The sequence below is a fragment of the Hemiscyllium ocellatum genome, chromosome 17 (genome assembly GCF_020745735.1).
Source record: "Hemiscyllium ocellatum isolate sHemOce1 chromosome 17, sHemOce1.pat.X.cur, whole genome shotgun sequence".
Lineage (NCBI taxonomy): Eukaryota > Metazoa > Chordata > Chondrichthyes > Orectolobiformes > Hemiscylliidae > Hemiscyllium > Hemiscyllium ocellatum.
The window spans coordinates 36,989,142-38,142,574 of NC_083417.1; the positions used below are offsets into that span (position 1 = coordinate 36,989,142).

The window sequence follows — 1,153,433 nt, forward strand, 5'->3', positions numbered from 1 at the left end:
ACCAACATCCTGAAAAAGACCCCGTTACCCCTACTCTCTGCCTTCTACCAGTCAGTCAATCCCCTATCCATGGCAATACTCTGCCTCTAACACCTTGATTTAGCAGCCTCCTGTTAGGCACCCTTGTCAAATGTCTTCTGGAAATCACATCCACTGGCTCTCATTGTCCATCTTGCTGATTACCTCCTCAAAGAATTCTCTCAGATTTGTCAGACATGACTTCCCCTTCTTAGAATCCCTACAGTGTAGAAGCAGGCTATTTGACCCATCGAGTCTACACCAACCCTCCAAGCAGCATCCCATCCATTCTCACTCTCCATCCATACTACCCTATCCCTGTAACCCTGCCTTCTTGATGGTAAACCTACCTAGCCTACACATCCCTGAATACAATGAGGCAAGTTATCATTGCCAATCCACCAAACCTGTACATCTATGGATGTGGGAGGAAACTGGAGCAGCCAGAGGACACTCTCACAGACACAGACAGAATGTAAACTCCACACAGACAGTCAATGAGGGTGGAATTGAACCCAGGTCTCTGGGACTGTGAGGCAGCAGTTCTAACTACTGAGCCACCATGCCTTCCTTGATGAAGCATGTCTCAGCCCTTTTTTTTAACCATGCACTTCCAAGTACTCCACAATCTCTTCCTTCATAATGGACTAAAACCTTACCAATGACCAAGTGCAGGCTTATTGCTGTATAATTTCTCATCTTCTGCTTCCCTTCCTCCTTAAACAAATGTTACATAACCATCTTCCAGTCCGCTGGCACACTCTCTGATTCCTCAAAAATTACCACTTGTGCCCTGTTTCAGCTCCTGTGACCCCTTCATTAGAATCCCCCTCCACAGAAGCTGCCAAATATGTGGCACCTTATCAAATGCCTTCTGTAGTATATTACTTTCATTGCTTCCCCTTTTTCTACCTGCTTGTTACCTCCTAATCAGGACTGATTTTCCTTCCTGAAGTCATGCTGATTATGATTGATCACATTAAGTCTATCTAAAGCTAAATATCTATTATATTCTTTATAATAGACTCTAGCATTTCCCAGTAACAGAGACTAGACTAATTGGCCTATAACTAGCTAACAGACCTTACCTGTTTTCTTTTGCCTCCTTTTTCAAATAAAGATGTTACAGCGACATTTTCCAGTCCTCTGGGAATTTTCTAGAATCGAAGGATTTCTGAAAGATTATAACCAGTGTCATCCAGCATCTCGGCTTTCTTAGCACTCTCTCACTTTGTGCTCACTTGACTTCTTTTCTGCTACTGTTGCCTCATTAGAACCTACAGCCTCACTGTCCTTCTTTCTAGCCTTGCCATTTAGTGCTGAGACAAAGCCTGGTGTCCTGTTATGTTTGTTAGCAATGATCAGTCAAGTGGGTGGGCATATTTCTAATGGTATAGTGCTAGATCAATGTCACGTTTACACCATGTGCCAGCAGCTTAGGCAGCAAACACAGTGAGTGTGCTTTAATTAAGTGACCGTGTCTTATTGTCCAAGAGGAACAGTCTTCAGTCCATTCAAGAAGGACAGTTATCAGGAGAAAGTGAGGACTGCAAATGCTGGAGATCAGAATCAAAACGTGTGGTGCTGGAAAAGCACAGCTAGTCAAGCAGCATCTGACGAGTGGCAGAGTCAACATTTCGTGCATAAGCTCTTCATTAGGAATCAGGGCCTGATATCAATCAGGCAGTGCTGACACAGCCAGTCAAGGGCATTGGCCAATATCTGAACAGGGGCTTGAACATGGTCAATTGGGCATTTGGCCAATGAGAACAGTTTGGGGATGCGCTACAGTTAATCCTGTATGGCCAGCACAATCAGTTCAGGGTTAGCTCCAAGTCAGTCACGGGCACAGAGATCAGTCAGGCATCTGTTTACTAATTAGTCAGGGCTGTTATTCCAAATTGATCAGGGGTTTGGTCCCTGTCAATCCAAGGGCTCTTTCACTGAAAGTCAGGGGACGTTATTGGGTTTATCTGGGGTCACTGCAGCAGTGGTGACATTGGAGGAAGTCATTTGTGGTGTTTGGACACAGCATGCTGGGATGCGGAGGGAATGATAATTGTGAATGGGGACAACTCAACAAGTAATAGTATTGCGGAAGGTGATGCCTCCATGGTCAGCACTATCCAGGCTTCAACAGGGAATTGTGCCTAACTATGTTTGTCATGAGAAAGCTTTATGCCTGAGGGCTCATGAGGTAAAGTGGGGAGGTGAGCAATTAAGGAAAAGAGTTGGTTGGGAATGTGGGGCAGATCAAAGCTGCAGAGGTTGGCAGGGAGTGGCATTACAGAAAGGAACATGATGCCTTGGGGAAGTCATCTACTTTAAGAGGCTGAGTCTGTGAAGTGCTACCATCTGTGTTGCCTTTGATACTCATCCAAATTGCAAGTGAATAATTGAAATGATAAAGGGTTGCCACCACACCTGGAGTGGAGGTATTAAGTGTTTTTGTTTTCTCTGAGGGAGCAAGTTCAACTTGTTTGTGAAATGAGGGTTTTCAAAGGCCAAGAGTTTTAAACAGACATTCACAGTACAGGTTAACGATGTCTGTTATCACATCATTCTGAATGTTAACCTCATGCATTAACCAACTGTCAAGTGCCAAAATTTGAGTAAGAAGCAATCTTGACTATATGATTGAACATTACAAATTAATCTAGTAATGGCAATGACACACAAATAATCTCAGGAAAGCTGTAACAATTTAGTTTCGTTCCAAAGTTCACCTTCCAAGGTTTCAAAGTCCTACCCAAGATCCAGGAGCTGCTAACTTCACAACTTGGACTGTAAAGTGCCGACACTTTTATAGAATCATAGACTCCCTACAGTGTAGAAGCAGGCCATTCAGCCCATTGAGTCCACATAACTCCCTGAAGAGCATCCCACCCAGACCCCTCCTCCTTACCCTGTTACCCAACATTTCCCACCACTAATCCACCACTCCTGCACATCTTTTGACTGTGGGAGGAAACCCACACAGATACAGGGACAATGTGTAAACTCCACACAGACAGTCACCCGAGAGTAGAATCAAATCCAGGTCCCTGTGTTGTGAGGCACCAGTGTTAACTACTGAGCCACTGTGCCGCCTATTATCCTGTATACAATGCTGCATTTCTGTGATGGTGCTGAGGGTGAGATGAGAAGTTCTCATTATTGCTGGCACACTTATCTTCTCCATATCTGTATGCCAAATGAGTTGAATTATATGTATCTGAATCAAGTCAATGATGTGAAATGTTCATGTAGAGGCATCTCATTGCACTCCTTATTGGAGACCTCCCTTTTTCCGATCTCTCAAAGACGTTGTGTACCCATCATTAGGCTGCTTAATGATCACATTATTGAGGGGTTTCTTTGTTCATGGTTACAAACTGATCAAAATATTCACAATATCTGGTGCTCCCTCATCCACTCATCACAAAGTTGCAAGCTAGTATGGATGCTATGGAAAGGATAGCTCATATTCTGACGAGTGGTGGTTAGCATCTCTGCCTTTGTTCTCATAGCTGCAGCTAAAATGATAGTTGCTCACATAACTGATGATGAGAAATAAGATAAACGTTAAAATGTGATGATGTATTTACAGCCAGATTTCACCACTGCCACTTATGTACCCTCAGGTTTTCATTTTCTTTCCTCTCCCATGTCTCAGTGCAATCCTGGGATCCGAGCAGAGTTGATGGAACGTACCCTATAGCGGAGCCTGTTAACCTTATTGCAATGGGCAGTCACTCCCAGAAGGCCTTTATAGCTAGAGGACCCAGCACACTGACATTATCCTGGCTACATGCAGGGTTGTTTTTCTCAGCTTCAACTCTCACAGGGAAGGGCATTACAAGCAGGTGGAGGTGGACGGGCAGGGCACCATTGCAGTAATCTGAGAGGAGGCTCCCAGAGTATCTCTGTAGTTTGTTCTCTTGCTGGGAGCTGACTGGGACTATCCTGTCTCCTAGTGTGGAAACAGCACCTGCAGAGAGATCAAGATCCCTCATTCCTCCTGGTGCCTCACTGTTGGTGCTGAGCTTCAATGGTAAGAGTGATGGAGTGCAGGTCTGTGCAGATATCTGGAAGACAATAAGGATTTTGGACCTGGTTGTTCATAGGAAATACCAACCTGTCCATGGAGACAGCCAGTTACACACCTGCTGAAGACAGCATGGTTCAGATAACATTAGTGACTCCTCCAAATGCTTGGCTAGCACTTATTGTCCATCCATAATTACCTATAGTACAGTAAAGAGTCAATCTCATGGGACTGCATGTACACCACACCAAAAAAGGACAGAAGTTTCCTTTCCTAAAGGACATTAGTGAACCAGATGGATTTTTACAACAAACAATGGTTTCACAGTTATCATTAGCCTTTTAACTCCATTTTGTTTTTCAAATCAAATTCCACCATTTGCCATGACAGGATTAAAATCCAGGTCTCCAGAACATTACCTGGGTCTCTGGATTAGTACGCTAGCGATAAGACCACAGGGATGTCTCCTCCCCTGAGTAGGATAAAAGTGAATGGCACAACTGTTAGCGCTAGTGAGGTGTTCTGAGTGAATCAATATGAAGCAGGAGAGTGGGGGTGAGCTGTTTGAGAGTGACTGAGGAAAGCTGATGCATGCAATTGTGAAAGTGGTAGAACATGAGTCTTGGAGGGAGTGGCTGCAGTAACAGAGTCATAGGCATACAGCACGGAAACAGGTCCTTTGGTCCAACCAATCCACACCGAACATAATCCCAAACTAAATCACTCTTATCTGTCTGCTCCTGGCCCATATCCCTCCAAATTTCTCAAATTCATGTACTTATCCAAATATCTTTTAATTGTACCCACATCCATCATTTCCTCAGGAAGTTCATTCCATACATGAACCACTCTCTATAAAATAAATTTCCCCTCATGTCTTTTTAAATCTCTCATCTTAAAAATCTGCCCCAAGTCTTGAAATACCCCATGCTAGGGAAAATAGACAAATACCATTAACCCTATCTATACCCCTCATGATTTTATAAACTTCTATAAAGTTGTCTGTCGACCTCCTACGCTCCAGTCAAAAAGTCCCAGCCTCTCCTTATAACTCAAACCTTCTAAGACAAGCAACATCCCAGTAACTCTCATCCTTTTATTTAATAATATCTTTTCTATAACATCATTAGAGTGAGTGTGAAGTAGCAAAGAGAAGATGGCACTTAAACCTCACAGAGGATAGAGGTCATGAATCACCTTCCTGCATTGCTGAGCATTCCCCTGGACTGTGGAAGGTGCCATGATCTCACCTGATGGACCTGATAAACGAGGACAGTCGTCCTCTCAACCAGGACCTCCAGATGAAGCAAAGTACCAAATTCCTTTTCTCAGCCATGTCCTTTAGTATTAGGCAGCTACATACTGAGAATGGTAGCTCCTGGGTTTACAGCAGTTGAACTGATCCACAGTGAATATGGTGCTGTCAACGCAAATATATCCTTCTGTTGCTGAATGCGAGGTAGTGTGCAGCAGAACTATAGGGCCTGGTGCATGCATAATTGAATTGAATTGAATTGAATTTATTGTCACATGTACCAAGGCATAGTGAAAAGCTTTGTCTTGCGAGCAATACAGGCAAATCACAGTTAGATACCATAGATAAGTAAATAATAGATAAACAGCGACAAAAACAAAAACACAGGTACAGGCGAATGCTCAGAGTTTGTGAGTCCATGCAGTATTCTAACAGCTGTAGAGTAGAAACTGTTTCAAAACTGGCTGGTGACAGTGTTCAGGCTTCTGTACATTCTCCCCAATGGTAGAGTTGTAGAAAAGCATTGCCAGGGTACGATGGATCTTTAAGAATGCTGGCAGCCTTTCCTTGACAGTGGGCCTGGTAGGATGGATTCTAAAATCTGGGAAGTTGGCCTTTGTGCATGTCGGGGCTGAGTTCACTACTCTCTGTAACCTTCTCTGATCTTGAATGGTACAGTTGCCATACCAGGTAGTGATACATCCAGACAGAATACTCCTGATGGCACACCCACAAAGGTTGACAAGGGAATTTGCCATCATGCCAAATTTTATCAGCTGCCTGAGGAAGTAGAGATATTGTTGGGCCTTTGTAACCAGTGCGTCCACAGAAGAGTCCAAGAAAGCTTGTTGTGGATGACCACTCCCAGGAGCTTGACATTTTCTACGCATTCCACTTCTGTGCTGTTAATATATAGGGGGCATGAGTAACATCCCATTGAAAGTCAATAATGAGTTCCTTGGTTTTGCTGGCATTGAGAGCTGGATTGTTCTCAGTGCACCATTTTCCAGGTCTTCCACCTCCCGTCTGTAGTCTGTTTCATTACCATCTGAGATTTGACCAACTATGGTGGTTTCATCAGCGAACTTGTAAATGGCATTAGTCTGGTATTTGGTGATGCAGTCATGGTTATACAATGAGTAAAGTAGGGGACTGAGTATGCACTCCCGAGGAGGGCTCGAGTGTTGAGTGTTAGTGAGGATGAAATATTGTCCCCAGTCTTCACTGATTGTGGCCTGTGGGACAGGAAACTGAGGATCCAGTTGGAAAGGGTGAGGCTTAGTCCAAGATCACTAAGTTTAGTAATCAGTCTCAAGGGGATAATAGTGTTGAAGGCTGAACTGAAGGCTGAACTGTAAGATTCTTATGTAGCTGTTCTTGGTGTCAAGATATTCTAGGGAGGAATGAAGGGCAAGTGATATGGCATCTGATATGGATCTGTTGGTCTGATAGGCAAATTGGATTGGGTCAAGAATAGTGGGAGGCTGGAGTTGATTAATGCCATGACCAGCCTTTCAAAGCACTTCATGACCACTGAAGTTAGGGCCACTGGGCGGTAGTCATTGAGACATGCTGCTTGAGCCTTCTTAGGCACAGGGATGATGTTGGCCCTCTTGAAAGTGGCAGAGACAATGGCCTGCTGCAGGGAGAGGTTGAAGATGACCAAGAAGACCTCTGCCAGTTGAGCTGTGCATGCTCTGCATGCACGGCCTGGTATTTTGTCTGTTCCCACTTTCCTTGGATTCACACAAAGAAAAACTGATCTGACCTCTGATGCAGTGATTTTTGGGATAGGTTCATCAGGAATTGTTGGAATAGGTGTTACCTCTCTGCTGAAATTCTGCTCAAAGTGAGCATAGAAGGCATTGAGACAATCTGAGAGGGTGTGTCATCGTCTGCTATCTTGCACTGTCTCTTTTTAGAACCAGTGATGTCAGTAATGAGGTGAGCAGTGGAGAATTGTGTGACATACCTTAATCCCACTTACTGAAAGTAACCTCCATGAAATCCATAAAATTGACCCTTATCTGATTTCTTTTCATAAAATTCAACTTAATATATTTCCTCTCCAGCAGCACTCAATAATTAGTGGAAGAATTTCTGCTTTAAATTCATTCTGTTTATTAAAGTAGCCCCACTCTTTCCCCACCCTCCATTTTTTGTTGCCATCAGTGAAGTCATGTGAAGGGGTGAAAGTTCAGCTCCATCATTTTTCTGATGAACACTGAGACACTCATGTTCAGGACATTCAAAAGAATCATGACATTTTGCTGCTTTTCCAAATGCTTGCTCAGCATCTACTGTGCCATGAAAGAATGTATAATGAACCATTTTGAATCATACTTTTCCATCGATACTATTTGTGGCATTAAGCAAATGTATTTACCATAAGAAATAAAATATTCAAATTAGGATCTTATATGTGTTATAATATTTTCCTGATATGAGTTGACTCCCCATGTGATCTGGGAATGGTAATGTGGTGACTCTTATCAGTGACCTGGACTGATAATCTGCATAGATGATTTCAAATCCCACTGTAGGGTTTGTAAGTTGAGTTCAGTTGATTAATTAAATCTGGAATAGAAAGATAGTATCAGTGATAGTATGAGGCTATCAAATTAGAAACAAGCCCAACTTGTTCAATAATGCCAATTAGGAAAGGAACCTTGCTGTCTTAGTCAGTCTAAACTTTTTTGACTCTAGAGCCATATCAGTAGATCTACACGTAAATGGTTGACCATGTCACTAAGGCAGATCATCGTCAGCTTCTCAAGGCTCGTTGAAAGTGGTCTCGCAGTTAGACAGGGTAGTGAAGAATGCGTTTGGCTGTTTTCCTTTATTGATCAGAATATTGAGTATAGGAGTTGGGAGGTCATGTTGCGGCTGTACAGGAATTGGTTAGGCCACTTTTGGAATATTGCGTGCAATTCTGGTCTCCTTCCTATCAGAAGGGTGTTGTGATACATGAAGGAGTTCAGAAAGATTTACAAGGATGTTGCCAGGGTTGGAGGATTTGAGCTATAGGGAGAGGTTGAACAGGCTGGGACTGTTTTCCCTGGAGTGGAAGAGGCTGTGGGGTGACCTTATAGAGGTTTATAAAATTATTAGGGGCATGGATAGGGTAAATAGACAAGGTCTTTTCCCTGGGGTGGAGGAGTCCAGAAATAGAGGGCATAGGTTTATGGTGAGAGGGGTAAGATACAAAAGGGAGCTAAGGGGCAATATTTTCACGCAGAGGGTGGTGCGTGCATGGAATGAGCTGCCAGACGAGGTAGTGAAGGCTGGTATAATTGCAGCATTTCATAGGCATCTGGATGGGTATAAGAATATGAAGGGTTTAAGTCCTGGCAAAGTCCTGGCAAATGGAACTAGATTAGGTTAGGATATCTGGTCGGCATGGACAAGTTGGACTGAAGGGTCTGTTTCCATGCTGTACATCTCTCTGACTCTATGACAATAGAGATAAAAACATGTTGGCCTTGCCAGTGACTCCCACATCTTGTTACTCAAAGTAACTCATGGCACTAACTGGCAGGAAGGGTGTTTCTGTGACTCTAATTAAAGGGTGACACTAATTAGGGAAAATGGTGGTGTAATGGTAATGTCATTGCAATAGTGATTTAGAGCTGCAGGCAGAATGCTGTCAGAACATAGATTTGAATGCCACAATGATGTCTGAATTCAGCAAAAATCTGGAATTAAAAGGCAGGCCTGGTGGTGATCATTTAACCATTGCTAATTACTGTGAAAGCCCATCTTGTTCACTAATACCTTTAAGAGAAGGAAATCTTATATCATTATCTGGTCTGGCGTACCTGTGATCCACAGAACAGGTAAAAACAATGACTGCAGATGCTGGAAACCAGATTCTGGAGTAGAGTGGTGCTGGAAGAGCACAGCAGTTCAGGCAGCATCTGAGGAGCAGGAAAATCAACATTTTGGGCAAAAGCTCTCCATCGGGAATACAGGCAGAGTGCCTGAAGGGTGGAGAGATAACTGAGAGGAGGGTGGGGGTGGGGAGAAAGTAGCATAGAGTACAATAGGGGAGTGGGGGTGGAGATGGAGGTGATAGGTCAGGAAGGAGGGTGGGGGAAGGTAGCAAAGAATATAATGGTTGGATGGGGGTGGGATGAAGGTGATAGGTCAGAGAGGAGGGTGGAGTGGATAGGTGGAAAAGAAGATAGGCTAGTAGGACAGGTCATGGGGACGGTGCTGAGCTGGAAGTTTGGAACTGGGGTGAGGTGGGCGAAAGGGAAATGAGGAAACTGGTGAAGTCCACATTGATGCCCTGCGGTTGAAGTGTTCTGAGGTGGAAGATGAGACGTTCTTCCTCCAGGCATCGGGTGGTGAGGGAGCGGTGGTAAAGGGGGCCCAGGACCTCCATGTCCTTGGCTGAGTGGGAGGGGGAGTTGAAATGTTGGGCCACGGGGTGGTGTGGTTGATTGGTATGGGTGTCCCAGAGATGTTCCCTAAAGCGCTCTGCTAGGAGGTGTCCAGTCTCCCCAACATAGAGGTGACTGCATCGGGATCAACGGATACAATAAATGATATTGATGGATTTGCAGGTAAAACTTTGATGGATGTGGAAGGCTCCTTTGGGACCTTGGATGGAGGTGAGGGAGGAGGTATGGGCACAGGTTTTGCAAGTTTTGCAGTGGCAGGCGAAGGTGCCAGGACGGGGGTCGTTGGGGGGCATGGACCTGACCAGGTAGTCACAGAGGGAATGGTCTTTGCAGAAGGTAGAAAGGGGTGGGGAAGGAAATTTACCCGTGGTGGTGGGGTCTGTTTGGAAGTGGCGGAAATGTCGGTGGATGATTTGGTTTATGCGAAGGTTTGTAGGATGGAAGGTGAGCACCAGGGACGTTCTGTCCTTGTTACGGTTGGAGGGGTGTGGTCTGAGGGCGGAGGTGCAGTATGTGGACGAGATGCGTTGGAGGGCATCTGTAACCACATGGGAAGGGAAATTGTGGACTCAAGAAGGAGGCCATCTGGTGTGTTCTGTGGTGGAACTGGTCCTCTGGAGAGCAGATACGGCGGAGGCAACGGAATTGAGAATGCGGGATGACATTTTTGCAGAAGGTAGGGTGGGAAGAGGTGTAATCCAGGTAGCTGTGGGAGTCGGTGGGTTTGCAAATAATGTCGGTATCACGTCAGTCGTCATTAATGGAGATGGAGAGGTCCAAGAAGGGGAGGGAGGTGTCAGGGATGGTCCAGGTAAATTTAAGGTCAGGGTGGAATGTGTTGGTGAAGTTGATGAATTGCTCAACCTCCTCGCGGGAGCACAAGGTGGCGCTAATGCAGTCATCAATGTAGTGGAGGAAGAGATGGGGAGTGGTGCCAGTGTAATTATGGAAGATCGACTGTTCTACATAGCAAACAAAGAGACAGGCATAGCTGGGGCCCATAAGTGTGCCCATGGCTACCCCTTTGGTCTGGAGGAAGTGGGAGGATTCGAAGGAGAAATTGTTAAGGGTGAGGACCAGTTCGGCCAAATGAATGAGAGTGTCGGTGGAAGGGTACTGTTGGGGACGTTGGGAGAGGAAGAAATGGAGGGCTTAGAGGCCCTGGTCATGGCAGATTGGGGTGTAGAGGGATTGGATATCCATGGTGAAGATGAGGCATTCAGGGCCGGGGAAACGGAAGTCTTGGAGGAGGTGGAGGGCGTGGGTGGTGTCTTGAACGAATGTGGGGAGTTCCTGGACTAGGGGGAACAGGACAGTGTCGAGGTAGGTAGAGATGAGTTCACTGGGGCAGGAGCATGCTGAGACAATGGGTCGGCTAGAGTGGTCAGGCTTGTGGATCTTGGGAAGGAGGTAGAACCAGGCAGTGTGGGGTTCCCGGACTATGAGGTTGGAAGTTGTGGGTGGGAGATCTCCTGAGGTGATGAGGTTCTGTATGGTCTGGGAAATGATGGTTTTTGTGATGGGGGGGTGGGGTCATGGTCGAGGGGGCGGCAGAGGAGGTGTCCTCGAGTTGGCATCTGGTTTCAGCGGTACAGAGGTCAGTGCGCCTGACCACCACTGCACTCCCTTTGTTCGCTGGTTTGATGGTGAGGTTGGGATTGGAGCAGAGGGCAGCGTGTTGTGAGGGTCAGAGCTTGGAGTGGGGGAGAGGGGTGGACAGTTTGAGATGGTTAATGTCTCGGCGGCAGTTGGAAATAAAGAGGTCGAGGGCAGGTAATAAGCTGGGACGGGGTGTCCAGGTGGATGCAGTGTGTTGAAGGGCTCCTCAGAAGGTGGGCGGGAGTCCTGATTGTGAAAATAATTTCGGAGGCGGAGGTGGCGGAAGAAGTCTTCGACGTCACAGCGTGTATTAAGTTCATTGATGCGTGGGTGAAGGAGGATAATGGTGAGTCCTTTGCTGAGGACTGATCATTCATCCTCAGTGAAGGGGAGGTCTGGAAGGATGGTGAACACTTGGCAGGGCTGGGAGCTGGAATCTGGTGTGGATGTGGATCTGGGAGTGGGGTCGGAGCCTGTAACTGGAGTGCATGTGGTGGTGGGGGGAATGGGGGTAGAGTCATGAGCAGGATTCTGGGGGGCGGGGATGGTGACAGTGTGATCTGCGGGGGACATGTCAGAATAGCCGAAAGAACAGAAAATCACAATTGTCCTTAATTTGCGGAGGTGTGACCAATATTGTGGGTGGGGCTATTTTTGAGTGCAATGGTTTGTAACCCAATGGTACAAGTTTAAGAAACTCACTTTGTACTGAGATGGTTTGTGCTCAAAGTTCTTTAATCTTTCATGATAATTTGGGTACTTTCAGAAAATTGCATTGGAATAGAAATTGTGGTTTATACCTGCCATGCCTGAATGGGTTAAAACTGACAAATTAAGACTGAAAGAAAACAATATATTACTGTAGTATTAGCATTTCTTTGGATCCTGACTATTTGCACTGATGTTGCTGGTTTGTGGGATCTTAACTTTGGGGAATTTGAAGGATGTTGGGAAGATACTGAGGCATATATTTAACAACATTAAAGAGGGTACAACTATGGCTGATTTTTCAAGTTGAACATTCAAATTTCTCCCCATCAGACTTTGAGATGTAGGTGCAGAGGGCGGTCACTTGGCCCATTAAGTTTGGTCAACTCCACTTTTCTCCATAACCCTTGATTCCCTTACTGATTAAAAGCCAGTCAGTCTTGAAAACACAACCTGGAATTCCTCATGGGGGAAAAAAAAACTCTAGCCCTCATTCTGCAGCCATAGATTTTCTAGGAGGGTTATCTTGAATCTAGAAGATGAGCAGGGGTAACAATAAGGAAGTCTGGAGACAACAGGAACAGTTCCTAAAAGAGGGAGGAGCAGGGTACTGCAGGAGGTCATATTCCCAGCCAGGTCTTTAGGGAGTAATTGTCTTCCCTGAATTGCACTGACTCAGATGCAGTTCATGACATTTGACAAAGTTGTATAGCAGTATATCGGCTGCTACAGCCCCAACACATACACAAGCATGTGTAGCATGGTCACTGACTGTCAAGATCACCCTGACCCTTAATGTTTGTGTTGAAATCTCCTTTCCAATTGCAGCAGGTGACATCAACAATACCTTATTGTTCATGGTCCAATCTCTTAGCAGAAAGGTCACTGAGCACAAGAAGGAACACGCATATCTTCTGCTTTACCCATGCTTAAAGATGCCTTTGACTACATATACATTACTTTGCATGCTCTCAATCATCAACCTGATACCTTTGTCAAGAGAACAGCATTCCATTCCCTCAATACACAGTAAGTGTGTGAACACCTTCAGTGAATCATATCACAGCAAACATAGTTTCCTGACAGCAGTCGTGACTCATTCATCATGCATCAGTCCTCTGTGCCACCTTTATTCCCACTGTGTCATCAGGTCACAAGCTTGCTATTGGGTGATAAGGGTTCTCCCCTTGAGACAAGGCTCATTAATCTCAGCAAGGTCCCTGATGCAGATGCAGTACTGACCTACAATAATAAAAAAAATGCTACCACGAAGAACATAAACTGAACAGATAGACAGTGTCCTCAAACAACATTGCTGCTGCCTGAACCAATCTGGGAGAGTTTGACAGTGCACCTCCTGAGACACTCAGATTTGTCATCATCTGATACATGCTCCACATTCTCTGGGAACAGCAAAATGTCCAGTGGGAGGAGGAGGAAACTGGGATAATTGATGAGGAGAAGAAAGAGGAGGATCACAAATACCTGGAGAAAGGGAATGAGCGATGGTCAGCAAGGCATACACTGACTAACCAGAAACAAATAATTGACAGGACAATGAAATGGCAAGCTGAACCATTGCCAGACTGGGTGAGAAAAAATACACTGCAATAGGCAGGCTCTCTACTGACCTGTGTCTCCCCATTACCAACTTTTCTTTAGTCTGCCTAACCTCCCCACCAGTAAAGCTGCCACATAGTTGCTTCCCCCCATCTCGATGTGAACCAGGCTATAACTTTGCCCTAAAACCAGAAAGTCCTGGAGAAACTCAACAGTGTCAGAGTAAAGAGTGAAACAGAGTTCATGGGCAGAATCTAAAAAGGGCCTAAATGATATGGACGATGGTGAGAAATCTGGGGATTCATGTGATAAGTCTGGTAAGGCCTATCAGAATCCTGCGAGTAATTAACTGCGTGTTCAATTGGAGTTCCTGGCGCCATGACTGGATTCTCACTTGGTTGTGATGAGACACTTATTAAGGGGGATTATTGCTGTTGTCAGCCTCATTGATTGCATACCTCACATCATTAATGTTCAGCTCTCTCTCCTACCCCTGCTGTGAGCAAACTAGATGCGAGGGTTCTCAACATGTGGTACCTGGTGGTTTCTGTTCACCACTTGCTCCTCTGGACCTCTACCTTGGAAACTAATCAGCAGTGTCTTGGGGTATACTTCATGGGCAGTGACCGTGCACAAACCAGATCCACAAACGGTGGTTTCTGACAGCTGCTGCTCAGAACACTCATGGCACCTCTCCTGATCCACTTACAGAAAGCTTCAACACTCCACCATTGCACTTCAGGATGCAATGGCAATGGGCATTGAAATTTTACTGCAAGGACACTTGGAGCACAGAGCAACACAACAAACTCCTTGCCTTGCCTTGATTCTGAGTGCAGTGACAGGGCTGGGCTTGACTTGCTGATCAGCATTCCACATTCAAAGAGAGGACATCTTGCCGCACAGCTCACTGTAACCGCAATCTCTCACATGCACACTTTGCCAGTGGCTAGTGTGGTAAACAAACTGCACGTGTTGCAAGCAAACAGCCATGTCTCTCAGTCTAAGGGAGTGCTCCTTGCCAAAGTACAGCATTGGCTCACTGTGTGCAATGTCCCACCCTGCTCTAAACATTGTTGACCATTTCAGGCAAGACTAACAGCCTTGCCCATGAAGGTGTGTGATGCAGTACCAATGTATGCCACCTGGTTGTCATATGAGGCAGCAGCTGGTCAAGTCAGATAGTTCTCCATGTATGGAACAGCATGGCAAACCTCGCTGTACGATAGTTAAAGTAGCAGCTAGCATCCAATACATTATGTGGAACAGTGTTAATATGTTAACAAACGTTAACATTAATATACAGTGCAATGTCACCTGTGCCTGCAAAGGTTTTCTTTGTCCTCTCCTTCCCATGTCATCTCAGTGAAGTCCCAGGTTCCACAACGGAGGAAGTGTGCCCTCCTCAGCATGGACTCCCACAGATCTGAGGGTCACAGGCAGGTGGAGGTGGAAGGCCCTGTTTCGTCTTGAGTGTCCTGCAAGGAGACTTCTGGTGGCCTCTGTGTGATTTCTCCTCTGGTTGTGTGCCTTCTGGTACTGCTGAGTCTCCCCATGAGGACAAGGCACCTGCAATGAGGTCAAGAGTCCTCTGTCCCCCTGGCATTTTGGCATCTGTCCTGAATGCTGATGACGAGAGCAATAGAGTGCAGACCTGTTCACAAGAATGTGCAGACTCTGAGATTCTTGGATCTCCATGAAAACCACCAATATGTCTATGGAGGCAACCAGACAGTCTCACACCTGAGTTAGGAGAGTCCCAATGTCATCGTTGCAGTCCTCCAGTTTTGTGCTATGAGAGGTATTGCTTCTGACATACCTGCCTGGTGGCTTTGTGCCATGTGCACAAAGTCCCTGACTGCCAACAGCATATGGGGCTGATACTCAGTCTCCAGCAATCCTCTGAGTGCCAGTGACTTGCGCCATTTCTTCCTTTGCCAGCTGCAGCGATGTTGCTATGACGTGCTCACCATCTGGTGCTCCTTGACTGTAATGGAACTAACATTCCCATGGAGGTGTCAGTATCTGAGCTATTGGAAGGTGCAAGAGGCTATGATACTGTTTCTTCCTTGAAGAACTTTCAACTCTACTCCTTAGAGGTGCTAAAGGTCATTTCCTGTGGGGTACCTCGCCTAATGACACTGTCAATATTCAATGGCACCTGCATGACACAGAGAGAAGGTGTTGCAGCCGAAGTTCAGGAAAAATGTGCAATGAATGACATTGACAGTGGGTTAATGTGAGGGTTGTACTTAAATACTTGAATATTTACTGATTAGCAGGAAATTGTGACATCCAACAAGATTTGCTGGGTGTTTTCTCTTTTTTGTAGCCCTTCCCATAGTGGGAGGAGCTAAATGTCAGGCATGCCATTTGTTTTAGCTCTATTGTGGGCTGCTTTCTCAATGAGAGACTGAGTGCTGTGAAATTGGGTGGGTGCAGGTGCAGTGACTTTGGTGAGGTGACCCTACTGAGCGTGTGCAGCACAGTGGTCATACAGGGTCAAGTGATGGAATTGAGTGGGTAAGGAAGAGTAACGGAAGATGTCACATGCAATAGTGAGGGTAGGAGAGCATGACCTTTGTTGTGAGGTGGTGCAGCAGCAAAGAGAGCGTAAGAATGAGGTAGCAGAGAGTAGATGCTGGCACTTACCTGATCAGAGTAGAAAAGGACATTGACCTTCTTGCATTACACTGTATGCCTTTGGACTGTGGAGACTGCACTGACCTGGCCTGCAGCCTCAGACTAAGCTGGTGCCATGCCTTCCTCTGCCTGTCCTGGCAAAAGTGGACAGCTGAGCTTCATCACCCCAATCATCAGGATCCCCAGGTCCCTGATGGCAAATTATGGTCCCAATTTCACATTATCAAGTATTAACGGGGCATATGTCAGTTATAGCGCAGGCTGGTTCCAGACAGACAGCATTTATCTGGGTGCGATGCAGTATGACACCGCACTAAGGATGCTGGGGATGATGAGAAATCAGGACAATGGCGAGCAAGAGAATCAGGCAAGTATCAGACAAGAGAGCTGACATATGGGCAAGGCAGATAGTTAACGAAGCAAGTTGGGAACAATGGTATCTGAAAACTCACTAGGCCTTGCACTTTTGTAACAGGGCACTCTCTAGTCTAGGGCACAGACAGACATTTCTGCGGCCATCAGTGAGACATCAGGATGGTGTTCTGCCTCCCTGGTGCAAGGGCTTAGGATGCCTCAGAGAGGGTGCAGAATATTCCAAAAGAGGAGATCAGCAGGAAATCATTGTGCATATTGGTACCAACAACATTGGTTGGGAGAGGGATGAGGTCTGCAAAGAGAATATAGGAAACTAGACAAAAGGTTAAAAAATAGGTCCTCGAGCGTAGAAATATCTGGATTACTACCAGTACCACACATTAGTGAGAGTAGAAATATGAGGAGAGTGGGAATGAATATGTGGCTGAGGAGTTGGTGCAGGAGGAAAGGATTCAAATAATTGGACCATTGGGATCACTTCAGGGGTAGAAATGATCTATGTAAAAGGAACAAGTTCCAGCTGTATTGGAAGGGGACAAATATCCTTGCGGGGAGTGTTGATAGTGATGCTTGGGATGCTTTAAACAAGTAAAGGGGAGCCGGGGTGGGAACCAAAGCATAAGTAATAAAAAGCTGAAGCTGGTACAGTAGGTAAGGTGAGCAATCAACTAGTCGAACTTGGTAGAGAACAACGTAAGATTGATAAATTAAACTGCATTTACTTCAATGCAACAGGCCTGACTGGTAAGGCAGATGAACTTAAGGCATGGTTGAGAAAATGGGACTAGGATACCATAGCTATTACAGAAGTGTGGCTCAGGGATGAATAGGACTGGCAGCTGAATGTTACGGGGTATGGATGCTATATGAAGATTAGAAAGGAGGGCAAGAGAAGAAGGAGAATGGCATTTTTAGTTAAGGATAATATTCTGGCTGTACTTAGGGAGGATATGCCTGGGAGATCGTCAAGTGAAGTTATATGTGTGGAACTAAGAAAAAGGAAAGGATTGATGACCTTGTTGGGATTATATTATAGATCTATGGGAAGTTGAGAAGCAAATATACTAAGGAAATCTCAGATATCTGTAAGAATAATTGGGTTGTAATGGGAGGGGATTTTAAATTTCCAAACATAGACTGGGACTGCCATAATTTTAAGGCTTGGATTGGGAGGAACTTATGAATTGTGTACAAGAAAACTTCCTTTTTCAATATGTGAATTTATCTACTAGAGAAGGAGCAATATTTAGTCTGTTGGCAAATAAGGCAGGGCAAGTTACAGAGATGTCAATGGAGGAGCCACTTTGGGGCCAGTGATCGTAAATCTATTAGTATTAAAATAGTTATGGAAAATGATAAACCTGATCAAAAAGTTAAAGTTCTACATTTGAGGAAGGTCAATTTTGATGGTATTAGACAGGAACTTTCAAAAGTTGACTGGGGGAGACTATTCACTGGTAAAGGGACAGTTGGGAAGTGGGAGGCCTTGAAAAATAAGATAAGTTCAGAGACAGTATGTTCCTGTTAGGGTGAAGGGCAAAGTTGGTAGATTTAGGGAATGCTGGATGACTAAAGAAATTGAAGCACCTGAGGAAGGGTTTATGCCCAAAAGGTCAACTCTCATCTTCCTCAGATGCTGCCTGACCTGCTGTGCTTTTCCAGTGCCACACTTTTCAGCTCTGATCTCCAGTATCTGCAGTCCTCACTTTCTTCCTTTCTGCTGAAAACAGCCATGTTATGACAGAACATGGGGTGTGTGAGTGGGTAAAGGATATAGAAGAAATTGTTCAGTTCTAAAACTATTGAACTTGATATTAGCCCCTGAAGGCTGCAGAATCCCCAAGCAGAAAATGAGACGCTGTTCTTCCAGCTTGTATGCTGTCTAAATCAGGTTCAATGAGGCCTTCCCAGTGATGAACGCACATGCTGAAAGTAATGATATGGGTATTAATGTTGTCTGTCCAGGCCTGCTGCATCTTGCTGCTACCTGAAGGGAATATGACATGTCCATGTCCCTTTATCCTGTTCCGCTAGCTTCTCTACCTCTGGATATACGAAGTAAGATGTTCTTACCTGATGTGAAAAATCCTAATGGCTTTAATTTGAACTGAGTTGTATGACACTCTGATTTTAGAGATTTGTTTAGCACTTTAAAGGCAGTGCATTCACCAAAAACACCTCCCTTCCTGAGATCAGTGGGATGCGTTTTACAGTGGGTAGATGGCCAACACTGCCAGACGTTGAAGATGAGAATTTATCAGTTAGTTGTGAACACAGAAAAAAACTCCATCTACTGAAGTAACACCCCTTTCACAAATTCAGGCATGATAATTGTCTTAAAATCTTAATTACTTTGGTTAAATTGTAAATTATAAATTTAAAATCTGCAATAATAAGACAGCAGAGAGAAAGGTCTAAGCCTATTCATTTTATGCAATTGGTAACCAGTTCTTAAATGTTTTATCACATCAAAACATTTATACTGTTAAAACCATTTAAATGTCAAATATTCCATTTCCCAGGAAGTATAAGGTATAAAATTTTCAGTACGAGTACAAAAATATTTCAAGTTAAGCAGCCACTTGTGAACACCTGTCAAACCGCAGTACTCTTATGTGTGTCCTTCATATCCTACAATGGTACTTACAGACAAAATGAATGTAGTAGATGTAGACAAAATGATGCTGTAACACACTTAAAAAAAGCTTTTATACCAGTGGCAATTCCCTCAGTATAACTGTAACACTGCAGGCATAAAATGAGTGAGTTGTAGTCTCCAACATTTCCAAACCTTGGGTAGTGACATTCAGAGTTGGGAGATAAAGACAGCTTGATCGCTTCAGAGAAATGCCTTATGATATGTGCTGATATAATTACTTCGTCTTTATTGGCAATTTACTTTCTGCTTTTAGGGACATTTTAGAGCAAATGTAGTTTTCTTCCTTCAAAGAAACGTAGTGGTATTTCTTTTTTCCCTTGGGTTAAGGCAAAAATTGAGTTGCAGGGTCATTAGATATGTGACATTGTTATAATATGCCTTATGTCATTGAAAACTTAGCATACCATACTACTAAATGGAGACAGTCTTTCTACTGACTTTAGTATTTAGAAATACTCACATTAATAGATCATGTTTATTGGATATTCATTGTAATAGTGTTACAGTGTGCATTTCTCATTTTGGTTAAAATCTTTTAAGTGCTATGTCAGTATCCTCAAAATGACTGGCTGCCTTTAGAGTAGGAATCATCAGCAAATCTGAAAATATCTTCATTTCTCTGCAGCTAGTGTATGTTGAAGGCTCTGCACCACAATGAATTCTTTTGTCTTACTGAGGCAAGCTCACCCACCAGGTACTGTTACAGCACTGAAAACTGCAAACATCTGATTTGACAGAGATAATGCACCACAAAAGAGACCAACTCCTATTGAGCCTATTCCAAGGATAGATGGACTGTGACCCTTCATGTGTTTCTAATGAAGTACTCCACTGGGTCTCCGTTTTGTCAACTGACTACCTTTCCTTATCCTTCAACACTGAAATTTTTAAATACAATTTTATGACCTTCAACTGAAGTGGTCTTTAGCAAAAAGAGGCCACTAAAAAAAAGGTTAAATAAACATTTGAAATGGCATCAAAATGCCTCTTGTTCCTTTTAGTGTGTCGAGGCTGAGATTACACCAATATTGGAGTGTCATCAGATAGACAAGTATGGACATTTCAGGGATTGGTGGCCAATAGACAAAAGAATTGAAAGAAAGATCTGGAAATCAGTTCTGCCATTCAGAGAGTCTAAGAGTGAAAGCAGGGAGAGTTAAAATATCCATGATAATTAGGACCCAACATAAGCAAACCGTATAGCTGTATGAAGTTATTGAGGTCAGTGTTCAAGCACTCAGGCATACAACTCTATCTTAACTCCCACTGAAGTTCAGGCTCCAAAAAGTCAGGATTACCTGTGATGGCCAGAATTGTCATCCTGACTGGATAATTACATCACATTTACAGTACAGAAATAGGTTTATGTTATTCTCCAGCCTCCTCCTACCCTAGTTACTTCAACTAACCTTATCTCTGCAGAGTCTTGTATTCTTCCTTCCCTCAAGTAATTATCTGGTTTCCTCTTGAATGCAACTATGCTATTTGCATGAATTACTCCATGTGATGGTATCATCCACCTTCTCACCACTCAAGGTTACAGGGTTCATGTAAATTAATTTTTAGATATTCATAACATCCATATTTACAGTGAAGGAAAGAAGTGCAGTTTGCATTGGTGATACTTTGAAAAGAGATGCTTAGATGTTAACTGCCCACATTTCATATGGATACTTAAGGTTACACTTAGGTCAGGGTATCTTCAGCTCAAGCTTCAAAGTTAGGGTGGATGTGAGTCTCATTTGCTCCTTTATTGAGTGCTGTATTCCCAACAGTCTGTTTTGGTTATACAGTCTAGCAATGACGAGATCATTCATGATTTCAGATCAACAATGAGGAAGAAAATGGAACTTGTGTGTCTGGCATTTTGTTGCAACACTGCTAGGTGGCTCCACAGGCTGGAGACTCATACAGTCATGGAAGACAGCCATTCGGTTTCTTGTACTTGTGATGGTATTTTGAAAAACAAATTATACTAAATTGCTTTAATTGTGGGATGACTCATCACAGTTGCTTGGTGAACCATCAACATTTCTCCCAATTATGTTGTCAGCTCAACTTGGGTCTGGAGATTGGTTATGCTATTTAGCTTCCAACTTGAGTTGTTCTTGTAAGGCCGTTGCATATAAAGGGGAAATGCAGGTAATTATTGTTACTTATTAAGTGTTGAAACTAATCAGAGGGCAGTCATGATGACTCAAATTTCAATCTTCAGGTCAATGTTTGACTCTTTGTTTTTAATCTCAAATAATATTTGGTCCTTTTTTGGTGATGTGCAATGAACAGACGTTACTTAATGGCAGAACAGGGGGAATTTCTCAGGAGATTCTCTGGAATTACCAAGTTATAACTACTAAATGGAAGAACATCAAGAGAAACCCACTGCCAATATATATGCCAACATCATGTGCATTTCATCTAGCAGTTTTACGTTGATTCTAGATTCTATGAACAGAATATTAGCTCTAAAATCATTGCTGCGTTATAATTACTGCTTAGAGACTTACCTACATTAAAGACTGCAGTTACTCTGTGGCAGATCGAGAATTCCAGATTGTAATTGTTGACACTGTACAGTTTGATGCACAAATTCTGTTATCACTGAACTGCTAGCAAACAGCTTTCTTCCCAGTGCATTATATGATCCTGTTTATTCAAATTTAATTGAATAATTTGCAAATTTTAGGATGTTATCTCATCTGGATAATTTGTTAATTATACAACAATTCTTGAAACAGAAGTCTTTTTGAGATGTTGAGTAACAACTGGCCACAGATAGCTGAAGATAGGTGACCGTTTACTCATGAGTTCAATTACTTGCTTGGAATTTTCTAGAAAAAAAAAACTCCCTAACCCATCCATTTATATAATGTCAAGATTGTTTTCAGGACCTGATTAAATTGATTTAGTTCAATAGAAGATGTTCTCTTTTTTAAAGAAAAAAATCTATTATGTGTTGTGAGGTACATACATGGATGTTTAAACCTAATAATGCAATAAAAAGGTTCATTCCACACGGCAGGGCAGATCAGACCATTTTGACACATCTGTGTAAATCGAGCCGGAATGTGAAAGAGTTAATTTGCAACATTTTAACTTGCGTAACTGTTGTAGCATAAAGGCAGCTTGCAATTCCTCTGTTAATAGCATGAGAATAATTTAAATTATTTGTAATTTATAGAAGCTGTGATAATTTAATCTGAATTCATTCAATATGTTTAATCAGTCAAGGTTGTTTAATACATTTCCTCCACCTCTCACTGAACAAGAAACTGTGACTGAATATCTAGTGTTTCTCCTTTTCCTTGAAAACAAAACCTGTTGTTGTGGCATGTAGGACATTACATTCCATGAATGCTGGCAACATGCAACACTAAGCTATGTGTATAGAATTGGTGAATGAGGTTACCGTGATCATCAAATTCAGATTTTAAAGATTTTTCTTCCATTCTGCATTTGATGAGAACTGAGCTCCTGACAGGTGAAGCAGAAACTCATTTTTCAACTGAAATGCCAAGTAGCTGTACATCATTTATATTCTGTCAAAAATTAACCAATAAACATGCGAACAGTACCTTGCAAAAGCACAGTATGTACTGTACTGATTGCACCTTTTATTTTCTGAAGGGCTGTGGTTGGTAGGCACAAAAGAGTTTATGTTTTTGTTTTGTAAAATGGAATTCATCAGCATCAAGGTGCCATCGTGTCTGTGGGGATCTGTGCAGGTGGATCTGGAGAAACAAAGTTCTCCTGCAGTGGACTACCTCAACTTACAGTTTGTTTAGGTTATACGAACGACTATAAACCAAGCTCAGTTTAGTCGGATTGAATGCTGCATTGCAATATCCATACTGAGACTTGGTCAAAATTGTCTGTGCTTTACAATTGATATATAGATGAGATTTAATATGATTATGTGTTGAGGCTGGTGTGAATCAGAGTTCAGGAGAGCACCCAATACTAAGGCCATAATTCAATTTCAACACCAATGGATCAATAATATCCCCTTGAGATTCTTCCCTTATCTATCATTAGCCCTTCTAATTATGCCTCTCAATGCATAGTTATGCATTTAGATGCCTTTGAGTTCAATAAGAAGAAATGTTAGTATTTATCTGGAATGAGTTTGAATCCAGATTATTGAATGTGATTAAATGGAAATTCAGTGACTTTACAACTACACCCATAATGGTGAATTTAGGTAGGTCTCCACAGAAATATTGATTACTGTCTTACTTTTGAAAATGGTTTGTCAATTTTCAAATAAACATCCCTTAAAGAAACCCATGGATGCTTGAAATCTGGAGAAAAAAAGAGTTCACTTTACACAATCAGTTCAAAGAAAAACATATCAGGTATTAACTTCGCTGGAGTTCATTTATCTTCTTGTAAAGAGCTACAACAATATCTGATCTTTCCTTTTCAAATGCTGTGACTTTCAAGTACTTTCTTCTATATTTCAAAGGACTTGTGATTTGGATTCACTTATGTTGGTGAACCAAGACCAACACCATCACTGGAAAATGTACAATTGGGAAATTATATCACAGCTTCCTGGCAAGCTCATGTAAATGTACTGCTTCATTGAGCTCAGTAGCGCTGGCAATCACTGCCGTGGTGCAAAGGTTTCACTGCCCCTCAGTCTGCCCCTTCTGAGTGTAGTCTGGCATTTTCAAGCAAGTCAATGGCATTGTACATCAATTGAAATGTAATCTGAAGGCAGCATGTAAACCTACTGACTTTCATTTCCAAAGAAATAATTTTAATTCCTCTTGTTCAGACATAAGTAAAATATTTAATTAATGGAAACTATTAATAATTTTTAATCATGTGCAGCACCACAAATTTAGGTCCTCAAAATTTATTTGACTGAATTTGCATTTTGATTCCCTTCTATTCTTTCTAAAAAAAAACAAGGAAAATAACTTTTTAGAAAAGGGTACTTGTATTGTTTGATTGAAGAAAACATTTCCCTTACCGCATGTATTAGTAATTAGAGAGTGATGGCATTGGTATTCTTTAGGATGATTCTATTCGACAACTCCATTAATGGGGTCAAGTCTTGAAAATAATTCAAGACAGACCTTTACTGAAATGTATAGGCTAGCCCTAAGCCACACCTTTCAATCATATAATTCTCATTTCAGACCTTGACATCCTAGTTCATGTTTGAAGAAAGTCTAAGTTCCATGTCAGTGGCTGACTGTGCAGCTGAATATCGGTCCTGTTTAAATCTGCTGGCAAATAGCTGGAGGTGACATAACCTTTCATGTAATACTGCTGTGTACATATACAAATAATTGAGGCTCTTGACCCTGTCGACGTACATACAACTGTAAGTACAAACCTGACATTTTGGTACTAAGCGTAGCCTTTTCACTTGTTATTTTCGGTTTCAATAAACCATTGTGGATCATAAAATGAAAGAAGGAAACATGACTGATTAATGCAGTCAAACAAAGGTAGCTATGACAAACCAAAGGTTTTTGAGTGAATATTTTCAAAATGAAAGAAGAATGTGTACTTTGAACAACTTTACATATGTTTGTTTTTTAATTTATCTGTTAAGCATTGACTTAACTTCTTGAAAAACAGTTTTCTGTCCATGCTGGGCTTCTGTGCTTTAGTATATATTTTCAAATCATATTTTGACCAAACATAATATAACAAAAAGGACAGATGAAACATTAACATTTATTAAAATATGATTTGAAAATATATACTTAGCACAAAAGCCCAGCATGGACAGAAAACTGTTTTTCAAAAAGTTAAGTCAATGCTTAACAGATAAATTAAAAAGAAAATACGTGTAAAGTTATTCAAAGTACACACTCTTCTTTCATTTAAAATACATAACTCAAAAATCTTTGGGCAGTACAGATTGAATAAATCTGAGCAAAAATCCAAAAGTGATTTGAAAGCTTTTGAAAAGTTGCATTTAGAATAAACAAAAGGGCTCTAGTTACTCCATCTCCAACACAGCACATTCATGGAAAATAATTACAATGATTTTTATGCAACAAGGTCATTTTGATCAGTCATTGAACCAACTGCTGCGAGTGTTACAGTGTCCTAAGTGGTTTTATCCACTCATGAAAACTAGCAAAAATCTTAAGCACAATTCATGGAAAAGGGGGTGAGTGGCTTTACACATGTGCAAAATTACTGCTGAAGGTCAGGAGCTTGCAAAGCTCAGGTAAAATTGCAGCTGATGTGTGACAGTACAAGCCCAGAGTGATTGCTATAGCTGCAGCTGCTCTAAGTGTGCTCCTCATCACGCAGGAAGCCACATGTTGAAGAGCATTAGGTATGGAAATGTTTCAAAATGTTCAGAAAAGACTGACTCAGAACAAGGTTCCATTAGGTTACACTGAGATTGCCAGGCAGGGCAGCAATATAGAGAAGAGTTAGAATAACTATTACAGACCAACATCCAGTTTCAGAGATTGCATTTTTTAAAGCTAGATGATCTATATCCCTCTGTAGTGACCTATAAGTTGACTATATATGATGGCCATCGACATAAATACATCAATTTATAATCAGTGTTATAACATTTGGATACCCATATTGGCACTGGTCTTATTCCATTTAGGGTTGGCATTTTGTTTATGCTGAGCAAATATTTTTAAACAAGAATAAGACGTTTTTACTTTATTATTCACACATTTTTGTGCACATTTGTCTTTTTAATCATTAAGTAATTGAACATTTATTCAATGTGATGTAGCCTGAAATAGTTAATAAACCCCCCTTAAAAAGTAGCATATTGCGATTTAAGATACTGTAGTGTGCTAGATGCTAAATGAATGCAGATTGAGATTATACAATCACTGCCCAGGGATAGATCAGGAATTTCATTGCACGTGACAATGCTGTTGGATTCACAAACTCTATCTACAAACCATCATTGAATTGGCATGAATAATATACATTGGCTTGATTTGTTTCAGACCCAATGCATCTGTCTTTGCCCTAATTGCAGTTGAGTTACATTTTCCTTAGAGATAGCTGTTTTGAGTAAGATTCTGTGAATACCACTTCCAGCCATACATACAGATCTTTAACTATGAAACAGCTATTTTTAGATTTTACAGACATTCACCTAATCACACTTTATTGACCCCATCTAATTTCTTATATCAATTGCTGTTAATATAACTTAAGTCATATGCAGTTTTAATTTAACTAATGAGTTATTAAACAAATGTATTATTTATTTACTTCGAGTAACTATATACATTCAATTAATTGAAATTTAAACTAGCTTTAAATTTTAATAATTTGGTACCTGATTCCAGCATTGACTTAAAGAAAATTGAAATATCAAAATGCTAGTCTTATTGAATGAAGGGCAACAGATGAGGCACAATTTCAAGACCCCTCGATAGATACAAAAGTTCCAGAAAGTTTCCACATACTGTAAATTGGTCAGAAATGTATCAATAACAAGTAGATTGACTCTACATAGCATATTGAACCTTCAGTTACTTGCTGTCACCAAAAAACATTCCTAAATCTGTTTCCAAATCGCTATTAATTCAGGAGGTTGAATTTCAGAAATTTGACTTTTCTCCAAAAACCTTAAAAATGCTCTTTATAGGTTGACTCTTCTGGTATCATGTTGAATTCAGTGCTTTTAAACTAAGGTATGGGAAAAAAGCTTTTATTTGATTCAATCTCAGCCATTACACACCAAGCCAAGACAATGGTGTTGACCAAAATACTTTAGTTATTTGCATCATTCCAGGGTATTCCGGAAATACACTTGACACCTTCTTCCTCAGTATATATAAAAAGGTTCCCCTTTGTTTCATGGTTTAGTGGAGCTCGACTATTTCTACATAACAATTCTTGAATTTGATATATTCAGTTATTACGGAGAGTGAAATTTCATTTTTAATTCACAAACAGAAGGACAACAGCTCTGTTTCAATTCAAATTTCCTTCAAATCAAAAGAAAAAACCTGCAACATATTAACACTCATGATCGATTCCCTGTTTGAAAACAATGGGCAATGCACGAAGAATATAATTAGGGTTCTGTGAAGCACTTAAAATGAATATTTTATATGTATATTCTATCAAGTGAATTGAAAATAAAATACAATTTTCTTTTATCTATATCCAATTGTATTTTTACTTTCTCACTACAATGTTTAGTAGAAAATTACTGCAACACAAATAATATCATAAAATGTATTTTGCTAGATTACAAATTTCTTATGTTGATTACAGCAATAATTATATTTCCTCACACCCCATAGGGTTGGAGTAAAAAAAAGACTTGCTACAAAATAAGGCCTGTGTAAAGTATGATAATAATATTATTTTATTTTTTAAGTATTTTAATTGCAATTGAACATAAACCATGCTGCTGTAGCTTTGATCTGAATATTCTTTGCTAAACAATGTCAACTACATAACTTCACTTTGTCCTATTTGGATTAGGTTTCAAGTTCATTAAATGCAGCTCCTGATATGGAAAGTAAAATGTGGGAAAGGATTTGTTAATATTAGAAATCAGACTTCAAGTTCCATTGACAAAGGTTTAATAAATTATTCCTTAGAACTTCAGTTAACAAATATTCATACTTTCATCACATCCTTCACATATCTAAACATATACTGAGTTTTGAATTTTGAATATTTTAAATTGGAGTAAGATTAATCCTTGTGAGTAAAAAGTCTCCTAAAACAAAGAAGGGATTTACCGTCATGCCAACACAAGTCTGTCAGGAACAAAGATAATTCTATTCCCTAATCCAAGCTCCTAGAAATCAGGCACATTGGAACACATGCTGTTATAGCCACAATATTAATATCAGCTCAAGGCTCCTATCTAGTGCTCCAATCTGGAGATCTCATCCACTAGTTTCTGGATTTATTAGCAATTAATGGGCGAGCCATTGGCATCACCTGGATATTACACCCTAGCTTTCTAGTTTCTTGCATCTGCAATTCACAAATCTTGTTGGTTAGATAACAGCTGATAGGGGAGGGAGGGATAGAGAATGTCTGATGGGACTGGAACAGTCTGGCAGTGGGCTGCAAGATAGTCATGGGACCCAGAATAACTTACTTACTCCTGTTTGTCGCACAGAAACCTTTTTAAAACTCTCAATTATTGGGTTTTGAAGAGGTCCCTTTAAAGGTATACCAGTTAGCTATCTCAGTGCTTGGCAAAAATGACATTGGCATGCATCATGTGTGGATGCCTATATTTTAATGAAAATTTCAATGAGGGTTCTACAGCAAAGGTAGTGTGTAAGCCCCTTTGTGTGTAAACACCCACCTACTGTGAAGCTGATTTTTTTAATATCCAGAAGTATTATGACATGGGCTTTTTTTTTCCTATCACCCATGGAAATATTTCACTTATTAACTGCCACCAGTGAATCACCCATGTTTCCAGTTTTACATGCAAAGCCTATTACAGACAATGCAAATCATCAACAATAAGGGACAGTGAGGGAGAGTGGGAAGGGAGGAAGCCCATATTAAAACCTGTCTGAAATTTGATTCAGGTGGGCAAATTGATACAGGGTAGCTACCAGACTATCAAATGCCAGTTACTTATTTTCAGGAGACAAATTGAATGCCAGCAATTTAAATGTTCTCCAATATCATACATATATACTACATGGTAGAAACCACTAAAAATATAAATGCACGGAATAACCTTCTACAACAGCCACTCTTGGGGCAGACACCCATTAGATTAACCATGCAGCTGTGACAGAAAATGACAAACCGTGTAATCCAAACATACTTTGTTATTCTGCAAACCCACAGTACAATCGATGTTAAAGAGACAAGCAAAATGCTCCTGAATATTCATTACTCCAATTCTGAAATGTTCAAATGTAAAGGGGCAGAATTTTACCAGAAATTGGCTACATGTCAACTGTGGAGTATTTCATGGAGGGTTTCTCCCTGTGAGCCCTTGTGAATTTTTCTCTGCTGTTCAAATCATTAACTATGTTCCAGGCCTCCATGGTATACAACACACAACAATGGCAGAAGAATTTACCGCCACTGCGACCTCCTGGGAGTTCATGCACCAGCATCAGTTTAAAATGCAGTTATGCACCAGGTCATGCACTGTCAGTCCTGAGATGACCTGTCTGGTTCATGTGTCCCACCTATTCCATTACATATAGGATTGTGGTGTGGAGAGTTTACGTATCAAGGCGCAAAGTAAGCAAGTTCTGCAACTTGTGCAGGCCCTCGGACATTGGAAAGAGACTACAATTGTGACAATATGGTGAATCCTTCCAATCCTTAAGACGTTACTTATGCCTCTCAACTATTACATAGAGAACATAGAACATTTCAGAGCAGTACAGGCCCTTCGGCCCTCGATGTTGCGCTGACAGGTCATACCAATCAGAAGCGCTTCTAACTTACACTATTCTATGTACGTCCATATGCTTGTCCAATGACGACTTAACTGTACTTAAAGTTGGCGAATCTACTACCATTGCAGGCAAGGCCTTCCATACCCTTACTACTCTCTCAGTAAAGAAACTACCTCTGACATCTGTCCTATATCTATCACCCCTCAATTTAAAGCTATGCCCCCTCGTGCTCACCGTCACCAAACTTGGAAAAAGGTTCTCCTTGTCCACCCTATCTAACCCTCTGATTATCTTCTATGTCTCTATTAAGTCACCTCTCAACCTTCTTCTCTTTAATGAAAACAGCCTCAAGTCTCTCAGTCTTTCCTTGTGAGACCTTCCCTAAATACCAGGCAACATCCTAGTAAATCACCTCTGCACCTTTTCCAAAGCTTCCACATCCTTCTTATAATGTGGTGACCAGAACTGTACACAATACTCCAAGTGCGCCCGCACCAGAGTTTTGTACAGCTACAGCATAACCTCATGGTTCCAGAACTCGATCCCTCTATTAATAAAAGCTAAAACACTGTAAGCCTTCTTAACAACCCTGTCAACCTGGGTGGCAACTCTCAAGGATCTGTGTACATGGACGCTGAGATCTCTCTACTTATCTACACTACCGAGAATCTTACCATTAGCCCAGTACTTTGCGTTCCGATTACTCCAACCAAAGTGAATCACCTCACACTTGTCCGCATTAAACTCAATTTGCCACCTCTCAGCCCAGCTCTTCAGCTTATTTATGTCTCTCTGTAACCTACAACATCCTTCGTCACTATCCACAACTCCCTGATCTCTCCGCCCCCACCCCACTCTGGCCTATCACCCTCACCTTGACCTCCTTCCACCTATCACATCTCCATCACGCCTCCCCCAAGTCCCTCCTCCCTACCTTTTATCTTAGCCTCCTGGAGACACTTGCCTCATTCCTGATGAAGGGCTTGTGCCCGAAACATCGAATTTCCTATTCCTTGGATGCTGCCTGACCTGCTGCGCTTTAACCAGCAACACATTTTCAGCTCTGATCTCCAGCATCTGCAGACCTCACTTTTTACTTGAAGAATTTACTAACCTACCCTTCTACGCCCTCATCCAGGTGGTTTATAAAAATGACGAACACCAGATGAACATTTCCCATCAACCACCACCCTCTGTCTTCTTTCAGCAAGCCAATTACTGATCCAAACTGCTATATCTCCCACAATCCCATTCCTCCGCATTTTGTACAATAGCTACTGTGGGGAACCTTATCGAACGCCTTGCTGAAATCCATATACACCACATCAAATGGTTTACTCTCATCTGCCTGTTTGGTCACCTTCTCAAAGAACTCAATAAAGTTTGTGAGGCACGACCTACCCTTCACAAAATTGTGCTGACTATCCCAATCAAATTATTCTTTTCTAGATGATTATAAATCCTATCTCTTATAATCTTTTCCAACACTTTACCAACTATTGATTTAAAGATCAATGCCAAAGGCTCAGCAATCTCCTCCCTGGCTTCCCAGAGTATCCTAGGATAAATCCCATCCGGCCCAGGAGACTTATCTATTTTTACACTCTGCAGGATTTCTAACACCTCTTCCTTATGAACCTCAATCCCACCTAGTCTAGTAGCCTGTATGTCAGTATTCTCCTTGACAACATTGTCGTTTTCTAGAGTGAATACTGTCGAAAAATATTCATTTAGTGCTTCCCTTATCTCCTCTAACTCCATACATAACTTCCCACTACAATCCTTGGTTGGCCCTAATGTTATTCTCATCATTCTTTTATTCCTTAAATACCTGTAGAAAGCCTTAGGGTTTACCCTGATCCTATCTGCCAACAACTTCTCATGTCTCCTCCTGGCTCTTCTGACCTCTCTCTTTAGGTCTTTCCTGGCTACCTTGTAACCCTCAAGAGCCCTAACTAAGCCTTCACATCTCATCCTAACATGCGCCTTCTTCTTCCTCTTGACCAGAGATTCCACTTCCTTCGTAAACCATGGCTCCTGTGCTCTACAGCTTCCTCCCTACATGACAGGTACATACTTATCTAGGACACACAGGAGCTTTTCCTTGGATAAGCTCCACATTTCTAATGTGCCCATCCCCTGCAGTTTCCCTCCCCATCCAATGCTTCCTACATCTTGCCTAATCACATCGTAATTGCCTTTCTCCCAGCTGTAACTCTTGCCCAGTGGTATACACCTATCCCTTTCTATAACTAAAGTAAACATAACAGAATTGTGATCGCTATCACCAAAGTGCTCACCTACTTCCAAGTCTAACACCTTGTCAGGCGCATTACCCAGTACCAAATCTAATGTGGCTTCACCCCTTGTTGGCCTGTCTACATACTGTGTCAGGAAGCCCTCCTGCACACATTGGAAAAAAACTGACCCATCTATAGTAGTCATATTATAGTATTCCCAGTCAATATTTGGAAAATTGAAGTCCCCCATGACAACTACCCTGTCTCTCTCACTCCTATTGAGAATCATCTTTGCTCCCCTTTCCTCTACATCTCTGGAACTATTCAGAGGCCTATAGAAAACTCCCTACAGGATGACCTCTCCTTTCCTGTTTCTAACCTCAACCCATACTACCTCAGTTGATGAGTCCCCAGACATCCTTTCTGCAACTGTAATACTGTCCTTGACCAACAATGTCATACCTCCCCCTCTTTTACCATCTTCTCTGTTCTTATTGAAACATCTAAATCCTGGAATCTGCAACAACTATTCCTGGCCCTGCTCTATCCATGTCTCCAAAATGGCCACAATGTCAAAGCCCCAGGTACCAACCCATGCTGCAAGTTCACCCACCTTATTCCGGATGCTCCTGGCGTTGAACTAGACACACTTCAAACCAACTTCTTGCTTGCTGGTGCCATCTTGCGTCCCTGAAACTTGATTTCAGACCTCCCTACTCTCAGCCTTTTCTATACTCGAACTACAATTTTGTTTCCCATTCCCCTGCTGGATTAGTGTAAACCCACTCCAATAGCCTTAGCGAAATCCCCCCCAGGATATTGGTATCCCTCTGGTTCAGTGAAGACCATCCTGCTTGTAGAGGTCCCACCTACCCCAGTAAGAGTCCCAATTATCCAAGAATCCATAACCCTCCCTCCTGTACCATCCCAATAGCCATATGTTCAACTCCTCTCCTCGCTCCCTGAATTTCTGCCTTAAATCCCCATCTCTCTTCCTACCTATGTCATTGGTGCTGATGTGAACCATGACTTGGGGCTACTCCCCCTCCCCCTTAAGGATCCTAAAAACTTGATCAGAGACATCACGAACCCTGGCACCTGGGAGGCAACACACAATCGTGAGTCTCTCTCATCCCCACAGAACTTCCTATCTGTCCCCCTAACTAAGGAGTCCCCAATGACTACTGCTCTGCTCCTCTTCCCCCTTCCCTTCTGAGCAGCAGGGACAGACTCTGTGCCAGAGCTCTGTGCCCCACTGCTTTCCCCTGGTAAGTCTTCCCCCCCAACAGTATCCAAAACGGTATACTTCTTGTTGAGGGGAATGCCCACAGGGGATCCCTGCACTGCCTACCAGTTCCCTTTCCATCCCCTGACTGTAATCCATCTGCCTTTTTCTTGTACCTGAGGAGTGACTACCTCCCTGTAACTCCTCTCAATAACCCCCTCTGCCTCCCAAATGATCCGAAGTTCATCCAGCTCTAGCTTCATTTCGAGGAGCTGGAGTTGGTTGCACTTCCCGCAGATGTCGTCAGCAGGGACTACTAGGATTGATTCATAAAGTTTTGTGATCTAGAATGCTTGCCCCGTGAATTCTAACTCAACACAGAAGGCCAATATATGACCTCCACTTATATAATTTTGTGATAAAAGATGTCTTGCATCTGTACTATGTCAGTGTCTGTTTAATGCCATTATCTTTTGAATGCCTCACATCATATAAACATTAACTTCACCTTCCGTCAGAAAAACACTTACTTTGGCCACTTCATGCCAGTTTTGTAACTGGACTGGAACAGGCTGGCTAAGTACACAGCCTGGAGCACACCTCTTCAGTACCCCATCTACATTCTTGTCAGAACCCATCGCCTTACCAGAATCCAGTGTCTTTAGCTACATCTTGATATCATGGCAAGTAAATTGAACTGTTTGAACATTGGCATCTGTGATTTTGGGGATCCTACGGGAAGGCTCAGATGGATAATTCACTCAGCACTTCTAGCTGGAGGTGATTGCAAATGCTTCAGCCCTATCTTTTGCCCTATGTGGCGTGGTCTCCCATCATGGGGGTGGGGGGGGGGGGGGGGGATGTTCATGAAACCTGCTTTTTTCTTTGGTCATATTTTGTTGGTTTTGAAATCTCTCCCAATCCTCTGGCTCACAATGAGTCTTTGCTACATTATTCATATTTTTTCAATTTGATGCTATCCTCAATTTTCCTGGTTAACCATGTTTGGCTTTCCCCATCCTAGAACCCTTCTTTCTCATTGGGACATATGTTGCTGTAAGCTATGAACTATTTTCTGCTTGTTTATCATCAGACTTTGCTGCTAAACTCTTTTCCTGGTTCACGCCTACTAAGCTCTGTCATCATTACCATATAATTATTTCATTTAAATTCTATGGGTCATCTATGACCCATGTTGTGTAGACCCATGTTTCTCACTCTCAAAGTGAATGCTAAACTCTACCATGCTGTGGTCATTATTTATTCTGAGAAGATTTATTAAAACTGCATCTTGATACATTAACAGATCCCAAATAGCCAGTTACCTGGATTATTCCATTACTTCTAGGAAACTGACCTCAACTCTGAATTCTTCCTTGGGGATACCTGTGCCAATTTGACTTTAAGGAGAAAGTGAGGTCTGCAGATGCTGGAGATCAGAGCTGAAAATGTGTTGCTGGAAAAGCGCAGCAGGTCAGGCAGCATCCAAGGAACAGGAGATTCAACGTTTCGGGCATAAGCCCTTCTTCAGGAATGAGGAAAGTGTGTCTAGCAGGCTAAGATAAATGGTAGGGAGGGGGGACTTGGGGGAGGGGCAATGGAGATGTGATTGGTGGAAGGAGGTCAAGGTGAGGGTAATAGGCCAGAGTGGGGTGAGGGCGGAGAGGTCAGGAAGAAGCCAGAGTGGGGTGGGCCAATTTGACTTTACCAATTTACATAAAGATAAAAGTCAGTCATGATTGATTTTTTGCCTTTTTTTAGAATGATAGAGTAGACAGATATTTTTAACCATACCTGTCCCCCAGAGACCAGAAATATTCAAATGAAGATTACTAGAACTGAAGAATTCTTCAAGCCTTACATTGCCAAAGTCAAATGGCCATAGTCTTGGTCACCAGTAACTCAACTTGCCCACTGAAATGAAAGCAGAACCAAAATAAGTAGGTACTTTGTGAACAAACATCTGAGTATCTTGAAATGTTGTTGTTTAAAGCAGCAGTCAGACCTTAAAAAGGGGACCATTTTTGAATGGAACCCAAACAAGTAACTTGATGGTGCAAGATCTGTTAAATAATTAACCATAAAGTCTTTAGCCACTTAGTTAATATTAGTAATCTAAAACTAAGTTTACAATATTCTGAGATAATAAGTAATTATTGTCGATTATTTATTTTAGTTCACACATGAAGTATGATCACTTTGGCTTTGGTGAAGCAATACATACAAGCATATAACCATACAACCATAGCCTTTGGAAGAATTTAAAGTTTACAGAATTAGAAACAAAACTAGAAACAAAAATTTAGACAGACAAACCTCTGGGCTTTTTTATGGCAACACTTGATGATACTACAGAAGTACATGTAGACAAGTCTCATAATAGACAATGCGCGTATTCAAAAATAAATAAAGAAAAACAACCATTTATGTATTGTGTTATCATCCAAGCAAACAGTTCTTGTCTTACTTATGAGCATTAGTCTCATTTCTAAGTCTGGAATATACAGGCTTTGGCTTAATCTATCCATTGTACCTTCTGTGATTACCCTGAAATTCTGTGAGCATGTTCAACGATCATACTAATAGTAAGCCCATTTGTGAGGTAAAAGCATTTCAATAATCTAGGAATGTGCTAAAAATGCAAACATTCAGTTTACATTGATTGCCAAACATAGAAATGACAATATGGAAAGAGAAGCGTCAAAGGCCAAGGGTAATTCAGCAGAACACAGGAGAAAAAACATCTTATCCTTATACAGCAAATAACTAAAATCAAGGTGCAGAGGAAGAGATTTGAGCTGATGCAGTGTCCACAAGACCAGTCAGACCATAGGCAGACAGATTTAAGTTACATAATAGACTTGCTTAGTACATTGTATTGTACATTACATTGGAATATATTTTAGTAAAGATGTTGGAGATCATTCCTACTTATGTGTAGTAGCACCTTTGTATGCAATAATTTCATTTAAAAAATGGTTTATGGAAATTGATCTACATGTAACACACATCACAAACATTTGAAATGCATTATTTGCTGATGAACGTTTTAGCATAAGTACTGAAACTTTCTTAATTAATAGTCTTTGATAATTACACCTAATTCTGTTGTTCAATTTTTATAAAGGTATTTTTACATAATGGAGGAACTCTGCATTCCAATTCATCAAGATATACTCTTAGTTACCAAGTGAAGTTTCCAAGTTTCATAAAGTTGAGACATACATTCATTAATGCTTAGGCAAAATCCTGTACTTATCCTTTTTAAAACAGATCACCTAATCATGCAAGTGACATCTGTTCAAAATATTTTCTGTTGCAGCTAAATGTCTTTTAGATGGAGTCAATTTTTTAGTTATCAATTAGACTATGGAAACCATACACAGTGGTCAATATGTTTCCCTCCCAAGGTATGTTGTTCTACTGCACAACACATGAAATATAGAATCAAAAGTAGCAAGGAAGGGCTAGACAAGGTAGAAAATGGGACATATAATAAGAAAAGATTGATACATTGAGAGGAAGAAAAATATTTTTGAACAAGAATTTGCAGAGACAATGGCTGTAGTTGACATAAGTACTATTGCTTCAGCTATTGAGGGCACTTTGACAACACTTACAGCAAATGGCTTTTCTCTATTGCAAGGCATTTTTATGATTATAGTGAAGTCTCTTGGGCTGAGTATGTTTCAAGACTCCACTCTAAATTAAAGGAGACCTGTATTGTGTTTGTAGAACAGTTAGATGGTCTTCAGTCACAAAGAAATAGCAAAATAATAAATCTCTCTCAAGGTTAAGATTGAATAGAGTAACTTCTTAAAATCCATACATTCATACATGTAGGTTAAAAAAGTGAATAGGAATGGTATTAACTTGAAAGAGTTCACCAACCTATCCAAAAGCCTGAAACTATGATACAATACCACAATAAATGCCTTCAGGTAACAGAAAGAGAAACATATGTTCATGTTAATAAAATCAGATGTAATCTGGATTTGTCTGATGAATGGCAAGATAAGATAGAGGATGATACTATTGCTGAAAAAAGATGCATTTTATCACAGATTTTTTTGTCTTGTGCTCATCATAACAATTCATTGGAATACCACAGTAAAGGAGAAAAGTGTGCTGATTGGTTGGCAGATGCATTCTGATTAGTAGGGTTGTTTCCTTGAAGCATGTACCAGTTAAATAATGACTGACAGTTAATTGCCAAGCTTTATTTAAATTTAAACCAAGTGGGTTGACACCAATTGGTCAAGGCATTGCCCTGGGAAATTCACCAGAGAACAGATGTCACATGTCTTGTTGTGTTTAAATAGCAGAATGCCTTGGGGAGGTGATGGCCTAGTCGCATTATTGTTAGATTAACCTTGAGACCCAAGTAATATTCTGGGGATCCCGAGATTGAATCACGCCATGGCAGATGGTGAAATTTGAATTCAATAAAAATCTGGAATTAGAAGTCTTAATGATAACCATGAATTCATTATCAATTTTCAGGGAATAAGTAATAGCTCATCTTGTTAACTAATGTCCTTTAGGGATATAAACTGCATCCTTACCTACATGTGACTCCAGAGCTGAAAATGTGTTGCTGGAAAAGTGCAGCAGGTCAGGCAGCATCCAAGGAGCAGGAGAATCGACGTTTCGGGCATGAGCCCTTCTTCAGGAATGAGGAGAGTGTGCCAAGCAGGCTAAGATAAAAGGTAGGGAGGAGGGACTTGGGGGAGGGGCATTGGTGGAGTGGGAGGGGGAGTTGAAGTGTTGAGTCACGGGGTGGTTAGGTTGGTTGGTCCGGGTTTCCCAGAGGTGTTCTCTGAAACGTTCCACAAGTAGGTGGCCTGTCTCCCCAATATAGAGGAGGCCACATTGGATGCAGCGGATGCAGTAAATGATATGTGTGGAGGTGCAGGTGAATTTGTGGCAGATATGGAAGGATCCCTTGAGGCCTTGGAGGGAAGTAAGGGGGGAGGTGTGGGCGCAAGTTTTGCATTTCTTGCAGTTGCAGGGGAAGGTGCCGGGAGTGGAGGTTGGGTTGGTGGGGGGTGTGGACCTGACAAGAGAGTCACGGAGGGAGTGGTCTTTTCAGAACGCAGATAGGGGAGGGGAGGGAAATATATCCTTGGTGGTGGGGTGCGTTTGGAGGTGGCCGAAATGACAATGGATGATATGATGTAAATAGAGGTTGGTGGGGTGATAGGTAAGTCCGTGACTCCTTTGTCAGGTCCACACCCCCCCACCAAGAAATGCAAACCTTGCGCCCACACCTCCCCCCTTACTTCCCTCCAAGGCCTCAAGGGATCCTTCCATATCCGCCACAAATTCACCTGTACTTCCACACACATCATTTACTGCATCCGCTGCTCCCGGTGTGGCCTCCTCTATATTGGGGAGACAGGCCACCTACTTGTGGAACGTTTCAGAGAACACCTCTGGGACACCCGGACCAACCAACCCAACCACCCCGTGGCTCAACACTTCAACTCCTCCTCCCACTCCACCAAGGACATGCAGGTCCTTGGACTCCTCCACCGCCAGAGCATAGCAACATGACAGCTGGAGGAAGAGCACCTCATCTTCCACCTAGGAACCCTCCAATCACAAGGGATGAACTCAGATTTCTCAAGTTTCCTCATTTCCCCTCCCCTCACCTTGTCTCAGTCCCAACCCTCGAACTCAGCACCACCTTCCTAACCTGCAATCTTCTTTCTGACCTCTCCGCCCCACCCCCACTCCAGCCTATCACCCTCCTCTTGACCTCCTTCCACCTATCGCATTTCCAACGCCCCTCCCCCAAGTCCCTCCTCCCTACCTTTTATCTTAGCCTGCTTGGCACACTCTCCTTATTCCTGATGAAGGGCTCATGCCCAAAACGTCGATTCTCCTGCTCCTTGGATGCTGCCTGACCTGCTGCACTTTTCCAGCAACACATTTTCAGCTCTGATCTCCAGCATCTGCAGTCCTCACTTTCTCCTACATGTGACTCCAGACACAGCAATATGGTTGGCTCTTAACTGCACTCTAGGCAATCTGGGGTAGTCAGTAAATGCTGGCTTAGCATGAATGAAAACAAAGTGCATAAATGTTCTTTCAAACTGCAAAGCTCAGGTCCCAGTGAATTAACACATGTGGCTTCCAATATCTGTGATTGTACCAAACTGTAAGACAGACTGACAATTTAAAATTGGTAGCCAATGTAATTCTTAGCACAGTCAGAAATATTTAGCAAATATTGTCTAATGCAGAGTCACATCTAATGTTGGGCTCTGTGTTTCAAGTTTTGAAAACAGACTGGTCAAGTGTAGTCAGTACCTTTGTTTTAGTGAAGAGCTGAAGGAATGTAATCACCAGTCTTTGAGACGTACAGCTTACAAACCTAGCATCACACCATCACTGAAATTCATATACCACATTATTTCTGATTCAGCTAAGAATTGTACTGATAACCACTTTGGGATTGTCACTCAGGCTCTCATTTGGACACACTTGGGGACTGAAAGCTATCTATATTAGCACACAGGGCTTTGTTCATTATAGATAGAAAGAACATGTAAATACAAAATGCCTGTTTCAACAAATAATAAATTTTACAGCCATTCTCTGACCCATTCCTTAGTGTAATTTGTTGACCAATCAGAATGCATGATTTAAATTTCAACAAAGTGGCATATTCAGTTTTCACACAATGCTGCATCCTCCATGGTCACACCTTTATCAATCAATCAGAGTTCTCTTTTGCCAACAAATCAGCAAGCTCTTCTCATGCAGCATAAAAATGTCGGTCCCATTGACATTGGTATACTTATCAATGGTCCTGACGCATGCAAGATAAAAAAAATTCATCCAACCATGTCTTTTGTCAGCAATATTGAAGCCCCTTACTACCAAATCATTATATAAATGTAATAACATAAAATAGAACTGGGTTTTATACTGAAACAAGGCACGGCTGTTGCACAATTGAACTATAACATTAAATTCATCAATTACATGCTCAACTTTCACTGCTCATGATTTCTCCAGAATTGCCAATGTGCTTGGGTCATTTTTGAAAGAATGCAGTATTAAGATCTTTTCAGTAATGCTCATTTATTTCCCCTTTATATATAATGACTGGAGCTTAGGAAATATACTGAAAACTGTCTACTATTTTAACAGTAATAGTATCTTAGGACCAATTCTTCCCAGCCCTTGAATGAGATGGTCAATATTGAGTCGGTTGAGAAAGTATGTGAGATCGGCAGAAATGAGATTCTCGATGTCAAAGAAACAAAGTCTGATTTTGCAAACAGGTTTGATATGGCAAGATGGGAATCTTGCCAATGAGCAGTGAGAGGTCTATTTAGATGCATTTTCATCCCATTAGTACCTAATCTTGAAATGCATTTTCCTGTTCTCTCATGCACTGGAAAGAAACTAGATGTTATTGATTCCAGATATGAAAGTCATAGCATGTACCCAGTGATGGCAGCTCATTGTTTGCTCATCTGGACCTCAATCCTCAATAACACTTACCAACATTTCAGGGCATACTCCATGGGTAATGACCACACACCCTAACTTGGCATTAGACATTCACCAGATTCTCCACATCATTATGGCACACCTCCAAACCATTTCCAAATCAGCTCACTACACTTTGGAAAGACCTGGCACCTTTTCATAAAAATGATGCTTCCAAGATACTTAGTGAGTAGGGCAAAGCATCCATCTCATGGATCCAAGTAGGGTGCACCTGAGGACTCTTTGCTTCCTTTTTTATTGCGAGTTCATTTAGTACCTGCTTGGATGCCCATAGCATCTCTGCCTTGCATCTCTCCAGCCCAGGGTGGGGTCAGTTCTACAGTTTGCCCAGTCTGGGGATTTGTTGTAAGGAAGTCCAAGAGTTGCAGTCATCAATCAGGGGTCTGCTCAATCCTCAGTCAGCGCTGTCTTTTGAAGTTGTTTGAGGCCTGGGTAGGGTCAGCCCCGGGGTCTTTCCCACAGCAAGTCATGGGAGGTTATCAGAAACTACTGCTCTGGTGGATTAGCTAGGGAAGTCAAATGTGGGGATGGGAAGCAGCACATTAGGATACAGAGGATAATAGTTATCCTCTGTAGAGGGTGGTGGGGTGGGGTGGGGTGGGGGGCAGGGAGCAGAATCCTTGTGAGGTCCTTCAAAAGGCAACAGCTTTAAACAGACTTCCACATAGCACGGGTGATAGACATCTGTAATCACAAAATATTACAAGTGGACCTCACAAATTGACCAAGTGTGTTGACTAAAAATTCTAGCCAAAGCATTCTTGACCACATCATTCAACATTATGAATCAATCCTACTAATAGTTATAAGGCACAAGCGGTATCTTGTGACGATTCACCATATTTACCAAAGCCTCAATCACTTTCCAAGGTCCCAGCATCTGCCCAAAGCAAAGGAGAGTCTCATTAAACACCTTAGAGCCTAAAACCTCAGGACTATTATCCTGGATACAATATGCCTCTTGGGCATAGTGACGATTCAGGACATGGGGAGAGATCCTCATTACTACTGCCACACATACAATCTACTATTGCCTGTGTGCCAAACAGATTGAAAAACAGATATTTGAATCAGAACTAAAATGATCAATGTCCACATGGAGCCATCTTTCTGGTCCCAGTGTCAGAAGTCACAATGTTTGGAGGATAATTTTCAGATGCTATTTGTGTCTCCTGCCAGTACTAAATAATCAGATTACTGAGAGGACCTGCTTTGTTTCTGATATTTTCCAGAAAGGCTCATTAGAATGTCTCAGTGGACCCAGACACAGAAGCTGTGCCTGCGCCTATATGCTGTCCTAAAGGCTGCTACACAAATCAATGAGGAACACAAATGTTCACAAGTCCAGGACCAGCATCAACTGGGCTTCTGGATAATTTGTGTTCCTCATTGTGAAAGTGAGTAAGGTTCTTAATTTGGATCTTCAAGCTATAGGTGCCCTCATGATGCAGCCAAGATGCAGAAAAGTCAGTTGCTCATACTCCATGGAATCCTGTACAGATGAATGGGGGACAGTGTGTATATTGTGTCTGGAGCTGAAAGTTAGATTGCACGACCTGATGTCCAGCATTTCTGCAATGCACCACCTTCTTCCACTGGGCAAATGAGGGCCACTGGATTGCTTAACAGAGGACTTCTACGCATATCATGTCCGGGATTTGTACCGATAAGTCCAGGCAGAAGACTTGGAATCCTGTTTCCTTGGAATCTCTGTTTCAAACAACTGCAGGATAAACTGAGGTTATGGGAAATATGATGAGGATCCATCAGAGTTTTAGCATTGTGATCATGAGGATGTGTTTCAGACAGTAAAGCACTTCGACCACCCTACATCACAGCGGCTTTGGCTAAAGTAATGGAGACTAGACATCTTTGTGAACCTTGTTCAATAAAGCGGAGTTGTGTGAAATCATCTTTCCATGACCATGAATGTTTTGATACTGAAGGAACAACCTGCTAAGTGCAGCTTAATGTTGTGATCTTTCTCTACAGTTTGTGTTTTTAGTAGAAGATTAGATTACTCAATGTGAAAGCAGGCCCTTCGGCCCAACAAGTCTACACTGACCCACAATCCCTACATTTTACCCCTTCACCTAACACTACGGGCAATTTAGCATGGCTAATTCATGTAACCTGCACATTTTTGGACTGTGGGAGGAAACCGGAGCACCTGGAGGAAACCAACGCAGACACGGGGAGAACGTGTAAACTCCACACAGTCAGTTGCCTGAGGCGGGAATTGAACCCCAGTCTCTGGCGCTGTGAGGTAACAGTGCTGACCACTGTGCCGCCATGCCACCCATGAAGCTAAGGTTACATATGAACGGTGTTCCCTCATTCAATCATGACAATGTGTCAAGTTTGTATGGGTGCTATAGAGAGAATAGCTATCACTCAGGTAGGGCTAGAACATAGAACGTAGAACATTACAGCACAGTACAGGCCCTTTGGCCCTCGATGTTGTGCCAACCTGAACCCATCTATCCTACACTATTCCATTTTCATCCATATGTTTGTCCAATGTCAGGCAGTGCATTCCACACTCTTACTATTGTCTGAGTAAAGAAACTACCTCTGTCCTTTATCTATCACACCTCTATTTAAAGCTAAGTCCACTCATGCTAGCCATCACCATCTGAGGAAAAAGGCTCTCACTGTCCACCCTCTGATTATCTTATGTCTCAAATAAGTCACCTCTCAGCTTCCTTCTCTCTAATGAAAATAGCTTCAAGTCCCTCAGCCTTTCTTCATAAGACCTTCCCTCCATACCAGGTAACATCAAAGTAAATCTCCTCTGAACCCTTTCCAAAACTTCCACATCCTTCCTATAATGCAGTGACCAGAACTGTACACAATACTCCAAGTGTGGCGGCACCAGAGTTTTTTACAGCTGCATCATGACCTCGTGGCTCCAAAACTCAATCTCGCTACCAATAAAAGTTCACGCACCATATGCCTTCTTAACAACCCTGTCAAACTGGGTGGCAACTTTCAGGGATCTATGTACATGTACACAGAGATCGCTCTGCTCATCCACACTACCAAGAATCTTACCATTAACTCAGTTCTCTGATTCCTCTCACTGTCCACCCTATCTAACCCTCTGATGATCTTATTTGTCTCAATTAAGTCATCTCTCAACCTTCTTCTCCCTAACAAAAAACACCTTTCCTCATAAGACCTTCCCCCCAGATCAGGACACATCCTACTGAATCTCCTCTAAACCCTTTCCAAAGCTTCCACATCCTGCCTATAGTGTGGTGACCAGAACTGTACGCAATATTCCAAGTGAGGCTCCACCAGACATTTATACAGCTGTAGCATGACCGCATGGTTCCGAAACTCAATCCCTCTACCAACAAAAGTGAACACACTGTATGCCTTCTAAACAACTTCAACAACCTGGCTTGCAACTTTCAGGGATGTATGTACATGGACACTGAGATCTCTCTGCTCATTTACACTACCAAGAATCTGACCATTCACCCAGTATTCTTTATTCCTGCTGCTCCCTCCAAAGTGAATCGCCTCACACTTTTCCACATTAAACTCCAGTTGCCACCTCTCAGCCCAGCTCTGCAGCTTATCTGTGACCCTCTGTAATCTGCTACATCCTTCCACACTGTCCACAACTTCACCAACCTTACTGTCATCCACAAATTTACTAACACATCCTTCTACACCCTCATTTAGGTCATTTATAAAAATGACAAATAGCAGTGGCCCCAAAAATGATCCTTGCAGTATACCACTGGTAACTGAACTTCAGGATGAACATTTCCCATCAACCACCATCCTTTATCCTCTTTCAGCTAGTCAATTCTTGATCCAAACTGCTTAATTCACCCTCAATCCCATGACTTTGTGCTATTTTGTACAATAGCCTCCTATGGGGTACCTTATCAAATGCTTTACTGAAATCTGTATTCACCACATCAACAGCTTTACCCTCACCCACTTGTTTGGTCACCAAGAACATTGTGAGGTGTCAAGAATGAATGGCTTTGCAAGCTTCATTCTTATAATTGCAATTAAAACGGCATTTTCTCGCACAGTTGATGTTGAGAAGTGAATGTAAAATTACAAACTGATAGCATAATAATAATAATGAAATGTTATTCATGTGTCCTGAGAAAGTGTTCTCCTTGCTTTCCCTTCCACTTGTCAAGGTACATTGCTAGTTCTGCAACTAGGAGAGGGGAGCCTGCAGTTGTTGACCTTGGAGCTTTGGGTGGGGTACCCTGGCAGAGTTTGTGGCTAGAGAGCCCAGACATGCAAGTGTCCTACCCAATGACACATTTATCCTCCTTGAAGGTCTGGAATTCCCTGAGGTGAGACTTTGGGGACCTGCATGCAGTTCCTCTTCTGGTTGGGTTTAGACAGGCCCCGTCTGTCTCCTTGTCAGGAAGGGACACTTGGAATTAGGTTAAGGTCTTGCACCCTATCACCATGGTCTTGGTACTGAGCATCAATGTTTAGAGCGATGGAGTGTAGGCTTGTGTGTATATTCAGTAGACACTGACTGTGCTGCTCCTAGCTCTCCATGGCAGCTGCCAAATTTCCCATGGACACAGTCAAACACTCATATGCTCGAAGGAGCCACTGTACAAATACCACTGGTGGAGTCATCTGATTTGGAGGTCAGTTTGACCAATATCTCCAATGAATTTGCCTGCTGCTCTCTTGTCTGCAATTTATATGAAGTTCTTAATAGCCTACATGATAGGGTCATCTCCTGTCTGGTGCTGAGGTCAGTAATCCCCTGAGTGTCCGTGATCTAAGACATTTCTTCCTTGACTAGTTAGGGGAAAATGGCTGTGTTGTACTCCCCAACAGGCGTTACAATCAGAGCTGAGGGATAGTACAGGAGACAACATTGACGGCACATCCTCTGAAGGATCAGAGGCTTCTTCCTCAGAGGTGAAGGAGGAGACGTTTTATTGAGGCAGCCTACTGAAGGTGGAAACTGTGCAGTTGCCATTGTACCTGCAGAAGATAAAATAAACAATAAGTTGTGGAATAGAATTAAAAGTTCAGGTTACATTCATTGTGGTGGTCATGGGAAAGCAGCACAGCACTTGACAGTGAATCACTTGGTTGCAAAAACATGGAGATTTCAGCATCTTTACATGAGCAGTCTCTGTCCTCTCTCACTAAGGCAAGGATAACTTCCATTGTTGGGTTAAGTAAGTGGATATTGGGCACACCAATATCTTGGGCACTTTGGTTCTCTTGTTCTTCTGAGGATTATTTCCTTCTCAAATGAGACAAAGGAAAGAATTGGCTGAGAAGAAAGTGTGCAATGAAACTGTTAGTGCTGGTGCAGGGGAGGGATAGATGGTGAGTGTCCTGAGTGAGAGAATAGTCACTGCAGTGGGCAGGCACTTTTATAGTGCAGGGGATTTGGAAGGGGTTGAGAACAAGTGAGGGAAGATGTTACAGGCAATAGTGACAGTGGTGAAGCATAAGCCTTGGTGGGATGGGTACAGTAGCAGACATAGAGTGAGTATGAGGTATCAGAAATGAGATGCTAGCAGTTTCCTTATGGAGCATGGAAGGTTAACCTCATTAACCTGCTTGCTATATTGCTGAGAATTTCACTGGACTGCAGAAGTGGCGCTGACCTGAGTGACAACTTCTGATCATGTTGGAAGGATCTGGTATCATGGTCTTTTCTGGTGATCCTTAGGGAAAAGTACAGCTCTCCCCAGCATCACTCCATCTACCAGGACCACCACGTCCCTGTCCGTTAATCAGGGGGCATCTTACTCCTGTCAGCCATCTCTGGGGCATTTCAGATGCAGGAACAGGCAAAGATAGCATTTGAACTGGAGTACAACCTCGTTTTAAATATAGCATCAGCTCTGAAATCCAAGGGGATCCTGGTAACTCCATTACTTATGGGCCAAAGGTAGTTTACAGGAGGTGCCATCAATGCAAGGTACATGGCTAATGAGGTGAATATGAATAATGTGGACAGTAACATGAGAACACTTATTAGGCTTCACAGAAAGACATGCTCTATGAAACTCTCCAAATTTGACACAGTGAATTTCGGGTAAAATTCAGCCCTTATTTAAATTAATTAAATTAATGTTCAACAAAAAGTCAAAATCCCCTTTAGGAGCATTAAAGCACTTGTACATTGATATTCCACAACACAATTTTGAATGTTCTTTTTCTTCCAGTTTTGAAAAACAGGTTCACCTACATCTCCAGAGAAAAGTAACAATCTCATTGTCACATCTGAGTTATCCCTATTCCAAATTCATGGAAGAAGATGGAGAATAAAGAATGAAGGGAACATAAGAAATAAATATCTTAATGTGGAAGGCAAAGGTAAAATAGGAGACAGAAATGATAGACAGCGGAGATATGGGCATAATTGAAGCAAAGAGCCACGTCTGGGGAAAATCTAAAGTTAAGGATGGATGGAAAAAAGCAATATACGAAGGTGTGAATAGTAGGTGCTGACAAGCAGAAAAAGAATAAGACTTGAGAATGCATAAAAGTCTTACAAGCTGAGGAAGGCTCAAGATTGACAGGATTAAACATGGTACAAACTAAATTGCAGATAAGAAGCTACACAGTTAAACACTAGATTGTGCCATTTCAATGTCTGAAGTAGAAAATCTCTCTGAATGTGCCCTATTCTGCAACTTAAGAAAGTGATAAATTATCTACATGACTGAGTGGAATAGGTCAATCAAACATCATATCTTAAGTGAAGGTATAAATTTTTTAATGCACAAGAAGATCAGACGTTAATAGAATAGTCACGTTCTGCGCTTGTGCTACTTTTCTCGCCCTCCTCCCCATGTCCCCAATTCCTCCCTTCTTATTTGCGTAACACAGTACTGTCAAGGTAATAGATAGACATGCAAGCAGGATTTACAATGCAGGGTTGGGAACATGACCCTCAGATGAATTCTGGATCTCAACCCTATGTCTGAATCTTGTGGCTCTTGCAACACAGTTTTTAAATATAAATGGCCTAATTGTCCACTGCCAAATTAGAGGCATCAAACACCTCAAGGAGAGAGGAGCTACCTGCTTGATGCCAGAAGTAAAGGGAAACAGGAACCATGTTGGGAGCTGGCACTGCCTTGCTGGTTGGAGCAGGTGACATCAGGGAAAGGCAAGGAGATGGTACCAAGCAGATAGCAGCTTTGCATGGCAAGTTAAGGACTAGTGATTGTACCAGCAATAGTTGGCACCACAAATTAGTTCCCATGACAGTTGGAGAGAAATTTATTTGACCTTCCAGCAAATTTGCCTCACCAAAAGAAAAACATTAAAAATGGCCTTTGGGAGCAAAAAGTCCTTCAACATGCTCCTTACAGTGTTTAAGGGACTGCTAATTGGTGATGAACCCGATGTTCACTGCACTCTCCCTGCCAGTCTTTACAAGAGTTGCAATCATCTTGAAAGTATCAGGATTCCATTAAAATCCTTGAGGACGATGATTTTCAAAGCCTGCCTGCCAAGGGTCCTACCCAGCAATGCTTAGAAATTCATGACTAAGTTAAGATCATAAGAACATAAAAAATAGGAATGGAAGGAAGGCCATTTGACCCATTGAGTCCACTCCCCATTCAATCATGGCTGAGGGCATTTCAAGACCACTTACCTGCACTCTCCCCGTATCCCTTAATTCCTTGTGAGATTAAGAATTTATTATTCTCTACCTTGAAGACATCTAACGTCTCGGCCTCCACTGCGCTCTGTGACAATGAATTCCACAGGCCCACCACTCTTTGGCAGAAGAAATGTCTCCTCATTTCCATTCTAAATTGACCCCCTCTAATGCTAAGGCTGTGCCCACAAGTCCTAGTATCCCCATCTGATGGAAACAATTTTCCAGCGCCCACCCTTTCTAAGCCATGCATTATCTTGTAAGTTTCTATTAGATCTCCTCTCAACCTTCCAAACTCTAATGAATACAATCCCAGGTTCCTCAGCCATTCATCGTATGTTAGGCCAACCATTCCAGGGATCATCCATGTGAATCTCCACTGGACATGCTCCAGTGCCAGTATGTCCTTCCTGAGGTGTGGGGCCCAAAACTGGACACAGTACTCTAAGTGGGTCTAACCAGAACTTTATAAAGTCTCAGTAGCACATCACTGCTTTTACATTCCAACCCTCTTGAGATAAATGACAACATTACACTTACTTTCTTAATCATGGACTCAACCTGCAAGTAATCTTTAGATAATCCTGTACTAGCACTCCAAGATCCCTTTGTACTTTGCCTTTATGAATTTTCTCACCGTTTATAAAGTAGTCCATGTCTGTGTTTTTTTTTCAAAGTGCAAGATCTTGCATTTGCTCACTTTGAATTTTATCAGCCATTTCTTGGACCATTCTCCTAAACTGTCTAAATCTTTCTGCAGCCTGTCCACCTCTTCAGAGCTACCTGTCTGTCCATCTAACTTCATATCATCGACGAACTTCGTCAGAATGCCTTCCCCCCACCCCCCTCCCTCCCAACCCTGTGTCTTCGTCAAGATCACTTATATATAAAGTGAACAGCTGCGGTCCCAACACTGAACCCTGCAGGACACCACTTGTCACTGGCTGCCATTCCAAAAAAGAACCTTTTACCCCAACTCTCTGCCTTCTGTCAGACAGCCAATCCTCAATCCATGTCAGTAGCTCACCTCGAACACCATGGGCTTTCACCTTACTCAGCAGCCTCCTGTGAGGCACCTTATCAAAGGCCTTTTGGAAATCTAGATAGATAACATCCACTGGGTTTCTCTGGTCTAACCTACTTTTTACCTCTTCAAAGGATTCTAACAGGTTTGTTAGGCACGATCTTCCCTTACTTCAGGCATGAGATACCCTTACTAGCTGTCTAAAGTTGCAGTCAGCAGAAAGGCTTTTATATTGGAAATGTGGATCCAGAGTAAATTTGTTCCAGGTAAAAATATATTTAAATGGTCATAACATTTAAATTGACATTAGAATGGCAATACTGAACATTTTTCACTGTATTCCTGTTCTTGTGTAACTTGAGTACATGTGACAATAAACCTAATTCTAACAGAAGCCTGGCAACCACAAAAGACCAGTATTTGAATATATGACTAAGAAAAGAAGTGCCCAAATATCAGATTTTAATTGTAATAGTCTAAGAAGAGAACAATTCTAAATCACTGTCAGATCATTTTATTCAATGAGCAGTAACCAATCAGTAATAATGAATTATAGCCAATTCAAACTTTTAGCTTCCAGTAGCAATTATATTACAGTAAACATACATATGGTATTGAATACTGTAGCATCAATTAAAGCTGAGCAATAAACCAGACTTACAAATATGTTCCAGTGGAACATTAACATAGTAAGTGCATTTAAATTTTAGTGCATTTTCATGAAATGATTGGATGCTACAAATAGTTTAGGAGGTAGTTCTGCATAGTCATACAGATGATATGGCAATTAAAGCACAAAAAACTCCCAATGTTTTTAAATTGCAGCTGCAACAGGAATACTGACAATTGGAAACCAAGGTGGCCTGAATGTTCCCACAGAATCTGGTTTCCAATTGTCAGGTGCTCAGTTGGAAAATTTCATATGATAAAATAGTCTGTGTCTGAATTTGAGAGGACTCCAGTCACGATCAAACCCGCTGGCCAGTTTCTCTGATCTGGTTTCTCAGCTTCTTCAATTGGAGGTAAATGATTTTTCTGTAGTATCAACAGTGAAACCATCCTCACTCAGTATCATTACTCTCCTGAAATCCACAGCAATCGGACATTTGAATATGCACAACAATATATATGAAAATCTAGAAGCTGCTGATTCTAGCTCTTTCTTCCAGATAAACCTATTCAGACATGTTATGACACATCACTGGGACTTGAACCCAGGTTTTCTGACTCATTGGTATGGATTCGACAACTGTGCCAAAAGAGCCCTTGAAGTTTTTGTGCTGAAGCTCTGAAGTGTGACTCAACCCAAAACCTTCTGACTCAGAGATGGGAATGTTACCCTCTGAGCCATGGCTAACACAATCCTGCCAGTAATTCCGTACTCCTACAAACATGGTGCTGCAGAAATTCCCAGGAAGTGGGAAATCTCATGTAACCAAAATTTGTGAGAATTTCCATGCTGTTCACCTTGCTCTCAGTTCATTGAAAATGTTCTACATTTTAAATCATATTTATTTCACATTTACTGTGAAATAAATTCACCAGCAACCTCAAAGCTAATTCTATATTTGTGGAATGGCAAACTTTCTCCACAATGATTAAAAAAACCTCATTTTAAAAATAAGCTGTTTTTATTTGTTATGTTATCGTAATTTTACTGCGATCTTAATCCAGCCATACATTCAATTCACTACTAAAAATATAAATAAAAAATGAAGGATTTTAAGGGCTTTTATCTTTCTGGTTTGTTGTATGTGAACACCTTCACCTGAATTTTCACAATGACAGAGCCTCACTGTTAAAATGATTGCAAAGTCCCAACTTCAGAAGTTCCATCTGCAAATGTAGGACCAGAGGAGGCAGAAATGGGGGCAGATTTTAAATTGCACATTCAGTGTTAACAGAGGCAGCTGCAGATATAAAACACAATCTGCCCCTAGTTATGTCTGACTTTTGACAGCTTGGATTGAGAAGCACAACATATGCAGTTTAGACTTTGTATGTCTGGTTATTGCATCATTGCTTGGATAGGTCACATACCTTTTTGGAGAGATAAAGTACAACATTTGGAGAGCTAAGGTATCCTTTGGAATTGTTAAAAGTAGACACAAATATGCATAAGAATTGCATTAACTCATTGGAACTGTCAAGTTCATTGAAACTCTTAAAAAGAACTGTCAAAACAGCTGTCAAAAAAGTACTGTCAGCAAAGCTGTCAAATGGAATTGTCAAAAAAGAACTCCCAGAAGAGCTGACAAAGGGAGCATAAAGCTGGCAATACATTTAAAGCTTCTGACTTTTAAATATTTGAAAAAAAATTTTCCTTTTCTAAAAAAAAAGAATTTTACACTGTATGTTGACAAGCTATCATTACAGGATTTGTGCTGCATGAGTGATTTCACAACCTTTCATTATCACAGTGGGGTTCATCTGAGTTCACAGTTTGATTGGTATCTCCAAATGATAATAGAATCTTAGAATTGGGACTATGGATTCCAGTGCATGTTTTTAAAAGAGATTGAAGGGAGTTAAAAATAATGAATGGAGTTTTATCAATAAGAGCATTTCTTTTCAAAATAGGGAATTCTTACATAGATATACTGAGAGAATCAGAATCACAGAATTGCTACAGTACAAAAAGAAGACAAATGGCCTAATGTGTCTGAACCCCCTCTCTAAGCATTTGGCTTAGTGTTAATCACTTATGTTTTCTCTTTAAACCTGTACATTGTTTCTAAATGCCTTTGAATGCCTTAATTTAACCGTGTTGACCACTAATCTTATGAAAAAGTTTTATTTTTAATTTGCATTTGCTTCTTTTGAAAAACATTTCGAATCTATGCACTTTGGTTATTAATCTTTCTGCAGAAGAAACTGTCTCACTTTATTCTGTCCAGACTTCTCATGATTTCCTCTACGGAAGTGAGTCAGAAATTTTCTAACCTATTTCCATCACTGAAGTTTCTCATCCATGGAATCAATCCTGTAATCCTCTTCAATGTCCCTCCAAGTCATGAACATCCTTCCTCAGGATTATAGATAGATCTCTGCTGGAGCACTAACTAGTGTCCTATATCAGTTTCGCATAACCTTTCTACATTTGTATACTATGTGCCATTAGTGAATTTTAGGGTACTGCTTGCTTTAACAGCTCTCTCAACCTGTGCTGCCACTTTTAGTAACACATATACACCCAGGTCTCCCTGCTCCTGCATAACATCTCTCTACATATGCTGTACTACCCCACACTATCACCATCTTAAATATCACCTATCCACCCACTCCACCAAATGGTCAACGTGATTTTGAAGTTCTACACTGCCCTCCACAGTTTACAATGCTCCCAAGTTTCTATTGTCCAATAGCTATGAAATTGTTCCCCTGTATACGCAAGGTCTATATCATATACAGTAGAACCTCAATTATCCAAACAAACTCTCGAAGTCCCATAAAACTGGCGTTAGACAACTCAGCATTCAGTTATCAGTTACACAGATTTATGGCATGCATTGCCAGATAACCAAAACATATTTGGATAACTGGCACTCATAAATTCCTGCTTGTTTCTGGTTCTTCAAAAGATCAATTATCTGAACAAAATACTCTTTGCCCATCTTCTTCGGATAATCAAGATACTACTGTATACCTATATAAAGCAAAGGTCCCAGTATTGATTCTTGGAGAATTTCACTATAAACCTGCCCCCAGACTGAAAAATTACCATTAACTATTGCTCGTGGTTTTCTCTGTCATGAGTTGGTAAATGAGTCGTTGGCATTGCTGCCTCTCAGCACCAGGGCTCAAGGTTCAAATTCACACTCAGGTAATGTGGAGTTTGCATATTCTTCCCATGTCTGTGTGTATTTCCTTCCACAGTCCAAAGATTTGCAGCTTGGGTGGATTGGCGATTGGGAATGTGGGGTTACAGGCATGAGGTGGGTTTGGATGGGATGCTTTTCAGAGGTCTTGATGAACCAAATAGCCTGCTTCCATACTAGGGATTCTATGATCCACATGCACCAACAGGCTGTACAATCTACCTTCATCAAGTTCCAATTCCTTTGTCCAGTCTTTTTTTGCAATACTTTCTGCATTATCAATTTTCTTGTTCATTAATTAGAACTCCATGAATGCTTTCTCTTTTGATGCCCAAAAACATATTCTTGTGGCAGTTGGGTGATCTGCCATGAATTTGTTATTTATCTATGAAGTTAAAAATCACAACACAGGTTATAGTCCAACAAGTTTATTTGGAAGCACTAGCTTTCAGAGCACTGCTCCTCACAGCCACCTGATGAAGGAGCAGTGCTCCTAAAGCTAGTGCTTCCAAATAAACTTGTTGGACTATAACCTAGTGTTGTGTGATTTTTAACTTTGTCCACCCCAGTCCAACACCGGCTCGTCCAAATCATTATTTATCTATGTTCAGCAAAATTGCAAAGGGATGATGGTACATTCTGTTCCACAATGAGAATAGTTGTAGCATTTTGACAATTCCATTGATATGTTTTAGATTTCTTTAAGATGTGCACAAATGTAAAAATGGGAATACAATGCCAGACAGACAGAGCGGAATGACTTACATTCTGAATATACAGGCAGTCTTAGTGGTGAGGGGGAAGGATAAATGCAAGAAGTCAGTTGTGGGAGTTCTGTACAGCTCCCCTAACAGTTACCACAATGAAGGATAGAGCATCAAGTAGGAAATAAAGGGAGCTTGTCAAAAGAGTCAGTGATTTTGATTGGGAATTTTAACCTACATATAGACGGGTTGAAATCAGATGTGAAAATGTAGTCCAGATGAGGAATCCATTGAATGATCTTGGGACAATTTCTTCAACCAGCTTGTTATGGCACAAGAACAATGCCGGTTATATTTGACCTGGATTTGACCAATGAAGTGGAATTACTTACTGACCTCATAGTGAAGCATCTCTGGGTAGCAGCAACCATAATTTAATTGTATTTTATTTGCAGTTTAAGGGATAAAAGTATGCATCCAAGCCTACTATTTTGAATTTAAACAAGGGCAATTGCGAAGACGTAAAAGCAGAGCTAGCAAAAATGAATTAGCAATATGGGTTAAGGGATAGGTCAATAGAGATGCAATGGCAAAGATTCAAGGGGATATTCCAGAAAGCACAGAGTAGTTATTTCCAACAAATAAGAGACATTGTAAGGGACAGTCATATGGAAAACATTGGAAGCATTTTATAAAAGATACTTTAACAGGGCACTTGGGTAAGTTCAAGGTAATCAGGCAGACTGTCAAAGAAAAATCATGTTTAGCTACATTTTTGGAGGTCTTTTCAGAAGTAGCTTGTGCTGTTGATAAAGGAGAACCAGCGGATGTATTGTACTTATATTTCCAAAAGCGTATTATAAGGTGTCACGTCAAATATAGAAATTAAATCTCATGGTGTTGAGATTAACATATAGGCATGGATAGAAGATTGGCTGGCTAACAGGAAGCAGTAGAAAAATATGGATTTTCTTTAGGCTGGCAGGATGTCACAAGCATTGCAGTGTTCAGTGCTGGTATATCAACTCTTTATAGTTTACCTATGTGATTTGGATGAAAGGATCAAATGTATGGTAACTAAATTTAGTGAGACACAAAATACATAGGAAAGTAAGTTATGAAGAGGTAATAAGGAGCCTAAAAAGTGATAAATGTATGTTAAGTGATTGAATAAAAATCTGACAAATGGAGTAGAATGTGGGATAATGTGAAATGGCCCATTTTGGCAGAAAGAATGAAAAAGTAGCATATTATCCAAATGGTGTGGGGTTGCAGAGCTTTGAGAAGCAGGGAGATCTGGAATTCCTAGGGTATGAACCAGAGAATGATAGTGTGCAGGTACAGGAAGTAATCAGGAAAGCTAATAGAATGTTATGTTTTGTTGCTAGGGTAATTGAATGCAAGAATAGGGAGATTATGGTTCAGTTATATACAGCATTAGTGAGATGATTCAGTTATATACGGCATTAGTGAGATCTGGGGTACTGTACACAGTATTGGTAACTGTCCTTACTTATTGGAAGCAGTTGAGAAAAGTCTTCTTTTTTTCCAATATTTGGAGTAGATGGATTGCATTATGAGGAACATTTAGATTAGATTACTTACCGTGAGGAAGCAGGTCCTTCGGCCCAACAAGTCCACACCGACCCTCCGGAGAGCAACCCACCCAGACCCATTCCCCTACATTTATCCCTTCACCGAGCACTACTGGCAAGTTAGCATGGCCAATTCACCTAACCTGCACATTTTTGGACTGTGGGAGGAAACTGGAGCACCCGGAGGAAACCCACGCAGACACGGGGAGAATGTGCAAACTCCACACAGACTGTTGCCTGAGGCGGGGTGACTTAATTGAAAATATAAGATCTTGAGGGGACTTGATCAAGTGGGTGTTGAAAGCATGTTGCTTCTTGTGAGAGAATCTAGAACTAGTGGTCATAATTTATAAATAAGGAACACCCACGTATGACAGCGATGAGGAATTTTATTCCCTCTTAGAGGATTTTGTGTGGGTGGAGTTCTCTGCTTGCTAAGGTTTTGGACTTTTTTTTATTCATTCATGGGATATGGGCATCACTGGCTGGCCAGCATTTATTGCCTGTACTTGGTTGCCTTTGCATAGGTAGTAGTGTGCTGTCTTGTTAAACTGCTGCTGTCCATCTGTTGTGGGTTGACCCATAGTGTTGTTAGGCAGGGAATTCCAGAATGTTGACTCAGCAACAATGAAGGAGCAGTGATATATTTCCAAGTCAGCGTGGTGAGTGGCTTGGAGGGGATCTTGCAGGTGGTGGTGTTCCCATGTACCTGCTGTCCTTGTCCTTCTAGATGTAAGTGGTTGTGAGTTTGAAAGGTGCTGTCTGAGGATCTTTCATGAATATCTGCAGTACATCTTGTAGATAGTACACACTGCTGCTGTTGAGTGTCAAGTGGAGGGAGTGGATGTTTGTGGATGCATCTTCAATTGAGCAGGCTGCTTTGTCCTGAATGGTGTTAAGCTTCATGAGTGTTGGAGCTGCAACAATCCAGGCAAGTGGGGAGCATTCCACCACACTCCTCACTTGTGTCTTGTTGATGATGGACAGGCTTTGGGGAGTCAGGTGGTGGGTTACTCACTGCAGTATCCCAGCTTCTAATCTATTCTTGTAGCCACAGTATTTATGATGTGAGCCTAGTTGAGTTTTTAGTCAAAGACAACCCCCAGGATGTTGAAAGTAGGGATTCAGTGATGGTAACACTATTGAATGCAGAAACATTAAATATTTTAAAGTAAAGGTAGATAATTTCTGATTATTAATGGGATGAAAGATTATTGGTGGTAGACTATAATATAGCATTGAGGATAACATCAGATCAGCCATAATCGTATTGAATGATGGAGCAGGCTTGAAGATCTGAGTAGCCTATTCTTGTTCTTTATTCACATGTCTATTTGTTTGAAATCAGTAAAAATTATAATTATGCACAGGAAATGCGTAATTGTTTGCACTGGAGCAGAAAGAATGAACTCAGGGTGTATTAACTCAATCTTTCTATGATTTATTGAAACCAACCAACATTTGGTTGGAAAGCTGTCATTATTTTCCAGTACTGTAGTAAATAATATAGCGTGCCTCCTGCCATTATTCTAAACCTGTGAAGTTGGGCAAACTTCCTTTTATGTTCTTTAGGTAGGCACTGAGCAATGGTGGTTCTTTGAAGTGACAATTTACAAACTTTGTGGTGCATGCCGTGGGCTACATAAAACTGTAGCCTATAAATCTTTAATACCTTGCATCCTGCATGCACATATCTTTTGAGCTCAGCTTAAACATTTTGTTTGTTACACTGAGTCCCTTTTGTCTGTACTCCTGTATCCATTCAAACAGTTTATATTCAAAGCTGAAGCAAAGCAATTTTATGTACATTGTGCAACAAAAGGATTTTTTGCGCTAAGAAATATCCACTATCTTACCGAACTCTCGATCCTTTTATTTTCATTTCCTTCATGATTTATCTTTGCAGTGACTTGTCTGTTCTTGAATATGTTTTAAAACATATTTTTGATTAATTTTCTCACCAATTTTCTTCTTTCTTGAAGGCATTGATTTTTGGCTGGCTTTTTTTTGTAACAGAGTAAAAGCATCACAAAATTTGAAAAACCCCTTTCACTGTTTTTTAAAGAAAGATTTTTTTTCTTGACTTTAATATAGAACAGATGTAACGGATTGTCTAATGAGGGATCAGTTTGCACTGGCTGTAGAGTCTAATAGATGTCATGACTCTTCCCTTCCTCAAAATTAAAGAATAATAATAAATCTGTATATATTTTTAAGTCTTAAGAACAAAATATATTCTTAAAGTTGTTGTGATACAATGCAGGAATTCAACAACATTTACCTCTATCATCAACGAGGACAAAAATATTCTCTACATCCCCTGCCAAATCTCAGATCAAGATGATTTACGCATATCTCACAGCTCCTTCATTATTGTTGAACAAGTATTCTGGAATTCCCTATCTGATATCATTGTAATTGGAAGAACTGTCATCAAAATGAATCCAGCTGTTCATGGCAATGGCTCATCAACACCATTATCATAGGGAAACTGGGGATGGATGACGATTATTGCATTTTTAGCATCACCTACATCCAAAGTATATAGTTTTAAAAGTACGTGCATTTTAAAGTCCCAGCTGTATAAATATAATATCCAACATGCTTATTGATTAATTAATTAATCCCTATTAATTGAAACCACACACCTTTTAAAAACATTCAATAGACTATTTTATTTAAAATTGTCATCCCAATGCCTTTTTGTTCCACAACATTGTGCTGTTGTATGGCCATGTATTTAATCTGAATTGGTTGTATTAACTAATGGAGTTGATTATTGTTCTTCTCATTAAAGGGAGCTAGACCAGTTTAGAACCACCACAGCAGCAGAGATGAACTGACCCACCAAAGATTGAGGACCATACAGTTACAATCCAAACGAGTGAATTAATCATGGAGAACCTCATTGAGCTACCAAGGGGCCTTCCTTTCAATATGTTAACATTTTGCTTGAATAGCACAAGTCATTGCTATGCAGCATGGAGAAAAGAAATTGCCAATACTGATTGCACGCCCTGTCAGATTTAGGGCATGTTGGCAAATACTGTCCAAATCATGGGTTGATATAACTTGGGAACATCAAACCCATTGAGAAGCATAAGATCATAGAATTGGAAATTCTCTATCACTTTTGTTTATTTTGTTTTGTTTCTCATAGCATAATCTTACCAATAAGAATAGTTTTGTTTACAAATGAACATATCCACAAACCTGAATTTGTCAATGGTGGAACCAAATTGCACTGGGCAAAGTCAGAAATTACACAACATCAAAAAATTAACAACTGTAATTCATTGCAACTAGTTGAAAACATGGGAAGTTCTGCTGCACATTCTAATCGGGAACAGAATTCTAAACACTGTATTGAACTTATACTATTCCAATTAGGTCAATGGAGATGGTCAAGGGGGTTCTGGAGGATGTATATTTCCAGCTGTGACAGATTTTCAATCTCTTGAAGAATCATGGGATATGGGAGTGGGCTAGAAAATAGAATAAAGGCTGATGATTATCCAGGATTGTATTGCACGTGAGGGGCGAACTCCTGCTCTATTTTTGTAAGCTGCTTTGTTTATAAATCTAAGATATGCTGCTGAGATCTTGGCTTTTTTCAACAGATGTGTATCTCAGAAGTGCACCTGGTTATGTGTTTTGCAACACTTTCAAACTCCTCCAGAATCCACAGCTTACGAGAAATTCCTAGCAATTGTTTCTCTCTGCACAGATACTGCTCGACCTGCTGAGTTTCTCCAGCATTCTTTGTTTGTTACTTGAATCAGAATGTTACTATCCAGGTACAGTAAGTGATTAGGAGGGAAGATTTGTTGCTTATTGGAGTGAAAATGGAGACTTGAGAAATTTTGCTACTGTTGCATAGGCTGCTTCGAACCTGTTTACTTCAGGTGGCATGAGTTAAAATAGGAATTTATTTTAAGAAAAGAGAAATCACATTTGAATGAGGAAATATAATGCCTGTTTGGCCATTTCTCCAAAAATAATTCTCTTCAATCTTATTGGTGTTAGAAATGTGATCTCTGCCTCAAAGCTAATTAACATTAATTTTTGCTATCAAGAAAACATTGGGAAAGCTCTTTATTTGGCTTCAAATCATTAGGACTCTATTAAGATAGGCCTCATGCCTAATTTTAGACCCTTTACGACAATTTTTTAAATACTTAACCCCATTCTTCTAATCAACGTGCTCAGAGATTTTATTATACATCTCTGAAGGAGGTGGGACTTGAACCTGGGTGTTTCAGTTGAAGTCGAGAGTGTAGTGCTGGAAAAGCACAGCAGGTCAGGCAGCATTGGAGGAACAGAAGAATCGCATTTTGGGCAAAAGCCCTTCATCAGCTTCCTGCTACTGCAAGAGGATCTTTAGAACAACTGATTAGTTTGCAACAAGACTTGGCTCACATGTCCCAGTTTCTGGATTAGTGGGTGCTGGAAGAGCACAGCAGTTCAGGCAGCATCCGAGGAGCAGTAAAATCAACATTTCGAGCAAAAGCCCTTCATCAGGAATAAAGGCAGAGAGCCTGAAGCGTTGAGAGATAAGCTAGAGGAGGGTGGGGTGGGGAGAAAGTAGCATAGAGTACAATAGGTGAGTGGGGGAGGGGATGAAGGTGATAGGTCAGGGAGGAGAGGGTGGAGTGGGTAGGTGGAAAGGAGACAGGCAGGTAGGACAAGTCCGGGCAAGTCATGGGGACAGTGCTGAGCTGGAAGTTTGCAACTAGGGTGAGGTGGGGGAAGGAGAAATGAGGAAACTGTTGAAGTCCACATTGAGGCCCTGGGGTTGAAGTGTTCCGAGGAGGAAGATGAGGCGTTCTTCCTCCAGGCTTCTGGTGGAGACGGAGCGGCGGTGAAGGAGGTCCAGGACCTCCATGTCCTTGGCAGAGTGAGAGGGGGAGTTGAAATGTTGGGCCACAGAGCGGTGTGGTTGATTGGTGCGGGTGTCCCGGAGATGTTCCCTAAAACGCCATCTGGTGTGTTCTGTGGTGGAACTGGTCCTCCTGGGAGCAGATACGGCGGAGGCGGAGGAATTGGGAATACAGGATGGCATTTTTGCTAGAGGTAGGGTGGGAAGAGGTGTAATCCAGGTAGCTGTGGGAATTGGTGGGTTTGTAAAAAATGTCAGTGTCAAGTTGGTCGTCATTAATAGAGATGGAGAGTTCCAGGAAGGGGAGGGAGGTGTAAGAGATGGTCCAGGTAAATTTAAGGTCAGGGCGGAATGTGTTGGTGAAGTTGATGAATTGCTCAACATCCTTGCTGGAGCACGAGGTGGTGCCAATGCAGTCATCAATGTAGCGGAGGAAGAGGTGGAGAGTGGTGCCAGTGTAATTACGGAAGATCGATTGTTCTACATAGCCAACAAAGAGACAGGCATAGCTGGGGCCCATACGTGTGCCCATGGCTACCCCTTTGGTCTGGAGGAAGTGGGAGGATTCGAAGGAGAAATCGTTAAGAGTGAGGACCAGTTCGGCCAAACGAATGAGAGTGTCGGTGGAAGGGTACTGTTGGGGACGTTGGGAGAGGAAAAAATGGAGGGCTTGGAGGCCCTGGTCATGGCGGATGGAGGTGTAGTGGGATTGGCTATCCATGGTGAAGATGAGGCATTGGGGGCCGGGGAAACGGAAGTCTTGGAGCAGGTGGAGGGCATGGGTAGTGTTTTGAATGTATGTGGGGCGTTCCTGGACTAGGGGGGATAGGACAGTGTCAAGGTAGGTAGAGATAAGTTCAGTGGGGCAGGAGCATGTTGAGACAATGGGTCGGCCAGGGTGGTCAGGCTTGTGGATCTTGGGAAGGAGGTAGAACCTGGCAGTGCGGGGTTCCCAAACTATGAGGTTGGAAGCTGTGGGTGGGAGATCTCCTGAGGTGATGAGGTTCTGTATGGTCTGGGAGATGATGGTTTGGTGATGGGGGGGTGGGGTCATGGTCGAGGGGGCGGTAGGAAGAGGTGTCCTCGAGTTGGCATTTGGCTTCAGCAGTGCGGCTTCACATGTCCCAGTGACTTTCTGTCCAGGCAATAACATTCTCTTTTGCCTTCGGCATGACAGGTTGTCCTGAACAGATTATTCAGGTATCTATACCTAGGCTAATATACATTTAGAGTTCAATATTATTAAAGATGCATTGCATTCATGTTTTCCATTCTACTAGTATTTCCACAGCATGCAATGATTCCCTCATAATAGTTGTCAGTGCAACAGAATTTTTTCTCCCTAGTCTCCTTCGGCACTGAGATAAATACAATCTATCCTGGCAATTTATCTGTTTTAAAACGGGAGTAAGGCTGAAAGAGATCAGACAGAACATTTACACATGGAGGCAGAGAGCATAATTGAGGTCCTACATGAATATTTCACATCTGTTATATCCAAAGAAGAAACCGCTTCCAAAGAGGTCGTGAGAGAGAAAGTCGTTGGCATACTGATAGTCTAAAAAAGTATAAAAAGCAGATTTTGAATGACTGTATTAAAAGTTGATTAGTCGCTAGTACAGGATCAGATGCATCTCAGGATATATGAAATAAGGGTTTGAAGGCACAGGCCATAATCTTTAACTTCTTCTTATCATTTGCAAATTTGAAAGCTTTTTCAAGAAAAAAGTGTAAATATAAATGCGGAAACCACCCAGATCAGTCAGTGTTGATTCTCAGTGTTGATTTTTGTTAGAAACAGAAATCTGGGACAGAACTGACACTTATAAGGATGGATTAATTACAGAATATCAACATGGATGTATTGAAAATAAATCAAGTTTAACCAATTTGATTGAGTTTTTCATGGGGTAACGGAGACTGTTGATGTGACTGATGTGATGTATGTGAACTTCCAAAAGATATTTGTTCAAGCGCCTGAAACAGAAACAGAAATTGCAGGAAAAACTCAGCAGGTCTGGCAGCAACATGGGGAGAAAGATGAATTAACATTTCAAGTCTGGTGACTCTTCATCAGAACCCAGTTGCCAGACCTGCTGAGTTTCACTAGCAATTTCTGTTTTTGTTTCAATCTCCAGCATCTACAGTTCTTTGTTTTATTTTAGTCTTTAATTCACTGCCAAATCTCTTCCAGTGTTGCCTTGAAGACATTCTGCCCCTCTTTCTAACAGGATTTCTGTTCTAACCTTTCTTCTTTCTCAACATCACGACTTCTGTTCTCTCTTGTAATTGTTGATGAAGTCTTTGCTAAAACTCTCTTCCACAGCCACATCTCATTCCTCGGTAACTGTCTCCAACTCAGACTCACCCGATGTAGATTCCAACTGAAGTTTCATCCTTTGTGTTTCCCAGGATTACGGGTATCTCTGTGATGTCCAATGTTCCTCAGAAAGCTGTTCTCACCACATCCTCATGTCCAAACTCATGTCATGCACCGCCATTTACAAGCGCTCAATCTCTCTCTCTCTCTCTCTGTCAATTTTGTCTCATGCTGTCTCAGATCTGTCCTGCACCACCAATTCCACTTCATTCTCTGGCTCAGTTCTGATGAATAATCACTGGACTCAAAACATTAATGCTGATTTCTCCACACACATGCTGCCAGATCTACTCAGTTACACCAGCAATTTCCGTTTTTGTTTCAGTTCTGCAGCATCCACAGTTGTTTGTTTTATTTTGATTAAGTGTCATTCTCCAAAAAACTTTTCGTGGAAGTCGAAACCTAGGAAATAAAAGGGACAATGCCAGCATGAATATAAAGTTGACAGGCTGACAAGAAACAAAAAGTAATGGTCAACAGTGTTTTTCAGACTGGAAACTGTCATGAGTTCAAGCCAGTCAATACTTCTCAAAGACAGTCTGCACTTCTCAAAGGGGACATGTATTTTGTCCGGTGCAGATTTGAGAAGTCATTCTAAGAGTGAGATTGACAACAAGGATGATAAAACATGGGAAAATACAGATGCTGAGCTCTCTGCAGTGCTGGAGGTCTTAGTAAGGCGAACATGAAGTGGATAGGCATAAATTAGTTGTTTTTCAGGATACGATAAGTGGTGTGGCACAGCATTAAATGTTGGATGCTCAGTATTTACTGGTGAATGTCTCTGTTTTTCTGGGGAGCAGTACTTAAAGGTACTGAAGTACTTGGCCATTTACCATGGCTAAGCAAGCTAGTTTGCACATCCTTGGATCCTATGGAGCAATGTAGCAGGCCTAACCTGTGGATCTTTGGGAGAAATCCAGAGCAACCAGGGAGAATGCGCAAATTTTACATAGACAGACAGTCACTCAAGACTGGAATCAAACCTGGGTCCCTGGCATGGTGAGGTAGTGGTGTTAACCACTGAGCCACTGTGCTGCATCAAGAATCATTCATTTTCAGCAAATACTACCTTTGATATTTGGGCAATTGCCTTCTGTTATCAGATAGCACACAATGCAGCCCCTACTAACATGGACAAGTGCTTTTCCTTTCTCAAGAATGTTAAATCCATGAGGTTATAAAATAAATATCGATTTCAGTTCATGGGTTATAATATAAACTGCTGCCCTTTGGGTTCCACAAGTGACTTTCCCAGGTACATATGTTGCCCTTGGTCAGTACTTTACTTTTACAAGCTTCAGTTGCAGTCAATACTTGACTATTGTGATATCAGAAACTAATGATCACGTTTGTGACATCATCTCAAGAGCAAGATCCTTGTGATGGAATACATGCCAAGGAAAGCTCTGGAAAAAGAAGGAAATGTGATAGACTGGGAGATCCATTTAAGTAGTTACCACATCGTGACTATGTTTAAAATGCAGAAACGCTGAACTATGACCACTTTTCAAAGAATTGGAATCAGCCTTATTTGAACTCATGCTGAAACTTGGCTGCAAGTGCACTCCATGCTTGTCAGCAATTCAATTTCCTCAACAAGAAACCTGGCGGGTTGTGAGAATTTGTCAAATTTTATCTTGCTTTGATAACATTGACCAATAAGGGTGTTATTATTTTCGTTTTTACCTTCAAAGTATCATCGCCTCAGAGTTACATTGTCTTTTGTGTCATGTCACTGTATTTGATTTGGAATTAGAATTGTGTATAATTGTTTACCAGTGTTGCCACTAGGTTTTAGAAATAAAGTTTTGTTTAATAATAAATGAATTATTTTTGAACTCCCTCAAGAAACCTGGTGGATGTCTCTGTTATTCTGGGGAGTACTTCAAGGGAAATGATGATTGAATCAAAACATTTACACTCAAGATCTGACACATTGAGTGATGGGTCTTGACTACCAGGCCCCTTCACAGATGGAACATGGGGCCTTGCATGTAAATACCCATGGCTTCTAGCTTGGAACTCACCCCGTCTGTGCATGCACAATCAACCAGAAGCTCTGGTGTCACCAAGTACTGACCCTCACTAGCCCATGCTAGTGCCTTAACAATCAATAATCTGCATGACCTGTGTCAGCAACAGCCAGAAGCTTGGCTTTTGGATACTTTGGTGTAGGCTTCCACAATGCCAGAACCAGCAGCAACTCAGAGCAAATGTTTAGGTCATGGTCTTCACTGATAGTATAAATTGTAAACAAGGTTCTGTCAGAAATAGAATTGAAATACTGAGGGCAATTTTTTTCCTGTGCAAGGGGCTTGAAAACTGGTGGTTACAAATTGTCCACCCTTTATTCACCTTTACAACTTCTGTCTCCTAAAAAGTAAATGGCACATTTTTAAATGGTTCAGTATAACTAGTTTTATGCCTGTCCCTGAACTAAAACTTGTATTGTGAGATTTGTTCCTTTGAATGATTCTTTACATTATTATGGAATACAGATACTGAAATGCAATAATTTCCAGAAATATGTCAAATAAATCTTCTGGCAGTTTTGTGTTGTAACCAGAGTTTTTATCTGTCAAAGCTTGTTCCTTGACTTTTATACAGATACGTGGTATTTTACAGCTTATGCAGGGAGTCTGTGTTACTGTAGCAATATGCATTTTGAAAGTATCTTGTAGTCTGCACCTATACAGGTAAGGATGACTCTGAGCATGACACTCACCAAGTCAGCATCACAAAATGCTAACTCTCAAAGGGAGCAACAATTTATACTGTATGTGAACTAAATAGTGATTGTTATAATTTGGATTCTGATTGGTAGACACATTGCCCAATCTGTGATCAGCTGGATAGTTTGCTCTTTGCAATCTTTCCTTCGAATCAGCGTATTCTTAGCAGGCTTCTCTCTAACCAGGTTTTATCGTAGCAAAGTACTGACTATACTGAACGAGCCTGTGCTCGCAAACTCAGAACATAGTGTCCAACATTTGATGTGATTCTGCAACAAGACAATATTTGCCAAATAATCCTGACTGTACCAAGAATTAAACTAACAATCAAGTTAAAATTATAGCTCAGGGCCACTGCGCAGCTCATGGATGCAGACCTGGGAGGTTGCGGGGTTGTCAGATTGACTGCTATCTAGTCTCCTGTCCCTCCCCGTCAGTGTCTCCCACCCACCTAAGCTCTCCCCAGCCACCCAATGTTTAAAGGTGAAAATAGTTAAAACTATATATCCAAAAAAAATCAAAATTATAACTTAAATCTGAAAGTGTGACCAAACAAACATGTTTCTGAAGCTTACATTGAATATTTATATATAGACATCCAAAAATAACGAGCCAGCAAAAATGCAAAAGGAGTTAAAGTGTCAAGCTACAGAAAGCATTTGTGGATCCAACCTTTTCCATGTTGGCAGCTGACCCAGTGACAAAGACGCACCAGGAGAAAACTTTCAATGAATCTCATTCACTAGTGCATGCACAAGCATCTCCCTAGAGCATACTGCACATACTCCTCAGTGTCAGCAAACACAGCCACCCTGAGGATGATGAAAACTCAGAATTCACAGATAGTTACATCAAACAGTCTTGAAGGCAACCTGTCTCATAAACTGTTACTTTGGATCTCGCAGGCCTTTTTAAATAATTCCAAGATCAACATGCCTACAGCTGCATAAATGACCCCTTGCCACTCCCCCCTCGTAGCTCTATTTGAAGATATTGCCTTGGGCCTTCCAGGTAAGGTACTTTTGACTTTCTTTTACTGTCACGGAGTGAGTCGTGGTACTGTGTTCACTTTTGTTCAAGGTGCATGCCAGAAATGTTGTATGTCCAGGGTAGAGTCCAAGCCTTTGACAATGAGGTCCAAGGAGCTGGAAGGCCTGTCAACACAAAGCCTGGTTTCAGTAATAATAGCTACAGTTACAGTTCCTCTTGAGCAGCAGCATGGCCATGAGATGATGCACAGGAAGCTGAGAGGGGAGAAGTTTTTTTTACAAAAAGGGACCAAGAGAGCTCTCCATAGAAGAGGTGTGGCTGCATTGGCTGGCCAGGCATTAGCCCTTGGGTAATGTGCAGGAGGGAAGGATTGTGCTGAGGGAAGGGAAAAAAGTGTAAAAAGCAAGGTGGTCATACCATCTACAGCTTGTACTTCATGCACACTGAGTGTTAAATGATTTGAGAAGATTCATAAGACAGGAATTTGACATCATCTTGATGTTTGCTGTAGTATCAAAAAGAACAACTTTTGTGACTGATAGGCAGCTACCCCCATTCAGGAGGTGAAGGAATACTGGGTCTACCTAATTCTTTGCTGCTCCTTGTTCCCTTGACCTGCAAGTGATAGGCAGTAATATTTGAGAGCGTATTATAATCTGTTTGCATGACATTACACACTGCTGCTGTTAGGCATCAGTGGCAGAGGGTGTGGATACTTCTGGATGTGATGACAATCAAGCAGACTGCCTTGTCCTGGATGGTGTCAAGCTTCCTGAGTGTTGTTGGAGCTGCACACATCCAGGCAATTGGGGAGTATTCCATCACACTCCAAACGTGTGCTGTGTCCATAGCTGACAGACATTGGAGAGCATGGAAGTCAGTTACTAACTACAGGGTTCTTAGCTTTTGACCAGATCTTGCAGCCACAGCTGTCCTGTGTAGCTTGATTTCTGATCACTGGTCACTCCCCAGAATATTGATATTGTGGGATTTCAGTGATGGTAATGCCATTGAATGTCAAAAGGTAATGGTTAGATTCTAGAGATGGTAACAGCACTTCTGTGGCATGAATGCTATTTGCCACTTGTCAGCCCATGCCTGAATATTGGATCATAAGATATGGGAGCAGAGTTAGGCCAGTAAGCCCATTGATTCTACTTTGACATTCAGTCATGGCTGATATGTTTCTCAACCCCAGTCTCCTGCCATATTGTCTGGGTCTTACTAGTTTTGGACACGGATTGCTTCAGTAGCTGATGAGTTGTGAATGGTGCTGAATGACTGCACATTGAACATCTCCACTTCATACAGGATGGAGGAAAGCAGCTCAAGATGGTTGGCCATAGGACCACAACCCTGAGGAATTCCTGCAGAGAAATCCTTCAACTGAGGTAGCCGAATTCCAACAACCAAAACCATCCTTGTTGTAGGTACGAGGCATACAGTTGAGATTTTTCCTCCCAATTCCCATTCACAATTGGATGTGGTAGGACTGCAGAGCTTAGATCTGATCTGTTGGTCATGGGTTGACTTGGGTTTCTCTATCAGTTGCTGCTTATGCTGTGTGGTACACAAGCAATGCTGTTTTGTTGTTTCACCAGGTTGACACCTCATGCTTAAGTATGCCTGATATTGTTCCTGGCATGCCAACTTGCACTGCACCAGTATTGATCTGCTGGCTTGATGGTAATTTTACAATGGGGGATGTGCCAAGTCATGAGGTTGAAGATTGTATTGGAGTACAATTTTGCTGCTGCAGATGGTGCACTGTGCCTCATGGATGCTAAGGCTTCAGTTGCTAGACCTGTTTAAATTCTATCCCACTTATCATGGTGATATTGTCACACAACACAATATAGGACAGTCTCAATGTGAAGTCAGGGCTTTAGTTCCACAATTGTGCAGTGATCAGTCTTATCAATACTGTCATGGTCAAATGCATCTGCAGCAGACAGAATGGTGAGGCTTTGGTAAAGTATGTTTTTACCTCGTGTTGGTTCTGTTACTGCCTGCTGCAGTTCCAGCCTAGTAACACTGTACTTTGGAATTCAAACATTTTTATCAATGGTGCTGCTAGTGGGACAGGACAGGTCCAGGGATAGTTACAGTGGCATCTGAGATGTATGAGGTATGATTCAGTGATTATGACTAGGTCAAACTGTCAATTCACTAGTCTGTGTGACAACTCTCCCAATTTTGGCAATAACCTCCAATGTTAGGAAGGAAAACTTTAAAAATATCCGAGTGCTAGTGCGAACACTGGGAGAGTTGTATCACAGATTAGTGAAACAGAAGTCTGACATTATCATATGAGCTTGGACTCTCAGTATTTCTACCATAAGTAATTGTTCTGATAGCTGAAATCAGAGGGAATTTTCTCAATTTGCTTGAAGTATAGAGAACAAAGGAGACTAAAGATGCATTAAAAGATTTGCAGAAAATCAGAGATCAATTGTGCAACAGACAATGGCAAATTTGAATTTACTCCTGGTAAATGGAAAATTAATACCCATTGGTAAAATAATACATGAATGAAAGTAATAGTGTTTACATTTTTTCAAAATCCTGGCTATATATCGCAAAACAATGAAATACTGAAAGAAACACCAGAAGAGTTGAATACATTCTAGAAAGGTAATGCTTAGGATTTATAATACAATAGTCCAAAATATTGAGGTCTAGAATTCATTGGAGATCAAATGTACATTCCAAGATGTATGTTAGGACCCCCTAGAAGTCCCAAAATACTGATTGTTGTAACAAATAACTCATAACTTTGAAATTCTGAAGGGTATTTCCCTGGTCCAGAGAATCCTCTAACAATATCTCCAACTCTGAGTTAGAGTCTGAGATTTCAGCCATTTTTGCTTTACTTATCTAGATTGGTACCCAGAGGATCTGTGTATGACACCTGGCTAACAACACAACTGATGCTTCCAACTCTCCCTTTGAATGCAAGCCACCCTTCCAACACCCTATACCTAACCTTCCTAGAATCCAGCATTCAATTTCCCCTGAACCCTGACTATGACCCCCAACAAACTCCACAACTCCTTGACCTGATTAGTCCCCAAACACTTAGCTACCTTCCCAAACCAACTCATCTTCCTGACCCTTCCGACCATCTGAACACCCCTCATTTGCCTCTCCAATTTGATTCAACTAACACCCAGACCTAACCTGACTATCTCCACTCAACGAACCTCCTAACCACCACACCCAGCTGCCCACTTACTCATCCTACCACTCACCCATTTACCCATCCATCCACAAAGTTTCAAACTGAACCGTTAGACTTACTATACAGCAACTAGCGCTGTAACAACTGGGGCATGTTCTTTCTTCTCTAACTCTATCCTGCTCCAAAATGCTCCCCCATGGATACTGTGCTATGCATTTCTGTGATAGTCCAAGATCATTGTCAGTGCTCAGAAGATTTGAGCTCATAACTTCAAAGGACTGAAGTCTGGAGTGAAGGTGATTAGAGGGATACCTCATTGAAGTTCACATTAAATGGAAAGATAAGGGGAAGTCAGAATATTATTTCAAAGTTATTCAAGAAAACAGGACCAAAGCACATAAATTGAAATTAGTTGAAACTAAATTTGAAGAGACAGTAGGAAGAACTTCTTTTAAAGTGTTATTTCCTCTGAGCACTATATTTAGTGTACCTGTTAACGTGTTTGCATAAATTCCTGTCTATTTAAATGCAGTCATTACCCTGTTAAAGTAAATAAATTAACAACTATGTTAAAATTGCACAGACTGGGATTTACACAAATGCATTACTAGATGAGCTAAAAATAGCATTCTGCAGAAAGTAAACCCAAAAGTGCCTAAAGTATATGGTTTAAACTGCAAGGTAGAGTAAGACAAATTGATATTTAACATATATTTGGATGGTAACCTAGGCACTGACAACATCAGCTAAGCAAAAGCAAAAGGCTTTTTCACATCTGACTTTTCCTTTTGTTCCTTTCAGAATCATAATTGTGATCATTAAATCACTAGACAAGGTATCTTTACCAATCATATTGTTAAATTTGCTTCTGAAAATTTACCACCCATTTCTGCTCAGTTACTATTTGATAAAGCTTTAAACACACATTTTTATTAGGAGTTCAAGATGTCTTATCATCTTACTTGCACTGAATGGATTTTTATTCAAAAACTTTCAAGTCTTACTCACTGCCCAACACACCTAAGAAAATGCTGGTGCCTTTTCTTTCAGAAGGTGATTCAATTTAAGTCTAGGCATCTTTATTTGCTCTTGTAATTTTTGAATTTCATTAGACTTTTGGAGGTTGTTCTTGTTGTTAAACAGACTCACCTGAAGTGATAAAGCAGTTTATTATTAGGATGGCATTCTTGCTTCTTTGTTTTACTTTGTTTTTGCCTTAACCTCCTTTCATGGTGCTTTTGAGGACAAATCCTGCATTTCTCAGTTTGCAATGTAGTGATCAAAAAGGCTCTCTTTGGCAAAGAAAACCAATACATCAAATTCATCACATTTTCTGCGGGTGCCAGCAATCAAGATGAAAGAGCTCTTAGATTTGCAGCAATGCCTGGCTTCCCTTGTGACTGGCAAGTCATAGGCTGCACTCATGGAGTCATCAAGGCATTTGAAGACAAGTCAGCAACTTTCACTAACAGGAAGGGTTGCCATTCCATTAATGTCCAATTGATCTATGACCATCACAAAAGGATCATGCAAGATTGTGCCACTTTTGCAGGCATCTGTCACAATTTCTTTATGCTGCAACAATAAACCATTTCCACACAACTTCACTCTGCAAAAAAAAAAATTGGATGATGGCTGTTCAGGAACAAGGATTCTACACCTGGGTTGATGATTCAACAACACAACTGAGCAGAGCAGTGCTGAAGTTCAATGATCTCACCAGAGCAGGCACTATTCACTACACTTTCATTCTTGTTCAACCAGGCATCAGGTTACTCTTTACACTTTTTTAACTCAACAAAAACACAATTAAGTTTTTCTTTTTTAAATGAAATAAATGTGGGACAGAAGATAAGAAATCTACTTGCTAGAGGCAGGTTTGTCTGTACAGATGTTAGTTTCAGGTTAGAGTTCTGAGGCCATGAACTGCAAATTGTAGTTAGATTTATAAGAATTTTGAGGAAATTGTCTCAGATTAAAATACATAAGATTTTCATTGATACATTGAAAAACATAGAGTTCAAAATATGCTGATCCAACCATTATACTGCAAGATAGCTGAAAATTCTGAACACTCAAAGCTGAGTCCTGCGTTTTGTTTGGCTAAGTCCAAATTTTTAAATTAGAATCCCTACAGAGTGGAAACAGGCCCTTCGACTCTCCAAAGAACAACCCGCCTAGCCACATTCTCCTACCCCATCATCCTATATTTACCCCTGACTAATGTCCCTAACCTCCACATCCCTGAACACTGCAGGCAATTTAGCATGGCTAGTTCAGTTAACCTGCACACCTTTGGACTGTAGGAGTAAACCCACGCAGACGGTTGCCCGAGGCTAGAATTGAACCTAGGTGCCTAGCACTGTGAGGTAGCAGTGCTAACCGCTAAGCCACTGTGCTGCCCCAAAAGTTGCATTGACATTTTGGAGGGTTTTTTTTGCTGCACAATCCCTCAATTTTTCTTACCAATAAAATCACTACAATAACTGCCTATTTTGCACATGGCATCTGTCTCATCTGATTCCCAGCCCATCTTATCACACGCAGCCCACAGGAAAAATTGTGACCCAGCAGATGTCCGCCAAAAGACCGGCACCCCTAGTGGATGAAAGGCTCTTGTGCACCAAGGTGAGGACTAGCATTCTGAAGATGGCCTGCTTGATCGAGGATGTTTTAGGAAGATGTAGTTAAAGTGGAAGACAACACCACAATTGTCGAACAGTGTCCTGGAAATTCTGGTCCAGGGTAGTGCGAAGGAGGGCTTCCGGGAGGACAGGCAGAGGATGCCACACCAACAGATCCCAGCAGTGAGGTCATCATCCAGGTCACTGCTAAATCCACAAACCAGAGAAATGGTTAATAGTGCTGGAAGAAGGTCAGTGACTTTCTCCATTGCACCAGAGTGAGTGCCACAATCTTCCCTCTGGCCACCCTCACTCTTTGCTACTGCTCACCCACACACATGTTCTGCCACTCTTACCGATGCTTGAAACAATTTCCCTCACCTGCTGCCAGGTCCATAACCTCCCACCATCTTTAGCCCTGCCTGCTCACTCTCTCGCAACCACTCGATCACCTACACCAGGACTTACAGCTGCACCGCCCACTTTTACCCCACTCATGACCTCCATTTCTCTCATTCCAGGAGAAGATAGCCCATTACAGTAGGGTGAGCCCATGCGGGTGGAGGGGAGCTCAAACATCAGGCACCTCACCCCTTATGAGGAGAGATTCCTGGCCATCGCAGGAGATGACCAGGACCACTCCTGCAGGAAAAAGGACACAGCCATGTCTCACCATATGAGTAAATACTTCATTCCAGTGCATGCACACAAGTAACCCCAGTGTCATTGTCATACATTACACACCACTTCCAACCACTGGCCCCATTGCCTTTTCTCTCTTTTGTCCAGCATCCCCCTGCAGAGAAATGCTTGACTTCACCAGAAGTACTGGCAGGACCTTGAAATTGAAAGGACTAAGACCTCAGATGAAGCATCAGACTGGCTGCCCCCTGAACACCTATCAGACACCGACAACTCATTGGGAAAAATAGACATATAAAGGGTGGGTATGTAATCTTGGGAGCAGCTCACTGTAACAGCTCCAGCTGGCTGAGGATGAAATGCTCCAGGTCACTGATGCTCAGAGGTTATCAGAGGACAGGTGCCTGCTCAGCACCATGCTGGGGAGGATTTTGTGCTGTCAGTAATCAGGGACCTCACACACAAGCACAAGGAGGAACAGTTAGCTATATGAGGCGCAATAGTCCCCTCTGCTCAGATGCTCTAAAATTGCAAAAGGGACCCAGGTGCCCCAGGCACATAAACATCCATCTGCACCCAGAATGGAAGCTGACATGGACAGATAGGTTCCAGGACCCTTAGGGTCTGCTGGAGAGACACACACACTCCATCACCTCGCCCATTAGTCCTCAGGATTGAAGACATGGAGATATGGAGATGAGAACCTGACACTGCTGGTGCCCCTTTCTCACAAGGTGGCAGGGCAGTGCCAGAAGGTACCCAGCCAGAGGAAGAAACACAACGAGGCCTCACTGACCTCTCCTTTCATGCTATGCCAGAGGTGGCCACGATCTCCATTTCTGTGTTGTCTGCCTCCCTCCAAATCTTAGAATTGCACATAAGCGAAGGCCCACTTTCCCACAGTGCAGTGTGACACAGTGGGAGGGAGAGGTGGAAGAAAACTTATTGAGGGCACTTTGATGGCATGGATGACAATGGATTGTAATTGATTTTGTACAAATGTCATTACCTTACCCTTAGCTCTGGTTGTTAGTCTCTCTGCGTCAACTTGACTGTTTGATTATAACTTCAGGCATTACCTCATGGCCACAGATGATGTTCCGTGGATGAAGCTCTGTTCTGAGAATCTGGAGACAAGAGGAATGTAGTGTACACATGGTGCTGGGTCACACTGATACCTTAGTCCTTCCTTGTACAATATCCCTATTCTTTTACAGCATTTGGGATCCAGCTGTCAACATGTTGTTCAGCGATGTCTGTGGCAAGGACTTGTGGCAGAGGTGTAATGCATTTGCACTTACAGGAAATAGGGACCCTGCAGACCTATGCCATGTACCAGTCATGAGTCTGACTGCAATGTTCTTTCCCTTTAAAAACTCTCACATTGCTGGGTTCTACAGGTCAAGGTCATTTCCAGTGTGGGTGCAGTCATTTTTCTCCCAGGCTTTTGATGTTCAACATGAGTTAAGGCGATAGTGAATATTCCTTGGCCAGTTGCTTCCAGCCTCTACCACAATGTGTAGGTGAATCCCGAACCACCAAATCCCTTTCCTGCTAGCCCTTCCCATAGACTCCTGATGTTTCCGGACTCCCCAGCTGAACATTTCCATGGCCATGGTAGTCATACCTCCTACACCCGTTGCCATGGAGCCACAATATGCCCATGACTGTGACTGACTCTGGTCTGCAGAGGCATGGACCTCATGACCAAGATCACCTGAACTGGATTACTGACTATAACTAATTCCCTTGACCAACATTGGAGTCTGCCCTCGATGTACTGTGTGAGATCCTGAATCTTGGGTGGTTCCATTGACTGTAGTGAGCTTATTCCTCTCAGACTTTGAGAGATGGCTACCTGCTTCCTGCATGAGCTTGTGGCACAAGGAGCATATATGAGATTTCTGTAGCATATCACCATACAGCAAGACAAATGGCCCCTTGACTGAGCACTGCTGACCAACAAGGCCAGTGACTTGGTTGGGTGACTACACTAATTGGCACAGCAAAGTATGGATGGTGTAGGCATGCAAGTAGGTGCTAGGTGAGGAAGCACTAAGAACAAGCGAGCAGCCATGAAATGCAGACTGGACCATTCTCTGAGCTGGCTCCCTGTCTGCAAGTATCCCTTCTGCAGCCTTCCAATACGGAGTGCCAGCATGCCCTGAAATGGAAGTCTGTCCTTCCTGAGCACCCTGCCAGTCTATTACTTAGTGCCATAATTGATGTGAATGGTTGAGAAATGCCAATGCACCCTGGAGATTTTAAGTGAATTGGATAAGTGTTGAGGATTAAAATACATGTAACAATAAACTGTTCGGATTAACATGACATCATAATTTATATTTATGTAACTTGCAGTCAAAGTATTATAAAATACAGGAGGTATTGTTAGTAAGTTTACAGATGACACCAAAATTGGTAATGTAGTGGATAGTGAGGAAGTTTATCTCAGAGTACAACAGAACCTTGATCAGTTGGGTTGATGGGCCAATGAATTTAATTTAGATAAATGTGAAGTGTTGCACTGTGGAAAGGCAAATCAAGGCAGGATTTTTACAATTAATAGTAGGGCACTGGGGAGTGTTGCTGACCAAAGAGACCTAGAGGTGTAGGTGCACAGTTCTTTGAAAGTAGAGTCACAGATAGACAGGCTAGTTGAGGTGTTTGGTGCACTTACCTTCATTGGTCAGTGCATTGATTATAGGACTTGGGAGGTCATGTTATGGCTGTACAGAACATTGGTTTAGCCACTTTTAGAATACGGTGTTCAATCTGGTCTCCGTGCTATAGGAAAGATGTTAAACTTGAGAGGGTTCAGAAAAGATTTACAAGGATGTTGCCATGATTGGAGGGTTTGAGCTATGGGAGAAGCTAAAGAGCCTGGGCATGTTTTTCACCAGAGTGCCCGAGGCTGAGGGGTGACCTCATAGAGATTTATAAAATCATGAGGGGCATGAATCAGGTGAATAGCCAAGGTCTTTTTCCCAGTGTGGGAGAGGCCAAAACTAGAGGGCATAGTTTAAGGTGAGAGGGGAAAGATTTAAAAGGGATCTGATGGGTAACTATTTCATGCAGAGGGTGGTGCGTATACGGAATGAGCATCCAAAGGAAGTGGTGGAGGCTGGTACAATTACAACATTTAAAAAGTATCTGGACAGGTATATGAATAGGAAGGGTTTAGAGGGACAGGGACCAAATGTTGGTAAATAGGACAAGGTCAGATTGGGATGCCTGGTCAGTGCAGACAAGTTGGATTGATGGGTCTGTTTCTGTACTGAATAGCTCTATGACTCTACAACTTGATTTGAAAACAATGCTGGCTTCTTGGACATAAAGGACAGAATTTCATTCCACCAGCACTCCACCTGATGAGGTGGAGATGGGCATTTGTTCAGAGGTGGGTAGATGCAGACAGGGGATTCCATAACCTTCTAACTTTCCTCTGAATCAGGCATGGGTGGAAAGGCTTGGGGATGGCCTTCCAACTCAAAGACCAGTTCTCTTTAATTGGTGGATTAGTAGCCACTTAAAATCCTTACATGGCCATCAATGGTATCCAGACAACAGTGGGGTTGGGACTCACCCATAAGGGAGCTAACCCTGAAATCCATGCTTGAATTTCTTGAGGCCTTCTATGGAGAGTTCTTATTTGAATGGTTGATGGACCTGGCATTGGCGTCCAAGTTTCAGGCCACAACAAATCATCAGTGTGCCACTCCTGTGTTGCACATCAGTTGCAGATGCTGTTACATGAAATGACACACTTTTATACCCATTTCTTTTGATCCAGACCCTGAGAAAACAGATTCCTATAGTCAGTAGCAGGTGGTTGTTGCAAAGCTTTTAAGAATGGATAATAGCAAATTGGCAGTAAGAGGGATGGATTATTGACCATGGGACTGTTTAGTGCTGAGGGCTGGAAGAGCATATTAGTCTGCTAGATAGCTGCACTGTCTGAACATCACAGAAGGCATGCTTAAAAAAGATAGTCCCATACTTCCTGGTATTGATGCCCAGTCAGTAATTCCTGTTGCCCTCATTGCATCAAGTTCCACTACTTCCTCATTGCTCCTCTCATCCTCCAGTATCTCCTCCTCTCACCAAAGTTGCTGAGTAGTAATCTCCACTCCTGTCTGTTGTGCATTGCATGGTGCTGAGCAGCATTGCCATTTTGTGATCCTGAACATAATCACTGAAGGATAGTCTCAGATCAGCCCAGACACCAGAATTCATCTTCAATATCCCATGCAGTATACATGACACTACTTCTGCTTTTATTTTTTCAGTTGTAATTTCTTGGAACTTTCCTGGGTATCAATACTAGATTGGTCTTAATACCCATGGGCGTTAATAGTCACATCTCTAGAGGGTAGCCTTGTCTCCAAGGAGCAATTTGCTGACCGTGCTTGGAGGTGACAATATATGAGGGGGGCTTGACTGATACAGGATGAAGACATTGTGGCAGCTTCCTTTGTTTCTTGCAAAGACCATGTATGATGATGTTCTGGTTGTTGCAAACGAGATGAACATTGATGGAGTGGCACTGTTTTTGATTGATGAACACAGTGGGGTGATATGAGAGTATTTATTGTCACATATATACAGTCTCTGACTCCTGATAGCTGTGCCAGTGCTGCAACTCTGAAGGCCCTTCCACCTTGACTTCACTACCCAGTGGCAACATGGTGGTAGCCCTGGCAAACATGGCAGTGGTCATCTGGGAGATGTACTTGTGAATCAGCAGAGAAGGCAGCAGTTTGTGTAATGCTGCAAAAGTCACTAACCAATCCCTGGAAGGAGTCAGAGAAGAATTTCTGGGCAATGGTGACCTTGCTTATCACTGAAATGTGTAGCCACCTGAATCACTTGGCAGGAGGTCTCCTTCCAAGAGAGAAATTCAGCAATTGGCTATTGGGTAAATCTGAGCTTTTTTTTTGGTGCTCAATCATATCCAGAAAGCTAATCCTTCACCATGTATTGTGCACTGGGAATATCACCTCCTGTGAAGTAGTGCTTCTGTGTTTATCATCTCTGTTCTGTTGGATGGCAGAAAATAAAGGAAAAGGCTGCTGGCCCTGTGATGATGGTGTGTCTCTTGCTGCTGTCGGTGTAGATGCTATTCTTATTGTTCAAAATCACAGATCCAAGATAAAGCTACATAAGCAGCTCACATGTTGCTGTAAAAAGCTATGGCTGGGAATTGTAGATCAAAACCAAAAATTCTAAGGTGGCAGAAATTACCTCCAAAATCTCCAAACCTCTAATAAATGAAGTTACATCATTAGAGCAAGTCCTATTAGCCAAAACTTTCATTTTGGCAATAAACCCGATTCAGGCGAAAGTGAGGACAACAGATGCTGGAGATCAGAGTCTGATTAGAGTGGTGCTCCCCCCATTCGCCACATCCACCCCCAACCATCCCCCCCCCCTCCCCCCACCCCCACCACCACCTGCCAAAAGTTAAAGGCAGAATTGTGCAGTTAAAGCTCCACTCATTCCAATATCAAACATTCCTGACCAATCAGGATTCCCTGAGCAGTCACAAATATACTTGAGTTAAATGCAGGAATCAGTAAGTTCTGACCAGTTCCCTGATATACTGGCATGATGTGTTCTTTTGTCACCCTCGCAGATACATGCGCATCCTGGGAGAGTGAAATTCCTCAAGTTTCAGCAGAAACAAAAGGAGCTACTTGTCATCTTCACATTTATATGAGGAGAATACACTTAAAAAACAGTCTGGAATTTCATCAATTGCCCTCTGACCTTAAGGATGAGGTCCTATTTCAAACCTTTTCTTTGCTCTCTAAATCCTTGAATCGTGGTGGTCTCTCCCACATACATACCCATCTCTCCAGAAAAGTCATTCTCGACTCTGACCAGTCAGGTTTTCGTGCTGCCACAGCGATAAGATATCTTACTCTCTCTTCACCTCAGGACTTTCAGCCTTCCTTTCAATTCGTGGAGTGATGGACCTTTCTTCTGAAGCTCTTCTCCATCTCTTTCTCCTCCTACTCCTTTATGACCCATCTCTTTCATAAATCTTTGGGTCACACTAGCTAATATTTTCTTCTTGAGCTCAAATTATGCTTCTGTGAGACTTATTTTATCATACGAACGATCAGCATTCCTCATGTCTGTATTGTAATCAATCATTTCCTCTACCAGAACACAAGAAGGCAAGCCAGAAATTTCTGTTAATAGGAAGCTATTCCACTCCATTAATGTTTACCTCAGCTGTGGTATGATCATCACAGAAGGATAGAATAAATGTGCCAGTTGTCATGGCAGCCACCATAGCATCTGCATTCAATGACACTCATCCATCCCTCATTTGCCACTGTGGGGGGAGTGGGGATGCACGTCTGGTCCACAATGGAAGCAGGGGAATCAGACAGACCTAGAGGGGTGCAGTGGAGGATTTGGAGTTTTAGTTGTTCAGTTTGGACGGTGTGTTGTAAAATTTGGTTTGGGTTCATGAGGTCTAGTTTTTAGGTCAGATCGAAACTAGAGTTGTGTGAGGTGGAATGAAGGTGTGGTTCGAGTGCAATGATGGGTGCAAAGGTATCTTTGGGGTTGGTTGGAGAGGAAGGGTTGGGGAAGTTCAAGTATTCATGAGCGGTGGCTGTGTCAGTGGTTTGGGAGTCAGTTTTATAATAAACCAGGAAGTACAGCAGGTTTTAATTCCTCTAATGTTTCCTGGCTAAGTTTTCAAGAACAAACCAAAATCTCTGCCTCCAGCTCAGAGTTGGGAAATTTTTTGGAGGGTTCCAAACACTGGGTAATTGTACATTGTGGATTTCAATTCCTGGACAACTCACACGCAGTATGTATTTTGGTGCATCCAAGAATGCATATTTTTCAGGGTATGTCTAGTCTGCTATCCAGACAGAAGATCTGGGCCTACATGATTTTTTTGGTGGTTTATGAAGAGGTGTAATAACAGTCAGATATTCTAGTCACAGAAGCCTGAAGCCCCTCAACCTGCTATTTTGACTATTCTGTTGCCGCTACTGAATTCTGGTGTTTCTTGTTCCAATCCATGGAGACTCATGATGTTGCCTGGTGCTTGTCTGGTTTTACTACACTCCCTTATATTTTAGGCTATTTAGTCCTGCAGAGAGAGAGAGAGAGAGAGAGAGACCTAAGCAGAGAGAGAAGGGATGAGGTGATGCCTCCTGCAAAGAAGAGTTTAGATGTTTGGGCCTTTACTTGGCGCAAGTTTGCTGAGATTGAAAAAAACTGAAAGAGAATCAGTTTGCGGACGTGTGGAATGGACAGTAAGTGTGGAATGTGTTGAGGAACAAAGTTGGTGATTCAACAAAAGTTTACATGCTTAAAAAGAACAATGTTAAAAAGTGAATATTGAGAATGAGAGGTGATACAGTGTCCCCTTGGAGTTCCAGTGGTTCAGATTGGTCTGGAGTGGGGCATGGGGTGGAGGAGACTTTTAATGGAAGGAAGAATTGTTGATATTTGTGGGGACCACAGGGAAAGGACTTTTCCAAATATTCTGGAGATCTGAAAGGCTGTACTCACTCATGTGAATTTTCTAAGGTTGTTGAAGTGCTTACTGTATCGTATCCAGATTGTGATTTCTAGTACCAATGATGTCAGGAATTTCTCTCCATATGTGATAATTAAATGCTTAGGGGTCCTTCCTCCAATGGCTGGAAAAAGAATGTCTCTAGAAGAGAATGGGTGATCTTTACACTCTCCACATAACACGTTCACCCAAAAGCAACACAGAGTTAAAAATTGCGAGTGAGTAACTGTGCACCTTTCTTCATAAGTGCCAAAACGACCTGTTCAGAGCTACCAATGCATTTTGATACAGCAGTGCAAGTGGGTCTTTTTTAGCCTCACCAAGTACTTCACATGGTTTTTTAATGTGTCACCCACCGTCGTTTTGTGGTGTTCAGCCTATTTACATTTAGAGCTAACACCATTTAATATATTATAGGATGGTTGATCACTCAAGAGGTGGTATATGCATATTTAACATGCTGGGGATACTTTCCAAATTTACACACTGTGGCTTGGGATGTGTTTTAAGTGAGCATCAGTATAAATTGCTGTTAAAGCTTGCAGTTTCCAACAACCTACCTGTCAATTTCAGGTCAGTTTCATATATTCAGAATCATCCAAGCAGTGATCCCTGTGTACTCAGGCTGATTTAGAAGCTAGACTGTCACTAAATAGATTACTGCAATAAAATGTAAGTAACTTTTAACAGAACAATGATCAGGATGAAATGAGTATAGAAATTTAACCAGGGGACAATGTGCTGTCATTTTGTTATACATTTCAATATGGGCTATAAAAGGCACAGTATTTGAGCACTGCAACCAGCTGTGATGTCTGGATGTAGTGTTCTTATCCATTTAGATTTATTAAAGCATGAAACAGATAGCTCCTGCAGAAGGTAAAATTTACAAAAGACCACCTTCCTTTCCATGTGCCGAAGTATTGTTGTTTGCAATTAAGATAAATGAATAAATAATTAAAGATATAAACATGTGAAGTGATGCAAAACTAATCATTTAAACATGTTAACAGTTGTTAAATGCTCGAACCCTTGAATTATTTAAATCCTTTGTGCTTTTTCTGCAAATGCTAGAATTACCCAAAATATGACATTGTGAACAGAATTATAAAACACCACCACCAAGGCTTTAAGATACGACGCAATTATATCTCATTTTCATTAAGTAATCTGAAAGATTGGAGCCCAGGAATTCTTCCATGTATATTTGAAAATGTGGTCCTAATGACCCTGAAATTGCACCCTCTTTCTTTTTCCCCTCCTCATCCACTTCCTAACACACCTCCCTCCACAGGTTTTGCTTGATCTATAGTGTGATTCATCCCTGGTGGGAATTGACAGTCGCTTTCATTTTCTTACATTTTTTTTCCCTCTGCCAAGGTCACAGTGAAGAGAGCCTCGAAGTTCTCAGCATTCGTCCTCCTTCACCCTTCCACCAGCTCTTGCTCATGAATCATTCCATCTTCAGATTGAACTCCTGATGCTTCGGTTCCAGAAAACAGCCCGACTTCCGCAATTTTTCTTCATTCTCACTAACAATTTGGTAATGAAATATTGATTTTTAGTTAGATTCAAATAGATGTTATTAAGTTTGCATTGATAAATCGTTCTTTTTTGCAGGCTGGAGGTACTTCAGTCAAATTCTAACTACGCATTCATACCTTGTGATGTATTAATTTGACATATTTGTCACACAGCTGCCCGAACAGAATGAAAGGAGGTTGTGTGCTGTAAGTGTGGCTATTTCAGAAATGAGACATCATTTTAGGTGATTTATTTTTAAGAATTTTAAGTTCAAACATGTTCATCTTTCTGAAACCTATTCATTGCCTGTCTCTCCCACGGAAAGAAATTCTACATGATGTTAGCCACTATGGCAACATTGCCGACTACAGCTTGATCTCTTCACAATTTCAAAGGTGGGAGAACTGACCACTATCGCTGATAAAACTCACAAACTTTATTGGAATTCAGAAGATTGTTAAATAAGTCGACAGTCAGCCTGCCTCCCTGGGACTCATCGTGGTTTGAAGACTTTGAAAAGGAAGGAAGCGACACCTTTATAGTTCATCCAGAAATAATTTGCAAACAGAAACTAGACAGTGAGCTGTGTGTACTAACAGTTGCTTCAAGGTCATATCAACATTGAAGCCTGTTGGCTACAGATAAAGCAGTAACACTCCCCCTGTCCAGCTGCCTGTTTCTTCGGCCCAAACATTTTGAACTGTAAATTGTCAATGTATTTTTTTTATATTTTAGTTTTGTTTAGCTGAAAACCGCAGCGCTGTAAATTATTGCTTTCCTTCAACTTTCTAATACAGCTATAATTTCTCAGATGTCCCCGCGTTTGTATTGCAACAGGTTAGATGACATCTGACAGATAGTAAAATGGACAATAGTCAAAGAAATGACCCATTAATGGAATTTCTTATCCTGATTTCTGAATTGGCTTCCTACTATTTTGATGACAAGTGCCATTTTGGAGGAGGGGAAAAAATGTGTTCTTCTGCAAGTCCTCCACAAAACTGATAGGTCCAGATTCCATAAAGCTGCCTGCTGTCTTGTGTTGTGAAAAGAATCAGCTTTTCCTGGGAACGCCATTACTGTGTAATGAGGCATGCAGCAAAATATACCTTCAGCAGCACTTGATGAAGGCTCACTGACACACCAGACCGGACTGAAATGTTTTTGTGTGTTCTTCCTTATTTTGTCCATCAATCATGTCATTAGTCAAAGCAGACAGCCTTGTCAGCTGGGCACAGATGCAGACTGGCAGCAGATCAGTGGACAGGTGTTAGAGCTTTCCCAAAACAACCTCTTGTCAAGGCCTTATATAAAGGGCTTAGTGCCAGTTAGAGACAAAGGGAGGGAGAAGTTGAGGTCATGAATGCAAGGGAGTACTCCTATCAAGACATTTTTAAGGTTGTTACATTAATAATGAAAGAGTTTTATGCATCACAGCAATTTTACTACTTATTAAAATAAATCCTGCTCACTCAAAAATATATTTCAAGGGAAATGAAAGGGATTTTTTAAAAAACAGATCCATAATCTCAATTGGACAGGACCAAACAGTATAGATTTGAAATAGACGTCCGCATATGAAATACCAGGTTGCACAGAAACAAACTTACCTTTGACTAGCAGAAAGTACTTTTCATTGATAGGTTTTCAAGAATGGCATCCTGTTTTTTCTTAAATGTCATTGGGATAGATCTTGAGGCAGAGTTTTGAGTAAACACAAGAAATACAAGTTGCGCATTTTTATCCAAAATGTGAGCCCAGCTGTGAATCATATTTCTGGCATATGTTATTTTCTAAGAGAGTCGGTGTGGAGGGATCAAGTTTTACAAAACTCAGCACAGAGCTGCAGAGGTGTTGGTGCTGAGGTGACCTGATTAAAAAACCTGCATTGCGTCTTGGGACCAATAATATAACTTCCAACATTGGACTTCTGCCCTCTAAACCTTGTCCCTCCATCATACTCATCTAGCCTCATGATTCCTTTTGCTCACTGACCCAGTACCCACTTTTACATGAACATTAAATGAAACGTTCCAACAATCAAATAGAACTGTTATTGAAATACATTTCATAATGCAACATATTTTTCCTAAAATCATTAAAAAATTTTCAACTCACTCACATAGCCAGTTATGAAAACAAACACTTATTTATTTACCACATTAAAGGCAGACAATAATTTAGTAATCTCTTAAAGCTAACAGAGTGTGAACATAGCTTTTTACAGTGATAAGTAGTTAGAAAGTACTTGAGACTCAAACTAGCATTCATACTAGTTCCAGCTATCAAACAATCTCTGGGAAATATAACCAATAAAGTTCATTAAAACTGACAAACAGATGACCAACACTATCAATCAAAGCAGATCAGGAGCAGGGGTAGATTTTTAAAAATTTTTCTAATTGAAGATTTTTTTTAAAATTTGGAGCATCTTGTGACATTTTAATCACTTCATAATAGTAGACTAGAGAGCTCAGTAGCGTTATGTTGAATTTTGAATGTGTAAGAGACCTTTAATAAACAACAAAAATACTGTAATACATCTCAATATTTAAACAGTGTTGGTCAATACAATGATCAACTTAGCCTTTCAGGCCAAAGCTTTGTGATAAAGCACTGCAGTTAAAACTCATCTACATTATAATATAGCCATTTGAAGTTGTCAAAACATTTAACATTTAACATTTTAACTTGTCAAATAATTCCAGTTGCCACAGCAAGTTGCCCCCATCACTAATGACCCCCCTCTGCCATTTTCCTAATTCTACTATTTCTAAAGAGCTCAAAAGATTCTGCTGCCCCAAGGCTCATTAATATTATAATCATATGTAAATAATGCATTGTTGAAAGAATATCTCTTATGTATTAATCTTATTCTTACTGAGTGCGGTAATGTTCCCACGGCAGCCTGTCCCCTCAGTGTTCTCTGTTTATCTACTGAAACTACAAAGTGAGTTCCAAGATGGAGATACGTTCTAAACTATTATTTAATATTTACTATACCCAGATGCCCAAGATTACCCAAGTGCACAGCAGTATAAATTTCTCCCTTTTACCAACAAGTAATGACGCAATATGGTCCAGTTTAATTTTCTACATATTTCATCCATATTGCTGGAAAACTAGCTACTTTAAGGATGAAAAAAATGTACCTCAAGCCTTAGAAGAATATTTGTTCATTGAGATGGGGCCATCACATCTGAGCTGTGCTCTTTGCCATCCCCATATGAGCACTTTCCAGCAGGATTACTGGAGCAGTTATATCTATGTATTGCAGTAGGCTGTACAATAATTATATGGCAGGCACCTGCAGTGCTGGCACAAGTATCACTGAGTATGAAAGCTCCTTATGATTTGTAATCTGAATTGTTTATTTCCTACTTCCAAGCCTGAGGCCAATAATAATTCTCCCACCATTGCTGTTGCATGAACTCATAGGGATTACCTGTCCTACCACTTTGTGGAAATGGATGATACCACACTGAAAATAGAACAGAAGAACTCACTGCCTTATTCCTGCTAATACTATAGCCATCTCCATCCTGCCAGGATCCTCCAAATGCATGGGACAAGGAGGTAACTGACGAAGTTCAAATCAGGTTTACCAATCAAAGCCAGGATCCTCAGACCTTAGTATAATTGGTGGACTCCACTGTGCAGTATGTGAATACCAGCTCTGACCAGTTCCATGGTCAATGGAATCAAAGTTAAATATCTCACAACACAGATTACAGTCCAACAGGTTTATTTGGAAGTACGTGCTTTCAGAGCACTGCTCCTTCATCACCTGGTGTTGTGTGATTTTTAATTTTGTCCATCGTAATTCGACATCGGCACATTCCACACAATGGAATCAAATGACCTTTTAGAGGTGTTGTGACCTTTGGGACTCAGGCAGCTGCCACAAGGAATTGCAACAGGATTCATGATCCATCTACCTGAGTGGATTCTAAAAATGATGTGGATCTCTTCACCACAATGATGGTTGGAGGCTCAGAAGAAATAGACCTCCTTGTGAGAATCTATGAGAAGTCTTAGCATCTCCACCAGCTTGGTCACATTTGAAATCTTAGTGGGAATGAGTATTTTTGATGAGAAGCATCACAAATGGTCTGGAAATTTTAAAAAAATTGGCAGGATGTATATAGAATGAATTTAGGAGCTTGGCCCTCAATCTTAAATATATAATTACAAGTTGGCTAGCAAGAGTCCTAAATATCAAATTATTAGGATATGAACAGTTTTAATTTTCAAAGGATCATTCTTTTTTCTGCAAAAGTATCTTCAAAATGGCACTTTTGATTCCATAGGAGCCTATATTGTAGATGTATGAAGATTTGATTAATTCAAACACATGGAATATACATTGAAGTCAGTCAAATGCTCTGTGAAAATCAATTAAGATAGCTAAGGTCTCTGAAAGCTTGTTGAACTAAGAGCTCAGCTTATATTTAATGGCAATTACCTTCTTAGACAAACAGAGGGATGGATAGATGAGGCTCAAAGCAATTGCAGATTTCACAGCCTCTGATCTTTTAAGTGGATGGAGCTGGATCTCAGACATCATTGCTGTCAATGTGGTCAAGTTTAAAAGGAGCTAGGTTAACATTGCTCTTTAAAAAAACTATTGTATTTGGGGCAGGGATGGTAGTGCAAAATCTTGTTATTGGTTTTCCAGCAAATTTGTGTGCATCAGTGACATCAGTGTGTAGTGCTTTCAAAAATGATTACACAAAAAAAGAAATATTGAAATCAAAAAGGAAGAAAAGATGGTTAAATGACAGGAATGAGATTGAAGATTGCAGAAACATTACACAACAAGTTTAAAACAGGATAATAAGAAAAGAACTGACTGACAGGAGAGAGTGAAGTGTGAATGGTGCTCAGGTGTCCGCAGGTCAGAGAATAGATTATAAATTAACTGTTGGCTAAGGATATCACAATTAAACAAGGTGTGAACAGCATTCAGATGAAATTTCAGTTGCTGTAACCTTGTAAAATGAAGACACAAAATAAACTTTCTCACAATATAAAATGTGAATATATTAGGATTGAATGGGAATTCAATCAATTTGGCACCTTAATTGTAATAAAACATATTAATAACTTATCGATCCATTATATTAGACTACCCAGAATTTCTCATGTGTTTTGGGGCTACAAATTACTGTTATTTCTTTCAGTTGCTTTATCACAGCCTTGTCCTTGAGCAGCAGTACTGGTTATATTTAAAGACTATCTTTAATAGCAATGGGACGGTCTTTAAACATCCTACTTTGTAATCTTGCAGCCATTTTTCCTGTACATAAACACTGTACATTTAAAACTCTGCTGCCCATCTGTCTTCATTTGAAGACTGGGTTAAAAAATAAAACTAATGATTGCTATCAGAGAGAAGATGAGCAGCGTCACCAGTGAAAAGTTGCGCTGCCACATTTTACCAAGGCTACCATTTTTCACTAGGTGGAAAAAGGCTGTATATACTTGTAAACATTATTAAAAATAATAACTTAATGTTTCCTCTGTTTGACTTGCTGGCATTAGCTAGGTATTTCCAATTAGTGTTTCTTGAAAGCTTTTGTGGAGCTTGCACTTCATTTTGTTTAAAAAAATCCCCTAATGCTTTCTGCTTTTGTCGTCATTAATAGAGTCGAATGCTTCTTCTCAGGCAGTGAGGTGATATTTAAATACAATGTTCAGAATGCAAAAAAGGCTTTTTAAGGTTTGGTTAGCTTTGATTTAGTGTCATATTTATTCTTTTTTAATACAAAAACGCCCGGCATTTTGCAATATACATATTCTGCATTAGTCCACATTTTGAATAATAATTATCATGAACAAGGTGCCTCCAGGAATAAAGTGGTAGACTGCTATTCTGAAGGCCTTACTTCTAATCTCATTTGCAATTAGCTGTTGAACTTAATTCCTATTGATTACAATCTTTGTTACTTGGGCCAGGTTGCTGGATGAAACTTCCTGCAGGTAAAACATTCTAACTTGGGGGAGAAAATGATTGGAAATTCCACCCCACTTTACAGAAATGCCCCTAAACGTAGTAAACTTTGTAGTTCTTCATACTAAACAGACAAGGTCATTGCTCTCCACCTTCACATGTGTTGCAGTTTTCATTAGAGAATAGGAATCACATAGATGTAAACATGAAATTGAAAAATCCTAACATTTCAGATTGGACACTTTAAATATATGGCTTGCATCTAAGCATCTCACATCTATTCCTGTAATCCTGATGAAGGGCTTTTGCCCGAAACGTCGATTTTACTGCTCCTCGGATGCTGCCTGAGCTGCTGTGCTCTTCCAGCACCACTTATCCAGAATCTGGTTTCCAGCATCTGCAGTCATTGTTTTTACCTCGTTGATTTTAACCCTACTGCGAATCCTCTTGCAAGGATGCCTGCCTTGAAGAAGTTTTCTTCCTCTCTCTACAAGATTCTCAGGGAGTCCCTCTCCCACTGCAACTCCTAAGTCATTTCCTCTGACCTGAAGCTCTTCCACCTATCCACTTCACCACGCTCCCTGACCTATCACCTTTATCCCCTCCCCCACTCACCTATTGTACTCTATGCTACTTTCTCCCCACCCCCACCCTCCTCTAACTTATCTCGCCATCCTTCAGACACTCTGCCTGTATTCCTAATGAAGAGCTTTTGCCTGAAACGTTGATTTTACTGCTCCTCGGATGCTGCCTGAACTGCTGTGCTCTTCTAGCACCTCTAATCCAGAATCTGGTTTCCAGCATCTGCAGTCATTGTTTTTACCATCTCACATCTAAACAATTCATTGTTTCCTTCTTGTTGAAAGCAGCATGTCAGTGGCTAACAGTGGTAGAAACTCAATGGTGATAAAATAGACACCATGGTCAATTAAAGAATATTGCTAGGACTGTAGACTAAGAAGAGATTTGAGTGAGGTGTTCAAAACCAAGCAGGGTTATGAAAGCGTAAATGAAAAGAAACTGTACCAGAGCCAGGATGGTCAGTAACTAGAGGATTCACTTTTAAGGTGGGGCAGATTCAACAATTGGACATGGCAATGGGGAAACTTCCTCTTTGATATAGTTGGTTGTGATTTGGACTGGCCTGCCTGAACCAGATTCAAAAGTATCCTTCAAAAGCAAATAATATAAGTAAAAATAAGCAGGTTTTGAGGACCGGGTAAGAAAATGGGCTTGATGGGATAAGTCAACTTCAGCGCCATTAATGAACAAATGGAATGAATTGCCTTCAATGTGCTGCATTATTTTAATGATTCTAAGATGTGAATGGTAAGAAACTATATAGAGCAGCAGAATTTTAATATTTTCTTATTATTCATAATGAACCAGAGTTTCAAATTCAATCATATACTTGGGTGGTTCAAGGCAAACCTGCCCAAACTTTAGTGCATTAACTTTAATGTACATTTTCAAAGTCAACCTAATCATCCAAATGTGGCAGGCTTCCAGCTTTGGAAACACCTGTCACTGAGAACTTGCTCAATGTTGAACAGGAAATGGCTCAGACCTTATAGCAGTCTCATGAAGAGATGTTAGGTTTTTCTAGTTCACTTTTCAAAACATGTCCCAGAAAATCTGTATTTGAGGTGAGGCCATTAAGATACTTCCACAGGAAGTAAGGCATTACGAAAAGCCCGAATTGAAATGGAATTCCTATTTCATTTACATGAAGCTTGTGTCAAAGGGTGGGGGTGGGGGGAAGCATGTTCTGAAACATTGGAGTGACAGTGCAACAGACCATTACCCGTTAGTCATATTCACATTTTATGCTCAGCTACTGAGAGAGTAACTAATTGAAAATCTAGCCATTCAATTCACTTAGTGTATGGAACAGTTTCCTTTTTCTTAGGTCTGAATTACACTGAAGCATTGCTGAGAAATGTTTCAAAGCACATCATATATAAGGAGTTAGTTTTCAAAAACAATTGTTACTTCTTAAGCAGTGCCTCATGATCAAAGATAGCATCCTTCCACCCTTATTGGATGAGTTCTGAGATGGCTGATAAGTCTAATCTGCCGACTGTATCATGTGTAAAGACCAGGCAGGTAAACTGCTTGGAGGTTTGTGCTGTCTCTCCTATGCATTGACTTCATCCCAAATAAAGCATCTCCAGTTTGGTTTGGCAAAAGCCAATTCCCATGAATTGGCAGAAATATTTGATCACTTCAAAGATGCTTCAAAAGCAATGGACTGTTACATTGAACCTGGAGTGACCATTTGCACATCGGAAATACAAACAACAAGAGTTTGACTTTTTTTTTGCTGAATTAGCTCAAAAGATAAATTTTGGGCAACGGAGACACCTGTAAGTACTTGCAACACAAGAATAAGTAGGTATGACCTTACTTAAAGAAATTTAAAGGAAATTAATCAGCCTGGATCTACAATCAAGCCTGAGACTGGGTGTGCAACTTATAACTGCTAAATTGCAAGACGGAACATCAATAGACTTACCACAAAGGATGCTTGTGGTAGGGTTAGAAATTACTATCAAAATAATAGCAAGGTTAATGAGGGTCTGTATATTTATGGGTAACTTGTTTGAATGTCCATAAATTTATATCTGAGATCACTGATCCAGTGTTAGCTTCATGGAAATGGCATTTTAACTCTCGACTCCCTGGTTTTTTAAGACCTGCTGATTCTGCTATTAATCATCCCTGCAGAAAGTTAAGTCTTACCATTAACAGGTGATAAGTACCAATTACTGCCAATTAACTTCTTTGGCCTAGAAAGGGAACAGTTTTAAACCATAGTGTTTCATTTCTTCAGACAATCATTATTGCAGCTGTTAAAGATGTAAATTGTTAAAGTTTTGTAACATTTTCTTACTATTTCTTTCTTTCTCTTTCCCTTTTTCAAATCTTTCTTTCTTTCAGTCCATGAATTGACATGGAAGACAACAACTTTTATAAAATACCTTGCTTTAAGTTTTTCTCCCCAATCCTTCAACCTCAGTAAGGAAAGACACGGTGCAATGTAATGACCCCGTCGTGGTGGGATTGGAAACAGGGCTGAGGATTTAATTGAATGGGAAGCTGCAGAATGCAGATACTGTTACCTTTTCACCAGCGCTTGATGAAGTTCAATGTTGTAAGGTTTGTGGACATTTAAAGACTGTGAACTGGTATTTAACCAGTTGGGGTCATCACTATGTTGAGAGCTCAAAATGTAAACTGGGACCAGGTTTTCTTGTGTTTTGTGCAGGGGGTTGTTCATTCAATGCCATCATTTTCTGATTGAGGAAACTAACATCATGAAGGGAAGGCACACAGAGAGAGAATCATAGAGTGCAGAAAGAGGCCATTCAGTCTGTCGAGTTGCATCGACCCTCCAAAGAGTTTCCCTTCCAGCCCCAATCCCCTGTAACCCTGCATTTACCATGATTAATTCACATAACCTACGCATCTTTGGACACTGCAGGGCAATTTAGCATGGCCAATCCACCTAACATTTGGATAGTGGTAGGTAACCAGAGCATCCAGCAGAAACTCACTGAGACATGGGAAGAAGGTTTTAATTCCACACAGATCTCTAGCCCTGAGAGGGAGCAGTGCTAACCACTGTGCCACCATGCTCCTGGCTTTCATTTGACCCCAACATCCAACCAGTGATGCCCTGCCTACACAACCCATTTAGTTTCACTCACTGGTGGCCTGGCTCCTTTAGCAATAGTAGGCCCCTGGTACTTGCATTACCAGCATCAGGCAGCATTCCAAGTGGCAGTAGTGGGCTTTGGAGATCTCTGATTACGTACTGGTCAATTGCTCACAGAACTATAAGAAAAAGGATCAGGAGAAAGCCATTAACCCTCCAAGTCCAGTTTACATTTTAGAATGGAGAAAAAAGAGAAACTTCTTCAGTCAGACAGTGGTGAATCTTTGGAAATCATTGCCACAGAAGGCTGTGAATGCCATGCTATTGAGTATATTAAGACTGAGATACACAGGTGCTTGATTGTCAAGGGGATCAAGGGCGACACGGTGGCACAGTGCCTCACAGCGCCTGAGACCCGGGTTCAATTCCCGACTCAGGCGACAGACTGTGTGGAGTTTGCACGTTCTCCCCGTGTCTGCGTGGGTTTCCTCCGGGTGCTCTGGTTTCTCCCACAGTCCAAAGATGTGCGGGTCAGGTGAATTGGCCATTCTAAATTGCCCGTACTGTTAGGTAAGGGGTAAATGTAGGGGTATGGGTGGGTTGCGCTTCGGCGGGTCGGTGTGGACTTGTTGGACTGAAGGGCCTGTTTCCACACTGTAAGTAATCTAATCTAATCTAAAGGGTTACGGGGAGAAGATGTGAGAATGTGGATGAGAAACTTATCAGCCATGATTGAATGGTGGAGCAGACTCCATGGGCTGAATGATCAAATGTCTTATGGTCTAATGACCTTATTTACCATGTAATAAGCTCATGTTGAAATTCTATTTCATCGCCTTTCAGCGATATCTCCATAAAGAGTCATAGAGATGTACAGCATGGAAACAGGCCCTTCGGTCCAATCTGTCCATGCCGACCAGATATCCCAACCCAATCTAGTCCCACCTGCCAGCATCCGGTCCATATCCCTCCAAACCCTTCCTATTCATATACTCATCCAGATGTCTTTTACATATTGCAATTGTACCGCCTCCACCACTTCCTCTGGCAGCTCATTCCATACACGTACCACCCACTGTGTGAAAATGTTGTCCTGTAGATCTCTTTTATATCTTTCCCCTCTCACCCTAAACCTATGCCCTCTAGTTCTGGACTCCCTGACCCAGGGAAAAGACTTTGCCTATTTACCCGCTACAAGCCCATCATAATTTTGTAAACTTCTATAAGGTCACCCCTCAGCCTCCGACGCTCCAGGGAAAACAGCCTCAGCCTGTTCAGCATCTCCCTATAGCTCAAATCCTACAACCCTGGCAACATCTTTGTCAATCTTTTCTGAACCTTTTCAAGTTTCACAACATCTTTCCGATAGGAAGGAAACCAGAGTTGCACGCAATATTCCAACAGGAGCCTAACCAATGTCCTGTACAGCCGCAACATGGCCTCCCAACTCCTGTGCTCAATACTCTGTCCAATAAAGGAAAGCATACCAAATGCCTTCTTCACTATCCTATCTACCTGTGACTCCACTTTCGAGGAGCTATGAACCTGCACTCCAAGGTCTCTTTGTTCAGCAACACTCCCGAAGACCTTACCATTAAGTGTATAAATCCTGCTAAGACTTGCTCTCCCAAAATGCAGCACCTCGCATTTATCGGAATTAAACTCCATCTGCCACTTCTCTGCCCATTGATCCATCTGGTCCAGATCCTGTTGTAATCTGAGGTAAGCCTCTTTGCTGTTCACTACACCTCCAATTTTGGTGTCATCTGCAAACTTATTAACTGGACCTCTTATGCTCGCATCCAAATCATTTACGTAAGTGACAAAAAGTAGAGAACCCAGCACCGATCCTTATGGCACTCCACTGGTCACAGGCCTCCAGTTTGAAAAACAACCCACCACTACCACCCTCTGTCTTCTACCAGTTACTCTACTCTAATACTCTACTTAATGCTGAAAGATCCCAGAGCCAGTCCAGTAATTGTAAACTACTGTGCTGCCACATCCATTGGTGTAGACTTACCCAAGAATGGCAATGGACAAGTCTGGGGCATCAACTTTAAAATATAATTTGGTACTTTCATTGAGTCAGCTCACCCTTGATATTTTCAATATAGGGAAACCAAATCACCTCAGTCCTTCCTCAACAGGGATTTCCACCGGTTTTCCAGCTGATGGATGAGACCTCATTGTTGACATGAAATCCTGTCCACACTCAAGACCCAGATGACTTCTTTTCCTCACTAGAATGTTATCAGCTTAGACTTCCAGCATCTTTGTAAGCCAGAATGTTTTGAGTTGAAGGATGCTGGGAAACGGCTGACAAATGTTAGAGTCCAACTTGCTACAACAAGTTCTGACCTAATGTATTTGTCATTATGGATTTTTAGACTGGTCTATTTTCAAACACAGTGAGTCACAATTTCTACACAATGAGGCAGGATTGTTGCATGTCCATTGTTTTGTACAAAAATATTAAATCTGCAATTCATTGTTATATGCCTAATCTTAAAAGATAAAATGAGAACCAAATATGAATTCATAAACTTTATTGTCTTACACTACCAAAATTATTGCACAAAGCTTTGTGCTGTCAGGGATATGGGCATTCATTCAAACTTCTTCCCAAATGGCTTGAATCTGAAAAAAAGAATTCTCATTTTTTGGGATGTAGAAGCAGCTGTCTGCTCTGCCTGCTTGACTCTGCCTCAATCCTTACCATGATGGACAGAGAACAATGATATTATGCCTGAATCTACTTCAAATGGAAGAAGAAGGCTTATGTGAGGACGAAGCGAGAAGGTCAGTTGGGGGGCTTGAAAGTTATAAGTTAGCCAGAAAAGATCTAAAGAGAGAGCTAAGAAGAGCCAGGAGGTGACATGAGAAGTTGTTGGTGGATAGGATCAAGGAAAACCCTCAGGTATATCAGCAATAAGAGAATGACTAGAGTAAGATTAGGGCCAATCAAAGATAGTAATGGGCAGTTATGTGTGGAATCTGAAGACATGAGGGAAGTGCTTAATGAATCATTTTCATCAGTATTCACATTGGAAAAGGGCATTGTTAGTGAGAATGTAGAGATACAGACTATTAGATTAGATGGAATTGTGGTTGACAAAGAGTAGGTTTGGAAGATCTGAAAATAGATAAGACCCCTGGGCCAGATGGTATTTATCCTCGGATTCTCTGGGAGGCCAGGGAGAAGATTGCAGAGCCTTTGGCTTTGATTTTTATATCATCATTGTTGACAGGGGTAGTGCCAGGACACTGGAGGATAGCAAATGTTGTTCCAGTGTTTAAGACAGGGTGTCAGGACAACCCTGGTAATTATAGGCCAGTGAACCTGACTTTAGTTGTTGGTAAAGGTTATAAGAGATAGGATTTATAATAATCTGGAAAGGAATAATTTGATTAGGGATAGTCAACAACAGTTTTGTGAAGGGTAGGCCATGCCTAACTAACCTTATTGAGTTCTTTGAGAAGGTGACAAAACAGGTGATGAAGGCAAAGCGGTTAGTGTGGTGTATATGGACTTCAGTAAGGTGCTTGATAAGGTTCCACATGGTAGGCTAGTGCACAAAATATGAGTTTCAGGATTGAAGGTGATTTAACGGTTTGGATCAGAGATGAGCTAGTTGAAAGAAGCCAGAGGGGGGTGGTTGATGGAAAATGTTCATCCTGGAGCTCAGTTACCAGTGGTGTGCTGCAAGGATCTGTTTTGGGGTCACTGCTGTTTGTCATTTTTATAAATGATCTGGAGGTGGGCATAGAAGGATGGGTTAGTAAATTTGCGGATGACACTAAGGTTGGCAGAGTTGTGGATAGTACGAAAGGATGTTGTGGGTTACAAAAGGACATAGATAAGATACAGAGCTGGGTGGAGAAATGGCAAATGGAGTTTAATGCAGAAAAGTGTGAGGTAGTTCACTTCAGAAGAAGTAACAGGAATGAAGAGTACTGAGCTAATTGTAAAATTCTTGGCAGTGTCCAGGTGCATAAATCCCTGAAAGTTGCCACTCAGGTTGATAGCATTGTTAAGAATGTATGTGGTGTGTTGGCGTTTATTGGCAGAGGGAGTGAGTTTCAGAGCCACAAGGTCATGCTTCAGCTTTACAAGACACTAGGCCGCATCTGAGTATTGCATAAATTTCTCATTACCGCATTATAGGAAGGATGTGGAAGCTTTGGAAAGGGTCCAGAGGAGATTTACTAAGTTGTTGCCTGGTATGGAAGGAAGGTCTTATGAAGAAAGGTTGAGGGAACTGAGGTTGTTTTCATTGGAGAGATGAAGGTTGAGAAGTGACTGAAGTAGAGACGTGTAAGATAATCAGAGGGTTAGATAGGGTGGACAGTGAGTGACTTTTTCCTTGGATGGTGAAGGCTAACATGAAGGGACATAGCTTTAAATTGAGGGGTGATAGATTTAGGACAAATATCAGGGGTAGTTTCTTTACTCAGAGAATAATAAGGGGCGTGGAACAGTCTGCCTGAAACTGTAGTTGACTCGCAGACATTAAGGGCACTTAAAGGGGCATTGGACATACATATGGATAATAATAGAATGGGCATCAGATTAATTTCACAGGTCGGCGCAACACTGAGGACTGAAGGGTCTGTACCGTGCTGTAAGGTTCTAAAAAGAACATTGATGATAGGAAATCATATCAATAAAGATATGGTATACTTAGTCCACAGGCAAACACTTTTCATTTGAATGGATTGATGATGTTCCCACTGCTGTTGTGGATCATGTAGCATTTGGCCAAAATCCCCTTGAACATGAATGTATGAAACTTTGTATCATTCAAAGATAAACCTTTCTGGTTTGTTTTCTGGAAATGGCACTCATGTTTTAATGATTTCTGAAAGCTTTTACTGTCCTCCCACATATTTGTACGATACACATTTTTACTTTTGCTGTAAGACAATCTTTCTTTCCTTTCTTCTTTTTCCCTCTTTCTAAACCAGAGTTGGCGTTGAATTCAGCCAATCTAATTTATATTTCCTTTACAAACCTTCTGCTGTTAATTTCACCATCATTCAATCTGATTGACTGAGGAATCACATTATTGCTCACCCTATTTTCCTCACCATGATGCTACCAATTCACATTTTCAGCAACTTGCCATGTCAAAATATTAAAAACATAAACATGCAAGAGAAAATTTAACTAACAGCAAACTCAGTTAGATTCTGTGTTACAGCAAATTACAGCCCACTAGTTAACCAATACTGACAGGTTATTAAGCAAGCGGAAAATAAATAGTTTTGGAATAGCATCCCTTTCTAACTCATATCTTTAATGATCATGCTATGCAAAGTATTGGATTTGATAGAAAACAAGATGCTCTTTCTTCATTGCTCTTGGGATGCAACTTATAGGTATGGGACTTATACACATCTGGTATGGAAACTAGGAAACAGCTGTTCCAGAGATTTTGTCTTCACCTCAATGGTGTTAATTGGAAGGCAGTAGTTTAATTCTGAAATTCACGTTGGAAGTCTATCTCTATTATTTGGAGGTAAAGAAAGCTTTGTTGCTTTGGAAAATCTTTATGGCTGAACACCAAACAAAAAGGTCAGCTTCTACTGTCTACATATGAATGCAATGCAACATAGCTGAATAAAAAGAACCACTATTCTTTAAGTGACATGAGTCTGTCAGCAGTCAATATATGATTGTTCAATACTATCCCAGGAATGTGGTTACATGAATGTATTTCTAAATATTTACATAGGAGAAATTACATCTGTCTATATTTATGGATATTGATATCAAGAGATAATAGTTTTCCACAATGTAGAGTTTCTAAGACATTCTGTGTGTCATGTCAATCAGAAAACGATAGCTTAATTCTGACACTTGCACAATAATGTATTTTATCTTCTGCCTAGCTCATGTTATCAAGAACTGAAAAATAATTTCAACTATAATACACTGAAACCTTGCAATGAAACCTACTCAGGATAAGCAAGAATTCTAAAAAAAAATGTGCCACTAACATCAAATATAGAGAATTAAAAGCTGAAGTGATGTGATTTTCACTATCACTCATAATCAGACAAATCAAATCTTAGTGGTATTGGTATGTAAACTCAAATATTCAGTTGCTCAATACTTATAAGGCATAATGAGCTGGATCATATGTATTTTTGGCTAAGTGCCAGTTACAATGAGTTTTTTAAATTCCTCTCACCAAGAGGTCCAATGAGATTTCCAGTTGTATCTTACCAAATACACCTCATTAACTGCCTGGCCCACTCTGTGGCATCCCTCACCTCTGATTATAACCCCATTTTACCACGTGCTGTTGCCAGAACAACTCGCCACTCAGTGGATATTCACTGAAAAACCAGCATCCCTGGTATTTGTGTTCTAATTAAAAGTCTGCTGAGTACCCGGACAAGCGTTTGCATTCTGAAATGTCTCTGCTGGTCAATGGATGGAATCTGAAAACTTAGAGAAAGGGAAGATGGCACAATGATCTCCGATAGGGACCTGCAGAACTAACAAAGGAAGCCATACAACCCAACCCTGGCAGCCTGGTCTGAGATCACCATCCAGGTAAGTGCCATCTCGATAGTGTGGAGGAACATCCAATAGTGCTGTAAGAATCTCAATTACCTTCTCTTACCCACCAGGGTAAATTAGACTTTCTCTTTCTGGTGCCTCACATTAAGTTTATCTCTGTACTCATTTGTAGAGGAACATGCTCTACCACTCTCACTATTGCTTGCATTACCTTTCCTCGTTGGCTTTCACTCCACCCCAATCCTGCAAATGGATCAGAGAGGTGCCTTGAGGACTGTGATGGGTGGCAAATGTGGGTGCCAATATCTCTGGACAAGCCATGGCTCATGTCCTGAGATGCTGTTTGATGCTGAATAGTATGGAGGCTGGTTGTAGCCAGCAGGAAGCTGAAATCGCAAGATTCCTACTCAAACTTCCATGTCACAAAATTCTCAAGGTCTAGTTTTCTTTGTGCATTTGGTCAGATAGGAAGCTAACTATTAACAGGGTGAGTTCTGGTGTCAGGAGGCAGTTTACCAAGCTCTAATTGGGTACTCACGGCTGAGGGAGAAACACAAGTCAGCACTCAGTAAGTGCGTTTATGATGCAGTGAGTTGCTCCTGACATTGAGATATGCCTCTTTGGACTTCTCATCCTATTCTGCTGCAAAGCTCACCACAGGCCATGTCACTCAGACTTCTGTAAGGTTCTACCCCCTGTGTTTATTTACCCCTAACTGACTGGGCATGATATTTGCTACCGTCCAGCTCAAAATGCATGTCTTAACTTTGTGGTGAAGAAAAGAAAGGCTTTCAAGGCCTATGAAAGACACATTTGGTCACCTGTCTGGTAATGCAGCAAACTGTCTACTGCCTATCTCAGAAACCCATTATAAAATTCAGCAGCAGTGCATTATTGACCCTCAAATCAAAGGATCAGACAATAGCCAACTGCCCTCTGCCTCCCACACCCCTCATCCTCCACAGCATCTTGGTTCCCCCCCCTCCACACCCACCACCCCACCATTCCCCAATCATGATGTGTCCAGTAGCCTCTGATTACATTCACAATCAACCCCTATAAATTGCCTTACCCACTCTTAGACCTATGACCTATATGAAAATCAAAGTAAGAAACTGAGCCAAATTAATTAATTTCACTATAGTGTCACTGACTGGCCAGAATTTGTTGTCTTTTTCTATGTGAGCTGCCTTCTTGAACTGCTGTAGTCTATATGGTGTAGATACACAAACAGTGCCATAGGGAGGGAATTCCAGGATTTTGATCCAGCAGCACTGAAGGAATGGCAATATTATTTCCAACTCAGGATGGTGTGTGCAGGGGAAACTTTGGATGGTGATGTTCCTATGTATCTACTGCCTTGTCCTTCTAAATGGATGTAGTCATGGGTTTAGAAGGTGCCGTCTAAGGATCTTGCATTAATTTCTGCAGTGCATCTTATAAATAGTACATACTGCTGCTACTGATCATCTGTGGGAAAAGGAATGGATGCATGCAGGTGTGGTGCCAATCAAGTGGGCTGTTTTGTCTTGGATGGCGTCAAGCTTGTTGAGTTTTGTTGGAGCTGCAGCCATCCACACAAGTGGGGAGTATTCCATCAGGATCCTGACTTGTGTTTGCAGATAGTGTACAGGTTTTAGGGAGTCAGGACGTGAATCACCCATTGCAGTATTCCTGCAATTGTGTCTTATTGGATTTGGTAATTGCCTAGAATTTGTGTGCCATGAATGTTACTTGCTACTTTTCAGCTCAAGCTGGACATTGTCCAGTATCTTCAGTATCTAAGGAGTGGCAAATGCTGCTGAACATTGTGCAATCATCAGCAAATATCCCTACTTCTGATCTTATGATGGAGGATGGCCTTGATGTTGAAATAGACCACATCAAAACTGGCCTTCAGGATCTAAAACTTAAGGGCAAAGGGAAGGGATGGCCTTGGAGTTGGCAGAATGTTAGATGGTCACATGGATAGAATATTTGCTTCTAATCCCCAGTAGACACAAGCCCACTTTTGATTACTTGTAGCAAAGAGACTAAACTTCCAGTCCAGATTGTTATGAAGTTGAAGACGTGTACTATACCTTTAAGAGAGTGAATGCTGTTTTGAACTGAGAGCTTACAAGTATCTGTCATATGACTAACTAGCAGTCTCAGAGTATACTGGAAAATAGAAAATATGTAACATTTGGTTGTGAAATAGATACCTAAGTTGGTTGCTACTTTGACAACAATTCAAATCCAATCAGTTTAAATTATGCTCCAGGACACGTAAAACACAATCTAGTTTGAATTTATTGTTTTGCCAACATCAAGCTAATGAAATGAGTCAATGTTGGAGGTATAAAAAAAAGCAGGCATTTTGAAAGTCAGACAGAGTAGTTGCCATTGACAATGTAACTACTTTTGAGAGTAACTGCCATCAAGACAAACCCAAACACTCTCTATCAAAGGTACGTTTTCAAATAAAATATATTTGCAGTAAAAGAAAGATGGCGACCCAGGATGATTTTCAGCCAGAAGAACAGCGACCTTGATGATGACAGTGGCTATATGATTTTGAAATTAAGCTAATGTAATTTTAATACTTTTTTTGGAACAGTACATTGTTATAGAGTTGGAGGCAGATAGTAAGCTGTTAAGAGAAAGGGGAGTTTAGAATTGTGAATAGTTGTTGTTTAATGTACAGTTTTACAGTTAATGGATAAATTTATATTATTTTTGTTAAATAGTGGAATTTGGAAGTTCTCTGTCACTCATACTTTAACAGATTACAAGATGAGGTGAGCTTTTCAGGGTGTTTGGTTTAATTAGCAGAGGGGTTTACCACCATGTCGTGACAAGATTTCCTGCCCTTCCTCCACTAGTTACCAGTCTAACTGCGGTGGGTGATGAAGGACTTTTGCCTGAAACGTCGATTTTACTTCTCCTTGGATGCTGCCTGAACTGCTGTGCTTTTCCAACACCACTAATCCAGAATCTGGTTTCCAGCGTCTCCAGTCATTGTTTTTACCTAGAAAATGTACTGGAAGTGCTCAATTCTGGGGCCCTTCCATACTTTTGTCTATACAATTTTCAATCATAAATTTTAGGGAGCTGCTGCATATTCACCCATCTGATGTTTTAACCATGTTGTAACATTATGCCTAAAACACGTATTTCCTGTAAGTTGAGTGCAGTTGTAAAGATGTTAAGTGTGGTCAAGTTGCTGCGTCACTGTTTACATCATGAATTGGCACATGTTTATTTTGAGCCATTGAATTTTGTTGCCATTTTGGGCCTCTTCAAGCTTCATTTGGATTGTTGTCTGCTTTGCAAATTTGGACAGAGTTGGCCATTGGACCTTCACAATTATGGCAATTCCATGCAGAATATGTTTCTATCTGCCAGAAAACAGAAAGATAAGGAGAAAAGGCAGATGCTTGCATAGGGAGCAATTGTAAACTACTTGATATTATTCTTCAGGCCATTTCTGTCTTATCTGACCATAGATTTATGGAAACCTCTTCCTTATGAAGCCATGCAAAATTTGATGAGGCCTGCTGAAAGAGCAGGAAGTTCATCATGGGTGGGTGGACAAGATGAAACTTCATTAGAAACAACATGATTTCATAGTACCCTGCACTTAATGAATTCTCACATGAACTTAATCCTGAAAAGACCCAAGAATGTCACTGTGAAGTGAAGACTAGACAACAACATTCTTGTATAACATTAGAGGCATTGCTGCTGGAGATGATTAGGAGGAGAGAAGTCTATATCACATTACCAAGCATAGGCATTGAAAAACAAGCACTAAGGAAATGCTTGAGATTGCTAATTTACTATTGTATGCAATATAGGATAGTTTGATCAATGAGATAGGTTTGAAATGTTTGATTTTTCATAGCTTTTATTTCAGCCTTGCAATCAAAAGGACACAGTGGGGTCAGTGACAATGGTATGGAATGGTGCAGAACTGTTGCTGAATCAGAGGCGTAGATCTGTATCACAGGAAATCTTGTGGTGTCTCAAATGTTAAATATGCATCTTCTGCTCCTGCTCTCAATGCAATTATTCTGAGAAGTAGCCATCATTTCATTTAAATGACCTTTGACACCATTCTCATCTGTAAAGGCAGAATATTCTTTTCTAAATTTAGAATAAGTCTAAATGAGTTCCATGAATAATACAATTCTTAAATGGGCCAAGTCTTTTTAGCATTACGTTTGTTTGCAGAACATTTTTAGACCAGACTAAGTTACACTAACCTTTACATTGCTGAGGATGATAGTGCAAAGAATAGAATTTCCCCGTTTAAAAAAAAGGGAGAAATGCTAAATAGTTCATCAGAATTTATAATCTTTTACAAAATTGCAGGAATGCATAGTTTTTGGAACGTATGATTCCTTAAGATACTAACTGTAATAAAAAAAAACTAGCAGTCATTTTAAGGCAGCTGTAACAGTTTTTTAAAATATTTTAAAGCCCTTACCCAGGCACTTAAACAGTAGGAATGTCCCAATGTTTGTTAATCTAGCTCTGATGTGCACAACATTTGGATGTAAATGGTTCAATTCAAATCAAGAAGAGCCTAATTTAGTACAAAAGTCTAATGCATGCTCACTCTGTACCTATTTTTCTAATTTCCCTCATTAAAAATTGTCCTGAATGCTGTAATTTAGTATAATTTTGTTATGGTATTCATGGGCCATCTAAATGCTTGATAAAATAAGGAGGAACAAAGCTGAGATTTTCTACCAGCTCTTTTTATCTCGACCTGACTGACCCAGCTCAGCACCAGTGCCCCGTTTGTTCAGACATCAGTCTATCTACTCCTTGTTCTTCATGACACTAACATCCCTGCCTATCTTTACATTATCAATTGAGAGAATACTCTTTGAGGTTTATGTGACAGGACCCATCACCAGCCCAAAATGCCTCTTAGCACAGAACTTTAATTAATTTGAAATATGAGGAGAGATCAGACCACTCAACACAATGACCATAAAACAATGGTATGAATTTCTCATTTAAAACAAAGACAAAATAAAATGAACTATCAGAGAGGAGAGATTCCTTTAAATATCTGGCTTTAATATTTTTTATTATTTTGCAATTCAATTAAACAATATCATTATTTAACATAACCTGCTGCTGAAGGTTTAATAAGAGAAATACCTATTGAATTTTGCTTTGTGAACTATTGTACAGTGTAGAAATATTCTGTCTTGGTTAGGCTATAGATTAATATTGTACTCAAGCACGGGTGATTGAATATTTTTCTTTCATTTAAGGAAGAATCTAATGGTTTCAGATAGGGATTCTTGTCAATCTGTAATCTAGATTTACATGAGCATGACCTGAAATAGTGGGTAAAACCTTCCTGGCCCCTTCATTCTGTCTGACATATTTCTGCTAACTATGGTTAAATTCTCCTTTCTATTTTATGATTCCCAAGCTAGACCACCAACCTTATGCTATGATATGTTTAGGGACAAGTGACCTTTCTTTTTAAAGAATTTAGAAGGTGAGATCCAGTGAAATTACTAAAAGAGTAAAGCTACAAGATTTCACAGTTTTGAACAATATTTTATTATATAAGTCAGAACAGTAGTAGAAATCTATAATGCACACACAACTTACTTCTAATGCCCACAATTACCATGTGATAAACACCAGCAATAGACTGTGATGAAACACCCGATAGTTTACATCAAATAGCAAACATAATGCAAACTGGTCACGCCAATTTCTCAGTAACTCCCCCAGATGTTAACGATGTGGTGTGTTATCAAATCTTGTTAAAGTTCATAAGGGATTACAATTCTTCACGTTGCTGATCTAGCTTTGTATCTCCTTCGCAACAGCTGTTCTGTTATGGACTGCCACTATGACTCCTCCAGTTTTGGTAGGTTTTCCTGCACTTTACTTCAGTACTTACTTACAAGCATAACTCTATCCCCTCACTGACAGATAACTTCATCAAGTTAAAAAGCTGTCCCATGTGTTTCCTGAGCTCTAATCTCTCTCAGTCGCATCAAACAAAACTGCTTGAAGCTTTGCAACCCCACTCTCGCAACAGCACTGTTGTGTAATGCCCAATGGGATTTTTCCAAGCTCATGACAGCTTCCTACATCACAGAACCACTGACCTTCCCACTTTTGCAGCTCCCTAGTACTTCCTCTGAGTCTTGATTCCAACTTTTACCTGTTTACTAATTCCTAGAACCTCTCTCTGAGTTCCTTAACAGCACAAAGGCATCCAATTGGTCTTGCCTCATTCCTTGCAGGACAGCTAAAATCAGCACAACTATCATGGACTCTGCTCCTCTTTCTGATTCTTTCTCCAACTTGCTTTTTCTGACTGTCCTGAGTGATTTATTTTTAAGCCCTGCCGCAGGATAGAATTGGATGTTGCCATTGAATAGTCCGGGGCACTGTGTGCCCTGAAATAGAAAGCAAAGAGAATGTTTACGAAAAGGATTTCTCACATGCTTATAAAACTTGTAGAAATGAATTAAATTATTCTATAATTTCGATCCTTCCTCTAAACCCCACATGATAGGTAAGCCTCTGATCAGACACATTATACTGGAGATGGAGCTACAGATCTATGTTTGTTGAAATATTCCATAAACACAGTTTATGGAGCCAAAAGAAATCTGATGGTTGCAGATCAACTACCTTTTACGCAGTCAGATTAGAGCAGTGCTGGAATTCCTGATGAAGGGCTTTTGCCCGAACATTAATTTTCCTGCTCCTCGGATGCCGCCTGACCCACTGTACTTTTCCAGCACCATTCTAATCTTGACTCTAATCTCCAGCATCTGTAGTACCCACTTTTGCCTGCTTTACCTATTATTTGGTTGGGTCTTATGAGTAGCCAATCCACCTATCAGTTTTTCACTATAACTTGGCTGCTTGCAGAAAATGCTTAAGATACATTTTCCTTTCTTTAATGATTTTTCTCATCCTTCCCCATAATGCAAGTGACTCCAACCTATTACGCTATTCAAAAAATTTCTTCCTGGAGCGTATTATGCTATTTCAAAATAATCTATTTTATTACTGAATTTACAATTTATTATTGCTCTTGGGGTGGTGAATACTCTATCAGAAAGTTTTGAATTGTGGGCAATAATGTCTGAGCTAAATGGTAGGTTGGAGTGCTTCAATTGGTCCAGGGATATTCTGCAAGCAATATCATCTTGGATATGATTGGCAGCCACACTGCTAGATTCTTGTACATCCCCCAATTGTTTTGACAGTATTTCTTCTATTATGTATGGGTCTATTCCTGATACTGTATTTTTCTCTGCTCACCACTGGGTATTGGAGTGGAGACACATTTATCTGCACTGTATGGGTGACTGGCTATGTCTCTATGATGCAGGCTTGTCTCTGTTACAGCTTCCTAAAAACTCAATAAAATGTTATTTACAATCACAAAAAAAATAAATTGAACCTTGTAATTGCAGTTTTCAGAGACATTAGATTTAGAGTTTTTATTGCATCTATTTTCTCTTTCACACTTACCTTACCTACAGCTGAAGTACATGACAGCAATTCCACTAACTACATCAGTTGGTCTGGGCTGCTAATTAAAGTGACTTTACACCATTTGACTACTATTGATTCAAGCCAGTTCAAACATTTGTAAAAGGTCTCACTATGAAAACATATGAATTACATGCAAGTTTACATATAGGAAAATCATTTATAATGCAGAGATATAAGTTTGTATTGATTTTCCAGCCCACCATCTGAGTCTATTGTTTTTGTTATGTAAATATTGCCATGTTTATAGGTCTTTTCTCCACTGCTGCTAAAACACTCGTTACAGAATCAAATCCGATCTGAAGTGGACGTTTTATGTGTCAGATATGACAAAACCGGATATTAGACAAGGTCAACTCTTGAATCTTGATTATGCATTTTCAATCCCTCGAGCTATGAGAAATTGATTCAAACACCTTGTTTAACTTGTTTTCTTACCCATTTGTGACAAGTAACAACATCTCACATCGAAGAACATGTCATTTTAATAAATTGCCAGTTAGGAAGTAGAAATTAAATAATTTAATAAATGAACCTAAAAAACGAGGAGTAAATAATGCCACCAGTGGTTTCTGTGGTTCTACTGATTATTCTGTCACACAAAGTGTAGTAGATCCCCAAGTGTGTTGTCATTAATCAACAGAACCAATCGGCTAACTAATTTAGGCAATATTCTTTACCACAGGACATGAATGTCAACAGACACACATTAAAATAGCATTAGATCAATACCAGACATCAGGTATCTACTGTCTCCTGTATTGTGGGGTCTACCATTAGTGCATCACATAATCCTATAGGGTTAGTTACATTTTTGCTGATTGAATTGCATTATGAATGGCATAATTTTTAAATATAAGATTTATACATGTTAAAAGGCCACACCAAAAATATCTTAATGTGGCCATGAGTATAGCAGCACTTGTTTTTGAATAATATCTAACAAAATATCTTATTGAAGGTATCCATCACAGTCAAACCAGCATACTTATGCTATAATATGAAATGTTTCTAAAATGTTTTGGCTCATTACGAAACATTGCAAGACAATTTATTCAGTACCTGTGAAGCGATAGTACACATGCAAGGAGAATGGTCTTATAATGCAATATTTTAATTGTTTGTCTTCCCTGCCCTGCTCAAAGAAATTCACTGACAAAACAAGATAAGCGCAAGTGCGGTTCCCTCTGGAACCCCTTGTGGTGTGTTGCAGTGCTAAAGAAAAGTTAGTATAGCTGCAAATAGACTGGGAATACACTCTAAGGTCACACTAGCTATTGTTCTTACTAACTCATGAAAACTGGTAAAGTACTTCTTCTTAGAGATATGCCTCAGTGAATCCCTTAACTAATATAATGCAGCTTTCTTCAGGTCCAGGGGAACCGTTTAATAGAAGATGATTGTAATAGCAAAATTTGTAATAACAAAGCTCAACTGTAGCACTAAATAGACTGCTGTTCTTGGTTCCAGCTATCAAAATGATGGACCTCTCTGAATAGCGCACTTCTAAATTTCAGATTCAATTTGGTAGTTTTATGTTATCTATAACATTAGCTTCAGAAATGTAGCTAATATATATTACAAACACCTAATAAATATTTTTGTTTTAACTCAAAAGCTGCTCCTTTTGATGAAAACACATGAACTAGATATAGAGAACATAAAATAAACGGGATAGATTACTACAGATGCGAGTGCTTAGATTTGGAAATGTTTACAGAGAAAAGGAGACTGGAAATGTTTATAGCTGGATAGAGGTTCTGAGAATAAACTGGAAGTGGCCACTGATGGGATTTGAACTTGGAATTTGAGAGCACCTTTATCAGGAAAAAAAGCTTTCATACTGGGTGCTCCAGTTTCCTCCCAGTCCAAAAATGTGCAGGTTAGGTGAATTGATCATGCTAAATTGCCCGTAGTGTTAGGTGTAGGGGACTGGGTCTGGGTGGGTTGCGCTTCGGAGGGTTGGTGTGGACTTGTTGGGCTGAAGGGCCTGTTTCCACACTGTAATAATCTAATCAATCTAATCTAATACCAAACACTTAAGATGTGGACTAAAAATGAAATTTAATTTGAAATAAGAGTAAATACACAAAGCATGTTTACAATAAATATCTGTAATACAACTAGAAAAATTAAACATCAGCTGAATGTCTGAAATGAGATTGCTTTGCAACTCCTGAAGTAAAACAGTCCAGCAGAAGGATGAGATTTGGATCAAACTTGTTCTAATTGAACAGTTTTACGCCAACTCCTCATCCTTTACAAAGTTTGCCTACCGCATTTGAATTGATCGGTTCCTTTTCAAATTCATGCTGTTCATAACACAGGCATTAAATTGTCTTTGCATATATCCAGTGTCCCATATTGGTGAATGGCTGCAGTGAACCATGGAACCACACCAATTACATCTGGGGACTACGAAGACTTTAAGATTCTGTTCAAGAGGTGTATATTATATTGATATGCATCAGATGTTCATCACTTGACGTTTGTAGTGGTAGAATCAGAAAATAGATCCATTCAGTGTTTGTCAGGAATCTTTTCACCAGATCTCTACAACTATAAAATGTGCATGATCTTATTTTGTGGGCGGCACAGTGGTTAGCAATGCAGCCTCACAGCACCAGAGACCCGGGTTCAATTCACGCCTCAGGCAACTGACTGTGTGGAGTTTGCACGTTCTCCCCATGTCTGCATGGGTTTCCTCCGGGTGCTCTGGTTTCCTCCCACAGTCCAAAGATGTGCGGTCAGGTGAATTGGCCATGCTAAATTGCCCGTAGTGTTAGGTAAGGGGTAAATGTTGGGGTATGGGTGGGTTGCACTTTGGCGGGTCAGTGTGGACTTGTTGGGCCAAAGGGCCTGTTTCCACACTGTAAGTAATCTAATCTAATTTTGCCTACAAAACAGCAGTGGTAATACACGAAGAGTAATTCATTGAGTGTGAACTGCTGGAGACCTCCTGAAAGCATAAAAGATGCCATATAAATACATTTTTTCTTTCTTTTTCAGAGTACCACAGGGAAATCATGCATATTTGGATCACATCATTATATATTTGGATATTTTAAACCAAACGTGAAACTGAAGCATGAAGATAATCAGTTTAACTATTGTGCATTCTGTGAAACATGAGTCGTCTGATGTGAAACACAAATTTAAACTGTCCAATCAAAGAGGAACATAATTGCCGCTGACAGATTAGAGATTTTAAATCTGTTTGTGAAGTCCTTCCCTGCCAGGTAAAGCTGCTTTAAGGTACAGCTGCTAACTGCATCATCACTCAACAACATCAATAATAAACCAAGAAACTCAGAGACAGCGCTTGGCAAATCAAAAACAGGATAAAAGCTGAAACTCACTCTGAGAGCTGGCTCTGAGGGAGCTGGACCATTGTCAAGGACTCTCCTTGTTTAAAACAAAAATAAAAGCCAAAAAATTTAGTGATAGTAAGAAATTGGTAGAGAGGATAGAGATGGTTTATCATGTCAACTCAAATGCTGTTGCAGAAACCAAGGATATTGAGGTAACAATGTACGTTAAGCATATTGATTAATTTATTTCTTTGTGTTTAGCACCTCAGTGGGTATTTTTAACTTTGTGTAAACAATTTAATCTTTGATTAGCTCAGAAATAGAAAAATAACAACGTACTTTTGACCTAGTTAACAGTAATTATATCATTAACCAACTTATTTTAAGGATAGGGCATTCCCCTCTGAGGTGAATAGGTGAGAGTAATGATGAGTTAATCAGAAAAAAGCACAAAGATCTGATTCTTGCCATTGAGGTAAATATGAAGTGCTCCATATGAAGAGATCACTTTCTCACCAACAGGTGGAAAGAACTTCATAGACATATATTTACACCTCATTAATTACCCAATTTGTGGGAATTAACCCTGACCTTAACAATTAACTTCTGCCCAGTCAAGGTACTTGATGCTTTACAAATTCGGAGTGCAAACCAAGCATGTATCTGCTGTCCAAGCGCTTCTGCCTCCTGACTGGGTGAGTATATGGTTTCACTGCCTCAACCAATCCCTTCACAAAACTCCATTTCTTCACTTTCCCTGGAACGGTGGGTGCCTCAACATTTCACTAAGTGATTTAACTTAAAGTTCCATTAACGTTCCCAAAACAAATCGCAAGTTTAAGTGAAGACATCCTTTATTGTCAGGCTTGAAAGTAATCTGACACTAATACATACATCCGGCTCTTGTAATGTTGGTGGCAAAGACCTGTCCTCTCAACAACACAGCATCACAGAATCACACTGAGCACGTGCTGCTCAGGGCCATGGTCTGCTGTGACTTGAATCTCTGTAAGGTCATAACCGGGAGCTCCAGAGGGAAAGGTGTTCAGGGGGAAGCATCCCTTTTACTAGGAGTGTGGAGTCTCTCTTCCTGTACTCACAGTTCTACTGCAAGTTGAGGAACCTTGGCAGAGGTCAGTCCAGCAGTTCTTGCAATCCAACTGCTACAGAGGAACCATTGCAGAAGACACTAGAGACAACTCTATCTGCAATACCAACAACAATGGCTACCACACATGCTCCAGAAGGGGAAGTGATGGACAAATAGAGAGCTCTTACACAGAACATGTTCCACAGGCTTCGGGAGAGCTATCTGCAAATGAGTGGGAGCCAGTGTAGAAGTCAACTCAGGATCTGTGCCACTGCTAAGCTAGCTGCAGAATGAGGACCTGTAGTCTCAGGAGAGGGTGGGAATCCCATCACAATAGTCCTAAAGGTAACAGCTGCCTTTCATTTCTTTGCCAGTGGATTGTTTCAGAGAGCTCCTGGGGAGCTCTGTGGCAGTTCATTATCCTCTACTCTTGTGCTGATTTCACAACAGTCCACAATTCATCTCTTTTCCCCCTTAATGTGGAGACCAGGGCAACAAGGGCATTAATATTCTCAGTCAGCGCTTGTTTCCTGTGCTTTCAATAATCAGTTGCAATTATGATACTCTATTGTAAACCAGCCTCCCTGAACAGAAAAGGATTTCACTCTTAATATTCAAATTATTTGTGACCAAACAGCCAGATGATAATGGATATCCAGGAAACTGCCGTGACTAGTACATCCTGGACCACTCACAGATGCCAACCTCTCTCAAAGCCCCTTGGCCCCTGAAGAATGCAATGAGGCTTCATTGTAACCGTGCAATGCCTAGCTATCCTCACTGACAACATGATCAGTACTATCGGCTATGAGGTGTGAATCAGTTCTCTGCAATTAGCTCCATTATGATAGCAAATTGTCATGCAAGTTGCCCATTTCCCACCTCACACTCTATAATGTTGTAGCATGGCTTTGAGAACCTCAGGCATGGAACAGAACATTTCCTCCTAGAGCCTGTAGACAGATTATGCCATTGCTTGCAAGAGGTGGGTGTACAGGTTCCACTGCTAGATTTTCCAGGCACCGGCTCTTTTGCCTCCAGCTGTCCTCCCTGTCCCTTTAGGTCCAAGACTTCATCTTAATGATGCCCACCCCCTACAGAGGGCACACTGGTGATCACTGCCACTAACTCTCCCCTGCACCTATAGCCTACCATGCACTCCAATGCCGTTATGTCTACTCTCACATATTTTGAGATACCCCCTGGCATCATCATTGTCTCTACATCAACATATGCCTCTACTTTCACTCCCCCAGCCTTGTCTCCCCAAATCCCCAATGATCACCCTCGCCATCCCTACAGCTTGCTTCAATGATCAATGCAAGAATCCCCAGGATTGTATTTGTCCCAGGCCGCTGACTGACTTCAATGAGCAGTCCCTCAATAAGACTGAGCAGAGCCCTGCCCACGGTCCTTGCAGCTCCCTGACTGATGATACATGATTCCCTTGATTGCTTGTGATGGTCCTCCAGGACTGACTGCTGTCCAGTCCACAGACTATAGTCCGACTTATGGCCTGATCATGATGAGTTTGAAAAGTGACTGACCACTGGCTAACCCTGGGAGGGTGTGTGGACAGTGTCCCTGACGAGCAATGGTATTGAGGACTATCCCCACCTATTTTCATATGTAGTCATGAACTTGAAAAAACTTGCAATATGTTTGCTGCACAAATAACTGGCAAATGCTGTAGGTGTAAGGTTGACATTTCAAAGTGCTACAGAGCAAGATGTCCCCTCACTCATGGAGATAGACAGGCTGTGTGTCAGTAGCTATGTTTCTGTGTAGAAGAGCACATCAGTACAGCAGGACTGAATGCCTTTTCTGCCGTGACTAAAGTATCAATGTGCTGAAAGGCATGGAATGGCAAGGCAAAGCAGGGATGGTATAAAAATGCAAGTAACTCTAAATAATAAGTTTACTCTGGGAGAGCAAATGGGCAGTCCCTGAGATACAGCCTGGTCCATTCTGTGAGCTGGATAACTGCCCCTGCACACAGTGTTCTTGCAGCAGCCTTTCGATTCTACTTGCTAATACACCCTGCATGCAAGTCTCTGCTTCCTAAGCAATCTACAAGTGGATTGGAGCGGTGCCATTAGGATCGCTAGGCATTGGCAAATCTCAGATGCCAATGTCTGTGGAAGAGGGCTGCACGTGGCTGGTGTCATGGGATGCTGTTACATGTTCAGCAACATGGAGGCCCTTCCCAGACAGCAGCGAGATGAGATCATCAGGTATCCACACTGATGACCATGATGAGAACTCTCAGTGTCTAGTTTGTTTGGTACACTTGGTAAGTTGGAAACTGAATATCAGTAAGGTGAGATATGATGTTAATAAGGCAAATAACAAGCAATAATCCTGTTTAACTGGCAGCTCAATGCTAGGGAATGAGAAATTCACCTCTACACCTGCAGATGCACAAAAGATGCAACGAGTTGCTCCCAGTGTCTTGCTGGACCCCTTTTACAATGCTGCAACAAATCTTAACAAAGCCCACATCATTCAATCCAGTATAAGATTCCGGTCTTAATTTCCACTAAGCTATGCATATGCAGAAAGCAGGAAGACATTATGCACATCTTGTCCCATATTTGAAATCCCTACCAGCTATTGTATAAAATGATTTTCTTCATGCCAATATTGGTTCTGGTGCCAATCTTTGTGAATCAGTGTCTTCTGGCTCCCCATCCTTCAGCCACTGAAAACAATTTCCTTTCACTTGGTGTCTCTAAACCATTTCTGATTTTAAACATCTTAGCCTTCTCTGCTTTAAGGAAAATATCCCAACCTCACAAATTCATTCACAGAATTGTTATCTGTCATATCTGGCACAAATTGATTCGTCTCTTCTGCAGCCTCTTCAAAACCTTTATGTCCTTCATAAAGTGTAGTCCAGAATGAGACATAATAGTCTGCCTCAATGAATAAAATGTTACAGATAGATTCACATAACACACTAGTTGTTGCAATCCATGGCCAGGACTTTCCAAGAAAGTTGGAAAGTCAGGGACAAGCCTTTGCCCATGGACTAGGGAAAATGTGTTGCTGGTTAAAGCACAGCAGGTTAGGCAGCATCCAAGGAATAGGAAATTCGACGTTTCGGGCATAAGCCCTTCATCAGGAAAGGGCTTATCATCTATTCCTGATGAAGGGCTTATGCCCGAAACGTCGAATTTCCTATTCCTTGGATGCTGCCTAACCTGCTGTGCTTTAACCAGCAACACATTTTCAGCTGTGATCTCCAGCATCTGCAGACCTCATTTTTTACCCCATGAGACTAGGGAGCCAAGACTGGTTCTCCATCCCTGTACAGCAACCAAGCGTTGTGGTTATTCGGTGTCAAGTCATCTCAGTCTGGAGATCTCTGCAGGAGTTTCTCAGTGCATATATTTTCTAACTAACCTGTTCAGAGATGTTATTACACACCTCTAGAGCAGGTGAGACTTGAATCTGTGTGCTCTGACTCAGAAGTGGGGACACCACCACTGCATTACAAGCACCCTATTTCCCAGGGTCCTAGTCCCAACCATCATCAGCTGCTTCATTAATGAACTTTCCTCCAACACTGGACAGAATCATAGGCTCTGAGGGACATGGGCTATGGTGGGAGGAGTGGTAGAATTGGGCGGGATATTTGGCAAGTCCCACCTTGATGTCGAGATCATCTCACTATGTCTTGTTAGCTTTTCACAAGCGGCAGGGCAGGATTCTTACTAGGCCGCAGCAGTTGCCAATTAATGTTCTTCCATACTTGTTATACAGCTTGTTAACATTCTAATTTTAGTATGGGTTGTGATCTTACCAAACTCACCATACAATGCCGACATCAGGAAAACTCCATATGGAAACCATAACAGATGGTGTAAGATAAATAAACATCTTAGCTATGCTTCATTGGCCCTGGCCTCATACACCCCATATCCACAGTCATTGGTATTGATCCATGTCATTCTCTAAGAATCTTCATAATGCATGTTCTAACCACTTAAACTTACTGAACATCAATGCTGCACCTCAGGCTCACTGGTAACTATCACTGTAACACTGTGGCAAGGACACTGTGCTTAGGAACACACAGCCAGCTCATGGACTGGACTAGGTTGCCTTTTTGGGCTCTCTGCTCACTGTCACAATGTTCACTCACTCTGAGCCTACCTGGATGCTTACAGAGTCCTTTCCTTGCCTTTTTGCATTTTGTCCCCTCAGCCAAAGGTATCAGACTTACAGTACTGCTGTTTTCCCAAGCCACTTTCAGCAGACACAACAGAAGTAAGCTTGTCATGGTTGTTAGCAGGCCTCAGTCTAATCAAAGGATAGCCTTCACTAAGGGGTTCCTGGCACAGTAAACCAAGGGCAGGTTCTGATCCATCCAGGCCAGATGGTTGGCAATTTGCAAGGCTGGAGGCAGCCTTCCAGTAGAAAGGACTGTTTGATGCCATGGGGTAGACGACTGTTTGTGGGCCTTGTGTGCCTGATTAAAAGGAAACCCCAGGCTCCTTTGAGCCTGCAAACAGGCCACGAATGGCAAAATACTAATGTTCTCCATTTAGTTAAACATGACTTTCCTGTAACAAACCCACAGTTGCTCTCAATTATTAGCCCATACTTTTTTTGAGAAGATTTGTAGCTCAGGTTGAGGCTCTGGATGTAGGTTTGCTCACTTCATTTCCAGACATTTCATCAACCTGCTAGGTAACATCTTCAGTGGGCTTCTGAACAAAGCATTGTTGATAATTCCTGCTTTCTATTTATATGTTTGGATTTCTTTGGGTTGGTGATGTCATTTCCGATAGTGACTTCATTTCCTGTTCTTTTTCTCAGGGGCCGGTAGATGGGGTCTAACTCGATGTGTTTGCTGAAAGAGTTCTGGTTGGAATGCCTTACTTCTAGGAATTCTTGTGCATGTCTCTGTTTGGCTTGTCCTAGGATGGATGTGTTCTCCCAGTCAAGTAGCCTATACTTTCTTAAATGGCTGTTCATTTTCACTGTTAAACTGATGAGCTTCTAATTGCCATATTTTTCCTTTTTTTTTAACTGTAATGCAGGAAAAACTGTACTGAATGCTCAGATATTCCAGTTTTTCCCAAGGCCACCAAATATGATTATAATGCAAAAACTTATTTTAAAGAAATAAAAACTTTTGCCTGACCACTCCAAAAATTTTTTTAAAAGACATTGAGAAATTAACTTTTCAGCACAAATGTTGGGGAATCTTGAGAGAACGTACAAAAAACAGTTCCCACACTCAAGCAATCTTCTGTTATTCTTTTATTGCCAATCAGGGATTTGTGAATGTGAATAATTACACAATCCCCAGGAATGGTAGCTCTGATTAAAGATGAAGTTACAAGTCGCAAGATGAAAGACACTTTACCTTCAGGTCTTTAAATGTGTTTTCTGCAGATTCCAGCATGTTGCAGCCAAATACTCAGGATGGTCAAGATGTAAAAGTATTGTCATTGCATCCACCTATTGGTGGCATTTGATCTTGGACTTCAGGGATTGACCAACTGGGAAATGCAGCCTTGCCCATTGCATATAATCTTCACCTACCTTACTGCCAGGGTGTCCAGAAAAATATCACCACTACATTGTGTCCTCTTGGCTTCTCCCTGAAGCTCTTTCACCCTTTGCTTCAGCCAGTGCCCTCGTCACCTTAGCCTATCTTTTCAAAACTACCAAAGAAATTCTCCCATCACCCAGGGAGCCTTGTATTTTCCATCTCAAACTTGCAGTGAGGACCCAACTAACTGCCACCTCAGCAACCATGGGACCCAGCACAACTTGGGAAGATAGCACAATTCCCTGTTATACCATAATACAGGTATATTTTGAGCCATTCAATTTTCTAATTCAATGGACTCATTCCTAAATAGTGGGAAATGCCTTATGATAAAATCACTCAAAATTGAAAGCTTATGAAAAAAGTTCAATCATAATGAAGTTAATATTTAATAACAAAAGACTAGATTGATAAATATTAAAAATATGATTTCTTGAATTTTCAGCAAAACATTTAGAAAATTGCATTTCTATTGTTCTAATTTGCACTCAGAGTTCAAACAAATAGGCTTTTGTCCTGTGGCCTTAAAATAGTGAAAAATTAATAAATGCTATATTGTTTATCCAACATTTATTTATTAAAACTTTAATCGTTATGACATTCTAAATCTTTCATTTTGTAAGGTAAAAAACAAATGTTAATAGTAAACATTATATCGCTGTTAAGCAGCTCACATATCAGACATCAATCTCCAGAAATGAACTAAAAGCGAAATACTGTGGATGTTAGAAATTGGAAATAGCAACAGAAAATACTGGAAATACACAGCATGAATGACAGCATGTGTTGAAAGGGAAACAGGTAATGTTTCGAGTTGATTATAATGTCTTCTGAACAAGAGCATAAGAGTTCAGAAGAAATATCCTGTTTGACTTGAAACATCAGCTGTTCTTTCCTTTGTTGTGACCACCAGATCTTTCCAGCATGTATTCCTTTTATTCTCAACATTAAGTTTAAAGTTCAGCAATTCCACTTATAATCATCCTTTGCTTCTCTCTTTTAACCATTGACCCTTAATTTGCTGTTGCAGGACAATTACAGGAACCTGTGGTCATTTGGACATACTCTCCTATTCTTTCAGTTTCTTTGTAATTTTTTACATGGTAAATTGCAGCAACTTTGCTATGCACAATGCAATTACATTATGAGGCATACTTCTACTTTCATAAACCTCTAAGCCTCTAGGAACAGCAACTTTTTGATATTTGTTTAATGAAACATTTGCCTCAGCTGTAGTTGCTGCAATGGAGAGTGCCATTTGCCTCACAATAGCAAATTACTAACTTTTGTTTACTATTACTTTTTAAAGGTACTATGAGTTTGGTCTATGTCACAATATAGCAAGAGTGTTGGAACCTTCTATTTACACATTTGAATATTTATATTGCGGCCTAGAACTATATCTTGGCAGTCTATGGAATGTTTCTGTCTTCAGAAATTGTTTGGATAATCATTCTAGTTGACTTTAATAACAATGAGCAGAAGTGACCGTTACTTTGATTTACAGTTGAGTGAAATTGATCAAACCACTGATGACTAACATGTACAGTCCATCAGTACAAGAATATCTTATAAAGTTGCAATTTCTAATACAGAGGAACCTCGATTATCTGAATTTCGAATTATCCGAACAAGATAGCAAAGTCCCAATGCTTGGCTAAAATGTGTTATCTGGCATTCAATTATCCGAACATGGGATTATCCGAGCAAAATACTCCCTGCCAGTGTCGTTCAGATAATCGAGGCTCCTCTGTATATTAGCAATAAGTCATGAAATAACAATCTTGCAGGTGAACTCGGAATGGTCCTTCCAAATGCATCATGTTTGCTCAGGATTTTGATCCACATATGATTCTGGGTGGAATATCCTGATAGTGATAGTGATATTGAGAGCGGAAATTTTTCAGCTTCAGAACTTTCTGCATCACACCTGTGAAGTTAGCAGGTTAAAACTTCCAGGTTAGATGTCATTTTGCACCAAAATGCAGCTAATATTTTCAGGTGTAAATCTGTGCAAGTGCAATAATCACACTAATCAAGGACATTGTGAGAGTTATGTCCAGCAGAATGTTTCTGCAGGTGCATCACAAAAATGATACAAGTCATAGAGTCATAGAGATGTACAGCACGGAATCAGACCTGTCAGTCCAACTCGTCCGTGCTGACCAGATATCTTAACCTAATCTAGTCCCATTTGCCAGCACTTGGCCCATATCCCTCTAAACATTTTCTATTCATATACCCACTCAGATGCCTTTTAAATGTTGTAATTGTACCAGCCTCCACCACTTCCTCTGGCAGCTCATTCCAGGATGCACCACACTTTGGATGAAAAAGTTGTCTCTTAGTTCTCTTTTAAAATTTTCTCCTCTTACCCTAAACCTATGTCTTCTAGTTCTCGTCTCCCCAACCCCAGGGAAAAGACCTTGTCTATTTATCCAATCCATGTCCTTCATGATTTTATAAACCTCTACAGGTCACCCTTCAGCCTCCGATGCTCCAGGGAAAACAGCCCTGGTCTATTTAGCCTCTCCTTGGAGCTCAAATCTTCCAACCTCGGCAACATCTTTGTAAATCTTTTCTGAACCCTTTCAAGTTTCACAACATCCTTCCAGTATTCCAAAAGTGGCCTAACCAATGTCCTGTACAGCCGCAACATGACCTCCCAACTCCTGTATTCAATGCTCTGACCAATAAAGGAAAGCATACGAAATGCTTCTTCACTATCCTACCTACTTGTGACTCTAATTTCAAGAAGCTATGAACCTGCACTCCAAGATCTGTTTGTTCAGCAACTCTCCCCAGGACCTTACCATTAAGTCCTGCTCTGATTTGCTTTTTGAAAATGTACAACCTCACAGTTATCTAAATTAAACTCCATCTGTCACTCGTCACCCCATTGGCCCATCTGATCAAGATCCCATTGTACTCTCAGGAAACCTTCTTTGCTGTCCACTATACCTCCAATTTTGGTGTCATCTGCAAACTTACTATCTATACCTCCTGTGTTCACATCCAATTCATTTATATAAATGATGAAAAGCAGTGGACCCAACACTGATCCTTGTGGCACACCACTGGTCACAAGCCTCTGGTTTGAAAAGCAACCTTTCACCACCATCCTCTATCTTCTACCTTTGAGTGAATTCTGTATCCAAATGGCTAGTTCTCCCTGTATTCCATGTTGTATAACTGTGCTAACCAGCCTGCCATGGGAACCTTGTTGAACGCCCTACTGAAGTCCATATAGATCACATTGTGATTAAGGAAGTTTATTTATTGATTTACTGATTTACGCTGAACCCGTTTCAGATTCTTAGCATGCTTCAATTTAACCCCCCCCCCCAGATTTTTCTTATGCCTAAAATACACTAAAATATTTCAGGAAATTTACAGCCATAGATTCAGATTAACAAAGTGCACGAGCAGGCCGATAGTAGCAAAATAAAATTTAGTGTGGACAAGTGTAAAGTGTTACATGTACGAACGCAGCAAAAAGTAGAAGGCACAAGTATATTGTACTTCACTTAGATTAGCTATAGAAGAGCTGGTTTTAGCACAGTAAAATTTGGATTTTCCACAAAAAAAGCACAAAGTTAACTGCCAGTGTGGCTCATTTCAATGGACATTTTAGTGTATGCATCCCACGCACAACGGGTAGATAGTGAAATCGGTTTCCAATGCTTACTTAAAAGCAAAGTACTGCAAATGCTAAAGATCTGAAATAAAAATAGGAAGAATTGGAGAAACTTAGCAGGTCTGGCTGATCTCTGTGGAGATGGAGTCATTGGGACACAGGCATTAACTGTTTCTATCTCCACAAATACTGTCAGATCTGCTGAGTTGCTACAGCAATTTGTTTCTAATGCTCATTTTAACCTGTCATTTTAGGTCCTGATAAGACCTCACTTAAATACACATCTGAGCAAGGATTCAGCTGAACACGGGAGCTCCCCAATTGAATAATACCCAGTTATCTTCAGGTGACTTTCATGTGAGATGCTTTTGACTTTGTTTCACTGCTGCAGAATTATAGAACTATTATGTACTAGGTTGTTTGATTTATTGGAGTCGGGGATTGGTGCTAGACCTTTGCAAAGAATTGATTTGATTTTCAATGACTGAGCAGAAGTCTCCTTCTGTATTATCGGGGTTAGTCGTTCATTGTGTATCCACATGGACTGCAGTCAACAGAGAAGTGGAGCACAGGCAAGAGAACACAGAGGCTGCTCACAGCATTAAGAAGCAAAATGCCTTGTAGATCTTCAAAAAGCACCCATAACGCACTTCAGACAGAAGCAATGTCTGCAGTGGATATGTTTAGGGGCATGGATAGGGTAAATAGGCAAAGTCTGTTCCCTTGGGTGGGGGAGTCTAGAACTAGAGGGCTAATGTTTAGGGTGAGAGGGGAAAGATATAAAAGAGACCTAAGGGTCAACTTTTTCCCACAGAGGGTGGTACACGTATGGAATGAGCTGCCAGAGGAAGTGGTGGAGGCTGGTACAATTGCAACATTTAAGAGGCATTTGGATGTGTATATGAATAGGAAGGGTTTGGGGAGATATGGACCGGGTGCTAGCAGGTGGGACTGGTTGGGTTGGGATATCTGGTCGGTGTGGACAGATTGGACCTCAGGGTTTGTTTCCATGCTCTTCATTTCTATGACTCTAAGGAGATCACCAACTCTGTCACCTTCTACAAACAGCCACACTGAGGGCAAGGATGGTATTGCCATTGTTCTTCACAGTGGCAGTCAGTTTCTACATCTCAGTATCATTCCTGACAGGAGTTGGTGATTGAGAATATTGCTCAGTTTCTTGTGTATTTGGACACTGCGGCTCAGTACATGAAGTAAGGATCTCTTGTCAGACCCACTCAGCCCTGTGGGTGTCAAATCTTAACAGAGTGTTATGCCTCAGAAGGAATATCAAGTCCTGCTATTCCTGGAGTTACCACGTTAGTTAAAGGTTTTTTGAAAAGTGCAGAATTCTCCAATTTATCTGTCCTTTAGATCTATGTTGATAAAAAGTACAGACTGAGTTGCTGTACTTAATAAGAACTATCATTATTTAAAAATAAACAGATTCTAGCTACAGGTAAACCATAACTGTGAGCCATAAGCATATAATTCTACTAGTTAAAAATCTCATCCCATTAAAGGTGCCCATCTTCACACACAATAATAATTGAATGGCCGGGAAGATAATTTAGTAGTTCCCCTTCGCACGGTTGCTGAGATGATTCTTATGATTCTTGTGCTGCTCAGAATTTTGCTTCTCAGTCTTTCTTCTCCAATGGTTTTCACTCTTTTACAACAGACACATTTGCCCAGTTCACCCCGACAGCAAGTTCTCTGACTTATTAGTCAAAAGACACAGCAAAAGATAAATTGGTTTTCTTCATGATTACAATGGATTTTGGTGCAATGAACAAACACAGCTGTTGGAAATCTAATGACTTAGACTGTAAGGCACAGAAACAGAAATTAGGCCATTCAGCCTAACGATGGCTGATAAGTTTCTCAACCCCATTCTCCCACTTACTCCACATAATCCTTGATCCTGTTGACAATCAAGAACCTACCTATCTCCATCTTAAATATACTCAATAACCTGGCCTCCACAGCTTTCTATGGCCGTGAATTCCATAGATTTACCATTGTTTGGCTGAAGAAGTTTCTCCTTCTCTCTGCTCTAAAAGGTCTTCTCTTTACTCTAAGGCAGTGCCCTCAGGTCCTAGTCTCTCCTACCAATGGAACCATCTTCCCAACATCTACTCTGTCCAGGCCATTCAGTATTCTGTAAGTTTCAATTGGATCCCCCTCATCCTTCTTAACTCCATCAAGTATAGACCCAAAGTTCTCAAATGCCCCTCATTTGTTAAGCTTTTCAATCTTGAGACCATTCTCGTGAACCTCCTTTGAACCCAGTCCAGGACCAGTAGGTCCTTCCTGAGATATGGGGCCCAAAACTGCATACGATACTCCAGTTGTGGTCTAACCTCAGAGTACATCTCTGCTGTTATATTCAGGTCCTGTCGAAATGAATGCCAACATTGCGTTTGCCTTCCTAGCTAATGACTCAACCTGCAAGTGTACCTTGAGACAATCCTGAACTAGAACTCCCAAGTCTCTTTGCACCTCAGAATTCTGACTTTTTCCCCATTTAGAAAAAGTCCTTGCTTCTATTCTTTGTAGCAAAGTGCATGACCTCACACTTTCCCACATCATAGTCCATCTGCCATTTTTTTACCCACTCTCCCAACCTGTCCAAATCCTTCTTCAGTTTCCCTGACTCCTCAATACTACCTGTCCTTCTGCCTATATTTGTTTCCTCTGCAAACTTAGCCTGAATGCCCTCAATTCCTTCATTTAGATCATTAATGTATAAAGTGAAAAGTTGTGGACCCAACACTGTGGCTCGCGGAGCACGTCTTGTCACCAGCTGCCATCTTAAGAAAGACCCTTTTATCTCCACTCTTTGCTTTCTGCCAGACAGCCAAACTTCTATCCATGTTAGTATCTTGCCTCTGACACCATGGGCCCTTAACTTACTCAGCACCTCCTGCACGGCACCTTGTCAAAAGCCTTATTGAAGTCCGGGTAGATAATGTCCATTGGTTCTCCTTGGTCTAACCTGCTCGTTACTTCCTCAAAGAAATTGAGCAGATTTGATGAAACTGTTCTGACTTTGTCCTATTTTACCATACACTTCTCTGTATCTTGTTCACAGCCCCCATATATTCAGCTCCTTGACACCCAATTGCACAGTTGTTGGCATGCTAAAGGCCTTTGTCATTGGTCTGTGGACTAGAGTCCAGTTATCGATCAGCTACTTGCTGCCAAGCAAAGTTCTGCAAAACACATTTCAGCTACTGCTGGAACCGACAATAGTGTAAGCAACGTTACAATGAGTGTCAGGTATTATACTTTCAAATCATGGGTACCTATCTATTAATATACAATCGTGCGTGACCATGTTCAGAACATCACATTGGTGAATGTCCATTATCCCAGCAGCAATCAGAAACCACTTATCCTCAAAATGTCAGCCATTCTCCACAAATTTCAAACCACTATGTTAAACTGGAGAGTAATTGTTCAGTGATGAGGAGTATCCAGTTTACACATGACTACTAATTCTCATCTGGCACCTATCCAAATATGGACAGTGTTCCGATGAAGACATACAGGCTGCACCAAGGAATGTGTTCTACCTGACATTTGACATCTTCACACAATAGCTTTACTAGCTTAATTCCTTGGGTTCATCAAAGCATGGCCCACTATCCATTGTGTCTGCTGCATTCTCAAAAACCTGGCAATCCAGAAGACGCATCACCAGGGATTCAATGACCACCTCAGAAAGAGAAAGAGGGGAAGGTATTCAGATATTATTGTTCTAGACAGACGGTCTCCAAGCATCTCATAAAGTTCTAGGTTTTATGTTAAAAATCTCTCCATCACACCAACCGAAGCATTCACCATTGTGTTTTCCTTCAGTGTCTCTCTTGCATGTGTCTTTCCCTCAACTTCCCTAGACTTTAAAAGAACAACAGAGGATTACTAAGAAGGAAATATGCAGAGAAAAAATGAGGGGTACGAAGGTAAACTGGCCAAAAGGAGGATATTAAAAGCTTTTTTAGGTATGTGAAAGGGAAAAAAATGGTTAAGACTAAAATTGGGTCCTTGAAGACAGAAACAGGGGAATATATTACGGGGAACAAAGAAACGGCAGAAGAGTTGAATTAGTACTTCAGATCTGTGTTCACTGAGGAAGACACAAGCAATCTCTCAGAGGTAACAGTGGCTGAAGGACCTGAACTGAAAGGAATTTATATTTGCCAGGAATTGGTGTTGAAGAGACTGTTAGGTCTGAAGGCTGATAAGTCCCCGGGGTCTGATGGTCTACATCCCAGGGTACTGAAGGAGGTGGCTCTAGAAATCGTGGATGTATTGGTGATTAATTTCCAGAGTTCGATAGATTCAGGATCAGTTCCTGCGGATTGGAGGGTGGCTAATGTTGTACCACTTTTTAAGAAAGGAGCGAGAGAGAAAGCAGGAAATTTTAGACCAGTTAGTCTGACCTCAGTGGTGGGAACAATGCTGGAGTCAATTATAAAGGATGAAATTATTACACATCTGGATAGCAGTAATAGGATAGGTCAGAGTCAGCATGGATTTAAAAAGGGGAAATCAAGCTTAACTCATCTTCTGGAATTTTTTGAGGATGTAACTCTGAAGATGGACAAGGAAGATCCAGTGGTTGTAGTGTACCTGGACTTTCAGAAAGCCTTTGATAAAATTCCACATAAGAGGTTAGTGAGCAAAATTAAGGTGCATGGTATTGGGGACAATGTACTGACTTGGTTTGAAAATTGGTTGGCTGACAAGAAACAAAGAGTAGTGATAAATGGCTCCCTTTCAGAATGCCAGGCAGTGACCAGTGGGGTACCGCAGGGATCAGTGCTGGGACCGCAGCTTTTTACAATATATATTAATGGTATAGAAGATGGTATTAATAGTAACATTAGCAAATTTGCTGATGATACAAAGCTGGGTGGCAGGGTGAAATGTGAGGAAGATGTTAGGAGATTACAGGGTGACTTGGACAGGTTAGGTGAGTGGACAGATGCATGGCAGATGCAGTTTAATGTGATAAATGTATGGTTATCCACTTTAGTGGCAAGAACAGGAAGGCAGATTACTACCTAAATGGAGTCAAGTTAGATAAAGGGGCAGTACAAAGAGATCTGGGTGCCCTTGTACACCAGTCAATGAAGGCAAGCATGCAGGTACAGCAGGTAGTGAAGCAAGCTAATAGCATGCTGGCCTTCATAACAAGAGGGATTGAGTATAGAAACAAAGAGGTTCTTCTGCAGCTGTACAGGGCCCTGGTGAGACTGCACCTGGAATATTGTGTGCAGTTCTGGTCCCCAAATTTGAGGAAAGACATTCTGGCTATTGAGGGAGTGCAGCATAGATTCACGAGGTCAATCCCTGGAATGGCGGGTTTATCTTATGTTGAAAGATTGGAGCGACTGGGCTTGTATATCCTTGAGTTTAGAAGACTGAGAGGGGATCTGATTGAGACGTATAAGATTATTAAAGGATTGGACACTCTGGAGGCAGGAAACATGTTTCCACTGATAGGTGAGTCCCGAACCAGACGACACAGCTTAAAAATAAGGGGTAGGCCATTTGGGACAGATATGAGGAGAAACTTCTTCACCCAGAGAGTGGTGGGTGTGTGGAATGCTCTGCCTCAGAAGGCAGTGGAGGCCCAGTCTCTGGATTCATTTAAGAAAGAGTTGGATAGAGCTCTCAAGGATAGTGGAATCAAGGGTTATGGAGATAAGGCAGGAACAGGATACTGATTGAGGATGATCAGCCATGATCATAATGAATGGTGGTGCAGGCTCGAAGGGCAGAATGGCCTATTCCTGCACCTATTGTCTATTGTCTATTTCAAGTAACGGTACCCTGTGTCAACCTCATGTGATGGCCTTGCAGACCAAACTAGAATTTGAGCGTCAGAGGCTGAGGGGTAACCTTATGGAGGTTTACAAAATTATGAGGGGCATAGATAGGGTAAACAGACAAAGTATTTTCCCTGGGGTCGGGGAGTCCAGAACTAGAGGGCATAGGTTTAGAGTGAGAGGGGAAAGATATAAAAGAGACCCAAGGGGCAACTTTTTCATGCAGAGGGTGGTATGTGTATGGAATGAGCTGCCAGAGGGAGTGGTGGAGGCTGATACAATTGCAACATTTAAGAGGCATTTGGATGGGTTTATGAATAGGAAGTGTTTGGAGGGACATGGGCCGGGTCTAGATCAGGTTGGGATACTTGGTCGGCATGGACTGGTTGGACCGAAGGGTTTGTTTCCATGCTATATATCTCTATGACTCTATGACTCTGAGTTCTGGATTTTGGACTACATCACATGGGCATGGATGGCAATAGTCTGGCTTGAGTGGCAAGAGGACTAGCAGCGTAATAATAGCACAAGCATAAATGCAGTTAGCCTGATGGAGTAGAATGGGTTCTTGCCACAAAGAGCCACTGCTACTCTTGTGGGTGGTGCCTCAATGATTTTAGTAATTTGTTGGAGCACAGATCACAGATGATTGTCAGAAGTGCAACCTCCTTTGAACAATTCTATTCAGAGCCACGATGACAAAAGTCTGAGCCTGTACATTACCAAACTGGTTTTACTTTTTTTTATTCATTCATGGGATGTGACTGTCACTGGCTGGGCCCAGCATTTGTTGCCTGTCCCTAGTTGCCCTTGAGAAGGTGGTGGTGAGCTGCCTCCTTGAACTGCTGCAGTTCACCTGCTGTGGGTTGACCCACAATGCCGTTAGGGAGGGAATTCCAGAATTATGACTCAGCGGCACTGTAAGAACTGTGACACATTTCAAAGTCAGGATGAGGAGTGGTTTGGAGGGGAACTTGTAAGTGGTGGTGTTCCCAAATATTTGCAGCCCTTATCCTCCTAGATGGAAGTGGCCTTTGATTTGAAAGGTGCTTTGTAGGAATATTTGGTGAATTTCTGCAGAGCATCTTACAGATAGTACATATTGCTGCTAGTGAGCATCAATGGTGGAGGGAGGGGATGCTTGTGGATATGGTGCCAATCCTAGATGGTGTCAAGCTTTTTGAGTGTGGTTGAGCTGCACTCATTCAGGGCCAGTGGGGAATATTCCATCACACTCATGACTTGTGCCTTGTAGATGGGGGACAGACGTTAAGAGTCAGGAGGTAAGTAACTTGACGCATCATTCCGAGCTTCTGATCTGCTCTTGCAGCCACGTTGTTCATGTAGTGGGACTCGTTGAGTTTCTAATCAATGGTAACCCCAATGATGTTGATAATGGGGGGTTCAATGTTGGTAACACCATTGAATGTCAAGGTGTGGTGGTTAGATTGTTTCTTATTTGTGATGGTCATAGACCCTGGCATTTGTGTGCAATGATTGTTATTTGCCACTTGTCAGCCCAAGCTTGGATATTTTCCAGATCTCCTTGCATTTGAACATGGACTTCTTCAGTATTTGATGAGTCACAAATGGTGCTGAACATTGTGCAACCATTGACAAACACCCCATCTCTGATCTTATGAGGGAGGGAAGATCATAGATGAAGCAGCAACAAGCAGAGGTATGTGACCTTTTTCAGAGTTTCCACTACAATCATTAAACATTAGCAAGTTTCTACTTGTGCTGCAATGGAAACAGAGCCATTTTTCATCAACACTGCATGACAGCTAAGTTCTCAAGTGTTGTCATGGGAATTAGCCATCATTATTACTTTAGAATGGCTCCGCTCAAAATCTGAACAATGCTCTGTGCCAAGGAGCTGAACTCTTTGACAGCAATGGTTAATTCAACAAGTATCTTTGTGTGCACACATGTTGTCCTAGAAGAAACATACAAGCCTTTTAGAAATAGCTGGAGACACCCAGCAGGTCTGACAGCATCTGTGGACAGAAAACAGAGTCAACATTTTGAGTTCAGTGACCCTGAGGATGCTGCCAGACCTGCTGAGCTTTTCCAGCAATTTCTGTTTCAGTTTCAGATTTCCAGCATCCACTGTTCTTTGTTTTCTATCAAGATTCATAGGGGGCTTTGAGATGGTAGACACATAGAGGTTATTTCCCTTGTCAGACAGTGAAGGACTAGAGGGCATAATCTCAGAGTCAGGGGTCTGCCAATTGAGACAGTGTCATAGAGATATACAGCACAGAAACAGACCCTTCGGTCCAACTCATCTATGCTGACCAGATATCCCAACCCAATCTAGTCCTACCTGCCAGCACCCAGCCCACATCCCTCCAAAGCCCTCCTATTCATATACCCATCTAGATGTCTTTTAAATGTTGTAATTGTATCACATCCTCTGGCAGCTCATTCCATACAGATAGCATCCTCTTCGTTAAGAAATTGTCCTTTCGTTCTTTTTTATACATTTCCCCTCTCACCCTAAACCTATGCCCTCTAGTTCTGGACTCCCCTACCCCAGGTCTATTTATCCTATCATGTCCCTCATGATTTTATAAACCTCTATAAGGTCACCCCTCAGCCTCCAATGCTCCAGGGTAAACAGCCCCAGCCTAATCAACCTCTCCCTGTGGCTCAAATACTCTAACTCTGGCAATACCCTTGAAAATCTTGTTTGAACCATTTCAAGTTTCACAACATCTTTTCGATTGGAAGAAGACCAGAATTGTATGCAATATTTCAACAGTGGCCTAACCAATGTCCTGTACAGCCACAACATGACCTCCCAACTCATGTACTCAACACTCTGACCAATAAAGGAATGTATACCAAACGCCTTCTTCACTATCCTATCTACCCACAACTCCACTTTCAAGGAGCTATGAACCTGCACTCCAAGGTCTATTTGTTCAGCAACATTCCAGAGCACCTTACAATTAAGTGTATAAGTCCTGCTAAGATTTGCTTTCCCAAAATGCAGCACTTCACATTTACCTAAATTAAACTCCATCTGCCACTTCTCAGCCCATTGGCCCATCTGATCAAGATCTCGTTGTAATCTGAGATAATCATCTTCGCTGTCCACAAAACCTCCAATTTTGGTGTCATCTGCAAAGTTAATAACTATACCTCTTATGCTCACATCGAAATCATTTATGTAAATGGCAAAAAGTAGTGGACAGTACCGATCCTTGTGACACTCCACTGGTCACAGGCTTCCAGTCTAAAAAACAACCCTCCACCACCATCCTCTGTCTTCTACCTTTGACCCAGCTCTGTATCCACATGGCTAGTTCTCCCTATATTCCATGAGATCTAACCTTGTTAACCATCTCCCATGGGGAACCTTGTCAAATGCCTTAATGAAGTCCATATAGATCATGTCCACCATTCTGCCCTCATTAATCCTCTTTGCTACTTCTTCAAAAAATGAAGAGTTTTTTTTCGCAGCAGATAATGAGTCTTTGAAATTCTTTATCACAAAGGGCTATAGAGAGTGAATCATTAAGTATGTTCAAGCTGAGATAGAATTTTATCGAGAAAAGCAATTAGAAGTCATGGATACAAGGAAGGAAAGTGAAGTTGCGGCTTATCAGATCAGCCATGAAAAGTGGAGCAAACACAATGGGGTGAAAAGCCTACTTCTGCTCCTATGATGTACGGTCAAACATTTTTCAGGTAATTGTGATGAGGTCAGCCAGGTGGAATATGAGTTCCCTGACTGGACCAGATTAACAGCCCAATCAGAGAGCCCTGGCTAACAGACATAAACAAGTGTGTCAGACATCCTGTTTACTCTGAGAGTTGGCTCTGAAGGAGCTAGATCAGTGTCAAGGATTTTTCATGTGTAAGTAAAGGGTGACTTTGTGATGGGATACTGGCCTCTGGAGTTGTTTCACTTTTCAGCTACTCAATCTATAAAGATCCTTATCTGAGTCTTCTGTGGCTGAACTTGAGTGAATTAAACCTTTCAAGATCTGATATATGCATTGACGTTTCCTCTTGCATTGTCACTGCCCACTTATGTCCAATGATTCACCCCTGTTGATCCCGCCTTCATGATACTTTCAGTACCTGAGCTGATGGCTATGAGTCTCAGATGAAGAACCAGAGCTCCCTCATCAGCCATTCACTCTTTAAGTTGGCCACATTGTCAGGTTACATGGTCTGGCCAGGCTTAGCACAAAAAAAAACATAAAAGGGAAAGATGGGATGAGGAAAGAGAGATTAGGTGAAAGACAAGGGGTGTATGATAACACCTCCTGCATTTTGTACTCCAGACTTGATTATGTGATACCAATGAAGCAGGAGTTAGAAAACTGCATACACTGGAAACATACTGTCCCACTGATACTTCCTGCAATGGCCAGAAATTCTACGAAACTAATAATTCACAACACTGTGTAATTTAAGGGACTGAGTGTGTGCAATGTTGCCTGTCCCTGAATGGTACTATGCTACTTCCTCCTGTCACATTACAACATTTACAAGGCATCTGGATGGGTATATGAATAGGAAGGGTTTAGAAAGATATGGGCCAAATGCTGGCAAAAAGGACTATATTTATCTAGGATATCTGGTTAGCATGGATGAGTTGGACCGAAGGGTCTGTTTCCATGCTGTACATCTCTGTGACTCTATGTGTCGATTAGTCCTCTGAGGGAAGGTGCCAGTGAAGTGCTACAAAGGGTCATATTCCTGCCAGAGCTGAATTGCTAAAAGTATGTGGAAGCTGATGCTTGAGGTGAGATGAATGAATGACAGTGACGTAGAGTTGATCAATGCATGGGATCTGTGCTTCTTGATGAGCAATATAGGCTTTGTGCATTGAGTAGTGTTTGAGGTTTTGAGGACAATCAGTAGAAGTTAAAACTTGAAAATACATTCACATTATATCTGTTCTTCAGAGGGATGCTAGAATAGCAAAACGATTCAGCGCAGGATAGTGAAACCTAAATAATCTTATGGATGTGTACTGGACATCCTCATGTCTGTGTTCCATGGACTTGTTAAAACCATATCAGAGAGGACAAAAACAAGATGAGTGATAATGAAGCAATAGCTGAAATAAAGAACATGAAACTGTATGGTCATGCAAACAGACAACTGCAAACTAGCCAAACTCCCAACAGTTAGGAGATTAAAAGTTAAGATTAGAAAGAAATTTTAACCCATGAAACTGAGAATATTTGGAATGAATCAGCTAATACCATGTAAGACTTCAGAAAGAGCTGGGAAACTATCTGTCTGAAAACAAGAAAGAGGGCTGTAAGGAATAAGTACAGATAAGCAGATCAAATTCTATTTGGAACATTATTGTTTCTGAACTACTGGGACCTTAGAAATGTTATTCTGAGGAAAACAACCATTCATGGATAAATAACACAAGTTCAAATAGATATTCTGAGGCTTTATTTTGATTTACCTCTGGGAGGACAAGGATAAACATTATAGAACCTTTCCTCAGGAGATGCAATAGCTTTGGGAGAGTCTATGACAATTAAGTGTTCAGAATGTCATTCTTTGAGTTTGCACACACACACGCACACAGACACACAGACACACAGACACACACACACACACGCACACAGACACACAGACACACACACACGTGAAATAAATGTAGAGCAATTAGTGTCTTCTACTGGACAAAAATAGAAATGTTTTCTCCATTATAATCCAACTTGGTCGCACTTACTGATTAATGTTATTTTCCTGGCAATAATGACACTACAAAGGCAAGAATCACAGCACACTGAAAGAAGTTTAAACTAATTGAGGGACATAGAATGAAATGTTAACAATGGCCTGATCATAAACAGGCCTTACTATGGACTATTAGATTGTTGTAAATATTTTCATTCATGCTTCAGACAAATTACAATCACTATGGCTTCAAAGAATGTTCCCTTTACTTACACCATCTTTAATGAAAAATGGAGACACAGGTTGACTCATAATATTGTAAACTCATTATTGCTCAGGAAAATTTTATGTAGATGGAATGAAATAGATACTGATTGATATCCTAGACTAAATTGTTGAACTTGGGCAGACAATCAGAATAGATTTTGGATTTTATTCACTTTTGCTATAGATTGCTGAATTGCATATAACATTTCAAAACAATTAGTTTTAGCTGCTTTTTGAAAGAAATTGGAAGTGCTTCGAAATGTGACTAGGGTCAGTTTGTAATAGATGATTTCTTCGACTATTTCTACATGGCTTTTCAGTCAATACCTTCTAATCCCATCATAATTAACACACAAATATATTGAGGTATGGATTTATTCTTCCGGCAGCTCCAAACAAAGAACAAAGTTGTAAAACTATTACGCTGAGATAGATTTGTTTTGTTATGTTGAAATAATGACTCTATTCCACTTAAAATATTTCAGGTCCACCTACCATAAGCTTATGTAATACAATTAATACCAGGTGGATTGGTATTGCCTGCTTTTCTTACTCCTCAACCCTATAAATTGAGAAAACAAATGTCAATGATGTATATCCTCTTCCATAAAGATTTCAGGGTTCAGTGCACAATTTCTCGTTTTGTTAATAATCAAACTACAACCATTGGAATGGTTCCATTGCCACCATACCAATCAGAAATAATGACAGTGCCATTACTCAGACGAGCAATAAATAAAAGGCAATCCATCTAAGCAGATGAATGGATTTCTGCCAATGTTTCTACAGCCATGATTTGCAAATGTCAAGAATAAATGTGAGTGGTAAAGGTGCAAGGTTTTGTTCCATAACAAGCCACTGTGTTACAATGGGTGAATTGGTAATTTTTATGTGGTTGTAGTGAACAGGCAGAGAAATCTGTATCAAATCAAACTGTTCGTCAATAGGCATAGGTCATTTCAGCTCTCAAAGCTAAAGGTTATTTTAAGCTTTTGAATTAAAAGTTGGAAATAAATAAGGTTTATCAAAAAAGGGGCTCCTGATAAAGGGCTTCTGACCAAAATGTCGATTTTCCTGCTCCTCGGAAACCTGCTGTGCTTTTCCAGCACCACTCTAAGCTTGATCCTCAGGGTCTATGTCAGCAGAAAGTATTAGAGTGTACGAGGTTCCTCTCCAAGGCCTGTATCAACTCTGAGAGCAGAATAGAGAGTTATCAATAGATACCTGTAGGCAGGATAAGAGAAATAATTAGGACAGAAGTTTTCTGTTTATTGAATGAGAATGAAATGTGAACAATGTGTACATATGTGATTGTGGAGGGTAAAGGTTGATGTTTTTCTCTGTGTATTGGACAGACATGGGATTGGACAGAAATTGGGGAAATATCAGACAGTACTAGACGGAATTTTCTTTAGCCAGTCTAAGACTGAGGTTGTTTGAATAAACTCCAAGTTAAACTGTACATCTGAGTCCTCTCTTGCTTGACGTAAAAAGAATAACCACAACAGAAATAATTCCAAGCTTTCTTCTGAGAAAAGATAAAGCAATTTGAACAACATTTCAAACAGGGAATGTACAAAGAAGAACACCTAGCAGGTATGACATACTGGAGGTGTGTCTCTGGAGAACTGAATGGGAGCAGAGGGTTCTAACTTGTAATTGCAGCATAGAAAGAAACTCTTGGGTAGATCCAATGTGCAGAAATGCATCTGCAACCATCAGTCTTTGATGGATGCATTTCTAGCTATCGAAGAGTTCGAGTGATTCAATATGTCACAGCTAGAAAAGAAAGCAGAGCAGCAAGATTCTGCAAAAGTCTAAATGTTGGCTTGCGTTGATTTGCTCTCGTCACTTCAGGGGATGTACATTTTTAGGGAAGATCTCATCTCCCTACTGTTACATGACACATAAATATTTGCTGCAAAACTTGGCAAGGTCCAGAAATGGTTGCAGAAATTATGGTGCAATTAACCAATGTGTGTTCCTCCAGACTGGGCAGGTTATAACATGCAGCTGTCACCAGCCTCACTACTCAGGTTCTACATCAAAGGGTGCAAAGTGAAGAGAGGTAAGCTTTATTTGGATCAAACCTGAACTACTGATAGCCTTTAAAGGCCTTCAATGGGGTTGAAGTTTGGGGGAACAGGTACTAGAAATGACTGGAGAAAAGTATCTACAGTGCAAGGACAGAGCAACAAGGCAGAGAACATGCTGTAAAGGTCTCCAATACAGGAGATGGACATGAGAGCAAGGTACTGTCTCCACAGAAAAGCAGCTGACCCTCCAGACAGATACTGCAAATGCATTGAGAGCAGATAGACATCACAGCATGTGTACTTCCAAGGACCAAATGCAGCATCAAGTTCGTGAAAGCATTTTCAACTGCTGCATCCTTATGAATGAACTGTTATAGCCCTACACACTATTCAAGTCACCAAATATGCTTCTTTCATCTTCTGAACATCTTCATCAACAACAATTCATCACCATACGTTCACATCACACACACAACACTGCTGTAATCTCTCTCTCTCTCTCTCTCTCTCTCTCTCTCTCAGAAATGCTTCTCCCCATAAAGGAAGAGACAATGGCTGAGGGAGTGGCCAGTTATGAGGCCCAAAAGATTGAAGATGATGAAATCTGTCTTGCCACATCAAACTTCACCCTCTGCCAACAATCTCTTCTAATCTACAGGTAACATAACACCTTGCCTTTTTGTTATTTTCTGCACCCTATGATCTTTAAACCTTGTGGTTTTCTCTTTTCAGATGCCAAAGAGCTGCAAGCTGACCAATCAGAGCACGATGTAGAGGAGAAAGAAGAGACTGATTGAATAAATATTTTAACTTGTCCTTGTACTTGTGACCAGCTCTCAGAAACTAACCATGTCCATTCTATAGAGGATAGCTTAAAGGTGTGATCTGAGGATGTTGAATCTGACCTGTAACCAGCATGGGAGGGAATGGTGGTCACACTTCCCAGCTCAACAGAGGGCAAGATTGTACATGGTTCTGCTCTGGACTCATATGAGATTTAGCACATAGAGCTAGGCTTGCTAGAGATTCTGCAGTCCCTGGAATAGAGCATAGAGGAGCCTGGCTCCATCATACTTTGCACAGAGACTTGTAGACTATCGATTCTCAAGTGGAATTGGCGATTAACTCCATTAGCACTTCCACAGAAATACCCATGATGCAGCATTTGATAGCCCCTGCCTCAGCTTCCACTGCAACTCAAGCAGAACCAGGCAACAACTGAGCACTGCAATGGAAGCCCAGCAGGAGACCATCCACATGCAACTTGTTACCATGACCATCCAACTTGCTGACACACTTGCTCAAACTGCTGCTCTGTCTATTCTAAGGGCCTAATGGGATCTCATAAAAGCCTGGCAGGTTGCTTCCAACACATTGCTAGGCTTGCTAAGGTGCTCCTCCATGCAGCACGAACCTGCTGGCATTTCTCTTGAGATGATAGCATTTCTCCTGCTACCACCATAACTTTGCAGTGTGAGTGGTTGTCTGTCCACCAATTAGCACAAACGTGCTACCATCCATGCAACCCAAACCTGACCCTTCCAGTGCCAGGACTGTCCAAAGTAACATATTGCAAGACCATCTGTAGTCCTCCCACCTTCCACCATCCCTGTTATTGCTCTTGGGGTAGGACTGCATAACTTCACTAGGACAAAGGCATATGAACAAATCATGTTCATTAGTTGAAACCAATGTAGAAAATTAGGTAGGTTCATTAACAAAATAAGTTTGGAATTTTTTTGTGATGATTTTATTTCACTATTGCATTCAAGGACTTGTTGTCATTGTCAGTGAATAGAGTGAATTTGGGCAGTGTTCACTGGTACTTCAGTTGGATAAGCCAAACACAAATTGCCCAACTAGAAAGGAGGTCTGTTGGTCTTCCTGTTCCTCCTTCTCTTCAATTGCGCACTATAACCTGGTGGGGTGAGAGTTATGTCCTCAGGTGGATGAGGTATTGCATGATACAGAAGATTATGATGAATCGTGATACAGTCTTCGGAGAGTATTGCAGGACTCCTGTCAAGTTTTCCATGTAGTAGAAGTGCTAACATGTCAAGTGGTCTGTTCCATAGAATTTTATGTGGGCAATGTGACTCTTGCAATGCTGCCCACATGTATATGGTTAGTGGATGACAGATGGTTCAAGAATGTGGCACCTCAGTAGGTCAACTTGGACTTTGCGTGATGGTGTAGCCAACTGCCAGAGAATAAAGTCACTCTGACTGCTGTCGAGATACTGGATACCATTTACTAAACCTGCATGAGATACTGAGTAAGGTTGTGCAACTTAGTTGACTGAATAGCTGGTTTTTAATGTAGTGTAATGTCAACAGCGTGGGTACAATCCCTGTACTGGCTGAGGTGATAATGAAGAACCCCCTTCCCCTGAGGTGTGATGACCTTCAGGTTAAACCACCAATCATCTCTCTCTAGTGAGAGAACAACCCAATGATCCAGTAAGACTCTGGTGACTTTACCTTTACCAGCTGGACATGGAGGGAGAGGAATTCTTTGTGGTTGTGATACATTTCTGAAGTTAGATGAGATATCATTGGCACCATACGCCATGCTCCCACGAGGAGGTTGAACAGTTCATCAACTTTACCAACACTTTCCATCCCGACCTCAAATTCACCTGGACTGTCTCAGACTCCTCCCTCCCCTTCCTAGACCTTTCCATTTCTATCTCGGGCGACCGAATCAACACAGACATCTTCTATAAACCGACTGACTCCCACAGCTACCTGGACTACACCTCCTCCCACCCTGCCCCCTGTAAAAACTCCATCCCATATTCCCAATTCCTTCGTCTCCGCCGCATCTGCTCCCAGGAGGACCAGTTCCAATACCGTACAGCCCAGATGGCCTCCTTTTTCAAGGACCGCAGATTCCCCCCAGACGTGATCGACGATGCCCTCCACCGCATCTCCTCCACTTCCCGCTCCTCCGCCCTTGAGCCCCGCCCCTCCAACCGCCACCAAGACAGAACCCCACTGGTTCTCACCTACCACCCCACCAACCTCCGTATACAGCGTATCATCCGCCGTCATTTCCGCCAACTCCAAACGGACCCCACCACCAGGGATATATTTCCCTCCCCTCCCCTATCAGCGTTCCGCAAAGACCACTCCTTTTGTGACTCCCTCGTCAAGTCCACACCCCCCACCAACCCAACCTCCACTCCCGGCACCTTCCACTGCAACCGCAGGAAATGCAAAACTTGCGCCCACACCTCCTCCCTTCCTTCTCTCCAAGGCCCCAAGGGATCCTTCCATATCCGCCACAAATTCACCTGCACCTCCACACACATCATCTATTGCATCCACTGCACCTGATGTGGCCTCCTCTATATTGGCTAGACAGGCCGCCTACTTGCAGAACGCTTCAGGGAACACCTCTGGGACGCCCGAACCAACCAACCCAACCACCCCGTGGCTCAACACTTTAACTCGCCCTCCCACTCCACCGAAGACATGCAGGTCCTTGGACTCCTCCATCGCCAGAACATAACAACACGACGGTTGGAGGAAGAGCGCCTCATCTTCCGCCTGGGAACCCTCCAGCCACAAGGGATGAACTCGGATTTCTCCAGTTTCCTCATTTTCCCCTCCCCCCACCTTGTCTCAGTCGATTCCCTTGGACTCAGCACCGCCCTCCTAACCTGCAATCCTCTTCCTGACCTCTCCGCCCCCACCCCCTCTCCGGCCTATCACCCTCACCTTGACCTCCTTCCACCTATCACATCTCCATCGCCCCTCCCCCAAGTCCCTCCCCCCTACCTTTTATCTTAGCCTGCCTGGCACCCTCTCCTCATTCCTGATGAAGGGCTCTGGCCCGAAACGTCGAATTTCCTGTTCCTTAGATGCTGCCTGACCTGCTGTGCTTTAACCAGCAACACATTTTCAGCACCATACGCCATGAGGAAATCACATGTGTTTTCCATCTGCTTCTCTCAAGACAAAGGGAATGCAATGTATTCCCCTCTCTTTGCAAATAGAGCATCAGTTTTTTTCCTGGTACACCTCTGAAAAATGTTGGAGATGTACCCTGCTAAAGCCTGAGAGGAGATCATCATGAAGAATTTCAATGCCCTGGTCATCTTTACGGTCACTGGCAATGTCATCCATTTCCTGATCCAAGGCTGTAGTTGTCCATATAATTTATGGCATGCATCAATGAAACTTCCTTTGAGAAATGAACATATTGTACTTACTGTTCCTCACTGAGGTTGAAATTAGAGAAACGTTCTTTGATAACTGTCAATAGGAATGGTGTCCTACTCCGAACACACCTCCACTCTCTTTGAGCTGCTCATGTTGGTTCTGCTCAATTTCCCTGTAATGTTGCAGATCAAGGGAAATGATATTACATCACCAATGAATGGAGCAAGTAGCAAGTCAGAACACTTGAAGTGAGAGCCTTCACCAAGTGCCACATCACTACCAGTAGATTCTTATTAATATTAAATATCAATAACTAATCTCCAATCACATTTACTAATTCAAAATCAGCTAGTAGAGATCAATCAAGCTCACTTGAAAGTTTGATAATCCTATGGGAATAACACTGGCTTGAGTGTATGTTCAGATATTCAAGATTAAAAACATAGTGTTAACTGGCTGGAACATTGAGATTAAAGATGGCATCATTAGAGCGAAAACAGTGCTGCCGACTGACTGGCACTGGTCTGCCCACTTTGCATATTCCCGATGCACTCTCCCAGAGCGCTTGATAAGAATCTGCTCAAAATATGATATCTGGTGTGCACAGGGCATGGATGTTACTTCATCAATACTGTAACATTGAGTGTTCTAACTAATGATGTCAACAAATTCATTCTTAAGTTTGATTCCATACAGAGATATAGCAATCATCTGGAGAAAACTCTAAGGCTTTTATTCTTAGTATTGTGTACTGAAGTAAAAAACTGGTAGCATGAAAGCAGCCAAGTTTTATTTCATCATTTGCAATCTTTACTTCTAGTGGTGGCAGTAACACTTTAAAACAATCAATTAAAGCCTAGGGAGAGGGAGAAGATCTGAAATCTGTGAACTGATGGTGATCACCATTTTAAAGCAATGTCACAAGATGTCGCAGAGATACCTTTTCTCTGGACTACAACACATCAATTAATCACAGTTGCTCACTGTTTAGATACCTAGTTCAATTTATATTTTAGTTTATCACTTAGTTAAGTCTGAGTAACTAGCAAACAACAAATTCTCCTGTGGATAATCCACTGTACCTTAACCTCTATACAAAACAATCAAAGCAACATCATTAAAGACCTGGTAAAAGCAATCATGCTGCTGAATTATAAATCCGTATAAATGGTACTGAATATGATTCAACATCACTTCCAATTTTGGTGAACCCTCTTTCCAAAGTGACCATGATAGGGTCTCTGTCCAAATATATACATGGGCTATTGTCTGATTCAAGTCACAACTGTCAGCTTACCCATTACTAATGTACACATACTCAATTAAAGATCAGTTAAATTTGATGAAAAACTTAAAATTTGCAGAGCATAGTTTTGTGTATTCCTCAAAAGAGCTTCATTCCTGATTCCAATAAAATCCACATAAATCCAGAATCTTAAAGTCCAGAATCTTATTATCCAGTCCATAAGATGTGACTCTTATTTATGCCTTTTTGGTAATTTACTTCTTAATGGTCAATTTAATTTCTCTTTGCTTTCCCCCCCTAACTTGATGGGAATTATATCAAGATGTAAGGTATGTCCTATATATAAAATGTAGGACAAATTAAACCAGGCCAATTACAGCCCCATCAGCCACTCTCAGTCATAGTAAAGTGATGGAAAGTGTCATCAACAGTGCTATAAAGCAGCACCTGCTCAGCAATAACCTGCTCAGTGACACACAGTTTAGATTCTGCCTGGGCCACTCAACTCCTGACATCATTTCAGACTTCATTTAAACAAGGACAAAAGAGCTGAATTCCAGGGGTGAGGTGAGAGTGATAGCCCTTGACATCAAGGCTGCTTTCAACCAAATGTGCCATTAAAGAGCTCTTGCAAAAGTGGAAGCAGTAGGTATCAGGGGACAAACTCTCCGCTAGTTGGAGTCATATTCCTGACACATAGGAAGATGGTCACGGTTGTTGGAGGTCAGTCATTTCAGTTCCAGGATATCACAACAGGACTTACTTAGGGTAGTGTCCTAGGTTAACCAACTTCAGCTGCTTTATTAATAACCTTCCCTCCATCATGGGGTCAGAAGTGGGATGTTTACAGATGGTTGCACAATGGTCAGCATCATTTGCAACTCCTTGGATGCTGAAGCAGTCCATGTTCAAATGCAACATGATCTGGATAATATCCACGCTTGGACTGACAAGTGGCAAGTAACATTCACACCACACAACTGCCAGGCTATGACTATCTCCAATAAGAGACAATCTAACGACTACCCCTTGACATTCAGTGGTGTTACCATCACTGAATTCCCCATTATCAACATTCTACAGATTACCATTGACCAGAAACTCAACTGGACTCACTACATAAACACAGTGGCTACAAGAGCAGGTCAGAAATTAGGTCAGCAACTAACTCACCTCCTGACTCCCTGTCCACCACCTACCAGGCAGGACTCAGGAGTTTGATGGAATATTCCCCATTTGTTTAGATGAGTGCAACCCCAAAAAATACTCCAGAAGCTTGAACCATCCAGGACAAGCAGCCAGCTTGTTTGGCATCTCATACTCAAGCATTCACTCCTCCACATCTCATACTCCATAGCAGCAGTGTCTACTACCCACACAATGCACTACAGAAATTCACCAGAGATCCTCAGGCAGCACTTTCCAAAGTAACGACCACTTCCATCTAAAAGGACAAGGGTAGGAGATATATAGGAACACCATCACCTTCAAGTTCCCCTCCAAAACACTCAGCATCCTGACTTGGAAATATATTGCCATTCCTTCACTGTTAGTGGTCAAACTCCAGGAATTGCCTTCATAAGGACATTGTGGGTCAACCCACAGCAGGTGAACTGCAGCAGTTCAAGAAGGCAGCTCACCACCACCTTCTCAAGAGCAGTTGGGGCAGGCAATAAATGCTGGTCGGCTAGCAATGCCCACAACTTACAAGTGAATAAAATAAAATACAAAGATATCTAAGCTTAGAGAGGAGTTTAGAATTTGAATTCTCTGAATTTTGATCAAATTTAAATCTGAATTAATCTGAAAATGAAACTTGAGTAGAGCTTCCTCTTTGTGTGGGTGTGATGACACTGTTCAGAAAGTTTCTACTACATAACAGGTATCAAGTTGGTAGTTAATTTTATGAAGAACAATTCAATTTTGATTTTAACTATGACCTGATTTAAAGTACTGTCACATAACAGGGGATTTCTAGTCAGTTCTGCCAGAAATGTCTTCTTTGATAACTCTGTTCATTGCTAATTTTGACCACTAGGGTGAGCATATGTTGGAACATGAGCTTTTGCTATGACTTTGTTGGTTCGATTATGGGAGGGAATGGCTTTTGTCACTGCATGCAGTGAAATTGTAATTATGTTCTTATTGAATGCATTTACAATGTTGCTGCATTTAGCAACTAGGGTAATTTTATATCTAAATTTAAAATTACGTTAATTATACAGAGACACTGCAGCAGATAAAACGTATCCCACAAGACACTTTAGCAAGACAAATTGCTTCTTCAAAAGTTTCACATGCATTCTCCTAAAATATTAAATTAATCAAATTTTGTGATACATAAGTACACTTTCCATTCAATATGGAAGTTTACATACCCAAATAATAGCCTGAAGAATATTTACCTGTTTGTAATACCTCATAAAAGCACATTGTATTTTTAACGGTAGAAGTTTGCAGCCTGATTCATTTGTATTGGACGCTTGTTTTCTTCAGTCAATGGAAATGATCATTTTGGTTTAAATTTGCTAAACATAAACTTAGAGAACAAGTCCTCATACATACCTTTCCATCTGCTGAATTAGCCATCTAAGTGGTGGGTGAGACCATTGATAGTGTTCAGAAAGCAATACTTGTACTAGAGTGCGATGATCTTTCATTTAGGACACTATATCGCAGGGTAGCCATGCAAATGTCAAGCCAATAAAATTAACTAATCTCAATCCAATAAATGCAGAATAAACTAGACTTGCCTGCATTACATTTTATTTTCTGAAATTCCAACCAGCTTTTGTCTCATGTCAGAAGTTTAAAGCTTTATTAGGTTTTCTACATTGGTTTATAATAAGTAAATATTTCTACTTTATAAATCATATGAAAATAACATTACAGCAATAAAAGATTAAAATGTTCTTATTCTGCTATTAGAGCGCACTGGAAACAAATCTGTATGGAGCTTGAAACTTGAAGTCCCTTTCAATATGCATATATAAAAACATCCATCCTAAAGTTTCTATTTCTAAACAGCAGACAGTGATGACCTTTGACCATCTATTGGTCTCTGATCATTTCACCACACATTGCTTGCGTTTTCAGAATGCAATTATATTTTGACACTTTCAATTGTTTTGGAAAAATGCCAGCATGTTTCTGATCACTGTGTATAACAATGTGATGGGGCACTGTACAGTGAATTCTGGCAAAAAAAAATCAGCAAATTTGAATCATGGAATAAATAAGACAATGTAAAAAAAAATGTACCTACTCTAAAAATTTATATCAAAGCCTTTCATAGTTCCAAGAATTTGTAAGATTTTCTGTGATGGTAGATGCTTGGCAGCAGAACTGGCTGCTGTAATTGAGCTAGGAGACAGCTGGGAAAGAGCATTGCAAGAGGGGTGTGTTTTGCAATGCTAATGGCCTGGGATTTGTCTGCTGCAATATCGTACAGAAATGCTTTTACAGGTTGCACTTTCTCCAAGCCAACTTTTACTTTCTTTACATTAGCAGCTGAAATAATTCTGAGGTAATGCAACAGAGGTACAAGGGCAATCAGTGTAGGACATCTTGGACAAGTGACAAGGCTTACATGGGCATGAATGTGACGTAACATGAGATGAAGCCATTTGAATCTTCCATCTCCTGTTCATATCATTAAGAAATGGCAGAGGATCCTGACAATACCTTTTAAATGCTTAAACTGACCACAGTCTCTTGTAAAGCCAGTTATGGAGACATGAATCCTAGGGTGTGTTTTTATGTTGGTTTTATGTTACTTTGGCAAGAATAACACCAGATTGAACCCAGGTTCAATATTAAAATATAAATAAGGTAGACGAAGGTCTTTTCTGGAATTTGCACTGCAAATTGTGTAACCTCTTTTTTTAAACATTAATTGAGAACATATTGGCCTGAGAGTAACTCATTCAACGCCTTGGTTGACACACTACCTGCAATAATGAAATAAAATGCCAGAAATCTAGTATTAAACATTTTGAATAAAGGATTTTAACAGATTATTTGAATAAAACAAGTCACAACTGCATCAATGTATATCCTACAGTGGAAAAGATTTAAAATGAGATGTTTTCAAATAAATCAGATCCAGTTACCACTAATGGATTATAAGATTTATGCAGCAGGCTTAAACCTATGGTATATTTTACGGAAAAAAAGCTGTGTATTTTTCTGGTTCTGATGTCAGAATGTGCTCTAGAATAAACCTGTAATTTTTGTCTCCTGATGTCATTCATCCATCTTTTTAATTATAAGTACTGTCACTGTCTGCTCACCTGTGTAGTCTGCTCAGCCTGTATATTCTACTTATTATGACAAACTATTCAGACACTGCATCTCTGTAAAACCATCACATTTCATCAAAATAAGCCAGCAAAAAGATGCACATACACTGTGCTACACCCACAACCACCCAGGATTTTTTAATATATAATTATGTTGGTATCATTAATTGCTATTAGCCTTCCCACACCGGTCTACTTTTTTCCACAAAATTTTCTTCCTTCCCTTAATTTTTCATGAATTGATGAATTTTTGGACTTTTCCAAAAATGAATAATGACCTTTTGAATATAAAGATCATCTACATGAGTAGTTTGCAACATTTTAACACATCAGATGCTTGGAAGTCTTGGCTGGCGTGATAGAAGAACTGAATTACACCAGGCTACTCACATTTTAAATGATTAAAAACTAACACAACAAACCTTGTGGAGTAAACACAAAAAAAAAAGATTTTGTTAGTATTTCTTTTGAGTAAAACTTCATCTTATAAATTTTATCAAAATACTAGTTGAATAGATAATTTAATACGGTTAGAAGTGGTCCATCTTTTATAAAACGTAAAGTAAGTATAATTCAGGAAATCAAGACTTATAAACTATAGCAGGGTCATGATTTAGAAGTGGATAGATTCTTAACTAAGCAGAGAAGCCTGTGTGTTCTGGGTCCCAGTGGAGTACAATCGATTAATCCCTCCTTATGACAAACATTAAGTGCAGCCAGTTGCGTTTACTCATGTTTTTTGCATCGTATTTTTCCGTGGGAGCTGTGAAGAGTGTGGCTGCTTCAGATACTTCTCCTCACCATGTCCTATCCTATCTGCAGGATATTGACAGGTCTGACAAGGCTTTGATTATCCAGTCAGCAGGAGTCTGAGGCTTGTCACTTACCGGGTATGAGAAACCAGCTTTTGGCTGATGAAACAATTGAAAGGAAATGGGGCTGAACATGAGGTCTGGGGTGGGGGGAAGGGTTGGTGGTTGGTGGGGGTTGGGGGGTGGCTCATCAGGGACTTGATAATAAAGCATTTTTCCAAAGGACAGACTGGGACACTACCAGCCTGGCATAGTCTCCACTGCCTACCTGATTAGAGACAGGCAGCAGGGAAATAGATTTGGCAGCGCAAAGCACAGCCACTTACCTCAGTTTGATTGGTTAATGCAGTCTGAACATGTTTGTGCCATTTCTGAGCTCTGGATCTGGGACGCTTACTGCTCTTAATGAACATGCTTGTCAGGTAGGGTGAGGAGGAGCTTTTGTGGCACTTGGGAAAGCACTGCTTGAAGATGAATGATTGGTTAAGCTGCATGTGCATGTTTTTCAAGAGAGTCTGATGAGAAATGATGATAAATTTGATGTTAGCCCACAGAATAATGTGTTCCCAACCACTCCCCTACCATATTTGTCCCTCTTTTACGCATTTCACCCTCTTCAAGGCCTGGAAGATAATGATGACATTGTGCAGAAAAATAACTGCAATCTCACACATTATCCATGACTTCCCACTGTTCCATCTGTCAGGCAACCGTTCAAGTAAACGGCAGAATAAAGATTTGGTTAAATGTTAATCTAGTTTGCTTTAAATTTCTAGCATTTCTTTGAATTGATTTAACCTGCACATAATATTTGAAATTGTTTAGGTGAGAGTTACTCAAAGGCCAATTTTACTTAAAATAATCAGGAGAAATTACAACCAAGTAGATTCATGAGCCCTGAGCCAGTGATACTGGAGTGAATATTGAAATGCACATTTGATCAAGGGAAATCAATTTCAAACTGCGATTTGAGAACAGTGTTGTAAACCACTTTATGCGTTGAGAATGTCAAATTGGAATCTTTCATTCAATTTGAATTTTCAAGCAAAATGTAATTATAGGAATAAACTTTGTAGCGCATGTTCATTCAAAATTTTGAATGCACTGGGAACCGCTTTACTATTAGTCTTTATATTGTGTTAAAATAATTACTATCAAACTAGAGCTTCAATATATGTATGTCATTTATATTTAGTTACCATGTTCTAAGCACCACAACAGGCAGCATTTTGAAATAGAATTTGTTCAAGTTCAGAGGGATTGGACAGATTTTTTACAATATTTTGTTACTTATCTGCTGAATCCCTTCGAAATGAGAATGTGCTTAGGTAGTGTGAAGCTGTGCAATCTCCCCTTCCTGCCCCATGCACTCATACTGGATTGGCGCAGGGTGGTTTTCCTGCGTGGGACAGATGAGCATGAGAGATTTGTCTCTTGTGGTGTTTAATGTTGCTGCCCAATGTTAATTAAGAGCCTTCATACATATCTTGCAAACTAACATGTCATCAACGTAACTGCTGTGATTGTGCTCCAAGGAATTTTTAGGGATACATATGTAAAAGGTAAATCTTAATAAAATTAAAACATGAAGCATCTAATTGTCGGAACACTTGCTTTCTTCAAGTAAGCATCATGCAAATAGAAAGTGACCAATTTATAGATTGAGATTAAGTTCAATATAATAATGTAACTTGGCTTAGAGACTTCAGATGATAAACAACAAAATGCATCAGAAAGATGTAAAATTGGAGGCATTTGTTCAGTCTGACTTCATAGATTGTGAGACAGTTTCTCATGGATGTACTGAGCAGGCTTTATATCATTGTAGAAATGTAATAATGACAGATTGTTATCATGGTTCATGCTTTGATAAATCACTTGGGAAAAATATCAATTTTTTTTGTTTATAGATAAGCAGACATGCAATATGGCTTATATATAAATAAGTTAGGTCTTCAGTGTTCTTTCTCAATTATCCTGTTAGTTTTCAAAGAATCTAGTCGAGCAACAACATCGGACAGAGCCAATGTACATTTGTACAGCTTTTGAAAACCCTTGTGGTATAAGGTTAGACAATTATACACATACTCGACATTTGCACTTCAAGAAAGGAGCTGTCAGGGAAGACCATGCAGCATCCATGGAACTTCACCTTTGTTTGCAGTGGATTCAGTGGAAAAAAAAAGAAAAGAAATTCTAATTGACCGTTAATTAATTCCCTTGGCATTCATATCAGCACATCTTGGCAACAGGTGTTCTCCTTTGGAGTTTTGCATTATTTAAGAAGTGAAACAATGCCATAATGAATGCTTTATTTCACAATGTCATACCTATTAATAAAGATAGTTAAATATAAGGAGCAACTCCTTCACACCTGCCCTCACAAAATACTCAGTGGATTTTCAACTGTTTCTGACCGGCTTTGTGTCATGATGCTCCCGAGTGATTCCTTCAGACAGAAATCCCATAAATCACTGCATTCAAAAATACACAGCTCTTTCAGGACAAGGTCAGGCAGAAGAGATATGTTCCAGTTTCAAAGGAAAACAAAATTCAAGAACTTCCACGCAAGAAGGCTGCTTGACAAGTGCATTTCAAACTAGCTTAAAGCCTTGTCAGTGACCTCAGGATTGTGCTCTGATTGACAGCTAGCAGGTGGCAGATGAATGAAGTTGTCACAATGGCTGCTGATCAGCTCTGGGTGCATGTAGGATGGCAGAGACAGGGCAGCTGCCCAAGGTGATCTCTTGTTTTACAAGCAAAGCATTCAGGGCACCCACTGATACTTATGTAACTGGTTTATTAATGGAGTAACAACTTTGTCAGATCTGTTTAGAATCCTATTGAAACAAAAGCAGCATTTTTTTTGTGTTGATTTGCTGCTAATTATACGTAGACTGCAATATGTAAAGTATTCCCAAGTATCATTTAGTTTCATCTCTACTTGAAACACACTTTTCATTTGAATTAGTAAATGCCTTGATTTTTTAAGTGTACTGAAAGATTCTGCTACGTAAAGAAATACAGCACGTTTAAAAGTGATTCAGCGTTCCCAACCAACAGATTCTCACTTCAGTTGTAAATGACTAAAATAAAATAATTGATCATGAGAAATGGGTCTCTGAATTTTTCCCTAAAGGGATAAAATGTAAAGAGTGAAGGAACTGTAAAGAATTATAGTACATTAACAGTCAAGTGTCCAGTAAATTATCAACATTGCCTCATTTAAATAATTGTTTAACTGTCATTCTGAACAAAATAGCAAAATAATTTACAAGAAGTGATCAATAAGGTTATATCAGATGCTGTTCTTGAATTCAGCAACACAACGCGCTGTACATTATAGTTAAGGAAATGCTATATAAGAATAAGAGGTGATCTTGATCAATTAATTTCCAGATAACTAAATATTGATCATATTCAATTACTTCATAAATCTAATTATTGCACTGCTGTTTTATTTGACTTTTGTTTAATAACAAATCTAATTTTTCTGAGTGGTTTAAACTTGAAACATTTGCATTATTTCTATTGGCTTTCTTTTTTGTCATCTGTAATCTTTATCTTTAATTGTTGAGTACAATTTTACTTTTAAAATACACTGTTATTTTGAAGCAGCAAAATCCTATTGTTGCAGCATAAGTTACAAATGTACAAAACATTCATGTTGCTTTTCAGAAAAGACCTTCAAATAACGTTCTAATATCAATGAAAAGATGTATTTGCAGGTGCTGTTCTACTAATCATCACGTGTTGGTGGGTTCATTTTTCACAATATCAGAATATTGGGTAATGCTGAGTGTGCCTGAATTTTTTTCAATTTCTACAATTAAATTTATCAAGTGATTTAGATTAGTAGGAAGGCAATTAAATTATTAACACAAACTCAAAATACAGATACTTATGCAGGTAATACCACCTGAACCTCAGTGCCTAATCACTACCCGTCAGTGAGCTCTGACTGCACTTCTAATGGACCCAACCTCCTAGTGCAATCAATGGAAGTGAAAGTTACCAATGGGGGAATCACATGTCGAAACAAACAATGCAATCTGCTGTGTCTATGTAAAATATCCAAGAGAACGTTACTTTTTCAAAGATGTTTTTAATGGCACCATATTCAGAAAAAAAGTACTTGGCTTAAGCAACATAAAGAATTGCCTAGCTCCCCCAACCCCTGATGATTGTAAAAGTAACCATGCACAAAAGTCCAAAAAACCTATGGGTGAATTTGTTGGTCAGTGTGCATTGTTCACACATTTCACACATTAACCATATCAAAGAATGGTAATGATAGTTGATAATGTTACTGTATATTCAATGTGCTCCAAGTTGCTCTCTGCCCTATTTACAATGCTATTAAAAATGAAACATTTTGCCAAAGCTATTCGCATTGCATTCGTTAAGATAATTCACAAGAAATACCAAAGTCAAGGGAAAACAACACTCATACTGATGAGAGGAGAAACACTTTAGTTTTTCTTGCAAATTGTCCTGATGAGTGAAAAGCAAAAATCTTTGGCAAAGTATATTTCAGTAATTCTTAATTCCTATACTACCAAATGACTTTTAAGATATTACGTTTTGGGAAAATAACAAGCAATTTGACATTGTCTGTTAAAGTTTTACATGTGAAATGAGCAACAGTAACTTCTAGGCTGTAAAAGTAAATTCTGCAAGACCGTTGCATTAGCCAAAACTTTGCATATGGCCAGCTCACATCAAAAACTATGGATGTGCAGCCATGATTTTCCGATATACATCAACAGGATAAAAGATCCAGGACTTGGAAAAATTCACCTCATTAATTCAGTTACATTTCAGGACTCCTTAAACAATATTTCTCGCAATCTTCATAAACTGCTAGCACAAAGATCCAAAATAAATTAGGTGTAAGCTAAGTATTTAGATGATAGTTCTGAAATTGTGTGTATAATATTACATTTTGCAACATGTTTACGAAAGTGTATAAGCTGCTCTTTCAGGTTCATTTAAAAAAAATTCATCTATAGTTCTTGTCTATTTACCAGCCTCATTAGGAAGGAGATCTCGATTTTCTTGACTTTCCAAATGAATTGCCAGATTCAAAGAGAGAAAATGGAACATAAATTTAACACTAATGAAAATGTCAATTAGAAGCACAGTCCATCAATGGTACAGCTGAAATGGTCAAATCTGCTTCAATCTGCAGTACCTTTATCATATTACCTAACCAGTAATATTTAGATGTTACTGTTCAAACGTCAATGTAGTATTGACCCTGAGTGGTGTGATGTTGATTGACCCATTAGCTTCTCTGCTTAGCTTGTTCTCATATTGTGGACAAAACTTTCCCGCTCTGGTTAAGACATTAGTGTATAATTGCAGGATGGGACTATTGATGACACATATTAATTTGATAAATAGTGTTGTAGAATGAAAACAATGTAAGTCATATAGGGAATTCTCAAGGAAATATTAAACATAGATATTCTGGCAATGGAGATCAGTTTTAATCTAAAGTATGGAGAAAGGAGTATGTCTTTTGTGCCTAACATTGACTCTATAGTAGACATATTAAACCGCTAAAGATGGTGTGATATGTTGCTTTTCAATGTCTTACATATTATGAACAATAGCTAAAATGTGCTGGCTTTGTGTAAGGAACACAGAGTGTTATTGGTATTCACTTTGTGAAGGGCGCTTACTGTGATCTTCGGTCACAACATGATAAATATCAACCAATATATTGCTTTGTGGCTACCAGATGTTGGCTGCTATCTTGATGCTTTAAAATGCATTACAATGGGGAAAAGGTCACACTTTCTGGTGTCAGCTGTACAAAGTATGTATACAAAATAATACAGGCCTGATTTGATATCATTTGCAGTGGGACTAAACTACACTTGCAGACAAACAGTGGTGCATTTACAGCAGAGTAAGCATTGTAAACATGTACTGTAATGTTCTAGAAAGAATATGCTTGGCCAATTTAATGCAGTGATATACCAACAAATGCTGTGCCTTTTGCCATAATCAGCATGAGTAGAGAAATTTTTTATGCATGTTTAGCTTTGTATCTGTTGGTAACTGTGCTAATAAAACAAAGAATCCCCCCACAAAGATAAACATGGTAACTTCTCCCTAAAAAGGAGCACGAGTCCTTGAAGACACCCACACAAGTGCTCTATTAAACCATTAATCATATCAGAGTGATATAATGATATTGGCCCCCTAAATTAACAATACAGCCGCTCCTCTCTTTGGAAATGAAAACTTCCTGTTGTTATTTGATCTAAATATTCAAATAGTTTAATGCAAAATACACAAAATACATAAATATAAAGAAAACTGAAATTCAATCATTTTGTTGCCAAAATCAGACCCAAAATACCATGACTTTAGCACCTAACATTTTCAAATATATTGGAGCTCACTCAAATTAATTTGTGTAACATGGTAACTGTGTATTTGGAATTGGCTGTCTCAGTGGCATAGATCATTAGGCCACAGCCAGACTACTACCCACAATGAGAGTCCTCTGACAGTTTATTCTGAATGATCCAAGATATCAATCTTTTCTGACTGGGTCAAGTTTGCCCTGATCCAGTGTACTCAATACAAGGATCTAAGATTGTCTCTTTAGGGAGATGACTGCTTATGTGCATAGTGAGGCAGATGCTACTGCTGTTCCTAGTTTTTATATATCTATACCTGCCTCATCAGCCTAGATGAGAAGGTATTTGAGAGAAACCTATACACTTATGTGATGGACCTACTCTGCAACATGGGGTTTTGGGAGGGATTCTGCAATTGGACCTAGCTGTTCTACAAAAATATTTCAACCAATGAGTGGTGATCAGAAAGCTTTCCAATCAAATGTGGGGTCTGACATCACTGCCTGTCCTTCCCCTTCTTAATCATGTGTTGTCCATGGAGTCCATTAGGAAGGATATGAACATAAGTGGGCTGACAACTTTGGGCACTGAGCATGATCAGGTTAAAGCCTTCTTGTACATGAATGGTCATTATCTTCTGCTTGTGTTTGCTGTCAGCATGCACATTGATGATCATAGTGACTAGTTCAAACTGATAACACTAAAAAGTAAAAGGTAATGTAGCCATGATAAAAAAAACTCCCTCTCCATTGTTAGAAAGACATGTCAGCAAATGCAAATCATTTTCAATCTCACTGTATTTGGTACAGGTCTGGTCCGTAACTCAATCCTGTGCCATTGCAAATACTTATCATCCATTTTGTCCAGAGATTGAAAATGACTGCGTCTACAGAGATATGGTGTACACATTTCTGGACGAAGTTGGAAATGTCACTCTCATCCCGATGGTCACCTTTATGTGTAGGTGTAGCAAACTGTTCATTGACCCTCAGTACACAAATACCAAACATCATTTTGAACTGAGGCTCCAACAATTCCCAATGCTGTAAAGGTTGGATCTGGCTATGTTGCCATACACTGTTATCAGTTGGACTCTGCTGCACAGCCTGCCTCTTATTTATGCAGAAAAACACTAACCACATGCCAGATAAGCAGTGGTCCACACTGTTACAATCAGAGTGAAAATGAACTACCACTATTTAACTTTCATCTTTTGACTTTGGTATCTGAGACTTTTGTGGACTGAAAATGCTTTCCAAAAGGATACTGCAAACTTAAAATGCCTGTGGCAATCAAATGACAAGCTCAGGCAACCAACATGATCAATACAAAACTGGCTCCCTTGAACTTACATTTTGATCAAGAAATATTGAAATTCAGTGTAGCACCAAGAAATCTTGCCTTGCCAACATTTTCATGTTCACTTTACGCAGTAAGAGATAATAAATTGCCTACAACTATCCAACTTTATATAAAAAAGACATAGATACCAGAATCACAAATAAATGGTATTTCAAAAGCAGCCTTTGAACAAAAACAAAGAGAAAGCAATGGACTTATAACAGAAAGAACACTGAAAGCTCTTCTCCTCTCTCTCTCAATATATCTCTGCACTGGTTGAGAAACAACTTAAAAAATTTTAAAAAGGCAGAACCTGAAACATTAACTCTGCTTTCTCTCCACAGATGCTGCCAGACCTGCAGATATCTTTCAGCAACTCGTGTTTTTGTTTTCAGTTTCCAGCATTTGCAGTTCTTTAGTTATTTTATTTAGAAAAATCATTGTTCATTGAGAATTCCACTGCAAACTTCATTACTGCTGAACAAATTGGCCAACTGTCTCTCTTGAGACTGCCCATTGAGTATATACCAACCTAGCATCCCACCCAGACCCCTCCCCCACCATACCCCAGAAACCCTGCATTTCCCATGAATAAACCACTCCGCCACCCCACCCCCCCAGCCTCCATCATGAAAACTGTACATATTAAGAGTAGAAAGCTTGCCTAAACTATTGAACTTGAAATGAAACAGATACAATTCTATCAGCAGCCTTTAAGCAAAAAAGGGACAAAACAACATGGACTGATTAGAACAAAGATACTGGAAAGTCTTTTCTCTCTTTCTCTCAATCACAAAACCCAGAAGTGGTGAAAAAAAACGTGGAAAAATCACTGGTCACTGGGAATTCAATGGTCTGCAAGCTTTGACAATGCTAAAAAAGGAAAACAGCTACAGTTGGACTCAAGTCTTTTTCACTTTAAATACCCAAGGCACACTTAAGATCTGTAACGATATTGGCTGTTACCTTTCTGTCTATACTACACAGTCCTCCTCTCCTCTTTGTAAGCTGGTATTGTATTTGTTTGTTGTGTTATTTGTCGAAGGCAGTACGTAGTAAATCTACACTTGCTTTCATTTAAAAAGAACCTTGGAATTGATTCTCATGTAGTTTTGATCTGGTTAATTAAATTTAATTGTAGTGTAATGAATGTGTGCTAAAAAGTAAAAATAAAAATAAATTATTACAACCAATCAAAAGTGAAAAATCAAGACCAAAAACATGACCTTGTCTCTCCTTGTCGTAACAAACATAACATCCTTGAGGTTCTACTGGAAAGGAGATTTTTTTTTAGACTTACAGTGTGGAAACAGGCCCTTCGGCCCAACAAGTCCACACCGACCCGCCGAAGCGAAACCCACCCATACCCCTACATTACCCCTTACCTAACACTACGGGCAATTTAGCATGGCCAATTCACCTGACCCGCACATCTTTGGACTGTGGGAGGAAACCGGAGCACCCGGAGGAAACCCACGCAGACACGGGGAGAACGTGCAAACTCCACACAGTCAGTCGCCTGAGTCGGGAATTGAACCCGGGTCTTCAGGCGCTGTGAGGCAGCAGTGCTAACCACTGTGCCACCGTGCCGCCCACGGTGCATTCTATTAAATGGTTCCCTGAGAAGACTGTCAAGTCAAGTGGCAGAAAGCTTCATTGCCAGAACTTTCCCATGAACACCTTGATGTAGCTTGGCTAGTGGTAGAAGAGCCTTTCCCTTTGGATCCTTCTGAAATATCAGGAGCCTCACACATCCCACATTCTGTTCTCAAGTTGGCTGAGGTTAGGAAGATACTTTTCTCCACCAACTTATGGACTGTGGCTTTATTAAGCAGACATGGAAGAAAATGCAATGTTTCTTGTCCTGCATCATCCCAAGCAGCTCTGTGATGCAGGATTTTGTGATTCTGAACTGCTCCAAATGCAAACATGGAGATAAACAAATATGGATAGAGGACTTGTGCAAACACTTGCTTGCTACTGTGTGTTCAAAGTTGTATACTCCTAGGTCCAGAACTACATGCCTAGCAATGCATAAACCATTGCCCAAGGCCGTTCATTCATCCATACATAAGATCTACATGGAGGGCTTTGAAACTGTGAAGTAAGATGATGGGCTATATGTCTGATAATAATATTGAATTTGAGTCGATTGACTTTGATATAACTGTTGAGGGTAACAGCACTTTATGTTATGTCAACTTTGAACAATCATATAGTGTAATTTTATACATTTTATAACATTGAATTTGTTTAGAAAAATTGTCTAGTATATTGACTTTGTTCCTGATTTTTACATAGCAATTGTCCATTTAACAACATATAATCTTCTGGATTGATCAGTTTCCCCTGATTTAAATTGTACACAAAATAATAGATTCCCTACAGTGTGGACACAAGCCATTCAGCCCATTGATTATGCACCAAGCTTATGAAAAGCATGACACCTCCCCCACCATACCCCAGAAACCCTGCATTCCCTATGAATAAACCACCAAGCCTATGCAACCCTGGATACTATGTGCAATTTAGCATGGCCAATCCACCTAAACTGCACATCGTTGGACTGTGGGAGGAAATCCACGCACAGGAAGAATGTGTAAACTCCATAGTGGATAGAACCGTACCTGGTCCCCAGCACTGATGAGGCAGCAATGCTAACGACTGAGGCACCATGACATACCCAGTAAAGTCTAGATTTCTTTCAATGATTTGATAAAATGAGCAAATTTTGCTGTGTACAGCTAAATGTGAATCCTTAATTCTCACCTGATTTACAATTGTGTGTGTGTGTGTGTGTGTGTGTGTGTGTTTAAATGGCTCTTTCTGTGCCATTTTGCCTGGAATATTTTGAAAATAAATACTTGTAATATACAAATCCCATTAGCTGACTTGAACCATTGTTAGGCCTGTTCTCAGGTTTCTACTGGCTCTTTCGAGGTTAAACAATTCATCGACTGCTATAAAACTGCCGCAGCAGAGCTAATATTGTGATCTTCAGTCAATCTTTTCACTAACATTCTATAAATAGAACATATCTTAAAATATAACTAATTAATGCACTTATCTTTCGGATTTATTTGCTTATCTGGTGCATCTATTGGTATGTGCTCATATTGAGGGATTCAGAACTTCAGTTTGTTAGTTTGTTCAAAAGATCATGGGGCTTAGTCAGATAGCTCAGGTGTCTCGATGGCTATATAACCTTTTGTCTCTCTCTCTCTCTCGCGCTCTCTCTCTCTCTCTTCTCCCAGAGTGAAATTCTTATGGTCCTTTGTGGCTAACTAACTTACTTCCGAAGATCAGAGATGGAGTGTCATTAAACAAGTTTTAGGGTGAAACCTGCAAAAAAATCAGTTGTATTAAATATTAATACTATAGTATTGAGAAAACCATGAATGGGAACAACGATTAAAAATGTATGAAGGAGTTATTAGGGCAATTCTGACAAGTGTATTTGCCTGAAATGGCATTAAGCCAGATAGATTTGTGAAAACCATGAAGACTTTAAGAAATTCTTACTGATAATCTGCAATGTAAATTCTGAAATATGGCTCAATATCAAGGCCTGAATTTTCACTCTTAACTAAATTTCTTGCACAACCAATTGAGGAAAAAGTGCCCCAGGTCATTAGACTTTCATTGCAGGGGACAGGTGGTAACCAGATTTGGACTCAATGTCTCCTGAAGGACTTTCAAAACAGCCACAGAGTCTGATGGGTGTATAGGCTAGCTGTTTAGAAAGACCTGCCTTGATGCTTTGGAACTTCATCCCAAAAAAACCCTCCAGCCCTCACATTTTCCATGTCTAATTAATGCCAACCCATTCCTACCTCATGCCCTCAAAACCTGCATGACAATCTTTGCCCTTCCACCTACACCTCATGGTACTACATGACTCCTACTCAACATAGAGCTAATTATGCAAAAAATGTCGTACCATCCACCAATCTTTTCCGTTGCTCTCCCCCATGACACCTCATCCAGAACCTATATGTGTTGAAATAGGATAAAGTTCTAAGCATCCATTCACTCAAAAAGTCCCATTGATAAAATGCATTCATGACAGATGATTTCCTTCAACTCCTTAACTCCCTTATGAAAGCAAGAATTTCTATTCATAACTCCACTTCAAAGACTTTCTAAGCACTTGGAGCTATGAATCAAACCTTGGCAGGCCCCAACTTTGATAATAGATTATAGAATGAGTCTCACAACAAATTCTTTATACTATTCCACAGGCCTTTGTTAAGAAGTGAAATAGCAAGTATCAATTTCTTTTTTTTAAAAAAAACAGCAAGCAGTTTTAATCTAAATTGAAGGCGGGATGTTTTAAATTACTTCTCAGCTTAGCAGTTGCCCTGATCATTCCCTGGATAGATTGGCAATTCCCTTTATAGACCTTGCCCATTCAAATGAATTTACACACATTCATACCTATAGTTAGCAAGTCCAAAAAGCACCTGACAATCCCAACCTCTCCCAAAGCTCTCTCCTGATTCACTCAAAAGGGTACACTATCGCTCCAAGAGATTACCCGAATTCTCCAAAGAACTCTAGCTAGATTAGACCTTTTCCTCATTTCTCAACAAACTGTGTTTTAGACATCTTATCAGTAAAAAAAAAGGGAATTAATTGAAGACAGCTATGCTTTAACAGTGTGCAGGCCTCTGTGGACTAAGGTTTGTCACAACCTACTCCTGTTCATGTTACTCTCCAGAAAATAAATGACAAGCGGGTTCAGAGTTGGCAATTCTGGGCTGTGGTACCACTTTGGCTAAGGCAGAGATCCTCTCCATCTTTATGGAAATTCAGGATATAGCATTTATTTTTTCCAGCGCAACAGAGTTGTTGATGCATCCCATCATTTCTGTCGACATCAGTTTAGTGAAAGTGTCTGCTGTCTTGTTTCTATCTTAGTAAGAAGACAGCAGAAGAATGAATGTGATTTTACAGGTCGGGGCCCATAGTGAAAACGCAACAAGGGAAGAGAAATTATTTATTTCCAGCTAACTATCTGTTTTCTAATGTGTATTTTTAAGAACTACAAATACAACATTTTGCCCTGAAGGCTTCAAGTGCCAACAGGTTACAAGGCCATATCATTTTGTGTTTTGAGTGTATATAGGGCTGATATCCATAGAAATGGGGCACTTTTCTTTCGTCTCGCATTTTGATGACAACATTAAAATCAGTTAAGGGGCACTGGATAGGTCACCAGTCATTTTGGCATTGCACTAACATTGTAACCATAACTTCGATCTTAGATAAAGCACCCATAGCTGCATCGAGTTACATTTCCTTTAAACACACATTCACCTTGAATTTCTCATTAGATCTGTGGTTGCTGCACTGAATAATTTTCTACCACTATCCTCCTTTTGTCTCTTGACTCATTCCTTCAGTGCGAGAAGAAACATTGGTCACCTATTTATGACCTTGATTAAAATTCAACTTTGAAAAGGTGCTGGTTTGCTCTATCATCTATATCTTTCCTAAATTGAAATCATGCGAAAACGCAAATGCTCCAACACTTGAAAAACAATGGTTATCCATGCATGGTAATTAAACCTTATATGTAGAAGTTTTGTACTGATGAATCTAACAGTTAAGTAATTAATTGTTAAATTTGCTCCTAAAAGGACGCAAATGCAGCGCAAAGTCAGTTTTCAGCTCTCAGAGGATACAAATTGCTCTACAGTTACGTTGTGCTGTCCAATTAGTGTTCTCATGTAAATTATAGATCTATACATACTAATTGGCTGTAAATCATGCACATTTTTATGCTACATAATTTCCTCTGTGAGAAGTGGTGAAAATCATGGAGCCAGAAGATACAATTGAGAGAAAATGATTTTTTATGTATAAACTTGGTCCTTATTTAGAAAGTGCCGTAAGATGTATTTTACTTTTAAATGGTATCATCTGTTTCAGTTCTTCCAAATCAGTGATGTTAAGGGGACCTGTGAACAAGTGTCTCAGGGAGATAATTCAATGGGGGGATTTTTGTATGACTGTGTGCCCGATGGAAGTGGTCCAATGCTGAAACAATTTCCTTTTAAATATTACTATACTGTTGGCAAATGTCCAAGCATTTGGAGTAGTTTGGCAATTGAAGAGGGCTGTTAATCCAGCATATCGCATTTCAATGGTCATTGGATAGACATATGAATGAACATGGAATAGTGTAGGATAGATAGGCTTCAGATTGGTTCTACAGGTCGGCGCAACAGCGAGGGCCGAAGGGCATGTACTACATTGTATTGGTCTATGTTCTATATCTACTGTGAAGTCCAGGCATATCAGGTAAATTGGAATGTGGAAGGGAAATGTTCAGGGTACTTTTCAATAGACTATCATCTCCTATGATCTTCAGTTCATCCAAACCTTTGCTGCCCACAGCAAATCTTGCTCAGCCATTGTCAAGGCTGACTTACTTGAGCTTCCTAGCCTCTTAACTCCTCCAATTTAAAATATTCATTACATTGTTCCTTGACATTAATGCCCCTATCACTTTATATGCAACCAGTCCTACAATATGGAAGTCTATAACTGTACAAAGCATTGATGAAACAACATTTACAATGCAGCATCCAGTTTTGGACACATTACTCAATAAAAGTGATGCAGGTAACATTCACTGGGCTGATCCATGGGATGAGATAGATGGCCTTTTAAGGGAGGTCTGATTATGGGATACATAAGTACTCATTGAATTTTTAGAAGAACAAGAGGTGGTCTTATTGAAGCACATAAAATTTTAAAGGAGTTTGGCAGAATAGATGCTGAGAGGATATTTCCCCTCATGGGGGCATCTAGAACAATGGGGACAATTTCAAGGTAAATGATCCCATTTTGTGCAGAGTTAAGAAGAATTTTCTTCCCTCAGAATGTCATTAGTGTTTGCATGTGCAGTGGGTGCTGGGTCAATACATATATTTAAGGCTGAGTAAGACAAGATTTTAGTTGACAAGGGAGTCAAGGGTGATGAAACAGGAGAATGGATTTAAAGCCTTACCAGATCATTGACTGGCAGAGTAGGTTTGAGGCACTGACAGATTCCTATATCTTATGCTGCTCTGTTCCTCCAATTATAGCCGAGTATAGGCAAACATAGGCAATTGGAATTCCTTCCCTAATCTCCCCTGATTCCTGTTCTACTCTCTTCTTTAAATAATATCCACATCTCTGGTGAAGATTTCAATCAGTTCTCCTCATACCTTCTTTTTAGGTTCTGCATCACTTCATTTCTGACTACACCTCTATCATAAACCCAAGGACAATTTTCCACATTTAAAGCACTTTATACATTGAAGTTATTATTATTTTAGTTGTCTATGATCCTGGACCAGTTTGAAGACCCAGTACCTCTCCCATACTTCATTGCTTATGCAGTGTTTAATACAGTCCCAATTGCAGATTGAGGAATTTGTACAGTACTGTAATCGAGCAGTACAAATGACAAATGTTAGCAAACTAGTAAGTTACAAAAATTGCAAAACCAATGAATATTATTTTTATCAGATGCAATGTAGCAATGATCAGATAGATATTTGCTTGGAAATGTGGAGGAAATGACCAGAGCAGGAGGGTGGTCAGGAAATTGGATTGGCAGGTTGGCTGTTTGCTGGGATACTAAGCCGAAGCTGCAGCTGAACTGACCTGAGTGCAGAGAGGTTGGAGATTCAGGTAGGGCTTTTTGGGAGAATGGTTGATGTTTGGGGGTTAACAGATGGTCGTTAGGATGTTCTGGTCATAAGACGGGATGGACTGATACTGGATCATTTTTTAGCAACTTATTAGACCTGGAGAAAGCATTGCTTCTCTTCCTGAATGGAAAGCAGTGTTCTCAAAGCATTTATAGAATCAGTCGTTCTCACCTCCTTTCTCCTGCCAGTTTTCCTCAGACCGTGGAGACTTGACCAACTGAATTAAAAATAGAAATAATATTAAAACAAAACCATATTGAATGATTTGAAAATTAAACCCAATTCCTAAGGACAGTTTCATTGCTCACACCCAATTCCACATGCACTCTTAACAGAATTGGGCACATTCAAGACTGTTGGGTCATTTTCTAGATTTCTAGGTTTTTAATTCCAAATTCACATATTTCTCAATGTTATAGTGAGTATGACATTAGTGGAATGTAAATAGAAGTATGCTTCATTATTTTCTTCAGAGTTAATGACAGCTATGTATCATTCTAGGCAAAACTACAGGGAGAAGCCATATCATAGCTATGAAAATTGCTGAATCTGATGTCCCAGGAATCAGTATCAGGAGATTTTATCAGGAGACTTGGATCAAAAACTCAAAATAGATTACTCGCATTTTTAGAGGATACCAAATCATAGGATTCACTGAATCATTAAATGACTCCAGCACAGCATGAGGCCATTTGGCCCAGCATGTCCTTGCCAGCTCTTTGTAAGCGTTAGTCAGCTAGTCCCAGTTATCTGTCTTTTCTCTGCAAACCTGCAAATCTTTCCTTTTTCTGATAGCCAGTTCATTTCTGAAAGCCCTGATTGAAATGGTCTCTACTTTCCTTCCAAGCAGTACAATATAGATTCTAGCCACTCTGCACATGAAAAGGTTAACTCTGTGGTAACTGCTCAAGAACACAATATAAGTTAAACAATCATATGACAATACCAGGTGTTATGAAGGTGTAGAGGTGTATTATATCTTTAAGAGAGTTGAAAAGCTAGCAAGGACTGATAAAGCACATTCCTGACGAAGGGCCTTTGCCCGAAACATCAATTTTCCTGTTCCTTGGTTGCTGCCTGTCCCACTGTGCTTTTCCAGTACCACTGTAATCTTGACTCTGATCTCCAGCATCTGCAGTCCTCACTTTCACCACAGAGAGTCCTTAACAAACTGGAAATATCACACTTGGTCAAAACAGATAGCTGCAGCAGAGTTGCATGAAACAGAAACAAATTAAAATTCAGTCAATCAGTCTAAATTATGCTGAAAATATGTTGCTGGTTTAAGCGCAGCAGGTCAGGCAGCATCCAAGGAAGAGGAAATTCGACGTTTCGGACATAAGCCCTTCATCAGGAATGAGGAAAGTGTGTCCAGCAGGCACTGCCCCAAGATACCAAACTTCAATCAAATTTGAATTTAATATTTTGATAATATTAAAACCAATGAAAAGATCCAATGTTTTGAGGAATAAAACCAGACATTTTGAACAGTTAGAAGAAAGAACTGCCAAGCCACCAACAAGTACAGACTGCTAGCAGAACAGCTGTCTGAAGGTACTTGTCTATAAGAAGTTTGTGCAGCAGAACATTGAGGCCGACCTAGAAAGAATCTATAGAGGAAAATCTACAAAGGAGAATTGACAAAGCTGACGGGTTTTGAAATATAACTTTTTTTTTGTAAATCTTAATCAGGATTTTTTATCAGACTAGTATTTGGAGTAGGAGGTAAAAGATAGGTTTTAGAGAAAGGAGTTGTAAATACTTGTTGATTTTAATATTCTCTGTTGGACTTAAAGAATAAAATTGTTAATTTTTACTTTAAATAATGATCTCTGGGATAATTCTTTTCCACTCGAATTTAAACAGATCACAGTGTGGGGTGAATCTTTTCTGTGTTGCTGGTTTAAATTAGCAGAGGGTTTTACCCTGTGTTGTAATGCAAATATATAACATAGATAGGCGTAAACTATAGCTAAAGAAGGAGTTGAGAGAAACCTAGGAGCCATATTAGACTTGAAATATCCAATGAGTGCAGGAATAATTAACACAACTGATGTCAAATCAGCTGAGCCCCAGACAGGGAAAGCCATTCTGAAGAAGGGTTGCTGGACCTGAAATGTTAACTCTGCTTTCTGTCCACAGATGCTGCCAGGCCTGCTGAGTTTTTGCAGTGATTTCTGTTTTTGTTACTTAAAATATACTAGTGTTCCAGCCATGTTCCACTTGAACATTATGCCTTGCTAACCTAATTCAGGCACAAAGAACACATTCAAACATTAAGGTAATTTAGCAAAGGGTGACAAAGCTGATCCATTGGTAGGAGGAAAGACTGAAAGTAACTGAAGCTGTTAAGCCTGGAAAGGCAGTGTTTGTCATAATGTTACAGAGGTATACAATACAGTAAATGGCATAGAAAAGGTAAATGCAGAAAATACTTGACACTTTAAACTAAACTTTGAAATTAGAACAATGTGGTCCAGCTAAAGGGGGACCAGCTAATAGATTGAATAGGCTTTTGGGTTCACCACTGGAAGGGGAAAATATGGAAAATATTGAAAAATTATTCCATGTTGCATTGGAGATGGGGGGAAGCACTGTGGGGTCTGTTAGCATGCATGAACTAAGATGGGCTGAATAATATTCCACATGCACTTATCATGTGACAAAGGGAGGTTTTGTGCAGCCAAAAGTCAAGCAAAGAGTCAATTTACTGTTTTACAACAATTCAATTGTGCAAAAGCAAAACAGCTGTCTTACTAATTTTTCAAGACTTTTGAAACATGTAGCCAATGTTACGTGTGTGCCAGTCAACTGAAGGTGTGCCAATTAATATATGTCAAAAGCCTGTGTGCCTGAAATAAGCTGAACTGTTGCAACTGCCACTGAAACTAGTAGAATTATTTTTCCTCGGTGTAGACTGTTAGCAAGGTTAGATTACACAGAAGTGCAGCAGGTCAGGCAGCAGCCAAGGAGCAGGAGAATCGACATTTCGGACATAAGTCCTTCTTCATTCCTGAAGAAGGGCTTATACCCGAAATGTCGATTCTCCTGCTCTTTGGGTGCTGCCTGACCTGCTGTGCTTTTCCAGCAACATATTTTTCGGCTCTGATCTCCAGCATCTGCAGTCCTCCCTATCTCCTAGATTACACAGAATACAAGGAGAACTAAATATTTGGATGCAGAACTGGGTCAAATGTGGTGAAGTGTTGCTTTTCAGACTGGAAGCCTGTGACCAGTGGTGTGTCACAAGGATCATGATGGATCCATTGCTTTTAATCATTTATATAAATGTTTTGGTTGTGAACAAAGGAGGTAAGGTTGCAGATGACACCAAAATTGGAGGTGTAGTGGACAGCTAAGAAGGCTACTGTTAGAATAGTTCTGGAAAAGCACAGCAGGTCAGGCAGCTTCTGAGGAGCAGGAAAATCGATGTTTCAGGCAAAAGCCCTTCATCAGGAATCACAATCAGGAATCAGGCTTTTGCTTGAAACATGATTTTCCTGCTCCTTGGATGCTGCCTGACCTGCTGTACTTTTCCAGCACCACTCTAATCTTGACTCTAATCGCCAGCATCTGCAGAACTCACCTCCACCCTGTGAAGAAGGTTACCTCAGGATATTGATCGGGTGGGCCAAGGAGTTGCAAATGAGATAAATGAGAGGTGCCACATTTTGGAAAGGCAAACCAGGGTAGGCCTTATACACTTAACGGTAAGAAGACTTGTGGTGCAGATTCTTAGTTCCTTGAAAGTAGTGTCCCAGGTAGATAGAGTAGTACAGAAGACAATTGGTACTCTTGTCTTTATTGGTCAGTGCATTGAGTATTGCATTGAGGAGGTCGTGTTGTGGCTGTACACGACATTGGTTAGGCCGTTTTTGAAATATTGCATGCAATTTTGGTCTCCCTTCCAATGGGAGGATGTTGTCAAACTTGAAAAAGTTTAGAAAAGATTTACAAGGATGTTTCCAGGATTAGAGGTTTTGAGCTATAGGGAGAGGCTGAATAATTTGGGGCTATTTTCCCTGGAGCATCGGAGGCTGAGGGGTGACCTTACAAAGGTTTATAAAATCATGAGGGCAATGGATAGGGTAAATAGACAAGGTATTTTCTCTGCGGTGAGGGAGTCCAAAACTAGAGATCATAGGTTTAAGGTGAAAGCAGAAAAATTTAAAGAGACTTAAGGGACAACTTTTTCATGTAAAGGGTGGTGAATGTATGGAATGAGCTGCCAGAGGAAGTGGTTGAGACAGGTACAATTACAACATTTACAAGGCATCTGGATGGGTATATGAATAAGAAGGGTATAGAGGGATATGGGACAAATGCTGGAAAATGGGACAAGATTTATGTAGGATATCTGGCCAGCATGGACGAGTTGGACCGAAGGGCCTGTTTCCATGCTGGACATCTCCATGATACTTTGACTCTTTAACTCAATAGTTCCTTAAATATGGAAGTGCTAATGGTTGAGCTATTGCTCCACAATGTCATGCCCTACCCATCTGCCTATATCCTATTCCACCAAAAAACATACAGGAGTATTCATTATGATCATAATGTCAAACCTTTCAGGTGGGAATATCAAGTGTTCCAATAAATCACAACAAGAAAACAAAACTACAGGCATCTATCAAGTGCATAAAATAACTTAAGTTCTCTTTCTTTGATATTTGCATATAAATATCTAATCACAAACATGATTTTCTGTTCAATGTATAAGTTTATAGTCCATGTTCACTCCTCATGCAAAGGCAACTTAATTGTTCACTGTTAGAGTATAACCATTGGAAATAACATGCTGTAAGCTTCTTAAGCGACTCAAAATTGGCATATCACTGTAAACATAAAACAGCATGTTAGCGAATAAATTATTTTTGTCCCACAGTGTTTTGTATCATATCTTATGTGGAAACTCCTGATATGTGTATAAAACTATTGTGGAAATTATTTATACACTTAACAGGAATGCACTATACCATGTAATTTTCAGACAACCTCCAGTAGAGATTGGTAATCACAACACTGCAAAATACTAAAGAGGAAGAATATAAAAAATTACTCGTAAAAATGTTGACAGTGATTTATTCCTGCAATTTAAAAAAAATCTCTGATAGTAAAAAAGCAAGCTCAAGCTTAAGCTAACAATAAAAAGAAGCTAGCTAGAATACAGGGAACAATATGAGTTGGGACGTTGGACTTGGTGGTGATGTAGAATAGGTTGTCTCCCAGATTTCTGAGCAATTTGTATGTGGTGGTACTAGGAAGATCATGTTTCAACATTTTTACCCTCCCAGTAAACTGGTTGCAGGGGCGGAAATAAAGATCTACATCTGAATGTCCCTTTTGATAAATGCCCGCCTGAAAGGTATCCTTATTTTTGTCCCATTTAATTATGTCCCAGTTTCTCACTATTGCCAAATATGTCCAGAACCCATGGTGTTATTAAAATGATATGGGGTGTGTCCATACTTCTATGGAAGATTGGATTGGTTCAGAAAGGTTCTCAGGTCTGCGTGGTGGAGTGGTGAAGGTCAGAACAATGGGTTTGTTGGATCAGGAAGTGGAGATTATTGAGTCAGAACTAGGGTATTGTCAGAGCAGTGAGTGTCATGGACTGTAAAAATGTAGTTGGTGGGGAGGGCATGAATGGTGAATTGGAGGTCAATTTAATCATTAATGATTTAATAGTTACCAGTTCTTGTAGTAGATGTTTGATCCTCTAATTTTGCTTGGGCAATTTTTAAGCTTAAAGGTGACAGAACTCTCCAAATTCACCAAAAATAAGAGCCTTTCTTGGAGCATTGCAGACACAGAGACATTTTCAGTGATGGATATTTCACTCAGAGTTAGACACAATGGGATTTTGGCAATGTCCAGGACATGCAGCTCCAGCCTACACTGTTCCAAACAATATCTAGCCATCAGCCTATCAGGGCCATTGTTTTTGAACTCCAGTTGACTGAATGTGCATTCAGCAGGAAGCACTCTGCTATTTAACACTGATGTGGAGGAACCGGTACTGGGGTGGGCAAAGATAAAAATCACAAAACATCAGATTATAATTCAACAGGTTTATTTGGAAGCATTAGCTTTCGGAGTGTTGCTCCTACATCAGGTGGATGCCGAGCGGGATCATAAGACACAAAATTTATAGCAAAAGATTACAGTGTCATGCAACTGAAATGATATATTGAATAAACCTAGATTGCTGTAAATCTTTCATCTTTTAGAATGGGTTGCAGATTTTGGTTCATTAATACGCAAATCCCAGAACTTCTTTTAAGTCACTTATCTCGAGATAACTTAAATTTTATTTAAAAAAAGTGACATCTCAGCTCAGACTATGCACTAAAGACGTGAGGTTAAAGTTTGTCTACATCCCAATCTTGAGTCAGATTGGTTCTATTTCCAAAGTTGGAATTTATAAAATATTACATGGATTGACTCCCTGCATTGATTGCCTGCAGGTTTGAGCAAAATAGAATGTTGGACTGGCTGCAGCTAATTTGTTCATTTTATACTTTTTCATAACTGAGCTTTACTCCCTTATGCTGTTAAACAATTCAATACATCGCCCTTACACTTATGTCAACAAGAATTGTGGTATGAATGTGTATGTATACGAGCATGAATAAATTTGTGGTGCTGTTAGAATTTGATGGAAGCAACATTGGGCAGAATTTTCTCACCACTAAAGAGGTTAGGCCAGGAATTGTCCCCAGTCCTGATGGCTGCCCTATGGCCATTTCATGTTTGGCATGAATTAGCTGGAGGTGGGCCTTCTCCTCTATGGATGTCCGATTTATCTGGCACAGCACAGTGCCACATGGAGTATTGGGACTACTCCAGGTCTCACCAAATGAAGTACTAGAAGCATGGGCCACACAGTTGATTTGAGGACCTCACAATAAGTGCCAGGAAAAAAGGCTCATACAGACGTTTCCCCAGGGCAGGATTGATTAGGTACAAGAAGTCATAGTCTGAAGGTGTTAGGAGAAAGGTGTAAAAGAGACATCAGTGGTAGGTTCTTTACGCAGAGAGTTGTTAATGCATGGAAAGCGTTGCCAGCTATGGTGGTGGAAGCGAAGCCATTGGGGACATTTAAGCGACTGCTGGACATGCACATGGATAGCAGTGAGTTGAGGGGTGTGTAGGTTAAGTTACTATATTTTACATTAAGATTAAGTCTCAGCACAACATTGTGGGCCTAAGGGCCTGTTCTGTGCTATACCTTTCTATGTTCTATGATCTATGAGTTGAAGGACCTGAGGACCCTGGGTATGGGTGGTGAGAGGAACCTGTGTAAAGACTAACTATATTTTTCAGGATAGAAACAGGAAAACTTGCAGTTTGAACACAGCGAGGTTGAATAGAGTACTCCAGGTTTTGTTTACAAATTTGAAGGTGAAAAGTGAGACTGTGTGGTTCTCTTTTGGCTCCACAAGGTTGGAGAAGCTGGGTTTGATACCTCTGTGAGATAAGTCTCCCTTTGACCTGAAATGCTGACGAGTATGAGCATTTAGATTTTTCAGTTTCAATTTCAAACAGATCTGAGAAGGACCAGTTGAACACTAATCTCCTGAAAGACTACAAGCAAAGACAGGTCTTTCTCTCTCTTGCTTTCACTAATTGAAAAAAAACACTAAAGACTCTGAAAAGGTGATGAACTTAAATCCAAGAAAAGATCAAGGTCTGACTGACCAGCTACTGAACTGAAGATCTTCCATCCTATTGTAGTTAATAGCAACACAAAAGCATTGCTAAGAACCAAATTGACTGTGAAAAGGCCACCTTTGTAGTTTGCACTCTTGGTGCACAGAATTTGTTCATTTTTACTATGTTTTTGCACACATGATATTTCTGTAGAGCTGTCTGTCTTGTGCATCCTACTTATGAGTGACTGCATATTTGGTCTGAGCAGGATTTAATTTAAATTTGCATAGTTGTTGTTAATAATCCATTTTGTTAAAAAGAAAGTTTTATTAATAAGAAATATTTGTTTTTATTGGTTACTGACGAAACCTGATCTGAGCTTTTATAGTCTGATACAGCAAAGTCAGGCAAATCAACCATCTTAATATTTCCGTTGATCCTTTTTAAAAATTAATTCATGGGGTAATAGAGTGTTGCTGGCTAGACTAGTATTTATTGTCCATCTCAGATATTAGTTAACAGTCAACCGCATTGCTGTGAATCTGGAGTCACATGTAGACTAGACAAGGAAAAGATGGCAATTTCCTTCCATGAAGGACATTAGTGAACTACGTGGGATTTTCCAACAATCAAGGTCATTATTACACTCTTAACTCCAGATTTTTTACATTTCTGATATCTCATGGACTAATGGGGCTTGATTACCTGTGTATTCCTCCTGTCAGAGTCATGTTGTTACCTCCTTGGGAAAGGGTGAGAGTGAGGGGACACACTGAATAAGTTATGCTTCCAGGAATCCCCCACCACTGACCTCTCTTGCCAGGCTAGAAATTGTGACTGGAGAGGACATGACACCTATGGACCTCAGACATACTAGATTTGGCCTTAACCATCCCAGAATAAAAAAAATACTCAGTGGTTTAGTGAAAATCAGCGTGACAGTGATCTCATCACCGGAAAATTTAAAATTCAGCTTGTGGATGAGAATCTCTCATCTCGGCTAACGTACTTAGTTGTTTATTTTCCTTGAAATCATAAAATCTATTGTTTATCTTAAAATCTACTTTAACCGGTTTTACTAAATCATAAGATGTAGGAGCAGAAGTAGTTCATTCAGCCCATGAACCTGCTCCACTGTTGAATGAGATCATGACTGATCTGATAATTCTCAACTCCACTTCCACCCTGTTCCCCACAACCCTTAATCCGTGCAATGATTAAAAACGTATCTACGTCAGCCTTAATTATACTGAATGACCCCACATCTACAGTCCTCTGTGTAAGGAATTCTGCAAATTCATTCAACTCTGAGAAGAAATTCTTTGTCCCGTCTGCCCCAACTGGGTGGCTCCTTACTCTGAAATTATGCTGTATGTTCCTAGACTCTCCCACAAGGGGAAACAACCTCTCCACATCTACCCTATCAAGCTGCCGAGTTAACTTATATGTTTCAATAAGGTTTTCTCTTATTCTTACAAACTCCAACCAGTGTAAGCCTAGCCTTTTCAACCTTTCGCCCTAAGAAAACCCCTCCACACCTGAATCAATCTTGTGAACTGACTCTGGACGACTTCCAATGCCAGTAAATCTTTCCTTCGACTAGGAGACCTTTAAGTTCTAAATCCTGGTTTATACAGTTTTGGTAAGACGCCCCAGTTGTATACTCTACTCCCTTTGAAATAAAGGCTAGCATATTCTATGCACCTTCCCTACATTCAGTTGGCCTACTGAGCTATCAGTGTAGACTAATTGGGCTGAAGAGCCTCTTCTGCATTGTGCGATTGTATGATTCTATGATATTATGCTGAACCTGCATGTTAACTGTTTGTGATTCATGCACAAGAACACTCAGATCTCTCTGTTTCACATTTTCTGGAGCCTTTCATCATTTATGCAGCTCTTCCATATTTATTGCCAATGTGCATAAAAACACATTTTTCTGCATTATTATCTGACAAGTTTCTGCCCTTTCCATTCAGCCTATCTGTACTGCTTTGTAAACTCTGTGTTATCTGCAAACTTGCCAATTGCACATTCGCATTAATCATTCAAGTCATTATTACGTATTTTTAATAATTGTGGCCTCAGCATTGGTCCCTAGCTTCAGAATGCTATCCTAAAAATGGCTGCTTTGTCACAACTTCATGTCTTTTATTTATTGGCCAATTTTCTATCCATGCCAATTTGTTATCCTAATACAATGAGCTCTTATCCTATTAGGTGCAGTACTTTACTGAACACCTTTTGGAAATCCAAACATATTACATCTACTGGCTCCCTTTTATCTATCCTGCTTCAAAAACTCAAAATAATTTTAGGCATAATTTCCCCATCATAAACCCATATTCTCTACTTGATTATATTACAAAAATCTAAATGCTTTGCTGTTAGACTCTTTATAATATAATTTAACATTTTCCCAATGACTGGTGTTAAGTTAACTGCTTTACAGTATAATTATTGTTTTCTTTGTCTTCCCCTCTCTTCTTGCAGAAGGGTGTTGGTGCATAGACCACTCATACTTTCTTTAAAGTGGGGTAATGGATATGTGATGAATTTTGTATAGCTTGGCATGTCCATCTGCTTAACAGGCAGAACAAAACTGAAAAGGGCACTTAGCCATTTCATATTTCAAACAAAATGATTAAATAATTGAAGGGTGATGAAAAGCTTGATTTAAATTACCTGCCATTTCCCTGTTCCTATTATCCATTCCCCAATCACACTCTCCAAAGTCCCACAATCCACATTAGCTTTTCAGTCATCTGCTGCTGCTTCCTTAAAATAAAAATCCAATCATCTGGCTGACCATTAGTTTGCTCTGCTTGGTATGCCTTAGTTTTTAACTGGATACTCTCCTTGACCACAATAGTTAAATATGGGTGGTCCATCCTTCTTTTTGATCAGAATAAACTTTTACTGAGCTTTGTGAAATACCTGCTTTCGTGTCGGCCACTCTGACCATCCAGTGACCTTCCCCTTTGTCTATTTTCTCAACCCACATCAGAGAACCCTTTCTTCATCACTCTGTAATTGCATTTACTTCAATTGGGGACACCGATTTGAGACTCGAGATTCTCATCCTCAAATTGAATTTAAATTCTCCAGTGTTGTGATCACTGATCCTTGGATGATCCTTATAAATGGGATCCCTTATTAATCCTGCGTCATTACATATTTCTTGACCTGTTCACAAGTGGGTTATGCAATGTATTGTCCTAAGAAACAATCCCTGATGCACTATACAATTTTGTCTTCCTTTGTGTTACCCTTGCCTATCTAATTTGTCCAGGAGAAAGTGAGGTCTGCAGATGCTGGAGATCAGAGCTGAAAATGTGTTGCTGAAAAAGCACAGCAGGTCAGGCAGCATCCGGATCTAATTTGTCCAGTCAACATGCAGATTAAAAGCACATAAGACAATTGTCGTGCCCTTCTTACATATCTCCATAATTTATATTTTTGTCCTACAGCGAGAGAACTCCTTGAAGCCATATAAATGATTCTTATTTGATTCACCAGGTTACTGACCCCATCAGCTAGATCAAGCAGTTATTGAAGGCTGGTACTGTGCAATGAGAAAGGGCATTTTAATAATCCTGCTGCGTAGGATCTCTTGGGGAGGTGAGACCATAATAAGGTATAATTCTTCCTTAAGATGGACAGTGAATTAGTTGAATCAAAACTTAGGGTCCTAAATCTAAATAAGGGGAAATATAAGGTTATGAGGCATGAATTGGCAAAGATCGATTGGCAACTCTTACTAAAGGGGTTGATGATGGATAGGAAATGGGTTTTATTAAAATAATGCATGTGCGAATTACCATTATTCATTTCTGGTCTGGTGAATATTAAAGATGAAGGGTGTCCCAACATGATTTATAAAATAAGTTAGGGATAGTGTTAAATCCAAAAGGGGAAAAGGTGATTAAGGGGGTAAAATAGAGTATGAGGGTAAAATTTCAAGGAACATATAAAATGACTGTAGAAATGTCTCTAAATATGTGAACAGGAAAAGAAACAAGCAAAGACAAGTGTAGATCCACTACAGACAGAAACTGGGGAAATTTTAATGGGGATTGAAGAAATGGCAGAAGAATTGGTCCTGTCTTCACAAAAGAGGACTCAAATAACTGAAAAACTTAGGGAACCTGAAAAAAATGAAGAAAATGGCATTAATAAGAAATGCTGTTGGGAAATTAATGGGGTTAAAGGTCAACAAAGGCTTAATTATCTACATCCGAAAGTATTGAAGGAAGTGTTCCTGAAAATATTGGATGAATTGGTGGACATCTTACAAAATTCTATAGACCCTGGAGCAGTTTCTATTGATTGATGGGTGGCAAATGTCACCCCACTACTTAAGAAAAAATGAGAGTAAAAATAGATTGACTGACCAGTTAGCCTGACATCAGTAGTTAGGAATATATTGGAGTCGATTATGAAAGATGTGATAACAGACCACTTGGAAAACACTAACAGGATTGGATGCAGGGTTTGTTAAAGGTAAATTGAGGGTGTAAATAGTAAAATTGATAAGGGAGAACCAGTAGATGTGGTGTATTTCAGAATGTTTTTGATAAGGCCCCTCGTAAGAGGTTGGTGGGAAAAGGTAAAGCACATGGGATTGGGGCAATGCATTGGCAAGGATCAAGAATAGACTGACAGAAAGGAAACATAGAATGTGAATAATTGTTTTCTACTGAATGGTTAGCAGTGACTAGTTGGGTACTACAAAAATCAGTGCTTGTGCCGAGCTATTCACAATATGTATAATATATAATTATAAACAAATTATTTGAATAAGGCAACCAGTTACATCATTTCCAAAGTTGCTGACAACACAAAATTTGGTGGGATTTTGAATTGTGAGGAGGATAAAAGAAGGCTTCAATATGATTTAGACAAGGTCAAAGAGCAGGCAAACACTTTGGAGTGAATAACTGAAAGGAAGAGTATTATTTGAACAGTGATACGTTGAATGTAAAAAGGGGATTGAGTGTCCTTGTATACCAGTCAGGCAGGTGCAACAGACAATTAGAAAGGCAAATAGTATATTGGCTTTCATTGCAAGAGGATCTGAGCTCAATAGTAGTTATTGCAGTTATTCATGGTTTTGGAGTATTGCATGCAATTTTGGTTCCTGTACCTAAGAAAGAATGTCTTAGAGGGAATGCAGTAAGCATTCACTAGGCCAATACCATGGATGGTAGGACTGTCTTACAAGGAGAGATTGGTGTGACCAGGCCTATATTCGTTAGAGTTGAGGAGGATGAGAATGGATCTGACTGGAATGCATAAAATTCTAACAGGTCTACACAGACTGGATGTAAGGGAAGAAGCTTTCTCTCACTGGGGACTCTGGAACCAAGGGACATAGTCTCAGAATATGTAGTAAGCCAACTGGACTGAGATGGAGAAATATGTTTACACTCAAAAGGTTGTCAACCTGTGGAATTTTCTCTCACAAAAGGCTGTAGATGCCAAGTACTGAATATGTTAAAGAAAGAAATAGATATTTTTTGGATTTTGAAGGCATAAACAGTGTGTGGAGAAAAAGCAGAAAAATAGCATTGTTACAGAGTTATGGTCATATTGAATGATGGAGCAGGTTCAAAGGGCCAAATGGCCTACTTCTGCTGCTAGTTTCTATTTACTATATACTTCTATGACATCTCCTCTTAGTTTTCTCTTCAAGGAAAAACAAATCTATTATTGAATACAGGGAAGTTTGATCTTGCAAATCTATGCTGACTGTAACTTGGAGTAATATTTGCAAGCTTATATATAGATTTACTATAGAACAGTCAAGAATTACCAAATTGTTACAGTGCAGAGGGACGTCATTTTGCCTCTTGTTTCAGCACTGGATCTTCAAATAAGCAATTCACTTAATACCAAACTTCTGTCTTTTCCCCATAATCCTGCACATTGTTATCTGACTTTTAAAAAAGATTATCTGAATCTGCCTACACTATAGGGAAGTGCATTCCAGACCTGAAATATTGACTGGAAAATAAAATCTCCATCCTCACCTGGTCTGGTCTATGTGACTCCAGATTCACAGTAATATGGTTCACTCTGAATTGTCCTCTGAAGTAGCTGAGTGAGCCATTCACACATATCTAATGGCTGCAAATGGCAATGGAGGTTTTGCAATAAAACCAATGCCTACATCTATGACTTTTAAAAACAAAATTGTGATCACTTCCACATTAATTATCTTGGGTTTAACCTCTTTTGTATCTTGCTAAGGAGGGTGACAATGTGTTTGAACAGCCTTCCCTAAATATTAGAACAGCACACAGAAGTACTGAGAGTGCCCATGGTGTTAAAATTGCTGAGGGGTAAATAAATGTTTAGATCTCTTACATTTAATTTTTTTTTACTTTTCTGGCTTTTTATTACATGGGGTGATAATTTCTACCTTTTTAATCATAGACAGGGCTTTCATCTAAACTGCTTTTCTCTTGCAGTCATATCATACTGTAGATAGAACATGTGCAGTTCACTGCTAATTCTTTGCATTGTTTTTTTGAACCTCCATAGGTATCACCTGAATGTGGACTGTTCTGTACTATTCTGTTAATATCACAACCAAGATAGCCTGTGGACATAGAACATCTGAAACCAATACATTCACAATGACAATGTGCAATCAGTGATTAGGTATCGTAGCTCGTGAATGCTTAGAAAGTCAACACGGGGGACTGCAAGGTCATGAATTCCCTAGTTATTCCTTTTAGCTGGCTGCTTCAGAAGTTGTAGAATTCTCTAGCTAAATGTGATTCTGTACAGGGTATTGGTCTGTAATCAGTAGTCTGTAGCCAGAGATAGTTAAAATCTTCCCATTAGAGAAGGCAATGGTGCAAGTAACATTCAAAATGGAGAATTGTTCAATTTATGATTAAATCATTCAGATTTTAATCAGCTTTATGACTATATCAAAAGAAAATCTGCTGTGGGAATGTACTTTCTAAAATACAATAATGCCTTTTTGTTGGGTTATGTAATTAGTATTAAATTTTAAAAATAGAGTGGGACAGCCTACAAAATAAAATAAATAACTTTGATCACAAAAACTGTTGTTACTAAAGTTAAATATGCTTTTTATAATTCTAAATTTCTGATGGGTCTAATATTCATCATTGCTGAACTATAGAGGTCACTTTTAGCAGTATAAGTGAAGGAGGCTGTGCCTGTGCAAGTCTCTGTTCAGTTTGGCCTGACCCAAACTGCCCGTAACCTACTGAACCTTAACTCAGATCCAAATGACTAAAATTGCTGTCAGAGTCAATCATACAAGTAAATAGTGGTTGAATTTGAAGTTTTTGTCACTTCAGATCTTGTTGAACTGGAAAATCTGGCACTTTAAATGAAATCCAAATCCACGCATGGCTGCATTCAACTAGCCACATAAAGATGGTTTTTCAATCTTGGCTCCGCATTATGATCAGTCTCACCTGTACCATCATGTTTAACTGTTTCATCAGTGACTTCTTGCAGTTTGGGTAAATGCACATTGAACCAGAAAACCTATTAATTGAACTTCAATAAAATAATAGTGAACCCTAATCAATAAAGCTTATACAGGCCTCCAACCACAAGATACATATGTAACTGTCAGTATTTTATGGATCTGTAAAATGCGTCATTTTGTCAATTTTAACAATTGATGTTCAAGACATTCTTTAAAACACTGGATATTGTGAATTGTAGAAACACTGAGTTGGAAGCTGTTGAATGAAAAATGTGCTAGTGCTGCAAATTGATCAACATCTTCTGTTTCAGAAGAAATACCCATACGTTATGAATTCGACCTCCAATTTGCCCAGCTCTCCAGATAGCTTCCTAAAAGTGGTATTTAATTCTTATTCCCTCAGCATATTTTCTTTCAAGAAACTGCTTCTTTTTTCATTGAATTTACCAAAATAGTACCCTTTTAATGAAGCAATAATTAGTAATCATTACCAATTAATCTCTCTGGTCTAGAAAATGATCAATTAAAATTGTGGAATTTCATTCCTCCAGGTAAAGACTAGTTGTTAGAGATTTTAAAATTGTCAGATTTTTTTTTCTGTTCTCTATTTGTTTTCTTTCCCTACCTTTATATCATTTTGAATTCCTACTTTGAAATTGAACTAACTCACTATATAATTTATTCTTCTTTTAAGTCTGCCAACTGTTTAATTTTGAATCATCAAATCTCATTGGTTAAAGAGATTTAACCAATGCCACCAGTGGGTGGCACGGTGGCACAGTGGTTAGTACTGCTGCCTCACAGCGCCAGAGACCCGGGTTCAATTCCCGCCTCAGGTGACTGACTGTGTGGAGTTTGCACGTTCTCCCCGTGTCTGCGTGGGTTTCCTCCGGGTGCTCCAGTTTCCTCCCACAATCCAAAGATGTGCGGGTCAGGTCAATTGGCCATGCTAAATTGCCCCTAATGTTAGGTAAGGGACAAATGTAGGGGTATGGGTGGGTTTCGCTTCGGCGGGTCGGTGTGGACTTGTTGGGCCGAAGGGCCTGTTTCCACACTGTAGGTAATCTAATCTAAAAATAGACTAATGGTCCCATAATTCAGCAAAGTTCTTTCTCTTATTAGTAACTCACACTTCCCCATGTCTTAACAGGGTAAAACATGTTTGAGCAGAAGTATACAGGAGAACATTTATCGAACTGCCCCATTATGTAGTTGTCATGAGACAATTGTTGCAAAAGAATATTGGAAGATCTCATTCTTTACAAAAGAGTAATTTGCCTTTTTAAAATGAATAAATGTAACTCATATTAAAATGTGTCTGCATAACACTTAAAATTCACCTTGTTGAAACTGGACACATACCTGAAGCAACTATATATAATAGGTTTGATTTAAAGCAGTGAAATAAAGAAATGACCACAAAAATATAAACAATCTATGGTGATATTTTTGGAAAAAAATTATAATGATGGGAATTTGATGCTTTGAATTAAACTGCAGAAATGATGATCTTTGCATTTTATTTTACAGTAGCAATAAATATTGCACTGTGTTTTTATATATTTCCTTTGTTATCTAGTGACTCTATTATTTAATGCTCATATGACGATAAATGAAACAGACTGACAGTCTCCACTTTTTCCCTTTTTACTAAGATGTCTTCTGATCGACAATAACTTTCAAAGAACAGATGGACATGAAGAGGTACAGCTTGAATAAATGCTGGAATGCTAACATGAACTGAAGGCTATGTTGGCATTGATTTTCTGCTCTGGTAAAACCCAGTGCAAAAATACAAGTACAATTCCACTCAGTTGACCAGAGGCAGGTTAATCATACTGTAGTTTCTTGAATCACTCTGATTTTAATAATTATACCAAAATCTCAAGTTTGAATGTTACTCATTGGACATTTTTCATTTGAAGAGAATTTTGAAGAGTTCATAGCGTAAACACCTTCAGAAACTTAAAAATGGAAACAGAAAAAGTGCAGTCAGAGTAAAAAATAATTCTTATTGTATCGAACTTTGGAACTTAAAGAAAGATTGAGGAGAGAATACAACAGAGATGTATTAGAATGTTTCCAGGAATGAGAAATTATAGTTAGATAATGGATAATCTGGAGAAACTGACTTTGTTCTCCAGGAGCAGAGAAAGCTAAGTGACTTTAACTAAAATTATTAATGTCATGAAGAATTTAGTGAGCTACCTTTCCTGAAGTGTTAATAGCAGAAGGGTGCAACTTTAATGTGATTGGCACAATGATCTGCACGTTTTAATGTAATAAGTAATTAGGATTTGGAATGGTAGTGGACACTGATTCACTAGTGTCCTTCACTTGATGACTGCATAGAGACTGAAAAAAGAAAAAAGATTTGATTTTGCAAAGTGTGTAAAGTGAGATTAACTGGATTGCTCTTCAGTAGAGTTGAATAGTTTGCATGGCCTCCTTCCAAGCTGTGCTATGATTGAACAAATGTATACATTTGATTCATCAGGAATGCTGAAGGGCTTATGCCCGAAACATTGACTCTTCTGTTTCTCAGATGCTGCCTGTCCTGCTGTGCTTTTCCAACGCAACACTTCTTGATTCTAGAATAAATCCTTGTATGGAAATGAAAGCTGACAATGATCTTCGCACCTAATGTCATGGTGGCAGCTACAGTAGTGGTGGGATTCAGACATGGCTGAGTACATAGGTTAATCTTGCAACAATTGGCTTTGCATAACAAATTCCAGTGAGAGCTTCAGAAAATAAGCTTGTCCCTTTAAACTTGCAACTACTTTCTGGCTGGTCGGAAACAACTCCCATACCCTCAGCTTTATACAGAAGCAAGTGAGCTGACATGTAAATGATGAAAATCCAGATGTTATGATGTAATTACATTTTGACAGCTCACTTATATGCTTTCATCAAATGGCCCTACAAGCTCAGTTGCGTCAAACTGCTACAAAGTTCTAAAGTTATAAATGAGACCAAACACACCAACCAGTATCTACCTGGGCACCAGAAATGACAATGACAAACATATTCCCATTGACCATGCTAAAGCATTCTCACTGACACCTGGGCCTCCTGTCTAACAGTATGACATAGTCATACTCACGAAATCATACCTTACAGGCAATGTTCCAGTCACCACCATCACCATCCTTCAGTCAGGACAGACTCAGCAGAAGTGCTGGCACAGAGCGAGGGTAAGAGTTCTTAAGAAAGAGTTGTCCTGCACATCCTCAACATTGACTTGGACTCCATGAAATCTCATGGCACTGGGTCAAGGAAAGCTCCCACTGATTATCGCCTTCTGCCCTGGCCCTGCTCAGCTGATGAATTAATAACTCCCCCATGCTAAACAGCACTTAGAGGAACCACTGAAGGTGACAAAGGCAGAGAATGTACTTCAGTTAAGAGACTTAAAATTCCATTACCAAGAGCAGCTCAATATCTCCACTACTGCCTGAGGATGTTTGAGTCCTAAAGAACATAAATGCTAGAATAGATCTTCAGCAAATGGTAAAGGAAAACCACAAAATTTCCAGCTTTGTTCATCGATTGAAATTTTTTTGTTCTGAATTTTTTTTCCCACAGTGACTGTCTGGCAGCACTTTGAGTGAGAGAGGGGCTTCAGCTTATTAACACACAGAACTCATGTTACAATAGTTTTACCCCTTTCTTTGTATATTTGTGGAAAGCCAAAACACAGCCTTCTTTAGTGTCGATGTGATCACTGATACTTTGTCACTGCACACAAAATCTGGCTTGTATTTTCTATAATGATCAAGAATAGCAACAATCTCAGAGGTTTTAGAAAATACAGTACACAAGGATTCCTTTAAAAATTGACAAAACATTATCATTAAATATTCAAAATTCTATCGTAACAGAATTAAAAACAGAAACATTTCAGGAAAAATTGTGGTTGTAATGATTTAATATTGTTTGGTAAATACTCCATTGTGCAAATTGTCCTTGTCGGATATATGATCTATTCAAAATGCCAAGGGATAAAATTAAAGTGTTCTTTCACTTGCTTGAAAAAAATTTATCTCAAGGAGTTCTCTTCCATATCAGTAGGTGTTCATTTCACTCTAAGAACTGGACCATTATGTTAATAGCAGAGAAACAGATTACATGATTACAATGAGAGAACCTCTTCAGATATTGTGTAAAAAGTCTTTTAGTGCCTTTACTTCCTGCTTTCAATCAGAAAATCTTGAAAAGAAATGAAAAGGCTGTATGTGACAAAGATATAAGTAAGAAATAGGATAGGAACAAAGCATTAAGCAACAAACTAGTCATATCTCAGTAGTTACAAAAGACAATATATTCTTAAAATTAAAAAAAAGAACAGTGGGTGCTGGAAATCAGAAACAAAATCAGAAATTGCTGAAAAAAACTTAGCAACTGGACAGAAGTCTGAAGAAGGGTCACTGGATCCAAAACACCAACTCTGCTTTCTCTCCACAGATGCTGTCAGACCTGCTGTGTTTTGCCAGCAATTTCTGGTTTAGTCTTCAATAATGTCTCCTAAAATAAAGAACTAGAGTTGGTTCAAGGGAAAAGAACAAAGTTAAACCCAGGAATGTGCACTCTTCTGACCATTAGGCACAATGCAATTGTAGGTCAAGAATAGCATAATCCTTTCCCCTTGTTTCCCAAATGGAGGATTGTCAAAATTATCTTTTTACTTGTCTAGTTTCCTCCATTGATCCACTCTCATTTTTAATTAATAGTTGATAGAAAGCATTAAGCAGAACCAAAGAAACTAAACCTAAAATGTACAACTTTAAAAGCAATTTTCCAAATATTGTGTAGTAATGTCCAAATTACTATATACATATGTACATATGTATAGTTTACAACATGGAAATAGCACATTTGCTGTGCTCTTCCAGCACCACTAATCCAGAATCTGGTTTCCAGCATCTGCAGTCATTGTTTTTACCTCATTTAGCTAACCAGTCCAAAGTTGGTAGTTACTCATTAGATGAGTGTCAGCCCTCAACTCACGCATTCCTTTGTTCTGTTATCAAATGGACCAAATGTCAGGAATCATAGGGCTGAGCTTAAACAGAGTACTTTATTTTTAATGCATGTACTAATCAGATAATGCTTTTAACTCAACAAGGACCAAGATATTCAGAGATCTTCAGAATGTTATGTGGAAATGCAATGAATTCCAAGTCATTTCATTAAAGCATTTTTATTTTTGTAGGAAAACCAAATATTTATCGCGATAATTTTGAAGTACTAACATATGAGGATGTGATGTAAAAATGATGACCAGGCAAAAATCAGCTCATGCTCTGAACCATCCTGATGAAACAACTTCTCCCATACCCCTGACTGCCTCCCATCAGCCAAACCACCCACAGCCATATAACCTCCAGAAAAGTCAGTAAATGCAGTCCATTCTCGAGGTCATGCTTTTTATTCAAACACAGAATATGCAGCTGTACCAAATGTTCACTGAAAATAAGTTATAAAATGACAATTGGTGCTACAAAAATATAGCCTGAGAGCTCAGAAACAGATGCCATAACCGAGTACTGGAGGACATCTAAAGTTTCAGTACTAATTATTTTCTGATTGAAAGTAGAAAGTAAAGGCACTAAAAGATTTTTTACACAATATCTGAAGAGGTTCTCTCATTATGATCATGTAATCTGTTTCTCTGCTCTTAACATAATGGTCCGGTTCTTATTGTGACAATGAACACCTACTGATATGGAAGAGACCTCCTTATAGTTTAAGGGATGAAAAGATGAACTACTCTGGAAATGTGCAGTGCCAATTTCCAACATCTCAAAGTACTTTAGAGTATTCCCCTGATATTAGCAAGGTTACATTTTTGAATCCTTACAAAAAATCTAAAAAAATGTGAAAAAGTCAGAACTGACCGCATTCAAATTCCAACAATGAACTGAATATGAGAACAATCCTGTCCTCTTCTTCTACAGCCATTACACAATCCAGCCAATCATGCAACCTTAATTATTCTCCTGAGGATAAATGGTGTTTCATCTGTTCTCAATGACCACTACAAGTTAGTTGAATTAAATTTATGTATGTATGAAAATATTTGTGATGCAGGCTTTACTCTAGAACCTGTAAATCCTCCCACTTCCATCCTATTTAATTATTTCGTGAGAGATCTCACTGTGGAACACACCTTCAGTTGGAGGTCACACAGTTGGGAATGGAATATTCTTTGATGACTGGCTGTTCCTAAATTATGAAATGCAGACTCCTGTAGGTGCAAAGATGTCTCCAGGGATACAAGGAAGAAAGTGTCGGATAGCAGATGCTGATGTGCTCCATCACTCACATTGTCTCTCAAACAAACTGCCTTGTTTGATTACTCTTATTTCATTATAGTTTCTTGTGAATTACATTAAGTCAGAGACAAGAGCCTCAGTTACCTCCCTTGATGGGGTTTTTGGTGATTAAATAAAAAGCTCTTCAGGGTTAGCTGGCAGTATTTGATCAGACTGAAATATTTTGCTAATTTGGTCAGCTGCTCACTTTGTTAAATGCTTGTTAAATAAAAAAAAAGTTTAAAAAGCTACTGTTCCTATTTCTTATTGTTGTATTAGTAGGGTCATCAAGGATTATGGGCAAAACATGGGAAAGTAGGCATGAGATCTCCAGCATCTGCAGTCCTCACTTTCTCCCTGTGAGAAAGGTCAAATCAACTGTGATCCTATTGAATAGTGGAACAGGCTCATGGGCCGAACAGTTTACTGTTCCTATTTCTTCTGGTCTAATGGCAACTAAGAATGCTATGAAGGTCAGATCAATACTACCTATCAGGCATGGCAGTTGCTGATGAGGCAGATGCAAACATACTAGTGTATTTGTTAAAGCAATATACCCAGCTATTAAAGCAAACACTTTTCTTCTTGTTGAGCAAGATTTTTATTCCTTTGTAGTAACCTTTCCCCTATCTTCCAAGATGTTAATGACGACTTTTTTACTACAATGCAAGTGAGTTAAATCAAAATTGCATAATCCGAAACTTTGTTGTGGCAACGTTGTCAGCTATTGTTATTGGCATAGCAGGAAATCTCCCAGAAGGACATACAAAGTTAAAAATCACACAACACCAGGTTATAGTCCAACAGGCTTATTTAGAAACACTAGCTTTTGGAGCACTGCTCCTTCATCAGATGGTTGTGGAGTACAAGATCATAGGACATAGAATGTATAGCAAAAGCTTACAGTGTGATGTAACCGAAATTATATATTGAAAGAGACCTGGATTGCTGTTTTTTTTGAGTTGCAATCTCAGGTGGCAGCATTTAAACAAGTGTACAAATAACAGCATGTCTTTTGCTGACCAAGCAATGCCCTTGGAGTTTAATGTTTCATGCAAAATTCACCTCAAGACAAATGTTTTTATGGAATATGTAACCTTGTTTATAATTCTAGTGTTATGCTTGTACATATGTAAGATATGTGAAGATGGAAAGGCGTGACATTAGTGGTAAAGTTACTGTCTTGCAATCCAGGAACTCAATGTTGTGGATATGGTTTGAATCTCATCATGCAGAAGGTGCAATTTAAGTTCAAGAAAATCAGGAATTTTTTTCAAAAGTGGTAGCTTCATGGCAACCATGTAACTACTGTTGATTGTTGTAAAAATCCAGCCATTTCATGAATGCCCTTTATAGAAGGAAATCTGTCATTCTACCTGGTCTGGCCTTCGTGTGACTCCAGACCCACAGCAATGTCATCGACTCTTATATAATATATTTTTATTAAGAAAAAAATAGATATTTAAATATTACAACAAATACAAAACAATGCAATTCAAAACAGTACAAAAATAGTATAAAACTAAACACAAATAATAAAAACAAATTCCCCAACCCACCCTCCTATACGAATGTATAAACATATACAGAGAAGTATAAAATTTAAAAAAAAATTAAATAGCTATTCAACTAACTAAATAAATACCTAGCAACAAACAAATAAATAGTAATAAGTTAGCCCAGCCAAATAAAACACTCATACATTCACAGTTCCTCCTCCCTGGATATTGGACTCATGAAACACAATCGTTACGGCTATGTAAAAGCCCTTGTTAGTGTGGCAGATAAATCTGTGTCCAGGTATTCCAAAAAGGGTTGCCATGTCTTGTAAAAATTCTCGGTTTTGTGGTGTACCATATTTGTGAGAAAATCCAGGGGAATTTGCTCCATAACAATCTTCTGCCAATCTGACAGGCCTGGGGGGGTTTTCTGATATCCAACCTAGCAAGGTATTCTTCCTTGCACAGAATGTAAGAATATTGAAAAGTTTTCCCTTATGCGAGTCTGCAGGAAATACAATGGGTAGGCCCAAAAGGAGTGAAATAGGGTCCTTCTCCACCCCTACAGCTAAAATCCTCTCCATTGCACCCACCACAGCGCTCCAATGTGTTTGAAGCCTGTCACAAGACCAAAGACAATGGGTAAGAGTACCCGTACAGACCTTGCACTTGGGGCATGCTGAAGATATCCCTGGTTTAAATTTTGACAAATGGTCTGGGGCTATGTAGACCCTGTGGAGAATCTTCAACTGTAAAGCATTGATCCTGTTGCAAATTGATACCTTCCTTGCATTCTCCCAAATATCCTCCCATGCCTCTGAAGAAACTTCAACACCCAGCTCTCTTTCCCACATCTTGCAGAGTCGATCAAACTCATCTGAGGTGGCATCCCCCAATTAGTGATATAGAGTACTGACAGAGAGTGTACTCTTAGCCCTTAGTACTCCTCTTTCTATGTCAGATTTGTAGGGATTCGTCAAAAGTGTGGTCCTTTTTTGAATAAAATCCCTAACTTGAAAAAGAGGTCTCTGTTAGGTAACTCATACTTCCGTACTAACTGATCAAAGGACATCATTACATCTCCCTCAAATAAACCACCCATGCAAGATATCCCCCTAGCTGCTCAACATTTAAATCCTGAATTTATCATACCTGGTTGAAAACCCGGCATACCCACTAAAGGTATAAACAAAGATGTTTTGCCAATATTACCTTCCCTCTGCCGAATTGCCCTCCATGCTTCAACAATATTGATGACTGTTGGGTTATGGCAATATCCCCAACTGTCCTCACCTTGTTCAAAATCAGCAAACTGGTAAGGGGGCACCTTGCCTGGGAGACTTCGATATCTAGCCATATTGAAAAAGGGTCCCCACAAACCCAATCACTTACATAGGTCAAAAGTGAGCTTAATTGGTAATTTTTAATGTCTGGAAGGCCTATTCCCCCCAATCTGTGAGGCGACTGCAGTTTGGCTAATTTAATGAGGGGCCGTTTACGGTGCCAGATAAAGGAGCTGAACCAACTATTCAGTCTCCTGAGTGTTTGTTTATTGAAAATCAGGGGGAGCATCCATATAGGGTATAGCTAACAAGGGAGAATATTCATCTTAATAAGTGCTATCCGACCCAACCATGAGACTGGAAGTGCCTCCCATCTTTGGAGATCTTGTTTAATTTTTTTCAAATAATTGAGTAAAATTGGCTTTGAACAGCCAATCCAGAACTGGAGTAATGAATATGCCCAAATACACAAAACCCCCCTGTGAGCACCTAAATGGGAATCTATAGTCACTCTCAAAAGCCAACTCTTTTGTAAGACCACCCATAGGCATAGCCTCTGATTTAGCAAAATTAATCTTATACCCTTAAAAAGCGCCAAACGCGTGAATGTATTGTATCAGGCAAGGCACTGAAACTGCTGGATTTGTCAAGAAAATTAGAACATCATCTGCATACAGCGAGATCTTATGTAATTTTGATCCCACTTCTGGAGCTGATATATTGAGATCCCCACTAATGGCCTCTGCCAGTGGTTCAATCACCAACGTAAAAGGTAATGGTGAAAGGGGACAGCCCTGCCGGCTGCCCCTAGAAATATTAAAATTGCTTGATCGTACCCCGTTGGTAATGACCACAGCGAGAGGTACACTGTAGAGAACCTTTACCCATCTTATGAAAACATCACCCAGATAAACCGGTCTAAAGTCTAGAAAAGATACAGCACTCAACTCGGTCAAATGCCATCTCTGCATCTAAAGAAATCACCAATCCCTGTATTGACTGCTGTTGGCATGCATGAATTACGTTAAGCAGCCTCCTAACGTTATTGGAGGATCTGCGACCCTTTATGAAGCCTGTCTGATCCTCTTTAATAATAGAAGGTAACACAGTCTCCAGCCTTTACGCAAGAGCCTTAGAAAGGATCTTAAAATCCACATTTAAGAGTGAGATGGGCCTGTATGAAGCACAGTCTTCCGGATCCTTCCCTTTTTTAAGGATAAGTGAAATATTGGCCTCTCTCAGAGATGGTGGGAGACAAACTTGACTGTATGAATCATTAAACATATTCAGCATCGGACCTGACAGTATACTTATAAATTCCTTACAGAATTCACTGGGAAGTCCATCAGGACCGGGCGCCTTTCCACTCTGAAGCTGCCTCACAGCTTCCTGCACTTCTTGCTCTGATAATGGGGCATTGAGAAAGGACTATTGTTCGGGAATCACACCCAGGAGCTTCAGATCTCTAAAAAAGGATTCCATTTTGGCCTGCCCCTCCTCACAATTCTCAGACTGATATAATTTAGAGTAGAATGTCTGGAACGCCGCATTAATCTTTTTAGAATCACATGTTAGGTTCCCAGACCCTTCCCTAATTGCTGTAATAGTTTGTGGGGCACTTTTCTTTCTGGCAAGGTATGCTAAGTATTTGCCTGGCTTGTCACCATGCTTGTATAACCTTTGCTTTGCAAATGCCAGCTCCTTCTTTGCCATCTGCATGAGCACAAAATTTAGTGCAGACGGCAGTGCCATAATCCTCTGTAGTTTGACCAACAAGGGTCTGTCAAAATAGGCCTTCTTGGCTGCCTTCAACCGTGCTTCAAGGAGACGTTGCTGCTCACCCTTCTGCTGCTTCCTACTTGTGGAATATGAAATAACTAACCGTCTGGCATAAGCTTTGGCAGTTTCCCAGAGAACAGATGAGCTATCAACCGAGCCTATGTTGATGTCTAGGAATGCCCAAAATTCCCTAGAGAAATACTCCACCAACTTTCTGTCCATGAGAATAAATGGGTTCATTCGCCAGTACCTTGAATCCACGGTAACATCCTTAATTTTAACCATGAGGTACAATGGAGCATGATCAGAGATGGCAATATTACCAATCATACAGGATGCCACCAGATCCAGGGTTACAGCAGGGGTCAGAAAAAAAAATCAATCTTCGTGTGACATCTGTGCAGATTGGAGAAAAATGTGAAATCCCTACCTGTAGGGTGGAGACACCTCCAGACATCCACCAATCCTAATTCCCCACACAGACCCAATAACTGTTTAGTTTGTGCAGAGGGTATCGAGGGACCTTTAGGCGACCTGTCTACTGTGGGGTCCATGAGGCAGTTAAAATCTCTCCCTATAATGATGTGCCGAGACTTGAGACTTATCAGTTTAGAAAAAGCATCTACCAAGAATTTAAGAGGATGAGCTGGGGGAAAATAAACATTTAAAATGCCATATTCTTCCCCATTTATCAAGGCTTTAAGAATTACAAATTAGATTAGATTAGATTAGATTAGACTTACAGTGTGGAAACAGGCCCTTCGGCCCAACAAGTCCACACCGACCCGCCGAAGCGCAACCCACCCATACCCCTACATTTACCCCTTACCTAACATGGCCAATTCACCTGACCCGCACATTTTTGGACTGTGGGAGGAAACCGGAGCACCCGGAGGAAACCCACGCAGACACGGGGAGAACGTGCAAACTCCACACAGTCAGTCGCCTGAGTCGGGAATTGAACCCAGATCTCAGGCGCTGTGAGGCAGCAGTGCTAACCACTGTACCATCGTGCCGCCCCTCTCCCATACGTGTCTTTAACACATTCCAACAATATAAATGAGAGATTTTTTCTAACCAATATAGTCACTCCCCTACTTCTGGTATTAAATGATGAAAAATAGACTCGGTCAAAGCCGTTCTCCTGTAATTTCAGATGCTCCTTGTCTCCTGTAACAAAGCAATATCCACCTTCTCCTTTCTAAAACTCAAGAGTACCTTCTTCCTCTTAATTGGTGAGTGACTTCCCTTGATATTCCAGGTACACCATTTAATCAAATCATTAGCCATAATCTTCTGCAAATACATTTAAATTCCAGAGAGGAGGAACCCGAACCACAAATTGCTGAGCCTTAGTGTCACATGGTCCACCAAATATAAAAACTACATAAAATAAAACTAGTACATTTAACAAACATACAAAATTATTAAAAATAAAAAACAACAAAAACCCGAAAACAAACCAACATATAAAGCACCAATAACTCTGAGTAGGGGACTCACCCCCTGCCCAAGGGGGCAACTACCTGTCCCGAACTGCCCATAAATAGGCATCTAACCATCTCAACTACCTTCACTTCTCCCAGCTAAAGCTGCATCGCAAGCACAAGCTAAAAAGAATAAACACCCCATAGGATATCAATATGAATAAAAAAAATTCTTTTATTAAAAAAAGAGGGAATAAATACCCCACCCATCCTTTGGTATGTCCTAACTTAGAAATTTAAAATGTACATCTTAACCACTGCCAGACATAGTTTGAACCAAGTTATTATCAATAGAGGAAATAAAAGGGGGAAAAACAAAGCTCCAACCGGATTTCTTCCATTTCTTTTACAGAATGATAAACACATACCCAAGCAACTATATTTATACATACTACAATTGTTTAAATTAGGTCAGTTTGTCCACAAAGTCTCTTGCCTTCTCTGATGCGTCAAAGAGATGCATGGATCCATCTAAGGTGATCTGAAGCACTGCTGGATATCTCAGGGAGTACTGAATCCCAAGTTCCTTCAATCTTCTCTTGACACCATTGTACAATTTTCCTTTCTGGATCACCGCCGCTGAAAAGTCCTGAAAAAAAACATGATCTTAGACCCCTCGTAAATTAGGGCCTTTGGATCTTTCCCTGGAGTCTGGAAGCCTCCATGACTCTCTCCTTATCCTGGTAATGATGGAACCGCACCAGGAAAGGATGAGGGCGTTTACCCAAACCCGATCTCCGTGCTGCGACCCGGTGAGCCCTCTCTATCTTCAATCCTCTCATGCCAGTCTCCAAGTCAAGGAATTTCGGAAGCCAATCTTCAACAAATTCTGCAGGCTGCTCACCTTCCTTAGCCTCAGGCAGACCGATGATCGAATGTTTTTTCTCCTGCCCCTGTTTTCAAGATCATCCACTTGGTCACGCAAATTACGAACCTGCGTCTTCAGGGCTTGGACCTCTTCCTTGAATGAACTGGCATCAGTTTCCACTACTGTGACCCTGTGCTCCACCTCATCCGTCCTCTTCTCCAGGTCTCCCAGCTGCTGCTCATGCTTCTGCAGCATGAGAGAGACTGGAGACAGCTTCTCTTCAATCTGTTTCCCCAATATCTCGCAAGATTTCGAGAGCTGGTTCACTAGGCCCTGGAGAGTTATCGGCTCCGAGGCTGCTGCGGGCTGAGCTGCAGGCCCAGCCTCAGATGCTCCTCCTCCCTTTTTAGGCATTTCTGGACAGCTGAAAGTACAGATAAGTCCATTTTTAAATGTTTCTTGGGGCTCCACAATCTTTCCAACGCCCCAAGAAATCCTGATGACCTGGGTTGAGTGGGTTAAAGGACCATCCTGCTCCTGCTATGATGCGAAGCTCTGCAGTGTGATCTTCTCAGATTGCCACCATCTTAGATCCCCCCCTGGATTGCTTAAGTCTCTCATCCTTTAGAATGGGCATGTTCTTTTAGAACCAACAAGTTCATTCTAAAAGATGAGAGACTTAACAAACAATCCAGGTCTTTTTCAATATATAATTTCAGCTACATCACACAGTAAAAGTTTGCTATACGTTCGGTGTCCTATGATCTTATACGTCACAACCACCTGATGAAGGAGCAGCGTTCCGAAAGCTAGTCCTTCCAAATAAACCTGTTGGGCTATAATCTGGTGTTGTGCGATTTTTAACCCCAGTTCAACACTGGCATCTCCAAATCATCACGATGATCTCGATAAACCAGGGTTCCAGAATGGTAACTGAATTTGTACACATTTGTCCTTTGATCTTGCTAATCAATTGGAGTGAAGCTAGGCCACACTTGAGTGTGAAATTTACAAATACAGTTAAGCCTGTGAGAAAGTTAAAAGGTCAACTGGAGACAATGTACAAGTGATGGAACAGGAGGAAAATGATGGTGTGAAGTGAAAAGCAGATATCGTGCAGGAGTGGGAGATTCCACCATCGAGTTTGTCAAGCAATTTGAAGCACAAGGTGAACGTCTTGGAATAGTTCGACAAAGAGGCTTTCTCTCCAACAGGAAAGAAATGACAGTCCATCCTAGCGTCAAAGAAATTTAGGGGAAACAAAATATTCAATGAACCATTTGTTTTCAGATGTCTATAATGTTGAGTAAAATAGATTGCATTTTATAAAATGTAACTGCAAGAGAGTAAAGTTAATTTAAAAGGTGGATGTGTTATGGTTTGTAGGTACAGTAGATCCCAGTTCAAATTATATCGATTGCTGAGATTTTGGTTTACTAAAACTCATATGGATTTAGTTAACTTCTGGAAAATTAACTGTCTGCAACCCTGCACTTTGCAGTATATGAAAATGTCATAAAGTAGCAAATAAGAATGGGTGAAATAGAATTAGAATGGTGCCTTAATTATTATTGCTTGGTCTAGGTGAAACCAGCTGGATAGATTTATCCAGTGAAATGCAACCAAATGAGTGTACCATATTTGCATATTGATTTTAGATTAGATTACTTACAGTGTGGAAACAGGCCCTTCCACACCAACCTGCAACACACCCAGACCCCTACATTTACCCCTTCGCCTAACACTACGGGCAATATAGCATGGCCAATTCACCTAACCTGCATATTTTTGGATTGTGGGTGGAAACCAGAGCACCCGGAGGAAACCCACACAGACACAGGGAGAATATGCAAACTCCATACAGAGTTGCCTGAGGCAGGAATTGAACCTGGGTCTCTGGCGCTATGAGGCAGCAGTGCTAACCACTGTGCCACCGTGCGGCTCATTTTCTGCAGTGTCCATGCCACAGAGATATCCTGGACATTTTGGTCATATTGGAAACTGGGTACCAATCACTGGTACCTTGAAGTTGAGGTAGATAGCTGCCACTGATCTTCCTTTCTATGTTGCCTGCCTACTTGTCAATGGTAGAAGATAAAAAAAACGAGAGAACATTAATAAGAAGAAGTGTTAGTTTTGCATAATAAGATGTTGTTTATTGCATGGTAGTAATCGATATAATTACTCCTCACTAGTTAGGCATTAATTACAACAATCAGGAACTAGAGTTGCTGCATCCATCTCCATCAGAACCTTGTGATAGCCTACCTGATGCTTTACTCAAAGACTGTATTACATTGTTAGATTGGTACTAATGCAAACTCAACATTAACTCTTTCAGAACCATTACCTTACAAACCAATCTCAACTGATAATGGACTCAAAAATGAATTACAATCAATGTTTCCCTTAAAATGTTGTTGTGCTTGGAATGTTTTTTTCCCTTGTGTGGTCCTTTTAAACTTTAGCGCTCCTGCACACATGCAATATTCATTTATAAGAAGGTCTGCATATTACCTTCCAGGCTGATGTGCAGCTGCACATATACATTGCAGCATTGGTTCCAACAAATGCAGTTGACTGAGTTTTGGGTTCAAAATACAAGCAAACTAAGACAGATTATCAGCCAGGGTGGTCAAGGTTTTAAAATGTTTGTCGTAACTTATCTATGTGAAAGTGGAGATCTTTCATTACTCATAGAGTCGTAAAGTCCTACAGAATAGAAACAAGCCCTTTGGCCCACCATGCCTATGTTGACCAACAAACACCAAACTGTATTAATCCCATTTACCCACGCTTAGTCCATAGCCTGCTATGCCCAGGCATTTTAATTGCTTGTCCAGATGCTTCATAAATATTGTGAGAGTAATCTGCATCCACCACCCTCTCAGGCAACATGTTCCACATTTGTATTACCCTCTGGATGAAAAAGACTTTTCTCAGATCTCCTCTAAAGTACTTGCTCCTTACCTTAAACATGCCCTTTGGTCATAGACAAGTCTGACTAGGGGAAGAGATTCTCACAAGCTACGCTGCCTAAGCCTCTCATGCTTTTGTATACCTCAATCAGATCTCTTCTCAGTCTCCTGTGTTACAGGGAAAACAAGCCCAACCTATCCAGATTCTCCTTATAACTGAGACCTTACATCCCAGGCAACATCCTCTCCAGTGAAATCACATCCTTCTGATAGTGTGGCGACCAGACGTACACACAGTATTCCATCAGTGGTCTAACCAATGTTTTATAATGAAATCAAAATATCATTAGTGGTTTTGAGCAGAAACAACTTACAACTATCATTCAAATATCGACAATGCTTGAACCAATGCCTACATTAATGGTGAGTTATACTTCAAATAAGAACATAAGAACACAAGAAATAGAAGCAGGAATAAGCCATCTGGCCCCTTGAGCCTGCTCAGCCATTCAATAGGGTCCTGGTTGATCTTTTACATGGACTCAGCTCCACTTGCCCACCACTCACCACAACCTTTAATTCCTATACTGCTCAAAATTCATCTATCTTTGCCTTAAAAACATTTAACAAGGTAGTCTCAACTGCTTCACTGGGCAGAAAATTCCACAGATTCACAACCCTTTTGGGAAGTGAAGTTCCTCCTCCGCTTAGTCCTAAATCTGGTCCCTTTTATTTTGCGGCTGTGCCCCTTAGTTCTAGTTTCACCCACCAGCGGGAAAAATTTCCCTGCTTCTCTCTTTTCTCCTCCCTTTGTAATTTTATATATTTCTGTATGCTGGCCCCCCTCATTCTGTTGAATTCCAATAAGTATAGTCTCAATCTACAACATCTCTCCTTTTAAGCCAACCCTCTCAACTCCAGAACCAACCTAGTGAATCTCCTCTGCACCCCCTCCAGTGCCAGTACATTCTTTCTGGTATGGCCTCACCAGTACCCTATACAGCTGCAGCATGGCCTCCCTGTTTTTAAACTCCATCCCTCTAGCAATGGACAATGTTCCATTTACCTTCTTAATTACCTGCTATATCTGCAAACCAACCTTTTATGTTCATGCATTAGGACACCTAGATTTCTCAGTACAGCAGCATGCTGCAATTGTTCACCATTTAAATAATAGTCCATTTTACTATAATTCCTAACAAAATAGTTGACCTCACATTTACCAACATTGTACTCTATCTGCCAGACCCTTGCCCAATCATAACCTATCTATACCCCCCTGCAGACTTTCAGTGTCCTTTGAACACTTTGCTCTACCATTTATCTTAGTGTAGTTATTTAAAGACATTATTTAAGTTGACTATGTGTTTTATAATTTGTACAATCATTTTTGTACATGAACTATGCATTAAAGAAATTAATTTGCTAACTTTATACTGGTTGCTATATGTCAGCAGGTGGTGACTTTAAAGGGGGTAGGCAATAAATAATGTGAACCTCTGCACTTGATAAAGTTGTAACTGCTGATTAAGTGGTTACAGTTAATTTAAAATAAGGGTTTGATTTTGAAAATAGAACAGTCTACATAAAGTGTCAAGGAGTGAGCAAGACGTTTAACAAAAAAACAACAGAAATGTGGAGACAAGAAATAATGGAGTAGCTTATTGTCTTTAATGCTTGATGGTAATCTGAGAGAACAAGCAGCATCCTCATTTCATTCCATTAAGGTTAAAATAATGAAAATCAAGCAAATTTTATAAAGTGCTTCCCAGAGGCTGTGACTCAGTGATGAAGCTTTGAATCAAATGCATTCTCTTACCAACACTCTCAATTCATGGACAGTGACCATTATGACGAATTTTGTATTGTTCCTCCCAGAGAGTAGCAGGGCAGCATAGCTACATGGAAGATAAGAAAGCAGATAACATTTCTACTGAACAGTACTAAATACCAAAATAAAAGCAAATTTCTACAGATGAAGGAGATCTGTAAGAAAAAAACATTAAGTGCCAGAGAAGCTCAGTCAGCCTGGCGGTGTCTAGTTGGAGAGAAACAATTTAAAATTTCACATTCAATTGGACTCAAAATGTTAACTTTGCTTCTCTCTTCACAAATGCTGCCAGATCTGTTCAATTTCTTCAATACTTTTTTTTATCATTATGGTTATTAATCATTGTACCAAATGGGTAACCCACATATAAATGCCACAAAGTGTTTGTAAACTTGGTTTTATACATTTCCGGGTAGAATTTTTCTAACAGTAAGATAATCTTCATTCCTTATTTTCATTCAGACTAAATGTTGCATTGCACATTTTTCTTCACAGTTGCTAATGTATTTGTTGTGTGTTTCCAGTACTTTGGGTTTGATATCAGATTTGCAGGCATTTTTCTCCTTTTATCCTAACTCCATGTTTGTCTGGCTCATTTCTGAAGCAGTCAGTCAACATAGTATTAACTGCATTCCCTGCAGTCTATTCCATGTTAAGTGTGGAAAGAAATCCTTCTAATCTCCAGTCTCACTTGAAGCTCATTAATTTTGGATTTATGTCTACCAGTTTTATTTTCACAATCTTAAATTCTGTGCTGTGTTTTTGGGCAGGAGAAATCATCAAAGGTACAGTTATGATCATTACAGAAAACGTGCAAAAAAAGATAGTTATGAGGGAATAACAGAGAGGTTTATCGTACTATGTGATTAGAGATCATCTGTGGTTCAAACTAATGCATATCATATGCTTATGAAAATTTGGGGACCTGTAAGTTGCTTACTGAAATGAATCAAAACCCAAAACTATCTCATTACTGTTGTCAGAGCTTGCTGAGCACAAATTGGCTGCCAACTTCCCTTATATTCATGCACTGACTACACATCAAATGTACTTTTGAATTGTTTTAGGAAATTCTGAGATTGTGGAAGATGTCACATAAATCTTTCTGTCAATCCATAGGAACATCTGAAATAAAGCTCACAAGAAAATTGAAACAAAACTTTCATAGAATCCCTACAGTATAGAAACAGGTCATTTGCCCCAACAAGTCCACACCGTCCCTCCGGGGTATCCCACACAGACCCATCACCCTACCCTATATTTCCCCTGACTAATGCACCCAGCCTACACATCCCTGAGCACTATGGGCAATTTAGCTTGGCCAATTCAAGTAACCTGCCATGTTTGGACTATGGGAGGAAACCGACACAGACATAGAGAGTATATGCAAACTCCACACAGTTCGTCGCCTGAGGCTAGAATCAAATCTGGGTCCCTGGTGCTGTGAGGCAGCAGTGCTAACCACTGAGCCACTGTACCACCTTATTCAGAAATTTTCTTCAGTTCCATTCCTACTCATTTGTACACAGCTCACTCAACTCCATAAATAGCTCCTCTCCCTACACTCAAATTTCCCCAAAGATCTATAGATGGGCCCCACCTCTACCTTGTCTACAAGTTGCCCTTTGTTGACTATGTTGAAACCAAAGTCAGCACTCACACATTATTGATGCCACCTCTCTACCATTAATCTGAAGTCAGCTGTCCATTCATTTTCAAACTGCTTCCACAATATCTCCTTTCGGATGATCCACAAATCTTCCAGTTCAGTTAAGTGTAAGAGCAAGATCATTGTCCTTTAATCATACCATGAGCTTCATTTCCCTGACACTGGCTCTGGTTCCTCCCTATCACTGTACAGTGGCCAATCACAGCATCAATGTTTTCATTTCCTCTCAACTGACAATTACAATTTTGCACTCAGTTCATTACTATTATAACCAACTGAACAAAAAGACTTGATTCTGCTTCTATCTCTGTCTCACCATCACCTGTAATACATGCTTTCTTCATTTTCAGATGCAATTATTCCAAGACTTTCCTTTCTGGCCTCTCATTTTCCCTCCTATATACTCTTATTTAAAACTGTGCTAAATCATGTGCTAAAACTGACTAGAAAAAACTCAATGAATCGAGGACTAGAAAGATAACTGATACTCGTTAATGTTGATGACCCCTGAAACTAGCTAATCAACTCTGGTTTCACTAACTCTTGATGACTCAAGGATACCCAACCTGTATATTATTTTTTCTTCTTTTGCACTGGATACTATCCTATTTTAACTTTGCATTTGTGCATGTGAGGGTCCAACTGATTGCATAAATGCTGTATGCTTGCTATCATGTCTTTATCATTTTTCTCAGGATTAGCAGGTAAAAAAATTACATTTTCTTTTCGTGTAGAAAACCTTGTGATTGTCTCTTTACTCCTTGTAGTAGAGATTAATTAACTATATTTCATGTGGAAAATGTATAGCCTACTTCTAAAAAGAATTTAAAACTTTGTTGCAATCAATGGAGGAGGTAGTAAAGTGAGGAGGAAGTCTACCCCTTCTCAGTAGTTCGTAAGATTATCTATGAATCACATTTGAACTCATTCCATTCAAATTCTAAATACTTTGCCAGCCCTATATCCACTTCTGAATGCTCCATTCTTCAGATTCTGGTGTTCTATCTAATGTACTCTCTTTTTGCCTCATCTCTGGTTGTAGAGCTCCCACTTAAACTAATTTTAAAAGTGACAGTGCGTAAATCTCTTCACCTTTGGAAACTTTATCAAAATCCATCACTTGCAAGATTTTGATCATGCTTCCTAATCTCTCTCTTTTTGGTTTGGATCAATGTTTTACACTTATTTGCAAAATAATTTACGGTTTTTTTTGCTAAAAGTGTTATGCAAATTAAAGTTATTGCAGTTGTTAGTTGACAAAGAAGAATTGTTCTTAATATTTGCTTTTCAGGTGAAAAGTTAAATCAAAGTCCTGTCTGCTTTCTCACATGGATATGAAATATCAAATGGCATTATTTAAAGTAGAATGGAAGATTCTCTTTATAATCAAGTTAATATTTGTTCCATGAACCAACAACATTATCACAGTGGGCGGCACGGTGGTTAACACTGCTGCCTCACAGCGCCTGAGACTCGGGTTCAATTCCCAACTCAGGCGACTGACTGTGTGGAGTTTGCACGTTCTCCCCGTGTCTGCGTGGGTTTCCTCCGGGTGCTCCAGTTTCCTCCCACAGTCCAAAGATGTGCGGGTCAGGTGAATTGGCCATGCTAAATTGCCCGTTGTGTTAGGTAAGGGGTAAATGTATGGGTGGGTTGCGGGTCGGTGTGGACTTATTGGGCCGAAAGGCCTGTTTCCACACTGTAAGTAATCTAATCTAAAAAAAGATTATAAGGTTGCTTATGCTATTGTTTGTGGGAATTATCCATGTGTAAACTGATGGCTATGTTTTCCTGCCAAAACAGTGACTCTATTTTAATAGTACACCTTTGGAATTATTCAGCTAAATTTATTTTGGGCTGAGGAGACAAGACCTGAGGACCAATACCCTTTTTCAGTTTGGACACTTGTTGGTACCTCTGGTCTCAGGTTGTTTCTGGTAAATGACGGCTCCACTTCTGCGAGAGGCAGGTAGCCAATTAGGCCAATTAAAGTACCTATTGAGAGTTGTCAGTCTCCACTCACCACACCACATTTCCCACCAGATGAAACCCCAGCAAACGGATGAAGGTGGCCTCCCAGCAACAGACCAGGGGACAGGAATATCCATTCATTCAACATTGTTGTCTCCAATCTCCACCAGCCTCCAAGTTATGATTGACAGAGGGCTAGAGCTGTAGCTGCAGGTTATTCTGTGATAGACAGCCCCACCCCAGAGATGGCCTGCTAGCTGTGGCAACCTTTAATTTTTAAATTTGCCAAAATCTTCAAAGCCAGGCTCCAGCTTGAGGCACCTCGTTTTGTTTTTCACTAACATCGCCAGCCTTACCAGCTAAACAATTGTACTCAATTGGCAATGTGCCACTTACACTTCCTGCTTCACGATCTACGTTTTGACCCAATAGAGGGCTCAAGACCCAAGGCCCATTGTTTCTGATATGGTTTAGGAAGTACTCAAGACATTAACTATACTATGTGAATGTAAGTTCTGTTTCTTGATCTAATCTAAGTAACACAACAGTTTTAGAGAACTATCGCAAGAGCAGATGTCCCTTAACCATGGCCATTATCTAATGGCATACCCGGGCTTAATGCATGCTTTAACACTCTCTGTTACATTTACTGATTGCTTCTAAAGCTAAGCACAATTGCACTGACTAATAGGGTGTTTCTCAAACAGAGGGGAGCACAGAAAATCTCACTGCTGATACTGTTCAGACCGTTCTGAAATGGAAAGTTGGGTGCAGCACCTTGTCTGTTGCTGTCACAGATGGAGACTTCAACTGCTAACAACTCTTGTAATGCTGACCTTGTAGAAGGCTGAACTAAGAGCACAGCTGAGTGTTTCATTCATAATTCCTGTGCAGCCTGCATCCCTCGAGCCTCCACCTTCAAACACACACACACACCCCTGATTCCAGAGATGACCTGTTCAACCTTTTAAAATGGCCATAGCCCTTAAGCTTGAAGTAATCCTCTGAAAAGAAAAATAGGGAAGATTTAGAATGGTAATCCTGAATAAACTAATAGAGCCTTTCACACATGCACTGATGTCACAATACTTAAAGTCATTATTCAGAGATTATGAAAAGCTTCACTGCTGAGGAATAGCTCTACGCTAATGGGCTTCATGAGGATACTTTGACATTGCAGAAGAACTAAACCTTGAAGACCTTAGATTTCTGAAACTGGGAGCTCACATAGGCCCATTGCAACTGTAGCCATTCCCAGAAACATAAATGCACCATCACAGACTGCCTATATGAAGCTTCTACCTTTCTATCATGTTATGTCAAGAGGGATTACAACCTAGTGAGAAAGAATTGTTATTGCTATCTCTACCAATTTATTTATCATGCTACTCCTGTGGGAGTTTATAAATCTTTGCAAAGCCTGAGGGATACCAGGCTTTTTTGCCCAGCTGCTCCCACCTTTGTTTGATAATGGTAGGTATATGATGGATGTAGTAGGAAGGAAGACAACTTTGGTCTTTGATTTCCTGACTCAACATACATCCCCCATAGAGCACCCTTTGGATTTTACTCAGTCAATACAAAATAGAAGCACAACCTCTGAAAAAAACAGACTAAAGTTTCTCAATTCATTAAAGTAAAACAAAGACAATCTGAGAATCACATTCATAAAAATCTCTCTCCATTTCACAGTCATCAATAAGCGAATTAGTCTGTGCTACTTATTCCTATTGGTTTTGCATGAATCAAATCTAAAGATATGTAAGGCTCTGACCTTGAAATGCTATTTGATGGCGTTATTGTTAATAAATAAGAAGAATGGGAAAACTTGCAGTCACAATGCCTGGGAATATCTATTGTTTTCAAGGTCTATTATTAATTATTGTCTCAAGGACTAAATCAAAAATCAGCTTGAAACACAGTTGGGAAGGAGACCTTTGACTATTAATAGGATTATACTTAGATCTGTGATCCAGTATCTAAGTGGATAAATCCTAACCCTCATTACCAATGGTAACTGGTGATGAGCAAGCATTGTCTGCCTTGGTTTTGATTCACTCTATCAACATCAGCAGAATATCCCAAACACTACTGAACTCCTAGCCTTGTGAAAAGTATTGGACTTTTGTGACCCGCTTATTATTGGAACCCGTTTTCTGACTCTCCAGTGCTCAAAACATCAGGAGTCTACTCTACTTCTCTTTGGTGATTGTTGTTTGAGATAGTCATAAGTTCAAGATGCTTTCTCCTTGAGTATTGCAATGTTTATTTGTAAAACAGAAACTACAGCTGTTTCCTTCATAATTATTTTAGTGTGAAAGAGAGCATATATGTTGAACTGAGGATAAAAATATAAAGCATAAGTTAGGATGGTGTTTCACTCAGAAGAATCTGAATCTGTGATGTATTTAGAGTGAGAACCTGAAAAGAATTATTTCCAATAGCACTAAGTTCAAAACCTTGAATTTTTTTCAACGTCTTGGACTTTTTAATTAATGGAACCAACTAATGTCCTATTAGGAATTTATAAATTCAAAACTTGTCTGAACATGCAATACATTTTTTCTGACTTACACAAAAGCATTGATGTTACAGAGCATCATTGACTGTAGCTACTGCCTGAGGAGATCTTAATTTCTGGTGAAGCAATTTAGTTCCAGAGATTTTCAGGCATTGGTTTTATCAACCAAGAATGATGGGCACCTGTAAACTGAGCAAATGAGAGGACAACCAAATATTAAAGAGTTTTCTGATTCATTTTGTTTTCTATGCTTTTTAAATGTGTCCCTAATTATTTTTACTGCAAGCAGTTTGCATTATTAATGTTACCCTGTATTTTGCTCTAACAATTGAAACAGATATCCATTTCATAAAACAAGTGCTATTGATTAGAATGCTGAACTTCCATTAGCTTATTTTACTCACAATGCAAAATAATATTTGTGTTTAAAGCTGTCAGCAGATGTGTTGAGCACAATTCCCAATGAGGAAAAGATTCAAAATCTGCACAGATTTAATCAGTGAGCATATAATAAAATGAAGAAGTTCAGAATAAAAAAAATGCAATATTAGCTCAACATAAATAATGCACAATTGTAACCATTTGCAGGGAAAACATTCAAGAAAAAATAAGAGGCAAAGATTTGTAAATCTTCCACTCTGCGTAATTTATTCATCTTGAAGCAATCCTCTTTGGCTATATCACATTAATGCATCATATTCACACCGTAATGTACAAGATACAGTAAACATGGTGCATTCTGATAATGAGCGAGCATCACGATGTCTTTGACCAGGCTGATTAATTTCGGTTGGAGGGAATGCCATGGTGCTTGCCAACTCTCTTGACAACCAATCAGTTTGACAGAATAAGGGCAAACCTAACCATAGTATGGGTGACTTCCATGGAGTTGTTGGTGTTTCCTTCCACTTTTCTAACATAACAGGATAGCAAAAACTAAAGGAGGGTAGATCATGGTGGAGAGTGCATGAAGAGTTGAATAGTTTCGTGATGTTTTTTTTTTAAAAAAGGGGGCATACTCCTTCTACAAAACCACAAATCAGAAGCCAGGAAGGAGATCAGAAGACTTACAGCAATGACCTTATCAGGACTAGCCATAAACCAGCTGCAGCAAACCTGAGAGTCTATCTCACTCTTAAAATGAGAAAGTCACTTAGATCAAAGAACCTCTGCATGTTATATTTCCCCAATAAAAGAATATAACTAGGTTTGGGAACCCTCTGTGAGGAATTGAAAATGAAATCTTCCATTAACCCACCACAGATTTCTAAATAATGTACTAAGACTCTGAATTTCTAACTACTTACATGGGAGCTCCCTGGATTTATATGAATAAAGTGTTGGCAAAAATGTGTACACAGGTAAAAACAATGACTGCAGATGCTGGATATCAGATTTTGGATTAGAGTGGTGCTGGAAAAGCACAGCAGTTCAGGCAGCATCCGAGGAGCAATAAGATCAACGTTTCGGGCAAAAGCCCTATGCCTGATGAAGAGCTTTTTGCCCAAAACGTCGATCTTACTGCTCCTCAGATGCTGTCTGAACTGTAGTGCTTTTCCAGCACCACTCTAATGCAAAAATGTACACACAAACTAGTGTCAGAGCACAGCCTAAATAATCAGCATAATAGATTTCTGGAGTTCAATCATCTTTGCCCTTTTAAAATTCTTCTTACTGAAACCATGTGGAACCAAAGACTCAGTGCAGGAACAAGATCTTGGACTGTTATCCTTCTTGACCTCTTCAAAAGTACTAAGCAGCTTGAATGCCTCTCCTAATAGGACCCCCTCCACCCACCCCATTCTGCATAATAACAGAAGAGGAAAGAGTATAAGAGAATAAGGATGCATGACAGTAATCAATTGGTGGGACAGCATATGTATTTGTCTTCATGTACTGGCATAAACAATTGAGGCACCCAGCCAATTTGGGAAAATTGTTTCCTCCAGTCTGCTCAGCACAGAAACTGGCATATATTTCAGGCTAAGATTCAAACCAGAAAATTACGATTCACCGTTTACTGAATGCGATGAGCTGGGAAATTTGCACCAAATATATATTTTAAAAAAATAGTAGCTTGAAGAATTCAGACTGCTTCTGAACAGAAGTATAAGCTATTTTGGCTTTCACAGTTACAAAGTTATGAATATTCTGAGCAGCTTCCTCAGACAGGACCTAAAGCAGTAATTTTGCAGGATTCACTCTAAAGTAAGACTTCCGAATTATACAATGGCATGTTTTAAAAGCACTATTACAAAATAACAAGACGAAATCTGCTCTTTCAGAGGTAGAGGTTTTATTGCGTAAAACACTGGATAAAACTGTACTGCTTCAAAGACATCTTGCTTCTAACAGCGGAAAGAAAACAGTCATCGCTGAAAAACAACTTTTATACTTCTATACCAGAATAAAGTTCTGTCAACTGATGTATAATAAATAATGACCAAGAATAAACTTTAAATACAAAGTCATCTACTTGTTACAAGCAAGGCAACAAAATCCTCTACTCTATTGATCTCAGATCTCCTCCAAGATAGGAACTCCTTCATTTAGGAATGTAGACAATATCATGACCAGTTTCACACACTACAGAAGTACAGAGAAATGTTGACATGTTTAGATTTGTGAAGCATGATGTTATTCAGAATCTGACAATGTATCACTGCTGCTGTCACTTGTTTGTATTACAAGTTACAAATGTTCTGGAAAGGTCTACGTCAGAGAGAAAAAAAAGGGACAGTAGCACCTGACTAAATGGAATCAACGCACACGTCACAGAAAGGGAAATGTTTCCAGTGTCACAAACAGAATTATTGCCTGTCATCTGAAATGCTGAAAGACACAGAAGAATACTGAAAGATTTCAAAAGTGCAAGAATGGAATGTGTTTGCTAAGATACTGTAGGCGGCACACACTCACACATACACACGCACACACACACACACGAAAGCAAGCGACTGACACAGTCACCAAACACAGTAGTGCAGTTAATATCCTAAAGCTTACTACAGTCGTTCAGAAATGTTTAATAACATTTCGATCCCTTGCTGGGATCTTTAGAAACAGTTGCATTAAGTTTATCATCTGGATTTAAGTAAGGCAGTGAGAACTATACTAGAAAACAATAAAACCAGCTTGCTATACGCCAGATAGGTCTTAGTTAGCGACCTCAATTAAACTGTGGCTTCGGTTGGTTGACTTCCTAGTAGCCAGCATATGCAAACCTTACTTCTCTCTTAGCCTGAGATTTTATCCTTACCTCAGGTTAGTACTAAGCTTTTTTTTTCTTATTTACACAAGTCATATATTGCAGTTTCTGATTACTGTAAACTGCTTTAGGCAGAACAGAAGTTTTAAGGCCCTGGGATTTACTTTCTGCTCCCAGCCTACATGGAAAGATATTGACTTTTCAAGTCTGACTTATTTTTTCAGAAGACACTAATACTCATCTACCATTGGAAGAAGAAGCACCAGTTTTATTTTTGATGAAGGAAGTAAGATTCCAAAGGCTATAAGCTTACTTGATTTCAATTTTCAGGCTGATTTTGTGTTGCTAAAAACCTTCATACATCATTTTCCTAGAATGATATAATCACGTCATTCATCACAAGCTTCTATTTCTTTAAAAGCTTCCTATATCATGATGAAATTAAACTCTGGAGATTCTGAATTGTACAAAAGCTAAAATTCATAAAAATACGCCACAAGTTCCATTGTTTCTATTTTACAAAATAAAACAAAGGAAAAAGACTGAACACTTCAACATTTTTTTTAAATACACACAGAGCAGGAAATTAAGGATGATTGGGCTTCTTCGTCTTCTCTACTATTCAATAACATTTCAGGAAAAACTCCTTTTTTTGTCTTTCATGTTTACAAAAATTAGCAAATTGTTGCTCCTGGGGATACTGCTCAAGTAAAAATCATGCTGATCCTTTGCTACAAACAGCCCACTTCCCACTAGTGCCCTCTACTGTCAGACTTAACATCTCTCAGTGCTCAGTAACACTCAACCCCCCCACCCCACCCTCTTCCCCCAATCCCCTAACTCGTCTATAATTTGATTATTGATAACCTACTTCTCCACAGAAGAAAATTCCTTTAATTAAAGAAAGAAAAAAATGCTTTCTTCACTCCACTACCAACAGATACCAAAAGAAATGGCTAACATGTTTGCATTGTGTTTTATTCTCTTCCATTGATTCATTTGGCTACAAATCGAAAAAAATGAAGATGTAACATCCCAACCCACTTTACTGTAGGTCACTACTGACCCTAGTTCACAGGCCGTCTAAGATTTCTTCTATAGTGCAGTTGCGACACCACTTGAATTGATTTTTTTCTACAAATGACAGCTCCAGTCAGACTGGCACCATGGCAGTCTACCAACACATCTCATTACTATGCTAAGCGAATGACAGCAGCTGGTGTCATGTTATAAAGGTGTTTTCAACACTGAAAACACAGCCCCAGATCTTCAAGGCAATGCTAAATCATTCAGATGGTATCATTTTTCTGTTAAGAGCATTATTTTTGGACAAAGACCACTTTAAACTTTTAAATGTCCGGCTTTTAAGTAACTGATGACCTCCTCCCACCTTTTAGAACCACTTTATCCTCCCACCTGTGATGTTTCGAAGTACTTGTTGCTAGGTAACAGTTTGGCAGCCAGTTGGGAGGACTGGAAACTCTTGCTTTTATGTTCTATACTGTCGATCACAATACTGGGGTGTTTACTCTATATAGTTCACAAATTCTTTCCTTGGAATGCCATAAACATTTGCTCATTCTGAATGCATATCAAAAAAGCTCTGTAAAAACATATATTGCAAGTATTTATATTATTCCACTGCATTACTCTTGGTCCTGACTGGTTTCCACTGGCAGTTCACAAGAGCTCCCAGGTTTCACAACACTTGCTTCTTCTGAAATCCCAGGAGCTTCCGTTTCAACTCGCGAGCGCTTGAACCTGCGATCTGGGTACTGGCTGTTGTCAAAAGGCATGCGATGCACACACATAACGTGAGTCTTCAGGTTCCCCTTCTGAGAGGCACTGTATGGGCAGTATCTGCACTGGAAAGGCCTGTGACCTATAATGCAGGGAAAGATAAGAGTCTAGTTATAGTTCTGTAGTTCAAAAGAAACATGTCAAATGTGGTATAATAGAGGAAGACACAAAGTCCCATAACCTATTTATAAATATACACGAGCATGTTATTTTAGAACAATCCCTTGTTTTAAATATTGCATTATAAGTATTGCAATAAATGCATAGGAGCACACACTGGACTGTCACAAGGCTTTGAGGAGAGTGAAAGGGGCCATTTGCTGCCACATTAACTCTGCCAATGCAACTCTTTTTAAATTTTTCTTATTCTGATATTTCAATACACAATTTTGGAGAGGTGGTTATAAGGAGAAAATAAAACATTGTAAAGTTGTTTTGGGGAAAAATAAAATGCTTGTTCGTATTGTAAATAAACTCTATTGAATGGATTCAGTTCTACGTCTTTCACATTTCTGTAGTGCACTTATAAATATTCGACAAATACGGCTTTTAACTTACATTATTGATCATGCATCTAGTGCTCCAAGACAAGTGTCTACATATATGTATATTAGCCAAGTCTGCATAAATGCCTGATATGGTATCAAAATAAATAAAGATTGCACATATTGAAAATTAACCCAGTGCTATCCTGTAATATAATTTTCAACTTGAGAGTTACACATTGGCAACACCCTATTTTTGAGCTCTTCACAACCTGAATGTAATCTTTTAATTTCTACATAAAGAACGATGTTAAGTAAAAAAATCAATGGGATTTACAGTTAAAATGGTGAACGTGAAGCCAAAGATTGAACGATGGCTGAAAAAGTAACATCTGCACAATATTCATTTTTGATCTTCTCTGATTATGTTAACCAGAATATATGCCTTCCAGCACTTAAATTCAGAGGTAATGGCTCAGCTCCCCCTCTATTTTATTGCAAAAAAGTTGTGCAGATAATTTTGCACATACACTTCAAGCAATACAGAGCCGTGTTTATTGTACAATGGCCATATTAACAATATAACCTATGGTGTTAAATATTGAGAACATACCTATATTTTTATCCAAACATTAGTGACATATAACAGGAACAAGGAACCTCATTCCACTCATATGCCAGCACATGAGGTATTCTGTGTCTGCAGGCTATTTTATGTCAATCATCTTTTTAAAAAATGGTATAAAAATCCTAAAATCTCTTTTTTGGTTATATAAAAAATAAATACAAGTTAGAATTTTGGAAGTTTTTCCTTTAAGTGATAGCGATGTACATCTAAGTGAAAGGCCTGCTTTGAAATACAAAGTTGTGACTCCATTGCATTATTCTATAAGAGGCTGTGCAAAATGAAAGGTGTCAGACTTTGCTTTTTTTGTGGCCTGATACTGAAGCCGTAGCTGAGAAATGACAGATGTCTGCAACCAGCTGCAATGAAGCATGGTAAAGTTTCAGTCTAATCCACTTACTCCACTGCAGTCATGTGAACCAAAACAAATGGGCAGCTCCTTACATTATACAAAACACTGCAGTCTACTGATACTCTCTAATGTAACATAGCTGATTCTCCATCTTCTCAAAATTCAGAAGAAAATGTTTAGCAAAACACTCATAACTTACAGCTTATGTACTGTAAAACGGTTATTTCCTACTTGCCTTTTACGTACAATTCCTCCACCCCCAAAGAAAGGCTCCTTACGTCTTCATGGAAAATTGGAACCAGAACAACAAAAGGATACTAGGGCCATCTCTTTTTAAAGACTCTGCGGAATAGAATTCATTGGGTCTCTGGGCTCAGAATTGCTTGGAAATTCTTCGGTCTGCAGGAAATTCTCAATCATAAATGTCATTGAGAACTGAGCGGCCTTTTGTAATATGACTCCATAATGTACCCGTCACAGTGCTTTGTTAACACAACGCCTTCATTTTCTCTCCCACCTCCCGTGTGTGTGTGTACGTATGTATGTATTTGTGTGTATCCTGCACAATTTAAAACATATTATGGTTCAGTGAAGTAAATTGCGAGGCTTACTTTTGAACGCATTTGTCGTGCCAGCAGTTTTTTTTTAACTGCATTGTGTTCTGCATGAGTTCAAGTTTCCCTCTTTTTACCCAAAATTCCCCAAGTGGAGATAAACAGAACAGTTTAAGTGAATGAGCAAAGTATCACTTCCTGAGCAGCAAGTCCCCTCCACCCTGCAGCGTGTAGAGCAACAACCTTTTGAACTTTCCCTCCTCCAATCCTTGTAAGGGAAGAGTGAGGACATGAAGTCATATGGTTCTTTGTGCCAAGAGTTCAAACAGCTGTGAAACAGTGTTTCGGTACACATTTCTGAAAAAAAACTACACAGTGGATTTGGCCTGTGGCACAACTGAATAAGATTTTGTTCCTTCAGGCTAAAACAACAAGAGCAGACAGAAAGAAATCTTAAGCTTTTCCCTAAAACTTACCGCAACAACCTTTGTGAAACCACATGACTGCCCTCACACAATTTCCCTTGTGTCTTTCAGGCTACTTCTGGCAGGAAGTCAGAATTACTGTTATATAAATTCCATTTGATGCCAGCACTACCATCTGTGAGTAAAGACTGCCTTACCTATGCCGGGCTGCAAAAAAAAAACGCTCTCCCAGAGATGAGTAAAAAAAATTTGATTAATTTGCAGAATGCTTGTGATTTGCTCATATATTATTATAACTGCTCATCAGCACATGACAAATTCCCAGCACTCTGCAAAGGAACCCATTCAGCTTCAGCAGATTTTCACCAGCACCTGACAGACTGCAGCCCCACTAATGACTTTCAGCTGCTTACAAACAGTAATTCTATCTTCAGGATAGCATGGAAAAAACTACCGAGAGAGGGGGAAAAAAATAAAACAGCAGGATTTAGTCTATTTTATATACTCAGCTTTACATCAAACTGAGTTAACTCGTTCTGCACTGGGACCCTTGACACACCTATATGAATACTGCTTCCTTCACAACAATAAAAAGGGTATGAGGAGGTGATGGAGAGGCAAGAGAACTGGCAATCTCGCCTTGTCCTCAGCCCTTGCAAGATGCATTAACAATGCAGCTAATACCGTCAACAGATATCTTGGTCAGTGAACAATGCTTTGTTTTTTGCATGATATTTCATTAAAAAAAATAATTTTGGGATAACGCCCTCCCGTCGTATCAGAGGCACTGTTGAAGATGAAAGCGTTAACGTGCTGCTTCGTTTCCTTAAAAGCAATGGCGTGTATTTAAAGGCACAACGCAGTCATTGTGTGAATTCTTGAAACCGAAATGAAAAATCATTCTTCTCCATGCATATTAAACTGCCCTTCAATAAAACAGCAATACTCAAAATGCGAAATTGCCTTGTTTGAGCCACGCGCAGCTTATTACCAATCTCCTTTAAAAAGTGTTATCGCCCAAATTAAACATTAAGTGGCAGATCTAATTTAAGCCTTTTCAAACTGATGAAAAGAATTTTTGCCTGATTGTTTGTAGCTGTTTAACTTTATCTTCTTCTATGCAACACATAAACCTTGACACATCGCAGTGAATAGACCTTTTGTAATTGAACTGATTGATTGTGAGAACTTAGCACACTGTGTTTTCACTCAATATTATATGCCGTTCTGAAGAAAAAAAGCTGTAATCATTTTTTAAACTGGATCTTCATTATATTCCATATTTTATTTATACCTGCAACCACTAAATCATGCGTGTCCATCCAGTCACTGAAGATTCTGCTATAAGAAATCAGCAGCAGCTTTGTGGGCCCTGTGGATTCAATACATATAGCTTAGCTATCTCGAATCTGAAGGGCTTATTTGTCTGCTTTAATTGAAATCACTCCATTCTCGAAAGTCAGTGGAGGACTTTGGGGTGGGGGGGAGGGAGGGAGACTGGGAGAGGCCACTCCAAATAAGTTCCATTAATCAAAAAGCAGAGTCTAATGTAACTAATATTTTACAATTAGAGAAGACAAGATGGAGCTAAAAGCCATCTATCTCTCTTACACCACATGATCATCGATTCATAATCAGAAGATTGAGAGTCACAAAAAGATGCATTTACAAAAGGGGGGCTGGTCTGTGCACAAGATAATGAACAGGATGAGAAACAGCGGCTCTGAAGGCTGAGTAAAGATGACACAGTGCTTCAATGGTGACAGATGACACGGAGATGAGTACTGATACCTGACAGACAGCGAGTGATGACTGCAGTCCTTTCCCACCATTATGATCCTCAATTATCTCAGTAGGGCAAAAAACAGAGGCTCAGCCGTCATCTCACTCACAGGCTTGAAGAATATGCAATTGTGCCAGGCTGCTTGTAAGGAACACTTTTTCACAATTTTATCAGTGCTATATTGGTTCTGTAGTTTTAATGTCAGTATTCATGATCGGTGCGAGGTAGACTGGGTGCAGTACTATGTATTCCTACTCTAGCACACGGCTTGATTGCAGATAGGACTGTTTTTTCTCACAGCACCATCTGCAGGTATAAAGACCGCGATGCTGTGCTCCTTCAGATTACACTTGCCATTCAACATTGCACAGGACACTATATAGACAGTCGACTCTCAGAATTTAATCTGCTGACTACATTTTAATGCAGAAAAGTAAAGAATCTGCTCAGCACTTTTACAAGTGTGTGAATAAGTCTGAATATCTTACTCATCCCTCTCACTCAACTGCTCCTCCCACTTGCACAAAAAAACAGTTTGAAAATGTGAGATCGCAGCACTTGACCTCTGATTACTCTCCTTGAAGAGAGAAATGGCATTCTCAAGCTCTCGTCCCCAGTAAGGTAATCTGAAGCTGAAGCTGATGAAGACTACTTTTGTGTATGGCAAATCAGCTATATGCAGACTGGGATTTAAGTCCTTTCCCCAGCTGTGTGGAAGGGATTAATTTTTGAGCATTTTAGCTCCTGACCTCAACTTGTTATATTCCTGGCAGCCATATTTTAATGGCTACAAATCGTGGAATTATCACAGCACAGAAAGAGGACAGTCGGCCCACTGTGGTTGGTTGAGTGAGCAATATGACTCCATGCCATTCTTCTTTCCCATTACCTTTCACACGGCTCCTTTTCATGTAATTGTCGAACACCATTTTAACGCTGTCGATTGAACCTGTCTCCAGACCTTAACAATTCAATGGGTGAAAATGCCATTTTCTCAGCGCTTTTACTTCTTTTTGTCAATTATGTTTAGTTGGAACTCACCTTTATCTCACTCATTTCACATGAGAACAGATCATTGGTGTCTTCATGATTCTGTATACCTTTCTCAGCCTTTCTTCTCCAAGGAAAACAATCTTAAATGTTCAAATCCATCTGTAGAACTGAAATTCTTCCTTCCTGGACCAAAGCTGTTTTGCTCTCTTTCCAATGTCCTTGCATCTTTCCTAAAATATGACACCCAGAACTGAATGCAATACTCCAGCTGAAGCCAAACTAGTGTCTTATACAAGTTCAGCATAACTTTCTTTATCTTGTCTCTATTGTATGCTAATTCTGTTAATCAAGCATACAGTAATCTAAACTATATTAACTTTTCTCTCAGCCTGTCCTGCCACCTTCAAGTTTCATGCATGTAGATGCCTAATCCCTCAGTTCCTGTATCCCCTTCAGAACTATCGGCCCTTTGTTTAATATTGCCTCCAGGTTCTTCCCACTAAAATTAATTACTTCAACTTTTTCCACACTGAAATTCATCTGCCACTGCTTTACTAGTGTTGTCAACAACAATAACTTGCATTAGATATTATTTTTATCATTAAATGTTGTAAGATGCTACAGAGGCATTTCATGAAACAGACATTAGAACAGGCAACTAAAACTTAGTCAGGGGCAGTTTTATTGAGCATCTCATGGAGGAAAAAGAGGTTGGTAGGCCAAGAGGTTGAGGGATAGAGTTCCACAACTTAGGATGCTAGCAGATGAAAGAATGCTTCTTAAGAAAGAATGATGAAAATCAGAATGCACAAGAAGTCAGTCATAGAGTTGTTGTATTGATGGAGGTTATAAAGACAGGAGGGGGTGAGATGATGTAGGGACTTGGGTGTATGGATGAGAATTTTAAAATTGACCCAATTGGGGTGATAAATGTGTGAAATTTTGTGTCAGTTATGCTAAGAGCAGCAGAGATTGTATAATTACTGTTTATGTAGCATGGAAGATATGAGGCTGGATACGAAATGTTTAAGATATTCAAGACTTAGAGGCATAAGTTTGAGGTGCAAATTAGATGAGGCTTGATTTTTCAAAAGATAACTGAGGTTCTACTTAAAAATTCAGAATTCATAGCATGATGATATCTTTGGCATCTTGATGAAATATTAACTCCCTATCAGAGGAATGTGAGTGTTGTATGCAGCCTGGCAATAAGACTATGGAATGAGGGTTTGACTGGCCTGTAGAGGAAAAGTGCTTATTGTAGTATTGCTTGTGTTGCATGAGGAACCGGAGATCATCCCAGTACCTAGCATAGGTGCTAATGCTTCCTTATCTCCGAGTTCCTCACCAATTACAATGGCACCCTCCACACGATCCCTGATTACCTTCAGAGCCCATTGACTGCTGGAGATCATTCCAGAATGCCACCTCCTACTGATCAGAAATCTGGCCAGGCATCAGAAGAGACTGTGGGAGTTTTTACTTCATTAAGGACCTGCTGTTAATGTTGGCATGACATTCACCTGCCCTACTTTGAATTTACTGCCCACTACTGGTTTCACCCTCCCCATTCTCCCCAGCTTCTCCCGTTATGAAAACCCAAGACCACTATTTTGTAGGAATGGAAATGTGCCGTAATATTCTACAGGCAAGGTAAATGTGACCTTTAAGACCACACTGTCATTCTCAAATCATCCAGAGTTAATTGTTGTTTGTTCTAGGAATTCTGCAAATGGAAATTCACATGTCAATTTTAGGCTTCAACTGAGAAACATGCAGCATTTTCAGATAGCTTTCCATTTGCAACATATTGCGAGACCTGTGCAAGAGTATTGTCTTATGTTTCATTTTTCATATTTGCCGTTAGGAGCAAAGCAATATACAGTCTAAAACTGGTAGGAGTTCACCCAGAGTAGATCCTTTTACAATCCACACAAACATAAATACAAAAATATTGGACAGGTCAATAATTTCTTAAGACTAATGTCTTTCTTTAGAATTTTGAGAATTATATTTATCCAGTAATTTTGTCAGGGCTTTTCTGTGAGTCTTTTTTAACACTATTAGTATCAGGCACTATGCTTTCTGATGGAAGTTGACACTAATGGAGTTAAAAAGACATTATTTTATGTCAGGGTACAAATGTAATGCGATGGAGCATGCCCTCAGATTCATCCATGGATGTTGAATGCACTATGCAGTGCACTAATATACAAAAATACATAATAAAACATTTGCAACACATTTGCAGATAATTTTTCCTTAAGATTGCAGTCGTCGATCGTTGTGTTTCATGTGTCTGGGCTGACTTCCTTTACAAATGGTCTATAGGGCCACCTTGTGGGAGTGAAAGAAATGCCAGCTACAGCGCTGATGAAAACTGCTGCTGAATAATTGACTGAGGAGACAAGTTCACTCAGGGGTCACCCATCTGTAGGGTTAATACTGTTTACACAGTTGGAATCAGGTTCATCACATGCCTGGTACCAAATGTATATAATTTCCAGCTTAAACATTTAAAGTTCGTCAAATATGCCCCATCTGTAGCTTCATGACATATAAAGAAAACTGCAGTTTAGCAAGGCTTTTATTAATCTACTTAAAATGGTCTCTCCAATTAATTAGGATTAAGAGGACAAAAAGCAAAGCAGGTGTTAAGATTTGAAGGCTGTCAGTCCAGAGCAAGGGAACAATACAAGTAACAGAAGACTAGGCTTGAACAAAGGGCGTACATAACAAAAAACATAGTAGAATCAAAGACAACATACAGTCAGAAAAGGGTCATAAAGGTAAGCATAAAATGAATAAGAAAAAAATCTCTGAATTAGGCAGTGGGAAAATACTTACAAAAGAAGAGTTATGTAAATGATAAGGTACCACTAGCTTTCGAACATCTGTTTGTGAAGGATTCTGCAATTGTTTTCCACTGTCTAATCATCCCTTGATCAGAGCTTGATGAAGACTGCTGGGGAAGGGGAGATGGCAGGATTGGATTTATTGCCTAGCTGTTTAAACTTTAGCAAGGAAAAGAAGATTGCTAAGGGGCCAATAGTAGTTAGGATTAGCACAATATTATTCCTGAAAAAGTAGCAAGTTTTATACTATTCACTCTGTTTCCCCCTCAACTATCCTAATGCTTATGTTATCCGGTATCATTCAGTCCAATTCACTGTCATCGACTTTATTAAGTGTCATAAACTGATAGTATCTGACTCCCAAGTAAGTCTCCACATCACCCTGTTTTCCAATGATTTTCTGAGTCACGAAGACTGGTATAATTCCAGGATCCATCATTGTGTTATCTCTCATTGAACAGAGTCAATTGTTATATGGTGGCAGGACGCCATTTAGCTTGTTGAGCCTAGGCTACTTCTCTGCCAAAAACAATTTAGCTAATGCCACTCACACACCCTTTCCCCATAGCCATACAATGTTGGTTCTTCCTGGCGCTTAACCAAAAGCCAGGATTGATCAATGACAAGGGGACAATATTGTATTTGCTTGAAATCTATAGTAAAAATATCAAATTGATCGGAATACTCAGCAAGTCAAGTAACATCTGTGAAGAGTGATCCTGAGTTCTGTTCACAGATGCTGCTTGACTTGCACAGCATTTCTAGCATTTTCTGTTTTTTATGTTTGTTCAGTATTTGGTTTATGAAGAGTACAACTGGCCAAAGGAGCCAACTTGTGAACACAGCCCAGTGACTTCAGCTGGAACTGTGAATATCAACTGTGGGCAGGCAGTAACTTGGCTGTATTAACTACCTGCTGGCATTCACCATCAAACCTCGTGGGTGAACTGAGAACTTGAACTGAGCTTTCAAAGGGCAACGTCCAGCTGTGAAACTGTAGCCAACAGGAGAGGAGAACATTGCCAAAGAAGAAAATGAAAACTTGATAGGATCCAATCACAGTATTGCTCATGCATTCAGGTGTTGAAGACTTAGAACAGCACAGCCAATAAAACCATGTTATCAAATGTACTCACAACCTGATATTCATATTTATGTGATACATGGTTTACACCCACATATATACCAAAATTAATATTCTTTAGTCTACAAGTGAAAGTTTCTATAAGCTGTACACAGAGTAAAAAGGTAGCTAGAAGGCTGGTGCAATTGATACATTTTATATGATGTCGATACTTTGCCTTAAATTGTGTTATTGCTGGTAAAAGGGATGAACAGTTCAGATGGAACATTTTTGTTCAAACCAAATTTTTTTTTTGTAGAACAACATTACAACAAAATGATGAATCTCTCTCTGAAGTGTTTAGAAAAACTATCTGCGCCATTATGTTGCCAGGTATGGGAGGTTTGAGTTATAAAGAGGGGCTGGATAGGCTGTGACATTTTTCACTGGAGCGTATGAAGTTGAGAGGTGACTTTAGAGAGGTTTACAAATCATAATTTGGAGAAGCCGGTGTTGGACTGGGGTGTACAAAGTTAAAAATCACACAACACCAGATTATAGTCCAACAGGCTTAACTGGAAGCACTAGCTTTCGGAGCACCGCTCCTTCATCAGGTGATTGTGGAGGACACAATTGTAAGGCACAGAATTTGTAGCAAACCCTATAAATATAAGACCCAATACAGCAGCGCTTCACAGGAGGCTCCAAAGCACTGAAGGTGTCACCTAGATAGGGAACAAAATGTCTGCAAATCAACTTCCCAGCTCAGCGAACATACCCATAACTATGATAAATAAATATCTATCCAGTGTAAAGGAGTACTGTCCTTAAAGACGTAAGCAGGCGCTAAGCAATGCTTCAGAAAAAAGAATGTTTTTATTTGTTCATGGGATGTGAATGTTGCTGGCTAGGCCAGTATTTAATGTCCATCCCTAATTACCCAGAGGGCCATTAAGGGTCAATCACATTAATGAGGATCTAGAATCACATGTAGGTCAGACTAGGTAAGGATGGCCAATATTTTCCTTTAAAGGACATGAATAAAAGAGATTGGAACATTAAAAAAAGCATAGGATGGCCTAGAAATTGAAAAGAAAAAAATAGGCAAAAGAGGAAGCAAGCTAGAAATATAAAAATAAATATTTAAAGTGGTAAAGAGATAATGATTGAACTTTTTTCCAATAGAAAGTGAGACCAGAGAATTAATGATGAAAAATAAGGAAATGGCAGATGAATTAAACAGGTGTTTTGTATCAATCTTCATTATAGAGGATACAAAAACATTCCAAAATAGCAGTAAATCAGGAAATGGAAAGGAAGGGGGAATCTCAGCAAAATCACAATCAGAAATGGCACTGAGTAAATTACAGGAGCCATGGGCTAACAAATGCTTGCATCCTGATGGCCTTTGTCCCAGGGTCTTAAGAGAAGTGACTCGTCAATAGTGGTGCATTAGTTTCCACTCTCCCTTGATTCAGCACTTGTACAATTTGTCATTGGGAAAGTATTAGAGGCCTTTAAAGCAGGGCATTTGGATCCCAGGTAATGAAGCAGAGTCAGAACGTGGTTTTGTGAAAGGGAAAGCAACAGTTGGGTGGTAAACAGGAAGCTGAGATTAGGCATAAATGGATCTTTTTCAGGTTGGCAAGATGGAATGATGGTATGGCATTGGGATTGGTGTTGGGACCTCAACTGTTTACAATTTATCTAAATGACTTGGATGAAGGGACAAAAGGTATTTTTGCCAAATTTGCTGAAGATAGATAGGAAAGAGTTGCATAGACAACATAAAGAGACTAAAAAGAAGATAATAAATAGATTAAGTGAATGTGCAATATTCTGGCAAATTAAGTATAATGTGGGAAAATGCAAATTTGTCCATTTGCAAGAATTTTTTTAAAAAAATTATCTAAATGTCAATCTCTGAGAAGTCTAAGAGATCTGTGTGCTCTTGTGTATGAATTACAGAAGGTTAGTGTGCAGTTACAGCAAGTCATGAGGAAAGCTAATCGAATATTATCATTTATCACAAGGGGAATTGAATATGAAAGTAGAGAGTTTATTCTTCAGTTATGCAGTTATACAGACCACATCTGGAATACTGTGTACAGTATTGGTCACCTTTTTTCAGGAATCGTGTAAGTGCTTTGGAGGCAGTTCAGAGAGGGTTTAGTAGACTAATACCTGGAATGACTTGGACATGCTGGTGTTGGAGTGGTTAAAAATCACACAACACAGGAGCAGCACTCTGAAAGCTAATGCTTCCAAATAAACCTATTGGACTATAACCTGGTGTTGTGCGATTTTTAACTAATACCTGGAACGGGTAAGTTTTCTTATGAGAAAAAGATTGGACAGTTTGGGCTAAGATCTGCTGAAGTTTAGAAGAGTAAGAGACAACCTGATTGAAGCATATAAAATCCTGAGAGGTCTTTGCAGAATATATGTGAAGAGACTGTTCCTGGATTACTTGACCCTGAGACATTACCATCATGTTACCACCACCCTAAAAGTGAGCCCATCAGTTTGACCATGATGTATACAAATGCAAAGCATAGTGTCATGTGACAAGTACTAGGGGAGCACAATATAATGAAATGTACCACTTGGCATAATATAAACAGATAAATAATTTTAATGATAATATGGTTGTGATTGTACCTGGTACACATACAGACAATTTTATAGCTCCTTATTTTATGATAATAACAAAACAATGAGAATACATGATACAACAATACCAGATTTATTTTACTATTTTTGTTATTCTGTTTTTGAGCTTTTCTGTATTGAGATCTCCCCATTACTGCTTCAATATGGACCTGACACTTTTCATCACATAGCAAGCAGGAAAGATTTTAAAAAGGAAAAATATGCATGACCTAAGCAAAATGCATGAAGTGAAAATGTACTCATTAATAATCTGATATGGTACTTGGATCTATATTATATATTTTAAGTACAATAGACGTGGGAAATGGACTATTTTACATAAGAATTTCACACAGAAAAATATCACAGATGAACTAACTAACTTCTGATTATTTTTATATCCCCTTTTGAATTAGATGCACATGTGGTTATCTGTGTAGTGTTCAACTGTTACATGTTTTATGATGTGAATCTGGCAACCGATTTATGCTCACTGTGCTTGGTTTATTAAGCTTGCATGAAGAGTCATGGCAAAGTAAACAGTCAACACAGAAGCTACCAGAAGCTACAAGAAGGTAGAACTTGGATAAGCATACACAGACATTCTGCAATTGCAGAGATGTTTTAAATTCTTGCATATAAACTTGTTGCACTCATAGGAACTAGTGTCAGCTCTGTACTAAGATATGTAATGTATCCATAGTTGGGAAGGATATGAAACCTAATTTTAAACCACTGTTAATCTGACAGGAAGAAAAGAAGTGCTGGAACACCCAGTGACTGTTTGTTCCATCTTCTGTTTGAGGAGATTCCTTACCTTTTCTCAAAGGTGACCTGCAATGTACAGTAGTTGGAACCAGCACATTGTTCTCCCACACTGATGTGCTGCAGTCACATTAAACTGTCAGTCTTATTTTAAAAATGTAACAAAGGCAAATGAGCAAATATACAACCTTCCAAAGGTTGTATACTCGACTTTGTTTCTCTCTCCAAAGGTGCTGCCAGACTTGTTGAGTTTCTTCAGAATTCTCTGTGTTTGTAGCATACAATCCATGTGGTCACAAAAAGCCGGTTGGAGTGGGCTACACCATCAGATACCAGTTCAATCTTCTTAAGGACAACTTTTGACTTACTAATATAAAGATCAAACATAACTGCCAGGGAATTAATTTGCTAAATTAGGCCGTTTTAATTTTTAAAAATCTTTTAAATGATCCAGACACAGGTAAATGTAATCTCCATTTTTGGGTTGTCAATAATGTGATGGAAAAGGATTGGGTATAAAGAAAGAATGTAATTGAACAAAGCTTCAGTAATGTTCATGTGAACACTGCAAAGCTTGAGTGTTTTTTTTAACAGGCAAATTAGATTGGATGATTTCTGACTGTATATTTACACTGACTGGAGAGAGAAAAGGTCTTTCCATATGCCAGTTACAAACATGTCCTTGCACTCAGATGGTAATTCAACCAAGGACTTTATAAGGTAATACTGAGAGCTGATTGACCTAGTGGGTCTGTAGGTTTATATGAATAATTAAAATTTGCTGCAGGGAATGATAGATTTTATGGTGAACTAATTACGAACAATAATCATTGGTTGTATTAATAGACTGTGATATTCCATGTTTGTAATGCAAATTACATACCTTTTGTAATGCATATTATGTTTTAACTTTGTAGATGATGAGTTCAGATAATTCAATCTCATAATTTTACCAAAAAGGTAGGATTTGTACATGATTAAATAGCACATTCCTGCTGCTGTCACCATGCATCTCTGTATGTCATTTGAATAATTAAGCAAGGTTACCTTCAAATAAAAACAAGTGAGAGTATAAGTTTGTTACATTAACTGATACAAAAGCAATATATGGACGTTGCTTGAATTCCAAACCAAAAGGCAGAAAATGCTGGAAATACTCAGCAGGTCTGACAGCATCCGTAGAGAGAGAAACAGGGTTAAGATTTCAGGTAGATGCCACTGAATTCTGAAGAAATGCCATTGGCGTGAAACATTGAGCAGGATTTAATGGGGAACTGTGCACCCTGGCCAACTGCCCGAGCTATAAGTTTGAGGGAGGGGACGTTCACCATCCCAATGTCTGTCCTTCAACAAGTTAACTGTGGTAGGAACATTAATCACTCTAAGGCAAGACAGCTACCCTTATCTTGGAATGAAAACCAGCCAAAGATGGCCAGAAGTTCAGTAATTCTGTCAGTGACTGTGGTCGACACTGCTGGATAAAGTCAGTCCCAACAGACTCAGGAGCCCAGTGTGGAGAGCTGGCCAGTTAAAATGGTTATGTGTATGAGGGTGGAAGGGGGAATGACCTGACTGATGAACGGAGTAGGGGCCCAGTTGCCCATGGACCCAGAGGTTGCTCAGAGATGTATCTCCTGTCACCTACCCTTTTTTCTCCCACTACCTCCCCCCTCCCCCTACGCCCCTCCCTTCCATCCCCAATCCTGACTGACATCAGCCCACATTGCCAGAGCTTGTCATCCGACCATTTTTAAAGTTACCAGTAGGTGGCAAGATGAGACCCTGAAATGCTGTCTCCTTGCCATCCCCAGAAATCCTCAGATATGTCCCGAATGACAGGGAAACGCAAAGTCTATCCCATTAACTTTGTTCCCCACAGATGCTGCCTGACCTGGTGATTATTTGCAGCGCACTTTGTTTACTTTCTGTTACACTAAACAACAAGATATCCAGGTAAACAGCTTGAGATTTAATTTTTCATAGTGTACAGAAAAACAACTTGCAGATAATGTCACATTAGAATCTGAATGCTAAACACACAGCGAAAAGTAAAGTAGGAACATGACTGTCTTCCAAGTGATGCTGTTCATTTTTTATATATTGAGTTATCAATATAGTACTTTAACATTGGCCTCGAAGGGAAAGCACAGGATCCTGTGCGTCAAGAATGCATTAAATACCATGGCTGCATTTTAATAGTTACCTCTGAAACACTTATCATCCTGTTCATTTAGAACCCCTAGAGTTTAAATGAAATGCTTCTCAATTACAGGCGGTTACCAGTCCTTATGTCAGGATCTCTTAGTGTCACCAAGTGCTTTGTGTTCATTCAGAAACTTCTTATGGAATAGCAGCATGAAATAATTTGCTTCTTACCATGAAAACTAGTAGATTCTTGAGCCCTTTTAATCAGCTCTGGTCTTAAATTTTAATTATTCTAAAGATGCTATCGAAACAAACTGTGCATTACTTAAACCTGGACATAATGTACCAACATCAACAGAACAGGGAAGATGCCTTCAGTGCCCTAGGCAACAGGCAGTTGGGTAAGGTTTCCATCATAATTAATGACATCCCATTTCAAATATTATTTACAAAAATGACCTTACACTGCATTTTGTTTTAGAAAGACATCTGCTAAGAAACCCCGGCAATGTCAATCAAAGTATTTATTCCATTCTCATAATGGCAATAAGAGACAGAGTGGAAGTGAATGTCTTTGAACTCCAAAGAAATGGTTTTAAAGAAGCATAAATAGTACATTAATTTTGCAAAAGTCTGAATAGTTCATCATTTTCTGACTATTCACCACAAAACAATATTATTCTAAACACTGCAGATGGAGGATCAAGGGAGATGGCAACTAATTTTTTTTAAACATACTTATATATTTCCACTTCAGTAAACTTCTGCTTGCTGTCAACAGGCATTTGTAAAAGAAGACAGTGTAATAACACTGCTTCACCAGTGAATTGGACACTTTCCTGCAGAATTCATCATATGTAACTCACTTAGCCCACATTTCTAGCAAGGAACAAGCTGATGCCATAAAAATTATGATAGCTACTAGCTACATCTAATTTCACCACTGTCACTGACTCAGTGCCCTTCATATGTAGCAAGAGAAAGGTGCCTCTTTATCTTATGGCTGCCCTCTGGTCACTGAAGGATTTACCATCATTTTAACAGCTATGATCTGCTAGCTACTACTTCTTATACCAATTTATATTGTAACACAATTCCACCATAAATTTAAGAGAGCTTCTTTTTAACTCATTCCCTGTTGACTATTATATGTGTTTTCTTCTTGGAAAGGTTCATAGTGTCACTGATATGATCCAGACCTGAAAACGAGCTCAAAGTTGATGGCTTATGACACAGTCAGAGACAACTGGTGAAGAAATTTTGAGTACCTCAGAGGAAGTAATTCTTTAAAACCTTTGTTTTGAAGTTGAGTATAAAATATATACCCTTCGTTTGCAGTGACAAGTGAAAATCCAAAGACTCTGGAATAAACAATTCTCCTTCACAATTATGCCTTAAAAGATCGTAAATGATTTTGGATGTATGCAGTGTGTAAAGAACAAATGCATTGGTTTTTGAACTGGTTTGAAATACCTTGATCAGCAATACAGTATTACAAGACAGGGTAAGTTTTAAGTTACTCTGTGATATCTTTCTTTGTGCCTTTCCTATACTGGGCTGTCTAAAGCTTCACATAAACATGAACTAATTCTGTAAATTAGCAATGGTCAGAGTGTTGTTCTTACTCAACCAGAGACGTCATTGTGAAAGTATATTGCTCATCCCTCAATTGGTTGTTGGACATTGGTCCAGAATTTGTTGGAACAGAGTTTCTCACAGCATGCCCCGCATGTTAGATTCTTTTCTGTTCCTTTCAGGTTGAAATTTCTTTGCATTTTAAATTCTTGGAAATGTAAAGCCAATGTGGCAGTGGTGAATGATAGCAAAGCTGCCCAACCCCTTAACAAATGAGATTTATATAAAAAGAAATAGAAGATTTAGAAAAAAAACTAAAAAAAAGGGCAAAATAGGATCAAATTAGATACAGAAATAAAAATAGGGAGGAAAGATTGGAGTAGGTGGGAGATTAAACAAAAAATACAATTTTAAACTTTTAAAAGCTTGAAGAAAATTTATAACCTGCAGGCCTGAGACTCCATGGTTTCATCTGTTCAATTTTCTAGGCTGGAAATTTTGAGTGGCATTGATGGAACATAAGAACCCTTCCAATCATGGTATTTAGGTTGTTATGTAGGGTTGGTGACAATTAGCCACGGCACATTCGCCGCTGCCGATTAGCCACTGCTGGTTTGCCACCAGCGTTTCTCCACTGGGGTCATTTGACCTCTGGAGACTATTTGCCACAAACTTCTCAGTCCCCTTTATTTATACAACAACATAGTACATATTGATAAAACATGAGGTGAAATAAAAATCATTTTATTGGTTTATACATAAAAATGAGTTACAAACACTTGCGGTGGCGAAGCGTCCTTGGTGGTGAAAGGGCAGTGGCTAATTGGCAGCAGCGAATGGTCCCATCCTGTGTTCATATGTAACAGCCCTTACTTTTTATAGTGAGTTCAAAAAATCCAGCGATTTTCTAAAACTCGTGGGGAGATTATTAATGAGCCCCCATTTTCACAAGACTAATGATCCAAGAGAGCAAATTGTTCAGCAATTTGTGGCGGTTCACAACTTGGTGTATTTCTTCCTTGCCAAGAAAGTGCTGTGCTGTTTACTCAATAATAACAAGTGCATTAAAACTTGCTGTTACTTTGCAAGCAAATCTGGGCCTTTTAAAAAAAAATGAAACAAAGAAACAAAGCCAGTAGCTGGACACTACTTTGGAAATAATGCTAATTCTTATTTGTTTCTACTGGGTTATACTTTTAAAATCCGTCAATTTAGTTATTTTTGTGAGTTCCTAATGATATTTTAGTGGTTTTAAGGTCTGAAAAATAGGATGATAGGAAGAGACAGATTCTTTCTGTCTGTCTATCAACTGGCTGACTAGATATTGATCATCTTGTGAATCTTGATGGCACGAAATATAAATCACAAGTCCATTAACTTACTAACACATTCAATTATGATGCCCAGGTCACATTCACATTAAAGTCATCAACTAACTGATGTACACTCCTGATAATGCATTTGGTACAATAAAATTTACATTAAACATTTCTACAATGTATATGGAGATATAGAATAAAATCCAAAGCATGTACCTAAAATCTATGTATACAATCTGCTAAAAGTAATTCCTGTGATTTATGGTTTTGTGCATCAAATATCTCTCATCCGCTGATTTTCACTGTCTCCTTTGTAATTGACTGGTCTATATTAGCGGTACATTACAAATGCAACAACTTCCTAATAGTAACTTGATTATGGATGTACCTGCATCATGTGACCCGCAGCAGTTGAAGGTGGTGTCTCACCACCAATTTCTCAATATTCTATTCTTTCAGCTGCATTTAAGAATATCGTTGCACACCTAATGGGCTCCTTCCTGTGCTCACATCTTTGTCAACTGAATCAGTCAAACAACCTCTCTGTCTAAAGATGTTAACATCATTTGATATGTTATTTGTTACAATCCCACATTAGTTTATAATACTATGTTCACCAACCACCATAATGTAATTGAGTAAAACATTAACCTTAACTGACTAAAATTAATTAAAAGATCATTAAAAACTAACTTAAAATATAAGATTAGCAAAAATAAAATAATAAAATATTAAAACTTAAAAATATTGTAATCCCACAAATAGATGTAAAATCTGGTAATTCACTGGGCAGATAAAGTCGTTTAGCTGTCACTGAAAACTGCAAAAGTTGCAGGATTAAAAAAATTGTTAGCCTCAATGGCCTGGGCGTAGGTTTGATATCTATGAATGCCCAGAAGCCTCATGGGACTATTTTTTAATTCCAACCATTTTCCCCTTGCACCCATTACAAAACCAAAGTATGCAGGTTATGTGCCTCATTAAATTAATTATTTCTTGAATAAGATGTTTATACTTCTGAATGTTTTCATCCTAGGCCTTTTTCAGTGATTTATCTTCATTTTCAAATCAGATTGTGACATCAATAATGACAATTTTCAGGTCTTTCTTAAATATTCAATCAGGACTGGTGGATATGCACTCCAATGTCCCTCTGATTTTTGGTGCTTCTCTGGGTCCTACCATTCATCATGGGTTTTGATTTCGCTCAATCGGCTGGACAGTTGCTTTGCGAAACAGTGTGATGCCAACAGCATGGGTTCAATTCTTGTCACTGACTGAGGTTACCATTTCCTTCTCAACCTTTCCCCTCACCTGAGTCATGGTGGCCCTCAGGTTAAATCACCACCAGTCATCTCTCTCTAATGAAAGAATAAACCTATGGCCTGGTAAGACTCTGGTGATTTGACCTTGACTATTCATCATGTTTTCTTCCCTTGCCTTATTCACCCCTACTTATTGTATGTTGCACAGAATCAAATTAGGTTTCATGCTGTCATGTTCAATCCTGAAGAATAGTCAGTTTACCTCAGATTGCCTGGAAGAGGAAATTTTCTCAAAATCTGAATGACAGATGAAGTTAGCCCTTTCACACTGTTACTAGAGACTGGCAACATGATTGATTTTCTCTAAAAGGGGATACTGTTGTCAAATCAAGAAAATCGAGCAAATGAGTAATATTCGATAAGAATATCACTGCTAGTGTAATGCTGGAAATGTAAGCTTCATGCTAAGTTCCGATGAGAGATCTATTAACCAGTCCCACAGCTATTTCCATTGGGCAGAGGTGGAACCAGTCCATGCTTCAAACATTAAAATATAGTCTCCAACATTAGGTATGATTCTGTGATTGGACAGGACATGCTAAAAAATCCCAAATATGCTAAGAATTACACTAACAATTATTTTAAGAATTTCAGTTGGACTCCCATTGTGGCTCACTTATATGTGCTCGAAGCCACATAAATTCACACACAAATTGAAAGAATATATTTGCACATTGTAACTTTGCAAATCAGCAATTGACAAAGTATTAAGATGAATGTTGGACCAAAGGCCAACAGTTTAGCTTTTGAAAGTGCAGTCGGAAGTCACCTTGAGGAGCATCTGTCCAGTGGTGGACACCATTGAAGGCAGGATTTGGAGAGAGATAGCAAGATCGTGGGAGCCAATACAAACGTGAGATCGAAGATTGCTTTTTCTGTAATTGACATGTTGTCAATGCCACATTCCCACACTTCGATGAAAAATGTTTGATTTCTGTCTTGAACATGCTCAATGATTGAGCTTCCACAGTCCTTTGGGAGAGAGAATTCCAAAGATCTTGAATGGGGAAATTCCTCCTAGTCTCAGTATTAAGTAGCCTAGCCCTTATTAAGGGATTATGTTTTCTGGTTCTGGATTCATCAGCCAGGGGAACCAAGCCATTTACATCCACCCTGTCATGCCCCAAAAGAATTTTTAAAATTCCAATCATCACAATCTCCAATTCTTCAAAAATCTGGAGAATACAGGTCCAGGTTCTTCAAGCTCTCCTCAGAAAACAGTTCTGCCATCCCTACATCAGCTTACTGAACCTCCACTGCATCCTCTCTACAGCAATTACTTCCTTCCTTAGATAAGAAAACCATAATTGTACACAATACTCCAGGTGAGGCTTCACCAAGGCTCTATGCAATTGCCTCAAGACATCTATATTTACTCAAATACCCTCATCATAGTCATAGAGATGTACAGCACAGAAACAGGCCCTTCGATCCAACTCATCCATGCCGACCAGATATCCCAACACAATTTGGTCCCACCTACCAGCACCTGGCCCATACCCCTCCAAACCCTTCCTATTCATATACCCATCCAGAGACCTTTTAAAGATTGCAATTGTACCAGCCTCCATCACATCCTCTGGCAGCTCATTCCATGCACATACCACCCTCTGCGTGAAAAAATTGCCCCTTACGTCTCTTTTATATCTTTCCCCTTACCCTAAACCTGTGCCCTTGAGATCTGGACTCCACTGCCCCAGGTAAAAGACTTTGTCTATTTATCCTATCCATGCCCCCCATGATTTTATAAACCTCTATAAGGTCACCCCTCAGCCTCCGACGCTCCAGGGAAAACAGCCCCAGCCTATTCAACCTCTCCCTATAACACAAGTCCTCCAACCCTGGCAACATCCTTGTAAATCTTTTCTGAACCTTTTCAAGTTTCACAAAATCTTTCCGATAGGAAGGAACCAGAATTGCATGCAATATTTCAACAGTGGCCTAACCAATGTCCTGTACAACCACAACATGATCTCCCAACTCCTGTACTCAACACTCTGACCAATAAAGGAAAACATACCAAATGCCTTCTTCATTATCCTATCTACCAGCAACTCCACTTTCAAGGAGCTATGAATCTGCACTCCAAGGTCTCTTTGTTCCGCAACACTCCCTAGGACCTTACCATTAAGTGTAGAAGTCCTGCTAAGATTTGTTTTCCCTAAATGCAGCACCTTGCATTTATCTAAATTAAACTCCATTTGCCACTTCTCATCCCATTTGCCCATCTGATCAAGATCCTGTTGTAATCTGAGGTAACCTTCTTCGCTGTCCACTGCACTTCCAATTTTGGTGTCATCTGTAACTTACTAACTATACCTCTTATGCTCACATCCAAACCATTTATATAAATGATGAAAAGTAGTGGACCTAGCACCGATCCTTATGGCACTCCACTGGTCACAGGCGTCCAGTCTGAAAAGAATCCCTCCACCACCACCCTCTGTCTTCTACCTTTGAGCCAGTTCTGTATTCAAATGGCTAGCTCTCTCTGTATTCCATGAGATCTAAATTTGTTTACCAGACTCCCATGTGAACCTTGTCGAATGCCTTCCTGAAGTCCATATAGATCACGTCCACCATTCTGCCCTCATCAATCGTCTTTGTTACTTCAAAAAACTTAATCGAGTTTGTGAGACATGATTTCCCATGTACAAAGCCATGTTGACTATCCCTAATCAGTCCTTGCCTTTCCAAATACATGCACATCCTGTCCCTCAGGATTCTCTACAACAAGTTGCCCACCACCGATATCAGGCTCACAGGCCTTTAGTTCCCTGTCTTGTCCTTACCACCTTTCTTAAACAGTGGTGAAAGCTAAAATACCACATGCCTTCCTTATTGATTGGTGCACCTACATTTCAGTGACTTGTGAACAAGGTAAGTGAAGTATTTTTGGGCAGCTATACTATCCACCCAGAGTACCATACAGGACAATGCACTTCACTTGATTGGCATCCAGCTAACACCATTATTAAAATTCATCTAGGGCTGACGCTCACTGGCACTGTGTGTACCATCTACAAGGTGCACTGCAACAACTCACCAAAGCTCCTCAGACAGCATTTTGAAACACATACTGTTGACATTCCTTCACTGTTACTCGGTCAAAATCCTAAATTCTTTTGTTAACAGCATTGTGGGAGTACGTACCCCACATGGACTGCAGTGGTTCTGTGAGAATTTTAAAATATTCCATGAGCTTACATTTGGAGAGTACAGGCCCAATTTTGTGTCACTGCTGGGGCCTGGTGTTAGAATGGGGTAGGGTTGGAGAGGTGTAGCATTGGGTACAGAGTGGGGTAGGTCAGTCACAAAAGGGAGAGGGGTGTTGGCTCTGAAGCAGAGGATATCAAGTACAGTGATAGGGGAAGGAGTGTCAGGTTTGCTGACAAGGGTTAGGTCCCGAGGGAACAGGGTGTGTTGGGTCAGGGTCGGGTAACTGTAAGGAGTGTGGTGGATGTGTAGTTGGTGGGTGTGTGAGATATGTTGGAGCTTATGTTTTACTTTTCCAGAGTTAACACTTACATTTCCTGTTCTCTGGTTGAAATGGATACTTTCACTGGGTTCCAGACGTGGGGGTAATGGTCCTTTATAAGCTTTCTCCGGCATTTCCATCAGAGCCTGTTATGAGGGGTATTCCACAGGGTGCCCATGGCAACTTTCAACTATGCTTCAAGAATGATTTTCTAGCCATTGGAATGTCTGGGCAATAGAGTACAACTCATGACTTTGATGAGAGCAATTTCTGGATTTAATGTGATGAACAATACCATTAGACCTGATCTGCATTTTGGTTAAGGACAGATCTTCATGTTGTCTGAAATTTAAAATATCAGTTAGCCAGATCACAGAAGGGAAGTTAATTCCCCTGCTTTATTGTAACTGCCACATTGCCTGATTTACAATTAGGGAGACTTGAACCATATTATCAGATATCACTGTAGGGGAATGTTTTGTGAAATTCTGTCAAACTCCATAGGAAATGTTGTTATTTTAATATCAAGTTTTAAGGTTATTTCAGACAACGGTTTAGCATATAATTTAGGCCATCTGCATTAAGGTGTTGATTGCCAACGGCAAATTGGAGCACCATGGTGTATGCTGAGATTTTCAAAAATGCTAGACACAGGTTCTCGGTCACTGGCAGCATAATATTACCTTCCACCAACTGCCCAGTCATATCATGTGAAGCTAATAAATGAATTGGAACAGATTATTCAGCTAAGGCGATATAGTAACCATGCTTGAACATAACCACTCCCCTATTGTCCACATATGCAGCCTTCTGCACTCAACGTTCATATCAATAACTTCAGATTATAATTTGTTTGCTTTTCTTTAAAACAGCAAGCATTGATAATGGTTCTGTTGTTGTTTAAGCACCATCTACACCTTTTTTAATTCACTTGTTCTAGTAACAACTACTTTTGCCTTGTCCAAAATGCCTTTTGTTTTCTAACTTCCGCCACCTCACTCTGTCACATAATGTATTTTTTTTTAATTTTCCTCCCCACCTTCTCCTGTTCCCTACTTGTCTGACAAATTCTAACATCTCCAATTCTTTTGAAATGTTATCAGTCTGAACGATGAAGGTGCTGATTTCTGTTCCTAGGTAATGCGTGCAGGAGCAAGAGAATTCCTGGCCTTGACCTTTAGAATGCTCACTCCCCAATTCCCATTTTCCACCGGAAGGCCGGGCTGCTTTGGTCCAGGAACAACTGAAGAAGCTGCTAGTTCCTCAGCTTAGCTGGGAAAGCCTGCCTTGGGATTTTATCTCTGTGGCTAAATATTTAAATAAAGGGGAAAAAAAATAAGCATTCCTTCAGCTATTCAATCATGTAGCATGGCTATCTAAAAATAAGGTACTGAGAACAATCCTGTTCTCACCTACTCTGATCATCACATCCTGGGTTTCAGACACCAGGAACTCCTAAATCTGATTTGGCAGCTGGTCATTTAAATTGACAACTAACTCCACAAATCACAAATATGTAAATTATAATCCGACCCAATGATATATGCCAGCTTCAGGAGTTGGGACTGTTTTCAGATACTTTCTACCATTTTCACCATGACTGAGAATATTTCTGTTGTGGTTAACATCTAGGCCTGCCTGACCCTTTCCCTCCTTCTCCCTCTCTCTCTCTATCTTTCAAGGGTGCCTGACCTTCTGAGTATTTCCAGCATTCTCTTTCTGGTAGAAGTTATTGGTTCATATAATCATCAGCATACACGTCCTCTGACACTTACACCCATTTTTAACCCTGGTGTTTTGAGGCCAATGATCAAATCTGCAATATGACACATGCAAAAAGTGTGGTGCTCAAAAAGCACACAGCCAGTCAAGCAGCATCCAGGGAGCAGGAGAGTCAATGTTTTGAGCATAATCTCTTCAGGTCAGGCATATTTTTATGGAGCTAGTTTGTGCCTTCCCTGCCCTCACATGACTCTGGGGTAAAACATAGTTCTCAGCAATGTCCCACTGCCCTAGGAATGTCTATACTCTATGACTCTATTGGCAGTGTATGAATCTGTGAAAAAGTACAGCAATTCTGAGTTATTGATAATGGGAATAAAATAAAGAACGATACTTGGTTTGCACACTTACATCTCATTGTCTTTGTGCTGTGTACTGGTAACTCTCCAGAATAAAATAAACTCATGGCGTTTAGTTGTACAAATATCAGACTTCACAGGTGTTATAAATGGTTAGAATTTTAACGGAAACTAGAAGTTTGTGCATTCTCCAATGAGAAAGTCCCTGAAAAATGTCACTAGTCTTATCAGGACACAGTTCGAGAGATTCCTTTTGCTTTAGCTAACACACATAGATTCATGTAATGCATAGTAAGTGGAAAGTATCACGCTTGCAATTGATTTAGGCAAACCTGTTTTTCAGGAAAGTTTTGAAAACACAAATGTAGAGGATAATCATTTCCCAGATAGCTATTGAAACTGACAGTAAAACAAACATGCACTTATCTAGTCCTCAATATATAAAAACATATCTCAATAAAATGGAGCAGCATTTATCTCTCTGAGTACTCCATGTTCCTCTTGAAATATTCATTACATTGAACTATTTCAGGTAAGCTCTCTGCCAATTTTATGATGTGCTGCTATAAAGAACTGATGGTTTGATCATACGTTTGTTTGGTGACAGCCTGAAAATCACTGTGGAGGTGCAAATTAATGGTTAAAAGTCCATTCAGGAGTCTTTATGGGAGAAGGCTCATTGACTGGTTTGATATTCTCAATTTGACTGACAGCAGGTTTATGCTCACAAATTGGCAGAAAATAGAGGTTTCTTGCCCCCATACCATCTGACTAGATGTTAAAATGGTGAAGATCCAAAAATTGTAGGAACAGAGTGCAATGTACATGGGACATAGACGATTCCTTCTCTAATATGATTGATATAACAAGCTTGGAGGAAATCATATGTAGGATCTATCCTCTAAATCCATCAGAATCTGGATCCGAAACTAAAAGGAGTAGGCAGACCTAAAAAAGAAACTGTCAAGATAAAGCAAATCGTTCAATGCAATATTATCCTATGTCATAATATCCAGAGGTTAATAACAAAAGTTTTTGGAAGATCACCATTCATAGTCATACTACAACATTGCAGAAATACATGCTGCAACTTACAACTGAATCTGTTTTACATGGAGAGCTTAAAGAGCTTTACACAAGAAATCCTCTGACTATGATATATTTTCCCTTACTACCATGCAGGATGAGCTGCACTTTAAACATTTATCTGTCATGCTACCTGCTCCCTATACTGTCTACATTTCAAAAATTTGAAATATCACAAGGTTGCATCTTGACCTGTAGCATAAGAAGATCATCATTAAAGCAAATGTATCTGAATTTGAGGATGACCCAGAAATTACAAATATTTAAATTCCTGTGTGAAAAATGTAACGACGGCCATTCCCAATCTTAGTTTCATTGCTCGCAGTATCTGTTGTCTTAATTTATCTTGTTCCTTTATTCATTCACTGGATAATTCACTCACTAATATAAAGTCTGTTTTCAATCTCAGAAACATACACAAAATATGTATGTTACACCAAAACTAAGGGCCACTGACACCAAAACTGGGTGTCAAAAGTAGATAGAAGATAGTCCTCAATCTATCCATTACAGAATTCATGAAAAATATTTTTATTCAGCTTGGTAAAAATCTCATTACCAAAAAGAGTAGCTCAGTCAAAATGCAGGCATGGATGTAAACAAAGTTAGATAAGGACACGAAAGAGAAAGGAATGGAAGGATCTGTTGATAGATTTAGATGAAGGAATGGGTTCACCTATGGAACTTATCTCAATTAGTTGTGTTGATCGGTCGGTTTTTGTGCTTTACGTTCTTTGTATTTTTGATGATACAAACACTGCCTGAAGCCAGCTTCAATCCAGCTTTATGATATATTTTCCTGTTCTTCTATTGAAATGAAAGAAGAAGGGCCTGTCACAGGACCACTAATATCCCCAAGAATGCCAGAACTATTGTATATTACTCTTACTAACCTCTGAAAGCATTAGCAAACCTGCTGTCCATACCCTGCAGAGTACAGACAGTGAGCATTGGGAGGTAATTGCAAGTGGGACAAAGTACACTAGTAAGGAGAAACAAAATGGAAATTATAAAAACAGCCAGACATATTCTTACACAGAGATTTCTGAGAATATGCTGTAATTTACAAATTGCTAGTGAGACACAGACCATTGCACCAGTTAAAACTGAATCATACTGGAACATAAAAAGAAAGAAGCAAAAGTATGCAGAGAAGGTTTGAAAATACGGATTTGAGTAGTCAGCTCCAAAAAAGCACAGGTCTGGCTGAATGGTAACTAATATAATTTTATATAAGTGGCACAATGCAGGATGAGGAGTAACCTATTGATACAAGAACAATTCGGATTTTTCCTCACCTGCAAGATGCAGGGATTCAGAACTGTGTTTTTTCCAAAGAAGATTGCTATAAAAGCAATATTGTCCACTGTCTGAGTCTCTAAAGTATCCTGAAATTGTTGGTTTGGCTAAGATTTTGAAGCATTCTGCATCTATCTGTTTAGAGACAGATTATTGTCCTGTATTTGCATTGGAGCTGTCAATAGCAGAAAGTTTAAGCCAATGTATTCTGCCACTATATAGTTCTTAACCTACAAGAAATTATCTTGTTTAATTACAATATGCTGATGCTGTCTGGGGAATAACCTTAAAAGCAAGCCTTCAGGGACATTATTGCTTTAGTTTGACATACTTAGAACAGTGACCATGCTGAAGAATGTTTAGTCTAACTGCAGTAGACACAAATGACTGCTGTCTTTCAGGTCATTCAATGGTCAAATAAGTAGTTTTAGGTTAGGGTTATACATAATGAGAAATAATGGTGAAAAATACATTATCATCACTGAAACAAGACACAAAGTATAGCTGAGCTTGAACCTCTTTCACAGAATATATTTTTGATTATGAAGAATAAGCAAGGAACATGACAAACAACAATTGTTGATAGCATCTGATGCCAATTGGTGAGTTATAGTGGAATAGCAGGGCTCCTTACAGATATTGCCCAAACAATTAGCTGAACTGCCATTTGATTTGCATGTGGAATGAAGAATTTGGTACATCCAGCAATTGCTAACCTGAAAGACATGATATCATAAGTGTTTAATAGCTCATGTAAACTCTTACCAGTTAATAAAAAGGATTGTTTCTCAGGTAGAATGTGGCTGTAGATCTTCTTGAAGTAAATACATTACCATTGAAGCTAAATTTTTAGAGGCAGCTGGTGTGAGTCAATGCCAGGTAGTTTTCCCTGGGCTGTAGATATCCTGGTTTTGCTGGTGAACCTAGTGAACCTCCTGTACCACCTTACACGGTTAACCAGGTCATTTCTGTCCATTAAACCAAGTGACAGATGAGAAGTGACAGTTAGCAATGAAATACTGAGTACTCCTTCTGTTAGATTTCAAATGGTTATGATTAATGGCCTGCTTGTGAGTTTGGTGAAGACTCATATATGACAAGTGACCAGAAAACACATGGCCTGCCCTGAAGCACTGTAACAGTTTTAAGACTGGTGAGAAACTTAAGCATGCATTAGTTTCCTAAGTTGTTCCTCCAAACTATACAACTACTGTTGGCGTGGACCATTACAGCAATGGAAACTTCCATTTGGATGATTCACTAACGTCTGGTAGGATTACTAACTGATATGAATCATAATGCTTGAAATACTGAAATAATTCTTTCTTTATACAAAACATATCAGTTAGTTAGTATTTTCAATAATCTTGGCTTACATGTAAAACAAACACTGAGTCTTACTCTTATTCACTTGTACCTGTTTTGAATGATCAGGCCAGTTTCTAATTCAATGCTTTGTGCATTACTGATAGACAATTGCAGTTATTTGTGAGATTTGATGATCTGTAATAAAAATGCTGGGTCCTAAGTATGCTCAGTTATTAGAGCTGGAGTGATATAGATGACTGCAGGTGCTGGACTAGAATCGGTGGCACATTGTCACATACAGACATTTGCTGAATGCAATCTGTGACAATACATTGGGGCAAGAATTGTTCTGGTGGTGACATTATCAACACGCTTTTCTGAATATATTAAAGATGTCATCTCAGATCTTGGCCAGTAAAATCTATAGCACCAGTGCATTTTTGTCAGTAATTATTTTTGCACAGGCTCACTGCATTAATATTAATTCTGATCTATGCAAGGTGCTCTGGTTTTCACAGTTAAAAATATCTGAATCATTTCAGAAGCAATTGGATGCTTTGATGGACGAAAATCCAAGACCTTTCCAAATGGATGAACTAAAGGAATAACAGCCACCTCAGCTATATCTAACACGTGCTCTTGTGAATAGCGGAATTTAAATAAAAATGTTCTCAGCTTAAATATGTATGGTTTCTAATCATACACATTCCATTTAACTTAGACAACAACACAGAGACCAAAATGCCACAAGTCTGCCAATATGAATATTGCAAACACAGTCACTCAGCAGTCACACTCTCACTAACTTTCTATGAACAGCTTTTACAATTAGAGAAAATCCAGGGGCATGATTTTATGTTCTAAGTGTTAAATATACTTGTAATCTTAATTTGTGGCCCATGTGATTTTACTCTTAGGCAACACATGAATGTGACCTGTCAGCTGCCCACCCAATGTCAGTAAAAAGTGAAAACGGGCTGGTAGATTAAAAGCTGAAAATGTGTTGCTGGAAAAGCACAGCAGGTCAGGCAGCATCCAAGGAACAGGAAATTCGACGTTTCGGGCATAAGCCCTTCTTCAGGAATGAGGAAAGTGTGTCCAGCAGGCTAAGATAAAAGGTAGGGAGGAGGGACTTGGGGGAGGGGCGATGGAGATGTGATAGGTGGAAGGAGGTCAAGGTGAGGGTGATAGGCTGGAATGGGGTGGGGGTGGAGAGGTCAGGAAGAAGATTGCAGGTTAGGAGGGCGGTGCTGAGTTCGAGGGATTTGACTGAGACAAGGTGGGGGGAGGGGGAATGAGGAAACTGGAGAAATCTGAGTTCATCCCTTGTGGTTGGAGGGTTCCCAGGCGGAAGATGAGGCACTCTTCCTCCAACCTTGGTGTTGTTATGGTCTGGCGATGGAGGAGTCCAAGGACCTGCATGTCCTTGGTGGAGTGGGAGGGGGAGTTAAAGTGTTGAGCCACGGGGTGGTTGGGTTGGTTGGTCCGGGTGTCCCAGAGGTGTTCTCTGAAACGTTCCGCAAGTAGGCGGCCTGTCTCCCCAATATAGAGGATGCCACATCGGATGCAGCGGATGCAACAGATGATGTGTTTGGAGGTGCAGGTGGATTTGTGGCGGATATGGAAGGATCCCTTGGGGCCTTGGAGATAAGTAAGGGAGGAGGTGTGGGTGCAAGTTTTGCATTTCTTGCGGTTGCAGGGGAAGGTGCTGGGAGTGGAGGTTGGATTGGTGGGGGGTGTGGATCTGACAAGGGAATCACGGAGGGAGTGGTCTTTTCGGAATGCTGATAGGGAAGGGGAGGGAAATATATCCCTGGTGGTGGGGTCCATTTGGAGGTGGCGGAAATTACGGCGGATGATACGCTGTATACGGAGGTTGGTGGGGTGGTAGGTGAGAACCAGTGGGGTTCTGTCCTGGTGGCGGTTTGAGCAGCGGGGCTCAAGGGCGGAGGAGCGGGAAGTGGAGGAGATGCGGTGGAGGGCATCGTCGATCACGTCTGGGGGGAATCTGCGGTCTTTGAAGAAGGAGGCCATCTGGGCTGTACGGTATTGGAAGTGGCCCTCCTGGGAGCAGATGCGGCGGAGACAAAGGAATTGGGAATATGGGATGGCATTTTTACAGGGGGCAAGGTGGGAGGAGGTGTAGTCTAGGTAGCTGTGGGAGTCAGTCGGTTTATAGTAGATGTTCGTGTTGATTCGGTCGCCCGAGATAGAAATGGAAAGGTCTAGGAAGGGGAGGGAGGAGTCTGAGACGGTCCAGGTGAATTTGAGGTCGGGGTGGAAGGCATTGGTAAAGTGGATGAACTGTTCAACCTCCTCATGGGAGCACGAGGCAGCGCCAATACAGTCATCGATGTAGCGGAGGAAAAGGTGGGGGGTGTTGCCAGTGAAGTTGCGGAAGATGGACTGTTCCACATATCCTACGAGCCCGAGATAGAAATGGAAAGGTCTAGGGAGGGGAGGGAGGAGTCTGAGATGACCTGCATCCGTTGCACCCGATGTGGCCTCCTCTATATTGGGGAGACAGGCCGCCTACTTGCGGAACGTTTCAGAGAACACCTCTGGGACACCCGGACCAACCAACCCAACCATCCCGTGGCTCAACACTTCAACTCCCCCTCCCACTCCACCAAGGACATGCAGGTCCTTGGACTCCTCCATTGCCAGAGCATAACAACGCGACGGTTGGAGGAAGAGCACCTCATCTTCCGCCTGGGAACCCTCCAACCACAAGGGATTTCTCCAGTTTCCTAATTTCCCCTCCCCCCACCTTGTCTCAGTCAAATCCCTCGAACTCAGCACCGCCTTCCTAACCTGCAATCTTCTTCCTGACCTCTCCGCCCCCACCCCACTCCGACCTATCACCCTCACCTTGACCTCCTTCCACCTATCGCATCTCCTTCGCCCCCTCCCCCAAGTCCCTCCACCCTACCTTTTATCTTAGCCTGCTGGACACACTTTCCTCATTCCTGAAGAAGGGCGTATGCCTGAAACGTTGAATCTCCTGCTCCTTGGATGCTGCCTGACCTGCTGCGTTTTTCTAGCAACACATTTTCAGCTCTGATCTCCAGCATCTGCAGACCTCACTTTCTCCTGGTAGATTAAAAGTACAGACAACCAGAGGCTTCCAGCCAGCACTCGTAAACTTCACTGGCAAGCAGGTTAGGTATCAGCAGAGGGGCAGTGGTTGAGGCTCTTTAGACAGCATTTGGGACAGGGCAAGTTGAAGTTCTGTTAAAATCATCATAATTAAAACATATTATCATGTTTTTGAAAAATTAATGATCTGATGATCAATTTAACAGAAATGTAGCAATTGGATGGCTGGATTGATTTCTTTCAGCTTTTTTTAAGTCAGTTTTTCAGGACTGAGAATGCAAAGCAATCCTTGGATAGCGAGACCAAGCACCTGCAACTTATTAGCGGCAGCCAATGAAGAGACTGTCATAGGGACTACAGTCCCTTTTGAGGATAGCATCCTGCTTTGTACATTTACTGGTCCAATCGGAGGACCAGTGGGTTAGCAGCCTCAATACAAACAGCACTATTGGTATTGGGGTTGGTTTATGAAGTAAAGGGTATCTCAATTGCAAGACAACTTCGAGGACAATGTTAAGCTCATTGAGCATGATTAATGGGGGTGATGAGGTGTCATAGGGAAGATGGGATGCAAGGTGACATTTTCCAACAATGTTGTATTAGTCCTGGGGGCAGCAATTGAAGGCAGCATGCCTCACAGGAAGCTCACAAGTGGTCATAAAGGACAGCCTCCCAAGAATCTGCTTGGAGGATGGTTGGGTTCACTAAAGCAAACTCTACTGTTAACATTAAAAATTGCACAACACCAGGTTACAGTCCAATAGGTTTATTTGGAAGCAATAGCTTTTGGAGCGCTGCTCTTCATCAGGTGGTTTTCGAGTATAAAATCGTTGGACACCGAATTTATAGCAAATGTTTACAGTGTGATGTAATTGAAATTATATATTGAAAAAGACAATTATAAATTGTTAAGTTTCTCATCTTTTAGAATGGGCATGTTGGTTTCAGTTATTTCATATGTAAATTCCAAAACTTTCTTAAAGTTACATTTTCAAGTGAACTTTAACAATAGGTGCCGTGTTGGCCCAGATAATGCATTGAAGGTGTGAGTTGCCCTGTGCGAGGCTGTCTGTGCCCCAATGTTCACACTGGTTCTAATGTAAAAAAAGGTTTTACAGAATCTTTCATGGGTGTAAACAATTAAAATGTAATTCTGCAAGTACAAATTCACCCCACAAATTTATGTGTGTGTGTGTGTGTGCGCGCGCGCGGATACGGGCATATGCGGGTGGGGTTGTGAGAGGGTGCTTGTGAGAGTTTGGAAGTGTATGATAGAGAGCTTGTGTATGAGAGAGGGTCGGCGTGAGTATATGGGTCCATAGGAGGGAGAGAGAGAGAGAGAGAGAGAGAGTATACTGCAGTGCAGTGGGGTAACCTGTAGTGTGACATGAATCTATTAACCTCTGCTTGGCCACTTTATGTTATTGCCTGTCCCAAAGTCTGCCTTGGAGGATGGTTACACAAAGGTCTGAGGTCAAATGTTCTGGACTGCTGAAGTATTCTCCGACTGGGAGGGAACACTCCTGTCTGTTGATTGTTATGCAGTGTCCATTCATCCATTGCCTTAGCCTTTGCTCAGTCTCACCAATCTACCATGTCTCAGGGCATCCTTGCCTGCAGCGTATGAGATAGACAACGTTGGCATGTACATGGTGGGTACTCATACGCTGCAGGCAAGGATGCCCTGAGACATGGTAGATTGGTGAGACTGAGCAGAGGCTAAGGCAATGGATGAATGGACACCACACAACAATCAACAGACAGGAGTGTTCCCTCCCAGTCGGAGAACACTTCAGCAGCCCAGGACATTTGATCTTGGACCTTTGGGTGACCATCCTCCAAAGTGGACTTCAGGACAGGTAACAACGCAAAGTGGCCAAGCAGAGGCTAATAGTCCAGTGCGGTATCCATGGGGATGGTCCCAATCGGGACCTTGGGTTCACGTCACACTACAGGTGACCCCACTGTATGACACACACACACACACACACACACACACACACACACACACACACACACACACACACACACACACACACACACACACACACACACACACACACACACTCCTACAGACCCATATACTCACACAAACCCTCTCTCATACGTTCACACACACACTCCCACACTCCCACAAGCACACTCTCACAGACTTATACTCCTTTACACTCACACTCACACATACACACACTCTCTCACAGACACTCATACCACTCCCCTCCCGCACACTCCCATACCCACACACACGCGCGCGCACACACACACACACACACACACACACACACACAAGTTTGTGGGGTGAATTTTGTACTTGCAGAATTACATTTTGTTTTGCTCAAAAACTGCTGAGATCCATGTAAGATTCTGTAAATCCCTTTTTTAGATTAGAATCTGTCTGAACATTGAGGCATAGACAGCCTCACACAGGGCACCTCACATCTTCAATGCATTATCTGGGTAAACTATTGTTAAAGTTCACTTGAGAATGAAAATTTTAGAAAGTTCTGGAATTTACATATGAAAATTCCGAAACCAACATGCCCATTCTAAAAGATGAGAGACTTAACAAACAATCCATGTCTTTTTCAATATATAATTTCATTTGCATCACACTGTAAACTTTTGCTATAAATTCTGTGTCCTACAATCTTATCCTCCAAAACCACCTAATGAAGGAGCAGCGCTCTGAAAGCTAGTGGTTCCAAATAAACCTATTGGACTGTAACCTGGTGTTGTGTGATTTTTAACTTTGTACACCCCAGTCCAACACTGGCACCTCCAAATCATGTCTACTGTTAAACAGTCTTGGATACTTCCTTTTCTTTAGGTTTTCTTTGGTGTTCCTGGTTTGTCTTTATCATAAGATAAGGCTTTTGATTCTCTTCAGTATTGTAACAATTTTTTTCACATCTACACAAAATAGATTACTGAATAAAGCTCTCATGTGCAGTGTCTAAATCCTCTCTCTTCACACACTTTTTCTCATCTCTCTATTCTGAATTCTTCTGATGTCAGACGAACACTGCAAGTTACACCATAGTCATTTGCATTGTGCATTATACTAGACTGTGATATGTCCGCCAAAGCCTTATAAGTTCACTAATATAGCAGCATCTCACCATGCAGAAGAACAGAGAAAGTTTTTACATTTCTACCAGTTTGACTGGCAGTACACTGACAGGGTCCTATTGTGCCTCAAGTTCTGGCAAAAGTCACTGGTGATTTACTGCTAATTTTGCTTAGTTTCGTTGACCTTCATGAAATTTACACATTATTTCATATTTCTCTGTCTGCACTTTAATGGTATCAGAATCTGCTACATTAAAAAGAACTCACACAATTAAAATTTCTAAAACATGTTGAGTGATAATTCACCGTGGCTGGCCATCTAATGGTGGTGCCTGTTGTTTGTTAGGCTTGCCCTTGCATGATTAAGTTCTGAAAGCCTTTGCACAACAAGTTGCTGAAAGTGAGTTGATAGAGTCATAAAGAAAGCAACAGGACATTTCGGACCTGAGCGAACTGGGATAACAACTGTATAACCAATCAGATTAAAGGTTTGTGAAATTAGCAGTATGACGGCTGAACTGAGAACTTATTTAAATTAATATTAGGATTAATATAAAACAGAATTGATATAAAAGTTGATAAATCAGCTCAAACGCAGCGGTCACAGGAGTGGCTGCAGCAGAGACCAATGACTGAGACCCTAGGGCTCATTACACAGATCCCAAGCCCATTACATGCAGCGCAGAGCCCATAACAAAAGCCCAGAGCCCACTGCAGACAGCAAGGAACCTGTAACTAAGACTCTAGAGCTCGTTATGAGAGCACAGAGCCCATACAAGCAGTTCAGGGCTCATTAGAGAGAGCCTGGAGTCTGTAACTGAGACATCAGAGCCCATTAGAGACCCCGGAACCTGTTACAGAGACTCGCAGAGGCCATTAGAGAGAGCCCAGAGACCGTTACAGAGACCTGCAGAGCTCATTACAGAGACCCCGGAACAAATTACAGACTCCAGAGACCCCGGAGCCCGTTACAGAGACTCCAGAGCCTGTTACAGTGACCCCAGAGCCCGTTACAGACACCCCAGAGCCCATTACAGAAACCCCGCAGCATGTTTTAGAGACCCCGGAGTCCATTACAGAGACCCCAGAGCACATTTCAGAGACCCTGGAGCCCATTACAGAGACCCCGGAGCCTGTTACAGAGAAACCGGAGCATGTTACAGAGACCCTGGAGCCTGTTACAGAGACCCTGGAGCCTGTTACAGAGACCCTGGAGCCCATTACAGAGACCCCGCAGCATGTTTTAGAGACCCCGGAGTCCATTACAGAGACCCCAGAGCACATTACAGAGACCCCAGAGCCCGTTACAGAGACCCTGGAGCCCGTTACAGAGACCCTGGAGCCCATTACAGAGACCCCGGAGCACGTTACAGAGATCCTGGAGCAAGTTACAGAGACCCTGGAGCCTGTTACAGAGACACCAGAGCCTGTTACATCCACCCTGGAGCCCGTTACAGAGACCGCGGAGCCTGTTACAGAAATCCTGGAGCCTGTTACAGAGACCCCAGAGCACGTTATGTAATGGACTCTGGGGTCTCTGTAATGGACTCTGGGGTCTCTGTAACAGGCTCCAGGGTCTCTGTAATGGACTCTGGGGTCTCTGTAACAGGCTCTGGGGTCTCTGTAATGTGCTCCGGGGTCTCTGTAATGGACTCTGGGGTCTCTGTAACGGGCTCCGGAGTCTCTGTGACGGGCTCCAAGGTCTCTGCAACAGACTCCGGGATCTCTGTAACCGGCTCTGGCGTCTCTGTAACGTGCTCTGGGATCTCTGTAAGGCTCCAGGGTCTCTGTAATGGGCTCCGGGGTCTCTGTAACAGGCTCCAGGGTCTCTGTAATGGGCTCCAGGGTCTCTGTAACAGGCTCTGGGGTCTCTGTAATGGACTCCGGGGTCTTTGTAATGGACTCCGGGGTCTCTGTAATGGGCTCCAGTATCTCTGTAACGTGCTCCGGGGTCTCTGGAACAGGCTCCGGGGTCTCTGTAATGGTCTCCAGGGTCTCTGAATACAGAGATCCTGGAGCCCATTACAGAGACCCCGGAGCCTGTTACAGAGACCCCGGAGCCTGTTACAGAGACCTCGGAGCCTGTTACAGAGACCCCGGGGCCTGTTACAGAGACCCCGGGGCCTGTTACAGAGACCCTGGAGCCCATTACAGAGACCCTGGAGCCTGTTACAGAGACCCCAGAGTCCATTACAGAGAGCCCAGAGCATGTTACAGAGACCCCAGAGTCAGTTACAGAACCCGGAGCCCATTACAGAGACCCCGGAGCACGTTACAGAGACCCCGGCGCCTGTTATAGAGACCCCGGAGCCTGTCACAGAGAGCCTGGACCCTGTTACAAAGACCCCGGGGCCTGTTACAGAGACCCCGGGGCCTGTTACAGAGACCCCGGGGCCTGTTACAGAGACCCCGGAGCCCATTACAGAGACCCCGGAGCCCGTTACAGAGACACAGGTGCCTGTTACAGAAACCCTGGTGCTCATTACAGAGACCCTGGAACCTGTTAGAGAGAGACCTCAGAGCCGTTACAGAGACCCCAGACCCTGTTACAGAGACCCTGGAACATGTTACAGAGATCCCGGGACCCGTTACAGAGACCCCGGAGTCGGTTACAGAGCCCCGGAGCCCGTTACAGAGACCCCGGAGCCTGTTACAGAGACCCCGGAGCCCGTTACAGAGACCTTGGATTCCGTACAGAGACCGCAGAGCCCGTCACAGAGACCCCGGAGCCTGTCACAGAGACCCCGGGGCCTGTCACAGAGACCCCGGGGCCTGTCACAGAGACCCCGGGGCCTGTCACAGAGACCCCGGAGCCTGTTACAGAGACCCTGGAGCCCGTTACAGAGACCCCATGGCCTGTTACAGAGACCCTGGAGCCCGTTACAGAGACCCCGGAGCCCGTTACAGAGACACAGGTGCCTGTTACAGAAACCCCGGTGCTCGTTACAGAGATCCCGGAGCCCGTTAGAGAGACCTCAGGGCCCGTTACAGAAACCCCACACCCTGTTATAGAGACCCTGGAGTCCGTTACAGAGACCCCGGAGCCCGTTACAGAGACACAGGTGCCTGTTACAGAAACCCCGGTGCACGTTACAGAGATCCCGGAGTCCATTACAGAGACCTCGGATTCCGTTACAGAAACCCCGGTGCACATTACAGAGACTCTGGAGCCTGTTACAGAGACCCCGGAGCACGTTACAGAGGTCCCGGAGCCTATTACTGGGACCCCGGTGCTTGTACAGAGACCCCGGAGCCCGTTACAGAGACACAGGTGCCTGTTACAGAAACCCAGGTGCTCGTTACAGAGGCCCTGGAGCCTGTTACAGAGATCCCGGAGCCCATTAGGGAGACCCCAGACCTTGTTACAGAGACCCCAGACCCTGTTACAGAGACCCCAGACCCTGTTACAGAGACGCCGGAGTCCGTTACAGAGACCCGGAGCATGTTACAGAGACCCCGGAGCCTGTTACAGAGACCCTTCAGCATGTTACAGAGACTCCAGCACCCGTTACAGAGGCCCCGGAGTCTATTACAGAGACCCCGGGGCGTGTTCCAGAGACCCCTGGAGCCCATTATAGAGATCCTGGGGCACGTTACAGAGACCCCGGAGCCCATTATAGAGACCCCAGAGCCCGTTACAGAGACCCCGGAGCCCGTTACAGAGACCCCAGGGTATGTTACAGAGACCCCGGAGCACGTTACAGAGACCCCGGGTCCCGTTACAGAGACCCCGGATCACATTACAGAGACCCCGCAGCACGTTACAGTGACCCCGGTGCCCATTACAGTGACCCCAGAGCCCATTAAAGAGACCCTGGAGCACGTTACAGAGACCCCGGAGTCCGTTACAGAGACCCCGGAGCCTGTTCCAGAGACTCCATAGCCTGTTACAGAGACCACGGAGCACGTTACAGGGACCCTGAAGCACGTTACAGTGACCCCGGTGCCCATTACAGTGACTCCGGAGCACGTAACAGAGACCCCCCAGGGCCTGTTACAGAGACCCCGGAGCACGTTACAGAGACCCCGGGGCCTGTTACAGAGACCACGGGGCCCGTTACAGAGACCACGGGGCCCGTTACAGAGACCCCGGATCACATTACAGAGACCCTGGAGCCCATTAAAGAGACCCCGGAGCACGTTACAGAGACCCCGGAGTCCGTTACAGAGACCCTAAACCCTGTTACAGAGACCCCGGAGCCCATTAACAGTGATCCTGGAGCACGTTACAGAGACCCCGGAGCCCGTTACAGACGCCCCCAGAGCCCGTTACAGAGACCCTGGAACATGTTACAGATACCTGGGAGCCTGTTACAGACACCCTGGAGCACATTACAGGGAGCACGGAGTCCATTCCAGAGGCCCCGGAGCCTGTTACAGAGACCCTGGAGCTCATAACTGAGACTCAAGAGTCCGTAACAGATAATTCAGTCATTATCAAGCAGTGAGTTAGAAGAGCAGCAAAGGAGGAACAAGAAAAGAGTAAGATGAATCCATTGCAGTCACATCTTGTATTCTACTCAGTGTTTCAAGATGGTGCTAGAATGTGGTGACACTTTGCATGTAACACACAAAAAACACTTTTCATTGTATTTTTATATGCATGTAGGAATAAATCTAAATTTAAATTCAGGTTCCAAAAGAGACATATGAAGAAAAGAAAGCGAATGAAGACAAAAACGAGAGAAAAGTTTTCGACAGATAAACAGAAAATTACATTTGAAAATTTTCCAATAATTAAAACCTGAGAGAATGTGATTCCACACTGTTTTTTTCTGTCAGAGATCAATTTATAGTAATTAACACTTCTCATGAAGGTGGTGGCTTAGCGTTCATGTCACTTGACTAGTAATCCAGGCTCATGTTCTGGGAAAAAAAGTTGAAAATGCGTTGCTGGTTAAAGCACAGCAGGTCAGGCAGCATCCAAAGAATAGGAAATTCGACGTTTCGGGCATAAGCCCTTCATCAGGAATTCATCAGATCCCTGATGAAGGGCTTATGCCTGAAACGTCGAATTTCCTACTCCTTGGATGCTGCCTGACCTGCTGCGCTTTAACCAGCAACACATTTTCAACTCATGTTCTGGGAACATGGGTTTCAATTCTACCAGGGAAGATTGTCTTAAAATTTCACTGTTTTAAAAATCTGGAATTAAAAGCTAGTCTAATAATGAGCATGTAACCATTATTCTAAGAGCTAATCTGGTTCATGAAAGCCTGTTATGAAAGCCTGTTCTTACCTGGTCTTTGCCTGGATATTTTCTGTGTCATCAGGAGGTCAGACCATAGAGGTGGCAGCAAAATGGCAGATGAGAAGGAGGGAGTTGTCCTGGGGGTGCTTAACATTGAGTCTGGACCCAATGAAGTCTTATGGCAAAATGTCAAACATGGGCAAGGAAACTGCCTGCTAATTACCACCTACTGCCCCCATTACCTTGCCCAATGAATCAATGCTCTTCCAGGTTGAACATCTTTTCAGGAAGCACTGAGGTTGGCAAGGGAACAGAACATTTGCTGGCTGAAGGACTTCCATCCCTAACAGCAACAGTGGCTCAATAGCACCTTTAGTGATCCAGCTGGTTGAAGCACCTAGATGGTAAACTGGGTCTGCAGAAAGTGGAGAAAAGGAACCAACAAAAGAGAAACACCTACTTGCCCTCATGATCAGCAATAGATAAAACAGATACTAACCCACATTTTTTCCATGTGAGGGATTTGAAGGCTGTAAACAACATTAAGTACTCCAAGGAATAGAGGGTAGTACTGGATAACATTAAGGATTTTAGGTCGACATCAGCTAATGTACTTAAAGAGTTTTTGTAATTTAAGTAGAAAGAGTTCTTTTTAAATGCAGTCCCTATTTGTCCTCTTCACTGTTTTCAGACATAAAATTACAGAATCATTGAATTTGCAGTACAGAGGAGGGTGCCCATTGTGTCTATACTGGCTTCCTCAAAAGGGATTTCAAAGAGAAAAGCCTTATTCAACATATATACCTTCTAGATCGCCAAGATGGCAGTGAAGTAGCAGTGTAGTATCTGTCCGGAGCAGATTGTCTGCTTTTACTACTTTTTTTCTTCCTTCACAGCTTTTTTTACTGGAATCTACTTACCGTCTGTGGAACGATTGAGCCATTGAGGAGGATAGTGAGAGAATGCGGGTGACAGCAAGACACTGAGTCCAATGTGGAGGAGAGCAAGAGCATCCTGGCATCAGCAGTGGCTTCAAACGTGAGAGATTGAGCCCAACACAGAGGAAATCGAAGCATTGTAAGGAGTATGTGCCCATTATGGCCAAGCACTTGAGAAGAACTCCAAAGTTGAATTTTTAGTTTTATTTAGTTATTTTTCTACTTTACACTAAGAAGGACTTAATGTTAAACTTTTATATATATTTCCTTATGTTTCTACTTCATACCTAAGATTTTGTACCTAGGTAGTTTTGTACCTAAAATGGCACCGGGAATCGTGACACTCTGTACACTTTTTACTGCACTCTTTTAATCCTATACTTGAATTTACATGACAATAAAATATAATTCTAATTTTAGATGTGACAGTATTATTAAGAGTGACCACCAAATAGTCCTTGTGGAGACAAGGTCCTGTCTTCATTCTAAGGTTATCCTCCAATGTCTGAAAACAATAAGGCAGGAGCAAAAATTCAGCCCCTCAAGCTTGCTCTATCAATCTGGGTATGAAACATAATCCATTTCAATGTCATATACCTGTGCTATCCCTACTTTGTTTGATGCCATCCATTAATCTCTGTCAAATCAATTAACCATCGAAGATGGTTGTGATTATTGAAGATCAATCATCTCAGTCCAAAGATATCACTACAGGAACACCTCAGAATTGTACTGTAAGTCTGTCATCATCAGCTGCTTCATCAATGATATTCCCTCCAACTTGAGATCAGAAGTAGGGAAGTTTGCTGATTACTGCACAACATTCAGCACTATTCTCAAGTCCTCAGACACTGCAGCAGTCTGTGTCAGCATTCAGGACAATATTCAGGCTGCAAAATTGTCAATAATGACCATTCCTTTAAAAGAAAGAATTGCACAATCGCTTCTTGTTCAACGGTGTTATCATTGTCAAATCTCCCACTGACATCATCCTACAAGAGCAAGATAAAGCCTGGAAGTTCTATGATAACTCACCACTTGATTCCTCCAGGAGAAAGTGAGGACTGCAGATGCTGGAGATTAGAGCTGAAAATGTGTTGCTGGAAAAGCGCAGCAGGTCAGGCAGCATCCAAGGAGCAGGAGAATCCAAGTTTTGGGCATGAGCCCTTCTTCAGGAATCTGAAGAAGGGCTCATGGCCGAAACGTCGATTCTCCTGCTCCTTGGATGCTGCCTGACCTGCTGTGCTTTTCCAGCAACACATTTTCAGTACTTGACTCCTCCACATCTGTCTACCATCCTCAAGGCACCAGTGAGAAATATGACAAATACTCTTGCCTGAACAGGTGTAGCTCTAAACACACTCAAAAAGCTCAACACCACCCAGCTCAAAAAAAACTTGCTGATTATAAACATCAGCAATCACTCCTTCCAAACTTTATGATCTCTACTGCCTGGAAGAAGTCAGCAGAGCAGAAACATGGGAACACTTACTTAACTTGTAAATTCTCCTCCAAGCTATACATACTGATTTGGAAATATATTGCTCTTTCTCCAAAATTGCTGGGTCAAAATCCTGAAATTGCCTTCATACCTAAGGGTTCCCCTCACTCCAACAACTACAATGATACAAAAAGGCAGCTCACTGCCACCATCTTCAGGGCAGTGAAGGATGGGCAGTGAAAGTCCCTTCCTTTATATTCATTCATGGGATATGGGTATCACTGGCTGGACCAGCACTTACTGTCTATCTCTAAATGCCCATCAAACCAAATGGCTTGCTAGGGCCATTTCAGATAGCAGTTAGGTCAATCACATTGCCTAATCTGAAGTCACATGCAACTTTACCTGAAATTATTTCATCGCTGTGCTATCCTGTGGGTCAATTTGCGGCAGTGGCTCCCACACTGCAGAAACCAGTACACCAGCACGGCAATTGGCAGGCATGGAACCTCCCAGCAACTACAATGCTGCAATAATCCCATGCAGTTTAGAGGATATGTTGGTCACATATATGCCAGACCAGGTCAGGATGACCAATTTCCTCCTCGAAAGGACATTAGTGAACCAGAACTTGCAGTTAGACCAGACATATTTTGAATTCAAATTTAACCATGAGTTAAAGTGGCATTCAAATCCATGACCCAAGGATATTAACCTGGAGTTCTAGATTACTAGTTCCAGTGATGTACCGATGACAACATTGCCTCCCCAGTAAGCTGAAAGAACAGTTTAACTTTGTTGTAAGTTTAGGTTGCCTCCATTACATAGTTATTGCAGTATCACAGGGCTTAATGTATTTTAATGGGGAGGCAGACAGACAGCAAGATGCTGTTCTGAAATTAACAGGGCAATGGTGTAGGTCAAACAGCAATATTTGATTTTTCATACTTAATCTGTACCTGAAGTTGCCAATTAGAATGATATCAATGTCTTCCTTGTTATGTTCAAAGTGTAAATTATGGTTTGATGACTTCCAGCTTTAATTTTCATAGCATCAATAAGATAAACAAGGGCTTTAAGAAAGAAAAGAATGCATGCACGTCCTCAGGCTCCAATTGCTTATGCTGATTTGCACTTGTTCACTCTCATTTTGTTGTTCTATGTATGTTAATGAAATCCTCAAGAAACTTCAGCGTAAATTGCCCTTGACGATGTCAGCATAAAGAAACAATGTTAATTTCAGCACAATCTTGCTGTGAATTGGATTGAAGGAATTATTGCTGAACATATCAAAGAATCTGATGAAATGACCTATGATTTGAAGTTGATTAACAAAGTTTGGTGGCTGTCAATTCAGTTTCCAAAACAGCAATGAACTGCTTGCTGTACAAAACTGCTATTACCCACTCCAGGAAATATGCTGGACTGTGTTCTGTTATTACAACCTGTTCCATAGTGAATTCAAACCAATTAGTTTCAGTTTGAAAATACTTCTTTTAAATTAGTCCAACAGACAGGGTCAGACTGGAATGACCTCAACAATGCTTGAAAACTTCATTGGGTCAAGCCTATTAATATCATTGAGTAACCGAGAAGATTACATAATTTCTAAAAAAAAAGATGGTAAAGTCGCTGTAGGTATTCATAACACTTGCAAAAAATAAATGAATGTAAGCTATACAGATGGAAGAATGTAACCTGGTAAACTAGTGTGACAATAAGCTGTGTTTCTCAGCTCCAAAAATCTTCATGAATCCCATATTTGTAAAAGTGAAGCATCACTTAAATAGTGTTATCAATAATGTTGGAGGTTGATTAGGACTTTTGGTAATGAGGTATTTTTATTTTTCTGTAAAAGCCATGATGTTTTACAACTGGTAATTAATCACACATTTAGATGCATATTTACCATATTATAAAGCTGTATAACATGCAAAGTGACATGTGAAATTGCAATTTGGTTGGTCTTTGATTGTTATTGCTTTTAATTACATTAACTGGGCAAGTGACATATATGCTGTGCTTACAACAGCAGATCAGAGGCAGGTTGGAAATTCTGTAGTAACTAACTCACCTTTTCACTCCTCAGTGTCCGTCCTCCATTGATACGATGGAATCTTTGTCTAAATAACTACAGCTTCAAAAATGCTGAGTAAACCTGTCACAATTTAGAATAACTGACTCCTCTTGATCACACTCCATTTATAAATATTGACACTCAGTCCATTCATAACCCATTCACAGTGTCAACAGCCTGTACCACCCATAGGGTGCAGTGTATCAACTCACCGACGCTCCTTCGATAACACTTTTCAAACTCATGACCTCCACCATCTAGAATATCAAGAGTAACAAGTGCATGGGAATCTACCTGTGACAAGTTGCTCTCCAAATCATTTGCCATCCTGACGTGGAACAATATTCCCATTCCTTTCTTATCGCTTGGTCCTGGATATCCTTTCCTAACAGCTTAGCAGGTGCACTGATTGACACAGTTCAATAAGATAAGCTCACCAACACCTTCTCATGGCCAAGCAAGGACTGTTACTGAAATTTGCAGCCCAAGAATGAATAAAGTATTAATGTTTTATAACCTACTCTGGTGAGAAATTGCATCATGCTGTTTTCATTGTCTTATTAAACTGTTAATGACTTGGAACATGTGTGGTTTAAAAAATTCAGCTGCTGACTTGTGGATTTATTTTTAATTTCAATCTGTACATGTTTGAAGTTTAAATTCTGAAATTTGTAAGTGTTATTAAATGTATGCCATTTTTATCAGTTACTAAATTGTGAACAGATGTTTTGTAAAATGACGTGCAATATTACTAACAAGAACAGAATATTCCAGTTATTGTGTACAAAATGAAATTGTGCAATCTTCAATAGTAAAAGAAAGGAAATGTAATTCTCCATTTCTTGTCCATGTTTTTGGAATTTTACAATTCAATAATCAAATTATGCCACACGCTTTGACCACTAGGTGTCTTACTAATACATAGAGAAAAAGAATTCAAACAAATGTACTGTGAAATAGAACATTTTGTCATTTGTTTTAGAGTTTTACTAAGATCCTACCTCAAAACAAATCTATTGGAAGCTGTATAATAATAACAACAAAAGTCATAATTAGTATTGTTAACATGACAGACTGGTGCTGTGGACAATGTCAATGTCAATTGCTGTCAGTCTCAATCCTGGAAGATGTTACTGGCTCCCAAAACATTTGTTCAGATACTAGTTGAATTCTATTAGCTCTTGCATTGTGATGGATCCTCAGCACAGCTCATCGTGATGGAAGATCCATCTGGAGGATTTGCTGTCACCATTCTTTTTCCAGTTAGTGATCTACAGGGCCTACTTGGGCTGTGTGGTAGAGGGAAACCACCTGGTATTCTGACAAGAAGAGGCTCTTGGCTTATGTAAGGTATTGTAGATTGCAGTGTAGCAATATTGCTACAGTGTACAGCCGTCATGGAAGCTTTTCCTGTGCTTTTGTGTTCAAAATGGAGGATTCCCACCTTCTGGAAGTAAAATGGATGATTCCTACCTTTTTTGTAGCTTTTGGAGATGAATCCCACTCCTTGTGGCTTTCGCAAAAATTCCTTATTCCTTTAAGGATTTATGAAATGAATAGTATTCTTCATGGTTCTACATGACAAATCCCATTTCTTTAACAGATTTCTATAGATGATTCATGGTTTGTGTGGCACTGCTAATAATTCCTGTTGCTTTCATGGTTTTTTCACAGATGAGTGCTGCTCTATGGGGTTGAATAAATGCTTCCTACTTTTATTACAATACTAAGGCTTCTCAATTGCTCTTTTATCATTTTAATTCTAGCTTTCCAATGTCCCCAATTCTGTGACCTTGTTTCAAATAGCTTCCATGGCCCTTGATTTCCTTTCTTGTAGCAATGCCTTGTGTTGTCTACTCACTATGGCAGCAACATTCAATCCAAACTGTAATTATTTTGCTTACTTTTAGTTTTCCCCAGCCTGTAAACTCTACCTTTTTTTATAAAGTTTCCCTTATTTGTCAGGGATTTCAACTTTACTCACGGAGCCTCTCATATCTGTTTGCTCTCCAGGTGAATCTCAACCTGAGGTCACTCCGCGAGATTATCAGCACCCAATGTAAGCTGTAACTAAATGTGTCTTGTGTCCCAGCTATATGGTGTTTGTACCTTACACTAATTTCTGCATCTGAAATGCTTTTCATGTTTCTGCCTTGTAGAATCTTGCTAAAAGTTTCTCTTCTGTGTGGTTCTTGAAAGTTCTGATCTTTTAGCAGTTGTCTATTCCAGGAGCAGCCTTCTTAAAGCTGTGCCTGAGATTCTTCATATCTCCATCCCTTAATGTCTTGTTGAAAGATGAAGCAATGCCCACTCATAATGTAAATTTGCTGTCATCACCCTGTTCCCAAGTAGGGCTACAGGATGAACGTGGTCAAAGAAAAGTACTTTGTCATCTAATGAGAAAAGATGTGGATATTAAACAGGTTTTTTTTAATTCATTCACAGGATGTGGGAGCCACTGGCCAGGCCAACATTTATTGCCATCAAAATTGCTATTGATCTGGAGTCACATGTAGGCCAGACTAAGTGAGGATTCCTTCTTTAAAGGACATTAGTGAACCAGATGACAATAGACATTGATTTCATTGTCATCATTAGACTCCTAAATGCAGATTTTTATTGAATATAAATTTTAACATTTGCCATGGCAGGGTTTGAACCCAGATCCCCAGAACATTACCAAGGTCTCTGGATTAATAGTCTAGCAATAATATTGGCCATCACCACCCCTATATTCATTTAATGCATGATAGCATGCCAAAGCTACATTATAAATGAATACATATAGGAAAGAGGAAGAGATGTTGGTCATTTGGCCCCTTGAGTCTGCTCCACCATTTAAATTCCTATCTACTCCCAAGAACTTGTGATTCCCATGCCTAACTAGGACTTTTCAACCTTCACCTTAAAAATATTCAATGATCCCACTTCCACCACCTTCTGAAACAGAGTTGCACATACCTCTGAGAGAATGTATTTCTCTTGATCTCAGTTCTAAAAGGGTGACCCTAATTTCAAACAGTGCCCCCTAGTTCTGGACTCACTCACAAGAGGAAATATCCTTTCATGTGTATTCAGAATTATATACACCTTCAATCAAGTCTTCTAAACTTCAGTGGAAATAAGGCCAGCTATTCAAACTATCCTTATAAGATAATCCACTTATTTCAAGTATGAATCTAGCAAACCTCTATTCTATATCCTTTCTCATACATGTAAACAAAAACTGTGTAAAATATTCAATTCATTCTCACCAGTGCCTTGTATAACTGAAGCTTATGTCCCATTAGCCTTCTTGATTACATGCTGTACCTTATAACAACTATTTGTAACTCATACACTTGAACATCTAGATCCCTCGGCAGCTTGGAATTCTGCAGACAGTCTCTGTTTACATAATATTCTGCTTTTTTATGGTTTGTTCCAAAATAAACAACTTCACAACTTGCCACAAAACACTGCTAGAATTTTTACCAATTCACTCAACCTTTCTGTATCCATTTGCATCTCCTGATGCTTTCTTCACAACCTACATTACTACATAGCATTGTGTTGTCTGTGAAATTAGCTACCATGTCTTCACTCCCCTCAACTATGTCATTGATGTAAATTGTTAAATGTTGAGGCCCCAGCAACAGACCACTGCAAGACTCCACTTGACTTATTCTGCCAATCAGCTAAAGTCTCTCTGCTTCCTGCCAACCAATCTTGTTATGATTGATGTGTTACTAAGACTATGAGGGAGACCTTCAAGGTCCAAAATTGTTTTCCCCTAATGTGACATCATCATGTTGGATGCTGCTTAATGTGTTCCTCAGTATTAACACTTTCATAATCTTACACCCTTACACAATAGCTTTTAGTATAAATATGACAATAAATTAACACTCCTCAAAAATGCCCCACACTGTGCATTTTAACCTTGAGATTTCATCACTGTTTCAACAGCTTAAAGATCATAAAAAATATTTTTAAAAACTCAATGGATAAAAATACCCAGATGATAATCTAGTCATGAAGACAAATATTAATATCAAGCAGAGTTAGGTAGGTGAGGCAATGCCTGTGCTCAAGATAAGCTGGCTATTTTCATGGAAGTCTTGTTGGAGGAATGGTTTCCCAAAGGAGAGACATTATTTGCTGCAAATATGAAGGAAAAAAAACACTCAAAATAGACTTTAGCATCCTGTGATCAGTTTGAAAAGCTGCCACGATGAAAAGAAAGTGATTTGCTTTAGTATAATGTTCTTGGCCTTTTATTTGTATGATACTTACAGAATGGAATTTCAAGTATTTCCATTGGAAGAAATTTGAAATGCTAATTCAACTCTCATTTGTTGAGGAAAAATTGATGCTTCCAGAAAAGAAGCAGTGACTTTATAAACTTTTACTGTGGGAAGTATTTTATGCACTTTACATTGTATCTCATCATTCTGGTTATATATATAAAACTGAACAATTAAAATATGATATTTGGTTATTTAGTTTCATACCAGCTGCAGTCAAACATCTATTTTAAAACATTTAGAATGGAAATACAATAATTAATAATGGTACAATTATTATTGAGATTTATTGTGGCTATTAATACTTTCTTTCTTTTTAACCCAAAATATGTTCAGTGCATTCAATTGCCCGGGCTGTTCTTTAAAATCATACCATATATCACATGAATTTCCAAAGCCTGAAAGATATCTTGTTCAAAAACTGTAGCATTCATCTTAAAAGTCAATGTGGATTCCTTTCTGTCTGTACATTCTAACAGATATTAAACTATTCCGCGAAAATTCTTAAATAAGCAAGATAGCAAAAGATAGCAAATGACTAACCATGATTAAATCAAAAAGAGACTTATTAAATGCAAAGTTTATTAAAGAAATTGGAATTTTGTTAATGACTTAAACCAAAGTTGATTTTTAAAAATTTAATCTATGCTTACCCAGAACAAACTCCAGTTTAAAGAAATCTTATTGAACTGTACATACATTATTAAATCCTTGATTTAGCCCATCACTGTGCAGTGCATACATACTTACAAGTGGTGCATTCATAATTTATGCTACATGCGTGAATAGAACTGTTGAGATGTCTTTAAAAAAATCTCACTTAGGTTCTAAATTGAATTTAAGGACATTTATATATAGTTACATATATTTGCCCCCTTTTTTTTCCACTTTAACCTTTCCCACTGTTGCATCCCAGGAGGGGGTACAATGAACTCTGGGTCTCCACTCTCTCTTTACAGGAACTGCATTTCTCAAGAGAGGGCACTGCACTGTTTTCGTCTCCAGTCCCAATGTTAGAAGAGGCAGTTCCAAGACTGCCCATCCATTGGTAGCTGGTAGGTTTGGGTGGGCAGGTAGTTTGTAAACATGTCCAATGTCATTTCTAACTGAATACTGAGCATGGTGTAAAACTGATTGCACAAGTTACTACACCATGTTTCATTGCCTGAGTCACATAAGCCTACGCGAGAGGATACCCAGTAATAACAGGCATATCCAAACAAATATTAGCCAGTTTTCCTGCCAGGGCTGGTAAACAGTGATTGTTGGGGAAAACAATGATGCATTCTGATTTTCACAGGGCACTTTTTTAACTCGTCTCGAGATAGGCTAACTATTATTGATGGCTGGTGATGTCTTGAATTTGGAAGGTCAACTAGAAGTCATCCAGTTTGAAAGGAGTAAGTGGGTTGTAATGGAATGTAACTAATAAAGAGGGCACTTCAAAATGGAATAGCCTCATTGAAAAAGTAAAAGAAAATAGCTGCTGCAGCCGGGTTAAAGAGAAGAGAATTCTTCTACAAGGTGGCCTCTGGCTGCTTCTGTACCCAAGCTGACAGAGAGTTACAAGGTTGGCTACCAAATTGCCCTATCCTTGCATCTAAACTAATCCCTGATGCCTATGGGAACCTCTGGTATTTTCTAAACAACCTGGGCAAAGTTGCCATTACACACCTCTGGAGCAGGTGACACTGGAACCCAGGCCTCCTGACTTGGAGGTGGGGACATGACGTTGTGTCACAAGACCCCTGACTGTGGGAACCTAGAATCCAACCAGAAATTTTTTGTCACCTTTTAACGGACCTGAAGTGGCTTTTAATGTACCTGATCAACTATCCTGCCTCTTCAGAAATGGCCTGGAGGTAGTTTGGAGTCAGGGATCCAAGGTTGAGAATCCAGCACTAGGTATTAAATTTACAGACCTCTACAGTCCCACTCTATTACTGCTAAAACTGCTGTACTTTCCATTGTTTGAATGGTCAAGTCATCCAAACTGTTCTTTCAGTTTGCAATGAATAAATCCTATTCAATTTCTATGTCACACTTGAGATAATCACCTGGTCCTAGCCCCTTGTACTGAGGGGATTCTCCTTTCATTTTTATTGGGTTGCTAATGAGTAATAAATGTTTGCCAGACATCACTCAATGTCTCCTTTAAAAGCCTTCACTCATTATTTTTCCAGTCCTTTCCCACAGCCTGTATACCCTGTCATGACAGCTTAAACATAACACAGTATTAACATTAGGAAATGGTATTCGACTTCTATTTGATCTCATAATGTGTGCTGCTGAAATGATAATTACCGCAAACTGTAAAAAAAACAAAAATACATTTCAATCACCATAAGGTATTATCTCAGCTGATGAATTCTGAACCAAAAGATACATTTAAAATAGCCCATCTGCTAGCAACAACAGTTCACAATTCTTTTCAGCTGACATAATCCAGATTGATTCGTTCAGCAGATAAAATTCAGGCCACTTCTGCCCTTTATAGAAGGAACATAATACCAGCCTTTATTCAGTAACAATGTAACATAATGGGATCGGAATGTGCAAAATGACTGGTTCTTAAATTACTGTGACACACAAGGGCCCAAGACAAGCTGTGGTTTAATGTAAAAAATCATTAGACATAAATTACTAAAGCGCTGTAGCATTAACAAGGTCAAGCCAAGGCTGTTTATGATGTTTTTCAGATGAAAACTATTTGCCCATATCTTCAGCTCTATTTCTTTTTTTGCAGAAAATGCTAGGCTTCAAATAAACAAGATACTGTTACTCACAATGGCTGACATTATAGTATCAACTCTGTCTAAGAGCTAAACGACTGGGTCATGTTATGTATGGAGATCAGTCAGCAGAACATGTTTTTTGGTAATGTTTTTATCTAGATGGAATATCCTGATTTAATAGCCCCCTGATATAGGCTCTGACATGACATTTCACTTATAAGATGCTTTAGTGATGCACATTTCATGTTGGGCTTCACAGAAAAAAATGACAACCACTGTTGTCCAGTGACAAAACCACATGACAGTAAAATGCCACAGACAGGGAGTGCAGATGTATTATCGTTCTCCTATTTAGACAGAAATGACATCCTCCTATATCTCAAGGGACAATGTCACATACTAGCTAACCTTATTGTGCCAGCTGTGCAGTCAACAATATTGACATCATCAACTATTTTCTTGTAAATTTGTAGCCTATAAACTTGGGTGTATATAAAACCGGTAGATATTCATTTTAAATGCCAAAATTTGGTTCGAATACACATGAGCTTTGAAGATACCTTGAAATGTCAGTAACAATTGGATATCAGAGCAGTGAAGAAAAAACAAAAATATTTCTCAAGTTTATGGAAGAAAGACATGTTCTTGTGATAATTTTAAAACATGCAACAACTCAAGAGTGATGAATTCTGAGGAAAAAGTGTTCATTTAATTGTTTGGTATCACATTAATATAATTTAAAATATGAAGTCTATTCTAATTTTGATATCCAGAAAGAGCTGTACCACATCATTTTATATTTTAGACATATTTAAATGAAAAATGGAATACAGTTTCATAAAAAGAATTAATTACTGGCCAGCCTCACAATGTTCTTGCAGTGCTTAAATTAAATTCAGTTGTAATTATTCTAAAAATGTAAATTTTTTAATGGCAACATCACACAATTATTTCAATGTTAGTGTTATTTTTCAGTGTGATACTTTACCACTGGGGATGACAAACGTCCCCCAGCATTTAACAACCTTGAACTTAGTCATTGTTTGACACAGTTATCATTTCCTATTGAGGCAGATTAGATTAGATTAGATTAGACTTACAGTGTGGAAACAGGCCCTTCGGCCCAACAAGTCCACACCGACCCGCCGAAGCGCAACCCACCCATACCCCTACATTTACCCCTTACCTAACACTACGGGCAATTTAGCTTGGCCAATTCACCTGACCCGCACATCTTTGTGACTGTGGGAGGAAACCGGAGCACCCGGAGGAAACCCACGCAGACACGGGGAGAACGTGCAAACTCCACACAGTCAGTCGCCTGAGTCGGGAATTGAACCCGGGTCTACAGGCGCTGTGAGGCAGCAGTGCTAACCACTGTGCCACCGTGCCGCCCACAAATCTGATTGGTCATCAGACTGCACCAATGTAACAAATGTCTTCATAGAAATGTCATGTTAGTTTTATCAGAGAACTTAAATTTGTCAAGCCACAGCTCAAGTCTCTCTGTCAAATGGCATCTTTCCATAACTGGGCTTTTCTAAACTCAAATATAGTTTTGGGAAGACTGTTGTTTTAAGACATTAAGGAACAGAAAGCACCACCTAATCATTGCACTGCAACATCACAATCTATTGATTTTTCAGTTGTTATTTATAAAGACTAATTACAATAGCTTGCAATTACATCAGAGATGAAACAGCCCAGAATCCTCTCTTTTTCTGATTGCATGTACAATATAACATCGATAGCCTACGTTTTTGAGCAATTAAGTACTAGAGTTCCTATTAGATACATTGTTGATTCTCAGGGATCATTGCTTCCCATACTCAGATAAAGTTATAGCTTATGAATTCCAGTAGACGAACTATAAATTCATTCAGTTTGCAGGCTGGCCTTGAAGGACACAATAAAAAAGCTTGTTAAATGGCTGAGAAGTCTACAACACATTAACGGATGAAATGGCGCCTGCTCTGCAAAAACGAATGTAATAAAAAGCATGTCATCTTGCCTTCTTAAGGGACTCTGAATAGAGCCCTTGTATCTAATTACTCGTACAGCAGTATGTATCACTTTCAGAGTATGAAAAGGAATCATTTTTGGTGACACACACTGAATAACTTCACTTACGTGAATGCATTTTACTTTTGGATTAACAAGATTCTGAACCTTGTTGGCTCCAGACCTCTCAGATCTACTTTTAATTTTGTCTTACTGGTAAATGGAATATCATATTCTTTTAGCTTCTGTGAAGAGGGGACAATCTAGTACACTTCCTACATATATACAATATTCATTTTCAACCAAACAGAAGATATTCTAAAAGGTACAGTAGTTTAGCAAATATCAAATAATAACTAATAGTTTTTCTTTATGAACAACATTACATCAGCTCCAATTTAGATGTCATTGAAAAGCACTGGCTATTTGTGTAGCAATATCATCAATATATTGAAATAGAATAGGTTTATGATATTGATGTACATTGTTATCCTGTATGCTTCAATAGGAGCAGCATTTGCTGTAACACAAATGTTTCCAATAATGCATAACTCAACTCCCCATTCAAAGCCCAAATGCCTGAGGATGTTTTTTTCTTAACAGTTTCAAACATAGTACAGTTCACTGGTTGAGTTGAAGGCAAAATGTTCCACAGACCTGTGCCACAACTGGGATATAGAACATTGCCCTGTTAAAGTTTACTTTTTACTTAGTAAGAAGTCTTATTGCAAATGTACAAGGGTCTGGTAAGACCACATCTGAGTACTGCAAGCAGTTTGATCCCATTATTCAAGGAAATATTTCATTTCATTGGAGGCAGATTAGAGAAGGTTCATGAGAATGATCCTCTGTATGGAGGATTATCTTATGAGTAAAGATTAAACAGATTGAGACTACTCATTGGTATTTGGAAGAATAAGAATGTTCTCATTGAAATGTATCAGATTCTTATAGGGCTTGATGGCTTGATAGCTTAAATGCTGCAAGGATGTTTCCCTTCATGGAAGTGTCTAAGAACCGTGTGCATACATTCAGAATAAGAGGGAACCAATTTAAGACTGAAATGAGAAGGAATTTCTTCTCTCTGAGGATTATGAGCCATCAGAGCTCCTTGCCATAGACAGCTGTGGGGACAGAGTCCTTCCGTATATTTAAGACTGACATAGAAAGACTCTTGACTAATACAGGTTATGGAGAAATGCAGAAAGCAAATATGAAGGAAGTCAGATCAGCGATGGTCTGATTGAATGGTGAAGCAATCGTGAGGGGATGAATGGCCTACTCCTCCGATTTCTTATGGTCTATTCATTCATGAAATGCCAACGTCATTGACAAAGTCAGAATTTATTACAATCCAAAAATGTGCTTGAAAAGGGGTTGGTGAGCTGTATTCTTGATTCACTGCAGTTCATGTTGTGTAGGAACACACAGTGCTGTTAAAGAGAATTACAGATTTTGACTCAACAACAATGACGGAATTGCAATACAGTTCCAAGCCAGAATGGTATGGGACTTGGAGGGGAACTTGTGGTGGTGTTCCCATATGGTCACTGTCTCTGGCTTTCCAGGTAACAGTGAACATGGGTTTGAATGGTACTGTCAAGAAAGATTTGATGAGTTGACGCAGTGAATTTTGTAAAAATTATATGCAGTCCAGCCACAGTGTGCTAGTTAAAAAGGGAATGAATGTTTAAGGTAGTGGATAGGATGCTGATCAAATGGGATGCTTTTACCTGGATGGTGCTAAGCTTCACATGTTGATCTAGCTGCACTCATTAAGGCAATGGAAAGATATTCTATTCTACTGTCAAATGATAATAATCACTTTCACCTCAGCTCTGGAATTCAACTCCTTCATCCATGTTTGGATCAAGGCTGAATTAAGGTCCTTTAGCCAAATGATCCTTACAGCTATAGTAAACAAGTTGTTTCTGTCTAAGTGATGCCTGATTTCACTGTCGAGAATGTGGTGTTGGAAAAGCATAGCAGGTCAGGCAGCATCCGAAGTGTTTCTTGCTGATGAGTCTGCAGGTCTCACTTTCTCCTGATTGCACTGTTGATGACTGCTTATTACAATAATGCAACATTTGAACTGAATGTGGCATCAAAGAGCCCTGGCAAAAAAAAACAACTGATGTCAATGAGAAACAGGGGGAAAACTCTCCATTGGTTGCAGTCATAGCTAGTACAAGAAAAAATAGTTATGTTTGTTAAAGGCCAATCATCCTATTGTACAAGTTCCTCTGAGAGTTCAGGAAATAAGAATTCAGAAGAATTGTCTTTACTCATGAGAATGTGAATAGCTGCAATGCATTTAAGTGGAAGTGAGACCAGCATTTGATGAAAAAATGTATACGTGGTTACGGTGGTAGATTTAATTGAGGGAAGATGGGAGGTGGCCTCAACTGGAACATAAACAATGACATGACTGTTTCTGTGCTGTTAATCCAATGTAATTCTTTGTAATATTAATGATTAATAAATCACAGACCACATGAAGTTTCAATAAACTGCTTGAGATTCTTCAACTGAGTGATGCAAGGACTCAGATTTTCCTAAGCCATCCTGTTCTAGAATAAGAAGTATCACAGTAACAACTGCAGGATTCTAATTTATTTTTCTGTTTCTACCTGGTGTTTGTAATTTACTTCATTTTATGCTTTCAGTGACAGCTACTTACAGTGTTCTATTGTAACTGCAGTTTAAGTAGCTCAACAATATTTCAGCATAAATACCAGAGATCAGAGAGAAGGCAAACATATTCTTTTAAGAAAAATAGGAAGAAACTGCAGACACAAATAGAATCACACATCTTCCAATGGACATTCTCACATCTCGTTGTGGCCCCGTGTTGCAATTTCTCTTTTCAGAGTCTGTTTGCTGAAGAATGTGGCATTGTTTATTTTTGAGAATTTCACAGCTACAATAACTATGATTCACTGTGATACGATGTTTCTGGCCAAACCTTTATAACTTGAGAATCCATTATGAAAAAATCATTTTGTATCTAATCTCTAACCTTCCTTGCTTGCACATGCACCAGATGGCATTGTGTTGCACTTTGGAAGGAAATATATATAGAATATCTCACTGAGAATAAATGATAACTGGGATCCTTTCAAGCATATGAAAGACCCATAACTCATGGGCCTGCTGGGGCAAGCAAATTATGAAGGTTCCTGACAACATGTGAAAGAATTTTTATAATAGTATACTTTCAGAAAGTTTCTGTTTTGAATATGGGTTTTCCTCTGGGATGGATTGACAAAGGAGAGGAAAGTCAAACTGGGTTCCAAATGGATAGTTGAATTGGCACTGCCAGTTCCTGCCCATAGATGGAAATCAAAATCTACTCAATGCCTTTAAGTGTAATTGAAACTTTGGGAGATTTGGGCGGGATGCACACCAATTCTAATAACAGATTTCAAATGATAATCACATGTAAGGCAAAACCTTTTCAATTCGATTGATCTGTCAAGCTCACTCAGACCAATGTGCTGATACTGCAGATAGATTCAAGTGTAAATATGCTTTGAAATATTCACACCTTAAATCACATTCCTATCCACTATCACCCTACACAAAATTTAAGTGCAAAACAACAGGGAGGCTGTGGCTTAGATAATATCACTAGCCAAAAAATCCAGAACCCCATGTTAATGTTCTGGATCCATTGGCCTGAATCTCACAGTCGCAGATTGTGAAATTTAAATGCAATAAAACCTGGAATTAAACTAGCTAGTCTATTGACAACCATGTAACCACTGTCAATTGTTGTAAAAATCTGTCTGGTTCATCAATGTTCTTTAGGGGAGGTGATCTGCCATTCATACCTGGTCTGGCCTACATGTGACTCCAGACCCATAACATTATGGTTGACTCTTAACTGCCCTCTGAAATGGCCCAGCATGCCACTCAGTTCCATGGCAATTAGGGATGGGCAAGAAGTGCGGGTCCGGCCAGTCAATGAGAAACAGGGAGAAAACTCATAAGAAAGTGAATAGCTGCAATGCATTTAAGTGAAAGTGAGACCAGCATTTGATGATTCACATCCTGCGAATGAGTTAAAAAAAAACTACTCCTTTCTAGTAGCTAGCAGAAGAGGCAAAACTTCTTCAGTGCTACAGCAGTAGTCAAAGAGGTGAAAAGTATATGGATGCAAACAAAATCAAAACTAACAATGAATAAAATGATTCAAATTGGAATTTCTATTTCTCCTAACTATTCACAAAAGAAAATATGAGCAACATGCCTTCCCTAAACAGATATCAATAAAATAAAATCCATGACATTGAAGTAAATGAGATTGTAGTCCTAGATTGGTTAAAATTAGCTTGCAGCAAATAAGTCCACGGGGCAAGATTTATTTATCTCAGAGTGAGGGAGAAGATTATGAAACAATGAAAACCATCATTGACAGTGCCACTAGAAACTGTACATACACAGTAAATTGGGAAAGACAATTGTGTTGTCCTTCTCAATGATTAGCTAGCCAGATACAATTAAAGATCCAATAGTCTGACTCGTATTAGAGTAAAATGTTTGATCTGGTTTGGTCATTAACTAAACGTTATATCACTTGGCATTCTCCAGATACAAGGAATATCTGTACAATAGTATCATGATAAATAATAGCCTGTCTAAATTCAGGGGCAGAGCATGTTTTAGATTGAAGATTTTGAGGGGATAAAGTGAGTTAGAATCCCTACAGTGTGGAAGCAGGCCATTTGGCCCATTGAGTCCACACCAACCCTGTGAAAAGTATCCCACCCAGGCACATCCTGTTACTCTATCCCTGTAACTCTACATAACCCACCTAACCAACACGTCCCCGGAAACTATGGGCAATTTAGCATGGCCAATCCACCTAACCTGCATATCTTTTGACTATGGAAGGGAACTGGAGCACCTGATCACAATCCATGCAGACACAGGGAGAATGTGCAAACTCCATGCAGAGAGACACCCAGGGCTGAATTCAAACCTGAGTTCCTCACACTATGAGGTAGCAGTACTAACCATTGAGCCACTACTCTACCAGCAATGTGAGTTGGAAATGCGGTTTATAAATGCTGTCTCTTTAAATTAAGGTAAATGGAGGAATGAAAGGGGTTGTGTAACCTGATCTGAATTCTGCCCTGTTGGTTCAAGTCTAAGCTATAATGGAATTGGAGGTCGAGGGGATAGCTAATTGGCATTTCTACTCGGATACAAGGTTGGTTCACATTGCCACGGAGATATGTTTTGTGAAGAGAAGAGTCCATAGCAAGGCATTTTGGTATCAGGTTACACGGCTTATAAAATATTCCTGAGACTCTCAAATACATGTTAGTCTGCAAGAACTTGAGAGAGACTGAGCAAGAAAATGATAGGAACCAGTCTGGCATCTGAGGCAGAGAAAATACTTACTTTATTACTCACCATGCAAATACAGGTGGGAACCATGGTTCAGAATGAAGGATCAAAGTTCAAGCAGTTTTAAACGAGGTTAAATAATTCATCTGGCTAGAGGGAAGAACCTCCAGGAGAATCTTTTCTGCAGTTTAAATTGCCTATTGAATAATACTTAGATTAGACCTTTTAGGTTATTTGTTATTAGGTAAATTGAATTATCTTCTTACAAGTTATCATGAGAAGGATAATAATGTGCAAGTGGACTGGGAAATGCCTCTGGGATGGAGCATGTAAACTGTACTCTGTTGGGAGGTGGTCATGAATGGCAATATCACTGGACTAGTAATCTAAATGTTCTGGTGACATAGGCTCAAATTCCAGCCATGGCAGATATTAAAATTTTAATTCAATAAAATGTGGAACCAAAAATAACCTAACAGGGATTATATATTGTTATGAAAAGTCATCTTCTTCACTAATGCTCTTTGAGAAATCCGCCAGCTATACCTGATCTGGCCTAGATGGTAACTCCCAAAACCACTGCAATGTGGTTGACTTTGAAAATGGCATAGTAAGACCCTCAGTTGTATCAAACCTTACAAAGCCTTACAAAACTTAAGCAACCACCTGGCATTGACTGAGACATCAGAAATGACAACAGCAAGTAGAGCCTTGAGGATCCTGCAAAAGCCTCCTCACTAAAATCCCAGCACTTTGAGGAAATATTGGAAGCGTTGTCCTATAGACAAGTCAAGCTGCAGCATGTGACAGTTATGGAACCATACCTTGTAAACAATGTCCTAGTGATCACGATCACCAGAGGATTGGTGTACAGTTTGGACACAAGTGAGTGGGATTCCTCAATATTGACTGTAGACCCAAGTAATCTTATGGCATCAAGTGAAATCTGGTTAAAGAAACATCCTGCTGATTGCCACCTACTGACCCCTTAGCTGATGAATCAGCATTCTTCCATGTTGAATACCACTTGGAGGAAGCACAGGGTGGCAAGGACACTGAACATACTCTGGGTGGAGCACTTCAATGTTCATTGCCAAGAATTGTCACGAGCACCATTACTGACCAACCTGCCTGAATCCTAATGGAGATAGCTGTTAGACTCAGCTTGAAGCAGATGATGAAGGAACCAAAAGGGAAAAATGTATGTGACCTCATTCTCACTAGTCTATCTGTAGCAGATACTATCCACGACAATATCAGTAGGAGCAACCACCACACACAACTTGTCCCATCCTCACATTGTTGGTATCTTCCATCGTGTTTCGTGGTACTGTGTTAATTGGGACAGACTTCAAACAAATCTAGCAAATCAAGACTGGGCCTCCACGAGACACTGTGGACCATCAGCAGCAGCAGAATTGTACTTAGCCTCAATCTGCAGTCTCACAGCCTGGCATAAGACCACCTCCATCATTATCATCAAACCAGGAGGACAACCCTGGTTCAATGAGGAATGCAGGAGGGCATGCCAGGAGCAGCAGCAGATATACCTAAAGATGAGGTGTAACCTGAAGAAGTTACAACACAGGATTCCATGGATGTGAAACAGCAACAACATTTAATAGACAGGGCTAAGTTATCCCACAATCAATGGATCAGGTTTAAAATCTGAAATTGTACCACCTCCAATGACAAATGGAGCTGGACAATTAATCAATTACCGGGAAGTGGAATCTCCACAAATATCCCGATCCTCAACAATGGGGGAGCCCAGCTTGGTATGGATTCAAAGATCAATGATTTGTTTCTTTCTCATTAGATTGTGAATGGTCTGTTAAAGAAAGAAACAAAAGGGAGAGAAAATAACTTACATTACTCAGGATCCTAAAATGTCTCAAAGTGCTCAAAATTCAATGAATTACTTTTTGAAGTGCAGTCCAGTGGATGACAAATTTTAAATAGGGAATTAAAGTAAGTGATAGGATATCGATATGCATATTAAAAGTACCCATTGCCTGTTTCAATTAAGTACTCATACATTTAGTAGTCATCAATTTCCAATTTTGCAACTAATGCAAGAGATACCACCACCCAACATTCATCTTTGACTAGTCACTTTTCACTTATCAAATGATTTAGTTTCACCCTCCACATTTCTGAACATTGTTAGAGTACCTAAATTGTGTTTGCAACATTTACACTTCAAGCCCATATCAAATATATTAATAAGGTATTATTCAAAGTGGATGCTTTAGGAGGTAAAGATAAATCAGAAAAGAAACTATACCATAAATAAGTGTCAGATGAACCAAAGTAAAATCTCTGATGCTGAAAATGTGTTGCTGGAAAAGCATAGCAGGTCAGGCAACATCCAAGGAACAGGAGAATCGACGTTTCGGGCATAAGCCCTTCTTCAGGAATGAGGAAAGTGTGTCCAGCAGGCTAAGATAAAAGGTAGGGAGGAGGGACTTGGGGGAGGGGCGTTGGAGATGCGATAGTTGGAAGGAGGACAAGGTGAGGGTGATAGGCCGGAATGGAGTGGGGGCGGAGAGGTCAGGAAGAAGATTGCAGGTTAGGAGGGCGGTGCTGAGTTCGAGGGATTTGACTGAGACAAAGTGAGGGGAGGGGAAATGAGGAAACTGGAGAAATCTGAGTTCATCCCTTGTGGTTGGAGGGTTCCTAGGCGGAAGATGAGGTGCTCTTCCTCCAACCTTCGTGTTGCTATGGTCTGACGATGGAGGAGTCCAAGGACCTGCATGTCCTTGGTGGAGTGGGAGGGGGAGTTGAAGTGTTGAGCCACGGGGTGGTTGGATTGGTTGGTCTGGGTGTCCCAGAGGTGTTCTCTGAAACGTTCCGCAAGTAGGCGGCCTGTCTCTCCAATATAGAGGAGGCCACACCGGGTGCAGAGGATGCAATAAATGATGTGTGTGGAGGTGCAGGTGAATTTGTGACGGATATGGAAGGATCCCTTGGGGCCAATGAGAGAAGTAAGGGAGGAGGTGTGGGCGCAAGTTTTGCATTTCTTGCGGTTGCAGGGGAAGGTGCCAGGAGTGGAGGTTGGATTGGTGGGGGGGTGTGGACCTGACGAGGGAGTCACGGAGGGAGTGGTCTTTTCAGAATGCTGATAGGGGAGGGGAGGGAAATATATCCCTGGTGTTGGGTCTGTTTGGAGGTGGCGGAAATGACGGCGGATGATACGTTGTATATGGAGGTTGGTGGGGTGGTAGGTGAGAACCAGTGGGGTTCTGTCCTGGTGGCAGTTGGAGGGGCGGGGCTCAAGGGTGGAGGAGCGGGAAGTGGAGGAGATGCGGTGGAGGTCATCGTCGATCACGTCTGGGGGGAAATTGCGGTCTTTGAAGAAGGAGGCCACCTGGGTTGTACAGTATTGGAACTGGTCCTCCTGAGAGCAGATGTGGTGGAGACGAAGGAATTGGGAATATGGCATGGCATTTTTACAGGGGGCAGAGTAGGAGGAGGTGTCCTGGACAAGTGAATTAATAAAGAACAAAATTATACATCAATGCATAGACATTAATATTCTCAGAATATATTGAGAGCACCTTTGCTAACATCTAAAAATGATAGAAAATTTGTATTGCCTTGTTTAATATTCAACTTATTAAATGCATAACATTCACAATGACTTTAAGCAACAAAAAAGCATCTAGCTTGTATAAATACCAAGAATTGCAGCAAATTAAGGACAAAGGTAATCCTGTTTATGGATTAAAGGTGCTGTGGTACTGCTTAAGACAATCAAGTATTCAGACAAGGAATACATATTTGATAATGCACAGACAGCTGCATCTTTAATTCTCCATTGAACAAACAAAATGAGAAATTCAGATAGTAGTATGTGAATTGCATTTATGATTACTGTGTGTTAGTCACTCACACACTCATGGATATTCTACTATTAACTGATTGCCTTGTAAAACAGCATATCTCTTTGATTTTATGATCAATTTAAAGAAGACTGAAGTCATTGTCCAGCCCAAATATGACTATTTAGGTATAATCCCTGTGTATGCTGTTGATACAAGGTCATAGATTTATTCTGCTCTCTCAGCAGAACAATCACTAAGATGTCACTCATTGGTCTGGCAAGGTCAGATCTGCTGAGTGACCATTTCACCAACACTGGTTATGATATATAATTGGCATCAAGTGCCAGGACAATCTGAATAATATGGAATGGATTATGATTCTAGCATCTTTTCTAAAGCATTCCTAAATCAGATGTGCCTCTCAGATGATTCCACTCAACTTTATTTTAAGAAGGGTGTATTTTTAGTTGGCGCTGCAAGTCTGACTTATTTCTTCTCAAAACAAAGGAACTTGCTAAGAATCTTGAAATTCTCAAGATAGCACTTTTAAAAGTTTCAAACACATTGATATCCTGGATATTATTAGGATTCAGGCATAACACCTTTGTACTGTACTGAACTGCTCCCACCAAAGAAGGTATGGAATTAGCATCCTGAGTTAGCATTATAGATGATTATCTGAGACAATATCATTTCTAAACTATATGTTTGTTTCTTGGAAGATTGAACATGCAATTCATAGTCAGTTAAATACAATCAACTGAAACATTATTTAAGTTCTAGGAAAAGACAATCTTGTTTTTAATAGAAAACCTATTTTTTAAATGTAATTATTGTACAGGTTGTTCTGCTATAACTCACATTTCGTTAATACATATTTGTTATAATGCAATTGACAAATTGGGGACAATATTTCTAAAGCGCAAACTTTTAGCACGTTTGCTGGCTGTAATGTGATTACATCACCAACACTTTGAACGTTGTTTCTAAAGCGTGATTTTTCAATAATGTGGGGTTGCACAAGAACACAATCACCGTGTTATAGAAGAACTACCTGTAATAGCAAAAACTTTTAAGAAGGATGTCCATCAATTAATGAAGTCATATTTACCTTAATCCCAAGTGAATACTACAGAATTAGAGTGATAACTCTACCCCAGTTAAGGAAAGAATTATCCTTTATCCTTTACTTTGAGAGATGTTCAAGCAAGTTAAGCAAATCTCAAAATCCAATCTATGTTCTTGACGCATATGATGTGATTTAAATTGCATAACTAATTTGTGAAATATAGGGATAATATCTTAATTTTAATTAGGTTTTGCTCTTTATACTTCAAATATGGTTTTAATCATTGCTAATTTCTAAATAAGGATAGTTTGATTGTGAGCAAATTGTTACTTTCCATGTAATGGCTTGGGTCTTATTAATTCCAAGCAAGCCAAGCTGCAATTTTTTTCATTAATCATGTATCCGTGCTATTAGATTATAACGTTATTCAAGAGTTGGTTATTTCATACAACTTCCAGGTGATCATGGATTACGATTATTAGTATAAACTGATCAAATACTACACTGGAGTGCCCACCTTTACATTCAATTTAAAATATTTATTCCACAAAGTAGTCCTTAGTATAGACTTTATCAGCTGCCCACCACTTTAAAGGAGGCAAGCATTCTGTGTCCAGGACCACAAATGGTAAAATGACTTGAAAGTAGCACAGTGTGAGGGAAATGTCCTGATGGAGCTAGCCTTTTAGGCTGCCACTGGAGTGTTTGTAAAAGTCTGAATTTAAGTTTTGATTTTTCCTTCATAGGTGTGATTGTAGTATTTCAAAAGCTGTGAGCACCAATGAGTTGCAGACTGGATATTACTACATGGACAGGAACACTTTAATGACACACTGAAGGTCATACTGATGTCTGCTGGTATTAATGCCAATGTCTGCAAAGACGTAGCTACCAGAATGGTATTTCCAGCATTTCCACTAGGTGACTTTCAATAAACTTGAGTTGAGTATGCAGGTCTAGGGCATACCTGCAGGTGGACTCAGTATCATAACTGGCCAGAATTTGTCAGCCACTGACCAATGAGCTTCCTCAGAATATATAATTGATATGCACAGCTCTTCTGGAAGGTGTGAACAAAACTGTAGAAAATAGAAATTAACCATGCAGCTACTTCAGAAAGTATAACAAATGTTTTTTTAAAAATCTAAAAGTTCTTCAAATATTTAGCAAATTACTTTTGGAACAACAGTGCTCCTTTGTGTACACTCTGTGAACACACAAGTAAAATGGGGAGAATTCACTTGAAGATTGAAAGGAATTGTTTAAGGAAGAAATCCCATCAACAAACCCACTGCAACTGTATTTATAGAGGGTTTCAAGTGACAAGAGAGATTCTAGCAATGCAGAGAATTAAACATGAACTGCAGCAGCCTGCAAGCACCTCTGCAGTACAGGAAACACATGAGTTGGATGAACACTTCCTGGGGAATGTGGAAGTCCACTTGAAGATTTTAATTCCATTGATTGCACAGCTTGAAGTAAAATATTCTGGTATTAACATATTGAGGTAACTGACAAACAAACTAATCTTAAATTGGATAGAAGGGTAGAAAAACTTATTCTTTCAGGTGCCATTGCTTGGTTGAGGCCAAAAGTCCTCAGACAATCCTCCATACAATTTAGGGAATCAAGCGGTTTTAAAATCTCTGTGAAAGGGCAGATGCATGTCACACCTAGTTACAATTACAAAAAAGGTTATGGACACAAACTAAAAATGTCTACTTATTTCATAGAATCTAGAAGAAGATGCAGAAACAGCAATTCCAGGCCCAGTTGGATGAGACAAATTTCTCTTTGTGTATAAGGATGGACCACAACAGGGGGAACAGGAACACAACTTTTTACTAGTTCAAACATTGGTGAAAACAAGTGAAGTTTCAAAAACCTCTTCTGGCAGCAAAGTGACCACAAAATCTGTGCTCTCTCAGATTATGGAGTTAGAAAGAGATTTTCATTTATGCAGGATGGAGGTCTCAGTGCTCCAACAAAAATTCTGTTCCTTGAAGTTGCAGGTAGGATGGATACATAGGCAGAAGCTGATCATTTGCAATACCTCTTTATAATCTTGCACTTGCATTTAGAAAAGAAGTCCAGTTCTCAGAATAAGCCTGTCAAAAATATAGTTCAACAGCTATGAACAACAAATAAAATGCTATCCTTAGGAAAAGAGGTTCATTATGTCCAAATTGGATCATGCCAATATTCAATGTACAGAAATTATCGGTCTGCATAAATAGCAGCTGGAGGCTGCACTAGAGTCTCATCAACAAGTCATGGAAACACTGTGACTCTTTTTTAGGCAGCACCTATTGAACAAAATTATATAGTTCTGAGATAAATAGGATGCTTTGGTGAGAGTTTTCATAGAGCATATAAATAAGAGAACAGAGGGACCTATGGATTCAGAATACTGTGCCCAGTTTTGGTCACCCAGTTATAGAAAGGATATTATTAAGCTGGAGAGGGTTCAGAAGGAATTTACCAGGATGTTGCCGGATATTGAAGTTTTGAGTTATAAAGAAACTGAGGCTGAGACTTTTTTCACTGAAGCACAGGAGGTTGAGAGACAACTTTATTGAAGTTTGTAAAATAATGAGGGGGTACAGCTGGAGTTAATAGTTGCTTTCAAGACAAAGGTGAGATGAGAGAGATTTTAAAAAAGACATGGGGACAATTTGTTTTTACACAGTGGGTGGTTCACATGTGGAATGAACTTCCTGAGCAAGTGGTAGATGTGGATAGGAAAGATTTGGAGGGATATGGGCCAAGAGCAGGCAGGTGGGGCTTGTTCAGTTTGGGATTATGTTCAGCATGGACGAGTTGGACTGTTTCTGTACTGTATGACTCTATGACTCTTACCAGTCTTATAGCAGAGTTGAGCTTCACAGACAGAAAAGGTAAAACTTACAGAAGATTTATATTCCTTCTAAAGTCAGCCAGTGTTCTCACACAATTCTAGATCCTCAGTAATGTTAAATATCTCTGAATGGCCCAATAAGCTACTCTGTTATCTCAAACTGCTACAAAGTATACATAAAAAAAAGAGTCAAATGGACCATCTGACATTGACCCAAGAACTGGAAATTACAGCAGCAAATTCAACACTGTCTACCTTGCAAAGGCCCCCTTACTAACATTTAGGGCCTCTGCCTAACTTAGGAGAGCTTTTGGACTGACTAGTCAAACAACAGCTTGACAAAGTCATACTCACAAAATCAAATGTTACAGACAATGTCTTGAATATCATCATCACCATCCCTGGGCTATGTCTTGTCCCACCTGACCCCCAGAAGCACTATCATTGTGCTAAGTTAGATACATTTCATACAGATCTAGCAATTGAAAGCTTGGCATCCATGAGACACTACGGGCCATCAGCAACAGCAGAACTGTGCTCAACCACAATCTGTAATCTCATGGCTCAATGTACCTCTCACTTCATCATTACTATCAAGCAGGGTGATCAACCCTAGTTCAATGAAGAATGCAGAAGCAAATGTGAAGAGTAGCATTGTGCATGTTTATATGTGAGTTGAAAACCTAGTGAGGTTACAAGACAGAATTACTTGCATTTCAAACAGTAGAAGGAAAATGTAGTTGACAGAGCTAAGTAAGGCCACAACCAACAAATGAGATCTAACCTCTGCAGTCCTGCCACAGCCAATCATAAAAGGTGGTAGACATTCAAACAACTCAACTTGGTGGACATTCCAAAAATATCTCCATCCTCATTGATGGGGGAGCCACGCACTTCAGTACAAAGACAGGGCATTTACAACAATCTTCAGCCAGAACTGCCAGTGGACAATTCACCATGGCCTCCTCTCAAGGTCCCCAGAATCACAGACACCAGTCATTTCACTTGATGTGATAGCACAAAATGGCTGAAGGCATTGACACTGCAAAGGCCAAGGGCCCAGACAACATTCTAGTGTGCCGAAAGTGTTTACTCCAAAACTAGCAGTATCCTTTGCCAGGTTATTCCAATACAGTTTCAATGCTGGCATCTACCTGCCAATATAGAAAAAATGTCCATGTAGGTAATGTACATAAAAAACAGGGCGAATTCAATTTGGGCAGTTACTATCCCATCAATCTCCCCATAATCATCAGCAAAGTGTTGGAAAGGGCACTGACTATGTTATCAAGTGACACTTGCTGAACAACAGCTTGCTCACTGATGCTCAATAAGGATTCCATCAAGGCTGATCAGCTCCCGATTTCATTACAGCTTTAGCCAACATATAGACAGAGAAGTTGAATGCGGAGTGAGGTGAGGGTGACCTGCCCTTGATACCTGCATTTGACCGAAGATGGCATCAAGGAGCCTATAGAAACTGGAGTCAACAGGAATCAAGAGGAAAGTTTTCCACTAGTCATACCTTACACAAAGAAAGATTGTCATGTCTGTTGGGAGATCAATCATCTCAGTCCCAGAATATCCATGGTAGTGTTCCAGGTTCAAACATCTTCAATTGCTGTATCATTGACTTTTTCCATCATAACTTCCGAAGTGGTGATGTATACTGATGACCACATAATGTTCAACACCATTCAGGACTCCTCAGATACTGAAGTAGTCCATGAGCATATACAGCAAGACCTGGATAATTAATGTGTGCCACAGAAGTATTAGGCAATGACCATCTTCAAAAAGTGAGAATCTAGCCATCATCTTTTGACATGCAATGGCATTGTCATCATTGAATTCCCACACTATCCAGATCCAGTGGGTTACCATTGACCAAAACCTGAAGTGGCCAGCCATTTAAATACCTTGGCTATACGAACAGGTCAGTGAGTAACTCACCTTCTGACTGTCCAGTACATGCCCAAAACGTGCAAGGCTGAAATGGGGAGTATGATGGAATACACTACCCTGGATGGGTGTAGCTCCATCAACATTCAAGAAGTTTCATACTACCTAGGAAAAAGCAGCCAGCTTATTTGGCACCACATCTAATACCCATAACACTCACTCCCTTCGCCACCACTGGACAATGGCAGCAATGTGAACTATTCACAAGGTACACAGCAACAACTCACCCAGATATCTTTGAACATACCCTCCAAACCCATGATCTCTACTACCCAGAAGGTCAAGGATAGAATAGGATGGGAACATCATTGCCCTCCAACCCACACACCATCCTCACTTGGAATTAATTCACTCTATGTACTATGTACTGTTGCTGAGGTAAAATCTTGAGCAGCCTCATATTGAATAGTGAGGCTGAATTTAGCATTCAGTTTGAGAGCGAGAAAGTTGGATCAGAAGCTATTGTGCCAATCTGAAATAAGGTTAATTACAAAGGAATGCTGGCCAAGTTAGTTGCAGTGGCTTGAAAAAAAGTTTGGCAGAAAGAGTAGCTGAGGAACAATGGGAGATAATAAATAAAAATAGATCATGACTCACAACAGATGTTTATTCCAAACAGGACCAGGTTTCTAGGAAAGGGTATAAGCCAACCGCGGTTAACCAAGGAAGTTAAGGATTGCACCAAATTGAAAGGAAAACATTTAATGTGGCAAAGATTAGTGGCAAGCCAGAGGATCGGGAAAGTTTGAATAAAACAGGTAATGACAAAACAATGAATAAACTTCTAGTAAACTAGCAAATAATATTCAAAACAAATGGTCATCGCGAGCTTCTTTAAATATTTAAAAAGGAAGAGGGAAGCATTTTCAGGATGGTAACCTGTAATTAGGGGAGTGTCACAGGAATCAGTGCTAGAACCACAATTATTTACTGAATATATATACATGAATGACTTGGTGGCAAAAGTGAATATCGGCATGCTTGCAGACAACTCAAAAATAGGACTGAAGGCAAGTACAGCAGCACAAAGAGATACATGTATGTTAAACATGTGGACAAAATCCTGGCAGACTGAATATAAAATGGAAAAATGTGAGGTTTGGCAGGAAGAGTAGAGGACCTGAATATTACTTAAATGGAGAAAGATTGGAGAAACTACATCACAGAGGGATTTGGATATCCTCTTGCAAAATTCACAGAAAAAAAACATACAAGTTGGATGAACAGGTAATAGAGAAGGCAGGTCTTTATTTTAAAGGGACTTGAGTAGTCAGCCCTGATGAAGAGTCCTGCCTGAAATATTGACTCTCCTGCTCCTGTGATGCTGCTTGACGGGCTGTGCTTTTTCCAGCTCCACACTTTATCGAATATAAAAATAGCAATGTTTTGCTAAAACTGTACATGGGAGAAATCAGACCACATCGAGAATATTGCTAACAGTTTTGGGCTCCTTATTTAAGCAAAGATATACTAGCACTGGAGATAAACATAGACACACAGAAAATAGGTGTAGAAATAGGCCATTCAGTCCTTCGAGCCTGCCCCACCATTCAATCTGATCATAGCCGATCAGGCAATCTCAGATGCCCATTCCCGCCCTCTCCCCATACCCCTTGATCTCGATAGCCACAAGGGCCACATCCAGTTCCCTCTTGAATACATCTGGCTCCACCAGCTTCCCATGGGAGAGAATTCTTTGAGTGATGAAATTCTTCCTCATCTCAGTCCTGATTGGCCTACCCCTTATTCTTAGATGGTGATCCCTAGTTCTGGAATTCCCCAATATTAGGAACATTCTTCCCACATTTAACCTGTCCAGTCCCATCAGGACTTTGTATGTTTCAATGAGATCCCCTCTCATTCTTCTAAATTCCAGTGAATACAAGCCCAGTTGATCCAATCTTTCCTCATATGTCAGTCCTGCTATCCCGGGAATCAATCTGGTTAACCTTTAACGTCAATAGCAAGAATTTCCTTCCTCAGACTAGGAGACCAAAACTGCACACAATACTCAAAGTGTGACCTCACCAAGCACCTGTATAACTGTAGCAAGACATCCCTACTCTTATACTTTAATCCTCTCACTATGAAGGCCAGCATGCCATTGCCTTTCCTCACGACCTGCTGCACCTGCATGTCAACTTTCAGCGACTGTTCCACGTGACAACCAGGTCTCGTTGCATCCCACCATTTCCTAAACTGCCACCCTTCAGATAATAATGTGCCTTCCTGTTTTTGCTACCTCACATTTATCCACATTATATTGTATTTGACAAGTATGTGCCCACTCAGCTAATCTGTCCAAATCACCCTACAGCCTCCTAGCATCCTCCTCACAGCAAACACTGCCATCCAGCTCCTGTAAATTTGGAGAAATTGCATTCAACTCGTTCATCCAAATCGTTAATGTATTTTGTGAATAGCTGGGGTCCCAGCATTGAAGCACTGTGCAGCACCCCACTCATCACTGCCTGCCACTGTGACAAGGAACCATTGTCTGCTTCTGGTCTGCCAGCCATTTCTTTATCCACGTCAATACATTACCTCCGATACCATGAGATTTAATTTTCCTTACTAACCCTTTGTGTGGGACCTTGTCAAAAGCCTTTTGAAAGTCCAGACACTGATTCACCATTGTCTACTCTATTGGTCACATTCTCAAAAAATTTCAGAAGATTAGTCAAGCATGATTTCCCTTTAGTGAAGGTAGTCAAGAGGATGTTCACCTGGCTGATAGCAGATGAAGTGGTTCTGTGTTATGCAGAGAGGTTCAGTAAATAGTACCTGTACTCATTAGAGTTCAGAAGAATGAGAGGCAATCTCATTGATACTGAGGTGGTTTGACATGGCAGAGATTATTTCCCTTTGTGGGAGAGTCTAGTGCCAAAGGTCATAATTTCAGCATAGGGGTTACCCTGATAGGACAGAGATGAGGAGCAATTTCTTCTCTCTCAGAGAGTAGAGAATCTGTGGAATTCTTTACCTCAGAGGGCTGAAGAGAGTGTGTTATTCAGTATATCCAAAGCTGAGATAAACAGATTTTTAATCAGTTAGGGAATCAAAGCTATGGTAATAAGGCAGGAAAGTGAAGTTGAGGATTATCAGATCTCATTGAATGTTGCGGCAGAACTGATGGGCTGAATGGCCTATGATCTAACAGCACTGTGGGTGAACCCATAGCCCAAAGTTTGGAGTAGATTAGATTAGATTAGATTACTTCCTTCGGCCCAACAAGTCCACACCGACCCGCTGAAGCGCAACCCACCCAGACCCATTCCCCTACATTTACCCCTTGACCTAACACTACGGGCAATTTAGCATGGCCAATTCACCTAACCTGCACATTTTTGGACTGTGGGGGGGGGGGAACCGGAGCACCCAGAGGAAACCCACGCAGATACAGGGAGAATGTGCAAACTCCACATAGTCAGTCGCCTGAGGCGGGAAATGAACCAGGGTCTCTAACGCTGTGAGGCAGCAGTGCTAACCACTGTGCCACCGTGCCACCCACAGTTCAGGAAGGCAGTTCATGACTATCTTCTCCAGAGTAACTACCGATAGGCAATAAATGCTGGCCTGGGCTGGAATGCCGTCATCTCATGAATGAATATAAAAAAAATTAACACAGCAAAGAAATACTAATGGAGTAACCTATCTGTTACAGAAATGTACAGGACTGCAGGATGATGGTGAACGATTTGTTGTGGAAAACCTTCTGTTAGTGACTAATAATCTTATTAACCAAAATGAAAATCTTGAAAGAACGAATAAATATTTGTTCATTTTTAATCCTAAATACTACAAAGGACTTTCCTATCAGCAGTTTATTGTTGATGATGGTGGAGCCTTTCTCCAAAATGTCTCATCAGCCTCAAGCCGCAGCAAATGTCAAAGTGTTAACAATACCCACAGAAAGAGAAATTCCTACCCTAGAAGTAGTGGAGAACTCTCTGTTTCCTTGCCTTTGGCATTGTCTTCAGAATGTCCTCCATTTTTCTTTTCACCTGTTAGATTCATCCCCACATCAGATAGCAAAGCATAAGGGAAGGAAAGCAAGAATTTCAGTTTCTTGTTCTAGTTTCCAACAGGCTGTGATTATTCAAGTCACAAAGTGACTCAGCTTTTCATTAATTGGTTTTCACTGCTCCTACTTTCAAGACTTCACAAATGGCATAATCCAAGAAGCAGCATTTTTCAAAGGCTGTCATTACAGTTTGCCAACATGTTCACCTTCTAGGGAAATGATAAGACAGCACATACATGTAACCAATCTTCCAACAGGACCAGGAGGTTGGTGACTAAGGTCTCAAGCCATTGAGACTCTTTGAAAAGGTTGGAGGAGTGGAATGGAATAAAACACCCAATACTCTTTGTTAAATTTGAATAGTTAAAAAGCAGGTAAAAAGAACTTGGGGGGAACGCAGCTATAGAACAAAGGGAATTATACTTGTACTCTACTCTAAGGATAGCTCATGAGCATGTACAAAAGAAGACTAGTCTCAATGACATTACACTACGGACTTGTCAGTTTCCAGATAAGATATCCTTTCTTACCATCCTGTGTATGACGTTACATTCAGGAAACCCTGTTTTAGTTCATTCAGAGGGGTGTGGACCTCACATTACTACAATATTAGTGTGCAGGTGTTCGATTACATTGGATGGCCCCAGTTGCTCATGTGAGAAACCCTCCCCCGCCTCCACACACACACACACACACACACACACACACAAAACGACCCCACTGCATCGGAAATGGTTGCTGGGCTCCAGTCCTGGCTAATGTTCAAATATCAAACCCAGGCAGCTGAGATCATTTTGAAACAAAACATTTTGGTCTCCTTCCCCTGTCTCTCTCCAGCTCCCAACTTAGCCAGAGGAGCTGTTGATCTGAGAGAGCCGGAGGGTCTCCTACTGACCCTCCCAAAACAGTAAATGCACCCCTCATCCTTGAGAGAATGGCAAGTTCAGTCTCTAGATTTTAGTTGGGTCCCTATTTCAAAATAATTGGTAAGGTTATGTCTAAAATATTGCATGGAGTTGTGATCCAAATGTGCAGGTTTTCTGAATCCTGAATGTAATTTAACTCAATATTCCAGGTCAACCTTTTGCCTGCTTTATATTCCCTTGGTCTCAAATCCCTCTAAATCGCAAGGTTTGTGAAGGTTTGTAGCTCAGGTTGAGGTTTAGGGTGTAGGTTTGCTCGCTGAGCTGTAGGTTTGATATCCAGACGTTTCATTACCTGGCTAGGTAACATCATCAGTGGCGACCTCCAAGTGAAGCGAAGCTGTTGTCTCCTGCTTTCTATTTATAGCTTTCTCCTGGATGGGGTTCCTGGGATTTGTGGTGATGTCACTTCCTGTTCGTTTTCTGAGGGGTTGATAGATGGCATCTAGATCTATGTGCTTGTTTATGGCATTGTGGTTGGAGTGTCAGGCCTTTAGGAATTCTCTGGCATATCATTGCTGAGTCTGTCCCAGGATAGATGTGTTGTCCCAGTCGAAATGGTGGGGTTTTTTTTCATCTGTGAGTGGGGCTATAAGGGAGAAAGGGTCTTGTCTTTTTGTGGCTAGCTGGTGTTCATGGATCCTGGTGGCTAACTTTCTCCCTGTTTGTCCTATATAGTGTTTGTTGCAGTCCTTGCATGGAATTTTATAGATGATGTTGGTTTTGTCCATGGGTTGTACTGGGTCTTTTAAGTTTGTTAGTTTTTGTTTAAGAGCGTTGGTGGGTTTGTGTGCTACTAGGATTCTGCGGGGTCTCAGTAGTCTGGCTGTCATTTCTGAAACTTCTTTGATATATGGTAAGGTGGTTAGGGTTTCTGACTGTGTTTGGTCTGCTTGTCGTGGTTTGTTCTTGAGGAATCTGCGCACTGTATTTTTTGAGTATCCGTTCTTCTTAAATACGTCATATAAGTGGTTCTCCTCTGTTTTTCGAAGTTCATCTGTGCTGCAGTGTGTGGTGGCTCGTTGGAATAGTGTTCTGATACAGCTTTGTTTGTGTATGTTGGGATGGTTGCTGGTGTATTTGGTCAGTGTTTGTCGGTGTTCTGTATACGCAGGTTTGTAATTCTCCCTTGTCCTTTCTTTCTACTGTGACGTCCAGAAATGCGAGTTTGTTGTCAGTTTCTTCCTCCTTGGTGAACTTTATGCCTGTGAGGGTGTTGTTGATGATGTTAAATGTCTTTTCTATCTTGTTTCGTTTTGTGATGACAAAGGTGTCATCTACGTAGCGAACCCAGATTTTTGGTTTGATGATTGGTAGGGCTGTTTGTTCTAGCCTTTGCATTACCGCTTCTGCTATGAATCCTGAAAGCGGAGATCCCCTGGGTGTGCCGTTGGTTTGTTTGTAGATTATGTTGTTGAAAGTGAAGTGGGTGGTGAGGCACAGGTCCACTAGCTTCATGATGTTTTCGTTGGTAATGTGATTGATGGCGGTTGGTGTGTGTGTGATGGTCTGTTCTAAAAGTGTGCCGAGTGTTTCCTTTGCTAGGTCGATGTTGATGGAGGTGAACAGTGCTGTTACGTCGAATGAGATCATTGCTTCGTTTTCCTCTATTTTGGTGTTTTTGATGATTTTTAGGAATTCCTGGGTGGTGTGGATGGAGTGCTGTGACTGTTCTACTAGGTACTTCAATCTTGCGTGTAGTTCTTTGGCCAGTCTGTAAGTTGGTGTTCCGGGTAGTGAGACTATAGGTCTGAGGGGGACCCCTGGTTTATGGATTTTTGGTAGTCCATAGAATCGTGGAGTGTTAGTCCCGTTGGGTTTCATTTTCTGGAATTCCATCTTGTTTAATTGCCCGGAATTGTGTAATTTTCTTCGGAGATACGTAATTTTGTTTCCTCGTCGTGGGGTCGGGTCTAGCGCCACCTTTTGGTAGGTGTTGCTGTCTGCGAGTAGTGCATTGGCTTTCTCTACGTAGTCCCTTCTATTCAGGATGACTGTGAGCCGACCTTTGTCTGCAGGTAATATAACGATGGTTTTGTCTTTTTTGAGATTTTCTAGGACTTTCTTTTCTTGTGCGTTCAGTTTGTTTCCTTCCCTTTTTCAGCTCAGAGTAGGTGCAACTGTCTGTCTGATCGTTTGTTGTGTTTCTTCCGTGAGATTGTTGTCCTTCAATGTGGTTTCTAATGCCGCTAGGAAATCCTTCTTGTCAGCGTCTCGGTAATTGGAATTTAATTGTTTGACTAGTACCGCTTCTTCTGTGTCTGATAGGGTCCGGTCTGATAAGTTCTTTATCCATGCCCCTGTGTTATCGGTTTTGTCTTTTTTTATGAGTTTGTCAAGTTTTTCCTTCAGGTCCTGATTTTTCTTTATCTGTGTTTGTCGTTGTTTGGTGTTTATGGCTCGTTCTACCGCGTCTGTCCATTCTTGATTTGTTGCTTGTTTGAATAACGGTTTTTGGCGCGCAATTTCCCGGTTGTATTTTCGGAGTCTGTGGTGGGCGTCATTAATTAGTTCTCTGGGCATTCTGCGGCCGTTTTGTTCTGTTAAACTTCTGGCTTGAGGTGTTTTTATCAGTGGTTTATTTTGGAGACATTTTGGCAGTACCTGTTTTCTTAAACATTCATGCAGGAAGTACAGTTGTTCGCGGGTGGAACTTTCTCGGATGGCACTCCTTTCCCATCTTCAGGCCAGTTGTAGCGTGTTGCGGCCATAGGCTTTTGCAAGGTTTGTGAAGGCTTGTAGCTCAGGTTGAGGTTTAGGGTGTAGGTTTGCTCGCTGAGCTGTAGGTTTGATACCCAGACGTTTCATTACCTGGCTAGGTAACATCATCAGTGGCGACCTCCAAGTGAAGCGAGGGTGCCTCCTGCTTTCTATTTATATCTTTCTCCTGGATGGGGTTCCTGGGGTTTGTGGTGATGTCATTTCCTGTTCGTTTTCTGACAAAAAGACAAAACCGATAATAAAGGGGCATGGAAAAAGAACTTATCAGACCGGACCCTATCAGACACAGAAGAAGCGGTACTAGTCAAACGATTAAATTCCAATTACCGAGACGCTGACAAGAAGGATTTCCTAGCGGCATTAGAAACCACATTGAAGGACAACAATCTCATGGAAGAAACACAACAAATTATCAGACAGACAGTTGCACCTACTCTGAGCCAAACACAAGGAAGGAAACAAACTGAACACACAAGAAAAGAAAGCCGTAGAAAATCTCAAAAAAGACAAAAACATTGTTATATTACCTGCAGACAAAGGTCGGCTCACAGTCATCCTGAACAGAAGGGACTACATAGAGAACGGCAAGGCACTATCGCAGACACCAAGACCTACCAAAAGGTGGCGCTAGACCTGACCCCACAACTAGGAAACAAAATGACATATCTCTGAAGAAAATTACACAATTCTGGGCAATTAAACAAGATGGAATTCCAGAAAACAAAACATGTCGGAACCAACACCCCACGATTCTACTGACTACCAAAAATCCACAAACCAGGAGTCCCCCTCAGACCTATAGTCTCACTACTCGGAACACCAACTTACAGACTGGCCAAAGAACTACACGCAAGACTGAAGTACCTAGTAGAACAGTCACAGCACTCCATCCACTCCACCCAGGAATTCCTAAAAATCATCAAAAACACCAAAATAGAGGAAAACGAAGCAATGATCTCATTCGACGTAACAGCACTGTTCACCTCCATCAACATCGACCTAGCAAAGGAAACACTCGGCACACTTTTAGAACAGACCATCACACACACACCAACTACCATCAATCACATTACCAACGAAAACATCATGAAGCTAGTGGACCTGTGCCTCACCACCCACTTCACTTTCAACAACATAATCTACAAACAAACCAACGGCACACCCATGGGACCTCCGCTTTCAGGATTCATAGCAGAAGCGGTAATGCAAAGGCTAGAATAAACAGCCCTACCAATTATCAAACCAAAAATCTGGGTTCGCTACGTAGATGACACCTTTGTCATCACAAAACGAAACAAGATAGAAGAGACATTTAACATCATCAACAACACCCTCACAGGCATAAGGTTCACCAAGGAGGAAGAAACTGACAACAAACCCTCGCATTTCTGGACGTCACAGTAGAAAGAAAGGACAAGGAAGAATTACAAACCTGCGTATACAGAACACCGACAAACACTGACCAAATACACCAGCAACCATCCCAACACACACAAACGAAGCTGTATCAGAACACTATTCCAACGAGCCACCACACACTGCAGCACAGATGAACTTCGAAAAACAGAGGAGAACCACTTATATGATGTATTCAAGAAGAACGGACACTCAAAAAACACAGTGCGCAGATTCCTCAAGAACAAACCACGACACGCAGACAAAACACAGTCAGAAACCCTAACCACCTTACCATATATCAAAGAGGTTTCACAAATGACAGCCAGACTACTGAGACCCCGCAGAATCCTAGTAGCACACAAACCTACCAACACTCTCAAACAAACACTAACAAACTTAAAAGACCCAGTACAACCCATGGACAAAACCAACATCATCTATAAAATTCCATGCAAAGACTGCCAGAAACACTACGTAGGACAAACAGGGAGAAAGTTAGCCACCAGGATACATGAACACCAGCTAGCCACAAAAAGACATGACCCTCTCTCCCTCATAGCCCGACACACGGATGAAAAAAAACCCACCATTTCGACTGGGACAACACATCTATCCTGGGACAGGCTAAGCAAAGATATACCAGAGAATTCCTAGAGGCCTGGCACTCCAACCACAATGCCATAAACAAGCACATAGATCTAGATGCCATCTATCAACCCCTCAGTAAACGAACAGGAAATGACATCACCACAAACCCCAGGAACCCCATCCAGGAGAAAGCTATAAATAGAAAGCAGGAGACAACAGCCTCACTTCTCTTGGAGGTCGCCACTGATGATGTTACCTAGCCAGGTAATGAAACATCTGGATATCAAACCTACAGCTCAGCGAGCAGACCTACACCCTAATCCCTCTAAATTTTAAAGCGAGAATCTGTTAGATAAGGAAGTAGATGTCAGCAACCCTTTACACCCAGTGCTTGAGGAATTACATTAAAATTGTGAAAAATAATGATTTTTATATGACTGGCAGTCTAAATATTCAAGGTTGCATGACAGTTATTTAAACCTGGTCATTGAATTTTAAAGTGAACTCTTTGAAAACATATCATTATTAATCTTTGCATTACCAATCAAGAAGGAAACACTTGCAAAATAGAATTATTGCAAACTATGAACACATTTAAATCATTCCAACAAGTATAAAATCTATCTCATCTAATGGTTTAGATCATCATTTTTGCCAGCAGATTGAGGGAGATATCATTGAGATAGAACAGGGAAAATAGTGTCAAGAGGTAGCATAACAGGAGAAATAGAGTGAAGTACCTGGGTCTGGGTGCAGAGAATGGGGACAGAAAAGGTTGCGGGATGCTGCCTGAACTGCTGTGCTCTTCCAGCACCACTAATCCAGAATCTGGTTTCCAGCATGTGCAGTCATTGTTTTTACCTCATTAGCCCTGTACAGGTATATGCCCAGTGCAGCTTTCACTGTGACGCCCTCCCCTGCTGGTCCTGACACAGTGCTATGTGTCAGATTCCAGGCTCATCTTTTTACAAAGTTTTAGCAATGAATGAATAATAGAACAACATTTTTTGAACTGAAGTATTTCCTTGCTCTTGAACTTTTGACACTATTATGCAGCAATTCTAGGGAAAAAATCTAGAACAGAATCATATGGTAGCTTAGTTAAAATACGAGCAGGAAGTAGCTGTTGAAATAACTGCGGAAAAATGCTAAATATGAGATACTTCTGTTCACTTTACTAGTAACAACATTAGCCCATTAAATATGAATACCTTTATATCTGTTTTAAAATATTGTCAAAGAACTACATGAACGCTTTAATTGTTCACTAGTTCTCCTGCAGCAATTCTAGATTAACAGTTGGCTTTCACATGTCATTTGAGCAGTTAAATATTTCAAGAGCAATTCTCTCATTGGTCCATTAGGTGGTGCTCTTACTGTTTGTGGCCAGTTTCACAGACAATAAAAAAATTGTAATTTGCTAAAAGGTTATTGTGATATGTATGTAAAATGGAGCCTGTTCAGATCTGGTAATGAAACAAGATGCACTTCTACATCAACATCATCTTTTTAAAATGAATCTTATTCCGGCTTGACAAAAAGGCTGAGAAACAATTTCTGGTCAGTTCAAGCTTTCTCAAATCAAAACATCACATGATAGAAAAATTACCAGAAATTATTATTTTTTAAACTATATTCTCAATATGGATAAGTGATATGATTCATTTTCAGCATATGATCTATTTCATAGCTTGCTATTCACAATCACTGATCTTAAAGCATATCATTTTACATTTTATACACAGCTAATTCTGTAAAAATATTACTGAGACACATCTGTTGGTATCTTACTCTTAACAGCCATATGATTTAATTAGAGCATGGCATATCAGATGGTCTAAATGCTTTATGCATTAGACTAGTTTTATTAACCTGCATGGTTGTTCTGTTCCCTTTGTAAGTGTTCTGTGTTTTCAGCAAAACAAGTTGCCAAAAGTAATGTATCAAGAGAGGAATAACTCTTATTTCATACAGAAAAAAAAAGCTACAACTTTAGAAAGGTCTCAGGGTCCACAAATGATCTCTTTTCTGAGTTAATTGACTTCAACTGAAACTCTGGAAAGGTTGCTACGATTGGCTGCAGCATCTCAGAGTAGGGTGGTGATCATCGCAATGAGGGGCCTCCTTACTTCTAACTAATGATCTCTGTTGGAAAGTCTACATGTATGGTGGCTGGCTTCACAGAAATACTTGGTTATACTGATTTTCTGGTGGAAGATCAGTGGGAAATTGGAACGAGGAAATGTAAAATAAATAATACTGCCTACATGGAGATAACATTTTAATGTTATGAATATTTTCAACAGCAATTAGCTCTATTTTTAAAAAAATTCTCAAACTAATGAATCCAGCTGTTATATCTTAATGTCCATGAGAAATAGTTTTAACAGCAAGTCTTCATTGTGAAACAGCAGTACGATTGCAATGCTAATCAAACAGTGGAGCCCAGGCCCAACTCCAGAACATGGCTAATGTTTTTTAAGAAGAGAAATCTGCCATCTATCTGGCCTGGTCTCATGTGACTCCACACCCACAACAATGTCCTCTGGTAATTAGTGATGGGCAATAAATGCCGGCCTAGCTAACGACATTTATCTCATGAATGAATAATAAAAGAAACAACAGATGTTGACATTTTCAATTGCAATAGTTGATGTGAACTGTGGGTATAGGAATGGGAAAAGTCAACAAGTCTCTCCTACTTCGCCACTCCCACCCAGCAAACCCGCTCCGCCGCCCAACATCCCCATTTTCACTTGGTCATACACTACCTTGAAGTTGCCATGAACAATGCAAGTAGGAGATTGTGATCAAATTGCCCACCTGTGTTTTGCTGTAGATGGAGCCTGGCCCCAAAATACAAGGGAGATGACTCAGGGAGAAAGAGAATTTGATAACAATAACTGTAATAAATGTTCACAGTTGCCATGCAGCTTACAAAATTGTGGAAACTATCACAATACGTAGCTTTGCTTTGATAATACAGCAAAGTTTGCTGGGTCCCTTTACCTTCTCAGATGGAACTACAGGACAATCAGTAAAGCAGAAATCAATGTCGGATTCTACAACACAGTTCAATGCTAATGCTAATTTGTGCATATTTTAAAATGGGAATGATACATATATATGTATTTATCAAGGGTACATTCTGTTGCCCTGGTTACAGCCTTACATCGTCACACAACACAGAGCAGCTGTTTCCAAATCTTATAATTAAAAAAAAGTTATAAGACAGAAAAGATGATAATTAAACTCAGCTTTTTTTTCAGTCATAAGTGGCTTTTACAAATATAGCCATCAAATTATTTCACTGTCGCAAATTTGTTAGTTTATGCTCACAAATGATTTCTGGTATGTTTCTTCTGGCTAGTGGTGTCACTGTGGCTATTTCTGTCACCACCCCTGGTGATGTTAGGTATATTTTCCAGTATGACTGCCATTTACTGAGTTAAATTATTAAAATGCTTAGGAATTGACACTGAACACACCAGTCCTAAGACAAAAAAAAATCAACAGATCTTGCTTTAAACTCATGGTATCCTAAACATTTAAACACAGAATTCTACTGCTTTTGCTATCACCTTCAGTGTTCAAAGCAACATGCAATCTCAGGAAATTGTTCGGAAAGACGTCACCGCCTAACTTGTACAGAAGTAAAATCAATTGTACGTTGTAAACAGAGGTATGGGGCACATTGATAATGCTTCCAGACCACAAATTCAGAGGCCTGGACTAATAATCAAAATGGTTAAGTTCAAATACTGCCATTGCAGTTAGGGAATCTAAATTCAACTAACTTAATTAAATCAAGAATAAAAATCTGTTATCAGTAATGGTGACCATGAAAATTTCAGAATTTGTGACAAAAGCATCTGGTTCACTAACATCCTTTCCAATCCTTTAGAGAAGCATATCTGCCACTGCTACCCTATGTGACCTATAAGTGACTCCAGGCCCAGAGAAATATGTTGTATTGGGGAAGGCTGCACAGCATGGCTTTCTCAAGGGCAAATAGGGGATGAACATAAATGCTGACCCTGTGAATGACACCCATAAGCTGTAAATTTTTTAAAAAAGAAACCGATGTTGTTGTACATGCCACAGAATTTCAAATGAAGGGGTTAAAACTCTCTGCTCAAAAATATGATTAACTCTCAAATGAGATTCTTACTGGTTAGACATTAAAAAAAACTTTGTAGTAATTGTATTAAATAACAATTTTTGTATTAAAACAAAGTGAACTGGTAGGCTGCAAACAGTGCAGATCTCAAGTTCAATGCCTACTGCATCGATGCAGCTCCTTACATAGGCTCATTGTTAGCTTAAGCTTGATCTTGTATTACGTTAAATCCCATATAAATACTACCATTATAATTTTAATCAAGGGGATATTGGCTTGATCAGACTTTGCTGACAGGACGTATTTGGGGTGACAACCTTTGAAAAAGGATATTATGTGCAGACTACATTATTTCTTTCATAACATGTTTTTGTTGTTGTGTTTAAAAATAAAATGGTTAATGAATTAATCAATAATGAGAGAAGGCATCTGCAGCATTTGAATTGTGTGCAGCATGATTTGTTTTTCAAGATAACATGCTTAGTGTGAAAGCAGATTCATCAATGCTGAAACTTCACTACACCTTTATGCTCATTGTTATGATTCGCTTACACTTACTCTGGTATAATGACTGGATTTGCATGTGGCAAAAATCAGGAGAAATTTGTGATATGCTAGAATTTACTGGTGACAAAGGAACAAACACAAAATGCACAAAGTGCTGTGCTGTTATTGTAATTTTTAGCACGGCTGTCAACAAACACAATATGATGCTTTGGCAATGCGTTATCTAATTGAGATTTGTTTCAAATAACGACAAGCATCTTCTGAAAATCTGTCAAATTTCAAAAACTTGCTGACTTTCTTTCAGGGTGAGTGTAATTAATATTAGCATTACAGAGAATAAGTGTTGAGGATACTTGCATTGATTTTTGTTCAATATGTAAAGATGGAAGAACAAACATTATGAAGAAGTGTATAAGGTTTTCTTTTTAAAGGAAGACATTTCCTACCCTCTGAAATGTTTATGCTGGCATGGTCTCCTGATGCTAAAGATCAGAATCAGGTCTAAGAAAGAAGTCAATTGTCTAGTAACAACTATTATAGTTATTGCCCTAGATTAAAATGACTATTTGCACATATATAACTTGGAAAAAAATAAAAGTGACCCAACCTCATCCATTGATCCTGAACTGATCTATAAGACTAAATGCTTTTATGCACTTTTAGACTAAAACAGTTCATCTAATTGCTGATGCCTTTTACCAAACACTATAATGCAAACAAACCCAGGTTCCAAGAAGTGATAACACAACGGATCCATGTCAATGTGGGTCTATGATCTGTCCATAGGATAAGAAAGGTGTTGGTTATGTCAGTTCAGGGAACCAGAACTTCATGTTTGCTCTCAGTAGGTCACTGTGTAAAAGCAGGTCTGCAAAGTCTAAGACATCAGCTGTTCAGCCACAGTATAAAAGCAGAAGACTGGTACTCAGCAATTGCACTCTTAAAACAAGTGTGTTTTCCTGATATGATCATCAACACAAAAACATCTCAATAAAACGTCTTGTACTGTTAAATGAGTTAAAACGTCACTTTGTATTATGCTGTGTCCAACATCAGGAATAGTATTAACTATTGAAAATACAGTGCTCTCATATTTTACGAGTAACTTTTTAACAAACTTGGAATCCTTTGCAACATGACTGGGGCTAGTTAGTTGCTGATTAATAGAACAGACTACCAGACCAAAGGGTGTAAGTTCACTGGTGTCCTGCATGTGTACAGTGCAGGATTACAACCAATGTCTCTATTTTGGAAAACTGCTGCCTTAAATATTTGTCCAGCATTGATTCCCAATCCTCTAATATATATCCCATTCTGTTTAAACTGGACAGCAGTTTCTACATCAAATAGGTCAACTTCTGAACTACTCTGTTTGGTGCCAATGTTGCCCCAATAGTTCTTAAAATAAAGCAATAATAAAATATGGATTTGAAATAAATACCAAGGCCTTAATTTTGATGCAACCTGTCTGGTGGGAAAGGAGTGCCTAAGTTGTTAAAATCTACATTTGCAATTTCTCAATTCAATGACACAATTCCTCATTGAAGGAACTTTGGGAAATTATGGCTAATACATCTAGAATTAGCTCACCTACTTCTTTTATATCTTGATGAAAGTGCAGTTCTCTGAAAGCTAGTACTTCCAAATAAATCTATTGGACTATAACCTGGTATTATGTGTTTATTAATTTTATATCCTGGACTAATAGATCATGGAAATTTACCCATCTTTGTACCATCGTATTCTTGTTACTATTTTTAATACATATATTAAATTCACAAAACTTCTTTTCTTGACATTTTTATCAATTCCCCTTTACACTTGGTATTTTGCCTCTATCTTTCTCCGTGAAAATGGATACCAAATCTTCAATTAACAGGTCTGTCAATTCTCTATTATCTACATACAGCAGTTTGTCTTCATCCATCTTTAATGTACCCATGTTCTCCTTGACCATTTCATACATTTCCAAGCCTTTCCACTGTTTCATTTAATGTCTTGCAATTTTTTTCCATATTTTCTTTTCACACCTCTTACTTACTGTCCCCAGACCACTTGTTTTCTATCTTTGTTTGCGTTTGTGCAAGTATTTTCTCAAGTTGGATAATGTCTGCCTCTTAACTCATTTCTAGACCCTATATGCTTAATTACCCAAGTGGAGCTTTTGTTTTTTAGGGATATGTACTAAATATTTTGAATATGTTCCAATGTTTTTAAGTTTTTCAGCTCCAGATTTCTGCAGTTAGTTTATTTCTTGCTCCATTGGTACAGCTTTAACTAAATTAGTTTGTAAATCTCCCTTTGCCCTCTCAAAACTCTAATATAAAATATTATAGTCACTACTGGCAAGATGTTTCTGCACCAACATGTATATTCTTGGATATTTCTGGGAGGCAGTGAGGAAAGAGGCCCCACTTCTTTGCAGTCCTAACAGCCTTTATAGCCCGTTGCAATCTTTAAAACAGGACCTAAAGCTTGTTGAATTAGAAGGGTATGCCTTGCTAAATGTTTCCAAAGTTGCTTACTACATCTAACTTTCTTGACATTAACTCCTTTCAGGCTGCTGCAGGGAACATCAGCCACATCTCCCAACCTGTAGCGCATACCCACATCAAACAGGCCACCAATACTCCTGCTGCCAGAGCAGAGCTTTGTGATGGTCAGTAACAGGCAGAATTAAAGAGACGTGGATTTGAGGTAGTGTTTGGATTTTTTTGGGCATGATGAGCTGCACTCATGTCACTGTCAGGATACCACAGAAGGTGCAAGTCCCACATGTGGACATGGATTATTCTCCCTCAAAGTTCAATTGGCTTCCAAGCTGCCTAATCCTGCAATTCTCAATTCTCCCCCTCACTTTTCCAACTATCCAGGAATATTGAAACATGACTGCTGGCAAACAAAGTTGTTGTCCCCTCTCTAGTTCTACTATATTTGAGTATCACAGCTATAAGGAAGCCACGGAACTACCAGGAACAGCATAGAGCCTACCATTAGCACTTTGAAACAATCGTCGGACACCTTCAAAACTCTGAAGGCTCCCTACAGTGTGAGTCAGACAAAGTGGGCTGCAGCATTGTCACGTGTGTCTTCTGCATGACTGGCAGTGTAAAGAAGATTGGATTTGAATGAGGCGCCAAGACATGAAGAATACTTTCAGAACCTAAAGAGTTGGATATGACAATGTAGTGATTGTAACAAGGGCAGCCAGCTGGATTATCAAGGATCTCTGGCTGATATAAAAGGGAAATGTCAGTGATATTGAACTGCTAGAATACCTGACTCAGTGTGAGGCAGTTCTATGATTAAAGGCTATACATTTGTAAATAAAGGGTGATTGGTGATGGGATGTGGGTCTCTGAAGAGTTATTTCAGACAATTAATTGCAATGAGAAATATTGGACACATAATTTAGAATAATTAGAGAATCAACAAAGTCATTGAGAGAAAAATGTTTTAGGGTCTTCCTTAATGATCTTAGCTGAAGAGTCAGAATGAAAAGCTCATCATTAGCAGTCCTTGTTAAACTTTCATAAGAGATTTGAAATATCTTTAAAGAAGATCAAATTAGCTCAACTCTACATAATGATGTTCTTCCAACATAGGCTAAGAAGCTATAATGTAAGATCAAAGGTCTTAATATGATAGAAACATAGATTTTAATTCCAAACACTGTATTGCAGAGAAACAGTCTATCATCCAAACAAACCATAAGATTGTTATCAACTATGTGACTCATGGTGGGAATTTTCCGAGTGGTTTTAGTAGAGTTGGCAGGAGGCTGTTGATGGTCATGTAGAGACTCCTGAGATGTTCATGGATAAAGTTCACAGATACAAACTAATTTCAGGTGCAGACCTCAGCAGTTTGACTACTGTTAGGAATGGTCAGGCCCAGCTGGCTTTGAAGTACTGTTCTTGGTATTAGATGAAAGGGGTGTTGAAGACGCCAGCATTCTGAGAAAGGGAAGATGGCAGTATCGTGGTTATGTTACTGAATTAGTTATCCACAGAGCAATACAGTTGCTCTGCCCCTCTTGGATTCAAGTTTCACCACAGTTTTGAGTGGAATTTAAATTATTAAATTTATAATATAAAACTAATATCACTCATGGTAACCTCCAATCCATTGCTGTGAAAACCCAAATGATTCACTAATGCATGTTAGGGAAGGAAATTTGCCATCCTTACCTAGTTTGAGCTACATGCAGACTTACAGCAATGTGGCCCTTCAAAATGGCCAAGCAAGCCACTAAGTTCAAGGACTATTAGGAATGAGTAACAATTGCTGGCCTTGATAATGATACTTAGAACCTGTGAAAGAATGAACAAAATGTGCTGCACACTGTCATTCCAGTGGGGATGGGGTTCAACACTTCCACTCATCTGTGGGTGATCAATTGCAAAAGACTAGCTGTCTTTAATGCTGTTATCAAATTTCTCCATGAAACTGTCCAATGTAGATATTGTTCTGTTTCTCCAAACCAGTTCATAAGGTTGAGCCCAGAGTCTACAAGGCAGCCAGTTGTCCCCCTATCAAAGTTCCAAAGGCTATACCCTGTTAGATAGATTGCAAAGTGCTGGTCTGGGAGACAACATCACACAAGTGGAAAAAGTGCTAGGAATCTTCTGCTCTGAGATGTGTTTCTGGCTGCTGACAAGGATCTGGAGGCAACAGAAATTGGATATGAAGAAAGACAGCACTAAAGTGCTGGATACCACAAGACAACATGCATTGTAACGCAGCTTGAAACTGGGTGTTTGTGCATTTCTTGGAGGTCATGATGGCTATTAATAATAGTCAGAAATCTGTTCATAGAACAAATAGCTCCTGACCTTGAGCTCTTGTTGCTCCAACTCTGACAGCATGGTGATGTTTGGTGTTCTTCCCCTGGTCTTAAGACTTTTTTTATCTGTCTTATTCAGCAAAGGAAGAGATGAGAGAGTGAGTGTTTTCTGTAAACAAGAGTGTACATATCAATGTTTCTGCCTAATGTGCAAATTCTGATAGTGAAAACTGGAAAGAGGCAATTTGGATGAGGCAGTGTTGAATAAAATTAATTATGTGGAGTAAGGAGCTTGGAAAAAGCTGTCAAGAGAAGTTAGTGATTATGCAAAGACTCCTGAGCTTGAAGAGGAAAGCTCAGGAGCGAAAGTGTTTTTGAGAGGAACTAAGAAGATAGCATGTGTTGGTTATGTATATGGGTAATGGTATTATCTGCATCAATGCCGGGTAATGTTGGATGTGAAGGAGAGACTTGCTAGGGATTGTGAGTAAAGGGAAAGACCTGTCATTATTGTTGTTTCCATCTTTGTTGAGAGTTCTAAAGAAATAAAGAGCAGTACTCACTCTTGCTACTGTTGTTAGATCACACTTCTTGCATTGCAGCCAGGTCCAGGGTGTGATGCTCCAAAAACGGATAACTTCAGCAATCTCTCTTCATGCCTGATGGTTCTGGTATTTGCTGTTCTTCATGCATTTGGGAAAGAACTTGCTCTGACCTGTTACAGCAGCACCTCCAAGGGAGGCCTCAGAAAATTTGGCAGTTTGCCCACGACTCTTCCTCTCTATCTTGCTGCACCACTCCAATTGCAATGACTTGCATGAGGAAATATAACCCTGCTGTAATCAGTAAATTCCTGCTTTAAATGCACATGGTGAACAGTACACTTTGAAAGTTGTCAGGTTTCCTAGTAGATCAATGAATTCTGTATGAGATTATAATGAGTCCCAGGGGTTAAATTACCTTGGGCTTGTTTTTAGCTGTAGTAACTGAATTTTAGATTGACACCAAAACTTGCCTGGAGTTACAATGGGACCCAAAATTGTTAAAATACTTAGAGTCCATAAACACTGATAAAGAGAAAAAAATGGCTGGTGTGTTAAGAGCAGATTTTCTGTCAAAACTGAAGTTGATTAATAGTTGTAGTACTGGACCACCAGCACAAAAAAAAAGCAGGTCTAAATTTTGGTCTTTTTAAAAGGCCAAAATTGATATACATTATAGAAGTATCTCGTTAAGGTTGTCACAAGGCATGAAAAATAGCATCAACCAAAATGTAATTCCAAATAGAGAGGAATGATTTGAAGATTAAAATGTGAAATAAGAAAATGGGAAAATCACCAAGAACTGAAGTTGCTAAAGTAATGTTCAGGTTGCTGAATGTTCAGGAGATTTTAAAACAAAACAGCTAGGCCTTTCAGTGGTGACACAGAAAAGCACTTCTCCACAGAAAGGGCAAGGGAAATAGGGAACAGATATCCCCTGCCCAAAGGCAAGGGAAATAGGGAACAGATATCCCCTGCCCAAAAAAACCATTAGGTTTAGATATTCAAATGGCCAAAACTGGGATTGATACATTTTCATCAGGTATGGGATGTGAGCACCATTTACAAGACAAGTATTTATTGAATTGAATTGAGTAGTATTGAATTTATTGCCACATGTACCAAAGCTCAGTGAAAAGCTTTGACTTGCGAACAATACAGGAGGTCACAGAGTTAAGTAGCATAGATAGTAAACCATAGGTAAACAGCGGCAAAAACAAAAACACAGGTACAGGTGAATGTTAAGAGTTTGTTAGTCCATTCAGTGTTCTATTGCCCATCCCCACTTGCCCTTGAATAGCAGACAGTGGCTTGCCAGATCATTTCAGAGAGCAATTAAGAGTTAACATGTAGGCCAGACCAGGAAGGATGGCAGTTACCCTCCCTAGAGGACATTAGTGAAGCAAATAGGTTTTTAGAATCGTCAATGATTATTGCCATGGTCACCATTACTGAAACTAGCCTTCAATTCTAGATTTATCTATTGAATTCAAATTGCAGGTTTGAACTGATGTCACAAGAACATTATCCTGAGTTGCTGAATTACTAGTCCAGTGACTTTACCACAATACCAGTGTCTCCCTCAAGTCACTATTTGTTTCTCCAGAAAAAAAAGTCAAAACACAGTAAGTTAATCAGATTTGAGCTTGAACTAATTTTTCTAAGTTCTCTCTGAGAATGATAACATCTTGCCATGAAACTGATTTCTGCTCTCTCGAACCCTTTTCCCTCTAGACCATTAGCAGATTACCTAACTTCAGTTCTTTGTTCCCATGCTCACTGAAAGTGTATATAGTTTTCTCTCCTCAAGTACTGTTGATCTTCCTTCCAAAACTGCTCACTGTCACCTCCTCTTCAAAAGTCCAACCTTGACCCCTCTCATGACACAAGGTGTTGCCATATCTCCAACTTCTCTTACATCTTCAAAGTCCTTAAGCTTATCTCCTCTAAAAGGCATGTTCATCTTTCCTAGAGCTCCACATTTGAATCTCTCTAATCATGTTGCTGTCCTTTCCACAACACAGGAACATAAGCAAAGACATAGATTACATCATTTGTGCCGTGACTGTAGTGTACTAACTCTCTTCATGCTCTCCAATCTCTCTGCCTCATTCAACATTGTTAACCAGACACTTCGTTTTCAAATGGCTCTCTTCTGCTGACTTGCTAAGTGAGATTGATCTCACATTTTTACCATTAAACTCATTAATGAAGCATCTCTCCCAGTTACTTCACTTGAATTGGTTTTACTTGGGCCACTTACCAACTTACATCAGTTCCTGGCCCTCCACAACTTCAAATACAAAATTATTATCCTTATGTTCTTGTCATGATTTCTTACCTCTGAAGGGTAGACCAGTCCTGCAGACCTCTACACTCTCTAAAACTGGCCTCTTAGGTACCTTGAGATTCTTTCACCACATCATTGCACTGTGCCTACAATTGTCTAGGTTCTAGTTTGGCAGACTTCCTTAAACCTCTCCACCTCCTCCATCTTTAAGATGTGCCTTAAAACCCATCTCTTTGATTAATTTGTCATTACTCCCACTATTTTTGCTTTAGGTTGGAATTTTCCTGAATGTATTTTTTGAAGTGTCTGGAAATGCTTTTCGTTATAATAGCACGATAGGACTGAAAGTTTCTGCCCATTCTTAAAAACAATTATAATTTCTTCGACATCTATAGAGTAACCAGTGGATATAATATGCCTATTTATCTTTCACCTTCTACTCAATAGGCAAATGCAATCAAATGCATTTGCCTTTGCTTACAGTTTCTAAAATAATTAACAGGTTGGTATTTTCAAAACAGTGTAGATTTACACAGCACAAAGGGATAATATTGCACCAGGTAATCTCCCACTATTATGAAAGTTCAATCATAAGCTGAAAACTATAACCAGTTAAACTATATTCAGTAAAATGTTATTCTTCTCTTCCTGATTTACCTTGTACGTACTGACTCAGTATGTGACCATATTACAGACCACAGATCTCACTAGAAATAATCAATGCACTTTCGCTCCAAATGATTGGATAGAAAAGAGGAGTATCCTATATGTATCTCTATGCTTTCAGTTGATCTAATCCCTGTGAATATATCGACCCATGAATGTTGAATATATGTTGTGGTTGTGTCCATCTGTGTCCTCAGTACAATCTGAGATGGCTTGGCGATATTCACTGCCACTAATTGTTCTTCTTAGTATTTTTCTAACTTACTGAAGGCTGTCTGCAAGAGCCTTCAGCAGAAGAAAGGCTTCCTCTTGATGAACAAAATGACTTTAACACATAAACTTATTGTTGCATTATATCTGAGTTACATAATAGTCTCTTGTGAGACCATAGGCTATATTTGAGGACATATATACATTATTCATTGGTTACACAGAACTCACCACTAAGAACGATAACTTAGAAACTCTAGAACTGGCTAACTTCTCCCAGGAACAGTGCTTCATATCCTGATAGGTGGAATTTACTTAGTGCTGTCAGTTAACCAATTCATGTGTTAACTGCCTTAAATGATACGGACCATCTTTTTGGATTTATTATAGTTTATAGAATGCGATGCCGGGTCAGTAGATCAAACATCTCATTGACTGGTGTACCATATCAAACACAATGCTCCATTGACCATTCACAGCTGGTAGCATGCTACTTGTGCTCAACTAGCCTGTGCTAGCCTGTTCTAACAAGCGTTAGAAACGTATATCCACTATTAGATGTGATTCTGCAATTGGAAATCATTTATTAAATAATTTGGATGGTATTAAACCAGAAACTAATGTAAGATCATCAGCTAGGCCCACATTGTGATGTATTTGCATATACGATAAGAGACAAACTTAAATGCTTGAGATCCTGTTTTATGTATGCTCAAGGAATTTATACATCCATCAAAACCTTTTTCAAAAGAAGGGATCATGGTGACAGCTAAACTCTGCATCTCCATAGCAATGAGCTGACCAATCAGGATCTATTTGCTGGCTCTGAGAATTAAGATTGACAGTTAACTGCTCTTGTTGTATCTCAATGCCAATAATGACCCAACAAAATCAGCAAGTTGTTTCATTTTGCATGAAATGGTGCCTCTTTTTCTTTTTTTTACTTCCCCCCCCATCCTGAAGTCTGTTTCTTGTGCCATAGTTCAAATAAGGTGCAAGATGAAATATAAGGCATTTGGATGGGTATATGAATAGGAAGGGTTTGGAGGGATATGGGCCGGGTGCTGGCAGGTGGGACGAGATTGGGTTGGGATATCTGGTCAGCATGGACAGGTTGGATCGTAGGGTCTGTTTCTGTGCTGTACATCTCTATGAATTTATGACTCTATGAAAAACTTCACTTCTGGTTTCCTTTTAGCAATGTTTAATAGACAAACATACAGCAAGTATTTCCACAGGCTTTAAAAAAGAAACAAAGTAAATAAAATGAGCTTTGGTCCTCTCGTGTGCAGATCTCAGAAATTCATTGTGGAAAATAAAGACAAGGTGGATGAGTTGGATATCCTTTTGCATCTGTCTTCATTGTGAAGCTGGTAAATGACATTCCAGAAATAATTGTGGACTGGGAAAGGGAATGAGGATCTTAAAACAATCACCAGAGAATAAGTGCTGAAAGAAATATTGGATATAAAAACTAACAAGTCCCAATTTCTGATGGCTGTAATCATGCAGACTATAATGCATTGATGCATTGATTTTAATTTTCCAAAATACCTTGGATTCTGGAAAGGTATCATCAAATTGGAAAAAAAAGCAAATGTGACTTCTCTATTCAAGAGAGGGAGGCAGAATGGAGGAAATGATAAGCTACTAACTTAACAGATAAAATTCTGAAACCTATTAAGGAAGTTATAGTGGGGCAGTTAAATACTCATAATGCAATCAGAAACAGTTAACATGGTTTTGTGAAAACTAAATCACATTTGAGAAATTCATTCAAGTTCTTGAAGTAAGAAGCAACCTGTGAATCGAGTGTACTTGGATTTGTGGAAAGCATTTGATAAGGCACTGCATCAAAGCAAAATAGGATAACATATCAACATATGTGTTTATAAAGGATTGGCTAGCTATGAAGAAACAGAGAGTAGGCAGAAAGATTCTTTTTCAGGTTGGAAAGTTGCAGCGAAAGAGTGTCAGAGGGACTTAATGACTTACACTTTATATCAATTAATTGATTGCAGGAACGAAATACGCAGTGACAAAGACAGATAGGAAGGTAAGTTGTGAAGAGGACATCAGGCAGCTGCATTGAGATTTACATGGGTTAAATAAGTGGCAAATATTTGAGTATAATGTAGAGAAAAAGAGAACATTTCCACTTTGCCAGGATGAATAAGAAAACAGGATCATAATTAAATAGTGAGCGATTGTAGAACTCTTGAGGTACAAAGTGATTTGTTTTGTTCATTCATGGGATGTGGGTGTCATCCCTAATTCTCCTTGAATTGATGCCATTTCAAAGGTAGGCTCAGAGTCATATATAAGGAGAAAATGAGGGCTACAGATGCTGGAAATTCAGTCAAAACCTGTGGTGCTGGAAAAGCAGAATAGGTCAGGCAGCATCTGAGGAGCAGGAGAGTCGACGTTTCTAACATAAGCTCTTCATCAGGATTGTTGGGGAGGAATGGGGGCAAGGGTCTGAGAGGTAAATGGGAGGGGGTTTGGGGCTCGGGGTAAGGTAGCCAGGAATGAAATAGGTAGATGGGGGTCTGATGGTGATAGGTCAGAGTGGAGGGTGGAGTGAATAGGTGGGAAGGAAGATGGACAGGTAGGACAGTTCAAGAGGGTGGTGCCAAGTTGGAGGATTGAAACTGGGAGGAAGAACAGCTCATCTTCTGCCTTGGGATGCCCAGAGGAAGAACACTTCATCAACTGCCTTGAGACCCTCCAACCACATGGGATCAATGTCGATTTTGACAGTTGTCTGATCCCCCCTCTCCCCACCTTATCCCAGATCCAACCCTCCAACTCGGCACCAGCCTCTTGAATGGTCCTACCTGTTCATCTTCCTTCCCATCTATCAACTTCGACCTATCACCATCACCCCCGCCTGCACATCCATCTACCTTTCGCATTCCCAGCTACCTTCCCCCAGCCCCAACCCCCTCCCATTTATCTCTCAGTCCACCTTAGCTGTCACTCCACATTCCTGATGAAGAGCTTATGCTCAAAACGTTGATTCTCCTGCTCCTCAGATGCTGCCTAACGGCCGGTGCTTTTCCAGTGCCATACTTTAGCACTCTGTCATATACATTGCTGTGAGTCTGGAATCACATAATTGCCAGACCAGATAATGATAAAAGATTTCCTTCCCTGAAGGACACAAGTGACCCTGATTATTTTTTACAACAATCGACTGTGATTACCTGGTTGCAATGAGGCTAGCTTTGTTTTATTCCAAATATAACATTGATTTGATTGCCTCTGGTTCAGGAATCATAAAAAAGCGAATATGAAGGTCCAGCAAGTGACGATAAATCAAATCTACTCTTTATGCAAGAGAAATGAAATATAAAAATAAAGATATTATTCTACAGTTGTACATGGCACTTGTGAGACCACACTGAAATACGTCACTTTGTGAGCGAGACTAGAACCAGGAGAAACAGTTTAAAAATGAAGGTTTTTCCATTTAAGATGAAGATAAAGAGAATTTCTTTCTCTCAGAGAAGAGTTTTGGGTCTCCGATCACTAGAGAGCAATGGAGCCAAGTGTACTGAATATTTTAAGGTATGTAGATGTTAGCATAAAATTTCAAAGTGATAGTGATATCCAAACAAGAAAGGCAGGTTATCATTTGAATGACTGTAATTTGGGAGCAGAGAATGTTCAATATGACCTTAGGTGACCTTGTGTGCCAGTCACTGAAGGTAAGCATGGAGGTGCAGCAGGCAGCAAAGAAGGCAAACTGCATTTTGGCCTTCTTTATGAGAGGAGTTGAGTACAGAAACAAGGATATTTTGCTGCAATTATACATTGTATTAGTGTGGCCACTGCTGTAATATTGTGTATTGTTTTGGTCTTCTTATCTGAGGAGTGTTCTTACTGTAGAAGGAAGGTTTACCAAATTGATTCCTGGGATGGCAGGGCTGATATATGAAGAGGGATTGGGTCAGTCAGGATTGAATTCCCTGGAGTTTAGCAGAATGAGGGAGGGGTCTCTTAGAAACCTATAAAATTCTAACAGGATTAGACAGTTTAGATCGAGAAAGGATGTTCCTCACGATGCCAGAACCAGGATTATTGTTTAAGGGGAAGGGGTAAACCATCAGGGACTGAGATGCGATGACATTTCATCACCCAGAGCACTTGTTGAATCCACTATCACAGAAAGTGGTTGAGGCCAAAACATTGTGTTTTCAAGAAGGAGGTAGATATAACTCTTGTGACTAAAGGGATCGAGGGAAAAGGTGGAATTAGAGCATTGAGCTCAATAGTCCACCATGATCATAATGAATGGCAGAGCAGGCCCATGGCACATTGAATAGCCCATTCCTGTTCCTATTGCCTATGCTTCTATGTTAAGTGAGTGGGCAAAAGCTGCAGCAGAAGGGTTTCAGTGGCAGAAGGATTTCAATGTCAGCAAGTTTTTGATTGATAAAGAATAGATCAGGTTAATTTCTAGATGGTATGAAGTTAAATATAGCAGAAATCCAAAGAAACTTGAGAGTTCAGGTGCACAGATCTTTAAAATGCCCAAAATAGCTGCGGAAACCAATCAAGAAGTCTAATGGAATGCTGGCCTTTATATATACAGCACTGGGGTATAAGAATGTAGAAGTTATGCTACAGCTGTATAAAACCCTGATTAGATCCCACTTGGAGTACTGTGAACAGATCTTCGCACTATACCTTAGGTTTGAATATATTGGCCTTGAAGTGATTATAATGTCGGTTTACAAAAATGATACCTGGTTTTTGGAGCTTCAGGTATGAGGAGGCATTGTGCAAATTAGGCCTGTTTTCTGTAGAATTTAGAAGGTAATGGGGTGTTCTGATTGAAGCCTTCAAGAGATTAACAGGAAAAGAAAGGATAGATAAAGAAACAATTTCTACTAGTTGGAGATTCTAGAACTAGGAGGCATAGTCTGAGAATTAGGGCCAGACCATTCAGGAGAGATGTTAGGGAGCACTTCAACATGCAAGGGGTGGTAGATGTTTAGAATTCTATTGCACAAATAGTAGTTGATGCTAGTTCAGTTTTAATTTACAATCTGAGGGATAATTCTTTTATTCAGCAAAGGTGTTAAGGGATCTAGGCCAAAGATAGGTTTATAGAGTTAAGTCACAATCACAGAATCCCTCCAGTGTGGCCCATCGAATCCACTCCAATCCTCTGAGGAGCATCCCACCTAGGCCCATCCCCCTATCCTTACCCTATAACTCTGAATTTCCTATGGCTAATCCCCCTAACCTGCACATTTTTGGACTGTGGGAGGAAACCAGAGAACCTGGAGGAAACCCACATAGCACGGTGAGAATGTGCAAATTCTGCACAGTCATCTGAGGCTGGAATCGAACCTGTGTCCCTGGTGCTGTGAGGTAGCAGTGCTAAGCATTGAGCCAACGTGCCACCCTTAATATCACTTCATGCTGAAACAAATTGAAAGGGCTCCTGTTCCTATGATAGATTCTTGACTAACAAGGGAGTCAAATGTTACTGACGGGGACAGGGATATAGAATTGGGGCTACAATCAGATCAACCATGGTCTTATTGAGCAGGCTTGAGGAGCCAAATGGTTTACTCTTGATCTTAATTTATACATTTGCATGTTCCTGCTGCCACTGATTTCACAGTGGGAGACTCACCACCTAGAAAGCCAACGACACAAGGTTTGCTGTCAGATTCAGCTGCAATAATTACCATCCATATTTTGATGCAAGGTCAATGAATGAGTCAAACAAAATCTTTTTGATAAAGTTTCAGCAGCAATGCCAGTCAACAACAAGTTATTGATTTTTACATTGTTGGTGTATTGTGACTAACAGAAGCAGGCATAACAAGGTCACACTGCGTCTGTATCAAGGTCAAAAATGCATGGTTTAGGGAATCATGTTTTAACAACATGCTTTTTATAATGTTTACATTCCCATTGACAGTACAAAATACTAGATTGGCCTGAGTTTCCCAGGACGGCAATGAATGGTTCTTCAGAACAAGTAGGAAAATCTGTGTGTTAGGGCAGACAATTGCTCCCTGTATACATTTAGTGTCTTTTTATTTTGTTCATCACCAAGAAATTTAGACAGAGGAAGGAGAAGGAAGCCAACGTGGGGCTACATATTCCTTTTCCCCAATGACAGTCTGACCCTATGGTGGAAAGAATTTCTGAATCAAAAATTGGGCTCTTCAAAAGACTTAGCTAACCTGATAGATGTCATGTTCAATTCAAAGGAGGTGCCAGCATTTACTAAGCATAGTGGATTAACTAAACCTAATGTTACCAATCGCTAGAAGAGAATCTAAATTTACAGCTATTTATTTGGTGCCTGAAAATGGGAGTCAAAGTTCTGAACTTTGTAGAAGTTCCCCAGATTCTACATTGGCTTGACAACTTTGAGCTGTCTGAGGATATATGTAATAGGCTTCTTAAATCTGTAATTAAAGAGACTTCTGTGCGTGGCAGCATGTGTGTGTAGTTCAGGAACGAAAGGGTGAAGTTCATGGTACACAGGAATTGCGAAGCCTGACAAGCAGTAAGGAATACTGATCCAAGGAGATCGGAATATTTTCAGTGTTTGGTACACCGTGTAGAGCCAGAATAAAATGTTGGCACATTGTTAACATGCACAAGGACCCTGTCTGGATTATTTCCTCACCTCAACCTGGCTCCATGAGACAGCTGCCTGATTTTAGTGCTCTTGCTGCCAAGTGAGGTACATTTGGTATTAGGTGCCTGATGCTGGGCTGTGAGATTTAAATGAGGCCCAACATCAAATCTTGTTCTGGCCTTTGGTCTGCCTAGACAGTGTACAAAGCAGTTGTTACACTGTTACCTTGTCTGCTTCAGGCATGCCTCAAATTTCTCTGCCCATTGATTATTTGATAACTGTCACACAAAAGTTAAAGCCCTTATCTATTGAAATGAAATTAAGAAACAGATCATAGCGCTATACTGCTGTTCTTCTAGTGCACTCTCCATACCCTGATGAATGCTAAAAGTGTGGCAAAAAGTTATTTTCTTCTATTTTCGTTTATTGCAGAAACAGTGCAGTCCAGCCCAAACTACATCACAGATGTAGTCTTTCGACTTTTATCCCATAACCAACTGCACACCAGAGCACAATTGACAATAACTATTTTCAATGTTTGTTATGCATATTGTCAACAAACACCAAGCTGTCATAATTGTGCTGAAGCAAACTATTAGACTGAAATGCAATGTGCTTTTATGACTGTTTGAAAATTATTGTATTACACTCGGGCAGCTCCTATATGCTGTAAATAAATGTCTGCTTTAAGTAAAAGTAGGATAAATCATCCTTCATTGTGTAACATTATTTTGGCATAACGTGCTGTTACAGATGAGTCTGACTTCACAATAGAAAACAGAGCTGTGATTAAAGTTTTTTTTAGTACAAAATGATATTTCCCAGCATGTGCACACATTAGACACTAATTTAAATGGTATCTAATGTCACAGCACAGGAACTAACCTCCAAACAGCTTGTTTTGGAATGACCTCATAGAGGTTTAATAAGCTGTTTTGATTCTCCAATTTAATGAACTATTCTATTTACAATAAGCTCTAGAGTTTGTATGTTTTAATAGCAACAAATTTAAACTATAAGAATTAACAGTGGAAACAATTGGTTAAATACTACATCTAATGTTGGTCTTTTTGTTATGACTGGTACATTTCATTTTGAATTAAATGAAGTTAAAGAAAATCTTTTTGTTTTAAATTATCAAGACATAAAGAGCTAGGGCAGTTCATTGAATGACTGGTTGACAAAGAATATGTAATAACATTTTCTGTAAAAATTGAATACAGTCTACTGAATTACACCTCAACACCACAAGATATGGTAAAAATAGTGACTTCTAATAGTTATGATTGGAACTTATTTCAATTATAGCTTTATTCAACAGAACTAACAACAAAAAACCATAAGCCAATGTGTGTTGATCATTGTTTTGTATTGTGATTCACATTAAAATAATGAGATTATTGAGATCATTGTGCAATGATTAATATATAGTAAATTGCAAAAATCTAAATTTGCACAGTGAGATTCATTCGCTGAGAGAATTTACAACTTCCTGCAGGTAATGCACTAATCACTATAGAATTTATCAGAGGCGACTTTACATGTACCTCTATGTTTAGTGCTTTTTTACCTCTGAAATATAGCAAGACGCAGAGGGTATGAGGCTCTACCGAGAGAAGACGGAAATTTGCATTAAAAAAAACACACAATGGATGAATGGAATGATATGAATTGACCTTGAATAGGCTGAGGATTATATCTTCAGTCATTTTAAACAGCAACTATTGGGCATCTTTCAGTTATTGATAATATGACAGACATTACAGTTACTCTTTATTTCAATGATTTATTTTACAATGAAGATACATTATTAATAGGGTAACAATATCTCTAAAGGAGAAAGTGAGGACTGCAGATGCTGGAGATCAAAGTCGAGAGTGGGGTGCTGGAAAAGCACCGCAGGTTAGGCAGCATCCGAGGAGCATTTCTGAGAAGATTTTCCTGTTCCTTGGATGCTGCCTGACTTACCATACTTTTCCAGCACCCTCACTTTCGAAGATACCAATATATCTATACAGACTGCAACAATGTGAACTTTATCATGTTTACTACATGATTGCTTTGAATTAATATAGACCTAAGTAGACACCACATCACAATCATCTGAGAGTACTGAAATGTAGAAACTGGAATTCTGTGCCTGAAAAATGTGTTCCACCTATTAAAAAAAAAGTGCCTTACTATGTACCTTGTGTTATTAATTAAGGGAGAAATGCTCACCAGGACAACAGACTGCTCTGCTTTGAATAATATTACATGATCTTTTAATTCTCACAAAATCACTGAGACAGAGAGACAAGACGTCAGTTTAGTCTTTAATAACTCCTTTGATGGTACCATCCTTTTTTTTACTATTGCATGATGTGTTGGCCTAGATTACATGCTTATGTCTTGAAGTGAAGATTAAAAATAGTTTAGAACTGTGTGTACCACCAATTGAACCAAGGTGACATTGGATTGAAGGAGGGATAAATTGGGATAAGAATTGAGTTACTCAATCTGAGATATATTGGCACAAACAAAAAAAATCAATAGTAAATGATAAAATGTGGGATGCAATGAACATTTTGAACCATAATGTACTTTGACAGTATAAACAATTCTTGACCTCATTCATGAAGCTCTCCTCTTCAATGTATTTTCCCGAGTTGCAGTAGTCATGGAGACATAACTTTGTGGCTGCCACTTGGTCACTTTTTAGAAAGTCATATTTAAACAAATACAATAATTAACAGACATAGTGGCAGCAACTTGCAGCATCTTCTAAACCTGTAACCACCACCACCTAGAAAATAAGGGCAATAATTGTTTGGGAATATCAAACCAACTTCCAAGCCACACAACATCCTGACTTGGAACTATATCATCATTTCTTCACTATTGCTGGGTCAATAGGCTCAAACTCCACTATTCAAGTCTGCAATTACTTTTGATTTATATTAAGCATATATATTAGAAGACAGACTGTGTTCTGGCCAAATTTGCTAAAGGTCCAAAAATTGGTAGGAAAGCAAGTTGCAGAGAGGATACCATCTGCAGAGAAATATAGAGAGGATAAATGACTAGACAAATATTTGGTAGATAATATACAAGTTTGAAAAATATGAAACTGCTCACATTATTGGGAAGAATAGAAGCAGAATATTATTTAAATGGAGAAAGAGTGCAGAATGCTTCAGTATAGAGGGATCTAGGTATTTCTGTCTGTGTATCAGAAATGTTAGTATGCAGGTACAGTAAGAAGTTAGGGAGACATATGGAATACTGGCTTTTATTGTAAGTGGCGAGAGAGCATTAAAATAGAGGAGGAGTTTTGCTACAACCATACTAGTTACTGATAAAACGACAAGTGGAAAACTGTGCATTGTTTTCATCTTGTTTAAGAAGGGATAAATTTGTGTTGGAGGCAGTTCTGAAAGCATACACCAAGTTGATTCTTCGATTGAAAAGGTTGTCTGTTAAGGAAAGTTCAAGAACATTGGACCTAATCTCTTTGGGAGTTCAGAGGATGAATGATAATCTTATTGATAGATATAAGATTTTGAGGGGGCTTGACTGCAACAGGAGACATCCTCAACTTCTATGCTGAGGATTCTAGAATGAGTGAGTACAGTTTCAAACTAAAGGCTTTTCATTTATGATGGTGATAAAGAGAAAAAATCATTCTTTCAAAGGATCATTTATCATAGAATTCTTTATCCAAGAGAGCAGTGGGACAGGGTATTAAATATATTCAAGGTTGTATTAGACAGATTTTTGATAAAGGAGTCAAGCATTATTATAAGCAGGCTGAGAATTGAAGTTATGGTTAAGCATCAGATCAATCATGATTTTACTGAATGACATAGTAAGCTTATTAGGTAAATAACCTACTCTTTAAGTTCTCCCTGCCTTGCAGCATTGTGAGCGTACTTATACAAAATCGACTGCAGTAGTTCAGAATGAAGATCACCACTTTCTCAAGGGCAATTAGGGATAGACAAACACTAGTTTTGTAAATGGCGGTTGCATCCAATGAAAGAACATTTAAAAATGTGCATTTATCATCTAAAAACCGATAAACAATGAGCATTGAAGCAATGAAAGCAACAAAATGTATTAATTGTACTAAACAAGGAGATGTGAAGTTGACAGTGCATCTTTGAAACAATCACTGCAGTGTAATGTTTCATTAACTGTACACTTTAAAAAGGAACAGCTAACTTGAGTAACAAATGGAGACACAATTTCATCCTATCTCATTGGCTTATCTACTTTGCATTTGTTTACCTTCCTTTGCTTTTTGCTTTCCATCTCTTTCTTTTTCGGTCTTTTCATTATTGTGCTGCTTTCTAAACTGATAGATAAAACAGTTCCACACTTGTAACCAAATTTTCATTCACTGTTGCTGTTGTCTGAGAAGTCATACAAAAAGTGACCTTTGAATCACCACTGGACCCATAAAGCACAATACACACCATTGTCCTGTCAAAAATTGAAGATGTTTTACATCATTACAAAATTTAATGTTCCAACTTTTCAAATATAGTACTTTTCAAAGGCCGCATTCCAATTGAAGCTCATTAAATTCAGGCTCGAGTTTCCTGTGGTGGGGATGAGAAAGAGTTTCTCATGCTTTGTAAGTAATATGAATCACTCTTTTAAAACAGATATGGTTACATACTAGTTTTGAAAGGTACAGTAACTGCTGAGCTCTTACAAGCTGCAACACTGAGGCTTTTGTCCTTTAAAATCTCATAATTGCCTCTTGAACCATTGCACTTTAGTCACTCTGCATTTTATTTACTTATGAATAAATCAACTTTTAAATAAAATTGTTGTTTGAAAGTTCAAAAGTTACCATATGTGGTAATTGCTGGCTTAAAAATGTTCTCAGGATTAATATCAGAATTGAAAACATTATGGAGTTCAGCTACTGTTCTTACTCCTGATAACAGCAAACATTAATATTCTGGAGCGTCAACTAAATAAAGCACACTAAGTATCTAAGTTGAAAAACGCTGACATTAATAATTGATAATTGCAACAAAAAGGCAAACGAGGCCAAAAGATTGAAACATAAAACAACTACGTTTAGTAGAAAGTTTCCGAAAAAAAAGATTTTCTTGCTGATACTGAGTTCATTTGGATTAAGGCCACATTTTTCACATCATTATTCAGTGGATAAAAAGTATAGTATGATTTTAATAATAGCTTTTGTGGATAAACATCAATAGGCAGCCCGAGTCTCTTTAATGGGTTTTTTCATATTAGTTTTGAAGTTAAAGCAAGACAAATGAAACTCTCGGAACTGGTCTAACTCATATGTATCGCCAAAGCTGTAAAAAGAGGTCAGAAAATATCTGATAGGACATGCAGTGTCAGGCTATTAGCACAAAACCACTAATTACCCATCGGTCATTGTCAAATATTTTTAATACATTATTCAGTTTTAACCTACATACCATACTAATTTTCAACAATTTTATAAAAGAAACTTGTTCTGGTTTTGTTACCTTCTAAACACATGAAACACATATTGGGGGAGAAATTCAATTTACTTTTATCCTGTTTTAGCTATAAAATAGTTTCTGGGACTGCACATTTTAGGTAGCAACATTACAGAGCTGATCTCGTCTGGAAGCAAGTGGGTCAAAGTATCGGAAGTAGGCAGTTTATAAATGTTCAGAACTCCCATTTGCAATAGACGTTAGGCAACTTTACAATATTTGTCGGTCCCCAATGTAAAATTGAAATCGAAATAGATGAATTTGCACCAGACAAAGATTGCCCTAGAGCTCCAGGTTTTAAACAGTCAAACCGACGGACTTTAAAAGGACTCCTGGAGGCTGCTCAAAAAAATGGACACAAAACTTTTGAAAAGCTGCATTTCTGCAGGATCAGTAGGAGCGGAAGTGTTCACAGGATCTTCCTGCTAGTTGGCTCAGGACCTGATGGGAATCTGGATCAGGACATCCCCATAGTTTACATGTTTTATTCAAATGCAGGCTAATGCAGAATTTGTTTTTGGTTTTGTGCAGCTTATTTCACACTGGAAAACATGCAAGTTGAACTTCTCCCCTGCTGTTCTTTAAAGCCATATTCTCTCTCAAGGTGAACACAGGGAAAAGTAAGCAACTGCTAATGGTTGTTATTCTTCACATACTGACAAATAGTAATTCTATTTTAAAATATTCCTTTACAAACTACAAATAATCTTTTTTTAAAAAAAAAGCTACCAGACACTGACTACAGCTTGCTGAAGGTCTAGGCAAGATGTTTTCCATTTAATTAGCTGCCTCAGACTGGTACTGATATACTGTCAAGGCAATGTTGGCAGCCAATCTTAGACCCTTCTGAATGGATACTCAGGTTGCTAAGCACACAGGTTAATTAATACATAATGGAGAATTACACTGATAAAAACTGGGAATCAATTACAAATATACCATATTGACAAATGGCAAGTGTTTAACAGAAATCTGGAGGAAAATATGGCTTTAATTTCCATACATTTTATCGACTAGGTTTATATGGTAGGAAGCTCTGATTTTATAATTATGAAAGTTTTCCACTTACTCATTACAGGTTACTGGAAATAGAAGTTAGCTCAAACACATATACAGTAACTGGTTTCAAGATTTAAAATTCCAAGAAACAGATGCTGGTTCAATTTTCATAGCAGTTACCAAAAGTATTAATAAGACTTCATTTGAACTGATTTTTCAGTTGATGTGCCATTCAGACCAGAGGAAAAGCAATTGTCGATGTCTTTCAAAGTACAGGCACATCCTTCACAAATCACAACAGTAATCAGGCATTTAGCTTGTGAAGCTTCAGGCTGGTATATTCCAAACTGCTGATAAGGAGTTTAGAGGCCTGATTGTGTATTTTGAAAAGAATACAATACCCTTGAACTTTAGCACACTTAAGGAGACTTAAATAGTGGGAAAAATACATTTTTTATATCTTTTAGTGATAGGTATTCTGCTATAATTATAAGGCATTACCAGCAACTGTGTTCTATCCTTTTAAATTCACAAAAAATGTTATGTCTATTCTTGTACATAGAGAAATCACACCAGTCTTGCATCAGATGTGCACCTGTTCAAAGAGCACAGTCTGGATTCTAAGCACCATGTTACCATTGCATTCAATTAGAACATTGATGTATGCACGAAAATACACACAGCAGTAAGCAGTCTTTAATACTACAGGGCTGAATGGATGGTGTGATTGATAAAATTATAATATTCTACATTGTTTTTCATTGATATGAGTTATTCAGGTGCAGGGACAACCCCAGGACTTTACAGCTTACGCATTCACAGTTTGATAACAAATATATCTTTGATTTTATTGTATAGGTTTTAGCTTTGTGACTCAGTTGGACTACAAAACGTTACAAAAGTATAAATGAAATTTAACAAAAGGACCAGAAATTGCAGGGTTTGTGATGGTGCGTTAGCAGGGTTCACCATACTTACACCTCAGAGTCTGACCGTGATGGTAGGAAGCACAAGTATAAATGAATGTGAGAATCCTGAAGTTGCCATCTGTCATTTACCAATCATACATCACTCCCTACCCCGAACACAACTGGCTATCAGTGAAATCAATTGATCTGGTGAAAACATTCCCCTTTTTAAGTGTTACAAACCTTTGTTAGATACTGAGAAAGTTAAGCTTTGCTCAATGAGGTGCATTTCTTAAAACAATAACCTTACCAATAAATATAGCTGAGCAACTGATTTGACCCTGAAAAAATTGTGGAATGTAGTCTCCTGTATGAATTTTTACTGGAGTTTTAAAACTCGTCATCTTTGTTTTAATTTTAAAGTCTCTTCATGCTACTTCAAACTGGCTTAACTCAGTTTGTATGTGCCAATCTTTATTTTTGTTTATGAGTAAAATGCATAAATGTGTGATTGGAGTGTTAGTGCTTTTCATTTCCTAGTTGGTTAACTGAAAGATTGTTAATTTGATTGGCTCCTCGTACAGTTTAGTGACATCACTGCAGCTCCAAGTTTGGAATCCCCATTAAATTCAGCTACAAGCAACTGCACATCAAGAGAAAGGTATAGTTCTTGTCACACAGAGTGCTAGATCTGTTTGCGTAGCTTTCTTTGGAGGTTAATGGCGAGTACTGTTGGTTCGCCACTTTGCTGTTAACCACAAATTACAAGCCATTATCATCCTACTGATAACAGGCATTGTCCAGGCTTCAGTTTTGTATTTGCCATTTAAATTAGAAGACTGTGATGTTGTACTCAATTTTCATTTTCCTACTGAGTCACAGAGCTCTTTGCAGTGACATGCTTGTCTGTAGTTTCTAAATTCAAAAACTGTCATTGCAGGAGCTGCGTCCTGTCCAGGGGCCCAGGAAATTGTTCAGCACAGGGGTCTTTAACCTTAAACAAGCAGAAAATTTGCATGAGTAGAAATGTACTACTACAATTTTTTTTCCAGCATCCCTGTGGGACAATACATTGCTGTGACAGTGCAATTTTTAAATTGCCAGTCAAATATCTCAGATTAAAGGTCAAAATATTCTCAAATAAAGTAGAGAGGAATGATAAAGCACCAACAACACTTACCATCATAATTGCAGACTAAATTGCAATTGAAACATCTACATTTACAACAAAATGATATTGCATCCCATACTTGTATAATTGCAATACTCAGCATTTAGATGTCAAATGGAATTTATACAGAGCTAAAAGGAACAGGCTGCAATTCAGTTCCATGTTTGACACCTAAACAATAAAGACCCTCCTTGGAAACTGTGGCTAACAATAAACTGATCTTGGTGAAAATATCCTACTCATTGACTGAGCTCATCCAATTGTAACAAAACATTGCCCTTGAATCTAAGGAAGTTCCTCTACAATATAAAGAAACTCTAGGTGTTGACAGCTACATAATTTTATGTTAAAAATTAAGAATCAAATCTGCAAATTTCAGATGTTCTGGATACAAAACCCAAATTAATCTGAAATTTGAAAATGTCTACTAATACCAAGCACAGGACATGTACCCCTGAATACTTTGGTTCAATGAGCCAGGTTAGAAATAACTGTTAGAGTCATCAACCTCTTTAAAACAAAAAATGTGATTATAAAGTACAGTAGTGTTTCATGACTGGTTCTCCATCTGCTTTTATGGTCTTCTTTAAGCTTGTGAAGACAAACGTAGATAAAGGAAATTATATAACTATCTTATTCATAGAAGCAGGTTTCCCCATCACACCATCCATTGCCTCAAGTAATTCAAGAGTTTTTTGGTTCCACCAGATCATTTGCAAAGCCAACCCTGTATTATTTACTGCGCGTGAAGAAATGCTTCCCTACATCGATCCTAAATTTGTCTTTAGGGGTGGATACTAATAATTTCTACTAAATATTGTTCTCCTATCACTAACAACCTCCATTAATTGACACCCAAACTTTCAAAGGTGACTTTAGCCAAAACTTTCCTCATCCACAAGACACTCATCTGAATCTGTACTTGTGTGCGTAAATATTTCTATAAATGAGATTGGATTTAGAAAAAAAAATTCTATCTGCAATTGCTTTTGAACTTCAGATTCACTCAAGAATTTAACTGTTTAAAATTAACTTAAATCTAAAGTCATAACTAGTCCCCATAAGAATTTACTATCATCTCTTTCAGCTTCTGTCCTCACTGATTTTACAGTACAATTTCTTAATTTCCACCATTATCCCTTCAAAGTGCAACAGCCAAAGGGAAAATTTTGCAGTCGTTTTCTGGGAGCTCTGCAGGTGTGGTCAATGGGTGAGATAAAATGATCTGAAGGATCCTCCTATTGACCTTCCACCTACATTTGGCCTGTCAGCAATTTTATACAAAGCAGGAGAAGCCTTAGACAGCTCACATGCCCTCATCACAATTAAGACCTTGCATTGCCAATTAATGACCAGGGATAGGGGAGGCCCAGAATATCACCTTGTTTGGATCTCATGTGGCAGAAATCGAGAGGCAGCTCTCCCACTAATCCCTTTATGATCAGGTGATTCACTCCCACCTTAAGTTCTCTTTCCTACCTCTCACCACACGAGCCCCTTGAGTGTTCCCTCTGCTCCTGGTTCTCTAGGACCCTCACACTCCTCTCCCTGGGCACAAATCAATTCTCAAAATCTTTAAATATTATTTTGCCAGTTATTAATACAAAATGAATGCTATTGTTACTGCATCTGAAATTGACAAACTTAAGTTGGTTTTGCAATGTTACAGTATCATTGGTAAGCCCTTTCTCTGACACAAAAGCTCCCAGAATGACAATGCATGTAGAAGTTATGCTAATGTGCTCACAAAATCCTTTTGCAGATGTTGAGGGAAAACAAATGTTCTTCAGAAAGTTTCCTGTCTTTTCCGTATCTTATTGTGGAATCTTACTTTTAAGTCTCTTATAATCTAAGATGACTGCACTACAGCTATTGCTTTAATGGAATGCCATATGTAGAATGAGTTGTATTCCCATGCATGATGCTGTAACATCTAAACAACTCGTGTAATGCCATACCACCCTATTGTGTGCATTTCCAGATCAGTATAGTCATGGTGCATTACACCATAGAGTCATACAGCACAAAAACAAACCCTTTGGTCCAATCTGTCCGTATTCATCATAATCCCAAATTAAACTAGTCCCATTTGCCTACTCCTGGATCATGTTCCTCCAAACATTTTCTATTCATGTATCCATCCAAATGTCTTTTAAACACTGTAATTGTAGCCACATCCACATTTCAAATTTGTGAATTCATAAATAGGTATGCGCTGAACTACATCATGAACACAGTTTCAATGTACCTGAGATTACATACCAGTTTTACAGCTTGAACTTTTTTTAGCATTGTAAGCTATAAATTGTCACAAGGGAATACACACAAACTACTATTTAAATGTTTGTTTAGTTACTGAATTGTGGATTTCTATCGGTTTAAGTATCAATTATTCTGTTTACAACATGCCAGTTGCTTTGTGCTCATCAGAATTGTTCAACTAATATTGCAAAATTACTATACTTCACTAAATTGTATCAAGCACCCTTTGAATGTTGCTAGTCAGGTAAAATAGTAATGTCTATTGCAACTGATAGGATGCTCACTACCATTCTAGACTATACCCTTACAATTGTGGTGGTGCAATAACCTTATTTTCAGTCTTTCTAAAAAAGACAAACTTTCAAACCCACCCAGTAGGAAACCACTCAAATCAGATCCCTGCGTACCTTATTTTCCATCCAGTCAAGCTGGTTATAAGAACAGGCATGATGTAAAAATAGTGGCTTCAAAACCAACTCATGTAATACACCTAACAATGTTTTGTTTATAATTACATGGGATGTCTGTTGCAGAGAACCAAGATTATATTACATTAAAAATTGGGACTTTAATAAGTGATTATGATGTGAGATACTGAGCATTGTTTTCTTAGATTTAATTAGAAATGTATGTTTAATCATGTGTTAATTCTATTGTCCATGTGTTTAGCTTTTCTGAATATTACTTCATCTAAAATCAACTATTCTACATTCAAAGGACCAGCACTCAATGTTCAACGTTGCAGAGTGATGTGCACCTGGATCTAGTTTTCACATTAGCCATTGCCAACAAAATGCTTTGCATCTCAAAGTGAATTCAGAGATCAACCCAGACGAATGCAGTATTGATGACTTCATTACCAGCTTTTCCAAAATGCTGCTAGTCAGTATCAGGATAATAAAATCCAGACTGCATCTGTATTACAAAAGAAAAATGCAAGTGCCTCAAATTTGTATTACAAAAAGAACAGAAACTGCTAGGAATGGTCAGCAGGTCAAACTGCAAATTCTACAGAAGGATTGAAGGTTGGCCTGTTTCCTTTCTCTTTTCAGGTGCTGGTGGACTTGCTGTGGTTAAGGTTTTTGCATCTTTTGAGGTTAAGCACCTACAACAAAATTCATTTGATTACCATGACATTTTATTGAATCTATAGGTTATATTGAAATTCTTTTAACATCTAACAGAGATGCACCAGCCATGACAAAGCATTTGAGCCTATCATTATAACTTGTGTATCTTCAGTGAAATAATTTCTGGTCATTTTAATGAAGAACATTTCAGATTAAAAAAAAATACATTACATCCAATATTTATTTCCCCACAGAAACATTATAGGGCATTTTAGCTAGCAATAAATGAATATACATCGATACCTCACAGTAACAATTGGGTCAGTTGTACAAACAAAATGTTCCTCATGTTGACTACAGGAGTATGTTGCAGTATTTTGGAAGACACAAATAAATTTTGATCACTAGTCATGATAAACCACAGCAAATTGCTTTGTCCCTTTTGGTAATTTATACTACTGAAGGCTGAAATGTCATTGCACCAAAGTTATAGAGCTTGTACATCTGTGGTTTCGCACTGACAAATGCAGCTCCCATGTGCTTCACATTATACTAATTGCTCTAAAGAACCTGTTAAACAACAAATCTCAATGTTCCATTTATTAATATGAAGAAGGAATTTCTTTTACTGCTTCATCCTTTTATATTAGATATCCTCACAATCCCAGAACAAAATAATGAAGGGTTTTTGAGTGTGTGAGAAAATTCCATATAAAACACTTGAACTTAAAAAGCGTCGCACTATCTGAATTACCTCCCCAACTCCAAATAAACAATCCAAGTGATAAATAAATTGAAGTAATTTGGTTACTAATACATATTACAATGATACAGCACAAATAGGGTTAATGAAGAATGGTCTTTAATTCGTGACTATCGAGCCAATTGCCTACTTGTTCAATGCTGCATTTCATTTAAACTGGATGATGGTGTGTCCTTAAAGCAAGTTATGGTTTTCTCAATAACCACATACAACTCTATAATTATCTAGGCTTTCCACAGTAAATTAGACACAGTTGTCTGCCAGACATTTTCCATTCTTGTGAGAGATTTCAGGATATCTGTACCTTTATTTTTCCAGTCAGTTTTCTTTGTTTGTCTAAGTGGAACAGATGTAAACTATTGATGCCCAACCTTTGTCATTAAAGATGCAACTTGTTTCCAGTTGAAATCCTTGCAAAACAACATTTAAAGAGTCACAGCATTTGTCCTTTTTTGTTCTTACCAGGGTTATCATTGGTATCTCAAAATCTAGTTTATAAAACTATCGTATAATAATACAAGAGATTTTGAATCTATATTTTTAAAATAGAATTTAGGTAGGATAGTTCATGATTTTAATGCGATCATATTTATAATCACTAGTTACCTGAACTAAACTCTCATCAATAAATCTCCTACCTAAAGCCCATGCATGTTTTATTTAAATCAACAATGAAAACCTTTAAAGGTTCTGTTCACTTCAGCACAGGAACTATTCCGTGTACTAAGATTACAAATTAAAATTAATTTTTCAAAACCTTGGATTTGTGTAATCCTAAATCTGATATTGGTGAATCATGTAGGAAGTTTTTAACTGTACTGAAGTAATTGTCCAACACCAATACAGATGTCGTCCTAACACTGTTTGATCGTAAATATTAAAGTATAACATACATGCACAGTGAGGAGAAAAACAAAGAGGAATCTGAACAAAATGATCCATAGCCTGAATCAGACACTAATCAAGCTCTAAATATATTAAGTACATTGTCCCAATAGTAGAAAGCTTTTGTGGCAGATTAGTTTGACTAACCTTGCTCTATTCACAGAATCTCAGACTAAAGTCACATGGCCCACCTTGCCTGCACTGTCTCTCCGAACATTTTAACTTAATGACAATCTCTTGCCTGTTCCACAGAGTCCTGCACATTTTTTTTCTATTTATAGAATCACAGAATTATTACTGGAGTTTTGAACTGCACTAGTAAATACATGTTTTGGAGAGCCTGCTTTCTAAATAATTGTCATTGGTTAGAAGTGTAGTTAAATCATCTACTGTGAAAAAAGAATGAATAACAGCAAAAGCTAAACGACAAAAATATTCGAAGACACTGCAAGCAATGTAGAATCAATCAAGGCAATAAGGAACACAAACTAAGGCAAGCTGCAGCAGACATCTTTCATAAACATATAGAGTTTATTGGGGCAAGTAAAATATTTGTTAATGGATCATTTTCTATTTAAATATTAATTAAATATATTCAATTGAGTATTCAAACTATAGTTTCTCTAAGAAGTAGGCGATGCAGGCATTTGATAATAAAACACCTAATTTCATTACTTGTCATTTTATGATCTGTTCTCCTTCTAAGCATTAAATACATCTTTTAAATATCAATTTTGTTAAGTCTATACTCAATCTTTGGTAAAAAGTATCAATCATTAGGTTTAGTGCTAAGTTCTTGATAAGGTCTAACCTCAAGTTTAGTAAAGATTACAATGATCAAATCAGGATTAATTGAATTGACCACAGCAAGGTTAACTGGATGATGCAATATTAAATATTAGAACTTAACTTTTTACAGAGGAAAGTATAAATACCAATTTTATAAATCAATATGATCACTATTTATTCTGTAATAAAAATAAAGTAAATTAAGGCATACTGATTTGCAAAATTCATTTTCACAAACTGTTTATAAACTACCAAAGTTTAGAAGGAGATCTCAATTAATTTTATGGAAATGGAAAATAAAGTTAAGGAATTTAAGGGGCACTATATTATGAAATGTGCACTTGCTTGTTTTCTGTTTGTCAGTGCACTATATTGCCTTATCAATTTTGGTAAATGATTTTAATGCTGCAGCTCTTACCTGTATGTGACCTCATATGGGTCCTAAGATGGCTGGGCTGGTTAAAGACTTTACCACATTCCTTGCATGGGAACTCATTGTGCTTGCTTTGTGTCTTCCCCAAACCTAGGCATGCATATATTGTGAAAAAATTTACAGTTAGCAGCCTTGCAGAAGAAAGATTCATTGGTGAAAGTAAACAAGATGAGGCAGAAGATCCAATGTAATTATTGGCCTTTTCATTCTCAACATTAAAGCCTCAAACTATTACTTAATTTACAAGGTTATTGGCCCCTTAGCATTAGGGGTGTCATCCAATCCACTATTGCTACACCAGTCACTTTCCAGTGCAACATTATATTACTTTTTTTTAGTTTCCATGATATCTCTAGATTGATTGCAAGCAATGGTTAGTCTGAATTTTAAACATACCTCATCATCATCAGCAGCAAAACCATACTTAATAAGCACATAGTCCACAGTATGTCTGTACTTCTGTTCTGCAGATCTGTACACATTTGAGTGATTGCACTCACTGCAACAAATCATTGTATATAGGAAGCACCTGACTCAAAAAGAACTTGATTATATGTAATACCTTCATGTATAAGGCCCATCACATCATCATTTAGTCTACCAAATAAGCAATAATAAATTTAGACACCAAAGGCACTACCAACATAAGGTTCTTGTTATGCAGTGATAATGTCCCTACTTCTCAGCCAGAAAGTCTGGCTTTAAATCCCACTAGCCCAGAGATATATGCTACATATCCTAACAGGTGATTAAAAATATTTTTAAGTACTACCTACAAAACAGTCATGGTGAAATAGTAGTTTCCATATCTCGGAGTCAGTAGATTTAGGTTCAAATCCCACTTGATGCAGTGGTGTATTATAACGCATCTGAACAGGTTGTTCCAAATTGTTTGTTTTTGGGAACAGCCCACAATAAAATGAATGGAATGTTGATGGTAGCAAGATTGATTTGCCTGCTGGATCCCTTCAGCCTCATTATAAAGCGTCATACAGTCACAGAGTATGAAAACAGACCCTTCAGTCCAATGGGTTCATGTCAACAAAACTAAGCTCGTCCTACTGGCCTGCATGTGGCCCATTTCCTTCTAAACCTTTCCTAGTCATGTACCTTTCCAAATGTCTTTTAAATATTGTAACTGTACCTGCATCTATCTCTCCCTATGGCAGTTCATTCCACAGCTCTGTGAAAAAAGATGCCCCTCACATCCCTTTTTAATCTTTCTCTATTCACCCTAAATTATGCCCCCTAGTTTTGAACTTGCCCACCCTAGGTAAAGGACCGTAGCTATTCACCTTATATACGCCCCTTAAAATGTGTCAGCTTATGCAGCCTAAGGTTATAACTCAAACCCTCCAGTCCTGGCAACATCCTGGTAAATCGTTTCTGAACCCTCTCCAATTTAATGATATCCTTCCTAAAGCAATAAAACTCTGAATGTGGCTTGTTTACACCATAACAGAAATGATACAATTAAATATATTTTGTAGGTGTAATACAAATTATGGTTTCCCAGGAATAATTTTAAATGGAAAGGCAAAGGATTGTGGTGCAGTATCTGTAGCCTCTCCATTCAAAACACACATTTTAAAATAACAAAATGACTGAATCAAACACAAACATTGCATGTTCTAAACAATAGCTGCCATTATAATTTGATCTAAATAGACTAGTGGCTATATGTTAATAGTTCTGTTCGCCGAGCTGGAAGTTTTTGTTGCAAACGTTTCGTCCCCTGGCTAGGAGACATCATCAGTGCTGTGGAGCCTCCTGCGAAGCGCTTCTTTGATGTTTCTTCCGGTATTTATAGTGGTCTGTCCTTGCCGCTTCCGGGTGTCAGTTTCAGCTGTCCGCTGTAGTGGTTGGTGTATTGGGTCCAGGTCGATGTGTTTGTTGATGGAGTTTGTGGATGAATGCCATGCCTCTAGGAATTCCCTGGCTGTTCTCTGTCTGGCTTGCCCAATGATAGTAGTGTTTTCCCAGTCGAATTCATGTTGCTTGTTGTCTGCGTGTGTGGCTACTAGGGATAGCTGGTCGTGTCATTTCGTGGCTAGTTGGTGTTCATGTATGCGGATTGTTTGTCCTATATAGTGTTTTGTGCAGTCCTTGCATGGTATTTTATAAACTACATTAGTTTTGCTCATGTTGGGTATTGGCTCCTTTGTTCTAGTAAGTTGTTGTCTGAGCGTGGCTGTTGGTTTGTGTGCCGTTATGAGTCCTAAGGGTTGCAGTAGTCTGGCTGTCAGTTCTGAAACGCTCCTGATGTATGGTAGTGTGGCTAGTTCTTTTGGTTGTGGCATGTCCTCGTTCCGTGGTCTGTCTCTTAGGCATCTGTTGATAAAGTTGCGCGGGTATCCGTTTTTGGCGAATACCTTGTATAGGTGTTCCTCTTCCTCTTTTCGCAGTTCTGGTGTACTGCAGTGTGTTGTAGCTCTTTTGAATAGTGTCCTGATGCAGCTTCGTTTGTGTGTATTGGGGTGGTTACTTTCATAGTTTAGGACTTGGTCTGTGTGTGTTGTTTTCCTGTGTACCCTTGTGGTGAATTCTCCGTTCGGTGTTCTCTGTACTATCACATCTAGGAATGGGAGTTGGCTATCCTTTTCTACTCCTCTCGTGAATCGGATTCCTGTGAGTGTGGCGTTGATGATCCGGTGTGTTTTTTCTATTTCCGTGTTTTTGATGATTACGAACGTGTCATCGACCCAGAGTTTGGGTTGAATTTGTGGTAGGGCTGTTTGTTCTAACCTTTGCATAACTGCCTCTGCTATGAGTCCCGAGATTGGTGATCCCATGGGTGTTCCGTTGATTTGTTCGTATATGTGATTGTTGAATGTAAAGTGTGTAGTGAGGCACAAGTCCAGTAGTTTAAGTATGCCGTCTTTGTTGATAGGTTCGACTGGGATGAATTCGACTGGGAAAACACTACTATCATAGGGCAAGCCAGACAGAGAACAGCCAGGGAATTCCTAGAGGCATGGCATTCATCCACAAACTCCATCAACAAACACATCGACCTGGACCCAATATACCAACCACTACAGCGGACAGCTGAAACTGACACCTGAAAGCGGCAAGGACAGACCACTATAAATACCGGAAGAAACATCAAAGAAGCGCTTCGCAGTAGGCTCCACAGCACTGATGATGTCTCCTAGCCAGGGGACGAAACGTTTGCAACAAAAAACTTCCAGCTCGGCGAACAGAACCACTACAACAAGCACCCAAGCTACAAATCTTCGCACAAACTTTGAGCTATATGTTAATGTTAAGAAGATTAGCTGGCACTGTGAATTCACTGTTACTTTTAACTTGGAATTTATGCACTTATTGTAAATAAAAAGGAAACTATCCTCAATTTATATTCTGGTATGGTCTGAAAAAAGGTTACATTTATTGTGCCACTATTTCAGTAATCAATCTACGCCTGTTAAACTTAACACATTGGCTGCCACATGTCCTACATACCAGTCTTTGAATACTATTAGATTGATAACTGCACACGCTGACAGTTAGTTATATTTCAAACTATAATTGTAAGACAATTCGCAATGAAAGTATGCTTGAGATCTATGTCTGGATTTTCTTATAGAGTTTCACTCCCTGATATCTGACTATTAACATAGTGGGAATGATAGAAGTAGTGCTTCCCTTATAATATCTAAAAGAGTAAAAAATAATTCAGCAGGACAAACTCCCTGCACACTATTGAAGATTAGCTATCATCTTTGTGCCCTATCTACTAAATATGAATATATGCTGTGAGAAAATCATTGGTACAACTACTGGGGAGGAAAGTGTATGTGGGTGGGGTGGGGGTTGGGAGGATGCATCACCACTGTGTTTGCTGGTGTCTGTTATATTTCTCCCTTTCCCCTTACTTCAGATCCCAGATTGGCCTCTGACGTTCTCCCCTTCCCATTCTTTAAACATGATTACGCATCTAGGAAGAATTGCAGTGTTTTTTGAATAATATATGAAAATACAGGCCATTCTGCTCTCAAATCTGTTCTACCATTCAGTTGGTTCATGGCTAATATTTACTGCAACACCATTTAGTTGCCTTTGTTCCATAATCTGCTGATACTAATAAATCTATATTGATTACCAGTAGAAATGCTCTGAAAATCTTACTTCAGTATGTTTGGGACTCCAGTTGCTGGCTTGCCTCTTGTGTCTATATTTGTCTAACTCTACATTGATTTTTGTCCATATGAACAGTGATCCTATATAAAAGCAACATAAATTATTGAAGATATCTGGAAAATTTGGGAATTTCAATTACACCATTTATTTCTAACTGACAGATTCTAATTGCATTAATTTAATTTTAGTTCAAAGATGAAAAAGAACCAAACACTTTTTATTACTGTATCTTTGTAAAGTATGTAAAAAGAGCGTTTTACTCTAAAGTAAGAAATCTGTTATGAACATGTTTATTTAACTTTCTGAAGGAGTAACAAGAAAGATTAACAATATGGAAAACTGAGATACAGAGTTAATGCATAAAAGACTGAAAATAAAATGCAAGAGAAAAGGTTCTGCCTCCAGTAAGTTGTAGAACTTATAGGCACAGGTGCAAGTGAGGCTTGTGCAAGGATGCATACATCAAACTCTCCTGTTCCCAATTTTTCATTCTTTAAATCAATAATTTGTTTCATTTATTTTTTTTCATGGTATTTGGACATATTTTAAGCAAGGTCAGCATTTGTTGCCCCATCCCATATTGTCCTTGAATTAAGTTCCTTGCTCAACCACTTCAGAAGCTGTTCAGAGTTGACCATATTGCCTTGGGTCTGGAGTCACATATAAGCCAGTCTAGGTAAAGCTAGCAGGTTTCCTTCTCCTAAGAGCATTAGCATGCCAGATGGATTTTTATGACAATCATTTATCGTTACATGATGATTGTTGCTGACACTAACCTTCAATTCCAGATTCATTAATTAATCAAATTTAAATTCCAACAGCAGGAACCTCCATCTAAACAGGGCATCAGCCTGGGCATTCCTGTATTAGTAGCCCAGTGAACAGCTCATTTAGAAATACTATAAATTATGAAAGCTATCAATCTGAATTATTTCTCTCTCCACCAGTACTGTCTGACCTGCAGAGTAATTTCAGCATGTTAAGTTGTTCCATTTTTCTAGCATTTGCGGTATTTTGCTTGAACGTTCCAGTGAAAGGCTTTTATGTGGATTCCTTGTTATCACAGGAGTCATGTTACATTTGGGATATGATATATCAGGCAATTTACAAAGCTTCAGACAGTATCATATCAAAAAAGAACTACTTGGCTTTCTTTTATATGATCACACTATGTAGTTGCACCTCAATTCCTTGATCATTTCTGGTACTTGTCTCTTGTAAATTATTGTGTATTTACTCAAAGTCATACATAACAATCTTACACAGTTAATGGGCCTGTTTTAATAATAAATCAAACATGCATGTATAAATTATTTCAAACTGCACATAAAAGGTTAAAAGACAATAATTGAATTCAGATGACTGGACATGATCTGAATGTTATACTGTATAGTGTGTATAATTTCTTGGGCATGGTTCTTACATACAGTTAATGTATATGTACAAATTACATGGTGAAAGGCACCTTCTATTTCCATCTGTCCTTTCTTACATACTTTTATCTTCAAGCACCTTCTTTCAGTCTCTTCGAGTGCATGATTATGTTCAGAATTTCCACTCCTCTGTTTTCAAATTACCAAATGCAGTATTTCATCAAACTGAATGCTTAACATCTTACAGAGTCAGAAAGACTTTCTTTTTAAAATAAAAGAGTAACTAGCACTTTTTCTCTACTTTTATCAGTCTTTCACAATATGGATACATTCATTTCACCTTTGCGATCAGCAGCAAAGTGAATGTTTGAGTGCAAGCCTAAACCCACATTTGCTTTTGAGTTTGGCAAAAGTTTACGATACTAACCACTTTGGTCACTGATAACCAGCAAGTCCCCTACTTCTAGAATAAGATAAGGATTTGTCTCTTTCTCAGTCCCAAATACTCTACTGTCATGAGACATATATTTGCCCAGTAATTTAATAAAAATCTGTTCACATAATTAATGGGCCAATGTGACAGCACAGCAGGTCACTCAAACTTATCTCTGCTGCAATGCAAGTTAAGTGCCTCAGCTGTAGTAATGTCAGAGCCACTGAAGTAACAATTTCAGTTGTAGCTGACAACTACTGGAAAATGAAAAACCTTCCAATATGGCAGGCAAAATGATCAGACATGCTCGATGTGGTGTGGCACACCTCCAATTAAAGTTCTGGTGGCAGACTAATGACCTGTTCCGGAAAAGCCTATCAAAGCATACACTTTGTCTGCCTTAAACACCATTGGACAAGCTGGGAGAAGCATATATCTTGTGATTTACAAAAATAAAAACAGGCTTTAGGTATGAGTTCCACTGATACAAATTTAAATAGTGCAAAAACACAATGTTGGGCATGCGGAGTTAAAATTCTGGATTTCCATATAACAGCAATGCAGGGTTTTGTTACTTGCAGGGTAAAATGTACGAGCACTGATGCTTGTACACATGAACCTGACTTTACAAAATTAGTAATGGTTACACAGCTGAAACATCAGAGCAAAAAGTAAGTTCATCCATTGTTCTGCCTGTTTTGAGTTTAGCAAGGCTGTGCATGCCAAGCTTAATACTTCAATTCAATTCGGCTTCACCATGTCCTTTCCTTGTCTGGTCAACTGCATAAAATCGTCACTATTTCATTAATCTGTTAAGATAAAAATCAAACTCAAATCTGCAGTCCACAACTTTAGGATTCACTTTGGTCATTGGTTAATTATTTAGAGTTAATTAAATTTGTGCATAAAACTGCAGTCAAAGTATGCTTGTATACAACAAAGCGTAAGATCTATTGAAATAAGGAAGTCTTTTATTCATGTTATGACGATCACATCTCTCAAAGTGTTTCATGTGGAATTAATTATGTTGAAGTGTAGTGACTGTTGTTCAGTCAACAAAATGTAAACATGTCAAATTTATTTGGCAGCACTTCCTAAATCTATAACCTCCACCACCTAGAAAAACAGGGACAGCAAATCCATGGTAACACCACCTTCATGATCCTTCCAATTCACAGGCCATCCTAACCTGGAAATACATCAGTGTTCCTTCATCACATTGAGTTAAAATTCTAGAACTCCCTACACAACAGCAATGCAATAGAACTTTCACCACATGGACTGCAGTAATTCAATCAGGCAGCTCATCAGCATCTTCTCCAGGCCAAAAGGAACAGGCAATAAAGCTGACATTGCCAGTGACTCCCAAATCCCACAAATTTATTAAAAACTCAATCAAATATCTTTGCCATTTCAAAGTGACGTCTTCCTTCCTGAAAATTGAGTTGTACAGTGCAGAAGAAAATCCCATGAAATGGATAACAGTCAGAAAAAACACCTTGATCTCAACAGTAAATCATTTAAAAGAAAATAATCCATAACATTTACTACACTTCTTTTTCCCCATCTGTAGCCAGTTCTCTTCTAGGTTTGCAGAGTTTGTACATTATAGAAATAGAATTATTTTCAAAATGTGACAGATATTTAATTGGACTGCACAGTTAGGTTGCCAGTAACACTAGACTACTTCTGCTACAGGTTTTTTTTTTCGCATTTATCAGCTCTAACTCTGTTCTGGTGGAACATGTGTTACAACTAAAGACCAATTGAAAGTCCATAAATAAACTCCTAGATCATTTTCTAGTTACTCAGTAGGAAGTAACAATATGATGCTTCACTTGTAAAAGTATCTATCTGTAATTGAAATATGTCCGAAGTCTTTTCACTTCCATGGGTGACTCTCCCATTAATCAAACTTTCATTCCAATTTTCTGAAACTGAAAGATTTTGTAAGCTATTAAACATTTGCTGTGAATATCTGTAAAAATTGATTGGAAACAGAATGGCTTCAATTTTGATATGCAAACTCGAGAAAAGGGCAAAGAACAATCGAAAGGAGAGTGCAACAATATTGTGAAGTTATGCTGAAATTCCATAAAGCCATGCTGTAAAGGTTTTTTTTAGCTGTCTAATGTGTTCATTGCTTTTTGAAAGTTGGATTTATTTGACACCCACCTGATAAATCTGATCTCTTAGTGTTGCTGCTGCTGACTGAACTATTTCCAATACCATTGAAAGCTGCCATGTTGTCTGTGCTGTAAGCTCTCAGAACAGAGAGCATGTTCATCTGCTGGTCCAGAAGCTGATGGTCATGGACATGCTCCTGTTTGACCAGTCCTGGTGGAATATCATGAGATGGCAGAAGATTTAAATTGTGCCAAGGTCCACCTTGAGGTTTACCCATGGAGCTCAAAAGGTTCTGTGAAAGAGCTGCACTATGAATTGGATCTTCCTCGTCAGAACTTTCTTCATCAGAGGTTAACGGTTGGTTTAGGTCTGCTAATGCATCTTGATCATCCACATCTTGATCATTTACAGACCCTGTGTCATCATTGCATGGTTGATTACCAACTTCACCAGAAGGACTCATGCTTGCAGCTCCTGCTGAAGCAAGGTTCAGTTTATTTGCAGGTGGACATATCATTTCGGATTCATGAGCTGTACTCAAAATAGGTGTTCCTGGACCACCAACATTTGAATATTTATTGAATTGTTTGTAAAAGTCTGTGACTAAAGAACTCAGGCTGGAGTCCAAGGGGTTAGCAAAAGGCTTCTTGTGATCTCCCAAAGAATCACTAGATAGGCCATGTTGTGAAATCTTATCAGTGGAGGAATCAGCCTTGTCAAGTGGCTTTGCAGCTGTCACATCTTGCTTATTAACAACAGGAGACACTGGCAGACAGGTTTTTTTTGCAACAGAGGAAGGCTCACCTTGAAGATCATTCCCATTTCCAGCAATTCCTAAAAGATTTTCCTTCCGCTTTGATTTTCCCAGGTGATTTGCTTGAAGGTGAAGAACCATTAACTCCATTGATGAAGTTGTGAAGGAACAGAATAGACACCCATGCCAAGTAATATTATCCTGAATGGTAATGGTTGCACCAGGGATTGAGGCAGAATCACGTGAAGGAGGTCTCACAGATAAATCCAATGGTTCATATTGGGATTTTTCTGCAGTTGATCTTGATTTGACAACCACTTTTGTTGCAGATGGTTGACCTTCAGCCCTTCCTTCACAATCATCCGAGCCTACATTCTTTGTGTGTTTCTCAAGTGTTGGTTTTGAGCTAGCCTGTTTTGCACTTGTGGTTTCATTATAGACTCTTTCCATCATTTCTTTCTCTTTCTCCAAAGATCTCAGTCCAAAAGTATCAATAAAAGCTTGCAAAGACCCTTGAAAGTTGACTCCATTTCCAGCTAGACTCTGGAAAGCTCTACTCAGATCAGAAAGACTGGGAGTTTCTTCACTACATACTTCAGAAATAGTTTTCAAATTTTCAGATTGATGCTCTGCTGTAACACCAGCTCCAAGTCCATGGCACTCTGCAGATGAAAGAACTCCTATAGGCCACTGCTGTGGGACCAAGCCACTCCTGAGGTCAGTTCCTGGCACACTTTTCGATACTCCTCTCAGTATCTCTGGTCTAATAAAAACCTGGCTTTTGTTTGCTATCTCTTCAGAATGTTCTTGATGCGTGTGGGACTGACCCAACAAAGGACTTGTTCCATTCTGCCGCTCCCGGTGGTGGCGTTCTAAGTGATACTTCAGGGATGCTGACTGGGTTCCAGCATAGTCACAATGAGGACACTTGTACGGCTTTTCTCCTAAATAATTGAAAGAAAGTAGCAAGTTTTTATTTTTGCAGACAAATATTCCACCACAATTTGGATTATAACTATTTCTCTAGTGTAATGAAAAAAAGAGAAATCATAGTTTTAAAAAGTCTCAATGAGTTTGAACATACCAAATAATTTCAAAGCCTTAAACTTTATTACATTCTATATGATATTGAAATGAATGATTTAAGACTTACAATGCAGTAAATCATGGATACAATTAGCAAATGACATGTTGTGCAAGTCATTTATCATTATTTGTAGAGCATTATTCAAGAATTAATTTAACAATTTTTAGAAAATAGGACTGGTTTAAAAAATATGTCTCTGATTCAAAGTGTATTCAATGCTTGGTGTAAATAAAACACTTTTTTAACATGCACAATGGCTTGTGTACATTTATATCCATTTTCATTTAAATATGCAGATTTGTATTTGCACTGGTTGGATAAATGTTCAAATGAAAACAAATAAAAGGAGTATTATACTGTGTTCATGTAGCAGGGATTTTTAGAATAATATTCTCCTGTTGTGCATATATTTCCATAATTTATTTGTTTTGAGAGTTTATATATTTCTCTCCTATGTTAAATAAAGGTCATGTACTCATCCAGCTCAATTTTTCAGCAAAACTCTTTATTTTCCTCCATTTCCTTCACAAATTACATTTTCTTTTAAATGGAATATTAAGGACAACAAAGATGTGAAATATAATCATTGCGTTCCATCTATTGTGCCTTAATCAACTTCTATCAACAAGTTTCTTTTGTAGTTATAATCGCTTGTAAATCAGAAACAAAGCAAAATGGGTTGAATAGCCTCTAATTAAAACACATCCTTTCACGTTCACTAATCTGAAGCAAATGGGGCATTAGAATGCTGCCCTGGATTGAATCAGCTCAGTTAATAAGGAAACAAACTGAGGATTCCAAACTCTTCCTCAGCCAAAGGTGGTATATTATATTTTTTTTTAACCATAAGTTGTTGCGTGGTTTAAGTTCTGAAAGTGCTTCATGCAAAACACATAAAACTGGTCAGAATTTTTCCAATGGCTAACCAAGTTGCTATCCTATTTTTCACAGCTTTAGCCTGCCATTCAGTACTAACAGGTATAAAGCCATTCAATGTTTTGTCTGGAAATTCAATGGCACCACCTCTGCATGGTTGTAGGATCATGCATTAAGCACCAGAAGTGAGGTTCCCAACAAACTGGTAAAGGTAAAAATAGAAGCCTCCAAGACCTACAGCTGAAAATGATGTGAGGACCTTTTCATATGCACAGAGTGAGATGAAGACCTATAATGTTGGTCTGCCCTGTACACAGTTGGCAGACATTAAAGGGGTCACTTCAGAGTCCCAGCACCAAAGGAGAAAAACATACCTGAATATTGAGTGATTGCACTATTTCTACTTGAACAAGGAACAAAGAAAAATGTAAGCTTATATAGCACCTTTAATATTGTGAAGTACCTCAAAAGATTTAGAGGACAGGAACAAAGCAGAATTAGTCACAAAGCTTTTGGTACATATAACAAGTGCTGGATGAGGACACACTTTTAAGGAGGGTTTTAAAGGAACAAAGAGTGGGATAAAAAGGCTTCGGAGTAAACTTCAGAACTCAAGGCCTAAGCAGTTGAATGCACAGCCACATATGATGGAGTAGTTAAAATCAGGAGGCTAGGTTTACTTGAGAACTGAAGATGAGTGCAGGAATCTTGGAGGGCTGTGAGCTGGAGCAGATTACACAAATAGGAAGTGGGTAAGATATGGAAGGATTTGAAAACAGAAATGAGAAACTTAATATCACCATGTTGTTTGTTTGAGAGTTAATGTAATCAGTGAGCAGAGGGGTGATTGTTGGAACTTGGTGTGAGCAAGACAACAGTGTTCTGGAAGGCCTCAATTTTCTGGAAGGTAGAATATGGTGGCTATCCAGCAATGTGCTGGAGCAGTAAACCTAAGGGCAACAAAGACTCGGTGAGGATTTCAGCAGTAAATATGCTGACACAGTTCTCCTTCAGCAACTCTCACCCCATCCATTATCAATTGCTTTCCCCTCTCCTGAATACCAATTTCTTCCTGATTGCTTCCCCACTTCTCTCAGGAAATTATAATCTTCACTGACAAGCAGCTTGGGAGTAATCCGAAAGTGTCAGGAACTTGCTAGTCTCAAGTAAATGGTGACAGAGACTAAATTTTGGATGTGGGCATGCATATTATTCCAGCACCGAAATTTGTTTCAATATACATGCATACAGAATTACTGCCCAACTATGGCTTTGCTAGTTGGCTGACTGGTATGAAAGGTGCTGGGCCATGCAGTCTAGAAACATCAAAGGCTTGATGACAAGTTAGAGCTTAGCTCACCAATTTCAAACGGTCTAACAGTAGGAAAGCTACAAATTTTCATTCTTACGTCATGTGTGGCAGCATTGGGAAAATGACTGAAACCTAAAACTCAGCACAGGAGAAAGCTCCCCAAATAGTTTTTAAATAGGAAGAGTACTAATTGGAGTTAGCCTTGTTACATCCAGAAACAATCTGGGAGTTGCCAAGGGGTTTCCAAGGTGTTGAGGCATGGTATTTAAAAAGGTCCTCCATGGTGCTCTTGGACACTATTTCAGTATTATTAAAAAAAGACCCTCATCACCATTTACCCATTTCAACTTACCCAGGTCTCTCATGGTCCCTCAACCCTCAATGTCAGACTATGTCCCTCTGTCTTATCATGCATAGCCCTATGCCAACTTAGCACCAACTCATGCCAAACTATGATCACCACTCACCAACATTTGAATTTACACCATCCATGCCAACGCATGAATCATCATCAGCAGACCTCAGGGGCCAGATTGAGATGAAAACAAAAGTACTCTAAGTATTTATTACATACTTCATTATGTTAAAAATAAACACTCATTGTAAAATGACATTTAATACATTACATTCTTTCAAGTACTTAATCCCATATAAAACTAACAATACTGCAATGGTTTGATGTTGCCTTCTGAAAGATGGCTGACAAGGAAATCTGTCCATTCTTATTACCCGCCAAAAGACATTCTGAATGGATTTACAATCAACTTGTTTGGCCTCATTACAAATTCACCTTCCATGGCGAACAAATCCCGATATGGGATATAACCTGCACCTTCTGGTTGAAGGGTAAGGACACTACCAGTGTGTCACAAATCCTCTGGCCCCACATCAAAAATATATAATCTCTTTACAACTGCTTGGAACTGTCAATCATATTGTGAATTTACAAGCATTTCACTGTGTTAATGGTAAAATGTGTAATATTATAATGACAGCCCTCAGGCTGACATCAACAAACATCTACTGATGCTGCAAACACCTTTTTTCTCTAACTGAAACACAGCAAGCCTCTTTTTAAATTTAAGGAGCAGGGATTTTGACTTCCTTGACAATTGGCAGTTTCAGAGACCTTATTCGCCCTCTATGCACATTTATGCCTCTGTATAATAATCCAAAAGGGATACCTGACCTCTCCAAAGAGTTAAAACCTTTTCCTCAAATTTGTAAATCCTATAAATGGAGCTTCAAAGACCTCAGATGAAAATTGTTTCAGAATGAACTTGGCTGCACTAATAAATGTGCTGCTGCTCCATTAGCGGAGAGTGTGCAAAATATATCCTGACCCCCTTCACCTCTGGCAAAAATGGTTGCCTAAGGTGTGGAACTTCTACCCTGTTTTGCTAAGGTATGGGGTCCTTTCCTCTCCAAGCAAGTCTCATCTTTGATATCGGATTGCTGAGATTTGTTGAGAAAAATTTCTACTATAAAGTACAGGCTGATAGGCATTGAATGAAACCATAATCAAGGCTCTGGAGTTAATGTCCAAAAGCACTCACTATTGCCCTCACAGATGATGAACTGTTGCTTGGATGAGGTAACTGAGGACAACTGGTGCTCACTGAATATTACTTCAGTGAAAATAAAATCTCTGTTAATGTAGGGTTACTATTGGTAGTAGAAATTGCTGAAGTCACCCTCTCATTAAAGCCCAGTTCCAGCCATCCATTAAATGACAATTGGGAAAAAAATTTAAATTACATTAAGTTCCAAAAAATGGGATTGCCAGAATCACTTATATGGCAGATAAAATTAGAACGTAGTTTTGATTGAGCTGAAACTGAAGGCTCAAAAAAACTGTTCTTTTTTGTGGAACCAAACTGCTGCACTGCATGTATTATCTACAAAACAGATTTATCCTTATTATGAAAAGCATTATAATTAATCTCACACAAACTTGTGACCATGGTATTTTTCTACTAACAAGGTTTTACATTAAGACTGCTGCATTCTGATATTTGCACGATGTACCTGATCATCCTTGGTTTCCATCATCTAAATTTTCAGATAATCAGATTCAAGTTAAATAAAATATTCCACAACTGTGCAGGATGACTGCACTAAGTACAATAACTGACATTCACAGTATGCCAGATACAGGCTCATATCTTCCATAAGTCCAGGGTCACACAACATGGCTATATGACCTTGTGCTGATTATCATTTTTTCTTAAATGCCTGTTTTATTAGTAATGAATGAAGCATACACAAGAATGCTTTATTCATGATGAACAAAGAGGGCATTGAATAACTTATTCAATGGGCGGCTCTCAATTTTCCATTATGCAACCTTGGATTAATATCGGCATACATAACATGAGGTGTCTGCTAGTTATTAATCTTCCAGCAGGTAACAGTAAAAAAAAATCAGTTCTTCTTTTTGAATAATTCTTTATGTCCCAACAAAATTAACCCTGAAAAGCTACAATTGTATTATTATATGTTGAATGTTAAATATAAATTCCAACATTTTAAAAGTAACAATCTGAAAACTTTTTTACATTCAAAATATTCAAACTACCTTTTGAATAAAGATGAATGTACTAACTACTACATTTGTTAAAGCCTGGTTAACTATTTCATGAAATCTGTAACGTAGTCTGTTCAGCTTTCATAATTAAACCTGTATTAGTTCAAATGGCACATGGCCTAGTGAGAATGTTCTGATAAGATCAAAGGTCACCCAATAGAGCCAAATGACCTAATTTCGATATCACAGTGAAGTTTGGATTTGCATTACAGAAAAAAACCGAAAACTGTCATGGTTTGCCCTGGTTATTTAAAGTACTTTCTTTGATATATATCATGCTGATTCAAGAGATTAGGTACATGATTTCGCTCTGACCAAAATTTTTAAATTAGTCTTGGTGCTTTATAAAATATTTTTCAACACAGATTGTCTATTACCAGAGTTACTCATTTGTGATAAATGAATTGATTTTAGAGGCTACAACATAGGCTCTATCACCAAGTGATGAGATGTGATTTTTGATTTAAAAGAATTTTAATAATCCACAAACGCCATTGTTATAATTTCATATTAATGTGTATGCATTACATTTCATCCTAATACTTTCATCATAAAATACTAATACTTTCAAATGTAGAGCTTTATTCACTCAGAAAGGCTGAAATAAATATTCTTCACAGAAAAGCTACAGTGCATTAATATAAATTGTCCACACGATTCCCCTATGCCTATATGCTGTAAATATGAAGACTATTGCACAGCTGCTTATTGCTAAACAGTGCCTTGACTAGAAGGGGACAATCTGTGTTTCTAATTGCTGTCATTGAAGCCTAGATTCATTTTGTGACTTTCCCATTAAAATGTGAGCATTAATTTGTATAATGAAATATCACCCACTGCGGTATTCATTAGCCATGCCCTACTGTATACTTCACATTGTTAGCTAGCCAGAAACTGTAGCTAATTTCACTAATGGACATCTTCCTACTAAATCTTTGCTGGAAAATTAATATGGTAACATTACCTCTTTAACTTTTTGGAAATTTAAATTCAGTTAATTCCTTTTTGCCAGATTTGCTATAAGCTATTAATCCGGAGATAAATTCAGCTGTATTTGGGAATCTATGCCTCTAAACTGGATGGTCTGGTAGCTTGGACACAAGAACACCTGCCTCCTGACCAGATGGTCATAAGTTTAAGTCCCAGGTTCCATCTTTTATGTGAGTTTACATTTTGCCAGTCTTTGGCCAGGCTGCTGAATGGAATCCTTCAACATATTTGGATACCATATCTCGTAAGCAGGGGTACTAGGTATAATTGACCCTCCCTAGCTGCAAGTATACTACCACTCTATCAAATCCAAAGGGGCATTACTAAAAAATATCCAGCTAAAGTGTCCACAAGAAGTGAGAAATATACATAGAAACTCCATGGATGAATAGGGTTTAAAAATGGAGCTCCAGAAAATTATAAATCAATGTATGTAAGTCTTACTGAGGGAAAACGTGATTAATTGGGTATTAATTGCCAAGGGAGCTAATTGAGCTGCACCTGTTTAATAAGCTAACACTAATCTTGTTGGTTTCATTTTGTCTCCTTCATTTCTTGTATCCATTTTCTTTCATTTGTATATTCCTCTATTCCATGAAAATAGTGATCTCTGACACATTTGTTATGGCACAAAACCTTTGGTCCTGAGGTCCTTGCTAGCTTCTCACATCTAAACATACTGATAAGTCCCAAACAGGCAACTGTTTATTTGTGATTATTTGGATCAATTTTTCAAGGTAGGCTACTCTCTTTATGTTCAGTAACGGAGTTTTGAGCTTCACAAACTTATAAAATGTCCAGAAGGCTGCTCAGCCGATCTTGTACACAGCATCGCATGTGCTGTGCTCACATTAGATATGGAAATAACCTGTTCACAGCAAAACTCTACTTCTGCAACACCATAAAGATAGAAGTAACTCCTGATTAGTTTGGACATGCAGAAACAAACATCTGAATTTTACCAAAAAGCTTCAAGTGTCAATTTCAGGTGTACCAGTTAAACCACTGCCAGCGTTGAAGATATGTTGAATGGAAAAGATAGAGAAGTGGCATGGATAACATTTCATTGCATTCTCACATTCATAAATGTATTGCTATTTTACATCACTACTTATGTGATCAACTTTCAACACAACTGCAGCTACCTGTCCTTCTCTAAAACAACATGTTGTATAACATCTTGTCATTGTTCAGGACTTACAGTGGCCTACACCCTGACTGACTTGGAAGGACAATCCTGACCAATGAATGATGAGGTCTTTGACTGATATATGACACCTCTTGACTGAGTGACTATTAATTAGCTTACCATTAATCAGGGCGGAATGTGATCCATTTTCAAGACTGAAATGATTTTGAATCCCTGACCCTTGCTGTCTTAGTGGCCAGCTAACCATCTCCAAGCCCCTGAACTAAGATCAGATAATAGACAATAGGTTACAGGAGTAGGCCATTCTGCCCTTTGAGCCTGCACCACCATTCAATATGATCATGGCTGATCGTCCTTAATCAGTATCCTGTTCCTGCCTTATCTCCATAACCTTTGATTCCACTATCCTTGAGAAATCTATCCAACTCTTTCTAAAATGAATCCAGAGACTGGGCCTCCACTGCCCTCTGGGGCGGAGCATTCTACACAGCCACCATGCTCTGGGTGAAGACGTTTCTCCTCATCTCTGTCCTAAATGGTCTACCCCATATTTTTAAGCTGTGTCCTCTGGTTAGGCACTCACCCATCAGCGGAAACTGTTTTCTGCCTCCAGAATGTCCAATCCTTTAATAATCTTATATGTCTCAATCAGATCACCTCTCAGTCTTCTAAACTCAAGGGTATACAATCCCAGTTGCTCCAGTCTTTCAGTGTAAGGTAGGCCCACCATTCCAGGAATTGACCTCGTGAACCTACACTGCACTCCCTCAATAGCCAGAATGTCTTTCCTCAAATTTGGAGACCAGAACTGCACACAATACTCCAAGTGTGGTCTCACCAGGGCCCCGTACAGCTGCAGAAGAACCTCTTTGCTTCTATACTCAATCCCTCTTGTTATGAAGGCCAGCATGCCTTCTTCACTACCTGTTGTACCTGCATGCCCCGATTTACTATGCCAAGCCCATGATTGAAGTCAATCCCTTTTGTTTTGATTGAAGACTACTCCCCTTACACTTTGAGATACTGCCATTTGGTTAAAGCACATGCAATGTGTTTGCCACATAAATTGCTGACACATGAGGCAGGTGTGACACTGACACAGAATAGTGCCTTAAAACAACATGTCTACCTGCTTGACTGGTCACTGCAGGAACCATGACATATTGTCTGGCTTTGTGTCAGTGCTAAGAAGAAAGGCAAGATAAGAAGTACCATAAGCCTGGAAGTTCTAAATGATGTCCCAATGTGCAAACTGGTCAGGTATGGCTGTGAGCACCCAAATAGATGCAAAATGAATGAGCACGAAGAGATCAAGTTAACAGTCTTGTGATGCACCCTGTTCTCTCATGAGATGGGTGCCTCTCCCTATGTACCTGGCCACTGCAAAGCTCTCTGGGTATGGTGGGAGGAATCTATGGTGTGTAACCTGAGGTATGGGGAACTACTGGCTAAGATGGAGGATGGAGAAGAAAGCAGTGAGCTGAAACAGCCAGGTACCCATGTTGACGTTCATGTCTGGAATTGTCAGCATGTATTTTCTCTCTGCCATGTGGGAAAAATTAAATTGCATATAAATGAGGTGTGATTAGGTACTGAGAAGATGTAAATGCATGCTAATAGGCCTCTCTCTACTCACCAGTGAGGTTCTAATCTAGCCATTCAAACTTTGGGCGGAAAATCAGACTTTCTTTTCTCAAAGTCAAGAGTCTAATTTTTATGATGTCACCAGATTTTCTTAGTGATTTGCCAATGTCCAGGTCATTCAAGAGCTGGGAAAATACTGCCAATAGATAAATGCACAGCATAAAAATAGCCCATTGGCCCATTTTGACTGTGCCAACCAAAAAAGGCTGAAATCCAGCTGAATGCCATTTTCCAGTTTTTGATTCATTGGCCTATCAGTCGTGATACTTCATGTGAGTTCACCTTCAAGTGTTTTATTTTTAAAGAAATGAGAAAATCTATCTGTACTACCTTTTCAGACAATAAATTTCAGAATGACTGCATCCTCTGGATGGAAACATTTTTCCTGAACTCCCCCTCTAACTCTTCCAAATTTAGATCTACGCTCTTGGAGTTTCCCCTGTTTACTCAGGAAAGTGATTCTTTTCCTCTTGACTGGAGGAGAGAACCCAGGATCAAAATCTTTTCACAAAGCTAAAATTCTCCGAGTCTGGGAATATCCTCGTTAAATTTCTCTCTAACCGCATGAGTACCATAACATCTTTCCTGTTATCAGAATTTTACACATTACACAGTTGCAACCAAAGTAGTGTTTTATAGAGTTCTAGTATAATATTGCAGCTTCTATACCAATGTCCTTCAGGGAAGTAAATTTGCCATCTTATCTGGTTTGGCCCATAAATGATTTTAGACACATAACAATGTGGTTGACTTTTAACTGCTCTCTTGCAATTAGAGATGCACAATAAATGTTGGCCTAGCCAGCAATGTCCACATCCCACTATTAAAAAAAATAGCTCAAGGCCCTGGCTAACAAAGTTTCCTGTATCATTTCTTACCTGTCCATACCTGTCTTGCTAACTTGACGGATCTTTGGACATGCACAAGACCTCTCTGATCCTCTATACTTTTCAATATTCTGCCCATTATTGTCCATATATTGTTTTATTTGCCACCTCTAAATGATCACTTTATGCGTTAGATGTCACTTGTCTCTAGTGTGTCCACCTGGAAAGTTCACTGATATATTCCTACACTCTATAATTTGCTCCCTCCCTATTAATCACATGAACAAACTCCATCATTTTCAAACTTTTCAATTACATCCCCATATTCAAGTGCTAATCATTGACATATATGACAAAATTCAAGGATCCTGGAATTGAGCTCAGTGGAACCTGGAAAGAGAGTACCTGTGTAATGGCTCACTTAAGTAATGTGCTGGAAATAGAATCTCATGATTCCCACAGTTATTAGAAATGCGAAAATTTGGAAAACAAATCATCAAATTGCCCAATTCTCCTTCACTGTCAAGTTCAGCTTAAAAGAATAAATATTTCGGGCTTTCTGATTACCAAGAAAGCAACCATTTGTCATAATCAACCATTCAATGAGATCATGGCTGAATTTAACATCACATTTCTGCATTTTACCCATTTCCCTTGACTCCCTTATCTGTCTATCTGAGCTTTGAATATCCACTAATGACTCAACCCGTACAACTCACTATGATAAATAATTCCACAGATTCACTACCATCTGAGAGGTGGAAATCCTCCTCATCTCTATCTTAGATGGGCAACCCCTTAAGCTAAGATAATGTCCTTTGATCCTGGACTCTTCACAAGCAGAAACAATCTTTCCACATCAATTCTTAGAACCTAATATGCCCATTATTCTTCTACACTCCAATGGGCATATGCCCAACCTCCACAACATCTCCTCATATGAAAATCCCTCCATATCCAGGATCAATCTAGCAAACTTTCTCTGATCTATCTCAAATGCCTAAAAAAGCCAGACACAGACAACAAAATACAAGACTCACATCCATTCATCCTCTCTCATCCCGTTTACAACTGTTATACTATTTTTAGAATCATTTTCCTGATAAAGACTTCACTTATTCCAGTTTTTTCCACATTCTGGACAAAGCATTTACTGTCATGTTCTCTTTACCAGCAATGTGAACAATCTTTATCCAATAATTAAATCAATAAGCTCCATCTGAACAATCTCACATTTTTTTTAATTTACATTTTTTTAAGCAAATGCTAGTGGGTTATAGTCAGTATATATTCACATTTCCTTGCTATCATGTGGGACATAGACTTCAAAATGTTAAGTAGCCAAAAATGTTAAATAGCCACTGAAGCCACCTTTCCAATTGTAGAACACTTCATCTGAGGTTGGTTTAATTCCTTAGAAAAGTATTCCCGCTGGGTTCACTATTTTTTACTGAGTAGCATCAACTGCCATTTTAAAAGGTTTGATAGTCAGGAAAGGCCAACACTGGTTCATTTCTTATGGTTTCCTTCAGCTGCTCATTGGCTACTTGGAGTTCTGCTAAAGTTGTTAATGGTATAGCTATAATCTGAAGCTAGGTACAAGTTCCTGATAAAACCCTTACATTCCTAAAAATCTCATGATTTTCTGTTTATATTTAGGAATGTGGAATTCAATTAGAATCCACTCTTGCCATTCTTGGTAACACTTTTCCTTTTCTTATACTATGTCCTGGATAAGTTACATTTGATCTTGGGATTCACTTTTAGGGGATTTATTACAAAGCCAACGAACTACAGTTACTTAAATGGGTGTTCTTTTTGCTTGACTTGCTCGTTCCACGTGCTATAGTATATTACAACATTACCAAAATAAATTACACAGATAGTACTCCGGTTACAACCTGATTTATAATCCATTGGAATGTAGCTGTGGCATTTCCAAACCAAAATAGATTGATTTGACACTGATATGATCCATTTAGAAGGAAAAAGGCTTAAGATATTCTAGCTGTAGTATGTTTATCTGCTTGTTCCTTCACTTTTGCTTGTGAAGTTCTCAAATCTCCTGCACGACTTGACGTAATTTTGTGAATCTCACAAGAACCATGGGCATGTAATTCAAGATTGAAGGATCTTTTTGTTTTAAAAACTCTTCCATAATCAATCTTAATGGACCTCTTATCTCTTGACCATAAATCAATTCAAATGGATTAACTCTAGTGGACAAATTTGGGGGATTTCTGATTTGTCCTTTGTTCCGATCTGGTTAATATCAGTGTTAATGTTTCAAATCCATTATGACCTGAGGTAGAACTGAAAATTCCAAAGAATAGTCAATTTAGACTCAATATGTTAATGCTGTTTCTCTTTCTACAGATGCTGCTAGACCTATTGAGCTTCTATTTTATCTTTCCTTCTGTTGTCATTTCTTGCCAAATCTCCCTGTTTTTGCGATAATTATGCAGTTAACTTTGTTTGTTTTGATTTCAAACTGCTGCTGATGTCCTGGAAAACATACAACATAAATTTAGGCCCTTGATCAGACTGTATTTCAACTGGTTGTCCATGATGAGTAGAATATGGAGTTAATTTTTAAAATTACCTTACTTGTAATTTTTGTCAATGAAATTGCTCCTAATGTTGTGTTTTTGTTTTGGGTAATTGTCCTCCACAATCTACGAATACTCAATTGAATGGTTCTTCAAAAGTTGTTGGCAGTTAGTTTGCCAGTTGAGGATTTCCTACTACCTGACATGTATAACATGTTCCACAGTACTGCACTATACCCTTATGAATCCTTGAGAGGAAAAATGCCTGTTCATCGATGCTTGAGATTTCCAAATTCCGACATGTACTGCCATTAGAATTTCATATGCGACTCATGAAATCTCCTTACAATATTTGGGTGGTATAACTATCTGATGAACAATCATCCATTCCTCATCCACAAGTTTGTAAGGATACCCCCAGCTTCTCATCAGAACTCCATTTTAAATAATAATAGCATTCTGGAATCCTTTTAGCCTCAGCTTCAGTCTGAACTGTCTGTGCGAATGTATTTACTTCCTATCTGGTTTCCCAACTCACTTAATTAAGACATACCAAACACATTCTTGAACTACCCCATGTTTAAATGATGTTTCATCTGCTCTAACTTTGCATGTGGTATACCTTTGTTCAGCCATTACTCTGGTCATCAAACACAATGGAAAACCAGTTTGTTCTTGTTTCATCTCATTAACCTCTTTTGAACTGTCTTTGATTATAGGCAAAACTATAATGTTCACTTCAGCCAAATCATTACCAGGAATAAATTAACTCTGTCTATGGGTTATTTCTTAACATCTACTCCCATTGCTCTGGACAACAAGTCACACTCCAGTTGTACCTTATACAATGAAACAGGGATATACTCTCCAGTTACCTCATGCATTAACAATTTGGCTTTTATTTCATTTCCTAGAGGGAAAAGATATCCATCTTTTGCATACAAGTTTGAGTAGCTCCTGTGGCCTTATTATAATTACAGGTTTATCTGAACAATTTGAAAAGAAAGATGTTATTTTCCCCTCTGACAAAAACCCTTTTCTTCCTCATTTACCTTATCCACCTCATCTATACTCAAGGCAGTATTTATCAACAGGAAAAATAACTGCTTATTGTAATCAAACTGTTTTTTAATGAATGGATAAAGTAGACAAGTTGAATTGTTAATCTATAACTACATAGCTTAAATGTGACCTACTTTAAAAGATTCCTTTCACACATTCTGGCAGGAACACAGAGAAGACGAGTCATGAGTATTATGGGTGGGCAAAAACAAATCATAAAAACACAGTTCAATAGCACCAGTTTGGACTCCTGACATTGATATTTTCTTTCAATTACTTTGAATTCCTTCCTACTCTTTGCTGATGACATAAAGTTGCACTTTTACTGATTCTGCCTTTGATTCACTGGTGGAGAATTCACCCTATTAGTTTCTCTGAAGGTGTTTTCCCCTTTTACTATGAATAGAAGATTTGCAGAGAGATTATCTTACTTGGAAGGTGAGGGAGAGTAGCTGGTTATTTGGGATTTCCTACTCCTTTTTAGAAGGAGGAAGTCAAGAGATGGATGCTCTTTCTAAAGGCTTGACAGTTCTGCATATTATCCACGTACATAACTGTAAGCACTTGGCAGGAACTAAACAAGTGGGTGTTTTATGCGACAATCTCCTGAACCTATTACAACTGTAGGCAATTGAAAAGCCAGTCAAAAGACTGGCTTTGGACAGAATTGTCGTAGACACACCCAGGTGGTGTTAAATTGCATCTCTCCATCACTGCTCCAATAAGGCAACATTATAAGTACAACTCACAAGGAGCTCCAGTAACATAGTTTTAAAGCATCTTTCCCAGATCCCTTGCTTTAAAGCAGTATCTTTCCCAATTTTCATCCAATAAAATTGGTTCTCACACTATTGTTTTAGCTATTGAGTTTATTTCAGATCCAGGTTGCTAATTTCCCTTCAATCAGCCACAGTCAGACCTTGTTAGATAGCCTGCTGTATGTCTTTTTTACCATTTGGTTCATGTGTTGCTACTTTCATGGAGCCATGGAATTGAACCAAAAGATCCTTCTGTATATCAATGCTCCTAAGGGTCCAGCCATTTACTGTATACTTTCCTCTTGCATTTGACCTCTCCAAATGACCTGTATCCTTTAATAATATTCTTCACTATCTATGACTCGCCAATTTTTGTGTCATCTGCAAACATATTAATTGAACCATCTACATTTTTGTCTAAGTCAGTTATAGTCATTATAAACAACAGAGGTCTCAGGACCTTATGGAACACCACCGGACACAGATCTCCGGTCAGAAAACACCCCAAACACAACCACCCTCTCACCAAGCCAATTTTCTATCCAATTTGCCAGCTTAACATTGATCCCTTGCGACTTAGTTTACTGGACCAGCCTACCATGAAGAAATCCATCAAATGCTTTAGTAAAATCCATGTAGACAACATCCACTGCCCTGCTCTTGCCAATCACCTTTGTAATTTCTTCAAAAAACTCAATCAAGTTTGTGAGGAAAGACCTTCCTGCATAAAGCCATGCTGACTATGCTTAATAAGTCCATTCTTCTCCAAATATATGAACCAATCCTGTCTGTAAGACTCTTCTCCAATAATTTCCCTGTCAATGATGCAAGGTTCACCTGCTTACACTTTCTAATATATATAATGAAATGCCTTGAGATTCACTTTAATCTTACTTGTCAAGGACATTTCATGGCTCCTTCTGGCTGTCCTTATTTCTTGTTTAAGTTCTTTTCTGCTTCCTTTACATACCTCAACAGCCCTGTTTGATTTTAATTTCCTAAACCTTACATATGTTCCTTTTTTCCTATTCAATCAAACTTTCAATATCTCTTATCATCCAAGATTCCCATATCTTGCCATCCCCACCTTTCAACCTTACATACTGGTCCTGAACTCATGATTCCCACATGTCAGATATGGACTTACCCTCCAAGATGTTCTCTCTCAGTACAGCTGTGACATTCTCCTTAATCAGGAATTCCACCCCTACCTTTTTTACATCTTTTTGTTTCTCACCTGAAACATCTAAACCTTGGAACATTGAGCTGCCAGTCTTGCCCTTCTCTTGACCAAGTTTTGTAATGGTTATCACATTCTGGTCCCACATACTAATCCAGGCTACAAGCTTATCTGCTTCATTCCTTGTGTTAAAATTAATATACTTCAGACTGTCAGAACTGCCATGTCCATTAACTTGACCCTGCCTGTTCTTTCTAATAGACTTCCTATTATCAACCTACCTGCCCCCACAGAACCTATATCATTTAATTATTGTTCCATTCTATTACTCACTGTATTGGAACAACTAGCCACTGCTGATGCAACCTGTAGTGAATTGGGGGACTGGCACTGGTGTCATCTTTAAATGACTATGTGCAGTTGGAAAAGCATTTGCTCGTCTAAAGCTGCCCTGTATGGTTTCTTACATTTGCCCCAGAAATGGCAGAAAAGGGACACTTGGTACCTTGATTTGTGGACAGTGACCTGGTGGTCCTGGTGGATGGGTTGGTGCAAAGGTCAAATGTTCTCTTACCAAAAATTGGCAATGGAGGCCATGACGCCAGACCATGCCAGCATGTTTAAGTTGCCTTCTGGATCACTGCAGGTTAAGTTGTCTGGAATAATGCACAGCAATGCAGAAAGAAAGCTAATGATCTTCTTCACTGTCCACACAGTTACCACAAACATTCTGTTTAGGTTTTATATTTACTCTATCTCTGCTACTTTACCCATTACTCAGGTGAGATCTGCATAGAGTTATACAGCACTGAAACAGACTCTTTGGTTCAACTTGTCCACACTGACCAGATATCCTGAGCTAATTTAGTCTCATTTGCCAGCATTTTGCCCATATCCCTCTAAACTCTTTCTATTCATATACCCATCCAGATAACTTTAATATGATGTATTTGTATCCGCCTCCACCACCTTCTCTGGCAGCTTGATCTACTCAGAGCCCACCACCTATGGAAAACATTGCCCCTCAGGTCCCTTCTAAATATTTTCCCTCTCACCGGAAACCTATGTCTTCTAGTTTTGGACTCCCCCACCCTTTCACGCTATCTATGCCCTTCATGATTTTATAAACCTCTACATGTCACCCCTCGGTCTCTGATGCACCAGGGAAAACAGCCCCAGCCTATTCAGCCTCTCCTTTAGCTCAAACCCTCCAATCCCAACAACATTTTTGTAAAGCCTTTCTGAACTCTTTCAAGTTTAAAAACATCTTTCCTATAGTTGGGAGACCAAAACTGAACTAAAGGTCATTAACAAGCAATAATCCCTATAATAGGCAATTGCTCACTGCCCAGTGAGTCTCACTTCAATACCAAGAACTTAGTCAAAAGATATGGGTTTTATTCCAAGTTGAGATGGCAGTTGTCATATTTTTGCTACCACCCATATTGTTCATCTGGATAGAAAGTTTCAACATATTTCTTAAAAATGTTTACATTGAGTGTTCATGAGTAATCCGTGTCTTTCTAAATGACTTTGTATAATGTCCCACAGAATGTCTTTTGTTATTTGCTCCTCTCTGAAGTTAGGGTGGTTAGTCTGTAATTATTTGATCTAACCCTTTATTTCTTTTTAACCACCAGTACAATGTTAGCAGTCCTTCAATTTCATGTCTGTAGCCAGAGTGGATTATAATATGATAGATAATTCTTCCTCCAGTGATTTTCTGAACAGCCTGGGATACATCTCATTCAGGTTTGACTATATTTATTTTAAAATTCCCTCACATTTTTATGTTGCTATGTATATCCCATCCAGTACTTTGTATTCACCTCTCTAAAGGCAATATCCATTTGTCCCTCTCTTCTGTTAAAGATTAAAACTGTTCATTAAGAATGATCCTGCATTTAGTGCAATAAAGCACTGGTTTCTATTTGGTGTCATTAGATTCTACCCTTTCCTTACTCATTCACTTGCTCTTTATGTATTTATAGACCATCTTTGGAGATTCCCTAATTTCACTTGTCAAAACTTTTTAATGCCTTTTCGTTGTTTTAACTTGGCTTTTTATTTTCACTTGTGCACTTTGCTCTAGGCTTTCAGCAACATTGAGTTTTTGATATCTGACATAGGGTGTTCTTTCTGACCTTATCCTATCTTGTATTCGCGAAATCCAAGGGGTGTAGATTTGGAGGTGTCACTCTTTGTCTTTTTGGGAATGTCACTAAACCCTCTCTATTTCCTCCTTAATTGCTTCCCACTGCCGATCCTGTTTTGGTATTCAAGTAACTATTTCCCGTCCAATTTTGGCAAGTTCTATCGCAGCTAAATGAAGTTGGCATTTCCCAAGTTTAAAGTTTCTACTTTTGTCTTTTTCCACAATTATTCTAAACCTTACTGCATTATGATCACTAAAGTGCCCTTCCATTGATGATCCTTTATCTATCCGGATCTATTCCCTAAAACTAAATCTAGAACAATCATTTCATAAAATGATCACTACATTGGTCCTCAGGAGACTGCTGGTGGAGGCAATGTCAAAAGCTGAATTTCAATGAGAGTCATAAGTTCATAGAATCCCTACAGTATGGAAAGAAGCCATTTAGCCAGCACTGACACTCAGAAGGGAATCCTACCCAGACCCTTATCTTTTTCCCGCAACCCTGCAATTACCAGAGCTAATCAAACTAGCCTGCACATCCCTGCACACTATAGCCAATTTAGCCTGGCCATTCCATTTAAGCTGCACATATTTTGACTGTGGCAGGAAACCAGAGCGCGCAAAGGAAACCAGAGCAGACACAGGGAGAATGTGCACACAAGCAGTCACCCAAGGCTGGAGTTGTATCTGGGTCCCTGGACTTGTGAGACCTATATCAAATTCCAATAGGACCAGACAGGGTATACATAAGAACCATGTTCCCAATGGCCAGGGAGTCCAGAACACAGTCTAAGGGTAAAGGTGAAATGATGAGCAATTTCTTCAACCGGAATGATGAAGCTGTAGAATTTTCTGTCACAGACAACTGTTGAGATCAAAACATAGAATGTTTTCGGAAAGGAAAAAACTTTAGTTCTTATGGCTAAAAAGATTAAAGGGTATCTGGAGAAAGTGGAAACAGGGCACTAAGTTGGACAGTCGGCTGTGATCATATTAGATGCTGGAGGAGGCCTGAAGGGTGGAATGGTCTATTCCTGATCGTATTTTCTTTGTTTCTATGTACATGAAATATACAAAGTAAGAGAAAGAATAAACTATGAAATCTCTTGATTCTACTTCCCATATAATAGAACTATGGCTGATCTTCTACCACAACTTCACTTTTCTGCAAAATCCCAATATCCTTTGTATCCCTTAGTTTCTGTCATCTCAGTCCCGAATATATTCAATATCTGAACATCCCCTGCTTTCTAGGATGGAGGAATCCAAAGATTCACAATTCTTTTAAGAGAAGGTATTTCTCCTCATCTCAGTCCTAAATGGTTGACTCCCAGTCCTGAGACTTGACTCCAAGTTTTAGATTTTGCAACTTTAAGAAACAGCTCATTTGCTTCAAGATTCCTTACTTCCTTGAGCCATCCAGACATTTCAACAAGATTTTCTCCTACTCTTTTAAACAAAATTTTGGGGCACATTCGATTCATTCTATTTTCATAGGATAGCTCCCGCATCCACAGAATCCATCCACAAAAATTTAAATACAGCCTCTCTAGAGAAATTATGTTCTTTTTTAAGAGTCCAACAGTGTGCACTGAATTCTCAGTGTGGATTTACCACAGCACTATGCCATTGAGCAAGACTTTCACACTGACAGAATGAATTTTTTTTTTCATGGCGGTTCTCCTTGGCTAGCTATGAATGTGTCAATCTTCATTGGATTGTGCTACTGAGTCTGATCTGGATTAAGTATCCAGCAAAGTGTAAGTATCCAAAATGGTGGAGGATACAGTGTATCCTCTGAGGGATGTTTGCCTAGTTCCTCACAGGTGCAGGAGGATCTGGTATCCTGAGAGGCTGGATCTCTCCTCTACATCAACTCATTCACAAAGGCCTCCAAGTCCCCATCAGCAATGCTATGTGCTAACTTTATTACAAAACACTTCCAATGGTCGATCCTGACTTGAAGTAGTCCATTGCTGCAGTTTAAACATGGCACCCACATCATTTAGACTGGAAGAGCCCAGCAGCAGCAAACATTTTGCATCTGTAAGTGCACAACTCAACAAAAAGGGTATCATGGAGACCACTGCATAATTCGTGACGTGAACAGCAGACGGTTGTGTGAGGAAAATCACCAGAGCTCATGAAGGGAACCTCTCCATGAAACAGCCCAAAATTGACACTTATTCAAAATATGGGAAGATACAGCTAAAATTTGACTCCATAGATGGTGCGAGACCTTACTTCAATTCCCTCACACATATTTACAGTGATCTTTGCAAAAGTCACTGGTTACTTCAGGGAAACTCGTTAATATCGAATCTTCCTCACCCAAAGATGTTGATGTTATTCTACTACCCTGACTATTCTTCTTCAAACTTGCCTTTAATAGATGCCAGAAGCAGCTGTGAACCATTCCAAAAAAGGAAAGCTGCTTTTGTTTTGTTAAAATGTAAAACAGTTACTGAATAACCTTCCAAAGTTCTATAGTGTTTGGTAAAAGTGTCACATTGGACTCAATATGTGAATTCTGTTTCTCTATTCACATATACCACCAGATTTGCTGAGTTTCTCCAGCATTTTCTACTTTTATTTTATATTTCTAAATACCTTTTCTGGATCTAGGATTAGCAAGGAAGAAATGAGGACCAATGTGTGAGCTAGCTGATAAACTGTGATGAAAATGATTCCAACACTAATAGCAGTTAGGGTTCCTGAAGAAATTAATTCACCTATCTGCACATTGACTAGTCTTATTTGCATTTTAACCTCAGACACTGCTTATGTCTTACCAGAAAACAAGCTCTTCAGTGTCAGAATAAAGTATTTGGACGAGAAAATTAGTAGTGATTCATGCTCACTTCAATTCAGCATTGATTTATCCAGATAGAAATGGTGGAGATGGATCACAGTTATCATTAGAGACTAGTAAGCACAAATTAATAAAGGAAGACAAATCAGGTAAACTATTTAAAAAATTAAGATACGATCTCTGTCAATATTTTAATTTCAAATCTTTCTTTTGAATTACGGAGACAGGACAAGTGGCACATTCAAACCTTTCTGTTTTTTTTTCAAAAATTGTATTGTATTACAGAGTCATAGAGTTGTACATAACAGAAACAGACCCTTTGGTCCAACTCGTCCGTGATGAGCAGATATTCTAATTTAACCTAGTCCCATTTCTCAGCAATTGGCCAATATCCCTCTAAAGCCTTCCTATTCATGTACGCATGCAGATGACATTCAAATGATGTCATTGTATCTGCTTCCACTATCTTGTCTGGCAGCTCATTCCATACACATCCAACCCTTTGCTGGAAAATATTGTCCTCTGGTCCCTTTTAAATTTTGCCCTTCTCATCTTAAACCTATGCCCTCTACCTTTGAACTCTTGCACCCTTTCACCCTATCTATGCCCCTCATGATTTTATAAACTTCTATAAGGTCACCCCTGAGCCTCTGATGGTCCAGTGAAAATAGCCCCAGTCTATTCAGCCTACTGATAGCTCGAACTCTCCAATCCCAACATTATCCTTGTAAATATTGTTTGCTCTCTTTCAAGTTTAATTATATTATAAAATTATCAGCTTTGTGTATGCTGCAGTGACTTAATTCAGGCTCAGCATCCAATTCCAATGGATAAATTGATTGGAACTGCCGTTGATGTAATGCCAGGCTGTTACACAATTTTATTTATAAAAGTGTATTTAAATATGATTGGCCTTGTGTAAAACATTTTCGGCAGATCCACAATTCGTTTTTAATTTAATCTTGTTCTGTTTTTGGTAAGGGATTTTATAAAGGCTGTGAAAAGTGATGGAGATCTCTCAGAGTAGAAAGTACCAGATGGTGCAGTGCAGGGAGCCAGTTGCTAATAGTAGGATGGAACATGTTAACTAGTAAGGGGAGATTTGTTTCTAAATCTAAGTTTATTGTGACATGCGATTGCACACATCTCAGTTCGCAATAATTTGAAACTTCAGCTAAAACAAGTCTCACTTAATTCTGCTATTAAGTCAACAGGACAAAAATCATTGTAAATTAATAGCAGATGAATTTTACATAACTGCAGGATGAACCCTCTATCACTATCAGATAAACGTCAGTAATAGATGACAATTTTAATATAACTATAAGTTGGAACATGGATCAATGCTGTATCGACACAGCTCAGCAGCAGAAGCAGAATACCTGCTGTTCAGACAGATTATTAGAGATTTCAGTTGCCAAAGCTGCCTGTCCCTCCATCTAGCTTGTCCCTGCTGAGAATAAGTTTCAACTGCTCACTTAATCCAAACTGATCAGCTTACCATGGAATGATATCTGGAGTGGTTATAGGAAAATCCACACTCTCAGACCCCTACTATACTTCCATTTTTACAGAAAATCTTAAAGGATTAATACATTTCCTGTCCAAGTTTGCATCCACTATTATATTGAAGCTGCTATCTCTGCAGTTTTTTCTTACAAGGATTCTAGGTGAATTCCACTACAATATTCCAGTCCTTCAGTCATGAGCTGGAGGAGGACTGAGTCAAAATAGCAATTTTCCCAAAATGGAAAACAAAAAAGGTAATAGATTTGAAAAAGAGATTCTGTGAAAATTTAAGGCAAATTTAAGATTTAGATTTAAGATTAATTGGATGAGTTCATCCACTGAATTGACATGCTGCACAGATCAGAAAAACCTAGTCTAGGCTGGATTATGTGATGTCAGCCAGATTGTAGTGGAAATGCTTTAGCACCCAATGTCAAGGTAAGCAACAATGATTCTTACTTCTGACTGCTGTTCAGTGAGCTCTGATAGGAGATGTGTAAATTAGGTGAGGTTAGTATCAGGACTAGCTATCATGCTACATGGGCAAATAACCTGCTGACAACACCTGTCAGGTCTCATGCATTAATAATAACATTTCTATTGATATGCAGAGGTGCTTTATTGTTTCAAAACAACAGAAGATGTTTCACATAATAAGTTATTTTTTGAGTGCCGAGGCTGCTGTTTTGTAGGTGAAACATCCTGTGCCAACATCATGTGTCTTTCCCATCCCCAAGTGTTTTGCAGGTTGAGATGGAAGTGTAGGCACTGTTGTTTTATAAACAAATGTGACTGCCAACGTTTTCACAGTAAAGTCCCAGACCCAGCAAATTACCAGTTACTCTCTGATGACTGTTTGGTGAAAGATAAAACAAAGAGAAAAGAAATTGTTCATGAAACACAAAGCATACCATCTTAAAGAATGAGGAAGGCTTTAAAATTTCTACATTAATTATTTTGTGAATAGAGCTAATGTAATGAGAGCCCACTTAAGAGCAAGTTTCATAAAACTACATTTTTAAAAAAATTAACAGTCCACCACATAAAATTGACTATGCATTAAACTAATTGCATTGTTCTGTTCACTCCTCATGGTTACTTAATCATTTCACATGAACTCTTTAACCCTCTTCATAAAATACTCCTTCACCACCAGTAACTACCTTGCCGACTAGCATTACAAATATACTAAAATACTGTTTTCTAAGGCCCCAAGTCACATCCAGTAGAACAGAACAGCACACCGTGAACTACTTTCTTGCTGCAATTAATATTAAAGTATCTCCTCAGTTCATTTTTCTTCCCTTTTGGCAAATTGAAATTGATCTCAGAACTGCTCCATTCCACACAACACTTTCTGGTGCTGAACTAAAACCAGGGTAATTAACAATACAGGTAGAGACAGATAGATAGAGAGAGAACTAGATAGAGTGAACATGAGAGCTCCGACCTCACATATAACATACACACATGCAGGGGTCAAAATTTCAATTCCTTCATCAGCTTTTTACATTCATTTATGTCACTGTTGACTCAATAGTGTGGTTTATTTGGCAATTGTTTCTAAATATTTTTTTCCCTGCAAGTATTGTTAAGTAAATTGTAGCGGTCTATAATTAGCTTTCAATGACATTAATACATTCCTTTGACCACTATTTTAGCAGATGCTTTAATCATTTTTTTTAAATGATTAATTTAAAAATGACTTGAACAACGAATGTGGGTTGGCACACTTTGGTATTTGTTAGCATACATTATCAACATAGGTTATAGGATATTATTTCGTTGAGGTTTTTGTCAATCTTCTAATAAAATGCAGACATCATTCATAAAGTATTGTATAAGATTTTATTTATTTAATAACACAATTAATGGCACAAACAAAATGTGAGGTTAATTGCAAGGTACCAGATTACACATTATAGGACAGTAGGCAACATTTCTAGACTGGTGGGAATTTATTTGCAACCACAGTTGATTTCTTCACAATGTGTGCAAAATACCATATTTCAAAACTTAGCAGCTCTAGATATATGACCAAAGCATTGGGGTCCTATAAAGAGACATGGTTCAAATCCCAGCTTTCTCTGCCATTTGAACTAAGCTTATTCTCTTTGGGCAAATGTCACTTTTTCTTGGCTTGCGCACTAGCTGATTTTGCTATTTTATCTGGCAGCAAATGTGCCAGCACTGTGTGGAATTGCTGGCAAACATTATGAAGTCCACAGTCATGGTTCCTATGCCAATGCAGATAGGAGGTGAAAATGTTGGAGCAAAATTCATTTTATAATGTTGAGATCTATATTCATATGTGTAGATATACAGCATCAGCACTTGTTGAGGTAATCTATGGTCTCTCAACATTTTTACAATTAGAACACTAAGGCCTTTATTTAAATATTTAAATTTGCCATCTGCAAAATTCGAAGTGTTTAATGCCTGAAAAAATTAATAGCAGCAGCAGCAGAACACTAATGGAAGGACATCTGGCCCTATAATAAAAATCAGTCTCTCAGTTATCATCATTTGACACGGCTGGGATCCTGCTCCAGGAAGATGACACTGGCCATTCGCAAGAAAGGATATTCAAAAATAAATAATAATGATGTTGGCTGAGGATGGCTTCAGGTTATAATGGAACGAGCAATGGCGTTCAGCAAAGTAGGTAGTGCCTAAAGCTGACCTATTCCTGACAAAACCTCACAGGCTGAGATTTGTGCTCCACCCTCTGGGGGCAACTGGCTGGCTCCCTATCTCTATCAACAAAAGCTCACAAGAACAAGAATCGTGAGCCTTAGTTATGAAGTTTTGCCCCACCAGAAGTCATTCAAAGTCTGGCAGCTTCTGGGTCCTACAGACTGTTTCTGAAGGCCTTAGCAGCTGAAACAGCAAGGAGGTGAGTGCCTTTCTTCCAGATTACAGGGAGAAGAGGTTCAGGCAGGTTAGAAACAAGGGCAAGAGTTTGGCCTTCATTGCTGATGCCCTTATGCTCATCTCTGACCCCAGGTTGAGGCCAATAAAACCACCCACCCCAACTGTTGGGCAGACCACCCTGTTTTTCTCAGTGGGGAAATCAGCCAAATTTCTTACCTGCTGGGCAGTCAGGAAGTAGGATGGTGACAAATTGAAGACCAATTAACCTTAAGGGTCTTAATCACTGGCTAGTCAAGAAGGTCAGTCATAGACTTCTCACCCAATACTTGATTGCCAAAGTGGCAAAAAGGCAGGAGTGGGCAATTATCTCTCCATGTCAACCCAACCAATTATTTGTACTTCCTGTCACCTTCCTCATCATCCTCAAGGAGTGTATAATCTTGCCCATAAATCTCAGTTCAATGCAGCCCATCATAGAGGGACACATGGCGGCTGGCCTACTTAAGGATGGGAGAGGCTCAATGATGGGTCAGTTGTTCAGCAGTGGCTGAACTCCCCCACCTCCCATTATATAGGAGGGTAGAAGGGGTTTGAACAGGATTCCTGGATATCAGCATTGGGTTGTCAAATAGGCCTATTGTTGAGCTAACTGGCAGCCATTATCCATGAGCCCAATATGATTTAGTAGTGTCTCAGGGATCAAATGGGACACAAAGAGCTTTCCCATGCCTCCCATCCAGTCTCATTTCTCAGAGACCTTCTAGTTGGGTTTCCCCATGATCAGACACTCTACCTGATTGAGAAACATGGCTCCAGAAAGTCTGTTTCCGTGAAGGGGAGAGGAGGTTCGTTATAGTTCTGAAAGGGTAGCCTCACTACCCTTACTTCTGACCCCTCTGTCCTGAGCCCCTACCCCAATGAACCTGAAGATTCTCTACTCTGATTGAAAATACCCTCTTAGGATATTGAACAGTCTTTTCATGACTCACCCACACATCCTTTATTGGGCTGAATTTTAAAGCGGAAGAGCATGGAAGCAGGAGAGGGTTAAAACTGACAAAATTCACGATGTGTTATTAAGCTGACCCTAACTCACTGACTTGTGCATTTCTTTTCTGCTTGTATATGGCATGTGGGTGTCTTGAGCTTGGTCAGCATCTACTGTCCATCCATAATTGCCCTTGATAAGGTGATGATGAACTGCATTCTTGAACTACTGCAATCCATGTATGTAGATACATCTACAGTGCAGTTGAGTTCCACGTTTTGATCCTGTGACAGTTAAGGCACAGTGCTATATTTCCAAGCCAGGATGGTATATGGCTTTGACGGGAACTTGCGGGTGATGGTGTTCCCATGCACCTGCTGCCATTCTCCTTCTGGGTAGAATTTGAAGATATGGAAAATGCAGTTTGGTGAGTTGTTGCAAAGAATCTAGTAATTACTAGACGCCATTGTTACTGTGCATTGGCAATTAAGTGAATTAATGTTAAAGATCATATATCAGGCACGGTGCTGCCTCACAACGCCAGAGACCTGGGTTCAATTCCCGCCTCAGGCGACTGTCTGTGTGGAGTTTGCACATTCTCCCCGTGTCTTCCGGGTGCTCCGGTTTCCTCCCACAGTCCAAAAATGTGCAGGTTAGGTGAATTGGCCATGCTAAATTGCCCGTAGTATTAGGTGCATTAATCAGGGGGAAATGGATCTGGATGGGTTGCTCTTTGGAGGGTCGGTGTGGACTTATTGGTTTGAAGGGCCTGTTTCCATGCTGTAAGTATGTAAGTTACGTAATTACTGTAAGTAATCTAACCTAATATGAGGTGCTAACCAGGTGATCTTCTCTATATTGGAGTTTGTTGAGTGTTGTTGAAGATGCAGCAATCTAGGCAATTGAAGAGCATTACATCAGACACCTGACTTGTGCATTGTAGTATGGGAAAGGCTTTGGAGAGTCAGGAGATCCAATACATCTGCATTAGGATGAATGCCCAAAATCCCTTCAACACAAATGGGTTGCCAATTTCAATATATTAATTGGTCATGTACGTTGAAATGAGCATGGATTTTGCAATTTAACTGTGAGTCCACGGATTTCCTGGAGCTGATGAAAGCAAGCTAGGAATACAGCAGTAATTAAGGAACTGAGGACAGGACAGGGAAATATGCCAGTAAGTACTGATATCTTACAGCTGCTTTCTTTGTTGTCTGCTTGTGTGAAAGGCTTTGCTCAAAATGCTTGCACTGAGAAATTGGTTTGACAGCTCTGGGGATGTGTGTATCTGATTTCCACTTTACAGCCCTGATCTATCAGATCAGCGTAAATGTCACTTATGGTGTGTGCACAAGGATGATCAGCTGAAGTAGTGACAGCACCAATTGGAACATAAGCAGAAATAATCTGCTTGTTACAGATCTAGACCCAAAACATTCGCTTGCTTTCTCTCCACAGATGCTGCCTGACCCGCTGTTATCTCCAGCATTTGTTGTTTTCAATCAGAGCAGAAGGTTACAGCTCACAGGAGGCTAGACCTAACTTTCAGGTTCCACAAACAGAAGGTAAGATTCATTGGCCTGATGGAAATTAGTATGTCCAGAGGCTCAGAATCCTGTCAGGTAATGACATTTACTTTTTGGATTGAAACCCGATGTAAAGTGAGCTTGTTGGCCCTGTTCTCCCATTGGCTGTTACTCTCACCACTGCTCTCTAGATCCTATGTTTCTAATTCCTTCAAGAATAAGCCTTTCTTTCTTTTTTTCCTTCTTTTTTTCCTTTTTAATTGCTGTCTGTGGGAATGTCCTTGAATTGGCTTTTGCAAAACTTACATCACAACAGTGATTACATTTCGAAAAAGTTCTCTTTGATTATAAAGTACTTTGGGGTATCCTGAGGTCATGGAAGATGCGATATAAATTCAAGTCCTTTTCATTGTTTTCCTTTTGATAGATATTATTCATCTACGTTTTCATTATAAAATGCTGGCAGATGAACATAAAACACAGAACATAGAATATCCAGCGCAGGAACAGGCCCATCTGCCCACCATGTGTGCTGACCGTGATACTATTCTTAACTATACACATATTAACATAAAAATGAGACAAAATTTTACCTACTAGAGGCATCTGTAAATATGACCAGAATATGTACCTTACACATTGCACAAGTCTTTGAATTAATTATTGCCAACCTCCCAAAGCATCAGACCTGGATGACCAAATGTAATTTTAAGGTGAAATGGGTAAAAGAATGATGAATAGCCATAGTAGGCTTTGTAGATGTAATTCTGGGCTAATTTGTGAGACAATGGTTAATATCCTCTGACATGGGAGAGCAAAAGACTCAACCCATGCATTTTGGGACCCTGAGGAAGTCCTCAGGTTACACTGGGAACAGATGTGTAATACTTACATGGGAAGTTCAAACTTACAGATGCTGTTTTTAACCTGCCTGGATTGCTTACTGAGACACTACTATGACAAAGGGATCAGATAGCCATAACTATAGAAATGTTTGCCATTTACACACCCTGGTTTTTACACAGATTTACTTAGATCTTTTCCCAGCAGATCTAAAACCTCCTTAGGAGCATAATTCTAAGTAAATATGCTGAAGTGCCAAAGCCTTCCAGCACCCAAGCAATTACAATAATATTCATCCCTATCCCAACACTGCTCCACATCCTCCGATAATGCTCAAGACTCACTCTTTTACCCTTACTGCTGTGAAATGCTCAACCATCTTGCAACAATGCTCACTCCTGTTAAAGTACTCAAACCCCTCACAACAATCCTTAGCCCCTCCTGACAGTACTCATTCCTGCCTGGCTCACCATCAATCCTCTTCACCTTCAGGCACTGTTCATCACCCTTCAGAATCACTTTCTGGAATCTCTGGCTGCAGTGCAGTCATGTCAAAGGCATTACTATTGGGCAGTGCAGGTGAGGAAAGGTGAGCATTATTGTCTGTGAGGAGACTGAGCATGATTGGCGGGGGGAGGAGGTGAGCTTTGTCAGTTTTGGGGTCTGTGTCTTGTTGGAATTGACAGGTCCATTTAAACTATGTGTAATTCAATGAATTGAAGACCAACTTTAAGGATTGGTTCTTTAGTTTACAATAAGAAAAGAAATTCAATTTGACTGAAAATGCATTTCACTACTTGACCTTCCAACTCTGCTGTAGAATCCCTGCTGGAACGAGCACCAGAAGGTACAAATGTTCCAGGGTAAAATGACAAATGAGCAGTGTAAATCATGATCAGCTACAGGAGGGACCCTCTTCGGCTCTCAGCAGTAGATCTCGACCATAAATTCTCTCCTCGCATTTTATTGATTTGGCATTATTTGTAGTCAATACCCTGATAATTCAAAAAGCAGAGATTGGAGCTTCTCCACAACACAGATACTCAAGAGCTGCAAAACATATGGTGACACAGTGCCAACACTGGCAAGAGAATGCAAGAATAATGGACAGGTTTGCATGGAAAGCTTGCATTATAGCTCCAGTCCGAGGAGTTCCTCATGGACTAATGACAACAAAATATCTAAAAAAACGTCTTCTTAAAAACAAATTTAGCTTTAAAAGAAATTAAGTCTGACATGATTTATGTTTTAGTGTGGAAAGTATAAGTTTTCTGGTGACAGGTGTCACAGACAAGTCAGTAACTGGTTTTGGATGATAATCATTGACCTGAAACGTGGACACTATTCTTCTCTCACTAGATGCTGCCAGCCTTGCTGATTATTCCAGAGTCTTCTGTGTTCATTTGTTGATCAAGTATTCGATTTACTTAATTCACGATGATGTAAACAGAAAATACTTGCATTTGTTACAAAATACTGCATGATTTATTAAAATTTAATCTCTGATTGATTAACGGGACTGTTTCATTTATTAAAGTTGAGTCCCCAAAACTCAAAGCAGTATAACATTAGCTTGAGAGGATGCTCACTAAAATTGGTATTAATATTAGTTTAGCCAATGTCATATGCACACAAACTAACCTCAAATGATATTCTTTTATTTACACTAACTTAATCTTGTGCTTTCTAACAAGAGTGATCTGTTAGATTTGATGGATAGATTAACTACCTGGTAAACATTTAAATACAGACCCTACCAAAGTCAATTCTTGGCAAAACTATTACCTGCAAGAGAAACAGGTATCCTAAATGTCATTTAAGATTACAGATATCCTAAATGTCATTTAGGTACTATCTATGTGGAATTTCAAGAAAGTACACGCACCTGTATGTATTCGCAGGTGAACTTTCAGATGATGGGATGTTCTGAACGATTTCCCACAGTAAGGACAATCCCTCGTGGTTGATCCAGGGGCTCGATCTCTCAGTAAAGAAGGCAGTTGTATTCCTGCAGGCCTTCCCACTTCCTCTCCTACATCTACAATGCACACAAATTAGCACCATAATTACAACAGACATTAAACTTTCTGCACTGATTTTGCTAACGCAACATAAAGTCAATCTTGTCAATAGTGCATCTTTCTGTTTCGCATTGGAAGCTGACAGAGTGCTGACAACTCACATGTTGCTTATTTTTTCACTTTATTTAGTTTATCCCATCATCATCTTTTAGCAGCAGATGGCATATTTCATTTACATTAATAATACAAAAAAAATGGAAACAGCTGCATCAGCAGCATGCCTGATTCTGTATATTATTCAGGCTTCATAGAGCTGTGCAGGAGACTACCAGAGCAAAAGCTGAAAGTAAAACAATAGTTGCTACATGACCATCATATCAGAGGCAGTATTTGCTGGTCTCATCTCACTCTAACATTGCCCTGTTTTCAGGAGTTGTATCAACTATAATTTTTAATATTTTGGTTCTACATTTTAGCCTTCAGTTAATGGTTCCCAATTTAAAATAACCAAGTTCAAAGGTGGCTGAAGTGCACAAAAGCATGAATGCAGCTAGTGCATTAATCAGCACTTTGTGCGATTAAAAATGATCTAACTTGGAAGAGAGATCATAGAGACAATTATTCATCAGAGGTAGGTGCCAGAAAACAATATGGGAATTATCTAAAGAACAAAGAAAATGCACATGAGAAAAACTTGAGGACAGGAAAAGAGCTCAGTGCCTATTAAAGCGTGGTACTCCTATTTAACTCCTCTCGCTGAACTGTCAATAAATTTATTCAGAAAATGTGGGTGTCACTGGCTAGGCCAGCATTCATTGCCTATCCCTAATTGCCCAGAGGGCAGGTGAAAGTCAACCACATTGCTGTGGGTCTGCAGTCACATGTAGGCCAGACCAGGTAAGGAGGGCAGTTGCCTTCCATAAAGGACATTATTAATCAAGATTTGTTTTCTCCCAATAAATAGCAATGATTTCATAGTGATCATTAGACTTTTAATTCCATCTGTCATGGGCTGGATTTGAAATCAGGTGCCAGAACATTACCTCGGTCTCTAGATTAACGATCTAGTGATTTACCACCAGGTCATTAACTCCCCTTAATGTCCCTAATGATTCTGAATCTTATACATTACATGGAAACTTATTCTCAATATTTTAGCAGAAGAAGTAACATTAAGCATTAGAAAACACTTCTTCAAAAAATGTTAGCTTTCCCATTAATTTATTCTAGTTTATATCCTCTGAAGTGACTGGCCTGATCTGGATTGAAATTAAGGTAATCAATGCTTGAAATCTGGATTAGAATTCCTTGTTTCCACCTGTGGTGTGTATCATTAGTAGAATGAGTAGAGCCAATGTGTTAATTTCTTCAGAGCCATTGGTTTACACAATACCTCCCCAAGCTTTTTACTTCATGGTTATATAAGCTATTATATAATCATCTATATAACTACATTATGTTGACCCCTACTTCATCTCTCCCCAGATCTCACAAATAGGCAGTCACAAAATTCACAGAATGTACTGTCTTCAGACTTGTTAGAGTGGTAGGTCCCTTGTTTAAATAATGTCCGCGTAATTCTGATCTGTCGACCATTTCAAAACTGGAGAATTTTTTTATCTCTAGGCACCCTTCACAAAGGAAGTTGTTCTTTGTAAGTGTTGTTGCTGGTCCGAATCCTTAGCTAGAGGGCCCACAATCACCTAAATTTTCTTCCAGCAGGTTGCTGCTCTTTTGAAATAAGTTCTTTGTTCTTGTAGCATCCTGAATTTCTGGACCAGGCTATCATTTTCAAATAAGCATCGAGATCTCTTTTTTGCAGTATCTTGGATGCATAGGCTGGGCAATTTCTTCATCTTAACCATGTTCTGGATATGTGGACATTGTCTGCTTCCATGGAGTCATACACAGTTTATTTTTCTAGAGTTGTTGATTAGGCTAGACATCTTCAGTCACTCATAATGGTTGTTTGACTGGTGAATTAATTTTTTTCAGGCTCCCAGCTGTGCTACCTAAAGATTACTGCTTTGTGAGTTTTGAGAAGCTTTGTAGCTCAGTTTGAGGTTCTGGATGCAAGTTTGCTCGTTGAGCTGAAGGGTTCATTTTCAGATGTTTCATCACAAAACGACATGACCCACTCTCACTGTGGTGATATTATTTCCTGTTCCTTTCTCTTAGGGGTGGTAGATGGGGTCTAACTCGATGTGTTCATTGATAGAGTTCCGCTTGGAATGCCATGCTTCTAGGAATTCTCATGTCATTTACAAAATACCATGCAAGAACAGTGACAAACAATACACTGGACAAACAGGCAGAAAACTAGCCACCAGGATATGTGAACTTCAACTAATCACAAAATGACATGACTCACTCTCACTAGTATCGTTACATACAGATGAGGAAGGACACCACTTCAACTGTGACAACACATTCATTCTAGAACAGGTCATACAGAGACACGCATGAGAGTTCCTGTGGAACTCATCACCACAGGAAATTACATTGCCAACCCAGAGAAACCCAAACATATAAATAGAAAGCAGGAATTATCAGCAGTGCTTTGCCCAGAGGCCCACTGAAGATCTGACCTAGTAGGGTGATGAAACATCAGGAAATGAACCCTCCAACTCAGTGAGCAAACCTACATCCACAATTACTGCTATGTCTGTAGTCAAAAACAATGACTATAACTGTCACTAGCATTAATGATTTTGTTTTAAAAGACAGGAGATTGAATATTTCTGCCAGTTCTTTGAAGTCTGTGACTTCCCCTCTGTTGACAATGTTAATCCAATGTAACTAATCTCATTTGATGATGCTTTTTCTGTGTGGGTTCTACTGTGAGTCTAGGGAGCTAAGTCAAGTTTTCTAGTGGGTGCATTTTGAATGGTAGGTCAATAATGATTTATTCTCTCGGAGGTTGTCAATCTGCTCCAATTCTCTGATGAATTTGAGGTCAAGATCCGCTTGCAGGCTCAAAAGTGAACTTGATTAATTGCAAATAATGTTTGTGCATTGCCTTCTAGTGCAAGCTGCAGCATTCCTATGCTCCTGACAGATAATCCCCCTGCACCAGGTAGTCTTAGCTCTGTGGTCTGTAACTTCTGTTTGTCTTATCATGATAGTTGAAAAGGACATTAACATTTGTTCGAGTGTGCGACTACCAGTACTTCTGCTGTTTGGGAGCTGCTTCTTACTTCTGGAAGGCATCTTCTGATAGTGATCTACAGTTTTGCAAATGTGGCATTCCTTTGTGATGGCAGGGTATTGTCTGTGCTTGGTGTCTGTTATTCTACTGGTTCTTAGCATCTGTTATTTCTCAATGTTGAATCAGTACAAGTTCTCTGAAAGTGGAGTCACAGGTACACAGGCAGAAGACTTTTTGCACACTGGCCTTCATCAGTCAGGGCATTGAGTATCAAAGTTGAGAAGTTATGTTGCAGTTGTACTGGATGTTGGTGAGGCCACATTTGATATATTGTGTTCAGTTTTGGTCACCTTACTGTAGGAAGGATGTTATTAAACTGGAAAGAGTGCAGAAGAAATTTACAAGATGTTGCCACGGCTCAAGTGTCTGAGTTTTAGAGAGAGTTTGGACAAGGTAGAACTTTTTTCTTTAAAGCCTAAGAGACTAAGGTGGGATCTTATAGAGGTGTATAAGATCATGATAGGCATGGATATGGTGAATGCACTCAGTCTTTCTCCCAGTGTTGGGGAATTAAGGATTAGAGGGCATCAGTTTAAGTTCGAGGGGATAGAATAAAAGAGAACCTGATGGGCAACTTTGTTATACAGAGGGTGATACACACACGGAAAGAGCTGCCAGAGGAAGTGGTTGAGGATGGTGCATTAATAACATTTAAAAGGCATTTGGACAAATACATGAACAGGAAAGGTTTAGAATGATACGGCGAAGTGCAGGGAAATGGGGCTAGTGTTGATGGGCATTTTGGTCAGCATGGACCAGTTTGAGCAGATCACCCTGTCCCTGTGCTGTAGGACTCTGTGACTCTATGTCTCTTTTCAATGTCTATACCTTCTAAAGTAAGTTGACTCTGTTATCCTCTTGAGAATGGTTGTTATAACTATCTCAGGACCTACCTTTGAATCATTCTAGATTATGTTTCCCACATGATTAGAGTAGCTTTCACCAAAGTCAAAACATTTTTGGACTGTAAGGAAGCTAACAAAGTTTTGTCAAGAATTCCAACAATAATTCCATCTCTTATGAACATTGATTCCAAAGCTGCATATTCTTGATTTTTCTATTAATCGGCAGAGGTAATTAATGAAAATGTTTTAAGGATTCTCCGAGAAGCTGAACTCCTCTGTTAAATTTTATTTGTTCCTGAATTGAAATAGCTTCCAGCTCAGGATAATCTCAAAAGTGTCTGTACTCTTTTTAACATTTTGTCTATTAATAACATTATCTACAACTAGACCCACCAACTGTAACAGTACATTCATTCATTCAACTTCAGTCTTTATGCTTAATTTTGAGGCAATGCTGCATCTTAAGAATTGTCACATCAATGAACTCCAGTCTTATATCAGTATAGTCCTTCACTGACCTTGAATCTGATTAGAAGTATTTTCTGTTTTTCATTTTTTTCTGAATGTGCAGATTAATCTTATTGTAAAATTGCGAGGGTGAACAAAACAAATAACAATGGTACTTTTAAACTAGCAGAGGAGGCATATGGATGAAAATAGGTCATAACGGCAGGCATGAACCATTGAAATAGTTAACTTTGCTGAGTACAAACCCATGCAAACAACTCTTGGTGGGGGGGGGGGGGGGGGGGGGGGTGTAATCAAAAGTCCTTTGGATCATTTCAACAGAGGTTTAAATCTGCTGTTATTTAAGTTTGTATTCTTGTATTCACCAATGCTATTTTAAACTGAATGATATTAGATTTTGCTGGACTCTGAATCAAAGCATTGTTAAAATATTTCCTTTATTTGCTCATCTTTTTATTTCTATTTCTGTAATACTGGATTGAATTCTTTAATAAAACTTTATGTCGGTGGCTTATCATGAAGGACTCCCCTTCTCAAACTCACCCGTCACCTGAGATGTGGTCACCATCTCTAAGGTGTGGTCATCTCTCTCTAATGAGAGAGCAGCCATATGATCCATTAGGATTATGGCAACTTTCCCCTTACCTGTATTTATGGATGTTTTGTAGTAATTCACTGATTGCAAACATTTTAAATTGGTTTCCCTGTAATACTGAATCCATGTACAGCTTACTGGTTTCTCCCATCTTCCTCAGGGTTTCTAATTTTTTTTTCATTTTTAAAATGGTTGCCCTGCTTTTTTTTTAGGATTTATGCTCCATTATCACCGAGATGGAGTTTTCATGTTTCTTGTATAAAATAGGTATTTCTCACTTTTAGTCATTTAAAACACCAGGCAATTTCTTCCACATGAATTATTAAATAAAGTTATCTTGCTGTTACTTTATAAATCTTCTCACTAATTTTATTTTAATTATTGAGTCCTGGTCTTTTTACATTTCTAATTTTTGCTGACTTTTCTTCTTTGTTAGACTCTTTCAGGGGCAGCATGGTGGCTCAGTGGTTAGCACTGTGCCTCACAGCGCCAGGGACCCAGGTTCAATTCTGGCCTTGGCCAACTGTCTGTGTGGAGTTTGCACATTCTGCGTGGGTTTGCTCTGGTTTCTTCCGACAGGCCAGGTGAGTTGGCCATACTAAATTGCCCATAGTGTTAGATGCATTCGTCAGAGGGAAATGCCAGTTTCCACACTGTAGGGAATCTAATCTAAGATTTCACTGGATTTGCTTGTTTACAGTTTAAATAAATTCTGAAGCCTTCCCAAATCTCTAGCTCTGGTCTAAATTTCTTTTCTGGCCCCTTCACTATTCCTAGCAGCTGTGTTTCATTCAGGCTAATGTCCATGGTGGTGCTGCTCATTGTGAGAGGTGAGGTTTCTCTTTTACACCGACTTGAATTCCATACCTGATCATTCCAACATTTTTCATAAATTTATTTCCTTTTCTTTTAGAGAACCTTAACATGGCCATATTCACTATTAACACCACCATGAGGTGGAGCAATGACCACATTCACACAGGAACACAGCAACGTAGTGTGACATTTTTGTTCAGCAATGTAGTGGGAACAGCAGCTGCCTGCCACAAAGATGGTGTACGATAATCACATTAGGACTGATTATGCACAGTGAGATCTTGTTGACTTCAGTTTCCCTTCCCTCTAAGCAACCATTTTCCCCATAGGGAACAAAATAGATGGCTCTAGGGACCAACTGGTGGTGCTACCTATGCTCCTGCTATAGACTAAATTGGCACAAGGAGCCAGGAGGGAACACAAGAGGAAGCAGCAAAGGTGGCAAGAGGACTTCCTTTAAAACTAATGAAAATGATATAATGGTGAGACACTAATGTGTCCATGCAGAAAACATATTAACAACAGCAATGCATGTGCAGATATATCATGATCAATTGACGTAATAGCTTCATCTGAAAAAATACCACCAGGCATTTTGGCATTCAGAGTAATCACTTCAATTTAAATTTATTTTCTGGAGCCTTTAGATGTTCTTTCCAAATACCCTTTTACTCACGACTCTGTATTTTCTAAGTGTGTCTGGTTTTTCTCTCTTTTCCTATCCCTCACTCTTGTCTCAGCACGTCCTTACAGCTTCTGAATGATGTTAGGTACCTGGAGAGCTGGGTTTCCCTTTTTGATGTTCCCACCACAGTTGCTGTCTCCCTCTTAGACTGTCACAGCTGAAATGCTGAGGTTTTTGTATTTCTTCATCTCTTGCCAAGGGTCAGATCATCACCAGTGTTATGTTATAAGGGCGGCACGGTGGCACAGTGGTTAGCACTGCTGCCTCACAGCGCCTGTAGACCCGGGTTCAATTCCCGACTCAGGCGACTGACTGTGTGGAGTTTGCACGTTCTCCCCGTGTCTGCGTGGGTTTCCTCCGGGTGCTCCGGTTTCCTCCCACAGTCCAAAGATGTGCGGGTCAGGTGAATTGGCCAAGCTAAATTGCCCGTAGTGTTAGGTAAGGGGTAAATGTAGGGGTATGGGTGGGTTGCGCTTCGGCGGGTCGGTGTGGACTTGTTGGGCCGAAGGGCCTGTTTCCACACTGTAAGTCTAATCTAATCTAATCTAATATGGTATTCTTCCAGATAACCACTCCTGGCATCTTGTGGTATTTTCCACTTCTGACAGTATGTAGTCTTTAGTGTATTCTATGAATTCCATTCATTGCTACCAATTCTCATTTATCTTTGCTCTGTCTTGGGCCTATCTAGTGATAAGTGGTAGAGAATACACTGCTGTACAGTATTTAAAGAAGGGCAGTGTTAATAGATAATAAGAAAATTTACTGCATGATAGCAATAAGTACAACTACATTTGATCAATCATAATTATTAGGACCTTGGGGAGCTGATAGAGATACATCTGTTCTCCATGAAAACTACAGTAGAAATCCTTCTATCTCGCCATAGACTGTGTAACATCAGTAGAATGACTGGAACCAATGTCACACATTAATCGCTTCAGAACAATTATGCAACCGTTATGCAACAATTTTGATTGACAAAAGTATCAACACATCATCATGAATGTGATATCAGTTTCTAAATGAGCTACTATTTTCTTTGCAATGATGAAAGCCATATGACAAAATGAAATTCTAACAATACAGCACAAAATGCTGAGAGGTTTTGAAGCTTGGTCTTCCCTAATGGTGTTTGTCTGCCTCCACTCCAGGCTTTTAATACAGCTATGCTTTCAGGCGCTTACTGCTTTACTGTATGGTCCAGTATTTCCTCTTCATTTCCTGTGTACCAGAGATTTAAATGTCTTATTTAGCTTTGATTTGCATGAACTTCATCATGAATTCAAGAGGACCATAAAATTCTGATCTTATTCTCTCACAATTGCTTCACTGTCACTTTGAGAATCTTAGCTCAAAACTGAGTAATGTACAGAATAGTGATGTTTGCAGCACTGGACTACAATTTTTATGGTTCAGTTAGTACATCCAATAAGCCTGAATATCAAGGGGTAAAAAAACAGTACCTTTAACTAACCAGCTGAATAGTTTTTTTTTAAATTCAATGTATTGTTGAATTTGTTATACCTTTGAATTTATACAGGAATAATAGTGCTAGCATGCATTACAACTCATGCTGTTATCCTATCCTACATCTCTCTTTGCTAACCTGCACCTTATTTTCTGTTTCTTCAATAGTGAACCTTTGCTGCTTACTTTTATCATCTTTATCTTTAACAGCAGGAAGTTTAATTTATTTGTCTACCCAGTTGCATAATAATATTCTCACTGTTAGAAATGTCCTCTGTCTATTTTTCTCTCCCCATTCTAATACTGCCTGTAAAGTGAGCAAGCTTATACCTGGGTCTGCATGTTAGAAAAGCAGAGGTCTGAACACATATATTTGCTGAGCTCATATCTGGTACAATCTTCTGTAACACTTCTCATGAGTACCAATTATTTTCTATTTTTTATCGAATTTCTTAACCAATTCATTTATATTTTTCCCCCCTCTGGATAACCAAAGGTTCTTAAGTGAACGCACTTTATCTGGAATGGCTTGTCAAAGACTTTCTGAAAGTCTTTATAAACAATACCGTACAGAGTTCCACAAGATGTTTTATTTGCAGCAGCCCCAAAGACATTGAGCGTTTAATCAAATAAGATTTTCTCAAGCCATGCTTGCTGTTTCTTATTAATCCAACTACATTCCTCTCCAGTCTGTTCCTTAGATTGGTTTGTATAATTTTAGTAGCTAGACATGTCATACTTGTAGCTCTATTGTTGTCTGGACAAAATAGATCCCATCTTTACATATTAGTACTGTATCTATTTGCTCACCAGGACCTGGTCATTATTTTTATGACTACAGCCAGTGATCTACAAATTCCAATGAAAAGCATGGACCTCCAATATATTTCAAATAAAGTACTTAAAACATTGAATGCAAGATTATCATTAGAATATAGGAATATAGGGGCCAGCCATTCAGCCCTTCCAGTTTGTTGTGACCAGGGTATCTGTACTTCATTTATATTTATTCGTCTTCATTCTATATAACCTTTTGATTCCCTTACCAACAAAACCCATTGATCCCAGTTTTGAACATTTCAATTGATTTTGTAGCCACCGCTTTTTAGAAAATAATTCCTACAACCCTGTGTCAAAACATAATCAATCAGTTATTTGAAGAATCACTGTCGGCATTTGGATTTCTATTGAGCCATTCCAGTACACATATTCAGCCGTGGCTAAATCTTACCTGAGGCGAATCAGAGGGAAAAAAAGTTTATTGATAATTAAAGAGCCTGCTTTACTTTCTAATTGCCCTTAGAGAAAATGAGGAAAATTGCTTCAGCCTATTCCCTTAGACTTGAAAATCAGACAAAATTTTCCCAATTTAATAGCCTTAGCTTTAGAAGAATTGAGTTTGATTCAAGCTTCATCTGTTTGTTATGGTGTAATTATTCATGGAGTTATAGAGTTTTTAGAGTATGGAAAGAGGCCCTTTGGCCCATTGTGTCTGTGCCAGTCTGCGCTTTTCCAGCAACACATTTTCACCATTGTGCCAGTCATCAAACACCCATCTAATATAATGTTTTTTTTTGCAAGGTATGGCATTTAATGTGTTCATCTAAGTAGTTCTTAAATGTATTGAGGGTTTCCACCTCAAACATCCTTTTAAGCAGTGAGATCCAAGTAGCCACAACCTTCTGGGTGATTTCTTATTTCTCAAATCCTCTCTAAACCTTATTCTTGTTACTTTAAAACTGTGGTCCCTGATTGTTAACTCCACAATTAGAGAACAGTTTCTCCTTATCTACCACCTCTATGCCCCTCAGAACTTTGTACACTTCAATCAGTCTCTCCTCAGCATTCTGTACTTTAGGAGGAACACACCCAGAATATCTAGTCTCTCTCTTTTGCTGAATTACTCCAGCCCAGGCAACGTCCTGGTGAATCACTCTGTAATCTCTGTAGTGAAATCATGTCCTTTCTATCTTATGACAACTAGAATCATCGAAGGTACTGTAGCCATGGCCTACCTAACATGGTTTACAGCTCTATCATAACCTCCTTGCTCTTGTACTTAATGGCTCAACTAGTAAAGACAAGTATCCCATATGGCTACTTAACTACCTCTATCTGCCTGAGTTTCTGCCTTTAACAATCTAGGGAAATGCATGCCAAGGTCCCTGTGATGTTTTGTACTTCCTAACTCCTACCATCCCTCTCCCTGCTTTGTTCATCATCACAATATATAACATGGTCAAGTCTTTTCAGAAGTCTTACTAAACACAACTTAGAATACATCAACTCACCTGAACACCTCATTCCCTCGTCAAAAAAAAATCAAATCTGTTGGACATGATTACACCCTTACAAAACCATGCTGACATGATATATTTAATCCTAGCCTGCCCAAGTGAAGATCAAATCTGTCCCTCAGAATTTTATCTAAATATTCCCTACTGCTAATATTAGACTCACTAGCTTGTAGTTTCCTGATTTATCCCTACCTCCCTTCTTAAAAAAATGGTATTATATTAGTTGTCCTCTAGTCCTCTGGCATCCCTCCTGTGAGCACAGAGGATTTGAAAATTAAAGTCAGAGCCGCTGCAACCTCTTCCATTGTCTTCCATAACAGCCTGGCTGTGACGATGCTGTTACTTTGAAAAGGTGGGTTTGTCCAGGATTTTTTTTGAGGAGAGTTTGTAAAGACGGCAGTACGGGAGACTGCCCAGGTCAAAAATCAGAGGATACCTTTAGGTTTTTTTTGAAAACAGTAATAACAATGGAAGGGGAGTGGCCAGTTCTCACAGATTAATCTTTCCAATTTTTTTTAGCTGTAGCAGGGCAGGAGCTGTTTGAGTCCCAGAGTTGGAATTTCAGTTAAATATTTCTTAGCCACTATATTCTGAAATTCTCTTGATATTGTTTCATCCTGGATTGGAGAATTGCCTGTGAGAATCTGTGTCTGAATTTACCTTTTTGCCAACGGGTGTGTTTTTTGGATGTTACATTATTGGAACAGTTAATTAGTAATAGATATTGTATCTATTATTTGGTTAGGTTTTCCAGTAAAGTTATTCTAAATTTCTCTTTCTTTTGTTTGTATTTTAACTATAGTGTTTAAATAAATTGTGTTTCACTTCATGTAGAGTGGTTTGACCACATTGCATCACATCTGGTACATGCAGTTCACATTTACCTTTTAAAATAAGAAAAAGTTAGGGTCTGGCAACTTTCTTAAAATATTTTGAGGTGGAGAGGTCTGGTCCATAACGCTGGGATGGCATCTCACCTGGGCCTATAGATTTATTCACTTTCAAGCCTGCTAAAAGCACTAATACCTCCTCTCTTGCAATGCTGATTCATTCAAGCATACACAATCCCCGTTCTTGATTTCCAGACCTAGATCATCTTTTCCTGTAGTGAATATAGATGCAAAGAACGCATTTAAAACATCAGAAATGTCTTCTGGATCCACACAGGTTGACACTTTGGTCCTTATGGGCACTACTGCTTCTCTCTAGTTATTCTCTTACCCCTAACATACTTACAAAACATATTCCTTTATGTTACCCATCAGATTTTTATCACATCCAGGAAGCAGGCAGTAAGAATAAATGAGTCGTTTTCACGCGCTGGTAGGATATTATGAGTGTTGTGCCACAGGGCATATTGTGGCTTCAACTCTTCATAATTGATGTAATTTATTCAGATGAAGGTTCCAAAGGTATGGCAGATACATTTACTGATGACACAAAGATAGGTAGGAAAGTTAGTTATAAAGAGGACAATAAGGAGTCTACAAAGGGATATAGATGGTACGTGAGTGGGTAAAGTTCTAACAAATTAAATATATCATGGAGCATTGTAAAATTATTCATTCAGGCAGAAAAGAAGCAGGAAGATCAGGGTGTTTGAGTACGTGAATTGTTTTATTAGTATGCAGGTACAGCAAGAAATCCAGAAACCTAAAGAATACTCTGTTTTATTTCAACTGTATTTGAATGCAAGTTTAGTGAGGATGTGCTTCAGTTTTACAGGGCATTGGTGAGACTACAACCAGAGAAATGTATGCAGTACTAGTGACTGCATTTATGGAAGGATGTAAATACATTGGAAGCAATTGAGAGCAGGTTTACTAGACGTGGAATGAGCAGATTACTTTATGAGGAAAGGCTACATGGGTTAGGTTTTTATACTCTGGAGCTTAGAGTCAGTGATGGTTGAAACATAAAATCCTGAACAGAATTGAATGGTAGATGTGGAAAGGATGAGCCCTCTTTTTGGAGAACCTAGAACTGAAGATCATCATTTAAAAATAAGGGATCATTCACTTAAGACAATTGAGGACAAAATGTTTCTCTCAGAGACTTCAGAGTCTATGGAATTCCCTCCCTGAAAAGGTACTGGATGCAAAATCGTTAAATATTTTTAAGGTTGAGGCAGATAGATAGATTCATGATTACCAAAGGATGAAAGATTTTTCAAGGATATTCAGGAATGTAGCGTTGAAGTTAAAATCAAATCAGCCATTATCTTACTGAATCATAGAGAATGCTCAAAAGGCTGGGTGGCCTTTTGTTCCTTAACAAACACTGGAAATGTTGAATAAATAAAATGCAGCACCTCTGGCAGCATCTTTGGAGGGAGAAACGGAATTAGATTATGAATCTGATATATTCTTCTTCAAAATTTCAGATACCCGGGTAGTCCAGAGAATCTAACCTTTGAGGTCCTGCTTTTCAATCTTCTACCTAGCTCCTTAGCTTCTCATTTAAGAACCAGATCTCTCTTTCTCCTGATGTTGTCATACCAAGTGTGAACCATGACCTCTAACTGTGCGCTCTCTGGCTTCAGAATGCCCAAGGCATTTCAGTGACATCCTTGACCCTTGCCACAGGGAGGTAACACACATGTTACAGTCACATCTGGAGCCACAGAAATGTCTAACCTGTACTCTTCACTGTTGAATCTCCTAATGTTATCATTTTCCCTCTTTCTGATGCAGCTGAGGTCTGGCTACATTGCCCAGAAGAACTGAAATGATCACCTTTTCCAACTCTGAGAATCTGTTCTTGAGTAAGATGCACTTTGGGGCTTTCCTGACTATCTGCCTATCTCCCTTCTTCTGAATGACGGTCACCCATTCCCTCTCTGACTGCACTTTGTTAAACTGCAGGGTGACATCCCATTCATTAACACGTAACATTTTGCCCGTAACCGTATTTTAAAGATGGTACAATTTGCTTTTGTTGTCTTTAAAACAATACTTTTTTGTATAGGTTTCTGTTGGTTTATTCATGATTATAGTAAAAATGCTTTAATTTGATTAATTAAATGTTTCATATATATATATATATATTGCAAAGCATTATAGGAGCATAGAGAAACTCAAAGACAGTTCAGCAGCTTTGTTTAATTCTTCCCAGTATATGGAAGCAGATGTATTGACTTGTTCAGCAGAGGGAGCTCTTTTAAAGCCAAGGACAAACCGCATGAGCAGTCTGATCCCTCTTCACCTTGGCAAAAGCCAACCACCAGACTGATTTGAGCACACAATATTGCAGCAGCCCCATTCAAACACGCTTTCTTTTTGAAACATTCTTCACTTGTTCCATTAATAGTACAGTTCCATTCTACTTTATTTGGTAGCAGAGGCATGGAAACCACTGCGAGTATCACTGATGCAAAGAGTCTTTTAGTGGGAGAGAGCAATGACCATGCTGAAAACTCCTTGTGAGAAAGCAAAGGGGGTTTGGGAAAAAGTGAAATGAAATCTGTGAAATTACTGATTGCAAATGATTTTACATCTTTAAGTAATACGAGAGAATCACAAGGTGGAATAAAGAGCTAGGTCTCTAGTTGAGTTTCTCCAAATAATCAATTTTTTTCAGCAAAGAAATTGGAGGAAATGTCTCCATCCAAAACAGAAGTAGTTCTAAGGTAAGGTTCACACCACGGTGAAGGAATTCCACAGAGATAAAGGGTTCCCTCTACACTAGTTGAAGAGGAAGAACAAAATGGAAGTAGATTTGCTGACTATTGAGGTTGCATTGAATGGAGGTGGGGCACTGTTCATGCAGATGGAGTTTGCCCAAATAAAGTGCTCCTTCTGGACAAGAAGTTGAATGGAGATAAAAGGTTTCGCGGAGAAGAATGGAAAGTTCATTTGAGTTGTTCATCTGAATCTTGTGGTATGAGTTATATTAAGGTTTGCCCATTTGGCTAGAAATGGTGCAAGTTACAGAGAACAATGAAGAATAGTCCAGAAAATACTTAACTGAAGAACTGTTTAATTCACCATTGCAAGTGCACCACGCAAACTGTAAATTAATACACTGTACGACAACACTAATACCAAAGTATTGACATGATAAATTCTTGGTGTGTGATTTACAAAAGTGTTTTGTTCTTACCCAATGAGAACATTGCACCCAAAAGCACAAAGTTTGCAGGTCCATTTTGGAGGGATTGCCTTTTATTTTATCTTATGGTCTCATTTTTATTATTTTTAAATAGAACTGCTGAATTCTAAATCACTGCTATGAACTGAAATAAAGGAGTGGATTGGAGCTTCTAGTTTTTTTTAGCAACAGAACATAATAGAATCAGGACAGAGCCATTTAACCAACTGAGCCTGACCTATCTTCCAATAAGATCATGGCTGATCAGAATACTCAAATCAACTTTTCCACCCTACCTTCAAATTCCTCGAATTCCTTAGTTTGTAAAAAAAAGTACTGACCTCTGATCTGAGTATAGTCAATGACTCAACATCCACGACCCTCTGTTCTAGAAATTTCCAAAGATTGACAACCCCTCTGTGTAAAACAAAAGTCTTCTTATCTTGGCCATAAGTGGAAGTTTCTTGAGGCAGTGATCCATTGTACCAGATTTCCCAGTCAGTGAAAACAACCTCTCACAGCATCTGCCCTACCAAGCCCTTTAAGAATTTTGTATTTGGGCGGCACGGTGGCACAGTAGTTAGCACTGCTGCCTCACAGCGCCAGAGACCTGGGTTCAATTCCCGACTCAGGCGACTGACTGTGTGGAGTTTGCACATTCTCCCCGTGTCTCTATATCATTGTGGTAAGACTTTGTTATGCTAATGTACTACAAACAATTTGCAATAAACAGAAACATACCATTTGCCCTCCGAATCATTGCATGCTGAATTCTGTGATTTGTTTCCAATAGCCAGATCCCTCTGAATACAAACCTTCCCAGTCTCTCTCAATTTCAAAGAAAACTGGCTTCTATTTTTCTTTCCAAGTGCATTAACTTCAATTTCTCCTGATAATATTTAATCAACCATGTTCATGCTCACCCACATAACCTGTCAACACCCCACTGCAGCCTATTTCTGTTGCTTTTAGTCCTTACTTTTCTGTCTATTTATTTCTATTTTTCATTTCCTGTTTTCTCAAGTACTCTTTACTGATGCTAATCTCCTTAAGTTATTTATTCACATTAAAACCTTGGTTCCTCACAATTTCGTTGAATTATAGAATGGTCACCGCTTAATAAGGCCATTTGGCCCACCATGTCTGTGCTGGATCTCTGCAAGAACAACAAAGCTAATCCCAGTTTCCTACTTTTTTCTCCAGAGCCATATTGATCTTCTCTTTTCAGATAGATATCCAATACCCTTTCGAAAGTCATATTTGAATCTGCTTCCACCACACTCTCAGGCAGTGTATTAGAGATTTTAACCACTCATTTTCTCCTTATGTTGCCTCTGGTTCTTTTGTCATTCGTCATAAATTGGTATCCCTGGTTCTTAACCCTTCCGAACCCTTAGAGGGTGGGTGGAGAATAATTTCACCCAATCTGCTCTGTCCAAACTACTCGTGATTTTAAATACTACGCCAATTCTCTTTTTGTGGAGAACAGTGCAGGTTTCACCAATCCATCCACATAACTGAAGACTCTCACCAATGAATCCTTTCTGTACCCTCTGCAAAGCCTTTTTGTCCATTCAAGATTGTGCTGCCCAGAAATGGACACAGTACTTTGTTTAATACAGAGCCAGTGTTTTACAAAGGTTCACCACACCTACCATGCTGTTGTACTCTATAGTTCTATTTATAAATCACAGCATCCCGTGTGCCTTATTAAGTTCTTTCTCAAACTGCTTTGCCAGTTCAGCAATTTGTGCACAGAAACCCCAACTCCTCCTATTTCTGTTTCAAAATTGATTTTGTGTATTTTGATGTGAAGGTTGATGCAAAACATTTCTTTAATACCTCTGCCATTGCCCTGTTCCCCATCACAATTATCCCTGCCTGTCTCTAAGGGACCCATGTTTACTTCCATTAATCTCTTCCATTTCACACACTTCTGGAAGTTTTTATGTCTCTTGTAAGTTTGAACTCCCATTCTCTTATTACTTTCTCAACTACATATGTTTGAATTCTAAAATCCTCTGACTCTTAGTTTTGCTACTGTTTTGAGAACACAGAACACTCTAACCTCTCCTACTAGAAACTGTTGGACCACTAAAGGGAAAATAAGTAGCAAATAAAGATAGGTAGTCAGTAATAGCAAGTCTAAAGATATAACATTCAACACTGATGGACAGGATATTTCTGCTTTTTAAGTAAAAATAGCCATTTTTCCTTTTTTTAAGACTGCTTTCCAAATACCAACTACAGCTCAGTAAGTTAGTAGTAATGTGCCATAAATATTTAGGACACTAGATAATAAACCAAAGTAACCTGAATGATTCACATTATTTACCTAAAATCATCAATTGTTAAGTATTAGATAATTCCTTCTGCAAATTCAGGAAACAAGATTTTTTTTTCATTATATGGTATCTCAAAATTGCCTAAAAACTTATGCCAAACCAATGGCACAACCTCAACACTAAAGTGCCAAGCTAATAGTGCACATATGGCTAACTGCTGATATTTGACACAAAATATTGAGGAAATTTGCTCATGCAATTTTTCTTACAATCAAACATGTTTTGCCTTTTATGTTGATGCTGTAAAACCCCAGTGCAACCCTCTGCTAATCATTAACTTAATTCCACCGCATACAAATTGAGAGCTCATACGTTTCCTGCATTTATGTCAATTCTGATTGCACTGTAAAACATACAGCTAAAACTTAAGTTTTTTATATGATTTTCTTCAGTATTATTATTCTTCTTCCTTGCCGAGACTTCAAATATTATTTTCTCTATCTCTGAATGCATCTTTTAAAAAAATAAATTTCCATTGTGTGTTTTCTTTAACGTAATTTGAAGTTACTTTACTGTCTTAATTTTTGTGCTAAAGAGTAAGTTAAAGATAGAATAAGACATTAACTTGTCATCTTCCTTGAACTCTAATTGTTTGTGCTGATTTGTTTTAAATTTGTCTTTAGCTTCTGTCAGATGCCAATGGGATTCTGAGGAAATGTTGGTGTAACCTGTAAATGAGCAGACATTTTGATGCAACCTACCAGTTGTCTTGTTTCAGAAAATTTCTGGCTGCAATTTCCACTCTGAATATTCCTGTTTATTTTGAGTGTTTATACTTCAAACATTACATAGTTTAGAAGTAATGGTAAACACAATGTAAACAAGGCAGGAAGTTCAAAATCACAACAATGAATAGAATAAACATATAACCTTGCTAATCCTGCCTTCCTGCCATTCTGCCAATGCCACAATGTAAGTGGCACAGACCATATCAATGGCTGGTGATCTACTGCCTCAGCCGAAGAATTACAAACTTGTTCCTTCAGATATTGAAATAGTCCAAAGATTCAGTTATTAATAAGGCACAGACAATATATAATGCAAAGAAAAACACATCTCAGATAAGCCTGTGTTTATGTAATCTTTTCTCATGTTCTTATTTTTGTACATGACTTGCACCATTTTGGTGCCTTGTAATATTTTTCAGTGCACATTACACATAATCAATCAACAGTCACAGCAATAACACTACTCCTTTGTTTTATTTCTGGAAGAATAAAAGGTGCCATCTAAAACAGCCAGCGGTTTCTTCTCATCTATTAGCTGGCAAAAATAAATTTCCCTGATGAACAGTGAGATGGGTCACGTCTTTATCTCCTGCCAGCTGGCAGATCCAGGCTTTTAATATGGCTGTTCCAATTATTGTAAATGTCATTTTGTACCTTATAACTACAAATATTGACAGTTTATTGCACAATGCATGTTTGTCAGATGAAGGTCACATCATACACAATGCACTATCTTTTCTTAAAGTACATCTGACTGAAAGCAAAACGACACAATGTTTAAATGCATTGTGTGGCATTTTATCATCAATTTTAAGCCTGTTCTTAAAAAAAAAGAAATGAAAGAATGCATTTTTCACATTTAAGCAATTGGATGGATCAATTTTTAACTTGTGATCCTTGCTTTTACAATCACATGATTATTGTTAGCAGAATCTGTAGTACAGGGCTGAAGAAAATTAAAAATGCACCCAGGTGGAAGTCACAACTTGTAGGTTTTTTTGTAAAAGCTCAAATGGATAATATCAATAAGAATTGTGTTGAAAAATAAATCAACAAATATCATCTCTTACATTAAAATATATTCTGTATCCCTTTAAGTAGCACATTGGGATGAAATGAAAGAAAGGAAAATAGTGTCATTGATATTCTTCCAATTATCATGTTTTTTATTAAAAACCTTCTTCTTGGTCACAGCTGATCTGTATAGGAAGTTCGCATTTCTGATGTATAAATTGGTACATAGGGTAAATTGATCTTCACTAGCATTTTTGTTGAGTTTCATAATCCATAAAAACAGTGTAGTAAATTTTCAAAAGCTGCGTTGCTTTACTTGATTGATAATGGTCAGTCAGCACTTTGGAAGCCCTTGGGTTTAATAATATTCCAGTTATTGTAAATTTCCCACATCTTGCTACAGTCTCCTCCTTCAATCATGTCTCTTTTTTTAGATTAGATTCCTACAGTGTGGAAACAGGCCCTTCGGCCCAACAAGTCCACACCGACCCACATACCACCCAGACCCATACTCCTTCACCTAACATTACGGGCAATTTATCATGACCAATTCACCTAACCTGCACATTTTTGGATTGTGGGAGGAAACCGGAGCACCCGGAGGAAACCAACACAGACATGGGGAGAATGTGCAAACTCCACACAGAGAGTCACCTGAGGCGGGAATTGAACCCAGGTCTCTGGCGCTGTGAGGCAGCAGTGCTAACCACTGTGCCACCGTGCTGCCCATAGAATGAGGAGAATAGAGCATTACAACTTTATGGACTATGTTGGAGATGGAAGATATGGAGAGATAACACTGTTACACCTTGCACTTCATTCTTCGAAACTAGAATTGAATCTTTGGAATTTTTACGTTTTTGCCAATTAATGAAAAAATTAGCAAAGAAAGCTAGGTCATTTTAATGACTGATCTTTCCTCAAGTAAGCCTTTTTTTCCACACTGATACAAATTCCAAACCTTTTCTGTCATGAGGAATGAAGTCTCAAACATGCGACCTTTTGCTCAGCCATATTTCAACATGTTTCAAAGCTTCTAATACACTAATTTGGAGGTGTAGATCAAGTAGACAGACAGTTGTGCTATATGTGTGACAAGGCTAGCATTATATCCTCATGGAATTCAACTCAGTGCAAGGTGGAACAGTGTTATCTCTTTATATCTTCCATCTCCAACATAGTCCATAAAGTTGCAATGCTCTATTCTCCTCATTCTATGCCACAATTCATAGCACGAAAATGCTGTACTGTCTACAGCCTACTGTATAATCCACAAGGTAACAATGTTATTTTTTCCTCATCTGACAGAACCCTGTGTGTAGCATTGTTATTCTGTCTATTCCATACAATCCATAATGTAACAACGTTATAACCTTGCTCAAAACACAGTACACAGAGTAACAATGCTATTCTCTGTACAACATTAAAAGTCCTTACACTGTCCCAAATCGAGACAATATATAACCAATTATTTAGTCTCTACATCCTAAACAATTCATAGCATAACAATGCCATGTTCTCCTTGTCCCATTAAAAAAATCTTAAATTAGCAATACTGTACTCATCTTTTATAGCGGAGAAAGTGAGGTCTGCAGATGCTGGAGATCAGAGCTGAAAATGTGTTGCTGGAAAAGCGCAGCAGGTCAGGCAGCATCCAAGGAACAGGAGATTTGATGCTTCGGGCATAAGCCCTTCTTCAGGAATGATTCCTGAAGAAGGGCTTATGCCCGAAGCATCAAATCTCCTGTTCCTTGGATGCTGCCTGACCTGCTGCGCTTTTCCAGCAACACATTTTCAGCTCATCTTTTATAGCACATACTATGGTGTAATAATTTATCTTTCCCACTATACGTAATCCATAGTAAAAAAGCTTTACTTATCCTTCACAAACCAAAGTGTAAGGAGGCTATGTTCTCCTGACTTGTATCACAATCCATTGTGTTTTGCTGTAGCTTCCTTATCCTATACCACAATCCAAACAATAACAGTTAACGTATCCTAATCAATCCACAGTGTAGCAATTCATACTCCACCTTTTATAAAATCACAAGTGTAATAGTACTATATTCCTTATCCTACACAATTCATTGTGTAACAATACTGTATAAGCCTTATCTTACATCTGAAACCATATTCTAGCAATGAATCCCTCTCTGAGTCCTAAACACCAATCATAATGTTGTAATGTTATTCTCTCTATACCATACATGATCCAGAGTGTAACACTACTATACTTTCCATATCCTATACAGTCCATACTGTAATAGTATACATTCTTCATCCTGCACACAATCCATAGGTAACAATGTTGTAATCTCACCTTTCTGCACTGCAATCAAAGGCATCATGAAGCTGCATCCTAATTACCTCTAATTCTGAATTTCCTGCACTCTGATCATACAGTATTTTCACTAGTAAAAAGGAATCTTTGTCTAATCAACAGTAAAAATTGAGGGAATAGAGGATCATACTATCCTGAACATGTATCTCCAAGTAGCAAGCTTACACACCCCACTAAGAATTCAGTTCATGTATTTGAACTTCACAAAGTGTGCCTTCAGTAGATTTAACTGTATGATAATTCATCACCAAAGCTAGGAATATGCTGTATTATTTGGATTTCATCAGTCCATCCATAACAAATGTTAGACACATTTTATTAATGAAGAAAGGACTCAGCTTATTTGCCTTCTGCCTTTTCAAACCACATCAACAAATTATATTCTTGGCACTCATGTACTCTAATATGCAAATAGTGTTAGTCTGTTGAAATAATTAGGTGCCTATTTGTGCATCTTCACAAGTCACTATCACTGAAATGGTTTAAATTTATGCTCCATCCTTTCCTAAACAGTAAGCAGCTCTTAATAAAAGCCACAAGTGCTGGCAGGGTTCAGCAGCTCTGACAGAATTTGCAGAACTAGAAAGTGTTGGCATTTTAGGTTGATGAAAGCTATTCATGAATTTGAACCATTCCATTCCAGAGGCTGTCTGGACTACTGAATGTTTTCATCAGTTTGTTTTTATTTCAGATTTCCAGCTATCAAAATATTTTCCTTTTGTTTAGCAAGCTGCTTTATTAGCTGAGGCAGACAGAAAACAGCAGATATCAGGTAGATCGTATATTGTGGAATACATTTTTTTCTGTATTCTTCTATGCAATGTGGACACTATTGGCAATAGCACCATTAATTTCCTATCCCTCCAAGCACATTGATTTGAATGCTGACTAGGCTATTTCAAAGGATGTTCAGGGACAACGACATTGCTGTTTGCCATTTTTGTGAGGTGTCTATGCTATAGGAACAACAGAAAAAAATCGAATCATTATTTCTACCACATTTTATTTTGCCTTACGCCCCTTACTGCATGGCTAGCGGAACAGTGAGGGTGATGATGGGTGCCGTAACTTCATCACTGCCTAATTCCAGGATCCATTACTGAAATATATTGGAGGATAAAAGGGACAACCTCTCAAAGTGTAACTTTAATTATTTTTAAAGAATCAATAACTTGATAAATAATGCCTTTTGGAAAAACAACCTCTTTAAGACACTCAATCACTTTATAACACAAAAGGTTACTGTAACATAACCAGCGGAAGTGTAGGTTTGGAACAGTGACAAACATGTAGACAGATCTTCTCTAGGACCAACAGAGAAATGTTCGAATAAAAAGTGAGGTCTGCAGATGCTGGAGATCAGAGCTGAAAATGTGTTGCTTGTTAAAGCACAGCAGGTTAGGCAGCATCCAAGGAACAGGAAATTCGACGTTTCGGGCCAGAGCCCTTCCTCTGGCCCGAAACGTCGAATTTCCTGTTCCTTGGATGCTGCCTAACCTGCTGTGCTTTAACCAGCAACACATTTTCAGCCCAACAGAGAAATGCCCTCTTCTTATCAAAACTAATGATTCCATGAAAATTGAAACAATTGGAAACTTTTAATCCTGAGAATCATGGAATAGAAGCACACAGAATAACTAACGAATGAACATGCAGTATTTCAAGCAGCTTGGTTCACTGGGTCCTCATGCTAAGTCAGAAATGCAATTGAAATTTACAAAACATGACTATCCAATTCCCTTTTGAAAGTCACAGTTGAATGTCATCCACCACATACTCAGCATTCCAGATGTTAATTATTCACTGCATAAACTTTTTGTTTCCTCATGTCTCAGTTGTTTCTTTTTACTATTTACTTGAAACTGGTGGCCCTGGTTCTCAAATCCCTCATGATTACACATCTACCAAACCCCTTCTCAATCTTTTCCCCACTATGGGGAAACAATTCTACCTTCTCCAGTCTGGCCACATTATTAAGATTCTGTATTCCCAGAACATACTTTATCTGGGCATACTTTAATATCTTTGCAACCTTCCTACATAATAATGCCCAAAATTGGGTACAACTGAGGTTGTGGACTTGCTCGCGCAGCTGGTAATTTTGTTTGCAAATGTTTAGTCACCATACTAGATAACGTCATCAGTGTGCCTCTGGTGAAGAGTTGGAGCTCTGTCTACCTTGTTGTTTATATGTCCCAGTTTGCTGAGGTGGGTAGTACCATGTTCGGTTCTGTTTCTTAGTGGTTGGTATATGGGGTCTAACTCTACATGTTTGTTAATAGAGTTATGGCTTGAGTGCCAAGTCTCCAGGAATTCCTGTGCATGTCTTTGTTTGGCTTGTCCGAGGATGGATACGTTGTCCTCGTCAAATTGGTGACCTTCTTTGTACATGTGTCATTTCTCTTGTGCCAGGTTGGCATTCATGTATCCTGATGGCTTGCCTATGTAATCTTTACATGGTATTTTGTATATAAGGAAAGATTGGTCCCGTTAGGTGTGGGTATGGGGTCCTTTATACTCATCAGTAGCTACCATAGGGTAGTTATTTGTTTGTGGGTTACCATGATACCCAGAGGTTGGAGGAGTCTGGTCATTTGCGATATGTCCAATTTGACAAGTGTAACCGGACGTGTTGTGTCTTTCTGTTGTGGTCTGTTGTGTAGGTACCAGTGGACTATGTTTTTTGGGTAGCTGTGGTTTTTGAAGACACCCTTTAGATGTCCTTCTTTAACTTTGCATAGCTCCAGAGTGCTGCAGGGAGCTATGGCTCCCTTCAACAATGTTCTGAAGCAGCTTTGATTGTGGGTGTCAGGTGGTTGCTGTTGTAGTTGTATATATACGAGAAGGGTGGCCTTCTTGTATACGCTGGTCTGGAGCTCACCATTGGCCTTGTATTCAACCAGGATGGGAAATCAGTTGTCATTCTCTTCTTGCTTGGTGAATTGTATGCTGGTAAGGATGATGTTTACGAGTTTGTGGGTTTTCTTTCCAGTTGAGTGTGTTTGTTAATGACAAAGTGGATCCAAAGTTTAGGCTGGATAGTGGGAAGGGCTGTCCACTCTAGTTTTTGCATTACAGCTTCTGCTACTAATCCTGATATCAGTGATCACATGGGTGTTCCATTAATTTGTCTGTATACCTGGCCTTTGAAGATGAAGGTACAGATGCAGTAGTCTGAGGATACTGTTCTTGCTGATGGTGTAGGTGGTGTAGGGTATCTATATCACTGGCCTGTCCAGTAGCAAGGCTAGTGTTTCCTTGGCTCAGGAGATGCCTCTGGATGTAAATATTGCAGTCACGTCGAAGGAGGACATAATCTCGTCCTCATCTATTCTGGTGTTCTTGATGATGTTGAGGAGTGGACGGAGTGGGTTGAGTGTTTACCTTGTGTTTCAGTCTCCTTTGTAGTTCTTTTGCTGGTCTGTATGTTTGTGTACCTCAATACAACTCTCCAACTGAAGTTGAAACAATGCTTTACAGGCATTCGCAATGACCTTTTTACCTCTGTCCCTATGACTAACCCAACATGCCATATTAATTGCTTTCTAGGCCTTCCTGGTCACATTCATGATCTGTACACATAAGCCTAATCTTTCTTTAATCCTGTATCCCCTTCTGAACTGTATTCTACACTTTATTTTGTTTCTCATCATTCTTCCAACAAAATATATTTTCCACATTACATTTGTCTGCCATGTCTCCTCTCGTTCTATCCATGTCTTAGAGTCATAGAGTCAAGGGGATGTACAGCACGGAAACAGACCCTTCGATCCAACTCGTCCATGCCAACCAGATATCCCAACCCAATCTAGTCCCAACTGCCAGCAGCTGGCACATATCCCTCCAAACCCTTCCTATTCATATACCCATCCAGATGCCTTTTAAATGTTGTAATTGTACCAATCTCCACCACTTCCTCTGGCAGCTCATTCCACACACGTACCACCTTCTAAGTGAAAAAGTTGCCCCTTAGGTCTCTTTTATATCTTTCCTCTTTCACCCTAAACCTATGCCCTCTAGTTCTGGACTCCCTCCTCCCCTAGGGAAAAGACTTTGTCTATTTACCCTATCCATGCCCCTCATGATTTTATAAACCTCTATAAGGTCACCCCTCAGCTTCCAACACTCCGGGGAAAACAACCCTAATCTATTCAACATCTCCCTATAGCTCAAATCCTCCAACCCTAGCATCATCCTTGTAAATCTTTTCTGAATCCTTTCAAGTTTCACATCTTTCTGATAGGAAGAAGACCAGAATTGCACGCAATATTCCAACAGTGGCCTAACCAATGTCCCGTACAGCCGCAAAATGACCTCCCAACTTCTGTACTCAATGCTCTGACCAATTTAGGAAAGCACATCAAATGCCTTCTTCACTATCCTACCTACCTGCAACTCCACTTTCAAGGAGCTATGAACCTGCACTCCAAGGTCTCTTTGTTCAGCAACACTGCCTAGAACTTTACCATTAAGTGTGTAAGCTGAAAATGTGTTGCTGGTTAAAGCACAGCAGGTTAGGCAGCATCCAAGGAATAGGAAATTCGACGTTTCGGGCATAAGCCCTTCATCAGGAATGAGGAGAGTGTGCCAAGCAGGCTAAGATAAAAGGTAGGGAGGAGGGACTTGGGGGAGGGGCGATGGAGATGTGATAGGTGGAAGGAGGTCAAGGTGAGGGTGATAGGCCGGAGTGGGGTGGGGGCGGAGAGGTCAGGAAGAAGATTGCAGGTTAGGAGGGCGGTGCTGAGTTGAGGGAACCGACTGAGACAAGGTGGGGGGAGGGGAAATGAGGAAACTGGAGAAATCTGACTTCATTCCTTGTGGTTGGAGGGTTCCCAGGCGGAAGATGAGGTGCTCCTCCTCCAGCCATCATGTTGTTATGTTCTGCCAGTGGAGGAGTCCAAGGACCTGCATGTCCTCGGTGGAGTGGGAGGGAGAGTTAAAGTGTTGAGCCACAGGGTGGTTGGGTTGGTTGGTCCGGGCGTCCCTGAGGTGTTCTCTGAAGCGTTCCGCAAGTAAGCGGCCTGTCTCCCCAATATAGAGGAGGCCACATCGGGTGCAGCGGATGCAATAGATGATGTATGTGGAGGTACAGGTGAACTTGTGGCGGATATGGAAGGATCCCTTGGGGCCTTGGAGGGAAGTGAGGGAGGAGGTGTGGGCGCAAGTTTTACATTTCCTGCGGTTGCAGGGGAAGGTGCCGGGAGTGGAGGTTGGGTTGGTGGGGGGTGTGGACCTGACGAGGGAGTCACGAAGGGAGTGGTCTTTGCGGAACGCTGATAGGGGAGAGGAGGGAAATATATCCCTGGTGGTGGAGTCCGTTTGGAGGTGGCGGAAATGACGGCGGATGATACGTTGTATACGGAGGTTGGTGGGGTGGTAGGTGAGAACCAGTGGGGTTCTGTCTTGGTGCCGGTTGAGGAGCGGGGCTCAAGGGCGGAGGAGCAGGAAGTGGAGTAAGTCCAGCTAAGATCTGCTTTCCCAAAATGCAGCCCCTCACATTTATCTAAATTAAACTCCATCTGCCACTTCTTAGCCCATTGGCCCATCTGATCAAGATCCCATTGTAATCTGAGGTAACCTTCTTCGATGTCCACTACACCTCCAATTTTGGTGTCATCTGCAAACTTACTAACTATACCTCTTATACTCACATCCAAATCATTTATATAAATGATGAAAGGTAGTGGACCTAGCACTGATCCTTTGGCACATAACTGGTCACAGACCTCCAGTCTGAAAAACAACCCTCCATTGCCATCCTCTGTCTTCTACCTTTGAGCCAGTTCTGTATCCAAATGGCTAGTTCTCCCTGTATTCCATGAGATCTAACCTTACTCACCAGTCTTCCATGGGGAACCTTGTTGGATGCTTTACTGAAGTCCATATAGATCACATCTACCGCTCTGGCCTCATCAATCCTCTTTGCTACTTCTTCAAAAAACTCAATCAAGTTTGTGAGACATGATTTTCCATGCATAAAGCCATGTTGACTATCCCTAAACAGTCCTTGCCTTTCCAAATACATGTACAGTCTGTCCCTCAGGACTCCCTCCAACAACTTGCCCACTACCGACATCAGGCTCACTGGTCTATAGTTCTCTGGCTTGTCCTTACCACCTTTCTTAAACAGTGTCTTGTTGAAGTCATTCACTGTCTACCTCAGAGTTCACAATACTTTCCAAATGTTATGCAATCTGCAAATTTTGAAATGTACACTGTATACCATGTCTAGCTCATTACTGTAACAGCAAAACAAAACCAGCCATATTAATATGGATTTCAGAGAATATACCTCCTTCAGTCTTTAAAAAATCAACTGTTCACCACAATTCTTTGCTTCCTGTCATTCAGCTAACTTCATATCTATACTTCCATTGTCCCATTATTATGTGATCTTTGACTTTTCTAACAAACCTGTTAAGAGATATTTTATTGAGTACCTTTTAGAAGTCCATGTACAATATATCAGCTCTCTCGTTGCCTGAACAAAAATCTCAAGTTCGTTAACATGATTTTCTCTAACAAATCCAAGCTGGTTTTTCTTAATTAGTCCAAATCTGTTCAAATAATTAGTAAGTTTTGTGTTCCCACCATTGAGGTTAAACTCATCTGAAGTTGCTTGGCTTTCTCTTGTACCCTTTCTGACACACGATTATAGCCTTTGCAATTCTCCAGTCCTGTGGTACCACCTATGTATCTATGGAGAAATGGACAATAATGCCAATAATGGCCAGTGTTTCTGCAATTTCCGCCTTTTACTTCTATCAGTATCCTACTTAGACACATCCAATCTGAACTTGGTGACTTATCAACATTAAGTACAAGCAGCCTTTCTGATGTCTTCTATTCATCATCTTTTAACCATTCGTTGTTTCAAACACATCCTCTGTCACAAAGCAGCATCTTCTTCGTAGAATTGTTACAGTACAGAAGGAGGCCATTTGACCCACCATTTCTGCACTAACGAACTCTTTAATGAGCATTTTGTTGCATTTTCTGCCTTTCCCCCCTTAGGCCTGCATATTGTTTCTAAAATGAGTTCCTGTATGTGTCAGTTGAATCTGTCTGGACCATTCTTCCATGCAGCATGTTCCATAACTCAACTACTCAATGTATGAAGAAGCTTTATCCTCACATCATATATTTATTTTGGAAATTACCATAAATCTATGTCATCCTGTTCTCAATCCTTTAATGAGGTAACAATTTTTTTCTTTACAGCTACCTCATGTTTTTGAAAACTTCTGCTGAATCTCCTCTTAGCCTTCCCATCTTCAAGGAGAAAAACCATACTTCTGAAATCTATCTTCATAACTGAACTTTTTCATCACTGGAACCGTTCTCATAAACCTTTTCTGTACTGTCTTCAATATATTCACATCTATCCTATAGTGTGGCACCACAACCGTACACAATACTCCAGCTGAGATGTAACTTGTGTCTTAAACAAGTTCAGCATAACCTCCTTGCTCCTGTACTCTATCCCCCTATTAAAAGATCCAGAACACTATATGTTTTATTAATTTCTCGCTCCAACTGTCCTGCCACGTTCAGTACACATACACCCAAGTATTTGCTCCTGTCCCCTTATTTTGTTATGTATCCTCATGTTCTATCTGCCAAAATGTATCATCTCTCACTTCTCTGCATTAAATATCATTAACCACCTATCTGCCCACCCTTTCACTGCTTATGTGCTTTCAGAAGATTTTGGGAATCTGCTCTATGTTAGCTGTTCCCTCTTTGCGACTCTAATTTTGCTTTTTTAACCTCTTCTCTGAACTTTCTGTATTCAGTTTGGTTCTCAATTGTATTTTCTACCTGACATGAGGACACAACTTTTTCTCTATCATAATGTCTACCATTTTTTAAATTTAGGGAACTCTCAACTTGTTTGCTTTAACCTAGTTGTTTGAGGAAACGTACCTCAATTGTGCCTAAACTGTCACTTCCTTGAAGTTAACCTATTGTTCAGCAATTGTTTTTCACATCAATCTTCAATTCCAGTCTGTCTGACACTGCTCCATTCCTGCCCCAACAAAGTCAGCTCTCCCCCAGTTAATTATTCTTATTCTGGATTATCCTTTTTCCATTTTCCACTGTAATCCTAAAGTGTATGGTACAATAATCCTCTAACTGGCCAACATTGTTCCCAACAATTACATCTCTAGCAGTATCTCCTTTCTTGTCGGACTGAGCATACACCACCTGTATGAAATTCTCCTAAACTCAATCTGGAAATGCTTGTCCCTCTCTGCTTTTTACATGAATATGATCCCAGTCCATATTTGCGAAGTTAAAATCTCCTGTAATAACTACTTTATGATGTTTGCACCTCTGTGTAATTTCCTTATAGATTTGATCCCCTGTATCCTTTCCACTAGTTGATGGTTTATGGAAACAATGAACAATGTAATTGATGAAGACAGGTGCACAATTATCCATTCAATACCTCATCATGACTATTGCACCTTATTTTTGTTCTCTTATTTGCTCCACTCCTTGTTTTACTATTCCATTATTGATTGCCTATTGATAGGTGGCTTTGACTTTTCTCATATATTAGCTGCCAGTCTCCTTTTCTTAGGTGAAAGTGAGGACTGCAGATGCTGGAGATCAGAGTCAAGATTAAAGTGGTGCTGGAAAAGCACAGCAGGTCATGCAGCATCCGATGAGCAGGAAAATCAACGTTTCAGGCAGAAGCCCTTTATCAGGAATGAGATTGGAATTCTTTTAGTATATCTTTGCTTCTCCTATTTATTCTTTTTTACTTCTCCTCTGTTTTTGTACTATCCACCTGACATCTGCAGAAGAAGAAGCGTGTGATTGATTTGCTAAACAATCTGACAACCAACAGATCTAAATTCTGTCGTACTGTCACATCTAGATGTCAAAGATGGTGGGCACACATATAACTAACAGCAGGAAGAGGCTTTACAAATACCATTACCTTTAATGATGGGGGAACCCAGCATATCAGGGCAAAAGGCAAAGCTGAAACGTGTTTGTTTATCTTAAGCCAGAAGTGCCAAGTGAATGATCCATCTCCACTTTCTCTTGAGGTAGCCAGCATCACAGTTGCTCATCTTCAGGTAATTCAACTTACGCTATATGGCCAAAGGCACTGGATTCTGAAAAGAATGAGCCTCGACAATATCCCAGCAATTGTCCTAAAGGTTTGTAGTCCAGAATTACATTCAATCCTAACCAAGCTTTTCCAGCTTGACATGATTAGATTACTTACAGTGTGGAAACAGGCCCTTCAGGCCAACAAGTCCACACCAACCCACCAGAGCACAACCCACCCATTCCCCTGCATTTACCCCTTTACCTAACCTTGGCCAATTCACCTGACCTGCACATCTTTGGACTGTGGGAGGAAACCGGAGCACCCTGAGAAACCCACACAGACACGGGGAGATTGTGCAAACTCCACACAGTCAGTCGCCTGAGTCGGGAATTGAACCCGGGTCTCTGGCACTGTGAGGCAGCAGTGCTAACCACTGTGCCACTGTGCTGCCCACCTATTCAGCAATGTAGAAAATTACCTAGGTATGTTCTGTCCAAAAAAAGGGAAGACAAACCCAATCCTGCAAATTACTGTCCTATTAGACTCTTGATCATCTGTAAAATGATGAAAGGTACAGCTAACAATGTTGTCAAAAGGCACTTATTCAGGAATAACCATTCACTGGTACTCAGTTTGGGTTCTGCCATGGCTGTCCAGCTCCTCAAATCGTTACTGGCTTGGTCCAAACATGATCAAGAGAGCCCATCTCCAGAGATTAACTGCCTTAACATCAAGCCAGCATTTGACCAAGTATGGCATAAAGAGGCCCTAGCAAACTGGAACCAATGGGAATCAGGGGAAAAACACTGTAACGCTCCTCAAGTTTACTCTACTCACAAAACTCATTCAATGCAAACAAATGCGCTCTTGAGACATTCTCGCTTATATTCGTTTTTAAAACCTCAGTTCAAGAAATACTGTCAGGTTAATTTTCCCTCACACACACAGACCAGAATCTGCATTCCACAAGTTAAAAATCCATATTATTTTCCAGGTACATGAATAACTTTCAAATTCTGTTGTTAGAGAATTAATCTTTAACTTAAGTCATAGTTTTTTGTTCCAGAATGTTTCCAAGAAAAGCAAAAGATTGTGATCCATATAAAACAAAATCAGCTTCCTCATATGTTTTTCAAAATGATGTTGAGCCAATACAAGGCTCAACGTCCCCTTGTCAATCATTGAATATTATTGAGCTGACATGTGGTCAATTTCCTTTAAAGGTAACTGACAGCTCATTCAATCCCCACCTCATCACCTTGCAGTAAAACAGCCCCCACATTAATGTCACTGGCATTAACAACCAGTTTGAATGGCTTTTCATAATTAGCCTCGGTTAAAATCAGTTGTCAGCACAGTTTTCAAGTTTTCACAGGCAGACTCATAGTCCTACATCTATTCACATTTTCTGCCCTTGTTTAACAAATTAATTTAAGATACAAAAACAGTGCTGAATTTTGAGACACACTTGCAATAAAATCTAAACCTACCAACATAATTCAGAATTACATATTTTTCTAGGCATGGGAAACTCTAAAATTGCCCTTACTTCTAGTTTTCTCGGTGTTAGTTGACCTTGTCCTTGTGGCTCAAATAACTTTTGCTTTGGCACCTTCAGACCCTGTCAGGTTTATCACCAAATTATCTTTTCTTTAGTCAATCAAACAGTTCGGTCGAGAGGTGTAAATGTTCATCCAGGGATTGGTCAAAAAGAACCAAATTGTCAATGTAAACAACAGTCACATCGTCCTTCATTTACTTTATTGCTTAATTATTGGAATGTCACTCATGTTTTTTTTTCATTCCATGGATTTGCTTTGATGAAGTCCATCCAGTATTATAAAAGCTGATATTTCTTTTATTCTGTCAGTCAACAGAAAGTACTAATATAGAGCAAGTCATTTTTTGAGACAAATCATGTGTGTCCAATTCCTTCAAAGCAGTCTTCCAATCTTGGAATATGACATGAATCCACTCTTGGTACCACATTGACTATGATAATCTATACCGAATCTCTGTCACCAATTGGGTTTTGGCATCATCATGATAGATTACTCCAGCTACTCTGACTCAGTTCAGTAATGTCACTGTTCATCATTAATTTCTTTTCTCACTTGAGCTAAGGATGTCCTTTATGTATTCCCTCTATTACCATAACAAACACTCAGTCTGTTATCTCTGGTCTATTTCCACCAGCTGATTTACAATTCTAAATGAATTATAACAAGTACGATTATAACATGTAAGTCTATTACAATAACTTTCTGGAAGACAAAAGATGATGCAGTCTAAATTTTTAAGCATCTTCATATTATCCAATGTAATTGCTGAAGGGTCGACTTCAGAATTTTTAATTTCTCATAAATGCTCCAATTGTTCTGAAATTTTGACTTCACTCCTTACTTCTTTTACTATTGTCAGTATACTTTTCTCCTGACTATCATCCCTGCTATAATATCTTTAACATGTCAACGTGAGACATATGCTGATTTTTTCTCCGATCTGGAATACTGACTACATAATTCACATCATTGAATTTCCTCTTTTTTATTTGACAAGTTCCAATGAACTTTGCATGTAATTAGACCCCAGAGACTGATAACAAGATAAATGACTTAATTTTTCTGTTCCCCTTATCCATTTGAACCTATCCCCCTCTAAGGTGACTGCACTGTGCCCTCTCAGTATCAACCCTGAATTTGTAATCAAACCTACTGACAAGGATGGTGCTGTTGTAGTCTGGTGTACTGACCTCTACATTGCAGAGGCTGAGCACCAGCTCTTGGACATCTCCTATTACCACCACTGCACCCCCCCCCCCACCCCTCCAACCCCTCCACCCCAGACTAGGATCCCACCATCGAGCATCAGGCCCTTGTGTCCTTCCTGTCACCAACCTCATTTACATGTATGTTTCAAATCATACGATGCCACCAGTTGTGTAAAATTTGTGATAAGACCCAAAATGTTTGAGTGATTTCAACAAAGTGCTAAATAACAAATGCTAAATTAAACATATTAGCTGTTATATGTTGACTACTGATTGTGAATTGATACTTAGTAAACTTGGAGCGATTTTGTCATAACCATTAATACTTTACTGTAGATATTATCACTTATTGATTGCAAGAAGTGCTTTTCTAATTAGCACATGTAAAAACGTTACACCAATGATGATTAAAAATACACACAGAAACTCCACTCAAAGGCCTAGAAATTAGCTTGCAATGCTTAAAACCCAAGGACTCAATATGATGGGACAATTTATACATAATCTTTCCATTATGGAAGTGAAATTGAATTTAGCCTCTCTACATGGCTAACAATAAGCATACCAGATATTTTGTTGCCACTTAAATTGGCCTGCAAATGATCACAGACAAAAACAGAAATTGCTGGAAAAGCTCAGCAGGTCTGGCAGCATCTTTGGAGAGAAATCAGAGTTAACATTTCGAGTTGAGTGACCCTTCCTCACAGTTTGATGACAGTTTACTTTGGCCAGTTTCTCCTGAGATTCATTATCCAAAATAGAGAATCTTAAAATATTCACTTGATCTTTGAAAAAATCTTTTAGATGTTTTCGTTGTTTTAATATCTAGTTATGGGTCTATACTATCCTATATCCTATCTGTGTGAATTACACTTGTAACACAGTTTTCAGAATTTTGTTCTTCATTTAGCGTTTTCAAAATATTGGCAATATAATTTTCTAGACTTCAGTGTCACTACTCATGTTTGAGATCAATCACAGCTCCCACGCTGTGCCACTGCCATGCTATTATCATTCATATACACGTGTGGAAGTGAATAGTTTCTAACTGAATGGGGACCTATAGCTAATTAAGAACCCACAGCACTTTGGAGAGAAAAGTCTTCTCTCAGAATTGTAAATCTTGTAAGCGATTAATTCTGCAAATGTGCAGATGTAATCATTGAAGATGTCAGAGTAAGTTAAATTGGACAGGTAAGTTAGACATCACACATACTGGGTTAGACTGCAAATTGCGGTGTAAAGTAAATAAATTTCACTATCAACAAAATACTCACTTCCTCTGATGTAAAAAAGTTAACCAAAGTTATAGTTTGATTGAAGATTACTCACATAAGAGAAAGAGATCCAACAGATTTCAGAATTTATTTGTATTAATGACCTGTTCAGAGAGTTAAGAAATATTGTGGTCAAAATTTCTTTGTGTCTTAAACTGGGCTTTATTCCAGTAGAATACATGGTGGAAATACTCCATCAAGCATTTGGAAAGGTATTTTATAGCAGTTGCTCAGTTGTAGGTCTTGTGACAATACTATGGCTTTAAGAGGTTTATTTTGTCCTGTTGTTTTTTTATGAAGAGAAGTAGAGTCAGGGGTAGCAAGTGGTCTATTCCAAGCCAATAAAGTTGGAATAATGGAAACAGTGTGTGGGTGAAGTTAAGCTCCCACAGAACCAGGATTTTCATTTAAATTTCAGCAGTTGCTTGGATCATACAGCTGGATGTTGATGCTATCATTCCTCTCTCTGTCACAGCTAAAAGTTAGGGTTCTCTTTTTGCTGCCAGAATTGCATCTGAGACAATCTATCTCTCTGAATTTGCCTTTGCCAAGGGTATGTTTATGGGATGTTACTATAAGACCACAAGACATAGGAGCAGAAATTAGCCCATCAAATCTGCTCCACCATTCAATCATGAATGATAGGTTTCTCAACACCATTCTCCCTTTCTCCCCATAACCCTTGAACCCCTTGATAATCAAGAACATATCTCTCTCCATCTTAAATATACTTAATGACTCGGCCTCCACAGCATTCTGTGGCAGTGAATTCTATAGATTCACCACTCTTTGTTTAAAAGGGTCTGCTCTTTATTCTAGGGCTGTGCCTAAGGGTTCTGGTCTCTCCTACCAATGGAAACATCTTCCCAACGTCTACTATATCCAGGCCATTCAGTACTCTAGGTTTCAATTAGATCCCCCTCATCTTTCTAAACTCCACTGAGTATAGATACAGAGTCCTCAAATATTTCTCATATGTTAAGCTATTCATTCTTGGGACCATCCTTGTGCATCTCCTCTGAACACACTCCAAGGCCAGTACATCCTTCTTGAGATATGGGGCCCAAAACTGCACAATATACTCCAAATGTGGTCAGACCAGAGCCTTACAGACCCTCAGAAGTACATCCCTGCTTTTATATTCAAGACCTCTCGAAATAAATGCATTTGCCTTCCAAACTATTGACTCAACCTGCAAGTTTACCTTGAGAGAATCCTGAACTAGAACCCGAAGTCTCTTTGCATTTCAGATTTCTGAATTTTCTCCCCATTTAGAAAATATGCCTCTACTCTACCAAACAAAGTGCATGACCTGCCACTTTCCTATGGGCACTCCATGTGTTACTTTTTTGCCTACTCTCCCAACCTGTCCAAATACCTATGTAGCCTCCCAACTCCTCAATGCTACCTGGCCCTCTACCTGTCTTTATTGGAACACTTGCTTTTTAATAATTAATCTATTATTCTGTTAATTTTTCCAATAAATCTAAGTCACTCCAATTCTTCTTTCCTGTGTTTGTATTTTAACTATAGATTAAAAATAAAGTGTTTTAAGTTTGTGGCTTTATGCATGAGAAGTTATGTCTCACAAACTTGATTGAGTTTTTTGAAAAAGTGCAAAGAGTGGTGGACGTAATCTATATAGATTTCAGTAAGGTGTTCAACAAGGTTTCCCATGGGAGACTAAATTAGATTAGATTCCCTACAATGTGGAAACAGATCCTTCAGCCCAACCAGTCCACACAGACCCTTTGAAGAGTAACCCACCCAGACCCATTTCACTCTGACTAATGTACCTAACATTATGGGCAATCTAACATGGCCAATTCACCTGACCTGCACATCTTTGGACTGTGGGTGGAAACTGGAGCACCCAGAGGAAACCCACGCAGACACGGGGAGAATTTAGTTTGCAATATTAGGTCTCATGGAATACAGGGAGAACTAGCCATTTGGATACAGAACTGGCTCAAAGGTAGAAGACAGAAAGTGGTGGAGGAGGGTTGTTTTTCAGACTGGAGGCCTGTGACCAATGAGGGATCCACTGCTTTTCATCATTTATATAAATGATTTGGATGTTAATATGGGAGGTATAGTTAGTAAATTTGCTGATGACACCAAAATTGGAGGTGTAGTAGACAGCGAAGAAGGTTACCTCAGATTATAATGGGATCTTGATCAGAAGGGGCAATGGGCTGAAGAGTGGCAGATGGAGTTTAATTCAGATAAATACAAAATGCTGTATTTTGAGAAAGCAAATCTTAGCTGGACTTATGGTAAGGTCCTAGGGAGTGTTGCTGAACAAAGAGACCTTGGAGTACAGGTTTCATAGCTCCTTAAAAGTGGAGTCCCAGGTAGATAGGATAGTGAAGAAGGCGTTTGGAATGCTTTCCTTTATTGGTCAGAGCTTTGAATATCGGAGTTGGGAGGTCATGTTGCTGCTGTACAGGACATTGGTTAGGCCACTGTTGGAATATTGCATGCAATTCTGGTTTCCTTCCTATCAGAAAGATGTTGTGAAACTTGAAAAGGTTCACAAAAGATTTGCAAGGATGTTGCCAGGGTTGGAGGATTTGAGCTATAGGAAGTGGCTGAATAGGTTGGGATTGTTTTCCCTGGAGCGTTGAAGGCTGACGGGTGACCTCATAGAGGTTTATAAAATTATGAATAGAATAAATAGAACAATCTTTTCCCTGGGGTTGGGGAGTCCAGAACTAGAGGACATAGGTTTAGGTTGAGAGGGGAAGGATATAAAAGGGACCTAAGGAGCAACTTTTTCACACAGAGGGCGGTACGTGTATGAAATGAGCTGCCAGAGGAAGTGGTGGAAGCTGGTACAATTGCAACATTTAAAAGGCATCTGGATGGGTATATGAATAGGAAGGGTTTGGAGGGATATGGGCCGGGCACTGGCAGGTGGGACTAGATTGGGTTGGGATATCTGGTCAGCATGGATGGGTTGGATCGAAGGGTCTTTGATCAATCGAATTGCATCCACAACATAATGCCTTGCACTTGCTATTAAAAATAAGAAAACGTTGGTGTCTTGGCTATCTTCTTAATATATTTTGATGGGGCTATTGTCAGGATCAAAATCTCTAATTCCAGATTGTGTTTGGAGTTAAAGACAGTGAGTGGTGTGTGTTGGTGCTCTCTTTTCAGGTGTTGAATTTAGTTGGTTTAATAGGGTGTGGCTTGTGTAATAATGGGTCTTTCAGGAGCTAAGAGTTTCCTGGGTGAGGAAGAAGTCACTTGGAGTGATGTACAGAAGGAACAGCTTTTGGATAAGCTGGGGTTACCTTTGTCCGAATGAAAAGGGGAGGAATTACGTCAATAGTTTGATATTTATGATTGCCACAAATGCCGCAGGAATCATTAGAAATTGGTAAAATTCAAATGTCTATATAAAAGCTTTATTTATACTGCACAATGTGATTTGTTTGTCAGCTTTTTCCACGTTTTAAAGGATGGTATGAATGAATAAAACAATAAATAAAAAATAAATAAATCCATCAAGCACATTTTGCCCTGTACAAAAAAAAATTGCTGAGTGACTCTAATTAGCCCATGCCTCTCTAAATGTCCACTTTCATCCTGAATTATGAAAATCTATCAGCAATTAAAATAAGTTTAATTGGGCTGTAATTTCCTGCTTTCTCTTTTGCTTTTTCTGAACAGGAAACAATATTTTGCCTTTGGTTTTGGAAAATCTTTGGAAAATTATGGTTAGTGACTGTATAGTCTCCTCAGAACCTCCTTCAGAAATCTACTATATTAACTACCCACTTTGCAACTGTTCTGCTCATTGATGTTTTTAATACAATTTCCTTGTGAACAATTGTCTATAATATTCTTTTATATTCTCTGCATATTTTCCAACAATTCTACTTACAACATATCCTGTAAGAATGTGAAGCAAATACTTATTCATCTTTGAACATAGGAGCAGAAGTAAGCCATGCAATAAGATCATTACTGATCTGGTTGTGATTTCTACTTTCTTCTCTGCATATATAACTCTTGACTTCTTTGTCTAGCAAAAATCTATCCAATTCAGCCTTGAATAACTTTAAAGATCAAACTGTCCAATGTTCTGGAAAAGCTAGTTCCACACTCTAATGAGCCTGTGAAAGAAAACTATTTTCCTCATTGTGGTTTCAATTAACAAAAAGCAGATCTCTTATTATTAATCTGTGTCCCAGTTTTAATCTCTCATCCAGGGGAAAAAGGACTTCAGGCATCCACCCTGCTCAGTCTCCTCAAGACCTTGTTTGTTTCAGCAAGATTGTCTCTCATTTCTTCAAACGCCAAGTGACATAGGCTAATCTATTCCAACCTTTCCTCATAGGATATGTGCGCCATCCCAGAAATGAGTTGAATGAACTTTCTCTGAATTGCTTCTAAAGCAGTTTTTTTCGAAGAAGGAGACCAAAACTGCTCACTGTACTTCAATTGTGTTTTCACCAAGGTCTTGCACAGCTGCTGGGAAACTTTCCTATTTCAATACTCTGGTTTCATTACAATGAACAATAATAACCTATTTACTTCCCAAATCATTTGTTGCACCTGCACTTTGTATTAACTTTACATGTTTCATGTACCATGATGCCCTTTGTACCACTAAGTTCTGCAAACTCTTTCCGTTTCTTTTATAGACTTGTGGAACATGGGCGTTGCTGGCTGGCCAGTATCTATTGGCCATTGGTAGTTGCCCTTGAGAAGGTGGTGGTGAGTTGCCTTGTTGAACCAGTGTGGTCCATGTGCAGCTGGTAGATCCACAAAGCCCTTAGGGAGGGAATTCCAGGATTTTTACCCACCAACAGTGAAGCAATGGCAATATATTTCCAGGTCAGGATGGTGAATGGCTTGGAGGGGTACTGCAGGTATTGGTGTTACCTTCTATCATCTGCCCTTATCCTTTTGGATAGAAGTGGTCATGGGTTAGGAAAGTGCTTTCTAAGGAACTTCGATGAATTTATGCAGTGCATATTGTAGATAGTACATAGAAAGAAGTGCCACTGCTGTAAATCAGAAACAAGAACAGAAATTGCTGGAAAAGCTTGGCAGGTCTGGCAGCATCTGTGGAGAGAAATCCAAGTTAACCTTTCAGGTCGAGTGACCCTTCCTCAGAAATGATGGTAACTCGGAAAACTTTGATTTATGTGCATAAGATAGGGTGGAGGGAGGGGGTAATGATTAAACAATAGGTGGGGATAGAGACCAAAGTGAGAGTACCTATTTGCTGCTTCTGAGTGTTGGTGGTGGGAGGAGTAGATGTTTGTGGATATGGTGCCAATGAAGAGGGTTGCTTTATCCTGAATGGTGTCAAGCTCCTTAAGTGTCGTTGGACCTGCATCCATCTAGACAAGTGCCTTCGTGGGCGGCACGGTGGCACAGTGGTTAGCACTGCTGCCTCACAGCGCCTGTAGACCCGGGTTCAATCCCCGACTCAGGCGACTGACTGTGTGGAGTTTGCACGTTCTCCCCGTGTCTGCGTGGGTTTCCTCCGGGTGCTCCGGTTTCCTCCCACAGTCCAAAGATGTGCGGGTCAGGTGAATTGGCCAAGCTAAATTGCCCGTAGTGTTAGGTAAGGGGTAAATGTAGGGGTATGGGTGGATTGCGCTTCGGCGGGTTGGTGTGGACTTGTTGGGCCGAAGGGCCTGTTTCCACACTGTAAGTCTAATCTAATCTAATCTAATCTAATATTCCATCACATCTCTGACTTCCACCTTGTAGATGGTGGACAGTGGAGCCAGGAGCTACCAATAGCCTCTGTCTGCAATTGTGGTGATTGTTTTTATATGGGGAGATTAGTTCAATTTTTGGTCAATTAACAGTGGGTGATTCAGTGATGGTAACACTGATTGTCACTTATTGGAGATGGTCATTGCCTGGCATTTGTGCAGTGCAAATGTTACTTGCCATTTGACAGCTCATGCCTGGATATTGTCTAGATCTTGTTGCATATGAACATAGATTGCTTCAGTAACTGAGGAGTCACAAATGATGTGAAATATTATGCAACCATTTGCAAACATCCCCACTTCTGATCTTATGATGGTGGCAGGGTCATCAATGATGCAGCTGAAGATGTTTGCGCCGAGGTCACTACCCTGAAGAACTCCTGCAGAGATGTCCTGGAGCTGAGATAACTGATCCAGCAACAACAACTATCTTCCTATGTGCCAAGTATGACTTCAACCATTGGAGAGTTTGCCCCCAGTTCCCATTGATTCCAGTTTTGCTCTGGTTCCTTGATGCCACACTCAGTTGAATGTGGCCTTGCTGTCAAGGGCTGTCAGTCTCACTTTCAAGTTCAGCTCTTTTGTCCATGTTTGAATCAAGGCTGTCATGAGGTTGGGAGCTGAGTGGCCCAAATGGAACCCAAACTGGGCATCACTGAGCGAGCTATTGCTGAGCAGGTGCTGCTTGATAACCCTGTTGATGACACCTTCTGTCACTTTACTGATGATCAAGAAACTGACGGGGCAGTAATTGGGTCAGGTTGGATTTGTCCTGCCTTTTATGTATAGAATATACCTGAGAAGTCTTCCACATTATTGAGTAGATATCAGTGTTGAAACTGCATTGAAAGAGCTTGGGTAGGGAAGTGGCAAGTTCTGGAGCAGAAATATTAAATACTATTGCCAGAGCCCATGTTGTCAGAGCCCATAGTTTTTGCTGCGTCCTGCTCCTCCAACCATTTTGAGATATCACATGGAACGAATCAAATTGACTGAAGATTGTCATCTATAATGCTGGGGATGACTGGAGGAAGCAAAAATGAATCATCCACTTGACACTTCTGGCTGAAGATTGCTGTGAATGCCTTTTCTTTTACATTGATGGGCTGGGCTCTTTTAACATTGAGGATGGGAATGTTTATGGAGTGTCCTCCTCCAGTGAGGTTTAAATGTCGACCATTATTCATTACTGGAAGTGGTAGGACTGCAGACTAGTTGACAGGTTAAATCAGATCCATTGGTTGTAGGATCTTTTAGCTGTGTGTATCACTTCCTGCTTATGCTGCTGGTTTACAAATAGTCCTGGTTGCTAGCTTCACCAGGTGATGCATCATTTTTAAGTATACCTGGTGCTGCTCCTGGCATGCCCTCCTGCATTGTCCATTGAACCAGGGTTGATCCCCTGGCTTGATGATCATGGTTGAGTGAGGGAGATGCCTGCCCATAAGGTTACAGATTGTGGTAGACTTCAATTCCACTGCTGTTGATGGCTCACAGTGCCTCATCAACACCTATATTTCATTTGCAATATTTGTTCAAAGTCTGTCCCATTTAACATGGTGATAGTGCTACACAACATGATGGAGGGTATTCTCAGTGTAAGGTGGGATTGCATCTCCACAAAGGACTACACAGTGATCATTCTTACTGATACTGTCATGGACAGATGCATTCTACAGCTGGCAAATTGATGAGGATGAGATCAAGTATGCTTTTCCCTCTTGTTGGTTCCCTCATCACCTGCTGCAGACCCAGAGTTTATATCTCCTTTAAGATTAGATTAGACTAGATTGTTTACAGTGTTGAAACAGGCCCTTCGGCCCAACAAGTCCACACCGACCCTCCGAAGAGCAACCCACCTAGATACATTCTCCTACATTTGCCCTTTCACCTAACACTACGGGCAACTTAGCATGGCCAATTCACCTAACCTGCACACCCTTAGACCGTGGGAGGAAACTGGAGTACCTGAGGAAACCCACGCAGACACAGGGAGAATGTGCAAACACCACACAGACAGTTGCCCGATGTGGGAATTGAACCCGGGTCTCTGGCACTGTGAGACAACAGTGCTAACCACTGTGCCACCGTGCTGCCCCAACCAGCTCAATCAATGGTGCTGCTCTTGGTGGTAGACATTGAAATCCCCCATCCAGAGTACATTTTGAGCCCTTGTCACCCTCAATGCTTCCTCCCAGTGTTGTTCAACATGTAGGAGTACTTATTCATCAACCTAGGGAGGAAGGTATGTGTTAATCAACAGGAGGATAAATTTGTCCATTTAAATTTCACATAGCTTTTTGATTCTTCCTGATCAACTTTTGCCCACTCACGTAAACTGTCAACTCCCCTTTGCACACTCTCTATGTCCTCTTACCAATGTATTTTCCTATCTATAGTGGTGCTATCAAGAACTTTAAGTATCAGGCATTTGGTCCCCTTATCCAAATGATTGACTGATATTGTACTTAGTTGAGGACCCAGATCCTAGTTACAGCTGAGCAATCTGAAAAGAAAACTATTTCTTCTTCCATTAAGCTAACAAATCCTTTATTCATGCTGATGTTACCTCCTCCCACCCTGCACCATTTTTGTCCTGTGTATTAACCCTTGATGTGGCACCTTATTAAGGATCTTTTGGAAATCCAAATGCATCACATCTAATGATTCCCCTTTTCCACCATGGATGCTACATTGTAAATAAAGCTCCAATAGATTGGCTAAATATGATTTTCTTTTCACAAAGCCATATTGGATTTGTCTAATTTATATTGCGATTTTCTAACTACCTTATTAAGCTTCCTTAAAAATGGATCTTAAAAGCTTCCTGATAACTAATTCAGACCAACTAGCCTATATATTTCCTGTTTTCCATCTCCCTTCTTTCTTAAATACATTTGTTACAATTGCTATTTTCTGGATCTTTCCAGAATCTAAAGATTTAGAAGATGATAAACAGTGGATGTCAGCCAGTTTTGGGAATTTGACAGCCATTTAGATCCTACAGAATTAGAATGAGCTTTATTATCACATGTACTTAAATGAATCCAGTGAAAAGTGTACATGTTGCTGCCTATGGCATCACCTCAAGTACAAAGGGCTGAGGTCCAGTTTTTTGACAATTCCAGTTCTTGGAAAACTAAAGAAGTAAAAATGTCCAGCATTGCAGATTTTACAAAAAAAAATTATAATGGAGAAAATAAACGTCCAGAACAACTGACTTCTGACCCAATTCATGCTGGTGCCATTGACTCACGAGACCAGGAGATCGCTCTGGAATTATCTCAAGACAGGACGTCCATGCTGAGGCATGCCAACAGAGAGACTGCCATGTACTGCTCAAAGACTACCACGCTGAGATCACTACACCAGGCTGAGAGGATGCCATGTGAGGTTGAAAGGACTTCACGCTGGGCCAGCAGACTGCTACATCAGCCCAAGAGTCTGCCATGCTGGGCTGGGAGGCCACCACGCTGGGACCAGAGGATGCCTCGTCAGGTCTGTGCTGAGGCTAGGAGTTCTGAGGCTGGGAGGTCAAAAGCTCTGAGTTCTGAGGTCAGGAGCCGGGCGGTCAGAGGCCAGGAAGAGAGAAAAGGGAGAAAAAAAGACAAAACAGAGAAAAAAAGGAACAGACAGAGCGAACGACTACTGTCTGAAGTGTCCTACTCTACTGGCATCTATCCTTGCTGGAGTTGTTTCTTTGATAATGTGACTGTTTTCTTCCTAACCTCGTGATTTTTAATTATCTTTAGGATTTTTTGAAGTCTTCTGTTGCTTCATTTCCCCTGACTCACTCTCTAAAGCACCAAAACCAACATTAGTTACTGTGTTCCTTCCAATAGTTTTGAAATGTCTTACTGTTTTTATATTACGAGTTAGCTTCAATTGTTAGCTAATTATTCTACATTCTGCTTCTGCTTTATCATTTCCAAATTGTATTCAAATACAAGATCATCTTTTACATCTTCAAGTGGTAATACTGTTTCTGTCCTTGTATCTTTTACTTAGTACATACTTATAAATCCCATAGTCATTTCTCTCTCTGTTCACTGCCAATAGTTGATTTGTACTCTGCCTTAATCTTCTTATCTACCCTTCTCTGTTTGCCTTCTCCTTCATATGCCACATAGATTTTTTTTCTGTGTCAGTTCAGTATGATATCAGTTATTTTAGAGTTTGACTTTTGGACCAATGGAATGTGGGTTTTGGTTTGTGTTTCTATTAAGGGAATATATGATTAACTTCGAAGTATTTCTGTAGTAGCCATGGTGATTTATTTTGAAACACAGTATAAGAGAGATACCTCGTACAGAGTAATGGGATTTTTGTTGTTTGGAAGAGATCTATGAGTGAACAGATTGAACAGTTGTGCATTAGAAAAATTTGAATTGTTTTTGTCTGTTGGCTCAGGGAAAACCACCATAACTTGAAGAAACTTTTGGTTTGTTTCAGATTTGCAGAAGTCTTAGCTGAAGTCGGATGTGTGAAACAATAAGAAAGAAGACAGATTGGAACTATTAAGAAATAGTCTACCTCAGTGTAAAGAATTTATAAGATCCAGACAGAGATGTTTATTGAAAACCTTGGGGTGGTTATTTAAATCTGAGGAAGGGTAAAGCTTAATTGGATGAAGACTCAAGGAAGAAACCATCTGATACTCAAGACTGGGAATTGCAACAATTAAGTCCTATAGAATCAATACAGAAGGGAATTCTTTCTGGTATAACTACTGTAAAGGTATGTTATTGGAATTAATGGGATTGTAGTCTACCATGTATTTCAAAATCTTTAAACTTTCATTTTATATAAATAGCTTGATGTACCCTATTTATTTTGCATAATAAATTTCAGTTTTATGATTAAAACTGAATTGTTACATGTTTTTGTGGAGGACGACCTCATCAAAACAAAAAAAGATACAAAGTCTGATCTATCAAGCCATATTTCAGTTTGAGAACTGATTTATCCAGTAACAGCATCAGCTGGGATTATAACAACATTCAGGCATCAAAGCTCCTTCCCTCTAACAGTATCTCCTGATGTAACATTCGCATAGTCAGCTATTCAACATCACATATCCTCCAAGCAGAATGTGAAGGGAACCATCCAACCATCTTGGAGCTCAATTTTCTCTAAAAATCTTCTTCCATTCATTTTAAATTTTCACTTAACATTGCTACCAACATTATGACACAATTCATAAACTGGAGCACTGGGGGCTGTTGGAGTAGGTGGACAATATATTTAAGGTGACACATTGAGATGTGGTGAAGAAAGCTTGGATTTCAAAATTTTTTCATGCAACAATTTCCCTTTCAGATCTTAAGGTCAATTCTGTTGTCCCAAATTAGTCAGAGGACCATGAAACACAGCAAGCTCAACCCATAACTAGAGTGTGCAGATGAGCCATTTCACCAAATTTCCATACTTAAATTATTTCCAGTTGCCCTAGTTTTATTTTGTAGCCTGGATGATGCTCAGGGAGTAAAATGTTCTTAAAGGGCTGATTTCTACAATTAATTCTCCATCATTTCAAATGTAATATTTTCTCTGGTACCTCAGTATGGCAGCTAGTTGCAATGGAAGGAGGAGTGCCATCTTGAAGAGCTTTAGAGTTATTTATTCCCAGAAATTTGGTAAACAAGTTGACTTTCTTTGAAACTGAGGAGACTTTTCCAACCAAGAGCATAAATTATCCAGCCTGTATTCAACAGTTAGTCAATGCATTTTCTCATATCTAAATTGGTAGGTACATTAACAGCAAAAGAATTCACTTCCAACTTACTGCTACTTCCCTGAGATGTTATCTACACACCTGATTCAGAGGTAGGGACACTACTAATGCACCACTTGACCCACTTCCTTGAATCACATATAAAGCATTTTTTCAGCTGATTGGCACTCCTATGCTCATGTTGCTTTGATAGTCTTTGTCAAGAATATGATTTAAAAGTCTTGGACAAATGCTGCAAGCTAAAGTCATCAAATTCCCTGCCAATTTTTCTAAAGTGAAGTTCATGGACTCACATACATATCTGAATTTGCAATGAAACTTAGAGGAGAAAATTAAACAAAACAAGCCAGATTGTAAGAGTACAGAAGAGAGAAGTGCAAACTCTCAACAGTCACTGAGAGGAGACAATATTTTAAAGTTTGGATTCAGAGGCCAAAGAGGAAATGGGAAACATGAGTAAACCCTTGCTCAATGTCAGGACTGAAACCACTCTTCTTGTTCTTTCTGCTTCTTGACCATCCATTTATTCTCTGATGAACTGCTCCATGGCAGTAATACACACAATGCTGGATTTTCCTGTAATTACCAGGTTACTGGACTCTTGCCTGCTCATGCTGTGAGGCTGCGAGGTTTTTCTACAAGGGGGCTGAATAGTGTATGTCAGGTGGGTTGGAAGTTATAATGTCACTCCTCAGAGAGGATGGGAAATTGAGAACTGCACCAGCATCCATAACACAGTAATTAAAGTGAGATGACATTATTGAGAATACTGTACATATCTGAAGAAACAAAGAACTCATAGGTCTCTGCCAGAAACAGGATTTCCACAATCGCCAATGTATTATTAACTGAAGGATGAACTAGGGGAGGCACCTCTTACAGAAGTCTAATAAGTGTGTCTTTTGGGTATTAAACAGGAAACTGCTGAAGCAATCAGGATAACCTCCAGAACCCCAAAAACTGTCACGCGATGCATGATGAGATTAAGTTAAAACACTGTTCCCATTGAATATGGTATACCAATTGTAAATTATTTTTCATCTCTTTAATTCTTGTGCTTATTCAGTGTCAACAACTGGCTGTGAGAGAACGCCAGACAGGAACCTCTGAAAATCATCTACGTGATTGAAAAGTTCTTTGTTTAAGTTCTTGACTGAGCCATATTGCTTCTCTTAATCTTAAAGAAACATTGATTTAAAGGGACAACTTAGTGGAATATCTCAGATATATCTATTCCACTCACATTCTTTAAACAGGTATTTTTTCTTCTAAAAGGATAAATGATGAGGTTCTATACCATGATTACAGAAGAAAGTTTAGCAGGGAAGGAAGTGGGGAAAGGATATTAAGTGGAGGGGGCAATGTGGAAATAGGGTTGGGTTATGAGGTGACACCATCAGTAAAAAAAATCTGAACTTGCACACAGTATGCTCTGCAGATAAGCGACAGGGAGACAGGATTGGAGACAATGAGATTGAAAACACAACAAGAGAAGGCTTTCGGAAAGCATCACAACATTATTACAGTCAGAACTGATTCTTCAAAGGGAGAAATGCTGCATGCATATTTAAACAAGGATTTTTATTTAACATGATAGTTACTGCCTTAGAAGAAGAGAATAGTATTTCTTTTTCAAATTCCTCGAACATATCACATCAGTTTCCTCTTTGCTGTCCTTTAGCTTAATTAACCTCTCTAATACTCATTCAGTGATCATCAAATCTCTCATTTCACTTTTAACTAATTCAAAATTTTTATTCATCTGAGCATCTTTTTCCTTTGTCTACATCAAAACTATGTATATGTAAACATTTCAGCCATGAGGTGGTGGTTCTTTAGCTTTGCTCAGTTGACTGAGCAAAGTCCAGCAACTAAACCTGCGTTATTCTGGTGTGTGTGGTTTATATGACTAAAAGTGATCAGCTTTATTATTCTAGTTGAACTGTTTCATTATAATTAAGACAATAACATTTCCTGGACAATTTGGTAGACATGCAAACATACCCTAAACACAAAAAACAGATCAAGCCAAACGAACTCAAGTTACACTCATTTCTGTATCATCAATCTTCCTGATTATCATTAGAGTTATGAAAGGAAACATCATCAGCCAAAACCACACTCAAGACGTTAAGTAACATCCAGACGACAGCCATTTCTGCCTCCCTCTGGACTCAATTGTCAACAATTTGATCAACAATATGCTGTTGTGGCATCATGTATGATCTGTAGCATACAATGCAGAAACTCACCATAATTGCACAAACAGCATTATCTTCCCTGCAAGCTCTACCATGGACAGAAGAGCAATTCTGTAATAATAGCAACTCCATGTTTCCCTCCAGGACACACACCATCCTGATTTGAATATATATGGCTTTGCACATGCCATTCAGTCAACGTCGTAGACATTACTACAGGTAGTTCTTCTATAACATGATGGTTGCATTCTTGTGCAATCCTGTGCTATATTAAAAAAACACGCTTTACAAACAGTACTTGAAGTGTTGGTGATGCAATTGTGTTACTGCCAACAAAAGTTCGCACTTCAGAAACAGTGTCTCCTATTTGTCAAGTGCATTACAGCCAATTTGTGTTGACAAAATGCACGTTTAGCAGAATGATCTGTACTTTACACCACATGGAAGTAGCCATCATCAGGAAGACTACACTGGAAGAGGGAGGAGGCCTATCAGCACCTTTTATTGATAATTAGAGAACAGTGTTGCCAAAATTACCCTTATCTCAAGACTAAATAAAAAGAAACCATGGCAGGTACATTTTCTTTGAATTTTTGAAGAGCAATATTTCAAGGTTTCCAGTCAAGATGGCAGTAGGGGACCAGTACAGCGTGTGGATTCCTGAGCCTGGAGCTAAACTGCTCCTTTTTTTTGTCACCTTTTTACGCTTAATGACTTCCTGTGAGAGCTCAGTCAGCATCAAGGTGTCTGGCAGGTCGGAGGCAAAATTTGTTCCTGGTGGTGGCAGAGGGAGGTGAATCGATTGGTGTGGGACTCGACAGTTTCAGCGGCAGCTATGTTGCTAAGTTCGATCTAGCACAGGGTCACGGCGACAATGTCGTTGGTCGAGACAAGATGGCAGCAAAGAATGGTGACACGGTTCAGCAGCACGGCCAAGGGTCTCCAAGTTGGCTGACTGTTTCCTACCGGTGATGGTCTCAACTTCGGGGTGGAAGGCCCTAGATCCAGGTCCATGGCTAAGCACTTACGAAGGACTACCATGTTGAACTTTTAGCCTTAATTCTTTATTTTTCTACTTTATACCCAAGATTTTGTAATGGTGCTAGAGAATGGTGACTTTGTACACTTTTCACTGTAGTTCTGTACCCCTGCACTTGAATATAAGTAACAATAAAACCTAATTCTAATATCAAGATTTCAAGCAAAACATGAAGGCAAACAGTGGGAGGGTCCATGCACATCAGCAATGAGAAACGGAAAGAAAAGACTCTAAATCAGGAAAAAAATATTATGGCAAAAATGAAGGGGTGCAGAAAGATGGGAGTGCGCAAGTAATCGTGAATCTGGCTCAGTGGGAAAACACATATGCAGAAAGAGGGACTGTGGACACTAAATCAAGGAGAAGATTTCATTATGTAAAATGTATTCAGAAACATATTTTAAAAACTCTTACCTTTCTATGAATCGATTGGATGCTGTTTAAAAAAAATCTACAAACGGTTAAAAAAAATCAGAAAATGAAAGCTCCGATTTGTTTAGATTTTTCAATGTAATAAAAAACATGTTGCAAGTGTAAAAGAAAGGTCAGCTTAGGAGAGGGCCAAAATCAATTGTTTAAAATGTAAAAATTCTGATATTGACTTAGTGTCATGAGAGGATGTGTGGTTAACAAAAACAAAGATTAGGTTCAAGTTTCTGCTGATAAAATTATGGGAATTGGACCGCTAAATGAAGGTTGTTTGGTTATCTCATTGTGGTTAGATTTGGAGTTCCAGATCTGGATCCAAATCCAGTTGCCCTGACTCCTTTGGATAAAGACATTTGGAAATTATGCAGCTCAGTCTCTCACTTCGAATTGCAGAAAGCTTCCTCTTTACACAAACATTTTAGCCTTTGTCTCAATTTCAGGTCATTCCACCTGTTGCAGACAGCCTTACCTTCCTTATGCATTTTAATTGTTCATTCAAATGTTGCATTGTGTCTACCTTTGTAACAAGAGGTTACAATTTCTTTTATGCTGCACCAAAAATGTCGTTATTCGGTATTGCTTCTGTCACAACAAACTCCAGTTCTTCCTCATTAAAATGTATCTTCCTTCACTTTGACCCTTCACTAGCAGTATTGCTGTTTCTACCATGTTATTGCACTGTATGATATTTTAAGAGCTTCAGTGTCTACTCCACCTCTCTATAGTGCCTCTTTTCTCATTAGAAACAGCACCTACTCAAATAGCAGAATATAAAAATGTGCCACGTAGTGAGTCAAAAGTGCATTGATAAATGTGCACTTTGCAATAACATACGTGGCAAGATTAATATACATTCTTTTTGTAGAAAGGAGGAAACATCCCAACTGATAAATGGATCCAACACAGTCTCCTACATCTGGTGTAAGACTAACAGCAGTTCTGAACAGTAAACGTCAGTAACCCAGTTCAAGTGGACACACCTATTCAAATTTCACTACTCAGAACTTGAGGACTTTGCTTGAATAAACAAACCTTGCATTTTGCCAGAATAGTCAAAGACTGATAGAATTAAAGTAAAACAGTCTTGGACTGATTTGTGGTTACTCAAAAGGGGTTTCCTTTTAGATTTAATAAAATATAAGGATGAGGAACAAATATATTCAATATTAAGACTGTGGCAAATTGTATGCTGAATAATATAAATATAAAATACATTTGATATATCTGCTGAACATCAAGGGAGGCTGAGAGTTTCTTGGATCACGTAATCCAGAATGTCGAATAGGGTGAGAGTTCAAGGTAATAGATGGATGAGAGAAGATGAGGATGAGGCATAGTACTGGAATTCTCATGTTATGAGTCACTCTCATTCGTCTTCAACATTGTAAACTCATGAGAATGATGAGTTTTGAGATTTGTTGCTCAGGTTGAGGTTCTGGACGTAGGTTTGCTCGCTAAGCTGCAAGGTTCATTTCTGGACGTTTTGTCACCCTACTAAGTAACATCTTCAGTGGGCCTCTGGGCAAAGCACTGCTGATAATTCCTGCTTTCTATTTATATGTCTGGGTTTCTTTGGGTTGGTGAGGTCACTTCCTGTAGTCTGGCACTGATTTCTGAAATGTCTTTGAGGTAGGGGAGAGTGACTAAGGTTTCTGGGCACGTTTTGTCTGCTTGTTTGGGTTTGATGTGGAGAAATCTGCAGACCATGTTCATTGGGTACCTGTTCTTTTGAATACACTATATAGGTGATTTTCCTCTGCTCTGCGTAGTTCCTTTGTGCTGCAGTGTGTGGTAGCTCCTTGGAATAATGTTCTGATGCAGCTTCATTTGTGGATGTTGGGGTGATTGCTTCTGTAGTTCAATATTTGGTCTGTATGTGTTGTTTTCCTGGTTTGAAGTTCCCTGTTGGCTGTTCGCTATACTATGACATCTAGGAATGGCAGTTTGTTGTTGTTTTCCTCCTCTTTAATGAACTTTATGCCAGTAAGGATATTATTGATGGTTTTGAAGGTTTCCTCTAATTTGCCAACCATCCAATGCAAACTTTGGGTCTGCTACGTGGATGGCACCTTTGTCATCACTAAACAAAACAAATTAGAGGAAACCTTCAAGATCATCAATAATACCCTTACTGGCATAAAATTCACTAAAGAGGAGGAAAACAACAACAAACTACCATTCCTAGATGTCATAGTATAGCGAACAGCCAATGGGGAGCTTCAAACCAGTGTCTACAAGAAAACAACACATACAGACCAAATATTGAACTATAGATGCAATTACCCCAACACCCACAAGTGACGCTGCATCAGAACATTATTTCAATGAGCCAACACACACTGCAGCACAGAGAAACCGTGCAGAGCAGAGGAAAATCACCTATACAGTGTATTCAAAAAGAACAGGTACCCAGTGAACACAATCTAGATTAGGGTGGTGCTAGAAAGGACCACAGGTCAGGCAGCAACCGAGGAGCAGGAAAATTACATTCAGAGGAAGAAGGACATCACTTCAACTGGGACAACATATCCATTCTAGGACAAGCCAAACAGAGACATGCACGAGAATTCCTAGAAGCATGGCATTCCAACCGGAACTCTATCAACAAGCACACTGAGTTAGACCCCCATCTACCACCCCCTGAGAAAAAGAACAGGAAATGATATCACCACAGGAAATGATATAACCACAGGAAATGACATCACAACCCCAAAGAAACCCAAACATATAAATAGAAAGCAGGAATTATCAATAGTGCTTTGCCCGGAGGCCTACTGAAGATGTTACCTGGTAGGATGACAAAATGGCTGGAAATGAACTTTCCAGCTCAGCGAGCAAACCTATATCATGAGAATGATCTCACTTTGGAAAAGTGAGTCCAGGCCAAAGTGATAATCGAAAGGAAAAGCATTACTTTTCTTTGGATGGGATTGTTTGTAGCAGCAAGGGAAAGCAGTTTTATTTTAGGAAATTATATCATTCAGGGGCTAGACAATGTTCTCTGTTGTCTTCGTTGTAAGTCGTGCCTGGTGTGCTACCTCCCAGGAAGCTGGGAACAGGATATCACAGAAAGGGGGCAGAATATTCTGACAGAAGAAGAGCATGATCCAGATGTCAGTACCAATGACATTTGTGGTCACATTTCACAATTGTCTTTTGAAGGTAGGAAAAATCTGCCATCCTCACCCTGGTCTGGCTTACATGTGACTCCAATATCACAATAATGTGATTGACAATTATCTGTCATATGAAATGGCCTAGCAGGCGATGTGGTTGCATCAAACTGCTGCAAGTTGAAACCACAACAACCACCTGGCAACTACCATGGCAGTGAAAATGACAACAAACATGGCCTAGTAGGCTCTATGAAGTTCTCTTACTTACATCTGGGCTGCATGTGCCAAAATTGGGAGAGCTGTCTATAGATGTGTCAAGCAACAGCCTAACATAGTCATACTTATGGAATCATACCTTACGAAGTCCCAGGCATTGCCATCTCCATATATCCTGTTTCATGGGCAGGACAACTCCTTCAAGTTGGAAGCATAATGCTATCGAGTCTAGGAAGAATTGCTCTGCAAGTCCCTAACATTAACTCTGAACCCCATGATATCTCATGGCATCAAACGCAAGAAAGGAAAGCTTTCTCAGCTGATGCATTGCTACTCCTCCACGTCGAAAACCACTTGGGAGATACATAATGGGTAGCAAAGGCACAGACTGACTTCTGGGTGGGGAACCTTAACCTTCATCACAAAGAGTGGCTTTGTAGCATCACCACTGACCAAGATGGTCAAATCTGAAAAGACATAGCTGCTAGGCCGGACCTGCAGTGGAAAGTGAAGGAACCCACAAGAGGAAAGTATATACTTGAACTCATCCTCACCAATCTACCTCTAGCAGATGCATCTGTCCATCGCAGCATTGATCGAAGTGGTCACCACACAGTTGTTGTGAGGAACAAGTTCCACCTTCACATTCTGAATGCTTTTTATCATCTATGTATAGCACTACCAACATGCTGAATGGGATGGATTTCAAACTGATCTCATAATTCAAGACTAAACACATGTGAAATAGTAACAGAATTGATTTCACCATAACGTGTACCATCATGATCTTGAATATCCCTCTCTCATCATCAGCTTCAAGCTGAGGAATCAACTCTGGTTGAAAGAAGAATGCAGGAGGACATGCCAGGAACAGACCCAGACTTATCTAAAAATGGGGCATTAACCGAGTGAAGCTACAACGAGGACTTTATACATGAAGCAGCATAACCAGCATGTGATAGAGCTAAGCAATCTTGCAATTGAATGAATCAAATCTAAGATCTACAGTTCTGCCACATTCAGTCATGAGTGGCAGTAGGGAATTTAATTAAGCAAAGGATGAATCTCCACAATGGTGGCTTGGTGGTTAGCACTGCTGTCTCCCAGCAGCAGGGATCTGGGTTTGATTCCAGCCTTGGGTAACTGTCTGTGTAGAGTTTGCACATTTTCTCGCATCTGTGTGGGTTTCCTCCGGGTGCTCCAGTTTTCTCCCACAGTCCAAAGACGTGCAGGTTAGGTGAATTGACCATGCTAAATTGCCCATTGTGTTTTGGGATGTGTAGGTTAGATCCATAATCAGGGGTAAATGTAAGGGAGGGAGAATGGGTCTGGGTGGGTTACTCTTCAGAGGGTCAATGTGGACTTGTTGGGCCAAAGGGCCTGTTTCCACACTGTTGGGTTTCTATAGCTTCTATTTTTTTAAATAATTTTTCTTTTTTTACCCCCACACTACCGCCTAACTGCAGTAGTGCTTATTTTTCCCCTGCACACATGTTGTGTGTAGGCAGGTGTGAGACACAGTGAAAGACACAAGGTGTACAAATCTTTATTCAGTTTCCACCTCCAAAAAGAAACAATTCTATGACTTCTATTCTATGGTGAAATATCCTCATGTCCCATGGGGAGCCCAGCAGAGCAGTGCAAAAACCAAGGCTGAAGCATTTGCAGACGTTTTCAACAACAAATAAAGAACAAATGGGAAGTAGATGATCCATGTTGGCTTTCTCCGAAGGTCCCAAGCTTCACAGATGCCAGTCTTCAAGTCATTTGATTCATTCTTCAATGTAAGCAACTTAGTTCACAAGCTCCAGATTAAAAGTATTTGAGTAAACCCTTAAAGGATCCAGGAAGAGGCTTTTAGATTCTCAAGAAGGAGAATTAAGGCCACAGTGAAACTAAGCCTTTTGGCTAGAAAGTGAAGTAAACTCTCTCTCTCATGTGAGTACTGTAAAGGGGTGTTCTTGGGATTAATGGGATTGTACTTTACTGTTTGTCCTGAAGTATTTAAATTTGTATTATATATAAATAGTTTAGTTTATTCTATTTATCTTTTTTTGTGTAATAAAATTCTGTTTTATTGTTAGACCTGAACCAGCAGCATTGTTTGTTTGCATTTCAATAGAAGACTACTTTGTTAAAACAAGAAATCATTGAAAGCACGGAATATTGCAAAGGCCCTGATAACATTCTGGCAAAAGTATTGAAGACTTGCACTTCAGAACTAACTCGAGCCAAACCGTTCCATTAATTTACAACAATACATCTACCTGACCATATAAAGAATTGTTGAGATATGTCAAAAGCAGGTCAAATCCAGCCTAACCGATTAATGCCCCATCAGTTGACTCTCAGTCACTGGCAAAGTTATGACAGGTGCTACCAATAGTGCTATCAAGTGGCACTTATTCAACTATAATCTAACTGGCCTCTCAGCTCCTAACCCCATTACAACCTTAGACAAAAATGAACCAAACAGCTGAACTCAAACGGAAGTAAGGTTATTTCCTTTGACATCAAGACAACATTTAACCAACTGTGGCATTAAGGAATCCTAGCAAAATTGAATTCAGAGGGAATCAGTGGTGAACTCTACACCTTGTACAAAGAAGATAATTACACTTTTTTGGAGCTCAATCATCAAAGTCTTAGGAGCTACAGGCATTCCTCACAGTAGTGTCCTAGGCCAAGCTAGATTCAGCTACTTCATTGAAGATCTTTCCTCCATCAAATGTTCAAAGTTTGAGATGTTCACTGATGCTTGCAAATATTCAGCACCATTGGTGGGCTGATTAGTGACAAGTAACATTCATGCCATGCAAGTGCCAAGCTATGACCACCTCTAACAAGTTTTGATATAAGGATTAAGATTTATATTAGGTTTAGACTTTTGTATTTAAACAGGTGGCATTTGGATTTTTTTGTGTGTTTGAAGGGATTTCGTGATTACCCAGTAAGTATTTCTGTAGTCATGGTGATTTTTTTCAAAAACAAATTATTAGAGAGAGGCTTTCTGGAGAGTAATAGGGTTTTGTTCATATTGAGAGAGTTTACAAGTGAGCAAATTAGAGGCTTTCAGATGCTCAAGAAGGAGAATTAAGGCCATAGCGAAACTAAACGTTTTGGTTGCAAAGTGAAGTAAACTCTCTCTCTCATGTGAGTACTGTAAAGGGGTGTCTTGGGATTAATGGGATTGTACTTTACTGTTTGTCCTGAAGTATTTAAATTTGTGTTATATATAAATAGTTTGATTTATTCTATATATCTTTTTTGTGTAATAAAATTTTGTTTTATTGTTAGACCAGCAACATTGTTTGTTTGTATTTCAATAGAAGACCACTTTGTTAAAGCTAGAAAGCATATATAACCTATCAAGACATATTTCAGATTTGGATCTGACCTGTCCAGTAATTACATCAGCTGGGATCATAACATAAGAGAGAGAATCTAATTAGCTCCCCTTGACATTCAAAGACATTACCATTGTTGAATGTCCCACCATCAACAAAATGAGGCTTAAATTGACCAGAAAATGAATTGATATGTAAATACTATGGCTACAAGAGCAGGTCAGTAGCTGGAAATTCTGCAGCGAGTAATTCACTTCTTGACTTGCCAGTCCACCATTTACAAGGTACAACTCACTAGTACGATGGAATACTTTCCTGGAGAAGTGCAGCTCCAATAACATTCAAGAAGTTCAATAGCATTCAGGACAAAGCAGCTCACTTGATGCACTGCAATAACTTATCAAAGTGCTTGTTCAATTTGGAATTCAAAAGCATTCTATTTTGATGCACCCTTTGAAGAGTCATGCAATTGAATAAATTGAAAGAAATAGTGTCACAATTGTCTGTCACCTTTGTACAGAGGAACATCCACCCCTCACTTGAATGTGGCAACAGCTGATGTTCAAAGATGGCTAGTCTCTGGTAAAGGATTAAAACAAACTATTCCAGGAACATATTAGCCTTTGCCCTCCATTGGGGTTCCCTCCACGAATGCGAAGATCCTTGCAGTGTGCAACTTACCCACAAATGGACAATAGTTATTCAGATTGGTGACTGGCCATCCAATCTTTCAGGTGCTGAGCATCCTCAGGAAAGATTACACAGAAGCAGAAATGTGTCAGCCTTCTGACCTGGCACTCACATCCCTGAAATTCTCCCTAGTCCACTAGAATACTAAAAAACCTTTACTTCTAATCATAAGCCTGATAACTAAATGCACTATTTAATAATAAAGTAAGTTAAAAACAGATCCAAACTGCAAACAAACACAGAAAATGCTGGCGAAACTCAGTAGGTCTGAAAGCAGCTGTGAAGAGAGAAACAAAAGTTAACATTTTGAGTCCGGCATGATTCTGCTTCAGAACTTGAGTTCTTCTGACCTTGAACTGAGTTCTGAAGCAGAGTCATACTGTTCTCAAAACATTAAATGTTTTCTCTCCACAGATGCTTTTTAGATCCTAATTGTATTTATTATTTTAAACCAATGTTGTTAAATTATCAAATTATTACCCATTGTGGAATCTTCTGATTTATACTTCCACTGATATCAAATAATGGCCACCAGAATTGCAAGATCCATTTTACCTCTAGGCAGTAAGTTGAATGGTACCCCAATGGGTTTACAATTTCACTAGAGGTCGCATCATAAAATAAGATTCTCTTTTGCCGACTGATGCCTCTCAGCATAGACCTGTTATACCATTATGTAGTTAATGGATGGACACATTTGCCATCTCACCGTTTTCATCACGAGCAATCAACACAGATTGACAATGTGGCTGATAAATATCTTATTTTCCCCTCAGTAACAGAGGAAAATACTGTCTACCTTTAAAGCATAGAAATTGTAGGCAGCTTCTGTATGTCAAAACAATAATAATGACAATATGGCTTTTTGAATTGGAGCTATATTCATTCACCAATTCAGTGTTTTACATTACTTTAGGTAATCCACCAGACTATAGAAGTATTAGTGTCACAATAAACTGTCATCAATGGTTATCATTACACACATGGCTTTTCTTCTATTCAAGAAAGCAAAGAGAAAACTTAAATTGTCATTGCACCTTATCCTTAGGGTATCTCTCGGCACTCTCTATTCAGCAAATTTCTAGTTTAAGCACAGACACTGTAGTTATGTAGTTAGGGAGTCACCTTTTGCATAACTGATTCAACACCTCATCTAAAGGGCAGCATCTCTAACAGAGCCACAATCTATACCACTTTATGGTGAAGTGTCAGCCTCAATTATGTGCTTACATGCTGAACTGTGGCTTGAACCTAAACATGTCTCACCCAAGAGGCAAGATTGAGACCAAGTGAACTAAACTGACATGAGGCAAGAATCTTCTCTTCAGCCCAAAATACAATGGAAGTCGTAGCAGAGATTCATTCTTCCAATTCCTTGATCTCCTCAAGATTCCTGAGATTTTAACCCAAAAATTATATTGGATGCTCACAAGATACCTCCAGATGAAGCAGGACATTTATTAGGCCCATTATACATATCCATTCAAAAAGCCTATACATTCATTCGATTGCAAAATCTAATTATTTCAGGAATACTGTGACTGAAAGCTCATTCCAAATGTTGATTATTTCTGAGTAAAGTATAATTCCCAATATCAGTCCTAAAATTGTCTTTTTCAGATCAATTTAAAGTAATATTCTGGAGTAGCCTTTTACAGACCATTTACTATTTTCTTTTATATAAGAGGACCCCCTTGAGCACCATCAGTATAAAAAGCCCAAGTTTCTCTAATATTTCCTCCTAGCTGAAACACTCTCACTAGAGTGAGCCTCTCACTAGAGGCTCTTCTCTGCAACGTCTCCAGTACTTCAACACCTCCTTAGCTTCTCACTAACAAGAACATTATGTGGTTTGATTATTACCTCCTCTGATTTGTGTTGTATTGTTTTGGCTACGTAGTTCAACATTCAATTGATGTTGCTAATTGCCACTTTGCATTGTCTGGATGCATTGAGTCTACTAAGACTCCTGGCTGCTTCAATTTTATTTTTAGCTGTTTCAACATTATCCATAGAACACTTATATTGTTATTATGTGACCCACTCGCAGATTTTGTTTAGCCAAAGTTTATGTTTCTAAACTGCCTCCTTTAATTCTGCTGGCCTTGGTATTTTTGTATCGCTACAAATTTGAATACAGCAACTTGATTAACTACAAAGGTGCCTACAAATTATATTTTAAAACATGACATCCTGCTCTAGTATTTCCCTATGGACACATCTGTGCAGCATTGAGGTGCCAGAGGTTCTATTGTCAAGTAAGGCATTAATGGGGTGTATTCCAGAATAATACTGTTTAATTGTAAATTCTTCTTATTTTTAAACATTAGCATCCGGCATGGGGAAGTGGTTACCAAAGTAAAAATGTTATGTAGCAATTGATCAGTGTTTGTAATACAAGTTACATCCGCAATATAGTTTAAGAGAAGTTTTCTTTAGTCAGCTTCACTCACGAGTGCTCTCTACCTGCCTACCAAGTAGCAAGTTCCCAAAGAATAGCAATAGTAATATTAACAGTTTGCTATAAATATTATAAGAACAGAAGTTAAAGTTGGGTAGCACAGTCACTAGCACTACAGCCTCACAATGCCAAGGACCTGGGTTCAAATCCAGCCTCAGGCACCTGTCTGTGTGGAGTTTGCACATTCTCCCCACATCTGCGTGAGTTTCCTTCGAGTGCTCTGGCTTTCTCCCACAATCCAAAGATGTGCAGGCCAGGTGGGTTTACCATGCTAAATTGCCCCATAGTGTTGGGTGCATTAGACAGAGGGAAATGGGGCTGTGTGGAATACTCTTCGGAGAGTCGGCATGGACTTGTTGGGCTGAAGGCGTTGTTTCCACACTGCAGGAGTTCTAATCTTAAAGAAGATAATTCAGGCAACCTGGCTCCAATATTTGCATTCAAGGAACATATTTTTGTTTCTTTAAACTTTTAGACAAGTTAAGTTTTTATGGAAAATAAGACTGAACATCAGAAGGTCAGAGTTTCCACACTGAATAGCAATGTATTGCATTTTGTAAAATATACAGATTTGTTTTAAGCCATCATCTCAGGGTGACCCACTAATTCCAGAGTGGACTCTGATTTATTACATCAGTCAAACATCTCAGATACAACAAAATGGCATATTTCCCCACTCACTTTATATAAATATCATGGTCACAGAACTTCTGACAGGGTTAGGGGTATCTCAACCAAATGGATGAAAATGATGAACAATATGATACTGGGGAGAGGAAGGTGATGAGGTTGAGTAACGTTGGTTGGGTCACTGGGAGCTTCAGATCAGCAAGAGTGATTGCCTCAAATTTTGACATATAGGGGACAGCACCTTTGGTATATGATTTACAGCAGTACTTTCACAAGGTGTTTGGAATAGAGAGATAATGGAATGTTGATGACAAAGGGTTGAACCATACAGGTTTGCCTTGAGCAGGGATACATAATTAAGCAGGAGATGAAAGGTTTTTTTTCCTAACAGTGGGAAAGTTTTGGTGTTAAGCTCTCAGAAACCTTCAATGGGTTGGCTTTCCTGACTTTGATGGCTACAAACTTGTTTTATATTTATTAGTATGTCATGAATATCTGTTCAAACACCAATCCATCAGAATTATGTTTACAGGAGCCATTTTTCAATCTGGAAACTGGTGTGTTATAAACCCAACATTATAAACCATTCATGTACCTGGTGTTAATAAACTTGCCCAGCTTCGTTACCTAAAATTAAGTCCAGGGTCACCCCTTCTCTTATAGGGCCTTTTAAGTATTGATTTAAAAACTCGCCTAGATACATTTTAAGAATTCTACTATCTTTAAACCTTTCACACTATGACAGCTTCAGTTAATGTTGTAGAAGTTGACATCCTCTCCTATATTTACAATTCTTGGAAATGTGCCTGCTTATCACCTCTTCTATTTCTCTTGGACTGTTGGAAGGCCTATAGTACATTCCCAGCAATGTGATTGCTCCTCATTTCAGTTTTTAAGTTCTACCCAAATGGCTTCACTCATAAAGCCTTATAAGATATCAACCTCTTTACTGCTTAATTGATTCCCTGATCAATACTGCAATAGCTCCTCCTCTTTATCTCCTTTGCTGTCATGCCTGAAGACCCTCTATCATGAAATATTGAGCTGCCAATCCTGTCTCTCTCTCTCAATCTTATCGTAGTGATTATATCTTACCCCCATATTTTAATTTGTGCCCACGACTCATCATCCTTGTTTGTCAGATTCCTTTCATTAAAATAAATACCTTAACTGACCAGCAATCTCTATGCCTTTTTGACTCTTTTGTTGAATCTTCTGATTTCAGCTGTACATCTCCCTGAACCTTCTCTCTGGATCCAACTTTCCTGCCAAGTTAGATCAAACGCTCTGAACAGCACCAGCTACTCACCCTATAAGGATGCTGGTCCCATTCCAATATTCAGATGTGAGCCATCTGCCTTGTACAGGTCCCATCTCTCCCAAAAGAGATGGAGCAAATTGGCTTGTACATGGCAAAGTCAAAATTAGACAGACTATGGGCATAACAAGGATGGAAAACCAGGAACGGTGTAATTGAGAGAGCAGGGGGTATAAAAAGCCTTTAAAACTAAATCAGGGATACGTGAGGGTCAGTGTGGGCTTTGGTATCTCAGGTTTCTGAGGAAGTTCCTTAAAAGTGGAATTGTAGGTAGAGTGGGTGGTGGAGAAAGCATTTAACACAGTTGCCTTCGTTGGTCAGAACATTTAAAATAGGAGTTGGGACGTCATGTTGCAGCTGTCCAGGACATTGGTGATGCCACTTTTAGAATAGTGCATACAATTCCGGTAGCCCTTCTATGGGAAGGATGGTGTTAAACTTGAGACGATGCAGAAAAGACTTACAAGAATGTTGTTGGGACTGGAAGGTTTGAGTTATAGGGAGAGGTTGAATAGACTGAAGCTGTTTTCCCTAGAGCATTGGAGGCTGAGGGGGTGACCTTCTAGAAGTCATGAAGGTTATGGTTAGGATAAGATCTGTCTTGTCAGGTGGGACCATGAAAAAAAAACAGACAATTGATCTTCTTAACATGTACTTCCTTTTCCTGGGCCACTCAAGAGCAATGTTCTTGTACTTGCCAGACAGAATCTCCACAATAGAGTTTGCTGCATCCTGCACTTGCTCAGTCACTGGTGAGATTTTAGAACAAGGGGAATGAACCAGGAATATGTCACCTCAGACAAAGAAGAAATGAAGCCGGATGGAGACATTATACAAGCTGGCACTGATGCACTGAGGTCTGCAGAAATCTAATAGCAGCTCAAATTGAGAACGTGTGACATTCCTTGACTATTTAACACTCCGAAAGAAGCCAATTGTAATGTGTATGGGTGCCAACTTTAAAAGACAACCACCTGATGAAGGAGCAGCCCCTCCAAATGCTAGTACTTCCAAATAAACCTGTTGGACTATAACCTGGTATTGTGTGATTTTTAGCTTTAAAATGGAATGCTTATTCAGACAAAGTAATCCTTTATTTTGCTCGGCTGGTCAAATATTGCACATCTCTTTGTTTCCTCTGCATGAATGAATTCATGCTCAATTTGTTTGACAGAGCATGAAGGCACAGTTATGTGGGGTTACATGGGCGTGGCATTTTTATATCGCAGAGATTGATATGGGTTACACCAAGGTGAATGACCATGAGATACAGCCATCTCACTTCCATTCACACATCCCAGAGGATTTCCACCTTCCAGAAGCAATACTTGAACGAGAACCTTAGTGTTCCATAGCACTCTGCACCTGAATCACAAGTGTGCATTTGAATTTCTCATGTTTTTCTCAAGAGAAAATGCAAACTGTTTGACATTATTACATTTGGAGAGAGAACATAGGAACATATTTAAAGACTTGTGCATTTAATTACAATAGTTTGGAAAGGTTGGCACCTATGTACTTAAAGTGGCTTCGGTGTTCTTTCATCTTCCTTTTCCTCACATTACCTTTGGTGATACCTCAGCATCTAGAGCTGAGATGTTTTAAGGCTGATATCGGCTTTGCCACTTTGCCATAGATGAGTGCAATGGATGTCCTCTGGTAGATCAGGGCCTAGTGGCCTCTGGTCTGCTGGGACAGATGGAAACCTCTCCTGCACAAGTCAATGTGCAATTTCCTCAGCCCGAGCTGAAGGAAGCATCTGAGTCATAGAGTCATAGAGATGTACAGCATGGAAACAGACCCTTCATTCCAACCCGTCTACACCGACCAGATATCCCAACCCAATCTAGTCCCACCTGCCAGCACCCAGCTGATATCCCTCCAAACCCTTCCTATTCAAATACCCATCCAAATGCTTTTTAAATGTTGCAATGTACCAGTGTCCACCACATCCTCTAGCAGCTCATTCCATGCACATACCATCCTTTGTGTGAAAAGGTAGCCCCTTAGGTATCTTTTGTAACTTTCCTCTCTCACCCTAAACATATGCCCTCTGGTTTTTGACTCCCCCACCCCAGGGAAAAAGACTTTGCCTATTTATCCTATCCATACCCCTCATAATTTTGTAAACTTCTATAAGGTCACCCCTCAGCCTCCAATGCTCCAGGGAAAACAGCCCCAGCCTGTTCAGCCTCTCCTTATAAATCAAATCCTCTAACCCTGGCAACATCCTTGTAAATCTTTTCTGAACCCTTTCAGGTTTCACAACATCTTTCCAACAGGAAGGAGACCAGAATTGCACGCAATATTCCAACAGAGGCCTAACCAATGACCTGTACAGCCACAACATGACCTCCCAACACCTGTACTCAATACTCTGACCAATAAACGAAAGCATACTAAATGCCTTCTTCACTATCCCATCTATCTGTGACTCCACTTTCAAGGAGCTATGAACCTGAGTCCCTGGTAGAGAGGAAAGATAGTAGCAATGTTTCTCTGGATGCCTGTCTGTCATTTTCATCTTTGTCAGTGTGTATTCTTTGACAAGACTGGGCACCTGGAGTGAGATCAAGATCATTCAGTCAGCTCTTTTTGTCCCATTGAATGATCGTCCCCATGGAATAGATAATGGAGTGAAGGTCCAAGCAGTTTGTCTGGAAGTTACTGACTGTTTTGCTGGATCTGGCAGTCCACAGTAGCTGCCATCCAGTCCCTGGAGGCAGACATGCACTCACATGCTGGAGCTATGGTATCAGATACAACATGATGAGACTTATTTGCTTCTTGTTCCAGCACCTTCATGGTTTCTGACACCTCTGCTAGACATTCCCCTATTTGTCTTTGTATCTCCATTAGTTCATGATTAGCAAAGTCCAGAGGTTCATCATCTGCAGGACCTTGATCTCCAGTTGTCCACACTGTGAGAGTCAGAGCCCTCAGACATTTCTTCCATCTCTAACTTCAGGCCTTGTCAGTGCTGTGTTCTCCAGATGTTGACTCCAAGTTGGGTCTAGATACATTACGTTTTGAGGTTGAGGTCCCTGCACTAGTGGAGGGTGGTGGAAGAACTAGTTGTTCTTCCACAGTGATGTTTGTATGGAGCTGGGATAGAAGAGTTTGGGAGGAATGAAGCTGTTCCTCATAGCGAGTTTTGAGAAGATTTGAAGCCCAGGTTGAGGTCAACAAACACATTGAGTTAGACCCCATCTATCACCCCCTGAGAAAAAGAACAGGAAGTGACTTCATCACAGGAACTAACATCACCATAGGAAACAACCCAAACATATAAATAGAAAGCAGGAATTTTCAGCATTGCTTCGCATGAGGCCCACTGAAGATGTTACCTAGTAAGGTAAAGAAACGTCTGGAAATGAACCACGAAGCTCAGTGAGCAAACTTACATCCAAAGCTGTTCCTCATCTTTCACAGCTCTGCAACTGGGATCCTGAAGCTGGAGAGAGCAACAGAAAGCTATGTTTGTGTTGCAAGATGCCACCTTTACCAAAAGTAAAACTTCGGTACACAATATGCAGATATGAGAAGATACTTGGAGGATTTTTGATTAAATGGCTAGACAAATCTAATTCCATACAGGCAGGCAGCCTGCTCCTTGAATATGGTGAAGATCCAGAGATCAGGCACACTGGCCCCTTTTTTTAGCACACTCTGCCTGGTTGTGTGCATCTTCTCCCATTGAAGGCTTGAGGCATTTAAAGACATTACCATGGGCACATCAATAATTTGCCTGCTTTGATAAGTACAGTGCAGATGAGAATCTGTAAAGCTGCAATTTTCTATGTGTGCTCAGTGGTTTGCTAGAATTTATAATTGAAATGGTTCTGAGTGAAGGGTGGCAGGGTATGGTGAAAGAGCTGGAATTGATGGATTTCAAGTTAGTATCATAAGGTGTGTGCAAATTATATTATTCAGATGTGTTGATGCAGAAGCCACCTTCTGTGGTAGCATCCTTGTCCCATTCAAGTCTTTGGTGACAAGCCACGTAATGCGTAGTTTCACCAAATTGTGATGAAGGTCATTGAGCTGGTGGTGTGGGTGTGTTATGTGGCCTTCATGTTTGAAATTAAATGAGACCAAATTCATGATCACTGTGCTGTTCTAAGTACAATCTAGATAGGTGCAATGGACATTGATTAAAGGTAAATGACAAAGGCACCTGTGGTCTGAGAGACAGTCCTGCACAGAGACACACTTACTATTGTAGGACGCAACTGGAGGGGGCTGAGGGTTTAGTCAACACAGGCATACTGCATTCATCCTCTGTGGCACTGTCATGCCTCCAAGTTGATTTTGCTCTGATTGCCCTAGCCACCCCCATCCACACTGCCTTCAAGAGGCAGGATGGCCTCTTGATGCTATTGCTTAACAATAAGTTGTCCCTTTGCTCATACCTGCCTCACAGGAGCAAATCTAGAGGATGCTCACTAAATTTCATGGTTAACCTCTGCTTCTTCACTCCTGTCCAGGATTGGGTGGTGGTTAGGATGCAAGGTCCTCCACTTATCCTGGGCTTCAAAGAGTGCGGTTCTCTCCTATTAATATGGTTTCCTGTCAATACAATTAGGAATTTTAAGCATACATACATGTGTGATGAGCATTAAAATTCGTTATCGCACAAGAAAATATGACTTGCCCCTTTCACCTTACCAGCCTGCATAACACTTAGCCCGGAACAAAAAATTCCACCCTGGTTGTGAGATGATTAGGAGGAGAATGGTAGGGAATAATATCACTGAGGGGTGTCAGGTTATTGCTGGGAAGAACAGAGTAGCTGTGTTTGTGGATGTGACTTGCAAGAGGTTGTATATTCAAGCATCATAAGCATTTTAAGTCAGTGAAAACACATTCCAAGGCAGTGCAGCATAATAAACAAAACACCTGAGTTCAGGTCAGCATGGGAAAGAAGTGGTAAAGTATTGCAAGAAAATGAGAGATGATAGTTTCAGGAGAGGCAGAAATCAGCAGCCTTGTTTTTAATAAGTGGATAGGAGGGAAAGTAAAAGAGAACAAATGCTGTAAATCTACATTAGCTCCCCCTCCCACCTGCGAAGTTACAGAAGAGAATTTCCCAATAGAGTGCTGAGAAATCTGTCAGTTAAAAGTGTGCACCCTGTTTATGTAATAATTGCCAGCTTCAGTTGGTAATTACAGCATAAGCAAGGCTTTAACTAACAGACGCCCCCAGCTCTGTGCTGGAAAAAGCCACAAGGGAGTCCTGCCCTGGAGGTACAGAAACCACAATCTCTGCTATGAGCATGAATGACCGGAGTCTGCATTGTTTAAGCACTTTTGTTGTAGGAGTAAATTCACAATGTTGAAACAAAAACTGAAAGCTTGTATCCAGCCATTCTTAGGCATATGGATTTTACACTGTTGAGCCAGTAGGAAAGGATCAGTCAAATGATGTTGAATGGCATTATGTAACATGGAACCACACAGTGCAAGAAAAGCAGGCTTCCCCCCGGCCTCAAGTTCCATAGGTAACCTGAAGTGCGCAAAAAGTAATGTCCTCACAAAACCATGCCCCATTCTTTGGTAATTGTTTATCAGGACACAGGGAAGTTTCTGTCTCCTGATGAACTTCTGCTGTAGTTACCTTGAATATGTAGAGTCCATAGAAATGTACAGCATTTCTTCGGTCCAACCCCTCCATGCCGACCAAATATCCCAACCCAATCTAGTCCCACCTGCCAGCACCTGGCCCATATCCCTCCAAACCCTTCCTATTCATATACCCATCCAAACGCCTCTTAAATGTTACAATTGTACCAGCCTCCACCACATCTTCTGGCAGCTCGTTCCATACACATACCACCCTCGTGAAAAAGTTGCCCCTTTTATATCTTTCCCCTCTCACACTAAACCTATGCCCTCTAGTTCCCCGACCCCAGGGAAAAGACTTTGTCTATTTATCCTATCCATGCCCCTCATAATTTTGTAAACCTTTATAAGGTCACCCCTCAGCCTCCGACGCTCCAGGGAAAACAGCCCCAGCCTGTTCAGCCTCTTTGCTCAAATCCTCCAACCCTGGCAACATCCTTGTAGATCTTTTCTGAACCCTTTTAAGTTTCACAACATCTTTCCAATAGGAAGGAGACCAGAATTGCATACAATATTCCAACAGTGGCCTAACCAATGTCACGTACAGCCGCAACATAACCTCCAAACTCCTGTACTCAATGCTCTGACCAATAAAGGAAAGCATACCAAACGCCTTCTTCACTATCCTATCAACCTGTGACTCCACTTTCCAGGAGCTATGAACCTGCACTCCAAGGTCTCTTTGTTCAGCAACACTCCCTAGGACCTTACCATTAAGTGTATAAGTCATGCTGAGATTTGCTTTCCCAAAATGCAGCACCTCGCATTTATCTGATTAAACTCCATCTGCCACTTCTCAGCCCATTGGCCCATCTGGTCCAGATCCTGTTGGAATTAGATTAGACTTACAGTGTGGAAACAGGCCCTTCGGCCCAACAAGTCCACACCGACCCGCCGAAGCGCAACCCACCCACACCCCCACATTTACCCCTTACCTAACACTACGGGCAATTTAGCTTGGCCAATTCACCTGACCCGCACGTCTTTGGACTGTGGGAGGAAACCGGAGCACCCGGAGGAAACCCACGCAGACACGGGGAGAACGTGCAAACTCCACACAGTCAGTCGCCTGAGTCGGGAATTGAACCCGGGTCTACAGGCGCTGTGAGGCAGCAGTGCTAACCACTGTGCCACCGTGCCGCCCACTAATCTGAGGTAACCCTCTTCGCTGTCCACTACACCTCCAATTTTGGTGTCATCTGCAAAAGTACTAACTATACCTCTTATGCTCGCATCCAAATCATTTACGTAAATGACAAAAAGTAGAGGGCCCAGCACCGATCCTTGTGGCACTCCACTGGTCACAGGCCTCCAGTCTGAAAAACAACCTTCCACCACCACCCTCTGTCTTCTACCTTTGTAGTGTAATAATCATTGATTATCAGGAGAAAATGTATGTGTTTAAAATTTGCAATTATTTCAAATTTATGAATTCCTATGTTCATGGTAACAATAAAAAAAACTCACTGTGTTCACCTTTCAGGCTGTAATTACCCGTTCCAATAGTTGGGCTGTAACATTTCTAGCAGAAGGACAATATATTTGCAACATGACAAGTTTACAGAGGCAGTTTCCATTGCAATTGTGGCAGAGGAATTTATGATTGAGAAGTTGCAAGGAAGTTCACACTTACATAAAAAATATCATAGATTATTAATTCATTTCTCCTGATGTTAAATGCAGTAAGCTGGAGAACATGATTTGTCCATTTTAGCTCAGACTAGCATTCCAATGTCGGAATCAGAAAGGTATTAGTCCCACTTCAGATGGTAGGCCCAAGATTCCGTGGCATCTTGTCATCCATAAAATCTTCAACCAAGCTAAAAGGTCAGTCGGAGGCCCACCCAAAGACTGGCTTTGCCTGTTTACGCTCAGCAGGGTATTCGTCAGATACGGACGTCCTTCCTCATCTGGGCAGGACGTCCCTTCTTAGAAAACTGCTGGCTAATCAAATTGGCTGGTAGCTCTGGAGTTGCAGTCACACTGGATTAGTGGTGGTCACTGCAGGGACTTTAGTCAACAAGGGAAGATTCAGGAAAGTGAATTTAAAGCAAGTTTGGGTATGAACACCACCTGGGTGGCAGGTACCAACAAGGTGGTTGAGGGGGGCAGGCTTGAGACATGGGAATGTCATGGGGGTATGTGTCTCCATTGGGCAGGGAGGTCCCAGCCAGAGGAGGTCACTACCCTTTCTCTTTCTTGCCCAAAATCAGTCTGTTCAATTTGAACTGTCATTCATTGACTGCATAAGGATTTTAATAGGTCCAAGGGAAAGCTGGTTGTCCAATGCCCTCACTATGTCCGGTAAAATGGAGATGGGTTGAGAAGTGAAAAGGTGGGGGTAGGCTGCATAATGCATTTTACCAGCCTCCACCCATACCTAAACATGTGGCAGAATACCATAAAATCTTGACTATGGGCATATAATCAAGGCTGGTACCTTGCAACAGTACTAGAGGTATGTTAGACTGTTGGAGCTGCTGCCTTTAGGAAGAGGTGTTAATTTGATATGTCATCTGTTTAAAAGATTCCAAAGCACTATCTATAAAAGAGTGGGAGTGCCCCTACCGATATTTTTCCTCAGCCAATATTACAATCAGATTGTCTGATCAGGTTATCTCATTGCTGTGTGTGAGAATTTTCCATGTTCAAATTGGCTTTTACACTTGTTACATTATAACAGAAACTACACATCAAAGTATTTCATTGATTGCAAAGTGCTTTGGAATGTCCTAAGGTCATGAAAGGCAATGATAAATACAAGTTCTTTTCATCTTTTACCCCTGCCTGTTTCTTTGTTTCAAATTTTCTTTTTCAGTCTCCCTCTTTTGTTGTGCTTCTCCTTCTTGCTGCTTCTGCTTCTCTTAAGATATTAGTCTTGGCTCAGTGATAACCTCTAAATCGAAACACAAGACTCGCTCCAGAGACCTGAGCAAATGATTATATTTCAGTGCATTACTGAAAGACAGTGTTGCAATGCTGGAGGTGTTGGAAACAAAACTGAGCTCAATACACATTGTTTTGGAACCAACATGATATCAAATGCATGCTTCACGTTTCTGTTATGAACAGCATCGAATGTCAAATTGGTGAAGACATTGGGATGTACACGGCTAACAGCTGCTAAGAGTGGAGTACACATATTATGCTGCCAATCAACATGCAGCACTGACTTGATACCACATTGCCATTTTGGAGCTCAATACTCCAACAAGTACTCCTGCTTAATTAACCTCTCAAAGCTGCAGGAGGTTAGCTCCAACTCCATCATTTAGAAGGATCATCATCCATTTTCAGGTGTTTTTCTGGTTTACTTCTTATAGCTGTTGGTGCAATTTTACAATTGTTTGCTGCTTTCAAGTCTTAGAATAGAATAGAGTATCCTTTAGTGTCACGTGTACTTAAGTACAGAAGTAAAAGAATACAGTGAAAAGTTTACAATGTTGCCTCTTATTAAATCTACTGGGGATAGCGTGGCAGGTGCTAAACGATATTGTCCTAAATTCAAGGTTTCTAGAGAACTAAAATACTAACAGATATTATTGTACTAGAAAGCCTTTACTTTGGACTATAGCATGACTTGGACAAAGAGCAGAGAGCACACAGAGCAGCACAAACTGCTTGAAGAGAGAGAAGCAAAAGGAAAACAGAGGGAGCTGGTATCACTGACACCCCTTGTTTTACGGGGTGTCTGCAAAGAACTATTTCTATGAAGAAATTACCTATAACTGTAACCCAGATTTTCCATTCACCAAAGGTGTCACACATTGTCTGCCATTGACAATCTCTCACCTGTAATGACTGGAGTTGTCACAATGCAAACAACAAAACCACCTAAAAAGTTTCCAAACCAATTACATAAATGTTATCATGCCATTTCCATGCTAACTAATCAATCCTTTGTATTCACTTAATGCCTATCCTCTATGTCCCAGTGTTTCTACACAAGCTTTCACAGTGGCTGCTGCATGGCTGTTGAAAGGACTTTGAGTCCACCAGATTGCAGATGGTCTTGTAAGAGTATGTTGAGCAACTTGAGACCTGGAAAACCAAATATCACACCATTCCATCTTGTCATGGTCAGCAGCAATTTCAACTGCAGGTTGACTGACAAGGAACAGTAAGGACACTGCTGGAGTACAGACTTAGTACAAGTGACTAAATATTGTCTTCCGAGATAGAGGACAGCTGGTTCATTTTCCAAAGGGTCATTGCCAACTCCCCCAGGAGGTGCCTCAGCAATCCAAATAGGCTGTTGATTACAAATGTTTGGACCACCATGGAATTCTCAAAGCTGCTTCAAACCAGCAAATTAGCTATGAGGATTTATCTCCCTCCCACTCCACCCCTTTGCACTGTTACCTCTGGTGGTTACCAAAAATCTATCTTTAACCGCTTCCTATTTCTCATCAACACAATCCAAACACACCAATGTCAGATTGCATCCTGATTGCACCCAGTTCTAATGGAGCTCCATTTATTCCTCCATTGTCTTCAAATTGTTGTATACTTTTCTAACAACCTGTACTTGATGTACAAAGTTTAATTTTCAACCAAATATAAAGAATATCAAAGTTATGATTTTTCATCATTACCATAAATTCCATCTCCTGATGACTGACACCAACACTCTGTGGTATCCATGTGAGGCTGGACCAGACTTTTCTCAAGCTTGATGTCATATTTGATGCAGAGATGAGTTCTAGCAGTATATTTGCAACATCTATAAAATCACCTCCATAATGTCACCCAATGCCATCCCAGCCTTAGCTTATCCTCTGCTGAAACCTTTACTTATGACTTGGTTACCTTCAATGCCTGTCTGACTGACCTCCTGTAGTCCACCCCATAAAAACCAAATGTCATTCAAAACTCCGCAGACCACTTCCTAATTTGGACAAAGCCCTATTTACTCATCATTTCTAAGTTCACATCCTATCTTGGCTCCAAATTTTCCATGCCCTTCATTTTCAAATTCCTCAAAAGCTTTGGCCACTCAATCGGTTTAATCTCATTCACCTCTGCCACTTGTGTTCTCTGTTCTCACCTACCTGTTCTCTGCTAATTCCAACCTATTGATCCTCCCTTATTTTAATAGCTTCACCATCGGCATCTATGCTTTCAATTGTCAAAACTCAGAGTTTTGGAATTTTTTTCAGAACCTCTCTTTGTCTCTGCTCCTTTAAGATATCCTTAAAACTTGCTGCTTTGACTGAGCCTTTCGTCATCTGCCTCACTGTCTTGTGTAGTTCGATGTCAAATTTAGTTTGATACAGTTTCTAAGAAGCGCTTTGGAACTTTATGGTAAATTAAAAGTGCTACAAAAATACAAGCTGTTGTTGTGTGAACACTGATGTCTGCAACCATGATGCCACCAATTTGAGTTTGCATGGCAACATGCTTATCATTCATAAACTCAGCCTGCACTTTCTGGACTCAGCGCTGAGATTTGGTGGAAACTGCTTTTACTGCAGTGGAAGTTGAAGCATTGACCATCTGATGCTGTGGCATAACTAGGTGCACAAAAATAATAATGGAGTTTGGTTTGCACTTCCAGGCTAGAAAAGATGGCCACTTAGCCCTGTGCTTGCACAAGAATATTAAGTATGAATCGTTACTGGTAGGTGGGTGATTGGGAATATGGTGAATTCAGCAATGTTGAGGTTATAGGTGCACTTGAACGTACATCTCACTAACCTTGACCATTTGTGTGAGATCACTAAATGTCCTGTGGCGCAGCAGGCTAGTTTTAAGTGGTGCTGGGAAGTTAGGAATTTGCAACCCTAGCTGAAGTGAACACCCAATGAACTTTGCTCTTAGTTTTGGCTGCGCGCAGCAATTGTTCAGTTGCATATTATCTACCTTTTAATCAATAGGCATGGGTTAATTGTACACAGCAATTCCCTATCCATTTTCAGACTGTCCAATCGAGTTTCCATTATCTGTAGGATGAGCCCAAATGAAAAAAAATTCTTGCCCACATTTTGAGGTGGGCATTTTTTTTGCTTCTCAGTTACAATTGGCAGCTACAGAACATATACCACCTGTCATGCCTGTTACACAGGGGATGCATTCTTACATATGATCAAGAGCAATTTTGAATTCAGTTCGATCATTCATAAAGTACATTTCAAATGGAGTACTCTATTAACCTATTCAAAAATTTACAAGTAAGTACCTTTATACACATATTTTCAATTAGGTCACAGTTTCTATCATTGCAACCTACAAGATATTCAAAAATTATCAGAGCATATGTTGAAGTGTAAGCGAGGCAACTTCAGCTTTATGTCTGCCATGAGACAAAAGGTCCCACATTGTCACAGGTGCTTGGCCTAGCAGCAAATCTCTCAGCCAGAACAGGTAGCATATACATTATCTCAACAATTTCAACCAACCCGACCTTCTGGTTAGAAAGCAGCAGTCCGAGTAATGGCCGAACAAACCCTTCTTCTTACATCATAGGCTGTGACTCCATTAGACAAAAACATTATTACTTAAAACCCATTGAAAACGTGTTGATTTTTGTTGGTTCAGATGGTTCATTTTTACTTTATAAATGACTTCTTTGAAGGATTTAATTAATTTGCTTCAGATGTTTTGAATAGTTCAAATAATTTGTATCTGTTTAATTAAAGAAATGAATGACACACAATTAAAATACCTCTGAAAATTCGCATTCTTTAAAAAAAATGAAGTTTTTTTTTTAACCAACGGCCACTGACCTAGATTTCCATTGTTAAGTGTAAATCTAAGTGAAGGAGTAACTTTCTGCTGGACAAACTAAGTGGATTTGCACTTCAGAAAAGCAGAACTTGAATTTCAAAGAGAAAGGAAAAATAATATAACTCAAATTTCACTGAAGTCAAACAAGCCATCTGGGAAACAAGATAAACATCAATCGACTAGCATGTCTGAGATATCACTGCAGTGCCACTTATGGCTCTACAGTCTCACAAAAAGCTCCTTTCACTCAGGGAAAAAAAAGCAGCATCATAAGTTGTTTATGTTTAAAGTCTGAAACAGATGATTTTAGTTAATGCTAAAACTGGTGACAATGTTAATTGTTTTTACTTTTGGCTAAAGCAAGTAAACCCCACATTGCTTCTTGAAATTGTATCTATAGACTATGTGCAGTAAGGAAACAATGAAACCTTCAATCAGCCACACCCTTTTTGTATTAATTGCAAAAGAGCAGCAGCTCTTTTCCACTGGCGCCCCTGCAATAATGCGTTGCTGCTAAATCGTTTTGTGGTTTTAATGCTGTGATTTAAAAAGCATTCCATTATTCTGATGTTTGCACATGATCTGCCAACCACTGGTAACATGTTCAAGCTTTTGTACACATAAAATATGGGAAAAAAACAAAAAAATGTTAAAAATGATGACATCATTCCAAATGAGTAAGTTCTTAGAAATGCACCCTGAGGGGTTTTATTTCCTTACTCCAGAGCAACATAACACCATCCGGCTGATGTGCCGTTCTCTTGCTTTTGGAATGAAGCCATCTTTGTGAACGCCTGGTTCATGCAAGTTAATCAATTTGAGGTTTAGTTACACTGCTGAGGCTGGCATTCTGTAAATTGGTAGAAAGTAATTCTAACTTGTAAAACATATTAGCCATATAGTGGTTACCTTCAAACATTAACATATTATGTCACCATACTACCTGATTAAAAAAAACTTAACATCTTAGAAACATATTCTTCAGCAGTTGATTTATTATGTGGAACTCTAATGTAGCCCATGTACAGATGCTGGTAGCTGCACTTTTCAAATGGTTTACACAAGGGATCTTTAGCACTCAGTGGTATCACAGCAACCAATGCAGCCCAAAGAAAACATTTGATTTTTTTTAAACAGAGCATTACACATTACACTGTGGCAGGATTTTTCTGACCCGTTATGGCAAAACAGTTTAATGTCCAATATTTGGAAGATGAAATGCATGTAAAGTATGTTACATATAAGGCTTCAGAGTAAACAGGAGCACCAGATGTTCTTTGATGTTAATAATGGCATTTATTATTAATATTAATTAGACTGCATTCAGAAATACATTTGGGCCATTTCCAAGTCAATTAACCAAAACGGCATTCGGGAGATAGTCTGGGCGACATTTTAAGGCAGGTGTTCTGCAGTCCCTAAAAAGACAATTTTGGAGATTTAGAAATTGCAGTCATTGCTAACGGTACAGTTTGGTTAGTTAAGTGTTATGTCTGCACCCACAAATATAAACATTTATTCATATTTTATGCGTAAGATGATTAAATCTTCTTTGTTTTATATTTTCAGCAGAGGCAGTACCATACACTGGCACATTAACAAGCTGTACAATTATTTATCAACAACATGCTTTGGATGGTATATTTATGCTACAGTGCACTTTTCACTGCTGAAAATTAATGAACATGCCTCTCACACAACACACAAGCACCTGAGCTGCCAGAAAGATAATCCAAATTCATTTTTAATACTATACGCTTGGGTGACATCATTTTACTTCTGATTTTAAACAACCTGGTTTTAAGCCATTGATCACAGAAACTGGTATTGATAAATTACAAAAAAAGTCTTTTTCACAGGTGTTTTCAACATGTTCCTTCGACAAAAATGTCTATTTTGAAACTAAATTTGTATCTGCCAAGGTCATTCAGATATTGTTTTCTTTAAAAATTCATTCTTTGTTTGGGAGGCTTAACATTTTCAGAATGCATTCTAATTATCCCAGAGTGAAATGATACATAAAAGCCCTCTTCTGATAGACAATTCATCGATTTCTCCTGTCAGTTCTTCCAATATTTGCAGAGCTGCAGGGAAGAAACTAAGTAACTGATGATAATAGAACAAGCATACTGAAATAATAGTCAGGTTTCTAGTAAATCTACAGCCAATATGCTTCCATATAAGGACAAAAAGGAATGTTTAGTTGCATTAAAATCATTGTGGACAATATAAGTAACTAGAACTGGGGGCAAGTCATGATCTATTGTGACTTAGCATGGTATTTTTGATCATTCTTTCTTCAATGATTCAAACCTTCCCTATTGAGTGAACATAAAAATTGATGATCTCAAATAATCTTTGGTATTAATAAGTAGGATAATTTTTGTCAGTATGTTCTGCTTTAACAAACAAACACAAACAGAGATACTAAATATCTCCAATTTAATGGTGCTAAGTCTGAGAAGAACAAGATGAGTAAAGCAGAGTGTAGAAATGATCCAAAGAGAGCAGGTATCACTTCTGGTGCTAAGTAGTACCAGTAACCCTCACAAAAAGAAATGATCCATTATAAAAACTCACAAAGTTGACTACTTAATTTGACAGCAAAAATCTAACTGCAATATGGTAAATGTTTCCTTGTACCCAATCATCAATTTTAATTGAACATTTAGCCAATTTTTAAATACCTCAATTAAACCAATTTCAATCAGTGAAGATCTAACTCATTCTTCTTATAAATTCTTTATATAACTTCTGCTGCAACAACTTTTTAACTCTAAGTAACACAAGCACATTTACTAACAGTAAATCTTTCTAGAAATGGAAACCCATTTATACTCCAGTGCGGTGTTTTGAATTTTGCATTCAATCTTTCCATAACTGTGTAAAAACACTGTCCAGGAAAAGTGGAACACAAGCTTATGCCCAAGATTCCTTACACATTAAGTGCCCAATGACAGATAGGTTGCTTAGGAGAACCATCAACCAGAAGCTGGAACCTTTGTAAGGTGGAATAAAAATGAATAGTGGGTTAGGATGCATTGGCCAAATACTTCCTTATAACAGGATGGAAAGGTTTAGGAGAAGGTGGCTTTGCTATTTCCATCCTATTGTGACTGTACCAGAAAAGTAAATATTTTCTACATTAAAAATAATCTGTTGGTTCCTGAAAATGTGACGTTTACACCAAATTTGAGCTATAGAATTCTAGATTCACAAATATAGGTAAATGAAATGAAAACAAATAGGTGTGTTTCTAACAAAAAACAGACATGACATATAATTTCGCAAACTTACGTGTCCAACTTTCATTCAAACTTACTAAATTACTTGAGCCAATGCAATGAATTACTTAATTATGAACTTCTTATGTCAGTGTTACCACATTTTCCTCAACATCAATTAATTATTGACAAGCCACACAAAATGTGTCTTTTGATAGGAGCTGTATAAAACTGTCCCAAACTGCTGGGGTCCAGATTGTTAATTCCTTAGTAGAAACAAACCTTTTGCACCTTTAAAGAGAGAAAAAGGTGGATACGACAACCCAATATTCAAAATACATCTCTCTTCAGAACATCATTGGATTCATTTTGGTCTCACAGTGGAAAATGTGAGTAACAGCTGTCCAGAGAAATTAGCTGGGGATCCATCCTCTGATATCCTGATCCACTAATTTTTGGGTTATCCTCTAATATACATGCTTCAGGCAAGTCACCAGTGAGAAGTGCATTTCCGATAATAATCTCACCAATTCTGAGACAAGGAAATTGAAATACCTCCGAGTTCTTGAGGCCCTGCAGCAAATTAAAAGGGGCGATCCATTTTTGTGGCCAGGGCAAGCTTCAGAAGCAGTCTGGAGGTAAGAGGAGTTGCAACAGGCTCCAGGGTTTGCAAATTCACCTGTGGAGATGCTGATTAAAATCAAAGGTGCCCAAGAGATCAGAATTGAATGAGGCCAGATGTTTTGGAAGATTGTGAATTCAGAGGAGGTTATAGAGAAAGGCATAGAGGGATTGGAAGAGAAGTATGAGAATGATAAAGCAAAGAAGTTGCTTGCTTTGGAGCAAATGAGTCATTGAGAAGTCAATTTACGTGAATGAGAACAGCAGTGATAGGGTAACAGGACTTGGTACCAGGTAAGATGCAGGCCACAAAGTTCTGGGTGACCTCAAGTTTTATGGAGGTTAGAATATGGGAGATCATCAAGGTCTTTGCTGAGTTAGTCAAGTCTAGGTATGACAAAGACATTAATGAGTGCTTTAGCAACAGATGAAATTGGGTAATGTTACAGAGTCAGAAATAGCTGGTTTTGGACAAGATACTTCTTTACATTTGATATCATTTCTTCACAGTTCTGTAGATTCTCAGCATTGTTGTATATGGGTTTGAAAGGGTTGGAAAGAGACTGAAAACATTAATACTTTATAGAGTACAATAAACACCACACATTGTGATAGTGGACTTGGTCAGATTAAAGAGGAGTCTGTAAGAGATAGACCTGAGACTTTGGGGTTTCTAACTGTCTCTGCGATAAAGTAGGCTATGGGGTGTAGGTTTGCTTGCTGAGCTGTAGGTTTGATATCCAAGCGTTTCATTACCTGGCTAGGTAACATCATCAGTGGCAACCTCCAAGTGAATCAAAGCTGTTGTCTCCTGCTTTCTATTTATATGTTTGTCCTGGATGGGGTTCTTCGGGTTTGTGGTGATGTCGTTTTCTGAGGGGTTGACAGATGGTATCTAGATCTATGTGTTTGTTTATGGTGTTATGGTTGTTCGTTTTCTGAGGGGTTGATAGATGGTATCTAGATCTATTTTTGTTTATGGCATTGTCGTTGGAGTGCCAGGCCTCTAGGAATTCTCTGGCATGTCTTTGCTTAGCCTGTCCCATGATAGATGTGTTGTCCCAATCAAAATGGTGTTTTTTTTCCTCTGTGTGTAGGGCTACGAGGGAGAGAGGGTCGTGTCTTTTTGTGGCTAGCTGGTGTTCATGTATACTGGTGGCTAACTTTCTTCCTGTTTGTCTTACATAGTGTTTGTGGCAGTCCTTGCATGGAATTTTGTAGACGACGTTGGTTTTGTCCAAGGGTTGTACTGGGTCTTTTAAGTTTGTTAGTTTTTGTTTGAGACTGTTGGTGGGTTTGTGTGCTACTAGGATTCTGAGGGGTCTTAGTAGTCTGGCTGTCATTTCTGAAACTTCTTTGATGTATGGTAAGGTGGTTAGGGTTTCTGGCTGTGTAGGCTATATTAATAGCTGCAGTAATGCAATAAATTGTTCACTCATGTAGACTCTTCTAGTTGGACCAGATATGTGGTCATTTCAATTTGCTAGATCACTTCAGGCTTAAAGGAATGCACAATTAATTCTTTCTATTGCCACTTGCCAGGACTATGCACAGGTAAGCATAAAAGTTAATTTTGTTTTACATACAACTGCAAATGCTGCTTCTGCCCAATTTTGACAGGATAAGCTGGAACACAATAGCAGAGAGACAACCAGCATTGGAAGAGGTTCTGCCAATGCAAACTGAGAGGGCATCCTGGAGTCCCCACATCGAATTTAATAACATGCCCTTTTCCTTTTCTCTTACACCCTAACTCTGTTAATCATGTATAAATTGACCTCTTTAATATGACACGCTGATGCAGTGTGAACTAAGCAGATTTCACCAAACATGGCTCTTTCTGTTGGTTCTCTCTCAGCTGCAGCATTGGTTACTGTTTTCTCCTCATCTTCTGAGGGTTTCCTATAAAGTCCTCATCAAGAAGCAATTGTAATGCCAGAGATACAGTGCAGAATGTTCAATGGTGAAGTCCTCAAACGACTTCAAGAACAATTCCTGCTGTATCATAACTTCATCTTAGACAGCTGAGGATCTCTTTAAATGGTCCTTGAAATAACTAATTCAAGGTTTTGCGCAATTAATGGTTAGTCGGTAGGAGCAGGAAGTGGTATTAATTAGGGTTTTTTTTAAACGCTGCTCATTCAGGAATATAAGTGTCCAGAGCTAGGTCAGCATTTATTATACATTGTTAATTACCCTGAGTAAGGAACTGGTGAATCACCTTCTTGAACCACAGATGTTTTTCCTGTTCAATCTACACATCACTGCAGCAAGCGGGGCTTGAATCCAGGCCTCCTGGCTAAGAAGTAGGGATACTATCACTGTACCACAACAGCTCTCACAGTACTGTTCAGAGATTTTTTTTAAATCAACCTGTCTCGATGTATTATGGCATCTCTGGAGCAGGTGGAACTTGAACCCAGACCTCCTGGCTCAGAGTTGGGACACTGCCAATGTGTCATGAGAACCCCCACAGCAGTTACGAAGGGAAAATGTGAAACGGCATCACTTGATGACACTTGGAGTTGTGTATCATGATAACAGACGCTTCAGTCCAACTCATCCATACTGACCAGACATCCTAATTTAACCTAGTCCCATTTACCAGCATTTGGCTCATCTCCCTCTAGAACATTTCTATTCACATACCCATCCAGATGCCTTTTAAATGTTGTAATTGTACCAGCCTTCACCACTTCCTCTGGCAGCTTGTCCCATAGATACACCATCCTCTGTGTGAAAACGATGCCCCTTAGGGCCCTTTTGAATCTTTCCCTTGGCTTGACCCTGGTTTGAATTTATACACAAGGCTCCTGTCTACCTTAGATGGGAACTACAGCCTCCAGATAGTCCTCCCTGCAAAAATCCAGACACGTTTCAAAATCAATCTGAAATGGGGTGGATAGAAAGATATTTAATTTCCACCTGCCATTGATCCATTTTTATGTGTAATTGTGTTACTAAGACTAGAATGATGACCTACGCATCAAACATGCAGTGCCTCCTCAACGACTGAGATTAGTTTAAGCTTTATTAATTTGTGGACTCATTGACAGATGGAAATTCTCAGCAAGACATCCCATCTTGTAAAGGTGGAAACCACTGACATCATCACCAGCCTCCAGTCAGCTCTCACTGAGTGACACAGATAAAGCTTGTTGTGAAAATTACAAAGCAGGCTATTCGCATCCTTCTTGTATGTGAGAACAAAGGGAGAAAGTCAGTTATAAGAAACACCTATTACGTTGGAGTTAATGCTTTTATTCCCATCTGCTCAATGTTAGGACTAATTTGGTAAATGTTGTCGGTAATACAAACCAAAAAAAAATCTATATTGATAAAGCCGTTCTCACGAGAAATTATGCATTTGGAATTTGTATGCATAATATCAAACATTACAGAAATCAAAATAAAAGGAGCATGATTAAATGTAAAGTTAACGTCAAGAAGAAATCAATGAATTAAGTAAGATGACATTTAATGCAGATACATGCTATCCTGTCCTGTCCGGAATTCTGTTATCATGGTATGTTGTTCTTATCTCCCCTACTGCATCTTCACACATCTGCTGCAGCTCATCATTGACCATTCAGTCATCCAATTTGGTTGGTGTTTCTGTTGTACATCATTTTGTCATTTCCATCTCCAATCATGGAGCCATAGAGTCATAGAGTTGTATAGCATGGAAACAGACTCTTTGGTCCAACTCGTTCATGCTGACCAAATATCCTAAATTAATCTAGTCCAATTTGCCAGCACTTGGCTCATATCCCTCTAAACCTTTCCTATTCAAATACCCATCCAGAGCCTTTTATTTGTTGTTATTGTATCAGACTCCAGCACTTTCCCTGGCAGCTTATTCCATACGCACATCACCCTCTGCATGAAAAAGTTGCCCCTTAGGTCTCTTTTAAATCTTTCTCCTCTCACCTTAAACATATGCCACCTAGTTTTGGACTCCCCCAATCCCAGGGAAAAAATAAACCTTGACTATTCACCCTATCCATGCCCCTCATGATTTCATAAATCTCTGTAAGGTCACCTCTCAGCCTCTGACACTACAGGGAAAATAGCCTCAGCCTATCCAGCCTCTCCCCATAACTCAAACCTTCCAACCCTGGCAATACCCTTACAAATCTTTTCTGAACCCTGTCAAGTTTCACAACATCATTTCTATAGCAGGGAGACCTGAACTGAATTCCAAAAGTGCCTAACCAATGCTCTGTATAGCTGAAACATGGCTTTCCAACTCCTATACTCACTGCAGTGACCGATAAAGGAAAGCATACCAAATGCCTCCTTCACTATCCAATCGACCTGTGACCCTACTTTCAAGGAACTATGAACCTACACTCCAAGGTCTCTTTGTTCAGCAACACTCCTCAGGACCTTACCATTAAGTGTATAAGTCCTACCCTGATTTGCCTTTCCAAAATGCAGCACCTCACACTTATCTAAATTAAACTTCAGCTGCCACTCCTCGGCTCTTTGGCTCATTGGATCAAATTTCCATTGTACACTGAGGTAACCTTCTTCATTGTTCACTTCACCTCCAATTTTGGTGTCATCTGCAAACTTACTAACTATACCTCCGATGTTCACATCCAATTCATTTATATAAATGATGAAAAGCAGTAGGCTCAAATGGTCCATATGTATACCACTCTCTGCGTGAAATGCCCGAGCTGTCATATTTTCTTTTTTGGGTGCCTGTTTTAGAGATGTTGCTTACTCTTGCAATTTCAAGCATCTGTCAATTTGTCTTACGGTTGTTTTAATACAATTTTAGGCATACACCGTAACATCTGTATTTCAAAGGCCTCTTGCTCAGTGGTTAGCACTGTTGCTTCACAGGACCAGGGATTTGGGTTCAATTCCAGCATTGGGTGTTTATCTGTGTGGAGTATGTACATTTTCCCAGTGTTTGCATTGGCTTCCTCTGGTTTTCAATATCCTTCCATAGTCCAAAGATGTGCAGGTTAGTTGGATTGGTCATTGAAAATTGCCCCATAGTGTCCAAGGATGTGTAAGTTAGGTGGATTAGGTATGGGGATTGCAGGACTACAGGGATAGAGAAGGGTGGGTGGTGGCTCTGGGTGGAATGTTCTTTGGACAGTTAGTATGGACTCAATGGGCTGAATGGCCTTCTCTCATACTGCACAAATTTTATGATTCTATGATTATTTTCTTCCATAGACAATATTTGGCCAGGCTTATGAAGCATATGATACATGAAAAAGTGAAAAAAGTCTCATTCCACAAGTGTTTTCCTTGTTTTAAGTTTAAGGGTTTTTTTTAAAAGAAACCTTTTCAGAGAGTGTGGGCATCATTAATCAGAATTTGTTGCCCTGCCCAAATTCCCTTGAGAACATGGTGAAGAGTCACCTTCTTGAACTGCTCGAGTCTATGTGGTTTAGGTACACCCATCATGATGTTACAAACAGAATTCAAGTATTTTGACATAGTGATACAGCAATACAATTCCAAGTCAGGATCCTTTTGGGCTTGGAGAAGAACTTGGAGCTAATATTGTCTCATTTGTCTGTTGCCCTTGTTTTTCTAAGTTAGTTCATGGTTTGGAAGGAGCTATGAAAGGAGACTTAGTTAATTTTTGCAGTGCCTCTTGTAGATGACACTTCTGCCACTGTACATTGTGGTGGAATCAGTGAATATTGAAGGTGGTAGATGCATGCCAATCAAGCAGCTGCTTTATTCTAACTGGCGTTGAGTTTCTTGAGTAGTGTTGAAGCTGTACTCAGAGACAAGTAGAGATTACGCCATCAGACTTCTTATTTGTGCCTTGTAGATGGTGTAATGGCTTTAGGAAGTCAGCAAATGAGTTATTCACCACAAAATTCCCAGCGTCTGACTCGCTTTTGTGGCTACATTATTTATATACCTGGTCCAGTTCAGTATTTGTCAATGGTGACTTCTAGAATATTGATCGTAGGGGATTCAGCAATCCTGATGCCATTGAATGTCAAGGCAACATAGTTAGATTTTCTTGAGTTGGACATTGTTATTGGCTGCTACATGCATGGCTTGTTGTTAACATGTCCTTCATCTTTATGAAATTACTTTTTCTCGCTATCTCCATCCATCTCCTGACTTTGACATCACATCTACTTTCCTTTTTAATTATCAAGTAAAATCAAACACTCACTTGTTCTATGTGACACCATTCACTTCAGTCTTCAGTCTAGTTTATCCTAATTATTTTCGCTCAATACCACTATCTTTTCTTTGGTGTTTACAGATTCATGCTCAATCCATATTCTAATCTTCTCAGTTTTTTTTAAATAGGAGGTGAATACATTGTGGAGAGGAAATGTGAACAAATGGTAAATTCAAAAAAAAATTGAAAGGATCAGGGGTTCAGATACCAAAGGGTTTTTTTTTGAATGCAGGAGAACAAGTTTGATATTGGATCCTTATTTTTGTCATTCAAAAGTAAAACTGTAATGTTGAACCTCTTCACGTTATTTGTTCATTTACACTTAGAATATTGCATTTTGTTTTGCATATTCTCTTTTGCCAATCATGTCTGGGCCATAAGTGAAGCAATTCACTAAAATGATAGCAGAGATGAAATAGTTTGGACCTGGAAAGGGATTCAAGAACCTGCCATTCAATTTTAGCAAACAAGTTAAAGAGGAGACCTAAAAGGTTTGTTTTTAAATCAGAGAGAATTTTGGCAAGACAAATGAGAGGAGAAATCTGTTTGTACTGATTTGTACTGAGGTAGTAATTAAAGGGTACACTTTTAAGATGGTCAGCAAAAGGAAATTATTTTTTCCACATAGACCGTTATTAGAATTTGAAATACACTAGCATAAATTGATAAAAATAGAATGCATAAGGGTTTTTAAAATGAAGAAATAGTTAAAATATAACAATTTGTAAAAGGAAATGAAACTAGTTGATGTGCAAAATGGAGTTTCTGTGCTGCAAAATCATTTTATATCATATTTTAATGTATGGAAAGACAAAGGAACAGGGATTAACTGTCACTAAGTACTGGTCCAATATTTATTTCAAGTACAACTGTAAAATAAATGAAATTATGTAAATTAAGCCATGGCCATGCAACTTTCCATTACCAATTATAAACTCTTATTGTAGATCAACAGATCAGAGCTAAATTAAAGCTTTAGTAGGTAATATTTGTTAGTCACAATAACAGCATCTATCTAGCATAGACATAAAGTACAAGTTGAACAGAAGCCAAGTGCCTCTGATTCTGTTAATTAATCTGCCGTTTAGAGTGAAGAAACAGCTGTACAGGTCTCAAGGATGACATGCCAAAGGGACAATGATGTTGGGCTTATGATACTAAGAGCTCTCCAATATAAAGCAATGAGCTTGAAGTTAACTGCAGTGACACAATATACAAAAATACATTACTATTCCTCTCTAAAGCTCCTCTCCGATATGTTGTTGCCTCTCAAATCTGTCAAATTCTCTTTCATCTCTATATCTACCCTTCCCAATTGGGTTTTAGGTCCTGCTATTAGTATTAAAACTGTTCTTATAGAAGTCACAAACTCCATCTTAGGTGCTTGATTTTGGCAAATTAACGCCATTCATTAATCTTGACCTGTCTGTAGCCTTTGGCACAGTTGAAAACATCATCATCCTTGCTCACTTCCATTATCTAAATGAGTATGGATGCCTTGCCTTGTTCTACTCTTATCTGGCCAGTCACGCACAAATAGCGTCTCCTGTGACGGTTATTTTTCCCCGCTTTTACACAGCCACTTATGGTACACCTCAAGGGTTTATCTTCAGATCTATATGCTGTCTATATGCAGATCTATATTCCCATCTATATGCTGTCCCTTGACTACGTTGCCTGAAAACACCATCAGATTCATATGTGTGCTGTTAACACTCAGCTGTACCTCACTGACTCCTCCCTCAAAACTTCCACTGCATTCAATTTTTTTTAATGTTATTGAAATTCTGTATTCGATAAACAGAATTTCTATCCAATTAAATAATGGGAAGACTTTCTTTAGAAAGGAATGAATATTCATGACTCTAGAACCCTCCACAAAGTTAATCCACATATCTTGTTGATGAGAGAGTTGTTGGAGTGGCCTCAAAGCAGCTGATTCTATAGGAATTTCCCTGAGAAATTGAAATCTCTGGACCACTTCCCTATGAACGGAACCCTCCATAGAAGTTCCAAACATTGGAAACTTCAGAGGGTTTCAATTTAGTCAAAATTGAAATGTGGTACCTCCACATCTAGGTTAAGGAAGACACTCATGGCTGACAAGTATGGGCTTTTACCCTGATCATGAGATCCGCACACCACTGGTTATGCAAGAAGGAGACGAGGCACCTCATTCTCTGTCCAGATGCCCATCTTCCTCCAGGGCTCAGTGAGATGCCACTCTATAACAACAGGGGGTAGGAGCACCAGCAAGCTCACTTGAGGGCATTATCTCAGGCATTATTTATGCACGAAAGAGAGTTAAAAACCTACTCTAACTCCTGGGTAATTATTAAATTGACATCATCCTCGCCCTCCCAATTCACTTCTGACACTCCACCTCATATACCCCATGGACAACTGCAAATCTTTCTGTTACCAAACCACCCCAAATTGATTCCACAACCCATTAATCCAAATGTGCTGGACCTGACCCAATACCACTATTCCACTTCCTCTCCCTCCCTCACCACCTCGCCCTGTCAGATCGAACACCCCCTCCCCCAAATGGCCTACCCTCCTGAACCTGTTGCCCATGTCCCCCACTTTGACTGCCACCCCCACCACTGATTGTTGGACACTGTAACCTAAAGCTACATGTCATGATAGTCAAAGCTCCAATACCCGACATTGGAATGTGATGCAAAGATTCAAAAGTTGGTACTCAGCTTATTCTGGCCACAATATGAAGACATCTTCCTGAGCCATTCAGGCCAGGGTGGGACTTCAATCTGCAGCATCTGGCTCAGAGATAGGGATGTTACTAGAGCACTGCAACACCTCCTTTGACTGTACATTATCTCAAGCCTATTCTGTGTTCTCCACTATAGATCTTCATAGCCTGAAGACAGCTTGTCCAAAGCCTTTAACAGGCCACCTGTGTGGTTGATGATAAGGTATGTTCAGAAGAGGAACCAGCACGGCCTTCCCTTCACCCACCACCAGCACTGAGACAGTCAGATTAGTGTTTGGGATTAGACTTGTATTCACAGTCAGATGACCACATTATTGGCTTTCACAGCAACTGAAGAGAGAATGTGATGGCCAAGGTTCCTGATAGTCAGAGGGACTACTGGAGACTAAACCCTTGTAAGCTAAGTCCAGCAATATACAGATGCCAGACCGCTAAGGCCTTGGTTACTGTCATATGATGGTCTGACTCTGATCCTGCACCATCTTCAGGAGGCGCTGGGCTAATCAGCAGAGAGGAGGAGCAGTTCAAGTCATCCTCAAACAATCTGTTGGAGATGGAAAGACAGGCAGGGGAAAAATCTTCCAGAGGTGCTGCAACTACATGCAAAGACTCGTCAAACAGTAGAGCAGGTATCCAAACCATTAGTTTTGTTTTGGCTCTGACATGAGGGAATGTATTCATCCCTGAACAGTTTGATGACATCAATGGAAAGCTAGGTTAAGGAAGCTAAAAATCACACAACATTAGGTTATAGTCCAACAGGTTTATTTGGAAGCACTAGCTTTCAGAGCGCTGCTCTTTCATCAGGTAGGAGGATGAAGGAGCATTGCTCTGAGAGCTAGTGCTCCCAAACAAACCCACTGGACTCTCACCTGGTGTTGTGTGATTTTTAATTTTGTCCACCCCAGTCCAACACTGGTACCTCCACATCTAGGTTAAGGAAGACACTCGTGGCTGACAAGTATGGGCTTAGACTTACACTCTTTTACCCTGATCATGAGATCCGCACACCATTGGTTAGGCAAGAAGGAGACGAGGCACCTCATTCTCTGTCCAGATGCCCAACTTCCTTCAGGGCTCAGTGAGATGCCACTCTGTACCAACAGGGGGTAGGAGCACCAGCAAGCTCACTTGAGGGCATTAGCTCAGGCATTCTAAGGTTGACTCATTTGAAACCAGAACAAGGCATTTCAGAAATTGACACTTCACTGGAAGTGAAGTGTGGGTTATTGACATCCATTTTATTGTTGAACTTTGGAGATCAGGGTTTATTAACATACAATGCATTTCTATCTCTGTTAAGTCAGTGAATTGGAACCTCACTGACAAGCCCCACATGTATACTGTGATGATGCTGCTCCTTTAAGAAGGTTATATTGTCCTTGGTGTTTTTATTTCAGAAGGGTTGTAAAGACATAGGTTCCGATGTGTCTGGTTTGAATGGGTTTTTGGGCCAATTTGATTACAGCTAACAGATACTGCCTCAGGGAAAAAAAGGCTTTCAAGTTAAAAAAAACACTTGTACAATGAAAGGGGAGTGGTAGTTCCCACAGCTCAGCTTTTCTCTGGTCTGGTTTGGTGTTAGCAGTCTGGGTGTTCAGAGCTGCTGGTCAGTTGTTAGCTGGGAATCCAAAAGAAACAGTGACATGGAAGAAGGTGTTCCATGCTGAATCTCGCTGCTATCTCTCTCTCTCCTGTAAGCCCTGTTTTTTTTTCTTCTTTTTTTTGCCCAGGGGTGTTTATGGGAAGTGTTGCAGGAATTTGGAATAGCATTGTTATGTTGGGATAGTCTGTTGGCTTTTCAGATAGGTTGTTTTTCTGTATTTTGTTCTCTTTTGCTTGTATTTCATTTGGTACTCTGTAAATGAGTTCGGCTTTGTTTAAAACTGAGGGGTTTTGACTAGCTGCATCACTCCTGGAATATCCATTTACACCTGCTCAAAACAACTAGAAATGTTAGGGTGTGGGCTAGCTTCTTGAAATGTTTTGAGGGGGGTCTAGCCTGGTCCATAACAAAACCCTTTATAAGCTGTTGTCTCTGTCGCGTTTGCAGCTGAGGAAATCCATTTTTGCAGCTGAATGCAAAGCTCTTAGCAAGGCCTTGCTAGGATTGGAGTGCCCATGGTTAAGGCATGTGTGACCTTCTCTCTCCCGAACAGCAATGCGAGTATACTGTACTGCATGGACTGTCATGGCTGAAGAAGCTACTTCACAACCACTTCCCTGGGGTTAAATAAGGGTTAGCAACAAATGCTGACCTCGCCAATGATACCCACATCTGCAAAAGGATCAAAGAAGGCATAGAGGTTTGTTCATCAAGACCTTTACTTACCCGGTGGCCAGTGGTCATGGAAGCCTGTAGATTGGCCTGGAAAGACTGCCCAAGATACAGGTGGCAACGTTTCTTAGGTCAGAAATCAAGAGAATTTGAAAGGGTATCACTTTGGCTGGAATCAAGATTCAATAGACATCTCAATGAACATCTGTTACATTGTTCCACCATCCAGGCATATGCAGTTGGAGTCACATCATGCACCACCTCAGAGTCTTCTGATATTTTTGTTTCCCTTCATCGTTGTTGGAGGATGAATCCTTTTGGTGCACCAAATTATGTCGGCCACAACAGACCACAATGATGCAAGGGATTCTTTGTGGCACATCATTTGTGGCCAAGACCTGAGGTAGGCTGGAGAAAGGCATCCTCAACAGTCAAATAGTCTATTCTACAGTTGCTCCTGTGGAGGTCTGAGAAGCATGTATCCTGCTCCTCCCCTGGGCATTTTCTGTGACCAGATGTATTGAGCCAGGGTTTTGTGAAGACAGACTATGTCACCCTTGGAGCCGTCCCTGCAGTTAAATGAGGAGAACAAACAGTTGTGACCACTCTAAAGTGACTATGAATGCATGGCCCATGAACGTTTAATTAGAAGTGAGCAAGCACCAGCAGGATTCACCTGCAGTGGCCACAAATAAGCTTCATATTGATGGAGCGAAACTCCTTTTGGTTTATAAATGCTGCTGTGTGTGCAGAGAGAGCCCACTGCATCACTGACATGCAATCAGTTGTCCCTTCTGCACGTAAACATTCAAATCTACAGCCAAATGCCACAGCTCTGGCTGCCTGGCTCTTAGTAGCTATGGTGTATCATGTTATATTATCAGCCCTTGATGAATTCTCTAATGCATCTGTGTGTGTGTGTTTGTGTGAGAGAGAGAGACTGACTGGGAGGTCACATTCATGTCGCCAGTGAAATGGTGACTTAGAATTTCAAGGCAGTAGTGACTTAAGGTTACTGGCATCTTCCTGCAGAAGTGCACAAAGCTCAGTGACTGACTGCTATGACAAACCCAGATGTCTTTGACCTTGCTTGTCTGACCTTGGGTGGATAGTTACTTTGTGTGCAGTATTGCAGCACCATGCTGGCCCCAGGTTGGCAGAACACTCTCTCAGATACCTTTCATTGGCTTTTCCTCCATTAGCTCAGCTCTGCCTTCAGTGACCTTGAGCCACCTATCATCAACCTTGATCAAGTTATCTCAAGCTGTCTCCAGCATCCTGGACATATACTCTTACAAACCTGACCCCCTACCAAATATCAACCTTGAGTTCTGAGGAAGGGTCACCAGACAAGAAATGTTAACTTTCATTTCTCTTCACAGATGCTGTTAGACCAGCTGAGCTTTTCTAGCAACTTCTATTTTTGTATCATCCTTGATTTTCCCTGTATCACATTTGGCCTGATCTCGATTGTTCTTGAATCTCCCAACCTCACCTCTGATATGGCCTCAGTCACCCTTAATAAGTCCTCCTTTCTCTATAGTTCCAACAAAACCTTCCAAACAGCTTCTACTCATTCGAAATTGTGCTTGTTGCATGCCACTTTTAACTAGTCAAGAATCAAAGACACGTTTTTCTCATTTGCTGCTGACTTATTTGCAAAGGTACAATTTAATGTGGCAGCCATGAATTTTAATTAGTATGTATGACATGCTAATACATTCAAAATAGGCCCCTGCCACTTGCCATTCAGAAGCAAGATCTGTCTTTAACTCACCACCAACAGGATTTCCAATTGCACATCCCACCATTGGGAAGCTGACGTTTTGCTTTCTGCACAATTAAGTGCCCGCACCCGTCTCATTTACTACTCCCGGAAGCTTCGCTAGATTGCACCCAATTTGTATTTGAACAGAAAAAGCACCCTTCTATGGTATCAGCATACACTCTGTCCTTATATGTACATATACAATTTTCCAATTACAGTATTAGGGTGTGCTGGAGACAGTCAGTCACAGTTGTGGAATGAAAACTCAAGACTCAAAAAGATTTCTGTTATGTTTACTGCAATAAATAAATAAGCACTGCACGCAATTCTATGAACTGATTCTGTTTTAATTACAGAAACCATAAACATAAGATACTTATTAGCTGTACAACTTTAATGGACCATTCCTTCGTAACTAGGCTCTCAGACATTAACATTACTTGCATGCACATTAATTCTGCAAAGGACAGGAGTTTATACACAGTCAAATAATTGCAAAATTTAATACAGAATATAAACACGAATTATGAAGCATGCCTCAAATCTATACAAATGTCACTTTCTGTTCAGCATCATGGGGCACTAGTTTCCTTGCCATGATCATCCCCAAATTCAGTGCACATTTTCCATCCCTTATCCTAAGAATCATGAATTAGCAAAACTGCTAATTTTTCATTATTTGTATTGTGTATTTACATGTTTTGAGACAGGATTCCTTTATAGAAACTTGTAAATTGGGAATTTCAAGCACCACACAGTTTGTTCTAAGTCTTCTGTAGAAGCAGAAAAGAATGCTCTTTTGAAGCAGAAGAACATCCTGGCTACATTGACCATAAGACCGTAAGATATAGGAGCAAAATTAGGATATTTGGCCTCTCAAATCTGCTCCACCATTTGATCAAGGGTGATATGTTTCTTAATCCCATTCTCCTGCCTTCTCTCCATGAACTTTAAATCCTTCACTAATCATGAACCTACCTATCTATCTCTCAAAGGCACCCACTGACTTGATCACCACAGCCTTCTGCGACAATGAGTTCCACTGCTCTTGTATTCTAGTAATTTTGAAATGAATGCCAACATTGCATTTACCTTCCTTACTGCCACTGAACCTGCATGCTAACCTTAAGAGAATCCTCAACTAGGATTCCTAAATTCCTTTGTGCTTCAGATTCCAAAGCCCTTCACCTTTTAGAAAATAATCTACTCATCTATTCTTCCTATCAGTGTATAAGCTCATGAGACACTGTGGCCTATCAAAAGAAACCTAATCTCATTTCCTAACATATTCTTCCCCTCTCCTCAAATCAGGATGTAACCCTGGTTTAATGAGGTGATTTGAATACAAAGCTTAGAAGGTAGTTATGCTTTTGGACTCTCTCTTTAATTAAGGTATAATTTTGTTATTACATGTGGGGACATGTGACTTGGCCATCACATATGCTGTAGGCAAGAATGCCCAAGGCATGGTACTTTCTGAACAGAAAGAATGGTCATGTGACCGTCCAGAATTCTGCCCAATAATAATTCACACATCATCCTAACTTGGAAATATATTGTCATTCCTTCAATGTCACTGGGGCAAAATCCTGCAACCTCTTCCCTAACTGTATTGTGGATCTGCAGCGGTTCAAGAAGGCAGCTCACCATCATCTTCTCAAGGGCAATGAGGGATGGACAATAAATGATGGCTAAATGACCACATCTATGTCCTGCAAGAGAATAAAATAAATTAAAGGAGACTGGAAGATTCACCTAACTTGGATTGGTGTGAAGGTACCTTTAGTGTAACCATACAGTGAAAGTCAGTTTTGGGATTAGAAGTTATCTAGTTGGGAAAGGAAACAGGTGACAGGTCCAAGGGAACAGAGAACACCTTTCAACTAGCTTCTGGAGAATAAAATGTTCAATAATGATAAATCATAAAGTAAAACCATACTGTGTGATTTTTGGTTATGCTAATAAATCGGGAATATTTTCTATACTTTAGAGTATAGTTTGCCTACTGAATAGTGTTTAGGTAATAGAGTTCTAAGATGCATCTTAATTAGTTCAAAACATTAACTCTGTTTCTCACTTCACAGAAGCTGCCAGACCTCTTGGGTTTTCAGCATTTTCTGTTTTTATTTCAGTCTTTAGATGATGTTGCTTTTAGTTTGCTTGTTATAGTAAAGGTCTTAAAACTTGAAATCCTGTTGCATGATCCTTTCAATCAGACACGGTAAAAAAATGACTCTCTCTCTCTTTAGGAGTTACATGTGTCTACGGGGATCATAACAGAGGTAGTTAGATGAGCTTACAGGACTTACAGCCACTATTTTAAACAATAGGCACCAATTTGGCAAAGTCATAACACAACATCACATATGTACTGAACAGTATTTTATAGCTATGACAAAGTAATCCCACAACCAACGGATCAGATGAAAGCTCTGCAGTCCAACCCTGGTTGCAGAAAGACAATTAAGCATCAAACCAAAAGTTCCACAAACATCTCCATCCTTAATAAAGGACAGGCCAGCATATAAAAGGTGAAACTGCAGCCTTTGCACACATTTTCTGTTTAAAAATGTCAACTGGATGATCTCCACCAGTCTCTCCTTAAGGTCACCACCATTACAAATCCCAGTCTTTGGCCAATTTGAATCACTCCAGAAGCTATTAAAAACCAGATAGAGAGAGAGCCTGTGTGTATGTCAGTGAGTGAGGGAGAGAGTGTGTTAGTGTGTGGGTGTGAGAGTGTGCATGTGTGCATGCTTAACAGAGTGTGTGTGAGTCTGATGGAGTATATGCCTGTGAGAAGGTGTGCGTGTGGGTGTGGGTGTGTCTGTGAGCACGTGTGTATTAGAGAGGGAATGTGTGAGTGTAATCATGTGTAAAAGTGTGTGTAATGTAATGGGGTCACCTACAGTGTGACATGAAGCCAAGGTCCCAATTGAGGCCATCCTCATAGGTACTGAACTTGGCTATCAGCCTCTGTTCGGCGACTCTGCATTGTTGCGTATCCTGAAGATCTGAGGCTGAATGTCCCTGGCCGCTGACATGTTCTCTGACTGGAGGGAACATACCAGTCCAGCGACTGTTGCATGGTGTCCATTCATCTGTTGTCATAGCATCTGCTTGGTCTCACCAAAGTACCATGCCTTGGGCATTCTTGCCTACAGCATATGAGATAGACAATGTTGGCCAAGTCACGTGTAATGGTGGTATCCATATCGGCACTGTGACACATCTTGCAGTGGTTGCCATGACAGTGTTATTCAGTATTGTGGTCGATGCTGTCCTTAAGGCTGGGTAGTTTGCTGCGAACAATTCTAAGTGATTAAAGACTTAACAGCAATCTAGATTTGTTTAATACATTGCATCAGTTGTATGACACTTTGATCTTTTACTATAAATTCTGTGTCCTATGATCCTGTCCCTACTAGCTACCTGACGAAGGAGCAGCACTCCGAAAGCTTATACTTCCAAATAAACCTGGTGGGCCATTACCTGGTCATGTGAATTTTTTAGCTTCGTCCAACCAGTCCAATACCGGCATCCCCACATCATGTCCTTAATCAAGTTCATCCAGTACAGCTACACCAGAGGCATCTACTTGACAACTCAGAAAATTGCCTAGGTTTGTCCTGTCTACATAAAAGATAAATCCAATATGACCATTTACCACCACGTTAGTCTACTCTCAATCATCAACAACTTTTAGAGAGCATAAAAAGGCATTAGAAAGAGTGCATAACCACAGGGACTTCAATTATATGTATTGATTTGAGAACCTGAGCTTGTAAGATTAAGAGGATATCTGATGGAATTGTGAAGCTGTTCTAGACAGAATAGTAAAGTATTTGTGTAAGAGCCCAAACCAGAAGGCACCAGCTTAAGGTGATTAGCAAATGAAGCAATGGGACCAGAATGGGGGAAAAGTATGAAGTAGATGGCTAGGATTTGGAAATGCATTGCTTAAGAGTGATCTGGTTGCAGATTCAATTGTGATTTTCAAAAGGGAGTTGTTTAATTATCTAAAAACAAAATGATTGCAAGCTACAGGGAATGGGCAGGAGTGGGACTTGTGTTGCTCCTGGATTGCTGGCATGGATGAAACAGGCTGTATTGCAGCATATTTATGGTTCTATTGTATAAGAGATGAGGCGTAATGTTGTCAGTGCTATCAAAGTCTACTCACGCTTCCAGAATCAGATCACTGGAATTCAGTTTGGTCTCTCAGGGCCACTCAGCTCTGAACATCATTAAAATGTTGGTCCAAACATGATCCATAGATCAAAACGTGAGGTACTGTTCCAGCAAATTTCCAGAAATGAATCAAATGTAACTGTCCTTGACATCAAGGCAGCATGAAAATGGCATCAACAAGTCTGAGTAAAATTGAACCAAATAGGAACTAGGAGGAAAATCCTCCACCGATTACAGTCATGGCAAGCACAAACAAAATATTTATGTTTGTTGAGGTTCAAAGTCAGAACATCACTATGAAGTTCCTCACACATAACCCAGTCTATCTTTAGCTTCTTTATTAATGACCAATTGTACAGAAAGACCTGGACAATATTTAGGCTTAGGTTGATAATTAACATGTAACATTTGTGCCAAACAAGTGTTGAGTAATGACCATCTTCAATACAAGGGATTCTTTGCACCACCTTTTGAAATTCAATGGCATTACCATCATCAAACTCCACCTTCAACATCTTGGGTCACCATTGATCAGAGGTCTAACTGCACAATACAGATAAATACTGTATCAACAAGAGCAGATCAGACACTGGCCCAATGTCATGGCCAGTAACCCATCTCCCAATTCCCCCTAATCTTTCTTCGATCTACAAAGCACAAGTCAGGAGTGTGAAGGAATGTTTCCCACTTCTTTGGATAAATACAACTCCAACAAACTCAGGAGCTGAACAACATCCAAGATTGAACTATCTGCTTAATTGGCGTCCAATCCACCGACTTAACCATTCACTCACTCCAGTACTGGTGCAATGTAAGTTAACCGTGAGCCTTCTGCAAAATACACTGCAGTCAATTGCCAAGTTTCAGCAATAGCACTTTGCAAACTTGTGACCTTTGCCGGATAGAAACAGAAGGACAGCTGGTCAATGGAAAAGAAACATCACATCCAACTTCCTATCTCAGTGATACAACATTCTGACTGGAAAGGAGTTGCCATATTTTCAACATCAAGAAGTCAAGATCTTGCACCTCTCAATAGCTGAAGAAAGAGACTCACTAACATAAGGCAATTCCCAGGCAATAAATTGCCAATGAGGCCAAATACTATGAACAAACAATAAATTTACAAACAAAAGGAACAAATTATTTAAATAAACTATCTAAATAATTATAACCACTGTTTCTCACAAATTATTCCTCATAAATAATATGGAAGTACAATCTTCAGAAAACCTTGAAGCATATTATAGATCACATAAAGAATCTTGTGGCTCTACACAATGACCAGAAAAGAAAGATTTCTTGGAAAATAACTAACCTTTTGCAAGAGATTTCCAATACTTAGATAATAATTATACAGAGGAAATTGTGTTGAGGAATAGGCACAAACTAACAGAAAACTGTGATTCCCCAAATAAACTTTAAGTTCTAACATTCTCCAAAATATCAAACTAAATATGAACAGGACACATAGTTCTGTTTTTTTTTTAACTATGAAGTTTAGATTTTAGGTTTAGTGTTCAGATCTTGCTAAAATAAGTATTTAGAATGGAGTATTGTTTTTCCCTCCTATTTAGATCATTTGGTTTGTGGCCAATGATTTTGGAGGATTACTTAAAATTCATTAACAATCATACCTCACCTTATACTCCTTTCTCATCTTTCATCTCTATCCTACATACTGTACACACATAAACTTGATAAAAGATGGAAACTACAACTACAACTACAACTAAGTCCTCATTAATTAACCATTAAACAATTTCACAAGTTGAAAACCAAGCAAAGCATTTTCTGTAATGCTCGGGTAAAGATGATTTCTTGCTTATACAATTGGTTAACAATGACATAGTTGATGTCATGGGGGAGTTTTGACATGCAAGATAAACAGCTTTGCCCAGGAACAATTAGAATTGATATTTATGCTGCTCTTTTCCGATTTTGAGGCTTAAATTAAAGAACTAAGTGAAAGAGTCTACAAATAGATAACAAATGATAATGCTTCATAACTGACCAATAGTTACATCATATCCATTTGTTTAGCTAGTCACTTGCTAAATACCAAATATTAACATAGTGGTTATTTGTGAAATTAGGGTCCAACAGCTCAGGACGCTTTTCATTTAACAATAATCATTTTAACTGTGCAATAATGATGCCCAGTTGCATGGCATATGGACAATTTTTGCTCCCCTCCTTCTCTCCACATTATCTTAACAGCTGGATATTTAATAACCAGGGAGGAAGCATGAAAAGGTTAGAAGATAAAATCAACCAGTAATGCTTTGCTTCTGCTTTTATGTATGCAAATTTCCGGGAAAAGAGCCTGAGCTAGGAACATTTTCAGTATCTTTCAAGATTCTTGTCCAGATCAAAGAACCCCAATTTTGAACAGCCATGGAATATACCAATTTTAAGCTATACTTAAACATTTACAAAATAAAAAAAATATCTCTGGTAGCTGATTCATTTGTACTTCTCAAGCTTCAGTTACATTAATATTAAAGGTTAAATAAAGTAGATTTGACAGCAAAGTGTAATTTGATCTCCAAAAGGACATTTTTGCTATCTCATTGGTAAACAATCATAAACACTTTCATCCTGGTCAGGGAGAGAGAGGACTAAGGAAGCAGCTATGAAAACTAAAAGATACAATGTTGGACGGTAAAATGCAGAATTCTGCGATACTTGCAAATAATGTAACACCCAGGAAACTGAAACTTTCCTTAAAGTACTGCAGACAAGGTCTTTTATTGGATCAGATAAATCACTTCATTTGGTTTGGCTGGAAAGTCTTTTTTCAGTTTCTTGCCAAATGATGGGATCTTGGCAATCTGAAAAGTTATTGTGATTAAATACCATCAAGTTTTCCAAAAAAATGCATAATACAACAGTTTAAATTATCGCTCTGGAAACATTAAGTTTGGTACCTGAGTAAGTGACTCACCGTTTACATCAGAAACTGCATAATGTGACAAGGATTGATATAATTCTGAAATGTGGACACTGCCTTACCTTGCTGTTAGGTTTGGTAATACCTAGAATAAAAATGCAGTTTGAGATATGTTATGAAGGCATGTTATATTTAGTAATGCTTGTAGGACTAAATTTTTGAAGGAAATTATTTCAAGCTTTCTGGACATACCTGGAGTGGTTTTCTTAAAAGAGTTCATCAAAGGTTCACTGTGGATATTGGAGACTTTTCTAACAAGATTTCCTAGAAATCACATGACTGGTGATAAATGCTTGCTTTCCTAAACATCCCACTAAGGCTGTTTTAATCAGTCACTGGAGAAGTTTTTATTTGGTTCAGTTGGACAGAAGCCTGCTAAGAATAATCTGAGTTGCAGGAAAGTTTGATAAAATTAAGGTGCCCAGCTGATCCCTTCCAATTCTGAAAAGCAAACCCTCTGCTTGAGTTCAGGATAAAGCTGCTTGATCTTTTGAAGAATCATCTCAAGATTGTATTTCCTCTGCAAGACTTAGAGACATAAAATCCTTATACAGTGGAAAGAGGTCATTTGGCCCATCAAGCCTGCACCGACCCTCCTAACAGCATCTCACCCAGACCCAGACCTCCACCCTATACAGTACTCTGTAACCCTACATTTACAATTGATAATCCACCAAACCTGGACATCTTTGGACTGTAGGAGAAAGCCAGAGCACTCAGGGGAACCAACACAGACACAGGTAGGACATGCACACTCCACACAGACAGTCCCTCGACTGGAACTGAACCCAGTCCCTGGCATTTGAGGCAGCAGTGTTAATCATTGATCAACCATACCAACCCAATCAAGTAAATTAGTGACCTGACTGCAGCAGCTTGATCATCAGAACAACAGACTCTTAAATTCTACACTTTATTCTTTTACCTTCAAGAATAACCCATTAGCCAAAGTGTGCTTTTTTTTTTACAGAAAACTTATCTCTGCAAAGAACTCTGATCTTTTTTTCCACTCTTTTTCTGAATAGTATTTTCATGTGCATATGTGTGTGTTTGGGGATATTTATAGAGTTAACAACTTATACTCCTTTATCACTGACTCTGCATATTAACAAATTATTGCATCTTTATCGAATAAGTTTTTTTGATAATAAACCCACAATTGTGCTTATTTAAAATCTGATCAATGGATCTTTTTGCTTATTTATCACTGTGCCACTCAAAGAAACTATGAAATATTTGCACTGTATCACTATATCATGATAATCTAAATGTACAAATTGAATCTGTCTTCATTGAACTCATGAACTCAGCAAACCACACGCTTGATGACAACATGTCTATCCAAATATTTGGTATTGCCAAGAGATCCCATTTAGGCCTAGGTCTTGCTAACATCTTTGTTGGTTACTATGAGAAGGGCATCTTCAGTGAAAAGATCACTGACCTCCTACCCTTGCACAGTTTTGATATGCAGAGGACACATATGCAATATTTCTGCAGGAAAATCAAAGAATTTCTAAACACAGCTAAAAAAAAAACTACATTCTGCACCCAAATTTACTATTCACATGGAACAGTCAAACGAGTTTCCCTTCCTCACTGTATTAGTTGAGAAATTGGAAAACAGAATTTTAACTGTTATTTACTTAAAATCTATGTCCATTGGTCAATATACACATTGGGATTCACATGATCCCATGAACTACAAATCAATCTTATTGGCAACCTTATGAGCTTGATGTTAAGATAGGGCATAACAAAACTAGTCTGCATGACAACGGATGTCTTTATAAAATTGTAGCTTGTTGTATATTTGCACAATCTCATGACTGAATCTATGCCATACATTCTGAAACTGGTGAATCATACCAAACAATGCATCCCACTTAATATTTGCATGGGCATAGACCGCTTGTGCTCAAACAGCCCCTGTTTACAAGCCACAGAAAATGTATCCACTGTTAGATGTGATTCTGCTATTGAGAACCATTTATTGAATAATCCAGACTGTGCTAAGAAGTACACCAGAAATGTCTACAATCATCAGTCAGACCAGCAGAGTAATGCATGTGCATGAAATAGAAGCTCCATGAATAAATGCTCATGATATTTGGGCAAAAGGAATTTACACATACACGGCACCCATCTTCAAGGAAAGTGATTGTGGAGACAGTCAATCTCTGCTGCATTGTCATGGCAAAACTCTGACTGATCAGAACCTATCTACCTGGTCTGATAATTAAGATTGACAATTCACTGTTCCTGCTGCATCTCCATGCCAATGAGTCCACCATTAAGTGTCCACTTTTCATTCTGTATACAAGTCTGTTTATTGTGTCCTAGTTCTGATGAGAGCAGCACTAGTCTCCTTTCAGTAAAATTAAAGTTTTGTACTGCAAAGAATTTATATAGGTTTTTCACCTAAAACCTGATATGAATAAGGGCTTTAATTGATTATCTTAATAACTGGAAAAATATTTTTATTTTATGTTGCAACCTGCAAACTTGTGGGACTAGAATAACACTACTCTAGGTTCAGTCATAAAAGATACAATTACCTGCAGTGCTGGTGCAGTACTCAACAGACCTAGTCAATTTTGACAAGATTCTCAGTGAATACCTAAAACTAGTTTGTTTGCTGCTGACTGATCTAAAAAGGTGCCAAAGTGCCATAGTTATACTCTTAGGATTTTATTGCTGGGATTTTTAAGAAGAGATCAATGATTTTCAGAAAGAGATCATGTTACCTCCTATTCAGAAAGGAATGACATATCACACTTACCCCTCAAGAAATGATGTGCCATATAACGACTGCACATTTGAGTTTTATAATCTGTTCTGCGACACTCGACCATGAAGGAAAATGACTAAGCCACAAAGGCAAGTTTACCACTGCTATGACACCATAATACTGACATGAATATGATACTCTCAGTTCTTATAATCCACCCCAATTTATACATGCTTATAAGAAACAAAACCCATTTCAGAGATTGCCACTGATTACGCTTTGACATTTAATTGGTGTCATACTTTCAGTAAATCTCTCAATAACAATTTTGCTTTATTAAAATACAAGCCATCCTTTCTTAAAATAAAATAAGTTTCTTAAAGGAAGCATGGTAGCTATCAATTTACCAATTTGGGGCAAAACAGCTAAAATCATACATCTCCTTAGACCATTCTTTTCAATTATAGAATTAAAATACAACTAACAAAATATATTGAAAAGAATGCTAAACTTTAAATTAACAATCTTGGATTTGAAATCCAATCTCAATTGACTTTCTGACAGAAAAGTTAAGGTTTAACCAGAGTTCAGGCAATATTCAAAGTACAGCATTTCACTGAAGAACAGAGGTATGATAGGGAGATGAAGGAAGCATTCCTTTTCAAGTTAATGGCAACAGAGATTATGAAGAAATTTGACCCATCGAAAACCCATTGGTTTAAGGAAGGAAGAAGATACATAGGCATAACAATGAGCAAACAAATAGGAAAAAGACTGTCATTTTGATGAAACATGAAGAAAGATTATATTTTAAAAGCTATAGATCCGTATCTAAATTTAAAAAATAAACTTTCCTGGATTAAAATGCGGACACCACAAATCAAATGATGCAAGTGAACAGTAATTACTGGAAAGTTGCAAGCAGAACAAAAGTTAGACCATCTAAGCTCAGCTGCAACTCACCATGTCCCATACAACGAACAATGGGTTGGCCAACCACTTTGAATCTTACATTTATTATACTTGGGGAGATGCTAATAGTCCCAGTTATCTCCTAAGGTGAATATTGGACACCTGGCAAGCAAGTTAGAAACCAATTGTTGAAATGAAACTGACTCCGTAATGGTTGCATCACGTATCCACCAACCCTTCTGGCCTCTGGAGAGATTAGTTACAGTTTCTGGACTTCATTCCTTCAGTCTAATAACAGGGAGTGTACTATTAATATCACATCAGGCTACTAAGAATATAATTAGTGATAGCACAGCCAGACTTCAGGTCTAGCTAAACCTACCTCAAGTCTCAATCTCTTTAAAACCTGCTTTCCGGATGAAATCTTGTATCCACCGGCCAAGCGGATACTAATTGATATCACTGCGCTTTCAATAACTTTAAATGGGATTCTGCAACTTTAGCCACCTACACTTGCCCAAACAGAAAGATCAATGGAAAAGTGTTTTCACTGGACATAAAAAAAAATCAGTTCACTCCTCCCTATTGCCCAAAATAGGAATTGTCTGGATTGATCCATTAAGTTGTGTCGAGTTTGATTAAAATGCAGAAAGATCAGATGCAAAAAAAATGAAGGAAAGGCAAAACTCCATGGCTGTCCTTTTTTTAAAGCAAATAAATATAGCACAACAATTCTCTTATGCCTACAATTAAAGCAAATGTTAAATTGTATGACAAAGCTGTGTATAGAAAAGGAAGAATTAACTGGTACAAACTCCACCTTTCTAAGCCTGAACTTATGAAAATTGTAGCTAGGAGAACACAAATGAAAATACTTAATGATGCAAAAAAACAAGATTGCGTTACTTCAGATACTTATCAAGTATTAAAATCTCAGTTCATATCCAGAATGGGTAGAGGAGTTAAAATCTAAAATTGATTGGGATACTCTACCTCGAATTATTACTCTAGCCAAAAAATGATGGATAAATATGGAAAATAAGAAACTGTTGTGACAATTTCAGGAGCAAGAAAGAGAAAAAGCAGGGTTCAAGAGAAAGGGAATCGAGACAGAGAGAGAGAGAGAGAGAATCAGTTTTCCAGCAAAAGTTGCAGGACATGAAATTAAAATCAGAAATGAGACCGAGGGAATTAGCTGTATTACTATGAAATAATCAGAGCTCAAAGCACTTTGTCTAGAGAACCCAGAGCAGTCCATAAAGTGTAAGAAAAGCAGAAGGGAACCAGAAATGTCCTGATCAGCTAAAGAAGAGGTTCCAACCATCCTCAAAGGGATGAAAAAGCCCATAATTATTTAGCACAATAGAGGGAGGAAGTTTGAGGAAGTTAAGTCACCATGGTTGGCACAGTGGCTGAGTGGTTAACACTGCTGCCTCACAGTCCCAGGTTCGATACCAGCCTCGGGTGACTGTCTGTGTGGAGATTTGCACATTCTCCCCGAGTCTGCGTGGGTTTCCTCCGGGTGCTCCGGTTTCCTCCCACACTCCAAAGATGTGCAGGTCAGGTGAATTGGCCATTCTAAATTTCCCAAAGTGTTAGGTGCATTAGTCAGAGAGCAATGGTTCTGGGTGGGTTTCTCTTCGGAGGGTCGGTGTGGACTTGTTGGGCCGAAGGGCCTGTTTCCACACTGTAGGGAATCTAATCTAATCAGCTTGTTGGATTAAAAGGGTCACAATGGAGTTCACAGGAATTAAACAAGGCTAGAAAGAGCCTACCAAGTTAGAAAGGGTCAGCATTGACCTCGAGACCAGAGTCCAAAGAGGCTGGACAAACCAAAATGTTTTAGCAGAGGTCTGCAGAAGGTACAAAATGCTGGAAGAAGTTCAGAGACTCTGATAAGAGGGCTCGAGACATGACCTGGTTTTTTGACAAATGCTGTAATCGTGTTAGTACTGTCAAAAGAGACATTACCTATAGATTTTGGAACTGATAATGGGGATGAACTAGAAATTAGTCAACAAATGTCCTCATTGCTAAATGAAATGGGCATTAGTTCCCATACAGACATACTGAACAATGAGGGAGTGGTCTCACACAGTGGAAAGACCCATTGTCCAGCAGTGAAAGCTAGACTGCCCCAGGTTAGCCAGGCTGTCCCAAAAGACTTGTGAGAGAATAGGAACTGTCCCACTCCCACAATAGCCGAATTTAAGAAATCATTAATCAATAAACAAGACCACATTTGAAATCACTCGAAAAGCAATTCCAGTGTTGCTGATACTCCTCAGGCATCCAAAATCAGTGTGCAGTACTTAACTGAGGGGCCACAGGGAAGCAATGGTGCTGAGATGAGTAACAGAGTTTTAAGGTGATGCAACCAAAACATGGCTGGCAGATTCATTCTTCCCAATGATAAACAGGGGCACAGAATGTTTGCAGACCTGGCCAGAACTTTAAAAAGAAGGTAGCCCATACCCCTATTTGATCAACAAGAATTGTGGTTAAGCAAAACCCCTTTCCACCTTTAGACCAACACCAGGGAATGTCCCAAACAGAGACATAAATGCCTCCCTAATTTTAAAAGTAAAGTGCAGTCAGTTTTCCTATAACGTGATGGTTGCATATTCTTGTGCAACCCACCTTATAGAAAAATGATACTTTAGAAACAGTGCTGAAAGTGTTGGCTTTGTAATCGCGTTATGGCCAGCACATGTTTTGAACATTTGCACTGTAGAAAACAGCATCCCCAATTCATCATCATGTTACGGTGAATTCACATCGATGAAACACATGTTATAACAGAACGACTCGTATCCCAAAAGCCTCCTGAGTAGGACGTCTGTTTGCTGAAACCTTCTTTTCAATTCTAGAGGTCTACAAGGGAAGTTTCCGAATAACAGTAAGTGAGGAAAAATAACTGGCCTCGATTTAAAATAGAAAATGACTACACTTCTATTGGATGAGCAGGATGCCTGGAAAGCCAACATGTTTCAGATCTGAAAAAGTGAGGGAAGTTCCCAGATAGACACAAAGTTGGTGAGAAAACTGTGTCACTCATCCAAGGAATCTTTGGGCAGTGCAATTGGACCTGGTCAGCCAAACGATGTGAAGAAAGTTTGGGGACCAACCACGCTGTAAAGTAATGGAACAGGGAATGTTAGTAATCCTTAAGTTACACTACACTTTTGAGACTGCTACAAGAGGAACTGAAGTGTAGATAAAACAGAATCCGACACAGGATCCTATTAAGTGGTGAGTATCTGCTACAACATTGACATAATTGAGGGTAGCCAAGACAAGTCAACTGAGGAGGAACAATGAGAGGCTTTCTTAAACTCAGGTAGCTTTTCCTCTAATTTACAAAAAACTTAAGGGATCTTTCATTTTTTTGAAGATGCTCAGGACTTATTTTTAGCTCCCTGCAACTGAAATGAACCTTTCTGATTTTTCCCAGACTCCATGGACTACTGTGGGTTCTGTAGACACAATCAAGAAATGCACAGCAGATCAGGCAGCATCCGAGGTGCAGGAAAATCGACATTTCGAGCAGAAGCCCTTCATCAGGAATGAGGCTGGAAGCCTCAGGGATAGAGAGATAAATTGGGGTGGGGTTGGGGAGAAGGTAGCTGGGAGTGCAATAGGTGGATGGAGAAAGGTGTAAAGGTGATAGGTTGGAAAGGAGGGTGGTGCGGCTGGGTGGGAAGGTAGATTCTGGATGAGTGGTGCTGGAAGAGCACAGCAGTTCAGGCAGCATCCAAAGTGCAGTGAAATCGACGTTTCGGGCAAAAGCCTTTCATCAGGAAGGTAGATTGACAGGTGGGACAGCCCATGATGGCAGTGCTGAGCTGGAAGTTTGGAGCTGGGGTAAGGTGTGGGGAGGGGAAGTGAGGAAACCAGTGAAGTCCACATCGATGCCCTAGGGTTGAAAGGTTCTGAGGCAGAAGATGAGGCATTTTTCCTCCAGGTGTCGGGTGATGAGGGAGTGGAGGTGGAGGAGGCCCAGGACCTGCACATCCTCGGCAGAGTGGGAGGGAAGTTGAAATGTTTGGTCACGGAGCGGTGGGGTTGATTACTGCGGGTATCCTGGAGATGTTCCCTGAAGTGCTATGCGAGAAGGCATCCAGTCTCCCCAATGTAAAGGAGACTGCATTGGGAGCAACGGATGCAATAAATGACATTTGTGGAAGTGCAGGTGAAACTTTGATGGATGTGGAAAGCTTCTTTGAGACCTTGGAGAGGGTGAGGGGGGAGGTGTGGATAAAGGTTTTGCAATTCCTGCGATGGCAGAGGAAGGTGCTAGGAGGGGAGGGTGGGTTGTTGAGGGGCGTGGACCCAACCAGATAGACACGGAGGGAATGGTCTTTGCGCAAAGTGGATAGGGGTGGGGAGAGAAATATATCCCTGATGGTGGAGTCAGTTTGGAGGTGGCGGAAATGTCAGCAGATGATGCAGTTTATGTGGAGGTTGGTCAGGTGGAAGGGGAGGACCAAGGGTGTTCTGTCCTTGTTGCAGTTGGAGGGGTGGAGTTTGAGGGCGGAGGTGTGGGACAGGGATGAGATGCATTGGAGGGCATCTTCAACCACGTGGGAGGGGAAATTACGGTCCTTAAAGAAGGAGGCCATCTGTACTTCTGCCACCTCCAAATGGATAAACTGCATCATCTGCCAACAGTTCCGCCACCTCCAAACAGACCCCACCACCAGGGATATATTTCCATCCCCATCCCTATCCGATTTCTGCAAAGACTATGTGGAAATGTCTTGCAGATCTATTTCACAGTAATATGGCTAATTCCCTGTGTCTCGTTTCTGATTTTAATTTAGTTTTAGTTTAATCCCTGGCTAGCAGACACTCGAATCTTAAATATGAATACCCAATTAGTATCCCGAACAAAGAGCAATGGGAGGGTATAGCCATTCCCAGGAAATTCAAAGATATCCACATGGATCTGCTGAAATGTATCCAAGCGTTTTGGTCCCCTTATTTAAGGAAAGGTATAATTTCGTTGGAGGCAGTTCAGGGAAGGTTCACTAGAATGATCTCCAGTATGGAACCATTGTCTTATGAGCACAGGTTAACCAGATTGGGAATCTACAAATTGCAATTTAGAAGAATAAGACGTGATTTCATTTAGGTTTATAGGATTCTTCAGGGGCTTGACAGGGTAAAAGATGAAAGGGTGGTTCCCCTCATGGGAGAGTCTAGGACCAGAGGGCATAGTCTCAGAATACTGGGCGCCAATTTAACACTGAGATGAGGGCAAACTTCTTCTCTCATAGGTTTGTGAGTCTTTGGAACTCTTTACCACAGACAGCTGTGGGGACAGTGTCCTCATGTATATTTAAGGGTCATTAAGGGAAATCAAGACTTACGTGGAAAAGGCAAGAAAGTGGACATCAGATTAGCCATGAATAGTGGAGCAGTCTTGAGGAGCTGAATGGCCTACTTCTGGTCCTATTTCCTGTGGTCTTATGGTCAAAAACAATCCATGATTTTGATGTGGAAGTGAATCAGCCCAACCAGCTGAACCCAACACATTGACAGTTGTCAGGCAGGAAATCCAACCATGTTTGTCAACAAAAGACAGTAACTGACCCTAGCCCAGCCCAGTTTGAATTCCCCATTGCAAACTGGGTCCAAAAGCCACACAGATCAAATCAGCTCCGTATTTACTACTGGAAAGTAAATACAGAGACCAGCATTGACTCCTTACCTGAAGCATATATTGGGAATTTTAAAAACAAAGAACTGCATATGCTGGAAATCAAAAACAAAACCAGAAATTGCTAGAAAAATTCAGCATGTCTGGCAGCATCTGTGGAAAGAAAGCAGAGTGGACATTTCAAGTCTGGTGATTCTTCTTCAGAAATCTTCAGATTGTGAAGACCACTCAGCCTCCATCAGCAGAACCAAGCTATCGACAAGGTACTAGCATGTCCTCATGACTCTGTGAGCAAGACCTCAGTCTTTGTCATCCTGGCAGGTCTACACTAGGGTTTAAAAATTGAATACTCCAGCAATATTTCCGAAATCGAAAATTCAGGTAATTGTTGGACCCCACTTGTGCACTGTACTTGGGTGATCTGATCATTTACAGTGCAAAAATGAAACTCATAGGTGATAGGACAGAGCAGTGTCAAGAGTAATTTAAAAAAGTTAATGCCATGCTTCTGCACAAAGCATAACCCTCTGTTAAACAATGTCAAGTTGTTGCATTGGAGTTTTCTCCTGCAGCCTTTTAACCTGAAAAAGAATCACTCACTTTGCAGGAAAGGATAGTGTCCACACCGGCACCACATCATGTAAACACACAGAATATAACAGGACATTGTACCTGATAATAAAAGCAAAATACTACAATACTGGATATCTGAAATATAAACAGAAAATGTTGTGTCTGGAGAGAAAGACAAAATTAATGTTTCAAGTTGAACCACAATAGCTGTTAATGAGTTAATGAGCAAATGAACGTAGAGGTGTTTACTTTTTAATTTCAGCAGGAAAACCAGTTAAAAACAATGAAATAGAATTCATTTTTGTTTTCTTTGTGCACCAGAAGAATGTCAGAAACTCTTTTAAAATCTGTAATTTCCTGTCAAAATTTTAAAATTAAATTTGCTGGATTAAAGCATGGATACTGCCATTGAAGCAAATGGACTATAATTTCCAAGCTTAGAGCACCCTCCTGGAATTTCACAGCCTTGCATTGTGTGGAAATTGCAGTCAGACTAGCATGAGAGAATGGATGGTGCTACTGTTTCCAGCCTATACTGAGACAGGAATGCTACTGAAATCATTATGTCTGAAGTAGTGCTGACAGCTTCCCGTTTATGTCATACAATGAACAAAGGGTTGATCATGGATTAAAACTAAAATATAACCTTCCTGATTATTCCTAACCATTCCTGATGAAGGGCTTTTGCCCGAAACATCGATTCTCCTGCTCCTCGGATGCTGCCTGACCTGCTGCGCTTTTCCAGCACCACCCTCTCGACTCTCACCTCCAGCATTTGCAGTCCTCAGTTTCACCTAAAACATAACCTTGTTTTATTTCAGGCAGCGCTTTAAGTCCAGTTATTTACTTGCGACCCCTAGCAAGAGAGACAGGAACCAATTGTTGAGTTGATGCTTAAAGTTTAATTGGGTGTGTCACATGACCAATTGCCCCCACCCATTCACTCTTGGAAAGGTTAACTTTGGTGTATGGACACTATTAGTTTGCTGCTGACATTGAATCAGAAAGCTAGTTTGCAAAAATCTAGCAATCAACATGACAGCCAGATTCCAGGTGTAGCTAAACCTGCCTCAAATCTCAAATCCTCAAAACCCTATAAAGAATCTTTGTATCTGCTGGGAATGTGGACACCAACCTTACCTCACTGTGCCTTCACCAGCTTTAAAAGGAATTCTGCAAATTTAGCCGACCTCACCCACTTGAACTGGGACAACCACAGAAAAGAAATGCCACCGAACATGGATCTTCACGACTTCTCAAAAATCACATAAAAGTAGTATCCATATCTTTTAAGTTATGGATTAATCCTAATTATGAACTCTTTCCTTCTTTGTGTGTGTGTGTGTGTGTGTGTGTGTGTGCATACATATTGTGACAATCATTCCCAGGTTTGACTGCATGAACAAATCAATCCTAACTGTAAAGAGAGGTTGTTGTGGGTCATTTAGAAACGGGGCTTCACAAACAAAGGGTTTTGGGTGAAACATTCCCTGCCTATTTCAAAGCAAAAGAAAATGAAAAGGAGGTTGCTTCTGGACAGATGAGATGAAAAACAAAATAATTCAATTCATGTCTCCCTCTTGTCTGTAACAAGGTGACTAAGTGACACCTAATCATTATATCAATCAACACAAAAAAAAACAAAAGATGCTGGAAATCTGAAACAAAAACAGAAATTATTGAAGTATCTCAGCAGATCTTGCAGCATATGTGGAGAGAAGGTGGAGTTAATGTTGAAGGTCACTGTATGTGTAGTTGTTTCAATATGCCATTTGAGTCAGGCACTGCCCACCTATGCCAATTTATCCAGATAGTTAAGATAAAATTGTATCCTGTTGCAAAGGACAATGGCAAAGCGAAACATCTAAACAGTTCATACCACCAAATGCCATTCCATGTAATGAAGACTGATCTCCTTGGATGAATCTAAAAGTAGTCCAGCCAGAATAACTAAAATGAAAGCTGGCAAAAGGTATGTCTTTTAATTTATATGTGATCAATCTCTTCTGATGATAACCCTTCACAACTTTGCAATATGAAAACATGACAAAGTCAACCAACTGAGATGATACCTTGCACATCACTAACAAGATGATTTAATGAGCAAAAACAATATTATTTACTGATTTCCAAATATTTCACCAAACAACCAAGAGGTGCAGAGGAGAATAGAACTGCTGTGTCATGGATGGTGGAGGCACAGGAACCAGCTGATTGTTATGGCAAATGCAGAACCAAGCCCTGAAGGGCTGGATATATTAAACACAAAAGTTCACATATCCAATGATCTCCCACAAAAGGACAAGGTCAGCAAATTCATCTTCAAATACCATATCTCACCAACCACAACATTAGTCTCAGACTCTTCTCAAGTCAACACTACATATCTCTATCGCCCATTCTGACACTGAATGCTTCAAACTTCTCACTCTAACTCACAGTTTGCACACAGTGCTAATTATTCAATCTTGACAGACATCACCCAAACACATTGCATCATACTCTTTGACATATTTCTCTCTCTCTCGTACAGGAGCGGTTGGCACATAATTGGATGCAGCACATGCTAACTGGTGAGGGACAGGCAGTATTCACCATCACTGTCCACTGCTCATGGCATGGCCAACTGCAGGAGTGAAACCATAGAAAATTACAGTGACCTTTCACACCCTATTTCCTCCCTCATCATAAATTTTACCTGATTTACAGGTTACAGATGGGGTAAATATGCACGATTTACCTTCCTCTCTTGTGTCACCATTATCTTATTCATGTCCCTTTTCCCATTCAGAATTGTTCCTTCAGAAAACAGGAAGTATAGAATACTGAAGTCAAATTCCATTCACTTAACTTGTAGTTGCAGAGCTACACATTACCAACAATCTCTGACATTATATGCTGTCAACCTGCTTATTGTGTATATATATATATATAATATGTATATAAAATGTGATTTTATGTGCATGTACACACACGTGTATGTATACAATATGAGCAGAGGTTAAACCAATTAAATCCTGCTACCTGAATACGGCTGATACCCATTTGATAGGTTAGCCTGTTACACTTCAGATGTACTGATGCCTGTAATGTAACTTTTGATGTAGGGCTGAATTTATGCTCTCCTTTGTGATTTTTATTTATAGGGACTTTGTGGTGCAGTACTACAGTCCCTATCTCTGAGCCAGGAGATACAAATTCAAGTCCCACCTGCTTTAGAAGTGTGCCTAACACATTGGAACGGGTTGATTATAATAATTTTACAATTACAGGCAGCAATGGAGCAGCAACAGATGTGAGAGCAACAGGACATTGATGATGAAGATACATGGTCACTTGATTAACATTTGCAGTTCCAGCTCAGATACTGGCACTGCATGTCATTTAGAGAAAAGAGCAGGGCAGCTTCTGCCTGTGCTGATATCAGGTATGAGTGGCCATTATCAGGGCAGGGGTTAGGCCCTTTTCAGGTACCAGTTTAGACATGCTCCACCACAGAGGACTCAGTGCATATTATAATGAAGCAGGCTACAGAAGATAATTAACGGGCAGACACAATAAAAGACCCTGATGAGCTTCTTAGAGGCTACCTGACCAGCACCACACTCTTGACTCTGATCTCCAGCATCTGCAGACCTCACTTCCTCCTATGCACAATAAAATGTTTGGTCATTCACAAGCCTGCAAGAAACCCCAAGTATAATGTGAAGCAGCGTAGTGGAGACTGGTACCAACTTTAAACAGGGGTTGAATGGAATGTGAGGTCAATCCTTTTCATAACTTTATGAATCCAGCCATGGTGCATCGTCTGTTGGCTGTTGATTGGACTTCAACTGGAGCCCAAGTAGAAGCCACCCAAAGTCTGGATGTTATAGTGGAAACTCAATTAATTCAAACGTTGTTGACTCAAAATGCTACCAACATGAATGTACGGACCTGGACTCAACGGGGTTTCAGGGCTTCACAGCTGAGCAAAACCTTGTCATTCAATGTATGATTCAGATTAGGTATGTGGAAAGACTGCACAGACTGGGGTTATTTCCTTAAAGTGAGAGGAGACTGAGTGGAGATTTAAGTCAGATTTGTAAATTATTGATGGACTGAGACAGAGTAGATAGGAAAGACTTATTTCATAAAGCAGGGAGATCAATAGCCAGGAAGCATTGCACCAAAGTAAATGGTACAAGGATGGGAGGGGATCTGAGGAGGATTTTTTAAATCTAGGGAGCAGTTTGGAACTCATTGTCTGAGAAGATGGTAGGGGGGTAGGAAAGCTCATTGCACTTCAGAAACACTTGAATTTGCAATTGAGTGCTGTAATCGCCAAGGCTATCAACAAAAAGTTTACAAGTAGGATTAGGCTGGACAACTTGATTGACACCGAAATTGTCCTGCCACCAATGGAAGGCTGCAGCCAGTGTTCTCAGCCTAGAGCTGGTAGAAACCATTCTGTAAGACCATTGATGGTCTCCCCACTGATACCTTCCACTGATCATGCTAGAAACATTGGGATATTACTGTATAGAAGCATGAAGACAGGCAAAGACAAATGAAAGACAGGCACTATGTGAATACACAGGTTGATTAATATAGATGTATATGCAATAGGTACATTTTGATTCATAAATTTGATTCTGAATATTTGTTTCAAGTTGACTTTTATTTTTGCTTTGTGGCCTACTGTGGTTGTCAATGTTAAGAGGGAAATTCAGATGTGAGACTGTTAATAAATGGCAAATCTGAGTTGTATTTGTTAGAATCACACATACATGGGTTTTTTTTATGGACAGCCCAGCTGTGGGCCAGGAGTAACAATGTAGGACAGCACGGATAAGGAGCCAGAACCATAAACCCGCATCACCATTGGCATCTTTGCAGTGACTGGCAATGCCGCCTTGCACTGTTCTAAGCTTGTACCTGTGGGTGCAGAAGATGACCACTTCAGCTAGGACAGTTTGTACCTTGTACCTTATGGAAAGCCTGTCCTCCCCAATTTCATCCTCCTTCTTCTAGCACCTTGCTCTGTTCGGTTTGATCTCTGGTCATTCTCTCTAAATCATGCTGTATTACATGGGAAAGGTCTACTAGCACAAGCAAGTGGCTTACGCAGAAACAAAAACAGAAATTGCTGGAGAAACTCAGCAGCTTTGGCAGCAGGTGTGGAGAGAAAAGAATTAATGTTTCAAGTTCAGTGACCCTTCTTCAGAACTAGACTCAAATCATTGGCTTCGCTCTCTTGCCACATATGCTGCCAGACCTGTTGAGTTTCTCCAGTAATTTCTAGTTTTGTTTCAGATTTCCCAGCATCTGCAATTCTTTGTTTTATGTTCGGGTTTGTGCAGAAGCTTTGTAAATCAGGACAAAGTCCTTCAGCAACGGGCATATCACTCTTTATAGACATTAGAAATTTTAGTGAAGTTGACATTTACAAGCAGTAACCAGCAGCTAATTCATTCTAATTCTTTTGCCTTCTTCCAGCCATATAAGGCAAATCTCTCAGAAACATGAGAAGGCTGCAGGATGCACCTCTTTGACCAGAGACAATCTCCATCTCACAATGCCAAACATTTCTTTCAGATGACAAAAACTCTGAGATATTCACTGATTTTTAGGAAGTCTGCAACCTGATTGCAATAATTGTTTCCCTAGCTCTATTCGTCATGATAATGTGAAGCACACTAACCTGCATCCAGGTAGAAATACTGATTAGCTGTTTTTAATCCTAATGCCTTTTCATCTTGGAACTGAATGGACAATTTATAACATAGCTGTTAACATCCTGATGGCTTTGAATTTTGGGAAATTCAGAGATTGTCAGCATTGCATCCAACCTTGTTTGCTGGAAAACAATCTGTCTTCCTTTCATTTACAACAATTAAACCATTCAGGCTTACAGTCAGGCATATTACCTTACATTTACCCCTTTATTTAAAGACACAGTTTAAAATTTTTAAAAATTCCGTAAACTTGACAACTGTAATATGGCAGAAGCTCACTGCACACATATTGATTTGTTATTTGACCAACTCACACTAATGTCATTTTGAACCTCTAAGGGCAGTCGTAGAGTTAAATATTAGCATTACAGACTTAAATTTTACACTGCTGAACGTTTTTCACCATCTATACACTCTCGGTTTAAACTGCAGATAGCTGATAGCGTACAAAAAGGGCTATGTTCCTGTACTTTCTTTTATTCAGTAACAGGATGTGGACATTGTAGGGAAGGCCAGCATTTATTGCCCATCCCTAATTGTCCAGAGGGCAGTTAGCAGTCAACCACATTGCTATGGGTCTGGAGTCACAGATTAATAATTCAGAGCCTTAAACTAATGATCCAAATCTCATCATGGTAGCTGGGGTATCCAAATTCAAAGAATAAAATAAAATCTAGAATTAAAAAGGAACTACTATCATTAATTGTGACCAAAACATTGTCAGATTGTTTTCTAAAAATAAACCCTTCTGGCTCACTCAAACTCTCTAGGGAAAGAAATCTGTTGTTCTTACCCAGTCTGGTCTATATTGGGAGTGTGTGTGTGTGTGTGTGTGTGTGTGTAAATTCACCTCTGAAATGGAGTAACCAACAACTCAACTTAATCTAAGAAGTTGGCCCAGCATCACTGTCCTGAGGGATAGACAATGTATGCTGATAGTATGAAGATCAACGATCACATCCAAATAACAACAAAAAAACCTGAAGGAGTTGAAATTGAAAATACCAGCAGGGGGAGAACTTGAGTTAATACATAGTTTATTGTATAGATCAACTTAAATCCTGAATCTGGTCCAGTACTTTCTCACTTAGGAGCTTTATGAAATCCTCATAAATAAATATAAATGCTGAATTGAAACAAAAAATTCCATACTCACAACATTCAATAAGCATTAACTGTTTACTGCAACTGGCTTGCACAAATATCTTCTTGATGTTTATGTTAAGCAGAATCACATTTCTTGGGATTGACAACAGGATAGTTATTGCAAATCATAAGTGATGAACTATTTTCATTAAAGCCAAAGCTTTTGACACAAAAATGTTGACCACTTTCAGTAGCTGCAATGACCTTATTTTAATCAAAGCTAGTGATTTGCAATGACATGCTGAACCCCTGCCAAGTTATTTTATAGGCTTGTACCCACATCAACTTCAATGTAAGCACTTACCCCAAATGCTTAGTTGTGTACAACTCTTAGCACTGCAAAATAGCATCAGCTTCTGTAAACCTTTTGAAAACATGAGCAGCCTCAGTGTACAGAGCAGCAGTGTTGAGAAGCCACATATGGCGTTCAGCTAAAACTGCTGAACCCTGTAGAGCTGTAATATAAAGTGCATCAATGCTGTTTAGTTGCCAGCTCTCTATTATTATATACATTTGGCTATTTATACATTACATCTGTTCTTTTGTTTTACCCAAATTACAAATATTTCTCACAGTTGTCTCAATGCAGAAGAAAAGAAATGCATAAATTAAAAAGAATTAGATTAGTAAATTAAATTTACGTGCAGGTCTCATGAGCTTTTGGTTTTAAACCAAACTAGAACACATGGTTTTTCAGAGTGAGCTTTATGGTTCCAATCTGTATCCTACTTTTAATTTTTTTCATACAGACTATTCGCATGTTCATTTTTTAGAGATTTGTTTGTTACCCATTCCTACAACCTAAAGAAATTCTTTACAGGAATGGGTCAGGCATATGGCAGGAATTTAAACCAGAAAACACATTTCTTTAAAATTTTCCAATTGCATCTCATTTGTTATTAACTATAAGATGGCACTAACTTTCATCTTTTACTTTAGCTAGCAACTAGATCCCTTCTTCCCAACCCCCTGTTGCTACATGCAGACCTAGAGTTTAGCATAAAGTTTAGATGCGGCAGCTCTGAGCAGCTGGGCTCAGCTACGAGGGAATGATAATGACCTCAGAAATCTGCTGTTAGTTTGACAACAATAGGGCACTCACTAGAGTGGAAAATTGTGTTCGCTGGCTAGCTCTGCTCAGTTACTAATTGACATTGCCAAATATTTTAAGAACAATTGGAATGTAGAAGCTAAAGAAAATCTTAATCCTCATAGTTTTCAATTTTATTTTTGTCTACTTTTTCTCTGTGCTGTATTAAATGACTATCACAGAGGTGAAACATATTTTCATGTCATTATCTATCCTATGTCAATGCATTGATGCTCATTCCAAAATATTTTAAGTGTCTGGTCAATGAGTGTCCACATAAGTGGCAGAACCACGGGGCTAGGGTGCAACTATAACCCAACAGACTGCTCCAATGTCTATAAAAATTGTGAAGCAGCTGACCAAATACACTCTGCAAATATCAATACTGTAGAAAACAAACAAAAGGCAAGCTGAAATTAAACCAATGATTACATTTCATCTAAGCTCAATTTGAAAGCTTTGCTTTCAGCAATGCACAGGCATTCCGTGTGTTGAGCATGGTTGTGGTGTGGCCTAACTTGGCCTGTCTATATGGAAATGGCCTCAATTATGCAACACTGCAAAGTTAGAAGGAAGGATTAATTTTTCAACATATACTTTAGTTAATCATTACAATCTTTATTGAGATAATAATGGCTCTCAGCAATTTTTGAAAAATTATTTCAGCTCATATACAACAGTTTAGACTAGACCAGGAAACATTTTCCATTAAGTATATGATTTGAAAATTTGACCGATATATGTTACAATTATTCCTGCGTACAATGATGCAGTTTCAAATGTAATGCACACTGGGAGAATTTTGATTTATCAGTTTTTTTTTCCTTTTCTCTATGTCTGCAAAGTTAACTTTGACTTTGCTCTTGAAAGAGTACAGTTCTGAACTGGAAACCTCAAAAGGAATGTTTGCAAGAAGATATTTTCTGTGAACTGTTCCTGAATTGGTTCACTATTATCAGAACATGGATTTGAGAGAAACAATCCTTTGTTGAGAACAAAACATTGGGGTGTACACTTGCAGCAGAATCAAAGATCCATTAAAGCTGCAATTATTCCTGACACCTAGGCAATCATTGCTAGAACCAAGCTTCTCATGAACTGTACAGTTTCATTAAGTTTGCATTTAGACAGAAGCAGAAATCCCAGATAATTGCTATCATAAAGTAATTAGGACCCAATTTTAGTTCACTAAAAACCCATTCACTTACACAGAGTTAAATCAGACTCTAAGTGTAAATGACAATGATATTAGAGTCATTTTATTAAAGCTATGGAGTCTATGCTCCACCTGTAAACTTGGGCAGTTGCATGGGGGTGTTTATGGAGGTGTTTATGGAGGGGTTATACATCAGATGCAATCCCATTCTCAAACTTCAGTAAATGTCTAATGTACCTAACTAGGCAAAAGTATGGTATATGTACAGTATAAACATTGATTTTGGAAAGCAATGATTCAGAATGTATCTATCAATTTGATCAGTAATATTAGAAGAGTAATTGTTCTCCTTCTCAATCTCCTTTATCTCTCTGCTGAGTATCTCATACCATTTCCCATTTATGCAATCTCTCAAATCAATGCTTTTCACTTCATTCTATCTCATTTCCATTTCTTCACTCAGCTCTATTTTCTGCCTTTTCAACAAACTTCATACCATTTATCTCCTCTCTACTTTTGTTTTCAATATTATGTTTAACCAATCTAACTGTCCCCACTTTCCACAAATGCTATTCTATTCTCCTTCACAGTCTCCTGCAATCTCCTGCATTCTCCATATTTTCTATTTCATCCATTAACATTGTTTTCTGTATAACTCACCCTCTTATTATCTCATTTGAATTACCTTTCACTAATTCACTCTCTCCATGCTATTATTTTCAAACACTTCCACAGCATGTGAACTCTCTGCAACCAAGGTCTCAGTGAGTACTGTTGCTATTCACTCTATCATTGCCCTGCTATTCTCGGAGCTCTCATCCCATTCACCTGCTCACTAACCTACTTTATATTCCATTGCCTTCACACTCTTAAATGCTTTTTCTTTCATTACCTTGCAGTATTAATCCCCTTGAGCGACTGCTCCCTGTATCTTTCTCACCTTCTACTGGCCAGGTGCCATTTTAGTTTCTAGCACTGGAATAAGGTGATTACTATTTAGTATTCATATATGAAAATGTATGCCTTCTTGAACCCTGGACCAACCAGTGACATGTTGGTCACCTACCTTTGGTGTGGTATTATGGTTCTGTGTGATTTGAGAAAAACTTTGAAAGCACTTGTTGCAGGGTGCAAAGGGTTTTTGTCCCAGACGTTGATTTAAATCATTACTGGAGAACATATGAGCTTTAATTTTAACTCTTAATCAAATTTGATTTTAGAAAGTCAAAGGATATGCTAGTCTTTCTCATGTTTGTTCGATAATAAAAAGTTGTCTCTGAGTAAACTTGCTGGGTACAAGTCCTCGTTCATAGATGAAAGTATAACTGAAGTATTCCCTTTTACAGGATGAAGTGCCAAACTACAAGATGCATTTGTAATGGGATTTGCGTACGGATAAACAGCCATTTAAATTAAAGGCTTGGCCTATGGATTGTATTATGAATATAATTCATCATGAACATTTTTAAGGATTCACGTTTAAAGGATTGTGAGCAGTGCTTCATTTGAAAAGGCTCAGAAAATACTGGAATCTGTGTTTTGAAAAAGTTCACTCAAAGAATATTAGCTCACCATTTTTTTAAGATGCTTATCGGAAATCACATGGTTTTAGCTAATTGCTTAGAATGATTTGTTAGAAGTCATATGCCTGGGTTTATGGCTGAAAAGGGTCAGTCTTTGTTTTGGACATTGTTTGGAGTTCAGATGGGATACAGCCTACTGAGAGAGAAGCTTCCCAGTTTATACTCTGCCTTTCTGAGAAAATCCTTTTGAGAGTCCATTGTGAACTACCTGATCTTCTGCAAAGCTTCTGAAAGAGTTTTCCTCCAGGTTTCTTGAATGGATGTCTGTGAAGGCCTCAGACACGGTTGCCTGTGCTTAAAGTCATCTATTCACATGTGCTGGGATGCCAACCAAAAGTCACTTTGAACACTTGAGACCTTATCCTTTTCTTTCCTCCAAAAATTGGCCATTATTTGGCTAAAGTGATTTCTAAAATTAATCTTGACAGAGAAAGTTCTTCATTTTCTGCTTATATGTGTGTGTCAGTGGAAGAGGTGCTTTTGTAGACTGTTAACTATTTATAATTTCAATCTCTAAATGGTGTTAATTCAATTTAGATCTTTACTAAACAAGTCTTGATCTTTAATAAATCAATATTGTTTATTAAATATGCGATTTTAAAATTGTAAACATAATATATATATAGATATAATTGGCAATATCGGTAATTGGGTAAAGTATTTAAATATACATTGTGACTAGTGGAGTAATGGAACTAGAGAGATACAGTGCACTACTCCAACCTCAGTCATAACTGTGTCCTGTCTCTTAACACTGCAACACTCTGCAAGACAAGCATATCTCTTTGTCAAGGGTTTTACTTAGGTCCTTACATTAAGCAGGTTGAGGAAAAATAAACAACCAAAGTTGCAGGAAAAACTCAGCAAGTCTGGCAGCATCTGTGAAGAGAAATCAAAGTTAACATTTCAGGTCCAGTGGAGTTGTGGAGTTCTGTTGTAAATGCTTGCTGCCATGGTTTGTAGAAGATGAAACTGGTGCAGCTAATTTGGTTTTGGAGCTTCAGCAGCTCCACATCTCTGCTAATTACAATGTGTACCTACACTGTGATCCAAAAGATGCAGTAAAGTACCCACACATTTTACACTATGCCTTATTGTTCATCATGTTACTCAGGAGGAGTTCCTGATATCTGCTGTTCTATCTGTGTTTCTGAGTTGTTAAATGGCCAGCTGGTATTTTCTTTGTTGGGTGGGTAAGAGGTAAGCAAAGCCATTTTAAAAGCATTAGTAACTCCCATGATGTAGCTCTGGAATTGGCATATATGCAAATGGAAATTGGGCCGTAGAGTCATAGAGATGTACAGCTCGCCCATGCCGACCAGATATCCCAACCCAATCTAGTCCGACCTGCCAGCACCCAGCCGATATCCCTCCAAACCTTTCCTATTCACATGTCTTTTAAATGTTGCAATTGTACTAGCCTTCACCACTTCCTCTGGCAACTCATTCCATACAAGTAACACCCTCTGCGTGAAAAAGTTGCCCCTTAGGTCTCTTTTATATCTTTCCCCTCTCACCCTAAACTTATGCCATCTTGTTCTAGACTCTCCTACCTCAGGGAAAAGACTTTGTCTATTTATCCTATCCATGCCCCTCATGATTTTGTAAGGTCACCCTTCAGCCTCCAGTGCTCCAGGGAAAACAGCCCTAGCCTATTCAACCTCTCCCTATAGCTTAAATCCTTCAACCCTGGCTACATCCCTGTAAATCTTTTCTGAACTCTTTCAGGTTTCACAACATCTTTCTGATAGGAAGGAGTCCAGCATTGCACACAATATTCCAACAGTGGCCTAACCAATGTCATGTACAGCTACAACATGACTTCTCAACTCCTGTACTCAATACTCTGACCAATAAAGGAAAGCATACCAAACGCCTTCTTCACCATCCTATCTACCTGTGACTCCAACGAGCTATGAACCTGCACTCCAAGATTTCTTTACAGCATCAGGGTCAGGAATCATTCCAGTAATTTTCACTTGCCTTGCCCTCTAACAAGTGGTAGCAAACAACACACCTTTATAAATATGGGTAGCCATATTGTACTCAGGTGAGGGAAGTTATCCTTTTCCTGTATTGTTAACATTTTTATCATTACCTCGTAGGTGTTGAGTTGGGCACAGTAAGAAAGAAAGATGTGTTAGAGGAAGCGTGAAGAAAAGATGTTTAAGTAATTTTGAAAAAGATTTTAACCATTGTCTGCTAGCTCAGAGATTACTAACACTGTGCCATTTCTCCAAAACCTGTTGCTGTTAAACTGGCTGTTGTCATTGGTAAGGATTGAGAAATCCACCAATAATACGTTAATAGCCTTGAACTTAAGGGCACAGTTCTAAATCCTGCCACACTGGAAATGTGTCCCAAATTGGCAAAAAAGGAAGACATTTCCAACATAACACATTTATCTGAGGTGTGGCAATCAATTAGCCTCTTCCATGGGAGACTCAAAAGTCTGATATCTGATGCAGAGGAATCCAAGGTACTCCACAGTTTTATCTGAATAGTCCGCCTGATTCACTGATAGGATCCTGAGTCAATAATTGTGGGTATCAGCTTATATTCTAATTACTAATTTGTGATTTTATCTATGCAGATTTCAATCCAGGAGCAGAGTCTCACATAATTCCTCTGTACCCAGGACATTATTTTGAACCTGTGTGACATATATTAGGAAGGCCAAATATAGAATAGACTAGTTTTGAATATTTTCCCTTCAAAAATAGAATCAAGCCCTAGAGAGTGCACAGGTGAAAACACAAGCATACTGTGGGGTTGAAAGAATTTTAAACTCAGCAAACAAGATTGCTTTCATTTTTAGAAATAGATCAAGTATAGTATGGATCTTCATGATGCTAAAAAGCATAAATAGTACAAATATAAGAAAGTTCTGTGACTACAATACCAGCCTTATGTGAATTAAACTTGAGTTTAGCAGTCTTTTTCTTCCCCTTTGAGAGAAATAGATTATGTGAAGTAGATTTCTATCAAAGCCAGTTAAAGTTGCATCAATTAGTTCCTATAAAAGAATGTTGAATGAAGACCTAGTTGAAAGCAGGATTGAAGGTTAAAAGAAATAGTACAAACATGAATAGTTAAATGCCATATGGTTCTGTGAGGGCCTTGGCAACTGGTTCTGTGGAATGCAATTAGTCCATCTGAATAGATTGTGTTCGTAGATTGATATCCTGCAGTTTTTATTCGATTACATTCAAGTCTTACAGAAAAAAATCTAGAGCTTTATCTTCTTAGAGATTTTATTTTATACTATTCACAGTGTTCATAGTTAGTTAACTGTTTAATAAGTTTTGTGCTGAGAAAGTTTGAAAAGGGTTGATCTTCAAATTCTCTGCCTGCAGTGGCATGAATATACATTTTAAGAATCATCTCAACATGGATGAAAACAGGGATAATTTTCTCTTTTTTGCCAATACTATCATCGGTGTAACTAGTTCATCCAACCCTAATTTTTTTAAATTTTGAGATTTTTTTCTGGATTAAGGAGGAGCAAAGCAAATGTTTGTAAATTTACTGTTTTCTAAATGCTCTGGATGAAGGTGCACCAATGGAATATAGCATCAATTTTGTGCTGTGATCACCATGATGCAACCCTATTTATAATGTAGTGACTCAATTGTTCAGAATATTGCTTTCAATGATATTTTCCATCTCTCTTGTCATCATTATATTTTGTGTTGATATGGCTGGCTTTCATTGCAACTTGAAAATCTGTTTGAAGCTTTATTTAATATGGATGCATTTTAAACTGCTTGTAAAAGAGAAACAAACAATGGAGCACTGAATTAAATTGCATAACCTAAATGAAGGTGTATATATATTAAAAGCTTGCTGTATCAGAACACCCTCACCTTTTTCATGACTGTCCAAAATCACTACCCCACCTATCTTTGATTCTTTATACAATGGTGTACAGTCTTTTTAAATACTATTTAGTTTCAACAATTTAGATTCTAAATAGTGATTGTAACATGCCCCAGCTCTGTGACATCTATATTTTTCAGCAGGAAGTTATTAGAATATTAAATAGAGACCATAATTATAGTTTCAAACTGCTCAAGGAGAATAGCGACTGAATATTTGTTGTAGAATCATAGAATTACACAATGGTTAAAGCACAAAAGAAGGCCATTTGGCCTTTCTTTCTGGCTCTCTGCATGAGTAACTCAGCTAGTCCCACTCACCCGCCCTCTCCCCATAGACCTGCAATTTTTTTCTCTCACATAATTATCTAAATAATTATCCAAATCCCTTTTGAAACCCATGATTAAATCAGCCTCAACCACACACTGAGAAAGAACATTCCAGATCATAACCAATCGCTATATAAAAAATCCTCTTCCGCATTTCACACTTGGCCCTTTTGACATTTTTCCGAAATCTGTATCCTTTGGTTTTTGACCCTTATATACCTCTCTCTACTTACTCTGTTCAAACCACTCATGATTTTGAACATCTCAATCAAACTTCCTTTAAACCCACTCAAACAGCTCTGGCTTGTCCAATCTATCCTGGTAACAGATGTCCTTCGTCCATGAATCTATTATTGTAAGTCTTTTCTGGACCTTCTGCAATACTTTCACATTCTTCATGAAAAATGCGGTGCCCAGAATTAAATGCAGTACTATAGATGAGGCCAGACCAGTGTTCTGTTAAATTTTACCATAATTTCTTTACTTTTCTGCTCTTTTAGGCAGAGCTTTCCCAGACCCTTAATGATGTGAGCAATAGTGAGTCAGTCGGAAAGATGTGGCAGGAATGAAAAAAATGAGATTCTCGACATCGAAGGAGAAAAGAGTCTGATTTTCCACTCAAGGTTTTAACAACTAGATGAGAATCTCACTAGCAAGCAGTGATGGGTTTATTTACGTGCATTAACATCTTATTTCACAGCCTTCTCTCATTTATATGCAAGTTGCTAATCTTCAAAGTGGCGGAGCAACTCGATGGCAACAATTCCCGATGTGCACTGTGAAAGCTTGACAGGTATCCAGCAGCTGCAAATCCATGGGTCTCCATTTTGACTGGCAATAGAAGGGCGGCATGATGGCTCAGTGGTTAGCACTGCTGCCTCAGTGTTTCCAGCCTTGAGCGACTGTGTGGAGTTTGCACATCCTCCCTGTGTCTGTGTGGGTGCTACAGTTTCCTCCCACAATCCAGGTTTGATGGATTAGTGATGCTAAATTGCCCATAGTGTCCAGGGATGTGTAGGTTTAGGTGGATTAGCTGTGAGAATGCAGGGGTACAGTTGTGGGTCTGCGTTGAATGCTCATCAGTGGGTCGAAAGGCCTGCTTCCACACTGTAAGGATTTTATAGTGTTATACCCCTATATATGAGCGCCCAGTCAATGGGCAGCAACTGCCTGCACTGTCTGTCCAAGAAGTTTAGCATCTGTAAAGCACCAGCCATTGCACATCTTAGACTCACTTATAATACAGTTCAGCATTTATTTGCTGTGTTTTGCAGCTCATTGAACTTGCCGAGCTACTTTGCACGCAGGGATAGGCACCCACACATCAAAACAGGATACATAGAACATAGAACATAGAACATAGAAAGATACAGCGCAGTACAGGCCCTTCGGCCCTCGATGTTGCGCCGACCGAATCCTACCTAACCTACACTAGCCCAATAACTTCCAAATGCCTATCCAATGCCCGCTTAAATGACCATAAAGAAGGAGAGTTCACCACTGCTACTGGCAGGGCATTCCATGAACTCACAACCCGCTGTGTAAAGAATCTACCCCTAACATCTGTCCTATACCTACCACCCCTTAATTTAAAGCTGTGTCCCCTAGTAACACCTGACTCCATTAGCGGTAAAAGGTTCTCAGTGTCGACCCTATCTAAACCCCTAATCATCTTATACACCTCTATCAAATCTCCCCTAAACCTTCTCTTCTCCAATGAGAACAGCCCCAAGTGCCTCAGCCTTTCCTAAGATTTTCCTACCATTCCAGGCAACATCCTGGTAAACCTCCTCTGCACTCGTTCCAATGCCTCCACATCCTTCCTATAGTATGGCGACCAAAACTGCACACAATACTCCAGATGAGGCCGCACCAGAGTCTTATACAGTTGCAACATGACCTCAGGACTCCGGAACTCAATTCCTCTACCAATAAAGCCCAGTACACCATATGCCTTCCTCACAGCACTATTTACCTGGGTGGCAACTTTCAGAGATCTGTGTACATGGACACCAAGATCCCTCTGCTCATCCACACTACCAAGTAGCCTACCATTAGCCCAGTAATCCATCTTCTTGTTACTCCTACCAAAGTGAATGACTTCACACTTAGCTACATTGAATTCCATTTGCCACATTTCTGCCCAGCTCTGCAACTTATCTATATCCCGCTGTAACCTACCACTTCCTTCCTCACTATCCACAACTCCACCGACTTTTGTGTCATCCGCAAACTTGCTTACCCAGCTTTCAAGCCCTTCCTCTAGATCATTTATAAAGATAACAAAAAGCAATGGTCCCAAAACAGATCCTTGTGGTATACTGCTAGTAACTGCACTCCAAGATGAACATAGTCCATCAACTACTACCCTCTGTCTCCTTCCAGCCAGCCAATTCCTAATCCAAACCTCTAATGTATCCTCAATGCCATACCTCCGTAGTTTTAGCATTAGCCTACCATGGGGAACCTTATCGAACGCCTTACTAAAATCCATATACACAACATCTACTGCTTTACCAACATCTTGGAGCTCATAAGACTATCAGATGGAGGAGCAGAATTAGGTCATTCAGCCCATCAACTCTGTCCTGCCATTCAATCACGGCCAATTCTCAACCCCATTTTCCTGCCTTCTCCCATAGCCTTTGATCCCCTTACCAAACTAGAAACTATCTATCGTTGCTTTAAATACACTCAATGATTGGCCTCTACAGTCTTCTGCAGCAATGAGTTTCACAGATTAGCCACCTTCTGGCTAATGAAATTCCTCCTCTTAGCTTGTTTTCTAAGTTCTCACTGACTTTGTGCTGACTCGGATGCTCACAGCATCTCTGCCTTTCCTTGTTTTGCCTTTTTGTGCACTGTCATCTCATTCAGAACTTACAGGCTCATAATACTGAGGCCACACGGCCCTGAAGAAAGATCATATCAAACTCAAAACATTAACAGTGTTTTTCTCTTCATAGATGCTGCCAGATCTGCTGAGTTTCTTCAATATTTTCTGTTTTTATCAAAATACTTCTGTCTTGACTTGTGTTTTAGCACAGACACAAAGAAAAGTGGTCTGTGTGCTTGGCAGTAATGAATAGTCAAGGGGGGTGGAGATGTTGTTGTATGGCACCATGCTATGTCAATATCACATTCACACCATGTGGCAAAAATGTACACTGCAAGTATATTACACTTCTTTTAATCAAATAGCAACATCTCAATTTCAGGCAAAAAGTCTTCAATCAAGTGAAGGAAGACAATCATCAGTAAGCGGGTCCCACCACAGTCAGAGTGTCTAATCTCAGTCCAGTGCCTCAGTCAGGATTAGTCAGCCACTTGTGTGTGGCGCGGCAGATTTCTGAGTCAGAGGTTCAATATCATTTCAGTCCAGGGAATGGGCCATGGTGAGTCCTTCATGTCCAATATAGCTAGATTATCAGTAAGTCAGCTGGGGATCAACACTCAGAGATCAGTCATGCATCTGGTCAAACCTCTGGTCAGAATGCAGGTTTTAGGTAGGTGGTGCAGGAGGTCACCTAGGTTAACAATCTGAGGCTGCGACTTGTCCTGTGAAGCACAACATGCATTACCTTCCATTTTCATCTGAATCACAAATGTGCAATTAAAATTAAAAATAGCTGCCATCACACACGGAGTAGCGGATTCAGTGCTTTCTCTCTATCTGAAGGAATCGACTCCATTTGCGAGTAATGTGAGATCCTTCATGGGGTAATTGTGTTAATAAGGCATTTAAGCAGCATGGGTTAAAAATAGCTGTAATCACAGAATTCTGCATGGGAACAGCATGCAGTGATCAACTATATCGAAGACAAGTCCTAGCCACCATCATCTTGATCATATCATTAGTCATTTTAAATTAAACCTAATCATCTTTGTGAAGCATGTAATCATAGGTGACCTTTAAAGTGTCACCTGTAGGCCACAATTCACAAACACAATCTAAGGTCTTATAAGCTGCATTATGGCCTACAGCTGCTTTCCTCTCATGTTGACCTGCAACATTTGATGACCTGCCCTTTTAATGCAATGTTACCTTTTTTTTGGTTGATATAGGGTCGGGGAGGGGGAGTAGTGGAGTGGGGAACAATATTTCACATATATGTGCATAAGTTCTACTATGTCAAAGGTCCAAGTACAGGCATCCTATGGTCTTACTTTCAGAATCCTCCATATTCCACTGTGTTGAGGACAATAGTAAACTGTCCTCTGCTCATGATGTGATTCAAGACTGCTCGCATTTGTAAGCAGTGTTTGCTTTCTGATATTTTCCATACACGTTCATTGGGACCATAACTAATGGATACAGACAAAGCAGGGGCTATTATAACAAAGGTGCAGAGATAAGAAAGAGGAACAGATGAGCCAGCCAACCAAGGACCAGCAATAACCTCCAGCAGATGCTAAACAGTCTCCACATGAACAAGTTGAAGCTGAAGGTCTCCTTGAGGGAGGAAGTACAGGAGGCTCAGAGTTTACCAACGTTCAGTTCCACAAACACCTGAGAGGATTCTGTCACTGCAGAACTGTAGTATCTGCTGTAGCAGGATTGGTTCAAAGTGATGATTGGACATCCCTTCCCAGTAGTCATCAAGGTAAATATTTATGCAACTGGTAATTTTCAACTATCCATTGGGGACCTACGTGGGATCTCACAGTCCTCAACCCACAAATGTATCAAAGCTATTAAGGATGCAATTTGTGTCAGATTACACTCTTCATCTTGTCTTCCCGGAGATGAGGTCAGTTCTGCAGCCTGGGCAGTAGGCTTTGCCAATTTAGCTGGCTTCCCCCAGGTACAGAGCAAGATAGACTGTACACATTTTACACTAAGAGAGACATATCATGATGTAGCTGAACTCATAAAACAGATCCATTTCATCCATGTACATGACACCTGTGATCATCAGCTCCACATCTTAGAAATCAGAGCCAAGTACCCTGGGAGCTACCAGCAAGATCAAATCTTTGATCTTTTCAGGTTCCTGTTTCATTTCAAAGGCCAGAGACTTTATAAGGATGGCTGATGACACTGTTATGCAACCTCCTGACCTGAGGCTTAGTGTATGTACAATACTGCCCATTGTTCCACCAGGACCCTCACGGATTAGTCAACAGATTTCCTGAAGATGCGATTCTGACACTTGAATCAGACTTGGTGGGGAGGGGGACGTACGATACACCACACACAGTGTGTGTTGCATAATCTTAGCTGGCCCTACACAACTTGAGCCATAAAAGGGGGGATGTTGTGGATGCTGAGGATCTCGGATCCATCTTCTGAGCTGAAAGATGAGGCCATGGAACAGCAGGAACACCATCTTCACTGTGATAGAGCAGTGCAGCATTAGGTGCAACAGCCCAGGCAGGACTGATTAGAAACCTGCTCCCAATAGATATAAGTTGGGTGAAGTCATCATTCATTGACTGTAAATTTTTTGATGCTTAAAAAGCATCCCAATAGCAAAGGTAGCCTTTTTTGTTGTCACTTCTTTACTTTTCCTGTGTTTAATACAAGTTGACATTAATAACTGTTTGACAGTTTTACAATGTGTGACACTTCTACATTCAACAATGTCAAGATGAAATGCTATGATGGGCACTAGCAAAACAGTAGTAATGCTAAGGATGTGTAGCCTCCATAGCTTCTTTATTGAAGCCTAAGCTGCTAATGACAGGTGATGATTTAAAGTATTAATGTGTTTTAAAATGTGATATTCTATTTACAATGAAACGTCATCCATGCCACTTTTCTTCCCTCCGTGTGCTGTAAAGGGCTGCTCTTAGCTGGCAGCATTTGAAATATTGCACAGTGGGGCTTTAAATACAGTGCTGCCAGCTGAATTCCAGAAGGTCTCAGCAGTGTAAAGTACTCCTGCCACAGGCACCTCCATGATAATGTGAGTGTGGCACCATTGTGGTATGGTGAAGTGAGTTACAGACATCGGGAGAAATAATTCACTGGAACTTACAGGGAGACACCTTCCAGGGAATTCCTGGAAATTATGCTGAGTTGATTTTTAGGAAAATTCAGCCATCTATAAGGCCTGGTGTCCCACACGCCTTATTAAAAGTTTTCTCAACCTGCAAACTGTCCTGTCATTTTCAATGATTTGTGTACATATATTCTCAGGTTCCCATGCTCCTGCATATCTAAATCCTAATGGATAAACTCTATTACTTAGGTGAATAAATAACCAGTTAGTATGTTCAGTAGAGCACACTACAGTTTGGACAACTTTATATAAAGTGCTTAATCAGAAATAGACATTTAACCACAATTACTAATCGCATTTCTATAAAAGTATAGCTTCTGGGACACAACTCTCAAACCTTTCTGGGTTTGTGGATGAAGAGCTAATACCAAGCAGAGGGACATTACAGAAATAGGGGAGGTTCAAGATAACAGTGATTGTCTATTTTTAGGATTTTAATGATGCAGGAAAGCAACATTTATTGTCCTTCCCTGGATGTTTTGAGCACATTTTACATCAGTATGTGCTGAGAGCCAGGAATCACAGATTCACTTTCCTCAAGGCGCATTAGTAATGTTTTCTTTTAATGACAAACTTCCTCTGCCCTCCGTCCCTCCCTCCCCCACCCCAATCACCTCACCACTCGCAGGCAGCTTTTTGATCATTTTCCAGCCAATGATGATCAGACTTTGTGAATTAGTAATAAGTGGGGATGTTAGCATGGTGTTAGTATCACTATGCTAGTGTTGCAAAGGTCGAGGTTGATGTTCTAGAATCATGGGATTCAATTAATAAATCTGGAATGTAAACATAGTACCAGTCATGAAACTATCATAGATTGTTGAGAAAATCCATCTGTTTTACTAATATCCTTTAGGGAAAGAAATTTGCGATTCTGACTTCCAAGTAACCACAGACCTATGTCAATGGACTGTCTCTTAATTGCCCTCTGAAACTGTCTACAGACAATTTGGTTTGAGAGCAGTTAAGTATAGGCCACAAATACCACTGGTGCCCACATCCCATGAAAGAATTTTTAAAAATCACAACTTGCCATGACAACAAATAGGCTTCCTCACACAAGGCCAAAACATAATAGGACATTGAAAGGTAGAAAACAAAAGAGAGGTCCCTGGATCGGACAGTTTTGAAGAACTGAAACTGAACATCGCTGGCTTTGACAAGACGCAAAATATGGTAAGATGAGCAATAAGGAGATTCTTGATGTCCAGAGCAAAAAAAAATCTCATTTGCCAACCTCGCTCTTCAGTAACAAGGAGCCTATTTCAAAGCAGCTTCTGTTTATTTCTATTTTCTTTGTTTTGGCTGTTACTGTGTAAAAGTGAAGCTTTTCAACCATTTGAAGGCTTTCCAGTATATGATAGTCCCATACTAAGCAGTGAGGAATGTTAGACTACACAGGCCAATGGGGAAATTTCCTTAAATAAGATTCCAAGATGGGCTGAGGGTAGGGACAAGTAAGCAGTGTAGTTTTGCTCTTAGCCGGCAGTACATTTACAAATCTGCATTTCTATTTGTAATGAAGTAACCTAAAACAAGTACTTTTCAGGCCTTTTACATCTTGAAAAGTACTTGTTTTAGGTTACTACCCACTACTTACAACTCCTGGCTGACAACACCTGTCCATGCACAAGGCTATACCATTGGCACTGGTAGTGAGATCCCCTGCAAGATCTAGCAGTGGTAAGTACTTCTGCCTCTGCTAAGAGGGAGGATGTGACAGGTAGATGTCATGGGGCATGAGTAAGGAGACAGGTTTAAGACAGCAGCTCGCTTGTCCTCACCTCGAGAAGCCCTCCATGAAACTCAACAAAACTGGCACAGCCAACTTCTGATAAAATTCAACCCATAGGTATTGAATAAGCTACCACTTAGGGTGGTGTCAGAGGAAAAGAGGCACTGAGAGCATTACTAACATGAGGTGAGCACAAACAAGTATTGAAAGAGAAGGTGAAGTTCTTAAAGTCTATTTGCCAGAACATGATAGAGTCTGATTAAATCAGGCGTGATCGTGATGCAGGATTTGTTGGGAGTCAAGTTCCAGATGAACTGTAAAATGGAATGTTGTGCAGAGGTCGCGATCTTGCAATCAGTTGAAAAGACATGAGCATGCTGTCTCCACTTTGCTAGATAGCCCATCACAATTTAGATTAGGTTCTTTCCAGTGTGGAAACAGGCCATTTGGCCCAACAAGTCCACACCGACCCTCCGAAGAGTAACACACCCAGACCTATTCCCCTACCCGATATTTACTCGGCTAATGCACCAAACACTATGGGAAATTTAATATGGCCGATTCACCTAACCTGCTCCTCTTTGGACTGTGGGAGGAAACCGGAGCACATGGAGGAAACCCACAAGATGTGGGGGAATGTGCAAACTGCACACAGATAGAAATTGAACCCGGGTCCCTGATGCTATGAGGCAGCAATGTTAACCACTAAGCTAACATTCCACCACACTATTAGATCCCTGAAAGTGGCAACACAAGTGGTTGAGCTGGGAAAGCATGCTTGCCTTCATCCATCGGGTATTGAGTGTAAAGGTTTGTAAATCATTTTACAGCTGTATAAAACTTGAGTTAGGCCACGTTTGGAGTACTGTATGCAGATCTGGTCACCACGCTGTAGGAACAATGCCTGGAATGTAACGTATTAACTATAAGGAGAGGTTGGACAAACACTGATTATTTTCAATAAAGCTTTGGAGGCTAAGGCCAACCTGATAGAACAAAGAACCTTACAGCACAGGAACAGGCCCTTTGGCCCTCCAAGCTTGCACCAATCCAGGTCCTCTATCTAAATTTGCCACCTATTTTTTTAAGGATCTGTATCCCTTTACTCCCTGCCCATTCATGTATTTTAAATGATGCTATTGTTCCCGCCCTACCACCTCTGCTGGCAATGCATTCCAGGCACCCATCACCTGCTGCGTGAAGAACTTTCCCCATATATCTTCCCTAACCTTCCCCCTCTCATGACCCCTAGTAATTGAGTCCTCCAGTCTGGGAAAACATTTTTTGCGATTCACCATGTCTACACCTCTCATGATTCTGTAGGCATCAATTAGGTCCCCCCTCACCCTTCTTCCTTCAAATGAAAATAATCATAAACGTTTCAAATTCTCCTCATAACTTGCACCCTCCATATCAGCCAAATCCTGGTGAACCTCCTCTGCACCGTCTTCAAAGCATCCACATCCATTTGGTAATATGACAACCAGAACTGTATGCAGTATGTAGTATTCCAAATGTGTCCGAACCAAAGTCTTATACAACTGTAACATGACCTGCCAACTCTTGTACTCAATACGCCATCTGATAAAGGAAAGCATGCCGTATGCCCTCTTGACCACTCAACTGATGTGCATTGCCAACTTCAGGAAACAATGGACCTGAATACTCAGATCTCTCTCTACATCAATTTTCCCCAGGACTTTTCCATTTACTGTATACTTCGCTCTTGAATTGCACCTTTCAAAATGCATCAGCTTGCAATTGTCTGGATTGAACTTTAACTGTCATTTCTCTGCCCAGTTCTCCAATCTATCTTTACTGTGCTGTATTCTCTGAAAGTCCCATTCACTATTTGCTACTCCACCAATCTTAGTGTCAACTGCAAACTTGCTAATGAGACAACCTACACCTTCTTCCAAGTCATTTATATATATCACAAATAACAGTGGTCCCAGCATGGATTGCTGTGGGACACCACTGATCATAGGTCTCCATTTTGAGAAACTCCCTTCCACTACTACTCTGTCTCCTGTTGCCCAACCAGTTCTCTATCCATTTAGCTAGAACACCCTGGAACCCATGCGACTTCATCTGCTTCATCAGCCTACCATGGGGAACTTTATCGAATGCCTTACTAAAGTCCATGCATATGACATCAACATCCCTTCCCTCATCAATCAACTTTGTCAACTCTTCAAAGAATTCTATTAGGTTTGTAAGACAGGACTTTCCCTGCACAAAATCATGTTGCTGATCGCTGCTAAACCCATTTTCTCTGAAGTGGGTATATATTCTATCCCTTAGTATCTTCTCCAGTAGCTTCCCTACAATTGATGTCAGGCTCACAGGTCTGTAATTCCCTAGATTGTCCCTGCTACCCTTCTTAAACAAGGGGACAACATTAGCTATTCTCCAGTCCTCTGGGACGTTCCCCCTGTTCAAGGATGCTGTAAACATATCTGTTAAAGCCCCAGCTATTTCCTCTCTTGCTTCCCTCAGTAACCTGTGATAGATCCCATCTGGACCTGGAGACTTGTCCACCTTAAGGTCTTTTAGAATACACAACGCTTCCTCTCTCCTTATGCCAACTTAACTGAGAGTAATCAAAGATTTATCCCTAACCTCAACATCTGCCATGTCCCTTTCCTTGGTGAATGCCGATGCAAAGTACTCATTAAGAATCTCACACATTTTCTCTGACTCCACACATATCTTTCCTCCTTTGTCCTTCCGTATATAAAATTATGACAGGCATGAATAGGGTGGATAGTCGGAGTCTTTCTCCCAAGGTGGAAATGTCAAACACTTTGGGGCATAGGTTTAAGGCAAGAGGGTAAAAGTGTTTAAAGAGATGTGTGATGCAAGTTTTCTTTTTGCAAAGGAGGTGGTAGGTGCCTGGAATATGCTGTTAGGAGGGTCTGTTAGAACCAAATACAATATCAATGTTTAAGAGGCACTTAGAAAGACCCATGAACAGGCAAGGAATAGAGGGATACAGACCATGTGCAGGCAGATGGGAGTGGTTTAGAATGGCATCATGATAGGTGCAGATATCGTTGTCAGAAGGGCTTTTCCTGTGCCTTATTGTTCTATGTTCTGCTTACACAGACAGAGAAAGGAGGTGAAAGCATGTACTTTTGGCAATACGTTAGATATGAAAGCTGAAATTCAGTTTGGTGACAACGGTACATGGAGATTCAGCGTTTCTGGCTTTCACCTGGAGTGACACTGAAGGTTGATGTCATTGACACTGTTGCTGTCCCCATGTACCTACTACTGATTGCAGCATAATTCTCACAATGCAATGTTAAAATATACCATTCTATACAAAAACGAATCAAGTTTCATTTTCTGTAGACATGAATGTTACTGCAGTTCCCACAGTTTTAAATAACACTGAAGGGTCAGAAGAATGGGAATTATTTTTCATCAAGATTGGCAAAGAACAAAATTGTGTCTGTGTTAGTTTATTTTGAATTAGAGTGAGACAACATAACATGATACCGAAAGCAGCATGAATAAAAAGTCAATTTTCTGTATTTTTATTAATAATAGTTCAAAACTGTGTAATCTAACTTTACAATACTTGAAGATTATAATTGATATGTACTAAGGATAACATCTTAATGAATCATAATAATTATGGCTACTTTACATATGCAAAGCAGGTTAATTAAAAAACTATCCTTGTGCCTATAACTCTGAAAGCACAATCCTGTCTTTATCAAACTTGAAACATATGAATATTATTGGAATGTGGATAATATACTGATGATGCATGTTAATTAGAGATAATTTCTATATTAAATTCATTAATTAGAAAATAGACTTTCTCTTGAAATGCAAAAAACTGCAAATACTATCTTTATGCTATAAAAGATAATGTTTTAATTAGTTATACTAATTAAATTAAATTTACATATGTAAATTGTGTTAATTAAAAACCTACTTTCTCTGAAACATCAAACTTCAAATTGTATCTCTAAAATTTTAGACATTCAATGGATATTAAAATATTTAACAGAATGAAATTACACCACATCTTAATGCCAGACTTTGCAACTCCTATCACCTCCCAGTATTTACTTATACGACCTGTTCTATAGCTTTGAGCTTCTTGGTTCTGAAAATTTTTTTTGCTAAAGGTTTGCTATGTTTCATAACAAAATGAGTGTGGGGCAAGTTTCTCGGGATATGGTTTAAATGAGGCACATGAAACTTGAAATAGCTTACTCAATATCAGTCCTTAGTTTCTTGATAACAGCTGACAATCACTCAATCAGCTGCAGAATAAAAGGGACAGTCATGAAAGATCTCCAAAAACAGATATGTGAAATGTGATAGGTAATTAGTCCATGCCCAAACAAGGGAGGAGGTGGGTTCAAATGACTATACATAGTTCCTGAGGTCATAAAGTCACAGAATCATAGAGATGTACAGCACAGAAACAGACCCTTTGGTTCAACTTGTCCATGCCGATCAGATATCCCAACCCAATCTAGTCCCATCTGCCGGCACCCGGCCCAGGTTCCTCCAAACCCTTCCTATTCATATACCCATCCAAATGCCTCTCAAATGTTGCATTGGACCAGCCTCCACCACTTCCTCTGGCAGCTCATTCCATTCACATAACACCCTCTGCGTGAAAAAGTTTATATCTTTTCCCTCTCCCCCTAAACCTATGCCCTCTAGTTCTGGACTCCCCATCCTATTCATACCCCTCATGACTTTATAAGCCTCTTATACAGTCACTCCCTCAGCCTCCAATGCTCCAGGGAAAATAGCCCCAGCTTATTCAACCTCTCCCTATAGCTCAAATCCCCCAACCTTGGCAACATCCTTGTAAATCTTTTCTGAACCCTTTCAAGTTTCACCACATCTTTCCAGTAGGTTAGACCAGGGAAACCCAGTGGATGTGGTCTATCTCGACTTTTGATAAGGTGCCACACGGGAGGTTGCTGAGCAAGGTGAGGGCCCATGGTGTTCAAGGTGAGCTGCTGAGATGGATTGAGGATTGGCTGTCTAACAGAAGGCAGAGAGTTGGGATAAAAGGTTCTTTTTTAGAATGGCAGCCGGTGACGAGCGGTGTCCCGCAGGGTTCAGTGTTGGGGCCACAGCTATTCGCATTACATATTAATGATTTGGATGAGGGGATTGAGGGCATTCTAGCGAAGTTTGCCAATGATACGAAGTTAGGTGGACAGGCAGGTAGTACTGAGGAAGTGGGGAGGCTACAGAAGGATCTAGACAGGTTGGGAGAGTGGTCCAGGAAATGGCTGATGGAATTTAACGTGAGCAAGTGTGAGGTCTTGCACTTTGGCAAAAAGAATAAAAGCATAGACCACTTTCTAAATGGTGAGAAAATTAGTAAAGCCAAAGTACAAAGGGATCTGGGAGTGCTAGTCGAGGATTCTCTAAAGGTAAACATGCAGGTTGAGTCCGTGATTAAGAAAGCAAATGCAATATTGTCTCTTATCTCAAGAGGGTTTGAATATAAAAGCAGAGATGTGCTACTGAGACTTTATAAAGCTCTGGTTAGGCCCCATTTGGAGTACTGTGTCCAGTTTTGGTCCCCACACCTCAGGAAGGACATACTGGCACTGGAACGTGTCCAGCGGAGATTCACACGGATGATCCCTGGAATGGCAGGTCTAACATATGAGGAACGGCTGAGGATCCTGGGATTGTATTTGTTGGAGTTTAGAAGATTGAGGGGAGACTTAATAGAGACGTACAAGATAATACATGGCTTGGAAAGGATGGAAGCTAGGAAATTGTTTCCGTTAGGCAAGGAGACTAGGACCCGTGGACACAGCCTTAAAATTAGAGGGGGTCAATTCAGAACAGAAATGCGAAGATATTTCTTCAGCCAGAGAGTGGTGGGCCTGTGGAATTCATTGCCACGGAGTACAGTGGAGGCCGGGATGCTAAATGTCTTCAAGGCCGAGATTGATAGATTCTTGTTGTCTCGAGGAATTAAGGGCTACGGGGAGAACGCTGGTAAGTGGAGTTGAGATGCCCATCAGCCATGATTGAATGGCGGAGTGGACTCGATGGGCCGAATGGCCTTACTTCCACTCCTATGTCTTATGGTCTTATAGTCTTATAGGAAGGAGACCAGAATTACACACAATGTCAGGATCAATTCCTTCAAGATTTCCTTGCAAAGTTTAGAAATATTGAACAGCTGAACAAACCTCCAAACAATTCTATAAACTCATCAATGCTAAGTAGAAATAAATCTGCAACTAAACCACAAGTAGATGATAACCCCATTAAATAACATTAATGGGATCCTGTGAGCTGCTAATTGCATGTTTGACTGTTCAAGGTTGAAACGATGATTGGTGCAGTTTGATCAAAAATGACAGTGCTGGTATTCACAGGGTTATATGTTGACTGATGTCATGATCTGTCTATTCTACATACTTGTGCTCATGCTCCTTGTGCCTGTGTTAATGCCCTAACTAATAATACTAACTGGTTTTGAGGTGGCAGGCAACTGGAAGCTCAGGGTCAGAATAGAGAATATTTGTGGACATAGAATAGGTTTTCTGCAAAGTGGTCACCCAGCCCACATTTTGTTTCCCCAGTTTCTGTTTATGGTCAATCTCCAGCATCTGCTGTTCTTTGTGTTATGATCATGACTTTAACTTGCTCAACCGAGCAGGTGACATGTACAAAATTACCAGTTTAAAACAACCAGGCTTTTTGGTATTAGATGAAAGCTTGGAGAAAAAGTAATAACATGGAGAAACTCAGCAGGTTTGGCAGCATCTGTGGGAACAAAGCAGAGTTAATGTTTACCAACTTCAACCCAAATCCCCATCCCCCTCTCAACATCTTTGACTCTCCAACCCAGTAGATGTGAAGAGTTAAAGTCACCTAAGTTAGTTACCCATTCTTAAAGCAATAGACACCAACTGATCATGATTTCCAGGTTGCAGGCTCCAGCCATCTCCTCTTCACCACGGATGTGCAATCCCTATACACGTCCATCAGGATGGTCTCAGGGCAACCCAAACCTTCCTGAAAAACCCGTCCCCATTCACCACCACCCATCTTTGTCTGGCTGAGCTCATCTTCACTTTGAACAACTTCTTCTTTAACTCCTCCCACTTCTTCAGGGCAGAGGGATGGCTGTGGGTACCTGCACGGGCTCCAGTTATATCTTTCTCTTTGTAGGGTACATGGAGTATTACTATTTCCAATTCTACATAGGTCTATCTCCAGTACATCAGTGATATCATCACTGCTACTTCCTTCTCTTGTCTGGAATTGAAAAAAAAATGATCAATTTCACTTCCAATTTCCAGCCTGCTCTTACCTTCAGCTGGTTCATCTCTGATTCCTACATTCCCTTCCTCAACATCTCAATTTCATTTCTGGGGATAGGCTGGCCACCAATGTAATCTACAAACCCACCGACTCCCACAGTTCCCTCATGTTGACATTCTCACACTCTGCTTCCTCTAAGAAGTCCATTACATTCTCCCAGTTTCTCTATCTCCATCACATCTCTTCTGATGATGCCTACTGGAGGGGGGGGGGGGTCTCAGAAATATCCACCATCTTTCTCAACTGGGGATTCCCACTGCCTTAGTCAAAAGGGCCCTTAGCTGTATTCAGCCCATCTCCTGCATCTCCTCACCCCTTCCCTTCCCTCCCACGACAATGATAGAGTCCCCCTCGTCCTCACCTGCCATCCACCAGCATCCACATCCAAATCATTAGCCACTACTTCTATCACCTCCAATGGATAGCCACAACCATTCACATATTCCCCTCCCCTCCCTTATCAGCCTTCCATGGAAACTGTTTTCTTCTGGGCACTCTGGTGCACTCCTCATCTACTTTTAACTTTTCCTCACATTCCCACAGCACTTTCCCAGAAGGTGTAATATCTGTCCATTTAACTCCTCCGTACTCACTACACAAGGTTCCAGGCGTAGCTTCCACCAATTCACTTGTATTTTATTCAATTTATTCTACTGGATTTACTATTCACAATGTGGCGTCCTCTGTACGGGGAAGATGAAATGTAGGCTGAGTGACCACTTTGCAGAATGCCTATGCTCTGTCTGCAAAAATTCTCTGTTCTGATCCTGAGCCTCTAGTTGCCTGTCACCTCAACACACCACCCTGTTTCCATGCCAACATTTCCAGTAAGCCTCAGTACAAGCTCAAAGAACATATTTCATTTTCCACTTGGGGACCTTGCAGGCTCTATAGCTCAAAGTTGAGTTTAATAACTTCAGAGCCTAATTCCATCCTTCCATGTTTTTTACCTACCCGCACATCAGGTCCTGTTATAACATGGGTTGCTTTTAGCACAGGCACACATTCCTTGGCCTATCTTCATATTATATGGGTTGCATTCAGCACAGCTAACGTATTTTCTCACTCCTAGGTCTTATTATCTCTTGTTCAACTTTTCTTAGGGCTGGCCTGGTGTCCATCATTTCCTTGTTTACCTATCCTTTTCATATATCTCTCTCTTGAGGTTCTGTCTATATCTAACTGCTCACCTCTCCCACCCAACTTCGGCTTCAGCTTCAGCTTCAGCTTCAAAATATCATTTTTTCCCTCGCTACTAAAAACTCTGCTGAAGAGTCACTGGACTCAAAACTTTAACTCTGCTTTGTTTGTCAGACCTGCTGAATTTCTCCAGCAATTTCCATTTTGTTCCAGATCTCCAGCTTCCACAATCCTTTGTTTTATGATCATGATTTTAACTTGCTTGACTGAGCAATATACATCTGCTGAAAGACAGTCTATTTTTGCATGTACATGGAAGGGATCAGGATAGAACATTTTCCACTGTTTGATGTCACACGTAGCACAAAGTCTTTGGAGGCCATTCATGACAGCACAAGAAAATTGCTGCAGGAGCACCTCAGGATAGTTTCCTGGATCCAATCATCTACAGTTACTTCATAATAAGCTTTATTCCACCAGAAGTTCTGAGATGGGGACGTGGACAGATGCTTTCATACTGTTTAGCACCATTCATGACTCAGATACTGAAGCGATCTGTACCAAATGCATAACCACATGAACAACATGAAGACTTGGGTTAATAAATGGCAAGTAACATGCATGCCACACCAGTGCCATCTCCCAACAAATAGAAAATAGCCATTACTCTGGATAGTCAACAGCATTTGAATTACTGAATTCCCTTTCATCAGCCTCATTAACCAAAGACAGAACTAAACCAGTCATTTAAATATAACGTCCTGAAGTTTCATTTCCAAGTTGAAAGAGCAGATTTGATAACATTCTCAGATCTTCAAACCTGATTTCGGAGAAAATACATGAATAGGCAGACTTTTCACACCACAGGGGTTTAGTGGTAGCTGCAGCTAGGCCTGCTACCCCTAGGAAGGGTTCATAGACAGTTGGTGCTGAGGAATGTAGGATTGAAGTATTTTTCAATATTTAATCATTTCGAGTTGATTAAGCGAGTGAATAATTAAATTATATTTAGATTAATTACAGTTAGTTGTAAAACAGTTTCTGTAAGAAGCAAGTAATATTTTTTTTTGCAGGTGTGAGACACAGTGAGAGACACAGAGTGCACGAATCTTTATTCAATTTCCACCACCAGGAAGATAGGAAAACACCCGGGTGGCCAGTGACAAGCAGTGCCCTTCGCATCAAAGGGCAATGCTGTGTGATCAAACAGGGAAGGGAAGGGCAAGAATTAAATCAAAATAGAGTTGGAGGGGGAAAGAAGCAAGTAATATGGCTCAAGTCAACGTAAAACCATTGGTTTATGGCTCTATTGCCAATTAATGGCTCAGGTTAATGCAAACTGAGGCTAATATATGTGCAAATAGTTTGAAGTGAGCTGCTTTTACACAAGGACACAGCTATGTTTTAAAGTGGTTAATTTTGTATATTTCAATGTGTAACATCCCTTCGGATACCTGTACCATCTCATGATATTTGTTCCATTAGAATTAGGTTCTGTCATTAATTTGCAGGCTTGTAGTTGTGTTGACTTTTATTTATGTATCAGTTGAGACATTTGTTATGATAGTAAATCATGAAGAGGTGATACTACATCCTCTAAACAGAAGCATACATTGTTTACTGATGTCACCTTGCAATGGCAAAGATCTATGGAGTTAGTAAGCTTTACAAAAAGGATGATCTCACATAATGATTGATATGCTAGAATTTATCAGGAGGCAATAAGAAATGATATCAGTAAGATGACCATAACTTTTAAAGAAGCCAGTCAGAAATTGGGCAGACATTATCTAGGCAATACAAGATTGACTACAAACTATTCATGCATAAATAATCCAATTAGTCTTCAGAATGTCTCTGAACGCATAGGAGGAAATGGCTAGCAAAGTCCAGTAGGTGTCCATTCTTAATGGTTTGACACACAAGAAAGGAAAACAATTAAAAGGAGAATTTCAATCAATGCAACAACTACAAATGTGTCTCCAGTCAACTGGTGTCCCAAGATGGATCCACTAAAAAATAATGTGCTTATTAAGGATTATTTATTTTGTAGTTAATAGGTTCTATAAAAATTGTGAAAATACACTGGGACTTGTCAAAGGCCATGATCAGGACCAGTAAACCTTTAGATTGAACTTGATGAGGCCAATCTATAAATGTAATTGATTTAGGTCTTATAATTAAATTTAAAGTGAACCCCAGAATCTTAAGGCAAAATGTGAGAAAGGCTTGCCTCAGTGATCCTGAACTTACTGGCAAAGTTGTGAAAAAAAGGAAAACATTTTCCCCCAACTTTCAACCTTCACTTCCACCCACATCCCCCATGTCCCATCTATGCCACCTCATAACCCCTAACAAAGTCTATGGCCTCTACCAAAGATTCTGCGCAGTACGTCTCCCCTCTACCCAGATCTCATTGCTTGTAGGTCTATTGTCAACCTATGCCTCTTAATCAATCCCTGTGGTTCTTTATAAGCCCTCTCCCAGTCCATTCTACCCTCCCCCGCCACCTCATATTTCTCTCACATCCTCAATGCTAACTTAAAATGCCTACTATGAGCAGATTTTAGGACCCTTGCTGAGATAAAATAAAATACACTTCTAAAGCATTTATTGATTACTTCATGTTTTTCTTTAAAAACCGATAAAAATACAGTGTATTTAATTCTTTAAATTATTAGTAATTTTTTTAAAAATATAAGCATTTGTATTCCTCTCCTCATTTCAACGATTTTATCAGCACTTGGGGCTTTCAATTAATTGTGGATTGACAGGCTCCCCTCTGTGATAATGGTGAGTTGTAAAATCAGTCATGTAGCAAAAGTTCTAAAATGATAGGCCTAGGGAAGCTCTGATGATTTTGCACTGCATACAACTTTTGTCATTAAAAATCTGGAAATTTCAATCGTGACAACTTCACAGTTCCAATCAGCTGGACCGTTCCAATAAGCTCATCTACATTTAGGCACATTCATGTCTACTTTTAACAACCCTAAAGGGCACTTGATCTTTCCCAAGGGCCCTGACCTCTCCCTTTGGCCCCAAGACCCCCACAAAATGTTACCTTACCTCTCTAAAAGGGTAAGCTACCTCTCCATGGAATTCAGGCAACAACTGAATGTCTTCTTGACAATCCAGTTCTGAAAATAACGTAACTGTTTGAAGGTAGCTGCACTTGTGCTGCCACTGTGTTTGTCCAGGTGGCAAGGTGGCACAGTGGTTAGCACTCTGCCTCACAGTGCCAGAGACCTGGGTTCAGTTCCCGCCTCAGGCAATTGCCTGTGTGGAGTTTCCACATACTCCCCGTGTCTGCGTGGGTTTCCTCCGGATGCTCTGGTTTCCTCCCACAGTCCAAAAATGTGCAGATTAGGTGAATTGGCCATGCTAAATTGCCCATAGTGTTAGGTGTAGGGGAATGGGTCTGGGTGGGTTGCTCGTTGGGCCTGTTTCCACACTGTAAGTAATCTAATCTTTAATGTGTGCAGCTGCAATTGTGAATGACAGGCACACAAAGCACAATATCCTCTATCCACCCAGTGAGGATGGTGGGTTCTTTTTCTCTAGAATCATTTTGTTTAAGCAAGGCATCCTCTCAATCTTTACCAAAATTTAAACCAATAGCTGGAAGAATTCTATAAGGAGTAACTTACTCCTAACTCGCCAGAATCACTCTACCACTTAAAAGATATAAGTCAAGAGTATGATGAAATACTGTTTGGAACACTGCAACAGGTCTACGACAGAAATATTAACATGATTGCAAGATGATGCATTGAAATGCCAAGCAACCAGCAGTTCAGGACACACTTGCAGACAGCCTAAATAAAAAGTGAAAGAATTACAGATGCTGTAAATCAGAAACAAAAAACAGAAGTTGCTGGAACAACTCAGTATGTCTGGCAGCATCTGTGGAGAGAAATCAGAGTTAACGTTTTGGGTCCGGTGACTCTTCCTCAGAACTGATGGTAGCTTGAAAATGCTGGTTTATTTGCAGAAGATGGGTGGTGTGAGGGGGTAAAGAATAAACAAAAGGTGGGGATACAGCCCAGAGAGAGAGAGAGAGAGAGAGAAGAACAGTTGGACAGACAAAAGAGTCAATAGCAATCTGGCTTGGAGAGTGAATAGTTGTTAATGGAGATCGTTAGTGGCTAACAACAGGTAGTGTGTGATGATAGACTACAGCAGTATCGCATTCGCTGCTCACAATGTAGTCTCCTCGACATTAGGGAAACAAAATGTAGACCGAGTGACCACTTTGTAGAACATCTACGTTCTGCTCGCAAAAAAGATCCTGAGCTTCCGGGTGCCTGCCACTTTAACGCACCACCCTGTTCCCTGGCTTCAGGCTTGCTGTGAAGCTCATTACTAGCCGAAAGAACAACACTTCTTTTTCTGCTTTTCCAGCAACTTCTGTTTTTGTTTGCAGACAGACTACTATTTCTGAAGTAGTGCCTTAGTTACATTGCTACACTCATTGCACAAAAGCAAATATTCAAAAGTTCAAGGAAGTCACAGATAAATGTAACACTGTTGACTGTATTACTTGCACACAGTGGATTTTAAAAATGGATAACAGTGGTGTAACCTTCAAACACACTCTGTGGGTGCATCGACACTGTATGGATGACAGCAGTTCGAAGGTGTAGCTCATCATCTTCTCAAGTACAATGAGTGCTGGGCAACAATTGTTCTCCTTGTCAGCGATGTGCTCATCCCAAAAACAAATAAATATCAAAATACGCATCATAGTCCCCGATATCACCATCAGAACAAGTGATTTAATTCAGTGTGTTAGTGGGAAGTAGTTGGAATAGAACATCAGTCATTGCCAGTGATGGAAGATCAACAAGCTAATCAAATCTTTTTTTTCTCTACTATCCTTTTAGGACCAAGAAGAACAAGATAGCCTGATCATCTTCTGCCCCTTTGCCATTCACATCATGGGTTCTTCCATGATGGCATAGTGGTTCAGTGGTTAGCATGGCTGCCTCACAGCACCAGGGACCCAGGTTCGATTTCCGCCTTGGGTGATTGTCTGTGTGGAGCTTGCACATTTTCCCCATGCCGGCGTGGGTTTCCTCCAACAACCCAAAGATGTGCAGGTCAGGTGAATTGGTCATGTTAAATTGCCCATAGTGTTTGGTGCATTAGTCAGGGATAAGTATGGGGAATGGGTCTGGGTGGGTTACTCTTTGGAGGGTCGGTGTGGACTTGTTGGGCAGGAGGGTCTGTTTCCATTCTGTAGGGAATCGAATCAAGCTAATCCCTCTACTTTGCTGGACAGTGACACAATTTTGCAGCACCTCTTGCTGGGTGTGGGGAATTGATTGGTGTAACAGAACTGAGAACTAAAATACATTGGGAATCAGTTCTATGCTAGCAGGTAAGCCTCTCCAGCACATTTCTGCTCATCCAAAGCCAACCAACTTGCAGTCAAACTCAGGATCTGAGAAATCAAGGGTGGTCATTGGACAAAACAGGAAGTGAGGTAGGGGTGTCAGCAGGTTTGTGCTCCAGAGAAATGAGAAGTCTGCCAAGGGATAAGAACGCACTGTATTCCATACTGAAAAGCTTCATCAAGAACAGGGAAAATCTTTCTAACTGAGAAGTAAATCATAGTTCTCAGATCACCTGCAAAGTCTTCCAATCCAAGTACTACTCTCTCCATAATTCAAGCATCAATGAATGATGGTCTGTTCCTAATTTTACTACCCGGCAGAGCCCAAGTGTTCCTCAACCAGAACAGAACCCAAACTCTGTGTTGTTCATCCTATTCTGTATTACAACCAAGCCACCTAGATAACCAGCTCCATAACTAATAGTTACTTATATTAGTAGAATACATTATTAGTATTAATCCCTGAATTAGGCTTTTACTAAGTATTCAGTTTATCATAAAGCAAAACAGCAATACTTGGTGGCATTCTGAAGTATTGTCCAATTATTACAATGGGCGATGGTATGTTACAACTCAAGTTTCTATATTTGTTAAAGACTGACTTGTTTCAGTCTCCTTGATACAACCCTTGGGCAAGCTTCTTCAATCAGAAATCAGTTGTAATGGTTCATGTATTGTGATGTAAAATTAAATCTTGAAATGAATATTTCTATTATTTTAAAAATGAATGAAATGGTCAAAAATTGTTCAAGTAGAACTTGCAGGATATGTAAAGTGACAATGACTTTTTAACTCTATATGGACTTGACTTGAACATTAAGAAAATCAAAGTAATGAGAAAGTGTGAAAGTCACCTGAATGGATTATTAGGCCTCAAACCTTATTATGGTGCAATAAATCACATCCAAATTTTGAATACCCAAACCAATCAGCATGGATGTTATTCAGAGTTGAAAATGTGGTGCTGGAAAAGCACAGCAGGTCAACAGGAATCAGCATCCGAGGAGCAGAAGAATCGGCGTTTCAGGCATAAGCCCTTCATCTGGATGTTATTCAGATGATCAGAAGACTTAAGTTCTCTTCACTTTAAAGTATAATTGTATTATAGCTATATCCATCTTACAAAAATAATGCATGTTTTGTGAAATGAATGAAATGTCATTGGAAACATACCACTCTTTCCCCACTCAAGAGTGTGCATTTTAATTTGGATTAGATTAGATTAGATTACTTACAGTGTGGAAACAGGCCCTTCGGCCCAACAAGTCCACACCGACCCGCCGAAGTGCAACCCATACCCCTACATTTACCCCTTACCTAACACTACGGGCAATTTAGCATGGCCAATTTACCTGACCTGCACATCTTTGGACTGTGGGAGGAAACCGGAGCACCCGGAGGAAACCCACACAGACACGGGGAGAACGTGCAAACTCCACACAGTCTGTCGCCTGAGTCGGGAATTGAATCCACACAGTGCTAACCACTGTGCCACTGTGATTCTTTCAATGTTTGCCATTATTCGTCCATGAAGGGTAACATTATAGAGATTTATATTGGAAAGAAATTACAACAGGGAAATTTCCCCATCTGTTCATAATTCAAGTCGTAATTCTCATCCCCTGTACCGTCTATATTCCCAAAGGAGTTCCTATGCCCCAGGTAGTGCCCATTGCCTCTGAACCAGAAGTTCAGAGTTCATGATCTATTCTAGGACATGTTGACCATGGAGTGACTACTCATGAGAAAGTTCCAAAAGTTGATAATCAGCTGTTAATCCTTCAAACACTTCCTCACTATTCCCCAAAGTGAAAAGGTGTGTGAATATACAAAACAAATAAACAAACAAATTTCCTATCTCCTTTTATTTCTCTTTTCCTTCAAATATCGAATCAGAGCTTTGTTCCATTCTTGTTCAACATTTTCACACATATTGCTTGCAGGAATAGTTAGCAAGCAAGAGTAAAAATTTTAACTGTTCCTCCTTTTGGCAATTGCACTGCACCTCCTACCCCACCAACCAATAGTAAAAGGATTCAAATTATTCCCATTTGAGTTAAACAAGTAGTTATCAATACTGTCACCTGTATCATCAACATGCTTTAACCTAGATTGAGCAATTGCATTTTTGAATTAAAATATAACTAAAATATGTAATTAGTGCAATGATTATTTAATTGATAGACCACTTATAATTTGTCTGAGGAATTCCACGTTTTATTTGATTGCAATCTATATGAAATGCCCTATCTCACAGGACTTTGTTACAAGAACTATGTTTCTCAATTAAAAAGTTGAAGCACAAGTGTGTTCTCTTGCTTACTGGTGTCATTTCACACACTCATTGCATGACACCTCTTTTCCACCTAGAGAACAAATGGTTGGCTGCTGCATTGTTTCTGTATATTGTATTCACAGTTTTAGTCAGGACTATTTTAATTACAATATTTACCCCATTCAAGGGTAAATCAAGGCCATGTACTTAACAGATACTTGACTCAGAATTCACAACACAAACCACTCCATTATGTGATAACTGCTTTTCTTTGTGTTGTTTACATGTTTTCCATCTTATTGGACTCTATGCTTAATAGCAATGTAATAAAAAATGTTTTAAAGTGACTTAAGTGTTATTGAATTCAAAATGTTAAGCAGCAAACACAACATTTATTCTATGTCAGATGCATTCCCCAAATTAGGAGACGCAAAATAGCAAAAATTAACACGTGAACAGAGTTGAAGAACTGGTGTATTTACTTTGTGGACCCATGGGAAACTTCACTCAGTAACAACAAAAACTACTCTCCACACATTTGGTAATGTATTTAACATTTTTATGGATGCACAGAATGTAGTTGATATCGCTTGCTGTGGCATCAAAGCTTCAAATGAACATTCCTTTTCTTAATCTCTTAGATATGGGCTTTGCTTTGTATTTAATCTGTTTACTACATATTTTCTCGTCATATTTTACAAATATTGCTTCTATTAAAGTTTCAGTTATTTCTTAGCTTAGTTTTCTATTGAAGTGTTACCTACTCAGACAATCGTTTATGTTCATAAGGATTCAAGAAAATTCACCTCGTTATCATTAATCCGTTCAAGTTGTTGGCTTGCTTACTGCCTATTTTAAAACATTTTATGAGAAAAGACAAGAACAAGGAAGTCAGCTTCCAATAACAATGGAACACTTTTGATTTCTCTCCTCATGTTGTAAGGAAGTGCAATGATATCAATACTTTGTGCTGACTTCAGGATCTCAGCTCATCACAACACATTAGTGCTATTTTTTATTATGAGAAAATGTAGTAGAAAGCCCAATCTTGTCTTGCTAATTTTAAGGATTTAATAAGCACGTAACTTAAAAGAAATCCAACTCAAATCACTGTACTTTCCAGAAACTACAGCACAAACGAATGAATGTTTAAAACAAATGTGAAAATAGGCAAATACTGTAGAAGACAGCACTTCGATCAGTTTTACACTATGACCATTTTGTTAATGGAATACACGATTTAAAAGATTTTGTTTCTGAAATGCAAGCCAATATTAATCCTACCAACTATGGCTAATAGAAGATACTCCATACTTTTGAGCTATTACCTCCCTTTTGTTAGATCTTTAAAACTGGCTTGTAAATAATAAGTTACAAATTAGACCACTTCAACAGCAACGAGCCAGCACATTTCATGGATATTTAAACAACCGTTATAAGTATTGTAGGCATCTCTGGAATGTGCAGTGTGGATTTTACTGTTCTAACAATTTCTTTAACATTTTCTTTAAGTTTTTAATATGTTGATCAAATAGCAAATATAAGAATTGTGTATCAGTCCAAGGAAGAATTAAACAAACGTGATGTATTTAGCTTAAATGTATTGTTACCCTACTCTTACCTCCTCTGTCCTCATGTGATGTTTTCTTTATTTTGTGATTACAGCAATCTGTACTGTCCCAATTAGGTCTCTTGGGTTGAATTGACATTTTTTTTGGCTGGAAATTCTCAGTGTAATATTTTCAATGAGACCTGTTGACTATACATACTACTACCAATGCTGTCATCAGTAGAATTCTTCTTATCAATACAACTAGTTATCACCCTAAATGGAATGCAGATATGACAACAGAGAAAGCATCTCTAGTTACATTTACAAATTAGCCCAAATTCCAAAAAATGCAAAGTGGTTTATGTCACTGTTCAGGCAACATGAGCAGTAGAACAACAATCAAGATCACAATGATGGAGCAAGAGGTGAAAATAGCCAGGACTTGTCACAGCACCAGGAGCAACACCTCCTGCTAGTCAATTATGGAGTAACATGAATGGTGAATAGAGAAAGTTTGACAAAGCAGACTATCTCACATTATGTCCCACACCACAGAATGAAAATGGAATCATAGTTATTATATGTAGGGATAAGAAAATACCTTAATCAAAATAAAAACAGTTAAACTCAGAGGGTCTGGCAACATCTGTGGAAAGAGAAAAAGAGTTAACATTTCAAGTCTAGTCACTCTTCTTTGGAGACAATTTTTGAAGAGTCATATCAGACTCAAACCATTTACTCTGCTTTCCTCTCCACAGATACTAACAGACCTGTTGAGTTTCATTAGCAGTTTCTGCTTTTATTTAAGATCTCAAATATCCACAGCACTTTTTTCTTTATCTTGAAATACAAATATTGGGGTGACGTTGACCTTTGAACAATGCAGAAGAAGTGAAAGCAGATCAATGGTTTATCTCACATCTTACCTGACTTCCTTTTCCATGAAGTCGATATAAAAGACATTTGTGCTTAGTGTAAAACAGATGGGTCATTCTCCATCATCTCTTTTGTGCCTTCACTGAAGACCAATTTTATCCCCAGTAGCTTTGATTTAATAAAACAAAGGATAGAATGTCCTAATGTTCAATTTGTCCAGAACATTTTGACACAATGGCAAATACTGCAACGTTCCCACACTTTATCTTCCATTGCATTACAAGCCTCTTCATTCATGATTACACATGACTTATTTAGGAAAGAAACAGTGACATAAAAAATACACACAGTTAAATGAAAACCTGTAGTATATTCACCACATTCAACCTAACAGGTCCCTCTGTCAGTCTCTACATACTTCTCTGTGTATCTTGCAGCATATACATAAAAATACTTGTGATTTGGTTTGGTGGCTGATTTAAACCATGCTATTCAGTGAAAGAAAATATATCTTCCAACTGAATCGCCTACTTTTAAATTGTAATCTGAATAGATATTGGTAAAAAAAATACATAAAATCCATATTATGAATTATAAATGTTGCTTGTCATAAATATTCAAAAATCCAATATCTCTGAAACCAAATAGAAATCTTAACATTTATTGTACTCAGGAGAAACACACACATACCTCATAATATTCTTCAAGAAATTCAACTCCCCCATGTGTGAGATAATTGGCAATCAGTGAATTTATCTAAAATTGCAAGAGAACGGACATGGACCAGAAGTAAATGGACTACTCGGAGGAGACAATTCACTTGCAGGTAGGCCCAGGCAAGTGAGGAAATGTTTAAGATCAATTTTAAAATGGATGTGTCCACTGACAAGGTGCCAGCAGTTGATAAATTTTGATATTCATAATAACATTGTCAGTAGGAAAATGTTAAGCTTTAGACTTTCAGGACATACATTTCTCACAACTGTCACCCGACAATTACGGAAAAACGTCTTTCAACTTGACATTTTTGAAGAGTTATAAAAGATAGTATGAAAACCACAATGAAGAGTAGCATATTTATGTTACCTGAAGAAGAAGGAGAAGATGGGTTTGGACTATCTTCTTGTGTATTTCCAGTTACGGAAAAGCCACCTACAGTTGTGTTATCCTCATTTACGTTGGATGATCCTGGTGTAGTTGACCTGCTAACTGACTGGGAATCTTGGTCACTTCCAGATCCACGTCGCTCATCCAAAGCAACCTGGATGGCTTCATCTCCAGGTTTCCTCGCTTTCTTATGCACTCTAGAATGCACAACAACTTGATGATAGGTACGAAATACTCTGCCACAGTCTGGGCATTCAGTTGGCTTTTCTTTCATATTTCCCTGGTTCTGTCCTAATCCAGAAATTTTATATTCCAGACCTTGATTCATTCCTTGTGTCATAAATTCCCTGCTTCCCATTAAATCATCTTTACCCAGAACTTCATTCAGGTTACTTCTTCTGGTGTTTTGAATCAGGTCACCATCTAGTTTCTGCTTTGATTTATCTCCAGCCACAGGTACAAATTCGCCTTTCTCTTTGTCAATGTTGACACTGGCATTGGTCAGATTTTCTTCCTGACCAGGGTGCAGATGCTTCTTTGGCAACATTGCTTGCTCCATTGCCATTCCTCTAGTCACCAGCTGCCAAGCCTGGTAGCTGTTTACTGGATCAAACTCTGCCACCCGGGCTACTGCTTGCAAACGCTCCATGCAGCTAGCCTTTAAAGGAGGTGCCAGTGACAGACATCCCAGTAAGGAACGTTTTTCCCCTTCCATGACAGCACGGGTTGTGCTACTCACAGGTACTAATAGCTTTCCAAGCATTTCTTTCTCCTTCCGTGCAATTTCTGCTTTATTATAATGAAGTTGGCTTTGTTCATTTAAGCTCAGTTTATCAGGCGATAAAAAACCACTCTGTAAACAAGACACATATGCTGAATAGACGTTGGAATGGGAATCTTGCACCATATTATTTAGAGTCACAGGCACCTCTGGATCACTCTGAGTTGTGTTCTTTACAGCTAATTTGTTAAGATGCACCTTCATGTGGTTTTTGAGAAACCAGGGCTCCTTGAATCGTCGTCCACAAATCTGACAGCTATGTTCAAAAGAGTCCTTGTGCTTTCGCATGTGACCTTTCAGGAACCAGGCCTGGCTAAAGATCTGACCACAGACTTCACAGCGGAATTCATTACTGGGTTGCTCTCCATTTCCACTGGACCCTTGACCTGGCACTGATTCAGCAGTTATGTGTGCTTTCTCCACATGACTGATCAGGTCTTCCTCTTGAGAGGCAGCAAATTCACAAAGGGTGCACTTGTAAGGTTTGTGGAGTATCCGAATATGACGGTCTAGCTCCTCGCGTTTCTTAAACTTCCCCTTGCAAAATGTGCACCTGAATCCCACAGTAGCAGCTGCTGGTTCTTCCTGTGCACCTGTAGGCTTGGGACTACATATTGTGTTAGAAACTTCAGAACCACTCAGACTGGCTGGTAAAGGCAAGTTACTGGGGTTAACAACAGCTTGATGCTGCTTCCCATCGGCTCTTGGCTGGCCCAAGCCACTTTTCATCTGTTTATCCCTCAGGATAGCCCTTTCTTCCAGCTCATGCAGAAGCCTATTTTCTTCTCTGACCCTCCCACGACCTTTTCCAAGATTCCCAAGTTTGTGAGTCCGAAGATGAATCTTCAAGTTACCTTTCTGAGCTGCTCTGTGATCACAGTAAGGGCATTTGAATGGTTTTTCTCCAGTGTGAGTGCGCATGTGGAGTGACAAAATGCTGTTAAACCGAAAGCGCTTACCACAAATGGGGCATGGGTATTTTCTAGATTTTTTTGCATCATCTTCTGTGCCATTTATCTGTGAAATTATGCCAAGGTTCTGTCCGTTTAAGAAATGCTGTAAGTCAACTCTCCCATTCAAACCCAAGTTACTGTCAATGTCTGTATTCAGCTGACTTGACAGCATGGTCATTTGGCTGTTAATTGGCTGGTTAGCTGCAGTCACATGATGCTTTTCATCCAGTGATATTGCTGCTTTGTCCTCAGGGGTCTGTCTGGTTTGGAGTTCTGGAAAGGCATGTCCCAGTTGAGTTGTCAACTGATGCAGTTTCTGGGTTATTGGATACTGGCCATTCAATACTGGTTTGCTGAGTGGGACATCAGCTTCAGGCACTGCTGAAGATACACCAAGGCACAAACTTGCTTCCTCCATTCCTAATATTGAAAACAAAAGGTTTGTGTTAAATAATTAGAGCAGCTTAACATAACAGAGAAACATTGTTGCTCCACAAAATTGCATTTTAATTTCAATAATAAAAGTCTCGATCTAACATTATACTGGCTTCACAGCTCCATTTCTGGCTTCTAACAATATGGAACAATGAACTTCTTTTATATTAATTTCACAAAGCACAGATAAAACAGCCAGACCTTAATTTCAAACCATCAAACAAAAAATATTCAATTACGCTTCTGTAAATTCAAGTTTAACATTTGATTTCCTCCTTATTATTCTCTTGATTATTAACATTTGCAATTCTGAATAAACGATGAGCCACACTGAATGATTCCCTATTTTAGCATCTACTTTATCCAATTGTGTATCAGTTTATCATGCTTAGCGAAAATGGTCTGATACTTTCTTTCCTTAGTATATCAGGACCTTAAGGTTATATTATTTCTTTCCGAGCCATACAATATATGTAAAATGCTAAAAAGAGAAGTGACTGAATTGGTGTTGTCTTATTGAAAAGAATTACATTTCTATAATGAAGTTAGGTTTCTCAATAAAAATCAGAGATAGTTTTGTTTTGGTTAACTAATAACTTTTAAATCTGATTATTTTGCTGATTTATTATTGGCTCCTGTAACACATGATTATAATCATAAAATGGGTATTTGTAAAACAAATAGTTAATGCCCATGGCAGGCATTGCATAAACAATTGTTTGAACAAGTAGTTAACTGAAGTTTGAATTGCAGATGATTTGAAGCTGAGGAAGTGTATAGATGCAGATTTGCTGCCAACAAGAGTTTGATAGGTCTGTGGACTAGTGACTGGTTATCAATGAGAAAGGGCTTTTTGATTGTCAACAAGTACATGGTTGATTCTCAGGAAACTGAACAGCTTGGAGCCAAGAATAAATTACCCCAAGAGAAAATTGTTCAGTTATTCTCCTGGACAGGAGCAGTCTCTCTGTTCTTTGTAGTCAAACCACACTGTAAACCTAAAGAAAACTATGTATCTTTCCTGCAACAAGTTGTTACTAGCTGTGACTTTTAACTGATAAATTAAAGACTATTTATAAGGGAATCAGCCACATTATGTCTTTTACCAACCAATGGAAGAAACAAGAGTAAGATGACTGAAGCCAAAGTGCTGGCTAGTGGAAGAGACATAAGGATCCCCTTAACAACAGATCCTGGAAACAAGGCGACTGAATTGTCTTTTCAATTTTTTCCCCTTCATCCATTACACAGTTTACCCTGTCTGTTTGTCTGTCTATGTGCGTAAGGGGGGGTTTACAAGGCAACTAGAATTGTAATTAGTAGTGTTATATGCCAATGGTTTATAACTATTTACCTCTATCAAGGGCAGCACGGTGACACAGTGATTAGCACTGCTGCCTCACACGCCAGAGACCCAGGTTTAATTCCCGCCTCAAGTGACTCTCTGTGTGGAGTTTGCATATTCTCCCCGTGTCTGCGTGGGTTTCCTCTGGTTGCTCCGGTTTCCTCCCACAATCCAAAAATGTGCAGGTTAGGTGAATTGGCCATGCTAAATTGCCCATAGTGTTAGGTGAAGGGGAAAATGTAGGGGAATGGGTCTGGGTGGGTTGTGCTTTGGTGGGTCGGTGTGGTTGGGCTGAAGTGCCTGTTTCCATAGTGTAAGTAATCTACTCTAATCTAAGAGTCTAGTTACTAGTAATACATAGTGATTATTGCTCAGTACAGAAACCTGATCCACGCTTTCTATCAGCCTCCATTTACAAGTCAGGTAAGATGGGGAAATTTACATATTTCACAAAATCTTTAACTTTTGTGATGACTTTTAGATAAGTGGGGTTTGATTTCCGGTGTGCTGTCCCAATGAGTTGTAACAACTAAAATCGCAAATGTTTAATATTACGCAAACAGCATAATCCTTTGCAAACAGCTAGCCAGACTTCAGTGGGTACAAAGCAAATTATTTGGCACTTCACACATTTTTCTTAAACAGAGCACATTGTAATTTGAGTGATATAAACACCTCACGTATGTATGGATATAACTGCTACAAAGGAAGTTAAAAGACGACAGTGCATTTTAGACTTGTTCAATTTTCAGCTATTTTAATACTGTCAGACAGACCACCTTCTGATGAAATATTTACATGAACACCATTTTTGTACTCATGTCAAAATTCCACAGAACTGTTGAATGTGACCAAGTCCTTACATGTCCTTGCTCTGAATAGTTTGGTCCACTTTAAAAAAGACCAATGACATATTAAAGGCTGCAAATATTATTACTGCACTAGACAGCTGATATTATGATAAACCTCTGTTCAGGGTCATTAAGCAGCCGAAAACATTTCAGCAAAAAATAGACCAACAATTTAAGCTTGCATATTAGCCCAGAGGGTTGGGATACTGAACAAGGACATTTTATTTTCTGCCTGCTAAAATCAACATTGTGGATGTTTTGAAGTTTAAAATAACAGTGGACCACAAATATGCAGCATCTCAGTGAAGTTTATTCTGTTGCACAATATACAGCATTAAATAAGATTCAAAGTGTTTTTACTTAATTGGTAACGTGCTATGCATTCGAGAATGCTAAAGCAAAACTAGGTAATCCTAGTTTGACATTAAAAAAAAAGAGACTGAATGCTAAGTTTAATGCAATTATGCGTTATACATTAATCCATCTACTGCTCCTGCTTCAGATCAAATCCCACATAGCTGGCATACTATTCTGAAGATCTAATAATATTTGAGCAAAACAAAATGCTATATGAATTCAATATAAAAAAATCTGTTCACTTCCACACCCCATAGCCCCACTCCTTTACGCAATTGGGAAGATGAACATATGGGCTGCAAACATTAGGACAGTTCTGTCATATTGCCAGCACAATACTCAGGTCCTAAGATGTGATGAACAGTATCAGTTTTCTCACTTAGCAGCCTGACTATAAATTGATCAAAGTTGCCACACATCCTGGTTAGTGGCTTTAAGTGTGAGCAACAATCAGACCATGAACCTACATGAGCAGCACTGAGTGTCCAACTTTTAGTTGACCATCCAATACAAATTTCCCCACTCACAGGCAAATTCATTCCATTGAAATACACTTCCACAATGCTAACACCATGAGGACTCTGAATGATTCACTGCAATTTAAACTATGCATCCTAAAATTTGGATAGTTCCTGGTGAAAAAGATTGATTATACAAATCTTTTTCATTATAACATTATCTATTATGCATCTGTAATTAGAGGTTACAGTAATACGTTACAGCAAATCACACACGACAGTTAACCCCTTGAGAACTGAAATACTTCTTAAAGTTTATTTTCTTCCATTATAGTTTAATAAAATTTGCTTTTCTTTGACCAATTTCTCCCCTTTACTGAATCAACTTTTTGCTGGTTTTACAGAAGTTGATAATCTTCAATCCTTCACCTGAGTGAGCATGTTTAATTTAGTCACAAGTTTTATTCAAAGCACTGAGGAAGGTAAAGGAGAGAGGATGCAGGAACTGGGTGGTGCTGGGTTCAGTTTTGCCAAGTTGGAACTGAACGGTGTTTTGAAAATGGTGAACAGGATTTAGATTTGGAAGACCTGCCCCTATTTCTGGGGAACACCATTGTTGTTGGAGGGGAAAGGCGAATATTATGAGTTGCACACATGAAACTCAAATCTACTAAGTCTTTTGAAAACAACGTAGAATTTATCTTGACTCAGTTTCTGGTTGTCAAATGACCTACCTCATTATTTAAGGCTTAAACACTTCTGAAGGCTTCATTAACGTGTGTAAGTCAAAAACTCAAGGTATGATAGATTGTAAACATGTCATTATCAGAGGACAGTCACAGAGTTCTAAGGGATCCATTCTGTTAACATGCAGGTTGTTTGTGACTATAATAAGGTCCTCATGCACCTATGTGCTTTACATTCAGAGTCTGTCATGCCTCTTTCATTCTGAAGCAGCCACATTCTTGTATGAGTTAATGGTTCTGATGGGCTTAATGTTCATGCTACAATAGTTCTAATCATTCCACTATGCCAAGCACAGTCACAGCAGATGTAGAGACAGGGAGCTCTACTGTGGTTTTTAGAGGGAGCAGCTGTATCTGCACCAGCTCCCAAAGGTGCTTGGCCAAATGTAGATACACATATTGTTATCATTCAATTAAACCTCTTGTTATCTAAGAATGGTGCTTCTTCTGTAAGTAGATGGTGAATCCTCTACAATTAGTCACAAGATAAACACAAGTCAAAGCAAAGACAAAGGAAGATTAGTGGCAGCAAACTATTTCAAACAACCCTGAGCCAGGAGCACTTACTGGTGCAGGGGTCAAATACCACAAGATACACAGTGGCCACAACCTTCCCAAACTAGACTCATGGTTTGTGGCTGGTTACTGAGCTAAAAATACACCTAGTACAGAGGTGTCCATTTACGAGGCTCCAATAACACTACAATACCAGCCACCTGCAAGAGAGGACCTGCACTGAGCATGCTTTGGCTTGGAAAGATTGCATTCAGGTATCTTTAAATATCTATGAGAAAAGACTTCAATGCTAAAGACTACTAGGATAATGATGGCCATAAGTGAATATGGTGAAAGAGCATTCATATGATGAGGTGGAGGAGGATGATGAGAAACAGATGGTATTGAGGCAAAGGAGCACAAGAGAAACTCGAAAGGGAAGCCCCAAGTGTCCATGATTACATCTGTACAAATGTGCATTGGCACTGAAGATACTATCTTAATACAGAGAGACAGTTCTCCCACTAGTCATGGCTAATTTGTAGTACATTCAACAGCAAGTGCCAGACAGGCCATTGCCATTTGAGTGTGCAACAACATTAATACCATGTATCTTCCAGGAGATACCCACCTCCAACAAGTGTGAATACCGTTGTTGTGGTTCTGTTCGCCGAGCTGGAAGTTTTTGCTGCAAACATTTCATTCCCTGGCTAGGGAACATCATCAGTGCTATTGGAGCCTCCTGTGAAGCGCTGCTTTGATGTTTCTTCCGGTATTTATAGTGGTTTGTTCTTGCCGCTTCCGGGTGTCAGTTTCAGCTGTAGTAGTTTGTATGTGGGGTCCAGGTCGATGTGTCTGTTGATGGATGTTCTTGCCGTTTCCAGGTGTCAGTTTCAGCTGTAGTGGTTTGTATATGGGGTCCAGGTCCATGTGTCTGTTAATGGAGTTTGTGGATGAATGCCATGCCTCTAGGAATTCCCTGGCTGTTCTCTGTCTGGCTTGTCCTATGATGGTAGTGTTTTCCCAGTCAAATTCATGTTCCTGGTTGTCTGAGTGTATGACTACTAGGGATAGCTGGTCGTGTCGTTTTGTGGCTCACTGATGTTCATGGATGCGGATTGTTAGCTGTCTTCCTGTTTGTCCTATATAGTGTTTTGTGCAGTCCTTGCATGGTATTTTGTAAACTATGTTAGTTTGGCTCGTGCTGGCTATTGGGTCCTTTGTTCTAGTGAGTTGTTGTCTGAGTGTGGAAGTTGGCTTGTGTGCTGTTATGAGTCCTAAGGGTCGCAGTAGTCTGGCTGTCAGTTCTGAGACGCTCCTGACGTATGGTAGTGTGGCTAGTCCTTTTGGTTGTGGCATGTCCTTGTTCTGTGGTCTATCTCTTAGGCATCTGGTGATAAAGTTGCGTGGGTATCCGTTTTTGGCGAATACCTTGTATAGGTGTTCCTCTTCCTCTTTTCGCAGTTCTGGTGTACTGCAGTGTGTTGTGGCTCTTTTGAATAGTGTCCTGATGCAGCTTCGTTTGTGTGTGTTGGGGTGGTTGCTTTCATAGTTTAGGACTTGGTCTGTGTGTGTTGGTTTCCTGTGTACCCTTGTGGTGAATTCTCCGTTGGGTGTTCTCTCTACTAACACGTCTAGGAATGGGAGTTGGCTATCCTTTTCCTCTTCTCTCGTGAATCGTATTCCTGTGAGTGTGGCGTTGATGATTCGGTGTGTTTTTTCTATTTCTGTGTTTTTGATGATTACAAAGGTGTCATCGACGTATCTGATCCAGAGTTTGGGTTGGATTTGTGGTAGGGCTGTATGTTCTAACCTTTGCATAACTGCCTCTGCTATGAGTCCCGAGATTGGTGATCCCATGGGTGTTCCGTTGATTTGTTCGTATATCTGATTGTTGAATGTAAAGTGTGTGGTGAGGCACAGGTCTAGTAGTTTAAGTATGCCGTCCTTGTTGATAGGTTCGGCCTCCTGTGTTCTGTTATGTATGTCCAGTAGGTTGGCTATTGTTTCTCTGGCTAGGGTTTTGTCAATTGATGTGAACAGTGCCGTCACGTTGAATGATACCATGGTTTCTTCTTTGTCTATGTGTGTATTCCTGATGATGTCCAAGAATTCCTGTGTTGATTGTATGGAGTGTTTGGATCCGCTGACTAGGTGTTTCAGTTTTTGTTGTAGTTCTTTGGCCAGTTTGTATGCTGGTGTCCCTGATAGTGATACTATGGGTCTGAGTTCAACCAGACTTTAAAGTGTGAATACCACTAGTGCCCCTGACAAGTAGTGGCATCACAACAGCAGAATTCCACACTCCCAGTATCCTGGGGTCATCAATGTTCAGGAATTAACCTTGAGATTTCCTCTGACAGAGGGACTTGCAAGTGTATATTAAAGGCTGGACCTGGGCACACCTTCACGTCATGCCTAGTCCACCATACCAAAAGTGAGAAGCACTTGTAGATATCAGTGCCAGTGACTGAAACGCAGCAACTCCATGCTCCATACAACAGGACAAAGTTGTACATGTGATCACCAAACCATCCATTTACATTGAATCTCACCCCTACAACTACGGCACAATGTGACACCTGCTACAATTAGTACAGCAACTCACCAATGAAGAGTCATCTAGACTCGAAACGTTAGTATGTTCTGTCTCCACAGATTCTGTCTGACCCACTGTGATTTCCATCAATTTTTGTTTCCAGCAACTTCCCAAGCCTTCTTGTCAGCACATAGCCTCTGCCACTTCAATGGTCTGAACCTGTGGGAGAACTGCTGTGCCTTAATTGAGTAACTGCCTTCAATAAGCCACTTTGAGTTGAGCTACTCCAGATGAACTGATGCTTCTCCTGAAGTCTGATCAGTACAATTTTCTCAAATATATTATACATATGCGTACAATGGTGAAATAGCCTGAAAATCCATAATCCTAGTAGACAATGTCTGCATTGAAAGTCTGAGTGAGGATCAGCCCTCCACTATTGAACATGTATGATGATATCTGTCACAATTGTTTCATCATTGAGAGAAATGGACTGCTGACTGGAGGTTCCATTACCACAGGTAAGAACATACTGCTTTATATTTACCCAGCAGCTGTCGTTATCACTTGACTATGTCAGAACACCACATCCATTGAGAAGATACAGTTTCTAAATAACATGTATGAAAAGAATAACCATTCATATTGTGATACACAACATTACTAAGACCTCATCAATGTCTAAGGTGATATAATGTCTAGTGATCATAAACACTCCTATGTAGTTCTCCCTGTATTGTCTTAGAGAAGATGGAAGCAGGCTACTTACCTCTCTAGTTGTAAAGCATCAAGAAGCATAACAGATGGACCTTTTGTACAGAAATCCCTTGGTGACTTATTTGAGACTGTGGTCTCTGCATTTTTGCAGGGACAGCCATGATGCTCAAACATATACAGCACATGAGGGTTTGCTGGCAAAGGAGCTGGGGAACCTGTGAAAGTTGACAGTGTAGAAATGTTCTCAAAACACTCATTCTCCTGTCAGCCTTCTCAGCACGGAGTTGGCTTGCAGAAGAGTTGGGTGGCAGAGGTTGCTGAGGCACATCTGGTGGTCTTTCAAGCTATCATTATTCCACCAGCATGAAGTTCTGTTGTGGGTTCCTCAGGTAATCAACGGATATCAGGTTTCATAATCTGAACCATCTATTTCACTGCTATGAGTGATCCATAAACCCTTTGCAGTCATCAGCATGCTGGTCTTGCATGCATGAGGCTCTCCACGAGATGGCCATTTCCTTATGGGTGATCAAGCTCCTAAGACACGGTTGAGCTCATCACTATGACAGACTTTTTTCCTTCTCTGTGAGTGTACACAGCTGTCTCTGACTTAGACACCTCCACTTTCACTCTAATGTGAAATTCTTCACCCAGTGACATTCATGCTATGCCTTTGATCCACCTGATGTGCTAGCATCTATGTTGGTGGGGTGTGGAGTGATCAGAAGTGATGATGTGTCCTCAGACAACTCTTCCTCCTCCTGATGCCTGAAGAATAACTTGATTGAAGGTTGGGGAAAATAGGTGAATGGTGAAGGGATCAGTGTGAGATGTGGCAGTAGTTAATTAAAGTTTAGACATTTTGAGAACACATACAGTTGCAGGCTCATGCCTTCAAACCTGTTATTGGAAGTTAGCTGGCAAACCACACTTCATCTTCCACTTTGCACCATCTACCTAATAAGCTCCATCCACCTCACCTGTGTACGCATCACCCCCACCACTAAGATCAAGCTTGAATGTGTCTCTAACAATGGCTTTATAACCTGCTTTGAGCAATTTACCATCTCTAAAGATGGAAAACTATGTAGCAGGATGAAGGATCTGCACTGATACATAAAGTTAAACATAGCTTACTCCTTTCTGCTGGTACTTGCTGGAACTGCAACCATCTCCGTCTCCATGCCCGGGTGGTGAAAGGCTTTGCCAATAGGGCATAACTACACTGTGGGCATTTCTTGAACAAATTCAATAGGCACCATCAAAATCTATAAGGTTGATTTTTTTTCCAGAAATCAGCTAAATGTCAATTTTGTTGGAATTTGCAAAGGGTTTCTCTCTATGAGGCTTACTGAGACTTCTCACAAGATTTTCCCAAGGTGATTTTGAAAAAAGAAAAAAAAAAGTGGGTGGCATGGTGGCACAGTGGTTAGCACTGTTGCCTCACAGCGCCAGAGACGTGGGTCCAATTCCCGCCTCAGGCAACTGACTGTGCGGAGTTTGCACGTTCTCCCCGTGTCTGCGTGGGTTTCCTCCAGGTGTTCCGGTTTCCTCCCACAATCCAAAAATGTGCAGGTTAGGTGAATTGGCTATGCTAAATTGCCCGTAGTGTTAGGTGTAGGGGAATGGGTCTGGGTGGGTTGTGCTTCAGTGAGTCGGTGTGGACTTGTAGGGCCGAAGGGCCTGTTTCCACACTGTAAGTAATCTAATCTAATCTAATCTAATCTAAAAAAACACTCACCTCATTACTTATACACCTCACTCCTACAGCATTTGGCTCTTGTATCCTCCACCTTGTCACAGGCAGAAAAGTTCACCACTAATATTCTCTGTAAGCAGCTCGGAGGTTCTGTGCACATGGACCAGCATGCTGCCACACTGACTTCAGATAACAAAAGCACCACAAAGGCCTTTGCAGCAGCAGAGAAATGTACAATGAAAGCAGCTTATTACTGAAGGGACCTCCCAGGATTCCAGGCACAGGCACCATTCCAACAATGGTTGTGCACTAGTTGAAGCATGGTCAGTCTGGAGTTGCCCTCTATGGTTTGTGCGAATTGCCCCAGACATGTCAGATAGAGGGAAACTGGCATGGCACTTTGCAGACAGATATCTGCAGGTCCTAGTGGACAGGGTGGTGATCCATCTCTTTCAGCTTAAGAGTATTTTCTGTTTCTCTTCATTTACCTGCTTTATGATGGCTTCTCCTACAAACATTGAGAAGTCCTGTAGATTTAATATATACATATATACACACATGCATATAATCTGGCCCATGATTAGAAACGCCAGCCTCCAGACTGTAGCCCACTCCAACACCTCCAAACTGGTCTGGGGTGAGAAGGTGCAACTCTAGCCCAACTTTGTCTCCAAGAAATAGAGCAGTAAGGGGCACCTTATACTGAGGTGAATCTGCCAAATCAAGAAACCTGCTGACTCAAGTGACCTGCATTATTAGTGGAAATCTGGCCCAACTACTGAACATAATAATGCCTGAATTGTACTTTCAGTCATAGTTACTGAATATTCATCAATGAAGTTAATTCAGGTCTATCTTCGTATCCCTCCCCTATGTATGTACATATACCTATACTAAACTTAGCACCTCAATTGTCTCCTATGGAACCTGCTGACCACAGACTAGCATCCAAAAATGTGCAGGTCAGGCGAATTGGCCATGGTAAATTGCATAGGGTTAGGTGCATTAGTTAGGGATAAATATAGGGTAGGGTAGGGGAATCGGTCTGGGTGGGTTACTCTTCAGAGGGTCAGTGTGGACTTGTTGGGCTGAAGGGCCTGTTTCCACACTGTAGGGAACCTAATGAAATCTAAATTTGGGATTTTCACAGTTTGAAAAGCTTAGTTTCCCTTTTGATAAAGACTTCTAACCTTGCTGGGAAACCATTAAATTCATAATTTAAAGGAATCTGAATTGTAATACTGAATTTCACAAAGTATGGCCATGGCAAATTCACAGAAACTTGAATACTGATATTACATCCTATCTTGTGCACCCCAGGCTTTATCTGGAGTCTGATTAATTATTTATGGAGAACCACAGCTTTCTGTCTGAACATCTGAGTTTAAGTCATGGGACTGTTCCTCATTCAAACCAAAGTAACTCATACAGACTGGTCTTACAGATTCTAAACCAAACCACTGCATGGAAATACCACTGACAGCACAACATTGTATCTCAGGTGGAGTCATCAAACCTTGCCTTGTAATAAGAGCCTCCTGTTGATTTAGACAGATTTGCAGTATTTGTAGCTAAACTGCACACTATCTATACCGTTGTAGCTAAAGAAAGAAATAGTGGAGATTAGAAAATAAAAAGAGAGGCTCATGTGGAGCTTTTCACAACTACCTGACTCAAAACATTTTACAGCCAAGGAAGTAAATGATATCAGTTTTAATGATAAAAAACTAAAGAGTACTGAAATAATACTATAAACTATATTTTTAGTTTTATGAAAAGTTGAAACTTGTTTCTCTGCAAGCAAAATATGCAATTTACATTAAGTGTACAGGACTATGTTGTTGTCTGCTTAAAGATACTTTCATTGCTACATTTTGCAGCACAACATTTGTAAATTTTCAAGGCCAGTGCTGTAGTTTTAATGATTAGAGTTTTGAAAACGAGTCCAAATTGCGCGACCAGGTTTTTCAGTTGGGGTTGCACAGAAGCCCTCAGGCAAGAGGACTAATGCTGTTTTTCCCTTTTCCTATTCTAAAGATCCTTAAATAATTGTTAATGGACACACCATTGCCATAACTGGTCAGTACTGATCATAAATTGACCCTTGCACTTTCAAATTATATTTAGCCAATGCTGCAGCAAGTCATTGGGAGGATTTTAAATTCCACCTTCTTAAAAAAATTCAGTAAATATTTAAATATTATTCATTAATTATTACTTAACTAATACCACTAAACACAGCAGGTTATAAATATGTCATAAAATAAAAGCAGCTAATTAGAAAACTCACACTATGATAACTGTTATGAAAACCATTAACATTCATATTTAAAATGAGCTGGCCTATTTAGTTCAATTAAAATATCAAATTTTTTAAAAACTTCTGTTTTAAAAAAGTGCAAATTTGGATTTGGTGAGGCTTGTCCGGAAATGAAAGAATATCCACAAATTTCATTTACCTCTCACGAAGTTAAATTAATTAAACTCCTGAATTCTTTTCCACTGCCCTCAAATATCAGCTTCTGTAGAGATTGGCCCACATTGTCAAATTCACTTACATCCAATTCAAAACTGTCCAATATCCATTTACACATAAGTTTTAAATGTCTTGATTTGTCCTTTGTCATTTCAATCACTTTCAAGATGCCTTAATATAACCCTATGCAAATTATATGGAAAATAAAATTAATGTGAAATGATAGAGAAACATCCAATTAAATGCAAGTCAGATAACATTGATGAAAAGTTCTGTTCAGAATGCAGCAGTAAAACACAGAATTCTCGTTTTCACAACTGACCCTAGATATGAAAAACCACATCTTATTTTACAACAAACCTCTTCTTCTTTTATAGAGCGGCACAGGCACCAAACCAATTGTTTATTGTGTCATTGAGATGTACAGCATTGAAACAGAACCTTCAGTCTAACTCATCCGACCAGATATCCTGAATTAATCCAGTCCCATTTGCAAGCATTTGGTCCATATCCCTCTAAACACTTCCTGTTCATGTACTCATTCAGATGCTTTTTAAATGTTGTAATTGTACCAGCCTCCATTATTTCCTCTGGCAGCTCATTCCATATATGCAGCACCGTCTGCATGAGAACGTTTCCCTAAAGGTCCCTTTTAAATCTTTCCCCCTTTACCATAAACCTATGCCCTCCAATTTTGGACCCACCTACCCTGGGAAAAGGACCTTCGCTATTCACGCTATCCGTGTCCTTCATGATTTTATAAACTTCTATAAGGTCACCTCTCAGCCTCTGACATTCCAGGGAAAATATCTCAGCCTATTCAGCCTCTCACTATAGCTCAAACACCTTAACCCTGACACCATCCTTGTAAATATTTTCTGAACACTTTCAAGTTTAACAACATTTTTCCTATAGCAGGAAGACTAGAATTGAATGCAGTATTCCAAAAGTGGCCTAACCAATGCCCTGTACAGCCACAACATGACATCCCAAATCTACTCTCAAAGTACTGACCAATAAAGACAAATGCACTATATACCTTCTTGACTACACTATTTACCTATGACTGCACTTTCAAGGAACTATGAATCTGCACTCCAAGGTCTCTTTGTTCAGTGACAGCCCCAAAGATCCTACCATTACGGAGATATGGTTAAAGGAGGGACAGGACTGCTGTTTAATGTTGCAGGATATCGCTGTTTCAGAAGGGACAGAAAGGGAAACAAAAGGGGTGGGGGAGTTGCATTGCTAATTAGGGATCACACCACAGCTGTGTTGAGGGAGCACACATTGGAGGGATCTTGCAGTGAGGCATTATGGGTGGAGCTCAGAATATGAAGAGTGAAATCATAATGCTGGGAGTTTTCTATAGACCTCCTCACAGCACAGAGACAGAGGAGCAGATATGTAGTCAGATATTGGAAAGGCGTGAAAAAAGCAAGGGAATTGTGGTAGGTGACTTCAACTTTCATCTTATTGACTGGAACTCTCTTAGAGCCAGAGGCTCAGATGAAGAGTAATTTATTAGATGTAATCAGGAGGGCTTTTTGAGACAGTACATTGACAATCCAACCAGACAAGAGGCCTAATACTAGGCTTAGTATTAGGGAGTGAGCCAGGACAGGTGATTGACATTTCAGTAAGAGAGCATACTTAGTGACCATAACTCCACAGGATTTCATGCAGTCATGTACAAGGATTAGAGTAGCCCTTGGGTAAGGGCCTTCAATTGGGTAAGGGCCAGTTACATCCAAATCAGTTAGGAACTGGGGAATGTAGATTGGGAGCAATTATTTGACAGCAAATCTACATCTGGCATGTGGGAGGCTTTTAAAGACCAGGTGATTAAAGTGCAGGACATGCATGTCCCCGCAAAACTAAAGGATAGGAATGGCAAGATTCAAGAACCATGGATAACAAGGGAAATTATAAGCTTAGCCAAAAGGGAAAAGGGAGTATTCAAAAGGTCCAGGCACCTACAAACTGATGAAGCCCTTAGGAGTGTAGAGAAAAATTAGGAGGCAACTTAAACACAGAATTAGGAAGGCTAAAAGGGGCCATGAAATGTCTTCAACAAACAGGATCAAGGAGAATCCCAAGGCTTTTTATGCATATATTAGAAGAAAGAGGGTAGCGAGGGAAAGGGAAAGACAACTTCTGGACAAAGGAGGGAAATTATGCATGGAGCCACAAGTAGTGAGAGAGATTCTTAATGAGTACTTTGTATTGGTATTCACCAAGGAGAGGGACATGATTGATGTTGAGATCAGGGATAAAAGTGTGTGAATACTATAGAGAATTGAAGGAGGAAGTTTGGGTATCCTAAATTACATTAAGGTAGACAAGTTCCTTGAGCCAGATGGGATCTATCCTAGATTACTGAAAGAGGCAAGGGAAGAAATAGCTGGGGCATCAGCAGACATCTTCACATCCTCTTTGACCACAGGCAAGTTCCAGAGGACTGGAGATTAGCAAATGTTGGTCCCTTGTTTAAGGAGGAAGCAAGGATTATCCAGGAACTTATAGATGAGTGAGCCTGAAATCTGTGGTGGGGAAGATCTTGGAGAAGATACAGAGGAAAAAAGATATATGCACATTTGGAAGAAAATGGACTAGTTAGTGACAGATAGCATGGTTTCATACAAGGAAGTCATACCTCACCAATCTGACTGAATTTTTTGAAGAGGTGACAAAGATAATTGATGAGTCATAGAGTCATAGAGATGGACAGCATGGAAACAGACCCTTCAGTCCAACCCATCTATGCCGAACAGATATCCCAACCCAATCTAGTCCTATCTGCCAGCACCCGGCCAATATCCCTCCAAACCCTTCCTATTCATATACCAATTCAAAACCTTTTAAATGGTGCAATTGTACCAGCCGCCACCACTTCCTCTGGCAGCTCATTCCACACATGTACCACTCTCTGTGTGAAAAAGTTGCCCCTTAGGTCTCTCTTATATCTTTCCCCTCTCAACCTAAACCTATGCCCTCTAGTTCTGGACTCCACGACCCCAGGGAAAAGATTTTGCCTATTTACCCTATCCATGTCCCTCATAATTTTGTAAACCTCTAAAAGGTCACCCGTCAGCCTCCAACGTGCTCCAGGGAAAACAGCCCTAGCCTGTTCAGCCTCTCTTTATAGCTCAAATCCTCCAACCCTGGCAACATCTTTGTAAACCTTTTTTGAACCCTTTCAAGTTTCACAACATCTTTCCAAAAAGAAGGAGTCCAGAATTGCACGCAATATTCCAACAGTGGCCTAACCAATGTCCTGTACAGCTGCAACATGACCTCCCACTTCCTGTACTCAATACTCTGACCAATAAAGAAAAGCATACCAAACACCTTCTTCACTATCCTATCTACCTGCGATTCTACTTTCAAGGAGCTATGAACCTGCACTCCAAGGTCTCTTTGTTCAGCAACACTCCCTAGGACCTTACCATTAAGTGTATAAGTACTACAAAGATTTGCTTTCCCAAAATGCAACACCTCACACTTATCTGAATTAAACTCCATCTGCCACTTCTCAGCCCATTGGCCCATCTGAGGAAAGGGCTGTGAATATAGTTAATATGGACTTTAGTAAGGCAGTTGCTGAAGTCCCACATGGCAGACTGGTACAAAAACTAAATCCTGTGGAATTCAGGGTGGACTAGCTAGATAAATACAAAACTGGCTTGGTCATAGAAGACAAAGGGTAGTGTTGTAAGGGTGTTTTTCAGAATGGAGACCAGTAACCTATGGTGCTCCACAGGGTTCGGCCTTAGGTCCTCTGTTGTTTATAGTATATATAAATAATCTGGAGGAAAATGTACGTGGTCTGATTAGAAAGTTTGCAGATGCCACAAAGATTGGTGGAGCTGCTGATAGTGCCAATGATTATAAAAGGATACAACACAATATAGATAGATTGGCGACTCAAGGACAGAAATGGCCCTTATGGAATTTAATCCAGACAAATCTAGGTGTGAATTATACTGTAAATGGCAGAACCCTTAGGAACATTAGCATACAGGTGGATCTGGGTGTGCAGGTCCACAGTTCCTTAAAAGTGGCAACACAGCTGGCCATGGTGATTTAGAAGGCATATGACATGCTTTCCTTCATCATCCAGGGCATGGAGTGCAAGGGTTGGCAAACAATGTTGCCGCTATATAAAACCCTTGGTGGGCCACATTTGGAGCATTGTGTGCAGTTTTGGTTAACACTACCAGAAGGACGTAAAAGCTTTGGAGAGAGTACAGAGAAGGTTCATCAGGATGTTGCCTGGTCTCAAGGCATTGGTTAATAGGAAAGGGTAAATGGCTATGATTGTTTTCACTGAAAAGATGGCAGCTGAGAGGAGACTAAATAGAGGTCTACAAAGTTAAGACAGGCACAGGTGGATAGTCAGAGGCTTTTTCCCAGGGTGGAAGTTTCAATTACAAGGGGGCACAGATTCAAGGTGAGAGGAGTAAAATTTAAGAGAGATGTGGTAGGAGCCAGGAATGCACCTCCAGAAGAGATGGTGGAAGCAAGCACATCTGTGACACTGAAGGCGGCATTTGGCCGGTTACATGAATAGGAAGGGTTGGGGGGGCGGATAGAGAGATATGGACCAAATAAAGGCAGGTATTTTTCTTTAGTTTAGTTTGGGCATGATGATCTGCACAGACTTGGAGAGCTGAAGATCCTGTTCCTTCTCTTTTGTTCTTATTAAGTGCATAGATCTTGCCCTGATTTGCCTTACCAAAATGCAACAGCTCACATTTATTTAAATTAAACTCCATCTGCCACTCCTCGGCCCACTGGCCCATCTTCACACATTTATGAATTTCAATAGTAGGACTTTTATTCTCACACTTTATCATCACAGCGCAACACAAGAAGATGTATCTTGAAAATAAGTCAATCACTTCATGAAAGTTTGTGCATGGGATAGATGCTTGAGGGAGCTCAACAGACATAGCCCCTCCAGTGAGAAATTAATTTGAAATGTTGAAAGAGTTCATGTGTTCATGACACAACATGTGAAATCTCCAATAATAAAATATATTAAATTTGAAAAAGAGATGACAAGTCAGGCTTTCAAAGTAGCATGTGTGACTGAAAATATGCAATATATGATCAAAATAGAAAACTGGGACTTAGCAGTTCAACAATCACATGAAATGGATCAAACTCTCTTAACTCACTGAGTGATGTAGACCCCACAGAAAATAACTACTTCTGAGCAGCAGCATATAATGGAACGATGTACAACTGAAAACAGCAAAGTACTCAACGAGACACCACACCAAAGTCCTCGCAACAGTCACAACACATAACATCATTCATGACTCTTAGAACAGAGGATTTAATTTAGTGACAGATGGCACTGTGGGCAACTTTCATCATGCCAATCAATGCCAAAACAATCAAAACAAAATCTAAAAATCTGCATTGCCTTTATCTGATGAGACAAAAAAAGAAGAAATCCAAGTGAGCATTATTCTTATGAAATGTTTTCCTCTCAGTAAAATAGCATGATGCAACAAAAATAGACACTACAATAGCACACTCCATTACAGAAAGCACTGATGCACACCTTTGATCCATCAATACACATTCACAGTCAGCACAGACCCTTACTTTTCAAAAAAGATTGAAATAACAACAGAACTAAATAAATGGGGAAAGAATGTGTAAACTCTTTCTTCCAAAATGCTATCAACAGAAGGACAGACAAACTACAAGAAAGGTGATGGCTCAGACAAATTGAAAAAGCAAATAAACTGCACAGATACTATATTATACATGGGTATGTGAAGTGTTGGGCCTTCATAGTCTCAGCTGAAGGCTGGGGCATTGCTTTAATAATAAAGAAAATAGACATGAATTTCTGGAGTAGACAGAAGATGAAAACAGCACACAAAAACGATGCTGGCATCTACAGGAACTATTAAATCTCACCTCCAGTAACTGTGCATAACTATTACATGTTCGTGGGAATAAAAACACACGACACAATAATCCTTTCCACCTTAGTACTGAGGTACAGTCCTGAACCTGATCAACATTGGTAATAACATGAAGATCAGTTGTATGTAAAGTCAGTAAATTTGTCGTATAATAATGATAACTATAATGTGAATAAACTGTGAAATAGAAATCAAGTCAAGAGATAACAAAATGCTCACTTTTCATACAATTTGTTCAACAAACATATTACAGAGAAATCTTCACAATTGTATTACACAGATCACTGGACCTAAATTTCTATAGAACGTTAACTCATGTGACATTAAAACAATCCACTTATACTGAGAATGTGAAGAAGAGACTGTGTCTGGGAGGAAATAGGCTTTATTTCCGGAAGGCCAATTGGCCTTACACAACCAAACTTATTTACGATCATTTCCATAAAGCTTCCATAACTGCTGGAGTTTTACTTATCAAATCACAACATATCAGACAAATGTAATTACTAAAATTTGGAAACTGTTTTTATATTTCCAGTGGGCATTGTGCGCACTGAGACTATGGAATACCCTGCTACTCAACATGATATCCAAAAGATTTTAACACCAAGGCCTCACTCACAATGGTTAAAGACAAAAATAGTTAGAGACAAAAATGCTGCAGATGCTGGAATCCAAGGTAGACAAGCAGGAGGCTGGAAGAACACAGCAAGCCAGGCAGCATCAGGAGATGGAGAAGTCAATGGTTCGGTATAATCCTTTTTCAGGTCCTGAAGAAGGGTTACACACAAAACATTGACTTTCCACCTCCTGATGCTGTCTGGCCTGCTGTGTTCTTCCAGCCTTCTGCTTGTCTATTTCAACCACATATGGCCAGCCAGTTTTCCACCATCTGATTGATGGAGGAGTGTGATATACCAGGCAGTAGAAGACTATCATCAGGCAATCTGGTAAGTGTTTGGGAGATGATGTCAATGGCATTGCAGTCAGGGAGGGTGAGGAAAGCCCAAGTTGTACATCCCTGTTCTTCCCTATACACAAGAAAACAAAACAATAAACTAATTCACCCTCTGGGGCTTCTGCTGGGCCTACCATCTTGTGCCAGTTTGTCCAGGGGAGGAAACTCCTATCAATTCCCAAACTATGATGCTAGTTAAAGTGGTCAATATTATTTATCAACCTGTTCAGATATGTTGTGTGTTATGATACTCCTCTGCAGCAGGTGAGACTTGAATCTCTTTGTGTTGCAGGCTTCTGCAGTTGTTTTCCATTTAAATAATATTCAGCTTTTCTATTCTTCCTGACAAATTGCATAACCTCACATTCTCAGACATTATATTCCATCTGCCAAGATCTTGCCCATTCACTTACCCGGTCTTTATCTCTTTCCAACTTGCTTTCCACTTATGTTTGTGTCATCTGTAAAGTACTTCCCCCAGCTAAACCATATATACATATTGTAAATTGCAGCTCCACCACTGATCCTATGACACAGCATGAGTTACACGTTGCCATTCTGCTTATTCCTGATGAAGGGCTTATGCCCGAAACGTCAAGTTTCCTGTTCCTTGGATGCTGCCTGACCTGCTGCGCTTTTCCAGCAACACATTTTCAGACATTCTGCTTATCTCAACTCTAACTCTAATCTTCTTTTATTGACCATTTCTCTCTCCATGCTAATATACTATTCCAGCACAGGGGTTCTTATCTTATTAAGTAGCCTTATCTATGGTAACTTATCATAAACTTTCTGGAAATCGAAACATATTACATCCATTACCCATCATTCCATTATTTATCCTTTTGTTATAAAGTTATCAAGCATGATTTCTCCTTCATGAAGCCACACTGACTGTTAGAAATAAATAATATAATCAAAGTGCTCTGCTACCACATCTTTTACAGTAGGCTCCAACATTTCCCCAAAAACTGGCTAACTGGCTAACCTGTGTTTGGTCTTCTTCCATCTTCGAATGAGGTTGTCACATTAGTAGTCTTCCAATCTTCTGGGGCTTTTCCAGAATCTAAGGATCCTTGCACGATTACTACCCAGTGCATCCAATGTCTGTATATCTACTTATTTTAATATCCTAAGATCCCACCAGAACCAGGGGACATACTGATGTTTGGCCTCATTACTTTCCACAGTACTTTTTTTAGTGCTTGTGATTGTATTTATTTCCTCTTCCCCTTGATAATTTAGTATTTCTTGGAATGCAAATAGAACTTCCCTGCCATTTGCTCCTTTCCCATTGTTATTTCCGCAGCCTCATGTTGACTTGATGTCGCTCTTCATTTTTATGTTTTTAACAGAAGTCTTGCTTTTGATGTTGATATTACTTTTATTTTTATGCTTCATGTCTATTTTCTCTTTTTTGGTCAGGTTTTGATATTTTTCAAAACTTCCCCAATCCTCTGGTTTAGCAATTATCTCTGCCACATTGTATATCTCTCCTCCAATTTAATGCTATCTTTAACTTTCCTGGTTAGCAAGGTTTGCTTATCTGCTTCCTCGGATATTTCCTTCTCACTGGATACGAGGATATTGAATTCTTTCCTCATTGTTCATCAACCACTTTGTTACTAAACTGCTCCCCCCCCCCCCCCAGTTTACTCCAGGTAGTTTTGTCCTCATTTCTCTGTCATCACCTTATTTAACAATTGTTTTCAACTGGGGTTTCTCACTCCCTGGATGAATGCTAAATTTCACCATGTAATGCTCACTATTTTCTAGGCAATCTTTTAATCTGTGATAATTTATTAAACCTGCTTCATCTTGCATCACCAGACTCAAAATACCCCTGATCCCTGGTTGAATCCATAACATATTGTTCGAGGAAACTGTCCTGAAACACTGTATGACTTCTTCCTTGTGACTACCCATGATTAATCTACTGACTTTTTAACACACATTTTCAAAAATTTACTTTCAGTCCTCCAGTATAGTTACTGTTAAGGGTGTTTATAGTGTACTCCCACCAGTATTTTCTTCTTTATTATTTCTTACCTTCATCCATATATATTTTACACCATCCAATCCAAGATAACCGCTTGCTGTCATATTTATTCCATCTGGTACGAACCAAGTGACTGTACCACCCTTTCTTCCTTGCCTTTTGAAATAACTCTCCAAAGGTCATTATTGCATCACAAAATTGCCCTTTATTTTCAACTGCATAGTACATGACACTGACCCAGCTAGCTCAGAACTGAATACTAGAGTGAGCAGAACCCCTGACAATCCTATTTATATCTGTCAACCAGGGCTCCCTGATTGGGCTGTTAACCCAGCCCAATCAGGGAACTCATGCTCTAGGAGATCGACCTGGCTGACCTCGTTCCAATCACATCCGTCTTTTCAGAAAGTCAGATACCCCTGAATATTTTGTTCCCTACTTTGATCGCCTTGTAACCATGCCTCTGTAATAGCTGTAAGATCATACCCATTAATCTCTATTTGCGCCATTCATTCATTTAATTTGTTCTGCATACCATGTGCATTCAAGTGAAGAAGCATTAATTTTTCCTTTTTATGACTGTTTTCACCTTTGACCCTATCTGGATATTGCTATTCAAACAGATGCCCTGCAATGCCACCTATATCCTTTTACTTTGTATGTCTAAATTTCACCTCTCCCAACCTTCCCCCACTCTATTTGTTTAAAGTTCTCTCTACAGCCCTAGTTATTTGATTCACCAGGACATTGATCCCAGCGTGTTTCAAGTGAAACCCACCCCTTTAGAAGAGTACTGGTGCCAGTGCCCCACGAACTGAAATCCATTCCATCCACACCAGTCTTTGGATCATGCATTTAATTCTTTGACTTTACTAACTTAACTATATGCCAGTATTCCTATAGTTTGAGTAGTAATCCAAAGATTATCACTTTGGGAGGCTCTGTTTTTCATTTGAACTCCCAAGTGTTCAAACTCTTTCAACAGAAACTTCTTTCAAGTCTTGTCACTGCTGTTAATGCCAATGTGGACAACAGCAACTGGGAGCCGCCCCTCCCACTCAAACGTTCCTATTCAAATCCAACCCCAACCAGTGACACTTTTCTTTCCAAGATGCTTTCTGACGAGCTTGATTATTCCCCAAAGTTTCTGTTTTTATTTCAAGAATAAAATTGGAACAATTCATGTGGGCGGAAGGGTGGCTCAGTGGCTAGCACTGCAGCCTCATAGCACCAGTGTCCCAGGTTCAATACCAATCTTGGGTGACTGTCTGTGTGGAGCTTGCACATTCTCCCTGTGTCTACGTGGGTTTCCTCCGGGTGCTCCAGTTTCCTCCCAAGTTCAAAGATGTACAGGTCAGGTGAATTGGCCATGCTATATTACCTGTAGTGTTAGGTGTATTAGTCAGAGTGAAATGGGTCTGGATGGGTTACTGTTCGGAGGGACGGTGTGGACTGGTTGAGCTGAAGGGCCTGTTTCCACACTGTAGGGAATCTTAAAAAAAAATTCTTTATGCAAATATTGGTAGAGGTTTGGAACTCATTCCCACAAATCTCAATCACAGCTAAAACAAAAACAGAAATTGTTGGAGGAACTCAACAGATTTGGCAGCTTCTGTGAAAAGAAAGCAGCAATTAATGCCAGATCAATTGTTAATTTTAAAGCTGAAATTGTTCCGTTATGTCTCACTGTCACTATGCTTTAAAAGAAATCTCATGACATTGTCTGATGGTGACCTGAGGGTATAAAGGTTTTATACTTCCTTCCCCATCTTATACAGAAACATATAAGATAGGAGCAGGAGAAGGCCATTCAGTCCATCGAGCCTGCCCATCATTCATCCCGATCATGGCTGATCGTCCAACTCAATCACGTAATTCTGCTTTCTCCCCATAACTCTTGATATCATCCCCTACCAAGTGCTATATCTAGCCATCTCCTGGATGCATTCAATATTTTGGCATCAAATACTTCCTACGGCAATGAATTCCACATGTTCACCACACTTTGGGCGAAAAAAATGTCTCCTCAGTGAAGAAATGTCTACTCTCCTTACTGTAGGAAATACTTGAAATATGACACAATACCCAAAGTAGGCTGCTGTGTTGTAACCTATGAGCTTAAAATCATTCCAAGTGCTTTGATGTATGAGAATGTAATGTTTGTGCATAATAGTTGTCTGTAATGAATGTCTGTTGGATTATTCAATGCCACAATATCCATACTTTGTTTCTTACATTTTGGGTGATAGCATAAGCATTGCCATGTAAGATAAAATACCCTGTTGGGGACATACTCACACCATGGTTAGCAGTGGTAGCCATGTATCAAAGGCTCCAAGACTTGGCTGGTAGATATTTGGAAAAGTAATTGAACAACAACTAAACAAAAACTTTGGACATGAGAAAATTCAAACAAAGTGACAGTATTTTCCCCCTTTCAGCAACAATGTTTTTGATGACAGAAAGACTACAGTTAGGTACGTAGGGCACTGACTACCATGGAAAACAATGATTTGGAGATGCCGGTGTTGGACTGGGGTGTACAAAGTTAAAAATCACACAACACCAGGTTATAGTCCAACAGGTTTAATTGGAAGCACTCTAGCTTTTGGAGCAACGCTCCTTCATCAGGTGATAGTGGAGGGCTCAATCGTAACACAGAATTTATAGCAAAACTTTGTTAATTTTTGCTGTAAGTTTTTGCTATAAATTCTGTGTTACGATCGAGCCCTCCACTATCACCTGATGAAGGAGCGTCACTCCAAAAGCTAGTGTGTTTCCAATTAAACCTGTTGGACAATAACCTGGTGTTGTGTGATTTTTAACATGGAAAACAATGTTAACATCAGAATTTTAAAACAAGTGAAAATCATAATTTCGTATTTTTTTTTCAGTTGCATACATTTACATTTCTGAAAGGTTATGTTGTACAAACCTTACTGGGCCCTTTTCAGAAGTACCAGATATAGACAAGAACACCACATTAGATGTAACATATATGAATTTTCAAAAGCCCTTTGATGAAATAATGTCTAATGCATATGGAGTCAGGATGGTAGAATAGATTGAAAGATGCTACAAAAAAAAATGGGGTTTTAAAGGGACATTTCTCAAACTGGCAGAAAGTGGCAAGTGGTGCCAGGAATCCATGTTAGGATCAATGCTGCAGACCAATGAATACTTATTTCATCCAGAGATTGGAGGAATAGATCTGAAGTCTCAATTGCCAGTGGGGCAGGAATGGGCGTGGGGATAATTGGAAAGTTGCACACCCAAGGTTAACACTAGATACTGCCACTTCCAAACCACTCCATTGACATGTAGAGATATAACATGAACTGAAAGAATCAAATGGCCTCCTTCGTTACTGTACCCATTCGATGACTTGATGAGAAGACAGCTGTCTTTGAGAAGGCAGCCCCTAACTTGGCTGCCACCGAGCTTCACTGTGGCTGGCTGAAAAGATGCGCCCACCTCCTTTCCAATCAGCCTCATACTTAGACATAGGACTGTGATCCAGAATTCATCTGGATGTCAGGTTCCCGACCCATCTGTGAAAATTCATCTCATGGTGTCACAACTTTAGGGGATAATAAATTTGGGTGTTGTTAATAAAATGGAAGAAAGCATCAACATGGAGAAAACATTTGCAGATTTGTAGAGTGAATGAATAAATAACAGTTGGAATTCGATACAATAAAATGTCTGGCAATTTACTTCAGTACAACAAATTGGTAGGAGGAGTATCCTAAAAGAACTAAATAATGGTGGAGGAACAAAGAAATCTAGGAACACAGGTATTAAAATTTCTAAAAGTTCAATTGGTTGATGACAGGATAACATTTGTGAACAAAAGACTGCAGTTGACTGCTAGAGGAATAGAATCCAAAAGTAAGGAAATCTTATTCTATTTACATAGAATTGTGCTCAGGTTGCACTTGGAATACTGTGCACAGTTCTTGTATCCAAATTACAACAAAGCTGAAGAAAGTGCACAAAATATTTACAGGATGTCACTAGAATTGAGAGAATGTAGCAATCAGGCAAGAATGAGAAGACTGTTTCTTGCTATTGAAGAGATCCGATAGAGATTGTCAAATCTTGAAGTAGTTCAATAGGATCAACAAAAATCAATTATTTCCACTTGTGGTAGTGTCCAGGAAGCACCAATATAAACAAGTTACAAATGGATCAAATCAGGAATTCTATATGAATTTCTTTAATCAGACAGTGCAATTTTTCTCATTTTCAGACTAAGTGGGAGGATGGACTTAGAGTCATAGAGATGTACAGCATGGAAACAGACCCTTTGGTCCAACCCGTCCATGCCAATCACATATCCCAACACAATCTAGTCCCAACTGCCAGCACCCAGCCCACATCCCTCCAAACCTTTCCTATTCATATACCCAACCAAATGCCTCTTAAATGTTGCAGTTGTACCAGCCTCCACAACCTGCTCTGACTTGTTAGATATCTTCCCATTCCCAAGAAAACTCATCCGATTGTGTGCCAACAGCAGACTGGTGAGGTTCAGCAAGTAACTCAGCCTAACGCAGGCCTCACCAATGATTAGATTCCCTACAGTATGGAAATAGGCCCTTCAGCCCAACAAGTCTACACTGACCCTCCGAAGAGTAACCCACCCAGACCTAATTCTCTCTGACTAATGCACCTAACACTGTGGGCAATTTACCTGACTGGCACATTTTTGGACTGTGGGAGGAAACTGGAGCACCCAGAGGAAATCCATGCAGACACGAGGAGAATGTACAGACAGTTGCCCGAGGCCAGAATCGAACCCGGGTTCCGGGTGTTGTGATGCAGCAGTGCTAACCACTGAGCCACCATGCCGCCAGATCCCAGTGGTATCCCAGATCCTGAAAAGTTGCTGGCCTATTAGAGGTGCATGACTTCTGGGTCCTAAAGACTATTGGTTGTGGCCAACACTTCAAGGGATCCTATAGTGAAAAGACAGATAATTTCTTTTACTTGTTACTTGGTGGAGATTGTAATAAGAGGGGCTCAAGAGGACAATGGCAAAATCAGGAGAATGGCTTTCAGATTGGAGTACTTGGAGGCCCTCTCAAACTATTCAAGCAGTTCATCTTTTCTTAATTTTTAGGAAGGCAGGTAGCAAGTTGAGGCCCTGAAGTGACCATTTATTGACCACTTAAAGGTGGCAAGTCAAGGAAGACCCCAATGACCTTTTCACCACAATTTAGTAAATGAGATGGCAAGAAAGTTGAGAGTATCCCTCCATGGCCAAAGTACCCAATTACTTCCCCTCTTGCCACCTCACTTTTTGGGAGGGGAAAACTGCACCCAGAGAGTGCTGGAAGATGGAACCTTGAATTAATGGAATGATTGAAGCAGATTGCATTGACACATTAAGATATCCACATGAGGGAAAGGGATTAGAGTGTGGGAACAGATTAGAATAGGAGGTGGCTCCTGTAGATTATCAACATTGATAACTCATTAGCAATAATAGATAATAAGACTTGCTGGGCTAAATGGTCTGTTTCTATGTTTTAGATTCTATGCATGTCAGGGACATGTCATGAAATAGTGACATGTAGAAAATGTATCACTCATTTCACAAATGAACTTGTTCACACCTATACTGCAGTCAGCACCACCTGGTGATTTATTTTTCATAAACCATTTGGCCCTGACATGCATCTCCCTGATCAGATGTTGATAACATGCTGTAGCATTTAGATAAGGTTACATTACACCAAACTAGCTTGGTTCATAACCTAAGTAAAATAAAAAGAAAATGAATTCATCCACTACCTTTCATGATTTTAGCAAGTCCCAAAGCATATTACAGTCAATTCATTACTTTTGATATGAAATCACTGTTGTAACGTTGGAAACACCACATCACACACTAAGCAGCTCTACAAACAGCAATCAAACTTGATATTAATCAAATAATCAGTATTAGTGATTTGATAAAGGAATATGTATTGGCCACATCAGCTGGGAGAACTCCCTGCTTTCTGTTAATTCTGTTCTGGCATCTTTTACATCTATCTAGAGTCCCATTTTAAACTCACACCAAAACGACAGCCCTTCTGACACTGAAGTATTCCCTCAGTTTCACACCGAAGTGTCAACATAGATTATGTGCTCAAGTCTCTAAGGTGATATTTGAACTTACAACCATTTGACTTTGAGTTGAGTGCTATTGGTGAACCATTGCTGACGTTATTAATATTTGTAGGACAGAGTTTTTCACTGCATACTTTACTAAGTCTCAGTTGAAATTAAAAAAATTAAATTAACATTATGTTCACTCAATTTAACAGCTTGATATTTATATTTTGTTTCAAACAATGTCCGGTATCTCAGACTTGCGATATACTCTGGGCCAAATTTTCATGTTGATGATAAGAATTGGGAGCAATGGGATTCTTGAAATCATGATCTCACTTCCTGATGGGCAGTGCTTGATTTTGGGGGGTGTGCTGGAATCAGGGCCATTGCTTCCTTCACAAGTGTGTAGGCACCTTTGGAGTAGAATCAATGTCTGGCACAAAGGTGTGTTCATACAGACTTGGGCCCATCTCGTGTACCATGCTGATGCAGCACGAATTGAAAGGAAGATTTTGGATGAACTGATCAGAAGCAGTGGGTCAGTTGTAATGAATGTTAGTCTGTGAATACTTACTGTCATGAATAATGTCACTTCTGATCAATAGCATGTTGCCTCTGTGAGGATTGTCCCAGTATGAGGGAGCTCTCTGTCAACTCCTAACCTATAACATCATCAAATGCTGTAGGAATGTCCTGCCTATGAATCCCCAGCTCTGCAAAATCCAGTTTTGCTCTGCACTGCCCTATAAGGAAACATGATTACAGTACAATGTTACAATCAGGTGAGGAAAGGTGGACCAGTTCCCACTTTCTTCAATCTCCTTTGCTGATTGTAACAAAACCACCATTTAATGAGTTCTTGGATGATTTGATAATCTTCAACTCCAGTTCCCTGTCTAGTCTCTTTAACTTTGAATCCCTAATTGATTAAAAATCTGTCTATCTCCACCTTAATATGCTTAATGACCCTGCTATGACAGCCCTCTGAGGTAAAGAATTCCACATATTCACTAAACACCAACAGAAAATTTCTTCTCCTCTCTCTCTGAAATAGATCTCTTACTTTGAGATTATGCTCTCTTGACTCTCCTACAAAAGCAAACAACCTTTGCTCACCTACTCTGTATGGTTCGTAAGATCATTTCTCATGCACCCTCTCCAATTAAGGCAGACCCAACCCACTCAACCTCACCTCATATCAAAATATAAAATCAACCTCGTGAAACTTCTCTGGATTGCCTCCATTGCTATCACATTGTTTCTTACATATTGAGATGATTTTATATTCCATTCTCTTTGGAATAAAAATAAACAGTCCATTTACTTTTCTATTAACTGCTGAACTTAGACAAGCTTTTAGTGATTCATGTGCAAGGAATCCCAAATGCCTCTATGCCAAAGGTTTACCCATTTAAATAATATTTAGCTCTTCTATTCTTTCTGAAAAAGTGTATGATCTCTCAGTTTCCCACTTAAGATTTCATTTGATAGTTTTTGCTCACTCACTTAATACCTATTGTTCCGGACCACACCAAACTTCTCAAAATATATGAAGATAGCCTAGACCTTAATTTTTTTACTATTTTTATGGTAAGTGTAAGACATTGCATTCTTGATGCAATGTGATTGGTTAAGCTACTCAACTTTAAGCAAAATACATTTTATTCTTACACAACAGATAAAATATAGACAAAATAAAAACACAATTGAAAAATGCTAAACTGTATTTCTAGTGAAATGCTGAACAAAATAATACCTGTTAACTACTACTAATTAGCTGTTTCAAACAGTAATATTCCATAAACACACCCTTGGCAAAGATAAATTCAGTAAAACCGATTATCTTACATGCAATTCTAGTAGCAGGAAGAGAACCCTAGCATTTAGCTATAACAGAGAGAGGAATAAGAGCTTCCACATCCAGCTTCAAGACACCAGCAACTGCAGAAAGCTGAAAATAAAAATCTTGATTCTGTGGGAGTTTGACACCAACCCTTCAGGCTGCTTCTAATGTTCCAACGTTTAAAATAAAACCAAGGCCTCAAAAGCTGTTTATTGGCTTTGAGCAGAGCACTTGGCAGAATGTGTCAACTTTTCTTCATAAAACAAACCATGACCGAAATACATTTCTTAAAGCCATAGTATTGTCACACTATATGCCTCTGTAGAGACTTGGTAAAATCCTCACATCTTATCTTTCCACCTATTTTTTGCCTTCTCCAAACTTAGCGATGGTGCATTCACTTCTGTCTTCAAAGACAAAGACAGTTATACATTTTGTAATTAATTGTGGCCCTAATACTGATTCCTGTGGCATCTCAGTTGTTACAGGGTGCCATCCTAAAAATTTTCCCTTCACCTCAACTGGGTTCTATCGGTGAGCCATTACCCTACCCATGCTAATAAACTACCTCCAATACCATGGTCTCTTGTCTCTTACTTTATGTGTATTACCCTATTGAACATGTTTTGAAATTCCAATTATACTACATCTACTAGTTTCCTCCTCAAAAATGCTGATAAAGTTGTCAGGCATGATTATTCATGAAGCCACACTGACTCTGTTTAATTATATTATGTATTTCTAAATGCTCTGCATCTACACTGTTTATAACAGACCCTAACATTTTCCACAATGACAGTTGTGAATGTGTTTTTTTTAAAGATGCAAATATGTTCTATCTTCAGCAAGTCAGAATGCCTTAAACCGAAACACTAAAGATCAGTAGGACCACTACAACAATGGTATCCTGCCTGATTCCTCTCCACACCTCTGATCTGTGGTCCACTCTGTAGCTCAGCATCCTCTGCATCGGTGTCTGCTATCCCTTCTTCTCCGATCTTTCCTCTGATGAAATGAGTGTCTTATGTTCTGTCTCCTCAAGCCACAAATCCCTCTCCTGTGCCATTTTGTGCAACATCCGGTATTACAAAGTGATCCAATAAACTCCTGGCAGTGCGTGTTGGAGAACTTCACCAGGCCAGTGAATGTATTATCATCACACTTGTGTAGACCTACCAGCCCCTTGTTTCCCAGAATCCATCTGCATCTGCTTTATTACTTATTGTGTGGGGGGCCATTGGTCATTGGACAGAAGAGCTATGGCAGCCTGCACTCGCACAGTAAAAGTGCACCACTGAAGCTTCCTGAGAACGTGACCAGCTGTGCAGAAGGTTCTTCCTGTGGTTATACACCACCAGTTGGACATCAATGTAATGGTATTCAGGAGGGTTTAAATCTCCCTGAACAGCTAAAGTCACCTCCTGTCTAAATGCCCTGAGTGTGTGTGTGTGTGTGTGTGTGTGCGCGCGCGCGCAGGTGAACGAACCACACTCCCGTTGTCTCCCCTCCAATGTCCAAAGCCAGTGCCTTCACAGAGACTTTCCAATTGATATGCTGCAAAAGCCTTCATACTTGTAAGTTTTCAAAAGTTTTCTACAATTTGGAGTGGTTGTTTGGTACACTTCAAACTGCAATGCTGTAGATCACAATGGCTTCCAAAACCTACAGCACGCCTTCAATATTTTGAAATGACTGTTTAAAAGCAGTCTTTACTATGGTAAGGGTGACACAGCCCCACTGTCTCACCCATTGTCTGGACATTGAAGGTGGCCAACGCCAGAAACAAGGGAGGGATTGTGAATGTGGATCCTGGCCACTTCTGTAATGCTCAGCCAATAAGAGTCAGTCTCACAACATCCCACTTTCCAACTTGGTATATTTCATTTACGAGGTGATATTCCAGTTGACTCCTTTTTTCATATGTTCAGTAGATTTTTGTAAGATTATACTGATTTTACCATTTCACAATGACAATGCCTTATAATTGGAAAATTAAAGCATCATCATGTAGCCAGAACTTGCACTGGGATTCAAAATAAGAAAAAAAGGGATAGTTGTATTTGTACATTGTGTCATTACACAGTGGTTTATCCTTTAGCTTTTACTAACTATTACAATGCAGGCAAAAAGTACAGCCATCTACACCAGAAATATTTTCCAAATATTCTTGAAATGAAGGACTGACTAATGTGCTTTGTGTTGGTATTTGTTGAAGGGGAATCTTGGATTGCAATCCAGGCTCTCTGCAAATAATGTCCAAGAATCTGTTCACCCAAAGGCAAATAAAGCCTTGGTATAACAGCTCATCTAATGCCTGATGCCACTGAAATTGCAACTCTTACTCAGTATTACACCGGAGTGCCAGTCTAATGTATTTGTGCATGGGGTTCTAACCTGCACACCTGTGATCCATGAATAAGAGGCCCATGAATGAAACCGATTGTAAAATTAAAGTCTGCAATAATTAGAAGCTGCTGCTTTTTGCCCACAGCACATTCAGTTTATGCATTGCTAATAAGGAACTGTAACCTCTGTAATCCCTATAAAAGTAGCAGAGGGTGTTACTGAAGTGTTTAAAAAGAAGTGTTTACAAGCTTAACTGTTAAAACCATTTTTCTGTCCAGAAACCAGTTTATACATGAATCTTTTAAATCAAAGATTGTGAAAGGCTTGAATCAACACTAATGCTGTAGAACTGTGATCACAAACTGAGTTGTCGATGGGTGATTTACATTTTTAATGGCAGTCAGACAATATTTTAAGGAGCTAGATACATGCCTGCTGTTATTAACATTCAACAAGGAAATGCTTGTTGTTCATTGCCAAAATACCACAACAGAAAACACAAACGTGGAATAGAATTAGTTTCACCTCCGTTCAAACTTCACTAGTTACACTTGTGGTATTGTCTCCTGCACCATTACATTTTAGTACAATTCTACAGCTTATAAGAGATTTGCACAGTGTCAGTCTTAGATCTTAAAAACAGTATTTTTTTTTAAATCCACAAATTAAATCTCTTTATTTACTGCATGTTCATTGATAAATATGGTAATCAAAGGGATTTGGGGGGGGGGAGAAAACAGTACAAACCAAACTATAATTTTTCACAAATGGCAAAAACAGTGATTGACAGCACAGGCCACACATGCATAATGCATCTTATCCACTTTTGCAGATTGCCTTGTTACTGGTAATGGGAATAGTATGTCATAAACCATTTTTGAAGCTGAAGTAAGAATTCTGTCAGACAATAAAATAGTAGAATAACCTTGACACAAAATATTTCAGTGCAATTTTTAACATATTTGGATTTTTTTTGCCAGAAAGAGTAAATATTCTCCAACTTTCAGTTAAAATGCAATTAATCTATTCGGTATCACAATTTTAAAAACTGACATTTACATACTATAAATCATAGTGTCACAACCCACAAATCACAACCTTGCACTTCATATGAGACAACATCTTATTTCATCAAGGGTCCTTTCTTGCCATCAGGCATGCACACCAGCAATATCATTTCACAGGCCCAATAATCAGCTTATTTATTATATTGCTGAATTTCAGTCTGCGCCATGATTATCTCAAAATGTATCCTTTACTGGGCAATATTTTGATGTAATCATCTCAAGCACAGGTGAATCTATTGCTTTGCAATGGTTATTTAAAAATGTCTATATCATTTGGCTTATTACTACCCCGCACTAATATCATAGCAAGTAACAACTATGCTTTAATGTAACAAGGTTCTCTAATTCACCTTAAAAAGGAAATTCCTCCACCAGCCCAAACTTAGCCAGTAACCAGAATTCCAAATACTGCCAACATTTTAGCTTAATTTCTTGCATGTAATTTTTGCATATTTCTGTATCAGCAATGGATGTTAATAGGATTGCTCTAAACCTGCAAAAGAAGGTTTACTGAACCCTGTCTTGAGAAGAAACTAATATTGATTGCTGTGGTAGTTCTGACATTCTAAAAAAAATGTTATTTTGTTATAAATTGTAACAACCAAACTTATGGCTGGAAAAAAAATCTTAATTTGACAGAATTTTGGATCCATCCATTTTCAATATACCAACAACATTTTAATCAACTTGTAGTTTGGCTCTTGTGGATAGTATTTATGCGTTGGGGGAGAAGAATTGGGTCACAAGCAAGTACATACATTGGCTGGCTTCAGACTCCCATAAACAACGATCCAGCTCTAGTGATTTAAATTATGTGGAGAGATTGCAAATGCATTAATCTAGACTCTAATTCCAATGAAGTCAAATTGTGTTTGATTAGCTATTGTTTGTTGAAGGTGTTTACATTTATGGATCCCTTTGTCTCTGGTCTGTCACTGTAGGAAATATTTTCAAGTGAGATGGCTCTTGATTTATGATGAAGTATACCTTTTATCCTCTAATGCAATGACTTGGAGATCAGAGAACAAAGAATCATATTACTAGGCTGCTACCCCGTGTTCGTTAGTTTTTTTTCGGGCTTATTGTGCTATACGACAGACTTTGGTATGGAAAGGAATTCCATGTTGTGCATTTTACAAGTAATGCTCTTTGATTTGGATTTATGATCCATGCTTATTGACTAAAAAAACTGCAAAAGCAATAGAGCTTTTATTTTTTGAAATGAATTTGAAATAATTCCACAGAAGCTGGTATCCCAAAACTGAGTCACCTTTTACTTACATGTTAAAAGTCCTGGATACAGAACCTCTGACACTCCTGTTCTTGTCTGTCAGCCAGGGCTCCCTGATTGGATCAGATTAACAGCCCCATTCAGTGAACTAATATTCTATGAGGTCCACCTGGCCGACCTAGAGTTCCAATCTCTGCATCCCTCCCCCTCTGAATCAGAGGACATAGGCCGGTTCTTTTATTTGTAGCTCCTCCCTGGGGTGTTTTAGCACTGGGTGAGGTTCCCCTCTCTAATACAGCAGGTGTATAATACACAGTGACTCGCCTCTTACACCCAGTGCCACCTGGAATAAATTCATTCTCCCCTTCAGGCAGCAACATCCACTGTGTCCATCTCAGACCCTGAGGTATCTTCAACGCCTGACTGCAACTGGTTCTGGACCAGTTGCAAAGGCTGTTGAGGAGCCGGGCATATTTTGCTCCCGCACCTTTTGTGAGTTTGCAGTTTTCATGTGGTCCACATGCTTGTTCTTGACCACCGCAATGACCCAAACTTTCTCCATCACTGGGCATGACCTCAGATCAACCCTGCCTCTTAACATGCATGGGCATTCCCATTCTTTTGGCACCAAACATCATCCCCTGAAGTAAACTGTCTCACTCACTTCGCTGAGTCTTGTAACAGAAAGTGAGGACTGCAGATGCTGTAGATCAGAGCTGAAAATGTGTTGCTGAAAAAGCGCAGCAGGTCAGGCAGCATCCAAGGAGCAGGAGAATCGATGGTTTGGGCATGAGCCCTTCTTCAGGAATGAGGAGAGTGTGCCAAGCAGGCTAAGATAAAAGGTAGGGGGGAGGGACTTGGGGAGGGGCGTTGGAAATACGATAGGTGGAAGGAGGTTAAGGTGAGGATGATAGGCCAGAGTGGGGGTGGGGGCGGAGAGATCAGGAAGAAGATTGCAGGTTAGGAAGGTGGTGCTGAGTTCGAGGGTTGGGACTGAGATAAGGTGGGGGGAGGGGAAATGAGGAAACTGGAGAAATCGGAGTCTTGTGCCTAGCATTGATATTCCTGATGCCATTTCTCCATTCTCTCCCAACAGGTGTGGGAAGATCAGATTTAACTTGGTGTTGAGTCTTCGCCCCATTATTAACACTGCTGGAGCTTTCCTTGTATTTGCACGAAGGGTGATCACATAATCAAATAAGAACCGGGCTAGTTTGGTATCGAGTGAGGCTCATAGACTGTTTCTTTAAGCCTGCCTTCAAAGTTTGGACTGCTTTTTCTGCCAGGTCATTGATGATGACTGGTATGGAGATATCCTTATATGATAAATACCATTCAACTTCAGGAAATACTCAAATTCCCTGCTTGTAAACAATGGCCATCATCTGTTACCCACACTCTGGAAGTCCACGTATTACAAAAGATGCACGCAGTTTTTTTATCTTCGTCTCCGTGTTTGATGGATACACTCTGCATGTCCAGCCACTTTGAGTGGGAGTCCACAATGACTATGGGCATTGAGCCTATCAAAGAACCTGCATAGTCGACTTGTAAACAAGTTCAGGGTTTACCCGGCCATTCCTACGAATGTGGGGGAGCTGCTGGCAGCAATTTTTGTCCTTGTTGGCACTCTGGGCACTGCTCCAACAACATATGCATGTTTGCATCCAGACCAGGCCATCAGACATAACTTCTCACCAACATCTGCATCTTGGAAACCCCTGAATGACCCTAGTGAAGCTCAGGACAAAATTCTTGCTCCCCATTATAATATGCTGTTCTCTACCCATGGTCTGGTCTCTCTGGGTCCAAAATAGTTTCAGTTCAGATTGTGATGGCCCTTTGGTATCCCCCAGCACCACCAGCTGGTTCAGATTTCCTGGGACGGCATCTTTCTGCATCCAAAGTCTGATGTTGTCAGCTGTAATTGGAAGTGAGTTCAGAAAATTTAAAATCACTACGGACTCTTCCAGTAGTAGTAGTACCATCGATGCCAGCAGGAGACAGCTCAATGCACCCACATTTGCTACTTGGCCTCCCAGACCATGTTCCAACTTGTAGTTATATGTACATAGTATTAGAGCCCATCGCTGAATATGGCCTGTAGCAATAGGTAGCATTGCTTCATTTTCTTTAAATAGACCTAGCAGGGGTTTGTGGTCCGTTATTACTACAAATTTATGTTTGTAGAAAGATAATGGTGGAACTTCCTGACTCCAAATGTGGCTGCTAAACCTTCCTTCTGTATCTGGGCATATTTGCATTCGCCAAAGTCCTGGTTGCATACACGATTGAGCAGTTCTGTCCATTGGGCCACCTATGAGGTAATACTACACCAATGCCATATAGGAAGGCATCACATGTTAATGCCATAACTTACGTGGGACCATAGTGTGCCAACACTTGAGGATGATAGCAGTTTTGTCACTTCCCGGAAAGCTATGGTTTGGCTACGTGACCATGTCCAAGGCTGACCCATTTTTAAGAGTTGATGCAAAGTTGCCAGAATGGAGGCCAGATTGCGTATGAATTGAATTTATTGTCACATGTACCATGGCACAGTGAAAAGCTTTGTCTTGTGAACAATACAGGCAGATCACATAATTAAATAGCATTGCTAAGAAAATAATAGATAAACAGCAGCAAAAACCAAAACACGGGTATAGGCATATGCTAGGAGTCTGTGAGTCCATTCAGTATTCTAACAACAGTAGGGTAGAAACTGTTTCGAAACTGGCTGGTGCGTGTGTTCAGGCTTCTGTACCTTCTCCCCGATAGCAGAGGTTGTAGAAAAGCATTGCCAGGGTGAGATGGATCTTTGATAATGTTCGCGGCCTTTCGTTGACAGTGGGCCTTGTAGATAGATTCTATAGATGGGAGATTGCCTTTGTGATTGTCCGGGCCGAGTTCACTGTAGCCCTTTCTGATCTTGAATGGTATAGTTGCCATACCAGGTAGTGATACATCCAGACAATGCTCTCAATGGTGCACCTATAAAAGTTGACAAGGGTATTCGCTGTCATGCCAAATTTTCTCAGCTACCTATACCAGCCCAAGGGAAGACATAAGCTCAGAACTGATGGCACATTTGATCACCCTCACTTTATCTTCCAATGGATGTAATGGAGTGGACGGTCTTGTCTACTCTCTAGCTCAAGTGCACTACGTGGGACACCTTGAACACATTTTTCCCTTCTAAGGCATACATCCATTTGGGAGAAATGTCTCAGGACAATGTCCAAGTTGTCGGTGTTCCTTATTGGCCTTTCCTGTTATCATTATGTCACCTAGATAAATAGCAACCTGAGGTAGATCTCGTAAGATATTCTTCATCGTCTGGTGAAAATGTGCATAGGCTGACAATTCCCCAAATGGCAGTCCCATATTGGTATAAATCCTTAAGGGTATTATTTGTAGCATACTTCTGGGAATCTTCATCTAACCACAATTGCAATACACATGGCTCATGTCCAGCTTTGTGAAGGACACATCCCCTGCCGGCTTTGCATATAAGTCCTCCGTGTGAGGGATTGGGTATTTAACTAGCTGTGAACAATAGTTTACTGTTTGTTTAAAATTCCTACAAAGACAACCCATGAGGCTTCACAATTGATACAAGCAATGCTGCCCATTCCACAAACTGGAATGGTTTGGTGATTCCTTCACTTCCTAGCCTTCTAATTTCTGCTTCTACTTTTGCCCTTAAGGCAAATAGAACTGGGCAGGCCATGCAGAATCCTGGTCAACATGGAAGGTGGTCTTGGCTTTTGTGATAGTCCCTAGACCTTCTTGAAAAACGTCCATGTATTTAATTAGGGCTTCACTCAGGCAGTCATTTTTTAATTGAAAGATGTTGAGCCACTCTCGGTGAATCTTTCTCAACCAATTGCACTCCATCAAGCTTGGAGCTGAGTTACAATCAATGATAACTGAACTAGCTGCTTCTCAAAGAGACCAGAACCAAAGTTACGCCCTTAATCTGTAGAGGTTCTCTGGGATAGGTTCTCAGCCTAGCTGAGGTGTCAGGTAAGCTTAATGGTTGGAGTCCAGAGCAAATTTTGTTAAAGACTGGTTCTGCGACCACTGAAATGAACTTGCTGGTATCAACCTTCATTCAAATCAGGTGACCACTTAACCAGATGTTTATTTTGATTGGTTCTGATTGATTCTGTTACTAAGCCATTTAACTATTCCAGATCCAGGTGCAGGTGAACTTTCTGGGGTGTGCACTCTCCTGGATTCCAGCTCTGAGTTTTTTTTTTAAACTCAATCTTGGTCCAGTGGAAGCAAACTGCTGGAGATGCTGGAAACCGTACAGAAAACAAAAAGTGCTGGAAATCACAGCAGCATCCATGGAGATAGAGTGCAAACTAACATTTCAAATCTAGATGACTCTTCATCAGAGCTGTTATGAAGAGTCAACTGGACTCAAAACATTACTTGCTCTCTCTCCATAGGTCCAATGGGACACTTTTGCTGTCTTGATTCTGCATACTGGTAGCAACTACAATGGCTTGCTGTCCTGGATCATGATAAAATTTAACCTTTTTTCTAAGGGTTGGCTTTGTTTTGGCATATTGCTGTGAACTTTACTAGAGGTCCTCTGTTCAGAATACATCCTGAGTAAGACTATGCAATTGCCTTTACTCAAGTGGTGCTCCCCAAGCACAGTTAGATTGGTGGGGATGTCCACTTTCAACTCATATGCTCCACTTGCCACACTGAGCGATGATAAATCCAGTTGTGGTGCCTGTTTGAAGTCCAGTTGGGCTTCAGCTAGAAGGCACTTTTGCATGGTTACATTATTAATCCCACATACCAAAATGGTCTCTCAACATCTCAACAAAGGCTCAACCAAAGTCACATGTCTCTGCAAGTCATCTTAACAGAGTCAAGAAATTCTGATATGGATTCGCCTGGTTCTTAAATTGCCGCATAAAACCGCTAATGTCTTAGATATAAAGGAGGCTTGGGGTCATAACCTTCCTTAACAAAATTCCTCGACTCTTGAAAGATTTTAGTATCAGGTGCCTCAGGGAAAATTACACTGCTAATAACTGAAAAGCTGCAGGTTCACAAGCTGTCAGCAGAATTACTCGTTGCTTTTCATCTGCCCCAAAGTCATTTGCCCAGAAAAAAATAACGCATTCTTTCCACGCATTGGGCCCAGTCTTCAACAGCAAGATCAAATGAGTCAAGCTTCCCAAATAGCATTATGTCAGAAATGCTTACCCCAGCTCAAAGAAGACTTTTGCATTTAAATTTTGCCACTGAAATAACTCATTCAGAGGCTGGTAACCCATTACCAAGTTATGCTTTATTTACATGTGGTGAGTCCTTGACACTGATCCAGCTCCCTCAGAGCCAGTTCTCAGGGTGAACAGAACCTCTGACACTGCTGTGTATTTTCTTTTCTTTCTCCCCCCAAGCTGCAGCAGTGTTTATATTTTCCCCAGCATCCATGTTGCGTGTGTGCAGGTGTGACACACAGTGAAAGACAACAGGTGTACAAATCTATATTCAATTCCCAGCACCGGGAAGAAAGGAATTAATTAGTGGCCCAAGTGGCAGTGCCCACCTGCAGTGCCCACCTCTCCCTGAACAGCTCGAAAGTGTTGGTGGACACTGCGTGCTGCTTCTCCAGAGACACTCAGGCCCTAACGTAACTGCGGAAGTGGGGCAGGCAGTCGGCCCTAATGACCCCCTCCACAGCCCGCTGCCTGGACCTGTATATGGCCAGTTTGGCCAGGCCCAGGAGCAGACTCACGAGGAGGTCTTCAGACCTGCCCTCCCTCCTCCGTACTGGGTACCCGAAGATCAGGAGCGTGGGACTGAAGGGCAACCAAAAGCAGAGGAAGACGTTTTTAAGAAAATCAAAAAGGGAGTGCAAATGCCGACACCCAATATATGCATGGTCCACGGACTCCATAGTGGCACAGAACAAGCAGTTGGGCCAGGAGTCCGTAAACCACCACAATCTGCGGTTGTAGGGGACCACTGCATGCAGCACCCTCCACCCCAGATCCCTGAGAGAAAGGGGGCACCACTGTTTTTTTTTTCCTTTTTTTTCTCTTTCTTTTCTTTTTTTAATCCCCACACTACTGCCTAACTGTGGTAGTGCTTATTTCTCCCCAGCACCCATGGTGTGTGTGTGCAGGTGTGAGACGCAGTGAGAGACACAAAGTGCATGAATCTTTATTTAATTTCCACCACCAGGAAGACAAGAAAAACCCAAGTGGTCAGTGACAAGCAGTGCCCTTTGATGTAAAGGGCAATGCTGTGTGATCAAACAGTGAAGGGGAAGGCAGGGACTAAATCAAAATAGAGTTGAAGAGGGAAATGATGCACTCCACTCCCTGTGGTGCCCACCTCTCCCTGAACAACTCAAGGGTGTTGGTGGACACTGTGTGCTCCTTCTCCAAGGACACTCGGGCAGTAACATAACCGCGGAAGAGGGGCATGCAGTCGGCCTTCACAACTCCCTCCACGGCCAGCTGACTGGACCTGTTTATGGCCAGTTTGGCCAGGCCCAGGAGCAGACCCACAAGGAGGTCTTCAGACCTGCCCTCCCTCCTCCATACCAGGTGTATGAAGATCAAGAGCGTAGGACTGAAGTGCAACCAAAAACAGAGAAGGAGGTTTTTGAGAAAATCAAAAAGGGAGTGCAAACACCCACACCCAATATACACGTGGTCCACGGACTCCACAGTGCCACAGAGCAAGCAGTTGGGCCGGGAGTCCGTGAACCACCGCAATCTGCGGTTGCAAGTGACCGCTGCGTGCAGCACCCTCCACCCCAGATCCCTGAGAGAAAGGGGGGCACCGCTGTTTATCTTTTTTTTTCTCTTTTTTTTTCTTTATTTTCTCTTTTTTTTTCCTTTTAACCCCCACACTACCGCCTAACTGCAGTAGTGCTTATTTTTATCCCCAGTACCCATGGTGTGTGTGCAGCTGTGAGACACAGTGAGAGACAAGGTGTACAAATCTTTATTCAATTTCCACCACCAGGAAAAGTAGGAAAACACCCGAGTGGCCTGTGACAAGCAGTGCCCTTCACATCAAAGGGCAATGCTGTGTGAACAAACAGTGAAGGGGAGGGCAGGGACTAAATCAAAATAGAGTTGGAGGGGGAAATGATGCACTCCACTCCCTGCGACGCCCATCTCTCCCTGAACAACTCCAGGGTGTTGGTGGACACCGCGTGCTCCTCCAAGGACACCCGGGCCCTAACGTAACCGCGGAAGAGGGGCAGGCAGTCGGCCCTAACGACCCCCTCCACGGCCCGCTGCCTGGACCTGTTTATGGCCAGTTTGGCCAGGCCCAGGAGCAGACCCATGAGGAGGTCTTCAGACCTGCCCTCCCTCCTCCATACCAGGTGTATGAAGATCAGGAGCGTGGGACTGAAGTGCAACCAAAAGCAGAGGAAAAGGTTTTTAAGAAAATCAAAAAGGGAGTGCAAACGCCCACACCCAATATACACGTGGTCCACGGACTCCACAGTGCCACAGAACAAGCAGTTGGGCTGGGAGTCCGTGAACCACCGCAATCTGCGGTTGCAAGTGACCGCTGCGTGCAGCACCCTCCACCCCAGATCCCTGAGAGAAAGGGGGGCACCGCTGTTTATTTTTTTTCTCTTTTTTCTGCCACTGGTCCAACTCTTAACAGGCAAAACACCCGAGTGGCCAGTGACAAGCAGGGTCCTGGCACTCCTCTCTTTTCTTTTCCCCCCCCCCACACTACCACCTAACTGCGGTAACACTCCCGGTTATTTTTTTTTCCCCCACACTACCGCCTAACTGCGGTAGTGCTTATTATTTTTATCCCCAGCACCCATGGTGTGTGTGTGCAGGTGTGAGGCACAGTGAGAGACACAGGTGTACAAATCTTTATTCAATTTCCACCACCAGGAAAAGTAGGAAAACACCCGAGTGGCCTGTGACAAGCAGTGCCCTTCACATCAAAGGGCAATGCTGTGTGAACAAACAGTGAAGGGGAGGGCAGGGACTAAATCAAAATAGAGTTGGAGGGGGAAATGATGCACTCCACTCCCTGCGACGCCCACCTCTCCCTGAACAACTCCAGGGTGTTGGTGGACACCGCGTGCTCCTCCAAGGACACCCGGGCCCTAACGTAACCGCGGAAGAGGGGCAGGCAGTCGGCCCTAACGACCCCCTCCACGGCCCGCTGCCTGGACCTGTTTATGGCCAGTTTGGCCAGGCCCAGCAGCAGACCCACGAGGAGGTCTTCAGACCTGCCCTCCCTCCTCCATACCAGGTGTATGAAGATCAGGAGCGTGGGACTGAAGTGCAACCAAAAGCAGAGGAAAAGGTTTTTAAGAAAATCAAAAAGGGAGTGCAAACGCCCACAACCAATATACACGTGGTCCACGGACTCCACAGTGCCACAGAACAAGCAGTTGGGCCGGGAGTCCGTGAACCACCGCAATCTGCGGTTGCAAGTGACCGCTGCGTGCAGCACCCTCTACCCCAGATCCCTGAGAGAAAGGGGGGCACCGCTGTTTTGTTTTTTTTTAATTTTTTTTTATAAATTAACCCCCACACTACCGCCTAACTGCGGTAGTGCTTATTTTTTTCCCAGCACCCATGGTGTGTGTGTGTGTGTGCAGCTGTGAGACACAGTGAGAGACATAAAGTGCACAAATCTTTATTTAATTTCCACCACCAGGAAAAGTAGGAAAACACCCGAGTGGCCTGTGACGAGCAGTGCCCTTCACATCAAAGGGCAATGCTGTGTGATCAAAACAGTGAAGGGGAGGGCAGGGACTAAATCAAAATAGAGTTGGAGGGGGAAATGATGCACTCCACTCCCTGCGGCGCCCACCTCTCCCTGAACAACTCCAGGGTGTTGGTGGACACCGCGTGCTCCTTCTCCAAGGACACCCGGGCCCTAACGTAACCGCGGAAGAGGGGCAGGCAGTCGGCCCTAACGACCCCCTCCACGGCCCGCTGCCTGGACCTGTTTATGGCCAGTTTGGCCAGGCCCAGGAGCAGACCCACGAGGAGGTCTTCAGACCTGCCCTCCCTCCTCCGCACCGGGTGCCCGAAGATCAGGAGCGTGGGACTGAAGTGCAACCAAAAGCAGAGGAGAAGGTTTTTCAGAAAATCAAAAAGGGAGTGCAAACGCCCACACCCAACATACACATGGTCCACGGACTCCACAGCGCCACAGAACAAGCAGTTGGGCTGGGAGTCCGTGAACCACCGCAATCTGCGGTTGCAAGTGACCGCTGCGTGCAGCACCCTCCACCCCAGATCCCTGAGAGAAAGGGGGGCACCGCTGTTTATATCTGAGAGCCAGGGTTCCCTGATTGGACCAGATTAACAGCCCCAATCTGGGAACTCATCCTTGGAGGTCCACCTGGCTGACCTCATTCAAATCAGTACAGAGTTAGAAATAGTAAGGCAATGGTTTATGAGATAAAAGACACAAAGTAGGAACAATCAACAGGTACTCAAAACGGAAAGCAGAAATAATCATCATCATCCTACAGGATCTGTGCGGAGGAATCAACTATTTATTATATTTATTAATGACCTAGATAACTAAATAGAGAGCCAGTTATCTAAAATTGCAGAAAACACAAATATAGACAGCAATAGCAAGTTATGTGGATGAGAGTATGAAATTATAAAGAGACATTAATGTATTAAGTAAGTGCGCAGAAATTGTGGCAGATGGATTTGAATGCAAAAAAAATGTAGTCATGCATTCTGGTTGAGTAAATTTTTGATACGAGCAAAAGATAAAAAGATAGGAACTACTGAGATATAAAGAGATTTAGAGGTTCTTTACAAAGATCATTAAATGTAGTACACAGGCAGAAAAACAATCAAAGTAGAATGTTAGCCTTTATGTCTGCAGGGAAAGAATAGAAAAGGGAGGAAGTTTTTGTTACTGATATAGAAAGTCCTGGTCAGACCATATCTGGATTACTGTGTACAGATTTGGAAAGAATATGGATTCAGATTTAGCAGCATATTAAATCTGAGTAGCAATGTAGCTAAGCTTGTATTCCCTGGAAGATTGAAAATTGAGGGGAATTTGTTGAAGTTTGAAAGAAATTGACAAGACAGAAACACAGAAACATTTCCAACTAGTATGTGAATGAGAAACAGGCCTTGCAAGAGAGAATTTAGAAAAATTATAGAATTGTGAAACTTTTATTGACAAGTGTAATAGACGTTTGCATAATTAAAATTTTTAAATGTAACACATATTGTCTTTTTCCAGTCAAGGGTTTTAAAGGACATAGAGAATCAATGAGTTATGTCACTAGAGACTAACCGTGATCACACTAAATGGGAATACACTGAAAGGGCTGAATGGCCTATGTCTGTTCCCAAGGGATGAGTTTGAAGTTGGAAGGCAAGTAAAATCTTGCAGGCAACTTACCCACTGCCCACCCACCTGAATCTGCCCCCTCCACAGACAAGACAGCTGGCAGCTTCTCAGTCTGCCCTTAGACAAATTGAGGCCTTTATGTGGCCAATAAATGACCACTACAGGCCTCATCCTCCTGCCATTAGTGCCTCACCTGTGTTGGAGGAGACTGTGAGGGAAAAACTGGCAGCTTAGTTGAGCAGGTTGGAGTCAGGCAAGGTGGGTGTGGACCTTCCTTTGTAGGCCCCTGGGCTCAACAGTAGTCCGTTCACAAGAGCATGAGCTTTCTTTATCTCTCTCTAGCCTCTAAGCAGTGGCCATTGCTCCCATCTGGGCTGCTGGGATAAGAAAGCTGCAAGTCATCTGATTGGCCAGCAACTCTCAAATTGGAACATGCTCCTCACTTATGAGGACAGAGGAGCAGAATTAGGATCTGGTCCATCGAGCCTGCTCTGCCATTCAATAAGAATATGGCCGATCTAATTTTGATCTGAACTCCACTTTTCTGTCTGCCCTCCATAATTCTTTATTTCCTTGTCTCTCAAAAAAAATCTGATTTTGCCTTAAGTAAATTCAATTACACCAATTTCTGAGAAAGAGAATAAAATCTCTTGAGGGAAAAGTAGCCTCCTTATTTTTGCTTTAACAGGGACATTTGTATTGTTAAAAGATGTTCCATCATTATATTCTCCACCATAACACATCCTCTCAAGATCTTGTATGTTTCATTAAGATCACCTCTCATTCTGCTAAACTCCAATGGTGACATATCCAGCATATGCAACCTTGCCTTCATCCCTGAAATGAATAGAGTGAATCTTCTCTGATCTACACTGCTTGCAATTATATCCTCCATTCAAATAAGAAGACCAATGCTGTACACAGTACTCCAAATGTGGTTTCACCAAGGCCCTGTACAGCTGTAATAAAACTTTTTCACTTTTATACTCCATTCCCCTTGCAATAAATCCTAGCATTCCATCTACTTTCCTCATAACGTTTTGTACAGGAATACCAACATCTTGTGATTCATTTATTAACACACAAAAATTGCTGAGTACCTCAGAGTTCTGCAATCTCTCTCTTCTTTTAAGTACCACACTGCTTTTCGATCTTTTCTGCCAAAGTACACAAATTTGCGTTTTCTCATGTTATACTCCAGCTTAGAAAGTTTTGCCCACTCAACTTACAGATGCTCTATCTCCCTTTCACAATTTGCTTTGCTATCTGTCTTGGTGTTTTCTGTAAATTTAGCTGCTATATATTCACCCCTGGATCCACATAATTGATTGATATGGATTGTAAATAGTTGAGCTATAAAATGTGATGCTTGTGTCACCCCACTAGTTACAGAGACCAACTTAAGAAATATCCAATAACCCTACTTTCTGCTTCTTGCTTGCTAGTCAATTATGTATTAAATCTAATATATTACAATTTACATAATGTGTCCTTATCTTGTTTCGCAATCTTTGATGTGACATATTGTCACATGTCCTTCGGAAATCCAAGTGTACCACATCTATTGGTCCCCATTCATGCACATTATGTGTTACTTTCTCAAAAAACTCTTATAAACTAGATAAACATGATTCCCTTTTCTCAACGTCATCTTGACTCCTCCTGATCATATTAGGAATTTTCAAATGTCCTGTTACAACCTCCCGAATAATGGATTCTAGTAATTTCCCTATGACAGAGATTAAGCTAAATGACCTACGATTTCCTATTTCCTGCCTCCCTCCTTTCTTGAATTAAGGTATTGTTATTGTTATTTTCCATCCCTTCGAACCCTTCGAGGACCAAAGAAATTTTGGAAAATGACAACCACACTCTCTGCAACCACTCTTTTAAGACCACAGGATGCAAGGTTTGATCATGGAAATTTGTCAGCTTTTATATCTAATAGTTTGCAACATCATTCCTATTTAAATACTTGTACTTTCACCATTGTTCTTTTAAAAACCAAAAGAACTGCAGATGCTGGAAGTCAGAAATGAAAATAGAAATTGCTGGAAAAGCTCAGCAGGTCTTGCAGCATCTGTCGACAGAAAGCAGAGTGAACATTTCCAGACGAGTGACCCTTTCTCAGAACTGATGGTAGCTAAGCAAATGTCAGTTTATATGCAGACAATAGGGTGAGGGGAGGGGGTAGGAAGTAAATGATAGGTCGGGATAGAGGTCAAATGAGAAAAGGACAGTTGGACCTACAACAAAGTGGAGAGTGATCTGGCTAGGAGGGTAAACAGCTGTTAATGGAGACTGTTAGTGCCTAATAATGAGTTGTGTGTAATAGCAGACTATGTGATAAAAAGACCAGATGTGTAGGGGTTGAGGTACAGACATGGGAGAGCTCAAACCCCAAGGTTATTGAACTCAATATTGAGTCTGGAGGGTTGCAGGGTCCCAAGTGGAAAATGAGGTGCTGTTCTTCCAGCTTGGACTCAGCTTCGTTAGAATACTGCAACAAGCCTGAGACCGAGATGTTGGCCAGGGAACAGTGTTGTGTTGAAGTGGCAGGCAACTGAAAATTCAGGGTACGTTTTGTGGGCAGAAGGGAAGTGTTCTGAGAAGCAGTCAGTCAGTCTACTTTACTTCCCCAATTTTTTTACATTTTGTCTCATATTCCACTGACTCACCACTAATCTTTGGACTCCCACCTCTAGCATTCAACACTACTCAGCATCAAAAGGCTTGCAGGGCTGCCACCAGGAACGAATACATGCTCCTTTGTCTGACATTTTGCTGGGGTGAGCAGGTCCACAGCACTCCATTACAACCAGTCTTATGTTCATGAGTTATGTACTTTTCTTTCACTGGAAACTGTTATTGTTTGATGTTGAGGTTAACATTCTACTCAATGGCTTCAGTCGATGCAGTCAGAATGGATATGATACTATCAGGAACGATACTATCATCACATTTCAGTAAATGGGTGATGATCTAATTTAGATCCACAGTCATAATAATTTGTATCATTAGATTAGATTAGATTACTTACAGTGTGGAAACTTACAGTGTGCCCTACAAGTCCACACCGATCCGCCGAAGTGCAACCCACCCATACCCCTACATTTACCCCTTACCTAACACTACGGGCAATTTAGCATGGCCAATTCACCTGACACTCATTGCTCATGTTTCCATGTAGAGCAAACAATAACATGTGCCCCAGTCCATCCTCATGCATTTGACCATTATCCAGACTTTTCATGAAAGGTTAAACCTTCGACTTCACACCACTTGGTTCAGCAACTAGGGTGTGGTTGCAGTCAACTAACAGCTGCACATGGAAAGGGGGGGCTGATTTCAGTTTGTTGTGTGTGGAATATGTTCGAGTAAGGACTCTTGGACGTCAGACAAATGGATGGATTTTTGTTTAGGTCCTGTGTTAAATACTGATTGCTTCATTCATTGAAAGGCAAAGGTGTTCTTTGAGGTGGATGTTTATTTACTGTGGATATCAGGAAGTTCAATACGTGTGAGCACAGCAAGCCTCTTGAATTGTGTTTCTGATAGCACAATGAGCCATGACTTACTGTCAAAATAACAATGAGGCTAATGGCACTTTCAGTTATTGGTTATTTATACATAAATTGTACAGGAACATCATTGGGAAAGTAGATGTGTGCTTCAAGCAACTGTTCAAATGTTGCTCTCTAAATTGTATTATGGCATTTCACTGCTTGCCTCACCAATGAACTATGTTGAATATCCTAAAATTACTATGTTTGCAAATCAAAAAATGAACTGAAGACACTGCAAATATGTATGGCTGGTAATTTGTACTGTAAGTACCCTTGTAATGATATGATCATTGTTAGTTACAGTAACTTAACTTCTCTAGCATGGAGAGTTAATTTCACAAATGTGGAATATCATTCCTTCAAATTTTGAATCTTCAAAGCCATTTTGTCAAAGGTTAACTTTAAAAGAAAATTCTTACTTTTCTTTTCATATTATTTTGCTCTGATTCTTAATCAAATCTACCTTTCCTTATTTATTTCTCTTTGTATCCTGACTTACCATCGAACTCACTGATTTAGTTTGTCTCTTCCTTTGTCTTTTTGTGTTTATTTCCTGCTCACTAAGTCTCATTGGTTAAGGAAATCCACACTTGCTTGCCCTACTCATTTCTTTCATATTACTCATAACACCTCACACTTGCAGCAGCTTTGCGAACAATAGTGTTTTGAGCTGAATAGTGCAGGGTTAAGTAAAACCAGGGGTATGACAGGATCTGTTCAGTGTCCTTTTACAGCACTATCGAGCCCAATGTTGTTCTTACACTTATCTGCTTACTTCCAGATGTTATTGTAATTTTACTTCAAAATAACAACAAATTAGTAACTTTTCACCTGACCTATATGGTTTGGTAAGCTATTTCTTCCCAAATGTTCAGAGACAATCATATATGACTGGGCCGCATCATTTAAAAATGTGAGGTGATGCATTCTGAGAGCACTAACAAGGCAGGAAGGTGAATGGGAGAATCTTGGGAGTATAGAGGATCAGGGGACCTTTCTGCGCATTTGCATTGTTCTTTGAAAGCAGCAAGTCAGGCAGGTTAAAAAAAACATATGAGATACTTGCCTTTATTAGTAAAGGTATTGAAAATAACAGCAAAGAGGGTATGATAGAATTGCAGAAAATTTTAGTTAAAGCATGGCTGGACTACTGTGTGCAGTTCTGGTCACAAGACTGAAGGAAAAATGTGATTACACGAGAGAGGGTTCGAGGAGATTTACCAGGATGTTGCCTGGGCTGGAGCAAATCAGCAATGCAAAGAGACAAGATAGGCTGGGATGTTTTCCTTACAGCAAAGAAGACAGAAGAGTGACTTGATTCAGGGGTACAACCTCCTGGGTGCAATAGATAGGGCAGAGAAGGAGAAATAAATTAGTCGAGGGGTCAACAATCAGGGACACAGGTTAAGGCAAGGAGGAGGAGGTTTAGACAGCATGTGAGAAAACTTTTCATTCACCTGAGGGTGGTGCATGTCTGGAACTAATTGCTTAAAAGGGTGGTAGAGCCAGCAACTCTTAAGACACTTCAGAACTATTTAGTTGAACACTTGAAATGCGAGGCGTCAGGCCAAGTGCTGAAAAATGGGATTACAATAAATAGATGTTTGATGACCAGCAAGACATGATGGACCAAAGGCCCTTTCTCTGTGCTGCAAAGTCTCTACGATTCTATTTTTAGTCCAAACGTGACTACAAAAGGGTAGATAATTCAATATGTAGCATCACTGTACTAAATATTTCATGTATATGGTTAATTCAATTCATGGTAAGTGTGTGCTTGCTTATGGAAACTGCTAATATAAATAAAGGGCATTGGCCAGTAATTAAAACACTTATATCAAATCAATATTTAACAACTGAAATTGGGCCTGTTACAAAGAATTGGAATTTATGTTGCTAATTACTGTAACAACTCTGAACTTCACTCATTAAGAGACTTATTAATCCCATATCAAAATATCCATCCTCACAGCGGCATATTGAGAAGAAATGTGCCTTTAGCATTTTATAAATAGATAGGTCTCTACAATTCTACTCATTCTTGAAATGAATTTCAATTTTGCAAGGTAGAAGAATACCAATTTTATTCTTTAATTATTTTGATAAAATTACATTATCATTAGTCTCATTTTATAAATTGCTTTCTTCGCTGACAAGTATTTACACAGTATACAATAGTTTAAAGTTACCCTCGTACATCCCGCTATATCTAAAAATTTTGACTGTTCAAAGATTCCTAGTGAGGAACACTTCTAATTCATTCGCAACAAGTGACCCAGCTGCCAGTTCTGAGAGAGAACTTTCTGTGAATGCCAGTAGGTACAAGATACAAAGATAATTGAAAAATGACAAAAGATAAATGTCAATCAACATATATTCATACCTGATGTTGTCCTAAAACTGCAGAAATAATAGGCAATGAGTACACAAATAAATGGCAGAAATTACCAATTGTCTGAGAGACTAAGGATAAATTATCCACTAAAGCAAAAAAAAAGAAAGCCATTTAGTCTTATTAGCCCAAATGAGCTTTAGACCTATAAATGTGCAGTGAATTTTAATAATAATCATGCTATCCATATTGTACATCTTTCACAGAAGACAGCACCCTCTTTTAAGTCCACTGACAGTGTTTAACAATATGTTATTGATAGAATTTGAGGACACTGTCATCAAATAGCTCAGCTTTCGCTCAACCCTGAAGATCAGGATAAGGAGAAAGGTAGGTTTTCATCCTGTAATTCTTACACAGTTGAGTACCTTTGCAGAACAAACTCGTACAGATGCCAGGATGATTTGGATAAAAGGCATACAGGTTCATAGAGTGTAACAGGCTCACAAGGCTAAAAGGAGATCTCACACATTCAGAAAAAAAATCTATAATGAGGTACTAATGTGTATAAATAGTCTGTTGTCAACCAGTCTCATAATCTGTGCCTGTGTCTAGGAGTGAATTAACAAGATGGTCTGTTTACTACAGCATTCGCAATAGCAAATGAAGTTAAAGATTGCTTGGTGGATGCACCTTACTTGATCATATAAAACTCAAAAATTTGAAGTCCCTATCTTGGGTATTATGATTGTATTGCATTGTTTCAGATCTTTAAAGGTTAAAATCCATGAACCTGACTTCCATGTGACCTAAAATAAGTCATTCAAGAGGAAAGTAAGAAATAATTGCTGTTTTCTCTTTCTCTGCTGTATTGGTATAACGATTGTGCATAACAGATTGAACAAAGTGCTGTTGTGACAGGTGGTAGAACTCAGCTAGTAAGCACAGAGACAGGGTTCAATTTAGTTTGGTGAATCCTTTAATTGTAGTGTGGCTAATTAGAGAAGATTCTTTACACTCAAAAGTGTTTACACTCACTAGTATGAATACATGAATGATTAAACGGTGCCTTTAAAGGCTTGGAACTGCCACTACAACAAAAAATTATTCTGATTATATGACAATATATTTTCTAGTTTTACACAGTGCTCACATTTAAAATATCCCATAAGCTTTTCGTGAAAACAAAAATGGGGGGGGGCTAATTAGAATTGAAAACCACACCTTTTCTAATGTTTGTATTGTAGATTTTCAGTTCCCATAGAAGGGCAATCATAAATAAATTCATTTACTGTACTTTAACTGAACTCCACTGCTTGTATTATAGCCATTTACTTGGCTAATTTTCTGTATTAAATTTAATCTGACCAATTAGGAAAGAGGATATAACTAAATAGCCAAAGTTTTATATTTCTGAAAACCATTTATTTGATTTATAGTTATCACTAGCTGATCAGAGCATCCACAGCCATTTATTGCACTTTATATTTTCTGACTTTGGGCAAGAAATATATTCGCATGACAACTCTCAAATATTAAAGAAAAGACCATTGTAATGTTTTAGTTTCACTGTTTATACATAATGGTAAATGGCTTTGAAAGAATGTTGTTATAGTGACTTGATAAGTACAGCAAGAGACGCTCAGGCTCTGAATAGGAGAGTCAAAGTTGAAGTTCCAGTCTCTGGGACATGCCTACAAGCCCTTTCCCGGCAGGGAGTTGTTGGTTAGTTTCAATCAAGTTAACAGTGCAAACAGAAAGAAATAAAACTACTTGGGAGTATCCTTGTTGTATTATGTAAATTCAACACTAAAGATTAACAATGGTAGTGCCTGTGGAAAAGTTCATAAGGCTGTTCCATTGTAGTTTCTTAATAATGGATACAGATTAGCATGTAGGAGAAAAAAACAATAGAAGGAAAAAGGGGGGAAAGAAGGGGGAAACAGTGGCAGAGTGAAAATATCACTGGGCTAATAATCTACAATCCAAAGGGACACTGGTTCACTCTTACCATGGCAGATGGTGGAATCTGAATTCAATAAACTCCTGGAATTAAAAAATCTGGCCTACTGATGACCATTTAATCATTGTTGATTGTTGTTAAAAGCAAAATCTGCTGTCCTCATCCGGTCAACCCAAGAGAACCACTGCAATGTGGTTCATTCTTACTTATCCTCTGAAATGGCCTAGCAAGTCATTCCATTGTAACCAAAACTGCTACAAAACAAAGAATGAATCCAGATGGACTACTCAACTTTGATCTGGATGCCAGATGTAAGCACATCTGTTGGCTCTGCAAAGTTTTTTCCCATCTGGGGGTTTGTGCCAAAATTGAGCGAACTAACCTAAAGGTTGTCAAGCCATAATCAGAAATGATCATAGTCATGGCATCATACATTATGGTCAATTGCCTAGACACAACCTTCACTATTACAGGATATGTCCTGTCCCACCAGAAGGACATGGTCCAATATATCCCCAACTTTACCACCACCAACAAATATTCCCTTCATTAACAAGAAGGGAGTTCAACTCATAAGTGTAAAAAATAAGCAATTTCAGAATATTGTAATATTTCCATCTACGTTCTGCCAGAAGCACTAAGCAGATGTTCCATCTTGGCCTTTCTTCAGGTCTCCAGTGTTCATAAATGCCAGTCTGCAGCCCATTCAATGTGACACCAAGAAATGACTGAAAACAAAGAATACTGAAACGTCTGTGGGCCCTGACAACATTCCAGCAATAGTATTGAAGACGTACACAAAACTTGTGATCCAGATCTAGCCGCACCCCTAGCCAAGCCATTCTAGTACAACTACAACACTGGCTTCTGCCCAAGTATGTGAAAAAGTACCCATGTATGTCTGGTCCACTGAAAAGTCACTCCATCACAGCCTTTTTCCAGCCTATCAGCCAACTCTAGTTGGTTGGCAAAGTAGTAGAAGAGACCATGTACTGTAAAATCAAGTGGCATGTGTAAAGGAATAACCTGCTCATTGGTGCTTAGTTTGGTTTCTGCCAGGGATACTCAGCTCCTCATCTCATTTCAGCCTTGAAGCTGAACTCTAGAGGTGGAGTGCCCTTAACATCAAGCTAGAATTCGACCAAGTGTAGCATCAAAGATCCTGAGTAACATTGGATTCAATAGGAATCAGAGGAAAACTCCACTGGTTGGAAGCATACCCGTACATAGGAAGATAGTCATGGTTGTTGGACATCAGTCAGCTCAGTTCCAGGACATCTCTGCAGGAATTCTTCAGGATAATGTTTTAGGTCCAACCATCTTTGGCTGCTTCATCAATGACCTTCCCTCCAACATAAGGTCAGAAGTGAGGATATTTGCTCATAACTGCACAATGTTAGGCACCATTTATGACTCCTCAGATACTAAAGCATCCCATGTTCAAGTACAACAAAACCTTGATGGCATCCAGGCACCATTTAATAAGTGGTATGTAAAATTTGCACCACACAAGTACCAAGCAATGACCATTTACAATAAGAGAATCAAATCGTTGCCACTTGACATGCAATGAAACTAATATCATTAAATTTCCCCATTATCAACACCCTGAGAGCGCAAAAGGATCATCTATCAACATACTTCAGCTACAAGTGCAGACCAAGTATTTGGAATTTTGCAGTGAGTAACTTATCACTGTCCCCCTAGTGCTTATTCACTATCTAAAAAGCACAAGTTAAGAGTGTGATGGAATACTCTCTTCTTGCCTGGATTGGCGTAGTTTCAAAAACACTCAAGAAGCTTGACACTATCCATGTCAAAACAGCCTGCTTAATTGGCACCATGTCCACCACCTTCAGCATCCTCTCCCTTCACTCCCTATAATTCATAATGATATCAGCATGTACCATCCAAATGTTGCACTACATAAAACCAACATGGCTCCTCTGTCAGCTCCTTGCAAATCCTGGACCTCTATCACCTAGAAGGATAGGGGTAACAGATACATGAGAATACCACCACCAGCAAGTTCTCATTCAAGCCAGACATCATACTTGAAACTATATCACCATTCTTTCATTATTACTTCGTCAAAATCCTGAAACTCCCTTCCTAACAGCACTGAGGATGTCCATACACTTCAAGGAAAATACTGATTGAATAAGGCAGCTCACCACGACCTTCTTGAGATGATCAGAGATGGGCAATAAATTCTAGCCTTGGTAGTGCAGCCTATGTTCTATGAATGAATAAACAAATTGAGAAAGAAAAATGAAAAAGATGTTTACCACTGATTTGAAAATTACAATGGAAAGTAAAAGATTGTTTTTTTTTCTTGTATTTTACTGCTGCTGCCTTAATATTCTACAGTCTCTTCTTTCTTCATTATCTTTAACCTCTTGTCTCTAGCCAGAAAAATTGTTTCGTGAATCTCAATCTTTTTGACAACAATATCATTGTTATTTCAGATTTATCAACAAATAGTGCTGGGTACATTTTAAGAATCCATATTAAATAACAGAGGTAGAGTGTTTCACCTTTATCAGATATTCATTCCATTCTCCATCCAAGCATTCCTGTGCACGGTGATCTCCGAGTGGCAACTCTTTTGTGTAATGTTCCTAAATTGTTTGTTCTTTGATATATAGTACCAAAAGGGCGGATGCACTAGCCTTTCTGCTGCTATTTCTCCCAGTGATTACTTCTAATGTCATTTCTGTACACTTTCCTCTGATTGCAGTGCTTTTCTTAAAGTTTTTCCTAAAAGGATTTTTTGATCAGTTTAGTGAGAGTGTTCACTTCAGAGTAGGGAGCGTTTGTATTTCAAATTGCTGCATTGTCAGAAGGGCTGACGGTTGGGTGGGATATTAGCCCAAACTCTAACTCCACATTCAGAAGATCATAAAACATCTTTGAGATTTTCAAAGAATAGCAGTGAGTTTTCCATATTTAAATTTATTGTTGAAAATTATGTATGATGTTGCATTTCAACTAATTAATACCAGCAAAGTTAGAAATCACACAACACCAGGTTATAGGCCAACGGGTTTATTTAAGAGTGCTACTCCTTCACACTCACACGCACACTCTCTCTCTCTCTCTCTCTCTCTCATGCACGCACACACATACAAGTCTAGTTGCAGAATTATATTTGCAGATATATTCTATTTTGCTCAAAAATGCACAGCTTGCAGGCAGTCAATAGATGTAATATTTTGTAAATTCCACTTTGGAAATAGAACCAGTCTGTCTCAAGATTGGGATATAGACAGACTCTAACCTCACATCTTTAATGCATTGTCTGAGCTAAGATGTCACTTTTTGTTATAAAACCTTATGTTATCTTGAGAAGGTGAATTAAAAGAAGTTCTGGGATTTACATAATAATGAATTGAAACATGTATTCTAAAAGATGAAAGAATTAACAATCCAAGATTGTTCAATATATTACTGTATGACACTATAATCTTTTGCTATAAATTCTGTGTCTTATGATCTTATACTCCACAACCACCTGATGAAGGAGCAGCGCTCTGAAAGCTAGTGTTTCCAAATGAACTTGTTGGACTATAACCTGGTGATGTGTGATTTCTAACTTTGTCCACCCCAGTCCAACACTGGCTCCACCACATCATCAATACCTGCAGACCTTTGATTTGCATCTGCCATGCCTATCTTTTATTGAATTGCTCAGTGTGGGACAAAAAAAGTTAACATTTTACAAAGAAGCATGAAGAAAGTACTCCAGGCCATTTTTTTTTGAAAGCCAAATAATATTGATAGAACAAAGAACAAAGAACAATACAGCACAGGAACAGGCCTTTTGGCCCTCTAAGCCTGTGCCATCACATTTTGCCCTTCCATGCTAAAACTGTCTTCATCTCCAGAATCCGTACCCCTCTTTTCCATTCATATTCATGTATTCATCCAGGTGCTTCTTGAATGCTACTATTGTGTCTGCTTTCACCACCTCCTCGGGTAACACATTCCAGGCACTCACCACCCTTTGTGTGAAAAACTTGCCTCACACATCTTCTTAAAACTTCCTCCTCACACCTTGAATCTGTGTTCCCTAGTAATTGACCCAAGTTCTTTAAAGCTGCAGTACAACTTTCTATCCTTATACTCAATGCACCTTCCAATGAAAGCAAGTATGCCCTCAATATTTTTTGCTACCTTATCTACCTGCACTGCCATCTTCGGTGATCTATGGACCTGTGCACCCAGATCCCATTGCATATCAATTCTCCAAAGGATTCTGCCTTTCACTGTATAATTTCTATCCATACTTGACCTTCCAAAATGCATCACCTCACGTTTGTCTGGATTAAACTCCATCTGCCATTTTTCTGCTCATGCCTCCAACTGATCTATATCTTCTGACAATCCTCCTCACTATCCACAACTCTACCAATCTTTGTATTATCTGCAAACTTACTAATTAGACCAGCTACGTTTTCCTCAAATCATTTACATAGAACATGAACAGTGGATGTCCCAACGCTAATCACTGTGGAACACCACTTGTCGCAGCCCTCCATTCTGAAAAGCATCCTTTCACCCCTACCCTCTGTCTCCTATGACTAAGCCAGTTTTGTATCCATCTTGCCAGCTCATCCCAATACCATGTGCCTTCACTTTTTGTACCATTCTGCCATGAGGGGCCATGTCAAAGGCTTTACTGCCATCCATGCAGGCAACAAACACTTTTCTTTATTAATCATCTTTGTCATCTCAAAAAAACTCAATCAAGTTAGTGTGAGGCACAACTTCCCCGATACGAAACCACACTGTCTATCGCTAATAAATCCATTTGCTTCTAAATGCATATAGATCTTGTCCCTGAGAATGTTTTCCTGTAATTTCCTTACCACTGACATGAGACTCACAGGCCTGTAATTTCCAGGATTATCTCTGCTACCCTTCTTAAACAATGGGACAACATTGGTTATTCTCCACTCCTCTGGGACCTCACCTGTGGCCAAAAAGGATACAGAGAGGTCTGTCAATACTCCAGCAATTTGTTCTCTTGCCTCCCTCAATATTCTGTGATAGATCCCATCAGGAGCTGGGGACTTACCTATTTCAACACTTTTTATGAAGTACAACACATCATCCTTTTTAATAGCAACTTAGCTTAGAAATCCAACACTCCCTTCCCTGAGGTCATCCTCCACCACTACCTTCTCTTTGGTGAATACTGACACAAAGTATTCACTTAGGATCTCACCTACCTTTTCAGGCTCCACACATTGATTCCCTTTGTCCTCGAGGGGAAAACTCTTTACCTAACTAACTTCATACTTTTTATCTCTGTATAAAAAGCCTTGTAATTCTCCTTCGTCCTGTTTGCTAATGGCTTTTCATGACTCCTTTTAGTCCTTCTAATTCCTTGTTTAGGATGTAGCATGAAAAACAAGATTCAACTCAACAATGTTGTTCCAGTTAACGAGGAGCACTTAAAAGCAGTGTGAGTTGAGAAATCGTGCTGCAAAACAAAACCAACTGCACATTTTTGAGAATTCTGCCACAATGGGAGGGCTGGATTTTCCCCAATCACACTGTTTAAAATTATAGGTAACATAGTGATGGATGTAGAGCCTTTATATATAAGAGAAGGTCTAAGACATAACTTGAAGGGATATGGTTATATTAACGATTCTTCTGCAATTGCCTTTTCGATTTTTAATAAAGTATGGAAACTCAACAAATAAAGGATTGGCTTTCCTACTAAATCAGTTGGCCATTTTCCTTAAGGCTGTGGTTCAATGTTACTGATATTATGTACATAAAGTACCTAACAGTACCGTGTGGGTTTTCAGCTTTTACTGGTGGTGCTCAGGGGACAATAGGTGGCATATTTGTGGTGACCATTCTATACATGGAGTTTTCCAATTTCAGTGCTGTCATCACAGAGAAAAACAAGCAAAGACCAGATGCTAATCCACAGGGATTGTGAGAATGGCCATCAAGCTCAAACCAATCTCATGCACAATAAATACATCTCCGAAGTGACTGTGCTTATCATGCAGCACTGGCAGGGCTTCTGCTCATCTCAGCAAAGTGATTTTGGAAAGAAAAGAAACCAAAAAGAAAAATGTTTGTGCCCCTTGATACAATATTAAAACACAATATATTTTCTATTGTTATTGTACAGGTACTAGGAGAAAGTGAGGACTGCAGATGCTGGAGATCAGAGCTGAAAAATGTTTTGCTGGAAAAGCGCAGCAAGTCAGGCAGCATCCAAGGAGCAGGAGAATTGATGTTTCAGGCATAAGCCCTTCTTCAGGAAACAGGTACTGCCAATTTTAACTAAATTAACGTTTTCCCTATAGCAGCTATGAAGTTGGGATCTGAGTTCAAACCCTGTGAATGGGCTATGGAATGCTTCATGATTAGTGTTTTATGCCTTTGTGAAGCATCTTTGATAAATATTGAAAATGCCTAATAATTTTATATGTAAATAGTTGATAGGAATGAAATAATGCCAAAAGTAATTTGTACCATTTGTCACATTTGTTAGAAAGTTGCACAGAGTTGATGATCCATTAAACCTGCAATAGTTAATACTACTTATATTTATACGAAGATATTTTATTAAATGACTTAACATTATCAATTTGATCTCTCACAGTTTTAAAGACATGAAAAGCAACAGGTTCAGAACAGAACAGGTTTATGAATCTTTATATTAAAAATACTAACAAGCAGGATAATTTAACACATTGAATGGCCTTCTTAAAACTCATAAAATTCACCTGGCTAATACAGGTAATCAATTACTCATAAAGAAGGTCTGGCTCCCAGCAAAATTCACCATAGGGCGAGGGAAAATCAAGACTGTGAATAGGGCACTGTGCAATGCTGAAGACTGTTTATGCTGTATGATTTTCACTCTATAGTAGAAAAAAAACAAGATAGATCTGGACTGATGAATAACATTCTGATGACAAATGTGGATTCTTCACCTCAAAGCTGTATTTAAAGATTTTGGCAAGTTTACCAGTTTGTACCAAAGCATATAGCAGTCTAACAAGGCAGATTTATGACCTTAGGACAACACCAAAAGATATGAGATTTTCTACCGTCTCTACAGCTACTGCCAACCCCGAACTTGTACATAGATCATCATTAAAGTCTGGCATATCTTTTCCTCAACATCTGATTTAGTTAACAATGTACTGCTATTTGCATGCCGATTTTTCAGGCCTTTCTCTGCAGCTGCTCCTCAGGCTCTGTCACTGTAATATGATAGCAAAAGAGTCAGTAAATGTAATCTTTGTCAAGACCAGGTGTGCTCTTGACTTTTTCTGTTTCATTCCAAGCAATTTTTCTCTCACTAGCTTCATAAGGTTCCATTATAGTCACATCTGGAGCTAACATTCCTTTTAATTATTGGCTAAATTTGCTGTGAATCAACCAAAAATTGTCATCAAAGAAGGGTGCACTGCAATTTTCTGTCTTTATCAAACCTAAATGTCAACAGGGTATACAGTTGCATAATTCAAGCCCCAGTCACACCATTTTGCTGATTTCAATAAATCATCTATAGTTCTAAACTAGGGCCTCTGTATATAACAGACAGCTGTTGGGATTGCAATTACTCCATGGTGTTATGCCAATTTAAATTGTGACGCATGTTGATTTTGAATCATAACAGACAAGAGAAAAGGGAAAATGAAATAAGGAAGAGGGGACTGGAGACGGCGATGATTTAAAAAAACAAACACCTCAAAAACAAATCTAGAAGAAATGACAATATATGAATAGAAAGGTCAGAATAAGTAATGATTGATAATTTTCAAACAAAGCAAAGAATTGTATATTTTCAGTGATGTGAACATTACAAAATTTTGATTAACATACCATTGTAACGAGAGCAGTTTTAAGGACCTCATTGTTCTATTGAATCAGAAGCTCAGCTGCCTTTGTTTAAGTCACTTGTGCTAAAGCCAGCACAGGTTTTCACTCCACAAACACCATCTCTGTACATGTTGATATTTCCGAACAAAGAGATGGCATATTGTCATCTGTGTGTCAGTTTCAAATTGCAGAATTTTTGAGCAGTTCAAGTTGATATTTATGGACAAATTAACAGTCACATTCAAGCACTGCTTGTTTCCTGATATAATGGATAAATGCAGATAGTAGGCAAATGCGCAACTATAATGACATTATCCTGAAAACAATGTCATGAAATTTAGGTTGGTCAGTTAATGGAAGCCTTTACTGAGATCAATAAATATTCTAACAGCTTCTTGTAGTAAAATGGGATTTTTAAAAACTCAGTCAACCATGATATTTGAGTAATAAGAGTACACAAATCTGCATGAATTGCCATAATTACTGCAAAAAATGATGTAAGAATAGTACAACAAATATTATAAGGATATTTTGTATTGACCAAAATCTGTATCTTTGTCTTTGAAGAAAGATTGTCCATTTTAATTGACCAAATATAATGTAACCAAAATATTACTTCAGTGTTTTGAGGTTATAACTTTAGGAATATCTTTTGAAACAACATCCCCAGCCTATTCATGCTCATTGAGTTAGAAATCCCTTTTCACTTCACTCAGCAATCCTTATTACTTTAAGTGATCAGCATTGGTGCTGTCCAGAGTGTTGCCATTTCATCACAATTCAAATCCATTGTCTTTAAGGCACAGGTTTGAAGATATTAGCCAGCCTGCAAGGCATCACAACACATATAAGTAATACTCTGTGAGAATCACAAGACAAACATGCAAATTTGCATGCATTTAGTACATAAGGGAAGTGAGAGAGTTCTCATACTCAAGGTAAGACTTGACAAAGGAATGAATACTGAACAAAGCCAGCCTGCAGAGCACCCATCAAGCTTTCATATGGCTTTGAATACACATGACAATCCTGAACTAACATGCTTACATCAACACAGACTTTTTAATACATTTTGTGGCTGCGTTGTTGTTTTGAAATAATAAAGCAACTTCTTTAATTTAAGCCTTTGATGAAAATGTCTGAATCTAATGCAACTGAAAGATAGGCTTTACTGGAATTATAATAAATAATATTTTAGGCTAATATATATGTCAAAACAAAAATAAAGTGCTAAAGCAAAACAAGGGCTACACCCAGTCATGCAATATGTTCTTAAGTAATCAACATTTAACTCTTTCCTGGCATTTATTCTGCTTAGTATGCCATGTTTATGTCTTTTTAACACTGCAGGATTTTGTTCCATCAACCCAAAGAAGAAATAACATAAAACGAAATCAAATATTAGAAATGACAGCCTATGTAAGTGTTGTGAGTAACTTCTGGGCGCGGAGGGAGGGAAATGCAGGCAAGTTGTCAGGCACTATCTGTCAGAGTGAATTAGAAACAATCAACAGAGACTGAAAGGGAAGGTGATTGTTATTAAGGAGCAGGGCTGTGAGCAAGCTACCCAGATGTGGTCATGCATATAAAGGACAGGAAACAGCAGTTTAATTCAGGAAGCACTGGTGAACAGGGCAGCACAAAGGATAAAAGTCTTTTGTCACTAATAAGCTGGAAGTTACTTTGATAACAGCAGGGTTAGCCATGAATAAAGCAGATCTTTCACTAGTATGAAGCATTCATATCATAGGAATATAGTCAAGAATAGGAATTCTCTATGCAAATAATGATCTTGTATCTTGACATACAAAATTGATTCTATATATGCTTATATTATAAAATAAAAATGATACATGCATAACCTACATAAAATTGTACATTATTCAAACTGTTTTGAAGGCCTTACAAATTCCAGTTAAAGGAATTGATGGGAAGCATAATAGTTTCAGTAGCCAGTCCCCAAATTCTGAATTTCTCGGCACTCCCAGCACAGTATGTCTCAGGTCCATGCACCTTACAGCTGTACTCATTCCTCTACCTCCATGATCTCATGTTCCTATCTGAATTGTCAAAACATACACCCACACTCATCCAGTTGCCCCTCACATCCAAGACTCACAGTCACCCTTCACAATGTTGTCCTTTCCTCCTCTGTGCACGTACCATTACAAACATCATTTTCTTTCTTTGTGTCATTTCAGACAACAGGAAGAGACAGAGACCTAGTTGCAGCTAACCATCAGGTAACAGATTTCTTGTCAGATGTTGATAATGCATGCCCTCTGGCTTCACTGAGAAGGAGATCTTGGTTTAAGAAGCTGCAAGACCTGTTATGAGAGCCTGAAGATCACAAGGCAGTGGTGTGAAGAAGCTAGTAATCACTAAGCAAACTGGGAAAATCTCTCCGGAAATGATCATGACTTGAACAGCAGCCTTTCATCTGACCATGACTGGAATTCTTCAGTTTCACTTTTCAAAGCTTTCACTGTTTGATAGTTTTACTGAAGAAGCTTATGTCATTCTGTGCTTGCCCTGGTGGCCTGACAAGGTGCATACATAACCGTCTAAAACTATCCTGAGATAAACTAGAAGAGTGGGGAACACCAACTTCATGTCAGTTTCAGGGATGTGACCTGCTTTTGTCGTCACAGAATTTATATGGCATGTCCAGTTCAGTTTCTCGACAATGGTAACTGCCAAATATCAACAGTGGAAGATTCAGTGATGGTAATAGCATTGTATATCAGGGGAAATAGTTGAATTCTCCCTTGTTTGAGATGTGGGCATCATTGTATACTGCCAACTGTTAGAAAGTTTAGAATTCGGTGCCGAGTCATGATTGCTGGTGATGGGATACAGAAAATCAATGATGTACAAAAAGATCATCAGAGGGTTATGGGTCTGGATAAAGTTACAAGGTAGTGAGGGGTGGTAGCATGGAAGGGTTTTACACAAGTGATAGAATTTTAAATTTAAAGTGTTCCTGGACCAAGAGCCATTGTTCAGGGAGCGTGGGTATAATGGATGAACTGAACTTGGTGTTAGTCGGGATGTAGGCAACAGAATTTTGGATGAGTTCACATTTCCAGAGGATAGAAGGCAGGAGGGCAATCCAAAGGTCATTGTCTAAATCTAGAGGGAGCAAAGCCTCTGAATCTTTTCAAAGAATGAAGTCAAACAGAGATGAGGAGAGACCAGGGATGGTGGCAGGTGTCATTTGGGACATATGGTACCTGCCTGACCTCAGTCATATGGTTCTTCCTAAACAGCTACACAGCAAAATGGATTTGAATCAATTTCTGCACAGCAAGAACAATGAGGAGGAAAGGCCATTTTAAGAGAAAATCCCAAAAATTAAATACTTAGATCAGACATTATACTGGTATAGTTGATTGCCCTCTTATATTAATTAAAAGCAACTTTAGAAAACCAATCTTTGTCTAGATAAAACTCACAAATTTAATTCAAAACAATCACTCATTTTTATGAAACCAGCTTCTACAATATTTTATGTGCATCAAACTTTGAACCTGTACAAGTGGCTGCAGATCTACTGCACACAAACTTCCAATCCTGACCACACCACTGCACCACTCCATCAATTTTCAGTGGTATGTGGGAAGCGGATGTAGTTGGAGTAGAATTAGGGTAGATTTCTCCCTTTCCAGTCAGTATTATATGAATCAGTAAGAGTCATGGTGCCCAGTTTTCCATCACATTTCTTACGAAGAAGATAAATTGAAGTATACAGGGGTTTGCAACTTTCAAGTAAACATAAATCAGTGAGCATAAGGAAAGCATATTACCAGCCATGCGATATATTCGGTATAGGTGCACATGCTGCACGTACGGCACTGTGCACTAAGCAACCCGGTAGAAGTATGCAGGAAGTAGGTATCCTTGAGTTGCAAAACAAAGTGTTAAAGAGCTGCAGTGATGTCTGAGTTGGTCTGAGAGCAGGCATGTTGAAGCGGTGAGGCTGGTTGTTTGCTGATGCCAATTTGCATAGACAAAGGGGCAAGGAGAATGCTGCCCACATGACCTGCAGGGAGGCTTTCATTGAGAACAATTGGATGGTGGCCAGGACAAGCAATTGGTGAGCTGACAGCTGACAGGTACCTGCTCTGATTTACCGTGCTGGAAATGTGTCCCATCTAGTTTCTCAGGGAAAGCGAGGAGAATTGGAAGTGTCATCGTTGGGGCTTTAATGAGATGCAGTCAAGTTCCTGATTTTTCCAGTCTCTCCATATTTTCTCACCTTTTCCATCACTGCTTATACCACATCAGGTTAGGGAAAGCTCTGCCATATGATTGCAAGAAAGGAACAGGGTTGTTGGTTACTTTTGTTCTTACAATCAGTCCTGATAAAGAGAGAACAGTCCTCTGTATGTCAGCCTATTAGATCATTAGCCATTTTAAATGCTCTACTTAGCCTGCTAGCATTTTCTCAATGTCTTCCTCCAAACCAATTTGCCTCTAAATTCCCAGTAATTGCTACAGTACCACCATTTGTAAATCAAAGAAAGTTTACTGTTAAAATTTAGATAATAATGTAAAAAACAAAGTATTATACCAATATAAGGACAGCATTTTGTTTTAAATGTGGCTTGGATTGCATAAATGCATGCTGACCTAATTAGTCCTATTTCTAATCTTCCTTTCATCTGAAGCCATCATTTAATCGTGATTGCCTGTGATATTCAGCTGACAAAGTTTTCTTTTAAAAGTCTTCCCTCCTTTCCTAAAAATAAGAGATGAGACAATGATCTGGTGATATTATCACTAGACTATTAATCCAGCGAACCCAGTATTTATCTGGGGACCTGGGTTTGAATCCTGTTATTGGCAAGTGGTGGAATTTCAATTCAATAAAAATCTAGTGTCTAACAATGAAACCATTATCAAGAGTCAGGAAAAAACTCATCTGGTTCTCTAGTGTCTCTTAGAGAAGGAAACTGCCACCCTTGCCTGGTCTGGCCTACATGTGACTCCAGACCCACAGCAATGTGGTTGACTCTTAACTGTTCTTTGGGCAATATGGGTAATAAGTGCTGGTATAGCCTTTAGTTTTATCATTCCTATGAATGATAAAACTAAAGTAACTCATGGTCAGACAGAGGCCTAAGTAGTACCAGGTGCTCAGCCAAGAAAAACATGGTATACCAAATCCTATCTTCACCTGACATACTTTGTGACAATAACAGCAGGCATGTAATGTGACAAAGCTCCCTTGAAATTATCCTGATTGATGTGGCTCAATCCCACCTCACAATGGATCTTTTGGAATATTTTTGGCTGACGTTTATTTACTTAATTTATATTTTTAATATAATGACAACTCAAAGAAATGGAGGGCAGGTAATATACGTTATAAATCAAGTACGAAAAGGTATCCTAAAAGGGAAGATAAATAAGTAAATAGCAGATGGATAATGGCAAAAGGGGTTTGACATGAATGTGTGACAGGGAGTTTATGTCAAAACGTTTCTTGGAGTTCTTTAAGCTGAAATAGGACAGGATTAGGTTGGCTGCTATTTACAGGAATCCACTGTGGCCACCTCCTTTTCTAATATATAAACCATTTTGGATACTGTTGGGGGAGATCACTGTGCAGGGCAACCAGCCAGCTTTACGGGTGCACGATGGGCAAGTACACACAAGAAGGAGGAAGGAGAATGGCAGGTGTATTGTGGTAGTGGATTTAATTATACAGGGAATAGTCATGGCTTTCTGTAGCTAAGAAAGAGATTCCAAAAACTTTTGTTGTCTCCCTGGTCCCTATATCAGCGAGGTCACTGAACAGCTGCAGGGTATTCTGAAGAGGGAGTGCAAACAGACAAGAGATCTTGGTATATATCAGTACCAATGACATAGGTAGAAAATGGTCCCAAAACAGAAGTTATGGAGCTAGCAGGGAGATTTAAGAGCTCAAATGCAAATGATAGTAGCATCTGGATTGCTTCTTGTGAGTATAGAAATAGGAAGTCAGTCCAGATGAATTATGGCTGGGTAGATGGTGCAGGAGGTAAGGCTTTCAATTTCTGGGAGATTGAGACCATTTCTTGGGGATTTGGGACGGTTGTAATTGCTATCACTGAGACTTGATTGAGAGAGGGATAGAATTGGCAACACAAATTTCCAGAATGCAACATCTTCAAGCAAGGCAAGGAAAAATGTAAAAGACAAGAGGGTATTGCAAAACCAGCTATGATTTAATCTAGGGCAGTACAGTGGCTCAATGGTTAGCACAGCTGCTTCACAATGCCCGGGACCCAGATTTGATTCCACCCTCGGACAACTGTCTGTGTGGAGTTTGCACATTCTTTCTGTCTCTGCATGGGTTTCCTCCCGGTGCTTCAAGTTTCCTCCCATAGAGCAAAAGTGTGTAGGTTAGGTGAATTGGCCATGGAAAATACAGGGTTACAAGGATGGGATAGGGGGTGGTCTGCATGGGATGCTTTTTGGAGAGTCAGTGGGGACTCAATGGGCTGAATATCTAGCTTCGGCACTGTTGGGATTCTATGAGTGGTCAAATAGCATAGAAGGGCGAAATAGCTTACTCCTGTTCCTACATTCCTAACATTGGTTAGGGAATCAATTACACAGTAAAGAGGGATGACATCTTAGAAGGTTCCTCAAATGAAGCCATTTGGGTAGAACTTATAAACCAAAACAAGGAGCAGTCACATTGCTGCTATAGGCCCCCTAATAATTAGGGAGAAATAATAAGGTAGATACACAGGCAAATTTCAAAGAAGTGTAAATGTAATAAGGTGATGATAGTATGGGATTTCAATTTTCCCAACATTAACTGGAGTATTTATATTGCGAAATGTTTGGACGGAGTTGATTTCTTAAAATTTTGCCAGGAGAATTTTTTTAAGCTAGTTTGTAAAAGGTCCTACAAGAAAGCGGGTGGTCTTGGTCTTAATTTTAGGTAATGAAGATGGGCAAATTGCTGACGTAGTAGTGAAGGAGCTTTTTGCACACAGTTGATTATAACTCAACAGATAGACAGCATTGAATAAAGAGAAAAAGGGAGGCTATTGGCATATACTAAGACCTCCAAGTAGCAAAAGCCCCAAAGGAGTCCAGAATGTGCAAGGGAAGCTTAAAAGGAAGTTAGGAGAGTTAAAAGGAAGAAAGAAAGAATAATGGCAGGTAAAGTAAAGGAAAATCCTAAGTTGTTTTATGTGCATTAAGGATGAAAGAATAACTTGGGATAAGGGTCCATTAAAGACAGCAGTGGTAATTTGTGTATGGAGCCAAAGGGCATAGGCTGAGTTCTAAATGAATATTTTGGGTCAGTTTTCACGAGTGAAAGGGACGATATGGGTACAGTAATCAGGGAGTACAACTGTGATTTCAGTAAAGATGTGGGCATAGTCAGAGAGGAGGTTCTGAGTCTAGCAAGCTCAAGAATAGATAGGTCTCCAGGGTCAGATGAAATGTAACTCAGGCTGTTGATTGAGGTGAAAGAAAATAGCATGGATGCTGGCAATAATTTTCAATACTTCTCTCACCACAGGAGAGGTGCCATTGCACTAGAGGACAGCCTATGTGGTACTGTTATTCAAGAAGGGAGCAAGGAATAAATAAAGAAACTACAAGCCAGTCAGCCTAATCTCAGTGGTGTGGAAAATATTGGAAGTAATCCCAAGGGACAGAATTTTTTTCCAGTTGGGTTCTACAGGCTCCTCAAGTGAAGCCATTTGGGTAGGACGTATGAAGAAATTTTAAAATATTGTTCTGTACTACGGTCTAAATGAACAAATAAAGCTGTTCTAAAGGAGAGCAAGGAGGCATAGTTCAATGATTTGGTCTGCCTTTTTACTTGCAACAGTTAATGGAATCATTTCATACTGCTCACAATAAGTCATAATAAATCTATACTTTGATTGTAGTTCACTGTTTCTGAAAAACATAGTGTACTGTGTTGCACAGCAACTGGAACATTCTGAACGAAAACATATTTTTAACAGAGTGCTTTTATCTGAAAGTCACCTTTGCAAGGATACTAAGTGATTCCAATTTGGACCTTGTATTTGAATGGTTCTTAAATGACACAGTCTTACCTAAAATAACCTGTAGCCCACAGAACGCTACAATATTTTCAGCAAAACATTTCTCTGGTTATATGTAAAGGGGGCGCCAATGATATCAACTCTGCAGAAGCAGACTTACATATATAGCTGACAGAAAGGTAAAAAGGCCATCATAGAAATGACAGCACTCTGATGTTGATGAAAACTCAACTGGAGCTACATAAATCTTGAAATTATGCTCTGCAAGACTATTGTAAGAGCAGTTAAAACATTTATATTAAGTTCCTTTGTTCACAATTCAGCAGAAATTAAATATTTTAATCTTATTTTAAACAAACAAATGGAATCCCATTAAGTAGTAGCCTGGGAACTTAAAATGAACATGCTCAACATTCATAAATTAAGCTTTGTGCAGTGTAATTTCAAGGCCTGCATTTTAGGCTGCATAGGAGGAGTGCCCATTATTAACTGTATGATAATGCAATGATGCTGTTTACATGAACCTATCACTGTGTGATGCATTATCAAGTGAACAATCTGTAAATAGGATCAGCTTGCTGTTTAATGCAGCTGGGTCCACAATACACCAGTGTGAAACATTGGGATTGCGGTGTTATTGCCTGCACTAGTGCCACACAGTTCATGGCAGTTACAATGCACCTTTGGGACTGGATTTCAGCAGATGTCAGCATAATACCAGTCCCAAAGAGTAGGATATGTGAGGTGTTATTAGTTAATTGTCATTTGTCTCATGAGGCAAATCCTAAGCATTAAAAGTCTGCACTACCAAACTAAGGATACTTTAATATACAGTGCATGTTGCTGATTACAGGCATAGAGTAGTGCACTGATTATAAAAAAAAGTGGGTGGAGGGGGCTCTGAGGATCAGGTGGTATTAGTGATGATTCCTTATATGATTTTAGCCAGCAGCTACCATTTGAATGTAAGAATGGCGAGTAGATTCTCTCCATTTTTCCAATCAAATTGGAGCTCCTTTGCATCCAGTGAAGCTTGACTGTTGTGCTGGCAACAGCTAAAGCAAACTGGAGAATGGTTCATGGAAGTTACGGGTCTCCATTTGTACATCACTCTCCAGGGATCCATCCCAGCAATGTATAAGTGTCCTAAGATGACAGGTCAACTTCTTCTCCTCACCTTTAAAGGACAAGCCATTAACACATTCGGTGGCTTTTGTTATGTGACACTGGGTCAGTAACGGGTGAATAATGAGTCATGCTTGCAGACAGGAGGTTGTAAGGTCATCTTTAGATCACTGGAGTGCACTGTAGTGGCATAAAAATATTTATAAAGGAAACTGCAGGAATTTAGAAGTTTAGTGGCACAGAATGGCTGGAATCTACTTTGCTTTTAAATTAAAATTAATTTTTATCAGACTTATTCTTAAGTGGAAAACCTTGTAACTTTATTCCCTTATGGTTGTGGTTTACAAATATATGAATCTTTCAAGTCGCTGACGGTAATATAATCAGGTTATAAATGGCATTTTTATTTGGAATACTCCTAGCCCTTGGAGAGCCAGACTCCCTGTGGATTTCGCATATAATCTAATAATATACACTACTTCAATTGGGCAATTATAATCTTTTTAGAAATAGGAAAAACAATGGCTCCTGATAATTTCTTGAAAGAACATTCGGGTAAAGGGGCAAACTGTTGTTTAGTCCCATTTATTTGTAATGATTTGCCTGATATCATATAATCCAATGGGATGAACAAATGTTGCTTGGATTCAGCGGCACATATCAAGGAAATGATTTTGTGACTTTGTATCGACTGGTGCTGTGTTTATACTGGGACCAGGACCCAATGGAGTAATCTGAGCTCACAGCTCATATTTGTTTAATGTATTATGTTCTTTCTGTTTGAACTGTTTCCATAGAATGGCGTGCTTTTCTAGGCACTTTTTACATTGATGTTAAGCTTGTGCAAAAGTGTACAGCCATAAATATCAGTATTCTTTGTGGGTTACATCAGGAAAATTGTCCACAATGTTTAAAGGCTAGAAAGCTGTGACTATCAAGAAGATTGATTCAACAGTGAGCCAACCTCCAAAATGTACTAATTTGAATCAAAACCAGCAAGACACTCAACCCTAAGTTGGTTCTGTTCTAATGAAAGATACCTAGCTGAAATGTCAACTCCCCTGCTTCTCTGATGCTGCATGACCTGCTGTGCTTTTTCCAGCTCCACTTTTATCCTCTCTGTTTAGAACTGGCATTGACTGACACATACTTAGATTGGCAAGTAGACATTAGATATTAAACAAAAGAAAACCATAGAACCACAGATGCTGGAAATCTAAAACAAAAAAACATTCTGGAGAAATTCAACAGGTCTGGCAGTATTTGTACAGAGAAAGTAGAGTTAATATTGTTCCAGCAATTCCTGCTTTTAGTTCAGACATTAAATGTTATTCTGCACCAAGTTTGGGTAAACTGGTAGTAATTGAACAGAATAGCAGTTCAGATATAAGTTCTTCAAGTCGTGTAAATTTATGCAAGAATTTGAAAGAAAGATCTATAATTCTAGTAGATTTTGTCCCCAAAGCACTGATTGATCAATTTAAGGAGCATGTCAGTTGTTGGATTTATTTGGTAGGAGCATATTGAGTGCATGAAAGGCTGGATCACATAATAGCAAGGCAGCATCGGGAGAAGTAAAAAAAAACGTTAGCAGAAATTAAGGGCGTGCAGCAACACAGTTACTGGGGCAGACTTTTCCCATAAGAGATAGGATGGGATTTGATGGGAGGGATGAGATGCTTAAAAGGATGGAAGGAATGGGATGACAGGGTTCAATAAGATTATGAAATGGTTCAATAGGATTATGAAAATGGCAGGGTCGATTCTTTTTTTATAACCTATTTTTTAGAAACTAATTTGTGCTCAAATTAACATTTCACTGGACTTGAATGAAAGAGTTTTAGTAAAGCTTTCAGATAAATTGAAAAGAACAAGCAGTGATTCTATCGAGGAATAAGATGACACTGGTCCATAGCCTTCAGGGTTTCCACTGTTCAACTCCAATGGGTGTGACACTGCACAAGTTTAAATGCAAGGAAGGAGGAGTTATAATGTTGCTATAAGACTTGAATCCTAAACAAGATGTTGTCATGAAAGATGATTGATAGTTAAGAATGTGTTATCTTGGTAGATACTGAAGTTAGAACAGGCAGATTTTAGTTCTGAGGCAGGGTCACCGGACCCAAAACATTTAACTCATGATTTCTTTGCATAGATGTTGCCAGACCTACTGAGTTTTTGTTTTTATTTTAGATTTCAAGGAACTAGTGTTTATTCTCAAATGATATTGAACTCATCAATATTTGCCTACTTTTCAACATAGGAAAAATACAATTCCCAATTAAACTTCCACATTCTGTAGCTATAAAAAAAATCACCCAGATGCTTGACAAAATTTGTATTTATATTCCCAGACTTGTTTTACTTAATACACATGTAAAACTCTACATAGAACATTTTGTACAATGAGTTCCTTTGACTCTGTTAAAGTAGATGGTGAAAAAATGTTACTAAAACATTCCTGTTTCAACAAAAGCTAATTTGACTGCAAATGTTTTATGTGGCTCCGCCTGGTGTTTTGCTAAAATATACTGTATTGGTAGTTAAAAATATGACTGTACAAGGAAGTTGGGGTGGGGGTATGCATTTTTAGTAAGTTAAAATCTCAGTATGAATTTGTGAGACTGGGTGCTAAAGTGATAAGATAGATCCAGTCCTGAAAGAGTTAAATGTGCAACTCTATGAGACAGATATATATTTGCAAAGCAACAACAAATTCTATTCAATGGAAAACAGAATTCGAGTGCAACAGATGGCCACCAGCAAATGCTGGTCACTTGGTTCAAATTGCCAAAGAACATTTGGATTGCTGAAATTGCCAATAAGGCCTTTGGTTAACAGATTAGTGCAAAAGAAGCAAAAACAGTAGCATACTGTATTTCATCATTGGTTTACTGCTGTTAGAAAACTCACCAGCAGCAATTGTTTGCTAGCCAAAATCGAGAAAGAAACTCAACCCTCACAAAAACATCTCCAAGATTGACATAACGGTGAAGGAAAGAAGCTCCCTAGAAATGATAGCTAAAATTCAACTAATTGGCTTGCATCTTCGCAACACTCTTATGTTACAGAATCTCAAAATATTTTGACAATTGCTAAATGTATTTTTTTTCAAGTTCCAGATATTAATTTGGAGTGATCAATCTCCTAACGAGAAGTGGTTAAAAGTCACATTAGAAGCCAGAAAGTTTCTTTTTAAAATGAGTTTTCAGAATAAGATCACGGCCAAAATGATTGTTGTTAATTACTGGGATGAGTAATTGCGATTTAAAAAAATGATCACAGCTGTGTTCCAGAATTCAGCCTCAGGACTTTTTCTTTTATCAAAGATGTATGTGTAAGTTGGCAATGACAAATACGAATACTTGCCCAGGATGTTTTTGTTATCCAAGGCTCTGCATTAAATTTGTAATCTGGGTATTCATAAGAAGTATTTACCCACAGTTATCTAACCTTTTCTAAAAAAATACAAAACTTTCTGTGAATGCAATATCACACAACTCTCTTTAGGCACATTAAATCTGATGGGAAACAAACTCATTTTCTACATATTCAGCCACATGCATCACCCACTCAACCGTTAACATTACAACTGCAGGAAGGAAAATGTATTTACCTCAGGTTTGGGACATGTAATGAAGACTTGACATTTGATTAGTGAGACATGGGGATTTTAATCACCATTGTCATATGCATGGGATTTGAGATTTTACATTACCGTTCTCAGTGATCCTAGAACTGACAATACTCCCAGTCAAATATCTACCACACATACTGGACATTTAGTCTGTGTATTCATAAACAATCTTGCTGTCAATAAAAATTCCAAGACAAAATGCACAGGACACGTTTTAAATTAAGCTACACAAATACAATGACATATTTTCTTCAAAAATATGTGGACCTTAATTTGCACAACCAATTTATCCACTTGGATCACGTGGCAACCCATTGGGATCCCCTTTTCCAAGTGACTACCGAACAGAATGCTTGAATGAAGCTCAGCAAAAAGTTGAGGAAGAACAGCTTCTCTTCCAATCAGCACTTGCTATTCCAACCTTCATGACTCGACATTGATTTGAATAAATAGTTTTCCCTCAACACTACATGAAAGAAATAAAGTCAAGTGGAAGTCACAGAACCTAGGCTTTCTGTTCAGAGCACTGGATGGGTAATTTGAAATGGTTGAAGTATTGCTATGTTTTGGATATTGATTGTGTTGCTGCTCTATTCAAGGGGTAAAAATAACATTTATTATTGGGAATATATAATATCCTCAGCTAAATCTCCTTTTGTTGTGAAAGTTTTTTTGCAGTAACTCTGAAGAAGCTTCTTCACTTCTGAATTGAATGTGGGCAGATCTTTCCTTTTGTATGTTCTACAATGAAAAACAGATGCTTGCTGATTTAGGGTGTGCAGGTGGTGACAGAAACTCCATCGGTGCTCTGTGCATGCTGTTAGACAATGAACAGCTGTTTCCTTGCTCTAGTATCAGGTCCAAGTATAAGTCAGTGTTCTAGTACAAGTTCCCTGCCACAGAACGGAAAGATATCAAATACAGGAATTAAGAATCATTGCTTTTATATCAGGCAGCATCTCTTCTTCATTTTTAAAATCAATTTTCCTAAACTTAAAATAGCTCACCGTACAGATCTGTGCCAGATAATTGTCGTAAGTTCTACAGAACCTTTACAAGAAAAATGAAATTCTAAGACAGGATGCAATTGTTTATTCAGCATTGTATTCTGATATACTCATGTAAAAAAGGTAGAAGGTGTGGAATTCAAGTTTAAGAACAAAGACACTGCAATTCAAGAGCAACAATGTACAGGTACAAGACCCTCATGACTCAGGATTGAATATTAATCCTGACTTAGTTATTAAATGGGCTTCTCCGAAGAGAAACTGTCCTTATTGTTAAGTTTTTTTTGTAAAAGGTGCAAAATGTGGAAATAATGAATTTACTTTTGTGTGCTTTCAGGATTTATGGAACAATCTTCAGACAAAACCATCTAGATCAAAGATGAGAGGTGAAGGGAAGCAATGGGAAGGAGGGAAATAAAATCAAAGGTGTAAAATCCTATGAGAATCTCCTTGTCTGTTAGTAATGTCTGTACGAAATATACCTGCCATTATAAATATTATTTGTAATCTGAAGATTGGGCCGTCAGACTGCATCTTCAGTACCAGGGGGTTCAGTTTTAATCAGTGCTCAGCTGTATTAACTTGGCACAACTTATTTTGATTTAATGGAATATATCAACTTCTTTTTACAAAGTGAACCTCTTGCCGCCCCTCAACCCACGTATGTTCAAATGAGGGGAAGCAGCCAAGTCTGATCCAAGCTTGATCCACTTAGGTATGACAGTTTAAATGTGCCACAGAATTTATTACGCCAAGAGAAAAAGTCTAAAAATATCACTTACAGAACTTCTGTTAGTACAGATTTGATTCTGTTTCTATTTAAAATATCAGCTGAAATTCCATTGTGAAGTACAACATTTAATTGTCAAAATCATTTTCAGTTTTTATGTATCTGTGATTACTGCTGTAAATCAACTCATTGCAACTAAAAATGTAAAACAGAAAGTTGGGCCTTCTCTTATGAGCAAATTCAGAGTTTTCCACAAAGTTTCAACTTAAAAACTGAGCTTTGATTAAAACCTGTTTTCCAGTTTGTCCATTTTGTCCACACCAGACACCGCTTTCAGAACAGTTATTGATGTATTTGTCATCTCCAGCGTTGACTATTATAATGGCATCCTGGCTAATCTCCTAACCTCTATACCTTTGGTCCTTAAAACCCATCCTATACCAGGTACCCATAATCCATGATGCATTTGAGAGGTGGGTTACACAGTGGGGTTTATGGTCTGATGCTGTTACCCATTCATTTATCACCTCCAGTACAGAATATTCCAATTAACTCCTGATTAACCTCCTATCTTTTATCCTTCACCCACACTGTTCATTATACTCTATCTTGCGCCAGGTTCCCCTTAAATATCAACTTCATGCATGCTGTTCTATATTGGCTCATAGTCCCCAGTTGCATCAAATTTAACATTCTCATTCCTCTGTTCAAGCTATTCATGGTCACACTCTCTCCCCATCTTTGTAACCTGCTCCAAACTGACAACCATCCAAGTAATCTGCATTCCTCCATCCCTAGCCTTTCGTACTCACCCCAACACCTACTCCTCCTACCAATACCAGCACTCACCTATTACTTAGGATTTTGAATTCCTTCCATTAACCTCATATCTTCTCATTCTCTCTTTAAAATCTAGCTCTTTGGACAAGATTTTAATCATCTCTCCTGAAAGCTCCCTCTTTGGTTAATTCTTGTCTGACTCTGGAAAGCATCTGAGGACAACTTTTCATTAATTGAGCTATCTAAGAGCTGGTTGTTAGTGTTGTTTTTATTAATTAATAGGAGAAAGTGAGGAGTGCAGATGCTGGAGGTCAGAGCTGAAAAATGTGTTGCTGGAAAAGTGCAGCAGGTCAGGCAACATCCAAGGAGCAGGAGATTTGACGTTTCGGACATGAGCCCTTCTTCAGGAATGCTTTCCTGAAGAGGGGCTCATGCCCGAAACATCAATTTACCTGCTCCTTGGATGCTGCCTGACCTGCTGTGCTTTATCAATTAATAACTTGGACAACTTGGGAAATATATTTTTAAAAATATTTTCTTCACAGCATTGATGGCAGACCGATTGCCCTGAGCAGTTTGTCAGTCACATAAATTTGAACCTGACACTTTCCAAGTTATAGAAAATGCATCTGATAATTTTTGCAAAGGAAAAAGAAGTTTTGAACTTGAAGCCAAAGGTACAAAACAGCATAAAACTACATTACAAAATTATACAGAAACTGATTGTAAGGCATTAAGTTATTGAAAAATGGGACAATTGAATAGAAAATACTTCACTTACCTTTAATCTGAAGTGGCAGCTATATTCACATGGGCTATCTCAACATCAGCTAACAGCTAAAATGTACATAAAAGAAATCCTCCCTGTCATGCTGTGGCTCACGTAATAAAATGTATCATATTTCATTTCCACACAATCCTCATTTTGCACCAAGCTTTGTTTGCTTGCAGCATGCACACGTGCATGCATATCTCCTCATATTTATACATGTAAGATCGTATGTATTTATTTTTAAAAAGTAAAGATGTCTTACCTTAGTAAATGAACTGCATACTTGTTTTAGGACTGTTTGGCTAGTTGGCAAACACCACAGAGTTTAATAGCTGAGCTTTGTACTAAAAGGTTGTTGAGAGGGGTGTTCCACTTCCCTATCATAAAAAGAAAAATACATAAAGATATGATGTAAAGTGAACTGCAACAAATTCTCCAAATCACAGCTATATTCAGAGGTCAAGGAAATTCAACTGAAAAGGTTAAAGATGAAATAAAATCTAGCAAGTGAGAATGAAAATCTATCCTGAAGCAAGGCCACTGGTGACGTGTTCTAGACAAGAAGCTAAATACTGCATAGCACTGGGATCTTTCATTTTCATCAAATCAATAAAAGCTTATATTTATCAGGATTCCAGGCAGCTGCCATTTCTGACAGCCTCCACTTTATTCCCCATTTCTCGTGTTAAATCAGGCTAAAGACTATAAAAGAAGTAACCTTCTATGCTACTTACACCTGAAGAAACAGTTCCATTAAGAGCTTTCTTTTTTTATATTGTAGAAACAGGGTCTGATATCATTATATTAGCTGGATCTGTTAAACCTCTTTGTTCTTCTACCCATGCTGCAACCTAATGCCACCCAAAAACTAGCAAGGGGATTTTTAGACAAAAGTGAAAGTACTTTTATTTTCCAGTCATACTCTAGTAAAAAGGAAAAGCTTGCTGCTAAAACAGTGGCCATTCTAATCATCTACACAACAATATTTGCTATCAGGCATTCTAAATAGATTATCAGCAGTCCATCTGTGTCATTATTGATTTATAAGGCTTTAAGCTGCTTTCGAATGGAAGCTTTCCCACTAAGGGGCTTCTTGTACAAATCAGAGCCACACTCGGATACAGCAGTCTTTGCTCAAGCTGCAAAAAGATTGTACTTGAAACACAGGCATGCAGACCACAAATTTAGATGCCATTTATTCCTATTCTTTTTCCAATGATATCAAAGTGGATGCACAAGTCATCCACATCCAAGTTATTTACATAAATATGTTACTAGTGTATAAAACAGGCATCATTAACATATGAATACCATATGCAAATGATAAAGGCAGAGCAGATGTTAGTGCATGTAATTGACCTATATGTGAATTGCTTCTGAACTCCATACTGTATTAATACTCCACACAGTAACTAGATATAGCCTAAAAAGTGCATCTTTGAAACACTACACTAGAAATGAACCTGACAGGGTCCCAAAGATGTTAAAACAAGGTCACTGTCACCACTGTATTTCGCTGTCATCTGCATTCTGTTTCTTATAGATGACATCATCATGTGGCTGTGTAAATCGATAACTTAATAGCATTTGGAAAATGCTGCAGTCTGGAGCAGGTTATAAAGAATGTCCCAGTTTTATTCCTTTTGTAGCCAAAATGTCATATGTCTTAAACTCAGGTCCTTGCATGAATGCACAGTGGAAAACAGATGCCATTTTTTTAACTCTCAGGCTTTATTTTTCACTTCTTCTCAGAATAACATTAAATTGTAGTAAATAGCCTTTTGTCAAGAGGCCAGGGACCACCCTGTATATGATAATGCATTAGTGACCAGCTTTCCAGCTCCTGAACAGAAACATTCACAGACTTAAGAGATAGATACGAAGCAGTATTGTGTACAGCCGGTGAACAAATGCAGCACATACTAATAGAAGCGCACATAATAAATGATTGTGTTGGGGTCTAACAAGGAAATAATAGGCAGTCCGTCTGTGAAAGGATCAGCTTTTATAAATGTGATACAAAACAAAATTACACTATGTGTTACCATTGTATTTTTCACATAAATAAAAATCCTTGCATTTAAACTTATTTTCTCATGTCAGAATGTCTAAATTCTTGGATAAATCATGTTAGGTTCTATGATACTCACTATTCAGAGCATGATTTGCCACAGTATTCACAGGCTTTAAGACCTTTTACTTTAAATGAATTGAGGAGCTGGCCAATCTATAGACATGGTTTTAAACCAACAACCCTGCCTACCCTCCCACTGCTTCCTTTTCTTCTTAGCAATTCTAGCATCTTCCTCACCTGCATTCTAAAATTAACAAGATCGATTGCAGTCATGGATTAGAATTCGAGGTAGAAATCTATTAAAGTATTAATGCTCCTAGTTTGGTAAGCTTCACATATTTCAAAGTGCAATCCATTCTGTTTTACCCACGACCAATAAATCAACAAACACTCAGAAAATTAAAATGCGAAGTATATCTGGCTTAAACAAGTTTTCCATGTTTCTCCAGTGATGTTTGTTTCTCTAGTTTTGTTATTCATTCAATCTGTATTGATTAAAGCCGTATTGTGCTGTAATATCCTTCAGGAATGCAACTAACATCTTCTGTAACTTCATCTGCTGTCTGTTTTCAACAGTAAAAGCCACAATGCTGTCCAGTAGCTACAATATTAGTTCCTTGGACTGTCAACCAAAAAATCCCATCTTGAATCCTAGTATTAAGCAATACATTTGAGGAGTGGTATGATCTACATTCACTTTTCCACAATTTTTGAAGGGTGAGTTAGATCCATCACAGCATTTCTAAAGAAGAAAGGGCAACTTGACCTATGATCTTTTTCTGTGTGGATCAAATGTGGATTACGACCATACAGAACTAGTACCTATCTGTGTAATTATTCAGGAGCTGTGACATTTCACCAAGCTACCCTTGCCAATGTTAAAGGTAACAGAGAATGGATGAAAACGGGAAAAAAAGTATAAACTAAAATGTACATAATAAAGCCACAGTAGTTTGTAAAAACCAAAAACAGCTTAGAACAAAAAACTATATTTCAAGCACAAATGGATAAATATTTATGATAAGCCAATTTGTTCATATTATGGTATATCTATGAAAAATGCAGAATGGGGACTCATTCAATTTGCAAGCCCTATTCTCCCAGGCACCAAATTGATTTTGCTTGCCTTGTCTTTTTTTAAGAACAGACAGGCTGCCAGCAATCTTCACACATTTCGTTTGCAGCTTGCTTAATGGCTAAGAGTATTGTATGTTACTAATATCAATAAATCATAATCTGCATCCGTTATAAGGTAAGGTGCACCTTGGCTGTAACCAACTATGACTAAAGAATTATTAAAATGGCAAGCAGAGGAGAACCACATATGCTAACATAAAGGCGAGCAAGTCCAGGGATGAAGAGATTGCTCACATTCTAGCCCTACTGCAGAGGACACAGATGAAGAGTTCAGATTACAGAAGAAGATTGATACTTATATTTTAGGATGCTTTAAGTACACTAGACTGTCAGTGCATTTTGCCTTGCATTCATTGGCAAAGAGTATGGGGCCATCAAGTTCAAACCTTGTACACAGCTTTGTTGGTGTACAGTCATCAAGAAACCAGTAATCAGCTCTATGAATACTGCAGGACAGCCCAGAGTGATGGAAACTCTGGTGGCACCTCTGACAGCTTCAATGAGAACTCAGATCTCTGTCAACTGATATAATCACATCACTCCTGCGCTCTGTACTTAAAGAGTGCTGAGAGATTTGAGAGTCAGACACATAAGCATGGTAGTGCTGCCCCAGGAGAGGCAATCCCTGAACAAAGTGGTTCTAGGAATCCAACTATCCCAAAATGCCTGGCTCCTACTAAGACTCAGCTGTCTACAGCTTGGCTTTCTATGAATAGGGTTCCTCGGGGTCACTGTCAGGGCCGTTGCAAATGACTTCACTATAAATTCAGTAACTCTCAAGCAGAAGGCACTGGGATCCATCTCAGAGAAACCGACAAAAATAGAAGCCAGGATGGCAATGGTTATTTTATAGCTCTCAATTATTAAATATTTAGAATCCAGCCTGAAAATGATAGGCCGTGCCTGATGAAGCTGATTGAATTTTTGAAGAACATATAATATACAGCAGTACAACACAGGAACAGGCTCTTTGGCCCACCATATCTGTACCAACCATGATGCAATTCTAAATAATTCCCATCTGCCTGACCATTGTCTGCATCTCCCTATTACTTGATTGTTCATATATCTCTCTAAATGCCTCTTAAACATTGATATTTCATCTGCTAAAGGTTACTGAAGTAGTTGAAAGGAAAATGTCTACGAGTGGTTTTTTTTATATACAGTTTCAGAAGGCATTTGAAAAAATCATGCATAAGAGACTGTTAGCCAAAGTTAAAGCCCATGGAAATAAAGACAACTTATTGACTGGTGGGGAAATTGGCTAAGGACCAGAACATAAGGCAGAACATAGGGATAATGGACGTGATGAGGCTTTACGGTTCTCTTAGGATCCGTGTTACAATTATTGACCATATGTATTATCAATTTAAATGATGGAATAGAAAGTTACATATCCAAGTTTGCAGAAGACAGGAGAAAAGGCATCATTGTAACCACTTTAGATGGAAGCATAAACACAGGGATATTGGAACAAACCTCTGCAGAATGGCAATCGTGTCACATTGTAAATCTGCATCCATCTTTTTCCCCATTAATGTAGCTTCACATTTCTGACTGGGTTTTTGAAACTTGGCCTCTTCAGAAATGTGGAGTGGTCTTCCATCAGGGCCCTTTATAACACACAATCATTGGTGGTGGCAGGGGGAAGCAGGTCAAGCCCCCTATAATATCAAAATATACTGTATTCTGGTAAGTCCTCAGTCATGAACACACTGAAGAGTTTTGGACAGTATAAATAGCTTTTCAACGTGTTAGTGAATGAGTGTGCATGAGGAAGTGAGTAGAGTGGCAGGGGCAATAGGGTGCCGGTTAAGAGGAGTGCTAGGGTGTAATCATGGACAGGGTTACAGGGTGTTCAGGAAGGTAGGTTGCCAGCTGAATACAGTGGCAGGATGGTGAAGTCAAGGTGGAGTCAATGGTTTGGCAGGGCAGTTGGAGGATCAGGCATCAGAGGGTCAGGAGAGAGTTGAAGGGTCAGGAGCAGGGAAAGCCAGATCAGGAAGGACATCAAGGGTCAGGAGCAGGGAAAGCCACAGTGTCAGCAGGGAGTCAGGGAATCAGTGGAGAGTGGAGTCAGATTGGACAGTCATGCTGTCACTGAGAGAAAATGAGGACTGCAGATGCTGGAGATCAGCTTTGAAAAGTGTGGATAGTTGCCTAGGAAACGTTAGACAATCAAACTTATGTCTAATTCCTGGCTAACTACACGACTGATGAAAAGTGTGGCACTGGAAAAGCAGAGCGAGTCATGCAACATCTGAGGAGCAGGATAATCAACATTTCAGCCATAAGCTCTTTATCAGGATTCATGATGCCCAAAATGTAGACTCTCCTGCTCCTCGGATGCTGCTTGAACTGCTGTGCTTTTCCAGTGCCACACTTTTCATCAGTCATGTAGTTAGCCAGGAATTAGACATAAGTTTGATTGTCTAACATTTCCTAGGCAACTATCCATAGGATTCATGATGAAACATTGATTTTCCTGCTTCTCGGATGCTGCCTGACCTGCTGTACTTCTCCAGCACCACTCTAATCTCCAGCATCTCCAGTACCCACGTCTGCCAAGTATCCAGATAAGTCAGATCTGTCCCATCTCAGATTCTAAACCAAATTCAGAGAGATTTTATGCATGGTGCCAGGAAATTGGTGAATTGTCCATGAGTAGTGTAAGCTTCCCAGTCAATTCCAGCAGAATCAGTGTGTCAGGTACCAACACTTAATTTTAGTACTGACTACCTAGATACAGAACATTCTCGCTGCTGATATATTAAGTGAATGGGTAAAATGATATCAAATGAATGTCAACATCAAGTTTGTTGTCATCCATTTTGCACCTAAAAAGGTGAATGGGTTACTACCCATATTGCAAATACCTAAACAAGTGGATGTTTCAAGAAGGAACAAATTACTGCACATGATGGAATCTATATTGAAAACAACAAATGCTGAAGTTCACAGCAATTCAGACAGCATCCTTGAACAGAGAATAAGATAACTTGGAAAACTATGTACCTAGCTCATTAGAAAGCCATAATCAAAAAGCTATGGGAATATGGATTTTTATTTCCAGATGTTTAGATTATGTATGGGTAGAAGTCATACTTCAGCAATTCAAAACCCTAGTTAGAGCATACTGGTGAGCAGTTCTGGGCCACACATATTTGGAAAGATATATTGACATTGAAGGGAGTAGAGTAGATATACCAGAAAATGATACCTAGACTGAAATTACACAAGTTATGGTTGTATTTCCTGGAATTTACATAGTTAAGGAGTGATTAGGTCAGGGTTTTAAAAATAGATAAAGTTGGAGACTCTAGAAACCCAGGAAGATAGACGAAAAATTAGAGCAATGCCATTCAGAAATGAAACTCAGAGATAGTTCCACATGGAAAGGATAATAAAAGTTTACTTCAAAAATGACAATGGATTCAAGAACAACTGTCAACTTTGGATAGATTTTTTTAGTATGCAAAGATATTAAGGGATATGGTGCGAAATAAATTTGGAGTTGGGTCACAGATCAGCCACTATCTTGCTGATAACTGAACAGGCTTGAGGGGCTACGTGGCCATTCCAGTGCTCTTGTGAAGACTTGATGAAGCTTTTGATGTTTTAAATGTTTTTGCCAATTCCAGTTTCCTTTTCTTACTGCCACACTGTGGTGCAGAATACCTTCCTACATTTGTGAACTTTTTTTTTCTATCCATTCTGTGCAGAGTTACTGCTGTCTAAAGTAACCTAATTTATTTTGTGTATTGTCATAAACAAAGCTAATGTAATGAGATGACATGTCTGATTTACACAAGGTCCATTGCTCCAGTACAGTGGCTAGGAAAGTTTCTCAGCAGAGAACGGTCAAAATTTAATTCCTGGGATTTGTAAATAGTGCCTTGGCATTTTAGCAGACCTCGCAGAAATTATAATTATATCTCAATACTGAAATCACATGTAAAGTTTATTCTATTAGCATGACATGGCTCTCATATCGGTACATCAAATTCCTCCTTGAGCTCCATCTTGTATCTCAAGATTAGTATATAGCTGAAGTGAGATCTGAGACATAGCTGTCTAAATGATATTACATGAAATTAAATATTCCTAATTTTGAGCAGAATAGTCATTCTAAATATAAAGTAAAACCTTCAGTCTTTGTCTTCAATCTATCTGTAACTCTTTGTATAATACTTGGACACTAAAATGCAACAGCAATCAATACAAATAACATTGTATGATTGGACTATAATCATGAATAAAAAGAAAGTTTAAGGAAAATCATTTAAATCAGAAGCATGTTCAGAACAAAAAGCTTTTACTGTTCTTGAATGAGTGAAATAAAAGCTGCATCTGACTGTTTGTATGATATTCTGCTTCTGTTCTGTGGTGACTCTGGTGACTATATAATTAATTCATCTGTTATGCTGCAATTTTATGACTGTTTCCAGATATATACAAATTAGCCTATTCAGCCAATAGTATGAACTAGCCTGCATCTATATGGTCACCATAAAAGCTTTAATCAACGCACCAGGAATCACACTTGGGCCACAGCCAATGATCCTAGTTAGTTTGTTCTTCCTCTTCTTGAGAAGTATATGGTGCTCAATGGTTCTGTTCAAAGTGGGGGGGGGGGGGGGGAGGGGGGTGGTGGAGGGGGGTGAGGTGTCACTGTGTAATAATTCTTCAAATAATCATGGATCCTAGCTGAGATCCACATGGACTCTAGTCAGCCATTACTGTTGATTGGATTTGTCATACCTCAACTATCCATCTGTTGGAAGCAACTGTGAGCTCAAGATGTGAGCCCTCCTTCAGTCAGGAGACTGATCCATCATAATGATGGTCACGTTTGGAATGGCACACATTTGAAAGTTTGTGTGGAAGGCCAGGGTATTCATGTCCCAGCCTAGACTTTATTTTTGGTAAGCTTTTGTCAAATTTAAGGTGGGATTGCACCAAAGGAAGTCTGTTGAATTTTAAAAACAGTTATTCTCAAAATGGTAGAAATACTTAGCTGGCCCATCAATATGAGGAAACATAAACTATCCATTTTCAACCAACGTTTAATTACAGCATCTGAAGGTTCTACATGTCATCTTTACTGAACATTAAGATAGCATCATTCATTCTACAATATCAATATCAATACTACAGTATAACATATGACAGCAATAGACATGAACTTTCTTAAATTCACATGATAGTTCTTTAAATGAAGTACAAACTGGAATATATCTTTGCTATAAATAAAATTGCACTTGTTCTGAATTTCAAGTTGGAAGAAGTCCCCAAAATATGGTACTTGTGAATGAAGAAAATGGTTTAAATGCATTTAAGAGGAAGCTAAGCAAGCAATGATGGCAGAAGGGAATGGATGATTACAATGCTAGATTAAAATGAGGGAATGTGGAAGGAAGTTTGAGTGGAGCATATACACCAGACTGGTATTTCTGTGCAATGCAGCCAATGTAATTCTATGCAAGTATTGTTTACTCCACAGGCTCATGAGTATGTGTTACCAATCCTCTGTGCCATCTTTTAAAAAGAGATTTTTGCAGGTACGCACATTCCTATTACTAATTTCAGAGATTCAGCCTCTTGCGTCTTTCACTCTCTTAAACTGGTTCCTTCCTGAATACGACCTAAAAAGAAATTATGATAAATGCTCTATGGTTTACCTGTAACAATTCAAAGTCATTTTTCATACTAAATAAATGGAAATTTGTAATAAGTTGAATTTGGCCATGTAAATAGCACAGCAAGGTGAACACTTAATGCATATGAGTCATCAGGTGATTTATATAAGCAATTCTGGATTAAGAATAAACTAAATAACTTCCACCAGATCGATCCATATAATTCACCATTCCGAGTAGAGATACAGAAACCACTTCAGTCTGAAGTGAATCCAAATAAATTGATATCAGTTCTTCAAAATTCCTGCAAAGTTGATCATTTCTACATCATGAGCCAAAGACCCATGTTACTGTCTCATACGTTTTTTCAATGAGATAAGAAAATGGATTGTTTTTTAGCACTGTCAAAGTTATGCTTCTGAGTTATGGACTTGACATACAAGTATGATGAGATCACTGAAGCTTGTAGTGACACAAACCCAAAGGCAGAATGTACTCAAGAACAGCACCTCATCTTTCTATTGCTTATGTAAAAAGGACCAAAGTTCATTTATCTTGATTTCCAAGAAATAACGTTTTTACATATATTGGCACTTTACCTTCTTTGACTTTCAAGGTTCCAAGTAATCTCCAGATAAAAAGCTCTGGATTGAGAACACAGCAGTTCCCAATTCAGTTCACAGTATCAGGGAAGGATATTTCATTTGCATGAGGGTAGGTGCCACTTTAGAGATCTTTGATTTTCACCTGTCACATGCACTTGAAAGCATGGAGACCTACTCACCTATGGAGAGTCAGGGTAGACTTACCCAATTATAGTAGTGGAGATGAAATAATTCAATGCTGCAAAGGGGATTAGGTTACAATGTTTTTTTCTGAATGGGTGAGCTAAAGTGTTCTCTCTCTGTCATAATTATCTTGTGCAGCATAATGGAATTGGCGTTGGATGGTGAAACACCATTCTGCATAAGAACTACATTATCTGAGATATACTTAGCCATCAAGCAGGAAGGGAGCTATTTTACATAGCTGGATTCTTCAAGATTCAAAGGACTTTGGATTGATGAAAGAAAAATTGGGAAGTGGCTCATAAGTCTATTTATTTGAAGAACTGAAAAAGGTGCCTTTCTTTTACTAGCCACAATTTCAGAGCAGATTATGTTAAACTTGAGTTGAATCCAGATTTGTGAAACACACGACTGCATTTGAGAGCAGAAAATCAGGTAGATCACTTTTTAATCTCACAGGAATGTGTCCTGACATTTTTGTCAGTTCAAACGATGAGTAAGAATTTACAACAAAAAACTCAGCAGGTCTGGCAAGATCTATGGTGAGAAATCAGAGTTAATACATCGGATCCAGTGACTCTTCCTCAGTAGGTGAGAAATTGAGTTCTGATTTCCATCCACAGATGCTGCAAGACTTGCAGAGTTTTTCCAGCAATTTCTGCTTTTATTACAATTTCCCGCATTGGCAATTCTTTCAGTTTTTATTAAGAATTTAGAACAGAGAGATTGTTTATGTTTATAGCATGTCATGCAGCAAGATCAGTGTGACCTCGAGCTGGGAAGTGGGAAACAACATTTGTGCACATAAGAGCCAAGCAAATCCCAACAAGTGAATATTTAATGACTTTCCCTTGACACTTGTTAGTATTACGATTATTAAGGCTCTCATCAACATCCAGAAGGTCACCCTTAACTACTAAACTGGTTCCTTGAAAGTAGAGTCATATGTAGACAGGACAGTGAAAATGACATTTGGTATGCTTTCCTTTATTGGTCAAAGCATTGAATTTAGAAGTTGGGAGGTCATGTTGTGGCTATACAGGACATTGGTTAGGCCACTTTTGGAATATTGCCTGCAATTCTGGGCTCCTTCCTATAGGAACAATGTTGTGAAACTTGAAAGGGTTCAGAAAGGATTTACAAGGAGGTTGCCAGGGTTGGAGGGTTTGAGTTATAAGGAGAGGCAGAATTGGCTGGGGCTGTTTTCCCTGGAGTGTCAGAGCTAAGAGGTGACCTTATAGAGGTTTATAAAATCATGAGGGACATGGATAGGATAAATAGGCAAGGTCTTTTCCCAAGGGTGAGGGAGTCCAGAACGAGAGGGCATAGGTTTAGGATGAGAGGGGAAAGATATAAAAAGGACTTTAGGGGCAACATTTTCCACACAGAGGGTGACACCTGTCTGGAATGAGCTGCCAGAAGAAATGATGGAGGCTGATACAATTACACCACTTAAAAGGCACCTGGATGGGTACATGGATAGGAAGGGTTTAGAGGGATGGCAAATGGAACTAGTTTAGGTTGGGCTATCTGGTTGGCATGGGTGAGTTGGACCGAAGGGTCTGTTTCCATGCTGTACATCTCTACGGCTCTAAGTGAGTATTTTTCAGGGAATAGCTCACCTTGTGATTCCCCAATCTCTCTCGGACCAACAAAGTGCACGTTACAAGTACAAGAATATGTTCCATTTGCTTGAATGTGTGGAATTTCAAAAACACTTAAGAAATGTAATACTATCAGAGGTCTTTATAAATGCTTAAATCAACAGCATCCTGTCTGTGTATCATTGGTGTCCCATGGGCGTCATTTGTACAAGAGACATGGTTACTGCTCACCAAAGGCTTCTTTAACAGCACTTCTCAAACCAACAGTCTCCACCAACTTGAAAGCTAATCACAGCAGGTGTATATTGCCTCCAAGCTCCATTCTATGTGACACATCATACATCTTAGACATATTGCCATTGATTCATCATCATTAGATCAAACACTGGAACTTTCTCCCTGGCAGCAGGTTATAAAGCATCTTCTTGACCACATCCACAGCAGTTCAAGAAAATCCACCACTACCATAAAAGAAAAACTGGGATCAGTAAACAATATCGGTTTTGTAGTGATGTCTACATCCTGAGACTGATATTGACAGATGATTGTCACCAGATACAGTCAAGAGTTTTGGTTTCTCAGCTGAAAATGTGTTGCTGGTTAAAGCACAGCAGGTCAGGCAGCATCTCAGGAATAGGGAATTCGACGTTTCGAGCATAAGCCCTTCATCATTTTTTACTTTTTTTTTGGTTTCTCAGGCAACATTACTGACTTTCACCTGATTGGCTCAGTAAAGTAAGGTTCTGCTAAGCAAAGATTTAAAGCTAAAGCAGATTACATGCAGGTTTTTCTGACTTTCATTCCTTTATGTGCTTTCATAACACAGGACAGCAGAAATACTTTTGTCTGAAGAGGTTTCTCATGCACACCACCAAGATTTTAAAGCCCGGTAATTACATACTAATGCAAAACAATGCATACTGGGTCTTTTCCTCCCACTTATGTCTTTATTCAAGCTCATTTGTTAAGATATTAGTCCAGATAATGGTCATTATTCCACACCACCATTGTGATTTGTGGTTCTTCTAATTTCTGCTGTGTCAGTGGCAGATATTTTGACCAAACCCCTCTTGTCCAATGCTAGATCAATTCTCCCACTCACCGTATGTGGAGGTTCTGAACACTGTCAGGATATCCCAGGAGCCCTGTTGCCAGCACAATTTTTGACCCACACCAGGCATTCAGTCAAACAATGACAGTCTGGATTTGCCTTCCCCATCATCATGGTGGCCCAGCAGTCTTGGAGAAACCTCTCACAGCACATAGGTTGAATAGTGGACACTATCTTGTACATACAACTACACATTCCTATCTCAATTACTGTTTTAGCACCAGACCACTCAGCTAACCTGTCCTTAACCATATTTCCCATTGCAACCCTCTACATCACTGTCACTCTATCGCCTAAACCCACTTGTTAGCGTTATCTTATATCAACATGTTGTTGTTTAATGTGGGAATATCACATACAAGAAATAACTCAAACAGATCAAAAATTCATCTTTTTTTTACTAACACCAAAGCAAATGGAAATGAAATGAGCAGAGGTTGCATTTGCCTCAGAACAGAAATGAATGGCTTGCACATCGAGTACCAACAATTATACAATCAATGGATGATCACTGCACTCAACTCTCATCTACTGGAACTGGGTGTCAATTATAATCTGTCTGGCTTGAAGCACTTGACACTATTGTGCTCTATCCTGCTGAAGATGATATTCCTCTTGCTCAATCTTCTCATCTTCCTCCTTCTGAAAAAACTGCTTCTGATGTCCCAACTTGTTGCTATCCATCAGATCTGCTGTTTGTTCCAGTTGTGCAGCAAAATGCCTTCATATGCCTATCCAATGCCCGCTTAAAATGCCCATAAAGAGGGAGAGTCCACCACTGCTACTGGCAGGGCATTCCATGAACTCACGACTCGCTGAGTAAAGAATCTACCCCTAACATCTGTCCTATACCTACCTCCCCTTAATTTAAAGGGGTAATAGCTGACTCCATACGTGGAAAAAGGTTCTCATGGTCAACCCTATCAAAACCCCTAATCATCTTGTACACTTCTATCAAGTCACCCCTAAACCTTCTTTTCTCCAATGAAAACAGCCCCAAGTGCCTCAGCCTTTCCTCATACGGTCTTCCTACCATACCAGGAAACATCCTGGTAAAACTCCTCTGCACCCGTTCCAGTGCCTCCACATCCTTGGATTGCATGAAGAAGCCAGAGCACATGATGGAAACCCTGCAGTCATCCAAGGCTGGGATGAAACCAGGGTCTCCACCGCTGTTAGGTAGCAGTGCTAACCATTGAGCCACTGTGACACCCTGATCTCCTGCTCCATCCTGATCTCCTGCTCCAAGTTCTTACATCCAATATTAAAAATAGTCCATGGCTGCTGTTTTGGACATCAGTGTGACTGTTAAAGACAGACAAAAGTAGCAAGAAATTAGGGGGGTCAAAAATCCTATCTGTAGGATCAATTTGATTTTGGTCAGCTGTTCTCATTTTACTTGCATTTAGCCAAAAGTGCTGGAAGTTCCTGGGTGTTTTGGAATATTGGTCAGCTCTGAGTGTTGAACCTTCCCAAGTACTGAATAACATGTGAGAAAGTCAGTAACATTGTGTAACATGTCCAGTGAGGAGCTTCTCAATGCTGAGAGCAAAAGTCACATTTTCCAGCCAAGTGTTGAACAGAGTTCTGAAAGACGAATCAGGTCAGACTCAAAACATTACCTGTCCCTCTCTCCACAGATGCTGCCAGACCTGCTGAGTTTCTCCAGCATTTTCCATCTTTGCGGTAGTGTAACTGGTTGTCCTTGGAGTTTTAGCCAGACAAGCCTGGGGACATTTGGGTCTAAAGAGTCGGGACATGTTGTATGTGTCTGCATAGAGGCAGGTTCATCCTCCTCAGCTTGAACTCCTACAGGGCTGAAGGTGGCAGGCCCAATTACCTTGGTGATGTTCTGCGAGGAGACTTCAGTGAGAAGGCTTCCCTCCCATTGGGTACCTGCAGTGATTGCTCTGTCTCCTTGTGAGGGAAAGGGCACCTGGAGTGAGGTAAGTGCCCTCATCTCCCTGTTGTGATTGATTTTATTGTCACATATATTTTACAGTAAGTATATAATAAAATACAGTGAACAGCTTTCATTTGTTGCCATTTTGAATAATTTAAAAGTAATTCAAAAAAAAGAGAGTGATGCAGCTTGAAGAGAGTCCATCTTCCTGAGTCAGCTCATCAAAATCAATGATGCCTGTTCAGTCAGCTCTCTGCCACCACTTCGCTGCTATCGATGGACACATCCTCAGATGCTATCTTCACCGCTGGGATGATTCACCTCACCACTGCCTCGTCACATCCTGCACTAGCCCAACCAATGTCACAGTCGCGTCTCTCACTGCTGGGCCCATCTCATCGATGTTATTGGAGCGATGGAGTCCAGGTTTGTGCAGACATCAGAGGGCTGTGGGGAGCACTGAGCATTGCTCTCCATGACAGCCAGATATTGACATTCCACAGGTTGTAGTCCTGTAACGTTAGGTTGCCCAGTGCCCCTGACAAACCTGCCTGCCACTCCTGTATCTTCCGTTAGTAACTAGCAATATAAAATGTTTACTCAGGTACCTACACTTGTTCACTGGCAAGAATTCCAGAGGAATTGCCTGACTGTGAAACACTTGATTTGACTATTTATGCTACTTGTATTTTGAAGATTCCTATCAATTTTTGTTAAAGGACAAGAATGCTCAGTGTTGCAAAAGCTCCAAGGTGCTACTTGTGAACTGTGAGCTCACACATAAAGAATGCAATAACTGTAAACATGTGGGAAAACTGGATCATCTGTTTGTTAGTTTGTTGTTACCATCTATAATTCCTGTCTTAGCATCTATGTTGACAGCTCCATTTTCATAGCTGAAGTGGAATGGGTGCCTGACAACCAACCTCTGCTTTGAAGCATCACCAGATTTTTGACTTTCATTTCCCTTGATCACAGTACCCTGAAGAGTTGGCTGTAGGGAATTTCAGTTAGCAAGTAGAAAGTTGGAATTTTAGATGTTTAGGAACTTTGGGGTGAAGGAAGTTAATATCTGTGCTAATTCCACACCGGCAGCAAATTGGTTTCATGCCAGTAAAACATTATTGGCAAATACATAAACAGCTTCACACTGCTGAGGTCACTATGAAGGACTCTGGTTCTCAATCTCTCCCCTCGCCTGAGGCATTGTAACCCTCAGGTTAAACCACCACCAATTCTCTCTCTAAACAGGGAGCAGCTTTATGATCTGGTAGGGCTATGGCAAATTCACCTTTACCTAGATCATACCCTATACAAAAGAGACTCATATAAAATCTATATTCTTTTTCTTTTTAAATGCGACCTGTACATGAAATCATATATTGCACATGTAACTCAAATAATTATGTAAAAATAATATGAATAGCAAATTGAAGCCCAAAAATACAGCACATGGCAAAAGTAATATGGTCCTCAGAAAGGAAATCAGGACTTCTACAGGAAAAGCAACTTTGGTGTTAAAGAGTACAAATGTGTGAGTCCATGCATGGTCATTGTGTCAAAAGAAAATGCAGTAAGATTGAAAGCAGAGTTTGACATCAGGGATTGCAGCTGCTGCCTTGGGATCTTAATATGATTATGTAATCTGCCTTCTGTATATTCTGAATGTTGGAATTAGCCCCAAGAGATATAAAATGCTTAGTTTAGGAAACAGAGACAATGGCTTTGTAGCATTTTACAATGTCTAAAAGGGCAGTTTATGTGACATCAACAAAACCCTGTTCTATCCACCTCTCATGAAAAATAAAAACCAATTATGTTCACTTTTTCATAACAAAAAGGCTTTTTAGCATATAGAAAAAGTTTATTTAAGCAACATATTTAATAACAAGGAAATGGTACCTGGTTGTCAGGCACTGTGTGTGATCATTCCTCCTCTGTGACACTGATGATTTGCATTCAACGACATTTTGTTAAATTAAGATTTGATCATTCAAAAAGCTCTTTCATTGTTTTCATTTCCATTGCAAATTCATCATTACCACCATAGTATGAGCAAATATATCTGTTTCATCAATTAGGTCATTCAGTATTAAAATAAAAAGTTAGTTTTGCACCCCAAAAACAGAAAATGCTGTAAAGTTCAAAGGTTGTGGCTGTCATCTTTTGATTAAGAAAAGGAAATGATTTCACTAAACAGCAATTCGCTCTTGTGTTGTTTTGTTTTAACTGACTTTGTAGTTTCCAGTGAACTGGACATATTTATTGAAGCACATAAGTTACTTCATGGTTACTAACATCTTGCTAATCTTAACAAAATATCTTCTTTCCTGCCAATAGTCTAAATGTCATAAACTATAAAATACCGTTAACAAACTATTTTCTAAACATCTCTGTTGCGAGTCTTTAAATGCAAACACTGAGATACATTAGGTTCTTTTTAAATCATTTGTAAACTGACTTATAAAAGGACTGAACAAAAAAATGTAGAAGCTTCCATCTGTTACATAATTTTCCATTGTAGTCCTGTGCATGCCAGTTTACTGAACCATAGCTTGCTAAAGAGACTACTGGGTCACAGATTGAAAAACAAAGACCAAGCTTTTAATGACTGCATTTTTCTCAAGCACCTCTGACATAAAAATAACTGCACAAATACAAAACTGATGTGAATAGTACCAGAAAGAAAAAAATGCAAATCTCCTCAAAATACAAAAAAGGGCAAGCAGTCACATATTAAAGGAACAGAGTTGGCATTTCTTGTTCAAGTTACATAATTACCCAAAGAACAGTAAATATTTTCGACAGTTTTGCGCAATACCTAAAATATTCTTGAATAGAAATTTATTTCCTTTTTTAGGATGACTGTTACTTCATAAGCACAAAAGCCTGAATTATCTTCCACATTTGCTACGAGATGTACCTGTAATTAGCCACAAACAAATGGTGTAATTGAAACATTTGTGAAATTATGGATCAGACTTACAGGCCTAACCATATACACCAAGTACTTTTAATTTTCCATGTCTGAATATGTCTTCAGTCCACAAGACTGATCACATCTATAACTCTCCCATGTATGTATCTTCAGTTGTGATTGTTCAGGGGTCTCTCGACTTTGTGACCAGATTTTGCAGCAGGAAATCGTCAATTTTCTAGTCTTTTGCTTACAGACTTTCAAAACAAAAAATTCTATTAATTAATCTGCATCTCGATCTGCTCTGCATTTTAGGATTTTACATTACAGTAGGAGACTATTTGATCCATTGTATCTGTACTAGCTCCCAAGAGAGCTACCAAGTTAGTCCCATTCTCCGACCTTATCGCCATAGCCTTCTAAATTCATTACTTACAAATATATCTCCAATTCTCTTTTGAAACCTCCTCCAGACTCTGCCTCCACCATTTTCCAGGCAGTACCTTCTAAATTCTGACAACTCTCTTAGTAAAGAAGTTTCTCCTAATCTTACTCCTAGTTCTCGGTGAAAATCCTGAAATTGTGATCCTCGAGTTGCTGACATGCTAACTAGTGGAAACAGAATATCAACCTTGGTTTGAAGAAGAATGCAGGAGGACATGCTAGGAACAGACCCAGGCATATCTAAAAATGGGGCATTAACCTGGTGAAGCGACAATATGGACTTTATATGTGAAGCAGCAAAACCAGTATGTGATAGAGCTAAGCAATCTTGCAATTGAATGAATCAACTCTAAGATCTGCAGTTCTACCACATTCAGTCATGAATGGCAATAGGCAGTTTAACTCAGTACAGGATGAATCTTCACAATTGAGTTGGCACGATGGATCAGTGCTTAGTACTGCTGCCTCACAGCACCAGGGACCTGGGTTCAATTTCAGCCTTGGGCAACTGTCTGTATGGAGTTTGCACGTTCTTCCTGTGTTTGAGTGGGTTTCCTCCCACAATCCAAAGATATGCAGGTTAGGTGGATCGGCCATGATAAATTGCTCATAGTGTTCAGGGATGTGTGTTAGTTGGGGTAAATGTCGAGTAATGGGTTTGGGTGGGATACTTTTCAGAGAGTCATGTGGATTTTTTTTAAGAGTAGATTACACTTATTGTGGAAACAGGCCCTTCAGCCCAACAAGTCCACACCGACCCTCCAAAGAGCAATCCACCCAGACCCTTTCCCTACATTTACCCCTTCACCTAACACTATGGGCAATTTAGCATGGTCAATTCACCTAACCTGCACATTTTTGGACTCTAGGAGGAAACCCACGCAGACACGGGGAGAATGTGCAAACTCTACACAGATAGTTGCCTGAGGCGGGAATTGAACCCGGGTCTCTGGCGCTGTGAGGCAGCAGTGCTGACCACTGTGTCACCATGCCACCAACTTGTTGAGCCGAAGGACCTGTATCCATATTGCAGGGATTCTAATTCTCGGAAATTGTTCATAATTTTGAACATCTCAATAATGTTACCTTTTCATCTTCCTTGCTCCAAAGAGAATAAGTCCAATTTATCTAATCTTTCCTTGTATCTAAAATCACTCATTCGTGATACCATTCCAGTAAATCTCCTTTGCACACTCTCCATGGATGATAAATAAGGTGACCAGAACAGAACACAACACTCCAAATATGGTCTGACCAATGATTTGCCCCTGTCTGTTACTTTAATGCAATTTTCTCAATGTCACATGAAAATTATGAGTGATTTCAAATAAAGGGCGTTGTCTATTCAAAAAATGCAATATCTTCAGCTTTCTCTCTAGATGCAACACTTATTGTTTAAGAAGTGCCAATTTGGAGCATTGGTCAGTGTCAGTTTATCTTACATCAGCCATAAATAATCCTTCTATGGTACAGGATATATATAATATATATATATATATATATATATACACACACACAAATAGCATGAGTACAGGGAAAGCGATAATGATATTAATGTTGAGCTCTTATTAGAGTAGCTAAGACATTGTTACTGTTCATATAACACAGCTATCAATAAAAGGTACTGTGTTTTGAGTGTTGGATGTTTGGGTACAGTTAGTATCTTGTGGTTGTGAACAGTTGAAGGGACATTGGTATGATTCATTACAACCTCCATGTCTGGTGTCATATTGGCACTGAAATTGAGACTATATTATTCACATGTTTGATAGATGGAACGTATTTTGGCTTCACTGCAGCATCCTGTTGATGATGAATACCATGTATGTTGATACTACATTGTGCCAGTGTGTAACAGCGACCTTCACCAGTTGTTCACAATTTTGATTATTCTTCCCACTCCAAGATAATCTAAGGTAGAATGGGCACTTTTCAGAACCTAAAGTGGTGGCCTTAGGCCTCTTCATGAGTTTGCGCCATATATACAATGAGAAATTATCTGTTCAAGGTAGCCATTTTCTAATCTGACCAGCAAACTATGCCTTCTTGACCCACTGCAGTCCATCTGCTGTACGATGACTCACAATACAATGCCCTTAGAGAAGGAATTCCAGGATTTTGACCCAACAATGGCAAAGGAATGGCAATATATTTCCAAGTCAGGTCAGTAAGTGGCTTGGAGGGTAACTTGTAGATGGTAGTGTTCCCATGTATTTGCTACCCTTGATTATCCTGATGGAACTGGTCATGGGTTTGGAAACAGCTGAGTAAGTATCTTGAATGAATTTCTGCAGTGCATCTTACAGATATTACACACGGCTGTACTGAGCTTTGGTGGTGGAGGGAGTGGATACTTGTGGATGTGATGTCAATCAAGCAGGTTGCTTTGTCTTGGATGGTGCCAAGCTTCAAGTGTTGTTGGAGCTGCACCCATCCAGTCAAGTGAGAAATATTCTATCACACCATTGATTTGTAACTTGTAGATGGTGGACAGGCTTTGGAGAATTAGGAAGTGACCTGCTCTTGTAGCTAATGTATTTATATGGTTAGTCTAGTTGAGTTTCTACTTGCTGGCAACTCATCGGATATTGATAGTGGGAGATTCAATAATGGTAAGTCCATTGAATGTCAAGGAGCGGTGGTTAGATTGCCTCTTATTGGTGATGATCATTGCCTGGCATTTGTGTAGTGCAAATGTTACTTGCCACTTGTCAGCCCAAGCCTGGATATTGTCCAGCACTGGTTGCATTTGAATTTGGACTACTTCAGTATCTGAAGAGTTGTGAATGGTGCTGAACCTTGTGCAATCATTAGCGAGTATCCCCACTTTTGACCTTTTGATGGAAGGAAGGACATTGACAAAGCAGTTTAAAATGTTTGGGCATAAGACATTATCCTGAGGAACTCCTGCAGACATGTCCTGGAGCTGAGATGACTGACCTCCAACAACTACAACCATCTTCCCATGTGCCAGGTATGACTCCAACCAACAGAGAGTTTGCCCCTTTACACTCATTGATACCAGTTTTGCAAGGGCTTGTTGATGCCACACTTGGTTAAATGTGGTCTTGGTGTCAAGGGCTGACACTCTCACCTCACCTGGGGAATTCAGTTCTTTTGTCCATGTTTGAACCAAGGGTGGAACCCAAAATGGGTGTCACTGAGCATGTTACTGCTGAGCAGATGCTGGCAGTTGGCACTGTTTATGACACCTTCCATCACTTTGCTGATGATCGAGAGTAAACTGATGGGGTGGTAGTTAGCTGGATTGGATTTATCCGACTTTTTGTGTATAAGACATACCTGGGCAGTTTTCCACATGGTCAAATAGATGCCAGTGCTGTAACTGTACTGGAAGAGCTTATATAGGGGAGCAGCAAGTTCTGGAGCACAAGTCTTCAATCCTATTGCCTGAATGTTGTCAGCGCCATGGCCCTTGTATTATCCAGTACCTCCAAAAGTTTCTTGATATCACAGAGGGAATCAAATTGACTGACGATTGGCATCTGTGATGCTGGGGACCAATGGAGGAGGCTGAGATGGATAATTCACTCAGCTCTTTTTGCTAAATATTGCTGCAAATATTTCAACTTTATCTTTTGCATTGATGTGTTGGGCTCTTCCATCGTTAAGGATGGAGATATTTGTGGCAACACCTCTTCTAGTGAGTTGTTCAATTGTCCACCACCATTCATGACTGGATGTCGCAGGACTAGAGAGTTTAGATCTGTACCATTGGTTGTGGGATCACTTCGAGTTTGTCTATCATTCAATGCTGTTTGGCACGCAAGTAAACCAGTTTGGTGGCTTTATTAGGTTGACACCTCATATTTTGGTATGCCTGGTGCTGTTCCTGTCATGTCTTCCTGCACTTTTCACTGAACTATAGTTGATCCCCTAGCTTGAATGTAAGGGTTGAGTGGGGGATATGCCGGGCCATGAGATTGTAGATTGCACTGGAGCACAATTCTGCTGCTGTTGGTGGCCCATATTGTGTCATTGATGTCCAATCTTGAGGTGCCAAATCTGTTCAAAATCTATCCCACTAAACACGGTGATAGTGCCACATAACATGATGCAGGATATCCTCAATATGAAGGTGGGACTTCTCCATAAGGACTGTGCAGTGGTTGCTTTTATTAATACTATCGTGGACAGGTGCATCTGCAGTTGGCAGATTGGAAGGATGCGATCAAATATGTTGTTGCCTTATGTTGATTCCCTCACCACCATTCTGCAGACCCAGTCTAGCAACTATTTCCTGTAAGACCCGACCAGATCCATAAGTGGTGCTGTTGCTGAGCCACTCTTGGTGGACGTTGACAATCCCCAGTCAGAGTATAATTTGTGCCCTTGCCATCCTCACTGCGTCTTCCAAGCATTGTTCAACACGGAGGAGTACCGATTCGTCAGCCGGCTTTCAGCATAATCAGCAGCAGGTTTTCTTACCTGTGTTTTACTAGAATCCATGAGAGTTCATGGGGTTCGGAGTCAATGTTGAGGATGCCCAGGGCAACTCCCTCCTCACATTGTGCCACCAACTCTGTTGAGTCTGTCCCGCTGGTGGGGCAGGACCTATTCAGGGATGATGATGGTGGTGTCTACAACTTTATCTGTAAGGTTTGATTCCATGAGTATTATGTTGGCAGGTTGTTGCTCAACTAGTCTGTAAGACAACTCTCCCAATTTTGGCACTACACCCCAAATGTTAGGAAGAAGGACTTTGCAGGGTCAACACAGTTGTCTTTGCCTTTGTCGTTTCCAGGTGCCTAGGTCAATGCCAGGTAGCCCATCTAGTTGCATTTCTTTGTTGAGACATCATTGTTGCTACAACTGAGTTGCTTGCTCGGCCATTTCAGAGGGCAGTTGTGAGTCAAGCACATTATTGTGGTTCTGGAGTCATATGTACATCAGACCAAGTGAGTTTAGCAGATTTCCTTCCGTGAAGGGCACTTAGCTGGGAGAAAATATTGGATATGCTGGTCTTGTTTACTTTAAAACAGAAGATTGAGCAGAGATTTACCTGAGTGCATAAAATTAGGAGGAGCCCAGACTGAGCAGATAAGAAGAATCTTTTTCGCTTCACGGACCAGTCAATAATCAGGGTGCCAGACTTAAGTAATTTTTAGAATGTTTAGTGGGAAATCAAGGAATAATTTTTAGCTCAGATGTTGATGGGAATCTGTTAGAATGGTAGAGGCTGAAATATTCATCAGATTAAACAAAACTTGGACACTTAATTGTGGTGCTGCAACCTGCAGGGCTAGAGTTGGAGGCAGGAATTAAAACTGAACAGCTCTCCCAAGACTGATACAGATACAGTGTGCCAAATAGCCTCCTTCAGCGCCATAAATGTTTACTTATATTACAACTTATATCAGGTCATGTTGGAGACAGAGGTCCCATTCACTAGTTGGTGAATAAGTGGGAACCCCATTTCACCTTTCCTTAGGAGGCCTGCTACAATTTCAAGGCAAGCTACACTTATCTGGATGGTACTGGGGCTCCCAGTAGGATAAGAAAACCCTGCCCTGAAGTTGCTGGCAACTGAGAGAGCTCCAGTAGCAGGAGTGCCACAGTGGGCCTCTGCCATAAGCACTGGAGCCCTCAGCCAGGATTGTTGCTGTATTCTTGAAGAGAAGGCAGTGCAGTAGGGAGCAGGCTGATGGTGTGATTTGCCAGAAACGGAGTGGGGGGGGAAATAGATATTTGAGGGCAGTGGAGTTGACTCATTATCAGGACCTACCTCCATGTCCCAATGTTTGATATGTCCATCTGGCATGGAGCATCTATGAATGAAAGACACTGTAGTAGGCCACTGACAAATCTGATAGGATTTGCTGGACAGTTTCCTGGTGGGATGGGTGATATTTGTGAGGCTCATGTAGTCCCTGAGCTGCTATTAAATCTTGATGGGCTCAGGGATAATTGGATTTAAGTGGCTCATTAATAAGCCTAATTGGCTTCCCACTGCTACCAGGCAGTCTCCCATTTCAGTCCCCTCCCATCACTGACTAAATGTGAGGTAGTGTTCTCTCAACGGTGAGCTGGTTCACACCCTCCTCGATGATTCTCCTTGTCAGCCAGTCTGCCCATCATCCTCTCTGCTCAAGGAGCCTCACTAACTTCTGCCCAATGTTTCCAAAGTAGACACCCTAACAACATTGCAGTTTAGTCATTTGCCCATGCATTATCACTTCTGGCTGTCCAATTAGATTGCCAGTCCAATTGTTGATTTTAAAATACATCCAACTTATAGCTATATAATTTTAATTTGCCAAATATCAGAAGATAAGAAAGAAGAGAAGCAAGATTCCTCGGGCAATCCAGCAAGAAATACATTGTTCTCTTCATCACAGTATGAAACAATTTTTCAAGTGATGTATGGCTTTGTCTTTGACACCCCTACCTGGAGGTCCACCCCAAATGTTAGTCATGCTCGACAAGACACACTTCCATCCACCAATTCTAAACTTGCCTTTCACCAGTTTGACCTGTAGATTCTTATTCTAAATCCTCACAGCTTCACCTGTTCCAATAATATAATGAATGATTTTCAGATTGTTAGAGTACTATTATTCTGCAGGCTATTACAGTGGGATTTGTCTTTTTCTGCACAGTATATATATTATAGAATCAAGTATATATTATAGATTCTTCTTTTAAGCGGCTATCACCTAAGTTTTTCAGCTTTTTCTCACACGTCAGTCTTCTAACAGAAAGGATTGATCTCATAGCTCTTTTTGCAAACTCTCCAGTGTTTTTAAGTCATCTTCATGTCTCAAAAACTATAACTGGGTGCAATACCGCAGATACTACCTGATTTGAGATGATATAATAGCAGACGGATAAATACCAGATGGATAAATACCAGAAGAATCCATTACATGATTTACTTTCTTAACTATGAATGATAATCCTGCTAATAATCCTTAACAATATTCATTAAAACATAATTAAACACTGTAGCTAAAATAATTAACATTTTTTGTAATTATATGTCAAGGACACTAAACAGAATTGTATACAAAATGAGGAATCACTTTATCCAACAGCAACATCTCAATCGTGGGGAGCTTATTCCGACCCAGAAGATAACACTTAAATGATTGGGAAACATTAAATGTCACTTTGAGTAAATTATCTTGCTTTTCCATTTTAGATCCTGAATTCTCCCAAAATGGTACCTCTAAAGAGAAGGATATACATCTGTGTTAAGATTCAAGACAGGAGCTGATACAGCATTGTCAAACAATGTGTCTTTCTTTGTTATCTCATCAAGTCTTCCTGTAAGCTCTTAAACCGGGTGGAATCCTGAAAGCATCTTACACAAGAATTTTGGGAGTGGTCTATATATTCCTCTCCTTATAGGGGCCCAATTGCCACTTTATCCAACTTCCAAATGACTAATAGATCCAACTAGTGACAATACTAAGACCAGGTATCAGCACATTATTCAGACCATAGATCTGAAAAAACAACCCAGTGATATGTTGTTTTATTTTAATTTTTATTCACTCGTGGGTGTCACTGGCTGGCAGCATTTATTGTCTGTTCCTAGTTGTCCTTGAGGAGCTAGTGGTGAGCTGCTTTCTTGCTGGTAGGTTAACCTACAATGATCTTAGAGAGGTAATTCCAGGAATTTAACATAGTGACAGTAAAGGAACAAAGACATATTTCAAAGTCAGGATGGTGAGTGGCTTGGAGGGCAACTGGTGGTGTTCCCATGTATCTATTGCACTTGTCCTTCTAGATGGAAGTGATCATGGGTTTGGAAGGTGCTGCCTAAGGATCTTTTGTGAATTTCTGCAGTGCGCCTTGTAGATAGTCCACACTGCTGTTACTGAGCATCTGTCATGAAGGGAGTGAATACTAGTGGATGTGGTGCTAATTAAACAGGCTGATTTGTCCTGAATGGTGTCAGGCTTCTTGACTGTTGTTGAAGCTGCACTCATTCAGGCAAGTGGTGAGTATGTCATCACACTCCTAACTTGTGGCTTGTAGATGGTGGACAGGCTGAAAATGTGTTGCTGGTTAAAGCACAGCAGGTTAGGCAGCATCCAAGGAATAGGAAATTCGACATTTCGGGCATAAGCCCTTCATTAGGAATGAGGAGAGTGTGCCAAGCAGGCTAAGATAAAAGGTAGGGAGGAGGGACTTGGGGAGGGGCGATGGAGATGTGATAGGTGGAAGGAGGTCAAGGTGAGGGTGATAGGCCGGAGTGGAGTGGGGGCGGAGAGGTCAGGAAGAAGATTGCAGGTTAGGAGGGCGGTGCTGAGTTGAGGGAATCGACTGAGACAAGGTGGGGGGAGGGGAAATGAGGAAACTGGAGAAATCTGAGTTCATTCCTTGTGGTTGGAGGGTTCCCAGGCGGAAGATGAGGCGCTCCTCCTCCAGCCGTCGTGTTGTTATGTTCTGCCGGTGGAGGAGTCCAAGGACCTGCATGTCCTCGGTGGAGTGGGAGGGAGAGTTAAAGTGTTGAGCCACGGGGTGGTTGGGTTGGTTGGTCCAGGTGTCCCAGAGGTGTTCTCTGAAGCGTTCCGCAAGTAAGCGGCCTGTCTCCCCAATATAGAGGAGGCCACATCGGGTGCAGCAGATGCAATAGATGATGTGTGTGGAGGTACAGGTGAACTTGTGGCGGATATGGAAGGATCCCTTGGGGCCTTGGAGGGAAGTGAGGGAGGAGGTGTGGGTGCAAGTTTTACATTTCCTGCGGTTGCAGGGGAAGGTGCCGGGAGTGGAGGTTGGGTTGGTGGGGGGTGTGGACCTGACGAGGGAGTCACGAAAGGAGTGGTCTTTGCGGAACGCTGATAGGGGAGGGGAGGGAAATATATCCCTGGTGGTGGGGTCCGTTTGGAGGTGGCGGAAATGACGGCGGATGATACGTTGTATACGGAGGTTGGTGGGGTGGTAGGTGGGAACCAGTGGGGTTCTGTCTTGGTGGCGGTTGGAGGAGCGGGGCTCAAGGGCGGAGGAGCAGGAAGTGGAGGAGTGGTGGACAGGCTTTGGGAATCAAGAGTTGAGTTATTCATCACAGTATTCTTCGCTTTTGATCTGCTTTTGCAGTCAGTGCATTTATGTGATGAGTTCAGTTGAATTTCTGGTCAATGGTAACCCCAAGGATGTTGATGTGGGTGGGATTCAGTGATGGCAACACTACTGAATATAAAGGGACAGTGCTTACATCGTCTCTTATTGGTGGTGGTCACAGCCTGGCATTTGTGTGGTGCAAATGTTCCTTGCCACTTGTCAGCCAAACTTGGATATTATCCAGATCTTGTTGCATTTGAATGTGGACTTCTTCAGTATCTGAACAGTCATAAATGGTGCTCCACATTGTGCAATCATCACCAAAAATCCCCTAAAGATGGTTGGGCCTAGGACACTACCCCGAGGAACTCCTGCAAGCTGAGATGACTAACTTTCAACATCCTACGCCCTTCTTTCTATGTGCCAGGTATGATTCCAAACACCAGAGCATATGCCTCCTGAAACCCACTGATTCTAATTTGATGAGACACTCAGTTGAATGCAGTGTTGATGTCCAGGACTGTCACTCTCACTTCACATCCTTCGACCATGTTTGAACCAAGGCTATAGTGAGGTCAGGAACTGAGTGGCCCTGGTAGAACCCAAACTGGGCATCACTGAGCAGGTTATTGCTGAGCAGTGCTGCTTGATAGACACTTTTCATCACTTTACTGATGATCAAGAGTAGACTGATGGGGCAGTAATTGGCTGGTTTGGATATGTGCTATTTTTGTGTACAGGACATAAGTGGGCAATTATAAAAGTAGAAGCAAACATATACCATCATGGAATCCTAAAGTTAAGAGATAGGCAATTTTAAAAGACAAACTTTAAAATCTGTCCATCTGTGATGGTTGCATACTTATTGTTGGGTTTGGAATTCCCAAGATCACACTCATATACATCCCTTAGGTGTAATTGTAAAATTCTTGTCCTGTGGTCCTCTGCAAGTTAGAGAACTAGCATCATCTTGGAGTACCATGTGACATAATTTCCTGTTGACTCTTGCCTTATAGAGTTAGGGAAAGATCCATTTCTGAAAGAAAAGGAAGACTTGAAAGCCTAGTTTTCTTAACCGGAGAACAACATGAAAATTATTAGTGTTACTTCTTATATTGTGTTTTTTTTTCCCTGAGAACTAGGACGATGATAAATAACAAATTTAACAAGGAGTATACAAAGTGTCTGTTATGCACAGAATCTAGCAGAAGTCTGAGCATTATGGAACTGGTAAGATTTGTAGAAAAGTCTAGCGAGGCCCATTTTGATGCTGGGAAGAATACCACTTCAACTTTTATGCTTTTCACAAGCAGCAAGGTGAGACTCTCATTGCGAGTGAGTGAATGAGTCATACAGTGGTGCATTATCAATTAATGGTGGTTAAAGCTTGTTAGGTGCCTTGTTAATGTCCTAACTTGCCTCAATAATATTCAGCTTTTTACATTACCAAGCTAGTTGAGAAAATGTCACAGACAAACCAAAGCACACATATGGCAAATTCAGCTTCCCTTCTGCTTGCCCTGAACAGTCTCCATTTTGGAGAATGGGCATCAACATCTCAGGTCATGTTCCACAGGCATCAGTCAGGCATACCCCACATTTTGAGACATTAGGATCCAATAGGTATCAGCCTCTAAGAATCCTCATAGCAAACCCCAACCGAAAGGCATCAGCAGGTTGTAAAACTGGGTTGAATTTGTGTGATTGACCAATTTCTTTTCAAATTAGTTCTGATTGATTGATTGCTGAGTGGACTATTGTTTAAAGATGTGAAGGATTGAAGTGGTTACTTTTATTCAATTCATTGAAATTTTAGTTCCAAGTGTAACATTCACTTTGACTCAGACTTGATAAAACATCATTGACCTGATGCATTAACTCTGTTTCTCTCCCCAATATAACCTGCCAGCATTGCTGAGCAGTTCTAGAATATTTACTTTTTGTGTTGTTGCATTTACTTGATGAACAACAAAAGAGAAAAAAAAAGAATCCTCATAGCATGTTTAGAGGATGCTTCAGCATTTCAATGCTCCACCTGAAGCTGCATTGGCATCTATCATTGTAATGCTGCAGCAAGGACAGCGTGCTCTTAGAAATATGCACCCAGCTCCTGAAGTGGATCTGGCTACATCTCTGGGTGTTTTGCTTGCTGCCAGGGTGCTTAGTCACTCTGAGTCCAGAAGAATTCTCACAACATCTCTGCCTTGCATTGCCTTACTTACCTTTTTACGCATCGCCCCACAGTCAGAGAGACCAGACTCATATTATTTATGTCTTGCCTTGCCATTTAGCACAGACGAAATGGAGGAAAGCTTGTCATAGGTGATAGCAGGCTTCAGTCAAGTCAAGAGGGAATGCCTGCACTCAAAGTGTCTGGCACAGTAAGTCAAAGGTAGCCCCCAGTGGCAGTCCAGAGGCTTAGAAACTGACAGTCAGCTGCTCAGGGCAGTCAGAGTCAGTATGTTTTCCACATAAGGGATAAGGTGCCGAATATCAGACAGTCCACCATTTATCTTGATTTTTTTCTGCTTTATTGGGACTGTTTTTCTCTTGGAGTGAGACCTAGGTATGTATTACACAAAGTAAAAGTTGGTGACACAATTGTTCCTGTAGGTCCAAATGAGAAGCTATCCTGAGTGAATGAATAGGCAGCATAGAGGGCATGGAGGGCTAGTGCTGTTGGGGTGGATGAAAGTGAGGGAGGGAAGATTTTGCAATAGTGAGAATGATTGAGGATGAATCTTGGTAAAAGATGGCTACAGTTTGCAGAGATAGAGGGAGTGCGAGTTACTGGTGAGAAGATGGTGGTATTTACACAGCTATATAGATCAGATCTTTCTACTTTCTTCCTATAATGCTGCGTATTCCTCCAGATAGCTGAGACCAGGGTGGCAATCACAGACCAGACTGGCAGGGTCTGGTAATTGTGGTCTCCCACTGCTGGTCCCGAGGGAAGAGGAAGTCCTGCTTGTCATTAACCCCATACGGCAGGACCTCCAGAATTCGGTCTAAACAGTGAGACACAGATATCCCCTGACTGCCATGTCCAAGGCAAATGGGCAGCTTCAGACTGATAGTGTTTGTCCTGGTGCACTTTGAAAAATGGTGTGAGCGCAGGGGATGCCAGTGAATTCTGGGATATCCAGTTGAGCAATAACTTGTTTTGTGAATGATGTGTGGTAAGATGGAGCCAGAATCAGATATGAGGGACACAATAGGGTGGGAAAGATGGTTAATCAGTAAAAGATTTGCAAGAAAACTTAGGCAGCCACCTGGCAGGAATCTCTCCAAAATACTCAATGTAATTTGGACTTCACCAAAAGGAGTAAGATTTAGCCCTATATGTCAAAGGTATAATTATTACTCATGAAGCCAATTAACAAATGTATATAGAGTCATAGAGTCCTAGAGATATAGAGTCATAGAGTCATATCTGGCATGGAAACAAACCATTTGGTCCAACTTCGTCCGTGCCAACCAGATATCCTATGTAAATCTCATCCCATTTGCCAGCATTTGGCCCATAACCCTCTAGATCCTTGCTATTCATATGACCATCCAAATGCCTTATAAATGCTGTTATTGTACCAGCCTCCACCACTTCCTTTGGCAGCTCATTCCATATACGCACCACCCTCTGTTTGAAAAAGTTGCCCCTTAGGTCCTTAGGGTAAGTCAACTTCTGAAATGTCATGTTGGTCAGCTTAAAGGCAACATCCAGCAGCTGAATGATACTGATTAGGGTCTGCAATAATCTCAGTTGCTAAAATGTTCTTGTTTATGTGCCATTGTCACATTGTTTGGATTAAAATGATGTGACATGTCACAAGCTTGAGATGGTACTGTTGAGTAGTTGGTTAGATAACACTTAAATCCAATGCATTAACACCCCATTTTTGTCAACAGATTATATTGCATATGGCAAAGGTATTCCTGATTGTCAGCATTAACATTTCAAGGCGATATTTTAATTGCATTTAATCCAGTGAAATGGGCAGGAGGGTCAGGTGTTCTACCTGCTCCTCAGGTCAGTTACCTGAGGTGAGTTGCACAAATCAATGGTTAACCAAGTGTGCAAATCACTGACCTCATGAAAACTACTTTGGTATGTCACAGATGATGCAAATTTTCCAGACATCCTTCATCAGGGAAACACATTTGCAGGTCATTGCAGGCTTAAATGTACCATCTTACACTGAATGCTGAAAAGTAATTTTGAGATGCTAGGAGTTGAAGGAGTATCAATAGAGCAATATAATGTACTCTTTGCATAGGAACCTGGCATCAGTGAGTGAACATACAACATGCAGTTACATTTGCTTTATTAAGGACTTTAAGATATTTTTCCCTTGAGGGTTGTAAATTCTATTAAGGCTTTTAATTATGTCCTGAAATATGTTCTCTCCCTAAGTACAGGTATGTGCAAGGTGAAACTGAACGTCTTCATATTGTTTGAGGGTTTGACAAAGGTGAGCACCAGATTTTAAATAAATTAACAAGCAACTTTTTAACAGGATGCAGTCTTGGGCCATCTGCTGTACCCACATTTATGTAACTGTTTTAATGTAGAAAAAAATCCCAAGAGACACTCCAAATATGAGGCTGCTGCATACCATGCTGTTTACTTGTTCATCCAGCCAGTGCTGCTACAGTAAGTCAACATAGTCTGGTCATCACTCCCACCACCCAAATGATGCAATTTCATTCCCTGAGAAGTCAAGGTAAAGCTCTGCTCACTACTTCATCTTGCAGCTAAATGTCCATTTTTGTTCCAGCTATCAGACTGTACTTTAGGTATCTTATTACTCCATTAGTTGCTCACAGAGTATGTATCATCTCTTCATTTGCTTACTTCATGTAATCTTCCCACTCTAAACATTTAGAAAACTTTAAAATTAATTTAAAAGTAAATTATAAAGGCTGAAATTTCTTCATATTCAACCCTCACAAGCATATATTTACCTTCAAAACCACACATCACTTTGACATGTTAGACTGGTTATCCATTCTGATGACGGTGCACAATTCTAAAGCAGTGTGCATAGATAGGAATAAACATTGCAGTGAGGTAGCTTTGGCAGGTTTGGGGCAGTGGACTCACTCTCTCATCAGCTATCCTTACACTTGCAACCATGCAGAAAAACCAACACATGGCTAGGAAAATCAGACATTTAATTGGCATTCTCAGCCAAAGAAGTGGAAGGATGGTTGTTGTCAAGATTGGAAAAAATGTTGCCCTATTCTGCTAGTAAATGCTGTCCTGATGAGGGTCTTCAGCACCTTTGAGCAGCATATGGAGTGAAGATATCTTGAAAGCATTGCAGTTACCTGCAACTGAGTGTAAGGCAGTGCTCATATGGTCCAGGAAGCCGTCACCTACATCTGCTGCCTCCTGCAGGCAGATCTGCAGCACGCGGCCTGGGAGAAAGCACAATGCATGTGGTTCTGATTATCACCATGGTATTGAACTTTCTCATGACTGACTCCTTTCAAACTTCAGTTCAGAACAGGTGTGGCATCACCCAATCAGCAGGACACAAGTGTAACCTGGAGCTGATCAAAACCCTTTTCAAGAAAGCAATATGGTTTGCCAAGTTCACCGTGGACCCAGACAACCAAGGGGCTCAAAATATGGGATTTGTAGCCAACACTGGGCTCCTTTGGGTAGATGGGACTGTACTCATTGTTGTTGTAGTTCTGTTCACCGAGCTGGGAGTTTTTCTTGCAAACGTTTCATCCCCTTTCTGGGTGGCATCTTCAGTGCTTGGGAGCCTCTTGTGAAGCGCTTCTGTGCTGATTCCTCCGGCATTTTTACTGGTTTGAATCTGCCGTTTCCAGTTGTCAGTAGCTGTCCGCTGCAGTGGCCGGTATATAGGGTCTAGGTCGATGTGTCTGTTGATCGAATTCGTGTATGAGTGCCATGCTTCTAGGAATTCCCTGGCTGTTCTCTGTTTGGCCTGTCCTATAACGGTGGTGTTGTCCCAATCGAATTCATGTTGTTTGTCATCTGAGTGTATGGCTACTAGGGATAGCTGGTTATGTCGTTTTGTGGCCAGTTGGTGTTCATGGATGCGGGTTGTTAGCTGTCTTCCTGTTTATCCTATGTAGTGTTTTGTGCAGTCCTTGCATGGGATTTTGTAAACCACGTTGGTTTTGCTCATGCTGGGTATCGAGTCCTTTGTCCCGATGAGCAAAACCAACGTGGTTTACAAAATCCCATGCAAGGACTGCACAAAACACTACCTAGGACAAACAGGAAAACAGCTAACAACCCGCATCCATGAACACCAACTGGCCACAAAACGACACGACCAGTTATCCCTAGTAGCCATACACTCAGATGACAAACAACATGAATTTGATTGGGACAACACCACCATTATAGGAAAGGCCAAACAGAGAACAGCCAGGGAATTCCTAGAAGCATGGCACTCATCCACGAATTCGATCAACAGACACATCGACCTAGACCCTATATACCGGCCACTGCAGCGGACAGCTACTGACAACCGGAAGCGGCAGATTCAAACCAGTATAAATGCCGGAAGAATCAGCACAGAAGTGCTTCACAGGAGGCTCCCAAGCACTGAAGATGTCACCTAGAAAGGGGACGAAACGTTTGCATGAAAAAATCCCAGGTCAGCGAACAGAACTACAACAACAAGCACCCGAGCTACAAATCTTCTCACAAAACTTTGTACTCATTGTTCTCAGAACTCCCTTACGTCCTCCAGCCAGATTCCTGAACAGAGAGGGATTTCAGTATCTCAATGTCCTGCTTCTCTGCGACTGCAAGAATTCTTGAAGCTATGCATTCTGTGCAACTCCCAGGCTTCTTGCAGTGACCCCCCCCCCCCTCCCCCACATGCCCATGTGTATACACACACACACACACACACACACACACACACACACACACACACACACACACACACACACACACACACACACACACACACACACAGTCACCTCCAATGTTGGTTCATGGGTGATTGTAAATATGCCCAAGAGGCATAGCTAATGACCACAGTGTGTAACCCTCAGACTAATGCTGATCAGCACTACAATCCAGAACATGCATCCATTAGGACTGTCATTGAACAGACAATTGCCATTCTGAAGACGTGTGTGGACCACTCAGGAGGAGCACTCCAATGCTTGTTGGGCAGGGATTGATTGTTTGCTGCGCCTTGCCCAACATCACTCGATGATGACGTGAAAGAAGAAAAGATAGACCGGTCGTCTGTCTCCTCAGATAAGGAAGGGAAGGGCACCTCATGAGACACTTAGGGAGCTAACGCTGATGATCAGGATGCTAAGAAAGCCTGAGTATTAGTAAGAAGAGAAAGAAAGGCATGAGAGAATCTGGTAGTTTCTAGACTTGAGAGCAAATGACTTTGCATCAATACATATGGACACTCAGAATTATGAGCCAGTTGTGGGAAAGAAGCACTTCTGCTCTAAAGGGAATACTTGGTTTATGACTTTAAAACATTAAGCTACTTTGTTTCACATAAATTGCAAACTAATTTATTTCCTTTCCACTAATAACTTCTTATTCAGTTTTCTAGACAGTGTATCTATATGGAGTGACGCTGGATTATAATAGGGGCTGTACTTGTGATTCATTTGCATCTCTTCCATCACTGAGATATGGAGGGGCTAAACTAGGTTGGTTGACTCAAGAAACATAATAGTCTAGCCCAAGACCTCACTTTCCAGAGGATATGGTCCAGAGGCCAGCAGAGAATGAGAGCCTTTGTGATTTCTGCGAAGTGTGGAATGTAATCAAGGCCCCTCAGGATAGTCCATGATGAAAATATTAATGGCCAGAAGCTTTAACAGATTGACAGAGATCACAGGATAATTGTACAAAGTGCTGGATCTATGTGTGAGGCAGTACAGAATGCACACAGTGTTACACCAATGCTTCTTAATCTCATTCCTATCAGTCGAGTTTGGTGCCCTGCTGAACTTGAGAAAACCTGCTTTCTGCTTTGCCAGTTTATATCAGATGTCTTTGCTAGATGTACTTTGGTGGTCCAGGGTCTAGAGAGCTCTGTCCTGATGGGCATCTTGTATAAAATGCACCTGAAACCTTCTCAGCCTGGAAGCAGATGGCTCTCTGCTGGTTGGGAAGTGGTTTGGCAGGACACCTGTAGGGTGTCCTATGATGGCAATCCCTGGGCAACTGTCTATCCCACCGCCCTACCCTGCTCTCTGTGTGCAATGGAACCTCCCTCACCCATTAAGGGAACAGAACACCAGGACAGGGATCAATGTCCTAGGTGTCTTACACAGCCAGTGAAAGAACACATATATATTTTGAGCCATGGATCAAATATCCCAGTGCATATCTGGCAGGTATGGATTACAGACTCGGCTCTCCGTGACCAGCACCTGGTCCATGAATACGTCCACACACATGCATGCCAGATCCCGCGCCATTAGACAGAACCTGGACAGACTCTACAGCATTTGATTCCAGACTGCGCATTATCTCTGGCAGCTCTGCCAGACACTCCCCAGGTTGTTTATGCAATTCTGTCAGCTCATTATGAGCTGAGACCAGAGGCCCATCAGCTGTAGTGGGTTCAGTCATGAGTTCCAAAGGACCAAGTCATTTCTTCCTCCACTAGCTGCAGGCCCATGTTAGTGGTATGTTCACCAGAATGTGACCCAGTGTCTATTCTGGGTACATTACACAAATGTGAATGTTTCTTGCACTGCGAGAGAGTGAGGAATAATGCATTGATGGTGTATCTCTATGCTGTATGGTGCCAATAGTGGTGGGCCTGAGGGTTTGGGCTGTTCTTCCTTTGATCTTGGCTTGCAAGTGTTATTGGCTTACAAGATGGATCAGGCGACTGCATAGAAAAAAAAAGGTTTGTTAGTGTTGCAGGCCATCACTCTTGCCTACAGCTTTGTAACGGTATTGCTGCTAGATGGCTATATCATATCTCCCATCCTCCTGCCAGCTCAATAGTCTGCTCCTCAATAGGAGTTAGAAGCTTTATGGCACTCTGTCAGATGTTAGAAGCTTTATGTCAAGCGTCACCATTCTCCTAACCTGCCCCCACCTGTACACAACCATAAGGTAGTGTATGTTTTTCTCAGGCAGGAGAAAAGTATTAATAGACACATGAAGGGGTATATGAGTATTTTCCCTGCATTGGTAGATACAGAGATTTAGCCCACAGAGCTGTGACTGTCCATCTGTACTACTACAAGGAGAAGAGAATATGGGGGAATTTAGGATTTAAATGGTTCTGATTGCAAGATGATTCATTATTCTCACAGAGCGAGCATTGATGCACAGCAAAAAGGCATCATTTGATGTACATGCCTGAGTTACCTGTGAGGTGCTGAACATGATTTGTGATGGTGTCCTCTCCCATGCCACCTTTGGTGGAAAGATATCAGATGTATAAGCTCTCCTAGTTGTGATAGAAGATCAGTGAGCTTCTGGTGTATGAACTGCTGAGGGTTCTATGTCTTTTCTGTGTGTCAAGTAGAACTCTTGGAAGATGTATGAGAGGCAGTAACAGTGTAATGCAAGTAGTGCAACATTTGTAGCTGCAATGAAGTGTTATTTTTGTACAAGACATCTGATGAAGATGCCCGGCTCCAGGTCTTGTGTGTGGACAGTAGTAAAAGCAAAATATTGCAAATGTTGCAAGTCTGAAAGAAATACAGAAAATGGTGGAGAAATACAGGAGTTCTGCAGCATATGTGGAGAGAGGAACACATATAACATTTTGAGTCTTATATGACTCTTCTTCAAACTCTAGGAAGGTGCCATTGAACTTTGGTGCTTTGTTTTCAATGCTCCAGGGATAGGTGGAGTGATATTCCTGAGTTTGAGATTGTCTGGAATGTGGTGCCTGGAAATTGGAACTCAGAAGATCCTGATGATGGGTGAACCTTCCTGCCCACCTGCCCATAAGATTTACCATTTTATCTGTGCATAAACATAAACTGATTTAAGAAGTACATAACTGCACAAGAAAACTCAACCCAACCCCAAGGAGAATTTCCTTAATTTCACACTGAGTCTCAAATAAACAAGATACTGCCACTCATGGGTGATAGTTATAAATGTATAGTTAATGATAAATGTGTTATATTTATATCAAGGGTAGAAGTGAGTCCTGTTGTTGCTCAGTCTGGTGCATTTCATGATGCCGTGGCGACTGATCATCTAGAGAATGTTAGAATAGATTGAAGATGAATTCCTCAAGACCATGGATTAAAAACAAATGTAATCCTCTCCAGAGAAAACAATATTTTTTCTTCCAGGAAATAACGCATTACAAAACCTAATTTAACAACAGGAAAAAAATGCATTCTTCCACATTATCCTATCGAGGAGAACTGTAATGTCACAAAGCCTTGGAGCCTGAGGTACAGAAGTTTGACTAAAACATTAAAATTATGCCATATTCTTTAGAATGCTTTTGGCTATTGTTTCCCCTAGCAGTACCCAGCTCCCACTCCCAAACAGTACATCATTATGAAACAGTATATATTTTTATGAAATACTTAGGACTTACAAGAAAGGGACTGTAACAACTGAGCCCAATTTTAGTCTTTATATAGATTGGGCATCTGAAATTAGTGATGGTAGCTGTGCTGCAGTTATGCTTTATATCAAAAATTCACTGCCTAAAAGCCACTGATCAGATTTTGAAAAGACTGAGGCAATGTTCCAGTGATTTGAAACCACAGTTTCTAAGATTGCTGAATGTTTGCTTCAGTGCACATGACAAATTCCAAAGTCATTAAGTGGGGCTAAGCTGCCTGCAGACAGTAACAGAAAAGACAGCAAGATCCTTGGTGGGCCTCCCCCTCTTTGCTATTACCCCTCCAATGTGGATATTTGAACCTCGTTTACAGTTTGACAATCCATATGCCATGGAAAGATACTTTTTTAAAAAAAAATCTACCTTCCAACTGCTGGCTGTAGCAGCAATGATAAATTGGCTGCAAAACCTTTATATCACCTTGTTACAGAATCCTGAGAGATCATGGAGCTCAGACTAGATCCATTAAATTTATCAACCCCGGAACCTGCAGCAGCCATTCCTGTCCCTGCTCTATCCATGTCTCTGAAATAGCAACAACATCGAAGGCCCAGGTATCAACCCATGCTGCAAGTACACTCCCCTTATTCCGGATGCTCCTGGTGTTGAAGTAGACACACTTCACACCACCTTTCTGTCTGCCGGTACACTCTTGCAACCTTGAAACCCTACATATGGCCTCACTACTCTCAACCTCCTGTACACTGGAGCTACAATTCAGGTTCCCATGCCCCTACTGAATTAGTTTAAATTCTTCCCGAAGAGCATTAGCAAATTCCACCCCCCACCCCCCAGGATACTAGTACCGCTCTGGTTCAGGTGTAGACTATCCTGTTTGTAGAGGTCCCACCTACCCCAATGAGCCCAGGTGCCTGAATCCCTCCCTCCTGAACCATCCATGTAGCAACGTGTTCAACTGCTCTCTCTCTCTCCCTATTCCTTGCCTTGTTAGCACGTGGCATGGGTACAAACCAGAGATAACAACTCTGTTTGTTCTAGCTCTAAGCTTCCAACCTATCTGCCTTACATCCCGATCCCTTTTCCTACCTATGTCATTGGTGCCTTTGTGGACTACAACTTGGGTCTGCTCCCCCTCCCCCTTAAGGATGCTGAAAACACGATCCAAGACATTACGGATCCTGGCACCTGGAAGGCCACACACCAACCACGAGTCTCTCTTGTTCCCATGGAATCTTGTTTCTGTCCCCCTAACTGTGGAATTCCAATGACTAATGCTCTACTCCTTTCCCTGAAATGTCGAATTCTGACCAGGACAGGAATCTTAAGAATCATCTCGACAACTCCTGTGAACAATGACAAGAGTTGCTTTCCCCATGTTCTCTTCAATCATAGCACCCTTTTTTTTTATTGTCTATGTCTGTCTGACCACTTGGGAGTGTAACAGGGGATAAGAGTTTTAATTAATTTGCCAACTTTTCATAACTGTAGCTAGATTCGATATACTTGTAAAGAGTAGAAGCTTTGTTTAGTATAGATTGTGTACTTTCTGTTAATCTTCATCTCGAACATAGATAAATTGAAGAACCTTTGCCCACTTATTAAAATCTATACCTTATGTGATGAGTCGAGACAAAGCAGGGCTTGATTTTCACCACCAACCCCAGTGAGTCATGGCAAAAGGAACTTCTCTTGCATAAAGTTATAAATTTGTGGAATTCCCTACCTGGTGCAATAGTGGAGCTGTGTCACTGAATATATTCAAGGCCAAGTTACATTTTTGATCTGCAACGCAGTCAAATGTTATTGGGCTCAGACAACAAAAGTGGAGTTAAGACCACAATCAAATCAGCCATGATCTTATTAAAAGACAGAGCAAGCTTGAAGTTGGAGCAAACCATTCTCCTCCTCCTATTTCTTGCCTTTAACAGTCAAATTGGTTGCAAGAGAAAAGAAGCGTACAGAAACATAACCTTGAAAGCAGTCATTGCTTCAAGAAGTCCTACCTTGACCTGCTGTTCAAGTCAGTGGAGCTTTGACTTCAGCTTTCTGGCAAAATTCACCAACAGCGGAATTGTTATCTGATGTATTTTTTCACTCACATCACTAACAACTAGCAAGTATTGCCCAATACATGCCCTTAATGAATAGCTTATTAGGGTATTTCAAAGGCTGCTAGGAGTCATCCAATTGCTGTGGGTCACAAATAGGCCTTACAAGGTTATTGGGAAGATTCCCATCTTAAAGGAGATTAGCTAGCTGCCCTGATGCTGTTTAAACCCATGGCTTCAGACCATTCGTCCATGCCTTTGGATTATAAATCCCATAATGCAACCATTATGCTATGATTAGTGAAGGTCTTCTTGTAATTGAATCAGAATTTGAAACTTAACTGAATGATTCTCAAATTTCTAGCTGAAAATGAATGTGGAATTATTAACAGAAAACTTTTTCCTTTACCCAAGAGACAGTAGAAATGTGACTGCATTAATGGCAGAAGAAGTATGTGAGGGTGCTTTACGGAGAACACAAGATGTGGGAATTATATCCCTTGTGATTTCACCCATTAACTTGCTGAACTTATTCATAATACCTTGATGATGATGAATGAAGCAGAATTTATTTCTAACAAAGTGGAAGATTCACTTAATTTATCATTTTAGTAATTAACATGTTTTCTTCTGGCAACAAGCAACTAAACATTTCAAAATATACCACAAAATATTGAAATTGCATTTAAAATGTCATTAAGAATCCCATCCCTCTCGAAAGAAATTATATTAAACGCATGCCTTAATGTTATAAATATAACAGAGCTCATTGTTAAAGGTTAATGTTTGGAAAGGGTATTTTAGCAAAACTTTTTACTGTAAATAGGATTATGGAATCTCTTCAAACAAGCCTATCAAAAAATACAATAGATGGATAAAAGATTGATCATTCAAGCATTCATCCTGGAACAGTTCTAGTCACATCACTTTAATGCCATGCAGCTGCACCAATGATGTAAACAGTAAAATGTAAAGTTGATGCAATTTCTATTGGCCATATGCAATAACTTGATTTCACTTTCAGCAACACAGTATTTTTTCACTTTTTACATCAAAGAATCACAGAATGATATAGCACGGAAAGAGACCATTTGGTCTATTATGCCTGTGCTGACTCTTTCGAAGAGTTATCCAATTAGTCCTATTCCCCTGCCCTTTTTCATAGCTCTTGCACTTTTTTCTTTAAGTCTTTATCAATTTCCTTTCAAAGTTATGAATGAATCTGCCTCTATCAACCATTCAGCCAGTAGTCCCAGATCATAACTCACTGTGAAAAAAATTCCTCCCTCTCTAGTGTCATTTTTTCCTTTTACCAATTATTTTAAACCTATTTCCCTTAACTACTGACTTTCCTATCACTGGAAAGTATTTTCTCATTTACTCTATTATGCAATCTTGTCAATCCTGTATAAATATATTTTTGAAAACTCAAATTCAATTTTTTTTTACTAAAAACTGTCATTTTGTTTTATTTCCTTGTTCCACCTGAATTTCATTTTAAATCTTTACCTTTCTTATGGTGGCCCAAATCAAGACAGCAGGCAAGCAAGCTGCACCCAAGCCTCTGCAAACACCAATCTTGTGCCAGCTGTTCAGAGGGTTCTGGCGTGTGGCATGGACGCAGGTGATACAAACACCAATCTTCTCCCTTCATCCCAATGGAGAACTGCTTAGTCTCCCTTCAGCTATTCCTCTACTGGCACAGCTGAGACCAGAAACTCACCATGGGCAGAAACTCAAATCAAATCACATCAGTGAACCGTGCCACCATGCTGTTTCATTTACTTTACACAAACCTATCAGACAATGCCAGTGAGAAAAGGTATGAGTTGCAAGCATGACTTCAGTTTCCACACATATTTTGAAAACACCCCACTCAATTCCATGACTAACTCTGGATCCTCTAACATCAGAATATGAATTAGCCAGAATTTTCTCCAGCTGAATTTGTTTATTTAACTTCAGTCAAATAGCTGCACACCCATGTCTCTGATACAGTAAAAAGCAATGAGCACCCGAAAGATTGAACTAACATGATGAGATAAGTTTTGCCTGTCAGGATATGGAGGATTTCAGTATGTGTTGTCCCAGTCTTTTCCAGTGTGCCAGAATGTATGAACAACAGTAACACATAGTTGCTTTTAAGTACAATCAGCAATAATCAATACAACTTTATCAAAGGATGACTATGCTAAATAAATACCGATTGAGTTCTGGAAGGAGGTGATCAGGTATGCAGTTGATGTAGTCTATATGGATTTCATCAAAGTCTTTGAAAAGATCACACATGGAAGACTGATAAAGAAGGTATACTTGGTATCCAGGATAACTTGGCAAATTGGATCCAAAGTTAGCTTTGTGGTATGAGACTCAGGGTAATGGGAGAAGGCTGTTTATGTGACTGGAGTACAGTGTCCAGTGGTTTACCACAGCATAGTGTTGTGTCCCTTATTGTTCATAATATGTAGAAGTAATATAGATGACAATGTAGGGATTGAGGGTGGAGGGAGGGGGGATGGATGATAAGTAAGTTTGTGAATGACACAAATATTGACACTATGCTTAATAGTGAGGAAGAAAGTCTTGGGTTACGTGAAATATAGAATGAGTTGGTCAGATATGCAGATCAATGGCACATCAAAGTTAACCCTGAAAAGAGTGAGGTGATGCTCTTTGGAGGAAGTAATAGGATAAAAGAGTGTTCAATGAATGGTACGAAAGTAAGAAGCTAAGATGAAGAGAGGAATCTTGGGGTCATTGTCCACAAATCCCTAAATGTGGCCAGTCAGATTAATAGGGTAGTTAAGGTGGCATACAGGCCTTTATCAGTCACAGCAAAGATTATATGAGCAGGGAGGTTGTCTTGGAGCTATACAGAAGTTTGGCTAGGTCACAGTTGGAGTACTGTGTGCATTTCTGGTCACCACACAATAGGAAGGATGTGATTGCACTGGAAGGGATGCAGAGGAGATTCACCAGGATGTTGCTTGGGATGGAGCAGTTTAGCCATAAAGAAAGACCAGATAGGCTTAGGTTGTTTTCTTTATAGCTGAGGGGCACCTAATTGAGGTGTGTACGATTATGAGGGGCATGGACAGATGGATAGGAAATGGCTGTTCTCTTTAGTGAAAGGGTCAATGTCAAGAGGGCATAATTTTTAAGGTAAAAGACAGGTGGTTTAGTCAGGATTTGAGGGAATCCTTTTTTACCCAGGGAGTAGTAATCATCTGGAATGTGCAGTATGGGAGACAGGAAATCTCAACTTTTAAAAAGTACGTAGATGGGCACTTATAATGTCATAATATTCAAAGCTATGGGCTATATCCTGGAAAATGGAATTAGTGTAGTAGATCAGTATAGACTCGATGGGTCGAAGCACCACTTCAGTGCCCTTAGCTCTTTAAGCTGAAATCTTATTACAGGCTGACATGTATCTCAGAATTAATTTAACTAACTATCAAGTAATACATAATCAACTGATTCTGTTTATGAACACTGAATCCACTTTCTGCTGAAGATATTGTGTGGCAATTCTTTCTCACTTGGTATCAGTACCTTGGATTAATACCAAGAAGATGGTTTGGAGGTGGTGAATCTAAACAACGATTCTCAGATGGTCCAAGTGGACACAACTATAATAAATATCATGTGAACTCTGTTCTGTAATCCAGCTGACACTCAGGCTGAACCAGATGGTACTCAACTTTAGTGATGCATTTGGCCATAGACAGTTTCCTCATATCCTATTCCTTGATATTTACTTCCACTTCAGCAATATATCTCAACACACGTGCTGACAATGACACTCCATACCAATTGCCATTTTTCCTGAGATTCATCCTGCATAACCTTCAGTTTGATTAACCCTACAACCTGTCCACCCTTCCATGATCTGAAAAACAAAAAACAGAAATTGCGGGAGAAACTCAACAGGTCTGGCAGCATCTGGAGAGAAACACAGTTAACATTTCGAGTCCAGTGACCCTTCTGCAGATATCAGATCGCAGATTCAAAAAATTAACTCTGCTTTCTCTCCACTAATACTGTCTGACCTGCTGGGTTTCTCCAGAAATTCCTGTTTGTGTGTGTATGTGTCAGATCTCCAGTTCTTTGTTTTATTTCATTTATACCCATCCATGATCAGTCTGGCTTGCTTACTACTGCCATACACTAACTTTCTATTCTAAATCCCATCTGAAAATGCTTGCTTTATTCCAGATCCCTCCATACCCTTTCCCTTCCCACCTGTAGAGTCTTCTCCACTCCTACATCCAAGTCCATTTTTTATGATCCTGTAACTTCAGACTCATGCGTACTTGACTTTTTCTCTCTTTACTCTGTGTTAACTGGAACAGTAGCTAACACAATATTCTACATAGCGTTTGGAACTGAGACCTAGGCCACTCACTAACAAGAGACGACAGGCAGAAGCATGTGGAAGGTAACTGCTGTCACCTCTACCTGCAGCAGAAGAAGCAAGGGCCAGTTCAAAGCATGATTTTCATCCAAGCACAGAATTGCAATGTGTCAGTATAATTCGCTCTCATTGTATAAAAGTTCTAGTTCAAGCATGACATTATAGTACAATTATTATGTATTTATCAGGATTCAATTACAACCGAAATGGTCTGCCAGAATCCATTTTACAATTATAGTAGATTAGAGCCATATTTCCCTCTGTGTATTACTGGGAAAGGAGCAGTAAGTTAGCAGGTGAACAAGACAGGCAGGTCAGAAAAGCTGACATTTCCTCTTTTTACTGCTTCTTGGCATCTAGCTTCCATGTTAAAATATGTAAATAAATAAAAAAGGAAAATGTGCAGATTTATTCACAGAGGATAATGTGAAATGATATAATACTAGCAAAGTCACAGAATCACACAGCATGAAAACAGGCCCTTCGGTCCAACCAGCCAATGTCATACATAATCCCAAATTAAACTAATCTCACCTGCCTGCTCCTGGCCCATATACCTCCAAATTTTTCCTATTCATGTACTCATTCATATGTCTTTTAATTGTGCCAATATTCACCACTTACTCAGGAAGTTCATTCCACACGAGAACCACCTCCTGTGTAAAAGATTTGCCCTTCATGTCTTTTTAAAATCTCTCTCCTTCAGCTTAAAAATGTGATCCCTGGTCTTGAAATCCCCCATCCTAAGGAAAAGACACCAACCATTAACCCTATCTGTGCCCATCATGAATTTCTAAACTTCTTTAAGGTCATCTTTCAACATCCTATGCACAGTGAAAAAAGTCCCAGCCTACCAGCCTTTCTTTATAACTCAGATCTGACTGAATTCCAAGTTATGTCCAAGTGAATGTCATTAAAACAAAATAAATTCTTACAATATCGATAGAACCCAGTTGAGTTTTGAACATATCTCAGCCCCTTTGAACATGATCCACAATACTACCTTGCTTTAAGCCCAACAGCACAGTTACTGGGAAATATATGACAATGCAGCCAGAACGAAAGGATAGCCCAAGTGCTTGAAGCTTAGAAAGTACAAAATTCAAAGAATAAAAGACCATAGAGAGAAGACATACTGCAATTCAGTAACTTCAGCCTCCACATGGAGCTAAGTAAAAAAATGCCCACGATCAGAAAATCTCTCTCTAAGAGGTGAGACTGAGGAGAAAGCCTTTCTTCACAAATGGCACGACAAGTTACCATTGTTCCCCTTTTGTTGGAGAAATCACAGTATTCTTATTGCCATTAAGGAAATAAGATTAGCTCTATATCAATGTGCATTGATGTATCTGCATTGTCTCAGCTTGTAGTGATTGTAACAAGGTCAGCAGGGTGAACATTATAGAATATGAGTTCTCTGATTGGTGCTGTTAATCTGGTCCAATCAGAGAGCCCTGGCTGACAGATATAAACAGGAGTACCAGAGGTTCTGTTCACTCTGAGAGCTGGCTCTGAAGAAGACAGGTCAGTGTCAAGTACTGTGTAAGTGTTAACAAAGGATGACTTGGTGATGGGATACCCGCCTCCGTGGAGTTAATTGATAGTGCTTCTCATGGAGAACTTTGTGAAGAATCTACAAAGTCCAACAGAAAAATCTAGCCAGTCAAAAATAAAATGTTGAAAGCAGCACAAAGATCATAACCAAGCAAAGTAAGTTGTCTCTAAATAGTATGACAGTACAGCTGAACAACTTGGAAGAAACCAGCAGATACATGTTCTTTATTTGGAGTAGTCAAGTCTCTATGAACTGATACAGACTGCTCCAATCTTGCACTGAAAACAATATATTCCAGTCATTCTCCACTGAGAAGGTCGAGTGAGTATTGATTTCATGAACACAAGAAGAGCTTGAGGCCTTGATAAGAGTTCTCTAAAATATTATTATAGAAAGACTTCCAAAATGGATGTGTAACAGACAAATAAACTTCAAGTTGGTAAATGTACAGTGGTACCGTTTGGTAGAAAAAAATAAAAAAGCCACATAATCTTTGTATAAGAGTTTAATGGAGTTAAGAAAGGGGGAGATTTGAGAGGTATAGGTAAATAAATCACAAAGCAGCAATGCAGATTTATAAATCAATAAATAAATCACGAAAAGAGGGATAGAAAGCAGAAAGAACCTTGGCTGGATCAAACTTGGAGTACTGTACACAATTCCGCTTTCTCTACAGAAAATGGTATAAAGCAACAGATAGAGTACAAAAAATATTTACTCCAATTATACTAAAACTGAAAGCTTACACAAGTCAGCATAGATTGAATGGCTAAGAGCACTTTGAGATTATAACACATCAGAGTAGAAATAGGCCATTTGTTCCATTGAGTCTGCTTGACCATTCAGTGAGATTAAGGCTGATTAGAAAATCATCAACTCCACTTTGCTGCCTTTTCCCCTATAATCCTTGACTCACTTACTAGTTAAAGATGTGCCTATCTCAGCCTTGAATATACTTAACAACCTGCCAGCCTCCACAACCCTTTATGATAAAGAATTCCACAGATTCACAACCCTATGAGAGAAAAGAATAGGTAAAATGATAGACATATATTCCTGTGAAGCTTAAGCACAGGAGAAAAAAAGTAATAGCAGTGTGCATTCATACAGGTGCGTGGAGAAGGTCAGGATTGTCATCCAAGAAGGCAAGCTGTGTAAGATATGTGAGAAAGTAGGATGTTGGTCAGACCAAAAATTAAGGAAAACTTCTCCCTCTCAATGAGTTAATGGCCTTTCAAACTTTTAAACAGTACTTGCCAACTTCTGAAGTGATTAATTCAGTGAATAAATGTTAAAGCATGCTGCACAATATTATCATGAACAGAGGCCTCTAACCATGGAAAATCAGGAAGAGAATGGCATGCAAGAACGATGTAAGAGACTCCACAACAAAACATACAGCGGGCATAGGAGGGTAACGTCAATGCAGTAAGTCTCTCATGAGCACTAGAACGGGGAACATTTTCCATCGACCATATCAAGAATTACAGAACTGCCAGTTATCTAATTTCATTTTGTTTTTGATAAGAACTGCATATGTTCTTTCAGCTTTACTTCTGAAAACAAAACAATTGTTTTACAATGGAAGGATGATAAGACTTATTAAGGACACACCAACAACAGGATTAAGCAATGGATAAACTATTGACACTCTGCCACACAACAAGACCTGAGCTAGTCTTCTACCTCAACTCTACCCTCCTGCACAATAAACTAATGACAAGTATCATTTAGTGACTAAATGTACATTTCAGAGCAGATGGTAAATGTCTTTGAACATAGAATATAGAACATAGAACGTAGAACGTAGAACATAGAACAATACAGCGCAGAACAGGCCCTTCGGCCCTCGATGTTGTGCCGACCTGTGAACTATTCTCAGTTTGTCCTCCTACACTATCCCAAAATCATCCATGTGTTTAGCTAAGGATTGTTTAAATCTCCCTAAAGTAGCTGAGTTGACTACATTAGCAGGTAGGGCATTCCACGCCCTTTTCACTCTCTGTGTAAGGAACCTGCCTCTGACATCAGTCTTAAACCTATCACCCCTCAATTTGTAGTTATGCCCCCTCATAACACTGGCGTCATCATCCTAGGAAAAAGACTTTCACTGTCTACCCTATCTAATCCTCTGATCATCTTGTATGTCTCTATCAAATCCCCTCTCAGCCTTCTTCCTTCCAATGAGAACGGACCCAAGTCTCTCAGCCTTTCCTCATAAGACCTTCCCTCCAGACCAGGCAACATCCTTGTAAATCTCCTCTGCACCTTTTGCAATGCAATTCCCAAAATATGGGGACCAGAACTGTACACAATATTTGAAGTATGGCCGCACCAGCATTTTGTATAGTTGCAGCATGATATTGCAGCTCCGGAACTCAATTCCTCTACCAATGAAAACTAACACACCGTATGCCTTCTTAACAGCACTAGCAACCTGGGTAACAACTTTCAGGGATCTATGTACCTGGACTCCAAGATCCCTCTGCACATCCACACTACCCAGAATCTTTCCGTTGACCCAGTATTCTGCCTTCCTGTTATTCTTCCCGAAGTGCATCACCTCACATTTAGCTGCATTGAACTCCATTTGCTACCTCTCAGCCCAATTCTGTAGTTTATCCAAGTCCCCCTGTAACCTGTAACATTCTTCCAAACTGTCCACTACTCCATCGACTTTAGTGTCGTCTGCAAATTTACTGATCCATCCACCTATGCCTGCGTCTAAGTCATTTATAAAAATGACAAACAGCCGTGGTCCCAAAACAGATCCTTGTAGCACACCACTAGTAACCGGACTCCACGCTGAATATTTTCCATCAACAACCACTTGTTGCCTTCTTTAAGAAAGCTAGTTTCTAATTCAAACTGCTAAATCACCCACAATTCCATTCCTCCATCAGCCTACATGTGGAACCCTATCAAAGGCTTTACTGAAGTCCATGTATACCATGTCAACTGCTCTACCCTCATCTACATGCTTGGTCACCTTCTCAAAAAACTCAGTGACGTTTGTCAGACATGACCTGCCTTTAGCAAAACCATGTTGACTATCTGAAATCAAATTGTTGCTTGCTAGATGATTATAAATCTTATAATCTGATAACCCTTTCCAAAACCTTTCCTACAACAGAAGTAAGGCTCACTCATTTATAATTACCTGGATCATCTCTACTGCCCTTCTTGAACAAGGGCACAACACTTGCAATCCTCCAGTCCTCTGGTACTAAAGCTGTAGACAATGACGACTCAAATATCAAAGCCAAAGGCTATGCTATCTCATCCCTAGTTTCCCAGAGAATGTTCTGATAAATCCCATTCAGCCCAGGGGACTTGTCCACTTTCACTCCTTCAACAATTGATAACACCTGTTCGTAACTAACCTCGATCCTTTCTAGTCTAATATCTCGTACCTCATTCTTCTCTTCTACAACATTCTCCTTTTCCTGAGTGAAAACCGATGAGAAATGTTCATTTAGTACCTCTCTGATCTCCACAGGGTCCACACTCAACTTCCCATTTCTGTCTTTGACTGGCCCTATTCCTACCCTAATCATCCTTTTATTCCTCACATACCTATAGAAAGTTTTTGTGTACTCCTTTATTCTATTTGCTAAAGACTACTCGTGTCCTCTCTTTGCTCTTCTTAACTCTCTCTTTAAATCCTTCCTAGCTGATCTGTAACACTCCATCACCTCATCTGTACCATCTTACCTCATCATCACATAAGCCTCCTTCTTCTTCTTAACAAGAGATGCAATTTCTGTTGTAACCACGGTTCCCTTACCTTATCACTTCCTCCCTGCCTGACAGGGACATACCGATCAAGGACACGTACCTTAAACCAGCTCCACATTTCAATTGTTTGCATCCCCTGCATTTTGCTATCCTATTCTATGCATCCTAATTCTTGCCTAATCGCATTACAATTGCCCTTGCCCCATTGATAACTCTTGACCTGTGGCAAGTACCTATCCCTTTCCATCGCTAAACTAAACGTAACTGAATTATGGTCACTCTGTCCAAAGTGCTCACCTACAACTAAATCAAACACCTGACCTGGTTCATTACCAAGCACCAGATCCAGTATAGCCTCCCCTCTTGTCGACACTTCGACATACTGTGTCAGGAAACCCTCCTGTACACATTGGACAAAAACTGATCCATCCGAAGTACTAGAGTTATAGCATTTCCAGTCAATGTCAGGGAAGTTAAAGTCCCCCATAATGACCACCCTGTTCCTTTCACTCCTACCCAGGATAATTTTGTTAATCCTCTCTTCCACCTCCCTGAACTCTGCAGAGGCCTATAAAAACCTTCCAGCAGTGTGACCTCTCCTCTCCTGTTTCTAACTTCAGCCCACACTACCTCAGTAAACGAGTCCTCATCAAAAGTTCTCTCAGCCACCGTTATACTATCCTTGACTAACAAGGCCATGCCTCCCCCTCTTTTACTGTTTTTCCTGTTTTTAATGAAAGATCTAAACCCTGGAACCTGCAACATCTTTCTCTATCTTTCTCTAGTCTGTTATGGTTTTTAGAGTTTGGCAAAAATGTTAGACAGAAACTCCATCTCTGTAGAAGTGCAAAACAGATGGCATTTGTTTGGTCACCCATTGTGTAAGCAACCTGATTTTTCCCTTGTGACTTCAATATGAAGGAAGACAGGTTTTAGAGTGGGTGGCCAGTCAAGATGGCGGCAGAATAAGGATGTTCCAACTGGAGCTCTTCCTCTCCTTCTGTTTATTTCTCAGTTCCTTCTCTTTTTTCCACTCTTTTTCTCTTTTCTCCCCCGCTGTAGTGTTTTCCCCCTCTTGGTATTCATTGCTCAATGGCAGGTTTCAGCCTGGTCTCTTGGTGGCTTATGGTGGTGTCTCAGCCTGGCGTGTGATTGGATCCTACTCAGGCATGTTCCTGAGCCACAAAGGGAGATTGGAGAGGCATCAGTTTCAGCAGTGCTGACAGCATCTGCAGCGGCAGTTGTGAGATCAGGTAGCTGAGGTCTCCCGGAGAGTGAAATAAACAGAGAATTCATCGAAGACTATTGAACTTTTAACTTTTTCCTTTATTTTCCTCGTATCAAAGTATGAAAAATTATAATGTTAACTATTACTTTATTTCTTTACCTTTCTACTCATTGTATGAAGTAATGCTTAACCTTTTAACTCTCGTTTGTCTTACCACTTTGTACCTCGGTCTTTTTGTACCTAGGTATTTTGGTAGCTAAGATGGTGCCATGTGTGGTGACATTATACACTTTTCACTGTACTCCTCCTGTATTTCTGGACTTGAGTACACATGACAATAAAGTCTAAGATCTAAATCTAAAATCAGTTACCACTTGTGTTCACATCTCTACTAAGATTATATTACACCTCCATTAAAACATGATCACATCAGTTTGGCCAAGTGAATGATAAAAGAATGGAGGAACTTGCACTGAAATAGCTACCTTCAAGTCTTCAGAATTGCTTGTTTGCACCTCAATAACTTCATCCAATTCTGCTCAACTTCATGCATCTGAGATTTAAACACGCAGTCATGCCTTTGTTAACTCTGGACGTGACTATTCCAAATAACTTTCCCACTTTCTGCCTACTGCATGCTTGAACTGATCCAAAACTTCACTGCCCATGTCCCAACTTGAAACAAGTCCCACTCACAGACCTACACTGGTTGCCAATTCATCAAAATCTCAATTTTGTGACTTTGATTTTCAATCTATTCAAGGTCTCACCCCTCCTTAACTTTGTAATATCCTCCAGCTGCATAATCCTCCTCTTACAACTATTCATCTAATTCTGACCATTAGAGTCACACCAATTTTAACTGCTCCATCATTCGTCACTTCGGCCCCAAGCTTGGGAATCCCTTTCCCAAATCTGATTTTCTATCTCTTTCTTCCTTTAATATGCTCCTTAAAACCACCCTTATTTGTTGAGTGGCACGGTGACTAGCACCGCTGCCTCACAGCACCAAGGACCTGGGTTCAATTCGCAGCCTTGGGCAATTGTCTGTGTGGAGTTTGCACTTTCTCCTTGTGTCTGCATGGGTTTCCTCTCCAATCCAAAGATGTGCAGGTCAGGTGAATTGGCCATATTAAATTGCCCATTGTGTTAGGTGCATTAGGCAGGAGTAAATATAGTGTGGGGAAATGAATCTGGATGGGTTTCTCTTTGGAAGGTCAGTGTGGACTTGTTGGGCCAAAGGGCCTGTTTCCATTCTCTTGGGTATCTAATCTTGCCAAGCATCTCTTTAGTCTCCTTTATAACAAGTTTTGCTTTCCAGCACCTTCGGATATTATCACATTAAATGGTGCTACATAATTAGAAGTTGAAGTCGTTTCTGTAATATTCCAACCTCTGGTCAGATTTTGCCCAATTGCTGTATGTAAAACATGAGGTAGGTTTGAAGTAAGGGAAGCAAATTCAGGCAGTTTCTGTAAATGCATGCTGATCTACAATGCAGGTTCACACTTAATAGTAAGTTGTGAATCTACCCATGGTGATTTGAGCCATGGAATTTCCTTCCTGTAGTTCCTATCTTTGCCATCTTGGCATTTTCCCATGTTTTGGCACATTTATTATGTTAAGTTGCATGACAACCCTTGTTACAACGTTAAAATTCCATGTCAGTTCACATATGTATAATCAATACCATGTTCTTAAATTCATTACTTGTACTTATGTCTGTGATCTCCAAAATAAAGCAACAGATTTTACTTCTGAGTATATGTTGATTTCTTGATGCAAATGCTATTTTCTTCGTCCTGCGAGTAAATTTCAACTGTTAAAGTCAGTGGCTGGGAATTCTGCAACAAGTGATTCACTTTCTCACTCCTCAAAGCCTCCACTATCTACAAGTCAAGTGTATAGTGGAATACTCTCCCCAGTTGCTAGAATAAGTGCATCTTCAACAATACTAAGTAGCTGCTCAAATGGCACCCCATCCACCACATTCACCAACGTTAGTTGTAGCAGTGTGTACCATCGATAAGATGCACTGTAAATCATAAAGGATCCTATAGCGATGATTTCCAAAAGCATGACCCCTGCCATCTAGGAGGAAAGGATCAGTATATAGATGGGAAAGCCACCAACTGCAAGTTGCTCTCAAAGCCATAGGCCATTCTGGCTTGGAACTATATCACTTTCTCTGTCACTGGGTCAAATCTTGGAACAAGGATCCTGACACCAAGCAGACTGCAACAGTTCCATAAGGTAGTTCATCATCACCTTCTCAAGGACAATTAGGGATGGGCAATAAATTCTGGCCCAGCCAGTGAATTCCACATTCCTGGAAAATTTATGAAAAAAAAGCGAACCAAGTGAGAGTGGGAAGGGGGCAGGATTTTCAGACACAAATTCTTGAAGTAGGGGTGCCTTTAGAAATTAACCAGAGGAGATTTTTTTTCAATAGGTTTGCCACTGAAAAGCCAGTCAGTTTTACAAGCTGGCTGTCTGACAGGGCAAAATGAGTCAGAGGCAGTGGTCAGTTAGGTCTTTATATAACCAGCTAGTCAATGATAGTCACGTATCATTGGAAGCAGACATCAAGAGGGAGTCGTTAATCCAGGATAGTCATCACAGGGGCTAATTGGACATTCTGGGGACTTCTCTGGGGGAATTTTACATTATGGGGAGGGTAAAGTATCATAAAGGGAGGGTCAGACATTGAAAAGAATTTGGACGAATGAATGGGTTGGGCATTTTAAGGATTGGAGGTCCAGACATTGTTGCAGTGGGGGCAAATCAGCTATTTTAATGATGAGGGAGACCTCATTGGGGTAGGGGTGAGACAGACATCACAGGGTCAAGAGTGAGTTAGATAGTTTGGGAGTTGGAGATGAGTCAGACATCACCGTGATGAGGGGGTTGATTGAAGACTGGAAACACTGCATTGAAGTCAGCATGTTGGATATGGGGAATCTCTGCTAATGTTCACCAGAAGTTTAATAGCATGCAGTGCTAATCTTAGAGATCTGGAATGTCACTTGTTTCACCAGGTAACATTTCTGAGACCTGGAAACCTAAACGATCATAACATAAAAATGCAATTAAAATGGAATCATCAACTCGCATCCTGAAAGTAGTTTGATTCACTTGCTCCTAAAGTTCTCTCCATTAAAGTCAGAAGTGAATGGGTTGGCCTTAATTTGAGAAATTTAAAAAAAAATGCTTTCCTAATCTTCCCAACCCACCCATCTTTTGTGGCAAAAAAATCTCATTTCTTTTAACGGACATCAAAAGAGCTGAAATGGAGAGGGTCAAGAGTGTCAAACTCCTAGGAGTGACAATAATTGACAATCTGTCCTGGACTTCCCACATAGACGTGACAGTTAAGAGGGCACAACAATGCTTATTTTTCCTTAAGCGGCTTTAAAAAATCAGCTTATCGATTAGGATCTTCACCATGTTTTATAGATGCATCATAGAAAGCAAAATATCCAGGTGCATAATAGCCCAGTACGGCAATTGCTCTGCCCAGAGCCATAAGAAACTACAGAAGGGTTGTGTGCACAGCCCAGACTATCATGGAAGCCAACCCCCTGTCCATGGACTTCATTTACATTTCTTGTTGCCATGGTAAGGCTGCCAACAACATCAAAGACCCTCTCACCCTGTTAATGTTCTCTTCCAACCTCTCCCATTCAGCAGAAGATACAGAAGCTTGAACACACACCAACAGGTTCAAGAACAGCTTCTTTCCTGCCGTTATTAGACTGCTGAATGGATCCCGCTAACTTCAAGTAATGTTGATCTTCCTTTGTGCACCTCCTGTGACCTGCATGCCTCATTCTGTCTAAGCATCCTATGATTCTGTATGTCCTTGTTTGCTATGATCTGCCTGTACTGCTTGCGAAACATGGCTTTTCACTGTACTTAGGTACATGTGACTACAATAAATCAAATCAATTTCTTTAAATCAAATCTCTGGTTATCACTTCTCACTTCTTTCACATATGCATCCATCATCTGCATAATAAGACAGACTGATTTGTTCCCAGATAATTGATTAATTTCTCTTTTAAATGTTAAATTTAAGAATCATCAACTCAACCATATAACCGGACAGTATATTATATTTGTCTTGGGTTAATGTTCTTATTCCAGTCATGGTATACTTTCTAGCTAGTTTCCCAAGTCCTCAGAGTTGTAAAGTTTGAGTTGAGCTAGAATATGAGAGAATTACCAAGCTCTGTTACTCCACAATAAATGTAAGCCTGCCCAAATGGCACAACCTATTTCTTTTTCAAAAGCAAGATTTCCAACAGTTGGTCAGAGAAACAGACTAGTAGAACACTCTGAGATATTATTTTGATAGAATATTGCATACACTAAGTATGGACAACATGCCCATCCTTTATGCGACTGGTTCAAAATGTGTTTTGGCATCGCCAACGCATCATTATTGCAAGTGGAATATAATTGGCCAGTTTTCTGTCATTTCTGTTAATGACTTTCTTTTACCATGAAATCAACCACAATAAGGTTATTTTCAACCTCTTGTTGAGTCGTTAGCAAAAGCTGTGCAAAAAGAGTATTTAACACTTTTCCAAACAAAGAGGAAGAAATTGGCATCTTTCAAGATTTCTAGTCTAAAATTATGCATTGTTACTCTCTACAAAAATCATATGTCAAGAAATTAAGACCACATTTCTCAAAGCATCGGTTATATTGACAAAAAAAATTATTCACTTTTCTATAAATGGTCTAAAATAGAAATGAATCTGCTGACATCCTATGGTGTAGAAGCTGTCATCAGATGAGGACGTCAGAATAATAAGATCTGTCAAGTAAATAAATGTGATGGATAACTGTAACAATACAAGATTTCCAAAGTCAGTTACTTACACACACAATACACCAGCACAATATTTTGTTCCTCTCCAAGCAGTGGTAAATAGCAATGAAAAAATTCTACATTTAGAACATGTATTTTACAACTTAGGTCCCTAAAGATTGTATTTTCTTATATATATAATATAGTTATTATCATTACCATTTTGCAACAGAAATTATTCCACAAAAGTTAATGGTGAACATTTTGAGCTGAGATGCTGACAAATTTGAGGATTATTCCTTGAGAAATTATTCTAACTTAACAGTATGACTTAGCTTTGTGGGGGAAAAAACTCACCCCATGCAAATAGAAGTTCCTGTGGTAACTTTCAATCCCTAGCAATTGACACACAAAATTCTTTTGATTTCTTAAAAGAAGCATAGCTCAGTGGCTCTGTGGTTAATGTTCACCTCATGCTATGTGGTTACAGATTTAAGTCCCTGCAGGAGCTTAGTGCTGCCTAGAATCTTATGTGTGATTAGTGCACATTATTATTAAATCTGCTAGTTTGATCACTACGAATTAAATAATAATGTTTTGTGTCACAGAAACATCACAATACAATGAAATGAAATCCAGAATGTTTTAATCATTAAAAAAATAAACATTTCAAACTTTTAGGAATCAACAGTTTGACATTATTTTTAAAATAATACTACTGAGTCTGCCTACCAAGCAATTTTTTTTTCAATCGTCCCATTTAATCCCATCCTATGGGATATTCTCTTTATAATGAATCTCATTAAAACATCCAAAACTCATGACTCCTGAGGAATGTGTTATAGTGACAGCATGGTGGTTTCTCTTGACATTAGGCTTTCTAATCGGTTTTGAAACTAACAGTTTTTCTTTTTTACAACCCAGTCCTGATGTTAGAATGGGCTGTTTAAGACAATTTGTTCAGAATAAAAGGAACCAATACACAGCCAATCCATTTTGCCTGCAAACGGTGGCAATTTTGCGCAATTATCCTAAGTTAAACATGACACCATTTTCAGAAAGAATTTGACATCTGTCCGCAAAAGGAGTAAACCATAATTCTTCCTGAAGTCTGCATTAAATAAAAAGGGAGTTGATTTCTATAAACCGAATTACTGTGGCTAAAGGCTGATGATATGTCTGTTTTCTTCTATGCCATTATCTGAGTACTTGAACTCTGGATAACAATGACTTCATACAGAATGAGAAGTGCGAGGCTTTAATTGTATGTATTTAGTCACGCAAACAGAAGCAATGGCCTGAGAATGGCTAGTTAGCCAATGACATCATTGAGCTTCCTAGGCTTTAGAAATGGATCAGTGGAGCTATTGCAAATTTGCACTGATATTAGTTTGAGTTAGCTTGTAAATCCCAGATTTAGGTCAAACAGTAGAGCTATGACTTGTCTCCAAACATTCCTTCCATCCCCTCTGCTGTTACTGGCAGCCAAATACATACAGAGAAAAGCAGAAAAGAAAAGGAAAACATCAGGAGACAGGGTGGTTTATGCAAAAATCCTCTCTGTCAATCAATTCACTATGTCTGCATGAAACTGATGATCGCATCATCATGTTAGTTTGCCTGACTTGCTTAACACAAAGAAGGTGGGAAAATTTTCTCAAGCAGGGATGTTAGCACTTGAAAAATCAATCACCATCTGTGCTCATTTTCTGAAGAGAAGAAAAACAACCTCTGTTTAAAAATACACCAGAATAAATATCTCTTAATGTTTGGAAATAAACTACAAGGTCATGGAGTACATGGCAATTACAAAAGAACAAACAGCGGCTGCTTTTAGTGACTTCATTATTTAATATCTCATCTAAACGTATGTCTCTGCATTATAGTCATGCTCACAAAAATAGATTTTGAAGCCACCTACAGAGTACCAGTATGTGCAAGGGTTACAAAAAAAAGTTGTGGGAAGAGAAACACCACATAACTCTGTAAAACATGTGATGGTAAGGCCTTCCGTACTGTACGGCTCTAAACCGTTACTGCTGCAGTGCTCCTTCTTTTCAGTAGCACAGCTGTGTGAAAACAGCCAACAAAAAGTGTGCTGAGGCAGCAGAACCATTAAATACTCAACAAACAGTTATCTGAGCCCCTTCCCCATAACTGGCCACTTGCACAGCAGGACTACTTAACCAAACAAGTTTTGAGGTATCAGACGGGAAACAAAAATTTTGAAAGTTCACCCAGTTACAAATATATTTCCTTTTTCTTCACGTTTATTCCACACAGGCCAACAGTATATTTAGATACTTCAAAAAATGTAAGAGAAAGCATATTATCACCATAAAGTGTAAAAACAACCATTCTGTTCATTGCTAATTAAAATCTACTGGATCTTTGGAAGCTTATCATAATACAGTCATTAGTTTTATTTTGGGAGTGAAAATAAAGTTGAAGCCATGGTACAAATGCTTTATCTTTTAATATGTTTCACAGGCTAAGAACTGTATGGTTTCCTGACAAAGAACCTTCAATTTAACAATAGAAACCTTTCATTAAACTTGAAGGGCAGTTTTTATTTGGAAAATAAAATTCTGTACACCAATCACTAAAAATCACCAACCATGCTGTTGTTAAAAGGGATAGCAAGCAGAATTAATCAATCTTTAACTTTTTAAATCAAAGATAAACCACTAACTGATAATTGTGTAAAACGTTGACTACAGTATTTCATATAGACATCACTTCTCTATAAGATAGCAAAAATATATATTTCCTGTAAAATTGTGTTTTGACCCTTTCAGATCTAAAATAGCATTTCTCAGAATTATATGTGAACATATTAACTAAAACACTCTGAACAATGGCCCTGTATTGAACAAAAGTGAGAAATATTTCAGAGCCAAACTCAAAAAATGAACCATACTTCATTGGTAAAAAAGCACCTTCAGGTTGGGACATTCACTTGCCCTCTTTTCACCCATTTATGAGGTTTCCAGTTGAGTTCTGCAAGTTCTATCAAGACAGCATTCACCTGTGCACAAAGGACAATCTTGACTGGACCATGTTGCGACATTGAAAGACCTTAAAAGTGCATGACCACTCCAAAAGTTCAGAGTGTATACAAATCACGTAAAACTTGAATACATGAAAGATTTTCCCATCCTTTTGACATCAAATAGGAAAAGTGTCTGTTCTGTTGGATGTCAATATATTAAGTTTGGATAATAAGTGAAAATATTTTCTTTGCCCCTTTTTCTTTCCTTATTCATCCTTTTCTCAATGTAAGACCAGAGACAAAGAAGCTGAAGTAGGCCATTCAGCCCATTAAACCTGCTCCATTATAGAATGGGATCATGGCTGATGTTATAATCATCGTCAAAACGTGTGGCACTGGAAAAGCATAGCAGGTCAAGCAGCATCTGATGAGCAGGAGAATCGAAATTTTGGATATAATCCTTTCATCAGGAATTTGAGGTGGAAGGGGACTAAGAGATAAATAGGAGGGGAGGTGGGCTGGTGGGAAAGTAACTGAGAAGGAGATAGGTGGATGCAGGTGGAGAGTGATGGTGATAGGTCGGAGAGGAGGATGGATAGGTGCAAAGGAAGATGGACCGGTCAAGAGGGTGGTGCCAAGTTGGAGAGTTGGATCTGGGCTGAGGGGGGGAAGGGGTGAAACTGTTGAAATTGACATTGATGCCATGTAGTTGGAGGGTCGCAAGGCGGAAAATGAGGTGTTTTTCCTCTGGGCATCAGGTGGCTTGGATTTAGCGATGGAGGAGGCCCAGGACTTGCATGTCCTTGGTGAAGTGGGAGGGGAATTAAAGTGTTTGGCCACAGGGCGGTAAGGTTGATTGGTTCATGTGTCGCAGAGATGCTCTCTAAAATGTTCTGCAAGTTAGCATTCTGTCTCTCCAATGTAGAGGTGACCACTTCGGGAGCAACAGACACAATAGATGAGGGGTTTTGATGTGCAGGAAAATCTCTGCTGGATGTGGAAGGATCCTTGGGGCCTTGGATAGAGGTGAGGGGTGAAGTGTGGGTGCAGATTTTACACATCTTGCAGGGAATGTGCCAAGAGTGGAGGGTGAGTTGGTGGAGGGTGTAGTTCTAATGAGGGAGTTGTGGGGGATATTTTCTCTGCAGAATGCTGATAAGGGTGAGAGGGGAAATATATCTCTGGCGGTGGGGACAGTAGGTTGTTGAAAAGGTGGGGGACGATGCACTGTATCCGGAGATTGGCATGGTGGAAGGTGAGGACCAGAGTTCTGTCCCTGTTGCAGTTGGAAGGGCGGGGTTCAAGGCAGAAGTGGCAGAGATGCTTTGGAGGGCATTGTTGATCACGTGGGAGGGAAGATTACGGTCCTTGAAGTAGGAGGCCATCTGGAATATTCTGGAGTGGCATTGCTCCTCCCAGGAGCAGATACAGCAGAGGCCGACAAATTGGGGACAAGGATAGTGTTTTCACAGGAGGCAGGGTGGGAGGAGGTGTGGTCCAGGTAGCTGTGGGAGTCAATGGGTTTGAGGTAGATGTCTGTGTTGAGTCAGTCACCAGAAAGGGAGATGGAGAGGAATGGAAGGGAGGTGTTCGAGATGGTCAAGGTGAACTTGAGGTTGGGTGGAAGAAGTTTGTGAAGTTGATGAACTGTTCAACCTCCTTGTGAGAGTATGAGATGGTGCCAATACAGATATCAATGTAGTGAAGGAAAGGTGGGGAATGGTGCCACTGTAAGTGTGGAAGATGGACTGTTCCATGTATTCTATGAAGAGGCAGGCATAGCTGAGACCCATGCAGGTGCCCATGGCTACCTTTTTGGTCTGAAGGAAGTGGAAGGATTCGAAGGAGAGGTTGTTGAGGGTAAGGACCGGTACAGCCAAATCAAATGTGGGTCAGCGGGAGAGGGAGAAATGGAGGGCTTGATGGCTTTCTCAATGGCGGATGGACATGCACAGGAACTGGATGTCCATGGTGAAGATGAGGCACTGGGGACCAGGAAAATGAAAGTCATGGAAGAGGTGGCGAGCGTGGGTGTGTCCCAAATGTATGTGGGGAATTCCTGAATCAAGGGGGACAGGACAGTGTCAAGATATGAGGAGGTAAGCTCAGTGTAGCAGGTTCAGATGGAAAAGATGGGTCGACTGGGGCAGTCAGGTTAGTGAATTTTGGGTAAGGGGTAGAACCGGGCAGTGCGGGGTTCTGTGACTATGAGGTTTGAGGCTGTGGATGGGAGATCCCTGAGGTGAAGAGGTTGTGTATGTCGTAATGCGTGAGGAATTTGTTAACCCATGTGTGAAGTGGGATGAAGGTGAAACCTTTACTGAGGACTGATTGTTCATCCTCAGTACAGGGAAGGACTGGGAGGATGGTAAAAACACAACAGGACTGGGGGCTAGGAGCTGGTGGACGGCTGGAGTTGGGATTGGGGCAGAGACTGCCTCTGGACAGGATATGGTCATGGTATTATGGGTGATGTCACCAAAGGACGTAACATATACCATGGGGGCCGGGGAGGTGGGGGGGGGGGGGAAAGTGGTGCATTCGGTTGCATCCATGTGGGCAGAAGTGACGTTGCGTATGACGTTCCTGATGCCTTTGGCAGTGGCTGCAGTGGTGTGTTCATCAGCAGTGTTCCAGTGAGTGACATCGATGAGGGTGGAAGTGGCTGAAGCAGTGGCAACCCTGTGGGTGGAAATGGCGTAATGGGTACCATTCACGGTGGAATCAGTGGCAGTGATCCTTGCAGCAAACAGCAAGCTGGCGGTTCTGGCAGTCCTGGTGGAGATCATGGATGCGATGGTGCTGGCAGTGATCGTGGAGGTGATGGTCCTGGCGGTGATTGCGGAGGTAATGGTCCTGGCGGTGATTGCGGAGGTCATGGTCCTGGCAGTGATCGCGGAGGCAATGGTCCTGGCAGTGAATGCGGAGGCAAAGGTCCTGGCAGTGAATGCGGAGACGATGGTCCTGGCAGTGACCATGGAGGTGATGGTCCTGGCGGTGATTGTGGAGGCAATGGTCACGGAAGTAATGGTCCTGGCGGTGATCGTGTAGGCGGTGGTCCTGGCAGTGAATGAGGAGGCAATGGTCCTGGCGGTGATTGCGGAGGTGATGGTCTTGGTGATGATCGTGGAGGCGATGGTCCTGGTGATGATCGTGGAGGCGATGGTACTGGCGGTGATCGCAGAGGTGATGGTCCTGGCGATGCTCGTGGAGGTCATGGTCCTGGCAGTGAACTGTAAATATATATATATATAAACACACTTAACTTACCTGGAAAACTAACTTGTCGGGCCTGGGGGGGCGTGTCCTCAGTTCGGAGGTCACGTGGTCCTCCAATAGTCGGGCATGGGGGCGTGTCCTCGACTCGGAGGTCACGTGATCGGCCGTTTCGCGCCCCGGAAGTGGGTGAGACTGCCGTTTCGCGCTCGAAAGGAGGCCGCATGGTGGTCCTTTGTCTTCGAAAAAGGGAAGGTCCCGTGAGGTCAAACAGCCGGAAATGCGAGGAGGCGGGGAATGGAATCGGAGCAACGGCCAATGAGAAGACAGTTTCACTTGAGTGATGGTATGATGTTTTGTAGAGTATAAAAGACTGTGTTAGGGAGAGAGAGGGGTCTTTTCTCTTTGTGAACTGACTGACTTAGTAGTTTGTCAGGGACGGAAAGGTTTAGACCCAGAGCTCTGTATACTTTATCCACTTATTGTTAGAATAAAACTAAAAGTGCAAGATTAAATGTTTTTCCTTATTGCTTTATTTTAAAGAGCACGCAGGACTTGGCTCATACATAAAAGATAATAAGTTTGTAGGTTGAGCCAGTAAAGTCCACAGAACGCAGAGGTGATGGTCCTGGCGGTGAATGCGGAGGCGATGGTCCTGGCGGTGAACGTGGAGGCGATGTTCCTGGCGGTGCTCGTTGAGGTGATGGTCCTGGCTGTGAACGCGGAGGTGATGGTCCTGGTGGTGAACGTGGAAGTGATGGTCCTGGCTGTGAACGTGGAGGTGATGGTCCTGGCGGTGATCGCGAAGGCAGTGGTCCTGGCGATGATCGTGGGGGTCATGGTCCTGATGGTGATCGCGGAGGCGATGTTCGTGATGGTGATTGTGGAGGTGATGGTCCTGGCGGTGATTGCGGAGGCGATATTCCTGGCGGTGATCGTGGAGGTGGTGTTCCTGGGGGTGATCATGGAGTTATAGGTCATAGAGTCACAAAGATGTACAGCATGGAAATAGACCCTTCGGTCCAACCCATCCATGCCGACCAGATATCGCAACCCAGTCTAGTCCCACCTGCCAGCACCCGGCCCATAACCCTTCCTATTCATCTACCCATCCAGATGCCTTTTAAATGTTGCAATTGTACCAGTCTCCACCACATCCTCTGGCAGCTCATTCCATACACTTATCACTCTCTACGTGAAATAGTTGCCCCTTAGGTCCCTTTTATATCTTTCCCTTCTCCCCCAAAAATATGCCCACTAGTTGTAGACGTCCCCACCCCAGGGAAATAACTTTGCCTATTTACCCTATCCATGCACCTCATAATTTATAAACGTCTATAGGGTCACCCCTCAGCCTCCGATGCTCCAGGGAAAACAGCCCCAACCTGTTCAACCTCTCCCTATAGCTCAAATCCTCCAACCCTAGCATCATCCTTGTAAATCTTTTCTGAACCCTTTCAAGTTTCACAACAACTTTCCGATAGGAAGGAGACCAGAATTGCACCTAATATTCCAACAGTGGCCTAACCAATGTCCTGTACAGCCCTCAACACGACCTCCCAACTCCTGTACTCAATATTCTGACCAATAAAAGAAAGCGTACCAAATGCCTTCTCCACTATCCTACCTAGCTGCAACTCCACTTTCAAGGAGCTATGAACCTGCACTCCAAAGTCTCTTTGTTCAGCAACACGCTCTTGGACTTTACCATTAAGTGTATAAGTCCTGCTAAGATTTGCATTCCCAAAATGCAGTACCTCACATTTATCTGAATTAAACTCCATCTGCCATTTCTTAGCCCATTGTCCCATCTGGTCAAGATCCTGTTGTAATCTGAGGTAACCTTCACTGTCCACTACACCTCCAATTTTGGTGTCATCGGCAAACTTACTAACTGTACCTCTTAGGCTCGAATCCAAATCATTTATATAAATGACGAAAAGTAGTGGACCCAGCACCGATCCTTGTGGCACTGCACTGGTCACAGACCTCCAGTCTGAAAAACAATCCTCCACCACCACCCTCTGTCTTCTACCTTTGAGCCAGTTCTGTATCCAAATGATTAATTCTCCCTTTATTCTGTGAGATCTGACCTTGCTAACCTATCTCCCATGGAGAACCTTATCGAATGCCTTACTGAAGTCCATATAGATCACATCTACCACTCTGCCCTCATTAATCCTCTTTGTTACTTCTTCAACAAACTCAATTAAGTTTGTGAGACATGATTTCCCACGCACAAAGCCATGTTGACTATCCCTCATCAGTCCTTGCCTTTCCAAATACATGTACACCCTGTCCCTCAGGATTCCCTCCAACAACTTGCCCACCACCGAGGTCAGGCTCACTGGTCTATGTTCCCTGGCTTGTCCTTACCACCCTTCTTAAACAGTGGCACCACGTTAGCCAACCTCCAGTCTTCTGGCACCTGATGATACAAGTATCTCAGTAAGAGGCCCAGCAATCACTTCTCTAGCTTCCCACAGAGTTCTAGGGTACACCTAAACAGGTCCTGAGGATTTATCCACCTTTATGCTAATGGAAAATACTTGTTTAGTATCTCCCCCATTTTCTGTGGCTCCATACAAAGGCTACCTTGCTGATCTTTGAGGGGCCCTATTCTCTCCCTAGTTATCCTTTTGTCCTTAATGTATTTGTAAAAACACTTTGGATTCTCCTTAATTCTATGTGCCAAAGCTATCTCAGGTCCCTGTTTTGCCCTCCTGATTTCTCTCTTGAATATACTCCTACTGCCTTTATCCTCTTCTAAGGATTCACTCGATCTATCCTGTCTATACCTTACATATGCTTCCTTCTTTTTCTTAACCAAACCCTCAATTTCTTTAGTCATCCAGCATTCCCTATACCTACCAGCCTTTCCTTTCGCCCTAACAGGAATATACTTTCTCTGGATTCTCGTTATCTCATTTCTGAAGGCCTCCCATTTACCAGACATCCCTTTACCTGCGAACATCTGCGGTGGTCCAGGCGGTGATCGCAGAGGCGCTGGTCGTCATTGTGAACACGGAGGCAATGGTCATGGCCGTGAACGCGGAGGCGATGGTTGTGATGGTGATTGCGGAGGCGATGGCCCTGGTGGTGATCGTGGAGGCGATGGTCCTGGCGGTGAACATGGAGGTGATGGTCCTGGCGGAGATCGTCAAGGTGATGGTACTGGTGGTGATCGTGGAGGCGATGGTCCTGGTGGTGAACACGAAGGTGATGGTCCTGGCAGTGAATGCGGAGGCCATGGTCCTGACGGTGATTGTGGAGGCGATGGTCCTGGCGGTGAACGCGGAGGCAATGGTCCTGGCGGTGAACACAGAGGCGATGGTCCTGGTGGTGATCGTGGAGGCGATGGTCCTGGTGGTGATCGTGGAGGCGATGGTCCTGGCGGTGATCGTGGAGGTGATGGTCCTGGCGGTGATCGTGGAGGCGATGGTCCTGGCGATGATCGTGGAGGTGATGGTCCTGGCGGTGATCATGGAGGTGATAGTCCTGGTGGTGATCGTGGAGGTGATGGTCCTGGCGGTGATCGTGGAGGCGATGGTCCTGGCGGTGATCGTGGAGGCGATGGTCCTGGCGGTGATCGTGGAGGTGATGGTCCTGGCGGTGAACACGGAGGCGATGGTCCTGGCGGTGAACACGGAGGCGATGGTCCTGGCAGTGATCGTGGAGGGGATGGTCCTTGCGCTGATTGCAGAGGCGATGATCCTGGCGGTGATTGTGGAGGTGATGGTCCTGGCGGTGAACGCGGGGACAATGTTCCTGATGGTGATTGCGGTGGCAATGGTCCTGGCGGTGATCGTGGAGGTGATGTTCCTGGCGGTGATCGTGGAGGCGATGCTCCTGGCGGTGAACGCGGGGACGATGTTCCTGATGGTGATTGCGGTGGCGATGGTCCTGGCGGTGATCGTGGAGGGGATGGTCCTCGCACTGATTGCAGAGGCAATGACCCTGGCGGTGATTGTGGAGGTGATGGTCCTGGCAGTGATCACGGAGGCTATGGTCCTGATGGTGCTTGCAGAGGCAATGGTCCTGATGGTGATTGCGGAGGCAATGGTCCTGGCGGTGATCGTGGAGGCGATGGTCCTGGTGGTGATTGTGGAGGTGATGGTCCTGGCATGATTGTGGAGGTGATGGTTCTGGTGGTGATCACGGTCTGTGGGACAACAGGTGCACAAGTGACTTCATCATTTGCCACACTGGCGGCTGTTGTAGCAGCCACATGGGTAATGGTGTCTGAGCAGTTCCTGAGGTTGGGAGAAGTTTCTGGAATGATCATGGAATCCTGGGTTTGGAGGTAAATACTTGAGAGTTTGGTGTACCTTGGATGTCCGTTAGGCTGGAGAAAAACATTTGTGGAGTGTGTGGATCCTTCTCAGGATGATGAACAGCAGAGGTCCTTTGCAGGTTTTGGAGAGTGTGGCCCTGAGCTGGGGCAAGGCTGACTGCAGGGAGAGTAGGTGATGACCCATGATCTGATAACTCTCAAGTTCACTTTCCTGTGTCTTCCCCATAACACTCAATTTCTTTACTGATTAAAAATCTGTCTACCTCAGCCTTGAATAAAGTTAATGACTGAGCTTCAATGGCCATGTGTGGTAAAGACTTCCACAGATTCACTACTCACTGAGAGAGGAAATCCGTCTTATCTTCGTAATACATGTGCAACCCCTTAGTCGGAGAATATGTCCTCTCGTTCTGGATTTAGGTTTGCTCGCTGAGCTGGAAGGTTCCTTTTCAGACATTTCATTACCCAAATGGGTCACATCTTCAATGAGTCTCCAGAAAATATGTCCTCTGGTGCTTGAGTCTCCCAGAAATGAAAACAACCTTTCTGTATCTACCCGGTGAAGTGCTCTAAGAATCAATAGCTCAGGCTACAATATTATCAACATTTTGTTTAGGCATTAGTGATAATGAAGGCCACAGCAATTTAAGGTCCTCCCAGCCTCCTATCCCCTTCCTTCCAGGGCTTCAACTCAGGCATGATCAGTTGATGAGAAGAGAAGCTCAAAAAATAACATCAATAAATATATTTTTTAAAGAGACGCCCTCAAGAAAGCATCAGTGCTTACCAAAGGTGTTGGGAATCAATTCCAATGGGGTCTGAGCGCAGAGAGCTTTAAATCCAAGTAATTTTTGTATTTGTGTTCTCACATTCCAGGCTGTCCTTCATCTTCCTGTCTTATGGCCAAATGATTTATTTTACATGCCATAGTTGAGCAGTATGCGTAGCTGTGTAAGGCATTTCCTATCTGAAAGGTTAACTAAAATTACAAGATAAATTGTACATATGAAAACATAAGGAACTGTTCTGGGGAGGAGCTAAGCAATGTTCTAGTTTGGTTCCAACTAAGTGCTAACTCCAGGTAGCTCATAGGAATCCCACTTAGTTGTTAAGTCTGACAAAGCACTGTCACATAAATCAGAAGAAATATATTTTGCTATTACAAAATAATTTATATTGTTGAAATATTAATAAAAAATAAGATGTATTATGAAATTAACATTTTCTGTTTGTCAAGACTGTGACTTCCTTTCACTGAAGACAGATACCATGCTAGCAGAGCTAGGATCTGAAAATATATGTGTATGTTGATCATTTTCTCTTCAAAGCAGTTAGAATGCCTAGAACTCACTTATCAAAATGAATCTTCTTTGAACAGCATGACTCTGAGGTACACAATCATGGTGATCAATAGAAACGCTATCAGGGTATTCTGAAGGTTTCACTGAGGAGTGTTAATATCAACTGAGAGCCTGTAAGAAGGTTATTTAGCATCATTGCACCCAGTACAATCAAATACAAACAGTACAGACCTCCCTTGGGATCAAACACATATCAGAGGGAAAAAGAAAATGCAAAAGAAGGAAATCCCAAGCATACAACTCAACAAAAATTCAACTATATGTGTTGGCCTGTCCAACTGGACACAGAAACATCTGGATGCACATCAGCCTGAGCAATCACTTACATGCCCACCAGAACTGCACCAAGCACCCCAGAAACTGAACATGGTGACATTCGCCTTGAAGAATGAACAAGACAAAGAATGGAAAGTTACATAACACTGTTCTTGTTGCATCTGAAAAACAGGTAGTCAGGGATTGAAAATTAGAAAGGTTTTCAGACACTTTGTTGATGCTCAAGGACTGCTTGACACCACATATATAGAAACTGAAACGCGTTCACAAAACAAATTAATTTCTCCTTGTTTCAGTGTATTACTCACAAATTATTTGTCATTTTCATATTTTTAAGACAATTATATTTTTAATGTTACGGTGTCATGTTGACTGGCACCCTGCTGCAAACAGCCGTCAATTTTAAAGTGCTCCCGTTGTCTAATCACAGATAAACACGTGATCAAACAAACAAACACAATACAATGTCTCAAGCAGAGCTCTTAGGCATCTAATGACCTGCAGTAAATAGGATGTGCAGTTAAGGGCAGCTCTATTTAGCAAACAAAGTAATAATCCATGAGATTGTGCATAATATCATTTCCCCATAAATTACAATATCTGCACTTCAAATGTATAACACCTCTGATGCACTGTGGAGAGACCCTGAAGTTGAAATATAAATTGAATTTCACTTTTTCTTTCTGCTTATGACAAGATTTTGAAACAGTTATTTAGAATGAAATTATTCCACAAAAGTTCAAGAACAGTTCTGAAGAAAATAATAATTAAAATATTCATTTCATAGAGTTATAAGCACACAAACATGGCTCCAGTCTTTAAGCCAGTAACGCAGAGTGGAGCAGATGTAAAACATCTAAGGTTAGCACCAGGATGACAGGCTAAACACTCAGCTCAGCCTTCCACCCATTTCCCTCACACCAAAGGGGACATGTTATTGGCACAAATTGCTGTCAATAAAAATAGATTCCAAACACAGCTCTTGCGGATGATTTGTATCTTTGCAGCTGATTCCAGAGTAGTTCTGTTATGACAAATAATATCTAGCAAACAATACCAGATTTTCCTGATCTTAAAGCATAATCAACAATTTTTCCATAGCTGGATTTGTAAAGTGTTTACCATGTTTGCTCACACAAGAATGACTGCAGATCGAACCAAGTCTTGATACATCTCCAAAAATCTGAAGCATATCAGAGGTCCAGCGTTTCTGACAATTCTAGGTGGCCCTGTCTGCCTACCTGGATTCTTCAGTAGCCCAAGGTCACCCTACGGTTCTGCCCTATCGCTCCACCCTAACAGCTCCACTGTCATGACTGAATCAACAGTTGCTGTCTGGCTGTGAAGACTGTTTTGGTTTCAAGTTTGATAAGTTGGAAATAGGGGGTCTCTATTTTGAATGCTCTCATATCCAACCATTAGCATCCTGCTGCTATGGCTGAAATTGGAAGGTCTTTGGTTGGCCTTCCACCTTAAGCAGTCCACCATCCTTAATGGAGTACCACACTCCCCTCATCATTAATTGACCACCCTGGGGAGGACGACATTAAATGTCTATTTCCCACACAATGTGGGCTTTAGCCCCCTACTGAACCTTGGGGTTCAGAAGTCTGCAGAGAGAAACCTGCCCTGAGGTCAGATTCCATATGTAGACTGATGACATCCAGCCTTACCTCTCTATCTCTCACCTCCTCCACCATCTATGCTGTGGTTTTTTTGTGTTGTCTTGAAAGAGCCTTAACTGCATGCAACAAAAACTTGAAAAGACTGATATCATCCTTCATCACTGTCATAAAATGTCTTCCTCAATCAAAAATACTACTGTGAGGTTAAACCAGATGATTCAAAGTTGACAACTTTGCCATTTTTCAATCCTAACCTGAACTTATCAGTTCACAACACAAAAGACCACTTAATTGCATCTGTAACACCTTCACTCACACTTCAGTTTGAATGTTGCATAAACTTTCATCCTGCCTTTTTCACCTCAAAATTTCACCTTCTCCGATGCCCCCCACTTCAGACATCCATTTTTCATCCTCAATAAATGTCAGCTCACCAACTTGTCACTCTGCTGTGACCTACCCTGCAGTAAGATCCATTCACTCACTCAGTTCTCACTGATCTACGTTACCTCCTGTCTCCTAATGTCTCAAATTTAAAATATTCATCCTTATGTTTAAATCCCTTCATGCCCTCTCCTTTCCAAATCTCTAACAGCCTACCCCCAATTTCTTTAAACTTCTGATCCTGGCCTCTTGAATAACTGCCCTTTCCATTATACCCATGAAAGCTGATCCATTACAGCCAAGACCACTTTCTCGATTGCACTACTTACATCCCTCTAAGTATCCATTCACTCTCTTTCTTTAAAAGATTCTTAATTAAAACACCTCTCAGCCCAAACTTCCCTTCACCTCCAAACATTTCCGTATTTGTCTCAAGCTCCATTCTTCAAATGCAACACAATGAAATGCTGTAGAATTTTCTTTTGCATAAAAGGCACTTTATAAGTACAAGATTTTATTATATTTGGAGATTTGAAGAGATACAGGAGAATATTGTATAAATGCAAGTTATAACTTCCTAATTGCAGAAGATGTCCAAACAATTATGACAGAATCTAAATTTATACCAAAGCAAATCTAATCTGATCTGCAGAACAAATTGTTCATAATAAACAACAGGCTGAGTTTGGTAACTAGATATACTTGTAAACAATTGATAACTTGCTGAATATCAAACATTTTGCAACATTCTTCATGTCATTCATCTATATTCATTTACCATGGTCACCAACCACTGCAATGTTAATTTTATTAGCAACACTTCAGAACAATCAACATTGTGTTTTTCTCAATGACCTTGAAAATATTTTCTCACAATTTTAATTAGGACTCTATTCCAATGTTTTCAGTTCCATGTTGACTCATGTTTTCTAAGTTGTGGAGCTGCTTTTATATTAGTTAACTAAAACATGTAATCCATTATTACAATTATTGCTTCACAAAAAATATTTTGAATTCCTAACTAAATTTTGTTGGAAGTCATCAGTAGTAGATGCCATTGTCCTGACAATCCAGCCTTAATCCTAAATTCAGCAAAGAGCTTTCACTATTCAGCTGTCATTTCTGTTTTGTATTTAACTCAAGCCTTTAACTGGAAACAAGTAATTAATTTCTCCCACAAAAAAAAATTGCTCACTACAGTACTAAATCTCCCAAAAAATAACACATCACCGCAGCAAAACCTATATTAAGGTCTATGGGTCAGGAAGTTGAAGATCTAGTTATAGAGTGTTGTGGGGGGTGGGGGGAGCTGAGATCTAGGCCGGGGAGTTTAGAGATATGTTTGTTTGGAATTATGGTGTTGAATGTAGAGTTGTAGTTAAGATGTAGGAACCCAATATTCCAGTGGTGATTGTAAAAACAGGGAGATAGCGTTTGCTATGGATCTGTTGCACCAGTAGGAAAATTGCATAGGATCAAGGCAACTTGATAGACTAGACTTGATGTGAGCCATGACCAATCTTTGAAGCACTTCATAATTATGCATATCAAGCCACCAGGCGGTAGTCATTGAGGCGCGCTGCATCCCTTCCTAAGGACATTTTCACCATTAAGTGTGCAGTACCTTAACCCTTCCATCTATTTGAAAGCCCTGACGAGATGCCACAGTTACTCTCTCCCACTCAACCACCCTCTCATGTGTGGATCCTCAAAGGTTTCAGATTCCAAACAGCAAACTATCCAACAGCATTCCTTGCACAATATTGATGTCAAATATCAACACTTTGCACTATCACTAATGTGGTATACTGAGATTCATGTAAATCTTATGATATTGTAATTGGTCACATGACTGAAATGAATAAAAAAAAAGCCCAGAATAAGCATGTGAAGTGTGAGGTCTTAGACACTGTGCTAGAGGGCTGTATTTAATAATCTATGATGTATAGGTATAAATTCATTTTTTAATAAACACGTTACAACACTGAAGGAATTGAAGAGCTTAATTGTTGATAAGGAGAAAACAGCCTCTGGGGATTGTACTGGCGGACATCCACAGCCTCAGATATTCCAGACTGGTATCTCAATGTATAGGTGGCAGCATTGGCTGAAAGCACAAGAGAAAGTGTGGTGGCAACCAGGGATAAACCTCCAGAGCCAGGGTCTGGTTAAAATCAAATCCACCTCGGGACACAGGTGAAAAGAGAAAACTCTGAAGGCAACACCGATTGTAAAGAATCTGCAATTGAGTAAAAAGATGAAAGATTATGAAGGCACGCAAAAATTCCAGAGGAGTTTAAGAAACAAACTGGAAATGAAGATGACTCCAAATGCAGGGAAAATATCTCAGAGGACTTGGATACTCTGCAGCAGAAAAATTTAGAACATTTCAATAGTCAGAAGGAAAAAGTCAAGTACCCACCCAGATCAGTCCAGCATGATAGTCCATAGAGATGGCAACTCCAGTAGAGACATTACCAATATCGTATGATAATGCAGCAGGTCATCAATGAGACTGGACATAGAAGTTTTTGAAAGAGGTAGTTTCAGTGCTATAGAAAACCTTCAGCATTATGAGCAAAGGAACAGGGAGATGGAAGGGAGCACTACGGAATGAGGTTGAAAAGCGACCTGATATGAGTTTATAAAATAATGAGAGGTATAGATAGAGCTAATGCTAATTGTGTTTTCCCTAGGATGGGGGATTTCAAGACTAGAAGGCACATTTTTAAGGTAAGAGGAGAAAGATTTGAAAAAAGATGAGGGGGAAATGTTTTACACAGAGAGTGGTTTGAGTGTGGAATGAATTTCTTGAGGAAGTGGTGAATGTGGGTACAAATAAACATTTATAAGTTATTTGCATAAGTGCACAAATAGGAAAGATTTGGAGGGATATGGGCTAGGAGCAGGAATATGGGACCAGTTTAGTTTAGGATTATGTTTGGCATAGATTGGTTGGACCAAAGGGTTTATTTCCATGCTGGATGACTCTATGACTCTGTTTAATACATTAAATGCATATTGTAGACCCAAATGAAATTTAATGATAGAACAGAAAAGAAGAGAGAATATGGAAAGGCAGGTTTGGGGGTCCTCATGTATGAATCACAAAAAGCTAGTATTAAAATTCAGCAGGTAATAGGGAAAGTAAATGGGCTGTTAGCTGGTATTTCAAGGGGAGATGAGTATAAAAATAGGTAAGTCTTGCTAAAACTACACCAACCAGGAGTCAGATCACACCTAGAATACTGTGAATAGTTTTGGTCCCCTTATCTAAAGAATGATATGCTGTAACTGGAAGCAACCCACAAAACGGTCACTAGGTTGATTCCGGGTAAGAAGGAATTTTCTTCTGATTAGTTTGAACTTGTACTTATTGGAGTTGGAAACAACTGAGAAGGAATCTTCTTGAAACATACAAGAATCTTACTGGGCTTGAGAGGGGAGATTGTTTCCCCTGCTGAAAGAAACTAGGACCAGAGGGCATAATCCCAGGCACTGGCACTTTGTTTGGCACAGAAATATGGCTTACATCAATTCTGAGACACAGAGAATGAGGTTAACATGTTTATCCCAATATCTCAACTCATAAGAAACCATTTGAAAAAGATCACAATGCCATTAGAGTCAGAAAAGACTGCAACTTTTTGCTAAGGTTAGAAGTACTTTCTATACATGTTTAAGCACATTACAATCCAGGTTTATGCACTCTCATAGTTGCAGATTCATCATCCACCTGATAAGGAGCACTCCTTATTCAAGTACAAACTGACAGAACATGAAAACTGATCTATTTTACATGGAGAACTTAGACAAGAGACTGAACAGGAACGTGTAACCATAGTGAAGGAAGCTTTAGCAGTTACTGTGGATGTGAAAGATTCTCAGTCCTTACAGGACTGAAATTTCAGGTTGAGATGGGTGGCAAGCCTTTGTTAACATCTTTGGAATTGAAAGAAAACAAAGATTCAAGCTTAGATTGCAGATTAATTATGAGAATGGAATAGTCTATGGTTCAGGCAAAGCACAAGTGATGGCAAATATCTGGCAACTGCAGATCAAGCAGAAAAAGAGGATCTTATTACTTTACAAGATGCAAAGACTAAATCTACAGCAATAACCAACATTTCACCAGCAACTGAGAGACAAATTTATAGCTGAAAACTCTGAAGAACTTCAAAAATATCACTTTCTTGCAAGGGTGGTAAAAATATACGGGTAAAAAATGAGGTCTGCAGATGCTGGAGATCACAGCTGAAAATGTGTTGCTGGTTAAAGCACAACAGGTTAGGCAGCATCCAAGGAATAGGAAATTTGACGTTTTGGGCATAAGCCCTTCATCAGGAATGAGGAGAGTGTGCCAAGCAGGCTAAGATAAAAGGTAGGGAGGAGGGACTTGGGGGAGGGGCGATGGAGATGTGATAGGTGGAAGGAGGTCAAGGTGAGGGTGATAGGCCGGAGTGGGGTGGGGGCGGAGAGGTCAGGAAGAAGATTGCAGGTTAGGAGGGCGGTGCTGAGTTGAGGGAACCGACTGAGACAAGGTGGGGGGAGGGGAAATGAGGAAACTGGAGAAATCTGAGTTCATTCCTTGTGGTTGGAGGGTTCCCAGGCGGAAGATGAGGCGCTCCTCCTCCAGCCGTCGTGTTGTTATGTTCTGCCGGTGGAGGAGTCCAAGGACCTGCATGTCCTCGGTGGAGTGGGAGGGAGAGTTAAAGTGTTGAGCCACGGGGTGGTTGGGTTGGTTGGTCCGGGCGTCCCAGAGGTGTGCAACACCAGCAACACATTTTCAGCTCTGGTAAAAATATAGTCCGTCAGACCAAACGTGTTATATCTGCAATTAGAAATTCTACAGAAATTATGAGAGGTTATCTAGGTATCATGAAGTGAAGAGCAAAAGCACAACAGTGTGGTTGTCAAGCGCTTTGAAAGACATGAGGGACAATTGCCTTCACAGTCAGTGATTTCAAAGGCCATGGTGAAACCAGCAGTGGATTTATTTGATTTTAGAAGGATGATATATTTAGACCTGGTCAACCATTATTCAAGATGAAATGAAGTGCCAAGACCTTTCTCAATCACAGTGAATGCTGTAAACAGAGCTCTAAAAATGTTCTTTCTGATACTCAGTTAGCTGGAAGAATGAGCATCAGATCATGGGCCTCAATTCAAAACCGAGGATTTCAGGAAGTTCACTTTGGAGGCACTTCAGGTGACAAGTTCTCCACTCCATCTTCAGTTGATCAGAGAAGCAGAGAGAGCAGTCAAACTGTGAAATTACGAATGCATAAAATCCCCGATTGGAAGTTAGCTCCACTCAGTTACAAAACAACACCATTGATGACTGGGTACTAGTGAGCAGAATTGTTAAAGGGTTGGTTAAAAACAGATATTCCAGATTTAGAACACAACTTCAAGCTAAACATAACCTTTGAAGACTACCAGAAGCTAAAACAATTGGAGAAAAGTCACAGTAAATTGCAGCAGAGGGGGCACAATGCTAGATGCAGGGTGAAAGCTGTGTCAATCCTTACACCAGGGTTGAAGGTCTAGTTAAGGAACAGGAAGCCAGAAACCGTGGTCATCAGAAAAAACAGATCAACCAAGGTCTGATATTGTCAGAACTTTGGAAGGGACATTTAGTAGAAACAGGAAGACATTCTTTTTTTTATTCACAGGATGAGGGCATCGCTGGTTAAGCAGCATTTATTGCCCCTTCCTAATTGCTCGGAGGGCAGTTAAGAGTCAATTGCACTACTATGGGTCAGGAGTCACATGTAAGCCAGACCAGGTAAGGACGACAGTTTTTCTCCCTAAAGGACATTAGTCAACAAGCTGGGTTTTTCTGACAATTGATAACAGATTCATGGTCATGATTAAACTGTTAATTCTAGATATTTCTTGAATTGAAAATTCTACCATCTGCCATGTTGAGATTCAAACCCAGGTCTCCAGAATATTATCTGACTCTTTGGGATTAACAGTCCTGTGATAATTATATTAGGCAATTGTTTTCCCGATCTTACTTGAGTCAAGAGTGAATGCAGTTATAAATAAGGGAGTGTTACATAAGCAGTTGAAATATCTCACTTTATAGTAAAATGCAAGCAGTCTCATCAACAGTATATATGTAGAAAGCCAGAACGCAAGATACTCCAGGATCGTGTTTCAGTATGCAAGTAGCAAGATTGGCTTAAAGTGTATGATAAAGCTTCTAGAATGAATGTTACCTACCAAATATTTACCAAAAAGTACTGATGCTGTTGAAGCTTGGAAATCAGTGAATGCATCATTGGAAGTATCATTTGACACAGATCCTGCAGCAAGCCTGGCTTTAGACCTGCTCAACTGAGGTGATATCTGTCATTAAAGCAAAAAAAGTCTACATGATCCACAACATAAACGCAACTATTCAAACACTGCCTGAACTGAAAGCAGCCAACACAGCTGTGAAAAAGATAGGAATATGCTGCACAAATAAACACTGTATGTGACAACAGAAACACAGGAGGTGTGTGTGCCAATATAACTATTTTAATATATGCATTTGTTCCTTAAATATTTGCCAATGCCTATCTGTCAATCCACCATCATATGGTGCAATGAAGTTACTCAATCTTTCAGAGTACTTACCCATGAAACCTTTGTAGTTTTCTTTGTTTAGATTTAGCCTAGTTTTGGATTGGCCTACATCGTTTTTCATCTGAATGAAGAATTATATCATGTTATGATCACTCTTTCCTTAAGGATCCAGTACATCAAAATTATTAATTAACCTCTTCTCATTGTACAATACCAAACTTTGGATAGCCTACTCCCAGATGGTTCCTAAATGTACTGGTCTATAAAGATCATCTTTGTATACACCCCACTGTATTACTGCAAATGCAGGATGCCTATTCTAATATGTAGATTAAAGTTACACATAATTAATCTGGCATGTATGTTACATATACCTCTAATTTCCTGATTCATGACAGCTCCTACCTGGCCACGTTGTTTGGATGCTTTTGAAGAACTCCCAAAAAAACATTCATTGTTGTTTCTCAGCTCCATCTCGATGAATTCCACATTTGGATTTTCTAAGTCAATAATCTTCCTCATTATTGCACTAATATAATTTTTTCCTAAATTTCCCACCTCCTTTTATTTTCTGTTCTTGTTCTTCTGAAATATTGACTGTACTTTGACATTCAGTCCCCAACCTTGGTTACCCTGCAGCCATAGTTCCATAATCACAATCATATCATACCTGTTTACAACTGTTTGCACTATTAATTTATCTACCTTATGGTGAGTCTACTACTCATTCAGATGTGATACCTTTAGAGTTGTCTTTTTAACATTTGTTCAGATAATTCTTGTATTATAGCCTATTTGCCATGCCTTTGTTTTCTCTGCCTCCTACTACACTTTCTACTTTTCTGTCTTTCTCTCTTCCTTCTCTTGGATATCCCATTTTAGATTCCCACTCCCTGCTACTTTAAATCCTCCCCCACCTTACTGGAAAATGCCTCTGTGAGGATATTGGATTTGGTCCTGCTGGGGTGCACGCCCATTTGGTTTGTGTAGGTTCTACTCTCTCCAGGAATATAAATTCTTTGCTCTAACCCCTCTAGCCATGCATTCATATAAATCCTTTACTCTTATCCCCTCAGCCACACATTCATCCAAAACATTCTCCAATTCGTGATCCTATTAGCATGTCACATTAGAATAATTCAATGATTATAACCTTTGTATTTCTACCTGCTAAATTTATTTCCTAACTCCCTATAAACTGCTTGCATGACCACATCCCTCTGTTTTTACCTGTCAGTACTGACATGGATCTGTTCTACTTGATGTCTCATCCAATATATTTAAAGAGCCCTGAAGCTTTATTACAAATCTTAAACTCCTTTTTCATTTTTTTCTGCCATACATTGCTCATATTCTACAGAACCTCCCTCCCCACAAAAAAATCAACATACATCATAAAGATGCCTGCCAATTTCTCTCTGTAACAACAGTAGGACATTGCTGAATCAGCTTTAAGTTGAATTCAACCTACTTTCAGCAAGAATGTCCCATCTGAGAAATAACATACTAATATTGCATCTTTCAATCCATAAACAGATTTGTTTAATTTCTATATTTTCCTTCTATATCACTTTCATTGTGTGATTTCAAATATACTTCTTTTGAAAACCTTTCTTTCAGCAAAAGCGTAGCTTTCACCTTGATTGACCTTGGAGTATGCTGCAACAAGAACTAAGAAAATTATTAAGGGGAATCCAATTTAGCATCTTAATCACTGAGCTTTCCTTTGAAACTTCAAGTTACTAGTCTGGCTTTAGTCTTACAACTCCCATCAGGGAGCACATTTTCTCTACATATCTAAATATGATAAGGCTGGCTGTCCCCTCCTTTAATGTATACAACAAATTCTTTCCAGCTTTCAACTCTTATTTTTTGGTCAGATTAGATTAGATTAGATTACTTACAGTGTAGAAACAGGCCCTTCAGCCCAACAAGTGGGTGGCACGGTGGCACAGTGGTTAGCACTGCTGCCTCACAGTGCCAGGGACCTGGGTTCAATTCCCACCTCAGGCGACTGACTGTGTGAGTTGCGCTTCGGCGGGTTGATGTGGACTTGTTGGGCCGAAGGGCCTGTTTCCACACTGTAAGTAATCTAATCTAAAAAAAAAAGTCCACACCGAAGCGCATCCACCCAGACCCATTTCCCTACAGCTAACACTACGGGCAATTTAGCGTGGCCAATTCACCTAACCTGCACATTTTTGGACTGTGAGAGGAAACCGGTCACTGCTAATCAACTTTTTTTTTCTTTGAAGCTAATAAAACCTATTGATCATAAAAGTTTTTACGTCTCATGGTGTTCCCTGCCCGTTTGATGAGACAGAAAGCCATGACACCTTCCTTCATAGAAAAAGTTCATTGATATTCAGTCTTACAACTCCTTTAATCCCTGATTGTTACAGGTACTTCCACAGATGGTCTGTTAATTAATAGCAACCACCTGTGTCCTCTTAACCTTGAATAACTACATTAACAAAATTTACTGCTGGGCAGCAGGGATCTCCAGTGGAGGTCTGTCTAAGCAGGAATCCCACACTTTCCATCAGAGACCAGGGGTGAAGTGTATTGCATGCTGCAGTCCCGTGTAACTATGGACTACGGTGGTTCATGGACTCCCAGGCCAACTGTTTAATTTGTGGTGCTGTGGACCATGTTTATATTGGTTGTGGGTGATTGCACAGCCTTGTTAGTTATTTGAAAAAGTATTTTGTTGTACTTTTGATTGCTCCACGCTTCTGATCTTTGAGCATCTAGTGTGGAGGGGTGTGGACACATCAGAGGGCCTCCTCATAAGTCGGCTCTTGGGCCTGGCCACATTGGCCATTAACAGGTCCAGATGGCTGTGGAAGGGGTCATAGCTGCTGACTGTCTGCCCCTCCATTGTGGCTATGTTTGAGCCTGGGTATCTTTGGGGGCAGGAGTGATTGTAACCTTTGTTATTCTACCTGTTACATTTATTTCAATCTCTCTATAAATTGCTTGCATAACGTCATCCCTCTTTTTTACCTGTCAGTACTGAGGTGGATCTATTCTATTTGATGTCTCATCCAATATATTTAAAGAGCCCTGAACTCGACTACAAATCTTAAACTCCTTTTTCCTTTTTTTGTACCATACATTGCTCAAATTCTACAGAACTTCCCTGCCCACAGAAAATCAATATTATAAAGATGCCTCTCCAGACCTTTAAAGAGAGTTCGCACTGAAGAGGGTAGAGTACTTCATCTCCCCTGCCAACTCCATTTTGATTTATCCCCATCCCCTCACCTTGCCTTTCCCTCACCTTTGATGGGCTAGATTGTCCTTACGGTCTTTGCATGTAAACTAATCTACTGGAAAACACAATGATTTTACTAGTGGCCGTTAACAGTTGAAAACAATACCAAGGTGATTTGGTGATAAAACGTAAGAGTTCTTCTGGATATAAAATAACTATTTTAATAAATTTGTGGGTCTTGTGGTGCAGTGGTGGTGTCTCTAGGGACCAGGGGCCTGGGTTCAAGCCCCACCTGCTCGAGGGATGTGAAATAATATCTCTGAACTGGGTGATCAATAAATATTGACATTAATAAACTCAATGTAAGTGACCAAATATTAAGAACACACACTTCATCAACTTTACACTTAACATCGTTTAAATGAAGCTTCTGGTCAAAATTAGCAATTTATTAATAAGTGAGAGATATCAGAGGGACAGGTTTGATGGGTGAGTGTATGAGTTGTTCGGCTCCTCTTCGCTCAAAAGGATATTGTTAACAACTTTAAAAAGCTATCTTTCTTGATTCTCTTCTAATCTCCATTTATTGAACATCAACTTCTCCTGGTGAGCCTGTAGTCAGAGACACAGTTCCACATTTTGACGGCACTGGGATTTTAACTACATTACTTGACAGCACCATTTGTCTATTTACAACACTCCTGTCTGTTTGCAGTGAAGACTTTAGTCTTGTTTTAAAACCTAAACATTAAAATTACAGCCTGTGAGACTTACTGTAAGGGTTCAATGTCCTCCTTCTAATTTAGTCTTCATCTTGCAAGCTCCATTCTCATCTACTCCTAAACCATAAATGAATTTGCTAATACAGGTGCCGAGTACCATCGTTTCAAGATTAGAGTGGTACTGGAAAAGCACAGCAGGTCAGGCAGTATTCGAGGAGCAGGAAAATCAATGTTTTGGACAAAAGCCCTCCAAAAACCAAAACGTCGATTTTCCTGCTCCTCGGATGCTGCCTGACCTGCTGTGCTTTTCCAGCACCACTCTAATCTTAACTCTAATCTCCAGCATCTGCAATACCCACTTCCACCTAGTACTAAAGTTTCTTTAGGCACCAACATTTAATATGCTTGCATTGTGTTACTGGCACCAATCATTAATATTTGTTCAGTAACTTAACTCCACTAGCTCTGACTACATTGGCCCACTAGTTGGTCTCTGTGCATATGGCTATATTGCTAGTCTGAGGAATTGCTTAGTAATATTGTGAGATTAGTCTCCTTGTTACCTTTTACCTTCCCATGTGATAGAATACCTTTCTTCCAATTAGCTCCACATAAGCTGAGATGAGGACAGACGTTGAACATATGGTTATTACAACCAGACAACATTCATGTATAATTTAGCAAGGGCCTGTTCATACTAAACATGACACTGCCACAACTTGGGGACTGAAATATCTGAGCATTTGACCTTATCAATGTTTGTTTCTTAGTTGATCTGAAAGATAGCAGTTAAGAGCACCAGGGACCTGATAAGTTACTCAGTTTGCTAAAGGAAGTGCTGCAATAGGAACAAAAAGAGAAATGCCGTGGACAACATAAATTATGGTATGAACCTTTGGAATTGGACAGCAGGTTAGTTACTCTGAGACTTTGTAACACACATTCTGGCAGCTGCCTCTATAACAATACTGAACAAAAGCTGGAAGCAAATGGTGTCCGTGCACTCTCCATGAAGAGAACAAAATCAGTATTTAAAACAGAGAAACATATTTATCTAAAATGAATTCCTCCGTGATAGCAAAATGCTTATAGCCTGAGCCCTACCTAACTTCAGAAATATCATATGGATAAAGCTTCTTAATGTCCAAATGAATAAATCACATAAGAATGCTTAATTTACTCAACTTCAAACTGTTGGAGAGCAAATCTGAAAGAAAAATTATATTCCACACGAAGAGTACTTTTCTGGAAGCTATCTTCCCATCACAGATACTTTAGCATGATGTCATGTTATATCTGTAACATAACTACAGACTGAAAATTTTCCCACTAGATCCGAGTATTTCACACACTTGTATTTATTTAACACCATGCATATAGTCTTAAGATATTTGCCAACCTAGGTTCCAATTTTAATTAGCCAGGTCTAATATAACAGATATCAATCGAGATGTAGTTTGTTTTAAAACTTTAATTAACAACTGGTGGGCAGATCATTTGTTCACACAACTTAAAGATAGATTATTCAGGGCAGTGTTTGAATGTTTGTTGCACATTCTAGCAGATCAGTAAGGAATTTTTGTCAGCTTACCCCATTCTTCAGAGTGCAGACCACATAATAATTCAAGGTGTCAATTTATGATAAAGTGCTGCATAAAGTAAAATTTATTGGATGATGTAAAACAAATCTTACAACAAACAGATTTTTAGGTACCAGTTAAATGACTTCCTGCTCAATGCCAAATGTAACAGCCACATGAAGCAAAACGCTCAACATGTCACAAGGTGATTGTTTGGCCCTCTTTGCTTGATGATATTAACTCAAAGAATGACAGAAGAGTTTTTGTTGGAAATATATCACAACCTTTTTGAAGATTAAGATTAAATTATCTAGATTATACTGTTTATAACCTGTTTGTCTCCCCTTCTGGCTCTTAAAATTCCACTTTTTCCTATTAAAAAACTTCCCCTTTCTTATTAAAGACCACTCCCTCATATCATCCAAGTCAATTCTTCTTCCTCTTTTTAAACTTCCATTCCATCTACCCTTATTTAAGACCAATTTCCCCTGCTCTTATTAAACACTGCTCTACCTGTTCTTTTTGAAGTTCAATTTCTCAGCCCATCTGGCTCCAACTATCCCTGTTTCTTATAAAGAAGTTGTTGTTGCCGTGGAGTGAAGAAAGAAAGCTAATAAAAACTTGTTGAGGCAAAATGGTCAAGGAAATATGAGCAATGCCAGTTGGGAGAGATTTGCTAGTAAAATCCAAAGCAAAAAGAAAGGGAAAGAGAAAGAAACAGATGGCAAAGACAGAGAGGGAGGAAAATCTGAAGTGAAGGAAAGAAGTAGAAATCAAAAAAGGAAATGTAAATAGAAAATTGTGGGCGGCACAGTGGCACAGTGGTTAGCCTCACAGCACCTGAGACCCGGGTTCAATTCCCGACTCAGGCGACTGTTTGTGTGGAGTTTGCATGTTCTCCCCGTGTCTGCGTGGGTTTCCTCCGGGTGCTCCAGTTTCCTCCCACAGTCCAAAGATGTGCGGGTCAGGTGAATTGGCCATGCTAAATTGCCCGTAGTGTTAGGTAAGGGGTAAATGTAGGGGTATGGGTGGGTTGCACTTCGGCGGGTCGGTGTGGACTTGTTGGGCCGAAGGGCCTGTTTCCACACTGTAAGTAATCTAATCTAAAAAAAAAGTTAAAAAAAATAAACAGGAGGTAAATTATTGTAGACTTGTTCCCAGCAAAATCCTCAACTAAAGTGGTTGTATTTGGTCCAAAAACATTTGCAAATCATTGAATCAGATAGTTTCATCAAATGCATTTTCTAGAATAATAGGTAGTTTGATCAAGATTTGAATAAAGGCAGTTAAGATAGATCATACTTTAGATCCACCATTGGTGCATCTTCGGTTCTGTGGTTAGAATTGACAGAGGAGTCCTCGGACTTTCCAGAGAAGAGCAAGTTGTCAACAGATCCACTGTCGTATGACCAATGTACACCCTTCCACTGTTAGCATTGCACACATTATAATGGATGCAGCAGCTCAGATGGCTAAGGTGGCACACATTAGGAAGCACATCATACTGTGAGCAGTGGCAGGTGCTGGAAACCAGGACAGTGGCAGACAGTCCCCTTGAGGGTGGGAGGGAACGTTGGGGGAGGGGGGGGGGGGGGGGATAGGAAGAGCGACAGAGACGTACAACACTTCAGTCTTTGTTCGGCGGGATAGATGCTGAGTCTCAGGGGTCTGTAATGCAAAGCTGTGAAGTAGTATTGGGGAACGTGTGTGTTTCCAAAGATGTTTTGGAGATTGGAGGAGTTCAACATGAACAGATTTCCATGGTATCTCATGCTGTATCACCTGCAGTAATGCCCAGCTCCATCAGAAGAGTGAACAACTTGATGAAAAATCAGATATGACAGAACGTCAGATATGGTTGGCCCACATCAATGGCCTGCTCAAACTGGCTGCCAGCTTACACAACACCTCACTTTCCCATCTACCCAAGTGCCCTTCTGCCTTTGGTTGGCAGAGAAACATACCCAATCCTAAGAGAGTAGATGGAGAGAGGGCTCCTGACACTGAAAGCTCTTCTCAAGGTTCCTCCACTTCTCAGCCAATGCCGCTGGGATTTCACCAGGCAGTAGTATTAGAAAATTTGGGTGCAAAAATTCTCAGTTGCGTGACAATACCCAGTTGGGTGTTTTTCACAGCGAAGAAGTGTTTCATTAATGCTCTGAATTTTAAAGGAAGTAGATGTGGAATTTTTCCATTTACAATTGCTCTTTTACCCTCCAACATCAGATGTGGGGATGTTCGCTGATGATTGCACAATGTTCAGCAATATGTTGTCAAATTCTTGGAATTCCTTCCTTAACATCATTGTGGATCTACCAAAAGCACGTGGTCTGCAGTAGTTTGAGAAGGCAGCCCTCCACCACCTGCTCAAAGGCAACTAGGGATGATGACCCAGCCAGTGACACCCACATACCATGGATAAATGAAAATAAAGTCTATGTCTTGTCAAGATGAGATTCCTAACGCTAGGTCCACCATGGCTCAGACTGGCTTTTCGCACACAATCTTCCCATGTTCACTTTATTGGTTATGAAGCCAAACTCTTGAGCTCCTTCTTCAAGAATCATGTGTCTGGAGATGCAGAAGTGTTTGTCACTGCTGGGACCTTCAGCTTTTCCACCTCTGGTTTTATGTATATAAAGCTGGGCCACATGGCACTTTACAGAATTACATGTCAGAAAGTGGCCCTCACATTGTGGGGCTTGATCCTCAATATTCAACCTATGTCTGAGAGCAAAGCAAGGCTCACCTTGCACTTCACAGATACGGACCTGGAGTTGTTGGTAGATGAAACAGTGGAGTGATAACATGTCTTCTGTCAACCAAAGGCTGCAGAGACCACATCAACATCCAGCGTAGACTTCAATTGCCACCCAGGTTGGTGCAGTGTCCTGAATGAAGTGGGATACCCAGCAATATAAGAAGATAGTTCTGTCAATGATCTTCTGCTCTCGCAAGGATAAGTGGCACCACCTTCCTTCTGGTAGGACCTCAACTCACTCTAATTCTGCCACTGCACAAGCATCTCTCCAGGTTTCATGGACTACGACACTCATTTTTGCATACATCATCTTCACTCATTGGCTCGCACACAGCTCACTCTCCCAAATTACTACCTCTTCCTGCCCCCTGAGCTTCCCATTCACTTACTGCGGACACCTCACCACCTCTCCTGCTCACTGCCCATCCATCATATATAATCCTGCCTTTGTCACACTGGAGGAAAGACTGGCCCAACCCACAGACAAATGGTTCAACAAGGCATTCCCAGATCTATCTGTAATCCCCAGACTGGTTGTATTTTACCTGACTGTGTGTGATCTAATCCCTGAACTGTATAAGCATGGATCCCCAGACACTGGTGGAACCGAGTGCCTGACTGAATGCATCCAAGGCACGGATTCGAGATAGGATAAGCCCATTAACTGATTGTGGCGGAACCCCCTGACAATCTGTCTCTCTCTCTGCCCATATTAGGACTGCTACCCTTTAATTTTCACATATGGGAATTTGTTCAAAGCTTTTTTTTATTCATTCATAGGAAGAGGGCGTCGCTGGCCAAGTCGGCATTTATAGCCCATCCCTAATTGGCCAGAGGGTAGTTAACAATCAACCACATTGCTTTTTTGGGTCTGGAGTCACATGTAGGCCAGATCAGGTAAGAATGGGAGTTTCCTTCCATAAAGGACATTAGTGAAGCAAATGAGTTTTTCCAACAATCAATAATGGATTCATCATCATCATTAGACTCTTACTTCTAGATTTTGCTAAATTCAAATTACACCATCTGCAGAGACTGGGTTTGAACACGGGTCTCCAGAACATCACTGGGTCTCTGGATTAACAGTTGGACATCAATTCCACTTGGCCATAGCCTTCCCTAGATGCAGGCAAATACTTGCACATTCTCTAAGTGTGATGCGTAGCACAGTGCCACACGATGACATGTTCACACCCTGGACTGTTCAGTGCTCCTTATTATCACAAGGTCCCTGCCTCCCCTCTGTGCCAAAAAGCAACACAAGCTGCAGAGACTGGCAGCCTGTAATTGAGCACTAAAGACCTTGTGCACTAAGAACACAATATGACTTGCACAAAAGCTGGTAGCATTCAAGTAAGCTAAAGTAGGACAGTAAGATGCACCTAAAAACATCCTGCATAGATACATAGACTCTATCCCCATGTGCAAAGTGACATGGCAGAAGCATGGCAAATGTGTCCATCGGCTCCAAAGTGTTGACTTTGAAAGGTCAAGCAAGATTGTGGTCAAGGAGCAAGAGCATTGCTCAGAAGAAGCAGTTGCATGGTGGTTAGGACAAACAATTGGCTGACTGCAGACACCAGGTACCCATTCTGATTGACATGTCAGGAGTTTGTGATGTTGGTATCTTGGTAAAGGAGACAGTTGGGGGTTTTAATAGAGTGCAAATGTATTATAATAAGGTAGTCATCACTCAATTGCGTCATTCTGAAGTTGCCATTTTAAGCTTTGGGAAAAATCAAAAACCTATTCTTTTAATTCTTAAGGTACATCTGAACCATTTGAAACATTCATCACACCACACCCCAGGAGTGAAAATTGTGATGTAAACTTTGTCACATGTCCTCTACTTTATTAGATCCCCCAGTGACCTCAATCAGTTTCATTCTGATGAATGAAATGAACTGTCTTGATTAGTGGGTGTGGTAGTGATCTGTGTGAAAGTCATCATTCGCTGCACAGTTGCTGAACTTTGGGGCATAGGGTGGCACAAAGATCTTGATGGTTCTAATTCTATGCTGCAGGCACATCTGTGAGGTGAAGTACGCTATAAGAGGATGTCACAGTTTCTCTAGCTACTGGATCTACAGCTCCAAACGCAATGGTTTGATGCTTCTCCACCTCATTTTTCTCTCCAAAGATGTTGTGCACGCTCCACCTTTCATTTCTCTCTTTAGAGCCATGTTGTGACATGATCAATGACTATTCTGGAGAATTTGTTGGTGGCAAGTTGATGGATACCTCCAAATTTATCAAAGTACCAAAGCCCCATCTTGATCATGCCAATGGGATTTCTTGACTGTTTTTCTGATGGTGATATTCATCTCCAGTACCTAGGTAGCAACTTTTCCTTATTAGCCAGGTCTTGAGTGGATACCCCTTTATCTCCCTAGAATTCCGCTGAGGTTGTCTGGTGGAGAAAACATCAGATTGCCAAAATATGAAAAAGAGCTGTAGGGGCATTCCTAGAAAATTATCAACACCATCTTATGATGGTCAAACACCAACTGGACATTAAGGCAGAGGAAACCATTCTGCTAAACAAAGAATATCTGATTGTGTCTTGACTGCCACATAAGTACACCAGCAGATCCCTAGAAGGACCCAGACACAAAGATGTTGAGGTTTGTGGTCACTTTGACAGCTTTCAGAAATGCATGGACACTTGTTCCTTTCAGACTACTCACATCTGTGACTATTTGCTGTGGGAGTCTGAGCTCGCTCCTTACAGCACTGCAAGAATCCTAATTGCCCTGTGTTGAAGGTATCACCTCCTTTTAAGTTCTGCTCTGTGCCCATCCCTCTGCGCTGAGTAACAGTATGTAGCTGTGGGGAATGTGGCTGCTGCTGCTGGACCTGTTCTCTGTGATCCACAGTATGTAGCCCCCATGTTTCAGGGAAGTCCCACACTCAAGAAATTGAGATTGCACTCATTGAATTCCAAGGCATTTAAATACAATTGGACAAAATTGCTGTTCCTAAAACAAATTGCGGATTCTGACTGAAAAAACTAGGCCTGTCAATATTAGCTTTTCACAAGCTTGCTGGTTTCAGCCTTTATACTGTAGCTAATGGGTCAATTTCAGTTAACAATGACTTCCCACTGTGCATGTACCTCCTCTAACCTGGTGAGATGTTGAAACAGCATGAAACCCCTCAGTGGCAGGAAAAGACAGTATATAGGGTTAAAGAGGCTCTTACTCCATTACTTAATTGTTGTAATTGGTTTCCCAGCTAATCCAAGGAGTTTCCTGCTGACCTCAGAACTCATCTCATGGAAGGAAGGAATGGGATGGAATGGGATCAGGACCACAGCCCAATGTCACTTTTAGGGGATTTAACTCCCCCCATACCCACCAAATCACAACTGGGCAAATTCTAACCTAAGGGCCAACAGCTCTTGGATGTTCATTGGATGCTAGGTTCAAGTTACATCATGCAAAAAATAGACTATTTTAACCACTGTACCAGAGAACCTAACAAATATGTACTTTATGCACGTGTACACTGCCCATGTGTCAAGTCTATTTGTGTGTGAAATTATATGTCAATAATTGGATTTTATTATAATACAATTCAGTCAGTTCATTCAAGACTGCAAAAAAACAAGTCAGGAAAAGACTATACAGCACCTTGAACTTGCTTCATCAATGAGTAAGATCATGACTAGCTCAGCCCCACTTATTTGACATGCCCAATATCCCTTGCTCCCCTTAGAGAACTAAATTCTGCCCATCTCAGCCTCAAACAGATTCAATGACGAAGAATCCACAATACTCTGGGATAGAGAATTCCAAATTTTGGCAAGTCTCTGGGGGAAAAAAAATCTTCTTACTTAAATTATCAGTCCTTTTCCCGAACAGTGTACTCCTGTGTTCTAGATTTCCCATTCAGAGGAAACAACCTCTCAGTGTCCACCCTGTCAAGCTACTTCTGAATCCTCTGGGTTTCATTAAGATCATGTCTCATTCATCTAAACTTCAGAGATTATTGGTTCAATTTACTCAGCCTTTCATTACCAGACAAACAATCATATCAACCTATCTTCTTGTGAACCTTAGCTGTGCTGCTTCAGATAAAATTATATCCTTCTTTAAATATAGAGCACAAAACTATGCACAGTACTCCAGGTATGGTCTGACTGAAGCCTTATACAACTGTAGCAAGGCTTCCTTAACCTTTACTCTAATCCTTTTACAATAAATGCCAACAGGCTATATGCTTTCCCAATAATCCTGTGGTTCCTTTGTGTGAGTATGCTTAAGTCTCTCTGAACATCAACATTTAGATATTTCACAATTTTTTAAATGTATTGTACTTTTTGACAGGTACATCTGGGCCAATGACTGCAATCTGGAACTCTAAATGCCCAACTGTGCTTGGATCAAGGGAGGGACCACTGTGCTTAGGTTGGAGAACCCAAGGGCTTGGACAAGGAGCACTGGGACCCTTGATTTCTACCCCTAGTCCTGCAACCAAAGTCAATAACCTCAAAACTGTACACATTATACACCATCTACCAGCTTTTTGCCCACTCACTAATTCTGCCTATACTGCTTTCTTCCCTCCTCAAAACTTACATTCATACATAGCTTTGCACCAGCAGCAAACATAAATACAGCACTTCTCCTTTACATTGTGCATGACAGAGGAGACCAGTTCCCTTCGGCTGTGTCTTTGTTCACAAAGGACATACTGTTTTTGCAGAATTTCTCTCAGCAATGGATTGCTTCCACACAGCTTTGGCCCTTGGATATCTGAAAACGTTTGGAACTTTGCTCATTGATATATTACACAGCACTGCATCTTTTGTCATTGATCGTATAGCTGTTGTTATTGTAGTTCTTTGCTGACCATGTGTAGGTATTCCTATGGGCATAATTTTGTTCAAGAGGAAAAGAACAAGATTCAAGGAGGGATAAAATTCACCTTTAGATATTCCATACAGACAAATCCTGACTTTGATGTTCATAGATACAGAGTCACAGGGCTAATCTCAACCTGTTCCTAACCTACCCATGCAGAATTTAGCTCCTGATGCAACCATTAATGAAAATTGCACATTACTATAGCCAGGCTTGTAAACTAATTGCAGCAACAGGATAGCTTTTGCTTATGATTATCAAGTTAATAATGAAGATCAAATCTGACAAAGACCATATTTTAACATGCTGTCACATAAATATCATTACATCAGTGCATGTTTACCTTGAAACCTTAATCAGTTCAAAACACTTCTCATCACCTATCCACAGTTACAAATGATGGGTGAGGTAACATCATTTTGCAGTGTCTCCTACAATCCTGCTTCTTTTGGAATGTTGCACTCTCCTGCAAATAGCGCTACTTACTGCCGCTGGAGCATCTCCAGTAAGATCTCAAATTCCTGATTGATGAATGGTGTCAATCTTTGACCAGTCTTTTTTCACAGATACGCAATAACAATTCCAGCTTTAAGGGTAAGCAGTTAACCCTTTAAGAGCTGTTGGTGCTAGGAATCTGAGCTTGCAATGTGTGCCTGCTCCCTGGATATCATGACTAATGAACCATGAATCCATAAAAACCTCACACGTTAACCAATCCTCCGCTGAATATCTCAGCGGAGACTTATATGGGCCACACAATCAGTCCAAGTTACCTCTGTCAGCTAAATTATGATTACCAGAGATACTAAAATGTACAAAGTTAAAAATCACACAACACCAGGCTATAGTTCAACAGGTTTAATTGGAAGCACACTTGCTTTTGGAGTGACGCTCCTTCATCAGGTGATGAAGGAATGTCACTCCAAAAGCTGGTGTGCTTCCAATTAAACCTGTTGATATATAGCTTGGTGTTGTGTGATTTTTAACTTTGTATACCCCAGTCCAACACCGGCATCTCCAAATCATGACTACTAAAATGTATGCGTTTTGTGGTTAGACTTGTCCCACTGTGAGAACACACTCGGAACTCATCACTATTTTCTGACCAGTCTACTGCTCCAAAATGAATGTTCACCAAAGTGGGAATGATAATGAAATGATGCCAGAAACAGAACATTACAGGGTGGACCTTCTAGGACGAAAGTACAATGAAAGAGTGTGGCAGCAGCTTTTGTCTTAGATTCCCCAAAAGGGAAATAGCAGTCTACAATGTCGACAGAGACACCAAACACTTCCTCATGAAGTGAACTAACAGCACTGGTGAAACCTGGAATCAGATCCCCAACAATAATTATTGCAATATGGATAAAAATAGTAAAATAAATTTGAAAAAGACAATGAGAATGGTGTTTAATGTTAGCCAGCCTGAGGTCTAGATGCCAGCAACAAAAGCTAACAGTGCAGTGTGAATTTTGTCAATGAATGATGAGAAATTGAAAAAGACATGAATTGGTTTAGCTCCCTTGAATGCTCAATTAGTAAAGGTAGTGTGTGACTGTGCCATACAGACTAGAAGCTTCCAGGTTTGATTGCCAGACTGCGCTGAATTAGTTGATCTCAGCAAGAGTGGCAGAAGGAGCACTGCAATTGGCCTCATTACTCCCTCTTATTGGATTCTGTTACCTTTCTCAGACATTTAAGCTAATGCTTTCATTTTGCCAACTTCCTTCACTTTTTTTCATTTTCTGAAGGCATTCATTCTTGATCAGGTAATGTTCTATGAGTTCCAAGGATATGCAGGACAAAACCTAAGTGGTCAAACTCCAACTGTGAGCTTAAAGTGTATTGGCACGTTATTTGACTATAGCGGGCATCACAGTCAATCCCAAATTTGACCTGATATTAACCCCCATGTAGAAGTCTGTTAATAGCTTTCAGAAATAGAAATAATCAATGATTATTTTTCATCTCAATACAGTTGTGTGTGACCTATTGCAAAGCTCCTAATGCCACCCTTCTTGAAACTTTTTAAAATCAAACAATGATGAGAATGAAGGAAATGCTGTTCATCAAAATCTATGTCAGAATACACACTTAAAGTTAGTCTGTGCAACAGTCTGGAATACCTGGCATGACTACAGATGTTAAAAGCAAAGTCTCATCATTAAAAGGCTTCACTCCATGGAAAACTAAGATTGGGGAAAGGCAATTCAACTTATCCAGCTCCACTTTATACCACCCCTCGCCCCCTCCCACAACCGGCATATCTAATCTTATTATAGTATTTTTGTCCCTCATACAACTCACATCCTATACATGAAACATAACTAATGCTTGTCGGACTATCAACATAAAAATTGAAGAAGAAATTATGAGAGACAAACTGTATCAATGTGCTTCACAAAGCATGTGAATGAAAATGTCACATAATGGGTTACATACCATGCACTTCAAGAAATAGCCAACTTGAAAACAGGCCAGGCCACCCCACTGCCACAACGTTCACCATGATCTACATTGGCTTTACAATTTTATTTGCAATTAAGAGAATTAATAAAGCAAAACCTTCCTTTTGTCAAACCGGACATTTTGAAGAAGCTGTGAGAATGCTTCAAAGCCTTTAATTGTGAAAATTCAGAGAACAGAGTTGGAATGCTAACAAAATGGAAGTATGCATTCCTAATCAGAAGGAGAATGGAACAAAAAGTCGGCCAAAAGTTGTTTTTATTTAACAATATGCAACGAAATTGAAACATTAAAAAAAATTAAACTTAGATTGCTTTGTTTGTTCAGAAATAATAAATTCCAAGCCACTATTTCCAAATGTCATAAGAAACTATTAGAACATATTTGTGAAATTTGAATAGGTTGTTGGAGCACATTTAGCTAAAGCTGTTACCGAGATACAGTACTGGAGTATTATTAGATCCCATTAATCATCACTCTGTTAAAGGCATTGACAACAACTATGAAAAGGGTTTTTACAGTATATAAATGATGTGTTCTCTTTCATAGCTATTGTATGATACAAAGGAATTTTAGGCAAGAATAATGCCAAAGACTTCAGTTTTAATTAATATTTACAAAATTGAGGACTTAAGTCTAAAATATTATGCAATACTGACTGCTACAGCAGTAAACCATAAAACAATTACAGAGGTGTGAGGGCCAAAACCAGAAGATTCAACTGGCATCTAAAAATGAAAGAAAACCCTTGAGCTGGCATTTGAAAACCAGCAGTAAATCCAAGTTTTTTAAAAATGTTAATATTTATTCAATATTGTTCAACCTTTTCCTCAGTTTGTTATTCCCTTTTATATGGACACAATCAGAGAGTGCATCTGTCTGATTACTGGATCTTTGTGAACACCAGCGGGACAACTTCCTGAACAAATTGTTAAGAGGTGCATCTTAATGGAATCTTAATCGCCTTAATGCCAGGGCTAGACAGGCAAAACTTGACTCCAATTGAATCTTGGTACAAATGTTACTATTTGCTAATGGAGCAAATACATATTCTGATGGTGTCATTGTGATAGAATTCATTCAGCTGAAGGAGTCTGGTCATTCACCCCATTCCTATTGTTTTTCTGGTTGGGCATCCAAAGTGCTTTAGGCAACATCACATTATATATTTATCCAACCGTCACATCAAAATAGACTTAGTTCAATAATATTAACTTACTTTAAAAAAGGTTGTTGCGACTTTTGAGAGGATTTTACCAGTTGACCGCATAATAATGACAGTTGATCGACAGAACTGTGCCAATGTTGCAATGAGTTCTGTGATGATGTCACGAATCATACAACCGGTGATATTGAAGGGATCTCATAAAATAGGATAGATTCATAGCACCACCAAAATAAGGAAAACATTGTGTAACTTACAGCATGAGCTAACTTCTGTATCGGGAACATAAATGGAGACATTTAGAGACAAGTGGCTTTGTTTTTCCTTTCTTTTTGAATATTCATAAATAAGAAGATTATACATGATCCAAAGTTTAGATATATTGTCGCCTCTCAAATCCACAGCCACTTCTTCTGCAACTCTATATTGACTTCTCTAATCAGGCTTCCACACCTGCCACTGCACTGTCACAGTTGAATCAAATGACATCCTCTGTGACAGCAAACTATGGTAGGCTATCTCACATTCTTTACCTTCACCCATCTGCAACCCTTCATAGATTTGACCATACCAGCCTTCTCCAATGCCTCTCTTTTCTAGTCCATCTGAATTACACTTCTTACATCTGATTCCATTCTGACCTATCAACCATAATAATAGAATATCCTACAATGCCTTCTCTTTGTACCCAAAGATCTGGTGCTGGCCCTTTCTTATTTTAAAATTGTGTGCTTCCCTTCTTGAACTCAAAATACCAGATTCCATATTTGTGCTAACACTCAACTCCATCTCTTCACCACTTTTCATTACTGTAGCATTGTGTCTATGTCGTCAGCCTCCTTATCTAATATTCACTTTCTGATGAGTTGGCTCTCCTCCAATTAAACATTAAGACCACAAAGCCATTGCTTCCAGCCCTTCCCACAAACTTATTTCCATTTCAACCATTTCCCCCTTCCGTATGACAACTGTTGCAGGTCAATCCGGACTGTTTTCAGGCTTGGTGTCCCAAATGGCCATAAATTAAACTCTTGTTCACAAAGACCGTATGTTTCCATTTCCAAACCATTGCTACTCATGTTGTCCTTGTCTCGGTCCATCTGCTGTTAAAAACCACATTCAAAAATTGTTACTTTAAAATTCGACTATTCCACATTCTCTTCATCCCACTAACAACCTCCCACAAGCAATACAAAACTCTGCTACCCATGTCTTAACTTGGACCACACAACAGCCCTGTGTTTGATGACCTTTCTCAGATCCAAGTCCACCAATGACTTAATTTTAGAATTCTAATTTTTGTGTTTAAAACATTCCATTACCTCAGCCCTATATGTTTCTATCCATCCAACCTTCTGGAACTCTCTCCTCAAATCTGGCATCTTGTGCATCTTTCATTTTATTTGCCCCACCATTGGAAATCATGCCTTTAGACATCTCTGCTCTGAAATTCTATACTCAAAAATCTCTGTCTCACCATTCACTTTTCCTTTGAGATACTCCTTAAAACATACATTTTAACTAAGCTTTTAGTAAATCATCCCAATATCTCCTTTGGCCTTGTGTCAATTTTTCTGATTATGCTTCCTGAAACTCTTTTCCTACATCATAGGTGTGACATACATGAAAGTTGCAATTAAATAATTGTGTTTATTTTATACTCGCAATTATTGAAAACATTTTAGTTTTCTACAGATCAAAGGGACAATCATTGCCTCTTAGCAACTGGCAAGCAATACCATATTGGACTGAAATTTCATATGAATTATCAATAGATCTGGTTTTGAATTTACCATTCATGAAAGAAGAGATGCATGAATATTCCTCATTATAGCAATTACAATTATAGCATTCAATTGTTCCACTTTTCATTATGTGTCTGTTTACCATTGATGTTCACTTTGCTTGATTAGTTAAATTGGGTGTGGTCACAGAGAAAAGTAAACAAACAGGAAGCTGAAACTGTAAGCATTGAGCAGACATTTTAAAGTATTATGAACAAACCTGTTACGCACATAAAAATTAATGCCATCTCATCATAGCCTCAATGTTTAAAATATACAGCAATAATGGCAATAGGGTTCATTCACCTGCCGCTCATACCACTTTTAAATACAAAATCAACAATGCACAGTATCAAATTTGTTAACTAAACATTATTTCAAGTTCATCTTATATTGTTCTTGATCAACTAATCGATTTTTAACAAGTATACATTTTAACATAATTTAAGACGCAAAAGTCTATGCCCTTTCTTGATATATGAAAAGTTGTTATACAAGATCACAACTTATCGACCAAAATTTTCTGCCAATTAAAAGATGAAAGCAGTCAGTTCTCAATTCAATTCATTCAGAAATCTTAAGTACATTGAGCAAGGAGTGAAGACAGCATTGAAGAAATTTAAATCCTAGTTGACTGGCTTCAAAGTAGATTAGATTACTTACTTACAGTATGGAAACAGGCCCTTTGGCCCAACAAGTCCACACCGACTCTCCGAAGAGCAACCCACCCAGACCCATTCCCCTAAATTTACCCCTTCACCTAACACTACGGGCAATTTAGCATAACCAATTCACCTAACTTGCACATTTTAGGACTGTGGGAGGAAATCGGAGCACCCGGAGGAAACCCACGCAGACACGGGGAGAATGTGCAAACTCCACACAGACAGTTGCCTGAGGCGGGAATTGAACCCGGGTCTCTGGTGCTGTGAGGCAGCAGTGCAAACCACTGTACTATAATATGAATATCAATGATGTATCGTGTCCCTCCCAATGCCGTATATTATGTCTTACAGGGTGTGTCACATCACTCCTTCAGGTTGTACAACACAAATTCAAATAAAAAGCAGATAAAAAGAGAGATAATCATGAAACAGACCACATTTACTGCAAAAGTCACATTCAGTATCATTTAAGGGTATTCAAAATAAGTTCATCTACATTTCTTAGTGCTGTGCATTACATTTAAGCACTTTTCTGCTCTTGCTTACCCAAACAATGGACTTTACAAATAACAGAACACCAAGGAGTCGTTAGGGCTCTCTCTTCATTACCTTGAAAAAAACAATCATTAGACACCAGAGTACATACGTAATTAGAAAATCACTTCCTTTGCAATCCAGGCTAAGTACTTTACATACTGTAATTACAGGGACAAAATCAATTTTTAATCATTTCACTGATTGGGCTCATCAGCTCTGTGGGAAAATTGTATCCTGCTTGTTGTGCAAAAGCAACATCTGGGAAAAAACAATTACCCTTTGTTTTCTACTACAACACTTTAAAGCTTCTTATTTATAAAAATCTGAGGGGAAAAGACTGAAACTGATTCTTCCAGAGGACATTATGTCCTTGATTATTTATGGAACGCTCAATGCATTTTTGTGAAGCTATTTCTTTTTTGTACTGATTTATCATTACTTTTTTGGAATTAATTATGGTGCGTTATGCCTACCAGTGATGTTTTGTCATAGGACAAAAATAAGTTTGATTGCTTGCATTCAGTTGTCTGCTCATTCCAAAGCTGAAGTACTTAATTCATAGCGACCCACACACACTGTAAGAGCTCATCTTGCTAATAATGGATAATCTATTGTGTTGTTTGGGACCTTTGAGAAAAATTAATGACTTATGCAATGTAAAGAAATACCAATAAAATAGTCTGTCTACTGAATGCAATCAGGAGGAGATGGAGTTGGCAAGTCTTAGCTAAACATTCTGTCCCTTTATTTGAAGTCTTACCTCATTTACATTGCAGTAATAATTAGTGTTGCAAAAGCTGACTTCACTGTGAATTGATTATAATGCGAAGTATCACTGCATAAGGTAGTATCTACAGATGAATGCACACTTATCATTCTCTTTAAAAAGTCTCGCATACTTTTTGTCAATATTCGTAAAGCACAAATAAATAAATAAAAAGTATTAGCCATCATACCCCTTTGCATTCACCATGAGACATACTGTCCAAAATTAATCTAATTTTAATAAAATCTACTTTTTTTCAGGAAGTGTAAAGGGCTTAAAACGTTTTAATAACTTTATAGAAAAATATGACTGATAGCAAATTATCAGCAAGAAGAATATCTCATTGTGATACTGCAATGTGACCAATATTACAATAATACCTTGTAGATGTATGTATTTAAACCAGAACTTTGTTGGAAACAGTGATGTGCTAGCCTTTATCAGCTCAAACAGCATAGCATAGAACCGGAACAAGAAGTCAGAGAGTGTTCCACTATTCATTTCAACACCCAGTCAACAATTGGTTACAGAGTTCTAAACATAACACAGGAGGCAGATTCAGGGGAAACAGTAACAACAATTCGATTTGTACTTGTACACCAATTTTAATGTAGCAAATGTGTCAAATCATGTCAGAATAATAAAAGCAGATAGAAATTGACACCAAGCTAAATATTGAGATATTAGGGTGGGTTACTGAAAGAGCAGTCAAAACGTTAAGCATCTGTTAAGGAAGGGAAGTGTATAAGTGAAGAGGTTCAGGGAGAGAATTTGAGAATAAGACCTTAGGCAGTTGATAGCATAGCTTCCACTGGTGAACATTTAACATGCCAAAGTTGGAGAGATGAGGAGTCCTCAGAGTTATAGGAAGTTACAATGACAGGCAGACCCATAAATGGTTAGTAATGTGAGAATAGAAATTTAAAATCTGAGACATTAGTACATTGGAAGTCATCGTAGGTCAGTGAGCCCAAGGCTGATGAAACGGCAACATTTACTATAAGTTAAGAATGGAGAAGATTATAGATCTAGGGACGGGCAACTTCGTAAAGGGATTTGAAGATGTTCTTTACAATTAGGTCTAAACTCTTATTGCTAGTGCATTTGTATTCTGCAACAAATACAAATCTCTCAAAATTTGACCAGAAAAGGGCCAGATTAAAAATAGCTCAAAATGACATAGGCTGGATATAATATAGCTAACTACAGTAAGCTTGTGGGCAGGGCCACAAAATCACAATGGTGATAAAAATTAGCCCCCATTAAGGCAGCGGCAGAAATGGCCTGATATTGTAAACCCACTCTCTGATTAGATTCACAGTTGAGCCATTTAAAGGTTATTATTCCTGATCCCACCAGAAATTAATTGTGGTTCTGAGATTCTCCTGAACTTGAAGTGTTTCCTATGCATCCTGAAGACTAGCCAACAAAGCCTGTTGGGTTTGAAAGCAGCGATCCCTCTTTCAGAGATACTTAGCACCTGATTGAGGATTGCAACATTGAGAAATGCAGGGTTCCTGCTGAGAGACACCCCCATTCTTTGCATCTGAGCACCAAGCATTAAACCTCCTCCATTTACATGCTGGCCAGTGACCCATTCCCTGTGAACCCTCACTCAGCTATCTTTAGGGATCCCAAGATGATTTTTGGTGAAGACAATGGAGGGTTGTTAGCTTCTGAGTGACCAACAGCTCCTGGTGATAATCTGCCATGAGCCAATTAAGTGCCTAAGCTTCATTTAATTTGTTCAAAACGGAAAGAAATCCCCCATATTTGAGGTATTGGATGAGTTCCAAGACACTCTATGCCAACACTACACATTCAGGGACAAGCAGAGGCAGATTAGGCTGTATGCCTAGAGTTTACAAGAAGCAAGAGAAGATAGTTCAAAGATTTGATATTAGCATTGATAAAAATAGAAAAAGGTTAGGATCCAGAGGTGACAGAGTAATCATTCACCAATTAGTCAATATATTTTCTTGAATATCATCTGGATTTGCAAGAAACTATTGAAATTAATATTATATCATTTAATTTTGTTTTTGATGTTTTGGATGTTCTGAAATGCTCCACATGCATGGTTATTTGATATGATAATGCATTTGCCCCAGACACATTTAAATATACGAAGAAGGCTTTATGAAAGCAATCAAGCAGTATCCTTATTGCTACTTTTAGTGTTGCTGTTTAAAACCATTAAAAAATATTGCATGTAATAAGTGACAAACTAGTATAAAATGATCCAGTATCGTTACTTTATAATTTGCAGTCCCACTGTTGTGAACAGCACATAATAACTCAAGGGCAAAACGGCACTAAAAGTCCATGAATTTTTGGCCCACACACACCATAATTCTTGTTGGGGTGTTACAAAACTTGGATACCATCCTGATTTTATAATGGGGGTTCTGTGGGATTTTCATATACCAGCTTCACAGGGTCAGAGCAAATGATCGATAAAATTATAGTTGCCAGATAGTACATTGAACTCCAACTAGAGTTCAGCTAAGCATAATTGTTGAGATCTTTCAAGAAAATCAGCTTCTTAAAGAAATATTTAAATAATCTCTTTTATATGGGGACCATTCAATACTTCATTTTTTTTTTCCCCAGATAGAATCAAACCACATTCCACTTCCCAGGAAACAGCAAGTTGTGGTATAGGTTGCAGCCTATGGATACCGATTAATAGCATCTCATAGGGTCATGTACACACTAACGTGTTCCTTCAACAAGAATACTGAGGTCAGCATGTCTGGTGTGGATTTTCTTCATGACTTAAATAAAGCGCTGTGTGAACAAATTATACTAACCTTCCCCTTCATGACTCTAGTTTTCATTCAAAATATGTGCCTGATATTAATAATACTGCAGCTAGTTAAAACAAAATCTCAATTTTTGCCCTGCACTCATTTTAATGTTAAATGCTTCTTTTAGGTTCTCAGTTAACATTCTTAGCTCAAATGAATATCTTTTAACAAGTTTCTGAACATATACCTCGTGGCATCATCAAATAAACTTTCTGTAGTGATATAATTTCTGTAATGTAATTATTGTATCAAAAAGATTCTTAGCTATAATATTTGATACTGCTGAAAATGTGTTGCTGGAAAAGCGCAGCAGGTCAGGCAGCATCCAAGGAACAGGAGATTCGACGTTTCGGGCATAAGCCCTTCTTCAGGAATGAGGAAACACACTTTCCTCATTTCTGAAGAAGGGCTTATGCCCGAAACGTCGAATCTCTGTTCCTTGGATGCTGCCTGACCTGCTGCGCTTTTCCAGCAACACATTTTCAGCTCTGACCTCCAGCATCTGCAGTCCTCACTTTCTCCTATAATATTTGATACTCAATATATAAGAACATTTACTCTTGTAGAGCCATACCCATCACCAGCACTATTTTGGGAAATCAGCATAGCTGCACCCTGAAATCACTTCAATCTGATGTATTGATAATTTATCATTTAGGGCATTTTTTATTGTTCTTTTTCTGAAGCCTACAACTTTACATTTGAACTGTACTTAACACACTCTGTGTTCTCCTTAATTAGTTTTGTCCTGCAATAGTCTTTTCTGAACTTCTTCAGAAAGATCCATAGGGTGAAGACCACAAAACTGACACGCAACATTCCTCCAATGTTGAGAAAAGGCTATTGGTGGTGGTCAACCTGAAGTCTAAGCAGAGTAACGTCATGGCTTTCCCATGATCCTGAACTCTTCCTGAGAGCCTGAAGATTAAGGTTGGTTGGGAAATGGCCCTTAAGCTGTCTTAATTAGCCATTTAAGAGCCTTAACTTGGGCAAGGGTGGTTGGGTTGTCTTCGTTCACCCCACCAGTGGTCAGCGTGGGCAGAGACTTGGGGAAAGCCCATCCAGAATATTTTACACTTGCCCCACTGTCACTAAATCTGACAACAAGGAAAAGTAAAATTCTATCCCTAATCTTTACAACAAATCTGTGTCAGTTTACTAAGGATTTCAGAAAATCCAAAATATCCAAATTTTCTGCATTTGTTTTGTCCATACATTTGGTAGTTACGTCAAAGAATTTTATGACTAGGTTAGTTAAACATGACCTACTCTTTATAAGTCTGTGTGATGTCACTGATGAGCTTGAACCTTTCTAATGCTTTCAATCACTATGTTCTCCAGCAGTTTTGTTCTTACCAATTTAGATTAAATGATCCATTGTCACCTGCTGTAATGTTTTCAATCTTTTCAAAAGCGGTGTAACTTTTGTTAGCATCCAGTCCATTGGACCAATTCTTGTTTCAAAAGAAGCTTGAATAAATATGGTGAATGTTTGTTATTCATCACTTCTTCTTCAGTATTCTGGGATCTAAACCATTTGGTCTTCATGACTGATCAGTTTTCATTTTCATAATCCTGTTGCTGTTGTTTACTGTGAAAATTATATTTATTAGATCTGCCACTATAATTACCTCTACTACTCCTAGTGGTCTTCCAATAGCCATCTTTATGAGAAAGCCAAAATATTTGTTATGCATCTTCTTAGTGATTTTCATGGAAGTATTTTTGTAATGACTGTTGTGTCATTGCTTTCCCTCCTTTGAACTTCACAGGGGCTAAATTTGAGAGATATTATAGAACATAGAACATGACAGTGTCGATCTGTGGAACCAGTGTGAAGCCCATCTATCCTACACTATTCCATTTTCACCCTTATGTTTATCCAATGACCATTTAAATGCTCTTAAAGTTAGCGAGTCTACTACTGTTGCAGGCAGTATGTTCCACGCCTCTACTACTCTTTTAGTAAAGAAACTATCTCTGACACCTGTCATATATCGATCACCCCTCAATTTAAAGCTATGTCCATCATGCTAGCCATCATCACCTGAGGAAAAAGGGCCTCACTGTCCACTCTATCTAACCCTCTGATTACCTTATATGTCTCAATGTACATCTCTATGACTCTATGACTAATGAAAGTAGCCTCAATTCCCTCAGCCTTTACTCATAAGACCTTCCTTCCATACCAGTAACATCCTAGTAAATCTCCTCTGAACCCTTTCCAAAGCTTCCACATCCTTCCTATAATGCGGTGACCAGAACTGTACACAATACTCAAAGTGCAGCTGCACCAGTTTTGCACAACTGCAGAATGACTTTGTGGCTCCAAAACTCAATCCCTCTACCAATAAAAGGTAACACGCTGTATGCCTTCTTAACAACCCTAACAAACTGGGTGACAACTTTCACGCATCTATGTACATGGACACCGAGATCTCCCTGCTCATCCACACTACCAAGAATCTTACCATTAGCCCAGTACTCTTTATTCCTGTTGCCCTTTCCAAAATGAATCAACTCACACTTTTCCACATTAAACTCCATTTGACACCTCTCAGCCCAGCTCTGCAGCTTATCTATGTCCTTCTATAACCTACATCCTTCAGCACGATCTCAACTCCACTGACCTTAGTATCATCCACAAATTTACTAACCCATTCTTCTCTGCCCTCATCGAGGTCAGTTACAAAAACGAGAAACAGCAGTGGCCCCAGAACAGATCGTTGCAGTACACCATGAGTGACTGAACTCCAGGATGAACATTTCCCATCAACCACCACCTTCTGTTTTCTTTCAGATAGCCAATTTCTGATCCAAACTGCTAAATCACCCTCAATCCCATGCCTCCGTATTTTGTGCAATAGCCCACCACAGGGAACCTTATCAAATGCCTTAATGAAATCCATATACACCACATCAATTGCTTTACCCTCATTCAACTGTTTGATCACCATCTCAAAGAACTCAATAAGGTTTGTAAGGCATGACCTGCCCTTCAAAAAACTCTGTTGACTATCCCTAATCAACTTATTCTTCTCTAGATGATTATAAATCCTATCTAATATAAACTTTTCAAATACCTCACCCACAACTGAGGTAAGGCTCACTGGTCTATAATTGTCATGGTTGTCTCCACTCCCCTTTTTGAACAAGAGGACAACATTTGCTATCCTCCAGTCTTCTGGCACTATTCCTGTGGACAATGATGACATAAAGATCAAGGCCAAAGGCTCTGCAATCTCCTCCCTGGCTTTCCAGAGAATCCTCAGATAAATCCCATCTGTCCCAGGGGACTTATCTATTTTCACACTTTCCAGAATTGCTAATACCTCCTCCTTATGAACTTCAATTCCGTCTAGTCTAGTAGACTGTATCTCAGTATTCTCCTCAACAACACTGTCTTTTTCCAGTGTAAATACTAACAAAAAATATTCATTTAGCGCTTCCCTTGTCTCCCCAGACTCCACGTACAACTTCTCACGACAATCATTGATTGGCCCTGATCTTTCTCGAGTCATTATTTTATTCCTGCTATACCTATAGAAAGCTTCAGGGTTTTCCTTGATCCTACCTGCCAATGAATTCTCATGTCCGCTCCTCAGCCTTCTTAGCTGTGTCTTCAGGTCTCTCCTGGCTAACTTATAACTCTCAAGCGCCTTAACTGACCTTTCACATCTCATCCTAACATAAGTTTTTTTCTTCCTCTTGACAAAGGATTCAACATCTTGAATAAACCACGGCTCCCTCACTCGACCACTTCCTCATCTGCCTGACAGGTACATACTTATCAAGGACACACAGTAGCTGTTCCTTGAATAAGCTCCACATTTCAATTGTGCCCATCCCCTGCAGTTTCCTTCCCCATCCCATGCATCCTAAATCTTGCCTAATCACATCATAATTGCCTTTCCCCCAGCAATAACTCTTGCTCTGCATTGTCTACCTATCCCTTTCCCTCGCTAAAGGAAACATAACCGATTTGTGGTCACTATCACCAAAGTGCTCACCTACCTCCAAATCTAACACCTGGCCAGGTTAATTCCCCAGTACCAAATCCAATCTGGCCTTGTCCCTTGTTGCCTTTTCTACATAGTGTGTCAGGAAACCCTCCTGCACACATTGGACAAAAATTGACCCACCAAAAATACTCAAACTATAGTATTTGAAAAGTTAAAGACCCCCATAACAACAACCCCATTACTCTCACTCCTATCCAGAATTATCTTTGCTATCTCTTCCTCTACATTTCTGGAACTATTCAGAGGGCCTATAGAAAATTCCCAACAGAGTGACCTCTCCTTTCCTGGTTCTAACCTCAGCCCATACTACCTCAGTAGACAAGTCCTCAAATGTCCTTTCTGCTACTGTAATACTGTCCTTGACTAACAATGCCATACTTTCCCTTCTTTTACCATCTTCACTGTTCTTACTGAAACATCTAAATCCCGGACCCTGCATTAACCATTTCTGTCCCTGCTATATCCATGTCTCTGAAATGGCCACAACATCGAAGTCCGAAGGTACGATAGGGTTACCATGCTGCAAGTTCACCACCTTATTTTGGATGCTCCTGGCATTGAAATAGACACACTTCAAACCACCTTCCTGCTTGCTGATGAACTTGTGCAACCTTGAAACCATATTTCTGACCTCACTAATCTCAACCTCCTGGATGCTGGAGTTACAATTTAGGTTACCATCCCCCTGCTGAATTAGTTTAAATCCTCCCAAATAGCATTAGTGAATTTCTCCCCCAGGATACTAGTACCCCTCTGGTTCAGACCATCCTGTTTGTAGAGGTCCCACCTACCCCAGAATGAGCCCAAATTATGCAGGTATCTGAAACCCTCCCTCCTGCACCATCCATGTAGCCACACGTTCAACTTCTCCCTCACCCTATTCCTCACCTCTCTAGCACTTGGCACAGGCAACAAACCAGAGATAACAACTCTGTTTGTTCTAGCACTAAACTTCCACTCTAGCTCCCTGAATTTCTGCTTTAAATCCCCATCTCTTTTCCTACCTATGTTGTTAGAACCATGTGGACCACAACTTGGGACTGCTCTCCTTCCCTTCAAGAATCCCCAAAACACGATCAGAGACATCACGAACCCTGGCACCTGGGAGGCAACACACCAATCGTGAGTCTCTCTCATTCCCACAGAACCTCCTATCTGTCCCCCTAACAATGGAGTCCCCAACGACTAATACTGTAATCATCTCCCCCCTCCCCTTCTGAGCAACAGGGACAGACCCTGTGCCAGAGACCTGTAGCCCATTGCTTACCCCTGGTAAGTTGTCCCCTCCAACAGTATCCAAAACGGTATACTTGTTATTGAGGGCAACAGCCACAACTGTTCCATGCACTGCCTGCTGGTTCCCTCTCCATCCCCTGACAGTAACCCATCTGCCTCTTTCTTGCACCTGAGGTGTGACTACCTCCCTGTAACTCCTCTCAATAGACCCCTCTGCCTCCTGAATGATCCGAAGTTCATCCAGCTGCAGCTCCCGTTCCCTAGTGTGGTTTCCCAGGAGCTAAAATTGGGTGCACTTCCTGCAGATGAAGTTGGCAGGGGCACTTGTGGTAACCCTAAACCCCTATATTCTGCATGAGGAACATTCAATTGCCTTAACCACCATCCCCACTGTTCTAAATTCCCAAAGAGACTGTAGAAAAATAAAGAATCTAAAAAAAAACTAGTTACCTTCCCAATCAGGTGCACAGAACCTTTTATTGGGTTAGAAGAGAACTGAATGGAATTGAATTAAATTGAAATAAATTTATTGTCACGTGTACCGAGGCATGGTGAACAGCTTTGTCTTGCGAGCAATACAGGCAGATCACATAGTTAAGTAGCATAGGTAAGTAAATAATAGGTTAACAGTGGCAAAAACAAAAACACAGGTATAGATGAACATTATGAGTTTTTGAATCCATTCAGTATTCTAACAACAGGAGGGTAGAAACTGTTTCGAAACCGGCTGGTGTGGGTGTTCATGCTTCTGTACCTTCTCCCCGTTATAGAACAACATTGCCTGGGTGGGATGGATTTTTGAGAATGCTGGTGGCCTTTTCTTGACAGCAGGCCTGGATGATGGATTCTATACATGGGAGGTTGGCCTTTGATTGTCCGGGCTGAGGTCACCACTCTCTGCAATCATCCACGATCTTGAATGGTACTGTTGCCATACCAGGTAGTGATACATCCAGACAGAATGCTCTCGATGACGCACCTATAAAGGGTATTCGCCATCATACCAAATTTCCTCAGCTGCCTGAGGAAGAAGAGACGTTGTTGGGCCTTCGTGTGACCACATGAAGATTCCAAGAAAGCTTGTTGTGGATGATCACTCCCAGGAGCTTGACACTCTCCACTCGTTCCACCTCTGTGCTGTTAACGTGTAGGAGGAGGATGGTTGGGAGACATTACCTAAGTAGTATTTCGGATAATGTGACCACCCAAATATATTACTTCACTTACTCAGCAGTCCCGAGTAGGCTCCCGCTCCAGCTCCAGCTCAGCATGCACTCCGCCTATTCACTAGGTACGTTTATATACCTTTAATTGTACCCTCCCGGCAGGCCTATGGTGAGGGCAGGGATTCTGATTTACAATGATTCCATTCTATGGATTGCCACACAGCAGATCACCAATTTACCTAATCACTTTAATGATTTCAAAAACTATCCAGTGTTAACCATGCTGTTGAACTGTTTGATGCATTATATGACAAATAGCAGGCATCACTTTAGGCTCATAAGCCTCCATGGTGTCAGTAGTGAACTGGATGCCCTGGTGGAGGAATTAGAAAGCAAAGGAAATGCTCTGTATCCACTGGTAGCTAGGACAATCTCCTGGCACATTGCAAAAAATGGAACGTTGGGAGTCAAATCCCAGCTGAAGGCTTCAGATGGAGTGCTCCTAGAAATTTGATGTCATCACATGACTGGTCAAAGTCAAGGGAAAGCCTCTTCAAAGTGGTTAGCACTGCTGCCAGAGACCCAGGTTCAATTCCTGCCTCAGGCAACTGTCTGTGTGGAGTTTGCACATTCTCCCCGTGTCTGCGTGAGTTTCCTCCGGGTGCTCCGGTTTCCTTCCACAGTCCAAAAATGTGCAGGTTAGGTGAATTGCCATGCTAAATTGCCCATAGTGTTAGGTGAATGGGGTAAATGTAGGGGAATGAGTCTGGGTGGGTTGCTCTTCGGAGGGTCGGTGTGGACTTGTTGGGCCAAAGAGCCTCTTTCCACACTGTAAGTAATCTAATCTAATCCAATCTAACTGTAGTAGCAAACTCATATAATCCTCAATTCATCATTCGCCTACAAATAATCTCAATTAATCAAGGTCCATGCTGTCACTGCTGTGCTCAATTACATCTTCAAATACCTGGCATGGCTGGAAGCCTCACAGGTTTTAACACTGAAAGCAATGCAACAATCATCGGAGCAGAACCCAAACCGATTACAACATATGCAATCACATTTTCCTCTATTTTGCACAACAAGATGGGACATAATTAGAGGCAGTAGGAGCTAACTGGAAGAGAAGGATAGACTCGTCTGTACTAACCCCCAAAATGTAGATATTGCTGACAATGTCTGAGATGGGAATGGTCAGTGGCAGGTCCAAAACCACTGAAGATAAGGAAATTCTCCTTTTCCATTTCTGTATCCCTCTCATACCACACTGTCTTCTTATTACCAAGTTTTTGATGGAATCAGCATGGACTTTTTATATTCCCTGTGCAACAACCTTGCCATAATGACTTATTCTTTTAGATATGCATGAATGTACAACCTGGCCCGGAAGTGCAGGCAACAGCAAGAAGATAGAAATTATGATGGTGTAACCATTACTCACTTGGAGTTCACAACCACTAGTTCAAATATTGACAATGTCTATAATTTAAAGGAAGGTGAAGAAATAATGTCTCTATATGGTGACATACTGGGCATGTGTAGCTCACAGCAAAGGGAGAGGCCAAATATTGCATAGGTGCCAGTTCACCACTCCAAGCTCTCATTTGATTTGCTCTAAAAGACACAGATTATGTGGATTAAAATTCTTTCAGTTGACATATAAGGTAAAGTTGAAGTACAGCGCTTGCAAGAGAACAAACATTCTATCCTTGGCAGCCTGAAATTGGTCTAAGTACAACATGGGCTGTTTTTGAAAACACCGTTGATGCAGTAAGGAGAGACACTTGATTTTCTGTTCAATTGATAGGATGTACAGAATAACAGTTAGATTCCCTTACCAGTGAACACTTTGCCATTCTCGATTTCCTGTGTGTTTGAAGGATTTTGCCTACTTAGATACAGGATATAGAAATTCTCCACAATCTCAGAGTAGGATTTTCATGATAGGTTCTCTACCTGAGTAAGGTTAGAATAGAATGCATGCTTGTTTTTCAAATCTACCATAACACCAACCTATTTTCTTGATAAAATATCAGCTTCTGTCGAAGAGTGAGAAAAAAAACTTTTAGTGCAATAGAAAAACATCCAGTGTAATGCCTGAGAGGAGAAGCCTCAATTAAAGTAAGGAATAGGGGGTGGAGGTGCTGTTGGTGGTGGAGGAGGTGAAGAGCCTGCAGATTTGCAAACAAGCGTAATATTAGATTTCAGGTTGAGGTAAAACCTAAAAGAGAATGATTTGGGGTCGAGGAGAGGGGAAAGTAGCTATTACTGGAGCTTCTGCCTTCACATGAGTCAACAAGTGGGCCTTCTACTCTTTTCCAAAGACAAATTTAACTAATTTCCTGGTAGCTTCTGGAGTTGATGGTACCCTTGATGGATATGTGTGGAATCAATGGTTTTCCTGCCATCATTATAGGGTAGTGGCAAATCCATTATGGTTTGGGTAAAACTTTAAGAAATGTATTTAATATCTCCTGCTGAAATAGTGCCATTTACCAACTAAATTATTTGCAATTAAGATATAAGCTTTTCATATATGAACTCATAAACTATGTATTAACATAATTCAGCACTGTGGTCATATTACTTCAATGTAAAGATCCACTACACTAGCCATTTTCATTTTTTATGTGTGTAATTGAGACTGATAACATCCTTAATATCTCAGCAATAGCAATTAAATTTGGCGAACTACTAGTTTAATTCAAGTGAAAGTCCATTGCGAGGTTTTAGGCTGTGGCTCCTTTGTGCAATTAAAAATAAATATAGTCCATCTTCCTTTTTTTTATGTTGTAGATGAATTTATTTTCAAGTGTTCTGTTTACTGTGATTGCTGTTTCTTCATCTTTTCCTCTTTAATCATCTGAAGTGTTCATCCTACAGCTTGATTTTATTTTGCTTCTTTCATTATAGTTCTGAGCTGTTCTGTTTTTTTAATAATCCTTTCTTTTTTCATTTCTGCCTTGTTTTGTTTGTTGCAATTCTCTAACATGTTTATTGTTTCTCTTACTAACTTTCCTTCCCTCTTGCTGCTCCTTTTCTGTCTCCCTAGTTTGGTAATTCTATCGTCTGAAATTTAATTGCATCTCTAAGACCAGGAGACCTTGGAGTCAACTCACTATAACAATTGGACATATGGCAGTAGCTCTTTAACAACTATGCTGCTACAATATACAATAATCTCCATTTCCCTTTAACACAGTGAAATAAGACACAATGGTATGATATTCTGGCATGTGACCATTACATCAATTTAGACAGTTATGCAACAGTAAATGCAGGCAGGAATGTGTAAATGCTGATCCATAGCAACTTAAATCACCACTGGCAGTGAGTTAAAAGGTCCAATCAGATTTTAGTTGGAATGATCCAAATTTACTGCCTCAGTGAGCAGGAATGGGGTGTCTGAAACTTACTAATGAATGTGACATCAAATTCCAGTGGGAGAAGAAACAAAACAAAGACTAAAGTGTGAAATTGACCAGATTTTAGAGAGGATTCACTGTTTATTTTGGTGACTTTGCCAACCACAAAAAATTGAAACCAGGTACGATCTATGTTATCACATGTATAGTGTGTTATTTCTCTGTAACCTGGATTGGAAATTTCCATTGTTTGCAAATACAAATTGCAACAGAATAGTGCAAGTTCAACTAAATTTCCAAAAGATGAATAACCTGAAATGGATGACAAAAGGAAAGATGGAGTAAAATTAGTTCTTAACCATCAGGAAAGCACCAAAGTCCAAAAAGCAATTTAGGCCCAATATTGGTCACGTAATCCATGGGTGATTATAATTTAGAACATAGAACAGTACAGCATAGTACAGGCCCTTCTGCGCTTGATGTTGTGCCAGCCTTTTATCTTATTCTAAGATTAAAATTAATCTATATACTCTTCACTGTACTATCTTCAATGTGCCTATCCAAGAGTGACTTAAATGCCCCTAGTGTATCTGACTTTACTATCACTGCTGACAGTGCATTCCACACACCCACCACTCTCTACGTAATGAACCTATCTCTGACATCTCCCATAAATCTTCTTCCAATCATCTTATAATTATTCCTGCCTTGTGATAGCTCCTGCCTTCTGAAGCCATTTCTGCCCTGGTAAAAAGTCTCTGGCTATCCACTCTATTTTTGCTTCTCATCATCTTGTACACCTCTATCAAGTACACCTTCTTCGCTCCAATGAGAAAAGCTCCAGCACCCTCAACCTTTCTTTATAAGTCATGCCCTCCAGACCAGGCAGCATCCTGGTAAATCTCCTCTGCACCCTCTCTTAAGCTTTCACATCCTTCCAAAAGAGGCAACCAAAACTGAATGGAATATTCCAAGTGTGGTCTAACCAGGGCTTAATAGAGCTGTAGCATAACCTTGCGACTCTTAAACTCAATCCCACTGCGAATGAAAGCCAACACACCATACGCTTTCTTAACAACCCTATCAATTTGGGAGGCAACTTCGAGGGATCTATGAATGTGGACCCCAAGATCCCTCTGTTCCTCCACACTGCCAACAATCCTGCCTTGAACCCTATATTCTGTATTCAAATTCAACCTTCCAAAATGAATCACTTCAAAATGAACTCCATTGGCCAATTATCAGCCCAGGACTTCATCCTATCAATGTCCTGTTGCAACCTGCAAATGCCTTCCACACTATCCACCAACCTTCGTGTCATTCGCAAATTTATTAACCCACCCTTCCACTTCCTCATCCAAGTCATTATTAAAATCACAAACAGCAAAGGTCCCAGACCAGATTTCTGCAGAACACCATTGGTCACCTAGCTCCAGGCGAATACTTTACACCTAGTACCACTCTCTGTCTTCCATGGGTCAGCCAATTCTGCATCCAGACAGACAGGTTTCCTGTATCCTATGCCTCCTTACTTTCTGAATGTGCCTATCATTGGGAAACTTATCAAACACCTTGGCAAAATCCAATTACACCACATCCAATGTTCTAGCTTCATCAATGTGTTTTGTCATATCCTCAAAGAATTCAATAAGATTTGTGAGGCATGACCTGCCCCTCATAAAGCCATGCTGACAATCTCTAATCAAGCTATGGTTCCAAGTAATCATAAATCCTGTCTCTCAAAATCCTCTCCAATAATTTGCCCAGCACGTACATTGTATAAGCAATTTAATCAAACCCTGGTCAGGTTGGCAAGAGCTTGTGGGTTTGCTTGTGCCTCAACAGGTGAAAATCGGGTTGATCAACAGTAAACATTTCCAGTGGGCTTCACTCACTAAGGTGCCACATTGATGTTGTGGCAAAACTTTAGTCTGTTTTTAGATGACGGAGGCTTAAGAGGAAGAACAGGCTCTGATTATGTTACTAGGACCCCAACTGCTATTTTAACCAAGTAGTGAAAGCAGATATGGTGTTCCCACTGAGTCTATCTTCTGGGGGAGAGAATCGGGGTCAGAATCCTTGTTTTTGTGTTTACATGTGCAGTCTGAGGGAGCTGAACTGCTCCTTTGGGCCTTGCAAAAAAATAGTTTAGATCCACCCTGCCCTGGATTTCTCTGGGTTCAACTCAGTAAACGGCCAATTTTTATCCTATCAGAATAATCCATTGCTATGATTTAATGCAAAAATGATTCATTACAAACATTGTACAAGGCAATTAAAAGGACAAACACATATGGTATTCACACATGATCTCTCCATACTGCATGCTCCTTTCATTTTGCATATCTTTATGCAAAATGAAATAATAAACGATAAAAATAATTTTAACACCCTTGATCTGCTAACTCCATATTAAGTTCTGGGCCAAGTTAAACCAATAACACTATGAGAGAACACTGCATAATGACTTAGAAACGTATCTACTTCAATCGGTCTGCTTAGTTCACCAAGGTAAAACAATTTACTGCTATGTTAAACCTCCATTGGAATTTGGAAGCCAGTTAAATACTACAGAAAGAAGTCTTATAGCTACATTGTAATTTTCCAGATGGCAGTAAGCCACTTCAAAAATTACAAACAGTTGAAATTCCATTCCCTTTATTACCATTTAAATAACGCAGTACAATTCTTTAGTTCAAATCATGCAATTTGACAGCAAAAATCTGTAATCTAGAGCTGACTGCCATGACTTCCAATACCAGCAAAAAAAACAACAGAGTTCAGATGATGTTAATAAACCACACAAGCATTGCTTCTTAGTTTACCTCTTCTCGACCTTTAAATGCATGGCTGCCTTGTGGCACATTCCAACCTACATGCCACATATTTAGCATAGATACAGGTTGTTTGCTCTATTTTAATTATAGAAATTGACAACCACCAGAACTAATGTAAAGCAATGCAGCTAATCAGAGATCAGAAATCTGAACAGATGTGATTGTTTTTGAAAAAAGCAGATTCTTTTGATATTAGGTAATATCAGCTACTGTAGCCTATTTTTAGAAAATGTAACATATCTACCAATCTATAAACTGCATTAACATCTTAGCGAGTTTCAATCCAATCTGCTCCAACAAATGCCCCATCAGTTTTATCAGAATCACCAACAAAGTGCTGGAAGTTGTCGCTTCTCACTAATAACCGGCTCACTGACTCTCAATTTGTCTTCCGCTAGGAGCATTCAACTCCAAACCTGATTGAAACCTTATTCAAACATGGCGAAAAGATCTGAATTTCAGAGGTGCAGTAGGTGACTGGCCTTGACAGGTATGACAACAAGACGACAGAGTAAGGCTGAAGTCAGTTGGAATCAAGGATAAAATTTTCCAAGTGCTGGAATTATATCTTGCACAGTGGAGGGTGTTTGTGAATGGCAGAATCTAATCATCTCAACCCTAAAATATTGCTGCGGGAGTGCCTCTGTCATTATATTAGGCTGAACTGGCTTCATTATTGATCCTCCACAACAAGGTAAAAGGCAAAGACCTTTGCTGATGATTACATACCATTCAGTAAAACTCACAATTCCTTAGATGCTGAAACAATCTAAGCCCACATGCAGCATGAACTGGAAAACAATCATATTTGAACTGATTATGAGCAAAGAGCATTCATGACACATGACTTCCAAGCAATACCCTTCCACCCCCCACAATCCCATTTAACATTCACTAACATCACCATATCTCATACCATTAACATGCTAGGATTACCACTGACCCAAAACTAAACTCTTGGTAGAAAAGCCATTCAAAATCTTTAAATTCTGCAGTGGAACCAAGAATAAAACTTTCCTGACTCCTCCTGACTGTCCAAATACTGTCCACTATTAGAAAATAAATCCTCACAACAGCTCATCGAGGTGTCAGATGTCTCAGGTAGATTTATTACTAATGCCTTCTTTCCTTGTAGGGATCCATAGGGCCTAGTTAGTCTGGTATGGTTGAAGAAAACCACTTGCATTGAGAAAAGGTTTGTAAAACAAGATGTAGGTTTTTGGATGTTAGCAACTATTCACAAGATACATAGACTTAATAGACATCGTTATGAAAATTGTGAAGGTGACCTTGTTGTTAGGTCTTACTCCTTTGAGATTCAAAGTTGCTCACCTGCCTGAGCACATGTGACATCCTCATATTGGGTAATGCTCAATGTACCCCTCCGCATTTGCAGGCCCATATACCCTTATTACAACATCTCCCCCCATGTAAGTTTTGTCCATATTTACATTTACTAATACTCTGTCTTCTCCAAGTTTCTGCTGATTCTTATAGTCTGAACTTTCATTTGCGTTGATAGCATTGGAAAACTTTTCTGTCAACCTTGTAGAGTCACAGATTTCCATCTTGCAGACTGTATGAAATTAATTTCTTATGCTAGCAAGGCTAATTCAATGGCTCCTGTCTTCTGTTTAGATTCTGCAAAAATAATTGGATGCTCAATGAAAGTTTCTACCAGTTGCTCCTTCATCAGTTGCTCAGTAACCAAAATTTATTTGACTTGCTGTTCCCTGGCTGGCTGTTTCCTGATCAGCTCTTCCATAACTGGCTGATCCTTGACTTTAACTAATTTGACTCCTTCTGCTATCTGAATACAATATTGTCAAAACATGAATTCATGTTCAAGAGTGAAGATTCTTGACTGTGAAGCAAATATAAGTTCTCCACCATTATTCTCCCTTTGTGGTGCATGTTGCTTGTATCATAGTTTTAATTATCAATGCTATACCTCCTGCATAATAAATTTGCACAGCTGTAGATTGTAAATAGTATACCATGGTTGAAAAAGCACTATCTGCTATGTACTGATACTCATCCCTGGTTTAAGCTTAATGTTGGTGAGATGTCCATTGCTATAAATATCCTCTTGCCAAAAGTCTTGGTCTGAATCACCTATTTTCCACAAGTACATGCTTGACTTTTCTTCTCTATTAATATGCTTGAACTCACTTTTTTCTTGATGTGAGAGGCTTTTATCATCTTGCTGCTTGGTGATGGCCCTATATCAGCTCAGTTTCATTTTTTTATTAATGTTTTGTGGGATGTGGGTCACTGGTTGGCCAGTATTTATTCTCATCCCTAGTTACCCTTGAGAAGGTGGTGGTGAGCTGCCTTCTTGAACCGCTTTGTGCAATGTAAAGAAGACCTTCACACCAGGGAAACAAAGAGTAGACTGGGTGACTGTTTCACAGCACACCTATGCTCTGTCCACAGAAAAGACCTTGAGCTCCCAGTTGCCAGCCACTTCAACACACCACCCAGTTCCCTGGCCAATGTTTCTGTCTCAGACTTGCTACAGTGCTCCAGCGAAGCTCAGAGCAAACTGGAAAAACAACACCTCATTTTCCACTTGGGAACTGTGCAGTCTTCTGGACTCAATACTGAGTTCAACAATTTCAGGGCTTGACACACCTTCTCCCATGTCCTTACCCCAAGACACACCAGGCCTTATTATCACATGGTCAGCTACTACACATAACACATTATTAGCCACTAATAGTCTCCATTAATAGCTATTCACTATTCTAGACTAATCGTTATCCACTCCTTTGTCTGCACGACGACTCCTCTCTCTCCTTTGGCTTTATCTCCATCTGCCATTCACTTGTTACCCCCTCCTCCCAATCTTCTGCATAAAAAACAATTTTTTTCCCCAGCTACTTCAAGTTCGAGGAAGGGTCACTGGACCTGAAATGTCCACTCTGATTCTCCTCCACAGATGCTGCCACACCTGCCAAGCTTTTCCAGCAATTTCTGTTTTTGTTTCTGATTTTCAGCATCCACAGTTCTTTCAGTTTTATGTATTAATTAACTGTTTATCACCTCAGTTCATCCTCTGAGCCGTGATATACCACATCATCATGCCAGCCATAGTAGTGCACTGTCACCCCTCTGGTGGTGCTGACCACCAATGGACCCCTTCTACGAAATTCTTTCTATACTCCCACTTTTATGTTGAGTTTCCACCTTCACAATTTTTTCTTTCTGAATCACAGCATGCTGCCTCCCATCCCCACACTCACGTTTCCCAACTATCCAACCACAGCACTTGCCCCTGAAAACACCCTTGTGCTTTTTAGTGCATGGACCCCAAGAACTGACCAGAGTTCACTCCCTTGACTGACTTGGACAGACAGCTCCAACTGATGTCTGACCAGTCACTGACTAAACTCTGTTAAACTTGTGGATTGACTTACCATGACTCATCGGACTGATTACATGGTACATTCGAGCCTGACTGTTGCCCGTACCCAGACTGCAGTGATACTAACTCCCTGAACTTGACCGCTCTGATCAACCAATTGATTGAATCCAAGCACCTGGAATATTAGTGGACACTGCCCTTGATTTATTATGATGGTACCCCAAGACTGAAGGCTGTGTCCCTTGATTTGACTGAGAACTACACCCCTTAGACTTTGAGGTGTGGTCTTTTGGTTGAAGCATATCCAGTGTATGGACACAACAGGAAAATGGCACAGGTGTGAGACTGTTGTAGCATGGTCAACCCTTGACTGATGGCTGCTGACAACCATGACAAGCTGCCTGACTTTGTGTCTATGTTAAATGGCAAGACAAGACAAGACAAGACAGAAGCACGGTAAGCCTTTAAGTTCTGACTAAAAGGGCAAAGTGCAAAATGGCAAAGCAAGACAAGTAAAGGTTAGGCAGAGATGTTATGAACACCCAGGTTGGCCTCACGTAAGTGAACACTAACAGAGCAATCAAAAATCCCTAAGATGCACCTAGTTGAATCCATGAGTTGATTCTGTGTGCATAGTGTTCTGGCAGCAGTATTACTTTTGAAGGTGCTGATGTGTTTAAAATTGCAGCTTTGAATTGCAGAACTGTATTGTAATTGAGGACAGAGATGTGCTATCAGGGTGTGGCACATGTCTGATGCCAGCATCCGCACAGCAAGCTATTGCTGCTCATTGCCTGAGATCTTCATGACTGCTGCCCTCAAGATGAAGGCCTGGAGGAGCAAGCAGCAAGTTGGAACCACCTCGTATCCACTCTGAATTTCAACTTGGGAATTGTCACCATCTAGTTTCTATTCAGTGGGTGAGGGAATTTGAAAGTACAAATCAATGAGCTAAGTTTAGGTGATAATGGCATTCAAAACATGGTTGGGGAATTGAACTATTTTTCTTGACATTGAGAATCTAACTTCTGCAGATCTCACCTTATTCTTCCAACCTACTTGACATTGCCTAGGTAGTTCTCGGGCTAGAGGTTTTCACCCATAATTTCCATATCCACCTGTCAAGGATCTTATGAACTTCAATTAAGTCACCTCTCCCTCTTATAAGTGCCAGTGGAAACAAGCCCCATCTGTCCATCCTTTTCTTATAAGACAACCCCTGCATTCCAGTATCAATCCAGAAAACCTCCTTGGAATTATCTTCATGCATTTACATCTTTTCTTAAATAAGGGGACCAAAATTACACACAGTATTCAAGATGTGGTCTCACCACCGCCTTGTGTAACTGAAGCATAAGATCCTTATTTTAATTTTCGATTATTTTCATGATAAACAGTAGCCTTCTTAATTTTGTCTTGTAGCTGCATATCATTTCTTTCTGACTCATGCACCAGAACACCAGGATCCCTCTGCACTTCAGATTCTGCAGTCATTCTCTGTTTAAGTGATTCTATGCCTTTTTATTTCTCCTGCCAAAGTGAACAACTTCAGATTTACCAACATAACAGTTCATCTGCCAGGCTCTTGCCCATGCATTCAACCTCTCTATATCAGTCTACAACTTCTTGACATCTTCTGCATTATATATTCTCCTACTACCTTTATGTCATCTGCAGATTTAGCTAAGCCATTGATGTGAATTGTAAAAAGCTGAAGTGCGATCAGAGACCTCAGCCAGCACCCACTTGCCACGTCCTGCAAATCAGAAGCATGAGTTTTCTCAGATCCATTGGAGTATCTTTAATCAGGGCTGAAATGCTTGTTACCATCAATTTGGGAGATACTAAAAGAGTATTCTGCATCAGTGTTTACTTGGAGAAGGACATGGAAGATACAAAATGTGGGGAAATAGATGGTAACAACTTGAACAGTGTCCATATTACAGAAGAGGAAGTGCTGGATGTCTTAAAACACATAAAGGTGAATATGTTCCCAGGACCTGATCAGGTGTACCCTAGAACTCTGTGGGAAGTTAGGGAAGTGACTGTTGGACCCCTTGCTGAGATATTTGCATCATCGATAGTCACAGGTGATGTGCTGAGAGACTAGAGGTTGGCTAACGTGGTGCCACTGTTTAAGAAAGGTGGAAAGGACAAGCCAGGGAACTATAGACCAGTGAGCCTGTCAAGTTGTGGGAGGGAATCCTGAGGGACAGGATTTACATGTATTTGGAAAGGCAAGGATGATGAGGGAGAGTCAACATGGCTTTGTGTGTGGGAAATCATGTTTCACTAAATTGAATTAATGTTTTCATGAAGTAATGGAGATGATTGATGAAGGCCGAGCGGTGGTAATGATCATTATGGACTTCAGTAAGGCATTCAACAAGATTCCTCATAGTAGACTGGTTAGCAAGGTCAGATAACATGGAATACAGGGAGAACTAGCCATTTGGATGCAGAACTGGCTCAAAGGTAAAAGACAGAGGTTGGTAGTGGAGGATTCCTTTTCAGACTGGAGGCCTGTGACCAGTGGAGTGTCACAAGGATCACTGCTGTGTCCACTGCTTTTTGAAATTTATATAAATGATATGGCTGAGAACATAGGAGAAATAGTTAGTATGTTTGCAGATGACACCAAAATTGGAGATGTAATAGCGAAGAAGGCTACCTCAGAGTACAACAGGATCTTGATCAGATGGGCCAATGGGCTGAGGAGTGGAAGAGTTTAATTTGGATAAATGTGAGGTGCTACATTTTGGAAACACAAATGAGGGCAAGTACTTATACACTTAATGGTAAGATCATGGGAGTGCCACTGAACAAAGAGACCTTGGGTTGCAGGTTCATAATTCCTTGAAAATGGAGTCTCAGGTAGATAGGATAGCGAAGAAGGCGGTTGGTATGCTTTATTGGTCAGAGCATTGAGTACAGGAGTTGGGAGATCAGGTTGTCGCTGTTTGATTAGGCCACTTTTGGAATATTGTGTGAAATTCTGGTCTCCCTGCTAAAGAAAGGATGTTGTGAAACTCAAAAGGGTTTAGAAAAGATTTACAATTATGTTGCCAAGGTTGGAGGGTTTCAGCTATAGGGAGAGGCTGAAAAGACTGGGATTGTTTTCCCTGGAGCATCAGAGGTGACCTTGTAGAGGTTTATAAAATCGTGAAGGGCATGGATAGGATACATAGACAAGGTCTTTTCCCAGGGGTGGGGAATCCAGAACTAAAGGGCATAGAAACGTTTAAGGTGAGAGGGAGAAGATTTAAAAGAGACCTAAGGGGCAACTTTTTCAGGCAGACGGTGGTGCATGTATGGAATGAGCTACCAGAGGAAGTGGTAGAGGCTGGTACAATTACAACATTTAAAAGGCATCTGGATGGGTATATGAATCAGAAGGGTTTAGCAGGGTATGGGCCAAGTCCTGGAAAATGGGACTAGATTAATTTAGGATATCTGGTCAGCATGGACAAGTTGGACTGAAGTGTGTGTTTCCATGCTGTACATCTCTATGATTCTCTGACTGGCTTGATGAATTTTGCCAGGAGGTCCCAAGATTTTGAGACCTAGATCTCTGCTCTCCCTCTGCAACTGGATCCTCGACTTCCTGACCCGTAGACCACAATCAGTAAGGATAAGCAACAAAATCTCCTCCACAACAATCCTCATCACCAGTACCCCAGCCCATTACTCAGTACTCAGCCCATTACTATACTCTTTATACACTCAAGACTGTGGGGTCAAATTCTGCTCTTATTTCATTTACAAGTTTACTGATGGCACCACTGTAGTGGGTCAACTCTTAAACAACAACTGTACAGAGTTCAGAAAAACAATGGAGATCTTGATGGTATGGTATAAAGACAATATCTCTCTCTCCCTCTCTCAATGTTAGCAAAACAAAGAAGTTGGTCACTGACTTCAGAAAGTGGAGTGGAGGACAAACCCATGTCTGTATCAATGGTGCTGTCGTGGAGATGGTCAAGAACCTCAAGTTCCTAGGAGCAAATATCACCAGAAATCTGCCATGTCAATTCATGTTAATGCTACTGTCAAGAAACCTCATCAATGCTTCTACTAAGGAAATTCAGCATGTCCATATGACTGTGATCAAGTTTTATGGATATATCATAGAAAGCATCTTATCCAGATGCATTACAGCTTGGTATGACAACTGCTCTGCCCAAGACCACAAAACACTACATAGAAATGTGAACGCAGCCCTTCATGATTTTATCATGAAAACCAGCCTTCCTTCCATTGACTCCATCTATATTTCCTGCTGCCTCAGGGAAGCAGCCAACATCATCAAAGATTCTGCCACCTTAGTTATACTTACTTCCAATTTATTCCATCCGGCAGAAGATACAAAAGTTTGAAGACACATACCAGCAGAAGATATAAAGATTTTAAGACAAGTACCAACAAATTCATGAACTGCATCTTCCCCACTGTTATCAGACTGATAGATGGACCTATCATGTATTAAAGTTGATCCTTCTCTGCACCTTCTCTGTAACTTCATTCTGTTTCTATTACCCTGATGTATTTATGTAAGGTATGATTTGCCTGGATTGCACACAAAACAATACCTTTCACTGTACCTTGGTACATGTGAGAATAATCAATCAAATCTGCTCTGCAGGGTTCTGGAATGTTCAGTTTTTTTTCAGCTGCTGACTGCTTATGCAGCCTTCTTCAAGCTGTCTCTGAAGAGTCTTCCAATCTCCACAGCTACCAGCATTTTGTAAGCTTCAGCAACAAGGAGTCTACACCACGTCTTCAGTCACTGGACCTAAATTCTGGAACTCCTTCTATAATGGCACATGGAACGTACTCACATCACTTGGACCATAGTGGCTCTGGAAGCAGCTCACCGTTACCTTTTCAAAAGTAATCAGAGATAGACAGTAAATGCAGGTCTTACCAGAACCACCCACATTCCACTGATAAAATAACTTAGAAGAACCGCCAAATTTGGCAAGGGCTTATTGACATTGAACATATGAATGATCATATAAAAGATAGTGTAATAGTAATAATCCCCAATTTTAAAAGTTACACTCAGCATTGGAAATAAGTAGCACATGAAAATATGTGGTTTGAAGACAATAGTGAGTGTTACTATTTAAGTGTCACATTGTTAAAAGAGCTGCAAGAGTTATCTATTGCTGCTTTACAGCATTTCTGTAGAACACTGATATGACCCTTAAGCTTCTGATGTTGACATACACATCACTATTTTAGTTAAGTGGCAGTTTTCCTGACAATTTTAAAAATTGTTAATCCACGAGTCTTTTTGTTTGTAGCTATCAGTATCCCACAAAACAAGCTGCAAACAAGGAGGTCCATGTCTAACTAGATTGTTGGACTAAACTAAATTTAGTGTTGATTAGTTTAGTTTACTCCAACAAAAGTTTACTTATGTAAAATCCTCAATGGGGTAAGCTTTCAGTAATTTAGTTATGTTAACAAACTGTCAAAATAGTAATAGATACTGTTAAACACAACAAACAGGTACAGAGAATTCCAAATCTGAGAACTGGCAAAATAAAATCTAAAATAAAAGATACTAAAGGCATGTTAGTAGAATTTGCAGAAATATCTACAAAATGTGTGAAATGGACAGTATTATACAGTGAATAGTCTGGAACCTCTGTCTGAAATAAATGTTTGCAAGAACTTGGGGTTTTGTAGATAGTATAGCTTATAACATTACTCTTTTGTTTGAGGGCAAACTAAATTACCTTGGACAGTCTCAACCCAGTTTCGTAAAATTGTTAGTAATTGGGAAAGAATTGTCACAAGTGTTTCGAACTTAACATATAAGCCTTACTTTAGGATCTGTCAATAACCTTGGTGAAAAGATTCTGCTTGAAACAATGGATGATGATGTTCGACTTGAGGTTGGGTTATGGTATGTTGGGAGAACGGAAATGAGAGCACTTTTTTTTGCTTTACAACCCATGTCACAACTTTCCAGGGATGGTTTGGTGCTTACAGTAAATCCTAAATCGGTAAAAGATTTACAGAAAGAAGATGTTGAGAGGAGGAGCTTCAGAGGTCCATGCTCCATGTATCTCTCCAGACATAGAAAATACATTAGCTATACTGAAATGAATGTTTTCCCAATGTCTTGCTTTAACCTGGAAAATATCCATCAGCAATCACATACAAATCTTCAGTCTCTCCGTTTCTAACCAATGGACTGGGCAGATCTTGCTGCCTGACTTCACCACAGATATGTCACCTCAAAACAAGATTGCAATTGGGAACTATAGATTGGATTGAGTTGAAGTTTAAAGATGGAAACATAGAAAAAGACTGGAGAAGAGAGATGAGAGGAGACCTCTGAAAGAAAAAGAAATGCAATCAACAGATCTTTAATTTGATTTAATTTTCAGTGTTTAACTTATAATGAATATAACATTGCTGTTTTGGGACTCAAGCTGAGGAAATAGTTTGTTTTCAAGAACAAAGACATCTCATTTGGTGTTTAAAAAAACAATACGCACCACTTTTGTGGATTCATTAGTTCAGAAACAATACTTGTATGACATCGGCAATATATTGGTTGTAATTAACTTCTTTGGCACATAAAACATGGTTCCTTTTGTTTGCAAAAGCCAACTATTTCTTCAGCTCAGTTCTCTTATATTTGTATGCAGAATCATTAATGCAAGCAGCGTTTTTAAATAATGATCTACAAAAGCAGCAGGCTTCAGCAGTCAGATGATGTAAATAGATAACTTACCTACCTGTCACATGACCTCCCATCACTCTAACAGATCTAAATATATTGCCACAATCTTTATGAATAATGAGTGCACCTGTTTACAGTGTCACCTCTGTTTTCTCACTGTCTCCTTGAGCTACATTTTACTTCTGATGCAAATTTTTTGACAGCCAGCATCAATTTGGAAATCACAATATATGGAGCATGATTGTTCTTTTGAGGATTTTTATTTTTGTTTATCAGAACAATTAAATGTTGCTAACATAATTGGTAAATTGGACCAGGAAATGTTATTTTGAATAAAATGCAGATTACATGACCTCCAAATCAATGTTTAGAACTCATTTCATATATGCATCAAATGCACCTTCACATTGAATGTATTCATTCTTGGCTATGAATTATGAAAATTCCCTGAAGTGCTCACTTTTACCGAACCTTTTCACCAAATGTCTTTATTCTTCTTTGAAAGTGCTGGCTCATACTCAAATGCACTTCTAAAGCTGCCAGGAATTCAACAGGACCTTCACCAATGTATATTATTCACGCTTAGCCTGCATAGTCAATATTGGCAGGTTATTCTACCGTTCAGGATTTGGATCTTATCCTTATCTATTCATGCACACACAGTAGGTGTCACTAAATACCATGGCTGAGTTTTTCTCCCCTCTCCATTCCAGGGATAGTGAGATCAATTTTAACACTCTATCTGCTGCTCCAGTTGAATTGATAACTGAACGCACACCAGTGATCAAATCAGAGACATCCTTGTTCTTTACGGTTCAATTCCATGTTGGATATTACTCTTGCCAACTCTACCCCCATCTAGAAACTAATTTCACTTTGTGTGGTTGTAAATTAGATTTTTTTACATCCACTATAAATCTGCTGCGTAAGAGTAACATTAACATTTTTTCGCCTGGTAATTATTACATACTGATTTCTCAATTCTCCTTTTAAAGTGAATGATTTGGGTTACAGTTCCATAAGGACATGCACCCTCTGAAAGTGGGAGTTCTTCATCAGATAAATTCACCAATTTCACAGTTTAAACAGGGCTGATGTTTGAAGTGAGCACAGGTCTGAGACAGCTGAAGAGGCAATTCTCCAATCAACTCTCTTTAGGTGCAATTGCTCAAAAGAACTGAAGGATTGGTAAAGGTTCTATTGTGAATTCAAATTGTGAATTCTGTCAAGTTCTTTTATCGTGGAAGCAATATGATTCCGTGAATTCTAACCTTGCTTTCAAAATCTCCCACAGGATTTGCAGCATTTTCTTTAAAATAGGATACATCTTCGGAAAAAGCCATCAACTCTGCTTATCATGACCGATAAAGTCAACATGCTACCTTCTTGTCAGTCCCAAATTCACTTGAATAGCTCACATTCTTAGAAACTGTTTAGTCTCCTGTTTTTGGCCAGTTAATGCTGTAAAACAAAATTTCTGCATTCCAGTCTTAGCATTCACGAACAATCTTGTGTAAAGAATATTTAGGGCTATGCTTATTGCATTTTTGTTCAATACTTGGAAGATAACAACTGGTATTACAATGATATGTGTTATAAGATGTGTTGTTGAAAGCGTGTGTGGGAAAGGCTTGTGATTTTACAGCTACAAACCTATTCAGTTACACTGAGGGGGTTGTATTTAAAAAGAAAACAAATGTGCAACTGCACTGCACATTCTTAAGCAGCTCAATCACTAAGTAATGGTGCACAATTTAGATCTTTAAACTGGCACGATAAAACAATGACTTTAACAAGGAAACATAATATGGCACCTTTGTGGTAAATACAAATCAATGTATTAGACTTCATGCTGGGCAATAGTACAATTTCTATAGTTTGTCCGTGATTAGTTGTGCAAGGTTAATGATGCTGACATGTCTGAGAAATTTAGATTAACTTGCTTTTCTCAATGTTTGTGGGGGCATTTTATACAAAGACTGAGACATGCCAAACAGAGATGTTCTGCAGCCATGGACTATATCTGAAATGCAGCTTTTGTAACCTGTAATCTCTTACAACTTTAAAAGAAATAGAACAAAGCAAGAGAAAACAATCAGCAAATGTGAGAGAAGTGTTCAGCGACCAAAAGAACAATAATGAAACAACCAGATCAATGGGATTGCAAGAGGTGCTACCCTCTGTTTGGTGTCAGTATGCAACTTTCTTACATTTACCCAGCTGGTTACAAGTGAGAACAGCTCTCTCCACAAATCAGCACAGATGCAGGTCTCAATGCAGGCCACCCTTTGTGCTTGCTAGGGAATTCCAATCACCACTGCTATTTCTACAGTGTGCCAAAAGAAACAGACACAAAAAAGCTTTCCTTGCCTTGAGTCACTTTCTAAATTGGCTCCCAGGAGCTTTCTCCTACCTTGTTCTGTAAAATAGACGATTATATATTGGTTTTTCTCTTGGTATTTAATATACACACTATAACCTGAGCAATTTGCATGCCATGATAGGTTTTCTCTTAGATTTGAGTGCCAATATACTACGGTTCAATGTGTCCACTGCCATCAGTGCCAGAGATAAGGGATGGTAAGAATGGCAGCAATGGCTGTGATTTGAACTCAATCAATACATACAGTTAGCTATATTGCCTCTCCATGCTAGGTTGGATATATCAGCAAAGATGTCTCACATGGGACAAAAATGTATGAAAACTGCAAAAGGGATCTTTGACTTTTTTATCGGTCAGAGAATTAGCAGAGGGAAGAAAATCAGTCACTGCTTTAAAGCACTACAGATGAATGTTATCCCTATTTGCTCCATAAAAAAAGCTATTCATTCTCACTTCCAGGTGGTCAATTTCATAGCTACTATCAAATACAGCACAGACATAAACCATCAGAAGGTAGATTTGCAGCAATTTAAACCTGTAAAGTTTTGTCTCTTCTTTCTGCCCCTAAAGTATGTCAAAGGCCCTATAGCAATCTTTTTAGCAGAGTGACTACAGATCTATATAGAGTTAAATGTGTGGCGCTGGTAAGCACAGCAGGTCAGGCAGCACCTGAGGAGCAGGAGAGTCGACTTTTTGAGCATGAGCTCTTCATCAGGAATGCATCTGCTGTTCTCACATTCTCCTACAGATCTGTGTAGTTCATTGCTGGGAGCTTGCAGGCAAGGTAATTATCGAGGTCAGTCCTGAGAATGGCATGATCCATGACACTAAGCTCAACAGGAAGGCTGCTGTGTTTATATTAGTAAAGACGTTCCAGTTAAGAACAATTAGCTCCTTCTTCAAATGTAAACATGATCAGTATATGTACAACCAACATGAAGTTATCTGTCTTTGGAGAGGATGCAGAGAAGGTTTACAAGTCTGTTGCCTGGTATGAAAGGTGCTAGCTATGAAGAAAGGTTGAGTAGGTTAGGTTTATTTTCATTTGAAAAATGGAAATTGAGGGGGAACCTGATTGAGGTTTACAAAATCATTAAGAGTATAGACAGGATGGAGGACTCAATAATGAGAGAGCATGTTTTCAAGGTGAGAGGTGGAAAGTTTAAGGGGGATACATGCGGCAAGTACTTCACACAGAGGGTGGTGGGCATTTGGAACACGTTGCCAGCAGAGGTGGTAGAGGCAGGGACGGTAGATTCATTTAAGATGCGTTTGGACAAATGCATGAGTAGGTGGGGAGCAGAGGGATACAGATGCTTAGGAATTGACCGACAGGTTTAGACAGTACATTTGGGTCAGCTTGAAGGGCCTAAGGGCCTGTTCCTGGGCTGTAAATTTTCTTTGTTTCTTTGCCTGCAATGTTTTTTTTTCTTAAAACTAGTGACATTTCTTGTTAATGGATATTATCAACTGCACTATCTTTCTCTGGCATCTTAGAATCATAGAATCCCAATAACGCAGAAGGTGGCCATTTAGCCCATCCAGTCTGCACTGACCCTCCAAAGAGCAACGAACACAGACTTTATCACTGTAACCCCACATTTACCATAATGCACCTAGCCTGCACATCCCTGGACACTACACATCAATTTACATTGACCAATCCATCTAATCTGCACATTTTGGACTCTCCCTAATTAACTATTGGGAAAGCCATTGTCTTCAATCTCTCACAATAAACCCATTCTTCATCGATCATTTCCATTCCTCTTCCAGGCAATTGTCAGTGGCTTTGGTGTTATACCTGCCCCTGAAATGAGTTCCAAACATATATCTGTGTTATTGCTAAGCTCACCCATTTCTAGCTATGAATCATCAAATAACTCTGACCAGATCTCATTCATCTGTTGCTAAAATACTCATCTACCCCTTTGTTACAGCCTGACTTGTAGACAGCTATTCCAATGCATTCAAGGCTGGCCTCCAATGTTATGCCTTTGTAAATGTGAGCTTCTTGGAAACTCTACATCCTGAATTCTTATTCCACTAAGTCCTGTGTATCTATTGCCCCTCTATCCATTGATTTTTATAATGGCTTCCAGTTAAACAGTGCCTCGATTTTAAAAGTTACATCCTTGTTTTCAAATACCTGCATTGTCTTGTTCCTCCCTATCCCTATTTTGATGCTGCTCTAATTTTGGTCTCTTGAGTATTGCTGTGCTTTCAATTGGGTAAAAACAAGGACTGCAGATGGTGGAAACCAGAGTCTAGATTAGAGTGGTGCTGGAAAAGCACAGCAGGTGAGGCAGCACCCAAGGAGCAGGAAAATTTTTCCTGCTTCTCAGATGCTGCCTGACCTGCTGTGCTTTTCCAGCACCACTCTAATCTAGACTGTGCTTTCAGTTGGCCTGGTCCTAAGCTCCGGAATTTCTTCTTGGCACATCTCTGTCTCTTTACTTCATTTTCCTATGTTAAGGTACTCCTTACAACCTACTTCTATAGCTAAGCATTTGGTCATCTTCCCCTAAATCCTGTGTGGCTCACTATTAAGTTTTACTTGCTGATATTTCTTTGAAGCAACAGAACATTTTATTGTGTTAAATGTTCTAGATCAATACAAGTTATTCTTGTTATTGTTAGAACTCGACATTCTCAGTGCAGACTATTAGAATTGCCTTTTCCTTTAAGCAGTACTTGGACAAAACTTGGTATCTCTGTTTGGGTTATCTATGTATTTCACTACTTCTAATATTGAGTCACTTTATTGATCTATTATAATGGCATGTAGTGCTATTAAATTCAGATGCTGGACTGTGGCAGGGGCTGCATGGATTATGTTTATGAAAGATGAAAATGAGCATTAAATAAATAAGACAATCCAATGTTCAAGTCTGATTTTGGCATACAACTTTGGTGGTAATTGCTGAATAACATAATTTAATTTGTCTACCAGCATTAAAATATTAAAACCCTGATTTAAGAAGGTATTTTGGGGGAGCAATATATGTGGGCTCCTTCCTTCCACTTGCACTGAAGATGTGCACTGCAAATTCTGGATGTACAGCATCTATTTGTTTTTGGTATGACAGCAGATCTTGACAAAGCAAAGCAGCAACAGTGGCAACATGCAAACTTCTGGAGCAAGTCCTGTCAGATGCCATTTTGTTGACAGCATGAGCACACTTAGGTTGAGTATCTTCAGAAGTTTCAGGGTATTCAGGTCCCTGTCACCTGGTGAGTAACTGCCATGTAACAGCACTGCCATTTTGGAGCTCAGTGCTCCAGTTAATGCCCTCTCTTGATATGCATCTGCCTTAGCTGCCCCTCTTCTCCTTGCTCCAGACCAAAGCTTTTTAAAGAGAGGATTGATTAGTTTCAGATTACTTGCTGATTGATTTCTATGGCCTATTACCATGATGGTAAAAATGTTTTCTAATTTCCAGAGTTCTTTAAAGTTGGTGAAGTATACAGTGTGATATGACAGATGCTGAAAGACTTTTGCGGATTTCAAAATTTCTGGACAGGATTGTACAATCCTTGGAGTACAGCATGATAAGGAGAATAATCAAAGGCAGCACAGAACAGGTCAAGCTGTTGAAGGAGGAAAGGAGAAGGGCTTTCATTTGGAGGCTTAATCCACCAAGGAAGCAATTCACCGACCTGAACCTCAATGAGAAACAACGTATCAGATTTTGTACTTCACTGTACAGGACATTGGTGAAACCACTTTTAGAATTTGGCTCATCCTTCTATAGGAAGGATGTTGATAAACTTTGGAAGATGCAGAAAACATTTACAAGGATGTTGCTGGAACTGGAGGGTTTGAACTCCAGGGAGAAGCTGATTAGCCTGGGGATTTTTTCTGTGAAGCGCGGAGGCTGACGGAGGACCTTTATAACATCATGAGGAGTGTGGATAGGATGAATTGAAAAGGGTGGGGTGATCCAAAACTAGAGAGCAAAGGTTTAAGGTGAGAGGGGAAAGATTAAAAAAAAGGACCTGAGGGGTAATGTTTTCATGCAAAAGGTAGTGCATGTGTGGAATGAGCTGCCAGACAGAGTGGTGGAAGTTGGTACAATTACAACATTTAAGAGACATCTGGATGGATGTATGAATAGGAAGGGTTTAGAGGAATATGGGCCAAATTTGGCAAATGGAACTAGGTCAGATTGGAATGTCTGGTTGGCATGGATGAATTGAACTGAAGGATCTGTTCTGCTCTGCATGATTCCATATCTTAATGCAGTCACAAGTGAAACCTTAGTGTACACCATTGACAATGGGCATGAAGTTGATTTTGGCCTTCAGCATTTATATGTCTGGCTCAGTCCAGACTAGAATTGAAGATATTTGCAACATCTTCCAGTCTGCCATCCAATACTGCGTACAGGAGATCAAAGCATTCTCTCTTGAAAGAGAACAGATTTTGTTTTGTCTTGCCAGGAAGCAGCAGGTAAAGCAACCATGCAACTTGGAAAGGATTGCTGGTTTCCCCAGTTTGCAAGTGACTGCATGTACTTTGCTTTGCAGGTGATATGACAATTTTGAAATGTATTGCAAGTGAAAGGATTTCACTCCCTCACCGTGCAGTTGATGTGTGACCATGCAGAATGAATCATGTAGATTGATACTGCCCAGTTTCCTGGCAGCAAGCATCATGTCTTCACTTTGTGGTTGTCTGCTGTGCCATCTGTACTGAACCATCTTGACAGATCAAAGGGTGGCAACACTGGGAGACAATAGCTACTTACTGACCACGTGGCTGATGCACAGCCTTCACGAACATTCACAGCATTCATATTATCGAAAACCATTCTGCCTTACAAAATCTGAGAGGGAAGACTATTGATATACAGAAACAATGTTTCACTTACCTAAACTACTTTGCAGGAGCTCTGCAGTAATCAGCAGAGTGGATGTCAAGAGTCATAGTGATCAAATACAAGCTTTTTTATGAGGGCACGGCCATAGGCAGCAGCTACATAGTGAATTCTTGGGAAGCAGAAGATGAAAGTGGAGAAAGAAGAGGAAGAGGTGATAAATCAATGAAAAATGGAGAGAGGACTGAACAACTCATCATACTGCCAGCTAAAACCTACCATCAATGGTCCTGTACCATCTCATCTTGCAAGGGTTTGGGGCTTGATTCCTGACATTGATCACTGCAGTTATCTGGTCCGACTGCTCTTGAAGAGGTTGACTGAAAGGCCTCCTGATCCTCATAGATAAAATACATCTTTTGTCTGAACCAGATCAAAGGTTCCTGTGCATTGTTGGAAAATCGTGGAGCCCAGTCTCTCTAATGTTGCAGTATTATTGAGTACTTCCCAGGTCAGAACAACTTATTAAATGACTCCCGAAATCTCCTTCAGCCATAGTCTACCTCCCCTTTATGAGTTACTGGCTGGTGTTATTGGATGCAGGCTAGCAGGCTGATGATAACCTTCCACCATTTTGGCTCCTCTGCTAAGATGTGCAGACACTCAATGATATACTGCTCTTGCTATATGTTACAATCACGTTAATGAAGTGACATTACAAAGTGGGAAAGCCATTGGAGTGGGCTAAATGTAATCTAAACCAGCATTTCAACTTCACAGCCACAGCTTGGCATCCTTAAATGCTCCTTGCCTTTTCAAGGAAGAGTTGAAAATCACTCATTATGACTTCTTCAACAATCTCAAGTAGACTTCATGTCATTTTTTTAATGTTCGAGAAACCACACCCCTTGTTTAACAATTTTTTTTATATTTACTAGTCAAGGAGAATGAATCAACAATTTTACCTTTTATCATTTTTAACAACAGGCTTGAAAATAATAGATTGGTTCAGGTTAATACTATGGTATAGTTAAAGGTGTCTTGAGGTAATGCTCTATTAAGTTTGTGTTTGTGAAGTTTGATCTGGTCATTAATGCTCATGACTTAGTTGTGAGTAATACACTATTGATGGTGCTTGCCAAACTGTAAGTGAACATCTTTATCTATGTGGACAGTCTGATACTTTGACACAGATTACTACAGCAGCAGTTTGTCCTATATATCTTTATTGTGTAAGTAATATAGCGACAATGAGAAATTCTCAGTACTAAATATCACAACTTGACGATTAGCCATGAGTAACAAAAGGGGGCAGTCAGGACTGGAAAAGTCATTGCCAGCCAGTAAAGATTTTACCCTAGCCAGCCCAATCCACTCCCAGAAAGTGAAGTTGGGTATTGTGAAATTTAACCCAGACATTAACCTAAACATGTCAAAAACAATTTTTTTTGGTGCAAAACACGGCAGACGAGACACAGAGTTTTGCATAAAGACACTTGTGCTTGCAATCATTCTTTCTAATTCATATTCCATCTTTGTTCATTAATCATTTTTAAAATTAGTGATCCATTTCTTCCACTCTGCCATCTGTACTCAGTGTTGTAACAAACATGACACCTTCCTGCATAATAAAATCTGACAACTATGAAGTTGCATTTCTAAATAGCTTCCCTTACACATATCTATGCATTTCCAGAGCAGATGCTGTTAGCAGAATTTTAAAAGAGGACGTTATTTCAGCCAAGTTCTTTCTTTACTTACATATCTGTATGAGGGAAATATTCATCAAAGTGGCTCCTTATTTCACACTATGATAATTATAAAATTCATTGTAAATAGATCTCAGCTTTCATCGGTGGCTTTACCCACAACTTCCTCACAGTAAGAATGGAAACATTAAGTTAACCTTATTTCCCATCGCCACTCCTTTTGCATTTCTGTTTTTTTAACTACATTCTGACAGATTCAATTTAAGGTTATCAGCAGAACTGAATTACAGAATACTGATGAGGATATAGGCCAGGCCTCTCTGGACTGATTAGCATCATTTAAGAAAGCATTCAGTTGCTGGTTTGATCATCTCAAGAGACTCCAAGATGGGTGGCCTTTTAGCTTTAGGAGTCACCATTAAACACTGATTTGAGTTCAATGTGCATGAAAAGGAGCTTAATAAGAACTCACGATTGTAGGTAGTTAAGTCTCAGTTCTTTCTTCCTGTCTTAAAATAATCTTCTAGCATTACTGTTCAAATAAACTGTTCAAATTTAGCAAAAGTTGAAAAGTGCACCTTTTTAACTGTGCAATTTCTGAGAGTTGGATTTACATAAAGATCATAAACTGAGTTTATTTAGTGTCACATTTAATTGATTTAAAAAGCAATCATCTATGGAATTATAGAATTGTAAGAAAAGCTTTTCTTTAAATCCATGCAGGACAAGTCAGTTAGGTATTAAAAGTTTAAAAGAAAAACGGTTTAAGTTGGTCAGCTGCTAACCACATGGTCGCAATAAGTATAATAGAGTAGTTTGAAGCCACAATTATTTCAGCTTTACTCACCTCCCGATCTTGGTTTCATCAGCAAAGCATTGCCTGATTGGGAAACAATATGAAATGGAAGGAATAACGTAGGAATGCAAAGACTGACAGCCACCAAACACAATATTGTGAAAGGGAAATGCGCAGATCTCAACCTTGACCCTGAACTTTTACTATCTTTTAACATTAAACATTTATCCTGCCTTCCAAAATATAAATGTGCCTTTTTGATGACAGCCAATGTTATTTGAGGATTAAAATAGTACTCTCACAGCCCTCAACATTAAAGTCTTCCGCATTTACAAAATTACAAACAGATGCAACTCAAGTACCTGCAAATAATCTGCCAAGAACAATTTCAAAAGGGAGATTTCAAAATATGTGGAAGTCATTAGGACGTGTATTATTTTTGCAGTGAATAGGCGCCATGAGTGTCTGAAGAAGCAGATGCATATAACTTTTTTTTCTTTAAATCATGAATGACAAATTAGTTTAACGGGAATACTGTTTTTTTTAACTCAGTGAGCCAAAAATGTTGGGGCCCTACTCTGGTGCTGGTGGTACAGAACATTAAGATTCCCTGTCTCCTGCAGAAAAGGTGGATCTCATCCCAAAGTGGTCAGATGGAGTCTCCACCTTGACAGGCCATTTTGACTACCTAGCAGAAAAAAATAATGGCACAGAGGCACTCTGAAACAGGTGAGCAGGCCACAGAGAAAATTGCTCTTCAAAGTAAAACAGAATGCTCAGTTCTGCTGCACTGATTGTAGTAAGGTCAGGTAAAAACAAGGACTGCAGATGCTGGAAACAAGAGTCTAGATTAGAGTGGTGCTGGAAAAGCACAGCAGGTCAGGCATCATCCGAGGAACAGGAAAATCAACGTTTCGGGCAAAAGTCCTTCATCAGGAATAGAGGCAGGGTGCCTGCAGAGTGGAGAGATAAATGAGAGGGGGCTGGGGTGGGGATAAATGAGGTGGGGAGAAAGTAGCATCGAGTACAATAGGTGAATGGGGGTGGAGATGGAGGTGATAGGTCAGGGAGGAGGGTGGCAGAAGGTAGCAAAGAGTACAATAGGTGAATGGAGGTGGGGATGAAGATGATAGGTTGGAGGGGAGGGTGGAGTGGATAGATGGGAAGGGAGATTGGCAGGTAGGACAGGTTGTGAGGACGGTGCTGAGCTGGAAGGTTGGAGCTGGGGTCAGATGGGGGAAGGGGAAATGAGGAAATTGGTGAAATCCACACTGATGCCATGGGGTTGAAGTGTTCCAAGGTGGTAATAAGGTCAGCCTACTGGACCTCATAGAATATGAGTTCCCTGACAGGGGGCTGTTAATCTGGTCCAATCAGGGAGACCTGGCTGACACATAACAACATGAGTGTCAGGAAGGTTCTGGCATTCCGATAGCTGATTCGGAACAGGTAGCACTAAAGTCAAGGACTATTCATGTGTAAATAAAGAGTGACTAGGGCATGGGATACCAGCCTCTGTGGAGCTATTTCAGTGGCAACAAGAGTAAGAGTAAGAAGTTCGCTTGCAACAGTTGTCTTTGAGATAGCATAAGCATTCTTCAGATGATGCCTTTGTTCGGGAGGCTTGAGAAGCTTTAATCCTTCCCGCCTGTTGTCGAGGACTGGAAAGAGTGTGTTTTTATTTCGGGCAAATGACATTATGACAGAGGAAAAGCAATGGGTAATTCTCCTGACAACATGTGAAGTCACAGCTTTTTCTGTTATTAGAAGCTTTTTCTTTTCCCTGAGGCACCAGGTGCTAAAACCTTTCAAGAATTGGCAGCCACAGCGAAGGAATATTACAACCGCAAGTCTCCTCTAACTCTGAGACGTTATCATTTTTACTCAGCACTGGGAACCAGGGGAATCTAAATCGGAAGTTTTGATTAGGTTAAGCTGACTGACAGAAGCATGTGACTTTGGTTTAACCCTTAATGAGATGATGAGAGACTGTTGGTAAGTGGGATTAATGATGCAAAAACACTCACCGGTTGAAGACCAACTGGACTTCAAACAGGTGCTACGATTGGCTTTATCATTGGAAAATGCGGCAAATGGAGCGTATGAATCGCACAGTATTCCAATGGAAAAGGACCCCCTCGCCAGTCTGACTGAACTTAGAGAACACTACATAAGTGAAGGCAATTGCAGAGCCTCACTCTGGACATATCCTGAACAGAGGGACTCTAGGTCAGCCCACAGCAAAATCCCCCAAAAAGATAAGCCTCAGCCAAATGGTTAAAACTTTCTTCAGGATCCTGGCTAGCAAGCCATTGTAGCTGCTGCCAATATGCAGACAGTTAAAAAGTCCTAGTCGACCCAAGTTCAGTAAGATAACTCAATTATCTTACAAGAGTGACGTGGTGGCTTGCTGGTTAGCACTGTTGTCTCACAACGCCAGGGACCCAGGTTTGATTTCACCCTCAGGCAACTACCTGTGTGGAGTCTGCACATTCTCTCTGTGTCTGCGTGGGTTTCCTCCAGGTGCTCTGGTTTCCTCCCACAGTCCAAAGATGTGCAGATTAGGTGGGTTGGCCATGCTAAATTGCCCATAGTGTTCAGGGATGTGCAGACTATGTAGATTAGCCTGAGGAAATATAGAGTTATCAGGATAGGGTAGGAGGGTGGGTCTGGGTGGAATGTTCTTCAGAGGGTCAGAGTGGACTCAATGGGTTAAATGACCTGCTTCCACACTGCAGGGATTCTATAATTCTACGAAGTCATAGCCCGGTATCCAAGAGAGTGCACACCCTGGAAAGTCCACCTACATGTGGTTTGGAACAGTTAAATTGTTTAGCAACATCCAAATCGGAATCAATCAAGATAAACATCTGGAACAATGGTCAACCAGTTCTAACGGAGGGTGATACTGGTCCGGCCATATCAGTGATCGCAGAACCAGTCTCTAACAAAATCTGCTCTGTCCTCTAGCCCTTATATTGATGCAAGACCTCAGTCAGGCTGAGGAGTGATACCAGGTAACCTTTACAGATTAATTATAGAGTTAGAATTAGGTTTTGTTGTCATGTGTACTCAAGTACAGGGATACATGGAGGACGGTGAATAGTTCACAATATTGCCATTCACAACGCCATCATAGGTACAATCTACCTAGGTATAAAACCTCAGATAAAAAGTAGAAAAATAAAGAAGTAAGCTAATACTTAAACATTACAGTTCTTCTCAATGTAAAGGAGTAAATAAGAAGTGAAATTAAAAGTTCCAATTTACAGTCCTTCATTAGCCATGGGCCTACAGTTGCTCCAAACTGGACTTATCCCGTGCTGCGCTCAATCTCTCTACCCTGCAATGGGCTCGATCTCTCTCCTCCCCCACACTAGGCTCAATCTCGTTCCCCTGTGACGGGCTCGATCCCTCTCTCCCATGATGGGCTCAACCTCTCTCCTATGCAATGGGCTTGATCTCTCTTCCCCCTCGCTGGGCCTGATCTCTCTCCCATGCGATGGGCTCAATCTCTCTCCACCACAATGGGCTCGATCTCTCCCCCGTGCTGGGCCTGATCTCTCTCTCACGTTATGGGCTCGACCGCTTTTTCCGACAATGGGCTTGGTCTCTCTCCCGCGCCAGGCCTGAGTTCTCTCTCACACAGTGGGCTCGATCTCTCTCCCCCATGCTGGACCTGACCTCTCTCCCTTGCGATGGGCTCAATCACTCTCCCCTGCAATGGGCTCAATTACTCTCCTCCATGCTGGGCTTGATCTCTCTTGACTACACTGGACTTGATCTCTCTCTCTCTCTCCCCACACTGGGCTCGATCACGCTCCCCGTGCACTGGACTTGATCTCTCTCTCTCGTACAGGGCTTGATCTCTCCACTGCGATGGGCTCAATCACTCTCCTCCTGCAATGAGCTCGATATCTCTCCCACACACTGGGCTTGAGCTCCCTCCTGCGCTGGGCTAGATCTCTCTCCCCCATGATGGGCTTGATTGCTCTCCTCTGTACAGGACTTGATCTCTCTGCCCTGCACAGGGCTCAATCCCTCTCCTCCATGAAGGGCTCGATCCATCTCTCCCAAGCTGCCTCAATTTCTCTCGCCTACGATGGGCTCGATGTCTCTCTCTCTCCCTGCTCTGGGTTTGATCCCTAACCCCCGCACTGGGCTCTATCTCTCTCTCTCTCCCTGCTCTGGGTTTGATCCCTAACCCCCGCACTGGGCTCTATCTCTCTCTCTCCCTGCACTGGGCTCGATCCCTAACCCCTGCACTGGGCTCGATCTCTCTCTCTCTCCCTGCGCTGGGCTCGATCCCTAAACCCCGCACTACACTCGATCCCTAACCCCCGCACTAGGCTCGATCACTCTCTCCCCCGCGATGGACTCGATATTTCTCCCCTCGCAATGGGCTCAATCTCTGTCCCCTGCGATGGGCTCGATCTCTCTCCCTTCACGATGGCTTGATCTCTCCACTCTCGCGATGGGTTCGATCACTCTTCCCTCACGATGGGCTCGATCTCTCCCCCTGCCATGGGTCAATCTCTCTCCCCCGCACAGGGCTCAGTCTCTCTCCCCCATGTAGGACTCGACCTCTCTCCCCCTGCAGGGCTTGATCTCTCTCTCCCCGTGCTGGGCTCCATCCCTGCCCCCTACGATGGGCTCAATCTCTCTCTCCCCCGCGCTGAGCTCGATCTCTCTCTCCCCCGCGCTGAGCTCGATCTCTCTCTCCCCCGCGCTGAGCTCGATCTCTCTCTCCCCCGCGCTGAGATCGATCTCTCTCTCCCCCGTGCTGAGCTCAATCTCTCTCTCCCCCGCGCTGAGATCGATCTCTCTCTCCCCCGTGCTGAGCTCGATCTCTCTCCCCACCGCGCTGAGCTCGATCTCTCTCCCCCCTGCGCTGAGCTCGATCTCTCTCTCCCTGAGCTGGCCTCGGTCTCTCTCCCCCGCGCTGAGCTCGATCTCTCTCCCCCCCGCGCTGAGCTCGATCTCTCTCCCCCCCGCGCTGAGCTCGATCTCTCTCCCCCCCCGTGCTGAGCTCGATCTCTCTCCCCCCCCGTGCTGAGCTCGATCTCTCTCCCCCCCGCGCTGAGCTCGATCTCTCTCCCCCCCGCACTGAGCTCGATCTCTCTCTCCCCCGCGCTGAGCTCGATCTCTCTCTCCCCCGCGCTGAGCTCAATCCCTCTCTCCCCCGCGCTGAGCTCGATCTCTCTCTCCCTGCGCTGGCCTCGGTCTCTCTCCCCTGTGCTGGGCTCGGTCTCTCTCCCCTGTGCTGAGCTCGCTCTCTCTCTCCCCCGCGCTGAGCTCGATCTCTCTCTCCCTGCACTGGCCTCGGTCTCTCTCCCCCGTGCTGAGCTCGATCTCTCTCCCCCCCGCGCTGAGCTCAATCCCTCTCTCCCCCGCGCTGAGCTCGATCTCTCTCTCCCTGCACTGGCCTCGGTCTCTCTCCCCTGTGCTGGGCTCGGTCTCTCTCCCCCGTGCTGGGCCCATTCTCTCCCTGCACTGGGCTCGATCAATTCCCCCACATCCCGCTAGACTTGTTCTCTATTTCCCACACTGGACTCAGTCGTTCTCCCCCACACTGGGTTTAATGTCTTCCCTCCGCGGTGCGCTCAATCTCTCTCCTCTGTGCTGGGCTCGATCACTCTCCCCTGCACTGGGCTCGATCTTTCTCTCCCTCCTCTGGGCTCGATCTCTCTCTCTCTCTCCCTGCTCTGAGCTCAGACTCTCTCTGCTGCGATGGGCTCAATTTCTCTCCCCCATACTGTGCTTGATCTCTCTCCCCACTCTGGGCTCAATCTCCCTTCCCCACTCTGGGCTCAATCTCCCTTCCCCGCTCTGGGCTTGATCTGTTCCCTGTTCTGGGCTCGAACACTTTCCCCAGCACTGAGTTTGATCTCTCTCTCTCCCCCTCGCTGGCCTCTGTCTCTCTCCCCAGGGCTGGGCTCAATCTCTCTCCCCCACGCTGGGCTTGATCTCTCTCCTCACTCTGGATCGATCTCTCTCCCCTGCACTGGACTCCATCACTGTCCCCCAACACTGGGCCCGACCTGTCCCTAGCACTGGGCTCAACCTCTGTCCTACCGCACTGGGCCCGACCTGTCCCTGGCACTGGTCTCAATCTCTGTCCCCCAACACTGGGCCTGACCTGTCCCCGGCACTGGTCTCGATCTCTCTCCCCCTGCACTGGGCCTGACCTGTCCCAGGCACTGGGCTCGATCTCTCTCCCCCACACTGGGCCTGACCTGTCCCTAGTGCTGGGCTCGACCTCTGTCCCCCCACACTGGGCCCGACCTGTCCCTGGCACTGGTCTCGATCTCTGTCCTACCACACTGGGCCCGACCTGTCCCTGGCACTGGTCTCGATCTCTGTCCCCCAGCACTGGGCCCGACCTGTCCCTAGCGCTGGGCTCGACCTCTGTCCCCCCGCACTGGGCCCGATCTGTCCCTGGCACTGGTCTCGATCTCTCTCCCCCCACACTGGGCCCGACCTGTCCCTGGCAATGGTCTTGATCTCTCTCGCCTGCACTGGGCCCAACCTGTCCCTGGCACTGCTCTTGATCTCTCTCCCCTGCACTGGCCCGACCTGTCCCTGGCACTGGTCTCCCATCTCTCTCCCCCCGCACTGGGCCCGACCTGTCCCTGGCACTGGTCTCGATCTTTCTCCCCCGCACTGGGCCTGATCTGTCCCAGGCACTGGTCTCGATCTCTCTCTCCCCTACACTGGGCGTGAACTGTCCCTAGCGTTGGACTTGATCTCTTTACCCCGCACTGGGCCCGACCTGTCCTTGGCGCTGGGCTTGATTCCTCTTCTCTGCACTGGGCCCAACCTGTCCCTGGATCTGGGCTTGATCTCTCTCCTGCACTGTGCTTGACCTGTCTCTGGCTCTGGGCTCAATCTCTCTCCCCCGCGATGGGCTTGATCTCTCTCCCCATGTGCTGTGCTCAATCATTCTCCCCCACTTTGAGCTCAATGTCTCCCCAGTGCTGGGCTCGACCTCTCTCCACCACGATGGGCTCCATCTCTCTCGCTCGCGCAGGGCCCAATCTCTCTCACCCACGCTGGGATCGATCTCTCTCTCTCAGATTAAATCTGATCTTCCCAGACCTGGGGTGGATAGTGGCATGGCATCAGAAATGCCAATGCTGGACACAAGACTCTGCCAAATGAGACAGACAGTTTGATACAGAGGATGAAACTTGGTGTAGGAACCACAGAAATAGCCCTGCATGGGTAAGATCCACGGTCGAAGTGAGATCATGAGTTTGGGTAGGTACAATGGTCCTGAACAAACACATGGACCATATGAACACTGCAAATTCACAAAGGGTTTGAGGGCAAAACATATCCTGCCCCTTCGAAAGGCTAGTGGAACCTATGGGTTCACCCTCTTGTTCAAACATTGACAAGTCCTCTGAATCAGAGATTGATACAAAAGATGTACCTCACAGCTTTGCCACTGGAGGAGGAGAATAAAATGTTACCGAAGCGCTCCTGGTGAACTCCTGTGCATTATACACTGCCCATATCAGACATCAAGTCCGACAAACATGACACGAACGCCCCAGGAGGCTCTTCAAGGCCTATGTCTTTGTACTCATGAGGAAAGATCTCGTGATTGTAATGAGGTCAGCCAGGTGTTGACGATATTTGTCAGAACTTATTATTTGTTCTCCATATTATTAACTCACTTTCTGTCACACTATTTTTTCAGTTATTCTTTGCTGATTCTTAAAATCTGACCAATCTTCTGACCTACCACTAATCTTTGCCGATTTGAATATGTTTCTTGCAATTTGGTACCATCTTAACTTCACCATTAACCATAGGTGACATATCCTTCGAAAAGAGCCTTTGTTTTCCTACTGAGAGAGACCTTAGCTGGAGTCATTAAATATCCCTTAAAAGTCTGCCACTGTACTTCAACTGTCCTACCTTCCTAGTTTGTCTTAACTAGCTCTGCCTTCAAGTAAAAAATGAGGTCTGCAGATGCTGGAGATCACAGCTGAAAATGTGTTGCTGGTCAAAGCACAGCAGGCCAGGCAGCATCTCAGGAATAGAGAATTCGACGTTTCGAGCATAAGCCCATTCCTGATGAAGGGCTTATGCTCGAAACGTCGAATTCTCTATTCCTGAGATGCTGCCTGGCCTGCTGTGCTTTGACCAGCAACACATTTTCAGCTCTGCCTTCATCCAGTTATAATTACTGTTACTCAGGTTTAAAACACTCATTTTAGATCCATACTTCTCCCCTTCACACTGGAGCTGAAACTTTCTGAGCTTGTTGATAGCAAACTTACCTCTGACCCAGAAGGTTGTGGTTTCATGTACCACTCAAGAGACTTCAGGCCTGATACTTGTGTTTAGTACTGAATGGATAGTGGTACTATCTATCAGGTGATACGCTAAACCAATATCCTGAGGGGACTTGACAGGGTGAATGCTGAAAGGGTATTTCCTCTTATGGGAGAGATGAGTAGAACACACAATGTAAAAAATAAGGAGACTTCCATCTAAGACAGCGATGTGGAGAATATTTTTCTTTTAGAGGGTCATTAGCTGTGGAATTCTCTTCCCCAGAGAGCAGTGAAAATAGGGTCATTGATTATATGTAAAGCCGAGTTGGATAGATTCGTAACTGACAAGGAAGTCAACGGGTATTGTATAAACTGGAAAGTGTAAGCTACAATCAGATCAACGTGACCTCACGAAAAGATGATGCAAGCGTTCAGGCTGAATGACTTATTTCTCTTCTTAATTTTTAGGCACTTATGTTTCTTTGCCCTCTTGAGTAGGCATGGCAATCTTTGAAGAAGAATTTTCCTGTGTCCCAGCCAATATTCATTCAACGTCTAAAAATGATCTTGTCAATCATTTTGTTTTGTGTTTGTGGGAGCTTTGTTTGTATTTATGAGAGTTTACAGTGACTAATTTGGCATTGTGTTTCTCACATTACAAGATTGGCTAAATTTGAAAGGTTCTTCACTGGCTGTAATTCCTTGCATCACTTTGAGGTTATGAATGATACTATGTAAGTACAAACTTTATATTTTCCTTTCTAGAAAGATCCAAAAGAGATCAAATGAATATGCTCACTCTTGAGAGACCTTTACTGAGACTGAGAAGAATCTACTGGCTACTATGTCCAGAGTGCTTCATGACAAACTCTCAAAGTCTGAACTGCTGCTTAAGCAATATTTTTAACAACTTATGATAGTCTTCTGAATTTTAGAAAGTTTGTAACAAAGTATATGTTTATTTCATTTAAACTTATTTGTGTTATTAAAATTCTTGCATTTTGAAACCATCACATCTTACAGCAATGCAATTGTTTACTGAAGAGGCAAAACTCACAATATTTAAGACAGGATGATTGTACTCAAGATATCATGCCTAAGTGCAAAGAAAAACTGTCTATTCACTGCCATTTAGATCCTATGCTGAACTGTTGATGTAAATAATATTCAGAATGCAAACAGGATAATAAAGCTTTCAGAGGTTACAGTGTATTGACATAACCATGCCCATTATGTATAAAAGAAATATGAGTTGCATGATAGATGGTTGGGGATACAGAGAACTCACCAATTGATCAATTACTTATAGCTTCTTCTCGTATTCATTGGCCTTTTCAAGTTGTTAAAATGTTGAGATAGATTGTCATGTTTGGGGACTGAGCCTTTACTTTGCTATAATAATGAAAAGGGTCACATAACCTGTTCTGATGTCTGCCTGACAATAATTGTGAATAGTTGATCAATATTTTAATCCAACTAGTATGAAGGGACAGCGAAATAGCTCCAGGTCAGAACGATGTGTCGCTTGGGAAGGAAGTTGTAGGGATGGTATTGCCATTGCATTTGCTGACCTTGTTCTTCAATATGATAAAGGTTAAGCTGTTGTTGAAGGAGCCTGGTTAATTGCTAAAAAGACCACATTAATAAGATATTAAAACAAGGCTGGAGGATTCACCCAGCTTACTCCAGAGGAAGAATCTCCAGGGAGCCAGCCTCACTGTGAAAGGCTGAAATATTAGATGTTCCCAGGTTTAAAAAAGAAAAAGAACAGAAGTTAACCAAGAAACAGAAGTTAAAGAATCAACTTGGACTGGTTCTGGGAAAATGTAAAATATGTCTGTGAAATATGTTGAAAGATAAAGGAATGTACTACCCAGTGTATAGGTTACCTAAGAGGTTAATGCTTTATCAGTGTTTTAGTATTTCTTATCATAAAGGTCTTAAAACATGAAGTTTGTAATGCTATCTTTTCAGCTATTAAATGGAAGTTTAAATTTCATTTTTATAAATTGTCAGTTTCTATGAAGTTTGTAACAAAGTATATGTTTATTTCATTTAAACTTATTTGTGTTATTAAAATTCTTGCATTTTGAAACCATCACATCTTATAGCAATGCAATTGTTTACTGAAGAGGCAAAACTCACAATATTTAAGACAGGATGATTGTACTCAAGATATCATGCCTAATAAAGACAACAACTGATAAGTAACAATTCAATTGTTTAATAATAATAATATAAAAATCAGTATTAGTGTTTCATTTAACCTAATTTCGTGAACTATATAAAATTCAAAAGCAAATGCCCAGAAAGCTAAAGTGATCACTATCCTCTTGTCAATCATAATATCTTGCCATGGGCCTAAATTTACTTATAAGCTGTGATAAGCAAAATGGTTGACGCATTGAAGGTCTCCTCTCAACGTTGTTACTGGAAAACTTCATGTATTGAACTCAATTTTGTGAAAAGTTAGAGGCCAAGGCATGGGGAGACAAGGGGCATAAGCAAGAAGCTGTCTGATGAACTTTAGCAAAGAAACAATGAAAGGCTGAGGTCATGTGGAAATGGGAGTTTGGTACAGAGAGAAGATTAGCGGCTGGGGAGAGATTGGAAGTATAGGGGATTGAATTGGAACTAAATGGTTTCAGAAGGGAAAATTGAAACTTCAGCCTGATCAGGTGAAGGCATCCAATTGTTGGGATGGATGAAACAAGTAAACAGAATCCAGCAAGTCACTGAGAGGGCCTTGTCGGTCAAACAGTTCTTATCTCCCATTAACTTCTGGCTTTCCTGATTCCAGAACATTCAGCAGCCAGGTTTAAATAAAAAACAGTAGTTAATCCTGAAATATGCAGTCTCTTTATAATAATTAATTACTGACACACCTGCTTCAAGTTGGTTAGTTTTTGAGGTAGAGATTTAGATTTTTACACCTTTTTGGTGGTGGGACATATTTGCCCTGAATATCACTGCTGACACCTTATGATATCTGGCACATTTGCACGTACACGGCTTAGGGTGAGGCTGGTTATCTATACTGTGTCCGGTGTCTAATTAATTATCAATGTTAGATGATAGAATCTAAACAGAAGAGGCACTTGTCTCAATCAACAAGATGCTTAATTGCACGATAGCAAAAATACAACCTATATTGCTAATCAGGCATAATTACTAGGACCCTTTAGCTGGGTAGAATATATCTGCTCCGTAAAAAGCTAGTGTCGAGCTTACTGTCTCTATTCACAGACTGTATGACACCATTAGATTAGGTGGAACCAATGCAACTTCAACATTAACTCTTTCAGAACCTTTACTTTATACAAAAGGTAGCTGTTTTGTGGGAGCTATATTTTCTCCCATTTTCCCACCCAGTGGAACCAACTAATTGAAGAAAAATATTGACATTTTAAAAGCTCTATAACTAAATTCCTTTTGCATGTGTTTCAGTTTTGAAATAAAGATTGAACTGTGTTTAACAAGGCTATGAGAGAGCTCTTTGCATTTTCAAAATTGTGCATTTGAGAGGCTCCAGGCTGGAGACAAAGGTGGCAAAAGCCCACATGCCTCAGACAAAGCAGTTAAGGCCATGCTTTACGACTAAGGCAGGAAGGGAACATAGTTTAACAGAAACTTACAAGGAGATCCTTCAAGGGGATGAGGGTGAATGGAGATAGAACAGTTATGTGGGTGTGAGAGGGAATGACAGATGTCAGAAAACTGACTGTAAAGGCCTTGTGAAGGATGGGACATTATTAAATCAGTACATTCTGAAATGTATTGCAGTTGAACTTGGTGCAAATCTATTGTGGATAGATGTAACCTTTCATTTAAGACTCCCCAAGCTAGAAATAACTATTATCAAAGACATTGCTCTTAGCCTGAGTCAAAATGAGGAGTGTTCTAGAAGTTGTATCTGCAAAGTCTTTAAATGGCAATAGTAATCAATTATAGAGCCTTAGTAACACCATATTGCAACAGAACTGTATGTACCTGCTTGATCAAATTCATTGAAGAATAATACACTGGAATGTAGTTTGCTTCATGTTATTCCAAGAGCCTTGTCTTCATACATTTTCCTTGACTATATCTCTCTGTTTTAATGGATCAGGAAGAATTGTATCAACGGTACGAGGTTCCCAATATGCCTCAATCTTAATATTAAGCTGGCTTTGTGCTCTGTATAGGTAAATAATAATTTGTTTGCAAGAATATGAAGGTATTAAAGATGAATAGAGAAAAAACAATCACAATGACAGTTTCAGTGATGAGAAACTTCAAATGATGCTAACAAATGCTAATAAATAGATTAGAGAAGTTCAACTCTCTCCTTGGAGAAGTAAAGCTTGAGAGGAGATTTGAAAAAGGAATTAAAATCATGAAGGGTGAGGACAGAGTCCATAAGAAGAGACTGTTCTCGTTGAAAGAAAAATCAAAAACTGGAGCATACCAATTTAGTGTGATTGACAAAAGTACAAACATAATTTGAGGCAAAATCTGTTATGCAGCAATTATTTATAATCTGGAATGCACTGCCTGAGAGTATGGTGGAGACAGATTCAATCAGGACTTTGAAAAAAAAAACTAGATCATTACTGGAGAGGAAATAATTGCAGGAATACGGGTAAAAGACAATGCTATAATCAGTACCCAGTGACATTCCCTAAGTCATTATCATTCAAGATGAAACATCCCAAATTGTTGGGTGATGGAGGGATGAACTGGCTTACCCACTTTATTCACCACCCCTGCCCCCTGTCCCCCACCCCCGGTGATCACAACAAGCTACATTTACAAATGATCCCCTCTCTTGAGGATACCTTTCACCCAAAGTAAATGAATTTAGGATTTAAAAGGAGTCAATCTTAACAGGTTTTCTTGAGTTAACAAAAGAGTGTGTTTATGAGTTTCTAAATGTGAAAAGAAATAATAATGCAACACCCGTAAACTCAAATTAGAAGTAAGAAGTGAGTTCAAAAGAAGGTCAAAATTAAAGTTGAGTTTCTTAAAAATAATCCAAGTTAAAGTTGTTAATGAAGAGAAGTTAATACAAAACGGTGGCTGTTACCATGAAAGCTCTCAGTAGTGATGACACTGAGCAGTTGATTTTGAGATTATTTGCTATGCAGGGCAATTGAAACTTCTTCATCATGGTTCCTTTCTGCAGTGGCTAGCACTTAATGTCTTCCCACTCAAAGAGAGTCCTTTCCCTTTACTTACCTGCAGTACAGAGGTAGTTAATGGCTGTTCTCATTAGTGTAACTTTCACAGCATATTAGTCCATTCTGACATTAGAATGTCAGACCACCAACATTTGAGGGTTGAAGTGTGCTGTCCCTGTGTATTCTTGAAAGGGGAAAATGTCAGGATGTCTTTTGCCCAGACAGACACCATTTCCCGCCATCACACATACAGTCTAAGATAGTCACATAGGATTACAGTTCAGCTTGTAACACATTTCTCCATTTTAAGTCCATCCTTTTGAAAGCTCCTTTGACACCTCATCAGGTGTGATAATCAAGAATTTCTCTTTTCAGACTGCCACATAATTTACATCTGCAGCTAATTTTGACTTTTTAAAATTAACAACATATTGCAATTTAAACTCAATATGTTTATTGATAATTCAGTTATGATCCGTGGTCATGGCAGCTGAACATTGGCCTTTAAGAAAATCACTTCTGCAGAGAGCCAGAATAAACACACCAAGCAGAATCGTCCCTGTCCCTGAATGATGTGGGTAATGGCGAGAAAGGTGGAAGAATCCAGTGAGACGACCAGCGAAGGATTTCCCAACCTAGACAGGAAAACGACCCATATTGAACAGCAAGATGGGACTCTCATTAGTGAGCAGCAAGAGACATATTTCAATTTATTAAATACTTATCATGATATCTCCTCACCTTACGGCATGCAGTTTCCTGTTGTCCCACCTGCTAGATAGCAACTCTCTGGCAACAATTCCTGACATGAAAGTCAGAATGTTTACCTGGTGAATCCAACTTGCCACTTGCTCATCTGACTCTCCATCAATCACCAACATCCCAGGGTACACTCTGTGAGCCACGACCACACCCATATATCATTGACTGGGATCTCCAATCCCCACTAACAAAGTGGGGCCCCTATCTGCCTCTGCCTATTGAGGGCAATTGACAGCAAGGCAGTTGCAGACTGCAAAATTACCAGGTTTCAAGATGGTACTGGCATCAGGAATCCCAGAAGATCCTGTCATTGGCCGATACCTATGTCTGTGGTGAGGTGGGACACTATAGAGGCATGGTACATTGTTTCAGGAGGCAAATTTGAGAAAATAGCATTAGAAAATTAAAATTGTGCTTGCAGACAGAAACCCTCGAGGGCTTGGTATCAGAGGCTGCCCTTGACTTACTGCGCGGGAACCCCCAAGCGGAGGCCTGCTGATGACAATGAGAAGCTCCCTAGCTTTACGGAAGTGTTAGCCACCACTGAAAGACAGGAGAAGTAGGTGCTTAGTATCTCTGGCTAAGGGAGCAAATTGCATAAAGGTAAGGCAAACAAGCAAGAATGCTATGAGCATCCAGATAGGGTCAAAGTGAGTGAATACTATGACAGTGAGAGAAGAGGCCCAGAGCACGAGCGCCGTGTCCTTGCTGCAGAATCACAAAGGTAGTTGCCAGGGCAGCTTGCATGACGGCATTGAAGTGCAGAAGCATAAAAGCGCCCTATAAGTGAATCAGAGATATGCCATGATGGGTCTGAGATGCTAGCACATACTAGATTCCAGTGTCCATGGACTTGAAGTGTGTGTGACCAGTGTCCATGGAGCATGCTCCAAAATATTAGGGCCTGATTTCCAACAGGGAGATTGCTCTGACCCAGCAGCGAGCTCTGAATCCGCCAGCTGTTTGCCAGATCTGGTCTCCTTTTGAGAGTTCCGAGTGTCTAGCTTGTTTGATAATTTTGGTAAGATGGAAGTATAAGTATTGATGAGAAGAGTTGTGGCATTAACAGGACATTTAATAATCAATCAAATTGGCATCGCGCTGGTGCAGAGCGAAAATCTCATCACAATACCTGTGAAAAGTATTAATGGCGCAGATGGAACTCACCATACCTTCCACCTAATTTGACCATATGTCTCACCATAGGCCACATCACTCAGACTTTATAAGATTTCCCTTAATGTTACTGTGTAGGGGGACATGAATCCAGACGAATTGGATGATCCATCTTCGCCTCCAATGGTCCTTAGCATCAGAGATGCCAGTCTTCAACCAATTTGCTTCACTCCACATGACATCAAGAAACAGTTGGAAGCAATGACAATGGGCCCTGACAACATTCTGGCAATAGTACTGAACAGTTGTGCTCCAGACATGTTGCACCCCTCACCAAACTACTCCAGTACAGTTATGACATTGGCATCTACCCAACAATGTGGAAGATTATCCAGTTTTGCGGCACGGTGGCACAGTGGTTAGCACTGCTGCCTCACAGCGCTTGTAGACCCGGGTTCAATTCCCGACTCAGACGACTGACTGTGTGGAATTTGCACGTTCTCCCCGTGTCTGCGTGGGTTTCCTCCGGGTGCTCCGGTTTCCTCCCACAGTCCAAAGATGTGCGGGTCAGGTGAATTGGCCATGCTAAATTGCCCGTAGTGTTAGTAAGGGGTAAATGTAGGGGTATGGGTGGGTTGCGCTTCGGCGGGTCGGTGTGGACTTGTTGGGCCGAAGGGCCTGTTTCCACACTGTAAGTCTAGTCTAGCTGACATATCCAACCTGGCCAATCAGTCTACTCTCGATCATCAGTAAAGTGATGAAAGATGTCACCAACAGTGCTATCAAGCAATACCTGCTTAGCAATAACCTGCTCAGTGACACCCATTTTGGGTTCTATTGGGCCACTCAACTCCTGATCTCTTTACAGCTTTGGTTCAAACATGGACAAAAGAGATAAATTGGGAAGATGAGGTGACAGTGACAGGCCTTGACATCAAGGCCACATAAAAACAACAATCCCTGTGGCATCAAGTAGCCCTAGGGAAACAGGAATCAATGGGAATTGGGGGATAAACCCTCCACTAGTTGGAATCAAACCTGGCACATAGGAAGGTGGTTGCAGTTTTTGGAGGTCAGTCATCTCAGCTCCATGACATCTCTGCATGAGTTCCCCAGGATAGTGTCTTAGGCCCAACCATCTTCAGCTGCTTCATTGGTGGCCTTCCCTCTATCATAAGGTCAGGAGTGGGGGTGTTCCCCAATGATTAGACAATGTTCAGCACCAATCATGACTCACAAATTCACCTGTACCTCCACACACATCATTTACTGTATCCGCTGCACCCGATGTGGTCTCCTCTACATTGGGGAGACAGGCCGCCTACTTGCGGAACGTTTCAGGGAACACCTCTGGGACACCTGCACCAACCAACCCAACCGCCCCATAGCTGAACACCTTAACTCCCCTCCTACTCTGCCAAGGACATGCAGGTCCTTGGCCTCCTCCATTGCCAGACCCTGACCACATGGCGCCTGGAGGAAGAGCGCCTCATCTTCCGCATTAGAACCCTCCAACCATACGGGATGAATGTAGATTTCTCCAACTTCCTAATTTCCCCTCCCCCAACCTTATCTCAGTCCCAACCCCCGGATTCAGCACCGCCCTCTTGACCTGCAATCTTCTTCCCAACCTCTCCGCCCCCACCCCCTCTCCGGCCTATCACCCTCACCCTCACCTCCTTCCACCTATCGTATTCCCAGCGCCCCTCCCCCAAATTCCCTCCCCCCTACCCTTTATCTCAGCCCGCTTGGCACACCAGCCTCATTCCTGAAGAAGGGCTTATGCCCAAAACGTCGATTCTCCTGCTCCTCGGATGCTGACTGGCCTGCTGTGTTTTTCCAGCACCATATTTTTCAACTCTGGTCTCCAGCATCTGCAGTCCTCACTTTCTCCTAACCAATCATGACTCCTCAGGTACTGAAGCAGTCCATGTTCAAATGCAACAGGATCCAGATAATACACAGCTTGGGCTGACAAGTAGGCAAAAGTGAGGACTGCAGATGCTGAAGATCAAAGTCTAGATTAGAGTGGTGCTGAGAAAGCACAGCAGGTCAGGCAGAATCCGAGGAGCAGGCAAATCGACATTTCGGGCAAAAGCCCTTCAACAGGAAGCCCTGATGAAGGGCTTTTGCCTGAAACATTGATTTTCCTACTCCTCAGATGCTGCCTGACCTGCTGTGCTTTTCCAGCACCATTCTAATCGAGACTCTTGGGCTGACAAGTGGCAAATAACATTTATACCACACAAATGCCAGGCAATGACCAATTTCGTCAAAAGACAATCTTAATCTGCCCTTGACATTAATGATGTTACCATCACTGAAATTCCCACTATCAACATCTTGTGGGTTACCATTGACTAGAAACTCAACTGGATTCACCAAATAAATACACTGGCTACTAGAGCAGGTCAGAAGCTAGGAACACTGTGACAAGTAATTGACAATCTGACTCACCAAAGACTATCTACAAGGCACAAGTCAAGAGTGTGATAGAATATTCAATTGTTTGGGTGGGTGCAGCTCCTTCCTGAAGAAGGGCTTATGCCTCAAACGTCGATTCTCCTGCTTCTCAGATGCTGCCTGGCCTGCTGTGTTTTTCCAGCACTATATATTTCAACACAGCTCCAACAACATTCATGAAGTTTGACACTATCCAGAAAAATGCAGCCTACTTGACTGACACCACAACCACTTCCTCAACTACAATGTTCAGTGGCATCAGGGTGTATGATCTACAAGATGTACTGCAAAATTCATCAAAGATCCTCAGACAGCATATTCCCAACCCACAACCACTTCCATCTCGAAGGATAAAGGTAACAGATACATAGGGACACGACCACCTACAAGTTCCCCTCCAAGCCACACTCCATGGCAACTTGGAAATATAGCATCATTCCTGCACAGAGTCAAAGTCCCTGAATTCCCTCCATAAGGGTATTGTCGGTCAGCCTACAGCAAATGGACTGCAGTGGTTCAAGAAGGCAGCACACCAGCACATTCTCAGGGCAATCATGGACAGGCAAAAAATGCTGGCCTAGCCAGCGACACCCACGGTCCCATGAGTGAACAAAAAAACAGTTGACTCCATTTGTTGGTGAACCTGCCCAACTATACTGGTGGTTAGGCTTTTTCCGCAGATCAACTGCGGTGGATATGAGAGAACAGAATGTACTGCCGAAGAAGCACAGCAGATCAGGCAGCATCCGAGGAGCAGGAGAATCGACGTTTCAGGCTTAAACCATTCAACAAGCTCCTGATGAAGGGCTTATGCCTGAAATGTCAATTCCCCTGCTCCTCGGATGCTGCCTGACTTGCTGCGTGTTTCAATCACTACACTCTTGACTCTGAGCTCCAGCACCAGTAGTCCTCATTTTCTCCCTCCTCGATATGAGAGAAGTTCACTTAACAACAGCACTGGGATAGGCCCCTGAGGAGGAGACCAGTTCTGTGAGTAAACAAGAGCAGCAGAGAGAACCTAGCTTCTGAAAGAAAAGCATCACGATGTAACTCCACTACCTCCTGTGATTGAAAGGTACCTGTAAAATCAGCTACAGTTTACAATTCTCATCCATATTTTCCAACAAACTGCTTTTTCTATGGCTCTGCTAAAAGAAAGACAAAGAAAACATTCCAGGTCATTAAAAGGATCAATTCTGAACCAGTGACTGAAAGCCTGAACTTTGGTGTAACCAACCTCATGTCATCAGCAAAGAACTATAAAGATATTAAAGGAAATTGGACAACATCGAACTAAAACCTCTCACTGAATCCCATACTTCAGATTGGTCCTATTGGACCACAGTATCCCTCTTTGATTTTTCACGTTAGTGTATGTCAATTAATGTCTGTGTCTGAGTCATTCATAAGGGGTAAAGCTATAAAGTTTTATCTTAGTAATTCATATTGCTGTGTAACCATAAATAGAAGGTAATTTGTTCACAAAAAATAGTTTTCCTCTGGTTAAGTATACAAACATGGTGGCATATATTCTTTCAAACAGAGTTTGTCAGTTAGATAAATTGGATGTTCTAACTAAATCTTTTCACATTTGTGACAATTCTTGAAATAACAGGACTTCACTTCCAGTGTGTTACCCCAGTGGGTTGTAACACTTCCTACAATTGTTTCAAATAGCAGATGTCTACAAAGTGAATGGGTGTACAATTAGCCATTCCCTTTGGAATACAACATGTCCTGGGAAATAAGTAGAGGATGAGCTGCTGGAAGAGAAAAGAAGAGGATTGCGAGATTTTGAAGAAGTAACAAAGAGGATTGATGATGGAAGAGCGGTAGGTGTAATCTATATGGACTTTAGTAAGGCATTCGACAAGGTTCCCCATGGGAGACCGGTCATAGAGTCATTGAGTCATAGAGATGTACAGCATAGAAACAGATCCTTCGGTCCAACCTGTCCATGCTGACCAGATATCCCAATCCAATCTAATCCCACCTGCTAGCACCCAGCCCATATCCCTCCAAACCCTTCCTATTCATATGCCCATCCAAATGCCTTTTAAATGTTGCAATTGTATCAGCCTCCACCACTTCCTCTGGCAGCTCATTCCATACACGTACCGCCCTCTGTGTGAAAAAGTTGTCTCTTAGGCCTTTTTATATCTTTCCCCCTCACCCTAAACATATGCCCTCTAGTTCTGGATTCCTCCACCACAGGGAAAAGACTTTGTCTATTTATCCTATCCATGCCCCTCATAATTTTGTAAACCTCTATAGGGTCACTCCTCTACCTCCAACGCTCCAGGGAAAACAGCCCAGCCTGTTTAGCCTCTCCCTATAGTTCAAATCCTCCAACCCGGGCAACATCCTTGTTAATCTTTTCTGAACCCTTTCAAGTTTCACAACATCTTTCACACAGAGGGCTGTACGTGTATGGAATAAGCTGCCAGTGGAATTGGTGAAGGCTGGTACAACTGCAACATTTAAAAGGCATTTGGATGGATATATGAATAGGAACGGGTTAGAGGGATATGGGCCGGGTGCTGGCAGGTGGGACTAGATTGGGTTAGGATATCTGGTCAGCATGGACGAATTGAACTGAAGGGTCTGTTTCCATGTTGTACATCGCTATGACTCTAAGGGTCTCAGCAGGGAGGCAATGACTGCCCAGGGCATGAAGAGAGAGCAATTCTCCCCATTGGACCACAGCATGGAACAAAATGTAACACACCTCTGATGTAGTAGGGATGTTGCATTGCAGTCATTGACTGCCGTAACAATTACAACTACATGACTGACCTGGGACCACATTGCCAGTGAGTTTGCAGAGGACAGTGGCAATGAACATATACGTGTCAGGCTTCTTCCAGTTTGGAGCTAGAGAAAATTGTAACATCTCAGTTTTTCATCCATTATGCATGAAGGAGGTCAGTGAGGCTTTCCATTCAAAGAAAGCTAGTTACATTTCATCCAGCCATGCCAATGAGAAGCAGGGAGAATGAGAATATGACTTTAAGAGGATTATAGGCTTCCCCATGATGCAAGGTGCCATTACCGACATGTACATTGCCAGTAACATGCCAGTTTCAAGATGTGTGATAACAGAAAGGGATTCCATTTCCTCAATGTGTAACAATTGCGTACCTATACACACTGTATCCTCAAGGTTTTCAGGTAATAGTCATTTACGACTGTGCAGGAAACCATGGCCTTCCATTGCTTTGCCTACTCTATGGAGATCTGCATTACTCGGAATACCAGTGTCAAGATTTGGAGTAATCTGTGGGACGTTGCGCAACAAATAAGACGCAAGCCTTGCCACTGGTGATACATTGATCAGCGGAGGAGGAAGAGGTGTACAAGAAAGATTGGAAGAACCTAGACAATTGTATTCTGCTATATAGTTCATGAAATACTCATCCAAGTGCCATACATGGAACCTTGACTCCAATGAAGCTTTTAATAACCTTACCTCACCTGAACCTCCCTCTGTCAATAGTAGTCATCTTTGGCCAGAATGCAAACAATAAAAACATCACAAAATTAGCATTACAAATGGTATTTATAAATTAAATCATGCCATTTTGCATAAAAGACAGCTCATTACCCTTATGCAGTCTCTGTGTGACAGTTTTCCATGTGCTTTTAGAATGTCTTGAGACCTGAGGGAATAGTGAAAGAAAGACCTTTTGCACAGGAAAAGTACACTGCCAAATCAAAGTTATCCTCTATCATTACTGTTTTTTAACCAGTCAAAGTAAATTACCTGTGGATTTTAAAAGAATGTAAAGTCCTTTTTCCCAAATCTAAATTGAATCAGACAAAATAATCAATATTAGCTTAGAGAATAGAGAAAGAAGATCAAGTAAGAACAGGATCAATTCAAGATTCAATGCCTTTGTAGGTCTATTGTTTGCCACTACACTATGCCCAACTATGTCATGAGAAACAGGCACTTTGTAAAGCTGCTGGGGAACTGTTGGCACCTCTGTACAAATCAGTGCTTTTAGGAGATGAAAGGATCATTGGGAAATGGATGGGAGTGAGGGAACAAGTAAGTGGTAAGGAAAGGAAGGAAGGAGGAAGGGAAAAGTCGTAACTGACATGAATGCAACATCAGCAAAGGTTATGCTAGGGCTTGATGAAATTAAAGTCAAAAAACAACTTTTTAAACACAGGCACTGCCATATTCAACATTGAATCATGATATTTCTGTCAATGATAAACAGTGATTTTGTTACTAGTAACAATGAAATTACTTCAAACCCAACAGCAGTGATATCTGTGTATTAGATTTTACATTGTATGCTAGAATTGAAAATATAAATAAAAAAAGAAATTGAATGTTTTGGTCAGCAAAAACCAACATAAATGTAAGATCATTTTAAAACAGTAGAAGAATTTCTTCAAAATGGTAGAAAGTAACGATTCAATGCTATCCCTGGAATTTAAAAGTTATAAGTAACTTTGACACTTGGTCTTAAGTTTACGAACAAAAGTCAAGCAATCTATTTAAATATGGTTCTAAAGTAGCAAGATCTAGTAATTATTTGACTTTAATCTGATTCTAAAACAATTAAGTACCAACATGGTTTCTACAATGTCCTTAAAGGATATACTTCACCAGGAAATTTCTAAGTATGTCATCAGCTGATCTGTCACTAAAACATAGTGATGCTGCATTTTATTTTAATAGGGTTTTAATCATTATGTTATGTTGACAATTGTATTGATGCAGAATTCAATCATCTTAAATTATTAATGAAAGTCTAACCACCTCTGTCACAGTGAATAACTTCTTTTATTAGACTTGCTCCTTGCTGGGGTGGTGCTCAACTTGGACATGAAAAGCAGCCTTGTAACATTGAACAGAGATAGAGTGACATTCAGGATTAGTTGGGTCATTTCTTTTCTGGTCTTTCACCTTTCCCCACGTGATTATATGGTTCTAGGTAGGTGGAAGTGAACAGTAGGAATCACGGCTATATGGTACAGTCAGTCTGGGTGGACCAAGAGGCTTCTCTCTGATTATTTATTTTTCATATATTTATCTTTCAATCTCAATCTAGTTCCCAATAAAGTGCAATTGGAATATCAGGGAACATCAAGAATGTTTGTCACAGGTTTTATTTATCATAATAACATATGCTTTAAATGTGAGAGGTCTAATGCACAGAGATGACCAATTTGTCATCTGCAGGATAGGGCCTATGAACTCTATTAATAATAGATCATAACCCAGCAGCTTAGGCCTATTTGCACGTATACTTATTATTTACATGTTTGTTCAATTTGAAATGTTGAGAGTCTGGGGATTCGTAAATGCCTGTGACCTCGTTGTGGGATAAATCAGAGATCAGCCTGTTCATATCAGCAATTATGACATACCTCATATGACTTTAAGCCAAGTGATCATTCCCAGTGAAATCACAACCATTCACATTGCATCAGCTGACAGCATTGAATAGGCTGTTTACCTTAACAAACCATAACTGCCTCCCCAGCCAAATAATTTTTAAAAATCATATGTAGCTTTGTAGATTTGTATATTCAATGGTCCATAATGCTCAGGCAACTCTGTACACTTTAACCCCTGGGACCTGTATCAAATATTTCCTCTCTTTCCAGCTTCCAATCTTTTGTGAAAGAAAGAAGTTCCTAATGACCAGGAACTGATCCCTCGTGTAGCATAGAGATAGATATCGAACATGTCAAAAAAAATCACATTCACATCATAGAGAGCATCCGCTCAGAATTTATGGCCAAAGAACATTATTGGAGCAGAGGTCGTTCAACCCTTGGCAGTCACCTGAGTAATACTATGGAGGAAAATTGGCAAACAATTGAATTTATCGAAACATATTAATGAAGCTATTTCAATAACAATAGATTTGCTAATTGGACAAAGAAAGCCAAGCACTATAGAACAATATTTGTTTCTAAGGTCAATGCAATCTGAACAACTGTGTTAAATCCTCAGAAAAACAGAACTGTAAAGTTTTATTGCTTCCTTAATCTCGATTCAAAATGTTTGCGTTCAAGTCAAACCAATGCCCCCACAATCTAATTGAATATGCCACATCTACTTTGCCTCCATTGCACAGTGTTGTGTCTGTTGAATTGTATAACATTATCCATGGTTAGTTTGTATCATTTACATCAGTTCTCTGTCACTTGGTTAAACTGATTTTTATTAATTATTCTTGTTATTTAATCATTTAAAATGTACTATAAAATCAAATTGCCCACTGATTTGGCCATTTTTTAAAAAAATTCAATCAAAATATTTGGTTGGGATGCAATATCCAAGAAGAAACAAACCCTCACAGAGAACAAAACAAACCAATAGGGGAGATAAAGAGAAGCTATCTCTTGCTGGTTTAGGAATTTAGGACTGGGAGACATAGAGTAGTAGTCCATACCCATCCATGCCTCAGTTTAAAATTCTGAGGTAAGAATGTGGCTGGGTAGCCCAAACCCAGTTCTACAGCTGTCAAAGTGTTAACGATTTGAGCCAAGATTTTTCACCCCATGTAGAAGGGATTCCTATCTTGAAAAACTGTCAGGCAAACATATGGCCAGCAAGCCTGTAGTCCATAGAGCATTATCAGGGACAATGGCCATTGCTGGAACTACAGGCAGTTCCCAACAATGACTGTTATTGGAGTTGAATTAGAAGGTGAGTTGGGCATGTGGTGTCTACTGGAATGTGAACAATGGACACCCTAGGGGCTGGGATCCATCATCAACCTCCAAAATTCATCCATTTGACTGCCTTGTTGATTGTTACATTGCAGTAAATCATCCCTTTTGTGGCTGTACATCTCAACGTAATTGTCCAAAACATCAAGGCATTTTTTCTGGAGACAGACTCCTCTAAACATAATAATGCACTGTGTCTCTGGACTCCCCAACTACCACCACTACCAATGTTCAGCATTTAAGTCTAACTGAGCAGGGAGTGTCAGGTGTCAGTCATTCTTCAATGCATTCTCTATCTTCATTACATTCTCCTTCTCACTTGTGAAGTGTGAAGTGCCTTGTGATAGCCGAGCTTTGTCCCCCACTGTATACACATGTGTTGGTGGAGCATGTGCATTAGTCAGATAACAGATCACCTTCAGAATGAGTGACTTCCTCTGAGCAGTCTTTATCCTAGTCCAGTTCTACCACTCAGGGAAGCTTGTTGGCCCATTTAGAAATTAAAGACATTAGTCAGAACTGACAAGTTTGTGCAGCTCATGATATTTCACTGGCTGCTGATATCACATTGATATGAATGCTATGTGCCACTTAGGTGTCATCAGGTAGTTGGGAGACCAAAATTCTCCATCACAAATAATCAAGTCTGTGGAGACTTGGTTTACTTCCATTGCTTTCTTCTCCACAGCTTTTAAGATGGAAACGAGTTGAACGCTAGCCTGAGTTCTCTGCCTGTCACTGCTGTTCTGTATTCTCTTCTCCTGCAAGTTCGGACAATGCTTTGAGAGGACAGGTAGACAAACATTTGTGGAGGGTCACTGTGAGGGATGGGTACAACACTGCAATAAGATGAAACTAAGTGTCAGTGGTGGATGGTGAGACAGGGGTGTGAGGAAATAACAGAAGAGTGGTAGATGGCTACAACAGCAAGATTTGTTGGTCAAAAGAGTAATTCATAGTGCAATGCTAACAACCAGAAGATAAGGGATTTTGTGCTGTGTCACACTTTTTTCCAACCCTGATTAGGTCATTCAACCTCTTCCAGCACTGCATCCAGGAGTGAGGCACTGTAACCTGCAGCTAATCTTCTTGGCCATTGCAGCCCTGCCTTCTAGTTTTCTAAGGTTGCTTTCTTCCTCCCACTCACTAGCAACAGGACCTCCCTCAGGGTTCTTACACCCTGCAGCAAGATGCTCAGGTATACAAACAAGATGAGTGCTGCTGTCTTTCTATGTTGAGACTCCGTTTCTGACGTTCCAGAAATGACAAAACTTTCATTGAGCCCTCTTAGGGTGCTTCTAACTAATGAAGCTGAAAGAGACTTTAGCAGGTTGTAATCAAATTGTCCACTCCAATTGGTGTAGAACCCCAGACGTCAAATTCAAATGCCATGGTTTATTATAGAAGCCAGCGACAAATGCTCTGCTGGAACTTTTGTGTTTTTGGATGAGATTCCAGCCTCCGCACGGCCAGTATATCTGTCAGTTAAAATTCAGATCCATGTAATTCGATGCCCTGATGATCACTGGGAATATATGAAGAATGCCACGTATATGGATTTCTAGGCCCATTGAACTAGACCCAAATAAAATACAATAGCAAAAATGGGTGTGCATATTAAGGGGCAAATCATTTTTTAAAAATACAAACAAAAACATGATAATGGCTGCTACAGGTGACTTATGAGATGGAATTGAATTTCGAAGAAATTGGTTTTGAATGAGATAATGAAAATTAAAACAAAATATTACTCTTCTTGCCACCTCTCAGAATAAGGACATTCCATGCTTTGGTACAAAGGTCAAACAGGTTATTTGTGAATTTGCTTGTGGCCCTGTGCTGATTTGGCTAACCTACGCATTCAGGCAATCAGAGTGGTACGATTGTTCATAATATGCTTGTGTTATGAACAGTCAAATCAAGATTACTGTTTCTGACTTCTGTTCAATGATCTCTGCTGGATGTGCATATAGATAAACCAGCATTGGAGACAGAAACAAGTTCAGCTGTCTTGGTCCCTGTTGTCAAATATCCTTTTGGCATTCACATTTTAGACTTATGTATGTGGACTGGCTGCCAAGTCACAGTGCCAGGAACAATTGGTATGAGTCGATGCCATAATTCAGCATCACTTTGCAAAGAGGAGGACAGAAGGGGAAACTAAAGGGCAAAATATAAAGAACAAAAGTGATTTAAATTGCAGATTTGCCGCAACTTTTAAGTAACTCAGTCAAATCCATTTTAGTGAACTGAAATCAAAAATGCAAAATCTGTCACTGTTTGCACACACTGTATTCATTGCTACTAATGGAATAATTTTGGTTGCAAATTCGTTATTTTCCAAATTATGCATTTTTCCATGCTTACAGCCCAAATCACACAGTCACCTTCTGTGTAGCATGCTGCATGACTTCTGTTATTTGTATAATTTGCCAAATTACAGCAACTTAAAAGAAATTAACTGTATGAAGCAGTGTATTTTGGAAAATTTTCCATTCCAATTAAAAGTAGGCAAGTAAATGTGCAACAGAAAATTATTAACATATTACTGTGAATTCTTGATAAGCTAATAAAATGTCGTGACAAACTGGTTCTTCACTCAACAGGAATTGACTGTATATCATTTGGAATGTAAGATTTTGCATAATGTTACTTTGCAAATAGATATTCTTATCAGACCATCTGCTTAAGATAGACTGTGTTTCTGCCGTAGCTTAATATTTCTCAATATGAATTCATGGAATGCAAGCTTTTGACAATTTCTTTCAACCACTCATGAGCATTCTTTCCTGTCTCATTCTAGTTGGCAGAAGAACATATTATCAGTTGAGTGGTACACTACATGTACCCTCCTGTTAAAAGACAACAGATGGATAATGATAACTTCAGATCAGAGCACTGGGGAGGAGACTGAGCACTTGACCTTTAAATGTTTACTCCAGGGGAATGACACTGGTATATATACTTGTAATGATAGAGAATAAAGAATGTATATTTTGCAAAAACAATTGGGCTATTCCATTTCGATGTAGACCATTTTAGATCATCAATCTTTTTACTACAATAAAAATTCTAATATTTAACAAAGACTGTTTTGTTTCAGTAAAGCTGAGGTTGGGCTAGAGCTGAATTCTTGTCACCTATTGCAAAGAGTTAGATAGTCTGGGTCTTTATGGATGATCGGAATCTCAAGTAAGTGTAATCATGCAGTATCAGTATAGTGACTGGAATTAATCCCAAATACATTAAAACTAACAAGATGGCTTTTGCACTATGGGAAGGTGCCAGTGTGTTTCATAGGTCAGCCACCCAAAACTTAAGATCAAATCCTCCAAAAGTGTTGCGAATTAACCATAATACATTGACAAAAGCCTAAGAAGCATTCCCTCAGTTACATTATTTATGTGCCATTAGTTTTCCTGAAGCTGCTGGTCATTTTTTGTTCATTTTCTAGATTGCCATGTTGATTACATGTATTGTATGAGTGAATAATCTCTCAATTGCAAAAAAAGCAAGATGGTCTGAGAATCTACCTCTGTAGTTAATTGAATCTACCAATTCTAAGTAAAAAAAAATCTGATTCCTTCCATTAAAGGATAGGTTATTTAAGTGCAATATTGTTGAATGCTATGACATTCTTAAAATAATCAATGGATCATACTTAAATGCCCCTTGACTCAGTAGCATAGCCAGAATTGACATCAAACTATCACTTCTTATACTAGTTCTTGCTTCATCCCTAAGCCACGTGTGGTAGTTTGGATAATGAGTCCCAGTTCACAAGCAATATTTTTTCCTTTAGGGCATAAGGAGGTAAATCACCATTTCCTTAGATATTGTTTAATGGCAAGTGATACAAACATATTTAATTTTCGATTAGTTGCCTGTGGCTAGCTACAATTCTGCTCAGTAGCCTTAGGGGACTACGTTCCACAATTATAATTGCAAAATCTGATTAAATAAAGCCAGACTCTGATTTCTATTTAGTATGATTGTTATCTTTGTGACTTCCTTTGCATGAACTCTTTTAAGTAACTATTACAGTATAACAAATCATTACATTATGTAAAAACAAAATTACTTTTTTTGTCTCTTTTTTGAAAAAAATGTTTTCCTTTTGAATGTATTGCTTCCTGTTTTAACTGATATGGACAACCAATATGTTGGTTATATATGCCGAAGCCATTTAACTGCTCCTAGAGATAACATTTAGAACATACTGTACAAAAATGTGCAACACTCAGAAAGAAGAAAAAAAATCCACTGCAGCTTTGAGTTGCAGATATGTGGACTTAGATTTTCCAATCACATCACAGTGGGTTTTTCTGATAATTCTGAGACAGACAACATAAGAGCAGTACTTAGGAAAACAACTGACCATACACGGGTTGGTGCATGCAAATTAAATAATAGAACAGCTTCAGCATATTTCCTGTAATTTGCCCTGTTTGTACACTGGGCAGCTCGGCCTGCTGCAACCCACTGAGTCTGGCAACTGTCAGTTCAAGTATCAAAGAAAGAGTCCTCAACAGTTTTCCAGAGATGGGCTTATGAAATTGCTCTCAATTCATGCACATCTGAAATACTTTGCCCAAACTCTGAATTTTGCAAACTGTTGGGCATTTTTCTTTTCTGCCCATGCTCAAACCCTTCAAAATCTGATATAATGGGTTTGTACCTTACTGCAGCTATGTTAATGCATCCCTTAGAGACCCCTCCACCAATACAAGCCAAACCCTAAGGTTTACTGAAATCGATAGATTACTGCCCTGTCACATCACACCCTCAACCCCGATGTAGCATCAGTTAGTCTAGGCAATGTTATGGAACAGACAAAACTCCGTAAAAATATATTAAAAAGATAGCCTAGACCCTAAGTGTTAGTTTCAAGGTAAATGTAAGCCATTGCGCTCTAGATGCAATTTGGTTAGTCAAACTACTTGACTTTATGCAAAACACAGGTTATTTTTACATTATACTTAAAATACAGACAAAATAAAAACTGAAACAGTAACCCTATCAAAATGCTTAACAAAATAAACATGTTTATTAATTATTATGAATTAATTGTTCCATTATAGTACCATTCCATAAACTCACCCTTGACAAAGTCAAATTCAGTAAAATAGATTGTCTCACGTGCGATTCCAGCAGCAGGAAGACAACCCCAGTTTTTAGCTGTAACAGAGAGAGGAATCACAGCTTCCACGTCCAGCTTTAAGACCTCAGCAACCGCAAAAAGCTAAAACTAAAAATCCTGGTTCTGTGGGAGCTTGACCCCACCCATTCAGGCTGCTTCTATTATTCTAACTTTTAAAAAAGCCCAATGCCTCACAAACTACTTATTTTATTGACTGCTCATCACCATTGTCTCAACCTTTCTTCATAAACTAAAGTAGGACAAAATACATCTCTTCAAGCCATAATATCATCACAGCAAGATTACTAAGTAGGTCCACAATCATGTTTAATTCAGTAATATAACTGATTGGAAATGAACTGTTTACATAGAGAAAATGGTGAAAGAATGGTAATTTAAGAATATTGTTTTATTTATGGGTAAGGTCGGTAATTGAGGTTTGAATGTTCTGGCCCTGTTGCTTTCATGATTCAAGCAAAATCATTTCCACCCTTATGGAAACATTCTCTTCTATTCAATATCACCTTGTGATGACAATTTAATTTTTCGATATTGCTTTAAATAAGCAAACTGGTGAAGTGATCTACCATGAATGTTGGGAGCTATAGTATATTTACCACTGAAGTGCAGCTAAATCATTGTATTTTCCATTGATATTGTCTCTTATTCTCATTTTGTACTTACTATCAAAAACATAAGGTTTGGTGAATTAGTACCTCATGAGAACTAAATTCCTTCTCATAAATTCAGCTTGTTAAAGTTTAACAGACTCTATACATACATATCATTGATGGGGTGGGGGGGGGGGGGGGTATTCAGCAATTGTGGGGATATAAAATGGGAACTGGATCAAAATTCCTTTACACGCCGGGATTGATATTTCAATGAGAAGAAAAATCAGGTCAGATGTACAACTGACTGTTGATCTATTAATGCCAACTTTTGGTGATGCTGAATTTAGACTTCACCCTCAATGAACCTACCTCTCCTGAAAGGTAGTTTACCAGATCCTAGTGCCACTGGAAAAGACAAGATATAACAGATAATGTATTTACAGTGCACACAAAATAAATTGGAGCACATTATGTAAATTCAAGGCTGATGGGCTGTGAGACAGATTTTCTAAAGTTCTTAATCTGGAGGAAAATAACAACCTACAGGACTTGACAATAGTCCAGATAATTGATGTTTGAAAAGTAAATTGGCTCAAAATGTTGAGAAAATAGAGGACCTCTGCCCTTAAGTAATAATTGCATCATTATAATCTAAAGGATACCAGCTTAAAACAGAAGCAAATTGAAAGAACAAAACATTCTTGTTACTAAGTAATAAGAAAGTTCCTTTCCTATAATTCCTGGCTAACAGGATTGGACAAACAAAATGTTTTAAACAGAATGAAATTCAAATCATTCAAAGAAACTAAGGGTGACTAAAAGGCTACCAACCACATACACGTTAAGAAAATAGAGTGCATTACAAGACTATTATTGCATTGAAGACTTCATAAAAGCTTATGATTGGGATTCAGATTTAACTTTGAAATCAATCTTACTTCTCTATGACTTCTTCTATATTTTTCACCCTGCACCTTACACCCAGCTGAAGGCAATGAGCCGTTGCCAGAACCTGGTTCATCGGTATTTGACACAAACCACTTCCTCATCTAATAAGTCATTCTCCTCAAGTGAACCCACATGACATGTTTTGATGCAATATTTAAACATCAGATCATCATAGATGAACCCACCTTTAGTCTCAAATGACACTCATATGTACTGACTTTTCACCAGGAAGTCATTGGACAATCATTGGGAATAGAAGGCCTTGCCAATTTGCCCGTTCCCAACCCAATGGTGAAGTAAAGAAGCTGAAAACATGTTCCCCGTTGAAAGGTTAAGAGTTTTGCATTATGCACATTGGTAGTTCTTGGTCATTGGTAACTAGAATGAATAGGCGTAACACACATTTATCAGCACGCTGTGTTTCTGCATGCTATTTTATCATTTGGTTTTTAAGGTAAAATGACAGTTGATAAGCATATGATATATCTATTCATTTAAGACACAAAGAAGATGTGTTTGATACCAATGCATCAATTTTGCAAAACACAAGTGTAAAATAGAAAATGGTCGCTATGAACTGTATGAAAATTATAAAATATGTATAATGGAGATTAAAGACTGAGAACTATTAATACTATTAACTGACTACAAATGCATTAGGCAGTCATCCACTGCTGAGGCATCCAGATGAATTCTAAAGTTTTAGTGCTCAGTTCAAGCATTTTAAGTATCAGAACCTCAAGTTTCTGTTAATGTAACAATTGTTGCTTTGTAGTTATATGAGTTGCAACGTCATGTTGCAGCTGTACAGGACATTGGTGAGGCCAGTTTTAGAATACTGTGTTCAATTCTGGTCTCCCTACTACAGGAAAGATGTTGTTAAACTTGAAGGGACTCAGAAAGGATTTACAAGGATATTACCAGGATTAGAGGGGTTGACCTATAGGGGGAGGCTGAATAGCTGGTACTATTTTACTTGAAGCATCAGAGGCTGACTGATGACCTTATGAGGTTTATAAAATCATGAGTGGTATGGATACAGTAAACAGACAATTTCTTTTTCCAAGGGCAGGGGAGTCCAAAACTAGAGAGCATAGGTTTAAGGTAAATGGGAAAAGATTTAAAAGGGACCTAAGGAGCAACTTTTTCACCCAGAGGGTAATGTGTATATGGAACAAGATGCCAATGGAGGTTGTGGAGGTGGGAGCAATTACAACATTTAAAAGGCATCTGGATGGCTGCAAGAATAGGAAAGGTTTAGAGGGATGCAGGCCAAATGCTGGCAAATAGGACTCAATCAGTTTAGGATGTCTTGTTGACACAGATGACTTGGACCAAAAGGTCTGTTTCTGTGCTGTATAACTATAAGTCTACAACATAAAATAACCTAAAGTAATAAACAGGATAAGCAATCACAATCAAAATTGCTACTTTTTACATTCGGTTTTTAGTCCTGTTTATCATGCTTTTAGCTTTAATTCAGCATCACCCAAACATAGCAAGATGAAACAGTCCTTCTTTTCCATTGTTATTTTGTACATTTTTAACCAGGTAGAAAATGTTAGGTAAACATTTTCATCTAGCTTACTGGAAGTAGAGCAGTCAGTTACTCTGACAAAGTACCTATACTGTCAGGTGGGTGAAGGTTTTTCCAGGATGGTTTATTAATCCTCCTGTCATTTTCATCATGCTATGATGAGTGGTCTTATTTTCTTCTCAGTAGCATTGTGGAAAAGCATTAAAATAATAGAACAAGCATGGTAAAATTTTGAGGGTATTAATTTGTAGAATGTATCCTGATGCCTGTGTTTTACTTTAAATTTACAAATAAGAATCTCTCATTTACACTGTGACTATCTGCATAACATATTCATTAATAACAGTGTAACATTTTTACTGTGAAAGATCAAAGTGTGAAGGCTAAAAGCTCCCTTGGCAGCTGTGATTTAACCTTGTTTCTTTTTCTTTTCCCCTAATAGTTAACATAGATATATAATTTGTAGTTATGTTTCAATGTAAGCAAAGATTTGTTAATGTGCAGTTATGTGCTGAACTCCTTTGACAAGCAGTCCAGTTGGGTCTAGTAGCTAAATACACAGTATGTCATAGCATAGATACAGACAAAAATGGCCCGGATTTATGCCATGGTCTGAGTTGAGTTAGCTGATCAGGACCAGAATTGCTTTTCGCAAGATGCAACCAACTTCAGTCCTCAGACAAACTGTTTGTTTCAATCCTGTCCAAAGTGCATTTTTATGAATAAATGATTGGGATAGGTAACAAGAATCTTCCTTCATCAAATAATTTACATAAAATGATCATTATTCCTCATGCCATCAAGTATGTGAAGCCACGTCTTATTTGAGTCATCTTCACTTTCTGGAAAGAAGGAAACATACTAAAGAAAACTGAAATTAAGCTTATAACGTAGTAGTTCATTGAGAAAGGACACACTCAAAGGCAGAACTGAATCAATTTTATTAAACTTGGAAATAGTCGAACCAAAAGGCTTGAAGGAAAAATTGGCACAAGGCTGTAAAACATCATTTGAGATTTCCAGTGGTTGTGAAAGACATTATGTAAACATAAGTCTTAATTTTATAAAAAGAATTGTTCACCCCTGGCAGAGTATATTGTAAATTCAAATCTGTTATGGGGACATACAAAATCTAAAAACTGGTTTTAAATTATTAGCTCAGAATGACATGATTTCATTTAAGTACACAAGATTCTTAAGGGGATTGACAGGGTAAATGCTAAGACGATGTTTCCCCTCATGGGCAAGTCTAGGACCAGACAACACAGTCTCAGAATAAAAGGATGCTGATTTAAGACTAAGATAAGGAGGAATTTCTGCCCTTGGAGGGTTGTGAGTCTCTGGAGCTCCTTGCCACAGAGTGTTTGGGGACAGAGCCCTCGTGTATATTTAGGGCTAAGATCAAAACCCTGTGAACAGAAGGGGAAATCAAAGATTACAGGGAAAATGCAGAAAAGTGTACATGACAAAACTGAGATCAGCCACGATGTTCTTGAATGGCAGAGCAGACTTCAGGAGCTGAACAGCCTACTCATATTCTTATTTCTTGTGGTCTTACAAAAGAGATTTTGTTCTTGGGTAAAATTATAATTTAGTCTTGCATTAGAAGTAAGTAGATTTTCATGCAACAGAAAATGTTTCAGGTGCCCTCCATTCTACGCTGGTGCAGTAACAGTCATTATGATACTACGTAAATGAAAATTATAAATGATCCAACTAGTTTTTAATCCATTTCATAGTCAGTCATGCCATGATGCTGCATGTACCATTTTACACTCAGTGTTTCACCTCCCTCATTTGGTAGAATAGGTCCAATTATGAAAAATGGACTAAGTCCATTAGAAACGCAAACCCATACGTTGAAGGCGTTTTTCTTGGTTTGTACTTTCTTACGTCTTTAACCTAAACATGTTTTAAAATCTACTAGTTGATAGAAAAAATATTGACTGCAATTTATATTCAATTTCAGGGGATACATATAATGCAAGTATTTAATTAGGTTGCTCAAATAGCATATTTTTAAAATTTGATATAACCACTTAGATTTATATCAGCATTTCTGAACCAGAAAGTAATGTTATCTCATAATTTACTGATTTGTTCAGAAAAAAAATTAAAAACAATAGATGTCATTCTTCTCATTTTGTAAATTGCTGTAAATTTGCTCTAGAGAAGTCATCAGCATAATCTGAAAAGTGTAGTGCTCAAAGTGTTAAGGACAAGCTGGTCTATTTGCTTTGGATTTTTAAATCATGTTTAAACAACTCCATGCATCCATGCATGTGAATAACATCTTTAACATTTTATTGTGTTTATTCATTTTAGAAAGTCTTCAAAGTTCCAAAGTAGAGTCAGAAAACAATTTTAGGCAGTAAATGGGTGATTAAAAGCAGATTCGGAGCTGCATGACAAGTGGGTGGTGAGCAGGACTGTTATCGTTGTTGCACAAGCATTTGAATATATTTAACTCCTCCGAGTATCTCTTCAGACCTCTTCACATTATAAGCACAAATAATCTTCAGATTGATTTTCTTTGCTTCTGAACTCTAATTAATTCCTTTAAGATACTTACCTGCAAACAATTTCAAGGTATTTGTGATGTAAAGTCACATGATGAGAAAGTCCATGAGGCAACATGGTGGCTCAGTGGTAATTACTGCTGCCTCACAGCACCAGGGACCCAGGTTTGATTCCACCCTCATGCCACTGTGTGGAGTTTGCACATTCTCCTTGTGTCTTGTGGGTTTTTACCAGGTGCTCCGGTTTCCTCCCACAGTATAGAGATGTGCAGGTTAGGTAGACTGGCCACGCTAAATTGCCTAAAGTTTCCAGAGATGTGTAGGTTAGTTGGATTAGCCATGGGAAATGCAGGGTTATAGGATAGGGATGTTGGTCTGGATAGGTTGTTCTTCACAGGATCAGTGTGGATGTGATGGGCCAATTGGCCTGCTTCCACACTGTAGGGATTCTACAATTTTATAAACGCTCCTCCTCAAAGCAAAACTAGCAAGGACAACTGTAACTTTGTAATTTATAATAAGTAGTAAATTATAATATTCGTGTTACAAAAAGGCTTACTACATTTATATATATCAATCAAAAACAGATTTTAAGGCAACAGACTTCAATGATTTTGTCTTTGTGAAAATGAATTGTTGGAAGTTGATTAAATAAGCAATAACAGAAATGTTTATCTTTATCCAATGTTTTATTTGCAGTTAGAACTGAGTAAAACCCCATAACTGACTCAAATTTATTCAAGGTCTCAATGCTCACTCAGGTTTTGAAAAATGATTCTAATGGAGTGCAACTTGAGTTTACAAATTGGGCATCACTGTTTAAATCTCTGCAAATTTAAGGAACATGAGCACTGAACCACCTTGAAGAGATCTATATTTACCTTTTTAATAAGGTTATAAGACAGTCCCACAAAGTGGTTCTGTCACAAGACAAGTCATACTCATTGAGCTGTCAGCTTTCACCACTCTTTTCTTGTTTCCATTGTTCAGAAGGTCTTCAGACAATGACATAAGACCATACATTCTTACATATTTCATCCAGCACCTTTCTTCTATTATAAGATCAAAAGTGGAGATTTTCACTCATTTTTGCTCAATGTTCAGCAACCATTCGTAAAATCTACAGAAACTGAAATAGTCCATGTCCATGTGCTTCAAGACCTGAATAATATTTAAAATAATTTGACTTGATCAATGGCAAACAATATTCCTGTCACGCAAGTGTGCTGCACAATAACCATACTAACAAGGAAGAACCTAACCATCATCCTGGACATTCAATAACATTACCATCATTGAAAAACCCATGACCAATAATTTGGAGGTTACCTTTGACAAGAAATGGAACAGGGCCAGTCTTGGTTAAAGCAACAGGTCAGATCTAGGAACTCTGCGGTGACACATTTTGTGACTCCCAAAAGCCTATCCATCACCTGTAATGTGAAGGTCTGATGACCACAATTCCAGCAACACTCAGGAAGCTCAAAAACCTCAAAATCAAAGCAGCACAATTTATTGGCACGTGATTTATTATATTATATTATCTACTATTATGTCTTCATTCCCACAGGCACTGAAGTACAGTAGCAGCAATGTATACCATCTACAAGATACAGTGCAATAACTCAAAAGACTCCTTTTGACACATATTCCAAACCACCCTGAATACTATCCATCCTGAATAGTACTCCAGGTCCACTAAACTACAGGAACAGCATTGATTCAAGAAGGAAGTTCACTACCACATTCTCAAGCACAATTAGGAATGAGCAACAAATGCTCAAACCAAATCATGAGCATTATATCTAAGATGGTTGCAAGCATCTCAAACTGGTTTTAGGTGAAGCTATATGAACAAAGGACAGGAAGTAGTTCACCTCCTGGAGTTACGGTCAGTGGTATGGAGCATGGTATTACTGAACCAGGAAATAAAACATTTGAAATGAGACTTTAGTATTTAGAGGTACACAATAGAACTGAAGGGGTGAAGTTTTAGCAAAGAGGATGGTTCAGATTTGAAGCTGTATTCCAATCTCTCAGGGGAAAGATTGCATTTAGATTGAAATGAAGTTGAATGGCATAGTTGATTAACACATTGAGAACCTGGACTTTAATTTGAGAATATAGTCCAGATGACTAGGCTGAAAGTCTCCTCTCTCTTATGTAGGAAATAACAGGTTCCTGAAGGGCACACGATGATACGGCAACAGTGTCATTATTTGGAACTAACTAACAAGTCCATTCAGAGAGGCCTTAAGTTTGATGCCAAAATTGAAAATGTCAACTGGGATCATTATCTTAAAATAATTTTTAAATTTATGTAGCAAACATATAAGTGCAACACATAAAATTAAGCAGCCTGGTTGCAGCAATAAAGCAACTAGGATGCTGTCATAGTTGAGTTTTCCAACTTTCTCTGAATGGTAGTCTGCTTCTGCGTATGTCCAGGCACAAATCAACCTTGAGTCGCATATTTTATTGATGTCTGTGAATGCATCATAATACTGAAAGCCTAAGCTCCTGTATTTTAACATTTCCTTTTATTATTCTGCAATGTTTTCTTGATAATCACTCTCATGAGGTACCTTTGGATAGTTTAATCTATTAAGGTAACACTCCTATTCAAAAGGGAAGGAGGCAAAAACTGGATAACTATAGGCTGATTAGTCTAACGTTGATTTATTGGAAAAATGTTGGAATCAATTATTAAGCAGGTTTTAGCAGCACATTTGGAAATCATAATCTAATCAAGCAGAGTCAGCACGGCTCTATGAAAGGGAAATCCAGTCTGAATACTTTATTGGAGGTTTTTGAGGAAGTCTCAAACAGAGTCGATAGAAGGGAACCAGTTTTATCTGGATTTCCAGAAACCATTCAATAAGGTACCTCATAAAAGCCCAAGTCATAAGATCCTATGGTGTTCAAGGTAGTATATTGTCATGGATAAATAATTGGCTAATGGGCAAGAAACAGTAAGTGGAATAAGGGGTTCTTTTCCAGGTTGGAGACCTGTATCCAGTGGGTTCCACAGAGACAAGTGTTGGGACTTTAACTGTTTATGATATATATTAATGATTTGGAGGAAGGAAACGAATGTGCAGTAGCCAAATTTGCAGATAATACGAAAAATAAGTGGAAAGATCATTTGCAAGAGAGATACGACAGTTTACAGAAAGGCATTGATGGGCATTGCTAAAGAAATGGGCCAAAAGTTGGCAAATGGACATAATGTGGGAAAATGTGGAGTTCTTCATTTTGGAAGGGAGAACAAAAGAGCAGGGTATTATTAAAATGGAGAAAAACTCCAGAAAACTGCAAAAAAGAAGGGACTTAGGGGTGCTTGTGAATGAAACACTGAAAGCTAGCATATAGGAGCAGCAGATAATCAGGAAGGCTAATGGAATGTTGGCCCCTATTTCAAGGGGCTTGAAGTATAAGAGAGTGGAACCCATACTGCAACTGTACAAGATGCTAGTGAGACCACATCTGGATGACTGAGATTGGTTTTGGTCCTCTTATTTAAGGAAATGATATTATTTTATTGGAGATAGTTCAGAGAATGTTCACGAGGATGATCCCTGATGTGGAGGGATTGATTTATGAGCGAAGTTGAAGAGATTGGGTTTCTACTCACTGAAATTTAGAAGAATGAGAGGTAAACTCATTGAAACATAACGGATTCTTAAAGAGGATAAATGGTGAGAGGATGTTTCCCCCCATGGGAGAGTCTAGGACCAGAGTGAATTGTCTCAGAAAAAAGGGATGAGGAGGAATTTCGTCTCTCAGAGCGTATTGAGCCTTTAGAGCTTCTTGTTACATGGGGTAATGGGGACAGAGTTTTCATGTGTATTCACGGCTGAGACAGATAGATTCTTGATCATTAGAGGAATCAAGAACTACAGGGAAAGGGCCGGGAAAGTGAATGCAAGGAATGTTGAATCAGTCATGATCATATTAAATGGCAGAGCAGGCTCGAGGGATCAAATGACCTTCTCCTAATCACATTTCTTATGGTCTGAGGTTTTGATACAAGTTGTTATTGTCAGGCTCACACTAGTGTTAAAATCTATTACCATGTTGTGACATACATTAGATTGTGTTACATTTCATAGAATCACAACAGTGTGGAACCAGGTCACTTGGCTCAACAAATCTACACTGACCCTCCGAAGAGTATCCCACCCAGACCCATTCCCTTACATTTCCCCATTCACCTAACCTGCATATCTTTGGACTGTGGGAGGAAACCGGAGCTCCTGGAGGAAACCCATGCAGATACGAGGAGAATGTGCAAACTCCACACGGACAGTCACCCAAGGCTGGAATCGAACCTGGATCCCTGGCTGTGATGCAGCAATGCTAACCACTGAGCCACTGTGTTGCCCTCCGAGACAATTTCTGATTCTAACCTGTACCCATTTCCTTAGGTGGGCCTTGTTGATAGTAGAATGGACCTTTTAAGATAACTGGTAGCCTGTGTGCACACATCGGTAAAGGGAATTTGGATTGCAGTATGCATCACCTCATTCCCTGTACAGCATATTCCTGTACACCAAAGCAGCTTACAAGAAACATTTCAGGCAAATTCGAGTCACAATCAGCTACACCATACTTCAATTTTTGTTCGGCATTGCCATTGGTAATGTTCCAGTTCTCAAAATTTGCATTGCATGGATGGATAACCACAAGAATTGATTGAAGAATCAGAATTTTTGAATAAGAGCAAAGGTCTTTTTGAAAAAGTACCTTATTGACATTGACATTCATTGCATTCCAATGTGAAACACAAACAGCAATGAATCAAGGACCTGCCTTCATGGCAGAACACACATGGATTGAAACTTTGTTTTATTCATTCTGGAATGTGGGCATCACTAGCCAGGCCAGCATTTATTGCCCATTTCTTACTTCCCAGGAAAGATGGGTCGTGAGCTATCTTTATGAACCATTATAATCCATGTAATGCAGAGGCACCAACAGTGCTGTTAGAAAGGGAGTTCTAGCATTTTAGCATAGTCACAATGAAGGAACACTGATATAGTTACAAGTCAGTATAGCATGTGACTTGAGGGGAACTTGCAGGTGGTGGTACCATCATATGTCAAAGATGAAGGAGTAAAATTTAAAGGTGGTGGATGGGGAGCTAGTCAAGTCGAAGATTTTGTCCTGCACAGTCTTGATCTTCATGAATGTTATTAAAACTTGCATCAATCCAGACAAATGATTTTGTGTCATGTATCTGAAGACAGGCTTTGGGGAGCCAGGAAGTGAGTTACATGCCACAGGATTCCTAGCACTGACATAATCCTCTAACCACAATATTTATTGCCAATCCAGTTCATTTTCTTGTCTATGGTAACCCAGGATATTTAGAGTGGAGGATTCAGTGATGGCAACACCATCGAATGTCAAGGGGCAATGGTTATATTCTCCCTTGTCAATGGTATTGTGGACAATTAAGTGCAATAAACGTCACTTGTTGCTTATCAGCCCAAGCCTGAATATTGTCCAGGTCCTAATACTTTTGGGCATGGATTTTTTTAGTATCTTAAGAGTCATGAATTGTAATGAACATTGTGAGAATGTTCAGTGAACATCCCCATGCCTGACAATATAAAAGAAGGAAGGTCATAGAACCATAGTCATTCAGCACGGAAACAGAACCTTCAGTGTAACCAGTCCGTGCTGAACATAATCACAAACTAAACTAGGCCTACTTGCCTGTTCCTGGCCTATGTCCCTCCAAACCTTTCCTATTCATGTATCTATCCAAATGTCTTTTAAACATTATAATTGTACCCACAGCCACCAGTTCCTCAGGATTTTTATTCCACACGCAAACCAACCTATGTGTAAAGAATTTGCCTCTTGCCTTCTTTAAACCTCTCTCCTCTCACCTTAAAAATGGGCCCCTTCTCTTGAAATCCCCAACTGAAGAAAAATCTGAAAACAGTTAGGCCTAGGACACTACCCTGAGCAACTTCTGCAGAGGTGTCCTGGCACTGAGGTAAGTGACCTGCAAGTATCACAACTTTCTTCTTTTGTGCATGGTATGATCCCAACCAGCAGAGAATTTTCCCCTATTTCCCATTTATTCCACCGTAGTAGAGCTCCTTGATGCCACATTCGGTTCAGTGGAACCTTGATGTCAAGGGTTATCACTAGCACTCTTTCTTTGGAGTCCATGATTGCACCTGTAATCAGATCAAGAGCTGTAGTACCCAAACTGAATATGAGTGAATACGTTATTGATGAGCGAGTGCCACTTGATAACACTGTCAACAATACTTTACTGATCACCAAGTATATTTGATGGGCCCATAATTGGCCCAGTTAGAGTCACCCTGTTTTTTTGTTGTATAGAGGTACCTGGGCAATCTTCCACATTGCTGGGCAAATTCCAGTCTTGTAGCTGTAGCAACTTGGCTCGAGATATTTTTGGAGCAAACATTTTCAGAACTTTTGCTGGAATGTTGTTAGGGCCCTTAGCCTTTGCTGGTTATGGTAGTTTCTTGGTATCATGTGGAGTAAACTAAGTTGAGGGTGTGATGCTGAACACCTCAGGAGGAAGCTGAGATAAATGGTCCACTTGGTGCTTCTACGTGAAAATGTTTCCAAATGCTTTGGCTTTGTCTATTGCATTGATGTATTGGGCTTCCCCATCATTGAGGATGAGGATATTTGTGGAGCCTCTACCTCTTGGTAGTTGTTTATTTGTCCACCACTCTTACTGACTGATTGTGGTAGGATTACAGAACTTAAATCTGGCCCTTTGGGTGTGGACTCAACTAGCTCTGTTGACTGCATGCTGTTTCCATTATTTGGATGAAAGTTATCCTATTCTGTAGCTTCACCAGGTTGACATCTCAACCATGACTTGTGCGGCACCTGATATGCCCACTGCACTCTTCATTAAACTAGGTGATGGGTAGAGTGAGGAATACACTGGGTCAAGAGGTAGCAGATTGTAACTGAATATAATTGTGCTACTGATGACACAACAACTCATGGATGCCCAGTTCTGAGTTACTAGATCTGTTTAAAATCTGTCCCATTTATCATAGTGGTAGTGTCAAACAACACAATGAAGTATATACTCTCAATGTGAAGATAAGACTTCATCTCCACAAGAAGTGATGATCCCCTTCCAACTGTATACAACTGTGACATTCGCAGCTCTGCTAGGTCTATCGTGCCAATGGCATAATGATGTTAACATCTAGGAAACTGTCTGTCAGATCTCATTCCAAGAGTAAGCAATGTCAGGCTATTGCTCAACTTATCTGAGCTCTTGTAATTTTGGCATACATCCCTAGATGTTGGTAAGGAGTATTTTGCTGAGTCAACAGGGCTGGGATTTTCTTTGTCTTTTATGCTGCCTGTCTGTCCAAATTCATTCCTTTAGACTTTGTAGCAACGTATTTGAGTAACTTGTTAAACAATTGCAGAGGATATTTAAGAGTCAACCATTTGGTAGCATTGCCATGGGTCTGGAGTTACTTATAGACCAGACCAGGTAAGGATGACCGATATCTTTCCCTATAGAGCCTTAGTGAACCAGATGGGTTGTTGCAATAATCAGTTGTTTTCATGGTCATCAACAGACTAGGTTTTAATTCCAGGTTTATGTACTGAACTTGTATTCCAGCTACCCTGGTGGTATTTGAACTCAAGACCACAGTGCCCGCTGATTACCCAGTCCAGTGACATTACCACATTACCAGTGTCCTCCTGTGGTGACCAGATGATAACTAATCCATTTATGGCATCAATATGGGAAATCATTCAAGTGGACAATTACATTCTGCATTACATAGAAACATTTTGATTACCTTTGATTGAGTTTTGAACTGATAATCAACTTATCATTTGGTGTACATGTAGCAATTATGTCTGTGATATTCTTTCGGCGTGACTATGATTATCTGCTGCTGACTTTGAGTAGTTGCTTACTGCTGTCTGTCAAGACACTTAATATTACTGAAAGATATAAATGGAGTCAAACTGATTCACAAACTGTACATTTTGTATGACATAAATATCCACACTATTGTGAAGCTCATCTCTATCATTATTTTTGGAATTTGTAAAGTTATGAGTACCATTAGCAGTATTTTTGGGGTGTATGGCCTAAACACCAACACTGAAACTCACCTATCACATTATTCATTTGCACGGAAGGCAAAACATATTTTTGGCTTGATGGCAGTAGTCTCTTGTGGAGAAAACTCCTTGTGGATATGCTACACAGTATCAGTGGGAGACACCTATAGTTCAAACTTTTGAGCTACTGTCCCCTTCCAGGTGGTCTGAGGTGGAATACACACTGTTCTGGATCAAAGTTGCCAGACGTAGACACTTGCATGAGTTTTCGCAATATACAATGAGTGATGATTTGATTGGCATTATCATTATCATGCAGAATAGCTTTGATGTGCCTGATCTTAGCAGCAAGGTTATACTTTGAGAAAATGACAAGAGTTCTATTTTTACAAGGTTGCCAATAAGATTGATTTTGCAGCACAAGACCGGAGAAATCTCAACATATATATATTGACCAATCAAATAGGCTTTTGGTAGGTAATAGTTAAGAATGCATTGTCAGCCTTAATTTGATTACTCCGGTATTATGCCAGATATAAAGGTCTTGCCATCCCTATGACTGGCATTGCATATCAAACATCACATCCCATTGAACATTCACAACAGGCAGCATACCTCTCAAGCGCATCAGCCCATATTTGCAGGCTTCAGAAAAGTACAACCTCTTTTGGATGTAATTCTGTCACTGGAAATATTTATTAAATAATCTGGACAGTGTTAAGAGAAAACCGATTTACCTGCCTGGCCTGAAAACTAAGATAAAAACTTCTAGGAGAAAGTGAGGACTGCAGATGCTGGAGATCAGAGCTGAAAATGTGTTGCTGGAAAAGCGCAGCAGGTCAGGCAACATCTAAGGAGCAGGAGAGTCGACGTTTTGGGCATGAGCCCTTCTTATCTGAAGAAGGGCTCATGCCTGAAACGTCGACTCTCCTGCTCCTTGGATGCTGCCTGACCTGCTGCGCTTTTCCAGCAACACATTTTCAGCTCTGAAAACTAAGATTTTCTCCAATCAATCAGCACCCTCTTCTCAGGCTGGATTAAATGGTGTCTCTTTTCACTGAGTCTATTTCAGGGGTGCTAGTTCTGATCTGTCCAAGATAAAAAGTTTCAATTTCTTGATCGCTCATAGCAATACTTAAGTTCTGTACTACTGTTCATTTATGAAATAATGTCAGTGAGGCAAGTAAAAGTACTACTTGAACATTAAGCCTCATCCAAAATTGTACTCAGGGACTCATGGATGTTGGAGACACCATATTTTTGATATGTTTTAAAGCAAACGCCTCTTCTACCTGGTTAGTTGGACATTAAGGATAGGTAGATATTACATGACGTAAAAGGAACAGCAGAGAGGTCTTTCAATCCACTTACCAATGTCAACACCACCAATAAATGAGGAAGTCCTTTATTGTTTATGAGATCAAATTTTGTACAAGTTGACTTTTTTTCTCTTCACAGAACTGTATTACAAGATCATAAGAAATAGAAGCAGGAAGAAGCCATTTTGCACATCACTGGTCCACTATTCAAAGGATCAAGGCTGATATGATTATCGTCTTACCTTCCCTTTCCTGGCTAGTCCATATCCCTTGAATTGCTTGTCAATTAAAAGTGTAACTGAGACTCGAATGTATTCAATGAGCCAACCTACACTGCTCTCTGGACAAGAAAATTTAAAAGACAAACAATCCTCCAAGAGAAGAAATTCCACATCTCTATCTTAAATGGGAGACTGTTTACTTTTAATCTGTGTTCCTTATTCCTAGATCCTCCAACGAGAGTGATTCACTTCAAAAGCAATCCTTTATTTTCCATGTCTTTGCTGCATCTTGAATTAATTTTAAGACACTACATAAGTGTAATAGCTTTGATTCCTGAAATAACAGAAAGACCACACAATCTTATGTTTTAGTTTCAGAACATCTCTTATGATAACAGACCTCAAATTAGTGGATATTGCAGAATGAATAGAACCTCTAATAATTGCATGATTGTGACATAAATGTTATTTCAAAATGGTAGCAAATATTCAGCCACAAACCTGAGATTTAACAAAACTAAACTTACTTCAACAATAATTTGCAAGTAGCACATTGTCTTTTTGAAAGTTGAAATGTTTCCACAAACATATCTTCCATGAAAGGTACATCAGTATCAAATCATTTGACAAAAGTAGTAAGTTTCATATCTCCTGACATGTATATCAGCAACACATGCCATTATCACATCATCGGACAAGTATACTAATATCATACGTCTGACAAGTACACTGCACTCCTATTAGTTTACTGGTATTACATTTCCTGACAGGTACACCAGAGTTATATAATCTGACAGATATACGTTTATCACATCATCTGATAGCCAATAGTAATATTACACCTCCTGACAAATATATCAGTTCACAGTAACACAAGCATGCTGCTATGTAACCTTCCAAGAAGAATAGCAGTGTCAGGTTTCCTGACATGTATACCAACATCAGATTTTTCAACGAGTACACCAAAATCCTATCCCAATAGAAATAAAGCTGTCTGAGGAATCTAAATGATTGTTAGACAATGTTGTTACAACTTAGTTTGGAATAGGTTTCTGTTATTACACAACAACAAAAAATGTATAAAGTACAACAAACTGTTTTCATTCTAATATAACTTTGCATTTTTTTACACAAACAAGTAGTATCAGAAAACAGGTGATAAACTATCTATTTTTCACTTTAATATGTTGGGCTACCCTTACACATTTTAAAAGTCTATTATGAATGAATGAATGATTTTATTGTCACATATATCTAGGAATGATTTGGAGATGCTGGTGTTGGACTGGGGTATATAAAGTTACAAATCACACAACACCAGGTCACAAACACCTAATGAAGGTGCGCCACTCCAAAAGCTAGTGCTTCCAATTAAACCTGTTGGACTATAACCTGGTGTTGTGTGATTTGTAACTATATCTAGGAAGATACAGTGAAAGGCGCTTCGCTGCCACAATCTGCTGCCATTTTCAGTTATAAAAATAATATAAATAAATTACTTAAATAGAGTTCACCTTCTGTTCAAATGGGATCTCAAACATGGCTCCATGGCTTCTGCAAGGTGTTCTGGGCCTACTGCTACCAGAGTCCCGACTCCAGGCACTATTGCTGCTGCCAAGAGCCCAGGCTCTGGGCCTACTGCCACCAAAGTCCCCTTTCCGGGCACTGGCACTGCCACCAGGATTCCCGATCCGCACTGCTGATGCTGCAGTCACCGCCCCACTGAAACCACTCCGACGTCAGAGATGAACAAAGATAGAAGAAAAGATGAAAAGGAGAGAGAAGAAAGGATGCTACCAACCTGGAGTGGACGGGCTCAGGAGTCCGACCACTACCTATCATTACAGCACAGGCATCTTGAAAAATTATGAAGGTGGATAAATTGACATTTCCAATTTCAGGCACATATGGACATAATGTTTAGGGAGGTACATTAGTAAGTTTGCCGATGACACCAAAATATGAAGTGCAGTGAACAGCCAAGAAGGTTACCTCAGAGTACAACGGGATCTTGATCAGATGGGCCAATGAGTTGAGGAGTGGCAGATGGAGTTTAACTTAGATCAATGTAAGGTGCTGCATTTTGGAAAGATAAATCAGGGTATGATGAATGCGCTTAATTGTAAGGTCCTGGGGAATATTGCTGAACAAACAGACAGTGCAGGTTCATAGTTCCTTGAAACTAAAGTCACAGGTGGACAGGATAGTGATAAAGGCATTTGATATGCTTTCCTTTATTGGTCAGTGCATTAAGTATAGGAGTTGGGAGGTTATGTTACAGCTGTACAGGACATTGGTTAGGCCACTTTTGGAATACTGTGTTCAATTCTGGTCTCTACTACAGAAAGGATATTGTGAAACTTATAAGGTTTCAGAAAAGGTTTACAAGGATGTTGCTAGAGTTGGAGAGTTTGAGCTATAGGGAAAGGATGAATAATCTGAGGATGTTTTCCCTCAAGCATCAGAGGCTGAGGGGTGACCTTATAGTTTTATAAAATCACGAGGTGCATGGATAGGGTAAACAGCCAAGGTCTTTTCCCCAAATTAGCAGAGTCCAAAACTAAAGAGCATTGGTTTAACATGTGACTGCAAAAATAAAAACGGACCTAAGGGGCAACCTTTTCACACAGAGGATGGTATGTGTATGGAATGAGCTGCTGGAGGAAGTGGTGGAGACTGGTACAATTACAACAATTAAAAGACATCTGGATGAGTATATGAATAGGAAGGGTTTAGAAGGCAATGGGTCAAATTGGACTTGACTAATTTAGAATATCTGGTCGGCAAGGACGAGTTGGACCAACGAGTCTATTTCCATGCCGATGTATGACTTTATGTGAACAATAGTCCAGTAAGGTTACACAAATATAACTGAAGTCACAGATGTAAGATATCCTTGATTTCAAAAACTGTTCTCTATTCACATAAATTTTCATGCTTTTTTCAGGGAGAATGATTGATCATTTGCTTAAAACGTGATTTCAATAAATTGGGGGAACACTTCAATTGTAGTTCACAGTACTAACTGTGCAAAAGAACAAGCATTCTTCTTACAATTAGTTCAGTATACTCATTAACAGGTCCAAGTTCAAAAGGGAGCAATTTTGCCTTTCATGTATTATTGGTTGTTATTTGAAATTATTCATAACTAAATTTCAAACAAAAAAAGTTGCACTTTTGCAGTAAATGAGAAAAAAAGCAATATTGGCAGTATATATTACACACAGAATGCAAACAGATGACTTCAAGGAGAATTATTGACCTTTGATTAATTTCAATGTTTATTATCCCCATAGCATCACATACCATAAATATAACTTGTTGTTGTGGAGGTCCTTTTTTCATTATTATTACTTTAGTTTATTAGCACATTTAGACAGGTTAATCCAATTACACAAGAAGGCCATCTAATATTATTTTGTGGTCTCAAGATAATTAAAAAGAACAAATGCCCATGAGGCCATGTAAAAAACAAGAATGCATAGCCAATATAAAAATTATAACATATTGTAATGAACCTGTAACAAATCAAGTAATTCTTTTGCATATTGAAATTATGTCCACTATAAATGTTACACACTTCAAAAAACTGTAATTGTTCACTCTCAGCTGCAATGAGTATCATTCCGAGCCATTTTCTTCAAATGTTTTGCCCTTTTTTTTAACCAAAACATAGCCATACTTATAAACCTAGCTGACTGAGTTGCTGCTTCCTCCTTCAATACAATTGATGCTACTTTTTGTACCATGCAAAAATTGATAACATTCATCTGTGCAAACTCAGTTATGCTAGACGTTTGTTCTGTCCAAGAGGGAGAATTTTGCTTACGCGTTGATCTTCAGCTAAAATCACAGCTAGGAACTATTGACATTCACTCTGTTAAGTGAGATATATAACACACTTAAACCTGTACCATTCTTCATTGAAATCCTCAAACATGTTAACTGCTGGCCGACAAAAATCTATCTATATTCAGAAACATACATATGAATGCATCAACATACCTGTATTGCACGTGAACACATACAAACATTCCAAATTAGCTTTACCAACAGATATTAAGCTATTAACTATCAAAGTTATGGCAAAATTTGGAGGAGATATTGCCATAAATGGATTAAATTATGTTATACACTAGAATCTACTATGTATATTTGCTTTAAGTACATCTAGAAGAGCTGTCGGGTATATTCCCCTTCAAAAACAAAATGCCTAAACAGGGTCTTGTGCATGGATCTGAGTTACTATAATGATATCATGACCATAAAATTTGAAAATTCAAAAACAGACAGTAGATCATGATGTCTGATTAACCAATTGCTGTTGCTTCTGATACCATCTCCAGATTTAAACTTCGCAGCCTGCAACCAAATCTAAGTCCACAGTTGAGTGGCTGCACATCTGATCAGGGACTCAAAAATCACTAGAGGCCAATGCAAGTGTAAGCTAGCTCAAAGTCAGCCGGCACACTCTGGCTGGAATGGGTTGTTAAAGCATTGGGAAAGCACATCTGGGAAAGGTGCAAAAATGACACAACAGGTACCAGGATTTTCCGATGCTTAGTGGAGGCCTTGGAATTGCAAGTGAGGAGACACTTCACCAATGCATTATGGGAGGTGTGTGGCAGGGCAGTAGGGAGATGGAGAATTACAGAAAGCCCTCTTGACAAACTGACAGACGTTAACATCAGGAACCTATCCCTGAGGCAGTACCACAACAAGTCCAATGACCTCATATGAGTGCAGGAGACAGGATCTGCATGGGATTGTACATTCTGCATGAGGGGGTTGCAGTCAGACTAGGTTATAGGAGAGTGAGCTGATGTAAAGTTTTCTGCAGAGATCTGAGCTAAGTCTTTAATATAAGTGTATATAATAATAAGGCGAATGGGTACAAACTGAAATACTTAGTGTATTGACAGGCCTGGCAAAATTTGAAAGGAGCATGGAGAAGACCAGTTCCATTATGGCCATAATTCACCATTATGCTCAAAACACCACTGTTCGAGTCAGTAACAGAGAAAAAGTAAAAGTGAATGACTGTTAGAGAATAGGAAATTGAAGTTGCATTCACTGATACAACAGGTAGATAAGTCAATCACAGAAAGACCAGCCAGAATGTAGGTTTGTGCATGGGACATCATGTCTCACAAACTTGATTGGGTTTTTTGAGAAATTGACCAAAAAGATTGATGAGGGCAGAAATGGTAGGCTTAATAAAGCCTTTGACAAGGTTCCGCATAATAGACTAATTAATAAAGTTAGATAACATGGGATTCAAGATGAGCTTACCTGTAGATACAGAATTACTTGACAGTAGGCGACATAGGGGGGAGGGTTGTTTTTTGGAGTGAAGATCTGTGACCATCAGTGTTCCATAGGGGCTCCACTTTTGTTTCTCATTTATGTAAATGTTTTGGATGAGAATATCATTGGCCTGTTTAGTAAGTTTAAGGATGACTTCAAAATTATTGGTATCATGAACAATGAAGAAAGTTATCTAAAATTACAAAGTGATCTTGATCAATTTGGTTAATGGGCAGGTGGAGTATAATTTGATGAATGCAAGGAATTGCACTTTAGTATAGGGCAGGAATTATAGAATTAATGGTAGAGCCGTGGGTAGTGTTGTAGAAAAGAGAGACCTCAGGGTTCAGGTATACAATTCTTTGAAATTTGCATCAAAGGTAGACAGGATGGCTAAGAAGGCATTTAGTATGCTTGCTTTCATTGCTCAGACCTTTTAGTATAGGAATTGGGACTTTATGTTCAGGTTGTACAGGATGTTGCTGAGGCTTCTTCTGGGGTACTGCATGCAGTTTTGGTTGCACGGCTAGAGGAAGCATATTATTAAATTGGAGTGGGTTCAGAAAACATTTACCAGGCTGTTGCAAGGAATGGAGGGTTTGAGTTATAAAAATAGGCTGAATAGGCTGGGAGTTTACTCGCTGGAGTGTAGCAAATTGAGGGGTGACCTTATAAAGATCTATATAATCATCAGCGGCATAGATAAGGTGAATAGTGTGGGTATTTTCCCGAGAGCAAGGGAGTTCAAAACTAGGGGGCATATTATTAAGGTGAGAGGAGAAAGTTTCGAAAAGATCGTGAGAGGCAACCTTTTTTTTACACAGAGTGTGGCATGAATTGCTAGAGAAATTACAGGTACAAATTCAACATTTAAAAGACCTTTTAGTAAGTACATGAACAGTAAAGGTTGGGAGCGATATAGGCCAAAAACAGATGAGAGGGACTATTTTAGTTTGGGAATATGGTCAGCATGGATTAGTTGGTCCGAAAGGTCTGTTTCCATGTTGTATGACGCTATGACTCTATAATAGATATCAAGGTTGCCTTCTCCCTCCCTCTATCCTCCACAGCTTGTTGTCATATAGCTTTCAGCAATGCCTACTTCCTGGTGATTGTAAGGTTGTAAAGCATGCAGCAGACCACATTGAATTTTGATATGCCCTCTACCACGTAGCACAGGGCTCTTCCAGAGTAATCTAGGCTTCCAAAGTGTTGCTTAAACACACCAATGATCTGATCACCTTTTCTGCAGCAACATGGCTTTTGCTGTACAACGCTCACAAGGGCAGGGCTTGTAAGTTTATCATAGCAGCAGATTTCCCATCATTAATAGCCACCCTTCTGATTCAATGTGGTGACATAATGCAAATAGTAAAACATACTGCTATAGAATGAAGTCATCATGAATACCTCAAGGCCAGTGGATCATGTTGGAATTATAATAGCACCCATTGTATTAAGCATCCAAATATTGCAATCTTTGACTTTGAAGTAAAGTTTCATGTTCCATTTGTGGAATCGTAAACAACTCTACAACTTTGTTGTGAGCTTTAAAAGCAGTTGTTGTCAAAAGTTTTAAACTGAGCAACCTTTGCAATGCATTTAAATACTTACTGAAACTAATTCTGCATCTCTTAAGTAATATCCTTTTCTAGTACAAGTTAAAAGTGACATGCAGCACAAACAAGACTCAAAATATCACAAAGCATCAGCTCTCTCACACTAGTGCAGTTTGGTGAAATTTAACAAACTAACTCAATTTCAAACTCATTTCTGGTATACTGAAATGGAACAGCAAAGTGAGCTGGCAATATATGAGTCGAGGCATTCATTTCACTAATGTGCTCACAGGTTTAAGTCCTGCTGGAAGCTGATGCTACACTCTGCCAGCTGTGCTTACATTGTATGTTTTATGGTAAATTGAAAACTCTTCAACTACTCAAGATTGAAAATTCAGCATATTTGGCAGTGGTGTCACTTGTGTTTAAATCCTGGGTCATTGACCTCTGAATAATGACCAGAGTTATGCAGCCTCTTCAACAATGTAATTGCTTTTCTTGAAATTGCAGATGACAATCAGACTTCAAATGAGGATCACACATCAGGATTAACATATGAGAGAGAAAGAGGACCTTGTCTCCATCTTCTTAACCCAATTTGAGATCTCATAAAGCTTTCAGCCCAAAGTGCATATTTGACTTACATTTTATCTTTTTTGGTCCCTCAAGAAAGATGATAGGGAGGGGGAGGGGTTCAGTGACAGTAAGGATTATAAAAGTGAGGACGAAGCTCAATCTCACATGAATTAATAACAGAGAGCGACAAACCATTGAATACGAAACATCAGACCTCTCCTCATTTTTACAAGCCTCCCCAGCATATGAAAATTCTATTAATATACACAAACATCATCACACTAATTCCATTGAAGATTTGACAATAAATTTATAAATAATAAAACAGCATCAGCTGTCTCACCGTGGTTGAATTATATGTCTTGCCAGCCAACAGTAGAATAGTTTTGATGGTGATTATGCCAAGACTCAAATTCTAGATTGTCCCACAACTCAATGGTGATGTGTCTTAGCAGGTAACCTACAATGGAAGAGAAATAGCAGAAAATAGGGAGAAAAAATATATCAAAACAATTATTGTTAATTCAATAATAAAATCCACTGACCAGGAATTTTATCGTGCAAATTTAAGCAATAATTTCACCAATGAAGGCTCTTGGGTTGTATTAGATTAACCATTTCATTTAGTAATATGATCAGTTATCAATTATCACATCAAATTGCAGAGTAGTTTTCTGAGTATTTGCAGAAAGCAAAAACGTTTCACACAAACCCAAGACACTTTGAAAATTATGGTATGCTTCCTGCACTATTCTCTCCATCTGAAAGGTTGTAGCTTGAAGCCCCAATTTGTGAATTAAGCACAAAATTCATTTGACAACCTTCAGTGAGTGTAGAATTGTTGCCGGTGTTGTATTTTGGTCCTACCTCTGGAGCTATAAACACAACATACTGTTGAACTATATGACAAAGAGCAAGTAAATTTCCAGATTCATGTACAATGAAAAACTAGTTAACTGATTACTCATATCATATGGGATATTGCTGTACACAGAATGATTACCATAGACAAAATAAACAGGAATGCACTTCAGTGTTTTTGAATATCCAAAGGACATAATAAGGAACTTTATAAAACAGTCTCTTGCATTTAATCTTAAACTGTTTTGTTTTGTAGGCCAGTATAATTTAATTGCAGTTCATTTATTTCAAAAAAAATACTTTACAAAAATACAAAGTTGAAATTTTGCAAAATGTATATTATTTGAGTAGTCAAGAGAATAAAGAAGTGACTAAATTTGATTTCTTTTTTCAGCACAACAGTTGCAACTCTAGTTGTGCATTCTACTTGCTACCCAATAAACATATTTTTCTATTGTCACTTTGGATAGAATTTAGCACAACACATTGAAGAGTGCATCATAGCACAAAGCACCATAGAATTGGAGAGATGTAGATGAGCAGTAATCCTAGCAGTAGAAATGGGTGGTTGAATCAACAGCTATCAAATAGCAATGAGATGGCGAACCTACATCAATCGTTAGGAACTTGTAATCTATTGTTGCCACTCGTCAATTACTCTCCAAAGCACTCACAATCCTAACTTGGAACCCTATTGCCATTCCTCCAGTATGTTTAAGACCTGAAATCCCTTCCTACAGCACTGTAGGTGTACCTACACCATATGGGCTGCAAAACTTCAAGAAGGCAGGTCACCACCTATCTCCAAGTTATAATTGGAGATAAGCAGTAAATGCTAGTTTAGCCAGTGGCAGCCCCATCCTGTGAATGAACAGAAAAAGGCTGTGAACAATATGCATGCAGCTGACCTTTTGGGATTATGCAACTGGGCCATCGGATCCCTAACAAGTGAAAGCTGATAGCATTGAAACATGGAAGGACCCACCTAGTGGAAGGCTCGACATTTCGTTGTTACATTCCACAAAAGGCCAGAAGGATGACCCAACAGCAGCATAACTTTGCATTCCAGAATATAGTCGCCACTCATTATTTTTATTGAGAGTAATCCTACTGTACTGGAGCATGGTTCAAGATTAATTTCTATGACTAGGGTAGTTCAGCCTTCTTTTTTTTAGGAAGATCACAGTTGGCCACATGAACAGAGCATTTCCAAGATAGGTGGCTGCAGGGACCACAGATACCATTAATAGTGAGTGAAATAAAAGAGAACCTGTCCTCATCACATAACTAGGATGGCGACACTCTCCTGCCTCTTCGGAGTCTGTGAGACTTTCTCCTCTGCCAGCAGGATCCTATCTCCCAGACTAAGTAATGTCCCATGTCATTGTTATATTTTTTCCTTTTCATTACAAGCCATTGTCCTTCATCTCCATTCAAACTCCCTCACCCCACCTCATTCCCCTCACCAACTACCGCCCCCCCCCCCCCACCCCCACCAACTCCTTTTACTGGTCACTATCTCAGGCTGAAATAAACCATTTGCAACCCTAACATCCGATTTGACCTTGAATTGTGCTTCTGACTCTTAATCTACACTATCACAAAATTGGATAACACAGTCATTTTCAGCCCTACCTCATCTGTGAGAGGTCCTCATTCATGCTTTTCTTACCCTGAAACACAACTACTTCAAGGCACTTCAGGCTGGGTCCTCATTTTCTACCCTCCATAAACCTGAGTTTATCCAAATTCTACAGCTTGTATTCTAACACAGACTAGGTTCCAATTGTCAATTTCCCAGTGCTCATTGACCTATAGTAGTTTCTTATCCATCAATGATTTCATTTTAAAATTTTTATCCTCAAGTTCAAATCTCTCAATGGTTGCACATCTCTTTACCAATGAAATTTCCTTTGCCCAACATCCCACCAAGAACCTTGCAATCTTCAAAGTCTGTTTCCTTAGTTTCAGTCACTACTTTCACCCAATCATTGGTGCTATGCATTCAGCTGTACAAGTTCTAAACTCTTAAATTCCCTTCATTCTGGCACACCACCTCTCTCTCTTCCTTCAGGACATCCTTTAAAATGCTCTATTTTAGATGAACTATTCATCATCCAGGCTAATACACCATCTTGGGTTTGTTGTCACTTTCTCTCTGAGTACACTGCATTGAAGTATTTATTCCTATATTAATGATATTACACAAATGCTAGTTGTTATTGAAGTTTCCATACTTTAAAGATGTGGTGGATTGTGATGGGATTTGGAATAAGTATTAATAATAATAAAATTATTCTTATCTTTCCTGTGCAATATATATTTCTGATCCAAGGTGTCACACAATCAACAGCAACAACAAAGCAAATTTGCTACAGTTAATCTATGGAAAAAACTGGTGGCTTGACCATATCCAGCAATTTATTTTGGGATTGTCATTAACTGCACAGAAAATATGTGTCAGGAGCTGGTTCATTAACACAATAAATTATATAAAAACTGCTGTGTCTTGCATATGTTTTTGATCAAATTATTTGATTATAGTGCAAATTCACCTCTACCAAGCAGCAGGTAAGAATCTTCTAGGAAGACACGATTTTGACAAAGGAGCCATTGATTCCTTTTACTTCTCTGCTTAGGAGAAATCATACAATAAAGCTCTAGTTCCACTATATCAGAATGACAAGTAGATCTCACATAAAAGTTAACACATGACTCTTTATCAATTCTGATTAAGCTTTATAAATTTTTTTTATCCAAAATTTCTGCTACACAATGGCTTGTATATAAGCACCTGTTCTTGTTTAAAGCACACTGGAATCAGTTTCTGATTGACATCAAATAGAGATCACGAATCAGGCACAGGACCAGCTGAGGAGAAAATGCTCACAAATGACGAACGACTGAGCCTAACCAGAACAGAATCAAGAGTATTCTACTTGAAGAATAATATGAGTATAAGAAAAGTGACGGGAATCACATGAAATTATTTGAAAAGCTGAAAAACCCTGGATGAGGTGTAAGGCATGGTGTCATATCCAGGTGAAATTAAAATCAGAAATTATTTCCTATTTACTGACGTCCAATATTTTGTCTCTTCTATCTTTTTTCCAAATCTCATGCTGTGTTGTCTGAGATGAAAAAGTTGGTAGTCAGGATTGTGAATGTTTGCAAGATTGTCCTTATGCTGACCACAATCAGCTTTTAAATAAGGCCACCTTGTAGAGTTGGAAAATTGTCCGCATTAATGCTTCCTTTCTTCCAACCTACACAATCTACCCAGGAATATTGAAAGTGCATGACATCTTGGAAAGCAGTTAAGTTAACAACCAAATCTGGACTTCCTGCTGAAGATCTAAATTAGAATGTATCATTCATTGTTAGTATCACAGTAAAGCACAAGTCGTGGGTGAACCAGTAGTAGATTCTAAATGTAGATAGAACAGTAGAAAGTTAAACTTTCAAATCAAAACCGAGCGTATATTTTGCAAGCTCAGGAGATTACTGAACAGACTGCATGCTCATTGCTGAAATAAAGGTGATCCCATACAGGTTAGGAGCAGGAGTACCCCATTTGGTTCTGCCATTAGACAAGGTCAGAATCAATCTAATTGTAGTCTGAATCCATCTTCTTAGCTACCTTGTGGATAAAGAACCTATCAATCTCTACCTTAAAAATATTCAGTACCCCTGCTTCCAGCACTGTCAATGAAGAGAATTTCACAGAGTCATAACCCTCTGACAGATAAAAAAAACTCTTCCTCTCCACCTTAAATGAGAGACCTCTCATTTTTAAACTGTGTCCCTAGTTTCAGTCTTTCCAATAAGTGAACAGATATCTTGTCAGCATCCATCCTGTGAACTCCCCTCAGGATCTATGTGTTTAAATAAAATCACTTCTGATTTTTCTAAACACATAGCATGCTCTTTCCTAAATAGGGAGACTGAAACTAATAATGTCCAATGTTTATCAGATCTCTACCTTTTGTAGAATAAATATAACATTTTGCAACATTCCATAGAGTTCTTTGCTCTCATAATGAATGGATTTTGATTATAATTTTTGGTTTTGCAAAAATGTGAAGAAGCTTAACTCTAATAGTGAAATTTTCTCTGGTACAATTTTTTAAATATATTTTTCCTTTGTGATTTTTATCAGAGTATTGTCCATTTTAAATAATATTACTCCAGACCTGAAAGTTCAAAGTGATTTTGCCCAATGTACATCAGTGTCACTGTCAGGAAAATGCCTCATACTCAATCAATGTGACATTTTCTGAGTCCCACTTCACCCATGCCATGGTTAGTCAGTGTCACATTCTGAACAGTTTTGTGTTGTAGTCAATGTTCACTAAGATATGGATGGTAATTTCTCAAACTCATCTTACATCAACATTTTACAAGTTATTATCTTAATTGGATTCCAATCCAAACCCAAAAGCACAACAGTCATTGTATAATTCAGTAAATCACACAACTCCTGTGAATCACCCCTCATCACAACCTTCTGTCAGGTAGTGGCATGACATGGTAGCAGTCAGCATGAAAATGCTCAACTGTCACAAACTGTCAGCAATGTACCAACTTTTTATCCCTCTGCCCTAATATTATTTTATGTGAATAGGGTGGGACTGTTTTCCCTGGAGTGTCGGAGGCTGAGGGGTGACCTTAGCGAGGTTTATAAAATCATGAGGGGCATGGATAGGAGAAATAGACAAAGTGTTTACCATGGGTGGGGGAGTTCAGAACTAGAGGCCATAGGTTTAGGGTGAGAGGAGAAAGATATAAAAGAGATCTAAGGGGCAACGTTTTCGTACAGAAGGTGGTGCATGAATGAAATGGGTTGCCAGAGGAAGTGGTGGAGACTGGTACAATTGCAATATTTAAAAGGCATTCAGATGGATATGTGAATGGGAAGGGTTTAGAGGGATATGGGCCATGTGCGGGCAAATGGGACTAGATCAGGTTGGGATATCTGGTTGGCATGGGCAAGTTGTCCAAAGGGTCTGTGTCCGTGCTGTACATCTCTATGACTCTGTGACTTGGTCTCTAATTTTTTTCAAGTCCCTGTTAAGCATCATTGGGTGTTTCATTACTTTTAAGGTACTTTATAAATATAATTTGCTGCTCTTTTGTTGTGGTGTAAGCAGGGTGTGTTTGAACAACTATCACCACAGAATGTTCAGTGGTAGTTATTAGTTGTGAGTTGCTACAATTACTGCTGGCACCCATTGTTGCTAGCCACAGAATTGATGGAACTTGTTCGATTACGTTAGCCTTTAAGTAGCAGTAATAGTTATTTCCAGTTATGTCATACATATTGCCTTGTCCATAGTAAAACAAAATCACATGGTAATGTTGAATTGTAGAAGATAAAGCATAAAGTATTCTGGGAAACAATCTGAAGATTATTTTTCTGATGAAATGTCAAAATTGCATGTTTAATTTATTGTGAAACTCATCTCCATGTTGAAGGGAAACAATATGTAGTATTACAATGAAACCCATAAAAGGTAGCAGATTATGTTGTCAGGCAATTTTCCAAAGGACATGATAACTAGAAATTACATTATTGTTACAAATTGCTGAATTGCATGTGAAAGATTATATTGATGACCATAGGAATCTTCATAACCTATGCAGCTGTAATTGTTGTTAGTAAAGTGATGACCGTCCTGAACAGTCAATTCAGCATCTAGGAAAGGTCTGAGTGTGAATGCAAGTGAGAGGCCAAGAGATCACAATAGACCAGTTAGTGATGTGCAGATGGAAGCAATACAACTTTGTTATTTCAAAGAAAATCAATTAATATCTCAAATGCTAATTGTAAGATTGCTAAAAGTTTCAAAAGATATCCTTTCTTTTTAGATCTTTGGATGTTCAGAATACCACATTATTAATCAGAAGATTTTGATCCATCGTTTCGCAAATTTATTTGGTGAGTGGCTGGCTTCAGAGAGGTTCATGTTTACTTTATATCTTGTTGCATACCACCAGACAACTTGCATATTCATTAAATGACTTCGCTGGTTACATGATCACATCATTGTTTAATATCACACAAATCTCATATGGTTAAAAAAATAGATGTCTGGAACACAGTAAGGCTCAAGGAAAATTCTTCAAAGCATCCAATTTCATCGAGTTCTGAGTTTAAGTGCTTATTATTGTCTCCTTTTGGATTTCAAAGGAAATCAGTAACAAGCCAAGACTTTTGCCATGGTTCAAGATTGAAATTCTGAGAGTTGAACGGAAGCAAAGGCATGATTTGTGTATTTCATGCAAAACTCCCTACCAAATGGATACAACTTGGTATCAATTTAGTACAACTCTGGACGTAACACAAACTTATGCCATTGGCAATCAACTTTGTTCACAATTGACTGGTGCCATTTTGATACTTGGGAATATTAGCTCTATAATTCATATAGCCTCTGTGAGTGTGTGTATACATATATATCAGCTGAGAAAGTTGATGAAAAGACCTAGGCTCAGATGATTGGGCAGCACAGACTATTATTTCACTGTTGTTAGCCTCTCTGGCCAAGAGATGCTAATTCACAGGGTTTGGGTCTGTCTGTCTGGCAGTGCAATGCTATCATTATCAGGCAAAAAAATCAGCCAGGCGTTTAATGGTGGAATCAGGAGACATTTGCACTCCCAGGATCACCATGACATCATGTGTGTGTGTGTGTGTGTGTATACATATATATAAACATATATACATATATATCAAATGAGAAAGGTGACGAAAAGACCTAGGCTCAGATGATTGGGCAGCACTATTACTTCATTGTTGTTAGCATCATGTTCTATGTTCCATAACTTTGCCTTTGTTTTTAAATCATCTTTGCAGGTGTTTTAAGCCTGTTGTAGTTCTGTTTTGTGGTTAATATTTGACTAATCCAAAATGAGATAACGTGGCATATGAAATATTAAATCCAATAGTAGAGTATTGTTAACTGTGATAACGTTGGGTAAATGTAAATCGACAAAGATAGACTCCAAAAACATCTGAAATTTTAGGACCTATAAATATGGACAACTTTGTTCGCGGGACTGCAATCAAGTTGTTCACCAGGATAGATGGAAAAGTATTTGAAACTGTATCAGGATAAATGAAATATTTTGCAATGGCGTGTTCTGAAGAGGGTGTAATTAAATCAAAGTTTCCTACTCAATAATAGAGGGAAAACATAAGGACTGAACCATGAATTTTACATTTCTTGTACCCGTAATTATTTCAGATCATTAGGAGTCACATTAATGATATACATTTAAAATGTTCTGGTGATCGCTGTCACTTTGACGTTCTCCTTCATCTAATTCTATTCATTGCGACGTGTCTATGACCAACATCAATAGCACTTGATAACCAACTCATTATTCCTTTTTTCACTCTCCTCGAGCCTGGTTACACACAGCCGTAAAACTCATCCCCGAAATACCTACGAAGTTAGGAAATTCACAGTTAATTCCTTCCAGTGGCCCAGGCAACCTGTTTGCTCTCTGGCGTCAATTAGATCTTTTTTTAAAAAAAAGAGGAACCTCTGTTATGAAGTTGGTTCCTCTTCTTAATGACTGTCTGGTTTTACCATCATGAGATATAAAACTGAATACACAGTACCATAAATCCTTCTTTTCAATTATTTTGCAAGAAGCAATGAATTATCTGAAAATGTTGGGTGTGTAACATTGATAACAAGACATTCAAATAACTATTAACTCTTAAAAGGAAAGTTTGTTCAAGGGTTAGTCTAAAAATGAATTTTAAGTGAGTCACTCAATGTAACAATGACCGTAATCCTTCGCATGGTTTGTGATACTGACATATTGAATGAAGAGAACGTATTTCGCACCAAACAATAATCTGACATTAATATTGCAGTTATGCCTCGTGCAGTCAGCACACAGGCACCCAGTTGTGCACTGTGATGGTATATGCCTTCTTTTTGGTAAATCAGGGACAGTATCAAAGTCGATCCGTAGGTTTTTTTTTATTATATGGTACGGCACAAAGAACACATAAGTTGAGGGAACACAAACACGCTACATAACAATTCGTCAAGTGTACCGTAACTTTGCACCGGCAGCGCTGTTGTTAGTTTCTTATCGGGGTCTAATGAGTTAGATATGGCTATAAAACGATCCGGAAGGCCATAAAGAAAACAGATAATCTACATTTATCTTAGTTGCAGACATGCTACCTTTCCAAAGGTAACTGGTGTATCATGCCTTGAGTTTCCACACACCCCCCACCCCCCCTTTCCGGGACTAAAAATCGTGCAAACGAGAAAGAAAGCAAGCGATTGTTGCAGCGATCAAGCTCCCCTCTCTGGTCAAGAGATGCTAATTCACAGGGTTTGGGTCTGTCTGTCTGGCAGTGCAATGCTATCATTATCAGGCAAATCAGCCAGGCGTTTAATGGTGGAATCAGGAGACATTTGCACTCCCAGGATCACCATGACATCATGTGTGAAACAGCCAAGCATTAGTGCTTGTCAACTGAAGAGGTCTTAACCACTCGACTAATGTCTTGGAAATGGATGTGCACTTCTCTCCCACATTAGCCACCAGACGGTGCCTAACTTTTCAAGAGACCAAAAGAAAAACCGAACAAGATGCAAAGACACCACCATGCACCAGCTTCTCTCTCTCTCTCTCTCTCTCCTCACTCCCAAACAAAAACTCCTCGGCAATATCCTGATCGCTCTACAGATTAAACTGGATCGGAGTAGGCACGTTGGAAACGGGAGGAGACTGAGAAAGTGGCGCGTCAACTGCAGCGAGATTTCTCTTTTTCTCTCAAAAAGAACGATCCTTGCATAATTAAAGGCGCGGGGCGTCAAACTGCTGCGCGGTCAAAAAAAAAGCTGCAGTCTGTAGTCTATTGTGACACGGTGACTGTAAACAGTGAAGGCTGAACTGGCAAAGTGTTAGCAAATGAGTGTTTGTCCTCCCTCCTTTCCCCTCCCCTCATTGACAGCACTTCTGTTTTGAGACTCTCCGTGTGTGTGTGTGTGAAATTCCAGCACTCCGCCTCACCTGTAAGCAGGCGGGAAGTTATGAAAGTCGACAGAAAACCTAAAAATCCCTCAGGCTAAAAAAAAAGTCCCACTATTGTACTTTAATAACCCGTGGCACCAGCCTTTGGAATGTTAGAAACATTGGTCAAACACTTCTGCTGGAACACATGCGGCTGAGCTGCCGCTGCAGGTCGCTCGGGTCATTTTCTGTTTTAATGGTGGGGGGAGGTGGGAGTTTGGTACAGAAGATGTTTTACCTTAACAATCATGCACGGCCCCCTCCGTATGACTTCGCCTTTGGGCACGACAAGTTTCATGAGATGTAGTGTAAGAGGCTAAGGAGATGAAGGTTAATGCGATGATGTACAGTAAGCTTCAACACAATACTGCTCTGGGGATGGGGGAGAGACAGACACAGAGAGAGAGAGAGATTTACAATACGACGTCAGTGTTACGTTTCAAACCATGTCTCTCTCTCTCTCGAAATTAATTAAAGCCCTTTTTTTTTGCAGGCGACCCCCAGGGCTGCCAGCAGCCCCGGAGAAAGCGGAGCTCTTTCCCCCCGGAGCACGACACCCACTTTGGGATCCCCGGGGTCTGGCCGTGCCTTCTGAAAGCTTGGCGGCCGAGACTTGGCCAAGGGCCCCCGGTAGGGTCACAGGGCGCGATCGCTGTTGAAATTCCGAGCACTCTATCATGCGCATTTGTACAATAAAGCAGCAGCAGAGCCCCGGAGCTGACAAATCACGTCTCCACCCGCCACTATCCCACTCACAAACAGCCAAAAGGAACCGTTAAACAATACAGCGCCCAGCGCCGCTGCGGGCTCTCAGTCACTTCCAACTCCCGGGCTCTGGACAACTACTTCAGGCAAAAGAGCAGCAGCCGTTGGCTTTGCACTTGGATTTGCAGAGAGATAGATCCGAGAGAGGCAAGGCGATCCCACTCGTTAATGTGGAGCGCAGCTTGGCACTCCTTAATGAACACAGGGATGTGTGGAATACATGCATTTATTTCCATTATTGTTCCAGGCTTTCTCTTGCTCGTGTTGAGTGCACGGCTGCAACAGATGGGATATTGAAACCATCGCGTTAACCTCGTTTTTTTTTATTTTTCCAACGTCCCCCGGCTTAAAGGGAGACGCTTCCCCCCCCCCCAAAAAAAAAGTACTTGGGGCGTGTGTACCACTGTCATTGTAAAGTCCCATTCGTTCGACTTTTAAAATGAAATGTTAGACTGGAAGAATTCAGCGGGAGTCGGGATAACCAAATGTACAGAAGGTAAATTAAACATTACGCCCCCCACCACCCCACCACACACACACATTCACATTTGAGAAGGAATTACAGTCTTGATGGCTCGAACAGGTGTTTCCCACACAACCTGTGTTTGCCCACACCCCCTATCCCTGACCATGCATGTGCTGGTTCCCTTTTGAAACGCTTCCGATCTGACTGGGACAGTTCTAACATCCCAGAAGTGCCACAACCTCACTGGGCGGCTGCTGCGAGGCTACGGCTCCCAACTGAAGGGGTCGGTCTGAGTACAAAATGGCAGGTCGCGGCGGTGCTCGCCTGTCCCTCCGGTTTTGACACATGGCCCACACTCTGGGGGTGGGGTGGGGGGGGGGACACCTTGCTGCTGATCCGGATGGAGTGCAAAGTCAGGTACGCGGAGGCACCAGACTCCTGTCTAACAACAGCAGGATGGGGGGGGGGGGGTGCAGGGAGGCGGGGAGGGTGGTGGTGGGGGCGGTTGGAGGTGGAGGGATTTCATGCGAGCGGCTCAACAAAGTTAAGTGGATAAAAAAAATTCGCCAAAAGTTTGGATGAGTGCCATTTTGCATTGTGAATAACTGTGGAATGTTGAGCACTTCAACCGGCTGTTCGTTTGCGAACTGGATTAATTCATTCCCACTGTGCTATTAAAGGCAGCAACATATTTTGTTGTTTAAAATTAAAACGGATGATTTACATACGCAAGTTCTACAGCGCCATTCAATGGCTTCTCGGCTGCTTTTATTATTTTCTGCTTTTTCCCCTGACAGCCCTGCATGCAAACGTCACTGGCATGGATATTTAATTATACTGTATTTTTTAATCACGGTGGAAAAGTAGGCCCCGTTGCGCTGCGTACAAAGAAACAAAAAAATAGTACAAACTGACTTTAAATCTCCGCAAATTGAGCACAGGGTGCCCCCAAATCTCAACACGACCCGGCGCATCCTTCTTCCTTACCTTAATTTTAACAGCAAAGCCTTGAAGAAACTCCTGCACGTAAATGAAGCGTTGTAAAAGATTGTGTTCAATGAATAATGAAGCATGTCCACATGATTGACTTGATCATTTTCTTGCACTGAGGGGGAAATAGTGGCTCTGCGTGTCACGTTTGTCCTTTAAGGATTGCTCTGCTAACTCTATCGCGCACATCCCGAGAAAGAGTCTTTTATTTAATCTGTCCCTTTCGGGATAAACGCGCTCAGTGATACTGATCACAGAACATCACAAGACATTCCCATGTTTTAGCTTTGACTCCCCCTATCTGGTAGGTGAAATGCATTGTACCATTAAAAAGCACTCCATTGTCGTCTTGGCATAATTCACAGCAACTAGATAGGTCTTGCGGCATTTAGCTTTGATGAGCCAAAGCTCAGCGCTTGATATAATAACGTACAAAGAATGTTCTATAGTCTACCATGTTTCCTCAACGTAGCGACTGCTAATATTAAGACAGAACAAGGCTGCTGTTGACCTTGAGCTCCTGTAAACACACTTATTTAAATCTAGGTCCTATCATTCTCCCTATCCCCACTCTGATTGTCAGACTTGTTATTCAGACATAACACATCTAGCTTTTGACTACCTCCCTGCCAGCGGCAGCTGGACCGTTTTCGCTGGATACAAATTGATCCTTTTTACAAACTAGTGTCTTACCTTTAGGGGGAAAAAAACAACACTATGAAAGTATTTTCTCGTCAAGATTGTGAGGTGAAATCCTCGTGGACAGTGGGTCACAAGCATCAGTCACAGCTTCGGCGCTTAGGAGAAGTAATCAGCGATAAAAATGACGTTGATCTCCACTGTAACCTTGTCGCGTATTTAATGTAAATAAGCTAGTTCTTTTCCCAATCGGTTGCGTATAAACATTAAGTGTCTTCAGCAGAGCTTCATAAGACTAGCATTAAACACGGACCGTGCACCGGAGCGACATTTTAAAAAATTGAAATATTTCAAGTGAACATCAAAATATAATTTTCTTAATTAATCACGTAGCTACCAGGGAAATTAGCATACGGTAATTAAACTTCGAGGGGGAAACGTCACAGTGGGCTGTGTGCGGTAACAATTCTGGTCCATCTGGAAAAATCCATCTCGATTTTTCTATCAGTAAACTTCTGGGATAAACTTAAGACTCAGTTAATTGCTGGTTTACTTTCTTTCAGTGCCTGGGAGGTGTATGATCTGGAAGTGCTACAAACGGCAGATTTCCCGCAGTCTGGACGGGTTATGCTTCTGTAGCACTGGATGTAATAGCAAAAGGCTGAATAATGCAATTATGGATTCAGTGTCCCTTAGTTGACAAAAAAAAAGCTGGTGCCTCAATAGAGGCTTTGTTGTGGGATTATATAATGATTGTGTTGTAATTATGGGAAAACGTTTAGTAATAAAATAACGTATCAAAATACTGGAATGGGCATCTTGTTGGAAAGCTTGTGCTCGATTGTGACATTAGTAACATGCTAAGAACAAATACACATGATTTTGAAGGTTTGACAATGAATAAAGGCTTGTCTGATGCGCATGATTAAAGTCAACAGACAGATCATTCAAGACGTCGAATTGCACCGTGTCATTCAGCGTTCTTGCAGGTAAACCTGTTTCCATCTTTGAATGACTGATACAAATTAAAATCTGGAAGGAAATCGGATTATATATGCGTTTTATGTCCCATAACTATATACTCCCACAAATTCCTCTGACATAAACAAAATTAAGAGGGAACCATAAAAAAATGCTAAACTAACAGAAATTATATTTGTCAAACTTCTCCATATTTCCCGGGGCATTAAGCCAAGACGCTGAAGTGGGTGTTCTGAACTCTTGATACAACTGTCCACCCCAGTCACAGCTTCACTTTTTTTAACATTTGTAAGTTTCCAGTATTAGAATGGACATTCTTTACTGATTTGATTTATAGTGTGAAAGAAAAATCTCTGATCGCTATCGAGTCAAATGCAGACGTCCAGGGTCAGGGACAACCTGTAAATGCCAGTGCACGCCCGGTGCACACACAAAAAAAGTTTATTTCCAACTTATGCACGGGGATAAAAACAGCACAAGGCGGACAGAAGCAAAGTCTATATTCACAGATCGCACGTGGACTCTTATAACCTGCATCTTCCCACGTACTCCAAGTTCACATTGTACACATTCTGCAGAGGTGTCAGCTTCAAGAATATAACTTGCCTTTAAAAATGCTCGGGCAGTACAACAATCAGCACAGACATCACATCAATAATAACACCACTTCAATTAGAATGATAACAAAAAGTGGAGGAGGACCAATGGGACATTCTTTACTCCAATTCTTCATGGCTTCAGCGATTATTTTCTGTTTTCTTTTGAACTTGTTATTGTAAGTCAAGTTGCACCATGACGATTCTTTATCGTGACAGAGTCGACAAAGAAAGTGGGATGGGAAAGCAGGTCGAAAGGAAGTTGCCATATGGGCATCAGTAAAGGCATTTTTGAACAATATGGGAATAAATTCAGTTCATTATCAGCAGTCATAAATTTCGATCTAACCTTTTTGAACAAGTTACGTTTCACAATCAACTCAAACACGTGGTTAATTGCGATCAAAGCTTGACTCATTTAAAATTTGTAATTTTTTTTAAAAAATCAAACTTCAATTTTTAATTCAATGGTGATAATGGATTACACAAGTGAGAAGATTTTAAATTGGTAAATTAAAATAATGTAAGTCTGGAAAACGCAAGAATCATCAATCGCACTTGCCATATTTTACAAATAAAAGTATTAGAAAAGTGTGATAGGAGGCAGGGAAGAAAAAAAAGTTTCACGACTTTTTCAGCGAGAAAATGCAGATCGACCTCAAATACAATCCTAATGATAAATTCTAGGTTTAAAAACATTTCAGTCCATGCAAAGTGGTATTTTCAAAGGTAGACTTTGGTGTTCTAAAAACACTTGGAGCCAAATTAAGCTTCGGTTAAAAGGGTTACTCTGTGACATTGCAGCTCAATAAATTTACTATTCTATCCATCTCGTGTTTCGCCCTAATTTCTCATGGAGATACAATTACACACACGTTAAATTGGACTCTTAAGACGATTTGTGTTCACCAGAAAACTTTGGAGTCTGTAAATAGTTGAGTTTCAGTCTCTAGGATTTCTGAATAAAATCTAACCTTTATACATGTTGCATTTAATACTAAGTGCAACATCGTGTTTTTAAAGTCCACCCAATACTACATGGTCAACAGATGCTCGCTTAATGACCATTGCGTTCATGCGGAAATGCTGGTCAGCTGCACACCAGTAGTGGTTAAGATCACTATCTCTCACTACACAGACGGGTACTCTCAGCCCCTCCCGGAGTGTCCCCATTACCTGAACTTTCAGTAACTTCATGCCACTAATAACGTTATAGACTTTAGTGTAACAAACCTTCATTCTCACACGTTGTCCTATCTGTTTTCCTTTGGCAATATCTTCAAATACGTTTTGATGTAATGCACCTAATTGAGTTGACTCAATTATAAAATAGAAATATGGAAATATTGGTTTTAAATCGGATGCAAGACTACTCAGTGAGGATGCAGCTTCAATGGAGCATTGCCCTACAATGGGAAGAAGGCAGCACGCACCGGCCAAATGACAAGCCAATTTTTGTCATGGTTGTGGTCACAGTGCGCAAGAGCTGTAAGTACTGGAATTTGAGACATGGAGAAAGTCTGCATTTCCAAGACGTGTACGAGTTCAGGCAAATGCATTTGAGTGTCCAGTGGTCCATCAGATCGGCGTTGTATTACAATTAGCTGTAAATTTCTTCAGAACACACACACATATTTGTTATTGAGGCGTACTTATGTTTCGTGCAAAGAGGGTTAGAGACCTTTTCAGCTTTCTGGGAGAGCAGTGGATTCGTCTGGATCAAATAGACCAAATGCTTTAAGAGAATTTTAATTAGCTTCCAATACTCTTCGCATTATCTGAGACAGTGCTCCGCAACTGAACTCTGGCCGTTACAACCACTTTCTATGCTCTGGAACGTAGGTATTAAACATGAATCAAGTAACTTTTCATCCTAAAGCGGCAACAAAATACTGTAAAAGCTGGAAACCTGAAATCAGAACAGAAAATGCTGAAAATCTAATGGAGTCTATTTCTCTCCCCACGGGTGCTGTCAGACCCACTGAGTACTTTTCATTATTTGAAAACATAAACCTCCTGTTTGAGTGTTCTGGAGAGTTCATTGCCATCATGAAACAGAAACGTAGAATTCAAAAAGAGATTTTTTAAAACTTGTGCTTAAGGGATCATATGGGATTACCAGTTTGATATCACATAGAGAGGGAGTGTTGTAGTTTACATCTAAGGAATGGATTAAGGCAACCTAACACATTTGTATACAGACGCCGAGACTCCTATCCTGTTTATTGCAGCGGTGGCAAGTCAATGGTTGGATCAGTCTCCATATCAGTCAGTCTGAACGAAACCTTGCACACAAAGGCCATGACTGTATTAAAGGATGATTATCCATTTATCTCATCGGTATTCTACGGAGACAGCAAACAACAGAAGTTACAGCAGTAGGGAATTTCTTTAATTAAGACAGAGTTTGAGTGAGCTTTTCATAGTGCAACATGTGTGTGTATCGGCATGCAAGTTGTGTGCTTAAGTGCATGTGCAGGGGATTTTGGAGAATGTGATTGACAACTTTTATTAGAATTGTGCAAACTGGATAATTAGTTGCTGTCTTTTCACAACACACAATAAAGAGTGCTAACCGATAGTGTAGCTGCAATATTAGATAAATAGCGTTGTGGATCATGTGTAATGGCACGGTTTATATTGATTCGGCATGGTTTTCATATCACACCATGATCAGTCCTGTCACTCCTGTTTAAAGCAATTGATCAGAGATAAATCATTTAACAGAATGGTGTGAGGCCATTTGAAAGAAGTAGTACGAAATCCAACACTGAAGCCAAGTATTCCATTGCTAAAAGTGTATTGAGATCAGAATGCCAATCATACTGGAAATTAGAAGAATATACTCCAACAACAAGGGGTTCCAAACCAAAATTGCAGACTCCTAACCATAGTGCAGGAAGGTTTTCTTCCCCCTGTTGTGGTCCTGGCAGTCTGACATCATACAGTCATAAAATGAAAACATTAGGCCACAAGAAACATGTTTCAGAACGCCATAAGTTCAAAAAAAGTTAGTTTTGTAGAAAATAAGTGAATTTGACGATCCAAATCTGTAGCAAACTCAAAAGAAATGCAGCTGTTTGTTGTACACAGTACTCCAAGGAACCAAATATGTAACTCAAATTTAAAAGTTTTTTTTACAATACTAAGCATCCCATCTGCAGCTGCAAAGCTGTCTCTACTAGTTTGAAACTGGTTCCACTTTTAGTGACAGTTATTGCTTATCACATGACCCAAAATATGCTCACTATATTTTGGGCCATGTGATAAGCTGACAATGTAAGTTAATACATTCAGAAAAAAAATACATTTATACAACAAAGTACAAAGGGCACCTTTTAAATATCCTTAAAATCACTGTGTAAAAGTTTCCAAGAGACATCTAGAATAAATGTTACTCAAGCATTATCACAACATCGTAGGGATTTTATTCTAATTGTTTTGTGTGGAGTTGTGTTCAAGAATGCATGCAGACCTTGACCAAGCCTGAACAAGCAATGACGCTAGCAGGGCAATATGACTTGCTCTGACCATTCACACTGTTCTCAAAGCAGGTCAAACTGATACCTACAGCACAAGTTTCTAATTACACTAGACTTTTCATTAAAAAAATCGCAGGCACAGACATTATAATTGCTTGATGTTTTCCAACTGTATTCTATCATGGTTAGAGATGTTTATGTAAATAAATCAGTTAAATAAATTGCCTATTAAAATAGATCAGCTGACACACTGACATTGTAATTCCATAGAAAAAAATGCATTTCTGAATTGTTTCTTATTTATAAATAAATAAGAAAACGAGCAGAAAATAATTACACGAATACTTCAAGTATGTATGGTTATGGCTAATGTTTCTTTCATTCAAATTTCTATTCTGCCTCACCCATGATATCCACCATTACTGACTTGTGGAAAACCGTATGATGTACAGTGATCATGAAGCAGAAATGCAGCATCGCAAAAAAAGCAATTCTCTAAAATTGTACTTCAGGGCTCCTATGGGATTGCTAATTTGACATTAAATATGAAGGGATTTTGCAGATTACTTTGAAGGAATTGATTAAGGCAGCCCAACACATTTGTACACAGATGCTAGAGATTTCCATCCTGCTCATTTCAATGGTGGAAAGTCAATGGTTGTAACCGACTTCCACATCAGCCAATCTGAGCAGAACCAGTACAGTAATTATGCCGCTTTTCCACTGCCTGTCAGTTAAGTTAGGGGTTTTGTTTGGTACTGATTCAATTGGGTAAATTAAAGAATTGTTCTGTATTTATACTCTGACATATAATGTTGCATTTACACAAATGAAAAAAGAAGTTTCATGTTGAGGTTGTACAGGACATTTCTGAGGCCTCTTCAGGAATATTAGAGCAGGTCTGGTCGCCTTGTTGTAGGAAGGATATTATTAAACTGGAAAGAGTTCAGAAAAGATTTACCAGAATGTTGCTGGAAATAGAGGGTTTGAGATACAAAAATTGATTGGAAAGGTGGAACTTTTTTTCACTGGAGCATAGGAAGTCGAGGGGTCACCTTATTAAGGTTAATAAAATTATGAGGGGCAAAGATAATGACAAGGGCCTTTTCCCTATGGAAGGGGAGTTCAAAACTTGGGGGCATATTTTTAGGGTGAGAGGAGAAAGATCGAAAAAAGAACATGAGAGACAACATTTTGTTTTTACAAAGAATGGTTCGTGCGGGGAATGCACTGCCAAAGGAGTGATGGCTGGAGGTAGAATTACAACATTTTAGAGACATTTGTATAAGTTCATGAATAGGAAAGATTCAGAGGGATATGGGTCAAGTGTAGAAAAGGTGGATTAGTTTAGTTTGGGAACATGGTTGGCATGGACTGGTTGGACCAAAGGGTTTGTTTCCATGTTGTGTGACTCTATGACTTGATCCCTAAATGTTCACAGTTTAAGGGTAGATGACTTAGGACTGAGATGAGCAAAACTTTCTTGACCCAGAGAGCAGTGAGCATATGGAATTATCTGCCATAGAAAGAGGCTGAGCCAAAACATTGGATATTTTCAAGAAGGAAATAGATATAATTGTTAGAATTAAAGGGATTGAAGGATATGTGGCAAAAGTGGGATTGGATGATTAGTATGATGATATTGAATAATGGAGGAATCTATTCCTATTTTCTATGTTTCTATGGTATGCATACCTGTCAGAGTAGCCAACTTAGTGTGAAACCATGTTCAAAACAAGGTACTCAGAATGGCTATATATCTCTCTTTGATAATTCACAGACTTACTCTTATGTTTTCCATAAAGAACATTCCAATTATTAAAGCATGATTACCAAGAGAAAAGTATCATTGTGAATTCTAGCTACACAATAATTCACAACAAGAGCACACTGCTGTACATCACAGACCTCGTTGACTTGCATTTTTTCAGAATTGTGGTTTACAATAACAATCATCAAATAATCCTGAAGGCCAAAATCATACGAGTAAACTTTGGTGTATATGTATGTTCACAATTGGATAAACTATGCTTCTTTAGAAAATAATGAGAAAAATCTAACATCCAGTCTCTTGTATAGATTAGCAAGTTATGTGAGCGAGTAAATAATTTTTAATGTAAACTATTCAGAGCTAACAATAAGGTAGATTATTCTGACTTTGCACATATTTTTCTGTTCAGTATGCTCATAGATGATATTCTAAGGGTCTACTATGCTTCTCCATTCCTCTCGCCCTTGAATCTGAAAGTCTATCAATCTATTTTTTTGAAATATTCATCAACTGAGAACAGCCATCTCCAGAGTTGAGAATTCCAAAGATTCACAACTGTTTAAGTACTGATATGTATCCTCATCTTCATCCTAATTGGCCAAGGCTGACTGCTTATTATTAGACTATTATTCCAACCATAGGAAACATCTTCCCATTCTTAATATCCATACCTGCTAAGGGAGCAACAACTTTAAAACAGTAACTTAGAGTAAATTATTATTTGCGTCATGGATGTAATGGCCACATTAAATCTTGTAATAAATATTACCACAACACAGATTTTAACTGTTACTTTTTATCTTTTAACAATACATGGTCTTTGCAGTAGTGTTCAGAAGATGTTACTAATTCTACTTTTATTTCAGTGTTTAATTTGACATATCTCATAAGCTATTAAGCACATTGTAAGTCTATAGTTCAATCAAGGGGTTTTATTGATTCTCATTTACATAGTGATTTTTGTAGTTTATAACAGCCAAAATACCTTTGAATGAATTGAAAATACATATCTTCCTGAATTGTCTTCTGCAGCATCTGTATATTTATTGCCAGCTAGCATTTTTACTAGTCAGTAAATGTTGTGTCCACTTGGTGTAACTATTATACAAGGACCTTTTTCCTGAAAAACCTTACATTCATTTCCCACTATTTCTCAATACAGCAAGTAAGATCTTGCTTCAAAAATCTACAGTTGCTTCAAGCTTTATTATATATTTACTGAAGTTGATAATATCATGCTATTAACAGGATGATATTGCAACATAAAACAAGGAATGTTGGAAAAGCCATGTATTTTTCCCCTCATTGCACCCAAATTATTGAGATTAAGTTTTTCCAATCCCATTTGCGATACGAAACACAAAATCCAGGGTTTAATTTCCTGCAAAACATACATGTGATACACATTTACATTAAGTAGGTTTGTGTTCAATAATTGATACCAACATCATCCACAAAGGATCAAGGTCTTATGATTCAGTAGTACTGTCTCCAGGACCAGAAGGTCTATGTTCAAGACTCACCTACCCTGGAGGTGTGTTATAACATGTCTGATTTAAGATTGACATTTTAAATACAAAGAGTCACCTTCTCCCTCCTGAATCCTTAAAACCCTCCCTGATATGTTTGTTGCCATCACTGAGATTAAGAATAATTTAAAACTGTTTATTAATGTCTTCATCAGAATATATTGGACAAAATAGCATGTTCATACACAGAGCAGGTATATACTAGAAAGTGTCTATAAATGTAGAAACATAAATTTTTGCTTAAGTTACATGCAAGAGGTTTACAATGAGATCTTACCAAAATTGTGTAAAAACTAATTATCAGAATAAGTAATATTAAAATTATATTTACGTGATTTCCAGTGTGCAAGTTTTAACAATTATTTAGTCTTTTCCAATACAATGTTCAATGAATTACATTGGACAGAGTAACCTAGCCAACTCAATAAGTAGAAAAATGACTGGTCTTTTCTCAGTCATTGTCCTAACTGCTTAAGTAATAACTGGGACTATATGGCCCAAATTGTGTCACTGTCCTGGCACTTTTCCTAAGGATATGAGAATGTAGATTTTCAGATAACAGGTATAAAAGCAACATGAATTAAAATTGAACTTTAAAATTTCTATCTACTTGCAAATTTTGAATTTGGTTATAACAGTATACAGTAATCAAAAATTCAATCATAAATTAATATGTTACAATTGTGGTTGTAAAGTTTTACAATTTGTTTTGTTACTGATTCATTGCCTGATCTCCAGCAACAGCATCATACATAAAATAAGACAAAAAGGGAAATCACTTCAAAGGTAATGCATTATTCAGTGATTAACATTGTCTAATGCAACCCAGTGTGGACAACTTTTTAAAAAATATTTTAATGCAAGTAGATGAATATTTTTTACATTTTAATTTATCATAAAGCTGAATTCCCAAACATTTACCAGTTTTTCCTAACTGAATGCTGTCTTTATTCAAAATTAATTTAATTGACATGCTGATTTTTATAAGCAACTGTTCAAGCAACACTGCCTGCAAATTTTACACATCTAGCTAAATGATTTGTGTTCAGTCACAAAAGCAAGGCGGCACATACAGTAACTTTATTTGAAAGCAATTGACAGAAGCTGGAGGTTATCATTGTTATTTACATGTAATTGTATTATCTGTAACCAAATATTACTGATAGTAAATCAGCATCATAAAAAATAACTAACAATGTGGATCTCTGTCTGTATTCTAACAGTCTTTTTTCTCTGGCTTGCATAAACTAACCTTAATCATTCCTTTCTTTTTGATACGTATCACTGAACCAATTTATAAACTAGTAAAATTGAATCAAACTGATCTGATACACAGATAGATAAGACTGGCAATGACAGTGAAAAAAACAGGTTAAGACACGGTACCATACAGAAAACGTACAGTATTGAAGTTGATGGATGCTATTGCAACGCAGTGTATTTTCGGTGTAAAATACGACTTCAGTGTTTGCAGAAACGTTTTGGTGAGTGTACCTACCTGTTGCATGAAGTGTTGGTTTTAAATTAATTCTTCAAAGCTTTGAGGAGACCGACGTTGTTCGTTGGTTACGAGATAACAATGAGTTGACACCAACATAAAGCTTTGCCACTGAGTGCCTCCACTGACTCGGTTGGCATTAGTATCTAAATTCGGTCCTATATGCATATCAACAGTCATCAGTCATTTGGAAATCCAATCCTGGCGAAGTGCTGCCATGGAATACTTATAACACTGTAATTCACTCAAGAGAGTTCTGGTGTTATAATAAATCGTAAGATCAAAAGAAGACCCGTTTGTGCAGTCATCAGAACCCATGAGATCTAATTACAATTGTTCAACTTCATTTTCTGTAGAAATTTACTGCTTTATATCCCATGAGATCCATATTGTGAACCACTTCCTTTGCATGCTCCAAAACCTGTTCTGATGGCATCTTCCTACAAACTGTTGATGATAAAGCTCGAATTCGAATTATGAAAGAATATCACCACTTCTATTGGTAAAGAAATACTTCTCTTAAAAGTGTTTCAATCATACGATTTACCTTGCTCAGATGAATAGTTGTGCTAACAGAGTGAATATTCTCCTATCACAACTCCGAAGAGTTTAGAATGATTACCGCCACGTGACTAAAATTGTCTGTAAAGTTGCATTAAATGTTCCTATAATAATTAGATTGTTTTGGCACCACGTTCATCGTTTTGCAGTATAAAATGATGACATTATTGATGCAAGGATTATTACCTATTTTCATAAACTGACCCATCCCTGACTTTCCTGAAGTGAATCACGAGAATTAGATTAAATCAGATACATTGGTTCGAGCTAACGCGCATTTGTCGCGTTAGATTCAAAACAACTCTGAACAATTAAGATCAAATACTTCAGGTCTTCTGTAAGACAGATTTCAGATAGAACAATTTTATCCAAGGAAAGCATACTGTTCCGAAGCTGCCAAAGACAGCCACTGAATGGAAATGAACTCATACGAAGTCAACTAGTTAGTGAATCGTCAACCCGTTTTATTCCACCAAATCAATCAGATTCATTTGCAAGCCTCAAACTCGATGAGGAAAGTGCAATACACCCTTAACTATGGAAGCGAGTTGTTATCAGATGAAGTGAGCCTCTCTATGGACCCTAGGGATATGTAGGGATCTTGAATCTCCTGCCGATAAATCGTCGTTTACGTTTCCAGATAATGAAGTAAATCGTTAAAATAACTTGTTTTATGTAAAAATATGCGGAATTAGACATCCCAAGTAAATCATGTGCAGATGTTTGAGGTCGAAGTACTGCAATGGGGAAAGAAATCGATTTTTTCAATCAACATGAAATTCAAATCATTCAACTTGATGCCTAATACATTAATATGAAAAACATTGTTTCTTCACACGTTATCCTGATAATGATTGGAATACGTATGTCCTATTTTCTTGTTTCCAGTGTTCACTCCTGAAGGCATTGCTTAATATTTTGAGCGAAGTTCAGTCACTTGCCCTCGTTATCACCGCAACAAGTGCAAGTTCTCTCAGCGTGAAAGGAGAAGAAAACCGGACACCTGGAGGTAATCCATACCCAACACAGATCATTGCATTAACAGTCGGGGGAGGAGTGTGACCAACGATTGTGCTTTTCTCTCCAACAGAGAGGAGCTAAGGTGGAGAGTTCCGCCCCTCTACTTGTCAGGTGTCAAATGCATCAGTTACCACGTGCAAAATACTTCGATCCGAAAGTAACTCCAGGCCTCACCCACCTAAAGCTTCCCAAAAGAACTCTGATTTCCCAACAATCTCTCAAATCCCCATATGTGTCTTTTTAGCAGTTTGCTAAATGGCATAGATAATTGGGCAACACCTTGGAATTACGAATCTGCATTATACCTGAAAAGAAGGACATGCTGCTGAAATGTGATTGCCTTGCACTCATCCTGACAAACACAAGAATGCCAAATTTGAGTTTATTACAATCGTTTTGGGTTGTGCACATGTGGGCTTGCATTTTCCTTGGTAAAAACAACTGAAGGAAGACGATGTCTGCCGTTTGCTGTGATTCTGCAATTGGACAGCATTTATGGATCAATCCTGAGTTCACAAATAGCTACAATAGCAAATAATTTACGATAATCATTCACTTTAATAACATAACTCATTTATGCTTGCTAGATGACATGCATTCATAAGTGAGGATGCATTCCCCACAGTGAAAAGAATGTGTTCGAACCTTGTCACTTCTTGAAGTCTACAATGGCCCCTTGCTCTCTCCCATGGCAATTCCTCACCCAATCAGAGTAACTTGCCAACTAATCAGCACCTTCCTCTCCTGAAGCATAGCATTTTTAGTATCATTTGAAATTTGGCAATTTTATGTTTGCCCTGATGAGTTCAAGGTGAAAATCTTCAGCAACATGACTGTTTTCAGCAATATTCAAATCTGTGCTGTCAGGTTACTGAATTTATAATATATATGGTAGATAAACTTTAATTCCTCATGAATAACTAATCATATGCGGCCTTCACAAGCTTTCAGTGCCCTTTAGTTCATAATCATTAATAAGAAAATATTACAACTTGTCTTGTCCAAACAGCAGTGGATGACATCATTCTCATCCCCTTCCCATGGATTCGATCTTCAATTGTGTTTTTCTCAGTTAAGCTATCAGGGTTCCATTGTATCTTCCTGCGCCTGTTCTACACAATAACTGAATATCCTAATTTATTGTTAACAGTAAACTTGGATGTATGAATCACAGTTCTTTTATCTATCCTAGTCATTAACACATAGAATGAAATGCTGAGGTCCCAGTACAGATCATTGGAGATCACATTTTTTGTATGCTGTCAATCAGAAAATAGCCTTTTTATTGCACCTCTCTGTCTTATGTCTCCCAGCCATTTATCAACTCATTCCGTTAGGAAATTGTCACTGCCATATATGCAGTGTAACCACTTGTGTGGGACCTTGTACAATGTCTTCTGGAAATTCACAGATGAGTGCATCAATAATGTTGAATCATCTGAACTCCATGTTGATTGAATAAATCCTGTGTTTTCACTTTCTATTTTAATACTTTGATACTAAATACTTTCCTTTGAGATTTGCTCTTTGGGATGTCTCATTCCCCTTTTGCAGAAAACAAATTTCTTAAATGTTGACATCATTATTTGGAAATGCAACTTTCGTGTTTATCATGCTAGCAACATCAAAAACTTTAATTCGATTAGATTAGTGTTGTTCACCACCTCTTAAAAATCCTTGTGGATTCTCTTTGATCTGCTCATATTCATTAGATAGCTCAAACATTTTTCTCTGATGATAGATTCCAGTAATTTCTCCACAACTGATGTTAAACTGGCAAGTCAGTATTTATTTGGTTTTTCCCTTCTTTTTTTAAGTAAAGAAGTCACACTTCAAAATCTCTCAATCAAGAAAGAAAAATTGGTGAATGCAGAAGGCTTCAGAAAATTGTGGCCTTTAACACTGTTTCTTGTATAATCTATTGCTCATTGTTTCTTACCTGCATTAGGGATGCTTTTGTCTTAGTGAAGATTTGTAGCTCAGGTTGAGGTTCTGGATGTAAGTTTGCTCACTGAGCTAGAAGGTTCATTTTCAGACATTTCATCACCACGTTTGTTGTTACCTAGTCTGGTGACGAAATGTCTGAAAATGAAACTTCCAGTTCAGCAAGCAAACTTACATCCAGATGTTTTGTGTTTTGGAGGTATACTGGCTTTATAGGATACCAAAATGTTTAGCAGCCTTTAGAATTTCAAGCATGGTTGGAGTAGGATATGAAACTATCATTTTAATGCAGCACATAGTATTCTTCTGACTCTGCAATTGGCAGGTTGCTGGCATTCAGAAAAGCTTGAGCGTTCATACAGTTAATGTAATATCAGCTCGGAGCAGTTCATCAATGAGAAGAAAAAATACAGGTGTTTTCATTTATCAGTGTATATGTACTTGATCCAAATAAAATTAAATAATAAATAAATTTAGATTTGAATGCATTTTATATAGTTCTGTCAAACCAATACAACAGTATGTTTTGCTTTGAAGATGGCATATGCAGGACATCTGAAAGTAGTAATCCTTTCATGTTTTGAAATTCATAAAATATTAACTCTGATGAAGAGGAAAGGTACATTAATATTATTTACTTATAATTCCTGGGATCCAGTAATACAGAGATGTTTCTCCCTTTGGGTTTTTCCATACCTCAGAGACATGACTTCTGCTCAACAACTTTCCAAAGCAGCATAGTGAAGTTGGGGACATGGAGAAACAGATACACCAAGATAGGTCAACATCCAGCATCAACACGACCAGAGAAATGGTTCACATAGAAGTTTTACATTTACAGTGCAGAAAATCATTAGTTACTTTATCAAGCTGAATAGTCAGTTACATTGTGGTGGCACAGTGGTTAGCACTGCTGCCTCACAGTGCCAGAGACCCAGGTTCAATTCCTGCCTCAGGCAACTGTCTGTGAGGAGTTTGCACATTCTCCCCGTGTCTGCGTGGGTTTCCTCCAGGTGCTCTGGTTTCCTCCCACAGTCCAAAGATGTGCAGGTCAGGTGAATTGGCCATGCTAAATTGCCCATCGTGTTAAGTGAAGGGATAAGTGTAGGGGTATGGGTGGGTTGCGCTTCAGTGCATCGGTGTGGACTTGTTGGGCCGAAGGGCCTGTTTCCACACTGTAAGTAATCTAATCAAATCTAAATTAGTATTGTTGAACAAGTGGCATGAAAAACACTAACTTCTCAAGTTTCAGAAGTTTCTACATCATATTAGCCAGTCTACATGTCTACAGTCAAAGGAGAGGTATGATTTGTGAAATGTTGGATACGCTTATAGGTATGGAGAAGGGTTGCTTCCCCGTGAGAATAAAAATTATGGAAATGGAAGTGTGTTTATTAAAATAAAGTGACTAATCTTTGGCCCTGACATTCAGTTACTCATACATATGCCCACCATATTAGGTAGTAGATATGCAAGAAGTAATCTGACCTTATCTCATACATAACACAGACATGGGGTGCAACAAGGGGCAGTTGGGGCAGGCTTGGACAGCTCAAGCATTCAACATTTCCCTATATCCCTAATGATCTTTCACCCTCTTCGTAATCAAGAAGATTTCAACTCTGCAATAAGATTATTTAAAGATTCTCCATCCACAGTCTTTGACTCTCAGTATTTTGTTAAAAAAAACTCATCTCAGTTTTAAAAGGGCACCCCATATTTTTAAACTATGACATAGTTCTAGATTCTCCCACAAGAGGAAACATTCTTTCAACATCCATCTGGTCAAGTCCAATCTTATATATTTCAATTAAGTCACCTCTGATTCTTCTAAACTCCACAAGATGTAGGCCTAATTTGTCTAGTCTTTCCTCACAGGGCAATCGTCTTTCCATATTAACCTAATAAGCCTTCTCTGAACTCCTTCCAATGCATTAACATCCTTCCGTAAACACAGTGGCTAGTAATGTAAACAGTCCTCCTGATACTGTCTTAGCAATACCTTGTATAACTGAAGCAAAATCACACTCTTCTTACATTTAATTCACCCTTGCATCCCATTTGCTTTTCCAATTACTTGCTGTACCTGCATGCTAACCTTCTTTGAATAATTTGCTCGGACACCTGGGTCTCTCTGCATTACAGAGCTCTGCAACCTGTCACCATTTAAATAATATGCTTTTACCATTTTTTTTCTGTCAGAGGACAATTTCATATGTTACATTTTATGATGATGCCTATGTAATGTTTCTGTTTAAATTCACAACTATGTAATTTCAATGTGTGTAATGAAGTTCTTTAAAACAACGTGAAAGTTACAGGGAAATATTATTTTGCAGTTACAACAAAGATAATGAGCAAAATCTGGTGGCTGTACCAATTCATTTAAGAAATCTTGGGTAACTAATTAGATGGCACACAATGATCACTTAAGTTAATACCATATTCAAGGATTACAATAATCTTGGTTGAGTTATGGGGAAAAAAATCTCTTGCAGTAGCATGAATGCTATTTTCAATGCAAACAATACCAAAGCTATGTTTGCACCAGAGAGCAAAAGTTTTATTGTTACTCCCAGCACCAGCTGCAATTATTAATTATGTGTGAAGTAACCAGCCTCACAAACTCAGCTTATTTGTTATCTGATACCAGTTATTTTGAAACTTTGCAGTGAAGGGAAGTTGGAATGTTTGTCAAACAACATTCACCCTTTATCAGTACATACATTTATTATTGGAAAGAAACTAAGCGCTGTCATTATTCTCATCAGACCCTGCTGGTATCTCTCCTTGCACTTGCTACATGGTGAATTTCCTTATGGATTTTTTTTTCAGGGCTGTATAATAGGAGATTGCAGAGGCAGCAGAGGATTAATTTCAGTATGTTTATCTTCATATACTTCAAAATATTCTTGTGTGGTTATGTGTAAACCATGGCTCAAGTGACTATCAAGTGGGTGGCACGGTGGCACAGAGGTTAGCGCTGCTACCTCACAGCGCCAGAGACCCAGGTTCAATTCCCACCTCAGGCAACTGTCTGTGTGGAGTTTGCACATTCTCCCCGTGGGTTTTCTCCAGGTGCCCTGGTTTCCTCCCACAGTCGAAAAATGTGCAGGTTAGGTGAATTAACTGTGCTAAATTGCCCTAAGTGTTCAGTGAATGGGTAAATGATTAGATTGCTTACAGTGTGGAAACAGACCCTTCAGCCCAACAAGTGCAGACCCATTCCCCTACATTTTATCCCTCTATCTAACACTATGGGCAATTTAGCATGGCCAATTCACCTAACCTGCACATTTTCAGAGGAAACCAGAGCACCTGGAGGAAATCCAAGCAGACACGGGGAGAATGTGCAAACTCCACACAGAGAGTCGCCTGAGGTGGGAAATGAACCCGGGTCTCTGGCGCTGTGAGACAGCAGTGCTAACCACTGTGCCACCATGCTGCCCATGGGGATGGGTCTGGGTGGGTTGCTCTTCTGAGGGTCGATGGGGATTTGTTGGTCAGAAGGCCCTGTTTCCACATTGTAAGTAATCTAATCTAAAAAGTAATGTAACCTAATGCCTGATCACCTAGATCCATCTGCTAAATCCAAATATGTCACAAAAATGGGGTTAGCATCGGTAACTGTTGTCAGACTCATCCATTTTGACAATTTCTGTTGACGTAAATTACTTATAAGATGTGGCATGAATGGTTACATACAACCAGAAGTTTATCAAATAGAATCCTTACCATTCAGAAAATGCATACGTATACTGTTGCAGCTTTGAAATCAGTTCATATGCTTCCATTGTATGTTTGAGATTTGTACTTCTGTGAATCAAGCCATCCTAAAAACAATTAATAGCTCCTCTGCTGGAGAATTTCAATTTTAAATTGATAGTCATTTAAGTAGCCCAATGTTAGCAGCATTACTTGAAGATGGCCTGATTTGGCAAATATTCCCTGAAGCATGTGACAGGAACCAGCTACCTGGAAGTTCAAAGTGGTGTTGACATTTGTGGTATATTCCTGAACACCACCCTTGAAGCCTTGTGGGATTTGTCATCTCTACCAACTCAAGCTCCAGATATTGGAACTTGAGGAGCATCTGGGGGATGCTATGATGCATTCATAAGGCTGAGAATTTGATGGATAATTCACTCCAGGACATGGTCACCACATATGGAAGTGTGGCCAGAGAGGGAATGGGTGACTGCCAGACAGAAGAAGGGGACCAGGCAGGTTGTGGGGGAATATCCCAAGTGCATCTTGCGTACAAACTAATTTTAGCCTTGCAAAATAGCGAGAGTGACAGTTCTTCTATAGAGTCCAGCCAGATCCAAGGCCTTGGCACATTGCAATCTGACTGCTCAGAGGGAAGGAAAAAGTGTGCAAGGGCAATAATGGTAGGGGATTTGTAGAGTTGGGAGTGGACAGGCACATTTGCCATTGTAGAAATGACTCAAGGATGGTATGTTGCCTTTCAGGTGTCACCATCTATAATGTCACAGAATAGTTGCATTCGGTAAAGAGAAGGGAGACAGCTAGAGATGGTGATCCATGTTGGGATCATTGACGAAGTAAGAAAGAGAAATCAGTTTTTGTAAGCAGACTTTAGGGAGTTCAGTAGGAAATTGAAAATCAAAACTTCAAAGTTAGTAATGTCTGGATTACACCTGATGCCAGGCAGTAGAGAGTATAGGAATATACAAGGAGAGAGCAGATGAATGTGTGGCTGGAGACATGGTGCAGGAAGAAGAGCTTTAGCTTCCTAAGGTGTTCAGAGAGTTTTTGAGAGAGGTGGGTCCTGTACAAGTTAGACAGATTACACCTGAATAGGAACGGAACCAATTTGTGAGGAGACTGAGACGTTAAACAGACAATCTGAGGACACAGGTGACAATTGTGGGTGGCATGGTGGCACAGTGGTTAGCACTGCTGCCTCACAGCACCTGAGACCCGGTTCAATTCCCGACTCAGGCGACAGGCTGTGTGGACTTTGCACGTTCTCCCCGTGTCTGCGTGGGTTTCCTCCGGGTGCTCCAGTTTCCTCCCACAGTCCAAAGATGTGCGGGTCAGGTGAATTGGCCATGCTAAATTGCCCGTAGTGTTAGGTAAGGGGTAAATGTAGGGGTATGGGTGGGTTGCGCTTCAGCGGGTCGATGTGGACTTGTTGGGCCGAAGGGCCTGTTTCCACACTGTAAGTAATCTAAAAGAAAATATGATACCATAACTATGACCAAGTCTTGGCTGAAAGATAGGTTGGATTGGCACCTCAACATTCCTAGCTATGACTTGGGCGGGGGGGGGGGAAGACAGAAGAAGGTTGCAATATTGATGGAATCAAATATAGCAGTGAAGAAGAATGATATTTTATAGTCAATGTGGTCATATTGGTGGAACAAAAAGTTCAACTGGGGCAAATATGCTGCTGCATGTGTTCTAAAAATGAGGAAGAGATAGAGAATCAAATATGTAATCAAATTTCGGAGAAATGTAGGAAGAATAAGGCAATAGTAGTTGGGGACTTTAACCACCAAAATATTAATTGGGATAGTGAGTGTGCAAAGTAGGGAGAGAGCAAAATTCTCAAATTACATCCACAAGAATATTTTCAACCAGTAAACAGAATTCTGGGCAAGGTCGGTGGCTGTTCTCAATCTAACATCTAAATGAGCCTGGACAGATGGAAGGTGAATCAATAAGGAGCATTTTGGAGATGGTGACCATTCAGTTAGATTTAAGATAGTTATGGAAAAGGATCAAGATGTTCTAAACTATAGAAAGGTGAATTTTGTGAAGGTAGGTATGATTTGACTGGAAGCATCTTTTTGTAGGTCAAACTATTGTCAGAGCAGTGGGAGACATTTAAGGAGGAAATATCCAGCATAAAGGGCAAATAGGGCCCCATAAAGACAAAGTTTGAGACCAAGTCAGGAGAACTCTGAATTTCAAAATCAGGTTTAAGAAGAAAGGAGTGGTTTATGACAGATACTGAGGTTTAAATATGGCAGAATCCCTGAAGGGGTATCAATAGTGCAAAGGGTACTTAAAAAGCAAATTAGGAAAGCTAAGAGAATGAATGAAATAGCACTGGTGACTAGAATAAAGGAAAATCTAAAAGGTTATTTTCAAATATATGAAGAACAAGAGAATAGCTAGAGAAAGATTAGGACCCATTAATAACCAAATAGGTAATGTATTTGTGGACCTGGAAGATGGAAGTATAGTTCTTAATATATACTATGCACTGAACTTTTATAGTGGAAAAGGATACAGGTAAAGGTAACATAGTGCAGGACTGTGAAATATTAGAAGAAATTAACAAAGAGAGAAAAGTGGATAAATGTGTAGACCCAGATAAGATGTATTCCCAGACTGTAAGGGAGGCAAGAATCAAAGACACTGGCAGTAATTTTTGAATCATCTCTGGCCACAAGTGGGGTGCCACAGGATTGGAAAAAAATGAAGGAAAGAATACACCAGGAAATTACAGGCCAGTCAGTCTAATCTCAATGGCAGGGAAGTTATTAGAAACAATTCAGAGGAATAGAACACATTTGCACCTGGAGAGACACAGATTAATTTGGGAGAGTCAGCATTGATCTGTTAAAGTAAGATCATGATTGACAATTTTGACCAAATGTTTTGAGGAGATAACTGAAAGTTTGGTGAGGGTAATTTATTTGATGTGTTGCACATGGACTTTAGGAAGGCTTTTGTTAAAGTCCCTCATATCAGGCTGATAACGAAAGTAAGAGTCCTTAAGACCTAAGGCAAACTGGCATGTTGGATCCAAAATTGGCTGAGAGGCAGGAAGCAGAGTTGGATGATAGATGGACATGTCTGTGACTTGAATTCTGTTTCCAGTTGGGTTCCACAGGGCTCGATGCTAAGGCCCTTATTGTTTTATAGTGTGCGTTAATGATTTAGGCTTACATTTAGTGTGTATGATTAAGATATTTGTGGATGCAACAAAATTTGGTAGGGTGGTAAATAGCAAGAATAGCCATAATCAGCAGAAGGTTGCCAATCAGATGGCAGACCAGTGACAAATGGAATTCAATCAGAAAGTGTGGGGCAGTGCTTTTGAGGAACGCCAATAATGCAAGGGGTTATACAATGAATGGCTGGACCCTGGCAATTACTGAAAACCAGAGGGACTTTTGTACGCATATCAACAGATCCCTGAAGGTAGATAAGATTATAAGAAGGTATATTAGATACTAGCCTTTACGGAATACAAAGAATGCTGGTTAAGCCACAACTGGAGAACTGCATGCATTTCTGGTCAACACCTTGTAGGAAGGATATGATTGGGTGCAGGGGAGATTTACCAGGATGCTGCCCGGGCTGGAGGGTCTGAGCTGTGACAAAAGATTGGATTGGTTGTGTTATTTTCCTTGGAGCAGCAACGGTTGAGATTGAGGTACATAAAATTATAAGGAGTTTAGCTAAGCTGGATAGAAAAGTACTTTTTCCATTAGTAGAGAGGTCAGTAGCCAGAGGAAGCACAAGACTGAGAGGAAAGTTGAGGAGATAACTGTTCCTTACAGAATGATTGATGTTTGAAACTCACTGCCTGAAAGGGTGGTTAAGTCAAAAAACTCTTGTAGCATTCAAGCAGTATTTATTCACTTGCATTGCCATAGCCTTCAGGGCTATGAGCCAAAAGCTGGAAAATGGGATTAGTATTGTCAAATCTTTGTTGACCAGTGCAAACAAAATGTGCCAAATGGCCTCCTCCTGTGCTATAAATATCGATGAGTGAACGTTTGGATTTGGTTTTGCGATCAGAATTCTTGGTTGAAAGGAATGCCAGGATTTCACAGGGCCTGAATGAAGGGTGAGGGATTTAATCAATCCTATGTCTTTCGGATTTGGGTGAAAACAATGCTCTGCTCTTGCTAGTGTTTAATTGCTGGAAATCCATGACTTCATTGTCATTTAGGCTGTCTGACCATATCAAGAAAGTAACATTTTACACTTTAATTAGTGGACAAAAATAGTTGATAAGGAATTTTATACCTCCAAGATTTTCTTTTCCATTATTGTTTAAACTGTGATGAGCAGCTAAACAACCCAGTTAAATTACCTCAGAATGGTACAAACAATAGCAAAATAAGGAAAGGGCATATGAAATTTGTGATTTTTTTTGGTCAGTCTTTGACAACTCCTTACTAGTATGGCTGTTGATGGTGATGGTAGATTATTTATATAAAGGCTATTAATACACACACAGAAGCATATGTTTCAAACAATCCACTGAGACCACAATTTTAAATGTTGACTGACTACAAGAGCAATGGTTAAACTTTCCCATCTACCTTCAGCCAGCTTGATCCTATTTGCTAGACTAGCTGTGGCTAGCTGATTGTCATCATTTGACCCAGAAATGAGAAGATGAGAAGCAGAAATAAACAAATGCAATATATCTACTAATGCAGAAATTAAAAAGCTTTTGAACTAACATAATGCGCAGCATGCTGGTTTAATATAATTGTACCATGACAGAATAGAACACTCACTATTTCCTGCACGCTTGTCCCAACATTACTTATGATTCTGAACCCGGAATATCACTTAAGGTCAGAAACATGTCCTACTTCAAATCCAGCTCCAACATCTGAACTGCACTGGATTTTGTGGACCCTGCAATTGTCTGAGAGATTATGTTACAATTTGTTTTGATTTAGCAAAAAGATGCACTATTCTGTTAAGATGGGGCAATCAAAACATTTAGGATGTGAATGCTTATGTTTACAGTCTGTTTGTACTTGTAATGCTTTCTACATTCGTTCGATAGCTTATTTCCATACAAAGACAATAAAGGGTATTCTACCCTCTATAATTTACATAAACAAGTAAATGTCCTGTATAGTTGATCAGCATGAGTCAGGGAATTCACTGTTTGATGAACTTCTCTGCATAATATAAGGAAATGTAATTGTGACACTTATGGGTCATGTATATTGTATTCAAACCTTTAATGTATAGACCCCTCACAATGCTCACGGTAAGTTGGAGTTATGTTGCAGTTTGCCTTTGTTTTGCCTGATCTGCCTCTGTTCTCTTTGTCCTCCTCTACTGCTGCACATCTATTTGCTCTCCTTTCCTGTAATTTTCTGCTTCTGTTGATATTTTCAGAAACATGTGGTTTGGTACAAATCAGTACTTAATAAGCTGCATTTTTTGAAAAATTTGGTGTTAAGTATGTTCCCCTCATTCTCCTCAGTCACTTGGGCCTCCCCTATCTAACGTGCATTGGAAATTGGATTTTTTTCCTCAGAGGTATATGATTTTAATATTGATCATTTCTGTCAACCAAACAGAAGGTGACGTTTTAAAAATTATTTTACATTCAGGGGATGTGGGCTTCACTGACTAGGCCAGCATTAATTGCCCATCCTTAGTTGTATTTGGGAAGGCACTGGTGAGTTTGTTTTTTAAGCCTCTGCAGTCCGTTTGTTGTAGGTAGACCCATAATTCTATTAGGGAGGAATTTACCGGATTGTAATCCAGTGACATGAAGGAACAGTGATACGTTTCCAAGTCAGGATGTTTGAGAGGAACATGAAGATTGTGGTGTTCCCATGTATTTGCTGACCTTGTCCTTCTCGATGGTAGTTGTCATGGTTTTGGAAGATGCTATCTGAGGGCTCTTGGTGAATTTCTGCAATGCATCATGTATATGGAACAATGCTGCTCTGACAATCATTTGTGTTGAAGCAATGAATGTTAGTGAATCTGATGCTGCTCAAACAGGTTGCTTTGTCCTGGATAAGTCAAGTTTCTAAAATGTTGTTGGAGCTGCACATATCCTATAAAGTGGAAAGTATTCCATCACATTCCTAACTTGTACATTGTAGATGGTACCTTCATTCACCTACGCCCTCAGATTAATGAGTTCAACACGCGCCGAGATATTGAACAATTCTTCCGCTGCCTTCGCCTCCGTGCCTACTTTCACAACCAAGACTCCCGCCCACCCTCTGACGACCCCTTCTCCCGCCTCCAACACACCCCATCCACCTGGACACCCCGTGCTGGCCTCCTACCCGCCCTCGACCTCTTTATAGCCAACTGCCGCCGTGACATTAACCGACTCAACCTGTCCACCCTCTCACCCACTCCAATCTCTCACCCTCAGAACGTGCAGCCCTCCACTCCCTCCGCTCCAACCCCAACCTCACCATCAAACCCGCAGACAAGGGAGGCGCGGTGGTAGTTTGGCGCACTGACCTTTATACCGCTGAGGCCAAACACCAGGTCGCGGACGCCTCCTCTTATCGCCCCCTTGACCACGACCCCACCTCCCACCACCAAACCATCATCTCCCAGACCATCCATGACCTCATCACCTCAGGGGATCTCCCATCCACCACCTCCAACCTCATAGTCCCAAAACCCCGCACCGCCCGTTTCTACCTCCTGCCCAAAATCCACAAACCTGCCTGCCCCGGCCGACCCATTGTCTCAGCCTGCTCCTGCCCCACCGAACTCATCTCCCAATATCTCGACACGGTCCTGTCCCCTTTAGTCCAAGAACTCCCCACCTACGTTCGGGACACCACCCACGCCCTCCATCTCCTCCAGGATTTTCGCTTCCCTGTCCCCAACGCCTTATTTTCACTATGGACATCAAGTCCCTGTACACCTCCATCCCCTATCACGAAGGACTCAAAGCCCTCCGCTTCTTCCTTTCCCGCCGCACCAACCAGTACCCTTCCACTGACACCCTCCTTCGACTGACTGAACTGGTCCTCACCCTGAATAACTTCTCTTTTCAATCCTCCCACTTCCTCCAAACTAAAGGAGTTGCCATGGGCACCCGCATGGGCCCCAGCTATGCCTGCCTCTTCGTAGGATATGTGGAACAGTCCATCTTCCGCAACTACACTGGCACCACCCCCCACCTTTTCCTCCGCTACATCGATGACTGTATCGGCGCTGCCTCGTGCTCCCACGAGGAGGTTGAACAGTTCATCAACTTTACTAACACCTTCCATCCCGACCTGAAATTCACCTGGACTGTCTCAGACTCCTCCCTCCCCTTCCTAGACCTTTCCATCTCTATCTCGGGCGACCGACTCAACACAGACATCTACTATAAACCGACTGACTCCCACAGCTACCTGGACTACACCTCCTCCCACCCTGCCCCCTGCAAAACCTCCATCCCATATTCTCAATTCCTTCGTCTCCGCCGCATCTGCTCCCAGGAGGACCAATTCCAACACCGCACAGCCCAGATGGCCTCCTTCTTCAAGGACCGCAGATTCCCCCCAGACGTGATCGACGATGCCCTCCATCGCATCTCCTCCACTTCCCGCTCCTCCGTCCTTGAGCCCCGCTCCTCCAACCGCCACCAAGACAGAACCCCACTGGTTCTCACCTACCACCCCACCAACCTCTGCATACAAAGTATCATCCGCCGTCATTTCCGCCACCTCCAAACGGACCCCACCACCAAGGATATATTTCCCTCCCCTCGCCTATCAGCGTTCTGCAAGGACCACTCCCTTCGTGACTCTCTCGTCAGATCCACACCCCCCACCAGTTCTCCAGTTTCCTCATTTCCCCTCCCCCCACCTTGTCTCAGTCGGTTCCCTCAACTCAGCACCGCCCTCCTAACCTGCAATCTCCTTACTGACCTCTCCACCCCCACCCCACTCCAGCCTATCACCCCCACCTTGACCTCCTTCCACCTATCCCACCTCCATCGCCCCTCCCCCAAGTCCCTCCTCCCTACCTTTTATCTTAGCCTGCTTGGCTACTCTCTCTCATTCCTGATGAAGGGCTTATGCTCGAAACGTCGAATTCCCTATTCCTGAGATGCTGCCTAACCTGCTGTGCTTTAACCAGCAACACATTTCCAATTGTAGATGGTGGACAAGCTTTGGAGAGTCAGGAGGTGAGTTAATCTCAACATGGTTCCTAACCTCTGACCTGTACTTGCAGCTATATGGCTAGTCCAGTTTAGTTCCTGGTCAGTGGTAACCCCCCAGGATGTTGATGGAATTCAGTGATGATAATGCCATTGAATGTCAAGGGGCAATGGTCAAACTCTTTCTTCTTGGAGATGGTCATTGTCTAGCAATTGTGTGGTGCAACTGTTACTTAGTCACTTACAAAAAATAATTTAGGAGCATATTACTGAAGATGCTGGACTCATCTAGACTTGAAACATTAACTTGCCCTCTCTCCATAGGTGCTATATGACCACTTGTGATTTCCAGTATTTGTTGATTTCAGTACAAAAAGTAATTGTTTGGTTTTAAGTTAGGGTGACAGTAAATGAAGTAAAACACAGAAGCTAAAAATTAGCTATGGCTCATTTTCAGGATTAACTTAATTGTCAAGCATTTAGAGGCAGGTTAATCTACATAGGTTACCTCATAGTCTTCTGATAAACAGCTGCAGATTATATTGCTCCATAATCATGGTAAAAAACTAATTACATACAAAGCAAAATTAAGTTTACAGATTGCAATGTAACAAGTAATAGCTACCTCGGAAATACTTCAAAGTTCTCATCCTTCTTTTGGGACTTATGTGGCAATTTTAAACCACTTAAACTCTTGTTGCATGGTTTCTGATGTTATCGGAATTCCTAAATCAGATTGTTATCTTCTTGTTGGTCAAAGGAATCTGTTAGTTTCTAACCAAGGGCCTATTGACATTTATTTTTATCTCACATCATGATGTAAGATAATATACATTCAGAACGATACTCAATCAGTTTTGTGTATAATTTCATGATTAAGACTTTCCACACAGATAACTGTTCAGCACTGCCCCTTGCATTCTATACTTACCCAGGGTCACATTGAGAATGCTATAAATGATTGCATATATAATAATTTCAGCATGATAAACCCTGGTAAAGTTATCAGACTTACATTTACTGTACTACTATCTCACTTTACCCAAAAGAATTGTTAAGACAGCTATTTCAAGTTTATCCTATTACATGTGTTCACAATGATGTTGACTACAAAATCACAACAGATTTGATTAATGCACCAGCATCATTGCAAATCCTCCACCAACCATTCTGTAAACAGCCAGGGTGGTTTTGTGGAATTTTCTTTATTTGCAAGTATCGAGTTATTGAGACACAAGGCCTTTAAATGTTGTGAGCTTTAATTTAAACTGTAGTCCTTGGTATCATCAAGATATGGTCTTGTTTATTCTTTTCCGACAACATAATTGTCAAAGTGTAAGTACTGTTATAACTCAAAAGCTGCTGATCTGCATTTCTGATTGGTAAAATGACCTTTTTTAATGTCATATTTAACAGGGCTTTCTTTCACATTTTGACAATATGTCATAAAATGAACTTTGTTTTTGCTTTATTAATGTTTTCCAGTGTAAATATGGTAAACATACTTTTTGCTCAATAAGACATGGGATGTCAGTGTTAGAGAATGCAAATTTTTCCAAATTTTCATCTAGTTACAATGAAGAGGACCTCTAGGGTCAAGTATAACATGTTTCCTGAATGTTATAGTCTTATTGTAATGCTCTAAAAAATATCCCAACAGTGCACTCTGTTGCAGCAGAGTGGAATTTATTTCCTCAACTGAGACTCTGAGTACTCTGGCTAGTGAACTAATGTAGAATCTGAAGTCAACTACTCATAAGGCTATAGGAACCCTTCATCAGAAATTTATAATGCTGACATTTATCTAAGGTCTTCCACTGATTTGAACTCAGTCTGAATCTTCAGATGTAAAAGGCAATGATTGTGGTTCATAGGATAATTTAGCAATCCCAGCTAGCATCAACTGCACAGATATTTATAATAAATTTATTACAAGGGACATGCATTCCATTAAAATTATTTGCAACCAACTCTGGTGGAAAATCTCATTTGATGCATCCATACTTTTTGTAGTTACCTTTGATGCCTGAAGGTGGCACTGTGCTGTCAGACCTTGTCACATAATATCCAGGGTTTTAATTAAGTTCAATACAAATGGGTGTCCTTACAGCTCAATGACTAAATAGCATTAAAGTATAGAGGAGTGGTAGGTTCCAACCTAATTCATTGACTTCCTACAAATTTGTTAGCAGTCACAAAGGTTGCAACTTGTCTAACAAAAGCAAAAATCAGTTGCATTTCCTCTCTTGTTTTGTTATTTAGTAGGCCCTGTGTTTAAAAATGTGCATGTGTAGCTGTATGGTGAAAACAGAATTGACTTGTCTATGTCATTTAGTCAAATAATGTACCAATACTTGGGTCAGAACCTTCAATGTCAACAAGAGTGTAAAGTGGGTAGTAGCAAAGTAGTTGCTCATTATAGAGACTATCTGATTTCCTTACCCATTGCCGCCATAAAGGGCAATCAACTGATGAGTATAATATGTGACCAATCCATTGTCATCTGTTTTACATCCCCCTATAGCTAAAAGTTCACCCAATGATGTCCTTGTCCATACAACATGAATGTTTGACTAGGATAAAGTGATGGAGAACTGGCAATGCCAGTTTGAATCAAAAACACAAAAGGAGCAGGAGAAACCAGAAACACAGGAGACACAGGTCAGTTCATTCAATATTAAAATTGAACAATCATATAAAAATGATTTTAGTTCTGAAGGTCTACTTTACCTGTGAAATTATGTTTTAAAAATTAACCCTATTTTAGAAATGGAAATCTCTCCCTATTGATTTTCCATGAACTATGACGAGCAATTTTGTTAGATAGATAGCTTATTGGTTTGTTGAAAAATCAATACAATGGCAAGTGGTGAATTGCTTTGAAAACACAAATACAATGAGTCACCATTATTCATAACAGAGTTATATACAATCATTAAAAATAAAAAATAAAGCATAAAAAAAATGCAACATTGTGAACACTTCAGTGTACAAGTAATCACATTTTGTAATAAAACTGAAGGTTTTTTTAAAAAAACTTGTAGAATAAAAATGAAAGGTTGACTGCAAACTGCATTTTGCATTAAGCTCAGGTTGAGTTCAGTAAATTCCCAACCATTTACGTATTATTTATGAGTATTATAAAGAAGGTGACTGTGTTGTCTGGTACTCTAGCCTTTCTGTATATTATTTGCAGAATGATATCATTTTTCTTTAATTCCATTATACATGTACTTTCTTTGCTCTGCTTCCTGCTCTGTCACTCATCACACACTATCACCATCTGATATCAATTAAACAGCAATCAAGAAAACTATTTTCTCTTACATAATTGTTTTTGCACAATCAGATTTCAAATTTCAGTTTGCCTACTTTAGGAATAACACTATATGGCTGAACTTTGTAGTGGTTGGAGAAGATCTGCATTACACAACAGATCTCCTGACAGGATTCTGACCAACAGAAACAGCACCAGAATCATAAACAGTTATCAACATAAACTTATAAGCAAATGTCACCAATTATAAGAATGACTTACTATTTAAAGGTGAGATTTTTTTCGCCATTGCATCATGACTTTTAAAAATTCTTTCATGAATGGACGTGTTGCCAGCAGGGCCGGTATTTATTGCTCATTCCTAATTGCCCTTCAGTAGGTGGTGTTGAGCAAGCTTCTTGAACTGTTGCAGCTCATGTGGTGCATGTACATTATGGTGCCGTTAGGAAGGAAGCTTCAGAATTCTGACCCAATGACAGGGAAGGATCAGCCATAGAATTACAAGCCTGCATGGTATGTACCTTGGAGGCAAAATTCAAGAGGTGTCACTCCATTGTCCTTGGCTCTCTCAGTAACACATGTTGTAACATTCCTGTCAAAGAAGCCTTGGCAACTTGCTGCAGTGCGTCCTGAATGTGAACATACAAAGAAAAAAATAAGAATAAGGCACTTGATTATTTGAGTCTACCCCACCATTCAATGGTTGATCCAATTTTAATCTCAAACCTACATTCTTGCGTGTCACCAATAATCTTTCATCCCCTTGGTAATCAAGAATCTGTCTACCTCTGCCTCAAAAATAATTTAGTATTTTACATGCACTGCCTTTTGAGTAAGGACATTCCAAAGACATACAAAACTCATAGAGAAAAAAAGTATACTGTGCTGCGGTAGTAGACAAAGGGAACATTTAAGGTGGTAGATGTCAATCAGGCTGCGTGCTTTGTCCTGGATTGTGAAAAAGTGTTTTAAATCTCAGCTTGCTATTTGTAGGAGCACTAAATGGAACATCAGCAAACAATTTGTCCATGATGGAAATTGCTCAAATCTTTCTACAATATAATCTGGAAATAATCCAACCAAATATAACATCAAACAGAATGTGGAATTTAAAATACAATGAAATAGTTGATGTCAATTTATTCTGTTATGAGGCTATCGGCATAACTCAAAAACTATAATTACCTATGACTTTCGCCTTTCTTGATTTGATTTCAAAGAGTTGAATCTGTGATGGGTTCCTGTCAACAATGTGTGGCACTTCCAAGAATTATTAGACAAATAATTGTACCCCACCATCACAAATTTTCCATACAGTGAAATTCACAAACAAAGACCCTTAGATGTGCACCTTACAGAGCATCCAAATGAAGAACCAAACCTTTAATGCACACCCACACTCCTCCATCCTATCCAAACCCCTAAGCTTCACTGTTCATACACTTCAACTCATCCAAACTCTGCTGTCTACTTCCTGTACTGTACCACAACCTCTCATTGATCAGCCTATACTCACCAATCTCTAATGGCTCTTTTAATCTCCAGCCATTGAATTCAAATGGCAGAATCTTACAGAGGCCTGAACATAGGGGGGTTATGATAAGGTGTGTGGCAGAATTGGACAAGAAGGACAGCGAGTTGAAAATGTGTTGCTGGTTAAAGCGCAGCAGGTCAGGCAGCATCCAAGGAATAGGAAATTCGACGTTTCGGGCACAAGCCCTTCATCAGGAATGAGGAGAGGGTGCCAGGCAGGCTAAGATAAAAGGTAGAGAGGAGGGACTTGGGGGAGGGGTGATGGAGATGTGATAGGTGGAAGGAGGTCAAGGTGAGGGTGATAGGCCGGAGTGGGGTGGGGGCGGAGAGTTAGGAAGAAGATTGCAGGTTAGGAGGGCGGTGCTGAGTTGAGGGAACCAACTGAGACAAGGTGGGGGGAGGGGAAATGAGGAAACTGGAGAAATCTGAGTTCATCCCTTGTGGTTGGAGGGTTCCCAGGCGGAAGATGAGGCGTTCTTCCTCCAGCCGTCCTGTTGTTATGTTTTGACGGTGGAGGAGTCCAAGGACCTGCATGTCCTCGGTGGAGTGGGAGGGAGAGTTAAAGTGTTGAGCCATGGGGTGGTTGGGTTGGTTGGTCCGGGTGTCCCAGAGGTGTTCTCTGAAGTGTTCCGCAAGTAAGCGGCCCGTCTCCCCAATGTAGAGGAGGCCACACCGGGTGCAGCGGATGCAATAGATGATGTGTGTGGAGGTACAGGTGAACTTGTGGCGGATATGGAAGGATCCCTTGGGGCCTTGGAGGGAAGTGAGGGAGGAGGTGTGGGCGCAAGTTTTACATTTCCTGCGGTTGCAGGGGAAGGTGCCGGGAGTGGAGGTTGGGTTGGTGGGGGGTGTGGACCTGACAAGGGAGTCACGAAGAGAGTGGTCTTTGCGGAACGCTGATAGGTGAGGGGAGGGAAATATATCCCTGGCGCACAGCGAGGCCCATCTCAATATCAAAATCATCTTTCTCCATCTTTTATGTTTTTTCACAAGCTGATTGGCAAAATTCTTGTTTGATGGTTGCAAGATGCCAGTTGATGGGGTCAATGTTTGTTGAACACCATGTTACAGTCACCTCTCATATCATCAATATTCAGGCTACCATTTTAGCAAAATCAGCAAAGAAGCTCAACAACAGGAAGTCTTGACAAGGAAACCAGAGTGTGTACCTGGCAGATTCAGCTCTCTGCCTGCTCCATGTTGTCTGGGAGCAAACAGCAGTCCAGAGCATGATCAAGAGGTAGCAGGTGCATCTCCCCTCATCCACAGACATTGGCATCTAAGGTCTACCAATCACAATCATTCTGACATTTCTGTTACACTACCAGCATGCTTGGAATGCACAGGCTTGCACTGTAGGGTACATCAACAACTAGTATTGAAAGGCTGCAGAGGGTCACTAGTGCACGTTCACCAGTTCAGAGACAGGATCAGGCTGCATCACAGAGCTGCCCACTTGCTATGTTAGCACTCATTCACTTAGTGCCAACCTGATTGCTTGAGGCATCCCTTTCTTGCCTTGACATTTTAATCGGCGCAGTCACAACAACATGCAGTTTACCTTACTGATCAGCAATCAGTCCTCAGTCAAGGGATACACATCTTGTAGGATCACAGTGTGCTATATCAATCTCATACCTGTAATGTGTACCAACAGCTTATACAGCAAACAAACTGCATATGCAGCAAGCAAGCAGCCATGACTCAAAAACTTAAGCGATTAGTCCTCACTGAAGCCCATTGGAGCACCCATCAATCAGGAGATTCTAGCACATTTAGTCTCGGGTGGCCTCCACTACCAGTCAAGGGGACTGGCTATGGTTAGGCCTCCAATTGGGGTAATCTTGGTCAGGAGGCCCATGCCCTGCAGTCTAGAGAGCAGATCATGGTCAGTCTTGTACCTGAATAGTGGCAAATCTGTGGAGTAGGTCTAACACTATTGAGGAGGTGTATTTTCTATCAGTCAGGAATCTGAGTACACCTCACCCAGAGCAGTCAGTCATGTCGATGGAGCTGGTGAGCCATAATCAATCAATCAATCTGTCTATCTGCCTGCATAAAATAAGAGTGAAGGGAAGATGGGGAGGCAAGCATAGGCATTACCACAAGACTGAATCTTGTTAGTTTCCTCTGGGTCTTGGGGTGACAAGCTTAGCCAAGCTGCAGTAGAATTATGAAGGGTGGGCAGCAGGATTTGCAAGGTGGGTATATGGTAAAGCAAGGCTGGGACAGGGTAACGCTGGAGAGCAATGGTTGGCCACCGTCAGGACAACTCTGGTTTCAAGGGGGCAGGGGGCAGTGAATGACCACACCTGGCATGGTTATCATATGCCAGGCGCTGGGTAGCAAAGGTAGGTAGAGGCAGGGGGCATGTGAACAGGTCAATTGGGGGTCTGTATGAATCCTGTGGGTATCACAGCGTGGGCTGCTCTGAAGGGAATGTGGATGTCTGAGGGCTCACTGACACATTCAGGTTGAGGCTAACAGCCAGTAACAGAGGAGCACACACTGCTGTCTTCCATCATCCATCACGATTGAAAATCGAAAGTGAACAATGGGGATAAAAAATGGCTCCAACTATACTTTGTGTGGGCTGGGTAAGTGACTTAAGAGAGGAGACTGCAGCTAACATTGATCATTGGGCTTTTAAAGGGAAATGAAATAGGTCGCATGCCCCTCTAATGTACAAGACCCAGGCGTCCTACTCCCTGGCCAGCCTACAGCAGTGATCCTCCTGGTATGTTGCACCTCCCTGGCACAGTCACTGCTGGACAACTCTTCGTCAGCTAAATCTTCATGTCTAGAGGGGACCAAATAGTAGTATGTTGAACAAAGAGGGACAAAAATGTTACCATGACCTAGTACCATGTATGCACAGTACTCCCTTTGCTTCCAGGTAGGGCAGTAGGCACTTAGCACAGTCAAGATTAGAGTGGTGTTGGAAAAGCACAGTCAGTCAGGCAGCATCCAAGGAGCAGGAAAATCGATGTTTTGGGCAAAGGTCCTTCATCAGGAATTTGGCTTTTGCAAAAAACATTGACTTTCCTGCTCCTTGGATGCTGCCTGACTGGCTGTGCTTTTCCAGCACCATTCTAATCTTGACTCTAATTTCCAGCATCTGCAGAACCCATTTCCGTCTTAGATCAGTCCTCCATCCATGCAGCCTGTCTGTGATCCTGATGTGCTGCTGGATGGTGTGAAAATGTGTTCAGTGTGTACACAAAAGGACATACAAACGAATAAAAACTATCATCTGAGACATTTATGCAGAAACTGGCAGTGACAAACAAGCATTTCTCACTCATGCCACCAAAGTGCCTTCAGTACATTTTCTCCTTTCTCTCTCTCCCACAATGTCTTTATGATCTCCATGGGCCAGATGGAGCAACTCGGTGTTGAGTTCATTGGCACGGGACATTTGTGAAGTGACTCCTGGGAACGCTTGTGTCTGCATGGGCCAAACATGCCAAGGATGTTCTTGCCTCAGGCAAATGGACCCTCCATGATTTGAATGTCCAAGGATCGGAAGGAAGCAGGTAGGGTACTGGTGGAAGGCCAGGCCATCTCTGGAATACCTGAATGGAAAGTGCAGAGGGGCCAGTAAAAGGAGACAGCCTTGCTGATGTTTCTTTTGAGATCTTGGTGTTCTCATCCTCAGCAATGCAGAAGGGTGCTTCTGGGGAAGCTGACTGATTCTCCACAGAGGTCATGGAGAGACTAATGGAATCTACAAGCCAAAAAAAGAGACAAGGCCTTGTGGCCAGTGGTTAGAAGTGGTATGCAATGATTAACAGTGACTGCAGTGTTAATGTAAGAGTAGCTGTGCAATAAAGAATAGTAACCCTTACAGATGTTAAACCATCCCTCAGGAGTGGTCTTTTGCAAGGCCAGTATTTTCTACTCATAAGCTGTGAGGACCAGGATCTCAGGGTTCCCTCCAAATGTAATTTCTTTCTCTGGCCTCTAATGGACTATCTTCTCCTGTAATGAGGAAAAGGGGGGCAATAAGGGAGGTTACAGTAGGTGATATGATGCTAGCATTAGTGTATCTGGGGAAAGATGGCAAGATGTACTGAAGAACTGAGAAGGCAGCACACAGGGCATGAAGTTTGGTGGTGCAGGAGGTTGGAGGATGGGGAATAGTGAGTGAAAGTGTTGCATGCAATAATGACATTGTTAGAGCATAGATCTTATTTGGGTGGGGGGGGAGGCGGGGTGGTGGGATGCATGATGGGAGCAGCCACAGAGATCGAGTGTGTTTGTGGTAGCAGAAAGTAGAGTGTAGCACTTACCCTGATGGAGTGGAGAAGGTTTGCTGACCGTTCCTTTGTACCCTGGAGGCTACACTGACCTGGGTGGCAAATGCAGACCAGGCTGGCAAGGTCTGATAGAATAGCCTCCTCTGCTAGTCTGTCAAGAAAAGGATGCCTTTCTTCTGGACTACCCCATTCACCAGGGTCTCCAGGACCCCATTGGAGAATTGCACTGCCATCTTCCCCTTCTCCCACATGTTCATACTCTGTCCTTGACTCAGCAAGGCAACTTCAGAATGCTAGTGCTCATCCAAGTACAAAACGAGCATGGCCACAGGAAATCTGATGCTTTGGTGGATGTCTGATGAGTGGTGAGTTGATCCGGGAACAGCCCATGGTAAGGTGAGGCAGAAACTGAGAGATGCTGTGTTACCTCATGTGAAGACAGTTTGGGAAGATACAATAAGAAAATCTGATATACTCTGTGGCGAAAAGTCCATGAAAAATCCACCAAAAACTCAAAACAACTCGGACTGAGCTAAAAAAATGATTAGGCCTAAATCCCTCACAATTCATTACCCTACCACACTCTGACTCTGCAGTACCTACCAGTGCTTCAACAGCCAATAAGCTTTGATCTTTTGATTCTAGGGGCCTTGTTCATTCCTTCTTCTTGTGATTCGAGAGCCAGCAGGAAGTTATATTACAAATGCTGCACATAGATAATTTTTATTTTTTAGGATTTGATTCAATACCTTAAAAAAATATTGGTTATAGTGGTTTTTAGTTGTACTGTTCAAACAACGCTGGGCTTGTTTCAGATATTCAGCCTCTCCAAATGATGGTTCAGTGAAATTAGCAAATTGACCATGGACTAAGTGCGATGAGAATGCAATTGAATTGTTTCAAAGCTCTGACACCAACCGCCTGTCTTTGCAATATCACAGCTGGCTAGTATATGCCACAGCTGGGTAGCAGTGTGATTGCTTTTGAACTTATCCTACTGGGACTTAAACATTCTGCTTCTGAGTTGACAAGTAAGGATCATACCTATGTTCCTTCAGTTCTTGAAGTATATTGTGTTGCATTAATCAGTGCTTTAACCTCATTGACATGTATTCATCTATACCAGAACCAGTTTTTACCTTGTATTCAAATTCAATTGAATTGAGAGCTTGAGCTACATTTGGATCAAGCTGAATCTTTCTTTGTCAAATGCCCTTTGATCAGCATTTACTATAAAATAAAAAGCTGTTCTGTTTAATTCCTGAGAAGAAACTTGGGGACAAATATTAATAACTAATGTCCCACTTGCATGAGGTCATTTAAAATACTAAACTACACAGGAAGAGGAGACAATATTGGTTACCAATGCATCCCACCTAGATAAAGATGTATTTTTATACATCACCCTCATGACTGTTGTCTTATACTGAAAGTATAATAAGCCTAATGCTTACCCTCAGTTTTAGAAACACCAATACATAATGGATAGATCCAGGCACTTTATTGGAAACAGGATCAAGAAAATTGATAACTGGAAAGGAAAATCTTGCATTTCCATGGTGCCTTACACAAAGCTCCAAAGTTTACAGTTAAAGTACTTTTGAAATACAGTTTTGTTATAATGTGGGAAATGCAGCAGCCAAGGTGGGGTTGGGGAGAAGATAGCTGAGAAAGTGATAGGTAGGTGAAGGTGAGGAGGGTGGCGCGGATAGATGGGAAAGGTGATGGACAGGTCAAGAGGGTGATGCCGAGTTGGAGGCTTGGGACTGGGATAATGTGGGGAGAGGGGAAACGAGGAAACTGTTGAAGTCCACATTCATCCTGTGTGGTTGTGGGTCCCAAGGCAGACTATGAGGCGTTCCTCCTCCAGGTGTCGGGTGGCAATGGTTTGGTGATGGAGGAGACCCATGACCTGCATGTCCTTGATGGAGTGGGAAGGGTAGTCAAAGTGTTCAGCCATGGGGCAGTGGGGTTGGTGTGTGCGGGAATCCCAGAGATGTTCTCTGAAACAATCCGCAAGAAGGCGTCCTGTCTCCCTTATGTAGTCACTGTCCACTACACCTCCAATTTTGGTGTCATCTGCAAACTTACTAACCATATGTCCTATGTTCACACATCCAAATCATTTACATAAATGATGGAAAGTAGTGGACTCAGCACTAATCATTGTGGCATACCATTGGTCATAGGCCTCCAGTCTGAAAAGCAACCCACCATCACCACCCTCTGTCTTTTACCTTCGAGCTAGTTCTGTATCCAATTGGCTAGTTCTCCCTGTATTCCATGTTATCTAACCTTGCTAACCAGTCTTCCATGAGGAATCTTGTCAAACGCCTTACTAGTGTCCATATAGATGGTGTCTACCGCTCTGCCCTCATCAATCCTCTTTGTTACTTCTTCAAATATAAACTAAAACATTTAAAAGCATTTTGGTTGTTTCTCCAGAACCAAGTTTTCTTTCTTCTTGTATCTTCATTATTTTACACTCTGTTACCCTCTGTCTCTCTTCCCTATTCATCTATTTTCTTAGTCCTCATTTGTCACTCAATCTGTAACAACCTAGCAGTGATCCATAATGCATTACACATCAAAATATTCATTGCTTTTTAAACCAGTCTCTCACAATCTATTTAACCAGTCAGACAACGTCTTAGATCCTGCCAAAACTTGGCATTCAAAGGATAACTCTCCCTCATGTCTATGCCATACTGTTTGACTATTATTCAAGGTAATTAGCCTCAAGGAATTTTGTTTTTGATTGAAGCTCTGCCATGAACTTATGGAGCACTGTAAAATTTTCTTCTGACTCTTTTATGACCTTTGTTGTTCAGCCTGATACCGATATCATATGAGTTTTAGGTCAATACATGCCTTTTTGCTCAGGAGTGAGGAATCCTGATTGTGAAGTATATGTAGGTTTTCTGGTATTTGGCATCCCCTATTTGTTTGTGGAATTACTTTGATATTCCATACAATGCTTCTGCACCATGTGATTGATCTTTTGTTGTCTCTATGCATTGTTTCATTAACTGAGGCTTACAATCTAATAATATTGTGACAATTGCTCCTGAATCTAATTTGAGGTTCAAAAGATGCCTATTTACATAAATGTCACCTTGTCAAAATGTTTGGCTTAGTTCACTGTTTTCCCCTCAGAAATCTTTACATTTCTCTTCCACTGGAAACATTTCTACCTCATGTATCTCCTTGTTTTGGTAGTTCTTTGGTGAGCTTTGCTGCAGCTATGCCCTGCTTCAGTAAATTTACTGCAAGTGACATATTGTTTAAAAATTAAAGCATTCAGTTTTAATAATTAAGCATTTTCCAAACCTGTGAAGTTTCTTTGCTCGTTAGTGTCTGTCCTAACTGTCGCATTGACTTGTCACACGTCTCTTTTGTTGTTCTGCACCTAAAGTTTGGGAAGGATCCTATGCCAAGTTTCATCCTCTACTCTTAGAATTGAACTATGTTTCTTTCAGATCTCTGCTTCACTTCTGATTGAGATGGCTTTCTCTAGAGTCATGTGCTCTTTGGAATATAATAAATAAGGCTCATCTGTCTTGTCTACAACAATTCAATCTCTTATGAATGATTTTAAGTCATTATAGACACAGTTCCACTAGTCTATGGAGACCATTAAAAAATCATATACAGATTACCGTGAATGTTGTATTCCTCGGTAAAGTCTTGCTGTTTCAAGAATTTTGTTGGCTCTTAGGTTGAAATGTTGTCAAAGTACCTCTTTGAATACTCCTGTTGCTTCTTATACTGTTTGGCAAACTATAGCATAGTCTGCTGTCCTCCCAAATATATATTAAAGTGTATTTACTAATTCATCTTCTGACTTCATTCAGTTTAGAAGCTATACCACGTTTCAAGAAGTACGCCTTAATGAGATATTATGTCTTCAACTGAACTCCTAATTGTACACAGAAGTGGATTTGTTTGCTCATCTTCTAACTTTGTAATAAATGTTGGGAGATGTTAAGGATTGTTTTCTCTAAGATGTTCAATTCAATGTTCTTAATTGCCTCATATTTGAATGTTCCTGGCAATATTATTGCAATTTCCCTGTCTTCTTATGTGATCATTTATCTTCGTTGCATTAAGGGCTTTTAATTTGCAGTAACAATGGAGAATCATAAAATCCCTACAGCGTTACAGTACGCTATTTAGCCCATCGAGAACATACCAAGCCTCCAATGAGCATCCTACCCAACCCCTGTAACCCTGCATTTCCCATGGCTAGCCATCCACCTACTCTGCACACCCCTGAACAGTATGGGCAATTTAGCATGGCAATCCACCTAATCTGCATATTGTTGGACTGTGGGAGGAAACCAGATCACTGAGAGGAAACCCAAACAGACACAGGGAGAATGTACAAACTCCACACAGACAGTGGCCTGAGGTTGGAATCAAGCCTGGGTCTCTGGCATTGTGAGGCAGCAGTGCTAACCATGAAGTCATAATACCACCCTTGAGCTTTTGATGTGTGCTGCAGTACAAAGCAGATGATTCCTACTTTCTTGAGGTGAAAATTGAGGATTTCCAACTTGCTTGGCTAAAATGTGTTATCCTTGTCTTTTCTGCCCCTTCACTGGATGATTTCCTTTGTTTGAGCCCTTAATGTGGTATTTCCATTTTCTTAACAGCTTTACTGAATGAATTCTGTAGCCTGCAGGTTTTATAACAATGCCTCCTTTCATCGTAGTTTTACTAAATGACTCCTATTATTCATTTGGGTTTAAATAAATGCTTTGTACCTTTAATGCAGTTTTAGCAACGTATCTCACTCATTTTCTGTGGCCTTAATAAAGTCTCCTAACTTTCCTCTTTTGTTATAACTGGGCTGCTTAGGCTTCACATTTTCCTCTGTATTGATTTCATTCTAACTTTGTGATGCGTCTGTGGCTGAGACTTTGATTTTCATTGCTGTGGCCATGCTTTGTGAAGCTCACTTTCAATGACGGAACATTTGATCTGAGCTGTGCGGACTTTTTTTTTCTTCCAATTTCTCAGCCTGTAATGCCACACCATTTTTAAAAGTTTTCTCTTATTCACCAAGGATTTAAACTTTACGCTTGGAGTCTGTAATGTCCGTTCAGTCTCCGAATGAATCTTGACTTGAGACTGTTCCAATAGAACACCATGACATGATGCAGTCTGTATCTATTCTGGAATGTCTAATTCTCCCTGCCCAGCAAGTACATAACCTGCTGCTGTGGTACATCTTTCACCAGGTCTGAAATGATTTTATCATTGACTGTAGGTATTTTTTCTTATTGAATCTTGCCACAAGGGTTTCTTCTGTTATGATGTTAAATATTCAGGTGTTCTCTGCTGTTTACAATCTGTATGACCAGGGAACTAAAACGGAGTCTGAAAAAGCTGAAATATGTTCTGATGCTCCCCCCCACCACCACTGCCAGCATGGTGTATGAGAAAGTTAAATGCTTCTCACTGCATTGTGTATGCAATTAAATCAAGTCTGCAGCTCATCATGGGATAGATTTGTTGCCACCTTCCTCTTTAAGTGGAGGAATTCACAGGTACTGCTTGGTTTAGCGTGGTCTAATGAGAAAAGGCTCTTGTCTTGAGTTAGAATTAACTTATTACAAGTTAGCAACTAGTTATAGGTTGCATTGACAGATAGACGTTGTTCCTCTAAGCTCTAAGTTGTTCTGCCCATGACAAATTGACCATCATCAAAGTATGTGTGGCATAAGGCATTCCTCAATATTAACACTTCCAGACCTTTATACCAGTATATCACAACAATCAGCTTTGATCATATTGATTGGTACATCAAGCATCAAGCCAATGATGCTCACTCCCTAAGAGTGAATTTAAAAAAAAGTACTTTTGATATGTTGTCACTTATAAGTGTAGCAGTCACTGTGCTAACAAATAATCAGATAATCTGTTTATCTAATGATGATTGATGGATAGATGTTGAACTGGGCTCCAAGAGTGCTCAAAGCACTTTTCAAAATAATGTTATGGTACCTTATACGTCCACATAAGAGGACAGAGTATATGCCTCTTACAGTGCAGCATCTCTCTCAATACTGCACTGGACTGTCAGAGATGTGGACTCTTACACCTCACATGGACAAATAAAGACCCATAGCATTATTTTGAAAAAGAGCTTTGTGAGCTTTCCTGGTTCCCTGGACAACAATTATCCATTAATCATCATTAAGCAATTAGTCAAAATTAAATTTTGAGTTGATTCCTCTGGAGTGGAAATTTTACCCATCAGCTTCTGACTTCAGTTTGATTCTAGTAGGGATTTTCTTTCTGACAATAACTGACAAATCAATAATGGGCAATTTAGTATTTGGAGAATATCTTCTGGGCTTGGGTACTTGGATGCCAGAGCACATACTGTGTTTCAAAGTGGTTAAAGTATAGTATCTTGTTATTAGGTCTGAAAGAAAGTGAGGCTATTTTTGGTTATCACAGACATGTGATAACTCTGGCACAGAATTGTGAAGGTCGTGGAGAAAATGCCCTTAAAATAATTGCAGTCTCCCATATGAAAAGGGATGGAGGCAGGCTGTCAGAAGTATCTAAGCAATGTGAAAATACAGCCAGCGAGAAGAACTCCAGTCACAAGATTGTGGGACATACTGCACCTCAACTTTGTTCACAATGAAATATCAGGTTAATGAGCGAGATCAAAGAACAGGGTTAGCTCACTAAATCTTAGACTCTTCTGTTGTAAAGGTGTCTTTGCATTTTAAAATGGTTCCAAAGAACTGCATTAAAGGTCAACTCTTTCCTGGCTTTTGGAGATGGATTGAAGGTGATTGGGCATTGGAAAACTGGTGAGCCAATCAGATTAGCCCGCGATGCATTCTTGCCTCTGGGTGACTTTTCCATGAAGGGCTAGGAATACGGCAATCTGCTCCTCCACAGATGTTGAGTCAATTAGTCCAATTGAGGTCCCATATGGGAGTCATTTTATTGGTGATCCAGTATTGTTACTGATAGACATTACTATAAGTAGGTGGTGTCAGTTCAATTGAGGCCATCTCTCACAGACTCTAGCCCCAGCGATGGGGACACAGGGATTAAAGTCCACTGCCTCATCTGTCACTGTTCCTGCAGAGAGGTTCCTCTTCAAACCTGACATCAGGCCAGGTCTTTTGAACCTGGGCCTTGCAGTCTTGGCCTATGGAGACCACCTTCAGCAAGCTTGTGTGCATGAAGATATAGAGATGGCATGAGCAGACTTGGAACCTGAAAATGGGCTACCTATTATGACTAAGAAAATCTATAGGCTTTATAAATTATGAAGTTGTCAGGTTTTAAATATTCATTTGTTAAAATATATCTCATGTTATTTTCCAATCCCCCACTCTGCAAATATCTACAAAATGATAAATATGTAATGCTAGTTCTCGTTATAAACTCCATGAATGGTAGAACAATCTCTAAGATCATCCAGCTAATGGTTCTCTTCCTCGAAGTAAAATTGAAACTGGAGACCATTGTTCAATAAAAACATCCTGGCTGCTTCTTGAGAAAAGAAATTTACATGTATTTACAAGTATACTACATCCCCTTCTGGCCCTGCCTAATGTCTCTGACCCCAACCAACCAGACATTCAAAACCAACAAGCTCCACACTGAGCAGTTTATAGAGTCATAGAATCATAGAGATGTACAGCATGGAAACAGACCCTTCGGTCCAACCTGTCCATGCCAGTGAGATATCCCAACCCAATCTAGTCCAACCTGCCAGCACCCGGCCCATATCCCTCCAGACCCTTCCTATTCATATACCCATCCAAATGCCTCTTAAATGTTGCAATTGTACCAATCTCCACCACATCCTCTGGCAGCTCATTCCATACACGTACCACCCTTTTCGTGAAAAAGTTGCCCCTGAGGTCTCTTTTATGTCTTTCCCCTCTCACCCTAAACCTATGCCCTCTAGTTCTGGACTCCCCAACCCCAGGGAAAAGATTTTGTCTATTTATCCTATCCATGCCCCTCATAATTTTGTAAACTTCTATAAGGTCATCACTCAGCCTCCGACGCTCCAGGGAAAACAGCCCCAGCCTGTTCAGCCTCTCCCTGTAGCTCAGATCCACCAACCCTGGCAACATCCTTGTAAATTTTTTCTGAACCCTTTCAAGTTTCACAACGTCTTTCCGATAGGAAGGAGACCACAATTGCATGCAATATTCCAACAGTGGCTTAACCAGTGTCCTGTACAGCCACAACATGACTTCCCAAATCCTGTACTCAAAACTCTGACCAATAAAGGAAAGCATACCAAATGCTTCTTCATTATCCTATCTACCTGCAACTCCACTTTCAAGGAGCTATGAACTTGCACTCCAAGGTCTCTTTGTTCAGCAACACTTCCTAGGACCTTACCATGAAGTGTATAAGTCCTGCTAAGATTTGCTTTCTCAAAATGCAGCACCTCTCTTTTATCTGAATTAAACTCCATCTGCTACTTCTCAGCCCATTGGCCCATCTGGTCAAAATCCTGTTGTAATCTGAGGTAACCCTCTTCACTGTCCACTACACCTCCAATTTTGGTGTCATCTGCAAACTTACTAATTGTACCTCTTATGCTCGCATCCAAATCACTTATGTAAATGACATAAAGTGGAGGTCCCAGCACCGATCCTTGTGGCACTCCACTGGTCACTAGTCTCCAGTCTGAAAAGCATCCCTCCAACACCACCCCCTGTCTTCTACCTTTGAGCCAGTTCTGTATCCAAATGACTAGTTCTCCCTGTATTCTATGAGATCTAACCTTGCTAATCATTCTCCCATGGGGAACCTTGTCAAATGCCTTACTGAAGTCCACATAGATCGCATCTACTGCTCTGCCCTCATCAATCTTCTTTGTTACGTCTTCAAAAAACTCAATCAAGTTTGTGAGACATGATTTCCCATGCACAAAGTCATGTTGACTATCCCGAATCAGTCCTTGCCTTTCCAAATACATGTACATCCTGTCCCTCAGGATTCCCTTCAACAACTTGCCCACCACCGAGGTCAGGCTCACTGGTCTATAGTTCCCTGGCTTGTCTTTACCGCCCTTCTTAAAAGTGGCACCACGTTTGCCAACCTCCAGTCTTCTGGCACCTCACCTCTGATTATCGATGATACAAATATCTCAGCAAGAGGCCCAGCAATTACTTCTCTAGCTTCCCACAGAGTTCTCGGGAACACCTGGTCAGGTCCTGGGGATTTATCCACCTTCAACCGTTTCAAGACATCCAGCACTTCCTTCTCTGTAATCTTGTCATTTTGCAAGATGTCACCATCTATTTCTCTACAGTCTATATCTTCCATATCCTTTTCCACAGTAAATACTGATGCAAAATATTCATTTAATATCTCCCCCATTTTCTGATGCTCCACACAAAGGCCGCGTTGCTGATCTTTGAGGGGCCCTATTCTCTCCCTAGTTACCCTTTTGTCCTTAATGTATTTGTAAAAACCTTTTGGATTCTCCTTAATTCTATTTGCCAAAGCTATCTCATGTCCCCGTTTTGCCCTCCTGATTTCCCTCTTAAGTTTACTCCTACTTTCTTTGTACTCTTCTAAGGATTCACTCGATCTATCCTGCCTGTACCTGACATATGCTTCCTTCTTTTTCTGAACCAAACCCTCAATTTCTTTAGTCATCCAGCATTCCCTATACCTACCAGGCTTCCCTTCCACCCTGGCAGGAATATACTTTCTTTGGATTCTTGTTATCTCATTTCTGAAGGCTTCCCATTTTCCAGCCGTTCCTTTACCTGTGAACATCTGCCTCCAATCAGCTTTTGAAAGTTCTTGCCTGATACCGTCAAAATTGGCCTTTCTCCAATTTAGTTAAGTTCTAAATTTAGATCTGGTCTATCCTTTTCCATCACGATTTTAAAATGAATAGAATTATGGTCGCTGGCCCCAAAGTGACACCTCAGTCATCTGCCCTGCTTTATTTCCCAACAATAGGTCAAGTTTTGCACCTTCACTAGTAGGTACATTCACATACTGAATCAGAAAGTTGTCTTGTACACACTTAAGAAATGCCTCTCCATCTAAACCTTTAACACTATGGCAGTCCCAGTCAATGTTTGGAAAGTTCAAATCCCCATCCATAACTTTCCTATTATTCTTACAGATAGCTGAGATCTCCTTACAAGTTTGTTGCTGAATTTCCCTCTGACTATTGAGGGGTCTATAATACAATCCCAATAAGGTGATCATCCCTTTCTTATTTCTCAGTTCCACCCAAATAACTTCCCTGAATGTATTTCCATGAATATTCTCCCTCAGCACAGCTATATTGCTATCCCTTATCAAAAATGCCACCCCCCCCCCCCCTTGCCTCTCTTTCTATCCTTCCTGTAGTATTTCTATCCTGGAACATTAAGCTGCCAGTCCTGCCCATCCTTGAGCCATGTTTCCATAATTGCTATGATATCCCAGTCCCATGTTCCTAACCATGCCCTGAGTTCATATGCCTTCCCTGTTAGGCCCCTTGCATTGAAATAAATGCCGTTGAATTTATTAGTCCTACCTTGTCCCTGCCTGCCCTGACTGTTTGGCTCACTTCTGTTCTCAGCTGTACCTGTCTCAGATGGATCTCTTTCCCTGGGTCACACCCCACCCCCGCCCCCACCCGCTCCCCACCTTACTAGTTTAAATCCTCCCTAGCAGTTCTAGCAAATTTCACTGCCAGTATATTAGTCCCCTTCCAATTTAGGTGCAATCCGTCCTTCTTGTACAGGTTACTTCTACCCCAAAAGAGGTTCCAATGATCCAAAAATGTGAATCCTTCTCCCATACACCAGCTCCTCAGCCATGCATTCATCTGATCTATCCTCCTATTCCTGTCCTCACCAGCTCATAGCACTGAGAGTAATCCAGATATTACTACTCTTGAGGACCTCCTTTCTAAATTTCTGCCTAACTCTCTGTAATCTCCCTTCAGAATCTCAATCTTTTTCCTTCCAATGTCGTTCCCTCCACACTATGGAAACAACAAGTACCCTAAGACATTATGGAAGGCAATGAAGAAAATTTATTGAGGACATCTTGGTGAGACAGGAGACAATGCACTTTAAATGTTTATAAACATTTAAATAAATTTATATGTTTTAACCATTATATTTGATAATTAATCTCTCTGTGTAAGCCTGAAAGACTTTGTTACACCATTAGGTACCAATTGTGAAAAGCATAAAAGATGGAAACATGAAGCTTCTCATGTTGAGATGGCCCTGGGAAAACTTCTTATCTGATTCTGCCACAAATTGCATCATAGCCCACATTCCTCAGGCCATTTTTAGTGTCTGCTCGCAGTTTATGATTTGTCTATCTTTGAAGCTATGCTACAATATAGCTAAGTCTATAGAGGATATCTATCAATAATACTTTTCCCTTTATGTTGGGTACCCTTGTTACATTTAGCCTCCTCAACAATGGTACTCTTTCTCAGGTTGAAGGAGGCTATCAAGCGCATTGATTATCTCCTTGATCATTGCTTTTTCCTCAGTTATACCCAATCTGAAGACAATATCATCTGCAAAGCCATCTATCACATATGACCTTCTCACTACTCTCCCTCGCAGTCAAGGACAAGGCGAGTGATTTTTGGCAAATCCTTGGTGTCAATTTAGCTACGTTTATACTCAGCTGAAGCTTGTAACCTGATTGCTTACTAACAGAGACTTTTCCATGCTTGTTTTTTTCACTAGCTGTCATCACAGGATATTTATGGTATTGTTCGGCTAATACAAAAAATTTACAAAGCTTTCTGAGACAAAACCGACACTAGTTTTATTTGGATTTCATCTTATTATGAACTACGTTTTTCTATGAAGTTATACAAGAAAAGCGAAGATTATGTGATGATGCATCATTTCCTGTAATGGTACACACTACACCCCAGGTGTGTATTACACCATGAAAATTACTCCTCATATTAGAAATCCCCCTGGACTCTTGGGGCCACGAGTTGATGTGAAGTAACTCAATGTTTACAGACATTACCTCCAGTGCATTGCACTGAAGGAACTCTCCAAACGGGTGAATGTTGTGTGCTTTCTCCAGCTTATGCTCCATTTTATGCTTCCACCAAATGGTCGGATCCCAAAAAGAAACTTGATCTAATAGACTATCAGTTTTATTTTTCTTTGAGTTTACTATGCAAGTTAGTCACTAACCATATTCATGAGAGGCTGTCAATATACGTCTCACAAAAAAATGTCAATGTTACCTCAACGCAAAAAAAAAACAAATTTTGTTACACCATACAAGAACTATTTGAAATGAACGCATTCCATATCAGCAAGAAAGATTCATCCCTTTTAATCCCATAATAACATTACACCAAAATCTCAGTGAAAGTCACTCCACTCTCCATACAGTCATGAAGTTGAAGCCATGGACTCTGCATTTAAGAGATAGTGAATGCTGTTCTGCACTGAGGGCTTACAAGCACCTGTGATATGACTAGATAACACTCTCAGAGTACATTGGAAAATCGAAAATATGTAACATTTAGCTGTGAAAGGGATACCTGAGTTTTTGGTTGCTGTTTTGACAGCAATTTGAATTTAATCAATCACTTTAACTCCCCCTCCCACTCCACCGAGGACATGCAGGTCCTTGGACTCCTCCACCGGCAGAACACAACTACACGACGGCTGGAGGAGGAGCGCCTCATCTTCCGCCTGGGAACCCTCCAACCACAAGGTATGAATTCAGATTTCTCCAGCTTCCTCATTTCCCCTCCCCCCACCTTGTCTCAGTCGGTTCCCTCAACTCAGCACCGCCCTCCTAACCTGCAATCCTCTTCCTGACCTCTCCGCCCCCACCCCACTCCGGCCTATCACCCTCACCTTGACCTCCTTCCACCTATCCCACCTCCATCGCCCCTCCCCCTAGTCCCTCCTCCCTACCTTTTATCTCGGCCGGCTTGGCTCTCTCTCTCTTATTCCTGATGGGGGGCTTGTGCTCGAGGCGTCGAATTCTCTATTCCTGGGATGCTGCCTGACCTGCTGTGCTTTGACCAGCAACACATTTGCAGCTAGGGTACACCTGATCAGGTCTTGGGGAATTATCTATTTTTATGTATTTCAAGACATCCAACACTTCTTCCTCTGTAATATGGACATTTTTCAATAAATCACCATCTATTTCCCTACATTCTATATCTTTCATGTCCTTTTCCACAGAAAACACTGGTACAAAATATTCGGTTAGTATCTCCCCCATCTCCTGCAGCTCCACACAAAAGTTGCCTTGCTGATCTTTGAGGGGCCCTATTCTCTCCCAAGTTACCCTTGTGCCCTTAATGTATTTGTAAAAACCCTTTGGATTCTCCTTAATTCTATTGGCCTTGGTAATGGTTTCATGGTCATCAGGAGACCCTTAAATCCAGATTCTTAATTGAATTAAAATTCCACAATCTGCCATGGCATGATTTCCACTCAGGTACCCGGAACATTAGCTGAGTTTCTGGATGGAAAGTCTACCAAAAACACTACTAGGCCATCGCCTTCCCCCTGTTATGACATACAGCAGTTAAAACTGCTTTCCCTACCCTTCAGCTTGAGAATATTTGCATTGTGAATTGACAACAAATATGGCAGGAAGAAATATTGGATTGAGAAAGAGAAGAAACAAGGAAAAATTAAGACTTCAAAAAATCTTTTTGTAGTAAATCCTCAATGAGGGAGGAGATGTAAACATTTAACTTATTTCCTATTTGGGCCAAAAAGGTGAACTTGGATGGTAGTAACTATGATCAAATGCCTAAACATTTACTACATTGTATCACATATAACAACTTGTGGTGAGTTATTGGCATCGAATATTCAAATTCACAATTTCTAAAAAATGGAGTCTCAGGACAAGATTGCATGTGTATCATGCAAATTGTGGAGTTTCACAAATATCAATTAGTTTTGGAGATTCAAAATTCATCATGTATTTCTGAAAGCACTGATCTTGTTAGCCAATTTATACATTAGTGATTGTGCATGTGATTATTTATCCACAATATCTAGTCCACTGTAGCTTAGTAATTTATAATAGTACTTTTTTTGCAGGATAAAGGAACAAATAGTGAACTTACTTTACTAATTGTTGTTCTTCTGACCTGCAAAAGAATAATTTGAAAATCACTTAACTAGTATTGATAGGCACGTTTTGTGGGCACCAAAATTTATTCTCATTGTGCTTGAGACAGCAAAGACATACTGTGCTTGTCACAACCACAAACAATTCTGCTCGGAAGCAGGTAGCTTATGATTTTAATCCACATTTTGCAAATGGTTTTAATCTAACATTCACCGATGCTTTGCTTTTTCTATTACCACATAATAAATTATATTTGTTCAAAAGTTTTTCCCTTGAAAATGGCATAAGTCAAACCTTTTATAAGCAAACAATTCAACACAAAATTATTTTCAGCATATGATCACGTGTCACAAGGAAGTAACTAATAGGAAAGGATTATAAAGGCATTCAGAAACTGAATTGCAATCAACTGATTATTGACAAGCTTCTTAACCCTTTCAGAGGAAATCCTGTATTTTAATTTAGATCAATAAGAAACATTCACATTTATTCCAAAATATTTTCAGTCCGCAGTGTTTTAGCCAATGAAAATAAGAGATGCAAAAGATCCCATTATTCACGGTCATTCAGATTGGACAAACATCTCTGATCTGAGCAAAGGAGGAAATGGATACCAGAAGTGGAGAACAGGCATTATCGCATGGTTATTGAATGATAGGTGGGGACCAATGACAAAAAGAACACGTGAAAAGGAATTTGTGTGTTTAGGAAAGAGAGCGAGAGAGGTATTACAGATTGTGGGACAACATGGGCATGGTCATTGAAAGAGCAGCCAATCCAATAATCAAGCAAAGATGAGGGGGGAAAAAATATAGACTTGTGTCAATTAATGTGGGAAGAAACGTCATCTATGCACAGCAGCATGCTGACGTTCCTACGTGGATTTAATTTGACATGACAGAAGGAAAAGTTGGCATGGTTAGCAAAAGAGGCATGCAGGAATTGATGCTGCACAAAACAAAACAGCTTCAGTTTGGTGTGTATAATGATTGAATATTGCTGAAAATGTCAGATTTTGTCAAAGCTTTTCATCTTGGAAGTAAAGAGAAAATAATATTTATACTGAATGAGGGGACAAATATAATTGGTTGGCAAGTAAACTCTAATTGGTGGAGATGCCTATCTGGGTGGACAGCATGCCATTGTAAATAACTATGATAGCATGGCAAGAGCTGTACAGCATCCTAACTTATTTGCGGCCAGCAAAATTACTATTTGCCACAATTAATTTTAAAGTTCACCTAAGGTTATAATAGTGCTTTTCAGTAAGGTTATATTCTTGGAAAACTGAAGCATTTTTTTCAAATCATGGTTTTCGAAGACTGTGTGGTTGAAAATGGTGGCTTCATTTAAATAGTTGGGGTAAAAAACGAGGTCTGCAGATGCTGGAGATCACAGTTGAAAGTGTGTTGCTGGTTAAAGCACAGCGGGTCGGGCAGCATCCAAGGAATGGGAAGTTCGACGTTTCGGGCATGGGCCCTTCATCGGGAGTGAGGAGAGGGTGCCGGGCAGGCTGGGATAAAAGGTAGGGAGGAGTGGTTGAGGCACAGCAGGTCAGGCAGCATCCAAGGAATAGGAAATTCGACATTTCGGGCATACCTGCTGTGCTTTAACCTTGGATGCTGCCTGACCTACTGTGCTTTAACCTGCCCAAAACGTCGAATTTCCTATTCCTTGGATGCTGCCTGACCTGCTGTGCTTTAAACCTCCTCCCTCTACAAGGAAATCCTTGAAGAAGCTCTCTTTCTCCCTCTACAAGGAATCCTTGAAGAAGCTCTCTTCCTCCCTCTACAAGGATCCTTGAAGAAGCTCTCTTCCTCCCTCTACAAGGATCCTTGAAGAAGCTCTCTTCCTCCCTCTACAAGGGTTTCAGTGAGTCTCTCTCTCACTGCACCGCCCAGGTCATCTCCTCTGCACAGAAACTCTTCAGCCACGTTCTCAAACAGACTCGCTACCACAGCCACATCTCCTCCCTCAGCACCTGCCTACGGAACCGACTGATCCTCTCCGACCCCACCCCACTCCGGCCTATCACCCTCACCTTGACCTCCTTCCACCTATCACATCTCCATCGCCCCTCCCCCAAGTCCCTCCTCCCTACCTTTTATCTTAGCCTGCCTGGCACTCTCTCCTCATTCCTGATGAAGGGCTTATGCCCGAAACGTCGAATTCTCTATTCCTGAGATGCTGCCTAACCTGCTGTGCTTTGACCAGCAACACATTTGCAGCTGTGATCTCCAGCATCTGCAGACCTCATTTTTTACTACTAGTTTAAATTATGCCCCAGGATACTAAAACCCAATTAAGTTTGAATTTATTGTTTTGCCAACATCAAACCAATGAGACAGTCCAATGTTGGGAATATAAAAAAAGTGGACATTTTGAAAATCAGACAGAGTAGCTGCCATCAACATAGATCCAAGAAATTAGGAAACACTCTCTATCAAAGGCACCTTTTCATATGAAACATATTCACAGTAAAAAGAAAGAAGATGATCCAGGGAGATCTTCAACTGGAAGAAGACAGGCATTGAAGATGTCAGCAGCTGTGTGATTTTGAAATAAAGTTGATGTAATTTTAATAAGTGTTCTTTGGAACAGCATATGGTTATAGAGTTGGGAGCAGGTAATAAGCTTTTAAGAGAAGGGGGCTTAGAGCTGTAAACAGTTGTTATTTAATGTTCACTTTTAGATTTAAATAATAAATTGATATTATTTTCTTTAAATAATGGAATTTTGGTGTTCCCTGTCACTCATATTTTAACAGATTACACGACGAGGTGAGCTTTTCTGGGTGTTTAGTTTAATTAACAGAAGGGTTCACTGCCGCATCGTAACAGTTTGGGGGGTTAGGTCCAAGATTTGGACAGGTTTAGACAGATCTAGTCTGAGATTTTAAGAAAGTTGGGGTATGGAAGATTCCAGCAGATTTAACCACTTGCCGATTCGTGTCCTAGATCTTTAAATAAAACATAGCGGAGTCAGTTTACATAACTGCGGTTACGTATGATTGGTTAAATTAAAAGTGAGGGAAATTACTCTTAACATTGCTAAAGAGGTTCTGGGTTTTGCAGATGCTTCCCAAATTTGCCAAGAAAGTTTAGAAAGACAGAGGAAGGACGTACTTTTAGAATTAGCAAAGAGGTTAGAATTGGGTTTAACCAGGGACAAAAGGAAAGCTGAAATTGTAATGGAGTTAGTCGAGCACTTATGTGTATCAGAGAAACAGACGAGTGCAGTGGAGTTAGAAAAACTTAAATTGCAATTAAGGCAAATGGAGTTAGAAGATAAAGAAAGGGAAAGAAGAGCCATGAACGAAGAAAGAAAGAGAGAGAGAGGAAAAAGAAAGAGAGAGAAGGTTCTTAGCTGAGCAAAGAGAAAGAGAAAAGGAGAGAGAATTTGAACTTCAGAAGTTGCGAATTAGTCAAGAAAGTCAAGTTAACAGGATGGAGATGAAGAGAGATGATAGTGATATATACAAGTATGTTAAAACATTGCCACATTTTGATAGGAAAGATGTTGAAGCCTGCTTTGTTTTATTTTTAAAAAATGGCTCGGCAGATGGAGTGGTCAGAGAACTTGTGGGTAATGATAGTTCAGATTAAGCTGGTACGTAAGGCTAGTGAGGTATTTACAGCGCTGTCAGGTGAGGGATCAAGAAGTTATGGAGATGTCAAATAGTCTATTTTGAATGCTTATGAATTGGTACCAAAAGCGTATAAATAGCGGTTCAGAAACCTAAAGAAAGAACCACGTCAGACTTATGTTGATTTCTAAAGAATTAAACGAAGTCATTTTGATAGATGGGTGTGGGCCTTGAAATAGATAAGACCTATGAGGCTCTAAGAGAGATTATTCTGATGGAAGAGTTTAAAAACTCGCTTCCAGAGATGATAAGAATTCATGTGGATGGACAGAAAGCTCAAGAAGTGAAAAGAGCGGCAGAGATGGCAGATGAATATGCATTGGTTCATAAGGTGAAATTTAGCTTCCGGCAAGAATTTCATCCTGTGAGGGACAGAAATTGGGATAAGAGGAGACTCTACACTACAAAACAAAGAATAGGGCACACTGGTAATAGTTTGCCACAGATGAAAACAGAAGCCCAAGAGGGTGAAAAAGAGGTGAAAGGCCTCAGGTGTTTCCACTGTGGCAAGGTGGGACACGTAAAGTCACCATGCAGGTTGTTGAAGAAAGGCACTGTGGGAAAAGACATAGTAAAAGGTGCATTAGTGAAAGTAGTAGAGGAAACCCCAAGAAAAGCTGAGGAGCTGCAGGACAGTGCATAGCCTAGCTCAGGTAGTGTGGCTAGAATTAGTTTACATTCAACAAATTTCTGCATTCACTTAATGCTATTTACTTCAGTAAATGTGTCTTCCTGTGATGCTTAAAGAAATTATTATGTTTACAATTTAAAGTGTTCCTTAAACTTAAGTCTTTGAAAGCCTTGCAGGATGTTTCTCCTCCCTGACACCTACATAACCTTCTTCGAAGCAAAGTTAAATTTCACGCAATACCAGGTTATAATCTACCAGGTTTATTTGGAAACACTAGCTTTCGGAGCATTGCTACTTCAGTAGGTGATTGTAACCAACCACCTGATGAAGGAGCAGTGCTCCAAAAACTACTGCTTCCAAATAAACCTGTTGGATTATAATCTGGTATTGTAAGATTTTTAGCTTGGTATACTACAGTCCAATACCAGCATCTCCAAATCATTCTTCTAAGCAGCTCAGAATATTTTCCCAACCTTGAAAGTTCAGATTGCTAAGACCAATACATTTCTCGTTAAAGACCTTTTTAACTGAACTGGTTTCTATATGAATGAAGTACTTTCATTCTGCCTTGGGTTCTTCTCTGGATTGTAAACCTCAAGTCAACAAATATCTACTAATTCTGTTCCGGGGGATTGGGTGATGCTTGCTAGACATTTAGCTGGAATCATATGATTTCTTAGAAGTGCTATGTTTAGCTCCTTGTACCCTATTATCATAGAGTCTTCACCACATGAGCTTCATCATGGCAAAATGGCACATTTTTGAGTTGCTACAGCACACTTCTATGTACAGGAAATGTGAGTCTGTCTGAAGTGTGGATCACTTAGTGTTGCTGATAGCCCTGAGATGTTTGGGGTAGATGCCAACTGCACTCTTGCTAGTCTTCTCATCGAGCATCCCTTCAGAGGGAAGAGGCAAAAAGATTGATAGGGGGGCAATCGTCAGGCATTATCATTCCTGAACTTAACAACTCCTGTGGATGAGGTAGCTGAGCCCATGACAGCAGCTGCCCATGTAATAATGCGCAAACATAGCAGCCTGTGGTGGAGCCTCCGTGAGCATGTCAAAGACAAAGATCTAGGTAGTTGAGACTGATTCAGATACACTGGAGATGCCTGCTTCCACTGCCATCTCAGGCACAATGCTAACACTTTGCAGAAATTGATGGTAACACAAGGTGCCATATCTTTATGGTCGCATTTGATGGGCCACTTGGTAGCTGTTTTTTCTCAATTTATTTGTTCATTAAATTTCACTGTATATTCACTCTTGTGTGTTTAATGTCAAAACACAAGTGGATTTTAGGAGTGTCAGGGACCCCTGAATTTTCTGTGGTGCCATGCTTTGTGATGCTAAACAATGTTGAACTCTATAAGAGACAGGATTGAATAAAAGTGCAGCCTCTGAGGTATGCTAAGATGTAACTGTGACCTCAGTGATCCTGTGAGACAGACCCTACTAGAAGGCTGAAACTAGAACAACAGCAGAGCTCAGTGCTCTGAACATGAGCCTTATGTGCCAAGTCTTAAGAAAACAACATTCAAATAAATATCTTGAAGTCTAACCTGAGCTGATCAGAACAGACTAACCCACACTAAAACAGCACTATTCTCAGTGGCTTTGGATATGAGGAACAACCAAAGAGAGTAATCCTCACTCCCCAGTCTAACTGAATAACCTGGAGAGTCAAAAGGACTCTGAAAGGACAAAGGAAACATAACAACAGTCCAGAAGACAAGTGCTGACTTAAAAAATACTATAGTCACAGACAAGATAGACATTCAGGGGATAGAAGATTCTCCAGGAATCCGGCTGGATGCTCTGAATGTACCTTGAAGGTTACATGAGTACAATCAAGGAGTCCCAGACCTGACGGCATCTGTCAATGACAAATAAGTCCAATGTTCCCTATGTTTGCTTTGGCTTATCTGTCTCAAAAAGAAATGTACTCCTCCACCTCCTGGGGTATAGCATCCTTAACCTGCCTGAGAGCTTGATGAGCTGCTAACTGCAAAATGCCTTCTCATTTCTACAGCTATCCACTGGAATTCAATGACCTGGATGCAGGTCAATGGTGACCTATGATGCAGATAGGAGGGCTTCCATGTGGAGAGACAGCGGGTGTACATGAGGCATCAGATCAATGTGGAACAGGGCACTGATATTAGAGTCTACTTACCTGTAGGGACGGATCAATGTAGCACTGCCACTTACTTTTAGGTGATAGGCCGAATGTCTTTCGCAGTGCTTTATTTTCCTTGCAGCCCTTCTCTGTATTCTTCTGACCTGGAGCATGTATCTGTTGAAGCTTTTCCTTGCTAATATCAGAGTAACCTGCTCTCATCTCAACTCCCACAACTGGTGCTTACTGGTTTACCCAACATCTGCTACCCAACTGATGCCAGCAGTCTAAAAGCTTCTGTCAAGAGTCCCAACAAACATTTAGCAAAATCTTAGCACCACTGATGTGATTTGTTTCGCTGACTGAGCAGCTCAATGTTGAGAGTTGCATCCATTAGGTCACATGGCTGCCCATTGTGTTAACAATGTTTATGTCTCGGAGATGGTTTTTCCCTACACTTGGGGGTTGATTGAAAATTTAAAACAGTGTCTCTGAAGCTTTTTAATGAGCTCTTTAGTGAGCTCAATAACCATTAACTGGAGGTGTATGGGTTTTTGACTCTCCAACTCTTATCATGCCTTGGAAAATTATGTGGTGTGCCAGAGGCAATGGTATCCAGTGACATCCTCTAAGAAAATGATTTTCAGTACCTCCTGAACCATGCTGGTGCCCACAGGAAATTGAAAATCTCGTCTCTTCTTTCCTTCATTTAAGTGGAATTAATTAACATCAGCAGATGCAGTTTTCCCCGACAGGTCTGGGCTTGGAAAAATTATACAGATGCAACACTGAAGGTCCCCCAATAGTATTTGCCTCTAACTTCCTCAGGTTCACCGAAAAAAGATCAGCACAGCAGAGGCAAAAGGGAAAGGCCAGATGTCAAAGGTTAAAAGGATAAAAGTATGCTACTTCAATTTATTAATGTAACTTCGTCTTATGACTTTGCCTTCAAAATTATCGTTTAATCTTTGTTTTATCTTTCAGTAAATCTAAATCCATGTGAATTTTACAATTGTAGCTTGTGTTTACATACCACACCACACAGCTTGATGCCAGAGTGGATCGTTTTCATATGTTATAACTTTCAATTCATACATAGTACTTCCTGTACACATTATGTACTTTCATCTTAGAGGCTAAGCCAAGTCCTGATTTTTTTCCCAGTCCTAAGATAAACACTGCTTACACACAGTCTTTAATGCTGTTATTCTGAAATAAAACCTAAATTATTGCAACTGAGAGCAATTGAGCTGCACTTAAAAACATATGTTTGAAGTCCTCTTTGAAACCAATTTCAGAAAACAGATATATGTGAACACGTTTAACTCTAAGAAAACTACAGAGGTGTTTCAGTATAAACTTTATTAAAACAGCGCTTCCTATACTAAAGCTATACATATGAACATAAGAAATACAAAATACCAGCAGAAGTAGACCATTTGGCCCCTCGATTTTTCTCTATCATTTGGCTTTCAAATTCCACGTTCCCATCTTCGCCTTATAACCTTGATTCCCTTGACTAACAAGAGTCTACCTACATCCACCATAAAAACTATTTAATCACCCCACTTCCACTGCTTCTGAGACAGAGAGTTCTAAAGTCACACACTGAGAAAAAAAATTCTCGTCTCAGTCCGAAATGGTGACCCCCTAATTTTAAATTACTCACCCGCAGAACGAAACATGCTTTTCACGTTTACTTTGTGGAGATCATTTAGGATTTTATACACCTCAGTCATGTCAACCCTTATTTTTCTAAATTCAAGTGGAAACATGACCAGCCTGAACAACCTATCCCCCCTCATATGACAATCTGCTCACTCCAGGTATAATCTTACAAAATTCCTCTGAACCACCTCCAGTGCATTTACATCCTTCCTTAAACAAGGAATTAATATTCAAGGTCTCATCAATGTCCAGTGTAACTGAAAATCACATCCTTACTTTTACATTCATTTCCTCTTTCAATAAAGATTAGCGTCATATTAGACTTTTTCATGATGTTTTGTGCATTTTTACGAGCTTCTTGTGCTTTGTGCATGAGAAAACCTAAATCCCTTTGCACCTCTGAATTCCACAGTCATTCTCCAGTTAAATAATACTCTGCTTCTTTTTATTATTACTACCAAAATTAACTGAATTGGCAATGAAACAGCCAGATCGTCAACAAGATGCTGAGATTCTACCATGAATAACAAGGGAGAGACTAATATGGCTTTGAAATTATTTAAAACCATCTGTTAAAAATTTGTTAAATCCTTTTCAGACAAGTCACTTTTACTTGCACCATACTGCTAAATACAAATCTCCAGGTAAAGGGCCAAGGTCCCAGCACATTTCAGCCAATAGCAGTCTGAACTGATATTGCAACCTAAGTTCCATATTTTTATTTGCATTGGCTCCCAACTCTTTGGACACAGGTAAGTTGAGCCAGGCCTGTACATGGCCAGTTGCAAAATCTGACCAGTTGACAGCTTTTAAGCTGGTGTCACCCAGTTTGAATTGAGTCAAGATCAGCACGGCTGTTACAGTGATCACAGAACCAGTCTTTAACAAACTTCATTCTGTTCTCCAACTCTTAAGTTTGTGCAAGGCCTCGGCTGGACTGAGAAGCTGTGCCACTGAACCTTTGCAGATTGAGGGTACAACTTTGGTTCTGGTATTTTTGAAAGACGGGATCGGCTGGGCTTGTAATCGCTGGAATTTTGAAAAATGGGGGCGGGGTATCTCATAGGAACATATAAAATCCTGATGGGAGTGGAAAGACTAGTTGCAGGAAAAATGTTCCCAATGTTGGGAAAGTCCAAAACTATGGATCACAGTCTAAGAATAAGGGGTAAGCCATTCAAGTTTGAGATGAGAAAGAATTTCTTCACTCGGAATTGTGAAGCTGTGGAATTCTCTCCCACAGAAAGCTGTTGGAACCAGTTTATTAGATATATTCAAGAGGGAGCAGGATATGGCCCTTGCAGCTAAAGAGATCAAGGTTATAGAGAAAAAGTAGGAATGGGATACTGAGATTGCATGATCAGCCATGATTGCATTGAATGATGGTGCAGGCTCAAAGGGCTGAATGGCCTATGCCTGCATCTATTTTCTATGTTTCAATGAGAAGCAGCTAGCTCAATTACCACTGATTATAGTGAAAGGCTTAGGCCCAAGACTGGTGGGTGAAATTGGTTGAGAAAGATTCACCTAGATTAGCTCAACATTTTTGATTTAGAAACTGGCTACCTGAGTGAAGTCCTAACTGATTTTTTTCAGGAAGGTCTAGGGACTATGAAAGAAGACAAGGCCACCTCACATGTTGACTAGGAAACAAACCCAAGATTTTGCAAGGCCTGCCCAGTGCCATTTGCCTTATGGGCAAAAGTAGAGGTCCGAAGCCAGAAGGCTGATAAGCGGAGGATTAATCAAAGCAGTCCAATTTGTGGAATGGACAGCACTGATCGTGCCGATAGTGAAGTCTGATCGGTCAGTTTGCCTTTCTGGAGATTTTAAACAAATGGTCAAGAGCCTTTCACAGCTGGATAAATACCCAATCCCTCACATAGCGGATTTATATATGAAGCTGGCAGGTGGGATGCTCCTCATGAAGCTGGGCATGAGCCATGTATACTTGCAATTGCAGTTACATGAGGATTCCCAGAAGTATGCTACAACTAATATCCATAAGGGTTTATACCAATATACAAGACTGCCATTGGTCATATCATCAACCTGCAATTTTGCAGTGGATGCATAAAGTTCTGGTCCTGGCAAAACTGAAATAACTGGTGGTGATGGGGAAATCCAAAGGACTGTCACAACCAGAACTGAAATCTTTTTGGGACCAAGAGTGACCAGATCACAGTAGAGGGTGGCATATTATTATGGTGAACAAGAGCCAAAGTCCTCGCCAGATAGGATAACCCCTCATGCCGCCCCCACTGACATCACTAACCTGCAGGAACACAAATCCTCAGGTTTCCCCGCCCCCACGCCGTCTTTCGTCACTACGCATAACCCCGCCCCCACGCAAAACTTCGTCACCACACATAACCCCGCCCCCACACCGTCTTTCGTCACTTCACGTAACCCCGCCCCACGCTTATTTCCGTCACGACGCATGACCCCGCCCCCACGTCGAGCAACGTCACCACGTCTAACTCCGCCCCTACGTCGATCTCTGTCCCCGCCCCTAACCCCGCCCCCAGCTCCAGCTCCAGTCCCTCACCAGGTCCTAGCTCCCAGCCTTGCCGGATTTTCACCATCCCTCCAGATCTCCCCCTCTCTGAGGATGAAAGATCAGTCCTCAGCAGGGGCCTCACCTTCGTTCCCCTATGCCCTCGGATTAATGAGTTCAACACGCGCCGAGATATTGAGCAATTCTTCCGCCGCCTTCGCCTCCGTGCCTACTTTCACAACCAAGACTCCCGCCCACCCTCTGACGACCCCTTCTCCCGCCTCCAACACACCCCATCCACCTGGACACCCCGTGCTGGCCTCCTACCCGCCCTCGACCTCTTTATAGCCAACTGCCGCCGTGACATTAACCGACTCAACCTGTCCACCCCTCTTACCCACTCCAACCTCTCACCCTCAGAACGTGGAGCCCTCCACTCCCTCCGCTCCAATCCCAACCTCACCATCAAACCCGCAGACAAGGGAGGCGCGGTGGTAGTTTGGCGCACTGACCTGTATACCGCTAAAGCCAAACGCCAGCTCGCGGACACCTCCTCTTATCGCCCCCTTGACCACGACCCCACCTCCCACCACCAAACCATCATCTCCCAGACCATCCAGGACCTCATCACCTCAGGGGATCTCCCATCCACCGCCTCCAACCTCATAGTCCCACAACCCCGCACCGCCCGTTTCTACCTCCTGCCCAAAATCCACAAACCTGCCTGCCCCGGCCGACCCATTGTCTCAGCCTGCTCCTGCCCCACCGAACTCATCTCCCAATACCTTGACACGGTCCTGTCCCCTTTAGTCCAAGAACTCCCCACCTACGTTCGGGACACCACCCACGCCCTCCACCTCCTCCAGGATTTTCGCTTCCCCGGTCCCCAACGCCTTATTTTCACTATGGACATCCAGTCCCTGTACACCTCCATCCCCCATCACGAAGGACTCAAAGCCCTCCGCTTCTTCCTTTCCCGCCGCACCAACCAGTACCCTTCCACTGACACCCTCCTTCGACTGACTGAACTGGTCCTCACCCTGAATAACTTCTCTTTTCAATCCTCCCACTTCCTCCAAACTAAAGGAGTTGCCATGGGCACCCGCATGGGCCCCAGCTATGCCTGCCTCTTCGTAGGATATGTGGAACAGTCCATCTTCCGCAACTACACTGGCACCACCCCCCACCTTTTCCTCCGCTACATCGATGACTGTATCGGCGCTGCCTCGTGCTCCCACGAGGAGGTTGAACAGTTCATCAGCTTTACTAACACCTTCCATCCCGACCTGAAATTCACCTGGACCATCTCAGACTCCTCCCTCCCCTTCCTAGACCTCTCCATTTCTATCTCGGGCAACCGACTCAACACAGACATCTATTATAAACCGACTGACTCCCACAGCTACCTGGACTACACCTCCTCCCACCCTGCCCCCTGTAAAAATGCCATCCCATATTCCCAATTCCTTCGTCTCCGCCGCATCTGCTCCCAGGAGGACCAATTCCAACACCGCACAGCCCAGATGGCCTCCTTCTTCAAGGACCGCAGATTCCCCCCAGACGTGATCGACGATGCCCTCCACCGCATCTCCTCCACTTCCCGCTCCTCCGCCCTTGAGCCCCGCTCCTCCAACCGCCACCAAGACAGAACCCCACTGGTTCTCACCTACCACCCCACCAACCTCCGCATACAACGTATCATCCGCCGCCATTTCCGCCACCTCCAAACGGACCCCACCACCAAGGATATATTTCCCTCCCCTCCCCTATCAGCGTTCCGCAAGGACCACTCCCTTCGTGACTCCCTCGTCAGATCCACACCCCCCACCAACCCAACCTCCACCCCCGGCACCTTCCCCTGCAACCGCAGGAAATGTAAAACTTGCGCCCACACCTCCACACTCACTTCCCTCCAAGGCCCCAAGGGATCCTTCCATATCCGCCACAAGTTCACCTGTACCTCCACACACATCATCTATTGCATCCGCTGCACCCGATGTGGCCTCCTCTATATTGGTGAAACAGGCCGCTTACTTGCGGAACGCTTCAGAGAACACCTCCGGGCCGCCCGAACCAACCAACCCAATCACCCCGTGGCTCAACACTTTAACTCTCCCTCCCACTCCACCGAGGACATGCAGGTCCTTGGACTCCTCCACCGGCAGAACACAACAACACGACGGCTGGAGGAGGAGCGCCTCATCTTCCGCCTGGGAACCCTCCAACCACAAGGTATGAATTCAGATTTCTCCAGCTTCCTCATTTCCCCTCCCCCCACCTTGTCTCAGTCGGTTCCCTCAACTCAGCACCGCCCTCCTAACCTGCAATCCTCTTCCTGACCTCTCCGCCCCCACCCCACTCCGGCCTATCACCCTCACCTTGACCTCCTTCCACCTATCCCACCTCCATCACCCCTCCCCCTGGTCCCTCCTCCCTACCCTTTATCTTAGCCTGCTTGGCTCTCTCTCTCTCTTATTCCTGATGAAGGGCTCATGCTCGAAACGTCGAATTCTCTGTTCCTGAGATGCTGCCTGGCCTGCTGTGCTTTGACCAGCAACACATTTGCAGCTGTGATCTCCAGCATCTGCAGACCTCATTTTTTACTCAGGGATAGCTCCAGCAGAGTTGCTAATGGACAGAAGACTCCGCACCAGGTTAAATCTGATCTTCCTGACTGGGTTGGGTGTGTGTGTGTGTGTGTGTGTGTGTGTGTGTGTGTGTGTGTGTGTGTGTGTGTGTGTGTGTGTACTGAAACAGCATCAGGAATTGTAAGACTCCACTAAGTGAAAGAGGTAGTTTACTTCAGGGGATAAGGTTTGGTATAGGAACCATGGGAATGGACCTGCATGGGTAAGAAGCAGGGTTAATGTGAGGTCAGGTCCAAACATATAAAGTTTGGGTGGGTACAATGGTCCTGAACAAGTACATGGACTATATGAAAGCTGCAAACTCACACACAGTGCGGGGGCAAAATGTACCCAGCTCCTTGACAGCCTTTCCAACTGGTCTGGAACCTGTGGATTCTCCCTTTCTGTCAAATGTCAAAGAAACCTCAGATCTGAGACAGACATGTCGGGTGTCGCCAACTCGACATCTTTGCCACCTGAAGAGAAAAATGAATTTCTTCTGAGATGCTTCAACCACAAGAGGTGAACTACCATGTGTTACATGCCACCTGTTGGAGAAACCTGACCTGCTGCTGAAACATCCCAGGAGGAGCAACAAAAAAAGAACCAACCTATGTCCTCAGACTCAGAGGGGAAGGGATGTAGTAATTGTAATGAGGTCAGCCAGATGGACCTCATAGAATATGAGTTCCTTGATGGGACCAGATTAACAGCCCCAATCAGGGACCCCTGTCTGACAGATATTAACAGGAGTGTCAGAGTTTCTGTTCACTCTCAGAGTTGGCTCTGAAGGAGCTGGATCAATTTCAAGGACTCTCCACATGTACATAAAGGGTGACTTGGTGAAGAACTACCAGCCTCTGTGAAGTTATTTCAGGCTTGTCAGATAATGTAGATGGCTTTCAAGAGGATTGACACTGATATGTCAACTGACCTTTTCAAGATGGATTCAAACACTTGACAATAGCTGTTAAGGCTCCGTATTATGAAAGCCTGAACACACATATCATCCTGTGTAATGTGTAAGGGAAATATTTAGTACCAAAACAAGTGAGTTTCATGTTTCATTGTTTTGTCATGAGATATATTAGGCATATTCACTCAAACAATTTTCATTGTAGCACTACAACAAAGTAGAATGAAAATCCCATGTCACACAGTGAGTGAAATTTTCATACTTCAGTTGTAGATTCTAATGGATGTCTTACTTGTGATAGTTATTTTCTGACTAGGACTTTCTTTTGATTGTCAAGATCTCAATACATATTAATTCTTATTCACACACATCCAAACATTATTGTATAGCAATTATTGCAGCTTTTCAATTCCCTGTTTTAATGTAAAAAGTCAAATTAGCTTCACTAAACTAATGCTGTCATCACCATAGCAACATACTATTGACAGTTTTACAGCAAGGTAGCCATCATAGTGGTCTATGTTTCTTACAAATTTTCTATCCTTTTGAACATATTTTGCTTTACTTATCTACACAGTATAAAATGATGATATGCAGTCATTTATTAAAAAACACTAAGAGTTCAACCCACTAAATTCACAAGGCCTTGTTATAACTTGGCACTCAAACCTTTCGAGAATATTGTTGATTTATGATCAATCAACACCTTTAGAATGAGTCAGGTTGGTATTTGTTAAGTAGGAGGATTAGGAATTATAGAAAAATTTGGCACAGAGTATCTGCAATTCCCAAAGCAACAGGGCAACGGTCTTTTTAGACTTAGGTTCATTTGGCACTCTGACTGTATAACTGCACAGTCAAAGTAATGAGAAAGGGTGAGATCAAACATGGTGAAGGGCCTTGTTTGTGCAAATTTATCTTGCAATGTATTTGTTTTCTGTTGTTTTGTGTACAGCAATTAATTTTTTGATATGTATATTTTTTAAAAAATAATTCTGAATGTAGCTTTAAATATGAACTGTGACTCAAAGTCTGTAAAAACTGTACAAAAAATGTGGGATCTTAAGTGAAAAGAGAAATTATGAGATTGATCTGAAAATCTTCATGGAATATTGTGCTGACTACCAAACATAGCATGTGTAAGATCAATTGGGTAAAACTGCAGTGGAGACTGTGTCTATCTTGAATCTTGTTTTCATAAGCTGATAAAGCAGCCTGTGTAGTTTTAGTAAATATGACAGAAAACAGACAGCTTTACTGTGCATTTACAATAACATACTTCTTGCAGGAACCATGATGTACGGCTATTGAATCTATTCAAAATTACATTAATTGCAGAATTGTAATATGTTGTCACTAATTTCACCATAATTAAACATGCTACTTGTTAGTATATCTTCATATGTGCAATAAAGAAAGAAAGTGATGCTAAGACTTTAAACTATAATACTATTTCACTCAACCTATAGTGCTTTATTGTGCATTGTCTGTTAATTTTCCTCAATGTTCCATTTTCCAATTTTGTAATGGCCTCCAATTGGTATTATGACTTTTAAAAAAAAATTCTATTTGTATGTACTGCAAAAGGTGGTTAAAAGAGAAATTAAATCACAAAGTTAGCTTTTGCTATTCATTTTTAAGATATACAGTACTGATATTTAAACTTCCACTCCCAAGTTTGGCTATGCATTATTTTAATAACTTAATGATAACAAGAGTAGATATGGGAAGAAAAATTAATTTTCAATGATATACTTTTAAAATGTCATCGCTGCAAGTCCACAGAAATCTACTGTCACTCTAAATATAATAGTGAGAATAAATAATGATTTTTACAGGTAATAAAATTGCATGTAATTAAATTTTGACAGCAGCTGTCCCAAATAGAAATGTAATATTCTGAGTGTGACACATTTATTTTACATTTGACTGAATTATTTTGAATTAACATTTGAACTGATCAAATATTCAATAGACATCAGTTGATATTTTTATTTAAGTCATAACAAAATGCAGTAATACATGTGTGCAAAAGCATAGAGGTACATTCACGCTTATTTTTTTCTGAGAATGGATTCTCGGCTGCTGTCTGTGAAATCAACAGGATTAACCATTTTGATTTTTTGGGCAATGTACAATTAGTTATCACACAGAAATTCTATACTAACCTTGGCAGATGGAGTAAAGACAAGATTTATCAACAAATCTTTTCATAGTTCAATTTACCACTTTATCATTTTTACATCTGAGCTGATTAATTATGGCTTGTAATGAAGTTGTTCCAAATGGCTCAATATTTCTGTTGATAAATCCATTCTACAATGTCATATTGAGCCATATAGGCTAGAAGGACTCCACGTTTGACCTTGCCTTGTGTGGAATTATATTTCAGCTAAACACAGTTGAGTCATAACAATTGGCTTTAGTGGCCCTCAGATGTCATGGGGTGGGGGTGGGCGTGGGGGGGAGGGGGTAACAGTAGGTCAGGATTTTCATACCTGATCATTAACCAATGATCTCTAATGGATGTATCAACATTAGGTAAAGACAGGTTTGGATTCGACTTCACTTCCAAACTCATGGCATAGAGTTCTCTAATGAAGGTATTGTAAACTGTTTCTACAGTGGAGGGGTGGCAGCAAGAATACTGTTTTTGCTATCTGACAATATGAGTGGGCTTGTAGTAGATCTGATACAATGGTGCACCACTAGGAGACTTGCAGAGGAGAAGATTGAGAAGTGGTTTAGAAAGTTAATGTTTCAGCTCCATAGTAAAATTAATATTCAAATGTTGACTGTTAAAATATTGTGTGAAGTTTTCCTTGATCATGTTACAAAGTGACATACCTTTCATCACCATATCAAAATTAGAACTTAGTTTTAAGGCCAATTGGTTGAAATATTTCTGGTTCAAACTCTCATTAGAAGAATCTGCTCCATTAGTGAGCAAACAAATCCATAAAAAGAACTTCACAGTATTAAAAACTGAAAGAACATTGGATGCTGTAAATCAGAGACAGAAATAGAAATTGTTGGAAAAGCTCAGCAGGTCCGGCAGCATCTGTGGAGAGAATCAGAGTTAATGTTTCAGGTGAAGTGACCCTTCCTCACAACTGGTAAAATTCTGCTCACTCAGTCGATTCCCTTCTTATCAAATTAACATGTGGCCGCTAGTAACTCATAAAAAAATTATTTTTGTTGAGACAAAAGTCAGCCTCTCATATATTAGTTTCAGTTCATGTAGCCGACAACAGATATTCAATTCAATAGATAAAGAAGTCCAACCCATCATCTATGAACCCCCACTCCAATTTTTATATCCATGTGAGAAAACCATCTGACAAGAAGCCAGCGATTCATGGCATTCTACAAGATTGTGGACTTATCTACATTGAGGAAAGAGAATGTAGTTTATATGCTAAACTCAGGAGCATCAACTGTACTTCAAATATAGTGAGTGGGACAAGTCAGCTATTATAACAAGAAATTCTCAGGAACTACCAGACCCAATGTACCAACTCTAAACCTATCGATCATACAATGGCATATCAGATATTGCAAGGAGGATACAGATGGTGTTTGTGAAATGGGAACTTCAGGCTCCATTTTAAAGTGCCTTATTCTTATTACAGTTACTGAGTTGACATGACAGGAGGCAATTATTGTGTACAATGTAATGGTCATGATTGTTTGAGACAATATTTTTTCATGTGTATTCTTGGACAATTGATGTTCTGCCAAAGAAATATAAATTAAAGCCAGATAGGTGGTATAAATGAATCAGGACAAACACAATTCCTACAATTACCCTGAGAAGGACTTTCTATTCCAAGAGTTTTATTTCAGCCCTGAAAACAGGGACTTAGCTCAATACTTCACATGCAGTGTTAGCCATTTTGTGTAGTCATTGCACGTATCAATCTGCCATAGCAAGATTCTAACTTTATTTCAGAATGAGTGACTTGCAGGCTCTGTAGATCATACACAAATTTTCCCAGCTCCATGTCCCTTTTTTTGTTGCTGTGACCTTTCAGCCTTCTTCAATTCCCATAAAGAACCTTCATTGAATTATTAATTCGCCCACATTGCCCCTGGAATTCATGCCATTAGAAATTTCCACACCTTTGCCTGGCATCCTCCTCATGAAGGGCCAGACTTAGTGTGACCTGATTAAATACACACCTCCTGGAACACTTGGGCCTGTCCTAATCACTAGGAGGTCCAACCATTTTCTCTACAATTAACCATGTCTCAAACACTCCAGTAAGTAGTCCTCAGTCAAGCAAGGGAGACAGCCTTCAAACAGGAACCCTAACACTGTACATTCATGGCATGATCCTTTCTCAATCTAGTGGTTCAGACATGACCTGTCAGCTGCTTGGCGTGGTCAGATTCAGGCAGAAGTATCCCTACAGTCTGTGGTCTGAGCTACAGTCAGTTCTGAAGGTCCAGTGAAACCAGTCCAGGAAGCTACAATAAGTCAGTCAGGGATCTGATCAATCATTAGTCAGGTCTGACCATCCAAGTCATCAGAGAGCGGACCACACTCAGTTCAGGGTTGACCTCAATAAAAATCAAGAGGGGTTATCTGGGGTCATGCTGCAATTGGGAAATTGGGGAAATTAATTGTGAGGATTGGAGGCAATATTTGAGTGCAATATTTGGAAATGAGGAGGAATTCAACATACAAGTTGAGGAAAATATTAATTGGTAAGAGGACACAGGTTACTTTGAGATAGGGTGGTCTTAGCCACCCTGGCTTCAGTAGTAGTCAATGCAGTAAGGTATAAGCTACACCAGGCATTTGAGAGACTAAGGATGAGTAACTTGCGTACATTTTATACCTTTACAAATGCGCTCTTATAATTGTAATGAAGTGTCAGCCAGGATAGGTGATCTATTGAGTATTTCTTTTTGGTTCCCTACACACTACATGCACGATGAAAGGCACCTCCTGCCTGGCAGTGCTTGACATGCTGTATAACTGAGCTTTAGAAATGGCACTGTGCCAGGAATTCCAAGGGGTGTCAGCAATAATGAGAGGGAACATGGGTCAGTTGGAGCACCTTACAGGCACTGAGCATAGTTGCAGAGTTTGGTTAGTTGGGGTTAGTTGCAGAGAATAGCATGAGGAAACTAACTAGTGCTCATGGAGATAACCTCTCCATGCTACTTCATGAAAAATAGACCAGAGAATTTTAATTGAAAGGAACTTTAATTGCTGTAGCACTCTCTCTTGAAAACATTGGTGGCACGGTGGTTCAGTGGTTAGCACTGCTGCCTGACAGTGTTAAGGACCTGAGTTTGATTCCACACTGGGAAGACTGTATGGAGTTTGCACGTTCTCCCCATGTCTACGCAGGTTTCCTCCGGATGCTCCGGTTTCCTCCCACAGTCTAAAAATGTGCAAGTGAGATGGATTGGACAAGCTAAATTACCCATAGTGTTCAGGAATGTGCAGGTTAGGTGCGCTAGCCATGGGAAATGCAGGGTTACAGGGATAGGTTGGGGAGATGAGTCTGGGTGGGATGCTCTTTGGAGGGTCAGTGTGGACTCATTGGGCCAAATGGCCTGTTTCCACACTGTAGGGATTCTGTGGAAAAGGCTAGATTGTAGTTTGAAAAAGATTGTCTCCATAAAAACAGCTTACGTCAGTCAGTCAGAATACTACTTGAGCTTTAGGACAAATTGAAGAAATATATATTTATCCCTGTCTGATCTGAGCATGTGTTAGGGCAATCTCAGGACTCCGGAGGAATGTCCAGCAAGGCAGGAAGAAAATTAATGTCATTCTCTACTTGCCCAATGTAAGTGACACTATCTTCTCTGGAATCTCACACTGTCTTCAATCTGTGGTGTTGTATCTAGTTAGCACCAAGGTTCATTCTCTACCACTCTCACTATTGCCCGCTACATGTTCTCCACCTTGCTGTCACCCACCACAACTCCTGACACCATTAATGCTTAACTATAGCTAGGCACAATAGTTTTCTGTGATGTAATATCATAGTCTCTACGGTCATAATTTTCTGACCTTACCTGTCTGTGACAAAGTTGTATGATGTGATTGCTCATGAAATAAATACTAATACCTCAAGTGTAGTGTCAACAATGTTTTACATTTATATAATCTTACATATTACAAGTCTTGTATCTGTATGCACTTCCTGTTGTCTTATACAGCCTGCAATTCCATCCCTTGTCAGTCATATTTGAACTGTTCATTTTTGTCATCCAGCTTTTTAAAGACTTAAAGTAAAACTTAGGGTTTGACAAAAGATAGAAAATTAGGCAAAGCAAAAGTGAGGATAGAGGCTAAAAATTCTATGAATCAGAAAGGCCATGATCTTAAAGCAATATTTTAGGATAACCTATGGCTTAAAGTAAAATGAAAGTAAACAAAAACCACTGAACATACTTTAGAAATATACATCTGTCAATTTCCTTCTCACTAACTGAAACATGATCACATTTTAATGTATTTAGTGCCTTTGATAAACATTTTACTTAAAGGCTTCAGCCACTCACAAAAGCTTAAGCACTAGCCAATTATTTTTTCCTTGGATAGTTAAAGAGAATAATGATATTGACCATGCCTGAGCTTCTACTATTGGCATGAGTAGCAGTATTAATAGATTTATTTCTGAGTTGAAGTAAGAGGGGTCACCTTCAACTCTGAGAAATTTGCAATTTGTGAAAGATATTGAAACAGGTGCTTGAAATCCTATTTCACAAGATTTTGCAATATCAGCATTGATTTATTTCCTTTCATGAACTGGTAACCTATTGCTTATAAAAGCTGAAAATGTGTTGCTGGAAAAGCGCAGCAAGTCAGGCAGTATCCAAGGAGCAGGAGAATTGACATTTCGAGCATGAGCCCTTCATCAGGAATGAGGAAAGTGTGCCAAGCAGGCTAAGATAAAAGATAGGGAGGAGGGACTTGGGGGAGAGGCGTTGGAAATGCGATAGGTGGAAGGAGGTTAAGGTGAGGGTGATAGGCCGGAGTGGGGGTGGGGGCGGAGAGGTCAGGAGGAAGTTTGCAGGTGAGGAAGGTGGTGCTGAGTTCGAGGGTTGGGACTGAGACAAGGTGGGGGGAGGGGAAATGAGGAAACTGGAGAAATCTGAGTTCGTCCCTTGTGGTTGGAGGGTTCCTAGGCGGAAGATGAAGCGCTCTTCCTCCAGCCGTCGTGCTATGGTCTGGCGATGGACGAGTCCAAGGACCTGCATGTCCTTGGTGGAGTGGGAGGGGGAGTTGAAGTGTTGAGCCACGGGGTGGTTGGGTTGGTTGGTCCGGGTGTCCCGGAGGTGTTCTCTGAAACGTTCCGCTAGTAGGCAGCCTGTCTCCCCAAAATAGAGGAGGCCACATCGGGTGCAGCGGATGCAGTAAATGATGTGTGTGGAGGTGCAGGTGAATTTGTGGCAGATATGGAAGGATCCCTTGGGGCCTTGGAGGGAAGTTAGGGGGAGGTGTGGGTGCAAGTTTTGCATTTCTTGCGGTTGCAGGGGAAGGTGCCGGGAGTGGAGGTTGGGTTGGTCGGGGGTGTGGACCTGATGAGGAAGTCAAGGAAGGAGTGGTCTTTTTGGAATGCTGATAGGGGAGTGGAGGGAAATATATCCCTGGTGGTGGGGTTTGTTTGGAGGTGGCGGAAATGACGACGGATGTTACGATGTATGTGGAGGTTGGTGGGGTGTTAGGTGAGGACCAGTGGGGTTTTGTCCTGGTAGCAATTGGAGGGGCGGGGCTCAAGGGTTGAGGAGCGGAAAGTGGAGGAGATGTGGTGGAGAGCATCGTCAATCACGTCTGGGGGAAAATTGCGGTCTTTGAAGAAGGAGGCCATCTGGGTTGTTCAGTATTGGAACTGGTCCTTCTGGGAGCAGATGCGGCGGAGACGAAGGAATTGGGAATATGGGATGGCGTTTCTACAGGAGGCAGGGTGGGAGGAGGTGTAGTCTAGGTAGCTGTGGGAGTCGGTCGGTTTATAGTAAATGTCCGTGTTGATTCGGTCGCCCGAGATAGAAATGGAGAGGCCTAGAAAGGGGAGGGAGGAGTCTGAGATGATCCAAGTAAATTTGAGATCAGGGTGAAAGGTGTTAGTAAAGTGGATGAACTGTTCAACCTCCTCGTGGGAGCATGAGGCAGCACCGATACAGTCATCGATGTAGCGGAGGAAAAGGTGGGGGTTGGTGCCAGTGTAGCTGCGGAAGATGGACTGATCCACATATCCTATGAAGAGGCAGGCTTAGCTGGGGCCCATGCGGGTGCCCATGGCTACTCCTTTGGTTTGGAGGAAGTGGGAGGATTGGAAAGAGAAGTTGTTCAGGGTGAGGACCAGTTCAGTCAGTCAAAGGAGGGTGTCAGTGGAAGGGTACTGGTTGGTACGGCGGGAAAGGAAGAAGCGGAGGGCTTTGAGTCCTTCGTGATGGGGGATGGAGGTGTACAGGGACTGGATGTCATGGTGAAGATAAGGTGTTGCGGACCAGGGAAGCGAAAATCATGGAGAAGGTGGAGGGCGTGGGTCATGTCCCGAACGTAGGTGGGGAATTCTTGGACTAAGGGGGACAGGACCGTGTCAAGTTATGCAGAAATGAGTTCGGTGGGGCAGGAGCAGGCTGAGACAATGGGTCGGCAGGGCAGTCAGGTTTGTGGATTTTGGGCAGGAGGTAGAATAGGGCAGTGCGGGGTTGTGGGACTATGAGATTGGAGGCAGTGCATGCGAGATCCCCTGAGGTGATGAGGTTATGGATGGTCTGGGAGATGATGGTTTGGTGGTGGGAGGTGGGGTCACGGTCAAGGGGGCAGTAGGAGGAGGTGTCCGTGAGCTGGCATTTAGCCTGAGCGGTGTACCACACCTCCCTTATCTGCTGGTTTGATAGTGAGGTCGGGGTTGGAATGGAGGGAGTGGATCGATGACTGTATCGGTGCTGCCTCGTGCTCCCACGAGGAGGTTGAACAGTTCATCCACTTTACTAACACCTTCCACCCTGATCTCAAATTTACCTGGACCATCTCAGACTCCTCCCTCCCCTTTCTAGGCCTCTCCATTTCTATTTCGGGCGACCGAATCAACACGGACATTTACTATAAACCGACCGACTGCCACAGCTACCTAGACTACACCTCCTCCCACCCTGCCCCCTGTAAAAACGCCATCTCATATTCTCAATTCCTTCGTCTCCGCCGCATCTGCTCCCAGGAGGACCAGTTCCAATACTGAACAACCCAGATAGCCTTCTTCTTCAAAGACAGCAATTTCCCCCCAGACGTGGGTCGACGATGCTCTCCACCGCATCTCCTCCACTTCCCGCTTCTCCGCCCTTGAGCCCCATCCCTGAAATCGCCACCAGGACAGAACTCCACTGGTCCTCACCTCCCACACAACAAACCTCCACATACATCGTAACATCCGTCGTCATTTCCGCCACCTCCAAACGGACCCCACCACCAAGGATATATTTCCCTCCGCTCCCCTATCAGCGTTCCAAAAAGACCACTCCCTCCATGACTCCCTCGTCAGGTCCACACCCCCCACCAACCCAACCTCCACTCCTGGCACCTTCCCCTGCAACCGCAAGAAATGCAAAACTTGCACCCACACCTCCCTCCTTGCTTCCCTCCAAGGCCCCAAGGGATCCTTCCATATCTGCCACAAATTCACCTGCACCTCCACACACATCATTTACTGCATCTGCTGCACTCGATGTGGCCTCCTCTATCTTGGGGAGACAGGCTGCCTACTAGCGGAACGTTTCAGAGAACACCTCTGGGACACCCGGACCAACCGACCCAACCACCCCATGGCTCAATACTTCAACTCCCCCTCCACTCCACCAAGGACATGCAGGTCCTTGGACTCTTCCATCGCCAGACCATAGCAACAGGACGGCTGGAGGAAGAGCACCTCATCTTCTGCCTAGGAACCCTCCAACCGCAAGGGATGAATTCAGGTTTCTCCAGTTTCCTCATTTCCCCTCCCCCCACCTGGTCTCAGTCCCAACCCTCGAACTCAGCACCACCTTCCTAACTGCAATCTTCATCCTGACCTCTCTGCCCCCACCCCCACCCCTACTCCGGCCTATCACCCTCACCTTATCACCCTCACCTTAACCTCCTTCCACCTATTGTATTTCCAACGCCCTTCCCCCAAGTCCCTCCACCCTATCGTTTATCTTAGCCTGCTTGGCACATGTTCCTCATTCCTGAAGAAGGGCTCATGCTCGAAATGCCGGTTCTCCTGCTCCTTGAATGCTGCCTGACCTGCTGCGCTTTTCCAGCAACACATTTTCAGCTCTGATCTCCAGCATCTGCAGTCCTCACTTTCTCCTATTGCCTATAAAACAAAGTTACAAATCAATCAACACCAGGTTATAGTCCAACAGGTTTAATTGGAAGCACACTAGCTTTCGGAGTGACAAACCATGCTTATAAAACAGAACTATAGCCATGTCACTCCATTTTTCATTTTGACGAAATTCAAAAGAAAAACGCTCTTCTTTGAGGAAGCTATTTTTCTGGCTTAAAGGTAAACTGTAAGCACACAGACTTGGAGACATTATAAGCAGTTAGTTTTTGACATTGAATTTTTATTTGTTTCTACAACTCTATGAAAGATAGTTAAGTTGGCATGAGCACTAATAATGCACTGAGTCATTTAGGGCAGGGATCGGAAGTGTGAGTGCAGGTAAAGCAGCAGCAAACAAGGAGAGAAAGACTTCAACAGAAACTGCAGATACTGCTAAGAAGAAGGGTGACAGATGGGTTCAAAAGAATCCATGAGCAGTACAAAACTATTATTTAGATCATGTGCTTTTTTAGCTTCTATACCACTGATCTGCTATATTCCCAAATCTTCACTTCCCTCACTTTTTTCTTGAACGCCAGCTCTCAGGTCTTCTACATGATGAGATCACTCCTCGTCTTCCAGACCAATTAAGATCCTGGGACATTCCTATCCCAAGCTTAGAAGCTTCACATCCACTCCCATGCTCCCAGATCCCAGGTTCTTGTTTCAGCAATCATTATCTTGGAGCTACACAAATATAATCCATTGTAACAAGAATTTGCATCCCTTCCCCATATTCCCGGACCCAAGGATGTCTCCCGTGCTGACAAGTTAATGTTCTATTACCATTTGCAAAATTCATGACAATTGTAAACTTTTTTTAATCAATTATCATAACAAAATCCTTTTCATTTAACAATAACTCTTGTATTCTATCTTTTTGTTCAGAATTTTTCTCATTAATATGTAGTGCCTCGTGTTTCCAGTGTTAGTCATCATTTATGTGCATAGCTGCCAAGTATACCATCTAAGTAGCACATTGTTTTCTTCCATAGCACTAACATTAGAAGTAAAATGCTATCAATATATGGTGAAATAACCAGACATTTTAAACTAAATCCTACATAACCACAATATTTTGTGTAATTCACAAATGTAATCATTCTCCACGTGATATTCTCAGAAAATACTATTTATAAATATATTAATTAATGAAACAGACTGCAAGAGTAATCCTTAAAAATGTCTGGTCACTACTTATCACTGACTACATACCCAGAGTTATATAATACTTAACCAGTTGTGTTACCCAATTTTGAATGTCTTCAATAATTCGCTGCACCTTCCTTTTAGACGTGAACATGTCAAAATAATAATTGCATTAGTTTCATTTGCTAATCCTGTTACATTATTTATTGAATTCCAATACGTTCATTAAGTTTGGTATGCCTTTTATAAATATGCATTGGTTTACATTTGAAGGGACAGATTTCACGAGAGCTGAGCACCTGACAATATTTTAGATTCGTTGGACAATTTCATTTAGATTTTAAAGTATTATAACAAAATAATCCAAAAAGATGGCTGAAAGTGCAAACTGATAATGACACAGCATCTGGGACCCTGATGAGCAGCAAGACAAATTGCATCTTTTTATCCAATGGGATTAAAAGATTAAGAAAAAAAACCTGGAATTACTGTAAAGAGGTTGAATTAGAGTGGGGATGGTGAATTCAATGTCAAGTCAGTTACAGAAGAAGAAACAGAAGGAAGCAATGATTGGATTAAGAGACAGAACAAATGCAAAAAAGGAAACTGATGACTAATAATTGCAATACAGAATTTGATTACTTTTAAATTCTCTTTGACAAATAATCACAATATGAATGAAATCCACAACTTTAATTGTTCACTTTCTGGACAAGAGAGGTTGATTGGAAGTAATTAACAATTGTGTTGTTTAAATGGTACTTACACTGTTAGTTAATATACTCATGTTCCCCTGACAAGCTTAATGGGCTATTAATGTGCAAATGTAGAAATTTCATAAAGTAAATCAGAGCAAATTAAACATAAGTTGCCATATTCACAAAGTTAATGGTGAAACAGCACAACTAGGCCAGCAACTTGTGGGATCCACAATTCAAAGCTATTTGTGTATTAATGACACTGTACATTGTGCATATGCCATTGATTTTTAAAGATATTCTGACACATTAGCTTTCATTTCAACGGATGTTTTTAAATCACTTACCTTTGAATAGACTTGAATAATGTTAGTACAATAATAAGTACAATAAATACCATGCTACAATATTGTAATTTTCTAAGTAATATTTGTCTTTATTTAGAAATTTTGACCATATAAATTATATTCTAACTTTGGTATTCTTCTTCTTGTTGAATGACGTTTACAATTTCTATTGCATATTCAACTTGTTTCTTCTGTGCATTTTCAAAATGTTCTATTTTATCATTGTTAATTACTGCAAACATACTGTCCTTTGTCATGCATGCTATAATGTCTCCAATTTACTGTTTAGGATAATAGGATCATTCCAATAAGGCATTAGCTTAGGTCAGTATTTTTAACTTTTTATGGAAATATTTCTAAGTGTTGCTTAATATTTTTGTATCATATATATTATGTTAAAATGCATGTTTCCAATATTTTTCCATTGCCTGCAAATCAGCTGGACTGAACTGTAGCTCATCTTTTTATTATCATTTGCTTTGCTCTACCAAAATGTCAAATCAAGTCAAACAATTATAATAAATGCTTCTCCAGCTTTCATCATTTTAGGTTCCTTACTAGCTAGTAGATTAATTGTAATCTTTACATTGTTTCTTAGGTATGGAGTTGGCTTTTTCTTTTTCACTTTAATATAGGGCAGTTATGGACCGCCACCTTCATGCTAATTCCAAAAGTACACATAATTTGTATCCCTCCACTTCTAAGTTCATTTCTAATTGGTGAAAATTGTACCCCATTCAGATATTTTATGTTCATAATTCTTAACCGAACAACTAAAGTAGATTGCTTGACCATTTGTTTAATTGCTGTATTTGGGAGTGCAGTATGCAAACTCAATACTTCAAATGCACTAGTGGCTAAACTTCATTGGCTGTGATGTTGCTTTACTTTTTTCATGAGCTCATGGAAAGGTGGGATGCAGATCTAAGTCATTCTTTCATTTTACTCTTTTATCTTCCCTGTTACCAACTGTTACCTAAATTTGAAAACAAGCCCACGGTTATTGTGTGTAATAAATTGCAGTCCGCTCCATTGGGCGACCCCTGAGATCCTCTTGGTGGTTCGCTGCATCAACTTACTGCGAGAATCAATTTGAGGATTTTTCTGAAAATGGAAAATAAGCAGTTCCAGATATTCACACTTGCATTTGCCCCAAATAAAGTTTACATACTTTGGATGGACAGCTAGTTCTGCAATAACGCAAATTTCCTCAGCACGAATTGGCTATAAAGCGATTGATGAATTGTGGGTGTCATTTGGATAATGTGAACTTTAGACGGAAGGGTATAATGATTTTCTATTAGCAATCTTCTACAGCGTGATTTTCTATAGCAGTTTTCCATAGCACAATTTTCTATAGCACGAGGTTGCAGAGGAACATAACTGTCACATTATAGCAGAACGACCTGTATTAACATCAATGGTAGTCAGTATATCAATTGAAATAGCTTCAATTTCCACTCCTATTCTGTTACCTCTGATTGCCCAAATAAATCTATCTGTTGCTGCTCCCATATTCATCTTAATTTAGGTATGGATTTTTCATATAAATGTTCTTCTTTGGTGATATTATTTGAAAACATAGCATTTTCTTTTGCATGTGCACCGACAACACTCAATTCTGCCACAACCCAATGCTATAACTTGAGAAATATCACTCCACCTCAAACATGGCTGACCAGAAGACTCTCCCACTCTTATTTCCTACCATAGGCACATTGGAAGGATTTATAGATTGATAATCAACTTATTTGGCTATGTAACAAGTGTACCTCCCATTACCTCATTTATCATAGAAAACTCAAAATTATAACTTAAAATATTACTTGCCCTGTTATAAATCCCCATTATGCAAGCGACACAACTTTAAATTTCCTATATTGCAATGGCAAGCAGTTATAATGGGTTTTCTGGAGGACTAAGACAATTAGGACAGTAACTTTCTGATTTCACATTTAATTACGCATGTGTGATCAGTCAGTAGAGAGAGAGAGAGCGCCACAACTGGTGGTGGAGTTTAACCTGAGAGTCACCACACCTCAGGCAAAGAGAGAAGCTGAGAAGGAAAGTCCTTCATAAGAAGCTCAACCAGCGCAGAAATTGAACCCGCAATGTTGGCATCACTCTGTATCGCAAACCAACCATCGTGCCAACTGAGGTAACTGACTCCCACAACTGGCTGTCCAATTTATGTCTTGATACTCTTGAATGTTGATAGTTGCACCATTATTTTCATGGCAATATTCACAACTCATGATTGGCTTTTCTAATAGTTTTTCTAACCTCATCTACAGGGGCAGAGTTTTGTTCAGAAGTTTTGAAAACTGAAGTATAGAAAACAACATCAACTGGTATAACAACAAATGAGGTAACCAGACCAATTATACAGATACTGATGATGTGGTGTATATGGATTTCAGCAAGGCATTCGATAAGATTCCCCACAGTAGGCTATTGTACAAAATGCGGAGGAATGGAATTGAGGGAGATATAGCAGTTTGGATCAGTAATTGGCTTGCTGAAAGAAGACAGAGGGTAGTGGTTGATGGGAAATGTTCATCCTGGAGTCCAGTTACAAGTGGTGTATCGCAAGGGTTGATATTGGGTCCACTGCTGTTCGTCATTTTTATAAACAACCTGGATGAGGGCATGGAAGGGTGGGTTAGTAAATTTGCAGAGGACACTGACGTCGGTGGAGTTGTGGATAGTGATTAAGAATGTTGTAGGTTACAGAGAGACATAAATAGGATTAGATTACTTACAGTGTGGAAACAGGCCCTTCGGCCCAACAAGTCCACACCGACCCGCCGAAGCGCAACCCACCCAAGACCCTACATTTACCCCTTACCTAACACTACGGGCAATTTAGCATGGCCAATTCACCTGACCCGCACATCTTTGGACTGTGAGAGGAAACCGGAGCACCCGGAGGAAACCCAAGCAGACACGGGGAGAACGTGCAAACTCCACACAGACAGTCACCTGAGGCGGGAATTGAACCCAGGTCTCTGGCACTGTGAGGCAGCAGTGCTAACCACTGTGCCACCGTGCCGCCCGCAAAGCTGCAGAGCTGGGCTGAGAGGTGGCAATTGGAGTTTAATGCGGACAAGTGTGAGGTGATTCGCTTTGGTCGCGGTAACCGGAATGCAAAGTACTGGGCTAATTGTAAGATTCTTGGTAGTGTAGATGAGCAGTGGGATCTCGGTGTCCATGTACACTGATCCTTGAAAGTTGCCAACCAGGTTGACAGGGTTGTTAAGAAGGCATACAGTGTTGTAGTTTTTATTAATAGAGGGATCGAGTTCCGGAACCATGAGGTTATGTTGCAGCTGTACAAAACTTTGGTGCAATTACACTTGGAGTATTGTGTACAGATTTGGTCAGGGAGAAAGTGAGGACTGCAGATGCTGGAGATCAGAGCTGAAAGTGTGTTGCTGGAAAAGCGCATGTACAGATTTGGTCACTGCATTATAAAAAGGATTATAAGAAGCTTTGGAAAAGGTGCAGAGGAGATTTACTAGGATGTTGCCTGGTATTTAGGGAAGGTCTCACAAGGAAAGGCTGAGGGACTTGAGGCTGTTTTTGTTAGGGAGAAGAAGGTTGAGAGGTGACTTAATAGAGACATATAAGATAATCAGAGGGTTAGATAGGGTGGACAGGGAGAGCCTTTTTCCAAGTATGGTGAAGGCGAGCATGAGGGGGCATAGCTTTAAATTGAGGGGTGATAGATATAGGACAGATGTCAGAGGTAGTTTCTTTACTCAGAGAGTAGGAAGGGTATGGAATGCTTCACCTGCAACGGTAGTAGATTCGCCAACTTCAAGTACATTTAAGTCATCATTGGACAAGCATATGGATGTACATGGAATAGTGTAGGTTAGATGGGCTTCAGATTGGTATGACAGGTCGGCGCAACACCGAGGGCCGAAGGGCCTGTATTGTGCTGTAATGTTCTATGTCCTATGTTCTATACTGTGGCTACAGAAGTAGATCAATGGCTGGGAATTCTGCAGTAAGTAACTCACCTAATTTCCAAAAGCTTATCCATCATCTAAAAGGTAAGATTCAGTATTGTGATGGTATATTCTCCAACTACTGGGCTGATTGCAGTTCCAAGTACACTCAAGATCCCAGGATAAAACAGCACACATCCATCACCTTAAACATTCACAACCTCCACCAGCATAAAGTAGCAGCAGTGTGTGTACTTTTTATAAGATTAGCTGCACTTACCAAATCTTCTTTGATCGCTTCTTCCAAATTCACAACCACTACCTCGAAGAGGGAAAAGGGAAGCAGCTGCATGGACCCACCACCACTTACAAGGTTCATTCCAAGCCATATACCTAACTGAAAAATAAAAATGACTTCATCACTGCTTGGTGAAAACCTTGAATTATGTCCCTAACTGTACCTTAAAGTCAAAGGAAACAACAATTAATACTCCATGAGAAAAGGGTGCTGATTTGTTGGTAAGTCAACTTTGATTGAGGCATTACCATGAAGAAAGCATCAGGAAACAATTATTTCCTGTCATTTTGTTTAATTCAAAAAAAAGTGTCATGTTTGGACATGTTCTTTCTCTGAGATGGGGTCCTATCTCCTTCTTTTGGGAGGGAACAGAATGTCCCCGTGTCAGATTTGCAATATCAGTTCTAGGAGGTCTGTGAAGTAAAGAATTAATTATACATTTACTCTAAGATTAACTTTTGATTGTGTGCAAAAGATGCCATGTCACTATGATGTGACTTGCCATGAAATTGGAGCCTGAATTTGTAAGGCTGTAGCAGTGTGTCCTTTCTTACCATGCCTTACAATTGGCTAACATTTAATACAATCTGTTAAAATCAGTCAGATGAGTATAGACCTCCATTTTTTTTATATGCTCCCAGTGAAATGTGCCACTAACATGCAACATAATCGGTCTAATGTTTCAGTCATCTCATCTTTGGAAACAACTAAACCATTCCTCAAGTTTCATCCTTGCAAGATCAGTAAAAATATTTCAGATGAAATGGACTCATGAAGTTCATTATCATTTCTGCTCACTTCAACCAGTGAACTCGGAAATCAGGTGCAAATACAAAAACCTTATTAACAAGCCACTAGCAAATGCACTGCTGGGTTCCCAAGCACCCCACTGCCAGTGGTCGAAAAGTTAAAATCTAGCTCTTTCATTGTAATAATTGCCTGGAGCATGAGAAATTTGGCTTGAACACACAATTCACCAGCCCTGAAACTGCACATTCTCAAAGTTTATCACTTACTGTGATCCCATATTTGCACTGCAGACAATTAAACATGGCATCTGCACATGAAGGTTTGCATATTGTGTTAACCCCCTCAAGAATATAAATGTCTGTGAGAATTCACGGCAAAATTAGGCATGGACCGGTATTGTGTCATAGTTTAATATTAATTTAATATTTTTCTCATGTCTAAATGCAAGCATTCACTTTCTCAATAGGCATTTAAAATTGCCAAACTGTCATATTTCATTGTGATAATACTGCAGGATGTACAAAATTAGTTTTTTGTCTTTTAAAAAAATGAATACAAAGTAATAATTTTCCACAAATCCAATATTCTCTAAAATTATATTATAAAGCATCTATTATATCTTTAAGCATTCCCATTTCCCATTTCTGCCCTTTTCAGAAGCTAAATTATGTGCATTAGTACATAAATGAGCTAATGCCTGCCTGTATTTAGAAGACTACATGCCATGAATATATTCCCTGCGTCAAGTAGTAATTGGTAATTACAATGGTCATTTAGGCAATCACTGTCTCTGGTAGATTCATGTCATTCTTAAAAATAACTAGCTCTTAACCTTTGACAGAATTCTTCAGAAACTGTTCATCATCGCCCACACTTTGATTAATTCACATGCATACAAACCTGTATTGATATAACAGGCAGTTTCAAATTTGTTAACCACAGCAATTTACCACACTCATCAAAACAATTTAATATCAGGTATGATTGTTGTACAAATCTCATTAATATTATTTTATAAAATGATTGAGCACATTGTATAAATAATTTGAAAAACACAACACAGGGCATTTTCGGACAAAATTTTCAAGTTTGTTCCTGTTACTTTGATGAATGCGGGCGATAATGAATAGTGTGGTTTCAGGCAACTATCTGTGAAAGGCGACAGACAAACATGACATTGTTTCAAATTATCTGCCTGAGTTAATGAAATTTTGATGGCACACCTCGAGCCATAGCTCAGTAAAACCACCATAAAGGTAAAAAGTAGAAAGTACAAGAGATCGAAAAGATTCTTTCAGACATTAACCACGATAAATCTCATCTCATTTATAAACCCGATAACAGTGAAAGTATATAATAACAATACTTCTTAGAAGTAAAAGGCTTTGATGGATCCATGTTTGACTCTTGTATTTTTACATAGAAATGGACCTTTAAAATATAAATGTAGTTTTCATGATTCTCCATTTTTACCTAATCAGTTGGCTATTGTTTGTATATATTTATGTTCAACAATTTACCAGCAGCAGATCAACAGTTAATCTCAGATGGTCTTAAAGTAGAAATCAATTTTACATAAAAAAGTAAAGCCACTTTTAACCCTTCTCTGACTGACATTTAGTTGGGGCTAAGTTACGGGTAAGATACACATATTTCTGAAAGCAACATAATTTTCAAAATTATATGCTTTTCAAAATCAAAATGCTACTGACATCCATTTCAATGATTGATGTTACATTGGAACACAAAAGGTAAACTTTCATACCAACTCCATAACTCACTGATGAAATGATTGAACCCTGAGAAGCATTTAATATATTCATTACATTACTTTCATCTGGAAGATTTTTAAGTTGTAACCACCAGTCATGTTTAAACCAGAGGAAAGGGCAACCTGTGATCTAGTACTAAAGTACAAATCCACCCCCCACCTGGCAACATTGATATTTAACAGGTAAAAATTCAAAATAACAACTCAGATGTTTTGATGAGTATAGTTAAAAATTTTCAACGGAGTAATCTAATGAGAATAATTATATGTGAAACTTTTTTCATGTATTCCATCTGGTTTATATTTAGTTTAGCACTCTCATTGTGTTGACTATTACATTGACATAGATATTAATGACTTTAATAACAATTTTAAATATCCACTTAATAGCTGATGGTATGGTACAACAATATTTCATATTTTAAGACTTCTACTGTAACAAAAGAATGAAATACTATGACCTAAACACTATCTTTTTAGGCAATGTATGCTTCAAACAATAAAACAGAACACTCCTCTTTAACTTTTAGCATAACTGAAAAGATATTGCACAGATATACTTTACACCTGCTTTTAAATAGAATTTCAACTCTGCCAGTCCAGCCCAAGGTGAAACATAGCATGCAAGATTAGAATTCAGTTCTTTTCTAATCTCAAAATTGTGGAATTTCTTTTTATAGGAGTTCCTTTCTCTAACACAAGTTAAGACAATCTTCCAGCCTTGTTTAAATACACCTAAATTCACTCCTTTCACTCTGAGCACGAGGTATCACCTGTATTAGTGCATGGTGAACATCTTGCAGCCTATAGCTTCTCTCCCTCTGTCAGATCCTGGCAGGTATAACTGACCATTAATTTTCAGGATATTTTAGACATTTACCCTCTCAAAGCCTATCTCCAAGGGAGCTTGAAATACATGGACCTTATATCCATGTAGAAATATTGATTCAATATCCTTGAGAGTCCAAGTCTCTTTCATCTTGGAAGTAACTGGGAAGTTTAAAATGGAAATGTTTACAACCTGACATTCTTGACATTCTTCTGGAACTTTGGAGACTCACACTTTATACATTGTTATCACACAAGATGATGCCCTTGCCTTCAAGTATCAACAACGTTAGACTTCTTCTGAGTACAACACAGGCCTATTTCAATCTCTAATAATCAAATCACCTAGGATTACCACAAAGCAAACTTCAGAGCAGATCATATGACATCTTTCTCTTTTCCTTAAAAAGATACATTCTATTTTGTACAAAAAACACACAAATCTGTAGGCAGTCTGTTCATGTGTCATTTATAAATTCCTACTTTGGAAATTGAACCAATCTAACTCAAGGCTGGAATAAGGACAGACTCTAACCTCACACCTTTAATGCATTGTCTGAGCTGAGATGTCACTTCTCTTTTATAAAATCTTAAAATACTTCAGAAACGTGACTTGAAAGATATTCTGGGATTTGCATATTAATGAATCGAAACCTGCATCCCCATTCTAAGTGATTAAAGACTTTACAGGAATCTAGGTTGTATGACATTTTGATCTTTTTCTATAAATTCTGTGTTCTATGATCCTGCCCCATTAGTTACAAAGGAGCAGCACTCAGAAAGCTTGTACTTGCAAATCAACCTGTTGGGCTATAAACTGATGTTGTGTGATTTTTAACCTTAAATTAAAGACATTGTTCCAAAAATCATAACTTTATAAAGATCATAAATGTTACATTCCTTAAAAAGAATGATAAGTGTAAAGTCATCCCATGACAATGAATTTTCATAAACATTATCCAAAATATTATAACTTGTAACATTTGTATGCTTTTACGACTAACTCACTACATATAATAGAACTGATATTCTTACCCAGTGCTGTCACATGTTTCCATTGAACAGTCAGCCTTAGTGGTATCACAACCTGTATCAACAAAATGCATGTAACAGCTTCAAATTTAAATTGTTAATTTTAAAAGTTCTTCCTCTCAAATATGTGAGAACTTGTTTCTCTGCCAGTGGCAACAATCCATTAGATATCATTATAAATTTACTATCATACTGATTAAAAGTATATTTTTTATATCCTTGGTCCATTTGAAAACCCTTGTCAAGAGTAGCATTGCTGATTTCTTATACAGTAGTCGCACTAGCTTTTAAATAATAATAGCAGGTACTCTTGTGACTCGGCCAACGATGTCTATCTCATATGCTGCAGGCAAAGATGCCTTGGCAAGACTGAGCAGACGTTATGACAACAGATGAATGGACACCATGCAACCACTGCCAGACAGGGGTGTTCCCTCCATAGAACATAGAAAAATACAGCACAGAACAGGCCCTTTGGCCCATGATGTTGTGCCGAGATTTAATCCTAATGTGAAATATAGTAACTTAACCTACACACTCCTCAACTCACTGCTATGCATGTGCATGTCCAGCAGTCGCTTAAATGTCCCCAAATGACTCTGCTTCCACCACCACAGCTGGCAACACATTTCATGCATTCACAACTCTCTGCATAAAGAACCTACTTCTGACGTCTCCTTTATACCTTCCTCCTAGTATCTTCAAACTATGACTCCTCGTACCAGTCAAATCTGCCTTGGGGAAAGGTCTCTGGTTATTGACTCTATCTATTCCACTCATTATCTTCAGTGATCAAGGACATTCGGCCTCCGCTCTATAGGTGACCATCCTCCAAGGTGGATTTTGGGATATGTAACAATGCAGAATCACTAAGCAGAGACTGATAGCCAAGCTCAGTACCCTTGAGGATGGCCTCAACCGTGACCTTGGGTTCATGTCACACTATAGGTGACCCCACTACACTATACACACACATACGCACACACTCTTACATACAATCACACATACACACTCACACAGACCCTCTCTCTTACACACACTTTTTCTCAGACACACACACACCCACATTCACGCGCACACTCTCACAGGCATATACTCCGTCACACATGTGTACACATGTGCACACTCTCTCACACATACACAGACACACACTCACATTCTCTCTCTCTTTTACTCCCTCACATGCACGCACACACACATATAAGTTTATGGGGTGAATTGGAATACAGACAGACTCTAACCTCACACCTTTAATGCATTGTCTGAGCTGAGATGTCACTTTTTTTTATAAAAGCGTAAGTTATCTTAGGAATGTGACTTGAAAGATGTTCTGGGATTTACATTTTATTGAATCTAAACCTGCAACCCATTCTAAGTGATTAAAGACTTCACAGTAATCTAGACTTGTTCAATACATTGCATCAGTTATATGACACTTTGATCTTTTACTATAAATTCTGTGTCCTATGATCCTGCCCCATTAGCTATCTGATGAAGGAGCAGTGCTCTGAAAGCTTGTACTTCAAAAAAAACCCAGGACTATAACCTGGTGTTGTGTGATTTTTAACTTTGTACACCCCAGCCCAACTCCGGCATCTCCGCATCCTGTAAATTCCGGACCAAGAAGAACTTTTCTGTCAAAAAGCTTTTTATCCGTGGAATTCAGTATTTCCTTTCTTTCTTCTTTAAAACCTGACTTACACTTTCATCAGTGAGTTAACTTCAGAACTCAGTCTTTGGATCATACTTCACTTTCAGAACTATAAGTTACTTAATGTTTGCATTCAACATAAAGTCTCAGCTAGCTATCCTTCCAGTTTATTTTTCTCCTACTTTTAATGGAGGACTATGATTCTCTTTTGCTTCTTTCAGAACATTTGATGTTCCAATAAAAGGGAATGTTTTTTTTTAAGTCAATTCTCTCATTATTTTAATTTTTTTCTGTTTTTCAACGTCCCACCCAGTATGAGCTTTATCCAATTCCTTCCAAGAAAGAGCCAAATTAAATTCATTTTGACATTTTTGTTTCCTTAGGACTCAAAGCAATGCTTGTAGTTACACAGAAATAACATTGATAGATCCAAGTCATTTTGTTTCAAAGTTTTGTCTCTCTTCTTTTGTGTATTAGCTTGGGATTCTGATGCTGTATTTTGTTTTGACACATGGTGGAGGTTTTGTGGGCAGATTCAATGCATTGCTATTGTTTGTATTTCTATACTGTCAACCTGAAGTTTGTGTTTTTTTTAATTTTAGAAGTCTGAACTTTAGATTCTTTGAACTCATCTTGAAACAAAAATACTCTTGCCTATATTCCAGAGAAATGGCAGTGCTTTTATCTCCTGCTGGATCATCTCCCAGTATGAAATCAACATAACTGAAAGTCATCTTCATCAGCACTCCCACAATATTAGGTTTATTGACTGAGCCACAGTTCAAATTCATTCTACAGCATGGATTTGGCAAACAAGTTCCATGTTTATCATGTATCAATACACTTCACATTCTCTGGAGATCGATTCACATACTTTGATAACATCAGGTTTGATCAGGAAGTCTATCTCTACTCCTTTATCATTGAAAGGTGGAGTGACATATCCTTCAAGCCAACTAGCTATATTTCATAGCTGCTATATAGGATCAATTAGTTGAATATATTAACTATTTAATTTTGCTTTGTTTGACCAAGATTTCCTAAAGTGTACTTTTAAGGATCAAAGCTTTTCTCTATTGTTTTAGCAGTCCTATATTCCTCAAAAGTTTAACTTGATTGCATTGTGCCCCTTCTGCTTTTCCTCATGCACAGTGACAGGAAATGATTTCCTTCTTAGATCAGCTACATATTGCTTTATTTTCTGAAGAATATTATATCCATCTCCGTATTGTGTGGCATCTTAATTTTTCTTCAATTTCAGGTATTGAAACTGATTAATGAATGAATCTTCCTGTTGTTCCTATACATTTGACAAGCTTGCAACCAACTGAGATCATATTATCTCCACCTTGCAGTCAAATACAGACTGTCTTATAGATCAACATTTTAATTTATCTTAACTCTGTGGAATGAATTAATATAAAATATTAATTGTATTGAAGTATTTCCAGTTGAAGAAAGAAAGTAAAATAAATTATCATCAATGAGAGATCTCTGTAAACCTCGAATTTAAATGCACCATACCTTTTAGCAATTCTTTTGCAATGTATTAGCACATGCAATACATTTTGGAAGAGCTTGTAAAAATAATAGCTCCAGGTTTTGTACTAGTTTATTAATATTTAACAGTAATATGCAATCACTTAGAAAATATAATTTCTTTTGCTGTTGACAATTCAGCATTGCAACATGCAGTTTATTTTCTAAAATTTGTTCTGAACATACTTTAAGAAAGTGAGTAATTTAGCATTTCCTCTATGTACTTGGAAGGCCTATTACAGATTTCTGTATTACAACAGGTTACCTCCTGCATGATTCATGTGACATGATTGAATTAGAATACATGTGTGTACATCCACTGCATCATCCAATGATCTTCATTGGATGCCATGATCAGGATGTGAGTATATATTGTAGAAATATGCTCAAGATATCAGAAACATAAAACAATCTCATATTCCAGTTTACCTTGATCACTTGAAGAATGAAACTTTATTGGAAGAATGCTTCTCTGTTGTACCTAATAGTTCAATATTAGCCTAGACAATACTGTGGGTGTAGCATGTACTCTTTGTGCATATTACTTTACTGTAATAAATGTCTGTTGAATTCTTCAAGACTGTAGTATTCATTTCCGGTTTATGTTACAGGAAATGATATGAACATTGCTGCCCTGTGTAATAACACACTGTTGGAAGCAAACTCACACCAGCTATCAGGTCGTAAGTAAAGCAACTAGGCTGGCCATACATCAGGATCCTAAAATATGGTTAACATGCACATAGACAGCATCTTCATTATTGCTTGAAACAACAAGCTGTATGAAGCAATTTGGTCCTGTACATATCAGTAGTCAACCTGTTTGGAGACGTGGTTTCACACTTCTCGTAAAGGTGGGACTTGACCCCGGGCTTAGAGGTACAACTGCACCACAAGAGCTCCAAACTGGCACGACATAAAGGGTCACACAACATCTTGCAAGTGAGTTGATTTGACATATTTTTGCTAAGGCAAGTCTTTGGAAGCATTATGTTTAATTGCAGGAGTTAATTTGAGATATTTGCTATGGCCAGTAAATAATGAAAGATTAGTGTTTTAGCTATCGGGTCATTTCTTGCAAAACCATTTCATGTGAAGCATGACTAGGAATTGAAAAGGATTAGATAAAGAGGGAAATACTAGATACTCCCTGCTAATAATGTTGCCTCCTCAACATTGTGTAGGCCAAAAAGCCCATTGGGTGAACACTATGCAAAACACAACCCAAAGCCTCCAGTGACCTAGCTTTTGAATTCTCCACCTGCTATGATGCTGACCTTGCTGTCCTTGACTTGCTAACTTTGTTCCAGTGGAGCTTAGAGCATGTGGTACAGCAGCTCATTTTTCACTTAAACACACTTTCTGCACTCAGCATTGAGTTCAACAGTTCAGATTGTGAGTTCTGCCTTCCAATCTGTTTCCTTTTCTTTGCTTTTGTCAATTTTTCTTTTACTTCTGCTTTCAGTTAGCAGCATATTCTTTGTTTCTTTACATTTTCTTTGTTCCCTCTCCATTCGTTTTGACCCTGGGATTAACTTTCCTGTCATTCAGTCTCTCCCATCTTCCATTTTATCACAGACATGCCTTTGTTCTTATTCCACTCATTCTCCCTCAAATCCTATTTCATTTCTAACTTCTCTCTGTTATGATGAAAGGTCATTGACCGGCAATATTAATTCTGTTTCTTTGTCTACAGGTGCTGCCTGACATTCTGAATATTTTCAGCATTTTTTGTTTCAGTCTGAACCAAGTTGACCTTTCTTCACAGCTAAATATTTTATTTCCTGATGACAATGTGAATCTCCTCTGTACCTTCTCTAGTGCAGTTAGTCCTTCCTGTTTTACAGTCACCAGGGTTGTACACAGTAGTTTCATTCAGCATCAAAGGAACGGGAGAATCAACGTTTCGGGCTTATGCCCATCCTCAGGAATGTGGAGGGTGTGCCAAGCAGGCTAAGATAAAAGACAGGGAGGAGGGACTTGGGGGAGGGGTGTTGGGAATAGGGTATCCTAGAGGTTAAGGTGAGGGTGATAGGCTGGAGAGGGAGTGGGGACGGAGAGGTCGGGAAGAAGATTGCAGGTCAAGAAGGTAGTGCTGAGTCTGAGGGTTGGGACTGAGAAAAGGTGGAGGGAGGGGAAATGAGAAAGCTGGAGAAATCTGCATTCATCCCTTGTGGTTGGAAGGTTCCTAGGTGGAAGATGAGGCGCTCTTCCTCCAGGCATCATGTTGCCATGGTCTGGCAATGGAGGAGGCCAAGGACCTGCATGTCCTTTTCAGAGTGGGAGGGGGAGTTAAACTTCCTGCTCCTCCGCCCTTGAACCCCGCCCCTCCAATCGCCACCAGGACAGAACCCCACTGGTCCTCACCTACCACCCCACCAACCTCCAGATACATCGTATCATCTTTTTTCATTTCCGGCACCTCCAAACAGACCCCACCACCAAGGATATATTTCCCTCCCCATCCCTATCAGCGTTCCGGAAAGACCACTCCCTCCATGACTCCCTCGTCAGATCCACACCCCCCACCAACCCAACCTCCACTCCCGGCACCTTCCCCTGCAACCGCAAGAAATGCAAAACTTGCGCCTACACCTCCCCCCTCACTTCCCTCCAAGGCCCCAATGGATCCTTCCATATCTGTCAGAAATTCACCGGCACCTCCACACACATCATTTACTGCATCTGCTGCACCCGATGTGGCCTCCCATATATTGGGGAGACAGGCCGCCTACTTGCGGAACGTTTCAGAACACCTCTGGGACACCCACACCAACCAACCCAACCACCCCGTGGCTGAACACTTTAATTCCCCCTCCCACTCCACCAAGGACATGCAGGACCTTGGCCTCCTCCATCGCCAGACCATGGCCACAAGACGTCTGGAGGAAAAGCGCCTCATCTTCCGCCTAGGAACTCTCCAACCACAAGAGATGAATGCAGATTTCTCCAGCTTTCTCATTTCCCCTCCCCCCACCTTTTCTCAGCCCCAACCCTCAGACTCAGCACCGCCTTCTTGACCTGCAATCTTCTTCCCAACCTCTCCGCCCCCAGCCCCTCTCCGGCCTATCACCCTCACCTTAACCTCCTTCCACCTATCGTATTCCCAACACCGCTCCCCCAAGTCCCTCCTCCCTACCTTTTATCTTAGCCTGCTTGACACACCCTCCTCATTCCTGAAGAAGGTCTTATGCCCAAAACGTCGATTCTCCTTTTCCTTTGATGCTGCCTGACCTGCTGCGCTTTTCCAGCAACACATTTTTCAGCTCTGATCTCCAGCATCTGCAGTCCTCACTCTTTTCCACAATAGTTTCATTGTTGGCTAACTGTGTTTGATACAATTCTAGCATGGCCTCCATGCTGTTGTGTGAATATTTGGCTACATCTACATGTCCCACTATCTATGGACAGCATTCCAAGGTTTGCCTTCCTCTACACATCTCAATATTTTACCATTTATTTAGAAACTTTCTGCCTTGATTCCCTCCCCAATACTTCACACTTCTCCAGATTGAATTCCTTTTGCCACATCTCTACCTGAACACCAGTCCACTAATTCTTCCCTGCAGACTATATCTATATTCCTTGTAATTGACTACTTGACCAATTTTAGTGTTATTTGTATAGCTCTTTAACATGCCTCTATATTTAACCTGAAGTTGATTCTAATTAATTATTATATACCATGAAAAGGTACATACTTCTGGTGCAGTGATAGTGTCCCTATTTCTGAGCCAGAGAGGCCTAGGTTCAAGTCCCCCCTGCTCCGGTAATATGTAATACCTCTTCCAAACGGATTGATTGGGAAAAAAAATGCCAATACCATGGAATGGAACTAACCTTGAACCATACAGAATTCTATTAGAAACAGCCTACAGTCAAAAAAAATGCACTTGCTCTTTTCTTTCCTGCCACTGAGCCAATTGTGATCCAACTTCCCATTTTCCAATGGATTTTATCAGCTTATAATTTCTGACCAGTTTAGTACATGTTATTTTGTTAAATGCCCTGCAAACATTCATGTGGACAACATCAAATGTGCTATCATCATTGACCCTCTTGTTACTTTCTTAAATAATTCAGTCAAGTTAGCTAACTATGACCTTCCCTTAACTGGGGTGGCATGGTGGCTCAGCAGTTAGCCCTGCTGCCTCACAGCGCCAGGGACCCAGGTTCAATTCCAGTTTTGGGTAACTGTCTGTGTGGAGTTTTGCACATTCTCCCTGTGTCTGTGTGGGTTTTCTCTGGGTGCTCTGGTTTCCTCCCACAGTCCAGAGATATGCAGGTCAGGTGAATTGGCCATGCTAAATTGCCCAAGTGTTAGGTGCATTAGTCAGAGGGAAATGGGTCTGGGTGGGTTATTCTTTGGAGGGTTAGTGTGGACGTTTTGGGCCGAAGGGCCTGTTTCCACACTGTAGAGAATCTAATCTAATTCTTGTTAAATGACCTTTAAATGATCCAAGTAGAGGACTATTTTGAGGCCAGCTTATATCCTGTTTTGGAGATGTTATTTGAAATGCTGGCTTGATTTCAAATTTTATTTTGGGGGAATTAAAATTCAGCCCAATATTTTATTTCCATGGATATTTAATTTTTTTTTACTGTCTGTAACAGAAGCTGTTAACTATTATCTTTTCAATGCACAAATTCAAGATGAACAAGGGAAAAGTCAAAATAAATTAGTTCAATTTTATTCACTACTGTCACTGGTGCTGTAATACTTCCACACATTTCCATTTATCCAGCTCAATAACAGCAGATTTGACTTTAAATTAAAATCAGAATGTAAGCGTTTTATTCCACTTATAAATCAGGCTAGGTGGGAAAATGGGGAAGTCATTATTGCCCTAAGGCCCAGGCAATTTTAACTGCTGGTTCTCATTTCTTTTTATACCCTTGTTGTTGCATGTTTGCCTCCAGTAGGATATTTTACTTGATGGGACGATATTTATGTTATCTCCTGTGATATAAGAAACTTGGGAAGGATATTATGGTATTGAAGAATCCGATAGACATTTCGTACAATTAACTACTATGTACAAACATTACATGTCACCTTTATGACACTTGTAATTTCCAGCACAACTTACAAGATCTATTAAAAGGAAGTGTTTGTTTCTTTTGCTGAGATTCAATTCCCCTGTTCGGTTTCTATTTGTAGCAATTTCATTATAAGAGATGAGTGGAAGGGTTGCTCCCAATATCACCTTTTTCTAATATCACCATGAAACCACCTATAGAGGAAATGGAGGCAAGGAAGGAGATGCTGTTTGCTGTGTATTGTAAGTATGTCAACATTCTTTTCAGAGACATGCTCATGATGTCACTAATTATAGAATGTACCCAAAGACTATGAAGATCCCATACTCCATCCTATCCTATGAACAACTTGAAGCATGTCAATCTTAGCTTTAGTTTTTAGTTTTATGCTTGCCCAGTAACTAATCTTCCTGAGATTTACAATTGACTTTAATAATTAGTTGTATTAAACATTGTTGGATTCTTCAGTACCATATTATCCAAGCTTAGTTTTTTTCACTAAGGATAACATAAGAATTGCCACATAATTCGTGGGCGGCACGGTGGCACAGTGGTTAGCATTGCTGCCTCACAGCGCCTGAGACCCGGGTTCAGTTCCCGACTCAGGCGACTGACTGTGTGGAGTTTGCACGTTCTCCCCGTGTCTGCGTGGGTTTCCTCCGGGTGCTCCGGTTTCCTCCCACAGTCCAAAGATGTGCGGGTCAGGTGAATTGGCCATGCTAAATTGCCCGTAGTGTTAGGTAAGGGGTAAATGTAGGGGTATGGGTGGGTTGCGCTTTGGCGGGTCGGTGTGGACTTGTTGGGCCGAAGGGCCTGTTTCCACACTGTAAGTCTAATCTAATCTAATAAGGTGAAATATCTTGCTGAACTGGAGGAGCATTCTGAAGGTCCCTGTAAAGACATTCTGATCAAAGATATCAAACAATATCAACATTAACACGATCACATATTTTTTAAGCTCCAAGAAGGGACAGGAAACCAATGCATAAAACAGCTGGAGCTTTATTTTGGAAGTGTTCATTCTATAGGCAGCAAAACGAGACTAAGCTGTTTCCCATCCAAAATGGCTGATGACATCATCATTGTGTCACATGATCAAATTCTGAAACATAGCAGACCACCATAATTATCAAATGCACAATGCCTTTGACCTCGTTTCAGCACGAGTTACTCCAGGAAAGGTAAGAGACGAAGGCAGGTAGTGTAGGAGTCTTCTGTGACTATCTCCATTTCAAACAAGTGTGCTGTTTTGGAAAATGTAGGGGGTGATGGATTTTCAGGGGTATGTAGCACGAATAGCCAAGTTTCTGGTATTGTGGCTGGCTCTAATACAATGAGGGGTACATCGAGTACCAAGAGATCGATTGTGTTAGGGAGACTCTCTAGTCCCAGGTACAGACAGACGTTTCTGTGGCAAGCAACAAAAAATCAGAATGGTGTGTTACTTCCCTGATGCCAGGATCAAGGGTGTCTCAGAGAGGGTGCAGAATGTTCTCAAGGAGGAGAGAGCCCACCAGGAGGTCATTGTAAACATTGGAACCAACGACTTAGGAAAGGAAAAGGCTGAGATTCTGAAGGGAGAATACGGAGAGTTAGGCAGGAATTTAAAAAGGAGGTCCTCGAGAGTAGTAAAATCTGGATCACTCCCGGAGCTACGAGCTAATGAGGATAGGAATGGAAGATAAAGCAGATGAATGCACAGCTGAGGAGCTGGTGTATGGGAGAAGGATTCACATACTTGGATCATTGGAATCTCTTTTTGGGTAGAAGTGACCTATACAAGAAGAACAGATTGTACCTAAATTGGAAGGAGACTAATATTCTGACAGGGAGATTTGCTAGAGCTGCTCGGAAGGATTTAAACTAGTAAGGTGGTGGTGTGGGACCTAGGGAGATAGTGAGGAAAGAGATCAATCTGAGACTGGTACAGTTGAGAAACGAAGTGAGCCAAACAGTCAGAGCAGGCAGGGACAAAGCAGAGAACAAGGTAGTCCTGATAAATTAAACTGCATTTATTTCAATGCAAGGGGCCTAACAGGGAAGGCAGATGAACTCAGGGCATGGTTAGGAACATGGGACTAAGATATCATAGCAATTACAAAAACATGGCTCAGGGATGGGCAGGACTGGCAGCTTATTGTTCCAGGAAAGAAATGTGACAGGAAGGACAGAAAGGGAGGCAAAAGAAGAGGGGGAGTAACAGTTTTGATAAGGGATAGCATTACAGCTTACTGAGGGAGGATATTCCCAGAAAAAAAATCCAAGGAAGTTATTTGGGTGGAACTGAGAAATAAAAAAGGGATGATCACCTTATTGGGATTGTATTATTGACCCCCGAATAGTCAAAAGGAAATTGAGAAACAAATTTGCAAGGAGATCTCGGTTATCTGTAAGAATAATAGGGTGATTATGGTAGGGGATTTTAATTTTCCAAACATAGAGTGGGACTCCCACAGTGTTAAGGGTTTAGGTGGAGAGGAATTTATTTAGCATGTACAAGAAAATTTTCTGATTCAGTATGTGGATGTACCTACTAGAGAAGGTGCAAAACTTGACCTACTCTTGGGAAATAAGGCAGGGCAGGTTACTGAGATGTCAGTGGGGAGCACTTTGGGGCCAGCGACCATAATTCTATTAGTTTTAAAACAGTCATAAAATCCAAAAGTTGAAGTTCTAAATTGGAGAAAGGCCAATTTTGACAGTATTAGGCAAGAACTTTCGAAAGCTGATTGGGGGCAGATGTTCACAGGTAAAGGGACAGCTGGAAAATGGGAAGCCTTCAGAAATGAGATAACGAGAGTGCAGAGATAGTATATTCCTGTTAGGGTGAAAGGAAAAGCTGGCAGGTATAGAGAATGCCAGATGACTAAAGAAATTTAGGTTTTGGTTAAGAAAAGTAACGAAGCATATGTCAGGTGCTTCTATCCCTGTCAATAGGACAGATCGAGTGAATCCTTAGAAGAGTATAAAGGCAGCGGAGTATACTTAAGAGGGTACTCAGGAGGCACAAAGGGGACATGGGATAGTTTTGGCAAATCATATTAAGGAGAATCCAAAGGATTTTTACAAATACATTCAGGTCAAAAGGGTAACGCGGGAGAGAACTGGGCCCCTCAAAGGTCAGCAAAGTGGCCTTTGTGTGGAGCTGCAGGAGATGGGGGAGATACTAAATGAGTATTTTGCATCAGTTTTTACTGTGGAAAAGGACATGCAAGATACAGAATGTAGGGAAATAGCTGGTGACATCTAGAAAAATGTCCATATTAGAGAGGAGGAAGTGCTGGATGCCTTGAAATGCATAAAGATGGATAAATCCCCAGGACCTGATCAGGTGTACCCTAGAACTCTGTGGGAAGCTAGGGAAGTGATTGCTGGGTATCTTGCTGAGATATTTGTATCATCAATAGTCAGAGATAAGGTGCCGGAAAATTGGAGGTTGGCTAGCGTGGTGCCACTGTTTAAGAAGGGTGGTAAAGACAAGCCAGGGAACTACAGACCAGTGAGCTTGACGTCGGTGGTGGGCAAGTTGTTGGAGGGAATCCTGAGGGACAGGATGTACATGTATTTGGAAAGGCAAGGACTGATTCGGGATAGTCAATATGGCTTTGTGTGTGGGAAATCATGTCTCACAAACTTGATTGAGTTTTTTGAAGAAGTAACAAAGAAGATTGATGAGGACAGATCAGTAGACATGATTTTATGGACTTCAGTAAGGCGTTCAACAAGGTTCCCCATGGGAGACTGATTAGCAAGTTTCGATCTCGTGGAATACAGGGAGAACTAGCCATTTGGATACAGAACTGGCTCAAAGATAGAAGATAGAGGGTGGTGGCAGAGGGTTGTTTTTCAGATTGGAAGCCACAAGGATTGGTGCTGGGTCCACTACTTTTCATCATTTATATAAATGATTTGGATGTGAGCTTAAGAGGTATAGTTAGTAAGTTTGCAGATGACACCAAAATTGGAGGTGTGGTGGACAGTGAAGAAGTTATCTTGGATTGCAATGGGATCTTGATCAGATGAGCTAATGGGCTGAGGAGTGGCAGATGGAGTTTAATTTAGATAAATGTGAGGTGCTGCATTTTGGGAAAGCAAATCTTAGGACTTACACGCTTAATGACAAAATCCTAGGCAGTGTTGCTAAACAAAAAGACCTTGGAGTGCAGTTTCATAGCTCCTTGAAAGTAGAGTCACAGGTAGATAGGATAGTGAAGAAGGAGTTTGGTATGCTTTCCTTTATTGGTCAGAGTATTGAGTATAGGAGTTGGGAGGTCTTGTTGCAGCTGTACAGAACGTTGGAATATTGCGTGCAATTCTGGTCTCTTTCCTGTTGGAAGGATATTCTGCTGCTTGTAAGGATTCAGAAAAGATTGCAAGGATGTTGCCAGAGTTGGAGGATTTGAGCTATAAGGAGAGGTTGAATAGGCTAGGGCTGTTTTCCCTGGAGCATCGGAGCCTGAAGGATGACCTTATAGAGGTTTATAAAGTCATGAGAGGCATGGATAGGGTAAATAGACAAAGTCTTTTCCCTGGGGTGGGAGAGTCTAGAATGAGAGGGCATAGGTTTATGGTGAGTGGGTAAAGATATAAAAGAGATTTAAGGAGCAACTTTTTCACTCAGAGGGTATCACGTGTATAGAATGAGCTACCAGAGGAAGTGGTGGAGGCTAGTACAACTGCAACATTTAAAAGGCATTTGGATGGGTTTGCAGGAATATAGGCTGCGTGCTGGCAGGTGGGACGAGATTGGGTTTGGATATCTGGTCGGCATGATTAGTTAGACTGAAGGGTCTGTTTACATGCTGTACACTTCTATGACTCCACGAGAAACATCAATGCTCTCACAAGAAAATTCCTGATAAATTTACTTTTCTCACCAGTGTAAACCAACAGGCAGCTTTTTAGAAGTACCTAAGTTAGCTCAGTTAGAAAGCCACTATGAGCTTATAATGTCTTACCTTTACTCTGTTTTTCTGAAAACCCAGCACAGAATCCACTTCAGACCAAGAGATCCTGTTTATATAAGCATATCATATCCATATGGGTATGCAATGACTTAGTGGTATTAATACTAGACGGTTAATCCAGAGACCCAGGTAATGTTCTGAAGACTTGGGTTTGAATGTTGCCATGGAAGATGGTGTTATTTGAATTCAATAAACTCTGGAAGTAAGACTCTAATAATGGCCAAGAATCCATCGTTGATTGTTGTAAAAACCCACCTGGTTCACTACTGTTTTCTAGAGAAGGAAAGCCTACATGTGACTCCACACCCATGGCAATGTGGTTGACTCTTAACTACGCTCTGGGCAATTAGGGATGAGCAATAAATGCTGGCCTAGCCAGCAACACCCTCATCCTGGAAATGAATAACAAAACAATGATGTCATTGGGACCTGATTGCAATTTTAACTGACAATTCTTTGATCACAGAAGTAACAGTAATGTTCCTCTCAATAAAAATAATGGGAACCAGGACCAGATGAGGCCGAAACCAATTTAAAGAAATGTTGGTTCTTGAACCAGGAGGAAATCTTAGGACTTCTTGCCACTAACTCTCCCAACCTGGCCATTTCCCTCCTCACCCTCTCTGGTTTCTTGATTCCTTGAGAGTGGTCTAAAGTTGATCTCACCATGTACTTGGTTTTAGCAGGTAGCCTCCACACTCAAGGAAAGGTTGATCGCCATAACTGTATTTTACAATTTTTCAAATTCTTTTCAGACATAATACCATATTGTCCTTTTTAATACAATGTATATTATAAGGTCATGCAGCAGAGATTAAAGGCTTTGGAATGCAGGGAACTGTCAGCATGTTTCTGCCATTATTCATTTAAAGACATGTTACATAAATACAACACTGTCTTAGTGAATTGACATGAGAACATGGTTACAAAGAGAAAACACTTTTTTAAAAATCCTTTAAGGAATAACAAACTCACATGACCTTTAATTGTCCATTACAAATATTTCCAATGAATCTATAACGACATTTTTTTGATTATCGCCTGCTTATAAGAACCACTTTGTTTGTTCTGAATTCGTGTTTTCTGCATCTTAGTGCTGCTTGGTTCATAGCTGCAGCACCACAGTTCCCATCAATAATAATGGCTTCTGAAACAGTCAACAGCTTTACAGACTGCTTTTCTTCAATGCTACAGACTTAACATTTATTTGTTTGTCATATTATATGACCCTGTAGTCTTTTATATCAAAAAGAAACACTAAAATTTACTTCAATTTATTTGCTGGATTTTGAAGGACCTTAGCATAATGAATGAACTGAAGCTGCAGATGATATTTGAATAATGGCAGAATGATACATTGTTTTCCAGTATCAATATGCAATACCATTATTCAATACAATGATTTACTTTTATATATGACAGAAATACCCTGAGGGATACATTACGTAATAATGAAAGCAGATTGCCCGGTGCATGGAGAAATCTATAATTCATATATAGATTTTAAAAAATTAAATGTGAAGATTGGCAAAAATCCATTTAAAGCTTTTGTATAGCATTTTGTGAAATCAGTTACACCTACAGTGCATCTGTGGTATTGTGACCTCCATTACAAGGACCTTCTTCCTGCATGTTGTGATCTGTGTCATAAATCTACAAATAGATCAATTATCCATAGTGTACAAAAACTTACAATCAAACCCTGTGAGATATATTTCAAATGCATCAAAGAAAATGCTGCTATAAGTGCTTATTTTTCTTATGTTAGTTTTCTATGCAAATAGACAGTAACATATGATTAAGTAAATATTTTAATGCTGAGTTTGTCTTGCTGTACATTAAGTGGAACCATGCCATTAACTTTAACAGCATCATTCAATTACTTTTCTTATTTATGTTACAGATTAAGAAATTTGGTCTAAAAAGACCGATAATGCAGTTTCAATGACAGATTGCCCAATTGCAGCTTCATATTAGTGTTTCATTTTATTGTTCATACTAAATTGATTTCTTTGCATTAGGTTTGCTCCTTCCCCTGTAGCCAAGACACAAATGGACATTGTTAAGTATAATACATTTCTCAAAATTCTGAATCTGTTTGTTATGCTGCCAATGTATATGAGAAATACTGGAAAACTTTATCATGTTGAATCTTATGCCCAAACACACAAATCTACATAATCTATATTCAATAATTATCTAAATTTATAAAATTAACACATATTACATATTAGCATAGCAACAAGATGCGTGCTTTTCTTCCTAAATTGCATTTCATTCTCTTGCATGCAAATGAATGGGATTTGGAATATTTTTAACATATTAGTTGAATTTGCATGTAGCATTTATGAAATTTATTTAGCTACTAACCAAGTAAAATGATAATGTGATGGAATGTTTCATTTAAAGCTGCATTGCTTACGAAACTCTTCTGGACAATTATGCAGCATATATTTCATAAGAATTGCAGTGTGTTTTATATCACCAAAGTAGAAAACATGCGACATAATACTGCCAATTTAAAATCACAGCCACATTTGGAATACCAGTTGGTCTAGTCTTGCACCAATGGTCTCTGGTTGCAGTGTAATTGCAGTTAAAGCAGAACCTTTCATTTAACTCTCATGCTTTAATGCTTTATATGGTGGTGGTCAATTAGATTGCTTTTCTATCTATAACAATAAATATTCCCTCCCTCCACCACTTAGGTGGCATACTTACCATCTATAAGTTGGCCTAAAGCAACTCGTTTCTTCAACAGCTTCCTTCAAGCCACAACTTCTTCACTCTATCAAGGTCCCATGACATGTGAGTTGGTGGTGCTTACTGCACTAAATCAGTGTTAACTCTTTCAGACTCACAGCTATCAATCATCAATAAGATGTTTTTGCTAATAATTATTATATTGTTATACATTTGTTTATATATTTATATTTACTATTACTCCATCTCCCCAAATCTTTGACTTAATAAATTCAGCAAATCTGGAGGCTTGATTATTCACTTCAATATGTTATCTTTTTAGATTAGATTAGACTTAGATTAGATTAGACTTACAGTGTGGAAACAGGCCCTTCGGCCCAACAAGTCCACACCGACCCGCCGAAGCGCAACCCACCCATACCCCTACATTTACCCCTTACCTAACACTATGGGCAATTTAGCTTGGCCAATTCACCTGACCCGCACATCTTTGGACTGTGGGAGGAAACCGGAGCACCCGGAGAAAACCCACGCAGACACGGGGAGAACGTGCAAACTCCACACAGTCAGTCGCCTGAGTCGGGAATTGAACCCGGGTCTACAGGCGCTGTGAGGCAGCAGTGCTAACCACTGTGCCACCGTGCCGCCCTAAGGTGCAAAAAAGTTCAAAGTCCCTCTTTGGAGAGGGAAGGATTGTAATTTGTTGGCTAAAAAATAGTTGACTTAACCTTCTTCCCAATGATCTGAGTTCTTATTTCTGGCTTGTACTGGGTGGTATTTAAACACCTATGTTTCTTTTGCTGAGTATTTTGATGAACTTTAAAGTTGCTGGTGTGGTCCCTACTATTACAAGATACTTTTCTTCACCTTATTCAGATCCTTGCATATTGTTTACCTCTTCTTAGGGCGGACTTCTGTCGAGTTATATGCACCATACCTCTGGGTCTCAATTTGTATCAATGGAATTTGGTTATCTCTCTGCCTGTGGATTGGTGCTGCCAAAAGCAGTTTGGGCTTGCACTTTTCCTCTTAGCAATTGAATTATTAGTAAAACCAGCTTCTTCACTTCCTCAGATGTGCTACCTGGGGAATTACTCTTGTCTAATGTTGTTGAGGATAACTCATTGGATGGTGGAGAGTTTGGCTATTTTGTTTGAACTTACCTTTTTATAACCATCTCAGTATGTAAGGTCAGACTGGAATTTGGAATAGATAGTAGCTGTCTGTGGTAAGTGGCTATTTGACACAATTTAGTTGTTGATGTTTCTATTGTCTGACTACCACTAGAGATCTTCTTGAGTGGTGTTGATGGTATCAATCTTCTCTTGTGCTTGAACTTTGAACTTTTTTGCACCTTAGGGTATGAGCTATCTTCAGTTTTGGTTGTAGTGGAAAACATTCCAGCCAAAATACTACAGTTACTTAATTGTATCTTTTAGATATTATGAAATTGATTTTTCACTTCCCAGTAACTAACCTCGGGTGATTTTGCTTTTGTTTAGGTTCTGTAATGGGTTTATGAAGCCCAGCAAACTTTTTCTTGGTTTTTCTTTGACATTTCCTTGTTTAACGTCTTCCGCCATTTGAATGAGATTGAGGTCAATGTAAGTTCTTCTATGTAGGAGGAGAAACTCTTGGCTGTGAAGTAAATATGATTGTTGTAGTTGTTGATCAGCCTTATATTGGAGAGATGCTTGTAGCCTTTAACAATAAATTCAATGCCCTGGACCATGTCTCAGCCATGTTACGAACCAAATACCTCTATCTGAAAAATACTATGACATTTGCTCCCATATATAACTTGAAATTCATGAGATACTCTTTAATATAAATAGTTATATGCCAAAATATTTGATCTGAGTCATTGATTTGTCTTCTATGAAACTGCTCTATAACATTTTCTCTTTGCATATGTGTTGGTCTTTGTTTTTTTTTGCATGTCAGCGGCTGTGGCCTGCTTCAGTACATTTTGTGAAAATGAACTACTTTCTTCCAATAAAAGCTTTTAGACTTAATAACTGGGCATTGTTGGCACTGTGAGGTTTCTTTGCTCCACAGCATTGAACTTGTAATATCTTGTGTTTGTCCTCACTGTTGCATAGGCTTATCTGGTGTGTCATTTGTAGTTTTGTAACCTAAGAAATGAACAGATTCTATGGACCTCCTGTACCAACTTTATTTGCCATCTGAATGGTTTTTCCTTCATTGATCTGCATTGAACTGCAAAAAAGGTGATGGAGATTTGATTAGTACATCCAACAATCTTGTCTCTTCTGAATTCTGACCTTATGTCATCAATGGATTAATTGGGAAGCTGTACTCTTTTGTCAAATCTTTTCCTTTCATGAATGTTATTAATTTTGAAGTTGAGGTAATTATCAAAAGTGTTCAATAGCTTCTTGAATTTGTCTGATGCTTGTGTTATCCACTGACAAGCAATAACATCTGCTATACTAACAATTGTGGACAGAAGTGTACTTATGTATTCAGCTTCTATCTTACTGAAGATACTGCAAACCTGAAAATTTGTCTTCTCCAAGATATCTAATGTTGTGCTCCATTTGGTCCATCCTTGAAATTGTGTTGCCGCTGAGCAAAGAGACTTTGGAGTGCAGGTTCATAGCTCCTTGAAAATGAAGTCGCAGGTAGATGGGATAGTGAAGAAGGTGTTTGGCATGCTTTCCTTTATTGGTCAGAGTATTGAGTACAGCAGTTGGGAGGTCATGTTGTGGCTGTACAGGACATTGGTTAGGCCATTGTTGGAATATTGTGTGCAATTCTGGTCTCCTTCCTATTGGAAAGATGGTGTGAAACTTGAAAGGGTTCAGAAAAGATTTACAAGGATGTTGCCAGGGTTGGAGGATTTGAGCTATAGGGAGAGGCTGAGCAGGGTGGGGTTGTTTTCCCTGGAGCGTCGGAGGGGTGAACTCATAGAGGTTTATAAAATTATGAGGGGCATGGATAGGGTAAATAGACAAAGTCTTTTCCCTGAGGTCAGGGAGTCCAGAACTAGAGAGCATAGGTTTAGGGTGAGAGGGGAAAGATTTTTAAAAAACCTAAGGGGCAACATTTTCACACAGAGGATGGTACGTATGTGAAATGAGCTGCCAGAGGAAGTGGTGGAGGCTGGTACAATTGCAACATTTAAGAGGCATTCAAATGGGTATATGAATAGAAAGGGTTTGGAGGGGTATTGGCTGGGTGCTGGCAGGTGGGACGAGACTGGAATGGGATATCTGGTCGGCATGGACGGGTTGGACCGAAGACTCTGTTTCCATGCTGTACATCTCTATGACTCTCTCCATCTCTCCACTCCTGGAAAATACAATCTTATAAGGTTTCTGTCATGCTTTGTTTTTCTCGTTCTGCCTCATGGAAGCTACCCTATTGTCATTACACATGTACGTCCTGTCAAAGCTTCAAGTTTTGTTTTTTGTTACTGCATGAATTTCCATGCTGTTAAAATTTTCCATTTTGGAAAAGGGATTTTGCTTTTATTTTGACTCTTGCAATCCTAGATTAAGATTTGGAAAGCCCATTGAGGTTCCTGATCACCAACCTGTGACCATTGCTGGATGTCCGTGATCTTGAATTCTATTCTAGGCAAGTCAATGGTAAATGGATGGCTGGGTAGGTTAAGAACTCACCCTCTACTTTAGAAGTGACAAATGCTGGTTCTCAATTAAGCAATGCCCTGTTTTAATGTCCCCCCTTGGCCTTATCCTTCTCTATCTGTGCAAGCTTCTCCAACCCCATAAGTTATTTGTATTCACCTAATTCTGCTGTCTTGAAGCAACCCAATTTCAATTGCTCCACGTTAGTGGCCATGCCTAAGTTTCCAGACTCTAAGCTTCAGAATTCTCACTCGACACATCTTTACCTCTCTACCTCAATTCCCTCCTTTCAGGTAACATTTGACTAAGCTTGTGGTCTCTTACCTAATATCTTCTAATGGTGCTCAATGTCACACTTTATTTTTAAATGCTCCTGAAAAGCACCTTGAAACATTTTATTGCCTTGAAGTTATTATGTAAAATACATGTTATAGTTATAAGTTCTAACAGTTAGTTTCTTTAGCCAAATACTTCCAAATTTATAAGTAGGTCCTGGAAGCTGTCCACTTTAAATAGAAGCACATTTTCTGTAGGATGGCTGGAAAAGCTGGATTGCAACTTTAAGCATCTTCTGGTTTGAATATTGTAATTTACATAAGGCTGATGCTGAGAGGGGGCATGCCTCCTTGAAACTTCTACTGGGGCTGTTTTTCCAACAGCATTGTAGTTAAGTTGACCTCCAAAGAAATCCCAGCCCTCCAAACAAGCCCCAGTTTACAACAAAGTCAAGAATTTAAGGATTTTCTTTCTCTATCAGCATTATATCGGTGTCATTTATTGTTAAAGTTTTGGAAAAGTTTTGCAGAATCAAAATAATGCAAAACAAATGTGATACAAAACCCTAACACATGGAAGGGCGGAGATCATATTCACAAGAGTCAAACTATTTATTCAAATCTCCTTAACCTCACGATGTGCTACTGCTTCAGTACATATTTCAGAAGCTTATATAATATTTTAAAATATATATGTCAATGAATTAGCTGCAGTTCATGTAGCAAACATTAGACACAAGAAAAGTTGCACCTCAGTTAGGTCGCATGATATATCAAGTTTTAACTTATTGGCTGAAAGCTGATGGTTCATATCTTATAAAAATCATTATTCATGTGAATAATAAGAATTATTGATGTAAAGCATTAATATTAATTTTCATTCATTATCAACAGGATAGATTAATTAGTGTGAAATACTTAGTTCTATTTCACTAGGGAGGATAAACAAATAAATGATTAAGTTACAAGTAAATCATGAAAGCTAAGTGTATAATTCCAACAAAAATAGATGTGCCATACACTTTGTAATACTTTGGGATTCCTAAGCAATATCTTGATTGGATTCCCAGGAATGAGGTATTCAAGTCAATCAGTTACTGGTTTGATACAGCTGAGAAACCAAGGATTCAGCATCCATAATATTTCCCATTCAACTGGTATTTTGAGAAGTTTCACTTCTTTCAAGGGTGAGTGTGTATTCTAAGCAAAGTCTGGGATTGGCATGCTCACATGGGATTAAATAGAGAGTACATTGGAAATATAGCAGAGAACCATAGAATTTATAGGGTCAACCTCATAGTAGTTGCTGGCTACTTATTAAAGGTATGCGATGACATATAATCTTTTTGTGACATACAGGTGGGTGGCAGCAACCCTTTAAAGGAATGTTGATTTTAAATGACTGGCCAGATTTATATCTGATTGAAAGCTATTATCAGAATGCAGGAATATCACTTGGCCTCAGAGGTGCATATGGTTGACACTAGCATAGATGCAAGAAATGCGAATAACAAGAAAAATACTTCATGTTGGGCAACTGGAATTCAATTATTGATAGTGTACTACATAGAAGGGCCAAATCTAACCATCGCTCCAAACTATTTCATGAAAATTTTCCCTTATTTCTATGGATTCATCCTCTTATGTGTTAAGTGATGAATGCACAAAACTCTTAAGGCATTCTGTGTGTAAGTGGCATTGTGTTATGTCTTACAGTCAGTATGCTGTATACCTTTAAGAGACAAGCTCATGATATCATATGGGACCTAAAGGTATAAAGATCTCAGACTTCATCTTAACTGGGACCATTTCAAGCTTGACATTTTGATGGAATCATACCTCTATGTTTGATTGAATTAGCCAAGGCACCAAAATGCCTGTGACAATAACATACGTGTTCATCAAGTAATAAACATGTGTCAAATTTTTCACTACTGACTTACTACATCAGGTAGAAATAACCTGCTGGACTAAACCCACACCATGATGACAGCTCACAGCAAGTAGCAGTGGCCATTTGGATACCTCATTGAACATCAGCTAGATAACAGCCCTGGAATTCAAAGGATTCAAAAACTAGCACTAATTGCTGTCAGTTGTTATTAGATTCCCCTGCAGTGTGGAAACAAGCCCTTTGGCCCAACAAGTCCATACCCACCCTCCAAAGAGTAACCCATCCAGACCCATTTCCCTCTGACTAATGCACTAACACTATGGGCAATTTAGCATGACCAATTCATCTGGCCTGCATATCTTTGGATTGTGGGAGGAAACTGGTGCAAACCCATGCAGACACGGGGAGAATGTGCAAACCCCACACAGACATTTGCCCAAGGCTGGAATTGAACCTGGGTCCCTGGTACTGTGAGGTAGCAGTGCTAACTACTGAGTCTCCATGCAGCCCCTTATCAGTTATCAGTAAACTGATTAGCTAGTAGGTATAAATAGTTCCTTCTGCTTATAATGTAAGTTCAATCAATCTGCAAACCTTGTCTCTCTTTTTTTTTGAAAAAGAACCATTAGTCTGTATTCAATTTAAAATTATAAAAAGCCAAAGCCACAGATACAGAGCTGTCCTAAGTAATAATCAAAAATATTTTAAAACCTACAAAGCTATTTCCTCACCTTTGAGAAAAGGTGAGAAAATTCTTCAGGCATTATGCATGTCAGTGGCATTGTGTTATATTTCACAGTTAGTATGCTGTATACCTTTAAGAGACAAGCTCATGATATCATATACAACCTAAAGGTATAAAGATCTCAGACATCATCTTACATGCGCACAAGTAAGATTTTATGAAAATGTTACCTTATTTCTATGCATTCATCTATTATGTGTTAAGTAATGAATGCCCAAAAAATTCTTAAGGGCATTATGTGTATAAGTGGCATTGTGTTATGTCTCAACAGTTAGTATGCTAACTTGTGCACAAAATGTATGACACTTGTGCTAACCACTGAGTAACCATGCCGCCCAGTTGTTGTAAACTTGACTTTTAACTGATCAGTCAGAGAGCTTTCTTAAGTAAACAAACCATTTTGTGTCTCTTGCAAACCAGTGGAAACATCTGGTGAAAAGTGATTGAGAAGTAACAATCTGACCAGCAGAAGAACCATAAAGATCATCTTAGCAACTCATGAACGGCAAGTCTTTCTGTGTGTGTGTGTGTGTAAGGGGGAGTTCATTAAGGGATTAGTTTTCATTTGAAGTGTCATACATTAATGATTTATTGTTATTTACTTGCAGCTCTAGTATAATTGTTTTTTTTCTGATAAATAATAACTCCTGTTAATTACAGAAACCTGATCTGTAATTTCTATCAACCTGGATTCAGAAATCAGGTAAATTGGGGAATCTTGAGTGTTTCTTTTACAATCTTTAAGTTTTGTGATGGCTCCAGAAAAAGTAGGGATTGATTTCTAGCGCACTACCTTGGTAAGTTGTGACACTACCATCTTCTCTCTGATACCTCACACTTCGTCTCTGTTACTGCATTGTATTGTGCTCATCTCTCATCAAGACTTGTGTTCTACTGCTTTCAATATTGCCTGCAGAGTCTTCCACAATCACCCTCATGCGCCCATAATCCTATATGACCTCTATAGTACCTACTTGCTTGCTTGGAACCCCTTCCCACCTGCACCTACAATAATAGCTATGCCACCCACTTTTGTTTTCCATAATATCTGCCTCATTCCAGGAGGAAAGAGCCCCACAATAGGAGAGTAAGAGTTAAGGAGGGTGGTGTGATGCTTGTCATTTGGCTCCTTATGCATTAGAAGGAAGAATCTTGACATTGAGTGCTCTAGGCAAGCCCTAGGCAGGTATTAGAGGCTGTTCTTGATTTACAATTCTGGGGGTCTGCTGAGCAAAACAATTCCCCTTGACCTGACTGAGGCTCCCTGGCTAGATGGCAGTACTAAATGGCAAGGGAAGAAGTAGGAATATAAACCCAGCATTTCTGACTGAGTGGGCAAAGTGTGTAAAGGCAAGGCAATGCAAAGCAGGATGCTGTAGGCGCTCAAGCTGACTCAGAGTAACTAAGCACTATAGCATTGTGATAGGAAGCTAGAGAGGAGTTCAGAAGAGATTTACCTGGATATTGCCAGGTATGGAAGGTTTGAGTTATAAAGATAGGCTGGATAGGCCGGGACCTATTTCACTGAGACATAAGAGATTGAGAGTTGACCTTACAGAGATTTATAAAATCATGAGCAGTATATGTAGGGTTAATAATATGTTGTCTTTTCCCTAGGATGGGGGATCCAAGACTAGGGGGCATATTGTTAAGGTGAGAGGAGAGAGCTTTAAAAAAGACATGGGGGTTTTTTTTTACACACGTGTGGAATGAACTTCCAGAGGAAGTGGTGAAAGTGGGCACAGTTACAACACTTAAAAGGCATTTAAAAAGTACATGATTAGGAAAGGTTTGAGGGGAAATGGGCCAGGAGCAAGGTTTAGTTTAGAATTATATTCATCATGGACTGGTTGAACTGAAGCATCTGTTTCTGATTTGTATGACTTGATGAATTTATGACAGTGAAGAGCCGGAGATGGAGACAGTCGATGAGTTGGATCCATGTCCCTAAGTACCCAATGTCATTGCAGCAGCATTACAGTGATGGTTGCCAGAGCATACTAAGGTGCAGAGATGTTCTGTAAGTGGGTTAAAAATGTGATATGAGGGTTCTTGGAGGCTAGTTCATGTCAGATGGTAATGTCCGTGGATATGAGAAGCATATGGCTGATGCCACACATCTCATTATTAATCTCATCACTCAGACTCCAATAAGATTCCACCTAAATTTCTGTGATCAATGGGTTATGGTACTGGAAGAGTTGGTAATGCTATGAAGTTCAAAGCGGGTAATCTTTCTATTGGAGAGGATATGAAGTAGGGAACTTAACTTGGATTTAGGTAAGATATTGTAGTTGCCATGCCGTCAGTTTCTGGCCTCAATCAACGCACTAACTACTTTCTCAGACTAGACCAGAATCTAGGAGGTCCCTGATTTACAAATGTCCAACTTATGAATTTGATCCCATACATAGGGTGTTTTAAAAATAGTTTTAAAGATCCCACTTATGAATGTTTCTCTGTACTTATGAATGGCTATTTTATATTATCCTGCATTGTATTCCAACTTGCATACAAATTGACCTGCAAATGAGCTTTGTTCTGGAGTCCATTCCAGGTTGATTTGTACGCAAGTTGGAACACAATGCAGGACAATATAAAATAGCCATTCATAAATACAGAGAAACATTCATACGTGGGATCTTTAAAATTATTATTAATACACTCTATGTATGGGCTCATGTTTATAAAATGGACATTTGTAAATCAGGGACCTCCTGGATTCTGGTCTAGTCTGAGAAAGTAATTAGTGAGTTCATTGAAGCCAGGAGAAAACACATGGATATTTACAGAGGCAAAATATAATGGCTTCTGTCTTTCTAAGCTGAAAATGTGTTGCTGGAAAAGCGCAGCAGGTCAGGCAGCATCCAAGGAACAGGAAATACGACGTTTTGGGCATAAGCCCTTCATCAGGAAACTTATGCCCGAAACGTCGATTTACCTGTTCCTTGGATGCTGCCTGACCTGCTGCGCTTTTCCAGCAACACATTTTCAGCTTTGATCTCCAGCATCTGCAGACCTCACTTTCTCCTCCCTTCTGTCTTTCTAATGCTTGGATGGTAAATGTTAAAGTTGAATATCAAATTTGCAGTCTTACAACACTGAACTAGATGAAAGGTTGAAAGAAATGGTAGAGAAATGTTATTGGCATTTATCAAACATTGAGTGCTGTAGCTTTCCTTGATACTTTTGAACTCTAGAGCTCAGAATATGTGGCCTAAAATAAGTTACAACGCACAGCCTTTAAGTTCAACTCTATGATCTCTGAAGATACCCTCAGTGACAGTAAAAGCTCATAAAGAGTGCTCCTAAATGATGTGACAATCATTTTGAACTTGACAACTTTCAGCCTTTACATCTTCTCCTCACACTCAGAGAAAGTCAGACAGACATAAGCACAGTGAGAGCTGAATTTTAATCTGGAAATATGTGTAGGTTTAGAAGTGAACTGGAGATTAAAATCAGTGAAAATATACAATGGTTGGGAAACTATCTCCAACCTGCTGGCTTCTGCACTTAACTGCAGTGTGTTAGGCTGTGTATGAGCAACCCCCTGGGGAGAGACAGGTTGTCAATTTCAATATGTTAATCAGTCAATTACAGTGATATTATTATGGCTTTTGCAATTTAACTGCAGGTCCACAAGGTTTATGGGCTTACTGCAACTAGTAAAAGCAAGGCACGAGCACAATGGCTATTGAGGTTTGAATTATGATGGGGCAAGTGACAATAACACACAAGCACCTCACAGCATCTTTCTTACCCAGCTTGTGCAAATAAAGATTTGCTACTACCAAGTGAGGACTAGAGGCATTTCTCCCTTTTTTCCACTCTTCAATTAACTGTGACAATATTCTTATCTAAGAACATGGGACAGTCAGGATGAACGTACCCATCATGAAATAACTCCACAGAGGCCAGTGTCCCGTGACCAAGTCACCTTTTATTTATACATGGCAAGTCTTTGACACTGATCCAACTCCCTCAGACCCAACTCTCCAAGTGAACAGACCTCTGGCACTCCTGTTTATGTCTGTCAGCCAGGGCTCCCTGATTGAACCAGATTAACAGCCCCAATCAAGGAACTCATATTCAACGAGGTCCACATGTCTGACCTTGTTACAATCACTACACATTTCACCTTCAGTCACTCTCTCTCTGTAAGACTGTGTAATAAGGACAGACTGACGGGCAGAGGAGATGGGGTGGCCATTCAGTCCCTTGCGCAGGGGGACCTAGAATCAGGGGATGTAGAGTCAGTGTGGATAGAGCTGAGAAATACTAAGGGTAAAAAGACCCTCTTCGGAGTTATCTACAGGCCCCCCAAACAGTAGTCTGGATGTCGAATGTAAGTTGAATCAAGAGCTGAAACTGGCCTGTCGCAAAGATGTTAATACAGTTGTTATGGGGGATTTCAACATGCAGGTAGACTGGGAGAATCAGGATGGTATTGGACCTCAAGAAAGAGACTTTGTGGAGTGCCTCAGAGATGGATTCGTAGAGCAGCTGGTGCTGGAGCCGACCAAGGAGAAGGCAATTCTGGATCTGGTATTGTGCAATGAACCAAAATTGATCAGGGACCTCGAAGTGAAGGAGCCATTGGGAAGTAGTGACCATAATACAATAAGCTTCAATCTGCAACTTGAGAGGGAGAGGGTACAATCGGAAGTGACAATATTTCTGTTGAATAAAGGGAACTATGGAGCTATGAGGGAGGAGCTATCCAAAGTTCAATGGTGCAATACCTTAGCAGGGATGACAATGGAGGAACAATGGCGGACATTTCTGTGTATAATGCAGACGTTGCAGGATCAGTTCATTCCAAAAAGGAAGAAAGATCTTAGGAGGAGGCATGGGTGGCCGTAGCTGATGAGGGAAGTTAAGAAACATATAAAGTTAAAAGAGCAAATGTATAACATAGCAAAGATAAGTGGGAAAACAGAGGACTGGGAAGCTTTTAAAGAACAAAGAGGATTACTAAGAAGGAAATACGCAGAGAAAAAATGAGGTGCAAAGGTAAACAGGCCAAAAATATAAAGGAGGATAATAAAAGCTTTTTTAGGTATGTGAAAGGCAACAAATGGTTAAGACTAAAATTGAAACAGGGGAATATATTATGGGGAACAAAGAAATGGCAGAAGAATTAAATTGGTACTTCAGATCTGTGTTCACTGTGGAAGACACAAGCAATCTCCTTGAGGTAACAGTGGCTGAAGGACCTGAACTGAAGGGAATTTATATTTGCCAGGAATTGGTGTTGGAGAGACTGTTAGGTCTGAAGGTCGATAAGTCCCCGAGGCCTGATGGTCTACATCCCAGGGTACTGAAGGAGGTGGCTCAAGAAATCGTGGATGTGTTGGTGATTATTTTCCAGAATTCGATAGATTCGGGATCAGTTCCTGTGGATTGGAGGGTGGCTAATGTTGTACCACTTTTTAAGAAAGGTGGGGGAGAGAAAACAGGAAATTATAGACCAGTTAGTCTGACCTCAGTGGTGGGAAAGATGCTGGAGTCTATTATAAAGGAAGAAATTACGACACATCTGGATAGTAGTAACATGTTAGGTCAGAGTCAGCATGGATTTATGAAGGGGAAATCATGCTTGACTAATCTTCTTGAATTTTTTGAGAATGTAACTCTGAAGATGGATGAGGGAGATCCAGTTGTGTACCTGGACTTTCAGAAAGCTTTTGATAAAGTCCAACAAAGGCGGTTAGTCAGCAAAATTAGGGTGCATGGTATTGGGGGCAAAGTACTAACTTGGACTGAAAGTTAGTTGGCTGATAGGAAACAAAGAGTAGTGATAAATGGCTCCATTTTGGAATTGCAGGCAGTGACCAGTGGGGTACCGCAGGGATCAGTACTGGGACCGCAGCTTTGTATAACATATGTTAATGATATAAAAGATGGTATTAGGAATAACATTAGCAAATTTGCTGATGATACTAAGTTGGGTGGCAGGGTGAAATGTGATGAGGATGTTAGGAGATTACAGGGTGACCTGGACAGGTTAGGTGAGTGGTCAGATTCATGGCAGATGTAGTTTAATGTGGATAAATGTATGGTTATCCACTTTGGTGGCAAGAACAGGAAGGCAGATTACTACCTAAATGGAATCAATGTAGGTAAAGGGGCAGTCCAGAGAGATCTGGGTGTTCTTGTTCACCAGTCAATGAAGGTAAGCATGCAGGTACAGCAGGTAGTAAAGAATGCTAATAGGATGCTGGCCTTCATAACAAGAGGGATGAGTATAGAAGCAAAGAGGTTCTTCTGCAGCTGTACAGGGCCCTGGTGAGACCACACCTGGAGTGGCAGTTCTGGTCTCCAAATTTGAGGAAAGACATTCTGGCTATTGAGGGAGTGCAGCGTAGGTTCACAAGGTCAATTCCTAGAATGGCAGGACTACCTTACACTGAAAGACTGGAGCAACTGGGCTTGTATACCCTTGCGTTTAGAAGACTGAGGGGGAATCTGCTTGAGACATATAAGATTATTAAAGGATTGGACATTCTGGAGGCAGGAAACATGTTTCCATTGATGGGTGTGTCCCGAACCAGAGGACACAGCTTAAAAATATGTGGTAGACCATTTGGACAGAGATGAGGAGAAACTTCTTCACTCAGAGAGTGGTGACTGTGTGGAATGCTCTGCCCCAGAGGGCAGTGGAGGCCCAGTCTCTGGATTCATTTAAGAAAGAGTTGGATAGAGCTCTCAAGGATAGTGGAATCAAGGGTTATGGAGATAAGGCAGGAACAGGATACTGATTAAGGACGATCAGCCATGATCATATTGAATAGTGGTGCAGGCTCGAAGGGCAGAATGGCCTACTCCTTCACCTATTGTCTATTGTCTGTTGTAGTCAGTGTAATGTCTTCAGTTCATGAGATATGCATTTGTAACACAGTAATGTCAGTAAACATAGAAGTCAGACTCTATGTAAGTCTGTGACATTGTAATCCTTTAATTAATGTTGTAAATAAACTGTAAAATATCTCACTAAAAAGAAACCAGTTGGCATGATAAACGTTAAATAAGCATTTTAGGAAGACAATGGCCTAGTGATATTATAGCTGGACTATATATCCAGAAAATTAGTTAATGTTCTGAAGGTCTGGGTTCTAATTCCACTTTGACAGGTGGTGGAATTTGAATTCAATAAAGACATTGGAGTTCAGGGTCTAATTATGACTCTGAAACCATTGTCCATTGTTGAAAAACCCATCTAGTTCACTAACATCCTTCAGGGAAGGAAATCTGTCATCTTTACCTGGCCTGTCCTACATGTAACTACAGAGCCATAGGTATGTGATTGACTCTTTAACTGCCCTTTGAACAGTTAGGGATTGGCAATAAATACTGGCCAAGCCAGAGATGTGCACATTCCATGAGTAAATTAGAAAGCTAACATACAAAGTGCCTCATGATTGTATTCAGACAAATGTCTCTCGTGATAGAGCCTAGCCTCTGGCTTGCTGGTGACATTAGCACTACACCAGTACCTACACTCAATCTGTGCTATACAAAAAGAGTTAATATTAATTTATTTTACTTAGTATTAAATTTAATTAGATCAATAAGACGTCTGACTCACTAAATAGCACGTTACCAACAAATTTATGTTATTCTGTAGAGCCTTGAAAACCTCTTTGTTGCTTCCAGCATTTGCAAGTGGGTTTGTATTTCATCATTTTCGGTGACCGTTTCATTCAAAGCTTATATTGCATGTACCTGCACAGCAGTAAAACAATTTGAATCCTCACTGAATTGATGTGCACTTTATATCAACAAATGGTGTAAAGCAGAAATAGGATTGAAAGGTTTATGTACAGTTATTCAGTATGTCATTTGACAGCAGGCTCGTGTACCATTCAAGGCAGGACAAGATACAGGAGACAAATTTAGTTGATTTGATAAGTAAATGCTTATCTCTAAGTGCTCAGTAGACTCTTGTTAAACAAATACTCAATCCTAGCTAAAGTGTAACCTGTTGTTGAAAATTGCAATATCTCATTCCCAATTTATTCCTCTTCAACAGGAATTTTGACTCAACAAAATGCATTTCTTGGCAGATTCCTCATGCATTGATCAAAAGTCGATAACATGCCAGTGTTACAAGAATTAACTGCAGTTGAGCAATATAGCAGTAAGCTATTGACCTAAATATTATTACAGTAACTGAAGGTTTACTAAGGGAGTGGAGATAGAAGAAAGTGAGGACTACAGATGCTGGAGAATCTGACTCGAGAATCTGTGGCACTGGAAAATGACAGCAGGTCAGGCAGCATCCGAGGAGCAAGAGAGTCGACATTTCAGGCATAAACTCTTCTATAAATTAAAATCAGTATTTGTTTGAATATAACTTAGAACAAAATTACTTGCAATTTAAGGGTAGGGGGAATGGTGAGAAGGGGGATTTCTCAAGTGGAATAATTTCAGATCCCCCAAATAAATGGTGTAATTGTCTTAAAGGTATTATTTAAGTTCAAAGTTTGGGAGAAGATTTGTAGCTCGGGTGCTCGTTGTTGTGGTTCTGTTCGCCAAGCTGGGAATTTATGTTGCAGACGTTTCGTCTCCTGTCTAGGTGACAGCCTCAGTGCTTGGGAGCCTCCTGTGAAGCACTTCTGTGATGTTTCCCCTGGCATTACAACCGGAAGCGGCAGGTACAAATCAATATAAATGCCGGAGGAAAGATCACAAAAGCGCTTCACAGGAGGCTCTCAAGCACTGAGGATGTCACCCAGACAGGGGACAAAATGTCTGGGACACAAATTCCCAGCTCGGCGAACAGAACCACAATTTATTTAAATATTTCTTCAGGGGTTGCACCAGTCTCCTTCCTATTGTAGAAAAATTCCCCAACTCCCCATATCTTTTCAAATATCTGCACACAGAAATGGACACGGCATTCCAGCTGATGTCCAACTATTGTCTTGTATAGATTCAATGTACCCTTTCCATGCCATACTCTATACCCTGATGAAGAAATCCTAGGATACTACTTGCTTTATGAACAATGGTCCCATCTGTCCTGTCATCTTTAATGACTTACAAACATATACACAAAGTTTTGTCTGCTCCAAAATGTCTTTGAGAGTAATACCTTTTATTTTATACAATCTCACCAAGTTCATTCTACCAAAATATAGTATCTCACATTGAACTTCATCTGTCACTATCTAGTCCATCAACTAGTCAATGACCTTTTGCAAACTACACAGATGTCCTCACAGTTTACAATCTTTCTAAGTTCGGTATTTTCTGTAAAGTTTTAAATAGTCCCCTACACTTTAAGATCTAGGTCACTAATTCTTTTTATTCATTCATGGATTGTGTGTGTCACTGGCTGAACCTGCATTTATTGCCCATTCCTATTTGCATTTGAGAAGATGGTGGTAAGCTGCATTCTTAAACCTCTGTGTTTCATTTGGTGTAGGTAGACACACAGTATTGTTATGAAAGGAGTTCTAGGATTTTGACCCAGCAACACTAAAGGCACAGTAATATATTTCTAAGTCTGGATGCTGACTAGCTTGGAAGGAACCTTGCAGGTGGCAGTGTTCCAATATATCTGCTGCCCTTGTCCTTGGTCGTGGCTATCGACTTGGAATGTGCTTCAATAAATTTCTGCTGCACATCTTGTAAATAAGTCATGGTATTGCTACTGACCATCAGCGGTGGAAGGAGTGAATGTCTGTGTATCAAGTGGACTGCTTTGTCCTGGATGGTGTCAAGTTTCTTGACTGTTATTGGAGCTGCGTCCATCCAAGGAAAATGGGGATTATTCCATCACACTCCTGACTTGTGTCTTGTAGAAAGTGGATTGGTCATGAAAAATCAGGATGTCAGTTACTCCCTTCAGGACTCCTGGCTTCTGACCTTCTCTTGTTGTCACACTATTTATATGGCAAGTCCAGTTCAGTTTCTGGTCAATGAATCCTTCCTCCCCAAGGATGTTAGTAGCGGAGACTCACAGATTCTCTCTGGCCGGAGGTGTTCATTGCCTGGCATTTGTGTGTCATTATTGTTTCTTGCCACTTGTCAAGCCAAGCCTGGAGAAGTCATGTTGCCTTTGGGCATAGACTGATTCAGATCTGAGAAGTCATAAATGATGTTGGATACAGTGCAATCATCAGCAAACATCTTCAGTTCTGACATGATGGAGACAAGGTCATTGATGAAGCAGCTGAAGATAGTTGAGCCTAGGGAACTACCCTGAGGAGTTTCTGCAGAGATGTCCTGGAGCTGACTTGCCTGACCTCCAGCAACCACATCCATCATCCTTTGAGCTAAATATGACTCTAAGTGCCAGAACTGACTCCCATTGCCTTTACCTATATTATGGTTTAAAGATATGCTTGATTTCAAATAAGCCCCACAGAGGTTTATTGGAACTGTGGCCAGTAGATCCAGCTGCAGCAATGGTCGTTATTACTGTGGCCATGATGTAACAAAGACCACATTATATTCTCCAGTGCAAGCTTCTGACTAGTATTAATTTTCTTTAATTCTTCATTCTTTCCAAATCACTTGACCTCTAATCCTGAGAGATTTCTTGTATTTTCCTCAGTGAAAACAGAAAAGGAATTATTTAGTTTGTCTGACAGAGTGCTGCCCATCCCTACTTGCCTTTGAGAAGGTTGTGGTAAGCATTGGTCTTGAACTGCTGTAGTCCTCCTGCTGTGGGTTGACCCACAATACCATGAGGGAGGGTATTCCAGGATTTTGGCCCAGCAACAGTGAAGGAACAGCAATTTATTTCCAAGTCAGGATAGTGAGCGGTTTGGAGGGGAACTTGAAGTTAGTGGTGTAACCATTTATCTGCTGCCCTTGTTCTTCGAGATGGAAGTGGTCATGGAAGGTTATGTCTGAGAATATTTAGCAAATTTATGAATTTCCAAAGCATGTTGAGAATCTTTGGAGTTTCCTACACTAGATGGTTGTAGAAGTTCAGTTTATTAGTTTGTTTAAAGTAGAGAATGATACATTTTTGACTACCAATAGTGAATAAGACTATGGAAAACGGGTGGACTAAATGCATTGAAATGCTCAATCAGCCATGATTGTGTAAAATGGCAGAGACAGCGAGATGGGGTGAATGGTCTATTCCTGTTCTTGTGTTCTCTACACCTCTGTTGCACTGCAATCACAGTGATAGTAACCCCTGCTGTGGTTGGATCCATTTTTCATGGTACTAATTAACCAAATGTAGAGGATATCAGAAGCAGAATGGATCCTTATTAACAACAGTTTAGCATAGTCCTTATACAGCCCAAGCTAGGCCACACAAATACAATAGGAGTTTGTAAGTATGGTAGGATTATTCCTCCATTCCTCCTCCTTCCTCCATTCCAACCCCTTGTACCATTCAAGAAAGACAGCACTATACAAGAGAGCATGTTGGCAAATACTTAAGCTCTGTGTCCTTGAGCAGTGTATGAGATCTTGAATGGCCATTGCAAATTGTGGCTTACAGGTGTTACTTTTAAGTTTATTCATAATTTATTCTGCTTCACAGAAATATGATCTATTTGTAATGATGAATGACATGTTTAAGATTGCCCAAGACCAAAATGTTTAGACCACATAACTGATCACGTATTTCACATACAGGACTCTATGGTTCCCAATGTCTTTAACCAGTCATGTGCAAGTGCTTGATCAATGCAATTTCCCCTTGAATGGCCTCACATTCCTCTCAAGTACAGCCAGCATGCTCAGAAAGGAAAAGGCCAACGACCCCAGCCACTCCACAGTGTCACAAACATTTTCCATTTCTATTGGACGTTTGCAACTTGCAAGGGAAGGAAAGGCAATGCAGGTTTTGCATCACGGACTGAGTTGCTGTGTCAGCATGTAAATTCAGGTTTACCCCCCACCCCACCACCAAATCTTTATGTTCCTTCTAGTGGGAACATACTCCCCACGTTCCCATTCAACTCTTAGGTTTATGTTTCCCACGATTGCCCCTGCAACCCAGCCCTACAGCTTAGTCTTGCTAAACATTGTAAATTGATCCCTGTCAAAGTCAAGTTGCTGGTGACTCTCAATGACACCTTCCTCCCACAGTAACCCATGTTCTACAATATAGTATTACCTATCATTATATGTTGAGTTCCCGCCTTCACAACTATTTTGCCCTCTGCATCTCAGTATGTTCTGTCTAATCCCCAGAATTGACTTCCCAAAATTCCCTACCACAGCATTTGGCCCCTAGTAACCCACCTTGACTTTCAGTGAATAGACCCCAGGATGGACCATAGCTAACCTCCCTTCCTGAATTGGAAGGAGAACCTTGACTGATGGTGACTAGATGCCTGTGTGATTGCTGTTTATTTCATCACTTTATAACAGATTCCCAACTGACTTACAGCTAATTCCATGGCTGATGCTACTGAACCTGAGCTACCCCAAATGGCTAACTGACCATGTTTTGAGCACCTGGACTAAGATCAAACATCGCTGTTGACTTACTCTAATTGATCCACTTGACTGGTAGTAATCCCCCTTGACTTGACTGAGGCCTATTCTTCTCAGACATCCATACATAACCATTTGGATGTAGTAAGGTATGTTTGATATGTAAACAGCTGGTACATGCTGTTGGTGCAAACTGCACAGTGCCATCTCTACTGACTTTAGGGAGGTTTCAACAATCCTTAGATAAGCACATAGATGACTTTGAGATAGTGTAGGGGGACGAGCTGAGAATAGTTCACAGATCGACACAATATCAAGGCCGAAGGTAAACATGCTATGAACATCTAAATAGGCATGAAATGAGTGAGTATCAATAGAGCAATCGAAAAGCCTTGAGGTGCTCCATATTCCAGTCCACAAGATGGGTACCTGTCAGAGTGTACAAAGCAACGTAGCAGCACCATAACAATGGAAAGGGTTGGTGTGCACCAAAACACTGTACTAAAGTGGATTACTGTATTCTAAGTGAGTCAGACACGTGCCATGATGATATGGTGAGGATAGCGTGGGTCTGGTGCCAATCCCCATGGTGGGACAAGGAGGCAAGAAGGGGGTCACCAAGATACTCTGAGATGCTGGGGTCTGCCATGATGTAAATCTGGAATAACATATGGCAGAAAAGGACCACCAGCTACCCCCTCTGAACTACATGTTGAGGGTTTTCACCATCTCGTTTTTTTCTGCTGCAGTTGTACGACAAAGACAAAAATGCTTGTAATGTTTCCCCAGAATATTCACGTAAGTGTATCTTCAAACTATTTTATTATATAATGTAATAATTGATTCATTCTGCAACTCATAAACTGTTTAAATGATGATAATTATTAAGGAATTGTAACTATTTTACAGTAGACAGAAAAGGCCAGCCATTGCCTGGAATTATAGAGTTTGGTATTAGGCTACAGGTAGAATTTACAGGAAGACTATCAATGGCCTGGATGCAAAATAAGCCACAAATCAATGATTTAACTTCTGAGGATAGAGAATAAAACTGAACTTTTCATTGGAATAGAGAATTATGATAACAGCTGACAGAACTGAGTAAAGTTCTGAGAGGTTTTGACAAAATAGGACAAACTGCCAAATGGAGACAATAAGTCAGTTAGAATAAAAAAATCTAAAATATGTCCCAAAAGAACAACAAAGTAATTTGGAGATTTTTTTTCATGCAGAGATAGGACATGAAATGCTATGTTAGAATCAATGATGGAAGCAGACTTGTGAAGTGGTTCACTATTAGAAAAATGAAATGTTTTATGAGTACTGAAAGTGAGACTACAGGGACTTTTCCTTCCAACTGTTGCAGATTTAATGGGCTGAATGGACCTCAGGCTGTAAATGTAAAGAAATCTTCTTGGAATGTGCACATTAATAGCAAAACTGCCATTTAATGTTGATGGCGAGATGCCCTCAAGAAGGTGAGAATGAACTATTTTCTTGAAACATTGGATGCCACCTAGAAAAATATTTTGATTCTAACAGAGCATCACTGTTGGAATTTACCTGGTCAAAGTTCACTTAACATGGAATAAATAGTATATCTATTATCAAATTAATGTACTTAAGGTTATATAATATATTGTAAGCCAAATATCACATGATTTATAATGTATTTTTGAATTAATTAATATTGTTAAATATGCATAACAGACAATATATCAAACTTCAGGACATTAACATTTAAAGTGCTGAGGATACTTCGGACCTATATACGGAAAAACTCGGTGTGAAATAATTTCACAAAGTTTCAAATGAAATAATTTCACTTATCTGAATGAAGAATGAATGAAGAGACAGTTTACCATTTTGTGTTTATTGTGGGGTGATGTGATAGTTTGGGTGGGGGTTTGCCTGCATATCTTCCATTGTTTTATACATATTAAAGTACGCAAAAACAGCCTATGCTGATACACTGACTGAAGATCTCCACCAGTAGATAAATACTTTAACCTTGCTCCATTGTCAAGACCTCATCCATTATGATTTTGATGCTCCATGATATAAAAGCACTATACGAATCTAAAGATGGACTATACCTGACAAATGTGCAAGAGTTATTTGATTATACCTCAAATGCCAAAAATATTAATTTGGAAAAAATACTAAGCTGTACAACATTTCATTAGAATAATATTTTGATCAATAAAAATTGTAATCTTGATTCAAAAAAACTATTCCCAAAATATTGCCATTATTCTTAGCAAGGTATAACCTGGATACTTTATAAAACATTACAGCATAGTATAGGCCTTTCAGCCCTCCATGCTACACCAACCTACCAAACCAATCTGAAGCCCATCCATTCTACACTATTCCATTTTCATCCATATGTTTAACCAATGACCATTATATATCCTTAAAGTTGGCGACTCTACTACAATTTCAGGCAGCGTGTTCCATGTCCCTACTACTCATTACCATCTGAGGAAAAAAGCTCTCACTGTCCACTCTATCTAACCCTCTGATTATCTTATATGTCTCAATTAAGTCACCTCTCAGCCTTCTCTCTAATGAAAATAGCCTTAAGTCCCTCAGCCTTTCCTCATAAGGCCTTCCCACCATACCAAGCAACATCTTAGTAAATCTCCTCTGAATCCTTCACAAAGCTTCAACATTCTTCCTATAATGCAGTGACCAGAACTGTACGCAATACATTGATCTTAAGTGCCTCATGACCACAAGTCAACATTATGAGTTATACAATTTTCTGACACCTTTTCACATGAAACATAATTTATTCATCAAAATATGCTTTGCTTGATATTGTATAAAGAATATAAACACTTCTTGTATAGAACTGTGCAAGAGGTCAGAACATATTTGAAGGGCACCAACTGAAAATGAACAGTGATGATGTTTAATTGCTAAATTGGCCAGATTGAAGCTTCCGTGTGAAGACTAAATGGTATAAAATAAGCATTTCACTTCATTATCAAAGGTGCTGAGACGAGGGAAAATAAAAGCCAACTGTAGCTATGCAAATAGTTGAACCCTTGCTTTTTTACACAATGATTCGCAATAAAAATGCTAATGCATCCATAGGGGAATTTCATAACATGGACACAACATAAAAATAATTTATTTAATGAAACACATCATTTAATCTAGCTTTTGTTCTACTGGATTATTCTAAAATAAAACGTAAATAATTTTGTAGAATTATTTTAAAGTCTGAAATGTACTTTGATTATAAATTAGATTTTCATTATTGCATGAGTTGAATTTCATAAATTGTGAAATTTACTCATTCCTTACAAATATTAAAAGTTACACAATGCAAATGTATGTGGTCTGCAGAAGAAATATCCTGCAGCTGTTTTAATTAGTGATTAAAAGGATGTTAATCAGCTGTTTAGCTTTTCCCAGTCTGAAATATTTATGCAGCGATTAGAATTTATGCTATTCAGCTTTATGCACCAAGAAGCTCCTCCCAAACAGAATGTCCTTGAAGGTGTAAGTTGAATTTGTGTGTCCTTAGGATTCATTCATTACAAGACTCAAGGGTCGCTGCCAACAGGAAGTACATTTCATGTTTTTAATGTGGTTTTCAACCAGCATCAATCATTCTGTGCAATTAAGCAATTCTCTCACATTTCTGCTGCGACAAACTCCAGGATACAAAATACACTGACAGCTGTCTTAAATAGGCTGACACAAATTAGGTAGTGAGGGCGCAGGCCTAAATGTCGTCATTGTAAGGATATCTGCCATTTATTCTAGACACATCTGCCTGATTTATTGAACCCTTTGAAGCCTAGAGTAATCTACATGATGCCAACAAGCATAACCTAGGTGAGTGTATTATTTTGAAACCATATATTTCCATCACAATACTCACTCAGATAAGTGTACTTTCATCAGAGGGATGGATTTTTTTTTAACAGCTTCCTTTATCAAGGTTCCTTAACAACCAAATAATTTTAAATGATTAAGTAAATTACTGAAAAATAAACTAAAGAACTAAGGCCAACATTTAAAAGCAAATCATATACATTTATTTAGAAATAATTGTCACACATTAGTAGCTGAAGCAGAATGACTCCAACACACAGGTCTCCAGTTCAAATCTTAGCCTCAACTGGTATTGTTGTACACTTAACCTCACTATGTGATTCTCACTTATTGTCAGCAGAGTCATGAAACGCACACTATTTAACAGGAGAGGATTCCACCTTGAAAGGCGAGGAAAAGCAAAAATTGTTTATGAGCAGCCTTGACTCACTGAGGTGCATTTTCTATTCACTTAACCTGGGGAGCATGAACGACACTGATCATATTGAAGCCAGTCACTCAGATTGTTCTGCCCTTTCTACTGAACTAAGAAATACAGTGGCAGCAGGGAGCATGAATAGCCTCAAAGATAAATACCTAGTTTCTTTTAATTTGATACAAAAGGTTGCCACATAAATGTAAAGTCACGGTTTTAAAGACATTTAGTGAAAGTTAGACAAGACAATTTAGCAACCTTGTTTATCTAATATGATGTGCTAACAAAAGATATGCTGGCATTATTGATTTATGACTATTTGTTCAATAATTAATCAGCAAATGAACAGGTTACTATTATAATATTTTGGAATCAAATAAACATATTAAAATGTAAAAGATGAAAATAGAGGTTTTACATTGCTGAACTTTAAAGTTATTTTAATCTCAAATGTAATTCAGTATTTTCTTTTTAATTTTTTACTCACATAGATATAAATGTATATTTTTCAAAAATAGATATGAAAAATGAAATTAATGTACTTTATCATAAATTTGCAATGGAAATCAAGCTTGTTCTGCATGGAAAGGCCATTTGCTATCAGTAATATTGACAATACTTTTTAAATTTCATCTAGTTTTGTTTGCATTCTGTGTAAGATGTTTAAACACATAAGGAATGGCAATGAACCAATATAGATCTTCAGTACTTTCTAAGGCTGCTGAACATATGAATTTATCACAAAAATGATTGAAATTCATTGGCAGTGCTGTGTCTTTTCCATTAAGAGTTGTTATCAGACAATGACAATAAACTAAATTCTGTCCAAGGCTGTCTATATATACTGCCTTTTGACAAAGAATGTAGATTATGTCAAGGAGGTTGAGAGAATGATGTTTGTATTTGCCAATAGGCCACATCTGTATTGAAAATAGACCCACAGGAGTATTATCAAACTTGTTTTTTACTTTGTTTTATTTTAACCATTAATAGTTGTTTCTTCTTGCAGGATTATTAGTGAACCATTTAAGATAAAAGCTTTTATCCTTGGAAAGTGAAAAATTGTTTGGAATATGGACTACCCATTTCTTTTGAGCATGGTTCTATTACTTGTCAGCTACAATGATAGGATATAACAGAAATGTGCCTTGTCCTGATAACAACATGATTTCATTGCACACAGATAATGTCAATCTTTGCCTCAAAGGCTGAACTTTACATCCTATTTAAAATGTGTTTGGTTTAGTTGTTTACTAAAAGTTATAGCAGGATGTACCAGGAATAAACTGTTCAACTTCTTTGGCAGTACAATCTAACTCCTCTGATTGCAGACTACGAGCCAACATAATCACATATAATCAAAAGGATGAGATTGTGAGCAAACTAATTAACTCAATTTAACAACTGGCTACTCGAGTTCAAATATAGATGAATTCAAATTTCATAACATGTGAGAGATTATGGTCAAATTTAAACTTTATACTTCTGTTGTATGTTGTACTATGAATCCACATTTATTTCAAATTTTAAAAGAATGAAAACAATGTGTTAATTGCAAATAATGTTGATTCATTTATTTTGAGTTTAGATCTATACAAAAACTGTTACAATTTGGGCATGGTAAAGCCTGGACTTGTAAGGGTACAAATTTGCATCAGCTTAGTACAAATGACTGCAGAAATCTCTTGTTGATTTTAACAAGAAGTCAAAACAAAGCACAGCAAATGTTAAACAAAATAAATGGCAGGTAATGTTATACATGCCAGTGCACAAACTGAGTCTCAGCAGCACTCAGTGGGAGGTTGGAGAGGAAATAACATCTATTTCAGGTCATGCCGACCTATGCAGACTACAGTAAGTTTCCATCTGAAAGTCTAAACAAAGCTTAAGAATATTTTGTATTTTCTTGTCATCTGCACATTTGGAAAATAGTGGAATGAGCTGCTTACTAACTGTAACAACAGGGTGCTATGGTCTTTGTTATGATTGCCATGGAGACAAGAGCTTTTAAAAGGAAACTTTAACTTCCAGTTAATAGCTGAAAGGATGACATGACAACATTTCATGTTTTAAGACTTTTACTGTAACAAAGTCAAGAAGGACTAATGACTAACACTATGTTGGAAACTTATTTTAAAAATACACAGCAGAGAATTCCACTTTACATTTTGCCACGACCAAAAGCACACTTCACTGCCGAACTTCACCCTTTCCTTAAGTAAACAGTATATTCTCCTTGAATCAGTCCAGATGATTCTTAGTTTGTGACACTTTTCTTTGATTATATGCCTTTCTCAGCAAAAGCATTTTCAATTTCAGAACCGTCTTTAACTGAGTGGTCTTTTCCTGCAGTAATTTTTCTCTACTATATGCCTCACAAATCTTCCAGCTTTGGTTCAGTGTAAGTTCCCACTGCATATCTACATATAGAACAGCAGTATTTTGCAGCCTATAAACTCCCAGATTCTGGTCCATGGCCTGAGAAACTCTTTGAAACCTCTTTCTCTCTAGAGCTACCTCCATAATACTGTAAATCACATAATCTTTGTACACAAGTAGAAATGGTGCATAACCACATTCAAGAGCCCACCTCAATTATCTTGGAAGTAAATATACATTTTGAAGCACAACCATTTGCACCCAGCATTCTCAAAAAAATTCTGAGACTTTGGAAACTCCATGTACCCATGATTCACACACAAACTACTTGTTGTTGTATCTAAGTGCAAACTCCATGAATCTTCTTCCCAGTAAAGTAGCATTGACCCACTTTAATTCTAAACAGTCGAACTAACCAGTTGATGTCAGGCAGATTTCAGAACAGGACGCATGACCCCCTTCATTCTACCTTAACATAAAGACACAGTCCCAAAACATAACAATCTTGTAAAGCACAAGGCAAAGAACGCAACACCAGAGTGAGGGTGGAATTATCCAGACGCACAAAAATGCACTATCGGTCACAATTCATGGAGTAATGTCGTTGGTGAAAGCAGTGATCATGTCCAAGGCATGTCCTGTCATGTCAGCTGGAGGAGGAAGCAGGTCACGGTAGGAGAAAAGGAGAAATTCAATTTGGGGGATTTACATGTTACTCAGAAAGCTGTAACTCACAACTTCACTTCCATAATCAGATGATGGTCACTTTATATGTGTTGTTAGAAACTGATTTCACTGCTGAGTTTACATCTAAGTTATAGCCTTTTGTTTTTTTACTTTATATGAATTAATAAATTTTTGCCAGACAATGTTACATTGTACAAATACATCAGCAGTCATAACTCATAGCTATGTGATAGCAGAAGGGAAGCAGTATATCCTTTTATTGCTCTCTAAGGTCAGTCACTTAAAACTATTGCCCTCTGGACACTGGTTATCAGGCAATGGAGAAAACTATTTTTAAGCATGTTTCTACTTTTCAGGTAGTCAAATTGAGATTCTAGCCTTAGGGTGTAATAATACCAAATGATGCTAATTAGAAAGGGGATTTTGTAATGTACTAGTGGTTATGGATTGATATGTGTGGGGATTTGTGACCACAGGAGGTATGAGTGCAAGCAAAGTCCTCCAGCAATGTGATTGATGTCTAAATTTTTCCCTTCTTTAAAGAGAATACTGAATGTTTCTTTTTAGCATTTATATTGTAGGACCCAAAGCCATTTGCAGCGCAGCCGAGATAAAATGATAATGTGCTAAATTAAGGGCATAGAATAATTTGTAATACAGTGGAAACAACATTTGAGATTATACATCTGATGATATGATCAAAGGAACAAAATCTAAGTTAGAAGTGTATCAATAAATATACAAGATTCCCTTTCCAGGACTTTCCTTTCCATCTCTCTCTCTTTTTCTCTCTCTCTCTCTCTCTCTCTTACTTAGGCCTAGATCTTCTGATTAGGATCAGAAATGTTGAGCTAAATTTTCCTAAACACCAAACGGAATTGTTGAGACAACTGGGAAATTACAGCGAGAGTAAAAAAATTAGATTCTCTACAATTAAAAAAAAACCTGATTCTGTGCATAAAGTTTCAATGGCCAGGTGAAAATCTCCAGTGAGGTGTGAGGGGTTTATCTGCATGCATTAAATTTTCTTTAGTACCTCATCCCACCTCATTGATATGCAGCTTGCTATTTTCTCTGGCAGTGAAGAGAAACTAGATGGCGACAATTCCTGACATGAAAGTTGAAGTAGGTACTCGGTGATTGCAATTCACCAGAATCATCACTGGGCCACCATCTTGCCCAAGCATTTGACAACCCCTTGGGGCATTTTCCATGTGCAGCAACCTTCCACCTATGGAGACTGCAATCAGCTTCATCACATCATCAATGCACTTTTCCAACTCACATAATTCAGTTCATTGCTATTATACTACACTTTGCAGTTCACCAACTCCTTACGTTACAATGATGCTGCCAGGTCACTTTGTGCGCAGGGGCACATGCTCATCTTTTGCAGTTAAATGAAATGCATCTCCGATCCCTCAGCTCGCTTACTTATTATTTGTTCACTTTACATTTCCCATACTTCTACATTGCCTTGCCTTTTAGCACACTGCCGTTTCATTCAGAACTTTCAGGATCACAGAATTTCTGCCTTGCTTTCTTTTTTAGCCAGAAAGGAAGCTGAACTCCCCATATTACCTCATTACTCCTTCATGCCATTGCAGAACCCTCATGGCACCACATCGCCCCAGATCATCTAATACCACACATCATCATCTGTCACAAGCAGACCTCATGACACATGTGGAATGAAAATATAAGTTTCTAACAATCTAAGCGAGGTCTCACTCTAATCCTATTTTTGATACTGAAAGAAAATCTCCCATTCAGAGGTCTTAACTCCCCTGGAATAGTCAATTGATTATAAAAGCAAAAAAAATTCTATTCATTAACAACCCAAAATCAATGAAATCTTTAATGGCATCTGAATACTATGAATAAAAATTGGACTCAGGAGTACCATCTCCACCTGTGCTTAGTTAAGTGTCTTTTCAGTTTTTGAAACTTTGACAAGCATTCATTTGGCCTCAGCTGAAATAGTACCATTTGAGAAATGTCAGCGATGAGATCAGCTGTAACTGCAGAAACAAATGGTAGGTTTGTCTTCTCTCAATACCAACAAATGGCTTGTCAATCAATATACCTGAGCTGTGGGTATTTTCCTTTTACTTTAACTGACAGCTGCAGATTGTGTTTCTTTTTCATGCATTTTGGGCTGCAGATATAAATGACATCTGATCATGTCACTTAAGCAGATCCTATCCACCCTTCTAAGTGCACTTATGCCTCCTTCATAATTTTGTGACTCCCACACTTCAGATTAAGCCCCTAAGATGAACATGGGAAGTCTGTTTGAATTCAGTACTAATTTCAGAGGTCTTTGCTGAGTTCAAATTTTCAACCTGAACTTCCCACTACCATTCCTTTCCCCTGCTTACAAACGAAAATGTGATCTGCCATGTCTGGCATCCCGCCTGCCATTTTTAAAGGCTTTCAGAGTTGGGCTGACTCCACAAAAATCTGTCCCCTTGTCATTGACTGAACACAACATAAATATAAGTAGTTTGTTCCATCATAGTAATCTATGTTGCCTTTAAATTTTCCTTCCACTTCACCAACCTCTGAGGTCCATACACAACACTGACTTCCAGAACCACAATTTAATGTGACTGCATGCCAATTGGCGAGTTTGCTGATCCACTGAGGGGCCGCACAGCCAAAGAGCCACACAGCTTAGAGGGAACATTGGTGGGAATGAATTCAAAATGTACTATCGACAAATCAATTTAACATGAAAGAAAATATCAAGATCTACAAGTCTAACATAACTTAGGAGTTTAAATTATATATTTCAAGTTATATTTCATGTTCATTCCTGGTAAAAGATTCATAATGAAATGCACACTTTAACAGCAACATTGTCAGTGTTTTGCAGTATTCAGAAAAGCTAGCACTTTTAAAAATTCATACACTTCTATTCATTTTCATTTCACTGACAAAGTTATGAATTTTAGTAATGCCATGTAACTTTTCTTTCATTGAAAGTAATCACAATTTCCCCCAGAACTTCTAGGCTTACATTATGTGGGAAGATAAAGCTTATCACATAAAAATAAGAAACTAGTTTTAGGAGCCACAGACCACGTTAACTTTTAGCTTTTCAGAACATAGCTTATGTAAAAACATAGTTAGTATATTGAATCATCAAATTTATGCATGGACATTTAAAAGCATTTTTATCTATAAAAAATATTCTTGACAAAATACAATCCAAAACTTTGCTGAATGCTGTCAGTGCTTTACTTCCATTATGTGTATCACAAAAAAACATGCAAAACCATTTCAAAAAAGATTTTGCATGAATCTCAAGAAAAGATATTTTATAACTGTGAAATATGTAACAATTATTTATTATAGTCTTTAATGGCATTTTTGCAAAGGTGAGATTTTGGGTCCACTAAATATGGGAGGAGATGAGTCTAACAACTATTGTTTACTGAACCTTTATTTAAGTGTGTAATAATCTTTTGCCTATATTAACTTGTGTTTGATGAGAAAAACAACAAATGTACCCAATTTTTATCAATACTTCCTTACTGCTGATGAGTTTTGTGTTTAACAGACATACAGTCAAGACAGGTCAATGCGGAGAGTAATTCCCATTAACAGATTTTATTGGATTTTTGAAGAAAAATAAATCCTGCTGTCTTCATTTTTTTTTTGTCTTTTGCAAACAGCCATTTCATACTATAAAATATAATGATCCATTTTAGTTTTGACATGTATTTTATATATGTGTAAAAATATATGTGACACATCTTACATAAATACACACATTTTAATTCTGCTGAAGAAATGCATTTTGTATTCTTTCATGTAAAATGTCATTCTGTTCTGTATTCCGTCCGCACATAATTCATTTTCTAATGGAAATATTTATTTTGTAAATCAAATATGTACTATGCACAGAATGCAAAGCACAAACTACATTATGTTAATGAAATGGAAGAGATATGAAATGCATATTTCATGGACAAAACAAAAACCTTAGCACACATGCTTTTCTTGATAGCATCTTTAAACAAAATCTCATTTGGTGGGTAACATATTGCAGAGGCAGGCAATACCTTATTAAAATAGTTTCCTTTAAGATTGCTGCATAGTATATAGAGGACTGTAAATAACCACTGAGGAGGAAGAAACAGTAATGAAATATAGTATTATCTGAAGCTTGGCACTTATGTCAGCAGAAATTAGTAGTATTTGGTTATTGGAAAAGGGGATACAAAAAACAAGCAAAAGACTGTCAATGATTGCATACTTTTATAGACAAAGCAGGCCGCTGACTAAAGCAGAGATGATATGGATAATAGTTATAGTCAGGAAATTGTGCTGACCTTACAATACTATAAAGACAATGCTTTTATATTGCATCTCAGTTACAGTTAATGAATAATATATTCCGGGGGCGTTGCTTGCCTGATCACCAAAGTTAATGAAACTGAATGTAAGTGTCTATTACCCTACCATCTGACAAATAAGAGAGCTGATAGGTAGATCTACGATAACGTTGTTGCACATGTAGGGAGGTGCTACTTGCCAATCAATTAACTTTGCTTGTGCTTTTAGTTTTTACCTTAAGCTCCCAATGAGTATTGAAGCAATTGAGTTGATGTTCAGTTAACTTCAGAAGACTTAATGTTTCACCTGAAGAACAATTGAGTTAGCCTCTTAGATCTCTTAGACTTTTTGTTGAAGTATTAAAGGACCAGAATAATTTCCAAAATTTGAATGCAATAAAATCCTAGTAAATAGTTTCAATTTAAAAGATATTGTAGAAAATGTTCTTAAAAGAGACAATATGTGGGTTTTTGTGTCGATTCTTAAACAATTGAGTTCTTTTACTGGCAAGCAGCAGGCTTTGAGTCCCACCCATAGCTGCTTATTTTTATCTGGTGATTATTGGCAGTTGCAAACAAGCTGATAGATGGAGGAATCTCCTGTACTGGAGTGAATCAAATCTTACATTGTCTCCCATAGAAATGTGCCTTTTGCCAGTTGGTCTCAATGTGGCATATTTGCATTTTTGATTTTCTAAATTCCCAAATGAAGATGGATTGTACACTGCCAAAGTATCCAATCAAAGAAAACTATGTGTTAAAAAGCATGAAATTAGAAATTACTACAAGTTCATTCAGGATGCTGTATTACCTTCAATGAAAAACAATCTAATATCATTCCAAGCAACCTATCCAACTTAAGTCTTCTTAGAACTTCAAGGAATGGAAATTAAGACTGAAGCCACAATACCAAATAAAGTGTATATTACAATTATCCACTTAAAAATTCTAAACCTGAGGCAATTCCTTCAACGAGTTCAGTATCCTTATCCCTTCCTAACCATCCTTAACTCAAATTAAACCTGATGAGGAGGAGGATTGCCCAGGTATCCTCTATTCCTGATGAAGGGCTTTTGCCTGAAACGTCGATTTTCCTGCTCCACCGCTGTTGCCTGAGCTGCTGTGCTTTTCCAGCACCACTCTAATCTAGACTCTGGTTTCCAGCATCTGCAGACCTTATTTTCACCCAAGTATCTTCTACGGCCACAAAAAGCAAGATAAAGTTAGTCCAATCAACTGCTAACTCATCAGTCCCCTCACAATCATGAATAGCATGATGGAATGAGTCACCCATGCTGCCATCATGTAACATTTTCTCAGTTCAAGTTCCACCAGAGCCATACAATTTCAAACCATTTCATATCCAGACATGGAACCAAGAGATGTGACTGAGGTAATTATTCTCAATATCAAAGGTTTTCAAACAAATATGGCAACAAAGGATAGCCCAACACATTGTGCCCTTCCCAGTATCACTCATCTCCAAACACTTTTTAAAAAACGTCCTGTGTTCAGACACTTTTAAAATCAATTTATTCTGGTTTCCATCTGCCTCAGAACATTGACACAATATTAGTCAATATTACCAATTTAATTCAGTATTGTAATATCTATAACCCTTTCGTTGATCGAGTGACTGAAAATGCACTTTGTTTGTAAGACAGTATTTATTCCACATCCGAAATTGCCTTTGAAGAGATGGTGATGAACGTCCTTTTTAAACTATTGCAGTGCCTGTGGTGAAGCTGCTATTGAACGTGGAGTTTCAGGATTTTGACCGTAACGATGATGGAACAGTAACATGATTCCAAGCCTGGAAGGCTAGAGGGGAACTCAAGGTAACGGTGTTCCTATACACCTGGTTGCCCTGGTCCTTTTAGGTATCAGAGGTCATAGGATTGAAAGGTGCTTTTGGAAATACCTTCCTTTGTTGCTGTAATGCATCTTGCAGGTATGCAGTGCAGCCACGTGTACCAGGAATGGAGGGAGTACATGTTTAAGGTGATGGATGAGGCACGAGCCACATAGTCTACTATATCCTGGATGTTTATGAGCGTCTTGACTGGTGAAGGGAATTATAGGCTGGTTAAGGGGAATTATAAGCCAGTTAGCCTGACATCAGTGGTGGAGAAAATGCTGCAATCAATTATTAAGGATGTAATAACTGAGCATCTGGAAAGTAGTGACAGAATCTTCTAAGTCAGCATGGATTGACTGGGAAATCGTATTTGACAAATCTGGAATTTTTTGAGGATGTTACCCGTAGAATGGGCAAGGGTGAATCAGTGGATGTTGTGTATCTGGACTTTTAAAAGGTTTTCGACAAAGTTACACACAAGAGATTAGTGAGCAAAATTAAAGCTCATGGTATTGGAGGTCATTTATTGACATGGATAGAGAACTGGTTGGCAGACAGGAAAGAGAGACCTGGAATAAACACGGCCTTTTCTGAATGGGAGGCCGTGACGAGTAGTATACCGCAGGGTTCAGTGCTAAGATATCAGCTGTTCACAATATACATTAATGATTTGGACAAAGGAATTGAATGCAATATTTCCAAATTTTCAGATGACAGTAAGCTGTGTGGCAGTGTGTGCTGTGAGGAGGATGCTAAGAGGCTGCAGGGTGACTTGAATAGGCTGACTGAGTGGGCAAATACTTGGCAATATATTATGGATAAATGTGAGGTTATCTAGAAAGGCAGATTATTATTTGAATAATGGCAGTTCAGGAAATGGTGAAGTGCAATGAGACCTTGGTGTCCTGTGGACTAGTCACTGAAGGTTGGCGTGCAGGTGCAGTAGGCAATAAGGAAAGCTAATGGCATGCTGGCCTTCACAGCAAGAGGATTTGAGTATCAGAATAAGGATGTCTTGCTGCACTTGTACAGGACCTTCCTGAGGCAACACCTTGAGTATTTTCGACTCTGAGTCTCCAGCATCTGCAGTCCTGACTTTCCCCTCAAGTATTGTGTGCAGTTTTGGTCTCCTGCTCTGAGGAAGGCCATTCTTGCTATTGAGGGAGTCCAGCCAAGGTTGACCAGAATGATTCCCAGGATCAATCAACTGGGCTTGTACTCACTAGAATATAGAAAAATAAGAGGGGACTTCATAGAAACAAAAATTTCTAATGTGAGTAAACAGACTAAATGTAGGAAGAAGATTCTCTGTGTTGGGGAAGTCCAAAACTAGGGTCACACTCTAAGAATGAGGGATAAGCCATTCATAACTGAGATGAGGAAGAATTTCTTCACTCAGAGAGTTGTGAACCAGTGGAATTCTCTACCACAGGAAGCTGTTGGGGCCATTTCATTAGATATATTCAAGAGGGAGCTGGACATGGCCCTTGTGACTAAAGGGATCAAGGGATATGGGGAGAAAACTGGAATGGGTTACAGAGATTGCATGATCAGCCATGATCACATTGAATGGTGGGGCAGACTCTAAGGGCTGAATGACCTACTCCTGCACCTATTTTCTATGTTCTTATGTTTCTATGAATCTTGTTGGATCTGCACTCATCCAGGCAAGTGGAGAGTCTTCCATTACTCTCCTAACTTGAGTTTTATGGGCAAAGGAGAGTCTTTGGAAAGTCAGAAGGCAAGTTAGTCACCTGAGGATCCCCATCCTCTGACTGTTTTTAAAGCTACAACATTAGTGCAACTTGTCCAGTTGATTCCCAGTCAATGGTGACACCCAGAATACTGATAGTGGGAGAATTCAGTGAAGGTAATACCATCGAATGTGGAGGTGAGATTCTCTGTCTTTTGCAGATATTAACTTCCTGGCACTTATGGGCCATGAATGTTATTTGTTACTTAATAGGCCAAGCCTGGACGTTATCCAGATCCTTTTGCATGCAGGCATGGTCTACTTAATTACCTAAAGCATTGATTTCAGTTTTGCTAAAGATCCACGGTGCCATGCTTGGTCAAACATTGCATTGAGATGAGAACAGTCATCCTCATTTCACATCTGGAATTTAGATCTTCCATCCATTTTTGGATCAAGGCTGGAGTAAATTCTGTGGCCTCTGCAAACCTTACATAATCCAAATGGAGCAGCCTGTGTGGATTATTAGTGAGTAAATGCCACTTAAAGCACTGTTGATAGCATGTTTCAATATTTTGTTGATGATTAAAAGTATGTTGATAGGTTGAAATTGGACAGATTAGATTTGACCTGCTATTCGTGAGGAGGACATACTTGGGTAATTTTTAGCTTTGTCTGATATATACCAGTATAACAGAGGTTGTAATCGAACACCTTGACTGTGGATGTATCTCATTATGGAGATCAAATCATAATCATTACAGCCAGTATTATGTTGGGACCCACAGCTTTTGCTGTATCTACTGCATTCAGCTGTTTCTTGATATCAAATTATGTGACTCAAATTGGTTGAAGACTGACATCTGTCATGTTGAGAACTCAGGAGGAAGCAGAAATGGATCATCTACTTGGCCCTGACACTGAAGATACTGGCAAAACTGATGGATATTCACTGATTGATGAGTTGTATTTTATCCCATCCTCAATCCCTTTGGACTATTTAACAAGTTTAACCAGAACATCCTCCTCCATAGTCAAAATGTGTAGCAATATTTCTATTATTTTCTTACTTCAGCTATTCCAATTCCACAATTGTCTCAGCTTCTTTTGACATCAATATTTTTCAACACAACATTGGAAAGGCTAATTCATCCTTTTTACATCACCTTTGCTTTAGGCTCCAGTCGTATCAGCTATTTGAATATTCAATGTTTTGATAATGGTAAATATGAATTTTAACTTCTATTATCTGGTTGTTATAGATATGAACTTCCATGGGCTGACATAATTTCAAAAAAGGCAAATACTGGTGTAAACGCTGTTGTGGTCACCTAAACACAGATTGAAGCAAGTTCAGGAGATCAATGTTTAAGAAACAAAACTGTCTGCACTGAAATTATCAGTTTATCTAAAGACATTGAAATGAGGCAATGGAGTCAGCATCAAGAAATTTGAATCTCATATTTTAATTCGCACTTGTAAATGTACATGCTAAAACTCAAAGGCTGCTCATATTTCACCAAACATAACTTACAAATGATCAAGGAATTTGCAACCTACATCCTGTTTCTGACAAAATTGCACTTACTTATCACAAATCTTCCCCAATCTCCACTGGCTCCCCATTTTTTAGCATATATATTTGAAAATCCTCACATACAAATTCAAGTCTTGAGTAGTCTTATTCCACCTTCTCCAACACTTTAAATTCTCATGTTTCTACTTTCTCTCTCTTCTCAGCTATTGACAATAGAACATTTTGGGATTTCACAGTCACTCTCTGGAACACTCTCCCTCTAACTCTTATCAAGTTTTTGCATCTCCTACCACCTTTTAAAAACAATCACTTTGTCTGCTATACCTAAAGCTTTAGCTGTTCCTGCTTAAGGCCCAACATCAAACTGGACTGTCCTTTTGATGTTGAGTGACAAAGAAGAGACTACATTAACATTGATTGGTGTAAATACTCCTCGGAAGCATTAACCCAGCGAATAATAAAGAAATTGTGATATGAAAATCTTCAAACTAAAAACCTGTTTGGAAAGGCAATATGCAAGACCATGAAGAAAAGAAAAGGAACTTGCATATCAAATTAATAATTAACTAACTACTCCACTCGTTCATCAAAGTATTTTTTTAAAAACACAGAATTTCTTATCCAATGATTCTTCAGCTCATCCTGTGTGTCTATGGAGGCACTGAATGCATGCACTACTGTCTAAACTGGGTTGGTTTGTTGAATCTAGTTGTCTCTAGTTGCCCATTTTTATATATACTGTAAGTTTTTAATGGAATAATAGCTTTTACAATTTCTACTATATTTCTTGCAACAAGAACGATGCAGGAGGGAAGGGAGGGATTCAGGTACCTGTATAATTGGAGCTCATTCTGGGATAGGTGGGACCTCTCAAATGGAATGGTCTTGACCTGAACCAGAGTGGTACCAATATCCTGGGGGGGGGGGGGGTGGGGGAAGAGGTTTGCTAATGCTCCTCAGAGGGTTTTAAACTAATTAAGCAGGAGGTTGGGAACCGGAATTGTAGCTCCAGTGTACAGCAGGTTGAGAGTAGTGAGGTCATAAATAAAGCTTCAAGGTCACAGGAGTTTACTAGAAGGCATGAAGGTGGTGTGAAGTGTGTCTACTTCAATGCTAGGAGCATCCAGAATGACATGGGTGATCTTGCAACATGGTACCTGGGACTTCAGGTTGTGGCCATTTTGGAGACATGGATAGAGCAGGGACAGCAATTGTTGTTGCAGGTGCCAGGGTTTAGGTGTTTCAGTAAGCACAGAGAAGGTGATAAAAGAGGGGGAGCTGTGGCATTGTTAGTCAAGGACTGTATTACTGTGGCAAAAAAAAATTGACCAGGACTCGTCTACTGAGGTAGTATAGGCTGAGGTTAGAAACAGGAAAGGAGAGGTCACCCTGTTGGGACGTTTCCAACAGGCTCCAAAAAGTTCCAGAGATGTAGAGGAAAGGATTTGCAAAGATGATTCTGGATAGGAGTGAAAGTAACAGGTTATTTGTTGTGGAGGACTTCCTAATATTGACTGGAAACATTATATTTTGAGTACCTTAGATGGGTTGGTTTTTGTCCAATGTATGCAGGAAGGTTTCCTGACACAGGATGTAGATAGGCCAATTAGAAGTGAGGCCACATTGGATTTGGTATTGGGTAATGGACTGGGCTAGGTGTTAGATTTGGAGGTAGGTGAGCACTTGGTGATAGTGAGCACAATTCGGTTATGTTTACTTTAGCGATGAAAAGGGACCAGTACATATCACAGCGCAAGAGTTATAGCTGAGCAAAAGGTCATTATGATGCTATTAGGCAAGATTTAGGATGCTTAGGATGGGAAATGAAACTGCAGAGGATTAGCACAATTGAAATGTGGTGCTTGTTCAAGAAACAGCTACTGCATGTCCTTGATAAGTATGTACCTGTAAGGCAGGGAGGAAGTGGTCGAGCGAGGGAACCGTGGTTTACTAAAGAAGTTGAAGCTCTTGTCAAAAGGAAGAAGGATGCTTACGTAAAGATGAGATGTGAAGGCTCAGTTAGGATGCTTGAATGTTACAAGTTAGCCAGGAAAGACCTAAAGACAGAGCTAAGAAGAGTCAGGAGGGGACATTAGAAATCTTTGGCGGGTAGGAGCAAGGAAAACCCTAAAGCTTTCTATAGGTATGTCAGGAATAAAGGAATGACGTGAATAAGAGCACAGTCTGTCAAGGACAGTAGTGGAAAATTGTGTTTGGAGTCTGAAGAGATAGGAGAAGTGCTAAATGAACATTTTCGTCAGTATTTGCACAGAATAAAGACAATGTTGGCGAGGAGAATACTGAGATACCAGTTATGAGACTAGACAGGATTGAGGTTCATAAGGAGGAGGTGTTAGCAATTCTGGAAAGTGTGAAAATAGATATGACGGGCCAGATGGGTTTTTTTTCCTAGGATTCTCTGGGAAGCTAGGGAGGAGATTTTAGAGCCTTAGGCTTTGATCTTTATGTTGTCATTATCTACAGGAATAGTGCCAGAAGACTGGAGGATTGCAAATATTGTCCCCTTGTTTAAGAAGGGGAGTAGAGTCAACCCTGGTAATTATAGACCAGTGAGCCTTACTTCAGTTGTGAAAGGTTGGAAAATATTGGAAAGGACTATAAGAGATAGGAATTATAAACATCTAGAAAGGACTTAGGGATTGTCAACACGGTTTTGTGAAGGGTAGCTCGTGCCTCACAAACCTTATTGAGTTCTTTGAGAAGGTGACCAAACAGGTGGATAAGAGTAAAATAGTCCATGCGATGTATATGGATTGATTAAAGTGTTTGATAAGGTTCCCCATATGGCTATTGCAGAAAATACAGAGGCATGGGATTGAGGGTGATTTAATTGTTTGGATCAGAAATTGGCTAGCTGAAAAAAGATAGAGGGTAGTGTTTGATGGGAAATGTTCAACCTGGAGTTCAGTTACTGGTGGTGTACCACAAGGATCTGTTTTGGGGCCACTGCTGTTTGTCATTTTTATAAATGTCCTGGATGAGGACGTAGAAAGATGGGTTCATGAATTTGCAGATGACACTAGTTCGGTAGAGTTATGGATAGTGCACAAGGATGTTGTAGGTTACAGAGGTACATAGATAAGCTGCTGAGCTGGGCTGAGAGATGGCAAATGGAATTTAATGCAGACAAGTGTGAGCTGAATCGCTTTGAAAGGAGTAACATGAATGCACAGCACTGGGCTAATAATAAGACTTTTGGTAGTGTGGACGAGCAGAGAGATCTCGGTGTCCATGTGCATAGATCTCTGAAAGTTGCCAACCCAGTTGATAGGGTTGTTAAGAAGGTATACAGTATGTTAGGGTTTATTGGTCGAGGGAATACATTTCGGAGCCATGAGGTCATGTTGCAGCTGTACAAAACTCTGGTGTTGAGTAACACATATAGTTCTGGTCTTCGCATTATAGGAAGGACGTGGAAGCATTGGAAAGGGTGCAGAGGAGATTTATCAGAATGTTCCCTGGTATGGAGGGAAGGTTTTATAAGGAAAAACTTGAGGTACTTGAGGCTGTTTTCATTAGAGAGAAGAAGGTTAAGAGGTGACTTAATAGAGGCATACAGGTTGATCAGAGGCTTTGATAGGGTGGACAGTGTGAGCCTTTTTCCACGGATGGTGATAGCTAGAATAAGGGGACATAGCTTTAAATTGAGGGGTGATAGACGTATGAAAGATATCAGAAGTAGGTTCTTTTCTTAGAGAGTAGTAAGGGCATGGAATACCCTGCTTGCAACAGTAGTAAACTCGCCAATGTTACGGGCAGGAGCTGTTGAAGGGCTCCTGCCTGAAACATTGATTTCCTGCTCCTCCGATGCTGCCTGACCTGCTGTGCTTTTCCAGCACCACTCTAATCTTGACTCTAATCTCCAGCATCTGCAGTTCTCACTTTCACCTTGCCAACTTTACAAGCATTTAAATGGTCATTGGATAAATATATGGATGAAAATGGAATTGTGTAGGTTAAAGGAGCTTCAGATTAGTTTCACAGGTCTGTGTAACATCGAGGGCTAAAGGACCTGTACTGTGCTGTATTGTTCTATGTTCTATGTTCTAAAGTATTTTGTTTTCTTTTATGTTCTTATGTTGAAGGATTTCAATGTTGGAAAACCCTGCACAAAAGTCGAGTAGGTACAATTTAGGCATAGCATGGACAGACACAGTATAAGATCCTTCTTGTTGGTCAATCTTAGCCATAGGTGACTTGTATAAATATGTCTAAGTTATCCTTAGAAGTTTCATGGCATTATGAATTTATGTTAATCAGGTACAGTTTTATGTATGGTATATTGTCCCAAATTAATATAAGGCAAAATCATCACCTGGATGATCTCTATCATTGACAGAGACAAGAACTTTTGTCATTAGCCTAATTGTAGTTGAACCCAGGTGCCAGAAGAAGACAGAATGTGGAGTATTGTGCGACCCATGTCATTATATTTTAATTTTATAAAAAGGTATTTCCGTGATTTGTACAGTGGCTCAACTAAATGATACAGGCCAGAAGATTGAAAATTAATTCTCCAATTTGTCCAAAATTAGGTATTGCATTTAGCCTTGATACTCCTTGATTAGATAGGCAAAAAACTAACTTGACAACAATTCCCAATTACTAAATCCGAGTGGAAGAAGCTGCTCACATTTCAAAGGACGTAAATAATGGGCCATTGGTGTCCGTGGAACAATGAAAGGAGAGAAGAGGAGAAAATTTTCAGAAAAGGTGTATTTAATTCCCCGTAAACACAAGGTTTTGTATCCGAAGATATGACATAAAATACAACTTTTCCTTTCTCCAAATAAATGCATGTTATGAAATGTATAATATCTTTACCTTACATTGCTAAACAATTTAAATATACAAATAGTTAAAGAAACATAGAAAATGTGCATTAAATATTTAAAACAGATATAATGTAATTTATTTGACTTATTGTGTGATATTCCTGTTGACAAGAACAAATTTGGCAGATAAACAATGAATGAAGTAAAGATGATTCCTGGGGGTTATATAGGACACTCATTGCATGCGAACAAATGAGGTAATTCTAATTTGGGCTGAACCATAAAACCAAAACAATTCTTACACTTTGTAAGATAAAATAAAATATGCAATAGAGTTGAATAGTTTGTAGATGTTCTAATGGTGAAGGTATTTTCAAGGGTTTGCAGTCCATCAAAGATTTTATTTCAGCAAGATTCCTATATTCAAGACCAAGTGATTTCTTAATTTGATATTCTTCAAATTAATTTCAGAATGGTCTACAAAGTGGGGAATAGTTTGAACATTGTTCAAAGGATATTGGAGGGAGAGGGAGGAGTATCCCAACAGTGTTGTTTATTTTTGTGAACCATATGACTGGGAAGAGTAAGCAAGTGGTTCTGTTTGGACAGTTACAGGAACTAAGAACCACAAGAAAGAATAGGACCTCAAGGATTGTAACCTCTGGATTATTTATTTCCTGAGAAATGTACATAAAGCCAAAGGGACAAATAGATTATGGTGGTGAAGATGATGCTGAAGATATGGAATAGGAAAGAGAGATGCTATTTCATGAGAGACTGACAACAATACTGTGACAGGAAGGAACTGTTGGGTTCCACCTGGATTAGATTTGGATCAGGATCTTAGCAGGATAAAGGGAAAGGTTGTAATGATTTTAAACTAGTAGGTGGAGGAAGAGGAAATTGGGTAGGGAGGTGGAATGCCGAATGGTCAGGTTGATCTGAAGGTAGAAATAATAGTTTGAAAACAAGCAAAGGGAAGATAGTCAGAAATTGTACTCCAGACACCATGAGTGAAGGAAAACTAAAAGGTGCAATTAACACAAAACATAATGCATGAATAAAACATTGAAGCTGAATGGCAGCTCAAGGTGTATGACTGAAATAAACAGTCTGTATATAAATGCATGGTTTATAAAGACAAAATTAAGTGAATTGCTGATCCATATTTAGTTTGAGGACTATGACATGGTAGGGTCTAGTACTCATATACAAATGCAAGATGGTCAGAACAGGAAATTAAATGTATCAAGTTATAAGGTCTGCAAGCAAGATGGGAAAATGGCAAAGGAATGGAACAGCCTCAGTGCATAAGGATGGAATCATTCCAATGCTGAGAGAGGTAAGCAGGCAGTGGAGATTGTATGGTAGAGTTAAGAAGTAGAAAAGAAATTGAGACTGTAAAAGGAGTTCTGTATAGGCTCCCTGGCATCTCTGAAGGGATAGGATGTCAAGCAGAAATTAGACAGATGTGTAGTTTTAATGGAGGATTTTAACTTTCATAAAGATTGCAAAAGCAGAATCTAATTCAAGCCAGAAAAGAAGTGAATTTCTTGAGTACGTTCAGGATGGTTTTCTATTATTGAACTAACAAGGGACCATGCCATATTAAATTTCGTAACAAGTAGCAAGGCAGTAGCTAATAATATAACAATTAATAAATATTACAACATGATCAAATTCAAAATCATGCTTGAAAGGGAGAAATGGGGAAGCACTAATAAGTTTCTAAATTCATGTGAGGTTGAGCCAATGTGATGCCACAGAGACTTTCCATGGTAAATTGGGCAAATCTGTTAAAGGATAAAATGATGTAAAAATCAGTGAGAAGAGTAGGAAAAGAAGTAAATATACCAAATCAGTCTATAGTTCCAAGTAACAAAAGCCCTGCCTGCTCAAAAAGAGCCATGGGTGATTAAAGAGGGGAGTGACAAAATAAATCTAAATGCAAAACTAAATGCAAATGAAACAATGGACACTCATCCATCAGATAATAAATGCATCTGATCACTCCAGCAAATAATGCATGTGAGCACCAATGTGTATCAGTTACTGCATGATGCTCAGCAGAGCAGGCATTGTTACAGTCACTGCTATTGACCTTTTTCATGTACAGGGTCAGACATATCCTGAGTTATTGCCCATCTTTTCAGAAGAGATGGAAAGTTTGCGTAGCGATTGTAACAAGTCCATCCAGCTGGACCTCATTGAATATGGGTTCCCTGACTGGGGCTATCAATCTGGTCCAATCACAGAGCCCTGCCTAACAGATAAGAACAGGAGAGTCAGCACTGCCGCAGATAGGCGGTAGTGTGGGGGTAAAAAAAAAGAACAGGAGAGTCAGGCATCCTGTTCACTGAGAGCTAACTCTGAGGAAGCTGGATTAGTGTCAAGGATTCTCCACCTGTAAATAAAAGGTGACTTGGTGATGGAATGCTTGCCTCTGTGGGGTTATTTAAGTTTGTAGGGATTGGGTTTCCTGTGTTTGATGAGTCAGCTGGTAGAACATCATCACCTGGAGTTTTGCTGAGGGCAAGTGAGTGAATAGCTTTGCTAACCGCCTCCATTGTGATCTCATTATCTACCATGACAGGTAAGTGTTATATAGTCATAAAGTCATAGAGATATACAACACAGAAACAGATCCTTCGATCCAAAGTGTTCAAGCCAATCAGATATCCTAAATTAATCTAGTCACAGTTGCCAGCACTTGGCCCATATCCCTCTGAACCCTTCCTATTCATAGACCAATGCCTTTTAAATGTTATAATTGAACCAGCCTCCACCACTTCACCAGGCAGCTCATTCCATACATGCACCACACTCTGTGTGAAAACATTGGCCCTGACATCCCTTTTAAATCTTTCCTCTCTTATTCTAAACCTATACCCTCTAGTTTTGGATGCCCCCAGTCCTGGGAAACAACTCTGTCGATTCGCCCTATTCATGCCCCTCATGATTTTATAAACCTGCATGCTCCAGAGAAAACAGTCCCAGTCTAATCAACCTCTCCCTACAGCTCAAATCCTCCAATCCTGGCAAGATCCTTGTAAATTTTTTCTGAACCCTTTCAAGTTTCATAATATCCTTCCTATAAGAGGGAGACCAGAACTGCACACAATATTCCAGAAGTGGCCTAACCAATGTCCTGTACCACTGCAAAGTGACCTCCCAACTCCTAAAATCAATGCTCTGATCAAGAAAGGAAAGTATATTAAATGCCTTCTTCATTACCCTATCTACCTGAGACTCCACTTTCAAGGAAGTATGAACCTGCACTCCAAGGTCTCTTCGTTCATCCACACTCCCTAAGGCCTTACCATTATGTGTATAAGTCCTGCCCTGATGCCTTTCCAAAATGAAGCATCTCACATTTATCTAAATTAAACTCCATCTGCCACTCTCAGCCCATTGGCCCATCTGATCAAAATCCCATTGTACTCTGAGGTAATCTTGTTCGCGGTCCACTACACCTCCAATAGTGGTGTCATTTACAAACTTACTAAATATACGTCCTATGTTCACATCCAAATCATTGGTATAAATGATGAAAAGCAGTGGACCCAGCATCGAACCTTGTAGCACACTACCGGTCACAGGCCTCCAGTCTGAAAAGCAACCCTCCACCACTACCCTCTGTCTTCTATTTTCAATTCAATTCTATATCCAAATGACTAGTTCTCATTGTATTCCATGTGATCTAATCTTCTATGGTGTTGAGAGCTCCATCAACGACAGTGTTCAGAATGTAGGTGAGCAACTTTTCAATCAAGTCAATAAACTGTTTCTTATCTGCATAGACAATTTGGCTGACATTGGTATGAGGATAGCATTTGTACTTTGAATGAAAAATCTTTCAATATTACACCCTAATCCTGGTGAACACCTGGGAGTTTTCTGTATTGCAGTGAGTACTATAACATCTGCTAATGTAGTGTGTTCAGATGCTCTTGAGAAAGTCTCACCTGGAGACATTTGGATCCAATTGGAGCCAATGCCCTGATCTTGGATGTTACCAGCAAACCCTATGGCATGGTTTGTTGTGGAAGAAGATGTCACTTACGCAAGTCTCATAATAGCAATAAAGTTCAAGCAGTCTCTTTCCATTTTCGTTTTTCTTTCCCTGGCTATGATATCTGCGGAAGGAAGGCAATGCCTCATTTCTGTTTTAAGACCATAATACCATAAGACATAGGAACAGAAATTAGGCCATTCAGTTCATGAGTCTGCTCCACCATTCATTCATGGCTGATAAATTTCTCAAACCTATTCTCTTGCTTTCTCCTCGGAACACTTGATCCCCTTGATACTCAAGAACCTATCCATCTCAGTCTTAAATATGCTCAATGACCTGGCCTCCATAGCCTTCTGTGGCAATGAATTTCATAGATTCACCACTCTCTGGCTGAAGACGTTTCTCTTTATCTCCGTTCTAAAGGGTCTTCCCTTTAGCAATTTGGGATGAGAATCAAGTGTTGGCCTTGCAGAGAATAAAACATTTGGATTATTGTGCACAGTTTTGGGCCCCATATCTCATGAAGGATGTACTAGTCCTGGAGTGTGTTCAGTGGAAGTTCACGAGAATGATCCCAGGAATGAAAAGCTTAACACATGAGGAGCATTTGAGGACTCTGGGTTTAAACTCAGAGTTCAAAAGGATGAAAGGGAATAGTGAATAGCCTGGACAGAGTAGATGTTGGGAAGATGTTCCCATTGGTAGCACAGACTATGACCCAAGGGCATAGTCTTAGAGTGTGGAACTGCTACCTTTCAAATTCCATCATTGTGTCTCATCTAGATACAGATACAATGTTGCTTGGAAAGGTCTTTGAATCAGCAACAGGATATGGTTCTAAGTTAGGATGATGAGTGTCTTGAAGCTGAACTTGCAGCTGGTGGTCTTCCTACATTCATTAGCCTTGTTTTTCTAAGTGATGGAACTTATGGGTTTGGAAGGTACTATTGAATGAATTTGGGTGAATTGCAACAGTGGGTCATGAATCTATGTTGGAAGTCTGTTTCCATCATGTATGCCTCTACGACTCTAGTGGCACCCATCCACGATAGAGTCATAAAGAAGGGTGCTTTGCCCCTAATGTGTTGAATTTCAGTGCTGTTGGAGCTGCATTCATCTAAGCAATTGAAGAGTCCTGACTTGTGCCTTATGTGGACAGTTTTTGGAAAACTTTTACAGTCAGGAGGTGAGTTACTCAGTGTAGAATTCCCAGTCTCTGACACATTGTTATGGCCATAGCATGGTTAGCATGGTTAGATTTCTGATCAATGATTTTCCCAGGATATTATGCTGGATGAGTCAGTAGTGCTAATGTGAATAAATGCCATGAGGAATTAATTGCATTCTCTCTTTCAGATATGATCATTACCTGGCACTTCTTTGGTTTATAAACCAAAGCCTTTCAGGCTTCAGTATCTGAGGAGTAATAAATGGTATTGAATACCATGCAATCATTAATGCTCACACTTACAATAGAGGGAAAATTGACAAAACTATTGTAGATGTTTCCACTTTGGGTACTATCCTAACAATTTCTTGGCATTTCATCTTGAAACTCAGATAATTGATCTTGAATAATCACAAACACCTTTCTTTATTCTAAGAATTATTCCAACTGGTGAAGAGTTTTCGTACTGATTCCCTTTGATGTCAATTTTGCTTGGGCACGTAGGTGCCACATTAGATGACGCTCACTTCACATTTAGAGTTTTACTCCACGTTTGGAACAAAGCTGCTTTGAGGTCAGTAGCTGTCTGGCCTGAGAAGCTACTGTCATACTGGATAATAGTGAGCAAGTTATTGCTGTTCAAGTGTCACTCAATAGCACTTTCAGCACTTTGCTGCTGATCATGTAATCGGCTGAGTTTGATTTGAAGTGTCTTCTATGGACTGGATCTATCTGGGAAATTTTCCACATCACTAGTGTTGTTGTTCTACTGGAACAACTTGGGTCAGACCCTTGGTAGTTCTGCAGAATGTGGCTTTAATACTGCCTTAGTGTTGTCAGAACTCATAGCCATTGCTGCATCTAGTGCTGTTTCTTGACATCGCATGAAATTAATCAAATTTACTGAAGGCGAGCATCTAACATTCTGGTGACCTCAGGTGGAACATCTATAGGAACATGGGAACAGGAATAAGCCATTTACCCTCGTCAAGTTTGTTCCACGATTCAATTAGATCATAGCTAACCATCCATCTCCTTGCTATTTTCCAACACTATCTCTGCATCTCCATGATGTCATTGATTTCTGTATTGAACATGCTCAATGGTTGATTTTCTACAGCCCTTGGGGACAGACAATTCCAAAGATTCACCTCCCTTTCAGTGAAGGCATTTTTCCACATCTCAGTCTGAAATGATCTACCTCTCATTCTGAGATTATGTCCCCTGATTTTAGACTCAAAAGCCAGAGGAAACAATTAATGTCTATCCATCCTGTAAAAATTTCACAATTTTCAATGAGGTCATTCCTCATTCTTCCAAACTCTGGGAGTAGAAACTAGAGTCTCTCTAACCTCTTCTCACATGACAATCCTGCTTTCCTAATCTGGTGAACTTCTGGCACATTTCCTCAATAGCAAGGCTATACCTGTTTAGATGAGAGGACTAAAACTGTTCGCAATACTCCTGGTGGGCTCCCATCAAGGAACTATACAGTTACAGCAAGACATCTACATTCCTGTACTCAAATCCTCTTGACATAAAAGTCTTCTGAATTGCATGCTGTACCTGCATGCTAACTGTAAATGACTCATTAACAAAGCTACCCTGGTCCATTCAGACCTCTGGGTAAAAAATGAGGTCTGCTGATGCTGGAGATCACAGCTGAAAATGTGTTGCTGGTTAAAGCACAGCAGGTTAGGCAGCATCCAAGGAATAGGAAATTCGATGTTTCGGGCATAAGCCCTTCATTCAGACCTCTGCTCTGCCTAACCTCTCACCACTAATATTTATCCTGTCTGCTTTTTCTAATCAGTGAATAATACTGATTCACAATATATTCCATCTACCATGTTCTAGCCAAATTACTTAAACTATCCATATCTACTTCAAACACCCTTGTATCCTCCTCACAACTTATACTACAACCTAGTTTAATATCGTCATCAAATTTGGAAATATTACAACTGGCATGCACATCCACTTATATAGATTATCAGCAGCTAGTACTGACCTAGCACTGATCCTTGTGGGTAAATAATAGCCTGCCATCCTAAGAACTCTCTACTTGCTGCTTATTAACCAATTCTTAATCAATACAGAGACAATTCCTCCAATCCGGTGTGCTCTCATTTATTTATTAACTAATATGTGAGATATTATCAAAAACTAGCTGAACATTCAAATACACCACATCCATTAGTTCTCTTTTATCCTTAAACCACTCCAGTACACACATGTTGATTCTGCTCAATTTTATCATTGTTTTCTAAACATCCAGTTGTCACAAACTTTATAATTTTTAACGTGTTCCTGCTACTAATGTCAAACTAATAAATCTGCAGTTTTCCTTTCACCAACTTCCTCCCTTTTTAAATACCAGGGCTACATTTGCCACTTTCTAGTCTGCATGGAACTTTCTAGAATCTACAGCCCTCATTATCTCTCAAGCCACCTCCTTCATTCTCTGGGATGAAGCTCATCTAGTCCACTGGATTTATCATCTGTTAATTCTGTTAGCTTTTTAAGTTCTATCTCATTACCCAATACTAATTTTTTTTACGTTTCTCAGTGTCGCAAGTCCCTTGGTCACTGGTTATTTCTGGGAGATTTTCTGGATCTTCTTTCTTGATGACAAACACAAAGCAAATGTTAACTTTCTCTATGATTTCCATGTTATTCATTATAAATTATCCTGTCCCCATGTGCAAAAGCTTCACATTTATCCTAGCTAATGTTTTATTTTTTACATACCTGAATAAAGTTTTGCAGTCCTCCTTTGTGTTCCTCAATCATTTGCATTTTTATTCTTTTTCCCTTTCTTAATGGTAAAACCATAAGAAATAGGAATAAGAATAGGCTTTTCATTTCTTCAAGCCTGCTCTGCCATTCAATGGGATCATGGTTGATCCAACATTCTTCACGTCCATTTCCTGCCCTTTCCCTTTTTTTATACTTTCTACTTCCTTTAACCAGTTCCGCTTCCTTCAAATCTGAGCTGCCTCTCACGTTCCAATCTCCCTGTCAATCTAGTTTATTTGTGGATGCAGGTTTGCTTGCTGAGCTGGAAGGTTCATTTTCAGACATTTCATCACCATACTAGGTAACAGGTCCAGAGGCTCACTGAAGGTGTGACCTAGTATGGTGATGAAATGTCTGAAAATGAACCTTGCAGCTCAGCGAGCAAACCCCAAATCCAGAACTTCAACCTGAGCTACAGAACTTGTCAAAACTCGTTAGTTTATCTGTGCTCACGCTTGTGGAGAAATCCCTGTAGAAATAAAGAGGTTGTGAGTTAGGGATTCAGATCTCCTCATAACTCCATCTTTCACCTCTCTGGTGAGACAGAACATTGAGACATAGGTATTTAAGAGGTTAACCTGCCTATTTTGGTTGAGAGGCAGACAGAGGACCATTTATTGTATGTGGGGGTTGTTCTTTCACCAAGTGTAATAATTTCCTGACTGCAGAGCCTGTACCTTTTGGCATGCATGTCTGCTGAATTCTAGCCCTGCCAGATGAGCAAGTCATTTTTTTCCCCAGTGTGCCCCTCCCAACAAACCTGATATCTTGTTGGAAAGTTTTGTCAGTGTTCAGCCTGTCAATCTGTACATTGATCAGAGCTGACATTGGCATCTTATTGAGCAGCTGTAAGTCATCTGTCAATCTCCTGCACATAATCTTTGGCCAACCCTGCCAAGCAAAGAGTTGGCATCTTTTTTCTTCTCATTTGATCTGCTTGCCTGGTGTGGTGTTATGTCACTTGTGTTATGTCACTTGTTAAATACAGATTCTAAGCTCCAAGTATCATTGATGTGAGTCAGCTCAACACCTTTCTACTTGGGACCTGCCCAGCCTGAGATGGTGCTGGCTGACCAATGAGATACAATGCTCTGTCTCATTATTGATTCCCAGTACCTATTCTCCACACCAGTAAAACTGGGTTTAATTATTTATGACTTATGTTTCCCATTTTGTGTAAATAATCTGTAACAAAAATAGAATGCCCTTACCTGAGCTGAATTTATGGATACCCTGGGCTACCCAATCATCAAAGTCACTCTCTCAACATCACCAATTGAGCACAAAGGAATGTAAAGCACTATATTTGAGACTGCCTTGATTGCAGGAGCTGTTGGAAAGATTACATATTTAGAAACCTATCTGGCTTTAAGCTCCACTCCAAACTTTTGTCAGGTTTTTGCCTTCAATTCTTCCAAGGTATCAACAAAGCAGTGGAGTTATTTGCCCACAGCTGGGATTTTAGTTTGTTCGTGGCTGAGCTTATCCACACACCAGCAAGTCTGGAAACTGTATGCCTGGAGCACAAACACACCAGATTCCTCAGATGTTTTGGCATGGGGTTACAGGGATGCCCTGATGAGAACTTACCAATGGAGAGGCTGTGGACTGACAGGAAAAGACTCCCACTTGGCTCTCTTTTTCACATTGCTGCTAGTGGAGGTGAGAAGCAAAGTAGCACACAAACAGAAGGCTGCATGCTAACTTTCATCACCCATACAGCTGGACTCACCATATTGACTTGTTCAACACATTTGAAGGTATATTGCAAATTAATCAAAATTGTACCTATGGCGAAACAAGCAGACTACACTTAATGGATGGAGGCATAAAATGTAGTTTCCATTCTTCTAGTATCTTCGAAAACTTTAGTTCAAGCGATTGACATTCTGTACAGCTTGAATTGTCAAATAAAACAATTAAACAGAGCTATTCCAGTCACACTAGTGACACCACATGGTCAAGCATTGTAAAGCAAATACAGATAATAGACACTAAATTAAATGTCAATGTTTGCTATATGCTTATGTACTTCCGGGTAGTTATGTAGGTCAGACCTCTAAAAGTGCAACATTTGTCAGTCACAGAAATACTTGGTACTGTAACAAAATTAATTATTTTCATGCCAGGTTTCTTGTTGTTGATGGTATTAGACTGGAAAAATATTGAACTGTCATTCTCTTGAGGGGAAATAAATAATTTCATTCACAAATTATGCTGAACCACAGTGAGAAATATCTTGATCTTATGTTCTATTGACTGTTTAGCAGCCCGTTCATGAGTGTTGAAGTGGGGCCATTTATAATAATGTTCTTCATGATTGCAGTCATTGAAAGTTTAGTATTCAAACAAAAACTTTGGTTTGGCTAAATTCAATGTACTTAACATAAACATGTTACATTATTGAACCTCATATGTCTCACTTGCATTTTTAGGAAGGCGTAATTTATAGTGAGTTAATACAGCATTGCACAATGCCAGCTCAATTTTACATTTAAGGTGAGCATGAATGATCTGAACAGTTCACAAATCTGTAGAATATTTACCTCAAATCTTTAAAACGCTAAAATAACACATTGAACTAAAAGCATGCAAATATTTCATGCTGATGCATTAGACATTCAAGCATTTAAACTACATTTGCTTTTCATGCTTGCTGGAGAAGATAGACAAATGATTTGTCTATGACACAAAAATTCAATTTTGTGTGCAGCATGATAGCATTGCTCCAAACTAATAAGTAAGTATCACAGAACGGATATTAATAAGTTTACCCATATTTGTTCCTGGTTAATATTAATAAAAATATAAAAACTAACATCTTAATTGTATTACTGAACATCTGTGCCACAGAACTAGACACACCCTTTGCCATAATAACCTAAGTACCACATACCTTCCGTCCATCAAAAGCACGACAAATCCAATCCAACCCAATTACTGCCTCATCAGTCTACTCTCAATCAGCGAATACTGGAAAGTGATATTCACAGTATTATCGAGCAGTCTGACTTGGCTCAATCTGCTCATCAATGCTCAAGCTGGGTTTCACCATGGGCAGCCGAAGAATGTGATGCTGGAAAAGCACAACCAGTCAGGCATATTCTGTGCAGCAAGAGAATCGACATTTCGAGCATCAGCCCTTCACCAGAATGCTGAACCAAAAACCTCAGTTGCTGCATAACCGGCTGTGCTTATCCAGCACCAAACACTTTGATTCTGCAGTCCTCACTTTCTCTTGATTTTCACCATGGGCATTCAGCTACATCTTGGTACAAATATATACCACGACCTGAATTCTGAGATAAGGTGACATCAAAAATGCACTTGCCAAAGTGTGACACCCAGAAGCCCAGGCAAAGCTGATGTCAGTAATAATCAGAGGGAAAATTCTCCACTGGTTGGAGTCACATCTAACACAAAGTAAATAGTTACATTTGTCCAAAACTAATCATCTCAACCAAAAATATTAATGCAAGGGTTTAGCCAGGGTAATATCCTCAGCCCAACCATTTATTAGCTGCTTCCTCAATGAGCTTTTCTCTATTATATAGTCAGATGTTGATGTTCACTGATGATTGTGCAGTGTTCAATACTATTTTCAACTTCTTGGATCCTGAAGCAAGTTGTGTCCTTATCCAGCAAGACTTTTCACTTTTCAGGTTCAGGCTGGTAAATGATAAGTGCCACTCTTGTCATGTAAATGATCACCACCATCAAGATAGAATTGCTGCATCTTCCTTTGACATTCATTGCTATTTCTATTGCTAAAGTTAACCACCATCAAAAATCCTACAGTTAATATTGACCAGGAACTTAATTAGACAAGCCGTATAAATGCTGTGTCTACAGGAACAGATCATTGGCTATGAATTCTGTCATTAATAATTTACACCATAACTCCCCAAAGCCTGTCCATTATCTACAAAGCACAAGTTAGGAGTCTGATGAAATGTTTTCCAGTTGTTTGGATGCATGCAGTTTCAACAATACTCAGGAGGTTCAACACCAACAAACACAAAACAAGTCAATTGATCCATAACCTTAAACATTCATTCCTTCCACCACCAGTGAGAACAACATGTACCACAAGATATGTTACAGCAACCCACTAAGGTTTCCTTGACAGCACCTTCTAAACCCATGACTTCTGCCATTCGGAAGGACAAAGGCAACAGATGAATGGGATCACCACAACCTCCCTCCAGTCACTCACTCTCCTGACTTTTAAAATTTATCACTGTACCTTGGCTGTCTGGTTTATGGAACTCCATACCAGCACTCTGGGGGTATCTGTACTAGATGGACTACACTGGTTAAGAAGGCAATTCCCACCACATTCTCCAGAGCAATTGGGGATGGGCCATAATTGCTGGCCAGAGTTGTTCACATTCCAAGTAGAACAAAAATGGGGACCAGTCCATTTGCACTCATGGCAATACATAAAACAAAATGAAATATAGCCTTTTTTCTTGACAGCAATCTAATATTTAACTGTACAGCATATGGTACTTACATTAAAAACACACAAAACAAACTGAGTTCTAACATATCAAGAAATGCATGTGGTATCTAGGACTAATACCACACTATTGTGTATAGGTATCGAATAAAGGCCAATTTGAGATGTGTTTTTTTGGAAAAACAGCAGTGAGTTATACCAGCAAGACAGGCATTTAACTCCATGTTTTTACTTTTATGAAAACCTGCAGGGATCTACTCTCTTTTAACAGCAATGAAGAAGATTCAATAATTTGAGTGAACTGAGGACAAACCAGCTATCTAGTAGAAAAAGAATTTCTAAAAGATTACAGAAGTGTTTTCTTTTTTATAAACTCATGGGTGTAAATGCTTGTGTAGTTCAATCAATTATCCTAGGACTCAGTAGTCATAACATTTACTATATGTCATTTTCAGGTATAACAAAGCTTGCTGATTTTTTCAAGCTAGGTTGGGTCTTTGAAAGTTTAGGTCAAAAATGGTATTTATTCTAACATATTAGCATTGGCATTCAATTCAAGCTGCAAAAGCTATATTTTTTCCTTACTCAAAACCAGATAGATTAAGTTCACTTTTGCTAGCTATGATTCTGAGATACAGTTTGATCATCACAAATTCAGAATATATTATAATACATGACCTATTATAAAGATGAGTAATCTCATTCTGCCTCATGCAACTGATAGTGAATGAAAGATGTAAAATACTTTGCTTGAATGAAATCAAAGCTCTGTTAAAGAAGAACCTTTTTAATGTAACACAAGGGATATTAAATATACATTAAAATCAGGAATTATCTTATCTTTCTGAAACTGTAATGTAAAAAATAGACTAAGACCCATATTAAACTTAGTCACTCAGAAGATATAGCAGCTATATAATAGCAGTATTGTGTGTCCTGATAGGCTGAAGTATGTTATGCATGACTAACCCATCTCTCTGTATTTTATTCATTCTATTCTCTTTACACTTTTGATATTTTAAGTAGTTTTCTCTACTCGGTAAAGATAAGTAAATGCAATATCACGCTATTCAAAAGTTTTAAAAGGCCTACTGAGAAGCTGCAATCAAAAGACTTTTTTATAGTTCTTTACTTAGAAAGGAATATCATTATAAAGGAAAAGGAAAAGAATATTTGTCTTTCTTTAATTTAAGGCATAAGAAATTCTAATTTCTCGTCACAGGAGACAACATTTCTGTTGGATATTTATATTTCTTTGGCAACATTTACTTAACGAAAGCAAGGAAACAACAAGGAAGTCCTGCTGATCTTAGTATTAACAAGTGACAACTGGAGTTTAATAAAATAATTACACCTTCATGTTTTCTGTCACCTTTATAGGTTTATAGTCTTGAAATTCCCATTCATACTCCTGGGACTCTTATTGAGCACTGATTATTTACTGTGATGGCAGTAATTTGACGTAACAACTCACCATGTTTTTACAAATTTTAGATATATTGGAAATATTCATTTTTTTCTGTTTCTGAACGAGTTTTCTATTGGCAGCCAATCAAGAAAAAAAAAATCTTGTATTGCCAGCTTTCATGCTTATGTTTAATGGAAATGGATAGATATAGAAAGAAATTAAAGCAAGGAAGCTGTGTGAAAATGGGAAATAATAGAAGTATGACTGCATAAGTCAGCGTATCCATGGGCAGAATCTTCAAGACCCTGAACAACATGGGAACGACAAGTCAGTTGTGAAATTATGGCAATATTGGAAGTGATGGGATCCTCAATGTTAAGAAAAAGGATTCTACTTTGGCTGACAGGTTTTGAACGGTAAGATAAAAATCTCACTGGAAAGCAACAAGTGGTTTATTTTCTTATCATTATCTAAAGTTGCTTCATTTATAAGCTTTTTTCTATTCTCCCATATGCTGGATAAAAACTGGACAGCTATGATATCTGACTTGGAAGTCGGAACAGGTGCCTGGCAAATGCACCTTGTCATTAGGGCAGCACAATGGCTGAGTGGTTAACACTAATGCCAGGGACCCGGGTTTGATTCCAGCCTCAGGCGACAGTCTGTGTGGAGTTTGCACGTTCTCCCTGTGTCTCCGTGGGTTACCACTGGGTGCTCCAGTTTCCTCCCATGATCCAAAAGATGTGCAGGCTAAGTGAAATTGCCATGCTAAGTTGCCCATAGTGTTCAGGAATGTGTAGGTTAGGGGCATATGTAAGGTTGGGGACTGGGTTTAGGTGGGTTACTCTCCGGAGAGTTGATGTGGACTTGTTGGATGGAAAGGCTTGTTTCTAAACTGTAAGGATTCTAATCTGCTTCTCCAGGCTGCCATTTTGGACACAGGTTACACTCCATGCCTGCGTGGGTTTCCTCCGGGTGCTCCAGTTTCCTCCCACAGTCCAAAAACGTGCAGGTTAGGTGAATTGGCCATGCTAAATTGCCCGTAGTGGGTAAATGTTGGGGAATGGGTCTGGGTGGGTTGCGCTTCGGCGGGTTGGTATGGACTTGTTGGGCTGAAGGGCCTGTTTCCACACTGTAAGTAATCTAATCTAATCTAATCTAATCCATGGGCAGCAACCACCCAGAGTGCCCATCCACAATGGTTGGCATTGGACAGGTACCAACCTCAATACATCATAATGGCACATCTCAATTTCGGTTATAACATAGTTCTCCACTCCAGTATTGCACTTTGGACTACAATATCACCTTTCATTGTAATGCTATTTCCAGGACACTTTGTGAGCAGGGACAAGCACCCACATAATGGATTGTACCAGAGTCACCTCAGGGCTCCTCACTTGCTCCATTAGTGTTCACATATTCTGCGACTACTTGGATGCTCATACTATCTCTGCCTTGCCTTGTCTTACCTTTTTGCACTTTGGCACCATATTGAGAACTTAAAGATGCACTGTACTTCTGTCTTAATCCCCTGTCTGACAATAGTCCCCCTTCTTTTGACTGAGGACTACTCCCCTTAGACTTTGCAACTAACATGCCTGTGTGCATACCGTGTAAATTTCTGGCACATATTGTGACTGTGATACTTCTGTAGCACAGTCTTGTAAATCAACATGTCTGCTGCCTTCACTGCCCATAGCTGGAAAATATGACAAGTGCCTGGTATTGTGTCTGTAAGACAAGAAAGTATGGAGAGCCTGTAAGTTCCAAATAATTAGGGTGGCATAGTGGCTCAGTGGTTAGTACTGCTGCTTCACAGCACCAGTGTCCCAGGTTCAATTCCAGCCTCAGGTGACTGTCTGTGTGGAGTTTGCATATTCTTCCTGTGTCTGTGTGGGTTTCATCCGGGTGTTCCGGTTTCCTCCCACAGTCCAAAGACGTGCAGGCCAGGTGAATTGGCCATGTTAAATTGCCCATAATGTTAGGAGCATTAGTGAGAGAGAAATGGGCCTGGGTGGGTTACTCTTTGGAGGGTTGGTGTGGACTGGTTGGGCCGAATGGCCTGTTTCCACACTGGAGGGAATTTAATCGAATCATAATGCAGCAATGTGCAAAAATGTAAGTCCAATCAGGGCAGATATGCAGTAAGTATCCAAGTAGGTGCAGAATGAGTGAACCCTAAAAGAGCAAGCTATGAGTCTGAGGTGCACTATGATCTGAAGTAAGAGATGGGTGCCTGGGCCTGTGCACAAAGCAGTATTACAACCTAAGATGTTAGTACAGTCTAAAATGCAGCACTGATGTGATAAACTGTGTTCTAAATTAGTATGAAATGTACCATGATGCAGTAAGAGTGGTGCATGTCTGATACCAACCTCGGCAGAAAGAGGGTGCAGATGCAGGTAACCGCTGCCCATGAAACATACCCTGAGATGTTGGAGCCGCCAGGAACTCACTGTGATCATCGGCTACGGTGGGCTGCACACGTCGTCTGCAATACTGATACAAGATTCCCCGAGCAGGTGCTCTACTCTCAGCTGTGAAATGGCAGGTGAGCTTCAGGTGGACAGATGAAGCGCTTCAGTGATACCCTCAAGGCCTCACTGGCAAAGTGCAGCATTCCCACAGACACCTGGGAATCACTGGCCCAAAACCATCCAAAGTGGAGTAGAAGATCCAGGAAGGTGTCGAGCAGCTCAAGACTTGCCGTTGGGAGAAAGCAGAAGCCAGGTGAAAACGGTGAAAGGAGCATGCTACCCACTCCAATGCCTCACCCACCTCTTCCTGTGACCACCACCTGCCCCAAGTGTAACAGAGTCTGCGGAAGCCACGTTGGCCTATACAGCCACCTGTGCACTCACCCTGAGAATAGAAGAGAGTCATCTTCATCTGTGAGGGACCACCAATTACTGTGCCCATCATGTTCAGAACTGCCACCATCTGGTTTCTCTCCAGTGTATGGGACTATAAGTGAGGTGAGATTAGATTGTGATGAGAAGTAATATATGCAAATTGATCTCTGGCTGCTCATTGGTGATATGCCCATTTCACCATTTACACCTTGGGTAGAAAATCAGACTTTTATCTTGACATTGAGAATTTTACTTTCTTAATCTCCTAATTCACTTGCTGTTGCCCACAGCATTCAGGGGTTGGGAAAATAGAGCCTAGTGCCTTTTTTTCTCTGTTATCAAGCTAAAGAATCCATCTTGATATATCAAAGACATTTTAACAGCCTAATTGTACTTTCAATGTTTCCCATTTACACAATAACATTTTTGTTTTTATAAATCAAGATTAACTGTCAGGACAAGGTTTAACCAAAATAAAGAGCAAATGACAGTTTCTTTTAAAATTACTCGCTCAAAGAAGTAAAGAACTACGTGAGCAGATATAGTATTTACCATTAAAGACAATGTTAAACTCATAAATTGCTTTAAAAGATGATTAATAACTAGATTACTAATTGTAAAATCTATTTTGCACTGATCTGCTGATCATTGGTATTTTTGTTTAGGGATTGTTTCTGTTGATGACATGCGCTATGTGTTGGAGAATGAAATATTTTTCACTATTATCATCTGTTATTATGCCTGCCTAGCATGGCCATAAGAAGAATCGGATACCCATGAAAGGTTGCTCTCATCTCTCTAGTCTGCCACTTAGGCAAGAGCTTGTTCTATATACTAATCATGAAAGAAATGTTTTTGGGTAATCTTCAACTTTCCATCCAGGCATAAAACAGACAGTTGTGGACCAGCACCAATCATAGAAAGCATCCAATTTTAATTTCCATTTGAATTAATTGCACAGATCCTTTAACATTAAAGATTTGTGCACTTTGTGTCTTTCACTGTATCTCACTCAAAAAAAAAACGGGAGTGTGAGAGGCTCTGTTCACTCTGAGCGCTGGTTCTGAGGGAGCTGGGTCAGTGTCAAGTGTCAGTGTCAAAAAAAAACAGGCAGCTCATCAGCATCTTTTCCTGTTGAAAATCTCCTCATACAAGAATAAAGAACAATACAGCACAACAACAAGTCCTTCATCCCTCGAAGCCTGAGCCAACATATTTTGCCCCTCCATATTAAAATTGTCTTCATTTAAGGGATCCATATCCCTCTAATTCTTCGTATTCATGTATGCATCCAGTTGGCCTCGTGAATGCTGCTATTGTGTCTGCTTCCACCACCTCCTCTGGCAACATGTTCCAGACACTCACCACCTTTTGTGTGGAAAACTTGCCTTGCACATGTCTTTTAAATTTGCCCCCGCCCTGCACCTTGAACCTGTGTCACCAAGTAATTCCCCAAAGTGGGGAAAAAGCCTCATAATTTCCACTCTATCCATGTCATTCACAATCTTATAAACTTCTTTAATTTTGGATCTATTTATAATATTATGAAACTCTTGCCTTAGTTCCATTCAATAAAGGTTCCACAACAATTGTATTTCCCATTTTTCACATTGACCATCTTTAAGCTTCTATGAACAGTTTCATTATCCTGGTGGTTATGGTATGTTAGTGGTTTTTATTTTAGATTACTTACAGTGTGGAAACAGGCCCTTTGGCCCAACAAATCCACACCGACCCGCCGAAGCGCACCCACCCAAACCCATTCCCCTACATTTACCCCTTCAGCTAACACTATGGGCAATTTAGCATGGCCAATTCACCTAACCTGCACATTGTTGGACTGTGGGAGGAAACCCCCGCAGACACGGGGAGAATGTGCAAACTCCACACAGAGAGTCGCCTGAGGTGGGAATTGAATCTGGGTTTCTGGCGCTGTGAGGCAGCAGTGCTTGCCACCATGCCACCCACTGTGCTGTGGTTGTGAGTTCAAATCCTACCATGGTAAGTTGGAAAATTGAATTCGTTAAGACCTATATTAGATAAAATTATAGTGAAAATTATGCTAAATTATTGTAAAAACCCAACAGTTTCACTATTGTCCTTTTAGTAATTATAGTCTGTCAACTTAACACAGCATGGCCTACAAATACCTACAGCACCAAGATACCCATGGTCTTAGTTAAGGAGAGATAGATAGTGAACATGTCCTCACTAATAGCCTGGGAAAAGCTATATTAAAATGTACAAATATATTTAAAATTACCATTGGTTTTATGCTATGTTTCAAACCCACCAGAAACTGGGCTGAGGCCAGCCAAGTACATTTGATATCAAAGCTTTACATTTGACAGAGACATCCCACTTACTGAGCTGGTTTTGGCATGAGGTCCAATAAATAAAAGATGAAGTAAACATGAGTGGCGTATTCTCCATGTGTTTCATTGTGATTAGATTTAGAGAACAACATTGAGAGAGGCCTGGGAAGACCATTATCGGGGGACAAAAACTCAAGGAATAACGGAAGGACAATGTATCTTCAATAAAAGTGGATTATTTGGAGTGACATTTCATGTATTTTCTCCAGAGCTAGAATCTTCTGTACTCTGATCAGGCTACAGCTATACATATTATGTGACTCGATTTTTGATTTAAAATAAAAGCAACCATGATAATGGTTCTGATCACCTAGAATAGAACAATATCAGGCTGAAATGTGAGCAGTACAGAAACAAATATGTGATTGCTTTCAAATTTAATTCAACAAGCTTCCACTTTCACATTTCAAAAGCTAAATTTGATTACTTTTTGTTTGCTGCAGTTATGTTTTTGAAACAAATCATGATTTCTAAAGAAAATGCTGTACAATTTCAAAATTTAAGTCTGCATTCATAGTTGTGGTAATTTGAGAGAAAGGACTGGGTAAGTTAGTTTGTCAGACTATAATATTTAGAGTTTAGTGATGGGTTTTTAACCACTAACTTCAATTTTATTGATTTTTTTTATTCAAGGAAAAAGGATCCTTTTCAAAGTCTCTCAGACATTTCATTATCTCCATTGCTTTCTTCTGGATATTCAACTTCTGCTCAATATCACCTACCGACTGGAGATTCAGCTAAGTGGGAAATTAGCATGTGTTCCAGTGTCTGGCGATGCCATGTGTTTATGTTGAAGTAGCTGTGTAGTATTGTATTAGAATCTAGTAAGCGATAGATATTTGTCACATTAGTAGCCTGTGCAACTTACAGAAAAATAATTGGTGCAGTGCAATGATCTTGCCAAAAGGAAGAATAATAATATTCATTTTACTATGGAAAATACGTAGTAAAATGGGAACTGGTGGGTGATACTTCCAGAATAGAAATTAAATAGAAAGCTTGGAAAAAGAGGAACCCTACCTATTCCTTCAAAACTGATGGACCCAGTTGTGGACAGATTGTGGACAGTGGTGTGACAGCGGGGAAAATACAGGGGAAACAAAGAAATAAGATGTTTGACATTGAGAACAATGTCCAATTTTGCACATAAAGTTTTAAGTACTTGACGAAAATTGCAGTAATGAGCAAGATTCTTTCAAAAACATAGCTGCAACAAACAAAAAGTAATCAAATTTACCTTTTCAGGCATTAGCATCTTATTATTACTGAAGCTCGTCTCATTCTAAACAGAAATTGTTATTTTCCCAGACAGCGAATAGAAATTAGATGGTAGCAATGCCTGGCTTGAAAGTCAGAAGTTACCCAGCAATTGCAGCTTGCTGGCATCTTACATTGGCATCAAACCCAATCAGTAATTGCTAACATGGTGGGAGACAATGGATTATGAGAGGGCACAGGACATTATGGGAGAGATGTTATTGACAATCACCACCCTGGCTTTGATTTGGGGGCAGTGCATTATTATCTTGGCCATTACTACGTTGTCAGCTTGAAGCTTGGGGGTAAAGTGGAGAGATGAACAGTTTTTAAAAAAAGAGTTGAGTGGAAACGTGGGGTTGCCAGGGTGTGCAATACAGAATGGAAAATGAAGATTGGGTGGGGAGAGATGGAGGAGGATTGCCAGGGAGACAATGAGAATAACAAGCGGAGACTGCAACAGATTTTCTGGAACATGAGCTGGGGAGTCTTCCATTTTGATCTTTTCTCAACTGGACAATGCAAATGAAAAGTGGCTGCCAAAGCACCAGTGTAGGCGGATTTTTTGTGTTGTTTTGGCTGCAGGAATAAGTACCACTTGTGGACAATATATTGCCCATTAAAGCAATTGCTTTAATTAGATACTCTCGGATTCCAGGTTAAAGACATCTACAATCACAAAATTCTGCATGTTCACCTTATGTATTTACCATGTCATGAGAACACAATTCCTAGCCACAACCAATCCTTTCTGTGACATTGATTATGACAGATTACTCCTAGTCATTTCTGTGAAGAAGTGATCGCAGGCAATTTTTAACATTGCCTCTGGAATCCATAGTTCCCAAACACATTCCAGGGTCTGATATATTGCATTAAGGTATGAAGCAGATTTTGCATGACATTTAACTGTAGGTGTGTTGGAAAAGGCTCTTTTATGTAATGCTCCATTCTTGGGTGACATGTGGAGAAAACAGTTTCAGCAAACATACTGCACTTACCATCTCCTATCGTACTTGAGCAGCATGGACTTTGAGGTATACAGAGGAATAAGATCTACCATGTCAAAGATCCACGTAACAGTATCCCATGATCTCCATGTTGAAAGCCTCCATGTCCCACTGTATCAGTTAATATGTACATTTGTGTGTACATCAACTGCTGAGTGATCACAGTTCAAAGGATCTACCTTGATTTCAAGACCCCCACATAGGCTCATAGGAACCATCACCATGGATTCAGCCACAATAGGTTTATTTTTGCTACCACTGCTACCTTGTCCATAGATAGTAAAGAGGATTACATCAATTAGTGAGCTAGGGCCAGTCACCATTTCCAATGGCTGCCAACAGCCTCCAAATGAAACAGTCACATTTGAAGGTCCCCATAGGATTTGGAGGTGGTACAGGACACCAACAGTCTTTCAGACGCAATGTCTTCATTCATAGGAAAAGTTTCCATTTAATCAATATCCAGGTCATTTGTGATCATCCCTCCCACATTATAGAAGTCTCCAATATAGCAGCGGCGGCAAGTTAGGCAGTGTTCAGGTTCCTTGCCCCATTCACTTCAGGTGACCACTTCCCCTTTTCTTTCCTTACCATTTTTGTCTTCCTTCTTTTTCTTTGTCTTCTTCCTGTTTGTGGTGGCAGAGGGGGTAACATTGTAGAGGCCCGGAGTGGGACTCTTGGTGAGATGGCAGCCTAATCTGGTGACTAAGAACTCCTGGTTGTGGTGGACCCAGAGGGAGTGACTTCAGGCATCAACAAAGCAGCAACAGAGCCAGGGACTCCTGGTTGTAGTAGACCTGGAGTGAGGACACCTGGTTATCAGTGTGGCATGGGCAGCAGCTCCCAGTTGTGGTATGCCCAGAGCTGGGCTCTTCTGGTTGTTGGCAAGGTGCAGCAGTAGCAGAGGGCTGAGACTGAGTCCTGCATGGCACCCAGCACCAGCAGCCCAGCGGCGAGGTGGGCCCAACGATGAAGAAATGGCATCTGAAGAGTGGCGACTCCAAGGTAGGTGGGTCCAGTGCAGATGTCAGTGCGGGTGTTGTTGGTTAACCAGCTCAGGGCTCATGGTGGAGACGGCAGAATGAAGATTGACTTTCTTTCAACTTTGTCTTTTTATTCTTGAAGTATTCAAATCACACTGGATTGTGGCGACAGTTGAAGATTTTCACTGAGTTTGACCTTGTTATTCATCATACAGTACATATGACAATGAATCACTCATTCATTCAATAATTCATTCAAGTATTCAAAGGTAGCCTGGAAGCCATGATGTCTATATATTTAATAACTTTCAGGTTCATTCCAACCAACAGGTGCCATACAAAGTCAGTTGATTGGAGACAAGGACTACATTTGGCAACCATGGCTAATGACTCCATTACACAACATTGTGGATGGAACTGAGCATTGATAGAATTCAGGCAGCACTGAATCGAAAGCCACTTCTAATACAGTTGAGTTTGATGAAGTCATCATTCATTGACTGTACATTTGTTGATTCTGGAATGGCAAGCAAACCCTTGTTTATTTCCAAATGCAAATAGAGCTTATTAGTTTCCTCATTTTTCGTGTTGTGTAATAACAGTTAACATTAACAACTATTTGAGTGCCTTACAATATTTGATGCTCCCATGTTCAGCAATTATAAGATATTGTGCAATTGCGAGCAATAGAGTAAGAATAGCATTCCTTCAGACTTCCAACATCAGCTGATGCTAAGACCATAAGACGATAAGACATAGGAATGGAAGCAAGGCCATTCAGCCCATCGAGTCCACACCACCATTTAATCATGCTTGATGGGTGTTTCAATTCCACTTACCTGCACTCTCCTCGTATCCCTTAATTCCTTGCGAGATCGAGAACTTATCAATCTCTGCCTTGAAAACATTTAACGTCCCAGCCTCCACTGCGCTCCATGGCAATGAATTCTACAGGCCCAACACTCTCTGGCTGAAGAAATGTCTCCTCATTTCCATTCTAAATTGACCCCTTCTAAGTTTAAGGTTGTGTCCACAGGTCCTAGTCTCTCTGTCTGATGGAAACAACTTTCCAGTGACCACCCTTTCTAAGCCATGCATTATCTTGTAAGTTTTTATTAGATCTGCCCACAACCTTCTAAACTCTAATGAATACAATCCCAGAATGCTCAACCAATCATCATATGTTAGGTCCACCATTCCAGGGATTATCCATGTGAATCTCTGCTGGAAATGCTCCAGTGCCAGTATGTCCTTCCTGAGGTGTGGGGCCCAAAACAGGACACAGTATTTTAAATGGGACCTAACTAGAGCTTTATAAAGTTCCAGAAGCACGTCGCTACTTTTATAATACAACCCTCTTGAGATAAGTGACAGCATTACATCTGCTTTCTTAATCACAGACTCAACTTGCAAATCAACCTTTAGAGAATCCTGGACTAGCACTCCCAGATCCCTTTGTACTTTGGCTTTATGAATTTTCTCACTATTTAAAAAATAGTCCATGCCTGTATTATTTTTTCTGAAGTGCAAGGCCTTTCATCAGCCATTTCCGAGACCACTCTCCTAAACTGTCTAAATCTTTCTGCAGCCTCCCCACCTGCTCAGTACCACCTGCCTGTCCACCTAACTTCATACCATCAGCGAACTTTGCTAGAATACCCCCAGTCCCTTCATCCAGATCATTGATATATAAAGTGAACAGCTGCAGCCCCAACACCGAACCCGGTGGGACCCCATTTGTCCTCGGTTGCCATTCCAAAAATTAACCTTTTATCCCACCTCTCTACCTTCTGTCAAATAACCAATCCCAAGCCATGCCAGTAGCTCACCTCGAACACCATGGGCCCTCACCTTATTCGGCAGCCTCCCATGAGGCACCTTATCAAAGGCCTTTGGATATCTAGATAAATAACATCCACTGGGTTTCCCTGATCTAACTTACTTGTTATCTCTTCAAAGAATTCTAACAGGCTTGTCAGGTATGACCTCCCATTAATAAATCCATGCTGACTTGCACTTCCAAGAATTTAGAAATCTCATCCTTAATGATGTATTCTAGAATTTTACGTACAACCGAGGTTAGGCTAATTGGCCTATAGTTTGTCTTGATCCTTTCTTGAACAAAGGGGTTACAACAGCGATTTTCCAATCAGCTGGGACTTTCCCTGACTCCAGTGATTTTTTGAAAGATCACCGTCAGCGCCTCCTCTATTTCCTCAGCCACCTTTCTCAGAAATCTAGGATGTAGCCCATCGGGGCCGGGAGATTTATCAATTTTTAGACCTTTTAGCTTGGCTAGCACTTTCTCTTTTGTAATGGCTACCATATTCAACTCTGCCCCCGACTCTCCTTAATTGTTGGGATGTTACTCATGTCTTTCATCGTGAAGACTGACACAAAGTATTTATTAACTTCTTCAATTATTTCCTTATCTCCCAGCCTTCCAGCATCAATTTGGAGCTGCCAAATTTCTACTTTTGCCCCTCGTTTGTTTCTTATGTATTGAAAGAAATTTTTACTACCATTTCTAATATTACTGGCTAGTTTACCTTCATAATTGATCCTCTCCTTCCTTATTTCCTTGGAAAAAGTGAGGACTGCAGATGCTGGCGATCAGAGCTGAAAAATGTGTTGCTGGAAAAGTGCAGCAGGTCAGGCAGCATCCAAGGAGCAGGAGAATCGACATTTCGGGCATAAGCCCTTCTTCAGGAACCATTCCTGAAGAAGGGCTTATGCCCGAAATGTTGATTCCCCTGTTCCTTGGATGCTGCCTGACCTGCTGCACTTTTCCAGCAACACATTTTTCAGCTTCCTTATTTCCTTCTTTGTTATCCTCTGTTTGTTTTTGTAGTCTTCCCAATTTTCTGATTTCCCAGTGCTCTTGGCCACTTTATAGGCTCTTTCTTTTTCTTTGATACATTTCCTGACTTCCTTTGTCAGCCATGGCTGTCTAATCCCACCCCCGGATAATCTTTCTTTTCTTTGAGATGAACCTCTATACTGTGTCCTCAATTACACCCAGAAACTCCTGCCATTGTTGTAATATTCTAGAATTCTCTAATGTCTTCCCCACTAGGCTCTGCTTCCAGTCGATTTGTCAATTCCTCTCTCACGCCCCTGTAAATTACCTTTATTTAACTGTAACACTGTTACATCCAATTTTGCCTTCTCTCTTTCAAACTGCAGACTGAACTCTATCATATTAAGATTGCGTGGCGAAAGTAGGACTGCAGATGCTGGAGATCAGAGTCAAGATGCTGTCTCCTAAGTTCCCTAAGGAAGGGCTGCCATTCTTGTAACTACAACTAAAATGACAGGTGATCAGATAAGTGATGATTTAAAGTGACAATGTATTTACAAATGTAACATTCCATTTACAATGTCATGTCACCAATGCTATCTACATACCCCCAAGAATGTCTTATTTTTCTGTGTCCTTCACTATGTCTAGGTTCAATCTTGTGATTTGCAGTTGGACTGGAGGATGCCTGCCTTATAATGGAGCCTGTTGGCCTTGAAGATTTGCATAGGTGACCCTGGGACATTTGTAGCTAGAGGGCCCAGATGTACATAGAGTGTCCTGGACTAACTCAGGCTCATCATCCTTGGCTTCTACTTGTGGGGTGCAGGCATGAAAGAATTGGAGAGTCCAGGATTTTCTGGAGAGTCTTGAAAGGAGACACTTAAGAGGCTGTATGTAGTTCCTCCTCTGGCTGGGTATTCCCTCACACCACTTTGATTCGTTGAGGGGAATTCCTTATGGAAGTAGTTTGAAGTGAACTTGACAGTTTATTGGAGTCATGTACACAGTGTTCCTAACTCAGCTTGCGTTTCACTGTCATCAATCAAAGCATCTCAGATTTTTCCACACTGATCTATTATGTTCTCTGGAGACCTTAGAATGGGAATGTGTTTTGTTTGCCGCCCTTCTAGTAAGAAACAAAACAGTTTTAGTTTGAAGAGTCGAAACTGAATAAGTACTTCTTAAAGAATAAGACACACTAATAAAATTACTTTGTGGTTCTAATGCAAACCGCTTCTGAAGCAGTTGCAAAAAATGAACCCATGATGTCTCAATCTCAAACAGGAAAGCATATGAATGTCAATTCATTTAGATTTCAGAACACTGTTACAGTAATATCTAACCAAATGAATCACATTGAATGCCACAGACTACAGTTTGAAATATAAACCACCAAATCAACTTAATGATAAGAGAATATAACATCAGTGTGGTGGAATCCAAAGAATCCTAATTGCTATTAGCATTAGCATTGAGGACTTCTGAAGGTACATTTGCTGTATCATCAAGGTCATCTGCAGGAGGAAAAGAAAATTATTTAGAGGGACTCCAACACATTTTAAATGGGTTTTTTTCTATATTAAGTCAAGGTAGGTATGATTGGAAAATGTATGGGCTGAGCCCTCCCACATTATGTTTGTGGCAAGTCATAAAAATGTGTTCACTTTGAAGAAAAAGGTTAATGCATTCATTTTGCATAAGCTCAGGCATCATAATCTTCTGCAGCAGAAAAGAAAACAATACTCGATTTGTTTGAGTTTTGTAATGATTACTGTTGTACGGTGTTATTTTTTTAAAAATGCACAAGTGAAACACATCTAATTCAAAAACAGAAGAATCATTGTTGTCAATTCATAACAAATTCTTTATCCAAAAATACAAAGTTATTCCTATTTATTTATGGACTCCTCGTGATCAGCAGAACAGATCACCGTCATTCCTGCATGTTTTTCGCACATTAGTTAGTAGAAAGGTTATTTTGTAAAATAGCATTTTATCTAAGATTTGATTAAATCTTGATTGATTAAAAGAGTTGAGGCAAATTGCAAATCTGATTCCTGGTATGTGGAATGGCACTGTTAAATGCATTGTGCCACACAGTGGAAATGTATGGGTCTGCACTCATCATTTGAGGTGCAGTGTGGAGGACAAAACTTGCACATAGCAAAAAAAAAAGCTTATAGAAAATCTGAGTAATTCTTGAATATTTTTTACCAACCTGTTCTGGAACAAGTAAAGCCAAGGTGCATAATAATTCACTGCTTCTCAAATTGAGCAGTTCTGAGGTTTTCCTTTCAAAAAGATGCAGCATATTTCTATGAAGTAACTATTTTTAATAATAGCTTGGTAGTACAGAACTTAGACATTGTTTATTTATGTATAGACACAATGTCTTCTCAGCTTGACAGCAACACCCTGTTATGGAGAATGCCACTCCTGCGTTTACTGCACAAAGTAGCAGTGTGAGACAGGTAGCTTCACCTGTTGCTCAAACATTTGAGACACTTGCCCATTCCACAGGAATCTGAGATAGACTGGGCAGCTTTTAGGGCCAAACATAGCAGTCAAAATTCTTTCATGAATTTCTGCAATATACAGCAAGTGGTGATCTGAACAGTGTAGCCAGTATGATAGGATAGTTTTTATAGATCTGATCTTAACATTTAAGCTTACATGGTGAGCAGATGACAAGTGCCCTATTCACAAAGTTGCCAGTCGGGTTGATCTTTTACCACATTGAATTATAGGAGTCCCAACATGCACATTAACCACTGAGCTTTCATTAGAAAGGAGTAGAAAACACACTGGCAAATTTGTCAACTAACATATTATGAAAAAGGAGCTCATTTGATTATTCTACATCAGTCAAAAATTTGAGCACAAGATGGAGTTTATCAGGCTGTGTAAAGAATATCTTTGAGGCATCTGCAGATTCAGATCTGGTAAATATTTCATTTAGATATCAGATAAATGCAAAGGGTAAGAGGAGGGTTGTCATTACATCAAAGCTTCCTTCTCATCATAACCAAATAGCGAGGGCTGAACCTAGGGGGAATCCCATGGCAACACCACCTATTTGGCCATATATATTTGTCTATAGAAATTCTAATCCTGCATTCCATTTCTTTGTGAACTTATAAATTTTCTTTTTTAGAGTTCAACTTTATGAATAAACAAGAAGGAAAGACTTAAAAATATATAGCATCTTTCACAACCACTAGACGTCCCAAAGCATTTACAGCTATGAAAGTACTTTTAAAGTGTAGATACTGTGGTAATGTAGGAAATGTGGGCAGCCAATATGTGCACAACAAACTTCCACAAACAGTAATCTGTTTTTGTATGTTGATTGACAATTACCTATGAACTTGGGAAATTAGAGTGAAAGACAGGTTTCATAGATGTGCATGTATATGTTATTTATTCTGACTGAAACACAATATCTCATGATAAACTATTTCTCATTATTAGTATAAAATGAGTCCAATAAGTAAGTAAATCAAACACACATGAAAATGACAAACTTACAACACCCAAGCTTCAGACTGTAATTTTCTGAATGACAGGCAAGAACCTCTGTCAGCTGAGATACATGGGCTGAATCTCATGTATTTTAGTTGACTTTTTTGGAGTTTGTTACCGTGAGGCCTGCCAAGTTTTCTCACTATAACTTATCAAACTAACTACATTAATTACCTACCCGACTCCTGTGGTATCCCTCACAGACAATCTCAGCAAGACTGCTATGACCCTCCACTCAGCAGATATCCACTGGAAGCATGGTAGCCCTGTGCCCATCTTCAAAAAGCTGCTGGGCATCCAGACAAATGCTGCTTATGGATGGAAATGACAGAGAGGGGAAGCTGGTGCTCCAATTCTCCCACAAGGGCCTGGGATGATCCTTGTCAAGCAGGTGGTATAAAGGAATTCCTTCTTGGAGGACCAACAGATGAGGTTACACCTGCAGACTCTGGCAGCCTAGTCTGAGGTTCCTCCTCAGGTCAGTGCCATCTCCGCTTTGTGGAGGAACAGCCAGCCATGTCAATAGAAGGTCAATGACCTTCTCTGTGCCAGGGTAAGTGCCACACTCTTGTTTTCCATATCACACTCACATCATCTCTTCTACTGTACCACCTCCCACCAAGGTTCAGACTCTGCCACTTTCCATATTGCCTGCAACATCCTTCACTCGCTCTCACCTCCCAAAGGCCCATACCACTAACTCTTCAGGCTGGCACTTCCATCACTTCTGCAGGGCAACATTCTGCTCGACCAGAAATCACCTCCTCAATCTCTGAAGGTAAAAGTACTGAGGCCCCCAAAGGAAGCTCTAGTCAGGCTGACTCCTGCTTTACCCAACAACTCAGATACTGCTGTCTCGATGGGAAAGTTAGGCTTGGAGAGTTTGGGATTACATCTAGTGAACACTTCACTCTGCATCTGGCTGGGGAAGAAATGCCCCAGGTCACTGACACTCAGACGACTGACACAGACCAGGCGCTTGCTCAGTATCGGGCAGGATCGGACACTATGGTGTCCACAATGAGGGTCTTTATCTGCATACACAGGACAAATAGCAGACAGGCATGTGAGATGCAATGGCCCACATTGCTAGAATCTGCAGCAATGCAGCAAACAAGCAAACAGTCTGCTCCTGAGACAGCCACAGACAGCCAGGTCCAGCACACTCTGCTAGAGAGGTACACAATCTCTCATTCCAATACCTCACCCATTGGACCTCAGGACCTAGTGCTTCGAGACTAGGGGATAGAAAGCTGGCATGCACTGTGCTGCCAGGGAGAACTCAGCTGGAGCTGAAGGCACAGTGAGGCCCCTCAATAGTCTCCTCTCAGGATACTACAGAGGTGGTCAGGGCCTCCAATTCCACCCTGCCTGCCCACCTCCCAAACTTTGGAAGTTCAAATCAAGGAGGTTAGTGTGCCTCTGGCAAGGGGATCCTCAGCATGTTTGACCCATCCAGGCCACAAACATCCTAGGGATCACCTGACCAAACCTCCAGGGTTAGGGCTGTACTGCCGAGCAGACTCTGTCCATCTTGGCTGTGGAGAGTGCGGTAAGACGCAGTCAAAGTGAGAGGAAGAAAATTTACTGAGGGCATTTTGGTGGAACAGGTGACAATGACTTATGAATGATTGATTGTGAACATTAAAATAATATTTCTTTTGCTTTAACCGTACATCCAGTTGTTAGTCTTTCTGTGTCAGACTGTATAGTTACACTCTCTGGCAGCATTTCATGGCAACAATTAAGATTCCATGGATGAAAATCTTTTATTGGGAGAGCCTACTGCATCATGGGAAAGCAAGATGAACATGTGTACACATGGCCTTGTTGGCTGCTGGCACCTTTGGCCCTCTTGGGCAATACACCTATTGTTTTGCCACCTCCATGGCCAAAGTGCTGTTGCTAAAGAGTCACTCAGCAATGTCTGTGGCAGTGAAGTGCAATACACAGAGAGGGCCAAAGGTTTAGAATGGCCAAGGAATAGGGACCCTCAGATCTATGTCATGGACAGTACATGAATCTTTAAGTGTAAAAGACCTAACATTTGGGACCCCCCTTCCTCTGAGGTAGGAACACTTATCCCCAACCCCCTATCCAGAGTACTTTCTTCTACATTGCACACTTTTGATTTCTAATACTATTTACGGAGACAGTTATAACTTTTTGTCCAATGGCTTCCAGCCTTTGCCTGAATATGTCAGTGACCCCTGAACAATCGCATCCTATTTCTGGTAGTCCATCTCCCAACTCCCATAAGCTTCACACGTCCCTAACTCCCAAGTCTACACATGCCTGCATTCTACCTTTACCATCAGCTCCTACCATATACGATGACCATATCAGCTACAGTCATTCACTGTCCTTTCCCCAATGCCCTCATAACACGTCCTTCCTATGCTTAATCAAATCAATCCTTTGTAGATACTGACCCCCCTCATAATTATAATTCTTTTCTCCCCACAGCTGCTGCCTCCAGTCTCTATGGATTAACTCATACGGAGCCATAGAACTGACTGTGACTCAACCCTGGACTGCACAGGTACAGAATCCCTGACTGGAATCACCCTGAGTTGAAGTCTGATCATGTCCAATCCCTGGACTGGTATTGGGGGCAGGATTGCCCTTGATCTACTGAGCTCCCTGACTGACAGGTGCATCCATGGACTCTGGAAATGATGACTCCCCTATGAATTTGATACATGGCTGTGGTTTGCTGCACAGTGTGTTTATGATATATGGTTCTGACATAGAGTGCAGGTGTACATAGTACATGGCCATACAGCAGATGTATGCTTCCTTGATGGAGACCACTAAGTGAGCAAGTGCTGAGAGCACATGAGCAATCTTGGGTTACAGTCTGGGTCAATCTATGAGCAGGGTGCCTTGTCTGTGCATACAAAGTGTCCCTTTCAATCCCAGTTACTGGGACACCCTCCAAAGCAAGTCTGCATTTCCTGAGAACACTGACAGTGTTTCAGAAAGGTGCCACAATAGTCATGAGGGATTGCTAGATGCTGGACATCTATTCTGTGAATAAGACGAGTTTGCAACTGATGTCTGTGGACTGTTCCCTGAGCTACAGTTTGGTCATGCTCAACATGGAGGGCATTTGGAACAAACTGCAAGCTGAATCTGCCAAGTACTATAACCACACTGGTCTCCGTGTCTAGCTTTTTTTGATATGTAAGATAGGAAACTGAATATTAATGAGGTAAGTTGTGTTGTCAACAAGGCATTTAACAAACAACAACTCCCCCTTAATTGGCAACTTGCCACTGTCTAGCGAGAAGTTTTCCAAACCACCTTTGAAAAGCATGGAAAATGGAGGGAGTTACTTCTGACTTCAAGATGGGTCTGACTGAACTTCTCATCTGATTCGACCATTCGTTTTGCCATAGCCCACATCACTCAGACCCCTGTACAATTCTGCCTTATAGAATGCCCAAACTGTCAGTTCATTATATGTTAAGTAGATGAAACCTATCAGATTTGTAAGAAGCAATATTTCTCATTATTTTAACAGAATATTTGTGATTCAAACATGTTCCGATAAAACTTGAAAACCATATAAAGATACAACAAAATGACTCTTGTTGAGTTGTGGAAACTGGACCAAATAATCACCAAAGAGATCTAAAAGTTGTACAACTGGTGATTCAGCATGGTACTTTGTACACGACAATATAATTAGAATTTGCTGACGTGCATATATACTAAGTAATTTTTAAAAATGTCTGTACTGTATATCCACTAAATTGATCTCTAAACCCTTATCTGAAAAGACTAATTAGAAGATTGCATTTGGATAATTGCACCTACCTTCAATTCAAGATGGCTTACCCAAAAACAGTAAGTAAGAGATAAGTGTATATGGCCTACAAAGCTAAAAGACGTTTATAATGGAGAAGCTCAGTTAAGTGCAATTATGCAGTTATCATTGTTCGTCATGGCACACTCAATTATGTGCAACTAATCTGGGACTGTTAGAGCGAGTAAATCTGGGTTAGTATATTATCAATAATTAGCATCATTAAGAAGACTCCAAATAGCATCAACTTGCATTCAGTCGAAACGAGTACAGTTTAAGGGGCAATGTTAATTTAGCTTAGCAGTCCTGCACAACAGTGTTTATTAACTTCATAAGCACATAAACTGCAAAGTCAAGTGCACACAAATATGTAGACTGCCACAGTAATTTCAACCAGTCACTGTCATTGCAATATTCTTTAAACAGGATTAAATTTAGTTGCTGATTTTGAAAATTTCCAGAACATTGATGCTCAAGTTTTCAGACCAGAGCCACATCGAGGGGATCACATAATATTTTCAAAACACTAAATTAACAATTATGAAATTGAGTGGATAATGAGCAAGCAAAATCATGGCTGCTTTCTTCTTGACTCTGTTTCCTTCAACTGTCTATTAGAATGTGCTGTGTTACACTGTGCATCCAACTTCACCCTCAATAACGTGAAAATATTGCAAAAACGCACATTCTTTGGCTTTTTGGTTTGGATTGGAGGTGTGAAGTAAAAGTATTGATTAGTGGTGTCAAAATATACTCTTATGCCAGCCTTTGCATTTACAGTAGATTGCATGTTGAAATGTTGTTACTAGTCTCAAATCTGCTGCAACAGCAGGGCAACAAACCTCAAAATACAATTGTTCCATTTTACAGAAATACAGTCAAGAAGAGCATGAATGAGGCAAGAAAGGTTGCCTAGGAAACAACTCAGGCTAGACAATTATTATAGTACTATGTTCACATCTCATGCTTAGACTAGAGATGGACTTTGAATTATGTTACTGACTGGTATCTGTCTGGTACAATTACTCTCTGCTGCCACCTACCAGCAAAAAGCATAATCTGCAGCATTTTAAGCAGAGCAAAATACGCAAAAGATTGTTGTATTGATTTTAATATATCAGTAGATCTAAATATGGAAATAAGGATCAGTTACAGATTGCAAAAATTGCATAAAACATATAAATGAAACATGAACCTTGCCTTATCCCGAAGCATGATATTGCTTTACAGCACATTGCATAGTGTAACATTCCTTATTATACTCATCCGAGCATTTATTTGACTAATTTTCATTTTTTGTTGCGGTGAATGTCATGCTGCCAGATATGGATAAGCCGTCCTAGATAGAATTATGTCATTTGACAAAGTTATATCGTCCTAATGTTGGTAGACCTTGAAAGGCTAGTAATTGTCTCATGGAAGTCCTTCCTGACGCAATTACGAATGTAAAAGGATCAGAATCCAAATTGAAAAATACATATAGTGAAGATTGAACAATTTATATAGGTGTTACAAATGTTGAATAATAATGATGCCTCATATCTGTTTTTAGGCTTGAATACTCAGGTATTGCTAGCATTTATTATCTATCTCCCGTTGCCCTTGATGAGACGAATTCTTGAACCACTGCAATTTTGTGAAGAAAGTGCTCCATGCTGTTAGGTAGGGAGTGCCAAGATTTTGACACAGTGACTATGCAGGAACAATGAAAATTGTCTAAGCCAAAATACTATGGATGATGGAAATGATGCTGTTCATATATAAGATCATGGTTTTAGCAGCTGCTGCTATGCAAACTGCAGATATATATTCACAGTGCATAAATATTGGAGGGAATCAATGTTTAAACCACTGGATGGGGTACTAACTGGATTATTTATTCTGGATATCATTGGATTTGGATTGATCGAGCCACAATCATCTAGCAAGTTGATAAATATTCCATTGAACTCTTGATTTCTGTTTTATAGGTGGTTTTGAATGTCACTATGAAATACCCAGTCTTGGAGTTTCTGTAGAACCACTATGTTTATGGTTCAGTTTGTTGTATGTGAATCTGAAAGGGGTAATACGGAGAATCGTCAACAATGATGGTGTTTTATGAACTTGTGGGCAGAACAACTTAGGAGCTCGAAGAAGTGATATCCAACATCTGGCCCTCTTATAAGTTTCTGTGACAATACCCAACACATCAAAGTAAACTGTAGCTAGTTTCTAACATTCAAAAAAAAATGCTGTTAACTACAAGAGACTCTATTTAGACAAGGAGTAGTTTTCCTCTTACACAATAGGCACTGTAGTTTTGTATTGTTAAGGAGGATGGTGGTAAGGGCTTATAGAGTGGAGTGAGCTGGCCTGTTTATATAACACATTGCAGTATTTGGTCAATGATAATCCAAATTTGCAAATAAATGTTAGAAATATGAGATGAAGAAAGGTAGTTGTTGATTCAAGGATTTCATCAAGACCTCATTACTCAGCCCTTTAAGTATAGGAGTTGGGAAGTTACATTGAGGTTGTACAGGACATTGGTGAAACCTCTTCTGGAATATTGTCTCTAGTTCTGGATATTGTTAAGCTGGAGAAGGTTCAGAAGACATTTACCAGGATGTTGCTGGGTATGGAAAGTTTGAGTTATAGAGAGAGCCTGGATATGCTGGGACTTTTTCACTGGAGCATAGCAAGTTGAGAAGAGACCTTATGGAAGTTTATAAAATAATGAGGGTTATTGATTGAATTACTTTTGCCTAGGATGAGGAATTTCAAGAGTAGGGGACACATTTTTAAGATGAGAGGAGAGAGATTTAGAAAAAGATATGTGGAGCAAATTCTTTACAGAAAATATGGTTCATGTGTGGAATGAGTGGATGCGGGTACAGTTATGTTAAAAGACATTTGGAAAAGCACATGAATAGAAATAGTTTGGAAGGATATGGGTCAGGAGCTGGTAGAAGGATTAGTTTTGTTTAGGATTATGTTCCACATGGACTAGTTGGGCTGAAGGGTCTGTGTCCATGCAGTATTATTCTATGACCTATTCACCACATGTTTCAAAATAATACAATGATTGAATGATGTGATAATGTGAATTTAGAAAAAGACACTGATCATTATTTCTCATCCTTAAACATAAAGGCAAACTGCTTCCAACATTGTCAAAAATCACACAACACCAGGTTATAGTTCAACAGGTTTAATTGGAAGCACACTAGCTTTCAGAGCGACCCTCTTTCATCAGGTGGTAGTGGAGGGCTCAATCCTAACACCGAATTTATAGCAAAAATTTACAGTGTGATGTAACTGAAATTATACATTGAAAAATTGATTGTCATACAGATTCTTTTCCTTTTGCTATGACCCATGTTATGTCTCACTGTCAGCATGTTGGCAGTTTTAAGAAACTTGTTCAAGATGGTCATCACTGCATGTTGCCTGAGGGTATAAAGTGTCATACTCCACTTTACCCCAGGATCATATAGAGCATGACACTACTGGAAGCAGGTTGCTCTTTGTAATCTAATACTTTTTCAATGTATAGTTTCAGTTACATCTCACTGTAAATTTTTGCTATAAATTTTGTATGTTAGGCTTGAGCCCTCCACTACCACCTGATGAAGGAGCGTCGCTCCGAAAGCTAGTGTGCTTCCAATTAAACCTGTTGGACTATAACCTGTTGCTGTTTGATTTTTAACTTTGTACACCCCAGTCCAACACTGGCATCTCCAAATCATGTTCAACATTGTCAGCTGAGTGGGCTATGATGATTGAGAAATCTTGACTTAACTTCAACATAGGATTTGGATACTTTTGTTGCCAAAAACAATGGCATGTGACAGACCAAGTGTTCATCTTTGTTTAGAATGAATGTACTTGGGGCAGCTGTTGTTCAGTAAGTCCTTTTGCCTCTGAAAGTGAAAATTTTGATTTTAGGTCCTACTCCAAAATTTGAGCCCAAAAGTCAAAGTTGCAAAGTGTGACGGAATGGAGGACCCTCAGAGATCCTGTATTCAAATGAGAGGCCAAGCTGAGGCTCAGGTTACCCTCTTGCTATTCTACAAGATCCATCACATTAGTTTGAAGAAGCAGCAGCATTATCACAGGTGCTCTGCTAATATTTAGCCTTCTATTCACATCACAAAATGTGTCTTGACCACATTGCTTACATCTTGCTATGTGCATATGGGCTGTCATATTATCCACATTACAGAAGTAACCACACTTCAATACTTCATTCACAAATGTATGATTTGAGATGTTCAGAAGTTCATTTTATTTAGATTATTCCTGCTTCCACAGGCTATATGATTTAATCTTAAATATTGAAATCTATCATAAAGAGAAATGCAGTAAAATTTGAAATTTCTGCTGGAAACATATATAAATACAGATTTTTTCCTTTTGCTATGACTCATGTTATGTCTCACTGTCAGCATGTTAGTAGTTTTAAGAGACTTGTTCAAGATGGTCATCACTGCATGTTACCTGAGGGTATAAAGTGTCATACTCCATTTTACCCCAGGATCATATAGAGCATGACACTACTGGAAGCATGTTTGTAATCTAATAGTTTAATATTAGCCCTTATACTTATTGATTTATTTATTTTAACATATACTGAAGTACAGTAAAAAGCTTTGTTTATGAGCAGTAAGGCAGATCATAGTAAGCAAGGATGTACGAATCAGAAACATTTAGAAGCATGCAGACTACATTGCACAGGACGTGCACTAGGTAAGAGAAACCTTAGCAAATTTAGCAGTATTTAAGGCTAGAGAGACAATAGACAGTAAGTGCTGAAGTAGGCCATTCAGCCCTTCGAACCAGCACCACCATTCATTATGATCATGGCTGATTATCCACATCAGGATCCTATTCCTGCTCAACTCTGTTCTAATTGGCCTATCCCTTATTTTTAAACTGTGTCCTCTGGTTCTGGACTCACACATCAGGGAAAACATGCTTCCTTCCTCCAGAGTGTTCAAACCTTTAATATTCTTATACGTCTCAATGAGATCCCCTCTCTTCCTTCTAAACTCAAAGAGTACACAAGCCCAGTCACTCCAATCTTTCTACATATGATAGTCCCGCCATTTTGGGAATTGACCTCGTGAACCTAAGCTGCATTCATCACTCTATTCATCAGTCTAATAATGGCCGGGAAGAAGCTGTTCCTGAATCTGCTGGAGTACGTGTTCAGGCTTCTGTATCTTCTGCTAGACGGAAGACGTTCTAAGAGATCATTACCGAGGTGTGAGGAGTCTTTGATCATGTTGGCAGCCTTTCTGCGGCAGTAAGCTGTGTAAGTGGAGTCTGTTGATGGAAGGTTGGCATCCATGATGGTCTGGACTGTGCTCACAACATCCTGTAGTTTCGTACGGGGGTCCTGGGCACAGCAGTTTGCGGGCCAGGACAGTATGCACCTGAACAGTATGTTTTCAATGGTGTAGAAGTTGGTGAGAGTCCTTATGGACATGCTGAATTTCCTGAGCCACCTGAGGAAGAAGAGGCATTGTTGTGCCTTCTTGACTGTCAAATTTACGTGGGAAGCCCAGGACAGATTGTCAGTTATCATTACTCTAGGAACTTAGGTGTCTGATATACATAATGTTTGTCTATAGAGCTGTAATAAGTGTCCATTAGATTCTTTAGTACTGAAGAATCTACACGGATTTGTGTTACAAGAGGTAAGTAAAGGATTGCTGTAATAGTAAAACATATGTTACACAGTGGTGCCTGTCTCCAATATGTTGGAGACAGATATTTGAAAATTGAATTGAAGACCAACCCGACAGCAACTTTGAACAATAGATGTTTCGGACTAAAGGAAAAGTTTCTCACCCTTCATTATTATCATTATTCTGTGTCTAGATATGTTAGTAAAACATATGTTAGTCACCAAGAAGGCATAGCTAATTTAATTTTAGATTAGATTATCCGTGCTTTCAAGTTAGAATTTTATTTTAAGAGTATCTTACTTAATAATTAAAAGGCTGGAGTTAGAAAAAACAGCAAAGCCAGAGAGTACATATCAGCATTGAAGCAAATTAGAGTGCTCACTCTCTCTCTCGGACCATAAGAATTGATGCATCTGGTAAAATCTGAATCTGGAGGCAATCTTACAGTAAAGTTTTTCATTCCATTTTGCTGTAGGTCTACAGAGCTAAAGACTTTTGTTGAGTTAAGACGGTGTCTTCTATATGCAAGTAGAAGGTATAAAGTTTGTTTTGATAGGTAAAAGATTTTTGAAAATTATACCAAAAACTATAATGGTATTTCACTGAGTGGGATATAAAGCTGTTACAGAAAACCAATGCGCCAACCACATTGCTGTGGGTCTGAAGTCACAGAGTCCAGAGTGGGTAAAGAGTGCAGATTTTCTTTCCTAAAGGACATTTACCATGTATAGAAGATTGGCTAGCTAACAGGAAACACAGGGTCGGTTCGCAAAGTATAAAGAGTTATGTGCCATAGGAAGCTGTGCTGGGCATCAATATTTTGTCATTTCTATAATGACTTGAATGAAAGGACCAAGGCTATGGTTGCTAAATTTCCTGATGTAATAAATATTGGCAAGAAAGTATGTTATGAAGAGAACTTAAGGAAGCACCAAAAAGTATATAGTACAATTACCCGCTCACCTGTCTATAATGTGGGCAAGTGGGAAATGGTTAGTTTTGGAATGAAGAATAAAAAAGCATATTATCTAACTGGGAGAGACTGCAGAACTGTAAGATGCAAAGTGATCTGGGTGTCGTTGTGCATGAATGAAAAGAGCTAGGCAAAGCAAGTAATTAGGAAAGCCTACAGAATGTTATCATTTATTTAATTTTGTATTCACTTCACAATATCTTTTGCTTCAGTTATACGGGACATTGGTGAGACGATATTTGGCATGATTAAGTAGGTGTTCCACTTACTGCACTGTTGTTAGGGCTCCTTGATGCTACACTGAAAAATGCAGCCTTGATGTCAAGGACACTCATTTTCATCTGACCTCTAGAATTCACTTCCTTTGCCCACGATTGAACCAGAGCTGTAATGAGTGGCCCTGGCACAATCCCAACTGAGTACGAATGAACAAATAGTCTCAGAACAAGAGTAGGCTATTTAGAACTTAGGTGAGGAGCAATTACAGTACTTAGCTCCGAGAATGGTGAGTCTTTCAAATTCCCTGTGCCAGAGGCCAATGGAAGCTTAGTCATTGCAAGTGTTCAATAGATATTCACATATTAACAACATCAAGAAACATGGGTTTAGATGCTAGCCCCAAAGTATTTCTACCATGATGAGCCATCTGTATCAGTTTCACTACTTTTCTGCTTATTTTTGGTTTTCCATGTTTGAAGGATTCTGGGAAAAGTAGGCTTTGTTCTATGGCTTCAGGTTAGGGTTAGATTATTGGAGTTTGTTGCATTTTGTCTCAGTCAGTATATCTAAAAAGGCTTTAAAAGGAACAGGATCATGATACAATCACTGCATCATTACATGTGGTCTGAGGGCATAAAAACCGTTCCCTCCACTATACCTCAGATCATTTCAAAAACATGACACCGCACAGAAAGCATGCTCCTTTGTTGCAACTAAAAGCCATGTATTACCCAGATATTTGTGTGGAATGTAATGATTGTACATAATAGTTGTAATAACTTCTGTTAGATACTTCAATATCAATACCTATGCCCAGTTTCTTATATGGGGTTAAAATAAGCATTGCTGAAACCAGATAAAATATATAATTTGAGGCAAACACAGATGGTGGCAACAATGTGCTCATCACCAAAAGGTTAATATCTAGACATTTGGAAAATTGACTGAAAAAGAAAAAGACCAGCCAACAGCTCTGGACAACAGAATTTGGACAAATTCATGCTTAGACAGTATCAATATCTGTCATTACAGATAATTATACAGGTGTTTAGATACAATATTAACTACCAAATTTCTTCCTTTTTAAAAAAAGTTAGTCATAGAATTGTAGTTATCTATAGAACAAAAAAAATCTTCAGACCATTACATGCATGCTAGTCAAAAACAGTTCTATCTTAAACCTGTTTTCCAATCCTTGGCCCATTGCCTTTAAACCTTGTCAGACAAGGATACATCCAAGTATGTGTTAAATTTTGAGGATTTCTGCCTTTAATACTCTTCATAACTTTATACATCTGAATCATGTCCCCTTTCAAACTGTTCTGCTCTAAGGAAAATAACCCTAGTCTACTCAATCTCTCTTCATAACTGAAACACTCCAGTTCAGGCAGCATCCTGGTAAATTTCCTTGCATCCTTTCCTGTGCTATCATATCCCTCCTATAATGTGGATTTTATGCATTTCCTCAGATGTCAGTATTGCTGGCTATGCCAACAACGATTGTCCATCTTAATTGCCCATGGCAAGGTGTGGGGCAAGCTACCTTCTTGAATTATTGCAGTTCCTATGGTGTAGGTATACCCACAGTGTTGTTAGGAAAGGAATTCCAAGATTTTAACCCAGCAGCTGTGAAGAGACAGTGATATTTACAAGTCAGTATGGAGAGTGACTTGAAGGGAAGTTTGCAGGTGTTGGTATTCCTTTGTATCTGATGTGCTCGTCCTCTACGAGGTAGTGGTCTCAAGTCTGTAATGTGCCATTGAAGGAGGCTTGGTGATTTTCAGGTAGCTGTTTTGCCCTGGATGGTGTCAAGCTTTTTGAGTGTTGTTGGAGCTGTGTTCATCCAGGCAACTGGGACATGACTTGTGCCTTGTAAATGATGGACAGATTTCGGAATGTCAGGAGGTAAGTTAGTCACTGCTGGATGTCTAACATCAGACCTGTTAATATAAACAGCTTGTCTTGTTCAATTTCTAGTTGATGGTAACCCCCAAGATGTTGATAGAATGGTATTTAGTATTAAAGAGAAATTTTAAAGCCAGCTTTAATTAAAGAAAAGTAAAAAGGATTTCAATAGATTGTAGTGCACTTTTGAGCTGAAACAAAAAACAATGGAGTGTCATACAGAAGGTGGAGGCTAGAATGCTCTATTTCTAATGGCCAATATGAAAGTGAGAGTTTATCAAAACAGCAGCTGTAACGACTATGATTTTTTTTAAAGAAAATAGCCATTTCTAACCTACCCTGACACAACATTAGGGGCATATGGCTTAAGGTGGCACATTTTAAAGTTTTTCAGACAGTATTATTGATAGCACAAACTTCACTAAAAGCTGGAGATTCAGTGATAGCTTGCGGAATTACAATTGTTCAAATAACATATGGGTTTCATTTTTTAAAATTAATCAATAGATGATTCCACGAAAAGACCATTAAAAATCTTGATTTTCATTCGCAAGGAGGGGCTTTGCAGAATTAACACATTCTGTCTTTCCATGGATCATCAGAAAAGATCTAAAAAAAAAGCTCAAGAAGATTCTCAAAGAAAATCTTTCAAAAAAGCTCCAGGATTAATGTATTCCAACGATTGTCATATAGACAACAATCCCAAGAATCTATTGTCAACCTTGTTGGACGATACTATATCAAAGGAAATGAATGGGATTTTTCCAAAGAGGAAGTGTCAGAGAGATTCATTGATTTAATCATTGCCTCTATACCAATTAAAAGGCATTAGTTAGGATCCATTGTGTAAGACAAAAGGCCATAGCATTGATGCATTACTTGAAGATGGACTCAAGAATAAAAGACATAAATAGAAAATCTACAACAATTACATGCCTTAGTTACAACCAGCACAATTGCAATGGTCAGTAAAGCTCACCAAATCAACAAAACTTGTAATGTGGATTACTGCGTCTTCTCAGATTTGTTTGATATCTGTAAAACATATAGTACCAGAGGATATTTGGTTTCCAAGACAAAGGCAGACCCCAGAACTAAACACAAGTGACCAACACGATGGTACAGAACCACAACACGGGCAGTAAGGAAAGTGTCAAGAAGGTGCATGATTGCAAACTTAGCAATTAGTTTCAGAATAAAAAAAAGACAAATTTCAGAATATGCCTGTTGTTTCCATATTGTTAACCATACACTAAAGATAAAGTTACAATACTCTTACCATTCTTACCATCGGGCTGCTCTCTCATTAGAGAGACGTGACTGGTGGTGGCTTACCCGGAGAGTTACCATGCCTCAGGTGAGGGAGAGATTGAGAAAGATAATCCTTCATGGTAACCTAAGCTGGTGAGGGAATTGAACCAAACCTGTTGGCATCACTAATGCAAACAATTAACCGCTGCACATCTTGAAAGACATGTCACTCAGCAAGTTGGCACTCCATGATACAATTAATGAGACACTGACTCCTAATGGATCACCAATTCTGCATTTACAGAATCAGACTGCAGTGCAGTCTTGCTTATCTTGTCTTCCCAAAATCTTCTACATGGTAGACATGAAGGGTCCACCACAGAACTTCTTGTCTAGGTCTCTGGATAGTCCCAGTTCATGAGATTCAAGGCCACATAGGAAAGATTTTAATTTACATTCAGTACCCATTATCCTCAGCACAGTTCCCAATCTATCTTCACATGGCTGGATTAAGTGACAACTTCTCCTGGGTTAGAATATCATTAGGGTCCTACTGCTACAATGGGGGCACAATGTGCATGAATTTATGTGGCTCCCAACAAGTTTCAACAAGCTTCTTGGCTACCTAACAGTGAGAAAATGATGACCAGTGGCAATTCATTGGAACTGGGACTCTCAAGCTGAATGCTATATTTTATCATCCCCTCACCCATGTCCAAGACTGTTTTTGTCAGGAAGGGTGTGTGTTAATATTAGTACAAATATTAACATGAGATTCAAATCACACTTATAATGAAGGCACCACATGTGATACAATTGAATCAGTCCATAACCTGCAAGGATAAGATTTTGAAGTGAGATACACGGCAAATACCAGCATGACTATCTCATATACTGAATAGTTTGCACAACCCACACAAAAACCAAGATATTCCTCTTGATCTTCATTTGGGTTGCCTAAATTGTCAACTTGAATACATTTAAGGTAAATTTGGTATGCTTTGTCCAGAGTTTGTGTGAACAGTTGCAATTGGCAACAGCCAAAGATAAGCAGCTGCATGAGTTCCAAAAGTGAAGTACTGAGGATGCTGGAGATCTGAAATAAACACAAAGTGCAGGAGAAATTCAATGGCTCTGACAGCATCTATGGAGAGATAAACAAAGTTAAAGTTTTCAGCGAGATATGACTTATTCAGAACTTCAGTTTTGTAAGTAGCTTACATGTACATTTGGCACCAAAATAAACCCATAGAAGCTTAATTGGCGTGATTATACCAACAGTATTAGCTGTTTCCTTTGGTTTGCTATTTGTCTGGCTTCCTCGGCATCAATGAACTCTTTCTGTCCTGTGGGAGACTAAGTCAAATATTAAAAAAAACTTTAGCTTTTAAGGTTGCTTCAGTAGTTAAAATAACTGAACTGAAGCTTTTATTTAGAAAACAGCATCTTGAAACATCCACAGCTGGCAGTCTTCCGATGATTGAATTAAATGACTAAAAGCATTAGAGTCATGAAAGTCAAGGGGTTGTGCCAACATTTTGGAAGTAATGAAAACTAGAGCGAGCTGTACTCTTAGCTAAGCTGTTCCAATACAACTGCAAAACAGGCATCTATCTGACAATGTGGAAAATTGCCTTCATATGCCCAGCTTACTCTCCATCAATAAAGTGCTGATTCGTGTCATTATCAGTGTTATCAAGATGTACTTACACAATAATAACCTGTAGCTGCTGACCCTAATATACCCTTAGTCTAAACATGTACAAAGTAACAGAACTGCAGCAGTGAGGGTAAACGTAGTTGTCCTTGACATGAGGACTTCACTTGACCACATGTGCTATCAAAGAGCAGGAGCAAAATTAAAGTTAATGATAATTGGACAAAAGTTTCCATTGTTTACATGCACAAAGGAAGATAACTGTGCTTATTAGAGTCCAATTTTCTCAGCCCCAGACCATACCGAAGATATTCCTCAGAAAAGCCGAGTCTCAGGCTTAACATTTTAGCAGCTTACTCACACCTTATCCTCCAAAACAAAATCAGAAGTGGAGATTTCTGCCGATGATTACCTTCAATACAATTCGTAACCCAGTTACAGAATTTTCACAGCATTGAAGGAAGTCTTATGCCCCATTATATCTGCATCAGCTCTCCCAGTGGACATTTAATTTAATGCCATCTCCTGACTTCTCACCATAGCCCTGCACATTGTCAATTGGCAAGGAACATTCCATTTCCAATGCCTCAATTGAATTTATCTGCACCGTGCTTTCAGACACTGCACACCTGACCCTAATCACTTGTTGAGTGAAAAAGCTCGAATTTTGTTTCTTTGGCTAATTACTTTAAATCTGTGGCCTCTTGTTCTCATTGATTTCATGAGTGAGGGTGTGTCCACATCTCGTATGAATTTGACCACCTGCAACATATCTCCTCTCAGTCTTCTTTTTTTTAAAATAATTTCTTAATTTCTCCAATCTATCTCCATATTTGAAGTTCCTCAGCTCTGGAAACATTTTCATAAATGTCTTTTGCATCTTCTTGGAAAGCTTCATTTCCTTCTTGAAGTATATTGCCCAGAACTGGATACAATATGCGAGCTGATGCAGAGCTAGTGTCTTATACAAGTTTAACATTATTACCCTGCTGCTTAGATACTGAAACAGTCCATGTCCATGTGCAGCAAGATATAGTAGACTTGTATAGCTAAGTGGCAATCAAATTCTCATTTCACACAAATATCAGGCAATGACCATCTCCAAAAAGAGAATCTAAGCAACTCCTTATGAATTTAAATCTTCCACTCCACCCCCCACCCAACAATGTCCTATATATCACCAGCGAAAGTTAACTGCACCAACCATGTAAATAGTGTAGCTGGGAATTCTGTGATGATTAACTCACCTCCAAAGTCTGTCCACTATTTGTAACACACAAGGTAGGTGTGTGAGGGAATATTCTCCACTTGCCTGCATGAGAGCAGATCCAACTACGTTCAAGAAGCTTGACACTATCACAGACAAAGACTGAATCCATCAACTTAAATATTCACCACCAATGCACACTGACAGCAATGTGTACCTTCTACAAAATGGTATTGCAGCAACTTGACAGGTCTCTTTCAAGAACAGGTTTCAAGCAAGTAACTTCTATTGCCAGGGACAGTAGGTGCATCTGAACACCACAATTAATCACATCATCCTAACTTGGAATTAGTCCATGATTCTTTCACTGTTCTGGGATAAAAAACCTGGAACTCCCTAACATCTGTGGATATACCTACAGCACATGGGTTGCAATGATTAAAGAAAACCAAAGCTGTTAAAATGGGCAATCAATGTTGGTCATGCCAAGGATACCTACTTCACAAGATTGAATAAAAAAGTTAATTCAATATGTTTTAAATATTTTTATGAACTGCATTTATTGAAATATATTAATCAGCAAAATAACACCCAGGATGATTATTGCACAATCACTGGAGTGCCCTTATCAATAAACGTAGGTATTCCTTCAGGAAGTTCAATGCATTGAAACATCAATCGCTATGAAGTCTTAGTTGATTATTCATAAAATAATAATATTTTGAGCAAGAGAATATTGAACTTCATATCCTAACCCTTTCAAGCAGCACCATAATTTTGAAATTCACAGTCAACAACCTATCATTGTGAGACTATCTCCACTATGCCAGATAATAGAATTTGAATTTAATAAAAACTTGGAATTAAAAGTTTAACAGTGGTCACAAATCCATTGACGATTGTTAGAAAACCCCATCTGGCACACTATCATTTAGGGGAGGAAACCGCAATCCTTACCCAGTCTGGCCTACGTGTAACTCCAGACCCATAACGTGGTTGACTCTTAACTGCCCTCTGGACAATTATGATGGACAATAAATGCTGGCCTAGCCAGTGACATCCTCTTCTTGTGAATGAATGGGAAAAAAAGATCACATATACCCTCTTGCCCACTAGAAATTTCTCAATTTTATCTTTCACAGGATGTGAGCACATTAACTAGGCCAGCATTTACATCTGTTTTTAATTGATCTTAGTGGTGAGCCACTTTCCTGCAGACTATATGGTGTAGCTACACCCACAGTACTGTTAGGGAGTTCCTGGTTATTGACTCAGCAACAATGAACTAACAGCAAAGAGCTGCAAGTAGAATGGTGAGTGACTTACAGCTGACCTTACTGATGGTGGTGTTCCTGTGCATTCCTTTCATTCTAGGTGGTAGAGGTCACAGGTATGGAAGGTCCTATCGAAAGAGCTTTAGTGAATCGCAGTAGTGGATCTTGCAGATGATGCTCACTGCAGCTACTGTGCATCAATGGTGGAGGGAGTGCATGTTTAAGATGATGGGTAGGGTACCAATTGTTGTGCTACTGCTTTTAAAGCTGAGTACATTAATGAACCAAGGAGCAGGATGAAGCTACATAACTAGCAGCCAGGAAGAGTCCAACCAGCAGTATGCTCCACTAGGACAGGTACATAGATTGCACAACAACTGAAAGGTATCAGTTGGTGTGTTATGTAGATTGAGATTTTTAAGTAAATTGAAGCTATGCTACTTAGCAATCCATTATGAGTGTGGTAATTCTGTGTGATGGAACACACTTGAAAATATCATAAGGTGATCAGTGGTAATTTTTCTTAAAAAAATAACAGCACCAATGTGAAAACCTTGGAGAATGTCTTAGCCAAGATTTGAAACATTTCAGAAATCACATTTACTGAAGGACCCCAAACAAGAATGAGTGGGTCACTTTTCAGAGCCTGAGCTGTCTTGAGTGGATGACAAAGCTAGTTATATTTAACATTAACCAAAGTTTTCCCAAAAAAGACACACTTTTGGAAAGAAAATGTTACAACATTAACACTCTGCTAAAAGACGGCAGAAAATATTATACTATTTTAGCCATACAATGTAATATACAAAGTACCCTACAAGGACTGCAACAAACATGACATTGGATAAACCCGAAGGAAACTAGCCACCAGGATAAGTGAGCACCAACTAGCCACCAAAAGACATGACCAACTATCACTGGTATCCCCACACACAGATGAAAAGGGCCTCCAGTTCGAGTGGGACAATGCATTCATCCAGGAACAGGCTAAACAAAGACACACGTGGGAATTCCGAGAACCCTGGCATTCAAGCTGGAACTCCATTAACAAACATATAGATTTGGACCCTATTTAGCAACCTCTCAGAAACAGAACTGGAAGTGATATCACCCACCAACAAACCAAAAGACACAAATAGCAAGCTGGACAGAGCATCAACACCTCACCGGAATCTCAGTGATGATGTTACCTAGCATGGTGATGAATATCTGAGAATAAAACTTCTAGCTCCGCAAACAAACCAACAACCTGAGCCAGCAATATCTGTAAGTATTATGTGCAGTTTATTGGTTGAAAGGAGTTTATAAAACAAAGCAAGTTCAGTTTTAAGTCATGGCAGATGAAATCAGCTGAGTGGAATGTGTGGCTTGTCATATGTGGGAAGTCATAGACCTGACTGACATCTTAGATGACCACGTGTGCAGGAAATGCACCCAACTGCAGAAACTTGAGCTCTGTGTTTTGGAGTTTGAGCAGTGGCTGAAGACACAGTGGCATATCTATGAGGCTGGGTGTCATGTGGATATCTCGCGTTGCTACTGCACAGCACTGTAAAATAACCAGCCTCAGTTGTTGCTTACATTTATGAAAACTTTTGAGATATGAGTAGGAATGTCATGTCAAAGCTGTACAGGACATAGATGAGGCCACTTTTAGAATACTGCGTACAGTTCTGGTCACCCTTATTTAGGAAGAATGTTAAACTTGAGAAGATGCAAAATTGAGAAAGGCTATATAGGCTGCGGCTTTTTTTTCCCTGGAGCATCAGAGGCTGGGGCGTGACCTTATAGAGGTTTATAAAATCATGAGGGGCATGGATAAGATGTATAGCCAAGATCTTTTTTCCAAAGCTGGGGGAGGTCAAAGCTGGAGGGCATAGATTTAAGGTGAGAGAAGACAAGTTCAGAAAGGACTTGAGGGTTAGATTTTTCACACAGCGGGTGGTGCAAATATGGAACAAATTGCCCGAAAAAGTGGTGGAGGTGGGTAAAATTATAACATTTGAAATATACCTGGATGAGAATATGAATAGGAAGAGTTTAGAGGGATATGGGTCAAATGCTGACAAATGGGATTAGGTCAGATTGGGATATCTGGTCAGTGCAGATAAGTTGCACTAAAGGGTTTGTTTCCATGCTGTATGGTTCTATGATAGGCTGCAGGAGTATTTGGACAGGTTAGGAGAGTGGGCACAGAAGTGGCAGATGGAGTACAATGTGGGAAAGTGTGAGGTCATGCACTTTGGTAGGAAGAATAGAGGCATGGACTGTTTTCTAAATGGGGAGAAAATTTAGAAGTCTGAAGTGCAAAGAGACTTGAGAGTTCTAGTCCAGGATTTTCTCAAGGTAAACTTGTAAGTTGAATCAATAGTTATGAAGGCAAATGCAATGATGGCATTTATTTTGAGAGGACTTGAATATAAAAGCAGGGATGTACTTCTAAGGTTCTATCAGGCTCTGGTCACACCACATTTGGAGTATTGTGTGCAGTTTTAAAACCAATACCTCAGGAAGGATGTACTGGTCCTGAAGCATGTTCAGAGAAGGTGCACAGGAATGAAAAGCTTAACATATGAGGAATTTTTGAGAACTCTGGTTTTATACTCAATGAAGTTTAGGAGGATGAGGTGGAATCTAATTGAAACATACAGAATACTGAAAGGCCTGGACAGAGTAGATGTTGGGAAGATGTTTCCATAGGTAGGAGAAACTGGGATCCAAAGGCATAGCCTTAGAGTAAAGAGAAGACCTTTTAGAATGGAGATAAGGAGAAATGTCTTCAACCAGAGATTGGTGAATCTACGAAATTCACTGCCACAGAAGGCTGTGGAGGCCAGGTCATTGAGCATATTTAAGATTGAGATGGATATGTTCTTGAGTATCAAGGGGATCAAGAGTTATGAGGAGAAAGGGGAGAATGGGGGTTGAGAAATTTATCAACCATGTTTGAATGCTGGAGCATACTCGATGGGCTGAAAGGCCTAATTTCTGCTCCTATATCTTATGGTCTTATTCTTTTACGATTTCATGTTTAGAGAGAGTTGGTAGTATTGGTGCAGTGGCAATGATACAAGGAAAAATCAATGCATGTGGCAAGTATGGGCTTTTGCACCCATCGAAAAGCTGACCTCTATTCTAAGATCTCACAAATTTTGAGTTATAATTAGACAATGGGCTCAAACATGCAAGAAATCTGATTCCAGAGATGTAAACAGTGGTGCCAATAGGATGCAATCAAACAAAAAGCATGCACGGCATACTAGCAGCAGCACCAGTAGCAGCAAAAGCAATAGCAGCAAAAGTAGTAGGAGCAGCAGCAAATCCACTGCATAAACAAAAGCAGATTTACATGGTTTGCAAAGGGACAGACTAGCATCTTTCACCAGAGTGTTGATGTTGTAACATTTCCTTTTTTCCTCAAAGATGTCTTTTTTTGGAAAGCTTTGATGGATGTTAAACATAACCAGCTCTATATCCAATGCTGTATGTTCCTCAATATTCCAGTGGATTTGATGGTTCTATCCTTTTGCTTTATTGGTACATGTTGACCCCGTACTCTCCATATTTCCTTTCTGAATGCAACCCACCGTTCTGAAGCACATTCACCTGAAAGTATCTGCTCCCATCAGTCATATCTGATCTTATTCAAATCAGTCTTCACCCACATCTGAACTTTGATTTCAGGATGTTCCTTATCCTTTTCCATAAAAATCTTAAATCTAACAGTTTTACAATTGCTGTCTGCAAAATGTTTTTTTTAACTCAAATTTCACCATCTATCATGATGGGATTTGAACCAATGCCCACAAAATGTTAGTCTGAGAATCTAGATGATTAGTCTAGCAACATTAATACTGCACCACCACCTGCTCTGACCGCTGAAGAACAGTTACTACTCAGTTTCACTAAGCAAAAGAATCTCAAAAATTACTCTTTTCAGATATTGCTTGGAAGATATTGATTCCAGATATTATTTTTCAGATTATCAATCAACAACTGCTCCAGCAACATATGGACAAGATTACAGAAAGTATTCCTGACATGTATGTGTTGCTGAAGATAATGCAGTGATTGACAAAATCAAAGAAGGACACTACTAAAAGCCACACTCACTAATGGTGACAGGTCATTGTGAAGGACTAGTCTTCAATAATAAGAAGTCCCAAGTGCATGTTGTGTCTCGATCTATTCAGGTTATGGGATCTGTCTTGGCGCAAGCAAAGTTGAAGATATGACACATGCATATTCTACAAGATAAAGAAGATGTCTTGGAATTTTTAGCTTCTTTACCACAAACACGCCATACCTTTTGACAAAGGCACATTATCAGGTGAGCTCTGAAAGAAAGATATTCCATACGCATGGCAGGAGGACAATCAAGACATTTGAATCACTCGAAAAAACAGTGTCCACAGAAACTTGTCACCTATAGTACTATGGTCCAAGGATAAATACAACCGTGGAAGTCAGTGAACCAAAGAGTGGTCAATGAGCATGTGTCTTGCCACAGACAGTATGAGCATGAAGGTAGAAGATGTGCTTAATGTAAATCTGACAAGTATTGGTTAATAACCATGCAACCTACTTCAGCAACAAACACAATAATCTCTGACTGAAGGCACTATGGAAACTCAACATAGAAGGATGATCTGAAATAAGGTAAGAGGTGCCAGCAATCCTTAGATGGTTTGGCCATACAGAGATGAAGTAGGTGTCTCAAAAGAATTCCCAAGGCTTTGTCTGGATTGTTAATCTGCTGCGTGCCCCTGATGTGACTATTTTACTACCAGATCATTTTCTTTCTATCACTGAAGTATGGTTGGATACAAGTTTCTGCTGACAACACTTTTACTCGTTCAAATGTTATGCTCTCCTTCTTACCATACAAATGATATACTCCTCCTTACAAGTTATCTGAATGATGATGCTTTATTAGAAATATTTGGAAATTTTGGTGTAAGGAAGTTAAAAGAAGAATTCAAAATGGCTATGCAGATCTCCTTGATATTGGATCGAAATTACTGAGTCGAAATGGATTCCATAACCAGAATAAACAGAGTCAAAAAAGTTGTTTTGATCTATCTCCATCACAATTTCTTGCTGTTGGAGACAAGTTCTTCACAATGAGTTGCCACCATTAGTAAATGTAGATTTCAATCGTGCTTTTCTCTGGTTTTGCCCATCACCAGCAATACATAAACCTCCAGCAATACTTACTTTTTTCCATAAGCTGCAGGAAAAGATCTTGACTGACAGATAGACCAAAATATTTCTGAATGCAACAATCTCCAAATGGTGTTCTGAAAGTAGTCATTTTTTGAGATTCTTTTGTTAAGAGAACTAACCGATATTGTGTTTGGCATCGAGATTGGAGGAGAATTTACCTCCTCCAATGTTCAAATTTTACATCGACATCTCTTTAGAGAAAGGTTTAGATGTCTTAGATATAAACATTTGCTGATTGTGCCACCTTCCTTCAGCATGAACTGCATCAATCTGATTCGATATACATGACACATTATGCCATTACATTCCATATCATTCAACTCCCTCTTAATCATCTATACACCAACTTTAGATAATGAATTCTAAAGTTTACGTAAGGATTGCTTTCCAATGTTCCCCATGACTTGGTAAGATTTCTTCTCCAGCTTCCTCATTTCCCCTCCCCCCACCTTGTCTCAGTCGGTTCCCTCAACTCAGCACCGCCCTCCTAACCTGCAATCCTCTTCCTGACCTCTCCGCCCCCACCCCACTCCGGCCTATCACCCTCACCTTGACCTCCTTCCACCTATCCCACCTCCATCGCCCCTCCCCCTAGTCCCTCCTCCCTACCTTTTATCTCAGCCTGCTTGGCTCTCTCTCTTATTCCTGATGAAGGGCTTATGCTCGAAACGTCGAATTCTCTATTCCTGAGATGCTGCCTAACCTGCTGTGCTTTGACCAGCAACACATTTGCAGCTGGTATTCTTCAGACTGACCTGAGGTATTGGTTTCATGCAATACCTTATTTCCACTGGCTATTTTTAAAATTTTCATAGCTGGTTAAATCAGTTCTGCATTGGCCAAATCTTAAAAAAAAACCTTTTGTTCATATGCCTAAATCCAATCATTACTAGGCAATTTGGTATTCCATTTTCTGATGCTCTCTGTCATTTGAAATTAATATTGATGCCTAGGATTGCTTCTTTTTCTCTCTGCCTTGTGCTGTTTTCAGCTGCAGGTGGTCTTTTCTTTGTTTGCAAAGATAGTGCTCACTGTTCCAATAGCATTTCTTTTCTGGCAATATACATTTAACATCTACATTCTTTGAAGTCTCACTGCACCTCTCTCATGTCATTTTCAAGCATGCATTAATTTTTAAGAAAAAAAAATCACCAATACTACACACCATCTTATTTTCTTGCTTTATTGTTAAATAACAGGTGGATTAGCACAGATATAGTTTATTTGAAAAGTTCAAATTGATTTATAAACAGGTTATACTACAACATGCAGTTAGGCAACTACATGCAGAACTGTCTGAAAGCACACTTCTTGCTAGACTGCACATGGCAGTTGTTTTCATTCTGATCTTTGGTTCATTAGCATATCATGCACTGCAAACAAAATGTTCTTAAAGCACTTACACAACAATGAACACATACAAGTCAAGAACAACCATGAGCAAAATCTAGATCCCCAGAAGTTTATATCAAAATCCAGATCATCAAATCAGACTCAAACTTGCAATTCTTGTTTCTGTGTAGTTATGCAACAACCTAATATATACACTTTTAGTGGATATAATTTAAATGGGGTGGGGGAGAAAAGGCACAGTCATATTACTGCATTAAACACTGAGCATGAGATAATGATCAAGATGAACCCACAAGACCAGCAGCCATGAGTTAGTCATTGCCTCACAGTTGTGTGGCCTGAATGTTACTGGCCAATTATCAGCCCATTCTTGATACATCTGATGACAACTGCTTCAGTATCAGAGAAGTCACAAATGATGCAGCAGATTGAATTGAATTGAATTAAATTGAATTTATTGTCACGTGTACCTAGGCACAGTGAAAAGCTTTGTCTTGCGAGTAATACAGGCAGATCACAGAGTTAAGTAGCATAGATAAGTAAATAATAGGTAAACAGCAGCGAAAATAAAAACACAGGTACAGGTGAACAGTAAGAGTTTGTGAGTCCATTCAGTATTCTAAGGACAGTAGGGTAGAAACTATTACGAAACCGGCTGGTGCATGTGTTCAGGCTTCTGTATCTTCTCCCTGATGGTAGAGGTTATAGAAAAACATTGCCAGGATAGGATGGGTCTTTGAGAATGCTGGCAGCCGTTCCTTGACAGTGGGCCTGGTAGATGGATTCTATAGATGGAAGAGTGGCCTTCGAGATTGATGGGTCGAGTTCACCACTCTCTGTAACCGTTTCCGATCTTGAATGGTACAGTTGCATATCAGGTCGTGATACATCCAGAGAGAATGCTCTCGATGGTGCACCTATAAAAGTTGGCAAAGATATTCGCCGTCATGCCAAATTTCCTCAGCTACTTGAGGAAGAAGAGTGCCTTTGTAACCAGTGCATCCACATGAAAAGTCCAAAAAAGCTGTGGTGGATGACCACTCCCAGGAGCTTGACACTCTCCACTTGTTCCACCTCTGCTGTTAATGTGTAACATGTGGGGCAAGAGTAACATCCCACCGAAAGTCAATGATGAGTTCATTGGTTTTGCCAGCATTGAGAGCTAGGTTGTTCTCAGTGCACCATTTTTCCAGGTCTTCCACCTCCTGTCTGTAGTCTGATTCATCACCATCTGAGATTCGGCCGACTATGGAGGCATCATCAGTAAACTGTAAATTACATTAGTCTGGTATTTGGCGATGCAATCATGGGTATACCATGAGTACAGTGGGGGACTGAGTACACACAGCTGGGGTGGGGGGGGGGGGGGGGGGGGGGGGGAACACCAGTGTTGAGTGTTAGTGAGAATGAAATATTGTCCCCAATCTTCACTGACTGTCGGCCAGGAATCTGAGAATCCAGTTGCAGAGAGTGGGGCTTAGTCCGAGATCACTAAATTTAGTAATCAGTCTTGAGGGGATAATAGTATTGAAGGCTGAACTGCAGTCAATGAGTAGGATCCTTACATAGCTGTTCTTGGGTGTCAAGATGTTTTAGGGAGGAGTGAAGGGCAAGTGACATGGCATCTAACGTGTATCTGTTGGTCTGATAGGCAAATTGGAGTGGGTCAAGAGAAGTGGGGAGGTTGGAGTTGATTAATGCCATGACCAGCTGTTCAAAGCACTTCATGACCACTGAGGTTAGGGCCATTGCGCGGTAGCCATTGAGACATGCGGCATGAGCCTCATTAATCACAGGGATGATGTTGGCCCTCTTGAAACAGGCAGGGACGGTGGCCTGCTGCAGGGAGAGATTGAAGATGTCCAAGAAGATCTCTGCCAGTTGATCTGCGTATGCTCTGAGTGCATGTCCTGATGCTCCTTCTGGTTCGACCGCTTTCCTTGGATTCACATGAAGGAAAATTGATATCTCCACTTTTGGCGAGATAAAAATAATTAATGAAATAGCTAAAGATAGTTGGGCTAAGAACACCACAGAGGAACATTTTAAATCAAGAAACACCTCTTTTCCAAGTTTATGAGAAGATTTGTAGCTCGGGTGCTCATTGTTATGGTTCTGTTCGCCAAACTGGGAATTTGTGTAACACACACAAAAGAAGTTGCATCAAGACACTGTTCAAAAGGACCACAACACACTGCAGCACACCAGAACTGCAAATAGAGGAAGAAGAACACCTCTACAACGTAATCGCTAAAAACGGATACCCCCGAATTTTCATCAACAGATGCCAAAGGGAAAGACAATGGAATGAGGACATGCCACAACCCAAAGGACTAACCACGTTACCATACATCAAGAACATTTCTGAACTGACAGCCAGACTACTACAACCATTAGGACTCATAACAGCACACAAACCAACAGCCACTCTCAGACAACTCAGCAGGGCAAAGGACTCGATACCCAGCATGAACAAAACCAACGTAGTGTACAAAATCCCATGCAAGGACTCCACAAAACACTACATAGGACAAACAGGAAGACAGCTAACGATCCGCATCCATGAACACCAACTAGCCATGAAACGACACGACCAACTATCCCTAGTAGCCACACACGCAGATGACAGGCAACATGAGTTCGACTGGGACAACACTACTATTATAGAACAAGCCAAACAGAGAACAGCCAGACAATTCCGAGAGGCATGGCACTTATCCACAAATTCTATCAAACACATCAACCTGGACCCAATGTACCGGCCACAGCAGCAGACAGCTGGAACTGACAACCGGAAGCGGCAGAGACAAACCACTATAAATGCCAGAGGAAACAACACAGAAGCGCTTCACAGGAGGCTCCCAAGCACTGAGGATGTCACCTAGACAGGGGACGAAACGTCTGCAACACAAGTTCCCAGTCGGCAAACAGAACCTCCTTTCCTCCTATCTTTCCTACAAGTCTGGCACCCCTTCAAAAATGTTGTCTGAATGTCCATTTTCTTTTGACACCCTTAAGTTTCTTCTATTCACTGAGGCTGGTGCCCAACAAAATTACTTCCTTTCATCTACATTCAAATAAGGTGAGCATATCATTTGCCTTCCTAATTACCTGACGCACCTGCATGTGAACTTGACATAACTCTTGAACAAGGACACCAAAGACCCCCTGGATATCAATAATTCCCAACCCTTCACCATTAAAGGAATACTGCCTGATAAGTCATGGGACTAGCAAATCAAGGGACAGGTGAGTCTTCTGAAAAAGATGAGAACTGAAGATGGCATCAAAGGTATTGAAGCAAAAAAAAAAATAGGCTCATGCTCAAAGCAGAGGGATCTTGGAGGGGAAGCCAAAAAATGATCTCAATATTAATTGTAAGAGACAGAGTGTAAGAAGCGCTTTTTCATAAATAGCTTTGAAGGAGTAAGTAGCAGAATAACTCCACAAACTTAAAAGCAACATATAGATATTTAGAGTAGGCAGTGGAAGAAAAGCTATTTATTAGAAACGTGGGATTTGGACTACTGCTTGTCCGAGGGCAAAACATGTCACTGGTTGAGCCAAATGCTCAATTTTCATAATGCAAAATCCATGAAATTCTAGGCTAATTTACCAAATGCATTACACACACACACAATCTTATTTCAGTATACTGCAACAATGTGACTCAAATTGAAAATCATAACACGTGCCTTAGTAGTAAGGACATCAATTGTGAAAGTTTGCATTGGCAGAACAGGATACTTCTGGACTGGATGAAATCAAAGGAGGGGAAGTAAAATTTTCCACAAAAGTAAACTTTCACTTTAGTTAAAGCTGTTGCACCTGCCAATGTGTTTTAACTCTCATAGCGAGCAAAACTCAGTCGACTCTTAATAGTAATGAAAAAAATATTTATTTATTTCACAGTTAATACTATCACCATAAAATACAACACAGTAAGAACTTACATTACAAATGTTATCTCGTTCTTAACGTAACTCTGGATGATCATAAGCCACCACACTAGAACTTGGCTATGGCTCCACATGGTGATGTTGTCTGGTCTTCATCCAATGATCTCATGCGTGCCTTCTCTTCTCAGCAGTTGATCTCCAGTTACCACACTAAGCATGGTTTGGCAGCATTTCCTATACTCCAAAGTCTTTGCACTCTTTTGGGAGGGTCTTCACCGTTCACCAATGGATCAATCTGGCCCGATCATCCTGATTGATCAGACCCAAACAGGCATTGGCATGTTGACGTGAGGGTGATCCTTAGGTCTCCATTACTGGAGGTGCTGGGCACACATAGCCTTCTCCAAATAAGAGTATGAGGCACCCCCGTGTCTAATATAAACCCCCATCTTTCTGATGACATTCCATTGACTCCATTCAAACGTATTGTATGATCTGCAGCTATTAGGTCAATTGTGTACTGTCTGTTGTAGCTGCAGCCAGTCGAGATTCAGCAGCATGTTTATTAGCAGTCACTTTGGTCAAGGCTTGCCTGAGTTTCCCAGCATACCTTAGTTATTGTCCAATTTTTCTAAGTCCAGCATAAATTCATCAATTTAAACAGCCCACCCAGCCACAAAGCAAAACCATTAAAAATCCATGCATAGAAAATTCTGATGAAAATGCATAAGAGCCTTTTAACATTTTCTGTTATAGGGGAAAAGTCTAACTTGGCATTGCAAATGACTACTTTGGTGATGAATATGAACGTTTGAGTTGTGATTTTTCAATACTTGAATATACTTGCCCCACAATGAAATTTTGCTGCTAAAAAGTCTAGAAATTCCCTAGATAATTAACACGATGTGTGGCTATCAAAATTAAAATGTGTGAATGGAAAATTCCTGCCCAAAAGCCACTGTAATGCTTCCATTGTAAGGTAATTCACATCTTTTATAATGAATGTTTTATAGTTCTTATAAAACTCTTACAATGAAAAGTAAATGTAACCTTCAATCATAGCATTATTCCAAATGCTTTAAGTTCATTGGTATATTGTTGAATTCCCAATTGATGGTATCAACTACTGAATGCAGCATTCCAATTGATTCCAGTGAGCATGAAATAATACAAGTCTAAAAAGAAAATGCATCTAATCTAAATCATGTATTATTGAAGCACTGAGTTAAACACGCGCCAGCAATGAAATATTGCTGGTAAGATGGCATTAGAGTAGAATGCTCTACCTGGAGTTCCTCTGCTCCATCTGTTCTTTCTTTTTCTCCTCTCTCTCTTCCCTCCCTTCTCTTAGCCTTGGACACCCCCCTCCAGCCTCTAACACGGTCAGTGGTGCACGGATACCAGTGACCCAATGCGAAGTGTGGTGGCAGCAACTAGTGGTCTTCTGAAAGTGCCTTTGGAGAGAGACTGCGATATTCATCTTTTTAAACTTTGCCTCTTGTTTTCTCACCTATGGTCATACTGTGTATAGCTGTAATGTAACTTTTTTTTTCTTCAATTCTCCATTCTGTAGCTAAGGATTCTACCTAGATACCATACTGCCTAATAAGGCCTAAGTGGTGCCTTACAAACTTTTCACTGTATTCATTTGTATATGGCACAATAAAACTAATTAAAATCAATTTCAAAGTAATACAAGAAGCCGCACAAAAACATAAGACAAAGTTGATATGGTACAGTATTTTACATGGCAGACATAGAATTTCCTTGGGATTACAACAGGTTTACCAAGAACAATTTTCAGTCAATGATATCAATCATTTTGTGCTGCATTGTTTTTTGTTGAAGGCCATGATTCCAATCAGTGTATTGCTTTAGGGCATTCATCAATCTATTACATAGCAGAAAGATGCAACATAGACAAAGATATGATCTGAAACGTGGCTTCCACATTCATTAAACAGTGGGGACTTTGCCACGTGCCAAAACAAAACCAAACTCACGACAACTAAAAATTCAACAGTGGAGATGCAAATATCTCAACATTCACAACGAGTGGTTATGAAAGGAGATACACTGAGCACCAGCATAAACTGGGCCTTGGGGAAGTGCCTATGGACAATATTTCAGCTGTATTTATTGATTGTATTTATTGATTGTTATGATGTAAACATCTGGGTGCATTTGTGTCCAGAAAGTTGGTAAATGACGGTCACTTCTGCTCTAAAAAGACTAACCCACATAAAATGGTAAATTATATATTGTAAATCATAAACTACATCCAGGAATTAAATATGGTCTACCATTTTACATCTTGATGCATTAACACCCACATGGATTTTTTTTCAATGTACAAAGATATACTTTGCCATGCAAAAGTTTATTAAAATGAGACTAACGCATAACACAATTCTACAAATGATGAAAAATTGATTTCCAATGAACACTTTTACAAAGACTTAAGATTGTACACAACATTTGCTTAAGACAGTTGTAGTAGTTGTTTTAATTTATTCTGTATGTCAAAATAAACACAGTTAAGTGTAAGAAGACTAAATTCATAAAGAAACATGGGTGTAACTTGTTTTATGGGCAAATTAAAAAAAGGCTAGAAAATGTTGCATTGTGAAATTTTATAAAATCAGATTTCTTTTGCAGAAACATTTAACTTAATGTACAAAAAAAAATCAAGTCTTAAAAGATGTTTTAAACAAGAAATCAAACAGGACTTTGTGTAAACCTGGATTGTGCAAAGATCCTGTTTCATTCACAAAGTACGAAACCAACAGTATTGAAAAGCATTCACTTCTTCTGCTGCATCCTGGCAGCTTTAAATTTTGAAACTTTTTTTGGAAGTTCTTGTGAAGCTTCAAGAAAACTTTCTTCCTCAGAGACTTTCTTTTCAGGAATTGTAGGTAAAACAGGATGAGCAATAGTAGGATATGGCATTAACGTAGGTGAGATAGGTTCTTTTTCCACCACAGTGCCTGAAAATGCCTATTAAAAGCAAGAAATGATGTGTTTAATATCCCTACAACTAATAAGATTTTAATGAAGATGTGAAATAGTTATTCCAGCTCCCAATAACCTGCAACTTAAGAACAAACTATTAAGATATTATGAGCTTTCATTTTCTGATCATGGATTTTAGCTGACACGAGAAAGAAATAAACATTAATTTGGGAGCACAGAACTTGAGTACTGTTAAGAGACATTTTGTTGAAGGGCTTGTCTTGTATTTATCAGGACAATTCACAAGCAGCACCAAAATAAAAGGAAAATGCCATTTATACTAAGAAGAATGTTTAACGGTTGGGAAGTGGTCTCTGACTCCTAACATGGTGCACTTAAGTGTACAGGAAACTACATTTATTAGTAAACAGGGTGCTGTTCTTTTCAGACAGAATGAACATGTACATGCTGTACCTGTTTCAATGCAACAAAATAGGTAAACAGCCAATCTCTGGTTCACTTAAGGTAATACTTTGACCAGAGTGAACTTGCCTTGTTAAAATGTAAGCAAAACTTGGCAGTTAACCATCTGACACTAACTGGTGCTTTCTCATTGGCAATGTGTCTACCAGAGTGCATTTCTAACCAATCAGTACTTTTCTCCCAACTATGCCCTTTGTATCTCTTGCAAGTTGCCTTGATGACAGTCAGATGGAAAGATTCAACAAAACATGTTTTTCTTCGAGATCGGAAATAATTGTACAGGCAATAAGTAAGAAATTATTCAAGTGATCTCTGGGTTAACCTACCTGCAACCAGAAAAGTTGCATTTGAGCTGGAGGCAACTGTTTGAAAGTTGTCTATTACAAAAAAAACACAAAATTTTGGCCATTCTTTTGTTTGGTAAAACTTTGTTGAAAAAAACCAAAAAATATGGTTGACAATGGGTGTAAGATTTCCTACAGTTTTGTACATCTTGGCTTCATTGCTTTTCTAAATGGACTTTCACTGTATGTTGGATAAAGTCCTGGCATTAGCAGGGCAGTTATTATTTAATTTAATTTACCTAAGAATACAGAGCTGTTTTGAAGTAACAATTACACCCAAAATAACTGGGGTGGGTTCCACCACTAGCATGGAGAACCATTACTTCAAGTGGCCAGGTGCAGAGATTTGCTTCTCAGCACCTTACAGATTAGGGAAGCTCCATGCCTGTCACTTGTAGCTGATCAAACGACCAGACAATGAGCACAAATATGATATGGATTGGTCTCAAAACTTTGAGCTATACAGTTTAAACTGAAGGTTACTATCCAGTAAAGAGAGAAAACAACTACCTAATAGTCACTGTCAAAGTTCATATCAGAATGAGCTACTTGGGTAATGAGCACACACAAGATGTACAGCTTCTTTTCCTCAACTGAGTGTTCACAAGATTATTGCCATGCCTTAAAATCTTGCATGCATGCATTTCTAAACTTGTCAACAATGATCAAAGAGAATCAAAGGTAGCGACAGAACAGACACAGGCCAATCAGCCCATTATATCAATAATGCTATAAATCCACTTATAGCAGCATTTCAGGCACAGAATTCCAAGTCCCAACAATATTTTGCCCAATTTGATTTAAATCTTCTGTCAACTCTTGTTCTTTTACTTAAAAACATTCAATAAGTATCTCTGGTTACTAATTTGAAGAGTTGACAACAGATTCTTTTATTTACTTTATCAAACAGCTTCATAATTTTGAAAGTCTTGCAAATCCCCCTCAACTTGCCCTGCTAAAAAAAATCTTAGTTTTTTTAACCCCTTAACTAACATCCTTTGTACAATTCTATTAAACCGTTTCTGCATCTCCTAAGATCTCAACATCCTTCCAAATATAGTACTCAGACATTGATAATATGCTATCAATTATAAACTGAGCTGAAAATGTGTTGCTGGAAAAGCACAGCAGGTCAGGCAGCATCCAAGGAACAGGAAATTCGACGTTTCGGGCATAAGCCCTTCCCGAAATGTCGAATTTCCTATTCCTTGGATGCTGCCTGACCTGCTGCACTTTTCCAGCAACACATTTTCAGCTCCTATCAATCATAAACCCAAAGATTCCAAATGGTTTCATAACTGCCTGCTTGAACTGGCTTTGAAATATTTTACCTATTCAAGACAATCTTTGCAATGAACTAGCACGTGGTATACACCCTTTGCAAAAAAAAATCACGATTGTATGAATTGAGTTGCAAGCAAAGGTTAAAGAAGTTTTTTTTGTTTTCTTCACTCTTTCATGGAGTGTGATCCAGTGTTTGTTGCCTATCCCCAATTATCCCAAAACTAATGTGTATACTTTGCTTCTTCAGAAGGAACAGCCAATTACATATGGAGGATTTGGAGTTGAATACAGGCCAGGGAGATAAGGATGGCAGATGTCTTTTCCTGAAGGTCAACAGTAAACCAGATACATTTTACAACAAGTGATGATAGTTTCATTGTCACTATTACATGCTATTCTCAGTTGTTCATTTGAATTAAAATACAACTGGCTGCCATAATGGAATATGAACTCTTATTCCACCAGCATTAGCCTGGGCTGTGTATCACTAGTTCAATGACATTAGCACTACCATACCATACCTCCATGAATAAGCTGCTACTTCAAGAAAATTGAAATAAACCGAAATGCAAAATAAGCATGACCTCTTACCTCAAAGGAGCTTGGCCAAGGGAGAGGTTTACTAGAAATGTTTTCTTCCTCCAAAATGCTGCATTCACTAGCATCACTGTATACTGCTTCTTCATGACTTAGAGATCGTAAGGTACACCGTCTGTCTTCAAATTCTGTCGTGCTACTCTCACTTGTATCACTGCATACACTGTTCTCTCGACTACGTGACTTCAAAATGGATTTGCGAGGAACGTATTCTCCGTTTACAACATCAACAAAAAGTCTACAACAAATAGAAAAATATAACAACCAAGCTTAGGATGATACATCATTCTAAATTCAGAAAAATTAGGCTAAAATGAGAACTTGGCAAGTACCTGTAAATATCTGCAGGAGTTCTGATATTTGGCAGCTCTGGAGTGGTGTTCCCATTGCCAGTGCTATTTTTCCTTTTTCGCTTGGCCTCTTCCTTCTTTTCACTGAATTTCAAGGTTGTGTTCTTGCCAGTGTTTATTCTTACCTGAAAATATACAAATTCAAAGACACGAGAAATTATAATAAAAAACCTCATGATGAAATATAAATATTTTCACATGCAAGTACAAATGAACAAATAATGTTTTGATTTTTTAATTTAAACACTGAACATCTGAAAACATTATGCTGATAATTGCAACAGCAAACTGTATACAGTTTTTTCACTGTCTTAAAGTTAGAACAATTCTCAAAGTATTAAATTATTTAATTATTTAACTAGCTGCTATTTAGCAACTGGTCACAGACCAAAATTGCAAACAGTTTTTAAACTGGCTTTATCTAAGGATAAGCACAGTTTATCTCAGGATAAGCACAGCTTGTGGACCTCATCATATTTTCAAGGTTTCTGTTCTCTTTTCTGCCCGATAAGTTAAAAAGTCATAATACTTAAACTGCACAGAAACTAGGAAGTAATAGACTACACATTTAGGAAATGCATACACCAAGCATTGGTGAAATTTGTACAACTTTTGTTTCAGACTGTGCTCATGCTTTTAACAAAAGAAACAGCGTCACATCAGGGTCTGTAGTTTTAATAAGTGACTTAAGTGCCAACTACTTTAAAATTAGAAATAAAGTGTAGTTTATATCCAAGGAGAAGTTTGCAGAGTTTATAGGAAACAGGAAAATAAGACTGCATGAGATAATTCTGCTGCAAAGCTAATCTTCCGCAGAATCCCAACTGACGTAAAGGTACTGTCTGGTGAAAATGGTAGTATTTCTTTCCAATCAACTAAATAAATATTATCGATTCAACAGTCAACATTCTAAGGTTCCAATTTGTTGCTCTTTGAAAGGAAGGAGAAGCACTCACTGCTGAACCGACCATTTACCAACCATCCAAGAAAGGTCCAAATATTCAATGTTTTTAATAAAGCACAGCTGGTTCCAGTTGCTATGAGTACATGGGGAATTGCAGCATTCCAGTGATTATTTAAATAATAACCACTGTACCATATTAAAGAATATACAAATTCCACAAAACAAATGTGTAATGCTGCATATTTTTCCCTTGAAAATAAACCATTCTTATACAAAAAACTTGGATTGTGATATCTTACCTTTAAAAAAAAGGTCTGTAAAGTTGCTACTCAAGCAACAATTAAACAATTTTAAAAAGTTTGGTTCTTGTGCTGCAACATCTTCAATAAGAAGGAAAAAATTATCTCCAAAAAAAAACTGAAAACTATTTATGCTTTTGGGACCAACTGTCGTGTTGGTCTCTTGGAAATATTGTTCAGGAAGTTCATTTTCAACTCAGTACAATTCTGGTGCTGAACAAGATGTTTTCATGGAGTAAATTATGACAAACAACACCACACAAAATAGGAGTCTATTTGACATCTGCTACATTGCATAATTATTTCAAATTACTGTCCTTATTAATAGCATAAAAATGAGAATTAAATTAATATTTAATGAGACCTTAAGAGTTGAAAGTCATAGGAATTAGTCTGGCCTCATCTGGGTTTTATGAATGGTCTAATCGAAAGGCTTTTTAAAATAAAAAACAAAATACTAACTCTCTTTGGTTCCACTGTATGTAGGAAGTGTATGGTTGGGACATTGTCATCATCTCTGGTAACTTCCTCATCATCATCTCTGGTAACTTCCTCATCATCATCTCTGGTAACTTCCTCATCATCATCTCTGGTAACTTCCTCATCATCATCTCTGGTAACTTCCTCAGCAGCATCATCTTGACTGTGCTTATGGTCCAGACCATTAATATGGGTAATAGTTGGACTCAATTCTGACGCTTCTTCAGAATCATCATTTTCATGAACATTCTTCCAATCAGGCTTCTCACCAATGTTGAGCTTTATGTTTTTGTCTCTCTCTTCTTCAGAGGAACTACTTTCTTCAGTATTTCCATCAGCGGAGTCAGACATTCTGATGTAAAAATAATCACAGATTACAAGAGTCCAGAGCTGACTTGTTCAATTGAGTTAATTTATTCAAAGCTTTTGATATCATATTGCAGTTAGCTAAAAGGAACATGCGCCGAGAATTACAACACACAAACAGGAAACTGGTACCTGCAAGGATTTCCTAATATAATAATCTACTTTACTTACAGATTAGATTAGATTACTTTACAGTGTGGAAACAGGACCTTCGGCCCAACATGTCCACACCGACCCGCTGAAGCGCAACCCACCCAGACCCATTCCCATAACACTACGGGCAATGTAGCATGGCCAATTCACATAACTTGCTTATTTTTGGACTGTGGGAGGACACCCACGCAGACACAGAGAGAATGTGCAAACTCCACACAGTCAGTCGCCTGAAGCGGGAATTGAACCTGGGTCTCTGGCACTGTGAGGCAGCAGTGCTAACCACTGTGCCACCGTGCTGCCTCACAGTGTCAGTGATCAAACAAAGAATACAGTACAGGAACATACTCATTGGCCCTCCAAGCCTGCGCTGTCATATTTTGCCCTTCCACGCTAAAATTCTCTCATAACATTCCAATGCATCCATGCCACTCACCACCTTTTAAACTTCTATTCGGTCACCTCACAACCTTCTGCATCCCAGTGAAAACAAACCCAGTCTATTCAACCTTCCTTTGTAGCTAAAATCCCCCATATGTCTTTTTTTAACTATCTTATCTACCTGCACTGCCATCTACAATGATCTGTGGACATGCACATCCAGATCTTTCTGCATATCAATGCTCCGAAGGGTTCTGCATTCACTGTATAATTTCCACCTGTACTTGACCTTCCAAAATGCATCTCCTCACATTTGTCTGGATTAAGTTCCATCTGCCATTTTTATGCTCATGCTTCCCAACTGATTTATATCTTGCTGTGTCCTCTGACAGCTCTCCTCACTATCTGCAACTTCACCAAATGTACACATTAGACCAGTGCCTAGAAGTGTAGTTGACTTCACCTAACTCTTCTGGCACCAACTCATTTATGTAGATCATGAATAGTTGAGGTCCAGCATTGATCCTTGGGAACATCACTAATTACAACTCTCCATTCCAAAAAGCATCCTTCCAATTACCCTCTGTATCCATCTTGCCAGCTCATCCCTGATGAAATATGGCTTCAGCTTTTGTAGCAGTCTGCCATGAGGAACTTTGTCAAAGGCTTTATTGAAGTCCATGTTGACATCAAACGTTTTTCACCACCTCAAAAAGCAATCAAATTAGTGAGGCATGGAACTATGCTGTCTATCGCTGCTAAGTCCATTGTCTTTGCTAAGGCTCCCTGAACCCAGCAGTGACCCAGATAGCCAGTTAGTCATTATGCCTGTGCAGATAGAAGTTGTGCATGGGAACCTTGCAGAATCCCCATCACAGCAGATTCTGAAGAAATTGGTCAGGAAACTGAACTTTCCACTACACCTGAAATCCTTTGATATTCTCCAATTAAATTCCTGATGTCAGATGACTTGAACTGTATAAGGTACTAGGGAGTGTTGCTGAACAAAGACACCTTGGAGTGCAAGTTCACAGCTCCTTGAAAGTGGAGTCGCAGGTAGATAGGATAGTGAAGGCGACGTTTGGTATGCTTTCCTTTATTGGTCAGAGTATTAACTGCAGGAGTTGAGAGGTCACATTGCGGCTGTACAGGACATTGGTTACGCCACTGTTGGAATATTGCGTGCAATTCTGGTCTCCTTCCTATCGGAAAGATGCTGTGAAACCGGAAAGGTTTCAGAAAAGATTTACGAGGATGTTGCCAGGATTGGAGGATCTGAGCTACAGGGAAAGGCTGAACAGGCTAGGGCTGTTTGCCCTGGAGCGTCGGAGGCTGAGGGGTGACTTAGAGGTTTACAAAATTATGAGGGGCATGGATAGGATAAATAGACAAAGCCTTTTCCCTGGGGTCGGGGAGTCCAGAACTCGAGGGCATAGGTTTAGGGTGAGAGGGGAAAGATATAAAAGAGACCCTAAGGGCAACTTTTTCACGCAGAGGGTGGTACGTGTATGGAATGAGCTGCCAGAGGATGTGGTGGAGGTTGGTACAATTGCAACATTTAAGAGGCATTTGGATGGGTATATGAATAGGAAAGGTTTGGAGGGATATGGGCTGGGTGCTGATAGGTGGGACTAGATTGGTTTGGGATATCTGGTCGGCATGGACGGGTTGGACTGAAGGATCTGTTTCCATGCTGTACATCTCTATGACTCAAAAGAAATTATGGAAAATAGTTACTCAGAGTCCACCCCAGCCCCCCTCTCAAAAACCTGTATCCTATTGATTTGGAACCCTAAGATTACACTTGCCTTATGTACTTACAGCTTCACAGCTGTTATCAAAATCTCAGAATACTGAAGCTGACTGCTGCGAAAAGGCGTTGTGGTTTGCCTTCCTCTGACATTTCTATGCCACAAAAGAACGGTCAAGAATGGAAGTACAGCTCTGGATTTCTGAGGAAGCCCCGAGTGGATTTTCTTTTGAAAAATGAAGAGCACGGTCTCTTTCGTAAAAGGAAAAAGGTCTACATTGGCAACTTGCTGCATAAGATTGTTGTTTCTTAGAAAACCTGAGCAAATGTGCTTTTCCCCAAATATGTATTAACTTTGGAAAGTTTGCTAATCCATAGTTTTATGGTTAACAGTTAAAAAAAAGTGTCCTTTAAGTTACAATAGTATCATACCCCTCACTGAACAATTGTGATTCATTTCCGTAAACCTCTTCCCGTGCTCAACTATATTCTTTGTTTCCAATAAAATGAAAATGAGTTTACGGGACAGGTTAGAAATGTGTAATTAAAGTAACACGGATGAACATTTAATCAACTGTGTAGATGCTTTGAGGAGCCGCACAACGTATTCTAGTTGACATTTCTTATGCTCTTGTATTTCTAATCTTGAGCACTTCTCACGAAATTACTCACTAAGATAATTTTGATTTTTACTCTATAAATAATAAGAGCAATTCTACTGCTAATTTCATTCTAACATGACAATTACATAATGACCACCTAAGTTTGCTATATGACATTTTTAACAATGACATTCACTTTTTACACAACAGCCTTCTCAAAATAAAAAAAACACTTTTTTAATGACTGACCCTACAATGCTTTTTTTTAAAATATTGCTCAGAAGGAATACAAGAATTGCAAATGTTTGAATAGGCAGTAGGGAAGCTGAAAAGAATCAAACTTGATTCAAGGTACTTCTAATAAAATTAAAAGTTGTGAATGATCATAAACACCCAGAAAAGAAAGTGATCAGTGCAGTCTGGAAGCCAAAATTTAAATTAAATACCAATAACAGTTCTGAAAGTTTGTTAATAAAAATGTAGAAGAAACCCTCACTTAAACCTAGCAAATTTCTTAATAATAATGTACTGAAATCAAAAGCTATTTGGGTGAGTGGAAGTTTAGCATTTGAATTTTATTTAAAATAGTTAATACCTAAGCTGCTTCCAGTCCAACGCGTGAATGGGTACATAAGGCTGTTAAAAGAATAACAGAGGAAATAACAATCTTCACTGCTTATTGGGAAATTTAATCAATTTCATAAACCATAATACTAAAAATTCAAAGGATCTGGTGTGTGAAATGTGACTAATTTTATGCAAACTGCAAATTTCTTTTTTTTTTTAAATGCAATATGCAACCAAGTTTTGTTTTAAAGCAAATTTCTTCTCTGCTGACTTCTCTCCTTGGAAACAATAAAATTTTATCCAGGATTACAACTTGTTTCTAGTCAATTACATGCTACTATAATAATACCGCATTATAGTGCACTAGTTTCTCAACAATATTTTATGCTCAATTTTACAACATTTATAGCACTTATATGTGTAACTGGGTGCCCAGCAGTGGAATCCAGGTTCCATTAGAATAGCAGGATGTCAATCAATACTTGAGACTCTCCTTTCAGAGCTGTCAGTTGGTGACATCAGAGAAACACTGACTAAAAGACTGCCAGCTTCCCAGAAAGCAAGAGAAAAAGTAGTTAATTCAAAGCATTTCTCATGGACCTTCTTGTAGCTAGCTCCAGAATGCTAGGAGCCTAGCAACAGATGGTACATTGCAGGCAAAGACATTTTTAAGTCAAGGAAAGTAGCAATGTGGATTTATCAGACAGTAACTTTAATGAATGAAACAATACGTCATGGCTGCTTTGAGGATTTTAACTCAAGTGTCATCACAGCTTAAACATTCATCTACAAACACAGAAGGTCTTAGTTGCTACAGAAATGCAGTGAGGAAAAAGTTGCTAGTCAAGTCAAAGAAAATCACTGATGTTTTCATTTGACTGTCGTAAATGTTTTTCAACTATCTCAAAGCATTTGGTTCCAAGGTTTCCATGCGACACATTGTAAATAACAAAACCTTGCCTGGTCCACCTACAAAGCAGTATTTTTTTGCACATTTTTAAAACATGCCATCTGTCTCATTTTTGTTACAATATCTAATAGGATATTGCAGAAATGGACTTTGAAAATTATGTATGAAAATGTGCGACTGGACCTTTTGGAATATGATCTAGATTCCAATTACATTTTAATACTCCAGGTCCACCGGTTTCCTCCCACAGTCCAAAGATGTGCAGGTCAGGTGAATTGGCCTGCTAAATTGCCCATAGTGTTAGGTGCATTAGTCAAAGGGAAATGGGTCTGGTTGTGTTATTCTGCGGAGGGTCGGTGTGGACTTGTTGGGCTGAAGGACCTGTTTCCACACTTTAGGGAATTTAATTTAATCTAATCTAAATCGATGTGAGGTACTCAGCTGAGCACTTGACACCAAATGTGGATAGTAACCAACAAAAATAAAATGGAAATTGATATAACAATTGTAGGCTCAGGCCTAGAATGCAATAGAGTGCATAAGCAATTGGTGTACACCAGTTTTTGCTCATAGACTAACCTTGCATTCGTACCAGAAGTCCTCCAATCCTAATGAAACCTATATTTAAGTGGGGAAGTTTAATTTAAAAAAAATTTCCCAAGGCACTTCACAACATTCTCCTAACCAGATCTCCCAGGACCAAATTTAAGTGGACTGGTCAAAGAAATAGATTTCATGGAGCATCTTAAAGGAGAAAAGAGGGGCAAGGAGATGGAGAAATTTAGCTATGTGTAGATGCTCGGCATTTGAAGGCTCAGCCAATGAGCAACTAAACCTTCCAACATTCTAGATGCCAGAATTAATGGAGTGCCAATATCTGATGTTTGAGAGGCTGGTGGGAATACTGAATTAGAAGTGCTACCTGACTTGGAATCAAGTCAGCAAACAGAGGAATATTAAGTCTCCGACACCCAAGTACACAAAAAAGCAGAGCTTCCGATGGCCTCAAGCTAAAAGAGGGATAGAATTACTTTGGATCTTGTGGCTGGTGCAGGTTTGAGCACTTTCAAAAGGGAATTAATTAGATTAGCACCTTAAAGGAATGTAACTGTGGGCTAAAGGGAATGCTGGGCAATGAAACATCTGCTACATTGAAAGCTGGCATTGAGTCATAGAGCAAAGTGCCAAATGCACTCCTTTAGAACTACAACCAATGACTCTTTGGTTAAGGGCCGTTTATGTTACTTTCAGTGTTTCAGTTCAGTTTTGGTTTTGGCGAAGGTGGCAAAACAGAATGAGTGGTGAGGGCAGGGTGGATTGTCATAAAAATCTCATGCCAGATGTCCGTTCTGGTGTAAATCCCAATTCCATTTTTTAAAATCAAAATGCCTCTTGTCCTAGACGAAAAATTATTAGGCATTTCTCAGCAACAGTTGTCAACGCCCTTCCTACTGATCATTCTCCTTGTAAAGAGATAGTAACAAACACACTTGCATTTCCATAGCCTACAATAACGCATCCTGTCACAAATTTTGTGGGACAGTACTTGTGGGCTTCAGAACGCTCTCTCCTGTAGTCCCAGACCCAATGTCCATCTGTTTGTGTCACTACATCAAAATGTCAGGCTGTTTCACCAAAACCTAGTCACATGATTCTACATGTAACACCTGCAACCTACCTACATTCTCAAGCATCTTCCTCTGTATCCTGAGCTTCAAAAATGTTAAAGGCAAAATTAGCTTTATATTTAAGATTAATCAACACCTTCATAAAATGCAGTTTGATCTGAAAATATTAGGAACATGGCAAATAATACTGTACAATAAAATTACAGTGCACATCAATAACCCTGATAACATTGTAACAAACATGCAATGGATATCAGCTGACGATAACATTAATAACATGAATGAAACTTTAAAGTTTAGAAGTTACTATATATTATTCTCAGTGAATGAAATGAAAAGCTGGCAACTGCATTTCTTTCTCAAAACAGCAGATATTCTCACATGCTGAGCTGCAGGTCCCAGTACAACAATGCAACTCATCATTACTGGAAACCAAGTGGCATCACAAACAATGGGAAACATTTGGTATTACTGACTTTGTTTCACAAGTTAAAATCAAAATGCATAAAGAAATTTTACAACATAGGTCTAAGTAAAATGTTGCCATCATCTAAGCATCGAATAAATTACCTATAAATTTCATCCTGCATCTCTTCCTGCTGTTCCAGCTCATCAAGCCTGGCCCACAACTCCTCCTCAGTTAAGAAGCTTGATTTGCAGTCACCACCACCATCACCACCCTCCAACTCTGACACAAAAACCTCTTTTGGTTTGGGGTTTTCTTTTGGTTTATGTGCTCTTCTCTGTTTACCTGTAATTTTATGATTTAAAATTCATTATCAAAATTAAAATTCAAGCGACAAGTATTTACTTAAACACAAAATGCTTCTTCACCTACAATCCATCAACTTCTTTTTAAGCACCATAAAAGATTCAATAATTTAATGTTGCAAAGATGTTGAAACCACATTTATAACAAATAATAAGCATTCAGCAAAGGAAAATTCACAATCTTGTACTCAGTTCTAAAATTACTTGAACAGATGGTGATAATCAATGATTCAACAAAAATATATTGGCGCAGATAATCTGATTACCATTCAATCTTTGCTGTATAGACTGGAGTTGAATATAGGGACCAAGCAGAAACCTAATGCAACTGATTCAAATGGAATTGCTTGAGAAACTGAAAACTGATTGGCAGTTCCAGAGTATGGAATCCTCCTCAGAAACGCCCCAAGAGCCAGAGATGACCAAAGGTTCTGTCTTGCTTAAGTTTAATTGCCATGAAAAGCTAGAGGATTAAAAACCCACTCCTGGGTAGGTATTAAACTGAATTCCCAATTTACCACAGACTCCCTCAAATACTTTCTCCCCATCCTATTCTGAACACCCCCACACCCCACTAGATAGCTGCTGCCCCCCCAACCTGATCCTGCTAAATGCCACCTCGTCCAGTCACCATCCCAGCCTACAATGCACTGAACCTGATGACAAGTCTCAAATTTCCAGACCATTGTAAAGCTATTAAAATACACAGGAAACTATTCAATACGGTAATTTAAAGAGTGTATAAATCCTGATGTAACTGTGAATTAAAATTAAAGGAAGCAAACATTAATAAGATCTGGTCAGTTGTAAGGTTATTTTCTCCTTTGACTCAAATGCCCAGTATTTTCACCATTTTCATATAAGGAACAAAGTGGAACATTTTTATTGAATATTATTTGTGACTTTTAGCTTTTAGACATAACTTGATGTAACACAACATTTTTGAAAAAATAGCTACAAATCTTGAGAAAAACATTATGGTCCAGACACAAGGCAGCAAAATGGTGGGGTGGGGGTGGGGGGAACTGCACCAAGTGGATTAAAAGTAGAAAAATCAAATTTGGAACTGCCCCACTTTTTAAAAACAAAGGAAATCATCATTCAGTTCATGCTGTCCAAACATGGGATTGTGGCCATTCTCAATTTAATGCAAGTACAAGATTGAAAATAAAATGCTTCGCTCCCTCACTTCAACAACATTTGGAGTTGCAGTTATTGGAGCTTCAATGCAAAACAAATGACAGAAACAGAAGTACCTCCAGAATTTAAATCTTGAGTTTCTCTCTCTTCATTCTGAATTTCCTCACGTATTTCTACAAAACCTTCATTTGCCTAATTAGAAGAGAATTTAGCATATAAATTTCAGTTTGATTTGTATCCAAAGATTTCAGGAAAATAAATAATTGCACAGAAGATTAATTGCAGTCCATTTATGTACATTTTTCTTCAGTGGTGCCAACCACTGCAGGCAAGCTGCAAAGAAAGTCTTTTATTAAAAAAATACATGTGCCTCTCAACCCAAGGCATAATTTTTTTGTGGTAGCCTTTAGTCTCATAAGATATCAGCAATCTGTGCTGTGTTAAGCTTTACTTGATGTGGCTCATGCCATTCTGGCATGATGATCTCCACTTCATTTGCTGAAAAGGCAACAGACTGAGAAGAATCACAACGTGCTGGCCTGTGTTTTCTCCAGGCTCTCTTCTCATCTAGGTGAGCTTTCAATTCCTGCTTGCCTCTTCCAATGTCCTTCAAAATATTAGTCTCAAAGTCAGAGCCAGTCACCTAGTTTTCAGTGTCAACACCTGCCATTTTCAAATTTCACTTAGCATGACATTGCAAGGGACAAAACATCAGTGCATCATTACATGGAGACACAACTAAGGGGGAAAGCTATGACAAGGAGAGATTCCTCAGAAAGGAGAAACTTGCATCTGACTCACTTTTGTTTAAAAACATTGCTGCTAGCCAGTAGTGCAAGCTGAAAATGAGATTGGTATTAATTGCAAAAGGACAAGTCGATCACAAATTCTAACTTACAAAAAAAGATGTGACTCGTAATAGTCAAAATTTCATATTGCAATGATGTTGGATATACCAGTCTCTAAACCGAAGAAGAAATATTTGGCACATGATTCAGACAGGTTATATGCTTTTACACAAAACAAAACAATGAGTATCAGTTCAAAAGATATAACAAGAATAATGTTTTCAATTCTAGATCTAAGCAAATAACGCATTTTTCTCTTGCCTTCAACTTATAATTTGAAGAGGTTAATTAAAATTCAGGATTTAGCAACACTAGTTTCTGAAATAGTTATCCTTAAGAGATTGACAACTACAATTCACTACATAATTGTATGAATAGTCAAAATTCATTTGGAAAGTTATACTTCAGAATTTGAACTCCGTGAAAACTTCAAATGACATGCAAAAACAAACATTTATAGGCAATGTCTTGAATTAAAGCAATTAGGCCATATAAGAAAATAAAATTCAAGCCTTCTGAAACATCAATAGATGAAGGGGTTCAGGACACTTACTTTGTATAGTCCCATTCAGAATATGTATTAATTTTTGCAGCTTTTGAACGATTCATTTTTAGATTTCATCATACATCATAAATGTAATACCTTCAATGATAACATTAGAAAGAATAATGTGTATCTTTCAAGAACTATTTCAATCAAAATTATTATTATTTGTTCATTTGCGTAATTTTCAACACAGAACTTTGCAGAGTATTTGTAAAAGGAACCAAAGAAAGATCAATACACATACATTTTTAATCCCATTATTTAGATTCTGTTATTCCAGGTCTTAGCCTCAAATTTGTTCCCCTTTTGTTTTGTTTTCGGATTCAGAGTCTTTTCATTTGTCTTTAAATGTTCACATTTATGACCCACCAATCCAAAAAGTCTATTAATCCTAACAGTTACAAGTTTCGCAAAGTCACTTGTTGACCATAAAAGTGTTTGCAAGTCTCTTTGATTCTTTGCATAGTTTTAAATATTTGATGTCCAAGGAGAAACAGATCTCCACTCGAGTCAAAGCCCTTGCATAGCTAGCCGCCAAGAGATAAATTTCATGTAAAGTTTTCATTTTTCAATTTGAAAATCTCAAATTACTTGTAATCATTATTGGCATTTTGATGACTAAATATGGTCTTGAAGATGCTTCACTTGTTTAGGAGCACAGGAACAAACTTTCCCCAATCAGAACTTTATTCACAAAAATAGCCGATTAATTTCACAGTACCGCACAAGTCAGCCAAGAGACTGATACATGAATCTATTTATTTTCCATCTTGTTCTAAACAGACTGTAATTTGCTTCCATATTTCAGAGGTGACAACAATCCTGTTGAAAGCATCTTACAATGCAGAACATAGAAACAACATGTATGGTTAACTGGACCTAAACAAAAATTGCCAAAACATCACATACCAATTTCGCCATTTCAGTGAACTCGACCCTGGATTCAAAGTTCTTCATAACTTTATGAAGATCATCCAATGCTTTTTGTACATCTGAACATAAAAAATAGATTCATTGCTTATTATTCAAAGAAGAAAACTAGCATTTTATACAATCTCTAAGATTGGTTTAAAAACTAATTTACAAGGTACTTTATGTGGAGCAATATATAAAATTTCAATCAAGTAATGATATTGAGGTTTAAACGTCAGCATATTATAAAGTTAGCAGCTCCAAGATTTATACATATGCCACTTGCCAATTAAATAAAATTGCACAGAACTTACAACACAAAAACGGGCCATTTGTTCAATCTCATCTTTGTACTCCACTCAAGCCTCCTCCCAGTCCGCTTAATCAATTCTATCAGAAACTTTTACCCACTTCTCAAGATTTGACTTCAATTGAAATGCATCCAATTCCATTTACCTATTCTTTTCACGTTAGTAGATACTACATTCTTTTTCTGGGGTGGGGTTTAAATAATCTTCATCCTGAATTTACTGAATTTAATAGTGACGGTCATATATTCTTAACATCTCTAGTTCTACAAAAATAAACAGTTAGAGGCAGAGGCTTCAACTGAAGCTATTAGGCTACATAAAACAAAAATAAAGTATTTTATTAGGCCCTACATAGTTTCAAATAAACTTAATCAGTCACCAGAGTCATAGGCTGCACCATCTTTCCAAATGAGCAAAACCTCTCAGACATCTCCTTGCAAACCTTTTCTATAATGTGGAAACCCAAAATGAATACTACGCCATGCAGTTTTAACACTGTTCTACATAAGTTCAACATAAATTCACTGCTTTTCTGTTCTAGTCTTCTGTAAATAGCTTTAATATATAATATGGATTTATTAATCGATTTCTTGGCAAATTATAAGTTGCAGGAGAACAGCAACCCACCAGTAGTTTATAAATAATACTTCTCCACAGATTAAGCTTCATTTACAACCACATTAACTTGTAGACAAGATTTCATAAACATACTAATTTCCAACAGTAAATTACGTACAGAGGCCACTTTCATCTATGACTAGCATTTTTAATAACAGGAGAATCTTTAGTTGACTAATTTTTTTAAGAAGATCTAATGCTAATAAAGCCTATTTAAAACAGACCAGTGCTAAATCTTAAGAAAGGTAGTCCAATCAGTCACTCAAGTCTATCCTCATAAGCAATCGCACTGTGGCTGATGTGTTCCTCAACTTATTCTTCTTTCTTTCATTAATCCATCTCAAAAATTTCATGTTAACTGTAAGCCACTGGCTTTTATTGACAGCATTCCAAGTTTCCACTACTTTATTAAAAGGGGCTTCCTTCTAATTTTGGTCTTACATGTCCTACTCAAGACACTTAGATTCTTCCAGTCTGAAGTAAATCAGAGAAAACTATTTGTGCCCATTTCTATTCAAGTGCATCTTATCTTCATTTTCAATACTTCTAATAGCTTACACCATTTCCTTCTAAACTTAAAAGAACACGACGTAAATTCAGAGTCCTGGTATAATTCAGGTGTGTTCTAGCCCTGTCAAATCCAATACATGTTTCCTGATGTTTTGTACCTAATCTCAGTATTGCTCAAGATTTGAATTCTAACCTGCTTGATATGAAGACTAACATCCTATCAGCCTTTTGCTACTTTTTCTATATTGCTTCCAATTTTAAACACATCACCTCCAGTTTAACAACAAAATCAACATTTACTGCCCATTCCTAGTTACCTTGGAAGGACAGTGGTAACCTGCTTCTTGAACCACTGTGGTCCATGTGGTGGAGGACCGCCCTCAGTGCTGTTTGACTGGAGATTGAGAATTTGAACCCAGCAACAAAGAAGGAACAACAATAATTGTTCAAGTCTGAGTTAGCGTGTGAAATGCTGTTGAAAAAGCTTTGCTGAGTTACGACAGCACGTACACAATACATGTTTCACTCAAACACAGGCCATTCAGTAACTCGAATAGACTCAACTACTTAACGTGCTCATGACTAATCATTGAGCTCAATACCTTAATCCTACCCTCCTCCATATCCCTTGACCCATTTAGTCATAAGAGCTTTATTCACCACCTTCTTGAAAGCATGATGTTTTGTCCTCAACCACTTTCTGCAGCAGTGAATTCCATAGGCTCATCACTTAGTAAATACATTTCTCCTGATATGTCCTAAAAGCTCTATCCCTTAGCCTTAAACTATAACCCCTGGTTCTGAACTCCCCCTGCCATCAGCGATATCCTTCTTGCAGCTAATTTTATTAGAGTTTGAGGTTTCTATCAGATCCTCCCCTTGTTTTTCTGATTTCCAATGAATACACTCGTAACTGACTCAAATCTCTTCATATATCAGTCTTGTCATCCCAGGAATCAATTCGGTAAACCTTCACTGCACTCCCCCAATAGTAACAGCATCCTTCCTCAGATAAGGAATGAAACTGCACATAGTATCCTAGATGAGGCCTCATCAATGGCTTGTATGTATGCAGCAAGACATTCTTGCTCCTGTGCTCAAATTCTCCTGCTACGAAGGCTCACACACAGTTGCCGTCTTTACTGCTTGCTGCACCCATGCACTTATTTTGTGACGAGTACACGAGGAACACAGATCTTGTAGAACATTTCCCCCACTCCCAGCCAAATAATAATCTGCCTTCCTATTTTTGCTACCGAAGTGGAAACCTCACATTTTTCAATATTATACTTCATCTGCCATGCACTACCCACTCAGTCAGCCTGTTCAAATCACTCTGCATCCTCCTCACAGCTCACCCTTCCACCTATCTTTATGTGCCAATGTTGATATATTGCATTTAGGTCTCTTATCCAAATCATTAATATATATTGTGAATTATTGGTGTCCTACTAGCCATCCCATTGTTACTGGCTACTGCCTGCCATTCACAAAAGACCCATTTATTCCTACTGTTTCCGGTCTGCTAAACAATTTTCTATCCATCTCAATACACTAGCCCTAATCTCATGTTTTAATTTTACACATAATCTCGTGTGGGACTTAATTTCTAAATCACAATAAGTCACATTGACTGGCTCTACCGATCAACTCTATTAGTTAAATCCTCAAAAATTCTAACAGATCTGTCAAGCATGATTTCCCTTTTCTAAATCCAAGCTGATTGTGTTTGTTTCTATCTGTTTCCTAAGTGGTCTGCCATAAAATTCTTGATAACAGACTATCATCATCCCCACTACTGATGTCAGACTCCATGGTCTACAAATTTCCTGTTTTCTCTCTACCACTGAAAATATTGGGGTTACACGAGCTACCCTCCAATATGTAGGAAGTGTTCCAAAGTCTGAAGAACCTTGAAAGGTGACCACAAACGCATTATGTCTAAGGGTCATTCCCTTAAGGATTCTGGGATGTACACGATCAGGCCCTGGGGATTTATCAGCCTTCATACGTCATTTGGGTCCCTCTTTGTGAAATTAGAAGCAAAGTATGAATTTAGATCATTAGCCATTTCTTTGTTCCCCATTGTAAATTTCTCAGTTTCTGATTGTAATTAGTTTTGTACTTGTTGTCATTAATTTTCACCCATATTTTTCTCTTCACATTTCTATAGAAACTTTTACTGTCAGTTCTTGTGTTTCCCACAAGCTTACTCTCAACTTCTATTTTCCCTTCCTTAATCAGTCCCTTGGTCCTCCTTTGCTGACTTCTAAACTGTTTCCAACCTTGCAGTCAATTGTTTTTTTTTCCTTGGCAATTTGTATGCATTCCTTTTTGGCATTTTATATTATCACTAACTCATCTCATAAGCCACGGTTTGGCCACCATTCTCTTTGCACTCTTGCATCAGACAGGAAAAAGCGCTATTTTTGTAGTTCACTCATTCACCCTTTGAATGTTTGCCATTGTCTATCCACTTCCTTTCAACATTTCCCAATCCAGAGCTAACTCATGCCATCATATAGTTTCCTTTAAGATTCATGACCCTAATCTCAGAGTCAGCTACCTCACTCTTAAACTTGATGGATAATTCCATCATGTTATAGTCACTCTCAACTTACATTATCAATTATTCCTTACACATTATTTAATATCCAGTCTGTGATGGCCTGGTCTTTAGTTGGGTCCCCACTATATTGGTCCAGAAAACCATCCCATATAGAGTCTAGGGATTGCTCCTGCACAGTATGGAGACTAATTTGATTTGTTTAATCTATACGCAGATTAAAGTCACCCATAATTACATGTGATCTTTAAGCACATATATCACTGATTTCTTATTTAATGTTCTTCCCAACACCACTGTGACAGCTTAGTGACCTATATACCACTCCCACTAACATTTTTTGCCCCTTGTTTTTTCTTAATTCAACCCACATGGATTCTACCTGGTTTGAACTAATAGTTTTGCTCAGTTTTGTGTTTATATCCTCTAGTTATGCAACTGCACTGCCATTTCTTTATCTATTCTTCCAAAACACTGAATACCCCAGACATCCAATTCCCATCCTTGATTACCCTGAAGACATGTATCTTAAATCCCAACTAAGTCATATCTATTGACAGAATTAATTCATCCACTTACTTTCAAGCTCAGGCATAAAGCTTTAAGTCTTACGTTTTAAAAAAAAATTCCTTGTCCTTCCCCACTATATATGTTTTCACTGTGGTCTTGTTTGACTCCTCTGTCTATCACTTTTCTTTTCCCATTTCAGTATTTTGTTCCTATCCTCAATTCTCCCTCCTCTAACTCCTTACATTGGTTCCCATCCCCTGTCAATATAGCTTCAAAGCCTCTGTATCCACTTGAGCAAATACTCCCCCGAGGCTGTCTCCTGTCCAGTTTATGCTGGCTTCACTTCCCCCAGACTGAGTCTCAATGTGGCAGGAATCTGAAATCTTCCTCCTCAAACTCTCTTAAGCCACATATTCATCCAATATGCCCTGCTTTTTCTACTAATCCACTACTTTAATGTCCTATTTTTCAGCACGCTTCTTAGCTCTCTAGATTCTGCCTTTAGGATCTCATCTATTTTTATACTTACGTTGTTGGTACCAATGTATACCACGACTACTGTCCTTTCAGGGTGCCCTGCAGCTGTATAGAGACACCCTTGACCCTAGCACTAAAGATTCTGGATTAGTGGTGCTGGAAGAGCACAGCAGTTCAGACAGCATCCGAGGAGCAGTAAAATCGACGTTTCGGGCAAAAACCCGGAATAATTCATCAGGAATAAAGCATCTGCAGTCATTGTTTTTACTTAGCACGAAGGAGGCAACATACCATCACAGAGTCTCGTTTGCGGTCACAGAAACACCTGTCAACTCCCCTAACAACTGAATCTCCTAGGAACATTGCATTTCGCATTTTTTGCGCTTCTACTGGGCAGAAGAGCCAACCCTAGTGCCATGAATTTGGCTGCTGCTGTTTTCTCAAAAGGCCATTCCCCTCAATAATATCGGTGATATATCGGTTTTCAGAGGAATGGTCACAGGAGATACCTGCACTCCTGGCCCAGTGCTCTTACTCTGCCTGTTGGTCACCCATTCCCTGTCTGCCTCTACAGTCTAAGCTTACTATGCTTTCAGCTTTGTAAATGCTTCAGGGTTGCCCCAGCTCCAAAACCCGGGTTTCCAGGAGCTGCAGCTGCAGACATTTCCAGCATTCACTGGTGCCAGACATAAGGACACATCATATCTTTGAGCTCTCCTGCCATAACATCCCTTTAAATTAAAATTTTTGGAAGATGCTTAACATCAAATAGCAATTTCTCTCGGGCCTCTTTCCAGTCCTTGATAGTACAGAATACATCCCTTAGAAACTATACATCACAAACACATTACAAACTAGAAGTGATAAAATTATGAATATTTACCTGAACTTATCTATTACTTACCACTCAGCTCTTTCCCTTGGAGCCTCTACGCCTGCAGAAGGTTAAGACAATTTGGATTTTTTTGTGATGTCACACATTTTTTATCCCCCAACAAGCCGGACACAGCCCACACTGCTTCACTGTGGCACTGACCACAAGGGCACTCTTCCCAGCCCTCTTAGTGTATAGATGGTGAATGGGTATCAATCAACTGTCCAGTTTTAGAACATAGAACATAGAACATAGAAAAATACAGCACAGTGCAGGCCCTTTGGCCCTCGATGTTGCGCCGACCCAAGCCCACCTGACCTACACTAGCCCACTATCCTCCATATGTCTATCCAATGCCCATAATGAGGGAGAGTCCACCACTGCTACTGGCAGGGCATTCCATGAACTCACGACTCACTGAGTAAAGAATCTACCCCTAATATCTATCCTATACCTACCTCCCCTTAATTTAAAGCTATGCCCCCTCGTAATATCTGACTCCATACGTGGAAAAAGGTTCTCATGGTCAACCCTATCTAAACCCCTAATCATCTTGTACACCTCTATCAAGTCACCCCTAAACCTCCTTTTCTCCAATGAAAACAGCCCCAAGTGCCTCAGCCTTTCCTCATACGATCTTCCTACCATACCAGGCAACATCCTGGTAAAACTCCTCTGTACCCGTTCCAGTGCCTCCACATACTTCCTATAGTATGGCGACCAAAACTGCACACAATACTCCAGATGCGGCCGCACCAGAGTCTTATACAACTGCAACATGACCTTAAGAGCCCGGAACTCAATTCCTCTACCAATAAAAGCCATTACGCCATATGCCTTCTTCACAGCACTATTTACCTGGGTGGCAACTTTCAGAGATCTGTGGACATGGACACCAAGATCCCTCTGCTCATCCATACTACCAAGTATCTGACCATTACCCCAGTACCCCATCTTCTTGTTACTCTTACCAAAGTGAATCACTTCACACTTACCTACATTGAACTCCATTTTCCACCTTTCTGCCCAGCTCTGCAGCTTATCAATATCCCACTGTAACCTGCCACATCCTTCCTCACTGTCAACAACTCCACCGACTTTCGTTTCATCCGCAAACTTGCTCACCCAACCTTCCAGACCTTCCTCCAGGTCATTTATAAAAATGACAAACAGCAATGGTCCCAAAACAGATCCTTGCGGAACACCGCTAGTAACTGCACTCCAAGATGAACCTTTACCATCAACTACTACCCTCTGTCTTCTTCCAGCCAGCCAATTCCTAATCCAAACCTCCAACTCACCCTCAATGCCATACCTCCGTATTTTTTGCAGTAGCCTACCATGGGGAACCTTATCAAACGCCTTACTAAAATCCATATACACCACATCTACTGCTTTACCCTCGTCCACCTCCTTAGTCACCTTCGCAAAGAATTCAATAAGGTTTGTGAGGCACGACCTGCCCTTCACAAAACCATGCTGACTGTCCTTGATCACATTATACCTATCCAGATGTTTATAAATTCTATCCCTTACAATTCTCTCTAAGACTTTGCCCACAACAGAAGTAATACTCACCGGCCTATAGTTACTAGGGTTATTCCTACTCCCCTTCTTGAACAAGGGAACCACATTTGCTATCCTCCAGTCTTCTGGCACTATTCCTGTAGACGAGGACAGAAAAATCAAGGCCAATGGCTCTGCAATCTCCTCCCTTGCTTCCCAGAGAATCCTAGGATAAATGCCATCAGGCCCAGGGGACTTATCTATTTTCACCCTTTCCAGAATTTCCAACATCTCTTCCTTACATACCTCAAAGCCATCCATTCTAATTAATTGTGACTCAATATTCACATCGGCAACAATGTCCTGTTCCTGAGTGAATACTGATGAAAAGTATTCATTCAGTGTCTCCCCAATCTCTTCAGCCTCCACACGCAACTTCCCACTACTTTCCTTGACTGGACCTATTCCTATCCTAGTCATTCTTTTATTCTTGACATACCTATAGTAAGTCTTTTTGTTTTCTCTAATTATACCAACCAAGGACTTTTCATGTCCCTTCCTTGTTGCTCTTAGCTCTCTCTGTAGAAAAGCGTAAACTTTAAATGTTAGTGAAGGAGTGAGATGTTTTCTTCAGTTGATCGGGTGGCTTGATCAGAGTAGAGTTTATTGTAGTAAGTCAGTGTGTGCAGTAAAATTATTAAAAAGTCGCCTGAGCTCCACCAAAACCCATGTTTTTCCCCTCCTCTTGCTGACGGGCTGGGGCCATCCTTTTTCAGATTTTCGAGCCTCTGCTTTAGTGGTAACCATTTGTGAAAGCTGTCGCAATCAAAGCCCCCCCCACCCCCCAGACTGTGGCCGAATCCAGTGCTCAGGGCTGGGCTGGCTGCACTGATGTAACTGCTGACCCCAGAGTCCTGGTTTGCTGCCCCATACAGGTCTGCCATGGGGCCTGGGCTGGTGGTGCCCAGGAACCCTCCAGTGCGGGTTGGGATTGAACCTGTCCCTCGAACCACTGCTGCTGCTGCAGCTGCTGCCATTGGTCCATATGCAGTCAGGGGGGATTGCTCCCGTCAGCCAATCCTGGAGCAACATCGATGGGGGCCACTGAGAGGTTTGTACCCCAGACTGCCCTGCCCGGCCTGATGAAGATGGAAGGGTAGTGGCTGGAGGTAACAATAAGGGACCAGGAAACTGGTAGGTGTAACCGGGAGTGAGCCCTGTGTAACCACGAAGCAGCCTGGAAGCTTGGGTACCCAAGCATGCCAATCCCCAACATAAAGGTATCCATCCCATGGGGCATCACTCAAGAACGACCCCTGGCGGTCCCTGTTGCTGACATCACCTCCTTGGGCTGGGCCTTCTTACACTCCATCATTTTGTTGTTGATTTCATGGAAGTGAATCTCTCACACTTTCTCCACGATATCTTCACTCTCAAATGTTACAAACCCAAAGCCTCGATGTCGATTGGTCGTCTTGTCAAACATTAGCATTGCATCATCTACCTTTCCAAACTGGTCAAAATACTGCTCGACATGCTCCACTGTGGTATTTACAAATAACCCGCCCACAAAGATCTTCTTTGTTCTGGTCACCATCTTTGGCTGCGCTCTACGTGGAAAAGCCACTTTAGGATCAATCGTTTTAGAATCTAATTCATACCTGGGTTGCACTAGAACTTTATCTACGCCCATTTGGTCAACAAAAGTGACAAATCCAAATCCTCTTGACCGCTTTGTAACAGGATCCCGCATCACCATGCACTCCTTCACGTCTCCGAATTTACAGAAATATTCCTTGAGACCTTCTTGCGTGGTCTGCCAGCTCAGTCCCCCGACGAACATTTTGCAGGGATCATGCTGACAGTCTGCACTGAGCACCGAATTGGCTTGGTTAGCGTCTGCCTCCATGAGCTTCCAGTCCCAGCCAAGGAAAAGAAGGGCCCGCTTCAGCAAGAGCTGGGGATGCACAGAGGGGGAGCAAGGGATCGTCACTGGCGGGAGGGGAGGAAGGGGCAGCCCGGCTGAGTGGCTCCTCATGACCTGGCCAGAACCCCCTCCTCCCTCCGACAGGGCCCCGCCCCCTAGCCAGTTATGCCCCGCCCACTTTCATCCACCACCCACTTGCTGGTAGGTCACGCCCCCTTCCTTGCTCCCCGCCATATGATATGTTTTGCTTTGTATGATGGCAAATCTTTTATGTTCCAATCCAGGCAAGTAAAGAATATTCCATTGCTCTCCTGACTTGTGCCTTGTATGCAATGAAACCATTTTGGGGAGTCGGGTGGTGAGTTACTTGTTGCTGAATAGCTAATCTCAGATCTGCTCTAGCTGTGATGGTGTGTTTGCACACAGCTAGTCCAGTTGATTTGTTACTGATTCAGCAATAATATTGCCACTGAATGTCATCAGGCGATGCTTTGACCTTCACTGCAAGAGGCTATTCTCTGGCATTTCTGTGGTATTTACCATTCATCAGCTCAAGCCTCAAGGTCCTTTCTACCTGCTCTCTGCCAAGATATTAAATGACCTCATGTATTTTTGTACAGTAAAATCTTCCTTAGTGACCAGTTTTGACGCAGTCGCCTTGATAAATTGTTATGATCTCTCTACCTTAATTAGGTTCTACAGTTTTGGATTATTTATTACTTTGGTCAGATCCTCAGCATGTGACTCTTATACCAAAGATGTTATTCCAGTCAGTTAGCTTGGCTCAGTACCACCTTATTTTTCATTTTTTGTAATTATCACTCTGCCTCATTTAATCGGATAACTGGTTATCCCTTCGCTTGTTATTCAGCTGATGACACTTTACTCACACTGTCTAACACTCTTGGTCACCTGCAGAGACTTATTATTTGATTCTCCACTCACACCAGTTGTATGATCTTTTGATATCTCAGCCCTTGATCTCTGCCTGTAAATTGTGTGCACGCATGCTCTTCTCTCACTTTACCTGACAAAGGGCTACACTCCAAAAGCTTGTGATTTCAAATAAGCCTGTTGGACAATGATCTGGTTCCAGGTTTATTACTGTTTGCAAAGAAATCTAAACACTTAATCAACCTTTAGAACTGTCTACAAGATTTCATATTTTTAAACAAAACATGCAGTTCAAAAAATATGTTTGATGGGATGTCGGTGTCAGACAAAGCTACCATTTGCTGCCCATCAACAATTGCTCTTAAACTGATTAGCTTTCTTGGATGTTTCAGAGGGCAGTTAAAAGTCAACAACATTGCTGTGGATCTGAAATCACACACAAGCTGAGACAGATAAGCATTGGAAAGTTATTAATGTCCTATCTGAAATGTAACAAGTAATCAAGGCCAACAGCATAAAATGGGAAATCACCTTCAAACTGGAAAACTGAAAATGCAGCATTACGACTGCATAATCAAAGGAAAAAGACAGGGCTAACACGTCATTAAATTACACAGCCTTGAAGTTTGGTCTAGATCATTACACTGCTGCAACAATTAGACTTTTTAACAGCAGCAAATTGGTATGGCTACAGCAATCCTGAGCTTTGAAGCCATAGAGTTTTGAAAAGATTTGTAGCTCAGGTTGAGGTTCTGGATCTGGTCTACTCGCTGAGCTGGAAGGTTCGTTTTCAGCTTCCAACTCAGCGAGCAAACCTTTGAAGCCATGTACCTAGAGTTTGGAAAGATCAGACTCAGACAGTCTAATAAAGAGTTGTTGGACAGATTTCAAACCAAACATGATCAAATAATAATGGAAAACCATGTATGTGGTTGTTGAATGCGAGAGGTCAGGGAAAAGCTTAATGTTCGGGAATATTTTACTTAACTCAAAAAGGTGATTTGAATTTCTACAGCCAGGAAGATTGCTTTAGGTGGGAGATTGAAGTTCCTGGAAAACACTACACCTTTAACAAACATTAAACTGTCAGCCAAATCACTGATGTTATTTTATGGCAAATCTGACCATGAATCAAAATATAATCAATTAGATATCTATTGTGAACGGCAGTGACCACATCTGCAGCAAGTGTTGGTTGCTGGAAGAACTCCGGATCAGAGTTGATGATCTGAATCTGAGCTTCAAACACTGCGGCACATCTGGGAGGGCGAGAGTTACCTGGACGCTTTGATTCAGGAGGCAGTCACACCTGGGAGATTAAGTAATTTACATTCAGCTAGTGATCAGGCACATCAGAGTGTCACTGTAAGTGAGGCAGGTGGGGGGAACCTGAGTTCAGGAGTGGAGGAGCCTCAGCCCTTGACCTTGTCCAACAGGTATGAGATTCTTGCTCCCTGTTCGGATGAGGAAAAGGGCTCTGGACAGGATGAGCCAACTGACCAAGGCACCATGGTGCAGAAGGCCATTCAAGAGGGGGAAGCTAATAGCCAAGTAGTGGTTATAGGGGATTCTATAATTAGGGGGACAGATAGTATCCTTTGCAAGCTGGATTGGGAGTCTCGCATGGTGTGTTGCCTGGCCGGTGCCAGGGTGCGGGACATCTCCGACCGGCTTAAAAGGATATTGGAGCGGGAGGGGGAGGATCCAGTTGTTGTGGTCCACGTTGGTACTAACAACATAGGCAAGACTAGGGTGGAGGACCTGTTTGGGGATTACAAAGCACTAGGCAGGAAATTGAAGCACAGGTCCTCAAAGGTCATAATCTCCGGATTACTGCCCGAGCCACGTGCCAATTGGCATAGAAACAAGAAGATTAGGCAAGTAAACACGTGGCTAAGGGATTGGTGTGGGAAAGAGGGATTCCACTTCATAGGGCATTGGCATCAGTTTTGGAACGGGGTATCTGTACGTTGGGACGGTCCCCACCTGAAACGATCAGGTACCAATGTTCTAGCGAAGAGGATCAATAGGGTGGTCAGTAGGACTTTAAACTTCTAAGTTGGGGGGGGAAGGGAAAATGAAAGCGACAGGGAGTATGGCGTTAAATGGAAAGATAAGCAGCAGGATAGCATGTGTCCAGGCGGATTTAAAATTGAGGCAGACTGGGAATGCAGAAAAAAGCAAGGATAACTTAGGACATCTTATGACTCCCAATATTTCTAATGATAAGAAAGTTAGCATTAAGGCAATTTACCTGAATGCTCGTAGCATTCATAACAAAGCAGATCAACTAATGGCACAGATAATAGTGAATGATTATGATGTGGTAGGCATCACAGAGACTTGGTTACAGGGGGGTCAGCTCTGGCAGTTAAACCGCCAAGGTTTTTCAACTTATCGAAAAGACAGGGAGGTGGGCAGAGGGGGTGGGGTTGCCTTGTTAGTTAAGAACAAAATTAAATCTATGGCATTGAATGACATAGCGTCGGATGATGGGGAGTCTGTGTGGGTGGAATTGAGGAACCACAAAGGCAAAAAAAAACCATAATTGGAGTTGTGTCAGGACCAGGGACGCAACATGTACCGGGAAATACAGAAGGCATGTCAGAAAGGCAAGGTCACATTGATCATGGGAGACTTCAATATGCAGGTGGACTGGGTAAATAATGTTGCTAGTGGATCCAAGAAAGGGAATTCATGGAATGCCTACAGGATGGCTTTTTGGAACAGCTTGTCATGGAGCCCACAAGGGAGCAGGCTATTCTGGACCTAGTGCTTTGCAATGAAGCAGACTCTATAAAAGATCTTAAAGTAAGGGAACCCTTAGGAAGTAGCGATCATAATATGGTAGAGTTCAGTCTGGAGTTTGAAAGAGAGACGGCAAAATTGGATGTAATGGTGTTACAGTTAAATAAAGGGAATTATGAGGGCATGAGAGAGAAACTGACAAAAATAGACTGGAAGCAGAGGCTAGCGGGGAAGACAGTTGAGCAAAAATGGCAGGGGTTTGTGGGTATAATTGAGGACACTGTACAGAGGTTCATCCCCAAGAAAAGAAAGATTATCCGGGGAGGGATTAGACAACCATGGCTGACAAAGGAAGTCAGGAAATGTATTAAAGAAAAAGAGAGATCCTATAAAGTGGCCAAGAACAGTGGGAAACAAGAAGATTGGGAAGGCTACGAAAACAAACAGAGGATCACAAAGAGAGTAATAAGAAATGACAGGATCAAATATGAAGGTAGGCTAGCCAGTAACATTAGAAATGATAGTAAAAGTTTCTTTCAGTACATAAGAAACAAACAATAGGCAAAAGTAAACATTGGACCACTTCAAACTGATGCAGGAAGCCTAGTGATGGGAGATAAGGAAATAGCAGGAGAACTTAACAAGTACTTTGCTTCAGTTTTCACAGTGGAAGACATGAGTAATATCCCAACAATTAAAGGGAGTCAGGGGGCTGAGTTGAGTATGGTTGCCATTACAAAAGACATAGTGCTAGAAAAAAGTTAAAAAGTCTTAAAATCTCCTGGCCCTGATGGGATACATCCTAGAGTTCTGAGAGAGGTGGCTGAGTAAATAGCAGAGGCATTGGTTGAGATCTTTCAAGAGTCACTGGAGTCAGGAAAGGTCCCGGATGATTGGAAGATGGCTGTTGTAACCCCCTTGTTCAAGAAAGGATCAAGACAAAAGATGGAAAATTATAGGCCAATTAGCCTAACCTTGGTTGTTGGTAAAATTCTAGAATCCATCATTAAGGATGAGGTTTCTAAATTCTTAGAAGAGCAGAGTCTGATTAGAACAACATGGATTTAGTAAGGGGAGGTCATGCCTGACAAACCTGTTGGGATTCTTTGAAGAGGTGACAAATAGGTTGGACCAGGGAAGCCCAGTGGATGTGGTCTATCTAGACTTTCAAAAGGCCTTTGATAAGGTGCCACACGGGAGGCTGCTGAGCAAGGTGAGGGCCCATGGTGTTCGAGGTGAGCTACTGGTATGGATTGAGGATTGGCTGTCTGACAGAAGGCAGAGAGTTGGGATAAAAGGTTCTTTTTCGGAATGGCAACCGGTGACGAGCGGTGTCCCGCACTGTTCAGTATTGGGGCCACAGCTGTTCGCATTATATATTAATGATTTGGATGAAGGGACTAGGAGCATTCTAGCGAAGTTTGCAGATGATATGAAGTTAGGTGGACAGGCAGGTAGTACTGAGGAAGTGGGGAGGCTGCAGAAGGATCTAGACAGTTTGGGAGAGTGGTCCAGGAAATGGCTGATGGAATTCAACGTGAGCAAATGCGAGGTCTTGCACTTTGGGGAAAAAAAATAAAAGCATAGACTACTTTCTAAATGGTGAGAAAATTAGTAAAGCCAAAGTACAAAGGAATCTGGGAGTGCTAGTCGAGGATTCTCTAAAGATAAACATGCAGGTTGAGTCCGTGATTAAGAAAGCGAATGCAATGTTGTCACTTATCTCAAGAGAGTTGGAATATAAAAGCACCGATTGTGCTACTGAGGCTTTATAAAGCTCTGGTTAGGTCCCATTTGGAGTACTGTGTCCAGTTTTGGTGCCCACACCTCAGGAAGGACATACTGGCACTGGAACATGTCCAGCGGAGATTCACACGGATGATCCCTGGAATAGTTGGTCTAACATATGAGGAACGGCTGAGGATCCTGGGATTATATTCATTGGAGTTTAGAAGATTAAGGGGAGACTTAATAGAGACGTACAAGATAATACATGGCTTGGAAAGGGTGGACGCTAGGAAATTGTTTCCATTAGGCGAGGAGACTAGGACCCGTGGACACAGCCTTAGAATTAGAGGGGGTCAATTCAGAACAGAAATGCAGAGACATTTCTTCAGCCAGAGGGTGGTGGGCCTGTGGAATTCATTGCCACGGAGTGCAGTGGAGGCCGGGACGCTAAATGTCTTCAAGGCAGAGATTGATAGATTCTTGTTGTCTCGAAGAATTAAGGGCTACAGGGAGAATGTTGGTAAGTGGAGTTGAAATGCCCATCAGCCATGATTGAATGGCGGAGTGGACTCGATGGGCCGAATGGCCTTACTTCCACTCCTATGTCTTATGCTCAATACAAATGAGAAAAGTATTTAAATTATAGATGTATAAATCATCTTTCTTACATGAAGACAAATGAACCAGGGCTAATTATTAAGCCATTCTAAATTATTTCTTTAAAAACGCTTACTTTTCAGCACAAAATCTCCTTTAGAAACTGGCACAATCAGTAATTTGACAAAGCTATATATTTCTGAACATTGAAAAATCAAATATTATACACGTAATTCCAATAAAAAAGTATGCCCTTTTACGTAGAAAAAAATGATAAATTACTCAGCTCAAAACTTGTTCTGCTATTCAATTAGATCAGGGTTAATTTTTCATTATATTTAAATCAACATGTTCATCCATTTTGTGACACCTCCAGAGGCTGGTGAGACTTCAACCCAGAGTTTCTGACCCACAGATAGGGAACTATCACACTGCCATGAAGCTAATTTAGACTGCAATTCCATTTACCAACATTTTCTCAATTTTCTTAATGCATTGATGTATTCAAATCTATCGATCTTTAACATGAAAACGTCAATCAAACATCCATAGATGCTTTTGGACATAGAACCAGGGATTCAATTACTACGTGCATAAAGAAATTATGCTTGATTTCATCCCTAACCGGCTCAAGTTTCATTTTCAGTGCATCCATACAATGGACTTCCCCACCAGATACATTCATACTGAATTCCCCCTTCATTTCAAATACCTTAATTCAAGAATACTTCAATCTTCTCAACTCAACTGAATACAAACAAATTATGCCACTCCTCATAATTTAACCTTTCAAATCCAGATCCGATTCTAGTGAATCAGTGCTGTACCTCCTGCAAATGCATGGAGGCAACAACAAAATACAGGAAATTAGTATGGAATCTGATATTTTAAATTCATTTTTTTAACATTCAAAGGTTTAGTCCCCAAACTAAAGTACAGTAATCTAAGCAACTGCACAATTTAAGCACCACTTTTACACTTCTGAATTGTTACTTTTCAAGATAAGAAAAAGTATTATTTTTCGAGTATGTTCCTCATCAAGATTTTGGTTTTTGTGTACACATGGCTCCTGTCCCTCAACATAAAAACAACAAATCAAGATTTTAATGACATTGTGAGACGTCCAACAGCATTGGCAGACATTCCATTACTATTAATATCCTGGGGATTACCGCTGACCAGAAACTGAACTAACCATATTAACTTGTGGCTACAGGAGATCACAGGATAGGAATGCTACAAATAATTCATCTCCTGACTCTCCAAAGTCTCCATAGCTACAAGGCACAAACCAGGATTGTGACTGAACATCCCCCCACTTGCCTGAATGAGTGCAGCTTGACGCCATGCAGGAAAAGCAGACCGCTTGATTATCTGTGGATGTGGTGTGTCAGTCATTCCACCCACCGCTGACAGTGTTAGCATTATCTACAAGATGCACTGCAGAAATTCACTCAGGGTCTGTCAAAATAATACCTTCAAAATCCATGACCACTTCCAAAGGAAAACAAAGACAATAGATGCATAGGAATACCTCTATTTCAAAGTTCCCCTCCTAGTCACTCACCATTCTAACCTGGAACTATATCACCATACTAAAATCCAAGATCTGTCTCCCTAACAGCGCTGTTACTGTCCCCACACCAAAATGATAGTAGCAATTCAAAAAGGCATCTCACAACATAGGCAACAAATGCTGGGCCTGCCAGTGATGCACATATCACCCAAATAACAAAAACAAGTCTCTCAGAACTATGTACGTACAACCTCAAATTTCTATTGTGAACACGGACAGATTTGCCCACTTGTTTAACTTGTGATCCTTTCTAACATCCTGCTTTCATTTACACTTACTACAGCCCCTAACAGTGTCACCCGTGAACCCTTATATACGACTACAAGTCCTTCAACCAAGGCATCACATTGCAAAGTTAAGTCTCAGTTCAGATGCTCGAGACACCTAACATAGAACATAACTCTTATTCTTACTATACCCTACCTTCCAATAAAATACAAATTTATATTAAAATTTTGTAAACTTTCAGTTTTGTTAATAATCACATTTTTTTTGAAGTGTATGAAACACCCACAAACATTTCTGAAGCACTTAGTGACTCCCTCAAAATGTTTAACTCAATTTGCCAGATGTGGTCCCACTTTCACAAATGTATGCTGAATGATCGTATGCTGAATGATACTTGTACAAGCTTTGAGTCATACTATTCTTTATGAAAGATTTACTAATTTATTTCCCAATTGATGCCAAACCTGTTTGCTCCATCTTCCTTAAATAACAGAGCTTTGTTTTTATCTCTGTATATACAGAGGAATCAAGATTATCCGAAGGTCACGGGCAGCGAGAATTTCGTTCAGTTAATTAAATGCCGGATAATCGAATGCTGGATAACAGTTTATCTATGCATCAGGACCTGCGATCTTGTTCGGATAATTGACACTAGATAATAGAGGTTTCTCTGTACACAGTTTAATGTCACCAGCAAATATTGCCAGGTCAATTAAATTCCATTTCCCACTGAATTACCTCCAAGCATTTATCCCATGAACTAGAGCTTAAACAAATTAGTCTAGGTTTGCAAAATCTTCCATTGACATGACAACTTCATTCTCCTATAACAATGTTTTGACTACTTTACTGAGTGAAAAGCCCCTGCAACTGCAAACAAATTGCAGAATGGACAACTGATTTAGCCAAGTCCAATGTGGATGCATGTGAAGTATAAAGTATAGGCACAGCATGCACAAAAAGGTACTTTTACTTCACAACTATCTCTATGTTACTTCAGACATCATAGTCTCTTAAATATTTGGAGATTGTTTCCCTTGGTTAAGAGCAAGCAGTTAAGCAAAACATAAGCAATAACCCAGGGAGCAAATGGAAAGTCAAACAATCCCGCACGTGAATGGCTTGAGTCAATTCTCCGAAGCATTTGGATTACCTACTTGGAATGCTAGATTTGTTGTACGTGATATTCTTTCATTGAAACTCATGATGGCATTAAAACATGACTTCTGATAAATGAATTCCTTTTCTTTATCACCTGTATTTAGATACCAAACCAACTTTGATACCAAGCTGAATTATTAGACCAGAGTCCAGTCAGAAGTACCTTTTAAGGAAATGTCTTAAAAATGGAAAGAAAAGTACAGAGGGTGACAATTTGAAAAGGAAAATTTCAGACTCAGCATTTAGACAATTGAAGGCAAGGCCACCAATGCTGGAGCAATTAAAAATTGGTAATTCTCAAGCAGTAAAGATTTGCAAAATGAAGAGATCTAGGGGATAGAGAGTAGGGGTTGCGAGGCTGGAAGAAATTACAAAAATTGGCAGCAATACACCTTTGACAGAGTTAATGTAAGCTACGAGCATCAGTGTGGGTTAGAACGTGAGAAAACTTTTAAACGGCCAAATTTGTGGAGGGCAAAAGAGTAGCAGCTGTCCATGAAAGCATTGGGATAGTCAATTTAGCAGAAATATGGAGGATGGTTTCACAAAAAAAAAACAACGGTAAAGGCAGAGTTGAACTATGTTATACAGGTGGCAACAGGTGGTCTTTGTGATGGCACCAGATGCAAGATGCTCACATCAGAGTTAACAATAAAACTGAGGTGGTCCCGCCTCAGACAGCTGTCAGTAAGATGAATGATGCCACGATCAAAGTAGAATTTGTGATGGGGACCAAAGACAATATTTAGGTGGAGGAAATTTCTGTTTGCCCAGAACAGTTCAAAGGCAGTTGAAACCTCTCAGAATTGAGATAAGGTAAAGTTAAGGTAACATTAAACCTCAGTTTATTCTCACCATAGTGTATTCAGGTTTTTAATATTAAAGTAACTTACGTTTTTTCCTGTGCTCCACCAGGCCAAGTGCTTGCTTTGCAGAGCACTTAGCAAACCAATTGTCACCTAATAAAACCGTGACTTCATTTGTATGGATTAGCTGTCCTGGCATAAATGCAAGAGGGCCAAATGGCACCTGTCACAAAACAAAAATGAAATAAAAAGTCTACAATGATAAGTTGAATGTTCTATAAACCAAAACAGCAATGTAAATTCATTGTTATAATCTCTTTAAAAATAAACTTTTATCAGTTTTATGCAAGGAAAATATATTTCACAGTCGTCTTCGGGAGATCCAACACTTCAAACATCAAAAGTATTGCAAACAAGAGCATGCTCTTCAAACTTGGGAGTTGAAAATTTAAAAATACTGCACATGATTCCCATAACCAAAACAGTTTAGAACACAGAAAAATACAGAGCAGTACAGGTCCTTTGGCCCTCGATGTTGCGCCGACCCAAGCCCACCTAACCTACACTAGCCCACTATCCTCCATGTGCCTATCCAATGCCCGTTTAAATGCCCATAAAGAGGGAGAGTCCACCACTGCTACTGGCAGGGCATTCCATGAACTCACGACTCACTGAGTAAAGAATCTACCCCTAACATCTGTCCTATACCTACCTCTCCTTAATTTAAAGCTAAGCCCCCTCGTAATATCTGACTCCATACGTGGAAAAAGGTTCTCATGGTCAACCCTATCTAAACCCCTAATCATCTTGTACACCTCTATCAAGTCACCCCTAAACCTTCTTTTCTCCAATGAAAACAGCCCAAGTGCCTCAGCCTTTCCTCATACGATCTTCTTACCATACCAGGCAACATCCTGGTAAAACTCCTCTGCACCCGTTCGAGTGCTTCCACATCCTTCCTATAGGATGGCGACCAAAGCTGCACACAATACTCCAGATGCGGCCGCACCAGAGTCTTATACAACTGCAACATGACCTCAGGACTCCGGAACTCAATTCCTCTACCAATAAAAGCCATTACGCCATATGCCTTCTTCACAGCACTATTTACCTGGGTGGCAACTTTCAGAGATCTATGGACATGGACACCAAGATCCCTCTGCTCATCCATACTACCAAGTATCTGACCATTACCCCAGTACCCCATCTTCTTGTTACTCTTACCAAAGTGAATCACTTCACACTTACCTACATTGAACTCCATTTGCCACCTTTCTGCCCAGCTCTGCAACTTATCAATATCCCACTGTAACCTGCCACATCCTTCCTCACTGTCAACTCCTCCACCGACTTTCGTATCATCCGCAAACTTGCTCACCCAACCTTCCAGAACCTCCTCCAGGTCATTTATAAAATGACAAACAGCAATGGCCCCAAAACAGATCCTTGCAGAACACCGCTAGTAACTGCACTCCAAGATGAACCTTTACCATCAACTACTACCCTCTGTCTTCTTCCAGCCAGCCAATTCCTAATCCAAACCTCCAACTCACCCTCAACGCCATACCTCTCTATTTTTTGCAGTAGCCTACCATGCAGAAAATATTTTCAAACACCTTACTAAAATCCATATACACCACATCTACTGCTTTACCCTCGTCCACCTCCTTAGTCACCTTCGCAAAGAATTCAATAAGGTTTGTGAGGCACGACCTGCCCTTCACAAAACCATGCTGACTATCCTTGACCACATTATTCCTATCCAGATGTTCATAAATCCTATCCCTTACAATTCTCTCTAAGACTTTGCCCACAACAGAAGTAATACTCACCGGCCTATAGTTACTAGGGTTATCCCTACTCCCCTTCTTGAACAAGGGAACCACATTTGCTATCCTCCAGTCTTCTGGCACTATTCCTGTAGACGAGGACAGAAAAATCAAGGCCAATGGCTCTGCAATCTCCTCCCTTGCTTCTCAGAGAATCCTAGGATAAATGCCATCAGGCCCAGGGGACTTATCTATTTTCACCCTTTCCAGAATTTCCAACACCTCTTCCCTACATACCTCAAAGCCATCCATTCTAATTAATTGTGACTCAATATTCACATCGGCAACAATGTCCTGTTCCTGAGTGAATACTGATGAAAAGTATTCATTCAGTGTCTCTCCAATCTCTTCAGCCTCCACGCATAACTTCCCACTACTATCCTTGACCGGACCTATTCCTACCCGAGTTATTCTTTTATTCCTGACATACCTATAGAAAGCCTTTGGGTTTTCCCTAATCCTGCCAACCAAGGACTTTTCATGTCCCCTCCTTGCTGCTCTTAGCTCTCTCTTTAGATCCTTCCTGGCTACCTTATAACTCTCAATCACCCCAACTGAACCTTCACGTCTCATCTTTACATAGGCCGCCCTCTTCCCTTTAACAAGGGATTCCAATTCCTTATTAAACCACAGCTTCCTCACATGACCCTTACCTCCCTGCCTGACAGGTACATACTTATCAAGGACACTCAATAGCTGTCCCTTGAACAAGCTCCACATATTGATTGTGTCCTTCCCATGAAGCCTACTTTTTCAAGCCACGCATCCTAAGTCATGCTCGCCGCATCATAATTTCCCTACTCCCAGCTATAACTCTTGCCCTGCAGTGCACACTTATCCCTCTCCATCACTAGAGTAAAAGTCACCGAATTTTGGTCACTGTCCCCAAAGTGCTCACCTACCTCCAATTCTAACACCTGGCCTATTGTTACCCAGAACCAAATCCAGTATGGCCTCACCTCTTGCTGGCCTGTCTACATATTGTGTCAGGAATCCTCCTGCACACATTGGACAAACACCGACTCATCTAACATACTCGAGCTATAGCTTTCCTAGTCAATATCTGGAAAGTTAAAGGGCCCCATAACAACCACCCTATTACTTTCACTCTTGTCCTGAATCATGAAAAGTTTCATTTTAAATAAACATCGTACATTCAATAAAGGATCCAGGAAGACAGCTCTGAAGTGAAAATGTTCAGTGCCAAATCTGTCCCAAACAAGATTAAAAGGCATTTACATAAAGCATTCTGCAGCATTAAAACTCTTAAAATGCAAATTTAAGGCCAGTTAATTGCTAATCCTATGAATTAGACAGGAAAACAATGATGCGCTTGGTTAAAAAGTTACCATGTTCAAATGTTTCAATTATACTAGAACTCAGAAATAGGGCCTTCCTCGTAACCTACTGTTAAAGCAGGAAATAATTCAGCCAAACAGGCTAGGAAGACTTTGCCTCCAGTACATTTTGTTTTTGACAAGTTTGTTCTCATCCATAATCACTACTTAGAATCTTCAAGTGGTTTTGGAACAAGAACATGCTCAAATGTGACAAATTTTATATTTTAGTAGATTAAGCCATCTTCCATCTGCACTTTAGCATAATAATCTCCACTCGTGCAAAGCAGCTAAAGGCAGGATAAAACCAAGGAGGAAGCAAGGAATCCTGTACCTTCAAGGAGGAAAGAAAAATAGTTGCACAAATTATGGTAAAAATGTAACCACTAGTGGTCATAACTTTACTGACTCAACAGACCAGGAATTCAGTCAATTTAAGAAGATTTGACTTAGGTGATCACAAAAGTGGAGGATGGAGGAATGGAAATCAAGAGGAAGGAAAGTACAGTAGAGTTAGCAATATTCTTTATAGATACTCAATTGCAATGAAGTGTCACTTCCATTGTGATTCTAATTTTGTAATTAACTGACTCTTTCTAGTTTTGATAATCTTGAGACGGCTTTCCAATTACGACAACCTAAACATCTTTTCAATTTCGACAGCTCAAAAACTTAACTGCTTGCAGCTTGGATAGCCTAAAGCTAAAATCCTTCTGCTAGGGTGAAATTCTTCTGAACTGAAACTGATTCAGAACTGAACAAAGGACACAATATAAGTTTCACTGAGGAAAATCAATGACACTTGGCTACAGCTCTAACTTACAAGACTAAAAATCAGAGAAGCTCTCAGAAACAGGTTGTTTTCACATGTTCTAGGGAGGAAAGAAAAAGCCCACAAATGTTTGCAAGGGAAAACTAAAAAGCTTTTCAGGAAGATTTCATACTCACCATAACATCATATGACACCTTATCAGGCAAATTTTTAAGCCTGCCTTGCAGGGCTTCATAGTCGTTTTGCACTTTAACCCTAAAAGTTAAGTTAATTTTGAGTTATTCAAATTATTTATGTATAAATATCAATTGCTTTCTAAACATGCATAATTCTTGACTTTTAACATAATACGAATATAGATTGCTAACAGAACTTATATGCAATATGATTACAGGGACTTTAGAAAAGTACTTAAAGACTTTTTGCAAGAGGAATATTGTGTAAACAGTAATTAGGATTCGGTACTGATGATGCTCTATAGAACACTACTTATTGAGACAGCTGAAAATTGGGCTCATACAATTTCCAAATTTCAAAAGGTTTGCTAGCAATGTATTAAAAAGCACTATCCTAATTCTATAAAAATAGTTCAACAATAACTTGCTAATTGTTTTTTCAAAATAATTACACAACCTAGAACTTACTGCATTACCTCAGAACGTGGAACATCACAAATAATAAATTTATCTGCCAATGGAAGGAGGATGTAATGCCTATTTCCAGTGGATCAGTGGGTAAATAACTGGCAGGTAAGGTAAGAAGTCGGGTTCAATTGCTGTTCTTATCAAAAGCTCGATAGTGTCAAATGATTGAAGGCAGCACAAATGTGCTCAGTGTCCTTGAACTTGAAAAGCATCGAACAATAACAAAAAAAAGGCTATGTAAGCACACTGAAAATCAACAGCAGAAATCCCGATGAATTTCTTCTCATTGTTAATCAGAGGCAAAAGTTCTATCACTGATGTGAAAAATGAAGGAGAACAGATGGGAAGAGATGTGAGAATTTCTACAATATCTTAAATTTGATTTTCTCTCCGTCAACCTCATAAGAAAGCTAGCCAATTCCATGCATAAATTCTGGGTTACAGTGGTTTCAGATTTGACAAATCCAAGTATATTTACATTTATATTACTACAGTAGTTCACCCACCCATTTATTACTGTTTAAAGTAGCTGGGATCTGGCAGAACAAAACCAAGAACACAAACTCCAAACCATAACATCTGTTCTCCACATCAATGGGATATTCTTTAGTTTGCTAAGTGAATGATCTTGAATTTAAGCTCTGCGCCCGAAGTACAAAATAACTCAGCTGCATGAACAGTTTTAAAACGTCATTTATGTTATTTGCAAAGTACAGGATATTTTTAACTCTCAGATCGGGAATACTAAGTTCAGTTGTTAATAAAGAATTATTAGGAGTTTCATATTGACGGCCTGTTTAGTATTAAGTACAGCGAGAAAATTACTTTCACCCATGAAAACAATGAACAAATATTAAGATACATGTTTTTCCATGTTGATCAATTTCCACTGACAGGATATATTTCTAATAATTGACAAGCAAAATAAAAAAATGTGAAAGACTATAATACAGTAAACATGTTCACAAATGTTTGAGCTTACCAGTGCTGGATTTTTTCCTTGCAGCTTGAAACCACCTGTTATTAAAATAGACAACTGCTCATGAAAAGCAATGTCAAGAATTCCAAGACTGTTCATACTGTAAACAAAAATATAGCAAAAAAAAACTGCAACTTAATTGACCAAAAAACCTGAAACAAAAGATTTTGGGAAGACTTTCATTTGTTTGAAAGGAATATCGGTGTCTCATCGTAATATAAGTAGATACTTTAGTTTTTCCTTCACAAACATTTCACTAAAAACAACTTTAGTTAAAATAATGAACAGGGGAGATAAAAAGATGTTGCTTTCCTCTAATTGGGTATACAAATCTCTCATGAATTCCTTATCTTTCACATATGACCAAATCAAATGCCTGCCCAATTTCCTAAGGGAAAGTTATCTGAACTCAAGGCATATGTTCCTCCCGCTCCCCCCCCCTCCCCACTGAGTTAATTGTTTTTTGTGAAAGTTATTGACATCACTTCATATGAGCACAATTTGAAGCAAAACAATTAGGTAACTGCAATGAACAAGATCACCTTTTAGGTGAGATGTGATCACAAAAAAATACAAAATGCAATGCAGTCTAATCTTCAATTAAAAAATGGAATACTTTGCAAGTAATGCACTTCATAGACAACCTGAAGAATTGTTCATTGAAAAAGTAACATGCTAAACATTTGATACAACAAAAGAGCTCAGGAATATTTTGACAAGGACATTTTTTCAGTTTGTATCAAAAGTTGATTAACTTGCTTCCAATTATATAAGTAAAGTAATTCTACACAAGTGGTACATCTAAAAGAGTAAAATGTAAGTTTGAATTTATTTGACACAATTCTTCTATACAAAAAGCAGTAGAATGCAAATGAACTTCAAAAGACAGAAAAGCAAACAGATAAGGCTATTCAAGGAACCAAGAGAGTTTAAAGTTTGATTGTTGTAGGAGGGAAGGATCAAAGGTTGCTAAAACAGAAGGGAGTGATATCCTTGGTTACACACAAAATTACTTTAAAATCAATCACCTCCAATGTTCCTTCAGCCATAAGATTGAAACACTGTCAATACTTTAAATTAATTAGGTTCTTGCCCAAATCATTTAAAATATGAGCTGCTACATATACACAATCTGCCAACATAAAGACAGACTACATGTGAATGCTTTTGAAAATTTAGTATGGACTTACAATCTTGTTCTTTCACTGCTCTGTTGCGAGTTAATAAATTTGGTTCCCTTAACAGGGAAAACAAAAATCAAATTCTGTTCTATCATTATCCAATAAATAGTGACATCCTGCATGTGGAGGTATCAGATCACAAAGGGACAACAGGTTCAGCTTCAACCTTGTGGCTGAATTGCCTGCCTCACTGTTCATGCTAGTGCATGACATTTGGCTATGTAAGCAAGATCCTGGCTCTCACCCATAAATACTTCTCAAACAGGTAGACAAAAAAAATTGAGGGACATAAGAGGTAACACCTGTAATTGGAGTATTGATTTTATTTGGGGCTTCACAATGATTTTTAAAAACGGCAAAATTATCCAAGTGCAAGTTGTCATCATCCCCAATTTCCAAAATCTGCTTTCAGAGGAACAGACACACTTGCTTCCTTCCCCCACTGCCAATCCACTTGTCAGCACTCAAATTATTATTTCACTCTGAAGAGTTAATGGACTACTTTCTAACCAAAAGGTCTGAGGCTTGCTATCTTGACAGCAGGTGAAATGCCATCATCATGTGGAAGTCTGCAGCTCCTGCTGTCATCGAACCAGAAAGAACTAGAGGTAGTTGCTTTTCAACAAAGGACATTTCAATGCAAAGCTGAAGATACCCTGAAGATCACAGACAATGAGCAGCAAGAGAATGGCTGCCATGAGAAATAGTTGATGGTACAATATTAAACTTTTCAACACATACAGAGGAAGTCACTGAAAACCTGTTAGTTTAAATTTTGTCCCAACCAATAAATGTCCAGTTTATACCAAAGAATGATTCAACAAACTTTCATTATTTTTACCTTGATAAATGGTAAAGCATTATTAACTGCACATTTGCTTTTTCTACGTAAAATATATTAAAATACAGAAAGGAACACTACTGTTTACACTTATTACATATTACTCTCCACAGATTACAGTGTTCATAGTGAACAGTTCACAGTCGTTCCCAACTTTGAATGGATTTACGCTTCCCCATTCTGCTGTGAGTTAAAGGAACCACCTGTTTGAAGTTAATTTTTGGAGTGATTCCTAAACTCATTTCCAGCAAAAGAGCCTTTGCCTGTGGTGTTCCCCTCCATTATGCCAGGACAAATCTCCTGGAATCCATAAATGGGTGGCTTCAACAAGAGACCAGCTCCCTCTTTGGTAGCTGGCAAAAGCCAAATCACTTCTACTCTGACCATGCAAGACTCTTTTTTTGTGATACTCATTGATATCTAAGCCTTCTTTGCATTCTTTTTCACAGATGAGAGTTGTATACATTATATATATTGAAGCAAGAGTCAGGATGTAGGGAAGAAAATAAGTCAGGAAATAGGAAACGCATATTTAAAAAGGTCTGATTATAACAAGCATGGACTTCAATATGCAGGTGGACTAGGAAAATCAGGTTGGTAGCAGATCTCAGGAAAAATAAATTGTGGAATGTCGAACAGATGACTTTTTGGAGTAGCATGTGGTAGAGCCTACCAAAGGACAGGCAATTCTGGATTTGGTGACTGGTACTGCAAGAGACTTGATTAGGGAGCTTAAGGTGAAGGAATCCCAAAGGAGCAGTGCCCACAAGATAGCATAATTTACCCTCCAGTTTGAGGGGGAGAAGCTGGAATCAAATGGCACTACAATTGAGCAAAGATAACTACAAACACATAGGGGAGAAGCAGGCCATAATTAATTGGAAGGGGGACCTACCAGGGAAGATGTGGAACAGCAATTGCAGTTTCTCACGGAATTTAGGAAGCATAGCAGAAATGCATCCAAAGAAAGAAAAATACAAAGAGAGGACAAGACAACCATGGCTGACAAAGGAAGTCAGGGGCAGCATACGAACAAAATAAATAGCATACTATCTGAAGATGATTACTGGAAAACCAGAGGATTGGTTGGCCTTTAGAAACCAGCAGATGGCAACTAAAAAAGCAATAAGGGAAGAGAAGCTAGCTAGTAATAGAAACCAAGATTGCAAAGAGTTTCTTTAGATACCTGAAAGGTAAGAGACAGGCATGAGTGGACATTGGATCGCTGGAAAATTAGGCTGGAGAAGCAGTAATGGAGAACAAAGAAATGGCAGAGGAACTGAATTGGTACTTTGCAACAGTTTTCACATTAGCAGCACACCAGAACTTCAAAAGTCAAAGGGCAGGAGTATCGTGGTCTTCACTAAGGAGAAGGTGCATTGGAAGTGAAAGGTCTGAAGGTGGATAAATTATCTGGACCAGATGAACCTCACCCAAAAGTTCTGAAGAAGATAACTGAGCAGATTGGAGAGGCACATGTGGTGATTCTTCAGAAATCACTAGTCAGGGAGGATCCCGGAAGACTGGAAATAGCTAATTAAACATCCCTGTTTAAGGGAGGGAGGCAGAAGACAGGAACCTGTAACCTATTTAGTGTGACCTTGATCATTGCTAAGATTTCATAGCACATTATTATGGATGAGAAGTATATTTGGAAGTGCACGCTAACATAGGGCTGATTCAACATGACAGTCGCACATTAGAAGGTCACACCTGACAAATCTGTTAGAATTCTTTGAGGTAACAAGCAAGTTAGAGAAAGGATATCCAGTTAGACAATAGGTGCAGGAGTAGGACATTCTGCCCTTTGAGCCTGCACCACCATTCAATATGATCATGGCTGATCATCCTTAATCAGTATCCTGTTCCTGCCTGATCTTCATAACCCTTGATTCCTTGAAAGCTCTATCCAACACTTTCTTAAACAAATCCAGAGATTTTCCTACCTTCAGACTGTCCAATCCTTTAATAATCTTATATGTCTCAATCAGATCCCCTCTCAGTCTTCTAAACTCAAGGGTATACAAGCCCAGACGCTCCAATCTTTCAGTATAAGGTAATCCCGCCATTCCAGGAATTGACCTCGTGAACGTACGCTGCACTCCCTCAATAGCCAGAATGTCTTTCCTCAAATTTGGAGACCAGAACTGCACACAATACTCAAGGTGTGATCTCACCAGGGCCCTGTACAGTTGCAGAAGAACCTCTTTGCTTCTATACTCAATCCCTCTTGTTATGAAGGCCAGCATGCTATTAGCCTTCTTCACTACCTGCTGTACCTGCATGCTTCCCTTTATTGATTGGTGTACAAGAACACCCAGATCTTTCTGTACTTCTGTACTGGATTCCATTTAGGTAGTAATCTGCCTTCCTGTTCTTGCCACCAAAGTGGATAACCATACATTTATCCACATTAAACTGCATCTGCCATGCATCTGACCACTCACCTAACCTGTCCCGGTCACCCTGTAATCTCCTAACATCCTCCTCACATTTCACCCTGCCACTCAGCTAAGTATCATCAGGAAATTTGCTAATGTTATTGCTAATATCATCTTCTATATTATTAACATATCTTGTAAAAAGCTGCGGTCCCAGTACTGATCCCTGCGGCACCCCACTGGTCACTGCCTGCCATTCCAAAATGGAGCTGTTTACATTTGACATTATCTGTCTGGGTTTCCAGAAGGCCTCTGACAAGGTGCCATACAGGAGGTATCTTTTATCTTATTGAGGTTGCTCAGTAAGATAAAAGCCAATAGTGTTAGGGGCAAGGTACCAGTACGGATGGAGGATAGGCTGGCTGGCAGTAGGCAGAGAGTGGGGCAAAGTGATGTTTTTCAGGGTGACAAGCAGAATTCCAAACAGGTCAGTTTTGGGACCACAACTGGCCATGTTATACATTAATTACCTGGACAAAGGAAGAGAGGTTATTATTGCTAAGTTTGCAGATGACACAAGTCATCTTCGCAGGTGAAGGGACAGGTATTAACAAGGGAAGTGGTGAAGCTGCAGAAGAACTTGAACTGAGAGGAGAGTGGCAAAGAAATCGCACATGGAATACAATGTGAGAAAGTGCCAGATTATGCACTTTGTTAGGAAATCTACTGCTGAAGCTGTACAAGAGTCTGGTCAGACCACATTTGGCATATTGAGCGTGGTTAATTTGTGGAACTCATTGCTGCAGAAGAGTAAGGTCACCAAGTTGTATTTGAGAGAGAGATAGATTCTTGACTGATAAGGGGATCAAGGATTACAACAAAAAGGCAGTAGAATGGGGTTGAGAAACTAATCAGCCTTAATGAAATGTCAGAGCAGACACATTGGGTTGATTGCCCATATGCCATAGCAAAAGTAGGCCAATGAAAGAAGCATGTGTTTTACAGAAAGAGAAATACTTATTAGCTACCTTGATCCAATTTTTTTCCAATCCTACTAGTAACTGGATAGTTGACAGAACAATGGTTGACAACCGATTATTTCCAACATCTTTCTCAGCCATTGAGTCACAGTGGTTCCCCTGTGATCTCAGAGACTGATACCATTGTCTCCAAGTGTGAACACCTTACACCATCATCCCGGTGTCATAATGTGAGCTTCCAGGGGATCTTGAAATATTACTGGCCTGTTATTAAAGAGGTAACACAACCATCAGTGTATTCTTAAATTTAAAGATGGTCATTGTAGTCTGTGATTCAAGCATAGATATTTAATAAAACTTTGATTTGCATGAAAAAATAATGCTGCCAACTCTTAATACAAATATTCATTTAAATTTTGCACATTAGCTCGGCTCAAAAACTTGGGAGTCAGTTCTTTCTTCTACATCACCTGATGTCAGTCATTACTAAATTTACATAATAAAACATATTTGGCAAAATACATTAGAACAGTGTGATACAGGAATGCCTCCTTTTAAAGCATATTATAAATTATTAACTATTTCCACAATTTGAAATTACTGCAATTGAGTTCCTGTTATGAAACTCTGCCAGAGTAAACCAATTACTTATGAATTACTGGATCAACTAGTCAAGTAAATAAAAAGAATGTTTACCCAGTCGTTCAAAAAGGGTTTATCCAGAAACTAGATCAGCCATTCAAATAAGGTCATACATAGTTTCAGTTGTACGGTCAATGAAGCTGGGATTTAGGTGCACTCTTAATGGTTTCGCTGCCAATTATGGGCTATGAAGCAAAAGATCTTCTGATTGCTATTGTGAGTTCCCTGCTGATTGTGAGCACATCAAGAGAGAAATAAGCATGTATAGTGGTAATGCCCTGCAGCTGACTATCACGGTCAGGCCTGTACATAAATTACTACTTGGAAAAATGAGGATAACTGAAAGCATGTTTGGGCATGAGCCTATGGATTGGGTTTTAACGTGCAAATTGAACAAATAGAAAAGAGAAAATTAGAAAAACAAGAGAATTAGAGGGAACCATTGCAGAACAATGTGTCAGGAAAAAGCAATTGTCGGAACTGTCTCAATGTGACAGTGACATTACAAAAAAAAGCAACAAAATCGGATGGCTCATCAAGCCTGCTCCACCATTCAAAATGATTATGATTGGTCTTTAACTTCACCTCCAACTTCCCACCTAATCTTCATATTCCTTCATGCCCATAAAATTAAACATTGAACACAAGTAGAGGGCTGAAAAACCTGTGCTGTACTTCTCTTTGAACCGACAGCAGAGAATTCCAAAGAATCACAATCCTGTGAATAAGGAAAATCTTTCTGATTTCAGTTTTGATGATTGATTTCTTATTGAAGACTATTCTCTCTAGTGCTGCATTGTGAGGAAACCTCTCAGTGTCTTATTTGTCAGATACACACTAAATCCAGAGTGTCAAAAAAATCAGAAAATGGGTCTAACATCATATATGTTAGAAGATACAGAAGCCTGAACACACACACACACCCCTCAACAGGTTCAGGAACAGCTTCTCCTGGGCTGTTATTAGGATGATTCATGAACTCTCTAGCCTCAAATAAAACTGATCTCGTTAAGTGATCTCACCGACTGCATCCCCTGTGCGAGGTAACCTGTATGCCTCCGTCTGTTTTTTTTTATAACTTTAGATCTGTACACGCTTGATCTGCCTACTGCTCGTAAACAAAACTTGTGTACTTCTGCACGTGACAACAAACCAATAAACTTTACAAAATATTGAGTATAATTGTTTGCATTGACAGCTACTAGAGTACTACACTAGACAACGGTTTTGGTCACTAAAAGTAGAAAACGTTATTTTTTTGAAAGATGAGGACCAGGTTACTCATCTCACTGAGGAGATGAATGTAAATAAACTCCCAGAAAGATGGAAGCAACATGACATCAATTGCACAGGTACAAAAAGCGATGATTTCCTGTTTCGATTACATTGAATTCGAAACTCACACCGCGTTTAGCGAATGTACTTGCTTCTTAGTACTTTTCTCCCTTATTAAAAAAAGTTCGCGTTTCCAATCTTTTCGCCAATTTAGAAAATGCTCAGATACTCTTCTACCTTGTAAAAAACACTCCCGTTTCGCTAACGGGAGATTTCTACCCGAGCTGGACCGACTGGGATCTGAATCACAACCCGGCCCAGAGCCCGCTACACCGGGGGGTGGGAGGAGGAGCAGGTCTGTCTGAGCCCCCAGTAAACAGGTGACAACGGATCTGGGCAGACGGGGCGGTGACACTTTGACCAAAACATGACCTGGGCCCCGCAGGCTGGAGCCTGAAACAAAAACCCCGCTGCAGCCCAGGCTCCTTCTCCTGGTTCTTCCGCCTGATTTTAACACAATGGCCGCCGCTGCAGCTGCTGCCGCCGCCGCTTATTTACGGCCTTTACCTTTCCGTGCTCTTCTCGGAGCCGTGAGAGAGTCAGTGGCTGGGAGTGCGGCGGTTTGCTGGCGGCACAGGGCCGATGCTGCGAGTCTGCCATTTCCTCCAGAGCCGGAGCCGGAGCCGGAGCCCGAGCTTGTGTTTGATAAACACTCAGGAACTGGGAGTCCTAAAGAAATGTTTATGTATGTGATAACTGCAGCTGCACAACTCCTCACTCCTCGTCCGCATAGAGAGAGCAGGTCTTGTCATCAACACTGTCGGAGCGGAAAACATCTCACACTCGCATTATTAGCACAAATAGCCCGAAGCGCAGCTGTTCCTTTTTTCGTTGAAGCCGCTCGCTCTCAGCAAGACCCACCGCCCGACGCCATCTTGCTCCGGGACGGTCTGGACCGCGGCACGTGACACAAGGGGGCGGGATGCGACTCGACACGTGATACAAGGGGCGGGTACTGTCTTGAAACGTCACTATTGAGCACGTGATAACGGTAGGGAGCCTCGCGAGAGGGAGAGAGTGTACGCCTGTTGTTGAGGTAGTGCGGGTACGGTATGAGGACTGCTATGAGTGGAATCAAACAGGTGTGTCACTCCTCAAAGCACTACCGTTGTTCTGTCCAGGAAAGGTTTCTTCCCTTAATGACTTCACGCTAAGTTTATGCATGTAATTTTTCAGAACTGTCTTTCATTTTCAAACTGATGTGGGGTGCCGGTGTTGGACTGGGGTGGACAAAGTTAAAAATCACAACGCAGGCTATATCCGACAGGTTTGTTTGGAAGCATTCGTTTTCAAACTGCTGTTCCTTCGTCAGGTAACTAGTGGGGCAGGATCATAAGACACAATGTATAGCAAAAAGTCTCAGTGTCATGACATTGTACAAACCTAGAATGCTCTTAAGTCTTTAGATCTCTGTCATGAATGGACACACCTTGGTAAAGACTGTTTTGGTTAAGTCTTAACAGCAAGCTAGATTTGTTCAGTATATTGTTTTAATTGCATGACATTGTGACCTTTTGCTATAAATTCTGAGACTTAGGAACCTGCCCCTCTAGTTACCTGATGAAGGAGTAGTCCTCTGAAAGACAGCCAGTGACCAGTGCTGGATATTGCTGAGACCAGTGCTTGGACCCCAGTTATTCACAATATGAAGGAACAAAATACAGTGTATCTAAGTTTACAGATGGTGCAAAGCAGAATGGGGGAGTGAATGGTAAGGAGGATGCAGAGATGCTTCAATGTGAAGAACTGAAAACAAAAAATGCTGGAGATCATAGCAGGTCAGACAGCATCCATGGAGAGAAAGCAAGTTAACATTGAGTCTAGAAGACTCTTTACTAGTGCTGGAGTTAAATATGCAGGGGGCAGCATTTATGCAATAGTGGGAGGGGGGTTGAAGTGGTCATGCTTGCACATAGGCTGGCTATGTTCTGCAAAGTGGTCACCCACTCTGTGTTTGGTTTCTCCAATGTAGAATAAGTCACATTTGGTGCAGCAAATACGATGTACAAGATTGGAGGGGGTACAGGTGAAATGCTGCATCGTCTGGAAAGACTGTTTAGGCCAGTGTGATTTGGACAAGGTCCTTGATGGGTTCAACTAGTATTTGCTCCAAAAGACCTCTATGTTGAATGTTGGGTATCAACATCTTGTGAATGTCCATGTGTACCAGTCACTTGTGCCCTACGTCATCTGTGATCCTCATGGCACATCTTTGATCTATTTACAGGACTCTTCTGGACTTCATAAATAAACCTGTGTTTGCACAAGCACCTATCATTGTAATGCTGCTGCAAGTACACTTACGCTCAGGGTCACAAGCCTAGTTCACAGACTGGACTATTTTTGGGCTCTTTGCTTATTAACGTAGTGCCTACTGTGAGCCTATCCAAATGCTCACAAGATGCTTGATTTTCCTTTTTGCACATTACCTGTCAGCAAAAGATACCAGGCTCATATTAGAAATAAAATCAAATAACTGGAAAAACTCAACAGTTCTGGAAGCATCTGTGAATGGAAAGCTTAGTTAATGTTTTGGGTCCAGTGACCCTTCTGTTTACGCCTCACTATCCAACTCAACTTTCACTTGAGCCAATACTCACTGACATCTCAGGTTCTGCAACACCATTAAGTTATTTGCTTTGCTCAATATCATTTGCCAGGACTACTGATGTCTAGATGAGTGTTGGACCTTCCTGTATTGTGCAGTCTACTAATGTTGGAGCTGTGGGAGATCCTCTTTTGAGATAGATGGTAAAAGTGAGACTACACCTGGTTCTACCTGTTTGGACTTAGTTTGGAGCTCACCCATCAGTAAGGATATTGTAGTCTGAGTGTCTTAAGGAATCAGAGTCGGAGTGACCTTGGAACAGCTTCAGCCTTCCTCACTGACATTGTCAGTCTCAGCTCCTTAATCTCATCCCATATCTTGATGTCTGCACAGTAGAATCCTGCCAACTCTATCAGAAATGTAACATGAAATTTTAACACATGACTCAGAAATCACGAAGCAGAGGTGATAAAATGATTTATTGATTCTTTATTCCACTGTCATCAGGTCATTGAGATGTTAAGGATAAATAAGCAACTGTTTATACTATGTAAATGGATTGACTGTGTGGGTTACATTGGGCCACGGAATTGCTTTGTCTGACTTCATTCTCATCAACCCTTTCACTAATTGAGACATACTTTCTTTGTATGTCAAGTGTCTATTCAAATGGAATCCTAGAAGCTCTATGTTGTGGAAACAGACCTTCGACCCAATATGTACACACCTACCCTCCAAAGAGTAACCCACCCAGACCATTTCCCCTATCCTATTATCCTATGTTTATCCCTGACTAATGCACCTAACCTACACATCCCTGAAGACTGTGGGCAATTTAGCACAGCCAAATCACTTAACCTGCACATCTTTGGATTGTGTGAGGAAACCGGAGCAACCAGGGTAATCCTACACAGACATTAGGCTGGAATCAAACCTGGATCCCTGATGCTGTGAGGCAACAGTGCTAACCACTGAGACATCATGGCGCCCCACTACTCGAGCTGCCTTTCTCCATGTTGCTGATTGCTGCCAGATGTCTTTGAAATCTGCTCTGCTCCCTGCTCAATGCTCGGAGAAGTGAAGACTGCAGGTGCTGGAGAATCAGAGCTGAAAAGGGTTGTGCAGGAAAAGCACAGCAGTCCCAGATCCACCCCTCCAATTTGGCACTGTCCTGTTGACCTGTCTATTTTCCTTCCCATCTGTCTGCTCCACCCTTCCCACTGATCTATCACAATTATCCTCCACCTGCCCACCTGCTGTCCCCCCCCCCCCCCAGCCCCAGCCCCAGCCCCACCCCCACCCTCTTAGTTATCCCCCATCCCCACCCACATTCCTGATGAAGGGCTTGTGCCTGAAACATCGACTCTCCTGCTCCTCCAATGCTGCCTGACTTGTGCTTTTCCAGCACCAGCTTTTTCATCTCTTCTTGGTGTCCCCATCACTGTTGCTGCCTGCTGCTTGAGGTCTTGATACAAAAAGAAATTGTGATTGTCTGTATATTAAGTGTTTTTTTGAGTTCTGTTTGGCATTGATGTTACCAAAATCACATCATATATTAGCCATCTCACTGAATATTTTACAAAGCAGTACATTCATGTCAGTACTGGCATGATAGGCAAAGAGAAACAGAATCACAAAAATAAAATAATGAAATATGGACCTACAGAATTAATTGTTATTTTAATCAAAGTTTAGACTGGTTTTGTTTTCTTTCTGCAATTTCACATGTCTTATGTTGAAAAGACATTATATTACATGCATACAATTTGTATACAGATAATGCAAATAAATACAAGTGACTGTGTGAGAAATTGATCATGCAAAACATTTTATGTTATGCCAATGCAAGGAAGATTAGTTCAAGGTTTCAGACATCTGTCATCAAATGCATTTAAAATAGCATTCATGCAATATTCAAAATGTCACAAATTATGTTAACTTATTGAATAACGTGGAGTAACAAGTCATTGGTTTCCACTAAAATAATTTTTGAAGGAAAGTAGTAATTTTAAAATGGATCAGTATTTCATATCCTTTCTGAAATCCAGTTTTTGTTTCAAAGTAATATTTTGATCTTGTGAATGATGATTATTGTGTTTGTTCTCTTCCTTTTTAAGTTTTGCATTACATACTAGTATTCACAAATAAACACATGCATTTCCTAATTTTCCAGCTTTGCACATAAAATATGGAAAAGAGAAATTAGTTCAGCCCACCAGGACCAATGTCTTTATTTTTAAAATTTAATCGTTTATTTTCATAAACAAATGATTCCTGATAACAATTTTGGTGATTTATTCTGTAAGAAATATGTGTTAATCAATTAGATTCTTCACTCTTACAAGTGTTCAATCATTGTAATGAGAAAGTGGAGTTGAGGCCTGAAATCATCCACAATTGTATTCAATGATGAAGCTTGCTCAGTGGGCCATATGTGCATCTTCTTGTGGAAGACTGGCAACATCACATCGTTTGGATATGTCATTGTTATTGTGTGAGACAGCTCCTTGATGCATGATCTGCTATAAATGCTGTTGGATGCGAATCTTATCAGATCGAGTGGATCGGTTGGAGAGACAGACAGAAGCGATGAGGAATTTGCAACAGTATGTGATGGATGGCAGTTATAGGAAGGGGGGGGGGGAAGTCTCCGATACAGTCACATAGATGGGTTAACTCCAGGAAGGGTAAGAGAGATAGGCAGCTAGTGCAGGAGTCTTTTGTGGATATACCCATTTCAAATAGGTATGCTGTTTTGGAAAATGTGGGGGGTGATGGATTCTCAGGGGAATGTAGCACGAACAGCCAAGTTTCTGGTATTGAGACTGGCTCTAATGCAAAGAAGGATACGTTGGCTTCCAAGAGATTAATTGTGTTAGGGGATTCTGTAGTCAGAGGTACAGACTGACATTTCTGTGGCCAGCAGAGAAAAAGCGGAATGGTGTGTTGTTTCCCTGGTGCCAGGATCAAGGATGTCTCGGAGACTGTGCAAAATGTCCTCACGAAGGAGAGGGGCCAGCAGGAGGTCATTGTCCACATTGGAACCAACGACATAGAAAGGGAAAAGGTTAAGATTCTGAAGGGAGATTACAGAGAGTTAGGCAGAAATTTAAAAAGGCGGTCCTCAAGGGTAGTAATATCTGGATTACTCTCAGCGCTACAAGCCAGTGAGGGCAGGAATAGGAGGCTAGAGCAGATGAATGCATGGCTGAGGAGCTGGTGTATGGGAGAAGGATTCACATTTTTGGATCATTGGAATCTCCACTGGGGTAGAAGTGACCTGTACAAGAAGGATGGATTGCACCTAAATTGGAAGGGGACTAATATACTGGCAGGGAAATTTGCTAGAACTGCTTGCAAGGATTTAAATTAGTAAGGTGTGTGTACGTGTGTGGGTGGGGGGGAGGGAACCCAGTGAGATAGTGAGGACAGAGATCGACCTGAGATGGGTACAGCTGAGAACAGAAGTAAGTCAAACAAACAGTCAGGGCAGGCAGGGACAAGATGGGACTAATAAATTAAACTGCAATGCAAGGGGCCGAACAGGGAAGGCAGATGAACTCAGGGCATGGTGAGCAACATGGGACTGGCATATCATAGCAATTACAGAAACATGGCTCAGGGATGGACAGGACTGGCAGCTTAATGTTCCAGGATACAAATGATTAGATTACAGTGTGGAAACAGGCCCTTCGGCCCAACAAGTCCACACCGACCCGCCGAAGCGCAACCCACCCATACCCCTACATTTACCCCTTACATAACACTACGGGCAATTTAGCATGGCCAATTCACCTAACCCGCATATCTTTGGACTGTGGGAGGAAACCGGAGCACCCAGAGGAAACCCAAGCAGACACGGGGAGAACGTGCAAACTCCACACAGTCAGTCGCCTGAGTCGGGAATTGAACCCGGGTCTCAGGCGCTGTGAGGCAGCAGTGCTAACCACTGTGCCACCGTGCCGCCCACAAATGCTACAGGAAGGATAGAAAGGGAGGCAAGAGAAGAGGAGGAGTGGCATTTTTGATAAGGGATAGCATTACAGCTGTGCTGAGGGAGGATATTCCTGGAAATACATGCAGGGAAGACATTTTGATGGAACTGAGAAATAAGAAAGGGATGATCACCTTATTGGGATTGTATTATAGACCCCCCAATAATCAAGAGGGAAATTGAGAAACAAACTTGTAAGGAGATCTCAGCTATCTGTAAGAATAATAGGGTAGTTATGGTAGGGGATTTTAACTTTCCAAACATCGACTGGGACTGCCATAGTGTTAAAGGTTTAGATGGAGAGGAATTTCTTGAGTGTATACAAGAAAATTTCTGATTCAATATGTGGATGTATCTACTAGAGAAGATGCAAAACTTGACCTACTCTTGGGAAATAAGGCAGGGCAGATGACTGAGGTGTCAGTGGGGGAGCACTTTGGGGCCAGCGACCATAATTCTATTCGTTTTAAAATAGAGATGGAAAAGATAGGCTAAATCTAAAAGTTCAAGTTCTAAATTGGAGAAAGGCAAGAACTTTCGAAAGCAGATGTTCGCAGGTAAAGGGACGGCTGAAAATGGAAGCCTTCAGAAATGAGATAACAAGAATCCAGAGAAAGTACATTCTTGTTAGGGTGAAAGGGAAGGCTGGTAGGTATAGGGAATGCTGGATGACTAAAGAAATTGAGAGGTTGGTTAAGAAAAAGAAGGAAGCATATGTCAGGTATAGACAGGATAGATTGAGTGAATCCTTAGAAGAGTACAAAGAAAGTAGGAGTATATTTAAGAGGGAAATCAGGAGGGCAAAACGGGGACATGAGATAGCTTTGGCAAATAGAATTAAGGAGAATCCAAATGGTTTTTAACAAATATATTAAGGACAAAACGGTAACTAAGGAGTGAATAAGGCCCCTCAAAGATCAGCAAGGCGGCCTTTGTGTGGAGTTGAAAAATGTGATGCTGGAAAAACATAGCAGGCCAGGCAGCATCCAAGGAGCAGGAGAACCGACATTTCAGGCATAAGCCCTTCTTCAGGAATGAGGCTGATGTGCCAAGTGGGCTGAGGTAAAAGGTAGGGGGGAGAGAATTTGGGGGAGGGGCACTGGGAATGCGATAGATGGAAGGGGGTGAGGGTGATAGACCAGGGAGGGGGTGGGGGCGGAGAGGTCGGGAAGAAGATTGCAGGTCAAGAAGGCGCTGCTGAGTCTGAGGGTTGGGATTGAGAAAAGTTGGGGGGGAGGGGAAATGAGGAAGCTGGAGACATCTGTATCCATCCCTTGTGGTTGGAGGGTTCCTAGGCGGAAGATGAGTCGCTCTTCCTCCAGGCGTCGTGTTGCCACGGTCTGGCGATGGAGGAGGCCAAGGACCTGCATGTCCTTGGCGGAGTGGGAGGGGGAATTAAAGTGTTCAGCCACGGGGCGGTTGAGTTGGTTGGTGCACCTCTGGGACACGCGCACCAACCAACCCAACCGCCCCGTGGCTGAACACTTTAATTCCCCCTCCCACTCCGCCAAGGACATGCAGGTCCTTGGCCTCCTCCATCGCCAGACCGTGGCAACACGACGCCTGGAGGAAGAGCGACTCATCTTCCGCCTAGGAACCCTCCAACCACAAGGGATGGATACAGATGTCTCCAGCTTCCTCATTTCCCCTCCCCCCAACTTTTCTTAGTCCCAACCCTCAGACTCAGCACTGCCTTCTTGACCTGCAATCCTCTTCCCAACCTCTCTGGCCTATCACCCTCACCTTAACCTCCTTCTACCTATCGCATTCCCAACGCTCCTCTCCCAAGTCCCTCCTCCCTACCTTTTATCTTAGCCTGCTTGGCACACCCTCCTTATTCCTGAAGAAGGGCTTATGCCCGAAACGGCGATTCTCCTTCTCCTTTGCTGCCTGACCTGCTGCGCTTTTCCAGCAACACATTTTTAAGCTCTGATCCCCAGCATCTTCAGTCCTCACTTTCTCCTACTTGAAACTTGAAAGGGTTCAGAAAAGATTTACGAGGATGTTGCCAGGTTGGAGGATCTGAGCTACAGGGAGAGGCTGGACAGGCTGGGGCTGTTTTCCCTGGAGCATCGGAGGCTGAGGGGTGATCTTAGAGGTTTACAAAATTGAGGGGCATGGATAGGATAAATAGACAAAGTCTTTTCCGTGGGGTCGGGGAGTCCAGAACTAGAGGGCATAGGTTTAGGGTGAGAGGGGAAAGATATGAAAGAGACCTAAGAGGCAACTTTTTCACGCAGAGGATAGTATGTGTATGAAATGAGCTGCCAGAGGATGTGGTGGAGGCTGGTATAATTGCAACATTTAAGAGGCATTTGGATGGGTATATGAATAAGAAGGGTTTGGAGAGATATGGGCCGAGGGCTGGCAGGTGGGACTAGTTTGGGTTGGGATGTCTGGTCGGCGTGAACGGGTTGGACCGAAGGCTCTGTTCCCATGCTGTACATCTCTATGCAAGCTCCAATATTAAAGCCTGATAAGTTATTGGAAAAGGATAAGTATATTTTTGAAGGGAGAGAGTTGAGATTTCTCCCAGCATACATTACAAATATATCTCTTCCAGTTTGTGATGACCTGATGACAATGGAATAAAGAATATAAAGAATAAACAAATAATTTAAAAATCCCTGCTTCATGATTACAAAGATATGACCCTCCCTGATGCGATTAAAGCTTGGTTCGAGCAGAATGCCAACAGAATTGTGTCATCTGCCTCTACAGCCCTCAACACACCTGTGCTGACAGTCACCATTGCAGATGTCAGATTGGTCTTCCTGGGAGTAATCGAGCACTCAGATTCTGTGCGGATCAACTGGCAGAGGTATTCACTGACATCTTAGATTAGATTACTTACAATGTGGAAACAGGCCCTTTGGCCCAACAAGTCCACACCGAACCACCGAAGCGTGACCCACCCAGACCCATTCTCCTACATTTACCCCTTCACCTAACACTACGGGAAATTTAGCATAGCCAATTCACCTAACCTGCACAATTTCAACCTCTCCCCAAGCCAAAGTCCCTACCTGCTTTAAGAAGACCACCATCATCCCGGGATCTAAGATAGCACATGTAACCTGCCTTCATGACCACTGCCCAGAGGCTCTCACCTCAATAATCATGAAGTGCTTCAAAAGACTGGTCATGGCTTACATCAACTCCAGTCTCCCAACCTGCCTCAATCCCTGACTGATGTCATAAGTTCACAGGGGATGCCATTGCCCTAGGCCTGCACTCATCCCTGGAACATCTGGACTTTAAGGACACATCAGAGTCCTGCTCACCTTCAACACCATTGTCTTCTCCAGATGGATCTTAAAACGCCAATACTTTGGTCTTGGCTCCCCTCTCTGCAACTGGATCCTTAGCTTTCTGACCCAAAGACCACAGTCCATGAAGATAGGAACTGCACCTCCTCCACCATAACACTCAACACTAGAGCATCCCAAAGGATGTGACCTCAGCCCCTTACTTTACTCACTATAAACCCATGACTGTTGCCAAATTCTGAACGAATACCATCTACAAGTTCAGTGATGACACCACCATATCTAATGACGATGAGTCAAAATAGCGAAGGGTATGTTTGCAGATGACACCACAATTGGAGGTGTAGTGGACAGCAAAGAGGTTTATCTCAGATTACAACAGGATCTGGACCAGATGGGCCAATGGGCTGAGAGGTGGCAGATGGAGTTTAATTCAGATAAATGCGAGGTACTGCATTATGGGAAAGCAAATCTTAACAGGACTTGTACACTTAATGGTAAGGTCTTCAAGAGAGCTGCTGAACAAAGAGACCTTGGATTGCAGGTTTATAGCTCCTTGAAATTGGAGTCACAGGTAGATAGGATAGTGAAGAAGGCATTTGTTATGCTTTCCTTTATTGGTCAGAGTATTGAGTATAGGAGTTGGGACGTCATGTTGCGGCTGTACAGGATATTGGTTAGGCCACCGTTGGAATTCTGGTCGTCTTCCTATTGATAAGATGTGAAACTTGAAAGGGTTCAGAAATGATTTATAAGGATGTTGCCAGGGTTGGAGGATTTGAGCTACAGGGAGAGCTGAACATGCTGGGACTGTTTTACCTGGATCGTTGGTGGCTGAGGGGTGACCCTATTGAGGTTTACAAAATTATGAAGGGCATGGATAGGGTAAATAGGCAAAGTCTTTTCCCTGGGGTCGGGGAGTCCAGAACTAGAGGGCATATGTTTAGGGTGAGAGGGGAACGATATAAGAGATCTAAGGGGCAACTTTTTCACGGAGAGGGTTGTGTGTGTATAGAATGAGCTGCCAGAGGACGTGGTGGAGGCTGGTACAATTGCAACATTTAAGAGGCATTTGGATGGGTATATGAATAGGAAGGGTTTGGAGCGGTATTGGCCGGGTTGGGATTGGGTTAGGATATCTGGTCGGGTTGGACCGAAGGGTCAGTTTCCATGCTGTACATCTCTATGACTCTGAGATAGAGGACCTTGGTGACAAGCAGTTAGAACAACCTCTCCCTCAACATAAACTAAATATGTTGGAAGGACCCCCCATCTACATCAATGGAACTGAGGATGAGCGGGTAGAGAAAATGAAGTTCCTCAGAGTGTTAATAATTGACAACCTGGCAAGGGTGACCAGGGTAGGGGACATGCTGGGTGCCGGGGTCCTGGGCTGGACGCTGCTGCAGGACATAAGAGAGCAGGGCAGTGGTAGACGTCCAGTATGTGGCCACCGCCATCCAACATCTTAAAACGTCGATGCTCGGACCCGATGTAGTGCACCAGTTGGAGGATACTCAGGTGTGCGGGGAATCCCATCCGCGCTTACCCCTGCCCAGAAGTAATTTTACATTGGCCTCAAGGTTCCATACTTCCCGCAGGGGCCTGTGCCCCACAACCTGAGCCGCCTCCGGAATTTTAATTTTGTCCCTTTTTAAGGACGTAAAAAGGCGGGCCCTGTATCGACTGCTGCTGCACACCGCCCACCTCTTCTCCCTCATCCACCGTTTGGACACGTCTTGTCGTGCCCATTTGCCACCAAGTGGTGGGGATCCCCAGTGGAGGGCTCCCAACACAGGAGTCCTCTCCTTCTCTCAGGGATCTGGGGTGGAAGGTGCTGCACGCAACGGTCCCCTGCAACCGCAGATTGCAGTGGTTCACGAACTCCCAGTCCAACTGCTTGTTCTGTGGCACTGTATAGTCCGTGGACCATGTGTATATTGGGTGTGGGTGTTTGCACTCCCTTTTTGATTTTCTTAAAAAGCTCCTCTGCTTTTGGTTGCACTTCAGTCCCACGCTCCTGATCTTTGGGCACCCGGTACGGAGGAGGGAGGGCATGTCTGAAGACCTCCTCGTGGGTCTGCTCTTGGGCCTGGCCAAAGTGGTCATAAACAGGTCCAGGCAGCGGGACGTGGAGGCGGTCGTTAAGGCTGACTGCCTGTCCCTCCTCCGCAGTTATGTTAGAGCCTGGTGTCTCTGGAGAAGGTGCACTTTATGTCTCACACCTGCACGCACACACCATGGGTGCTGGAGAAAAATAAGCACTACCGCAGTTAGGGATTTAGGCGGTAGTGTGGGGGTTAATTTTTTAAAAATTGTGCACCTTTTGTTGTTTACTGTGTCTCACACCTGCACACACACAACATGGCTGCTGGGGAAAAAATAAGCACTACTGCAGTTAGGGAGTTAGGCGATAGTGTGGGGGGAAAGAAGAACAGGTGTGCAAGAGGTTCTGTTCATTCTGCGAGAAAAAAATAATTGACAATCTATCCTGGATCTTCCAGTCAAGAAGGTACAACCATGCCTCTCCTTCCTCAGGTAGCTCAGGAAAATTGAAATGTTCACAAGAACCCTTACCAACTTCCAAAGATGCATCACTGAAAGCATAATGTCTGAGTGTATAACAGCCTGGTGTGGCAACTGCTCCAGGACTAAGAAACTACAGAGGCTGTATGCACAGCCCAGACAGAAGCCAACCTTCCATCTGAGAACTCCATTCACACAGCTCATTGCTGGGAAATGCAGTCACCATCATTGAAGACCCATTGCTCCCCAGTAATGATCGCCTACAATCTCTTTCATCAGGAGGAGATACAGAAGCTTGAACACATGCACTAGCAAGTTCATCAACAGCTCCTTCCCGGCCGTTATTAGATAAATGGATTCTCTCACCTCAAATAATGCTGATCTTGCTAATGTTGATCTTGCCTTGTGTATTCCCTGTGCAGTGTAACCTACATGATCTGTACATCACTGCTTACGATGAGCCGCCTGCATTGCTCATTGAGTGAATAATTTATTTTCACGTGGACCAAAACTAATGGTCACGCGTGTTTGCTTGGCAATTCTAATTTCAATTGTTTCCTTCAGAGAATAGCAGATATTAGGAATTACTAAAGAACAAAGTTAGCATCCTTTTATTGAATGTGTATGCTAAATTTTAATATATTTGTAGCTAAGTTTACAGCTAGTGAACTTGAAGTTTAAATCATTCAACTTGGATTACGCAGCACTTTTCTGGTAATGCACCAAACACTAAGAACGGATATTAACAGGACAATGCGTGGATTCACCACAATAACAATAACGTACACTGTAAAATGATAGTACACCAAAATTAAAAATAACACAAATTGTTGAGAAAGCTCAGCAGGTTGGACAGGTTTTGTCGAATGGTTAACATTTCGGTTCGAGTGATTCTTCCTCAGAACTGATGATACTCCGAAGTGGTTTTGAATGAGTGTATGAAGTCAGGTATGCAGCACCTGTCAGTGCTGGTGTTTTCAGCAGTCAGACACCATGTGTGTTTACCTTCCGAGTCACGTACTCTGCTGTCACCGGGCTGAACCCAGGCGCCGATTGGTCATGTGACCCACAATGACAGGCTCACATCACGTCATGAGAAGCAACCGCACCCCGTGTCGTCCCCGCCCCCATGTCACGTGGAGTGTTACGTCCACGCCCCTTGTATCACGTGTCGAGTCGCATCCCGCCCCCTGTATCACGTGCCGAGTCGCATCCCGCCCCCTGTATCACGTATTGGAGTTGCATCCCCACCCCTTGTATCACGTGTCGAGTCGCATCCCGCCCCCTGTACCACGTGCCGCAGTCCAGACCGTCCCGGAGCAAGATGGCGTCGGGCGGTGGGTCTTGCTGAGAGCGAGCGGCTTCAACGAAAAAAGGAACAGCTGCGCTTCGGGCTATTTGTGCTAATAATGCGAGTGTGAGATGTTTTCCGCTCCGACAGTGTTGATGACAAGACCTGCTCTCTCTATGCGGACGAGGAGTGAGGAGTTGTGCAGCTGCAGTTATCACATACATAAACATTTCTTTAGGACTCCCAGTTCCTGAGTGTTTATCAAACACAAGCTCGGGCTCCGGCTCCGGCTCCGGCTCTGGAGGAAATGGCAGACTCGCAGCATCGGCCCTGTGCCGCCAGCAAACCGCCGCACTCCCAGCCACTGACTCTCTCACGGCTCCGAGAAGAGCACGGAAAGGTAAAGGCCGTAAATAAGCGGCGGCGGCAGCAGCTGCAGCGGCGGCCATTGTGTTAAAATCAGGCGGAAGAACCAGGAGAAGGAGCCTGGGCTGCAGCGGGGTTTTTGTTTCAGGCTCCAGCCTGCGGGGCCCAGGTCATGTTTTGGTCAAAGTGTCACCGCCCCGTCTGCCCAGATCCGTTGTCACCTGTTTACTGGGGGCTCAGACAGACCTGCTCCTCCTCCCACCCCCCGGTGTAGCGGGCTCTGGGCCGGGTTGTGATTCAGATCCCAGTCGGTCCAGCTCGGGTAGAAATCTCCCGTTAGCGAAACGGGAGTGTTTTTTACAAGGTAGAAGAGTATCTGAGCATTTTCTAAATTGGCGAAAGGAGACAGCAGTGATTGGAAACGCGAAATTACTAGATAGCGTTCAAAAGTGTTTTTACTTAGGATTTTAAACGTGTGCATTTGCCTTTTAGGGCAGTCGTTTTCCTGAAGTCGAGTTCAAGCTATAAGCTCGGAGATTATGTATTCCTGAAAGATCCAGGGATGGCGAACACTTTTTTCATCATCAGTACACTCACTTATATATCAGATGAGGTGTATCTAGGAAATAATGAATTGGTTTAATAATTAATCTAAGTATGATCACGTTTTTATGGGCGACATTTATTTGCTGCAAAACGATTACGTTAAGCAGTGTTTTATATTTATCAGAAAAAGCAACAATAGTTGCTGCTGACCTTAAATTTGTACACAGTGCTTATAATTGTGGTTTCCTGATCTTTTTCATGTGACTTTTCATATTCTCCAAGGCAGCAAATCAGAAATTGTCAAATTGCTGAATTGATTTATTTTTAATTTTTATCTAAAATATTGGGGTGTTGTAATTAGGTAACTTAAATTATATACTTTAAAAAGTTTTTAAGGTGTAGGGTTTCTTTCAGAATGGGTACCGTTGACATTCAGCAAAAATAATGTTTGATTACTTAGTGTGGAAACAGCCCTTTGGCCCAACAAGTTTACACCGACCCGCCGAAGCGCACCCACCCAGACCCATTCCCCTATGTTTACCCCTAACACGGGGAATGGCCAATTCACCTGACCTGCACATTTTTGGATTGTGGGAGGAAACCGGAGCACCCGGAGGAAACCCGTGCAGACACTGGGAGAATGTGCAAACTCCACACAGTCAGTCGTCTGAGGTGGGAATTGAACCCAGCCAGGTCTCTGGTGCTGTGAGGCAGCAGTGCTAACCACTGTGCCACCATGCCGCCCTCCTTAATGGCTTAAAGTGGGGTTGTGGAGGTGGGATCACGGAAACAAGACCCTTCAGTCCAACTTGTCCATGCCAACCAGATATCCTAACCCAATCTAGTACAACCTGCCAGAACCTGGTCCCTGGGAACCCGTCCTGTTCATATACCCATCCACATGCCTTTGAAATGTTGCAATTATACTAGCCTTCACCACTTCCTCTGGCAGCTCATTCCATACAAGTAACACCCTCTGCGTGAAAAAAGGTTGCCCCTTTGGTCTCTTTTATATCTTTCCCTACTCGCCCTAACCTACACCCTCTAGTTCTGGACTCCCCCCACCCCAGGGAAAAGACTTTGTCTATTTATCCTATCCATGCCCCTCTTAATTTTGTAAACCTCTATAAGGTCACCCCTCAACCTCAAACTCTGCAGGGAAAACAGCCCTAGCCTATTCAACCTCTCGCTATAGCTCAAATCCTCCAACCCTGGCAACATGCTTGTAAATCTTTTCAGAACCCTTTCAAGTTTCACAACATCTTTCCGATAGGAAGGAGACCAGAATTGCACGCAATCTTTCAACTGTGGCCTAACCAGTGTCTTGTACAGCCGCAACATGACCTCCCAACTCCTGTACTCAATACTCTGATCAATAAAGGAAAGCATACCAAATGCCTTCTCCACTATCCTATCTACCTGTGACACCACTTTCATGGAGCTATGAATCTGCACTCCAAGGTCTCTTTGTTCAGCAACACTTGTGAAGACCTTACCATTAAGTGTATAAGTCCTGCTAAGATTTGCTTTCCCAAAATGCAGCACCTCACATTTATCTAAGTTTCTCTCCATCTGCCACTTCTCAGCCCATTGGCCCATCTGATCAAAATCCGGTTGTAATCAGAGGTAACCTTCTTCACTGAACACTACACCTCCAATTTTGGTGTCGTTTGCAAACTTACTAACTATACATCTGCTCACATCCAAATCATTTATATAAATTATGAAAAGTAGTGGACTCAGCACTGATCGTTGTGGCAACCCACTGATCACAGGCCTCAGGCTGAAAAACAACACTCCACCACCAATCTCAGTCTTCTACCTTTGAGCCAGTTCTGCATCCAGATGACTAGTTCTCCCTGTATTCCATGAGATGTAACCTTGCTAACCAATCTCCTATGGGAAAACCTTGTCGAATGACATATAGATCACTGGTGAGACAGTGAGGTCTGCAGATGTTAGAGATCAGATTTGCGTGTGTGTTACTGGAAAAGCGGAGCTGGGAAATCGACGTTCCAGGCCGGAGCCCTCCTTCATCTATATAGATCATGTCTACTGCTCTGCCCTCATCAATCCTGTTTGTTACTACAAAAAAACTCAAGTTTGTGAGACATGATTGCCCACGCGCAAAGCCGTGTTGACTATCCCTAATCGATTGACTTGATGCTTACGCACTATAGGGATTCTATGATTCTAAAGAGGCTCCATATGAGTAATTGTGGACTTTTTAAAAACTAGTTTTATCTCAAATCAGCATGATGTCACTTTTTCAGAATAAACTCTGAAGTATGTCATTTGTCATCCGAGGTATCCCTCCGTGCAGTCCAGTAGAATGCACTGAACTGAAGAAATGTCAAATTCCAACAGTAATTCCTGCATTCTGTGCATTTCTGGGTTTCAGACATTGCTTTTCATTTCAGAGGAGCAATGACTGTAATTACCAAGTTTGCTGCCATTGCTATTACAGAAGGACAAAACTAAAAGTTCTCCACTTGAAGTAACTTTCAAAATGAAACTGATGCGCTGATAAGACAAATAGAAATAAGTCTGATCTGATCTGATGGTTATGAGAGATATTGCTGAAAAGTAGATTGGGAACTGAATATTGAAGGTTACGTTTGCCTTGGGAAAGAACGGAGGCTCTGAAAAGGTGGCTGTATTAATCATTAGTATCAATACAATAAGGGGCGATGATCTAAGTGCAGGGAATCAGGATATTGATGTGGTTTGGGTGGAAATAAGAAATGATGAAGGCAAGAAGTAACTTTCAAGAGTGGTATGTAAAATAAAAAGCTGCCCTAACCGTAACCGCGTGGTAGTATGGAACATAAGTCAAATATTAATGTGAGCTTGCCAAAAAGATAGGGTGATAATTATAACTTACTGCAAAAACTGGAAAAGTTAGATGGGCAAAAGTAGCTGAGATGAATTTGTAGAATAAAGCAGTATATTCTGGAGAAATTCAATTGCTCTTCTGAAATATCGTATTAATCTTAATGTTAACTGTTTCTCTCTCTGTGGATGCTGCCAGACCTGGGTTTCTACAGCACTTTGTTTTTATTACAAGAGTTCCAGCTTCAGCAGTAGTTTACTTTTCTTTGAATTTTAATGTTTTGGGATAGAGAACAGCATGTTTTGGAGCCAATGCGAGAACTGTCTGGACTAGTTTTGGCATTGTGCAACAATGTGCACCGCTCCTCAGTGGAAAATAAAATTGGCATCCCAGAAATAATTGTGAATCAGTGAATGGAAATGAAGGAGGAACTCTGGAAAATTAGTCACCAGGGAAGTGGTGCTAAAAATTGGAGCTACGGGCCGACAGTTCTCCAGGACCTTATTGACTTCGTTCTAGGATCTTCAAAGGAGTGACTTGTGAAATAGCTGATACGTTAGTTTTAATTTTCCAGAGTTCCTCAGATTTAAGAAAAATAAAAGCTTATGACATCATTAGTAACACATTGATATAGCTGCAAGATTGCCTACTCAACAAGAACTAGAACATAGCCAGAAAGGATCATCAAGATATTACAAGTGTTGCGCCACAGTGCCTGCGGCCTTTAACCTTTTACAATTTATACCAACAACCTGGATGAAAGGAACTGGACGTTTGCTTGAATGGGGTAGGAAAGTGAGTTGTAGAGAAGATGTAAGGAGACTGTCAAGGAATATAGACATTTGAAATAAGTAGGTAAAGATCTTGCAAATAAATTATCTTGTAGGGAAATGTGAAATTTCCATTTTAAAAGGAAGAATAAAAAGTGTCATGTGAATTGTGAGAAGTTAAAGAGCGGAGATAGAGCGAACTGTGTGCCCTAGTACATAAGTTGCAAAACATTACTATGTAGATATAACCTAATGGGAATGTTGATTTAAAAAAAATACATATTATAAGAGAACCAGAATGCAAAATGAAGTTTGTCTTTGTTATGTGGGGAGTTGATTGGACCATCCCGGAGTACTCTGAATAATAATAGTCATCTTATTTTAAAGAAAGCAGTTCAAAGAAGGTTTACTCGACTAATATCTGGAATAGGTGAGTTGCCTGGGGAGAGGGTGGACAGGTTGCTATTGTATTTCCTGTAATTTAGAAAAGACAGAGGTAATTTGATTCAAATTAAAGATCTTGACAGGGTGGATGCATTGTTTTGTGGAAAATTCTAGAACTAGGGTTACTATTTCTAAATAATGCCTCGCTCATTTAAGACAGAGAAGGGAATTTTCTTTTGCCCATGAGAATAGGGTAGGTGGGGAGGTGAAGTAATTGGAATAGCATGGTTGTATCAAATGGTGAAACAGGCTCAAAGGGATGAGTAACCTATCCATCCTCATTCCCATGTTTATTTTCAAGTAAAATCTGGGCTAATGAAAAGTCAACCGGAATGAAGAATCTATTATATTGTCACTCAATTTGTACATGTACCGTATTGTTTCCATTTTCCTGTTTCATTTATACAAAGTGTTGATGTTGAATTATGCATCCTGACTTAAAACATCAGCCTTTAAGCCAATGTCATTGTTATGAAAAATGCTGTCAGGCTCCCCCTTGCCCCATGTTGATGCTAAATTGCTCATCATGTCCAGGTTAAGTGGATTAGTTGTGGGAAATGTACAGTTACAGGGAAAGGTTAGGAGGGTGGGACTGGATGGGATACTGATCAGAGGGTCAGGGTGGGTTTGGTGGGCTGAATGGCTTGCGTCCATGCTGTAGGGATTCTGTTATTCTATTTTCAATGACTAGCCATTTCTATATGACCAGTTAAAGCAATAGTATTCCATTTGCACTTGATTAGGTTTAAGGGAGAAGCAACCTCTCAATCTTACTGTACTTGTTCCTTTTTGCTTGGAAATTATTTAGAAAATGCAATTTTATGGAAATGTTTTCCATATTTGCTTAATTGCTTTTGGTTGCAAGGTATTAAACTGTAATTTTGATCGGTGAATTATCTACAGTCTGGACCTGAACAACCATTAGTCAAACCTCCCTGCTTGAATTCTGTGAAAATAGGCATTTTAACTAAGTTGTTCGAGGTGGATTGTGTTATTAACTAGCTAATTTGTTATTGTAATTTTTTAAAAATGTTTTGTACAATTTATTATTTTTAACATTTATGGCACTATTTTGATGTAGTGATACTGTTCGTTTTATTCTACAGCGACACTAAAAATTGGGCATTTAATGTACTTTTTTTGCAGTTCTGCATATTCATCAATATCGTTTTTAGGATGGATGAGTGGAAGGCATTTACTACTGGTGAGTTATGAGGAATATTGTATTGCTACTGATCTTGTCTTAGAAAAACCTTTTTATGAATGTATTGGATTGACACAAATAAACAAAGTGGAACAACTCTGAGGAGATCTGGGCTCCGAAGAAATAATGACTGGACGTTAAGATGGTAAGATGAAATGTGGGGAAAGGAGATTATCACTTTGGAAAAAGCAAAGCATTTTTTTCACGGTATTAATTTTTAAAATGATATTCTGATAGATTTGGTTGTTCATTTTCAAGCAGCACAAAGTTCACATGCAGTTGGGATATGATAGTGTGTTGGTCATGTCACTCATCTAGTAATCAATTGTTGTAAAAATTGATCTGGTTCTGTAATATCCATTCGGGAAGGAAATCTGTAATCCATAGCCTGTCTGATCTACATGCTATTTCAGACCCATTGCAATGTGGTTGACTTTTAACCGTCCTCTGAAACGGCTCAACAAACCAAGGTTAGTTAGGGAGGTCAATAAATTCTGACTTTGACGTTGATGCCTATATCCCAACAAAGAATAGAACAAAATATAGCAAGCAATTCAGGTAAAAGACATTTTGACCTTTATTGTAAAGGGGCTGGAGTACAGGTGCAATTTTGTTCAGGGTGAGGTCACATTTGAAGTGTTGTGCATAGTTTTGTTACCCTAATCTAAGAAAGCACATATTCACTTTAGGAACTGTGAGATTAAGTAGCTTGGAGTTTATACTCTGGAATTTAGAAGAGTGAGAGGTGATTTCATTGCAACTTATAAGATTTGTTGTAAGCTTGACAGGATAGATGTTGAGAAGTTGTTTCCCCTACCTGGAGAATCTATAAATGGAGAGCACAGCAAAGACCTAATGTTTAATCACTAAATTACAGAATTGTTATAGTGCAGAAGGGGGCTTTTCATGCTTGTGCTAACTTTTCAAATGAACATCTCATCTAGGACTAACTTTTTTTTTTCTCTCCGTAATCTACGCATTATTTCCTTTTAGTAAGCCATCTAATTTTTTTTTGAATGCTCACCACACCCTCAGGTACTTCATTCCAGACCCTAATCCCTTGATGTGCAAAGTGATTAGGGAAAGAAATCTATAATCCATAGCCAGTCTGATCTACATGTCATTCTAGACCCAATGTTTTGTGCTTAACTTTTAACTGTCCTCATTTCACCTTTGCTTTAACTAATTACTTTAAATCTTTGCGCTGTCATTTTCGATCCTTTCATGAATGAGAACTTTTTTTCCCTATTTATTCTATCCAGACCCCTCATGATTTAATAAACGCTTGAATTAAATCTCCCCTCAGCTTTCTCTTCCAAGGTATAACTGTGTCAATTTTTTCTATACATCTCCATTTCTGAAATGCTTCTCCCTAGAATCATTATTTTAAACTTGTTTTGCCCTCCGTCCAGTAGGTTTACATTCTTCTGAAAGTGGTGGCTAGAACTTGATGCAGTACTTTAGCTGAGGAGAGTACCCTTCACATCAAGGCTTAAGTTTCCTCTCAAGAATCCCGAGCAAAAAATACATTCAGTGAGAGTGAATGGAATTCATTAGAAAAATTATTCAACAAATGGAGTCATTTCTGACACCAAGGAAGATGATTGGGATTGATGGAAGCTCTATTCATTGAAGCCGAAAGAACATCAATGTAGTGGTTCTTTAGAGAAGCATGTTTGGCATTCCCACCATCAGCTGCATCCTTTCATTTATGATAAGGTCAGTTGTGGGACAGTTTCTTCAAGTGTCCAGATGATTTCAAAATAGTTTTAATAATTAACCATCTCAATTCCCTTGACAGCAAGTCTTGAATAACATCCAGTGACACAACTGGCAGACAGTGACCATTTCAAACCAAATCTTCTGACTCCTAAAACAAGTCTCCAACCTGGAGTGTTGAGCTTCCCTTATGGGAAAGTGCTTTTGTGTATGCTCTTTAGTGTTTGTATTTCCCTCCCACCACCATCCCGCTTTCACAGGTCTACAACCTTATGCCCATCACCACTGCCAACTTCTCTTTCTCTGGCAGTTCTCATCAAGGAGTGTCTCAGCACTTTTTCAGTCTTGTAATGAGGTCTCTTTGGAAATGTTCGGGGAAACAATGATCTCAGGTGGAAAGTCAATAACTAAAACTATTGGTAACTGCTTCACCAGTCAAACGAATTGCATTACATTGTAGTCTTTTGTAATTTTGGATATCCTGTTGTGAAACCCCTGGCTCATTTTGCAGGAGCTCATTGAAGTTCACATGTAACACTTGCAAGCCTTTACAGAAGTTCAGTTGTGCATAGTTTTGGTCCTAATTACTGGCGTGAAGAATGGCAAGATACAAAATAACAAATCAAAAGCAATGTTGAGCATTACTTAGCAAGCAACCTGTAAACGGTAGAAATAACAGCTTTCATTAATGTCTTAAAATGTTAACCCCACAGGTAGTCAATTCTCCAAGAGATTTCAGACTCAAGACATTCTGGATGATATACACTTATCAGTTAGCAGTTCCCTTCTCTGTGGTCTTTTAGAAATTGCTTTAATACCTGTATATAGTTTGTTCCTTCCTTGAAATTGTTCATCGCTATCCCTGTTACCCTGAAGGTTTAACTGTTAAGCTGGAATGGTCACCAACCAGTTGCTTTAGTATTGATTGTTATGCAGTTTTTTGAATGATTAAGTTGAAGTGCCTTTAGATCCTCTTATTGTATGTGTTGTTTAGTTATGTTTTCCCACTCAACCTCATAAGTTAATGAGTGATGCAGTTCTGACCTTTGTCCATCTAACCCAGCAGGATATAGATAGGTTAGGCAACTTAATCCATTATTGATTTCTCTTCTGCTTTTAATGTTAAAACAGAAATGCTTGATATTAATCCTACTCTCCTACTTTGGATCATGAGTTCTTTCACAATAGGATCCAACAGGAGTATAATTTACTCAAAACTTGTGTTTACAGACACTGGATCTCCTGAAGGGCTATGTACTGTCACTTTTTTCATCCTGCATATGAGTAATTAATTGACGATCAGATTACTTGAAGTATGTTGTATGCTGATTTTGGGTGTCATCAGGAATAAAAAATAAACACAGATGAAGTTTGTAAAATAATGCAGTATGGATTCTTTGAAAATCAAAAAAAAATGAAAGAACTAAATTTAGATTTTAGAAAAAAGCCAGTTATTTATATACATTAGAATAGGCGAAAGTGAGGACCACAGATACTGGAAATTAGAACAGTGTGTGTGGTGCTGGAAAAACACAGCAGGTCAGGCAGCATCTGAGGAGCAGGAAAATCAAAGTTTTGGGAAATTTAAGGACTTTTGCCCAAAAAGTTGATTTTCTAGCACCACACTCTGGAACTTACAATAGCTAACTACAGCAATCCATGTGTCAACATGGATGATAAATGACGCATACATTTGTATAGGAAGTGACTGTCTGTTGAGAATGCTGTCTGTTTCAGAAGCTATGCTGCACGCTGCTGCCTGAGGAAAGCAGAATCTAAGGCTACATTACTACTAAAACAGGCACAAAGTATATTTGAGTTGATCTTCCTTTGCTGAATCAACTTTGATCAAAACTCTTGGAGAGAAGAGGGCATAAATAATGGGAATCACCAATTGTCCCAATAGCACTGTTCGAGTTCATGGTAAAAGCTACAATCCTTCAAATGTAGGACAAACTGTCATGAAGTCATTTGTGCCCTTCAGCATTTTTAACAGAAGCAGATGTTCATAGCATGGACTCATTGATAAATGACTCAGTTCAACACATTATATGTTTGATTTTTTTTGATCGTGTATTATTTTCTCCATTGTTATTTCTTTATACAAAACTAACAACGAGAAATTTCTGTATGGAATTTTCTGTTGAGGCTACAAAGTGGAAGAAGTGTGTGTTTTGAGGAAGCAGTCCATCATCACTCCCTACTTCCATTGGGTACACGTTTCTCCCCTTCATCAATCATAACATCAGATGATTGTCGAAAAGTACGTTCATCAGTTTTTGGAGAATTTTTTAACAGACTATCAGCAGTAAGACCAGTTGATTTTTTTTCCCTCTATCAGTGTTGCCAGGGCAAATCTTTTGGAAAAGTGAAGATTGCCGATCTGGAGATCAAGTCAGAGTCCTGTGGTGGGAAAGCACAACTGGTCAGGCAGCATCTCAGGAGCAGGATTTCCCCTTCCCCCATCTTATCGCAGATCTAACCTTCCAACTGAGTACCACTCTCTTGAACTGTCCTACCTGTCCATTTTCTGTCCCACCTATCTGCTTCACCCTCCTCTCCGTCCTATCACCTTCACCCTGACCTTCATCTATTTTCCCAGCTATTTTCTCTCCAGCCCTACCCCCTCCCATTTATCTCTCTCCCTTTGGACCACAAGCCTCATTACTGATGAAGGGTTTCTGCTTGAAACGTTAATTCTTCTGCTCCTTGAATGCTGCCCTGACCGGCTGTGCTTTTTCAGCACCACAAATCTTCTGGAGTCTTGTGATTGCCCTGGGATGTCTCTCTTTGACCAGATTACCTTCTATCCTGCATTTTTCCTGTAACTTGTAGAGAACTTGCACCTGCCTTACTGTTGCTGATCATACTGGCTGCAGCTTTTTGTCTCTGTGAGGTGCCTCTTTTTTTTTTAATATAAGAACTTGAGAGACAAAAAGTCTGACAACATTTAGCGCTCTTGATCCTTCCGTTGTTTTCCAGTGTGAAAAATTTGCACTTTGCTAGTAACTCTCCATTTGTTCTTTCTTGCTACTGCTACCGCTACCCCTGACTCCCAAACTGTCAGAATTTAAAGTAGATGATGTCACCTTGTCCTTCCCTTTTATCTTGGATTAAATAGACAGCTACAAACACTATCTTTTAAAACATCACATTTGTACCATTCTTCCCATGTTATAAAATTGTTTTCTGTCTAATTCAAGATTAATTTATGGGCAATTGAGAAAGGGATTGGAATGCCAAAAGTTGTTCAAGGTTTTTGAGTTTCTAGTCAGAACGATGGATCTGATGCTATAGGAAATAAATGATATATTTCAGTGTAGCAATAGAATAGAAACCAATTTTAAGGATGTAAAAGTTGAAATACTTTTTATTCTCAATGCTGAATGTACACTTTTTAAATTATTTTCAAATTGCAATTTAACAACAAAACTTTGCGATTTCCTTACTTCTGCAGTAAAACCTGCACACAGGGATCACATCTGAAACACACACCCACACCAGAGAAGTTGCATTAGGACCTTGTTCAAAAGGGCTACAACACACTACACTATCCCTGACCTCAACGAAAATAAGAACACATCTCTAGAGTCTTCACCAAGAATGGATAGTCCCGCAACTTCAGATGCCTCGCAAACAGACAATGTGACGAGGACAATAGTAACCATGCTGCCATATATAAAAACATCTCAGAACTAACAGCCAGATGTCCCCAACCACTCAGATTCATGACGGTCCATAAACCAACAGCCACGCTCAGACAACAACTCACCAGAACAAAAGACCATATCCCATCATGTGCAAGACGAACATTCATTTACAGGATTCTATGCACTGACTGCATGAAACACCATATAGGACAAACAGGCAGACAATTAGCAATCCACATACACAAACACCAACTAGCCACTAAGTGCCATGACCAGCTGTCCATAGTAGCCATACACACAGATGACACGAATCACAAATTTGACTTGCACAACACAATGATAATAGTACAAGCTAAACATAGGACAGCCAGAGAATTTCTAGAAGCATGGCACTCATCCACAGGCTCCGTTAACAACCTCAGACCTAAACCCAATAGCTATGACAATGAACTCCCGCCAACCAGAAGCAGCAGGATTGGAACCAAATAAATTCCAGAAGAGAGAGTACAGCACTTCACAGGAGGATCCAAAGCACTGGACATGTCACCTAGATGTCTGCAAATCAACTTCCCAGGTCCATGAACATAGCCACAATCATGTAAATGCTAATGGCTTTGAATTTGGCAGTTTGTACTGTCGAAAGTTAAAAATAGTCATTCTTCTGTGTCCACAAGGTTCCATTCCACATCAATTGAGACATTGCTCCAAGCATTAAACTATTATCATCAAAGATCCCTGTTGAACCATTTTCCAATGCTGTCAAATATGGAGGTTTCGTTTTACGCCTCTTTTCCTATGCAGCTGTCACTATGGTCATTAACAAAATCCTTACTTTCCTTTTTCTCCCTGATTAAAATCCCTCTGGACTTCTCACTTGACCTATATATTGTCAATGATTTTGACACTGTGGGAAAGAAAGGGTTTGGCTATCTACTGAAAAACATGTAGGATTTTTAATTCTTCAGCGTGACAGCTGACTGAATGCAGATATTTTTGCGACATTCATTGTTAGATTCAGAGTCATACAACATGGAAATAGATCCTCAGTCCAAATCATCCATACTGATCCGATATACTGGTCTGAATTAGTCCCATTTGCCAGCATTTGGCTTATATCGCTCTAAATACTTCCTAATCGTATAAGCCACCAGTTGTCTTTTTGAATGTTGTAATTGTACCAACCTCCACCACTTGCTCTGGCAGCTCATTCCGTCTGTGTACCACTCTGTGAAAACATTACCACTCGGGTTCCTTTTAAATCTTTCTCCTCTCATCTTTAGCCATGCCCTTTACTTGTGAACTCTCCCACCCTGGGGAAAAAAGGCCTATCTGTGCCCCTTATGATTTTATGAATCTTGATAAGGCCACCCCTCATTCTCTAATGCTCCAGGAGAAAGAAACACCAATCTATTCAGTCTCTCCCTATAATTCAAACCCTCTAGTCCAGGCAACATCCTTGTGGATATTTTCTGAACTCTCCATTTTAACAACATCCTTCCTGTAGAAGGGTCACCAAATAGGTGGAACATAAAACAATCGCCATCACTGTTTGATAAGGAGTGGTGTGTTATCCTCTTGAGCTACTATAGTCTGTGTGGTGAAATTGTCTACACAATCTATTGGATGGGGAACTTTAGAATTTTGATTCAAAATTGCATGTTTATGTCAGGATGGTATATGATTGAGAACGGTATGTGGAAATGATAGTCATAGACTCACAGAGATGTACAGCATGGAAATGGACGCTTCAATCCAACTCACCCAGGCTGACCAGATATCCTAAATTAATCTAGTCCCATTTGCTAGCTTTTGACCCATATCGCTCTAAACTCTTCTTATGGATCTACCCATCCAGGTGCCTTTTAAATGTTGTAATTGTACCCAACTCCTCCACTGGGTCCCTCTTAAATCTTTCCCCTCTCCCCTATGCTGTCTAGTTTTGGACTCTCTTACCTTGGGGACAAAACCCTGGCTATCCATGTCCCTCATGTTTTTATAAACTTCTATAAAGTCACGCCTTGGCCTCCAACAATCTAGGGAAAATAGTTACAGCATATTCAGCCTTTCCCTATAGCTTAAATCCTCCAACCCTGGAAACATCCTTATAAATTTTGTCTGAATACTTTCAAGTTTCACAACTTTGCTATAACAGGGAGACCAGAACTGAATGCAATATTTCAAAAAATGGCCTAACCAATGTTCCCCATACAGCTGCAACATGACCTCCTAACTCCTATACTCAATGCCCTGACAAATAAAGACAAGGGTACTAAACACCAGCTTCACTATCCTGTCTACTGTGTTCTCATGCCTGCTGCCTTTGCCCTTCTCTTTAGTGGATGTTGTGAATTTGGAAGATGCAATAGAAATTCACCTTCACTGCTTCATGTGATTCCTGAAGATGAGCAAAAGTTCGATTCTGGCCACAGTAAGATTTCTATAATTTGTCTTAGTTCTTATGAAAGAGTTAGGGAAAGGACAAGAAAATAGCCCACCGACACTGGGTATCTAGCCTTCAGCTAATTAATCCTGGGATGAATCACTGAACATTGTACTAACCACAAAGTTGCATCTTTAGGACAATTGTGTGCAGGATAGGGTGAAGAAGGGAAACACAATTTTATTGCTGAAGTAGGTTTTAAAATTACTGTTACTATTAATTGCAAAATGGGTGGTCCTGCATTGTTTTCTCTACAAATTTTATTTTAGTCACCTGCATTTAATCTATCTACAAAATCAATAAAAACCTGAATGTACTTAATTTTAATGTCAGTTCATTTTATCCTCTTATGATGCTTGATTTAAATTTCATTCAAGTTACTTATTTCAAAATGATTCAGTGAAATGTAGACTATATATTTATCTCCATTTTATTTGGTCGCATACAGTTGATGGTTTGGTGACTTGGAATATTTGTACATTGAATTGTGGGATACATGTGTGTCTCCCAACTCTGTACTTAATTCCCATTCTGCTCTATTGCTTTGTGGTACTGAACACAGGTCAGCTGTTGCTGCAGTAAAGAAGGAATACTGCTAATTCACAAGCCGAAGGAAACTGTGGTGGCAACTTGGAAGTATGTTACTTGCCTCTTCCTCTGTGGACAGAAAAGAGGTATAGAGAACTAGGGGGCAAAATAACGTCAAAGATCAAAATAACTTTACAAGTCAAATCCCTGTCAAATCTCATATCTAATCAATGAAAGCATTTGCTTATTTTAAGTTTAGGACCCTTCCCTCTGCCCTTCAAAATAATAAATGATAAATTTCAAAGAGAAAGTTAAGTATTAAATCTGTAAACTTTGGCACTATCAATCTTTTCAAAACTCAATTTGCTTTGTTTTTACCTATGTAATCTCAGCATCGTTTCATGAATGTCAAAATTAACAGTACCTGTTGAAATCATACACTGAAGATCTAAACTTCCATTTGTTGTTTTTCCTATATTCTAATTTTAATTCAATTAGGTCTTCTATTCAGGGAAGCAAGAGTGAAATAAAGATATCATTTTTTTTCCTGATCTCAAGAAGTCCTAAAATGCTTTACTACATTTGTTTTTGAAGCCTTGTAGGATAGACTGGAACCAAATTATGTATAGCAAAGCCTTACAAACACAATTGAAATAAATGACCTGATCAATTGATCTCGGTGCTGGTTGAAAAATAATTGCTGGCCAATACATTGGGCATGCTACTCTGATCTTCAGATCTTCATTATCCAGAGCAGCATCTATACATTTATTCAGTTTTATTTTCTGTTAGAACATCCCTGTGCAAATGAATTAAATAACCACTGTATAAAGATGTCAGTGTACAGAAGCACAAATATATAAATTGTCAATGTGTATATATTCCACTTCTGTTTCTTTTAGCTTATTCTTTCATAAACCTGGACAATTTTTTAAAATCCAACTTAATTTTTCAAGCAACTAGGTACAAAAGAAAATTCTGATCAGAAAATGCCATTTAATGTTCAGCCCTTGTCAACCACTCTTTGCTCTTGTGCAAGGTTTGTGAAGATTTGTAGCTCAGGTTGAGGTTTAGGGTGTAGGTTTGCTCGCTGAGCTGTAGGTTTGATCCATTTGCACTCCGACAACAGCTTCGCTTCACTTGGAGGTTGCCACTGATGATATTACCTAGCCAGGTAATGAAACGTCTGGATATCAAATCTACAGCTCAGTGAGCAAACCTACACCCTCTTTCCTCTTGTCTTGGATCATAGGAAGTAGTATTGGTATACCAATTTCACTATTTAAACTGTAGATCCAAATAATTGCAAACACAGAACAAGTTATATGTAAGATTTATATTTGGACTATTGCTCAATGTGAATGTTTGTCAATTTACATTTTCTTTTGCCTGCAGACCATTTCATAGTGGAAAATAAATGTGAAATGAAATGAGAATTAATTGAGTGGAGAACTTGGACACCAGGAGAGAAACTCTGCCATATAGCGGCCTATTTATATTTGCTGCCAGTTGCAATTTGTTTTCACAGATGGGAAGCAAAACTGTTTCACAAGGTGATGTATGTTCTGTGCCTCCAGACCTTTTTGCATTATTGCATTGGCTCTGGCAGGGGACTATAAAATAAATAGATTAGACTGAACAAAAGAGAAGTTTGTTTTGGATGTTTTGCTTTTGCTTTGAAGCTTACCCCATCACACTTCTAATCCAAATCTGAAACCCTCTTGGTTGGTGCAGGTAGTCAGCTTGCAACAATTCACCGTAGTCAAATTGGCATAACCAGCACCTGTTGCTGCCACCTCTGTATGTGTTAGCAGAACAAAAGGCCATTGAATGATCAACAGCTGTTATGTTGGTTCTGAACTATCCAGGGGGCCAAGTTTAGGGTTTCTGTGTAAGAGTGCAAATGATTCTAAGAATTAGAATAATGTAAGTGACAGATGTGTTATGTTATGTTCTGTTCTGATAGAAATAGAGAAGCTGGCATTGCTGTTTGTTTGTATTTCTAAAGGAGTTCTTTTTTCATTTTGGTTCAGTGTTCGAGTGCAAAATCAGTGTAGAGATAGTTGTATAAAGGGTGATGAAACTACTTCAATTACGTTTGATGAACTGTTACCGACCTTGGATCTTGGAATTGAGTCTTGTATAAAAGCAATTAATTTGGCTATAGCAAGTTCAAAGCATAAAGTATTTCATATTTGTCCGGTCTTTTGAACTGTTCGAACCTATTGAAATAATTATGGAGGATGTTTAGCATTTTTTACCATTTATAGTGCAAGTTTCATGGTTTAACCCTTAAGTATTTCAACTGTTGTGGTACAGTAATAATTCTATTGATTTCATGTTTACGATTTGAATCATGTTACAAATGACTTGTATTGTGGTGGGTGAACAAATCATAAGGATCATAATTGTTAGATTTAAAAACACAAGCTTAAATAATGTCATAAAATAGAAGAATGTGGATTTCGGTGTTAAATTTGGAAATTTCATTTAACTGTCTGTTATTGGTGAACATTCTATATGTCTCTGCCCAAAATCTGCTGAGATGATGTTCCAGTTCAGGAGAAGCTTCAATTTTACTCATTGTAGGTAACTCACCCACTGCCAACCTATCCACAAACTTCATCCGCTCAGTGGATGTTTGAATCCATTTAAAGAAAATACTAGTTGTTATAAAAAGACCTGAATTGATACTCTTAACAGGTCTCAAGATGGTGCATAGAATTGGGAAAAAAATAATTTAAGACCAGCTCAGAATTTCAGCTTGGTCAAAGAAAATGCAAAGCTAGAAACAACTATCTATTAGGTACTTCTGAGGTGGCTTGATCAATGGCTTCAAACATACCAAAACCACAGGCTTTGGTCTTCCTAACAAAAGGAAAATGTCCTAGACAAGTATTGATAGTGGAGTGAGAGATAGGTCATCGGTATTGAGAAAGGAGGATAAAGTTACTCGTGAGAGTCAGTAAAGAAAATGCACCACAGCCAGAAATGTTCCTCCTCATTCTATTGTCCCTTCTCCTGCGGAAGAAGGACCAATTTTAAGTCTCACCTGCTGCAGAGCTATGACATACGTACTTTCAAAACAATCTGTTTGGATGTTATTTTAGAAGTGAACTGATTCACAAAGAATACAGCTGCAGATAGTATCTATTCTGATGGTACCTTTTATTTAAAATAAACAGCAGCTTTAAGTACATAAAACAATTTCATCAATCAATACTTTGACCTTACTGTATTCTTCCCCCCCCACCTCCAAGAGCCACCCTCCCTAGCAGCAATTAGGATTACTTGAAAAGCACCCTTTATTTGGTTGGAGTTCTTGGCAAAAGTCCACCCATTTAAAAAAAGGTCAGTATTAAGAACCAAGTTATAGAGTTCCAACATCCAGCATTGAGAGATGCTGGCACCACAAAGAATGCAATTAGACATTTACAGCCATCTTCTGCTTTCAAGAGTAGGCATGAGTCAAATCCATTTAACTTCTGTTCATTCTAAAGCATTTTCTTATTCAGACTTCAAAGGTGAATGAAATTCACCCGTGATCTGTTTCAGGGTTGCAAGTGTTTGAGATCTTCATGAGGACCCGAAGTATTGTTCTTCTTACTGCTTTGTGGAGGAGTTAAAATTCCAGAAGGTACTGGTGAACATCTACTCTGTTCCAATAGTAGTGCCTGCGTTGAGAGAGCTTTATCCTAAGAAAAACAAAAAAGGTCAGTCTGTTCAGATTACTTGGAGAGCAATAAGTTTTCCAGAGAAAGACCCTTTCAGTTTCAGATATGTTCATCAGGAGGCAAATGTTAACCAGAATGACTCCAGTCAATGGCATTACTGACTTGTATTGTTTCAATAACTTAACTGATTTGCATTTAGACATTCATAATCATAAATCACCTGAAGTGCTTTGGAATATTTAGTACAAATCAGTATTGATGGGAAAAAGCTTCTCAAAAACGAGCACAAATTAAATGATGCAGATAAAGAAACATCCTGTATAGAATAATATCCTGCTGTTCAAAAGTATTGAAATATTAAAGTCACAAGCTTTGACTATGTAATGTTCATTGTTTCAAAGAGTCAGTGAGAGATGGACCCTAAATCAGGGGTCATTTAAGATAAAGCTAAGGCCCCAGGAGTATCAGCAATCTAAGCTACAATTGAATTTTTTTGATGAGATTTGAAAAAGCTGTCTAACTCCCCACGAACAATGAATAGACAGGAATTACTATCCTTAGTGCATGGAGAAAGGTTTAAAAAGGAAGCAGCCAAGATAAGTGGTTCACTAATAGTTTTGCATATGACCATATGAAAAGTTAATCTTACCAGTAATAATAAGCTGTTAGAATGTGTCTGTATGTTGTGCAAATCTTCTGGACAGACACCTTTCAAATGTTTGAGTGTTATACTTCCCAGTTCTCTCAAGGCCATAGCAAATGGAACCATCCATTTCACACATCCTTCTATTTCACTCCATTCAAATCCTAAGCATTAAACAAGTTATTAATTGTAGTTATAAACAGCAATTAAAATTTGTAGTAATCTTGAAGATCACCCTACCTGAGACTTTGTGAACTAATTCACAAGACGAAAAGTGATACAGAGCTGAAGCTGCTGTAACTCCATATGTGAACTCCAAACATCTGAAATCCAAGATACAGAGATCCAATAGCTGCAGATAAGAGTAGTTAACACTATTAGTATTGCAAGGTTGGCTTAATTCAAACAGAATAGGTTGATAATCATAAAGAGGGGAAAATAGATTACTGTACCACAGGGTGTAACACTTTGTTCCTCCAATACCACTTATTTGAGCAAAGACTACTGGAAAGAAACTAGGGATGGAATTGTGCCTCAAACCCTGAATTCCATACAGAATCAATCTTTGGCCTACAGTCTATTGGAGGATCTGGGACAATGTATACTTCACTAAATGCTTACCCTACTTGATACCTCTTGTTAAAAATTGAAAAGAAAAATACCAAGTGTCTTGGGAATCAATGCACTTCACAGTAAGCTTTTACACTATTGATTTTCAGTGACACTCTACAAAAGATCAGAAAAGTTGTTTTTTTCTGCATTCAGAAATTCTTGTCATTGAGTCAATGATTATGAATAAAATGCACAAGTTGGGAAATTAACAGATGGAAGGTGTTGATGATTTAATGCATTCAAGTGCTGTGTTCATGTAAGCTAAGGAGCAAATATTTTCGTTCCATACTTTAACCTAACTTGCAACATAAAGAACACTAGATACAATCTCGAGTAAGATAGTGGTATATGCTGTCTGGACTATAATAGTTTACACTAGCCTGAGCACCTTCTATGTCATTAGCCCAATTTTCTCACACCAGCCCTTATCTCAGGTTGCTATGATAACCATCCTGTGGGCAATTACTAATGGTTCTAATTAGTAGCTATTGAATCACCTAGGCTGACCTTGATCCATTCCTTTCTGTCCAACTATTTCTCTTTGGGCTTATCTCTACTTATTTACTCCTCCACCCACTCCATCCTCAGTGCACAACCAAACTTTTTCGTAGCTGTAAATTAATTCTGGATGGTCACTGAACCCAAGCCATTAATTCTGCTTTCTGTCCACAGATACTGCCAGGCCAGTTGAATTCTCTCTCCCACTCCCCCCAACCACCAAGCAAATTTTTGATTTCTAACATCCACAGATTGTGTGCACGTGCGCGCCTGGACCATAGTAATTGGGTATTTGTAGATGGAGACTCAGCTACATAGCAGATGTCTATTCTGAATTTCAGGTTCAGCTGAAGCTAGTGAAACTTGCAGGTATTCTGTCAGAGGAAAGATAGATACTTGATCAGATTGTAGTTTAAGACATTGCAAAGAACAGATCTTATGTAATAGGTACATGTGCTTATTGTCTGACTGTTGGAGAGACAACAGGAATGCAAACTTTGATCACTGGAGTGTGCACAAGGAAGCAGCCATTTTTGTCAGTGATTTCCTAGCAGGATTGACAGTCTTGTGTATTGTTATCTTTACTATTGTAAGGCAAATGGGCATCACAAACTAGCTTAACCGTGTGGAAATGGGCTCAACCTGTAGGACAAAGCAAGAATCTGTTTTCATTTCTTGAGCAGTAGTAAGGATTTTTTATTACCATGGATAGGAATAAGGTAGCACCAAAATGTCAGCCCAGATTGTTTGTGTTTGAACCCACTTTTGATTGTAGTCAAGGGAAAAGAACGCCTCAAAGTTCATTCTGGAGTTTTAGTCCAATTCTAGAAATACTACCATTTATCACTAGATTAGAATTGGAACCAACTACATCAAATTAAGTTGCTGATCAACAATGTTTAGACAGACAAAATAGCTAAATGCAATAAGATAAGATATCTGAAATTTACCTCCATTACTTGAACAAACATTTCTTGTGGGTACTGTGGTATTAATATTTCATACATTTCCTGCAAATATGCAATTTGCATGTAGATGTTGAGCCAAGACACAATTGTTATCGGGCACAAATTCCACTTGAGAGCCTAGAACAATATGAATACAGCAGATCAATTTGACAATTGTACTTCGTTTCAAGTCTGATACGAGAAAATGTTTGCAGTCAGAAGAGGCTACATTCTCCTATTAAAGAAGCCGCCACCTTCTGGTTCTCAACCTATCCCAACATTTTACTTTAAGAGTATAAAGAGAACAAGTTTATCAAATCAGGTAAAATGTTAACATTTCCATTTATGAAGTACCTTCATAACAACAAGTTCCATGTTAAGGATTTCTTCTTCTGTGCAAGCTCCATCAGTAACATAGGCAAACTGGTGTAGCTTTGGTGGGTAGATTTCCTACAAAAAGCCATCATTAAGTGCACTGAAACTGCATTTGAAATAATACAAGATTTCATTATAATTATCCCCTTACCTCTAGTTTTGCAGCGATAAATAAAGCTGATATACCAATAAGCTGTAATCGAGTCTTCACAATGTTTTGTTGTGTTGCCATAAATCTATCAAAAAAGTCTTGGGCTAAATAAAGTGTCTCTCTATGTAGCTTGTAGACTTCACAAACCTTTAAAGTAGGGAAAGTCAATTTTAAACTGCTCAGAAAACTTCAACAGTCGAAGGAAAAATAGTTTCAGACAAATTGAAGGTACAGATGCATTCCTACAAAATAAATCCAGAATTGAATTTTCTGAAATGTGGCCTTTGACAGGTCAATGTCTCAATTTCACTTCAAAAAACATGAAAACTTGCTGTTTGGGACAATGTAATATTTAACTAGGAGGTACTGGAACTTGAATCTGAATTTAAAATGCCATACATTCAAGTACTGCCTTAAGTTATAATCAAAACCTCCGATTGAGGATAATGTGTGTGTTGGGCGGCGTGGTTGGCACAGTGGTTAGCACTGCTGCCTCACAGCACCTGTAGACCCGGGTTCAATTCCCGACTCAGGCGACTGACTGTGCAAACTCCACACATTCTCCCCGTGTCTGCGTGGGTTTCCTCCAGGTGCTCCGGTTTCCTCCCACAGTCCAAAGATGTGCGGGTCAGGTGAATTGGCCAAGCTAGATTGCCCGTAGTGTTAGGTAAGGGGTAAAGGTAGGGGATGGGTGGGTTGCGCTTCAGCGGGTCGGTGTGGACTTGTTGGGCCGAAGGGCCTGTTTCCACACTAAGTCTAATCTAATCTAAAAACGTAAAACAGCTCGACAGTAAAGGGCTTATTGGTCATATAAATATTACATGCAGGTCAGTAATGTGAAAGACTATGGAAAGAGCAACATTATACCCTCACTACTATTTTGGGACTTCAATTTTAAAGTTTACTTTAGAAAAATGAGGTGTTGCATTTTGGCAAGGCAATTCGGGACAGGACTTAGGCAGCACGGTGGCTTAGTAGTTAGCACTGCTACCTCATAGCACTAGAGACCCAAGTTCTATTCCAGCCTTAGGAAAGTGTGGAATTTGCACGTTCTCCTCATGTCTGGGTGGGTTTCCTCCAAGTGCTCCAGTTTCCTCCCATATTATATGCAGTAGGGATATAAGGTTAGAATCATTAGTTAGAGATAAATATAGGGTAGGGGAATGGGTCTGGGTGGGTTACTCTTTGGATGGTCAATGTGGACTCAGAGGGCCGAAGGGCTTTTTTCCACACTGTAGGAATTCTATTCTTAAACATGTAAATGTTAGAATCCTGGGCATTGTTGCCAAAAGACCTTTCAAGATTCATAGTTCCTTGAAAGTGGAGTCACCGGTAGGCAGGATAGTGAAGGCGATGTTTGGTACGCTTGCCTTTAATGGTCACTGCATAGAATACAGAAGTCGGGAGGTCATGTTGTGGCGATACAAGACATTGACAAAGCCACTTGTGGAATATTGCATACAATTCTGGTCTCCTTAATAAAATTATTTTGTTAAACTTGAGGGTTGAGAAAAGATTTAAGGATATTGCTGGGTCTGGAGGGAGCTATAAAGGAAAGGTTGAATAGATTGGGGCTATTTTCCCTGGAATTGAAGAGAAGTGATCTCGATCAAAGCTTGAGGGGCATGGATAGGTCAAAAAGCAGAGGTCTTTTTCCAGGAGGGCATAGGTTTAAAGGTGAGAGGGGAAAGATTTAAAAAGGGACCAGAGATCACTTTTTCCAGAGGGTGGTGAGTGTATGGCCATGAGCTGCCAGAGGAAATTTCAAAATTTAAAGTGGCATCTGAATCAGTACATAAGTTGGAAGCATTGAGGGTTAGGGGCCAAATGCTGACCAATGGAATTAGATTAATTTAGGATATCTGGTCAACATGAACAAATTGAACCAAAGGTTCTGTTTCTGTGCTGTACAACTGACTTGAGGAGTACTGGGAGAACTAGCCATTTGGATCAGAACTGGCTGAAAGAAGATGGAGGGTGGTGGTGGTGGTGGTGGAGTGTTGTTTTTCAGACTGGAAGCCTGTGACCAGTGGAGTGCCACAAGGATCAGTGCTGGGTCCACTGCTTTGTCATTTTATATAAATGGACTGTGAGCATAAGTGGTAAAATTAATAAGTTTGCAGATGACACCAAAATTGGAGGTGTAGTGAACAGGGAAGAAGGTTGGCTCAGATTACAAAGGGATCTTGATCAGATGGGCCAATGGGCTGAGAAGTGGCAGGTGGAATTTACCTTAGATAAATGTGAATTGCTGCATTTTGGGAAAGCAAATCTTAGCAGGACTTATGCAATTAATGGTCAGGTACTAGAGAGTGTTGCTGAACAAAGAGACTTTAAGTATAGATTCATAGCTCCTTAAAAGTGGAGTCGCAGGTAGATAGGATAGTGAATAACGAGTTTGTTTTCTTTCATTGGTCAGAGTATTGAGTACAGGAGTTGGGAGATCATGTTGCAGCTGTACTGGACATTAGTTAGGCCACTGTTGGAGTATTATGCGCTTTTCTGGTTTAAGGATGTTGCCAGGGTTGGAGGATTTGAGCTTAGGAAAAGGTTGAATAGGCTGGGACTGTTTTCCCTGGAAGGTCAGAGTCCGAGGGGTGACTTTATAAGCCATTTTATAAAATAATAAGGGATAGTGCAGGAAAGTGTGTGTCCAGAATGTATAGAAGACACATCACTTAGTTAGCTTAGTGACCACGTAACCTGCTTTAGTGACATTTGTCAAGGTTCAACTTATGGTCTTTAAACCCATGCTTTTCAAACAGTATCATGACACTATTCTCATCCAATGTAATAGTTTAACACAGTGCACCATGATCAGTCTTTGTGCTGTTGCTTTGAGTGGGCTTGAACCCACTTCTCAATGAGGCAGTTTCCTCTTTTAAGATTGGATCGAAGTAATTAAGAATAGCCATTTTAAATTGAATTCTGTAAGTACCAACATTCCTTAAATTCAGTTCAAGCTTGTGATCCAGCAATTTTCAGATCACTCAGTAGGACTTAATCCTGATCCCAAAAAAAGGTTACTACATGAAAGTGTACCTTTCAGGCGAGTATTTCCAATACGTTTTTTAAAAAAATTATCCACACAGCAAGAATTGGAATAGGAGAGTACTCTTTACACAGTCCTTACCTCCATTAACCAGTCAAGAAGAATAGCTCTCATCTTAGGTTGCAAGAGTGGATGCTTTTGAAAAACATCTTTGTCTCTCGAGTAAGCCTGCTCCTTCTTCAGAAGGATATTCCATACTTCTTCATGATTTCCCCAACTATTTGATATTTAAAAAGATAATGTCACCATAATGGACCTGAACAAAGCTCTTTTTTCTTGCATTGTGTTTATGGCTTCTTACTCGATAAGGCACTGGAAGTTTAACGTGTGAATATACTTACCAGAAAACTGGTAATGGTGAAGCTCTAGTTGGAGTGGCTAAAACATTTTTGAACCTGTACAGCATATAACTAGAAGAACTTGATGTAACCGTGTCATCTAGATTTGTGCATGTTGTTGAATGGGGTCTGTATGGACTCATACAGTTGGCTACAGATCTCCAGCAAGCCTGCAATTAGTCAAGTTTGCAAGGATTAGTTATTAGAATGTTAATTTTCAGACTGAATTCAGCTTAAAATAGTGACAAAAATCAGATCTAATCACAATCCAAAAGTCTGTTGAACTGGCTACTGCCCCCTCATTTAACATCCTACGCCACCATCTCAATACTGTCATGTTCCACTCAACTCGTAAGAGTAATCATTCAAGGTTGACTGGTAATGTAGGAACCATGTTGGAGTGTCTTTAAAGTTAGAGAGGGGGATTGAACTTAGATGAACTAATGCTAGATAGAATGAGATGGTTATTGGTCAGACATAGGACCAGTGGCAACTCAAATGTAGGCCATTCTGGTAACTTAGTGAAGGAATAGTGTAAATGTTAGTGTACAAAGGATAATTTGACAAAGTTAAGACTTTGTAACTTGATGCAGGAAGTGTTCAGAATGAGATGAGATGCATTGATGAGCGAAGAGGTAAATGAATATATTTCATCCATTGCAGGGAGATCAAAACCGGGCATTTAACATTCAGGGATAGTTGACCTCTTGGAAAGGTGGTAGAAATAGAAAAGGGGGATAAATTTAAGACTGAGGTGAGGAATATCCCGAAGGTTGAAGACTAGAGTCCTTGTATATATTTATAATTCCTGATCATGTGGAAATCAAGGCTTTATCGGTAAAGGGAAGGAAAGTGGACATGAATTTGGATCAGCCATAAACCTGATTAACAGAGTAGCTCAAGGGACCAAGCAACCTACTACTATTTATTATCAGCTTACATTTAGTTCTAACATTATACTAGTGGTTTTCCAGAAAAGTTTTAAATTGTGTAATTTAATTAGATTTGGAAGTGTTAGACTTATCTAGATCCAAAGAGGAGGTAAAACATTTTAGAAATTTGAGACCAAAATTTCTGCCCAGATGGCCGATATTTATGGTAAACAAACTACAGTCCATTAATCTTATGGCCTACCTGCTTCACAAATCCTTAGTACAAGATCTATTGGTAATGCCACATTTAGACTTCTCGGGTTGCTAGATACTCTTAACTAGTACAGTACTGCAAGATAGTAAACCCTAGATTTTTTTTTGATTGGAATGAGGAAGAAAGTAGTTAGAAAAATCATTTTCTAATAATATACCAGAATGGTGGTTTCCAATAACTCGTTGGATTATCGGCTTTACAGTAAGCAACCAAAATGACCTAGTCCAAAACATTATATTTTACCAAAGCCTTATTATACACGAATAAGGTATGCAGAACACTGCAATTCAGTTAGTAGCAACATGTAATCGAAATAGTTTAAGATGAGAAGTTGGCTAAAAATATAGTTATGTATCAATAGTAAAAATCGTGGTTAATTAAAAGTTACAGACCCTCATATACAATACCTCCTTTTCATATGGTTTCGCAGACTGTCCTTCCGTAACTTCATCCAAGTCTTGCAAACACTACGATCAGAAAAGACCGATTACCAAATTTAGAAAACGTGCTAAAGCACAATGGTATATTCATCTGCGGTTAAACTTACAATGGCAACGTCTGCTTTTCGCTTTCGGGTACGCAGCACGACCCTGTTCGTTTCTTCGGTCTTTGTTGACTGGTCTACTAATTCACTAAAAAGAAATAATAGCTTAAAAGAACACACATTTGCTCATTATGGCGAAACTCCTTGTATAGATTAGGCCTCTGGGGATACCTACCGTGAACTGTAACTAGTAGCACGCACTACTTCAACTCAAGTTAAAATGTACCTTTTTCTGGGCATCTTCGGAGTTAGTTGTGCGGGTTAGAGATCTTCTGTAGGAGGAGGAGGATCAGGGCTGCATTAAGTTGCTGTCGCTTCTGGAGGTAGTGGAGTGGTTGCTGCTGCTTACTCGCAGGACTTGCCTCAGGTTTGGGCGCGGGATGGGGAGGGAGGGGGATGGGGAGGCGGTGGTGGTGGGGGTGCAAGGTCCTCCGGCCCAGTCACATTACTGGTGTTGGGAAAGGAGGGGATGAGCGGGATAGCACTCAGCCCCAAGCCAGCCTCCGATCTCGGCGGACAGCCGAAGATGGCCGAAGCCGGGACCCTGCGCTGCCCGCTCTTCAACCGGGAGAGTGTGGCTACGACCAGCCCGGGCTGGCAAGGAGTCAGCTGGTGCTCACCACCAGGTGACCCTGATCTGTATCCCGTTTCTTGGGTCTTATTGCCCCTTGACTTCTATGCTTGGTGGCCCTGCTGATGCTTCCCTCCAGTCACCCTGCCCTCAGCCGGCTCCCGCTCTTAACACAGCTCCGCTCCACAGAGCCGGGTCGCTGCACCTCACTGCGCCTGCGCCGATCCCTTTAAATCGCTGGCGGGAGTCGAGCGCGCGTTCTCAGCCGGAGGAAGTTGTCACCAGGCCACGCCCCTTTACCTCAGGCCCCGCCCCGTGCTCCATCTCTCGGGCACGTTTCTCCTCCCACTCCTCAGGCCCATCTCACTCAAAACCTCACACGGACAAAACTCCGTCAAACCCCGCCCATGCATGGGCCCCACCCACACACAAGACGTCATCAGGCCACATCCCATCCCCTTCCCTGGCCCTGCTCTTTCAGTCCTTCACCAGTCTTTCGTCCCATGTCTCGATTTGGAGATGCCGGTGTTGGACTGGGGTGTATAAAGTTAAAAGTCACACAACACCAGTTTATAGTCAAACAGGTTTACTTGGAAGCACGAGCTTTCGGAGCGCTGCTCCTTCATCAGGTGTTTGCGGCCATGTCCCAGGTCTCCGCCCCCTTCTCTAGCCCCGCCCTTTCAGTCCTTCACCGAACCTTTCCTCTGGTCTCCGCCTCCTTCTATCGATGCGCCCTTTCCATCCAGCGCCGGACCGATCCCGACTCCGCCCCATTCCTCGGGTCCCGCCCACACAGCGTGATGTGGGCGGAGACAATGACGCGGAGGTACAGCACGTGGGCCGAAGGTAAACAAAGGCCAGGCCCGGCCTGGAGCTTGGCGGTCAGTAGGTGTGTGTGTGTGTGTGTGTGTGTGTGCGCGCCGTCCCCTGGCCTTGACTGATTGACTGTCTGTCGGAGAGGCCCGTGTCGGTGGCGATGGCGATGAGGCTGCAGCAGCTGTGGAGCCAGGTTCGTTGTGTTGTGTTGGGGATGGTGCACCTGCGGGCGATGCCAGGTGAGGGTCCGGTGCCGCCGCTGATCCCGGTGAGTCACTCACTGACAGACTGACACTCTGAGTCAATGTCGACATTGTGTTTTCAGGGGCTCCTCTCAGCAGCTGCTCAGTGTCTCAGATAACCAGGAAGGCCTGTGAAGAGGTGGAGGTGTACGTCAGTGCCGGAATCGTACGTATCTCTTAATTTATTTTCTCCTGTCTCCTCATTCCCCAACTGGCTTCAGCTCTTCACTGTCTGTTGTCGTTTTATTTATGTCGCTGTGTGACAGCAAATCTGATCACCGAAAGACCCTTCTCACGATGGACTGATATTATTAAGAACCATTTTATGGTGTTGCAAACTCTTCACGTATTTTGCGATTATCCTTAATTGCTGGTCACTCAAGTTCCTAACTGCAATTAAGGGAAAAAAAGAAAGGGGTTAAAATTGTTAATCTACAGGCCTCCTGCTAACAGGAATGTTTTAGTTCAGACATCAGGAGGTTTGTAGTGCAAGCAAAAACCTTTCGTCGGAGACTTTAATTTCAGGTCCGTTAGCAGAGCAAAGTGGCTCGAAGTAAAGATTAAAATGATAGAGCTACGGAAAGGGTGTGTATGTATATATCTTCTCACAACTTAGGGATGACATCCAGGAAATCCATTGCTGTCAGTGAATCATGACTGGTAATCTGAATTGGTTTGAATCAGCATTTTTTTTTGTTAGTAATTCCTTCTGTAAAATAGCTTGGATAAAAGTTAGAGTTGAATGAGGTGAACTGAGTTTTAAACAGTGCTGAAAAAACTTTCTGGGTTCAGTCATTTATATTTGTGAAACATTATTCTCATTCAATGATTTTAAAAAATCTACAGGCTTTTAAAGTGCAATTTAAAAACAAAACCTGTATTTGTTCTCCCACCTGGATCTTATTTATTTTGCTTTCAATAATTTAATAAAACATAAATGATAAAACCTGCTTGTTATTTCTGGGTTTGTTGACAGTGAGAACTCTGCATTGTTATTGGCTGTTTCATAGACATGGTAGCATTGCTTTTATTGAATCATCCTCAGAAGCTGATTCCAAAATTAATTTAATGTCAAAAAAAATCAATTTCTTCACGCTTGCTATATCTTTATGGACAGCTTTCTTTGATGGCAACAACAAGCATCATCACTTTGTCTCTCAACATAAGTTCTGGCAAAATGTTTTTATAATAACAGAATTATGTTGGAAGAAAATTTCTAATTGGCAAAGCTATACTTTTTATTAAAATAAATGCTTTTACTATCACAAATGAAAACTTGCTGAGCAGATTTATATAGATGAAGGAACTAATGGCATTGTTGCCAAGCACGCAGATAATACAAAGATAGATGGCGGGAGATCACATTGTGGAAACAGGGAGGCTGCAGAAGGAATTGGACAGGCTAGGAGAATGGGCAATGATATGGCAGATGGAATACAATGTGGGAAAATGTGAAGATATGCTCTTTGGTAGGAAGAATAGAGACATAGGCTATTTTCTAAATGGAGAAAAGCTCCGGAAATTTGAAGCAAAGAGGAGCTTAAATTCTGTTCAGGATTCTCTTAACATGCAGGTTCTGTTGGCAGTTAGGAAGACAAGTGCAATGTTGGGATTCATTTTGAGAGGGCTGCAATACATCAGGAATGTAATGCTGAGGCTATATCAGGCTCTGGTCCGACTGCATTTGGAAAACTGTAATCCTGTACCTAAGGAAAGGTGTGCTAGTATTGGACGACTCCAAAGGAGGTTCTCAACAATGGAGTTTTGAAGGATGCTGGGAGGAGGAGCAGGGAGTGGTGTTGTCATTGAAACTTACAGAATACTGAGAGGCCTGGTTAGAGTGGATTTTGTTCAGTGGCTAGCATTGCTGCTTCACAGCACTAGGGATCCAGATTCAATTCCATCTTTGGACAACCGTCTGTGTGGAGTTGGTACGTTCAGCCAGTGTGTGTGTGAGTTTCCTCTGACTGCTCCAGTTCCCTCCCTCAGTCCAAAGATGTGCAGGTTTGGTGGATTGGCCATTCAGGGATCTGCATGTTAGGTGGATTAACTATATAGTAATTGTGGGATTATAGATTAGATTAGATTCCCTACAGTGTGGAAACAGGCCCTTCAGCCCAACAAGTCCACACCGAACCTCTGAAGGGCAACCCACCCAGACCCAGTCCCCTACATTCATCCCTGAGTAATGCACCTAACACTACGGGCAATTTAGCATGGCCAGTTCGCCTAACCTACACATCTTTGGACTGTGGGAGGAAACCGGACCACCCGGAGGAAACCCACGCAGACACTGGGAGAATGTGCAAACTCCACACAGATAGTTGCCCAAGGCTGGAATCAAACCTGGGTCCCTGGCGCTGTGAGGCAGCAGTGCTAACCACTGAGCCAAGGAAAGGATGCTCTTCAGCGGGTCAGTGCAGACCTGATGAGCTGAATGGCCTCTATTTGTACTGTAGGGATTCTATGACTAGTAGGAAAGGCTAGCATCCAAGGATGCAGTCTCCGAGTGAAGGGACCACACTTCAGAACTGAGATAAGGAGGAATTTCTTCAGCCAGAGGGAGATGAATCTGTAGAACACATTGCTGCAGAAGGCTGTGGAGGCCAAGTCATTGAGTTTATTTAAGACAGAGAAATGTGTTCTTGATTAGTAAGAAGATCATAGGTTACAGGGAGAAGGAAAGAGAATGAATTTGGGAAACATATCAGATGTGATTGAATGGCGGAGCAGACTCAGTGGGCCGAATGACCTAAACGATCGTTGTCCATCGCGAACACTGATATATATGCGATATGTGTCTGAATTTATTCCATTGAAATAAAATAGTAAATTAAGGTTTGGAACTCATTAAAAATTGACAAAACCCTTTGACCTAGTGGTGGAAAAAAAGTCAAAACAACACCAGTTGTAAAAGAGAGAAGAACAGACAAAGGAAGCACATGGTGAAGTCAGTGCAGGAGAGAGAGAGAGGAAAAAAAAGAGAAAGACACTGCCTTTACTGTTTGAATTCATGTATCGCTGGACATCGGAGTGCGTCTGGGAAAATGGACAAACGGTGAACTTCACAACTGATCTTGGAGGAACTGTTGGGCGAAGTTCACCGCACAGAATCAGATAAGTGAATCGTCGTTTTAAGTGTGGCATACAGAAAGTCTGCATTAGTGAGTAGAGTGATTTAGATTAGATTAGATTATTTACACTGTGGAAACAGGCCCTTCGGCCCAACAAGTCCACACCGATCCGCCGAAGCGCAACCCACCCATACCCCTACATATACCCCTTACCTAACACTACAGGCAATTTAGCATGGCCAATTCACCTGACCCGCACATCTTTGGACTGTGGGAGGAAACCGGAGCACCCGGAGGAAACCCACGCAGACACAGGGAGAATGTGCAAACTCCACACAGTCAGTCGCCTGAGGCAGAAATTGAACCCAGGTCCCTGGCGCTGTGAGGCAGCAGTGCTAATCACTGTGCCACCGTGCTGCCCGTCATTCTTCATTATATGCTTTTAAGATATGTCTCTTGATTAAGCTTAAAATATAAGCCATAACTATTAATTTAACTTGGGGTAGTCTTTGTAGAGGAATAAAAGTGTTATTTTCTGGGTTTATAAGAGAGTGAAGGAGCAAACATGGCCTTTAGTAGAATGTTTTGTGCTTCTTGTCAGATGTGGGAGTTTAAAGAGCGTTTAAGGGTTACTGCAGACTATACCTGCCATAAATACTGTTGGTTGCGAATCTTATCAGATCAAATGGATTGGTTGGAGAGACCGTTAGAAGCAGTGAGGAATTTGCAACAGCAACCGTATGTAATGGGTGGCAGTTATAGGAAGGGGGGGGAAGTCTCAGATACAGTCACATAGATGGGTTAACTCCAGAAAAGGTAAGACAGATGGGCAGCTAGTGCAGGAGTCTTTTATGGCTATAGCCATTTCAAACAGGTATGCTGTTTTGGAAAACGTAGGTGGTGATGGATTCTCAGGGGTATGTAACATGAACAGCCAAGTTTCTGGTATTGAGAAGATGAATTGTGTTAGGGGGACTCTCTAGTCTGAGGCACAGACAGACGTTTCTGTGGCCAGCAGCGAAAAATCAGAATGGTGTGTTGCTTCCCTGGTGCCAGGAATAAGGATGTCTCAGAAAGGGTGCAGAATGTCCTCACTGGGGGAGACAGGCCAGCAAGAGGTAATTGTGCACATTGGAGCCAACGACATAGGAAGGGAAAAGATTGAGATTTGGAAATGAGATTACAGAGAATTAGGCAGGAATTTAAAAAGAGGTCCTCGAGAGTAGTAATATCTGGATTACTCCCAGTGCTGCGAGCTAGTGAGGGCAGGAATAGGAGGATAGAGCAGATGAATGCATGGCTAAGGAGCTGGTGTATGGGAGAAAGATTCACATTTATGGATCATTGGAATCTCTTGGGGTAGAAGTGACCTGTACAAGAAGGACGGATTGCACCTAAATTGGAAGGGAACTAACATACTAGCAGGGAAATTTGCTCGAGCTACTCTGGAGGATTTAAACTAGTAAGGTGTCGGGGTGGATCCCAGGGAGTTGGTGAGGAAAGAAGTCTGAGACTGGTACAGTTGAGATCAGAAACGAGTCAAACAGTCAGGGCCAAGGTAGAACTAATAAATTAAACTACATTTATTTCAATGCAAGGGGCCTAACAGGGAAGGCAGATGAACTCAGGGCATGGTTAGGAACATGGGACTGGGATATCATAGCAATTACAGAAACATGGCTCAGGGATGGGCAGGACTGGCAGCTTAATGTTCCAGGATACAAATGCTACAGGAAGGATAGAAAGGGAGGCAAGAGAGGAGGGGGAGTGGCATTTTTGATAAGGGAAAGCATTACAGCTCTGCTGAGAGAGGATATTCCTGGAAATATATCCAGGGAAATTATTTGGGTGGAACTGAGAAATAAGAAAGGGATGATCACCTTATTGGGATTGTATTATAGACCTCCTAATAGTCAGAGGGAAATTGAGAAACAAACTTGTAAGGAGATCTCCGCTATCTGTCAGAATAATAGGGTGGTTATGGTAGGGGATTTTAACTTTCCAAACCTAGACTGGGACTGCCATAGTGTCAAGGGCTTATTAAGTGTGCACAAGACCATTTTCTGATTCAGTATGTGAATGTACCTACTAGAGAAGGTGCAAAACGTGACCTACTCTTGGAAAATAAGGCAGGGCAGGTGACTGAGGTGTCAGTGGGAGAGCATTTGGGGCTAGTGACCATGATTCTATTAGATTTAACATAGTGATGGAAAAGGATAGACCAGATCTAAAAGTTGAAGTTCTAAATTGGAGAAAAGCCAATTTTGACGGTATTAGGCAAGAACTTTCGAAAGTTGATTGGGGACAGGTGTTCACAGGTAAAGGGACGCCTGGAAAATAGGAAGCCTTCAGAAGTGAGATGATGAGAATCCAGAGAAAGTATATTCCTGTTAAGGTGAAAGGAAAGGCTGGTAGGTATAGGGAATGCTGGATAGATTGAGTGAATCCTTAGAAGAGTATACAGGCAGTAGGAGTATACTTAAGAGGGCAAAAAGGGGACATGAAATAGCTTTGGTAAACAGAATTAAGGAGAATCCAAAGTGTTTTTACAAATACAGTTAAGGACAAAAGGGCAACTAGGGAGAGAATAAGGCCCCTCACACATCAGCAAGGTGGCCTTTGTTGGACCTGCAGAAAATGGGGGAGATACTAAATGATTTTGCATCATTATTTACTGTGGAAAAGGATATGGAAGATATAGACTGTAGGGATATAGATGGTGACACCTTTTCAAAATGTTCATATTACAGAGGAGGAAGTGCTGGATGTCTTGAAATGCATAAAGGTGGATTGATCCCCAGGTGTACCCTAGAACTCTGTGGGAAGCTAGACATGCGATTGCTGGACTTCTTGCTGAGATAGTCACAGGTGAGGTGCTGGAAGACTGGAGATTGGCTAACGTGGTGCCACTGTTTAAGAAGGGTGGTAAGGACAAGCCAGGGAACTATAGACCAATGAGCCTGACCTCAGTGGTGGGCAAGTTATTGGAGGGAATCCTGAGGGACAGGATGTACATGTATTTGGAAAGGCAAGGACTGATTAGTCAACATGGCATTGTGCGTGGGAAGTCATGTCTCACAAACTTGATTTTGTTTTTTGAAGAAGTAACAAAGAGGATTGATGAGGACAGAGTGGTAGATGTGATCCATATGGAATTCAGTAAGGCGTTTGACAAGGGTCCACATGGGAGACTGATTAGTAAGGTTAGATCTCACGGAATACGGGGAGAACTAGCCATTTGGATACAGAACTGGCTCAAAGGTAGAAGACAGAAGATGGTGGTAGAGGATTGTTTTTCAGACTGGAGGCCTGTGACCATTGGACTGTGACAAGGATCGGTACTGGGACCTCTACCTTTTGTCATTTACATAAATGATTTGGATGCGAGCATAAGAGGTACAGTTAGTAGGTTTGCAGATGACACCAAAATTGGAAGTGTAGTGGACAGCGAAGAGAGTTGCCTCAGATTACAGCAGGATCTTGACCAGATGCGACAGGTGGGCTGAGAAGTGACAGATGGAGTTTAATTCAGATAAATGTGAGGTGCTGCATTTTGGGAAAGCACATCTTAGCAGGACTTATACACTTCATGATAAGGTCCTCGGGAGTGTTGCTGAACAAAGAGACCTTGGAGTGCAGGTTCATAGCTCCTTGAAAGTGAAGTCGCAGGTAGATAGGATAGTGAAGATGATGTTTGGTATGCTTTCTTTTATTGGTCAGAGTATTGAGTAGGGGAGGTGGGAAGTCATGTTGCGGCTGTACAGGAGATTGGTTAGGCCACTGTTGGAATATTGCGTGCATTTTGCTCTCCTTCCTATCGGAAAGATGTTGTGAAACTTGAAAACGTTCAGAAAAGATTTACAAGGATGTTGCCAGGGTTGGAAGATTTGAGCTATAGGCTGGGTCTGTTTTCCCTGGAGCGTCGGAGGCTGAGGGGTGACCTTCTAGAAGTTTACAAAATTATGAGGGGCATGGATAGGGTAAATAGGCAAAGTCTTTTCCCTGGGGTTGGGGATTTCAGAACTAGAGAGCATAGGTTTAGGTTGAGAGGGGAAAGATATAAAAAAGACCTAAGGGGCAACTTTTTCCCACAGAGGGTGTTATGTGTATGGAATGAGCTGCCAGCGGAAGTGGTGGAGGCTGGTACAATTGCAACATTCAAAAGGAATTTGGATCGGTATATGAATAGGAAGGGTTTGGAGCGATATGGGCCAGGTGCTGGCAGGTGGGACAAGATTGGGTTGGGATATCTGGTCGGCATGAACGGGTTGGTCCGAAGGGTCTGTTCTCATGCTGTACATCTCTATGACTCTATTTAAAGGAGTTTTACAGTGTATCTGTAAAACTCTGTACAGAAACAGACCACAGGCTCAACAGGTTCATGCTGGTATTGATACTGCATGAATCTCCTTCATACATCTTTTATCTAACCCCATTAGTATATCCCTCTATTCTTCCTCCCTCATGTATAACCACTTTAAGTGGTGCTATACTCATTTCTTCATTCTAATCACTCTGGGTAAATAATTCACTCATCAATTTCCCCTCTGGCCTCTAATTCCATTTGGTCCACAAGTGGATATACATTCTCTATGTCTACCCTATCAAATAATTCCAAAATCCTTCAGCTCCAGTCAGATCAGATAAGATTAACATTGCTACCTTACAACGCCATGGACCATATCTGCACACTGATTCAATTCCACCTTTCAACAAGAATGTGTGGAGCTTGCACATTCTTCCCATGTAAGTGTGGGTTTCTTCCAGATGCTCTGGTTTTCTCCCACAGTCCAATGATGTGCAGGTTAGGTGGATTGGCCATGCTGAATTGCCCTATGGCATGCAGAGATGTGCAGGCGAGGTGAATTAGCCATGCGAAATGCAGGGTTATAGGGATAACGTAGGGAGATGGATCTGGGTGGGATGCTCTTCAGAGGATTGGTGTGGACTTGATGGACTGAATGGCCTGCTTCCACGGTGTAGGGATTTTAAAAAAGATCACCCATCATTTTTGGAGATTCAGAAATTGTTTATTTGAGTTGGAAAATTGAAAATATAACTCCACTATTTTTGTGAGCGTTCCAATTGTTGGTAAAATATTATTGGCACCTATTAAGGATAAAGTGAGAAGTGAGCACTGAGACTCAACATGAATTTATAAAGGATGACTTGTGTATTATAAAAATTATTCAGGTTTTAGAGTAAGTTGAATATAGTAGATCCTATTGGGTGTTTTTTGTTTAATTAATTCACAGGATGAGGGTGTTGTTTGTGGCTAAACCAGAATTTATTGCCCATCCTTCATTACCCAAAGGGCAGTTAAGAGTCAACCACATTTTCCAGCAATTGACAATGGATTCACAGTTATCATTGGATTCTGAATTCCAGATTTTTATTGAATTCAAATTCTACCATCTGCTGTGATAGGATTCAAAGACAGCTCCCCAGATCATTACATGGGTCTCTGGATTAATAGTTTAGTGATGATATCACTAGGCCTCAAGTGTAGTTTATGTGAGCTTGCAGAATGTGTGTAATAAGATCCAACATAAGAGACTTTCAATTAAAACTAATTTTTGTGGAAGTGAAGACAAATTATTGATGTTGTTAGGAAATTGGTGAAACGGTAGAAGACAGAGTAGGGATAAAGGGTTTATATTTGAATTGGGAGGACGTAATTAGTGGTGTCCTACAGATTCTAAATTGGGGGTTCTATAACCTCGCATAAAAGAGTGCTATAAATTCAGGTTTATGGTGACACGAAGATATATGTTATGGAGACAAAAGTATAACATTACAAAAAGATGTTTATAGATGAAATGAGTGTGACAAATTGTGGCAAATGGATTTTAACACTGTGAAGAATGAAGTCACACATTTTAACCAAGGAAAGAGTGAAATTGAATCATTTCAAATGGTGAGAAATTAGCAACAGCTGTGAATTGAATACACTTAACAGTCTTTGAACATTGATCACCAATATGAAGAAATCTCCATGGATTAGTTGGACTGACTGGTCTGTTTCTGTGATGTATGGCTCCATGATTGAACGAAATCTAGGTCAGTGGAATATAATATCAGAATCAACACATTCAAGTTGCTTCACAGTGGCCTCAATTTGTACACTGAACAGTCTAACTGCCATATATATGGGATAAGACATCAAATCTGGTTTATAGCATGTTTGGGGTCCACAAGATGCTAGACAGAAGTCAAGGACTGTAGACATCGTTCTAGAAGCTGCTTGATTTCCTTTTCCTGTACTCAGGGCAGCATGGTGGCACAGTGGTTAGCACTTCTGCCTAACAGTGCCAGGCACCCAGGATCAATTCCAACCTTGGTGATTATGTGCAGTTTGCATAAGTTTCTGCCAGGTGCTCCAGTTTTCTCCCACAGTCCAAAGATGTGCTAGTTAGGTGAATTAGCCATGTTATTGTGTGCAGATAGGTGGATTAACCAATGTAAATGCAGTTACAGGGTTTGGGTGGGATGCTGCTCAGAAGGTCAGTGCAGAACCGATGGGCCAAGTGGCCTCTATCTGCACTGTAAGGATGCTGAGTAATGCGTGTGTTTCCAGTAAGTTATACTTAATTTGCATCTTTTTAACCGAGAACAACATCACAAGAAACCTCAGAAAAGCATAGTCAGACCAAACTTTGAGATTTTAAGCAGACATGACTGAAATCTAGGTCATAGTGGATTTTAAGGAGTTGTGAAATATATCTTTGCATAAATATGCGTACTTGGCTTGCAATATTAAAATCTACTAATCAGCTACTATATACCTAAGCAGACGAAATTGTAAGAAGAAATGGAGATGCAGAATTATAAATAATTTTAATAACTGAAATTGCATTCTTCAGATCCATTTATTTTAAGTCAAATAAGCTCACTGTAAATGAAAAGTTTCATTTTTAAAACTAGTTTTTGAGTTTTGCTGAGTAAAATATTATGACATTAGTTGATATGAAATAAAGATATTACAATAAGTATAATTATTCACCTAATCTTTCTGGATGTATTTGATCTCCAAAGGATGGATTGATTGTGGAAAATATGCACGATATTCCTTACAGCATGACTGTTGGTCCAGAAGTAACCGCCATCATGGCAACTATCTGTGCTACTGTGAGAAACTCTTATCCCAATATTCCTCTGGGTATTCAGATTCTTTCTGCAGCCAATCAGCAAGCATTGGCCGTTGCACTTGCTGCAGGTGTGTATAGCAGAGCAAAAAATTGCATTGTAACCATAAGTAGAGTACTGAAACAGAGTGCTTGAATTTACAAGTTGATGCATAATCATAAGATACAACAATGATAACCTTCAGTTTTGCCTATTTTATCTTTCAAGGAGTAACCAAGGTACTTTGGAAAATACTTGTGAATCTTGAAATTCTGATATAGTAGTCTTTACTTCAAAAGATTAATGGTCAATTTCTTTGGCTGTTGTATCTGAGTGGTCAAGATCAAATATAATCTTCAAATTAGAGATTGAGGACAGTTGTAGAGATGAATCCAAATAGTTACTGATGTTTTAAATATCCAATAAACCAATCTAGATTGGAATTATTTCTATGATGTAAATGTCATGAATTCCTCCACTTGCTGAGATCACAGTCAAGCCTTCAGAAAGACCTCATGAGAAACAGTTTCAAAATGCCATGAGCAAAATGTTTTGATAATTGGGAAAATTTGCAGACAGTTCTAAAACCATGAAATGGACCTTCTTTAGGAGTAAAAAGAACATTTTTTCGGACATGCTTGCATATCTTTTTATTAGAAAAATAGCAGTAAAGCAGCACCAGCACAACCTGTATATGCAAAGTCAAACCTTAACGTGTCAGATACAACTGCTTTCTGTGTCTTAGGTAATATTGTTCCACACGTTGAGATTTGTATGCTGAAGTTATTGCTCATATAAAATATGTCAATGTCTTGGAAACCAATGTGCAGTGTATTCCAGCCATAAATCATCATCTTTGTTCTAGGATCAGACATAACTTTCTCTGACAATCAGGTATTAAAGAACATAGAATCAAAAAGAAAATAAGACCATGAGACGTAGGAGCAGAGGTTAGGCCATTCAACCCATTGAGTCTGCTCCACCATTCAATCATGGCTGAGAGGTTTCTCAACCCATTCTCCTGCTTTCTGCCCGTAACCCTTGATCTGCTTGACAATCAAGAATCTATCTCCGTCTTAAATACACTGAATGACCTGGCCTCCACAGCCTTCTGTGATAATGAATTCCATTGGTTCTGGCTGAAGAGGTTTCTCCTTATCTCGTTCTAAAAGATCTTCCCTTTACTCTAAAATGCCATTTATTTGGTAGAAGTTTGAAACCAACAGGAAGTAAAACAATGTGGATGAATATAATTGCTGTACTCAGCTATTCTGTAATATTTTTGTTTTAGAATATGTCTCTCCTCAGAACAAACTTAATGACTGTAAATGCATATTATCTTTTCTAGATGCTGATTTTATTCGAGCTGAAGGTTTTGTGTTCTCGCAAATTTCAGATGAAGGATTTTTAAATGCATGCGCTGGTGACCTTTTGAGATATCGCAAACAAATAGGAGCTGAACACATTCAAATTTTTACTGACATTAAAAAAAAACACAGGTATTGCTAAAAGTGCTAATTATTAAAGTTTATTTAATTTATTGGTTAATATCAGACATACAGAGGTGTGTGAGATAGTTTCCTCTTTGTAACAAGACATTGACTATAACAGCAGGGAGGCAATGCTTAAGTTTCTAAAAGTTAGTTAGGCTACAGTTGGAGTAGCCTTTTATAGTTTTGATCATTATATTAGAGGAAAGATGTGGTCAAATTAGAGAGAGTACTGATAAGATTTCCAAGTGTGTTGATAAGAATGGAAAATTTTAGCAAGTAGGAAAAATTGGATAGACCAGGGCTGTTTTCTGTGGAACAGAGGAGAATGTGTGGCATTTAATGAAGCTGTACAAAATTGTGAGAAATTTAAACAAAGAGGCAATATCCAGGGCTTTTAGATTTAGAATAATTGTTGAGAAGCTATCTTTTCACCCAAAAGGTGGTGCAGATCTGGAATTCCGTGTTCTAAAGGGTAGATGAAGCAGGAAAAACACATCACATTTAAAAATAATGAAAATGTTTGAATTATGAAAATTAGAGCTGGAAATTGAATTGAGGTTATATAGCTTTTTTTTTGTTCACTATCAATATGCTAACCAAATGGCGATCTCCTGTCTGTATATTTTCTGTTTGGAAGGTCTATCTCATCTGATGTGAAATGGGTTAACCCTCCTGATATTTGTAATTTCTTTTTATCCCACGTATTTTCAATTCTTTAAATTAAATTATTTAAATTTAATTAAATTAGTTTTTTAAAATGTAAGCTACTAATAGCTAGAAAAGAGGAATTAGAATGGCTATTCAAGTTAAGTTGCCAGATCAGATGGGATGCTCAGGGAAGTAAGAGATCCTGATCACAATCTTCCAGTCCTCCTCAGATATAGAGTTGGTGCAATGGAACTGGAAAATAGAAACTGTTGCACCCTTGTTCAAAAAAATGGCAAGAAGAAACCAAAAATTACAAGACAGTCAGTCCAGCCTTTGTGGTGAGAAAGCTTTCAGAAATAATCATGACATAATTAATGAGTCTCTCAGAATAGGTATTGTAATAAATATTGTAAAGCTGTATCATTTCTGAAAGGCAAATCATATTTGATTAATTTCAAAGCATTATTTGATTAAGCTAATGCTATTACAAAGTTTATGATAGAATTTTATATAACAGTGTTGTCAGCAAAGTTGAAGCTTATGGAACAAAAGGGGCAAAGATAGTAAGGATACAAAACTAGCTGAGTGTTTCAACACAGAAACTAATGGTAAACAGTTTGTTTTTGGCCTGGAAACATACATACATTAGAGTTCTGCAAGGATTGGTACCAAGACCATTTTTATGGGGACTGCCTATGTGAATGATTCAGACAGAGGTGTGCAGAGCAAAATTTCAAAATAAGCAGATGATACAAAATATTGTGAAACTATTTATCATAAACCCAAAGTAGACCTAACAAAGTTGGTGGAATGGGTGAATAACCAGCAGATGAAATTTAATGCAGATGTGAAATGGTACATCTTGGTAAGAGAAGCACTTGTGATTAAAGGGAAATGATTAGGATTTACAGGAGAAAAATACATTGAGACAATTCATTTTTTTAGGTTGAAAGGCTATTATGTGCAGATAGCTCAGCCAAAATAGTACATAGAAGAGAACAGCACAGTACAGGGCCTTTGGCCCTTGATGTTGTGCCGACCTTTTATCCCACTCTAAGATCAAACTAACCTATATACCCTTCATTTTACTATCATCCAGGTGCCTAAATGTATTGAACTCTACTACTACCGCTGGCAGTGCCTTCCACCCACCCACCACTCTCTGTGTAAAAAACCAACCTCTTACATCTCCCCTAAACCTTCCTCCAATCACCTTTAAAATTGTACTCGCTTGTGACAGGTGTATTTGGAAGCACTAGCTTTCGGAGTGCTGCTCCTTCAGGTGGTTATGAAGTATAAGATCATAGGACACAGATTTTATAGCAAACGTTTACAGTGTGATGTAACTGAAATTATATATTGAAAAAAACCTGGATTGTTTGTTAAGTATCTTGGCTTTCAGAATGGGCTTGTTGGTTTCTGGGATTAGATATGAAAGAACTGAAATTCCTTAAAGTTACATTTTCAAGTGAACTTTAACATTCGGTGCCATGTTGGCCCAGATAATGCATTGAAGATGTGAAGTGCCCTGTCTGGGGCTGTCTGTGCCCCAATGTTCAGACTGTTTGTAATCTAAAAAAGGGATTTACAGAATCTTAATTGGATTCATGCAGTTTTTGAGCAAAATCAAATATAAATCTGAAAATACAAATTCACCACACAAACTTATATGTGTTGTGTATGCACATGGGTGTGCGCACACGGAGCGGGGTGGTGTATGAGTGTCTGTGAGAGAGTTCTGTGTGTGAGTGTAATGGGATATAAGTCTGTGAGCTGGCACATATGTGAATGTGGGAGTGTATGTGAGAGCTTTTGAGAGGGTCTGCGTGAGTGTAATGGGTCTGTAGGAGTGTGAGTGGGGTGCAGTGGGGTCACCTGTAGTGTGACATGAACCCAAGGTCCCAGTTGAGATCATTCTCATGGGGACCGAACTTGGCTATTAGCCTCTGATCGACTGTAGCGTGAGAGAGCGTCTGAGTGAGTGTATGGGTCAGTAGGAGCGTCTTTGTGTGGTGTGTACTGTACAGCACTCTCACTCTACTGAAAAGTTAAAAATCACACAACACCAGGTTATAGTCCAATAGGTTTAATTGGAAGCACACTAGTTTTCGGAGCGACGCTCCTTCATCAGGTGACTACCACTTGATGAAGGAGCGTCGCTCTGAAAACTAGTGTGCTTCCAATTAAACCTGTTGGACTATAACCTGGTGTTGTGTGATTTTTAACTTTGTACACCCCAGTCCAAATCATGTCAGCTGAAAACCCATGGATAACCTCACTGTGCTACGCTTCTCCAGCTTCCAACCGAAACCTTAAAACTGCCACCCCTATGGACAAGCCCTGTGCACACCCAGGATCTGTTCAGATGAGGAACGGAATGTGACAGGCACTTGGAAGTACTCAAGGATGCCCTCACAAGAACGGGGTACAATGTTCAATTCATCGACTGCCAGTTCTGACATGCCACAGCAAGAAACCGAAATGACCTCCTCAGGAGACAGACACACACAAGCTGCAACCAGCAGGATACCCTTCATTGTCCAGTACTTTCTAGGAGCTGAAAAACCACGCCATATTCTTCACAGCCTGCAACATATTATCAGTGAGGATGAGCTCCTCACCAAGACCTTCCCCACGCCTTCACTTCTCGCCTTTAAACAACCACAACCCTCAAACAGATAATTGTTCACAGCAAACTGCCCAGCTTTCAGGAGAACAGCTGACAACCTTGTCAGAATGTCGACACGAATACCACCATTATACGTGGGGACTCCTCCCACCATGTATGTGGCAGGTACTCATGTGACTCAGCCAACATTGTCTATCTCATATGTTGCAGGCATGGATGCCCTAAGGCATGGTACATTGGCGAGATCAAGCAGAAACTAAGACAACGGATGAATGGACACCACGTAACAATCAACACACAGAAGTGTTCCCTCCCAGTCGGAGAACATTTTAGCAGTGTGGGACATTTGACCTCGGACCTTCGGATGACCATTCTCCAAGGCGAACTTTGGGCCAGGCAACAATGCAAAATGGCCAAGCAGAGGCTGATAGCCAAGTTCGGTACCCATAGGGATAGCCTCAACCAGGACCTTGGGTTCATGTCACACTACAGGTGACCCCACTGCACTACACAGACACTCTGACAGACACTGCTACAGACACACACACACACATTCAGACCCATACATTCATCCAGATCTTCTCTCATACCCTCACACATACACTCCCACATTCTTACAGACATATACCCCTTTCCATTCACAATCTCACACATACACACACTCATACCCCCACACCCACGTGCGTGCACACACAAGTTTGTGGGGTGAATTTGTACTTGCAGAATTACATTTTATTTTGCTCAAAAACTGCATGAATCAATGTAAGATTCTGTAACTCTCTTTCTTAGATTAGAATCAGTCTGAACATTGGGGCACAGACAACCTCATATGTTCAATGCATTATCTGGACCAACATGGCACCAATTGTTAAAGTTCACTTGAAAATGTAACTTTAAGAAAGTTCTGGGATTTACATATGGAAGAACAGAAACCAACATGCTCATTCTAAAAGATGAGAGACTTGACAAACAATCCAGACCTTTTTCAATGTAAAATTTCAGTTACATCACACTATAACTTCTGCTATAAATTCTGTGTCCTACGATCTTATACTTCTCAACCACCTGATGGTGGAGCAGCACTCTGAAAGCTAGTGCTTCCAAATAAACCTGTTGGACTATAACTTAATGTTGTGTAATTTTTAATTTTATACACTCTATCTATGCCTGATCTTGCACACCTCTGTCAAGTCGTCTCTCACCCTTCTTCGTTCCAATGAGATAAGCATTGGTTCCCTCAGCCTTTCTTCATAAGACATCCCTCCAGTCCAGGCAGCATCCTGATAAATCTCCTCTGCAACCTGTCTAAAGCTTCCACATCCTTCCTATAATGAGGGGTGACCAGAACTGAACACAATATTCCAAGTGTGGTCTAACCACTCAGTAGAGCTGCAGCATAACCTCGTGGCTCTTAAACTCACTGCTAATGAAAGCCAACCTGCCATACACCTCTTAACAGCCGTATCAACTTGGGTGGCAACTTCGAGGAATCTATGGACGTGGACTCCCAAGATCCCTTTGTTCCTCCACTCTGACAGAATCCTGCCTTTAACCCTGTATTCTGTATTCAAACCCGACCTTCCAAGATGAATCACCACACTTTTTCAGGTTGAGCTTCATCTGCCACTTATCAGCCCCGTTCTGCTTCCTGTCAATGTCCCATTGCAACCTACAACAGCCCTCCACACTATCCACCATTCTACCAACCTTCATGTCATCGGCAAATTTACTAACCCACCCTTCCACTTCCTTATCCAAGTAATTTATAAAAATCACAAAGAGCAGAGGTACCAGAATAGATCCCTGCGGAATAACACTGGTCACCGAGCTACAGGCTGAATACTCTCCATCTACTACCACTCTCTCTTTTCTATGGGTCAGCCAGTTCTGTATCCAGACAACCAAATTTCCCTGTATCTCATGCCTCCTTACTTTCTGAATGAGCCTACCTTGGGGAACCTTATCAAATGCCTTGCTAAAATCCATGTACTTCACATCCACTGCTCTACCTTCATCAATATGTTTTGTCAAATCCTCAAAAAATTCAGTAAGGCTTGTGAGGCATGACCTGTCCTTCACAAAGCCATGCTGACTATCTCTAATCAAACTATGCTTTTCCAAGTTTTTCCCAGTAATCATAAACCCTGTCTCACAGAATCCTCTCCAGTAATGTTCCCACCACAGATGTAAGACTGACTGATCTGTAATGCCCAGAATTATCCCTATTCCCTTTCTTGAACAAGGGAATAACATTTGCCGCCCTGCAATCATCTGGCACTACTCCAGTGGACACTGAGGATGCAAAGATCATCACCAAAGGCACAGCAATCTCTTCCCTCACCTCCTGTAGTAACTTTGTGTATGTCTTGTCTGGCCCAGGAGACTTATCTATCCTTATGTTTTTGAAAACTTTCAGCACATCTTCCTTCTTAACATCAATCTGTTCAAGCATATCAGCATTTTTCATGCTGTCCTCACAAATAGCTAGGTCCCTTTCAGTAGTGAATACTGAAGCAAAGTATTCATTAAGGACTTCCCCTACATCATCTGACTCCAGGCACAAGTTCCCTCTGCAATCCCTGATCGGCGCTCCCCTCACTCAGGCCATCCTCTTGTTTGTCACATTAAGAGTAGAAATCCTGAGGGTTTTTCTTAATCCTACCCACTAAAGCTTTTTCATGCCCCTTTTTAGCTCCCCTAAACTCCATCTTTAGTTCCTTACTGGCTACCTTGTAACTGTCTGGAACCCTGTCTGATCTTTGCCTCCTCAACTAAGCTTCCTTCTTCCTCTTGACTAGATGTTCCAGATCTCCTGTAACCCAAGTTACTTCACTCTGCAATCCCTTCCTTGACTCAGTGGGGCAAACTCATCAGGCACTATCAGCAAGTGCACATAATCCCAGAACAGGTGAGGGACTTTTCTTTACCTGAATAAGTATATTGGTTTAGCATCATCTTGCAAGGTGAACTGATATTCAATCTTTAATTGCCTAATCCCGCAGCTGCAAGTAAGAGAAAGTATGCCAACTGCCACTTTGAAATATCTCTGCTGCGCTGGAAACAAGCCAACAAAGTGCCAGAACTGTTGGAAAATAGGCCATTGTACAACAGCCTGTTGTTTTAAAATATGGACAGACAGAATGATAAATCCTTAAAGCAACATCACATTCAAGCAGTTGCAAAACCACAAGGTCAAATCAAATCCTTGTTGGGAGAAATAACTGATACTGGGTATAGATATTGTAGTATTACACTAAAATGGATGGACACCCTTTAGAGGTTAATTTACATACAGATGCTGGAGTATTTAATATTATTTGATCAGCTAAAGTAGCTTAAACAATTTAAATTATAACCATCATCTATCAAATTACAAGGCACTGGAGGAATTCTTAGTTAAAGACAGGCTCATGACAAAGCTACAATATGAATACTGAGAAATTTCTGAATCTCTCTATGTAATTAAAAATCAAGAATGTTCTACCTGAAATACAAGGCACTGCTAAAAGCTGAAATTGATCCATAAAGTTGATAAGATGCTAATACTGGTCACACAAACAAGTTTCAAAGTGAGTTTCCAACATTGTTTTCGGGATTGAGGTAATTAAATATTGAATATCAGCTCATCTTGCAAGATGATGTGAAACCAGTGTGTTTATTCAAGTCAAGAAAAGTCTTTCACCTATTCTTGCACAAAATTAAAGAAGAACTGGCAAAGAGTTACCCTGCATGACAAAGCATATCATTATGCCACGGGTGGCACAGTCGTTAGCACTGCTGCCTCAAAGCGCCAGAGACTGGGGTTCAATTCCCGCCTCCTGACTCTGTGGAGTTTGCACATTTTTCCCGTGACTGCGTGGGTTTCCTCCGGGTGCTCCGGTTTCCTCCCACAATCCAAAAATGTGCAGGTTAGGTGAATTGGCCATGCTAAATTGCCCGTAGTGTTAGGTGAAGGGGTAAATGTAGGAGAATGGGTCTAGGTGGGTTATGCTTCGGCGGATTGGTGTAGACTTGTTGGGCCGAAGGGCCTGTTTCCACACTGTAAGTAATCTAAGTAATCTAATCTAATCTAATTATTGCAAAAATCAAAAGGAGTGACAAAAATAACTTTCCATTTTGCTGTCTGGATTTCTGATCTTCAGCATTTTATTTGGTGAGATTCATTGAAAAAGTCTTGATTTCTTTTCAGCTCACATGCTGTGACATCAGATGTCAGCATATCAGAGACAGCCAGGGCTGCTGAATTCTTCCTGTCTGATGGAGTCATACTGACTGGAATTGCAACTGGAAAGCAGGCAAATCCTGAGGAGCTGAAGGGTATGGAATTACCTGTAAATTTCTGTTGACATTTGATTTTGATTGTTTAGTTAGATAAGAAACTATATTCAACTACCTTTCTCCTCCACCTTCAAAACATTCTCAGACATACAAACAATAATGGACAGGAAAAATACCCTCCAGCCCATCCATCCTCTTCAACACAATTGTAATACCTTCATATTAGATACATTCCCCCATCCAAACCATATGATTTCTTGAAAGGTAAAAACCCAGAACAAAAAAAAGGACAATTTATGGTACAAATTCAAGTATCATCTACAAACTTGAAAGTCATAGCCCTAACACCTTCATCATCAATAAATAGACCAAGGGCTCAAATCTTGTGAGGTACCACTGGTGGCCAGTCTGCAAACAGCTACAAATCCATCCAAAACTCCTTTCTGCCCACAGTCTTCTACTCAATTTTTAATCCATCATGATATATTAATGACTGAAGTATCTGATATTAGTGGTAAAGAAATCTCTTGTACAACGCCATGTCAAAAATATTTTGGAAGTCTTTGAGTGGATAGTACCTACTTTATTGATACATGGGATTTGAATGTTGCTTTCGGCAATTATTGTCCATCACCAGTTGTACTTAAGATGCTAGATGATGAGCCCTCTTTTTGAGTCTTTGCAGTCTGTGTATTGAAGGTAGTCCCTGCTGTTTGTTAGGGAGTTCTAGATATTGACCCACTAATGATATACATTTGAAATATATTTTCCTAAGTCTTGATGCTGTGTAATTATCAGGGAGCTTGATGTAATGGTTCCCATGTGCCTGCTGTCTTTGGTCGAGGCGTTAGATGGCATTGGTTTGGGAGGTGATGTTCAAGAAGTGTTAGACAATTTCTGCAGTGCATCTTGTGGATGACATCTTGTGACTGCAGCGATAGTGTGCTGATGGTGAAAAGAGTGAATGTTTAAGGTTGTGCTCGGGGTTGTAGTCTAGTGGGCTGCTTTTTCCTGGATGGTGGCGAACCCCTTAAGCATTTTTGTGGATACATTCATGTCAAAAAAAAGGATGTTGTCTAATTTGTGCCTTACAGAGAGCAAAAACCTTAATATTGTCAGGAGATGAGTTATTCGCTGAAGAATATTCAGTACTTGACCTGCACTTGTCGTAAAAGTATTTATGTTGTTGGTGCAGTTAAGTTTTGGCCAGTGCTACCACTTTCCCAAGTTCAGAGCTGCTGACCCCAAATTCAGAGCTTGTGCCAACTGATAACCCTCACTCTTAATGCTGTTTTTGCTGCTAGGCATCGTTTATTGTATCACCAAGTTGACATCTCATTTTTAGGTACACCTGGTGCTGCTTCTGACCTGCTCTTCTACAGTTCTTATCAAACTCAGACACTTCTCTGGCACGATAATAATGGCAGGGTGAGGGATATCCTGTGCAATGAAGTTACAGGTTGTGGCGGAATACGATTCTGATTTTGCTTATGGTCCACTGTGTCTTTTGAATTTGTCGTTTTCAGGTGCATGATCTGCTTGATCCATTTAACGGCGTTGTGGTGCTAGACACTAAGATGGAGGATGTTCTCAATGTGAAGTCCTGCTGCGTTTCTCCAGCAATTTCTGATTTTGTTTCAGGTCTCTAACATCTGCAGTCCTTTGTTTTATTTTAACCAACTCCACATCCGGTTGCTCTGTGGTTCCTGTGGCACCCAGTCATTAATGGTTGTAAGTGATTAAACAAGTATCATCACAAAAGAGGGGGATGATGCATATGTTGTAGTTAAGGAGAGAGTGAAATATTGGTTGAGATATTCAAACAAAAAGGTAATGTGAATGAGTTTACATCTTTTGAAGATCAAATGTCAGGCCAGGAAGAAATGTATTTTAAAAAGAAGCAAATGAGAAATAGCAGAGGCTCTATCAACATGTAATCCTTTCTGGCTTTGGGTACAGTGCCATAATAGAAAACAGTAACTATTGTGGAGTTGTTTAAAATAAAAAAAAGGATATGAATCTTGTAGTACCCTACCCTCATGTTCTCTCTTCACTTACTGTGAGTAGAGGAGCTGCATTTGTAGCAGGAGTGTTTTGGTAAAATTTCAGAGCCTTTCAAAAATGCCTCCATAATTACCCAAACTGTTTTTCTCTCCTGTAGCATGAGGCTTACATTGCTGTACTGAAGCCACCTCCTATGAAATTGGGAGGAGTAGGGAGCACACAAGGGAGTTAGCCAAACACTTTGCCATTTTCAGAATGAGAATGTATTCATTTGATATTTTAATCATAGTCTTTGTCCTTTGCACCCTATCCTTGATAACTTGACCTGACTGTTAGAGTCCTTGATTCTTCATATGGCTGATATAGCTTTTCCTAGTAATTTTAAAATTATCTACAGTCAGAATTTCCAATATTCTTTTAGGTGGCTTTGTAGCTGTCTTTGATAGCTTTAGCTGTTCTTTACCCTTTGCTGAGCTTTTGATTTTTCTTCTTGTTTCCCTTCTTCCTTTTCAGTGTTCCCATTCCTTCAGTAAATTATTTTGGAACATTCTGTTTTAGTAAATTAAAGGTCTGGATTGATGTAAATTCTTTTGAATTCTTATATAAGGTTTTTTTTAAGAGCTACTGAATCTATTGTGTTTTGCAAGATATATTGACTGAGAATTTCAATGTACATGTTAAAATGAATAGATTGTACATATCAAGGAATGGGAGACTTTAATTGATTCTCTGGTCTTAATTGCAGAAGTTAAACAGGCTGTAAGAATTCCTGTCCTAATTGGCTCTGGTGTGACAGTTGAAAACATGGAGGAGTACATGGATGCAGATGCCATGATTATTGGCTCACATTTCAAGAAATCAGGATACTGGGCGAACGAAGTTGATTTTGAACGGATTAAGAAATTTATGACCAAGATGAAGAAACTCAGAAAATAAAAGTTGAGCAAGACATTTTCAACTGTGATCTCCAGCATCTGCAGACATTTTCAGCTGTGATCTCCAGCATCTGCAGACCTCATTTTTTACTCGAAGATTTTAACCTACTGCGAATCCTCTTGCCTTCCTTGAAGAAGTTCTCTTCCTCCCTCTACAAGGATTTCAGTGAGTCTCTCTCTCACTGCACCCCACAGGTCATCTCCTCTGCACAATCTCCTTCCTGACCTCTCCGCCCCCACCCCACTCCGGCCTATCACCCTCACCTTGACCTCCTTCCACCTATCCCACCTCCATCGCCCCTCCCCCAAGTCCCTCCTCCCTACCTTTTATCTTAGCCTGCTTGGCTACTCTCTCTCATTCCTGATGAAGGGCTTATGCTCGAAACGTCGAATTCCCTATTCCTGAGATGCTGCCTGGCCTGCTGTGCTTTGACCAGCAACACATTTTCAGCTGTGTTCTCCAGCATCTGCAGACCTCATTTTTTACTCCAAGATACTTTGAAAGCAAGCTATGCAATGAAACAAGTCTGATTTTACTGGTACCTCTTAACTATTTTAAATATAATAAATTAGAAATATTTAATAAATGCAGTTTATTCATGTTCTGAATTCTAAAGTTCTATTTTTAAAACAGATTTATCTCTAGATTATTGATAATGACATGATGCAGTTTGAATCAGCAATATATTGTGAGGTACACAAACAATATGAGTAGCTGAAGTTAAACCAGAATGTGTTGGATTACACCATTTTATTTGGAGTTTGCAAAAAATGCAGTTACACTGTTTTAGGTGAGTACTGACTATTGTGCTTTACGTGCATACAGTTAACAACTGATGTCTGAAGGGCTGTTGCTTTGGTTTCAAGACTATAAATAATTGGCTTTATACGTGCAGATTGTTTTTATTCACCCGTAAGACGTGGAAATTGCTGGCTGGCCAGTATTTGTATTAGCAAGTTTTGAGAAGATTTGTAGCTCAGCTTGAGGTTCTGGATGTAGGTTTGCTCGCTGAGCTGGAAGGTTAATTTTCAGACGTTTCATTACCATAGTAAGTAACATCGTCAGTGAGCCTCTGGATGAAGCACTGGTGGCATGGCCCGCTTTCTATTTATGTGTTTAGGTTTCCTTGGGTTAGTGATGTCATTTCATGTGGTGATGTCACTTCCTGTTCTTTTTCTCAGGGGGTGGTAAATGGGATCCAAGTCAATGTGTTTGTTGATAGAGTTCTGGTTGGAATGCCACGTTTTTAGGAATTCTTGTGCATGTCTCTGTTTGGCTTGTCCAAGGATGGATGTGTTGTCCCAGTCGGTGTGGTGCCCTTCCTCATCTGTCAGGTGATGGTGTTCCCATGCAAATATCTGAGTATCACATAAAACAAAACTGGCTTATGAAACTTTTAGTCTTTGAATTCATGACAGAATTGTAAAAATACCAAGACACAAAGGAAACAAGAAAGAGGGTTCTGATTGAACTCTATGAGAGGCTGTGAATAGTTAACGTCTGCACCTCTGCTTAAATTCAAATAAACAAGTAGACTCTGGTCAAAGTATTTCGTGGGGACTGTACCAGTGAATGGCTGGTCCCAAAGCTTTTGTTTGGCTGAAACAAGTACAGTGTGTGAACGTTTGGTTTTCTTCCGAGAGCCCTGAGTATGAATAAACGTAGCTTCTCACAGTCTACTAAAGATACACTGAGAGTCTGATCATCTTAAATTGGTTATAAGTGTAATTCTTAGCGCAAGCAAGATTGTTTAGCAAGTATTGTCCATTCACAGAATCACATCTAATGTTAGAAACTGTTCGTTCTGAGTTTTCTAAGTGATCTTGTTGATATGATCAGTTGTTTGCCTGTTGCAAACAGCCAAAGGGATTTGCCTTTGAATTTAACCTGGCAGATACTGAGACTTCTGGCTTGGCATCACATCTACACTGAAGTTTACGTATGACATTATACATTTGTGCAGTAGACAGAATGCCTTTCTAATTCGATAGTAGCAGTCTGTTGTTGAAGAATATTACTTACATTGCTACAGCACAGTAGTGGCATGAGTTAGCTCAATCTGCTGCTGAAATATTTGTGACACCTTATCCTCAGAGTACGTATTAATGGAATCAAAACTATAGATGATAGAGACCCCTGATTAACTCCTCTATGAACTTTAAATACAAACCTAATATTAGTCATAGGGAAGGTGTTAGGATCTAATAGAATATTAAAAGTTTTTAAAAAAAATTATGATCAGGCAGAGCCAGCATGGCTTTATGAAAATGAAACAGTGTTTAACTATTCTGTTGAAAGGATTTGACCAAGTAATGTTCATTATAGATAAGACGGGAGACCAGAATGTGGTAAGCTTGGATTTCCAAAACACATTAGATAACAGCAGCAACCTTTGACCTGGCATGTTATGAATGTGTGGGTGTACTGTACCTTTGAGAGTTAAAAGCTAGCAGAACTGCCTGACAGCACTAAATGTTCTGAATAAGACACAAGATAACATATGGTCCAGATACTGGGGTAGCTGGTTGCCTGGAGACAAAAACAGATTTGAATTCGGCCAATCATTTTAATTTATACCTGAAAAAATTTCCAAATTCCAGTCAAGTTTGAATTTAATATATTGACAATCTTAAAAGCCAGTGACACAATCTGATGCTTTGAGGGTATAAGACCGAGGAAAATTGAACAGTTGGGAGGAAAACTGTCACGCAACAGTTGGGAAGAGACTGCCCGAAAAATAGCTCGCTTAATAGCTCGATCTGTGAACTGTGAAGCATAATCCCTAAGAAGAGAAGACACAGGAAGATCCAAATAGGAGAGTCGACAGCTGGTTGGTTTTGAAAACTTGAATTTTTGGTAAGTATCAGGGGGTTTTATAGGACTAGTATTGTAGAAGGGGAAAGTAAAGGTAGATAAGAGAAAGGAGTTATAAATAATCATTAGTTAATTATTTTCTGTTATACTTTAAGAAGTACAGTTGTTAATTTTTACTTGAAATAGTTATTGGCCTCTCTAATGTTCACAGATTATTGCACAGGATAAATATTTTCTGTGTTGAATAAATTAAGCAGGTGGGTTTACCCTGTGTTGTAACACTGCCCAAGATAAGAGCACATGTTGTGGAAGTCACATATCAGCTTGGTTAAAGGATTGGAAAGCTAACAGGAAGCAGACAGTGAGTCTTTTTTTGGGTTTTCAATGGAATGCTACAGAGAAAAGCGGTGGGTCCTCAACTATTTACAACCTATGTCAATAATTTGGATGCAAGGACCAAATGGTAGTTAAGTTTATCAATGACACCAACAGATATAAGAGTAAATTGTCAAGAAGAGCTGGACGGAATAAAAACATAATGTAAAATGTGTATTCCACAAGAAGAATGGAAAAGCAGTATATATTATTTAATGAGGGGTTAAATAACAGGAGTCAGTATGACAGAGGAATCTAGATGTTCTAGTAAATGAATAATAAAGTCAGTATACAGGCACAGGGAATGGTTAGGAAGGCTGCTGGCATGTTGGTATTTCTCTGGGAATGAAATACAAATGTCAAGAAGTTTTACTGCAGCTCTACCAGGTGTTTGGTGAGATCACATCTGGCAAACTGTGTAGAGTTTTGTTGTCTATATTTGAAAAAAGTGATATTGCTTTAGAAGCAGTTTAGAGAAGTTTCACTTGCTAATTCCTGAGATGAAGGGCTTATCTTAAGAAAAAATGGTTGAACAGGTTAGGTCTATATCAATAGAAGTATAAGGGGTGATTGATGATCTTATTGAAGCTAATAAGATCGTAAGGAGATTTGACCAAGTGGAAACCAGGAGGCTGTTCCCCTCTTGTGGGGAAGGATAAAGAAACAAGGGAACGTAGTTTAAGGAAAAGAAATGTCCCTTTTATTGCCAAGACTAGGGGAATTGTTTTCCAAAGTGTTGTCAGGGTGTAATTCTCTTTCCCCTGGGTTGTAAAGACTTCTTTAAAATGCAGTGATGAATACATGTAGTAGACATGGTGTAGACAGGAAATGTAGATGAGGCCAGAACCAGATCAGCCACAATCCTATTGACTTGTGGAACAGTCATTATCAGCCATATGGCCTTCTCCTGCTCCTAATCAACTTTGCTGCACATATCTGCATCTGAAGTTGTGAATATTTGGGAAAGGATACGATCCAAAGCTTTTGTGGGAATTGCAAGTTAAATGCAAAGAGAGTTGATTAAAATAGAAGGACAGATTGTTATAGGGTTTAGATGACAAAACTTCTGATTGCCTTAAGAATCGAAAAGACATCTCTTCACAAGAGACAAAACAGGTCTGTATTCCACTGGAGGAAGTATAGGCAAACGTGAATGCAGGTGAGTGCTATCTTCACATCAGTTCAGTTAGTTTCATGGAGAATCGCACAGCTCCTCATTTGACTCATTACTGACTCGACTTTATGTATTTGATTTTTCACAGTCATTGCCAGATTAGTGCAAAAAATAATGGGAAGTTAATTGCTGTTAGTTATAACTAATCCTCTTTGTAGGTGGTTGATCACATTGACGTGCCATCTTTTATTTAGAATAATCCAACAAAAAGACTCGGACTTCACACACAATCATTGTATTGTATCTACTTTTCAGGTTCTGTATGAAATAACCGTCTGCAAGTGAAATCTATCACCTGTTTGCAGATGCAGTTTTGTAACAGCCAGAGAGTATGCATGGAACACCTATGGATCTTGGCCTTCTGATGCAGCATAATTGCTCTTCCTCTTCCAAGCACTTCATAAAAGTGGGTACAAATTGAGAGGGGAAAAAAGTAGTAATGTCCATGAAGATGCCGAGAATAAAACAAAAAAAAACAATTACATAAATGCTGTAAGGAATCTATATCCCAAAACAAATTCTGAATAAAAAAGGTGGGAAGATAATTAATCAATCTCCCTTTTATCTCTTTAAACTTGTTCAGTACCATATGGGCAGTCAGAAGCACTATTGACAAAGGGTTGCCTTCTGAGTATGTAAAATTGGCGACAATATTATGGTCAGTGTAAGAAATGCATCATTTTGGAATTTGAAGTTATAATGACAGCTGACATTTTGGTGCTCATCATCATGATGGTGTAAAACTCAGCAACTTGTGTCATCTGCACGTGCACATTTAAGCTCAGAAAAATTTAAGCTGTTGTCGGTGATACCTTGTTCTTTAATAGGGTGTGCAGGTGGTCTTCATAGATTCAGAATGGAATCAATATTAATCATTTATTTCTTAACATCTCTGGTTCTGGAAAATTTTTTATAATGTTGAATTTAATTTCCTGTACAATTGTACAGAAATTTAACTGTTCAATTTTTGTTTGAAATAAACTTGTATTGCTAAAGTTTATTATTTCAGTGGCTATCTTAACTGAAATTTTGCATTCCAATGTTACAATTTTTTTGCAGTTTTCATAATGATAAGAAGTAAGTTAAATTCCATTCTTTATAACTTCATGATTTACTGTTTGAAGGAATTCTTCAATGTGATTGGCAACTCATCTTGCTGTCTGCCATCACTGTTGCTGAGTATCATAAACCCATATATAGTGTTCAATTTAAAGTCACCTCAGAATGGGAAGCAGGAGAAAAATGGGGTCAACTTGACAAACTAATTCAAAAGACTTCAGCAAAACAGGACAATGATCATTTATTTCAGACATACATTTGGAGAAGAAGCCTTAACATTGAAGTGTAAAGATCGCTCTATTGGGTTACAGAAGCTTTATGCAGATTACAATATGCGTATCATAAATTCCACAATTCATTACCTATGTACTAGACATGATCAGGATTAACATTAAAGGAATTCCCAGCATCTCAAAATATAAAGGTCTTCTCCTATGTCTCAAACTAGATTAGTTATTTTCCAGTTCATCATTACAGGACTTAGTGTTAGGCATAAGGATCTGGCCCAGATGCAACTGTCTGAATAAAACATGCACGTTTGTGGCTATTTCACAAACTTTATTATAATACTAAACCTGAATAAAACAGGAATTTCACACAATGTATAAATATTGAAGCATGTATTTTAAGCATCAGTGTAACTATTGGGATTTATTCCGATGTTTCAGCACCTCTGAATATTGAGAGTAAATTTGTCAAGTCACTTATAATGAATAATCCCCTGATACTTCTTGCATTTGAGCTATAACATTTTGACCTCTTGTATGAGTACAGCAGGTAATACTTTCTAAGGAAAGAATCAATTATTTCGGTCACCTGTTTTAAGAAACACAATAACTACCACTTATGCAACTGCATTGTCATTGAGTATTTAAGTATTGTTTTTAATCTTTTAACTGGAGCATTCAAGTAATTTTATAAGTCTGAAATGTAGTCGGCGTGAATTTAAAAAATATAGACAATGGAAACAATTACCCTGTCAATATGTGGTAGTGCCAAAACGGCCCCGTTAAGGCAGGGACAGGAAGGGTCTACTGTGAAATTCCTGGCCATTGGCAGGATGTTAATTAAGCTTTTAATGGGTCTGTTGACACCCATTATCCCTTAGCCCACCTCAATTTAGTAGTGATTATGATTAAACAGTTAGGTATGATTTTCTTATGCCTCCTGAAGGTTGTTCAACAAACTCTTCCCATATTGCAGAGGCCTATTAGGTGTGGTGTACTTCATTGTCAAGTATTCAGTGTCTCACTGAAGGATCCAGCATGTATGGGAGAGATGGGTGTAAAGTCAACTTCTTGACTTTGCCCTGACCATCCTAAAGTCCCTCTGTTACCCTTGCTGGCTGATGAGTTTATTGCCAGCAGCTGCCAACTGTTCCCAGTGGCACTGACAGCAGTGAGGCCAGTGGCTCTCAGCAAGTGGGATTTCTGCCACCTAAATCTTCAATCCTAGAAAAAGCTTAACAGTTTCACTGTGTTCAAAGAGCATTCAACACTAATCAGACCTCCACCATAGAACACATAGGGGTTCCCAGTCAGCTTTCTGATCAGTGCCATTTAAATTCTGCCCCATATGTCTATTTATATATGTGGTTATATAGCAACCAGAAGAAATCTCATTTCGATACTGCTCTTTTGACACATTTTCCAAATAAAATGCTACAGTAAGTCAGTATATTTAAGAGAAGTGTTCCAATACAAAATAGTGAAGCATCCTTCGGTTATTTTGTTTTGATAACACAGGTAATCATAAAAGATTTCTTTTGGCCATTATTACTGAGTAAGTTAAATGTTCGTTTTGAAATAATGCTTTGAGAATTTTGTAGGAAATTGCAGATATAGAAAATGTTCCCACTGTTGTAAAGTTACCAATGTATAGCAATCAGAAGAAATCTCATTTCAATACTGCTAACCGACTATCTTTTAATGCCCAATAAAAGACAAAATGCTGGAAACATAGTGTCTCTTGGAGAATGAAAGAGTTAATATTTCAAGTGGATGATCTCATCCGTATTACCAGGTATTAATACTAGTAACAATTCATTAGTTGCTTTATAGTACTCAGAGCACTGACAGATTTCAGACAAAACAAACTTAAGAAATCACATGACATATTCTGCACTAAACCCATAAAAGGATCTTAATGAGATCAATTTAACAAGATAGATTGAGGGTTCTTTGTATGAATGTGAATATAACAAATTCTTTTAAGGAATCTATTCATTACACATTTAAATTTTGTCCTAGATTTCATCTGATAAGAGTTCATAAAGTGCTATCACAATATCAGTTACACACTTCACAATATTTGCTATCTGCAAGCATTTGTAACTATTTAATTGGGAAACTGTCACCTTTTATCATTTATTCTTTGAAGCGAAAAGGTGCAGCCAGAAAATCTGATGTGGAATTGATGGCTGTATGGGGTGAGCAGTCACAGCTACATTGAGAATAATTGTGCAGATTTACTGTTAAAGGCATCAGTCCTATACTATTGATTGCGTTCTAACAAAAAAAAATGAATGAATGATGATTACCTGCTGAAAGACATGTACACCAAGTGGAATATATCAAGTTCTTTGTCAGGAGGGACTGACATTAGAAATTATGCAATCATTCTCCTTTCAAACCAACTAGCATGAGTTCCAGCACCAGGAAATGTTCAAACAACTGTCAGCATGAGGTTAAAATACCTGTTCTACATTTTAGCGCCTGAGTTAGTGCCACTGTTATGATGAAAGTTAGTTATAGGACTTTAAATTAAAATTGTCAGTTTTAAAACATGTGCAGAAATCCTCTGCTTAATTAAGAGATAATTAGGAAATCCAGTTATCACAGCATTATAACAAGCATTTTTATTTTGTTCAACCCTCTCACCATAACATGCAATAGAGGTACCAAATCAAAGCTTGGCAATATTTCAGTCTCCAGAGGTCATGTTAGAGTCTAATGATATAAAACTTTGCATCCTATCAGATCGAAATACAGGCAAGCTTTCTGCTGTTTGCCCACTTGGGACTTCCCTGCACATCAAGCGTTGGATTCCAAGGCTGAGATTCTGCAAAGTCATGGAGAGGACAGGGGTCATTAAAAATGGGTGGTGGGACCCAGATTCAGAGGCCCTACCCCAATTTTTCATAGATCCAATTTTACCAATTGGGGAAAGGGGGACTAACATAGATCACATGATGAAAACTCAAATGAAGCAGGAACCTTATCTTGCAGTGTATGTTGAATATTCAGATAGACATAAATATTCTTGAAGGGTTGCCAGCCTGTATCTGAGAGGGGAAAAAATCCATGCTGGCAATTTCAAAATCTATTTGTTGACAAAACCCTAAGTGCTATCATTATAGCATTATCATACACGCCTTGCTTTCCACAAATATCATAGTGAAGGGATTGTAAATTCACAGTTTGACAGCTCAAAATAGTAATGAAGGATTAGCTGTTTGTCATGTTGGGTTATAGTTTAGGTAGAGTCATAGAGATGTACAGCAAGGAAACAGACCCTTCGGTCCAACCCATCCATGCCGACCAGATATCCTAACCCAGTCTAGTCCCACCTGCCAGCACCTGCCCCATATCCCTCCAAACCTTTCCTATTCATATACCCATCCGGACACCTTTTAAATGTTGCAATTGTACCAGCCTCCACCACTTCCTCTGGCAGCTTATTCCATACACGAACCACCCTCTGCTTGAAAAAGTTGCCCCTTAGGTCTCTTCTTGCTAAAGGCTGTCACAGGCAGCAGGGCAATGTCTGGATATTGCACATCCTGTTCAGGTGTGAAAACCTCAGAATTTCCTTTCCAATTTCACATAAGAAGACAGCCATCAAAATATTACATCTATATCTCTAGAAAACTTAACTATTCTAAAGAGAGTGAGGGGAGGGTCAGCAAAATAAACACACCATACACATAAGCACTTTGGGGTAAACTTTCTGTAAGGATTCTCCGGATCTCCTAACGTTCAAATGTGGGATCCCCTGCAGAAATGATATTCTTTGAAATTTACCACCAAAACCAAGCAGAGAGTGTCCTTACTGCCATGAATATCTGGAAATGCGTTGACGAGGCTGTTTGAAATGTCTGGCACTGGTCTCCTTAGTAGAGTGTCGTTTCCTTGTTCGGTTTTGCCTCAAAAGTTGATTCCGGCTTAGCTTTCTTCGCTCGGCATATAATTTGGCACGCTGCGTGACATGCATCTGATTGGTATGTACCATACCACAATCTCCAAACAAAGTGGACATTCTTCGAGGGATATAATGAGCGATTGGAACAGCCCTAAAGAAAGTGGAGAGACATTTACCTGAACAGGTTTCAGGGTATTAATTCTGTCAACTATGGGACAAGTTACAGTGTAACTACTTTAATATCACTAGAAAGGTAGCACATAGGGAGCTAATTTGACTCCTAAAGCTGGTTTGATATTAGTACATTTGAACTATATAAACTTTGAAGAATTTATGTAAAGTTAATGATGGAATGTAATCAGCTCAGGATTTTCGAAAGTCTGACAAAAACCATTTACAATGTAATAGATTAGGTTAAATTTCCTACAGTGAGGAAACAGGCCCTTCGCCTAACAAGTCCACACCAACCCTCCGACGAGTAACCCACCCAGACCCATTTTCCTCTGACTAACGCACCTAACACGATGGGTAGTTTAGCATAGCCAATTCACCTGACCTGTACATCTTTGGATTGTGGGAGGAAACCGGAGCACCCGGAGGAAACTCACGCAAACACAGGGAGAATGTGCAAACTCCACACAGACAGAAAGTCACCCAAGGCTGGAATCAAACCTGGGACCCTGGTGCTGTGAGGCAACAGTGCTAACCACTGAGCTACCAGGCAATGAATTACATAATAAAATATTTGAATAAGTTTAAAGATTGCATTTGTTTCTCTTTCAGGGAATCCTCTCAAGCTAGATACACTTTTTGCTTACAATGCAAATATCATGGAAAAAAACCCAGGAAATTGAATGTATTTCACATTTCATGAAAAATTTATCTTTAACGTTTTAATCCCTTATGAAGTACACACACTCTCCATTTCTAATATTCTTAATATGTTAGAGTTCTCTTTCAAAAGGACAACTTTGATGTTCATAACAGCGGTAGGTCATTCAACACTCTACCATTCAGTGACTCTGAGGCTTTGCACCTATCAAGGCATTCTATTGTCCTTGGCAAAACAAGCACAAAAATATCCTTTGAAGCAAATTACTGCAGATACAGGAAATCTGAAACAGAAAATGCTAAAGAAGCTCAGTGAATCTGGCAGGATTTGTGAAGAGACCAGCAGAATTAATGCTTCAGGTCCTTGGAACTGATCTTGCACAATATTATCTTGCCTTGCACGGACTTTCTTTTTCTTTCAACACCCTATAAACCTGACAAACATGATAAACATTTGTTGGAAATGCATAAGTGGACTATGTGAAAAAAAGGAAAATGTCAAATTTAAGACACTTCCTAAAATAAAAAAGATCTTTTTGCTTCCAATTGCTGAATAATCTGCGTTTGAAAGAGATAAAGGATCCTGTGAGCCGATGAATGCCTAGCAATCTTGGCGAGATTTGACTTCTGCTTCAAATACTTGGGAAGCTAGAAGGAATTAAAAAACCAGGAAAGAGCAATAAGATGCAAGATCTCTTTCCCCTGGCTGAAATTTAGGAACCTAATAATGTCAGCACTATTGCATTTAACTACCTTGCAAACTCTGAAAAGCTGCAATGTGACCAATATCAAAAACCTGGGATCAAGTTTGATTTTCAGATGACCTAAATTTTGTTTAAAAATCTTCCACAAGTACACAGCTGTTAGAAATTTGATTTTGTCAGGCAAAAGCTCAGTGGGCTATGAGAATTCAACAACTACCTTTTTGCTTTACAAATCATTGGTCAGTAAGGGTGTGTGTGTGTGCGTGTGTATATATATGTAGTATTGGAAATGTATCTGAAATTTAAATTATAACTTACAGATGCTCTAAAAAAAAGTAGCAAAACTAGTTGATAGGTTTTGCATAATGATAAACAAATTTTGAGATTTTTTGAAGAAACTTGTTGAGAGGTTCTTGGATTCTGGAAAGCAGTATGAAAGGGAGACAATTGGCCATTTTGCTGATTAAATTTAAACATTTCTGTTCATGGTGTGATGCTTGGAATGGTGGGGTATGATTATCAGTGCATTTCTCCCATCATAGTTGAAACGGTCATATTTTATTTACAATTTTAATTGTGTCCTTTATGTGTTATATTAGTTGAGTGGTGTCCACTTAATATTGGCCCAACTTCCCTGTGTTTTTGCATTTAATTTCCACTCTGCTCCCACTTTCACCTGGTCTCTCTCTGACTCCTCTCTCCCTTCCTTGACACCTCTGTTTCCATTTCCAGGGATAGGGCATATCCACTACAAACCCACCAGCTTCAACAGTTACCTGGACTATACATCCTCACACCTTACTTCCTGTAAAGACTCCATTCCACCTCTCCCAGTTCCCCATCACCACCACATAAGTTCCAATGATGCCAACTTTGACAAGGGAACATCCGAAATGTCCACCTTCTTCCTCAACCAAAGATTCCCCAGCACTGTTGTTGACAGAGCCCTCAACAGGGTCCAACCAATCTCCCACATTTTGGCCTTCACCCACTCTCTTTGTTCCTACACAAGCAATAGGTTCCCCCTTATCCTTACCTACCACCTCACCAGCATTCACATCCAAGGGATCATCAGCCATTTCCTCCACCTCCTGCGAGATGCCACCACCAGACACACATTCCCCTCCCCTCTGTTGTCTGGCTTCTGCAGGGACTGTTCCCTGTGGGAACTCCCTCACTCTCAACAACCCCATTCCCCCCCCCCCACAGCCCCATGGCACTTTCTCCTGCAGATGCAGAAGGTGTAACACCTCTCCATTTATCTCCTCCCTCCTCAGTATCCAAGGGCCCAAACATGCCTTTCAGATGAAGCAGCACTTTACTGCATTCGCTGCTCAAAATGTGGCCTCCTCTACATTGGGGAAACAAAGCCTAGACTGGGTGACTGCTTCACAGAGGACTACATTCTGCTTGTGAAATACCCTGACCCTCAAGTTGCGTGCCCCTTTAACACACCAACCTGTTGCCTGGCCAGTATCTCTCAGGCTTGCTGCAGTGTTCCAGCAAAACTCAGTGCAAGCACTTCATTTTCTGCTTGGGGACCCTGCAGCTCCCTGGACTCAATACGGAGTTCAATAGCTTAGGGCTTGAGTTTCCCATATCCTAGCCTCTTCCCATACACACCTGGCCTTGTTATTACATAGTCTGCTACAACACACCACCTGTTGTTAGCCACTAAAACTCTCATTTGTAGCTATTCAGCCTCCCAGCCAGATTATCATCCACTCCTTTGTCTTTCCCACTGTTCTCCTCTCTCTTTGGGCTCTATCCCTGCCTATCTTTTACTCCTTAGCCTCTCCCCCTACCCTACCATCAGCACATACAGTAAACTGACAATTTCCTAGCTACCATCAGTTCTGAGGAAGGGTCATCATACACAAAATGTTAAGTCTGATTTCTCATTGCAGATGCTACCAGACCTAAGATTTTCCAGCAACTTCTGGTTTTGCTTCCAACTTCCCAGCTGGATTATGGAGTTTTTTTTGAAAATCCATTTTGTCAAAAGAAATTCCAACCTACATTTGCCTGCAAAATTGAGTCCACGAAGGCCAATGCATTCTCCTTGTAACAGTGGCCTAGAATTCTGTTTCCATAATTAACAGTAGTGGACAATTCTTAGAAATATCATAAAATAGGTGACCAAATTTATGTATATCTTCAATTTGAAGGCAAGCTCCTGGTTGCTGTGATAGGGACTGAGAATTACTTTTGGCATTAAATATGCAGTTTTAGTTATAGTCTTTTTTTAAAAAAAAAGTACTTGTGTTTTAATCAAGATCCTAATGGGTGGCACGGTGGTTAGCACTGCTGCCTCACAGCACCAGGGACCCAGGTTCAATTCCCGCCTGGGCAACTGTCTGAGTGGAGTTGCACATTATCCCAGTGTCTGCATGGGTTTCCTCCCACATTCCAAAGATGTACAGGTTAGGTGAATTGACTATGCTAAATTGCCCGTACGGTTAGGTACATTAGGTAGGGGAATGGGTCTGGGTGGGCTGCTCTTTGGAGGGTCGGTGTGGGCCTATTTCCACACTGTAGGGAATCCAATCCAATAGCACCATAGTGCTAGGTGCATTCCCAGAGGGAAATGGGTCTGAGTGGGTTACTCTTTGGAGGTGTGCACTGGTTGGGCCGAAAGGGCCAGTTTCCACACTGTAGGGAATCTAATTAATCATAATGGATGTTTTTCGGCTGCATGCATAAAGGACGTTCCCTATTATGGGAAATTCTAGAAGTTGAAATCACATTTTAAAATGAAGGGATTGCTGATTTAAGACAGGGGTGAAGGAAAAATTGTTCTTCAGGGTGATGTCATTTTTGGAATTCTTGTCCTCGAAAAGATAGTAGGAGCAGAGTTTTTGAATATTTTTAAAGGCTGAAGTAAGTAGATGCTTGTTAAGCAAGGATATGAAAAGTTATTAGGCATAGGTAGGAGTTGAAGTAATCAGATCAGTGATGATCTTATTTAATGATGAAGTAGGCTCAAGGGTCTATGGGGCTTACTCATGCTCCTAATCTTTAAGTTCAACAATATTAACAATGATGGAAGGTTATCTAAAGAGGAAGAAAGAAAAATAATTTTCTCAGCTTTTTGGAGGCAAACAGGCTGGGTAAACTTCAGGTTTTAAGTAATAGGCTAACTTGCTGGCAAAATTAGAAAAAAGGTCCCACTTCCAAACAGTTTTCCCAAGAGCAAACTGGATGCAAATATAGCAACCCAGAGAATTGCCAGTTAAAAGGGCATTGAGGGACCAAGTTATCAGCATTGTCATCATTGCTATGATAATCTGCCAGAGGGGAAGACGACTGCCACTGTGTCTGCAGGAGATGAAAGTATATGGTGCAGGGCCAGAATGTTCAAACTCTAATATCTGGAACATCAGATGGGTTTTCCGCCAACAATCAACAAGGGTTTCATGGTCATCATTAGACTGTCATTCTAGATTTTCATTTTGGAATTCAAACATCGCCATCTGCCACAGTGAGATTTGAAACTGGGTCCCCAGAATATTACCTGGGTCTGATAGTCTAACAGCAATACCACGAAGCTAATGCCTCCCCTGTGACTGGTGGTCACTTCTTGGAGCTCAAGGATCTTAGGCCAGCAAGACAATGTTATCTTCTAAAGCCATGTCAGTCAACCTATACCGTTGTCATGGGAGGCTAAAGTCTGAATCCATCATGGTCACTTTCCTCATGAGGAAATCAACAACCAAGAGCAAAATGAATGGGTAAGTATACAGCTGTACCATATTCCAGTGATGATACTGAAGGAACCCATGATGCACATTGCTGGTCTTGACACACCAGCTGGAGTTGCTATGTATGACTTTGAAGATGTTAATATACTGCTCTGGATGTTGTACTGTACCCAAGTGACTGCTGGTAGTGCTACCAACTGCTTTCTTAAAGCAACATGTGGCTTCTGATATTTTAAGCTCGAGTGTAAAGGGCATCCTCAGCATACCCTGCTATCTCAGCCTGTTCTTCATGAAGAGTACTATTTAGTTTTACTTTGATGAATAGTGCTACAGATTTTGCCGGTATTAGAAGCAGTGTCATTGCTGTTGCTGAGGTTCCCCCGTTTGATAGCTTGACGATTATTCCTCACTTCCAATCATCCAGGATTTTCTTCGCAATGCGGATCTCAGGTTCCTGAGCTCTGGTCTAACGATGTTCCTATTCGGTTTCAATAGCTCTGCTGGTATCTCGTCAGTTACAGATGCCTGGCTATTCTTAGGAATTCCGATCTGACAATTTCTCTCAGGTTAATGATCAGCTACTGAGCTGCAGTGTAGCCAGCAAAGTTGAATCCGGAGCTGCAGTGTGGAAACAGGCCCTTCGGCCGAACAAGTCCACACTGACCCACCGAAGCGCAACCCACCCATACCCCTACGTTTACCCCTTACATAACACTACGGGCAATTTAGCATGGCCAATTCACCTAACCCGCACATCTTTGGACTGTGGGAGGAAACCGAAGCACCCAGAGGAAACCCAAGCAGACATGGGGAGAACGTGCAAACTCCACACAGTCAGTCGCATGAGTTGGGAACTGAATCCAGGTCTCAGGCGCTGTGACGCTGAGGGTCTTGGATTTTCTGAATGTAGAGACAGCCCATTAACTGGGATACTTCACATAATATTAAGCAGGTGCAATGCTGAAATAAATGGAATCGAGATCTGGAAATGTTACAATCTTAAAGTCCGCAAAATACTCAGCCACAATTTCTCTGAATGGAGACTCCAATTTCAGTGGTTTTTCTTCTGTTAGCTTCCTTCCCTCTAATTTTCAGGTTCCTTGCTGGGGTTTCATTGAAGCTATTGCCCTCTACCTTACCAACATAGTAATTCAATTGAGAGAGAAAAAAAAATCTCCAACTTTCCTAATCATAATGACTCATCTACTTACTCTTATAGAGTTGGAACTTGAAGGATCGGGACCTCATGGTATAATTTTTATTTTATTTGAGATGGGCGCAAGACACAATCTTTCACTCATCTTTCCTTACGTTTTAGCAATGGCGTAAATGGTGAATAACAATCAATAGTCATTAATTTCCAGGAACAAAATTTAGGCAATTCTCAATTAACATTACAGAAAAACAGGTTTTCACATTGACGGTTTATTAAAACATGCTCTTGGGGTGAATGATAGGAAACAATAAGGTTTCTGACATTTGCAATCATAAGGCCTAAAGCAAAACAAAAGGTCAAAAGATATTGTCATGCTACATAACAGATGTCACTTTTGTCACCCTCAACAATGTATTTCAGGCTATTGCCAGCAACTGAGTTATTTTTTTCATTAACTTTCAGATTTTGTGAACTGCCTGCAGCAAGATCATGCTGCTAGTCACAATTATTCACGTCTTTGTAATAACAGGTTATAAATACTTATGGCAACAAGTGACAACATCCTAACAGTGAAATTACTATGCATCTTATACAGCTTCATAACACATGAAATGCTTATTTTCTGAAAAATCCATGAGGCTGAAGAAAGTCATATTCTGTGCACAAATGATGTTATATAAACTTTTGCTGAAGATATTAGATAAAGCTAAATGAATATCAAAAATAGAGGTTATGCAATTATAAACTATTCAGAAGCATATTCACTATTAGATGAGATTCTGGCAATGCAAATCATTTATTGAAGAAGCCAGACTGTGCTAAGAGTTACATCAAAAACCTATTTAGGATTATCAATTGTAGTGTGTAATAGTGTAATGCATTTGCCTATGCTAGAAGCTAACATTTATAAATACCCTGCTTCATTAAAAGAGGGGATATGGAGATAGAAAATCTCTGTTGCATCCCCATGGCAAAACCTTGACTGATCAGAATCTACCTGTTTTATTGGAGAATTAAGATTGACAATTAACCGTTGTGCTTGCATCTCCAAGTCAATCGGGACTGCACCCACACCCCTTCTCATGTTCTATTAACTCATTTAACTCGTGTGCTTTTTAGCAAGTCTGTTTCTTGTGTCTTAGTTCTGATGAGTGCAAGGGTGGCACAGTGATTCAGTGGTTAGCACTGCTGCCTCACAGCACCAAGGACCCAAATTTGATTCCACCGTCAAGCAACTGCGTCGAGTTTGTACATTCTCCCCATGCCGAGGTGAATTTTCTCCCACAGTTGGAAAATGTGGAAGTACGTGGATTGGCCATACTAAATTGCCCATAGAATCCGGGGAATATGCAGGCTAGGTGGATTAGCCATTGGAAATGCAGGATTACAGAGATAGGTTAAGGAGGTGGATCTGGGTGGGATGCTGTTCAGAGAGTTGATGTGGTTTTGAATGGGCTGAATGGCCTTCTTCCACACTGCAGGAATTCTGTGATTCTCCGTGAAAATCTTCAACTTTGATGGTCTCCTTTACGCAAGTTCTGTATTACCAAACAATTATTCAAATGCCTTGGTCAATGTACTCTTTTAAAGTTCTACTTTAATACAAGTTTAAAGCAAACTAGTTAAAAACAGATTTTAGACAGCTATTTTTTAAGCAAAAAGTGAATAATGTATGAAATAGGTTTCTGGGCAATGTTCTGGAGGCCAGTATTCTGGAATTGTCCAGTAAACCATTGATATTGCAGTGGGCAAACAAGTATATATTCATCCTTTAATTATGCAGAGTTCAAATATTACTGAGAAAAGGGGCATGCTATCAAAGCTGACCTTGCAAAGGTCAGAATACTAGAGTCAAAGGGAGCAATAACGTACATTGCATGAGAAAGATGCTGATTGATTAACAAGTCTACTCCAACTTGATGAGATGTTGCTACAGAAAATGCAATAGAAAACTATTGTTCATTATGCTTATGCTAATTTCTAAGATAAAAGGAGCAATGTTTGGACATGTTCCTTCTCCTTGACAGGACTAGTCCTTGCAGATGAATATATATGTATAGCTGCTGTGGTTGTGGTATGTTCGCTAAGCTGTGAAGTTGATTTGCAGACATTTCATCCCCTACCTAGGTGACATCTTCAGTGCTTTGGAGCCTCCTGTGAAGCTGTACCGTGTCTTCTGAAATTTATTTCATTCCGTTTCTGCTGCTTCCAGTTGCTCAGTGTAGTGGCTGGCATATTGAGTTTAGGTCTACATGTTTGTTGTTGGAGTCTGTGGATGCCTCTAGAGATTCTCTGGTTATCCTTTGTTTAGCTTGTCCTATGATCATTGTTATCCCAATCGAATTTGTGGTCCTTGCGTCACAAAGCTAGTCCCTTTTTCTTCTAAAAGCTGTTCCTTGGCTCTAGGAGATTCTGCCCTTGATTTTTTTCAGAGGGGCAATAAACCAGGCCAGACTCTGATCAGTCTGGTTTGGTACAGAGATGAAAAGAATTTTGAGAGGCCTTTTGTTTATACGTAAACAGATGAGACTTCAGGCCAAAGTGGTCATGTTTTTAAAATGATCTGTATAATGAAACGGGAATGGTCTGCTCTTTAGTTGCTGAGCTGAGCAGAGCAGGTTTTAGTTCAGTCTTGAACTGGGAAGTTCAACAGGGAGTTGTGTGGAAACTTTCTCTTTTTCTGCTCTTCAACTTGAACCTGTAAACACAGAGGTGACCTTATAGAGGTTTACAAACTTATGAGGGGCATAGATAGGGTAAATAGGCAAAGTCTTTTCCTTGGGGTCAGGGAGTCTAGAACTAAAAACCATAGGTTTAGGGTGAGAGGGGAAAGAGACCCAAGAGGCAACTTTTTCCACACAGAGGCTGGTCTGTGTATGGAATGAGCTGCCAAAGGAAGTGGTGGAGGCTGGTACAATTGCAACATTTAAGAGGCATTTGAATAGGAAGGGTTTGGAGGGATATGGGCTGGCAGGTGGGACTAGACTGAATTGGGATATCTGGTCGGCATGGATGGATTGAACTGAAGAGTCTGTTTCCAAGCTGTACAAGTGGGCGGCACGGTGGCACAGTGGTTAGCACTGTAGCCTCACAGCACCAGAGACCCGGGATCAATTCCCACTGCAGGCAACTGACTGTGTGGAGTTTGCACATTCTCCCTGTGTCTGCGTTGGTTTCCTCCGGTTTCCTCCCACAGCCTAAAGATGTGCGGGTTAGGTGAATTGGCTATGCTAAATTGCCCGTAGTGTTAGGTAAGGGGTAAGTGTAGGGGTATGGGTGGGTTATGCTTCGGCGGGTTGGTGTAGACTTGTTGGGCTGAAGGGCCTATTTCCACACTAAGTAATCTAATCTCTATGACTCTTATATGTTTCATTTATACTGAGTTTTAAAGAGTATTCAGAACAGCATAATTAAGTCTAGCTGGATAGGCTGAGTTCTGGGTGGGTTCTTTATTCTGATCTTTGTGTTTCATTGTGTATTTTGGGAATAAATTTTTGTCTATTTTAAAATCTAGTAGTCAACCTAGCTATCTTACTCCAGGTAATTTTCACTGTACACTTACCGAAACAACTTGCAAAGTTATGGTCTGGGCTGCCTGCTTAAGAATGTTTTGAGTGGTCTGGCCTAGTCTATCACACTTGTCATCTTTGTGTTTTACTACTAGGGACAGCTGGTTTTTCGTGGCTAGTTGGTGTTCATGGATACGGTTTGCTGGTTAGTCCTAAAGTGTGTTTAATGCAGTCTTTGTAAATTACATTCATCTTGCACATGATGGGTAGAGGGTATTTTGTCCTGGTGAGTTGTTGTCTGAGTGTGGCTGTCGATTTATGGGCTGTCTTGAATCCCAGTGGTCAGAGAAGCCTAGCTGTCAGTTCAGAGATTTTTTTTATCCAAGGTAGCATGGCTAGTGAGTTAGGTCATGGCATGTCCTCGTCACGTTATTAGTCCTAATGCAGCTTCTCTTGGGTGTTTGGTGTTGTAGGCTATTTACACTGGCCACTACAATGACGAACTGGAAGCAGCAGGAACCGAACCAAATAAATTCCAGAAGACAGTACAGCAGCACCTCACAGGAGGCTCCAAAGCATTGAAGGTATCACCTAGACAGGGGATAAAAAATGTCCCAGCTTGGTGAACATAACCACAACCACAGCGACTGGCACCTAAATGACAAATCTTTAGAGCAAACCTTGAATATATATATATAGCTTCTAGTAAGTATAAGTAAGACACATTAAGGGTTCATCTGATGATCTTATACTGATTGTTAATGTAATTTTTGAGAACTCGGTTGTTCAACAAATACTGTCTAATTGCAGAATTACATTTCATGTTAGAAATCATGTTTGAGATTTGTAAGCATGGGCTTGGTGAGTGATGAACGTACTTAACCTCTTGGCAATTGCTGAAGAAACATGCTGTTTGACATGATCTACTATTCCTTGTGATATACAGCACATGTAACTGGGGACAAAAGTTCCATGCTGTTTTGTCAATAGCAATGTGTCAAACTAGCAGAATCAAAACTCTGGGCATTAGAATCTCTTTCTAATAGAGTATAACTTTTTTGTTGCCTTTGAATTTTGTTATTGTTCATCTCCTTGGTTAGTGTAAAATGAAAACTTTTCCAGCCTATACACTTTTTTTTCTGGACGACTAAAATAAGTTGTGTCAAATTGCCTTCCTGACCAATATCATGATCCAATGTCATTTTGAATCTTTTTCATTCCTTCCAGACCCAAATGTAATAGCAAGACTAGTTGAGAGGAGCCTGACCACCTTGCTTCAAAAATCTGTTGTTTGGCAAGTTGTGGATGGATCCACGAGAAGGAGATTGAGTAATAAGTGAATAATTTTACACATTCAATAAAACAGTATGAAAGCTCTTTAGTAAGCCAAGTTAAATATTTACAGAAGGAATTTTTTAGAACCTGATTATGATGAATTTTTGAATAGAAACATTTAATTTAGTGTTTTCCAATATTCTATTACTAACCTGTGACCTTCTAACTTCTCTGTCAATTCAGTTGCTTCTTCACTGTCATGGTTATTACTGCTTGGGTGTCCAAGTTGGTCTTCCAGAGGATTGATTTCCAATCTTTTCACAGGATATTCAACTGTATTGAAAGAAAACAAAACTAGTTAAATACAAATCATGGAAGGAAGATGAGACTCTTTCTTTGTGCTCTGTATTGTCTACTGATTCTGCTCATCACCCTCGAAGACTAATTATTTCTGTCCTCATTTCGTTGTCTTTCCCTAAGGCATCTGTTGATGAAATTGCGCGGGTATCCGTTTTTGGTGAATACCTTGTATAGGTGTTCTTCTTCCTCTTTTTGTAATTCAGGTGTGCTGTGGCCCTTTTGAATAATGTCCTGATGCAACTTCGTTTGTGTGTGTTGGAAGAAGACATGCCACAACCCGAAGGACTGACCACATTCCCATACATCAGGAGCATTTCTGAACTGACAGCCAGACTGCTGCAACCACTAGGACTCATAACAGCACACAAACCAACAGCCACTCTCAGACACCAATTCACCAGGATAAAGGACCCGATACCCAGCATGAGCAAAACCAACGTAGTGTACAAAATCCCATGCAAGGACTGCACAAAACACTACATAGGACAAACTGGAAGACCGCTAACAACCCCCATCCGTGAACACCAACTAACCACGAAATGACACGACCTAGTATCCCTAGTAGCCATACACTCAGATGACAAACAACACGAATTCGATTGGGACAACACCACTATTATAGGGCAGGCCAAACAGAGAACAGCCAGGCAATTCCTAGAGGCATGGCACTCATCCACAAATTCTATCAACAGAAACATCGACCTAGACCCTATATACCGGCCACTGCAGCGGACAGCAACTGACAACCGGAAGCGGCAGATTCAATCCAGTATAAATGCCGGAGGAATCAGCACAGAAGCGCTTCAAAGGAGGCTCCCAAGAACCGAAGATGTCACCTAGAAAGGGGACGAAACGTTTGCAACAAAAACTCCCAGTTCGGCGAACAGAACCACAAACTTTGAAGACCCACTTGACCTGGACTAAGATAATGGCTCACATTAATGTGGTGCCCCAGGTGAAAAACAATGTACAGCAGTGCAGGAACAATAGCTAAGTTCCACCATCTTCTTTTGGATAGTTGACATCCCCAGGGCTCCCACTCACTAACTCTGCCACTTCACATTACTTTCATGAATGCTCATGGATTACACGGAAAGCAAAAACTGCTGGAGTGAGAAACAGCCTTAATATTCTATGGACTAAAACTCTCATCATTGCATACATCATGTCCATTCAATGGCTGTCATCCACTTCATTCTCACAAACTACTAATCCTTCCTGCCATCTGCACTTCCAACTCACTCATTGGGTAAAATCTCCCCCTCTCCTGTATCACCACTATGTACCCTTCCATGCATTGTCATTATACTCAATCCTTCACTTCACTTGGAAAAATTGGCCCAAAACCAATGTCTCCACAACTAACTTATCTGTAACCCCTTGTTTTGTTGTACTTGACCTGTAGCATAAATAGTGGTGATCTCCTAGGACTAGAATCAAATAAATTCCTTGACTGACTGTGGCAGTACCCTCTGACTAATCATTATATTCTTTTGAGCCCACTGAGGACTGGTTCCTTTTGACTTTTAGAGATGGCCATTTGGTTAAAACATAAACAATGTGTTTGTTATATAAACTGGATTTGCTGCAGAAGTGACTTTGACATAACACCGCAGCATACAGCAATATGTCCACTCCTTTGATAGTTGTGCCCTAAACTGTGACAAGCTGCATTCTTCTTCTTCCTATTCACTAAAATAAAATGCAAGCAAAAGAGAATGGCAGCATCGAAGTAAAGGCAGGATGAGTAACCACTAAGAAATGAAGTCAAGACCCATAGATGCATCTTGTGTAGTTGCAGGTGATGCATGTGTGTCTTAGTGTAAAGCGACCTGTCAAGAACAAGTTGTAGGTGTCCCTGAGCTCCAATGTGAAGTCCTGAAGGGCTAAAGTGGTCAGACAACAGGCATTATTGGTAGTTTGTCATTGCCAACTTGTTTGGACAAGGGGTGAAGGAGGACAAAGCCGAGAGAGCAGGCAGGGGCCTTACGATGAAGGTAGAGTGGGAATGAAGGAATCAACACTATCTAGTTTCTTGGGGAAGGAGTTAAGAATTGGAAACTGCATAGAATGAGGAAAGTTGAAGGAATGCATGAAAATAATTACTCATGCTCATTAGTGAGATTCTGAACTTGGAGCTAACATTTAAATTTATGTTAAATTCAAAGCAATATATATTTACACAATCTTCACCATTTCAAACGATATCATTGGACTTCAGTTATAGCCCTTGCCCTAAATCTTTGTGCAGGAGTAGGCCATTGGACTCCTCAAGCCTGCTTCAACAGGATCATGGCCGATCATCGAGCACCATACTCTAATTCTACTTTATCCCCCATATCCTTGAAGCCTCAAGATCTACATTTACCTCCTTCTTGAAAATACCATGTTTTAGATTCAACCACTTTCTGTTGTAGTGATTCCACAGGCTCACCGCTAACTGAAGAAATTTCTCCTCATCCTAGTCTCAGTCCTGAAAGCTTTACCCTTATCCTTAAAATACAACCCCTGGTTTTGGAGTCCTTTGCATTCAAAATATCTTTCTACATCTAACCAGTTTAATCTTGTTGTACAGGTTTAGGATCCTCACTAAAACATCACCACTAAGGATTACTTTAATTATAAATATAAAAGGACATGAACTTAGGTTTGTGGGAAGGGATAGTATGTTATTATTCATTGACTTAATGTATATATTTACTATTAGTCAAATGATAGTGCGCAAGATTGGATCTATAAATTTTTCACATCCATTTAGATGTGGAGGTATGATTTAAATATCCAAGTTTTACCTTGTATGTTCACGATAATCCAGTCATCTTCCTCATTCTCGTACAGAATATTGTTCATTCCACTCATTCCTTCATTGTCTTCGCCGTCCATCTTACCCAGAAAGAAACGGGTGAGTTTGCCAAGCATGTTTGACATGCGTAAAGTTAGTCTGAGCTATATCCTTCCAACAGGGCTTCAATAATGATTGTTGTTCACTTAACTCCTGTATTGAAAAAAAAAGTACAACTTGCAGTTTAGAAAAGTAATACACTAACTCAAATTAGGATTGAGGATTGGACCATGCCATCAATTCACAATAGTGAGGGGTAAATGAAATGTTGCAGCCTTTTAATACCAGAACCTTATGACTGATGAGTGCTTAAATCTCCAAGCCAACTGCACACCAGCAGCTTTAAATGAAAGCCGTCATTCGAAATACTGGGTCAATATCCTACATTACATTTGTAATAGTGCCTTTTCTGTAATATTACTTTCCAATCATGCTAGCATTAATAAGTTTTCACACGTACAGAGGTAGTAGGATCTGGTCAGAGATGTAAGCTTTAAAAGGAGTTTCTTAAAGAGGAAAGAGAAGTGGAAAGTTTAAGAGGGAATTGTGGATTTAAATGCAATGGTTAATGGGTAGGATAAGGAAGAGTGAGGATGTACAAAACATCAGAAATTGAGGACTGCTGTGCAACGTTGCCTCACCAAAACAATATTGGAAATATTGTCACTACAAGAACCACAATTGTTCAAGGAAAAGCCAATCATCATCTCCTTAGGAGGATTAGGAATGGCAATAACTGTGGCCTTTCCAGATCCACCCTCATCATGAAAACAAATAAAAAGAGTGTACAATTAGCAGATAGATTTGTGTCCAACACCAACAATACATAAATGAAAATTTTTCTGGTGTTTATGGCCACTACATGAATACTCTGAAGAAATTTGGAGCAAGGGAGTAGTTCAGAAAAAACATTGGCAGTTATATGTTTTGTGGTGATGTGGCCACAATTTTACTGCCCATTTTTTAAAAAAGTGGCCTTCCAGTCCTGAATGCAGCATGCTTATGCTGTCCACACACACAGATTTCAGTCTGAAGATGATGGCCTAGATTTCATTCAATGACAAAGGAATGGGTCTCAGTGTTCATCATGCTTACAGCTGCCCACAGTCTTCACTTTTGAATCACAATTTCTGGAGATAATTTCCAGTGTACATCCTTCATTGGGCATCTGTATTGTCTGCAGTCAGGACAAACAATAACATCTCTCATCAACTAAACTCAATAGTCCTCAGTGGAGATGTACTTCTTGGTTCAGACCTATACAAGTTAAAATGTTCAATTAATGCAAAGCCATGTATGGAAAGCAAATAATATGGAAAGGATGACAGAAGAATTGAGAGACAAAATTTAAAAGTCCAATCCTTTGCCATAATTTTCTTAGATGTGTTTAGCCGATTGTGAATGTGCATCTCACACCATCCTTGCCTTTTGCTTGAGTTTGATGATTGTCCGCATCACAAACAACATTCACATCAACCAGTCTGCAGTGTGTTGCTACACAAATCAAATCTTCTTAAAAATAATACCATACAATGTTCCAACTTCATTCCTGTTTAAAAATGAGAAGTATTGCCACTGTTTGATAGGGCCAGATCATGGTGCTCCTCTCACTGGTCAATTTCACTTTTGGGGAATTTAAAATACAGAAAACAGACTGTGGGCAATGTAAAAATATCTAAATAAAAGCATTACATCTGTTCTGATAGTCTTGCTTCTGTCTCAAATGATTCCGGGCCCTGACCTCAAAATGCTTGTACATAGAATATGGCTAACTAATATTCTTGGGAAAACAACAACAGCATCTTAAAAAGGAAGAAAAAGACATCATGAGCTTAGAAAAGGAATTCCATGACTTAAGTGTTATGCAACTGAAGACATGGAAGATACTAGTGAGCATTTTTAAAATAAAAATGAAACAGGGATATTTCAAGAGGCCAGACTTAGAAGAACGCAAACACCTAAGAGGGTTGTGGAGCTGGAGAGGATTACAGATTGCAAGAAACAAGGTCATGACCACTTTTGAAAAAGAATTCTCATACTTGATGTCAAGATGAGGCATTGTTTAATAAGGAGCAATTATAGGTCAGTGAGTACAAGGATGATTGGGACTTATCATTTAGGACATGGGTAGACGTATATACAGAGGTATTGTTAAATAATGCAGATGATTAGAATTTGTTATCCTTTTTGATTGCACCAGTAAATTGCATATTCCTTTGTGCACACCTTTGTAGTGAGGGATTGCAAGTCAATGTTGCAAAGGTAGGCCTACATCAGACAAGGGATATATGGGGCTCACTACAGTAGGTTTGATAGGCCTCCACAATCATGGAGGTGGCTATGTATCCCATTCCCATTGGCAGAAAAATGGACCTCCATTATGTAAGCATTGGGAAAGGGCTGACACCAGACACCCACTCTCTGGCTAGTGGAACTTTAATTAGGTTTAATGGTGAGCCATTTTAAAATCATTATCACTGAGATCATGAGGATTTAATAGTAGCTGAGACTCTCTCAAACTTGCATCGGTTTCTTGAGACTCTTGAAGGTCATCTCGTCAGTGGACTCCTTTCACAAGGCATGTACTGTCTGATGAGGGATTGTGATCATGGAAAAGGGAGGTGCCCAAAGAAAGCCACTTCTTACCTATGCCTTCAAACCATTTCCCCAGCAGCACAGCCCTCATTCCCGACTGCCATGCATCTGGTAGATGCATGACTGGCAGGAGCCATGATTCCTAGGGGTGCTGGCAAGCAGTGGAGAGCTGCCAACCTCTGATTGGCCAGCAGTTAGGAGGAGGGGATTTCTACTGCTGGAATCCTAATTCTCAGGGAATACCCTACTTACTTCATTTGGACCTTCCTCACTGGTTTTCTAACACCAGTGTGCAGGACCTGTGTCAGGACCACTATATCTATATCCAACAATAACTGTATTAAAAATGGATCCTGATGATTTACCAGTTATAGAGAACATCCACCATTGCTGGAGATAAAATCCTGATTTACTTTTGTCCTGTCCTTTAGATGAAGGCAAGGAAATGAATATGTATAACTAACTGTCCCAAACGGTTTTTAAAAAATTCAGAGCCTAACAAGGGCGGCATAGTGACTGAGTGGTTAGCGCTGCTACCTCACAGTGCCAGGAAACCGGGTTCGATTACTAGTCAGGAGTGTGATGGAATAGGGTCCACTTGGCTGATCAGGTCCAACTGCAATAACACTCAAAGCTCATACACAGCACAAAAGCATTCCACTTGACCAGTACCTCATCCACCAGGCTTCATGTCGGTTTATTCTATCATGGATGAAATGTGGCTACAGCAGGTTTCATCCACAAAATGTACTGCTGAAACTGCCAAAGATTCTTCTACAGCCCCTCAGCCACCTTACAGCTCTGATCATCTTCAAGGACAAGGACAACAGGTCCAAAGAACGCCATCATTTTCACGACCATGAAAAGTGAATATCACAGTTGAACCCAACCCAGCAACCATGTGCACCTTCTTAAAAACAGTCAGGGGATAATGTTCAGAAATGGGAATCATGGCTGTTACTTCCTTTGCACAAACATAAAATCAATTATATAATTACTCTGGTTGAAATTAGGCCATGTAGTGCATTTACCCACAGAACTAACTCTTAATTTTTAATTCTTTAACGTTAGCTTTAAACTAACAAAACATATGCCTAGAAAGTGGATTTGAACATATTCCTGCAAGATTAGCAGGTAGTATACTAACCTGTTAAATGAGATAATCATAATTTTTAAAAACGGCACCAATATAACCACAGAAACAAAAGAATATTATGCAGTATTTAAAATGTCATAAAACAATCCATAGCCAGGTCTGCTATTTCTACAGTTGTATAAACCGTTTTCCCAACCGAATTTGGACTGTGCTTATAAAGTATGGAATATGTAATCATTCTTATTGAATGACTTTTGCTTTAATTTAAATCGCTGTATCAATTTTAACTTACTACACTTAAGATAATAAGACCTAGGAGTGGAAGTAAGGCCATTCGGCCCATCAAGTTCACTCCGCCATTCAATCATGGCTGATGGGCATTTCAACTCCACTTACCTGCATTCTCCCCGTAGCCCTTAATTCCTTGTGACAAGAATCTATCAATTTCTGCCTTGAAGACATTTAACGTCGTGGCCTCCACTGCACTCCGTGGCAATGAATTCCACAGGTCCACCACTCTGGCTGAAGAAATGTCTCTGCATTTCTGTTCTGAATTTACCCCCTCTAATTCTAAGGCTGTGTCCACGGGTCCTAGTCTCCTCACCTAACAGAAACAATTTCCTAGCGTCCACCCTTTCCAAGCCATGTATAATCTTGCAAGTTTCTATTAGATCTCCCCTTAATCTTCTAAACTCCAATGAATACAATCCCAGGATCCTCAGCCGTTCCTCGTATGTTAGACCTACCATTCCAGGGATCATCCGTGTGAATCTCCTCTGGACACGTTCCAGTGTCAGTGTGTCCTCCCTGAGGTGTGGGGACCAAATCTGGACACAGTACTCCAAATGGGGCCTAACCAGAGCTTCATAAAGTCTCAGTAGCACAACGGTGCTTTTATATTCCAACCCTCTTGAGATAAGTGACAACATTGCATTCGCTTTCTTAATCACGGATTCAACCTGCATGTTTACCTTTAGAGAATCCTCGACTAGCATTCCCTGATCCCTTTGTACTTTGGCTTTATGAATTTTCTCACCATTTAGAAAAGTAATCCATGCTTGTATTCTTTTCCCAAAGTGCAAGAACTCGAATTTGCTCACATTGAATTCGATCAGCCATTTCCTGGACCACTCTCCCAAACTGTCTAGATCCTTCTGCAGCCTTCCCACTTCCTCAGTTCTACCTGTCTGTCCACCTAACTTCATATCATCAGCAAACATCACTAGAATGCCCCCATTCTCTTCATCCAGATCATTAATATATAACGTGAACAGCTGTGGCCCCAACAGTGAACCGTGCGGGACACCGCTCATCACCAGCTGCCATTCCAAAAAAGAACCATTTATCTCAACTCTCTGCCTTCTGTCAGACAGCCAATCCTCAATCCATACCAGTAGCTCACCTCGAACACCATGGGCCCTCACCTTACTCAGCAGCCTCCTGTGTGGCACCTTATCAAAGGCCTTTTGGAAGTCTAGATAGACCACATCCACTGAGTTTCCTTGGTCTAACCTACTTGTCACCTCTTCAAAGAATTCCAACAGGTTTGTCAGGCACGACCTCCCCTTACGAAATCAATGTTGACTTGTTCTAATCTGACCCTGCTCTTCCAAGAATTTAGAAACCTCATCCTTACTGATGGATTCTAGAATTTTACCAACAACCAAGGTTAGGCTAATTGGCCTATAATTTTCCATCTTTTGTCTTGATCCTTTCTTGAACAAGGGGGTTACAACAGCCATCTTCCAATCATCCAGGACTTTCCCTGACTTCAGTGACTTTTGAAAGTTCTCAACCAACACCTCCGTTATTTCCTCAGCCACCTCCCTCAGAACTCTAGGATGTAGCCCATTAGGGCCAGGAGATTTATCAATTTTAAGACCTTTTAGCTTTTCTAGCACTTTCTATTTTGTAATGGCAACCATACTCAACTCAGCTCCCTGACTCCCTTTAATTGTTGGGATACTACTCAAGTATTCCACTGTGAAAACTGACGCAAAGTACTTGTTAAGTTCTCCTGCTATTTCCTTATCTCCCATCACTAGGCTTTCAGCATCAGTTTGAAGTGGTTCAATGTCTACTTTTGCCTATTGTTTGTTTCTTATTGAAAGAAACTTTTACTGTCATTTCTAATATTACTGGCTGGCCTACCTTCATATTTGATCCTCTCCTTCCTTATTTCTCTGTTTGTTTTTGTAACCTTCCCAATCTTGTGATTTCCCAGTGCTCTTGGCCACTTTATAGGATCTCTCTTTTACTTTGATACATTTCCTGACTTCCTTTGTCAGCCATGGCTGAATAATCCCTACCTGGATAATCTTTTCTTTTCTTGGGGATGAACCTCCGTACAGTGTCCTCAATTATACCCACAAACTCCTGCCATTTTTGCTCTACTGTCTTCCCTGCTAGGCTCTGCTTCCAGTCTATTTTCGTCAGTTCCTCTCTCATGCCCTCGTAATTACCTTTATTTAACTGTAACAGCATTATATGATGCGGAATATAAAGGGCTACCAAAAGGGGCGAGTTTTAGTGACTTAAAACAAAACACCTACAAGATATGAAACAAGACCAGCAGCTTTAAAATAGTCAACTACATAATTCATAAAAAAATTGCTGGGTTTTAGACAGAATGCATGGCAATAGAAATAGATTTTAACTACGATTTGTAACCCAGTTTGGACAAGCGCGTCTCCAATCGAGAAAAAGTATTTGATACGTACACAGTGTACCTGCTAAACTTGATTGGTGGAGAAGTCTGCAGTCTCTGCGCTCTGAATGGTGAAATGGGTCAAATGTGATTGGCTGTGGGAGAGCCTCCAATTCTATCAACTTAGTCGCTGGAGAGATTCCTTTTACGACAGACCTTCATTATAAAAACAAACACTTTTGCTTCAACTAAAACTTCATTTAAACAAGGTTGGCTAGTTCCTTTAATAATTAAAACATTGCAAGAGTCTTGGAATGGCGGAATTACAGGATTTTTAAAAAAAATATAAAACAAAACCAATAAGGATACACGTTGGGCTGACTTTTATCAAGCTGCCGAAATAAAAATCTCACTCGTACTGGATTCGCTTTCACACAACAGAACAGAGCGATCAACTCGGAAGATCTCACGCGTTTTGACCTTGAACTTTGGATAACGTAACTTGAAAGATCGATCGTAACATCTCTAAACGCTTTGTGATGTTCTCAGTCACTACTTTCAGACAGTAAAGGCATGTCTGAACATGCTCAAAACAGGAAATAATAAAGACGTCCTAAGGTATACATCACCGAAAATTACATTCCCAAAAACAACTTTCCTCGTTACAAATACATAGCAAAACTTCTTGAGATGATATAACGAGCAGGGGAGTAACTGTAATGATTACCGATGGAAAGAAGTCACCCAAGTGACCGTCCTCCACATTTAAATCCACTTTAAAATGACATTTCCTAGCAAAAACATGAATGTTATCGAATTCAAGTTACCTTTCAATCTATCTTGTTGACGAAACGGAGGAATTCTAATCTAAAATGACTCTAAACTAAGCTCGACCTTCAAAACAACAAAACCATCTCCAGATTTATTTTGATCAGCTGTTTGCGTAATCTACCATTTACAAATAGTGTCATTGACTCCGCCTGTCAAAGCCCAATAAGACGGGATCAACTTCTCTCGTTACCCAGTCCAGAACCACAGTGTTCTGTCTAAGCAGTGCAGCTGCTCCTAATATTTGGTGAAGCGAAAAAAAAAATTGATCCTTAGAGAGTTGACTCCGCCCCTCTTAGAGACGTTTTACTTGTCCTGTGCACTTACCAATAAATTCATTGAAAAAATAATTCCTGTTTGAATTTGGATCGACACTGGTGATGGGGTGTTTAATAGCGTGTTGGAGGAGGTTTGAGGTTTATTGTAAACCTCCAGCGTCTCACTGCTCCAGCTGATGGGCTGAAAGATAGCATACATAAAGATAGCGAAATAATCAAATACATATAAATTCTCATGGATGAAAAAGCATTTTTCCATGAAACAGTTTTACTTCAACATTAGCTGTTGTCCCTAAACTGTAACGCCGTTCATACACTTCTTCCTGCAAACGTAGTATCACACCAACACTTCTGCTGAGTGAAACATTTTTGGCTTGTTTTGTACTGGAAGATTTAGGTCATACTCTCTTTTTACAGATGAGGGAACTGCTTTGTTACCTTCAACTATCATTACTATCTTTGAATTACCAACTGGGTACTTTAAAATTGCAATGTGATTACTAAGTCCCTTACTTTTGTAAGTGGGAAGGTTTTAAAAAAAAGCTTCCAAAATTCATAGAACCCGTACAGTGTGGAAACAGGCCCTTCGGCCCAACAAGTCCACATCGACCCTCTGAAGAGTAACCCACCCCGCCTCATTCCCCTGACCCTATATTTACCCTTGACTAATGCACCGAACCTGCACATCTTTGGACTGTGGGAGCAGACCGGACCACCCGGTGGAAACCCATGCAGACACAGGGAGCATGTGCAAATTCCACACAGACAGTCGCCCCAGGCTGGAATCAAATCAGAGCCCCTGGTGCTGTGAGGCAGCAGTGCTAACAACTGAGCCACCTGCCACCCCAAATTATTTTAAATTGTCTAAAATCATTTTAGACATATTTTTAATGATCAAAATTGAGAATATAATGATCATGTATTCATTGTTGAACCTTTATTACTGTTTTATCAACTTGTGGAATCTCTGAAATGAAATAAAATAATAAGATTATGGTATTGTTTGGCACCAAATCAAACATTTTTTCTTCCATTTTTATTTTTGACACCTCTGGGTAAAATTACTGAAACTGTCTGGAATTTTAAGTTACTATAAAAATGTATCTACTAGTAATGATAACTTTATTTCCAAAAAACAGTAGAGTTCATAACTGAATGTATTTTGAAGTGTTTAACCAATAACTGAAACTGAATGTAAACTTGGCTCCTTTGTGTGGAGATCGTTACTGTGAAAGGAAAGCCATTTCTAGAATAATGCATCATACAATGAGACTATTCAGCCTAATAATTCTGCTGAATTTTCCAATTCAAGTCATTAAATCAGTACTTTTCATCAGTATTCACTCAGGAACAGGACACTGTTGCTGATGTGAATATGGAATCACAAATAATTAGAATGGATGCCCTGGAAATATGCAGGGAAGAGGTTTTGGGAATATTGGAAAGGATGAATATAGATAAGTCTCCTGGGCCTGATGGCATTTACCCCAGGATCCTATGGGAAGCTAGGGAGGAGATAGCAGAGCCATTGGCCTGGATTTTTATGTCGTCATTGTCAACGGGAATAGTACCAGAGGACTGGAGGATAGCGAATGTGGTCCCATTGTTCAAGAAAGGGAGTAGGGATAGCCCTAGTAACTATAGGCCAGTGAGTCTGACTTCAGTGGTGGGCAAAGTCTTAGAGAGAATGGTAAGGGATAAGATTTATGAACATCTGGGTAGGAATAACGTGATCAGGGATAGCCAGCATGGTTTTGTGAAGGGCAGGTCGTGCCTCACAAACCTTATTGAGTTCTTTGAGAAGGTGACTAAGGAAGTGGATGAGGGTAAAGCAGTAGATGTTGTGTATATGGATTTTAGTAAGGCGTTCGATAAGGTTCCCCATGGTAGGCTAATGTTAAAACTACGGAGGTATGGCATTGAGGATACATTAGAGGTTTGGATTAGGAATTGGCTGGCTGGAAGGAGACAGAGGGTAGTAGTTGATGGATTATGTTCATCTTGGAGCGCAGTTACTAGCGGTGTACCACAAGGATCTGTTTTGGGACCATTGCTTTTTGTTATCTTTATAAATGATCTAGAGGAAGGACTTGAAAGCTGGGTAAGCAAGTTTGCGGATGACACAAAAGTCGGTGGAGTTGTGGATAGTGAGGAAGGAAGTGGTAGGTTACAGCGGGATATAGATAAGTTGCAGAGCTGGGCGGAAATGTGGCAAATGGAATTCAATGTAGCTAAGTGCGAAGTCGTTCACTTTGGTAGGAATAACAAGATGATGGATTACTGGGCTAATGGTAGGCTACTTGGTAGTGTGGATGAGCAGAGGGATCTTGGTGTCCATGTACACAGATCTCTGAAAGTTGCCACCCAGGTAAATAGTGCTGTGAGGAAGGCATATGGTGTACTGGGCTTTATTGGCAGAGGAATTGAGTTCCGGAGTCCAGAGGTCATGTTGCAGTTGTATAAGACTCTGGTGAGGCCTCATCTGGAGTATTGTGTGCAGTTTTGGTCGCCATACTATAGGAAGGATGTGGAAGCTTTAGAACGAGTGCAGAGGAGGTTTACCAGGATGTTGCCTGGAATGGTAGGAAAATCTTATGAGGAAAGGCTGAGGCACTTGGGGCTGTTCTCATTGGAGAAGAGAAGGTTTAGGGGAGATCTGATAGAAGTGTATAAGATGATTAGGGGTTTAGATAGGGTAGATACTAAGAACCTTTTACCGCTAATGGAGTCAGGTGTTACTAGGGGACATAGCTTTAAATTAAGGGGTGGTAGGTATAGGACAGATGTTAGGGGTAGATTCTTCACACAGCGGGTTGTGAGTTCATGGAATGCCCTGCCCGTATCAGTGGTGAACTCTCCTTCTTTATGGTCATTTAAGCGGGCATTGGATAGGCATTTGGAAGTTATTGGGCTAGTATAGGTTAGGTAGGATTCGGTCGGCGCAACATCGAGGGCCGAAGGGCCTGTACTGCGCTGTATCCTTCTATGTTCTATGTTCTATAAGTATTTATCCAATTCCCTTTTGAATCACCTTCCATCACCCTTTCAAGCAATGCACTCCAAATAATTATGGTCCAGATCTTCTGGTCTCCTGAAGATCGGCGTCAAGATTAGATTAGATTAGATTAGACTTACAGTGTGGAAACAGGCCCTTCGGCCCAACAAGTCCACACCGACCCACCGAAGCGCAACCCACCCATACCCCTACATTTACCCCTTACCTAACACTACGGGCAATTTAGCTTGGCCAATTCACCTGACCCGCACATCTTTGGACTGTGGGAGGAAACCGGAGCACCCGGAGGAAACCCACGCAGACACGGGGAGAACGTGCAAACTCCACACAGTCAGTCGCCTGAGTCGGGAATTGAACCCGGGTCTACAGGCGCTGTGAGGCAGCAGTGCTAACCACTGTGCCACCGTGCCGCCCACTGAAGGGCTCTCTGAAGTCTAATGTGTGTATAGATTGAGCTGCCAGAGAAAGTGGTGGAGGCTGGTACAATTACAACATTTAAAATACATCTTGATGGGTATATGAATAGGTTTAGAGAGATATAGGCCAAGTACTGGCAAATGGGACGTTCTGGACGAGTTGGACCAAAGGGTCTGTTTCCATGCTGTACATCTCTATGACTCTATGACTGTGCAATAATTGGGAGCTGAAACTTCTCATGGCTTCCTGGCACAATCCAGAAAAAGTCCACAATCCTGAGTTAAGATGTTGAGACATTTACCAGGTTCTGACTTACTTATGTTAATAGTTAGCAGGAAACATGGGAATTCTATTAAAAAGAGCAAAGCAAACATATATATATAGAGGGATCATTTCATTAGCACTTTGCTCTTAAATGTAATTGTTGAGGTACTATAAAAAGAATCTAGCTAAACTTAAAAAAAGATAAAAGCAATGTACTGTCAGGGCCAAGTCCAAAAATCCATCTGCCAACAAAGATTTCCGACAATCCAACCAGCTTTTTCCAGTTTTCATGAACATAAGTATTTGTCATAACTCAGGAAATCCAGGCAGTTAGCTCATCAGTTGTCTTGTTATATAAATATACAAACATTTAGTGTGGTATCATCTAGAGTCATAGAGTCATAGAAATGTAAGCATGGAAACCCTTTGGTCCAAACCGTCCATGCCGACCATTTTTTCAATGTATAAAAGATTTTTATGCAATTTGGGTCCTTTGATATTAATATCAACTGTTGAGTTAATTTTTGCATTGTCTTTAGACCTAATTCATTTCTCAGATTATTCATATATGTGTTATTCCCACTGGCTTTGAACTATTTGCACTGTTCTGTATAGGTCTGAAAGACTTAATACACATTTATAAATATCACCCTCTATGATGATTCCATGTGAACTTTTGTCAGAATAGCATTCATGTCCAAGAGAGAGACCTGACACATGCTCCTCAGAGTTTCAGTTACAATGTCTGTCACATTAAAGTAACCTGTAACTAGTCACGAATAAGCGATAAACCATTTATTGTTAATTACAAGGGACTCTTCAAGTTACACCAAAAAATGTTTTCCCCTATGACAATGGACCAAGGAGGCTGCAGTTTCTTACACTTGGATGATGGGGGCAGCAGCTGTCATCATGAGCAGCAGTTTCTAGTGTAGTGAGTTGACCTGCCACACCAATGCTTTCTTCTCTGCACCAAATTTTCACTCTTACCAAATTTTCACTCTCACCAAATTCCTGTTGTTGCTAACTAGGAAATTGATTCAGTCCTCACCAGGCTAAATACTTAAAGTATTTGTGTCAGGCCCATTCCTCAAATCATTAAAAATATAAATATTATGCAAAATGAATTGAAGGTTTATTTGATCTCTTGAAATAAGTATTTTATTCTCCAACATTGTATTTCTGCTGTTGGCAGAGGTACAACCTTGTGAATGCTCTCTTACACCCTCTGCTGGATATCTATATGTAGTTTTTTTTCTGGATTGGTAACTATTCAAATGTAAGATAAAAGTTGCAGTAAGTAGAGTAGAATTTGTAATTAGGATTGTAGATCATCAAATTTTAATTGACATTTGCAGAAATACTGTTGAACTGTTGTACAAATGCAAAGTACCACAAAAATGTTTCAGCATGTCCAGATCCATATTCAACATTGAGAATAATACCATTACCTAGATTCAGAACACAAAGAATACAGCACTTGCACTGGAGAAAATGGTTATGACTGTCTTTCATTGATGGATTTTAGGTTTCACAGCTACAGCTATTTCTGGCCAGTAACTACATATTCCCATCAGCCTGCACATGGTCCATATTCTTCTATTCCCTGCCTGTTATTAAACAATGCTATTATCACTGCTTCTACCTGCTCTCTGGGCAGCATGTTAAAGGCAGCTACCATTCTGTGTAAAAATATTTGACCCACACATTTCTCTCTCTCACCTTAAACTGTGCACACTAGTATTTAACATGTCCACCCTCAGAAAAAGACTCTGACTATCTAACTTGTCCATGCCTCTCATAATTTTATATACTCCTATCTGATCACCCCTCAGCCTCCAATGCACTAGCAAAAACAATCCAAGTTTGTCCAACCTCTTGTTATAGCTAATACAATCAATCCAGACAATTATGCAATTTTTATACTTGTTGCCCCGTCTGCTGATGGCAAGCATGCTGTATGCCTTCTGTACCACTTTATCCACCAGTGTTGCCACTTTCAGGGAACCAAAGATCCCTCTGTATATCAATGCTCTGAAGGGTCCTGTCAGGTCAAGGGGGATCAACCAGCTATTAACACCATTAGATTTCCTAATAGTTTTTCCTCCAGTGGCAGTTATTGAATTTATTTTTTCTTCAACTTTTGTGTCTTTAATAGCATTTCAAAATTAAATAACTGTGTTTTCTTATTCTCTAGCCTTATTCTCTAAGGGTCTTGTGTTAATTTTGGCTTCCTTCTTCCTTTTATATATTTAAATAAATTCTTGCTGTCTATCTTGATATTACTTGAAAGTATGGTCTCAAAGGTTATTTTCTCCTGCTTTTTTTTGATAATCAGTTTTTGGTTTTAAAAAACTTCCTGATTCTCCAGTTTACCTCTAATCTGTATGCTTGTTAAAAAAAATACTTTTTTTAACTTCCCTGGTTCACAGTGATCAGCTTATCCTTTCCATGAATCCTTCATTCTCATTGGGGTATACCTTTGCTGTGAACTGTTTTCTTGAACATCTGCTGTTGTTCCTCAACTGTTTTTGCTGCTAAACCATGTTTCCAGTCCAAAACCAGCTAACCCAGCCTCAGTCATTTTGATTACCCAAAATTGTTTCAGATCTAAGTTTCTTACATCAAAGTTGAATTCTTATTTCTGCATGTAATGCTTACTGTTTTCTAGAGGATCTTTTACTCTGAGTTCATTTATTTAACCTGTCTCATTACACATCACCAGATCCAAAATAGTGTAATCCCTGGTTGGATCCATAGTATATATTTCTTGCAAACCACCCAAAATACACCCTCCCATAAATTATATGCAGTACCTACCCGAGACAATTTGGCTTTCCCAATCTATGTGAAGTTTAAAGTCGCTCATGATTATTATACTGCCCTTTATCCATGCTGTTATTATCTCCGCATTTATTCTCCATTCCACAGTATAACTATATTAGGGAGCCTATCGATAACGCCAAGCAATGTTTTCTTCACCATGATATCTCTTACATCCAACTATATGGACACTACATCATCTGATCCAAGATCATTTCTTGCTATCGTACACATTACGTCCACACTAACAAAGCTACTCCATTCTTCTTCCCTTCCTGCCTGTCCTTTTCAAAAATGATATGTCCCTGAATATTTAGTTCTCGACTTTAATCTCCTTGAAAACATGTCTCCATAATGGCTATAAGATCATAATGGCTATAACCTCAATTTGTACCATAAATTCACTTAGTTTTTTTCAAATATGACATGGATTTGATTTGATTTGATTTGATTTGATTTGATTCATTGTTGTTACATGTACCGAGACATAATGAAAAGTGTTGACAGATTGTACCATACAAAGTGCATCAGGGTAGCAGAACAGAGTGCGGAATACAGTATTAGAATCAATACAGAAGGAGCAGAGGGAGAGAGAGATCAAGATAACATTTGAGTAGTTATTTGAGTAGTGGGAAAAAGCTGTTCTTAAATATAATCATGTGCATATTTAAATTTTTATATCTTCTACCTGATAGAAGAGGGTGGAAGAGTGTATAAGCAGGGTGAGAGGGGTCTTTGATTTTTTATTTGTTTATTAATTTTTTGTGGGATGTGGTCATTGTTGTCTGGCCAGCATTTATTGCCCATCCTTAGTTTATTGCTTTCCCGAGGCAATGGGAAGTATAGATGGGCTCAATGGGATGGAAGGCTGCTTTACGGGTTGGACTGGGCTGTGTTCATGATCCCCCGTAGTTTCTTGCAGTCTTAGGAAGAGCAGTTGTCATATCATACTCTGATGCAAACAAATAGGATGCTTTTTATGGTGCATCTATAAAAAATGGTCAGTGTTTTTATGGATGTGCCAAATTTCCTCTGCCTCCTGAGGAAGTAGAGGTGTTATTGTGCTTTCTTGACTGCCATATCGATGTGGGTGGACCAGGACAGATTGTTGGTGATCATCAGTCCCAGGAACATGACGCATTCAACCGCATCTCCCTCAGCACCATTGATGCATGTCCTCCACTCCGCTTCCTGAAGTCAATGACCAGCTCCTTCATTTTGCTAGCGTTGGTGGAGAGATTGTTGTCTTTACATTCAGCTGCTAAGCACTAAGTAAGTACAGAGCCATTCATTTTGCCTTTTTCCCTTCTCTTTGACTAAATTTGCTGCTGTTATTTTATGTTTATACAATCTGTCCCTTTCTGTTCCATTTGAATTTTTTTTTCCAAATAGCTGCCCTGCAATACTTGAATATCCTTTTCCCTTATAAGCCTATATTTCCTCTCTCCCAAACCCTTCGTCCCCACCATTCCTACCCTCTAATTAGCTTAATGCCTTCTGCAAAGCCTCAGTTGTTCAAATCACCAGGTCACAGGTTCCAATATGGTTATCTGACACTTTATATTAATTCAATGTTCTCCTTCTGCAGTCAGCTCCATTCCAACAGCTTCAACCTCTTGTCACCTGCCACTCTGATTTTGTTTTAATCACTTTTGGACATGTGTTGCAAGCTGGGAGCAGCATTTATTGCCCATCCCTAGTTGCCCTTGAGATGGTGGCAGTGAGCTGCCTTCTTGAACTATTGCAGCCCATATGATTAGATTCCCTTCAGTGTGGAAACGGGCCCTCCCGCCCAATAAGTCCACACCAACCCTCCAAAGAGTAACCCACCCAGACCCAGTCCCCATATTTATCCCTGACTAATGCACCTAATACTATGGGCAATTTAGCATGGCCAATTCACCTGACCTGCACATCTTTGTGACTGTGGGAGGAAACTGGAGCACTGGGAGGAAACCCGGGCAGACACAGGGAGAATGTGCAAACTCCACACAAACAGTCATCTGAGGCAGGAATTGAACCTGGGTCCCTGGCTCTGTGAGGCAGCAGTGCTAACCACTGAGCCATCCCGTAGGTAGATGCTGTAGGTAGACCCACAATGCTGTGGTGGGAGGGTTGGGGGCGGATGGTTGGGGAGTGGTGCGATTTTCATGATTTTTATGCAGCATCATTGAGGCAACTATCACATATTTCCAAGTCAAGATGATGAGTGGGGGGGGGGGAATCCAACATGGCTGTGTCCTGTTAGGACCACATTTGCTGCAACACTGACCCAACAGAGCCAGGACCTATCCCAAACACTTTACTGTCAGTAAAAACACAGTAAATGAGCTAGAAACCTGAAAAAAATGCTTCAGATCAATCATACTGGATCCATACATTTGTTTGACTCACCAGAGAAAGCAAAGAACTTTGTGGACACATTGACTTAAGTCGAATGGCTGAATAGGTGTAGAGGACAAAGCTGTTCAGGTTTGCTCTTCTTTAAAAAGGACTTGGTGGAGTCTTCTTTCTGGTAAGTTGCGTGAAATGATGTCTGGGATAGATAGACTATTTATCTTTTATCTCTAAATTATGTTAAGGGATGGGTGACATATTTCTTCTTGGTTTACTGTTTATAGTAGTAACCTTGCTCATGGATGGGTTTTTTTTCCTCTACTGGGTGCATTTGGTGCGACCTAGTTGGTAGGAGTTGAGAGGGCTGTTGGGATGGTTAGTAGGCTTGTAGGATGTGTAGGTATCCCCTTTGAAGTGGTGGGGGTGGGGGGGGTTGAAGGTGTAAATTCCTCCAATCAGTGCCTTTGGAAATGTTTTGTTTTTCTGTACATAGATTTGTAAGTTTTGTAGATTTGTTGGCTCTAGTTATGTTAGTCTGTGTAGTTTTTGGGTTTTTTTATTCTTTTGCATCAAAGCTGAGTGATTTGTTGTTCAGGTTCTCCATCTCTGAGTCTAAATGGTATAACTGAAGGTTATGGCTAAGGATGTGTTTAAGTAGTGCACCTGGATTATTAGGGGGAGTTATTCACCTGTCAAAAGGAAGAAGATACTTCCCAGCTTTAAAAGGGAGAGGGTGGATGTTGCATTTTTACAAGAAACACATTTGGATGATGCAGAGCATTTGAAGCTGCATCAGAATGGGTATGATCAGGTTTATTTTTCATCTTTCAATACAGGGAGTAGACAGGTGACCATTTTAGTTAGAAAAAAATCTCCCATTTAAGATGTTAGAGTGCATTAAAGATGCATGCGAGATTTGTAATCCCTAAAAGATTGGGGAAGATTATTGGATTTTAAATATTTACAGTCCCCCACCCCTTAAATTCTTGATAGACGCACTTTCTCGACTGGTTAACCTTGCATCTCAACATATCATCGCGGGAGGGGATTTCAATTGTCTCATAGACCCTACGGTAGACAGATTGACCAAAGGCCTGCCAATATCTTCTTTCTGATCTAAACAATTAAGGGATTTGTGTGCTGAATTGGGGTTGGTAGATGTTTGGAGGCACCTTCACCCTACTGGCAGGGACTTCATGTTTTTTTTCAAACCCACATAAATGCCATACCAGGATTGATCTTTATCTGACCCCCACGGCATATCTAGACTCAGTGGTGTATGTACAGGCAATATCACTGTTTCCAATAGCGCCCCAATGTATTTAATGGTTAAAAGTGAGGATACCATGGTAGGCTTGAGGCTGGACCCCCTTCATCCTCAGGGATAGCAAGTTTATTGAATTTTTTTTCCACTGAGTTCAAGACTTTTTTAGATATTAATTCAGGTTCGGCCAGTAGCCCATCCAACCTTTGGGAAACAGCTAAAGCCTATGTTCGGGGGGTTGGTTATCTCCTATTCAATCAGTAAAAGCGACAGAGGGATGAGCAACAACGCTTGCTCGAGGTGTGTCTGAAAGCAGCTGAAAAGGCATATTTTGACAGGCCCTTGCTGGTTAAACTGCAGAGGATCACAGCGCTCTGGTCTACGCTGAACTCCATGGTCACACGGACAGCCAAGGGGGGGCTTACATTTGCAAGTCAAAGGCTGTTTGAGCATGGGGATAAGCTGGGCAAGTACCTACCATATCTTGCTGGGAAAAAGAGTATCCCCCAAGCCATTACCAGAGAGGACACTTGAAATTTGACCTATGATTCTGAAAGGTGTAATGCAGCATTCCGGAAACTTTACTCTGAATTATACCAATCTGAAGGCTGTGAGAGTGGGTGGGTTAGGATGGAGTCTTTTCTTTAAGAACTTGGCCTTCTGGCAGCGACCCCTGAACAAGAGTCTCACTTCAATGCCCCATTGTCAAAGCAAGAGGTGCAGGAGGCTGTGAGGCAGCTCTAGAATGGGAAGGCGCCAGCTCCTGACAGTTTCCCCAGTGAGTTCTATAAAGAATTTATGAGTATATTGTCAGGGCCAATGCTTGGCATGTTTAATGAGTCACATATTTGTGGCCTCTTCCCACTATCTCTAAGAGAAGTGAACATTTCTCTCATTCTTAAAAAAGGGAAGGCCCTGGAGGACTTTGCTTCCTATAGACCCACTTCACTCCTGAATGTTGACTTCAAAATCTTATCCAAGATCTGGCATTAAGGTTAGAAACTATACTGCCCGCCATCATTAAGGAGGATCAGACAGAGTTCACAAAAGGCCGCAGATCGATGGACAATGTCAGGAGATTACTTAACATGATCCAAGTATGTCAATAGCAATTGGTACAGGGATTGGTGATCTCCTTAGATGCGGAAAAGGCATTTGACAGGGTCGGGTGGTCCTATCTTTTTCATACTCTGAAGCAATTTGGCCAGGGAGGGACCTTCATCAGGTGGGTGCAGGTTTTGTATAGTGATCCTCTTGCCACAGTCCTCATCAATGGTGTATGGTCAAATAATTTTAATATTTGTAGGGGCAGTCAACAGAGCTGTCCCTTGTTACCATTGCTTTTCACAATAGTGATCGAACCATTGGCAGAGGCAATACGTAGGGATCCCAATATAATCGCTCCAGAAGTGGGGATGAAATCACTTAAGATCGCACTGTATGCAGATGACGTTCTTGTCTTCTTATCAAACCCAGCAGTCTCAGTGCCACACCTGATACAATGCATCAATCTAATTGGTGGCTTCTCGGGTTATATGATCAATTCTGTGAAGTCAGAGGCCATGCCCATGGGTGGTCTCCCAAGACTGCCTGATCCTCAGGGCGGATCTCGGTTCCACTTTAGATGGTCACAGGAGGGCTTTCTCTACTTAGGGATATTTATTACTCCTGTTTTTGATCAGCTATTTAAACCCAATTTTGCCCATTTATTTGACAGAATCAAGCAAGACCTTCGTAGATGGGAGGCGCTTCTGATCTTGTGGTTAGGTCGGATAGCCATCACTAAAATGAACATTCTGCCCCTCCTGTTGAATCCTATGCGAATGCTTCCTCTGCTTTTTACTAAGCAAACACTTAGAAGACTGAATGGCTGGTTTAGTTCTTTTATTTGGTATCGCATTGAGTAAATTGCAGTTCCCTGACAGACTGGGAGGAGTGGGCCTCCCAGATATCAAAAATTATCAGTTAAGTTTGTTACTATCTTACATGAACAATAGGGCCTAGGGGGACCCTCACTCACTATGGCTGGACATCGAAGCATCTCAGGCAAGATACCCCCTTGTTAGAATGCTGTTCTTAGACAAAACGAGACAGTTAAGGAATATTGCTTTAGCCCAATAGTCATCAATACCATCAAGGTGTGGAAGGCAATGTGTCAGGGTGAGGGCAATATTGCCAAAACATCATTTTTGACATGCACAGTTGATATCCCAGGCTGATGGACTCTGGGTTTAAACATTGGACAGCTAGGGGCATGTCTTGCCTGGGTGATTTATTCAAAGGGGCCATATTGATCTCCTTTGACCAGTTGGCTTGGAAATATGGATTGCCCAGTAGGGACCTCTTTTGTTTCTTTCAAATTGGAAACTTCATACAAAAAAAGACGGCACTTCTAAATGATCCTTATAGGTCCAACATGGAGAAGAGCATGTTGAGTGCTGAGGATACGTTATCTGTTAGCAACATTTATCATCTACTCGGACGAGACTGAACAGCTCTGTAAGGTATGGGAGAGGGAGTTGGACATTGAGACGTCTTCTGAAATATGGGAGGTTATCTGTGAAAATGCAAGAAAGATCTCAATTTGCAACAGGACCCAATGCCTTGCAATTGAAGATTCTCCACAGGGTCCATCTGGCCCCAGACCGCCTCGCTAAATTTAAAGTGGGAGCATCTCCAATGTGCCCTAAGTATAAAGTGAGCATGGGCACACTTACTCATTGTCTTTGATCCTGCCACAGACTGCGGGCATACTGGAGCGCTGTGGGAGGCAAAATAGAGAAGGCCTTGGGGACAGAGGTGGAGATGGACCTGGTATTTCTTCTTCTTGACTTTGTTAATTCACTTTCTTTAGATGCACACAAAAAATGCTTTTTAGTATCCTCACTTTTTGTGCCAGAAGGAACATTCTATGAGGGTGGGTGTCGGAAAACCCCCCAGGGCTGGCGGGCTGGTGTAAGCTAGTTATGGAGCACATCCCCATGGACTTTCTTACAAGTATGGTGCACCATAAGCCTGAGAATTTCTATGACATGGCGGCTCCTTTTGGACTACCTGGGTACAGATTTGTCTGCCATATGAATAAAAACCTTTACATAGCCACGGCAATTCTATATAATGAATCTGGTATCCAGAGAGGAGGAACTACGCACACGTGAGTATGTATAAACTTATGCGCTTGATGATCGAGGGCTATTGCTTTGTTTTGCTGAGCTGTGTTGTGATTATCATTATTATTATTGTTAAGATTTTCTTTTTTAGCTTGGTTATCGGCTATTATTTATTTATGTTTATTTTTTAATATTGGTTTGAATTGTTTGGTTTTTTTATTTGTTCTAGTATTCAAAAGAAAAAACTTCCTTTTTTTAATAAAAATATATTTAAAATAGATGATGAGTGGCTTGGTGTGGAACTTGCAGGTGGTGGTGTTCCCATGTACCTTTTGCCTTGATGTGAAGGTGCCAGTGTTGGATTGGGGTGGGCAATGTCAGAAGTCACATGACACCAGGTTATAGTCCAACAGGTTTATTTGAATTTATGAGCTCTTGGAGCGCTGCTCCTTCAGCAAGTAAAGCTAGGTGATTTCACCTGATGAAGTATTAGTGCTCCAAAAACTTGTGATTTCAAATAAACCTGTTGGATTATAACTTGGTGTGTGTTTTTTGCTGCAAATGTGTTGCTGGTCAAAGCACAGCAGGCTAGGCAGCATCTCAGTAATAGAGAATTCGACGTTTCGAGCATAAGCTCTTCATCAGGAATAAGAGAGAGAGCCAAGCAGGCTAAGATAAAAGGTAGGGAGGTGTTTTTTGCGTTGAACGAATCTGTTTTTTGCACAGAGTGACTCATCAGAATTTACAACTGATATCTGTATCTGTTTGTCATGTTTCCTTCTAGCCAAACACATTTGCAAGATGATCTAGTTTCTTGCTTCTCTCTATTCCCCCCCTTGGATATATTTTTTTTCCTTTACGCGATCTCCTCTGCAATATTGTGTCCTGGCATTTGTCTGTGTCCTTTCAGCCTGCAATGTGAGTAGATCATGTAAGGTCTGGTCACTTCTGCCATGAATATTCTCTAGCTGCTGATTTACAAGCTCATCGCTTGACTTCTTTCTCTTTTGAGTCTGGTAATAGAGATGAAAATATGAATATTTTGATCAACTAATATTTCCCAGACATTCCCAACATGTGAAGTACTGGAGGCTTGACTATGCTGCACTAATACGTGTTCCTCTCTATTGCAGTATGAGTAAGTTATAAATATTCTCATAGAAACAATATTGAGACTAGACAAGCAAATAATTCAAAGAATGTTTTTTTAGAGGGGGAAGAGAAGAATGAAGAAATCAAATATTTGCATATTATCAAATACTAACAGTTCAACAATAAATCAGGTTCTGATCTCTACCTCAATGTTTATATTACATGGAAGCATGTGGAACTTCTGGGTTGTATTGTTTGATTCATGTATTCACATTCCGATCTCTAATGCTGGACTATACAAATTGGCACTAAGGTAATGCAATGATTTTGCAACAGAGCTTGCTGAAAATGTGCCAAGGTGTTAACACGATACCATGATGTGGCTGCTTGGATCAAACACACGGTCTGAGTGCTGCCCTATGTGTTAGCTCACATAACTTAAATATTATACAGACTGACTTCGTGTTGAGACAGATGTCTTGAAGTTTATTCATAACACTACTTACTTTGCTATTATTACATTCACTGATTTTTCATTACATTTACTTTATTCTTTCATCAGTTTTGGTTTGGAGCTGCAAAATGAGAGTAAAGAGAACTTTTTGACTGGGTAACAGTCACATTGAAAGGAAATCAGACCAAACCAGCTTTCCCTTCGTATCTGAGGCCAGGCCTGGAAGTTAATTGCAGATTGGTTCCTGGTCAAAAGGTTCTGCAGATGCTTTGCCATTGGGAAGAGCATTATGTTTATGCAGATACTAAAAGTTAACTATTAATGATATCAGTACCTGGGAATTGATTCCAGCTAATCTGGAAAAAACACAAACAGATGGCAGATGTTGAATTACAACCAGGAACCAGAGATGGTCAGTCTGTCTAGGAGTGGTCAGAGTTTGAATTGGGTTTTGGACTGTGTTTTGTGATGCTCTAGCATAAAGATTTGAAAGCTCCAAGCCTAACCTCCTATGAGCAGTTCTTGGAAGCTCAGAGAATTGAAAACAAAGTATCACTGCAGTTACCTGAGTGAACTGTAAAGGTGATCAACATCTTCAGAAAATCAACCAAGAACTCATCATCTATGTCTGTGGAACAATATAACATGAAAACCACATATGTAACCTGGCCAGTTTGTTATTTTCTTTTATTTATCTCTTAACTGTGTTTATTTAGTTGTCTATCTTTTGTATAAATGGGGCTGAAAACAAAGATTTTCGGGTTTATAGCAACAACCAATTAAGTTTACTTTGTTGTTTGATTTTACTCTGCTGAAGTTACTATGTTGATCACACATTGTTCGGTTTTTTGTTTAAGATACAAGTTGGTGTCTGCAATTGATTATTCCGAGAGTCCAGGATTATTTCTTCAAAAATCTGGTTAGGAATGATTAGAATTGACAGGGAAGCTCATTGAAGGTTTTAATTTCACTGTGTTACAAATACAGAGATTGATTTAGTTCAACTCTCTTTCGCCATGTTGTAAGACTAAAATATCACACAATCTGGATTTGTTATTGTATGTTAGACAGACATAAAAACTGAGAGTGACTTAGACGAGCCACCTTTTATAATGATGTAGAGGCAGCGATATTGGACTGGGGTAGATAAAGTCATAAATCACATGACACCAGCTTATAGTCCAACATTTATTTGCAATCACAAGTTTCACCTGACAAAGGAGCAGTAGTCACAAGCTTGTGATTTTATATAACTCTGTTGGATTATAACCTGGTGTCATGTGACTTCTGACCTTTTTATAATGAAAGGTCAAGTATTGTAATGTTATGTAGCTGTCTTAAAGGTGCGCTGCCTGTCTGGTCAGAGAGTCTATGCAGAGATACCCATTTTTCCCTTTAAAGAATAGAAACCCCTTTTGTGATAACAGGTATAAGGGTGCACATAGATCCTACATTAGTAGGATTTTCCTTACATCTGAATAATATAAGTAACAGTGAGAAAGTTAGGAGAATATGGTGAGAATGTTTATCAGCATTTAGCAATCTAGGGAGCATACATGTTGCTGTACAGCTTCATGCTACATCAGTATCATAACTAAGTAGGTGCCAGTAGCTTATTGCATGTGCTTCAGCCAACTGTCTAGGTGTGTCTAAAGGGGTGGTTCTTGGTCCAGTCAAAGGAGATTATTATTAGATAGGGGTTGCCATCATAGTCAGTCCAGTGCACATTCAATCTCAATTCAGGGGTTTGGACCACAGGCCTTTACATTGAGTCCAATCAGTCCAGGATTACCAGAATGACAGTCAGGAGCTACACAGAAATCAGCCAAGGTCTGACCTCTGTCCCTGCTCTTGTTTGAAGATAGTGCAGGGGATGGGCCATGGTCAATCTGGGATTTGTGCATGAAATACTGAAATGACGTATTAGGCAATTGGACCATGTTGTAGAAATAGGATAAACAAGTGTGGAGATTGGACCCAACAAGCTGTGATGTAGGGGGGCTATCACTGTGAAAGGGATGGAGTAACTCCAGTTACAAGCTTGGGGGGCAAAATATCATAGGTGGACACAGGTAACTGCAGTAAGAGGGATGTTCATTGATGATCACCACTACCCTAGCTTTAATGAGGTGAGGGATGATGGATCACAATTATGGGCATGGTTATGCAGTAGGCCTGGGGGATCAGGGAAAGTAGGCATACAAGTAACTAAATAAAAGTGTTGGGTGACAATGTGGGGAGATTTAAAACTGACAGGTTTTACAGGGATTGCAGTTTGGAAAAGGACATGAAGATTGGGTGGGGTTGCAGATAAGACTTAGAAGATCATCTGTGACCACTTCTACTTCACAAGATTAGGATTAATTTGTAATGACCAGCATTGGTTGTGGGTGAAATTTGATTTGCAGGTTACAAAGATTACATGCTGAATTTTGTGATGGTGGAGGTATTTAATCTGAAACCTACGAATGCAATTGTCCTTGAAGAGCCTCACATCACTCACAATCAGAGCCCACATCCACAGAAATTGTATCTCCTCACTATGCATGTTCTGGAGATCATTTTTCATGTCTATTGCTGGTTGAGATTTTGGGTGGAGTTAGAAAGCTTTCCAGAAAGCATTGGGAGAAAACAAGAGCATCGAAGGCCCCACTTGAATCTCAGGGATTTAGGCATTTTACAGATTTCATATTGAGGTGGTCAATGAGCTCAGGATTGTATTCTCCAAGGTGTGTGGACTTGCATTGTGCACCTCCCTCTCATTATGAAGTTCATATCAAGTGGATTGGACTGGTGAGAGGTTTTGGTTTTGCTCCATTGATCTCCCAGTGGGTAACTCTGTTCTTACCTCTTAGTACACCTCTGGTGGTTGCCATCAGTTATATCGGTTGTACAGGATGTTCCCTTTCCTTGCAATTTGGCACCAGGTTTTCTCCCAACCCGTGCCACTTTCCCAGCAACTCTGTTGCCAGCACGCGGATATTCAGCTTCTGCTTTACTATCTTGTTATTCTTCTTCTAAGTAAGGCTTCACCATCAGATTCTGCTGGTTCTCCTCTCAACCTGCCCTAAATTTACCAGGAGTATGTTAACCAGATCTTTGGCTCTATCCTGTCACCTTTCCCGATCCATTCTTGAATTTCTTTTTGGCCTCTTTGCCACCTTCCGCTGATTTAATTGAAGTGACCCTTCTTCAGCCACTCCAAATTAAAATGGTGGTAAATCACTGTTAGTAAAGCTCCAGAGATATTGGGTTGAATTCTCCCGCTTTTTGGCTGAGTTAGTTTTTTTGACATAGCCCATTGCAATTTTCCTCAATTCTTCTCAACGCTTATGCTTTTGGGTTCCTCCCTATCAGTCAGGAGACAGAAGAGCTCATTCCTACTGGGATATTGTGCTGCTCATGCCACCAGCATCATCCTTGAATCATGGCTTCACGCCACTTCAAACAAATGTATGCCGGGATCTACCTTTCATAGTCTGCTGCCCCATCATTCTAGACTAGGGGATACATCAATAAAGAAATAGTGGCAGGTTCTTCAAGGAGATATTTCAGAATACTCCTACTGATGGAGAAAAGTTCTAAAAGGAGGACCTGCCTTGTGGGTCTTTCCTCTAGGCACAGTTTGGTTTCAAACCTGTATGAGAGAGAACCGGGAACTGCACACAAATACAGCAAGATTAGCCAACGATAAGTTGCAAATGCATGGAAATAAAGGGGTTGCTGCTCATTTGAGATTCTGATCAATCTGTGTGAACCTTAAAAAGGAAAAATCAGACACTTTTTCCTCAAAGTCAAGAATTAAATTTCTACTTTTTTACCATATGTTCCAAAATTTCTGTTCTCAGGCTAGGAAAATAAATTTTTTAATGTACATGCATTTTTGATTTATTCTGAAGCTGTGAGGACACTCAAATTCCCTTTCATTGAGTTGTACTCAGTATCTCTTTTTGGCCATTTGTTTCTTGGTGCACTTTCAAACTAAGCATTCTCACTACTGCCATGGAAATGTGTGTCAATCTTCACCAAGTTTCGCAGGTTGTTTGCATGATGAAAATAGAGATTATTCTCCAATCCATTAAATAAGAAACCAAGTGGTTGACTAAAGTAAGGCTTCAAATGGAACTTTAAATTAAATATTTACACAATACATTGCAGGAATTTCTAACAATGTTCCATTATTACATTTTTTAACCTAATAGACAACATGCATCATATAATTAAAAACCACAATAAATTATAAACATTTTAGTCAATCATCACAAAGGTTTAAATATGATTCCCTATCAAAATACTAGGTTCAAAAATTAATATGACTACCACCTTCATATTTTATTCGATAGCTAATTTTTGTAACCAGAAATGTTTTGAAACATTTTAAAAATCACCACCACTTTTACAGCTAACTTTCCAATCAGAGACAGTTACTTCCATACTGTCCAAGAACCAATAAAGTTTGACTATCTTCAGGAAGCTTTTGTTTTCTATAAAGTTACAAGAATTCTGGTCATCACTGAATCTCATGAGACTTTCCATCAAAATTATTTCCTTCTAAAATGGGGCAAGATAAGTGGGGAAAGAAATCAAGATGATTCCAAAAGCATCTACCATTTAATTTCCTTTTCATATTGGCCAGTGTCTTCCAGAGTCATTGGCTGACTTTTCATCCTGACTTTTCACTGCAAACCCAGTGCCTGCAGCAAGGACCAAGATGTCAGTTATATGTATTTTGGGGAGATTAATAAGGGGTGTCAGGCTCTTTGTGACCATTTCCTTAGGCCTATGTCCAGTCCTTTGATCATGCGCAGATCAGCTGCACATCAGGCAGATCAATTGTTCCCCCTCCCCCACCACACTTGGAGCTGAGATAATCACAGTCCTGGTGGGAATAGGCCATTGTGTGGTCCTTAATTGACCATTTAAAGGTCTCAACTGGTGGCAGGGTGTGAAGATCATGCTTGGGCCTTTCAACCTCCAACTTAATTCAGGTGAAATAGAAAGGTGGCAGGTCTCTGGCACACTGCCATCCAGTCTCCAGAACAGGAAGATTTGCCCATGGTCTCCAATTTAACAGGAAAACTGCTGCACAAGTAAGCTAGGGGGCATTGTTAAATTAATTTAAAAAAAACAAAATCAATGTTAGTGGTACTATTATTAACATGAAACAGAGGTCAATCAAAAATCTTGTTCAACTTCAAACATTAGTTCATCTTCCGGTAAACAAAAGCAACAGGCTGCCTTGTCATGACCCATTAGTACATCATAAGTATTGTACTTTAATTAATTTGCTGTCATACTCTCCAAAACACATGCAATGGCTCTCAAAATTCCAGAATAAACAAAATGTAGGTTAGATTTTAACTCACTTAAAACATATCCATTTACACAGTTAAAAATTTGGGCCCAATAGTGGAATATGCATATTATTAATAAAATTAAAGATCTTGATTCTAGATTTATAAAATATGATTAAAGAGACAATGGCAAATTGTTAATATGTTTTGAGTGGTCAAAAATGTGGATCTGTTCAGCATTAATATTTATCAATTGCTATTACAGATCTAAAAAAGATAACCTTGAAATATGAATTCTATTGTTGGTCTAATGATCACATACAACATATTATTAGACCATATAACCAGCTGACAATGACAAGGTGCACCTTTTAACATTTCCATAACTTCTACTATTTGTAGTCATTGATGATACAGTCAGATATGTGAAATGATATGGTACATTGTTAAGCTTCAAAACAGCTTTTGACTAATAGTTAATTCAATGAATCATATCAGCACCTTTATGTGTTTTAAAATATTTCATTAAATCTACAATTTTCCAGTTAAATTATACATAACAAACATCCTTCTATTCCCTGTGACTGGTTGACTGCAGCACAATAAGTGCTATTTATTGTGTACCATGCAAAAAATGATCAATGTAATCTTGTTCATGAATTCCTAAATGATTTACACATTCCTTTCAACTAAATTTGGAAAGCTTTTAAAAAAGAATGTTTGTGACTCTGGTTATCAAATAGTAACAATTTGAGGTCAGCCTATAGAAGAACACCCCATTTCTAAATTCTTGATCTGAAACACTAACTCTATTGCTCTCTCTACAGATACTACCAAATCTTCTGTGTATTTCCACCACTTTTTTTTTTCTGTGTCTTCTAGTTTTCAGCTGAGAGCTTTACAACTCCTCGGACCCAAAAACAATTGTCCTCCAGATGACTTAAGGATATATTTTTTCACTTGAGAAAAAGATTTTGCCTCCACTCTTTGAAGTAAGTGCTAACTACACCATCTCTGGTCGATCTTATCAACTTAGGGACAATTCATTTCCCACTCTACCAATAATTTGCACATCCTAAACATTCAACTGACAGAAACTTCCCAAGCTTACCATCTTTAGGTTTTTTTGTACTGTAAGAGATTTTCAAACCATCGATAGGGGCTGCTTTCAAATCAAGACAATTATCAACACAGTAAATTAATCTGTGGTGCCATCCAGTAATTGATGTTTACTACCCAGCTATGCATTTCTGAATTTCTGTCTATAATGGATGGAACATTATGGGTAGTGTATGGCTGATGCTCTTCTGTGTGCTGGGAATCAGAATTCTGTGCCAGGAGAGTTAAAGACATTGTACAACATATCATGAAGACAGCATAAAATTATAGGCAAAAACAGACAATTTGATACAGTTTAGCAATTCAAGCAGTTATGTTATTTTAAGAGTTTTTCACATTTTGCAAGTAACTGCAAATGGCAATAAAAGAAAAAAAAACTGGATTATCCTAACTTATTAAATTATTTCTAATACTTTAGTTCAAGAAATCATGGAAAATATCGTCTTTAAATAAATTGCCTTTGAATAAAGGCTCTAAGTTAACATCAGAAAATGTATCATCTTGTAGAATAGATTGCAGCCTCTTTGACCGATGCTGGTAATTCTCAAAATACATGAGAATAAGACACTGAGACATTCACTAAATAAATTTACTTAACTCATTTTCATTCCTTCACCTTTGCCATAGTGCACCTTTCTTACTATGGATTCTCTTCAGTTCTATTTTGATCGAGATTAATTTTCCCCAAAATAAATGTCTTAAACATTTCAAAATGACTGGTAAGGAGGAATTTCATGGAACATTCACCAGTGTCTATGTTGAGATTGGCTTAATGCTGATTTAGAATTCAGAATGAAATTCTAAAAGCAGCATTAAAATGGGAAATCTGGGATCTCACCATAATGGCAAAGACCATAATGAAATTAAGCTTCATTAGTATTTTGTAGAAGAAAGTTTCTTTTTACAAACTGTAAAACTTGTGGCCATATAATTTAGTTAGAATAGAAACACAATGTTACCACAGGTTGTCCAGCCATTTAAGCTAAATTTGTACCTTGGTCTGCTCCACAGTATATTCACCTCAATTCATTTCATTAACTGTCTTACTAAACCACACATAAAAACAGACAATGCCAGAAATATTTAGCAGGTCAAGCAGCACCTGTGGAAAAAGATCAGTCTGACAAAAATCAATGGAACTCATTCGCCACTGATGCTGCCAGAACAGCAGGAGATTTCAAACATTTTCTGAATTTATTGCAGATTGCCAGCATTCACAGCGTTTTATAATTATACTAAACTACAAAATTGAAAATCACAAATTACATCATTCAACAAAAGTTGATTTTTGTAAGGATACAGCGGACCCCAGTTTCAAAGGTTCTGTGATCTTGCACATATTAACAAAGACATGTGCAGGAATATATTTTCAGTGCATTTCTTGCACCAGCTGAGCCTAGTCCTTTTCTGCATTACCAACGTGACCAGTAAAGCACAATCATTTTAGGATGTTTGGAGAACTCAATCTCCATCCTAATTACTATACTGGCTGAAGGTAGAGAGACTATGGGGTGATTTGATTGAGGATCGTTAAACTTAGTGTACACCAAATCGATTCAGGTACAATGTTTCAAAACAGGCTATCTAAAACACAATGAAGACCAAAAAAAACAACGTTTTGTGTTTAAGTTGTTATGCATGAATCTGAATCATTGTTAGGTGTGAGAGAAATTTCCAGCTTGAAAAGGTACTCCACTGTCACAACAATGAGCCTGCAAATTATTCGCTTTTTGTGTGCCTGACAGTTTCTATTGTCCAAGAGACTGTTGAACTCCCCCTGACCGCTGCAAACTGCCCAACCCGAATTGCTTAACCCCCAAAATAAAGCAAAACACAAAATCCACCATACCTCTCAACTGGGATTGCTGGTTTTGAGACACTCCTTCATCAAATCTAATCCATCCTCCAATATCCTGCCTCTTTTTCACAGTTCTTTACTGAGGCAGGGTGATGTCACCTGTCAGAGAAGTTAGCTCTTTTGCTTTTCAATGTCTATTGTTTATTGTAAAACATTCGGAGGCATCCTATCATTCACTGAGTGCACTGCCAACATGTAGTTTGCTTCTACAGTTACTATTATTCATCCGCTGTCCATTTTCTACCTGATCTAATTTAGGACTAGGCGATCCCTTTTGTGGGTTCTTCACAGTCCATAAGCACGAGTTCTGAAATAATATATATATGCCTTTTTATACCGGATTATTTCTTTAAGGACAGAATATTTATATTATTTCAAGAACATTCTTAGCATTCTGGGAGGAACAGAATTTATTCCTGGTTGTTATTGGTTGATTGTCAGCTTGTGATATGTGGTGGTATTCCAATAGCCTTATGGATTTTGTAGAGCCAATTGCAATTCTGCAGGTGAGATCTATACCTTATGATTGATCCTAAAAAGCATTAGAAGCTATTGCTATACATGAGACTTAGGGAATGGTTGCTCTGATATTCTTCTTGAATTACATTTGATCACTGGGATTTCAGATCAGATCTATATTTTCTTTCCTTGCATCAGCTCAAGTCAGGTAATAGTCAAATTCAATTCTTCTATCTTCAGAGAGAGCCCAGGGTCTGTTACATATTAGCCTACAGCATTCCAACATGCACTCTGCCAATATGTTTTAAATGATTATATATTTGTTGTAAATACCAATTTTGTGATGGAATTGCCAATTTAATTCATTGCACACCAATTTGCAATACAACTGAAACAGTATTAACAAGACTTTGAAAATAGCAAAATTAAGGATAATTAGATCTTATGTCTATCCAAACAGAATTATTCTTTGTTTACAAACCAGGCTTAATTCCAAAATACTACTAACATCATCAACAGGACATGGCTCTCAAAAAGTTAAAACATATTTTGAGAATGCTGAATCCAAAGTCAGCTATGTATAAATCTTCATAATGAATCCTACAGGTTAAAGTCATTGTAGCATTATCCAAAGCCCATTCTTCAAAGATCTTTGAACTTGCATAGGCAAAATGAATGCTCTTCTTATATTCCAGCAAATGGTACTTCATTTAAATTTCTAGAAAAAGCTGTTAATATAGGTTTCAGTCAAAGTGTCGTACCTCAGCATTAAGTTGTCTCAAAAAAAACGCACTTATTGCTGACATCACCTCCTGCTTCAGGGCAGTATTTCCCATCACCAATGATATCAGTTGTACTGCATCAGTCCAGTCTAAATGCTGGACAATGTTACGCACATCTTTAGATAATATCAGCTGTTGATTTGGTGGAAGTTCCATAATAATCTGCGGTAATGGTTTAAACTGTCCACTCGTCATCCAGGCACCCAACAATCCACCAACTACACCACCTAGGGAGAACAAAAACCAAGAAAAGCTTAAGATTATTTATTTTCTACATTTTGAAATGAATTATTCCTCTTTTTGAAGAGGAATTTAATTTTGGCTATTTTCTGAATTCCAACAGCCATTAAATCCCTTGCCGAAAAAGATATTGTTGAGACCCAGAATAGTGAAAACTCCCCCAGGTGATTTAATTACAAAGGCTATCACAGCCAGAATTAATCGTATCCACAAACAGCATCTGCATACGATCACTTTTCAACAGTTTAAAGAATCATATAGCACAGAGGGAGCCCATCATGGCAATATGGGGACCCATTGGATATGGTGTACCTAGATTTCCAAATTCCTTTGACAAGGTGCTGCATAAGAAAAGGATGCATGGTGTTACAGCTGAAGTATTAGCATGGATAGAGGATTGGTTGACTAACACAAAGCAAAGCTGGCAATCAATGAGTAGTGGTGTGCCTCAGGGATCAGTGTTGGGACCATAATTATTCACAATTTACAGAGATGAGTTGGAGTTGGGAACCACGTGTAGTGTGTCAAAGTCCGCAGATGACACTAAGATGAGTGCAGAGCAATGTGTGCAGGGGATTGTGAAACTTTGCAGAGGAGTATATATACTTTAAGAGAGCGGGCAAAGGTCTGGCAGATGGAATACAATGTTAATAAATGTGAAGTCATCCGTTTTGGTCGGAGTAATGGTAAAAACAGATTATTACTTGAATGGTAAAAAGTTGCAACATGCTGTTATTCAGAGGAACCTGAGTGTCCTTGTGCATGAATCACAGAAGGTTAATCTGCAGGTACAACAAGTTATTAGGAAGGCAAATGGAAGTTTGTCGTTCATTGCTAAAGGAATTGAATTTAAAAGCAGGGAGGTTATGTTGCAGCTGTACAGGGTGCTGGCAAGATTACACCTGGAGTACTGTGTGCAGTTTTGGTCTCCTTACTTGAGAAAGGATGTACTGGCACTGGAAGGTGTGCAGACGAGGTTCACTAGGTTAATTCCGGAGTTGAGGGTGTTGGTTTATGAGGAGAGACTGAGTAGATTAGGATTATATTCATTGGAATTCAGAAGAATGAGGGAGGATCTTATAGAAACATATAAAGTTACGAAGGAAATTGATAAGCTTGAAGTACAGAGGATGTTTCCACTGGCAGGAGAAACTAGGACAAGAGGGCATAGCCTCAAGATTAGAGGGAGCAGATTTTTTTATTGCATTGAGAAGGACCTTCTTCACCCAGAGGGTTGTTAATCTATGGAATTCCTTGCCCAATGAAGTAGTTGACGCTACTTCAGTAAACGTTTTTAAAACTAAGATAGACTTCTTTTGAAAAAATAAAAGGAGTTAAGGGATACAATGAGAGCACAAGTAAGTGGATCTGAGTCCATGTGAAGATCAGCTATGATCTTATTGAATAGCGGAGCAGTTTCGATGGGCCGGACGGCCTACTCCAGCTCCTAGTTCTTATATCGACTTTCTGATGGTGTTATCCAACTAGAAACCCCATACATCTGTTGTTTTCCCATAGCACTGCAATTTTATTGTTTTATTCTTACGAGCATGGAAAGCCTAAAGCAAATGAATTGTTCTAAATCACCCAATGGAAAATAAGTTAAGTCAACACTAACTAGGGATCAAAACTCTTCCTCATCCACGTGACTCAGTTTCCCAAAATGGTATATTTACCTACTGAAACCAAGAGAAGTAGTTAGTCATTATGGACTTTAAATTTGTTTCATAATGATCAGAAGCTTAATGGATTTAAATGCTGCAGAAAATGTATAAATAGTGGGTGGCTCAAATAACTCCATTATTCAGAACTCTATTCAACTGTATTATTCACACATGAAGCATTATTGTCAGTCAATTCTGGCATGTTCATCCCATTTTAGTAATGTGCAGGGAAATCCATATTGTCTCCCTGTCATACTGCACATAAGGATTGAGAGTGTACCATGTTCTATATCCTGTAATAATATTTCTACAAATTTAAGAATATTTGTAGAAATATTAAGTAAATTTTTCATTAAGAAAAAAAATTAAACTTTTGTTGTAGAACTTAGGTCTGTTCTGTAATTTGACTGTAATATATGGGGAAAAAGAAATGCATAACTCTCTAGTATGAAGTAATGCATCCTGCAGCAAAGAACTAATTTCAAGAGGACACACAAAAACACTGAAGGGAACTAAATTAGTACAGGGAGACTTTGAAAAGAATCTGTTAGTGGTATTAGATCCAGCATTTTCAATGTTAGGAAATATTGGGATGTTACATTAGAATTGAAGCACATGTATTGAGTGAATTAACATGAGATTTAGTAAGCCACTGGTTACGACATTTTTGGAACAACAAGTACCTTTCTGGTTATCATCATTTAAAAAGGGATATGCCTGCATCAGAGAAATATTGCAGATCAACAACAATGATCTAATATATAAAAGGATTTAATTGTAAGGAAAGAAAAGAGAGAAAACTAAGGTAATTGTTATACTGGAATCCAGGGAGAGCTAGCCATTGGGATACAAAACTGGCTTGAAGGTAGGAAACAGAGGTTGATGGTGCAGGGCTGTTTTTCTGATTGGAGTCTTGTGACCAGTGGGTGTGCTGCAAAGATTGGTGCTGGGTCCACTGTTTTTTGTCACTTATCTCAATGGCTTGGATGTAAATATAAAAGGAATACTTAAGTTTGCAGATGACACCAAAATTGGTGGTGTTCTGGACAGTGAGGGTTATTGCAGTATAATGGGACCTAGCTCAAATGGGCTCATGGGCTGAGGGGTGCAGATGGTGTTTAATTTAGATAAATATGTGTTGCATTTTGTTAAGACAAATCTGGGCAGGACATGCACATTAAATGGTAGGATCCTGTGGAATGGTGCTGAACAAAGAGACTTTGGGGTGCAGGTTCGTGGTTCCTTGAAAGTGGAATTACAGGTAGATAGGATAGCGAAGGTGCTGTTTGGTACACTTGCTTTTATTGGTCAGTGCATTGAGTATAGGAGTTGGGATGTTATGTTGCGGCTGTACAAGTCATTGCTTAAGCCACTTTTAGAACACTACATTAAATTCTATTCTCCTTGCTATAGGAAAGATGTTGTTAAATTTCAAAGGGGACAGAAAAGAATTACAAGGATGTTGCCATGGTTGGAGGGTTTGAGCTATAGGGAGGTGCTGAATAGGTTGGAGCTATTTTCCCTGAAATGTTGGAGGCTGAGGGGTGACCTTACAGAGGTTTATAAAATCATGACAGGCATGGATAGAGTGAATAGCTAAAGTCATTTTCCAAGGATAGAGGAGTCTGTAACTTGAGGGGATAGGTTTATGGTGAGAGGGGAAAGATTTAAAAGGGACCTAAGGGGCAACTTATTCACACAAAGGCTGGTACGTGTATGGAATGAACTGCCAGAGTAAGTGGTGAAGCCTGGTACAATTACAACATTCAATTACAACATCTGGATGGTATATGAATAAGAAGGGCTTAGAGGGATATAGCCCAAATGCTAGCAAATGGGACTAGATTAATTTAGGATACCGGTTGGCATTGACTGAAGGGGTTGTTACTGTACTGCACACCTCCAAGCCAGCTACCCAAAAAATAGAATTGTCTGAAAATTGCACATTTAGAAACACAGCATACAATTTTAATTAAGTGAATTTGTAAAGAATAATTTATTTGAGCAATTTGGCTTTGCACTACACAGCCATGAGGCATAGTTTCACAAACTTCACCACTTGAATGACAGTCTATTCTCATGCTCCAGTGACCCTTGACCCCACCCGACCTGGTTGGCCCAAACTGTTCACAGCCTAAGAAATCCAGCAAGATCTGAAATCTTCCATGGCTACAATTCTGAGGTTGCCAGTGTTGACAAACGCTGTTTATACATAATTTACATGGAAGCAAACTTTCGAACATAGAAAATAGAATATAGAACAATACAGCACAGAACAGGGCCTTCGGCCCACCATGTTGTGCCAAACATTTATCCTAGATTAAGCACCTATCCATGTACCTATCCAATTTCCGCTTAAAGGTCACCAATGATTCTGACTCTGCCACTCCCACAGGCAACACATTCCATGCCCCCCACCACTCTCTGGGTAAAGAACCTACCCCTGACATCCCCCTATACCTTCCATCGTTCACCTTAAATTTATGTCCCCTTGTAACATTCTGTTGTACCCGGGGAAAAAGTCTCTGGCTGTCTACTCTATCTATTCCCCTGATCATCTTATAAACCTCTATCAAGTCACCCCTCATCCTTCGCCGTTCCAATGAGAAAAGGCCTAGCACTCTCAACCTATCCTCGTACGACCTATTCTCCATTCCAGGTAATATCCTGGTAAATTTCCTCTGCACCCTCTCCAAAGCTTCCACATCTTTCCTAAAGTGAGGCGACCAGAACGGCACACAGTACTCCAAATGTCACCTTACCAAGGTCCTATACAGCTGCAACATCACCTCACGACTCTTGAATTCAATCCCTCTGCTAATGAACACTAATACACCATAGGCCTTCTTACAAGCTCTATCCACCTGAATGGCAACTTTCAGAGATCTATGTACATAGACCCCAAGATCCCTCTGCTCCTCTACCTTACTAAGAACCCTACCGTTAACCCTGTATTCCGCATTCTTATTTGTCCTTCCAAAATGGACAACCTCACATTTGACGGGGTTGAATTCCATCTGCCACTCCTCAACCCAGCTCTGCATCATATCTAAGTCCCTTTGCAACTGACAATAGCCCTCCTCACTATCCACAACTCCAACAATCTTCGTATCATCTGCAAATTTACTGACCCACCCTTCGACTCCCTCTTCAAAGTCATGAATAAAAATTACAAACAGCAGAGGACTCAGAACTGATCCCTGCGGAACTCCACTTGTAATTGGGCTCCACGCTGAATATTTACCATCTACCACCACTCTCTGACTTCGACCGGTTAGCCAGTTCTCTATCCAACTGGCCAAATTTCTCACTATCCCATGCCTCCTGACTTTCCGCATAAGCCTACCATGGGGAACCTTATCAAATGTCTTACTAAAATCCATGTACACTACATCCACTGCTCTACCCTCACCACATGCTTGGTCACCTCCTCAAAGAATTCAATAAGACTCGTAAGGCAAGACTACCCCTCACAAATCCGTGCTGGCTGTCCCCAATCAAGCAGTGTCTTTCCAGATACTCATAAATCCTATCCCTCAGTATCCTTTCCATTAATTTGCCTACCACCAAAGTAAGACTGACTGGCCTGTAACTCCGGGGTTATCCCTATTCCCTTTTTTGAACAGGGGCACAACATTCGTCACTCTCCAGTCCCCTGGTACCACCCCCGTTGACAGTGAAGACGAAAAGATCATTGCCAACAGCTTTGCAATTTCCTCTCTTGCTTCCCACATAATCCTAGGATATATCCTGTCAGGCCCAGGGGACTTGTCTATCCTCAAGTTTTTCAAAATGCCCAACACACCTTCCTTCCTAACAAGTATCTCCTCTAGCTTACCAGTCCGTTTCATACTCTCCTCTTCAACAATACGGTCCCTCTCATTTGTAAATACTGAAGAAAAGTACTCATTCAAGACCTCTCCTATCTCTTCCGACTCAGTACACAGTCTCCCACTACTGTCCTTGATCGGACCTACCCTCGTTCTCGTCATTCTCATGTTTCTCACATACGCATAAAAGGCCTTGGGGTTATCCTTGATCCTGCCCTCCAAACATTTTTCATGCCCTCTCTTAGCTCTCCTAATCCCCTTCTTCAGCTCCCTCCTGGCTATCCTGTATCCCTCCAACGCTCTGTCTAAACCTGGTTTCCTAAACCTTATGTAAGCCTCTTTTTTCCTCTTTACTAGACATTCAACCTCCCTCGTCAACCAAGGTTCCCTCACACGGCCATCTCTTTCCTGCCTGACAGCTACAAACATAAAGGACACGTCGTATCTGTTCTTTGAAAAAGTTCCACATTTCAATGACATCCTTCCCTGACAGCCTATGCTCCCAACTTATGCTCCTCAGATCCCGTCTTGCAGTATCGTATTTACCCTTCCCACAAATGTAAAGCCTACCCTGTTGCACGCACCTATCTCTCTCCATAACCAAGGTGAAAGTCACAGAATTGTGGTCACCATCACCAAAATGCTCACCCATTAACAAGCCCATCACTTGTCCCGGTTCGTTACCGAGTACCAAATCCAATAAGGTCTCCCCTCTGGTTGGACAATCTACATACTGAGTTAGAAAAGCTTCCTGGACACACTGCACAAACACCGCCCCATCCAATCTACTTGATCTAAAGAGCTTCCAATCAATATTTGGGAAGTTGAAATCGCCCATGACTACTACCCTGTGGCTTCTGCACCTTCGCAAAATCTGTTTCCCAATCATTTTCTCCATATCTCTGCTGCTATTGGGGGGCCTATAGTAAACACCCAACAAGGTGACTGCTCCTTTCCTATTTCTGACTTCAGCCCATACTACCTCCAAAGGCAGATCCCCCTCGAACTGCCTTTCTGCTGCCATTATACCATTTCTAATTAGCAACGCCACACCCCCTCCTTTTTTACCACCCGCCCTAATCTTACTGAAACATCTGTGACCAGGAACCTCCAACAACCATTTCTGTCCCTCTTCTATCAACTTTGTGCTCTGATCAAACAGCTACATTCTAAAATGAGGTGCACAGGACCCCCAATTTGCATTATGTTTAAAGCAGCATAATATCTGAAACACATTGGATCTCTCACCAGTAAACACCCTTAAAGATGGGGTCAATTAGAAAACCAAATAATTGCACTTTGAGGTCAGGTCGAGTATCTGGTTCTTGGGATTCTGGCAAGGCCAGATTAATAGCTCACTTCCAAATGCTGTCAGGATATTTAAAGTCAACATTGTAGGATTAGACTGATGCTATATAATATTCTAGACTGGCAAGAGTTACAGGATTTAATTCTCCAAGGGAGCTTTGTGTACCAGGTGGCATCTTGTTTACAACAGTCTAGTAACTTTCTTGGCAAATTTGTGGGGTTACCAGATTTACTGAGTTCGATTACGAGGGAGTCAGATATTACGAGGGGGCATAGCTTTAAATTAAGGGGTGGTAGGTATAGGACAGATGTTAGGGGTAGATTCTTTACTCAGTGAGTCATGAGTTCATGGAATGCCCTGCCAGTAGCAGTGGTAGACTCTCCCTCTTTATGGGCATTTAAATGGACATTGGATAGGCATATGGAGGATAGTCGGCTAGTGTAGGTTAGGTGGGCTTGGATCGGCACAACATCGAGGGCCAAAGGGCCTGTACTGTGCTGTATTTTTCTATGTTCTGTTACACAATTTGCCATTGTGGATTGCTAGACCATAACTAGTATGGGAGTCTAATGGTTAAAACAAGCTGTGATATCTCTCCAGTTTCTCAAAGAACTTCTTTCATTTGCTACTTCTATTTACAATGTACCTGCACATGTTTCATTCATTAACAAATGTTATGAATGCCAGAATCTCTCAGATCCCTCAAACATATTATTCATTTATTTATAAGTCCATTTGGTGGTAACAAAGGTAATATTTGTTAAATTATGGTTAGTGGTGTTTTCACATAAATGCTCAATGTGCTCTCACAAAATCCTCCACCTCAGTATTTAAGTTGAGGCATTATTCCACTTAATCTACATAATTACTAT

At 40.1% G+C, this 1,153,433-nt stretch overlaps 6 protein-coding genes and 1 pseudogene across 18 annotated transcripts in view; 1 reads left to right on the top strand and 6 right to left on the bottom strand.

Annotated features, from left to right (window-relative positions):
* Positions 1–202,248: 202,248 nt before the first annotated feature.
* znf536 (zinc finger protein 536) lies at positions 202,249–778,734 on the bottom strand. 5 transcript variants are annotated; one of them, XM_060838083.1, is made up of 8 exons: positions 778,530–778,734; positions 766,053–766,169; positions 582,183–582,297; positions 504,390–506,564; positions 354,833–354,985; positions 323,507–325,156; positions 315,368–315,472; positions 306,061–309,003 (listed from the first exon to the last, which is right to left on the bottom strand). In XM_060838083.1, the coding sequence occupies exons 4-8, from the start codon at positions 506,560–506,562 to the stop codon at positions 308,999–309,001; spliced, it is 4,086 nt and encodes a 1,361-aa protein (XP_060694066.1). In that variant the 5' UTR covers positions 506,563–506,564; positions 582,183–582,297; positions 766,053–766,169; positions 778,530–778,734; the 3' UTR covers positions 306,061–308,998. The 5 variants fall into 5 exon arrangements, with proteins under 5 accessions (XP_060694063.1, XP_060694064.1, XP_060694065.1 ...); XM_060838080.1 differs by lacking the exons at positions 306,061–309,003; positions 315,368–315,472 and adding an exon at positions 202,249–203,232; XM_060838081.1 differs by lacking the exons at positions 306,061–309,003; positions 315,368–315,472; positions 778,530–778,734 and adding exons at positions 202,249–203,232; positions 777,834–777,899.
* Positions 778,735–975,678: 196,944 nt separating this feature from the next.
* On the bottom strand, positions 975,679–1,026,819 carry uri1 (URI1 prefoldin like chaperone). Its single transcript, XM_060838086.1, has 11 exons — positions 1,026,429–1,026,819; positions 1,018,565–1,018,599; positions 1,017,115–1,017,193; positions 1,013,088–1,013,223; positions 993,961–994,043; positions 991,773–991,848; positions 990,316–990,496; positions 983,371–983,740; positions 981,688–981,830; positions 981,350–981,593; positions 975,679–978,692 (listed from the first exon to the last, which is right to left on the bottom strand). Exons 1-11 carry the CDS (start codon positions 1,026,519–1,026,521, stop codon positions 978,498–978,500), a joined length of 1,635 nt encoding a protein of 544 aa, XP_060694069.1. The 5' UTR covers positions 1,026,522–1,026,819; the 3' UTR covers positions 975,679–978,497.
* LOC132823701 (RNA-binding protein Musashi homolog 1-like) lies at positions 1,002,129–1,003,244 on the bottom strand (annotated as a pseudogene).
* Positions 1,026,820–1,039,551: 12,732 nt separating the features above from the next.
* zgc:162297 (uncharacterized protein LOC555865 homolog) lies at positions 1,039,552–1,090,431 on the top strand. 3 transcript variants are annotated; one of them, XM_060838089.1, is made up of 7 exons: positions 1,039,552–1,039,949; positions 1,045,655–1,045,712; positions 1,067,742–1,067,824; positions 1,077,768–1,077,948; positions 1,079,206–1,079,356; positions 1,086,817–1,086,944; positions 1,089,655–1,090,431. In XM_060838089.1, exons 1-7 carry the CDS (start codon positions 1,039,857–1,039,859, stop codon positions 1,089,843–1,089,845), a joined length of 885 nt encoding a protein of 294 aa, XP_060694072.1. In that variant the 5' UTR covers positions 1,039,552–1,039,856; the 3' UTR covers positions 1,089,846–1,090,431. The 3 variants fall into 3 exon arrangements, with proteins under 3 accessions (XP_060694072.1, XP_060694071.1, XP_060694073.1); XM_060838088.1 differs by lacking the exons at positions 1,039,552–1,039,949; positions 1,045,655–1,045,712 and adding an exon at positions 1,067,181–1,067,446; XM_060838090.1 differs by lacking the exons at positions 1,039,552–1,039,949; positions 1,045,655–1,045,712 and adding an exon at positions 1,067,472–1,067,655.
* On the bottom strand, positions 1,057,214–1,066,810 carry ccne1 (cyclin E1). Its single transcript, XM_060838087.1, has 11 exons — positions 1,066,256–1,066,810; positions 1,066,033–1,066,117; positions 1,065,893–1,065,952; positions 1,064,343–1,064,509; positions 1,064,083–1,064,218; positions 1,060,950–1,061,096; positions 1,060,778–1,060,873; positions 1,060,427–1,060,561; positions 1,058,607–1,058,718; positions 1,058,373–1,058,530; positions 1,057,214–1,057,744 (listed from the first exon to the last, which is right to left on the bottom strand). The coding sequence occupies exons 1-11, from the start codon at positions 1,066,267–1,066,269 to the stop codon at positions 1,057,601–1,057,603; spliced, it is 1,254 nt and encodes a 417-aa protein (XP_060694070.1). The 5' UTR covers positions 1,066,270–1,066,810; the 3' UTR covers positions 1,057,214–1,057,600.
* A 152-nt stretch (positions 1,090,432–1,090,583) lies between the features above and the next one.
* On the bottom strand, positions 1,090,584–1,121,182 carry si:ch211-260e23.9 (uncharacterized protein LOC555795 homolog). 4 transcript variants are annotated; one of them, XM_060838095.1, is made up of 5 exons: positions 1,120,951–1,121,182; positions 1,120,197–1,120,339; positions 1,113,736–1,113,938; positions 1,110,796–1,110,916; positions 1,090,584–1,091,203 (listed from the first exon to the last, which is right to left on the bottom strand). In XM_060838095.1, exons 3-5 carry the CDS (start codon positions 1,113,869–1,113,871, stop codon positions 1,091,176–1,091,178), a joined length of 285 nt encoding a protein of 94 aa, XP_060694078.1. In that variant the 5' UTR covers positions 1,113,872–1,113,938; positions 1,120,197–1,120,339; positions 1,120,951–1,121,182; the 3' UTR covers positions 1,090,584–1,091,175. The 4 variants fall into 4 exon arrangements, with proteins under 4 accessions (XP_060694078.1, XP_060694075.1, XP_060694074.1 ...); XM_060838092.1 differs by lacking the exon at positions 1,090,584–1,091,203 and adding an exon at positions 1,097,448–1,099,558 and having other exon boundaries at positions 1,120,206–1,120,339; XM_060838091.1 differs by lacking the exon at positions 1,090,584–1,091,203 and adding an exon at positions 1,097,448–1,099,558.
* A 19,044-nt stretch (positions 1,121,183–1,140,226) lies between these two features.
* Positions 1,140,227–1,153,433, bottom strand: part of LOC132823947 (protein C19orf12 homolog) — a 16,619-nt gene continuing 3,412 nt past the window's right edge. For all 4 annotated transcript variants that reach the window (XM_060838097.1, XM_060838098.1, XM_060838099.1 and 1 more), the window contains exon 3: positions 1,140,227–1,145,745. In XM_060838097.1, coding sequence (XP_060694080.1) covers positions 1,145,480–1,145,745 — 266 coding nt within the window. In that variant the 3' untranslated portion in view covers positions 1,140,227–1,145,479. The remainder of the gene's footprint in view (positions 1,145,746–1,153,433) is intronic.

Bases quoted from the DNA above. Each gene is read 5' to 3' on its own strand.
- ccne1 (XM_060838087.1), bottom strand. The intron at 1,065,953-1,066,032 runs GTAAGTTTAACC...TTCTGATCGTAG, and splicing joins GAAAAGCAGACGTTGCCATT to TGTTTGCAAGACTTGGATGA. The intron at 1,061,097-1,064,082 runs GTAAGGACTGTG...CCTACTTTAAAG, and splicing joins TTCTTGACTGGTTAATGGAG to GTTTGTGAAGTCTACAAGCT.
- znf536 (XM_060838080.1), bottom strand. From the start codon at position 506,562: ATGGAGGAAGCAAGTTTGTGCCTTGGTGTATCTTCAGCAGTGCCTGAA. The intron at 354,986-504,389 runs GTAACATAAATA...TGTGCATTGTAG, and splicing joins ATCTTCTCCTTCTTCTTCAG to ATGTAGGAGAGGAAGTGGGA. The intron at 203,233-323,506 runs GTGGGTGTCAAA...CCTGCATTATAG, and splicing joins TAAGAGATCAGATTTATCAG to GTCACAGGCCTTTCCAGTGC.
- uri1 (XM_060838086.1), bottom strand. From the start codon at position 1,026,521: ATGGCAGACTCGCAGCATCGGCCCTGTGCCGCCAGCAAACCGCCGCAC. The intron at 991,849-993,960 runs GTATGTGATGTT...TCTTCTAATTAG, and splicing joins TCACTGAAATGGCGAAATTG to GCAAATGAAGGTTTTGTAGA. The intron at 983,741-990,315 runs GTAATTTATTCG...TTTTTACATCAG, and splicing joins ATGCAGGATGAAATTTATAG to AATGTCTGACTCCGCTGATG.
- zgc:162297 (XM_060838088.1), top strand. From the start codon at position 1,067,242: ATGTCCCAGGTCTCCGCCCCCTTCTCTAGCCCCGCCCTTTCAGTCCTT. The intron at 1,067,447-1,067,741 runs GTAAACAAAGGC...TTGTGTTTTCAG, and splicing joins GTACAGCACGTGGGCCGAAG to GGGCTCCTCTCAGCAGCTGC. The intron at 1,077,949-1,079,205 runs GTGTGTATAGCA...TATCTTTTCTAG, and splicing joins GGCCGTTGCACTTGCTGCAG to ATGCTGATTTTATTCGAGCT.
- si:ch211-260e23.9 (XM_060838092.1), bottom strand. From the start codon at position 1,113,871: ATGTCAAACATGCTTGGCAAACTCACCCGTTTCTTTCTGGGTAAGATG. The intron at 1,110,917-1,113,735 runs GTAAAACTTGGA...CTTTCAATACAG, and splicing joins GATTATCGTGAACATACAAG to TTGAATATCCTGTGAAAAGA. The intron at 1,099,559-1,110,795 runs GTTAGTAATAGA...CACTTTCTTTAG, and splicing joins GAGAAGTTAGAAGGTCACAG to GGCTGTTCCAATCGCTCATT.